General features: G+C 39.6%; 4 protein-coding genes and 2 pseudogenes across 15 annotated transcripts; 4 read left to right on the top strand and 2 right to left on the bottom strand.

Annotated features, from left to right (window-relative positions):
• The first annotated feature begins 131796 nt into the window (after positions 1–131796).
• On the top strand, positions 131797–226163 carry ACVR2A (activin A receptor type 2A). Of its 2 annotated transcripts, XM_055123455.1 has the most exons (12): positions 131797–131974; positions 189597–189804; positions 194311–194420; positions 194613–194767; positions 206771–206794; positions 210940–211083; positions 213143–213286; positions 214077–214222; positions 216082–216196; positions 220406–220544; positions 224678–224808; positions 225501–226163. In XM_055123455.1, the coding sequence occupies exons 1-12, from the start codon at positions 131920–131922 to the stop codon at positions 225693–225695; spliced, it is 1566 nt and encodes a 521-aa protein (XP_054979430.1). In that variant the 5' UTR covers positions 131797–131919; the 3' UTR covers positions 225696–226163. The 2 variants fall into 2 exon arrangements, with proteins under 2 accessions (XP_054979430.1, XP_054979481.1); XM_055123506.1 differs by lacking the exon at positions 206771–206794.
• On the top strand, positions 177962–178080 carry LOC129401000 (small Cajal body-specific RNA 11; annotated as a pseudogene).
• Positions 226164–227356: 1193 nt separating the features above from the next.
• On the bottom strand, positions 227357–285673 carry ORC4 (origin recognition complex subunit 4). 6 transcript variants are annotated; one of them, XM_055123578.1, is made up of 14 exons: positions 285542–285668; positions 261635–261708; positions 260406–260482; positions 259547–259637; positions 257060–257135; positions 256525–256610; positions 255203–255251; positions 252710–252861; positions 249470–249643; positions 242964–243050; positions 236041–236149; positions 234416–234511; positions 234017–234084; positions 227357–232188 (listed from the first exon to the last, which is right to left on the bottom strand). In XM_055123578.1, the coding sequence occupies exons 2-14, from the start codon at positions 261689–261691 to the stop codon at positions 232000–232002; spliced, it is 1311 nt and encodes a 436-aa protein (XP_054979553.1). In that variant the 5' UTR covers positions 261692–261708; positions 285542–285668; the 3' UTR covers positions 227357–231999. The 6 variants fall into 6 exon arrangements, with proteins under 6 accessions (XP_054979553.1, XP_054979546.1, XP_054979572.1 ...); XM_055123571.1 differs by lacking the exon at positions 285542–285668 and adding an exon at positions 284589–284735; XM_055123597.1 differs by lacking the exons at positions 261635–261708; positions 285542–285668 and adding exons at positions 257255–257374; positions 284589–284726.
• On the top strand, positions 285064–744837 carry MBD5 (methyl-CpG binding domain protein 5). 4 transcript variants are annotated; one of them, XM_055123313.1, is made up of 16 exons: positions 285064–285599; positions 428219–428312; positions 468871–468942; positions 577907–578028; positions 660763–660936; positions 671969–672634; positions 678512–678614; positions 679889–680069; positions 686684–688819; positions 702035–702361; positions 705040–705257; positions 705502–705597; positions 711641–712849; positions 726687–726760; positions 735321–735396; positions 740241–744837. In XM_055123313.1, exons 6-16 carry the CDS (start codon positions 672522–672524, stop codon positions 740310–740312), a joined length of 4605 nt encoding a protein of 1534 aa, XP_054979288.1. In that variant the 5' UTR covers positions 285064–285599; positions 428219–428312; positions 468871–468942; positions 577907–578028; positions 660763–660936; positions 671969–672521; the 3' UTR covers positions 740313–744837. The 4 variants fall into 4 exon arrangements, with proteins under 4 accessions (XP_054979288.1, XP_054979169.1, XP_054979354.1 ...); XM_055123194.1 differs by having other exon boundaries at positions 702035–703060; XM_055123379.1 differs by lacking the exon at positions 705502–705597 and having other exon boundaries at positions 285065–285599.
• Positions 744838–898069: 153232 nt separating this feature from the next.
• Positions 898070–999350, top strand: EPC2 (enhancer of polycomb homolog 2). Of its 3 annotated transcripts, none has more exons than XM_055118555.1 (14): positions 898070–898537; positions 937780–937939; positions 955861–956006; positions 965623–965829; positions 971863–972011; positions 973157–973289; positions 975716–975907; positions 980360–980449; positions 982054–982199; positions 982314–982657; positions 992556–992686; positions 994231–994390; positions 996378–996711; positions 998083–999350. In XM_055118555.1, the coding sequence occupies exons 1-14, from the start codon at positions 898385–898387 to the stop codon at positions 998153–998155; spliced, it is 2418 nt and encodes an 805-aa protein (XP_054974530.1). In that variant the 5' UTR covers positions 898070–898384; the 3' UTR covers positions 998156–999350. The 3 variants fall into 3 exon arrangements, with proteins under 3 accessions (XP_054974530.1, XP_054974525.1, XP_054974535.1); XM_055118550.1 differs by having other exon boundaries at positions 898071–898537; positions 992550–992686; XM_055118560.1 differs by lacking the exon at positions 975716–975907 and having other exon boundaries at positions 898071–898537; positions 992550–992686.
• A 75352-nt stretch (positions 999351–1074702) lies between these two features.
• On the bottom strand, positions 1074703–1077977 carry LOC101559246 (proteasome maturation protein-like; annotated as a pseudogene).
• Positions 1077978–1080155: the final 2178 nt, after the last annotated feature.

Below are 1080155 nucleotides of genomic sequence, written 5' to 3'. Positions count from 1 at the left end.
CTTTACTTGTTCTTCATAGGAATGCCACATTGGAGGCTCTTTCAGGGTAAAGGGATTGAGACCCATCATTGTTACTGTATTTGGCATACACCACAGAGAGCTTTCCAGGCTCTGTGTGTGGGCAGAATGCTCACGGTACCTTGCCAGGTTCTCTGAGAGGGAGAATTAGGTTATAAGAGGTCACACGCTTCCGGGAGGGTTGTTTTATAGTCTCTGAATCTTGGCTGTTGATAGGATTACGAGGCGTGGGGGGGTGGGCAGTTTATGGGCGTGGCTGTCTAGCTACTACAAAATGGGGGATCTGGGTGGAGGAGGATCTCAGTCCTGATCTGAGCAGGCTTGGAGATCTCAGCCCCGGGTCCTGCACACCTGGGTTCCTCTGCCGGTTCCTTCATGCATGAGGCTCGTCTGAACATGTGAAGAGGGGCCTTTAACATGACTGTGACTGGGTTCTGGAGGTCTTCAGCTGACGGGGGTCTGCTTGGGTCAGGGAGGGAAATTCAACCTGGCCAGCTTCGAGGGGCCCTGGTGAAGATAGCCAGGCATGGGTGCAAGAGACTCTGTCGCTCTCTTCCGGGAGCATTGTTTTATAGTCTCTAGATCTTGGCTGTCTGGAAGACCCAGCATGGTCTATCAAACAAACAACAAGCAAAAATGCAATAAATGGCGAAGTCGCTGAAAAATGTGAACAAGCACAGTCTCCAAAAAGTGAAAGACACTATTTTAGCCTCAGTTCCACATGCTTTCTTAAAACTTAGAAAGTGATTGTTCCTCTAATTTTTACAACAATATATTATCATATATTGTTGTATGAAGCAACAATATATTATTTCACATTATCTAACTCAAAGTAAAACTATGAGGGAAAAAACATTAAATTGTGGTATAAAAATTATAACCAATGGAATCCTCTCACCCTTACCCCTAAAAAGGGTGCACAGTAGGACAGGTCATAACCAGATAAAATATTGAGCTGCCTCAGATAGAATATGAGTGTCAGGTAAGAGAAGTATCAGAAGAAAATAGACCTTATAAAAACAGAAAAAGAAAATGTGCAAATAATTTTAAAAGGAAATGAACATTTCCCACAATGTCCTTTGAAAGCAAACTTGAAGCATGATGTTGTTTTAGAAGATTAGAGATTAAACTTCTAAAACTATATGCAAGAAAATCAACATAAGGAAGCTACATGTCCCAAGAAATTATCACTACTTGAGAATTTAATTTTAGCCAGATCATCCCATTTGTTGAGATATTATAAATAAATTTTTTAATATTTTTATTTAGGCACTATAATTTGCAATGTGATTAGTAATAGAGTTTCATGTATGCAATGTTCCAACTCTGAGCCTACCACAAATGTCAGCATCTCTCCACCACTGGCCCAAGGTTTCCTCCCCTACCCCCACCTTCTTATTTAGCAAGATCCTCTTTAAAATTTAATTACTATAGTTTGGAACATCTGTTTACAATAATGTTGGGTGCTCTTATGGTTTTGATGTATAGTTTCCTCACCTTTACATTACCAAAGTGTCTCTATGATCAATCTCTATAGTTCCACCAGTCTTCCTACTCCTTTTCCATGCTTGCACCTCTTCTCCACTTGCTTGACATTCTCATTTCTGCAATCCAGGGCCACCAGTTTAACAACATTGATACCTTGCATTTCCTCATTTTGCTATTCTGTATACCACAAACAAGTGAGAATATCCAGTATTCACTTAATACAGCACCCTCCTGTAAAATCCAGATTGCTGCAAATTGCATGATTCCATCCTTTCTTGTGGCTTTGTAGCACTCCATATTGTAGATAAACTACAACTTATTTATCTACCTATTTGTCATTTGAACATTTGGGTTTTTTCCATATCCTGACTATCGTAGTGAACAGTGCAATGAACATAGCAGCATGTATATTTTTATATCTTTTTGAGATTATATATTTATGTTTTAAAAAACAATGTTTTAATGGTAATATCTGGCTGTAGAAAGATTTCATGTTGGAGTCTCTAGAGCGGAGGACTTAAAAATTGATAGATTGTAGCATATTTGCACATTTTAATGAAAAACATCTGTAGAGTCTCTTGCCCCAGAGCCTGGCTGTCTTCACCTGGCCCCTAAGAGGGGGTGGGTTGAGTTTCCCTCTCTGCCCTGAGCAGAGCTCTGGCAGCCAAAGACCTCTGGAGCCCAGCCACAGCCATGCTCAAGGCCTCTCTCCACACATTCAGACAAGCCCCACACATGAAGGAACCAGCAGAGGAACCCAGGTGTGCAGGATCTGGAACTGAGATCTCCAAGCCTGTTCGGATTGGGACTGGACCTCTTCCGGCCAGATCCCCCATTTTCCAGTAGCTAGATGGTCACACCCACAAACTTCCCTGTGCACCGTATATAATCCCATCAATGGCCAACATCCAGAGACTATAAAACCAAGCTCCTGAACTGCGAGGCCACCTTGCTTCTTATAGCCTAGTTCTCCCTCTCGGAGAACCTGACAAGCTACCGTGAGTTTCCTGCCCAAATGAGAGATCCTGGCAAGCTCCCAGTGGTGTATTCATATGCCAAAACCAGTAACAATGATGGGTCTCATTCCCCTGACCCTGAAAGAGCCTCTAATGTGGCACCATTGAGAAGGACGAATAAAGAGAGGCTTCTGAAATCTCAGGGCTAGGACGAATGGAGCCGTTACTGAGACTGCTCAAGAAAATCAACAATCAACGGGATGATGATGATGATGATAATGATGATGATGATGATGATGATGATGATGATGATGATGATGATAATGATGATGATGATACTTATGTTTGGGGTAAATGTCAAGGAGTAAGATATATGGGTAATATGGTAGCTCTAGTCTCACTTTTTTGAGAAGTATTCATACTGTTTTCTATAGAGGATGAACCTATATGAACCCACAGCAGAGAATGCGAGTTCCTTTTTCACTACTTTTTCACTATATCGATTTCAGGACTAGTTGGTTTTAGTTTTTTGAATAAATGCCATTTTCACTGGTGTGAGATGATACCAAAGTGTCATTTTGATTTGAGATATTAGAAATATTATGCAGAATTTCTTGGTTTTCAAAAGGATATGTACAAACAAAATACTTGAAGTTTTTTCCTTTCACAAAACAAAGCACTGAAGCTCAAGAAGCTTACATAAAGTCCACTAGCTAACTGTTTGTGAACAAACTTCAAATACAAGTCTCTATGTTTAAAACTTCATTTTCTTTTGTGACTCACATGGCTGTGCTCAGGGCTTATTCCTGGCTCTGCATTCAGGTATCACTCCTGGCAGGCGTGAGGGACCAATGACGTGCTGGGGAATGAACCCAGGTCTGCTGCACTCAAGGCAAGAACTCTACCTGCTAGACTATCTCACCAGCCCCAGGATCACTCCTAGAAGTGTTCAGGGAACCATAAGTAGTTTCAAGAACTGAACCCAGGTCAGCTACATGCAAAACAAGCACTTCATCCACTGTATTCTCCCTCCAACCACTCTTGTCTAGTTCATACCCTTTTGTGGGCAGTATGAAGACGATGAAGAGGAAAAATTACAGGTGGAAAAAGGGTCATTTCATTTTTCCATACTAGCTACCCAATATACAATTGTATTGCTGAAGAAAAGCTGAGCCTTCCTGCCTTGTGGTACTCTGCCTTGATATCACAGATCCTGTGAGAGATATACAGGGATATTCAGAACATTTCTCAGATTAGAATCTGACTCAAGGAGTGCAAACCATCTTCTTCTAGGATTATGACACTTTCTCAAAATGACAAGTGTGTTGACATAAGGCAATAAACACAACTGACCAGTATTTTCTAAGAAGTTTTACTCGTTAATGCCTTGAAATAAAACACTATTTTAAAACCCTTAAAAATAACACATTCTGCAGTATTTACTTGTTCCTGTTGAGAACTGAGAACAAAAATAGCCACTCATGGAGACTTGCATAAGAATAATGTGCCACTTTTTTTTCCCAATAAAATCACGACCAATTTTCTAAGGTTAGAGGTAAGATCTGTAACATTTTCACAAAATAAGATCTGAAAACTAGGGAAGGTACCTCATTTATGCAGAAAATAAAATGTAATGTTCTAGGTAAGAATGCTTAGGGGATGTAGTGACTCGCATCTTCCTTGTATGTGGAATGCATTATGTATGCATAATAGGTATGCAACAGAATTGAGGACTGGTATTTAGAAAGTTTACCTTAAAGGAACTTCCAGTTACAGGTTCAGTTACAGGTTCTGAGGTGAGAACTTCACAAATATTCTAAGTCCAAATATATATTTTCTTTTTAAGAGCACATATTACTAGGCAAATAAGAAGTGACATATTTAATACCTGGATATTTAACACAGTTTATAATAAAGTCGATAATCAAAGCATGATTTGGCACATCCACTGAGTAACATTTTTACTATTTCATTTAGATCTCTATAACCAACAAATAAATATAGTTGGAAAATATTTTTTACAGAAAGATTGACTTAATTTCTTATAGAATGCTACCTAATTAGTAGATTTGCTTTCTTCCATTGCACAGTCTCAGAAGACACTGAGAGTATGAAATAAATTATACTTATGCAGACCATACAACTAAATGTTCTGTTATATTATCAAAAGGAATCAAATTAGAACAGGAGTACTTTGTAAATAGATGATCATGTGATCATACATTAGCTTGGAGGTCATTCTGTAAGGACATGGGAGCTTTAAAAAGATCTAGGAAGACAAGAAACTGAACCAATAACTAAATACTACCATGATCTCATCCTTCATTTTGGGAAACAGTGTAGTGGCAATAAAGAGAATTTTAGAACTATTTTAGATACAAGTATGCAAGGATGGTGAGCTTGCTGTCTGCAAAGGAGCTAACTGCTCCCTTATAAATGTCAGAACCAAATTCAGAAGAATCTGGGCCAATATAACATCATGTCAAAAAATAACAGCTATTATTACAACTTATACTGCAAATGGTACTTTGAATTATACCATCCATATCAAATTAAGATTCCAAAAGTTAAATAATGTAATTTCATAAATTCAGTATCATATCTCTCGCCAGATTCCTAAGAGCCAGCATTCTCAGAAGCAACAAAAGTTTGCAGCTTACAATTTTATGGTTAAATTTCCCATAGTGAGAAATATTTTGCTCTTTCAGACATGCCATAATTCTTTAATGAACATGAAAATTTCTGTCCTGGTATTACAGCATTTGTCATCCCTCAGGGATCAGGGTTTTTTCTTCTTTCTATTTTCTAATAGTGCTTTGTACATCATAGATACTTAATATATGTCTGTTGATTGATACTCATCAAATTCTTCTTTTATTCATCCCTTTAATCAAATCTCCATTCAAATAATGTAACTTTAAAAACAGATTGGAAATTGTGCTACTTGCTTCATATGCTTTGGTACATTTTTGTAAATGAAGTGTTTTTCAAACCAAATTTTCTGCATTCCATGAAGTACATTCTCTCCTGGTACATTCCTAGATTTGGTATTGCAATCAGGGAGAAATAAAACACTTGTTTATAATACTATTTATAAAGATATATCATCTTTAAATCTATTTCCTACATGTAATAACATCTAAGAGTTCTATCCTCTCATGAAGAATTTACAAACATTGTAATACCAACCCCTTGTGTCATGAAATTTAATCCCTGAGTGTCTGGCCAACTTTAAATTGGAGCATATCCACTGTGCTTTCATAATCCAACAAAATACAAGCAGAAGTTCTCGGACCATCTAGTTCATTATTCTCAGTGAATGGGAGTTTTTTCCCTCTTTGCCCTGAGAAATACTGTTTGGCATGGTCCTTAAGCCACTGCTGCTTTTGGTTTTCAGTTAGCAGAGTGACCTGACAGAGTCAAATTCCAGCTGTGTTAGGACAAAAGCTGCCATCACTCTGAGAATCACACCTCCACTAACTGCCTTTCTTATACATAACCACACCAAGGTTCTAAACAGCCTATGGCAATGGGGATAAATCAGAGTTGGGAGGAGGAAGACCTAACTTTTAGCCCTAACTGCCACTATTTTTAGTCAAATAGAGTGAAATGATGAATTTGAATAAAAGTCTGTCACTGTATCACTGACATTCCTTTGTTCATCAATTTACTCCATCGGGCACCAGTAATGTCTCTATTCCTCCCAGCCCTGAGATTTTAGCAGCCTCTCCTTACTAGTCTTTCCCAATGACTGGAGGCTTTTTCAGGGTCAGGGGAATGAGACCTATTGTTACTGTCTTTGGCATACACCACGGTAGCTTGCCAGTTCTGCCTGTGTGGGCAGGATACTCTCGGTAGCATGCCGGGCTCTCCAAGAGGGGTGTCTATATCTATATCTATCTATATCTATCTATCTATCTATCTATATATCTATATATCTATATATATAGATATATAGACATATATCTATCTATATATAGAGAGAGAGAGAATAAAAGTCATGTCTGTTATTTCCAGAGTTGAAAATTTTGGCTCAACTGCTTAGACTCATAGTTTTCTCATCTATTGAATGGTGACATCTTTAAAGATTAAACTAGATAATGTACTAACTAGAGAAGGAAATTTATATGTTTTGTCACTGCTCTATCCAAGTAACCAGAAAAGTGGTTCCCACTTCCAAGATATCCAATAAAAATGTGTTGAGTGTCTCTGTGGATGTTTTGATCAAGAGCAAGATAATATGATTTCTTCTAATGGTTGGCTACACTGATGCGAGGGGTTGATCTGATAGTCCTTTCTATCTCTTGAGCAGTACCAGACACAATAGCTGTCCCACTCTTTGGATCTTGCCTACTTATCTCAGTGCAATTTAGTATCATGTTTGTTTTGCAAAATACCCATGATATCTTGCCCCAAATCTCTAAGCCTATAGGCAGCAGTGGTGAGATTGGAGGATTGGTCAGAATAACCCCTTTATATATAACTGAGCACCTTTTTCAATAATGCTGTCAAATGCTAAAAACTATATTGGCAACTTAGAACCAAAGACCCTGTTTTGAGACAGATGCTTGGCAAAAGTTTTTCAGGGAACCACCATCTTCCATCATATTCTCATCATGTATAGATATTGATCAAAAGGTCTCGATTATTTGAGGCAGATCTAATTTCAAATTTTCCTATGTCAGGTTATGTACACCAATTTTTGTTTCAAGATATATACATTCTCTTTTTTGCTATTTTATAGTTCTTATATAATAAATTTAGCACACCATATAGCAAAGCATTTCCCCCAAAACCTAATCTCTGGAGGTAGAGTATGAAAAGATAATTTTATGAGAAAATAACGTTTACACAGCAAATATTATCATGTAAAAGCTCTAAGTCCTAGAGAGTAGAAAGCAAATTTGTTTTCCTAGCATTGTTTCCATCTCTTTCACCTGGAAATATTTTCATTTTTCAATAACAGATTTTTTGAAAAACAACCTAGATAGGCAATAGAGATGTGTTAGGGAAAGTGCTCCTGCATTGCAGGCTTGACGGTGAGAATTCAATCCTCGGTACTACTTGATAGATTGGAGTGATCCTTGAAGCACTGCCATTAGGACTGCTCAGTACCACAACAAGTGTGTGATCTCTATTACACCAGATTCAAGTGTGTGCAAGAATGATAGTCGAGTATGTGAGCCTAATACAATGCTGTTATACATTGAAGCAATAACAAAATCACAACACATGGAAGGAAATTGGTAGGGAACTCTTCAATAGGAGAATACTTTTAGATACGCTCACAAGCCCATTTCAATTTGGGGCTAAGAAAGGTCTACAATAAAATGTATGAAAAAATAACAACCTTCAAGTTTGTGCTAACAAAGACATTTTAACATGACAATTTACCTGTGAATCAATTTCCTCACCAGGAGTCAACTCTAGCTTTGATAGACATAAGGAGTGAACTGTTAAAAAGAGGACCACAGTGAGGCATGGCTTCTTTACACAGAACATTCAGTAATGTCTACTATTTTCTCCAAGTTGGGATGTATTTGATATCTTGAAACAGTGAACTGTCATGGATTAAAAAAAGAAGCTTGACTAATAATGGAGAATCTTCCAGAAGACATGAAGATAGGAGGTCATCTTCCCCTATCCTATCTCTGCACAGTTCATTTAAATATGGGAAAAAGTATTATTATAGGCTGTTTTAAAGAGGGTGATTTTTTGGAATGATGGTGCATGGCTTACATTTCTCCCATCTGATACATTTATACAAAGGCAATTGGAAAATTTTAAAGACAAATGGAATTTACAGTTCTTAGTGGGCAAAATTAAAAAGTACCTATAGTAAAAATGATGTAAGAGCAGGATTGGCCTTTTGGGGTTTCATGCAGGCCCTACAAATTACATACAGAGCTCCATAGTTGTAAGGAGATGTCTAAAGTTCTTTTAATGCTTACAATAATAATTAACTGATCCTTGGCCTGACCAGGATATAACGGGGAGTTCCATGAAGAGTTAGAAAAGTTGCCCACTGTCCAGGAACCTGAGCATCTACAAAAGATGCTGCCAGAGCTGAGAACCAGAGCACAAACTATGCTTAATCTTTCTGACAACGCAAGTCATGAAAGAAGAAAAGGGCTGAGGAAATGCTATTTGTAATAGAGCATGTTCCTCAGATGTGTGAGTCCCTGGATCTAACCCTAGCACTATATGATCTCCTGAGCACCATGTTGCTGACCCAAGCATTGCATTATCAGGACTACACTGCTTGGTCAAGGGCCACTGAGAACAAAAAGCAGGAAGACTAGAAATAGACATAACCAGAGCCGGCTAGTGTGCAGATTCTCCGCAAGTTGTGTGGAAACTTCCTCTGCAAATTGGTAATTGGTTGCAGGTGAAGAGTGATTAGAATTTGTGATTAAAGTTGACAATAAGTGACAGCAAGTTACAAGATACTGTTGATTATGATGACAGTGAGCAGAGAGAAAAACAAATCTCACAATGGAGACGGGTGCCCGCTCGAGCAAATCAATGAACAACGGGACAACAGTGCTACAGACAGTGCGACAGTCTAACCCCCAGGAATGCTTTGGTAGTATAGGATTATTTCCATACTACCAGATATCAGTTTGCTAGTCAGAGATCAGTTTCTTAAGTTCTTAATAGAAAATAGCCAGAATCTGGAAAAAAACAGAGTGCCCCAAAACAGATGACTGGTTAAAGAAACTCTGGTACATCTACACAATGGAATACTATGTAGCCGTCAGAAAACATGAAGTCATGAAATTTGCATATAAATGGATCAACATGGAAAGTATCATGTTGAGTGAAATGAGTCAGAAAGAAAGAGACAGACATAGGAAGATTGCACTCATATGTGGAATATAATGTAACTGAGAAGTACAAGTTGGCAATGATGCATCTTCTGGCAGATATCTCTCTGGACTTAGTTACTAAAATACAGAAACCCAAAACCAAGAGGCTGCTAAGTGTGGTCACTCCACCTCATACCTCTTCATCCTCAGCAATGGAAAACAAATTATCTAATGCTTCCTTTTCAGCAGGTCTGACTTTAGGGGAGAGACTCCAAACAATAATAGTGAGTTTTGTTGAAATATTAAATGCAATAAAAGTGAAAGTAAAGTGAAATTTATTAGCTACACAGGCGGGGGGGCTAAGGGTGAGGGGTAGGGGAGTGGGGGGGGCTAGGGGTGTGGGGGTGCGGGGTGGAGCTATACTGGGATTCTTGGTGGTAGAATATGTGCACTGGTGAAGGGATGGGTGTTCGAGCATTGTATAACTGAGACTTAAACCTGAAAACTTTGTAACTTTCCACATGGTGACTCAATTAAAAATATATATATATAAAAAAAATTAAAAAAATTTCAGTGCGAAGAAAAAAAAAGTCTTTATGTCACATGCATCCTCCTATCAGCCACACAAAATGTCAACTTTTATAAAGCTCTTCCTTATGTTTCAGACCATGTGCTTAGCACGGTAGTTTCTTTATGCTTCACTGCACTCCACGTGGTAAATGTTATTATCACTATACAGAAAGAAACAAGAGTATAAGAGAAGCTAAGTAACTTATTCAAAGTTATACTGCTGGGGAAGAAAGGAGTGGAGGAAAGGCCAGAGTCCTTGTCTACCAGAGAACCTTTTTTTTTTTTTTTGAACATGTGAGGCAAGTTGGGTAGATAAAGTTTCATTACTCTCTGCACTAAGTCTGGAATACGTGAGCCTTCTTAGGGTGAAGACCAGGCAGACACTTGCCCCTTCCCTTTGTATAAGAGACTCTCCTCACTCTTCTGCTTTCCTGAGGCACTATAACATTCACAGAAGATGGGCCAAACATCTTCAGAAATTTTATGTCCAAGTGATCCAACTTTTACCATTTTTCTTGTATTGATAGTCAAGCAAGATTTACACAGAGTTGTGCTAAGGGTATGTTTGAGAAACTCCAGCTTATCTCTAGTGGATCCAGGTGCTGTCTGCTTGACCTGACCTGAAGTCCATTTCTGACCTTGTCTATAGTTAAACCGATGGCCAGTGGGATGTTACCTTTCCCAGAGTTCCTTTGTTCTGAAAGGGTACCATTCAGCGTGCCAGGTTTCATATATCCAGCTGAGAGAGCCCATGATCTATAGACACAGTTTACAAATCTCAGTTCCAAAGTACATATAGGATAATAAATTTCTCCTTTATCTTTGGCAAAATAATACCAACAATTTTCAAGAACAGATTGTGAGCTTCATTCCAAACAGGTAGAACACCATTTAATCAATTCTGCTTAGTACAGCAATTTTCAGGTCTCCAAGGATGGGCCATAGTAACAGAGCTTTGCTGATCTTGTTTCCACAAAAAATCTATTAAAAGAAAATCCTTTAGAACAGATGTGTTGACAAATCCCTGTCCACAAAGCAGCAAGCTATTTAACAAAAATGTTGGTTCAGTGTTTGTTCTATCTGTTCTAAGTGTGTGTGCTTGCTGAGTCTCATGGCGGGTGGATGGAGAAGGTGGACCAGGAAGAACAGGAACAGAAGCAATAGCAGAACCAGGTGAGAATCAAACTCTATATATAGTAGTAGAATAGAGTGAGAAGGCATGAGGGAGAGAAGAAAAGAGAAAACAGAGCAGAATAATCAAAATGGAAGTTTCAGATAGTTGACAGAAAAAAAGAATCAAATAATACATAATACACCATGATATTTCCCCATTGCAGACAGTGCTATTTTCAATAGTTCTTCCCTACAGCCCTAGTCGTAAGTCACCTGCCATCTCACACCTTCTTCTCTCCCAATGCACTTTCCCTCAGGAACTAATGGCTCCACTAGAGCATTCCAAGTAATTGTCTCAATTTTAGAATGGCAGACAAACTTCTCTGAATATAAACCATGACTGCTTTCCACCTCCATCTTTTCCTCCTGTCTTTTTCCCCCATGACCATCTGTATTCAAGCCAGGGTCCTCAACTCCAGCATCTTTTCCACCTCTACAGAATCACAGATGCCGAACATAGATTGGTTCATTATCATCACCAACTCTTCCCACAAGGTATAGTTCTTGGCTCCCTCACCTAAGATGCCAGGTTTCTTCAAGCTTATCTTTCCAAGAGCCCTTGTTATTTCACACTCTTTTTCAATCACCAGAGGATTTTAATATCCTTAAAACTCTCTCAGGATAGCCTCAATATAAACCTAATGCTTACCCCACAATAGCTACTAATAATTGCTTCTTAAGTGAAAGAATAAGGCCTCAACCTAAATTTTCAATTTTCAAAAGCTATTATTTGCAAAGAGTGAACAGCAAAACAAGAGAAGGAAAAGTAAACTTTCCATACCCTGCAGCACTAAATTTTTACCTTAGCATCATTTGAATGTAACAAAGCCATCTGAATAACCCATCTGGTTGATTAAAATGGAACATTTTACCTGCAAATATGAAGGGTTTAAAATAACTTTGTATACTATTTGAATTATTCTCTGATGGAATCCTATCTGCAATTTAATCACTGCATTTATTGATGTTTCCATAAATGTATCTGACTGAAACACAGTTTATTTTCCAGACCACAGAGCTCTAATTTCAACCACCCTAGAGAATACCCATCATTTTCATCCAATTCCATGACTTCGTAGGAGGTCTTCTTTCTCCTGAATGGGACAAATGAACCATTTCCCATCACTTAAGCCCACAGTTGCTGCTGTAGTGCAAGTCCTTTGCACAAGAGAAAACAATTCATTAGGCACTCAACAATACTACACTAAGTACCAAGAGGAGAAATTAAGGACCTGGATAAAGACCCTGCCATTGAGCAAACTTCATTTCCGATGAGAAGGAAAAGTCAGCAACTTGGAAGAAACTACCCTGAGTGCTCAGTGTTTCTTCCAGTCTATCCATCTCCTTTCTCTGCTTTTTCCTTCCCCTTTCTGCATTCGTGGGCTATCCTTTTTTTTTTTTTTTACTCCCTTTTAGAGGTTCCTTCACTCCGAACCTTGGCCCTTGACCTGAAATTTATAATATCAGATCAGATTGCCTTGTCTTACTTCTTCCCTCAATTCTATGACCCACAAGCAATCCCAGTATTTCACCCCTTCTAGGGGGGAGTCCTGAAAATGATTCAACTTCTCTATGTTATAATTTCTATTCATGGAAGTCACATCTGCACAATCTTATACAGCGTGCTGCTGTATCAGATGAGATAATGAATATAAAAATATGCTAACACCATGAAGTGCTTCACAACTCTCATCATCATGATGACATTTATGATCATTTTTTAAGTAAAACAACTAGAAAAAAAGCTCATGCCTGTTTCTTGGACCAAAATAATTCATTTTGTCTTGACTTCTAACTCTAAATTTAAAGTTCCCAAGTCAACCCTAATTTTTAAGGATATTTAATGTGTAAATTCTTTTATGCCTGTCAAGGCCACAGGCTTAGAGCATGGATGGGAAACTGGGGACAATGGTGGAGGGAAGGTCACACTTATGATGAGGTTGATATTGGAACATTGAATGCCCATCACAACTGGGCATGAACAACTTTATGAACAAATTTGTGAACCACTTTGTTTAACTAAAGGATTTTTGGGGTTGGTTTGTTGTTGTTGTTGTTGTTGTTGTTTTCAAAAATAGGAGTGAGGCCAGAGCAATCCTAAAATCCCTATGCCACTGGGGTGACCCAGGTAATCACCATCATTACAGGGCTAGAGCTGCATCCCTGAACCATTGCACTGAACCTCTGACCCACTTGGCTAAGAATCACTGGTACTCTCAGGTATCCTAAGCACTGCTTGAGAGACTTCCTCCACACCAACTTCCAGAAAAAGAATATTTAATGGTGGGTAAAATGGAAATGGTGCAGGAGAAAAAAAATCAGCAGTATAGGAGAACTCAGTGACAAAATTCAGTAATTTCCACAAACCTCCTTGAGAAGCATTGCTTACACTGGCTATAAGATCTACAATAATAGTAACACTAATAATAGTAGGTAATGCTACAAAGTAATTTACTACAGCCTAAATACACAGTGATTCACTAATAAATTTTTTAAAAAAAATTCAATTCTAGCTGTATCACCCTATTTAAAATCTTAGAATTCCTGGGGCTGGAGTGATAGCACAGCGGGTAGGGCGTTTGCCTTGCACACGGCCGACCCGGGTTCGATTCCCAGCATCCCATATGGTCCCCTGAGCACCGCCAGGGGTAATTCCTGAGTGCAGAGCCAGGATTAACCCCTGTGCATTGCCAGGTGTGACCCAAAAAGCAAAAAAATAATAATAATAATAAATAAAATAAAATAAAATAAAATCTTAGAATTCCTGAAGTGCGTGGCTTTGATCTCATCATACTCTATACAAGTGCTTAATGGCTCCAGGGTGATACAGTATATTCACACACTTTCCTCTAAGGAAAAATGTGTAGGTCATCCTTAGCAGATTATTCATAACAAGCAATACTGTAGCACTGTAGCACGGTCATCCCATTGTTCATCGATTTGCTGGAGCGGGCACCAGTAACATCTCCATTGTGAGACTTGTTGTTACTGTTTTTTGGCATATCCAATACGCCATGGGTAGCTTGCCAGGCTCTGCTGTACGGGCGAGATACTCTCGGTAGCTTGCCATGCTCTCCGAGAGGGACAGAGGAATCGAAACCGGTTCAGCCGCATGCAAGGCAAGCGCCCTACCTGTTGTGCTATCACTCCAGTCCAACAAGCAATACTAAAATAAATTATTATGTTCTACTTTGGGGGCAGGCTTTGGGGGTTGGGGTGGAATAATTTGAAATATGGTAGTGAGATTGGTGTTGGAATATTGAATGTAATCAATTATTGTGAACAACTTCACTGTCACTGTCACTGTCATCCCATTGCTCATTGATTTGCTCAAGCGGGCACCAGTAACATCTCCATTTTGGGACTTGTTGTTACTGTTTTTGGCATAGTGAACAACTTCATAAAAAAACCCTCAATTTAAAAAAAGAAAAATAGTGTTTTATAGATTAACTCTCTCTATTCCCAACAACCTCATCAGAAAGGGGCTGTTATTACTCTCTGTCTTACAGAGAGGGAAATTAGGCCCACAAGGTTGGCTAGCTCAGTGAGCAGCCAGGAGCCTGCACTCCTGACCAGTGTGTCCAGCGCTTTCCAGCACAGAACTGCACCTCAGTACATGTGTAACCAAGCCAAACCACCTAGGGTTGAAGCCGCTGTGCCACTTCCAATAACCCTCAGATTAATGAAATAATAAATACTCAGTACATAGGAAGCACACAGTGGCTATGAGCTAGCAACACACTCAACCCAGTTTGCTCTCTTTGCTTCTCAAACAATGAATTGGCTGTGTTGATTGTCCCAAAGCAAAACAGTTTTTGAAGGCAACACATTGAAAATAAGATGCCAAGTAGAAACCCACGCAGACACAACAGTGAACCAACTGAGCTGGGATTATTAAAAACTTGAGGCTCATTCCTGCTCGGGTTTGATGGTAGAATGGGGCAGCAAGAAAGCAAAAGCATTTGTTTTTGCCATTTGTTCAGTGCTAAGATGGCCCTTTGTAAATTGAATTAATTGAATTTTTGGTTCCCAAGTCAATCCATACAGGGTAAAGCAGACACAGCCTAAGGTCTGTATTTCTAAACAGATAAGGTGAAATAGAGAGCAAGGCAATTTTAGATCATTTTAATGTAGTTAGTTCAGTTGAATAATTTAAGCTGAAAATCCCTGGTTAGCCATAATGAAGGTTTTTTAAATGAAATAATTTAGGTAATGGTCCCACATTTCCATTTTACTTTGTTTGTATTCACAAAAATGAAACTTAAAATAAAGAAATTCATTTTTTTAAAGGATGAGGAGGGGTCAGAGAAAGAGAGTAGCAGGATATGGCATTTGCTCTGCAAGTGGTTAACTCAGTTTTGATTCCTAGCACTACCTATGAGGCACAAGCATTGCCGAGAGGGACCCTGAGCACAGAGCCAAAAATAAGTACTGAGCACTGAGCATAACCAGTGTGGCCCAAAAGCAAACAAACAAAATTAGAACTGCGAACTTAGTTCCCTTTCAAAAAGAAGAAAATCTGAGCCTGAGAGATAAGTACAGCAGGCTAGGCGTATAGTTTTCTGAGCCTGCCAGGAGTGATCTCTGCTTTCAGATCCAGAGTAAGCCCTGAGAAATGCAGGATGTAGCTCAAAATCCCAAACATAAAAAATACAAATAAAAACAAATAGAAGGGGACATCTTTAGTCTACAGTTCACCTGATTGGGACAATCTTTTGCTAGTTCTTTTCATAGAAGTATCAGTCTTCCTTTTTTAGTCCCCCAACATAGAAAAGTTATGATCAATTATTTCACAATATGTTTGAGGTTTTTAGCTTATTAATTCTTCCTGGAGTATCTGCAATTTAGAAAAGAACCAGTATATGAAGCAAAAGCTTAATAGAAAGTAATGAATCATTAGTAGTGGCATTTCAAATATCCACAGTAGGCCTATATCTTTGCACAGAGAAGCTTCCAACTTCCTGTCAAATCCACAGGCATCTATTTACACTCTATAAATCAAAACACTTCAAAGTTTTTGACATTTTAAAAATCAGAAATAATACACCATGATATTGTAAAAAACCAAAGCAATGTGAAATTTCATTATTGGAAAATAACAATGGGATTATCTATTCACTCAGAAAAAAAACTGAATTAAAAGGAATTTTCTTACTAAGAACGCATATTGTTTCCATCTTTATATAATACATAAGGAGAGGAGATAATCTTGCAAAGGTAATAAAATAATATGCTTTGAAAAAACCTTATAGGGCATAGAAAGATAGTTCAGTGGTCATATCCAAGTTAGAACCTAGCACCACAAGTCCCATCTCTCCTGCAGAGCTAGATTTAGTCCTGGTAGCCCTGAGCACTGCCAGAGTAGCCCAGTGATGTCTGGACTATTGAGCCTGAGCAACATGACCTCTTTAGATTGACACTGAACAATCTAACCTCATTGTCAAAGTATCACATGGAAACTCTGAACACTGCTTAGAAGAATACCCTGCTCGCCTGCCCCCCACCCCTAAATAAAACATTTCAGCTAACATTGACCATGATGTTTGACAATAGACATGTGAATTTTTAGGTGAAAGAAAAGACTATGAACAAAGGTATTTGTCACACAGGGAAGGTATTAAAGAAAATACCTTTTCAGAGTAAGTTAAAGGGACAGTATATGTAAGGTTTAGATATGTGTCTGCATGCACACAATGAATATAGAGTGTCCCCAAGATAAACATCTTCAACTAACATTTTTTTAGAGACATGATACTATATGGTGATACTTCACCAGTGTTTCTTAACAATTATTCAGCACCTTGATGATATTTTTAAAAATTGTTCTTAAACATATTTATATTATAGAAAATTTACTCTGGAATTTAGAATAATTGCATTGTGTATACTCTTGACCTGCTTGCCATAAGGACTAGTATCTTAAATAGCAAAATTACATTGCAAAAGCATTACTAGTCTATATGACATTTCAGCCCACCCAGTATGTTTAAGAATAATTTTCAATTGTAGTAAAATACAAAGAGCCTATTTACTATTTTAACCACTTTTATGTGTATAATTCAGTCCTGCTAAGCATATTTATATTCTTGTGCAACATGCATTGAACTTGGAATCTATAAAACTAAAATTTTATAACTTCTCTAAGCTCCTGGAAGTCACCATTTTACTTTCTGTTAGCTGTTAATTTGGCCCTCTGGTTATGGGATATAAATAAAGCATTTGTATCCTATATCCAGAAGGCCAAATTCTGGATATAGTGACTGTCTTACTTAATTTGGTATATTATCTTTAATGTTCATCCATGTTGTAGGTGTGTTAGAATGTCCGAATGTCCTCCTTCTCCATTCTTTTTCTTTTCTTGATTTATTTTATTTTATTTATGAGGCACTGCAGATTGAAATCAAGACCTCACAAATGCAAGGCAAGTACTCTAGCACTAACTTACATTCCTGGTCCCAGAATTTCGTTCTATACTAAGGATGTAAATTTTAAATTATATGCATATACCACCTTTCTCATGTCAATTCCATAAATTTTTTACATGCCTATTCCATCAATCAATTGGGCTTCCCCATATTTTAGCTATTATAAATAGTGCTGCTATGAACATGAGTGAGAAATCCTCTTTGAGAGACTCTTTTCATTTCTTTGGAACACTTAGAAAAAGAACTTCTGGACTGTATAGTGATACCTTTCTAAATTTTTTTAAAAACCAAGATACTGTTTTTCACAATGGTGTTATCATTTTATAGCATCAACATGCATTCAAGTTCCAATTTGTCCATACATTCTTTCACACTTACTACTTTATGGATTTTTTAAAATATCAACCATTCTGATGAATGTAAGAAAAAAAATATTTCAAAATATATTTAAATGGCAAAGGTAAAGATTACACATTTATTATACTGTTGTTTTAAAATGTGTGGGACTGGGCATAAATGGAATCAGGGTGTTTTTTTTTTTTAACCATTCAATTTCGATTAAGGTACCAAGATTTACAATACTGTTAATTATATTTTGCATGCATTTATCATTCCAATACCATTCTCTTCACCAGAGAACCCACATCCCACTAGCAGGGTCCTAAGAACCACTTTCAAGGCCTCCTTCTATGTAAGTTCAATTCTTCAAACAATATCTTAAGTTCCAGTGACTTTGATCATTTGTTCTTTTTCATCACACATATGGGAGAGATTTATTTTTTATTGTGGATGTAGTGATACCTACACTTATATAGATGAGTAAAACATCCATAGAGATTTTTATTACAATCTTTTACTGGTTAATGCAGATACTTAAGCAGTTCCTATAATATAATATTTTTTAACATAAAGCCAATATTCCCTTTCTTAGGATAAAACACAGTTTTATACTTTTATAGGTCTATTCAGATTTTCCCTTTAAATTTTCTTAATTATCTTCACTCATACTAAATTTTACATTTGTAGGATTTATCTATTCCATGCAAATTGTAAAATGTATTAGCACAGAATTATTCATAATATTAAATTTTAATTTATGGACATAGATGGATTCAAATTGAAACTTTATCATGTTCTAGTTTCTTCTCCAATAATATAGAAATATTCACACTTTCCTTCTAAGATTCTACATACTAAATAAGTTAATATAAATAAGGCACTTGGCATGGGGCCTAGCATATAATCAGTGCTCAAAATAGTAGTTGGTGCAGATATTACAAATAATTTTGGAATTAGGAGACTTAATAAAAGACCATTTTTATTAGAGTGAGAGAGAGAGAAAAAAAAGAGAGAAAGAGAAAGAGAGAGAGGGAGGGAGGGAGATAGTCTCGCATCTCTTAACAGCTTAACTTAATCACTTGATCTTACCATCCTGTTGAGGGGAAAACACAATCACATAGAAATTCTAAGTGAAGAAAACAAACTTTGGGATATTTAGAACAGAAGGTAGAAATTTCAGTAAGTCAAAAACCAACCCACAGAATTCAAAGCACTTACTGTCCATGACACTCATGGACTAAATAACAGCTCTTTTTCTTTATGTGACATCTGTGACATCTGTAATTTTTGTACCCTTCAGGATTGCCTTAGGTTAAAAAGCTGGCCAAGGGGGCTGGAGCAATAGCACAGCGGGTAGGGCGTTTGCCTTGCACGCGACCAACCCGGGTTCGATTCCCAGCATCCCATATCGTCCCCTGAGCACCACCACGGATAATTCCTGAGTGCAGAGCCAGGAGTAACCCCTGTGCAGAGCCAGGTGTGACCCCAAAAAGCAAAAAAAAAAAAAGCTGGCCAAGAGACAAAGTGGCAGTCAAGCTTGGCATGTGGCCTGTCATGTGGCCTCTTCTGGGATTGAGTCTCCTCTGAGCCCCCCAGAAGTAATTCCTAAGTGCTAAGCCAGTAGTAATCCCTAAGTATCTCCAGATGTGGACTAAAAACCAGAACCAAATCAATAAAAAAAAAAAAGTTCACTGTGTTCAAAGAAAGATAAGAATGTCAGTATATGGGACTGGAGAGACAGTATCAGGTAAAGCACTTGCTTTGCACATGGACAACTGTTTGATACCTAGTACTCCTTATAATGCCCCTAGCCCTAGGTGGCCCATAAGCCACCTCCTGCCGGCATCATATAATCTGATCATTGGCCACCGTCCAGATCACATGGCTGCTTCTCCCGAAAGGAAGCATAACATGAGGCCCCTCTAACCGTACCACTGGACTTCGTGCCAGGCTGTTTCACATGGGGCGCCCCAGAGGTGGACAAGTGAGAGCCCTCCCCTTCCCAAGGGACCCAGCCCTGGCAGCCAAAAACTCCCACAACCCAACCGCCACCACGCTTAAGACTGTTCCCCATGCACTTGGGCTGAGCCTCACATATGAGTAAATATTTTCCTAGCCCTTGCAGCTGCTTTTGCAGCCACATGACACATCATAAAACACTCCTACCCATTCTCCATAATTACCACACCACATCTGATGGGGTTCAGATGGTAGGCAACAAATCATAGAGGGAAATACATATATATATGCAAATATACATATTTTCAGGTATATGTACCAAAGCTCACATTACCCAAACTTTAACAGTATGTTACTGATATCCTATAGGATGTCTTAGTAGCTCCTGCCCAAATAGAACAATCTTCACACTGTTTCCTGTACAAACACTTTTTTGCAAGCATGTTCAGCAGTTCTTCATAACAGACAATACGAAATATACTATTTCGTTTGTGTTTTGGGACAGGGCTTGGGGCCTGGAATGGAAACATCCTGAATTCGGTGGTGGGAAGGTGTAATGGTGGTGGGATTGGTGTTTGAATATTGAATGTAATCAAACACTGTGAACTTATAAAATTAAAAAATTTTTAAAGAAAGTAATGTGGAGTTCATGCCCATTTCAATCAGCTTAATCAATGGCTGAATACATAGTAGTGCTCCTACATTAAAAAAAAAAAAGTTTTATCATGGTACAATTTGTGAAAAAAAAAACCCAAGAAATTATGGATGTATTACATATGAATACTTGTCATAATCAAGGTCCAGAACTATGATTAAAGAACTCTGAATTTAATGTTTATTTAAATGTGGCTTCCTCTGTATCAAGTCTTAAATAAAAAATAAGCATTCTAAAAATATATATAGCTTTAGGGGCTGGAGCGATAGCATAGGGGGTAGGGCCTTTGCCTTGCACACAGTCGACCCGGGTTCGATTCCCAGCATCCCATATGGTCCCCTGAGCACCACCAGGAATAATTCCTGAGTGCATGAGTCAGGAGTAACTCCAGTACATCGCAGGGTGTGACCCCCTGCAGAAAAAGTAAAAATATATAGCTTTACAAACCAGACTATAAATTTTATCCATCAAAAAGTAATAATTTTTTTGTAGGAACTTCGTTTAATTCATTTTCCCGAGATACAATTAACATGTAACATTGCGTAAGTGTAAGGGATACAATATGATGATTCAATTTATTTATGTATTCATTTATTATTATGCAAAATGATTACCAAATTAAATTTAACCTTCTTTACCTCATATAGTTACAATTTTATAGCTTTTCTCTAAGTATTTTCAAATTTTACTCAGTAATTTTCAAGTAGTCAGTAGAATCACCATGTTGCACATAACATCTTCAGAACTGGGAGTTCTCGCTTCTAATCTTCTTCACCCAATTCCTTCACTACTTGCTACCCCTGGAAATCACAAGTTTTTACTATGAATTTGGTTTATTTGGATGTTGCACGTGAGTTAGGTCTATTTTTTTTTCTTTTTGGGTCATACCCAGTGATGCACAGGGGTTACTCCTGGCTCTGCACTCAGTAATTACTCCTGGCGGTGCTCAGGGGACCTATGGGATGCTGGGAATTGAACCTGGGTCTGCCACGTGCAAGGCAAATGCCCTCCCTGCTATGCTATCGTTCCAGCCCCATGTTAGGTCAAATTGTCTTTGTCTTTTCTTTTCTGATCTATTGTGCTTTACATAATGCCCTCAAAGTCATTCATATGTTAGTAAATAGCAAAATTTCCTTTCATACATCAATTTTTATTCCATTGATCAACCAGTGATCATTTAAGTTGTTTCTATTTCTAATGACTGTAACTCCATTAGTTAGATTCAATAAATTTTAAAATTCTGAGTTTGGCCTTTGGTGATTTGGCTTCTGATAACTCTGTGATTTCATCTTGTTGTCTTTCATCACTCTCCTGTAGTTTCTATACTGACATTCTTTTGGGGGGTGCGGTGGGGTGGGGTGTTGGGCCACACCCAGTGGTATTCAAGGCTTACTCTTGTCTCTGTGCTCAGGGATCACTCCCAGTGGTGTTTGGTAGAGCATATGTGACAGCTGGGATAGAACAGGATCAGCCACATGGTAGGCAAGCGCCTTAATCCCCGTATCTCTTTGGACATACATCCTGGCATTCCTAATTAGATATTTTTGGGGTTTTTTTTGGAGGGGGTGGAGGCTGTGTTATACCCATTGATGCTCTGGGCTTATTACACACTGTGCTCAGGGATCTCAGGGATCATGCCTGAGTCTATCACCAGAGACTGGGGAAAGCAGGCAGAGGATCTCCACTACTGGTCTCATTGAGCCCAGAGTCCAAGGTCACAAAGTTCCACATTACCTGGGTTCTGTAGGACTTCACTCACGTGTGAGACTTGGCCTGAGGGTGTGGGGAACAGCCTTGGGCTGGGTTGTGGAGGTTTTTAGCTGCCAGGGCTGGGTCCCTTGGGGCAGGGAGGGCTCTCAACCAGCCCCCTCTGGGGTGTCCCTTGTGAAACAGACTGGCAAGGAGTCTAGTGGCATGATTATAGGGCCTCATGTTATGCTCCCTTCTGGGAGAAGAAGCCATGGGATCTGGACAGTGGCCAATGACGAGATTATTGGAACTCAGGTAATGCGGAACTTTGTGACCTTGGACTCTGGGATCAACAGAACCAGGAGCGGAGATCCTCTGCCCGCTTTCCCCAGTTTCCAGTGATCCAGGGGTCATGCCCATAAGCCACCTCCTGTAAAACTATATTTCTGACTGCTGTCTACAAAATGCATGTAATGATCAAACTTGAAAGCTGGGAATTTTTGCTGTTGTCTAGGATGTGTAATAATGTTGGTGGCACTGTATTGATCAATAAATGTATCAGTGGTAGTACAAATGCTAAAGGCACAATAGTCAGAATTAGGAGGTCTCAGGATATATTTGAAATTCTAAAAGTAGAGCTTGTGAGACTCTTGATAAATTGATTATGGAGAGTGAAACAGAGTAATCAAAGATGACATGCATTTTTTGCTTAATCTTTTGTATAATGGCAGGTGCCTTTGCTGAAATGAAGAGGATTTTATGAAGAAGAGGTTATTCCAAAGTTGTTCTTATTACAAACCTAAGTAAGGTGTTGGAAGACAATTAGACAGAAGCCTGGAGAAGAGAGTGGATCTGAAGGTGCAAGTTTGGGAAAGTCTCCTTTCTTAGATGGAATAGAAGGTGGTCATTAGATAATGAGTAGATTCTCTTTCTTTAAAAGAGGACCTGCACATAAGCCCTGGGGCATTCTACCATTAAAGGGGCTATAAAAGAGGAAAATCCAGCAGTGGTGGATGAGGAACAACCAGTCTAGCAAGAAAACTCCAGCTAGCGTGAGAAATTAAAAATTATAGTGTTTGCAGAAGGAAACAAATGCATAAAGGATGGGGGAAATGCAGTTATGGAACAAATATAAATGACTCTTGGAAAAAATATTTATTCTTCCTCGTAATTACAGAAAATAAAATTTAATAAGATCAAAAGGTTCAATAATACAGGCATACAAATGAATTTCAGAAATTACAAACAGAATTATAAATTGTCATCTTTCTTTTGGAGAACAACCATAATATCAAAATTTTAGGTATAAATATACCCTTTGACTAAACAATTCTACATCTATAAATTGATCTTTTACTATATTCTGAGATTCACAAAAAGAAAAATGCACAAAGAGATACATTGCAGAATAATATTAAATCACAAAAGGTTAGAAAAAACAATTAGCATATAAACCATGAAGGAAGTGATTATATAAATTATGACTCTCTGAAAGTGAAATACTATTCAACTAATAAAAGGAATGTAGTTTCCCTATGGATACTTTATGAAAGACTCTCAAAGAATATGATTAAGTGTATAAACAAATAAAAGTTAACGTTAATACCTTTAATAGGTTACCAATCTCTTCTATGAGACACTAGAAAAATATAGATATCTGTAACTTTACATGTGCCTAAAGCATCTCAGAAAAAAATATATGATAACCCAGTCACAATATTGCTTCTATGTATAGGACTTAAAAGTATGTATGTGGCTTAAAAGAGAGAACTACTCTGTTTATATACCTTCATGTTTTCAATTTTACAGAAATTGCGTGAACTATACAGTCAAAAATACTAAATTAAAAAAGAAAATAATACTTTCTCGATGAGATGCCTCCAGACGCTGTGCCAGACTTTCTCACCCAGGACAACGCCACCTGCTCGAACAGAGCCCTGGAAGCCGAAAACCTCCAGAACTCAATCCATGTCCTGCTGATCTCCACAGGCTCAGACAAGCCTCATCCATGAGTGAATCTGATAAAAAAAAAAAAACCCAGATATGCAGGACTTGTGGCCAAAATCTCCAGGCTCGCACAGAGCCGAGAATGGGTGACTTCCCCCCATCTCTCTGTGCTTCCAGTAGCCTGGTAGTCATGCCCATGGATTGCCTGTGGCACCATATAAGCTCATTAACAACCGTGATCTAGAGACTCACAAATAAATCTCTGAAAGAGAGCAACACAAGAGCAACATGCTACAGAGATGCCTCTGGACCCCAAAGTCACCATCCAATTAAAAAAATTAAATTGGGGCCGGAGTGATAGCACAGTGGGTGGGGCTTTTGCCTTGCACATGGCCAGCCGGGGTTTGATTCCCAGCATCCCATGTGGTCCTCTGAGCACCGCCAGGGGTGATTCCTGAGTGCAGAGCCAGGAGTAACCCCTGTGCATCACCAGGTGTAACCCAAAAAGCAAAAACAAAAACAAAAACAAAATTAAATTAACCTCACCTGTACCACCATATTCAAAATATTCAAAATGTTAGGATTCCTGGAGTTCATGGACACATTTGTTACCATGTAATGTCTCATACTCTACACCACTGATGTACCAAGAGTAGCACATTTGATGGGGTATAAAGTAGAAAGCAGCCAATCTCAGAAAAAAATAAACACAAAGTTGAAACTTTATTTTTTAATTGAATCACCATGAGATACAGTTACAAAGTTTTCATGTGTTTGAGTTTCTGTTATACAATGATCAAACACCCATCTCTTCACCAGTGCACATTTTCCATCACCAAAATCTCGGTATCCCCCATTCCACCCCTCCCCCTGCCTTTGTGGCAGAAAATTTTCATAATACTCTCTCTCTATTTTGATTACATTCAATATTTCAACACCAGTCCCACAATCATTATTTGGAATTTTCCCGCCACCACTCAAACATGTCAAAAAGGCAATGCTAGACAATTCATTTTGTATTGCTTGTTATGAATAGCATAGAGGCTGCACGTTCCTGGAATTCTAAAACTTTTAGGTAATTAGGGCCTGGAGTGATCTCTGCAGCGAGCTGCTCAGTTCTGAGATTCTTTCTGTGTCACTGGATCATGGCTGCTGAGGAGCTTAAGTAGTAGCCAGAAGCAGTTGGTGGGCACCATCTCAAGGTCCCGTTGGCGGAGGATGAGGAAGTCTGGCCCATCCCCCATCTCGTGAGGCCTGCTGTTTACCGTTACTGCTTCCCATTGAATTCTGGAAGATTGAGGCCACCCAGATTCCTAGGGGGAAGGCATAGGGACATCACCTGCTCCCATCTGGAGTAGCCAACCAATGAAATCAACCTATTGCAAAGTCCAGAGGCATCTCTGCCACACAAAGCTCAAACTTTAACAGCATGTCAGTAATCTCTTATACAAGAGCTTAATGGCTCCAGGGTAAAATATAGCTATTTTCAAATCTTCACATACATCCCTCTAAGGAAACTGTTTTGGATCATTTTTAATGGATTATTCATAATAAGCAATGCAAAATAAATTATTTAGGTCCTGCTTTAGGGACAGGCTTTGGGGCTTGGGGTGGAAACATTCGAAATATGGTAGTGGAAAGGTGTAATGGTGGTGGGATTGGTGTTGAAATATTAAATGTAACAAATTATTGTGAACAACTTTATAAAAATTAAATTAAAAAAATATTTTCTCAACTTTGTAGATTTCCCTATCAAAACCAATATTCCTTATGCACATTTGCATAGGCTTTAAACAGAAACAATTTGACAACTGAAACTTTTCAATTCAAGGCTGAAATATTAACCAGTGTTCCTTCAAAGTACATTATTCATGCAGAAGTTCATTTGCAAAGGAAAACAAAGATCTTTAAGTTATGAATAAGCCTATATAAAATTTTTTAAAAAAGAAAAAAAGTAAAGAAGAAGAAAAAGAAGAAAAAAATTTAAAAAAAAAAGAAAACGAAGTTTTCATTTTGGTTCCTTCCTAAATCTTTAGGCTTCTATGTTGAATGGAAGTTGTAGAGCTATATTTCACTGCAGAATTGTTACAGATTATTTCATGCTAAAATTTTTGCAAAAAAAAAAGTGGAGTGCAACAATTTTGTGCAACTTTTTAAAAATCGTACCAGTATTACTTAAAAACAGAGTATAGTGATTATTGGGTGAAATATAATAATTTTTTTGCCAGAGAACTTTTATCTCATTGGAAGCTGGAGCATGGATGACTTCCCTTCAGAGTAAGAAGTGCATTGCTCTCTACTTGTGACCAAGATAATTAGAAATCACCTCATTTAACCTTGAACACTTGGGAGTGAATAACATATTTGCACTTTGAAAGAGATATGTTAAAATACAACAAATAATCTTTTAAATCAAATTAGTCTTTGTTTGCATAATAGATTCATCTCTAGGGCTGGTCCAAGAATGGAATTTGCAAATAAATCATGTAACCAAGCACTCACCACAAGGATGAAGACAAATCTGGTTTTCTTCTCACTTTCTAGCTGTACTTCATCAAGATGACATCGAAATTTACAATACTACCAAATCAATAATAATCAATCTCGGTCATGATTTTTGGATCTGGTTTTGGTTTTTATTTTTTGAAAAGGTAGAAAGATTTGGACCACACTTGACTATGCTCAGGAGTTCTGCACTCAGGAATTACTCGTGGCAGTGCTCAGGGGACAATATGGGATGCTAGGTCTTGAACAAGGATGCCAGGTTGGCTGCATGTAAGGCAAGAACCCAACCTGTTGTACTATTGCTCTGACCATATATTTAAAAATGTTTGTCTGAGCCAGAGAAATAACATAGCAGGTTGAGCATTTGCCTTGCATATAGTCCACTGGGTTCAGTTCCCAATATTGTATATAGTTCCCAAAGCACTGCCAAGAGTAATTCCAGAGCACGGAGCCAGAAGTGATCTGAGTAAGTGAGCACCTGAGTGAGCACCACCAGATGTGATCCCAAAAAGTGAAAATAAATAAATAAGCTATTTTTCCCAGACTACCATACCAAAATAACATAAGCTGGGTGAAGCAAAAAAAAAAAAGTATTCTTTCACACTCTCAAAACTCAGACTGCACAGACAAGGGTACCAGCATGACTGTTTTAATTATGACTTTCTACTTGATATACAGATGGTCAACGTATCTCTATATTCTCATATGGGGAGGAGCCAGATGTTTCCTTTTGTCTCTTCTTACAAGGAAACTAAACCTATCAGGAAGTCCCTCTCATTAACTGGTGTTATCCTAATAATTTTAATAAAGGCCCATCTCCAAATACTAGTAGCATTCATTAGTTAGACTCAATATATGAACTTGGAGAAGACTTAAACATCAGTCAATAACCCCAGTCTCTGCTAGGGTAATTTTTCAGAGAAAAGAGTTACAGAAAAAAAAAATCATAGTAGTGAAATTAAGAAATTTAAGTTGTGTCACTTATGTATCTTTTATGTGTAAAAGATACAAGTTATGTATCATTTAATGTCTCTAGTATCATTTAAAGAGTCTCTTGCCCTGGTGCCTGGCTGTCTTCACCAGGGCCCCTCTGAGTTGAATTTCCCTCCCTGCCCCAAGCAGAGCCCCCTCAACCAAAGACCTCCAGAACCCAGCCACAGCCATGCTCAAGGCCCCTCCCCACACATTCAAATGAGCCTCACACAAGAAGAAACCAGCAGAGGAACTCAGGTATGTGGGATCTGGGGCTGAGATCTCCAAGCCTGCTCAGATCAGGACTAGGCCTCTTCCGGCCAGATACCCCATTTTCCTGTAACTAGGTGGTCACACCCACAAACTGCCCCTAGCGCCGTGTAATCCCATCAATGGCCAACATTATAGTCCAGAGACTATAAAACCAAGCTCCCGGAAGTGACATCTTCTAACCTAGCTCTCCCTCTCGGAGAGCCTGGCAAGCTACCAAGAGTATCCCACCTGCACAGGAGAGCCTGGCAAGCTCCTCGTGGTGTACTTGATATGCCAAAACCAGTAACAATGATGGGTTCCAATCCCCTGACCCTGAAAGAGCCTTTAATGCGGCACCGTTGGGAAGGAAGGGCAAGTAAAGAGAGGCTTCTAAAATCTTAGGGCTAGGACGAATAGAGACGTTATTGAGACCGCTCGAGAAAATCAACAATCAACGGGATGATGATGATGATGATGATGATGATGATGATGATGATGATGAGTATCATTTAATATCTCTAGGCCTCTTACATTTGTTGAAACAAGACAAATGGGTAAGAAATTCACCATAAGAACTAATATACTGTCATTGTCACTGTCACTGTCATCCCGTTGCTCATCAATTGGCTCAAGCAGGCACCAATAACGTCTCCATGGTGAGACTTGTTGTTACTGTTTTTGGCATATCAAATACACTATGGGTAGCTCTCTAGGCTCTGCCATGCGGGTGAGATACTCTCGGTAGCTTGCCGGGCTCTCAGAGAGGGGCGGAGGAATCCAACCCGGGTTGGCGGCGTGCAAGGTAGTGCCCTACCCACTGCGCTGTTGCTTGAGCCCAAGAACTAATATACTATTTATTAAAAAGCAAAAGGAGGCAGTCCCAGCCGGGGCCGGTGCTCAGCTCCGGCCGAGTTTTGACCCGAGTGCCCATGCCTCTGCCTAGCCGGTGGATGTGGAACGAGCAGGAACCAGAGACAGCTTTAGGATTTGGGGTTCCAGCAAGTGCTTCCAATCATGTATGGAGACTGTGAACTAAGCTTTTGCTACATGCTGTTCCAGGAAGGGAAATGATTCATTTTCAAACTTAAATCTCCGCGGACTTAATTAATATAATACAGAAATTGTAAACTGTGCGGCCGCTACGGCGGCGCGCGACATATTATCTCTTCATTCTCATCAGTGGAAAACTTATTATCAAATATTTCCTTGTTAATAGAGCTGTATTCTTGGGGGATAAATTCCAACAAAAATAGTGAGTCGGTTTTGAAACTCCAACAATATTGAGTTGTATGTTGAAATCTGGAATGTAATCAAGGTAAAGAGAAAAGGAAGTGAAATTATCACTCACGCACGGCGGGGGGGGGGTCCGGTTGGGGGGTGAGGGGTGGGATGTATACTGGTTTTTTTGTTTTTGTTTTTGTTTTGTTTTTGTTTTTATTGGTGGTGGAATATGGGCACTGGTGAAGGGATGGGTGTTTGAGCATTGTATAACTGAGATATAAGCCTGAGAACTTTGTAACTTTCCACTTGGTGATTCAATAAAATAAAAAATAAATAAAAAGAAAAAGGAATGCTGGTATACTGAATTTTAATTACACTGACAAAAAATAATTTCCATTTAGCTTTAAAAGTTATGATTGACACGAGCACAAAAATGTATAAAACTGTAACTGTACCCTCACATTGATTCACTAATTAAAAATAAATAATTTTAAAAAAAGTTATGATTGAGTTATGACCTTCCTTTTTTCCCAAAAACAATCTCTTTCTAAAACAAAAATATAGCTTGTTCCTGGGATTATATTCCATATGTACAAAAGGCACCATTCAAATATTGAAAACTGTGCATAAGTTTTATTATATGACTGGCAAAAAGAAAAAAAAACAGAAAGACATTGATTGGGCCACCAGAAAAAAATGCAAATTAGAAATTTCCTTTCATAATCTCACCTTCATCTCTGAATTTACTCTTTAACTACAATAATGTTATCATGATCAGACAATGCAATTAGTATTCTTTCCACTCTCATAGTAATCATAATTGCCTACATTTTATTTGAGAGTGATATATAGGTTTTATGAGTTTCACAAGACATTTTTTCAGATACTGTGAAATGTAGATAGTGCACTTTTAAGTAATTGTGTTAGGCTTAGAAATTACACAAGTTATTTACTATGAAAATAACAGCATAAAGTTCCAAAAAACTCATGAAGTGTTGAGAGTTTAATAGTTCCATATAACCTTGCAATGCATAACTTTTTAAATTTGTATTTTATGAAGGTAACGTTGGTTTATGTACTTTATGGGTCTCAAGGAGCCACACTAAACATCACCAAAGTCTCATACGCTGGGGTAGGCACAGAAAATACTTGACTGTGACACCCAGGGATCCATACAAATAATTTATGCAAAATCAAAGGATTACTTTCCAGATCGAATCCAAGCAGTGCTCTTGAATTGTATTAAAAATTCATGAAAATATACATAATTCCTTCTAGTCTCTCAATATAGGGCAGGTCAAAAAGCTCTCAAAGAAACGAGCATTAGCGATGCTTGCATAGAACAATCTTACTCCAGGAAGGAAAATGGGTGCTAGGATTTTTTTAAGATAAAAAGATGTACGAACCCTTGATGTTTGATACAATAATAGATTTGATATGTTACGTTAGTTGCAATTACCTAAAGAAATGGTTTATGAAGACAGAAAATCTTTCCTGTGTAATTGTAAGTGCAGAAATCAAATATCTTCTTTCAATAGTGATTCTGTCTGGGCCGATATATGTCAATTCTGAGGCAGCAGATAAAAGACAGGCAGAGTGGAACCAAGAGAAGGAGCTATGCTATGGAACTGGCACTAGATGAGAGATATTTCTCTAATTCCAGACTCATCTAAGATATTGTCAATTCTCCCATGTGAAAAGAGAAATGTCACTGCCAGAAGAATGTTCACTGTTCATTTCAGGACTGGAGCGATAGCACAGAGGGTAGGGTGTTTGCCTTGCACGCGCTGACCAGGGTTTCATTCCTATGTCCCTCTCAGAGAGCCTGCCAAGCTATCGAGAGTATCCAACTGCACGGAAAAGACTGGCAAGCTACCCATGACGTATTCAATATGCCAAAAACAGTAACAACGAGTCTCACAATGGAGACATTACTGGTGCCCTCTCAAGCAAATTGATGAACAATGGGACGATAGTGCTACAGTGCAGTTCATTTCAGTGGCTCTTCATTATTATTCAAGCATTAATTATGACTGTATCACTGTCGTCCCATTTCTCATCAGTTTGCTCGAGCAGGTGCCAGTAACATCTCCACTCTTCCCTATCACGTTCAGGGTCAGGTGAATGAGGTCTATTATTGCTACTGTTTTTAGTATATCAAATACATCACGGTAGCTTGCCAGGCTCTGAGTGCTAAATTCTGCCAGCATTAAGTATAACAATACTAGTTTCCAATGATAAGCTCAGTTTTTCTTTTTTTCTTTTTTTTTCTTTTTGGGTCACACCCAGAGATGCACAGGAGTTACTCTTGGCTCCTGCACTCAGGAGTTATTCCTGGTGGTGCTCGGGGGACCATTTGGGATGCTGGGAATCGAACTCGGGTCCGCCACGTGAAGGCAAACACCCTACCCGCTGTGCTATAGCTCCAGCCCCGATAAGCTCAGTTTTTCTTAATTGTAAACATTTCCTTCAAACTTTATTAAGAACATTGTCTGGATTAGGTGATTCCCAATATTCCTAATAACTACAGTCAAGAGTTACCTTCCCAAGCTGAAGAGATAATACAGCAGGTAGGGCACTTGCCTTGCATGCAGCTGACCTGGGTTGGATCCCCAGGACCCAACATGGCCCACCAAGCTCCACCAGGAGGGATCCTCAAGCACAGAGCCTGAAATAACTCTTGGCACAGGCAAGTATAGATGCCCCCTCAAAGAAAAGGGGAACCAGAGCAATAGCACAGCATGTAAGGCATTTGCTTTGCACACAGCCAACCCGGGTTCAATCCTGGCATCCTATATAGTCCCCAAGCACTGCCAGGAGTAATTTCTGAGTGCAGAGCCAGGAGTAACCCCTGAGCATAGCTGGGTGTGACCCAAAAAGCAAAAAAAAAAGAAAAACACAGGATGTATCTTATATTTGCCCTATGTGACTAGGTAACAGTTATTCTTAGGAAAATGTTTGTGAACAAGTTTTATATCTACCAGGGTGTAGATAGATAGGTAACAGCAATATCTAACAGAACACTGAACATTCTCCTGCAGTACACAAGATATTATTTCTGCATTCTAGAAAAATATAATAAAGCTAAAGAACAAAACTGATATATAATTGACCCTTGAACAATGAGAGGATTAGTGTGGCAACCAGCTACACAGCTGAAAATCTGCCTACATTTTTTGACTTTTTGAAATCATAGCCTACTGCTGACTTGAAGCCTTATCAATGACATGACTAGCTGATCAATGCATATTTTATATATGTGTCATGTGTAAATTTCTTACTAAAAATAGGGAGAAGGGACAAAAGCAGTAGTACTGCACGCAAGGTGCTGGCCTTGCACACGACTGACCTGGGTTTCATCCCTAGAACCACACATTATCCCCAATACCTGCTGTGAGTGACTCCTGAGTGCAGAGCCAGGAGAAAGCCCTGAGCATCATTGGATATGGTTCTCCCTTAAAAAAAAAAACACCCCCCCCCAAAAAAAAGTAGGGAAGAAAAGTACTGGTAGCAAAAATAGCTAAAATATATTTACAATATTGTGAATGATGTAATTGATTATTACATATATATGTTGTGCACATTTATGACAGATCTAATTTTTCTTAAAGTTTTCTGTATTTTTTGGCAATGTGGTTAATCTGAAAATTACTGCAAATTTCACATTTTTTTCAAATATAATTACTGAAAAATAATTAAATGTAAATATATCTGAGAAATCCATTTATGTCCTTAGGAGTCAACTGTACATACATTCAAAATTAAGCACACACATGCTTATATGCTAAGCAGGATAGCAAGATAAATGACATGCATTGTCCTTGACCTCAAAATAGCTATGCTCACAATATAATGAGGCTAAAGTAATAGCAATATAATAATTTCAAATGTGCATACACTACGCTCACATAATGTGCTAAGGAGTACACCAATAGCTTTATATGCACACATTATCTCATTTAATTCTCATTTTAGCACTACAGGATAGGAATTCTTATTCTTTTGACTTTCAATAAGTTTAAGTAAATTGTTTAATTGGCAAGCTCTCTGTGGTGTATTTGATATGCCAAATACAGTAACAATGATGGGTCTCATTCCACTGACCCTGAAAGAGCCTCCAATGCAGCACTGCTGGGAAGAGCGAGTAAAGAGAGGCTGCTAAAATCTCAGGGTTGGGATGAACGAAGAAGTTACTGACACCCGCTCGAGCAAATCGATGATCAACGAACGGGATGACAGTGATACAGTGATACAGTGGAGTAGGACTTGTCTGTCTGGCTCAAAATAGTATTAACTCCTCACTGTAATATTATAGTACATCTATCACATGTGGGCAAATTACTGATTTGACAAATGTGGCAAGAGTGAAACAAAAAACTGTGAAGTCTTTGGTTTCTGACTTTTTTTTTTTTAATCACAGTCATATTCAACTGTAGGGAACTGGAATATTTGAGGAAGGCCCTTTGAGCTGGCCCACAAGTGACATGATGGTTCTAAAAGGAGAGGAGAAACCATTGGAAGTTGTGTCTTTGCTAGTGTTAGAGGCACTCAGGCAACGACATAGAAGTAAGAGAACAAGAGTTTCTAAACTGCATTACATCTAACAAACTGGTCTTTTTGAAGCTACCCTCAAAATAAGACGGTGGAGTGTTGAGGAAAGTAAGTTGAAATCAAATGGTAACGGGGTCTTGAACACTCCTTTTGTTTGTTTTTTGTTTTTTACTTTATTTTGTGTTGGGGGATCACAACTGGCGAAGTTCAGGGATTATTCCTGCTCTGCACTCAGGAATCATTCCTGGCAGTTCTCCAGATGACCATCTGGGATGCCAGGGATTGGACCCAGGCTGGCCACATGCAAGGCAAGCGCCTTACCCACTGTACCATTCTCCGGCCCCTTGAATAGTTTTTAAAGAAGTTTAGACTACTTAATTGGTACCAGTGACCTATTGTGTTTGAGGAAGAAGGGCAAAATCAAACAGTGCTTCACTATGATTAAATAAGGAAACCTAATTAAATAATTAGTTGATGAGACATAGCAATTATTAGCAAATATTATCTGAATATGAGAAAATATTCTGATTTTGCTGTAAAAAAAAGAATTGGTGAACTGTTCCAGGAGTAACTGAATAATTGTTCACAACTTGACCAGACTCATCACAGTCTAGATGGGGTCAAGAAGTCTCACAAACTCATTTTCATCAGTTTCACCCTCAGCAGTTTGATAGCACTGGAGAAATGATAAATCAGTGAGCAAAATAAAATAATAATTTATGATAATAGCTCATCTTGTGAAGTTCATAATATGTGTCAGGCATAACAATCAGGTGTCTGCTAAGCTCAGGTTCATAGCAAAAGTGAATGCATAGTCCTGTTAACTACTTAAGTCAAACTGAGACATCAGAGAATTCTTCACTTTTTAAGGAATCTGATTACTAGTGACACCAAAGATAGTCTCGTCCTCCTGTTGAGCAGTCATGGATAAACAACAAAAAATACTTTCCCTTCCCTAAACTCCGTAAGGACCATTTGTCACTAACTTGCTTCAGTTTCCAAGATTACAGTTTCTTTTACATTAGCTTCATTTTATAAGCTGTTTCCCGGCACTTCTCTGTCTTCAGCAAACTCTCTCTTTTCCAAATCAGAGTGTAGGATGGGTTATTTCTAGGAAAAGCTCCTCCAAATAAACTGATTCCACCCACTATGTATTCATTCTGGTGTCTTGTTCCTGCATTTTGAGCACTTCTGGAACCTGCAGCTCACTACATATGATTGCCTAAACTTTCTCAATGTAAAGAGGAAGGAGGATTGTGAAACTGAAAGCAAGAAAAAGATTTTGCAACCATTATCAACATTATCTAGCAAAAGAGGCCGAATCACCTATGTGCTCACTCACAAGACACCTACTCAAAATAAGTTATATGCTTAATAACCCACATTAGGATGGAAGATAGGGCAGGTTGGTTTGGCCCAAACTACTATATTTAAGTTCTTTAATGATAGAAATTATTTTTTAAAGAAACAGAAATTCTTGATAATCTCTGTATCTATAAGTAGCCTCACACAACAAAGCACACATTTGGACACTATCTGTTAAATAAAATACAATAAAGTAGCATACAATAAATCTATATATACTATATTTTATTTTTACACATACTAAAAAGAAATAGTACATGATAAATTATTATGACAAATGATTGCTTATCTTATCATTAGTGCAAAGGAAAAGAAATAAAATACAATTAGTTTATCTACTTTAACAGTTTGAGTTAAAACATCTCATGAAGAATGAGAGTATTAATTTGTAAAAATGGTGAATTTTATGGAGATATAATAAACTCTTATATAGGACTAATATAATAGATATCTTTAACAATAGTACATGAATTTTAATTCCAGTATCTTCTCAGCTTAAAAAAATCATTAAAAATTATACATATACATTCTTGTCCCCTCATATGTTTTTTTACACAATCTCCATTTTAATCAACATTATGGTGAGTGAATGATGATGTCCTTGCCTAAAATATATATTCAAGTCCAAAGAGGGCTTACAGATATTATTGTTCAAATATAATCTTGAACTACTCAGTCTAGGCCTTTAAATTCAAAGATAAGTGCCTTTGGAGACAAAAGAGCAGTAGTTAATGTGACCTTTGAGATAGATATTGGAGTGATGTCAGCAAGGAATGCCAACAACTGTCAAAGCTGAAAGATGCAGAGAATGGATTCTCCAGGAGAGCTGCAGAGGGAGAGTGCATTTGCCAACACCTTGATGTTAGTCTTTAGAACTCCAGAACTATAAAAAAAATACCATTTTTTGGTAAATTTTTTTAACTCTCCTTAAAAATCCAGCACAAATACATTTTTCCCCCTTCTGGTTGTTCTCCCAAACCCCTAGAGTTATCCTTGAGTAACACCTTTGTCTCATATCCAAAACAGCACAATACTGTTGCTTTTATAAGATAGCCAGAATCTCATCACTTTTTACCCTTACACAATGTGCTCCTACTAGTAGAACCCACTCTCCTGGATTTCCCCTTTAAAGCAACATGACTCACAGTGATTCAATTTTAAAACATTGCTTTAAATAAATAAATAAAGCATATACTTGATTTCATCTATGCCCCATATAATTAATGCATTCCCAACATTTACCAAACACACTGAACCTTTTAAAATTTGCCTTATTTGGGCTAGAGAGGTAATAAAGTGAAAAGGGAACAAACTTGCATCAAACCCAGGTTCCATCAGTGGCATCCCATATGGTTCCCCAAGCACTGCCAGGATTGATTCCTGAGTGTAGAGCCATGAGTAATCCCTGAGTATCACTGGGTATGTGACTAAAAAATAATAATAATTAAAAAAAATAATTTGCCCTATCATTTGAAAACCATGCAATCTCCACATTTCACCTAGAATGAAATCAGCCTGCTGAGAACCCAGTCACCTCCCGGCCTCATACGTCCCCAAAACTCATACGTCCCCAAAACTCATACGTCCCCAAAACTCAAGTGCCCCAAAACTGAGCATTTGAGTTCCTCTTCATTCCTTCACCACACCCTGCAGGCTCACTCCTCAAGGATTTGCATGGAACTGCCCCTGCTTGGAAATTGATTGTAATATCACTCTGCTTTGTAACAAAAGAAGAACAAATAAAACTAGCAACAGCCTTAATAGAGGCAGCATATCCTGAAAAGCAACAATAGCACTGCGCAGCATCTTGCCCGGGAACAGCAAGTATAAACTTGCAAGTGCAGGAATCCCATCAGTTCTGCTTTTACTGTGTGGTAGGGTTTTTCTTTACTTTCATGGGTTATTTGATATGATTTAGTAGGCTTTTGGGGGTCTGTGAATGCTTGAAAATGTTTCCACTTACATTTTGGTAATTGTCTTTCACTTTATTGCCATTTCATCTTACCAAAGGTTTTCATAGAAATTCTCTACTTGGGGATGCAGAAAAAATTTCAGTCTGCACAGTTTATTCCATCACCTCTTTACATCCAGTTCAAATGTCACTATCTCAGAGGTGAATAAAATTTGTTGAATAAATAATTCAGTGGATAGATTTCAAATGAATCTACTTTTATAAATATCAGATGCTTATTTCTTTATAATTATTCTAATTTCCCTTTTATCACTCTTTTTTAAACACATGACGTACTCTTACTGTCCAGTATATATTTTCTTAACCACCACAGATTTTCATTTCTTTATAAGATTTCATATATTAAATCTATCAAATCCATGATACTTTAGGAAATTCATGGGATATTTGGAAACCATAATAATGACAATATTTTCAATCTTGTACCTTGACCAAGTGATTAACTTTAATGTGATGAAAGTGAAGTGGTCTTTTCTTCACAACATGGAGATAACTGAGTATTTCCTGAGTTTTTCCAAGTTGACTACTGTAAGAAGCATGACTGGTGATTAGATTATGAATAATGTAAGAGACTGGTTAGAATAACACAGAAAGTTAGCTTCAAAATGAACAAACCTATCAAAGAAAAAGCTATTTCCTTACTGTGGTCAGGGTGGTAGCAGGTATATTATCACTACAGGAAGCAAATTTCACTGTCAAGTTGATGATGAATAATTACAATTGTCAGGCACAGAAATTATGAGATTGTGGGAAATGGAGCATTCCAAAATTCTCATGAAAGTGTTGACTTCATGTTATAGTCCCCAAACTCATTTTAATGCTGTAAGATCTAACTCATTTTTCCAGAAGTCATCGTTGCCAGTTTTTATCCTGCCAATTGTGAGATGTTCCAATGTGATTTTTGTGTTTGTTTGTTTTATTTGTTTGAGAATTCATTATCACATTGTCAGATTTCTAGGTCATCACTTAGAGAGGCAATTTTAGTAGTGTTTTAAATCACCCATGTGATAAACCTTTTCTTTGGAAAGATCTTTGTTTCAATCATCCAAAAAATAATTTCAAAATCTCTCTTGGATTGAGAGTTTATAGAGTTGAGGCCACATAATTCTTCCTTTGGCTAAGATAAATTTTCCCAAGCTACAAAAGAGCTTTCTCAAACCATGATGAAAAAAAACTTGTGACATTCTACTAATTGTCAAATACTACAGTTCACATTTCAAAAATTTCAAGCAGATCAAATCCTTCTACAAGTAGGCACTCTTGATCCCCTTCTAATTTTACTAGATACATGCTCTGTGGTGCTCATAATAAGTGCAGTAATTCCTTTGAAGTCAGCCTTCTTGAAGTCTCTTTAGGTATGGACTCAGATAAGTTCCTCTGAGACAGACCTGGTATAATTTGTATAACAGCCCCCAGCATTACCAGTTCACACTGTAATTTTTCCAGATCTTATAAACTAAGCAGGGTTGGCCCTAGTCATTAGAGAGATGGGCAGCCTCCAGGGTAAATCCAATTGCAGCAGAAACTATCATTAAAACTATTATTGAACATCTATCTGGTGCCAAAAATACATCATAGTCATTCAGACATCCACAGCAAGACTTTGCTTCTGCACTTCACAGGAGACACATGAATGCCTTGGCAATTTTGACTGAGAGAAATGCTGGAATGAAAAAGTACTGGTCCCAGAAGACACTCAAGCAACATCACCCTGCCTGTCCCCTGGCCCACCTCTACTCATTCTGAACCATTTCCAGTGTCAGCATCCTTTGACATTCCCTTATCTAGACAAGAGCCGAAAGGGAGGCCCAAAAGGTAATTTGATCATGTTTGGTCAATTTTATTTCCAAAATACTTTTCAAATACACCTCCCCTTTGCTCATGCCAAATATCATTTTCCTTCATTCGGGCTTTCACATTGTTGACCTAGACTAACATTAACATCAGAACGCCTATCTGCCAACCTCCCCTCACCCAAAACCTACCCCTATGTGTATCTTCTGCCCTGCAGCCAAAGTGATTGGCCTAAAAAGATTCATAGCAAATCTGTTCACTCTAAGTGTTTAATGGTTCTGAATTCCTCCATTGATTCATTCATTTCTTTTATTCCACAGCAGCAAATAAAGCTGACACAATTTTGCTTTCTTAAAGTTTACTTTCCTGGGGCTGGAGCGATAGCACAGCAGGTAGGGTGTTTGCCTTGCATGAGGCTGATCCGAGTTCGATTCCCAGCATCCCTTTAGGTCCCCTGAGCACTGCAAGGGGTAATTCCTGAGTGCAGAGCCAAGAGTGACCCAAAAAGCAAAAAAAAAAAAAAAAGCTTACTTTCTTGTGCATGAGACAGGCAATAATTAGACAAATCTACAGTGACATAGAGAAAGCAGAAAAAGGGAGACAGAACAAGTGATATTTTAGGAAAAGTAGTTCTGAAGGTGCATTATCAGCAGAAGAAAAGGAGGAGATAGGATGGATTCTGAAAGATGTGGACAAGAAAGGGAAGATAATAATCATGGGAGGGCTGCAACAATAGTACAACAGATAAGACATTTGCTTTGCATATTTGATTTCCTTTCCCAACATCCCATGTCGTCTCCCCAGCACTGCGAGAAGTGAACTCCAAGTACAGAGCCAGGAGTAAAGCCTGAGGACCACCAGGTACAACCCCAAAACAAAAAATGAACTAACAAAAAGAACTGGGACAAGGATAAGGAATTTGCAAATGCAATCATTGAGTCAGAGAGATGCCAGCATGTCCTCAAAATATCACGTGGTTTGATTGAAAATGAAGTAGGGTTAGCAAAGAGGACAAGTCAAAAAAGTCCTTGCTTTTCAGACACTTGTATGATGGCAGGCTTTACACTAGATGTAAGGAAAACATTGGACGTTTGGACATGCAATTTGGGATATCATTTGATAGGTATTTTAGAGAGATGGTTCCCTCTTTTTTTTTTTTTTTTTAGAAATTTAGACTTTAGCAGCAAAAATTGAAGGAGACTGATTTGCACTTGAAATACGGTGTCACTGCTGTGATCCATGAACTAGATTGGCTATGATAGTTCTTGTGGGAAAGCTGGTCAAGAAGTGAATTTGAGGGAAAGGAACATAGGCCCAGGGCTGGAGCAATAGCACAGCGGGTAGAGTGTTTGCCTTGCATGTGGCCAACCTGGGTTCGATCCCCATCATCCCATATGGTCCACCAAGCACTGCCAGGAGTAATTCCTGAGTGCATGAGCCAGGAGTAAACCCTGAGCATTGCCAAAAGTGACCCAAAAAGCAAAATAATAATAATAATAATAATAATAAAGGCCCAATCATTGCAAACCAGAATACCCAAAAGGAGAGAGAGAGCAAAAGGGAATTGCCACGGGGGTTGGGGGTGGAACAGGGTGGGGATGGTGGTAGGGATGCTTGGACCATTGGTGGTGGAAAATGGGCAATGGTGGAGGGATAGATACTTGACCATTGTATGACTGAAATGTAAGCACAGAAGTTTGTAAGTCTGTAACTGTACCTCATGGTGATTCACTAATAATTTTTTTTTTAAAGACCCAATCTTGAGTTCCCCATCCAGTACTTCCTTCTTCAGCCTCCATGATTGGAATATTTCCTTCCAATTAATTCTGAAGTCTAGGATTATCTCTAACCATGTCTCCATATCATTTCAAATCTCTGGAATATTTTTCAGCTTTGCATGATTTCAAAAAATGATTCAAGACTCAGTGCAGAGTAATCCCTCCAGAAAATGTTTCCAGGACTCTGGGTATGATTCCTATACTCAGAGGTCAAGAATCTTCTCCTAAAGGGCCAGAGTGAACGTACAGTGGGTTGGGTGCTTGCCTTGCACACAGCAGACTAAATTCAATCCTCAGCAACCCATATGGTTCCTTGAGCATCACCAGGAGTGTTCCCTGAATGGTAAGTCAGGAGTAAGCCCTGAGTATCATTAGATATCACCTGTCTTTCCTGCAAAAATAAAATAAAACAGAGGGAGCAAAAGGAAATGCCCTGTCACAGAGGCGGGACGGTGTGGAGAGTACGGGGTGAGGATGGTGGGAGGGATGCTGGGACCATTGGTGGTGGAAAATAGGCACTGATGGAGGGATGGGTACTGGATCATTTTATGACTGAAACACAAATACAAAAGTTTGTAAGCCTGTAACTGTATCTCACGGTGATTCACTAATAAATAAAATAAAATAAAACATAACAAAAGAATCTTATCAACATTATCATATTACATAGGTAGTCTGATTTCTGTGTCTCTACTTAGCCTTCAGATTCTTTAGGTTTGGGATGCTTTACTTGGCCTTTACACACAATAGAAGCCCAATAAATACTTGTGGATAAGAACTCAATCTCCCAGTAGTTCTTCCTATTGTAAGGTCAATCAGATCACAGACAACTGTCAGAGAAAAACAGAGTGACATTTTGAAGCATGCATCACATTGTACAGAAGAGCCAGCAGACCACACAAATTACATGGTCTTCTTATGGAGTATAGAGCCTAGGGTCAAAGTAAGTCAGGCTAGAATCAAAAACATCTCTGGATACGATAAAGACAGAGATTGAGGAGGAGTGCCTGGAAATACGAAAGGAGAAAGAGTACAGTTCCCTACTCTCTTTTGCACATGGGTTATGGACTTATAATAAAATAAAACATTAAGGCACTAACCACCTGTTCTCTCTACCTATGTCCTCAACACCAGCCAGGTCTGCTTTTCAGGGTCATTAAGACTTATAAAATATCAAAAGAATCAGTCTGCAGGCAGCAGGTACAAAGCAGTGTTCAGGGGATCTATAATCACATTACATAAAGTGGGGTTTATATAAAGTTGACAGAATGTGCTGATGTGAGCCGTTTACAGTTCAATTGTAACAGAGCAGTCTGGCAAGTAGCTAGCTTTATCTGGGAGATGATGTACTTTGGATTCTGCCATCAAGTCAGATTTAGAATAACAATCTGAAAGGAACACAATCCCCCCTTTTAAAATCCTGCCTTTTCTTCCTTGACTCCAGAGAAATAAAAGAAGCTAGAAGAGTTTGCATAATCTCAGCAGACTTTTTATTATTTTTAACAGAAATACAACTCTTCTAAAGATTTTTTTGTCAAGGGAAAAATATTCAATATGCAAAACTTGATTTAATACTTTGGACAATAAACTTTTTTTAAAAAAGAAAGATGCTATCCTGAACTTTTTTAAATGCCAGATGAATTAATCAAATCTTTTTGTTGTTATTGTTTTCTGTGCCATACCCAATGGTGCTCAGAGCCTACTCCTGGCTCTGCACTCAGGGGTCACTCCTGGAAGGGCTCAGGAAACTATATGTGGTGCCTTAGATCCAACTTGATTGCCCTCCTGCAAGGCAAGTGCCCTACCCGCTGTACAGGCATGGCATACATTGCTCTTAGTCCCTCTTTTTAAAAAATTAGTATAGCTTTACTTGGTTTTATAAAATATTAAAACAGTAAAAAAAAAGTATAAAGGGACTAAGCTATGGAAGAAATATACATGAATACATAGATTATATGTATGTGAGAAGACTGATGACTATTCCTCATAATATTCACAATATGTTGTCAACATGATTTTAGGTACCAATACAGTCTCAAATATTTGTTTCAAATATTTTCCCCAATTTTTCTTTTTGGTTCATAATCCCTTTTGCTCTATTAGTTTCTGTGTGTTTGTTGTTTAATAAATCAATATTTTCTTGCAAGATATATGAATGAGAGAGTGTGTGTGTTGGCAAAAGACTTCCCACACCAAGACTCTGCTACTAGTAGTGCTCTTTTATTCCTTGCGATTCTATGGTTTCATTTTTTAAACACTAAATCTTTAACTCATTTAGATTTTATGTTGACATAGTGATTGAAGTTAGTATTGAACTTTTTTCCCTGAATGACTAACCAGTTTTCTTAACATTTACTCATTAAATAATCCATCTTCTTGACACAGCCACTTTATTATATATTTTATTTCCCTACTACCTTGAGACTCTCTCTAGACTCATTGTCATCTCTCTATTTCTGTACTAGCAGAACCACATTACTTTATTTACTAATACTTTGATTCTAGCTAAGGAAAGTAACCCCCTGTCACTTTTCTTTTGTCATTTTTATTAACTGTTGCATTCATTAATGATCATTTTTTCCAGAGAATTGTTGACAAAATACACAATCCATTACTCTTTAAAATCACTTAATCAAGTTTCCTTCAGTGTAGGAACCTCAGGGATAGAGTTGATTAGGTTTACTGTGTGAGTGAGCAGTGATTGACTTTGAGATCATTGACATCTTTACATTAGCAAGTGTTTCTAGCCAAGAAAAGGTGTCTTTACATTTCTTGTCTTCTTTTATGCTCCTCAACACATTTTATCACTTTATCACAGGTCATGCATATTTCATGTTAAGTTTATCCCTAGGTATTCTGGATGTTTGCAATTTAGAAATTATAATTTGTCCAAATCTTACCCATCAACATTCAAAAAAGATCTTAGCCTCCAACTTTTAGTCAGCACATCCTGTTAACATGCCACCTAATTTTAATTTCTAGCTCATCCTGAAATAAATGTGTCCTTACTGAGTGAGGTTCTTTAGTCATAGCCTTTGGAGCTTTATCATTGGTAGCTGCCTGATATCTTTTAAACATTCTCAATATTTTGATAGATTCTCTTTTTGATTCCAGTCTTGCCAAAAGAAAAAAAAACACTGTTCCTTCCAGTCTCATTTGCAAGCATCAAACCTTGGTTGAGACAAGGAAGAAAATATAACCCTCTGAGACTCCAGAAGTAAAACATGAGAGGAAACAACATGAAACAATGACCAAATATAGAGAAATAGATTTCACAAACATGATTTTTGAGAAAGTATTTAGCACATGGCATCAGGCAAGAGTGAATGCAGTGGTCTTTGGGTAATATTGCCAAGAGGTAGATCAGAGCACTAGACCATATTATTTCACAATGTTTTGCACTTAGTCTTGATCTAATAGACCTTGCAGAAATTCTATGTTCTGAGATAAGACTGAGATAAGGTGTTTTGTTTTTTTTTTTTAAAGACTGGATGGTTTTTTTAGCATATGACTAAAAGCTTTGATCAACCTATAGATAAAAGACTTTAGAAGCCCAAAGTCTGAGATGCACCCCAGTGTTGGAGCACAGGAAACCTTGAACTTGGTTCTCAGCATTTTAGGGGGAGTGGGGGGGGGATGGGAGAGAGAAATACATATAATGGGTACTACAAACAATGAACTACAAACAAAAGTGGTTGGATAAGTGCTTATGCTTATCTTTCTATTCACTGGGCATTTATCTAATTATGGCCTTTACCTTGCCTCTGGCTAATAAACAGTTTCTGTTTGAATTCCTCAAATACTGGTAAACTTGGCTCCCTGGTGTGAAAAGCAAACATACTTTCACAGGACTTTGATCCCTCAGTTATGTAATTAAACTGGGGCCTATGGAGAAACGTGTAAATATGCAAATTTGGGACTTTTATCCTTACTAATATTAGCCATCAATATATCCAGGGGAGATTTGGGTATAGGTGTGCTTGAACATACCAAGTTTTCATACACAACTGTTAATCCACAATAAAACAATAAGCACATATTTCACTGCTAAACATCATACTAATTTCTGCTATATAATCACAGTAGAACAATAACCACACATCTGCTAAATTTCTAAAGCCATGTTAATAAGTTAAAAGAGTAAGATTTCAGAATCCAGTAGGGGTGGGATTTATTGCTTTGGGGATTTGTGGCTTTTTATTTCAAAATACCAACTAAAGTTTTAAAAAGTTCTTTTCAAGATTTCTGGGTATAAAACAGGAAAGCTAAATATTCTGTTCTTTTTTTTCAAATCCATTTTCTTCTGCCAGCCTCATACATTTGAGTGACCTTCTTCTTTGGGATCTCCTTTCCACCTTACTAGATAATGGAAGCTCTGATCTCTCCTCAGTCAACATTCAAAGATATCTAGGACTTCTTTTCTATTTGCCTTCACCAAGTCTAAGTGAATCCTTACTCATTCCAGAAGTATAGCTCATACCATGTTGAAAACAACTGTTAATCACTAGAACAATTATTAATAGAGGATTAATTCTAAGAATGCTCACATCTGTCTCAGGTGCAATTTCATTTCTATGGTTTTAGAGCCTCTAGCCTATAAACTCTATAAGGACAGAAAGAACATTGTGTCTCTCGGAATGAGCATTGTCCCTAGTATACAACGGTGCATCACTGCATCACTGTCATCCCGTTGCTCATTGATTTGCTCAAGCGGGCATTTCGATCCTTAATGATTACTTATTGGTGTTTTGGATATAAGTAAACATATAGCTCAATTAAATTTCAAAATCTCCAAATTCACACTAATAGTTTTTTGTTTTCACCATCATTTATAAAATTATTTATAGTTGAATACTGGGAATACAATGACCCAGCATCAGTCCTACTGACTATCAATTTTCCTCCATCAGTGTTCCCATCCCGCTTGTTCCCTCCCTCAAACCCCAACTCTGCCTACTTGTCAAGCATATTTTAAGTTTGTTGATGTATTTTGAATCACATGCTTTCTATGGTTTGGATTTATAACTATTTGACTCATCTACACCAACCATATACCTTGATCCCTCCAACCCTCACCCTTACTTTCCATTCAGGTACCAAATTTCAAGTGGTCTATAATCCAGAAAGCAAAGCATTCCAAATAAGTACATATTTTCCTCATGGAATTTATTTTTAGAACATAAAGAATTAGAAGCAAGGCATATTCATTCAAACATTCAGTTATGTTTATTTAAAAATAAAATGATTCTGCTTCTATAACCAATTGTGTGTACTAAAAGCCACTCATTTAAGTGAAGTATCAATCAGGGGCATATTACAAAACTCAAACTGAAGCAGTTAAGCACTGGGAGTCAGGGATTATCTAAACTATGTTATATATTGGAGTTGGTACTTCTAGGTTCCATTACCACATGATTATGCGGCAAAAATCTCTATCAAAATGTAAAGTCAGGGGCTGGAGCAATAGCACAGCAGGTAGGGCATTTGCCTTGCATTCAGCCAACCCAGGTTCGATTCTCAGCATCCCATATGGTTCCCTGAGCACTGCCAGGAGTAATTCCTGAGTGCAGAGCCAGGAGTAACCCTGTGCATCGCCGGGTGTGACCCAAAAAGCAAAAAAAAAAGTAAAGTTAAACTTCTTTTTCTGACTCTAATAAGTCTTGTTGTCTAGACATAGTCTTTTATCCTGTGAGTAGATGGATAAAATGAGTTTTTAGAAACAGTTTCTTTGGCTCTAGACTTATCCAACTGTTCTTCTGAAAGATAAACCTTGGGTAGCTGCTGCAAGTTTTCTGTGCAGTGATTCATTTTTCTCCTACTGACCTCAGTTTTCAGTAAAATTCTTAGTAAGAATTCATGGAAAATTGGAAAAGCAATTGGAAAACCAAGAAAAGTTTTACCCAAGAAACTGGAGAATGTGAGAAAAACCAAAAACTTGAAGGTTAGTGGCCTTTGTAAGTACTCACTTGAAGTCATTTATTTATTGCCTTAGACTAATCATGTTGCTTGGAGTTATTGGTTTGAATATAAATACAATTAAGAAACATTTTCTTTTCACATAAAAAACAGATGGATACTTGTTTTCTAATAAAGTGAAAATGATGACAGAATGAAATTGGAAAAGAAGGGAAGCACTCCAAAACCTATGAAATTGTAATTACTTCTTCCTCTTAAAAGTTCTTATTTAGCCCTTTCAAACACTGGTAAATTGTCTCTTCATCTTCTATCACATGCAACAGGAATCTTATATTTTAATGCCTGTATCTCATATTGAAAAAAAAGAGCCAAACTGTGAATAAGCATTTCAATATGAGTTGGTCTTCTGAAGTCACAGAAAAAAAAATTTTTAATCATTTCTTTTTTTTGTATCACTTTATAATCTTTTATTTTTTTTAAACTTTTTATTAAATCACCATGTGGAAAGTTACAAAGTTCTCAGGTTTATATGTCAGTTATACAATATTCAAACACCCATCCCTTCACCAGTGCCCATATTCCACCACCAGAAACCCCAGTATACCCCCCGCCCCCACCCCCTACCCCCTACTGTATAACTAATGAATTTCACTTCATTTTTTCTTTACCTTGATTACATTCCATAATTCAACACAAAACTCACTATAGTTGTTGGAGTTTCCAACCAAGAGAGACAGACCTACTACATTTGATAATTAGTTTTTCATTGCTGGAAATGAAGAGATATGTAGCCCCACTGCTACAAGTACATAACTCTCTCTCTCTCTTTTTTTTTTCCTTTTTCCTTTTCCCTTTTTTTTTTTTCTTTTTCCCCCTCATCCCCCTTCCTGCGCCTCATAGTATGGTGTACGCCACGCCGCGTCAGCCAGCGTGGGGCTTTTGCTTAGTTCACAGTCCAGAGAGGTGGCTGCTACATTAAAAACCTTCAATATTTCAACAAAAACTTACTGTTATTATTTGGAGTTTCCCCCCCAAGTCAGACCTGTTCAAATGGAACCGTTTCACATTGCTGACAATTATAAATGTTAAGTCGCGAGGACGCTACCGTGTTTTGGATTTCTGTATAAAGTCCAGGGAAAATTCTGCCAGAAATTACATAGCCCAGCTCACAGTCCCAGTGCATTGCTGTAAGAAGTCTCTGAATTCAAAGTCTTTAGGCGCAGAGTGTCCGATTCGCGCTCAGCAGCTCCGGATTTATCTGGGACGAGGGTGTGCCGGTTATGCCCTCTTCCCATGAGTTCCTGGGAGCCCCAAAAGTAAAAACCGAATACCTGTGGGTTTGGAGTCACAGAAGATGGCGCCTGCCACGTGGGTGCCGCCAGGCCGCTGCTTTCCATGCAGGAAGACAGGGTGGGGAGGAAAAAAATCCACCCCCGGCAGCACAGAGTTGTTGCCCAGTTCGGTGTCCCAGTGCATCGCTATTGGATGTTGCGCTGGATGCCCGAATGTGTTACATCTCTGGAATCAAAGTCTTTAGGCGCAGAGGGTCCCTTTTAATCATTTCTTAATAGTTGAAAACAGAGCCAGATAGTACAAGGGCTAAGGTGCTTGATCCGAGCCCCACAGATACTTCCCCAAAACCCACCAGAAGTGATAACTTAGCATGAGGCCAGGTGTGGGCACTGAGCACTGCTGGGTGTGGACCAAACCCCCTCCCCGGCCCCACCAAAAACAGTTGGAAGCAAAAATGAAGTGACAGTTGCAAATAGTGCATGGTTACTTACAAATCAAAAGCTTTTTGCATGCATAAAACCTCTACATTGTTGGCTTCCCTTTTGATGACCCATTTCTCCCCTATCTCAAATGCATGTCAATGCTAAAACTTCTTTCTTTAAGTACCACACTGCAGATTAAGGTCAATGATTTTGCTTAGAACATGTGGCAAAAAGGAAAATATATAAAAGAAAAAAAGAACCCAATTTCAATCAGTTCACTGTCACTGTATCAATGTCATTCCATTTCTCATCGATTTGCTCTAGCGGGCACCAGTAACGTCTCCATTGTGAGATCTGTTGTTACTGTTTTTAGCATATTGAATATGCCACAGGTTTAGCATATTGAATATGCCAGGCTCTGCTGTGCGGGCGAGATACTCTGAGTAGCTTGCCAGGCTCTTCGAGAGGAGCGGAGGAATTCAATCAGTTACTGGAAGAAATAAAATGGTCAATCTATTAACACTTACCTATTAAACAACCCCACTATATGTGGAATAGGAGTACTGGAATAGATTTTATATGGCTAAACAGGTTTCAGAAGAGAGTAACCATGCCTCTTAAGGAATTTAAAATCTCAGAGGAACAAAATACATCTAACAGACTAGACAAAGACAAAAGACAATGAGCTGTAAAAACATAGGGAAAATATGTCTAGTAGTCTAAGCATCCCAGTCTATGCAGTATCAAATCTAAGCTAAGTATAATTTACCATCTTAACTTTTTGTGGTGTGGTTCACTTCAGCTCTCTCTCAGATCTTCACTGCTTCAAGCTACTTACTTAGACCGAGGACAAGAAAGCATGATCAAGTAGATGCATCTAAATGTATCAGCCTCTTACCACACAATTGTCTGAACTATTTAAATTCCACCCCAGGTGTGTAAATTTAAAGTATTTGAAGAAAAATTTTATTCTCAAAACTATATTCTAAAAGGAAAAAAAAACTAACTTAAATCTGCGCCAGAAAATAAATGCCCACCCAAGAAATTTAATGAAAACAATTAAAACTAGGAAATAGTTTTCATTGACTCCCTTAAATTAAGTCATTTATTACAAGCAATTGTCCGTGTGTTAATCTGGGCTAACTGAGTGGAAGACAATATGAAAAATGGAATATTGCTCTGGACGCCCCATGTAACACTGGGACAGAGCATGGTGCTGCTTTTGTTTCTCCTGATAGGGGGTTGCGTAAACAGAAGACAATTTTGGGAATACAATAGAAGTTGAACACAGAACAGTGATCTGGAAAAACTCACGCTAGTATGTCAAACAGCTAGTGCTTTTATCTTTCATTCCTTCTTTTCCTACATCTGTTGGCAGCAAGAGCTCCCAAAACACAGGGTCATGTGCATTAAATGTTTTCAAGATATATTTCCTACCACAAAAACAGTAATTGGCTAGTGGGGGGAGGGAGGTGTGTGTGTGTGGTGGGGGTGGGAGGGCAGGATGAGAGAGATGCTGATTCCTTTGCAGGTACATGGCTTCTACTGAGCATGTCGGTGTTTTTGTTGATTATTTTTTCTGGGTTCTCAAAAAAATGCCTTTAATTTGTCCTTAATTGGAAATGACTTGATGGTTTTCAAAACCTTTGTTTAAAGCTCACAGGATTGCTGTACATTGACTTGGCTGCCTAAATGTGAAACTCTGGCCTTCAATTAGACACCCAAGTGAGAAAATTATGAGTAACAAAATTATGTTTTTAATAACCATTTATTGTCATCCAGTGTATTTAACTTAATATCTTATGTCTTCTTTGACATCTAGTTAAAATGTTAGTCTCATCTAACTGAAATTGATGAAATCTAAAATGTATAATTAATGACCTCCTTTGCAGAAGAGTAGAAAATTAACTTTATTTCTTTTAGAAAAGGTGTTATCCTCATGAATAACCAAATTTCCTAAGTTGTTGGAAGTAGTTTAGCTTAATAGTCTTATAAAAAAGATCACAGAATTTTTTTATTCTTCCTTTGCAAAAGAAATAAAAGTTGCATCTACTGTAACACTAATGCTCAAAATTAGAAATTTTTGCTGGCTACTTCCATTCACAGCCCCCACACTCAGTGCTTGCCATACCCTCCTTTTTTACCCTTTTGTATAATTTTTGTGCTTCTCTGTCTCCCTCACAAAACATTAAATTCTTTGGAAAGCAGGAATTAGGTCTTGTTTTTACAAGCTTCAGCACATCTATTTCCAAACCCAACAATGTGTACATAGAAGATGGTCAATAAATGTTTGCTTATGAATATTTTAAAATTTAAATTAATGAATATGCAATAGACTGCCTTTGTTTCTACACACAAAGATCATTGACATCACATCGTTGATGACATCAAAACTTCCCAGTGGGGAGATAATTGTGAGCCAGCCCTTGTCCACAATAACAAAACCTTTTCCCCCACCCCTGGCATGGATCTGCTATTTGATTGAATAATATCCTAGTCCTCTTGTCCCCAATGCAGGCAGCTCTTGGTATTAAATATGTGTCATGTGCTCCAAGTTTGAAGAGCTTAGCTGTGAGAAAAGCTTTATTCTAAGGAACTATAGAGTGCCAAAGAATCCCATCTGGATAACCCCCCTCCATTCTTCTAATCTATGCAAAACTCTAAAGATGTCCTGGATAGGAAAAGACAGAATTGCTTAGACAGGTGTTTCAGGATGATAATTATGTGCTTTGCAAGATGACCCAGTGACCTGGGTCTTATTGGAGACCCAGGATGACCTGGAGCAATGGTAGTAGTAAATGCGCAAGTTTACAAAGTATTTGTGTAATCTCAGAGTAAGTATCTATAGAACAGAAGTCCACGTGCCTAGCTTATTTCACATTCCTACTTCAACCAGGTTGAAACTAGGAATCCTCACTATGGAAAGAAAAGGCTAGAGTTCAATCCCCCCATCTCTAAGAGAAATAAACAGAGCTAGCTTAAGGTTGTGACCAGAGGATTCAGAGTCTTTGCCCAAGAACAGACAGCCCAAACCATGAAGCCCAAAGACAACCAATAGTTAAACGAGAAATAGTTCCATGATGGCCAGAGAAGTCAGAGAAAGACATACCAGGTTAGGGAGTTATAAAAGTTTTCGTTATAGTTAGAGGGTTAGCTTGTAAAACGAAATACAATATTATTCTATATGCAAATCTACCTGTAAGAAAGAAATTATTAGTGGCCATAGTTATTTTTTACTTAGGAATTCTTATTTTCTCAGTTCCTAAGACTATAGACCCAAGAATTGGAGCTTATGGTATCCAGAGTCAACTCCTTCTAGGAACAGTTTTAGTTGTACTTGTTTCTGTTCGAAAATCAAATTCAGAGACACATTGATTGACCCTGCAAGAGAAGAAAAGAATTAATGCAAGAGCGTCAAAGCTGATGATGAAGTAAACATTGGTAAGGGCAGTTGAAAGCTCCTGGAGACTCAGCAGAAGAGATGTCCAGTACTATGTCTAATACCAGCACTGAGACTAATGAAAGAGAATTCGAGATAACTCAAATGGTTGTACTAACACATTACCGTCAGCACATAAAAAGCAGGCTTAGAACTGCTGATAGCCTCTTGAAAGACTAAGAAAACCAGAGTAAAAGACAAGGCCAAATTTTTTTAAAAGGATACAAGTAGATATCTTATACTCTCTTTGTTCAAAAACTGTATCTATGAAAAATTCGATTGTCACAATAAGACTGGAGAACTCAAGTTCACTTTCAGGGTCAAACTGGCTCACTAAGATGTTGACCTATAGGCAGATGGGACTGGCTATGTACATTTGTCATAATTCTCATGAAATGACCAGTAGGTATACACAATGCTCTTAGCTCTGAGGACATAAACTAATTGGTAAAAAAGATAAACTCTGTTTTCATGGAACTTTCTGTTCAGATAAATGGGTATCACTGTATCACTGTATCACTGTCATCCCGTTGTTCGTTGATTTACTCAAGTGGGCACTAGTAATGTCTCTATTACACTCAGCCCTGAGATTTTAGCAGCCTCTCCTTGCTCAACAAGTGGGTCAGTAAGTGAAATACATAATGTGTAAAAGTGGTGATAAACTCTATAGAGAAAATACATGAGAATGAGTCAGAGCAATAATACAGGTGATAGGGTCTTTGCCGTGTTTGCAGCTGACTGTGTTTCCATCATTGGAACCCAATAGTCCCCCAAAACTTGCAGGACTGATCCCTGAGCACAGAGCAAGAAGTAAACCCTTAGCACCTCCAGGTGTGGCCCAAGAAACAAAATAAAAATAAATGAGGAAAAACATGAAGAATGTGGCTAGAAAAAAGTTATATCTATAAATAAGGTGTCCAGAGACCTCCCTGAGTAGGTGATACTTGACAGGTGATGACTTTGAACTATTTTTATCATAAAAATGTGTTTTCTTTAAGTGAATATTATAGATAATCTAGAAAGAGAAGAGAGGAAAGGATGTCACATAGGAATGTTTTTCCCTGAGAAGAATTTGTGGAAATGAGGGAGATGTTTTGCCCAGTAACCAGCAAGAGGTCCAGTTTTGAATCATTTATAAGGAACCTGGGAGTTCTCTAGATTTGCTACCTCCCTCTTCAGAAAAATGGTGGACTCTGACCTCTGGGGCAAACAGGACCTGTTCTGTCACGTCCTTCGCACAAGCTGCCACCGTCTGCCTGACAGCATCTCTCTGGGTTGGCCCTTAGTAACAGGACTCCATCTGGAACTCAGAGCACTAATGGAACCTGGGAGAGGAAGGGATGGAATTCATTTCCTTTCTTTTAACACATTTATCTTTTAGCTTCCACAGGAAGAACTAATCAGACTGCACAGATTGCATAATTTCTTTCCTAAAGGATCAGTGAAATTTCACAAAACAGAAAAACAAAGGCAGAGCAAATATCTAATCTTCAGAAACGTGGATTTTCTCATTGAGTGTCCGATGTATCTCACAGACACAGACATGAAAGCTTAAACCTTTACAGAGAAAAATCCCCATGGAATATTTCCCCAAACTCTTGTCTTGATTCTCTTATAACTATATTCAATTTTTCACCCTCTCTCCCTCCTGCAACTTTAAAACCATCAACTCCACACTAATGTCTGTTTATGGTAGAGAAAAAGGTAAAACAATACAAACCAACCATCTTTAGCATTTATTGACTCCTAAATATTACTTTGTTGGGAGAGAGGGTGATTAATTCCTCATTAATGAGCCACTTGAATCGTCCTTTATTTTTTATTTTTAGTATAGCTGATAGAGACATCACTTTGCAATGTTTCCAATCATAAATATGCCACGAGTTTTCAAAACTCTGGAGTTCAGAGTAGCCTAAACAATCACCTTATACTTGAGTAAGAGTTATTAGCACAAAAGTAACATGTAAAGCCAAAGAAAATCATTTGAAGAAAACAATAAAATTAACATTTTTTTCAGTACTAGAAAAATGCAATTTTATTTATTTTTTATAAGAATTTTATTTTATTGAATCACCATGTAGAAAATTACAATGCTTTCAGGCATAAGTCTCAGTTATACAATGCTGAAGCAACCATCCCTTCACCAGTGCCCATATCCCACCACCACCAAAAAAAAAAAAAAACCCACAGAGTACACCTCCCATCCCGCAACCCTCTCACCACCCCTCCCCCCGCCTTGTAACTGATAAGTTTCACTTTACTTTCTGTTTACTTTGGTTACATTCAATATTTCAACACAAACCTCACTATTATTGTAAGTACACCCCACTTGAGTCAGACCTTTTGTGAAGAGAAATGAGGTCCCCGCGGCCGCGCGGTTTTGGATTTCTGTACTTTAACAACTAAGTCCAGGGAGATTTCTTCCAGATATTGGATAATTGCAAGCTTGTAAACCCCATCTGTGGTTGTCATAATATGGTGGTCCCCACACCCTCCATCCCCGGAAAGGAAGAGGCGAGAGAGAGAAATACCTTTCCCCCTCCTGGTAGGGCATGGGGACGCGGCTTAGTTCTCAGGCTGGAGACATTCTGCGAGGAGCTGCCCATGCCGAAAGTAGTTTAGCTGGGTCTGGATTCACACTGGTGCAGCTGCGGAGAGGCCGCACACATGTGCGGCCCCCGGGATCACATCTCGGTGGCAGGAGGGGCCGGTGCCCAAAAAATGCAATTTTAAATATCTCTCTGAAATAAAAACCAATGAACAAAAGTTATAACTATTGACTTCTCAGAACAAAGAAGGTTGAATGACTTGGAGTTTTCTTGCTTTGTTCTTTTTCTTCCTCAAGTTGTGCCCAGGAGACCCAGGGGCTTTCTGGCAATTCACAACCAACCAACAAGGATCCAAGGATACTGTAAGGCTCAAGACCCTGAGGTGCCAGGGATTTCTCACACCCCACTAGGGCTTGTGGAGACCATTGAAAGCACACCCAGGGATACAAATGTGGGGACTACCAGGACTGCACCTAGAAATCCCGAGAGACAATGTAGTTCTGGGAATTGAATTAGCATCAGCTGCATAAAAGGCAAGCACCTTTACCTCTGTACTATTTCTCCAATCCCTGATGTGGTATTTTTTACCCAATAAACTATTACAGAGGCGTAAACGGGTCAGTTTAAACAATGGACCATGTCTCGTAATAGAAACAATGATCAGTATGAATGACCACTCTGACTTGTCAAGCATAATTTTAATATTTAGCACAGGAAAATGTGAATATTCTTCTAATATTCAATTAGAGGATTAGCATATTTGAGACTCATGGCATTCATGATTTTAGCTGAGTCTGATTTGATGAGCACTGTCCCTTTTTCTTTCTACAGATTATTTTCCTGTTTTTCTTGATAAGGTTGCATTTTCATGAAACTAATATTCTCTTTATGCAAATGAATGTTATTTACATATATAAAACTGGTTAAGAAATCAAAATGATATCCAATTGATATTTACAAGCAATTTCATCTGCTTATTTTTCAGTTTCATAGAATTTAAATTTAGCATTTTCTGACTTGTATTCCATTAGATTGGTACACTTAAGAGTTAAGCTGATTTTCTTTCATTAAAGTTTAGTTTCTGTGGTTTAATCAGTGAACATGTAATTGCCTAAAGTATTCATTTTATAAGATTTTTCAATAAATTATCAAGGATGTTTAAATCTAAAAACTGTTGCTATTTCTGTACTTGTGGTCATAGATACACAGCACAATTTTTGCAGCTAGTCATCTCGCTCTACTTTAATCTAATAAACCAGCTGGAAAATGGTTCTGTTCTCTCTCTGCTGGGTCCTTCTTTTTATCCTTTTTTAAAGTATGGCCCTTTCATACCTTAAAATCCATCTCAAAGGCCATAGGGGTTTCTATTTAATTATTCTTTGGTTAATCAACTAATAGTTAACATTGAAATTGCTGCTAAGTGTTAGAAACACAGTGATGGGAAAATTTATCTAATCCTTATTATAACCCTAGCAGATATTTACTATCACTATCTTTATAAATATAAGGAAACCAATACACAAGGGTCAACCTTAGAACATAATACTCATCTTCCAGGTCTATTATGTTCTCATCAAGTGCAAGAAGATGTGTGTAAAACATGTAGCTATGCATATAGAATAACAGAGTGGGAGACTAACACCCAAGAATCGTAGAAATAAGTACCAGGAGGTTGACTCCATGGCTTGGAGACTGACCTCACATTCTGGGGAAAGGGCAACTCAGAGAAGGGATCACCAACTATAATGTAGTCGAAGGCCATGCGGGGGGGAAGGGAGTTGCGGACTGAATGAGGGCTAGAGACTGAGCACAATGACCACTCAACACCTTTATTGCAAACCTCAACAACTAATTAGAGAGAGAGAACAGAAGGGGATGCCCTGCCACAGTGGCAGGGTGGGGTGGGGGGAGATGGGATTGGGGAGGGTGGAAGGGATGCTGGGTTTACTGGTGGTGGAAAATGGGCACTGGTGAAGGGATGGGTACCCAAACTTTGTATGAGGGAAGCATAAGCACAAAAGTGTATAAATCTGTAACTGTACCCTCACAGTGATTCACTAATTAAAAATAAATAAATTCAAAAAAAAACATGTAGCTATGCAAAATTACATTACATGCAATGAGATATGTGAGGCATGGAAGAGAATGCCCAATACACTCTTTATGCTATAAACATTCAAGTAGAGCTCACTCCCATTGTAGGTTATGTTCCTCCATTATAGAAATTGGTTCTCCATGTTTTAATTATTTATTTAGTAAAATGACCTTGAGAAAAGTGTTTAACAATTTTTTTGTGGCATGGCAGAGTTTTTATTGAAGCGATTATTGTTTTGAGCCCAGGCTCTTAATCAGTACAATACAGACAACCAATATATCATTGGTAATCTGTCATCAATATGTAGTCTACCTTATTACTATCATTATGATACATACCATGTTGATTTACAAGTATGATCCATAGCCAAATTTGAATGACAATGTCCCAGTTTTGACATGATATAAAAAAATGTACACCCAATAAAAGATGCATACTTTAAAATATTAAGAACCTAGATTAAGATTACACAGGTCATCTAACTCAGGAGAAAAGGGGGAATACAGAGCATATCCCCAGGTGAGAAAGAGATGAAGCAAAGCATCTCAGTCATGACTTTCATCGTAGTGACACTTTTAAGTCAATTTGAAAAAATAGCAGAGACGTTAAGACACTTGTTTTGCAAGACACAAACTCTGGTTTGAGTCCCAACTTCAATGGTTCCATGTACATTGTGACAGTAGCAAACCCAACAACCCAACAACCCTCCAAAAATAGGATAGTGGGACCAAAGAAATAGTATAGGAAGTAAGGCACTTGTCTTGAAGTGACTGTATCAACTGCAATCATGACCCTGGCTCAAATCCCTGGCATTACATATAGATCCCTGAGCACCACCAGTGGTCACTACTGGGAAGTGATACAGCCAGTGATAGTCCCTACTACAGCTGGGTACCCTAGTACCCCCAAATCACCTAAAGGACAAACAAAAGAATAAAGAATGGGATAGTAATTGGAGATAATAATATGTGCTTTGGATTAATAGTATTTGTATTAAAACAAATATTTTATATGCCATATGTAACTATATGAATTTTTATATAATTAAATAGCATAAGTTCATCGTGTCACAGGAGTTGCAGGCATTTGATTAGCTTTACTCTCATTATGTTTTGTTTGCATATTTTTCCATAATAATACTTGGAAATATTTCTATGTTCCTTAATTTATTTAAGCCTCATGTTCCCCACTTCCAAAAAAGGAATAGGACTAAGTTCTATTAAAAAGCAGAACTTCTTTATGAAGTCTTTTGTAAGCCCCAATAGAGTAAAATGAAAAAGCAATACTATTAATCTATTCAGAGAAAATGTTAGCATTCTTAAACCCAAGCATAGCCACCAATTTTTATCCAATAATCTATACAATTAAAAATAACATGAACATATAATAAAAGCAGGAATGACCTGATGCATGGAGGTAGTATAAGTAGGTCCAGGAAAGAGCTTGATGATGCCTCTCTGCCTCTCTAGGGTGTGTGGCTTCTCCAAAGGTCTTGCTTCAGAACAAGCACTGAGGCCAGAGAGATAGCCCAAGGGATTAAGCTCCTGTTTTACATGTGGGAGACCCCTTTAGATTCCAAACACTACAACATCACTCAAGCACCACTAGGAGCAGTACCCAAGCACCCAGGTATGGCCCCCAAGACAAATAAACAATCAGAGGACAGTTCTATATTCTGCCTTTTATGTGAAAACAAATGTTCTTGTTGAATTTCTTTTGGTTAGTAAAAACAGGTACTTAGGTAAATGTATATAATTCTCCTATCTCAGATCAGAGTTTTCAATCAACAGGATATACCTGCAGAGCTTTTGTGAGGCATAAAGAAAATAACAAGGTCCAGAGAGAGAGTTCAACGGACTAGATTACAAACTTTGCAGTTGGAGTTGGAGACCCAGATTCTATCTGAGCAACCCCCAAGCAACAGGCAGGAGTGACCCCGGGGCACTGCTGAGTGTGTCGCCTCAACCAGAAAACAAAACAAAAGAAAGCGAAGCATACAGTAGTCATTCAATAACTGTTGGTTATATTAATATCACTACTGTTGCTGTTAGCTTGTAAACTCCTTAGTTTACAAGACTGATAATCTTTTTCATCTCCAGTGTCTTACAAAGACTATAGACTCTTACTGAGCAAATTAAGTTCAATGTATATTTCTGTATGTGTGCAGCTAAACTGCCACAATTCCTTTGTTCCTACTTATTAACACAGTGTTTTTCATGAAAGTTTGGAAAAATATATATATTTGCTAGTTAGTCACACAATAAAGATTGGTTGTGGTCCAACATTTTAGGGAGAAAAAAATTGAATTTAAAATTTTGAAGATAAAATCCTATACATAGTAGCAATGTCCAAATGAGTTTTCATTGCAATAACTTAAATTATAACCACATTATTTGGTTTTTAATTTTCAAAATACTGATTTTTGAAAAATTATTTTAGCACTTCTACATTTAAAATTAATTTGTAGGGAACCAAAAGCTGTCCCTCACCCCCAAAACAGCAAAATCAATCCTGAGAAAAATAAAATAGTAGCCATCAACCTTCATGCCTTTACTCCAGAATATAAAATATAATATAAAGGGGGATGGCTACAGTAATCACTGCAGTACGATGGTGGAATAAAAGTATACACTCAGACAAACTTTGGAAGCCAGAAGTAAACTCCCAAAGAGATAGACAGTTAATTTACAACACACAAGTCAAGATAATGAAATGAAGGGGGGCAGGAGAACCTTCAGCAAATAGTGTTAGGGAAACTGAGTAGTGAGTAGTCATATATGGAACTGAATCACTATCTCACAGCATATACGAAAGTCCACTTGAATCCATCAGAATTCAAGGCCTGATGTTAAACTCGTATTCATAGGATAATTGGAAGAAAACAAACAAAAATCTCTATGATCTTGGTATGAGAAGTACTGAATTTGAAATTTCAAGCACTTTTCCATTTTGAATAAATTTTCACTAGCTTTGTCAGGTGTACGACCAAGAATAGCATTCTATACACAGGAGTCTGATTTATCCATTCAATGAAGGAAATGTTAGGTAAGAATAAATAATATTTTCTATTTGGCACTATTTATCTATTAATTCATTTACTCCTCTGACAACTCTCATGAGAGAAGACATTTTATTATTACCTGTCATAGATAAAAGAACTGAGGCACAAAATTTGTTATAAATCTGTTCAAGGATTTGGGGCTAACGGATAACTCTCTGGACTGGAGTACATGCATTGCTTACAGGAGGTGGATCAAGCCCAGGCAACTGTTGGGAATATAAACCTGGGAATAGCACCTGAGAACTGCTGGTGGTGGCACAAAAACAAACAAAAAACAATAACAATAAAAACTGAAAACGCTTTGTCTAAGGACAAAGTTGGGGGATGATGGAGCCAGGATATAACTGCAGATAATCTTAACTCAGACTCTCTGCTCTTCCTTTCTTCCTCTATTATTTCTGTAATAGAACATCAATTGAAAAGAATGGGACACATTTTTTGGTTTCCAACAAATGTCTTGGCTTTTATAAATTGAAAAAAACTGTGTTGGATACTACATGGGTCAACTGTTACTATAAGTTATATAGGCACAATTGTCTTTCTGCTTTTTCACTTTGAAAAACCTAAAACTTTAGTATGGCCTAAACTTGACAGCATTTGAGTTATGAATTAGCTTGGAGGCTGCTTTCTTTGATGCCAAAAGGCTTTTTTCCCTTGATGTGGCAAAAAATATATATATAATTTTTTAAAGGTAACATTTGAGCTGAGCTCAAGATTTGCTTTTTAAAAAACAATCTGTAATCTTCAGTCACCAGTGGCTGATTTCCAGGTTCTATTTTGAAAGTGATAATTAGGCCTAGAAATTTTTTTGCTAACTTTGTTATGTAAATCACACCTTTGGGGGAAAATTGGACAAAATAACACAATAGCAATAGAAAACCACTTTATCCTGAATGATTTTTTTCTATTCAATCAGATGAGATATGTGCTAGGCATTTTGCCATACTCAATGATTCCTAGAACATTTAAAACTCCAGTCTCCAATTTAAAAAAGAATAGTCCTTGTTTGTGTTTATCCTAACCTCAAATATAACTTTGAGTTACTCCCAACTTGGGTGGCCACCCATCACTCCTTGACTAGTTGGAGACTCATTATAGAATATTCAACTACTAAAACTATTATCACTTTTCTTTTTTTTAATTACCTCACCTCCCCTCACTTCTAAATTTTTTTCTTTAGAAAGACTAAAATTTAATCTTTTGTTTGTGGATTTATAACATATATTTCTATACTAATTTTTAAGGGCTGGAGCAATAGCACAGCAGGTAGGGCATTTGCCTTGCACATGGCCAACCCAGTTTTGATTCCTCTGCCCCTATTGGAGAGCCCGGCAAGCTACCGAGAGTATCTTGCCTGCACAGCAGAGCCTGGCAAGCTCCCCGTGGTGTATTCGATATGCCAAAAACAGTAACAACAAGTCTCACAATGGATACATTACTGGTGCCCACTTGAGCAAATCGATGAGCAACGGGATGACAGTGACAGTGACTATTTTAATGCTGGTACTAACTGAATTGCACAATGCCTAAAGACCTTCTGTATAAAAGCAATCATCAAATTAAAAAATCTATAACTCTACTGCATGCCAATTGGAGATAGCTACTCCAGGACAGCTGAAAAAGAGAAGAATGAGAGTGTACTGCTTCCCATAGTAGGAGGCAAAAAGAAAATGCTCCACTAAATAGCACTGAGGACCCTATTCTTGCTCCTAGAAATAGTGTCTACTTTTGATGGGAAAGTCCAACTCCAATGATAGACTCAAGACATCTGCAGAACTAAATATATTTCTAAACACAGCACAGTTTGAAAAACAGATCAGATCTGGTTTCAAAACACTATGTTGTTAACCCTTTTCAAAATGTGGAATTCCTTGACATGATTATCCTTAAAGTTAAAGAGAAATGACACTGAGAATTATTTTGTATGCAAATATTTGATTCTATCTCAAAACAAGACATTCCCACAGCTGCATTCTACCTGGAATGTCTCACTGTATGACACCCAATGGTTTGCCTGTTGGTGAAGACTAGAACAAAAGCAAAATGAATATAATGCTATTATTCATATGAAGAGGTCAGAATAAAGAGGCTGACTCATCATAGAGTCGTTTGCAAGTCAGTCTTTTCTGCCATCAGTTTATTTGTTATTATGAACTGTACAATTGCTGTTTTTCTTTCCTTGTTTCGAGCAGAAGCATAAGGTCCAAAACAGAGAGAGCAGAGTCCTTAATGGCGCCTTTCTTTCTCATTTCCCCACATCACAGATAGCCAATTGGCTCCCATAGTCAGTTGAACACAATTGTCTTTGTCATCTCACCTCCTCATGCCTTTTTGCGTTAATCACTTGTCAGTGTGCTTTTTGTCTCTTGAAAGGGTAGGTTTCCAGAACACATGTGGTCTTTTTATTGCTTGATAATATATTTACCACAATGCAGTTTGTTTACAAATTACCTACTTTAAAGAAGTAACTTTCTCTTCATTGATATTCTTCCCAGTAGCAGAGACTAAAGGAATAGGGGGAGTTTTCTTTTCAAACTGAAGCTCTGAGCTCTTGTAAATAAACAGATAATAGACTGAAACAAGTCTTCCCCAATTTCCTAATGATATTTCCCTTTTCTGCACTTTGGCAGTATTATTTGGAGTATATTTAATGTCTTGTTCTATTCCTTCTTATCTTCAGCTTGCTGTGATAGAAGCGGTTTCCCTAATCTTCAGCACTTCAAAAATGCTTAGATAAACTCTACCCTGTCAATTCTGACTCAGTAATACCTGAAATATCCAAGAAATTGAATTATTTGTAATGCTCCTAGAATAATTTTTGTTCATATTCACACCCTCCAAAAGAGATTGTTTGCCTTATATAGGAAATGTGAAATATATTAAGTGGGACACCATATCTATAAGTGTATAATTTCTTCTAATATAATTTCTCCTAATATAATTTCTTTTAATTCCCTAGTGATCCTGAGATTGACAGTAATCGAGACCTTTTATTAACAACCCTAGTAGTAGCAGAGAATATTAAAGTAGAGATATCAATGCAGAGAAAACCTTCATGGCTGAAGCACACAGGTAGGGACTTAAATGTTTGGCTGGAATCAGTGAATAAGGACTTTTTAACGCAAAGTCAAGGAATGTGGATTTATTTTGTTAGTAACTAAAAGATAAAGTGCGACCCTAAATTTTTAGAGTGTCATGATCCAGTCAAAATTTTTAAAACTTCATTCTGAACTCATTAGAAGAATGAAATTGATGGGAGAGACTTCAGTCAGATAAAACCATCAATGCATCAGCAATAAGGAAACACTGATTAATGAACAAATAGTTTATGAGGCATCAAAGAAAACCATCACGTTTTGGAGTAGAGATGAAAGTTCCAATGGCAGGTGAGGTTAAAAGCTACTCTTGAAGACCTAAGATATAGTATAGCAGGTAGCATGCTTACTTTGCAGTCAGTCTAACTGGGTTCTATCCCTGGCACCATGTATGGTGCCCCAGCACTACCAGGAGAATCACTAAGCACAGAGCCAGGAATAAAGCCTTGAGGAACACTGCATTTGACCAAAGAACACAACAAAAAATAAAGAAAAGGAGAGGAGAGGTCAGGGAAGAAAGAGGAGGGAGAGAAGGGGAGGGGAGGGAAGGAAATTGGAGAATAGGGGAGAAGTGAGAAGGGAAGGGGAGGAGAGAAGAAGAGAGGAGAAGTGAAAAGACAAGAAAAAAGAGGTAAAAGAGGAAAAAAAGAAAAAAAAAGACTTGAGAGCCAGAAAGATAGTACAGGTGTTTGCCTTGCCTGTGATCCCTGGCACTGTTTATGAACCCCCTAGCACCTCCAGCTGTGATCCTTCAGCACGGAGCCAGGAGTAAGCCATGAACACAAGTGGGTATGCTTCTTCACTCCCTTGCCTGTCCCCACTCAAAAAAAAAAAAAAGGAGAGCAAAGAAAAAGAAAAGAAAAGAAAAAGAAGAAAGAAATAAAAAGACTCTTGAGTGATCCTTAGATTATAGAAAATGTTTGTGTTTCCCAAATTTTGAGAGAAAGATAGTGACTATAGTCATCTATTTCTTATATGGAAACCAGACTCAACTTAATTTTAGTAAGATGATTAATAGTCCTTGGAGATTTAGGTCCAGGAGAGAAGTCAGAACTGTAAAGATAAATGTTGGATCAACTACAAAGAGATAATACTTAAAATAGCACAGGAGATTACTTCTCTGGGAAATTGAGAGGATATGGGACCATTGGAGTCTTAATTTGGGGACCAGTTAGATCTTCTGTCCTGCCCTGAACTTAAGAGCTCAGTGCAGACATGATTTGGGAGGTGTGAGAAAGAATAAACCAGTATGGAAGGAGTAAAAGTGTTACTAGCAACATCAATAGCTTATCAATCAAACTATGCCAATTGCTGTTGAGGGGAAAGCCTTCAAATTTTTGTGGTTTAGCACCAGTTAGAGAATATTTCTCACCTCTGGCACAGCTAATGAGAGTTGATGGGATTTGGAAGGAGCAAAGGTTTAAGATAGATGAGGAACCTAACACTACTCCATATAACCACTCAAGGGTTCCACTTTTCTGCTCAATTCTACTGTGGTATCAAGACCAAGACTATCCTGAGATAATCTAATTTTTTAAATAGAGAATATGGAATGTTCGAAATTTATAAGACATTTTAGAAGTTGGGCCTAGAAGAGCTATTTACAGTTTTTCCTACATTCTACACAGAGAACACTTCAGTGAATCTTTCAAAAGCCAAAATGAGTAAAATGTAATTACCACTAATTTATATAAAAATTTCTTAGCGCTATCAACTAAAAAAAATACAATCAACCAATCATACCAAATAACACATACACAATAGCCTAAAATAACACGAGCCTATAGTCAAAGCAGAAATGCTTTGACACAAACATAGCCTATATAAAATATTTCCCAGAAAAGGAGCTTGGTAGTGCCATTCACTGCTCAGGGTACTGCTAGTTTGACTCTGAAAAATAAACACTGGGGGCCAGAATGATAGTACAGTGGATAAGGCGATTGCTTTGCATGCAGCTCACTTGCATTTGATCTCAGAATCCCGTGTGGTCTCTAAGCCCCATCAACAGTGATACCTGAACACAGAATCAGAAGTCCTGAATATCACCTGGTGTCACCCACAAACAACAACAAAAAGATGTTTTAAAATTCTTCCAAATGTACTTTATTTCTGTTTTCTTCATGCTACACTTTGCAATCTGTCAGGTAGTGGTGACCTCAATGTCATTATGTTTGGTTTAAAAGTTATATCTTTGGGGCTGGAGCGATAACACAGTGGGTAGGGTATTTGCCTTGCATGCAGCCGACCCGGGTTTGATTCCCAGCATCCCATATGGTCCCCCAAGCACCGCCAGGAGTAATTCCTGAGTTCATGAGCCAGGAGTCACCCCTGTGCAATGCCCGGTGTGACCCAAAAAGAAAAAAAAAGGAAAAAAGTTATATCTTTAATAGAATTTTTGTCAAGTGCTTGGATATTGATGTTGTTTGTTGTTATTTTAATTCAATTTTATTTTCAAGTGTCTGGTGTTTAGAAATGGTAATTTTTGCCAACCCTTTAAGGCCTCAAATTTCTCAACTCTCCTTTTTTTGTCTTTTCTATTTTGGGACCTTACCTATCTTGGGAAACATTTTTCCAATTTAGCCAACAGTAGTCAATGCACATTATCAATTTGATTCCTTCTAATCTTTTCCTGTGGAGTTATTCTTTCAATAATAATATCATCTGCCTCCTAGAATATGGGGTGATAGTTTTACAAAACTATTTACTATCTAACACAAATTGCCATTTTTTCAGTCTTAAATATTAGTTTCTTTGTGATATACCTCTTCCCCGTAAGAGAGGAAAATTGGACATAGACATATACAGACTGAAGACATTGTAAAGACATGGGGCAAAGAAAGGCATCTACAAGCCAAAGAGAAAAGGAGAAACAGATCCTTCTCTCAAGATCCTCAGAAGGAGCCAACACTGCCAACATCGAGATCTCAAAACTTTAGTCTGAAGAACTGTGAGAAAATAAAATGTGTTACTTAAGCAGCCCCATCTGCTGCACTTTAATGCAGCCACCATAGCAAGTTAATAGAGTTTCCTAGTTACCAGGTATCATTAAATCAACAGATAAAGAAAAGGACTGTACAGACCCTTATAGATTGGTATTGGATATATTTCTAGGAGTTTGGGGAACTATGCATCAGGAGAACCTCCAAAACATTAGCTAAAGCTCAATCACATGGAAGCTCTATTATTTACTTTTTTCCTTACTTTTTTGAGAAATCTCCATATTGTTTTCTATAGAGGCTGAACCAGATGCCATCCCCACCAATAGAGAACAAAGGTTTCCTTTCTCAAGAATGGAACAAAAATTCCATGTCTTAGTTTCTACCTCTCAAAACAAAAAGACTTTGACTTGAAAGAATATATACAAAGCTATATTCATTACAGAACATAATACAGTAGCTGGGATATGGAAAAAAGTCAAACGTCCATAAATGGATGAACGGATCGAGAAGGAAGTTGTGGTATGTGAATAGATAGATATCGTGTTAGAATAATGTATGCATGAAACTATCATTGATAGTGTTGTAAATCATGGTACCTTGATAAAAAATAGTTTTGACAAAACAACCAGAAGGCCTCACCTTTTTGCAGAAAATGCCTTTCAGTTGTTACATGAAGAGAAGGGAAGTAGTTTTGATAACCATGAACCTATACAATAAAGACTGTGATAGCTTCTACCTCAAGTTGGATAGCCCAAATCCATGGTGAAAATGACAGAAATAGTATGATTTTAACACATAATTGGGAAGAATGTATGTGCATATGTATAGAGAATGTAATATATATATATCACTCTCTATATATTACTCTGTTTCAAGGATGTAACTGTAGTCCTACAAAAGACTGAGGAATAATCTAATTTACTCTTCTAGTATGTTTCTACTCAAGAATATGTATGTTTTCTCTACATTTTCCTGTTTTTATTTTGGGTCACACCTCTCTGTGCTTGGGTCTTCCTCTTGGCTTTGCGCTTAGAGATAACTCCTGGGGACCCTATGGGGTGCTGGATTTAATTTTCACTGACTGTGTACAAGGCAAGGGCATTGCTTGCTGTGCTATCTCGCAAGCTTCCTCATTTGGATATTTATAATATTTGCAGGTCACACAGTGTAGACAATGAAAAGCCTTATCATGTGCCAGATCCAAACCACAGGAATTACGGGATGCCAGGAATAGAACCTCAGTCAGCCGTGTGCAAGGCAGATGCCCTATCTGCTGTAATAATCCTTCCAGCTGTGTTTTGGATTTTGGGTGGGGCTCAGGGATTACTCCTGATAGTATTAGGGAAGATCATGGAAGAGCCTGTCAAGTTCCCCGTGGCGTATTTGATATGCCAAATACAGTAATAAAAACAGGTCTCATTTCCCTGGCCCTAAAAGAGCATCCAATCATTGGGGAAAACGAGTAAGGAGAAGCTGCTAAAATCTCAGGGCTGGGATGAATGGAGACGCTACTGGCACCCACTTGAGTAAATTGGTGAACAACGGGATGACAGTGATATGGTGATATCACTTTCTATATATAACTCTCTTAATATCCAATTCACTTTGCCTTCAACATAGCCCATTAAGGTATCCATTTAACAAATATTTGCTGTGATCCAGAGAGTTTGTACAGGGGTTAAGCATTTGCCTTGCATGCTACCAACCCCATTTTGATTTTTGATACCACATATGGTCCCCCTGAGCACCACTAGGAATGACCCCTGATCACAGAGGCAGAAATAAACCCTGAGAACCAAGAGGGACACAGCTTAAGAATGTTTCATTGCATAGGTAGGTACATAGACAAAGGCATGTTATTATTCTTATTTTATATGGAAGTAGAGTTTCAGAGACTAATTTACACAAATCATAAAGCTAGTACTATTTAAATAACATAAAAATATATAATATGTGTGTATAGTCCCTGGAAGTCATAGAATAGAAGTTATCCTACTTTCCCCGTAGCTTTTATATCCAGTGTAGTTTCTATCAATTATTATAGAATAAGCAAGTATATTAAAAATATAAGTGTAAGATGCATTACAAGAAGCTGATCTTTTATTTTGTTTTGTTTGTTTCTAGGCCACACCTGGTAATGTTCCAGAGTTATGTCTTGGGTCTGCCATTCCCAGTGGTGCTCAGGGATCATTCCTGGGGATTGGGGGACCATATGGGATGCTGAGGATTGAACCCGGGTTGGTTGCATGCAAGGCAAAGACCCTACCTGCTGTAGCATCTCTATGGCCCCAGAAGAGATGATACATTTTTAAATGCCTCTGACTAATTCTAGGCACCACCAGTGTGAACTCTTCAACCACAACCACGTGTCCAGATATGGTTACCACACACTGCCCCTTCCCACCAGAGTTGCTCTTTCATTCTCCAAAACTTGCTATGAAAAAAACCTTCTCTGGTGCTGCTCATGTTTTTTTTTCTTTTTCTCTCTTACTTCTCTTGTTTTCAGCACCTTTTCCTTCTGCTATACTATCTAAATCTTTCCAAACCCTCAAATCTCTTTATGGAACCCTCTTTTCCTGCCCGCTTTCAAGCCCCCTTTCTCTGAACTCACCATTTATGATATTATTTTGCCATAGTATCCTTAAATTTACCTTAGACCACTTTCTTATGCTCAACAGACCTAAAATAAAGTGTTTTTTTTATATTTCTAAAACTTCTGGGGCTTTCACAATTTATTTTATGGTTAGAATAAATTTGCATGAATCGTCTGCTCATTTTCTTCTTTTACAAAGTCATAAGTTGGCAGATCTTCTTTCAGTGTGTTGTCTAGATATGGCCTTCCCTGGTCAAAAATATGGAATAGATAACCTGGTATAGACTTTATTTTTTCAAAAAAAAGGGGTTTTTTGCATTCCTAATACAATAAAATAAAACAAAATAAAATAAAATATAGAAGGGTAAAGGTAGGTAGATCAAAGTGCTTGGACACTTTGCTATACAGAGGCCCTGAGTTTTGTTTCCCCAAATGGATGATTCTCCCAAGCACCCCAAGCCATGGTGGCTCCCAGCAACACTGGGACAAACACTAACTTTTCAGGTCTCCATGGCTTGGCAGTGGCCCCCAGACACAGCCCCCCAAGAAAAATAAAACAAGCCTAGGGGACAAGCAGCTCTATCAAGTAATAGAACACATGCCTAACGCTTGTTGTGTTGAAGTGTTAGGTTTGATCCTCATCACTGCAAATCTGCCCCCAGTGCCAGGGGACAGTCCTAGTGGCTGTCTGAGAAGTCTGGACAAACACCCATAACCAGTTGCCTCTGCTTAAAGTATCCCTGGGTCCACCAAGCTGCAAGCTGTGGTTCCTATTTCCAACCAACAAACAAACTCACCCTAGAGCATCTTCCTCTCTCTGTGAGTGCTACGGGAGTTTCTTTGCCTTCCTGGGAGAACCCGAAGGCAATCTCAGTTCTCCTTAACTCTTCCTAACAAAATGCAGAAGTCTTGGGGGCTAAAGTGATAGTACAGCAGATAGTGTGCTTGCCTTGCACATAGCCGACCCTGGTTTAATCCCCAGCTCCTCATACGGTTCCCTGAGCCGCATCAGGAGTAATTCCTGAGTGAAGAGCCAAGAGTAAGTAAGCCCTGAACATTGCCAGGTATAGCCCAAAAACATACAGAAAGAAAGAAAGAAAGAAAGAAAGAAAGAAAGAAAGAAAGAAAGAAAGAAAGAAAGAAAGAAAGAAAGAAAGAAAGAAAGAAAGAAAGAAAGAAAAGAAAGAAAGAAAGAAAGAAAGAAAGAAAGAAAGAAAGAAAGAAAGAGAGAAAGAAAGAGAGAGAGAGAGAGAGAAGAGAAAGAAAGAAAGAAAGAAAGAAAGAAAGAAAGAAAGAAAGAAAGAAAGAAAGAAAGAAAGAAAGAAAGAAAGAAAGAAAGAAAGAAAGAAAGAAAGAAAGAAAGAAAGAAAGAAAGAAAGAAAGAAAGAGAGGAAGGGAGGGAGGAAGGGAGGGGAGGGAGGAAGGGGAGGGAGGAAGGGAGAGAGGAAGGAAGGAAGGAAGGAAGGAAGGAAGGAAGGAAGGAAGGAAGGAAGGAAGGAAGGAAGGAAGGAAGGAAGGAAGGAAGGAAGGAAGGAAGGAAGGAAGGAAGGAAGGAAGGAAGGAAGGAAGGAAGGAAGGAAGGAAGGACAAATCTCCCCATCGTAAGTATGCCAAATCCAACAAATCTACAGTGAATCACAGGTACTGAGGCAGCATCAGTTTCATGGTTTCATTGCATGACCACCACAACTGCTTGCGAAAATTATAGTCCCAAGAGTAAAGAAGCAGAATGGAGAGACTTTTTGAGAACCCTGACATGTCAAAAGCCTACCGGCATAACTCTGCTTCAATAGAGTATCTGTGTAATGGGGGAAATTAAATTGAGTACTAAAACAGAATAAAGTGATTCATGAAATAATTTTAGCATTGTGATCTTCTACCCCTACTGCAGCTTTCTACATTATTAGTTTATGGCTATAAATCATGATTACATAGAAACCAGCCAGTCACTTAATATAAAAAGAACCGTTTCCTCCTGTCCAAGCTCTAACCCAGCATGACCCCTGCTGAGCTTCTGAGATCAGGCATGTTCATGGTGGAATGGCTGAAGACAAGAATGCATTTCTGACTGAGCATGTTCTATGAAATAATAACAGGCAGCATTTGGGAGGACAACTGTCTAACAGTAAATTGGCCCAGTAGAAAAACAATAAATAGATTTAAGCATAAAAAGCATCTATCTTCTCTGCAAGTCTGCTGGCTGGCAGGGCCACAAACAGAGCTTTCCAAATTCTCCAGAAGCAGCAAAGGCAGGCTCTGAGCACGACAGAGAAGGTGCAAAAGGCAAGTTATAGTAGCGGATAATAGGTCTCAGGTACTGGAAGACTATTTCACGATGATTTTCTTGATATACATATATGGTGCAATTTTGAAATTCAAATGTCCTACAGTGTTACTGGTATCAGAAACCCATTCATCTTTGTTCATAAGCCTGAAGAGCAGAAGAGAAACCTTCAATTATGTTTAAATGTTCATACCACTTAAGGCCCAGATGCTGAGAAGTCTTCCCCAACTTCAACATAAAATATTTTATTATGCCAATTATGGGAAACCAAATCATTCAAATAATTCATAGAGAGAGGGGGAAAGTGCCTGCAGAGTCAAGGGAAATTATCATAAAACTGGCCATGGATGTAAGTACAATGATACAAATGTCCTCCAATTTAAATCATCTCTTTCTTTCTGAAAAATAAGGAGAATTAATCATTCATTCTTCCCTCTAACTTACAAATAAGTGTAGTTACATTTAAATAAAACAGTCAGATTAAACATGATAAACTATTTTAATTGAAGTCAACTCAAACAACCTCCCCAAACTAGCAACATTCTCTTTCTCTCTTCCTCTCTTTGTCTGTCTCTCTCCTACCTTCCTTCTCTTTCATAATAGCATAACATACTGAAAATATGTAGTAAATAAGACTTCATAAAATTTTATATAATTTTTAAATAAAAATAACTTAAGGGTTTTCATTATGAAACACTGAGAGCAAAAATAGTAGTTAGCCTTTCTTTTAGTTTTTACTTACAGAACATATTCCTTCATTTATAGATATTTAAAATCATATTTGTTCATTACAAATATAACTATTAATTACAGAACTAAGGTAGCAAGCTGATTACCTGCAAAAGTTTGTAGCACTATTTTCCTTTATCATACAAAATTGAAGAAAAGTATTTTTTTGGTTCTTATTGTTCTTTTTTCTTACCATTTTAGCAAATTTGTCTGCCATCAATCGAAGTAACATTAGCATGTTTGTGAATTTTACAAATGAAATCCTGTAGTCTTTTTTAAAAGTCTAATAGTTTTTTGTTGTCAGAAATTATTCTTTTCATCATCTTTGCTGTTTTTCTTTAAAAAGGCAATCTTAAGTCTTATTATAAATAACAAAAATATTTTTTGAAAGAAAAATCTAGTTTCAATGATCCTTTTCAATTCATTGCAGAAGAACTGCTTGTTACATTAACAACAATTCTTTTACAGTTTCTCAACAGCACTTTCATCTGTCCTGTCTTTAACCTTTCTGGCTTCAAATATGTTAAAAGATGCAAATTACAAATAAGCACACCTTGATGCTTTTCCAAAAAGAAGAATAAAGGTCTTTGGCTGCACCTCTAAACGAGTAATTAGCCAACTTTGCCTTCCTTGCAATCCTTCCTCTGTCCCAGGTGGGAGAAAAAGTAAAGCGCTGTCACAGGTCCACTCTACAGGGTTATGCAGTGGGCTCTCTTTGTGGTCCCACACATTTGTGTGACATAAAGAAGAGACCATCAATTTGGATAAACACTTTAAGATGCAGCGTAACCACCTTTGACAACTCACGTACGTGACTGCACGTATCTGTGTAAGTGAAAACACTAAATTCAAAAGTGGTTTTTCTAATACTTCAAACAGACAACCCACATCTTCACAAGGGAAATGAATTCTTACTTATTTAAAAGATAGCTTATGTGCTTGGAACCAAAACACTCCACTAAACAAGATCATGTGGTAGAGAAATAAAAGGAACAAAGGATGTTTTAGTGACTGAGATTTGTTGTGTTAAATAAATGCAGCATAAAGTTTACATATTTATGTGGGTGTAATGATGTAATCCAATCTCATAAAACTCATGCATTTCCAAGATGATGTTGGGAGATGTGCATTTCTAAACACTGAGATTAACAATACATTTATATAAAGCTACATATGCTGTTTATTTAAAAAAATTGCCATATTTAAAAGAAAATAAAGACCAAGACCTGACATTCATATAAAGTATATTGATCAAATTTCTGCACTTGATCTTAGCCAAAAGGTCAAGAATTCCTGTTAGCTCAAGAGTGTCAAGTTGAGGGGCTGGAGTGATAGCACAGCGGGTAGGGCATTTGCTTTGCACCCGACCGATATAGATATTCCCAGCATCCCATATGATCCCCTGAGCACCACCAGGGTTAATTCCTGAGTGCAGAGCCAGGAGTGACTCCTGTGATCGCCGGGTATGACCCCCAAAAAAAAAGAGTGTGAGGTTGAAGGTCCAAAAAGTTTTCTTCAAGAACTCTTAATTCAAGTTATATCTTCTTTACCTACTTTTTCTTTTAATTTTACCAAAAAACTCCCCTATTTTTTGTCTTTTTAACATCACAGCAGAGCCCGGCAAGCTACCCATGGCATATTTGATATGCCAATAACAGTAACAACAAGTCTCACAATGGTGAAGTTACTGGTGCCCACTCGAGCAAAATTGATGAACAACAGGATGACAGTGCTTCAGTGCTACAGTGGTATATTTGCCTGTGTCTCCAAAAGCCCCTTTATAAATGTACAAAGCATACCCACTCACATTCCTCTCCCCACTCACAAGAAGTAGTCAGACTTAAGTTTGCATGAAAGTTCAGCTACCTGGAGAAAATTACTGGAGAAAATTACTCAGTTGTACTCTTGGTTTTGTATTGACAGAGAAGTGTCTTGAGGCATGTGTGTATGTGTATATATATATATATATACACACACATATATATGTGTGTGTATGCATGTATATGTATATCTATATATACATATATATACAAACATTAAAAATCATCATGCATAGAACTGGAGAGAGAGCTAAATGAGCTAAGCTCACAGTTTGCATGTTCAATCTTCAGTACTGCATAATCCCCCAGTATAACCAGGAGCAATCCCTGAGCATAAGCTGAGAGTAACCCTGAACATCAGTGGGTGTGGTTCCCCAAACAGAAGAAAATAAAAATCAACATACATGAAATCTGGCTTGAAGAATGTACAGAAGCAGGAACTACATATTAGAGTTGCTACAATTCATCTAGGTGTGTTGCTTAGGGACAAAACATTTGACTACAGAATTACTGTTCTGTTCTTTCAATAATCTCAACAAATCCAAGTGCCTTCTGTGTATCATTTCCCCCTAAATTGTTTAATCCTTCAATGTCAGGACTTTGACACTATCATTCCTTTACCTCATAGAATGATGCATATATGTATGGTAGCTAACATGAGCACTTTATGTTACACATTTAACACATTGTATTTAGTCATTTCATTAAGACTGCAAAGTAAGTATTAATACTGTTATGTCTCATTTGACAGATGACAGAGATGTTAAGGGGCAGAGATGTTACAACTTGCCAAAGTACAAATCCACATTTATAAGTAGCAAAGTTAAAATTCAAAGCAAGAATATGACCTTTAAGCTAAACTTCAACAAGCCACAAAATATTTATCCTATTAAACTGGTCCACAGGTGTAAAAAGGCTAAAATTCAGTGGCCTAATCTATGGCCAGGTTTTGGAGACAACGACAACTCCAGTATTTCATATTAAAAATAATCAAAGTCTTAGGGTAAACTTTCTCAGCACCTCTCACAATATGAATTGCTTTCATTTGGGGTAAAATAGTTATTTATCCCACATGATTGATAGCTCATGCAAGAGATTTGGCATTATCCCTATCTTTTTTTCCAATTGATGATAGTAATATGAACTGCTTCCTCCCATTTTCAGATGCCCTCATAAAGAACTCCCAGATGAGAATCATTGAGCTGAAAGGAAAAAAAATGGAACATCCCGATGAAATGTCAGAAACCAAAAGGAAGAGACTGAGTATGAAATTGAGTTTGGAAAGAGTATGAAAAGGAGTGCTTGATAGGCCAACAAGACCTTTCCAGACCCTCTGAGAAATTAATGCTACCTGAAAAAGAGAAAAGCCTAAAAACTTATCTTCACTGCTTGACATTAGCTCTTAAGAAAGATCATCTACCGTCCTTGCCTGCCCGATATCCCTTCCATAATCCATCAAAGACCACAAGTGAATGAAAACAAGTTCACTGAAGTAGTTTTACCACTCAAAATGGCATTCACACACACACACACATACACAAACACACGCATACACACACACACACAGAGAGAGAGAGAGAGAGAAAGAGAGAGAGAGCACATTTGTTCCTCATTTTGCTATATAGTCTACATATCACAGTTTACCCCCTTAAAGCATATGATTTAGAGTATCTTTTCAACACAGAACTTGCATCTAGGAAATGAAAATGTTTGTACAGGTAGACTCTGAGGGTATCTGCTAAGGCCTTCAGTGTGCTATTATCAACCATTGCTCTTTCTGTGAGGGAATGGAGGTAATCAGGAAGAGGTTGCCTGACTCTGCAACTACCTTCTTCACCACTAAATTAATGGGTAATGCACTGTCTCCCAGCAAAAATCCAAACAGCTACAAATTGCTCTGTCCAGCAAAAAGAACCTTAGTCAGTGTTCCCTTACAGGACATTTGTATCTGTGTTAAATTAGCTGGGATTAAATATGATGATCACATTAGTAATAATAAAAGGGGGAGGCATAGGTTTGGGGTGCCTCAGTGAAAGAACCACCATTTATCACTGGGTTAACTGAGCTGAGATTTCCAGTTAAAGTGCTTTGCTTTTATCTCTTAGAAGAATAAACTTTAATGGCAGTGTTCTACAAAGTTGAAAAGCAAAAATTACAATAAAATACAATTCCTTTGTAAAATATGCTTGATGTGTTCTTTCAAACTTGATCTTTTGTTACTAACAATGAAGATTTAGCACTTATGTAGCACTTTTAATCCACAAAGCACTTTTCAAATGCTAACTAATTAAACATCACAAGCACCCTGGGAACAAGAAAGTTATTATATTAGACTACTTATAAGCTTCCTGTAACATGTATATTAAATACTTTATTTTGGGTTCATCAGAATATTAGTGACATGGATGACGACAACTTCATTTTAACTAATTAATTGTCTTCTTTACATAATTCAATTGAAAGTATTGATTAGATATCCTGAAGTTTTCATTTAAATAGAATATGATAGGGCTTGAGGCTCTTAATGTGTATTTGGTGTGACATATTGTGATTTGAAAATGTAATAAAGTAATATTAATTAAATAGTTCCAAATCAACCCTTGAGAGAGGGTTTAAGAAAAAAAAATCAAAATTGCTAACATTAATCAAGCCTTGCCTATGCCGGGCACAACTGTAAGTGGTTTACATTTAGATTTACATTCATTTAAATCTGGCAATAGTTTTTTTTTACCAAAGTAGACATTAGCCACATGTCACAGAGAAGGACTCAAAGAAGGGAGGTGAGAGAACGTGAACAGGGAATGTGAATAGCTAGTAAGAAACGTAGCCAAGCAGCCAGCCAGGAGACAGAATCCATGCTCTTAACTCTATAGTATGCTGTTAGATTCACAATGGAGAGTCTTTTTTTTTTTTAAATTAGAAATGAAAAACCAGTAGACATTTTATTAGAGTAAAAGCTGTCCATACCCCTTAGATTATGTTATGTTATGGAGATGGGAGACCCCTCAGCAGTGAGTCATGCCATGCTGTGTTGTGTTGTTTGAGCCAGTGATGTGGGGACCATCAGAACCACAGACCTGGGGAATAGGCATGAAGAGCCTGGAGGGAATCTGGGGCCTCACCCATGCAATGCTGTGAACCACTTCCCCAATTCCGTTAAGCAATCTTAATATTTAAGAGAGAGGGAGAGAGAGAGAGAGAGAGAGAGAGAGAGAGAGGAGAGAGAGGGAGAGAGAGAGAGAGAGAGAGAGGAGAGAGAGGGAGAGAGAGAGAGAGAGAGGAGAGAGAGAGGGAGAGAGAGAGAGGAGAGAGAGAGAGAGAGAGAGAGAGAGAGAGAGAGAGAGCACTTGGGAGGGCCAGAGAGATCATACAGGGGTAAAGGTGCTTGTTTTGTGCATGACTGATACCAATTTAATCCCTAGAACTGCAAGGTCCCCTAAGCACTTCCAAGCATAGAGTTAAAAGTAGTCCCCGAGCACCTTAGGGTTTGATAAAACTCACCCAATCACCCCAAAGAAAGAGCTTGAATGGCAGTGCAGTCTTGAATGTGCAAGTCCCTGGGTTTGTTCCCTAACACCACAAGCACCCTCCAGCACATCTAATGTGGCCCCAGTAGCCTTCCTGAGCACTGCTCTGAGTAGCCCTTAAGTAAAAGGAGCTAAAGTTCTGCCCCATTTCATGTTGGAAACAATAATGATAGGTCTCGAATTTTCAAGATGGATTTTAAGGTTTGATCATTATTTTAAATGCACATATATTAAAAATATTCTGACACTAACCACAGTTAAATTTTTGAATTTTTAATTAGTTGATTTGTTAATAACATCTAGAACAACTGTTAAACTTAACACTGAGTGGAGGAAAAATGCCATATGTAAAATTTTTTTCTTTAAATATGTAAAGTATTAAGGATCTGCTTGTGGTGTGTATATATCATAGTATTTCGCTTGTTCTTAGCTTGTAATATATATCATAAGTTATATAATAAATTAAGAACAAGCTCTCTATATTTAAGTTAAGAACAATCTAAATACTATGATTTAATGCATCAAGATACATGACTAGGTTGAATCAAAGTATAGCATTATTCTGCAATAACTTTTATTTTACTATAAATTAGATTTATACTTTAGTTTAAATAAAATCTTGAATATCTCTCTCATTAATATGCAGAGAAAACCTAAATGAGGAGCATAAATTTTGTCCTTGTCACACTGTTATGGAACAGAGACTCCATTGTATTGTCAGTGTTATTCAAATTCAACTTTAGTAATGATACAGGGTTCTCAATGCCAGGTCTCGCCAACACACTGCTAATCTCCAAGGCAGTTTTCATTTCTATCTTTCTTTTCTCACCACAATACCCTCTTCCCCCACCATTGCCTCAATGCCCTATTCATTCCTTGTTCCCTTAAAGAGGACGAGGTACAGCTCTAAGAATTCAACCACATACAGTCAGGCATTAGAAAACAAATCATCATCATCATCATCATCATCATCATCATCATCATCATCATCATCATCATCATCCCGTTGATTGTCGATTTTCTCGAGCGGTCTCAGTACCATCTCCATTCATCCTAGCCCTTAGATTTTAGAAGCTTCTCTTTACTCGTCCTTCCCAGCGGTGCCACATTGGAGGCTCTTTCAGGATCAGGGGAATGAGACTCATCATTGTTACTGGTTTTGGCATACCACGAGGAGCTTGCCAGGCTCTCCCATGCGGGCAGGAAACTCTCAGTAGCTTTCCAGGTTCTCTGAGAGGGAAAGCCAGGCCATAAACTTCCAGGAGTTTGGTTTTATAGGCTGTTGATGAGATTACACAGTGCCAAGGCAGTTTCTGGCAGTTTCAAAATTAAACATAAAGGAAACAAACTTTCCATATTCTGATTCCCTACCAATAAAGGGTAGTGAATGGGGACTATTGGTCAGTAATTTTTATTTATGAAGTTAAAATATGTAATTATACACATTGTCAATTAACAACAAAAAATGAAGTATTAAAATACTTTGGGAGGGTACTTTGGGGTACTACTCAAAGAAAAAAAATTTTAAAGACCCTTGCGATTATATCACTCAGTGAGATTACATCGTCATTATATAACTTTTGTTTGGGGATCACACCCAGAATTCAGGGGCTACTTCTGATTAAGGTTCACTTCCAGCAATGTGAAGGGCCCATGCAGTGACAGGGACTGAACCTGGAAGTGACATGTCTCCAGTTCTTTGGGCACTCTCCTAGCCCTTACATTACATACTGCTATGTTACCTTTTTCTCCTGCTAAATAATTGCATCACTTCATTTCTACTCCTTAGAAGTATAAACACAGTCTCATAATAGTTAAAAAACTTTGACTTTGACATGTAGTTTACAAGTAACTATGTCAAGATTTCTAAATTATTATTAAAATGATATCAGCCATAAGCCAAAGATATAATACAGCAGATAATAGCTAGTCTAGGTTCTATCCCTAGCACCACATGTGGTCCCTTGAGTACCACCAGGAGTGATCCCTGAGCACAAAGCCAGGAGTAAGTTCTGAACATAAGTTGGTGTACTCCCCAAAACCAAAAAGGTAATAATAATAATAATAATTGTTATTATTATTATTATTTGTATATATTATCTCTCCACTTTGCATAGCTCATTTCCTTTGTTTTATCAGAAAAGTGACTATTTTAAAGGTATATGTCAAGAATAGAAACAAAACAATTTAGTAATGATTAAAAAATTTTGCGCTTACCTACAAGAGTTGTATTTTGGGGGTGCCAGAGAGACAAGAAAGTGGTCAGGGTGCTTGCCTGCATGGGACAAGCCTGGGTTCAATCCTTGGCACCCTATCTGGTCCCTAAGCCTTGCCAGGAGTAATCCCTTAGCTCAGAGCCAGGAGTAAGCTCTAAGTATCACCAGCTGTGTCCCAAACTCCAAAAAAAAAAAAAAAATAGAAGTAAGAGTTGTCTTTGTTTTTTTTTTTAAACTTCTCTTTGAATCTGAACTACGACTTCAGAAACCCTGTACCTGATGTCTGTGTTATGGCTCTAATCAAGGCTCCCTAACTCAAGATATGGAGCCTAACCATCAGACAAGTCTTCCAACTCAAAAGTCAGTCATTTTGATACAAGCACCAAATTTGGTGACGTAAAAAATAAAGTTACAATAAAAAGAGACAACTAAGACCAAAAAAAAAAAAATAGCCCCAAATATGTGCTAGGTGCTACACAGTATGTGAAGGGCTCTGTATGTATACTGTCATTTAAGTTCCATATTGATCTTGGCAAGGTTGATAGTCAATTTTCTAAGGAGGATAATATTAATATTTTTCCCTATGATAGAAAACATTAGATTTCTAAACATGAATTTTTATCTATTGAGGTGCAAAGCAAGTAAATTCTTTCTCTCCCAACACTACAACTCCTTGGAAGGCTCCAAAACTGCCTTGTCTGGGTCATATGCCTACTACTTGCATCAAACACTAACGGAGAGAAGAATGAAAAGCTAGGACTGAGCAGAACTGGTTCTCTGCCCCACTCCTGACACTGAAGTGCGCAAGGAAATGTGACTGTCATTTCCACCATACTCCTAGGATGAGGGAGAAGCTATTCCTCTGGTAACATAGCACTTCTAGCCAAATTAAAACCACTGGTATTTAATGAAAAGGTTTTCATTATTTAAGAAAGATATGTTTATATTATTATTTTTTCCTGTCTTAAAAACAATGACAGTTGCATAAAAAAGCATATTTATGAGTTCTCTGATAAGAGTGTATAATAAATAAATGAATAAATAAATAAAACAGCACATATTGGCAATAGAACCAAATGCAGGTTTCTATAGATAGCACTGGCCTGATGCTGCCTCAATTTAAAATTCACTTTAAAAATTGCCACCAGGTGAACTTTATGATCAGATTTAGCTTCGAGGGAAATAAAAACTACGCAGTGATTTCCCATACTGGTTTGCTTTTGCTTGGAATTTTTTCTAACAAATAATTGTGCATGCAGTTGTTACCCTATCCTTTGTAGCCATAATTTTTTTAACATCTAAAAGGAAGGGGGGAAAAGAAGAAACATATGGACAGGCTTCCTAATAATGAAGAATGACCTCTAATTGAGATGGGTTTTACTGTGAGATAAATTGATAAAAGCTAATTTTTATAGCATGACTTAAAATTATTATTTCTCTTAATGGCTTTATTTCCTGACAATGTAAATCCATAAGTAATAACACTGAAATTGGTTTACAACTGAAAGTGCTAAAGGATTCATTAATTCTTTTACTTCTTCACTACATATCAAAACCTTCTATATAGTCATGTGCTGAATTAAGCATTAAGGATATCAAAGAGAAGCTCAGTGTCCTAGAGGAAAGTTCATGAAACACAGATGGCCACCAACCACTGATGTTCAGAGACTTATGACAGCACAGAGGAACAAACACTTAAATTTCCGCTAGCGTGTCAGAGAAGGTCTTACAAATGAAAGTCTTGATAGACAGGGAAATTGCTATTATGTTTAAATGAGGGCATAAAAATGGTATTTCAGAAAGAAAAAGTGGTGTGCTGTTTTCTAGGACTTGTGGATCATCTATGTCACTGGTGGGCCAAGGTGCAGGGGAAAGAAATGCCCCAGAAACTGAGAAAGGGTAACATATGGAACAGGAATATTGCATCATGCCAAGGAGTTTGGAAGAGAAGACAAGAGAAAGACTTGTCACTCTGATAGAACTTAAACTAAGACCAGAAGTCTACAGAGACTTTGCAGAGTTCAAATGAAAATTATTAGTAAAGAAGAGCTAAGGAAGGGTGGAAATAAAGTTTCTTTCATGTTGAAGAGACTGGTTGAATAATGAAACTAGCAATGACATTAGGGAAAAACAGAAGAAAGAGACAAGGAGAGGGAAGGCAGATGGATTAGAAGAGCTATCAGAGCTATGTTTACCTATGTAACAGATTTAACTTTGTTTTTCAGAATAATTACTATAAAAATAATGCTTTGAGCATTATATTATTCCTTTATATATTTTTGTTAATATCCACTTAAATGTATTACTCATGTTAAATAACATACATGTTTAAATAACAGTATGAACCAAATCATCTTCTTCTATTGTCACAGTATCACTATGTGAGGAATACAATATTTGAGTACCAGTAATCTCATGTGTTTAGTATTCTCCCTTTGCAAGGATATTACAGATGCATTAGAGAGAAAAATCACTATCTCTATGTGATTGCACTATGTTTTGAGAAAAAAATAGTTTTTTTCTTACTTCAACTAACATCTTCTTTATTAAAGTCAAGAATGCATGTATATTTTATTTATAAAATTATGTATATTATATGTATGAACTTATTCATAGTCTTAACCTTCTATTTTCACATGCACATATATTCATATGTAGGAGTGTAACAATATTAGAAATATTCAAATGTCTTTTGGATAAATTCAGAAAATTTGAGAGCTATAGGTTGGAAACAAACTAATTATCAGAAACAAGAATAGCAACAACTTGTTGAATATATGTAGCATTTAATAGAAATATAAGAAACTTGAATCTTACTATACTATAAAATTTTAGTTATCTTAAGACACTAAAGAATGTTAAAAAAATATGGCTGAGCATTTTTTTTTCACATCATATGTCAGAGTGGAGAGGTTTGGGTGTCTAGTCTTATTTCACTGAGTCTTTTTCATTTACTTTTCTTAATGCATTCAAAAGTTGTTAAAGTTTCTTATATAAAAATATGATTGATTGTTATAGTGACAGTAATTGCATTTTAGCAAAAGTAACCATTATAGTAATTTTCTTCAAGGAAGAGAAATCTAACTAACTTAAGTAGCTAGTTACTTCCTCATACATTAACTTTGAAATTTTTACATAAAAATACTTGATAAAGGAAGCACAGATGAAGAACATAAAATGGCATGCAGTATTTATAAAACTGCCTGCATTAGAAGGTTCACAATTTTATGTAGAACTTAATCACAAATTAAGTGAAACAAAATATAGGAAAAACTTAAAATTCTATAGTGGTGGGTCAATTAAACTTAAGTCCCAACTGATGCCTTCTGAAAATGAATTCAAAAAGAAAAAAATGATCCAAATATATCTCTAATCGCTGCTAACTGCAGAATATCCCTAACAACAAAACACAATGACTATTTTGAAACCAATATTTATTTATCATGTCCATAGAAAATGGTATCAAAACAAGTACAAGAAGATAATGTGATTGCAAAAAAAATTTTAAGAAAAAATAATAATGTATATACATACATACAGCACAATTGCATAAAGTAACAACTTGTTCATGTCAAATGACAAATGAAATAGCATTAGCATTTAATTTTATGTATTCCACTGCACACCTGAATATTAATTAGCAACTAAAATAGGAAATGTGTGGTACTGCACGTATTGATAAAATCTCTGTTCCGTATTCTTCAGACACAAGCAATTTAGCATGAATTGCATCCTGGGAAAACCTACTTATCATTTTTACAGTTTCCTTTTAAATTTTTCCCTTATTATTAAAAGCATTATACTAATTTCAAAATCAATCAAAAGCAACTGCAATACTAGCTAAAACTAGAATTGCATTTTCCAATATTTATTGTTAACAAAGTATAGACAGTAACCACCACGAGAAGTATAAACCAGAAGAAGCCTCTAGCTCAGCATGCAAATAAATGAACAGGATTCAAGGCATTTTAAATCCATTGAGCCTACAGAACTGTTTCAGAAGGCACAGAGAACAGAGAACATGGGTACTTTGTTTCTACCCTCTCCTTAACTCTGCTTTTGAAATGACCCACAGAACTGCACAAGAAAGGTTTATTTTACAGGCTGAGACAGAGGAAAAGAAAATTAAACTTAATAATTTTTCCCAGCCTGCCTGTATTCATCTCTATATATCTCCATTGCTTTTCTTTCTCCTATATTTAAGTTGACCTTTGCACTATGATTTGATTTATTTTAGAGTTTATTCATCTAGAAGAGCATTTCTTCCACAAAGCCACATTTATTTAACACTTTCTATTGTTTTTGCACTATCCCCTACAGATTAGTTGCTCTCCCATTATTTGTACCATTTGACCCATCAGCTGCACCTATAATACAAATTAGTTTTTATGATGTATAGCTAGGAATATAGTGAAGGAAATAACCAAATGTGTGTGTATGTGTGTGTGTGTTTGTGACCATCAACATGTCTGTTCACCTTTTTTTAAAATTTTGTTGAATCACTGTGAGATATTTACAAACTTTCATGTTTGGGTTACAATCACACAATGACCAAACACCCATCCCTCCACAAGTGCACATTCCCCACCACCAATATCCCTGATGTCTGTTAACCTTTGAGTAGCATTTCAAAATAGGGACTCAATATGAAATTAATAAGGGCCAGAAGTGACTGAAGTGGCAGTACCAAGCCTGCATGTATGAGGTCCTGAATTCAATCCCAAGTACCATGTGGACCCAAGCACTACCACTGAGTAAGTCCCATGCCCTTTAGCACCACTACCACCACCACAACAAAATTTGATAATAGAAGTCTTTCATCAGTGTCCTATTTCCTTGAAAGCTGACTAGAATCTCAATTAGTAACAGAACACAAGGCACAAGGTAATTACAAAATAATTACATTTGTAGACATCAAAATAAAATGATTTTAAGAGAACCTCATATCTTCTAAGAAAGTCACAGAGACTGTATCAGTGAGGATACTTCTTGTTAGAAACAACCGAAAACTCAACCCAAAATTGCATAAGCATGAAAGAGAATTTATTTGCTTACGTAATAGTTCAGGGGGTAGGAGAGGCGCAGGTGCAACTGATCAGAGTTCCAGATGATTTGGCTGCAGTTGTCACAGTTTTTCCATTCTTTGATTTTGGGCTCTGTCCCTAGGCTAGCTTCTTTCCAGGCTACAAATTTTCAACAAGCAGCAATGAGGCCTGTGTTCTTCCTCCATTACATCTCCTAAGAGAGAACATGTTATTCCTTAGCCAAATCATAAAAGTCCTGAGCATCACTCAAGTTAGCCCAATTTGCATCACTCTTGAATCATACACATCTAGTGACAAAAAGAAAAAAATCAAAGCTTCCAAATTTATTTGGCATGAAGTTCCTTTTTAAAAAAAAAAAAATCACTCAGTGTCCCCTGGAACTCTACCATCTAAAATGAACAAAAAGAAAATGGCCTCCAATTGTTCCCAAAGACACTTACAATCACCATCATCACAAGTACCCCCGGGGGAAATATGATAGTAGTCTTCTAGCAATGTATATTTCTTTGAAATTACCTAATTTGGGAGATACTGGAGACTAAACTAACCAAGGTATATTTCTAGTGCACACTAATAAAATTCCAAGGGTTTTTCAAATATTGAAATGCTTCTAACCAATGATAGCTGCCAACGGCTTCTAGTTCTTTCAAGTGTTTCTCAAGGGGTTCCTCAGCAACCCAGATTGAAATCCCTCCAACCTCTCTTAGTATAGCAATAAAAAGTACTATCTCCAAAGCGAAGATGGGTTAGACCCTGCACCACCAATGCATCAGGCATCTTTTTCTATTTGGATGGATCGTGGTTGTTAGCACATTTTTTTATGTCGTCCAATCTATAGTTGAGGGCAACATAAGTCTTTCTATGTTGGTTTTCTAAGGCTAACACACACACACACACACACACACACACACACACAACACTGAAAGTTGCTGATAGTCCTTGGGGTTTCTTGGCTTATGTCAAAAGAATGCCTGTCTTCCCAAGGCAATATTCTATATGTCTATATCTAAATTTCTCTTTTCTTAAAATACCAGCCATTGATTAAACTCACTCATTCAGCATGACCTCGTCTTAATTACATCTTCAGATATCTTATTTCCAAATAAAGTCACATTTGCAAATGACTTTCATTTGCAAGTTTGCAGTAAGGATAAATGTGAAGAGTATACAACCTTGTGTATACCTGCCTAGATGTATGGCTGCTATAGTGGGAAATGTGCACAGTGATATTTGGAAATTTCATATAAATACTAAACCATTTGAATCTTTGTTCACTTTATTTACCTTATTATAGTCAATAGCTTTATAGTTCAGCAGTATTTCAGATTTTATTGACCTTTTTTTTTTTTTTGCTTTTTGGGTCACACCCAGCGATGCTCAGGGGTTACTCCTGGCTTTGCACTCAGGAATTACTCCTGGCGGTGCTTGGGGGACCATATGGGATGCCGGGGATCAAACCCGGGTCGGCCGCGTGCAAGGCAAACGCCCTACCCGCTGTGCTATCGCTCCGGCCCTTTATTGACTTCTTATGATGTGAATCCAACAATAACACTAGATCTAAGTTCCAGTGGATTTCAAGAATCACTCTAGGGAAGGAATCTGGCAAAGAATCCTTAAAGTTGCATGCCAATCCAAACACTATTAATAAAGGAAACAAGCATCAGATAACTATTATTGCTCTTCAAAAATATGTATATATTTTGTTATATACATATCTTAGTATATATAACACATATAACTTCTATACATCACTGTCACTGTCATCCCGTTGCTCATCAATTTGCTCGAGTGGGCACTAGTAACGTCTGCATTTTGAGACTTATTGTTACTGTTTTTGGCATATCAAATATGCAACGGGTAGCTTGCCAGACTCTTCACTCAAAATCTTTCTGAATATATCACCTTTTGTCACTTCATGGTCATTGTGAGCAGACAATAAAATTTAACTTTGGGTTCCGGGCGCCATCTGCTCGTCCCATTCAGGTTTCCAGTCCATGTCAGGGCTCCTTTCCGGAGCTGTGATTCTAACCAGTCTCCAGGAAAGCCGGTTTTCATCCTTGGTCTGTGGGGGACAGGAATTGAGGCATACCACGCACACCCAAAGCTGCAACGTTCTGCGCACCCTCTGTTCATCCCATTCAGGTATCAGCCCTTGTCAGGGCTTCTTCCTGGAGATGCGACAGCTAATGTGGCCGCAAGTTATTCTCCCAGCTCCATATCTTATAAGAACCATAAGTTACCCTCTTAGTTGGAACTTTCACCAGGTTAGATTAAACACCAGAAACACATTATCAATAACTCATTAAGCCCACCTCAATTAATACTGCATCATAAGCAGAATAGTAACAGTGAGTGTGAAGAGCTAAGCAACATAGGTCACAATGGCAAGGCAACGCAGAATCCCACCAAGCTTACCTATTGAAGAGGCTAGCCCAGAAGACTCCAACAGCATTGAAGTACTAGATAACCTCTCTGACAAGGAATTTAGAAGCACTGAGCTACTGAGGATGCTTTGGGAGCTAAAAGAAACAATGGAAAGCAATGCCAATAAAGTACAAGAAAATGTGAAGGTAGAAATGCGGAAAATGCAAACAAAATTACAAACGGAAATGTCAGACCTGAAAAACCTGGTAGGCAAATTAAAAAACTCAGTGGAAGGCCTCAGCAGCAGAGTAACAGCTGCTGAGGACAGAATTAGTGAGCTTGAAGATGAAGTCCAGAGACTCTCTAGAAAAGAACAGAAAATAGAAAAGAGACTGACAATCCGGGAACATATGGCAAGAGAAGATCATGATGAAGCCAAGAGAAGTAATATAAGAATTATTGGAGTCCCAGAGGGACAGGAAGAAAACCCTGATGAAGAAGAAACTGTCAAAGACATCATTGCTACGATGTTCCTAGAGCTGAAGAAAACATGAGACCACATTCAGGAGGCCCGAAGAATACCAGCTAAAAAAAAATCCAAATAAAAATACCCCAAGACTCATCCTTATCAAAATGACCAAAACTTTAAATGAGACAAAATCCTGAAAGCAACAAGATAAAGAAAGAAATTGCCTATAAAGGAGCATCCTTAATATTCACTGCCGTCTTGTCTGATGAAACCCTGATGGCCGGAAAACAGTGGTGGAATATTGTGAAAAAAACTCAATGAAATGAAGCCTCATCAAAAATACTTTACCCAGATAGACTCTCATTCATAACAGAAAGAACAACAAACAGTTTCACAGATAAACAACTGCTCAGAAACTTCATGGACTCAAAACCATGGTTATAAGAACAACTAAATGGGCTATTTTAAGACAAGACAGGCCCATCAAATACAGCAAATTTCAGCCGGAAAACAGAACAAAACCCCATAACAATAATCTCTCTCAACGTCAATGAGCTAAACACACCAATTAAAAGACACAGAGTGGCAGGATGGATTAGAAAATTGAACCCAACATTCTGCTGATTGCAAGAAACATCTTAACAGTCAGAGCAAACACAGGTTCAAAGTCAAAGGCTGGAAAACAATCCTACAGGTGAACAACTCCCATAAAAAAGCTGGGGTAGCCATCCTAGTATCAGACCACATTGATTTCAGACTGAAGAAGGTCACAAGAGACAGAGATGGTCATTTCTTATTGATAAAGGGATCTGTACAACAGGAAGAACTAACAATACTAATATATATGCACCTAATGAGGGACCAGCAAAGTACTTAAAACAAATACTCATAGACTCAAAGAAAGACATTGATAGCAACACAATACTAGTGGGAGACTTCAACATCACTTTTTCACCTCTTGATAGATCAACCAGACTCAAGCTTCGCAAGGACATACTTCATCTGAGAGAAGAAATGGCGGACAGGGACTTAGTAGATAAATACAGAACACTTCATCCTCAAAAAGTTGAATACACATTTTTCTCAAGTTTGCATGGAACATTCTCCAAGATAGACCACATGCTGAGCAACAAAAAATACTGCCATAAAATTAAGAAGATGGAGATTGTATCAACGATCTACTCACACCATGATCACGCTCACGATCACGATCACGAAATCCCATTAATCACTGATTTCTTGAGCGGGCTCAGTAACCTCTCCATTTGTCCTTTCCCTGAGATCTTAGAAGTCTCTCTCGACTCGGCCCTCCCAATGATGTCACACTGGAGGCTCTTTCAGGGTCAAGGGAATGGGATTCCCTTGAATTCATTTAGCATATGAATACACCATGGGAAGCTTACAAGGCTGTCTCATGTGGGCAGGAAACTCTCAGAAGCTTGCCAGTTTCTCCCAGAGGAAGAAGTAGGCTACAAGATATCGAATCTGGGAGCTCGCTTTCAAGTCTCTGGATTTTGGCCTGTTGATGGGATTACATGCACCTGGGTTCCTCTGCCAGTACTTTCATGCGTGAGGCCTGTCTGAACGTGTGGAGAGGGGCTTCGAGCATGGCTGTAGCTAGGTTCAGGTGGTCTTTGGCCTCCGGGAGCTCTGCTTGGGGTTAGGAGGGAAGCTGGAATCCATCCCCTCTGAGGGGTCCCGGGGAAGACAGCCAGGCGTGAGGGCAAGAGACTCTTACACCATGATGCGCTGAAATTAGAAATAAATCACACACACGAACAGAGAACGAAATCAAACACCTGGAAATTAAACAGCTCACTATTGGACAACGAGTGGTTTAGAAATGAAATCAAAGAGGAAATGAAAAGATTCCTGGAAATGAATGAAAATGAGGACACGAGTTACCAAAACTTATGGGACATAGCAAAAACTATGTTAAGAGGAAGGTTTGTAGCTCTACAAGTATTCCTCAGGAAGGAGAAGCAAGCCCACATAAGTAACCTAACCTCACAGTTTAAGAGCTTGGAGAATGACCAACAAAAGGAGCCCAATCCGAACAGGAGGAAGGAAATAATAAAACTCAGAGCAGAAATTAACGAGATGGGAGCCGCCCTGAGCCGGTATTTAAGTACAGAGCCATGTGGGTACTCTCCTTTCTGCCGCTCCTTTCTGCCGCCCCGTGAGATCGACCCCGGAGGCAACTGAACTACTTTGGACACGAGCAGCGTCCCCAAAATGCCTCCAAACTGTGTGCTCGGAGCTGCTGGCTCAGGCGCCGCCAGCGAGTGATGTAATTACCAAAAGAATTTTCCCTGGACTTCATATAGAAATTCAAAACCGCACGGCCGCTGCCATGGCTGCGCAACCTAATGTCATTTAATCATCAGCAATAAGAAATGGTTCCTTTGTAATGGGTTGACTTTGGGGGGACCATAATAGGGTTAAAGTTTGTAGTGACGTGTAATTTCTGGCTGTACTTTCCCTGGACTTTATACAGAAATTCAAAGCCGCGAGGCCGCTGCCATGGCCGCGCGACCTAATGTCATTTAATCATCACCAATATGAAATGGTTCCCTTTTAACGGTCAGACTTTGGTGGGAAATCTTAACAAGAATAGTAAGTCTTTTGCTGAAATATTGAAGGCAATCAAAGTGGTAGCCATCTCTATAGACTGAACTAAGCCATATCCCCATGCCGGCTGAGAAGAAATATCCTTCTTTCTCGGGAAGAAATGCGGCGTGGTGTTAACCATAGTATGATGTCCATTAAGCTGACACGGACCTGGAGGCGTGGGAATGGGATACAAGGGAATAAATTATTATGTACTTGGAACAGCGGGACGCTGGTGGAATCTCGAGCCAGGGCCGATACCAGTGTATTACTTTTGGTTCCAGAAACTGCTTGCAGACATTCTACCAGACTATCAACTAAGCCAGAGCCCCACACCGGCTGATGATGGGAAATAACCATCTTTTTTTGTTTTTTTTTTTCCTTTCGTCAGGCAGTGTGGTGATTACTAAACAGGCGTGAACTCGGTGGCACGGGACGAGGGGGGGGAAAAAAATAGAAAAGCTATGTAACAAACAGCGGGACTTAATATCTCTACATTCTCAGCAATGGAGAGCTATCAAATGCTTCCTTGACAGTAGGACTGTCTTTTCTTTTTTGGGGGGAAACCCTAGCAACAATAGTGAGTTATGTGTTGAAACATGGAATGTAATCAAGATAAAGCGTAAACAAAGTGAAACTTATCACTTACAAGGGCGGGGACTGGGGGGCGGGAGGGGGCGGGAGGTATAATGGGGTGGTTGGTGATGGAATATGGGCACTGGTGAAGGGAAGAGTGTTTGAGTATTGTATAACTGACATAATCCTGAGAACTATGTAACCCTCCACAAGGTGATTCAATAAAATTTAAATTAAAAAAAAGAAAAGAAATTAACGAGATGGAAACCCCCCAAAAATTCGAAAGATCAATGAAATGAAGAGCTGGTTCTTTGAGAAAATAAACAAGATCGATAAACCTCTAATAAGACTCACGAAAAAAGAGAGAGAAAAAACCCTAATAAACAGAATCAGAAATGAAAAGGGGGACATTACATCAGAAAGTATAGAAATTCAAAGGATCCTCAGAGATTACTTTGAGAATCTTTATGCCACAAAACACAAAAATATTGAGGAAATGGGTAAATTCCTAGATTCCTATAGCCTCCCAAGGCTGAACCAAAAAGACCTGGAATACCTGAACAGATCTATCACTATCAAGGAAATTGAAATGGTAATAAAAAGCACAAAGGTTCTGGCCCAGATGGAGTCACTAGTGAATTCTCCCAAACCTTTAAAGAGGACTTACTCCCAATCCTCTTTAAACTTTTCCAGGAAATTGAAGTATCAAAAACACTTCCAGTTTCTATGAAGCAAATATCACCTTGATACCAAAAGCAAACAAAGATACCACAAAGAAAGAGAACTACAGACCAATATCCCTGATGAACACAGACACAAAGATCCTCAACAAAATATTAACAAATTAATCCAATGACTCATCAAAAAGATCATACACCATGATTAAGTAGGATTCATCCCAGGGATGCAAGAATGGTTTAATATTTGCAAGTCAATCAACACAATTCATCATGTCAATAAAAGAAATAATAAAAATCATATGATCATATCAATAGATGCAGAGAAAGCATTTGACAAGATCCAGCACCCATTTATGATGAAAACTCTCAGAAAAACGGGCATCGAAGGAACTTTCCACAATATTGTCAAAGCTATCTACCACAAGCCCACGGCAAGTATCATTCTCAATGGGGAAAAACTAAAAGCCTTCCCTCTAAGATCGGGCACAAGACAAGGTTGACCACTTTTGCCACTCCTATTCAATATAGTGCTGGAAGTCCTGTCCATAGCACTTAGACAAGAAAAAGAAATCAAGGGCATACAGATAGGAAAGGAAGAGGTCAAGTTATCACTATTTGCAAATGATATGATACTATACTTAGAAAATCCTAAAGACTCTACAGAAAAACTCCTAGAAGCAATAGGTCGATATAGTAAAGTGGCAGGCTAGAAAATCAACACCCAAAGTCCATCGCTTTCTTATATACAAATAATGAAAGAGAAGAAAGAGACATTAAAAAAAACAATCTTGTTCACAATAATACCTCAGAAAATCAAGTACCTTGGGATCAACTTAACAAAAAAGGTGAAGGACCTATACAAAGAAAATTACAAAACACTACTTCAAGAAATAAAACAGGACACTAGGAAATGAAAACACATCCCCTGCTCATGGATAGGGAGAATTGACATCATCAAAATGGCAATACTTTCTCTTTACTTTGATTACATTCAATATTTCAACAAAGAACTTACCATTATTGTTTGGAGTTTCCCCCCTCAAACTCGAACCTGCTGGAAAGGAAGCATTTGATAATTTGTTTTCCATTGCTGAGGATGAAGAGATATGAGGTCGTGTGGCCACGATAGCAGCCACAAGGTTTTGGATTTCTGTACTTTAGTATTTTACTAACTAAGTCCAGAGAAATTTCTGCCAGAAGTTGCATCATTGCTAGCTCGTACCTCTCTACTACTTTATATTCCACATATGAGTGCAATCTTTCTATGTCTGTCTCTTTCTTTCTGACTCATTTAACTCAACATGAATTTGTCAGCTACAGAGGCGGGGTGGGGGGCTGGGGAGGTGGGGGTGGAGGTTTACTGTGGTTCTTGGTGGTGGAATATGTGCACTGGTGAAGGGATGGGTGTTCGAGCATTGTGTAACTGAGACTTAAGCTTGAAAGCTTTGTAACTTTCCACATGGTGATTCAATTTAAAAAAAAATGGCAATATTGCCATTTTGATAATGTTAATTTAATGCAATCTCTATAAAAATATCCATGATATTTTTTAAAGAAATAGACAAAACACTACTGAAATTCATAAGGAACAGTAAATCCCCACGAATAGCTAAAACAATCCTTGGGAAAAAGAAGATGGATGGCGTCACCTTCCCCAGCTTCAAACTCTAATACAAAGCAGTAGTAATTAAAACAGCATGGTATTGGGATAAAAACAGACCTGCAGATCAATGGAACAGAGTTGAATATCCTGTCACAGACCCCCAAATATATGGCCACTTAATCTTTGACAAAGGATCAAGAAATGTAAAGTGGAACAAGAAAAGCCTCTTCAACAAGTGGTGCTGGTAAACCTGGATAGCTACCTGCAAAAAATTGAACTCTGACCTCTGTCTAATGCCAGGCACAAAATTCAGATCAAAGACCTCAATATCAGGCAGGAATCTATAAGGTAAATAAAGGAAAATGTAGGCAGAACTCTCCATGACATTGAAGTTAAAAGCATCTTTAAGGATGAAACAGTACTGACCATGCAAGTAGAATCAAACATAAACAAATGGGACTATATCAAACTAAGAAGCTTCTGCACTTCAAAAGAAACAGTGACCAAAATACAGAAAGAGCCCACAGAATGGGAAAGAATATTTACCCAATAAGGGATTAATATCAAGGATATACAAGACACTAGTAGAATTGTATAAGAAAAAAACAGGTGAAGAAAAATGAACAGAAGTTTTCGCAAAAAAGGAATACAAATGGCCAAAAGGCACATGAAAAAATGCCCCACATCACTAGTTATCAGGGAAGGGAGAATCAAAATTACAATGAGATTTTGTCTCACAACACAGAGACTGGCACACATTCAAAAGAACAAAAGCAACCAGTGCTGGCATGGATGTGGGGGGAAAAGGGACGCTCTTTCACTGTTGGTGGGAATGCCAACTGGTCCAGCCTTTCTGGAAAACAATATGGACAGTCCTTCAAAAACTAGAAATTGAGCCTCCATATGATCCCACAACACCACTTCTGGGAATATATCCCGAGGCTGCAAAAAAGCACAGTAGAAATGACATTTGTACCTATATATTAATTGCAGCACTGTTCACAATAGCCAAAATCTGGAAACAACCCAAATGCCCTAGAACAGATGACTAGTTAAAGAAACTTTGGTACATCTACATAATGGGGTACTATGCAGCTGTTAGGAGAGATGAAGTCATGAAACTTGCTTATAAATGGATAGACATGGAGAGTATCATGCTAAGTGAAATGAGTCAGAAAGACAGGGACAGACATAGAATGACTGCACTCATTTGTAGAGGATAGACTAACATCACATGAGGCAGACACCCAAGGATAGTAGATACAAGGGCCAGGAAGATTGCGCCATAGCTGGAAGACCTTTTCATGAGCGGAGGGGAGAAGGCAGATGGAATAGAGAAGCGATCGCTAAGAAAATGATGGCTGGAGGAATCAGTCGGGATGGGAGATGCATGCTGTGGGTAGATAATGGACAAAACATGATGACCTCTCAGTGTCTGTGTTGCTAGCCATAATACCCAAAAGTAGAGAGAGAGTATGGAGAATATTGTCTTCCATGGAGGCAGGGGGAGTGTGGGAAAGGGGCGGTATACTGGGTAGATTGGTGATGGGAAATTTGTATTGGTGCAGGGATGGGTGTTTGAACATTATGGGATTGTAACCCAAACATGAAAGCTTGTAACTATCTCAGTGATTCAATAAAATTTTAGAAATAAAAAAGATTCAGAGAAAAACAAGGTTATTTTCAGTTAAGCAAGAATTGCTTTGCACATCACAGTGAATACTTATGGCTTTGGGACCACAACTCAAGAACATTAAAATTATTTCCTGACTTCCTTTCATAAAATCAGTAAATTAAAATATAGAGGAGAAAAAAAGGAAAGAGTGAATATGTCCAAAAAATATGAGCACTAAAATGTTAGGTATTGCTGTTATTGTCAATATTAAAATGAGCATCATATTGTATACATTAAAAAAATTCAACTTTGGGGCTGGAGCGATAGCACAGCGGGTAGGGCGTTTGCCTTGCACGCGGCCGACCGGGGTTCAAATCCCAGCATCCCATATGGTCCCCTGAGCACCGCCAGGGGTAATTCCTGAGTGCAGAATCAGGAGTGACCCCTGTGCATCGCCAGTTGTGACCCAAAAACCAAAAAAAAAAAAATTTCAACTTTGATTGTACTTTTTATTTTTATGCACTCACCTTTACTAGAATGATAAGGGCTCAAGGATTGACGACATAAACTCTGCACAGTGCCACATCCAAGTGAGACTCTGCAGATCTTAAAACATGATGTCCTGGGCAGAAGAGACATTAAAGTGTTTAAGGTGCTTACCTTGTATAATACTAATGCTGGATTCATCCCCAGCATTGCATATGGGGCCCTGAGCACTGCCAGGAATGATACTTGAGTACAGAGTCAGGAATAAGACGAGCACTGCTGGATGTGGCCAAAAAAAAAAGGAGGAAAATGGAAAGATTAATGTCTTTATACATGCCAAACAGGAAATTTAGGCAGAACTCTATAAAAAAAAAGGAAACAATAATACTAAAAATTTTAAAGGAAGGAAAATGTGAATAATAAAGTAAACACCTAATGTAAGATTGGGTGCATACTATTCAATTTGATTGTCTAAATTTCTTACTGGTGATAAAATTTTCCAACACTCTCGATTTTTTTCCCTTGGCTCATGTCAAAAGAATGCCTGTCTTAAATTTTAGTATTTTAAAACTAAATTAATTGAAGATAAGTGCACTAGATACCTATGAGCAGTGACCATCACCAGCGTTACCTGCCCATTATACCACTTTTCTACTTTTAATGTACTTATAAGCCATTTCTAAATTTACCAATGCTTGCTTCAGGTTTCCAATTGGGAGATTATTTTTCATCTCTTTTGCACATAAATGTCTTAAATGTTTCTAGAGTTCTTGTAGATAAATTTTCTCAATCTTTTCTCAAAGTACACCCTCATTGTGAGTAATATATTTGCAAATCTTCATATCCAGTACCTCTTGATACTAGAGAGACCCAGGACTTGATCTCTTTTATCTGGGTGGAGGGGGGCTTGGATATTCCACAATACTCAGGGCTTCCTCCCAGCTCTGAGCCCAGAATCACTTCTGATCATGCTCAGGGAACCATATACGATGCTGTGGATCAACCTCAGATTGGCAAACAGGTTAGTTGTGTGCAAAGCAAGTCTCTTTTCATCACAGGGCAGGGGGTGGAGGGAGGAATATATATGTAACTAATATAGTGATAGTTGTTACATAAACTTACTGCAATCATTTCACAAATATATACAAATATTTCCTAGATATCAGTCGAATCATTGTGTTGTCAACCCAAAACTAATAAGTTACATGCCAATTTGACCTCAGTCAATAAAATATAGTAAAAATAAGTAACTGAAGGAAAAAACAAACTAGACATGGCATAAGGATAGTTGGGAAGTGTAAGAATGCAAAAATGTTCTATATCAAGACCATAGACACTGTTGTTACCATGTCATCTGAAGCACAATTAAAACACACACATAAACTCTTCCTTACCACCAATCATTCCATAAAAATAATAAAATAAGGGGCTTAAGAGAACTCAATGGGCTAAGTGTGCTTGCTTTGCATTAAGGATGTTGGGCATTGACTGCATGCATGATACTTTGAGCACCATGACGGGGAGAGGGGGAGCATGGGGGCAACCCCTTGAGAGAAAGTAAGAAGGAAGGAAGGAAGGAAGGAAGGAAGGAAGGAAGGAAGGAAGGAAGGAAGGAAGGAAGGAAGGAAGGAAGGAAGGAAGGAAGGAAGGAGAAATTGAACATCATTTTAAATCCTTAAGATTCCAAGTGTGTGGAAATTATAGAGCCTATATTTTTGAAGGAAAAATACAAAGTAGGTCAAATGAAAGATTGAGCAAAGATTAGAAAGACAAAACCACACGTTCAAGCACACCAATACATATTGTAAAAGAAACTGCTCTGAAAGGCCTATATTCTCTTCCCTTTTGTGGTCATCATTGAAGAGACAGAACTCAAATCAAGTTCAGTTCCTTTGAAACTGCTGCCCAAAGAAAAAAACTATTAAAAAATCATTCTAATATACCTTCCCACATTCATATAAAGGTTGTACAGCTTTCCTTTAGAGCTACACAAGAGCTGAGAGTAAAGAAAGATGTCTGACACATGTTCATCTGAAAGAATGACAAGTTCAGGTTTTGTGACAAGACTATAAAGGTCAGCAAATTAGCAAGTCAGATCCAAGTTTATAGAAGTTTATAGGAAGAAATGTATATCTACACCAATTGAAACAGTGGGGAAAATTGACACAACTGTTCATATGGGCAGTTAGCTAAGCAAAGTGGTTGTCACAGGCGACAATTGGGAAAAGTCCACAAAAAATCCTCAAATGTATTTTTCCAATTTTGAAAAATACAGAATGGAAAGGGTAACTATGAGGAAGAAACTACTGGGAAGATACAGGAATAAAGTGTTCCGAATAAACAACCTTCATTAAAACTGCTAAAATAAGGAATGAGGGCCAAGATGGCCAAGGAAGGAAAAGCTATGCATGTGTCCTGCTGTCATCATGGCAAAATCTACACTGTCACTTGGATTAATCTACAGAAAAACTGACCTGAAACTCCAACAAGTCCCTGTCACAACCAGGGACAGAAGCAGAACACTTAAACAGATTAGAGATATATATCTTTGACAAGACAAAAACCCATCACGGAACAACAAACTGTAATGGGAAGAGATTTCTAAGGTTTGGAACTTTGCCCTGAATACCAGGCATCACAATTCTACAATATGATTCTTACTACACTGTAATGGAAGGCCAGAAACTAGAGTATATAAACAGGAGTCAGAATCATAGGCAGGCACCATTTTGGTGACCTCTTGCCGCTTGCTGGTGGATGCCATATTGAATACCAGTCTCCATAGTAACAGACCTAGAGAGCAAATTCCAGAGCAGCAGTCAGCGATCTGAGAGGCCCTTATCATGATTGCTTGCACCCCTCCACATTTGACTGTTAGCAAGTAAATCACAGCCTACTGAAAACATCTTGTGGACTCCCAAAGCTTAGATACTGTTCCACTATTACTCTCAGACAGTCTCAGAATTACCTTCTGACAGTCTCAAAGGGACACAGTTTGTGACTAAGGACCCAGCCTCCTCTTAAGTCTTTCCTGGTACAGATTAACCAATAGCACCCAGGTCTGCATGACTATGGCATCCTGAAGGCTGCAGGGCACCAGCGACCTTGAACCACTGGTTGCTGCTCTGGCCCTCTAAACTGGTCTCACAGATGCCAACAGGAACTCACAATTTTGAACTCATGTCACATCTAAGGTCTCTTGAATTTGGCACATAGCCACTGCTGGGCACACGTGACTGTGCACCACTGGTCACAGTGTAAATCTGCTCAAACTTGGTGCACAAGAGCCTCCAGGCACCCATGAGCTTTAACTCCTGGCTGAATCCCAGTTTTGTTCTGATCTGATACACAGGTGCCTTTGGGCACTGTGATTTTGAACATTTAGTCGTAGCCTAGAGCTGTTCAAGCTTTCTGGCCCAGGCTTTGTCGACGCCTCACAACCTTGCACCACAGAACACTAGTCAAATCCACTGACCTTGACTCTAGAGTTGCTTCTAGGAACTAAGTGACTGCAGACCCCAAAGTTACCAAACAGGCCAGGATTGTACTACAACCACTGTCAGGCACTATGACAACACGTCTGCTGTAGCTTGATGAGCATTTGACTGCTACAAAGAAACCTGGGTTGTTTAAAAAAAAAAAAAAAAAGAAACCTGGGTTGTTTTTGTGTTGAACTTGGTGTTAAAACCTCTGGAAAGGAGGGTAGGGGGAACTTTTGGCCCAAACTCCTTGTGATTGCTCCAGTCACACCAGTTCAGAACCTTCAACACTGCCTGACATCTGTCACCGTGAACGTCCATCATGGCCTAAACACCCTTGAGCATTCCCTCACCTCGAGGCCTTGTATATAACTAGGTCTAATGAGGACACAGAAGAATTTATTTATGGGTATTAACAAAAACTGAGAAGAACCACATGTTTATGAGAGCTATGTAAACTCCTTGATAAAGACTTCAAAGCAACAATCCTAATGATGCTCACCAAATTAAGGAAATTAATGCAGGAAAAAAAATCAAGAAGGAGAAAGCATGAGAAAATTCAAACAGAAATCAATGAGCCAAAGAATATAATAACTTAACAAAAAATATAATAAAGAGGCTCAAAGCAGCATGAAGAAGCTAAAAACTGAATGAGTAAGCACAAGGATATAGTAGAAAATGCCATGAAAAGTACATAAAGAAAGAATAAATGATTTTAGAAGAAAATATAAATGTTTATATGGACAATACTGAGTACAAACATAAATAATTGGACTTCCAGAAGAAGAGAAAGCGGTAGAGATTTTATTTGAATAAATAAAAGCCAAGAACTTACCCAAAGGAGACTGCTATCCAAGGTTAGGAAGCTTAAAAAAAATTGAAACAAAATAAACAGACACATACCAGGACACGGGCTGGAGCGATAGCACAGTGGTAGGGAATTTGCCTTGCAAGCGGCCGACCTGGGTTCAATTCCTCCACCCCTTTTGGAGAGCCCGGCAAGCTACTGAGAGTATCTTGCTCGCACAGCAGAGCCTGGCAAGCTACCCGTGGCGTATTCAATATGCCAAAAACAATAACAAGTCTCATAATAGAGATGTTACTGGTGCTCTCTCGAGCAAATCGATGAGCAATGGGATGACAGTGATACAGTGTTACCAGGACACATTATAATTATAATTATAAAAATTCAAAGAGAAAGAGAAAGTGCTAAAAGCATTTTGAAAATACAAAAGTAAAGACACTTATATAAGAGAACTCCCTTAGGACTGTAGATTTTTCCATAAGGTTTTTGTTTGTTTTTTGTTGCTTTTGTTTTTTGTTTTCTGTTTTGTTTTGGGGCAATACCCAACATTTCTCAGGGATTACTCCTGGCTCTGCCCTCAAGGACCACTCCTTGCAGGACTTAGGGACCATATGTACCACTGTATCACTGTCATCCCGTTGATCATTGATTTTCTCGATTTTCTCATCCTATCCCTGAGATTTTTGAAGCCTTTCTTTACTCGTTCCATTGGAGGCTCTTTCAGGATAAGAGGAATGAGACCCATCATTGTTACTGTATTTGGCAAATTGAATACGCCATGGAGAGCTTGTCAGGCTCTGGTGTACAGACAGGATGCTCTCGGTACCTTGCCAGGTTCTCTAAGAGGGAGAACTAGACTATGAGATCTGGGAGCATTGTTTTATAGTCTCTGGATCTTGGCCGTTGGTGGGATTACATGGGACAGTTTGTGGGTGTGGCAGCCAAGCTACTGGAAAATGGTGGGTCTGAGTGGAGGAGACCCAGTCCCGATCCCAGTAGGCTTGGAAATCTCAGCCCTGGGTCGCGCACACCTGGGTTCGTTTGCTGGTTCCTTCATGCGTGAGGCTCATCCATGCGTGTGGAGAGGGTCCTTGAGCATGGCTGTGGCTGGGTTCCGGAGGTCTTCGGCCACTGGGGCTATGCTTGGGGTGGGGAGGGAAACTCATCCCATGCCCTCCAAGGGCCCCGGAGAAGACAGCCAAGCACTAGGGCAAAGACTCTGCAGGGACCATATGAGGTGCTGGAAATAGAACCCAGGTAAGCAGTATGGAAGGCAAGTGCCCTACCAGCTGCACTTTCCCTCCGGCTTCAGGACTATAGATTTTTCAGCTGAAATTCTATAGGCCAGAAGAGAATGGCATTATGTATTAAAGGGTTAAATGGGAAATACCTCCAACCAAAAGTATACTATTAAGCTAATGTATCACAGATATTTTAAGAAGCGATAAAGTTTTTATGCAAATAATATTTATTTGAGGGGCCGGAGCTACTGTACAGCTGGTCGGGCATTTGCCTTGCACACAACCTGGTCCAGGTTTGATCCCTGGCATCCCATATGGTCCCCCAAGCACCACCAGGAGTAATTCCTGAGTGCAGAGCCAGGAGTAATCCCTAAGCATCACTGGGTGTGACCCAAAAAGGAAAAAAAAAGAATAAAGTTGGAGTACAAACCCTACCAGATTTTAAAATGTATCAAATTATCATAATCAAGACTACAAATCAGCAATTTTTAAAAACCTTTTAATTTTATTAAATTACCATGAAATAGAGCACTACAAAGCTGTTCATAATTGGGTTTCAGTAATATTTCAACAGCCATCTCTCCACCAGTGTAATTTTCTAGCACCACTGTCCCCAGTTTCCCTCTCACACCCATCATCCCGCCCCCTGCCTGCCTCTGTGGCAGGCACCTCTCTCTCTGTCTCTGTCTCTGTCTCTGTCTCTCTCTCTCTCTCTCTGTCTCTCTCTGTCTCTCTCTGTCTCTCTCTCTCTGTCTCATTTGAGGCATTATGGTAATCAGTAATTCTTTTAAATGATCCAACCATAAATATTTTAGGCTTACACACCATGTGGTCCCTATCTCTACCTCTCGGTTTTGCCTCTATATGGTGCAAGCTGACATAGACAATGTAGAAATGAGAAGGGTCTCTGCATGGTATTGGTGTGTGAGCTACATTATCACATTATCTTTAAGACTTACTCCAGGGACTGGAACAATAGCATAGCGGATAGGGTGTTTGTCTTGCATGCGGCTGACCCGGATTCGATTCCCAGCATCCCATATGGTCCCCTGAGAACCGCCGAGAGTAATTCCTAAGTGCAGAGCCAGAAGTAACCCCTGAGCATCGCTGGGTGTGACCCCCCCCCAAATAAAAGCACAAAAAAAAGACTTACTTCATATTCAATTGTTTTTTCTCATTAATGTCAATTTGAAAAGTTTTTAATAATTTTTGTGGGGGCGGTCTGGGCCACACCAAGCAATGTTCAGGGCTTACTCCTGGCTTGGCACTCAGGAATCACTCCTGGTAGGCTTGGGGGACCATATGGGGTGCTGGGGATCAACTTGGGGTCAGAAATAGATAAGGCAAGCCCCCTAGCCACTGTACTATCACCTCACTTAATTTTTATGCTTGTTTTTTTTTCAAATTGCTTTATTGTGGAAGTTTTGAACTGGAGCAATAGCACAGCAGGTTGGGCATTTGCCTTGCATGTGGCCGATCCAGGTTCAATTCCTCCGTCCCTCTCAGAGAGCCCAGCAAGCTACCGAGAGTACCTCGCCCACATGGCAGAGCCTGGCAAGCTCCCTGTGGCATATTCGATATGCCAAAAATAGTAACAAATCTCACAATGGTGACTGCTAGAGCAAATTGGTGAACAACAAGACGACAGTGCTACGGTGCAATATTTATAGGAATTCATTGCCACTAAATATACTAAACAGAAGGAAAACAAACAATATTTGGAATAACCAAATATCTTAAAGACATAAAATATGAGAAAATAAAATAATATTAACTTATATTAAAAGGAATTTGAGATTAATTAGCTTCAACTTAAAATGAGATACAAGCTCAATGACCTAGATTTAAACCTCATGTAAACCTCAAAGCAAAAATAGAGGAAATGAATACAAAAGGGAAATGGTGGGATGGAGAGAGCACAGGGGTTAAGTGACTTACCTTGCACTAAAAGGATCCTGATTCAATCCCTTGAACTGTATATGGTCCTATAAGCATCGTCAGCAGTGATCCTTAATCACAGTCCTAGGAGTAAGCCCTGAACACTGCTGGGTGTTCCCCCACATTCAAAAATAATGAATAACTCAAGTACTTAATGATTCACACTGTATCACTAGGACTGGCCCACAGATCCTCCGAGTACTGCTTGAAAGCCCCTCACCCCCAGCAAAATAGAAACTACAAAAGCAAAATCAATGAAACCAAAAGTTATTAAAAGAAAGGAGATAGTTTAAAAAAATAGAGAAAAAGAAATAAAACAGAAACCAAAAAGTTAATATGCAAGATCTACGGAACCAAAAACTAGTTCTTCAAAAGACTGAACAAAATTGACAAAAACCTTAGCTAAGTTCACAAGGAATTAAAGAAAACTCTAATAAATCAGATCAGAAATGAAAAGGGGAAAGTTACAACATCTATAGCTGAAATGCAAAGCATCATATAAGACTACTATGAACCTCTTTCTACAACTAAGTTGGAGAACCTAGAAGAATGAATGCATAAAATCATAAAAATTCCCAAAGCTATAAAATAAAGAATTGGAAAATTTGATAAAACCAATAACAAGCAGGAAATTGAAACAATGATCAAAAGTTTCCCTCCAAACAAAAGCTAAGGTTCAGATAGTTTTACTAATATATTCTATCAAACCTTTAACATGACCTATTCCTAGTATTCTAAATCTCTTCCCAAAAATTATGAAAAGGAAAATTTTTTAAACACTTTTTTATGATGCCAATATTACCTTGGTACCAAAGCAGACATAATTAAAAATAAACTGGGGCCAGAGAAATTGCTCAAAGGGCTGGAGCATGTGCTTTGCATGAGGGAGCCCTATGTTCAGTTGTGGCACGTTGTACTCCCAGTACCACAAGGAGAGACCCCCTAATACCACTAGGTGTGTCCCCTTTCATAAGAATAACATCCTTAATTCACATAGATATGAATAAAGATTTTTAATAAACTTAGAAACAGCAACTGATGAGAAATAGTTTTGACAATAAGGATGTGTTCCCAACCTAACATTAAAAAAAAACCTTAGCAAAATCTTAAGACATTGTATTCAACAACAAGTAAAAATGATATTAAATCGAGACAGAGATACAAAATGCTTTAACGAACATTAATTAATGTAGAATAATGCATTAACAAAAGAAAGGAAAGGTACAGATTGTATGCTCATCAATAGATAAACAGAAGCTATCGACCATTATTCAACATACGTCTACCCCACAGGAACTAGATAACCATAACAAAAATAAGTAATAGGGGTCAAAATTGGAAAAGAAGAAAAACTATCACTATTTTCAAGTGACATAATATGCACAGAAATCGCTATAGACAATACAAAAATTATTAAGTCAATATATAAGTACAGTAAAATCGCAGGATACAAAATAAACATACAAAAATTATATGCCTTTCTATTTGCAAACAACAGACTAGAAGAAAAAACATTAAGAAACGAATTTCACTTGCAATTGCATCAGAAGAATTTAGTACCTAGAAATCAATTTAAATCAGAGACAAAGTCTTGTAAATCAAAAACTATAAATCATTGTTTAAAAAATTAAAAGAAAGCACAGTAAATTGACCAATATTCCATGCATGGATTGGTAAAACATCATTAAAATGACTGTTCTATCCAAGGCATACAGATTCAATATAATCCCTATCAAAATCCCAAAGGGATTCTTCAGGGATGTAGAACAAGTATTTAAAAAATTGACCTAGAACCACAAAAAACTCTAAATAATCTAAGGAATCATGAGGAGGTGCAGGAGATATGGAAGGAATCATGTTCCCAAACTTATGCCTACAAGACTATTGAATAAAAGCATTATGGTCCTGGGGTGGGAGCAATAGTACAGAGGACATGGTGCTTGCCTTGTACTGAACGACACAGGTTCAACACCTGGCACCCCATAGGTGCATCCCCAGACCCCCGTCAGGAGAGATCCCTGAATTTAGAGCCAGGAGTCAGCCCTGAGCACTGCAGGGCATGGCCCCCAAACAAAACAAGAACAAAAACACTATGGTACTAAAATATAAGTAGATTTTCAGATCAATGAAATAGAATTAACATTCCAGAAATAAATCCTGATAGATGTGACAACTAATTTATAAGAAAGGAGTCAAGAAAATAAAATGGAGAAAGTAAAGCCTTTTCATCAAATAGTAGTGGGGAAAACTGAATAGCCAGCCACATGCAAAAGAATGAAATTGAAATCCGATTTTTATATTACAACATGCTTTTTAAAGTTTTTTTTTTTTTCGGCATTTTGGGTCACACCCAGCGATGCTCAGGGGTTACTTCTGGCTCTTCACTCAGGAATTACTCCCGATGGTGCTGGGGGTCTATATGGGATGCCGGGGATCAAACCTGGGTTGGCTTTGTGCAAGGCAAACACCCTACCCACTGTGCTATTGCTCCGGCTCCACCATTTAAAGTTTAACTCAAAATGAATTTTAAAAATTTGATGTTAGACCTTAATCCATAAGATAGATAAAAAAAAAACATAAACAGGGGGCCAGAGCGATAGCACAATGGGGAGGGCATTTGCCTTGCACGCGCCGACCCGGGTTCGATCCCCGGCATCCCATATGGCATATGGTCCCCCAAGCACTGCCAGGAGTAATTCCTGAGTGCAAAGCCAGGAGTAATCCCTGAGCATAGCTGGGTGTGACCCAAAAAGCAAAAAACAAACAAACAAACAAACAAACAAACAGAGCACTCCATGATATGGGCATCCAGGGTATTTTCAGGGATTGAGTCTGTCAGCACAGAAAACAAAAGAAAATTAAGACAAGTGTCTGAATAATGAAACAAATTATCATTAAAACAAAAAGACTGGAGTGAGGAAGTTGGGTTGGTCAACTAGCCTCACAGGAACAAGGCCTAGAATGCACTCTGCAAGAATGGGGCAGTGCACGGAGGGAGGGTGGGAGGGTGGAGAACACTTTGGTGTGGCCCTGCTTGGCCCTAGAGTGCCAACTGGTGTAGCTGGTGTTCCTCAGAGACTGGGCAGCATTACATCACTGGACACAAACATCAAACTGTTAGACCTGCACTACTTGGTTTAATAGAGGCAGCAATGGTCTCCAGGGTCTTATGGCTGGAAATACTTCACACAGGGGAAACAAACATCCTACTGAATGAGAGAAAATTTTTACACACTATACATATGACAATGGATTAATTATATAAAATATAATCAGTCACACACGCAAGGTGGAGAAACCCAGGTGTTCAGAATGTGGGGCTGAGAACTCCAAGGCTGCTCGCATCAGGACTGGGTCTCTTCTACCCATATCCCCCATTTTTCCAGTAGCTAGGTAGTCATACCTAGAAACATCTAATAGCCTAGTTCTCCCTCTTGGAGATCCTGACAAGCTATCAAGAGTCTATTGCCCGCTTGGGGGAGCCTGGCAAGCTCCTGTTGGCGTATTCTTATCCCAAATACAGTAGCAGATATATATATATATATATATATATATAACTCTTGGAGAGTCTGCCAAGCTATTGAGAGTATCCCACCCACACAGCAGAGCCTGGCAAGCTACCTGTGGCGTATTCGATATGCCAAAAACAGTAACGATAGTTCTCATTCCCCTGACCCTGAAAGAGCTTTCAATCATTGGGAAAGATGAGTAAGTAGAGGCTGCTGAAATCTCAGGACTGAGTGTAACATAGATGTTACTGGTGCCCGCTCAAGAAAATCAACAAACAATGGAATGACAGTGATACAGTGGTACAGTGATAAATTAAGCATTTTACCAATTTCAACAACAAAATTAATGTAATCAAAAAATAGGGAAAAGAGTTGAATACATAGCCAAGGAAGATATTCAGTGACCAACAGGCATATGAAAACCTGCTTATTATCATTCATAATCACATAAAAGTGAATCAGAAGGACAAGGAGATATTACTGCGTATCAGTGAGAATGGCCTATATCAATAATTCAAAAAGTAGGGAGTGGGGGTGGGGGGAACTACACTGTTAACAAGAATGTAAATTGGTCTAGACTCTATGGTAAACAGGATGGAGATTTCTAAAAAAATTAAAAATAGAACTGCCATATGACTCAAGAATTCTTCTTTTAGATGCTATTTAAAGAAGACAAAAACAGTAAATTCCAAACGATATGCACAGCTCTGTTCATTGAAATGTTAATTACAATAACCAAGAACTGGAAACAAACTGCTCAATGCCAGGGAAGGGAGTGGATTTAAAAAAAAATTGTGGTATATGTACGGAGTGGAATAGTATTCAACCATTAGAAAAGATGAAATCTTGCCTTTTATTATAACTTGCATGAAAGTGGAGGAGGCTATATTAAATGAAATAAGTTAGAAAAAAGAAAGATAAATACCAGATGGTCTTAAGGAGGAAATTTATATGTGGAAAGCAGAGGAACAAGTTCCAGTAAAAATAAACCCGACTCTAACCATAGAACTTTAGTTACTAAGAAGGGATGAGACTAAAAGAATCCAATGGACAGTGGTAGAAGTCAGAGAGATAATATAGTGGGTAGAGTTTGCCTTGCATGCAGCCAATCTGGGTTCAATCCCTGGCACCTCCTCACCCCCTTGTTGTCCTCGGGTCCCATTAGCAGTGATTCCTGAGCAAAGAGTGAGGAAGAAGTCCTGAGTACTTCTGAGTATGGCCCAAAAACCAAAAGGGAAAAAAAATTTTGATACTAGGGGCAGGAGAGAGAGTACAGTGGGTAAAGCACCTACCTTACATGTAACTGACAAAGGTTCTATCCCAGCACCCTAGAACACAGAACCAGGAATAAGCCCTGAGCACCACTGGGTATGGCCCCCAGTCCAAAAATAAATAAATATACCAATTGACTGTGATAGGTGATATAGAGATTTTAGTATTAGGTGTGGCAAGGTAACATTTTATTCTAAAATATAAACATTTAAACTCATAAAAGCAATGTTAGTTCCATTAAAAAAATACTTTTTACTTCTAAGACAAAACAAAAAAATCTACTCAATCTAGGCTACCGGCTGCCCTATAGTACCGTTGTCAGAATTGTTTTAAATTTCTGCTTATTTATTTGATAAAAAATTTTTACCAAAAACCAGAGAAAATCAACTACTTTCAGAAATGAAGTTAGGGTCCTCCGTAGTAAAGATTTCCCTGCCTCATTCAATGACAAAATAGTAGAGAAGACCTTCTTGGCAGTATAAAGAATCAAGAAGGCACCTCTGCCTTTGTTCTTTTTTTTGAGTCTTACTTTGAAAGATGCACTGTATTTAAAAACCACTGTATTTTAAAAATAATGCAAGAATGAAAGAGGGCAAAAGTCATAGCATACCCCAGGCACAAGGATATGTAATTGGAAAGTATTTACAAGTAGGTACCTGAAATTTTTCAAACCACATCAATGAAAGAAGAGGTTACGTGAATGACTCTTGAGTACTGAAACTTCAAGTATGTTCACAAATCTGAAGGCCTATAAAGTAAGTCAAAATCCTTTCTAACATTCCTTAAGGTCTCTAGCACATAAGCAGAGATGCTAAAAAGACATTTACATAAGCAATTCACATTTGAAGCCAATAGAAGACTCCTAACAAGGAGAGTATTCCAATTACCAGAAACTCTAAAAACACAGAATAAAATTTAAGATTTCATATCCTTACATCATCTGAAATTTCATTGGCTTTGTTTCAAAATTAACATCCCAGAGAAAACTAAAATTATAAAGAATTCCTAATAAAGACAGTTGCACAACAGTTACAAATCTTCGTATTCACTGTCATTGTTTTGACTATAGCACAACTTGTTTGGGGCCTATACCTAGGGGTGATCATACTCCCTCGTTAGTGCTTGGGGGTCACTTTCAATGATGCTCAGGAGACCAGATGATGTTGAGATCAAACCTGGACCTCCTGCGTGCAAATGCTCCACTCTGTGATCTATCTCACTTACTGCTCTCACACAACTTCTATAGCAATTTATTCACTGCCCAATGTATATGTTTGTTTTTATCTAAAGAAAGAGGCCAGAATTTATGATGTATCTAGAAAGACAATATTCTTCAACACACCAAATTTCAATATACAATGGCTAGCTAAGTAGGAGGACATGGGTAACAGCTAAAGCTCCACAGAAACAAGAACTTAAAGTCTCTAATGTCCTAGAAAACACTTACAAAAGACAGAGTTATCTCTTTTTACTTCAAGATTATGCATTGTTTATGTATAACGTTTTTAAGTTGGCATAAATGTAACCACTAGAAGTCTATTTCCTTGCAAAATTTAGTTGGAAATAATAAAAACAATGAAAGATAGCAAGATATTACTGAACAGTCAAAATCGTGAAAAAACATTTGTAAGAAAAACATTATATTTTTCTATATTCAATACATGTTACTTTAAATTTTATATGCCAATCACTAAATGGCTAAGTTTACCTACATATTTGAGCTAATATATCAAACAAACTAAACAGGCCTAGTTGCAAAGTCAATACAAGTCAAATAAAAGGACAAACTAAACAGTTGAGGCACCATGCCCTGAAGATCAACAGAGGAAATCATTGTTAGGTGAGTAACTTCAACAAGGAGAATTTGCTGAGCCCAACACCAATATAAAGAAAGTTAAGAAACAAATTCCACTGCCAAATTGATGCATATGCTGGATTTTTCATTTATCATACCATTTTAGCATTAAATTCCATTGACCTGTCCATGGATTTCTTTTGAATATTTTTTAATATTTTTCCTAGTAGTAGTGCTAGTAAGGGATAATCTTTTGTTAATAATTATATTTCATAAAAACAACATAACACCCATATATGATGAAGTAGCAATTAAGATCACCAAGATTCATATAATAATGAATAATTTATTTTAATAAAGTTCTCGATTTTGTATCTTTTCAAAAGTGATCCTCCTGCTTTTAAACACTGACCAATTTTTGATCAGATGTAGGATACTGAGGAGTTCATATATAATCATGTTGGTCCTTTCTGAGATTTGTTAGAAAGAATTTGCATGCACTAAACTTCAAAAGGCATAATAGTTTTCCTCCACTTCATCCATTAGGATTCTTCCTGCTTGTTATAATTATATACCTGGAAAGTTCAGGAGATTCAACTGAAAACCTATTTAGCAAAGTAGTGGGGCACAAAATTAATATACAAAAGACAAAGAACAAATAGTGTGAATATATAATTGAAGGAAATAGAAAAATATAAAATGCACAGGAATAAACTCAAAAGAAAATGTTGAGACACCATTGGAGATTGTACAAGAAATACAAATAAAGGGGAAAGATATTCTTAGCTGGTAGAGTTAACCAAAAATATGTCAGTTATAAAAGACCTGATTTATAATTTCAACATAAGTTAAATTAAAAAATATTTTCAGGTCTGGAAAGATAGTACCAGAGTTATGGCACTTGCCTTGCATGGTGCTTGCTGACTGTTATCCATTTGGCAGGCCTTCATAGGATCCCCTCAGCACTGCCAGGCGTTAGTCTGGGGCACAGAGCCAGGGGAAACCCTTGTACACCACTGGCTATGTCCTAAACTTATCCTCCTCTCCCCAATTAAAACAAAAATCAATTGACAATGGATTTTTTTGAAACCAGAAAACTGAAAACAACCTTTATATGGAATAATGTTAACCCAGAGACAGGAAAAAAAAAAACCTAGAGAAAGGAATAGGAAAGGGAATGAGGGGAAATTAGCACTATCAGATACTAAAACATACGATATGGGAGCACAGGGATGGTACAGCAGGTAGAGTGCTTGTCCTCCAAGCACAGCCAGAAGCAATCTCTGAGTGAAGAATCAAGAGTAAGCCCAAGAATCTCCGAGTATGGCAGAGAAAAACCAAAATAATAAAACATAAAATATAAACTCCTGGAATAGTGTGGCACTTGTTAGTCATTAAACATATTGATTAAGAGACTATTATAGAAAATAAGAATTTCAAGTGAATACTGCAAATTAATATATGAGAAATTCTTTTGTTTTGCTTTGTTTGTTTTGGGGCCATACCTGGCACTGTTCAGTGTTTACTCCTGGCTTTGCACTCAGGAATTACTCCTGGCAGTGCTTGGGGGACCAGATGGGTTATTGAAGATCTCACCTAAGTTGGTCACATGCAAGGCAAGGGCCCTATCTGCTGTACTATTTCTCCAGTTCCTATAAGAATTTTTTTTTTTTTTTGCTTTTTGGGTCACACCCAGCAGTGCACAGGGGTTACTCCTGGCTCTTCACTCAGGAATTACTACTGGCACTTGCTCAGGGGACCATATGGGATGCTGGGATTCGAACCTGGGTCGGCCGCGTGCAAGGCAAATGCCCTACCCGCTGTGCTATCGCTCCAGCCCCAGTTCCTATATGAAAAATTTAAGAAATATTTCAAATCAGTGCGGGGAAAAATTTAGCCCTTCCCAAATGATAATAACTACATGAAGAAAGAGATTGGGTTTCTATCTAACTCCATACTCTAGTAAAACCAGAATAACTTTCAAATTAACTAAAGGTTATATACAAAGTAATGAGGGCATATGACTATTAGGAGAAAGCACAGGAAGTTATTTTTTAACATTACATTGGAAAGTCTTCATACTTATGACTCAAAATTCAGAATCTATGAAAGAAAATTGCATATTTAACAATATAAAAATATGAAAACAGAGCGATAGCACAATGGGTAGGGTGTTTGCCTTGCACATGGCTGACCCAGGCTCAATTCCCAGCATCCCATATGGTTCCCCAGGACTGCCAGGAATGATTCCTGAGTGCAGAGCCAGGAGTCAGTCCTGAGCATCGCAGGTTGTGACCCAAAATATATATATATATATGTATATAGAAACATATTCAAAAGACAAATGACAAAATGAAAACTAGTATCTAAATACTAATCTACCTAATATATTAAGAGCAACTAGAAACCAATCGAAGACCAACCATAAAATAGGAAAGTAGTAGGAAAAATATTTTAGTCATAAAAAGAAATCCAGAGTGGCTAGTAAAGATGAGTAGATGATCAAGAGAAACAGATGCTAAGCCAACACAATGCATTATTTTCCGGAAGGACAATCATCTAAGGATCTGATAACACATTTTATTGTTTGTAGAAAAAGACCTTCTCCTTCATTAGGAAGAGGTGTTTTTGGTACAACTCTAAGAAATGAAGTTTTTCAGGGCACCTACCCATCTAATCTTAGTTGCACTTTCAGGAATTTGTCCTATAAACATTCCCATTAGATCATATGTCCCACTATTATTTAAAATTTAAAATCTGGAAACAACACACATATCCAGGAATAAGAACCTCATTAAAAGGTGACCATCTATTTACAGAGTGAAGTATTTCCTATGGCTTTAAAGAAGAATGACTAAGCTCTCGAGTATTGATCATCAGGGTGCATTCTTAAATGCCTCTTCCCCCCCACACCCACCCCCCCCAAAAAAAGTGCTGTGCCAAATCAGTGTAGGAAATGTGATTTTGATTTATTTAATATTTTGCTTTTTGGGTCACACTCGGCATTGCATAGGGATTACTCCTGGCTCATGCTCTCGGGAATTACTCCTGACGGTGCTTGAGGGACCATATGGGATGCTGGGAATTGAACCCCGGTTGGCTGCATACAAGGCAAATGCCCTGCCCGTTGTGCTATCCCTCCAGCCCCGATTTTTAAACTTTTTTGGTAAAAAGTTAGACTATATTGGCCCAGAGAGACAGTACAGAAGGAAAGGTGCTTGCCTCACTTGTGGCTGATCATGGTTAAGGTTCTTTGATCCCCAGAATCCCATATGGGATTCCTGAGTGCACCGCCAGATAGAGGGCAAGAGGAGCGTTCTGATGTTGGAGCAAGTTAGCTCTCCAGGAGGAGCCGTTATTTGTTGTTGGGGGAAGATAGGAAGCCAACTGATATTATCTACTTTCCTTCCAGGAAACTTTTTCCTATTAAAAAGTACCACTAAAGTCACACTGTGTAAAGTGGTAGGAGATACTTTTTTTAAAAAAACTTATTTTTATTGTTTTGTTTAAGATAAAATGAATTATGCCCAAACACAGAGAGCCTTTCTCTGTTTTCAAATACTTTTTGGTTTGGTATTTGGGTATGTTTGTTTTAGGACCACATGTGGCAGTGTTCAGAGCTTACTCCTGGCTCTGCACTGAGGCGTCACTCCTGGCAGGCAGGGGCACCATATCTGATGCCAAGAATCCTCAGTTGGTGGTATGCAAGACATGTACCTTACCCACTGGACTATCAGTCTGGCCCTGGATTTTGTCTAAGTTATTTGGGTTGGATTGGGGGCATACACCCCTCAACCCCACCCCCCCACTCACTGCTTAAAGGAGCATGTAGTTACAGGGACTGAACCAGGGTTCTAGTATGAAAAATGCACTCAGGCAGGGCTGGAGCGATAGCACAGCGGGTAAGGCGTTTGCGTTGCAAGTGGTGAACCCGAGTTAGATCCCAGGCATCCCATATGGTCCCTTGAGCACCACTAGGAGTAATTTCTGACTGCAGAGCCAGGAGTAACCCCTGACCATCACCAGGTGTGACCCAAAAAGCAAAAAGAAAAAAAGAAGACAAATGCATTCAGGCTCATGAGTTATCTCTTTGTCCACCTCCCTGCTTTGAGGTGGGGGGTGGGGAGAGGGTGGTACTCAGGGGACTATAAACAATACCAGTGACTTCGTGCAACAAAAGTGTCTTATAAGCTGTACTATTTGGTCCATTTAATCCCTTTAAAACACTGAAATACAAAACAAAACATACCCTTCAATTTTTCACATGCAGTCGTTTGTTTTAGGCTGCTATATCACATACTACAGACGAAGCAGCCTATAAATCACATAAATTTTGTCTCTCACCTTTGTGGAGGCTGAAAGTGTAAGAGCCGAGAGCCCAGGCAGCCTGGTAAGAGCCTTTTTCCAGGGGCCTGAGCAATAGCACAATGGATAGGAGGTTTGCCTTGCACGTGGTACATCCACATTCCATTCTTGGCACCTGGAGCCAAGGATGTGCCAGGAGTGATCCCTGAGTGCAGAACCAGGAATAAGCACTGAGCACCACCAGTTCTGGCCTTCTCCCAGGTTGCAGATCTCTTACTATGTCCTCACAATGCAGAAGGGGCTAGGGGTGCCTTGAAACTTTGTAAGGTACTGAAACCATTTATGACAGTCCCACCCTCCAGAAAGCACTTCCAGTAGCCCACCACCTGATATCATTATCTGTGGGGCTTAAGATTTTAATATATGAATTAAGGGTAAGGGGTATGTACACTCAGACCATAGAACTCATCAGAACTCACTTTTATATCTTGTAAATGTTATGTTGTAAACAGGATTATGCTTTCCTTTTATTGATTTTGCCATTAAACCTGGACTCTCCTTCAATTTATCTATAGACTCAAAGTTTTCTGATTCAAGTGAGCATAATATTTCAGAACAAGTCTGTCAAGTGAAAAAGCCAATTGTATTTTTCAAACTGAATTCTTGGAATTTTCTTTTCTTTTTCTGGTTTTAGTTTTTGGGCCACACTAAGCATTGCTTGGGGATTACTCCTGGCTCTGCACTCAGGGGTCATTCCTGGTGGGTTCCAGGGACAATATGGGTCTCTAGGGACCACATAGGGCTCTAGTAGTTTAACCCAGGTGAGCTTCATAGAAGGCTGGCACCCTACAACCCTACAGGCTTGACTATCACTCCCACCTAGTTTTGGGGTTTCTTTGTACTTAATTTTCACCTTATATTACTTGCATATGATTTCACACCCTGTTTTCAAATATCTATGTTACCGTCTTTCAAATATCTCCTCTCTCTCTCTCTCTTTCTCTCTCTCTCTTAGGATATTAGCAAGCCACCTAATTTAGCTTCTTATATGTCTAATATTATGCTCTGAATTCTTTTATCCAAGATGTCCATAAAGATAAGAGGAAAGCTCTTCTAGTAGCAGGTTTCCACTAATTACCATTTGATTCATCTCATTTAGAAACACAGTGATGGCTAACTACTCTTCAGTTGTAACTTTGCCAAATTGTTCAATTCCCAATAAGTGGTATAAACCAGATCATACTACTTTAGTTCTTTGAAAGCTTCTTGCCTCTTCTGCCCATGCAGCAGCTGTTAATACTTCTTCATAAATAGACATCCCGAGACCCTAACCTAACTAAATTGAAACTGATTCCATCTTTTGTCCAGAGGTTTCACTGAAGAATACAATGTGGGGTAACTATGACAACACCAGTGTAATGGAAGAAAAGTAAACTCCAATAATCTAAAATTCCCTTGAGCCACTGATACAAAGGAGATTTTATAAAAACACATTCCATTGCAACTTGCCTTATGTGGTAAAGATAAAATGGAAGAGATATTTTTGAAATTAAAAGTCTCTCTCTTCTCTCTCTCTCTCTCTCTCTCACACACACACACACACACACACACAAACACACACACTTTTCACCTCTGTGTTTTGCTTTGGCTTTAAGACTAGAGTTAGAACAAAGAGAATGCACTAATCATGTGGAACAATAATTCCTCAGAAAAAGATGTTAAAACAATATAGTGACCAAAAATATTTCTTTTAAAAATAGCACAAACAATTGTGTACACCCTGGCCATAAATGTCAACATCATTATAAGCATACTACCTTAGCTTTAATACATTTAAAAAATTTCGTGACAAATATACGCAGAGGCTGGAGAGTTAGTGAAGCTGGTAGGGTTGTTGCCTTTCACACAGCCTCACAAGTTCAACCCCGGCACCCCATGTGATTCCTAAGCACAGAGTCAGGAGTAAGCACTACCAAGTGTGTCCCAAAAACAAAAACAACAAGAAAATAGCATAAGCACACTATGATAATTATAGAGGTTGGATGATGGTTACTTGGAATTTCAATTCACTATCCCTCAACATTACTATAAGCATTTTCCATAGCAATAGTAATAATAATAATAATAATAATAATAATAATGAAGTAAACATTAAAGTACATTCTCAATCTCTTTTGTTGTGAGGTATCTTATCAGATATACTCTAAATTATTGTTCCTTGATTTCATCCCCCAAACTAAATCTATGCCCAGAAGCAGAAATTAAAGTATAATTATGGTTGGAGGCCACGGGGATGGTACAGGTAAAGGTGCTTCTTTAATCCCTAGCATCGCATAGTCCTCAAGAACCACCAGAGATACCCTCAAAAACAGAGCCCGAAGTAGCCCTTGAGAACTGGAAGTCTTGGCCCAACCCCCCTAAAAAGTCGAATTGAGATAGAATGTGATAATCTTATACAATATTAATATGATGAGAAAAGTAGTGGGATAATAGCATCCCTAAATACTGGAAGCTGGGGACTACCTAGGCAGTCTGCTGTTGTTTGCATATATTTAGAGGAGGAAAGGAGGAACATGGTATAAAGTTAACAAAAGGAAGATAAGAGGAATAAGACTTCAAAGAAAATTTGAGTCCATATGATAACAATATATGCAAGGAGAAACTAGGGGCCTGACAGATTACCATGGTAAGGCAATTAATTATCTTGAGTGCAGCTGATCTGGGGTCCATGCCCAGCTTCGTATATGGTCCCCAGAGCACTGTCAGGAGTGATTCTTCTCCCCTCATCACAGAACCAGGAATAGTCCCTGAATCAACTCACCCCAGTTCCCACCACAACACCTTCACACACACACACACACACACACACACACACAATGATAATAAACAACAACAACAACAAAAAATATGGTAAAAAAAACAAACCCAGGAAGGGCTATTAACTAAAGTCTGATTTCAGGCAATCTCCTACTAGTAGGTTATATTCAGAATAAGGGTGGGAAAGATGATTATAGAATTTTTATAGGTTAAATTTTAATGATGCCAAATAACATAAGCCGAAAAGACTTCAGATTAAATCCCAAACTAACCCAGGCAGAAAAGGTCAATACATCTTCAAGGACATAAGCCTCTAAGAGAGTTTAATCAGCTTGATAGCAGAAGTAAACTAGGAAGAAAAATACAGTGATTTCAAGTTTTCAAACTCAGGAAAAAGCAGCAAGTCACACAATTAAAATAGCTTAGGAGAGATGGTTTATTGTTTTCAGGTTGTATTAACCTAATGAAGCAATATGCACCAGTAACCTACCTCATCTATCTATAGTTTTTCCCAGAAATTGCCCCAGAGAATAGTAATATTAGTTGTGGGGCTGAATAGTTTGTGTGTACTGTACTTTGGTAGATATAATGAAAAAGTGTACTCCACAGGAGGAAAAAGGTATCAGACCAGAGAGAAATAGTTGGAAGACAAATTTCTCCCTTTTTATACCTTAAAATGGCTGAGAAGGTAGGCCTTTTGCTCAAGATAAGGGGCAGAGAAACATAAACCAAAGTTGCTTTCTATTTGGGATCTATGAGTGGTGTTTCATCAGCCATTTAGAACTTAATTGCAAAAGCATAAATTTCCCAAGCCCCTTATTCTCTTTATAAATAGCACTTTCTCACTTGTGTGCTATTCTTCATTTGCCAGAAAAGCAATTTAATACTTTCCAGTAGCTATCCACAAATATATAGCAGCTTTGTAAGTTTGTCTTTATTTATTATTCTCATTTATGATTTATTTTAAGAATATACTTTTGAACAAGTCAAAGATACAAAGTTACCATTTGTATCTTTGCCTATTACATAAGAAACAGTTGCCTTCTTCAACTTCTTCACAAATCAAATGATCTCTGATAGAGATAAATGCTAATTAAATTGCCTGACTTTTAAGAAAGATGCCTGATTTACAGAAACATGATATATAGCAGTTATATGTGTCATAAATCAAAAACAGCAAAACCTTTGTTTCGATCATTTATTGACCATGTCTTAGAGTATTGTATTCTAAGACAAATCCTCAGAATTTTTCTGATCTAGGAGTTCAATCATTATGTGAATGTTTAATAAATGACAGAGGTAAAGTTTAAGTGGGTTTATTAAAGAAAAACAAATAAATTGTGGTTAAAACTGTGTTTTGTGGCATTTTAATTCACCTGTTCCCACTTGTCTCTGCCCAAATTTCATGATTGCTGTAAAGCCATCCCAGCAGACACATAAAGGGATTTTGAGTTAGTTGTTGTTGTTGTGTATATGTGTGTTTGAAAACTCAGTTGTCATTATTTGACCTGTGAACCATGTGGAAAATTCCTATTTAAAAACTTGCTTTATTTCACTGCACCAGAGTTTGTTCAGTGAGAGAGGTTCTAACCTTAAAGCATTGTCTAAAATATTCAGAAGCAATTGTTTAGAATACCACCTAACTAAAGCAAAGATACTATTTGATACAAATAAGAGGTCTGCCCTCCCCCTCAATCAAAGCAAAATCTAGAAAATCAAATGTCTCTAGTTGCCTTTGAAAAGTTCCAACACTGCCAGAGTCTAGAAAGTCTTATGTGTATGCGGAATCGAGTGCACACCCAAAAAGGAAGGCTGATTTCTCACATCAAGTGCAACCTTAGGCTCTGATCAAGTAGAATATAAAGCTAAGACAAATTTGTAAATGCCAGCACAATGAAGACATGCCCAAACACATACACATGCAGATCCTATTGGTAGAGTCTGGACACTTACTGTTCCAGGACATTTTAAAAACTCGTCCTATGATCTTTAGCTGACTACTTAACTAACTGAATAGGAACTTCAGAGGTAATCTAGAGCAACAACAAAAAAAGTTGGGAGACCAAGGAGATAGGACAAAGGGTCAGAGAGCCTGCCTTGCATGCTTACGGCCCTAAATTCAATCACCTGGACTGCATAAGAACCCGCTGTCCCCACATCTGCAATAGGGTGTAGCTCTGACAGGCCCCTAGCACCACTGGGCCATGTACCCGTGCCATCACCTAGACTTAGCAATGTACTGTCAAGCCACTTATCTCCAGGGAGTAGTTAGATCTCCAGAGAGGGTAGCCATACGAAAAGAAAAAAAATAATAACCTGCAGTAAGCAAAAGGCTTACAATCAGTTCCAAAGAACAAAGCAGGGTATATGCCAGACTGCCAAATTCTCGTGATAACCAGAAACTCCTTTTCTGCCATTTAGGCCCCTCACTCTGAGCTGAAGTTCAGTCCCCCAAAGTTGAATGAATCTGATTCACAGCTATCCGTGGCCTCACAAGCCTGAATTCTCTGGTCATTGTTGCCCAAATCCTTTGAAACTGATAAAAAAGCACTTATGGTTTCTAGAAACTAGCACCACGGAAGCTGAATAGACTTAATCAAACTCCACGCAGACTACAGTGGGGTGACAAGAACTATGTTGCATTGGTCATCTTTCTGAGCTACTGAAATGTAGCACTTGTACATTTGGGGATACTCATGAATTTGTTCATCTGGCAGGAGCAAAGGCCCATTCTAAATTGGTGCCACAGAATTATCCAAAAAAGCAATAAAATATGTGGAATTAGTTTAGGAAAACCACTAAGCAAAAAATAATAGCACCTGCAATTAACCCAGGAGGAAGATGCTGATTTCTGAAGTTATCACATTATGCAATATAAAATGACTGGCCTTTAATAACAAAACAAAAAAAAAATTAAAGACTTTCTAAGTCATGAGAAAGTACAGCCCACGCAGAGAAAGACAGTAGTTAAACTGTCTGAAGAGATAGTATAGCAGGTAGGATGGTTGCCTTGCATACATCAGACCCAGGTTTGATTAGACATTCCACATGATCCCCTGAGCCAGCCAGGAATGAGCACCAAGCACCACTGGGTGTGGCCCCAAAGCCAGTAACTAACAAAATAAATAATTAAAATCTTGAAAAAGAAAAGAAAAGAAAAGAAAAGAAGAGAGAAAAAGAATTTCCCTGGGGCAGGAGCCATAGTACAGCAGAATGCAACAGATAGGGTGCTGCCTTAGTCATGGCAGACCCAGGTTTGATCCCTGACACCCTATATGGTCAAGAGCAAAGCCAAGAGTAAGAACTCAACACTGCTGAGTATGACCCAAAAACCAATTAAGGAAAAAAAAGGAAGAAACTGTCTTCTGGTTTTACATGGTTCTCCCAGATTAGCAGGATGTGGTACTAGAGATCCAGAGTACCACTGGGGTGGCCTGAAGATATCACTGAGGTGACTGAGCAACACCTCATCCTTGGGCTCTTGCACTGAGCCACTGCTAAGTTTAAAGAAAAAGAAGATAATGAAGGAAGAGGAAGAGGAGGAAAAGCAGGAGGAGGAGGAGGAGGAGAAGCAGGAGGAGAAAGAGGAGGAGAAAGAGGAGGAGAAGGAGAAGGAAGAAGAAGAAGAAGAAGAAGAAGAAGAAGAAGAAGAAGAAGAAGAAGAAGAAGAAGAAGAAGAAGAAGAAGAAGAAGAAGAAGAAGAAGAAGAAGAAGAAGAAAAGAAGAAGAAAGAAGAGGAAGAAAGAAGAAGAAAGAAGAAGAGGAAGAAAGAAGAAGAAAGAAAGAAGAAGAAGAAGAAGAAGAAGAAGAAGAAGAAGAAGAAGAAGAAGAAGAAGAAGAAGAAGAGGAGGAGGAGGAGGAAGAAGAGGAGAAGGAGGAAGAGAAAGAGGAAGAAGAGAAAGAAAAAAAGAACTGAATTTGAGACATCATAAGAGTAAATCTTCTTGGGCAAAGAATTTAGAGACTTTCCAGTCCAAGAAATGTGATTTTTAATAAAAAATTAAAAATTGAATTGCTGTGATATACACAGTTACAAAGCTGTTCATGATTGGGTTTCAATCATAAAATGATCCAACATCCATCCCTTCACTGGTGTACATTTCCCACCACCAGTATGTCCCCAGTTTTCCCTCCTGCCTCCCCTTCTGTCCCCCTTCACTTGCCTCTACAGAAGGCATTTTTCTTCTCTCTTTCTCTCTCTTTCTTTCTCTCTCTCTCTCTCTCTCTCTCTCTCTCTCTCTCTCTCTTTCTCTCTCTGGGTATTATATTATGGCTTATGGCTTGCAATATGGGTACTGAAAGGTTTTACCTACTTTGAGCTCTCAGTTCTTGCCTAAGGTGATCATTTCCAACTATTGTTGTCATAGTGGTCCCTAACTGCCCTAACTGCCCTCCGCCCCACACACACTGTGGCAAGCTTCCAAGCCATAGTCTTCTGGCCCCTGTTTCTTTGGTCCTTGGATATTAATTTCGCACCATGATTTTTTCAAATATCCCACAAATGAGTGCAATCATTCTATGTCTATGCCTTTCCTTCTGACTCATTTCTGACTCAACATGATACTCTCCAAGTCCATCCATTTGGAAGTAAATTTCATTACTTCATTTCCCCTTGTGGCTGTATAGTATTCCAATCTGTACATGTACCATAGTTTCTTTATCCAGTAGTCTGTTCTCAGGCACTTGGGTTGTTTCCAGATTCTGGTTATTGTAAATAGTGCTGCAATAAACATAGGTGTGCAGATGGCGTTTCTGGGGTGTGTTTTTGGTCCCTCAGGGTATATTCCCAGAAGTGGTATTGCTGGGTCATATGGAGGCTCAATTTCTAGTTTTTTGAGGCATGTCTGTATTGTTCTTCAAAAAGGTGGACCAGTCAGCATTCCCAACAATGAATGAGAATTCCCTGTTTTCTGCATTTGCATCAGCACTTTTTCTTCTTTATCTTCTTTTTTTTGATGTGTGTCAGTCTCTGTGGTGTGAGATTATATCTCATTGTTGTTTTGATTTGCATATCCCTGATGATCAGTGATGTAGAACAATTTTTCATGTGCCTCTTGGCTATTTGAATCTCTTCTTTAAGAAAATTTCTGTTTATTTCTTCTCCCCATCTTTTGATGAGGTTGTACATATTTTTCTTGTAATGTTCTACCAGTGCCTTTCATGCCTTTGATATTAACCCCTAAATATTTTTTTCCATTCTTTGCCTGTCTTTTATCTTGGTCACCATTTTTTTTTTTATTTGAAGTGCAGAAGCTTCTTAGCTTAATGTAGTTCCATTTGTTTATCTTTGCTTCAAGTTGCTTGATCAGTGGTGGTGATTTTTTTTTTAAATGAAGAGAAATGAATAGAACCTCATATAGCACAGTGGAAAAACACAAAAATTCCAACATCTCTGTAAAAGGAGACTTAGAAGAAGAGACAGAAAAATTTTTGAAAGAGCAACAGTCAAATATGTACTAAACATGATTGGAAGCATCAGTGGATCCATGAAACACACCAAATCCAAACGATGAATGTAGCATTGTCCCTTGACAAGCCACAAAAACTGTCAAAAGACAAAGAGTAGAAATTAACTTTTGTTTCAACAGTTTTCTCCAATATGAATTAAAAGATAAAGGTATGTATGAATTATAAAAACTAAATGGATGGCCTTTAAAATATAATCATGATCTGATAATTATAGCATAAAAGATGAGATGAAAAGTTACTATAGTGCATTATTATAAACTTTTCTTTCATTTCTAAAACTTAAAAAAATGCTGTTGATTTACAACACTATAAAATTGGGAGTACACCTTTAAACTCTTTAAGATAAATTCATCTTTCAATTTGTTTGATCTTGAAATTTTTGGTATAGAATCTTCCTTTAATCCTGGTTTGTTGTTGTTCCTAATTATTTTGATTTAGGAGCCACACACAGCAGTGCTCAGGGCTTTTTCCTGTCTCTCTGTTTGGTGAACCATATGAGACTGAATCCATGTTGGCTGCATGCAAAGCAAGCACCTTACCTACTGTACTACCTTTTTGCCTACCCTCACCATGCCTTATCCCCCTTTCTATACACACTTTGTACTTTAAATGTACTTGCCAGGTTTTAAATTGGATGCTGCATCTCATGTATAAAAAGGTCAGACTTTCAAAAATTTATTTTTTTTCCACAATAGCCATGTGATGATGTATGGGTTGATTATTTCTGTCAGTGCTGGGTTTCAAATGTTGTTAGCCCCATTCATTACCAGTTTGTTCTCACATTTGTTTTTGTGGTACCAGAGATTAAACCCAGGGCCTTGCACATGCAAGATAAGTGGTCTGCCTCTGAGCACTATCCCTGGTCTGTCATTTAAAGCATAGCCTTTACATTTGAAAAATCCACCTTCTTGGGTTTTGAAAACTTGAGGTATTTTGAAAACTCGAGGTATTTCCTCATGCTCTCCATCTTGGTGGCCTCTTCATTTATGTCTTCTTTAAATTCTTCATTAATGCCAAAATCTCTGCCCAACTCTTTGACCTTCATATTGCTATTTTTCCCATGTAGTTTATCCTATAGTTTATGACTTTAGTATATGACCTGTTGGTTATTGCACAGAAGTTAGGGCAAGAAATTCTGTGTTTTTTCTCATCTTGGATTTTAATCTTAGCACCTTGGTAACTTCAAACTCCAACATCTGTCTCTTTAACCAAGTGATATTGCCATAGGCCTGCGCTGACTCTTCTTGGCCTCTGTTACTAATGTCTTAAATCTGCACAATTGGAAAGCTAAGGGAGGCTCAATTCATTACACTTTTCTTCTCTCTGGGCTATTGATCCCTCTGATACTGGCTTCCTTAGTTCTTCTCCAATAACTTTAAACAGTGGTTATATACATTATTTTCAAATCACTGTTTTAACAATAGTTAATATAATTTTAAAAATTTTATTCATAACATGGTTTAACCATTTACTTTTAATTTGCAATTTTCATGAATCTGTACTTCCAATAGAGTCACATCTACCATTTTGTATAGCTCAGGTCTAATATCAACATTGGAAAACAAAATGAAAACATCCTTTTGGTTATATAGCTGTAAGGTTTAGTGTGTTCTAATAACATAAGTTTTTATCGCCTTTGAAATCCATATAACATATTTCTTCTTTAACAAAAAAAGGCAAGTGTGAGAGTTTGGTGTGTATTTTTTCCTAAGTGAAAGAAGTAGGTCTCTTTTCTGTTTCATAGGTCTTCTGGATGGGCCATGCTCCATTTAAAGATCTGTTTCCTGCTTGGAGGGACAATTAATATGCTTACTACTTGGGAAAAAGCATGGCTCATTGGACTAAGCTTTGAATCAGTAGTTTGGAGTTATAATCCTACTTCTGCTGCTGATTCAATTTGTACCTCACGCCCCCCCTCCCCAAGGCAAGCTATTTAAGGCAAGCCTTTTTATTTGTTCACCTAAAAAAATAAGATAAATTATCAGTTATTTGCGAAGTAGACTAGTATTAACTTATTCTGAATGCAAAGAAACTCATATGATATATATGATATATTTTGAACCACTAAAATGGCTGCAAATAACTTTACAGTTAGTTTCTCTTAAAGCCTCAGTAGTGCTTTGATTAAAATTCTTCTGATCTAAGTTAAAATGAAGCACAATAGAATGCAGTTAAGTGTTTTGTTTAATTTGCATGCTTAAACAGGTGGGAAAATCCAGTGTACCTATGCCTGAGGGGGAAAAATTTATAGAGGAAAATAATCTTTCTGTCCTCAACAGATTTTCTTTTGGTTGTAAAATGTATATATCACACACATGTGTTGTTCTCTATTGGCAGAGTGAAAAAAAATCACTTCTACTCATAGTAATAACAAACATCTGTTCTTCTTTGCCTTTTCTTATTTAAAATTCTTTAAAATTAGAGTTTTGTCATGTTTTTGTCGTTTTAAAGTTTATTTTAGGGCATAGCCAGTGGTGCTCAAGGGCTACTCTTGTCTCTATGCTTAGAAAATCATGAGGACCGAGGATTCAACCCAGACCTGCATGTAAAACATGTACTCTAACCATCGAGCTATTTCTGTATCCCTAGAATTAGAATTTTAAATAGTAAATATTACTAAATTTTGGAGTAATTTGAAAACTATCAGTATGGTTTGTTGTTTTTGGCTGTACCCAATAGTACTTGGAGTTATAATCCTACTTCTGCTGTTGATTCAATTTGTATTCAGTTTGCTCCTGGTTGTGCCAGGGATCAAACCTGAGACTTCTGCATGCAAAGCGTGCACTCAGCCCATTCAGATATTTCTCTGACTTTCAGCAATGATTTTTAAAATTAGTGTCACCATATCATAAAAAAGAGTAAATATATTATTCTTTGCATGGCACTTTATCTTTTATATACAATATATGTTTCTGAAGAAATACGAACACTAAGTATTTTTGCATATACAGAAATTTAATACAATTTTTATTTAGGAGAAATGCCACTGGAAGGTAGTTTTCAAAATAAGCGTATGGAGTACTTTGTTTCATAAACTTGAGTTTAATTTAGAGAACCTGTGCATTTCTTTGCTATTTTTCTTTTCTCACCTCTAGTACATTAGAATTAGTAAATTCTAGTACATTTTTTGAAACTTAGCTTTACATTTTTCTATTAGATGGTAAAAAATATTATAGTCCCTATAAACTATATATCTTATACAGTTGTCATAAAATTAAGTTAAAAAAGATATGAATATGCACTCCTATGTTTATTGCAGTGGCCAAGATGAAATATCACCATTTGTGACAATATAGACAGAGTTAGAGGGTGTCATACTAAAAGAAATACGTCAGAAAGAGAAAGACTCAGATATTGAATATAAAGAAAAAAAATTTTGAATCACTTTTATTTTACAATTTTACAATTATTTTTACAATTATTTTTAAAATTTTACAATTTTAAAATAATTTTACAATTATTTTCTCTTATAAATCTTCAGTACTTCTTTGATTAAAATTCTTCTGATTTTTGTTAAAATGAAATATAATAAAGTGTGGCTAAGTATTTTTTTGTTTAATTTGCATGCTGAAACAGATAGGAAAAATCCAAAGAACAGATAAAATCAATCCAAAGCTGACCCTACTATATTCATATTACAAAATGAGGTTACCAGAGGGTCTTGAATATACAGAGACTTAAGAATATGGGTTTAGTAAATGGTGGTGGAGGAAATTTTGCACTTTGGTGGTTGACTGGTGATGTGTGAAAATTTATTTGAAAAAACTTTTTTTAGGAAGTGAGACTGCAATTAGTATTTTTGTTTTTATTTTTGTTTTTCATGCCTGCTGGTACTCAGGCTGTTTCTAGATCTGTGCTTGGAAGGTCACTTCTGGGAGTGCTTGGGAGACCATGTGATCTTCCACAGGAACAAATCAGAGTTGGTTGCTTAAAAGACAAGTGCCTTTACCCCCTGGACCCAAGGTTGCATTTAAAAATATATATATATATATAATTTCAGATTTTTTTAAAATACAAAAGGATAGATATTTTCCCCCTCTTTTCCAACTATTTTTTTTTCTTGTCTAACTGCTGTGGCTAGGACTTCCACTACCATGGTGAATAATAGTGGTGGGTGACAATTACTTTTAATGAGGTGTATAAAACTACTGTTGAAATATCTACAATAATGTAAAAGCTCAATAAAAAAGAAGGAGCATCATCATTATAATTTCCCACATTGTGTCAACCTGGGATCATTTAAACCAGTGGATTTGGAAAAAAAATAAAACTAATGAGAAAAAATTTATTTGAAAACTTTGACAACAATCTATGTTACTAGAGATAATGTTGAGGAATATTGTCACCTAACAACCTCTAAGTCAGATCCTTATTTTCTTGAAGTCTTTTTTCTTTGTTTGCTTTTTGAGTCACACTCGGCGATGCACAGGGGTTACTCCTAGCTCTGCACTCAGGAATTACCCCTGGCGGTGCTCAGGGGACCATATGGGACGCTGGGAATCGAACCTGGGTTGGCCGAGTGCAAGGCAAATGTACTACCCACTTCTATTGCTCCAGCCCCTCTTGAAGTCTTAATATTTTCACTCACCAGCCTAAAATTTTGTCACCATTCTAGGTGGTTTCACATCCTTGCAAATTACTCATTTAGCTCCCTGGATGCTTTAATATATAACATTTGGCTCTTCTCATTACTTTAACGGGAAAGAAGAAAACAATCTTAGACTGTACATAATCTTTTAGGACCTTAAAAGGGCCTCAGAGTTTTGCTTTTTTTTTTTTCCACAGTGAAGCATTGAGTCACTTTGGAGAGTTTCGTGGTCTGATATATGTTTTAAAGAATTACTCTTGCTTTTACATAGCTAACAGGTTGCAGGAGACCACAAAAGAAAGCAGAGAAGCTAGTGAAAAGTGTGTTATAGTAAGCCAGGCAAGAGATTATGGAACTGTAAAATAAAAAATATCGAAAGAAGTGAACAGATTTAATGTATATTTGGAAACATAATTAATAGGATTTGCAAATGAATCAGTGACCTCTATTTTTTCTCTTTCACAAACAAAGAGAGATAATGCCATTTGCTGACATAAATGGAAAGATTTTGGGGCAGAAGATATGGTAGAGTGGAAAGACACTAAGAGAAAAACTCAATTTAAAAAATGTTGAATCATAAAAATTGTAAGTATTTAACTGGAGATGCAAAATAAACAACTGGGTATAAGTAACTGGAGGTTGGAGGAACATGTAATACTACAGACTAAGAATTGCAAGTATCCAAATGTTACTTAAGACTAAGGAAATAAATGAGGGAACATTCTAGAGAGTAAACAGAAAGAAAAAAATTAACAAGTAGAGGAATTAAAGCCAGGGAAAAAGAGATGAACAAGTCAGAGAGATAAGATTAAAAGCTGAGAGAGCTATTTCATACATAAGAGTGTTACAAAAGGGAGATAGTAACAGTATGAAATCCTATAAGGGTATCAGTAAATTGAAGAACAAAATACTAAGGGAATATTGGATGTTACTTCATGGAGAGAATGGAACTTTGTGGTGGTGGTTTCAGCAAAAACCTAATTTAAATGCTTGAAGGATCAAAGGTAAATAAACTTTGGATGCCAGGGATTGAATCTGGGTTAGCTGCATGCAAGGCAAGAACTCTACCTGCTATACTATGGTTCTGGGCCCTTGCTCTGGTCCTCTTTCAACTCTTCTATAGTGGTACAGTACAATGCTATTGCTAGATTTAAGTGGAAAGGGAGGTACAACAGTAGCAAAATCTAGGAGAGCAGAATCATTTCCCTTACTTCATCATGTAGCTGAAGAAAATATTTTTGGAAGACATGGTGAATATTACCTAGCTTCTTTTGTTTTACAAAGTTATCAAGTTTGTTTGCCATGTATAATGATTCCATCACTTAGCATATAAGAAATCTATTACTTTTACTGCAGTAGTGCCATTGTTATATGAACACAGCTATATATATTTTTAATAGTGACTAGAAAGCAGTAGAAATATTTTTAAGCAGTGTTATCAACCTTTTTTCTAAATATTGCTCCCTTCTGACTTTGTCTCCCCTCTCACCTACCAGTTGGCTTCTAGTTTCATGTGGTCTTCAATATATGTGATTTTTCACCTGTATTGCTCTTGGGACATCCTGGAGCCCCAGTCAGGGACCATAAGGCCGGAGTTGAGAAATGCTGCTTTAAGACAGTGGCTTCAACTTCCTGTCCGCAGATCAGGTTAGAGGAAAGCTTAAAAACACTGGTCTACTGTCTTGGTTATAATTGCCAGTCTGTGGAAAGGTATGTAGGACAGATACTGGTCTGCAGGTGTATTCAAGAATGCATCTTTGAAGTACTTCATTGGGGTGATAGTGACAATACAGTGGGTAGAGAGCTTGCACTGTATGTCGTGGCTGACATAGGTTCAATCCCTGGCATCCCCTATGGTACCCTGAAGTACCACCAGGAACAGTTTCTGAGTGCAAAGTATGGAGTAAACTTTGAGCATTGCTGGGTGTGGCCCAGAAACAAAAAACAAGGAAACATTTTTATTAAAAAAAAAAAAAACTTCAGTGCTGGTGCTGGAGTGATAGCACAGCTGGTAGGGCGTTCGTTTGCCTTCTACTTGGCCGACCCAGGTTTGATTCCTCCACCTCTCTCGGAAAGCCTGGCAAGCTACTGAGAGTAGAGTATCCCACCCGCATGGCAGAGCCTGGCAAGGTACCCGTGGCATATTCGATATGCCAAAAACAGTAACAACAAGTCTCACAATAAAGACGTTACTGGTGCCCGCTCGAGCAAATTGATGAGCAACGGGATGATAGTGATACAGTGACAGTGATACTTCAGTGGTGGAACGATAGTATAGTGGGTAGTGTAGCCTTGCAAGCAGCCAACCTGGGTTCAATCCCCAGCAACCCGTAAAGTCCTCAGAGCACCGCCAGGAGTAACCCCTGAGCATCACTGGGCATGATCCATAAAAACAAACAAAATTAAAAAAGTGCTTCATCCATGGAGAGTTTAATAGTTCTCATAAGGCCAAAAGAACCCAACCCTTTTCCTAAAGATGGAGTAAGTTCTGCAAGTCTATGTGCTTCTATGTGTCTGTCAGTATGTCCAAATACAGACTAAGGTAAATATCTTTACAATATACAAGAAAGATTTATGAGCACATGAATTCTAAAACAAATCAGCTAATCTTGCTAATAAGTGCTTCAGCTAAATTATTTATTTTCTCACCTATGATTATTTGATGTATTTTTTATAGGTGCCATACCTGGCAGTGCTCAGGAGGCCTTTGGCGACTTCTGGCAAAGCTTAACGTGGGAGGGTGGACAGTGCTTTGACCTATTGGGGCTACTTGGGATATGTCTGACAGTGCTGGATCAAGGCCTTACCCAGTCAACTGCTGTATCACACTGAGAAAATTCTCCAGTCCCACCTAAGATTATTTTGAAGAAAATCTCAAGTGATATCTTGATTCTTCTACCAGTCTTCCTATCAGGTACATCAATGTCTTTTGTTCAAGAGTGAATATTCCTTGTGTTTTTTTTCAGTAGGTTATTCAAAAAGTGTTTGAGGAAAACTGAAATTTATACTATTAGGGACAGTTTTACCGTATTTCTGCATTAATAATACTTACCTTTTCACATAATGTCAATTTAATGATAGAATTCTGGAGGTCTTCGGCTGCCGGGGCTCTACTTGGGTAGGGAGGGAAACTTAACCCACCCCCTCTGAGGGGCTCCTCCGAGGTGAAGACAGCCAGGTGCAAGGGCAACATCTTATAGCCTAGTTCTCCCTCTGGAGAACCTGGCAAGCTACCAAGAGTTTTCCTGCCAACACGAGTGAGCCTGGCAAGCTCCCCATGGCCAAATACAGTAACAATGCTTCGTCTCATTCTCCTCACCCTGAAAGAGCCTCTAATGCAGCACCGTTGGGAAGGACGAGTAAAGAGAGGCTGCTAAAATCTCAGGGCTAGGACGAATGGAGACGTTACTGGGCCCGCTCCAGCAAATCGAGGATCAATGGGATGATAGTGATAGTGATCTTTACTATTTCAACCTCACAGACAAGTTTAGCTCTTGTCTAGTTAAATTCCAATTTTGTTTCAGAGTGGAAGTTTTGTTTTTTTGCTCACATCTGGCAGTGCTCAGGGCTTACTCCTGGCTTTGTGCTCAGGGATCACTTCTGGATGGCCTTTGGAAACCGTATGTGCTTGGGATCTAACCGAGGTGAACTGCATGCAAGTCAAGCACCTTACCCACTGTACTATCTCCCCAGCTGCAGAGCTGGAGGCTTAACCTAGTTCATACCTTTTTGAATCATACAAGTTCCCAGCATAAAAAGAAATCATCCTTTATTCTGGAAGCAGTCAGTGACTCATGCTAAGCTGTCTCCTCATTCAGCTAACACATACTTGCATCTCTGTATTGACTGGGTATCTCAAAAATTCTCCTAGCTGAGAATAACACATAATTCAATTGCATTTATCAGGCTACTAAATTTGAAATTCTAGCATCCAGTGGTTGGAGACTGAGGGATATTAGCTACTGTTGTTAGACACATCTCGAACATTCTGGTAGGCCTTTCCTTTTTCCTTCTCCTTTTTCTTTGTCCTTTCTAAGTCCAGATTTGATAGCTTGCACTTGTGTTGAGTTCTGGATTTGTGGATAAGGAAAAGTAATTCTAGACAATAGGAGAGAGGAAAACTAGGGTTAGCTGAAGCCACTTCTAACCTTTTTTAAAGCATAACACCAGTGGGAATTATTTACACAGTCTTTTCTTATTTAGGTGTATTTATGAATTAAAAATGCTGCAGAGGTTGGGACTGAAGACAGATTTAGAAACAAAATAGCTACTACTGCTAGTTGTCAATTTCTTGTGTCCTTATTTTAACTCATTAAAAAGAGAATAGGGAGGACTTTTTTTTAACTTGTTGCTTCTCTCATACTACAGAAAAGTATTATCCATCTTCTTTTACATTCTTATACAAGAACATTTAGGTTACAGTGAGATAAGGTATATTTTCAAGCTTTGGTCTTATTTCTGGTTATTCCAGTTACTCCACTTACTCTAGTTTCACAATTCAGAAAATATTGAGGTGATGCAGAGATAAGACAATAACAGGTCCTGATCCAGGGTGGTTCTAAAGAAAATACTCTTCGATTCAAGAAATGTTAGAGCAATTTAGTTTAACCAGTGAGAGGAAGGTGGTTTATATTTATTGCTTTAATCAGCTTACAAAGTTCAGGGAACTTCATAATATAAGTTCCCTGAAGATCAACCTGGGGCTTTGGGAACTAGGAATCTTGGAGAGAGTTTAAAGAGCCACAGAGATTACTAATAGCCTTGACAAGTTGTAGAAATAGGCAGATAATTACAGGATGAATTTAATAGCCAGAAATAGAGTAATTTAGAGGAATAGAAAAGTAAAACACTATAAATACAAGGGAAAAAGTCTTGGGTTTTTTTTTTTTAGGGGGGGGAAATGTGGGAATCGGTCTACAGCAAGTGAAACATGAATCACCATTCAATAGTTTTGTTTTTAAATAAAAAACCAAACATTTGCAGTTTGTGAGATGGTGCATTTAGGAAAAAGGCACGTGTCCCCTAAGCTTGATATTATGATTTATGAGGCATCTATGAATTCACGGGTAGAATGGGGGAAGACATAAGATTCCGACCTCCACAGAGGTTCGCTGTAGTGTGATACATGACAAAAGCTAGCACCTTCCATTCTGTCTATATTTTGTAGCCTACTTCGAGTGGAGCAAACATTGTGGGCTCCTTTATGTAGGCATTCTATTTATTCTATTTTTTAAAATTTTGGATCCCATTCCGTGCCTAGCACCGTGCCTCGGTAAAGCAATCGCTCGGGATTAAGGAGGGGGTTAACCCAGGTACTGAAAGAACAATCTGGCAAAGGAAACACTGCCTCCCCCCCCCCCCCCCCCAGTCGCCGGCGATGGGAACTCATTAAAAGAGAATAGGGAGGACTTTCACTCGGGCGCGCAGCAGAGTCTTCGCCCCTCTTTGGACCAGCAGAACCTTTCCCAGCGCGACGCTCCGGGTGCCCGAGGCCCGGCGGGAGCAGACTCAGGCTGCACCGGGCGCTCCCGCAGCGGACGAGCCCGGGGCGGGTGGACAGCGCGTTCCCCGCCAGTTGGGTTTCCCCTCGGAGCCCAAAGACAATACGTTTAAGCAGGAGCCGCAGGGGTGGAACGAAGCGCCGGGTCCTGGGGGGAGGGGAGGGAGAGGGAGCGGCAGCCCCCGACAGCGGCTCCCGGGCGCCCGGCTCGCTCCGGCGGCTCCCACCCCCTTCCGGCGCCCGGAGTGGCGGCGCGGACCGGCGTCCCCCAGAGGAAAGCCGGCGCGCAGCAGACGCCCCTCGGGAAGAGTCCCAGGCGCCCCCGCCCCGCCTCGGGGTCCCGTCCCTGGCGGGCTCCCGCCCAGCGCGCCTCTCCCGGGCGGCGCGAAGCGGCCAGCGGGCGCGCCCGGGCCTCTGCCAGGCCCAGCAGGCCGGACGCCCAGGCCTCGCGGTGACGACGCTCCGCCCGCCCCGCCCCCTCAGCCCGAGTGGCCCCGCCCCCGCGCTCCCCCGCCCCCGCGCCCGCCTCGCGTCCCCGGCAATCTCCTCGCGCTCCCGGCCCGGCACGCGCGCTGCGCCCAGCCGCCGCCGCCGCCGCCGCCGCCGCCGCCGCGGAGCTTTCCTCCGCCGAGCCGGGCTTCCAGCTTTGGGCCGGAACCGGAAGTCGGGGGGGCGGGGCCGGCCGAGGCCAGGGGAGCGAAAACGCGGCCGAGCCCGGAGCCCGGAGCCGGAGCCAGAGCCTGGACCAGAACTTGGCCGCCGCCTGCAGCCCCGCGACCGCCGCCGCCACCCGCCACCGCGTCCCCGCGCTGCCGCCGCCTCGGCCAGCACCGCCGCGAGCTCGGTCGCCGGTGGTCCGCGGACTTTGGGTGTCCGGGTTGAAGGTCGGTCCGGACGTCGGACCCAGCTTGGTTCCCGGACTGTCCGGGCGGCAGCGGACGCCGCCGCCGCCGCCGCCTCGTCGCCTCAGCCTGGCGTTTTGTGCCGAGGGCTCGGGAGGCGAGCGGGGCTGACAGTGATTTTGACAGTGATTTAAACCCGCTTTTGTTGTCGTTGGCTTTGCGTTGTGGGGTTTTGTGTGTTGTGCGTGTGTGTGGCGGTTTTTTTTTCCCTCCCGTGGTACATTTTTTTTTTCTTGGTTGTTGTTGTTGTGCTTTTGATCTTTTTAAGACCCCGTGAACGGTGGGTTTTTTTTCCCTTTTTCCTTTTTTTGGCCGGGGCTTCCGAATATGTTATATGACGGTTGATTTCGCACCAGGAGTTTTGTCTCCGAGGAAGACCCGGGGCACTGGATATCTGGCGAGAACTTCCTCCGGGTTCCCCGGCGCCTCGGGAACATGGGAGCCGCTGCAAAGTTGGCGTTCGCCGTCTTTCTCATCTCCTGTTCTTCAGGTAGGTGCCGCGAGCGCCGCCGCCGTGGGGTCGCCGAGCCCCGGCGCGCCCCGAGAGGGTCCCCCCCCCCGCCCTGCCCCGCGCCCCCGCCCTGCCCCTCGCCGCCGCCGCTCTCCGGGGCCGCTCTCGGCGCCCGCGCCTCGCCTCGACCGCCGGGGGCCGCGCCGAGTGCCGCCGCGGTGTGGAAGTGAGAAAGTCATGGTTTGTGGCCGTCGCACGGGATGACAGCGCTCGCTCGCGTGCAGTTCAGCCGCAGAGACCACAAGTGACAATATTCTGCGAAGGCTCTGAGAGCGCAAAAGGCGTCTACGTGTGTGTGTGTGTGTGTGTGTGTGTGTGTGTGTGTGTGTGTCTCCCGTGGGGGGGGGGCACGGCAGGCATAGCCTGCTCGATAAGATTTGATTTGATTTTTTCATTTTTTACTCCCTTTCGGGAGGAGGGGGTCATCTTTCATAATTAAGTGCTTCCCCGGTGACTGTCGCGACCGAGACCCAAGTCAAGTTGCCCCTGAATTTTGACCAGGAGAAACAATGCCTCGCATCAGCAGTTCCATCTGGGTGTCCCCTCACATTTTCTTGAACTTTAGCGTCCAGCAGTGTTAAAAATAGTTGTTGTCGTTGGAGTGTTCACTGTAGCCCAGTCGGGGTTCTGAACGCCACTGTGTGTTGGTCCTGGGCTGGCTTCCCACCACCATCTCTGTGCTCTTGGCTAGCATGGATTTTGCTTACCTACGGAATACTTATTTTAAACGCATTGTATCGGAGGCATTGTTTTCGTTTTAGAATGGCCCATTTGAAATTGTTGCTACTGTCAGATTTACTGTAGTCACAAAATAGGTTTTTGACCCGTGGTGGGAAGGAGTCCGACCTTTTTAAATTTTTTTTGGTGGAATTGAATTTTGTGATAATGCTCCATGGTTGCAACCAGTGGTTGAGAAACTATCTAGTCTTTTGTATCCAAAATTACATAAATGAATACAGCATCCAGCTTCAAAAGGCATGCAGATCTACAGGAGAGGAGAGGTAGATTAAAAATATTTAAGTCACGGTGGATGTATTTATCATAAAATTCAATATTCAGTTACTCAGGCTCTGAGGTAGGATTATGGGAGGAGGGGGTCGAACTGACAGGTTTCATTGCCTTGTCTTTATCTCATTTGTCACAGGGAAATTAGAGGGTGGTAGTCTTTTCTTTGTGTACCTCTGGTTGGGGTGTGTGTGTGTGTGTGTGTGTATCTGTGTCTGTGTGTTCATCCTCCACAACCCCCCCCCCATAGAATCTTTTGTAATGTATAGAATTTTGCTGAACGGTACATTTCCTTGTGGTTAAATAAATGGATAAAGTCTAGTCTTATGTCTGTAGTTGTATTGATCAGTTCCGGGTGGGCTGAATGTGTTGTGAAATGGCGATCATTGCCAGAGATTAACCAAAAGAATCATGTCTGTTTAAATGGAAGAAGGAATATGCTTAAGGCAGGCTGACAGTTCTTTTTGTGCACGGTTTGGGAGGAGGATAAACAATGGTGTCTCTGAAATGAATGAAGACCTTGCTAACATTAAACCTCTTGCATTTTGTGACATGACTTAACCATCTAGTTTTTATTTTTCCTGTAGTACTCTTTCTCCTCTGCCTCTGCATGTTGTGGTGAACTCCTCTTATTTAAATTCCTTTTTTTGAAAAAATGATCTCTTGCCCTTAAGTAGGAGGGGCATCATGGCCACTGACCAAGGAATTGTGGACATTATTCCCTCCCAAACCTGAGTCACAGTAATTGGTGAAGGAGATTATTCTTGAGCAGTCTCAAGGTATTACTTCTGGAAAAGCAGGCTGTCGCTACAGATCTTACAGCTTTCTTTGCTTGATTTGAGTGTAAAGGGAATTAAGCTTTAGTTTCTGGGAGGATTTTCATTGAGCAAGCAGGTTAATAGCTAAATTTTTGAAATAGTTACTTTGTTGCTAAAGAACATATTGATATTTCACTTATACTAATATTAAATAGTGGTATAGTTTTGTAAAATAGACATTCCTGGTTGAACTAAAATTAAATCCTATTGAGGATAATTGAAAGGCTTTACATTATAATTTATGCATAAATATTTTAAAAAGTAAATTTCTGATTTTTTAAAGGTCCTTTGAATCAGATATACTCCAAACAAGTATTTCCTTCTTTATTTTACTATTAATAGGTGGTAATCTGCTAGGGTGGCAGCATAAGGATCATTTTTTATGAGAACTAAAACATTTCTCAAGTTGTCAGTATTTTGTGAGTGCTTGGATATTTAATATCAAATGGAGAAGAGTAGTAAAGCAGCGTTATCTCAGGTGTTTAGGAAAGATGTTTACAGTTGCCTTTAGAATTTTGTGAACTTTGATTTTTTTTTTCCACTTTCATCTAGTGATATTTATCTGGAGACTGAGCGTGCAAACTACTGTAGGATATGGCCAAGTATATAATTTTCCTCTCTTATTCAAGAAAAACATTTTTTTAGTTTTCACCTGAATCTGTCATGCATCCAGATTCTTACTGATTTTGAATTTCATTCTCCATGTCTTCGCTCAGAATCTGTTTCAAAACACAAATCTGCTTCAGTCCTTTTCCTTCTCCTTTTCTCCTCCTCCTCTTCCTTCTCCCCCTCCCCCTCCTCCACCCCCCTTCTCTTTCCTGTTAATTTGTAATCTTTCTGCACAATTTTTTACATTGTGAGGGTAAGTTTAACAATTGCTTTGATTTTACCTACCTAGTGATGGGATCTATTGTGGTTTATGCATTGTGTTGAATAACTTGGATTCCTTTGATTTCTGGTTGCTGCTTTGGAGATGTGGCAATCTGGTCATATTTTAATGAAATGAGAAATGGATATAAATAATTTTGTTCATTTTCTTCAGTTCATCAGTGCTGTGTGTGTTTCTGCATTTCTGTGAGTTCAGTGTGTGTGGTTGAGGGGAAGTTAGCAGTGCAGTGAATCTTCTGGGACTCTTCTGAACTTCAGCTAACAAGTGGTATAAAAAGCTTTGTTTTTCAAAAAGGCAGAATGCCTTACTCTGTGATCAGATTCAAATATCTTGACATGTGTAGTTCAACTCCCACAATTTAAGAATTTTTTTTCTATTTATTATAAACTAGTAGTTCTCAAGTTTGGGTGATTTTGTTCCATGCTCCACCCCTACCTCCTTTATCTTCCCCCAACACACACATTTGCAGACATTTTTGGTTGTCACAGCTTTGGGGGAGGAGGGGAGAGTGTGCTACTGGCATCTAGTGGGTAGAGGATAGGATACTGCTAATCATTCTATAATGCATAGCACAGCTTTCCACAACAAAGAATTATCTGGCTCAAAATGTCAGTAGTGTTGACATAATAAGCTCAGTTCTAAACTCTTAATTTTAAAAAGCAGTATTATATCAGTAAAAGGACTGTGCTTCTCTCAATTTAAATTTTAAAAATAGAAGCTATTGGTGAGTTCTAGTTCACTTAGGTTTTTTTTTTTTTTTTGCTTTTTGGGTCACACCCGGCAATGCACAGGGGTCATTCCTGGCTCATGCACTTAGGAATTACCTGGCGGTGCTCAGGGGAGCATATGGGATGCTGGGATTCGAACCCGGGTCGGCCGCGTGCAAGGCAAACGCCCTACCCGCTGTGCTATCACTCCAGCCCCCAAGTTCACTTAGTTTTGAGAGTTTTCATTATTTATTAAAATTGATAAAATTAGAAAACTAAAAGTTTACATAATATTTCATCCCATTTTGCTTTAACAAAAATTCTTTGTTGACTTATGAAGAACTCTTTGCAGTTCTTATGATGGAATGTTTAATGTAGACAGTATATTCAGGGATATGAGAAATGATTTGGTCAAGGTATCCAAGCTCTAATAATATTTGCTTATGATCCAGTAATTTCTTTGTCATAGTAATCATCTTTAAGGATGTTTTATCATGATTGAAATCACTAGTATAAGTTTGTGTGTGTATGTGTGGGTGGGTGGGTGTGGGGGAGGATTTAACATGATACCTGAAAGTTTTGTAAGCTTCATATGGAAGAATTACTTTTATTATTATGTTTCCTGAATTTTGTGTTCATGTAACTAATTTCAAGAAGCATTTAAAAGTGATTTATTAATGTTTTTGAGTCTTATATCTGGGTGTTGGCATACTATGAAAACTGTTTAGGCTATATTAAGTAATATTCTATTATCTATTGCAGACCCTTGTCCTTTTTCTCTTTTTCCTTTCTTCCCCTGTCTTTAAGGTTAAATTTTGACCATCATTAATAAGCGCTTACATTGTTTTGAACTCTGGTTGTAAGGAAGTTATCCTAGTCAGCCAGGAGAAGAATTACAGGGAATCCCTTAAAATAAGTAGCACTATACCATTGAGAGGAGTAATTTTGAAGTCACTTTTATATGAAATATGCGTATGAGCCAGTCTCTGTGGATCACCTTCCAGTACATATCTCTGGTCTTGAGCTTTGGGATTCACCAGACTTAACTATATCATGGAACAACAACAACAACAAAAAAACCCAAAACAAATCAAGCCATTTAACAAATGATTTTATTATTAATTAAGTGTGTGGAGGAGGAAGGGGTTGAGCTGTACCTAGCAGTGCATGGGATATTTCTAGCTCTGCTCAGGAGTAATCTCTGGCAGTGCCTGAGGCAGGGGGAGTGGGGGTGTGTTGGAGTTGAGTAGCCTTACATCCTGTATTATCTTTCTGACCCAACTGAGATCTGAATAATCTTGAAATTGACCTTTTGTATTGTAAAATAATTTTTTAAATTTTATTGTTTTACTTTTGTAAGTACTCTCATTTCCTACTTTTGGTGTCTCATAAATCTGATTTTAATTTCTTGCATCTATGTTTTGGAGTTCGTAATTCTAATTTAATTTTTATTCCATGTTTCTATAATTCATGATTTCCTCCCCCTCCCTGCACAAGGCAAGTACCCTACCCTCTGTACTATCTCTCTGGCCCCATGATTCTTTGCTACTCCTGTTCCGCATTCTGTCCCTTTCATGTTTGGGTATACTGTAGACAGCTTGCTGGTGGAACCACTTGTTTAGCATGAAGAGTGACTCAAAGAGATTTCATCCATGGTTTAAATTAGTGTTTCCCAAAATTTACATGACCCATGGAGTATTAGTAGTCTTAAGTACAATTGAAGAAATCTGATTGTTTGCTTAAAAATAGTTGATTTTTAGTGGGGGACATACTGGTGTTTTAATTTTTATTTTCTGGTCTGAGAAGTGGGTGTATGGTACACCAAAAAAGGTTGGGAACCTCTGGTTTAAATGAAAGCAGATTGATGGGGTCACAGACAGTACAAGGATTGCATTGCATGCATTTGACCCTGGCTCAATTCCTAGTACCCCAGCACTAAAAATGGTCCCCTGAGCACAGAGCCAGGAGTAAAAAAACTCTGAGCACCACCTCAATTTCAAGAAAGAAAATAAATCATTGAATTTAGAATGTTTGAGAGTTTTGCCAAGATGTTTTTTTTTCTATTGATTTTTCATTTGTTGGTTTTTGGAATGAATACACAAATACACATACACACATGCTCATTCATACACATGAAGAATGAACGTTCTTGGGATCACATGACTTGAACTTTACTTATTCTCTTTTTAACAAGTTTTGGTTTTCTTTAACTCTTATTTTCAAAAAGTCTCGTCTCTTATTATTCATCAATCATTTCTGCTTAAGCCAAAATTTGACCAAACCAGAGAGAATACTTATTACCACATTTGATATAATTCTGTTAGGTTGTAATAGTCATGTCTAGACATAACATTGATTTCAAATTGACTATTGAACATGAAGGGTCTAGGAATAGCCTAGAGGAAGAAGGATAGTTAAGAAGGTAAAGAAAACTATTGCACATAGCAATTGATTTTCCTTCATTTCTCCAAAGATTTGTTAGTCATTTTCATATACGCAGTGCTTCTAATGTTCAGGTTTTATTTCTTAGAGGGACCTAAAATGAGTGTGGTTTAGATTTTTTTTTTTCTTCTTTTTTTGGTTATACCTGGCGATGCACAGGGGTCACTCCTGGCTCATGCACTCAGGAATTACTCCTGGCGGTGCTCGGGGGACCATATGGGATGCTGGGAATTGAACCCGGGTCTGCTGCATGCAAGGCAAATGCCTTACCTGCTGTACTATCGATCCAGCCCCAATTTAGATTTCTTAAACTGTTTGTGGGCTTCAGGGAAGAAATCAGTTTCTTTTTTTTAGTGGACAGGAATAGGTGTTAATTTTATTACATAAAAGTAATTTAGAACTTTGATTCTGATGTCAGCACTGCCATTGTCTAACTTACCTGTCATTTGACTTATCTCAGTTATTGTACCTTCCTAGCTAAGACTTACTCGCTTCCTATCACTACGTCTTCCAGTTCATCTCATAGCTCCCAAATTGCTCTCATTAAAAAATAAATCTGAGTATGTCACTCTCACTTAAAGTGTTTTTCATTGAGTCACCTTAAGTATAAATCTAAAGTGTGCTGTACAGGCCTACAGGGCCTCTATTGTTTGGTTGCTATCTAATTTCAGTAACCTCAGGTATAGACGCTGTGTAGAGTTAGACATCTGTAGTTTAGTTTAGACATCTTCAGTTTGCATTCTGGGTTTACAACTTAACAGTGGGTCCATGATTTCACCTTTTGTGTTTAGTTTTGTCATTTACAAAATATGAATAATAATAGTGCTACCTCAGAGAGTTTGAAGATTAAATGTTCCATAGCTGCTCGGTAAACTATTATAATTCATCATGAATTCTATATTTTAGCTAAGCAGACTCAACTTGCTTAGTTTCACTTGATGAGTATGTCATCCTTCATAGTATAATCAAAAGATATCTTTCTCCATGTTATTTCTTCCTTCTTTTGCTAACTCCTTGTTTATGAGACTGCGAAGTATCACCTCTCTGACATATATTCTCAGCTCAAAGCTCACATTGTTGCTTTCTGTTATAAACATGGGGGGTGGGGGGAGGAGTTTAGTGCACACCCAACAGTGCTTAGGGTCTATCCTGGGTCTGCTCAGGAGTGGCCCTGGCCATCCTTAGGGATCTGTGTGATGTATTGAGAAGAAACTGGGGTCTGTTTCATGCAAGACAAGTATTTTAATCCATGTACTTTGTACTCTAAAGTCTCTAATTTGGATGATATGATGTCTAAACTTTTCTTTATGATTCTGTAATCTTACTTTTGTTTTTGGGCCACACCTGGTGGGGCTCAGGGAACTATATGGGATGTCAGATACTGAACCTGGGTTGTTCACGTGCTAGGCGAGTGCCTTACCATCTGTACTATCTCTCTGATCCCATGATTCTATAATTTTAAGATTAGACTTTAATAGTGACATTTTATTAAGAAAAAAGAATTTTGCTTGTGTTTTCAGTATTCTTAAATCTGTTCGTTTTTTAATGTACATATCTGTGATCCTTAGATTAAATATTTTAATGTAATTTGAGTAGTACAGTTTACAAGATACCTTAGATCTTCAGTTTTTGTGGTTATCAAATTTTTTGACAGTAGGCTACAGTGAAAAAGGTTTATTCTGCTTTATACTCAGTTTCCATTTATATAAAATTTGTATATTTATCAGACATGGCAGTTTTATTATATTTTAATATTTTAATTCATTAATAATGCAGATTATTATTAAATTTGTTTTATCTTGTTTAACTCTGACCAGCTGTGGGTTATAAACTTACAAAGCATATTGACCTAATTAAATAATCCCCTATTCTCTCTGATCTCTTGATGAAACTGTGTAAGTATAAACCTATACTTATAAGTATAAGTATGTATCCTGGCAAAATACGCACATTGAAAAATATGCTCATAATTTAATCCACAGGAGAGAAAGTACAGAATATAGGGTAAAATGGTTCCAAAAGAGAAAATGAATCTGCTCTAGCTGAGCTTTGCTCTTTTGCTGGACCAGCTGAGTGAGTTAGGAGACAGACAGGGGGTGCTAAAACAAGATTAGATTGTAATTTTGAAGAATTTAGATTTTTTTTCATTAGGCAAGACATATTGGAGGAAATAGATCCTAATACTAAGTAAAAGATGTCTTGGCAGGAAGTCGAAAATGATGTTTATCTTGTTAAGACTTAGATTTGGTCACTGATGAAAGGCAAGTTGAGATGAAAGAATTTTGACTCTTGAGGAACTGATATATGTGATGCAGAGGTGTTTATAAGTGCATTAAGAACAATCTCAGTTCAAAATACTAAATCCCCATGACAAAGTATTTATAAACAAAAGGTAGGAGTAGATGATATGGATTTTTATGGATATTCCAAATCGTGGAATATAGGACAGAAAGCAGCTTCAAAATTAGTTTTTGGGCTGCACTCAGTGTTGCTCAAAGCTTACCTGTAGCTCTGAGCTCTGGGATCACTTCTGGCAAGGTAATCGGTGCTCAGGGGCAAATCTGGTTGGCCAAGTGTAAGACGCATATCTCTGTGCTATCTCTCCAGCCCCTGGAAGACTTTTATAACTAAAGAAATTCTACAGACCGGTAATGGATTTAGATTATAAACATGGTTGAAAATACAGACCTGGAGCTGGGAAAATAAGAATATAAGGGCATGTAACATTCATTTAGAGGAATGGACACTGTTTGATTTAATATGTCTTCATTATGATTTCAGACAAGAGAAGTCTAAGCACCCGTGGTTCATTGTGTTTTTAAATAGTGGTCGGATTCTTGTAATAGCTTATACTATTACAAGTAATAGTTTATACTGATTATTCAGGTGATACTTTTTGATATCTATGTGAAGCATTTTCCTCACAATAAATTATACTGTTATATAGGAAGTAGACTTAGAAACTTTTCTGAACTTGGTATATGTTGTTCATTCCTGAATTCTAACTAAACTTTTCAGTTCTTTCAGTAGATAAAATATTTTTTTCTTAAGTTATATTCTTAAAAGGTCTTGACACGTTAGGAATTATTTTTTTCTGTAGAAAATAATATAAACTAATAATATAGACTAATGTATAACACTATCCTATTATTATTCTATAATTAGGACAGAAATAGGTAAAGGTTACTTATTTCTGAAAAATTTTTTTTACATAATATAATAAAACTAGCTCCCTCTAAATATAAAGCTTTGAGGGAAAAACTTTATGTTGCAATTTGTTTTATAGAAATAAAATTATTTAAAATTTTTTGTTTTGTTTTTTGGGCCACACCCAGCGAGCGGTCCCTGGCTCTGCACACAGGAATCACTTTTGGTGGTACTTGAGGGGCCATACGGGATGCTGGAAATTGAACTTGGTTGGCTGTGTGCAAGGCAAGTGCCCTACCCCCAGTATTGTTACTATAGTTCTTAGAAATGAAATCTTTATTAGGAAAAAATTTTTGGTTTCACATCTTTATGACTATATACAGTAAATGGACCTTGTTCTAAGGCATTATTTAATGTGGAATGAGCAAGTTATGAAATTTTACTAAATTTCTAGACTCTGAGGTTAATTTTTAAAAGTTTGTAGACTTAACAGCTAACATAAAATGATATTTGTACTCAGTTATCCAACCAAAGAAAATATCAATGAGTGCCAAATAGAGGCTAGGAAAAATGTAGAACATTTAGGTTAGCATGACTTTCTTTAAATGATTTTTTATTTTGCTTTTGGGGTCACACTCGGCAATGCTCAGGGGTTACTCCTGGCTCTGCACTCAGGAATTACTCCTGGTGTTGCACAGGGGACCATATGGGATGCCTGGGATCTAACCTGGGTTGGCTGCATGCAAGGGTAAATGCCCTACTTGCTGTACAGTCACTCCAGCTTCTTACCATAACTTTTTACAATTTGATAAGGTCTCATTCTAACATGCATTAAATGGAAATTGGTATAAATCTCTTCCCTTTTTTTCTTTCAGTTTTTGAATCACACTGGCTTTGTGCTCAGTATCACTCATTGTGGGCTCTGTGCTTAAGTTCTAGACTCACTCCTAGCAGGTCCGTTCTTAATTCTTGGGATGCACCAGTGAACAAGATAGGACCATATAGGGTTCTAGGAATTGAATCTAGGTCTGCCATATGTAAGGCAAATACTCCATTTGCTATGTTATTGCACTGACCTCCTAAATTGACTTTTTATTGATATTTAAAATATTTTTCTTAGATAATTTCACTTAAATCTGTGTTTATAAAGTTCAAAATGAAAATAAAATATTAAAATATTTTCATCTGTTTTTTGGTATCTATTTGGAAATATTCTAGTTTTGAAATCAATATTTTGAAATAAAACTAGTCTCATTTAAGGTCTTTTATCATTGACTTTTTCTTTGATGTACTGGTGATCACAGCAGGCAGTGCTTGGGGGACATTGCAGGTGCTTTTCTCTGGAATCAAAACATTCACTGTAGCCCTTTGAGCCATCTCCTAGCCCTGCCAGTGACTCCTTTGACCTTCAGCAGCCATGAAAACTTCACTTTATTTATCTCTGAAAGAGGGTGAAATAGATCACTATTTAACAAATAAATATTGAATAACGTGCTAGGCACTGTGCTTAAGTTTTTTGGATGCACCAGTGAACACGACAGACATTATACTTTTATGTAGATTATAGTCCTAAAATAAGTAGTGAAATGAATGAAATAATTACAAGTTGTCTATATGCTCTGACAGAAAAGCGAAAAAACAGGACCATAAGTAAGTGGCCCTGGTTTGCTTTATATCACATATCACAATCTTGAATTACTTTATTGACCAATTTATGATGTTTCCTTTCTACTGCTGGAAGGGAAGCTCTATGAGAGAGGTTTTTCCGCCCCTGCCCCCCTCCCCACTTTCAGGCCACAGTCAGCGTGTGTTCAGGGCATCCTCCTGGCTTTGCTCTCAGGGATAACTATTGGTGGGGATCAGAGGACTATCTGGGGTGCCAGGAATTTAACCCTGGTTGGCCGTATACAAGGCCAACATCCTATCTGCTGTATACTTTCTCCAGCTCCTCTATTAGAGAGATAATCTTACCCTATTACCTGTAGTGTATTGTACGATTTCTGGCTCACTATAAAGTTTAATAAGTAGTTGAACTTTTTTTGGTTTTTGTGCCCCTCCTGGCTGTGCTCAGGGAACCAGATGAGATGTCGTACCAGGGATCACTCCTGGTTGTGCTTAGGGGACCAGATGGGATGCAGTATCAGGGATGAAATCCAGGATGTAGGGCAAGCCCTCTTACCCACTGTACTCTTTCTCTGACCCATGAATCTGAACCTTTGTATCTGAAAAAAATGAAGGTACTGAAGGAATAGGAGTAAGGTTAAGATTTGGAAGATGTTAGAATAAAATTTAAAGAGAATTAGGAAACAGAGTTGTGTGTATGTGTGTGTGTGTTTGTGTGTGTAAGTGTAACTAGAGCTAGGTTTTATGTTAAGATCACTTTGACAGCTATTTGTAAATTATATTGGAGGTGTATAGGAGTAAATAGGTAAGATGAGTTAAGGAAACTATTATAGCATCCTGTGCTAGAGAGACCAAGATTTCATCTACTTGTGAACACTCTCAGATTGTATGTTTAGGAGCCATGATTCAGCAGTATTTTTATAATAAATATTAATTTTGTTTCCTTGGTGTGTAAGGAAATCAGTTCACTAACCTAGAAACAGAAGCCGAATTACTTAGTCTGTTACAGATTATAGAACTTTCTACAATGTGTTTGGTCAGTAAGGCTAGTTAATAAAAGTAAAAGCTAATCTTGTTGATACAAATTGAACTGTTTTTGGCAAGAATGGTTTTCTCAAAGACAAAGTAAAACAAAGCAGTAGTATTGGCTATCTCTGATTCAGTGAAAGTAATTGTGTAGTTCTTGGAATGCAGCCGAAGAAAGGGCAAGGTCTGATCCATGCTTGTCCACAGGTGTAGAAAGGTTGAAAATCTGTGGTCTACTACCTGGTTATAACTGTTGGTCGGTTGTGCAGGGCAGGTGCAGGCCTGCAGATATAAAAGGTTGAAGAATGCTGTTGTAAAGATCAGACTTGGGAGTTGGACCTTCCTTCACCATGTGATGTAAAGCATGTGAACTTTGGCAGGTTTCAAACTTTAGTTTCTTTGTATAAAGTTTATTATATTTATCTCCAGAATTGTATTAAAGATGAAAAACTGCAAGAATGACAAGCACACTTTCATAACATAGAGTCATAACATTTTATTTTCAGTTTTGAAATATCCCAAATATTTGTAATACAGTTATTGTTTTCAACTAGAGACCAATAAGAGTGTAATGCAATTATTGCTTTCAAGTAGAGACAAATAAGAGTGTTCAAGTTATATGTAGTAACACATTTTTTGGGGTGGTGGACGGGGTGCTTCTTTAAATGGTACTCCCTCCCACATTGGGCTGTTTCTGGCAATTATTGTCCCACCCAAAGATGCAGGCTTGGTAGTTCCACTCTTAGGTCCAGGGTTGCTGGCAGCAGCTGGGGCTGCTAGGGACATCTAGGGTTATATCTGGCAGAACTCCAGGGACAATGTGGTATTGGAGATTGAATTCCAGGACTGTTTCATATAAGACATGTACACCGACCCCTAATAACACTTATGATTCAAAATTAAAAAATTTGTCTACAGAGAAGCTAATTCATTAAGAGCTACATAAAATATATCTTTTGTGACCTAAGGTTATTCCTTGACATGACCCTTCTCTGACTTTAGGTTTTGCTCTTTTGGGGTCCTTATGGTTTCTCCAACAAACCAAGAGCTATTTATTCCTCTGGGCATTTTTTTCCCTCACTTGACAAACTAATACTTAGGATAAAGACCATGTCTGACTTATCACTGTGGTTCCCCAGAGTCTTGCATATAGTAGCTGCTTAACACATATGAGAATAGTGAGTGCTTTCAAATGGTTAGGATAGAGGTCTACAAACTTTTTTTTTGTTTTTTGTTTTTGGTTAATGATCAGATTGTAAATATTATATAAAGAGTCTCTGAGTTACACTTGGCTGTATCAGTTGTAACACAGAAGGAATCACAGACAATTCATAAATTAATCATTTTGATTATATCCAGTAAAACTTTATAGATTCAGAACTTGTATTTTATATAATTTTCATGTGTCAGAAAATAATGCTTTTTGAAAAAATTCATATTTTAGGAACTGTTGAAGCTGGCTACATACTGGCTTTGACTTGCACGTATAGTTTATACATGCTGACATAGTGCATTATATAAATAGCACCTCTCCCCCGATTTAGTATATTCTATTCCAACAACTTTGGAAACTAGCAAGTATTTTCTTGTATAGAATCATGGTCATAAGTATTATTTAAGTACTGATAACAATCCATAGATTTGTTTTACTTCTGGTGTTTCGTATTCTAACAATGCTTTACCTATAAAAATAATACTGTCTCTGAGTTAAAAAGGATTTTGCATTCTTTTCTTGGACTAGGAAAAGCACAGCACTGCTCCCAGCACTATTAGAATTTCTTTCTTTCCCTATTTCTTTTTTTGCCTGCTCGACTTTGCATTTGGGAAGTAACCTACTTCCCACTTTAGTATAGTGGTATTGGTAACAAGACTAAAGAGAGATTCTTGTATGTGATTAGAGAGAGATCCTTCCTAAATAAAGGAAATTAAAAAATATATGAATGAATCACACATACTAAGAGTAGTATTGTTTTGTGAATCTCAGTTAATATTTGTGGACAGAATTTGGAAGCCTGCATTTCAGGGGTTTTTAATAGTGATCCTGAGGTCTCCCCTGACTCCATTACTATATATGAGAAACAAATGAAAAGAAAAAAGGGCTCTTGTTCACTTCCTATATGTGTTTCTGGTGCCCAGTTAGATTATAATTTTTCCCATGAGAAGACAACGATGTACCTTATCAATCTCATAGTTGAGACTCGATACTTTATTTTAGAATATATATTCATCTTACCAGGTTGTTTTCCCAATAGAGTAAGGGACTTCTGTATAACAGTGGATAAAAAAAAAAATCCCAGTTAATAGCATTATGCTAAATTCCTTGAGAGGAATATTGGCTTAAGTATTAGGCCAGAGTCACCATAAGAAATGGTCTAGAGGGGGCCGGAGCGATAGCACAGCGGGTAGGGCGTTTGCCTTGCACGCGGCCGACCCGGGTTCAATCCCCGGCATCCCATATGGTCCCCCAAGCACCGCCAGGAGTAATTCCTGAGTGCAAAGCCAGGAGTAACCCCTGAGCATCGCTGGGTGTGACCCAAAAAGCAAAAAAAAAAAAAAAAAAAAAAAAAAAAAAAAAGAAATGGTCTAGAGTACTCTATGAACAATGGCACAGTGTGTAAGGAAGGAGGGGCCCTTTAATTTTGCTATTGTTTTTCTTATTTTTCCTCTCTATTCAATAATATCTGATGTTGCTACTTTTTTTCTTGCCTCTTTCAGATTTTACTTAGGTGCTGTGATTTGCCTTACTGTTAAATATAATGTTCAAAGCATATAACACCACACTCAATGTCAGAGTTTCCGCTTATTTTCACCAGTACCTCAAGATCCCTTTTCAACGCCCACTTCATCCTCTTGACAAACTCATTTCTTTAGATCGAATCTCAGGATGCATTACCATTGCCTTGCTATATTTCTTTATATTCCACATGTGAGAGATTATTCTGTATCTGACCCACTGACTCATTTCATTTAGTGTGATACCCTCTAGTTCCATTCATGTTGCAGAAAATCGCATGATTTTATCTTTTCTTACAGCTGAGTAGCAGTCTACTGTGTATATATACCAGTTTCATTATCCACTCATCTTGGGCACTTGGATTGTTTTCAGATCTTGACTGCTGTGAATAGTGCTACTATGAACCAGTATGCAGAAAGAGAAAAAAGTCCCATTCACCATTGTGCCCCAAATATTAAGTACCTGAGAATCAACAAAGGAGGTGAAAGACTTATACAAATAAAATATAAATCACTATAGAAAGAAATAGAAAAGGGTATAAGGAAATGAATGGAACACCTTCCCCCAAATCCCATTCATGGATTGGAAGAATTAACACCATTAAAATGACCATCCTACCCAAACCACTATACAGATTCATAAAACATTCCCTGGAAGTGTTTAAGGACATGGATGAACTGCTGTTAAAATTTATGTGGAGTGACAGAATTCCAGAATAGCCAAAGAAATTCTAGAAAAAAAACAAGATGGGAGGCTTTTCTTTCCCCAACATTATACTATGAAGCTATGGTCATCCAGATTGTGTGGTAGGTATATCTACTTTTTTGTAATTCACCATTTTGTAATTCTTGACTCACACTAGAAATAATGAGGTTTAGTGGGGAAAAGTAATATAATCTTGTCTTTAGCTGAAAGGAGACTGAGGAAGTACTAGTAACAGAGCCACCTGGCTACCTGGCGCAGGTGGCAGTTTATAGGTGCCTTTAGGTGAAATGGAGCCTGCTATAAATTATGTTGCAAGCAGAAGTCTTTGCTTTGGAGATGTGTGGGTTTTGTATGCTAATTGAACATAGTTTTTAACTAGTGGAAAGCCTCTTTAGCATACCATGGTTAGTTCATCTTTAGTTAACAGGTTTTGTTTGTTTTAATAGGGCCCAGTGGCTTTGGGGGATCATGGACACTTATTGTGATGGCCAGAACAGAAGTTTGGGCCAGTAGTTCAGTGCTTGGGCCCTGTGATACAGTGCTTGGGGTCTGGTGATTCTTAGGATCTACCAGGGCTAGACCTGATGTGGGCATCTGATGCCAGGGATTGAACTTGGGGCATGAGCTCTTCCGTTTGAACAATGTCCTTAGACTTCATTACTCATTTAAAATATCTTAAAAAATATGAAAAGTAACAAAAGCATAGTGTATAGGTACCTGATTAGTGGGTGAGAGAAGTGAAAGATGGGGATCCTGGCAATGTAAACTGCAATACAATTATAGAATATATCATATTGAGTGAGCGATATGGGTCTCATGTCTCTGAGGTCTTTGTGCCTTTGGGCTGGTTTCATGAGCTTACTCTTGACAAGGTTTTTCTGCAGTGTACATGCCAGGATCCCTCTGTCTGTTTGCCTTCATCACCTGGTTAATTGAACACACCCTTACAAAATGTGCTTCTCTTTCTTGGTTGTGTTGGGGTTCTTGTTTTTGCAGTGAGAATAATTCATATAGAACTAATTTCTAAGAGTCCCCACCTTGTAGGTGTTAGACCTCTGCTTTGGGTCTCATATTGCCCTGCATGCCCAGTCCATTTCCCAGGGGCACTGCTGTTGGACTTCCCACTGCCACAACAAAAGGAATGTGTGATTTCAGATGCATGCAACCAAATCTGTGACTCCTAGCAAATACTGCGACCAAAATGTGCATATGCCACATGCAAACACCACAGCCAGGTGATCGATCTTTGCAAGGACATCATTGCCACTATTACTACCACCACTATCAGTGACATCTGGGAAAGGTGAAACCTTGTGAAGAGGATAAAATGATCACTGGTTGCCGGTGTTGGGCTAGGAATGAATAGAGCACAGACGAGTTTAAAGTGCAGTGAGGTGTGGTGTGTGCATACCGTTATACACTTGTCCAAAGCTTTAGAATGTACCATATTGAGTGAGAAGATTGTAAACTATGGACTTTGGGTAATTATGATGTGTCATAATCTCTCCTCGGTAACAAATGTACCTTTCTGGTGAGTGACGTTGATGGTGGGGGTAGATCATGCAATGTTAGAATCAGAGAGTATGTGGAAAATTGTCTACTGCCAGTTTTGTTGTGAACCTAAAATGGCTTTAAAAATATGTAAAAAATTAGTTGCTGGTGCTACTTGTTTTTGTCTAGCAGTGTCTTGATTTTTAGCTATTTATGAAATCTGAAGGAATAAAATGAGTGAAACCTAAATCTGAAGGCAGTTCATTATATTTACTGAGAAATTATTCTTTTGCAGATGACCATGCTGTTTTGTTCGGATTAAAATAGTATTTGTTATGATTATATTTATATTGGGCTGATATGATTCCAGGACGTGGTAGAATACTATTTATACTTGGTGTCATGTAATTTGGTGGTAATTTTTTTTTTTTTTCTGAGGAGGGGAAGTTTTGGAACCTCACCCAGCAGTGCTCAAGGCTTATTCTTGGCTCTGCCCACAGATCACTTCTGGCTGGCGTGGCTTGGGGGACCATATGGAATTCCAGGGATTGAACCCAGGTCAGCTGTGTGCAAGCTTTCTACCCACTATAGTATCTGCACAGCCTCGTGGTAGTAATTTTTCATGTAGTGATTTGTGGGAATCATTTTAGAAATGTACCGAAATAGAATATAGTAGTGTGCAATTCAGTGGTGTATTTCTTAAGTGTGAGCATTTCAGAACCTATTTTATAAAAAGAGAGGAAGGTAAAAGGCAGTGACTATATTAGGAGGATAACTGGAATTTCTAAAAATGTACCTTGTTTTATTTTCTCAGTAATATCAACATTTCTGGGAAGATAACGTTCTTTTATTATTAATGCTTTATAGTTCTTTAAGTGATTTCATCTGTGTTTCTGTTTGATCCAGTTTAAATTTTTAAAAATAGATTTCATGTTTTGTTTAAGGCTGTGAGATAATAGCCTTGAATCACTAATTAATCACTTAAACTAGAACTTAAACTCTAATTTTTAAGCTGTGTTTTAAGTTGTGCTTCTTAAAAGCTAATTTTATGCTTACCAACTTTTTTTCTCGTCTTCCTGTGCCACCCTTAATGGAAGAAATGTTAGCAATCATTTTTAAGTAGTTGCTGCTTATTGGGGAAGCTGGAAGTAGCAATATTGCAAGAAGCTCCCACATCAACTCTTAATTCCAAGGCAGAGGATAGTTTGCTTTTGCTTAGATTGCTAGACAGCAACCATACCTGGCGCAGGTATTCCTGATTCATATGAGTTATTCACATTTCATATAGTCATAAACTATATGAACTATAACTATCATATAGTTACTCACATGTTGCTGAGAAAAACTTAAATCCTGCCTTTGACTGCTGAAGAAGTGCTATTCTCAATCACTTTTGCTTTTAATTAATTTGTTTTTGGTTTTAGGACCACACCCTGTGATGCTCAGGGGTTACTCCTGGCTTTGCTCTCAGGGTTCATTCCTGGTTGGCTTCTGAGAACTGTATGGGATGCCATGGATTGAATCCTGGTCAGCTGTATGTGAGGCAGGCTACTTACCCATTGTATTATCACTCTGGCCCCATCAATTACTGTTACTTTTGATGAAAAGTGTTTAAAGTAGTTTTCTTAATGGGTCATTTTAGGTGAGTTCTGTTACATTTGTGCCAGAATTTTACATTACTATTTTCTTTAATCAAAATTAGGACATAATTTATGTCACAATCTAGTCCTTATGCAAAACAATGTTACTAGTGACCTGTATTAGTTAAATCTGCCATTATTAACATCCACTATTAACTACATGCTCTGGGCTAAGTGCTTTTAAGTTCTAGTGATAATGTGTATGACTCAGTTTATGACATAAATATTATCCCCATTTTATAGGTGAGGAAACTCAGACTCAGTGACTACCTTAGTCACTTTTTCATCAGACTGTCTAACTAATCAAAGCTCAGTATCTATATCCTAGATTTTTTTGGGTTTCAATCTGTTCTATTGAATGAGTATTCTGAAGCTCATTTTAAAATAGTATATAAAAATGTTTATTAAATAAATGCAGGGCTGTATGACTTTCTTTGAATCTGTTCTGCAAGCTTTCCTTACCTTTCCCTCCCTTGACAGTGGCAACTGTTGCTTAAAGCCTATGATGCAGTAAAATATGCTGAGCAATGAAATTGATGTGTTGGTAGTTTAATGTGGCTCATACAGCAGAACTTTCTCCACCTCTTAAATAATTGTTTGTCCACAGCTGTTTAAAGACTGAGAAATAGAAATTGTTCTTTTTGGTATAAACTGAGCTAGAATCAGAACTAGGTCAGAATTCATTTGCTCTGATTTAAGTAATTAGTGAATCAAATGATCGGACTAAATGTATTTTTAAAAAATGATTATACCTTGATTCAGAGAGGTTGAGTTAATTGAAATTTTCTCATGTAGAAGAAAACAAATCCAGTTTCTTCTCATATTTGGGAAATAATTTAATGATAGCATTTGTTAATTGCTCACTTAGTGCCTTATTGCCTGTGTTGGGTGGGTGAGAAAGAACATGTTAGATAAGTATGAATGACATTTGAATCTGTTGTTCACTTTTCCAAATTCCTAGTTAGACAAATTGATAAAAAGATATAATACACATATTTTTGTTTTTTAAATCCAAGGACTTCCTGTTATTGTAATTTTTATAGTTTGGGTTAGGTTAGCTGATGGAAAGATAAAGAGAGTAGGAATAGAAGAAACTCCTGATTCATTTCTTATAGTAGGATAAATGAGCGAAAGATGGCAAATTGATGATAGAAATTTGTTGAAATTAACTGATATTTAAGGAGATTTTAAATTACTACTGTATGCTTCTCAGTGTGTCCGGTACTATAGATATTACAAAAGGAATATGAAGTCTTCCTCCAAGAAACAAGTAACTTTGGGTAGATAAACTCTACACTTTAAATATAATATACATCTTAAAACATGAAAATAGAATATAAAACATTTACTACATTAATTACTAAAATTGGGCTGGAGTGATAACACAGCAGTAGGGCGTTTGCCTTGAACTCGGCTGACACGGGTTCGATTCCTCTGCCCCTCTTGGAGAGCCTGGCAAGCTACCGAGAGTATCCCACCTGCATGGTAGAGCCTGGCAAGCTACCCATGGCGTATTTGATATGCCAAAAACAGTAACAAGTCTCACAATGGAGATGTTGTGAGAAAATCGATGAGCAATGGGATGACAGTGACAATTACTAAAACTATGGCTCCAGACTCTTATGGGGCTTATTTATTATTTTTTTAAATTTTGGTTCTCTTGGTGAAGAATTGAGGGATGATTTTCAATTTTTCAATTTTAATTTTTGGAAAGCCTTTTAAATTCATCTTAATTTGAGTCTTTTTTATGTATAAGAACACCACGAGAATAGGGATTATGGTCCTCATGTGGGCCTCTGAGTACCTAGTATCCAGTGTTCACTTGTGGATTTTAAGTGAACTACTGTGAGAAGAGTTTCCCCTTCTCAAGCAGTACTCTTTCTTAAAAGGTTTCTCTCCAACACTAACTCAACTTCTATACCTTTTGTTCTATGTAAACCACCGTTATTCTTAAGTAAATGAAGTGATTTCCTCAAATATTTAATGGACTTTTCCAGTTGCTTAATCCAGAGACTCCTTGTGCAAGTATTTGGTTGCTGCTTGACTTTCTTATAACTTTGGAACTATTTTATGCCTGTTATTAAATTTTTTCCTTTTTGTATTTTTTTTTGATACCATGACCCTTATCAACTCAGTATTCAGTTGCTCATCTTTTTTATTGCTGCTGTTTTTTAGAGTTCAATTCTTAAGAAGTTTTCATCTATATACTCTATGGATTGAGTCTTATATCTCTTTCTCTTTTTCCTATTTTTATTGAGATACAGTGATTTACTATACTATTAATGATAATTTCATGCATATCTTGTTCTAACACCACACGTATCACCAAAGTGCCCACTTCCCTCCATTAGTATCCCAGGGATCTCTCCCAGCCACCTTTGCTGCTCCTCAGGTAAGCTCAGTTCTGTAGACTGACTCTCCAGTTCTGCTGCTTTTGACCATTTGTCTGTCTTTTGGTTTGTGGGCCACACCTGGTGATGCTCAGAGTTTACTCCAGGCGAGTTTGGGAATCATATTAGGTGCTGGGGATTAAACCTGGGTCAGCTGTGTTCAAGGCAAGCCCCCGATACCTGCTGTACTATTTATTGCTCATGCCCTCTGACCTTTATATTTAAATTAAATGTAGAGTCCAAAGTTTTATCTTTAACTTTGATCTCTTGAGTTCCAAACTTAACTCTAGTTAAGTGTATGTCAGAACTTGGAGTACAGTGATGAACAAAACTCAAGAAGACTTACAATTTAGTTGGTGGAAAATAATTAGTAAACTAGTAATTATGTAGCACATTATAGCTTCTGAGAATGTTTGGGAGCATAGAGCAATATTGCCTTACTCAGTTTTAAGGAAGTCAGGTAATCTTTTTCCTCATTGCTACTTGAGGTGATTGTAAAGGATGATTAGATGTTCTTTACCAGGTGCATAAAAGAGGAGGGATAGTTTATGTGTCACTCTCAGGGCTGGTGGGTATGGTTCTCAGGTGCTGAGATAGTCTCAGGGCAGAGTATAAAAGCTTTTGTCCAGTGGAGCCAATGTCATGGCCCACAAAATGTATCAGTAAATCCAAAGGAAGAGGGTGACTATTAGGAAAGGAGAATTAATAACAGTAATAACAGATTCCATTACTGTTCAGTTAGAAGCAATGTGTGTGAGGAAATTAGATTGGGACTGCTTAAATTTTTTCCACTCACCACCCTTTACCCTGTTTTGCTTGCCCATGTGTATGCATGCATGTGTGTGTAAAATAGATACACAACTCAAGCATTTAATTCTAATAAATCATACATGGTTTTTATAGTAATTTATTTTAAAGCATATTAGACATATTTTTCACAACCTGATCACAGCCCACAGGTTTAAGAAACCAGGATTTAGGTACTTGAGAAATAACTGTGTGTTGAGCATACGTTTTGCATGCGCAAGGCCTGGATTGTAGGATTCTGTCCTTGGTACTACATGGTCCCCAGAGCACCACCAGGAACTATTCCCAAATACTGCTAATAGGGGTAGCTATTAGGGGTAGTTATCCCTAACAGGGGTAACTTTTTGCTTGTTCACCTGAAAAAGGTAGATTTCTTGGGGAGAGGGGATTAACTGACTGAGTTTTTAAGAATTTTTCTGAAAAGTGTATGTCAGGGGTTGGGGGCTGGGTATAAGACCAAATGAGTATGGGAATCTGATTTAGACCAAGGCTCTGAAAGTGATGTTTTTCCTTTTCTATGATATCTGCTTTTCTTCTCTGCTGTTTGTAATAAAGCAGTGAGTGCACTTTTACACCATAAGCTTAAGAATAACATGGAGATTTTGGTTTAATTGGCAGAGTTTAATTTTGTGTGGAGTGGGACCTGAGGTTCTGCATTTCTAACAAACCCCAGTGGTGACATGCTATCAGTGCTTATACTTTTGAGTAGAAAGGAAGAATGACTAGACAGTTGTAGAGAAAAGTGTATATATGGACACAGTAATCATTGCATGTTTGAGAAGCTGCAATTAATTCAAGGAAACCTAAATTATAAGGCATATTATAGGGCATAGAGAAGTGATGGGAGGAAAGAAATAAGCTCATGAGGGACTTGATTTGAGTGTTAACTTTAGGCTGAAGATGAACTCAAGTACCATTTTGAGTCAAAGAATGAATGCTTCATCAGGTTAGAGCTTTTGCATAAAGAAATGCTTAGAGATTTGTCAAGTTGAGTTCAAAGTTCTTGAGGCTCATCCAGCTCGGGATAGTAAATTGGTAGTTGGTGATAGCGATCTCAGCTGAGTGTATTCACCAGTAGATATACAGGTATGAAATCGATTAGACTGAAGATAGAATAGAAAGAGAATGAAAGCACAAACTCTGGAGAACATTAACTTGAGGATAGGAAGAGATTGAGGAAGAGTTTGTTGAAGAGACGAAAATACAGCTGGAAGAGTAGAAGAAAAAAAAATAGAATGACAATGTTAAAATTCTAGATAGAGGAAATACAATAGTGCCAGAAAGATCAAATAAGATGGAGAAATTCACCATAGGATTAGAAAGATTATTTGTCACTTCAACTACAGACATTCAGTGGGATGGTGGAGATAAAGATCATGTTATCAAAGATAAGGAGATGATAAGTAGTTGAGGAAGTGAGTTCAGCTGTGGTCAGTTACTTCATACAAAATGTTGGCTGAAATAGTAAAATGAAACAAAAAGAAAAACAAGTGGGACCTTATTAGACCAAAAAGCTTCTGCTTGGCAAAAGAAACTTGTGTTGAATAAGATGCCCACTGAATGGGTGCAAGCTGTACATTATGTTTGACAAGTGGTTAATAACCAAAATATTTGCTCATAAGGCTCAACACAAAATGAAGCCAGCTGATTACAAAAGAGGGTCGATAGGCTGGAGAGAATGGATCGTGAGTAGGGTGCTTGTCTTGTGCTGTCAACCTGGGTTCGTTTTCTGGCACCTCATTTGATCCCTGTGCTCTGCCGGGAATGATTCCTTGAGCACAGTGCTAGGACTAAGCGCTCAGCACAGCCAGGTTCAGTTCCAAAATCAAAACAAATAGTAAACAAAAAGAGGGCAGAAGATAAAAATAGACATTTATCTGAGGAATGTATAAAGACTGCACAGTAAAAGATGTTCATCATCTCTTATTAGAAAAATGCAAATCAAAGCCACAGTGATACGTAGTTTCACTCCTCAGAATGGCTTTTATCCAAAAGACAAGAAACAAGTCTTGGAAAGGATGTGCAGGAATTTTACACTGTTGGTAAGGAAATAAATTGGAAAAAATATGTAAGGAGTGATGTCTCAAAATCAGAAGTAGGATTTCCCTGTAGTTCAGTTATTCCACTTTTTGTGTGTCTCTAGATAGTACAGAAACACTAATTTGAAGAGATATATGCATTCCTCTGTTAACGGCAATAATATTTATAGTACATAAAAATCTTAGCAATCTAAATGTTCATCAGTAAATAAATGGTTAAAGAAGGTAGTATATAAACAGAATGGAGTACTATTCAGCCATGGAAAAGATTAATCCCTGCCATTTGCAATAACATAAACGGATTGGGAAGTTATTTTGTCTACTGAAACATGTTGGAGAAAAAAAGGCTTCATGTGATTTTATTTATATGTAGTATATGCTGTACAACAATAAGAAAACAACAAGAAAACCATCAATTTTCAAACTCTGAAACTAGTTAGTGTCTATCAGAAAGGAAGAGGGAGAAAGGGTGAATAAAACAGGTAAAAACAAACTGTTACCTTGAATGATAGAAATGGACTTCTAATAGTGTTGAACTCAGTATAGCATATGCATTTGTTAATGTTTATTGATACTCATCTGGAACTTTGTTACAGTGCATTGTTTTTAAAAAATGTTGATTAAGAATGTAAAGAGATGGGAAGAAAGCTAAAGTTAAGATGTTCCTATACTTGAGGAATTGGTTTGGAGGAAAGCATATAGAACAGAGAGTAAACCTTAAAATGTTTTAGAGCCACAAACAGCTTTTCTCCGCTCCTCCTTGCCCCTCTCCTCTCTAGTTTGATACTGAGATTTAAAAGGATGTGAGGAGAAAAAGAAGGGAAATGTGTTCAAGAGAATTCAGGCAGCAAAGAGACAAGCAAGCATGATGCAAGTTCAAGTGAGAGCATGGGCTTGAAGAGAAAGCCTCAGTATTTCTTAATTTCTGATAAATCTCATAAATTACAACCTTCTTTGCATTTTTTATTTTGAACATATTTTATCTTGCCCATTCCATCACGGGCATATCCTTACCATCCTTTCTTTGCTTGTGCTCTTAAATGAACTGTTTCTTCCTCTGAAGAAGCCAAGAAAGCATGGGGGGCTTGAGGGGGTGCCCATCTTCCACACCTTTTGCTAGAATTCTTGGAGAATACAGAAGTAAAAAAAGATGTGTCATGAATGTGCAACTCTGACAGTGTGTTATGCCTTCACCTCCCAACTTCCTTTTTTTGGGGACATTTTTGGGCCATGCCTAGCAGTGCCCAGGGCTTTCTCCTGGTTCTTCACTCTGGAATTACTCCTATTGGTCTCAGGGAATTATGAGGGGGCCCAGGAATTGAACCTGGGCCTGCCAGAAGTGCCTTACTTGCCGTACTATTGCTCCAGCCCCACTTCCCAGTTTATCACCAACACAAGATAAGTTTTGTTTTGGTGGTGGTGATGGTGTTTCCTAGTGGTGCTCAGGAATTTTAGTGCCCCATTTGATGATTCTTGACTGACAAGGCTGATGGTTTAATGCAAGCGCTGGAGCATGCAATGTTGCTTGGACTCTGTGGTTATCTCATTGATAACAAAGGTCTTTAGGGCCTTATCTATGAGGTTGGGGGTTGTGGTATCCAGGAATGTACCCGGCATGGAAACTGGGGCACCATGTAGTGCTAAGAATTAATCCAAGTCAGGCACATATGCCCTGATCACTGTACTCTGTCCCAAGCCCGTAGGTCCAGCCTTTTAATGTGACAAACAGTAAGTAGCCCTTAGGAATGTTCATTTCTAACTTTGTTTTCTCCTACTCACTGCTCCAGTACTGATCTGGCAACACCAACAAACATCTAAGCTCTCACCTCCTCCCATTATACCTGGTTGGTTTTGCTTTTTTTGTTTCAAACCTCTGAGTTTTGTATTTTTCACAGTTCCAGTGAGACCCCTCAGGCAAGATGTTAAGTACTTCTTTTTGTGTCCATGTAGTACCTTTTTTTTTTTTTTGGTGGAGTTCTACCTCTGAACCACATCCTTCACTGTATTATTGTTTTATTTTATTTTTCCTCCTTCATTTTAGATATATAAATATATAAGGGTTTTGTCTAATTCACCTATGATTTCTTGGTGCCCTGTTCTGGTACTGGTGAAGTTGGTGCTCATTTCATCATTCCTTGGTTAGACGTAAGAAAAATTACATATGGAGATGGTGATAGTTGACTGGACCTGGGAAGAATGGTAGGATTTTTTCAGGTGCCTTTGTTGGGGATGAAGATAGCAGGACAGCCAGTGCAAGAACATTGAAGCAGTAAATCTAATATTTATAGATGATTTAAATTTTGCTTTTGCTTGCTTGCTTATCTGAATATCTTTGTAGTTATATTCCATCTTTTTTCTGAGGATATTGATGTGATGACGTATAGGGGTCGTGAGCATGCTTGGTTGTGTTTTTGAATAGTGGGCCTGGTGCTTGCCAGTGTGGGAACTGTTGCTCTCCTTTTAGTTGCATTGGTTACACATGTACTTGCTGAGATTGCACCCTTTTAATTGAGGTGCTCACCTACTCCATGATGCTCTTGATCACATTCTCTCTTGTATATCCCTCTGCCAGGGTTCCTATACAGCAGAGCCACGGCTACTATGCTCAGCTCATGTAGGGTCACCAGGATTCCAGCCTGGGTCTCATGTTTCTGAGGCAGGAACTTCAGTTACTGAGTCATCTCCTGCAGCTTTTATTATTTGTGAATTTTGTGTCTCTTTTTTTCCCCTTCTCCCCTATCCTTGCTGTGATAGTTGGGCAGCAAGGGTGGGAGGTCACACACTTGGTTGCAGTGCTTGCAGACTTGTTTGTTATGCTTGCTGAGGGCCACACAATTGGTTACCATGGTCTCTGTGGGCGTTTTCTGTAGGCTGCACACTTTCGTTGTGGTGCTTACACATACTAAGTGGTGCTATGCCAAAGATTGCACGCTTTGTTGTGGTGTGAGGGATTTATGCTAGTGAAGTCAGTGTTGAAACTGGGCCTCATGTCTGTACAAGGACTCTGTCACTGAGCTATCCCCTGAATAGTCCTTTTAAAGAGGAAAGAAGAGAGAAAATAGAAGAGGGCTGGGTAGAGTAGGTAGTAATGCCCTTGCTTTCCTTGTGTCTGACCCTAGTTCAAATCCCTGGAACCAAATAGCCCCCACCCCCCACCAAGCACCACTCGGAATCACACCTGAGCACAAAACGAGGAGTAATAGCCCTTGAGCACTGCTGGGTGTGGTCAAAAAACAGGAGGGAAAGAAAATAGAACGAGAGATAGTTTTAAAAAAATAACTAGAGTACAGATGTAATGGAGCTTTGGATCTATGCCTTAAGGATCCTTCCCCTTCCCCCTCGTGGCAACCCTTGTGGATTGTTAAAATGAGAAGTAACATCAACTTTCAAATTTCAAGGAAAGTCCTTTTATCTTGTTTATCATGTGAAAAGCCTTGTTTGATGAAGGGTTTTAGTAACTGCTGTATCTTGTTGTTTTACTGTTTGTTCAGTTTTTCCTGAAAATGTTAAGATACAGCTCTTTTGGGATATGTTGGTACTATCATTGTTTATTAATATCTTAAAGACAGTGGGGAAAGCGAGGAGATTGATCTTGGATTGATAAATATCCCTTGAAAGGATATTGGCATTCTAGTGAAAGGATAAGACTCTGATATCAGTATTATTGTAAATAACACCTTTATAAGAAAAACTGATTATAAAATGATAATCTTAGATGTCTAGATTTTTTAATTATAACCATTTAATAAGGGTAGTTATGCTCTCATTCTTTGATACTAGAAGATATTTTAATACTGCAACTTTATGCCTTTAAGAGAACTTACTAGAACTTACCCTTTTTTGTCTAGATAACTTGCTCCGTAGAATTGCTTGTTAAAAATCTCTTAGGTTTGGAGGTTTGCTGTACACGTTTTTTTCTAGATTATTTGTAAGAATGTTAAAGTTGATTCTGCATCAATTCATAAGGGAGACTATTCTTGTCTCCTGTATGTCCCTCCAGGCCATTCCCTAATCTGTGACTTCAAATTCTCAGTTGTATGTTTAAATGTGATATTGTGAAATTTTTATGGAAGGAAACTCAAAGATTGATTGTTTGGGGGAAACTGTTACACAAGATTAGGTCAAATAGGAGATTAGTAGATAGTTTAAAAACAGTTTAACACATTCAGTGCACATTATTGTATGACTGTAGAGAAAACAAAAAATTGTGTTCTATGTGTGTGCTTAGTTGAAGAGAAAAGTCAGTATACAAACCAGCAGTAAACTGTACAGTGTAGTTATATGTAAGCATTAATTTGCTTGAGAAATCAGCTGAATGTCAAATGATTAACCAAGAAGTTCAGAACCAAGAGAAATCGTACGGAGGCGGAGTGTCCTGGAAAACATTATAAAGGAAATGAGACTGCAGTGAACCTTGAAAGATGAATTAAAATCTAAGTACATGGGAAATTGCTTGTGTGTATGTGGGTGAGATGTTGGGGAGGAAAGATAGGGGAGAATTCTGATCTGGAGGTAGACTGGGAGATTGGCCTCATTTGCACTGGGGGGATATCAGTGTGCTTGGGAGCATATGAGAATTATGAGGAATGTGAGAGCATGTGTGAGGGTGAGAATATTGCAGAGCCTGGCAAGCTACCCGTGGCGTATTCGATATGCCAAAAAACAGTAACAGTAAGTCTCACGACGGAGATGTTACTGGTGCCTGCTTGAGCACATTGATGAGCAATGGGATGACAGTGACAGTGAGTGAGAAGGGAAAATGTATGAGGAAGGTGTGTATTGAGGCATAAGGATTATGGAGTGTGTTAGAAGAGGTGTGGGAGTATGTGGGGTGTGCAAGAAAATGAATATGGGTAGGGTGTAAGAATAAGGGGTGTGTATTCAGAAAAAAAGTGGAGTAGAAAATGACTAGTTTAAGGACACGTTCAGTAATCAGACTTACTTGTTAATAATCAGTGAGTACTTCTATGAAGCAGAGCACCAAATAAAGTGTTGACCTGTTTTTTGCTTCCTTTAACCTATTTGGTTACTTTTACTATTTTAATCTCAGTTGCCTTTCAATGTCTTTTTTGTGGGGGAAGGAGCACACATCTGTTGGTGCTTAGGGCTCTGCATTCAGGGATCATTCTTGATGGGCTCAGGGGAGTTGTCATAGATCCGAACCTTCATTTGCCTTGAGCAGACAAATTCCTACCTGCTGTACTATTGCGTTGGCCCTGTCAATGCTTTTTTTTGAGTTAATTTTTGACTCAAGTATACTTAGAATGCTGAAGTTAAACCACTTTTGATTTTTCTTGTTTGAGCATTTGGGACTTGAGAAGAGCTGGTATCAAATCTTTGTGCAGTTCTTTAGCCTGAGTAGTAGTGGGTACACTGCTTTTTTTTTTTTTTTTTGGCTGGGGTGGGGATGTGAGGGTGTACACCTGATGATGTTCAGGGGTTACTCCCAGTTTTGCACGTGGGAATCACTCCTGTCGGTGCTTGGGGACCATATGGGATGCTAAGGATTGAACCATGATTGTCTGCATGCTAGGTAAGGGCTACCCTCTGCTATCTCTTTGCCACACTATGCACTGCTTTTGACAGATGTGTTTATACTTATAGCTTTCCAACCCATACAGGTACTATAAAGTAAGACTGCATACTCAAAAGTACTTGTCATAAGTTTCTTAATTATTAGTCATTTAACCTTATTTTTCATGTTTCTTTCTCCGGTTTAATTCACTCACTATATTGTGAAGATCTTATATGAAAATCCATTTCCCATTTTACTTCCTAGTATTTTCTGCACATGTGCCATTCTTTTTCCAATGTTCTTTTTCTTTTTTTTTTTATATTGTCAGATAAGTTTACATTCCAAAGATAGCTAGAATCTTGGTAAAAATAAGTTTACTTTTCTGTGCAGTCTTTTCAGATTGATCCTTTTATTCCTTGAGTTTTTTTTTATAGTGCTCATTAACTTGATTTAAAGATTTCACAAGAATTGTAAATAAGTTCTTAATTTTCCCAATATTTGATAATTAGAATGGATACAGATTTCCCCAAGGCTAGGCAAAGGCCATTGGGTTTGCATGTTTCCATAACATTTTGCATTATGCTGAGCTCTTGAATATGGTTATTGCTTGATAGTTGATATTCATTTCCTGTGTTCTGATCTCATATGTAGCAAGGTGTTTCCTCTGTTACATTGCATTTCTAGTTCTTATGATTGTGGGTTTTATTATACTAAAATTTTGTAAGAAAGGTGTCTTTTTGCTTTGGTTTGTATTATATTCATACATTATAACTAGTTTAAATTGTTAAAGTAGCTTTCTCCTATTCTTACCTTCTGCTAATCACGTCTTTGGATTTTAGTGCCTAAATTTTAAAAAACTAAGAAGTAATTAATAAATTATTTTATCTCGTGTGAGAACTGATTCAAACAATTGAGTTGTTGGCAGGAAGGTGAAAGGGGCATGGGGTCCTTGAGGGAGGGAGGAGGGTGGAGTGCTGTAGGTGTGGTGTTAGAATTATGCTCATGAGGAGCATCATTAACAGTATTGCTTATCACAGAATCTCAATTAAAAATTAAAATTCTATTGATTTAAAAAGATTTGTATCTTATAGGGAAAAATTACACAGTATCTACCTAGGTTCTTGAGCATTTGTGTATATATGCTATATTTAATTATAAAAATGTAGCTACTGTATCAATATTTTGTTAAAAAAGTAAAAAGCCTTGTCTGTTGCAGTTAAGTCAAATCAAGGAAAAACACAGAGCAGCTGCCTATACTGTCTTTAGTGTCAGTAAAATCAAGCAGATATATATTGAAAAACTCATTTTATATATATCTTGAGGAGTAAGACCTCTTCTTAACCATCTGTTAGGATTCCATCTTCAAGAGAAACTTACCTTCTGCTTTTTAGGATCATCTTAAGTTACTGCTCACATTACCCTCTTCTTGCTCTTCTTCAAGTTGACATGTTAAATTTTCCTGCTCATTCTTTGTTACTTCCTCTCATTTACATTCCTTGCTACTTGATTTTGTCATTGTGAATAGGTGAAAAGGAATTTGAGTGCCTTCTCTAACCTTCACCTTATTGGTGAAGGTTGCTTGCTTTCTGGCACTTTTTTTTTCTTTTTGAATTATACCTTGTGGTTCTGTGATTAGGCAATCTTGTGGAACGGAGGGTTGAATGCAGACTTCTTGCATGCCAGACATGGACTCCAGACTGTTGAGCGCTCTCCAGTACCTGATACAGGTTTTTGGTTTTTTTTTTTAATTAAAAAAACATTTTTTAAGAAAATTGGGGGCCTTTTACGTAGTGCTTAGGGGCTTTTGGCTAGCAGTTCAATGAGAAGACCTGAAGATGGGGTGCTGCTTGGATCCTGTAGTGCTGGAGATTACCTAGGAAAACCCTTTGTAGTTCTCATGGTCTCCAAGGACCATGAGACCTAAGGTCCCAGTGGTGCTTAGGGGACTGCTTGGTGCCAGTAATTGAACTAGTGTCTGCTACATTCAAAGTGTACTATGTCTCCAGCTCTGATACAGTATTTTCTACTCAGAATAGTCACCAGCAGATTTAATCAAATACAATAGTCTTCTTTTAGCCTTGTTTGACTTGAAGAGATTTAGTTGCCTGCAATCCATTGAAATACCAGAAATATTAAGTACAATAATATATTTTAAGAGAGACATTATATTTATGTAATTTTTATTTAGTGTATTTAATTGTTCTATTATTAGTTTTTATCATTCTCATACTGTTCTTCCTTTATACGTTAATCTTTATTGTAGGTGTGGATATAGGAAAATGCTAGAATAAGATTTGGTGTCAGGCATTCACGGGATCTTGGAGCTTCTCCTTAATGGATAAGGCATTCATGGTAGCTTCAGGACCAGGTGGTGTTCTTAGAAATGTACATATATATTTTTGTGTTGAACATTGTTTTGGATTTTTGGTGGGGGTTGGGGGAAGGCAGGGTTGCGGGACTACTGTGGAACCTCTGGTTTGTTGTGTATGTATGTATGTATTTTACCACAATAATATATACTGATTTCTTAAGTGAGACTTCCATATCAGTTTTGAATTTATCAAAAGTCATACATTTCCTCCCTATCTTGAACACTATGTGAAGTCCAGATAAAAGTAAAATTTGCTTTAAGGTTTAAACTTATGTCTTAATGGGAAGTTGTATTCCATGCCTAATCAACATGTTGAGTAGTTGGCTTAAAATGTTTTTAGCCTACATTGTGTTGAGCTTTATATTTTCATAGCATTTCTCAGTAGAGATAGATTATTTTACAGTCTAATATCAACAGATTGCAATTATTTTTCATCTGATGTATTGCCATTGTTGCACATTCAGGAAAGATGTCATTAAAGCATCTCTTGGCTCGATCAGTTAAATAAATATTTACATATTTTTTCCTTTAATGCAAATGCTACAAGACCATGGTAGGAATCTTAGCTCTTAATATTTTCAGGTCCTCTGGATGAGCAAGATTTGTGGTAGAGACTTAAATTTATCCTTTTCCCCCAAGTTTAGTGATTTTCGTAATAGTTTTATAATCATCATCATCATCCCGTTGATCGTCGATTTTCTCAAGCGGTCTCAGTAATGTCTCCATTCGTCCTAGCCCTGAGATTTTAGAAGCCTCTCGCTATTTGTCCTTACCAACGATGCTGCATTGGAGGCTCTTTCAGGGCCAGGGGAATGAGACCCATCATTGTTACTGGTTTTGGCATATGAATACGCCATGGAGAGTCTTCGAGGCTCTTCCATGTGGGCAGGAAGCTCTCGGTAGCTTGCCAGGTTCTCCCAGAGGGAGAAGTAGTCTGTAAGCTTCCGGGAGCTTGGTTTTAAGTCTCTGGATGTTGGCCGTTGGTGGGATTACACAGTGCCGGGGGCAATCCCTGGGTGTCACCGCCTAGCTACTGGAATATGGGAAATCTGGGCGGAAGTGGCCCAGTCCTAATCCGAGCAGGCTTGGAGGTCTCAGCCCCGGGTCCCACACACAGGTTCCTCTGCCGGTACCTTCATGTGTGAGGTTCATCCGAATGTGTGGAAAGGGGCCTTGAGCATGGCTGTGGCTAGGCTCCAGAGGTCTTCGGCCAAGGGAGCGCTGCTCGAGGCAGGGAGGGAAGCTGGAGCCCACCCCTTCCGAGGGGCCCCGGGAAGACAGCCAGGCACGCGGCCCAGAGACTCTCTGCTAATAGATTCCTAACTCTCAGAATTTTATATATAATTAGGGTTTTATTTATGTGTGGTTTCTAATACTTCCTTTTCCCCTTTGTTAGAGATAGCCATTGCCTTATCTTTTTTAGGAGTACTGACTTGGGAGGAGTCTGGGGCTGTTCCTGACTGTGCTCAGGAGTTACCTCTGGCAGTGATTAGGGGATCATATACAGACCCTGGGATCTAACTAGGGTTGAGCTACATTGCCATGTGTAAGGGAAGCACCTTGTCTCCTCTTCTATTTCTCTGGCCCTGGGGGTGCTTTTTAAGGACAGTGGAGAGAAAGCAGTAAGAAAAATTTCCCAGGATAATTTCCAAGAATAGGAGAGGATTATTTTTAGACTAGCAGGGTGGATTATATGCCTTTGAATAACTTATTTGCTTATTGCCACCTAACATCTATTGCGTCCTTTGGAGACATTCATGGTAGCTTCAATACCAGATGGTGTTCTTAGAAATGCACATAAGTATTTTTGTGTTGAACATTGTTTTGGATTTTTGGTGGGGGTTGGGGGAAGAGGTTCCTCGGTAGTATTTAGGAGTCTGGGTGCCATCAGTGATTCTTGATTGGTGTAACTGGTCAGATGTTGCTCAGGCTGCCTACATGGTGCTGTGTGGCCTGGGACTGTTGAGGACTGCTGGTGCTACACCTGGGCGTTAAAGCTAGCATGTGGTACCGGGGATCTACCTTGGAGTCTCACTTAGCAAATCATGTACCTTCAGCCTTTTGAGCTATCTCCCTGATTCTTGTTTTGATTTATATATATATATATATATATATATATATCTCAATGAGATGAACTAATTGATAGCTTTCAGTAGATGGTTGAAAGATAGAGTGCTTATGTACTAAAAGGTCTCCTATGACATGTTATAATGAGGCTATTTGCCTAGTTAAGCTGAGGATGATGGAGTGTTTAGGACAGTACTACAAATGAAATACAGTGCAAGTCACATATGTGAACTTCAGAGTGTGATTTTACATATTCTATGCGCTTTTACATATTCTATGTACATACATTACATATTCTATGTACAACGTAGACATTTTAAGAAAAGTGAAATGAATTTTAATAATACATTTTCATTAATTCAAAAATTACTTTAACATAATATGAAAATGTAGTAATTAATAAGCCTTTGAAATCTGATGTATATCTTATACTTAGGACATATCTCAGTTTAGCCACATTTCTGGTACATAGAACCACACACATGACTGGTAAATACTGCCTTGGACTTTAGAGTATAGAAATTATGATGATGCCAGGAAATTGGGGAAGGCATTAGAGGTATAAAATGAATTTCTGAGATTGACCAGTGCAGGGGAATAAGATGATACATCTTTTAGGGGAGAATCAGATTGAGATACTGGTTTGAAATGGATGTGGTAGACCATGGGGAAACCATCTGGAAGATGGGACAGCAGAAATTAAAAAAAAGATGAAAATAGGAAATAGTGGAACTTGACAATGGCCAGAATTCTTTAAGAGGAGCGGTTTTATTGTCATTTTAAAGAAAACATATTTTACAACCAAGGACTTTCGATTTATTTGGAGGAGAACAATAGTTATTAATTATGACACCAAAGAGAAACCATTGAGATCAGCAGATAAAATTTCTCCTTTGAACATGTACTTTGCTTGCTTTCCTCTATGTCTCTTTGCCTTTTCTGCTCTGGAGAAACGTGTGTTCTCTCTTGAACATAGAGAGGATCTTTCTTTCCTCTCACATCTAAGTTAGTTTAAATAAAACTACCCGCTTCACTGAAAAAAAAAATACAAACAAACGTAATTACAGAGGAATAATGTGGATATAGCAGGCATGAAGTGGAGAAGTATTTACACTAACATACTGGAGAGGAAGAATTTTGAGGTCAGTGATTTTTATGAAATGAGAGTAAGACAAAGTTGTTCATGATATAAGAGCAACAATAGTATATAGACTGCGCTACCAAAATTTCTTAGGCAGTTTAAAAGATGACCTAATGATAGGGCCATTGGCCTCTATACATAAATGAGGCTCTATTCTTTCTTTCTTCAATGAATCACTGTGAGATAGACCATTACAAAGCTATTCATGATTGGGTTTCTGTCATACAATGTTCCAACATCAGTCCCTTCACCAGTGTACATTTCCCACTACCAACGTCTCCAGTTTCCCTCCCACCACCCCCTACCCCTTCCTCTCCACCTGTTTGCCTCTTTGACAGGCACTTTTCTTCTTTCTTTCTCTCTCCTTTTATACATTATGTTTTGCAATACAGGTACTAAGTGGTCAGTCATCGTGTTTCTTGAGTGCTCAGTCTTTTTATTGGGAAGTTATAGCTGGAGTAGCTTTTTGTTAACTGGGTGATGGCTTTGGGGTCTGGACGTGACTGCCATTGCTTCTAGAAATATAGGGAGATGGAGGGAGGTAGCCCAACTCCGAGCAAACCTGGAGATTTCAGTCACTAAACCTGCCTAGCTGAATTTTCAGCAGCTTACCATCTTGGTGAAGTCCCTCCAGTCTGGCTTGAGGCATGGCAGTGATTTTAGATTGTGGGAGTAAGTGGCGGCTAGGGGCTCTGTTGGGGTCAGCACTGGGCTAACCCACCCCCCTCCAATGTGCCTGGGGTCCGAGATTAACTGCGGCTTTTGTTCCCTTTCAGTATTTATGAGACTCTGAAGCAAGGCCGATAAATGAGCTTGTGTGGCTGAGCTGGAGGTGGTTTGTGAGCATGGCCACCCATGTACCTTACTTTCGGCAGTTTAATTTCTCAAGCAAAATAAGTCTTTAACCTTGAATCTAGACCTGACCTGAAAATTAAACTTTCCTTTGGCAAGTTACAGCCATGGGAACCTCAGTTTCTTTGTTCACAAAATGGGCAGAAGTAGTATTTTACTTCTATAGTTATGTGAATTAAATGAGATAGTACACGTTGTGACCTTGACCAATATGCTGCTTATCATGTTTGTTGCTCCAGTCTGGCTTGGGGCAGTGCAGTTGGGGTCCAAGATTAACTGTGGCTTTTGATCCCTTTCAGTATTTATGTTTTGGTACTTAGTACCAAACATAAATAGTACTTAGTTTGGTATCTCCAACTGAAGAAATTATGAGTTAGCATTGGAATACATGCTCACATCACATCTTCTAAATTCTTAATCCTTAAAAAGCACTTTTTTTCGGAGGTCTTTTTGCTTAATAGTTGGTCAGCATGTCTTTACACATATTTCTGCAAAGTTAAGAAAGTCTTTCCGAGTGGTCTGAATGGTGTGGCTGGTGAAAATTTAAGACTGGGGTTAACTTCCAGCTCTGCCATACAGTGGCCTAATTGTCCAGTTAGTGTTAGGGTTTAGATTGTTACTGAATTTCCAGTTTGAGTGTTTCTTGCTCAATTTTTTTTTTTACAGCTAATTCTTATATGGAACATAATTTGCCAGTAGTATATTAGATGATTATGAAAAATGTAGAGTCCAGACAAATAATAGTTTTAGAGAATTTGGGTTAGTGGGTCCAAATTGGAGGCATGGGAGTTGGAGGTGATAGCTGAAAGGAATGGAATGTATCCCCTCAAAGTGCTAAGTCCTCAGTTTGGGCCCTGACAGTGTCTGCACCCTTCAGTCTCATCAGTATGAATGCAGAGCTGTAGCCCTTCTGCACTGCAGGGCATGGATGGCCCTGTTAGCTCCAGTCCTGCTGGCCTGAGCAGTATCATGTTGCTGATTTTGAGCACTGATCTATGAGCTGTGAATTTAATTGTTGTGTTGGGTTGAATATCACTGAGAGTTGTCCCTTGATACTGTCAGCACATCCTCCTTCAGGTGAATGAATAGCAGGGGCCAGAAATAATGTTTATTTTGGTGGAGGTAGTATAGGGACCTACACTTTGAGATACATAGTTCTGAGTTTCTTGTTTCTTTCAGAGGCATAGAGGGTTACACTGGTTACGTAGAAGAATTCAGCAGAACTATGTTTTGAGCTTGAAAATGAACATAAAAATGTTGCACATCAGAATTTCAAGTGTGTTTGGGTGTGTTTTCTATTGAAACTCAGTATTAACACAGATGTCAAATGAAGGGACAAGCCTACCACCTGCAGGATAAAGCTGTTCAGTATCACAGAAACCAGAAAAGAAAATCCTAGAACATGGCTGGCTTTTGAAGGAGTCTATACTTCTGAGCCTTCCTTACTTAAGTGATTCAGGGATCAAAAATATAATCCATTATAGTAATACAAGATTATGTGGCAAAATAAGAAAGGAGAAAATAAAATAGGCATTGTCTGGTACTCCTATTAACTGTTGAGCTTTATCACATGCCCAGTACTGTTTTCCAGCACGTTTCTTTTACAGGCACCTCTAAGGACTAAATGCCTTCATTCCCATGTGTGATCTTCAGTTTTAGTTCTTTTTCCCCCATTTCTTATTTAAATACTTTACTCATTCACTGTTGTTCCTTAATTTTTTTGTAACAGTCTCATTCTTCACATTTCTTGCTGTTTGCTTAGCTTTCCTTTTTACTGTGTGGTATAATTTGAAAATGAGTGAAATAGCTTATAAAAGGCAATATTAAGTTCCTGGGTACTAAAGGAAGAAAAAAATTTACATTTTGAACTGGAGTGATAGTACAGCAGGTAAGGTGCTTGCTTTGCACACAGCTAACCCAGGTTCAATTCCCGGTACCCCATATGGTCCTCCAAGCCCACCAGGAGTTAATTCCTGAACTCAGAGACCTAGGAGTATTCCCTGAGCACTACTGGGTGTGGCCCAAAAGCCAACAAGAAAAATTCCGGTTTGTCTTGAAAAAAAAAAAAAAGCAACCCATTTTTTCTTCTATTTAAACTTATGCAGTTGCCTTTTGTTTTTCCCTTAAACTATCCTGAAGTTTGGTTTAAGACATAAGTGCTTATTTTTACATTAAAAAGTGCTAATACTTCAAAAGGGAACTTGGGTCGTGTGGCATCTAAGAAGATATACTTCTCATCAGTTTACCACATTCTCATCAAATTTACAAGACTTTTTATACCTATAGCTATATAAACTAGTGTTGACCTTATACTTCCTATGCTATTGTTACATATTTTTAATTTGCCTTTTTTTTTTTATGGTGGGGGCACACCTGACAGTTCTTTGTGTTTACTCCTGGCTCTGTATTCAGGGCTTATAATTGGCTCTGTGCTCAGAGATCACGCCTGGCAGTTTCAGGAGGCCGATGTATGATTCCGGGGGATTGAACTGGAGTTGACTGCAGGCAAGGCTAGTGTCTTAACCCTGTGATATTCTCCAGCTCCCTAGTTTTCTTCTTTTGGATATAAAATTTTTTATTGAGAAAGGATACTAATTCAAAGGGAAATGTGTGATGAGAGAGAAGAGAGAGAAATGAATTCCAGTGTAGGGATTAGAATTGTTTATTCCTGAATCACCAGCCAGCCAGATGCTTTACTGAAAACAGCTCTGATAGATGCAGTTGTTCCTTTATCTTTTCAAATGCTTTTGTGTCTATCCTTTATTCCTCTGCTCCTGTTCCTTTGTCCCCTCGGTGAATAAATACATCACTGGGTATGAAAAGTTGCATTATTACTAGTTTCTGTGTCTGCTTCAACTTGTCTTGATCTTAAACTTCCATTCCAAAGGTAAACCATGAGTGCAGTGGGGCTGGAGTTATAGGACAGTGAGTAGGGCAGCTGCCTTGCTTTGATTCCTGGTATCCCATATAGCCCCCTGAGCCCATCAGGAGTGATTCCTGAGCACCATCATGTATGACCCCCAAATCAAAAAGAAAATAAAACAAAAATGTCAAAGGTAAACCCTGGACCTAAACATTGCCTAGTTGTGGTTTTACTAATTTCTGGCACTGGGAAAGCACTAGGATCAAAAGATCTGTGCTTGAAATTCTCTGAATCTTATTTTTATGCCTTTCATTAAGAATATTTTCCTCATTTTTAAATTGTTCACAAATGAAGGACTAGAATAACCCGAAATAGTTATGTTCTGTGGGTCTTTTTTTGTTTGATTTTGGACCACACCTGGCAATGATCAGAAGTTACTCCTGGCTGTGCACTCAGAAATTACTTCTGGAATTGCTTCGGGGAATTGCATGGGATAGAGAGGATTGAACACAGGTTGGTCATATGCACTGCTAGCGCCCCTACCTGCTGTACTATCTTCCCAGCCCTGGTCGTTGTTCTTTAACAGAGTGATGGACGTAAGAATTTCTAATTGGAGGGATATTGAAGTAGTAGTGATATGGTATTAAAGGTGAGCCATCATAATTTTTTTCAAGATAATGTATTACAACACATACAAGGATATAGCTGTGTGTTTATTCTCTTTCATCATTGGATTTTATTTAAAATTTATATTTAAGTTAAATATAATTATTTAAAATTATATTTATTTAAAATTTTTAACTTGGTTACGTGGTTGACAACCATTTCCATTATGTTGTTTTATACTTTTAGTGTTACTTCATCACCCCTGTCACCATAGTGTCAGTCTACCATGGGATTTAAAAGTAAAAGTTTAGCACAGCGGGTAGGGTGTTTGCCTTGCACACAGCTGACCCGGGTTCGATTTCCAGCATCCCATATGGTCCCCTGAGCACCGAGAGTAGTAATTCCTGAGTGCAGAGCCAGGAGCAACTCCTGTGCATCGCCAGGTGTGACCCAAAAAGCAAAAAAAAAAAAAAAAAAAGTAAACGTTTAACTTTATTATTGTTTTTCAGTTCTACTTTTTCTGTGTTGTCATAATTCTGAACATCAAAGTTTCTTTTACTATTAGCCTAAATAATTACATTTTTCTGGCTTTATTATAGGTGTTTGCATATTAGAAAATAGTTCAGTTCACATAGCTGGTACATCTTATCAGGCATTGATAATTTTGAAATGAAGATGGCTTAGTTTCAGTGTAAACAAAACATTTTTAAGTTTTGTGGAGGCAATAAAATTTGTAGGCTAAACAAGAGTAATATATAGGTACTTATATCAAAGCTTTCTGAAGGAGGCTAGTCTAGACTCTGTTATATAACTTTGATCCTTGGTTTAAAAGCAAAATCAGTGTTCTACTAATCAGAGTTCTCCCCCACCCCACCTTTAAAACTGTATCTTAACTACTTACTGTGCATGCAGAGAATTGGGAGTACTTAAAAACTGTTCTTTGTAGTATGTATATTTCTTTCATTAAGATGTGGAAGGGAAAAATCTATTGAGAGATACTAATCGTTCTTTCGTGATTAACATAAAAATGCTTAAATTTTGGGCATATTAAGATGCCAAGACTATTGTTGAAGAATTTTTTTGGGGGGGTTAGAAGGTAAAGATTAAAGCTAGATTTGGGATTGGTGTTTGAATATTAAATGTAATTAATTATTATGAACAACTTTATAAAATATAATTAAAAATAAAGCTAGATTTGGAAGAATTGTTTCAAAATTGTGTATGTCAAAGGTTTAATATGCCTTATAATATAAAAATTTGTTTGATTTGCCTTTACTGTTATTCTCCTTTTTTTATAGGTTCCAGACAAGTTAATATTTGGTGACTGATGAAATGTATTAGATGGAAGTCTTTTTTAAACCGGGCAGACAAGTAAACGTACATATTTTTACTAATAGACAAATACCAGAACTGTAAACTAGGTGTAGATTTTTATTTTAAGGGTGTTTGCTGAAAAGTTTTGCTCAGCTTTCTCTGGATTTTGAACAAACTGTTAAAGTTTGTATTGCTGTGGGAAGATTTTAGAGTAAGGTTTTAAGATTTAAAGGCTTTTCTCTTAATTCTTGTTTATTACTCAAGTAGCAAATTAGGTTTAATTTTTTTGCTTTTGTTAGTTTAATTAGGGCCTTACCAGTTGGTGCTTTGGGTCTTTTCCCGGCTCTGTGCTCAGGTTTACCTCCTGGTGGTGCTGAGGGCATGTTGTGGTGCTTTGGTTTGAACTTCTCCTCCTGTATTCAAATCCTCTGGCCCAGTCTATCTAGCTAGCTCTTTGTCCTCAATGCTCCCACTTCCTCTCTTCCCATCCCACACTCTTCCTTTTCAGAGGGAAGGTTGATAGTTATAGAGATTCTTCTAATTTTTTATTTCTTTTAAATTTAAAAAAATTTTTAATTAATTTTTTAAGAGTTTAGAGGTTAGGGGCCAGAGTGATAGATAGTACAGCATGTTGGGTGTTTGCCTTGCATGCAGCTGACCTGGGTTTGCTTGCTCCCTAGCATCCCATGTCGTCCCCCAGAGCATCTCCAGGAGTGATTCCTTAGTACAGAGTCAGGAGTAACCAGTGAATGGTACAAAACAATAATAAAACAAAAAAGGAGTTTAGAGATTAGTGATTTCTAGGGAGAAGAGACGACGCTGCTACATGGATGCATATTAAATTTAACTGAACCTGGAGGCCAGAGCATTATAAGCTGCTAGGGTGCTGAACTGGGTTCAGTCCCCAGTACCATAAACAGTCCTCCGAAGCCAGGATTAAGCATTGAACACAGATGAGTGTGGCTGAAATAAACAAAACTAACAAAAATACACTTAGTAAATCAGTTAAACTTATATAAATGTATCAAGTTTATTAAATTTACTAGATGTATCAAACTGTTCTTGGTAGTTCGTTATTTACAAATTGGAGTTGATAATTTTGCCTTTTAAAGTTTCATGATCTGATGGCTGATTTTTTTCAGCCTTTTAAAACATATCTCAATGTTTTCTCCACTGCAGTATCTCATCCATTAAAGGGGTAGGGCTGGGCTACAAATATTAAAAGGGAAGGGGTAGGTTAGGGGGCCAGGGGGTGTTGTAGAAAAAAATATTAAAAGGTCTGAAAAATTGATGTTTCAGAGAAAGATGTTTAATTGTTCTGAATTGAAGCTGAAGAGAAGTCATAGTTTTATTCAGTTTCATTTTAAAGCCAAGAGCAATGAGAAGCCATTGGAGTGAGTGAATTGATTGATTTGATACTTTTGCTTTAATAAGAGATCTGATTTCTGGATTAAAAACTGATTTGGTGGGATAAAAATGAATCCAAGAAATCAGGATGTTGTTTCTTTTGTGCAGGGAGAGAGATTGGTAACTTGCAGTAGCAGTCTTTCACAAACTCTTAACTCTCCTTAAAAATAAGTTTAGAGGGGCCAGAAAGATGGTACAGTGAGTGATACTTGCTGTCCAGCTGACTGATTTGGGCTAGATCCCTGGCACCCCATTTAGTTCCCTGAGTATTTCCAGAAGTGAGTGATTCCTGAGTGCAGAACCTGGAGTAAGCCTTGAGCACAGTCAGGTGTGGCCACCAAACAAAGTTTAGGTATTCTCTAATTCTGTTGCTTATGATTAGTATCTGTGACCTAATTTTGTTCTTTTTTATTTTGTTTTGTTTTCAAACATTTGTGAATTTCAGTAACATTGTTTTATTTGATGGTATTCCAGTCTGAATGGGTTTTTAAAAAACCCAGTATGAATACCTTTATAGAGGGTTTCTTTTTAAGCTATCTTTACTAATTACGTGTAAGGAATCGATGTACTTGCTCACTGATAACGGAGCAGTGATGCCTGGTAAACTCTTTTACATGATAAATTAGGGTATCTCACTATATTTTTGTATTTATTTGTCTTTGTGTTCAGTTGTAAGTTAGAAGACTAAAGGCATTAACATGATTGTTCTCTTTAAATAATTTATGTAGTACATTGATAAAAATACTTGAAATTCTCTGTTTATTGTGATCAAATAATTGTCTTTCCTGTTCTCCCACTTACTTAGAGGAGAAACTATAGTCCTTATTTGAGGTTCAGAAGTATTTGAAGATACATATTTGACTCTGTCTTGTTTTTAATATCAAACCTCATTTTCTTCTTACTAGGTTTCCCAAATTTTGAAAATTACATTTTCCAAATTTAAAAAATTGTTTACTCTTAAAAGAAAAACTTCTGTTTAGGGCCTAAGCTCATCACATAGTCCACGCAGAATAAGGGCAGAAGGCAGTGCTGAGCTGGGGACTCAGGACACAACCATGGGCTTGGATGGAGACAAGACACTGTGTGTCCAAAGAGAATGCTCAAGGTCTGAGCATGCAGTTCCGCCTCTGGCCCACATTAGAGTTGAATGCAAAATGAGGAGTGTTCATTTGGGATTCAGGTCTCACCCTGACTCCTACACTGGCTCAAACTCATGCCGCAGAGGAAGGGCCCGGGGTCCTTTACGAAGACAGGGGGCAACATGGGCCACTTCATCTGGAGCACAGGGATCACCTTCTAAATGGCAATGAAATTCATCACTTTCCATAGCTAAACCACCTGGTACCACCTGAGACTGGGGAAAATTGAGTCCACAAATACTATAGGAAAATGCTGGCAGCTGCCCCTTTCCCTCTGGGGGTCTTAAACAGAGAACTAAGTAAACCCAGCATCCTTTGCTGGGACATCGCCGGCTGTTTTGCAAGATTTGAACAGAATGGCGTTGTCGGGGCATAAAGAAACTGCAGCGGCATTGCCTGCCCCTGCTGGCCGAGTGCAGCGCCTTCGGACATAGAGCCATGTGACAGAGCACGCAGTGGCTCATCCACTGTGGGGTGCTGTCAGCCAACCACTGGGTGACCTGGGACTTGGCGCAGGTATTTGACCTGGCACAGACACTCCGTGATAGCGTCCTGCTCTGCCAGCTACTCAACAACCTCCGGGCGCACTTCATCAACCTCAAGGAGATCATCCTGAGGCCACAGATGACCCAGGTGCTGCCCAGAGACGCAGGCAGGTGCGTGTTTGTCATGTGCAGATCGTTACAACATTCCAGTCGACCAAAAGCTTATATTTGGTCGACTGGGAACACCTGTAAAGGCGATTAGTGAACGCCCCAAAAGCCTTCGTCCCTGTCAGAGAGCCTGGCAAGCTACTGAGAGTATCCCGTCCGCATAGTAGAGCCTGGCAAGCTACCCGTGGCGTACTTGATATGCCCAAACCAGTAACGACTGTCCTCATTCCCCTGATCCTGAAAGAGCCATGAGGCTACACTAGCATGCGACAGGGATGAATGGAGACATTACTGGCTCCTGCTCAAGCAAATCGATGAACAATGGGATGACAATGATACAGTGATACAATTAATTTTGATTAGCCTCTTTTCTTGAATAAACTGTAATAAATGTCTTCATTATGCCAAGAATAGTTTAAGAAAGAATGTAGTCTTAAGAGTTTTGCTAATACAGAAATAACACTTTTTTTTGTATTAATGTCATTTACAATTAAGTGAATTTAGGAATAAGCAAATTGGGGACTGGGGAAGTAATTTGGTGGTAGGGAGTACAGTTTAGTTGAGAACCTGAATTTAATCTCCAGCACCGTGTGGTCAGATCCTCTGAGCACTGCAGAGTGTTGGTATCATAGTTTCTGAGCACCAATGGGCTAGCCCCTATTTTTTTTTTTAAACAAAAAGAAAAGAAGCGAATTCTATGGAAAAGGAGTACTCCTTACCCCTTTTATTAAAGGTAAGTACTACTACAAATTGGTGCTTTCTTTGAGACTCAGAAACTTGGGCTTTCCAAGAAATTTTGAGAAATTGAGAAATTAATGGTCTTCAAATCGTCATCTGTATAAATTTCAGTATGTGCTTATTTTGGAGCTCTTCATATATAGACAACTGTTCAGTAACATTGAAAAAATTTAGGTAGTTATCTTGAATTTTTTTTTTTTTTTTTTTTGCGGGAAAGGGGCAGTGGTGGTGGGGACACATCAGCAATGCTCAGGGGGTTGCTCCTGGCTCCCTGGTGGTGCTTGGGGAGCCATGTGGGATGCTGGGAATCCTGGGTCTGCTGTGTGCTGGGGAAGCACACTATCCACTGTACCATCGCTTTGGCCCCTCTTTGTAGTTTTTAACGAATTACATTAGGGGACCTTAGAAAGATAATGAATAAAAGTTAACCCTTAGGGACCTTAGAAAGATGGTGATTAACTGTTAACTTTTAAGTACTTCTTATGTTTGCTTGAACACTGTGCATAATTTCTATACCATACTTGTATCTTTCAATTTTACGCGTTGTTTTTAGTTTATATTACTTTATCTAGACCGACAGAATCTTGAATTATTTTGCTAGACTGATGTTTAGTACTCAGAACAGAATGTTAGAGACAAGGCAAAAAAAAAAAATTTCTGGGAAGAATGCCAGAAAATGTTGGTGTTTTCCTTTAGAAGTGATTGTTTGGTGGTAGGAAGGAAGGTACTTTTTTAAAAAATGAAATTGGTATGTTACTCATACAGAAATTTCATTTGAAAATTTAGGTTTTTTTCTCATCATATATTTTGGGTTCTATCAGAAATCTTTGGGGACATTCGTTACTTTCTTTACCACCCAGAGCAACCAAATAGAAAAAGTGACTTGTCTCCTATGAGGTTTATTGTGTAGAAAGAAAAAGATACTAACTAGATTTATGATGTTTGTATTTGCTTAGAAGCAAATTATTGAAATAGTTTAGAAATGAAGAAATTACATAACAGAAAATTAAATAAAATTATATTTTGTTTTGTTTTTGGGCCACACCTGGCAATGCTAAGGGCTTAGTCCTGGCTCTGCACTCAGGAATCACTCTTGGTGGGTCTTAGAATCAAACTTGGCTTAATTGTGCATGCAAGTCAAATGTCCTATCTGTTGTGTTTTTTCCAGCCCCAGTTCTTATTTATTGAAAAAAAAAGTGCTGTACCCGTAACCCTTTCAATTCTCTACCCCCTTGTTCCAGAAAAGAATTTATTTTTTAGGGAAAGGGAAAATAATGCAGGGACATACCCATATTATGGAAGGGTCTTCTAAGGTTGATTCCCTTTTATTTAAAATTTTTTTTTTGCTTTTTGGGTCACACCCGGCAATGCACAGGGGTTACTCCTGGCTGTGTTCAGGGGACCGTATGGGACGCTGGGACTCGAACCCGGGTCGGCTGTGTGCAAGGCAAACGCCCTACCCACTGTGCTATCACTCCAGCCCCTATTTTAAAAATTTTAATGAACTATTAGTTCACTACATTACATCAAGTGTCAGTGTCAGAACGTTATATAGGTTTCAGGTATATATCATTATAAATTAATATTAAGTATATAATACATTGCATTTGGACTATGAATGCTCCTGGAAATACGTTGGGTTGATCTTGAATTTGTTTGTTTGTTGGATATTTAGAATCTTTTTATAGTTAGCAGAATTTTTGTGATTCCCCCATATTCAGTTATCCAGTCCTTAAGAAGCTACGTTTTAGACCATTAATTTTTATTGGATTACTTAATATGATTTACTGAATTTCTTTTCATTTCAACAGTTTATTTGTTGATTTTTATTTTAGTTTAGTCTTAAAAATATCTCTTTTTGGCGTCCTTTGGGACACACACAGCAATCTCCCTCTTTTTTTTAGGAGGGCCCTTCCGAGCTTTTAGGGCTGACTCCTAAAAGCAGAAGAGGACATTAAAAATAAAAAAACAACCCTAATTTCTTGGTATTACATCTTTCCTCTCTGTTTATTGTAGTTTTGTCTCTCTTTAAGAGCTTTGCTGTAGATCCCAATTTGTCATAAAACCCATTTTCTTTTCTCTATGAATTGTAATGTATTGAGTTCTTGTATTGTGCTAACCATGGTCACAGAGATAACTGACCTTGTTCTAGAATCTCATAGATTAATGGAGTGAGTCCCTTTAAATTTCAATTGCATTTATCTATAGACTTCATCTAAACAAACATAGATGAAAAAACTGATAATTTTTTGATTAACATGCATATTATTAGTTTATGCGTGTTTAGTTTTTTAGTCTTTTCTTTAAAAGATTATTTCTCTAAAAAGTCATTATATTTAATTCCTTAACATATCTTCTCCCTCAGCCCCACCCCAATTTGAATGAAAGTAGTATATGAAGAAGGCAAATTTGAATGAGGCCAGTGCTAGTTTTGAATGTTCATGGAGATGTTCTGAGGGAACAGGTAGAGGGAATAAAGAGTTTGAACAAGTGATGAATTATTCTTAGGGAGGGGGTTACTTTGTAATTTTTTAAAAATGTTCACGAAGGTTATAAAAAACAAACCATTTATTAAGAGACACTCTAAAAGCAATATTGTAGATAGTTATTTCATGAAGGTTACAGTCTATACCTATAGACCAGTATAGGAGAAGGGCAGTCTTGGTATTATGTGGATGACTATTTGATTTGTAAAATTTGTGTTTATGATTTTACAGCATTTATGAAATTTAGTAGGGCATTTGCCTTGCACACAGCCAACCTGGGTTCAATTCCTCCAACCCTCTTGGAGAGCCCAGCAAGCTACTGAGAGTATCCCGCCCTTATGGCAGATCTGGCAAGTTACCCGTGGCTTATTCGATACGCCAGAAACAGTCACAACAAGTCTCACAATGGAGATGTTACTGGTGCCCGCTCGAGCAAATTGATGAGCAATGGGATGACAGTGACAGTGATGAAATTTAGTATATGCTAGACTTGTTCATGTAAATATTTGCATTTATTTCAGTTGATAAAAGGTATTTTAAATCTCTGGGGAGAAATTTTGGAATTCTTTATATTGAGGCTACATGATATTAATTTATGTTAACCTGTAACTTTTTTGGAAGTTGAATGACTATTTTGCATAAATGAGATTTCTAACTTGTTTAATAAAATTCTATTTGCATTTACTTTTTTTAGGGGGTTCTTAGTGTTATGAAGGATTATACTCTACTAGAATTTCTCAGTAGCTTATTTACCTAAAATCATTCTTAAAAAAAAAAGTTGTTTTTTTTTTTGCCACACCCCAAAACTTGGGACCTACTCTCCCACATGCTGTGTAGGGGCCATGTGAATTGTGGGGTGGGTGTTCAAACTTGGACCTCCTACGTGTAGAACATGTGCTCTAGCCCAATGAGCTAACTCTACAGACTCTTATTAGGGTCTTATTAGATCTTTTGAGATAGGTTTATAAGAACCTAATACTAAAAACTACATAAAACTACATCCTGTAGTTCTTATTGAACTGTAAGTTTAAGGGGCCATGTAATTCCAGGGATGTAACTCAAGATTTTTCCCATACTTGGCATGTGCTTTGCCACTTAAATCATATTCCCAGTCCCCAAAACCATTCTTTTGTATCATCATTTTTATAATCTTTTTAACTTGTATTGTAAAATATATTGGATTAATCATGCAGCCTAATGTGTTTCCATAACTGATTCTCTTTGAACATATATTTTATGCTTAAAATGACCTGAAGCAGTGACATGAAAGGGGAAAAAAATTAAATTTCAATTTGAATTTACTGTTTAAGAAACTTCATTAATCTTTCCTAGAGCACTAAGAGGCACAGAGTTTAGGGAAGGTGTTCAGCTTGCATGACTGTTTATATTGTGTTTTCAAGGACTTGATAGTTTCAGATAGCATTATAATAGGTGTCCGAGAGCTAGTTTCTGTTTTGTTGAATTCTCTGTTCTGTTGCATAAATAGGAAAATTGTAACAGTGAGACTGGCTACAGGACTGTGAAAAACACTGAAACATTGTCATTTTAATCAGAAAATAAGTTTCACAATTATAAAGGATACATGTTTCACAGTGTGGTGGGGAAAATGAGGGTGAGTTAAACACAGTGAATCACTATGACATAAAACATTTTATGTTTACTGTGGTAGAGTGCATTTGGGGAAAGGAGTGGTTCTAACTAATTTTTTTTTTTTTGTATTTCACTGTATCTATCTTGAGAACACTGGGAAAATGTCATATAATGATACTTATTAGCTTGGGAGGCTTTTTATAAGATTTAACCTGGGAAGCATTCAAGCAACTATTAGAGTGATAGATAGCAGGGGAAGGGCATTCAAGACATATTTGCTTGAATCATGTCCCATTGTTCCACTATCATTTATTGAAAAGGCTGCCCCTCCTTCATTGAATTACTTTTGCTCATTTGTCAAAAATTAATTGGCTGTATTTGTATGGATCTGGGTTTTCTGTCTATTCACATTGATAAGTGTGTCTGTCCCTCATCCAGAAAATGGTGAAAGACTGTATGCTTCCCTCTCTGTTCAGAAGCATGGTGTTATTCTTTACTATAGCTATCTCAGAAGGCTTAACATCATAAAACATTTCTTGAACATCAGAAAAAAATCTTGACACGGTTCTATTTTAAACATTTTGAGAATAAGCTTGTTTATGTCTACAAAGAGATTTACTAAGGTTTTGATATGAATTGCATTAAATCTATGTATCAGTTTAGGGAGAATTGACATCTGTTGAGTTCTCCAGTTTATGAACACAGTATATCTTTCCAAGTGTTTAACGTTGATTTATTTCATCTACATTTTATATACATATATTTATATTTTACCATACAGACTGTAGTCTGTGTGTGTGTGTGTGGCGTGCTAGGGATCAAACTTGGACCTTACATGTGAGAGTTAATGTATGTACTCTGTACGTTGAGCTGTTTCTCCCGCCACCCTCTTCCCCCAATGTTTTGTTAGGTTATATCTAAGTATTTTTTTTTTTACCTTAGGAACAACTATAACCATTATTTCATTTTTATTCCAGATCTGTTGAATATTCCAGTATTCAGAAATAAAATAGGTTTTTGTGGTTTATTATATTTCCTTTGATTACTTAACTCACTTCGAGCGGGCACCAGTAACATCTCTCATTGAGAGACTTATTGTTACTGTTTTTGGCTTATCCAGTATGCACAGGTAGCTTGCCAGGCTCTGCCGTGCAGGTTCCATACTCTTGGTAGCTTGCCCAACTCTCTGAGAGGGGCGGAGGAATCAAACGGGTAGGCCGAGTGAAAGGCGAATGCCCAACCGCTGTGCAATTGCTCCTCGAACAAATCAATGAGCAACGGGATGACAGTGACTTAACTCACTTATTCTAGAATTTTTGTTTGATGGTTTCTTAGGATTTTCTAGAAAATTTCATCTGCAAATACAAACAATTTTATATCATCTTTTAATTTAGCATACCCTTAATTTTTGGGGGGTGAGAATCACACCCAGTGATTCTCATGGCCTTTTTCCTGGATATGTGCTCAGGGAGAACCATATATGGTGCCAGTGATCAAACCAGGGTTGCTGGCTGCAAGATAAGTAAGTGCCTTCATCCCTGTGCTTTCTCTCTAGTCCCATGCCCCTAATATTTTTCTCTTAATAAGCTAACAAGACTTTAAATGAGAATGGTGAGAGTAGACATCATTACTTTGTTACTGAACATGGAGGGAAGGACACAGTCTCTCACCATTAAATATGATGTTAGTTGTAGACCTTTTCCTTAGTCTCTGTTTCAGGAATTTTCTCTACTGATTACATAATGGCAAAATCATGTAATTGTTCTCATTAGTATTGTAATGATTTGATAGATTTCATTGATGGATTTCTTTTGGTGGGTTTTCTTTTGTTGTGGGACCACACCTGGCAGTGGCTAGGGACTACTTTTTGCTTGGTACAGTAGTGTTATTTTGGTAGTGCTTGGGGATGATGTGCATCCTGGGAATCAAACCCAGGGTTCTCTCAGACTAAGCATATGCCCTATCTAGCCCTTCTATTGCTTCCACTCCACATTGATGATGATGATGATGATGATGATGATGATGATGATGATGATGATTTTAAATAATGAATCAACCTTGCGTACCTGGAATAAATTTTTCTTGGTTGTCATAAATTACAAATGTATTGTTTGATTTATTTTTAAAGAAGTACAGTAGTTTTATTTAGAGAAGTAGTAAGAGAAAGCGAGTGAGAAAATGAGGACTCTCAAGGGGAGAGGGCTAAGAGTTCACAATTCAGGTTGAGAAGTGGGTAGATCTCCAAGATAGAGAATATATTTACTTAAATTTTATTGAAAACTTTTTTGTTGATGGTGATGATGAGAGATACTGGTATGCATTTTTATTTGTGCCATCTTTGTTTTTGGTGTCAGGGTTGTACTGACCTTATAAAGTAATGAAAAAAGCCCTTGTTCTATTTTTTGAAGATCAAAAAAAAATCTATTGAGAGTGTTATCTTAGTATTTTGTTTTCTGGAAAGTACATAACACCAGATATACTGGGATGAATTGCTTTAATTGAAATTTACTTTCTTTATAGTTGAATATGGCTTTTTGTAGGCTGTTGTATGGCCAAATGTATCAAATTTCTGTTCCTATGAATTGCTTTTCTTTTGGTAGAAAAAATGAAAATGTAGTAATCATTAATGTATAAGCAGTACTTTTGTACTTTGAGAATAGAAACATTCTAAATTTTTGCTGGATCCTGTGATGTTGAATTGTTGAATTGCTATAGCTGAGCAGACTGAATTATGAAGATATGGAATTATCCATAATTTGGAATTACTATAGAAATTGAATCAGATGTGGGAATGAGTTAGTGAAAGGTTTGGTAACTTGTTCATCAAGGTCAGAATTTTGAACTTAATTCCAAGTCCAGGTCACAGTCTATTAAGTCAGTGGTATTTAATTAGGGAGGAACATTAGATCACCAGTGGTTATTTGCCCAGAAGCAAAAAGAAAGTACACACACATATATATATATATATATATATATATATATATATACCCTCCTCTGTTCTACCCAACCCCAATTCAAGCTATCTCCTGCGGAAAACAAACAAAAAATCATTATTTTTTGGTTAATCAGTGTTGTTTCAGAGTTCATCATATGCTATAGCTTAAGCTGTTGGAATTAGTTGTTTCAAGAGGTTAGTTGATTATATAAACTTGTGAGTCAGATTTAACCTGTGAACTAAGAATTTCATATTTTAAAATGGTTGTAAAAATAAATAATATTTTGCAGCATGTAAAAATTCTGTGAAATTTAGTTTCCAGTTCACATAAAATTTTATTAGGACATAATGCTGCCCGCTCGTTTACTGTCTTACATATGTTTTTATGTTGCAGTTGCAAAATTGCATAGTTGTTTGCAAAGCTTAAAATATTGACTATCTTTTTCACAGAAGTTGTCATTGTTTTAAAATGATAAAGCGGGTAGTAAATGATTGCTTTTGTATTGTTCAGAAAAGGAGACTACCTTTGTTGATATTTTCATTAAGATTCTGGAAATGTGTTTTAGAGAACAGCTATTGAGTAATAGATAAATGATATTATCAGTCTTTTTGTATAGTGGACTTAGTAGTTACCAGATTTCAGGAGTTTCTCAAAGAACTAAGAGTTTACAATACTGACAGTTCTTTGTCTTCTGTAGTTAAGAGTATGTACACGGGCTGGAGTGATACTATAACAGGTAAGGCAATTGCCTTCCACACGGCCAACCTGGGTTCGATTCCCAGCATCCCATATGGTACCCCGAGCACTGCCAGAAGTAATTCTGAGTGCAAAGCCAGGAGTATCCCCTGTGCATCGCTGGGTGTGACCCAAGAAGTTAAAAAAAAAAAAAAGTATGTACACAGTATCAGTACTGCCACAGATTCTAATTATATTCTAGTGCTGGTACACTGTAGAGCAATAGCTCTTAATTTTTTGGTGTAAGACCTTAAAAGCTTTTATTGTGGTCTACATCATCCGTATTTCTCATATTAGAAATTAAGATAAAATTGAAATATATTTATTAAAAAAATCACAATGATTGGAGTTGGGGATGCGGCTCATTGGCAAAATGCACGTCTTGGAGACTTAAGTTCAATCTCTGTCACTGCAAAAACCAAACAGAAAACTTAAAATGACAATAATAAATCTATTATGTGTTAACAGAACTCAAAGTTTTTATGAACATATTAGTAAATTTAAAAAACCTAATGATTAGTAAAAGACAACTGGATTTTTACATCTCCTCAGACTTCTTATATAGTATTTCAATAATAGGAATTCTGGCCATAAATATAGAGAAATGGAGGTTCTTAAAAATTTTTTTTTAAAAAATTAAAATAGGACCTACAAATCAGACTTGCTGGGGCCTAGAGCACTTTGGGCTTTGGAGCCACTCCTGATATTTATTTGGGGCTACACTGTGATATACTTGGAGGACTTTGGATGTGGTACATTGGGTTCAACTGAGGACCTCACATATGCTAGCCATCCTCTTGACCACTTGAGTCACACTCCTAGGCCAGGAAGGAGTATTTAAATAGTTATTTCATATAATTGTGTATATTGGTCTTCTTTGATATTATACTCAAACAACTGGTCATTTGTTTATGTATTTATTAGTTTACCTTTCTGAGCAATTCAGGAGCAGTGGATGAGGGAGGTAGAGTGGGGTTGTCCGAAGCCACTCCCGGTGTTTGTTACCTGTTTGGCTCTGTGGGCCAGATGTTTCAATGCTTGGGTCCTATACAGACTGGTGGTGCCACATGTTACCATGTGGCTAGACCTGGTGCTATTCTGGAGCCAAGCAGTGCTGGGCATCTAACTTGGAACCTCAAACATGCTACGCTTATACTTCAGGCTTTTGAGCTATCTCCCTGGCTCCTTTATTTATTTCATTTAAAACTGAAACTTTGCTTTTCATCCATCCCCCTCAACCCATTTTCATTGTTGTGATGACCAAGGCTGTGTTGCTTTTACAGTTTGACTGTAGTGGTTATTGCATGTGCATATCATGTTGTGGTGAGTGCACATACGGTTAAGATGCTCACTAGGGTTTGCATTCCTTTAGCTGTGATGTGCACACAAGGGCTTGCCCAGGGATCGCACTAATTGAGTGATACACATTCTGAGTTTAGTGTTCTCACAGGGATGAAGTCCTTTCAGTGCTTGCCAGGGGTCACAGTGTTCACCAGATCACATCCCTTACTGTTGTTGACTCACACCTGACATCAGTGTGGCAGAAAATTATATGCTGCACAAGGCACCACAGAGCAGAATTGCTAGACACAGACAGACATAAAAAGCATGATTGCCAGGATTGCAATTATTAGCACATTGGTTACACTGGCTATTTGAACTCAGGACTATATGCTTGCAAATCATGAATTCTAAAACATTGAGGTATTCTTTGGGGACTTCGCCCCATTAAAAACTGGTTTCTTGTAATATAATTTAACTAGAATAAATTGTATTTTTAAAAGAGACAAGTTTATGAGTTTTTAAAATTAAAGCAAATAGTCCTGAAAGCACCACCAAAGTCAAGATAGAGAAAATTTCCATCACACCCGCCTTCCCCCAGGTTTCCTTTCACCTTTTACTTCCAGGTCTGGCAACATCTGATTTTATTTTTATTCCTGTAGTTTTCACTTTCTAGAATATAATGTAAATTAATGACTGAACTATATAGATTTTTCAGTTTACTTAGGATAAAAGTATTTGTGGTTCACCTGTTACTGCATTTATTAGTAGCTCAGTTTTTATTATAATATGGAAGCTTAAGTACCCATTATCTGGGTATTGGGGTGTTTTCTGGTTTGGGTGATTGTAAATATGCCTCTCTCAACATTCACATACAAATTTTCGTACTTTTGTTTTTCATTTCTTAGATAAATATCCATTCATGTATGATTGGTGTATGTTTAACTGTAAGAAGCTGTTAAGCTGTTTTTGGCATGCATCTCCCATCCCAACTGGTTCCTCCAAGCCATCATTTTCTTAGTGATCCCTTCTCTATTCCAGCTGCCTTCTCCCCTCTGCTTATGAAGCAGTCTTCCAGCTATGGGGCAATCCCCCTGGCCCTTGTATCTACTGTCCTTGGATGTCAGCCTCATGTGATGTTATTTTATACTCCACAAATGAGTGCAGTCTCTGTATGTTTGTCCCTCTCTTTCTGACTCATTTCACTTAGCATGATACTTTCCATGTTTATCCATTTATAAGCAAATTTCATGACTTCATCTCTCCTAATAGCTGCGTAGTATTCCATTGTGTAGATGTACCAAAGTTTCTTTAACGAGTCATCTGTTCTAGGGCACTCGGTTTGTTTCCATATTTTGGCTATTGTGAACAGTGCTGCAATGAATATATAGGTACAGATGTCATTTCTACTGTGCTCTTTTGCATCCTAAGGATATATTCCTGGAAGTGGCTTTGCGAGGTCATGTGGAAGCTCAATTTCTAGTTTTTGAAGGACTGTCCATATTGTTTTCCAGAAAGTCTGGACCAGTTGGCATTCCCACCAACAGTAAAGGAGCGTCCCCTTTTCCTTACATCCACGCCAGCATTGGTTGTTTTTGTTCTTTTGAATGTGTCCAGTCTCTGTGGTGTGAGATGATATTTCATTGTTGTTTAGATTTGCATCTCCCTGATGACTAGTAATGTGGAGCATTTTTTCATGTGCCTTTTGGCCATTTGTATTTCTTTTTTGAGGAAACTTCTGTTCATTTCTTCTCCCCATTTTTTGATGGGGTTGGAGGTTTTTTCTTATACAGTTCTACAAGTATCTTGTATATCCTGAATATTAATTCCTTATCAGATGGGTATTGGGTAAATATTCTTTCCCAATCTGTGGGCTCTTTCTGTATTTTGGTCACTGTTTCTTTTGAAGTGCAGAAGCTTCTTAGTTTGGTGTACTCCCATTTGTTTATGTTTGCTTCCACTTGCATGGTCAGTGCTGTTTCATCCTTAAAGACGCTTTTAGCTTCAATGTCATGGAGAGTTCTGCCTACATTTTCTTCTATGAACCTTATAGATTCATGTCTGATATTGAGGTCTTTAATCCACTTTGATCTGACTTTTGTGCCTGGCATTAGACAGAGGTCAGAGTTCATTTTTTTGCAGGTAGCTATCCAGTTTTCCCAGCACCATTTGTTGAAAAGGCTTTCCTTGTTCCACTTTGCGTTTCTTGCACCTTTGTCAAAGATTAAGTGGCCATATATTTGGGGGTCTGTGACAGGATATTCAACTCTGTTCCATTGATCTGCAGGTCTGTTTTTATTCCAATACCATGCTGTTTTAATTACTACTGCTTTGTAGTAGAGTTTGAAGTTGGGGTTGGGGAAGGTGACGCCACCCATCTTCTTTTGAGATGCATGCCGAAAGTAGATAGTGGACGAAACATGATGACTTCTCAGTGTCTGTGTTGCAAGTTGTAATGCCGAAAAGTAGAGAGTATGGGAAATATTGTCTGCCTTAGAGGCAGGGGGAGGGTGGGAAAGGGGCATTATACGAGGGATATTGGTGGTGGGGAATATGCACTGGTGGAGGGATGGGTGTTTGATCATTGTGAGATTGTAACCCAGTCATGAAAGCTTGTAACTATCTCACGGTGATTCAAGAAAATTTAAAAAATTAAAAAAAAAAAGAGAAGCTGTTAAACTGTTTACCAAAGTGTACCAACCATTTTGAATTCCCGCCATTAATGTGAAAATTCCGTTTGTTTACATATTTATCAGAACTTGGAGCTGTCCAGTTTTATTTTAGCCACTCTTATAAGTTATTAAATTTCAGCTTATACTTACATAATACCAAAATATCTTATTGTATTTTCCACTTGGGCTAGAGCCATAGCACAGCAGTTGGGCTTTCGCTTTTCACGCGGCCGACCTGAGTTCGATTCCTCCGCCCCTCTCGGAGATCCCGGCAAGCTACCGAGAGTATCGAGCCCGGCAAGCTACCCGTGCGTATTGGGTATGCCAAAAACAGTAACAATAAGTCTCTCAATGAGAGACGTTACTGGTGCCTGCTCGAACAAATTGATGAGCAACGGGATGACAGTGACAGTGATTTTCCACTTAAATAATTTTGAAAAAAATTTTTTAATCCTTTGCTTTGTTTCTATGAATTAGGTGGTCTGTCATCTTACTGATTTGTGATATATCTTTATATTTTGAATATGTTCTTTTTTTAGATATTATTTGAAAATATTCTTTCTCAGACTCATTTTCCCCTTTACCTTTTGAAGAAGTCTTAATTTAATAAAGTTCAATCAGTTTTTTTCTATTGTAGCTATGCATTATGCGCCGTAAGAAAATTTTTACAATTTAAGGTTTTATTTTATTTTCATTTTATTTAGGATTACTCTCTTTCCTTTTCTCTCTTTCACCCACATCCTTCCAGAGGGAGACCTTGCTTTTGATGTGTTTCATTTGACATGTATAGGTTTGTTCTGGATTTTCTAATCTGTCCTTTGATACATCCTCCTCCCCCAACAGTCTGGATTATTGAAGTCTTGATATAATAAGCCTTTAAAACAGATAGCATGAGTTCTGTTCTGTATATCCTTTTCAGAATTATTTTAGGCTTTCAGTCCCTTTTCTGTGAGAGTCAGGGGGGATAGTTTCTTAAAAGTTAGTTACAGCATAGTTCTGGAATCATTAATGAATTATTATGTAGCATTATGTTTTCGGTAACATTAAAGTTGAGTGGATTTTTTTCAGCATTGAATGGTTTATTGTTTTTGTGTTTTTTGGTCTTTGGAAATTCATTTGGGAAGGAGTGGTTTTCTGATGTTATAAACCTTTGAAATATTGGCCATTGTTGTTCAGTGTTGTCATATATGTTAGTAATACCACGGATCACATCAGAAAATTCCTTATTGAGAAGGTGTCAGGATAATGATGATAGAAATTGAAATTTAGGAGGAAAAATACTAGTTTTTGCTTGAAATCAGAATTTTATAATTGGCTTTAATTACTGTTGTTTTTCTTGACACAGTAGATTTACTTGGTTCATTTTTATTACTCTGCCAGGTATTTAAGTCTGAATAACCATGGTTGATTTATTCAATACTCAGTCATTCAAAGAGTTTTCCTTGAGATTTTGTTATACCTCAGTATATAATGTGAAATGCTTTGGCTTCTCATGACATAGAATATTGAAAAATATATACATTGAGATTTAATAAAACCAACCATTTTATTGTTTTTCATCAAGGACATTTCTTATGTGAAATGAAACTGGTCTTTTCCGTAGAGATCTCGTGCTTTATGTGACACTTTTCATTATAGTGGATGTTAATGTACAGAGGCTCTAAACCAGTTCTTAGACAGTACATGAATGATATTTTTGGAACACTTGAGATTGCTATACTACGAGGCAGTTTCTTTACAAACTAATATATTGTTATTTTATTATCTTGTAGGTGCTATACTTGGTAGATCAGAAACTCAGGAGTGTATTTACTATAATGCTAATTGGGAGAGAGATAGAACCAACCGAACTGGTGTGGAGCCCTGTTATGGTGACAAAGATAAACGGCGACATTGTTTTGCAACCTGGAAGAATATTTCTGGTTCCATTGAAATAGTAAAACAAGGCTGTTGGCTGGATGATATCAACTGCTATGATAGGTAAGGAAATTTTATCTTTTTTTCTGATAATGTTGGATACTTTTCATTATTTTTTTTTAATGAACAATATTTAAAATGGAATTATGGAGTTTATTATAACATGTTATAATAATGTGTGTCTTTTAAAGTAATGTAAGAAATATAACATACTTGTTTTTTTTTTCTTAGTCTTTGAATAATCTATGAAAGAGTAAAAAGCCTAGATCAGAATCATTCTCCTACCATGTCAGGATTTTAAAATTGCTTTGAAAGAGAATGTATCTTGAAAAATCTGTCTTCAGGGAGAATGTAGCACTGTAGCACTGTTCTCCCGTTGTTCATCAATTTGCTCGAGCGGGAACCAGTAACGTTGTGAGACTTGTTGTTACTGTTTTTGACATATCGAATACGCCATGGGTAGCTTGCCAGGCTCTGCCATGCGGATGGGATACTCTCGGTAGCTTGCCGGGCTCTCCAAGAGGGACGGAGGAATCAACCTGGGTCGGCCATGTGCAAGGCAAAAGCCCTACCCGCTGTGCTAGCAGCTCAAGGAGAGTAGAGTATATATAATTGTGGTATTTGATTTCTTCTTAATATCCTTCTTTATGTTTCAGGAAGAAATTGATCTTGCATTCTGCACTCACTTTTTTTCTTGCAGAATTCTTATCCCAAGAGACATTTTAACTTGACATTCAGAATTATACCACAACTAATATGTCCTTATAGAAAGCTATATTTTATTTAAAATAACTTGCATGAATTGCTTTATTCTGTACTGAAAGTAAATATACTGTATGTGATATTGGCCACCTGTGATCTTTCTATTAAGAGTCTTGTAGGTGTTGTACTTAAACTACCTGATTGCAAAATTTTTCACTCTGATGACTGCTAGAGGCTGTAAAGTCATGTATACCTGGACTATTTGAAGTCCCAGGATACTGATATTTCAAGGGACACTAGATACCTTCTCTACTTAGTTTTAGGAACCTCTGTTGATTATATAAATCTATAGTTGACTGACAATATGTGAGGAATTAAAATAGTCATTTTGGTATATATTTAGCATTCAAAATATACTTCTGAATCTTTGAATAGTGAAAGCATTATTTCTTGAAAATTACACACTATGGAGAACTGTATAGGGCTTATACTCTCTCCTCCCCCACCCCCTCTCCAGCTACACCCTCTGGCAAAGTGTTTTTGGGGTAGTTAGGTAAAATTTGGCAGGGTTCAAGGCTTACTCTTGGTTTTGTGCTCAAGGATTATTTCTGGTAAGCCTTAGGGAATCATGTGTAGTGTTAGGGATCAGATCTGTGTTGCTGTGTTGCCTTTCCTATTATACTATTTCACTGGACCCCTAAAAGTTAAAAATAAAGCTAGTATACAGGGTACTTTTTGTTATTTACACAAAGGAAAAGAAAATAATAGCTTGAAAAGATACGTGTATGTTCATTGTACCATTATTTGTAATAATTCAAAGCAACCTAAGTATTTTATGGAAACAACCTAAGTATTCACTGATAGATGAATGATTAAAGGAAATGTCACAAATACATTATACTACAGCATGTCTGTACTTAACACATGTGTCTGAGATGTATATGTATTTTGTATATATGTATGTACATATGAGTATGCTTATATGTGTATACATACAGGAATATCACTCAGTCATGAAGAAAAAACTTGCCATTTGTGACATACATTTAAAGTTCTAATTTGAAATAATTGAGACAGATGCTATATTATCTCATTTCTGTTTAAATTTTATTTTGAAAAATTCAAACTGAACTTGCAAATACAGAAAATGGATTGATATCCCTTATATCTCTCCAGAAGCTGAAGTGTATGTGTGGGGGGAGAGGGTGGAGAGTGAGTGCAAAAGGAGTGAAAGTTGTCAAAAGTGTTAATTTTCAGTTACAAAATAAGTCTGCTCAAACAAGTCAGTCTCAATGTAATGTATAGCATAATAACTATGGTTAGTATTACTTGATTTTGTATATATTGAATGTTGCTGGGAGAGATGATATATAAAAGTTCTCAGAAGGAATTAAAACTGTAGCTGTGTTGTAATCATAAAAATTTTTAAGAAATTTGTTAGCTAGACTTGTAATGATGTTTATAATATATGCAAGCATGAAATCATGTAATGACTTATATTATAATTGTTTTTAAAAATGCAGGCACAGTGGGGGAGGAATGCCTTACCCAAAACTATTCTTGGTTAAAGATCTGGGATTCTTAGCAGAAAGCCTAGAAGAGCATCTCACTTAAAGCCTTCTCACCATAGATTAGTTTGCTGGGTAATGAGGTTGTTCAGTGCAAATGCTTGCTCTCAACAGTGATAATAACTAAACCGGCTTTGTTTATAAGGTTTAAAATGTTAATTTAAAAAAAGTATTTGGCTTTTTCTATGCTATGTATTTCAGTAAAAACCATTTTAAAGATAGTAAGAGAAAGGGTAGGAAGATTAAGCTATATCAAAGTGTCGAGGAAAAGGTAGTAAAAAATACAATATTGGGTAGTAAAATGTTTTATTTAATTAAATCATGTTAATGTATAATTTGAGGAATGATTTTTAAATTCTAAAATTTCAGTTTTTCCTTTATAAATAGTTTGAACAAACTTAATTTATCATTTACTTTATTGTTACTGGATATCGCTATAGATTTCAAAATTTGATTTTGTTAAAATTGCCTGCTTCTTAAAATATTTAAAGATTTTTAACTACAATTAGATTTAATCATTATTTTAATAACTCAAAAATTCACTTGTTAAAAATTCCAACCTAATTTTTATTAGAAATATTTAAATGTTTTTTTTTTTCTAATAAGTTTTTTTCTTTTCTCTTTTCTCTCTCTTTTTTTTTTTTTGCTTTTTGGGTCTCACCCGGCAATGCACAAAGGTTATTCCTGGCTCTGCACTCAGGAATTACTCCTGGCATTGCTCAGGGGATCATATGGGATGCTGGGAATTGAACCTGGGTTGGACACATGCAGGGCAAACACCCTAACCGCTGTGCTATCGCTCCAGCCCCAAGTGCTGTTATTTCTTATGTTTGGTTAGGAATCATATTAGAGGCTTAACCCTTAACCTTTTAGCATCTTAGTTTATTATAAGGCTACTTTTTTTTCTTTTTCATGTTTGGCGGCATGTTCACTCCGGAGGCTGGGGGGAGAAAGGGCAGTGTCTTCAATTTTGCCAGGTAGGCAGGCATTATAGTGGTAGGATCTGAGGATACTGACCAGGCCCTGTGATGTGAGGGATTCCCTGGATGTATTCCAGAGGACAGGATCAGGGTCTCCAGACATACACATAGAAACACAAGCACACGTACTTGGGGTCCTGCATCCTGTGATGCTCAGAGGGTCATGAGGTGTCAGAGATTGAATCACATGCAAGTCATTTACTTAGTGCCTGTACTGCTTTAACCCCTGTGCTATCTCCCCAGCTTCCATTTTGATTTTCTTAACCAAGCCCAACTCAGTTTTTGAGTATTAATTTTTGTATGGTGTTTTCTTACCTATTATTCTCTGTTTGTTGCTTATCACAAGGATATTCAGGGAATTTAAATGTATTCCTACAAAAATGGCAGGTTTTAATTTCCAGACCTGCCTGCTTTGTGTATCTAATGTTGAGCTACATCATATCATAAGATAATTAGCTTTCAAAATATGCATGTGCTTTATATATATAGATAGATTCATATACGTATTTGTATTTACTGCACATACACATAGTTTAATACATGGTGTTTAAATTTTTTTCTTTTTTTTTTTTTTTTTGCTGAGGTGGGGCACACCCAGTTGTGCTCAGGCTTTATTCCTGCATGTAAGCTCAGGGAGCACTCTTGGTGGGTTTTGGGGACCATCTCGGGTGTCGTGGATAGAATACATACAGGTCAGCCATGTGCAAGGAAAATGCTTTATCCAGTGTATTCTCTTTCTGGCTCTTTATGCTCAGGTTTTATATTTATGAAAAGGGCAAAGTATTTATTGTGTAGAAAGCACATCTGGAGCAATTGGGGGGTCATGCTTTTTATAACTCTTTAAAACTTTTCTAATAATTAAAATAAATGATTGCCTTAAATTGATCACTGACAGTAAAAATTAAAGCACTAGTCCTAAGGAAACCATGTGATTATCGTAAAATCAGCTCTTGACTTATTTACTTTTTAAAGACTTTTGTGCCAGACTCGGCATGTTCGTGGGTTTTTTTCTGGCTCTGTGCTCTGGAATTACCCCTGGTGAGTTCAGGGGATCATACTGGGTGCTGGGAATCAAGCCCAGATTAAGCACATGCAAGGCAAGCATCCTACCTCCTGTATCATCTCTCCTGTCCTCTTGTTTTCTTTTTCTGATTAGTAACAAGATCAGCCAGATTAAGGCTTGATCATTGGGTGTTAATAAAACTTTTGGAGTTCACTATAAATAACATACTTTATTTTGAGAAGAAATTTAGGAAAAACATATACATTTAATATTATACTGTTGATGTTTAAATTCTTTCTTTCTTTTTTTTAAATAGAACTGATTGTATAGAAAAAAAGGACAGCCCGGAAGTATATTTTTGCTGCTGTGAGGGCAATATGTGTAACGAAAGATTTTCTTATTTTCCTGAAATGGAAGTCACACAGCGTAAGTACACAGGGAAGACACAGTTCTTTTCAAGTAATACATCAAAAGCAAAGCATATTTGTCTTGATGAACTAATTTACTTCTTTCCTTTCCACTTATTTTTTTTTCTAAAATTTGACACAAAAATAAGTACTTACGTGGAATTTCTGTAGAAAATAATTCTAAATTATTTTCTTCTTCCCCTTTCTATAGCTACTTCGAATCCAGTTACACCCAAGCCACCCTATTACAACATCTTGCTCTATTCTTTGGTGCCACTTATGTTAATTGCGGGGATTGTTATTTGTGCATTTTGGGTGTACAGGCATCACAAGATGGCCTATCCTCCTGTACTTGTTCCGACTCAAGTAAGTTATTGTCCTGTTCTTTGCGTTGTTTTATATGTTATATTTTAAAGGAACATTCCAGTGATGAAAACCAGCACTGCTACAGATTATTTTTGAGGTTAACTCTAAATGTTTATTATCCAGAAATTTATAAGTAATTTTGAAAAATTATTCATTTGTCATGTCCTAAGTATTTTTCACTTAAGGGTTCAGAAAAAGTAGAATGAATGTTATTCCTGTCCTTGTTTTTTGGAGAGTTCTGGTCTCATCATAATAAGATATAAGGTATATCCTCCCTTTATCTTATGGGTGGTAATCGTTGATGGAGAAATGATGTAATTTTTGATTTGCCTTCCTCTTCATTTCCTAAATTTTTGTGGTTTTTGAGATTATTTGCAAAAACATTCTTTCAATCAGGAGGAGAGATGTAATAAGCTATCCAAAAGAGTGTAGAAAAAAGAATTCTGTTTGTCAAAGATGATTGAAATTTATCCATAAAATATTTTGGGGGATGAATGGTAAAAGTGTGACCTCTCATTGTGTGTTGTTGATAGCTTTGAATAAACTTTTTGTTTGCAACATAGAGTGTGTATCCTGAAGACTAGAAACATTTTAATGCCCTTCATTTGCACTCCTAAAACCTCTAATGTATATGAACATATATGCATGGAGGAATGTAGGAAATTTTCCTCATTTTTGGTCATGTAGATGGTTTATCCAGTGCTTTACTTAGAATTTTAATATAAGTATTTAATATTCTACAGATATAGGAGCGGTTATAAATTTTGGCTGTTTGCTTGAGATATCTCTGACCTATACTTTTTGCTATTTCTTTTAACTTAAGATCACATTACCTCAGCTGTTTGGATCTCTCAGTGTAACTTTGTTTCTTTAATGCCAGTAAGGTAAATGGTTAAGACATGATAGAAGAAAATGATAAAGACATAATTGAATGACCGAAACACCTCCTTTCCTTTAAGTTTTATTTACATAATATATTTCTCAGTATTTGTTAGCAGTAGATAATTGATCCCTCTAATCCTTAAGTGATACATATGTGGAGAATCGACTCAAAGATGAAATGCTTTTTTCACTGTAAGCACACTATTTTGTATAGATGAAATATTTTTACTGTTTTGATACATAAAACATTCTGATATAAAAAGTGCCTAATACATATACCTATAGGATACATTTTATATTCTAGTGATGATAACTATATTTTACTTATCTACATCTAGAAGAGATTATGTAGCAATCAGTATAGTGATATCCAAACTTAACCCTAGTTTTGTCATTAATAGCATCATGTGGAAAGTATTTATTTTTGGTTGTTTTGGGCCACATCTGACTGTTCACTCCTGGTTCTGCATTCAGGGATCATTCCTGGCGATGCATAGGGGAGTACATGGGGCATAAGGATCGAACACGGGTTGATTGTGTGCAAGACAAGTGCCCTGTCCACTGTACTATCTCTCTGGCCCGGATACTATATTTTTTATTAATAGAAAATTAAAAATAATATATTATGGATAACATTGATTTGTTTGCGGTATTACTACAAAGTGGCCGAACTTTTTTTAAAAGCAGATTTAAATATGTGGTCACTTAAAAATTCTTATCATTCAGTAAAAAAGATCAGTTATGTTTATAACTAATGAATCAGTAATGAATATTCATCTCTGGATTTTAGGTATATGTTAGCATGATTAATATTATTGTACACATATATTTACTAATTGCATTATTCTGTGCTGTGTTCACATGAATTGTATTAATTATTTTAGAGTAAGGAAATTTTAAGGTTTCATGATTTAGTGACTTGGAATGGTCAAGCTTAGTTACGAAAAGTATAATAAATGCAAAGCTTTAAGTTTTTCTTCTTTTATAAACAATGTTATGTAAAAGGGGAAATTATCCATTGTGAAAAACTAAAGCAGGCCTACGGGCGTGTGCACTCTCAGGCTCTCCGAGCAGCTCTGTCTCACCGCCTGTGTTTGGTGCTCTGGAACTGCTGTGTGTGGCTATTGGTCAAGGGCAGGCGACGGAAGGAAGAAGGCCAAACTGGTTGCTCGATCAGTTTATTTCATTTTCTCTCTCTGCTTCTCTCCTGGCTCTGGATCTCTCCCCCCAACCCACTCTTACAGCCTCGTTAAATCCCCCCAGCATGAGGTGGTTGGGGCTTACACATAGGTGTGGTCACAGTCAATAAGTTCTTTCCTTTCAGGGGATTCTGCTTCTAGGACAGATTCTCCTTCAGCAGGACCATCCACCCAAGGATGGAGTCCCATCAGTGTGTTTCTTCTCTCTTCGTCCAGCAAACATATAAGCATTCATAATATTAATCATTTTGTATGGACACAATATAGAAATGCATTAGCTTATAGAATTACTCTTCTGGGGCCATCTCAATCTCAGACTACAGTGCTCAGGCCAGATTAGTCTTTCCTATCCCTAGCAGGGTCCTAGTCTCGCCATTGCTTTTGGATCATGACAGTATTTGTCCATGACCAAGTTCTTAACTTATAGTTAAGCATTAGGCACTTTGGCCAGACCCATCTCGATGCCAGGGTAGCACATAACTCACCGCTTGCCCTAGGTCCATCCCGTCCCTCGTCGGGACCCTGCTTTTGGGGGTGCTAGGAAGTAAGGGCAGCTGAGGCTTAAGTCGAAAAAGCAGATGTCCGGGAGTGAATAATATTCGAAGCCAATTAAGTCCCAAGTTACAAAAGCATAATATTGTCTTCTTGTGTCTATACAAAAAGGACATTGCATTAAAGGAAATTATTCAAAAGACATAAGGAGAGGAGAAAGGCAATACTAACTTATAAGTTCAGTGTTCTAGATCAGATTAGGGGAAAAAGCTGATTAACTGTTTGGGGAAGACAGCATAGAGAAGTAGTTACAGATAAACAAAGAGATGGGAGTGACTCGGAAGCATCTTAATGGGTATGACCATGACCGGGATGAACCTAAGCTCCTGTGGCAAGGGGGGAAAGGACAAAGCAATGTTATCTTACATATCATCAATCTGGAATTTCATTTATATAATTTTATTTTCTTAAGCAGTTTAATTTTATGCTTTTGTTTGTTATTTCTTTGTTTTGGGGCCACATGTGGAGGAATAAGGGCTTATTCCTGACTCTGTGCTCAGGAATTACTTTTTGTGGGGCCTAGGGGACTACATGTGGTGTCAGGGGTTGAATCTGGGTCTGCCATGTACAAGTCAAGTGCCCTACCCACTCTGTTACTGCTTTGGCCCTAATTTCATGTTTTAAAGTCTTTTTTGGTAAGAGGTTTTTGGAAACCAGTCTGCAAAACTACCTACTTGTCTATTTTGTTATGATAAAATTTTAGCTCTGATTAAAAAATAATTGTTGGATAATTATATTAACTTTATTGAACATATATAGCATACCAGTAAGTTATATATTGTGTAAGAATATATAAAAATATCCAGCATATACATTTTTAAGGATTTCTATAGTGACCAGTGGAAGGATTCATTTACTTAAAATATCCTAATTCCTGGTCTGTTATACCCTTGAGAGTATGTTGTGGAGCTTGGGTATTAGATTTCTAAGTTTTCCAGGTGACTCTGGTCATTAATTGCATGTGAAAGCACCGATTCGATTTTATCTTTGTGTTATTTATAGTATAATCCCCTTTTTGTAAATAGAATTTGAGACATTGCAAAGCTCACAAATGTCAGCTGAAATCTGTCACTGAAGGTTTGCTTTTACCTTTCCATGTACTATTTGGCATTCTTTCTGAAAGTGAAATGACTGGTCTTTGAGAGAATGGAGTAAACATTCTTGCCATGTCAAACTTAGGCTAACTTAATTTTTTCTGTAGGCTAACCTAATTTTTCTGCTTTTGGACATTGAATAGTTTATTTATTTATTTATTTATTTATTTATTTATTTATTTATTTATTTATTTATTTATTTTTGCTTTTTGGGTCATACCCGACAATGCACAGGGGTTACTCCTGGCGGTGCTCAGGGGACCATATGGGGTGCTGGTAATCAAACCCGGGTCGGCCGCGTGCAAGGCAAATGCCCTCCCCGCTGTGCTATCGCTCCAGCCCCTATTCTTACTCTTGACCAACTCTCTCATTTACCAACTTCTTTTTTGGGCTCTTTCTGTTTTTTTCTGATAGTGTTGTAGTTTGGGAAATTGGTAAACCAAGACTAGATTTTGTGTGCAGGTGGCTTTCTTCCACTTGATTGTCAGCTGCTTGAAGGCTAGGTAGATTGTGATTGCTGCTACGTATCACCAGGTTGGTGTGTAACACCATTCTGTAATTGACTGAATTGACTTTTTGCGTTTATATTGAGATGATAGATGAGTAGGTTCAGAGATGAATAAATATTCAGTTGCTTTAGGTCTTTGTTTTAAGATAAACCTTGAGCCTCTTATTTCTTGGGGATAAAATAAGTTTAAGTATTCTAGGTGAATAACATCATTATTCAGTTTCTTCTGCAATTACAAATTCTGTAGTATCCTTTTAACTTGCATCACCTGGGTCACTTTTCTTTGCCTGTGCTGAGGTTTCCCACACATAGCAGATGCTGCTATAAGCAGCAGTGAGTAACTGAATGTAAACTGGTTTTTCGAATGCTAGTGAGTCATACATATGAGGGAATTGATGCATTGACTCTGTTATTAAGAAGTCTTACTGTGGTTAGGGTTAATGTGGTTTCAATAAAGCTTTGCATTGCTTTCGTAACCATATGTGAGCTTAAATTTCCTTTAGTAAGATCTGTATTTGTAATGAAAAAATATCACTTGATAAAAAATTTTAAGGACTAGAAATGACCCACATTTAATGCAGAATGTGAAGACAGCTTCTTTTGTCTTTTGCCCCAGTTCGGGTGGGGTGGAGAGGTTAGGAGGGGGTGATGTGGGAATGTGACCACACCTGGCTTCAAGCTCAGGACTGCTTCCCAGCATGGCTCAGGGGACCAAGCAGCATCCGGGGACAGAAGCTGGGACTTGTTCAGCCTTTAGACTGTCTCTTTGGCTCCTCTTTGTTCACTTTCTTTGGTTTTTGTGTGGCCCCCTTAGCTGTGTCTAGGGGCTCTTTCTTGCTTTGTGCTTAGAAATGACCCATGGCTTAGAAGTGACCCATGGTAGTGAGTGTTTTGGGGACCATATGTAGTGCCTGGGATTCGAATCAGGGTCAGTGGTATACAAGTCAGGAGCTTTAATTTCCCATTAGTATCATCCCACTTTTTGGTTTATTTTTAAAGAATATCATTGTAACATTAATACTCTGAAAAAGTTGCACTAGAGTTTTCGTATTCTTCCTTCATGACATTTCCGACTTGTTTTGGTTGAAATCTGGTATGAAGTGAAGACTTTTGGATATTTGGGATACCCAAATTGGGCATACAAAAGATATTTTACCTCAGTAATAAAATAAGTTTCTATTTCATTCTATGTCTGATTATTGTCCAGTAAGACAACAAGTAGTCTTTAAAAATGTTCTAGGGTTTTCCAGTTGGATTTGAGAATGTGTATGTATCCATTTAAGTTAATGAGACACTGGAAGGGTAGCCAAATTGGTTTAAGAAAATTTGCTTTTTCTTTAATTTGGGGAAATAAAATGGGGAAGAAAACAAACACTGAATACTTAATATGTCAATATTAAATTAATAGTTGCAGAATAAATACTATGCTCTTAGAAACCTATCTTGAAATAGGCTGATTGCAAATGGTTTATGAATACATCTTATATTTTGCTTTTGCGCTCTTTAAGAAATATTCTATTAAAACTTAATTATAGGCTTGTTTTTCTTCAACCCCGTGCTCTCCCTTGAACATGTATCTTGCTTGTTCGTCTCTGTGTTTCTTTGCTTGCTTATTTCCACTGTGTTTTCTCTCGACACACTTTTTTTCCTCTCACACTTTTCTAAATAAGTTTCAATAAAAACTTTCTTGGGACTGAGAGTACCGTGTGGGTAAGGCTCTTGACTTTCACATGACCAACCTGCAACCTGGGTTCAAATCCCTGTCACTGCCCTCTCCCCCCCCGCTCTCCCCCCAAAAAAACCCCTTAATTATAAATGCTTGTTGTGGCATGAAAATTTTTATATACATATATTTAAAAAAAACCTGTGGAATAGTTTGTTCTTCCTTTTCCTTGATTACTTTTCTGAAACAACTAGTTTTAACAGGTTGGTATATATATATTCTTTGTCATCTTTCACTAATCTCATTTGTTTGGATATATATTTTAAATATATTTAAAAACTGAAATGTTACATGTTCTATCACAGTTAATTTTAATGGCTGAGGAAAACTTTTCAGTTAAATTTTTAATTATTTCATTCTTAAGTGTTTTTAATTTTTCATTTTTGCTATTGTTTGGACACACCTCGCAGCACTCCAGGCTCTGATATGTTCAGGGGTTGCTCATGAGCATGGAACCATAAGGTGTTGGGAATTGAACCTGGGGCTCAGACATGCAAGCATTCACTCCAGCCTTTGAATTATCCCTCTGGCCATAAATTATGGTTGGTGTGGTTTTTGGGTTGTCAAAATATTTCCTATATAGATATGTTTGTTGTAGATTTCTAATCTGTATAGATGTTCTTAAAGATACAGCGGCTAGTATCTTTGGCTTCTCCTAGTTCTGTGCTCAGGGATCACTTTTGGCAGGGAATGGAGAACTATATGTGGTGCTGGGAATTGAAACTGGGTTGGTGGCATGCAAAGAAAATGCAGTATCACTGTATCCCTCTGTCCCCCAAATTATGTATTTTTAAGTGAAATTTTGGAAGCTTCATATTATGCTAACGTAGCACCAGATTTGAGGCTTTATGAGCAGAGAATTTATTAATCTGCTAAGAGCTAGAGCTTAGATTTTAATTATTTTATTTTATTTTATCTTATTTTATTTTATTTTATTTTATTTTATCTTTTTTTGCTTTTTGGGTCACACCCAGCAATGCTCAGGGGTTACTCCTGGCTTTGCACTCAGGAATTACTCCTGGCAGTGCTTGGGGGGCCATATGGGATGCCGGGGATCGAACCCGGGTCGGCCGCGTGCAAGGCAAACGCCCTACCCGCTGTGCTATCGCTCCGGCCCCAGATTTTAATTATTTTAGCATGTTTACAATATATTGTTATGATGCTATCTTATGCTTAAGTATTTCTCCCCCCCTTTATTACATAAGAACTTATGTACTTAAGAACTAGTACAGGATGACTACTACATGTCTCTTTCTTCATGTTCTACCTTTGCTTATGGTTATTTTTGAATTGAGGATCTGAATCACAACTTGGCTTCATGTTTAATTCTAAGGTGTTTTTAGATATATGTAGCTTAACAAAAAAATTATTCTCACTGTATAAGTTTCACTTTTAGATGCAGAGAACCTTTCTTGGAGATTGGCTGCAATTCTGAGTTCAAAGACAGGAGGAAAGGAAGTAGAGAAGGAAAGATAAAAACTGTTAAAAACAAGTTAATGCTGTTCAGACTGTTAAAAACAAATTAGTGCTACACATTAGAATTAATCAGAGAACCTTTTTCCTACAGATGATTTCCATTTACTTTAAAATCTTGAGTTTTGTTTTTCTTTGATCTGAGCAGGACCCTGTCTGCCATTTTACATGAGAGATTGATACATGTAGATCATATAGTTTATCCTGTTTCTAGACTGACCAGGAAATGGCAGAAGTAATGAACTGATTTTCTATTAATTTCTCGAACCTCATCCTTGATAAGTTTTCTAATTTTTAGCGACCACGTTGCTGTCAAAACTTTACCTGTTCTTTGGGTTACTGAAAATGAGAAAGTCCATTTGTTAGTAGAGTGGTGTGGGAGATTTCAAATTTGTCTTATGTTTTACTTAGCTAATGCTTGAGTGTCAGGTATCATGTTGGAGATATGTATAGGTAGAAGTAGTGTAGGGATCATGCTTGCTGTTCCTTTTGATTACACAGTTGCTTTTAAGTGAATTTAAAACAGTTGGTTGGTTGTATAACTGCATCGTAGAAGTATAGGCCAAAGAGAATAAGTGTTTCTTCAATAATTTTCAGCAAATAGTAGAGAAAAAGAGGAGAATGTCTGATTTCAAACATTGGGAATATTTGGGAGAAGAGTCACATCTGGTGTACTTGGCTAATGTAAGATGCTCAGTAAGGGTAAAGCTGTTAATGTGAACAGTAACAACTTCAAAATTGTGCTCAAAGGAAGCATTTTTTATGAATTCATTATAGATATGTAAGTCAGTGCTTTTTAAATTCAGTGTAATGAAATATTTTGAGTACCATTCCAAGCACTGTTATAGAATATATCACACATTAGTTTATGTAATATTTTAACTTTCCATAATACAGATTCTGTTTTAGTCTATTTTATAGATGAGAAAATTGAGGGACAGATAGTGGAGACTTTACCTTATAGTTAGTAGAATTTGGACATTTATGGCTAAGGATTATTACCCATTGAAGTTATTTTAGTGTTTTTGTTTTTTATGGTGGTGGTGGGTGTGTGGGAATGCGGGTAGTCACACCCAGCAGTGCTCAAAACTAACTCCCAGCTCTGTGTCCAGCCAGGTATTATGTCTGGCAGGACTCTTGCAATCACATAGGATGCTGAGGATCAAACCCAGGTCCAGCACCTGAAGTTATTTTAATACAATGGTCGATTTCAGTAAATAATTAGGTGGGTTCCATAAAAACTACAATAGAATAAAGGTTCAGGGCACATAAATAAGATTTAAAATAGCTTTTATGCAGCCTTTTTGATGAACAATTATTTACCACATCACAATTTATTAATGTTTAGGATTCTTTCTCCCCACCCCAATCCCACTGGCCCCTGTTTTACCTGATGCTTCTTAGTAGCAACCCAAAGAAGAGTGGGCATGCCTGCATCTTTTCAGACTTTGTTTAATCCGAGTTAACTACCATGAGGTGTTTAACCACTTATTAGGAAACATCCAGAAACCTCATTTCATCACCTTGATCTCTCTTTATTTTGCTTTGCTTTCAAGAATTATAAAACTGGAGGAACTAGGAGGTGATGCATCACAAACGAATTTTTGAATTAGATAAGAATCATGGCTGTGTATATAAATACTATTAATATAAAATGTTTTGCTTTTCCTAGTTCAGAAATACTTGTCTCTGTATATGTAACGCGTTATTTTTTTATGGAGTCTAAACTTGCTGGGCGGTAGTTTTAAAGTTTCTTAGAATTTAAGATAGATGACTGAAAGGAAGTAAGTTCAGAATTTGTCAGTTTTTAAATAATTTTTTAACAGAAGGTTAATTCTTCTTCCTAAGAAGTTGAATGGATATCTTAAAAAATTATAAAATATAAATACAGGAATATAAATATAAGTATAATTTTTTAAAAATTATAAAATATAAATACAGCACAGTGGGTAGAGCATTGCCTTACATGTGGCTGACCTGGGTTCGATTCCTCGTCCCTCTTGGAGAGCCCTGCAAGCTACCGAGAGCATCCCACCTGCATGGCAGAGCCTGGCAAGCTACCCGTGGCATATTCGATACGCCAAAAATAGTCACAAATGTCGCTTGAGCTAATCGATGAGCAACGGTATGACAGTGCTACAGTATAAAATGTTATACTTGTATATATATATATATGCGCACATATATTTTTACACATTTCTTTATAAATATCTTGGAATGGTTTAATAAGAGAACATTTATAGTGCATATTATACATGGCATGTCCTCAGGTCTTTCATTATAACATTAGCGAGAAAAGAAAATCCCTGTTGACGTTGAACGGAATACTGTTTGAAGACCTGCTTTCTTAAATGGCATTTCATTTGGAGTAGCAGTTTCTAAGAGTCTTATCAGTGATGCTAAGTGAGGACTTACTGTATTTATTACCTATAAGTGAATCAAAATCCATATATCTTAAAAGATTTCTATATTGCATGTCAGTTTTAGAATTCTGCTTGCCTGCTGAATGTCTCTAGAGACACTTAACATTCCAGGGTGATGCTCTTCTTTCTCAAATTGGTTTATGGTAAGTGGAACCGTGTTCAGTTCCTGTGTTCAGGTTGCATAAGCCAGAGACAATATTTCCAGTGCTATTTTTCTTCTAATCAGCTTCCTTCTTATACTTCCTCATTTCTTACAGGTCCTCTCCTCAGGAAAATCTTCTCTTATTTAAGCTGCTGGTGTGAGTCAGGTTTCTCCTTACAGGTGTTTATGGTACTGAATTCCGTCTTACTACTCTTAATTTTATAAGTTATGCATTCATTACTATGCTTCTTTGATTAGTCTTTCTTCCCCATAGTAAGTATCATGTGAACTGGGATAGTTGCTGCCTGTTATAAACTAGGTACTCAAAAATTATTGAACTAATGGAGAAGTACTGTTCATTCTTTAGTGATGTTCAGGAATACACCCTACAGGGATAGGCAGGAAGTCTCTTTCTCATCCAGCAGTTTAATTACCTGACATTAATATGGTGATTTGGTTTTCACTGTTTTCTTCAATTTTGGTGCTTGATACTCAAATTACATTTTACAGTTGTGGTTCCAATCCAAACTGTTTGGCTTGGTTACTTTCTGTTTGTGTATTTTGGGCAAATTTTTCAAGTTCAGTTTCAATCATTTTGTTTAATAAAATTCAGTATGTTGAGGCCTGTCCTTGGTGACTTCTGTTTAACTTGGATCAGTTTTATAGCTTATTCTAGTGTTCATTTATTAAGAAGTATATAAACAGGTATATTTTTGGCAAGATGTAATAGTACCTTCTTGTTCAGGGTTATTTCAGTGATAGCTTTACTTCTGAAAGCACCTATATGAGAACAAAGCCTGAGGACCTGAGAGGATCCATAAGCTTTGGGAAGCAGTAGACTAATTAATCATTTGGAATGGGTTTCTTTTAAGGGATGAGTTTTATTCTGGAGTGCTGATGTTTTGTTAGTAGGATTACCTAAGTCTTAAAATAATCTTTAATCATCATCATAGGAGAAAGTCGAAGGAAGCCAAACTAGTTAAGCAACTAGTACTGATAAATAAATGAGTTGTCAATTTTTTTTCATTAGCACTATTGTTCTCTATAGAAATATTGTAGAAATGTTGGAGACTGGGTAAGATAGTGATAGAATTCTTAGTTTTCTTTTATGTGACAGTATTTTTCTTAATTTTAAATCCAGGCCTTTACTTATTTGGGGGAAGACTAGGAAAATGAAAATCTGTTCTTGTTCTGTCAGTATGAGTGTCCTCAAACTAAAAACTGTATCGATACTTGTTCACGGGAATGCTCTTTGATTTCCTGATTCTTGATATGTCTAGGGAAGTAGGTTTTAACAATAGGCCTTGTCTGTCTGTATGTTTTACTTAATTGTCATGATTATATTCTTGTTTATTTTCCCTAGTGTAGTATGCTGCCACACTCACATAGACTTCTAGAAACCCATTTCTTTCTTACTATTATGACTCGTCTATGAGCTATTATGATTCTTCTGTGAAAGGTGAGGGAATCTTGTTCACAAAGTAGGAAATTCCTAGATACTCTGCTGTCAGAAAGTGGCCTGAAAAATTCTAACTCAAAATTTCTTCAGGTCTAGGATTTGTAAAGGCAATAGGCTTTGTAAGGGCAATAGTGCCCTCTGGTGTTCAGAAGCCAGTTCCAGTGCATATCTTCTCAATTGAATTGCTTATTTTTCTCTTAAAAGTTTAGGCTCTAGACTTCTGAGAAGAATAAGTAACATTTATTTAAGACTTTAATTTATTTGCTGCCTTGGATTTCTTTGAATAAGGTAACTTGGGGACATCATAGAGTTATGTGATAGTCCCCTATTACCTGATAAATAATGTCTCAGATTTTTTTTTATATTAACTTTCCTTTGTTCATAAGGAAAGAGCTCCTATTTTAAAATTTGATATATTGGATCATTAACAACTTTTAGATAGCTTAATCATTATTCTCTTTCCTTCACTTTTGTAACTGATGTGTCATTTTTCATTTCATTCTGGATATAAATCGTAATTTCTTTTGCCTGTGTTTTTTCTTCACAAGCACGCCTTTCATATAATGATAGAGGTAAGCTGCATTGATGTTTGTTTTATGGTTGTGGAACTTTTGTGGATGCATATTAAACATTTAATTTTTTTCTGTGTTGCTTTATTGTGCATCCTTTTATAGTATATACATTTATGTTATAATTTTTAAACTACATTTAGTATTAAAACGATTAATTTGCCATAGCATTTGCTTTTTAAGTATTATTAACAATATACTTATTTAAGATGGAAAATAGAAACATTTTAGGTGGTTAGATGTTAACATCTAATGATATATTTTTTGTTTTAAAAACCTTCTGTTGATTTTTTAATGATATGTCATTAGCCTGAATGTCAACATGTGCTCATTTTTTTAGGGGGCCCGATTTTCTGGTCAAACATATTATGCTTTTCGAGGAGGGGGCTCCCAAACAGTGCTTAGTGTCCTCCATTACTTTTTTTTGCCGATCCAGACCTGTGGTTCAGTGATCAACAGGAATTACCCAGGTCATCCTGATGTTTCTAGGGTACCAGATGGTGCAGAGATTGAACATGGTCAGTTTCATGTAAAGCATGTACCTTACTTATTTCTGTGATAGCTCTCTGCTCCTCAAACCCTTTATCTTTTAATATGAAAATGTATTTTTTAGATACATTTCATCTTTGGCATTTTGAGCAAATGGAGTAGCTGGAAAAATGTTAACTTGATCTTTAACTGTCTGGAGTCTCAAGGATTTATTTTGATTAGAATTCCACCTTCATATGCAGAACTCAGTATGTAAGATAATCACCACTGCTTTACAACTCTTTACTTTTTAAAATATTTTAATTTTTGGGTAATTCCAATTGGTTCTCAGAACTACTACTGGCTCTGTTCTTAGTGATTACTTCTGGTGGGACTCAGGGACCATATGGGGGTGCTAGGGACGTACCTGAGCTGGCTGTGTCAAGGTAAATGCCCTACCTGCTGTATTATTGCTGTGGCCCCAATTCTTCACCTTTTAAACTTTATTCCTGTATTGTGACAATGATATTGGGTGTTGCTGTTGTATATGGGGCACTTGTCCCAGAAGTTGTCCTTTGTTGCTTTTCATTGTGATAATTTTCTAATGCCAGAACTTTTAAATAGATAAAGATGAGATGTAATGAGAACCATGTTCTAATGTGTATCTTAAGGTGGGTAAAAAAGCGTGGATTTATAAAAAAAAAACAAAAAAAAACCCCAAAAACCTGGACACTTAGTTTCCAGGAATTCTGCAGTTCTTATAATTGTTCACCCCTCTTCCTCCACCCCCGTCAGTGGTTTTCTGTGTAGCAGGGTAAATTCAACCCATAATTGGTAGGTAATATTAGAATGTTGCTGTCATTTTGAAGTTTTCATCTTAATTTGTTTCCCCAGCTGCTCATATATTTAAAGATATAAATGTTTCTTAAAATTCCTTATATCAAGTATTGAGATTTTTGTGGGAAAATTAGTATACCGATAACTAATAAACTGGAGATCATGTGATATTCTCAGTTTATAGCATTAGTAAAAACTAAATATTAGAGCACTTTTGCTTCCAAATTTGATATAAAGTGGAAAAGTATGAAATAGGATGCTGTATTAAATTTTTATTAAAGAACAAGGGACTGGGGTTACAGCTTGGTGGTTTAGTATATTTTTTGCAACTATGAGGCCCAGGGTTTGAGTCCTAGTACTAAAAAAAGCAAAAGGGCAAAAAAAAATATCTGGTATTCTTAAAGATTTTATAGGTATATTTGAATCCTATCGTTTGTGTATTTAAATAGAAAATTGGCCAGTGTTCACATTAAGTTGGTTTTTTAGCTTAAAATTTTGACAATAGTTTTCAGGTTTTTTTTTTTATGATATATTGGATTTAATGGTAATGTTAGGTGAGTGATAAAAGATTTCTTACAGAAATCATGGTAGTGTAGAAATTTACTGAATAGAAGCCTGGAAATCTTAAAGGAACTTGGTCTATAGATTTGAAAAAGTCTTTTCTGTTTCTTTTAAACATAAACTGCTATTGTGTATTCTATTTTTTTTTTTTGGTGGTGCTCAGCACTTCTGGCTCTGTGCTCAGGGATCATCCTGTCTGGGCTCCGGGGATTATATGGGGTGCCAGGGATTGAACCCAGGTTGGCTGTTTGTAAACCAAGTGCTCTCCCCACCATACTAAGGCTCCAATCCCCAGTATTTCCTAAAATTAAGGCTAGCTAATATGTTATAATTTGAACTGCCAAGATATTTTTAATTTGAAGTATGGATTAAATTATGTAAATCCTGTTTTGCACCCATGTGATCTGTACTAAGTTGTTCTGAAATATGTGATCAGTAATTTTTATAACAGAATGGATAATGCCTTAGTTACCTAGATAGATATTGTTTATATTAAAGCTATTAAAAGCCTTAGTGGTTTAATTTACAGTTGGTTACTGTTTACTTAGTTATTTTCCCTCTTCAGTTTTCTGCCCTTGTTTGTACATTTCAGTGTTTTCTTGAAGAAATTTTTTTTTTTTTTAACTTCTCTGTAAAGGACAGGAAAATTATTCCCTTGCCTTTATAGTGGTTTAAGTTTTTCAGATTAAACATGTCATGTTCAGTTTGTATGTTTTTTAAACCAGGAACTTTGGGGACTAAGTGAATTCCTTTTCCTGTGGAAAATAGTTTTCACTTCTCCTGTTAACATAATGTAAATATTATCCTGTCTACCTGTAGTATCTCTTACTGTTGGTTGAGATGATGAGATATGAGGCAGGGAGGTTTTAATTTTCTCAAACCTTTCCAGAGATTCTTCTGTACTGTGTCATTGAGAATTGTAATTTTATTGGCCATATCTGACTTCTTTGGCTTATCATTCTGTTAATATACTGCATCAGCTTTCATGTTTTCAGTGTGTTGAAGAAAAAGTAGCTTTTGTAGAAAATTTAAAAGTAAATTTGAGCTTAAATGAGTAGCAGGAGGTCTTCTAGTTTATCTCATTTGGTAGCAAATCGTTCTATGAAGATTTGTCTACTTGAGAAGGAAAAATAGCATATTTGTCCTCTTTAGTACCTTCCGGTGTTTCTGTTGGGGAGGAAAGGCAGAGAGATGCATTAATACAGGGGAACATTCTGTTTCCAGCCGTCTCAGGTTCCTCTCAGTGCCAGTGTCTATGGCCATGATTGCTGTGGCGCGCCCCCTGCCCCTGCCCCCCCAAATTTGGTCCTCCTTAGGTCCTCCTTATAATACTCATGCAGGCCTTCATTTTTATCATTTTTTCTCTGCAAGCATTTCAAAGACTTTAATATCTTGCGTTAGTTGCAGATTTTGAACTGATAGAATGAACTGATCAGTGAAGTATTGCTATTCTGGGGAGGATTCCTTTGTGATTTGTAAATGGCTGTACTCTTGTTTTTATACTGTGTTTGCTCCATTAAAAAAAAAAAGTAACACTAAAAGTACATCTTCTTTTTGGCAACTTTTCCCTCTGTGATGCCACGTATTTTGTGGGTTATTATTTGCCAGTCAGCTCTGGATAATTTTTATCTCAGCAATTTTGGGAGGTAATTGCAAGCAGAGGGGTGCTTATTAGAATGAATGGAACAGTTTGTATTTAGCAATTTTAACTTGTATTTCTGTTATATACTTATGTTTGATATATTGTTCATGTATTTGAGAATGACTAATGGGTATTTGTAAAATTAATGGAGAAAGTAAAGTCATTTGGAAACGCAGATTTTTCAGAGAGATATTTTATTCATTTTATTCAAAATAAAATGAACTTTATTCATTTTATTCATTGCCATCATTTACTGTTTCTAGCACTTTTCATATCCTCAATTAGGAAGGCATAAACTGGTTTAAGCCAAAGTAATATTGTTAAGCAATAATCTAAATTCACAGAAAATCTTAGCCTAGAATCAAATTAGTGAGCCAGAATCAGGAAACTTTTTAGGTCTTTTTACCTACTATTCATGTATAGCAGCAGTTTCAAGTGTTAGTCATGTATGTCAATGCAAATTGTTTGCCTTATGATCACTACAGATGATAAAATTTGGGAACTATTTTGGTAAGATTAAAATTAATGTCATCTATGCTATGTTTTACCATTTTTGTCAATTCTTTAGTATATTGTTTTTTCTGATAATTAGAAGTCTCAGGTGCCTCTCTTAAATTGTATTATTATTTTTTATCTGTAGGATCCAGGACCACCTCCACCTTCTCCGTTACTAGGTTTGAAACCACTGCAGTTATTAGAAGTGAAAGCAAGAGGAAGATTTGGTTGTGTCTGGAAAGCCCAGTTACTCAATGAGTATGTGGCTGTCAAAATATTTCCAATACAGGTGTGTTTATTGAAGTTTTCTAATCTTTATAGATATTTTTAAAGATCCAACTGGCTAGGTAATTCTAACAGTCTGGAAACTTAAGCTGTGTGTTTCAAGGTAATTCTGTGTGGTGTTAGGGAAAATAGCGCTTTTTTTTAGGGGGGGGTCTGCCTTTTCATCTGAGAAATGGAATTAATGGTACAATAATCATGCTTGCTTAGGAGTGGTGAAATCACAGTAAAGGAACAGAAAGACATCTTTTGCTATACTATCCATGCTAAACGAAGAATGAGGATTTCAACTAAAAATAATTTCAAAGTGGTTAAAATGTAACATTTTATTGACATTAGTTGAAAAAGTAAACAGAAGAGTGAAAGTATAGAGTGTTTGTAGAATTTCTGTTTAGAGGTATATCATCAAACTGATTAATTTTTATTCTACTTTGAATATATGTAACCATTTCAGATTTTGGTGAATTTTCAGAGCCAGTGAATCAAATCTCCAGATAATTGTTTTATTATTGAAATGTCTTTCTTTTATTTATTTTTTATTTTTTTTATTTTTTTGCTTTTTGGGTCACACCCGGCGATGCACAGGAGTTACTCCTGGCTCTGCACTCAGGAATTACTCCTGGCAGTGCTCAGGGGACCATATGGGATGCTGGGAATCCAACCCGGGTCGGCCTCGTGCAAGGCAAACGCCCTACCCGCTGTGCTATCGCTCCAGCCCTGAAATGTCTTTCTTTTAAAGGAGGCTGATTTACAACTCCTGATCCAAAGTACCTTTGAGTTGTTCTTATGTTTTAATTTGTTAGATAGGTGGTATAGATCTTTGATTTCTTCTTTCCTTTCACTTGCTTTTCTAACTCTGAAACTGATGTTTTTCATGGTCTTCAGATCCTACGTGTATGGGTTTGATAATATAGCTATATCGGTATACCTAGGCACCTAGGCTGGATCTTTATTCTAAAGATACCGTATACTCAGTTTATTTGTCTTAACTTACCTGGATACTCTTAGCTTTCTTACCTCCTTAAAGCCTGTTACTTTGAGTTTGCAAAGAAGTTTATTACCTTCTTTTGGGTAGTAGTTTAGATACTGCAAATAACAGTTTTTAGAGAAAACTGTGGCCCCCCTTCCAAAAAAAAAAAAAAGGATCAGGGATCTTACTTCATTAGATCAGGAAACTTAAAAATTAGAAAAGACATTTAAGTGATATTAAACCAGGAGAAATGCTTTAGTATTTGCTAATAAGTAGTTTTCACTGATAGTGTTTACTAATAGGGTTCATTTATACCATAGATTGAGTACATTACACGATATACATCTTAATACAACAACCCTGTGAAGCAGACAGCATTGTCTCTGTTTTACTTGTGAGGAAAGTGAATGATTATATAACTTGCCAAAAGTTCTTAGTAATTTAGATCTAGAGGGCTCCTCACTACAATGCCCTCGTGCCTCACACTTTCATTATCCTTTCATTGTGAAAGGTGACTAATCCTTTGTAAGTAAATACATAGTATTCATGGATCACTTCCAGAGAGAAGTGAACATAGGGGATTTTAAAATAATATATCTCTACCACATTGCTCTAGTTGATTTTGTAGGATATTCCCAACATGTGTTTAGAATGTTTGATGTAATGTTAGTCCTTTAAAAAAAGCCCGTTTTTCTCTTTAGATGAAGTCATTTTACTGGACATCCTCTTTAAGGAGGTTATTCTGAACAGTAACACAAGTAACTTCATAGCATGATAAATTATACTTTATTACTACTAACTTGCATACAAAAATATGTCACCCATTGTAGAAAACAGGGGCACATATTTCTGATGAACTCATGTATTTACACACCAAAACACAGAAAAGTATGTCTTGAGGGAATCGGCAGGGCAGGCATTTGTTATTAACTTAATTATTATCAGAGTTTTATTTTGAAAGCTTTATTTTAAAAGCAGGTCAGAACAAAACCACAGAATATTTAGCAGTTTTTTGCCTTTCAAATTTTCTTTAGAACTTGAGAAATCTCTTAGTTTACTTACTTGTGTTCTTTGTATTCTTTCTGTTATGCTCTAGGACAAACAGTCGTGGCAAAATGAATATGAAGTATATAGTTTGCCTGGAATGAAACATGAGAATATATTACAGTTCATTGGTGCAGAAAAACGAGGTACCAGTGTTGATGTGGATCTTTGGCTAATAACAGCATTTCATGAAAAGGTAAAATTACTTTCCATTTTAACTCAGTAATATCAAAAATAATGTAGCCCACCTAATGCTGGTTATAAATCCCACAGTATTGCAGCGAATAACATGTTGCTGTAGTTGGTTATATTTGCAGATAAAAGCATTTTAAGAAATAATTTTTAAAAAAGATAGTAACTATTACTCAGTTCTCTATTTACATAATGTTAATCTTTTGCCCCTGAGTCTTATGTTCCAGTTCTTATGAGGTCATACAAATACTCATTTTCATATAGCCAATTATCCAAGTAGTACATTTTGGTAATCTATTTGTAATCAAGTTTATCATTGCCAAATAGAAATTTTTTTACTTCTTTTAATTTGCAATGAAAAGGAAGGCAGTAATCTCTGGAGGAGTGTTTTCTAACCACTGACTGGTGCTGGTCCGTGGTGTAAAAAACATGGAAACAGTTGCTCTAGAGGAAGATTCTGTGTGTTCTATAGGTCTCAATTTTGTGTTCTAGTTCAGTAAAAATGTTTCTGTAGTCAGTATATATCTCTTTTTATATGTTTTCTAGCTTTAAATTTTCAGCTATTGGTAATTTGCTTTCAAAATATTGCAGCAACTGTTCACAGATGAGTGGTATTTGTTTCTAGTCAAATGTTTATTAATGTGAAATTTGAACAAATCTAGAAAGATTACTGTTTGAATATTACTGGAAGGAAAGATAAAGTGACTTCTATAGGAAAAAAGAAAAGTCTCCATGTACATGTTGATATTGTCAAGAACATAAGGTGTCTTTTTTTTCTTCTCCTTTTTCTTTAGGGTTCGCTTTCAGACTTTCTTAAGGCTAATGTAGTTTCTTGGAATGAATTGTGCCATATTGCAGAGACCATGGCTAGAGGATTGGCGTATTTACATGAGGATATACCTGGCCTAAAAGATGGCCACAAACCTGCCATATCTCACAGGTAGAGCCAAATTTGTTATTTCCCACATAACGTTTATTACTTGAACTTGTAATTATTTGACAAAATTAATTTTTCTCCTGGTAATCTAATTAATTCTGAGTTAGTTGATGATTATGGTCTTCTAAGTAGCCAGGAAGTATTTTAGCTGATGTATATATTAACGTCATAAGGAAAATTAATTATCAGCTTTCATCTGTCTCGTTTTTGAAAGCATGGTGATGAATGAAAATGTGGGGATATCGTACATTGATAGACTGCGTGCCTTGCATGTGTGAGGCTCTGGGTGCTATCCCCAGTCAACACATATGTGCTTGCAAGTATATTTTTTAGCCTCAGAACTTTCAAGGTCAGAACTTATACGTAGTTATAAGGGGAGGTGATTAAGGAGAGACTAAGTATTCTTTGCTTGTGTTTTGAAGGACTTTATGATGTTCACCTGAGCTAAGGTGGAAGGGAGGTATCATCTGAACAATGGGTTTACTAAATTGGCTTTTTCCGTGAGGGTTGGGGGAGGGAAGGATGGGTGAGAAAAAATAATTGATACTTGGAACCAACAATTGGTATACCCTGAAAAGAGAAAATGATTGGTTCCTTAAACATTCGATTCAGTTTTGTTTATACTTCTAACTTACTTAAACATTGGAGTTAGCTTGACATCTTGTATTCAATTTAAAGATGATTGCTTTAAAAGTAGGTATACAAAGCCATTCATTTAACAGTCATTTAATTGACTGCTACCAAGTTTTCTGTGAAGCATTGCTTTCAGTTCAACACTAATCTAGACTGGTTTTTCAAACTGAAATGATTTCCACATCAGAAATAGCTGCCTCTTTTTCTCACCTTCCTACATACAGTGTAACTGCCACTTCTTGTATTTTTCAGTTGCTCTATCTAGTCTTATAGAGATGGAAACCCCAGAGATTATAGGGGTAAAGCTCTAAAAATCTTTTAAGCCTAAAGCTGATTGGTTTTTATGATGTGTACTTCTACCTCCTCTGCCCTGTTCTTGATCTGTGACTGTACACATAGACTACTTTTCGTGGCATAATATAAAGTATTATAATACTTTCTAAAATGAACCAGTTAAGGCTAGAAAGAGAGAGCTTATTGGCTTAAAATGATTTCTCTTCAGAACGCGAAGATGTAGCTGGAGAAACACATATTTATTATAAAATTTTTATTATGTATTTTTAGAGATGTTTTGAACCACAGCCAGGTTGATAAATACAAGAATCAGTAAAACAGACTATTATAAAAAGTAATCAAGAATACCCCAGTTCAGCTATTATTTGGAAATTATTTCATATTTCATTTGAATTTTTGATTTTTTTTTCTTTTTTGGGTCACACCTGGCAATGCACAGGGGTTACTCCTGGCTCTACACTCAGGAATTAGTCCTGGTGGTGCTCAGGGGACCATATGAGATGCTGGGAATCGAACCTGGGTCGGCTGCATGCAAGGCAAACACCCTACCCTCTGTGCTATCACTCCAGCCCCTGATTTTGTTTTTAGTAGGATTTTTAAACTACAAACTCAGAAATATTTGTTATTCTAAAAACAAAGGCAATTTTATGATTGTTAGAAAAAATAGATAACATGTAGACTGATAGTAGTTTTGGAAAGAGCTTTTTTATAAAACTGCCTTGGAGAGAAGAACTTTTTTATCCATGTTATAAATAAGAATTTGTCATTGTGCTTCAAGCTATACAAAGAATTTGCCTAAGCTATGCTCTCCTATCTCTTTCTCTGTATTTCATACTATTTCATGTATTCTTACATAATCTCAATCTTTTAACTTTAAATATTTAAGAAGATAGTTTGTTTAGACTCCATTAGAATGTTTTCTTTCTGTTTGCAAGGGACATCAAAAGTAAAAATGTGCTGTTGAAAAACAATCTGACAGCTTGCATTGCTGACTTTGGATTGGCATTGAAGTTTGAGGCTGGCAAATCTGCAGGTGATACTCATGGACAGGTAAGGATGATAACTATAAAAACTAAGAAAAATAATTTTGTTACATATTTCCTTAGAAAGCCATATTTGAATTGAATTCTTTAAAATTTGTATAGTGGTCAAAAAAAACTACTGTGTAAAGATTAAAAACTACCAAACAGAAAGGTCATTTGTGTTAACTCCATATATGTATGTATTTAGGCGATGCCTGGTGCTTATCCCTTCCTCTGCACTCAAGGATCACTCCTGACAGGCTTTGGGGGACCATATGTGGTGCCCAAGATTGAGCCTGGGTCCGGAGCTTGCAAGCAAGTGTCTTACTCTAGCCATTCTACTGTCTCTCTGGCCCCCAAGTGTTGGTTATTTTATAAACATTTAGTCTAAATGGACTCTTATCTTAAAAGTAATGTTATTTTTTTGCTGAGGATTTTTGTTAGTTGTTTTTGGTTTTGTTTTGGGTCACACTTGGTGATGCTCAAGGGTTACTGCTGGCTCTGCATGCAGAAATTACTCCTGGTGGTGCTCAGGAGACTCTATGGGATGCTTGGATTGAACTTGGGTCTACCTGGTGCAAGGCAAATGCCCTACCTGCTGTACTATCAATTCGGCCTCTAGGATTTTTTTTTTTTTATATGGTAGTGAAACCTCAAGTCATTTAGATTAACAGTTCATAAAGCAGCCTTTCCATGGAGTTAACTCGAGGACTCGTGTTTGTGCTTTGCATGTAGGTGGCCCAGATTTGACCCCTTGCACTGCATGGTTACAGGAACATTGAAGCACCACAGGGGACTGATTTCTGAGCAATGAGGGGAAGTAGTGCCTGAGCACCACTGGGTGTGTCCCAAAACCTAAATGATAGAAAACCCAAACAAACATGAAATTCTAATCAAAGAAGGATTCCAACACATTGGAGTTAACACAAATGACCTTTCTATTTGGTAGTTTTTAATCTTTACGTAGTAGTACTGTTTTTTCCCATTGTTCATCGATTTGCTCTAGTGGGCACCAATAATGTCTCCATTGTGAGACTTGTTACTGTTTTTGGCATACCAGATACGACACGGGTAGCTTGCCAGGCTCTGCTGTGTGGGTGGGATTACTCAGTAGTTTGCCGGGCTCTCCGAGAGGTATATATACATATTTCTCTTGATGTTGATGTGTTGTACAGCCGCTTTGCGGCCACACAGTCCAGGAATGTGTTCGCTCATGCGTGAGGCACGGCCTGCGAGTCTGGAAAGCGTCTTGGATACGGAGTAGTTTTTTTTTTTTTCTCTAATTCTTTCATTTCAGTCGTAAGAAGAGTGAATCAGTGCAACTTGTGCAGCACTATATTAAGATCAACTCTCTGTAACTCCCCCACTATAGTTCTGCTATCTTTATTGCTTTATTAATTGTTTAATCAACTTTATAGCTTTTCTTCAGAGCATAGAGCACTAGTGAGTTATAGTCAAGATATGCACAGAGACATATGACGTATTAGTAGAACAGAGAGAACATTATTCACGCATTTCAATTTTGGAAATGTGAGGTTAGGAAGTTTTTTTACTCCTGCAGGATCATCTTTAATTATGAAAACCTTTTTGACCTGAAAGGTTGTTTTGACATTGCAAAACTAATTGAGGTTTTTTTAGAATGTTCATTTTTCATATTCTAAATACTATAAATTTTCTTTGTAGCCTTTTTTTTTTTTTTGATTTGTTTTAGAATTTTTGGTCCACACTCAGTGGTGTTCAGGGTTTACTCTTGGCTCTGCACTCAAGGGCTCATTCCTGACAGGACTTGGAGACCAAATGAGGTGGTGGGGATTAAGCTGGCCAGTTGCATGCCTTACCCACGTGTACTCTCTCTCCAGCCCCTTATAAATTATGTACATTATATAATCCTTGATTAGATTGGTGTTTTTTTTTTAAACCCTCCAGCAGTATTTCCTGTTGTCCTCTGAGAACACATTTATAAATTTATCTTGTTTTTTTGGGGCTGTGCCAAAAAACAAGTTTCTTGTTGCTTGTTACTTGTTTCTTGTTACTCCTGATAATCATTCTGGGCAAGGATTCCCCAGGCCCTTGAATAATCTCCTTAATCCCAAAACACAATCATTAAAGAATCATGGCATAACACATTCTGATGCCACTAACAGTATAAGAAATCAGTTGGCTAGCAGTCATATCTCTATAGAAAAATGTGACACTAAAATATTTTGATTCCAAGGGAAGTTTTGTGAATAACACTTGTGGGATGGGTTTTTTTGTAGGAAGCCTGGGGACAAATTTCTGAGTATTCCATTCAAGACTAAATTTGGGGACAGCTCAGTCTGTTGAATACCTCATAATCCTGTATTTTTGTTGGTCTTTTTAAAAATTTTTTAATTGAATCACTGTGAAATACACAGTTACAAAGTTGTTCATCATTGGGTTTCAGTCATACAGTGTTCCAACACCTACTCCTTCACCAATGCACCTTCCCCACCACCAGTGTTCCCAGTTTCCCTCTACTACCCCTCCCTCCTTTACCTGCCTCTGGAGTTCTCTCTTTCTCTCTCTCTCTCTCTCTCTCTAAGAAAAAATTTGAAGACTTTCTTAATACCATCACAATTACTTTATGTGTCACTGTCGTTGTCACTGTCATCCCATTGCTTCAGCCTTTTACTTGATGAAGTAAAAATAACTTAGAGTGGTGGTTCCTTTACTTTAAAACATTTCAGAATGCACATCGAATATATTATCACAAAGAACAAACACTGAAGGGATAATATTTTCGTGTATTATCCTTTTTTTGTGTGTGTGTGTTTTGGGTCACACCTGGCAATGCACAGGGTTACAGGGTTACTCCTAGCTCTGCACTTAGGAATTATCCCTGGTGGTGCTCAGGGGATCATATGGGATGCTGGGATTCGAACCTGGGTCGGCCACGTGTAAGGAAAATGCCCTACCCACTGTGCCATCGCTTCAGCCCCTCATGTATTATCATTTATAGGAGATGAAATGGGGCTGGAGCGATAGCACAGCAGTAGGACATTTACCTTGCATGCAGCCGACCTGGGTTCGGTTATGTGCTATTGCTTCAGCCCATTTTTTCTTAAATTAATTAAATTAATTTTATTTAAATTTTTTAATACAATTAATTAAATAGTTAAAAACTTGAATTTTTAGGATTCTGTCTTTTAAATAAATTAAAACATGGGATAGTTGGGCCACACTCTGAAAATTGTTCAACTTCTAGACACCGGAGTCACATAGGATGGATTGTTATGGAAATATTGAGGCTGCAACTTGAACCTCCTCAACTAGATACTGAGCCATCCAGTTATTTATTAAGAATTTATAGGGCAAGAGTGATAGTATAGTGGGTAGTTTGCTTGCTTTGTAAGTAGTTGACCCAGTTCAATCCCTGGCTTTGCATATTATCCCCCAATTCTTGTAGCAGTGATCCTTGAGCACCATTGGGACCAACCATCCCCCTGCCACATAAAAAGAAAGGGAAGAAAAAAACGTATTCATGTATGAGTGTTGTCAAGCAACAACCAGAGTGAGCTTAGTAACCATAGTTATATTACTAAGACGTACCAAATTGTTGGAGACGGATATAAATAAAGGCCATAAAGACAGAACTCACGAATAAGTACTTGGATTTTGCACAGATTGTTGAAAGTTTATCCATTCCTGCTTGGTTCCTTCTTTGTGTATTTTATATTTTAGTTTTTTCTAATTCAGGGAAAGAAAGCTCATAAAAAGTATGTTTTTAAAGTTACATTTTAAATGGTATGCACAGGTACACTTGGGAAGTATAGAGCTTTTTCCTTTATTCTGTCCCTCTCCCCACTGCTGACCATTTTTTGTAAACATTTCCAAAAATGAGTTAGTGGGAATTCTAAACCTGTATTGGCATATGTACCATGCTAAGAAAAGATCTTAGCATACTGACTTGTTAGTTCATGTCTAGAGTATTATTCAGATACTTTGCAGAGTACTTTCCAAAATTGTTCCATATCATCCCTTACAAAATTACCTTGTTCTTTAAAGATCTGCATAGTTTTCTTTAAATAGTTCCTACTGATGGATCCTTGTGCTTTTTTAAATACATTGGTTATTGTGTTACTTGAAATAAAATTCTGCATAATTCTATACCCTCTGGTCATAATTTATTAAATATCAGGTCACATTTGGTTTGTATTCTTAATACAAATAATAAAATTAATTGGTCAGTACTGTTTGCTTTCATCATCTTTTTCAGGTTGGTACCCGGAGATACATGGCTCCAGAGGTATTAGAGGGTGCTATAAACTTCCAAAGGGACGCATTTTTGAGGATAGATATGTACGCCATGGGATTAGTCCTGTGGGAACTGGCTTCTCGCTGTACTGCTGCAGATGGTAAGGGAAAAAGTGTTTTTAAACATGAATGTTTAATGCCCTTTAACACATATGAGAAAAGATGATTACACTCATAGGTAGTACTTTATTCATTTTATTTTATTTTTTGCTTTTTGGGTGACACCCAGTGGTGCACAGAGGTTACTTCTGGCTCTGCACTTGGGAATTACCCCTGGCGGTGCTCAGGGGACCATATGGGATGCTGGGAATCGAACCCAGGTCAGCCACATGCAAGGCAAATGCCCTACCCACTGTGCTGTCGCTCTGGCCCCCATATGTAGTACTTTAGAATACAGCTTAAGAAAAATAGCCTTCAAGAAATTATGATTTAAAGAGAATTTAGAAGCCATGGGATGGGTCAGGCAAGAGGAGGGATTCATCATTATCATCATCATCATCATCATCATCATCATCATTGTCGTCATCATCATCATGCTGATTGTTGATTTTTCTCGAGCGGGCACCAGTAACGTCTCCTTTCATCCTAGTCCAGAAATTGTAGAATTTACTTGTCCTTCCACATTGGAGGCTCTTTCAGGGTCAGGGGAATGAGACCCATCATTGTTACTGTATTTGGCATATTGAATAAGCCACGGAGACCTTGCTAGGCTCTCCCAAAGAGGAGGGATTACTGCAATGTTTTAAAAAAAAAAACCAAAAACCAAAGAACCATTAAACCAAAAACGCTATTGTCAGATCTTATTTAAAATAACTTTGGAGGTAGCTGTTTTTCATTTTACAGATGGGGAATAAAAATCTCAAAATTTAAGTAGAAATTAAGTTGGCCTACTTATTTTAACCTCAAGCTTTAAATGGTAAACTTAAATTTGAAACTGATCCAGATGTAGGGAGAGGCCTGGCACTTTGATGAGATTGCGTGGGTCCTGCCTCCAGGCCCTGAAGTGACTCCTGTGAGGAGAGCAGATGTGTAAGTCAGGGAACTGCCTTCCAGGACCCTTGGAGTTTGTTTAGCGCTCTGGGCATACCAGCATATATACTCTTTAATGCTGGGGCTTTCAGCTACTAGTTCAACGTGTGAAAGAAGGTTTAAAAAAACCACTGCTGAGATGGGTTTTGTATTCTGTTCTTCATCACACAGAACTATGAGTATGCATTTGTGATGTAGTTCAGGGTAAATCCTGCTTGCTTAATGCTTTCAAAGTCTGATCTACATAGATATTATTGTCAGTATTAGTTATATTTTCTAGCAGAGCTGCTTTGTTCTTGATAATTCCTTTTGCAAGCCCTATTAATGTTTTCACAAATTATTAATTTACTACTCTCCTAATATGACAAAATTATGAATGTTTTAGATACTTTGTCTTTAGTCCTCCTTAAAAGGTTTTTCCACTCTGTTCAGTAATAGTGCTTTTTTTGAATATCAGTGTGTAAGTCAAACTTCCTTCGAAACAAATGTAAATTAGCTGTTTTAAAAAAATTTACAGTTGCCTAAAAACTTTTGCATTTTTTGAAAGATCAGACTGAAATTGTATTGAATATTTTCAAAGATCTTAGACCTATATTTAATAAGTTGACTTTCTGAGTCTCAGTGAAGGATAGAACATTTCTGGCATATTGTTTGGTGTGGGACATTGCACTTTTAAAGAGAATTTAGTAGAGGATGCTTTCAGCACGTGATTTCTCTTTAAGATTGAGTGTGTGGTGCGACTGGACTCAGAACCTAAGAAAGATGAAAGCATTTAGGTATAGCATTATTTTAGAAATCTATAGAAGAATACACTGCTCATTGTATTTTGACCCAAAATATATTTGCATACATTCATGGAAACAAATGAGGCCGAGAGAAGAAAGTCTGTTTTCTACCCCGGGGGCGGTTGAGCGCATCTGTGGGTGTCCACTGTGGGGCCGCGGGGGAGCGGGGTGACTTGACGGCTCCGCTTTACTTTGCCCTCTTCCCCCACGCACACGTGTGTGTGTGTGTGTGTGTGTGTGTGTGTGTGTGTGTGTGTGTGTGTGTGTGTGTCCTACCTTAAACTGTTTCGCTAATTTTTCTGTTTCATGAGTTATTTTGTAGCTATAAGGGTAGTATACGATGTCTAGTTCTTCGCGGTCTAGTTCTCCGACTTGGAGAATCTGGCAAGCTACCGAGAGTTTCCTGCCCGCATGGGAGAACCTGGCAAGCTCCCCATGGTGCATCATGCCAAAACCAGTAACAATGATGGGTCTCATTTCCCTGACCCTGAAAGAGCCTCCAATGAGGCACCATTGGGAAGGACCAGTAAGGAGAGGCTGCTAAATACTCAGGGCTGTGAGGAATGGAGACATTACTGAGACTGCTCTAGAAAATCGATGATACGGGATGATGATGATGAGATGAATCTTATTAATCCTCCAGACCATTGGATTATGTGTTATAGTGGCTTCAGAGGGCTGTATCGTTAAGCAATGCGCTGTTCATTTATTAAGTGAACAGTTAAAATATACACTGGACAGTTTGCTCTAGAATAAGGTAATTGTGATTTATCTAACCTCAGTATTTCTAGATAGGCATTTAGTATATGTATTTGGGATAATATAATACTTGGAAAATATAAGGGAGCTTAGTACTTAAGAGTACTAGGAAAGATTTTGTGCAGGGGAGCGGAATTATCAGGAAGTTCTAATAGAGAAAGGATTGGACCTCAAGAGATATACAGTGGGTATATCTCTTGCCTTACACTTGCCTTACATGTGGCTGACCTGGGTCCGATCCCCAGCATCACATATAATCCCTGAAGCCCCAGTAGGAGTGGTCCCTGAGGACAGAGCTAGAAGTAACCCTAGAGCATAGCTCTGTGTTCCCCAAAACAAAAATTTATGAGTGATTATCAGTGGTTTAATTCAGTAACATTATATTTCAATGGTACGTATAGTACTCTTGGGTAGGAATTACATTAAACTTCAGATTCTGGCCCAATAGATTAGGATGGATTTTTATGTTTCCTAACAGGTAACAGACAATGCCAGTGCAACTGACTTGTGAATCTCTTATGTAGTGAAGATTAAACAGACACCATATCATGTTAGTATTCTGTCACTGGAAATGTTCAAATAGTAGCTGTGCAGACCTTAAGAATTCTTGCATTTTGAGAGGGTTGGGTTAGATTAGCTTCAGGATTTACAGTTTATAACATTTTATCTCGGAGTATTTGAAACATTTCAAGATCTTGTGATGGTTATGTGTATATGCAGAGTATCTTGTTGCTGGAATTGTTGATTACTTACCAGCAAAAGTGTGTGTGGGGGGGACAAGTACAGTGATTAAAAGCACAGACTCTCAGGTAGATTCAAATTCCAGTTCTACTATTTAATATTTGTATGACTTTCCATAATGCCCAATTGTGTAAGTTATCTGAGCTTTGCTTACCTGTAAAATAGAGGTAATGCTGCTTTTACTGTGTGAAGGTTAGGTTAGGACAAGTGCTCATCAAATGTTGTTAAAGATTAGCCACATTTTCCTTATTTATTTGGTTAGGGCTAAGGGAAAAAATTGTTTAAGAAATCCTATCTTTGAAGGCACATTTTGACATGTTGGGAACCCTTTTGGGAGATTATGTGGCTTTTTTCAAAAACGGAACTGTATTTTTGGTACTCTTTTGTGGGTAGGAGAGAGGGATAGAAGGGGACAGATACCACAGAATGAAGATGATTATAACAGATTAAACTCAAGGTCTTCAGAGATGGAAGCAACCTCTTTACAGCCTGTTCTAAAAGAAAAGAGTTGTTTCTTTTATTTTAAAATTTATTTTATTTTTTTATGTGTTGTTTCTGAAAGGGTTATTTTATCTTTTATTTACAAGTTTTAGTGGTTTCCATATATGCATATGGAGATAAGACACTCTTCATACAGTAAGTTTATAACCACCCCGCCTCACTGTTCCCCTGTATGTAGTTCTTAAATTTGGTATGTATGGGGTTACATACCAAATTATAGCTTTGGTTACTTCTAAATTGGAGATTGGGGTGTAAAAAAGCACAATTGTGAGTTCATTTTGCTCCTGTCATGGCATGTTACAGCTGGGTAAAGGTGGTAGAGTATATTTCTTAAAGTTTTTTGCGGTTTGGGTGTCATAAAAGACTTTGAATTCCAACCTTTCTTCCCTGCCCTCCCCTCCTCCCCCTTTTAATTTTAGGACCTGTGGATGAGTACATGTTACCGTTTGAGGAGGAAATTGGCCAGCATCCATCTCTGGAGGACATGCAGGAAGTCGTTGTACATAAAAAAAAGAGGCCTGTTTTAAGAGATTATTGGCAGAAACATGCTGTAAGTTACCTTTCCATTTGAAATTCCAGTAAAATACTTTTTGAGAGGATTGATGTATATATCTGCATGTTCCCATTCTTCTAGGCAGTAGGCTCTATGCAGGATGTTCTGTGTTATACTGGAATTAGAGCTGTGTCTGTACGACTGAGGTCCTATAGGACTCTTGGGAAAGGAGTGTTGGGCTCTGTGCATTGGTGGAGGCCACCTTGTAGATCACTATTCTTTCTTAGGTATACCATTGAAAAGAGTGAAGCACCCAGTTTTTTTATTGTTTTAGTCTTCTGCTCTGGGAGTGAAGACTGAGTTTAAGAATGCCTCTTTTATTTAATTGAAAGGTAGAAATGGTAATAACTAAGAAAACAGAAATGGATTGGTCTCTTGGCTTTAAATCTAGTTCATGAGTTTAATATTGGGATGACCTGGGTTATGAATAGTGATTTTTTGGAGTTAAAAATGTTAGTTCCATGCAGTGATATTCTGGGGTTAAAAGAAAAAACTCTAATTCTTAGTGCTTTTCTTCATTTTACTGTACACAGTATAGTTCAAGTGATTGTTGATGATATCATTTGGTTAATTAAAAGTTTTTCAGTAACCCACAAAAGCAGCTGTTTCTTATTGAAATTTTATTGTTTCCTGATAGTAACAAGGGCAACAACTAAAAGCTGTGGTTTGAATATATTTTTCCTTTTCAGGGAATGGCAATGCTCTGTGAAACGATAGAAGAGTGTTGGGATCACGATGCAGAAGCCAGGTTATCAGCTGGGTGTGTAGGGGAAAGGATCACCCAGATGCAGAGACTAACAAATATCATTACTACAGAGGACATTGTAACAGTGGTCACAATGGTGACAAATGTTGACTTTCCTCCCAAAGAATCTAGTCTATGATGGTTGCACCATGTGTACACACTGAGAAACAGAACTCTGAACTGGAGCTGCTAAGCTAACAAAACTGCTTACAGTTTATTTGTGTGAAATGAGTAGGATGTCTCCTGGACATGTCAGAAAGAAGACCCTCATTAAAAAATGTGGCTCTGGGAGACGTTGGCATTGCCTACAGCTGATGTGAAGGACACAAAACTAAGAAGTTGCAGACTATGAACTTTTGGAAAAAGTGTACATGAAGAATGTGGCCCTCTCCAAATCACAAGGATCTTTTGGACCTGGCTAATCAAGTGTTTGGAAACTGACATCAGATTTCTTAATGTCTGTCAGAAGACACTAATTCCTTAAATGAACTACTGCTATTTTTTTTTAAATCAAATACTTTTCATTTCAGATTTTAAAAAAGGGTAACTTGTTTTTATTGCATTTGCTGTTGTGTTTCTATAAATGACTATTGTAATGCCAATATGACACAGCTTGTGAATGTTTAGTGTGCTGCTGTTCTGTGTACATAAACAGTCATCAAAGTGGGGTACAGTAAAGAGGCTTCCAAGCATCACTCTAACCTCCCTCAACAAGGCATACCTCAGTTCACGGTTGCTAGATTATGAAATTGAGAACACTAGCAAAATCTGAATAATAAATTTATCCATGTTTTGTAACAAGGTATTACAAATTCACTGTGTTATTTAAGAAAAATAATTAAGCTAAGCTTAGTGCCAACAGTAAGTGGCCATTCGTAAAGCAGTGTTTTAGCTTTTCTTGTGCTAGCTTGTAATTTAAGGGAAAAAAAAGTGCTGTTTTTTGAAATGAAATAAGAAATGGTGTCATTACCCTCTTCCCATGTTTTAAAGCTTCATCTTATATCAAGTTCCCCAAATATTGCATACTTACCTATGTGTCTTTTTTTAGGTGTGCTGTGTTTAGGGAATATTTGAAAATTTAAAGCATGATTTACATTTTTTTAAAGTGAGCTGTGACACTGGAAAGCTCTTCTTTTTATTCTTTTAAACTACTTTTTTTTTCCTATTTATATATGTAAAATTGTAGTGTATTCCTTTCACCAAACAGTGTGGGACATTCTTTATCACTGTTTTAGGATCACCTCAGGAAGTGTCATTACCCAGAATTCCTCACTCTCTGCTTTGAGACATTATCATCATATTTCTGCTTGGTGCCATCTTGTCAAGAGTAATATTTGATGTCTGTGGTATGTAAGGAATTATTTTAGGATAGAGATTTAAAACTCAAGCACAGATTTCAGATGTTACTGCTTTAAAGCAAATCAGGGATAACAAGTTAAACTTCTAACGTAAAATATGCAATGACATTTAGAGGTAACCGATGTTGATATAGGTAACATAGCCTAGATTCCTCCTGCAAATTGTTTCCACAGTTAACTGACATTTGGACTATATAATGCCTCATCCTTGATAAGAAAATGGAAATGACGGTAGGTAGGTACCAAAGTGTTTTTTAGAACTAAGATTACTTTAGAATAGAATTGGATTCATTCTCAGATTTAGAGGCCAAAGTAAAACACTAAATTTCTAGAGATTACTGACCAACAAGTAGCCAGTATTATGTACTTTTGCCAGGTCATTTTAAAGTTCATAAAATTTTATGAAATAATTTTTTACATCACTACCAGGAGCTCACTGTGAATGTGTTATCTTCAAATAATTATTTAACCACACAGTACACTACATTTTATATATAAGTTTAATCTCTGGGAATAATAAGTTATGTTATTTATAAATAATATGTAGGTCAACAGACTGAGCAGGGAGAATAATAGCATTGTTTTCTGTGTGTCACACTCATACAGAACCATATATTCTTGATCACATATATACTTAGGTTTTTTTCTGTTCCTAAGAATTGCCATTTCAATATTGAGCTCACCTCTTTATTTAAAAAGTATTTGGCTCCTCAATCTCTTGATTTGGTTTTGATTCTATTGTGAAACTAATCAAGAAAGGGAAATAATGGGTATGTTCATATATGGAAATTATTCATTTCCTGAAGACTATTATCTACCTGTTTTTAAACATTTGACCCTGTTATTTTAAGTTAAAATCAAATCAAAACCAAGGAATATTGTGATGAATGTTTGGCTTATGAGCACTAGAGAGAAATTTTATAAATCAGTTATTCACGAGATAAAGTTTTCTCTTCGTGATAGAAGAATTTTTTAGAAATCCTGGGTATTGTACTTAACTCTAGCTAACCAATTTTAAAAGCCTGTATCCTTTTGAGAACTATATTAATATAAAAATACTTTTATAAGCAGTCAAGTAAGAATGTTCCAGTGACTACCTGTCCTGATACCTAGTCTTGTTAAAACTTTCTTTTGCAGGGCATTTTCATGTTTGGTTTACAGTCAGTGCAGGGTGGGCAAGATAAAAGTTTGAGCTAGGGATAGTGAAAAAAAAGAAAGATCAAAGAACGGGAAAAATGATGGCTCTTGTTTGGGGGTAAACCCAAGACCCCAATACTTTTTTCCTCATGTGTATGGTGCTTCTTATGACTTGTCTTGTATTTGCCTTTCTGATACCCATCAGAACTGCTGCTCTAACTCACATTCTTTACCTTGCCCAGATCTCCATGTAAGGAACATTTTATGACCAACTGCCATAGGACTGATGGAGTAACCAGTGTTTGGCTTTATTCGAAGTCTATGCCCTGCACAGCTCTTGTATGTATTTTAGATGCTAGGAAGTTTTTAGCATGTGATGTGTGATTCTTGTTTGAATGTTTATTACAGGTACCTTGTGAATTCCAGAACAGAGACTGTGCCTCACAATTGTTGGTCCATGAACTTGCACTATCTTTCATGGTAATGTTCTGAAAATACAATCAGGAAAAGCAGCCAACAAGTTTGGAATTTAAAAATAGAACCATGTATCATGAAACTAAAAAAAGAATCTCCTCTCCATTTTCCCCATCCCTAAGTAAGTAAGGGAAAACTCTGGCCAGATGATAGTTTAGTGGAATACTGATTACTGTTTTAAAAAAAAGCTTCACCACAGATATTTTCCAATTTCTCTTTTTTACCTTTTTGAAAAATTACTTTTTAGGAATATTTGGTATATAATGTGCATAAAATTATTTACTGATTTATGGGCAAAATGATACAAGTAGCATTTTTATTGAACATCATTTACCTCAGATACTCAACCAGCAGTACATTTTTTATGCAGTCTCAACCCATATCCTATTTGTTACCTCTCAAAATATTGGTAAGCAATTATTTTAGCTTTATTCTGTATTTCTTGTCAGTGTTTTGGGCACAGGTTGTTGTACTACTGTCAAATTGTACTTGCTATTTTTTCTGCAAGTATTTAACAAAAAGCTAAAAAAAAAAAGCCCCATTAAAACCCCACCTTGGGTAAGTGATTGTTAAATATTGTACAAAGAAAATGTATGGTATCCCCATTCCATCCCCATTAAATAAAAAAATGAATATGGAATGATTTGCATATGCAGTTTTATTCTTTAGCTATATGTTCTTCAAGACGGGAGTATTAGCTTTGTTAACTTATGATGAGGCTTATATACTTTGTAAGATTTGCAAAATGGTGAGATGTCTAAGAAGATGCTAGTCTCACTAAAGTATGTATCTTGATTCTACCAGTTTAGGAAGTCGGAGACTAGCTGGAATTAGGTATCTTTTGGTATGGCAATAGAAAAATTTGTCTCTGCTAATAGTCATCATAAGACAAAAACTAAGTTCCCAAATTTATACTAGTCTACTGAGGGGAAGACCCCTGGTATTTCCACACTGAGGGCAATAGCCTTTTTGTATGTTTAATTTTGCAAAGCTTTTATCCTGTAATTAAAACAAAATAGGAAAAACGGTGGGAAAGCTCCCCCATTGTTACACTGTCAGGTTTGACACTAATGAATTTCCAATTTTTTTTTAGAGTGAAAGTGAAGGGGCTAAACTTAAGTCTCAAAAGAACCTGCATTCCTTTCCATATAGAAAGCAAACCAAATGGGGTCTTTTTACAGTTTTCCACAATATATTCTGCAGAGAACTGGTTCCTGAGGAAATTGATAATAAATAGCACATGATCAGTATATATGATAGAGCATGTTAAGGCCAACAAATCCGTTGTGTGAAGGGAACTTTTTGTTTTTGGGCCACATCTGGTGGGGGCACAGTGGGACCTTACAGTGGTGAGGAAGGAACCTTGGGCTCTTGCATGCAAAGCAGTGTGCTCCAGTCCTTTGAAGACTTCGATAGCCCCTTAGCAGGATCCTGATTTTAGTAGGGTATCTGATAGAAGGAGTTCAGGCGTTTGTGCTGTTTAAAAAGCAACTTTCTTCAACAGTAAACAAAACAACATTTAAGCCATATTTGTTGGTATTACTCAGATGTTTTTCACTAGGGCTTTTCTTTTCCACTTTTAATTTTTACTGGTTTAAACAGCTTGGTGTTGGGATGGGGGCACTCCAAAAATGCTCATTGGTTGCTCTATTTGGGTAAGGAAGATGCTTGCTTTGCAGGCTAATGACCCAGGTTCATTCTAGGCACCTCCTATGTATGGTCTGAGACCTACCAGGATGATTCCTGAGTGCAGATCCAGGAGTAAATCCTTAGCACTGCTAGGTGTGGCCCAAAGATAAAGAGGAAAAATGGTGTCCGATTTTGGGCAGATAATCTTTACTAACATTTTTTTCTGATTTGCTTTTTTGTTTCATTGAAAATAAAAACCTAGCTTATTAGGTTTTCAGTGTATATACATGAATTTTGAAGACAAAATTTCTTTTACTATCATTCACCACCTTTAAGATAGATAGTATTTTCCCAGAACAGCTTAGATTTCTGTTTTGCTTTTGGGACATACGGCATGGTGTTCAGAGGCCACTCCTTTCCTGACTTATGTTCTGTGATGGGGTCCATGCACGGCCAAGCAGTCACTACAGCCTGTGGGGCAATCTCTGGTCCTCTAGAATATTTTTTTGTATAGTGCAAGTGGAGATCTTTGCTTCCAGTGATATGATGCTACCATATTAAGTATTTTGCAAAATAATATGTGTAGGCTGCTATGTAGAAACAGTTTGCAAGTCTTAGTTTTAATGAGACACTGCTGAACAAGTAAAATGAGTGTGATGAGAACTTTAGAAGGCAGGAAAAGAATGGCTTTACAAAACCTGAAAGAGCTACTTTCATGTTCTTAAACAGATAAACCATTTTTTACAGCAGTACTTTAAAACAAGGGCAAAGGACATGTTACTGAACTTAGCTCTTCATAGAGGTGTTGAAAGATAAGTATAAGTAAAGGCACGGTGGGAAGGGGTGGTGGTGGAGGGTGGGGTCTTCAAGCAGTGCTCAGAGGACCACAAGCCTTCTGACATGTACTAGGACCTGGAGAGGCTGAAGGCCACCAGGACCGCAAACTCAAGGCCTATTGCTTGCACAGGCTTTTTAATGTCGATTAAATTCAAGTTCAATTCCAGCGCCTGACAATCATTTTTAAATGAATCTATTTTCTCACTTGTAAATAAGAGTACATAGATATCGCAGGGCCCTAGAAAGTTAAGAGGATTGAAACTGCAATAATGCTATTTAGCCTTATATCCATCTCAGAATTACTTAATACTATTTACTTAGTTAACATTGCCAAACACTTCACATTATTTGTAGTAGTTATATTCCAAGAATTTCATAAAGGGCTTGTTTGGGTGAATTCTGATTTAGTTTGGCCAAAATGAGCATAATTAGCTACATTAAAAAAAAATTAAAAAGACCATACAGGAGATTCTTGGGTAGCTTGGCATGCATCACATTTTGAGAAATCTAGAAGGAATCATTTCAATTTTTTTGCTTGTTTCTTCATGTGAGTCATTTCTGGCTAAATGGGTCAGTCTATGTAACCAGAAGATCTAGCTTTGAGGTACATTTGAAATTTATAAGCCAAAGTAATTGAATTGAATTAATTAAGTAATTAATTGAATTAATTAATTGAATTTATATAATTCAATTCTTAACATTACTCCTTTTTTTTGTGCTGGACTGACATGAATTCTTCAAGAGTACCACCATATAAATACTCCACTAACTAAAGGAGCATAAAGTTTAAGACAATTCTTATTTTTTTTAATATAACCTAATTCACTGTATTTATAAATCATGTAACTACGCATAACCCAAAGGTAAAACAACAATTATTCTAAATGTATAACAGAAACCCATAAATACAAAAATACATATTTATAAATATAAGAAAATGGAATTAACATGTTAAAGGACAGTCTTTTGTTCTGACCAAAACTCTGTATTTGAAGGTACTGGTTACATTCATAACCAGCTTAGAGAAGATGTTGCCCACTGCCTAACATCTGTAGGGCAGTTAGGATATTTCTGCAAAGCATTCATGATTTGAGTATTGTCCAAAAGAAGCTTCATCAGCTGGTACTCCTTCTGTGCATTTACTGATGTTCTTTCCATGGGCTTTATTAATTCCAATTGTTGTAAGTGTTCAAATGCCTGAAAGATGAAAGAAATATCTTTAGGTTGGAGAGGGTGAATTTAAAGTAATAAAGTAAACTCAAAGTAGAATTTTAGTCAGCTGTGGAATAGAATGCCAGTAGATAAAAGTTAATATAAATCATTAAGGCATACAAATTTTCAGTGACCTTATAAAAGTTGCATATAACAATTAAGACAGTGCCAATGAACTGATACTACTGATACACTGAAACAGATTCCTAAGCTTTATATTGTCTCAGAGTCTCATTGTGGAAAACAATTTCAGAATATCTTCTTTGTGAACTAGAAAATTTATTGATGAAATAGCTCCAATACTCATTTTGAAAATGAGAAAATACCAGAGGTTATGGGCCTTAGGGTTAAATACAATGGAGCCGACTAAATACTCTTGCCAGTGAAATGTTTAATTAAAATGTAAATCCAGAGAGGCAGCTCAAGGTAGAAGAAATCTAACTTGTGAGGCCCCAAGTTTGATCCCTGGCACCACATGGGCCTCAAGCACCTCAGGATAGAGATCTGTTCCCAAGCTCCAACCTATAAGCCCATAGAGCCAGGTTGATTACAAATGAAATTACTGATAAGAGTTTAAAGGCTCAAGTAACCCTTTCTAATATAAAACTACCATAAACAATGATAACTTCAAGAATGAGATGAAACCAAACTATAAGTTAAGTACTAAATACTTTTCCCCGTTTTAGAAACAGAAATGAATTCTGACTGCTAGAGATTATAAGGGATGCTAAAGGACTTAAGGATCCACTGTTTTAAAAGGAAAAGATGTTCAGAGACAGGCTGAGGGGTAGGAGGGGAACTGAGGACATTGGTGCATGGAATGGTGCTAGAACCTAACCATGAATAAATTTTTAACTGATGGTGAAAAAAAAATTTCTTCTCATAAAGTCCTCTAGGGTTACCCACCGTTCAGTAAGATAGCTACAGCCTTTAATTTGAATTTCAGAAACTTTAAACACTAAGTGTGTGAAAGCCAATGAATAAGAAATTTAAAAATTTTTAAGTAGAGTAATTCAATTGCAAATGTACTTTAGCTAAAAATGTTATGGGCTCTAAAGAGCAGATATTTCCAGTGACTGGTGATTTAAGATGTGCTTTAAAAATATGGGGATGATTACTATTATTTTTATGATTGTTATTATTATTTTTGCATTTGTATTTGTTTTTTGGGCCATACTAGGTGGGGCAGGGTATCTAACCCTCCCTGGCTGCATACAAGGTAAGTGCCCCACTTGCTATACCATCACTCCAGGTAAGGCATAGGATTGCAAAGTCTGAACACAGTATCATTAAAAATTTTCCCTACAGATAGATTTTCAGTATAGTAGGTTATATATTAAGGCTAACTCCATCTTTTTATGTTGCTACCAGGAAATTAGTAAGTACACTATCTGATTCACATTTCTACTGGATGATGTATAGATATTATTTAAGTACTTATGCCTCATCAAGCCCTAAGCTTTCTGTCTTCCCTGCCTGCCCACTAATGGGATTTCTACTCTGTTCTTTTATGGGTTTTTTTTTTTTTCTGCTGAAATTACAAGCTTATCAACCCTTTGGCTGTAAAGCGATACTGGTTTTATTTAACTAGTTAAGCATTTATTGAAGACTTTTCAGAATGTCATTGGTAATAATAGACAGTAGAGGGCAGTACAGCTCCACAGACTGATTTTGGCTGCTTCAGGATTAAACATTTTTAGATTAATTTTCTGAAAGAAAATTCACATGAAAAATGACCAATATTTCAAAATTAATGAAAGTACTATATGAGTTTTATGTAAAAATATAGTTTCAGGAAAAAATGAAAACTTACCTTCATAACAACAGGTTTCTCAAAATTATAAACAGAATGGGCCTTCCTTTGAACAAACTTCTGGAACTCTGGACAGAAAGCAATGACAATATTAATCACTGTTATCCCGTTGCTCATCGATTTGTTTGAGTGGGCACCAGTAACATCTCTCATTCAGAGACTTATTGTTACTGTTTTTGGCATATCCAATACGCACAGGTAGCTTGCCAGGCTCTGCCGTGCAGGCTTCATACTCTCAGTAGCTTTCCAGGCTCTCCGAGAGGGGCGGAGGAATCGAACAGGGGTTGGCCGCGTGAAAGGCTAAAGCCCAATTGCTGTGCTATCGCTCCAGCCCGATACTAATAATATTAATATTAAAGTAACTAGGTAAAATCAGGAACTACCAAAGCCTCCTCTTACCATTATAGACCATTTGAAAATTAAAGGGCTCCTCTTCATAGATGTCATTTAAATGTTTCATTGCTATTATAAGACAGATTTCCAAGACAGAGAGACCTATAGGGAAAGAGAAATAAATCAGTTGTATTTAACGGTATGTAAAACTTAAACAACTGTTCTCCAACAGAATGGTAAAGCCTAAGGTGGGGAAGGCAAGATCATACACAGGTTCAAATATGTTTGTTTCAGTTGGTGATCACCATGACAAAAGTTATAAAGCTTTCAGGTTTAAGTCTTTGTCATACAATGATCAAACAACCATCCCTTCACCAGTACACATGTTCCACCACCAAGAACCCCCGTATACCCCCCACCCTGTCTGTGTGGCAGATGATTTTCACTTTACTCTCTTTACTTTGATTACTTTCAACAGAAAACTATTATTATTTGGAATTTCCCCCAACAATCAGATCTGCCGAAAAGGCCTCATTTGATAATTTGTTTTCCACTGCTGAGAATGAAGAGCATATGAGGTCACGCGGCTGCAATGGCAGCTGTGCGGTTTTGGATTTCTGGTATTTTGGTTAAATCCAGAGAAATTTCTGCCAGAAGTCATGTCTCTGCAAACTCGTACCAGTTTAGTGGGCTCTAAAAGATGGCGGTCGCTGTGCCGCTGGGGAAAGGCTGAGAGAGAAAACCTTTCCCCTCCCAGGATGGCATGGGGCTGTAGCTTAGTTCACAGTCTAGAGGCATTTCTGCAAGAAGCCACTGGGTGCCGAAAGTAGTTAGTGCCGGGCCTCCGGGATCATGGGAGTTCGGGATTGGAGGAGCTGATTGTGTTGGGCTGCTTGGGGTCTTGTCTGGGCGGAAAGTGGTGTCGGTACCACCTCGAGTTACTGTTATCTTTATGCTAGATTCTTAAATTGGGTCTCAACCCCTGAGCAAAAGGGGATCATGAAGAACTCGGCAACAGTTAAAAAATTAATGCAGGTACAGTGACCAAAACTTCAAAACCAAGCAAAGAATGCTCTCACCACTGTTACATTTCTTAGGTCAAAGGGGATTGCGAGTGAAAAAGCTTCAGAAGCCATGGTCTTGATCACCTTGCGTGAGTTACTAAACCTTTCTTGGCAAAGTTTTACTTATCTGCAAAATCAGAACCTGCCCAAACTTACAGAAACATTACAATGGTTCCAAAATTATCGGAAATAACCATGCGCAGAACAGTTAACAGGAAACTAGGTTACAACCACTGTATGACTTTAAATCACCTAGGCACTTGATTACCCAGTGAATTCCTAGATCTCTGGAAATTACATCTATTTACTTTTTTTTTTTTCCTGGAAAGACCAGTCAAAACTTCTCAAAAAGGAATAGAGAAACTCAATTGGTTAAAAATTAGTTCTTTAGTAGCATCTGGTACAATGATAATGCTAGTAATAGTCTTAGCTGGGTTTCCAATGTGGACTGGCAGGTAGCATTTTTTAAGAGGATAAAGTTTCTTTCAATTTAAGTGGGAGCAATTTTTTAAAGGGCTATTTTATTTATAATATAGTACCATGCCTGATGTTGTAATTTTGAAAATCATTTCATTACCAAAAAATTCAAACATAATGAAAATGATACTAATCAAGTAGAAATCTCACCATGTACAATATTTGCTTTAGAGTCCATGCTACACAACTGGTGTGCTTCCATTAGATCTGCTGCAGTCATAAATGGGCACGAGACTGTCACACGATTTAAAGCAAGCATCTGGGAAGTGCATATCAGAAAAATAATCACATATTCGTTGGGCATTTTTGAGAGACCAATGAATAAAATATTAAAAGTTTCTAAGGGGTAGTAAACACTGAAAGTATCTCGTATTTAACTATTAAAATACAATATTTAAATTCCTATGTGACAGTAAAGGATTATAGTTCTTGATGTTTTCCTATCAATTTCCCCTAGAATTAACTCCTGTGAAGAAAAATTTTTCAAGGAGTAAGAGACCAAATACAAATGAGAAGACATATAAAGTCCTAAAAACAAACAAAAAAAAAAGGAAATCTCTATAACCCAACTAACCATTTCAGGTCATTGTTAAGTGACAGGTAAATGAAAGTAACTCATATTCGTTGTATTAAATAGAAAAGAAGAAACCAAAATCACATCTAGAAACACATCTCATTGAAAGCATATCCATTCTTCATGTAGCTATCTTTTTAACAACAGAACTCCTGTATCTGATGATTTGTAATTTCCCTAACATTTAAATTTAGTCATCTGAATAGGATTGGCTAATGAGTACATAAACATGCATGACATTCAGTTAAAATTCGAATTCAGGTAAACAATTTCTCAGTGTACCCATGTTCCATGCAGTTTTTTGGAAAACATACCCCCAGCCAGGGTTCAATCCTCTGACATGCCATATGGTCCCCCAAGCACTGCCAGGAGTAATTCCTGAGTGAAGAGCCGGGAGTAATCCCTGAGCATCGCTGGGTGTGACCCAAAAAGAAAAAAAAGATGTAGGATAACAGTGGTTTGTCCTTTTTCCCTGGCCGCAGGGAGCTTGGCTTTGTTGGATAGCACCCATTCACAGTCTTCCGGAGGCACTCCCACTCCTCTGTGTCTATCTTTAACTTCTTTGTGCTCTGCTTTCTCCACTCATTAATCACTCATTTCCACTAAGCAGTACCTGTGACTTGTAAGTCAAATTCCTCAGATATCTCTGGATTTGTATTTGTAAGTGAAATGTTGCTTTTCTCCTTCCTTATGTCTTTCTGCACAGTTTACTTCAGAGCAATGCCCTTTTCATATACACACAGGAGGACAATTATGGCTATGCTTCTGTAACTATGTCCACTGACTCTGGATAACATTCACTCTAGGGCATATTTTTTTTGACTTAACCCTCAGTTCCCCTTAGTTCTAGCACCTCAAAAGCAGGGTTTCAAGAGGGACTGGATGGACCCAGGACAAGCCGTGAGCTACCCTGGCATTAAAACGGGCCAGGCTAAGCACCATAATACTTAACTATAAGTTAAGGCATGGTCATGGACAAATTCTGTCATGATCCAAAAACAACTGGACATGAACCCTGCTTAGGATAAAGAAGGGCTCATTTGGCCTGAGCACTGTAACCTGAGATGTCCCTAGGAGAGCCACCCTATAAGCTTAATGTGTTTCTTACTGTGTTCACACAAAATGAGTAATATTATTAAGAAGTAGAATTAAGATGAATGTTTGAATGGTTATTTGACTAAGGAAAGGAGAAACACGGTAGCACTGTCATCCCATTGTTCATCGATTTGCTCAAGCGGACACCAGTAACGTCTCCATTGTGAGACTTGTTACTGTTTTTGGCATATTGAATATGCCATGGGTAGCTTGCCAGGCTCTGCTGTGCTGGCACTCTTAGATAAAATTCTGTCCTTGAGCAGATCTCCTAGCTGCAGGAGATCCTTGTCTAATCAGAAAGGCGGCTTTCACATGTTGATTGTGCTCACCTGGATGTAGTTGCTGCCCCCAATGCTTGGCGCTAGACCAAGGCTGGCAGATGGGGCAGGGCAGAGGGGCTAGCATTCAGGACACAAGGCAGGAATGGGGAGCTTAGTGAGACTGAACAGGCAGGTGGGGAGAATGGAATAAATGGCAACAGATCACCAACCAGCTTGGTGGCCCTGTTCCCTCCTTCATGCGTCTATTGGAGACATGGGATGAGAAAGTGGCTCATGGGCATTGAACTCGCATGGCAGGCAAGAGAGACCATGCCACCTCCGCTCGATCACTTATTTATTTTGTGATTACACAAAAGAAACTTTGCTTTTTTTTTTTTGGTGGGGCTAGGTGGGGTATACTGGAGTTACAAAGGGCTTCTTTAAGGCTCCATGCTCATGTTTCACTTGTGGTGGTGCTCAGAGGACATAAGTGTGATTGAACCTTGGTCACTATACCATCTTTCTGGACAGTTTTTTTTTTTCAATTGTGTAAACTAGATCTAATCTCAGTCAAGCCTTTTCCTCTGTTCTATTACTATTTAATTAAGATAATTCAAAGCAAAATTAGGATATTAACTTGATTAGAAATCTATGACTGGAGTAAAATATAGTGGGTAGGGTGCTTGCCTTGTATGCAGCTGACCTGGTTTGGTCCTGGCACTGCAGATGATTGCCCAGCTCCATCAGGAGTGATCCCTTGGTATATTCTCATCCCCCCTGCCAAATGGAAAACTACCATAATGTTCACATTTGAAGGCAGGATATTCTAGAAAAATGAAGTGTGGGTATTTATTTTCTATATTTCACAAGTTAGTGAATAAAGTCTAATTTTAGTAAATAAAATTCCTATTCTACTAATTCTTATTCTCAAAACTTCTTCATGATGAAGAGATACTGCTACAAACTGCAGTGTACTTTCGATGAATGGAAGGGCGATAATGTTAACAAGAGGAAAAAAATAGACAAAATTCTTAACTTTCCTCAGCAAAAATAAGAATGGAAAAAAAAAAATCAATCGCAAAACCAATGTAAAGTCAGAAACAAGCCAGTGCTGGGTCTAGTAACTGGGTGAGCTGAAATAGTTAACCTTAAGGAGCCTCAGTTTCTTCGAAGAAAAGAAAAAGCTTGCTTTTCAAGCCTTTGAACACATTATTGTGCTTGCGTAGCTATGTCTCTTTGCTTTTTCTACCCTGGAGAAGCATTGTTCTCTTGAGCACATACATGTTTATCTCTTTTTCTCCCCTCACATCTTTCTAAGTTTCAATTAAAATTGCTTTGCTACACACACAGACACTCACACAGACACACACAGAGGATAAAAGTTCCCCAGGGTAAAATATAATAAGATTACAAATACTGAAAACATTAGCGAGTGTTACTATGACAGTATGTTACACTGTCATGGGATAATCAGTAAACGACACCTTTTAAAATGGGGTGGAAAGATACAGTGTGTTTGGGTGCTTGCTTTTGATTGCTGGCAGGACATATGGTTTCTCAAGCCCCATCAGCTTAACAGCCAGGAGTAAGTGAGCTTGGAGCCAGAAGTCAGTCCCGAGCACTACCAGGTGTATCTCCAAAACCAAACAGAGCAAATGGAATAAAAGAAATTCCAAAGCACAGAGCCAGGGGTATCATTTCTATACATTAACAAATAGTGGCATGCTGAAACAAAAGTTACAAATAAAATATTTCCAGTCACCATGAAAGAAATTAGTATTTAAAATATACTTTAGGAGGTATGGCGTCACCAGGTCAACTTGTACCTGCAGGGAGAGTGCATCAGTAGCTTCAGGGCCCTCAGACTTCCTGATACCTCAAAACTGCTGCTGTGCCTTTGGTTAGACCCCAACACTTGGGGTCAAGTTTACCAAGAAATTAAATGACCAAAAGTTAGGCATGTGGGAGCCACATCCACAAACCACCTCTGGCTCAGCTATACAAGCTCATTTATTGGCCTTATTTCAGAGACCCATAAATCTCAAAAGAGATCAAAAATCGTAGTTAGTGCCAGTGGTGCGGCGCGCTGTGGATGAGTGGGCACACCTTGCAGGGCTTATGCCAATAGTTTATTTCTCTGGAAAAGATGGAAACAAGGATCATGATCCAAAGACACACAAAAGAATCTCCGAAACCAGCAGTTCACTGCAGAGATGCCCTGGACTTAAGCCAGGCCAACTTCACCCGGGTGCCCCAGATTGGGGCAGGCGTCATCCCTCCACCTGCCTCCTAAAAATGCTGGCTGCTGCCAACTTCCAGAACCCAATAAGAAGTGCAGAAATGTGGGTTCACTGACGGCTAACTCCAGGACTCAGGGAATAGGGGATGGGTCAGTCCTTCTTATCCCCCTGTCCCCCATGGGACCCTGGAGGTCATGCCCACAAATTGCCTCCAGCTTCTATGGCCATGAAAAGAATCTGGAGTCCTGTCCATAGCAATTAGACAAGAAAAAGATATCAAGGGCACACAGATAGAAAAGGAAGAGGTCAAGCTATCACTATTTGCAGGCAATATGATACTATACTTAGAAAACCCTAAAGATTCTACAGAAAAGCTCCTAGAAACAATAGATCGATATAGTAAAGTGGCAGGCTACAAAATCAACACCCAACACTCCTGAAATTCATACAGAACAATAAACCCCCAAGAAGAGCTAAAGCAATCCTTGGGAAAAAGAAGATGGGTGGCGTCACCTTCCCCGACTTCAAACTCTACTACAAAGCAGTAGTAATTAAAACAGCATGGTACTAGGATAAAAACAGACCTGCAGACAAGTGGAACAAAGTTGAATATCCTGTCACAGACCCCCAAATATATGGCCAATTAATCTTTGACAAAGGAGCAAGGAATGCAAAGTGGAACAAGGAAAGCCTCTACAACAAGTGGTGCTGGGAAAACTGGATAGCTACCTGTAAAAAATTGAACTCTGACCTCTGTCTAATGCCAGGCACAAAAGTCAGATCAAAGCCGATTAAAGACCTCAATATCACACATGAATCTATAAGGTACATAAAGGAAAACGTAGGCAGAACTCTCCATGACATTGAAGCTAAAAGCATCTTTAAGGATGAAACAGCACAGACCATGCAAGTGGAAGAAAACATAAACAAATGGGAGTACACCAAACTAAGAAGCTTCTGCACTTCAAAAGAAACAGTGACCAAAATACAGAAAGAGCCCACAGAATCGGAAAGAATATTTACCCAAAACCCATCTGACAAGGGATTAATATCCAGGATATATAAGACACTAGTAGTAGAATTGTACAAGAAAAAACCTCCAACCCCATCAAAAAATGGGGAGAAGAAATGAACAGAAGTTTCCTCAAAAAGAAATACAAATGGCCAAAAGGCACGTGAAAAAATGCTCCACATCGCTACTCATCAGGGAGATGGAAATCAAAACAACAATGAGATATCATCTCACATCACAGAGACTGGCACACATTCAAAAGAACAAAAGCAACCAGTGCTGGCATGGATGTGGGGGAAAAGGGACGCTCTTTCACTGTTGGTGGGAATGCTGACTGGTCTAGCCTTTCTGGAAAACTATATGGACAGTCCTTCAAAAACTAGAAACTGAGCTTCCATATGACCCCGAAATACCACTTCTGGGAATATATCCCGAGGATGCAAAACACAGGTAGAAATGACAGCTGTACGTATAAATTCATTGCAGCACTGTTCACAATAGCCAAAATATGGAAACAACCCGAATGCCCTAGAACAGATGACTGGTTAAAGACTTTGGTACATCTACATAATGGAATACTGTGCAGCTGTTAGGAGAGATGAAGTCATGAAACTTGCTTATAAATGGATAGGCATGGAGAGTATCATGCTAAGTGAAATGAGTCAGAAAGAGAGGGACAGACATAGAAGGACTGCACTCATTTGTGGAGTATAGAATAACATCACATGAGGCTAACACCCAAGGACAGTAGATACAAGGGCCACGGGGATTGCCCCAAAGCTGGAAGACTGCTTCATGAGCAGAGGGGAAAAGGCAGATGGAGGAATCAGTAGGGATGGGAGATGTGTGTCAAAAGTAGATAATGGACCAAACATGATGACCTCTCAGTGTCTGTGTTGCAAGCTATAATGCCCAAGAGTATATAGAGAGTATGGGGAATATTGTCTGCCTGGAGGCAGGGGGAGGGTAGGAAAGGGAGGGGTATACTGGGGATATTGGTGGTGGGGAATGTGCCCTGGTGGAGGGATGGGTGTTTGGTCATTGTGAGATTGTAACCCTAACATTAAAGTTTGTAACTATCTCACGGTGATTCAATAAAATTGGGAAAAAAAATATCTCCGAACTGAGCGGCTCACTGCAGATTTCTCCAGACCCTAATTACCTGGAATTATGGAGTTCCAGGAGCACATGGCCACTCTTGCAACCGCTCAACATCTTATGCTATTCATAACAAGCAATACAAAATAGAGTATGGGGGAGACTGTCTGCCATAGAGGCAGGGAGTGGTGAGATGGGAGAGGATACTGGGGTTCTTGGTGGTGGAAGATGTGCATTGTTGAAAGATTGGGTGATCGATCATCGTATGACTGAAACTCAAACAAGAAAGCTTTATAACTGTCACAGCTATTAAAATAATAATAATAATAATAATAAAATAATAAAATTAACTTTCTGAATAAAAAAGTAGAGTTCATTCCCAATTCAATCAGCTTAATCAATGGCTGAATAAACAGCAGTACTCCTACATTAAAAGAATAATAAAAATATACTTTAAAGACCTATAGGATCATTTGATCAAATTATAAAATGGTGGTGAAAGAAAACAAAGATACGAAAGACTCAATGTAGTAAAGGTGTAATTACCCCAAACACCTACAGGTTTTGCTCAGAGGCTTTCAAAATCATTCTGTCTCCTACTCTGCCATGTGGCAAAATCTACCTCTCTTCAGCAAGCAAAGTCCCCCACTTCCACACAAGGGGACTTACTACTGCCTACCTGGAATTTTCCAGTGTCCCTAGAGGGCTGGTTACAGTCCTCTTTGGGAAATGCTAGTTTATTTCCTATCAGAACTTAATGACTTAGTGAAAGGAAATCATAAATTACTACGAACCAGTAGCATGTGTAATGATCGCAGATTTTTGCTGACGTTAAAATGCTTCTGCAGTACTTCATTCACACTTCCATCTTCTGAGAGACCCTAAAGAAAAACAAGATTAAAATCTAAATATAATCTTACCGCATTAGCTTGTGTACCTTACTAACTTTCTCTACGATTGTTAAATAGGTGCTGGTCTTATTTGCAGAGCATCAAATAAAATTCAAAATTCCAATCTAATTTTCTTATCTGAATACAGTGGTCTGAAGACAGAAAATTAAGACATTTATAAAACATATTTGATGGAAAACATCTGGTAAGGAGTAAAGCGGAGAGTCTGGAGGGGGTGGTGGAGGGGGGGGAGAAGATATTATAGGGAACACTATCACAACAAGAACAAAGAATGAAATGAAATTTCATGGACCTCAGATTTCAACAAGTCTACCACAAAGGCACAGACAACGAAAACAAAAGGGGCTACATCGAATTAAACAAGCTTCTGCACAGCAAAAGAAAAGCTAAAATAAAAAGACAACTTATTAAATGGGAGAAATTTTGTGTGAGTAGTAAAGTACATATAAGGAGCTAATATCCAGGATCTACAAGGTACTCATAAAGCCAAACAACAACAAAAACCCAACAACCCTATCCAAAAATGGTGAAAGGAGAGAAACACGTGTCCCCAAAGAAGACATAAGGCCAACAGGAAAAAGTACTCATTGTCACTTATTATGGAAATGCAAATCAAAATAATGAAATCATCTCACACCAAAGAGAATAGCATGTATCCAAATGTCTGGAAACAGCCAATGTAAGTAGGGTTGCAGTAAGAAAAGAACAGTCTTCCACTTCTGATAGAAATATCTAGTACAACCTCTCTGGAAAGCAACATGGAGATCTCATTAAAAAGTAGAAATGGCACTTGCATTTGAACCAGTAATACCAATTCAAGAATATCTACTTCAAAAACACAAATACATCAATTTTCAATGATATATGTTTACAGGATTCACTGTAGCACTTAGTACAATAGCCAAGACATGATAATAACCCAAATGTTCAACCACAGAAGTTGTGGTATATAAAGTTGTGGTAGCACTGTTGTAGCACTGTCGTCAAGTTGTTCATTCAATTGGTTCAAGTGGGCATCAGTAACGTCTCCATTGTGAGACTTGCTGTTACTGTTTTTGGCATATCGAATACACCATGGGTAGACTGCCAGGCTCTGCTGTGCAGGCGGGATACTCTCAGTAACTTGCCAGGCTTTCCGAGAGGGATGGAAGAATCAAACCCGGGTCAGCTGCATGCAAGGCAAATGGCTATCGCTCCAGTCCAAAGTTGTGGTACACAGTGGAATAGTATGCAGATCTAAGAAATGACAAAGCATGCAATTTGACAGGACATGGATGGAACTAGAGGGGTATGATTGAGTGAAGTTACTCAGGAAGAAAAGGATAGTGATCTCTATCATATGTGTGATTTAAAGATACCCTGTGGGGGAGCAAAAAATGGCGAAGGGCAGCACAACTGGAGTGTTGATCCAGAGACCTGAATTTATAAGGAAGTGGTAGGAGGAGGCCTCGAACCTTGGAAGAGTCTTTAGGTGGGTGGGAGTAGGTACTTTGATGCAAATACAGTGCTGTATGATGTATGCTGCATGCATGAAACCATCAACAGTATTTTAACTCACAGTAGCTTAATGATGATAAAGAGGGTTTTTTTTTTTAAAGAGCCAATGGCTTTGGAAAGTTTGGTTTCAACAGGACCTTTGAAAATGGAATACTATCTAAAACAGCCAAGGAAAGGGTAAAATATACAACACTGAAGAAAATATTACAAAAGCAAGTGAATTTCCAAAATCCTACGCAAGGAATAAGGGCTTGCTTTTCTTCCAAAAAAAAAAAAAGGCAAGAGGATAGGTGAAGACAGAGTACAGGAATACAGGAGTAGATTCCTTGCCTTGCACTCCATTGTCTGTGATTTGATGGCACTGCATATGGTGCCTCCAGCGTGACCAGGAGTGACAACCCTGAACGAAGAGCCAGGAGTAAGCCCTGAACACTACTTAGTATGTCCCAAGCCAACGCTCCCCGCCTTCTGCTCTACACCCCCCCACCCCAAACACAACAGGGCTGTGTGGAGATAGTTCAAAGGTGTGGAGCACATGCCTTACATATGAACAGCCCTGAGTCTAATCCCTGTATTGTGCTACTACCCTTCCCTAGTGTTATGAGGTAACACAGCATCACTAGGCCTTTGAACACTGCTGTAAAGCCCATTAAAAAATATCATGGTATCACTGTCATCCCGTTGCTCATCGATTTGCTTGAGTGGGCTCCAGTAATGTCTCATTGTGAGACTCGTTACTGTTTTTGGCATTATAAAATATACAAGTATAAAACCCCAAAGCATTTATTTTCTAGAGTTAAAACTGTAGATCTCTTCTTCCAATGTAAGATCCTGACTAGGAATAAGATCCAGTCTAATGGAATGAAATTTTATGCTTTTAGTTGAGATCTACGTGCCCCCCCCCCCCCCCCCCCCGCTTTACAGAGAAAAAAGGGAAGGCTACTGTTATCTCAGGACTCATTCTGTTCAGGGCTATCTCAGTTCCAATTCGACCTTTTCACCTTCTGTTTACTAAGCAGGGAAGGTTAAAAGGTAAATGTTCCTTGAATTTACATATTGTATTTGGGAGAAATCTCCATCAAAGAGAATCAGTGTTTTTATTTTTATTTTATTTTATTTATTTATTTTTAATTAGTGAGTCACAGTGAGGGTACAGTTACAGATTCACACATTTCGTGCTTGTTTTTCCCTCATGCAGTGTTCGGGAGCCCATTCCTCCACCAGTCTCCATTCTCCACCACCAATGAACCCAGTATCCCCCCCCACCCCACCCCACCTCTGTGGCAGGGCATTCCAATTTGTTCTCACTCTCTCCTTTTGGGTTTTGTGGTCTGCAAAAGGGGTATTGAGTGGCCATCATGTTTGGTCACTAGTCCACTTTCAGCACGCATCTCCCTTCCCTCGCGGGATCTCCAATCACATTTTACTTGGTGTTCCCTTCTCCATTTGGTATGACTTTCCCCCAGCATGTGAGGCCAGCTTCCAAGCTATGGAGTCAACCTCCTGGTATTATATACTACTATTCTTGGGTATTAGTCTCCTACTCTGTTATTTTATATTCCACAGATGAGTGCAATCTTTCTATGTCTGTCCCTCTCTTTCTGGCTCATTTCACTTAAAATAATACTTTCCATGTTGATCCACTTATATTCAAAGTTCATGACTTAATCTTTTCTAACAGCTGCATATTGAGAATCAGTGTTTTTAAAATGTTTGTTTACGCGGGGATTTCTCCTATACTGCCATGTTGAAATGGGATCTACTCTCCATTTAACTTACTAAGGAGATGGCCAAAGCAAACATTCAAATTAAGAAAGGTGGTTAAGTTCATCCTACAATGAAGACATTTCTTGGATGATACTCAATAGTGGTCATTGGTAGGCCCTCAAGATTTTTCAAGGGGTCATAGGTGAAAATCATATAAATGGGGGGCCATGGCAACAGACTAGGGGGCCAAGTGGTACAAAGCAAGGTCAGAAAGGGCCACAATAAGAAAATGGCTGGGACACACTGATCTACATTACTGCTCTGGAATTAGAAAAAATAGTCAGCACTGAGAAAAAGGATAGTTCCCTTAATGAAACCTCTCCCCACTCCCAGGGCAGGGCTTCTGGCCATGGTGCTGACAGTTTTTCTGAGGGAATAACTATTAGCATATTAAAGGGAAGCTGCAAAATGTTGATTAGGTTACAAGACAGTATTAAAATAAAGAGTCACAAACTCCAGTGATACTAGTCTTAATCTTTTACAAAACACTACAAATTGTCAAAAAAGATTATAGGATAATGCTCTCCCAATCCATTGCGACCAATTGCTTTTAAATTCAAGTATGAAAAGAACAACCTGGGACCAGCATTTCCCAGCACATGGTTATCATTTCCTATGCCATCCAGAATTATGCTTCACCAGTAATGTCCCCATAATTTGCTTCTTTATACCCAGTTTTACATGTTCAGAACAAACACATCTGTAACCAAGGGAAAAAACAAATAATTCCATACAACCTGCACCTGAGCTACACTGTCATCTCAGGAAAACAAACAGGCAGTAACAAAAATAATAAAAGCTGCGGGCAAGCACAGATATTTGAATATTATGAAAGATTCAATCTCCAAAGAGTCAGAAAATATGCTGCTACAGTATCAGTTAAGGAGATGCAAAAAGGTGAAAGCCCAAAGTCAGAAAATATGCTGCTACAATATGAGTTAAGGAGATGCAAAAGATGAAAGTTCTTTTTCAAGAAGCCCTGAAAAGTGAACCCACAGGCCCAAGATCCAGAAGCTCTCATCTGCTCCAGAACTAATAAAAGAAAGGACAGTGTGACTGAAGAGATACAGCATCAAAAAAAAAATTTCTTGAGTTGACAAATAATCCAAGTCACCAATATAATTTGGGGAAGAGGGGCAATGTCAGACTCACACCTAGTTAACTGTGTGCCTGCCACTTCTACTCCTTGTACAGTATCTGAATTTTAAAGATAAAGTTAGCTGGTTTTCATATAATCCTATATACTATGTAAGGAAAAATGAATTATCAAACAAAGTGGCAGAGATAAAATAAAAGATAACATATAAAGGTTAAACCCAAGATGAAACAGGTTTAGTGTGCGTATAAGGTCTGAAATATTTTGTAAGTTATTGGTAATAAGTCAAGTAAAATGAAGGAAATGGGCATAGATAGGAGCGAAATTCCAACCCGCCCTTTTTTGCTTTTTTGGGTCACACTTGGCAATGCACAGGGGTTACTCCTGGCACTGCACTCAGGAATTACTCCTGGCGGTGCTCAAGGGACCATATGGGATGCTGGGATTCGAACCCAGGTCGGTCACATGCAAGGCAAATGCCCTACCTGCTGTGCTATTGCTCCAGCCCCTGAAATTCCCATTTTTAACATGTATTCTTTTACACTGATTAATTACTTTGTTGTTGTTCTTTTGGGGGGAATAAGTTCAGTGAAAATGCCCTACTTTGGCCTTCCCTTTGGCCTCTACTATTAAAAAGGAAATATCCTTCTTTTGCTGATCTGTCTAATGCTGTTTTGATTACTTGCTCAGTCTGAGAAGACCAGAAGCAATTTGGGGATCTCCCCCTGCTTCTGGTAGTTGGAATTAGTTGGAATTAAAAACACATACAGCACAGTCAGCACTTAGATGTTAGGAAGTTTAGATGATACAACAATAATTCGTTTAAGTTAGGCCATCAAATTATGGGCAGGTAAATTTTTAAAATCTATAGTTGAGTAAATCTTTAAAACATGCACATATACTTTGGCATCAAGGATCTCCCAGGTTTCAGAGCCTCAACAATTTTGAGAATTTGAGATTTGCCAATGTAATTAATACAGTGAGAGGTGTCACAATTTTCAAACTGCCTTCTTGTTTTTTGTCATTTTTTAAAAAATTGGAATTTGGTGGTGGTGGTGGTGGTGGGGGTCACTTCCAGTGGTGTAGGGGATCAAACCCTGGACTTCCAAGCTTAAAGCATGCCCTGAGCCCACTGAGGTTAGGTCTCTGGCCCCTTTATTACTTCTTAATAGACTTATCACTGTCACTGTCATCCCGTTGCTCATCGATTTGTTCGAGCGGGCACCAGTAACATCTCTCATTGAGAAACTTATTGGTACTGTTTTTGGCATATCCAATATGCACGGTAGCTTGCCAGGCTCTGCTGTGCGGGCTCCATACTCTCGGTAGCTTGCCGGGCTCTCCGAGAAGGGCGGAGGAATCGAAAACGGGCCTGCCGCGTGAAAGGCGAATGCCCAACCGCTGTGCTATCGCTCCAGCCCCCTTAATAGACTTAATGAGAAAAAAGTTATTTATAAGATTTGAAAAAAGAAAAATCCACATTAGATTGTTTATGAGTGTTAGATTTAGAAAGTAAAATTTGATAAAGCAATTGATAAACTTGTAAAGAAAAAAAACTATGACAATTCTGACAAGATAACATAGAACATCAACCAGATGTGGGAACAACAAAAAAATCTTTTATCAAAATTACTTGGAAAGGAAAAAATCCAGGACTTTGACATTTCAGTTATCACTTGAAAGAAGTCCAGGCTGCTGGGGTAGAAAACATACTCTGCATGAGCAAGGCCCTGGGTTAGAGCCATGACACCCACAAATCTCTACTTGAGGTATAGTCATCAACTTATGGACAGGCAAATTTAGAACTCTTAGGTATAGTCTTTGTGGACCCTCAGCACTGCTGGCTTGGGGCCAGGTACCACATAATACATGTCCCTCCACACCAAAAAATAAATGGGATATTATGAGACATTTGAATTTTATGTAACATTTGAAATTCTGTGCTCATTTACAAATTTGTAAATTTTAAGTGCTTTCAAATACAGCAAGATTTTATTATGCTATCATTAATACCCATTTTCCAAGTTACCTGAACATGCTCATTCCACTTCTCTGCAAAAAGCTTGTCTGGAAATTCTACAGGTAGAGATAATTGTTCTTTAAATATTTTAAGATACTGTGGAAAACCAAATGAATTCATTATGTGTATCTGCCGGTGAGAAAATCGTGACTTCACTCTCTTTTCTAAGAGTTCCAAAATATCCTTAAAAACAACAAAAAAAATTCCCTATTAAGATGTGTGTTTAAAAAAAGACAACACAGCATTAGACTCAAGTATCTGGCCATCATCTATAACTAGCAATACTTATAATCCTATGAGATACAATTAAGCATTAAACATATGCATGTCTTTAAATTTTAAAATTAGTCTTTAAAATTAATTTAATTTTAAAATGAAAATTAAAAGTCTCCCAAAGATTACATAGTAGTAGAGGTGAAGCATGGCTTAGAAATAAACCAAGACTAAAATATTATTTTACACAAGTTACCTTAGTAATCTCCTACTAAGACTTTTTTTGGTGATGTCATGCCTACCATGTTATTCTCAATCTCTAACATTCAAAAACATGGATTAATTAAGTAAAAAGATAATTGTTACTAGTTGTATGTCACAGCAATGAAGAGCTTAATAAGGATTTTTATAATTCTGTGTAGAATTCGGATTAAGCAAAAATTAAGATAATAAAAGCAGTGAAATAAATTACATGATATTTAACCATCTTAATTGTTTTATGTAACAGAGGCTGAAGTAACAGAATGTTCGATGGAGAAATTTTAGTTCACGGAACTACCCACAATTTTCTTGGAGGGAACTACACCAGGTGGTGCTCAGGGCTTATTCAAGGCTCTGGGCTCAGGAATCAGTCCTGGTAGGCTCAGGAGACCATATAGGATGCCAGAGATACATACAATCATGGTTGGCTGCATGCAACGCAAGGACCCTTCATACTGTATTACTGCTCCGGCCTCCATTATCCACAATTTTAAGCTCAAGTTATACATAAATTCTAAGTCCTTTTCCAAATGTAGAAGAGAAAACTAACAGGAACACATCATGACATCAATTTGTTATTTTTTGTTCTGACTTTTTAAAAAGGCATTACTGTTTTAGAACACTTGTATTAGTGCATATTTTTGGATCAAAACAAGAAATTAAAAATCAGATTATTCACAATAGTAAAAAAGTTTTTAAAAAGTGGTTAGCAAAGCTTAGAAATACAGATTTTTAAGATTTTCCTTGAAAGAAAACTAAGAAGCTTTTAGTTAGCTGGGACTGTGGCTATGTGGAAGAGCAGTTGCCTTCCATGTGCCAGGGTCTGGGTTGGATTTTCAGTGTGGCATGGCCCAAGCAACAATGGATCAACCCTGAACTGCGAGTAGACCCTGGCAAAGCTGGTGTGTACACTCTGCACCCCCCTCACTCCAAAATAACCCAAACCAAAAAAACTCATGATATAATGATGGTGAAAATATAGAGGAAATAATTCAAGTGATCAAAGGTGGAAAAAAATTAGGAAGGAAGATGGAAGACTAAACTAGATTGGGGTGAGAGGAAGGGGAGAGGATAATAAAAAAAAGGTCTGAAGAAAGTGTAGTGCCAACAAAGAGAAGATAGTTATGTCTAGAAATATTGTACATCATTGTCTATTAAGTACAATTCTTTGTCATCAATATATATAGTAGAAACAATGCTCTCTATAAGCCCTGGGTATGGAAAGAAAGAGAAGTAAAAGATACATTCGTGGTACACAATAAACAAAAATTAACAATGTGAGGAAGGAGGAGAGAAAACAAAAGAATTATTTCCACGTTTTCTGGCAAGTACTTATTCCAATTTTGCTCTTTTATCCCATAAACATGGGATCACAGATATTTTTATACATCAAAGAACAGCACAGTTGGGTAATTACACATAAACAACAGAAAAGACCTCTAATAACAATGAAAAGGAACAACTGATACTTTTTTTGATCCTTCAATGGGGCCATAATATTTGCTCATTACTTGTATACAAAGGAAGAAATTTTGGCTGTAAGGAAGGTATTTCCTCAATCCTTTTGCAAAAACTGCTTCTGGCAAGGAGTGCTTTTCTTAAAGAGAACTATAGGCAAAAAGAGAAAGTGAATGGCGCTGATAATAACCTAAAATAGAAAAGAGAACAGGAGGCTATAAAGCTTTAGATGCATGCCATTCACATTATAAAAAAAAAATGTGACACCTGAAGATCTGTTTTACCTGAATTCAGAAAGTTCATACTATTGGGAATAAAGGAGGGTAAGTACAAAAAAGGCTGCTCAAGCTATCCAAAACACAAAGGCCCAACATACCTATAGTTAAGTCATTAGACCCAAAGGAGAGAAAGAGCAAAAGGGAATGCCCTGCCACAGAGGCAGGGTGGGGTGTGTGTGGGGGCGGGCGGGGGGGAATGGGGTGATGGTGGTGGGAGGGAGGGAGTGATGCAGGGACCATTGGTGGTGGAAAATCAGCACTGGTGGAGGGATGGGTACTTGATCACTGTATGACTGAAACTCAAGCACAAAAGTTTGTAAGTCTGTAATGGTACCCCCACGGTGATTCACTAATAAAAAAATTTAAATAAAAAATAAAAAAAAACATTAGAAAATTCCCTAAAGATGGGGCTGAAGAGACAGTACAGTGGGAAGGGTGTACCCATGTTCAATATGCAGCATCCTATATGGTCTCCTGAGTACCACCAGGAGTGATTCCTGAGTGGACAGCAAGAAGTTATTTCTGAGTACTGCTGGGTGTGGTCCCAAAACTAAAACAAAAACAAAAAAGGAACAAAGGAGAAACTCTCTAAAGAGAAAGAAGCTACTATCAACTATGGTAACCTCAAGGAACAAATACTGTCTATTTTAGGAGATCTTAACAAGTTGAGATAGGTGATTTGTACATTTTCAAATTATGGAGTTTTAAATGTAAAAGCAAAAAAAATGTTATTAATGATTTTATACAATAGTGAGATTACTTAACTTTTTTATTTGCTAACTGTGTATTTTAGCATAACTTGACTTCACATTTTAAAAATCCTGATACCACTAGAGGGAGGAGGGAGGCATTAATTTATAAGAATGTGTGATAATTGCTTTTGTTTTCTTCGATCTGAGCTCAATAGTAGTATAAAGGAAACCAGCAATGGCATATCACAATTGTAAATATATCTAATATAATGGCCTACATAAATGACTATACAAGTAATTAGGTTTTAACTTTCTAAATATTATAATCATTTTAAAAGTAGACTTACCAATCTACATGTAAGACCAATCACTGCTATTGGAGTCTGTGCAGACTGAGAAACGTCAAAAAGATTATAGAGAAGTGTCTGATTTTTATGATGAGCAAAAAGATCAAATTCATCTAATATAAAGATCACTGGGCAACTAGTAGTCCGTTTACCTAAGATGAAAAGAGTCTTAATAAGAAATTAAATTATAACAACCTTTCTAAATTTCAAGAAAAATTCACTGATTTTCATTTTTTTAAAATCTAATTCAACACACAATGATAACCTAGTTTAGGAAGGGCACTTACTAAAGCTGTACATGTATTTATTCAATAGCAAAAAAATTCTTCAGAGACAAAGAGAACCTTTACTGTTTTTAAGAAATCCACTTCGTAACTACTATATGCGGAACTTTGCTGATGAAAAATTATGAAAATATCATTCTTCTGATATCACCAGAAAATCAACAAAATTCTTTTAATCCCATCATAGGCAAAAATACTTTGGAAGTAAATATATAAGAAACCATTAACAAGTCACATAAATCTAATTAATAAAACTCTTGCTTCAAGAGAACTGTTTTATTAGTAGAAACGCAAATTATACCTCCCTGCGTTAAGTATTTTTATTAAAAATGGTTAGACAAAGAAGGTCAGTCAAATTATTTTTTAATCATTCTAACCACATGTTTTGACCTACAACAACAGGGGAAGTTCAACATGACTCTGTATTCATTTTCTCACCATGATAATTGAAAAATACCTTAATAGACAAACTACTATTATATGATATCAAGCTTTGGGGGTGAGGGCTTGGGGTTAAGATTTCAGGCATCAGATTTGCATGAACAATTTTAAAGAAAATCTGGTGAACTTGCTCTAATAGTTCATGTAAACACTACCCAAAAAGGCGTAAAACCACATGTAAGAGACCCGAGGGGCTGGGTGACAGCTCCGTGGTCAGCAGTGTGTGCCATCCATGCCAAAGGATACAATCCTGACTCCCAGGACTGCATGCCTTAACCACAATATACAGATACAGATACACCAGACACAGCGCTATTACTTCCAAGCACCTAAACCACTGGGTCTCAGCATTAAATGGTCCTGCCTGGCAGGCCAATTATCGCTACAAGTAGCTCCAGACCCCCCTAAACACTGCCTGGGAGATCACTGCCCCCCACCAAAATAAGCATACATAACAGATTATGTAGTATTTGATTAAAAATAAAAAGCATTCTCTATCACTGGGAAAAAATGGTTTGTCAAGATTATTTTCTGTACTTTACACCAAAATAAAATTCTATTCACGGTCTGAATTGTAATATATATTAAATGAAAACATAAATGAATGTCTTCAGACTCTGAAGGAGAAAAAACATTTCATTATGTGAAACATTTACAACTTCCATTCAACAGAAAGAAAAAGTCCAATCCAAATGTGAAAGAAAAGTGTAAGAATTCTCATAAAAACTGGAACTGGAGTGATAGTACAATGGTTAGGAAGCTTGCCTGGCACATGGCTGGAGTTCAATTCCACATGATCCCCCAAGCCCTCTAGGACTGACCCCTGAGTGCACAGCCAGCAGTAAACCCTGAGCACCACCAGTTGTGGTCCCCTCCAAAACAAAAAATTCCCACAAGGAAGTATGATATTAATAGAATATAACCAACAAATAAAGAACATAATAGAAACACACAAATCAGTATCAGTGGCAAAGATATGTAGTGATAAACACTGTAACTATTAAAATTATACAAATTAAACTAAAACAATTTTTTTTCTATTTGACAGGCAAAATAGTAACTTGTAAACATAGCACACTGGTGAAATGCCTACCTGGCATATTTGAGAGCTTGGGTTCAACGCACATCACCATAAAAAAAAAATGTTTACGAAGTTACAGAGAAAAAAAGTTTCCATAAATTAGAAAGGGAATCTGCTAGAGCCATTTGGTAATATATATTTTTTTAAGCGAGGTACCTTTTAATTCAGAATTTTTACTGAAATTTACCTCGAGGTAGTAAGAGAATGATCATCTAAACATTTCTTCTGAATTATGAAAAGTTAGAATAAAATGCCACAAATGGGGATTGGTTTATAATAATTATAATTAAGTTACATATTTATAATATATAAGAATCATAAAAATGATTATAAAGTTTAAAAACTTACTAACAATATGCTAACAAAATGTTTCTAACAAGATGCCAACAAGGTACTGTTAATGAAAACAGACTTCATGACATTATGGAAGATTATTTTATTTGAATGGTACCTCTAATAATATGTTAGATGGCATGGCATCTGTAATGATATGGTATCTCTAATTATAAAGGTGAATAAGTAAAATTCAATGAAAAATGATAGATTACTATTATTGTAGTTGAATTAGTGATCATTTTACGTTTTTAAAAATATTTTTGTATATTTGTATTAAGAGAACGTATAACCATTATAAGAAAGAGAATGAAATTAAGTATATTTTGGTATTGTCAAATATGCTGTATTTACCTTTTCTTAAAGCTTCAAGGAGAAATGAAAGGTTTTCAGCAAAGCTCCCCTATATAACAAAAAGATAACAAGACATTCAGTGAAATAAAGAATGAAGTATCAGGCAGGCCCTTAGATATTATATGCATATCACGTTATCCATTTTTTTCCTAGTAAAAATGAATTGCTGACTAGGTTCTAAGTTAAATTGCATTTTACATCTTCAAAAGGATCCAGCTCTTACAAGATCCAAATTAATTTTATTGCTAAAACAAATTAAAATAGTTGGGGGCAGAAGTTGGGGATTCACACCCAGTGATGCTCGGGGGCTACTTACTGGCTCTGTGCTCAGGGTTACTCCTGGCAGTGCTTAGGGGACCCATATGTGGTGCCAGGATCAAACTAAGTGGGATCAACTCATCTAAGATGAGTGCCTTATAATCCCTGTAGTATTTCTCCAGCCCTTTAAAACATTTCTAATTAGAATCTTTCAAGTAACTAAAGTATACTGTCCTGAGATTTACAAATTGTTACGTGAAAGTATGGGCAAAGTTTTGGAAAACATTGTGATAATAAGAGTTAACTCATACACATGACCCAACAATTAAGTATGCTTAATTCCACTTTTTCTTTAGAATAATTCTGTGAAGCATGATAAAAGAATGCTCATAACAGATAAACTCAGAAATTAAGATGAAATTATACTGATGATCAGATAGTAAAATAGTTCTAAGATAAAACAAATTCACCCTTTTTAACTTCTGTATTTTCTACTACTCACATGCTACACAAAGTTTTAGATTAGAAATGGATGGCGAGTATTCTAACTTTTAAAGTATATCAATTTAGGAGGCCAGAGAGATGATACAGGGGTTTAAATATAATTAAAAAAAATTAAAAATGTTAAGAAGGCACTTATCGTGAGCATGGCCAACCCTGGTTGAATCTGCAGAACCACATACAGTTCTCTTCTGAACCCCCAAGCACTGCCAGGATACCTGGCATACAAAGGGTAGAAAAAGCCCTGAGAACTACTGGATGAAGCCCAAACACCCAAAAGTAAAAGATATTAATCTCTAAAAATAAATAATGAGAGTATTTTTATTGCAGATAATACCTACAGAAACCCAGAAGTCTTAGCTGTTTTATATAACTAGTATAATATTCTTAATACACAAATTTGATGAATAACTACATTCTAATTTCAACAACAAAAAAACTTATTTTTTAAGTTTTAGTTAAAACTAATATTTTAATTAGGAATCTATAAACCCTTAATCATTCAAAATTTAAATACATGTACACAATCTTGATTTTAAAAAAAGAAAAAACATGAAACTCACAAAAACTTTATCTTCAACTACATTTTCCAGATTTAACTGCCTTGTGATTTCCTTTAAGGCAATTTTATCATTGATCTGCAGCAATCCTGAAACAAAGTCCATTTAAAGATGTTTAGTTAAAATTAAATATGTATTTCATACAGTACAGTTTATTTTCCAAAGAAATATTCTAATGCTTTTAAAATTCCCTAAAAATATCAATTATTGTACAGTATTTACATTTAAAAATTTGGCAGTGAAAACATTTGATAGTCTCAAAGGTCTGCCATTTTTACAGTACCACTTAATAGATAAAAACACAAAAACCTTAAACTCTACATATACTTCTATTTTTAGCTTGTAGAAGTACTGCATGTGATATATTAAACAGGACTAATTATTACTCATGGATCTAGCTGTTAAACTAGTTATAGTACACATTAAATAAACAAAGTTGTTAAGCATGGATCTAGTAATGAACTTACAACTGAATTAATTTCATTATATAAAAGCTAACAAGGCAAATTATATAATTTTTACTGGCAAATCGACATACCATTTAGATGAACTTGTAATACATTTTCACTCACTTCTTCTACTTCCATTAGTTCTTTCAAAGCATGGTTTATTAACTAAATAATAAAAATTATAAAATATTTACCACAGGTAAAATTCTATTTCAAAAGTACGATTAATAAAAATAATATGAAGACATCAGCATAAAAATTAAAGAAAGCCACAGATTCCTTACAGATTAAAAAAAGTTGAACTAGAACATCTAATATCTGGACTTTTCTATAGATGCATGGGTCAGAATTGATGCACATTCCTCAATCTTTCACCAGACATCGAGGGAATATGTAGAAACAATCTGCAAGGTTACAAAGAAATGTTTTCTATAAGCCACTCTAAACTGTGGCTGCTTTACGAGCTTCATTTTCTTAAACTTATAAGTTATTTCTGTCACTAAAGTTAACTGAAAATTTATTGAAAAATATTAAATAAAATGCTGGATGATTTTCAGTTTCTAGCCCCAGTTTTTGTTTTGTTTTCTGGGAGTGGGGAAGAGAGATGCCAAGGACCAAGACCTGGGCTTCATAAATATGAGGCAGGCACTGAGCTCTATTTCCAGTTCCAAATTCTTTGAAATACTATGAGAAATATTTTACAAGTTTGCATGAAATAAAATCTGAAAAGGCAAGAAATACAACTTGGGGGCCTGGAGCAATACTACGGCGAGTAGGGCGTTTGTCGCATGCGGCCAACCCAGGTTCGATTCCTAGCATCCCATATGGTCCCCTGAGCACTGCCAGGAGTGATTCCTGAGTGCAGAGCCAATGAGCCAGTAACCCCTGTGCATCAGCAGGTGTGATGCAAAAAGCATAAAAAAAAATAAAATAAAATAAAATAAAAGAAGACATACAACTTGGTCTAAATTACATTGATAAATGTTAATAATTACTCCTATTCTTTATGGTTATACTGGAAAATTGGTAATCATAATTGCTTAATTATAAATCTTCACATTTTTGTAATTATAGGTTTCCATACCAACTTACATTCTTTGTTTTTTTATATTTGATAACTTTTTGCATAATAAATATCATATACATTTCTACTAACAATTAACATATTAAAATTTTTTCCTTATGATTTGGTGGGAAGGGGCCCTCACCAGTAATCACTGGGACTTGAGGGCCATTCCCAGAGATACTTGGTACTGCAAACCTGATATTTTAGTACTTGCACCTGGCAATTTGGTGCTCACCAGTGCTGAAAGCTAGCTGCTACACAGTTCAGGAGGCAATGAGTTGACAGGGATAAAACTTGGGGTCTTAATGTGCAAGGTATGTGCACCAGTTCTGAGATTTCCCTAGTTAAAATTTTTTACTGGCTTTTAAAAATCTTTTATTTTTCTTATTTGAAACTCCATGATTTCTAATACTTTAATAGCAGGGTTTCCGGCACATATTGTTCCAACACCACACCTACTACTAGAGTGCTTGTTTCTCTGTACCAGTGTCCCAAGGATACCCCCCAGAATATCTTCCTTACCCCCCCGCCAGCTCAATTCTATAAACCAGGTCTGCAGAGTATCCTTTGGGGACTGAATTGTTTTGTCAGTCACACCCAGCAGTAGTCAGAGGCATGTCTGTGCAAGTGTGGAGTGGTGGGGAGAGGGCTGAATTCTGCTCTGGGCAATCACCTGCCCTGTAAAGTGGTTTGTTTAGAACCAATGGTAAAAAAGTATGTATTTCAAAAAATTGAAAACATTTAATAAGAACAAAAAAAGTTTTCAAAGGAAGAATGGGAATGACGTACTATTCCTTCTAATATTAAAGTGAAAATGTATGATACAAATTATATTCCCTGCCTAAGAATACAGGCTTTATATACAAACTGTTCTTGGTAAACATTGCTTAAGTGAGGAGAAAAAGAACTATTTAGTAAAGACACTAACTACTGGTAAACTTTTAGTACTTACAGTAATCTATTGCTATTTGTTACCATAACATTTTTGTGCAATACAAGTTGCAAATACAAGATAGCAAACATATTAACCACTCCTGGTGCAGATGTGTAATTTTTAAAACAAAATTCTTCCTAAATAATAGGTTGCATTGGGTGATTGAAATAAAAGCAATCTGGAAATATTGATTGTCATATTATGAATAAAAGTCCATCTGAGAAATGACAGTCTATACGATTGCTCCAGGTCAGAATGCCCTTTCTTAAATTTAGGTATTGCCAGGTGGTTCATTTCACTTCAGCCAAGAGAACTTTCATTCCCTAAGGTACTTATGGAAGAAAACTCTAAAATACCCTGATCAGATTCCTCAAATTTTTACTGTGATAAGACACTGAGACTTGGTATTGTTACTCACCATATAACTTAGCCTACCCCAGATTGACAGCAGATTATAATGGTAAAAAAAGAAGTATGACCTTGGATTTTCCTCAAAAGACAGAAAAAGAATAAAATCCATATTATTTCAAAGGGGAAAGCTGTCCAAAATAAATAATAGAAATTTGTAAACTTTACCATGGTCTTTCCAGATCCTCGGGGTCCAATAATAAGAGCAGAGTTACTTTCTCCATTGATAGCAGTTCTTTTTAATAGCTCAATTAAATGTCTGAAAAGGCATTAAGAGACCAAACTTTTAAAAGGAAAGCTAGAATAATCTGCAAGGTGATACATTAGACCACTGATTTCAGATGCAAAAAAAATAAGCTGCTTTCTTGCTCTGGGTAATTGAGTTATACTCTCAATATTCCTACAAGAAAAATACAGAAGATGGCAGGCCAACACTAATTATCTCTGTAAACCTCAAGGAGAAACCAAGTATATTGGCAGTGCCTTAGATGGCATATGGGACAAGGGAGAACAGTGACATTTTACTCCATAGCTTACTGTTGAGAATTGATTGTAGGTCCAAATTTGCTGTCATAACAGATAACAAAACCTATATAATACTGAAAGTCTGAGAACATATCACTATCTTGCTATACCTGCAGTTGCTTTTTGAGTACCTTAAGTAAAAAAACTTATCTTTTTAACAGATAAGTTAACTTGGCTGACCACTCCATTTCTTTTTAGAAAACAAATAACTCAGAACAGCTATGGAATTCTTATTTTCTTCAAGTAAACAAACAGAAAGCACTTTCAAATCATACCACAGATTACTGTCATCACTCTGGATTGTTTCATTGTCCCCTAATGCTGGGACAGTAGCGGCATAGACTATTATTTACTCTGGGAGGCACTGCTATAAACAAAGCAATTTTCTTTTGACCTTTATAAAAAAAATTATTAGTTCATTTAGGATAAAGATTATTAATGTTTTTTTGCTGAGTGTGAAGGGCATCATAACTATCCATAACAAAGATATAGCTAAACTTACTTATATTGCCCTTGAACTCCAAATAAGTTGTTATGTGGACTCTGATGACAAAATCGTTCACGTAAAATTCTTTGTACCTGATGAAAATAAAATCAATATTAAAATATTTCCATAATAAACTTAAAACAATGAGAATATACAGATACATCATATTTAAGTATTAATGATTAGTTAATTCAGCTTCCCTACATAATTCTGGGCTTCAAGATTTCTGACACCATTTTAATGGACTGCAAATTTAATAGTTATTTTTTCCTATTTTAAGCTCCAGAAAAAAGGATGAGAATTCAGCTGTGAAAAGTTCAACTAGTGAGAAAGTTTTACTTTAGCTTATCAGCAAATTTAGAGCTGGACTGGGGACTATTTTAATGCATATAAACTACAGAATACCTCACTTTGTATAATATGTCTGTCAAGGAATAACATCTGTAACACTGTCCTCCCAACAAGCAGGCACCAGTAACTGTCTCCATTGTGACACTTGTTGTTACTGTTTTTGGTGTAGTGAATAAGCCATGGGTAGCTTGCCAGGCTCTGCTGTGTGGGCGAGATACTCTCAGTAGCTTGCTGGGCTCTCTGAGAGGGACGGAGGAATTGAACCCGGGTCAGCCACAATGCAAGGCAAACATCCTACCTGCTGTGCTATCCATCCTGATAATAATGAAACTCAACGTACTAAGAATATAAGGGAACTTCTTCAATCTGACCAAGGGCATCTATAAAAATCTACTCTGTCCTATAAAAACCAACTCATCTGTAAAGAATCATACTCATGACCAAAAAAACAGACATACTCCCAATATCAAAAACGATTTCAAAATGTCTGTTGTTGCCATGTCCAATTCTTAAGCAGTATTTAAAGATAGACAAGAAAAAAACAATAAAACACAATTGCATTTAGTCATCCATGCAGTGAAGAAGTCAAAAATGAATTAAAAAAATTCCAGTTATGACATCAAAATGAATGAAATACTTAGGAATAAATTTAATTTAAAAGTACTAACTCTCAAGATAGTACTAAACTAAATCAAAATCAGGCCACATTTTTGAAGATATAACTTACGTAAGGATTGCAACTATACAAATAATAATCAAGAATAAAATCAAGAAGTAGCATTAAGTTACTTCTTTTGTTAACAGAAATAGTGATTTTTTTATAAATCTCAGGGAAGAAGTCAGTAAAGATTACTATTTTTCTAATCACCTTTCATGGTGACAGACATACTCACCTGTGAAAGGTTCTCTGCATATATCAAGTTGCTACTCTTAGATTTACGAGTGCTCATTTCAACAAATTGAGGTCCTTAAAAAAAAAAAAGCATGACTACAATAAAAATTATATTAAAGAGACTATTTAAGAATTTCGATTATAGACTAAAAATAAACATATTTTCAAAAATGAAAAATGTTTTTTCAATTTAAAAAAATGCAGTGATTCCCATTGTCTCCAAGTATGAGACCATTTGACACTCCCATGCCCTAATTTATATGGTCCATACAGGACAACTATCACCTTTCCTTTCAATCAACTACTTCCCTTCTTGAACTTAAAAACAAATTTCCCATTCTTGACTTTAAAACAAACAGGGGAAGAGAGATATGCCACCTGCCCGATATGTGATCAAACCTGGCCACCACAATGTCCCTCAATGGCAGGGTGCTTAGGGTAATCCCTAGCAGCCTTGGGCCTGAGCAGTACAGAGCATCCTTGGACTCTTGCACTGAATACCATCCTGGTTGACTGAGAATTGCAGGAAGGCATCCTGGTTGACTGAGAATTGCAGGAAGGAGCCCCAGAGCCTCTTGAGCACTGCTTAGGAGCCCCAGAACAAAAACCAAAAACAATCTATGTGCAAAAATAATGAAACAAAACAAAGAAAAATAATCTATGTGCTTCTTTTCTATAGAATGTTCACTCCCCATTTACAAAAGACCTTTCACTTTCCTGCTTAACTTTATTATATATATAGTCACTATAGACAATCATGTATATATATATATATATATATATATATATATATAGAGCCATTACAGACTATGTACTTAACTGCCTCTATCTCTTTATTCATAACCATATTACACTAAAAAACTTTAACTGTATTTCCAAGTGCATGGTATTAAAAACTGCAAATATTCAAGCATACTGATCCTCCGCCATCAAAGCAAGCAATGATATATATACTAATAAAAAATTATAACCTATGGTGGCCAGGGATTGTGGCTTAGAAGTAGAGTGGATATCTGCATGTGGTGAGACACTCTGAGTTTCATCACCAGCACCACAAACTTCAAAAAACAAAACCTTAAATGTCTTAGTACTGATTCCCTATATGTATGTATTATTAGTCAGATAATAACATCTTAAACAGTATTTACTTATGTAGCAAGAATTCTTATAGGTGCTTTACATTTATTCACTCCTAATAACCTTAAAGGGTAATTACTATTATAACTTCCCATTAAAATTTTAAGATAATGGAAGGTTATATAACTTGAACAGAATCAAACAGATTTTGGTCAAAGCTAATAATATATACCAAATAGTACAGTTACAATTTGAAACTAATCAAGTTAGGGAACATGAAGTACAGTAATAAAAAATGGAGGACAGTTGTCACCTTATTTATGTTTCTTATATTTATAATCCCTCATATATAGTGTACGTATCAAGTTATGTCCAATGAATGTATCCTTCCCAAAACAGGACTATACATTTCTAAAATATCATACTTCTCATTTTTATAAAACAAAGCAGTATCAGCAAACTTAGGGATACATAAGCTATATTAGAAATATACAAAGAACTGACTACATTAGTCAATATCACGTCCCAAATATTATCATCTCCTCTAAAGACAATCCTTGGGGAATCTCCAAACTGTTTCTTAATTGACTGCTGTTTCATGAGGCCTAGAAATCACTCCTTTACACTAACTGGCTTAAATGAGCAGCAATGTAGTTCTGACTTTTCTACTAGATGTCATTCTATGCAGTTTTAACACATTCATGAAATTAGAAGCATATAAATGCAGAGAAGACGCTCATTATTCCATTCCAATACTATAAATCAGAAATTCTATACTGACCATTAAAAACTTATTCCTGCACTGACAAAGGGTGAAAAAAATGATAGTAATTATAGTGTTACCTGAAGCTCCCTACTTGGAACAGTCTACCTACATTTTCTACATTAATAATCTTAAGACTAAGTTTTAGGGGCTGGAGCGATAGCACAGTGGATAGGGCATCTGCCTTGCATGCAGCCAACCTTGGTTTGATTCCCAGCATCCCATATGGTCCCCTGAGCACCGCCAGGGGTAATTTCTGAGTGCAGAGCCAGGAGTGACCCCTGTGCATCGTCGGGTGTGACCCCCCAAATAAAACCCCCTAAGTTTTAATATAATTTTCACCTATATAAAGAGATGTCAAAAAGAAAAATATTGAAAAGCATAAGCTAATTACTATCATAACTATACTTGGAATGTTGTATTTTAAACACATATTAGCCAGGGGCTACATGGAGTTAAAATCTTTTCTTTTTTTCATTGTTCCTTACTTGGTTCCAAATTCCCATTCAGAACATTTAACTATACTTTGTCTTTGCAATACATTTTTTTTTTTTAATTAACTGTTAGGCCAACAACTAAAGAACTGTTTAGGGAAAACCTCTTAACTTCTAAGTAACCAGGAAAAAAAAAATGTTATGTCAACAACTCATTAAATACATATAGCTGAATATCCAGCCAGATGTCAAACATTTTTCTATCTATTCACGGTGCCATAAAAGTCTCCTCTACTCAACTTACAAAGTCAGTTTAATTTCTTCACCTTAGAATAGTTCTAATTATTGTCTTTCAGATTACCAATCAAGGGAAAACAAACCCAGGTAAATGCTTGATAAAAAAATATTTTTTCCAGTGTCAGGCATAAAACTCAGCGCATCACAAATGAATTTTACACTGAATCATATCCCCAATTATTAAAATGCTTAAGGAAAAAAAATTAGTAAAATGGTATCTTTCAGCATATGTCCAAAAATTTTTTACATTCTTGAGTCATATAGTCATTTTTTTACTTCTTTTCCTTTGCAGGGGTGTGGGGAGAGTAGGTGGGGGTAATACACCTGCCTTTGCTCAGCAGATCACTTCTGGCCAGGCACAAGGGAAGATAATGAATGCAGTGTGTGGCATGAATCTGGGTATGTGGAGGACAAGCGTCTTACCCAACATACTATCTCTCTGTCCCTTTCATATTGTTTTTAAATTTTATATAAATAAAATACTACTTATATTTAAAGGAATAAAATATATCAGCTGAATGCATTCTGGGAAAAAGTATCAAAACAATCAAACCAGATATTCAAGGCTGACAGAATAATTTTTCAGTGTGTATCTGTATAATTTGTGTATTTTTGATGGCTGTATTCTTAATGTAAACCTTTATTTTAATTAGAAAACAATACATGCTTTCATAGAATCTATGAAAAAAAGGAGTCATGTGAATATGGCTCACTGTGCCAAACTGAATCACATTTTCTTTGCTTGTAATGTCTAATCAAAAACTGAGACATAGGCAACTAAAAGTGTTCTTGGTGGATTTTGAAGAGATGGCAGAGTACTAAGAATCTTTCTCCACTGCTAGAAAGAATTGGACTAGCAGAATCTGTCTGATAAAACAATTTCAATTTCAAAATTCTGGGGCATATTAAAGTTTGTAATTTCCAAGGGAAGACTTGAAAAGCAAATTGCTACTCATTTTCTTCAATTTCAGCTGAGAACAGTAGCAGTTACCCATCTCACATTACAAAGCCAAAAATAAGACAGCTATGCCTCTGTTCTTGGAGTGGCAAGAGGACCCTGTAACCCAGTTCTGGAGGCTCAGTGCGCTGTCCTGATTGCTGCTTTTTACCTCCCTTCATTGTTGCATTCACCTCTTCTTTCTGCTAAAATAACTTCTAGGGGTTTTAAAAAGACAATACTCTTTTCCCCTCCCTTTCAGAGCCAGATACTTACAATGTGTTTAAATGTGCATATAAGAAAGAAATCTGAAAATTACCATAACTGCTCAGGGAGAGGAACATGCTTAAAAAGACCAGAGAAACCCTAAGTTTAAATCTCAGGCTTGGGGTGGAGAGATAATACAGCAGGAAGGGCACTTGCCTTGTTGACCTGGCCAGTTGACCTGGGTTCAACCCTTTTAATTCCCATCCCATATGGTCCCCCAAGCAATGCCAGGAGTAATTTCATGTGCAAAGCCTCAAGTAAGCCCTGAGCACACCTGGGTGTGATTCAAAAAAAACAAAAGGGGGAAATCTCAGTCTAGTGATCAAACCTTGGGCTGGAAAGATAATACAGGGAGCAGGACACTTGTTTTGCACCAGCTAATCCAGATTTGATCGTTGGCACCCCATATGTCCCAGTGAGCCCCTGTAAGAGTGATCCCAGAGTGCAGAGCCAGGAGCAAGTCCTGAGCACACCTGGATGTGGCCTCTAAATGAAAGGAAAAAAAAAAATCCTAACTAACCTTGTACAATGAGGAAATTGACTTTTGGAGCTACTAAAATGTTAGAATCAACATTCACTTTTTAGATAAAGGCAAACTGTTCATTAATCCTCTCTCCCTTCCCCCTCCCCCTCCCTCTCTCCCTCTCTCCCTCTCTCCCTCTCTCTCTCTCTCTCTCTCTCTCTCTCTCTCTCTCTGTGTACACACACATACACATACCCCTTCCACACATAGAAAGTATAGAAGAGATAGTACAGAAGGTAAGACATCACACAAGGTAAGGTGCTGTCCTCCATTAATTAATGCTGATTCTAATCCTTCCCACAACATGTGATCCTCCAAACAAAGCCAGGAACAGCTCCTGGAGCAATCACAGGTATGGTTCAAACTCCCCCAATCCTCAAATATAAACTGAAATTTTTTTAAAAGGAAGGACATAACGATGGCTGCAGAGAGAAAGTACAGCTAGGTGCTTGCTTCATACACAGCAACCTGGCTCGATCCTTGGCACCACAGATGATCTGAGCATCACCAAATATGACTGCTGACCAACATCAGGACTGAGGCCTGAGCACCACTTGGTGTGGGGCCAAAACAGCCAACCAACCAAACAAAAACCCAAAAGATAAATAAAAGGACCTAGAGGCCTATTAATCAGATCTTAAAATGGCTGTTTTTAAAAAATACTCATTGAAGTAAAGCATATGTGGACAGAGAAAAATCAATGTGATAGAAAACCAAAAGGAAATAAAAAATAAATTCTGGAGCTGAAAAGGATAGAAACTGAGGTAAATCTTTACTGGACAGATTGAAAAGCAGATTAGAGAAGGCAGATGAATCACAGGATAGCAAAAGAAAATAATTCTGAGAAAGCAAAATGATAGTAAGCAAGCCCAGGGAACTGGTGAGATATCATCAAATAGATCAATTAAAGGACCTGGGGAGTTTCAGAAGGGTAAAGACATATGGGCAAGAGAATATCTTAAGCCAGAAATTGCCCACATTTGATGAAATGCATAAATATAAGTATCTAAGAAAAGCAGAAGAACTAGGAGATAAACTCAAAAAGATCTGCTTCAGGATTGGAGAGAGGGAGCTTGCCTTGCAAACATTTGACCTGGGTTTGACCCCCATGCCCCATATGGTCAGTAGGGCCTGCCAAGAGTGATCCCTAAGTACATAGCAAGTTCTGAGCACTGCTGGGTGTGACCCTCAAACCAAAACAAAATAAAAGAGACCTACTTCAGAGAACTAGGATGAATTTTAAAAAGACCTAAACAAAGGTATATCATCATTTTTTAAAAGACCATCATGAAAGCAGCAGGAAAAAGAGCACTTCACATATGCAGGATCCCCAATTAAGTTTTAGACTTCATCATCATGGAGCTGCTCAGCACCACTGCAGGCTGTGGTCCTAGTGAGAGTTCAGATCAAAACATTTGCAAGAAGTGTGCCAATATTTTCAAAACACTGCTGAAAAATGTCAACCAAGAACTGTCACCCAACAAATTTGTCCTTTAAGAATGATAGAGAATTTTAAAATTCCCAGATAAACAAACGCTGAGGGAGTTTGTTAGGAGTTGACTACCCTTTGAAAAATGCCAAAGGAAAAACCTGCAAGGTAAAATGAAAGGACATTGGCGTCAACATCAGATGAAAAAATAAGATCTCAATAATAAGTACGTGAGTCAATTCTGAAAGCTACTTTATAACTCCATTATTTTGTTCTGCATAATTTGAGAAACGAACACTAAGACAGTTCCCATTTTGGGGCAAACAATTTAAAAAGAAACTAAAAACTGAAAGGTGAGAGGAGTTAAAAAAAGATTTTTAAACATTACTGAAGTAACACAGGCAACGATAAATCTGAATGAGTGTTTTAATTTTATGTTAAAAGTAATCCTGTCAACAAAAAAATTACCTATACAAAAGGAAATGAAAAAGGAATTTAAATATTTCCCCATACCCCAAATCTCAACCACAAATACAACAATCCTAATGCAAAAGAGCAATGCAGGAAGTGAGAAATAAAAATTTTTAAGACATGAAAAACAGCAAAATGACAGCTACTTCCTATTAAGTAGTAAATATAAGTACTGAAATTCTACATGGATTAAAAAGAAGTAGATGTCATTTTCTTCAAAATACAAAACACTCACTCCAGACCCACATACAGTTATGGCTTGCTTCACAACATCTTAGTTAATGATGGACTGCAGAGATGATGGTGATACCAAAAGGTAATGCCATGTAGACTTGGGTTATTACACTTTACCAATTGCATAACAATGAAGTTGTCTAATAACAACTTAGTTTATTCTCACTGTAACTGGGTATGACTAGGTGAAAGAAAAAAAGGATAGGATAAGATAATACCATATGCAAAAAAGAGCAGAGAAGACTATAACAGCCGAGCAGTATCATTCTTCTACTGTTATCTAAAGTATATATGATGGCACCAAAAGGCACAGGCAACATAAGGAAAACACAGATAAATTGGAGAGTTGAAGAAACTGTGCAGCAGGCAGGGTACTTGCCTTACACATGAGAACCTGAGTTTGACTCCTGGCATCCTATATGGTTTTCTGAGCACTTCCAGGAGTAATTTCTGAGTACAGAGCCAGGAGTAACCCCTAAACACTGCCGAATGTAGCCCCCAAACAAAAAACAAAAATGTTGAAATACAACAGAATAATATTTATAGATTTCTAAGTTTAAAAACTTGAGTAAAACTTTAATTCACATATAAAGTAGTAGGTATACCCTTATCAAACTAGTACTCAATAAATAGAGTGAATAAAGTCCAGGGATGGGGCACTATAGCATGAAACTGAGAACAATTAAAGCATGTTTCAGCACACACATGTGATGGTGAGCTTTGGATTCCCCCAAAATAATTAAAACTAAACAACAATGAAATTATAGTTGCAGGCCAATTGTAAACACATAAATCTGGATAATGTAAAATTATATAAGGAAAATAATTATGCAAAGCAAGTAAATTTCCCATTATTTTCATGGCAGAAAGGTAATCAATACTGTATAAAATTGAAACATGAAGTATAAAAAAAAGGCCATAATCTAATTGCTACTGTTTGGAGGGACACACTTGGCACCAAGCTGGAGTTATGGGACAAGACAACTCTAGATGGAGGAGTCTTGGTGATCAATGCCAATACCTAGCAATGTGGTGGGGAGGGAATGTAATGACAGGAATCAAAATCAGGGTCTTGTATGCAAGGTATATATTTTAACATTGGAGTTATATCACTATCCAAAAATCTTCTTTATTTACTCTTAGGCTTTTTTTTTTTTAAATAACTATCTCTCAGGTTACTGTCTAAATACAGAAATTCCTACATTTTTGCTAAATTCAGATAATCTTAATGTTCTGAGTACACACATGCACTTAAAAAAAAGAATCCCGATTACATAATTTGCTATATAATATTTAACATTTAAAACAACTTGTCATATTTATACACACAAATTTATATACATAACACATTGTTTACACATATATATTATTATTTTTCCACTTTCAATCTAAGGAAAATAACAATTAGTGGGTTAAACAGAATAAATGATTCAAGTACTTCAGCTATATAATGAAAGTACTCTAGATTAAAATTGGGGCTGGAGTGATAGCACAGCGGTTGGGCATTTGCCTTTCACACGGCCGACCCGTGTTCCATTCCTCCGCCCCTCTGGGAGAGCTCGGCAAGCTACCGAGTGTATCGCGCCTGCATAGCAGAGCCTGGCAAGCTACCCGTGCATATTGGATATGCCCAAAACAGTAACAATAAGTCTCTCAATGAGAGACGTTACTGGTGCCTGCTCGAACAAATCGATGAGCAATGGGATGACAGTGACAGGTTAAAACTATGGTTTCCTTAAACTTTTATTACAATGTTTCAAAGCACCATGAAATAATCTACCTTTTTAACGAATCACTACAGAAAATGGCAATATTTTTCATTTACTAATTTTTGTCTAATGTAAACTGTGTTCAGTGAGCAACACAGACAAGTCCTCAGGAGTACTTTGTAAATGAATTGTATGTAGTAAGTGAAATGACAATTAAGAAAAAAGCCTCTTTAACAGATGGTGCTTGGGAAAACTAGTCTCTTAAACGACCACACCCCTTTCTAACACCATAAATAAGAGTCACAGCAAAATGGATCGAAGACCTTGATATCAGACCTAAATCCATAAATCATACTGAGAAAGACTTGGGTAGAACCCTTCATGACATTGAACCTAGAGGCATGCTTCAATTTTTCAATGCCATTGGCCAAGAAAACAGAAGCAAAGAAAAAAAAAACTGGGACAACAGGAAACTTAATAAGTTTCTGTACCACAAAAGAATTGATGACCAGAATAAAGACACCCTACAGACTGGGAGAGTATATTTGCACATCACTTATGACAAAGAGCTGATATGCAAGATATATAAAGCACTGACAGAAATTTATAAGAAAAAAATCCCATCACCCCATCAAAAAATGGAAGCGAACAGAAACTTCAAAGAAGACATATAGATAGACAAAGATACGTGGAAAAATGCTCTGCATTACTTATTATCAAGGAAACCCCAAACAAAACAACGAGATGTTTCACCAGTGAGACTGGCACAAATCACAGAGAATAAAACAACCAGTGCTCCCCTTTCGCCGCTGCTGTTGCCGCTCGAGCATGAACGAAGAGCCCAAAAGAACTTGGACACCAGCAGCCCACTGAAATACTTCCAGAATGTGAACTGAGAGTTTACGCCAGGCTGTGACAGCAGAGAAGGGTATCTCTCTCTAGGTTTTTCCATCTTATGAGCACCATAAAGGGGTAAAAGTTTGCAGTGATGTAATTTCTGGCAGAATTTTCCCTGGACTTTATAAGAAACCCAAAACTGCGCGGCTGCGCAACCTAATGTCATCTAATCATCAGCAATATGAAATGGTTCCTTTTCAATTGGGTCAGACTTTGGGGGAAAATCCTAACAAGAATAGTAAGTCTTTTGTTGAAATATTGAAGGCAATTAAAGTGGTAGCCATCTCTCTAGACTGAACTAAGCCATAACCCCACACCGGCTGAAGAGAAGAAATATCCTTCTATCTCGGGAAGAAATGCGGCGTGGTGTTAGCCATATTATGATGTCCATTAAGCAGGCACGAACCTGGTGGCGTGGGAACGGGATATAAGGGAAAAAAATTATTATGTACATGGAACATCGGGATGCTGGTGGAGTCTCAAGCCAGGGCCGAGACCAGTGCACTACTTTTGGTTCCAGAAACTGCTTGCAGAGATGCTGCTAGACTATCAACTAAGCCATAGCCCCACGCCAGCTGATGACGGGAAATAACCATATTTCTCGGTTTTTCCCCTTTGTCAGGCAGCGTGGTGTCAATCATACTATGAGGATTACTAAGCAGGCATGAACTTGGTGGCACGGGAAGAGGGGGAAAAAAGAGAAAAGTTATGTAACAAACAGCGGGACTTAATATCTCTACATTCTCAGCAATGGAAAACTATCAAATGCTTCCTTGGCAGTAGTCTTTTTTTTTTTTGGGGGGGGGAAACTCCAGCAACAATAGTGAGTTATGTGTTGAAACATGGAATGTAATTAAGATAAAGCATAAACAAAGTGAAACTTATCACTTACAAGGGCGGGGACTGGGGGAAGGGAGGGGGCGGGAGGTATACTGGGGTGGTTGGTGATGGAATATGGGCACTGGTGAAGGGAAGGGTGTTTGAGTATTGTATAACTGACATAACCCTGAGAACAAGGTAACCTTCCACATGGTAAGAAATAAAATAAAATAAAATAAAATAAAATAAAATAAAACAACCAGTGCTGGTGGGTATGGGTGGGGTCGGGCAGGAACTGCAGAAGTAGAACTACCACTTCTGGTAGGAATACTGACTGGTTCAACCTTCTTGGGAAATAGCATGGACAATATTCAAAAAAACAGGAATTGATCTATTATCGAATCCAGCAATTCCACTTCTTGGCACTTACCTTAATAATCCAAAAACTACGTAGGAAAAACATATGCAGCACTACTCATAATGACTAAAATCTAGAAATAATCCAAATTGTTGAAGAATGGAAGACTGGATAAAGAAACTGGCATATATACAAAATAAAATACTACTCAACTTCACATTCTGCTGCTTTATTAACTATCAAGTGGCAAATTAAGCAACATTCTGCCATTAAAAGAAGTAACTCAAGAATAACAAAAGTAACCTCATTATAAAATGCAGTTGTTGTTATTAAAACTAAACAAAAAGGATTAAGTAAGGTACTACTTTTGGAATACCCATGATTTTAGGATTGGTAAGATTGTAGTTAACAGAAATAGCATACAGCAACGGCACAAATACATATTACTAGAAGCTCAAATTTTGTGCTGTAATTTATATTTCATATTTACTCAAAAGAAATGAACCAGGGATGTGTCTCAGCAGTAAGTCAGGTAGGAAACCTGGTTGAGATCCAGGCATCAACGAAACATAATAAAACAAAAAGAAATAATCGGACGCATAATAAACAAATCTCAGAAGAGAGCCACAAGCTGCAGAGATTCTTCCAGAATCTAAAGCCATCTCTAGTTGTATAACTTGTCATCCCGTTGATCTTTGATTTGCTCGAGTGGGGCCAGTAACATCTCCATTCGTCCCTGTCGCGTGCCAGTGTAGCCAAATGGAATCTGTTTGCTCCAGGAACACGAAGTCTCAAACGGTTTGTTCAGGGTTTTGACGAAGAAGTCTGACCATCTTGTAGGTGGGTGGCCACTCGATCTTTCAATGTCCCGTGGAATCCAGTCGGTAACAGCTCTAGTCCAGCAGTCATCTCTAAATTATGTGTTTGACCCATCTGATTTTTGACGCCTTGGCAAACGAGACAGCGTCCCTGATTCTTGATCACTGGTGGAGGTCAGGTCAGAACTCCGGATTCCTTCTCTCACTTGAGTGAAACGTGATATACTCCAAGCACAGCTCTTTCGAGTTCTCTTTGGGAGACCCGAATAGTGTTCTCATCCTGTTTTCATAAGGCCCAGGTCTCCGAGGCGTATATTAGTGCAGGAAGAACGTTGGAGTTGAAAAGATGTGCCTGGAGCCAGAAGTTCTTCGTTCTCTTAACCACTTCTTTGACACTTTTGAAGGCATTCCACGATGCTCCCTTCCTCCAGCACAGTTCTGGTGCCAAGTCACTCCTCAGGTTGAGTTCTCGACCCAGGTACACATAGCTGCTGATTTGGAGATGTTTGTTCTGTTGAGAGCAAATGGAACGTCAGGGACTAGTTCATTTTTTATGAACATTCTTTTGGTGAGATTCTGCTGCAGTCCGACCTTTCCACACTTCTGGTCTAAGTCGGCAAGCATTTGTGCTGCTTGGCTAATGTTTGGTGTTATTAGAACAATGTCATCAGCGAAGCAGAGGTGGTGTACTTGCCGACCGTCTATTTCAATCCCATTCCTTCCCATTCCAGTCGTCGCATGACGTTCTTAAGGGTGGCACTGCAGAGTTTTGGTGAAATGGTATCGCTCTGCCGAATCCCTCTCTTTACATCAATGATCACTTCCTTGTAGAATGGTGAGGTCCTGGTGGTGAATCTGTAATACAGCTCAAGGAGGATCTGGATGTCTATCTTCATCATCTACGCACCAACATCCAACTACGATGAAGAAGAAATTGAGAAGTTCTACATGGAGCTGGAGAAGTTCTATAAAGACCACACCTTCTACAAGCGCATTGTTAATTTTAATGCCAAGATAGGACTGAGAAGGTCGCCTGAAGAACTCCATATTGGGACCCATGGCCTAGAATGAAACGAACAAGGTGAGAGACTGTCTGAGTTCATATGTTGACCAAGACTGTTCATGGTAACTCCAAGTTCCAGAAGGCCAAATCTAAACGCTGGACATGGGAGTCTCCCAGTGGGCAGTTCCACAACGAAACTGACCACATCATATTCAATCGAAGATTTTGCCTGACTGATGTTGCTGTTGTCCCAAAATTCCAAATGGGATCGGACCACTGTCTCCTTCATGCAAAATTCTACTTCACAGAGCAGGGAGAAGGGACTGAAAAGTTAAAGTTTAAGAAGAGAACTCCCAGAATGACCACCAACTGGGAGCTCTTTGGCACTATTGTGGCAACGTAGGAAGATGCCGTCGTTGACATCAACGAGGAACATGATCGGCTGGTTCCGCACCTCCATGACTGAGCGAGGAATGCCAAGAGAAGGAAAGCCACAGATGCTTGTCTTCGGAAACTCTCAAGCTCACTCACCATCGTGGTTTGGCACGAGCCTCAGGCAATCACAAGCTAATGTCTGAGCTTGCAAAGCTGTGCAGAGAAGCAATAAAGGAAGACCTCAGAGAGAAGAGCAGCAGTGTTGGCACTTCCAGCAGAAACTGGGAAAAGTATTCGTAATGCTCGCCTGTCCTTTGCCAACTACAAGACCCAAGATGACTAACCTCCAACGTCCTGATGGAACTATCACATCTTCCAGAAGGGCAATGGAGAGGATTATTCATGACTTCTACGCGGATCTCTTCGACAGCCATGTCCACCTGCCCACATACCCAATTCCGAAGGATGGATATGTCATTCCCAACACCCACCGTTCTGAAATCCACATGCCATTTCATCAGTAAAGACACATACCATACAGCACCCGGTCCAGACAAGGTCAGACCCGAACACCTGAAGAAGTCTGCCGCCAGTACTCGTCAATACACTGGCTCGGCTATTTACATGCTATCTGTCCATATGCAAGGTTCCGTCCCAATGGAAAACCAGTAGGACCGTTCTGTTGTACAAGAAGGGAGACATCCATGACATCGGCAACTATCGCCCCATCTGCCTGTTCCCTGTCGTCTACAACTTTGTTCACTCGAGTCATCCTGAATAGAATGGCAGAACACTAGACGAAGGACAACCATGTGAGCAAACCGGGTTCCGAAAAGGATTCAGCGCAATCGACCATATCCACATGGTGACCAAGCTCATTGAAGTTTCAAGAGAGTTCAAAATGCCGCCTTGTCTAACGTTCATTGATTTAAAGAAGGCCTTCGATCCTGTTGAGACTGAAGTGGTCACTGAAGCCCTAGCCAAATAAAGCGTTCAAACTCAGTAGTTGTACCACCCTACTTAAAATTTTAGAATCCCTGGAGCGTGCAGTTGCATTTTCAGCTGCATAAAATGTCATACTATACTTCACTGATGCACCGAATAGCACACCACTTTTGATGCGGTTAAGGCTGAAGGCAACTGATTTCATCCAAATATAAATAAACAAATATGAGCCCCAAACAAAAAATACCTGTTCCTTCAAAAACTATTTTTTTTTTTAGAAAAAAGAAAACCCCATAAGACTCCATAATAAATTGACACTGGTTCAGCAGCCAATATATTTTTTTCTTAGAGATGGGCATTTTTAGCATATCAAAGACACCTAGGTACTCTATATCAGAAAACACTCTTGGCTTTCTTAGCTATATAACAGCTTCTAGATCTTTAATTTTTTTTAAGTATAATACTTTGATTTACCAAGTTGTTCAGTTGTTTCAGGCATTAAATTCTGCAACACCAATCTCACCATCAGTGTGACCTTTCCTCCCGCAATGTCCCCAGTTTCCTAGTTACCACTACAATCTGCCCCTTTAGCAGGTACAAATTTATTTTATATTGTTTGTTACAACACAAAGGCAAATAAAATAATCAAAACTTAGATCAATAAAAGAGAAAAACAAAAAACAAAAAACAAAAAGAAATAACCACAAGGGCCAGAGAAAAGCACAGGATTCAGGGCACTTGCCTGTGCATGTGGTTAACTTCAGTTTCGTCACCAGTACCACATGGTCCCCAGGGTAAGCCCTGGTATGAACCAAAATCTGCCTCCCTCTTACCCCCAAAATTTTAAAAAGAAAGAAATTATCACAGGCATTCACAAATACTTAGCTCTGAGGATATTTAATAAAGTAGTACTTATACAAAGGAAAAATAAGGTATTTTCTAAAAAAACCAAACAAATTTACTAGAGTTTTGACTGATCTTAAGTTTTAAATAAAAATTAGCATGCAGGAGTTGAGGAAGTAGCATATGGGTTACAGGCACTTGACCCCAGCTGGACCACATATTCCCCACGCAGAGCTGGGTATTACTAGTTGTGACCCTAGCATTGCAGGCCTTCCTTCAGTGGCACTACATCCTCAGATCTGAACACTGAACTGCACCCAGTGAAGAATGTGCCAGGAGTGGACTAGGACTCCCTGAGCACGAGGAATTCCCCTCTTCCCCAACCTCTTTTTCTCAAGTCACACATACTCTTTTCATGGAAAATTTTTCTCGTCCTACAGGTAAGACATTTAGAGGTTAAAGAGTTGTCCTCATAACAAGAAGATAAACGGAATGAAAAAGAGTAAGTTTCCTCATATCCATAAAAGAATGATGTTATAAGACAAATGGTTTCCTCCTGAATTGGAGTAACTCAGCCATAGACAATCACAGCTTACTGAAACAGAAATGGCACTGGGTCCATCTCCACAAATTAAAAAAATTAAAAATACCTGACAAACTGACAAACGTTCAGTGCAGATGAGGAGTTAAAAATTCCAAGAGGGAACCCTTAAAAGCATAGCACTTTCCCTGCATGTGGCAGATCTAAGTTCAATCCCCAGCACCATATAGGATTCCCCATGCCCACAAGGAGTGATATCTGTGTAGATCCGGGACTAAGCCCAGAGCAAAGCCAAAATCAACAATCCCCTAACCTCCTCAATGCCACCCTTCCCCCCACCCCCCCGTCAGTCTTAAAGGGGAAATCTAAACTTTTCAAAGTTTTTTTCCCTGAAAAATCCCACTAGTTTATCAGGGAAAATTAGAGGAAAATATTTTCTTGCTTCAAGTTGAGTAGAAAGAAGTCCAGGCTGTTTCATTAGGGGTGCCCCAAAGGGGTCGGGTGAGACCTCTCCCTATTCTAAGGGACAGCCCGCGCAGCCAAAAACCTCCAGAATTTAACCGCTGCCATGCTCATGGCCGCTCTCCACACACTAGGGCAGAGCCTCACTCACGAGTGGAACAGAGATCCTCTGCCTGTATCCCCCATCTCTGGCAACTCAGCAGTCACACCCATGAGCCACCTCTGGCTGGCCTAGATAATCTGGTCATGGGCCAGATTATCCAAAATCACATGTCCAGAATCACATGTCCTTTTCTCCCAGAAGGGAACATAACATGACACTTGCCATAACCATGCCACTGGACCCGCCAGGCTGTTTCATTCGGGGCACCCTGGAGTGGGGCGGGTGAGACCCCTCCCCGCGCCAAGAGACTCAGCCCCTGCAGCCCAAAACCTCTAGAACTCAAGCTCCGCCATGCTCATGGCCTCTCCACAAACTTGGGCCGAAACTCACCCAGGAGTGAATCTATTTTTGGACCACACAGCTGCATTTGCGGCCACGCGCCACTTTCATACCACACACCCTACCAATACTCCAAGAGTACCGCACTGCATTTGATGGGGTTCAAAGTAGGAGGCAGCCAATCTTAGAGGGAAATATTTATTTTACATATATATATACACACACAAGGCTCAACTTTTTAATAACATGTTAGTGATCTCTTATAGAAGGGCTAATGGCCCCTTGATTAAATACAACAATCTTCACACTCTTCCCTCTAAGGAAACTTTTATGGAGCATTTTCAGTGGTTTTTCATAATAAACAATACAAAATATATTATTTCGTTTCAGCTTTGGGGCAGGACTTGGGGTTCGGGATGGAAACATCCCAAATACGGTGGTGGAAAGGTGTAATGGTGGTGGGATTGGTGTCTGAATATTAAATGTAATAAAATATTGTGAACTACTTTATAAATTTTTTTAAAAAAATTTTTAAAAAATCACCTTGAATTCAAGTATATTAACAACAATCTCTCTTTCAAAAGCTTTTAAAACAAAACCAGAAAACCAAGAAACACCCAAAACAACAGTATAACATGTAGGGTATTTACCTTGATTGAACCTGACCTGGGTTCAATCCCTGGCCCCTATATGGTCCCTCCAAGCACTGCCAGGAGTAATTCCTTAGTGCAGAAACAGGAGGAATGACCCTTGAATATTGCTAGGTATGACCTCTCCCCACTGTCACCCCCCAGCAAAACAAAACAAAACAAAACAAAACAAAAGACATGCTCTTGGGTAAAGACTCCAAGTCTAATGAACCTGGGGAAAATACCCAAGGAAAATACTCCTATTGCTCTGTCCTTTCTGATCTACTTAAAATGTTTTTTTTTTTCCATTCCTCCCATTGCCCTCTACATCCTCCTCCTCCCTATCTCTTGAAAAATGATACAGTGCAAGTAATGTTAAAGTAGATTTGTATTGCATACATTTATACTGTCATATGTCATTTAACAAGGATGGGCTATGTTCTGAACACACCATGAGGCAACTGTGTAGTTCTAACATTATAGCATGGATTACCAAACCAAAGTGTCAGAGCCTACTACACTCCAGGGCTGTGTAACAGGAACCACAGTGGGACATGCAGTCCATTATTGACTAAAACATTATTTAGCAACATTATTCATACACCAAATTCTACAAAACCAAATGACATATAATGTTCAGAGAAGGGAGAGAGAGTGAATGGAGGACCAAAAAATACAAAAAGGAAAAAAGAAAGATTAAGGGCAAAAGAGAAAATAGCAAATTAATGCAATAGACAGTAATTCAATTGTATCAGTAGTTATTAATGATCTAAAGACAAACGCCTCTTGTACTATCTGTCCAGCCCACACACTTAGAACTTTAACTAAGATTGTACCTGCATCTTAGTTTTTATACTAATTAGTTATTTATAGTAATCAAGGAAAACAAAGAAGACTGCCATTTTTACTGTGGGTAAGGAAGGAAATGAGAAGAATTAGATTAAATTAGTAAAAACTGGCAACCCCAAAAGTTGCTTGCAGAATTGGAAAGGGAAGAAAAATAAAATATTGGGAAGGTGCTGATTCCACATTTTATCTATTCCCTAGCACATAATTTCCATATTCTCTTATTTAAATACATATATTTTTTTAAATGGGCACATCATTCCAGTTTTATCAGCCAATCTTGTACAAATAGAATCAACAAGAATATCAGTCACTTAATAACAACAACCAGTGTTTTGCTAGGCTAGAATTCATTGACAAAGCATCTCCAGAAAACCGGCAGTATCACAACTAACTGGAGGAGTTTATTCCACCCCAACCCCACCTGGACATAATAGGTTGAAAGTAATCTAGAAGGGGACACAAGGCATGGAGCTTGGCAAAGGTATCCCAGATCAAACAACTGAAAGTTGAGATTCTTAAACTCTCTGAGAAGTGAAAGCAGTCAGGTTTCTAACTTGGAGGAGGGTTTCTCAGGACAGGAACTTCTTAAAAACTCATTGTTCTTGATCCTGTCTACTGTAGATGTTCAACAGCACCTATTGTTTTTACCCACTAGTTTTCAATAAGACCTACTTTTAATACAGTATGTCTGTAAATAGTGTTCCCCAAAGTGGGTAATACTGCATATGCACATACCCCCTCTGATGGCAATGGATGATGGGTGGTTGGGAGTGGCAGTGGTCTCTGGCACAATTGTAGGAATGCTTTCTGTTTGTTTGCTTAAAGAAGGTAGATTTCTGGGGTGGCAGTGCTTTTATCACTCCTGAAAAGGGGACAGTAGGCCAAACAAGTTTGGGAACATTTATCTGTAGACATTACCTAATGTACTGGAAAAAGATGGTATTACACTGCCGTAGCTGGGAACCAATTACTTCAGAGACAAAAAGTTTGAAAAGACTTCTCTAAATAAGAAAAATTCTTCCAAATACCAAATGAAATTAATGTTGTAATTGAAACGAAACAAACAAAACAAAAACGCCCCAGTCAAATTTTTCCAATGAAAGACATCAAAAGCAAACCCATCAAGTTCGAAACCTAAAATAACTTTCTAATGTTCCTAACATACATTTTGACACTCAATGAAGAATAATCAGGTGGCTGTGTAAAGCCTCTAAATTTGAAAAGAAAAAAGGTGTAATAGGGGAAAATAGAGTAATCGAGGAGAAATAAACCTCAAAATGAAACTTTAATTATCACAGGAGGAGAAATATCAGGAAATCATAAAAAATGTACAGATCATAAAAAAGCATGAGAGAAATGAAGCCACAAAGGTTTAATTAAGCAACTTTCCCAGAAAGTGTGAGACAAAGGACAAGAAAAAAATTGTTTTAAGGGAGAAAATTAAATTTCAGGAGTATAATATCTAATTAAAGTTACAGACAACTTTCCCCCCAAAGTAAACTTTGTATTATATATGTATATATATATGTGTGTGTGTGTGTGTGTAAAGAAGACATTCAGTGTAAAGTGTACATTCCTATAAGTCACTTGGTATTACCATATTTTAAAATACTTGGTATAAGAGAAGCGTTTGGAAGCACCACAAAAAACTGCATAAACTGACATTGGAGAGATAATAAAGGACTGTAAAAGTTATTATATATTATCTGCAAATACCTAAAATCTGCCACTAAAGTTTTACATGATAAAGGCCCGATCATTTTGGGCACCACAGCACAACACTGATGCGTAATATTCTGGGAAAATCTAGCCTGCCTATGACAAGAATATATGAGTTGCCTTTAAAAAGCCACAGAGAAGTAGTTGCTATTTCAAGCATTTACATTTTAAATTGTTAACACTGAAATACAAAAATGCTTGAAAACATTAACTTGCATATTGTAAGAGCCACTGTGAACTTTTAAATTATAAACTAACATAGCAAAATAAAACAGACAATTTTGGCTAGAAGCAGAAATATAATGAAATCTCAAGAAAGAAAAAAAGGGTGAGGAAGTAATGGAGAACAGATAGTAAAATAGAAAGAACATATCTGGAAGTCTTGATTAAATTTAGAGCATACTAGAAAGCATCCCAAGTCTTGAACTTAAATGACCCGAAACTAGCAGCACATCTAGGAAATCTTTCTTAGGGATATATACATATTTCAGAAAGATACTACCTGAGGATCAACTCACAATTTTCTGTACTTCAAATAGCCAGCATACAGTACTTAAGGAAAAAACACACCACGAGCCAGCAAAAACAGACCCCCTGCCAAAAGTTTAGAAGCTAGAATTTAAAGTCAGAGACAAAAAGTTATCTGTGAATGCCAAGATTTTAAATAGATGGTAAATAAAAATAGTAAAAATGGACATAGACAAACATTTCTTTACACAAATTAATCAATTCAAGAATGACAAGGGGCCAGAATAGTAAAAATAATTTCACGCAGGGTGCTGTGATATGGCTCAGTGGCTAAAATGAGACAACTTCAAGGCCATGGGTTTGATTACTGGTGATAGGGAGCAACAAGGGCAATTCTCATAGTTTTGCAATTTATGCCTGGTTGATCTTCTGTCTGTGATCTGACCTAATGGTGCACTGCAGCCAAGTGTGAGTATGGCCACTTAAGGTTTGTGAAGGCCTGCAGCAAGCATCAAAACAAAATAAATGGCTGGGTACTACAAAGATGTGTGACCTCCTTGGTGCGGAGAGGGGGACATCAGTCACAGCAATATACATCATCATCCAAGAGAGAAGGAAAAGGTAGAAAAAGAGTTCCACATAAAAATATAAAGAATAGCAGAAAATTTCACAAAGAATTTTTTTTAAATATAAATTTCGTTCAAACTGGAAACAATTAGACTGATAACTGATTTTTCAAAATAAACAATGGAAGTCATAAAAAGAAAAAAATCCAGACAAACCAAAAACCCAGACAATGGAACATTTAATCAAGATACTAAAAACCTAAAATTCTTAGTATTAGCTTAGTAACTCCACAAACAGTCGAGGTTGAACATGAAACAAAAACATCATAAAGGCAAGTAAAAATTTAGACACCAGCAGATCTGTACTAAGGAACACTTAATGAGCGAACTTAAGCCAAAGAGAAAAGATTCTCAAAGAATAGTCAGAATGCATGAAGAAATTAGACCGGAGAAATAGTATAGTGGGGTAAGGTGCTTGCCTCATAGGTGGCCCATTCCCAGGATTCCACGTGCCCCCAGAACACTGCCAGAAGTGATCCCTGAATACAGAGCCAGCAGTAACTCCTGAGCATTGCCAGGTGTGTCCCCTACAACTGCCCCCTCCCTCAAAAAGACGGTATGAAAAATGAAGTTCGAAGTGGTAAGCATACAGGAATATGTAACTCAGCAGTGCTGAAGAGAGCTGTCCAATAGATGTGTACACACCCAATTAAAATCTTTATTAAATATTATGAATTTTACTGAAGTAGAACAAGATGAAATTTGTAAAGGAAACATGTTAATCACAATGAAGATGAGATACTATACATTTTTTTTTTTTTTTTTGCTTTTTGGATCATACCCAGTGATGCTCAGGGGTTACTCCTGGCTCATGCACTCAGGTATTACTCCTGGCGGGGCACGGAGGACCATATGGGATGCTGGGAATCGAACCTGAATTGGCCGTGTGAAGGCAAATGCCCAACCTGTTATGCGACTGCTCCAGCCCCACTATACACTATTTTAATACTAAGTGTCGAATCTGGTGCTTGACATTTAATGAATGTGAGAATTGGAATGTTAAATTGTCATCAATCTTCATTTGTATAAAACTGAGTTGGGGCACAGGATATATCTCGGTAAAAAGCAAGCCTTACATGCTTGGGATCTGGGTTTGATCCTTTGCAAGGCAAACATATACACAAAAAAGTTAGCTGTATATATATATACTTGTATGTATACAAGTATATATAGTGATTGTCCTACACATAATTAAAAGTATTCCAAGAAATGAATCAAGTACCAATTTTCACATTCAAATAAGCACTATTTACAAGTTTAAATTTAATTTCTTGAAACTGTTAGTCACATTTCAGTTACAGGTAGTTTGAGGCAACTGTATTGGTTAGTTGTGGTAACCAATCTGTCACCCTGAATTTAAATTACAAATCAATTTAGTAAATGGCAATAAGGGAATGAAATGGAGGTAAAATTTTTATCCAGGCACAGGGAGTCTAGTTTTTATCCCACCTGACATGGTTATTACACTACTGAAAAGAATGGGCTCTAGGCAATGACGCAAAGTAATATCAAGGGGCAAAACATTTGAGAAGTAAAACGAAGAAAAGAAAGTATTGATTTCAGGGGCTGGAGAGATAGAACAGCAGGTAAGGTATCTGCCTCGCATGTGGCGGACCCAGATGGTCCCCGGAGAGAGCCAGAAGTGGTCCCTATGTTGCACATTCAGGAGTAACCCCTCAGCACAGACGAGTGCGGCCCCCAAACAAAAACAAACCAACAAAAAAAGTATTAAATTCACCTGGTAGAGTACCCTAAAGGGCCTATTCAGAATTACATAAGACCAACACAATAAAGAGTAATTTAAATTTTTGACTTTTTTTTTTCTTTTTGGGTCACACCCAGCGATGCACAGGGGTTACTCCTGGCTCTGCACTCATGAATTGCTCTTGGCGGTGCTCAGGGGACCATATAGGAGGCTGGGAATCGAACCCGGGTCGGCCCCATGCAAGGCAAACGCCCAACCCGCTGTGGTATTGCTCCAGCCCCAATTTTTGACTCCTGACCTAAAGAGTAAGCACACCTCGGTGTCTATCTTTACAAGTGCCTCGACAAGAAGGAAATCCAGAGACTGCAATGGTTTTCACTTAACCCGGTACGGAGAGAGGATGAAAAAGAAAAGTGCAATTTGACTAAAATGTTTTTAAAACTCACAAGCCCTGTCTCAAACATTCCGAATTCCGAGTTGCAGAGAAAAACACTAATTTCAGCAAAACCACGCAGCTCGCATTTGTTTTCTTGACTTTTGTCTTTTTTTTTCTTTTCCGGAGGGGGTTGGGGGGAAGTGGTCGCACCTGGTGGCGTGCTCTGGGCCAACTCAGCCCGCGCAGAGCTTGGCTGGGAGGAGAGGAGGCAGGCACAGGGCAGCGCTTGACAAACGAAAGCCTCAAAACCCGACACCAAAGAAACTTGCAAGAGCAATGGGAAGCCCCCTCCAAACACACAAGCAAGACCCCTGCCCTCCGCTTTCTCGGCGGCGACCAGCACGCGCGCCGGCGCTGGCGGCACCGAGGAGACTCTCCCCAGGCTTCCCGCCTGTCCTTTCCGAACCCGCCCAGAATTCCCGCGAAGCTCGCGGGACGCGCGACGGTCCCGGCAGCCCGAACGCGCGCCGCGGCCAGAGCCACACCGGGAGCTCGTGTCTCCGAGGCGGGTCTCCGGCTCCCGGCGAACGAGGAGGCCACCAGGACGCTCTGCGGGAGGCTCGCGGCAGAGCCGTCACGCGGCGTCCCACAGCGTCTCCGGGCAGTCGCCACCCCACCCCCCGGACTCCTGGGGTTCGCCGCGCGGGAGGCTTGCCAAGCAGCCGGAGGTGAGCAGCTGCCCCTCAAGTCCTGGCCTGCTCGGCCGCGACCAGCCTGTGAGCCCACCCGCCCCTCGGTTCCTCCTTCCCGGCCGCCTCAGCCTTCCATCCTCCCCGTCAGGGCTCTCGGTCGCGGAGGCTCCCGGCCTCCGGTCAGACACTGACGTTAGCGATTACAAAAAACAAAACAAAACAACGAACAAACGACGCCTGCACCTACCGGGGCAGAGCGAGAAAGTGGAGCCCGCGGGAATCCCCTCACTGGACGCCGGCGCCGCGCAACCCTCGGGCTTCACCTGCCGCAGCCCAGCGCACTCGCCCGCTCCCGGCAAGCTCCGCGCGCGCACGGCCGCCCCCACCCCCCCCGCCTCGGCCCCGCCCCCCGCCCGCACGTGACCTCCCTTGGCCTCCGTCGACGCCCACTTCCGTTCCTCCACTTTCCCTGAGGAAGAAGGCGGGGTCCGGGGGGGGTGTGGACGAGCAGCGACTTCCTCCTCCTCCACCTCTCGGCCTCCGGCCCCGCCCCTCTGACCCATGCTACAATGTCTTCCGGGTCGCGAGCGCCCCGGCGCCTTCTGGGAAACCATCTCATTTCCTCCCCTCCCCCTCCTCCTGTCTTCCACCAACCAGCCTCCCGTCAGAAAGGGACATGCGCAGTGACGGCCTCCCGGCCCTTCTACCCGAGCCCCCCCTCCCCCCCAGCAGAGAGACCCCAGCAGCAGCAGCAGCTGATGATGAAGAGAGAGGCAGTGGCAGAGGGGGGGCACCTTTTATTTCTATTTTTAAAGAGACAGGACACTAATTTTACCCCACTTCAACCTTGAATCGCGGGGGGGTGGGGGGAAGGCGGCGGAGTTCCTTCCCCCACCCTCCAGCCCCGAGCCCGGAGAGAGGGAGCGAGCCCGAACGAGAAGGAGACGGAGTTTCTTCTTCTTCGAGAAGCCCCCCCGCGACTCCGACCCCCTCACCCTGCCCCTCCGCCCGCCTCCCCGGCGGCCGCGCGGGCAGAGAAGGCGCCCCGGAGCCGCTCCGCCACAGAGCCGCGCCGCTGCCGCCGCTGCTCCCGCCGCCGCCGCCGCCGCTGCCGGCCCCGGCTGGAGGCGTCTCGCGGCCCCCGGGAGCAGCCCTGCCCGCCGCCGCCGCCGCCGCCGCCTCCACTCCCCCCTTTATTACCCTTTGTGTCATCCTGCACGGCTCCCGGGAAGGCACTCCGAAGCGGGGGGCAGCGAAGGTACGTGTGTCCGCGGGGGCTCCGCCGCCGTCCCCGGGCTCCGACTTTTACTCCGGGGCAGCGGCAGCACCCAGCCCACAGACGCAGTGGCGCTCCGGGTGAGGAGGGGGTGGTGCTGGGGGTGGGGAGCGAGGGAGGGGGAGGTGGGGAGGGGTGTGTGCGGCGGGGTGCCCCTCCTGTCACCGGCGGAAGGGCACTTTTCTCTTTATTTGCTGTTGTCAAAAGTGGGTGCTTTCCCTCTGGCTTAGCCGCTGATTGTGCCCTGCTCGGGTGGGGGGGGGGCACAAAAACACCCCCCTCCTTCCTCCGCCGGACGCCCGCGAGGGAAAGAGGGACACTTTCTGGGTGTCACTTGAACAGAATCCTTCGGAGAGCTTTTTTCCTCCCCCCACCCCCTTTGCCCAGGAAAAAAGCTCCACTGCATTTGTTTCTGAGTGGGAAAATGTCGGGGTCTGGGCTGGATGGGAACTGCTCACCCCGTCGCAGACTCGGCTGTTGGCCCCTTTCGGCTTCTCTGTGAGGTTGGGAGGTGGACTGAAGTGTTGGAGCCGACTTGATTGGGTTTTGCTTTCGGGATTTAATTTTTTCCTTTTATAAATTTTTCTTCCGTGTTGTCTGACTTGCATGGGAAATTTCAGATTATTAGTTGATGGAGGCCTTTGCTTAGCTTTGACTTACAGGGTTGCAATTTTTTTTTTTTTGGTTAAATGCTTGTTTCCTCTCTCAGCCTGTAAAGTTAAAAGCTTAAAATGCTTAAAGTTTAAATACCCTGTTATTGTCTCCCTTCACTTATGATCCTGATCGTTTATTTCTCTGAAGATGAGAATATTAGCGATTTCAGAAATAATCTGGGTATTTTCTTAGTCTTTGTATGTTATCTGCACAAGTAATCCCCATTGAAAACTTTGTTGTTCTGCCTTCATGGAAGGCCAAACCTCCATCAATAGTTTGCTGGATTGGTACCACTTTCAGTTTCAAGTGAATTATTTATTTACTGTTGTAAATTAAGATGAGCTTTTCTTTTCTTAGGGCTACTAAACCAGATTTCTCAAAAATACGTTGTGAAAGGAGACAGATTTTTAAAATTCATTTTCATGAGTCAGATCATGAAGTTTAAGTTAGTATATTCATTGTGATTAGATGCAAATTGAAAGATGAAACCAGATTAGGTTTGTAGAATTATATCATGATCAAAATCACTATTCTGCTGTTCTTTTTCTACCTATTAGTGGATAGTTTTCAGATTCAGTGCTGGCTTTTACTTCACAAGTGCTACAAAGTATGTTTCTGATGTAGGCCTTTTACTAGGGTTTGCATTGCAGAGTGGTATTTTGTTTCATACATTTCTTTATCCTTTGCTTGAAGATGGATGCACATTCTCTCTCTCTCTCTCTCTCTCTCTCTCTCTCTCTCTCTCCCCCTCTCCCCACTTTCTCTCTTCAGATTTTTCTTTGAAAATGAATTGGTATCTCTGATCCCATAATTCATATCAACAAAATTATTCTTCTCTAAAGCAGCGATTTGTTATCAAACTAGCAGTATAAAAATAGCAATTTGATCAATTGGAAAGGGCTGAAGAACAATCTAGAAGGATATTTGACATGTTTTAGAACATAATGATACTTTTAATTTTATTTTTCTTGATGATAAAGGCAAAAAGAATACAATTTGTGACAGAAAAACATTGACTGGTAGAAACTTGTTCTTTAAAACTTAATTACCAACTGTGTGCAAAAGTAGACATTTATGCAGAAGGAAGAAATAAGCCGTATAGCTGTTTGAAAAATGGGTCTGTTTTAAATGTAAGGAATTTCTTACCTTGAGTTGAAGGAAAATTGGTGCACTTAAGCACTGTGGTAAGTTCAAGTTTGTCTCCCAACATCAATACTTGGACCCCAGGCCCCCCAGTATTTCTTGTCTACCTTAACAACTTAGCTATCTTAATGTAAGAGATAGAAGAACTTAGTGAAGAAATCAATTCTAAGTGAGAGAGTTGTGTATATAATTGGCTTACTGGCCCAAATGGCAGCTGAGTTAAAATTTTCAGTCTTGTATAGCGCCTTTACTTTGTTTCTGTTTTCCATTGAAAGCATTCCTTGGTCTACCATCCTTCGAGTAATCCTTCATTCCTTGAATTTTATGATTGTCTTAGTTACAGAGAACTTTACATATGAGGATAATTTTAGGATTATAGCTTTTAGCTGACTGGTGTCTTGGAGGTCACTTAACCAATTCTTCATATTCCATAATTGCTGGAGTTCATAGAGTTTGAAGAACTTGTTCAGGGTTCCAAGGCCTGTAAGTGCACAGACATGGATAAGACAGTCAGGTCTCTTGACATTCACAATCCATTTCCCTTTGTCAGAAAAGAAACTATTGGACAGTGTTTGAGGACTTGTATGAAGGCATATTCTTCCAAGAATAAGATAAATAGGTTTAAAGCCATAATTTTGTTCAGTTAAAATGGTTTTTAAAGTGGTGCTTTTTTCCTCTACTTTTGGGTTATTACTATTCTGAGAATCATTTCAGCTTTCTCTATTTTAGTTCATATATTTCATCATTACTTCTTATATTAAGAACCAATAAGTATAAAGAATGCATACATGTATTAATGAATGTTTTTGTGTACATGAGCTACTTAAGGCTAACAATTTTTGAACATTTATATCGTTCCTAGCAGTTGTCTGGTGTATAGTAGACTCTACTACTTGTCGAAATCAATACTAGAGTTAGATGTTTTGAATTTATTTTTATTTATAGGATAACTTTCCTTTCCTTCTTTATCTTTAATCCTACTGTGAATTTATTACTTGATACTGTGTGATTTGTGTTTCTTTATCTTTACTGTGGCTCTCATTTTTTCTAACAGATTAACTCCTACTCACTAATAGTTCTTTTTAAGAGGTAAAAACATTTTCTCTCTAAACTTTGTATAGGATGCTATTTGACAACCTGATTTCATTTAAATAAGGAATGATAAAAAATTCAATTTAGAATATATTAGAAAATCTTCAGTTTTTCTTAAATTTCATTTTAATGAGTGATGGGTAAAATAGGTTGTTAGAATGGTTAGGCGGCTTTTACCAGCTCTATAAAGCAACTTAGGTAACATGTTTCCCTGACTTTGTTTTTTTGGTCCTTACCCAGACAATTACCAACTTTCCAGTTTTCTATGGATATGAAGATTTACTACTAGTCATCACTGGGACCCTATGAAGTCAGCCAGAAAGCCTATGTCCAACTTATGTACCTTTGCAAACTTGTCTGGATTTTCAATGTATGTGAGAAACAGATGTACCTAGTTTTTCATTAAACATCTATTCAGCATCCACTCAGGCACTGCATTAGGCATCTAAAATATAAGGATGGTCCCTACATTTTCATGTGGAAAGATACCTAAATTGTATTTCACAAGTGTACTGGTCATATCTTTATTTTGATGTTCTTACCTAAATAAATCTTACATTAACATGGATACTGTTAGGTGGAAAAAATTGCATATTTAAAAATCTTGATGTATTTTATTAAAAATATAAAGAAAACTTTTCCACTTAATACTGTATTCTGAGGATTTCTATTCTGTATATAATTAATGTTAGACATGAAAATAGTCTGGGCTTATCATTGCTGATGTTTTGGTGCTATACATTTACTTTAAGATGACCAACACTGTTCATTTAAGTATCATTATAAAGCAGCAAGATATTACATCACAGTAAATTTGTGACACTTTCCAATTCAAGATGCAACAACAAAGAATTTTTATGAATCAATAAGGAGTTTGTCAAACTTTAATAAAATCATGACCCAAATTGGAATAATATGTATTTTTCATTTTGTTTTCTTTGGGGCTACACCCAAAGGTTCTTGGGATTTACTCCTGGCTTAGCACTCAGGGATCACTAGTAGGGTGTTAAAGGGGACCACATGTGGTGACATGTGCCCTGAGGACACCATACCCACTGTGCTATGCTTTAACTCTGAATGTTTCTAATGTGCCTTTAAGTTCCTCAGAGTAATATTCTAGTTCTAAAGGAGCACCTTACCCACTGTGTATCTCTTCAGCTCCACGAAGTTAATGTTTTCTCTAATAACAACAATCACTTAGACTTTCTACATGTTGATATTTTATTTGCCTTGAAAAACAGTCAATATTTTGTTAGTTTATGTTTGAGGTTTCAGTAATTTGTGACACAGTGTCTACTATTAAAATAATAATAGGAAAAACTCTAAACAGTGCCTAGTGCTTTGGCATGCCTCTGTGTGTGTGTGTGTGTGTGTGTAGATATCTTTAGAATTTATATACAAAACATAATTTTATAATCTTACAGATTTATGACTGTTGTATATATGATTATGTTTAATGTACTCCAGTACTACTTACAGTCAAATATTTTTAGAATAAGATAATTTGTATTCTCTAGATGCCTTAATTATTTGTATAGCTTTGGGCCAGAACGATAGCACAGTGGGTAGGGCATTTGCCCTGCAAGAGCCTACCCAGATCAATCCTCAGCATCCCCTTTGGTGCCCTGAGCACCGTCAGAAGTAATTCCTGAGTGCAGAGCCAGGAGTAACCCCTGAGCATTGCTGGGTGTGACCCAAAAAGCCGGAAAAAAAAATACTGTATAGCTTTTCTTTAAAGTGTCTACCAAATTCAAATACTTTTAACTTGACTAATTACAGAGTTGATTTTTTTTCACATCCTTTGATTGCATCTACCAAATTAAAATACATTTTGACCCTGCTAACTAGAATTGATTTTCCATCCTTTGATTTTATGAGAAAAGAGTTAATTTTTAAAAAATTCTGTTTTACTGGGAATGCTGCTTAGAAGACCCCTTCCACTGTGAACAGCTTCTTGCCCTTTTTTCTTTATTTTCCCACCTTTTAAATATTTTCTGAATTCTGCAAAAAAGGGAAAGAATTCTATTTCATTCATCGTGTGATTTTTATATCTATCCTCTTACATATTTATCCTGATCACTTACATTGAAGTATTTTATATTGTGTACTTTAGGGGGAAAAGTTTATAACAAATGAGATTTCTTGCTTTTAAGAACCATCTAAACTATTGAGATAGACTAGACATTTGGTCTCAAATAATTCCCTTAGATAACATAGTAGTAATTCAGTTCAGTTTAAAAATTCTGACCCATCAAGATTTTTTTTTTGAGGTTTTGAAAAAACTATATCAAATTAAATAAGATCTCAGAACTTGAAATCACGCAATAAAACCCAGTGTGTGCATATGAAGTAATAAAGACAGAGGGAGAAGTTTGTGTGTGTGGGTGATAATGATAATATCTGTTGAAAAGCATATATTTCATCCAAAGTTTTGTGGACAAATTGTGATTCAGTTTAATTTATTGAGTAATGGTACGTATTTAGAGGACTGGAATTAGTTACATAAAAGCAGTTGCCAATTTTAAAATGATAAAAAAAATTTGCATGTGCTTGTTTTACCAAGTTCTTTGTTAATCAGCAGTCCAGCAATAAGAAAACATTTCTCTACAGTGTCATCGTCAAATTTTATATTACCGTGCTAACTGCCTTTAAGACATTAAAAAAGTTTTAAATGACTGTTCCTCAGAAATTAAAATGCTTCTGAAGTTGAACTGAGTGCTAAATTATATAGAGATGTATATTTGTATTTGAGGCTATTATTTCTTATAAACTTTGGTTCCCAAAGTGTTTACTAATCTGTTGGCCATTTATCAAATCATTTTATACATTTGTAGTATTTGAAAATAATAGTCTAAACTATGAACATAAACTCACTGATGTTGGGGGAGGGAAGTATTCCACATCAGCAAAATAAAGTATTGATTTTTAAATAGCTTCCTTACTGGGGATACAGTACTCTACAAAACAGATGTCTGTAAGAAAGGATTTTTGTACATCTGAAAAGTTAAATATAAAATTTGTCATTAATAAATATTAAATGATGCTAAAATATTTGCAAGATCAGGTATGGTTTCCAGTAATGATAAAAAATTTGAGGCTTTTTAAAAGTATTATTATAAAATAATTTTCCTTCATTTACATTTGTCACACAAGAGTTTGTGCTGAAGGATTTCTTGGCCATTTTAGAGACTGTAATCCAGTTAAAATGTTTGTTTATGCTTCCCATCTCTATTCTGCTGATGGTATTAGAATGCAGGCCAGAGCCAGACATCTAACTTGTTTATAACATTCAAACTTCAATTAAAGCTACAGTGTTTAGTTTACTATATATCAGAAAGCTTATACCACCTATAAATATTCCTGTAATAAAGGCAGTTATTTTGTTTGCCCATACATTTTGCTAAATCTTGCCATTTCTTATACATATTTTTCATTTAGAAATTATTGACATTCATTTATTTTTGTGTGAAGTCTAAAAATGAAGTTTCTTTCCTACCATAAATACCATAGTATTTCCTTTAGTAGTTTATACTAATAGTAATAAAATCTAACAGGTTGTATTGCATAGCTAATTAAATGGTCAACCTTGAGTTTTTAAGATTGATAATTCTTTGGTAGAGGTTAGTTTCCTACTCTGTTGGTTTGATTCCTGTTTCTAATTGAAGAACACTATGTGTTGCTTTTGAGAAAACAGAAGTAACTGGATTATTCTAGTATTCTTAAATGTTGGGAGGAGACTAGACCCACTAACTTATTTCTACCTTGCGCTTTTGTTCCTCAACACCTGCTCTTTTTTGGTATATATGATCTAGTATGTTTGTAAACAATTTAAAAAATTGGGGCGGATTGAGTGCTTGTACAGTAGTTACTAAATGATTAATTAAATGGTATTAAAATATTTGAAAAATCAGGTATGGCTTCCAGTAATGACAAATACTTCCAGACACCCAGCCGACTCAGGTTTGATCCTTGGCATCACATTGGATCCACCAAGTTCTGCCAAGGGTGATCACTAGGTATAGCCCCCCCCCCAATTTTTTTTTTTTTTTTAGCAGATACACGTTTATTAAGATCTTGTCTTTTAGGCCAGAGAGATAGTACAGTGGTGTGAACACTTGGCTTGTATGTGGTTCACCTGGGTTCAGTATTCCATATCTCTTATGTTCCCCTGAACATCACCAAGAATAATTTCTGAGTGTATAACCAAGAATAACCCCTGAACATTGCTGGGTGTAACCCAAAAGCCAATCAACCAACCAAACAACAAAAAAACCCAACCCTTGTCTTTGGCAACTTCTCTATTTTTGTACAATTTACTTCATTCATGGAGTCAGAAAATTACTTGAGGGTAGAAGAGAGAGCTCAATGGACTGCTTTGCATGTAGCTAGCAAATTTGATTCCTAGTACCCAATTACCACCAGAAATCACCGTAAAGCCACCAACAGGTGTGGCCTCAAAACAACAAAGACTTGAATTATCAATGTGTTTAATTTTTCTAATTATTTTGCAAATTGTTATGACAGTTCATATAAAACGAAAGTTTAGATCTTATTAATTTTAATCCTTCACTTATTAAATATCCACTACTTACAGGTGTATTTTATTGAAATGCAAATTTATACAAGTTTTAAACACAGAAAAAGTAACATTTATTTTACAATGGAAGAATATTTGCTAAGATGTTTTTAATTGAGAACTATTACAATAGAAAATCTACATTACTATATCTGTAGGCTCTGAAAGAAATGATTTATGTTGAAATATTTGAATAGAAAGGTAAAACTACCTATAATATCTGAAGATATGCTAACAACTAGCAAAATTTAGATTGTATTCCCAAAACTGAAAAGATAGCTAAAATAATCTGAGTTCATATAATATGGATAATATAATTACATTTATCTAAACTATATGTAGAGCTGGAGAGATTGTACAGGTGTTAAGAAGCTTGCTTTTTAGGTAGCTAGCCCCAGTTTGACCCCTAGCACAGAATATGCTTCCCTATGCACTGCCAAGATTGATAAATACAGAATCAGGAGTAACCCCTTGTCACTGCTGGGGCGACCCTCTCAACCCCCCCTTCCCCAAATTGGTAGAATAACATGCATGTTTATTTAAGAATATATATTTGCATAGCATTGTTGTCCCCTTGCTCATTGATTTGCTTGAGCGGGCACCAGTAATGTCTCCATCATGAGAGTTGTTATTACTGTTTTGGGCATATTGAATACACCACGGGTAGCTTGCCAGGCTCTGCCGTGTGGATGTGATACTCCCGGTAGCTCTCTGAGAGTGATGGAGGAATCAAACTTGAGTCAGCCACGTGCAAAGCAGACGCCCTACCCGCTGTGCTATCCCAATTTTATGCTATGTCTACAAAGGTTTATAAAATAAATAATAAACATATGCATTATATTTGTATAAGTACAGTAAGAAGATTCTGGAAGATATATGTTATTATATATTTGTATGTATATTGAGTGTGCGGTGCTGAAAGGTTTAAGAGTTCTTATTTTCTGTATTTCAGTATTATTTGGATTTATTTTTAGCAGATCATACTCTTTTAATTTATAATAAAAAATTATTCCTAGATGTTAAAGGAATGAGAAAAAAAAATGACTGAAGAAAAGTGCAGTTCTAGACACATGCTCTGTCTTCTGAAGCTTGTCAGAGAATTTAGTAAGGACTCAAAAATCACCATGACCTAACTCAGAATAAAGTCTGTTAGACTGATCTCACCCTTTCTAATGGTTAAAGGCCTAGTTAATTGAAGAAGGAACAATGGATATTATTTACCCTGATCATTATTTTATTGCAAAAATGTGTTTATCACATACTATTCTAGAAAAATAGGTAGCAGTGATGAAAAATCTGAGGAGTTAAGTGGAGAGCTTGTTAGTTTTATTTGAGATGAGTTATCTATAGGGTTAAGATGAATTTTTAGTTCATCAGTGATCCAAAGTATTTACATTTGTATGCTCATTCAAATTATACCTGACATAGTTACTTGAAAGTTTTAAGCTTTCTTTTTCAGATGAATTTAGATTCATCTTTTGAATAGAAGATAAAACTTAAATGTTAAAAATTAAGTCCTCTTTAAGAGTATAAAAATGAACTAAAAAAAAAACCCTGTCTTTTACAGTAACATCAAAATCAGTATGTGTATAAGCAGAATAAAGAAACAAATAGAATTCTGTGGGATTAAGTTTGGTTCCTGAATGATGTGACTGATATAGACTTATTTAGCAAAGAGATTATATATTGGAACAGAAGAGAATCAGGTAAAGACAATACTTTCATTGGAATAATAGCTTGGGAAAGTTTATTTGTACTAATTTTGAAAGCTCCAATTTAGATTCAGAAAAACCTGATAAATTAGGAAAGTGGTTAGAAATAGAATGTCTCGTATTTATGCTTTTAAAGTTTATTTCTTAGACCACAAGTCAGAAAAGAAATATGGAAAAGTAATGGGCAAAAAATACTGTGATGTATGAGGCAGATATGCCCTTCAAAGATAGAACACAGCAAACTTGTGTGAGGCACTGGGTTAGAGGGTGGATCCTTGGTCTTCTCTGGCTGTCTCTCACTCCATACCCACAGTAATGAAATAAGAAAATTGAAAAGGAAGTGAATCACTTTCTGCACTTATAGTATAAGATCTGTATGGAATCTGAAGTGAGTGTATTCTAAATATGAGCAGGAAATAAGGTATTCATGAATACGGAGGTGCATTTTCCTTTTATAATAGAAATTTATGTATAGGTTTAACCCTAGGATCAGTAGTAAATGGCATACAGTTGAAACTATAAATCTTGGGGCAAGAGTGATAATACTGTCGATAAGGTGCCTGCCTTGCAATCGGCCATCCCCACCTGATTTGACCCCCATATGGTCTCCCCAGCCTTATCAGCACAGAACCAGGAGTAAGCCCTCAGTACTACCATGGACCCCCATCACCCAAGAAAAAAAGCCAATTGTAAATCATATAGAAACAAGATAAAGCTTGTATTTTTTTTATTAGTTTATTTTTAATTAGAGAGTCATTGTGAGGGTACAGTTACAGATCCATACATCTTTGTGCTCATGCTTCCCCCATACAAAGTTCGATAACCCATCCCTTCACCAGTGCCCATTCTCCACCACCCGTAAACCGTAAACCCAACATCCCTCCCCCCCTCCCCAGTCCCGTCTCCCCCCACCCCACAACCCTGCCACTATGGCAGGGAATTCCCTTTTGTTCTCTCTCTCTGATTAGGTGTTGTGGTTTGCAATAAAGGTGTTGAGTGGCCATTGTGTTCAGTCTCTAGTCTGTATTCCGCCCGCCTCACCCTTCCCCCACATGACCTCCAACCACATTTTACTTGGTGGTCCCTTCCCTGAGTTACCTAGAATGAGAGACCAGCCTCCAAGCCATGGAAACAATCTCCTGGTACTTATTTCTACTATTCTTGGGCGTTAGTCTTATAGTCTATTATTCTATATTCCACAGATGAGTGCAATCTTTCTATGTCTGTCTCTCTCTTTCTGACTCATTTCACTTAGCATGATACTTTCCATGTTGATCCACTTATATGCAAACGTCATGACCTCATTTTTTCTAACAGCTGCATAGTATTCCATTGTATAGATGTACCAGAGTTTCTTCAACCAGTCATCTGTTCTAGGGCACTCGGGTTTTTTCCAGATTCTGGCTATTGTAAACAGTGCTGCGGTGAACATATAAGTGCATATGTCACTTCGACTATACTTTTTGGCTTTTCTGGGATATATTCCCAGCAGTGGTATTGCTGGGTCAAATGGGAGCTCAACCTCTAGTTTTTTGAGAATCGTCCATACTGTTTTCCAAAAGGGCTGAACTAGCCGGCATTCCCACCAGCAGTGTAGAAGGGTCCCTTTCTCCCCACATCCTCTCCAACAGCGGTTGCTTTTGTTCTTTTGGATGTGTGCTAGTCTCTGTGGTGTGAGGTGGTGTCTCATGGTTGTTTTGATCTGCATCTCTCTGACGACTAGTGATGTAGAGCACTTTTTCATGTGCCTTTTGGCCATTCGTATCTCTTCCTTGGTAAAGTTTCTGTTCATTTCTTCGCCCCATTTTTTGATGGGGTTGGATGTTTTCTTCTTGTAGAGTTCAACCAGTGCTTTATATACCCTTGATATCAACCCCTTATCTGATGGGTATTGTGTAAATATCCTTTCCCATTCTGTAGATAGTCTTTGTATTCTGGTCACTGTATCTTTTGCGGTGCAGAAGCTTTTTAGTTTAATGTAGTCCCATTTGTTGATCTCTGTTTTTACTAGATTGCTTAGTTCCGTGTCATCTTTGAAGATACCTTTATCTTCAATATCCTGGAGGGTTTTGCCTACCTTGTCTTCAATGTACCTTATGGTTTGTGGTCTAATGTTGAGGTCTTTAATCCATTTTGATCTGACTTTTGTGCATGGTGTCAGGTCGAGTTCTAATCCCATTTTTTTGCATGTGATTGTCCAGTTGTGCCAGCACCATTTGTTAAAGAGACTTTCCTTGCTCCACTTCACATCTTTTGCTCCTTTATCAAAGATTAGATGATCGTACATTTGAGGTTGTGTGTAGGGATATTCCACCCTGTTCCATTGGTCTGCAGCTCTGCCTTTGTTCCAGTACCATGCTGTTTTAATTGTTACCGTTTTGTAGTAGAGTTTAAGGTTGGGGAGGGTGATGCCTCCCATCATCTTTTTCCCAAGAATTGTTTTAGATAAAGCTTGTATTTTTAACATGTTTCCTTTGCATCTAACTTTTTTCTAGTAGGCCTATCAAATAAATTAGTATGCTCACTTTCCCTCCCACCACGAGTTAGTTTTTTCGCCCTAAAAAATAGCAAGTTTAAGGGATACTATAAAATGGCAGTTTTATTTTACTTGAAGTCATAGCAATATTTTTTAAACTGTTCATTGTTTATTATTTATGCAAGTCGTTTGCAAATGTCTTTGTAAACATTGTTGTCACCTATTAAATACCAAGAAAGTGAGCAAAAATAAATATGGGTATTGTTTTTCTGAATTTACATTCGAGAGCTAGGGAAGGATATTAATCACATATTCATATAAATGCAAAGTTAAAAATTTCAGCTGTTGCAGAAAGGAGCATAGTAAAGAGGGAGGGAGAAGGATGCAGGGAGAGGGGGATGGAGAGAGAAAAGAGAAAGAAGGAGATAAGGGAGAACAGGTGAGGATGTGGGTTTCTCCAAGTTGTGGAGGATTGGGTGACTCCTCAGCTTGGAAACATACACGTGATGTTCTTGGGAGTTTTCTGTAAGGAAGGTTACTGTGAGCAACTTTATACTACTATGTTGGAGAATCTAGAAGAAATGGGCCAATTTTTAGTCGTACAACCTCCTAATACAGAGTCAGGAGAAAGTAGAAAACCTGTTTTCAAATGTACTAATAAGAAAATTCAAACAGTCATTAAAAATTGTCCTAAATTGACAAAGTTTGATATTTTATATTCCAGCCTAATATGCCAATATATATGGTAGAAAACAAAACAAAGATCATACTTTGTTTAGCAGCCAGATGCAATTTTCTTATTATATATGACATGAAATTATCTTCACATGTTCTTAACAAGTTCTAACTATTTAAATTTTCATAGGATAGTTTTACTGATTACAGGTCATAGACTTGGGATGTCCAGTCATTTTATAGTCCAGTTTGGAAAACTAAAAGTTCCTTTTAAAACCATACTATGTTTAAGCTACTATTCTTGCTAAAAAATGTGGTTAGAGTATTTTATCTCTTGATTATAAAAGATTATTTGCTGTAAAAACAAATTATGGATGTTTTAGACTTTTATTAAGGCTGACAGCAGTGGGTAAGACATTTTCAATCCTTAAAATGATGTGTGTATATTCTTAATGAATGTTAAGAGTCAGTTTGGGGACTCTAGAAGCATTTTCATATTTTTTCATATTAATATAAAGATAATAAACATTCAGTTACTTGTTTTATAAATGCAAGCGAAGCTATAAGCTCAGATTAATCTTTTTTTCAGGTACATAGAAAATGAAGATATGTAGCAAATTATAAAACATTTATGGTTCTAATCATGAAGGTGTGCAATTCTTCAACTTTTCCATTTTATTGATGAAGGAATAGAGACCCACAGGTGGTTTATCCCAGGTTATGTATAAAGTGGTACATCTGGGACCACGGTCTCCTTCTTGCTTAGTCTACTTATGTTTACGACATGGATTAAACCAGAAGAAAGTCAAAAGTACTTGGGAAGGGGCTGGCTCTTACACGCGGCCAACCTGGGTTCGATTCCCAGTATCTCATATGGTCCCCCAAGCCAGGAGTAATTCCTGAGTGTAGAGCCAGGAGTAAGCCTTGAGCATTGCCTGGTGTGACACAAAAAGAAAAAAATAGGGTGCTTGGGTAGTTGAACCATACTTTTTGGACTTTAATGTCATTAATATGAACAGTTATACTTTTAAAATTTATTTATGTTTATTTTGATTTTAGTAAAATTTTTCTTTGAGTTCTTTAATATATACCAAATTTACTTGGTAGTATTTTAGAATTTTGCTAAATTCATTTTTATGCAGAATCTAATAGAAAAGTTTGTGCCCTTCAATCCAAGTACGATTTTGTGCTGTGTTTCCTGAAGCTCTTGTCTGCTGTAACTTCAATATTATATGTTTTCTTTTTCCCTTCAATAATTTTTAGATGCTAGTTATTGAAGCTTATTTAATTATCTTGAATATAACACATTGTGCTTGTTGCTGTAAAAATAAAGAAAAACAGTGGAGGAGTAAGTATAGTTTTTCCTGGGATGGCTTTATTCAGAACACTGGTTTGATATCTAATTACTGTAGATTAATTGTGGGTATGTCCAATAAATGATTCCTCAAAAACTGTGAGGGGTATGCCAGTTATGAGAAAGATTTGACTAGATTGATAGACATAAGAACTTCTGAGAATGTTTTGTTTTTATCTCTATTGCTTTCATAATTTTTATAATTTTATTGCTTTCATAATTTTCATAATTTTTATATTTGACTGGACCGATAGCACGGCAGGTAGGGTGTTTGCCTTGAAGGCTGCTGACATGGGTTTGATTTCTCTGTCCCTCTGGGAGAGCCTGGCAAGCTATTGAGAGTATCCGGCCTGCACAGCAGAGCCTGGCAAGCAACCCGTGGCGTGTTTGGTATGCCAAAAGCAGTAAAAACAAGTCTCACAATGGAGACATGGAGACGTTACTGGTGCCTGCTCGAGCAAATCGATGAACAACAGGATGACAGTGCAGTGCTACAGTGCAGTGCAGATATTTAGTATTAGTTTTAAATTCCTTATGTTCACAAAGACTTTGAATTCATTTAGTTTTCATATTTTTTATTATTTTTAGCCCTCACCAAGTGGTGGTCCAGCAGCTATGGAATGCCAGGGCTCAAACCCAGGACCTCTTACTCGGAAGGCCTGTATACTATCACTTGATCCCTATCTCCAGCCCAAGCTTTTGGTTTTGTTTTGTTTTGATTTGCTATTATAGGAAATGAAATAGGAAAACTAGATACAAGTCTTAGGAATTAACTTTGACATGGTGATAGCAAAGCACAGTTATAGGCTCACACTTTGAGAAGTAAATAAACTGAAAGTTTTGAATCAGCAAATTAGACATAGTGACAATAGGAAATTCCCACCTACAGTGCATCCCACCTACAATGCATATGGCAAAGGAGAAAGCTGGTGTAACAGACTATAGACAAAAATAATAACTGGAAGTTATAATGCATAATTCACTTGACAACCTTAGATCTGCCATTTATAAAGGTACTGTGTCTTTTTTTAGCTTGAATATGAACATAATACTTAAGAATTTTTTCTTTATCCCATTTTATATTTGTTTATAATTAGGGTATATCATCTCATGCATATTCTTAACTTTATTATTTTGGAATGTATTTATGGTTATATCTATCATGGATGGGTTGGAGCAATAGCACAGCGGTCGAGCATTGGCCTTTCACGCGGCCGACCCGTGTTCAATTCCTCCGCCCCTCTCAGAGAGCCTGGCAAGCTACCAAGTGTATTGCGTCCACACAGCAGAGCCTGGCAAGCTACTCATGGCATATTGGATATGCCAAAAACAGTAACAATAAGTCTCACAAGAGAGACGTTACTGGTGCCCGCTCGAACAAATCGATGAGCAACGGGATGACAGTGATAGTGATGACAGTGACCTATCATGGATGCATATTATTTCCACTTCATTCTTGGACTAAATTTCACATAGTTACAGGAAAAACTGAACATGCAAAGATTGTAAAGTAAATGGTAAAAAGGTTTCACTGAAGCATTCCTTTAAATAGAAAGCTCTTCTGATTTACTTAAGTATTTGTAAAATCACTTCCAACCCTGGGCTATAAGAGGCACATGAAAACTAAATGATGAAATGGCATAAGCCTCTGCTGCTTGAATAGTAATCAGAAATGAGGTAAAGCATTTTTGAAATTTCAGTTATAAACTAATGAAAAATTATTCTGCATATAGAAACTCAATTTGCCCTTAACTTCGGAATATTTTCACTTTATTAAGTGAGATGCTACTGTATATTGACTGTATATTGTTTAATTTTATTTGAGATCAGTTTGTGCAGTCTATTATGAAAATAATATATGAATTAATATATTTTATATGTAAAAGTAGACTGGGGATTAGCTCAGCAGCAGAGCTCTTACCTTAAAAAAAAAGTGTGAGGTCTCAAATCAGTCCCCAGTTCCAACAACCATCCCTTCCTTCCCCCCACCATATGAAAGTGATTCCATATGTAAAACAACATTATTTGAATGCCAGTTGAGTACAAGAATACTTTCAGTTATGTTCCTAAATATTTTATAGTCATCTTGAGCATATTATCATTCCCCTCATTTAGTAAAAAAGAGTATCTAATGGATGTATTGGGCTATTGTCCAGTTCAATATTTAGTCAGCATATTCTACAGATAGGTAATATCTTTAATTTTTTGAATTATAAATAACTTCATGTCCATCATGTCTGAGTTACTTGTACTTGGACAGAATTGAGTACTCAGTCCCTATGACTCTAATTTCTGTTATTTGATTAAATTTAAAAATACTATAATTGCATATTTAATGGTACTTATTATTGAATTGATAATTGTATTGGTAAATAATTGCTCTAAATGTGGTGATACAGTCAGTATTTTTTCTATTTTATTTGTCCAAACCCAGTATCAGTTTTAATGACACATACAATTTAATCTTTATTATATATATGCATGCATTAATTTACTAATTGCTTCCCCCCTCTTTCCCAGCTATACATGTTAAACCAAGACCTTTTTTTTCTGCACAACTTCTCTTCTAGGTCTCAAATAATGGACCTTGTGGATACCCATGAAAATTATTATTATTTTTTTTTTTCTTTTTGGGTCACACCCAGCGATGCTCAGGGGTTACTCCTGGCTTTGCACTCAGGAATTACTCCTGGCAGTGCTTGGGGGACCATATGGGATGCCGGGGATCGAACCCAGGTCGGCCGCGTGCAAGGCAAACGCCCTACCCGCTGTGCTATCGCTCCGGCCCCACCCATGAAAATTATTCATGATTACTTCCTGACTTAGAAATCAGAATCTCTGAAGATGTAGAACCTCCTATTTTTGTTTTTAAAATTTATTCAGATGATGCTGAAGTGTAGCCAATATTGAGAATTATATAGGGCTATGATCTACTACGTTAAAATTTTCATGCTTTGTTCTCAAAGGATTCTTCAATACTAGATTCTCAGGGTGCCAGAGGGCTAATTGTGTTGCCAGAGAACTGACTTAGGGAGACCACAGAGATGGAGTAGGCTCATCATCCTTCAACCTCAGGAAAGAAAAAGGGAGACCCAAGGTGAGTTTCTGTTTATCACTGGCTATTACTACCATGAAGTACCCTGGTAGGAACGGTCTATCAGGCCACACCAAAATGCATTTGATCTGCTTGGCAATGAAATTAATCTCTGCCACCCTGAATCTCAAGGGAGTCTTGGTAACTCAGCTGGGATGAGATTTAGCTATTTCTGGCCTGCACCTGAAAAAAGTAGATTTTGCCTTTGTGGAAAAAAATTCAAGAGCTCTTTAAGACTGTAGTTGAAAGCAGATAATTTTATTTAGTGATAGCACAGATTCATGATATGGTGCAGACACTCTTAAGGGAGTTTCATGTTAGATTTTGAGACATGAATTTTGAAGGAGTTAGCTAAGGGGGAAGAATATGCATAGTGGTTAGATATGAGTAGCATGATTAGAGTAGTGTTAAATGCATTATTTAATAACAACTGCATGCTTTCTTATACAGAGCATGTCTTCAGCAACTGAATATACAACTAGAGGTCATGTGACTTTTGTATTTTGAGCAAAATGAAGAGCAGAGTGAAATAGGGCCAGGGTTCTGATCTTTGAACATCCTGAAAGTAATTGTCAAAGTCCAGCTTCTATTAAGAAGTTGGTAAACTCAAGGTTGTCCTGGGGTCTCAAGGTCCTTTTATTTTTAGTTAGACATATGAGATAGTTCTTTTGTTTCTTATAGCAGTTTTCCCACTGTCTCTTAGATCAGTGTCACTGTACAATCTGGAATTTAATTTATTTTGGGAGTGACACTAATATGTGATAAGGAATTCCTATGAGAATAACTTCTGGATCCTAAATTCGAGTTGTGCAGAGCACCCATATTATCTCTTTCAAGGTCAGAATTAGGACAGAGGCCTCTTAGATTAGTCACAGTTAAAGTGAGTTTAAAACATTTCAGCTAAGTAATACTTTGAAGGGGCAGGGCGTTTGCCTTGCATGCGGCTGGCGTTCAATTCTTCCGCCCCTCTCGGAGAGCCTGGCAAGCTACCGAGAGTATCCTGCCCACACGGCAGAGCCTGGCAAGCTACCCGTGGCATATTTGATAGACCAAAAACAGTAACAAGTCTCACAATGGTGACATTACTGGTTCCTGCTCTAGCAAATTGATGAGCAGCGGGATGACAGTGACCAGTGACCAGTACTTTAAAAAGTGCAGATTATGTAGCTATTTGTGTTCTGAATGTTGATGAACTTTTAGAGGGCTACCACTCTGCCCAGTGTGTTATTTTTTTTTCTTATAAGTTGAAAATATCCTAGTATACACATGCACATATATAAATGAGATACATTCCACCCAGTTTATTTTCATACAAGTAAGGTTATATATGTTGTGGTACAGATTGATTACTGGGGTGAGAGAAGATTTGGCCTTGTCTCCACTGCCTTTCTTCTCTCATTTTCTCCTTTTTCCAGAAGTACACACAAAAACACTTCTGATATTTACTGGAAATTCCGCAATCGATTTTCTTGAATAGTTAAAATGAAGGACTTAACATAGTAAATATATGCATTGAATTCTCTCATGGCATATTCTTTTATCAAATTCAATATCTATCCATATCTATATTTAAATCAAAGAGCGTGACCTCCTACAGGGGGTTGCTGTCTTATAATTTGCTGCTTACCTTTAATTGTAAGCAGATACATAAAATATTTATATAAATGTTTGTTAGCCTATTAAACCTTGGATAAGCACTTTAGTTCTAGTTAAGTGACTAGTATATAACATTGCTTTGAAAAAAATATGTAAAATTTGTCTACTATGACAATTTGAGTAGCTGTAAATAGTAAATACTATTATGAGGATAGCTTTTAGGTGAATGGTTTAGGAAAAAGAATACTTTTTTTTTTCTCCTTAATGGACATTAGGATAGTAAGCATCCTGGTGAGAAAGGGGCTGCTACATAGGAGTTCAGTGAGTGTACACTTCTACCTGCTGTTGACAGTTTTCTCCAACTATTTGCTTTTAGTGTCTGTATAATACTTGGAAGTTGCATCTTGATTGGTGCAAAGGTTAAGGTACTTGCCTTTCATGGAACAAACCCCTGTTTAGTCTGTGGCCCTGTGTATGGGCCTCTCTGCACCCAAAAGGAGTGATCCCTGAACCCAGGGCCTGGAGTGAGCCCCCAAGCATGGCTGCATGTGAGACCCTCTAGCCCCCCACCTCCCAAATTGTGTGTTCTTTTATGTGAATGGTGCTACATGAGAAAGATTTTTATTACAGATGAAATGTTTCTCATGGCAGTGAGTAAGTTCTAGGAAACTTCAAGTAAAAGGCCAAAATGTAGTTGCGCTCGCGTGTGTGTGTGTGTGTGCGCGCGCGTGCGTGCGTACACGCATGTGTGCTCATGGGTTTCTCCTGTCTCTCTTCTCAAGAATCACTCCTGCTGGGTCAGGGGGCCATATGGGATATCGAGGACGGAACCTTGGTCGGCTGTGTGCAGGGCAGCCACCCTACCACTGTATTCCAGCCATAGAATGTATTTTAATAATCCCTTGTATATCTAGACCAGTCTTTCAAAAACAAGGACAATTTAAGAAACAGTAACAACAGACATGTTATTCAGGTCCATTACATTAGCTATGTAGGTATTTTAAAATCTGTATTGAAATAAAAAGCCAATTAGGAAAAATAAGAGAGGGAGAGGGAGAGGTAGAGGAGGAGGGAGTTGTTGGGGCTGCAGTGCGGCAGGTAGGGCACCTGCTTTGCATGTGGCGGATCTAGGTTCCATCCCCGGCACCCCAGAGGGTGCACAGATTGCCTTCAGGCATAATTCCTGAGTTCAGAGCAAGGAGTGAACCTTGTCAGTGGGTGTGACCCTAAAACTAACCTCTCCCCCCAAAAAGAAGGAAAGTTGTCGGTAGATATCAAATCTCTTGGTAAGAAAATAGTGGTGTCAGCAGAATTTCTATACTAGTATTTGGCAGTTTTACAAAATTTGAAAGGTGAATGCATCCAAGTTGAAAATGAAAAAGGAGACCAGACTAAATATGTTACAAGCGGGAAAAGTGACTCACCAAAAATGTGGGTTCTCCTGGTGGCTTACGAATCATATTGCAGGTCACCTAACCTCTGTTTACCAGGTGTTGGGTGAAGTGGGGAGCGAGGAAGGTAGCTTTGAGAGCAGAGGGCTTCCCTTTTCTGCTTATTCCATCTTCCAGTTAACCCAGGAACTGCCTGGCTTTGGGTTGGGGCTGTTGAAAATGGCTAGGAGCACTAAAGCCACAAGGACACTGAAGTTCTACCCACCAGTACTACAAAGCAGCTCTTAAGCTGCACCTAGAATCCACTCAGTCTCTAAACCACATGAAAAATGAAAAAAAAATTCCTATCATCCGAATTTTGGGGGACTCGTAGGCTCAGGCTGGAGCAAGTAATTGATGCTTGTAGGAAACGGAAAGTCAGCCCTAGCTTTTACTCAGTGTGGGATCTTTCAGGAGGAGGCAAATAGTAAAGTGACTTTGTTTATGTAAGAAGCATGGGGGTGGGGCACGGGGATGGGGGAGGAGAGAGGGGGCGGAAGAAAAGCAAAGACAGAACCACACACCATAGCGCACAGCAGAGAATGCAGGCTGCCTGCATTTACAGAGGTGGTTTTTATCCGAGGGTTTTTTCCAGACAGCCACACCTGGGACTTTGTTTCTGGGATGTGGTCAAAGGAAAGAAAATGGTTCCCATAAGCTTGATGTTACCTTTCTTGGAGCTTCGTTTCTGGGGGGATTTGCCCTTCTCAAGGGGTGCCTTCATGTCTTCTGGGCTATTCCGGTTGATGACTTGGCAACTTCTTTAACCCATCTTGATGTTATTTCTTACAAAAAGTCTTTTTGCCTGCAACAGTATTAAAGGGAAACTTGGGCAATATAGAATCTAGTTTCTGGTCACTGTGGGATCTTCCAGGGGAAAGCTCTTCAGCGATTCTGGGTTTCCAGAGGCCACGCGGCTTTTACTCTCCTTTGGTCGTGACTGCTTTTGAGAAACGTGTTGGATTCTTTCTTTTTGGTTGTCTTTTAGCCTACATCCAGTTCTGTTTTAAAGCTATTAGGATTGGTTCTGCTGGGCCTTGGGTGGGGGACGGGGGCATGGAATGTTAGCAGTCAAGTCAGGAAATACATGGAAGGCAAGTGCTTTGCCACTGAGCTGTATCTCCAAACAAAAGTGTTGAACTCATAGAGTGTCTATGAAAAATTCCAGATGACATTACTATTACTGTACTACTACTACTACTACTGTGTGTATTGCAGTGTAAGGTGGGACCTTATATGTAATGCATGGATCTCTGAGCCATGTCTTTGGCTCTGTGTAAGGTTCATATGAACATTTCATTCTGCTTTGAGGAGGTGGGGGTTGCCACACACCGGCGGGGCTCAGGGCTTAGTATTGGCTCTTCTCTCAGGTATCACTCTGGGTGGGGCTCAGGGATATGCAGTTCTTGGGGACTGAACCAATCAGTAGTATTTGAACAATTGAAAGTTGAAAAAAAATACCCATTGAGCAATCAGTAGTGTGCAAGGAAGTACACTACCCCCTGTACTGTTTCCTTAGCCCCACTTAGGAACCTTCTGAAAAATGATATGCACTCTAAACTACCTGCACCAGCTTAACCACCTAGACCACTTCCTAACATGATAGCTTTTAAAATTGCAGCTTTAATCTACCCCCAAACCTACTTATATTAGAATTTCTTTGACTTGAGCTGTGGAATTGCATTTTAACATGCATTCCTGTATGCCTCTTCTGCTTACTGTACGTTTGACAATCAGTGATCATCAGAGCTTTCTGTACTATGTGAGTTCTCCTCTTGGCCCTAGAAATGGTTTTCTAATTTCCAGATTCATTGGTACCTGATTTACTTTGTATTAACTACTAATCTTTTATCTACCCATAAGATGTTAACTGCATGGCATTAATACTCATGAGCACCAAGATCATATAGAAATATATTTATGTATTCTGTGTTGATCATTTTTTCTTTCCACATTTCACTTAAAATATGTGAGACATAATTATTTTAGATCCTAAGTCTGTGGATATATATAGATAGTATTAAAATAAATTTCACCTATGTTCATCTTAAAAATATATAATAATGACCTAAGATCAGTAACTCTAGTATCTATTAGGCACCAAACTGGGATTTCCAGTTATAGTTACTATAAACTGTAGTAAACTAGGGTCCAGAGAAATAGTAAAGTAGTAAGGTACTTGCCTTGCATATGGTCAACCCAGGTTCCACCCCTAGGACGTAATATGGTCTTGCAAAAGAGACTCCTGAGTGCACAGACAGGAGTAAGCTCTGAGATGCCGATATGACCCCATAAACAAACAATAAGTGTAGCAAATTAAGAATGGCTGAGGTCAAATCCAGTGGAAAGTGAAAGCATTTTTAAAAAATATATACCTTTAGTTCAAATATATGAACGGATATGAATTGTCTTCAAAACACTTTTACATCAGTTCTGCTAAGATTATTTCAAGACTGCTTAAAAAGAATATGAAAATTTGTCCAAGCATTTCCTTATAATTCCTGTTATGGTCCTTATTTTTCTTCATAGGTAAATAATTGAGTTTTAATTAATAGGGATTTGCTGTTATCACAGTGCAGGTTATTGATTGGATCTGGATTAATGCACTAGCTAGTAACTAGCCCATGTAGCTGGCCTATTTAGAATTAATGCACAAACACTTTGCATTATCACCTTAAGAGACAGTATAGATGAGTCTAATACACTTAAATGGGTGTATTAGATTCATCTACACAAAGTCCAAAGCTGGTTTAAACACAGAAAAAGTTTTGCTAGTTAAGGTTACACCATTATTGATTTTAGCCAACTTTCCCATCAAAGATATTATTTGTTGCAAAAAAGGGGGACCAGGTAAATTAATGCAAATTGTTCAGTGATGAATCTGTTGCAAAGTAAAAATATTATAAAATGGTCAGTGTTATTAAAGTCAAATGCCATAAAATCAAATAGTATAGGTGTCAAAAATACCTGTGCTATTGTTATATTTATTATTCATTGGTAAAGTGAAAGTGCTTCTCCATATTTATTTTTTATTTCTTCAAAGGATGTGAAACTGGTTCAGAAATACCTTATAAAGAATCTCTTATTTTTAAGGCCCACTTTTTCTTGAAAAACATAAAAATACACTAAGTTGTTTTATGTTTTGTGGTCATCTAAGTATCCATAAAAATAAAATTGGTTAATTATTTAAATGGATTAAAATTTAGTTGATTTTTTCCCCCAGTGTGATAACTAAAAAATTCACTATTTCCCCCACGAGGTTATTTAGAGTATATTTTTCCATGCATTGAATTTTTTTTTTCAGTTTCCCTTTTTGACTGTTTCCACCTGTTTTCCTCAAGGACACACAAAGGTATGTCTACAACATGCACAAATATGATATTTCTGCATCAATGACTTTAAGATATGACAGAATGGATTATAATGGTCCTCATAGATAACTTTTTTGATTATTACAGTAAATGGCACTTAATTCAGTAGAACCCTGGTTTTTTTTTTCATTCTGTTTTGCTTTTCTGCTATTTTCCTACAGTAGTTACTTTATAAATAATATAATTGATAAATAATAAGGTATTTTTAGAGAGACCATATTTCCCTAGCTTTTATCACAGTATATTGTTATAACTTTTGAAATTAGTGCTGTTAATCATAGTGTGCCTAATTTGTAAATTAAGGTTTGTCACAGGTATGTATGGATAGGGAAACAAAAGCATAAAAAGGGTTTAGTGTTATTCCATGGCATTGGGCATCCTCTGGGGATGCTGAAAAGTCCCCTTCTTATACAAGGCTCATAAAGACATACTGATGCACAACTGGTGACAGCGGATCTGTGTTGGTCCATGGCTCCCAGGTTCATCAGTATTTTTAAGAAAGAAAATAGTAATAAAGATGCTCAGACTTAGAATTGGAAATAGAAAGATTAATTGAAGGGAATAGAACAGAAGCTCCCTAGCCTGGGAGGACTAAGTGAAATATGGCTCTGTGTGTGTGTGTGTGTGTGTGTGTGTGTGTGTGTGTGAGAGAGAGAGAGAGAGAGAGAGAGAGAGAGAAGAGGGTAGGGCACTCCCCATGGCATATTCAATATGCCAAATACAGTAACAATAACAGGTATCTTTTAACAGGTAACAAGTAGGTAAGGGATATTCTTCATTACCTTTCAGTATCAATATTGCAAACCACAATGCCCAAAGGGAGAGAGAGGGAGAGAGAGAGGGGGTGGGGGGAGAGGGAGGGAGGAGGAGGAGGAGAGAGAGAGAGAGAGAGAGAGAGAGAGAGAGAGAGAGAGAAAGGAGAGAGAGAAAGGAGAGAGAGAGAGAGAGAGAGAGTTTTAATAGAAAAACTGAGTCTGTGTTACCAAATGGCAAGAATGTTTACAGAAAACACAAAGATTATTTGGGTTATCTATTTGGCCATTGGCCTTAAGTATTATCCATTGTGTCTTAGTCTCCTGAGCTTAAAGTCTGGGGCAGAATCTATGATTTTAGGGCATTGTTAACTTCTGTATCAGAAAAGCCTAGGCATTTGCAGGTGTTAAAAATAGAGGATTGCGGGGGAGGAAAAAAAATGTATATAGGATAGGATAGCTTCAATCACAAAAGGGAACATTCACAGCAGGTTGGAAGGGGAAACTGAGGTTTCCTCTTCAATACTTTGTGTCCATTTTGTGAATCACCATTGAAGTTAGTATTTATTCTCATTTTATAGATGAGAAGATATTTAGGTGAAAGAACAACTAACGTCGTCTGACTAGTATATTTTAAACTAGATTAACATTAGTTCTTGACTTCTTAACTATTATGTTTTTCTAACTTTGGAATATAATATTTAAGGTTTTTATTTTAAAATCAGTATTTTTTTAGATGTAGATTTTTTTACCCAGTCATGAAGAACATATGAATCCCTTTCCTGTTTTTAATGATGGCTGTAGTTATGGGTTGTGTACTTAATGGCATTTAAACCATATTTGTGAAGTAGAGATTGTTTACCCTTTCTGTGGATTTAAACTAAAAATCCAGTTTTGTACCTTCTTCAAAGTTCTGTATTATGTGTCAGAGCCAGTATCTTAACATCATATTGGATATGACTATTAAATTTATTCTATTTGGTGGTGAGGGGTGTGGGCCAGACCTGGCTGTGTTCATGGCATAATTCTGGTTTGGGTTTTGGGATTACTCCAGGTGGTGCACAGGGAACCACATTTGGTGCCAAGGGTAGAACCCAGGTTGGCTGAGTGCAAGGCCAGGCAAGCTCTATGGCCATTGTATCATCTCTCTGTGCTGTTCTTCCTTCTGGCACAACATTTAAAGTGTGGTTGAGATTCTGTAGGCATGTAAGATGATGAGGGTTTAGTAAACTAACAAAGCAGCATATGCCCATATGTGAACTACAAAAGTAGAAGACAAGAAAAATCATTGTTTGCAAGATCTCATATTTGTAGTTATTTTAGAAAGTCTTATGTAGTTGCCTGCACTGATGTAGGTTGTGTCCAGCTTAAATATTTATTTTTAAAAAATAAATATTTATTTCATATGCTTCTTTAAATCAATCTTTTATATTCATCTGCTTTGTTACGCCTTCATTTGATGTATAATGTAAGTAGAAGCATGGACTTTGGAAGTAAGAATTTGCATTTGAATCCTGAAATATTCAGATTATCACCATTTTGTCTTTTTTAAAAAAAAGTGGGGAGAGGGATTGAAGTACACTACTTTCCTATCTTTCAGAATTAGGATGATTCAGAGAGAGAGAATCAAGCATGAATTCTTGCCTTGTCTAAGAAAAATTAAAAGCACCCTGCCAAGAGTGATCCCTGAGCTCAGAGCCAGAATTAAACCCTGAGCACAGCAGGTGTGGCCCCCAAACAAACAAACAAACCTCATTAAGATATTGAGCATGAGGCAGGAGAGATGGGAACAGGATTTCAGTTAGTGTCTGAGGGAGTTGTAGCAACAAAAGTAAAATGAAGTTAATTGTGAGAAAATAGAAAGCATTTTCCTGTAGTTGCTGAAAAAAAAAATCTCATAACTGATGTGATAGTTTGAGTGACTATACAGTGACCTGATTTAAACAGCTATGTGTTTACTGGTTCTCAGCAACTTACTGGTTTGTGCCCAGAAAATGGAAACAGTTATCAGCTTTGTGGAAGTTAGAACTTCTGTGGCAAATGGATTGTGGACATTTTAGGAAGTGAGCCATTCTTTGCCTTTGCTTTGAATCTAAGGAGGATTTGGATAGGACTAAACATTCCTGGAATTTGATGGATGGCTCTAGATATAGAATAATCCTTGTGCCATGGTTTTATACTCCAGCTGTATTTTCAAGCTAGCAAGGTAGTAGCTTTTTGAACAACAACAACAAAAAAAAATGGAAGTAACAGAAGTGTTTTGAGTGTTTGCCAATGGTAATGACTGATTTAGGAGTGTAAGAGGATTTTATTTTATTCTTTTAATTGTTTTGGAGGTTTCACCTCTCAAAACCCATGTGGTCCCACAAGCCTTATAAGGAGCAAGCTCTGAGCAGCACTTGGTGTGGACCTCCCCCTAATTCTCCTCCCCCCACCCCCCACCCCGCCTAAAAAACCCGCACACATAATTAATTATACTTATAAATGATTTTGCACCTTGCTAAACTTTGCCTCTGTACTAATGTAAGTGATCATACAGCTTTCACTTACTAATAATTTAGTTGTGTATATTTTATGAAATTTGGCTAACTTCAGCACTTTTGATGTATTTCAGCACTTTAAGTTTGACTTTAAAATACGTTTTATTAAAGCTTGAAAAGAATTTTTGGTAAATAATCTCTGAAGTATGCTAAATGCTTCAGAAGCGAAATACGTTTATTAAACCTATTCTTGATAGCACAGCTGGTAGGGCGTTTGCCTTGCACGACATAGCCAACCCAGGTTCGATTCCTCCATCCCTCTCAGAGAGCCTGGCAAGCTACTGAGAGTATCCCGCCCGCAGGGCAGAGCCTGGCAAGCTACCCGTGGCATATTCAATATGCCAAAAACAGTAACAACAAGTCTCACAATGGAGACGTTACTGGTGCCCGCTTGAGCAAATCAGTGAATAACAGAATGACAGTGTTACACTGCTTTTAATTATTATAAAATTATTTAAGATTATCTTGACTTTTTAAAATACAGAATTCAGTGGAGTATAGTTCCTGTTTTGTGCAGCCATCACTACTACATAATTTCACAATATTTTTATTATCCTGAAAATAAACCTGTCACTACTTCCTCTGTACCCCAGCCTTAACAGATGAGCATCTATGATCTGCTTTTGTCTTATTCAAAAGAAGATAAGCTTATTCAGAAGTTCAAAATAAGATATGCTTATTCAGAAGTTCTTATATAAATGAAATCACACAATATTAATGCAATATCATGCCTACAAAATATTAATCATCACATAAAACATGGCTTTAGTGTATGGATTCTTTAACATGCAAATTACACATGAAATCTTTGGTATCGTGCATATATGCATATGAAATCATATTAGCATCTAGATTCTTTTATATGTGATAGTGTCTCATCCTTTTGGTAGTACATGTGAGCAATCCTTTCATGATTGAATTGAATGATGATTTATAATTATGCCTTCTGTTGGCAGATACCAGTTGGTTGTACTTAATGGGTTATTATAGATAATATTGCTGTAAATATTTGTATGAAAGTTTTTGTGTGAAAAATACATTTTAAGTATTCTTGGGTGTACATTGTAAAGAGAAATTTCTAGGTCAGTAGTAAATCTATATTTAACTTGTAAGAAACTGTCAGGCTATTTTCAAAGTTGCTGCAATGTTTACAGGTCACACCAGCAGTATATGAGGGCTCAAATTTCTTCATATTTTTGGTATTAGGTATTTTTGCTATTGTTTTTGCAGCTATTCTTATTGATGAAAATCATTGGATTTTGATTTTTTTCTTGTTGGTTAATGGTGCTCCACATCTTTCATGTTATTAATATTCATTTACTTATATTTTTGAAAACACTGTTCAAATTTTTGCCCATTTTAAAGATGAGTTATTTGATTTTCTGTTATTTAATGAGAAGAATTTTAGTTTTATATTCTGGACATTATGCCCCTAGCAGATATATCCTTTGAATATGTTTCTCATTCAGTGTGTCCTTCACTTTCTTGACAATTTTTTTTTAATTGAATCACCATGAGAAAAATTGCAAAGCTTTCAGGTTTAAGTCTCAGTTCTTGAAATATCTTTGACAGGGAAAATTTTTTTATTATACGATTTATCTAATTTATCATTTGTAATTACTTTGTCTTTTCATTTTGCAACTTTGCTTAACTCTTTAACTCTAATAATCTTTAGGAGGACCTTCACTCGTGGTGTTCCTGATAGATAATTCTTTTTGTTGGTTTGTTTTGGGGCCAGTAGTGTGCATGGCTTATTCATGGCTCTATGCTTAGGAATGACTCCTGATTGGGCTCTGGTGACCATATGAGATGCCAGGGATCAACCCAGGTCAGCAGCATGCAAGACAAGTGCCCTACCCATTGTACTGTTGCTTTGACACCCTGTTCCTGACAATTCTTGACCAACTGGACTGGTAGTTCTGTGCAAGGACCAGAGACTGCCAGTAACACTCAGTTCCTGCAGTGCCAAGGGTTTCCCAAGCCAACCTAGGCAGTACTTACACCCAGGACTATACTCAGCGATTCTCAGTGGAACTCTCTGGTGCTCAGGATGAACTGGGGTGGACCTCATGCAAGGCATGAGTTTAACCCCTTCTACTGTCTAACACTATTTTTAATGGATTACTCAGGGCTTGTGCAAGTAAGATCCACATAAGTGTGCTTCTTTCATAGCGTGAATATCTTTAATTTCTTTTTCTTATCTAATTGTCCTTAGCTAAAGCTCCCAATATCATGTTTAACAGAAGGACATCAGCAAAAAATCTTTTTCTTGCTTTTGTCCTAAATGTTATCTATAAATTTTCTTTAGATGATGCATCTAGTTGAGAAACTGCTCTTCTAGTTTATCAAGGTTTTCTTTTTGTTTTTGTTGTTATGAAGAGTATTCCATTTTGTTACATGCCTTTTTGCATCTGTTGAGATCATTATATGTTTTTGCTTTTGTTCTATTGGTATGCAGGATTATACAGATTAGTTTTCTCTTTTTGTTGTATTGTTTGGCTTTGGTGCTCAGGACTTATTCCTGGTTCTTTGCTCAGGGATCACTTTTGGTGGTGTTTGGGGAACCGTATGTAGTGCCTGGGATTTAACTGGGGTCAGCTGCATGCAAGGCAAGCTCTCTATCAGTTAAATCATCTTTCCAGTTCCCATATGTTAATTTTCAAAGGCTAAGCCAACTATACATACCTGGGATAAACCATAGTTGACTCATTACAATTTTTGAAAAATGAATCTGGATATTTTTTAGTATCTTGTTATGACATTTTTGTTTAGAAAATGTCTATTTTGTGATTTCTTTGCCTATGGTATTTAAGTATAATTAGTAGAATGAATGTGTTAGGGCATTCCTTTTCTACCCTTCTGTAGAGCTTTGAGAATTGGTGCTATCCTTACTTTGTTTGATAGAATCAGTTGTGAAGTCATTATTTGGTCCTGAAATTATGTACTAAAATTTTTATTTGTTGGTTTCATCTTTTACTTCTTGCAGGTGGGTAAAAATTCTCTGTTTTTCTTGAGTGAATTGGTGATTGTATATATCTAGGAATTGCACATTTTATCTACTTATCTAATTTGTTGTTTGAGACGTGCTGGTCTAGCTAAAGGTTTTTTTGATGTTTTCAGGGAACCAAGTTTTGTTTGTGTTGGATTTTTTTTTTTGGTTTGTTTTTTAGTTTTCTGTTTCTTATCTCTAATCAGTATTTATTAGTTTATTGTGGCTTTGCATTTATTTTGTTCTTTTCCTGATTTCTCAACATGGAAGATTATATTGCTAAGATTATACTTTTTAAATTATATTTATTTTTATATTTATATATATTTTTATTTATTTATTTGTTCAAGCGGGCACCAGTAACATCTCTCATGGAGAGACTTATTGTTACTGTTTTTAGCATATCCAATATGCACAGGTAGCTTGCCAGGCTCTGCCGTGCGGGCTCTATACTCTCGGTAGCTTGCCGGGCTCTCCGAGAGAGGCGGAGGAATCAAACTCGGGTTGACTGTGTGAAAGGCGAATGCCCAACCACTGTGCTATTGCTCCAGCCAGATTTTATTTATTTAATTATTTATTTATTTTTGCTTCCTCTGGCACACCCGGCAATGCACAGGGGTCACTCCTGGTTCATGCACTCAGGAATCACCCCTGCACCCGTGGCGTTGCTCAGGGGACATTATGGGATGCTGGGATTCAAACCCGGGTTGGCCACGTGCAAGCAAACGCCCTACCCACTGTGCTATTATCACTCCAGCCCCCAATTTATTTATATATATATATATGTATATATATATATATACACACACATATATATATTTCTTTCCTAGAACCTTTTTCCACTGGTTAACACAAATTTTCATATGCTGTTTTTGTTTTCATTTTTTTTATATATTTGATTTTTCCCCCCCTTTGCTTTCTCTTTGTTGTCATTGTTTTGGTACCTGAGGCTATACCCTTTGCTGCTCTCTTCCAGAGTTCACTCACTGAATTATAGTGTTCACACACTTGCTTGTATCAATGCATGGTTGTAGTGCTCGAACATTTGCTTGGGATATGTCAGGGATGGCACTTGTTGGTTTCAATGATCACAAACCGATTGGTGCGAGAGATCATAATGGTATTGCTGGGATTGCACTTGAAGGTTGCAGGACCAAACTGACAACCTCATATGTGCAAGGCATGTACTGGACCCCAAATTTATCTTGTACTTTTTAAAATTTTTTATGTTTGGGTCACACCTGGCGATGTGCAGGGGTTACTCCTGGCTTTGCACTCAGGAATTACTCCTGGCGGTGCTCAGGGGACCATAGAGGATGCTGGGAATTGAACCCGGGTTGGGCGCATGCAAGGCCCTACCCACTGTGCTATCGCTCCAGCCCCTCTTGTACTTTTTTTTTGACCTGGTTATCAACAAATGTGTCCTATGATATTTTGATTTGTGAATTTTCCAATCTTTTAAGCTCAGGTATACATTTCTGTTATCCCAGGAAAATCTCCTAGCACTGTTTTTAAAAAGCAGTGCTTTAAAAAAAAAAAAATGTGTACTATGGGCCAGTACTGATCTTTTTTTAAATTTTACTTTTTTTTAGTTTGATTTTATTTTTATAAAATTGTTCACAGTGATTTATTGCATTCAATATTCCAACACCAATTCCACCACCATTAACACCTTCCCACCACTATTATTTCCCATTTTCCTAGTCACCACCTAAGTCTGCTCCAGTAGCAGGCCCAGAATGATTTATTTTTTATTGCTTGTTATAATGAACTCATTAAAAACGATGAAAAATTTTCTTAGAAGGAAGTGTATAAAGATTGTTGTATCTCACCCTGGAACGGATAAGTTCATTTTATGTAAGAGATTACTAATGTGTTGTTGCAGGTTAAGCCTTGTGTGTTAATCTTCTTAATTGAGATTGGTTGCCTTCTGCTTTATATCCCATCCAGTGTTGTGCGCTACTCCTGGCACATCAGTGATGCACTGATTAGGATCTCCTGGAGGAGTAGCAGATGTCTCCCTGAGCTCCAGAAATTCTAAAATTTTGATGGGGTAATACTGAAGGGTTGGACTGGAGTGATAGCACAGCAGGTAGGGCATTTGCCTTGAACGTGGCCGACCCGGGTTCGATTCCTCCACCCCTCTCTGAGAGCCCGGCAAAGTACCAAGAGTAGTCCTCTCGCATAGCAGAGTCTGGCAAGCTCCTCTGGTGTATTCGATATGCCAAAAACAGTAATAAGTGTCACAATGGAGACGTTACTTGTGCCTGTTTGAGCAAATCAATGAACAATGGGATGACAGTGCAGTGAAGTGCAATACTGCCGGGCTTTTTTTTTGGGGGGGGGCAGGATGGTTTAAAATTTTAACTGGATTATGACTTTGGAGTCTGGAAGCATCTCTGCAACTCACTGATTTCTTTCAAGATTTATTTGTGAGTCTCTGGATCATGGCTAATTAATAAGCTTACTTGCACAGGAGGCAGTTCATGGGCATGACTGCCAGGCTCCTGAAAGAACAGGGGGTTGGGGGGAGGTTACCCGTTTCTTGACCCCATGGGATCCTGGAGATTTCAGTCACACAACCCACATACTTGAATTTTTCAACAGAGTCATTCATGGATGAAGCTCACCTGAACCTGAGAAGTCTGGCCATGAGCCTGGCAGCCATTGGGTTCTGGAGGTTTTCAGCTGCTAGGACTCTGCTTGGGTGGGTAGAGGGGGACCAGCACTGATTTTAGGACTGTCACTATGGCTTTTTTAAAAAACAAGCAGTATTTAAGTTCATTTTGTTTTCTTCTTTCTTTTTAATTTTATTGAGGTAGCATTACTTTATAAGAATATGAAGTTTTGGGAACTAAAGACAATGTAACAGAGGGTAAGGCATTTGCCTTGCAAGTCACTCACCCAGATTGGATCCCTGGCACTCCCTATGGCTCCTCCAAGCACTGCCAAAAGGGTTTCCTGAGTAGAGTCAGGAGTAAGCTCTGAGCATCACCAGATGTGCCTCTGATCCCCAAAATGGATATCTATTGCACATTTTAAATGTTACACTTTTAAAAATGTCTTGGTAACTGGTAATAGCACAGTGGGTAGGGCATTTACCTTGCATGTGGTCGGCCTGGGTTCGATTCCTCCATCCCTCTCAGAGAGCCTGGCAAGCGACCAAGATTATCTTGCCCACATGGCAGAGCCTGGCAAGCTGCCCGTGCTGTATTCGATATGCTCAAAACAGTAACAACAAGTCTCACAATGGAAATATTACTGGTGTCCACTAGAGCAAATTGATGAACAATGGGACGACAGTGCTATGCAGTGCTATAACTGATACTGTAAATCTTAGCATATAGAAATGGAAATTTTATAATCAATGTTTCATGGTTTAAAAGAAGCCTTACGGACATTTTGATCAGATTTGACCTCATTATTCTAAGTCTTTATGAAACACTTCATATATTTTGCTGTATTCTTCAGTAATTTTTTTTATATATTCTGGTTTTATCCAAAAAGTCTACCAAATACTTTTTCATTCTAATAATTTATTTGTATATTTTTGAGATGTTTGTAAATGCATACTCATTTTTAGCAAATAATGCTATTGTTTTTCTTTGCTTTTATGAGGTCTAGAATCTCCAGTGCTGCTAATGGATTGTCTGTAATGTTGCTGATCTGAAAAAGAATCTTTTCCACTTGTCATCTTTAAGTATTGCATTTTTTCTTGTAAATGCCTTTTATTAGATTTTTAAAGTACCGGTCCTGCTTTAAAAGTTTATATCACACACAATTATTGAGTCATATTAAATGCTTTTATTGAGATGGTTACATTTCTCCTTTAATCTGTTAATTCAAATGTCAAAATTACATTAAGCTATTTTTAAAATTAGACCAAGTTTGCATTCCTAATATAAAAACAGCTTAGTAAGAATGTGATATTCTTTATATACATCACTGGACTCAATTTTGAAATATTTAGTTTAGGCATTTTATATCTGTGTTCATAAATCCATACTTGTATTTGTAATTATTTTTTTAAACAAAATGAGCTAATGTGTTTACCTTTCCCCTGCGCCCTTTCTTTTCCTTTTTGCTTTTTCCCCCTTTTTGGCTTTACCTTCTGTAAAAGAAAATCTATTAATAGGAATGTTTATTGGAAAGTAGAAGGAAAAGAAAAAGAAACTCTCAGCTTGGGGTGGGAGGCAAGGTACAACTTAGTATAGGTAGTAGCACTGGAGCACTGTCGTCCCATTGCTCACTGATTTGCTTCATTGCACACCAGTAACGTCTCCATTGTGAGACTTGTTACTGTTTTTGGCATATCGAATACGCCACTGGTAGCTTGCCAGGCTCTGCCGTGCAGGTGGGATACTCTTGGTAGCTTGTCAGGCTCTCCAAGAGGGACAGAGGAATCGAACCCGGGTTGGCTGCATGCAAGGCAGATGACCTCTCCACTGTGCTATCGCTGTAAGTATAAATTAAAATTAAAATTTGTTCTTTGGAAATCCTTGTTTAAGATTAGAATTTTGTTTCTTAATACAGTAAAATTCACTTATAACTCACCAGAACTTTTTTTTATTCCTGTTTTTTAAAATCTTGGTATAATTACTTGAGTCATAAAAGAGTACTCGTGGCCTTAATTTATTCTTTAGATAATAGCGTTTTGGGGAGAAGAATTTGTTTTCATGCTTATTGGCCTAAAGCTGTTCCAAATATTGTTAACTTGCTTAATAGGTGTATTATTATATTTCCTCAAGAATATATTAGAGAAATGGGAGATTTAATTTTTTTTTAAATTCTTTTATTAATTCACCATGTGGAAAGTTACAAAGCGTTCAGGTTAAAGTCTCAGTTATACAATGCTCAAACACCCATCCCTTCACCAGTGCACATATTCCACCACCAAGAATCACGATATACCTCCCCCCTTCCCCCCACATCCCCAGCCCCCCACCCCGCATGTGTAACTGGTAAATTTCACTTTACTTTCACTTTACTTTGATTACATTCAATATTTAAACAAAAAAAATTCACTATTATTGATTTGGAGTTTCTCACCCCTAAAGTCGATCTGATGAAAAGAAAGCATTTGGTAATTTGTTTTCCATTGCTGAGAATGAAGAGATATGAAGTCAGGAGGCCGCACTAGCAGCAGCATAGTTTTGGATTTCTGTATTTTAGTATCTAGTAATTAAGTCCAGAGAAATGTCTGCCAGGAATCGCAACACTGTAAGCTTGTACCTCTCAGCTACTTTATATTCCACATATGAGTGCGATCTTTCTATGTCTGTCTCTTTCTTTCTGACTCATTTCACTCAGCATGATACTTTCCATGTTGATCCACTTATATGAAAATTTCATGACTTCATGTTTTCTGACAGCTACATAGTATTCCATTGTGTAAATATACCAGAGTTTCTTTATCCAATCATCTGTTTTCGGGGACTCTGGTTTTTTCCATATTGTGGTTATTGTAGACAGAGCGGCAATGAACATGGAAATGCAGATGTCATCTCTATTATACCTTTTTGCCTCTCCGGGATATATTCCCAGGAGTGGTATTACTGGGTCAAATGGGAGCTCAATTTCTAACTTTTTGAGAATTGTCCATATTGTTTTCCAAAAGGGCTGAACCAGTCGGCATTCCCACCAGCAGTGAAGGAGAGTCCCTTTCTCCCCACATCCACGCCAACACCGGTTGCTTTTGTTTTTTGGGATGTGGGCCAGTCTCTGTGGTGTGAGATGATATCTCATGGTTGTTTTGATCTGCATCTCCCTGATAATTAGTGATGTTGAACATTTTCTCATGTGCCTCTCAGCCATTCGGATTTCTTCTTTGGAAAAGTTTTTGTTCATTTCATCACCCCATTTTTTGATCGGGTTGGCAGTTTTCTTCTTGTGGAGTTCAACCAGTGCATTGTATATCCTTGTTATCAACCCTTTATCGGATGGGTACTGCATAAATATCCTTTCCCATTCTGTAGATTGTCTTTGTATTTTGGTCACTGTTTCTTTTGAGTTGCAGAAGCTTCTTAGTTTGAGATAGTCCCATTTATTTATCTTTGTTTTCACTTGCTTGGACAGTGGCGTGTCAGCTTTGAAGATACCTTTGGCTTCAATGTCGTGGAGGGTTTTGCCGACCTTATCTTCAATGTACCTTAGGGATTCTGGTCTGATGTTGAGGTCCTTAATCCATTTTGATCTGATTTTTGTACATGGTGATAGATGGAGGTCTAAGCCCATTTTTTTGCATGTAGCCGTCCAGTTTTGCCAGCACAATTTGTTAAACATGCTTTCCTTGCTCCACTTCACGTTTCTTGCTCCCTTATCAAAGATTAGATGATCATATATTTGGGGGTGTATGTCAGAGTATTCAACCCTGTTCCATTGGTCTGCCGCTCTGCCTTTGTTCCAATACCATGCTGTTTTAATGACAACCGCTTTGTAGTAGAGTTGGAAGTTGGGGAGGTTGATTCCTCCCATTTTCTTTTCCCCAAGGATTGCTTTAGCTATTCGTGGGGGCTTATTGTTCCATATGAATTTCAGGAGCGCTTGCTCCATTTCTTTGAAGAATGTCAAGGGTATCCCTATAGGGATCACATTGAATTTGTACAATGCTTTGGGGAGAATTGCCATTTTGACAATATTAATTCTTCCAATCCATGAGCAGGGGATGTCTTTCCATTTCCTTGTGTCCTCTTTTATTTCCTGAAGTAGTGTTTTATAGTTTTCATTATAGAAGTCCTTTACCTCCTTTGTTAAGCTGATTCCGAGGTACTTGATTTTTTGAGGCGCAATTGTGAATGGGATTGCTTTTCTCAGGTCACTTTCTTCTCTCTCATTATTTGCATATAGGAAAGCCATGGACTTTTGGGTATTGATTTTATAGCCTGCAACTTTACTATACGACTCTATTGTTTCTAGGAGTTTCTTGGTAGAGGTTTTAGGGTTCTCTAGGTATAGTATCATATCATCTGCGAATAGTGAGAGCTTGATTTCTTCCTTTCCTACCTGAATGCCCTTAATATCTTTTTCTTGCCTAATCGCTATTGCAAGTACTTCCAGTACTATATTGAACAGAAGTGGAGAGAGTGGGCATCCTTGTCTCGTCCCTGTTCTCAGAGGGAAGGCTCTTATTTTTTCCCCATTGAGGACAATGCTTGTCATAGGCTTGTGATAAATGGCTTTGACTATATTGAGGAAGGTCCCTTCTATACCCATTTTGGCGAATGTTTTCATCATAAACGGATGCTGGATCTTGTCAAATGCTTTCTCTGCGTCTATTGATATGATTATATGATTTTTATCTTTTCTTTTGTTGATATGATGGATTATGTTGATTGATTTCCGGATGTTAAACCATCCTTGCATCACCGGGATGAATCCCACTTGGTCATGGTGTATGATCTTTTTGATGAGTTGTTGAATTCTATTTGCTAATATTTTGTTGAGGATCTTCGCATCTGTGTTCATCAGGGATATTGGCCTGTAGTTTTCTTTTTTTGTGGTGTCTTTGTTTGCTTTTGGTATTAGGGAGATATGAGCCTCATAGAAACTGTTGGGAGGGTTTCTGTTTCTTCAATTTCCAGGAAAACCTTGAGAAGGACTGGCAAAAGGTCCTCTTTAATATTTGGAAGAACTCGCTAGTGAATCCGTCTGGACCAGGGCTTTTGTTTTTGGGAAGACTTTTGATTACCATTTCAATTTCCTTGATGTTAATTGGATTATTCAGGTACTCCAGGTCTTCTTGGTTCAGCCTTGGGAGATTATAGGAGTCGAGGAATTTATCCATTTCTTCTAGGTTCTCTTGTTTCATGGCATAGAGATTTTCAAAGTAGTCTCTGATGATCTTTTGAATTTCATTGGTTTCTGTTGTGATGTCCCCCTTTTCATTTCTGATTCGGCTTATAAGGGTTCTCTCTCTCTCTTTCTTTGTGAGTCTTGCTAGTGGTTTATCAATCTTGTTTATTTTCTCGAAGAACCCGCTCTTGGTTTCATTGATCCTTTGGATTGTCTTTTGGGTTTCCATGTCATTAATTTCTGCTCTAAGTTTTATTATCTCTTTCCTTCTGCCTGGTTTGGGCTCCTTTTGTTGGTCCTTTTCTAAGGTCTTGAGCTGTGAAGTCAAGTTATTTATGTGGGCCCTTTCTTCCTTCCTGAGATATGCTTGCAGAGGTATAAATTTTCCCCTTAAAATGGCTTTAGCTGCGTCCCACAGGTTCTGGTAGCTCGTGTCTTCATTCTCATTTGTTTCTAGGTACCTTTTGATTTCTTCCTTGATTTCCTTCCTGACCCACTCATTGTTCAATATCGAGCTATTTAATTTCCAGGTATTTGATTTGGTTTTCTGCATGTGTCCACGATTAAGTTTTATCTTCAGTGCATCATGGTCTGAAAAGATAGCTGGTACAATGTCTATCTTTTTGATTCTGTTGAGGTATGCTGTTGTGCCTAGCGCATGGTTTATTCTGGAAAATGTTCCATGTGCACTGGAAAAGAATGTGTATTCCTTTTTTGGGGGATATAAAGCCCTGTATAGATCTACTAGCCCTCTCTCTTCTATTTCTTCCTTCAAGGCCAGTATTTCCTTTGTGAGTTTTGATCTTCTTGATCTGTCCAGAGGAGACGGTGCGGTGTTGAAATCTCCAACTACTATTGTGTTGCTCGAGATGTCCTTCTCGAGGTCTCTTAGCAGCTGTTGTAATTATTTAGCTGGTCCCTCATTGGGTGCGTAGACATTTAGGAGTGTGATTTCTTCCTGATGTACACATCCCGTGATTAATAAAAAGTGGCCTTCACTATCCCTTCTAATCTTTTTCAACCTGAAGTCTATGTTGTCCGATACTAGTAACGCCACCCCAGCTTTCTTGAGGGAGTTGTTTGCTTGCAGGATTGTTTTCCATCCTTTGACTTTGAGTCTGTGTTTGTTCTGGCTATTCAGATGTGTTTCTTGCAGGCAGCAGAATGTTGGGTTGAGTCTTTGAATCCATTTTGCCAGTCTGTGTCTCTTAATTGGTGAATTCAGACCATTGACATTAAGGGAGATTATTGTTATGGGATTTTGTGCCATCTTAGTGCAAGGGTTTGTTGTGCTTGTAGAGGTTGTTCTTGTCTTACAATAGCCCCTTTAGTGCTTCTTTTAGGTTTGGTTTTGAGTCTATGAGGTTCCTGATCTGTTGTTTATCCTCAAAGTAGTGTATGATTCCTTCTAGTTTGAATGAGAGTTTAGCCGGATAAAGTATTCTTGGTGAAGTGTTGATTTCATTGAGTTTTTTCACTATATCCCACCATTGCCTTCGAGCTTGGAGGGTTTCCTCTGATAGATCTGCTGTGAGTCTAAGGGGAGCTCCTTTGTATGCAATTTCCTTCTTGGACCTTGCTGCTTGCAGTATAGTGTCTCTCTGAACGATGTACATCATTGTAACTATGATATGTCTTTGGGTTTTTCTATTAGGATCTCTTTTAGCTGGCACTCTTCGGGCTCCTTGAATCTGGATGCCCGCATTGTCCAGCTGTGCGAAGTTTTCCGCAATGATTTGTTTGACTGTGTCTTTTTCGTTGGGGTTGGTTCCCTGTGTTTCTGGTAGTCCAATGATTCTAATGTTGTTTCTCTTGAAATCATCCCCTAGGACTCTGATTCTGGCTAGAGCTATTTTGAGGTCTCTTGCCATGGTTTGTTGTTGCCTGTAGGCCTCTTGCAGCTCATCTTCAAGCATACTGATTCTGTCTTCGGCTGCAGTCATCCTGTTGTTGAGGGCAGCCAGAGAGTTTTTGATTTCATGTACGGAATCCTTCATTTCTTTTTGAAGGTTTTTTATTTCTGCTCTCATTTCTTCCCGTATTTTGTCGGCTGTCTGTTGTATTGTTTCTGCCAGGTCTTCCTTGAAGTTGTCTATCTTTGCATTGAGTTCATTGAACATGTTGAGGATTTCAACTCTGAATTCTTTCTCAGTGAGGTCAAGTTTGTAGGAAATGCCCCTTGAGGTTTCCGGACTCCTTGGATCGTCCTCTGCTTGCACTGGGGATTTTCGCTGTTTCTTCATGTTGTTGTTGTGGTATGAAAGAGGGCCCTTGAAGATGAGTATCCCTGTCTCCTTTTGTTGCAAAAAAGGATTTTGGATAGGCTCAGTTAATAGTGGTTGCCTTTTTACTTTGCCAGTTGTAGAACCTGGTCTACTGAGATGTTTTCTTCAATTCTTATGTGAAGTCTTGTGTTTTATTGTCCTACTGCTTGTGAATAGCTAGGATGTTAGTCTTGGATAGGATGTTGAGGGAACCATCTTCTGCCGCGTGAGCTTTGGCCGCCAGTGATGAGGCCACGCCCACTTTTCTTAGGCCACGCCCCTGCCGATTATGTCACGCCCCTTTCCCACAACCCGGCAGTGGTCAAAGCGCGGGGTGCTCAGGGCTGTGGAGCAGGCTGGGTCCGGAAGGGCGGGTCGAGGGAGAGTCACAGACCTTTCCTGGAAGACAGAATGGTGGTGGTGCTTGGGGTGGGCGTGCTGGCCACTGGGCTGGCAGTTGCAGGGGAGGGAAGCGCAGGTGCTCGGGAGATTTAATTTTTACTAAATTTTCTTATTATTCTTGATTAACTCTGTAATGATATTTTTTTCCCATCATTTTGAAGAATAAGTTTTGGTACTATTTATATTTCCTGTTATGTAATTCTTAAGCAATTTATAGATGTACATTATATTTTTTGCTATATTCTATATGATACTTTTCTGATTTAATTCATATGATGCATTATTAATTTTCTACTTTTTATCTTATTTTCTAATTTCCATTGTGATTTCTTCAATAATTTCTGAGTACTCAGAGGTTTTTCTGGTCTCACTTGGTGGTGCTCAGGGCTTACTTCTGGCTCTGAGCTCAGGGATCATTCCTGGTGATTCTTAGAAATCATATGCAAGTGCAAGGGATTGAACCTGTGTCAGTCATATGCAAGGCAAGTGCCCTCCCTTATCGCTATACTATCTCTCTGGCCCCCAATAATGTCTTTTTATTAATGATTTTCCTAAAGATACTGTGGTACATGACACTTCATGAAGATTTTTTACTTTGCAGATGGATTATGATTCTGAGGGTCAAATATTCATTTTCCAGATTTTAAAATCAAGGTGATAAAATATATCCAATATGCTTCATAGTATGTGATTTTATTAAAAGTATTTGCAGCAATAATATTATTTATTTTGTTCTTTTGAACATTAGGTCCTAAATATTAGCAGCACGAAGTACATGACTATAAAATTACTTTCATATGTTTAAAGCATCTTAAAAACATTTACTGAATTATTGTTGTTTATTTTTCTGATCAGTTTGGTTGTTTTCTGGGCCCTGAAATATGAACTAATGTAAGTCTGTTTTAGATTTATTATTTATAAAGAATAGACCTTAAATCTTCAATGGGATTTTTAATTCATTTCAAAAGAGACATCAAGGGTCTCATTCTGACAGTAGCTTCAATATTATTGTATTGAATTAATTTTTTTTAAAGGATCTCATTTTGTTCCCTGTACTTTTAAATACTTTAACCTTTACAATGTCTATTTCCTTGGCACGTTCTTTTCAGGGGAAAGGGTGAAGAGTAACTTTCATCTGCCTACCTTTGTCTTAGAGTTTGGTCAGCATTTTTCCTGTTTTATCTTTCCAACAGTATGATCTGCATTTATGTGGCACTTAAGGTATTCAACCTTAGGGGAACTCATATGTTTCCCTTGCAGTGTGATGAACTGTTTTCCCTGACACAATTTCTTATGTACTCAGATAGCTTAGAAATTAGGTAGTACCTGTATTTTCCGGACAGTGAAACCAGCAGTGAAATTCTCAATTTAACTCCATGTCCCTTAGATAGTAAGTGGAGGAGAGAGCCCTGTTTCCAACTCTTCTGTTTGTATGCTTTGTTCTGTAGTCCTTTTGTTATATGTATGATCTCATCAAGATCAAGTGTAGATACTGAATTGTTAAACATGTCTTCTCAGCATATGAATATTTATTTGATTTTCCAGATGCTTTTATTTCATTTGTTTTGCAAATTATTTTTAAATGGTTTTCTGAAGCTCTAATTTATTTACTGCTATAAGTTCTTCACTAGGATTTATCTTTTATTTTATCACTTCATTTTTAAAAATGAACAAATTATAAACAGAAAGTTTGGTTCAATCTCTCTTGTACTTTTCCATTTATCTCTAACTTGTATACAGGATAGACACAGTGTTAGAAGCTTCTTCCAAGATTTCATTATTTCTCATTAGCTAAGAAATTGTACAAATTGTGTTAAAAGCATGCTTGAATTGCTAATGTAGTAACTTTCTACTAGATTGGCTGGGGAATGTACCCCAACAGCAGACTACTTGTTTTTCACCTTGAGACCCTAGGTTTGATCTTCTGCACTATGGAGGGGCGGGGGAGGGGGGAGAGGAGAGAGAGAGAGAGAGAGAAAAAAAACTAACATTCTGTAAGAGTACTGGCATTGGGGGTTGGAGAGATATACTGCAGGTGAGGTGCTTGCCTTGCATACAGCTGACCCAGGTTTGATCCCTGGCACTCTATTTGGCTCCGTGAACCCACCAGATGCAAGCCCTGAGTCCCACTGGGAGTGGCCCAAAAACAACATAAAAAAGGAGGGGGTGAGCTTGTAGGAATTTAACTACCTTTCTTAGTCTGTATACTAATGCAATCAAAGTGTTCATGAAATGGGATGGGTGGGTAGGGAGAATGAAAGGAAGGTGTAGGGAGGGAAGGCCAGGCCAGGCCAGGCCAGCCAAGACAAAGCAAGAAAGATTGAGTACCTCATAAGTTTTTGCAGAATCTTATTTGTGTGTAAACCTTTGCTACTGTTAAGACTTCTGAATCATGAACTTTGGGAGATTTTTCTTAGAAATCCTTCGTTATAGTGGTATGTTCTTGTGAAAAAAAATTGCAACTATATCTCAAGTCTGCATATATTTATTGTAGTATTATTTGTTATCTCATATTTAAAGAATTGTCCATGGGTTTTTACATATGAGAATATTTGTATACATAAAATCAGGTTTTGACCATTTAAGAAAGTTTAGTTTATTGTTGCTACAAAGGTCCAAAGGCATCATAATTTACAGGTGTGTGGAAAACTAATCCACACAATTGATGAATTGGAGGGGAGGTGCAGAAATGGAGGGAGGTTGGAAGGAGACGGGTACACTGTGATGGTTGCGATGTTGGAATTCTGTGTAAGAGAAACCATTATTGTATTGTAAACCACAGAATCTCAAAAAAATTAAAAAATAAGTAAATTTGAACACTTACAAAGGTTTACTTTACTGTTTGGGTTCAGAGAGCTGGAACTATTACACATTTGGTAATGGTGTTATCCCAATGTTACACTCTATTCATGAGAGCATATAAATTTTCCTCTCAGGGGGCTGGAGCAACAGCACAGCGGACAGGGCTATTTGCCTTGCATGCGACTGACCCGGGTTCAATTCTCAGCATCTCATATGGTCCTCCAAGCACTGCCAGGTTAGCACAGAGGGTAGGACGTTTGCCTGCATGTGGCCGATCCGGGTTCGATTCCTCTGTCCCTCTCGGAGAACCCTGCAAGCTACTGAGAGTATCCCATCCGCATGGCAGAGCCTGGCAAGCTACCCGTTGTGTATTCGATATGCCAAAAACAGTAACAATTAAGTGTCCCAATGGAGACGTTATTGGTGCCCGCTGGAGCAAATAGATGAGCAGCGGGATGACACTGATACAGTGATAAGCTAGGAGTAACCCCTGTGCATCTCCGGGTGTGACACACACACAAAAATTTTTTTTTCCTCTCAGTAAATTTCTATTATATATGAAATATCTTTAAATTTAAAGTTTTCTTTTTTTCTCCTTTTTGGGTCACACCCAGAGATGCATAGGGTTTTTTTCCTGGCTCATGCACTCAGGAATTACTTCTGGCAGTGCTCAGGGACCACATGGGATGCTGGGAATGGAACCTGGGTCGGGCGCGTGCAAGGCAAACGCCTTACCCGCTTTGCTATCACTCCAGCTCCGGTTTTCCTTTTTTTTTTTTTTTTGAAAAGCAGTGTTAATACTGTTTAAATAAATGAGCAGTAGATCAGTAGATACTGTTTTATACTTCCATTACTCTGACACCCCACCACCAACACTACCATACCACCACCAGAGCGACAAGATTCCTTTTCTATTGTCTCAAGGGTTTCGCTCCCTCCGCTCCCTCACCCTGATACCAGTTTCTATCACCTTATCTCAGGGTTGTTCCCATTAGGGATTGTCTAAGCCCTTTATTGCAGTCCATCACCATGTTATATACTTACAGTCACCAGGTTATCTATTAGAACTGTCACCAAAGGTTTACATTTGGATGCAATAAAGCAGGCTTTTGGTTTTGGTTTTGGGGCAATGCTCAGGGGTTACTCCTGGTTCTGCATTCAGGTCCACTCCTGCTGCTCCTCAGGGGGCTGTTTGAGACGCTGGGGATTGAACTCTGTCAGTAGTGCATGCAAGGCAAATGACCTGCCCTCTGTACTATATCTCTGGCCCTGCAGTAAAGTCATTTAATACATTAGACTGGTAGAAATGTAATTCATACTAAGTGAGCTATGCAAATACACATATATAATTGTGTAGGAGTAGCACTGTAGCACTCTTCTCCTGTTGTTCATTGATTTGCTCAAACAGGCACCAGTAATGTCTCCATTGTGAGAGTTGTTACTGTTTTTCAGAGAGTTGTGGTGCATATCAAATACGCCACAGGTAGCTTGCCAGACTCTGCTGTGCAGGTGGGATATTCTCGGTAGCTTGCTGGGCTCTCCGTAAGGGACAGAGGACTCGAACCCATGTTGGCCGCGTGCAAGGCAAACGGCCTACCTGCTCCAGTCCTGCATTTGTTTTGGAGGGTGAGGTATGGATTTTGAACCCAGGGCTCATTACACATGCAAAGCAGGTGATCTACTACTGAACTGTGTCCCCAGTTCTAATTCTTCTGACTTTTTAAAGGATTCCTCCAGCCAGGACTGGAAAGAATATTGTTTTTTAATGATTGCTACAGTGGTGTTAGGTATTTGGAGGCCTCGGATGCATTAAACTATTAAAAATACCTAACCGAAGAAACTCACTTTAAAATTTTATATTTGTGTAGCTTTTGCAAAACCATTTTTTTCTTTCGTTCTTAAGATTCTTGATACACTCCCATCTTGAATGTTTTTCTGTTTGTTTGTTTGCCTTGTTCTCCCCCACCTCCACCCCACATAACAGTGAGGGTTAATTGTATTAGTCTGCTTTTATGTTGTGTTTATTTCCAAATAGATAGTTTAAGGAATGGTTGACGTGAATTTTTTAAAAAACGATTCCAAAATGCACTAAATTCTTTTTTGTGCATACTTCGTTGCTGGAATCTTCCTACAATGACTAGATTTTGAGTAAAATAAAAGGCTTCACAGAAAAACTTTTAAACATTACATTCAGTTGCCCAAGTGCCCAGAGCACTGCCGGAGAGGCCCCAATACCAAGCATACAATAAATATAACCATGCCCTGGTTAGACAGCAGTGACAATCATGGCCACGCCGAGCCGCAGATGGCTTGTCTGTACTCCTAATTCCCTCTTGCTTGTGGGGCTGGTGGTCTCCAGCTGATTCTCAGCCCAGAATTCCCATCTGAAACCCTGACTACTGGCCCCCTACCAGTGGAGTCACACTGGTGTGTTGCGCCAGTATTGGTGTGTTTAGTGCTCAGGGTGACCTGCGGTGCAGTCAAGGTTGAGGATGACACAGGATAAAGAAAGGACAACTGGAGTCATTAGCCAAATAGCGGTGCTGAGACCCAGGCGCAAGGTGAAAGCAGGGGCCCATAATCAGGTTCTCCATAACCTGACACTCTTGCTTACAGAGGCCAATCCTGCTCCTCTCCCTGAGCTACTGTCTTACCATCACAGATGATGATCTGGCATTTTATACACATCAGAAGCAGAAACTAAGAGTTTTTGCAAAATAAAAAAAGATTTAAGCTTTTTTATTATAATGATTGATACTGCATGATTTTTTAATAAATATTTTATCATTTTTTCGCAGTGACCTTACTTCAGTCAAATTATGTGTATCTTTAATAAGCTTTGATGCTTTTTTGTAAATATAGAGATGATTCTGCTATTATTCTATTATTTTGCCATTTTACTTTCCAAATTAACTAGCAAGGCATTTTTTATATTTTCACTAAATTTATGAGAATGTAAAATAGAAATAACTTCTGGTGCAAATGCTGTTTATCATTTCTTCCGCAATGCAAAGGCTTTCTCAGTTTCAAAGTGACTCAGTTTGGGGGTGTGAGGGACATACCACGTACTGCCCAGGAAACACACCTGGTGAGTGAGGTTCGAGTCTTGAACATGGCCAGCTACGTGAAGGGCAAGGGTTTTTTTTTTTTTTTTAAATCTCCTGTGCTGTCTCTCCAGGCTCATCCTATCAATCGATTTTTAAAACAAAGTTTGAGGTATAATTTTGTCAAGGTATTGAAAAAACCAAATATGAATAACTTCTGCTAATTTTCCATTTTTAGAACTTTGCAACACATAAATTTTTTTTAGGATGTTATTCCAGGGCTGGAGAGATAGTATAGGAGATAAGGCATTTGCCCCACATCAAACTGCCTAAAGCAGAATCCTGATTCGATCCCTGGTACTTCATATAATTCCTGAGCACTGCTATTTGTGGCCTAAACCCTGCCCTCCATAAAAGAATTCATTCCTTAACAAAATGCACTTTCCACCATCATAAATAAATAACCCTGCTTGCCTAGTAGAGATGTTTATCTGACCAATTTATATTTATTGTAATAATAAGGATCTGCTAATACTCAGTGATCAATGGCACACTAGGTACCGCAGCCTGTTGAGCTATCTCTTCAATTCCTATCAAGATTTTTAAAACTATTGATTAATTTTGTCAGTTCATCTCTTAAGAAAGATGAATGCAGCAGAATCTAAAAACCGGTGTTCAGAACTGAGTTTCCGATGACAGTGAAATGTAGTAGGGGGGTGTTGAGAGGGGATGGCTAAGGGAGGCCCCTAAGACAGTGGTGGAGGGAAGTGGAAGCTGTGATAGAGGTATGGTATTGGAGTGTTAATATTCACGAAACCCTATCATTCACAGTATTAGAAATTGCAAGTCATGGTGACAAAAATGTAAGCAAAAATTTAAATAATAGCTTTAAAAAAGATAAAATGAATTTGCAGTCTCACCTGATAGGTAGCAATATCACTGTATTACAGAAAACTGGAATTTTACTTCTTCAGAGTTTTTATTTTATTATTTAATTTTTATTTCCTTTGTTTCATGAAATTATACATATCTTTGTGTAAACTCTTAATATGTAAACTTATTTATACATATTCACATTTATGCATATTGAATGTATGGACTATGTTTACAGTCTTCTTCTGCACGAGAAGATAGCTCAAAAGTCTAGTGTGTATTCTGTGCTTACTGTCAGTCCCTGGCACTGAATAGTCTCTTGATACCAGCGACAGTACATCCTGAGCACCACCTGTGTGATTAGAAATTTTGTAAAATTTTTAAATTAAACCTTTCTACGTGACATCATTTTAAGAAAACTTTTTTGCAGATTTATTACTTTTACAGGCAAAAATGTATGTAGTTGGAACTTTGGTTGAGCGTTTTAAACACCAAAGTCATATAAGGTTCTTATAAAGTCACTCCTGATATTTTTGTTGTTGTTGTTTTAGTTTAGGTTTTGTTTTTTTTGGGTCTCCAAGCTTTGCTCCGGAGTCCTCGGGGTCCCTCCCAAGGATTCCTGACCAAGCAGATAGGTGGTTCAGTGCAAGGGCCCTGAGATGGAGTCCTGTTCTGGCCCTGTCATTCTGGAGAGCGCCCAGGGCTATACTCTGAGATGCTCATGTACTGTGTGGTGCCAAAGACTGAACTCGAGTGGGCTGCATAGAAGGTCTGCACCTTAACTCCTGTACTGTCTCTCCTCCCCACCCGCCTTGAGCTTTTACTATGTTCTAATTTTTTTGTTTGTAATTTTTTTCTTGCATCCAGTGACATACTTTGATGAGGATTTCTCAAATCTTGCTATTATACATGTAAGACTCTAAAAGGAGAAAAAAATCAGTAAATTCTTTGTATAAAACCTCTTAAACATATATAATGAACTAAGAGGTGGAAGAGATAATGCAGGAGTTAAGGCACTTAGTTTTCATGTGCTAACCTTGATTCAGTCCTTGATTCCGACACTCTGAGCAGAGCTGGGGCCTCACTCCTGAGCACAGACCCAGGAATAGCTTCTGAACAGCAGAGTGTAGCCTGCTGATCTGCCCTTCCGCTCCCCTCCCCCCAAATAAATAAAAGGGATGAACTCATCTTTAAATATCTTTTACATATCTATAACCACTACCATCCATTAACAAAAGTATGCAGAAGCAAAATAACAAACTCTGACCCAAATTAAAAACCTGTTCACCTAACCTCTTTCTGAGTATTCCAATAAAAATGTTAAGAATCTTGCCCACTAAGGAGAAAACCCACATTTTTAAAAAAATTGAGCTGTATCGGGGGCTGGAGCACAGTGGATAGGGCGTTTGCCTTGCACGCAGCTGGACCCAGGTTCCATTCCCAGCATCCATATGGTCCCCTGAGCACTGCCAGGAGTAATTCCTGAGTTATGAGCCAGGAGTAACCCCTGTGCATCGACGAGTGTGACCCAAAAAAGAAAAAAAAAAAGAGCTATATGCCATATGTAGAATTTGTTTTAGGGATTATATATGAGTAGATGGAGTTCGGGTGTTATTTTGATGTCTTCAGAATTGAAATGTTTTAAATTTTTGTTTTAATATTAGGACTTTTATACATTTCTTGTGTCTGTCTGTTTTACTTAATTTTGTCTTTCAAAAACATCATCATCATCATCATCATCATGTTGATAGTCGAATTTCTCGAGCGGTCTCAGTAATATTTCCATTCGTCCTAGCCCTGAGATTTTAGAAGCCTCTCTTTACTCATCCTTCCCAAGGGTGCGGAATTGGAGGCTCTTTCAGGGTCAGGAGAATGAGACACAGCTTGTTACTGGTTTTGGCATATGAATACACCATGGGGACCTTGCGAGGCTCTCCCATGTGGGCAGGAAACTCTCGTAGTTTGCTAGGTTCTTTCAAAGGAGAAGTAGGCTATAAGGCCTCGAGCTTCTGGTAGCTTGCTTTTAAGTCTCTGGATGCTGGCTGTGGATGGGATTAAATGGCACTGGGGGCAGTCCCTGGGTGTGACCTCCTAGTTACTGGGAAATGGGAAATCTCGGTGGAGCAGGCCCAGTTCTAGATCAGAGCAGCCTTGGAGGTCTCAGCCCCAGGTCCATTTTGTTTCAAAAACATACAAAATTTAAATTACCTGAGAAACAGCAATAAAGTAAATAATAGGATGGTATTTAGGGATACTTAGAATACTTTTTTTTTTCCAGTGAGGAGTGTGTATGCAATGCAGCCTGTTTTGAGTCTCACATGGAAATCAAGTGCTTTACCACTAAGTTACATTCACCCCCTCTTAAGATTCTTTTCAGATTCAATCATATTGCACCAATGAAGACCCTGATAACAACTGATAACAATAAAAAAAGTATTTTGTAATTAATATTAGGCACTTTTGTAACATTTCATCTTTTTAATTTCTAATTTTATATCCGGTTTCAACTGTTTAATCTTTGTCTTTTCAGATTATTGTTAGGCTTATAGCAAGTTAAAATCATGAAGAGTTCAGTGAATATCTTATTTCATTTGCCAAGAAATAATTATTTCTTAATTCCGATACCTCTGACATCTGTAGGAGATGAGTTTGTTTTCTATATATTATTTCAGATATGACTTGTTACTTAAATTAATATAATTGGAATCTCACTCTGTTTGCTTGTCTGTAGAATGACAATGTTGTTTACATTTACTTTTATTTGCTTTTTGTATGTGTTTAGTTTGGTTCCACACCTAGTGGTGCTTGGGGGCCACCACAGTGCTCGGGTGTATTTTCATATGGTTCTCAATGTTCCGTGTACTGTAGGAGTAGATGGGGGAAGTCAGCAAACTTTGGAGTCCAACATGCAAAACAAACATTCTAACCAGTTTGAGCTCTCTTCCTCACCTCTGTCATTTAATTTATTAACTAGAATTAATACAAATAGAAATCTTTTGCTGTTAAGGGTTCCGCCCGCCCCCCCCCCCACACAATCTTTCAATTCCTTTCCTTTGTTTTATGCCTCCTACTTCTAATTCCCCCAGTAGCCTCCAAAACTGCTGATTAAAATTTCAAGTTAACTCAATGATTATTTTTACTTCCATGTTTCACCAGGGCTAAAAGAAAACCTTCATGTAGTATGGGCAAAGATTTAACAACTTTTCCCCTTTAGCATCAGAATTTGACCTTTTGTTAACTCTCCTTGCTAAGTTTCCTTGGTAACATGATAACTATAGCTATATTGGCTTTGTCACTAGGCAATTTTGCTCATCATAAAAGTGACCCCCTCCTCCCAAACTGATAAACTTAATCTAGACTGATGATGCAATCAAACCGTGTAAGAAGTTCATCTCTATGGACTTTCCTAAATTCAGGGACTCTGAAAAGTAAGTTAAAAAGTTATTAAGATATGTTTATACAACTGGAATATGGGTCCGCCTGCGTCTGTTTAGTTCCCTCATATATTGTTGTGTATTTCTCTTTGCGCCAAAGCAAGACGTAGGGAGAGCAGAACAGAAGGCACCCAGAGGACTGTATGTGCCGCAGACAGGCTGCTGGGGGGACCCCTGCAGAGGGGGAAGTGCTGACCCTGACCTGCTGTCAGAGTTTGTTCTGGCCTGTGGCATTCTAGGTAGATTGGTGCCCAGGGTAGCCAGTGATTCTGTGATTCTGTGTGTTCAGGTGAATTGAAGTGTGTTCCCTACTGGGTAAAATGCATCCACCAGCATGCTGTTTCTGGGATCATATTCTTATTTTTGTTTTTTCTATAAAATTATCATGAGATAAACAGTCACAAAGTTGTTTGTGATGGGTTTCAGTCATTCAGTGTCCTAACTCTTCTCCCTTCACTATTGTACATTTCCCACCACCTAAATTTCCCACAAAATTTGTACATGTCCCTAGTTTTCCTCCTGCCACCCCCACCCCCAGCTTGCTTTCGGCAAGCACATTTTTCTCTCTCTCTCTCTGGGCATTATGGTTTGCAGTATTTTACTGAAAGGTTATCATATATATGGCATCATATTTTTAAAATGTATTGAAAACAGAACCAAAACTTTCAGATTTGTATATCATAGTGTTGTTGTCTTTGTGATCATGTTACTGCTCTCTTTTAACTCTGGGGTTCTCGCTACATTAGGTTGTAGAATGCTTTCGTAAGTTGTATATGACAATATTTGTTCATTCATTAGATAGTCCCACTTAGAGGACATTAATAAATCTTATTTTTTAAATATTTCTTAAATTTATTTTTTTGTTTCTTTTTTGTCAGTGCACTTTAGTCTCTACCATAAGAAGTAAAGAGATTAAAGGTGAAAATTATGAGTAAATTAGTATTTTGAGGGTTTCTCATTTTACTCTTAAGTAATTGTTAATAGCTACTTTACCCTTTGTGTGTGTGGGAAGGGGGGGAAATGTGCATCGCATCTAGAACTGATGGATCACTATTTACTGTACCCTACTTATTTAATGCCAGGGATCTATTCAGGGTGCATAATCTCCAGCCCAAATTTTGCCCTTTCAAGTAATTTTTAGGAGCCTGTTTAGCCTTTGGTTCTAATTTAAATGACCTGTTGTTACTGGTCCATTAAAGAAAATATAAACAAACACAATGCAAGCCAGGAATAGCCCTTAAGGCGGGTGTGCTCAGTCCTCCCCTCTCTCCACCTCAATTGGAAAAAGTTTGAAGGCCAGTTTTTCAGCTAGTGCAGGATCCACTTAATATTTCTGGTGTTATACAAACGCAACTCTCTCTCTCTCTCTCTCTCTCTCTCTCTCTCTCTCTCTCTCTCTCTCTCTCTCTCTCTCCTCTCTCTCCCTCCCTCTCACTCTTTTTCTCTTTCTCCTTTCTCTCTCCCTCTCTCCCTTCCTCTTTCTCTCTCTCCTCTTTCTCTCCCTCTCTCTCTCTCTCAATCTCTTCTCCCCCCCTCCCCTCTGGACACACTTAGAGGTGCTCATGCTGACACCTGTTTCTGTGCTCAGGGATCCAATCAAACCTGGGGTTCAGAACTGGTTCCTCCGAGTGAAAAGCAGTACTGTAGTCCTACCACTGCAGTATCACTCTGGGCCCTGCATACTCTCTTTGAATAATTTGTGTGTCTAGATATACAAGAAAAAAGATTTAAAAATATTTTTTTTAAATTAAAACAATTTTAATGCTTAGAGGAACCTGCCTATTGGATATGTGTTTTTCATTTCATACCTTTTGTTTTTCTCTCTACAAGGAGAAAGTTAGAGGAATAGAGAAAGGAGAGGTCTATCTTTTTTTTTTTTTTAACATTCGTACACATTTTTGTATAGTTTTTTACATTTGATATATCATGAATATATTGTCATGTTACAGATATCAGTGTACTTTTAAAATATTGAATAGATTTCTAAATGGGAGAATCATAATTTATTTGATGAAATTCACACACCCATAGGTGCTCAGTCTATTCCTGGTTCTGTGCTCTCTAGTGACCCCTGTTGGGGTCGTTCAGAGAACCATGCACAGTGCAGGGAACTCAGACCAGGGTAAAAGGGATGCAGTGATGTGCACGGTAAAAGATCATTTTGTCAGTTTTTATTTTCTTTTTAAAAATGTATAGAAATAGAAATGCTACCTTATAGTTTGTAGCTATGGTTAGTAGCTGGGTAATAAAGAATTTGTGGATAAGTACATGCAACAGGTAATTACTAAATTATGTAATCTTGTAATGGCACACTGCCATTCTGTTTTTATCATGGTGAGACCAAGGATCTTTGATGGGAACCTTGGTAGAAAATAAAGTATAAAACTTAGAGTCTGTATTTGTTCTTCCACAGTTTACTGTCTAGTGCACAAATCTGAAAATGGATTAAAATTTTAACATACTCCTAAAATTTTATAGTATACATTGTTAAATAATGTTCATGGTGGGTCTTAATGCTAAATTTGAAGAATATATAAAAGCAATTTTAAGTTTGCCAGTTTGTTTTTATAAGAAATCTTATATGATCAAATTGTTGCCATCTTCTAGAGGGAATCATAGTTAAATACACATATTCAACTCTTTATCTCAACCATTATATGAGTGTTCATTTCCCTAGAGCTTGCAGTATGCTATTTCACAGAGGTTCTATCTTCCTTATCATATAATCCAGTATACTAATAACATTTTTAAAAATAGATTTAAATGTCATAAGACCTACTGAAATCAACACAATAAACATCTTTAGGTAACAGAACTATGTAAACATATATATAATTACCTAAAATCTACATGGTGAAAATGATTCATCATTTAGTTAAAAATAAATTTAAATTACAGTATCTCACATAGTGTCACCCCCTCAGGATAACATACTTATAGATGCAAAACATTCACATTTTGCTAAGAATGAAATATTTTTTTAAATATATAGGCCAGGGGCCGGGGAGATTAGTACAGTGGCCTGGGCACTTGCCTTGGACACAGCTGACATGGGTTTAATCCCCAGGTGCCTCATACAGTCCCCCAAACCTGTAAGGAGTGCAGGCTTGCCATAAGCCCTGAGTGCAGAGCCAGGAGTAAGCCCTGAGCACAATGGGATCTGCCTGCCCAAGAAAAATGTAATAGTAGCGTGGCTTGGTTTTTTTCTAAAAATTGCCTCATAGAACTTACTCCTAGACTAGTTTCCTCTCTGGTGGGGAATTCTTTCTTTTCTACTTTCCAATAAACTTTTCTGTTTTCTAAAAAAAAAATTTTAAATGCTTCACAGAGTACATATGATTTTACAGGTTAAGGAAAAATCCTAACTCCTTTTATTACTAAATTAGGGTTAGCGTTATTTTTTCTGTATGCATAATCTAGATACCACCCAACATTTTGAGTGAATAGTAAGTTGAATCTTTTTCAATTTAAGATATCACTTCAGTTCGTAATGGACACATGAATTAGTTGTTGTATAAAAATTGGATTATAATGATATGTGGTTACCCTGACAAGAGCTCATTACTTTTTATGATAGGATTTTCTATTATGATTGTATCATGTTTATTCATTTAAAAGTTTTATCACTCTGAAGGCTGGAGAGATAGTACAAGGGGTAGGTGCTTGCCCTGCAGGTGGCCGACCTGGGTTCACATCCCAGCATCCCGTAAGATCTCCAAGCACTACTAGGGCTAATTCCTCAGCTCAGAGCCAGTAATAAACCCAGCTGTGGCCTCAAGCAACAAAAAAAAGTTTTATCATTCTTTGCTTTCATATCCTGTGATGCTAAATCATTGGTCTAATGGTAGTATTTTCTTTCTCCAGTTGTATCTGTAATCTTTCTAAACTATAGTGACTTAATTGAGAAATAAAAATTTATATTATTTTTCTGGAGTATATGTTATGCAGCTGTTATCTAACTTTTGTTTTTTAAAAAATCCATTTATAATCTGTTTTTCGGTCAACCTAGGGGTACTTAGAACTTACTCCTGACTTTGTACTCAAGGATCACTCCTGGTGGCTCAAGGGGACCATATCTGTTGCCAGGGATCGATCCTGGGTCAGCTGCATAGCAAGGTCAGCTCCTTACCCACTGTACTATCTCTGTAGCCTCCATAAGTAACCTTTGTACAAAAATAGTGCAGGAGATAGAAATGAAGTGATAGACAGCTGAAGTGAATATTCTAGGTAAAACTCTGCTGCTCTCAATACCTGATTTCATCTAAATAGTCTTTATTCCAGGCAAGTGAGACATTCTCATGTGATGATTTTTTTGCTTTTATTGTTACAGTAAGGGAGATCAGATTAAGATTACTAATGTAGTGATGAAGTCAATTTAGAAGAGATACCTTTTACCTTTACATAGAGTGAGGTTTTGTTGTTGTTATTTTGTTTCTTGAGTCAGAGGTGGTGGAGGAGATAAGCCATTATACTTTAAATGTGCAAATTAAGTTCAGATATAGGGTAGAGGATATATTTTTATTTTTATTTCTTTCATTATTATTATTATTATTATTATTGCTTTTTTGGGTCACATCTGGCGATGCACAGGGGTTACTCCTGGCTCTGCACTCAGGAATCACCCCTGGCGGTGCTCAGAGGACCATATGGGATGCTGAGAATCGAACCTGGGTCTGCCGCGTGCAAGGCAAACACTCTACCAGCTGTACTATTGCTCCAGCCCCAGGATATATTTTTTAAAGTGGAGGTTTTAAAGTCATTGTTCACAGTTGACTTCATAGTTTATTTTACATAGTATATTATAATATTTTTTTGTGAAGCAAATTAAAGCTGTACATGATTTTCTCTACTTTCTTTTTCCCCCTCTTCTCTTTGGCCACTGGCCACAGTGCTCAGGGATTACTCTTTGTGGGGCTAGGTTTTGAATCTGGGTTCGCTACATGTGACTGAAGCACCTTGAACATCACCACCGGATCTCCACTATGTCTCAGCTGGACTTAATCATTGGTCTTCTTTGTTCTTACAAAGCATTGCCTCAGAGAAAATAATAAGTGTCCATTAAAGGAAAATTATTTAAATACAAATACGTTTGTTCTTCAAATTATATGCTATATGGCCATTAAAAATGACGGAAATCGACTATAATACAATAGGGAAGACATGGAAACAATCCAAGTCTCCAATTTCATACATACACAGTGAATTACTCAGTCACGAGAGGGAAGAATGTTCTGTGAGAGCATACGTGATGCCGAGGGCACTCTACTAACTGAAATAAGTGAGTCTGGGAGAGACTAGGACTATATGATTCTACTTACAAGGAAACGCTACAAACCAAGCATGTTCTCTTGCCCACGCCATAGCCTATGATATAGACTTGCTCCCTTTTTCTCACTCTCTGAGTCTCCATTTTTCATTACTGTTTTCTTTTTTTGTTTTGAGTCCCAACCAGCTGTGCTCTGGAATCACATTTGACTCAGTCCTCAGGGACCACGCCTAATGGGGCTTATGGGCAGGGATGGAACCTGGCCCAGCTGTGTACAAGCAGTTCACTCACAGACTGTCTCTCTGCTCCAGCTTACATGTTTCTAAATAAAACTATGTTACTTAAAAATATTAAACTCAGGTACTAAGATCATGTTGTTGGTTGTCAAATGCAGGAGAAGGTGAGGGGTTGGTAGGATGGGACAAGGGTACAAGCTCTCAGTTATCAATTCTTAGGATGTAATATGCAGCCTCTTACTGTACTTAATGTTGGTGTGAAATATTTGAATGTTCTAAAAGAGTAGACTTTAAAGTTCTCATTATTTCTCTCTCATTGTGATATTATTAAGAAAATAGTACCACAAGGCAAGATGATAGATGTTAGCTAGATTTATTTTGCCAACAATTTTGCAGTCAATCTATGATTATGAAAAAGACAGATTTAGAAGTAAATTTTTAATGCTTGTTGAGCACCTCTTGTGCTAGGTATTATTTTAAACAATGAGTATAGACTGTATCTCATTATATATTCACAGTATCCCATAGGATAGATAGTATTTTTATCACCACTTAAGGATGATGTACATGGGGCCAGAGAGATAGTACAGGCATTTTTCATGCACACAGCTTACTCTTGTTTGATCCCCAGTATCACATACAGTCCCCTGAACACTATTGCCAATGATCACTGAGCACAGAGCCAGAAGTAAACCCTGAGCATCACTGGGTGTGGTTCCAAATCTGTGTCTCAGATATGGATACATCACTTGCACAACAGGTAAAGTATTCAATTTGTGTAATATAAATATATAAATATATTTGCATGTTTTTAAGGTTTATTTTTAGGGTCTCTTTTTTTTTGCTCTTAAGATAACCAGACATTTTACTTTTTTTTTTCTAACTTTTCTAATCAGAAACAGTAAATAAAGCTGTAATAGCTTTGAAGCAGTAAGTAAACCCCTGTTCAGAATATTGTCTCCTCTTCTTCTCTAAATATGTGTTTTATCCCACTTCATCAATCTGATGCTTCATTGAATGCAACAATAAAAATTTCCCTTCAGCCACTCTCAGTTTTAGAAGGATGGGGTGATTATCTTTTGTTGTATCCTTTCCCCACCTCCTTCTTTGCTTGCTTCCTCTTTCCTTTGTACAAGGAATTAATTAGTATTTAGCTTTGTGCCTATTGGATTTTCAGTAAATATTAATAACGAACAGGCAGCAAGCTAATATAAACTATGTGATTAAACAATTTTATAGTATAGTATTTCATATTTTTAAAGAATAGTATAACTGTAACATGATAAACCTCAAAGGAATAGCTTTTTTAAAAAATATGCAGTTGTGGGAGTGATGTGATGAAAATGATCATAAATGCTGCAGAAATGCCGATATCCTTTCCCCAGACTATGCTAAGTATTATGCAAGCATGTTGGGAGAATACAGGCTTCGTTTACTACAGAGATCTCCAGAGCAGTGTGTCCTCTGGGTTACTATTAAAGCAAATAGTCTCTCGAGGGAGCATTTTGTAAATTTGGTGAGGCATAGGGAATTGTCAGTTATTAATTAGTAGTTACGGCCACAGCACTAGAGTATGATAGAAGAGCATTGATGAAAGAAAATATTGAAAAGAAGATTCTGGAAGATGAATTTACATATTAAGGGGTGACCAAAGATGATAAGACTAGTGGGCATACAGGGATAAACTTTTTATACTCATATTTGTTTCCTCTTTAAAAATTTTAATCACAAAGATAAAAATTGATATACTGTTTTTGAAATTAGAATATACAAATTAGAATATAGTGGGACAAGTAGTTTAGAACCTTGTCCCACTATACTTCTTTTCCTTGTCTGAAATCTGTCCTACTGCTCTTCTTTACGTCTATCTAAAGCTAAGAGAAATGGAAATAGTTGTTCTCAGACATTATCACATTAGCTTTTAGAACTCTTTTCAGTTTCAAGTGTGTTAGCTCAGAAGTCATACATCTGATCACAAAGGGGCTGAGAAATCAGTCTGCTACATGCCTCTAAGAGAATTTTCAGCCATTGCTGAGCACTAGACTTAAACAATACCACAAGTAACAATTCTTTAAAGAACTACTAAGTAATACTATTAAGTCATTTAGTCATCAATCAGATATTTATTAAATAATTGCTATGTGTAGGTCACTGTATTAAACTGGGCATATTAAAGTGAACAAAATGTGCTCTATCTATCCTCTCTGGGTTCTCAGAATCTAGAAGAGAAAAGAGGCAAGACATAATCAGTTCAGTAACAGGAATCAACAAAGTATCCCCCACAGGCTATTGATATCTAGCCTGTAGTCTGTACAGCTCTTATAATTAAGGATGTTCTGCATTTGTAAAGGTTTGGAGAAACATTAAGACCTAGTACCCTGCATAGTCTAAAATAATTACAACAGAAGGTCCCCCACCTCTGGCAGGAGTCATCCTCGAGCTCAGAGCCAGGAGTTTTAAGCCCTGAGCACTCCTAGGTGTGGCCCAAAATAAACAATAGCAAACTAAAATAATTACTATTTTGTTTTTTCAAAAGTTTGCTTTTATCTAACATCTGCTTAAAATTTTTATTATTCAAACTAATTGTTGTCTAACCCATTGTCAGGGGAAAGTCACACAGTTGTCTTAAAAGCACTGGGTGTCTCTTTATAGAGAATTTTTTTTTTATTTAATGCTATATTTCTATGGTAATATGAATCTCTTCTTGTGTTATTGGAATGGTTACTTTATGGGCATCTTGAATAGTATTGTTACTAGATACTGGAGACATTTGACCTCTGTTCTATTTGCTGTATATTTATATGAGTACAAGATGATCAGAATTCTAAAATGTATATAAACAGAGTAACTGCCTTGTTGTAGAAGAGGAAATCAGTGACGGTGATGGTATTTATTTCCTGAGGGAAATGAGAATTGTATACTCTGAACTTTATTTTATTATTTTTTATTTTTATATATATTTTTTGGCTTTTTGGGTCACACCCAGTGATGCTCAGGGGTTACTCCTGGCTCATGACTCAGGAATTACTCCTGGCGGTGCTTGGGGGACCGTTGGGATGCTGGGAATTGAACCCGGGTCGGCCACATGCAAGGCAAACACCCTACCCGCTGTACTACCGCTCCAGCCTCATACTCTGAACTTTAGAGCCCATGTCAGCAAATGGAAATGCATATGAAAATAGATTTTTTCATGTTCTGAACTATGGATTAAGATACTTTATTAAAAATAATAATTTTATACAAACTAGAGAACCCAAAGATCATGGATACATGTATTACATGCAAGCTTATTCCTTGAATAGTCTTGTTACTATAGTAACAAGTCCATGTGCTCATGCCCCATCCCCCCACCACCACCTCTGGATGTAGCCTTGTGGTCTCCGGTACTGCTGAGCTAGTCACTTGCTGCCTTGTAGGGCAGTGCTGCTTCATAAGATGCCTATCTGTGAATTTAAGAATTGTGAGTAGTTTGACTCTTTAAATCTCAAAACCATTGCTTTTGTTTTATTGGTTTTATGTACATAATATGTATTATTATATTGGCATTATGTATATTATATTGGTATATTGGTATTAAGTATATTATGTGTTGTTGGTATTATGACCTATCCTCATTGAATCTGTTTTATAACATTGTCTTAGAGGGTGACAAGTTCAAGAAAATATTGCTATCAAAGAAATATAATTTTGATGATGATACAAACTAGTAACAGTTAAACTTTTGTGGGATCTTCTTAGTCCATGAATACAGGAAAGAATTCATTTCTTACTTATCTAAAATTTCCAAGTCAGAGAAGCAGTCCCTGCGAACCTCCTGTATGCACATCCAAATTATAGTTGACCATGTCTCTTCATATTAAATGCCTTTATCAATTTTCCTTAGAGTTCAGAGTCTTGAATCTAGTTAATTTAGTAAATCATGTTGTCATGGTAATAGAGAGTACTTTACCTCTAGTGAACTTTTTGAAATTATTAAAATATTATTAAAAGAAAAATTGTAATCTTATTGTGTAAAGAAAGTTTAAGAACAAGGTTAAGTTTAAGATATATAGGAAGAGGCAGCTACTCATTTCTTGAATTATAGTAGATTAAGCATCCTTATACTAAATTTATGAATATACTATTATCCAGCTTTGGCATTTATACCTTGTAAGGCAAGAGTTGTATTTGATAAAAGTTAGTGTATATATAGAAATTTAGTGTGGTCTATGTTATTGGTATGTCTTCTTTAGATAGTAAGTTTTAGCTAACTTCAAATAATAATCTAGGAATGTGCAAGAAAAATTTACTGTAGACAGGTGTCCTCTTTAAAAAGTGTGATTGTTCAGAATAATCTGTCTCAATGTGGGATGCCAAGAAACATTATAGGGGTATAACAAATGTGCATAGGCAATGGAAACTGGTCCTGAGTAGGAAATTTAGTAGAGTGGGTGCTGTGGGAGAGGGAAAGGGGTAACACTGGGACTTGGTGGAGGGAAAGGGACACTGGTGGAGGGTGTGACACCGGAATACTTCATGCACAAAACCCTACCATTAACAGTATTGAAAACTTTCATGGTGCTAAATAGGAAGGAAGGAAGGAAGGAAGGAAGGAAGGAAGGAAGGAAGGAAGGAAGGAAGGAAGGAAGGAAGGAAGGAAGGAAGGAAGGAAGGAAGGAAGGAGGAAGAGGAGGAGGAGGAAAAAGTGTTTTAAAGTGTGATTTTTTTTGTTTTGTTTTTTCTTAACTTTTGATTTATGTTTCGAACTGTTATAAAAGTTTTGGATCTGGGGGCCACATGTGGCAGTACTGGGGGCCTCTGGAGCTACCCAGAGGCGTGATGTCATAGCTGTGCCCAGAGCTATGATGCTCAGCATTCAGGCTGGGGGATAGTTCCTGGGGATCAGACTGTTGCTGGCCCATGCAAGATCAGTGCTTTTTTTTAAAAAATATATGTATGTTATTTTCAAGCTCATTTCAACCTCTGCAGATTATTTTATTTATTTATTTATTTATTTATTTATTATTTTTTTGGGGGGTCCCACCCGGCTATGCACAGGGGTCATTCCTGGCTCTGCACTCAGGAATTACCCCTGATGGTGCTCAGGGAACCATATGGGATGCTGGGAATCGAACCCGGGTCGGCCGCATGCAAGGCAAATGCCCTACCCGCTATGCTATCGCTCCAGCCCAAGATCAGTGATTTAACTGCTGTGCTCTCTTCAGCCCTGTTTAAAAAATAACAACAACAACAAGAACAAAAAACTTCTGTCTGCACTTTTAAAGAATATCTAAGCTTATATACTATATTTGTTGTTACTTAAAATTCTTTTCATGAGTTAAAAAAATACATTACTGGGGGCTGGAGTGATAGCACAGCGGGTAGGGTGTTTGCCTTGCACGCGGCCAACCCAGATTCGATTGGGTTCGATTCCCAGCATCCCATATGGTCTTCTGAGCACCGACAGGGGTAAGTCCTGAGTGCAGAGCCAGGAGTAACCCCTGTGCATTGCCGGGTGTGATCCAAAAAGCAAAAAACAAAACAAAACAAAAAAACAAAACAAAAACATTACCATGAATTCTCTGGAAAAAGGCCATTATGTATATACAGGGTATCTTGTTACTGTCTTTGCCATTTAGTCATGACTGATGTTTTTTGAGATTCCTTTTCACCTTCTCTTTCCCTTGCTTTGGACCCACACCTAGCAACATTCATCATGTGACATCATAGAATGTTTTTGTGGTAGTAATGGAACAATTTTTTTTATTTTTACCATTGCACTTTATCTTTAATTTTGGGTTACCCATTTTATGCTTTTTTGTGACTATCAATTTTAGTTTAATTAGGAAGGCTAGTGTTTTTAAATTAAATAATACGTGATTAGTGATTAGAACTATGAAAGTAAATGAGATTAGGAACAAAGAATATTAAAGAACTCAATTGTTAAGAAGTTAGAACAAGTACAAGTATTCCATTTTGTCATTTCTGAGCTTTTGTTTTCTTATAAATTATATTATTTATATGTAATAAAATAAGGAGTACTCCTATTGAACCCTTTTCCTATTAATGATCTCTCTTCTCTCTTTTTCTCTGTTTTGTATACATGCATGCACATAATGTATACATAGGTTGCATTAAGTAATAACCTAGTAACCTGTTTTTAGGTCCTCCAAGCTTATACCTGCTTTGGGGTATTTGTACAAGTTGTTTCCTCTGTTTATATTTTCTTTTTTCTAGTATTTCTATGGCTACTACTATCAATCTGGTCTTAAATGGTAACCGCTCAGTGAAGTCTTTCTAAGCATCTAAACCAAATCCAAATAGTCACATCATCCTATTTTAATTCTGTTCATGACACCTACAGCTATTTAGTATTTTCCTAATTATTACCGTGTTTCTTGTTTCTTGTTAGATCATTAAATAATTCAGCAAATAAATAGGAATAAATGGACCAGAGAGGTAGTACAGCGGGTAGGGCATTTGCCTTGTATTTGGCCAACCCAGGTTTGATCACCTGCATACCATATGGTCCAACAAGCCTGCCGGGAGTGATTGCTGGCTGCAGAATTGGGAATAAGCCCTGAGCCTTCAACATAATGACAAAAATGAGAAAGAAAAAAGGAGGGGGTGGGAGGGAGAGAGGACGAGAGAGAGAGAGAGAGAGAGAGAGAGAGAGAGAGAGAGAGAGAGAGACAGAGACAGAGACAGAGACAGAGACAGACAGAGACAGAGACAGAGACAGAGACAGAGACAGAGAGACAGAGAGAGAGATTCTATCTAGAAAATGTAGTAAAATACTCGATAGCTCAGTAGAATGAAGTGCCTTGGTTTTTGAGGTAAAGACATTTTCCCAATCAGACGTTACCATAGTCTTATTCCTGCCTCTCCCCTCACCCACCCATTCCAGAATACTGTGAAAAGTAGCTCGCTTAATTTTCTAAAAGTCTAATTTAAACGTTTCTGAGTAGAAGACATTTAACTTACGGAAGCCATGTGTCAGGAACATATAAATACTACAGCTAATACATCTGTAATCTGCTGCTCAGGTAAAACCAGTAACTTGACCAAAGCCTAGTGTTATGCCGAAGAGTCAGAATTTAAACTTAGGGCTTCCTAATTCCAAAGCCAGTACTTTTTTCTTCTGCAGAAGTTATGAAAAGTGTTACATTATAATTTTAATGTGAAATAACAGCTGAATCATCTGAAATCAATGTTGAAAGCTAGCAGGGAATAAATAATAAAAAATAAATAAAATTATGGCAGGTAATTATTCTTTGCTCACTAATTGTGGTTAAAAGATTGATATTACTCCCAGCATATGGTTGATTATTTATAAATATTACATCACAATTAAGAAATCCAGATTCAGCAACTTTTTAACAGGTGGAAATAAGATTTTTGTCCTAGAAATGTTTTTAAGAATTTTCAGATTTTTAAAGGAAAACTGAATATAGGCTTGCTTGCTTTTCAAGCCTGTGTTCTCTCTTGAACATACATATATTGTCTCTTTTTCTCCTGAGTTTTCCACTTTGGAGAAACCCAGATTCTTTCTCTCTTTCCTGCTCACACATATTCCTCTTTTTCTTTCCCTTTACATCTTTCTGAGTAAATTTCTTTCAGTAAAAATTATTATGCTTCACAATAAAAAACAAATATTTAAAAGAAGTATTTTGAGTTAAACAAATTTTGTCTTATCTCTATTGCTTTAGAGACCAAAATGATCTCCTTATGTTATTTCTATATTAGATCTTGAAAGGGCTGGAGCGATAGCACAGCAGGTAGGGCATTTGCCTTGCATGCAGCCAACCCGGGTACAAGTCCTCCGTCCCTCTCAGAGAGTCCGTTAAACTACCAAGAGTATCCCGCTTGCACAGCAGATCCTGGCAAGCTCCCTGTGGTGTATTCAATATTCCAAAAACAGTAACAACAAGCCTCAAATGGAGATGTTACTGGTGCCCACTCTAGCAAATCGATGAGCAATAGGCTGACAATGACAGTGACAGATCTTGAAAAGAGTGCAACATTGCATCTCATTACTGGGAAATTATTTATAATTGACCACCAGTCATATTTTTATTATTAATTAAATTAGTTAAATAATAATTATGCCTTGAATATATATATATATACACACAATCTTTATTTTAGTTAAATTTGATTTATTAGTATTTTAGTGCTGTTGCAATGTAAGTTTATTTTATGTAGTTGCTTTTATTGAAAGACTTCATTTCTAGATGATTAAAATTCCTTCCTCATCAAAAGTAATTTAATTATTAAATTTTAAGACATTTTTGAAGGTGTGGTATGGTAAAAATACAAAGTTCATATTGTCTAAATTAACTTTTTTTTTTTATATAATAATCATTGGAGGCGAGTTTGAATTTGAACCACACCCAGCCATGCTCAGGGAACTCCAGATGCAAGGAACTGAACCCAGGCCTCCTGCATGCAGAGCACATGATCAGCTCATTGATCAAGCCCTCTGACCCAGTAATACTACTTTTTAAATTAATTTCATTACCATGGACTTGTCTTCATCGGGGCCCCCTCGGAGCAGGGCTGGTTGAGTTTCCCTTCCTACCCTGAGCGGAGCCCCAGCAGCTGTAAACCTCCAGAACCCAGCCACAGCCATGCTCAAGGCCCTCTCCACATGCTTGGATGAGCCTCACGCATGATGGAACCTGCAAAGGAACCCAGGTGTGCAGGACTCGGGGCTGAGATCTCCAAGCCTGCTTAGATCGGGACTGGGCCTCCTCCGCCCAGATTCCCCATCTTCCAGTAGCTTGGCAGTCACACCCAGAAACTGCCCCGTGTAATCCCATCAACGGCCAACATCCAGAGACTATAAAACAAAGCTCCCGGAAGAGAGCAACACAATTTTTACTGCAACAGGTGTCTCAGGTGCTGCCCAGAAATGCAGGCAGGTGCATGTTTGTCAGCGTGCAGATTGTTAGAACATGCCAGCTGACCAAAAGCTTGCTTTTGGTAGACTGGGAACACACGAAAGGATGATTAGAGGCTGCCCCAAAAGCCTCCGTCCCTCTCGGAGAGCCTGGCAAGCTACTGAGGATATCCTGCCCTCATGGCAGAGCCTGGCAAGCTACCCGTGGCATATTATTATGCCAAAAAACAGTAGCAGTAATAATAAAGTGCTCTTCATGTTCCTGGAGCGAGCAGATCAGATGCCATTGGGCTACACTAGCGTGCGACAGGGACAAATGAAGACATTGGTGCCCACTCGAGCAATCGATGAACAATGGGATGACAGTGACATTAATACAGCGACCATGGAATTGGTTCTTAGGATCATCTTTTTGCTCCTATAAAATGCTTATATAATTAAGGAGATCCATTTATTTCCCTCTGTTTGAAATGTTCAATGATCCTCTACCTGTTCCTCCTCTCAGCAGTGCTCAGTGTGGACTATGTATGTGGAGGCAGGAATCAAGCTTGTGCTGTCCACATTCAAAGCTTATGATTAAGCTCCAGAGCTCTTTCTCGAGCCCCTCCCCTTTCCTAAAGGAGAGTATGAGGAAGAGAGAGAGAGACTGCAGGGGTAAGGTGCTTACCTGGCATGGAGCTGACCAAATTCCAGTCTCCAGAACAACATATGATACCCTGAACACTGTCAGGAGGGAGCCCTGAGCACAGAACCCAGAGTCATCCCTGAACACTGTTAGCTGTGGCCCCAGAACCAAAAAGGAGATTCAGAAATTAAATGCGTAGAAGAATATCTGGCATATATTACTGTAAAATGAAAGGACAGTGCTGTTCTCTTCTACGGAGCATGGTAAATTCTATGGATTCATTCATGTGATGAGTATTTTCCTGCTCCCTCTAAGTTTCAAGCACCGTGCTTGAGCCTGGAGACACGTTAGTGAGCAAGTGAGACACAAAACTTCCCCACATTGGGCTAGAGTAGTAGTACAGTGTGCAGGGCGCTTGGATTGCATGCAGGTGGCCTGGATTGAACCCCACATGGTCCCATGAGCCTGCCAGGAGTGACCTCCCTGAGCACAGAGCCAGGAGTAAGCTCTATGTGTCCCCCACCCCACCCAAAGAAAACCCAAAAGTTTATCATAAATGTTGATATTCTTATCCAAATGTCAATATTAATATTATTAATTAATATTAATATTCTTACATAGACATATAAGCAATAACAGACTTGCGTTGTGAGTACCACGAGAGGGTTGGGGAGACATTGATTGTGTTATGATATAGGAGTCTATGATACCTCTAGCCAAAGTCTTATGTGGTTGTTATTTTTCTTTCTTCCTTAGTTTATTGTGGCATAATAAGACATACTACATATGCCTAAGTTTCGGGTGTATATACACTTTTAGTTGAAAACAATAAATTTCATTAGCATCTGTCACTATACAGTTGCACTTTTTTTCCTTGTGTTGGGATTTTTAAAGATCTTTCTTAATAATTTTCAAATATGCTCTAATATTATGAACTATAGTCTTTATACTCCCTTAGCTTTTTAAAAAAATATTATATATTTATTGTTTGTTTGGCACAAACCTGGCAATCCTCAGGAATTACTCCTCGTTTTGTGCTCAGGGGTCACTTCTGTTTAGGCTTGGAGGAGCCTATGTGGGTGCTAAGGATACAATCGGGCTCACAGCCAAAGCGGCCTCATGCTTTGTCTTGTTCTGTGTATGTGTGTGGTTTGATGTTTCACTATGGAGTTGTATGGATTACTTGAGGTATTCACTTCTTATCAGTTATATGATTTGAAAATCTTATCTGCCATTCAGTAGGTTGTGTGATGTTGTGCTTGTAGGACCTGTTAATATTCGGGTTACCAGTGCTACTCCTGGTGGTGTATAGGGCTCTTTTGTGTTGTTAATCTATGATTTGATGATTGAACTTGGGCCCAAGACATGTAACTCATTTGTTCTGTCCCTTTGAGCTAAGCTTGTTGACTGTAGTACTACTTGTTTGGTTTTGTTGCCTTTGCTTTTAGAGTCAGATCTAACAATTCATTGCCAGCACTGATGTCTTGAAGTACATACTGCCTATGTTCCCTTTTAGGGGTCTTACGGTTTTAGATCTTGCATTCATGTCGTGAATGTATTTCCAGTTGATTTTCACATATTGTTGTGAGAGAGTGGTCCTGTTTTATTCTTTTAAAAGTGTCTGTCTGATTTTGTCAACATCATTTACTGAAGAAACAGTCCCATAGTATATTGGTTCTTTTGTTTAAGTCAATCATATTTGTATGGGTTTATTTCTAGAAGTTATTCTAATCCATTGATACATGTGTCTGTTTCTATACCTATACAATATTGTTTTGATTGCTGTACCTCTAATATAATTTAAAATTGAAAAATATCAATTTTTTAAAAGTTCTGCCACCCCTAGTGGTACTCAGTACTTACTTCTGGCCAGGTATCACTCTGGTTCAGGGATCACTCCTGGCAGGGCTTGGGGTGGCCCGAAGACAATTCAAAAGAGAGAGAGATGGAAATATTACTTCAGGTGGAATTATTAAGGCATTTGCCTACTTATGGAAGGAGATAATGGCTCTTATAAGGACGTGAAATTTAGTACTTAAACCTTGAATGTTGGGCCCAGAGTGGTGATACAGAAGGCACTGCCTTGCACACAGTCAACCTTAGTTAGATCTCTAGCATCCATATGGTCCTCCAAGCCTTCCAGGAGTGATCCCTGAGTGCAGAGCCAGGAGTCAGCTCTGAGCACCACCATGTTGACCCAGCCCACCCACCACCACACACCTCAAAAAAAAAAATTAATTGTGACGGGTGCAGCAGACAGGGCACAGTTACAGAAGACTTGATATAAGGACATTAAGGTGTTAGACATTATTATTAAGGCAGTAGGAGATAGCTTATGTTTCCGCTCTTGGGGAATTCAAATAAGAAAGGGAAGAGAAAAATAAAGGTTAGCTTGAGAGAAGTTGTGGATGGATGTGGGCTCTTACTTCAGTAAAGAAACATGAATGTATTTAAATGCTAAATGCTTTACAACAGAGCAGATGAGCAACAGGAAAGATAAATAGGTAAGGGTGGTGAGGAAACCAGAAACAACTTCTATTTTAGTAAAAGGAAGGAAAAATAAGTATAGAGAATATGAATTTACTTTTTATATCCTTGTTTATGAAAATTTGAGGGAACTGAGTTCTCATCCAAGGGATCCTTTTCCCCCCCTGTAAACCAGCACTTCATACCATCTGCTGGCGTTGGGGAAGCTATGACATGAGTTTTTAGAGAAGCATATTTCATTTGAAATAATCACTGGAGGATGAGAAAAGAAAGAGAAAGAATAGATGTGACTATCTGTAGTCATTGAAGATTTACTTGACGGTGCGGACCATTGTGCCCATTAGCTGTAGAGTTGTTACTAGTTTTTAATTTTTTTTCTCTTAAAACAGGAGCCTAGTTACAATAGAAGGGCAATGGGGGAGGAGAGAATTGAAAATATGACAGGGGAGTGGTTGAGGTCATAGACACTGATAAAAACAGAATAAGCATGCTGTGAGAAGAGAAGGAAAAAATGCAGAGAACCTATGAGAAATTTGGTCTCTGAATGTTTTGAACACCTATTACCTACGTATGTATAAGTTTCACATATTTATTACTATACTAATACTTTTTTTTACAGAAGTAAATTTGTTAGAACAAATTTGTTAGATGATATAAATTTGTTAGAAAGTTTGTACTGGTAGAAAGTATTAAATTACTTAATTATACTTAATTATAAATAGTGTAATTTTTACATTCCCTGAAAACTACTTTTATTCTGTAAAGCAGAATTATAAAATACATGAAATAAAAATTGTAAAGGATAATGAGTTCAAAAATATTTTGTTACTCTACTAGGTTCATTTGCACATCCTACTTAGAAGATAGCTTGCCTTGAGAGCTGTGTAGTGGGTTGTAATTAGTAAGAGAATAGTGGAAAATTAAGAGGTCATAGTAATAGAGTACAATATCTTAAATTGTTATTTTGAGAGCAAAGAAGTAATGATATCTAGAGCATGTTCATAGAAGTGGTTAAATCATCAAGTAAACCAAGAAGTGGAAGATAAATTGAGAATCACTTTTCAATTAGGTCTTTCAATGTTGTCTACTCCAGGTAACCAGTACACGAGAGATTAATATCCAAAATATGTAAGAAAGCCATTCAACATTGTTTTTACTGGTCCTTGGCTAACAGACTTTCCCTCCAATTCAGTTATTACAGTCAACCAGAGTAATTTCAGTTTGAATTTGAGGGAAAGTCGTGAGTCAGGTAAGGGAAAAAGGTTGAAAAGGGGGATTGAAGATGAAATTAATAGTAGGAGAAAACGAAGAAGGGAAAGAGAGGAGCATGCAAAGAAGCTTCGGCTTGGATTCCTTGGAAACCTTTCATAGAAAGTACTTGGACAAGATGGTATTCGAAAGACCTTTTAACTCAAAAGTGATTCTTCACATTCCACTGTACTTGGTCCATTTAAACAAACCAGTTCCTTTTCTGTTGATAACCCTGGGTAGAAAAAGTAATTTGTATCTAGAGTTAATTGTTAGAATGAAATTAAGTTTAAAATCAGTATTACAGAGTGAAAGCATAAACTGAAAAGAATCCGAGAGAGTAATTAGAATCGGCGTCTTATGTATACTTAATGCATTTATATTATAGTATTTATAATGATATCTTATATATAATAAATTTTGAGTTAATGCAAAATAAAAGTATGAAATTCCTACTTTTATTTGGGAGGGAATACCCATCAGTGTTCAGTACTCACTCTTCATTTTGTACTTTGGGGTCACTCCTGGTTGTGATTAAAGAACCATTTGTGCTGCAAGGGGTCAGACCTGGTCTGGCCGTGTCCAACTTTACTTCCCTGACTCTGTCCCCACTGCTCTTACTGTCTTTTTGCTATATACAGAGCACTTACAATGACAAATCTGGGTAAGTTCAGAGTGTTCGATCAATTGGGGTTTTCTTAAGAGTCTACTAACTGATTTGAAAATAAGAGTATCAAGAAGGAATGATAAATCAAACCAGGGAACAACAAAATTTTGATTCACAAAATTTTCTGGAATTAGAATGGAGCTGTTTTATCTCTAAAATTAATGTAAATTTATGCTTTGGTTTGTTTTAGGTGCTTTGAATTAGGAAATATTCACTGGGAAACTACTAACTTCAGATTATTTGTATTTATTCCTACATGACCTACTACAATTTCTAAATATCCATTTCCTTCAATTTTCCAAGGTTTTCCCTTTTAATTGCTGTGCTTTATGGGACAGAGTCAGAAAAGAACATTCATTCACTAATATATTCACAAAACTGATATTTATTCATATACATTTAGCAATACTTAGCAAATACAGCAAAATAGCACTATTTGTTGCTGACATGCAGTAATAAGTTTATGTTCTTGGATCAGAGCAATAATAACTGTGGATAGAGCACTTGGCTTATGCACAGTGCTAGATTTTATCCCTGACACCACATATATTCCTCTAAGCCCTGCCAGAAGTGATCCCTGAGCAAAGAGCCAGAATTACACAATTGGATGTGGCCCCAAAGTCGGGGGTGGGGGAGGGAGGGAAATATGTTCTCAAGGAGGCTACAGGGTCCTTAGTTACACAGATGATTACATATCTGGGACATAGTATGATGAATTCACAAAAATCTGACAGAGAAAGCTCCTATATTCATTCCTTAATTAGATAAGTCTCTTGGAGGGCATGAAATCATATATGAGACTTAAGACCTTTCAGGAGAATAGAAATTTACCAACGGTAGGTCATAGAGAGTTTTGGGGTATTGGGGAGAATAAATGTCCAGGCTGAGCTAATAGTCAAGATAAGATTCTTAAGTCGTAAGAAATTCTTTTTTTATATTTTATAAAATAATTCACAAAATTTGATTACATTTGATATTCAAATACCAACCCCACCACCATTACATCTTCCCACCACCATATTTTGAATATTTCCATCCCCAACCCCAAATCCTGCCTCAAAGCAGAACCAAAATAATGTATTTTGTGTTGTTATGAAAAGCTGCTGAAAATGCTACAAAAAAGTTTCCTTAGAGGAAAGAGTGTGAAGATTGTTGTGTTTCAGCCAGAGGACATTAAGCCCTTCTATAACCTTTAACATGTTGTTAAAGGTTGAACCTGTGTGCATATATATATATGTATATATATACATATGTATGTATGTATGTATATTTTTGTTTTTTGTTTTTTTGCTTTTTGGGTCACACCCAGCAATGCACAGGGGTCACTCCTGGCTCATACACTCAGGAATCACCCCTGGCGGTGCTCAGGGGACCATATGGGATGCTGGGATTCGAACCTGGGTCGACCGTGTGCAAGGCAAATGCCCTACCCGCTGTGCTATCACTCCAGACCCCATGTATGTATGTATATCATATATATCTGTAAAAATAAATATTTCCCTCTAAGATTGGTTGCCTCCTACATTGGACGCCATCAAATGTGGTACAGTACTCTTGGAGTATGGGTGGTGTGTGGTATGAAGTGTCGCGCAGTCGCATTCACGTAGTCATGAGAAATTCTTAAGCTAATAGTCAGGGTGGTTCTTTTTTATTTTTTAAAATTTTATTGAATCACTGTGAGATAGTTACATGCTTTCATATTTGGGTTACAATCTCACAATGATCAAACACCCATCCCTCCACCAGTGCACATTCCCCACCACCAATATCCCCGGTGTACCCCGCCTTTCCCACCCTCCCCCTGTCTCTAAGGCAGACAATATTCCCCATACTCTCTCTACTTTTGGGCATTATAGCTTTTAACACAGACACTGAGAAGACATCACGTTTGGTCCGTTATCTACTTTCAGCACACATCTCCCATCCCAACTGGTTCCTCTAGCCATCATTTTCTTAGTGATCCCTTCTTTGTTCCATCTGCCTACTTCCCTCCGCTCATGAAGCAGTCTTCCAGCTATGGGGCAAACCTCCTGGCCCTTGTATCTACCGTCCTTGGGTGTCAGCCTCATGTGATGCTACCCTACACTCCACAAATGAGTGCAGTCCCTCTATGTCTGTCCCTCTCTTTCTGACTCATTTCACTTAGCATGATACTCTCCATGTTTTTCCATTTATAAGCAAATTTCATGACTTCATCTCTCCTAACAGCTGCATATGGAAAAAAAGTATTCCATTGTGTAGATGTACCAAAGTTTCTTTAACCAGTCATCTGTTTTAGGGCACTCGGGTTGTTTCCAGATTTTGGCTATTGTGAACAGTGCTGCAATGAATATATAGGTACAGATGTCATTTCTACTGTGCTCTTTTGCATCCTCGGGATATATTCCCGGAAGTGGTATTGTGGGGTCATGTGGGAGCTCAATTTGTAGTTTTTGAAGGACTGTCCATATTGTTTTCCAGAAAGGCTGGACTAGTCGGCATTCCCACCAACAGTGAAGGAGCATGCCTTTTTCCCCACATCCACACCAGCATTGGTTGCTTTTGTTCTTCTGAATGTGTGCCAGTCTCTGTGGTGTGAGATGATATCTCATTGTTCTTTTGATTTGCGTTTCCCTGATGACTAGTGATGTAGAGCATTTTTTCATGTACCTTTTGGCCATTTGTATTTCTTTTTTAAGGAAACTTCTGTTCATTTCTTCTCCCCATTTTTTGATGGGGTTGGAGGTTTTTTTCTTATACAATTCTACAAGTATCTTGTATATCCTGGATATTAATCCCTTATCACATGGTTATTGGGTAAATGTTCTTTCCCATTCTGTGGGCTCTTTCAGTCATGGTAGTTCTTAAGCCATGAGAAATCAAGGAACGATTTTAGAAATTTGGAAATCTGAGAAAAAGAGATTAGTTGTTATATATATATATATATATATATATATATATATATATATATTAGTTTCTAGGAGTCAGAGTGACAGTACAGTGGGGAGATTGCTTACCTTGAAAGCTGCCAATCAAGGCTATGTCCCCAATGCCCCATATTGTCCCCAACCACTACCAAGTAGTAATTCCTGCGTGCAGAGTCAGGAGTAACTCCTGAGTACTGCTGGATGTGCTGCCTCCCCTCAAAAAAATTGTACTTTCTAAGATGTTGAAAAATCAATTATTTCCCACATTCTCCTGCCACTCCTCCCACTGAGAGACAGGTTCTATGTATCCCTCCTGAACATAGGCGAGGACTTCTGACTACTTCAACAGAGTGTAATAAAAATGATGCTAATGATTTCTAAGGCTAGCTCATAAAATTGATAAAGCTTCTACCTGAATTTCTTCTGGAGACATTGTGTGCTTGAATCTTGATCACTATGCTGTGAGGAAGTTCACAGTAATCCAAGAGGAAAGACCACACAGAGGTCCTATAAAGAACTAAGAACTGCAGTCAAAAGTTAGAAGCAACTACTAGACAGGCAGGTGAGCCAAACAGCAGATGGCTTTCACATTCTTCCAGAGCTCAAGTGGGAAACCAAATCATTTGTAGCTGAGAAAAGTCATCCCTCCTCTGCCTTGTCTAAAACGAAGACCCAGCATCAGTAGGTGTAATGAAAGGTTTTTTTATTGTATTGATTTTTAATACTTTCTTATGCCATATTAGGTAACAAAAACAAAGTACTCAAACTTGTACAGAGGTTTGAGATCCTGATAATTTAGCATCATATATGTAGAAGTTTTTATTACTGGGAAATCTGAGTTTATCTCTGATGATGGAAATGATGAAGACAAGCATTAGTCTTGTCTTCTCATGTAGGGACCAGCAGAGGAACCCAGGTGTGCTGGACCGGGGCTGAGATCTCTAAGCCTGCTCAAATTGGGACTGAGCTTTCTCCATCCAGAACCCCCATTTTCCAGTAGCTTGGCAGTCACACCCACAAACTGCCCCCGGGACTGTGTAATCCCACCAACGGCCAACATACAGAGACTATAAGACCAAGCTCCTGGAAGCTCGAGGCCACACAACATCTAACAGCCTTGTTCTCCTTGGAGAACCTGACAAGCTACCAAGAGTCTATTGCCCCCACGGGAGAGCCTTGCAAGCTCCCCATGGCATATTAATATCTCAAATACAGTAAAAGATATATACATACCTCTCAGAGAGAGCCAGCAAGCTACCGAGAGTATCCCGCCCGCATGGCAGAGCCTGGCATACTACCTGTGTCGTATTCCATATGCCAAAAACAGTAACGATAGGTCTCATTCCCCTGACCCTGAAAGAACCTCCAATCACTGGGAAAGACGAGTAAGGAGAGGCTGATGAAATCTCAGGGCTGAGTGTAATAGAGACATTACTGATGCCTACTCCAGTCAATCTACAATCAATGGGATGACAGTGATACAGTAACAGTGATATAATATATATACATATATATATATATTACTTACGGCAAAGCTTGGCAAGCTCCCCATGTCATATTCGATATGTCAAAATCAGTAACAAAAAAGCTCACAGTGAAGACGTTACTGGTGCTCCCTCGAGCAAATTGATGAGCAATGGGATGACAGTGCTACATATATATATATATATATATATATATATGTATATATATATTTTTTTTTTCCCCTGTAGCCTGCCAATGCTCAGGGGATACTTCTGACTGCAATCAGGAATCAGTCTTGGTGGGGACCATATTAGGTCCAGTTTGGCCGCATGCAAGGTAAACAGCCTGCCAGTTCACAAATAGGAACAAGTCTGTTTTTACTGCCCAGTAATTATCACTGATTGTCCTCTATAGCTTACCTTTTACTTACCTATAATGTCGTTAACATTACTCTGAGCTGTTGCATAAATGTCAGTAGCACCATCCTGCTTAGTATGTGCATAAGCACATTGGAAGTTGCACTAAGCATGTGAATTTCATGAAAATCAAAAAAATTTAAATGACTAGAAATGGTATTAAGAAAGTCATGTGATCCTGTTAGAAATGAACAAAAAAAGTTAATTAAAATAATGATAAGGGGCCAAAGAGAGAATGCAGCAGGTAAGGCAGTTTTGCCTTACATGTGGCTGACCTGAGTTTGATTCCTGGCACCAGGTAACGGTTCCCTGAGCACTGCGACAAGTAATCCAGAAAAAGCCTTGAATGCAGCAGGTCTGGCCCAATGCCACCCTCACACTTTTTCTGTTTGTTTGTTTAGGGCAGTATCCAGTTATGCTTAGCACTTACTCCTAGCTCTGTCCTCAGGAATCACTACTGGTGGGCTTGAGGACCATATGGGATTCTGAGATAGAACCCGGGTTGGCTGCTTGCAAGGCAAGTGCCCCACGACTACTATCACTCTGTCACATTCCAAAAATATTTTTCAGTTCTTTTAGTCACTTTAGACATAAGAATTAGTAGAATTAAATGAATTATCTTTAAGTAACCAAAGTGATAGCAAAGGAATTTGAGTGCTATTTTATCACCTTTAAAAACCCTAGTTTGGGGCTGGAGTGATAGCACAACAGGTAGGGCGTTTGCCTTGCACTCGGCCGACCCAGGTTCGAATCCCAGCATCCCATATGGTCCCCTGAGCACCGCCAGGGGTAATTCCTGAGTGCATGAGCCAGGAATGACCCCTGTGCATTGCCGGGTGTGACCCAAAAAGCAAAAAAAAAAAAAAACAACACCCTAGTTAAGTGGGGCAATTTTGTTTTGTTTCTACCTCAGTTTATTACACTCTGCTTTCTACCTCAGTTAAACTATTAGAATACTAAAACATTAAATATTAGAATTAAAGAACTGTATTGAAATTAAGTGGAGTATTGAATGCTTTATTAGAGATAGGTAATAAGTTTCAAACTACAACTTATACTTCTATCTTTCTTTAGTTGGCCCTGATTTCTCATGAATAGAATTATTTTATGTCTTTTTGGGAAAATATGTGTACACATGCATGTGCATAAATATATAAATATGTTGAATTATCTGTATTTCCATCCATATATAACTACTCAAAATTAAGCCCATTCTTTTTCAACCGATATTTGAAACACTGACAGCATATATGTTGCCTCTTGTCACAGTATTGATGGAAACAAAGGGGGTCATGCTAAGTGGAAAAAGTCAGAGGGGAAAACACAAGTGAGTAATCTCATTTCACGAATCATGAAATCCCGTTAATCGTCGATTTCTCCAGCGAGCTCAGTAATCTCTCATTTGTCCTTTCCCTGAGATCTTAGAAGTCTCTCTCGACTCCGCCCTCCCAATGATGTCACACTGGAGGCTCTTTCAGGGTCAGGGGAATGAGATCCAGCTTGTTACTGGATTTAGCATATGAATACACCAAGGGAAGCTTGCAAGGCTGTTGCATGTGGGCAGGAAACTCTCAGAAGCTTGCCAATTTCTCCCAGAGGGAGACTCAGGCTACAAGATATCATGCAGTCGCTTTGCGGCCGCGCACTTCTGGGAGCTTGCTTTTAAGTCTCTGGATGTTGGCCATTGATGGGATTACACACACCTGGGTTCTTCTGCCAGTACCTTCATGCGTGAGGCCTGTCTGAACGTGTGGAGAGGGGCCTCGAGCATGGCTGTAGCTAGGTTCCAGGGGTCTTCGGCCACCGGGAGCTCTGCTTGGGGTGGGGAGGGAAGCTGGAGCCCATCCCCTTCGAGGGGCCCCGGGGAAGACAGCCAGGAGTGTGGGCAAGAGACTCATTTATGTGGAATATAAAGAAATAAATCAAAAAGAGAAAAGAAGCCACACAAGCCATTGGATTCACACTGCAGGACTGAGAGGAGAAGCAGGGAGTGGGAGAAATTCAAGAGGCGGTGGGCGAGGGATATTTCAGTTGTGAGTGTATTGAGATACCATACATCTTAAAGGGATATGGAACAGTATCTGTGAAACATATATAGTCTTGTAAACCAACATTATCTAAGAAAAAAGACAATGTGATAAAAATTAAAATCATCATGTAAGCTACATTTCGAGGTCCACCTACTACATGTATAGTATATACTACATACAGTATATACTATACTACATGTATAGTATATATAGTGTATATATATGTATATGTATATACATATATGTGTATGTGGACTTATAAATATCACTATCATCCCATTGCTCATCGATTTGTTCGAGCGGGCACCAGTAATGTCTCTCATTGTGAGACTTATTATTACTGTTTTTGGCATATCCAATACGCCACGGGTAGCTTGCCAGACTTTTAAAAAGCAATATTGATGTTTTAAAAAATTTAATAATTTTTTCAGCAATCTAACTTTGCTTTTGTAGTATTTTATACCTAGTTTTCCTCCAAAACAATGAATCTTTATTTAGTGAATTGGTAACATAAAATAAGATTTACCTTGCAATGAAAATTTAATATTTTGGTAATTTTTTTAGAATGTGTCTATTTTTATAAGGTTATGACTTTTGGATTTAAATCTAAAATTGCATTCATAACATCTAAATTTTATAACACTTTAGAGGTCACATATTGCCTAAATGTACTTTTTTAGTCCACAAATCAAGTGTTTGCAAAATAGAATAATGCTATCAGATGACATTATGCATATAATAATACCCCATTTTACAAACAAATTAAGAATAGGGATTAAATAACACCTTATTGTATATCTGAGTCTAGAATTTAATCTATGGGGGTATTTTACTTAATGATTTACATTTAATCATATTCAAATTTTTCTATTAAATTTGAATCAGTGTGAGTAAGCTAGATTTTTCTAGGGATTTATCCATTTCATTTGTGTTTAAAATGTATTGGAATGCAGTTGTATTAATACCCTATTATGTTAGTCTTTGCAGCAACTATGATTATGCAGTTTTTCGTATTAGTAATTTCTGCTTGCTTCTCTTTCTGCGTTTTCCCCTCCGTACTCTTTTGTCTTTATTACTGCCTTTTACTAAATCTCTCCAGAGGTTTGTAATTTTGTTTTCAGAAAGCCAGAGTATTAAGGAAGTCAGGTTTTAGCTTCACCATCACCTGTTTCATTTTTCTACTTTATTAATTTCTGTTCTTAATTATTTCTTATCCATTGTTTATTTTGTCTAATCAACTCAGTTTTATGGGGCACCTCATTTCATCCTTTTTTTGTATAGTAAGCAATTAAGGTGTTAGAAATCTTTTCAAGAATTCAAGCTTTTCCTTTATACTACAAGATTGCATGTTAGATTTTTCCATTTAATTATGATTACTTAATTTGAATTTTTATTTAAAGTAAAGGAAATATACTTATTTCTTTTAGATGGAAGAATTCTTTTCTGATTTTTGAAATAAACTATGTATATATATGAACTACATGTATATATGTATGTATGTGTATGCATACATATATACATTTGGATGTTGAGCCATGCCTGGTGGAGCTTGCAGTTGTTCCAAGTTTACTCATCACTCCCAAAAATACATGGTCCACCCTGCTATGCCAGGGGTTGATCCTAGACTCCTACTTGCAAAGCACGTACTACACACTACATTCCACTGAGTTGTCTCTGTAACCCCACATTCTCTGCTTATCTCACTGTTACAGAATTTGCTGTATATTATAATAGTTATTTAATAGCCATTGCTTTGGGTTTTTAGCCTAATTTAGATTAGTTTTTCTCTGTGATGAATCTTATAGTTGAAAATAAAAACTTGTGAAAATAGTGTGTTTTACAGCTGTTGGTACAATTATATATAAAAATTTTGTATATGATACAAAATTGGTTTGTATTCATATATTAATTACATAAAAAATAGAACATTGTTATGTCTTCATGGTAAGTGAAACCTATTTTAAATGATCCTATTTATTTCCAGTAATGCTGTTATGCCTGAGTATATTTTGATTCCTTTTAATAATCAGATATTTTCACTATATTATTTCATGAATATTTTCCATTTTATACTTTCATTAATGTGCGTATGGATTTTTTCAAAGAGAAATAGCTTATTATTTTAAGCCAACCAAGTATTGTTTACCTTTTAATTGAAATTGGTAGTTTATTTACGTTTGTTGCAATTACCAATATATGTGGGTTTTTTCTACCATTTTTACTTATCACTAGTTCTTCATTTCTTTTTCCCTTTCTTGCCTTCTTTCTGTGTTCTCCATTTGTTCCTCTCATTTTTATTCTACTAGTTTGAAAGTCATACTCCATTTTCACATGGCTATCCTAGAGGTGTTTCTATAATGTATGCTTTTTGATTTATGTTCATGCCTTTACTCTCAATCCAAATAACACATTTTTAGAAGAGATAATTTTAACTCTGTTCATCTTTTTCTCCATTTTAAATGTGATTGTCTATCATTTTTAGTTCTATAGGAAAAGTATAAATTCACAGTTCTTTTTCCTTTATCATTTAAAATTTCTCATCTTTCATTTATTATTATTTCCTATCAATTGAAAGTTTATTCAATCACTTTATGAGTGATGTACTTAGTTTTCCCTCTCTAGTTCTAGATTACTGGTGATTTTTTTTAGTGTAAAGATGCATTTTCTGACTTTTTAGTTCTTTCATATATTAAATTGTGTATAGAAATGGGCCATAATTGCCATGAATGGCTGCTTTGCGGCCGCGTGATATCTTATAGCCTACTTCTCCCTCTCAGAGAACCTGGCAAACTACTGGGAGTTTCCTGCCCACATGGGAGAGCCTCGCAAAGTTCCCATGGTGTATTCATATGCCCAAACCAGTAACAAGTAACCAGTAACTAGTAACAAGCTGGGTCTCATTCCTCTGCCCCTGAAGGAGCCTCCAGTACAGCATCGTTGGAAGGATGAATAGAGAGAAGCTTCTAAAATCTCAGGGCTTGGATGAATGGAGATGTTTCTGAGACCGCTCGAGAAAAATTTGATGATCAACGGGATGATGATGATGATGATGATGATGATGATGACGACGACGACGACAACGATGGCAGTGGGAACAGCACCTAGTACCTCACACAAGTGTATGTCTGCTACCAGTGTACCACATCCATGGCTCCAAGAAGGATCCTGATTGAACCCAGAACTTCACATGTACAGTTCAGGTTATCTACTGCCAAGCTGCACTCCTGGCCCAGCCTTGGGTGTGGGGAATGGCCTCTGCAGGAGACCATATGGTGCCTGAGATTTCTAAATACAAAATGTCCGGCCCTTTGAGCCATGGGATGGTAGGGTGGGGGGTGGGAGGCTAGAGGTGTGGCATGATGGTGCACACCTGGTGGTGCAAAGGCTGCTCATAGCTCAAGCTGTGTTCTTTGTAGTGCCAGTGGTAGTTCTCCGACCGTTTGGTGCAGGTATTGTCTGAAACCAAACCTCCACATTCAGAGTATGTGCTTGGCGCTTTGGCTGTCTAGTCTTAAAAAACTGAAATACGGGGATGGGGGCAAGAGCTGTACTATTGACTTAAGTCCTTAAAGGAGTTGAGTGTATTTGGACAGTTAAAGGTGAGGTCCAGATTTCAGTAACTAAAACTTCAACTTTCTTCAATGGCAGCTTCACTTAAACTGCTTGACCAGTTCTCATTCATTATATTAACATATGTAAGCTTTTAAGTTGGTTCTGGTACTTTGATGTTTTTGTCTTATTTATGGTGGGCTGGAGCTATAGCTCAGTGGATAGGGAGTTTGCCTTGCACGAGGCTGACCCGGGTTCTATTCCTCCATCCCTCTCAGCCCTGCAAGCCACCCTTGGCATATTCCATATGCCCAAAACAGTAACAACAAGCCTCACAATGGTGATGTTACTGGTGCCTGCTCGAACAAATCAATGAATAATGGGATTACAGTGCTACAGTGCAAATATTATCAATCTCATCATTATTTAAATGTAATATTTTTCTTTTGAAATAGTCTAATTTATTATATATAGTTATTCTGATTGGTATTCTTGAATTTTTGAATGATATTATCAGAATGGAAAAATTATAACCATCATCTCTTCTAATGTAGCTGCTACCTTCTTTTTTTGCAAGAGCTCTAATTCAGATATATGTTAGATCTTTTCACAATAATTTCCATGACTTTTAAGTGTCAGGACTACACTTGACACAATATATTCCATTTACCAAGTTCTCATTTCAGCTTTATTCAAATTGCTGTTTTATTTACTGATTTTAGCTATTTTTGTTTTGCATTTTAGAACTTTTCATTTTCAAAGATTCTGCTCCTTTTATATTATTAAAATTAATTTTTTTGAAATATAGTAAACAGATTATATTGTGTATACCTACCTAATTCGAATACCTGGCAATTTGATTTTACCATGTATTTATCTTTTTTCTTTGCTGTGCCCTAATTTTTATGTATTTACATTATTTTATTAATCTTAAACTTCTCACTTTTTTAAAATCTGCATGTGAAAAAACTTGGCTGTGAGAAATGTGGATTTTTCAATGTTTACTTTATTTCTGTCAGGTGGCTGCGAATACTATTAGTATGATACTATTAATACAGGACCACTTAAAATTCTTGGCCTGAGCTTTGTAAAGCAAAAGAGTAGTGAGGCTTCAGCTCACAGACTTTATTGAGGGTCAGTTTGTAGTTAAAAATTCTCAGTGAAGGTAATTTTTCACAACAATCCAGGGACAAAGTTCTGCATAGGTGATTTTGCTTCTCCTTGGTGGTAGGAATTGGTGTGGGGAGTATCCTAGCACAGTACTTCAGAGCCTAGTTTCTGGATCCACTATCTGAATTTGCATTTTTCTCTACACAGTTAACTTTCAGCAATTAGTTACTTAAGCTTCTCTGATTTGCTTGTCTTCATTTCTAAATTAAGGATTTTAATGGTGCCTTTTTTATGTCTTCTGTAGTGATCAAAAAAATTAACATCTTGATAGTGTAGGACCAAGGAAGTTCTGGGTTATTATCATAATCATTATTGGCTTTCTTTGTTTACTCATTTTATTTTTCCTTTTTTCTTTTGGGCCTCACCCTGTTTAGGATCACTCCTGGCTGGCTGACGGCCTCTCCCGCATGTTGAAAAACTATTAAGGCTGCAGCAATAGTACAGGAAGTTAAAGCTCCTGCCTTTCATGAACCTTTTCTACCCTCTGACAGAAGTTTCATCCCTGACTTATAGTTTCTCAAGAGCAGAGCCAGGAAAAATAGCCCCTGAGCCATCTGTGGCACAAACCCCCACTTCCTGGGAGTGGGGAGTGGAGAGAATAAGAAACAATTTTCTTAAAGATAATGTGTTCTAAAGAGAACATGAACTTTAGAGAGAGGAGAGCGCTCCATAAAGTTAAAAACAGAAATATTGCACAACCAAATTTCTCTTGAGTTCAGAGAGAAGTACCTTTTGTAAAAAACTGTTCAGTGAAAATTACCTGTAATGAGTTTACACGTAACTTTTTGAACTTTGGAATAAAAAGAATTCCTTTTCTTTTCCCCTTCTCTTCCTTGCTTGTTCCTGGCCTTGAACCGGGGCCGTACTCAATTGGTGTTCTGAGTCCAGGCTACCTTTCCTGCCCTTTGATTACGCTTATGATGAGTTCAACCCCTTGTACTATAGAGGATTTACTTGTATGTCCCACATTTTTAGGCCGAAAATGAAAGTTCACTGAATCTAGTATTTTCAAGATGAAAGATAATTTAGGAGCTTACTTTATCACTCTAAATACCAGGGTTCAGTTAATTTTCTTCAGAATTCTTTACTTTTTTTGGGGGGGCGATGGTAAGGAGTGATGCCTGATGGGATCATCTAAGAAATAGTTTTTGAATTTCTTATTTTAGCTGCTTTCAAAGTGGGACTTAAGTTACAGGAAATGGAAGTTAATTTTACAGCTTTTTTCATGATAAAAACCAAAACTAAAATTCCAAATTGACTCTGAGCATGTAGGAGGAAGGAGGGGAGAGAGTGAGTGAAGAAAAATATTTACATTTTTATATTTTGACTTTTCAGTTTACAAAATTTGGCACATAATTTTAGATGGTTAAAATATTCCATGTATGTTTTATAATCTGCTGCTTTTCTTTGACATTTTCTAATTTTTTTTATCATTTTGTGTGACTTTGCGATTCATCAGTATGATAACCAGATTCTATTTAATGAAATTGAATATGTTTTCTCCAGTTATTTAAATATTTATGTTTTCAGCATGTGGTAGCTAGCATATCAATTACATCATAAAGTGATAATTCTAATTGTAATATATCCCTTAACTTACGTTTTAATATTTTAATTCTTAAGGCATCCTTATGAGTCAATATTATTATAATAAAATAAAACAAATTTGAGGATGCAGAGTGGCAAAACTACTAAGAGATTGAGCTATAGTTAATTTCTGATTTTGCCGTTTCTTGGATATGCTTGGACATTTTCTATTGAAAATGTTTACCAATTGATAGGGTCTACCCTAGTCTTTTTCTTTCCCTGCACACTGCAGATGACTGAAAACATCTGGTACTTATCCTTCTGTCTCTGGCTTATTTCATTCAGCATGATATCCACCTGTCTCATCCAAGTTACAGCTACATAGTATCCCATAATGTATATGTACCACTGATTCATTATCCATTTATCTGCCTTTGGACATTTGGATTGTTTCTGTATCTTGATAGTTTACTAAGCACTATAATAAACACATGTGCATTATCTGTGCTGATTAGTATTTTTGTGTTGGTGGGGGGTGGTAGATGCAAAAAAATAGTGTAGTCTCTGGGTTTATGGGGAACCTTCCTTCCCCTCAACCCCCCAGAAATCTCTTTGATGTTTTTCTTAGAGGCTGAACCAGATAATATTCCCAAAAGCCATGGACGTTTCCTTTTTTTGCCTCATTCCTACCCAGCCTTTGACTCTATCCTTTGCAGTGCTGTGAGATGATACCTCATTGTTTGGATTTGCACTACCCTGATAGTAAGTCACAGTAAACACTTATAAAAAAGCGTTCATAATGGATGCTCACTGGCCATCCATGTCCTCCTCATATAAGTGTCTGTTCCGCTCCCCATTTCTTGATTCAATCACTGGCTTCTTTGTTACTGAGCTTTGTTGAGTGTTTTCTATGTTTTGGTTATTAATTCTCTATTACCCTAATATTTGATTTGAGCAGAAAATTAATTTATGATTTTTAAACATAATATAGTAGAAAGTAAATATAAGAAATTATATCACACGATCCTCTTTGTCTATCAAATAGATAATAAAATGGTCTTAAGTATTCTTAAGTGTTAACTGCTTCTTACTGAGTCCTGTCTACTTTTGCCACCCACTATGTTAGATTTTACTTAAAATCTCATTGCAGTCCATATTTTGCTTGTCAGTTTTATTTGATCTATTATAGTTCTGAATTAAAATCTTTCACTTGTATCCAGATCCTAGGTGGCTCACTTTTCTGTTGACCAGATTTAATATCAGGCATCTGTTTGGTCTAGTGAAAATTTGGTTAGGACAAGTGTGTAATTGACAGTCACTCTTGTTAGCTCTCCTCTAACGTATTGTGATTCAGCCATGCCCTCTTTATTGTGTGGTGTCAGCAGCTGTTCCCTCTCAAAATGTAGTTCAAAAAACTTGTTCCTTTTTATCATACTGATTCACTCCAGTTCTAACATCCAGGTAAGATTGGAATTTAGAAATAGGCAGTATGACTTGCATTTTCTTATGGCTTCTCACTGCAGTACTCCCTGCAAAAATCAAACAAACTCTTTTATTTTATATTTTGGAAAATTTTGTCATTAAAATTTATGTATGTAAACATACACACACACACACATATATGAAAATGTAGGAAGAGACAAAAGGGAAAATGAAACATGTTGTTAGGCAATGCAGAGGTCCTTGGTGTACGTGCTCCCAGATCTTCATCTTTAAAGATTTGGGGTAAGTGGGACTTAGAGCCCCAATGGCAGTGCTCAGGACTCCTGGCTCTGTGCCCAAGAATTACTCCTGGCAGTGATTAGGGGACCATATGTGGGGAGTAGAACTGGGGTCAGCCATAGGCAAAGCAATTGCACTATCTTGTGGTCCCTTTAAAAAGTTTTAAAATATTTATTCATTCTAGTTTGGAGGCACACCCAGTGGTGCTCTTGGGCTGTACTGACTCTGTTCAGAGATTGTCCCTAGCAGTTCTTCGGCAACCATGTGATACTGGGGAACAAACTCAGGTGTCTTGCAAAGCATGTGCTCAGCCTATCGATAATAGCACAGGTTTAATTTTTTTTTATTCTCTACAGTACAGGATTAAAATTTTTAATGAATTTGCATTATATATAGATATATATATGCCCAAAACATATAGATATAGATAAATCCCAAAAGCATATCTATGTATGCATATATATCTATAAATATAGATATATATATGCCAAAAACAGTAATGATAGTTCTCATTCTCCTGACCCTGAAAGAACCTCCAGTCCTTGGGAAAGACGAGTAAGGAGAGGCTGCTAAAATCTCCAGGGCTGGGAGGAACAGAGATGTTACTGGTGCCTGCTCGAGTAAGTTGATGAACAACGGGATGACAGTGATAGTGATATATATATATATATATATATATATCATATATATATGCATTCAAGTAGTGAAAAATTCAAGTAGCTAAAATAAATAAATAAATATATATACATATATGTGTGTGTATGTGTGTGTGTGTATATATATATATACATATATATATATACAGGCACACATATATATCATTGTATCACTGTCATCCTGTTGATCATCGATTTGCTTGAGCGGGGCCAGTAACTTCTCCATTCATCCTAGCCCTGAGATTTTAGCAGCCTCTCTTGTCTTTCCCAATGGCTCTTCAGGGTCAGGGGAATGAGACCCATCATTGTTACTGTATTTGGCATATGAATACGCCACAGGGAGCTTGCCAGGCTCTTCTTCCCCCTCTCATGTAGGCAGTAAACTTTTGGTAGCTTGCCAGGTTCTCCAAGAGGGAGAACTAGGCTATCAGATGTCACACGGCCACATAGCAGCCATACGCTTGCGGGAACTTGGTTTTATAGTCTCTGGATGTTAGCTGTTGATGGAATTACACAGCACTGGGGGCAGTTTCTGGGTGTGACCGCCTTGCTACTGGAAAATGGAGGATCTAGGCAGAAGAGGCCTAGTTCCAATTCGATCAGCCTTGGAGATCTCGGCCCTGTGTCCCACACACCTGGATTCCTCTACTAGTTCCTTCATGCGTGAGGCTCTTCCACACGTGTGGAGAGGGGCCTTGAGCATGGCTGTGGCTGGGTTCCAGAGGTCTTCATCCATCCATCCGTCCATCCATCCATCCATCCATCCATCCATCCATCCATCCATCCATCCATCCATTCATCCATCCATCTATCTATCTATCTTTCTGCACGCCATTTCTTTACTTAAATATTTTTACTGACTGTATACAGGGGAAATTTTTGAGGTTAATTAATTTTCCCTGTTATTTTCTGTGGCAGTGAAATACTCCATAATTGTTACATCACTTATATAAGCAGCCTTCTATTTGTTCATTTAAAAGTTTTATTGTTGCTGTCTGAGAGATAGTATAGCAGGTAAGGTAATATTGCCTTTCATGTGGCCATCTCTAGTTCCCATCCTTGGTGCCATCTCTCCAGTCCCTTTGAGTGCATCATATAAAAATATATAAACATATATATAATATGTATGTATATATATATATATATATGCATGTGTATATAAGGAGACATTCACTGTGAAATTTGTGTTACTCATAGTTGGGTTTGAGGCATACACTATCTCAATATTGGTCCCACCCCCAATGCCCCCACCAGCCCCACTCACCTCCTACCCACCATTCTCCTTTTGGTAGTGCTGCGGATATGGTTTCATGCATGACACTTTACCACCTTTCAGCACTGCCTCTTCCTCAGGCTGGATGCTTCCTGCTGCCATAAACACTGTACCCTCCGTGTACTGTCCCTCAGCCCCCTCAAGTGGCATGTTTCCTACTGAATACCAATTCTCATGTTCTTTGTTCCCACTGACTTTGGGCATTTTTTATTCCACCATTGGGTTTCTTTATATCTTTTGAGTACATTTTAAATAAGAAACCTATCTCTGACTAGATCAAGCAAGTTAGAATATTTTAAGAATATTATACATATAGTTCAACTATTTTGAGTAATTTGTTTCAAAATAGATTAACTTAGAGAAAACCAGTATAAAGGGAGCTCATAGAAAGCTTTCTGAGAACTCTTATAAAATTGGTTAATTGTCCAGTATTGAGAGTATATTTAGGGGCTGGAGTGATAGCACAGCGGGTAGGGCGTTTGCCTTGCACTCAGCCAACCTGGGTTTGATTCCCAACATCCCATATGGTCCTCCAGCTCTGCCAGGAGTAATTCCTGAGTGCAGAGCCAGGAGTAACCCCTGTGCATAGTCGGGTGTGACCCGAAAAGCAAAAAAAAAAAAAAAAAAAAACCTGAGAATATATTTAATTATTTAATTGTTGTCATTGGAATAATTTAGATGAAAAATAATTAAGGACTTAACTATATAAATTAAAAGTGATGCCTGTGTGCAGCATAGATTATTTTGCAAGTATATTAAAAGGTTTTATTTATATCATTATTCTTATTTTCCCATGTCGGGATTTTTATGTTTATTTTTGTTTGTTTTTGTTTCATAGGACATACATAGCTGTACTCAGGGCTTACTCCTAGCACAGTTCAGGGGACCATTTAGGTTCCTGGGGATAGAACCCTGGTCAGCCGGGTAGGGAAGCACCTTACCTACTGTCCTATCTCTCTGGCCCCTTTCATTGTCTATTTTCTATAATAAGTATATGTTTGTATGTTAACTTAAAAAATGAATAGTAAAGAAATTTAATACAACAGAAAGTAAAATTTCCTACCTATAATAACTTTTTAGAGGCATCTGCCATTATGCTTATTACATATATAATTACACAAATATGTATATGCAGTATGTTTAGTTTTCAAACTTTATAGAGGTGAATTCATCCTCTATTTCTGATGTGTAAATTTCAGAAATATATATCCACCAACATATAATGACCTCCTCCTATATCACTTTTAATTTATGCAGGATATTCCATAGTACAGTATGTTAGTAAACCAGTTCCCTGATGATACTATTTTAGATATTTTTTCCTTTTCAGTTACAAATAAAAATCTGTCTTATATAGGTTTTTATGTACTCATTATCTATCATTTCTATTGGTAGTAGACCTGCATCAGTGAAAATGTTTGTATTGATAGAGAGCAACTGTATTGATAAGACTCTGAGGTCTGATATTAGAGCTTAAAATTTAGTCTCCACCACTGTCATGCTGTATGGATATGGCAGCTAATGGACCTTAATATAACACTGATGTAATACTAGATGCCATTTTATAGCTTGTTGAAAATTCTGTATCGTCTGACAATGAGAAAAGTAATGTAAGCAGTTATTTGTACCTTTTGTAAATGGCACATACTAAATGTTAAAATATGAATTTTAAACTTCATTAGAATTTTTATCCATTTTTTAAATCATTTGTTCTTTTTCAGTTTCTTTTTATTGAGAACCTTTTATCTTAAGAATATTAAGTTATAAGAAAATAATAACAGATAGTTTCTCAGTTCATCCTATGTTTTGCTTTGTGTTGTTCTTTTTCTGCATTTAATTTCTGTTCAATCAGGCATGTTAGTCCTTTATACTTTTAGGTCTGTGTCAATATCTATTGTGAAATTTTAAAATTATCTTCCTGTATTTCATTGACAAGTATTTTATCATTTTCTATATTTAAATATTGAATTTCATTTTTTAAAATGTGCCTAGTAGCATTCATGGTATATTCTCCCAGTGGTCATGTTGAAATTATGAGAATGCTTTTTAGATTATCACCGTGATTAAGAAAGCGTTGCCATGCTCAATGGTGTGGAGCCATGGTGTCTGCAACAGGACTTCCTTATAAAACAGAATTCAGACCCACCTGAAATTTTATGCTTTTCTGCCAAAGTAAATATTGGGAAATAAAGCACCTGAGAATTATAAAATTAAATAAAAAAAAAAACAGATTTCATGTTATTGACCTTCAGATGAGCTGAGTTTAATATAGCAACACCCAGAGACCCAGACCATAGTTCAGTAAGGCTTAGTGCATGCTTGGATGTGGGGACCAGGTTGGATTCCTGGCACCACAGGGCCCCCCAGGTACCACTGAGAGTAGCCTCTAAATAAAGGGTTTCTAGAGGCACCTTAGCACTGCCAGGTGTGAGCAAAAACAAACCAAAAAATAATGCTGACAACATCTGAGTATTTTGAGAATATCTAAGTTTTATGAACAGGGTGGTAGGAAAAGGAAATTGTACAATTATTTTGGTTCACTTCTTGTTTATTCGTTGTCCACAATTGTGTATTACTGTCTTATTAACACAAAACTTCTTAAATATAAATTATAGTTTTGCTTTGCTATGCTTTGCTTTTTGGGTCACACCTGCAATGCTCAGGGGCTATTCTCTGTGTTTGGTAGATCTCTTGGGAGTACTCTGGGGACCATGTACTGTGCTGGAAATTCAAACTGGGGTCAGTGTCATGCAAGGCAGGCACCTTGACCTCTGTCCAATCTCTCCTGCTCCTTTCAAACAGAATTGAAAGCGAAATTAGGAAATTTCTGTCTTTTTTTGTATTATTTTCCTTTATCAGATGAAATTTCTACTCGTTGTTTAACTGGTCTTTTGAGTTGTTGATTGTATTTTTATAACAAGTGATACCATTTATATATGTGTTAATGGTTTAATACCTTCCTTAGGCTTCTTTAGAACATAGTTAGGTCCTCTGCAGGATTTTCTATTTTTTTTTCCTTTTTTTTTAAAAAAAAAAGAAGGAAAAAAAAACTTCAGGCCACACCTGGCAATACTCTTGGGTTTTTTTCTGGCTCTGCACTCAGGAATTATGCCTGGTGGTGCTCTGGGGACCATATGAGATGCTGGGGATCAAACCTGGATTGATGGCATGCAAGGCAAATGCCCTATCTGCTATTGTCTCTCCAGGAATTTCTTGACCGGATTGGAATGGTAAACAGTTTACTTTCTAAATATGATAAACTTGTAGAAGAGAAGTTTGGTTATTTATCAAGTTTTTAATAAATTTTCTTTGTTTTTTTGTTATTTTATACTTTGTTTACTTCTTTGTTATTTTATACATTGTGTTATTTGGGACCCATTTGAGCTACCTCTCTTGCCTTTTTAGAAAGATTGCTTTTAAAAGCAATCAAGTTTAGAGTGCTTTAATGATCCCCATCCCCCGCTATAAGAAATTACTCATGTATTCTCTCATTATAGATCTGTCTGTCTTGGACATTTGATACAAACTGAATTATTTAATGTGTTATCTTTTGTGACTGACTTGATTGATTTAGTGGTTTTTTTTCAAGAATGATTTCTATTGAAGTGCATATCTAAATTCTTTAATTCTTTTTTGCATGATAATGTTAAATTGTTTTGGATAATTATTTTGTATATACATCCTTGAGTTGTGTTCATGCTTTTTATGTCCCTGATAAGTAAACATGGTTTTCAAATATTTTCTCTAGATCTATGGATTGTCTTTTTATTTTTATTTTCTTGATCGTATTTATTTTAAAGCAAAATTCTAAGTTTTGATAAACTCCAAGTTTTAATCTTTTATCATTATTTGTACTTGAGGATTGTGTTTTTAAAAGGTATTGCCTTTAATAATTTCATAATTTCAGCTTTCATGTTAAATTTATGTTTAATTTTGAGTCAATTCTTGTATGTGGTATATTGGAAGGGGGGTTTACTTTCAGCTTTTGACATGTAGGTTTCCAACTTAGCCCAGTGCATTTATTGAGCTGATGATTATTTTTTCATTGAATAGTATAGTATCCATGTTTAAAACCTACTGACCATAAATATAAGGTCCATCCTTCCTTCCTTCCTTCCTTCCTTCCTTCCTTCCTTCCTTCCTTCCTTCCTTCCTTCCTTCCTTCCTTCCTTCCTTCCTTCCTTCCTTCCTTCCTTCCTTCCTTCCTTCCTTCCTTCCCCTCCCTGCCCTGCCCTGCCCTCCCCTCCCCTCCCCTCCCCTCCCCTGTCTTCCCCTCTTTTCTTTTTTCTTTTCTTGTCTTGTCTTTTCTTTTCCACACTCAGTGGTGCTTAGGACTCCTGGCTCTCTGCTCAGGGTTCATTTATGGCAGGGCTTGGAGGACTATATGCTATGTCTGGATTAAATTTGTGTCAAACACGTGCTAGATAAGTACCTTACTACTGCACTGTTTTTGGCCCAAGGCTTATTTCTTGACACTTGCTTCTGCTTCATTAATTTCCAGATTTTTTCTGTGCCAGTGCCATATTTCTATTTTATTTCTTACATGGAACGTATGGTTAGCATATAGGAAACCCAGAATCATTCCCCAGGATCCCATAGTCCCACAAAGCCCATTGACAGTATGTGCCCAAGCACTGAGCCGGGGCAGTCCCTGAAAGCTGCTGGATGTGTTCAAAAACTTTGTTTTAGTTATGCTGCAATTCTGTGGTAGATCTCCCCAAACATGACAATTTCTTATAAATTGCTGGCTGGAATTTTTTTGTTTGTTTGTTTTTTGTTTTTGGGTCACACCCGGCGATGCACAGGGGTTACTCCTGGCTCTTCACTCAGGAATTACCCCTGGCGGTGCTCAGGGGACCATATGGGATGCTGGGATTAGAACCCGGGTCGGCCGCGTGCAAGGCAAACGCCCTACCCGCTGTGCTATCGCTCCAGCCCCATGGAATTTTTTTTTTTAAATGAATCACCATGGGGCACACTTACAGACTTACAAATATCCATGCTTACATTTCAGTCATACAATGGATCGAGTGCCCATCCCTCCACCATGGAATTTTGATATAAATTGTATTGCCTCTGTAAATCAATTTCAGGATTATAACTTGTCTAAATAATAATGTTCTCTAATTTAGAAATTAGGCATATCTCTAACTTTTAATTTAGAAAGGGGGCATATTTCTTTAGTATCTCTTAAGGCAGAGAGTAATAGATTTTGAAGCTCTTTCTTCACTTTTAAGGCAGTATATTTCTAGGCTCAGAGAGAGACTATAGCAGGTAAGATACTTCCCTTGCATATAGCCAACCCGGGTTGATCCCCAGGACCACATATTGCCCCCTGAGTCCCACCAGAAATAAGTTCCGATACACAGAGACTAGAGTAATCCCTGAGCTCTACCGAGAGTATCCCATCCTGAAAAAAATATATATATGTGTATGTGTGTGTGTGTGTGTGTATGTATATAATTTTTTTATACCCCTCACCCTCTTCCCACCTACCAGCCTGTGCCCATTCCTGGCTCACATATATATATATATATATATATATATATATACATACATATTTTTTGGGTCACACCTGGCAGTGCACAGGGGTTACTCCTGGCAATGCTCAGGGAACCATATGGGATGCTGGGAATCGAACCCGGGATGGCTGCGTGCAAAGCAAATGCCCTACCCGCTGTGCTATCACTCCAGCCCCTTCAAATATATTTTTTTATTATTTTATTTTTCGTGCTATTATAAGTATTTTTGTTCTCATAGTTTTATTTTTGAATTTTGTTTATTATATTGACTTGTGTTTTTTTTTATCCTACTAGCTCACAGAATTATTCTTTCTAGTAGGTTCTTAGTTCTTTATGATTTTTTGTATATAAAGTCATGTCTACTGTGAATAAAGATTGGTTTACTCGTTCCTTTCAGATATGGTTGTCCTTTCTTCTTCTTGCATAGTTTCACTCCTAGAGACTCTAGTTCTGTATTGAATATAACTGTCAAGGCCTTGGTTGCACTCCCGTCGAGAGGGCCGGCCATCAGTCTTCCCCCACTGGGTGTAATGATTGCTGTGTGTTTGGCAGCTCTGCTTAGTATGGCATTAAGAAAGGCCCTTATAGTTTTAGTTTGTTGAGTGTGATATTTAAATGATTGAATTAAAAATAATAATTCCTCTTTTTATATTGCATTCGGCATTTTGCATCTTAGAATCCATGTCAGATATAAGCTGCAGAAACTAAAATATGTTTCCAGCATGTTAGCTTTCCTTGTATCAGTTATATCTATTTTTTCTTAAAAGGAACTTCTGCTTTCTCTTTATGAACTTGGGTAACTTTGATATTTCTCCATCTGAGTCTTCTCATTTACAAAACTGGGCTTGGGGTCCAGAGAGACAGTATGAAAAAGAAGCTTGACTTGCCCTCTGCCAGTCCCCAATTCTATCCTAGGTACCATATGGTCCCCGCAAGCATCACCATAGGTCACTTCTCAGCACAGAATCAGGATTAACCACGAGTGGAACAGGGTATGGCACAGACCCATAAATAACAACACTTTCAGTTAAAAAAAAAATGCACTTTTGTACAAGAATCCAGTTGTGCATAACTCCTAGTACAGAAGTGTTAAAATATTATAGGAACCCAGAGTAATTTACAGAAAATTCTTAGACTGTTACAGTTCCCTATCCTTTTTGACCCTTTGCTGACTTGATCGACTCAACATAGTTTTGTAGTTGTCCAGTTTTTGAAAAAATGCCTAGAAGTGGTACCTATACAAAGAGAGATTTGTGAAAGTGTTTTGATAGAGCTATTTTATGTGTTTGCTGGTTGAGTTTCCCTCCCCGCCCCGAGCAGAGCCCCGGCAGCCGAAGACCTCCAGAACCCAGCCTCAGCCATGCTCAAGGCCCCTCTTCACACGTTCCAACGAGCCTCATGCATGAAGGAACCGGCAGAGGAACCCAGGTGTGTAGGACCCGGGATTGAGATCTCCAAGCCTGCTTGGATCTGGACTGGGCCCTCTCCACCTAGAACCCCCCATTTTTTTTAGCATTGTATTTTTTATTTTATTTTATTTTATTTTTTAATTTTTTAAATTTTATTGAATCACCGTGAGATAGTTACAAGCTTTCATGTTTGGGTTACAATCTCACAATGATCAAACACCCATCCCTCCACCATGCACATTCCCCACCACCAATATCCCGTATATACCCCCCCCTTTCCCCTGCCTCTAAGGCAGACAGTATTCCCCATACTCTCTCTACTTTTGGGCATTATAGCTTTTAACACAGACACTGAGAAGTCATCATGTTTGGTCCATTATCTACTTTCGGCGTGCATCTCCCATCCCAACTGGTTCCTCCAGCCATCATTTTCTAGTGATCCCTTCTCTATTCCATCTGCCTTCTCCCCTCCGCTCATGAAGCAGTCTTCCAGCTATGGGGCAATCCTCCTGGCCATTGTATCTACCGTCCTTGGGTGTCAGCCTCATGTGATGCTACCCTACACTCCACAAATGAATGCAGTCCCTCTATGTCTGTCCTATCCTTCTGACTCATTTCACTTAGCATGATACTCTCCATGTTTTTTCATTTATAAGTAAATTTCATGACTTCATCTCTCCTAACAGCTGCATATGGAAAAAAAGTATTCCATTGTGTAGATGTACCAAAGTTTCTTTAACCAGTCATCTGTTCTAGGGCACTCGGGTTGTTTCCATATTTTGGCTATTGTGAACAGTGCTGCAATGAATATATAGGTACAGATGTTATTTCTACTGTGCTCTTTTGCATCCTCAGGATATATTCCCAGAAGTAGTATTGCGGGGTCATGTGGGAGCTCAATTTCTAGTTTTTGAAGAACTTGTCCATATTTTCTAGAAAGGCTGGACTAGTTGGCATTCCCACCAACAGTGAAGGAGCATGCCTTTTCCCCCACATCCATGCCAGCATTGGTTGCTTTTGTTCTTCTGAATGTGTGCCAGTCTCTGTGGTGTGAGATGATATCTCATTGTTCTTTTGATTTGCATTTCCCTGATGACTAGTGATGTAGAGCATTTTTTCATGTGCCTTTTGGCCATTTGTATTTCTTTTTCGAGGAAACTTCTGTTCGTTTCTTCTCCCCATTTTTTGATGGGGTTGGAGGTTTTTTTTCTTATACAGTTCTACAAGTATCTTGTATATCCTGCATACTAATCCCTTATCAGATGGGTATTGGGTAAATGTTCTTTCCCATTCTGTGGGCCCTTTCTGTATTTTGGTCACTGTTTCTTTTGAAGTGCAGAAGCTTCTTAGTTTGATATAGTCCCATTCGTTTTTGTTTGCTTCCACTTGCATGGTCAGTGCTGTTTCTTCCTTAAAGATGTTTTTAGCTTCAATGTTATGGAGAGTTCTGCCTACATTTTCTTCTATGAACCTTATGAATTCATGTCTGATATTGAGGTCTTTAATCCACTTTGATCTGACTTTTTTGCCTGGCATTAGACAGAGGTCAGAGTTCATTTTTTGCAGGTAGCTATCCAGTTTTCCCAGCACTACTTGTTGAAGAGGCTTTCCTTGTTCTACTTTGCATTTCTTGCTCCTTTGTCAAAGATTAAGTGGCCATATATTTGGGGGTCTGTGACAGGATATTCAACTCTGTTCCATTGGTCTGCAGGTCGTTTTTTTATCCCAATACCATGCTGTTTTAATTATTACTGCTTTGTAGTAGAGTTTGAAGTTGGGGAAGGTGACACCACCCATCTTCTTTTTTACAAGGATTGCTTTAGCTATTCATGGGGGTTTATTGTTCCATATAAATTTCAGGAGTGTTTTGTCTATTTCTTTGAAAATGTCATGGGTATCCTGATAGGGACTGCATCAAATTTGTATAGTCCTTTGGGCAGTATTGCCATTTTGATAATGTTAATTCTCCCTATCCATGAGCAGGGGATGTGTCTCCAATTCCTAATGTCCTCCTTTATTTTTGAAGTAGTGTTTTGTAATTTTCCTTGTATAGGTCCTTCACCTCTTTGGTTAAGCTGATTCCAAGGTACTTGATTTTCTGAGGTACTATTGTGAATGGGATTGTTTTTTTAATGTCTCTTTCTTCTTTTTCATTATTTGTATATAAGAAAGCCATGGACTTTTGGGTGTTGATTTTGTAGCCTGCCACTTTATGATATCGACTTATTGTTTCTAGGAGCTTTTCTGTAGAGTCTTTAGGGTTTTCCAAATATAGTATCATATCTTCTGCAAATAGTGATAACTTGATCTCTTCCTTCCCTATATGTATGCCCTTGATATCTTTTCCTTGTCTAACTGCTATGGCCAGGACTTCCAGTACTATGTTGAATAGGAGTGGAGAAAGCAGGCAACCTTGCCTTGTACCCAATCTTAGAGGGAAGGCTTTCAGTTTTTCCCCATGGAGAATGATACTTGCCATGGGCTTTTGGTAGATGGCTTTGACTATATTGAGGGAAGTTCTTTCGATGCCCATTCTGCTCAGAGTTTTCATCATAAATGGGTGCTGAATCTTGTCAAATGCTTTCTCTGCATCTATTGATATGATCATATGGTTTTTATTTCTTTTATTAATATGATGAATTATGTTGATTGACCTGCGAATGTTAAACCATCCTTGCATCCCTGGGATAAATCCTACTTGATCATGGTGTATGATCTTTTTGGTGAGTCGTTGGATTCCATTTGCTAATATTTTGTTGAGGATCTTTGCGTCTGTGTTCATCAGAGATATCAGTCTATAATTCTCTTTCTTTGTGGTATCTTTGTCTGTTTTTGGTATCAGGGTGATATTTGCTTCATAGGAACTGTTTGGAAATGTTTTTGATACTTCAATTTCTTGGAAAAGGTTAAATAGGATTGGGAGTAAATCCTCTTTAAAGGTTTGGAAGAATCCACTAGTAAATCCATCTGGGCCAGGACTTTTGTGCTTGGGGAGATTTTTTATTACCGTTTCAATTTCTTTGATGGTGATAGGTCTGCTTAGGTATTCCAGGTCTTCTTGGTTCAGCCTTGGGAGGATATAGGAGTCTAGGAATTTTTCCATTTCCTCGAGGTTTTCATGTTTCGTGGCATAAAGATTCTCAAAATAATCTCTCAGGATCCTTTGAATTTCTGTATTTTCTGTTGTAATTACCCCCTTTTCATTTCAATTCAGTTTATTAGTGTTTTCTCTTTCCCTTTTTTTTTTATGAGTCTTGCTAGACATTTATCAATCTTGTTTATTGTTTCAAAGAACCAGCTCTCAGTTTCATTGATCTTTTGGATTGTTTTTTTGGTTTCCATCTCATTAATTTCTGCTCTGAATTTTATTATTTCCTTCCTCCTATTTGGATTTAGCTCCTTTTGTTGGTCATTCTCTAAGCTTTTAAGCTGTGAGGTTAGGTGACTTACCTCCTTCCTGAGGAATGCTTGTAGAGCTATGAACTTTCCTCTTAACACAGCTTTTGCTGTGTCCTATAGAACCCCCCATTTTCCAGTAGTTTGGCAGTCACACCCACGAGCTGCCCCCGACACTGTGTAATTCCACCAACAGCCAACGTCCAGAGACTATAAAATAAAGCTTCCGGAAGCATGCAGCCTCTTATTGTCTAGTTCTTCCTTTTGAAGAAATCAGCAAGTATCCTACCTGCATGGCAGAGCCTGCCAACTTTCCATGGCGTATTTATATGCCAAAAACAGTAACAATGATGGGTCTCATTCCCCTGGCTCTGAAAGAACCTCCAATGCGGCACCATTGGAAGGACGAGTAAAGAGAAGCTGCTAAAATCTCAGGGCTAGTATGAGTGGAGACGTTTCTGGCACTGCTCGAGCAAATCGGTGAATACCGGGATGACAGTTACACAGTGATTGTATGTCTTTGTTTTGTGGGGGCCATTCCTTGTTGTACTCAGGGAAACTTCTAGACTGTGCTGTAGTATGAAGTGGGAATGGGGCATTGCTTCTTCTAGTGTGCAGGGACTAGTGTGGTGCCCAGAACGCCAAGCCACCTTGCATGCGATGCAAGTACTGCAACCCCTGAGCTCTCTCCCTGACACAACACCTTTATTTAATGGGGGAGGTTAAAAAAAGGCAAAAAAGACACCTAAAAGGATATTACGACAATATATCATAATTAAGGGACTGGAATTGAAAGCAAAGTTAAAATTATTATTTACCTCTACATAGCAGGACAGGAAAAATATGTTCATGTGTTTTGGAATGTAAGTTTGGAAATTTTAGAGGTAAACAGAAATTTCTTAGAAAATTCAGTAGGTCAAATTATTTTTCACCATATATAAATGAGTTATTTTTTCCCTTTCCTTTCATTGGGATGACTTGGTGAAAATAACATTTTTCTTTTCCTAATTATTAGGTTGGGGATTTTTGTTGTTGATGTTTGGGTTGTTGTTGTTATTTTTTTGGCCTGTATTCTGTAACCATGCTCTGTTAGAGCCAGTTTCAAGTCAAGTATACAATCAATAATAATGTTAAAGCAGATTGTATATACTGTGAAGTATATTGAAGAGTTTATTCTTAGTCACTTTTAAGGTTATTTTATTATTCCATGTTCATTAAAGAATTGCAGGTTAGTATGAAACGCCATATATGAGCTAAATGATTAACCCAAAGCAGAGAAAACCAAGGATACACAGAAAAAATATATACTAGACTGGGAGATGTCTTTAAAGAATAGGAGTCAAACATGATTCAGTGTTTTCTGCCATTCATTATTCGTTAGCAAAATACAGGGGGGGAAATGACAAAAAAGGGGGATTAGATGTGTTCATTGTGAGCTGACTCAGTGATAGCCACTTAGAAATGTCTACCACACAACCGAAAATAGACTGTTTCTAATTTTATCTATCTATCCAATGCTCACATGTGAGTGGTGATTAGACATACAGAACATACAGAAATGAGCTGAGAGCATTAACATAGAGGAAGTCTTCCCAGGGATGTATATGTGCAAAAGAAAAAAACTGCTTAGAATGTAAACATGAGTGATCTGTTGGAGAATAGGGAGAGCTTAGAATGCACAGGAAAGAAGTAAAAAATGTAAAGACACCAACAAAACAAATAACATAACTTCAGTGAGTCTAGTGCTGATTTTTAAAATTTTTTTAAAGAGAAACTTCAGTTATAAATTTAATGCATTATCATGAGAAAGGACCTAGGGAACAGTGATGCAGGGATATTTGCACTTTGTTAGTAGTTAGGGTGCAGTGAGACATTGTATTTCTGAAGCATAACTACTGACACTGTTGTAGATCATGTTGCCTTAGTTTAAAAACGCAGGGGCCGGAGAGATAGTTCCGTGAATAAGGTGTTTGCCTTGGACGTGGACACCAATCAAACATGGGTTTGATTCCTGGCACCTCATATGGTCCCCTGTGCCCTGCCAGGAGTGATTACCGAGTGAAGAGCTAAGATTCAGCACAGAGCACAGCTGGGTGTGGCCCACAAACAAAAAAACACAGTTGTATTTTAAAGCTGACTAAAACATTTAAAAGATGTAATGCAAAAAAAAAAAAAGTTTTCTTTTACTCTCAGTGTTTTTCTTGGAATATTTAATAGTTGATTTGTTAAGCATATTTCTAATCATTCTTCTCTATATAAACAATACTAGTTTCCTATTATTTGAAGATACAACATTTTATACATTATAATATTTCTGAAATAAGGATATCTTATAATTATGTGGTTTTAATAGGTTGCTGTTTTTATAAAATATTTCATGTGCTCTGCTATTAATATTGGAAAGAAGGAAATAGATATTAACGACAACAGGGAAGGTTTACATCACCTTGAAAAGACGAATTTTCAAATTCTTAAAATATTTAATAATATGGCCACAAGCATTTTCTCAAGTTAGGCATATTTGGCATATCATGTAGTATGCAGTATGATTTCAATTTTGTAAAATCTGTCAGAATGCCACCCTGAAATCTGCTGCGTTTTCTTTGCTACTTAAATATCAGAGGGTGTCCTCTGTTTACTTGAATGGTACAGTTACAATGAAGGGTGCCCTTTATGCAGGAGGAGCCGAAGAAGAAATAGAACATCTGAGTTTGGGGTCTGATCTGTAAACAAATATGTTCTTTCAGGGTTTTGGTGTCATTTCCTCCAGGTTTATCTAAAAATAGGCTAATCATCATATAAATGCTTCGTGTTCTTAAAACGTACTATTCAGTGTATCAACCAGTGCAGTTTCTGTTTCTTTAAGAAAAAAATGATGACATCTGAATCTGTCATCTGATTTTAACTGTCAGCAGCACAACTCTAAGATTTAGTTAGCACAGCATTTAGATCTCAGAAGAATTGAAGCTTTATTTCTATATTAGGCTTGCATTTTCAAATTATTTTTTGTCATTTTTAGACATTCACGTGTCTAAACTATATTTTTCATACCTATTTCTTCTTTGTCAGTATATATGGTTAAAGGTTCTCAGCTCCTAAAGCTCTTGTAATTTTTTCAGTGTTTTGAAATAAATATGTCTTTTGTGGGTGAGGTGAGTTTTGGACCCCACTTATGGATCTGGTAACTGGTTGCCAATGCAGCAAACTCTGTGATTAGAAAATTGGAATTTTCTATTCCAGTAACTGTCTCTTGGAGGAGAACAGGCTGGGGATTGAATCAACCATCAATTTCTAATGACTTAATTTATCTTACCTATGTAATAGAGTCTTCATTCTAAAAATTAAATAAGGGCTAGGGGGACAGTACAATGGGTAGTGTGCTTGCTTTGCATGTGTCAACCCCGATTGAATACCCAGCACCACCTATGATCCTCTGACCTTTCTGCTTCCCTGGAAGTCCTACTGGATCAGAGAACCAGGAGTAAACCCTGAGCACTGCTGGGTGTGACCTGAAAACAACAAAATAATTAGAAAGAAACAATATCCTGTGGAGAGCTACCAGAATGGTGATCACTTAGAATTGCTAAGAGAGTGGTTCTTTTGGAAAGGGCATGAAGTTGTCCATCCTTTATGCATACCTGTCTTGTGCATTTTTTATCTGGCTGTTTCTGAGTTACCTCTTTTTTATGATAAACGTAATATAGTGAGTAAACAGAGTTTTTGAATTTCAGCAGCAAATTAATTGTTGGAACTTCCCGTTTACTGCTAGTGGATCAGAAGGGCACAGGTAATATTTTAGAGTTGGAATTGGTTTCTGAAATAGAGGATCATGTTATAAAATTGAACACAGTATGGTGGGATTTTATGCTAACTCCTGTTAGAAAGTGTCAAAGTTCAGTTAAATTGAAGGACCATTTATGCCTGAAAATTGCTTGTTGATATGAGGAAATCTTAACAATGCCCACATTGAAATTTGGTGCAGGAATCTAAGTAATTATCCAGCCTGAACTCAAAGATTCCATAGTCCTGGAAAGAGAAAAGCAGCAAAGAACTATTAAAAGCCCTAAACAGGAAAAAGGAACTCTTAAGTTTATTTCTAGACTTATAGAATTTCTTAATCTAGTTATTCAGAGTCAGAAAGATAATTATGCTAATTTCCTTGTACCTCTGGCAGAACCAGAGTAGTTCTGGAGCACCACTGGTTGTGACCCCCCTCTCCAAAATACTCACCTCAGAGTTTTCTATCTAAAAAGATAAGACTCAATAGAAATATAGTTGATATATGGTAAAAAGTTGTCAAATGTGCCCAAACATCAATGATTAAAAGTTTCGCTGGAGAGTTAGTGCATGAAGCTGATCAGATTTGATTCCTAGCACCACGTGATACCCTTAGCACTGCTGGGAGGAACCCTGAGCATAAAGCTGGGAGCAGCCCGTAGCACTGCGAATGTCACTAACCCACCCCACAAGCTCCAAAATTGCTCTTATTGCACAATTTTTAAAAGGAAATCATGTTGGTAATAACTTTTAAGAATATAGTGACTGGGGACTGAAGCAATAGCACAGCGGGTAGGGCGTTCGCCTTGCACGTGGCCGACCCGGGTTCAATTCCCAGCATCCCATATGGTCCCCTGAGTACCACCAGGGGTGGTTCCTGAGTGCAGAGCCAGGAGTAACCCCTGTGCATCACCAGGTGTCACCCAAAAAGCAAAAAAAAAAAAAAAAAAAAAAGAATATAGTGACTGGTGGAAATATTGAAGTTTAGGGTAGCAGCCCTAGCTCTCTGTATATACTTAGCTTTTTATGGCTGTACCTTATAAAATTAATAACTCATATATTTACTGAAAATTGCATAGCGAATTGCAGAATGTATATTACTTAATTTATTACAGACAACACAGAACTTGAAATTCTTTCTGTTTTCTGTACTAACTTCAATCTATGGGGTACTTAAACACAATATTAAGAGCTTTAAATTGAAATTTAAACCAAATTCCAAAATTTGGACCCCCTCCAATTTTGGATACCTACCAAATTTTTTAATGGCTTTTCCCCCATTGTTGAAATGTTTACTGTTCGAAATCAATTTTCCTATGTAAGTAATTTTGTGATATAGCAGGCATTTTTGTGGCAAGTAGGTTTTACTGGAGCGATAGCACAGCGGGTAGGGCATTTGCCTTGTACACGGCCAACCCGGGTTTGATTTCTCTGTCCCTCTCAAAGAGTCTGACAAGCTACCAAGAGTATCCCACCCACATGGCAGAGCCTGGCAAGCTGCTCGTGGTATACTCGATATGCCAAATATGGTAACAACAGATCTCACAATGGAGATGTTACTGGTGCCCGCTCTAACAAATCGATGAACAACGGGATAACAGTGCTACAGTAGTGCTAAAGTAGGTTTTAAAATAACTTGATTTTAAATCGTATCTGTAAGCAAATCTCTGAACATTTAAGGAAAGAACCACTTCAAAGTCTTTTCATTTTATTCTAAAGAGGAGACTCTACTGCTTTTCACTGTTATGGATCAAAAATTTGTAACCCTTTTGAGAAATTAATAATATATTTTAAATTGATTTAAATGAACTTGATCTTCTGATTTTTTTCTCACAGCTCTGAATAATTCCAACATAGTACAGTAGAAGACATAGTACTTCTGAAAGCTGACACAGTATAGCAGTGACCCTGTACAGTTCAGATGCCTCTAGAGTATCATTCTTTTATGGAACTGTACAGTAAACTGATGAACTAGGTCAGTGAAACCTGCAAAGTATTGTCTTTATTTTGCTTACTGTGACAAGACTATTTCTATTTGTTACCATACCTAGAAAGAAGATTGTCAGAAAATTTTCAAAAACTTTGAAATACTTGTTTGAAAGTATTTAAATTAAAATAGAATGACCATGGGCTTAAGGGGTGTACTATCCCTCAAGGAATAAGCCCTTTGTCTTCCTCCTGGCCAGACTCAGTTTGACCCCTAGCACTGCACATAAACCCCCAAACACCTCCAGCAGTGACCACTGAGCATGGGGCCAGTAGTACGCCTTGGGCGCTGCCAAGTGTAGTCAAATGCCCCATAAAAAACAGATTCTTGGTGGTGGAATATGTGTGCTGGTGAAGGGATGGGTGTTCGAGCATTGTATAACTGAGACTTAAACCTGAAAGCTTTATAACTTTCCACATGGTGATTCAATAAAAGAATAAATTAATAATAAAAAAAAAAACAGTTCTACCCAAGACAGTGGGTAGAACTCTTGCCTTAAAGGTAGCCAACTTAGGTTGGATCTCTGACACTGAATATGGCCTGCAGAGCCCTACCAGGAGAGATCCCTCAGTGCAGAATCAGCTGTATACCCTGAGCACTACTGGTGTGACCCCAAACAACCAACCAAACTCTAGAACATAGATAGATAGATAAATAGATAGATAGATAGATAGATAGATAGATAGATAGATAGATAGATAGATAGATAGGTAATTGCCTGCTTCATGAAAGTCCAAACAACCCTTGCACTGACAACAATACTATAAAAATGAAACCTTCATCCACTGTTGTTAGAACCATCATCTGAGTTAGCCTCTTTGGAAAACAGTGGGACGTTTTTTAAATAGTTCAATATAGAGCTTCCGTAAGACTCACTGGTTCCTCTCTTTGGCATTTATCCCAAGAACACAAAAACATTAATTCAAAGAAGTTATTTGTACACCTATGTTCATTGCAGTGCTATTTACAGTAGCCAAGATCTGGAATTAATCCAGGTGCCCAACAACAAATGAGTCGCTAAAGAAATTGTCACACAATGATTAACTATTCAGGTCTAAGAAAAGATAAAATTTTTCAGTTTGCTACAATTTCGATGTTACTGGAGGGTTTCATACAAAGCAAGTGAGTCAGAAGTAGGACAAATACCAGATCATCTCACTCACTGAGTTTAAACAGAGTAAGGCAAGAGACCAAGGCCAGTGAAAACAACCCTGAGCTTATACTTACAGAACTGAGTCTGGTAAGTGGGGGCTGCAGAAGAGGAGAAGGGACTTACGGAAAGGTGGTGGGCATGAGGCAGTGACATGGTCTGCCTAAAAGAGAATTGTTAATAGTATTGCAAACTATGATGCCTTCATTAAAAAGTAAAATAACAGAAGTCCAAGTTTCTAAGAAAATCTATAGGGAATGTGGATGAATGCTTGTTCAGGACTATAGATATAAAACCTGGGAGGAATAAAAAGGTGAAAATTTAAAGGTACAGGCTTTCTTTTTAAAATAAGGAAAATGTTCAAAAAGGTGGACTGTGCTCATGGTTGCAGATATTTCTAAGTATTTTATTTTAAAAACATTGACTTGAACACTACCTTTCTAAACTTTGTTGCATAACTGACATAAAATTATAACTGGCAAAATTATAAGAAGTATGTGTGTGCGCGCGTGCGTGTTTGTGTGCATGTGTGCTTTATGTGTGACTGGAGATATGGCCTAAGTGGTACAGCACACACTTTGCATATGCAAAACATAATGTTGTATGAATTCCATCCCGGCATCATATAATCTTCACCAGTGCTAGATGTTTTCCTCATGACCCCTGAGCACTGCAGGGAGTAGCTGCTATATATACTTATGAATACACATGCATATATACTTGCTGTTTAATACAAATGTAATGTATAATATAAACTCAAAGGACACAAAGGATAAGATAAAGGATAAAGATAAGACATGATAAATTACCGTATCAAAAAGGTGCTAATGACTCCTGGTCTAGAGAGACTGGCATATGTATCAAGACACTGTGCAAGGAAAAGACAGTGGTGGGTTGAATATGAGGCCTAACTAAAAGTCCCCCAGATAGAGTTGGCAAATTATAGATTTGATTTCCTCTACAGTGCTTTCTCATGTAGCATGCTTCAGGGTGAATAGCAGCAGGAATTTTATCACTTAATGATGGCTAATGATTCTGCTGCGCAGAATTGGGGAGGCCAGCTAATATGTAATATATTTTAGAGTCAAAATAGTTTGGGCTCTTAACAAGTGAAGTTTTCTTCCCTGAAAAAATTTATTCATATATAACATCTCATTTCCGTACAATAAGAGATGAATTAGAAGTTCTTTGTCATAAAATATTAACTCCTTTCAAAGGGACTTATTTTTCACTATTTTAAAGATTTATGTGTCAACTTATATTATTAACTAACTAAACCGTTAACCGGTTCGTGTTCCAAAATAGAAATTAATTAGCATATCATGTGGAAAGGCTTTATTTTACTGTCTTTAGAAACATTGGTTCGAGCATCTTTGAGTTCAAGAACTATCTCTTGGTGATCTTCTTAGTGACAACATCTAGATAACACTGTGAGTTGTAATGAGTATTACATAGATCTTTAATGAGTAACACAAGCATGGCTCTTGTAGATTGGTAAAATAGGAAATCTTTCAACTTAATTGTAAGAATACTTTATTTCCGCAGTAGTTTCCAGTTAATACTGTTGTGATAAAAATAGACTTTTGGAGCACATTTCTTAAAAGTGGAGATTCTTGATTTTAGGCCCCAGATTTTTTACATCAGTTGATTTAAAGAATTTACATTGTATTAATTTGCATTGTGGCTGATCTTGATTTCACATGTGTAATTGAATCAATGCTGAGAAACATTTTGTTTATTGAATCACTGTGAGATAGTTACAAACTTCCATGATTAAGTTTCAGTCATACAATGATCCAACACCCATCCCTCCACCAGTGCGCATTTTCCACCACCAATGTTCCCAGTATCTCTCCCGCCAGTCCCAACCCCTCTCCTGCCTCTGTGGCAGCCACCTTCCTTCTTACAAATGCTGAGAAACATTGTACTCTGATCCCAACCCAACTCATACCTGAACTGCCTGAGCCATTCTCTCTTCCTTTGGGTTTCTGGGTCACACCCAGTGATGTTCAAGGGCTTATTCCTGGGTCTACACTCAGAAATTACTCCTGGCGGTACTCAGGGGACCATATAGGATGCCAGTTATCAAAGGCAGGTTGACTGTGTTGAAGGCAAATACCCTACCCACTGTACTATGACTCTGCCCCCTCTCTTTTCTTTTTTAATCTTGTGGAGAGACCTTTTCTTATACAGATATAACTTAATGGAATTTTTACTGCAGTCTCCTGTATTGCTGAATTATTTTAAATGCTGATTATGGCCTAATCTACCAATTGGGTGTTAGAATGGGGCACTCCAGACAGTACCTGAAACCCAAAACTAAGGAAAGCAACGAGTATGAGGCTCAGAAACCCAGTAGTCTAATGGGCCAGTGCAAGTGGCTTCTGACTTACTTTTAGATTTTATCAGAATTGTATTATTATAATTATATTTTTTTAATTGAGTCACCTTGAGATACCCAGTTACAAAGCTGTTTATGATCGGGTTTCAGTAATACAGTGCTTCAACACATCCTTCCACCAGTGTACATTTCCCACCGTCAGTGACCCCAGTTTCCCTCCCCCACCTGCCCACTCCCAGCCTGCCTCTACGACAGGCACTTCTTTTCCTCTCTCTCCCTCTCCCTCTCCGTCTCTTGGGCATTATGGTTTGCAATACAGATATTGAGAGCTTCTCATGTTTGTTCCTTTACCACTTGAAGCACGCAGTTCTTATCCAGAGTGATCATTTCCAACTATCATTGCCAGAGTTGTTCCTTTTCTATCCCAAGCGTCTTCTATCCCTAATAGCCTGAGGCAGCTTCCAACTATGGATCCATCCTGTTTCTACACTCCATGGGCATTAGTTTCATACTATGTTTTTATGGGTTTTTTGTTTGTTTGTTTGTTTTATGTCTCACAAATGCATGCGATGTCTGTTCCACTCCCTCTGACTCAGCAGGATACTCTCCACATCCATCCACTTACAAGTGGATTTCATGACTTCATTTTTCTTAATGGCTGTTTAGTATTCCATCTTGAAGATGGGCCACAGTCTTTATTCAGTCTTCTGTTCTCGGGCACTCAGGTTATTTCCAGATTCTGGCTATTGTCAATAGTGCTCAATGAACATAGAAGTGCAGATGGCATATCTGCAGTGTATTTTTGGGCTTTCAGGGTATTCTCAGAAGTAGTATTGCTGGGTCCAATGGAAGCCCAATTTCTAGATTTTTGTGGAATGTCCATACTGTCTTCCAAAAAGAAGACCAGTGAGCCTTCCCACCAACAATGACTGAGAGTCCCTTTCTCCCCGTGTCTGCACCAGCACTGGTTGTTCTTGTTCTTCTTTATGTGTGCTGGTCTCTGTTGTGTAAAATGATATCTCATTGTTTGATTTGCATCTTCTTGATGATTAGTGATGTAGAGCATTTTTTCATGTGCCTTTTGGCCATTTGTATTTCTTCTTTGTGGAAGTTTCTGTTCATTTCATTTCCCCATTTTTTGATGCAGCTGGATGTTTTTCTTGTAAAGTTCTAACAGTGCCTTATATCTTGGATATTAACTCCTTATCTCACGGGTACTGGGTAAATAATTTTTCCCATTCTTTGGGCTGTCTCTGTATCTTGATCACCATTGTTTTTTGTTTTTGTTTTTGTTTTCTTAAGGTGCAAAAGCTTCTTAGTTTAATGTAGTTCTATTTGTTTTATCTTTCCTTCCACTTGCTTGGTCAGTGATGTTTCATCTTTAGAGATGCCTTTAGTTTCAGTGTCATGGAGGTTTTTGGCTATGTTTTCCTCCATATACCTTATGGATTTAGGTCTGATATTGTGATATTGTAGTCTTTAATCCATTTTGACCTGAATTTTGTGCCTGGTGTTAGAGAGGTCTAAGTTCTTTTTTGTTGTTTAATTTTTAATTTTATTTTGTATGCAGGTGTCCAGTTTTTCCAGCACCATTTGTTGAAGAGGCTTTTCTTGCTCAACTTCACATTTCTTTCTCCTTTATCAAAGTTTAATTGGCCATATATTTGAGGGTCCGTGTCAGGATATTTAAATCTGTTCCATTGGTCTGCAGGTCTTACTTATTCCAGTACATACTGTTTTAATTACTATTGCTTTGTAGTACAGTTTAAAGCTTGGGAAAGTGTTGCCTCTCACTTCTTTTTCCCAGAATTGCTTTAGCTATTCGATGGGAGTTATTGTTTTTTATTTCTCTTTCTTTGTGTTTATATAGCTGCCATTATCTGTACTCTTTTCACTCATTTGTGTACATATGTATTCCGCCTTGGGCTGGTAAGCCTCTTTACATGATTACAAAACATTCTTTGTTTTTTGTCTTGGGGCCATTCCAAGGGTACTTGGGGTTACTTCTGGTATTGCTTGGGGAACCTTATGGGATGCAAGGAATCAAATTCAGGTCAGCCACATGCCAGCCCCTGTATCACAGAACATTCTTCCTACCTGGGAAAATATGTGTCTTATTTCCACTCAAGAAAGAGGGAAAAGGCTTAATCGCAGTATCTGTTGACATCATATTAGCTCCCCTTTCACTATACTGGGTACTCATTGTGTTGTTATTTTAGAGAGAAATTTATATCAGTCCGAGTAGTCATAATATAAAATATAATTCTAACGAGAAGGTAATACAGTACCTGGCACCTAAAATAACCACATAGTGTTTGTTGAATGAATAGACATAAAGGAATAAGGAAGTTTGAAGTTGGGTGATTGAAGGACTGGCTAGTTTTTCCTACTCCTCACGTGTAATTATATAGGAGTTTTGCAACTTTCTCAAAAATGACTTTCTGAAGAAAAGTCACAGTGTTTTTAAAGGCTTATACTGTTAAGAAATTTAGAAGATGTATTATTTGTACTAAGAAAAATAACCTAAATATTTTAAATGATGACTAGTGTGCTGTTTAAACCTGAGGCCCTGAGTGAAGTACCTAGCACCGCATGGCCCCCTGCCGGCTGTATGGCTCCACAGCAGCACCAGTTGCTTTCATTTCCTAGTCCTGTGAGGGTTCCAGCTATGGAAGATGTTAATGACATCCCTTTAGCATGAAGACTTCTTCACCTAAAGAGAATGTGTGTGTCCCTTTATGCTTCTTGCTCACTAATGATGGTTTAGCATGATCTACTAAGTAGTAAATGATTTTGATAAATGATTTTTGTATTAATTCAGTGGGAAGTGTTTTAAAGCTAATGAGCTCAGATTCTCTCCTTGTAAGTTCTCTGGCTTTGTCTCCCCATTAATAAGATAGGAATAATTTTGCTTGTTGCATAGATCTGTCACAGAGATTAAAGAGAATTTTCCACTGAACATAATGCTTAGTACACTGAAAGTGCTTAATAGTCAAAACTATTGTTAGAGGTTTACATAAAGAGTAGTATAGGTACTGTGTTTGATTTTTAGAATCTTCTCCTTCATGTTTCATTTTTTTCTAAAGATTAAATATATTTAGTCGGCTGTACTTTGAGGAACAGGAATGAAAATAACATATACTTAGACAATGCATAAATTACCCTGTGTTGTTTTAGCATCCTACTGTAAACAGAAGTTTTTAAGATTTTCAATAAGAATGGATTTTCAGTGAATTACATCCATATGGCAATTCTAAAATGTAATAATGAACTTCTTTTTAATATTAGATAAGCATGAAGATCAAATTATGTTACTTAAAAAGGAATACTTATATATCTTATCCCATCTTGCATGATACAAAAATAGCTAACTGCTTTTGCTCATAAAAATCATACTTGGTGGGTGACTAAGCTCGAGACAGTTCCCAAACAAATCTTTGAGTTTTGCGGGAGTGAAAGTGAGATTTCAGCTGTAATCAGACTCTTCATTGAGGTGAAGTTCTTGAGGGTAGGTGGGTCAATTTTTTTAATCATCATCTAGTCATACATATTTTTGCAAAATACCTTCTGTTTTTATGGAATGTTAAAATTTAATATTTCTTTTAAACCATAGACCATGTCTATTATGTACTCTTTATAGGCACATATACATATTGCATAAGAATATTTATTTATTTTGGGCTTGGGGCTACAGCTGGCTGTGCTCTGGGCTTCCTCTAGCAGCACCTGGATGACCACGTAGCAGTGCTGGGGATCAACCCTGGATGCTATGTACGGCAAATGCCTTACTGTCCTATTAGCTCTCTGGCTCTGTTCCCAGGAATATTTATTCTTTTACATAAAATGTATAAAACAGTGAAATCTTATCTGAAGAATAGCTTAGTAATACAACTCTCCTTTAAATATTCATGCACTTTTACTGCCTATAAAAATTGGGTAGTTGATACCAATCATTGTTTTTTGCTGGAAAATGGCAATATTGATATTCTGTAACATTTTAAATATACATAATAATATAGTATTATTTATAAAGGAAACCAAAGAGTTTATTCTAGTTAGTACTGAAATTGTCATTTCATTTCTGTTTCTTCATATTTTTGAAACCTATTCTATATATTTATATAACATAATACTATTCCTTTAATATATGTGTGTGCATGTTGAAACAATTTTTAAATGTTTTTCTTGGCAATTAAATGTCATTTAGGGTAGAGCACATTTTCTTTTTTATATTTCAAGAAATTTGGTATTGTGGGTTAGCTTTAAGAACTTGGTTTATAATTAAACCATGCCAAGTAACATATTCCCAGTAGATTATTAAGGTATGAATTTATTCTTTTCTCTGAGTTTTTATTTCTATTTGGATAAGCTTTCTGTCGCTGAAATTTTTGCCTCCACTTTGTTTTTCTTGTCATTTTGGTTGTCAAATATAGAAAATAGTATGCTTAAATAAAACCATATGATTTGTAGCTAAAAGGAAATTAAATATTATTTTCAATTTCTTTGAACCAAAAAAATAAGTGTTGCGAAACTCACATTAAATTCAAAAAATTTGTTTATGGAGCATGCAAGGGTAATAATGAGAGTAAGTATCCAAAATGCCATTAATTTAAAAAAATTATATTTATACTCCCTTATAATTTACTGAAAAATGTTTAAAAAATATATTCTCTTAAATTGCATGTGTCATCAAATTTGTGAAGTAAATTTGATTTTACTTGCTACTTTTCATCCCCATCCCTTATTTTATCTTAATTTTAGCTATAGTTAGAGAAACCAATGTAATTATATCACATACATATATGTTTATATTTAGATCATTATTTAAGTGCATTATTATTTCCTGTTGTGCCCCCTTTTAAATCTGAAAAACCTATTCTAAATTTGATTATTACCTTACATATTTCTCTATAATTACAAGAAAGCCAAAAACCAAGTAAACTCTCCACACCAATATACTCTATTCCTCTCGCTTCTTTAGAATATTTTAGTTCTCTATTTAGTTACCTTGCTCAAATGACACCTTTAGGGTGTTCCAACTCAATTTTGCTGACAGGTCAATACTTTGTTTTCAGATTTATTAATTTCCCCCTGCCATTTGTCTATTTTATTTTCAGAATCATTGGTTGACAGTCATCTGTGCAAAATCCCATGTAGGCAATCATTATCTGTTTACTCTTAACATGTATATATTGCAAGGCTTATTTGCACAGTTTTCTGTTCATTATCTTCTGTCCTGAGAGTTCACTTCTAATTTGTATGTTATTTTCTTCAGATGGCATGGAGGAATGGTGTTGTCTCTCTCACCTTGAATATCCACAGTTCTTTCTTCTTTCTAACCTGCAAGATAACTTGATTAGGCATTGACTTATCAGCAGTCTCTTTCACCCTGTCCTCAGTATCATCCAGCACATATGTTGCACATAAAAAGTAAGATATCAATCTAATTCTTTTTCTTTTGTAAGTAAGTTCTTTTTTTTCCTCTTAACAATTAGAATATGGGAATGTGGCCAAAATACGTTTTACTGTCTTCTTTTATGACTCTATCCAGAATCCTGTCATTCACAAACTCAGTTTTTCTTTAGGGAACTTTATTTGGTTATTTCTTTACTTCTTGCTTTCATATTATTCTCCCTGGAGGTTATTACCTTACTACCTGAATTTTCTCATAGTTATTTTCAAGCCTGTTTTCCTTAAAGATTTCCCTCTCACTGTCTTCCCCACCACCTCCTCTATAGATTTTGAAGTAGTTCTTTCCTTTTACAGGTCAGTAACTGAGAGTTCAGTAAGGATATCATTTCTTTCAGTTCCTTGAGTTTTTTTAAGTAAAAAATTTGATTGAGGTGGCAGATAGTGCAGGGGTTAAGGAGCATGCCCAGCTTGTGTCCAGTTGAGATTCGGTTCTGCTTCTGACAGCAATGTGGTACCTGGGCACCATCAAATGCAGCCTTGAAGGTTCCCAGCACCACTACAGTGGCCCCAGTTAGCCTGCAGCGCAGGGCACAAGCAGTACAACAAACTCGGCCCTTGGACTGAATCACCAGCCCAGTTGGCTGAGCATCACTTCCGCCTCAACGCCCCCGACCACTGCTTAGCAATCCCCTCCTAAATTAGTTTTATTGTTCTAGAATGTTTTTAAAGCAGATCATTTATGTTTTAAAGCTGATCATCTCTATTGCTATGGTTAATCTTTCTCCCTTTGCCAACAATTCTGTTCTACTGGAGCCTTCCAAATGTCAGGGTTCTGTTTGTTTTCTCTCTCTCTGATTATTGGAGCTCTGAGGTATACATTTTCCCCCTTTAGATAATGCCTTTGCGTACTTATTGAATGATGAGATGTCCATTATTCTCTGCACCATGAATGTTAATTATACCAACAAGTATGCTTGTTCGCCAATATTTGTGGGGGTGGGGGGGCAGGGAGTGATGCACACCTGGCTGTGCTCAGCGATTATTCCCAGCTCCACACTGAGTCGTCACTCCTGACAGGACTCAGGGAAGCATCTGTGGCACTGTGGATTGATCCTGGGTTGGCTCTGGCATGCAAGGCAAGTACCCTACCCACTGTCTGTCTCCCTGGCCCCTGTTGGCCTTTTTTTTTTTTCTCTTTCTTTCTGTTTTTTGGGCCACACTCAATGCTGCTCAAGTGTTACTCCTGGTTCTGCACTCAGGAATTATTCCTGCTGAGCGTGGGGGACCATATAGAGTGCCAGGGATCAAATCCAGGTCACCCACAATGCAAGTCCAGTGCCTTACCTGCTGTACTAACTTTCCAGTCCTAGCTGATCATTTCTTTTTATTTATTTATTCATGTATTTATTTTTATAAAGCTGTTCACCATAATTAATTACTTTTAATATTCAATCACCAATCCCACTACCATTGCACCTTCCCACCACCGTTTTTCAAATATTTCCACCCCAAATCCTAAACCATGCCCCCCAAAGTAGGACCAAAACAATTAATTTTGTATTGCTTGTTATGGAGAATCTGCTAAAAATGGTCCAATAAAGTTTCCTTAGAGGAAAGTGTGTGAAGATTGTTGTGTTTCATCTTTGAGCCATTAAGTCCTTGTATAAGAGTTTATAAACATGTTTGTTAAGCCCAATCAAATGTTGTGTGCTACTCTTGGTACATCAGTGGTGTAGAGTATGAGAGATCACGTGGCCAGGAATGCTTCAGGAATTCTAAGATTTAGAATACAATTACACAGCATATTCACTCATGGATGAGACCTATGTCGCTCTCTTCCAGCAGCTTTATTTCTGAGTATCTGGATCATGGCCATTGATTAGATTACATGGCGCCAGGAGCAGTTTCTGGGTCTGACTGCCAAGCTACTGGAAAACTTGGGAGATGGGAGAAGGAGGCCCATGCCCGCTCCCAGTGGGCTTGGAGATTTCAGTCACGGATCCCACATACCTGTGTTTTTCGGCAAATTCTCTCATAGGTGAAGTTCATCCAACCTGCTCACCAGTTCTTTTTTTCTTTTTTTTAATTTTCTTGAATCACCGTGAGATAGTTACAAGCTTTCATGTTTGGGTTACAATCTCACAATGATCAAACACCCATCCCTCCACCAGTGCACATTCCCCACCACCAATATCCCCTATATACCCCCCCTTTCCCACCCTCCCCTTGCCTCCATGGCAGACAATATTCCCCATACTCTCTCTCTACTTTTGGGCCTTATGGCTTGCAACACAGACACTGAGAGGTCATCATGTTTGGTCCGTTATCTACTTTCAGCACACATCTCCCATCCCAACTGGTTCCTCTAGCCATCATTTTCTTAGTGATCCCTTCTCTGTTCCATCTGCCTACTTCCCTCCACTCATGAAGCAGTCTTCCAGCTATGAGGCAATCCTCCTGGCCCTTGTATCTACCGTCCTTGGGTGTCAGCCTCATGTGATGCTACCCTACCCTCCACAAATAAGTGCAGTCCCTCTATGTCTGTCCCTCTCTTTCTGACTCATTTTACTTAGCATGATACTCTCAGTGTTTGTCTATTTATAAGCAAATTTCATGATTTCATCTCTCTTAACAACTGGTATTTCATTGTGTAGATGTACCAAAGTTTCTTTAACCAGTCATCTGTTTTAGGGCACTCGGGTTGTTTCCATATTTTGGCTATTGTGAACAGTGCTGCAATGAATATATAGGCACAGATGTCATTTCTACTGTACTCTTTTGCATCCTCGGTATATATTCCCAGAAGTGGTATTGCAGGGTCATGTGGAAGTTCAATTTCTAGTTTTTGAAGGACTGTCCATATTGTTTTCCAGAAAGGCTGGACCAGTCTACATTCCCACCAACAGTAAAGGGGTGTCCCTTTTTCCCCACATCCACGCCAGCATTGGTTGCTTTTGTTCTTCTGAATGTGTGCCAGTCTCTGTGGTGTGTTGCTCAACATTCATTTCTTAAACAACAGAAAGGTTCAAGTTTTTAGGAATGGAGAGCAGCTCTGACAATTTTTTGTGTCTTCTTAAAAAAACATTGCACAGATACCAGCTGGAACTCTGAAGATACAACCTGTGGGTCCACCCCTACTTTCAGTGTTACCTTAGCCCTCTCAGGACCCTGAAGTTGTGGTGCTACATTCTAGCCTATCAGTCACAATTCCTCTGATTTCTGCCAACTGACAGAGGAGCACAATTATATCCTATCCTTCTCAGCCTTGTACATTTTCTGAGCTCTCTTGTTACCAACCTAGAGCTCTGAGGAATTGGTTCTAGAATTGGGAGGGGAAGTCATCAGGGGCACCCTCACAGGTGACCATTGTTTCAGCAAATTAAATGTTGGAAAGATTTCAGTCATTTTTTTCCTCAGGAGAATTATTAGATATGCTCTTACTTTGATTTGATATATTTGCAAATAAGGTACCTGAGACAAAGAACTATATATATGTGTGTGTGTGTGTGTGTGTGTGTGTGTGTGTGTGTGTGTGTGTGTATATACACACACATATATATTTAAATACTTTCCTACGGAATTCATTGTTTTTGGAGGTTTGTTTGACAGAGAAGTGGGTCTAGGTAAATTATAAGTAGAAAAAAATTAATTTTGGTCTACTTTTGGTGCCAGGGACTCTACCTGTGTGGGCCGTATGCAAGGCAAGTTCCCAACCTACTGTGCTCTTTCACTGCTGCAAAAAACTAAATTTCAATTAACACTAACATTATTAATGTCTCCTGGGGCTGGAGCGATAGCACAGCGGTTGGGCTTTCACCTTTCACGTGGCCGACCGGAGTTCGATTCCTCCACTCCTCTCAGAGAGCCCGGCAAGCTACCGAGAATATCGAGCCCGTGCAGCAGAGCCTGGCAAGCTACCTGTGTTTATTGGATATGCCCAAAACAGTAACAAAAAGTCTCTCAATGAGAGACGTTACTGGTGCCCGCTTCTCATGAGGTTCTTTTCTTTCTGCTAAACTCCACACAATAAATTGTCTTAGAAAGAAATGCTAAAACACTGGAGTTTGAAATTTCAAAATTTTTTCCACCTTAAAATAATCATCAAACAACTTGAGTTTCAGATTGAGGTAGCAATCTAAATAAAGCCCTTCCTTTCGTAGACATACAAATGTTAGGGAATGCAGTTTTAAATGTTCTTTTTCATTTTAAAAGCCATATTCAGGCTGTATAACTTCATTAATATATTATGTGAAATATATTCTAGAAACGGGCCCAACTAGTTAGAGCTCATGCTTTGCATGCGAAAACCCCAGAGTCCATCCTGGCACCTCACAGTGCCTGACCACAGCTGAAAGTGACCTCCAAGTACCAATATCTGGGAGTAGCCCCAGAGCTGTGGTGGGGTGCGGCTGAAAAATGGAAAAAAAAATTTTTTTAAGGAAGTATGCATATCAGACTAATTTGAATTAGTCCTTTTTAGCTCTAAAAAATAGTTTAGGTATTATTCAGGATTATTGCATTATACATAGCTTTTAAATATTTGACCATTCTTTAAACATCATATTTACATTTAAACATGCCCTCTAAGGATGAATAGCTCATTTTATTCTCCAGCCTACATTATTTCTGAAGAAAAGCTGTTTCTCAGTCTACAAAATATATAACTGATATTTAATAATAATTTAAAATTTCTGACAGTTCTTTAGTTAGCTAGGCCAGTTACCTTAGAGTTAAATTTTAAAATGCTGTGTCATCCACATACCTTTAGAACATTTTGAGGCAAGAAGATTGTCTAAGGCATGTTAAACACCCTGGGAAATGTCAAAAGTGGTTAGAACATTGCATTGCCTAAAGAATTTCAATTGACAACTTAAAATTATTAGAATTAATTATAAAATAATAATGTAAGATTATGTAAATGTGGTTATGAGATTGCTTATAATCTCGAGATGGCTATAGATTTGGTAAGGCCTACTCAAAGTAGGTTTGCAACTGTATAGTAAGACAGAGTAAGAAAACTACTATATGAGGCCTCATGAATTGGACTGGGCACTTTTTCTTTGTTCATTCAAAGAAGGTGATCTCTAAGGGCCAGTTGTGGTGCTGCAGGGCTGGGTAGTAGAGCATATGTGTCTCATTACTGAAAAAACAAAACCAAAAACACTTTTTTTGCATGTGGAAAGGGTACATAGACAAAATAAGTTTGGCGACGTCTGCTCAAGAGAAAGAAATGTTTAGATTTTGTTATTCTGGCTACTGCTATAGATAGGCCATTTTATCTGATTAAGTTGATTAGTTAATCTCAGTAAAGCCTACCAGTGCAGAGTCTCTTGCCCCCTCGCCTGGCTGTCTTCACGAGGACCCCTTGACGGGGGTCAGTTTCAGTTTCCCTCCCTGCCCCAAGCAGAGCCCCCGCAACCAAAGACCTCTGGAGCCTAGCCACAGCCATGCTCAAGGCCCCTCTACACACATTCCAGTGAGCCTTACGCATGAAGGAACTGGCAGAGGAACCTAGGTGTGTGGAACCTGGGGCTGAGATCTCCAAGCCTGTTTGGATTGGGACTAGGCCTCTTCCGCCCAGATCCCCCATTTTCCGGTAGCTAGGCGGTCACCCCCAGGGACTGTCCCTGGCGCCGTGTAATCCAATCAACAGCCAACATTCAGAGACTATAAAACCAAGCTCCCGGAAGTTAGTTCTCCCTCTGGGAGAACCTGGCAAGCTACCAAGAGTTTGCTGCCCACATGGGAGAGTCTCAAAAGGTCCCCATGGTGTATTCTTATCCCAAAACCAGTAACAATGCTGGGTCTCATTTCCCTGACCCTGAAAGAGCCTCCAATGTGTCACCATTGGAAAGGACGAGTAAAGAGAGGCTGCTAAAATCTCAGGGCTAGGACAAATGGAGACGTTACTGAGACTGCTTGAGAAATTTGACGATCAACAGGATGATGATGATGATGATGATGATGATGATGATGATGATGATGATGATGATGATGATGAAAGCCTACCAGTGAACAATTCCTAGCCATTCTTTCCTTTTTGTTTTTAAAAATATAAATTAATATTCAACAGTTCATTCCAAGACCTTCCAATAATTTAAGGAAACCTTCAACTTAAAGAAAATTATTGCCCTGAACAAACAGAATAATGGGATTCAAAGGCAACTGATATTAAAGTAGCCTTAATTTTAAAATACAAAAATGCATTGAGGATTTCGAGAGAAATGGTAGAATAGACATTGGTAAGTGATGTCCTTGCTAAAGTATAACTAGAATCAACCATATATCATCAAAGGAAAATTTCATCAGTCGTAGACTGGTTTACCTGCCACACATGTGCACACATATCTGAAGGTGGGTGACTTTGGCACTGAATCAAAGGAATGGGTAAAGGTCTTCAAATGGCAGTGTACACTAGCAACCATGACTGGTTGGCATACAGAAGCCTGCTGAGGGAGAACTGAGACCATAGGAAGCAGAGTCTTCTTCCACGCAGAGAAAAAAGACTTTGCTGCTGACTGGGATGTATATATGGGACAAAATCAAAGACTGAGCATGGAACTGTCAGTTGCAGTTTTCAACCTACACATCACTATTACCACACACACAGAGATACATAGCTATACTCTTATCTTAGCAATAGAAACAAAGGAGCATTCCAAAAGAAGCTAACTCAGGTGCATAAGCAGAAAAATTCTGCAGACAACCACTGTAAAAATAAGATTGAATTCCTCAATGAAAATGTCTCCAAAGAGAAAGCTTAAAGAAACAGAGTTGGAGATTGTACCAACCAAAGAATTGAGAAGAGTCAGCAAAATAAAAATACAAGTCTAGAGACTCTTAACTAAACAGAGAAGCAAGTCTTAGGTATCAGAAGGAGCTACAAGAGCAGAAAGCGTTCTTCACCAAAGGGACTTAGTATACTATGAAAATTCTAATTAAACACTGGTATAAGGAACACAATGAAATTCAGTCTTACATAGAAAATATTATAAAGTCTCAGAAGGAATAAAATTAGTAATTGAAGATAAAATCACAGAAATAACTCAAATGGAAGAAGAGAAAGAAATAGTGCTTAGGAAAAATGAAGAAACTCAGTAGAAATATCAATCTCCATAAACATTAGGTAATGATAATTCCAGAAGGTGAATAATGGAGAGGAAGCAGAGAGAAATAATAGCAGATAATTTCCAAACTTAGGAAATGGCTAGAAATAGGTGTCAAAGAAACTGAGTGAACATTTCAATTTCTGAATCCAAAACCACACAGACATTATTTATAAATTATATAAAGTCATTGATAAAAAAAATGACAGCTACTAAGGGAAAGAGAAAAATCATAGTGTGCAGAGTAACCTCTAAGACTTTCATCAGCTGGAGAGAGTAAACATGCTATCTAAAAGTGCGTGCCTTCCATGCAGTGGGCCTGGGTTCAGTAATCCCCTGAGCCCTGTCAGGATCATTCCTGAGCACAGAGCCAGGAGTAAGTCCTGAGCACAGCTTGATGTTTGTCAAAAAACAAAAATTAAAAAGTGACTTTCATCAGACGGTTTAATTGAAATTCGATAGGCTAGAAGAGAATTGAATAACATAATTTACACTAGTAAAACAAAATTTTCAACCAAGAGTAACTTATTCTACACATTTCTCATTAAAAATTATGGGGAAACAAAGGTTTTTTTCTGACAAACAAAATCTAATAAAATGTACTACTACCACACTGTTTATAAGAACTGTTAAAAAGCTCTTCTCTGTGAAATAAATAAGCCAAAGACTACAAAACCTTGAGGAAGGGAATAAATCATAATTCAGTAGCAGAAACAAACAACAGTGACCTGAGATAGCTACAGAATGTTTTAAAAAAAAAAGTCTCCATAGTCAAATAATGCATTAAAGGCTTTTTAGATAAATTTGATACAATTATCATGGTAGTCATAAAACAAAAAAGAAATTATGTACATAATAGTAATTCTTTAGCTTACCTAAGTAATTTAAAGTGGGGCAAACAGTTCCAAACACATTTTAGTGGATGTTGCCCTAATCCCAGTACTGAAGACAGCACATATACACAGACACACATGCATGCACACACAAACATACATACACACATGCACAAACAGCAAGCAAACAACTGAACTATAGACCAATGTATTTGAAGAACATAGATGCAAACTCCTCAGTTAAAACTCAGCAAAGAAAATCCTGCAGTCTGTCAAGAGAATCATTCCTAATGACTAAGATTTATCTCAAGAATGCAAGGATAGTTTGACATTTAACTGTTTGACATAAGAACTGTTAAAAAGCTCTTCTCTGTGAAATAAATAAGCCAAAGATTACAAAACCTTGAAGAAGAGAATAAATAATAATTCAGTAGCAGAAACAAACAACAGTGATATGAGATAGCTACAAAATGTTAAAAATCTCCATAAAGTCATGATGCAAATTAATGAAGTATTAAAATCATGTGATCATTTATCATTAGATGCTAAAAAGCATTAAATAAGATCAATATCCATTATGATGAAAATACTCAATGAGCAGAACAGAAGTAATATACCTAAACATAAAAAAAAAAAGGCCATAACATAACCATTGCTCAGCTAACATTACACTCAATGGTGAAAACTTCCAAACAAGACATACATGTCTATTTTCATAAGGACAGTTTGGCAGAATTTCAAACTGTACATAAATTGTAATAAAACAATGTTATCAGAACAAAACAGACTCACAGACAAATGGAATTGAATAGTCCCCAAATAAGCCCATACATATATTATGATTTCTGGCTAGAGCGATAGCACAGGGGTTGGGCATTTGCCTTTCACACCTCTGACCCGAGTTCGATTCCTCTGCCCCTCTCTGAGAGCCCGGCAAGCTACCGAGAGTATCGAGCCCTCGAGGCAGAGCCTGGCAAGCTACCCGTGCGTATTGGATATGCCAAAAACAGTAACAATAAGTCTCTCAATGAGAGGCGTTACTGGTGCCCACTCGAACAAATCAATGAGCAACGGGATGACCGTGACAGTGGTATATTATGATTTAATCAAATCTGTGATTATATATATATATATATATATGTGTGGAGTTATACAGTTATGAAGGAAAAAGAAAATACTTTTAAAAATGCATTAAATGTAATTTAGTGGATCAAAGACTTGGATATTAGTTCAAAACCATAAAATATACAGAATATATTGCTCATGTACTCCAGAATTTCAACTTCAGAGACATATTTGGAAACTCAGCATTAGTGGCAGTGGGAACAAAACTAAGAATAAACAAATTGAACTACATCAAATACAACACTTGTATACAGCAAAGGAAGCTACTACAAATACAAAAAAAAATGCAGCAGTTGAGAGAAGGTACTTATGAAGCTTATGACAAAGTTTAAATAAACAAAAATATTTAAGAAATTCACACAAGCTCAGCAACAGAAAAGCAAGTAACCCAATAATAGACTAGGAAGAGACCTAAATAGATTCTTCTCCAAGGAATCAATGCAGATGGCTCATAGGCACATGGGAAAATGCTCATCACCTTATTATTAGGAAAATGTAAATCGAAAAACCATGAAATATCACCTCACACTCATGGGCATTCCCATGAGTGTGAGGAAGATTAGAATCAACAAGTATTGACAAGTTTGTAGGGAAAAAAAGAAACTCAGTGCACTGTTGATGTTAATTGAAACTGCCTTTGTGGAAAATGGTAAGATTTATATCTTTTAAAAGACCAAAATTTAACTGTTAATTTAATTGTTCCCACAGTACTATTCTTAGGAATGATACAAAGGATGTAAAAACACTAATTTGAGGGTTGAAGAGATATCACAAGGATTAAGGTGTTTGACACCTTACATGCAACTGACCTAGGTTCAGTCCTTACGCTTTCTGATCTCAGCACTGCTGGGGAATGAGTAACAGAAGCAAACTAGCATAAACAGCAAAATTGACTCTTAGACTCAGTAGAAACCATGGTGGTTATCAGACCTATGGGAGAGTGAGGGCTGTGAAAGGAATGAGTAAATGGGCTTCAGGGAGATGAGGTAGTTGTAATTCCCCTGAAATTCTATAATATTCCAACTATGGTTCAATTTTTTAAATGGATAGAAGGCATAGAAGTAAACTTCCCTTTGATCTTTAAAAAAGTAAGGTAAGATAATGAATGGAAGCCCACACAATATATGGAAAAGCAAACTGTAATAATATCTTCAGAGGTTAGAGAAAGTGTTGAGCTAATAAATAAAAGCACAGTATGATTCTAAATGTATTTTAAAAATGGAATTAAGGCTCCTAATTTCTATAGTTACTGTTTTGTGAAACAAGTTGCCCAGAATACAGTCAGTCTGCTTTGGTCCTGGAGCACATCTAGGTGTGCCCCAAGAATCCTGCAGACCAGGGCTCCTAAGCATTAGCAGTTCATCCTCAGGGTGTTGGCTGCAGTTGCTGTCAGGGTCCTCCAAGTGTCCTGAGCACCACTTGGGATCATGCCCCCTCACCCACTGTATATACAAACCTCCCCTCAAAAAGATGCCAGTCCAAAGATGCCAACAACGATAATGAGAATAATGAGGTGAGTGAGCAAAGTGGCTCTCTCCAGGAAGTTGTAGCGGAATGAGTAAACCAGAGCTGTGCCTGGCATTTGGGGCGGACAGTTCAGTAGGTGTCATGCCTGGTTTGTGTCGAGGCTGTGGGAGCATGGTAAGAGGTCAGAGGGAATTCTCATGGTTGTTGGCTATGTCTATTGAGAAATGTCCTTGGCTACTTAAATCTCTTTTTTTCTTTCCTTCATTCTCTAATAACTAATATCTCCCTAAATTTTATTGATTTCAACCATCATATCGCTCTTCTTTCTTCTGATTCTCACAACTTTTACCTTGGTTCGGGCTTCTCCCATTAGCTGCCCAGTTGGTCTGCAGCCATCCTTAGATCCCACATTCAGAACTTGTTGAAGAGATATTTTTTGAGCAGGCTAGAGACATAGAGCAGGGGCTGAAGTTCTTGCCTTGCATGTGGCTGACTTCAGTTCATTTCCTGAGCTCTACCGAGAATGATCCCTGAGCACAAAACTAGGAGTAATCCGTAGAACCACTGGGGATGGCCCCCTCTGGCTTGGGACACCAAGATCTTTTCGGACACTAAGGTTTTTTTGAACACTTTCTGTGTTCACTGAATATGGTGGATATAGTTATTTAATGATTCATTTTTATTGACTGTGCATAGTTTATAGTAACTGGAGAAAAAATCTTATAGTCTGTTAGTAATGAGTTTAGTGAGTGCTTTTGCAGGGAACTATGCCTAATGTTACTAGCACCTGGGCTCTGATTTATGAGGATTAGCACAAGATTTTCAGGAGAAATGATAATTCCTGTTACTAAAAGGTTAGTGGGTGTTAGATCCTCCAATAAAAAGAAAAAAATTCCAGAGGAGAGCCTTTATATAAAGACCCACCAAACAGAACAGACAGTTTAGGAATCTCCAAGAATCAAAACACAGAAGTGACTCTTGGTTTTCAGAGGTCTAAGCTCCAAATCATGGAATTCAAGGGGCTTTTTTCATCTCTTTTATTCCTTAGCATCTGTTCTCACTGACCCCATTCTTATATTTACACATTAGCATTTTAGGGCCACTTATTTTAGACCCCTTAGAAGAGAGAAATTTAATGTTTTCAGGCTTGCTTGGTAAATGCTTGGAATGCTTTTTTCGTTTTGCCAGCCTCATGACTTTTTTGTTTTTGTCTTTCAAAATTAATCTCAGATATTATCTTTCATAAGAATCTTTCCTGAAAGCTCAAATAAAGCAAACCATTTCCTCTTCTGTGCTGTCACCCATCATGTGATTTTTTTATGGTAATTATCACAATCTAAAACAATTTGCTTCAACATTAAACTTTTCTGGGTATGAGGATTTGTTGAGAGTCAATGCTTTTTTATGTTTGCCACTCTCAGTTTCAATTAATATGTATTTAATGGTTGATATAAAGGAAAGTTTCATAATTTTGACCAAAAACAATTATAAAAAAGAATTAATATTGATCTATAGCTCATATAAATCACAAGACTGTGATAGCATTCAGCAAATCTTAGCAAAGCAATCATAGATGTTTCTCAAATTGTTCTGTCCAAGAGTTCTGATTACAGGAATCTGAACTGTATCACCTTAAGAATCTGACATTGCATTCTTAATTTAGCAGTTTGTTTTAATTCTGACTCTTGAACTTTATGAAATTTCCTGTTGCATTATTGGTGTTTTTAATAAGTATTAATTTATTTAAATCACAGAGTGATCTAGATAATTTTATAAACTATTGTTACTTGAATCAGGTTATTTATTAAAACGCTTTAAATTTTCCATTTCTATTTACTGTTTTTAGCAATCTAGTTTATTATTATAGGCACTAGAAAATACTTGTCACTGTCACTGTCATCCCTTTGCTCATCGATTTGTTTGAGCAGGCACCAGTAATGTCTCTCATTGAGAGGCTTACTGTTACTGTTTTTGGCATATCCAGTACTTCTATTAGAAATAATAAAAGCACTACTCACAGTTTCACCAATATGGTTATTTAAGTCTTCACCTCAGAGCTCAGTACAGTCCTTGCTAGAACTTTTGGGCAATCATGGTCATCTAGCAAAACCATGAGTGGGTGCATCTGACCCAGATCTTTAAGGTATCTGTCATTAAATTACACAGGTACTTTGTAATCTCAGAATTATCTTTATCATGCTTATGAAAGCATGCATAGCAAGTAAATATTCTTAATAATTGCAACCTTAATGTTGATCATTGAAAGTGAAGACTCAAAAGAACAAATACAAAACTCTCACTGCCTTTTTTCCCTGGCTAGAACATCCAAAACTTTATTGAGCAATAGTGAAAATAGGCACCCTTATATTCTTCATAATCTTTGGAGAGAAGTTTTCAGTTTTTCACCATTCAATATCATGTTTATCTTATATATCATCTTTGAGATTTTCTTTATTTTTCTACACTATTATTTTCTATATTCTACTGACTTAGGGTTTTATTTGTACTTTTTTTTTCTTTTTGGTTCTTTCAGATGTGGGAAAATTCAAATGTTTTCATGTGATTATCATGTGCAATTTTGTTTTGTTTTGGGGGTACACCCAGCTGTGTGTAGGGCTTATTCCTTCTCTGTGCTCAGGAATCATACTTGGTGGTACTCAGGGAACCACATGGGGTACCAGGGATCAAACCTGAGATGGTTCCATGCTAGACTAGTGCCTTACTAACTACTCTGTCCAGCCCCCTATGCAATTTTGTACTCCTAGAAAATCTTACAGTGGCAGGCTTGAGCACAGGATCTGGGATATCAAGTTTTTCAATCTGCAAGCACCATGCCTATACAGAAATCAAAGAATGCTGATTCAGGAGCATAACATGCAGGTGAAACCATACCATACCATGCAGAGTTGCAGTAAAGTTAAACTTCTTTTCCTTTTAATTTTTCTGTTATTTTGGTCATTTCAGAAGCACAGAAGTTCAAATGTTCATAGACACACTTGATGCTTTTCCCTTTAGATCAATTAAGAGGTGTGTTATTCAATGAGAAATTTGTTATGTCAGAAGATAAAAAGCTTTTTATACTGAAAACTAATTTTAGAATTAAAAACTAGCTTTAACAAACTTGGAGTATTTTTTTAGTTTGTTAATGGTAAACTCTTTTCTCAAGAGTAAACTCCTCTGAATCCCAATCAGTAAATATTTAATTCAAGAGATATGTTTGAAATTGATTTTGCAGGTATGGTTTCAGAGTGGCACCACTTGGAAATTGACTTTTTAAATAATTGCTTCCTCTCATATAAAAATTCCTTCTTATTTTCATGTTATGTACCATAATGAAAATTAGACATTGCAAGAATATAATTTGTTACATGGATTGATTCTGAATTTAATTTTTAGAAATGAATATGTTAGATACTAAAAACCTCTATATAGAATGTGCTTTATAGTAGTTTTCTCATAGACTGCATCATGCCATTTAATAGGACATAATTGAAGCCCCTAAATGCCAAGTTACAATTTTTATTTTTGTAATTTCTATTTTGGATTTGATACTAGCTATCTACTTCAGTAATCAGGTAATAAATACAGCTACCTTCCCAGAGGCCTGTATCACTGCCGTCACCCTAGAAGAGGGAAGCAGTGTCTGCTTTTGCATCACTGCTGTCACTCAATTACTGGACACAAGAAGAACCCATAGAAAAGAGAATCCCAGATGATTTTATATCTTACCATACTGCTAAACTTCCCATGCAGTTTCTTTTGGGATAATAATAACTGAAAAAGGCTTTTGGTAAAGCAGATCTTTTTCTTAGTGATAATGATAAGTAGTTCACACTTGTCTTGGTCCAAATGTCTTGCACTTATTGTGGTGTCAGAAGATCACATTTGACAATGTGGGTCATCATAGAGATCTCAACCAGGATGTGGCACATACAAGGCTATACTCTACCACTGAGCCAATTTCCCATTCCCCTATTTTTTTTCCTTGTGATACAGATAAAAGATAAATGTTTTACCATTTAAGATAATATACCTGGTCCACTAAAGCAAATCTTGATTATTAGTATGTTACTATACCATCATCACAAAGATACTTACAAGCACTTATTTTCCACAATGTTTATTCTTTTTTTATTTTGTTTTTAATTCAAAAATGTTTATATTTAGAGATAGTAAAGGAAAGGGAAAGAAGACAAGGAAGATTGTAAATTATGAGAGGACCCTCCTGAGGGTTGGTTTGTTTGTTTGTTTGGGGGCCCACACCCGTGGTGTGGTGCTCAGGTTTACTCCTGAGTCCGCACTCAGCAATTACTCTTGGTCTGAAGGACCATGTGGGGTGTTGGGAATCAAGCCCGGGTCTGCCGTTAGCAAATCAAGCGCCCTACCTACTTTACTTTCTCATTGGTCTACAATTTTTATTCTTAAACATTTACTACTCATAATGTTTCCTCCTCCCAGTTTCCTTATTTTCATTTCCAGCATGTAGTATTGGCATAAGTACTGTATATAAGGAATCCAACAGGTATTTTTTCCATATTAGTTATATGTAATGTTGGAGAAAAACAATAAGAACTGTAGGGGGTGGAGGGAAAAAAACTTTAGGTCAGTGTTACGACATTTAAAACAATATGTCTACTTCCTCCTTTTCCAAAAATCACCTAAGTTTAGGATACCTGCCTTTTAGAAAATAACTGTCTTTGGGATAATTGCATCCTATAAATTTAAATAGAATTACAGCAATTCAGATGTATTTCATATTAAAAGAATTGTTAAGTATAATAGAGCCATACTTCTTAATATATAGTCCTATCCAAACATCTTTTCTTGAGTATTCAATTAATTAAAAAATGAATTAAAAATAGAGAACCACAGGTTTGAGATATGTTCATGTTGGGAGGTGATGTGATGCTAATAATAATTCTTGTTAGTATTATTTATGTGAAACTAAAATTTAACAGTTCTGCAAATTGAAAAAGGAAAGCTATTAATATTGAAAATTGTGAGAGGACATTTGGATCGTACCCCTTCTTTTGTCACTGATATGACCTTTGACAAGTCAAGCTTTTAACTTTATAACTTCTTCAAAATGAAGGCAAAATTTGGGGGTTATTGCCATAAGATTCCTTCCGGCTTTAAACTTCTGTGCTTATTATTAAAATTTGTAATGAATAGAAATGAGTCTTACTGTTTATAAAAACTGTTTTACATAGATGTTATCGTACATAATTTTTATTGCAAACTGTTACTTAGTATGCAAATTTGAGTTGTTGGTGGGGAGGTGTCACACCCAGCACTGCTTAGGGATTGCAATTGGCTCTGCATTCAAGGCTGCTCCTGGCATGGCTTGGGAGGTCCTGTGGGGTGCCAGGGATAGAACCCATGCAAAGTAAGTGTTCTGCCCACTATAATATCTCTCAATCCAGAATTATTTATTATTTGTACTATAAATAGTATAAATTATTTATTTTCATAAAATGCATTTGTCATCTCCAACCCTTCTTATTCCCTATCTCTTCCCAAAAATAGCGACCAAATGCGTGCTCCCTTCCCCCCAAGTATACATACTGAAAAGTAACTCTGATAACCATTGAACAGAGCTGACGGCAGATACTGAGGCACTACTGTCTGCAGCAGTGATAAGCCAATGCTTGGCAACTGTATTGTGAAAATACAATTCAGCAGTGCGTTCATAAATGTCTTAAGTTGTATGATTAATAGCATACTGAAGTTTCAATAAGAAGTATCATTTCTTCACTTTTATGTACATTTATTTTCCATGTCTTTTTTCTAAAGTCTCTACCAAAAAATCAACTGCACACCGGTTTCTGTTACAAATATTGTTCTTGGCACAGACACAGATTACATAAACTTACATTTTAAAGTATTACATTTAATTTTCAGAGGATCACTAGTCTTTATTATACCCACAGTTTGAGTTGTATGTGACCAAAGATGACCTTAACTGGCCCACAGGCCTCAAGGCTTAGTCATTCAGCCCATTTTTGCTGTGTTGTTTACTCTAAACGCTAATCCTGAGTAAGACATTGAGTAGATTAAATACAGAGAAATAATAATCCATCATACTTGACATCTCATTAACCAGAGGAGCACTGATCTTATGGTAGGGCTGGGGCTTCAACCTGAGCTCTCCTGTGGCACTTCTTACCATATTTGAAGAAATGTAAATGCTACGGAACTCCTCTAAAGGAGATCCCTGAGATTCAAGTTGGATGAATACTAAGAGGAAACAAGGTAGGCCTTCACCCTGAGGAAGAATTTAAAATTAGATAAGAGAAAGTGAAATATTATTTCCTCAGAGGAAGTACACGTGGACCCTTCGTAGGAGCCTGTACTTTCAAATAGCAGAGAAATAGAGCTATTCACTAGGGGGACACTCAGACTGATTGATTATTTAGGATGATGCTTCACACACCTTGTTTTGATAGTAATTAGTCCTTGCTGCAACATGGGCCATTATAAGACTTTATAACAATTATTTCATGAAAGAGCAAAATCATAGACTGATGGTATTTCTTGAGTTCAAGTGTGTAAAAAATGCCACCTTTTGGCATTTATTTTTCTTTTGTTTTTTTTTGTTTGGGGGTGGGTTTTGTTTTGTTTTGTTTTTATTCTAGTTTGGTGTTTGGACCACACCCAATGGTGCTCAGGGGTTGTTCCTGGTTTCCACTCAGGAATTACTCCTGGCCTATATGAGATTCCCAGAATGGAACTCAAGACAAGCACCCTACCCGCTGTACTATGTCTTCAGCTCTTTTGCTGGCATTTTTAAAAGTATAAGTACTTTTTTTACTGATACTTACTGGTAGTATATTTGAACTTCCAGGTAAAATTGGTGACCAGCATTCAGGACCAAATTTACTTTGTCAGAATAATCACTGTGGGTTTGTAATGCAATAGGTAGCATGCTACTTGTTTGTTCATCACTGTCATTGTCATCCCATACCTCATCTCTTTGCTCGAGCGGGCACCAGTAATGTCTCCATTGTAAGACTTGTTACTGTTTTTGGCATATCCAGTATGCCACAGGTAGCTTGCCAGGCTCTGTTGTGCAGGCAAGATACTCTCGGTAGCTTGCCGGGCTTTCTGAGAGGTCGGAACGTCTCCATTGTGAGACTTGTTGTTACTGTTTTTGGCATGTCCAATATGCCATGGGTAGCTTGCCAGGCTCTGTTGTGCAGGCAAGATACTCTCGGTAGCTTGCCGGGCTCTCCCAGAGGGCGGAGGAATCGAACCCGTGTTGGGCACATGCAAGGCAGATGCCCTACCTGCTGTGCTATTGCTCCAGCCCACTTGTTCATCTGCTCTTTTTTTTTTCTTTTTTGTCTTTCTGTTCTCTTTCCCATGTACATAATTCCAGTACACTACCTATCACCAGTGTACCCAGCTCATTTCCCCAAGGATCCCCAGTGTCTCTTCCTTTTGGCCACCCTCTCTCACCAAATTCAGTTTTGTGAGTCAGGCCTTTCATCGTGTTGTCTCTGGCTCATTCTTGCTACCTTATCTGTCAGTTCCACAGATGACTTGTTCATATGCTCCTGGAAAATTTCCCATTTTTTTCTTGTTAGATTTCTAAAGCCATCCTCTCTTTGCATCTAAATCAAGTATGCCTTGAGTCACTGGAAGACCCTGAGAAGCAAGAAAGTTAAGTCATCACTAACAAGTTTCAGCTTCTATGACCCTCTCTTAGGAGTTCTGAGACATACATTTGTATCCTTTGCAGAGCTCACCATTTCAAAGTTTTACCGTTTTACAGAATTTCTTGTTTGAGAAGTTTAAGCTGGCTTCTATGATAACTAGATAATAATGTACGTTGTGTTAGCTGTCTGCCCTTCTCGCCTCACCTTTCCCATCATGCTTACCATCCACTTCGGACAGCTTTTATAAATGATGTATATCAGTCCTAATCTCACAGTCTGATTCTAGGGAAATTTCCACTAGCACAGCTACCTACAAGACCCAAAGATAAGAATCCTTCACATTGAGTTTGCTACTATTTACTCTATATTGCTATGTTATATTGCTTAGGGAAAATCGACAGTTATGAAGGTGATCCAAGCAATCAAGTCTAAAACTAGACATAAGGAAATGTATCTTAATCAAAAAATTGAAAATTAGCCAAACATTTCTTGATAGCTACAATCTAAAATAGAAAAAATATAATACTCTTATGGTATTAATTTGTATCAAAACCAGGTGCTAGAGAGAGTGCAGGGATAAAGTTCTTGCCTTAATGTGGCTGACCCCATTTCAGTCCCCGATACAGCAGGTGGTCCTCTGAGTACCTCCAGAAGTGAGTCCAGGCACAGAACCAGAAGTAGCTTCTGATCTTTACTGGTGTGGCCTATCTTCACTCCCATCCCACCCACCCCCCCCAACCCACAAATTGTCAAATAAAAATTACTAGGGGCACCTACGCATGATAGCAAATTTTCTTTCAAAATAAAGTAATATGTACCTAAGACACTGGAAACTATTATTTGTCATATTTAAATTACCAACAATATAGAGAGCACTTAGCATTTTGGTTAATTTTTAGTAACATTTGAAGTTAGTGAGCATTAAGCTTTATTCCTTTATAAGACAAAATAGCCTGGAAAATTCTCACTTAAACATTCAAAGATTTTCTGCATAGTCATTTCAGTTCATTGTAAACACAGAGACGGAACGAATCTAGAAATAATTCACATTTCATATGTATAGGTTTTTTATTTGTCACTTTTGAAAGATCTAAAATGATCTTCTATTAATTTTTTTGGTTTATCTTAAAAGAAGAGCTTGACAGAACAGTCAAGAATATGATAAGCAGGAGAGATTGAAAGGTTTTTATATTTATACTTGCTCAGATTCAGAATTGTTTTGTTTTGTTTTTAGGCCATACCTGGCTGTGCTTAGGGCTTACTCCTGGCTCTGTGCTCAGGAATCACTGCATGTGAGGTCAGTAGATCATATGGGGTGATCTACCAGTGATCAGACCAGCCTTAACCAAACTAAAGCAAGCACCTGACACTCTGGCCCCACATTTCATTTTTTGGCTTCTCAGTCAGCTGCTACTGAATCCACAGTGATCCTCATCTTAATTTACACATAGTGATAATTTTTGTAAGTCAAACCTCTTTTTCTCTTTATAATGGTTATTCTTGTGTCAGTGTTTTATTTTCTCTAATAAAAGTCTTGGCTGTTTCCAAGTTGTGCACTCAGTCATTCCTGGTAAGCTCGGGGAACCATACGGGCTGCCAGAGATTGGCATTTCCATCTCTCTCTGTCTCTCCATTGTGCTGATGCTCAGACCAAACACTGCCATCTTTGAAACTCTAGCCTCTTCAGTCGTCTAATACTGATATTGCTATTGTTTTGTACATTATTTTCTTTTCCTTTATTTTATTTTTTTCATATTAAACATGTGGAGACTTTTCCAATACCTTATATAGGTTTCCAACACCTCTTCCTGTTTTCTTATTTTTGTCTATTAGACTTTACAATAGAATTTGTCTTGGTTACATCGAAATTTTTTCCCCTCCATTTTTCTTTTATAATTTGTTGGTATTTTCCCAAGATAAACCTAGTTCCTTTTCTGTTTTTGTTTTTTTGGCAGTTATCCCAGCCAAGGGCTGGAGTAGTAACACAGCAGGTAGGGTGTTTGCCTTACACGTGGCTAACCAGGGTTCGATTCCTCCATCACTGTCAGACGGAGAGCCTGGCAAGCTACCCATGGCTATTCGATATGCCAAAAACAGTAACAAGTCTCACAATGGAGACGTTACTGGTACCCGCTCGAGCAAATCAGTAACAACTGGTGACAGTGCTGCAGTGCTACAGTGCTGTCCCAGCCAAAGTCTCTTTTCTTAGGATAATAATTTTGATGACTTATTTCCAAAACCTTAATTTTGTTGTTACTTTGTATTGATAAGTTGAAAAATCAACTTGGCTAACATATTATGTAAAATGATTATGCTTTACATTATTTTGCCATGAATACTGAAAGAAAAGTTTTACATATAATAGAACATTTACAAATCTTTATACTATAAATTTGATACTTTCTTGAAAACAGTTTATATGCTGATTGTTATCATCTGTGACTGCATTTTCAAGATGTTTCTTTTAAAAATATCTACAAAGGATAATCTTGGGTTCGTATGCAAAAATTCTAGAATTGTTTTATTTAGGCACCAAAGATACTAGACAGGGCACTTGCCTTGAATGTGGCCAACCTGGGTTCAATCCGCAGCAGTTCATATAGACCCCCAAACTCCACCAAGAGTGACCCCTGAGTACAAAGCCAGGAGCACTAACAGGTGTGACTCCCAAAACCATAATAAGTAAATAAAATCATTTTATCTAATATTTTATATAAGTTGATCCATATGCCTTCCCTTTAATTGGATTTATCTTAAGCCTTAATTAACAAGTACTTATTAATGAATCTACAATAACTAAATCTTTTTTTTCTTAAAACAATTTTTTTTTTTTGCTTTTTGGGTCACACCCAGCGATGTTCAGGGGTTACTCCTGGCTCTGCACTCAGAAATTACTCCTGGCGGTGCTTGGGGGACCATATGGGATGCTGGGGATCGAACCCGGGTTGGCCGAGTGCAAGGCGAACGCCCTACCCGCTGTGCTATCGCTCTGGCCCCTAAAACAATTTTTAATTGTTATCATAGTTTAAGTAACATGATTACAACAGCATTTATGTTTTTGATGCATGTACATAGTTACTGCCCTTTCACCACCAAAATGCCCAAAGCCCACTCCCACTGTCCCGATGCTATTTCTAGTCTGCTCTTTAGAAAATCATTTTCAAATGTGATTCTACTCTTTTACATCAGGCTCCTTAAAGTATTTGAAACACCTTTGCTTTATCACAAATGAGAATATATTGAGAAGATGCAATTGAACTAAATAAAATATTTCCAAATTATTTGCTTTTAATATTCACTTTAAAAATTGTTTTAACTTACATAAATTAAAAAAATTTTAATTGTTTTAATTTAGAGAACATCTAAAAAGGACCACCCAGCTTCTTATTCAGTCTGCTTAAACTCCTCTAATATTTTAGTTAAATACACTGAACTGCTTATTGATTTACTGTTATCTTTGTTGCTATCATGTAGACAAAGCATTATGGTTCATATTCTGAGTATGAATTTATTTTTAGACATTGAAGTAGATTAATGATAGCCTTCTGAAGTCTTTCTTTATAATAGTATTTTTGTTTGAGATGATTGTGTCTGATGTGTCAGATGCCCAATAATGTTATTATAGCAACATTAAAATACTCAAAAATATGTGAAATGTTAAGTTTTTTACACAAAATTAATAGTGCCACCTTCTCTGTGTGTTTCTCTCTCTCTCTCTCTCTCTCTTTCTCTGTCTCTGTCTCTGTCTCTCTCTCTCTCTCTCTCTCGCTCATGCACTTTTTCTGTTTTCGGCAGTGTAGACCATATTTTTTGTTGGACTAAATGCCAGTTCTTTTTGTAGTTTTTCATGTACTAGCATAATTTTCAGCATCACTTCCAGGGTATTTGTTTTATTCTTCATGTTGGTCTACAATCAACATACAGTATCATATAATATTTATAGCTTAATCTTGGAGTTACTTATATGTTCATTATAAATTGATGGTATTATAACTAATGCTTATATTTGGTCATAGGGCTGGAATGATAGCACAGCGGTAGGCATTTGCCTTGCACGCAGCCAACCCAGGTTCGATTCCTCCACCCCTCTTGGAGAGGCCAGCAAGCTACCGAGACTATCTCGCCCGCACAGCAGAGCCTGGCAAGCTCCCCATGGTGTATTCGATATGCCAAAACAGTAACAAGTCTAACAATGGAGATGTTGCTGGTGCCCACTCGAGCAAATAGATCAGCGATGGGATGATAGTGACAGTGACAGTGATATTTGGTCATATTACCCTGGAATTTTAAAGAATCAAGTTATATCTCATCAAATGAATTTCGCTGTCTGCCTCCAAAAAGTAGCAGTACAACCTTTGTGATTAATTTATTGATAATTTTTTAAAAAATTATTCAGTTTGTTCATAAATTTCATTGTTATTCCTACCCGCATATTTATAGATTCAGGGTGATAAGGGAATTTTCAAATTTACCATAGTAGAGGACTTTAAGCACATTTTCTATTGTTGAAATTCTTTCCCTTTCCTTTTTGGTGCGAGGGACAGGTTATTTGGGCCACGTCTCATGATGGCCAGTGTTTCCCCTTGACTTTGTGCCTCAGGGGTCACTCCTGGCAGTGCTTGGTGGGACTGTATGTGGCACTGGGGAGCTAACTGGAATCGGCTACATGCAAGGCAACAACCTTCCCCTGCTATTACTCTGTGTGTTTGTTTGGGCTTGGGGCCATACTGTGGAGGGATCAGGAGTTACTCCTGGCTTTGTGATCTGTGGTTGCCTGGAGACCAGGTGGTGTGGTGATCAAATAGGGCTTCTCACATGCACAGCATGCTCTAGCCTGTTGAACTATCTCGGATGCAGGATTCTTTCTTTGATATTCCTGATTCTTGCCCAGTGATTACAGCTATACTTTTAGCTTTGTCCCAGACAGGGATGTCAAAGGTAGCTTTATTGTTGCTTTTCTTCTCTTTTCTTTTTTTCTCCTCTTCTTTTTGACATAAGAGGATCATTTAGCATTCAAAAGATTTCATTTTTATGACTAAAAATATAGGCAACTATTGTCACTAATAATAATGAGAAGGAGGTGTATGATATATAAAACAGGAAGTGTAGTTGCTATCAGTGATGTTTTCCCAAAGAAGCCATGGGAAACGATATTGCTAGAAATGTATAAGAGATTGTTGAAGGACTTAGGTAAGAGGCAGATCCTGAGAATATATGAAAAAGATAATGCTAACATCATCCTAGTCATAAACTTCCAACAGTGTCAATGTTTGGAGGAGAGCAGAAAGCAATGTCACTAGTATATTTATTAATTTTTAAACAAAATAGGGAACTGGATTGATATTGCAGTAGGTACTTAACTTATACCTAATAACAGATATAATTACACTGGTCTATCAGAACTCTTGATTATTTATCCCAGTTGAAGAGATACCCTGTCTAAGATGGACATTTTAAGAGAATGCTCATGGGGGAGAAGAAAGGGCGAAGGATTGCATTCTTTTCTTAATCTAATAATATATGGCTTTTAATATTACCTTGAGTAACATGATTATTATTAGCATTCACAGGGAGAACATTAGTTGCTTTGGACTTTATAGTGTCTTACCATATCATCTGGACAAGTTATAAGAGGCTAAAACCAAGACTAAATTTGAATAGGATATAGAATTACCTGTGACTCTGTTTTTGAAAGTGACTTGGGCATACCCAAGTCTCCTAAGAAGGGAGAATCACAGAAGGATTTCTTATGCAATTTATCAGAAAAATAGAATAACTGAATTGAAATCATTAAAAAAAATAATGCAAGGTCTACTGAAAGGGTGATCTAATATAAATGTAATTATGGTCTTAACATGAACGATGGTTTGAATATGCTCATTCTAAGATTATACTCTGATTAAAAATAATTTTTAAGAAAAAGTCTTCTAAAGTTTATATGATCAAAATCTTGTTATACTGAAGAAATTTGGAAGCTTTGGAAAAAATAAACAGCCAAAAATATGTTTTTATTCTCTGATATTTTTCTCTTCATATAAAGATCTTGGGAGATATTATTTTGTTCTCTAATTTATGCTGTGATTTGTTATCATTTAATCAGACATGAAATTTCTAGATTATAATTTTTAAGTCATTTACCAAATCAGAATAAATAGGATCTTGAGGGCTCTGGTAATTGCATACTGCTCTTACTGTGAAAGCAATCACCTATAGAAGTTGGTATTTGGATGCAGTCCCAGAATTCAGGAATTATAGAAACTGCAATATCTTACATTTTGTACTACAGTAATATTTTATTTTAATGTTTTGTTTTTGTTTGGAGGTGATACCTGGTGTTGCTCAGGATTAACTCCTGGCTCTTCACTATTGGGGGAGCTTGGGTCATAGGGGCTTTCGGGGATCGAACCTGGGTTGGCTGTTTGCAAGCAAGTATGCCACCCACTGTACTCATGCTCTACCCCAGTACAATCATATTTTAAGAATTTGGGGTAGAAAGAATTGAAAAATGTTAAAGCTGTCAATTTCACAGCATTTTATGAACCTTAGAAGTCTCTTTTTTTTTTTTTTTTTGAGGAAGAGAGTGAATTGGAAGTGGACCAATATCTTTTGTATTCTTCTTTTAGTCAGGAAGCTCATTAAAAAACCATTTGTTGTTGTTGTTGTTGTTAGTGTTGGGGGGGATATTTGCACCACACCCAGCTATGCCCAGGGCTTATTCCAGGCTCTGTGCTCAGGAGTCACTCCTGGTGGGCTTGGGGGACTAAATGAGGAGCAGACAATTTAGCCACATGCAATACAAGTACTTAACCCTTGTACTATCTCTCTGACCCAGGAAAGCTTATTCACTGTAGCATTGTCATCCCGTTGCTCATCGATTTGTTCAAGTGGGCACCAGTAACATCTCCATTGTGAGACTTCTTGTTACTGTTTTTGGCATATCAAATACGCTACGGGTACCTTGCCAGGCTCTGCCGTGCGGGTGGGATAATCTCGGTAACTCGCCGGGCTCTCAGAGGGACAGAGAAATTGAATCTGGGTTGGCCGCATGCAAGGCAAACGCCTACCGCTGTGCTATCACTCCAGCCCAGGAAGTTTATTAAATCTTAAAAATAGTTGTAGAGCCAGGCAGGAGCAGTAATATGGCAGGTAGGGCCTTTGCCTTGCATGCCTGTGACCCAGGTCTGATCCCCAGCATTTCATATGGTTCCCCAAGCACCATCAGGAGTTATTCCTGAATACAGAGCCAGGAGTAACCCCTACACATTGATAGTGTGCCCCCCAAAACAAACAAAAAATAGTTGTAAGCCAGAAGATAGAAATTGATAAGACAAAAAAAAAAGAAATTGATAAGACAGTTCAGGTAAAATTTTTAGGGGGTGATAGATACTAATTTAATGAGAGGAACTTTTAGAAGTAGTATACGGCTGTGGAGAGAGCTGTGTGGGCTGAGAGCATGCTATTTTGCGAGAGACCCAGGTTTGATCTGCATCACCACATACATGGTCACCTGAGCACTGGGGGTGGCCACTCAGAATCACACTCTAGGAGGGAAAGACCTGTCACATGCAAGCCATATGCTCCACCCTTCTTAAGCTGTCTCTCCCTCTCTAAAATCGTGTGTTTTTAATAATTAAATATCATGTATACATTGAATTTTGTCGGAGGGCTTTCTAAATGTATTCATGGACCTGCTTTCATTCCAGATATTACTCTCCCAACCTGCTGGGTACCCTGCTGGGTGCTTAACCCTTGTAGGACTCTGCTGTGTGGGCCAGGTAGTGTCCCGGGCTGCACCAGGCAATGGCAGTGTGAGGGAGAGGTAATGCATGTTGTGTTGGGGCTTCACCCCTGGGCCTCTCTATGCAAGGCATTGCTAGCCATACAAGTTGAGTTTTTTGTGATGTGTTGTATGATACAGGCTTTTGTGTTTCTGTTAAAATATAGATTCCTAAGGAAGTACTGAAGTATAATCTCTGTAAATTTTGTGTTAATTTTATTTTAAAGAGAGTACTTTTATAAATATTTGTTCTCACTAGTCCAGTTGCTATTAATAACAGTACAAACTATGACATTATTCTCAGCTAACCACAGTTACGTGGTTCATGAGACATTAAGAGAATTAGGTGTGGTCGTCCCAGAATGGGAAAGTTTACGCAGCATTAGGAATGTTGCAATTTAAAACTGTAACTAGTAGTAAATTGTATGAAAGGTTAAATATGGGTACCTCATGGAATCACTTTAAAATACCTGTCAAGGGAGCGAAGCAATAGTACAGCAGGCAGGGTGCTTGCCTTGTACACAGATGACTTGGGTTTGATTCCCAGCACCACATATACCCTGAGCCCTTCTAGGAGTGATCCCTGAGCTCAGAGCCAGGAGTAAGCCCTGAGCTTACTCCTGGTGTAACTTGCCCAAACAAAAAAACAAAGAAAATACCTTCAAAGGAGCAAGAGATAGTATGGACATGATAGTACATGATAGTTGCGTACATGCCTGGCCCAGGAACAAGAGATAGTATGTACATGATAGATTGCGTGTTGGGTGCATACATGCCTAGCGTGCACCCAGCACCTGTGGGAGTTCCAGCATTACATGGTTCTCCAAGCATGCCAGGTGCATCTTGGTGTCCCAGCACTGCAGCGCCCAAGAAGCTCGCCATCCTTAAGTGCTTTGCGCTAAACCAGTGAGCCAGTTGGCTAAGACCCTGTGTGAGGCCCAGGGCCTCCACTGGTTGGGATTCCTTCCCCCACAAATCTCATATCAGTAACTTGATATACCAACAAATGCAGCCACCACATATGTCTATGAAGTCCTTTCAGGATACTCCTTATTGAGAAATGATAATCTAATTTAGGAGATATAACACACAGATCTTAATAACAGATACAAATAAGGGAAGTGAGGCGAGGATTGATTGACTAGTGAAATAATTTGCAGTTGTTGGTGTAGGATGTCGGAAGAGAGCATTTGGTGTTAGGGTGATGGAACTTTATCTCAGGGAGAAAGCAGTACTTGAGCCAAGTTTTGACTGACCAAGAGATGAGAGGTAAAACAGACAAAGGCAGGTGGAGTCAAATAATAGAAAATCAAGAATCTTCCTGAAAGACTTTGGAGTTCCGTTTTGTACCGGTAACCCATGAGGCAGACATTTTGTCTGCATTTTGAGACATGGGATAAGTTCTTACTGACAGAGACATTTAGAAAGTGCACCATTGGGGGGGGGGGGGGGTGGTTTGCCAAGGGGGCGAAGGGCACTTAGGATAGGAAAGGGACCAGTATGACAATAATAGTTGGAAATGATCGCTTTGGACACAAACCAAATGTTGAAAGTAGATAAAGGAATGTACCTGATAATTTTTTAGTCTCTATACTGCAAACCATAATGCCTAAAAGAAGAGCGGGAAGGAAGAAGGGAGGAAGGGAGGGAGGGAGAAAGAGAGAGAATTGTACTGGTGATGGGACACATGTTGGAACAATATATATGATTATATGACTGAAACCCAATCATAAACAACTTTGTAACTGTATCTCACTGTGGTTCAATTAAGAAAAAAATAAGTGCACCATTATTTACCAGCTATTAACTGGCACTGGGTCTGGTAATAAAAAAAAAAAAAAAACACGAAAACTGGAGTCATAAAGACAGATTGATCTCAACTTAAAGGAAAACCTCTCAAGTCTGCAGGAGGAGCACATTCACGCAGAGAGCTTTGGAGAACAGGGGTAGGACGCCTGGTGGTGCTTAGAGCTTCCTCCTGGCTCTGCACTCAGGGATCATTCCTGGCAAGTCTGGGGACCATCTGAAGTGCCAGGAACCAAACCTGGGTGCAAGACCCATGCCTGTGTCTCCAGTTCTTAAGAACATTTTATAAGAAGCACTCTAGAAGAAAACTGGAACTGTATTTATCTTTTTACATAGACGCCATGATTTACAATACCATTAATAGAAGGGGGCTGGAGTGATAGTACAGCGGTAGGGTGTTCGCCTTTCACTTGGCCGGCCCGTGTTGGATTCCTCCGCCCCTCTCGGAGAGCCCGGCAGGGTACCGAGAGTATCTCGCCCACGTGGCAGAGCCTGGCAAGCTACCCGTGGCATATTGGATTTGCAAAAAACAGTAACAACTAAGTCTCACAATGAGAGATGTTACTGGTGCCCGCTCGAACAAATCGATGAGCAGCGGGATGACAGTGACAGTGATTAATAGAAGTGTTTCAGGCTTTCAGCATCCCAAGACTGTAGCCGCCTCGCTGCTAGCCAGCATGCCAGTGTCCTCATGTCCTCTCCCGTTACCCACACCCCATCCCCAAAGCGAATTCAGTTCTGCAGGTCTCATATCAGGGCCTAAAGATATTGCCCATTTAAAATGTCCTTCCTAATGCTCCGGACCCGAATTGGGGCCAACAACACCGGGGAGCCGGAAGGAGGAGGTGCAGCCAGCACACCTTCTCCAGATGGAGCCCTGGCGACACTGAGCAGCAACTAACACGGCTCTGGGATTCGGGACTGGGACACATCCGAGCCGCGCGGCCGCGTTAGACCTTTTCTAAAACCTGAAAACATACAATCTTTTAATGGAAAACTAATTATCAAATGCTTCCTTCGTAGGGCTATCTTGTTTGGGGGTATAACTCCCACAACAATAGTGAGTTTTGTGTTGAAATATGGAACGTAATCAAGGTGAAGAGAAAATGAAGTGAAATTCATCAGTTATACAGTTGGGGTGGGGGGCGGGGGGTATACTGGGGATTTTGGTGGTGGAATATGGGCACTGGTGAAGGGATGGTGTTTGAATACGGTATAACTGAGACATAAACCTGAGAACTCTGTAACTTTCCACATGGTGATAAAATAAAAATAAATAAATAATAAAAAAAATTAAAAAAATAAAAATAAAAAAATAAAATGTCCTTCCTGTGTTTTTTTTTTGTATTTACTTTTGAGAGAAATCCTTCTGTACTTGCTGCTGTCCCTTTGACTGACTTAGGTGTATTTTCTTTAAAAGTTGACTGATTTGTGGGTGCCCAGAGAGAAAGTTGCACACAGCCAGTCTGAGTTCCTTTCCCAGCACCCACTATTGTCCCACAAACCTGGCAGGCCTGATCCCTTAATGCAGAGCCCGAGTATGTCCTGAAAACAACTGAGTGTAGCCACATAACAAAACAAACAAAAGGGTTAGTGATTATTAAGATCACCATTCATCCTTTATTGTATATAGCAGAGACTCAGTTTATTAGGCTTTTTCAAAAAGGATAGAGATAGTATGTGTGTATATATGTGCATTAATTTTATTACAACATTTTTCTGTCCTTGTTTATAAGGATTTTCATATCTAAAATGTTAACAGCCTATTCCATGTTATATTTGCGAAGTAATGTTTCTTTGTATGCTTTTTCTTAGGGAAATGAATGGAGACAGTTTTTTTAAAAATTTACTTTTATTTAAACAGAGCATATAATGTTTAGAAGTTATTCTTTGTTCCCACAACTAAGTTAAGGATAAAATCTTTAATTCTAAGACATAAGTGCATATTTCTAATTATGTATAAAGTCTTGGATTAACTTTTTATTGTAGAATATAACCTTGTTTTCTCTTTTTATCACTACCATTATTTTAATGGTTACCCACAGAGAGATAGCAAAGCTTACAAAATATACAATCCATAAAACATTAGTTTATCTACATTGATTTATTGCTAAAGCCCTACTTATTGTTCGAAGTTCTTTCTTACTCAGTGGACCTTGGGACTATCTTTGAAGGCTAGCAATAAAATCTTAGAAAACCTCAAGAATTATTTTTGTAAATGTTAATAATGAAGACTTAGTAGTAATCGGTGTTCGTGAATGCTTGCAGTACTGTTTCATAGAAACTGTACATTTTTCATCATAATCACTGTAGGTGGCTACAAAAATAAATTCATATTGTAGCCTGTTTTGAATGAGAATCTTTGGGTATCATATTTGGGAATTTACATTTTAAAGTAGTGTCTTTGGACCTTATGTATATTCTCATTTTGAAGTGGGTGCAGCTATCATTTGTATTATGCTTGGATCTATATAATATAATACTTGCACAGTTGTTGATGTAGGTTTGTGTTGTAGAAGCTTTAAAATCCTTTCATATTTACTAGATTAGCAGCTATCTTTTTGGTTTCTATCTATTAATAAAAAAAGCTTTTGGTTTTTACAATCCCCTTTTTAACATGCATCTGAACTGAGAGACAGATCTATACTAATGACCAAAAAGAACAGTATGGTTGCATATCAAAAATTATTGATGTTTGCTGTGAGAATCCATAATGTTCAAAAACCACCATATTCAAGCTTGGGCATTGCAGCATCTAAATCCTATTTTTGTAACCACACATCTTTGCTAATTTACATCAGAGGAAATCAGAATCAAATTCTTTGAGCAAAGAGCATTTTTTCTGGATAATCCAAATTTTCTTTAGGGACATTGTGTCTTAAGAAGCTTCCTAGCTAAGTGTTACTTGATTGGGGCAAGGTATAGTTTAACTGATGGGGGACATCTTGTGCTATTCCCAAGAACAGAATACTTGACTAGTTTGATTCATACTATTCTGTTTTTTATTAAGAACTCAAATTAATCATGAATATTTATAAGATATCTCTATATTTATACATATATTTAAATACATTAATATTTCTATGAATTGGGTTGCACACCCAGCAGTGTTAGGCCTTCCTCTGGCTCCACACTCAGGGATCAAACCCTGCTCCAGTGTGTACAGGGCAAGCACCCACTTTACTATCTCTCTAGCCCCCCATAAATTTATTTTTATGATTATCTATTTTAATATTTTTATTTTTAAATGGAGGAGGACCTTGAACAGTGCTCAGAGATTATTCCTGGGCTCCTGACACATCAGATCCCCTGATCACCTCTAAGAATGACTCTTGAGTTCAGAGCCAGGACTCAAAAAAACACCAAAAAACACAGTTCATAGATACTAGAAAGACTGAAAAGGACTGTGGCGAACCCTAATGTTATGATATAAATCCAAACATTTTCGAAAAATTTTGAATCTTGTAAAGGAAAAAAGAAATCTGGATTTTATTGCTTTTTGTTTACAATAAATGTGTTCTATATTATATACCATCTTGGCCCAAGCTAACTTTTAAAAAGCTCTAAAGAGTGATTTCAAGGTAGGTTTTTTATATTTAAGTAAAATTTTTATATCTCAAATTCATGATATTTTTATCTCTCTTCTAGATGCTTGTTGAAGATGTCAGCTTCTACATGTGGGAAGTAGATACTGAAGGCTATTTGGTATACAGACAAGATCTTTAAAAGATACACATTCAAGGTAAATAATAGTTATAATCTCATAAACAGTCTTATTTAAATGATTAGAGTTTCCAGATTGTGACTTGCCATGTTACATTTGCTTACATTTTATCCTGTCTAAATGGCCTCACAATCACAAATCATTCACATTCACATTCAGGCACACACTTTTATGCCTCAGAAGGAAGTGTCGAATTTAATTTATGGCAGACAATTGAAAAAAATTATATTCTACTATAGGAAGCATGCAAACTGATTAAGAATGAAGAAGAAACCAAGTACCTCCCATTAAAACTGAGCACAGGGCCCAAGAGGTAGTACAGCACAGCATCCCTCCCTGCCTTGCATGCCGCTGACCTGGATTTGTTCCCAGGCACTGCATTTGATTGTCTGAGCACTGCCAGAACTGATTCCTGAGTACAGAGCCAGGGATAAGTCCTGAGCACTGCTGGGCATGGCCCAAAAGACAAACAAGCAAACCAATTAAAAATAACAAGAACGACAAAAACTGACTATGATTACGTTAGGAAGAGTTTTACTTGAAAAAATAAGCTAGCAGTTTTTTTCTTAAATCTACTTATTAATTGATTCCTGAAGCATGTTAAGAACTTGTTCTGTAGCCAAAGAACTCTGTCATTGATTCTCATTCTCAGACTCTGAATACGAAGTCTCTTTTCACTATTTTTTAATTCCTTTTAGGAAATTTTTCTTCAAAAGACAGAAATACATTTTTTTCAAAAACCAAAATACATCGTCAATAAAAAAGTTTGCCTTTGGAAAAATATCTACGTTTGCCTCTGTGTGAAGCAAATAAAGAAGTTTACAGCCTCTGGTGCAGGAAATTTTTTTCCTTTGTTCTATTTTTCTTTATTCTCTTAGAACACAAGTATTTAGAGTTTATTTTTTCTCCCTAATTTGTGGTTAGCTGCTAAGTGATTTGCTCGTTTTCTGTGATGAATATTATTGTCAGAAATGATTTCTCCTGAAAATATAAGTGATATTATTTCTGATTCGTTTCTATTCTTACATATGGTGAGTTAGTTACTTAATAGAGCTATTTAATTATTTTCTGAATTATTATAATTAGATAATTATTTCCATAGTTCTTTCTAGAATCTAAAATAGATCCTTTTTATTTAAAAAGAATATTCTATTTTTTAAATGTACATTCTACATGTAGAGAGAATAGTAATCACATTCTACGGTTCATACGAGGCTCTCATTTTATTTGTTGTTTTATGATTGTGCTCTCAAAATCTTGGCCTCAGCCCATAAGAATTCGTTTGAATAAGGTGGTCTAAAATAATGTCTACTGCTCTCTTTTCTTTAGTAAATAAGTATTATTTGTGTATGTTTTTTTAAAATTTTCCTTTAAAAACATTCAAGAGAAAGATAAAAATAAATTCAAGGGAAAAGAGAGTAGTGTTAGGAACCTGCACGTGCCCTTCTCTTAGCTTTAATAGTCACCTCTGGTTGAGCTCCTTTTACCTGTGCCTCTACTTTGTACCCTGTCCCTTTATTTACAGGACATTTAACATGCAGAGTGGAACTAGGCATTGTATCATATCTTACCCTTATTCTTTTACTTATGTAATCTTTTTAATAATTTATTTTTCTGTTTTTCATTGCTCTAATGCCCATTTGTATTCATGGCGTGTAGTAACCATGTCTTAACTGCCCTGTTTCCCAGTGGTTTCTGGCCAAATTATTTCAGTTTTCTTTCACAACAACTACTGCTATAATGAACATTTTCATATTTGCTGCGGAATGGAGCTCAGGAGTTCTTTACTCTTTGGGACATATATGCATATATATATATGTATATATATAAATAATATATATATATATAAATAAATCACTGTATCACTGTCATCTATCTCGTTGTTCATCGATTTGCTCGAGCAGGCACCAGTAACATCTCCATTCGTCCCAGCCCTGAGATTTTAGCAGCCTCTCCTTACTCGTCTTTCCTGACGTTTGGAGGCTCTTTCAGGTCAGGGGAATGAGACCTGTTATTGTTACTGTATTTGGCATATTGAATACACCCCAGGGAGCTTGCCAGGCTCTTTCGTGACTTCAAATAAACAAATAATGAAATCGCAAAATACTATATAATTGACTTACAAAGTTCACATGGGGTATCAAATGAGTAAATATTTAACTTGGCAAGAGATAAATAAAAATTGGCTCTCTAACAGTATTTTTTTTAAAAAAAAGGATATTCTCTTAAAAAGATAAACATATATGCATCTCTATGATTATTCCTAGCCATTGCTAGAATTGGTAAAATGTAGGTGAATGGAAATTCTTTCATTACTCTGTTGACATTTCCTCATTAATCAGCTATCCCCTTTAAATATTTTAGGAAGTCTTCCCATTGGGGCTGGAGCAATAATAGCACAGTGGGGAGGGCGTTTGTCTTGCATGCAGCTGACCCAGGTTTGAATCCCAGCATCCCATATGGTCCCCTGAGCACCTCCAAGAGTAATTCCTGAGTGCAGAGCCAGGAGTAACCCCTATGCATTGCCGGGTGTGACCCAATAAGCCAAAAAAAAAAAGTTCCCATTCATAGGGTGTTAGTGGGGAAAAGATAATCCCAGCTTGGGATCCAATTCCTTTACAGGATGGCTAATTATCCATCACAATCAAACCCTCACTACCTTTTATACTTTGCACTTCATTAATCTGTTTCCTGATTCTTTTCTAAGCATTTCTGGCCTTCTGACTCCGTTTACCCCTATGCTATTCATTTTTCCTGAAATATATTAATGTCCTTTTTTAGCTAATCCAATCAGCCCATCTTTAAACTCTAGCTCACAGCCAGTCTCCAAGGAGCTATCGCAGACCAATCTCTCCTCCTCCTTCATGACCTTGCTGCCTTGCCACTCTCATACCCACTGTGCACTGCTAACTCCTGCTGTAATTATTTGTACTTTTTGCTATGTTTTTCATAAATTCAGTATTCACTTTCCCCAAAATGAATGATAAACAACTTGTAAGCAGGAACCACATTCTAAAACTGAGTATATTCTTTTACACACAGTTGATATTTGATACTTGTTGGCTGACTAAATTTTAAAGCCCTCAGCGTGAATACCATTTTGCACAATGACTTCGTTCACTATTAAAGGAAAAAGTATTGCTGAAAACTCAAGATAAAATGAACTACTGCCATTCTTTACAAAAAGTTTTGAATAACAAAAAAATTATACAAATAGACTAGCTCAAGATAAGTTTGCACTTAAATCAACTAGTTACTTAACCAATTATACTTTTAATCCTTACCTGTACAAGAATTATACTAACATCAGTGGGGTGAGGAAATAAATAAAAGCTGGACTCCAACCACGTCTTTTTTTTAATTTCTTTTTTTTTTAATTAATGAATCACCGTGAGGTACAGTTACAAACTTAAGAACTTTCATGTTTGCATTTGGTTTATATCCCTCAACCAGTGCCCATTCTTCCCCACCAATGTTTCCAGTATCCCTCCCACTACCCCAACCCCAACTTCCCCACCACAACCTGCCTCTGTGGCAGAGCATTCCCTTTTGTTCTCTCTCCTGTTGGGTGTTGTAGTTTGCAACAGAGGTATTGAGTGGCCATCATGTTCGGTCTATAGTCTACTTTTGGTATGCAGCTTTCAACCTGAGTGGATCCTCCCAAAATTCTCTACGAGGTGTTCCCTTCTCTATCTCTGCTGCCTTTTCCCCCAGCGTGTGAGGCCAATTTTCAAGCTGTGGGGCAGACTTCCTGGTTCTTATCTCTACTACTCCTGGATGTTAGTGTCCCATTCTGCTACTTTATATTCCACATATTAGTGCATGCGATCTTTCTATGTCTGTCTTTTTCTTTCTGACTCATTTCACTCAACATGATACTTTCCATGTTGATCCACTTATATGCAAATTTCATGACTTCGTCTTTTGTAACAGCTGCATAGTATTCCATTGTGTAGATGTACCAAAGTTTCTTTAACCAGTCATCTGTTTTTGGGCACTCCGTTTTTTTTCCAGATTTTGGCTATTGTAAACAGTGCTGCAATGAATATACAAATGCAGATGTCATTTCTACTGTACCTTTTTGCCTCTCCTGGATATATTCCCAGGAGCCAGCCATGTCTTTAACACTATACTTTAAAGGAGGAAACAGACTTAAAAAACATTTCAGGAAACAAAATTAATACACTGTAGCTAACCTACTGGGTACATTGTAGGGCTGATTTCGCTGGGTCAGGCTCTGGAAACTTCTGTTCAAAAACAAAAAGAGAAAACATAACATTGGAATAAATTCTTAAGAAATCAATTGGAACAAGGGGCCTGAGCGAAATGTAACAAGTAGGGCATTTATTTTGCATGGAGCCCAACCCGGGTTTGAGTCTCAGCATCCCATATGATCCCCTGAGCACCACCCGGAGTAATTCCTGAATGCAGAGCCAGGAGTAACCCCTGAATACTTCCAGGTGTGCCCCCAAAAGAATCACCCCCCCAAAAAAATGTAATTAGGACAAAATGGCAGAAGGGAGATATCAGAAAGAGTAAAAAAGTATAGGTACAAAATAAAACCCTTCTATTGTGTTAAAAGAAATATTAGAGGGTGAAAGACGATAGCAGATGAGCTCATTACCTGTGGTATACAGAGCAAATCAAATAAGGAAACAGACAGCATCAGATAGTGACAGACATGTGTTCCCGGATTTCAAAACTGAAATTATCAGTAAACTAGAAATAGAGGCCCCGGGCACTTTGGTGGAGGTGAAATGAATATTTTTTAATATATATATATATATATATATATATATATATATATATACACACACAGAGAGAGAGAGAGCATGATTGCTAAATATTAGGATAAAGCTTTATACTGAAGACCTTTCCCGAATGCTCTACCAAGTAAATTCTTTAGTCCATGCTCACTAACCCCATAATCCCTGCTAACCTTTTAAATTCCCTAACTTCCAAACATTTTTAGTCTAATGTGTATAATTTATACCTCGTTTTTTGCTTTATTTTTTTTTTTGGGGGGGGGTGGTTGCCACACCTAGCAGTGCTTAGGATTTAATCTCTGTGCTCAGGAATCACTCCTGGCTGATTTGGCAGACCCGATACGGTGCTGGGGTTAGAATCCAGGTTGGCTGCATGCAAGGCAAACACCTTCCTTGGTGCACTATCTCTCCAGTTCAAATACCCCATTGTTTTCATTTGATATTTACCAGTCAGGAGTTTGACTCTCTCTTCCTATCTATGTTGACCTTTTGACTTTTCTTTAAATTGCTTGTCATATTAATTTTTATATTTTGCTTCTTTTCTCTTGATTAAAATGTTCAGAGATTGTTATATATTCTGTTTATTCCCTGTCAGTTTTAGGGATTCCCTACCCTATTCTGTCTGATTGGTCCCTTGTATCTTACTCAATAGGTCCTCAAGCAGTACTTTGTCATTAATCCCAGCTTGGGAATAATTTAAAAATATTCCCTTCTAGGGGCTGGAGCAATAGCGCAGCGGGTCGGGCATTTGCCTTGCACGTGGCCGACCGGGGTTCAATTCTCAGCTTATATGGTTCCCTGAGCACTGCCAGGATAATTCCTGAGTGCAAAGCCAGGAGTAACCTCCGTGCATCATTGGGTGTGACCCAAAAAGCAAAAGTAATAATATTAATAATAATAAATAAAAATAAATAAAAATATTCCCTTCTATTTCTACCCTTAGACAATGTGCACCAATATTGTAAAGCCTGAATGACAACTAGGATTTTAGGGTAGCCAGTGCTTGGTACACTCCAGGCTGCCCTGTTTTGATCACAAATGTTTTCGTGTGGCATGTGTAACCTGTGGCTGTGGTGGGCAGCAATGAGGTGGAGGGAAAGGGTAGAGCATGTAAGAGATGGCTGGGCCTCAGTCCCAGTGCATGCCATCATGGATTAACAAGGGCAGCCCTCTGTGCCTGGGGAGGCCCCCAAAGTGCTTTCTGACTATAAGTACTTGGCTGCGTGTTGGCAGTCAGCTGTGCATTGTGAGGAATCTGGTCTCCTGTTTGGTTGGATTTCAGCAAATACTATTCAGCCCCCAGCTCTGCTGCTCTGCAGTTGGCTTGGGTGGGTGAAGCTCACTTCAGAAGTTGGCCCATAAGATCTGTTTCTAAGAAGACACTGGAAATAGATTCTACCAGCAGGACTGGAGGAGGCACTTAGACGACACTGCCTCTGACTCAAACCCTGTGTGTCTCACAGTTTTTGTCTCCATTCCTGATGGGGTGCAGTGGGGTGGGCTTGGGCTTGAACAGGGCAGTGTTCCCTGTATCAGCAGTCTCCGATGCTTTCCTGGAGCAGGTTTCCAGGCTTCAGAGTGCCATTCCAGACAACAGCAGATAGGTCCATGCTGGGTTTTCTCCCTGGCCAAGGGATTCCCTACCCTATTCTGTCTGATTGTTCCCTTGTATCTTACTCAATAGGTCCTCAAGCAGTATTTTGTCATTAATCCCAGCTTGGGTGTAGAATTTTGCAAGGATCACAGGAAAAGGCTGACACAGGGCGGCTGAAATGATAGCACAGTGGGTAAGGCTTTGCCTTGCACATGGCCAACCTGGATGCGATTCCCAACATCCCATGTGGTCCCCCGAGCACGGCCAGGAGTAATTCCTGAGTGCAGAGCCAGGACTAACCCCTGTGCATCATCGCCAAGTGTGACCCAAAAAAGAAAAAAGGCTGAAACTGGATTTGCTGTATTCCATCATCTTGGTTTTGCCATCAGAAATGCATTTTGATCCCACATATGTGTAGAGAGCCTTTCTACTCGCTAATGAGAAGGGAGAGTTTGAGTCCCCTCTCTTGAAATATGGCTGCCTTGATAATTACAAAGTAATGAAAGTGACTCTGATGTTCTTAGCAGCTTAGGCATAAAAAGATGAACAGAGAAGCACTCCCTTTGTCCCGCCTCTCAGCAAGCTGAACTCTGCCCTAACCTAGAAACAACATCAGTACTATTTGTTACTCAGCAACAAATAGCTAATACTAACCGAGTGTGTTTTCAAAATGGTTTGGAAAAGACATTTTTAGCATTGAAGGGAGTTCACTCCTCCAGGAAAGTTTCCATTGTACTGTGTCATGCTCCCAAAGCTATAATAAACTACCTGCTTTGCACAGAGCAACCCATGGCATCATTTGAGAATGTTTCTCTGTAGTCATTTTAGCATGTAGGTATTCTATAAATAAGTCATCATGTCCTTCATTCTTCTGTGCTTAAACATCTAGGTTATTCATATTTTACTGTTTTGGTAAAAGCCTTTTTTTCTGTTGAGTTGTATCTGGAGATTTTTGTTTGGAGTAGAATCACTGTCCCATAGCATATGAAAATTTTAGTTACTTATTTATGCTAACTTCTAAAAAATTAAATATTTAACATTTTCCTTTTTTGCTCCCTCTCTATTTTTCCCTTTCCTTCCTCTTGTTATTGTGATGAATAGAACTCACATCATTTGGTTGCAGTACTTTAACACGTGTGCACCAGAGGTCCCACTCATTCATTGTGTTGTTGGGGCTCATTTTGGTCGAAGTGCTTGCCAATCTTCTCCCACTCAATGTTGTATTTGCACGTATTTACTTGAGATGCAATGAAGATCACGTTGTGGTTTGGGCACTCCAAATAGCACAGCTATTGAGGTTATACTCAGGCTGGAGCGATACCACAGCAGGTAGAGCATTTACCTTGCACGTGGCCGACTGGGTTTGATTCCTCTGTCCCTCTCAGAGAGCCCGGCAAGCTACCAAGAGTATCCCTCCCTCATGGCAGAGCCCAGCAAGCTCTCCGTGGCGTATTCAGTATGCCAAAAACAGTAACAACAAGTCTCACAGTGGAAACATCACTGGTGCCCGCTTGAGCAAATTGAACAACAGGACGATAGTGCTACTCAGGCTTGTAGGAGAATGCCAGGGATAGAATTTGTAGTCACACTGACTGCAGGCATGTGAATCAGGCTCTTTGGCCACTGAGCTGTCCCTGGACCCAGAGACAGACATAGAAAGATTGCACTCATATGCGGAATATAATGTAGCAGAGAGGTACGAGCTAGCAATGATGCAACTTCTGGCAGAAATTTCTCTGGACTCAGTTACTATAATACTAAAATACAGAAATCCAAAACCTCACGGCCACTATTGTGGACACACGACCTCATATCCCTTCATTCTCAGCAATGGAAAACAGATTATCAAATGCTTCCTTTCCAGCAGGTCTGACCTTGGGGGCGGGGGGGATCTCCAAACAATAATAGTAAGCTTTTTGTTGAAATATTGAATGTAATCAAAGTAGAGAGAAAGTAAAGTGAAATTTATCAGCTACGCTGGGGTGGGGGGGGGGAGGTTTACTGTGGTTCTTGGTGTTGGTGGTGGAATATGTGCACTGGTGAAGGGATGGGTGTTTGAGCATTGTGTAACTGAGACGAGCCTGAAAGCTTTGTAACTTTCCACATGGTGATTCAATTAAAATATATATACATGTGTGTGTGTGTATATATATATATAGATACATATATATATATATTTTCCTTTTAGATTTTATTGGGGGAGAGAAGGTAATGGTAGGGCCAGACTCAACAGTGCTCAGGGCTTCTTCCTGGTTCCCTGCTCAGTAATAAGTCCTGATGATACTCAGGCAACACAGGCTATGCCAGGGATGTTGAACCAGGGTTGTCAGTGTGCAAGGCACGTTCTTTAACCTTTGTACTGTCCCTCCACCCCCTCCTTTTCAAATTGTTATTGCTAAAATGTAAGGTTGAACTGCAGAGCTGTTTTCACTTTCTGCCAAGAATGAACACTTATTTGCCTTCTTTGTTAGGTGGATTGTGTCCTCCATATCTAACACTAAAATACGGTTTCTTGTGATCTCATGGTGGTGCTACCACTGTAAACTAGTTTTGTTTTTCAGTGTTCCTGTGCCTTAGCTTCTCCGTATACAGAATGAGAACTTGAGTTTTACTTATTTCACATCATTGTCAGGAAAAAATAAAATGATGCCCAGAAAACATGTGGTTTGGTATTAAACAGTAAAAGAATCTAAGTAAGTTTATATTTTACTCAGAAATTATAGTGATTTTACATTTTTGTTATCTCTTCATATGTATGAAACATTCTAACTTTCTTGGCCTCAAAACCAACACATGACCTTTCTTGTATTATTGCATTTTGAAACTTACTATCACATAGAAGCTGTGTTTATTTTTTCTGCTACCTAGAAGTAATCCATATAGCTACCTTTAATTAAAATGTTTTAATGTTACTTTGTTTACTTGTTTTTTATGAAAACATTGTGCCAGGAACCCTGTTATATCCAGGACTCGGTAAGACATGGTGCCTTTCTTAAGCTTTGTTCCAAGTCTCAGACAGTAGAAGCTACAGTAGAAGCTAAACAATACTAAAACAGTCTCCGGGGATCCAGAGTTCCCCGGAGAAAAAGAACCAGTAAGGGATTTATAGATACAGATAAATGTATATGTATGTATTGATTCATTTCAGAATATTGGTTTACATGGTTATTGACTAGCAAATGTGAACTTTGTAATGGTGCCAACTGGCTGAAAACAATTGGGCAGAAGCTGATGCTTCAGTGAGGCAGAATTTCTTCTTCAGGGAAATCTCAGCTTTCTTGTTACAATCTTAGAATTGATTGGCTGAGCTTAGAGTTTAAAGAGGGCCCCTTTGACTGTCAAAGTGTAATCTTTTTAACTTAAAGTAAATACATTGTGATGTAAGCATTTATTTTTTAAAAATTACAAGATACCTTCCTGTGAGTTCTACCTATAATTATAAGCTGCTCTTACAAAATATGGTTAAATTACCTATCACTGAAGTATGACTACATCAAACATTTTTACTTTTAAAGAAAAATATATGCTTTCCAAATGAATGTTGACTTCAAAAGGATTGTTTTAAAGATTATATTTATATTTTATGATGTTATTTTGAACCTCATCTCCTAGATTTGCCTTCTGAACTAGAAATTCCTTCTTTTGGCTACCTATATAGTCCCATCACCTTTAAAACTTTGCTTAAATGTCACTACAGTATGTCCTGTCTGTCCATTCTATTTTAAACTGCAACTCTCTTCTACCTTGCCTTGTTTTTTTTTTTTCATAGCATTTAAATTTTCTATAGGGCTGTGTAATGTACATATTTAAGTATGCCTACAGTAGAAGCTAAACAATACTAAAACAGTGGCTTTTGTAGTCCAATATAAAAAATATAATTAAATAAAACTTTTTTAAAAATCCTTTAGATATCAATCTCTGGCTAGATGTTACTTATGTACATATTTTTATAAAATATGCTGATAGATAAGTAGGTCTTTCGTTTACTTTGCTTACAATACCTGTATCCATCTTTTCATTTTTGGAACCTAAGAGCAAAGTCAGTTTCAATTCAAAGACCCTGCTTGCGTAGTAAGTCTGATTATCTATATAAAAAAAAAAGTATCAAAATAAGTATAAATCAAACTGTTTTGTTTTAAGAAATGTTTGGTTTCATTACACCTGTACTATGAAGCAATCCTAAAGGAAAACAGTACAAGAACTTCTAAATTCTCACTTCTGATCTAAATTGTTTCCCTTCATGTTTCTATAATTGTGTGTGTGTGTGTGTGTGTGTTGGTGTTGGTGTTGTTTTGGTACCACACCCGAAGGTACTCTGAGGGCTATTTCATCTTAGTGCTTGGGAGTCATTCCCCTTTGTTTAGAGAAGCTTGCTTAGAGAAGTATGAGCAATGAAGAAACTAAGAGAAGGTGGGAGCGATAGGGGGCACGTCTCATTTGAGATGTGGGTGACTCTCCAGAATGGTGAATGCACCCTGGAGGTATTTTTTAAGTTCAGCTTTTGTTCTTTTTTTTTTTTTTTTTTGGTGGGGTGGGGATAGTGGTGAAGGGTCACACCTAGCAGTACTCAGGGACTACTCCAGGCTGTGACTGTGTGTGGTGCTGGGGAGGGAACCCAATATGCGCCATGCAGAGCTCCCAGGCAGCCCATGGACGGTACTTTTTAAATCCAATTTTAAAAATGCTTTTTTTAATTAAGTATTAGACAAAATAATTTAAAAGCATATTTACATCCAAACTGTGGGATTATTGTAGGAACTCTATAAACAGTAAAAGAGATTACCCCCTCCCCCCACACATGGGGGTTTATTACCTATTTGGGGAAACAAATAATAAGCAATAAAATAATTAAATAGTGTTTCCAAAAGTGGCATGGTTTTAAAAGGAAAATAAAATATGGTAAGTAGAAAGTAAGTAGAGAAGGACTGTTTTGAGAAGAAGGTCAGGAAACACTTCTCCAAGGAAATGATGTTTCCTCAGAAACCTCCTGAGTGATGGAGAAGGCACCATGTCTAGTGGAAGAGTTTGGAGTGAAATGGAATTGCAGGTGGAGAGCTTTGGGGTCAGCATGAATATTGTGTGAGGCGCAGCAACAAATCTCATGGGCCGATATGAAGAAAATAAAGAATAAAATAAATCTGAAGAGATAGAAAGGGTGGACAAATGAGGGTTAAAGGCCCAATAAGAAATTTTAAGATTAAGTTTAAGATTGGTACGAATTATTGGTGGCTTTTAAACATGGGATTGTTGTGCTTGTGAAATGCAAAGCATCTTTGAAAAAAACATATCGAATCATAGATTAGTGCTATTAATAGTCTGAAATAATTAAAAGCAGAAACTAAATTAGATGGCATTTTAAATTTAAAAATTAACATTTGGTTGCTCATACAAGGAAGATGATTTTTTAATATTCAAAAAGTGCTAACAATTTAATTTCAGAAAAAATCTCATTGCATAAAAGATATGTATAGTATATATGTATGTGATGGGGGCGGGGCTTTGGGGAGGGCTGGGTGCCGGTGGTGGGTGGGGGTTTGTGAACCCCCGACGTGGGGGTAGGATGTGGAGTGGGGTGTGGGGAAGCGCGAGCCAGCCACTGAGGGCTCCTCTGGTTAACTGGTGCCCAAGGTGGGGCGACCTGGGGCCTGGCCAGGGTCAGAGCACCCCAGGTGCAGAGTCTCCTGAGCTTCTGTGGGGGGTGGGGGTAGGGTGAAGAGTCCAGCTTTGGAGGGGAAGAGGGGCTCCAGGCCACCAGTCCAGCTTGACCTCCAGCTCTCAGGTTGCAAGTAGGGGTTAAAGGTAGCTGCGGGTGGGGCTGGGGGCTAGAATTAGGATCATTTTTTTTTCCCTGTACTCTACCCCCCTCACCACTCTCTTGCTGGGGGGAGGGGAGGAAGGCGGGGAGCACTCACCCCGTCATCAGAAAAGAACATCTCAACCCAAGTTTCTGCACTGTGTTGGCATGGCTGAAGGGTGGGGGTGGTGTGGGCTGGGGGAAGGTCATGAATTCTTGGCAGCTTGGCTTGTGCGGGTGGTAAGAGGGCCCGGGGCCTCCGCACCTTTTTTCTTTAGTTCCCTCTGGGGCGGGAACACTGCATAACAGAACCTTTCCCCTCCAATCGCACAGATGAGAACACCGAGGCCCCCAGTGACTAGCTCCTGGGGGCAGATGCTTCTTGGGAGTGTGTGTGTGTGTGTGCTGGGACTTGACTCACTTGTGTTTGGAGAAGATAGACTTTGTGCAACTCAAGGACCCCCTCTGTGACCTGAGCTGGTGAAAATAACCTTGGGTTATTTTTTGTATGTGTAGCACAGCGGGTAGGGCATTTGCCTTGCACACAGCTGAACTCGGTTCCATTCTGCCATCCCTCTTGGAGTGCCTGGCAAGCTATCCGTGGAGTATTCGATATGCCAAAAACAGTAACAAGTCTCAATATGGAGACATTACTGGTGCCCGCTTGAGCAAATCGATGAGCAACGGGATCACACTGTTATAGTGATAGTTTATCAAAGTAGAAGTACAAATGACTAACAAACATTAAAATACTCAATTTTCCAACCTTTTCCTTAAATTGTGATAACATTTTTTGTAGTGATTTACTGTTTCCTGTTACTGTGTTTTGCTATTTTTGTTGTTATTGTTTTTGAGCATCTTTTTTTAATTATTCATGATTCAATGTAATGATGTGACATGATTATTTACAGTGTATATTATTAATGTGTATCTGTGTCTGTTCATGTGTGTCTGTCTCAGTGTTATGTCAGTGTCTGTTTTTTTGTCTTATAGATTTATTTGTTTAGTTAGTTTTTATCTATTTTTTACATGAATCACTGTAAGGTACAGTTACAGACTTACAAACTTTGGTGCTTACATTTCAGTCACACAATGATCGAGCATCCATCCCTCTACCAGTGCCCATTCTCCACCATCAATGATGAAAATATCCCTCCCACCAACCCCACCTCGCCTCTGTGGCAGGGCATTCCCTTTTGCACTCTCTCTCTCCTTTTGGGTGTTGTGGTTTGCAGTTGTGTGGAGTGCCATCATGTTCAGTCTATAGTCTTACTGCTCACATCTCCATCCAGAGTGGGCCCTCTAAAACTTTTTGGTATATCTACACAATGGATTACTATGCAGCTGTTAGAAAGGATGAAGTCATGAAATTTGCATATAAGTGGATCAACATGGAGAGTATCATGTTACATGAAATGAGTCAGAAAGAGAGGGGCAGACATAGAAAGATTGCACTCATTTGTGAATATAAAGTAACAGAATACGAGACTTACACCAAGAATAGTAGAGATGTTTACCAGGAAGATTGCTCCACAGCTTGCAAGCCAGCCTCACATGCTGGGGGATGGGGGGAGGGAAAGGCAGCTCAGATAGAGAAGGGATCACTAAGTAAAGGGTGCTTGCAGTCTCTGTTTTGTTAGGAATGCTGAAAGTAGGAATCCAAAAGGCAAGTGTGTGTGTGTGTGTGTGCGCGTGCAATGGGTCCCTGAAGGGGTGTGTGTGTGTGTGTGTGTGTGTGTAATGGGTCCCTGGCACATTGGAGTGAAGCTAAGCATATATCTATCACTGACATATTGTAAACCATGGTTCAACAAAACTGTACATTTTGTACATCAAATGAACAGCCAACCAGAATATAATGCTGTAGTGGGTTAATGGGAAAGCCCTGGTACTATATCTTTCTTCCTCTTTGGGCACCTCTGGGTGTGACCCAAGTCTCTCCTGCCCCCCCAAAAACACAAAATTAACTTTATACATGCATTGTATAAAATATTCAAAAAAAATGTATTGACTGGCTACAAAAAAGATCAGAGGATGAAAATGTGGCACCAATAAGGACATTCCCAAAAAATGAGTCATGGGCCACAGAGATAGCTCAAAAGCTTGGAGCCCAGAACCCCAGGTTCTTTCCCCAGCACCTCATGGTCCCCTGAGCTCCACCAAGAGGGATCCCCGAGCAACTTCAAGTAGCCCGAGTACTACCAAGTGCGGACTCCCCAAACCAAATCTGCCGGCAAAACACAACCGAGTCACACGCCCAGAATACAGTTCTGCAAGTGGAGAGACCAGGCTGTGTTAGGATGCTGGAGGCAAAAGAGAGTCCAAGTATGTTTCAAGTTTGCTAAATCCTCACAACAGTGTTGACTTATCTTTATTTTTCACGTAGCCCTTCTCTGCTCTCTGCACCTAATTCTAACAACTCAGCTCACCCTGTTCCCCTAAGTATAATTACAGAAAAAGCCTGTAGCAACTTAGGGTATGTTACATTACAGTCTTTAGATAATATCTTTTCCATCATTCTGAGATCTGTACCGAGGGGTCCCTTGCCACTACATTTCTCCAACACTAATTATCTTCATTTACTCTCTGGTAAATTTGTTAGATCTCAGTTGCTTTTTGCTAGAGTTTAGGGACATATGTGAATCCTAATGTTGCTGAATATGCATTATGTGTTTCTCAATGAAAGATGGAAAGGAAAGAGATACGGGGGAAAAAAAGGAAAAACACGGTAGCTGAGAGAGGAGAAACAGCGAAGTATGCAATAAACTATAGAAGCAAAATGTGTGATTCAGTGAAGTACAAACCTAGGAAAAACACAAAACAACAAAGAAGATGAATTATGAGCTGACAGACATAAGGAGTGTTTGTTTCAGAGTCGGGAGAGAGTACAGGTCAAGGTGCTTGCCTTGTATCCCTCCAACTGTATTTTAAATCGTATTTAACTGGACCACATCGGTGTCCACACCCACCCACCAACCTCAGCCTGCACCACATATTTGTTCTTCTGGGCACAGAGCCAGGAATAGCCCCAGAACACTGTTGGGTGTGGCCCTGACCCACACCCCACCCTCCCCCAAAAGGGCCTATGTTTCAGAGCACTAATTGAAAGAATGTAAGAGTGACTAGGCATTACCTTAAGTAAAATAAAGATTTAAGTGAAAAGAGCAAATCTACCAAAGAAAGAAGAATATGATGAGCAAGAATTTTGTGTATGTGCATAGGTAGATGTATATAAATTGAGAGAAGCATTGAAGAAAAGTTAAAATAAAAAACAAATATTTAAACATTGCATTTAAAAACAAAAACCAGCAATTTGAATACGTTTTGAAACAAAATTCCATAGGCCAGGAAAATTAACCCAGAACTGTCAATCTGGCGAGATATCTTATGAAGTTGTTGACTTTAAGCAGGAAGGGAAAATGCTGAAGTCTCTGATGAGAGGGAAAAATCTTCAGGCTTATCTCTTTGTTATGCATGTCTACATTTTGTTCCATTTCACAGTTAAGTAACTTAGAAATTCCAGGATCTTATAGAAAACAAAGTGTTTTAAATTTGTATGTCTACAGGCGTAAATTTTAAAGTTAATAGAAGTAGTGTCACCAAATACCTCTGTTCTATAAGTTATAGTAAAAGAGTTTCTTTAAGCAAATTGAATTTTAATTAAGTGTCTCCAGTTATATTTCTTCATGGATTTATTAAACATCTTTATATTGAATACATAATTATTCCAAATTGAAGTGACTTTTAACCCTAATTAATAACTGTATCTTTTCATTGGAATAATCTGTCATAAATTGTTTAATTTTTACCAATATACATATTTTTATCATTGTCTAAAACTGAATTTATCATCAGAGTAGGCCTGATAGCTATATTTTATACATGACTGCCTATATATATTCTTGTATTTGAAACATAATGCCCTATATTACTTAGTAATAAAACTATAAGTTAAGAGCCCCTTCTTGTTGAAGATGTTCGTTTTTCTTTCCCATCTAAATTCCCAACTAAATTTTTAATGTGTACTTTATTTAAAAATCAATAAATAAATGCAGGCCAGGGGATGACTGTAAGGACTGGAGCCCGTGCTTTGCATGCAGGAGCCCTGTGTTTCATCCCTGGCACCACATGGACTCGGGAGCACTGTTGCAGTCCTTGAGTGCTTCCAAGTTGTGGCACAAAAAAAAAAGCATAAGTACTATTTGTTCACAGTGTCGTTGAATAGTAGGTAATGTTAATCTAATTGCATCTCAGAAAGGAAAACAAAGTTATAACTTTTTCACTACAAGCATTATTCAAATTTCTTCATTACAAATTGAGTCCTTCAAGCTTAGTTTTCACACAAATCTGTTGCTACTTTTATCATCATCATCATCCCGTTGATCGTCAAATTTCTCAAGTGGCCTCAGTAATGTCCCATTCGTCCTAGCCCTGAGATTTTAGAACCCTCTCTTTACTTGTCCTTCCCAACAATGCCACATTGGAGACTCTTTCAGGGTCAGGGGAATGAGACCCATCATTGTTACTGGTTTGGGCATATGAATACGCCATGGGGAGTTTGCAAGGCTCTCCCATGTGGACAGGAAACTTTTGGTAGCTTGCCTGGTTCTCCCAGAGGGAGAATGAGGCTATAAGATGTTGTGCGCTTCCGGGACCTTGGTTTTATGGTCTCTGGATGCTACTTTTATATTGTCTTATATGTCTATAGGGATGGAGCGATAGCACAGTGGGTAGGGCATTTGCCTTGCACGTGGCCGACCCGGGTTCAGTTCCTCTGTCCCTCTCTGAGAGTCCGGCAAGCTACCTAGAGTATCCCGCCTGCACGGCAGAGCCTGGCAAGCTACCCGTGGCATATTCAGTATTCCAAACACAGTAAAACATTTCACAATGGTGACGTTACTGGTGCCCACTCAATTGCAAATCAATGAGCAACAGGATGACAGTGCTACAGTGCTAAAATGGAGAGTAAGTTGAGGGGCCAGAGAGATAGTCCAGTGGGGAACGCAATTGAGGCAGACCTGGATTTGATCCTTGGTCCCTCAGATGGTCCTGCAAGCCCTGCCAGGAGTGACCACTGAGGGAAAAGCCAGGAGTAAGACCTGAGCACAGCAGGTGTGGCCAAAACAAACAAAACCAAAAAGCAAAGTGTTGGTTTCTTGGAGCCTAGATGCAGTTTTTTATTCTTGCAAATTTTAGTTATAATCCTTCTATTCATCGATGCTGAGCTTTAATCCCACATACAAGGCCTGTGCTTTATCACTGAGCTGAAGGTCCCTACCACTATTCCTCATTATTAATGCTCTAGAAATACTCTTATCTTTAGGTAGCTACACGCATTCACACACACACAAGGGATGGTCATGCAAGTCTAAATTCACCCATCACTGCCTGGCTAAAATGACCAGCCAGTAGACTCCTGGGGTCGTTCTGCACAGTTGCTTGCCAGGGGTCAGACTTGGGACACAATACTGCATGGCTATAGGGTTTCCTCTGGCACACCACGTGCCTGCCTGGCTCACACTTCCCAGTCATGTTGCTGGCACATTTTTAAATTTTAGTTGCATTAATTGCCAGACCTAGCACCCCTTTCTGTGGTGCCTTCACTCATCTGGCTGTGGTGTGGTCAGAATCCCTAACAGAATCCCAGTTAGCGCCAGGGGTTGCTAACTGCAGTTTCCAGTTTCCAGCTCACACTTGGACACATGTGGGACACTCGGGATTTGAATTTATGATCACGCACATACAAGGCAGGCACTCTAGCCATTGCTCTTTCTCTGGGCCACCTTTTAAATTCTTTTTTTTTATTATTTGTTGCTATTTTCACAGTTTCCCTTATGATATCCTTAGAGTCAGTGTCAGTTTCTGCCCTGCTGGTGAACCCCTCTATCATACTTTTTAGTTTAATTGTTCTATTCTTAAGCTCTTTGATTTCTGCTCCTGCTTTTCTCCTGCTTTTTGTTGTATTTTCTTTGTCCTTGTTGAAGTTCTTGTCTATTGATCTCATTTCTGTTGAAACCATTGTATGATCAGAACATTCAACATCATTGAAGTTTCAGGAAGTTTGCATTGTTCTGTTGTACCTTTGGATTGTTCCTACATTTTTGTCTCCTTCCATCGCTGCAAATGAATTCCTTTGTCTTCTCGCTATGTTTGGTGCCAGTCAGGGGCCTGGGCTAGGAATCTGTTTTCAAATGACACTGTTCAGGAAAAGGGGCAGTGTTAAACATCTTGGTCACAAGAGACAGGCAGTAGCTATGACTCAGAGTTTGCATTGTCAGCTCCTGGGGTTTCAAATTCATAAATTGTCAAGGTTGACCAAGACTTGATAGTACTGCAGGGATCATGACTGTTCGTGCCCAGCGGTAGCCATAGCACTGAGGTCAGGCAAGTGTGGGGTTTTATGGGCATAAGTGCCTGGCAGTATGTATAGCAGCATGGAGATCCGGGCTGGGTGTGAACTTGGGGTTCACAGTTCTGAAAGCCTGGTGGCAAGTTTTTGGTTAGTGCATCTAGGACTGTGGTTGACAGTCTGGGTCGGCCCATGCTACCAGGTTCAAACAGGCCTGGGCAACCACCATACATTGTATTCACAGCTGATTAGCAGCGTGTTTGCACCAAGTTTAAGCAGATCTGAGTGGTGACTAGAGGCCTGAGGTTTGTCTATGCCCAACTCAGTTCTGGGCCTGTGTTTGAGCAAAATTGTTGGCAACCAGGTCACTGTTGCCCTTTCTGTAGCAGCAGTTTGTTCAAGTTGAGACCTCAGCAACTACCCAACTTTCAAGGTTACAAATACTCAACAGCTAATTGGCTGCAGTGGTCAAGTAAACCTGGCCAGTGGCTGGGAAACCTGTGGCCGTGGGAGTTGGATGTCAGTTGTGAAAAGTTCTGAAAGGAAGCTTGGTCCTCAGTCACGGCTGGTGACCCAGCAAACACACCAGGCCCACTGGAGAGGAGAACCTAGCTGCTTCGGACAGCCCAGGGAGCACTGCAGACAGCGGGTCTTCCTGGCTGGGAGGCATGTGGGGAGCTTTCTGGCTGTAGTCAGGTGTGGATGGGTGCGGCAGGTCTGTTTGTCTGGCAGGAATAAGCTGACTTCCTAGTTGTCTGACTGCCAGCACTGCAGCTGTTTGCCCAGAGTGGGTGGGGCTCTCTTCGGCTCTTCGCCTTCAGGATCTTGTTGTAAAGTACAGCGCTGCAGCAATGCCCCTGACACTGCTCTTAGGAAGGTTGGATCTGTTAGGAACTCCGGCACACTAAAGCTTCTCCCCTTCCTGCTCCAGGGAGCAAGTATAGGCGAGGAGCTGGAAAGTGCTAGATGTTTCGGTGCGATCCTAATCCTAAAGATACAGCAAAGCCCCATGCCTTCGAAATCTCTTCCCAGTTGTATATCCTTGGCCCTGGTGGAGTTTCTTTCTTGGGTGGGACATCTGTCTCCAGTCCATCTGGATATTGTTCTCGTGACCCTTGTTCCAGAAACTTTGTCTGGGCTCCAGGTCAATTTCTGTGTAGACTAATTCCAGTGTGATTGTGAACTTTCTTTGGCCAAAGGGAAATATAAATTCTGTTCTCCCTTTTGAAAATCCTTGGTCTCATTTCTTATCAGTGGCTTATTTTGAGCACTTGAGGATTCAAATTGAGGATTCTCTGATAAAATGAATCTAGTAATGGGAGGCAGGGGCGGGGGGGGGGGCGGTGCGGCACACATGGATATGCTTAGGAATTACTCCTTGTTTTGTGCTCAGGGTTAAGTGGTGGTAGTAATTAAAACTGAGTTGGGGATGAACCGAGAGCCGCGCCACGAGAAGCAGAGCCTCCACGCCTATTGACTGTGATCCTGAGGTCTCCTAACCCATTTTGGCACCAGAGCGGATGCTTGAGCCATGCATTTTGACTGTGAACTGAGCTACAACCTTGTGCAGACCGGGGAGGGATTTTTTTCCCTCTCCACCCCATTTTTCTGAGCGAAAATGGCGGCAGCGGCAGCAGCCACGCGGTGAGAGCCACCCTCTAAGACCCCTCCACCAGGAGGTAGGACTTTCTTTAGTGACGTAGCCTGTAGGTGGTCCTGGGAGGGGAGGTGTTCCCGGCGCGCCTTCCGCCCAGAGATGAACCGAGAGCCGCGGCACGAGAAGCAGAGCCTCCGAGCCTATTGACTGTGATCCTGAGGTCTCCTAACCCATTTTGGCTCCAGAGCGGATTCTTGCAGCCATCCATTTTGACTGTGAACTGAGCTAAAATATTAGAAACCCAAAACCCAAGACTCAAAGTCTTCACTCTTACCAATGAAGAGAAATTATTAGATGATGCCTATTCGGCAGGCCTGATTGTTGGGGAAAATTTTCAATCAATAATAGTGAGTTCTGTATGGAAATATGAAATGTACTCAATATATATAGAGAATAATGGGAATATCATTAGCTACTTAGATGGGGGGTGGGGTGGGAGGGGGGGTGTATTGGGGTTCTTGGTGGTGGAACGGGTGCACTGGTGAAGGGATGGTGGTTTAATCAGTATTTGACTGTGACTTAAACCTGAAAGCTTTGTATTTTTTTCTTGTTTTCACGGTGGTTCAATAAAATATTTCTTTAAAAAAAAAATAAATAAAAAATAAAACTGAGTTGGCCTCGTGAAAGGCAAGTGCATTGTATTATCCCTCTGGCCTTCCACTGTTTTTTAAATTAAAAAAACAAAACCTAGTTATAATTTGACATATACTATAAAGTTCTTAATGTTCTAATTGTCCTATTCTATGTTGTTTTAATATGTTGCCACTGTTGTGAATCATCACTAATTCCAGAACATTTTACCTCCCCTCCTTCCAAACCCCCCCACCGCAGAACCGTTTACTCCTTAGTAGTCACTCCATTCCCTTCTAACCCAAGCTCCTGGCAATCAGTCGCTGTATCACTATCACTGTCCTCCCATTGTTCATCGATTTGCTCAAGCGGGCACCAGTAACATCTCTATTGTGAGACTTGTTACTGTTTTTGGCATATGAAATACTCCACGGGTAGCTTGCCAGGCTCTGCCGTGCAGGCGGATACTCGGTAGCTTGCCGGGCTCTCCGAGAGGGACGGAGGAACGGAACCTGGGTTCACTGCATGCAAGGCAAACGCCCATCAGTTGCTCCACAAAAATCATTTTGTCACTGTATCAGAAGGGGCCTAGGAAATAGTCCATTCAGAAGGGCTTCTAGCATGTTCAAGGCTCTGAGTTTAGTTCCTGGCATGACATGTTTCTGCCCCATCTACCACCAGGTGTAGGACTAGTACTGTGAGAATGACCCAAGCACTGTGAGAGTGACCCTGATGGCCCCCATCAGCATTGTATCACCAGCTTTAAAGAGTTTAGAAAATTGCTTGACACATAGTATGTGCTCAATAAGTGTTAGTTATAAGACATAATCTTACACAGAAGTCCATCCCAAGTTCAGAATTATGCATCTGTGATATAAAGTATATATTTGATAAATGTGTCACTTCAGTGAAATTAGACTTGCTTTAATTTAAAAGCTATTCTATTTTTTTCATTGTAAATTAGATATACAGTTATGTTTTTCTGATTGGTTGATTGGTTGATTCTGATTGATTCAGCTTCTAAGGTATAGTGGTTACAGCCTCATAATCTGTTAATTAAATCATAGAACCACTAAATATCATTGAGTTCCAGCCTCATCATCATCATCATCATCATCATCATTATCCCATTGATCGTCGAATTTCTCGAGCAGTCTCAGTAACGTCTCCATTCGTCCAAGCCCTGAGATTTTAGAATCTCTCTCTACTCATCCTTCCAACGATGCCTAACTGGAGGCTCTTCCAGGGTCAGGGGAATGAGACCCAGCATTGTAACTGTTTTGGGCATATGAATACACCATAGGGACCTTTCGAGGCTCTCCCATGTGGGCAGGAAACTCACAACAATTTGCCGGGTTCTCCCAGATGGAGAAGTAGGCTATAAGATATTGCGATTCCGGGAGCTTGCCTTCAAGTCATTTTTACAGAAAATGAATTAGGCTAATAATTGGAATTACAATTAAAGGGTGAGTGTTATTTGGGTAGGTGAATAGCATAAACAATCAGCTAAGGAGAAAATAGGAATACATGGTAACAAGCCTAGTCTGTAGAATTTTAGGTACATTGTCATACAGATCCTGATATCGCTTCCTGTACTTTCATCTGTTCAATATGTTTTTATATTTTCAGTAAGCCTTAAAAAACAAATTTGAAGAACATTAAAAACAATTATTTCAGCTGTTCCTTCAATTTTAAAGAATTTAGAGATTATAATGATCCTCCCCAAATAAAAACAACTAACCTTTGTAGAAGCCGTCATTTATCTTCTTAACATTAGTTTAGTACTTACATTTTGAGTACTTACATATTGAGTACTTACAAAATAACTAAGTGAAAGTGGCGGCGCTGGTCTCTCTCTCCCGCCTCTCCTGCTCATGCCCTGAGCACTTCCCCCACCCTGGCCAGCAGCCTCCACCAACAGATGCATGAAGGAGGGAGCAGGGCCAGGCTGGTTGGTGATCAGTTGCTGTTTATTCTTCCTCTGCCTCCTTCCAGTCTCGCTCACTGCCTGTATCCTCTACCTCAGCCCACTCCCCCAATTTAGTTATTCTCCCTCTCCAAGGGCTGGGGGTAGCAATTACACAGAGGTGAGGTGTGTAATTACACACAATCAACATATATAAAGGCCCATTCCTCTGGGGAAGCTCTTCTTAAGACAAAGATCTCCTGCAGTCAGGAGATTCTCCTGAGGGCCAAATACTGTGTATGGGTGTGTTTCTCCTTTCCTTAGTCCAACAACCATTCAAACATTCATCATCGTAATTCTACTCCTTAATACTGGTCATTTTGTATGGACACAATAAGAGATACATTCAGCTTGTAAGGTGCCTCTCCTGGGGAACATCTCAATATAGATCCCAGACTACAGTGTTCAGGCCAGATTAGTCTTTCCTAACCCTAGCAGGGTCCTAATCCAGTTGTTGCTCTTTGGATCATGACAGAAATTGTCCATGACCATGCCCTTAACTTATAGTTAAGTATAATGACGCTTGGCCTGGCCCATTTCGATGCCAGTGTTAGCTCACAGCTTGCTTTGGATCCATCCAGTCCCTCGTCAGGACCCTGCTTTTGGGGTGCTAAGAACTAAGGGCAACTGAAACTTAAGTTGAGAAGACAGATTCCCAGGAGTGAATAGTCTTCAGAGTCAGTGAACTCCCAAGTTACAAAAGCATAGCCTTAACTGTCCTCCTGTGTTTATACAAAAAGACATTGCTCTAAAGTAACTATGCAAAGAACATAAGGAGAAGAAAAAAGCAATATTTCACTTACAAATAAAAGATCAGAGATTTCTGAGGAATTTGACTTTACAAGTTATAAGTACTGCTTAGGGAAAATGGTGATTAACTGGTTGGGGAAGAAAGCAAGAAGAAGAGGTCAAAGGTAAACACAGAGGAATGGGGGTGCCTCAGAAGTACTGTGATGGGTGTAACCCAGTAAACCTAAGCTCCCTGCTGCCAGGGAGAAATGACAAACCAATGTTATCTTACACTTATTATCTGTCATTTACTCAACATACAGTGGCAAAAAGAAAAATTTCTGGCTTTTGAACAGACCTTACGTGAGGCATATAAGGAATAAATTAATTGGTTCTTTATAATTTCAAAATCAAAGAAGTTGAAATTGATTTTTTTCACCTCTTAAAGAGTATTGAAATTGGACTGAACCTTAACTCATTTGGGGGTTTTTAGGCCACATTCGTTTTTAGGCCACATCCATTGGTGGTTGGGGCTTACTCCTGGCTCTGTGCTCAGGGGGAAGACATTTTCTGTCAGTGTTGGGAGACCACGTGCAATGCTAGGGATCAAAATGAGTTTGACCATATGTAAGGCAAGTGCCTTAACCTCTATGGTATCTCTCCAGCCCCGAGATACTATAGAGGTTAAGGCACTTGCCTTACATATGGTCAAACTCATTTTGATCCCTAGCATTGCAAATAGTAAAACTGATAAAGTTACTCACTGTCTTTTTTATAATGTCACTGAGAATAAATGTATGCTTTGCTCTACAGCTGTCAGCATAGTTTTAAATGATATAGCAGATCTCCCAGTTGAAGGTAAAGGGACAGGTTACATAATAAGGGCATGTGTAAACCTTTAAAAATTCAAACAGTACTTAATTCCAAGGGTTCTTTAGGGATGTGTGGGACACAACACCAGGAACAGTAACACTATCCTAACCATATTACCTAAACTGTGACAAAATTTTAAAATTCAAATATATACATTTAAATTTAAAGAAACAAAATTTAAAATTTAAATATATATCTATTTAAATTTTAATAGATATGTGTATATATAATTCAATTGCTTTATGGATAGTGTTGCAGAGTAAGAATTGGAAAGAATAAATCACCTTGGCAGCTATGCATGGAATTTAGATATTTAACTGTGACTGGTTCATTTTAATAAAAGAATATTATCCCCCTTCCCTTCTTGTTACTGCTGCAATGTCCAGAAACTCACACTTGTAGTAGTGGTAGGGGTCACCACTTGATTGCTATATGACACTAGTGAAACTGGAGATCATACTAATGCCAAGGATTACACTTGGGATTAAACTTGTGTCCTGGGGCAGACACTGCAAGCAGGCATTCTACCCCCGAGGCCATAAAATATTTTAATCCATCACTGTATCACTGTCATCCCATTGCTCATCAGTTTGCTCGAGCGGACACCAGTAACGTCTCCATTGTGAGATTTGTTATTTTAATGAAATAGTATGTCTTAGATATTCTTTGATCAAAAGCTGTGTTATTCCTTTATATTATAAATATTATGAAGCTATCCATTTTTGTTGTTTCTAGTTCTAGACTTCTCTCTAAAATAGCACTAAGAAATCAACTCGGTTAGGATAATGCTTTTACTAATATTCTTCTCTCTACTAAAGCATCTCTTCTGCTTGCTGAGAAAACACCTAAATGAAAGAACTTTGGACCTGCAGTGTAAAAAACTGGTTTCTTCTTTTGCTGACTGTCACTAATTTACTGTAGTATTAATTGAACTGCTTAACCTCTCTAGATTTCAGTTTCCTCTAGAATGAAATTGAGAAATTGAATCATCTGATTGATACAGCTTTTGCTTATTTGCACTTCTAAATTTAGCAAGTGCTATTTGTAAGACACAAATTCTGAGTCATAATGAGGTCTCAAGAAACTCTGAACACATCCTTTAAATATGAATCTAGAGAAATACATAATAACTGGTTTTAGAATGGTAAATTCAAAATTGGTAAATTTGCCATTGTTTCCTTTTTAACAGGACCAAGGAATAAAGTACCATAAGCCAAGAGCACAGAATATTTTCTTTCATCCATTTAAAGAACCCTGATACTTCTCTAATTCCATCAAAAACAAAAGAATGACCACATTGGCAGATGGCCACAGAGGATGTCAACTATTTTTTGGAGGCAAGCAATGAAATATTTGTGTTATGAGTTTCTGCTATATACGTATGTAGAAACAGTAGGATTATCTTGCATTTTAATGAAAAATAAATTATTTTAATATAATAATTAATATATAACTAAGCTATTTCTTTAATTTTTCTGAATACTGTTGCATGTCAAAATTTCCGTTTCTGCATATTGTCACATATATAGTGCTATGTTTGCTCTCTATTACAAAGATAGGACTTTTTGTATCTATATTGGAGACACATATAGCTCTACAAATACTAAATAGTTTAGGAAGTTAGAGATTTAGTTTTATTTTTTAGAATTATTTATGCTAGATTTTTTGTTTAGTTTCTATATATTTCTTACTTCTTTTTAAAATACTCTTCTAATGTACTCCAAAGTCATCGAACCTCGTCTGTTTACATTTGCCTCGTCTGTTTACATTTGCCATATATTTTGGGAAAATCTTTTGTCAAAGATTTCATTGAAGCTTAAGTTACTTCCACAGTAATTCTGGAAGAATATTCGGACAAGTATTTTAGTCCAAATATGCCATTTTCAAAATTGAATTAGTTTATGGGGGCCAGAGTGGTAGTGCAGCAGGTAGAGCACTTGCCTTATACACAGCTGACCCAGGTTTGATCCCTGACATCCCATATGGTCCCCATGCACACCAGGAGTCATTCCTGAGTGCAGAGACAGGAGTACCCCCAGAGCATTACTGGGTATGATGCAAAAACAAACAAATGACACAGAAGTTGAATTGGTTTACCTTTTACAGGTGAAGTTGTTGAGAAAAAAAAATGACTATTTTAAAAGAAAACAGTGTATATATAAGAATCTCCTCCTTTGTGAAAAAATACTTAGTAAATGCATATAAAATAATACTAAAAATTAAGTAAAATGCGGCAAAATATTTTTTTCAAAGATTTTTATAAGAACAAAGAAGGTTTATGTATGTTTGGAATTTCTGATGGAGTGATAATTCAACTTACAGGCTTAAGTGAAGCCATCCAACAAAGCAGATAAATATATCTGCTTTAAATATTTAAAAAGCCCAGTATAGAGCTTCTAATTTTTTCCTCAGTAACTAGAGTCAAAATTCTTGCTTTTCTGTTCAGAAGGGGAAAATTTCATCTAATTACATTCATAATATTCTGCGACTCTTTGGGCAGTAACTCCTGATCAGAAAATTCTTTTAAAGAAAAGAAAAGGCAGTCGAGTTGCCCTTGCAGTACAGTTATCAGAAAGGCATTATTATGCAGTCACTGGCTCTCCTGAGCCATAAGTGGTTATTCACTAGCTGTCTTCTAGCAGAGACACACCTAAACCTTTCTCAATTGCTTTTAGTGTATGCCTTCTGTTTATCAAGATCGTCGAAGAAATAGATTCCACTACTTCATTCCACAGACCAATCTTTCCCCGCACCTCTCTGGAGTAGGATATTCTTTCTTCTTATAATCATTTGCATCTTTTGCATAGTTTTTGTTAATTGCAGTTTTTTAAAACGTCTTTTATTCAGAATCCTACTACTACAAGCATGATTCAAGTCTTTCCCGAGAGTCAGAATATAGTCCATGTGATATAGCACATACCTACCTGCTGTGTGTGGTAAGGTAAATGTGACTCCGAGTACCGCATGACCCTCTCCTCTCAGCTGGTGATAGCCACGGTGGCCTCCAAGCACTGCAGGGTGTTATTACTGTTGTGAGACCCAGTCACCCTTGGGCTCAAAAGTAGGATCCCTCCAAGTCCTCAAAGCAGGTCAGGAGTAGCCTCTAGCCCCCTGAGCACTGCTGGCATCCCGTTGCTCATCGATTTCTTCGAGCGGGCACCAGTAACGTCTCTCATTGTGAGACTTAGTTGTTACCGTTTTTAACATATCCAATACGCATGGGTAGCTTGCCAGGCTCTGCCGCGCGGGCTCAATACTCTCGGTAGCTTGCCGGGCTCGCCCAGAGGGGCAGTCAAACTCAGGTCGGTCGCGTGAAAGGCAAATGCCCAACTGCTGTGCTATCGCTCCAGCCCTACTGCTGGCATAGTCCCTATAAATAAGAAACATACTTCATCCATTAGCTAAGTATAATCTACTCAGCTATTTAAAAAAGCACTTGAAGGTGGCTGGAGCAGTTGTACAATGGGCAGGGCACTTGTCTTACATGTTCAATCCCCAGACTCCCCAAATGATCCTCCAAACCCACCAGGAGAGATCTCCAAGTTCAGAGGCAGGTACAAGCCCTGACCAGTGCTGAGTGTGGCTCCCAAAAGCTAATTTTTTTTAAATAAAATAAACAAAAAACACTTAAAATTAGCCTTTGCTAAATTAGTGGCTGGAGCGATAGCACAGCGGGTAGGGCGTTTGCCTTGCACACTGCTGATCCGGGTTTGATTCCTCCATCCCTCTTGGAGAGCCCAGCAAGCTACTGAGAGTATCTCGCCCACACGGCAAAGCCTGGCAAGCTACCCATGGCATATTCGATATACCAAAAACAGTAACAAGTCTCAGAATGGAGGCGCTACTGGTGGCCGCTCGGGCAAATACATGAGCAAAGGGATGACAGTACTGCAGTTCTCATAAACATTACTTCTCCATATGTTACCTATTGCTAAATTTCTTTTTCTAATATCTTTTTTTCCCTTACATCTCACTTTGCCATGGCAATACTATTTAGTCACATAACTCTGAATTACGTTATTTCCATAATATTTTTAGAACCAACTCATTGTTCTTTTGAATTTTGTTCTACATATAATTATTTCATGAATAAATATCAAATAATTAAAATTCTAATCAGAGGAATTATCCTTCTTTTTAAATTCTACCTGTTTTATTTTTTAATTTTTTTTTTCTTTTATGGAATCATCATGTGGAAAGTTACAAAGGTTTCAGATTTAAGTCTCAGTTATACAATGCTCGAACACCCATCCCTTCACCAGTGCACATATCCCACCACCAAGAATCACAGTATACCTCCCCCCCACCCCTCCACATACCCAGCCCCCCACCCCGCCTGTGTAACTGATAAATTTCACTTTACTTTCTCTTTACTTTGATTACATTCAATATTTCAACACGAAACTCACTATTATTGTTTGGAATTTCTCCTCCCTATAGTCGGACCTGCTTAAAAGGAAGCATTTAATAATTTGTTTTCCATTGCTGAGAATGAGGCGATATGAGGTCGAGTGGCCACACTAGTGGCCACATGGTTTTGGATTTCTGTATTTTAGTATTTTAGTAACTAAGTCCAGAGAAATATCTGCCAGAAATTGCATCATTGCAAACTTGTACTTCTCAGCTATATTGTATTCCACATATGAGTGCAGTCTTTCTATGTCTGTCTCTTTCTTTCTGACTCATTTCACTCAGCATGATACTTTCCATGTTGATCCACTTAAATGCAAATTTCATAACTTCATGTTTTCTGACAGCTACATAGTATTCCATTGTGTAGATATACCAGAGTTTGTTTAGCCAGACATCTGTTTTTGGGCAGTCTGGTTTTTCCAGATTGTGGCTATTGTAAACAGTGCTGCAATGAACATAGAAATGTAGATGTCATCTCTACTATACCTTTTTGCCTCTCCGGAATATATTCCCAGGAGTGGTATTGCTGGGTCAAATGGAAGCTCAATTTCTAATTTTTTGAGAATCGTCCATATTGTTTTCCAAAAGGGCTGAACCAGTCGGCATTCCCACCAGCAGTGAAGGAGAGTCCCCTTCTCCCCACATCCACGCAAACACCGGTCGCTTTTGTTTTTTGGGATGTGGGCCAGTCTCTGTGGTGTGAGATGATATCTCATGGTTGTTTTGATCTGCAACTCCCTGATGATTAGTGATGTTGAACATTTTATGTGCCTCTCAGCCATTCGGATTTCTTCTTTGGGAAAGTTTCTGTTCATTTCATCACCCCATTTTTTGATCGGGTTGGCAGTTTTCTTCTTGTGGAGTTCAACCAGTGCATTGTATATCCTTGATATCAACCCTTTATTGAATGGGTACTGCGTAAATATCCTTTCCCATTCTGTAGATTGTCTTTGTACTTTGGTCACTGTTTCTCCTGAGATGCAGAATCTTCTTAGTTTGAGATAATCCCATTTATTTATCTCTGTTCTCACTTGCTTGGCCAGTGGCATGTCATCTATGAAGACACCGTTGGCTTCAATGTCGTGGAGGGTTTTGCCGACCTTGTCTTCAATGTACCTAAGGTACATTGAAGGGATTCTGGTCTGATATTGAAAACTAAATCAAACACCTGGAAATTAAATAGCTCGATGTTGAACAATGAGTGGGTCAGGAAGGAAATCAAGGAAGAAATCAAAAGGTACCTGTAAACAAATGAGAATGAAGACACAAGCTACCAGAACCTATGGGACACAACTAAAGCCGTATTAAGGGGAAAATTTATAGCTCTGCAAGCATATCTCAGGAAGGAAGAAAGGGCCCACATAAATAACTTGACTTTATAACTCAAGACCTTAGAAAAGGACCAACAAAAGGAGCCCAAACTAGGCAGAAGGAAAGAGATAATAAAACTTAGAGCAGAAATTACGACATGGAAACCCAAAAGACAATCCGAAAGATCAATGAAACCAAGAGCTGGTTCTTCGAGAAAATAAACAAGACTAGCAAGATTCACAAAGAAAGAGAGAGAGAGACCCCTTATAAGCCGAATCAGAAATGAAAAGGGGGACATCACAACAGAAAACCAAAGAAATTCAAAAGATTATCAGAGACTACTTTGAAAATCTGCATGCCATGAAACAAGAGAACCTAGAAGAAATGGATAAATTCCTGTATTCCTACAATCTCCCAAGGCTGAACCAAGAAGACCTGGAGTATCTGAATTGTCCTATTAATATCAAGGAAATTGAAATGGTAATCAAAAGTCTTCCCAAAAACAAAAGCCCTGGTCCAGACGGATTCACTAGCGAGTTCACATTTAACGTTCACATTTAACACTAAGCACATTTAACGAGTTGTTTTTTGATGTTACTTCTCTTAGGATGAAGACTGGCAAGCATTGCTAAAAAAAAAAAAAAAAATCTCTTACCTTCTCCGCATTTGTGAGGTTTTCTTCATGCATGTATGAATCCTTTTGTGGACAATCAAATATGAACTCTAATTCTGGGTTTAGTTAAACTAAAGACAGTTGCATTTTTGTCATTGGAGTAACCTGTAAAAGTGGTGTCCTTGGGCAACTCTCTGGACAAACCTTTTTCACTTCCTAAAGTTACAGGCTCTTCCCCAATGAAATGTGGACTGAGAAAAGTATGAGATTTGCCTAAAGTTCTGTATTTTAATGAGTTCTGTGCTGTGCATATTTTCTATTGTTTCAGTTTTTGTGAAATTTCTGGTTCCTGGGAGAGCTAAGCTTGAAACCTGTCTTATCTTTATTGCACATATATGGTGTTTTACTCATGTGATCTTGAAGATGAACTGAGTACTGGTGAATGTTTTGTTATTGTTACTTTGGGTCACACCTAGCTGTGCTCAGGGCTTACCCTTGGCTCTGTTCTCAGGAATTACTCATGGTGATACTCCAAGGACCATATGCTTGCCAGGGATTGAAACAGAATCAGCTGCATTCAAGACAAATGTCTTAACGCCTGTATTGTCATTTCAATCCTGGTAACTTTTGTCACATACATTGTATTTGTAATTTGGCACCTCTTGAGTTCACATTTTTTCTTGGGCCACAAAAGACATGATATATAGGAGCAACCATTCTCACACAAAGATCACTCATGTGGTTTCTCATCTGTGTGAATTCTCTGATGCACAGTAAGAACTTGACATAGTTGAAACTTTTCTCATGTTCGAGACATCTGAAATTGGGGCTGGAGTGATAGCACAGCAGGTAGAACATTTGCCTTGCACGCAGCCGACCTGCATTCGATTCCCAACATCCCATATGGTCCCCTGAGCACCACCAGGAATAATTCCTGAGTTCATGAAACAGAAGTAACCCCTGTGCATTGCTGGGTTGACCCAAAAAGAAAAAAAAAAACAGGCCTCTGAAATTAGGAGTCTAAATTTCCTGGTACTTAATTAGATTATCAGGCACCGTGCAACTCACTCATACTCTAAATGCTTTTAAGTAAAAATTCTTATACATTGCTTGGGTTTCTATTGCTTCTTTTATGCAGCTGTTAATGGACAATAACATCTGATAAAATAACAAAAAAAAAATTCTTCTAGGCATCACATTTAATGTTTCCTCCTCGAAATGGATTTTTTTTTTTTAATGTACAATAGAACCTGAATAGTGTTGGTAACTTTCCTCACTTACATAATTTTTAGGATCTTTCACCAGTATGAGTTCTCTGGTGGTTAAGAAGATTTGATTTTCCACCAAAAAAAACCTTTTTTACTCTCCAAGCAATGAAATATTTTCTGACCTGTGTGAATTCTTTAGCTTCTTGTAAGATGCATACTTTGATTTATCATACTACTTAGCTTTGGTTTTTGCTGCCAGACAAGTAGAACAGAGCTCTGACTAAATTCTTTCCAATATTATCACATGCATAATATTTTTTGCCCTCATGTAATCTGTGTCATCCTAAGCGGTACCAGTAGCAACAAAAGCTCCACTCATTTATTGTGTTAAAAAGGTAATTTCGGATTATTTGGATTTTATACTATGAAATGAAACATCAGCTATGATTGAAGATTTATTCACACTAATAATATCTGTAAGGCCTCTCCTCAATATAGGTTTGCTCACAAATAATAACAGCTAAGTGTTCACAGAAGTTTTGTTCAGGTATATCTAATCATTTGTTAAAGTAAGTTCATGCACTTGTATACAGATCTTTTTACTTTCTGAGGAATAAGTTGCATATTCATATCTTGAGTACCTCTCCTCTCAAGTTGATATTTCCTGTGGCACTCTTCTGGGGCATTTTTCACTGGTCTTCTTGACCTAGCATTTTCTTCTTCATCAAGATTTGAGAGTACTGTTTCTAGAGCATTGGTAGTTTCTTTCTTTCCCACTTTCTCTTTGCTCTGTTGTCCTTACTGTACTTGTTACAATATCCTGGGCTCACACTCAATTTCAGTGCTCATCTACACATGATGGCAATCTTTTCAGAATCTCAACACCACTTAATGGTGCTGGTGCCAAGGTCACATCCACAGTGCCGGGATCTGATTTGGAGAACTGAGGCAATACCAGGGAGTGGACGGCTGCAACGCACAGGCGGGTAGTCTCTCACTGAGTCCCAGCCCCGGTCCCCTATGGAGTTCCTGTTTTATTGAACTTTATTACGGTGGAGGCAACATGTATACAATAGGATTAATGCTTATGCTTTTGGTGTAAAATGTTAACTGCACTGAAATCACCAGCAAAGTGCCCAGAACCATCCAACACTGTCCCCAGGTCTCTTTTGGGTAGTTTCCTGATCCTGTTCCTAGCCTGCTCTATAGCTCTATTTTTTTATAAAACAATAGCCTTAATTTTACTTGAGGATACAGTACACTGTTACGATTATTATTTTATGATAAAAGGTTTGTGTCATAGTATATGTATTAACAAAGATGACTTTAGTGATGATATAGGATTAATTTTATAAATGTACTAATACTAGGTCATATGGAAACTCAATTTCTTTTTTTTTTTTTTTTTTTTTGAGGAATGTCTGTATTGTTTTCCAAAAAGGCTGGACCAGTCAGCATTCCCACTAACAATGAATGAGTGTCCCTTTCTCGGTGAATCTGTCCCAAAACTGGTTCTTATTCTTTATCATGTGTACCAGTCTCTGTGGGGTGAGATGATATCTCCTTATTGTTTTGATTTGCAGCTCCCTGATGATTAGCAATGTAGAACATTTTTTACTGAGTTTTTTTTAATTTATTTATTTTTAATTAGTGAATCACCGTTTTTTTTTAATTTATTTATTTTTAATTAGTGCTGAGGTTTTTTTTTTTTACCTATAATAAAGCTTCCATAGAATGTATACAGCGTTTCAGCACTTTACTAAAAGGATTATATCCATAGTTATTTTTTAGCTTCTGAAAATAAAGTCTGGGGTCAAGCATTATAAAGTCCAGATATCAAGCCTTACAATTTGTACATACTTGCATGGAACAAAATTTTCCAAACACACTTTTTCTTGCAGGTAACCCCTTATTCAAATTACTCTTTGTATATAGCAGTCACTCTTGAGATGTTCTGAGTCTTTATAGACAGGACTTAAGAGGAGAGGCGTTGGGCAGTAAAACTATTCTGCAACTTAACTAGATTATACAATTTTTCATGTTAAGTATTTTCCTTAAAATTAGTATAAAAAATAAACAGAGATGGAAAACTGGAGAAATTTCCATTCTAGAAAATTGAAATGTGTTTTTTATTTCCCAAATTTGTTTTGTAAACTAAAGAAGTTACGGCTTTGGTTCATATTTTCAGCTCATTTTCCATATGCAGGTTGAGACCTGGGGAAAGGGTGACTGATTAAATGAACATTTAACTCTATTTTTAAGAAGGCTTTGACTTTCTAAAGTTTCCAATATAGTGGTTCTCCATCCTCTTTATGTGCCAGTATAAACCTGGAAAACTTTGTAAGGAACATTGATGTTTTGGACTTTTTTTTCTACCAATTAAACTCAGTTTTTCCAATTATCAGCCATTCAATTTAGAGCATTATTTACTCCACTGGTTAATTTATTAGAATGCACTGCACTCAAATGAGAAACAAAATAGTTGCTTTCCAAATTAGCTAATTTAATATAGAAAACTTTGAACTGGAAGATAAATAAGAAAATAAAATGATAATACTTTATAGTAGGAGCATCAGTAATAGAGCAGTAAATTCCCTGTATTAGTGATTAAAATTCTGCATGATAATGTTAGAAATGTTGTGCTTTTGTCCTGTTACCTACATACCAAGCCCTATGTATATCTGAAACTGGAGTGAACTGACTTATTAATTAATTTATTTATTTATTAAATGGAAGATTTATCTCAGTGATGCTGAATAACATTGCTAGGAGTGTAATAGTGCTAATTATGATATTAGACATAGGGGTAGCTTATAAAATTCTGAATTTGGAAAACCTCCAACTCAAATATACCAAGTTTATAAATATTTGCATTTCTTTATTCAGCTACGTATTTGGAAAGTGTTTATATGTCAGATATCACCCAGGAAGATAAATTTTTTGAATCACAATCACGATCACAAAATCCCCGTTAATCATCGATATCTCGAGCGGGCTGAGTAACCTCTCATTTCGTCCTTTCCCTGATATCTTAGAAATCTATCTCGACTCGCCCCTCCCAATGATGTCACACTGGAGGCTCTTTCAGGGTCAGGGGAATGAGATCCAGCTTGTTACTGGATTTAGCATATGAATACACCATGGGAAGCTTGCAAGGCTGTCCCATGTGGGCAGGAAACTCTCAGAAACTTGCCAATTTCTCCCAGAGGCAGAAGTAGGCTACAGGATATCTTCTGGGAGCTTGCTTTTAAGTCTCTGGATGTTGGCTGTTGATAGGAATACACACACCTGGATTCCTCTGCCAGTACCTTCATGTGTGAGGCCTGTCCGAACGTGTGGAAAGGGGCCTCGAGCATGGCTGTAGCTAGGTTCCGGTGGTCTTTGGCCGCCGGGAGCTCTGCTCAGGGTGGGGAGGGAAGCTGGAGCCCATCCCCTCCGAGGGGCCCCAGGGAAGACAGCCAGGCATGCAGTCAAGAGACTCTCAAATTTTTTGAATATAAATAAAAATAGAATGCACTAGTTTTGACCCGAATTTGTAATACCTGACACTATAATACCAGGAGTGATCCTTGAGCACAGAGCCAGAAGTTAAAGCCTTGTGCACTACTGAATATGATCCCAAAACAATAACCCAAATATGATAGGTTTGATCATTTCTGACATAGAAGTATGGAAGAATTATATTTTATTGATGCATATGTTGGTTAATTATTTTACCATGTAGCATTTAACAGAAGTATATGGAATGAAATTTTGAAGTCTTAAATATTCAGAAAGATATCACATTAAGGTTATTCTCAGAAAATATAATCTTGATTCACGATCTTTGAGAGGAAACTTCCTAAACTGTGAACTCTATGCAATTTTTGTATCTCAAATTACTTCCTAAAGTCGTAATTCTCAGGTCTTAACATGGGGCCCAAGACAGAATGCTTGTCTCTCATGTGACACTCTGGGTTTGATTCCTAATACCCCACTCTCCTCTCCAGTATGGCATTAGTTACTGTTTCTGTTCCTCGTTCCATGCTTCTTTACTGAGCATGCAAATGACCGAGCTGCTTTGGCTGTAACTTTTGCCAGTTATTAGTGAAAATCTTGGAGAGAAAGATTTCCTTTTGGGATGCAAAAACTGCTGAGGAGAGAGAAACAGTGTTCAGATGGGGGAAAAAGGCAGAGTGTGATGAGCCTTGGAGTAAGCACTCAGTTGCTTCCAGAGACCCAGGGAGAATAAAGAGAAAAATGTTCTTAGAGAAAGCTCTCTAGATTCTCATTTTAAGGAAGCAAAACCTAACATCAATGATTATTTACTCTTTGCTGCTGTATATTTCTAAAGGATTTCAAAGAACTAAGGACTAGTACAAAGGGGTTGAGGGCCTGCCTTGCTTACACTTACTCCAAGTTCAGTCCCGGGCATTGCATGGCTCACTGAGCACAGCGTTCCTACACTAAGCATCTAACCTTCAGGCCCACAGCTGTGGGGAGAGTATTGCACTGGGAGTGACCCCTAGGCTCCCAAGTACTCCAAAAAGAAAGAAAAATGTTCATAAGTGAAATGGATACCCTTCATGGTTGACATTTCTTATTCTAGAATTTTATAGATTGCTTTTTGCTGAATTTTAGTAAATTTTGCTCCTTTTTGAAAAATTTTTACCCCAGAATTCAGCATGTAATACTGATTATGTGTAAACACAGTAACCACAAGTGAATATATATGTATATACACACATATATATGTGTGTGTATATATACACACACCTGTGTGTATACCTATATATGTGTGTATATACCCACATATATATTCATTTGTGGTTCCTATGTTCATACATGATCATACTTATATATGTGTGTGTGTATATATATATATATATACATATATATTGATTTAAAAATCAGTGTATTGCTGGTGGTATTCTCCAGAAGTTGTTATCTGTGATAGGTTTTCCTTTCAGACGACATAAAAGCAATACATAGGATTTTTAAAACAAGTAATATGGAAAAGTGTAAAATTTGAAACAATGCTGTATCTATTTTCACAGCTAGCTTCTATTAATATTTTATTTTATTGGTTTTTAAATTAAGGTAACAGCAATTTACAGGAGGGAAAAGTCTTATATATCTGGTGTGCACGTGACCTGTAACATGCTCGCCACCTAAGTGTCCTAGAGTGCCAGTGTACATACATCCTTCCCGTGCGTGCTGTTATATTCCAAACTCTCTTTAGTCAAAGGGATTTTTAATCACTAGATATTGAATTTTCTTACTTTTTTATTTGAGTACCACATAAGAGTGAGAGGGAAATAATTTAGCATTTGTTGTTCTCTTTTCTTTTCTTTCTTTTTTTTTGTTGTTGTTGTTAATGGGAAGCAGGGATGACGTGGCACACCAGGCAGTGCTCATAACTTATTCTGGACTCTCCACTTGGGGATCACACCTGGCAGGGCTACAGGCACCATATGAGCTGCTGGAGTTCAACCCTGGGTTGACCATATGCAAAACAAGTATTCTACCACTGTGCTGTCATGTCAGCCCCTTTCTTTCTTCTGAATCATTTTGCTAGCATGGTACTCTGCAGTTCCATTCACACTGATGCAGAAGTCAAGAATTCATCTTTCCTTATAATTCTGTAATATCTTTTTGTGTGTAGCTTCTTTATTCTGTTGTGTGTAGCTGGATATTTGGATAGTTTCTAAATATCTTAGCTATTGCAAATAATGCTGCAATGAATTTGTGTGTGTGTGTTTGTGTGTGTGTGTATTTATGTTCTGGGAACAGGTATCTAGGAATGAAATTGCTAGATCATAGAATAGTTCTATTTTTAATTTCTTGAGAAATCTCCATACTGTTTTCTATAAAGTCTGAACCATTTTATATTCCTACCGAAAAATAAGGAGTTCTGCATTCTTGCCAGTGCTTTTCCATCAATAGGCCATTCTTACCTTTATGAAGAGGTGAGAGCTCATTGTTGTATTGATTTACATTTCCCTGATAAACAGAGATAATAAGCACTTTTCATATATTTATTGGTCATCTGCAAGTCTTGAGTTTTATGAATTCCTTATGTATCTTGGTTATTATTCTTTTGTTAATTATATGGTGTGTGAACATTTTCCATCATTCAGTTATTTTTTTTATTTTAATGATGGTTTTCTCCTGCAGTAAAGAAGCATTTTAATTTGATGTAATCTCTTTTGTATTTATTTTGCTTGTGTTTTCTCTGCCAATGAAATCAAATCTCTGAATATAACACTGAAGTCAATATCATAGAATATTTTGCCTATGCTTTTCTTCAGTGTATTTTATGGATTTGGGTCTAATATCTTAAGTTTTTAGTCCATTTTGAGTTAACTTTTATGCATGGTGTTAGATAGTCTGATTTCATTCTCTTACTTGTAGCAAGGAATAATTAATTGCATGTGTGCATTTCTGTGTGACATATATATATATGTGTGTGTGACATACATATACTTTTATATTGTTCTTAAAATTTTAAGCACTAAATTCATTCTTTTTTGAAAGTGGCCTGTTAACTATTTTATTATGATTTTCAGAGAATTCTTCCTATGCTGATGGTATGTACTTAAATATTCATGTGTTTAAATATTTTTCTGTAAGTTATATTCTCTTCTTAGCAGAATTTTGCATTTAGCTTAGTCAAATTTTCATTCTTTTCTTTTATGGCTTGAGGGGTTTATGTCCAAGAATATAACTTATACAGTATCATTTATTTTCCCCAACAGGTATTGCCTAATTTTTGTTAATAGCTTTTATTAATTATAAAACTAAGAAGATATTTTTTAAAATACCCGTAGGCCCTCTTCCTCCAGATACAAAGAGCTTCTTCCATCATCAATATCCCTATACCAAGGTGGTATATTTGTTATAGGTGATGAACCTACATTGACCTTGTCACATCGAGCATCTAGTTTTCATTAAAGTTCACTGTGTCATTGCACATTTTAATGGGTTTAAACAAATATATAATGGCCTGTATCCACAATTATATTATCCACATAATACTATCCACAGGCATTCAATGCTTTAAAAATCCTGATGCTCTTTTAATCCCCCCTCAACAGACACACACACAGGTACTTTTTTAATTCACTCCCCACCCTTCTCTTAGTTGTTGATGTCAAAGTTACAGTGACGGGATTGCCTGTGACCTTGTTGTGGTGCTTTCCAAGGGCTAACTACCAGTTAGACATAAGCAACTGTTTATATACTAGTAACAAAGCTAGAAACCTAATTATATAACTGGCAATCTTTCTAACATTTTTTGTAGTTCTTTCATGGATTTTCTTGGTTTCTCGAGCAAACATGCACCGCATCATGAAAATAAAGATAATATTGGATCTTTACTTCATTCCTCCAGGTTTTAATATATAGGTGACATCTAATACTGAGTCAAATTAAGAAATTCACTGTAATGATTTGAAAGATGTTATATTACTGAAGATTGTTGCAACCTTGTGGTTGTGGATATGGAGTGAGAAATTTTAAGTTTTGCTCCGTTGGTAACTTGTACTGTACAGTATTAACTATTATTCTGTTGTATAAAGTCATGTACTTTAAACTCCTACAACTTACTCATATTGTTACTGGAAACTTGTGCTCTTGACCTGCTTTTACCCATTTACTCTCCAACTTTTCTATCCTGGTAACCAAAACCCCACTTTCTATGAATTCAAACTTTACATATTGTATATGTAATATACATGCAGGGTCATCATGAATTTATTTCATTTAGTAATATTTTCAAGATTGATTTTTGTCACTAATGGCAGGATTTCCTTTTTATGGATGAGTAATATTATATTATTTAATTCATCATAAACATACAGATATTTCATAATATATATACATTTTAGAATTTTATATTACATTTACTTTCACTATTCTTATGCACATTTGCTAAGTTTTTTTCATATCTTAATGTTTCTGTATCCCAGTGATTGTGGGAGTGCAAATATCTCTACCGTGTCTGAGATGCTATCTTATTTTGATTTGTTTTTCTGTTGTGGTTAGAGATGTTGAACAGCTCACCTTTTATTGGGAAAGATGTCTTTCAATTCATTTGTTCATTTTTAGTGAAATTATTTGACTTGCTTTAGTTTGAAATTGGTTTTAGGCTCTTGAGTTATAATCTTATAATATTTTGAATATTAGTCCTTTGTCAGATGATTTTTAAATACTTTCTCCCATTTCGTATGGTGTCTGTTATTCACTCATTTTGTTCTCTACAGTCTTACGTAATGTAGCCATACTCAGTTTTTATTTTTCTTTTATGTTAAATTTGTTAGTGTTGGGCTGGAGTGATAGCACAGTGATAGGGCGTTTGCCTTTCACGCAGCCGACCGGTGTTTGATTCCTCCACCCCTCTTGGAGAGCCTGGCAAGCTACCGAGAATATCGCGCCTACAGGGCAGAGCCTGGCAAGCTATCCATGGCATATTGGATATGCCAAAAACAGTAACAAAAGTCTCACAATGAGAAACGTTACTGGTGCCTGCTCGAACAAATCAATGAGTAGCGGGATGACAGTGACAGTGACAGTTGTTAGTGTTAAGGTAATAAGCTTCCAATGGTATTGACATTTAGGGTTTTGGTCTACACATTTCACCACCACCAAAGCCACTCATTTATTTTCACTCTTGTTGCTTGTGTTTTTCATGTCATATTAAAAAACTAGTTACTGAGAGCAATGTCAAAAAGTTTTTCTTGTGTTCTCTTGCAGGAACTATCCAGTGTCAAGTTTTAAACTCATATCTTTAATCCATTTTGAGTTCATTTGTCTGCGTGATACAAGGTAAGAATCCAGATTCATTATTTTGCATGTGAATACTATGTTGGCATTATTTTATTGACAAAGTTATTTGTTTTCTAATACATTTTTCAACTTCTTTGTCAGTTTTCTCTTTAATTATGAGTGGATTTATTTCTGGACTCTTCATTTTATTCCATTATTTTTTGTGACTTGTATATCCATACCATATTTTTTTTATTACAATGCTCTTAGCATTGTAATAAAATTTTGTGAATTTTTTAAGTGGAAAGTATAGTCTCTCCTGGTTTATATTTTTGCTCAGTTACTTTGATGTCAAATTTGGGAGTATTTTTATTCATGTTGCTTAAAAGGGCATTTAAATTTTCATGCACATATACTTACAGCTGTATAGATGTTTTTGTGTACAACAAATTTACCAATTTTAATTCTCACAGTTAGCCTGAGGTCTAGTATAAGGATTATGACACTTGATTTGCACACAGCCAACTTTGGTTCAATTCCCATCACTGTTTATGGTCCTCCAAGAACCAGCACGGGTCACTCCTGAGCACAGAGGCAGGGATAGCTCTTGAGTATTTGGGGATGTGGGATATGTCCCAAAACTTCCCCCCGCCCTAAAAATATTTCTGCAACCATTATTATAGTTTTTCAAATCCATGAATATAAACTATCTTGCAATTTATTTGTGTTGCTCTTAATTAATTGCATCATTTTCATTACGTTCAGTATATAAAATACTCAGTTTTTGTATTTCACTCTTTCCTAAGATGTTACCAGTGGGAATTGTTTTCCTTTATAGATTGGACTTTGGGGTATAAGGTCATTTTAATATATTATTTAATGTGGTTGGCTATTGTTTTATGGAAAATGCGTGCTTTTTACTTGTTAAGGATATGGACTATAATTTTCCCTTTTTTTGTGGTGTCCTTTCTGACTTTCATATTGAGGTAATGTAGAATTGTGAAATGAGGTTGAGCATTTAATTTTGTTCAGTATTGTTGAAGAAATTGAGAAAAAAATGGTATTCTTCTTTAATTGAGTGGTAGATTTCACTAGTAAAAGTTTCTAGTCCTAAACTTTTGGAGGTGAAGGTGGATCGGTGGATCGTAGGGTTGGATTTTTTGGTTGTTTTTTTGTTGTTGTTGTTCTTGTTTTTACTGCTTCAGTATCTTTACCGATTATTGATCCATTGGGTTTTTTGCCTACAGTAGGGTTAAGTTTTGTGTTTTGGGGATGTATTCATTTCATCCATGTAGGTTTGCTGGTGTATTGTTGTTCACTGTAACTTCTTATAAATCTTCAAATTTTTGTAGTATGTTATGAAGTTTCCTCTTTATAATTTATTTGACTTCTCTATCTTAGAGAGTCTTGCTAAAAGTTTGTCAATATTGTTTATCTTTTCAAAGAACCAACTCTTTGATTATTTTTTCATTTTTTATTCTTCATTTATTTCTGCTTTAATCACTATTATTTCTAGGTTTTTTTTAATAACTTTAGGATGTGCTTGCTTTTTTTCTACTTCCTTGATATATATTGTTAGGTTATTTATTTGAGATCTCTTTCCTTTACGTTTTATAATTATAGCTGTAAAACTTGTTCTTAAAACTTTTTCTGTATCCTGCGAATTAGGTTGTGTTGTGTACCTATTTTAATATATGTCAACTTTTTTTGTTATCTTTTTTTCTCTTTAATCCGTTTGTTTTTCAGGATTGTGTTTCTTAACTTCCACATGTATATATTTCCCACTTTCCTCTAATTAGAATTTTTAGGTTTATCCATTGTGGTAAAATAAGGCTTAATATTACTTCTTTACATGGATTTCTTTTTTTTTTTTTCCTTTTTGGGTCACACCAAACAATGCACAGGGGTTACTCCTGGCTCTGCACTCAGGAATTACTCCTGGTGGTGCTCAGGGGACCATATGGGATGCTGGGAATCGAACCTGGGTTGGCAGTGTGCAAGGCAAATGCGCTGCCCACTGTGCTATCACTCCAGCCCCTAAATGGATTTCTTGAGAGTTATTTTATAATATAATATATTATCTATCCTACAAATATGTTTCAGACTCACTTGAGAAGAATGTATATTAAAGACTTCCATTCCTTGGAGGCAAGCTGGCTTTAGCTAAAAAAGTAAATTCAAAATCAAATGCATAGTTTAATGCTTAGAGTTTTATGAATTATATAAGCCAATTCTCTGGTGACAGAATTGAACAGTCTCTTTTACTGTGGCTGCTTTTTAATTTTTTATCTTCAGTCTTGAGTTACTTGTCAAAATAGGCCTGCATCATTGTTTTTTGAAACTATTGTGTGTGTATGTGTGTGTGTCTGTATGTGTGTGTCTTTCTTGACTTTTAATGAGCTGCTCTAGTCTGTCTATTGATGTTTGTACCAGAGATAAAGAAATTTTAGTAATGATATTACTTGAAATAATTTTGCTGTGGACTCCAAATTTATGCATATGTATATTCTTTACTTTGCTATGTGGGTATGTGGGTCACTGAGGCTGATTTTTTTCTACTAACGATTTTTTTTTTTCAGAATTTCAATTTGTCTATCTTCTGGATGACATTCCCTTTTTCTCTGATATGATATTAGGCCTAACCAGCGATTCTTTTTCTTTTGATCCTATATTTTTAATTCATGATTTTTTAATTGCCTTCTTTTAAAAATATTGAGGTGTAAATGGTATATAACTTTGTATTTGTTTCAGGTATATTACATAATGGTTTCTCATATGTGAACATTGAAATGATTCATAAGTCTGGTTGACATCATTACCATATATAGTAACAGTTTTATTCTTGAGTATTTTAAGATTTACTATCTCTGCAACCTTCAAATATGTAAGTGTCATATACTAGTTACTACACTTGTGTTATGTATCAGATTTAGTTATTTTAAAAGGAAAGTTTGTACCCTTTCACCTTCTTTATTCATTTTGACAACGTTAAGAACTCACTCTGAAACCACCAGTCTCTTCTTTAGATCTATGAGCTTAGTGCTGTTTTTTTTAATCTTCTTTTAGACTTCCACATATAAATGAGATCATATAATATTTATCTTTTGGTATCTCATTTATTTCACTCAGCCCGGTGCCCTGAGAGTTTACTCATGGTGTTACAAATCAAAGGTTCACCTTTTTTATGGCTGAATTATATTTTGTTACATTTATATACCTATCACATTTTCTTTGTACATTTTCCCATGGATGACAGGTTGTCTTCACCATAGTAAATTATGCTACAGTGACTATTGTGAAGATGAGGCAGCTAATATCTTTTTGAGTTTGTTTGTTTTTTAGATACTCTAAAGTGGAAATGCTGGATCTTATCAAAGTCCCTTTTTTAAGGGGGAAAAAAAAAAAGGCTATGAGTAATCTCCCATGTGATATCCCATCATTGCTACACCAATTTTCATTCTAATTGAGAATGTGCTAGAAAGTTCATTCTTCTCCACATCCTTATCAACCTCATTACCTTGTGTCTTTTTGGCAGTAGATATTCAAGTTGTTGTAGGTAATATCTGATCTTTTATATAGTTGTATTTCCCTAAGAGTTAGACATGTTTTGTATTGTTACTGACACCCATATGTCTTCCTAGAAAGTCTGTCTGATCAGAACATCTGCCCTATTTTTATATGGGGGCCCAAACTGTTAGTGCTCCAGGGCTGCTCCCTGGTCAGTACTTGGGACACCTCCTGGCTCTGCTCAGGCGGCCATGGAGTGCCAGAAATGAAACCCAGGGATCCCACATGCAAAATACGCACTTCCAGCCTTTTCAGATGGCCTTTAGTTATTTACCTATTCAGTTATTTGTTTATATTATATTTGTGGTTTTATTTTTGGTTTTTATGGATTATTTTCTTTTTCTTATTGGTTTTGGAGCCACATCCAACAGTGCTTAGTACCTACTCCAGGCTCTGTGCTCAGGGGCCATTGCCAGTGCTGGAGGTTGAACAGGTATCGGCTGCAGGCATTGCAAGAGGTTTACCACCTGTGCTTTCTCTCTGCCTTGCTCACAAATATCTGATGGACAGATATTTCCTCCCATCCTATACGGCCCCTTTCTATTTTGTTGATGGATATGTGTTTTGTCAGAAGCTTTGCTGTAGTCCCCCTTGCTTGTGTTAACTTTCGTTTAATTTGCTTTTGGAGTCTTAGCCTGGAAGCCTTCAAGTTCAATTTACCACTTGTGTGTTTTCTTGTAGGAGTCAGTCTTCCATCCATTTTGAATTCAGTTTGGTGTTTGGTGTATGCTAGTAATCAGATTTCATTCTTTTGCATGTTCATGCATGTCCATTTTCCTATCACCATTCATTGAAGAAAGTCTTTCCTCCATTTTATAGTCTTGATAATTGGCCGTGTAGGCGTATGACATAGGCATGGGCTTTTTATGGGCTCTTGAATTTGTTTGTTTGAGGACCAAACCCAGCTGTGCTCAGGGCTACTTCTGGCTCTGAGCTCAGGGAACCCTCCTGGTGGAGCTCAGAGAAACAAACAGGGTACTGTGGGGTCAAACTTGATGGGTGCAAGGCAAGCATCCTACCCACTGGTTCCCTAGGCTCTCAGTTTTGCTCAAGTGAGCTCATTCATCATCATCATCATCATCATCATCATCATCATCCCATTGATCGTTGAATTTCTCAAGCGGTCTCAGTAACGTCTCCATTCGTCCTAGCCCTGAGATTTTAGAAGCTTCTCTTTACTCTTCCTTCACAAGGATGCTGCATAGGAGGCTCTTTCAGGGTCAGGGGAATGAGACCCACCATTGTTACTGGTTTTGGCATATGAATACACCATGTGGAGTATGCCAGGCTCTCCGATGTGGGCAGGAAACTCTTGGTAGCTTGCCAGGTTCTCCCAGTGGGAGAAGTAGGCTATAAGATGTCAAGCTTCTGGGAGCTTGGTTTTAAGTCTCTGGATGTTGGCCTTGGTGGGATTACATGGCGCCGAGGGCAGACCCTGGGTGTGACAGCCTAGCTACAGGAAAATGGGAAATCTGGGCGGAGGAGGCCCAGTCCCGATCCGAGCAGGCTTGGAGGTCTCAGCTCCGGGTCCCACACACCTGGGTTCCTCTGTCGTTACATTTATGCGTGAGGCTCGTCCGAATGTGTGGAGAGGGGCCTTGAGCATGGCTGTGGCTAGGCTCCGGAGGTTTTTGACCGCTGGAGCTCTGCTCGAGGCAGGAGGGAAGCTGGAGCCCACCCTCTCCAAGGGGCCCTGGGGAAGACAGCCAGGCGCGCGGGCAAGAGACTGCAGAGTGTGGCAGAGAGTCTCACTTGATCTATTGGGGGTTATTTTTGTTTGTTTTTGTTTTTGTTTTTGTTTTTACCCATGCCATATTCTTAATTACTGTAGCTTAGTAATATAGTTTGAAATCAGTAAGCATGATGCCAGGGACAGGAAGCTACTGTATAAATCAGTGATACATACCTCGTGTGCAATCAGCACTTTATGGACCTCCAAGCACTGCAATGAGTAAACAAGATGTGGCCCTCCTGGACACATCGCTGGGCTGGAGCTTTAAACCATCCAGATACTGTGAAGAGTAGAACCCCATGCTCCCGAGGGCTGCTTTGGCTACCATTATTGTTTGTAGTTCCTTACACATTTTAGGGTTATTGGTTCTATTTCTGTGGAAAACTATCATTAGAATTTTTCAATAATTATTTTGACTCTGTAGATTGTTTGGGGTTATCCAGAAATGTTAATATGCTTCCGATCCATCAGTGACAAATGCACTCCCATATTAACTAATTTTTTACACAGTAATTTTTAACACATTTAATTTACCACCTATTGTTATTATATGGTGTATAGATCTTTTACCTGGGTTAAATTAATTTTTAGTCCTTTACATCCAATTACAAATAGGATTGTTTTCTTAATTTTTCTTTCATATAACTTATTATGACTGCATAGAAATCAAAATTATTTTCTTTTGTCACTTTAGTTTCTGCAACTGTACTAAATTTATTAGTTCTAACTCTTTAAGGGCTGGAGCTATAGCACAGCGGAAAGGCGTTTGTCTTGCACGCGGCCAACCCAGGTTCAGTTCCTCCTATCCTCTCGGAGGATCTGCCAGAGTTTGTCAGTTTTATCTTTTCAACAATCCAATTAAGTTTCATTGATATTTTCTGTGTCTCTTTAGTCTATTTCACTTATTTCCACTTTGACCTTTATTATTTTCTTACTTCCATTAATCTGGACTTTGTTGTTTTTTCCATAGCTCCTTGAAGTGCCAAGTTAAAATTGTGTAATCTTTTTTAATTGTATTTAAATCACTGTATCACTGTCATCTCGTTGCTCATAGATTTGCTCGAGTGGGCACCAGTAATGTCTCCATTATGAGACTTGTTGTTACTGTTTTTGGCATATCCAATACACCACGGGTAGCTTGCCAGGCTCTGCCATGCGGGCGAGATACTCTCGGTAGTTTCCCGGGCTCTCTGGGTGGGGGAGAGGAATTGAACCTGGGTTGACCATGTGCAATGCAAATGCCCTACCTGCTGTGCTATCACTCCAGCCCTTGTATTTAAATAGTGCCAATTAATTGAATAACTCTTATTCAAATAATTTAAATCATTTTGTTTTTAATTGGAATTGTTTCTTGAAATTTACAGCTCTAAATTTCCTTTCCATTTAGAAATTATTTTGATGCAGTCCTTACGTTTTGTTTTTGTTTTAAGAAACTTTTTAATTTATTTTTTTGTATTTTGACTCATATTCTTTTGTATTTTTTAGGCATTGTGGTTGACAGTACTGTTAGTGACAGGGTTCCACACACACAGCATTCCAAGACCACACCCTCACCAGAGCGTTCAGTTCCCTCCACCATTGTCTTCATGATCACTCCCGACCCCCTGTTCTGATAGACTCAGTTATTAATCTTTTTCGATAAAATTTTTCGGTAGTAAAATGCATAATAAAATTTGCCATTAATTTTCTTCTGAGAGCTCTTTATTATTTCCATTTCTCTGCTTAGATTCTGTATCTGTGGATTCATTGTGAGGATTTTTAATGCCTTTGTCAATATTTATAATAGCTGTCTTAAAGTATCTCTGGGTTATCTCATAATCCTTTCTATTGTCTTTTTTTTTATGGACTTTAGGTCTCATTTGACTCTTTTATATAACTCTGGATGTAAAAGACATATTGTAAGACTATGGAATTTGTCCTCATACTCTAAAGGGTACTGAACTTTTTCCTCACAGCTAACTCACTGACTGCCTGTCTTGATCTAGTGATGACATGGTTTTTGACATATTTTCAGAGTCAGTCTTAGTTTTATTCTCAAACTTGAGAAATTGTTTTAGTTATAGAGTTATAAATAACATTGTATTGGTTATAGTATATTTTCTTGGTATACATAATCTGTATTCCTAAATTATGCCATTTCAGTGATTTCTGTAGATATTCTCCAATCTTCTTTTAATTATTTTTGAAATTTGAATCCTGACTTGTATGGTAAACTATAGTAGAAATCCATATTTCAGTCCTTTTCACTGAAAAAGTATTGAAAAAGTAGTTTTCAACTACTACTTTTCACTGGGTTCTTTATAATTTTTCCCATGTTTGTGCAGTTCATGAATCACCACAGGTAGAAGTTATATACTGTTTTGTTCACTTCCCCTTTTATTTTCCTACTTTATGAAATCCATTTCCAAGCTTCATTTTTCAGCCTTTTTTCTCAACTCTGTGCTTTGACCTTTGATAGCTCAAGACAATTCAGAGTGTCTTTCTACTGTAGTTTTACCTGCTCCTATTATTTTTACTTAAGGGAAGAAGTAATATAAGCATAGATCTTGCACAGTGACATTCTCTGTTTCCTATGACCATTTCCTGTGTTTCTGCCACTTTTTCTCACAGCCTGTTCTTGCTTCAAATAATTTTTTTTTTTACTCTTTTACTATTTTTCCTTGGTTATATAATTGTTGTCAGTGGTATAACAAATCTGATTCAAGTTACTGCACCACTACCAGAATTGAAATTCCTCAGTGTTTTTACTTTCATATTCATTATTCATTCACTTCATTATTTTACATCATAATTCTTCAATTCATAATCATTAATCACATTGACCTGGCTCTGCCATTTATTACTGTCACTTCAGATGTCTGATGTTAAGAGTCCTTGTGTTTCAAGTGGAACTAATTATGTATACCTTAAAAGGTTGCTTGCTTTTAATGTTAAATGTGAAAATATATGTAAAACATGTGGCACAAGACCTGGCACTCATAAATGTCGCTACCCTTTATTATCATAATTTTTCTATAAGGTCATAATTACTTTATGTAATGTCTTAACAAAAATTGAACAGCTACATAACAGGGGTATAGGTTAAATAAATCAATTATCAAGACAAGTTTATGCCTACAGGCATACCTTTCAGTATTATTCCATATCAAAAAGAGAAACTACATGATTACAATTTAGAGGAAGAACCTCAAAAAAAATATTAATGACAGCAAGTGTGCATTTTCAATATTCCTTCTGTGCATTTCAGAACGATCCAACTGACAAGTGACCAAAAAATAACACTGTAGTACCCTATTTTTTTCCTATTAAAGAAAAATGAGTCTAAATAAGTTTCCAATTTTGGAATCTGACAATATTTGGATAGTACTCAGGCCCAGTAAAAAATTGAATTTACACATTTGATCATAAAATATGTAATAAAATATACCTTTGTATATTGGACACTCTAGTACAGAGTTTGCTTTTGAATAATAAATGAAAAAAATACCTTAAGCAAGAGTAATTTTAGAAATTAATTATTAAATGGGCTTTACTCTGAACATTCAGCATCAGTGTTAGTTCTGGTACCGAACTCATTTTTTTATGTTTCCATTTATTTTCTTCATATTCAAACAATGCTTGGGGGCTTATGTGTGGTTTTCAGAAATATTTTGATGTAACAGAAGCAATTTAATGCTGAAGATAAAAGGGAAAAATGTTCGAAGTTATATCAGCTCTCTCTGCGTTTTTTTGCCTGTCAAATACAAACTTACCAATCATGTACACTAAGGCCATATCTGATTTCTGTTGGGGAACATGAATTGCCACCTAACTTTTTTTTTTTGATATGTAACTGCTTTATTTTTTTTTAATTTATTTTATTGAATCACCATGTGAAAAGTTACAAAGTTCTCAGGCTTATGTCTCAGTTATACAATGTTCAAACACCCGTCCCTTCACCAGTGCCCATATTCTACCACCAAAAACCCCAGTATGCCTCCCAACGCCTGGGTAACTGATAAATTTCACTCTTCTCTTTACCTTGATTACATTCCATATTTCAATGCAAAACTCACTATTGTTGTTGGAGTTTCAACACAGACTCACTATTTTTGTTGGAATTTATCCCCCAAGAATACAGCCCTATTGACAAGGAAATATTTGATACTGAGTTCCACTGATGAGAATGAAGAGATAAAAAAGTCGTGCAGGGTAGTGGCTGCGCGGTTTACAATTTCTGTATTTTAGTAATTAAATCCAGGGAGATTAAAGTTGGAAATTGAATCATTTCCCTTCCTGGAGCAGCATGGAGCAAAATCTTAGTTCACAGTCCACATACATGGTTGCAAGCACTCGCTGGAACCCCAAGTCTTATAGCTGCCTCTGGTTCCTGCTCGTTCGGCATTCACGCGGCTGTGCAGAGGCATGGCCACCCGGGTCGAATCTCGGCCGGAGCCCAAGCTCCGGCCCCGGCCCGAGCCTGCCCAGGTGTCCCGGTTTCAAGTTCAAAGCACACATTTTTTTTTTCCGAGCCACAAAGTTCATACCTGCTCAAAGGACCCATAAAATGTCAGACTGCCACCTAACTTTTATGCACAAAAATAAATAATTAAATGCTCAGTAACATATGAAAGGAAAATCTGTCCTTTTAAATTAATCTTATTTTATTTGTTATCATTATTTAATTATTTTATTTCCTCTTCTGACAAAAATGCTTTGTCGGAAGAGAAATAAAATAAATTCTTGTCAGGATGTGGTTTCCTTTTTAATATATTATTCTTATGGAATTTATTGTCCATATATTTCTATTGTCATAATAATGGCTCAGAGCAAATGTAAAAGTTACTATTTGTCCTTTTAAAATGGAATTTTTTTATCCTTGTACTGTCGTTTGTACTAACTTATAGAGTAAAGCCATATTATAAAGAGGATATTGCCTAAGGTCATAAGATATTAAAATTAAACAAAACCTACGTAAACCTTGAGATTCGTCAACATAGATTTTATATTATTTTCCATAAAACTTTTTGAAAATTATCAATGAAATAAAATATTTCATATTATAAAATTGTCTTAGTTTTGACGTTTGGGGTGAGGAGTATGTGACAATTACAGAAAATTTAAAGATAACTCTTGGGGGCTCCAGGGGACACAGCAGGAATGCTCAGGGTTTAAACCTGGCTCTGTGCAGGGATCCTTTCTGGAGGTTTGGGGAACTGTGGGTGATGCCAGGAATCGAACCCATATTGGATGCGTGCAAAGCAAGTTTCCTACCCACTGTACTATCTCTCCAGCCCCTGAAGATTAAATCTTAATTAAAATAATTTTCTGCCCAGCATCACATATGGTCCCCCAAGCACCACCAGGGATAAGTGCTGAGCTGCCATGTGTGGCCCAAAACCAAACAGATTTAAAAAAAAAAAGTTGTATTCATGAATAAGAAGTGATCTTTAATAGAATGTAGTATAGTATCTGGAGTATAATAAATATTCAATATATATTGAAAGAATAGATGAATATTCTCTTATGCCTTGGTATTGGCACAGTCTTACTATATTGTGAGCATGTGTGTGTCAACTGCCTTTGCAGTTAAATAGGCTTTTTTTTTTTGGATAGATTTTATCTGGATTTTGTCATCTTTCTGATCTTTTGCAAATTATTTAAACTCTGTTTTCTCCCTCTGTAAAATGTGACACTGTCTGTTTTGAGTGTTATGAAGAGTGAATAAGTCATTTATTTTAGGTCACTGTGCTATCATTCTTTCCATGAGTTTTAATAAAAAGGGTGGGTGAAAATTACCTTGTTATGAAACAAAAATTGTTAAACCATAACATAATGACTATTTCAGTTTACATAGCAAGATTGTTGCTACAATTGAATTAGTATTTTATTTAATCTATATAATTTGATTTTTTGCAAAACAAAAATGTTAAGTTATAAATTTATTAGTTTTGTACTTGGTCATTGTATCTTTGCCCACAAAAATTGACATTTTGGAGGTATTATTTACTCTTTTTTCTTTACACAAAATTTTTTTTCTGCTTATTTTTTTAAAAATTATATTGAATCACCGTGAGATAGTTACAAGCTTTCATGTTTGGGTTACAGTCACACAATGATCAAACACCCATCCCTCCACCAGTGCACATTCCCCACCACCAATACCCCCCGTTGGTTGGGCATCTGTTATCATTTGCCAGTCCTTATAGCTGACAGTGGTGGTATTGTTAGTGAACAAGACTAACCAACTTCATACCTCTATATGTAGCTTATATTTAGTTAGAATTCTAGTTCATTATTCACAGACCTGGATTTGCAAGTCTGGAACTTCAGAAATAGTTTGCAGGTAGTTAATTATTCTAGAAAATGTGCTGAAGATTCAGGGGTAAAAGACCTTAGTTATGTTAGGTCTTTTATTTAGTCTACAATAAAAAGCTAATTAAACTTATCCTTTTCTGGGGTGAGAGAAATACAGTACAAGTTATTAAGCATTTGGTTCACTTTCAGCCAACCTCAGTTAATCTCTGATATACCATTTGGTCTCTTGAGCACCACCATAAGTTAACCCTGAGCACAAAGCCAGGTATAGCACCCGAGCACTACAGAGTAAGGCCTAATCCCTCCCGCCACCCAAAAAGAAAGAAATAAAAACCTTCTCTCTCTCTCCTTCTGACTCATTTCACTCAGCATAATACTCACCATGTCCATGCATTTATAAACAAATTTTATAACTTCATTTTTCCTAACAGCTACAGAGTATTCCATTGTGTAGATGTACCATAGTTTCTTTAATCAGTCATATGTTTTCAGGCACTTGGGTTGTTTCCAGATTCTGGTTATTGTGAATAGTGCAGCAATGAACATAGAAGTGCAGATAACATTTCTGCTGTGTGTTTTTGGTCCCCTGGGCTATATTTCCAGGAGTGGTACTGCTGGGTTGTATGGAAGCTTAATTTATAGTTTTTTGAGGAATGCCCACATAATTGGACTCATTGTGGGATAAAATTAATAATAATAATAATATGAGACCAATAGCCAAGGACAGTAGAAACATGGGCCAGAAGAATTGGTCCGTGATTAGAGGTCTACCTTTGCTGGGGCAGAAGGCAGTGGGGATAGAGAACGGACCATAATGAGAGAGAGAGAGAGAGAGAGAGAGAGAGAGAGAGAGAGAGAAACAGAGAGAGAGAGAGAGAGAGTGTAGTATACTCTGGTGGAGGGATGGGTATTGGAACACTGTATGACTGAAACCTGACCATGATCAGTTTTGTAACTCTATCTCACAGTGACTCAAAAAATAAATAAAAACTATAAAAAGAAAAAAATAAATAACCTCTCTTTTGGCATTAGAAAATCTTGGACTGGTACCTAGGTTGGCTTCCTTCCTTCCTTCCTTCCTTCCTTCCTTCCTTCCTTCCTTCCTTCCTTCCTTCCTTCCTTCCTTCCTTCCTTCCTTCCTGCCTGCCTTCCTGCCTTCTTTCCTGCCTTCCTGCCTTTCTTTTCCTTCTTTCTTTTTTGATTTTTGCTTTTGTTTTTGTTTGAGAGACCTCAAACCGTAGTGGCTAGGGCTCACTCCTGGCTCTGTGCTCAAGGATCATTCCTGCTGGGCTCTGGGAACCATGTGGAGTGCCAAGGATCAAATGTGGTCAGCCACATGTAAGGCAAATACCTTATCCACTGTGCTATCTCTCCCATGCTCCTATTTTCTACTTGGAATTTTTCTTCTGTCTTTTCCCCAATAGTCATTCTTTCACAATTGTATGGAAAGCCTTATTAATAGAAACATTCTAGTGAACTTCAGAAATGGTTGTATGTTCTTGCCTTCTTTATTTTCCCGTGTATTGTTTGTAGGAGACAGCTGTTTTTGGAGAAGATAGCAAACTAAGTGTTTTCAGCTTTGTTTCTCTCTCATTCTTAACCAGTGGGGGATTTGGACAAGGATGTTTGTCCTTTTTGCTCCACTATCTAGTACAGTGGGCTGGAGCAATAGCACAGGGGGTAGGGCGTTTGCTTTGCATGCAGCCGACCTGGGTTCGATTCCTCCATCCCTCTCAGAGAGCCCAGCAAGCTACCGAGAATATCCTGCCCACACAGCAGAGCCTGGCAAGCTACCCGTCACATATTCAATATGCCAAAAACAGTAACAAGTCTCACAAGGGAGACATTACTGGTGCCCGCTCGAGCAAATCAGTGAACAATGGGACAACAGTGCTACAGTGCTACATAGTACAGTTGTTTTTATAAGATTTAGATTTCAGAATGAAAAGAAAGTTTTGGGAAGTATGAACTTTGATAATGTTAGTATTTATCCAGCAAACAAATATAATTATTTTCCAAGTGCCTTATGTTTTTCCATAGACTATTGGTAATCCTCCCAGTAATTCCTCATGACAGAAATCATTATCTCTTAATTATATATAAAGGAATATGGTCTCAAAAAACATTATAGTTAATGTTTTTTAACTTAACACAGATGTTTGGATTAGTCTGTCACAGAGCCAGAATTTAAGCGATGTTTATGTAGATCTGAATCCAAAAAGCATTGTACCACATTGTTCTTCATTCAATATTAAGCCATAGTAATGGAGTGAGGATGCTAATTCAGCCTTAGATTCCTTGTTATCACCGACCCTTTGTCTTTTAATCTACATAGTTTATGTACACATTAATTCAAATACAGATGATCTTTAGAAATGCAGGCTTAATCTATGAAAGTATGGTTTTCTTCCACGGGAATTATTTCTCTCCTTGGATTCCTATTCACAGATTCAGCCAACTGCCGATGCAGATGGAATCCCTGCATACTGAACTTCTCACGCGGGACCACTAACTAGAATTCTCCATCCTTCTTCTCCCGAGGGGTGTGGTGTGTATTAAATCCCAGCCCCAGGTATTTTCATTAGTTGGAGATTTGAGTGTTCCTTCCCTGAGTATGATGTCGGTGGACCCCGTGGTGGCTTATGTGAAGCGGGGAGGAGAAAGATGGTTACTTTCTTCTGATCCTCCTCTGCCACCCAGGACCCAGGGTTCCTGAGTTCTTGTCTCACCTCGAAGAAAAGAATTTCAGGAGTAGCCAAGAGTCAAGTAAAAAAGATTTTATATGGAGTGTTTTTGAAGAGGAGGAGGAACAGAAAGTGCGAGAGAGTGAATTATGTGCTCAAGAGAACTCAGGCTTTTCCAAGGGCGCGGAGAGCCCCTACACACATCCCAGCTTTAGATAGGAAAGTACACATTTCAAGAGGGAAGATGTGGGTGACACATGTGCCCGGCCATGTGGGCGCAAGCTTATGTATACCCTTTCTTTGTTCAAGGTGGCTGTTTTATAGGGTATTTCCCAACCTGCCCCCACATGGGGCTTCTATCTAGGTAAAGGTCTGGTTGCTAAGAAGGTCACCAAGGAAGGTAGGGTTGGGTGTAGTGATGGTCTTCTTTGAAATTCCTTTATTTCTGCTGGACTCTGTTGCTGGTGCCAGGTGAGGGTCTTATCAGGCCTTCACTCCTGTCTTCTGCGATGCTGGTTGAAACTTCAGGGCTGTTAATTCCCAGGAAATGCACTGCAGTTGCCTTGGGAGGGGGCCTTCCCGCCTGCCTGCCCGCCTATATCAAGTATCCCCTAGACATTACTGCTTTTATTCATTATTACCATTATTATTTGCTTTCTGGGCCACACCTGGAGATGCTGTGGGCCTATATGGAGCACCAGAGATCAAACCCAGGTTGGCTGTGTGCAATGCAAATGCCTTACCTGCTCTCCAGACTAACCCTTCAGCCCCTGCTTTTAATTTTTTTTATAATTGCTTTTAATTTCCCCGTGTATTTAGCTACTTATTTGTACATGTTTTTACTGCAAAATTAGGTTTACCAAATTAAACATTATTTGTAGATAAAAATTGTACTTTATCTATTACCATGAATAATGACTATTCACCTATAGCACCTAGTTAGCTGTAAGCAACCATTCTGCTAATCTAGTAAAATATAATTTCTGACCTTATGAACATTATGTAAATACTGTTCACTCAAAAACCTAGTAGTACACTATAATTATGTTTCTTTCTTTGACGATGCATTTTATTGCCTAGAGTTTTTCTCTCATTCTCTGTAAACTTTTATAAATTAGAAGGTGTGTGTTCAAAAATATGCGTGGGCTCTCTCACCACTTGATGTTGGTGGCCCCGGGTTGATTTCCCACCCTAGCCCCCCACCTTCACCAACAGATGCATGAAGGGGAACAGGGTTGATCAGTTGCTGGTTGGTGATCAATTGCCGTTTATTCCCATCTCCAACCCGCCATTCATTCCAGTCTCACTGTGTGCCCCATTCCAGTTTCCCCCTGCTCCCAGTCCCTCTGCCTTAGTCAAGAGCCCACCCTCCCAGATTGGGGGTAACTACACCTAGGGGAGCTAGTAGAGTCAACATACGAAAGCCCTTTCTTCCCAGAAGCTCTTCTAAGACAAACATCTCATGCTGCTTGGAGACTGCTCAAAGGCAGAATTGTATCTAAGAGTGTGTTTCTCCTTTCCTTAGTTCATTAAACAGTCACTATAAACTTACATTTTAATAATCTCTCTAGTTATTTTATATGGACACAGTAAGGGATATATTAAGCTTAAAGGGTGGCTCTCTTGGGGACATCTCAGTGTTGATCCCAGATTACAGCCCTCAGGGCAAATTAGTCCTTCCTAACCCTGGCAGGGTCCTTGTGCAGTTACTTCTCTTTGAGTCATGACAGAATTTGTCCACGACCATGCTCTTAACTTATTGTAAGTTTTATGGCACTTGGCCTGTCCCATTTCGATGCCAGGGTAGCTTATAGCCTGCCCTGGCTCTACCAGTCCCTTCGTTAGGAACCTGCTTTGAGAGTGGTAGGAACTAAGGGCAAGTGAGGCTTAAGTCAAGTAAATATGACTTGCCCAGGAAGAAATATTATTTGGAGTCAGTTAACTCCTAAGTTACAAAAGCATAGCAAGAACTGTCTTCCTTTGTCTATACAAAAGGACATTGCCCTGAAGTAAACTATGCAAAGGACATAAGGGAAAGAGAAAAGGAATATTTCATTTACAAATACAAAATCCAGAGTCTTAAGAAGGATCAGACCTTACAAGTCACAAGGTCTGATATGGGGATATAAATGATTTACAGATAGGGGAAGCAGAGCACAGAGAAGTTAAAGATAAACACAGGAATGGGAGTGCCTTGAGCACTGTGATGGGCGTAACCCAATAAACCTAAGCTCCTGAGTCGAAGGAGAGAGGACAAACCAATGTTATACTACAAGAAGGAATTTTCATTTGAAACTATGGTTGCTATAAATGTTAATTTTTGTTCAGTTAGTTTCTTGTAGCTGATTTTCTATAGTCTACAATCCATTGCTGCCAGAAATTTATTTTAATTCTCAAAGAGATTATTCCCTGTTTCTGAAAGTTTTCCAGAAGCCATATTCAAAACATCTTTTAATAAGATGAACAAAGATGTTCAATATTTTTTTCACAGTAACATTCTTTTTAGCAGGTCCACTTTATCATACTTAATATTTCAAATAAATTATAGGTTTTCAGGACATTTTAAAAAATACATGCAACTACTACCTTGTTGGTTGGTGAACATCCAAAACTTTATTTTTGTTTTTGTTTTGGGCCACACCAAGTGATGCTCAGGAGTTACTTCTTGCTCTCCACTCAGCAATCACTCCTGGCAGTACTCAGGACACCCTAGAGATACTGGTCATCAAACCCTGATCAGCCACGGGGATGGGAAGCACCCCATCTGGCCCCAGACATCTAAGATATTGAAAATTAAAGATGTCATTAATTATTTATTTGATCCCTTGAAAGAACTATTCTTTTACTCAGATGAGAGTAGCCAGAGTTGATGATAGTTCAAAATTAATTAAAATAAAGCATCCCTTAAAGAAAGACAACAGCTACTTTAAATCCTTCAGTGTCATTTGAAACATAACTTGTTCTGAGGATATTTTATAAGCTCACAATACCTCATGGCATAAAACTGTAAATTCATTGAGGTTAATAATTTTGGATCATAAAGGTTTACAAAGATTATTTCTCTTTGATGGAAAAAATGAGTTTTTATTTTTTATAAAAGTTTGGGACCATAAAAAGAAATAAAATTAAAAGCGGGGGTGAGAGGGTAGTTTAACTGTATTTGTTTGTTTGTTTTGGAGCCAGAACCAGCTAACCAGCTGTGCACAGGGCCCTGCCAGGGTCACACTTGACTATACGCAGTGAATCAGCTCTGATGCCGAGGATCATTTTAACCTTTATTTCTTGGTAGTATATTGGATTATATGCCCAAGCATCTCATGGTAAATAGCTAAACATGATATGATAGATATAAAAGTGTTTGCATATAAATATGAACTGGAGAGATGGTGTGAATGGTGTCAGGGTAAAACAAACAAAAGAAAAAATATTGATGTATGAATATAATCCAGAGAGGTAAGCATTATTATGTTTATTGACTGAGAAAATTGGGCTAGGTTTTTCATAGACTACTTTTTCATTAGAGGATCAGAACAGTCAAGTTCAAGGTTCAGTCTGTGTGGAAAAAGTTAGGTCTCCTCAACATAAACGTCCAAGTCTGTACTCTCCTAAGAATGCATTATACGATCAGCTTATCAATTCCTATGACACTGCAAGAAAGCCTTGTTTGTTCAAAACTTAAGAGTGTCTCTGTGGTCATTTGTAACCACATGCTGTTATAAATGATGGTCTGTGTGTTTTCTATTGGAATTCATAAAAAAAAAGGAAAAAAGAAATTTGAAGCAAAAAATAAATGAGATAAACTTCAGAGTCTCCCAAGAAGCTCATAAAAACAAATACCAAACCTCTTTTACCTTGAATATAGTACCAAATACTTCATGGATAGCTTTTTCAAAAATGATCTTACAATAAATGATAAAAATACAGTATCACAAATCAGTATCAGAAACAGCATTTTGAAAATTCAGGTTCACAAATATTTCATAATACATGTCAAATACAAAATAAACTTGTTTAACAATGACCTAAAGGAAAGAATTAGGGTGATAGCATTATTCTTTTGAGGGAGTCTGGCAGAGTTGGGGCAGTGTTCAAGGCTTACTCACGTTTCTGTGCTCAGGAATCATTTCTGGTGATACTCAGAGGAGTATATGTGGTCTCAGATGTTGATCCAGGGTCAGCCACATGCAAAACACCTTAGGGGTCAGAGCCATAGTACTGCAGGTAGGTGTTTGCCTTGTATGTGGTCAACCCAGGTTCCATCCCTGGTATCCCAAATGATTCCCCCGAACACCACCAGGAGTAATTTTGAGCTCAGAGCCAGGAGTAATCCCTGAGCATTTCTGGGCATGACCTAAAAAGCAAATACAAACAAAATAAACAAACAACAAAACCAAGCACCTTAACCTCTGTGCCTCCCTCTAGCCCAATTGTAGTGGGGACTTTTGGTTTTTGTTTTGTTTTGTTTTGTTTTTTTGGGCGGGGGAAGGGGTTGCTGCACCTGGAAATACTCAGAACTTACTTCTGGCTCTGAACGCAGAAATTACTCCTGGTGGTATTTTGGGTACCATCTGGGCTGCCGGGTCGGCTGTGTACAAGGCCAGTACTCTATCCACTGTACTGGTGCTCCAGCCCTGTTTGTCTGTTTTGTTTTGTTTTTTAATTTGGTTTTATTTGTAGATAATAAACTTCTTAATTTTCTATTTTAAATATATCTTCTAGCTTTTTCAACTTTTTTTTAGAAAAAGTCTATTCTTAGCGCACTTTTACATTCACAACCAATTGAGAGGAAGGAACAGAGATTTCCCGTTTCCCCTGGACCTCATACATGCACAGCCTTCATTATCATCAGCATCAGATATACAGACTGATACATAGGTTGTCAGTAAAATATTTGTTACCTGACCGAGTGGTAACAAAGTCATCCAAAGTCCAGAGTCTATCACAGTGTTTATTCTTGGTGTAATAACATTTGTGTTTTTGGACAGGTGGATAATGATGTATAATTCATCACTATAACATCATAGAGAATTTTCATTACCCCCAAAGCCCCATATGATAGCACTGTAGCACTGTTACCCTGTTGTTCATCAATTTGCTCAAGCAGGCACCAGTAAAGTCTCCATTGGGAGACTTGTTGCTGTTTTTGGCATATCGAATACGCCATGGGTAGCTTGCCAGGCTCTTTCTTGTGGATGGGATACTCTCGGTAGCTTGCCGGGTCCTCCGAGAGGGATGGAGGAGTCAAACCCAGGTCAGCCACATGCAAGGCAAACACCCTACCTGCTCATTTATCCCTTCCGTCACAACATTCCTAGTAAACATTGATCTTTTTACTGTCTTCATGGTTTTGCCTTTTCCAATCTTAAGACAGTAGAAGCTATTATGTAATATATCACCTTTTCAGATAGTTATTTCATTTAGTAATAAGCATTAGAGATTCTTCAATGTCTTTTTACAACTTAATAAATTCATTTACTTTTAGCACGAAAGTAATATTCTACCACATAGAGAAACTGGAGTGAATTAAGACTGCAGTAAGCATCCATGGTTGTTTCACCCCTTTGGGTAAAATAACAAGGAGAGTGATTGCTGGATTATATGGTAAAAGTATGTCTCATTTTTAAAGAAGCCACCAAACTGTCTTTTAAGGCACTATTGAATTTTTGCATTCCCACCAGCAGTGTCTCAGGCGTTCTGTATCTTTGTTCTGTATCCTCACAGCAGTAGTTGACAATATTCCATACTTAGGCCAGTCCTATAGGTGTGTAGTGGTATCTCACTGTTATCTTGATTTACATTTTTCCTTACCTTTATTTTTACAGCCTCATAAAATTCTGTTTCTAGTGTAATGTTTGCTGAGTCTACATGATGCTAAAAGAAAAGGGGTGGAGGGATGCACATGGTGGCGAGAGGAAAAGCCCAATTGACTTCAAAAAGTGTCCGAAACCAGCCAGAGTAGTTATTTCAAGAGAGAAAAGGTTAGGTTTGCATTATACATTAGGACTTTACCTTTTTGATTAAGAAATACTGTTTTTGAGAAGCTCTTACTGTTTGATTTATTTGAATCATCTATTTTAATGTCAATAAGGTTAAGCATTGTGATAAATGAAAGTTGAGAACATCTATGCATTTTAAACTTCTTGTACCTTAGCACTTATTTTTTTAAAAAAAATGAGAGCAGAGAGATTGTCCAGTGGGTTAAGCATGTGCTTTGCTTACAGGAATGGGCAGGGCTCTTGCTTTGGGTGCTGGAGGCCTGGGTTCAGTTTCCTGCATCTGTACCACCTGGTCCCTAAGCACTTCCAGATGTGATGACCACCTCTCCTCCCCCTAAAAAATAAACAGATTTGTTTCAAGTTTTATAATATTTCAGTTTGTATGAGCCATATGACCATCCTGGTGAAACTGGTCGAAGTGTTGGAAATGATTAAAAACTAAAGTTCTAAGGTGTTTGCTCTACATAAGTAAACTAGATGTAAAATAGCCTATATAATTTTATTTAAAGCATAAATTTTATGTGATTTCTATTCAATTAAAAGTATTTGTTGGGGGGTCTTCTAGAGATAGCACCGTAGATGGGGTGTGAGTCTGGCTAATACCCAACCCAGGTTCTATTTCCAGCACCATGTGGCTTCCCTGAGCATCTCAGTATGCAGTCCTGGAAAACCCCAGCATCACTGGTTGACCTGCGTATCTCTGGCTCTGCAGTACCCAAGCATTATAGCATCCACAGGCCCCTATGCAAGTCAGCTGCCTGCTTTGCTGAGAATTGCCTATGGGGCTCCCTGATCTCCTGAGGACCATTTGGGAGCCAAAAGAAAATATTTTGGTTATTGCTCTCAAAAAATTATGATTTTAAAGAGGAATCCCTGGGGTTGAAGAGAGAGTACATCCAATAGGATGTGAACAGTCCTGGGTTTATCCATAGCAAGACATATGGTCTCCTGAACTTCTAAGAACAGAACCAGAAGTAAGCCCAGAGCAAAGCCAGGTGTGACTCAGAACACACACACACACACACACACACACACACACACAAAAAAAAAAAAAAAAAATTCATCTTTCAAAAGAGATTTTCAGCTCTCCATGTTTAACTTAATACAGTGTACACATAAAAATGGTTTAAAGGTACCTTTTTACACCATATTCTCTTGATTTGAGTGTTGAATTTTCCCAAAACCTTTACTTCTATGTATCAGAATTACAGATCACTTGGGGTGGGTGATGAATAAGTAACCATTAACTTCATAACTCCACTGCCTTGCTTTCATTTTATCTTGTATAATTACAAGAGCAAAATAATGAATATATTAAAGAAATGAGTACATTTTAGAGATGATGTAAGGGATCTAATTGAAATAGCACCGTAGCACTGTCATCCCGTTGTTCATCAGTTTACTTGAGCGGGCACCAGTAACATCTCCATTGTGAGACTTATTGTTACTGTTTTTTTGCACATCAAATAGGGAGCTTGCCAGGCTCTGCTGTGTGGGCAGGATACTCTCAGTAACTTGCTGGGCTCTCCGAGAGGGACAGAGGAATCAAACCCGGGTCAGCCATGTACAAGGCAAACGCCCTACCCACTGTGCTATCACTTAAGTCCCTAACTGAAATAACTTGTAATAAAATTTGGTAAATTATGTTCCCCCTCACCCCTGCTGAAGAAGTTTGGAGATTGGCTGTTCAGTGATGGGAGAGCTGCTGGGAGGGGTCCAGGGGTGTAACTTTTAGACAGAGCATAGGAAAGTCCCATTTAACAAAGATTTTTTTCTATCCAGATATCAGAAGTATCTCTATTATGAAACAAGAAGATCGTGATTTATATTCTCGTTATGGATACTTATGAAATACCACATCTTTATGAAAAATCTTTGAGAGTTGAGTGATTTCCATGGCAAAATTATTAATGCTAACAAACCTTCAGTCCTGAAGGTGTTTATTTTTTAGATCAAGTTTATCTTTGTCACCGTGACATTGTGGTATATGAATAATGTATCCTGAAAGGTTAGAGAGATTCTTCTCCAGTGCTGCGTCTTTTGGGAACAACCCAGAAATGGAAATCAGGACTGATACTAAGAGAAGATTGTTGGGACTTGGTACAGTGAAATCCAGCGGCTTGGTCCCAGAACTGAGCTCACTGATACTTGGCACTTTGTGAAGTTCAAAATTAGGAGTGAGGATCCTAGTTGAAAATTGACATACATAATGCCATTCCCACTGCAGACTGAGAAAGCTGATTAAAGGAACAGATTTATATTTATAATGACCAGTTTGCTAAACAAAGGGAAAGGCATTTCATATTTGTTCGTTCATTTATTTGCTTGATAGATTTTTGCTGTGATGTACTACAGGAAAAACACTGAGAGATCTGTATCTTCTGCGATTCAGGAGCACTCAGATTAGAGAGAGAAGAAACATGCCCGCTACAGAGGCAGGTGTGGGTGAAGGGCAGGTGGGAAACTGGACATTGAGGGTGGGAAATGTACACTGGTGAAGGAATGGGTGTTGGAACATTGTGTAACTGGAACCCAATCGTGAACAACCTTGCTACTGTGAATCTCACTGTGATTCAATAAAAAAATTAATTTTGCAGAAGCAATTAATTGTAACTTACATATGATAAATACTGTGGTAAGGAGTACAGCTAGTATATGAGGCATGTACATTTACTCCTCTGTTGGGGAATTTGGCAGTCATGGAATGCTTTCACAAAGGATATGACACCTAGCAGGAATCTCTATATCACTTAGTATAAAAAATTATATTGTAGAAATAATATCCATTTATTAATGAAGCACAGAAAAATCTCTTTAATCTAAGGCCATAATAGCAAATATTCACTGTGACTCACACGATGATGCTGACCCTGAAATTTGTGTTTATTAGGTCACAACTGAGTAAGGTATGTGAATGTCACTGTGTTAATCTATAGGTGTTTTATATTACTGTAATCCTCAGAGCCACTCTATGACAAGTAGGTCTTCTTTGTTTCAATTTTATATTAAGAAAAGCAGACCCTTCAGGATTAAGTAATTGTTCCGTCAAAAGTTTACAAAAGCCCCCATACTCTCTCTCTACTTAGCGGCATTACAGATACTGAGAGGTCATCACGTTTGGTCCTTTATCTACTTTCAGCACACATTGCCCTTCCTGACCAATCCTCCAACCATCATTTTCTTAGTGATCCCTTCTCTATTCCATCTGCCTTCTCCCCCCACTAATGAGGCAGGCTTCCAGCTATGGAGTAACTACCAGGCCCTTATGACTGCTGTCCTTGGGTGTCAGCCTCATGTGATGATATTCTATACTCCACAAATGAGTGCAGTCCTTCTATTTCTGTCCCTCTTTTTCTGACTCATTTCACTTAGCATGATACTCTCCATGTCTGTCCACTTATAAGCAGATTTTATAACTTCATCTCTCCTAACAGCTGTATAGTATTCCACTGTGTAGATGTACAAGGAGGAGGGGGGAAGAGGGCATACTGGGGAGATTGGTGGTGGGAAATGTGCACTGGTAGAGGGATGGGTGTTTGAAAATTATATGATTATAACTCAAACATGAAAGCTTGTAAATGTATCTCACAGTGATTCACTTAAAAAAATTATAAAAGCAACATTGGGTTTTGAACCAAGTGCAGTAGATCATAATGTTTGTATCCCTAACCATTATTACACTCTTCTTCCTAGTTGGCCAGTAAACCTCACACAAAACTCAACACACTCGTTAATGTCATTAATGACAAACTGAGGTTGGCATTTTGGATTGTTTTGATTGTACAGTGAGTTGCACTAAGACTGACCTGGTGACAAGAGGGAAACGTAGATGCCGGCCTGGTCTAGGGTAGCAACAGTTTCTGGGTGCAGTAGTGTCCAAATGCAATAGATCCTACTAATTACAAAGATCTGTAAATAGTGACCTGGAGTATGAATGTTATGGATAATACCCTGGCACCACACGGCAGGTACCACTGGGTGTGCTTTTGGTAACCCCTAAATTATCTCACCAGGTCAAGTTGATCACTGGAAGTGGTCCTACATCTCTGCACTGCATGGGTGTCCCCCCTTCCTACTCCCCTCTCCAAAAGAAAAGACAATAGTACAAATCAAAGAGCAAGGCCCAGTCAGTGCTAGGCACAAACAAAACAAAATTCACTTAGAAGCTGATCATTCTTGACACTGGACTCCTCTTGGATACTCAGTGGAGTCAAGTGTCTCGTTTCGCCACATTTTAGTAATCAGTGATGGTTCCCATTACCATTCAGTTAGTGATGAGTGATGCTTTCCTTAGTCTCTGCATTGCTCAAGAAGAATTCAGTGTCCTGTGGCTTTCCTATATGCAAATAATGAGAGAGAAGAAAGTGACCTGAGAAAAGCAATCCCGTTCACAATTGCACCTCAAAAAATCAAGTACCTCGGAATCAGCTTAACAAAGGAGGTAAAGGACTTGTGTAATGAAAACTATAAAACGCTACTTCAGGAAATAAAAGAGGACGTGAGGAAATGGAAAGACATCCCCTGCTCATGGATTGGAAGAATTAATATTGTCAAAATGGCAATTCTCTCCAAAGCATTGTACAAATTCAATGTGATCCCTATAGGGATCCCCTTGACATTCTTCAAAGAAATGGAACAAGCGCTCCTGAAATTCATATGGAGCAATAAGCCCCCACGTATAGCTAAAGCAATTCTTGGGAAAAAGAAAATGGGAGGAATCAACCTCCCCAACTTCCAACTCTACTACAAAGTGGTAGTCATAAAAACAGCATGGTACTGGAACAAAGGCAGAGCTGCAGATCAATGGAACAGGGTTGAATACTCTGACATACACCCCAAAATATATGATCATCTAATCTTTGATAAGGGAGCAAGAAATGTGAAGTGGAGCAAGGAAAGCATGTTTAACAAATTGTGCTGGCAAAACTGGACGGCTACATGCAAAAAAATGGGCTTAGACCTCCACCTATCACCATGTACAAAAGTCAGATCAAAATGGATTAAAGACCTCAACATCAGACCAGAATCCCTAAGGAACATTGAAGACAAGGTCGGCAAAACCCTCCACGACATTGAAGCCAATGGTATCTTCAAAGCTGACACGCCACTGGCCAAGCAAGTGAAAACAAAGATAAATAAATGGGACTATCTCAAACTAAGAAGCTTCTGCACCTCAAAAGAAACAGTGACCAAAATACAAAGACAATCTACAGAATGGGAAAGGATATTTATGCAGTACCCATCCGATAAAGGGTTGATATCAAGGATATACAATGCACTGGTTGAACTCCACAAGAAGAAAACTGCCAACCCAATCAAAAAAATGGGGTGATGAAATGAACAGAAACTTTTCCAAAGAAGAAATCCGAATGGCTGAGAGGCTCATGAGAAAATGTTCAACATCACTAATCATCAGGGAGATGCAGATCAAAACAACAATGAGATATCATCTCACACCACAGAGACTGGCCCACATCCCAAAAAACAAAAACAACCGGTTTTGGCGTGGATGCGGGGAGAAAGGGACTCTTCTTCACTGCTGGTGGGAATGCCGACTGGTTCAGCTCTTTTGGAAAACAATATGGACGATTCTCAAAAAATTAAAATTGAGCTTCCATTTGACCCGGCAATACCACTCCTGGGAATATATCCCGGAGAGGCAAAAAGGTATAGTAGAGATGACATCTGCATTTCCGTGTTCATTGTCGCTCTGTTTACAATAGCCACAATATGGAAAAAACCAGAGTGCCCAAAAACAGATGTCTGGCTAAACAAACTCTGGTATATTTACACAATGGAATACTATGTAGCTGTCAGAAAACATGAAGTCATGAAATTTGCATTTAAGTGGATCAACATGGAAAGTATCATGCTGAGTGAAATGAGTCAGAAAGAAAGACAGATATAGAAAGATAGCACTCATGTGGAATATAAAGTAGCTGAGAGGTACAAGCTTACAATGTTGCGATTCCTGGCAGACATTTCTCTGGACTTAGTTACTAAAATACTAAAATACAGAAATTCAAAACTGTGCTGCTGCTAGTGCGTCCTCCTGACCTCATATCTCTTCACTCTCAGCAATGGAAAACAAATTATCAAATGCTTTCTTTTCAGCAGATCGACTTTAGGGGGGAGAAACTCCAAATCAATAATAGTGAATTTTTTGTTGAAATATTGAATGTAATCAAAGTAAAGTTGTGGAAGTCGATGTGGAGGTCTCGTTCTGTTCAGCAGGGCGAACCCTTCGTAGGGCGCAGCCGAAGGAACAGACGCAGAGCCCGGAGGAGAGAGAAAAGGCATTTATTCTATGGCAGTTACAGTATTTATACCTCCCTGTTGGGAGGAGATGGTGCCAGGACCCCCAACAGAAATGCAGGGTGTGGCACGGGATTTAGCTAGTAATAAACAAATGTTGATAGGATAAGATCAGTAAGATTAGGAGTGGCAACCTTTGCTAGGTGTGGCATGGGGTTAGCTAGTGATTAAACAAATAGTGACAGGATAAGATCAGTAAGGTAAAATGGCTCCCTACATCTCCCCCTGTTTTGTTTTAAATTAAATGTGGTCAGGGGAGGCATTGTCCGGTATCCCTTGTGACATAAAGACTCCATTTTTGCAGGGAGAGGAAGGAAAGGATGATCGGGTCTATGCAGGGGGCTCCTCATAGGCCCCATCAATCCTTGGTTTTGGAGTAACCTCTAAGCTATACCGGAATACCTCGCAGGGAGCCGGGCCGGGGTATCAGCCCTCCCTTGCAGTGCTTTGCCTGGCAACCTGATCCACAAGAATAAATCCTTGGGAGCCCGGCATCCTCAAGGTAAAGAACTGGGGGAAGATGAGGTCCTACAAATCAAGCCAAAGATCCTTAAACACTCGAAAATCTCATTTGTTACTCTAAGATATTAACCCAGCCCTGGACCCAAAGTAGCACTTGCTGTAGAGTGTCCAATTGTTATTCAACATCATGGTTGACAGTAGCCTGCATTGTCCCAGGGTGGTAAGAGTCATTTTGTCATGTTTAGACGAAGTTGTGTGTCTGGACCGAGGCTTGAAGAACTATTCCTGCAACAGCATCAGTGGTGGTTACAGCAATGAGTCCAGGATAGCTGTGATCAGAGGTCCAAGGAATCGTCAGGAGCGCCGGAGCAGTTGTGTCAGGTCTTCAGTCAGGAGCCCTTTATCGGGGGAGCGTTGCCATTCTCTGGTCAGGTTCACTGGTAACCATATGCGATCTGGCCCTTAATAAAATTATACTGTGGGGAGAATCTTGGATTGAGAGGGAAGAATTGAGACAGGTAAATACTGCACAATCACCAGAAAAGAAAAATCTTTTTGTGAGTGATCAGAGGTAGTATGAATTTGGGACTTGGTATGAATCCAAGTCTGAAAGTGAAGAGGGAGACAGGGAGGCACTCCAATGCAGACAGGATCAAGTGAGTATCCTAGAGAAAAAAAATTAAAAGGTGTTTCTTCTTTATTCGGCAGCTGAGGCATCTGTGAATCCCATGGAGGGGGTAAAAGAAAGGAATTGTTAGCCCAGATACTGGGTCCTGGCATGGTCCAATCTACAACCTGTAAAAGTGGAGGGTGAGGAATGTAAGTCCAATAGATATGTTTAGCTTACTAGAATTCAAGAGGATTTCAACTGTTAATAACTATTAATGTTCTCCCAATATGAAATCTGGATTGAAAATTTCAATTTCTTTGTAGGCGCCACATTCTGATTAGAAATCTTTGTTTAGACCTGAATCTAGCAAGCTCCAAAGATACTTAGATCTTTTAAATTGCTGGGCTCCATATCACTCTGACCTCCCTTGATTTTGTTTGCCCAGATCTAAGAATTACTGACTTTAAACTAGCTCTAATACTCGAGTGTTCCACAGACAGAGACAGACAGTCAGACAATAAACATCACACATGTGCACAAATATATACTTGATCGATCAATCTGACCCTTCAAGAATGGCAGGAAAAAACTGATAGACTGAGAAAGGAAAGAGCAGTCCCCAGGGCAAAGTGAGCCCTGTCGGCCGATTGGGAACATTGCTCCCCGTTTCTCTGCCTGAGCAGCCAGTTTCCTGCTTGTTGAAAAAACGGGTCAAGAAAGCACTTTTGTTGATATAAGCTGGCAAAACCTTCTCAAAAGTTGTTGAAAACTAAGCAGAATTAAGAAAGATAATGAGACAATTGCACACACACTAGGAGCACATGCACAAATCTTACTCCTGCACACGCTCGGACCGGTCCTTCTTTCACGCGGGTGCGCACCCCACTCACCACATTCACACTGAGACTCCCGATCCTGCCCTATGGGCATCATCTTCGGTCTTGAAGTAACGCTGGTTCCTGCTCCAGCCAGGCCAAGTCTGAATAACTGTTCTGTGAGCGAGACCACTAGTTGGTCACTCCCGACTCGGTTGATTGAGCAGAAGCAAGTTCCTGGGCAGTGGCAGAGGGAACACTGTCCTCAGAGGATTCATTTATTCTCTGGGTGGAAGTCGGTTCAGCCAGAGCAGGTGTGTCGACCTGCCTTATCAGTCGTTCGGGGAGCCAGCGGGCTACACCGTCAACAGCATCAAATATGCAGGCTGATCCTCGGCCCCATATAAGGACTGGATCAGGGCCCTTCCATAGACCGCTCAGAGGGTCTTTCCACCTTACTTTTGCATAAGTGTGGCTGGTGGAAGTATGCCAGAAACGGTCCGCTGCGCTGCGACCTTCTTTGTCCAGTATAAGAAAGTTCATGACAAACAAAGCATGAGATAGTAACGTCTTAGGAGAAAGTGAGGCTGGGTACAGTTCCTTTTCTGTCCGGAGCTTTTGAATATATGTTTTAAGAGTGAGATGGGCTCGCTCCACTATCCCCTGCCCTTGAGGGTTATAGGGGATCCCTGTATGATGGGAAATCTGCAGCTTCTTACAAAAATGCTCAAACTTTTTTCCAGTGTATCCTGGACCATTGTCTGTTTTTATTAGCTGTGGTTTGCCCAGTACAGAAAAGCAGTGCAAGACATGAGCAATGACATTTTTTGAGGCCTCTCCAGTCTGGGCTGAGGTGCAAATAAACCCACTAAAGGTATCAATAGTCACATGCACATATTTAAGCTGCCCAAAGGAAGGAATATGAGTGACATCCATTTGCCAGATGGCATTAGGGACTAGTCCTCGGGGATTGACCCCTAAGTGAGGCACGGGTAGAAGGGATACACAGGAAGGGCACTGGCGCACAATCTGCCGTGCCTGCTCACGCGTGATTTTAAACATAAGGCGGAGAGTTTGAGCATTCAGATGGTGAAGGGCATGTGCAGTTGTGGCCTCCTGCAGCGGATCTGCTTGTAGAGTTAGCGCTGTGAAAGATCGGGTGGCCAAATCTGCCAAGTGATTACCTGCCGCCAGTGGCCCAGGGAGGTTAGTGTGGGCACGAAGATGACCTATGAAAAATGGAGCTCGTCGGGAGCGAATATACTGTTGGATTTGCAAAAACAATGACGTTGCGGGGGAGGAGGGTTTTATGTAACTAATAGTCTCCAGTAATGGTATAGAGAAGGCCACATAGGCACTATCCGTGTATAAATTAAAAGGAAGAAGGGAAAAATTTTTAAAAACCATTAGAACAGCTGTGAGTTCAACCAGCTGAGCAGAGGACTCCTTAGTGGAAAAAGAAACAGTCTCACCCTCACAGGCATAGGCGGCCTGGCCATTAGAGGATCCATCAGTGAAAATCACTTTAGCCCCAGGGATAGGGCTGGTCTTAGTGACAACAGGAAAAACCCATTGATGTAAAGCCATAAATTGTATCAACTTATTGGGGGGATAATGATTATCTAAAATTCCTGAAAAGGAAGCGCAGGCGATGGGCCAATCATCAGTATTTTGAAGAAGCCAATCTATCTGTTCCTTATTGTAGGGTTGAATAACAGAAGCCGGTTCAAGACCAAAGTGTCTACGAGAGAAACTCCTTCCTTCAATAATTAAGGATGCCACTAAGAGATAGTAGGGTACAAGAACTTTCTTTGGTGTGGCAGGAAGGTGAATCCAAGAAACAGGGTTTTCCTGCCAAATTAAGCCTGTAGGAGAATGAGGAGTAGCGAAGATAAGGAGGTGAAAAGGGCGCTGATAATCTAGAGAGCAAACAAAGTGACCTTCAATCGCTTTTTCTATGAGAACTAGGGATTCTCGGGCTGCTGGTGTCAGACTCCGAGGGGAAGAAGGGTCAGCGTCACCGCGCAAAAGGTCATACAGGGGCATAAGGTCTCCTTTGGTAAGTTTCAGATAGGGACTGAGCCATGTAATATGCCCAAGCAGTTGTTGAAAATCATGTAGTGTCTTTAATGAAGTAAGCTTCAGCTGCATTATTTGCAAAAGTACACGGGACCCCTGAAGACGAAATCCAAGAAAGGTATAAGGGTCAGCGATCTGAATTTTTTCGGGGGCAATTTGAAAGCCAGACTGAGTAAATGCACGGATCACCTGATTGCAACAGAGCATAGTGGCCTGTGGGTCAGATCCAGCAAGCAGTATATCATCCATATAATGGATCATATAGATGTCGGGCCATTGTGCCCTAATGGGAGCAAGAATTTGAGCCACAAATTTTTGACACAGTGTGGGGCTATTTGCCATTCCCTGGGGTAAAACCTTCCATTGAAAACGTTGCATGGGCTCTTTATAATTAATAGCTGGCAAACTAAAGGCAAAACGGGGGCGATCATCAGGATGCAAGGGAATTGAGAAGAAGCAGTCTTTTAAATCGAGTACTATCTTATACATTTCTGAAGGGATGGCTGCTGGGGACGGCAGTCCAGGTTGAAGCGCCCCGAAAATGACCATGGTTTTATTTACTGCTCGTAGATCCTGTAGCAGTCGCCAACTGCCGTTTTTCTTTTTTATAACAAAAATGGGTGTGTTCCAGGGGGAAGAGGTGGGTTCTATGTGTCCCGCCGCGAGTTGTTCCTGCACTAACAACCTGGCGGCCTGTAATTTTTCAGTGGGAAGCGGCCACTGGTCCACCCATACGGGCTCATTGGACTTCCATATGATCTTATCCGTATGGGGTGCAGGAGGAGCCGTGGCAGTTACTGAGAATAAACCTAAGCCTGCGCGGTCATTTTTCACTGGGTCGAGGGCTAGCGGCGCAGGCGTGCCCTGGAGGTATTTTCCTAGAACCTTTCCGGGAGAATAACCTGCTGAAAGGAGCATGTCTAGGCCCTTGGCATCAATTAGTATAAGGTCCATCTGTGAAAGAATATCCCTGCCCCAGAGATTGAGTGGGAGCCCAGGCAGAACATAGGGGCGTACCATCCCGGATTTTCCCTCCTTGGTGCGCCAATCAAGCGTAAATGAGCTTAACATAGGGTTTTGGGATTGACCTATACCCTGAAGGTGAGTCAATGAGGGGGTGAGGGGCCACCTTTTTGGCCAGTCTTTTTCAGCAATGACTGTTACATCCGCACCAGTGTCAATCAGACCTAAAAACTCCTTCCCGTTGATCTCTAAAGTCATCAGGCCCTTGTGATTAAGAATGCGTTGGGCAAAAAATGCAAAAGTCTCTGACATTGGGGGTGGTTTTTGTACTGTTGTTATTGGAATGAGTATTAGCTGTGCTAGCCGCGCGCCAGCGTCCAAGACTGAAAATGGGGAGAGTGATTCAACTACTACTCCAATCTGCCCTTGAAAATCAGCATCTATAATCCCGGGGAGTACTTGCACGCCCTGAGGGAGCATATTGCCTCGCCCAATAATTAGGCCAAAAGTTCCAGATGGCAAAGGGCCACAGGCGTTGACATACACTATCTGGGGTCCCTGTTCTTTAACTAATATTGTGCGGGAGGTGGCACAGAGATCCAATCCGGCTGAGTATGGGATGGCTCTGCAGAGGGGTTGGGTGCCGATGGGTTGAACAGCCCATGATTTTGAGGTGCCCCGGTCATGGGAGAGGGAGCGAATTGGGGGCTGGACGCCGATGGGTTGAACGGCCCATGATTCTGAGGTGCCCCAGACACGGGAGAGGGAGTGGACTGGGGGCCCTGGGGCTGGCCCTGTGCCCAGTTTCCCGGCCTGGCCTTCTGGCGGCACTCTGACGCCCAGTGGAAACCCTGTTTGCACTTAGGGCAAGGACTTCTAGGTCTGGGCCGCGATTTTTTATTGGGACAGTTTCTTAAGAAATGTCCAGGCTGCCGACAGCCAAAGCACAGCTTGTTCTGACTGCTCGATGGTTGAATAGAGAACTGTTTGAAGGCAGCCCCTATAGCATGCCCTATTTTTTGGGTGGTGGGATCAACCTCGGAGCATAGCCGAATGTATTCTGAGAGGGTCTTCCCACGCTTATAGGGGCGGAGTGTGGCCTGGCAGATGGGATTAGCATTCTCATAGGCCAAATGGCGGATCAGCTCATTATCCGTCTCTTCGTTTCCCATGAGTTTTTCAGCCGCCTCCGTGAGGCGCCCTATGAAATCACTATAGGGCTCGTTAGCTCCCTGACGAACCTTGGCTAAGGATGTTACCACCGACCCTTTAGAGGGAAGTGCCTTCCAGGCCCGGAGGGCAGCCACATGTATTTGGGCAAGTAGCCCTGGGGGAAATTGAGCCTGCACCTCATTAGAATCAAAGGGTGCCTGACCCTGAAATTTAGCAAAGATCCAGGATGAGGAAGAGCCTCCTGCCTCGACGTTGCGGCGCGCCATTTCTTGGCATCGTTCTAAATAATCTGCTTTCCACAAGAGATAGTCTCCCCTACTCAGGACAGCCTTAGCGACTGAGAACCAGTCGTTCGGCGTGAGCCATCCCTCACAAAAGGAGTCCAAAAGGCCAAGCGTAAAAGGAGCAGTGGGGCCGCAAGAAGAGACAGCAGCCTTTAAATCTTTCAGGTCTTCGAATTTCAATCTACGGGAGCTTTGGCGGATTGGTGCCTGCGGAGCTAAGTCCTGAGGGGAATTTTCCTCTTGGGAATGTGCCCCTTCCTCAGGCTGATCGGCCTCCTCAACTTCTCTGTCTGAGGGATCATCATCAGGTGGAGCCGTGGCAGAGGTGGGGTATTTGGGGGCCCGAGAATGGGACCTGGTAACTGGGAAGGCAGCCATAGGTTTTGAAGCTAGAGTGTGGCAGGGCGGAGGAGAGACCGAATTTGCACTAGATTCTTGGGAGAGGGTAGAAGGCTACAGGGCACTCACTAGTTCCTGAACCACCTGCCTTATTAAGGCAGCGGTGTCCTGGGCAAGCTGGCGGGGTGCCTCACTGGCGTATGGGGGATTAAAAAAGGCAGTGTCATGGGACAGATAATGGAGTGGTGGAGCTGACGGCTGACACCTCTCCTCCTCATCTACCTGGGTAGCCTTGTCCTCCAGCTTACACCTCTCCTTCTCATCTACCTGGGTAGCCTTGTCCTCCAGGGGCAAGGATTTAAGTTCCGGAGGAGAGGGATCGGGGATATCAGAAGTCACAGGATAAAGTCTCAGAGGTGCCTCTGCGCGGGAGGAGTCAGTCCCCTGCATGGGGGGTGCCTCATCCCCAAAGACTGAGGAAGCCTCTGAACACTCATACTTTTTCCTCAAAAAAATCTCAATTTCGGAAACACGGTGCTGAATCTCTGAAAATGGCTGACTTTTTCTCGCCTTAAAAATCTCATTTAAGATCCAAATAAAATTAGCGAGACAAAGGATGCAAATAACACAAAGGATGCAAATAACTGGGGATTCCCAGGAGTAGGTAGGGATGGAGGAATCAGAGGGTAAGTAGGCCATTCCCGCACCACGGTGTGTGCCAAGAGAAAGGCGACCCTCAGAAATACTCACTTTTTCCGTGAATTCGACAGCCACGTTGGGCGCCAGGTGTGGAAGTCGATGTGGAGGTCTCGTTCTGTTCAGCAGGGCGAACCCTTCGTAGGGCGCAGCCGAAAGAACAGACGCAGAGCCCGGAGGAGGGAGAAAAGGCCTTTATTCTATGGCAGTTACAGTATTTATACCTCCCTGTTGGGAGGAGATGGTGCCAGGACCCCCAACAGAAATGCAGGGTGTGGCACGGGATTTAGCTAGTAATAAACAAATGTTGATAGGATAAGATCAGTAAGATTAGGAGTGGCAACCTTTGCTAGGTGTGGCATGGGGTTAGCTAGTGATTAAACAAATAGTGACAGGATAAGATCAGTAAGGTAAAATGGCTCCCTACATAAAGTGAAAGTAAAGTGAAATTTACCAGTTACACATGCAGGGTGGGGGGCTGGGGAGGTGGGGGGAAGGGGGAAGGTATATCATGATTCTTGGTGGTGGAATATGTGCACTGGTGAAGGGATGGGTGTTTGAGCATTGTATAACTGAGACTTAAACCTGAAAGCTTTGTAACTTTCCACATGGTGATTCAATAAAAGAATTAAAAAAAAAAAAGAAAAAAAAATTTTTTAAAAAGAAAGAAAAAAAATAAAAAAAAAAAAAGAATTCAGTGTCCTGGATGGGAACTTCATTTCAGCTGAGACTGATCAAAAATTTGCTCCCCAGTAACCAAAGGGCTAAGATTCTGATTTGCTTTGAGATTATCCTAATAAGATGTGTACAGATATTGAGCAAACATCAATATATAATTTATACATACACACATTTGCAATTTTGTATACCTCAGTATGAAAGATTTTTATGAAATTTGTAATAGTGCTATTAGCATGTTTTTCTTTTAAAGCTTGTTCTACTTCTCAGAATATTTATGATAACTGTAGCACTATCGCTGTAGCACTGTCTTCCCTATGTTTATTGATTTGTTCCAGACACCAGTAACATCTGCATTGTGAAACTTGCTACTATTTTAGACATATCAAATACACCACTGGTAGCTTGCCAGGCTCTGCCTTGCATGCTGGATACTCTTGGTAACTTGCCGGGCTCTGGGATGGAGAAATCGAACCTGGGTCGGCTCATGCAAGCCAAGTGCCCTATCCACTGTGCTTATGGTAAAAGATAGAAAATATTTTTCTTAGCCTTGTACCTACTACAAGCCAAGTGCCCTACCCACTGTGTTTATGGTAAAAGAGAAAATATCTTTCTTAGCCATGTACCTACTGATAAATAATTTTTTATTATATTCCTTCATTTTTGTTTATTGTTTGAAGATTTTTGTGTGTTGGTTTTGTTTGGGTCGGGGAGGTGGGGGGCACATCCAGCTATGTCCAGAGACTATTCCTTCCAGTATTCAGGGGACCATATATGGTGTCAGGGATAAAACTGATTTTGAGTCATATAAAGCAAGAGCATTTGTGTGTGTACTATCTGGCCCCTAAAAATGAACATTTCAACCAAAGAAGTATGATACATTCTTACACCATCCCTTTTTCCTTTCCAGAGGGGTGGGGACAGGCAGGGGACCTTAAATAGAGAGAGAATTATGCCATCTTTCTATCATAAAATGTATCTTAAACATCTGAAAATTTTAGAAATATGCATAATTTATTTTTAAATTGCATATTATTAAATATTTGGTCAATTAGTTTTTTTTTATAAACTTGCCTTGAAAAGTATTTTACATCACATTATTTTATAAAAGTTCATTGATTTCAGAAAAATTTAAAGGTTAAAGGTATACTTGCTCAGTCAGAAAGTATCACATTTTAAAGACTCTGGTGGTTACCTTCAAATTGCTTTTAGAAATATATATCTGTATAAATGTGTTTATTCTCCCCCCTCTAAAGTCCCAATATTCTCATTTTAAGCTTTTTATCTTTGTAATCTGGTAGAGGAAAAGTAAAATTTTATTTCTTTCACTTCAATCATATATATCATATATGCATATATTGTATATATCACACATATGAATATATTATACATGTCACGGGCTGTAGCAATAGCACAGTGGGTAGGGCGTTTGCCTTGCACACAGCTCACCCGGGTTTGATTCCTCCGCCCCTTGGAGACCCTGGCCAGCTACCGAGAGTATTCCACCCGCACAGTAGAGCCTGCAAGCTCCCCGTGGCGTATTCGATATGCCAAAAACAGTAACAACAAGTCTCACAATGGAGACGTTACTGGTACCTGCTCGAGCAAATCGATGAACAACAGAACAACAGTGCTACAGTGATCTATGTCACATATGTGCATATATTATATATCACATATATGCACCTTATATGTATATTGGCTTTGGGTCACACCTGGCAATGTGCAGGGGTTACTCCTGGTTATGCACTCCTGGCTCTGCTTGGAATATCATATGGGATGCTAGGGATCAAGCCCAGGTCAGCCATGTGAAAGGCAAACGCCTTACCCATTGTGCTATCACTCCAACCCCTTAAATAACATATTTCTGAGTCCCTACTTTAGGTTTAACACAAGCTTTATTTGCTGGGTAAAGATAAAATACTCTTGTGGAGCTAAATTACTCTTGTGGATCATCTAAACTGTGGTCAAATAGAAGGAAAGAAGAATTTCAGGAAAGTGAGGAAGATTCCTCTCTTAATTTCATTGTGTAAATCAGCACCAACAAAAAAATTTCAAGAAAAAGGATATAAAATAATCTCATATGAAAACTTTACAAAATTCTAAATAAAATGTTTATTGAACTAAGTGGTGTTCATATGTCTGAGTATTGATATTTCATGACCATTATAGGCTTTATCCAGAGAATAGAAGAGTAGTTTAATGTTTTTTAAATTTTGATCTAATCTTCTAAATTGAAAGAGGAATATCATATAATCATTGATTCATAAGAATATTCTATAAATTCAATAATTAGTATAAGAAAAATAATAAAATACAAATAAAATTTCTAATCTAATAAAAGATATTTATTAAAAAATTAAACATAAAACAAAAATAGCAAGCTTACCATCTAAAAAAATAAGAAAAGGTAATCTGACCTGTTTCCAATTTCTCAGCATACTTGTTTTACTCAATTCTGTGAAACAGGAAAAGGAAAAAATATATGCAAATTGACTAGCAAGGCATATAATGTCTTCCTGGGCAGATTTTACCTTTATCTAGATAGAATGAAAAGATAGCAAATTTACTGGATAGAAAATGAACTTCTATCCAGCAATAATCTATTTTTAAATAAAACCAGTATTGATAATAATAAAATCTATGCCAACAGTAAGGAATTTTATGGACCATTTACCTGAAGCTTAGCTGAGAGACATTGTATAATATTTAATATGTCAATCTGACTAAGCAACAAATATTTAAATTCTGCATACTAATGTAATAATATTATGTAAGCCTAGTGTTTCAGTTCTCTTAATGTTTTGGAGTTGATGGCTTTTTGAGTGGGGGAGGCTTGCTTGTTTTTGTTTTTTGTTTTTGGATTTTTGTTTTGCAGCAAAAATGAGTGAATTTACTGACCAAGTAAATAAATTCAATATATAAATTCAATATGGTCTCAGGAACTATGGTACTTCAAACTCTATGGATACTGTTGGAATTCAGAAAATTTCAAAATGGGAAAATTTCTGTTATCTTGAAGTTAAATGTTTCCAGGCTTTATCAGGAATTATTCCAAAATATATTTTCCAAAATATACTTTCAGTGCTCACAGGAACACTAAAACCAAAGGAAACAAGCTAGTGCTGATTTAGAATGGAGAAAATAAATAGAAGGGGAAAAGTTGTGAAGTTAGTCATTTATCATTTTAATATTTACTAAAGAAGTATATTTTTATTCTGTAGTAATAAAAAATATTGCACTGACAGGTGCCACTGGGGTCATATTGGTAGTGCTTGGGGAGGAGGCAGGCAGTGCTGTCAACCCAGAGTGTCCACAGCCCAGGTACAACTGTACTTGGCCAATTGAACAATATTTCTGACGGCCAAAAGCTTTAAGAACTTAAATGCAATGTGTAGTTCAGAATCTGGGCTGGAGCGATAGCAACAGGTCTCACAATGGAGACGTTAGTGGTGCCCGCTCAAGCAAATTGATGAGCAACGGGATGACAGTGACAGTGATAGTTCAGAATCTAGAATAAAGAACAAAATTTAAAAGACATTAAAGAGTCAAATATAGAAAAATATATGATATGATATAAAATTCGATATAACTAGATGGTATTTCAAATTAAAAATGGAATAGAACTATTCCATAAATAGTGCTGTGACAATTGGAATAAAATTAATATGCTGGTCTCACAATGTACACTAAACTATGGATCAAGTCAATTTAGAGATGTTGTAATTTTTCTTTTTCATTGTGAAATATTTTCGACATACTGAAAAGTAGAAAGTAATTCACTGACTTTTAATAAATCAAACTGCACTTAATTATATCTCCCACATTTAAAAAATTTTTAGTACTGACAAAGATCAGCCCATTTCCATCTCCCGCCTCCTTCCCTACTTCTCTAGTCATGACTGCTATTCTGAAATTAATATTAGTATGCATTGGTTTCATTTTTTACTAAATATGTGATTTATAATAACACAGGGTGCTTTAATATTTTAATGGTCTTATATTTGTCTTCTAATTCCAGGTCTTTTAACTCACCTGGAATTTTTATAACAAATAATTTGAGATAGGGTTCTAATCATCTAAGTAAACTTTTCTATAAAAGTAATTGCTTGGGGAAGGGAGGAAATTGTCAAAAAAATCTCACTCTAATACTACTGTTTAAGTTCATATCATGATATGTCTGAAAATTTAATTGTGTTGCTATTGTGAGTTCTGTTCTTTCACATTTTACATTCTGATTTTATGTATGTGAAACTCCTCTTGTTATTTTTATTGTACATTTATATTTTACCAGGCCATCTTCGTGAACTGCCATGTTGGATTGTGCATTTGGGAGTTTTATTTAGATAATTTTATCAAAATAATGATAATTTCAAATAATTCTCAATATTTTGTCATCATTTTCTTATTTGGTTGCACTGATTCTGACAGTAATATTAAATAAATATATTCTGTATAGAATATTTTAAATAAAAGTAGATGCCCAATTTGATCAAATAACTAGTAATTTTATGGTTCTAGCCATGTAGTTTTTCTTCTTGACCTATTTAATAATTTTTAATTATGTTTCCCAACTTAAATATATTATATTTCCCATATAAACTCAGTTTGGTAATATATTTGATTAGTGCATTTAAAAAATCTAATCTCCATGGGCATGGAAAAGAAACATGGAATCGGAGTTGGCATTTTATTTACTGCTTTTTCTTCAGAGAATCAGATAGTGCCTGGCATGGAGCAGAACTCAATATTTCTTAGATTAAATCAGCTCTATATTTTTTGTTTTGTTATTTTCATGGTTTGTACCAAGTACATTGGTTTCATAAATCGAAAGGTTTCACTTCTATCTCTAAAATCATTGAAAGTATTGAAATTCACCAGGCTGTCTTTCAAGTTTACTTTTTTGGCTTTTGTTTTTTGCTTAATTCTGTTTTTAATCACTCTCTTTTTTCAAGTTTTAGATAATCATTCTGTTAACCTTGAATTAAATGCTTGGTTATATATTTCAAAACTAAAATTTGAAATATAAATATTTTTGTTAATAGATGGATTTAGAACTCCAAGTTTCCTAAAGACCTATATTTTACTTTTTGTCCTTTTTTAGTAAAAGCATTTACATAAGCATTACTTGGCTCTTTTTAGTTTTATGAGGAAGTACATTATTTTGATACATATTTATAGTTTATTTCTTAGTTTAGATAATGTGAGCTGCATGATTTGGGGAGTATATGGATTTTTTTACTTCATATGACTTTATGGACATTAAAAATAATATATATTCTCTCTTAAAGCTTGTTTGTATTCTATCATTTGTTTCTTGACTTATCTATTGAAGGTACTAACTTTGGTTTTCCACTATGGTTATAGATTTTTCCTAGTATAAACATGTATACCATATATGTATTTCTATATGCACATATATCTAGGCAGTGCCTTTCTAAATACATATAGACAATCCCTTTCTAAATATGACTAAAGCATAAATTATTACATACTGTTGTTGAATTTGGCTTTTTCAATTTTAGTATTATCTTTAGTGAATTATATATTTTTAACCTTCGTTTAATTCTCCCCTCCCCACCCTTCCCTTCATTGGTCCTTATTTAGGTGTTGTGATTGGCAATGTTTGTAATAATAGGATCTCAGATAGACACTATTTCAGTTTTAAGTCCACCATCGTCCAGTACCCCCACTCCACATTACCTCCTAAACAGACTCACTGTTTTGATTTAATTACTATAGCTTGGGTCACATGTTCACATCAGTTATGCCTTTTGTACTTTTGATGTATGCAGTTATCGTCCCTGTCCCCCACCAAAGTGCCCAGGGCCAATTCCCTTATGTTACCACCAGTCCATCTCTACGCCCCCCACCCTTACCCCACTTCCCACTTCCTTGATGTTCTCATTTCTATAATCCATGGCCAAAGGTTTCCCACCATTAGATAGCTTCCATTCCCTTGTCTTGTTACTGTATGTGCCACAAATCAGTGAGAACATCTGATATTTTTCCTTCACATCCTGGCTTCCTTCACTTAACATGACACCCTCCAGCTGCATCCTAGTTTTGGTGAATTGCATCATTTCATTCTTCCTGTGACTGCATAGTATTCCACTGTGTAACCCCTTAATTTATTTGTTTACCTGTCATTGGACATTAAATTTGTTTCCATATCTTGGCTATTCCAGTATGTACTGAAATAAACATAGGTATGCATATATCTGTGTGAATTACTGTTCTTATATTTGAGCAGTATATGCCAAGTAGTAGACTCATTGAGCCAAAAGTCAAGTCTGCCCTTACTTTTTGAGATATCTCCATATTGTTTTCCATAGATGCTAAACTATACAATATTCCCAACTGTGAAGGAGAGTTCCTTTTTCCCCACATTACCACCAGCACTGGTTGTTTCTAGTCTTTTTAATATATGCCATCCTCAGTGGGAGATGCTGCTTGATTGATAATAAGCATTGTGTTCACCAGGGGTTGTATCTATTTCAGTTGTGCTTATACACATATTCATTGGATTCACTCTTTGGGTGAGCTCATTTTCGTTGTTGTACTCACCAGCAGTCACTCTTTCTCATCGTGATCCTTATATGTCTTTTTGTTGAGTGATTGATTTGGGGGCGGGCGGGGGGTACAGAGAAGCACCCCCCTCCCACCTTTTAAGTTTCACTGCTCACACACTTTTGACTACAGTGCTACCAGAAACCCCTTGCAAAGCCAGGGTCACAGAGGGTAAAATTGCTAGAATCAGGCTCAGTGCATATAGTGACACGAGGAATTGAACTTGCAGCCTTAGGTACAATGATTGCAAATGTAAGCCAGTCTGATACTCCTTTAGGCCCTGAATTGTATACTTAATTTTTTTTAATGTTTCCTCCTTTATTTCAACATTTTCATGGCTTATCTTTTTTTTTTCCTCTTGTGACTTTTCAATATTTTTTCAACTTTTAATATTTCTTTATATATTTGATTTGAATGCACCTGTTTTAACTACTGTGTCTTAGTCCTTTTTGTTTTGGCCAAAGACATTTTCTTTTAACAGCAGACTATTAATCGTGTGCGTGTGTGTGTTATGACATATTTGCACTCAGTTCAGAACTGTAAGAGTTTTGTTCAGAACTATATTGCATATTTCTTAATCTTTCGAGCGATAGCACAGCCGGTAGGGCATTTGCCTTGCACATAGACAACCCGGGTTTGGTTCCTCCGCCCCGCATGGCAGAGCCTGGCAAGCTACCCATGGCATATTTGATATGCCAAAGACAGTAACAAGCCTCCCAATGGAGACATTACTGCTGCCCCCTCAAGCAAATTGATGAGCAACAGTATGACAGTGATACAGTGATTTATTAATCTTATTTATTTGCTTATATATTGATGACATTTTGGATGTGTGGGAGTGAGGGTGGTTTGTCCACACCCAGCACAGCTCAGGGCTTTTTCTTAGTTCTGTGCTCAGAGATCACTCCTGCTGGTGCTCAGGACTGTATGCAGTTCGAGGGATCAAACTGACGTCAGTTTTGTGCAAGGCGTGGGCATTAGCCCTGGGACTGTCTCTTCAGCCCCCGTTTCCCATTTATCTCTTTAGACTGATTTTTTTTAGGTGGTCTGGAAATGTTTAGTTTGATTTTAATTTTTTCATGTGATGTGTATGTTAATTTTCTAATAAATTTTTAAGTAATTCAAACATCCTAAGAAATGAAAATCTTTAAAGGTTCTTGAATCTTCTCTCAGGTTTATAACAATAGTCATTATGGCATGTTACTAATTTTCTTTTTTCTGTTGTCATTAACTGTTAGAATTAAATGAAAATTTGCCTGTGGTTTGATGCAGATTCTTTCCTAAATCACTCAGCCTTCCCAAAGTGCATTTTTTTCTCAGTTTATAGACTATTTTAGTCTCACCCATAAACAACTCTCCTGAATGAGATAAGTATATTTCTTAAATACCATGGTCTTTTTTCTTAATTTTCTCTTTCAATGCTAGGATAAAGATTCAGCAACTGACCAGAAAGGATAGATATGTAGTAAGTTAATCTTTAAAGGCCTTGTATACGTGTAGAAGTTTTTGTTCTATTTTTATATTAGAAAACTACTTTTATTAGATACTCAAATTCAAATCACATCTCTCATAACTTTAAAAACATTGTTCCATTTCTTCTAGGATTACCAATTATATAATCTATATAGACCTGTTCAACTTTTTTCTGAAAGATTTAAGTTCTTATTTAGTGATTCAAAATCTAATAAAAACATATTTGGCTATAGGTTTTTTAAATCTATATTTCTTGGCATCCAGGTATTCTTTAATCCTGAAATCTTATATCCACTTTATCTTTGACTAAATTCTATTATTTCTGTATTACTTTCCTTTTGTATGTCTTTTTTCTCATTCTGTGATTTCTATTAGTTGAGTGTTATCCTTGTGTTTTTTAGTCTTAGGAAGATTTTTCTTAACTTTATTTTCTAAACTTCCTATTGAATTTGATAATCATTTAAATTCTAATAGCTCATTCTGTTTTCAGACATCTTCCTTCTTAAAATTTCTAATCTTGTTTGATGGATGCAATATATTGGAAGAGTTGTAGGTACTTTCATATCCTGGAAATATTCTCCTTTTTTCTTTGTTGTTGATTCCAAAGCCCTCTCCCCATTTATTAACTCTTCTTTTCTTCACTATGGCAGCTATACCTCAAGTTGTGGTGACCTTTGGTGTCTGTTTACATTTTAAATGAAGTAATAGAAAAGCCTCTTCAAGGATTGGATAGATAGTACAGAGTATAGGGTGTTTGCCTTACACGTATCTGACTGGGTTTGGTCCTGGTACCCGGTACGTTCCCTGGAACCTGCCAGGAGTAATCACAGAAAATCAACAAGTGTCAATCAACAAGTGTGGGTCAAAGGAAGGGAGACAGGAAGGAAGAAAAAAAAGGAAGGAGGGGTGGAAGGAAGGAGCTCTAAGTTCTGTGTATGGGGACAGATTGCTTACACTAGCTCCCCTTAGGTGTAAGGGATGTAAGAAATTTACCTGTCTGTTCTACAACCATAAATGTCAAATTCGGTATCTCTAACAGGGTCATGTCCTCTCTTAACAGATACTGTTTGGTCCTTGAAGGAACCAGACACAAACACCCCCTCTGCCCCCCTCCGTGCTACTCCCCCAGCTTGTAATAAGGGTGGAGGTTGCTTGTTTGCCGAGCATTCTAGAGTGACAGGGAAATGCACAGCTTTGTCTTCTGATGTTCAGTTATTTCTTATTTTCAGTCTTACTCTCTTTAACAGTCAAATTGTTTCTTCCCTGCCTCTTGGCTTGCAGGTGATGCGCCTTCTCTCGCTGTGCTCTCCCCATCCGGCCACGGAACAGTCTCTGCTTCTCCTGTTCCATTTATAAATACATTGCCCATGGGGGCTGTGTAACCTGTCCTACTGGGGCTAGAGGACACCTCACCTCCTTTCCCTATTGTGTACTTTTATCTTTAAAAAAAATTTTTTTTAACTGATGCTTTCATTAATCACAAAGAGAGGAAATAATGAATATGAGTTCAACTTACCATTTTATAATGGAACACATCTGAAAAGATTTGACCACTATGTCATTTTTTAAAGATGGACCCTAAAAATTATGTTTTTGTGTTTGCTTTTGGGGAAGGGGGTACTGAATTAGAACCAGTCTCACTGTGCCTCCTTGAGACCAGGAGTTGGCCACATATAAGGAAAGTGTCTTAACCCCTTTGCTATCTCTCTGGGCCTAAGTAGACTGTTTTTATTTCATCATAGAAGAATGCTACTCTCCAAATATTAGTCTCATTATCTGTGATTGGTTTTTACAAGTAGTTTTGTCCTGTTACTAGTAGCTTTCCTGCAGATTTATCTTGAAATATTCTTTGTAGTATGAAATATAATCAATTAGATAAATATTATACTGATAGGGTGGAGTGATAGCACAGCAGGTAGGGTATTTGCCTTCCACACGGCTGAACCAGGTTTGATTCTTTCGTCTGTTTCGAAGAGCCCAGCAAGCTACCAAGAGTATCCCACCCACATGGCAGAGCCTGGCAAGCGCCCTGTGGCGTATTCAATATACCAAGAACAGTAACAACAAGTCTCACAATGGAGACGTTACTGGTGCCCGCTCAAGCAAATCGATGAACAATGGGAGGACAGTGCTACATTATACTGACATTTAAAGAAAATTATGCTCTCTGTCAGATAAGTCATGTTTTATGTATTATATGGGTTATTTGATTCTAGGTGTTTGGTTTATAAATTGCTGTTTGAGAGAAATTATTTTCCCCATTATTTTGATCATTTTCTATTCCATTTCATTTGGCTTTGTTTTGTATTTCAGGTTCTCTTCTCTGTGTTATAAAAGTTCACAAATACATATCCTTATTGTAGATATATACTAGTGAATCAGTTTACAATCATTCACTCCAGGCCAAGCACCAAGCAATCTCATTCATTATTACAGGACAGTATACCCCGTAGTGGTTCCAGAGTCCAGTCATGTTGGGCAATGCAGTACCCTTCAAAAATAATAATTTGCTTTGCTTCTGTAATACGTGCTGCCCTTATTTCTAGCAGTAGGCTATTAATGTTGTCACTTTTCGTTTTATAATTTGTATTTGCTAATGTATCTTTAACTTTTCCTTTAATTTTAATCTTTGCTTAGAAATTTTTAAGATGTGAGTCGTATGGCATATAATTGCTTTTGTAATTACTTTTGTAGCATGAAATTGCATTCTTATACCATAGAAAACATAATTTTATTTTTCAGACTAAGGGTCTTACTTTTCTAGGCAATGAAATGATACCACAATTCTTATGAAAAGATATCTTTGTCCTTATTTCAGGTTCTCTATTTTGAATACCTCTTCATAGAGAACATTTCTCTTATTTTCTTTCTTTATATCATCTTTTCCATGCCCAAGAATGTGAGAATGCTTGAATTTACCTGTGACCCTTATAGATCTTGGGAGTTTACATCCATCATTTGTAATACTCAGTCCTATTTATTTTTACTTTCCTTATTCCTCCCTCTTACTTCTTTCTCATATTTTTCTGCCTAGGTTTTCTGCATAGGTTTTCTTGATATTTCTTATTTTCTATTTCCCACTAGAAGTTTTTTTTGTTTTTTTTTTTAAATTTTATTAAATCACCATGTGGAAAGTTACAAAGTTCTCAGGTTTATATGTCAGTTATACAATATTCAAACACCCATCCCTTCACCAGGCCCATATTCCACCACCAGAAACCCCAGTATACCCCCCGCCCCCACCCCCTACCCCCTACTGTATAACTAATGAATTTCACTTCATTTTTTCTTTACCTTGATTACATTCCATAATTCAACACAAAACTCCACTATAGTTGACATAACTCTCTCTCTCTTTTTTTTTCTTTTTCCTTTTCCCATTTTTTTTTTTTCCTTTTTCCCCCTCATCCCCCTTCCTGCGCCTCATAGTATGATGTACGCCACGCCGCGTCGGCCAGCATGGGGCTTTTGCTTAGTTCACAGTCCAGAGGTGGCTGCTACATTAAAAACTTCAATATTTCAACAAAAACTTACTGTTATTATTTGGAGTTTCCCCCCAAGTCAGACCTGTTCAAATGGAACCGTTTCACATTGCTGACAATTATAAATGTTAAGTCGCGCATCCGCGCGGTTTTGGATTTCTGTATAAAGTCCAGGGAAAATTCTGCCAGAAATTACATAGCCCAGCTCACAGTCCCAGTGCATTGCTGTAAGAAGTCTCTGAATTCAAAGTCTTTAGGCGAGAGGGTCCGATTCGCGCTCAGCGGCTCCGGATTTATCTGGGCCGAGGGCGTGCCGGTTACGCCCCCTTCCCATGAGTTCCTGGGAGCCCCCAAAGTAAAATCCGAATACCTGTGGGTTTGGAGTCACAGAAGATGGCGCCTGCCACATGGGTGCCGCCAGCCCGCCGCTTTCCGTGCAGGAAGACAGGGTGGGGAGGAAAAAAAAAATCCACCCCCGGCAGCACAGAGTTGTAGCCCAGTTTGGTGTCCCAGTGCATCGCTATCGGATGTTGCGCTGGATGCCCGAATGTGTTATATCTCTGGAATCAAAGTCTTTAGGCAAGAGGGTCCCCCACTAGAAGTTTTACATGTTAGTTTTACTGGTATTTCACTCTTCTTTCATGCCCTGAATAAAATTGTGGACTGAGAGTAGCATAGGAAGTAAGGCACTTATCTTGCATGCTTTCAACACAGACACCACCTGGTCCCCTGAGCACTTCAGGGAGCAAGGCACCACCAGATGTGGCCTCAAAATATATATATATACATATATATACTATATATCCAGTAATATATACATGTTACTGGTGCCCACTCGAGAAAATCAATGAGCAACAGGATGACAGTGACAGTGATATGTATATATGTGTATATATGTGTATACATGTGTATATATGTACATATATGTATGTATTTTATATATGTATAAAATACATATTTTATATATGTATTTTATATATATACATATATGTATATGTACATATATGTATGTATTTTATATATGTATATATGAAAATATTATATAATAGTTCCCTATAAAAACAAAGACAGATATAATAGGGTATTACTCCCTCTTCATATTCATGTGCATCATTAGGTTTAAATTATTTTATATATTAATTAAAATTTGATTTGAATTATTGTTTTAGCATGTTCATTTCCATAGAGCCATATTCATATTAGCCTATAACCTGGTTTCCACAGCTTCATTGCTTATGCTTCCTCATAATTGAAATATTTGATACTGCTTAAAGTCTTTTTTAGAGTGGATGGTAAACTTTCTGGGTCCTTGCTTGCCTTTGAATACTTTTATATCTAAAAATGAATTTTTTTAACTAGATTTATTTGAGCTCTTGAATGGAATTCTTTGATTTCAAAAAATAAATAATATTCCAGTGTTTTTTTGTTATACATGGTTTTATAAGCTCAATCTAGTATGATTGTTTTTATATTTTACAGGACTTGATTTTCTTACTGAAATTCATACGGGGGTATTTTTTCCCTTTTATTCTTTGAATTCTTAAATATTATCAGAATATTCTAGATGTAAGCTTTTGTTTTCTACTAAATTTGAGTAAACCAATTCTGAAAGAAAATACTTTCTTTCATCTCAGTAAAAGTCCTGGTATAAATCCCTTTTTTTTTTTTTGCCTATCTTTTACCAACTCTTTTTCCTATCAAAATTCTTATTTTCCTTACTCCCTGAATTTGGTCTATTAATGAAGATTTTTCCACAGAACTTATGTGTGTATATGAATATGTGTGTATGTGTGTGTGTAGGGTGTGGGGGTATGTCTGTATACTAATATATGTACAATGTAAAATATTTCTGTATATATGTAATATTAGTGAGGGTTTTCCTCAGAACCAGTGTGGGTAGGAAATTGACTAGTGGAATTATGAGCCAGATACTGGCAAGTCTGAAATCTGTAAGGTAAGCCAACAGGCTAAAAATTCCAACAGTCTTACATCCCAAGGCAGTTAGGGGACAGATTCCTCTCTGGGAATCTCACTCTTTAGATACTTAGATTACAAGAGGTCTATTAAATTACCAGAGTTATCTGCTTTACTCAAAATCTGTTGATTTAAATGTTAATCACATCCAAAAATTCTCTTCATGGGAATATCTAGGCTCATGTTTACTATATAACTATGCACCTGGCCAAGTTAATACATAAAATTATTAGTTAGATGGTTCTCTAAATCACTTTCTTTCTACCTTTTATTTCTTCTTCCTTTTAGGTTCACTTATAGAATTTCTCCAGATATTCTTCTAAAACCTCTATTTAGAATTTGTAACAGTTTTTTTTCTTTTTATAGATTTAGTGATCATGTTTTGTATTTATTTTGAGTGGGTGTGATCAAATATGTTTTGCTACAGAAAATGTGCATTCAGGATTTGTTTAGCAATTTAATACAAAATGTGTACTCTCAGAAAGGTGGGACAAAAAATATAGCAACACAAGTATTATTTTACTTGTATTATTTTTGTTTAGACACACAATTTGAAAGTTGTTTATGATAGTTTCAGGCATATAATGTTCCAACACTGATTCCGAAATCAGAGTCTGTTCACTCCACCAATGTCCCAGGGTTACCTCCCACCCTCCAGCCTACCCTTGTAACAAGAATATTTTTTAGTTGTGCCAGCACCATTTGTTAAAGAGACTTTCCTTGCTCCACTTCACATTTCTTACCCCCTTATCAAAGATTAGAGGATCATACATTTAGGGCTGTGTGTAGGGATATTCCACTCTGTTCCACTGGTCTGCGGCTCTGCCTTTGTTCCAGTACCATGCTGTTTTAATTGTTACTGCTTTGTAGTCAAGTTTAAGGTTGGGGAGGGTGATGCCTCCCATCATCTTTTCCCCAAGAATTGTTTTAGCTATCCTTGGGCATGTGTTGTTCCATATGAATTTCGGGATTGCTTGATCCATTTCTTTGAAGAATTTCATGGGTATCTTTATTGGGATCACGTTGAATCCGTATAATGCTTTGGGGAGTATTGCCATTTTGACAATGTTGATTCTCCCTATCCATGAGCATGGGATATGTTTCCATTTTCTCATGTCCTCTTTTATTTCATGGAGTAGCGTTTTATAGTTTTCTTTGTAGAGGTCCTTTGACCTAGCAATACCACTTCTGGGAATAAATCCCAGGGAAGCAAAAAAGTATAGTCGAAATGACATCTGCACTTATATGTTCATCGCAGCACTGTTTACAATAGCTAAAATCTGGAAAAAACCTGAGTGCCCAACAGATGACTGGTTAAAGAAACTTTGGTACATCTATACAATGGAATACTATGCAGCTGTTAGAAAAGGTAAAGTCATGAACTTTGCATATAAGTGGTCAACATGGAAAGTATCATGCTAAGTGAAATGAGTCAGAAAGAGATAGACATAGAAATATTGTACTCATCTGTGGAATATAAAGTAACAGAGTAGGAGACTAACAAACAAGAATAGTAGAAACAAGTACCAGGAGGTTGGCTCTTTGGGTTGGAAGCTGGCCTCACATGCTGGGGGAAAAGCAGTTCAGATACAGAAGGGAACACCAAGTAAAATGTGGTTAGAGGACCTGCTCAGGAAGGGAGATATGTGCTGAAAGTAGACTATAGATTGAACATGATGGCCACTCAGTACCCCTATTGCAAACCACAACACCCAAAAGGAGAGAGAAGAACAAAAGGGAATGCCCTGCCACAGACGCTGGTTGGGGTGGGGAGGGGGGAATAGAATTGGGGGTGGGAAGGATACTGGGTTCATTTGTGGTAGAGAATGGACACTGGTGGAGGTAGGGTGCTTGAACATTGTATGAGGGAACGAAAATGTGTAAATTTGTAACTGTACCCTCACGGTGATTCACTAATTAAAAAATAAATAAATTTAATGAAAAAAGAATATTTTTAGTTTGTTTATTATAGTTTGGGCCCCATGCTTATGGTATTATTTGCTCTGTGGTTAGATATACACTACATCTCCACACCACCCTTGTGTGCACTGCACTTAACCATTGCCCCTGTTACTTCTTGTCAGTCTCAGCCTACTTCTGCCTAATTCTTTCCTAAATCTTTCCTAAATCTTTTCTATCTAATCATATGTAGATGGACATTTAGAATGTTTTCATGTAAATGTGTGCGTATCCATTTGCATTACTGTTTTTAATCTTCAGATAGATAATCAAAAAATTTGAATGGTTAGAGTATGTAGTAGCTCCGTATTTTTTTCAGAAAACTCCTTAATATTTTCCATAGAATCTGTATGCATTTACAGTCCCACTAACGACATATGTCATTTCCTTTTTCACTTCAGCCTCATCAATACTTGTTCTTCTGGTCTTTTTGATATATTCTCACTGTTGAGAGATGATAGCTCATGGTTATTTTGATTTGCATGTCCCTAATCAGTGATAGTTTTTCATGTACCTTTAGACAATCCATATGCCTTCTTTAGAGAAGTATCTTTTTAGATCTTCTCAGTTTGGGGATGGATTTTTTTTTTTCCTTATTGTTGATCTGTAGAATAAGTTCTTTATATGTTTGGGATACTAATATCTTTTGACTTGTGTCTGTATCTTCTAAATGATTTATTTTTTCCTTAGTGCATTGCATATCTTCTTTCGCTAAACAGATGCATTTTAGTCCAGTGTAGTCACATTTGTTTATATTTGCTTTTGTTTCCCTTGTCATCAAAGGTCACTGTTGAGAAGCATATGCAAACTAATATAAAAAGTATATCACCTATGTTTTCTTGGAAATATTTTGTATTTTTAGGTCATCAAGCAAATCCTTAACTCATTTCATTGTTTTGTGTGTGACGTAATGCTGCAGTAATGTTCCTTCTGCGTGTCTGATTTTCTGAGCACCAATTGCTAAAGAGACTCCTTTCTTCACTGCATGGTTTTGGCTCCTTTGTCGTAAACAAGCTATTTATATATGTGCAAATTTAATTCTTGACTGCAAGTTCTAACTGATCTGGTTTTATGTCTGTTTTTATTTATTCACCATACTGCTTTAATTACTTTTGTGTTGTAGTATAGGTTGACGTCAGGGAGCATGATCATTTATTTTATTTTTTTAAAGAGCCATGATTTGCAATGTCATTGATAGTTGACTTTTAGGCATATAGTGTCCTAGCAGCAATCCCACTACCAGTGTCAATTTTCCCCATCAGTGTTCCCATGTTTCCTCTCCTGCCCCATCCCACCTCAGCCTGCCATCTTGACAGGCACATTGTAAAGTTTGGTGATTGTAGTTTAGATCTTGTGTTTTCAGTGTTGTTGAGTCTGTGGTTGGGATATTTAGCTCTACCACTCCCCACGTTACCAGTATGTCTGATGCCACTGACCCCTGATCCCCTGTATACTTTCTTTTTTTACATATTTATTTATTTTTTATTGTTCCCCTTTACCAATTTTATTTCTAGTAGTTTTTAAAATGCATTTTATGTCATCGACAGTGATAGGTTTGCTTCCTTTCATTACTCATTTATTGTTATTTTTTTCCTAATTGTTCTAGCTAGAATTCCCAGAACTACTGAGCAGTAGAGGTAGAGATGAGTGTAGAAATAAAACAGATTTTATTTGAAGGTTTTCTAGGAAGGGGAAGGAGGGAGAGAAAGTGAGAGAGAGTACCACATTCAAGAGAGAACATATTCTTCTTCAAGGGCGGAGAGAGCTCCTATACACACCACAGTGTTAGAGATGGAAGTAGGAAAGGACACATCTCAAGAGGGGAGATGCGGGTGCCACATGTGCTCGGGTACCACATGTGCTCAGGCAGCAAATGTACTTCTTTTTTTTAATTTAAATCTTACTTACCCCTTACACTTTACTTACAGTATGGATTACAGAGTTGTTCATGATGATTTGTTACAGACATTCAACATTCAAACACCAGTCCCACCACCATTGCACCTTCCCACCACCATTATTTCCAATTTCACAACCATCCCTTTTCCTGCCCCCATAGCAAGGCCTCAATAATTTATTTTATATTCCTTGTTATAAATAATTTGCTAAAAGAATGATTAAAAAATATTTCCTTAGAAGAAAATTAGTGAAGATTACCCTTATAAGAGATTACTAAATGTTGTTCCAGGTTAAACCTTCTGTGAGATGAGAATAGACATTCTTGTCCTATTCCTTACTTTGTCCTCTTACAGAAAATATTTTTTATCATAAAGTACATTTTATATTGTTTTTAGGGATACACACCTGGCAGTGCTTACTCCTGGCTTTGCAGTCAGGGATGACTCATGACAGTCCTTAGAGACCATACCATATGTGGTGCTGGGGATGGAACCTGGGTCAGCCAATGCAAGGCAAGCGCCTTACCTGTTCTTTCATCTCTCTGGCTCCTCAGCATGAAGTATGATGTTACCTAATATATTTGTCATATATTATTATGTTGAGGTATATTCCTTGTATTCACAGTTTATTTTATCATAATAGGTGTTAATTTATTTTGTGGACCTAGCTGTGATCAGGTCTTACTCCTGGCTCTGTGTTCAAGGACCACTCGATGGGGCTCAAGGGACCATTGGGGGCACCGAGGATAAAACCTGGATCAGCTAATGCAAGGCCTTACCCTCTGTACCCCTCTCTCTTTCCTACCCACAACCCCCTAAGTTGGTATTGAATCGTTTCAAGTGGTTTTTCAGTCTCTATTGGTGATGTGAATATTCTTTTTCTTGTTATATGTTTTGCATTAAATGTTCTGTATAAATTGACATATCCCTGCATTCCTAGAATAAGTCTCACTTGTTTGTGATGTATGATTCATCTTATTGCTAAATGCAGTTACCAAGATTTTCTTGAGGAGTTTTGTGTGTATATTCATTAGGGATACAATTCTGCAGTTTTCTTTTTTGGTCCTACCCTTATCTGACTTTGGGATCAGCTCAACTCTGGCCTTAGAAAATGTCCCTAGGAATATTTCCATCCTTTAAGAAAGAGGGACAGACTAATGAAGTCTTGTAGTCCCGAGTTCTTGTTCTTACAGAAACTTTCTTTTTATTGAATCACCATGAGATACAATTACAAAGCTTTCATGTTTGAGTCTCAGTCATACAATGATCAAACACCCATCCCCCCACCAGTGCACATTTTCCACCACCCATGTCCCCAGTGTGCCCCACCGCCACCCCACATTTCCCTCGGCCTCTATGGCAAACTATTTCCCTCGTACTCTCTCATTACTTTCGGGCATTATGGTTTGCAGTACAGATACTAAGAGGCTGTCACATTTGGTCCTTTATCTACTTTGAGCACACATCTCCCATCATGGACTATCTTTTGATAGCTATTTTGATATCTGTACGTGTGTTTGATCTGTTCCGGCTATCTATTTCTTGCTTGGTTTAGTCATAGAAGGTTTGTATAATTCTAAAAGTATGTTCACCATCTCTACATTGTCCTATTGGATCACACATAGATCTTCTTTTTTTTTTTTTTTTGGTCTCACTTGCAGTTTATTCCAATCTTCCCTCTATACACTCTCTCCCCTCACCTTCTCTCCGAACCCCTTTTATTGATCACGCCCTTCCAAAGGGCGCAATACATTGACGTCACCAAAGGCACCAAAAGATCTTACAGGAAGAACATTGAGGCAACATAATTCTCTTGTATCTGCAGGCCGTTAATCTAGGCCCCCGGAAAGAAGATACAAAACCAAAACCGAAGCCTTCCTTGGGCTGAAAGCACTCAGATTCCAACAGTACTCTTCATCACTTAATGTCAGAGACATACAATTCTAAACAAGAGTAACTCTCCCTTCACATGAATAACATTGGCCCACATCAAAGTATAAAAGATCTTCTTGATAGACAAACTTGACCCATTGTACTTCAGGATGTAGGTTATAACTCTGAGTCTTTCATTTCTATCTATTAATAGGCTTTCTCTGTTTTGTTTTTCTTAGTGAATGAAGTTTAGGGTTTATGAAGTTTGACTACCCTTTTAAAGAGCCACCACTAAATTTGGTTTTGTTATTTATGTTTCTAGTTTATTTATTTTTGCTTCATTTTTGTTTTAATTCCTGTTTCTATTTTGTTTAGTTTGTTCTTTTTCTAGTTTTTGCAGGTGAGCAAGATTGAAGGTGTTTTGTTCTTTTTAATTTCTATCTGGGGACTTATTTTGCTGTGAATTTTCTTCTAAATGCCACTTTTGCTGCATCTCATAGGATCAGATAGTGTGTCACATCATTTTAGTTGGTTACCAAAAATTTATTTCTTTTTATCCTTTGAATTTTTTGTTGATGCAAGAGTTATTAAGCAGCAGATTATTTATATTTGAACTTAGTTCATTTTTCTTTTTGAGGTTGATGTCTAAATTCATACTTTGAGAAAGGAGAGAGTAAAGTGAAAATCATCTGCACGCAGGCAGAGGGGGAGTGGGAGGGGGGTGTGCTGGGGTTCTTGGTGGTAGACCATGTGCACTGGTGAAGGGACAGGTGTGTGATGATTGTATGACTGAGGCTTGATCCTGGAAGCCCTGTAACTGTTCTCATGGTAACTCAATTTAAAAGAATAAATAAATAAATAAATAAATAAATAAATAAATAAATAAATAAATAAGTTCATACTTTGAAAATCAGAAAATATACTGAATATAATTTTAATCTTCATATATTTGTTGAGGCTTTTCTGTGTCCCTGTATGCAGTCTATTTTGAAAATATATTGTGTATAATTGAGGAGTACATATATTTATTTCTTTGGGATCAAATTTATGAAAATTTCTGTTAATTATTAATAATTATTAATAATTAATAGTGATTATAATAATTAATAATTTTTAATGATTTAAAATTTCTGTTAATTGCTTTTGATCAGTTGCTTCACTTAAAGCTATTATTTCCTTGCTAACTTTCTGTGTGGATGATCTGTTGATATGAGAGATATATATGAGACCCATAATTATTATTGGCTTTCTATCAGTAACATGCTTTATTAATAATAAAATTGTTTTATTAATAATATGCTTTATTAATGGCAACATGGTTTATTAATGATTGTTAATAGATCCATTAATAGTTATATTTTGTATATTTTTGTATCTCCTTTGGTATATATAAATATAATTTATTATTGGTATATATTATAAATTATAAATGCTAGAGTGCGTACAGCGGTAGGGCGTTTGCCTTGCACACGGCCAACCTGGGTTCAATTCCTCCGTCCCTCTCAGAAAGCCCAGCAAGTTACTGAGAGTATCCCACCCACACGGCAGAGCCTAGTAAGCTCCCTGTGGCATATTTGATATGCCAAAAACAATAACAACAAGTCTCACAATGGAGACATTACTGGTGCCCGCTCGAGCAAATCTATGAACAATGGGATGACAGTGCTGCAGATATATTATAAATATATAGTACATATTTCATAATATATTTTATTTTTATGTCACATATTTTATATATTATAACATAATTGCATTCTATGTATAACTATATAAGATATATTATTAATAGATCTATTAATAGTTTAATGTATTTTGGTATATCTGTTTATGATACAGAAATACAAATGACAGTTACATTTTCTTTCTCTCTCTTTATTTTTTTTATTTTTGGGCCTCACTCAGGTTTCTTCTGACTCTGTACTTAGGGATCATTCCTGGCAGTGCTTATTGGACTACATGGGATTCTGGGGCTCAAACCCTGGTCAGCCACGTGCAAGGCAAACACCCTACCCACTGTACTATTGCTTCAGCCCCAGTTACATTTTCTTTATAAATTGCCCCCTTGATTATTATATGGTACCTGATCTTGTCTTTTATTACCTTTAATTGATCAAAAGTTTATTTGATCAGAAATGAGAACAGCAGTTCGTGCCTTTTTCTACTTAGTTGACTCAGATTACTCTATTACCAGCATCTTGTTAGCAGTTTTTGTTTCTCTTTGGTCTAATATATGTTATTGTAATTATTAGAGCTGCCTCCTACCTTTTTACTTATCTAGACACTCTGAATTTTTAATTGGTAAATTTAATCCATTTGTATTTATAGGAATATTTATATGTGGGGCCTTATTAGTGCCATTCTGATTTCTTTTTTCAGAGAATTTTTATCTGCATTGTATGGAATTTTTCCTAGTGATTCTCCCAATTTCTTTATTTTTTCTCCTCAGTGTCTAGCTTCCAGTTTTGTTTTGTAGTTACCCTGAGGATTGTACCAAATCTCCACTATTTGTAATAATCTTTTTAATGATGTTTTATACTGATAATCATTTTGCTATACAGGTTTTTGTCCCTTAAGTACCTTTAACTTTTTTTCTATTCTTATTCTTGTGTTTATTTCTCATTCTGTATTAGTTTGGAGCAGGCCTTGCAGTAATAAACTCCCATTAGTGTTTGCTTATCAAGGAAAACATTTATTTTGCCATCATATTTAAATGATGATTTTTGCAGGGCTAGAATATTCCTAACTGGCAGTCATCTTTTAACAGATATAGATTTGTGTTCTGTCAGCTTCTGGGACGTGTGTTTTTTCTGTCTCTCTTCTTCTTCAGCATTTATGCACCCCAACCACCCACCTTTGGGACACCAATCAGTTTTCCTTGATTTCACCTTATGAGTCTGATATTTCTCATGATGTTACTTCACTTTTTTTGTTACTTCTCTTCTTTTGAATCATTACTGTAATTTTAGTTCTTCAGTTTACTAATTCTTGCCTATGCAAAATCGAGCCTGCTCATTATGCTTTCTACTGTGGATTTTATTTCATTCATTGTGCTTTTTAGTACCAATATCTCTTTAATTATTTTATTGCTCCTTTTTTCTTTTTCTGGTGAATTCCCACTGTTCCAGTATTGATTTCTCATACCATGGACCTGTATTTCTGTTTCATCGAGCTTCTCTAATTTTGTTGCTTCATTTTCACGGCTCTTCTAATTTCTTTAGCTGTTATGTCTTACAGTTCTGTGCCTTTAAGTTTGATCTCTGGAAAGCTGTTGTTTTCTTTAAGGATTTCTACTTTATTATTTGTTGCTTGAGGTCACAGCCAGCAGTACTGGGTGGCTACTCCTGGCTCAGTGCTCAATATTTTTTTTATTTGCTATTTACACTAATTTGTGGGGTGGATCATTGGATCATACCCAGCTGTACTCAAGGTTTACTGCTTACTGCTTCCATGCTTAGGAACCACTCCTGGCAGTGACAGGATTGTATGAAATACTGGGGATATGAGGTGCTGGGGATCAAACCAGGGTTGGCATGTGCAAGGCAAAGCCCTTTTCCCAAGCCCTTTGAACTCTGTCTCCTCATTTGCTTTTTGGCTGTGGGGATGGGGGGAGGGGGGCAGGGGGCGGTGTGCTTTTAGTTTTTAATTATTTTCTTCTAAAATTTTCACACTGGATGGCCTTCTTTTGTTTGACTCTGTGTCAATGTGGCTTTAGCACTGGAAGTCTCTTCTGATTATATGACCGTAGTGGAGGCGGGGGGAGGGGGGGAGAGAGAGAGAGAGAGAGAGAGAGAGAGAGAGAGAGAGAGAGAGAGAGAGAGAGAATGAGAATGAATAAGGAATCTGGTCTTTATCAAACTGGGGAGGGGTGGAGTGTCAAGGGGCCAGTCCAGGGTCCAATTTTTGTGCTGATGCAGGGCCTCTCTGCCCTTACCAAAAACCTGCATTCGGGTCTTCACCTTTGGGCCGCAATCTTTTCTGTGAATTCCCCAAATCCAGGGTGACGCACTTGGCCAAGAATTGTCAGTGGCGTCCCCGGCTCTCCTGAACACCAAAACAGTGTGAGTGGAAGAAGACTCAGGTACCTGTGCTGCCACCAGCCTAACTCACCAAGAATCAGTGTTAGGTTCCAATCCTCCTGTCTCCGACCCCAGAGCACTCCACCCGCTTCTGAGCTCACAGATGTTAGACACTGTGTATTGTCACTGGTCTCTGCCCTCCCCCAGTGCGGGTTGGTCCATAGCACCAGCTAGTACTGCAGCCGTGAGCGCCTTTCCCTCGCCTAATTCCTCCAGCCTTTTGCAGAGAGCCACCAACATTTCAGATCTGCACCTGGGTCTCTCAGGCAGAGCAGGCTGAACTGATAAGGCATCCCTGTAGGTTATAGGTGGGTTTTGTTTGTGCTTTGGGGGAGGAGAGTTCTGACTGTTCCCTGCTGAGCCTCACCTGTGATGCCCTGCAATGTATGTTCTGATATACCATGGAGCCTCTATCCTCCATGATCAATAACTGTATATACTCTACGTAGTTCTTTGTGAATTCCTCAGTTCTTTTTGTCTTTTCTACTGTGTCTGGTCTAGAATTTTTGGTCTGCTATGATTTTCTATTTTAGTTAACACAGTTTCATTTCCAAGAATTTTTGTTGTGCTTTTCCTGTATTATTGGGTTTTTTCTTTTAATTTCATTTTATGGTATCCTTTTCTTCTTTACAAACATTGTTTCTTATTTTCTATGACCCTTAAATCATTTCATTGTTTTTATTGTGGTTAATTGGCGTTATCTCATTATTTTAGTTTCAGGTCACAGCATAATGATTCAGTATTTATTTATATTAAAAGATGACCATCATAAGTCTTAGCATGCATATGTGGTTACAAAAATTCTTTTTGCTAAGGATTTTTAATTGCCTCTTAGCAGTTTTAAATATTCAGTTATTATTAACTGTAATCATCGTGCTGTATATTGAATTTTTATGACTTTAGTATGTTGTAGCTAGTAGTTTGTACCTGTTGGTCCATATCACCCCTTTGCCTACCCACCTATCCCTACCCTCTGAAAACCACCAATATGTTTTCTGTATTTATGAAGAGTTTTTTGACTTTTGTTTACTTTGTTTAAGATTCTACATGAGAATGCGATTATTTGGTAGTTGTATTTGTTTTTTTCTTTATTACTAATTTCACTTAATATAATAAAACAGACTCTACCCTTGTTGCCACAAATGAAAAGATTTTCTTTTTCCTAATGGTCCATTGTATCTATCCCCTTGTCTGGATATACATGCACTTATATTCAAGTTATCACATGTACTTACACATACACATATCAAATCACATTTTCTTTTTCCACTTATTCAGAAGTAGATGCTTAGGTTACTTCCTTACCAACTGGGGGAGGACATGGCCAGTAGTCCCCAGGGGCCATGCCTGTCATTAGGCCAAAACTCCCTCTGGTAGTGCATGAGGCCTTGTGTCGTCCTGTGACTCAAACCATTGCCATGCCAGCAACTGCATGCAAGGCAAGTGCCTTGATTTCAGTTCTATATCTCCAGGCCCTGTTTCCTTATCTAGACTATTGTAAATAATGCTGCAGTGAAAAAAAATTTAATAAGTAGGGCACAAAAAAAGGATAATGGTCCTACAATGAGATGTAAATATCTTTTTGAATTGGTGCTTTCATTTTCTTTGAATAAATACTAAGAAATGAAATTGCTGAATCATATACATTATTTTTTTTCAGGTATAGAGAATAATTACTCAATATCTATATTTTTTTAATTTTTAGAGAATTACAAAGCTGTTCATGATTGGATTTCAGTCATACAGTATTCCAATGCTCCACCATTATACTTTTCCCAGCACCATTGTTCCCAGGTTCCCACCACCACCCAACCCCCACCCACTACCTGCCTCTGTGGCGGTTGCCTCTCTCTCTCTCTCTCACTCTGATGATCCAAGGTTGTCTTCATGCAAGGGAAGCACCTTAACCCCTGTGTTATCTCTGCCCCAGTTAGTTCTGGTCTAAATTTTTAGAGACATCTATCCTAATTTCTATAGTTGCTATACCGATTTGCATACCCACAGAGTAAAATTTTACTTCTGTTTCTCTGGATTCTAAGATTTTAGTAAGAGTGAAGAATTCTGAGTTTAAGTGCATATGATTTTTTTTGCTTCTACATGAAATTGTTAGAATATCTGGTCAAAAAATGCTTGTGGCTTGAGAAAAGTGTGGTAAATCAAAACTGGTACTTGATGTAATAATTAGGTTTAAGGGTTTGGGGGTTTTTTTGGTGCTATTTTAATGGAAAAGTTCTATTAATTTCTTTTTCTGATAGTTTATTCTTGTTTAGAAGTCCAGCCAATTTTCCTATCATATCAGCTCTTATAAGTTTAATTCATTTTGTAGTTCATCCCATTTGTGGTGTTATTTATATATGAGAGCATGACACGCACAGGAACAATTTTAGTCCTGTTTGGCTGCCTTGGTTTCTTTTTCTTTCACAACAACTCTGACTGTGTCTTTGAACACTATGTTGAGTAAAAGTACAAAAATGACTACCTTTGTTTATTCTTGATTTTAAAAGAAAATCTTTCATCTATTCATTTTTAACTATGATATTATCTGTTGATTTTTATATTGGGATACATTCCCTCTCTACATTTTGGTGAGTTTGGTTTTTTTTTATCCTTAACAGGTGCTGTATTTCACCATTTTTTTCTGCTTTTCTATTCAATATGATCAAGTTATTTTTATCCTTTTGTTAACATTAAATTTAACATTGACTGATTGATGGTTCAAACATCCTTAAATTTCTGGAATAAATCTCAATTTGTGGTTCATGATGCTTTTAATGTATTATTGAATTTAGTTGGCTAATAACTCATTGAGAATTTTTGCTTTTATGTTCATCAGGACTATTGAACTGCAGTTTTCTTTTATTCCTGAGTTTTTGGTGTGGGAGGGGAAATACCAGCAGTGCTCAGGGCCATTCCCAGCAGAGCCAGAGGAACGTGTGGTTTGGGAGATTTTTGCACACTGGAGGCACAGTCTTCATTGTCGTGCCCACGAACTGCTTATAGTGCTCGCACATGTATGTTCGCTGGAGATTGTGCTCCTTACTGTGGCACATAGACACATTTAGTTGCAGTGCTTGCTAAGGTTACACATGTTAGTTGCACACCATTACTACATGAGAGATTTGAGAAAACACAAGTGATGGGACCATGTTTGGCACATGTGCATGGCACCAGGGGATCAAACTCATGACCTGACACTTGCAGAGATTTTGCTTTCTTTTTCTCTTCTCCTCTTTTTTCTTTGGGGGGTGGAAGGGGTAGGGGAGCACAAAACCAGTAAATCTCTTGGAGGGCCCGACAAGCTACCGAGAGTATCCCACCTGCATAGCAAGCCTGGCAAGCTACCCTTGGTGTACTCGATATGCCAAAGACAGTAACAATGATGGGTCTCATTCCCCTCACCCTGAACCTCCAATGTGCCACAGTTGGGAAGGACGAGTATAAAAGAGGCTGCTAAAATCTCAGGGGGGGGACGAATGGAGACGTTACTGACACCCACTCGAATAAATCGGATGAACAACGGGATGACAGTGATACAGTGATATGTTTTAGAAATTAGATGCAAACCTAACCAAAAGTGAAACTTCTTTTTAAAAGTCTCTTTCTGCTTATCCTAGTCATTAAGTCACTAGGTGACTTTTAGGCTAAGTATTTTTTTGACTGCTTTCTCTAGCTCTTGGGGTTATAACCTTTTACTGTAGGAGCTTCCTTAAGGCTCTTTTCACAGTTTGGGGAACACACCTGAGTGAAGAATTCATGCATGGACTGACTGATGTCTTTCCAGGGCTCCATCCATGTTCCTTACCTGCATTAGTATCGCGTGGAGCTTCTGACTCTTACCAGACCTCGAGCCAAACAAGTTGCCCCGTCAGCCTTGCTTACTATTTTGTATTCTGTACATGAAGATTTTGTTTTTAGCATGTTATATTTTTTTCTGTATACTTGGTCTATAATTACAAAGTATTTGTAACAGAGAAGTCTATGATATGTTTATTCCCATTTTCTTTACTAGAAATTCTAGCAATTTTATTTTCAGATAATAGTTTGGAAATTTGGGATACAAATGTTTATCACATCTGTCATCTTTGCTTTATATATATTACACATACATATATATACCCTACCATCTTGTTCAGTTCAAAGATCTGGTATATCAAAACAAGAATAAAATATCAATTTATATTCCAGAAACATGAATTCTAGATTCAGATGGAATGAGTTCTAACAATGGTATTTGTATTTATTTCCTGTGTGACTCCTTGTGAAGTACTTTGTTTCTTCATTTTGTATTTATGAATCTGTATCTGATTTATAGGCTTCTCTAAAGAATTAACTGTGGTGGGGGGGTCAGAAAATTGGCCTAAAGAATGAAGCACATGCCTTGACCGTTGACCTTTGGGAGCCCCGATTTAGTCTTTGACTCTGTATGGTCCCCCGGGAGCAACACCTAGAACTGCTCTAGGACTATCCCCCAAACAACAGGGTGTGTGACCTAAAAGAAGGGTGGCTGGGTCAGAGAAATATTGTAGACTTAAGATGCTCACCTTGTATTCTGCTGCCCCAGTTCGCTCCCCACATAGATAGGATCTGATTCTCTGAGCACTTCTCACAGTGAGCCTTGCACATAGACTGGGAAAAATCCTGAGCCATCAAATGTGGCCGTGTGCCACAGAAAGACTTTTAAGTGTGGCTGTTCAGTGGTTGAGAACTTGATTTACATGTGTGAAGGTCCTGGGTTCTCTCTTCTGCACTGCAAACAGATGAAAATGAATTTTGATGATTTCTAAAACATTAGCATAATATGTTATGCTAACTCATAATTAGCCTTCAGTGAATGTTAGCTACTATTTATACAATAGAGCTTCATGATAGGCACATTAGAAAAGTCACCTGCAAGTGTTTTCTTTTGAGAAATATATGTAGCATAAAATTGTATTTTAGGTAGTTACTCCACCATATGTGATTAAGTATATATTCTAGCATACATGATTTTGAAATAAAATGTTAGTGGGATTGTTAAATGCCTCACGCTATATTTTTAATGACGTATAGATGGGTAAATTATTGTCGAAGGTAATTTTGACTACTGTATGTTTTTCTTAATTGTGCAATAATAGGAAGCCATTTGGCTTCAAATTCAGAAATATTGGCCTTTCAGTTGGGCCAATTTCTGGAAGGGTCTTAACCAGTCACCTCATTTCTCTGGACCTTTCTTTTTCCATAAAGCAGTAATGCCTATGCTGCAGAGTGTTTGTAAAGATTAAATTTTTACAAAAGCTATGTGAATGCAATGTGTAATCCATAAATCACTCTAGGAATATAAACTGAGATTGCTTTTCTTCGTTATAGCAGTTCTATTGCTCTCATATAAGCCTGAACTTGGGAAGTTTGATCTCCTTGCAGAAAATTCTTCTGAACTTTTTGCATAAGGGAAAGCTCACAATGAGGAATTTATGAAGAATGATTTTCAGGGGATGACAGGGAAGATACATTATCTAGCATTTGTATTTGACAGTTTAGCTGCTGAGACCAAAGTTTTAGAATCCTTTGCTCTTTCAAATAATGTTTACAATATTTAGCTCTGAGCAATTTGAAGCAGAAATAAAGGAATCCTAATTTTAGTTCTGAAGGCAGTTTAGCAGACATTTTCTTCCCTATTCATATAAACTTATTGTGTACCTTTGCTGGAATATGTTGAACAAATCTAAGAACTAAGCTGTTTATCCTTAGTTGATGGCTCTATTTTAAGTTATAAGAAATGTGTTTCCTTTCTGTGCTCTCAGTACAGTTTTCTTTTCTTGATCCAGACTTCAAATGTAGCAAAAACTATTCTATGTGGAACATATTTTGCTCTTGCTAGAGCAGGACAAAACTTAATTGAATTGCTATTCTTGGGGAACAAATCAAAGCTTAGTACATCGACTTATAGGCCCACTCTGCTGCCTTTAACCCTTTCATACTAAAAATTATTTATTCATTGTCTTACTTTGCCCTTTCTCATGATCTGCCTCCTGCATCACCCCATTCTGATTCAAGTTATTTCCAATTTCTTAATTATCGTTCCCATATTTATTATATACACAAGTAACTATAAGTAATGATACTGATATTTTCTCTTTTTTTCACACAAAGGCCAACATACCATGTGTGTTTACAGATACACACATGCGTGCAAACGCGCACACACGCACATGAGCGCATACACACATGTGCACATGCACATTGTTTTGTCAGAGATTTTGTGTTTATTCTATTTTGGTTTGGGGCCCATACCAAGCAGTGCTTAAGTCTTATTCCTGGCTGTGCGTGGGGACCATACACAGTGCAAGGGATTGAACCAGGTTGGCCACATGCAAGGCAAGAGCCCAAATCCCTGCACTGTTTCTATAGCCCAAGATGGATATTTGTACTTTGCTTTTTATTTCTGAGCATTTGTCATCATCATCATCATCATCATCATCATCATGCCATTGATCGTCGATTTTCTTGAGCTGTCTCAGTAACATCTCCATTCGTCCTAGCCCTAAGATTTTAGAAGCCTCTCTTACTCGTCCTTCCCAACGACGCCACATTGGAAGCTCTTTCAGGGTCAGGGGAATGAGACCCAGCCTTGTTACTGGTTTTGGCATATGAATACACAGTGAGGAGTTTGCGAGGCTCTCCCATGTGGGCAGGAAACTCTCAGTAGCTTGCCAGGTTCTCCCAGAGGGAGAAGTTGACTATAAGATGCTTCTGGGAGCTTGGTTTTATAGTCTCTGGATGTTGGCCTTGTTGGGATTACATGGCATCGAGGGCAGTCCCTGGATGTGACCGCCTAACTACTGGAAAATGGAAAATCTGGGTGGAAGAGGCCCAGTCCCGATCCGACCAGGCTTGGAGGTCTCAGCCCCGGGTCCCACACACCTGGGGTCCTCTGCCGGTACATTAGTGGGTGTGGCTCATCCAAATGTGTGGAGAGAGGCCTTGAGCATGGCTGTGGCTAGGCTCTGGAGGTCTTTGGCTGGGGGAGCTCTAGAGGTCTTTGGCTGGAGGAGCTCTGTCTTCCCGGGGGCCCCACCCCCTCCGAGGGGCCCCCAGAATGACAGCCAGGCACTCAGGCAAGAGACATTCTACGTCACTCTCTTCTGGGAACTTGGCTTTAAGTCTCTGGATGTTGGCCATTGGTGGGATTACACGGTGCCAAGCATTTGTCTTGAAGTCATTATCAGTTTATAGAGAACTTACCTACTCTTGTTTAAAGCTTTGTTGTATGCCATTGGAAGTATGTTGCTGTAATTTTTTATGGGGAAGGAAATGGCTTTGGGCCACACCTGGTGGTGCTCAGGTAATATCCAGGCTCTGTGCTTGGACATTGCTCCCATTAATCATTGAGGGGACAAGTGGTGTTTGGTATTAAATTGGGGTTAGCCTCCTGCACCCCAGTACTACCTGTTTCTGCAGCTCTGCTGCCATTTTATTTATTCTCTCATGAGGGAACATGAGTTTATTTTGTATCTTTTTCCCATTTAAGCACAGGTACAGAGAAAAACTTTGAAGATTATCATCGTGTACATTTGTAGATAGCTATGGGATAAAAAATAGAATTGCTAGTCAAAAAGTAAATATTTTTGGATTCTTTATTGTTTCAACAACACTGACACAACAGATAATGGGACCTTGAAAATGGAGTATGTTACTGGAATTGTGCAAATAGGTCCAGATTTTATCTGGGCTCCATTTTTCCTCACCATGTTGCTTTGGACAAATCACTCTCCTTTAATGGGCCTTCATCATGCTCTTCTATAAAAATTAGATACTAGTTTCTATATCAATTGGGCGATTAGAGAGATAAATTATGGTAATTGTTAGCTCTGCCCATCTTAATGAGTTATGATTTTAACTTGTACGTGGCCACAAGCTAATTATCTGGTACTCTCACTTACTTTAAAAAAAAAAATTATCATGCGGTAACACTTTTTCTTACAATGGACTGTTCTCTACACTTTGATATGTGCAAAAATTTGCATGACTACTTCCATGATCAGGAAACAAAATAGTAAATGCATTTTTAATTTTGATAGTGGTTACACTGTTTTTCTCTATAAAGGTTGTATAACCTCATTAGACTCTCCCCAGCAATATGAGTTTTTCACTGCCTTGGCCAATGGCACGGTTGATTGTTTGTTTTCTGTGATTGTTTGTTAGATCATTCCTCATGCAGAACGTACGCAGTCAGCTAGGGCCGCAGCAGCTGTCTCGTCGTTCCTTCCTTGATTAAAGTTGCTTAAGCCTGAAATCTGAAGCTTAAAAATGAAAGTAAATACTAAACAGAGACCTCATATTTTAATCACATTATATGGCAGCTACTTTTCCCATCTGCTCTGGAAACAAATAGCACAGTTTACAGCACTGTCACTCTGAATAACTGAGGGATAACTAAGGGAAAGCAGAAAAAGGAGTTTAGCTCACAGATACATCTTGGGGATGGGACTGTTCTTCACAAAATGCTCACAATTTCAAGTGCAGATGAAACTTCTCTCTTCTTTCTTGCCTCCAACCCCATGACTAAGCATTTAGGAATGAAAGCATGATTAAGAAGATCTTACTACTTTGTATTTCCATTTGTAAATTTACTAAAAGAAAACATTAGTAGTTGTGATATAAGAAAATTGGACTGAAATGTTTGAGCCATTCTCTTTCTTATCAATGTACATCAGTCACACATAACCAAAATAACATTCCTTTCTACTAGGTTGCAGTCAACTTGCCTATAGACTGAAGTCGGCCAGCCAACTTATATAATTAGTGTTACATAAACTTTGAAATTTTGCATTAACATCTGAATGTCTCTTGAATATCAGTATCCTGCTCACAATTGTCCATACTACGCATATCAACTGTTGACCCACTGGAATTTTCTACATTTTTATGCCTGGACCTTTGTTTATTTTCTTTCCTACTTATCTTCAGAATCCTGTGTAATTCAAGATTAAATTCAAGGTTTGAATAAGTTTCAAAATCAGCAGAGAATTCTTTTTCTATTACCAATATTTTCAAATTTTCATACAGTATTTAGTAATATTTCAGTTAAAGAGCGTATACTTATTATGATGAAATAATTTATTCTTATAAAAATGAAATGTGAAATTTGATTTAATGATTGGGCTACTTGACAGATTTCTTTTCCTCCTTGAAATAAATGAACATAATTTTATATCATCTTGGAAAACTACCATTGATTTTTATCTTCTTCCAAATGATTCTTGCTTTTTTTTCATGTGATAGATTGATTATTCCATGTCTGTGTCATATGATTTTTAGTAAATGTATTTAAAATTTTTTAGTGGCAGAGAAATGCTAAAGCAAGGTTAATTAGAAATATGATCATATTTCTTAAATATTTTGATCCGTGGGATGATGAGCTGACTTACCATATAGCTTCTCATTGATTTTAATCTTCCACACGTTGCAGACCTGTTTGTTTAGGTGAGCTTTAATCACGCAATCACCCAACATCTTACACTGTCTGCACTGTATCTCTTAGGTGTCAACAATGGATAACAGACACTGCTGGGTTTTTTTTTGGGGGGGCGGGGGTTGGGGTTTGGTTATACACAGCAATGCTCAGTGATTATACTCCTGACTCTGCACTTAGGAGTCAATCCTAGTGATGTTCGGGTATCATATGGGATGCTGGGGATTGAATTCAGGTCAGCCGCTTGCAAGTCAAGTCCCCTACCCACTATACTATTTCTCTAGCCCCAGACATTGCTTTCTTTTTTAACATATACCAGAGCTATGAAATAGTTTGTTTATAAGCTTATTTAATTAAGATTCGCATATTTGTTTAAAATAAATTTATATAATAGAGGGGCCCAAGTGGTACTACAGTAGGTAGGACCCTTGCCTTGAATACAGTCGACCTGGGTTCAATCCTTGGCATCCTATATGGTCCCACAAGCACCAACAGAAGTAAGTCCTGAATGTAGAGCTAGGAGTAACCCCTGAGCACTGCCGGGTGTGGCCCAAAAAGGAAATAAATATATAGAACTTGTCTGGTTTGGTTGCGTTCTTTGGAGAGTTGCAGGGCATACCCGGCAGTATTCAGGCGTCACTCTGGCTCTGTTCAGAGTTCCTTCCCAACAGTGCTTGGGGGACTGTGTGGTACTGGGGACCAAACCCAGCCTCGTGCATGCAAAGCATGTGCTCGATTTTTGGAGCTGTCTCTCCAGCCCAGAATTCATCTTTATCATTTATTTATTCATCTTATTCATTTATTTGTTTTGGGTCTCCTAAGTGATGCATCAAATGCCCAGAAGCCCCTCGTGGTGATTCTCAGCAAACCAGGCCAGTGTGTCAGTGCAAGAACCCAGGGATATGGAGTTGTTCAGGCTCTGGTGCCTCCTTCCCTGGGTCACCCAGGGCCACTCACAGCAGTGCTTGGGGCTTCAGGACTGGACCTGGTGATGCTCTGGGAATCATAGGGCGCCTGGGATTTTACCAGGGTTGGCCATATGCAAAGTAAACAGTTTAATCCCTGTACACTTCTCTTACTCCTGTATTCATTTTTAAGAATCCAAATTCCTTTCATGGCTTATTCTGTATCATTGTTGCTGTTATCCAGAAAACTTGGCAGCTGGACAAGAATTATCATGAAACAGAAACTATTTATGGTGAACACTGAGCACTTGGAGTTGGAAAAGGAGAATTTAGTAAGACTTTATTGGAAAAGGAATTGAACTAAAGCTAATACTAGTTATAATTGTTTAACACTGCAAATATTAAAGAATAAGTGGAATTTTATTTTCTTTTGTACTTTCTGATACAAATGATGACACATTATGATTCCCTGTCTTTAATGTGTAACTTTCTAAAACTTAAAAAAAAAATTGTATTGGAACCAGAGAAGTGCAAGGATTAGATACTTGTCCTATGTAGAACCAACTCTGGTTTGATCCACAGATGGCCCCTTGAGCACCACCCACTGTGCTCCCTAAGAACAGCCTAGTGTGGCTAAAGCCCCCACCTCCATTTTTTTAAAAAATTTTATTGAATTACTGTGAGATAGTTACAAGCTTTCATGTTTGGGTTAAAATCTCACAATGATCAAACACGCATCCCATCCCACCAGTGTACATTTCCCACCACCAATATCCCCAATATACCCCCCTTGCCCACCCTCCCCCTGCCTCCATGGCAGATAATATTCCCCATACTCTCTCTCTACTTTTGGGCCTTATGGCTTGCAACACAGACACTGAGAGGTCATCATGTTTGGTCCGTTATCTACTTTCAGCACACATCTCCCATCCCAACTGATTCCTCCAGCCATCATTTTCTTAGTGATCCCTTCTCTATTCCATCTGCCTTCTCCCCTCTGCTCATGAAGCAGTCTTCCAGCTATGGGTCAATCCCCCTGGCCCTTGTATCCACTGTCCTTGGGTGTCAGCCTCATGTGATGTTATTCTATACTCCACAAATGAGTGCAGTCCTTCTATGTCTGTCCTCTTTCTGACTCATTTCACTTATACCTCCAATTTTTTTTAAAAAGTCGGTCATATATATTAATTTACGATGTACAGCCTTATAAATCAGTATCTGGTTATACTAAATTATATTTTTTCACTCTTTTTTTTTATTGAATCACCATGAGATCCAGTTACAAAGCTTTCATATTTGAGTTTCAGTCATACAATGATCGAACACCCATCCCTTCATCAGAACACTTTTTGCACCACCAGTGTCCCAGTATCTTCCTCCTCACCCCTCCCCCTGCCTCTGTGGCAGAAATTTCTCCTATACTCTCTCTCTACTCCACCTTCTCTCCTGATTGCTATTTTATTCTTAAGAATCTAAAGTGTACTTTTGTTTTATTTGTTCTTTTTATCTTTCATATATCAGTTCAATTGTATGGTATCTAATTTTTTATCTGATTTCTTTTTCAATACTTATTATCCTCTGTAACCATCCATTTGTTCTAAATAGCAGGATTTTCTTTCTCCATTTTTTTTAGAATTATGATTATATGCCACATCTTTTTTGTCCCATTATCTGCTGCTGAGAACTTAAGATGTTTTCATTTCTTGGTTATCCTGAACAGTGATGCCATAGAGTGCATGTATGGCATGCTTGTATCTCTTGAAATTAGTGTTCTTGCTTTCTTAAGATAATATCCACAAATGGGGTACGTAGATCATATGGAATTTGGGGGATATTTTGGTTTGGGTTTTGAGGTTTCTCACTACAGTGCTCAAGGGCTATTCCTGGCACTGTGCTCAGAAGTGATTCTTAACAGTGCTCAGGGGACCCTATGTAGCACTGGAAATTTGAACTGGTATCAGCCGTGTATAAGACAAGAGCTTACCTCATGTATTATCTCTCCAGCCCTAGAATTTTAAATTTTAATTTTCTGAGGAATGTGATCATTCATAATTTTTTCATAAGGTTTCATAAGTTTATCATAATGATGACTCCAGTTCTTCTCATCAACCCAATTTGCAAGGTTCCCTTCTCTCCAACCTGTTTCTCTCTTTGTTTAGCTCTTCTCACAGGCATGAAGGTAAAGCTCATTTTCATTTTGATTTATATTAATCATAAGCAGTCATGAACATTTAATATGCCTGTCAACTATCTGAATATTTTCCTTGAAGATTTTTCTATACAAATCTTTTGCCCATTTTTTAATTGGGGTGTTAGTGGGTTTTTTGTCTTTTTACAAGTCCATTGTATGTTGTACTTATTAACCCTTATTGGATGTATAATGTGCAGATATCTTTTCCCATTTAGTAGGGTGTCATTTTGTTTTGATGGTCATTTGTTTCACTGTGCAGAAACTTTTTAGATTGATATTGTCCCACCTGTTTATTTTTTGCTTCTATCTCTTTTGCCATCGGAACAATGTCAAAGAGGTATTGCCTATACTTTTCATTTGTATTTCCTGGTTTCAGGTCTTACATTTAAGGGTTTTTTTTTTCATTTTTAGTTATTTTTTGTGTGAGATATAAGGCAATGGTCTACTTTTATTCTTTTGCATGTAGCCATTCAGTTTTTCCATGACCATTTATTGAAGAGACTTTTTCTGGTTTCATTATATGATCTTTGCTCCTTTGCCATAAATTAATCATTTATATATACATATATACATTTAGGTTGACATTAGGCTCTCAAGTCTATGCTATTAATCTGTGTGATCCTTTTCTTGTAATAATACACGATTTTGATTACTGTCACACTATAGTGTATACTGAGGTCAAGAGTCATGATACTGGGGCTGTAGTGATAGCACAGCAGGTAGGGTGTTTGCCTTGCACTCGGCCGACCTGGGTTTGATTCCCAGCATCCCATATGGTCCCCTGACACCGCCAGGGGTAATTCCTGAGTACAGAGCCAGGAGTGGCCCCTGTGCATCGCTGGGTGTAACCTAAAAAGCAAAAAAAAAAAAAATCATGATACCTTTTTATTTTCTTTTCTCAGGATTGTTTTATTATTCATAGTCTTTTCTAGTTCTAAATGAATATTATTATTTTTGTCCTATTCATATGTATCGCCTAGCATGCTTTTAAATAGACTTTTTTTTTACAAAATTATTCAGATAGTTTATTTTTCAGTTTGCCTAAGGGTTTCTCTAGTCCTTGGATACTTGGGGACATGCTCCCTTAATTCTAATATCTGCTGATTTTTCTCCATTTCACATTTTAACTTGTCTAGCTGGCTTTATATGTGACTTAGAAAGTGTTCAAATATTCTTCATTATTCCATTATAAAAGGAATAAAGTATTCCTTTTTTCCTGTGTTGACTTTTTATAGCCATAAGGTGTATTCTGAAATAACACATACATTTGCAATATCCAATGGTTTTTAAAAAGCCAACCAACAAAACTTTTGTCATAATGATTAAAAACAGACTTTTTAATGTTGAGCAGGGAAGATCATTTGAGCAGAGCAATTAGTGGGTGACCTGTGCATTACTCATTGTTTCATGCTATGAGAACTTTTGCATGGGTGGTGAGTTTCAGATACTAATGGAAACTTCCTATTTTGTCTTAGTCTTATAGATGTGGATATGGCTTTCTGGGTGGCAGAGTTTGAACTTTCAAAGTTTAATATAGTAGCTTTCCAACCTTACATAAACTCATGAGCTATGTTATGTTTTTAAAATTCAGTCATTTAAAAATGTGTATGTGAACTTCAGACCCTCTTTTTTAAGTTGATTTATTTCTTCCAATTATTAACATGGAATTAATGCATTGCAATCACTAAACTGGACTTTCAGTGTTGATAGCAATATTAACTTAACATAAATAATATTCTGCTAGTCAAGAAGGATATTTCTCTACGTGATACATACTAGACAAAAGAACTTTGTACTAATTAACTCACCATTACATGAGTGTACATCTCTATATGAAGGAAAGAAAAATCATGATGACAAGACTAAGTGAATGCACAGGAGTACTTAACCAACCACTCACTACTGAGAGGAACTTGGTATACTTTGTCACAGACTTCTTTGTTTAAAGTGTATCTTTAAATATAAATAATACAAAAAGAAAAAGCAGAGACCTAATAAATGCTAGATGTTAATAGCTGAATAATGGCCAAATACTAGAAACACTCAGCAATAGAATTATTCTGCTCCCCGGGTCTGCAATGTGGCTGAATGGTTAAGTGCATACCTTGCATGCATGAGATCTAGGTTTGGCCCCTGGCACTGGGGGAGAAAAAAATTAAGTTCTGGTATCCATTGTTCAAAAATTATTTTGAGTAATGCCAAAACAAAAATTTCTAGTGTTGCTGTATATGCAGTAAATTCTACAATTAGAAAATAAATCTCATACTAACCTGAAGTGATTTCTCCTCCGAAATTCTAGAAACAGTATAACTTGTTCTTCTTATAAGTTGTTGACAAAAAAAAATTGGATCTAAGCATGAACAATTCTTATGTTTTCTGAAATTTATTTACATTCCACAGTTATTAACTGCTTTTTAAAAAAATGTTATTTTAATGAATCACTGTGAGATATAGTTACAGACTTAGAAACTTTTGTGATTTTGTTTCAGTCATAGACTGTTTCAGTACCCATCCCTCCACCAGTACCCATCCTCCACCACCAATGTGCCCAGTATCCCACCTGCCACCCGACCCCTTCCCACCCCCTGCCTCTGTGGCAGACACATCCCTTCTTATTTTGTCTCTCTCTTATTGAGCTTCTTTTGTGCTTAGATCCTTGTGATCAAATTATAAGCTTCTTCTCATTAAATTCTACAACTTCTACCACAATGCCTAACTACTAGCAAATCAAAATATTTATGGGTGGATACGACTCATTCAAGTCCAAGCTCTTCTGGAATTAAAAAAAAAATTGAATTTGACTCCTATTAAAGTGTGATTTAGTACTTTCACAAAACTATATAAATCTTTTATAACAAATAATAACCATTACTTTTGTTACTAATATGAGTTATTCTTATAGCTTGTGAATGGAATTTTAGGTTCTTGTTCTTAAAATGTTATAAGATGTTAATACTGCAAAAAGTGAGATGGCATATTCATGAAGGTATAGAAAATAAGTATTTTCTTACTCTATTGGTAGATTTAGATTGATCTAATACTATGTGTGTGTGAGAAAGAGAGAGAGAGAGAGAGAAAGAGAGAGAGACCTATTTTTTAGCATAATTTCTAAAGCGGTATAGAAAAAGCATATCCCTCAAAAAAAGTAACATTGCCACATTGTTTAAAATAATTAAACTTGAAAATAAATTCCTGAATGATAATAAGAAAATTACGGGGCATTAACAGCTATTGTAATGTCAATAAAGAGGTTATAATATGGATTTTTTGTTAAAACAGATAAAATTTGGGTACAATATTATTGGGGTTTTTTTTAAGCATCGGGGAGAGTCTGTAAGAAGACATAAGAATAAGAGTTAGCAGTGATTTGATTCTGAGTGGTAGATTTGTTGCCAGTGGGAGTTCCCTGGTGACTTTTATGCAGGCAGGGAGCAAGGTGTTGGCCTAGAGAAGGAAATCTGTGGCTTTCTCTATTTCCACCTCTGTCACCCTGGGAATTCCAGGGGACCTAGGACTGGAGGAAGTCTGTGGTGAGCCCCTGCACAGTATAGTCCTCAGTGCCTCACCAGCCCCATGAGGCAGCCATCAAGCTACATCTGGTTCTGCCTGGCATGTGAGTGGATCCCTGCCACCCAATTTCTCTGGCAGCTGTGGACTCAGGCTGGAGCAAGAAATCACTCCTTACTGAAAAGGTCAGTCAGTCTTAGACCTTACCCAGACCTTTTGGGTCCATCGCCTTGCTCAATAGAAAAAAAAATTCAGCCCCAACAAAAAATGAGGAGATGAACAGAAACTTCCTCAAAGAAGAAATAGAAACGACCAAAAGACACATGAAAAGAATGATCTACATCACTAGTCATCAGAGAGATACAAATCAAAATAACAATGAGATATCTCACTACAAAGACTGGCACACATCTAAAAGAGCAAGAACTGCCAGTGCTGAGGTGGATGCATTGTTGGTGGGAATACTTACTGGTCCAGCATTTTTGGAAAAAAATATGGACATTCCTCAAAAAACTAGAAACTGAGCTTCCATAAAACTCATATTACTACTGTAATACCCTGAAAGCCCAAAAAAAAACACTGCAAAAAAGCCATCTGCATGTCTATGTTCACGTCTACTGGAGCGTTATTCATAGTAGCCAGAATCTGGAACAACCTGAGTGCCTGAGAACAGACAACTGAGTAAAGTATTCCATCTACACAATGGAATACTACACAGCCACCAGGAAAAATGAAGTCATGAAATTTGCTTGTAACTATCATGCTAAGTGAAATGAGTTGGAGGAAAGGGGCAGATATAGAATGACTGCAATTTATGGGATATAGTATAACAGTATATAACAGTATAAGACTAATAGCAAGAACAGTAGAAACAAGGACCAGGAGAACTGGTCCATAGTTGGAAGCTTGTCACAAGTAGTAGAATGGTAGAGGCTGGGGGAGGGGGAGATTAGTTAGATAGAGAAAGGACCACTATAGCAATGATAGTTGGAAATGGAAATGATGCTGCATGCTGAAAGTAGATAAAGGGATAAACATGATGACCTTTCAGTACCTGTATTGAAAATCATAATGGCGGGGGGGAGGAAGTGGAGGGGACGGAGAGAGAGAGCCAGCCAGCCAGCCAGCCTTCTCTGTGTCTGTCCTGGTGCCTGTTAAATCTCTGGCCGTAGTTCCTGCATCCACAAAGCAGATGTAGGCAATAATGCTTTTAGCAGCTTTAGACCTAGTGAGAGTCACTTCTTTAAATTCCCGAAGTCCTTGCTTTTATTCTGTCCCAAGAGTGCATTACCTGGGGAGACGAAAAGATCTAGGGGGCCCCCTAATTTCCTGCCTGCCTGTTTCAAAACTATTTCTTAAACTGATTTGTAATTTCTAGTAATCTGTACAGGGCATGTTTTATTTTAAGAATGATAATAACAGGCTGCCTTTGTGGGGAGGAGGGGTAGAACTCCCAAGCAGAACTCAGAAGCACCCAGGACTATCCGAGGCAGTGCCTGGCCAGCTGGGCCAGGTGGCTTTCTGGTTCAGCCAGGTGAGGTGGTACAAGGGGCCGTGTGGGTTTGGGGGGTGCACTCTCGACCCAAACCATATAAGGCTTGGATCCTCAATTATAGAGCTATCACCCTGGCCCAAGGCAGTGCTTTAAATAAGGTTTTATAGAGTATCTTGGGCTGGAGCGATAGCACAGTGGTTGGGCATTCGCCTTTCACGCGGCCGACCCATGTTCGATTCCTCCGCCCCTCTTGGAGAGCCCGGCAAGCTACCGAGAGTATGGAGCTGCATGGCAGAGCCTGGCAAGCTACCCATGCATATTGGATATGCCAAAAACAGTAACAATAATTCTCTCAATGAGAGACGTTACCAGTTCCCCACTCGAACAAATCGATGAGCAACGGGATGACAGTGACAAGTAATAATCTTGCCTTATTACTTTTTTTAATAAAAATAAAATATTCTTTTATTTAAAAATAATAATAAAATAAAACAAGGTTTTAATTTAAAAAAAAATACTTAAATCATCTCTTTGGGGAAAGACATACATTGAAAAAAAGAGAAAAAGAAAGAGAACTCTCCTTTTTAACCGTATTTCAGAACTTAAATGTGAAACAGCAGTTCTGGTATTACTGTGAAATTCTGAGCACCCGATCCAATGCATTCACGTTGCTATGACTCCTCCTGTGAAGGAGGCCTCACTGCAAACCCTTGTCCCCTTCACAGGAGAACAGGGCCAGGGATCCGTCCCCTGGGCTCGGCAGACACTGATCTGAAAACCTTTGTATTTCAGTGTGGCAGCTTCAAATTCCTGCCTTGCATCCATATTTGCACTTCACTTCCATGTTTTGAACTTGGATGGCCTCACTTAGTTTGGGTCTAGTCATGCATACCGAGTCCTACCCTCATGTGAAGTACCAAAGTCAACCTTTTACTCCTGCTTGAGACACATTACTCGTGGGTCTCTTGGCACGGATAGAACCCTAGTGGGCTGTATATAAGGCAAGTGCCTTACCCACTCTACCCACTGGCCTGGGGCCTTTAACATGTAACAGCAATCTTGACCTATAAATCATAATACCACACAGTTTACCCAATAATTCATAATACCACACAACATACCCATTTAAAGTACATAATTCGAGTTCAGTCCTATACTATTCCTCACCTGCCGGGGAGTTTCTCTCTCTTCTACTTACCAATAAACTTTTCTATTTGGAGCAATAGCAGAGCGGGTAGGACATTGCTTTGCCACCGGCTGACCCGGGTTCGATTCCTCCGTCCTCTCAGAGAGTCAGGCAAGCTACCGAGAGTATCTCACCCGCACAGCAGAGCCTGGCAAGTTCCCCGTGGCATATCCAACATACTGAAAACAGTAACAAGTCTCTCAGTGGAGACGTTACTGGTGCCCACTCAGCAAATGGATGAACAACAGGATGACAATGCTACAGTGTTATTTTCAAAGAATAAAATAAGGGGCTGGAGCGATAGCACAGTGGGTAGGGCATTTGCCTTGCACGCAGCCGACCCGGGTTCGAATCCCAGCATCCCATATGGTCCCCTGAGCACCGCCAGGAGTAATTCCTGAGTGTAGAACCAGGAGTAACCCCTGCACATCGCCAGGTGTGACCCAAAAAAGAAAAAAAAAGAATAAAATAAAAAATAAAGTATATTAATGCCTATTTTTAGAGTAGTTACACTGTCGTAAGCTTCACTCTAGCCAATCAGAGCATTGGCTTGAAGACCCTGTCTCCATCTGCAGCAGCACCTCACTTCTTCCAAAGTTGTGTCCCCCACCTTGTCCCGTTTTAGACAATGACCGATCTGATATTTGTTTCGATAGATTTTTCTTCTTCGAGATATTTCTTAGAGGTGGATTCCTGCAGCATAAGCTCTTCTAGAGCGGGCTTTTTTCACAGCATAGTGTTCTAAGTGCCCATCCACTGTGTAGCTTATATCAACTCTTACTTCATTGCTTTTGGGTTTGAAATTCAAGTAATTGAATTGCTAAGTCATATTTCATTTATGAATATACTAATGTTATTTATCCATTCATCAGTGGGTGAACATTTAGATAATTTCTTTCAGCTATTATGAATAATGCTACTATGAACATTTGTGTACACATTTTGGGATGAACATATGTTTTTGTTGCTTTTCAGTGTATAAGTAGGCATGAAATTATTGGATCATATGGTATCTCTATATTTAACATTTTAGTAAATGCTGGGCTGTTTTCCAAAGCGAATGCCCCATTTCACATTGTACCATCAGTATATAAGGGTTTCAGTTTCTTCAGGTCTTTGACAGTACTTCCTTAGTTGTCATATTTTAATGGATATAGAATGGTACCTGGTTTTGGTGTTGATATATAGTGGTTCTGGTTTTTTTTTGGGGGGGAGGGGGAGGCACATCCAGCAATATCCAAGGTTTACTCCTGGCTCAATGTAAGGGGTCCCTCCCCACAGTGTTTGGTGGGCCACAAGATTAAGGGATTGAACTCCAAAACTCACTACCACCTGTGATGGCATATCCAGGCCCCATGGAGTATTTTCCAGGCCAAATTTGAAGTTTATTGTGAATCTAGAAGAAATGTTCAGCTGTCCCTGGCAAATGTCCTCATTTCTTGATTATTTTTCTTGTTTAATAATTCTTACCTAGTTGCTTCCTAGTGTTCACTGATGCAGCCAATCATTTAGCTTTTTCTCTCCTGTGTTGGCTGCCCTGTCTTGCTCACCAAGAAAACCGCTTTGGTTTCAAATCAGGCTTCAGCTTAACTTCTCAGTATTCAATTCTAAATAAACTCAGCTCTGAGGGAGAGAACTTTGAAGCTCTGTTTTCCTGGTTTGCCACCCTTTGGGCAAGGTCTGTAAGCCACTGCCCTGAATCTATCTATCGGCAGAGCTGTGTTGGTGCCTTACTTTTCTTGGAATGACACCCTGTTTTATAAACAGGACAATGATTTTGATGTCTTTTTTGTTTGCTTGGGGTCACACCCATTGGTGCTCAGGATTACTCCAGGCTCTGCTATCAGGGATCACTCCTGGCTGTGCCTAGGATCAAATACAGGTAAGTCCTGTGCAAGGCTCCTACCCATGTACTGGTCCCAACCTTTGATTGTCTTAAATCTCTCTCCTCTCCTAGGACTGAACTGTGGCAAGGATGTTTTGAACCTCAGTTTTCTCAGCCTGCCTTACCTATAATAAAACTTTCGTTGCTTCAAATGAGGATGGCATATTGGAAGGGAATCTCTGTCTTTTCAGATGTTCTTGCTAAAATTCACTTAGCCTATTGGTGGGACCGTGAAAAATACTGGTAGCTTGCTCCTCTTGGAAGATACTGTAGCCTTTGACTGGTTGCTAAAGAACCAGAGAACCCTGTCTTCTTGGCCAAGCCTTTCCTGAGTGGAGCCTCAGTCTTACTGAGCTAGTGGACAATGAGAAGGAGTGAATGGGTCACATTTCAAGTGCCACTGACCATCACTGTTCTTACAAAGATTTAATAATTTTTCTTTCATGAATTTTTTATCATTTTCTTTGTGCCATTAGGAAAATCTCAAAAAAATGAAAATGATTGGTTTTTATACCATTTGCAATTATATTCATTGACAACTTTCTCAATCCTTATCTATTCCAGAATGGACCTGGGCCTTACCTTTTTTTTTCTTTTCACTTACAATCACTGTTTAACGTTATATCGTATATAATAATTATGTTTTCTCCTCTTCTGTTTACTGTTTTGTTTATTTTGGGTAGGAGAGTAACACAGAGCAGTGAGGACCAGTATCTCTGTTCATCCATGGTTCCAGGTTCTTTAGTATTTTCAAGATGAAAATATTGAGGAATAAAGATGCTTAGAGTTAGAAAAGTTAGAAAATAGGAAAGTTTATTGGCAAGTGAGTAAAAAAAGAAAAAACTCCCAGCAGGAGAGGAACTTAGTATAAGACTAAGTTATGGATGGCTCGTTATGTGGGTATTTTTTATGGGAATACTAGGTCTTGGTGTTATTTATCAAACAAAGTATAAAGGGATTCCCGTTGGTTTTCCAGAGGTGTATTGTTAATTTAGGGCCCATTTGTGTTAGTAAGAAAAGAGTAAAGGCTTGCAGCCTCAGTTAGGCTGGTGGGAACTGTGATTATTTTAGACTTTCTGGGTTTTATATTTCACCTCATACCCAGGGATTGTCCATTATCTCTGATGCTCCTATGAGCCGAAGAGGTGGGGAAGATTTTAGGGTCTTGGGAAATCTCAAGACCACCCAGTCTTGAGAAAAAGTCCAAAAATTTGCAAGAATGTCGCAAATGTAAGCTTAAGTTAGCTAAAATGGTGCCACAAGTAGCAGTGGAAAGGTAAAACTAAGGCATCGTCTTTCACAAGTTGGCATGATTGCAATAGTGTTAATACTCTGGCATACACCGTGACTACATACCAAATTACAGAGAGAGAGAAAGAGAGAGAGAGAGAGAGAGAGAGAGAGACCACCCACTACTGCTTTATGTCACTCAGTGCCTCTCTTCCTTCACTCCTACCCGACTTGTCACCAGTCAGCAACTTCAATTGTGCCTTCAGAATCTAAGAATTTGTCATCATCATCCATTCTTTGGTTTGTTTCTTCATGTACCACATCTGAGTGAGATCTTCTATTACTAGTCACTCTTTCTTTGTCTTACTTTGCTTAACAAAGTTTTCTCCAACTCCATACACATTTGCAATATCAGGAAAGTAAGATTTTATTCTTTTAGCTGAGTAATATTCCAATATGTATATACTGAAATTTTTTATCTACCTGTTATAGGACATTTGGGTTGCTTTCAGATCTTGGCTATTGTAAAATAGTAAATTATAGCATCCTAATATTTGTAATATGTGTATGGATTTAGGGCTAGTTTTGGAATAATTGCAACTTAATTATGATCACCTACTCATATAGACAGGCTGGAGCGATAGCACAGTGGTAGGGCGTTCGCCTTTCACGCGGCCGACCTGTGTTAAATTCCTCCGCCCCTCTAGGAGAGCCCGTAAAGCTACCGAGAGTATCGTGCCCACACGGCAGAGCCTGGCAAGCTATCTGTGGCGTATTGAATGTGCCAAAAACAGTAACAAATAAGTCTTACAATCGAGAGACGTTACTGGTGCCCACTCGAACAAATCAATGAGCAACGGGATGACAGTGACAGTGATTCATATAGACAATTTATAGGTCATCCATAAGCCACGTGGTTCTCATCAGACTCAGTTTCAGTCAGGCTCTGCCTCCATCCATACCCATTGTGATACCACAAAGATGAGTCAACTTCCCTTACTCTAAGAGACGGTGGACTCGCTGTACCCAAGCCATACTCAGCTGACCAGGTTGGATTGCGGCACCTAATAAGGTTCCTGAGCACTGCCAGATGTGACCTTTGAGCACAGAACCAGGAGTAAGCTCTGAGCACCATCACCACCAGATGTGGCTCAAAGACAAAAACAAAATTCCTGGGTTAAGGCTAATTCTAAAGCTATTAAGCTATAAAAATTCTAAAGCTATTAAGAGCCACTGCTTTTCTGTTTCTTGTCCATTTCCTGCTTTCATTTAGCCTCATAAAACCTTGCTGCTCAATGAAAGAAAGAAGTTGAATATTGCCTTCTCTGAAAAGTTTTCATCAATCCATACTTAATCTCTAAATCTTATGGAGATTTGTTATTACTCTTGGCTAATTAGTATCAGGACCCTCTTTCTGTGCTTAGAGTTCCCTACCTTCTTAATTAGACAGTTGCTACCCTCCAGGCTCAGGATGCCATCTGTTTCCTCTCCCCGCCTCCCTCACATGCTGAGCATCAGTCTGTAAGCTGGATTCTGTGGGTGGCGGCAGGAGGTTCCCAAGCATTGCTCAAAGGCCTCGGAGCCGAAGGACATGGTGTTGCCTGGGCCCTTCAGTGTTGTTGGAGATTGCTCAGGCACCCTGGGGGTGTCCTAGGGCCTCCAGGACTGCACCTGGAGATAGGAGACCATGTGTTGGTGGCAGGAACCCAGCTGGGATTGGCCATTTGCCAGCCACACACCTTAACCTCTATATGATGTCTCCAACCTGAATGCCACACTCTTTTCCTTTGTAACTTTTTTTATCTTTATTGATTGAAGTACTGCGATTTACAATACTGTTCATGATAGTTTCATGTGTACATAATTTCACTGACACCCATCTCCATCCCCTTCTTGGATATAGGGACATCTAATAGAACAGTCACCCTGCACCTTTCATAGCAGTCCTTTCCCATGCCAATAGAGCAGCAAATCACTCTGTCTTACGGCTCATTGCCAGTGTAATATAAGTTAACTGAGTCACGAGGCAGCAAGGAACATTCTATGCAAAAGGCATAACAGGAAACCATGTGGCTAGAAGCAGCATAAAGACTATCAAGGACTAAAGGCACAGTGTGTCCAGAAGATAAAGTGATGTAATTGGTATAAACATCAAGTGATGGAAAGTTTTTAGAGGAATTGAGTAATTAAATCATTCTAGCTCTGCAAGATCATGCAACAACATTTTTGATTTTAAGACAACATAAGAGTATTGGGTTGTTTATTTGGGGGAGGCGGGGGTGAAGGCACACCCAGATCCTGGTTCTGTGCTCAGAGTTCAGTCTTGGGTAGTGCTCTCAGACCTGACACCATAAGTGATGCTGGAGATTGAATCCAAGTCAGGTGCATGCAAGGCAAGCACCTTACCTCTGCACTATCTCTCCAGCCCCAAGAGTTAGGAGGTTTTGGCTGGTAAATATTATGCCCAGTTCACTATTTCTAAAAAGTTACTTTATAGTGTGAAGAATGAATTGAAATTGGGGAAGCACTGGTGATTTTACTTGGACTTTTGCTTATAGTTTTATGGATTCCTGGTTGATCACCACCACCTCTTGACTATGCCCTACCAATTCTTGATTTTTCCTTTAGTAGCTATGCAAAGTGAAGACCGTCTTTCTCTCAGCAGACATTAACCTTTGAGGAAACTAAAATGCTGAATAGCCCTGGACAATATTTCTGCCATGTTTCTTACTGTTACTAATAGCTTTGGCTAATTACACTTCATTTAGTCATATAGACACATAATTTAGATTGGAATATTTTACTGTCTAGGTATTAGGGCAGTTCTGTTTTTGTTTTGTCCTTGCAATGTGTATTGGGATAGCTTTCTGCTTATGCTTTTAAAACTAAAAATGAGAACTAAAATGGATTGACAACACTAAGACATATAGACATAGCATAGTTGCCTATTCTATGTATTATATGTTTTTATTTAAAGACCTACTCAAAACTAAAACTTTAATAATTCATTTGTATTTTAGTTGGTTTCAGAGAGTGAAACAGTGATCATGTTGATGATGGTCAACCTAACAGAATTGTTACTGGTTTTAGAGTATACAATCTTACAGATGTTAATTAATCACCCCCCAAAAAAGATCATTACAAACTGCACTCATTGCATTTGCATTTTCAGTATACTCAAAGTTTCTGAAGAATAAGATTCCCTGGCCAGAAAAATCTTTCCAAATGTTGCAAGGCATTTGGTGGCTAATGTGTACAAAGTGGATAGGTGGATGCCCTTGAGACCGTCCTGCTCAACACTCCAGCACAGCATGAGCAAATGGAAGCATCAGTGGTTTATGTAAGAGACAAATAGCAGTTTTCCAGATCTAGGGACTGGAGCAATAGCACAGCAGTAGGGTGTTTGCCTTGCATGCGGCCGACCCGAGTTCTATTCCTCCGTCCCTCTCGGAGAGCTTGGCAAGCTACGGAGAGTATCACACCCACACGGCAAAACCTGGCAAGCTACCCATGGTGTATTCAATATGCCAACAGCAGTAACAAGTCTCACAATGTAGACGTTACTGGTGCCCGCCCGAGCAAATCGATGAACAATGGGATGACAGTGACACAGTGATACAGACCAATACTGTTTGTTAAAGTCCACCTTATTTGTCCACATCATTTCTTAGTCATTTGACTATTAAAGAAATCTATACAATTTGATTAAGAAAAATCAAAATATATATTCTCTGACTCGAGTACATCTTAAAACACTAGATAGAATCATCACTGTCACTATCACTGTCATCCCATTGCTGATCAATTTGCTCAAGCGGGCACCAGTAACGTCTCCATTGTGAGACTTGTTATTGTTGTTGGCATATCAAATACACCATGGGTAGCTTGCTAGGCTCTGCCGTGTGGGCAAAATACTCTCAGTAGACCGAGATGTGACCCAAGTGGCCGCACATGTGCTCTCCATTGCTGGATGACCATGATCCCAGAGGCCAGCTAAACGACTTTTGATAACAGTAGCTTCTTGCAGAAATGTCTCTAGACTGAACTAAGCCACAGCCCCATGGCGCCCCAGGAGGGGAAAGGTTTTTCTCTCTCTTTCTCTCTCGGCTTTTCCTTTCGGCGGGGGGGTTGGGGGGGTGACGACTGGCATCTTATAAGGACCACTAAAGAGAGGTACAAGCTTGCAATGAAGCAGTTTCTGGCAGAAATTTCACTGGACTGAGTTACTAAAATACAGAAATCCAAAACTTCATATCTCTTCATTCTCAGCAATGGAAAAAAAATGATCAAATGCTTCCTTTTCAGCAGGTCTGATTGTGGGGGGCAAACTCCAAACAATAATAGTGAGTGTAACAATGGAATGACAGTGACAGTGACAGTGACAGTAATTAATGGAGTATGGAGTCATCCCTGAGCAGAAGCAGAGAGGTGGAGGGGGGAGGGGTGGCAGGAGGGAAACTGAAGACATTAGTGGTGGGAAATGTACACTGGTGAAGGAACTCGTGTTGGAACATTGTGTGACTGAAACTCAATCATGAACAACTTAAACAATAAATAAATACATAAGAGTGGGGAAAAGAATGTAGTGAGTCTTCTAGTATCCTATGAAGTTTGCATATAATTCGGGGAAAGCCCGTGGACCTGAATAGTTAAGTATTAGCTGCTGTTTAAGAATCTCAATCATCTTGCCCTGTTCCAGTGTCTTACAACTTATTATTTCACTGCATTAATCCTCTGATAGACCTGTCTCTATCCACAATTGTTTACCTCTTGTCACTGCATATTAGTCACTGCCTACTAAAGCCATTTGCACTGTGCATATTTTTACTGTACATCTTTACTTTTCTCTTCTTTCCCTCCTTGAATACTATCTTACTCGTGTATTTGTATAAGTACTAAGCCATCAAGATACGCCCTCCACCCCACCCCCAACAGTATTTGGGGAATTCTGGGCTCACTCCCAGCAATGAGTAACTTCTCTGGCCTAGAGTCACTAGGGGCCCTCTTGGGTCACCCCAGCAGTGTCAGAATCAAAGTCTGGGCCTTATGCTGGAATGTGCCCTTGGAGCTATTTCCTTCACTGCTTTCAGGTTATATTTTTTTATATTTGTGTAATTATGTCCTGCACATACATTTTTTTTAATAATTTATTTTTAATTAGAGAATCACCGTGAGGGTACAGTTACAGATTTATACACTTTTGTGCTTATACTTCCCTCATACAAAGTTCGGGAACCCATCCCTTCACCAGTGCCCATTCTCCACCACCCGTAAACCCAGCGTCCCTCCCACCCTCCCCAATCCCATCTCCCCCCCAACCCACCCTGCCACTGTGGCAGGGCATTCCCTTCTGTTCTCTCCCTCTAATTAGCTGTTGTGGTTTGCAATAAAGGTGTTGAGTGGCCGCTGTGCTCAGTCTCTAGCCCTCATTCAGCCCGCAACTCCCTTCCCCCACATGGCCTTCGACTACAATGTAGTTGGTGATCGCTTCTCTGAGTTGCCCTTTCCCCGGAACGTGAGGCCAGCCTCGAAGCCATGGGGTCAACCTCCTGGTACTTATTTCTACAGTTCTTGGGTATTAGTCTCCCACTCTGATATTCTATATACCATAGATGAGTGCAGTCTTTCTATGTCTGTCTCTCTCTTTCTGACTCATTTCACTCAGCATGAAACTTTTCATGCCCATCCACTTAACTACAAAATTCTTGACTTCCTTTTTTCTAACAGCTGCATAGTATTCCATTGTATAGATGTACCAAAGTTTCCTCAACCAGTCATCCGTTTTGGGGCATTCGGGTTTTTTCCAGATTCTGGCTATTGTAAACAGTGCTGCGATGAAAATACATGTGCAGATGTTGTTTCGATTGTATTTTTTTGCCTCTCTGGGATATATTCCCAGCAGTGGTATTGCTGGGTCAAATGGGAATTCAATATCTAATTTTTTGAGAATCGTCCAAATTGTTTTCCAGAAGGGCTAAACCAGTCGGCATTCCCACCAGCAGTGAAGAAGGGTCCCTTTCTCCCCACATCCTCTCCAACAGCGGTTGCTTTTGTTCTTTTGGATGTGTGCTAATCTCTGTGGTGTGAGGTGGTATCTCATGGTTGTTTTGATCTGCATCTCTCTGATGATTAGTGATGCAGAGCACTTTTTCATGTGCCTTTTGGCCATTCATATTTCTTCCTTGGTAAAGTTTCTGTTCATTTCTTCGCCCCATTTTTTGATGGGGTTGGATGTTTTCTTCTTGTAGAGTTCAACCAGTGCTTTATATACCATTGATATCAACCCCTTATCTGATGGGTATTGTGTAAATATCCTTTCCCATTCTGCTGCACATACATTTTTAAAGTAAGATTTCAATATACAAGACATGGAAAAAGGGACAGGTGAAGCAATGAACAAAGGTATACAAAGCATAGAAAACTAAAGTAGCATTGAGTGTTTTAGTGAATGCTAGCTCAAATGTGCTGCATATACTGGGAGTGTGAGAATAGGAGCCAGATATTAAAGGAACATTCATCTCAAGGACCAGGGAAATTGTATAGGGCATAGGGTGTTTGCTTTGCATTCGACTGACCCTGGCTAGAATCCCTGCCTGGTACCACATATGGTCGGTCAGTTACTGCCAGGGGTCTCACCTGAGCACAGAGTCCCTGAGCACTGTGAGATGTGCCCCCAAACAAAACAAACAAAGAGTAGAAATATGTAACTCAAGCTGATATATGTATGTTCCAGACACCACTGTAATAAATGGGAAACCATCAGAGAATTTAGATAAATAATGATTTCATATATTAGTCGCAATCCGTTTTAATGTTGTCTCTAGTTTTTAATATTCTTCCTTTTCTGAGATCTTACTGTGTATTACATAAATATAAAAGTATGATTTTTATGCATCATTTTCTTAACTACTTGCGTATTCTTATATTCTCTCTATGCATATATATACATATATATAAAACATTATAGACAGATTCACATTGAGGAAGAGATGGCCTTTGGTCGTTGCCTTAAAGAACAGGATAATCCCTACATATGCTCTGTACCTTGCATTTCTCATTCTATAATACTTGGTAGAAGGAGCTCTGTTATTTTTAGTAGTGTGATGTTTTAGGAATATGTATATACTGGGCCAACATAGTAGCACAGCAGGTATCACTTGCCTTAGACGTGGCTGACCCAGGTTTGATCCCTGGCACCACATACGGTTCTTTGAGTCCCACCAGGAGTGACCCCTGAGCACAGAACCAGGAGTAACCCCTGATCACCACCAGGTGTGATTTCCCCCTCCCCCAAAAAATATTTTTGTATATATCAAAATTTATTAGTCAACCCTATATGGGCATTCACCTTACCTATTTCTTGATATTTTTAAGGTCTTTTACCTAAATCAAGTCTTATGTTTATTTCACTAAAATTTCTATGGAATAAAGAAATATACCATGAACTTTTTAATAATTCATGTAGTTTGGGTATATTAGATAAAAGTAACCTTGCATTTAAATTTTCTTTTTTATTATGATTCCATCTCTTACCCTCTTTTTTACCACCAAATTCATGCTATTGAATTGTTTTGAGCAAATATAAATTGCAGTGCATGAAATAGATTCATTTAATAGTTCAGAATTTAAGTTAATGTATCAAACATGAAGAACACTGGGAATTTATGTTTTCCAGATTGAAAGCAATTAACAGGAATTCCATGACAAAAGGGCTCTATGATCAAATTATTTGTCAGATTACTAAATTTAATTGGGTTCTGCATGCATATGTTACATTTCTCTTAAGAAAACATCCCCTGCAACACCTTTTGCTTAATAGTTCTCTCAATTTTGTCAAAAAATCAGCCATTTATATGTTTTTTTAATCTGTTTATTCATTTACTTGGGTTCTGAGTTTTCATAAAACTTGGCTTTATGACAGATAATATTAAAACATCTCTATATATTCTTAGCAAGCTACTATACATATATATATATGCTCTTGAATATATACTTAACCATGGAATAATTCTATCTTATAAGAGCTATGTGGGCAAATATTCTCTTTTTTTTTTTTTTTTTTTTTTGCTTTTTTTGGGTCACACCCGGCGATGCACAGGGGTTACTCCTGGCTCATGTACTCAAGACTTACTCCTAGTGGTGCTCGGGGGACCATATGGGAGCTGGGAGTCGAACCTGGGTCTGCCGCAGGCAAGGCAAATGCCCTACCCACTGTACTATTGCTCCAGCCCCATGGGCAAATATTCTTAAGAAATAAATTATTTTTTAATATCCAAGATTTATAAAGCTCTCACAAATCTCAACAACATAAAAATCTCATTCCAAACTATATAAAAATGAATAGACACTTACCCAAAAAAGATATACAGATTAGTAGTAGGCACATTAGAAAAAAAATTCTTATTGTAAGTTTTTTTTCCAAACTTATGAGCTTTCGTGTTTGCATTTCAGTCATACAGTGATCGTGTACTCATCCCTCCATCAGTGCCCATTCTCCTCCACCAATGTTCCCAGTATCCCTCCACTAACCCCACCCCATCCCCTATCACACCACCCTGCCTCTGTGACAGGGCATTCCCTTTTGTTCTCTTTCCTTTTGGGTGTTGAAGTTTTCAATAGAGCTATTGAGTGGCCTTCATGTTCGGTCTATAGTTTACTTTCGGCACTGAAAATATTAGATAAACATAAAATAGTATGCAAATATCATTTCAAAAATCAAAGTACCTTAGTAAAAGTCTGGGCATGTCAAATATGATTTATGAATGTACATTTTGGATAAAAGTATAAAGTGTCCAGGCCAGGGAGATAGTACAGTGCCTAAGGTGCTTGCCTTGGATGTAACCGACCCAGATTCTTATTCCGGCATCCCATTTGGTCCCCCAAGTCCCCCAGGAATGATTGCTGAGTGTGGAGCCCAAAGTCAGCTTTGAGCATCATTGGGTGTGACACAGAAACAAATAAACAAACAAACAAAAACCCATAAAATGACAAATTGTTCAAATCACTCTAAATCATGCATCTGACAGCAATTTTATCTATTGAATTAATTCAGACTAGTATTCTCCAAATCTCAATTTTGTCCTTCGATATTTATGGTTTAAAACTGTATGAATCTTTTTGAAAATACATTTTCTATATTTATTGTTTCCTATTGCATTTTAGAAGATTTAATTTGTAAAACCTGGATGACGATAAATGTAATAAGAATAATCATTTTATTACTTATAAATAAAATACTAATTAAAGGAAAATGGACAAATGATACCTATAAAACACAACTGGAACGATAGCACAGCATGTAGGGTGTTTGCCTTGCACGAGTCCGACCTGGGTTCTATTCCTCTGTCCCTCTCAAAGAGACTGGCAAGCTACCAAAAGTATCTTGCCTGCACGACAGAGTCTGGCAAGCTCCCCGTGGCGTATTCAATATGCCAAAAACAGTAACAAGTCTCACAATGGAGATGTTACTGGTGCCCGCTTGAGCAAATCGATGAACAACTGGGACGACAGTGCTATAGTGCTTATAAACTTCTGAAATAAAGTACTTTAAGGTCAAAGTAAAAAAATGGAAAAGAAATAGATATTCTGAGTAAGTTTATTTACCTATCTGTAAAGTCTTTATTTTTTTTTCATAAATTAATTTCTGTTGGATTACTCTGATCTATGGGATTAAGTTATCTGGGAATTTTTTTATTTTCTGACTAAAACAGGTAAATTTTAGCTCAATTTCTATTATATTTCTTAGAGGTTAACTATGTATTTAAAATAAATGGGCTGAGAGGTAGGAACTTTGCAATGTTGTGGCTCATAGGCGATCATGGGAAGGGGGCGGTACCAGCACACCCTCGGCCCAGATAAGATCCGGAGCTGCTGCTCTCGAAACAGACCCTCTGCTCCTAAAGACTATGATCCAAGAGGTCTCCTAACCCATTTTGGCACCCAGACCGGCTTCTTAACAGAAATGCATCTAGACTGTGAACTGAACTAAAATATCAGAAATCCAAAACCGCGCGGCCACTGTTGCGGCCATGCAAGCTCATAGAATCTTCATTCTCAGCAATGAAAAGAGATTATTAATTGATCTTTTCACCAGGCCTGATTGTTGGAGGAAAATTCCAAACAATAATAGTGAGTTCTCTATTGAAATATTGAATGTATTCAAAGTATAGAGCATTAAATGAAGATCACTAGCTACTTAGGTGGGGGCTGGGTGGGAGGGGGGTATATTGGGGTTCTTGGTGGTGGAACATGTGCACAGGTGAAGGGATGGGGTTTCAATCATTATATGACTGAAACTTATACCTGAAAGCTTTGTATTTTTTTCACGGTGATTCAGTATAATAAAATAAAATTTAAATAAATAAATAGAAATAAATAAATAAAATGGGCTGGAGCAATAGCGCAATGGGTAAGGTGTTAGTTAGCCTTGCACACAGCCAACCCAAGTTCGATTCCTCCACCCCACTTGGTGAGCCCGGCAAGCTACCAAGAGTATCTCGCCCACAGGGCAGAGCCTGGCAAGCTCCCCATGGCATATTTGACATGCCAAAAACAGTAACAACAAGTCTCACGATGGAGACGTTACTGGTGCCAGCTCAAGCAAATCAATAAGCAATGGGATAACAGTGATACAATGATTAAAATAAATGCTTCTCTGTAGTACTTGTTCCATCTGAACATGTACTTGATTTTATCACCAGATTAAGCTCCTTTAAAGGGAACAGATAATCAGGTGATGATTTTTGGTTTCATAATGCAATATTATTATCTGTGACAATAAATGTAATGATAATAAAATCATGAGCATGAATGTGTGTACTTTCTCATGATGAAAATATCCAATAAAAATGGAAATAGGACCCAAGGAGGTAGCTCGGGGGACGAGGCACTTGCCAGGCTCACACCAACCCTGATTTGGTCCCTAATGGTGCATATGGTCTCCTGGCCCATCTTCCAAGACAGAGCCAGGAGAAGGGGAAGGAGGGAAGGAAGAGAGAGAAAGGGAGAGTGGGTATTTTGGCCCAAAAAAAAGAACATTTTTTTCTAAATAAAATTAAGCTATAATGCCAGAGTCGCTGGTAAAAGTTTAGTGCCAATTGAGAATAGCATTCAATTCATTTTTAGTCAGGAAACATAATAAAATATTTCTATACATCTTTTTTTTTTTCTTTTTCTTAGTGGAGTAGAGGGAGCCAGACCTTCCACAGCCATGCTTAGGGGCTAGCTCTGCAGTCATCCCTCAGTGCTAAAGGACCTTCTGTAGTGATGAGGATTAAACCGGGGTCAGCGTCATGCAGATCAATACGTTTACTTCCTGTCCTATCTCTCTGGCCCAATAACTCTTTATAACTAGAGTTACAAACTAGGACCTTGAAGAAAGGTATTAAAAGTTAACTTTTAATCAGTTTTATACTTTGAAATGGTTATTCTGGGAGATCATAACCAAGTGCAGAAATGCTAGAATTGTTCAAAATATTTTTAAATTTCACTTTGGTAACTGCCTTTTCAGTTAGCTTTCATCCCTTGTTGTTTCTCACCCTGAGAGGCAAACATAAAATTTTATCTGGTTTTAGAATTCAAATGAAGTTTGCATTTGTATTCAAAAAAGTGTGTCAGGAACTGAAAGCAATTCCATAAATATTTTGTGTAAAGACAGTACCCATGGAATCAGCCTCTAGTTTCTAGAGTGCTACTGAGAGTCAAACGATAATAATTCAAATTATTGAATTTTATCGGCAGTTGGCTCTTAAACAAGGAAGAAAGAGAACTCTGAATATGCTGACATGTTGAAGACTTTAAGATTAAATTTTGTATGAAGTGAGCAAGTCCTATAAATTAATCCTGCTTAGCACTGTTTATTGAATGTAGTCTATTTGCCCGTGCAGAATGTCCTCAAGGTACTGCAGGCTAGTGGAAGTGATGTTTTGTTACCACTATAATTCTACTTCAATTCTGGACTTGAACAATCTCATGTAGCAAAAGCCTTAGTTACTTAAGGTATGTCCAAACATTTAAGTCTGAATTAAACATTAATTTCTCTGATTGAACTTATTGCAACTAGCCATCTGTACCCTCATAAACACATACATATCAAATTATATAAATTATATAAATTTGTGTTTATATTCATTCCTAAGTGCCCTGTGAGCTTCTTCATAGTGAGAACTAGAAGTCATAACACAACTCTCATGAAGTGTGAATGAAAAAACTGAACGACTATAAGGCAAGAAGTTAAATGTTCTATTATTTAAAGAAATGCAGAATGGCATGAGGAAATCAAACAATAAATACTTTTATCCTTACTGAAGATTTAAGGTAAATAAATGCCTCAAGAATTAATATCCCGGGGCAGGAGTGATAGCACATCGGGTAGGGCGTTTGCCTTGCACAAGGCTGACCCAGTTTCGATTCCCAGCATCCCATATGGTCCCCCGAGCACCGCCAGGAGTAATTCACCGGGTATGACTCAAAAAGCAAAAAAAACAAACAAAAAAGAATTAATATCCTTTAAAGAAAATTAAGATCACTTTGAAAATTAAGATACTACTTAGAAACATGAAGAAAGAGGAATACAGAAAGATGAAATAGAAAATGTCTGCACAAGCAATAAGGTCAAATACCACTTGTACAGGAAGAAAAAAATATTCATAACCCATACTTTCAAGCGTTTTTTATTAATTGATGTGTACTAGAGCTATGAGAGAGAGCATGGAGTAAACACCTATACAAGCTGATACGATTCTGTGTGGGTCTGTTTCCCCAGGCCTCCACGGCAATACCATGCCGTGAACATGGCCCTTGAGCACCAGCCCACCTGACTGAGAACAATTCAGATGTCTCAATTATATTGAATAATTTGGTAGGAATTAAAATTCATTTGGTTGCAAGGAAGAACATGATCGTCTCCATTCCTCTTTGACTTCCCTTTCTACCCATCGTCTCTCCCATCCCCAGACACAGAGAAATAGGTTTAAAAAGAAAAAGTGTATTTGATCCATTGAAGGGGATGGTTGGTCTTCAGATAGTGTAATCTGGAGCTCGCAGCTCTTTTCCTCTGGATTGGTTACACCATCAGCCTCAGTTGGGGGCCCTGACAGTTTTGAGTGTTACTGGTCCTAAATTACGTCCACGCCCATCCTTAAACCCATTACTGTGGACAGAGGATGTGGCAACTGGCTTTAGCAGCTAGAGCTGGGAAATGAGTGAATGCTCTGATCACGGTTCAGTTACCAGAAACAGCCTTGTGGGGAGGCAGGTATTAGCTTCACTTAACAATGAGAAAACAGTCAGAGAGGTCTGATGACCTATTTAAACTTAGTTACTCTGCTTATAAATAAATGAAAGACAAAGCAACATGGATAGGAATGGGTTGGAAAGTTGGGGGGAAAGAGGCAGAGAGAACAGCTCAGAGAACCAGAGGCATAATTTGCTTATTATGGTTTGGGAGCTAAGCTACAGAGCTTAGCCCTCAAGCCCTGCTGATGTGCCGCCACCACCACACACACACACCAGTATAAAAGAAGAGAAGATGAAAGAGGAGGAAAGGGAAGAGGAGGGGGTTGCAGGCGTGTCATTCATTTCTAGTGTATGTTTTAAGATGAGCCAGGCATGATTACTCTCTCTGGATGGCTGACATTTGTAACAAATAAAATATCTCAAGGCCCGTGTATGTGATTTGGGAGCAATGTAATGGACAATATTCACGATAAATTTAGAGTTCAGACTTGGAATGAAAGTAAAATAACTAACATTTGCTAATGACTAAACTACATTGCAGACATTGTTGACACGCTCGGATTTCTGGTGAAAAATGGTTCTACCCATGTGGAATACTATAAGCAAAAGGAGGTTTAATAGACTGTTCAAAGTCTCATTACGTAACTAGACAAAAACAAAGCAAGTTTTGTTTTTGTTTCTTTTTGTATTTTCAGTATGCATATCTCCTTCTTCTTCTTCTTCTTGTTTGCATTTTATTTTAGACACCGTGGTTTATGATGCTGTCTGTGATAGGGTTTCATGCATGCAGTGTTCTAAAACTGCACCTTCTACCAGAGTGTTTACTTCCCTGTACCGCTGCCTCAGTGTCCCTCCTACATGATTGCCTACCACCACCACCCCACTCCCCCACCTTGGTAAGCTCTGTTCTGTAGGCCAATTCTCAGATTTGTAAGCATTTGGCCATTTGGTATTCCCTTAGTATGTTTTTTATAGGTGAGGCCACAGAGTCAAGAGCCAACGATGGCGCCTATTTTCGTCTATCCTTGTTATAATTCGGGCCTGGAAAGATAGTCCAGCAGGTGAGGCACTAGCCTTCCACAGGACTGACCTGGGTTTCATCCCCAGCACCACATCTCACCTCTTGATCACTTCTGTGGCCAATTGGCCAACTGGGCCAATTGGCCAATTGGGCCAATATGACCCAATTCTGTGGTTTCCCTAAAATTATTGTCCAAGTAAAATGTGATTGGAGGTCATGTGGGGGAAAGATGATGCGGGCCCAATATAGACTAGAGACTGAACACAATGGCCACTCAACACCTATATTGCAAACCACAACACCTAATCAGAGAGAGAGAACAAAAGGGAATACCCTGCCATAGTGGCAGTGTGGGTGGTGGGGAGACAGGACTGGGGAGGGGGGGGAGGGATGTTGGGTTTACTTTTGGTAGAGAATGGGCACTGGTGAAGGGATGGGTTATCAAACTTTGTAAGGGAGAAACATGAGCACAAAAATGTATAAATCTGTACCTGTACCCTCACGTTGACTCACTAATTAAAAATAAACTATTAAATTAAAAAAAATAAAATAAAACTATATGAAATCCAAAAAAAATAAATAAATAAAATAAATCCCTCTGGTTCTCTAGGTATTTGTTTCTGATTCATCAGCTGTGTCTGGTACACGTGGTGACAGATCTCTTTTCCTGTCACCACCTGTAGCTTCTTTTTGTCCCTATTTTGGGTTGGATCTTATGCTTTTTAATTAATATTTTTCCTTTATTTACTAATTTTGGTGAAAGTGTGATACTGTTATCTTTGGTCATGCTCTCTGGAAATGTCTGTATGCTTTGACAATCAAATGATTGTTGTTAGGTTGAGTCTAGAATTCTATCAATGTTTTTAGTCTTTCTTCATTGTCTTGTAGTTCCCAGTGTTGAAAGTTGAAACAGGTTCTAATTTCTCTTCTATGAACATTTTCCTTTTTGGAAGTTTTTTTGATTTTCTATTTCCCCAAATTCTGAGATTTTATTTTGATATTCCTTTTTGGGATGTTTTTATTCATCTGACTAGAATAACATTTTTTTTTAATCTAGAAATTTCTAATCTTTAATTTAGAAAATTTTCCCCCCTCTTTATTTTCACTTTCTTTTCTCTTTCAAGTCATTTGAATGTTAAATCTCCTAGATTTGTCTGCTAATAATTTTTTGGTTTTAGTCTTTGAGTCATGTGCAGCAAAAATCAGAGTTTTTGTCTGGTTCTCTGCGTGGGGGTCACTCCTGGCAGTGCTCTTTGGACCATAGATGGTTTCGGGTCAGTCTGATGGAAGATAGGTATCTTACCTCCTGTCATATCTTTCCAGGCTCTCACACTTCTAATAATCTTCTCCCTTTATTCTGATGTTTTTTTCTATATATACTTTAAAGACAATATTTTAATTTTTTTTTACTTCCTTGAATAGTTCTATTCCTGTGTGTTTTGCTACTTACTTGTTTTAGCTTCCATCTGTCATATTAAGAACTTTCCTCAAATGTCTAGTGGCTATCGCTTATATTTAAAGTAATAAGAAAGTAGAATCTTAGAAAATCCAGAATTGAGAATTAATGACTGTGAATTTCCTAGACCTGAGTATGCTGCTTTGTTCAGAAACTCCCAATATCATTTCATTTGAACACTGTTTTTTTGGATTCCGTTTGGTTCATTATAGAAGAGTCTTTCACTCTTCCGCCTACAGGTTATAAAACATGGACTTCTGGCATTCTTTAAAGAAAAATTAAAAATCAAAAGAGGGTTTGGGAGTCTGGAAACTTAGCATATCAAATTTCATTCAGTTTTAGTTTTTTCTTCCTTCCCTTCCCTATTTATAGTTGTAATGCACCAGCTTTTACGGGCTTGGTCTCAGTGCTTATGTACTTAGCTGATGCGTGCAGGGGTTGCATGCAGTCTTTGTTGCTCAGGAATTGTAGGCAGTTGTGGGTTGGGGGCAGGAAAAGAACTGGGGCCTCACACATGCAAGGCAGATGCTTTGCCACTGAGTCACATCCCTAGGCCTTTAATTCTGTTCTTAGTAGAATACTCTCTCCTCCAGAACAATCCAAAATCCCTCCATTTGAGAACCTTCGGTTTTATACACTCCAAAGAATAAACTTTAAGCAGTTTGCCAGGGTAAGAGATGTAGAGGCTTAATATAATCCCATTTGTTTATCTTTGCTTCCACTTACTTGGGAATACTATACAGCTGTTAGGAAAAATGAAGTCATGAAATTCAGATGAACATGAGAGTATCATGCTGAATGAAATAAGTCAGGAGGAGAGGAATAGACATAGAATGACTGCACTCATCTGTTGGATATATATGTTTTATATATATATAACATAGTATGAGACTAACATCCGAGGACAGTAGAAACAAGAGCCAGGAGGATTGGGGATTGGTCCACCGTTGGAAACCTCCCTCAAAGAAGGGACCATTATGACAACGTTGGTTTGAAGGGATCGCTCTGGATGGGAGGTGTGTGAGGGGGTGGCAGTAGGGATATGGGGGATATTGGTGGTGGGAAATGAACGCTGGTTGGAAGGGTGGGTGTTGGAACATTCTCCAATTGAAACCCAATCATGAAAGCTTTGTAACTTATGTCAGGTGATTCAATTAGAGAGAGAGAGAGAGATGGAGAGAAATGGAGAGAGAGAAATAGAGAGAGATGGAGAGGCACTAGCCCATCCCTTTAGTCTTCTGCTAGGATAAGAAATGTTGAGGCACTAGCAGCTCTTGTGATGGTAGAGAGGAAATGCAGGAGATTGTTCTATGGACTTCCAGCTGGCTCTGCTTTCATGCCTACCTTTGAGCCACTCCCATGTGTCCTACATTACTTTCTGACTTTACCTGTTGATGTTTTAATTCAGCTTAATTGGGTCTGCTAAGTCAGTTATCAATAGTCCACCTACCAGTACTTCTAAATTGCATTGCTATCACTCATTTTACATTCTCCTTTTCTTTCTTGGTTTATGCTTTTTAATAAAATACTTAATATGTCTTAGTGTGGTTTGGAAAGGGATGAATTAAATGTGACTGTTCCATCTACCACTTTTAACCATAAATCAGTACTGTTGATTTTATTATCTGCTCATTAATTTCTTTCTAATATTTGTCAGATTTGAGATAAATACCAGTTTACAAAAAAGGGGGGACTTTCTATTTGGAGATAAGCGAGAAATTACCATATCCAATCCCTTCCTCGCTCTCAGAATAAGATTAAAGAGATCGCTGTTTGTACATTATGTATTTATGTTTAAATGCTTTGCTGCAGACACAGACCTGCTCCCTTTCCAGCGGGGAAGAATATTTATTACTTCAGCAGCCTGGGAACAATAACTAGCAGCCATATATTTCAGGGCTCAATACCTTATAGTCAGAACATATGACAAGATAATTAACTTTTCCAAATGAAAAACCGTAACATAGTTTAAATTTTGGAGAAAGTAGACCAAATACCATGTGCCAGACAGTGTGCTACGTGCATGTCATTATCTTCGTTAATGTATGTAAGAACATTTTTTAAATTATCACACTATGTTTTATGACTAATGATCCTGAGGCACGGAAAGTTACTTCTCCAAAGGTTATTGGAAGTATGTAAATAATATCTGGAATTATAGAAGTTAGAAGAGAAGTCAAAGAAAGTAAGTATACTATCAGAAATTGTATTCAGAAAATAATACTTATACTTTTATTATTCTTGACTTTTCTTACAGTTATTTCACTGAATCTTTGTAACAGTGCTGTGAGCTCATTTTATAGATACAATTTTTATTTATTTATTTACTTATTTATGGGGCCACACTCAGCAGTGTTCGGGGGCTATTATTTTAGGTACCCAGGGAACCATGTGGTGTAAGGGATTGAACCCAGACCTCGTGCATGCAAAGCATGAACTCAAGCTATTTCTCTGAACCAGTAGGCTTAAAATTTATAGTCACTGAACTAGTGTGTAAAACATCGGTAGTGGGGCTCAAGTGATAGTACAGTGGGTAGGGCGTTTGCCTTGAACATGGCCGCCCCGGGTTCGATTCCCAGCATGCCATATGGTTCCCCCAAGCACTGCCAGGAGTAATTCCAATGCAGAGCCAGGAGTAACACACTTGCTGGATGTGGTCCAAAAAGCAAAAATAAATTAATTAAATAAATAATGAAATACATTTAAAAATTAAAAAAAAACACTTGTAACATATCAAAATTGAGTTAACTCACAAATTCACCTTCCTGGCACTACTCCCTCACCTACATTCACAACCATTTGCATAACTAACAGAAAACTTAAACATCACTTCGTGGATTCCTGACCACTTCACTTTTGGGGGGGATGGGAAGAAATTGGGGAAGGGGGTGTTACACCCAGTCTTACTTAGGACTTAACTCCTGACTTTGCACCAAGAATTCCTCTTGGTGGGCTTGAGGATTATATGGGGGGATATCAGGGACCAAACCCAGATTGGCCATGTGCAAGGCCATGGGCCCTACCCACTCTATTATCATTCCTGCCCCTCTTGATCACTTTTGAATTAAAAGCAATCAACTGTGACTTTAAATTAAGCTGCCTTCTTAACCCTTTTTTTTTTCTTCTTTCCTTCCATTCTTTCCCAAGCTCCTGTATTGGGTGGATGCATATGCTTTTCCACACACTTCTCTGCTTGCTGACTTCAACTAGTGTTACTACTTGGTCTTTGGTGTTTGACACCATGGTTAGCATCCAGAAAGACATATTCCCTCTTGCTCACCCTGTGAACTTAAAACACTGGGCCTGCTGCTGGTGCTTTCCATCATCTCTAGTTGTAGTGAACTTGCCTTCTTCCCCCTTTTCTTCAAAACCACTGTCTCTTTCATGTTTCTCAGCTAAGTCTTGTCCAGATTTGCCCTCTTTTCATGCCCGAAGCATCGATAGCCTTTGAGATGTTCTCCCAATATCCTGGCATACTTCGGATCTAAAGATGTCTTCACACAAATCTTCCCAGATACTTTCCTTAGGCATTGTCTCTCAGTGCTCTTTCCTCTTATTTCCTTTGATGAAAAATTATCTGCCATATCCTTTTGCCTTCTTATCTAGTCATTAGGGTATAAAGTTTATAATAATGATATAATAAGACAGCTGTATGTGCACTTAAGTATCCTCTTGACTACTTTTATTGAGAAAAAAAGGAAGGTATTTAGCACTGTATAGCCTGGCCTGGTAAAAAGCATGTGTAAATATAGTGATGCATTAAACTTATCTGGAAGAATACATAAATCTGATAAATGGTTGTGTCTGAAAAGGAAAAACAGATGGCTGAGGGGCAGGATGAAGAAAGAAATTTTCACTGCCTTTTTATATCATTTGAAATCTATATCATGCTAATAACCTATTCAAATATTAGATAAAAGATAATTATAAAACATTTATAGTTTGCCTTCTTCAGTCTTGCCAGAATTTAAATCATCTGATTCTCGGTCACAGGCAGAATGTAGCTCTTTTGGCAAGGCTATCTTCTCCTTCTGATGTACTGCTCTTTCTTGCAGAACTTTCCTGAGGGCTGTAGAAGCAGCAACCTGCATGAACACTCTGCTGTTTTTTTATTATTATTATTATAATTATTTTTAGTTTGATGGCCACACCGAGTAAGGATCAGGGATGATGCCTGGCTCTGCACTCAGAAATCACTCCCAGTTGTGCGCAGGAGACCATCCAGGATGCCAGGGATCGAAACTTAGCCAGTCTTATGCTAGGCAAATGCCCTACCTGCTGTACTATTGTTCCTGTCTTATTCTGAGTTTTTTCTCCATCAGAAGTGAAACTATTTCAATAGATAGAAGATGTGAGTGACAAAGTGTTAACAGATGATTTTGCTAGCATACACAGTGATAAATGTGCATGTAATAATGAATTTATATATAGGGTAAACCCAATTGGGCCAAGTAAGAGATCTTCCACGCAGGGAAATTATTTGTTTACCTCCTTCAGTGATCACTTTTTTCAAAACTTACATTAATCTGTGAGACTAACACCCAAGGACAGTAGAGACAAGGGCTAGGAGGATTGCTCCATGATTGGAAACCTGTCTCATGAGCTGGGGGAGAAGGCAGCTGGAATAAAGAAAGGATCACTAAGTCAATGACGATTGGAAGGATCTTTTAGATTAGGAGATATGTGCTGAAAATAGATAAAGGACCAAACATGGTAGCCTTTCAGTATCTGTATTGCAAACCATAATGTCCCAAAGCAGAGAGAGAGTAAGAGGGAAACTGTCTGCCATAGTGGTAAGGGGAGAGGTGAGGAGGGGGGGTGGGGGATACTGGGGACACTGGTAGTGGAAAATGTACACTTGTGGAGGGATGGGTGTTAAGATCATTGTATGGCTGAAACTCAAACATGAAAGCTCTGTAACTGTATCTCACCGTGAATCAATTGAAAATAAAAATCACTTGCATTAATCAACATTGAAAGTGACCTGAGCCCCTGACTAACAAAACTTCACAGCAAGGAATAAAAGGACAGTAACCAGATAAAGCCCCCATTGGAAAACAAGTTGTAATTGTGAGGTGCTGTAAAATATAGCACCTTACCCAAGAAAGTCGGGGGCAGGAGTGCTCCTACCATTCAGCATCCCAATCCTGTGATCTGGTACTTTCAGCACTGGAATGGAAGGCAAGAAAATATGGAGTGTATTCCGGAGTCAGGATGCCTGACAGGTGTCATCTTGGAAGACTCCAGTGATCTTGCTATATTGCTGCCATGGAAGCTAAATTAAATCTCACGAGGCAGGGGGAGGGTGGGAAAGGGGCATTATACGAGGGATATTGGTGGTGGGGAATATGCACTGGTGGAGGGATGGGTGTTTGATCATTGTGTGATTGTAACCCAGACATGAAAGATTGTAACTATCTTACACTGATTCAGTAGAATTAAAACTGTCACTGTCATCCCGTTGCTCATTGATTTGCTCGAGCAGACACCAGTAACATGTCTATTGTGAGACTTGCTGTTACTGTTTTTAGCATATCGAATACGCCACGGGTAGCCTTCCAGGCTCTTCCGTGTGGGTGAGATACTCTCAGTAGCTTGCCGGGCTGTCCAGGAGGGGTGGAGGAATTGAACCTGGGTCATCTGCATGAAAGCCAAACACCCTACCACTGTGCTATAGAATTAAAAAAAAAAAAAAAAACCTCTCACTGGGCTCATAGTAACAGAGCCACAGGGCAGATCTTTGAAGAGAGTTACCCCCAACCCCAGAGAAATAGCTGAACTAGCTGGGGCTAACAAACTATTTTATTCTGTTACTGAATCACCATGAACTGCAAAGTTGTTTAGGATTGAGTTACAGGCGTACAATATTCTCACAGCAACCCCTTTCTCAGTGTCCATTTCCCTCCACCAGTGTCTCAGTTTCCCTTCTGCGCCCCAGCCCGCCTCTGGGGTAGGCATTTCCCCCTAGCATCGCCCTAGTTTCTCTTCCCTAACTTATCCCCACACCAGTGGCAAACTGCCTACGAAAGACCAGTTCTCCTGCTCTTCACCTCTGTGGCCTTTTGGCTTTTAATAGTCCTCTCTGGAATTTCTTTATATCCCACTTACAAGAGGGAAAATTCTGTGTTTAACAGACGATTTTAAAAGTGCTTTCTCCTGCCATACAGAGCCAAATTCTCCCAGTCCACATGTGACTACCTAGAAAGTAAGTTTGCACCCTGACAGATAGGAGGTGTCCTGTGGATCTCCCAAAGCATAGCCACTAAGCGCAGGGTCACCTGCCTGCTGTGCTCCTGTAGTCTCAGTGAGAGACTACTTCCTGCCATGTCCCAAACGCATGCTACATCACTAGTCACAACCGAAGCACCAGCCTCCTCACACGTGCAGCTCTGCAGGACCACAGCAGACTGCTGGCAACTGGGTATTTGTGGACTTGAATCACTGCCAGTGTCACTGCGAAGGTTCTCTCAAACTGGGCACACAGGTACTGCCAAGTAGTCACTATTTTCAACCCATTTACCATTCAGCCCATTTCAGCACAGCTTCATGGCACTCATCAACACCAGTAACACCAGTCATAATGGGGAACTTACCTCAACTTATACATGGGTCATCAGCCCGGAAATAACTCTTATTACAATATAGCTACGCAAGCTGTCTGAGAGAGACTTAAGAGTAAGTCCTGTGACGCTTACTGAAGTGAAGAGATGAATGGACGAGAACTTCAACAAAGACAGAGAAATTTGAAATAAGCCCAAGGAGCAGTCACAGAGCTAAAGAATACAGTAGCTGAACTAAAAAAGTACATACAAAAATTAAAATGCAGTAGCAAAAATAAAATACAGTACAGAATAACTTCTCACATGGGATATAAAGAAGCATAATATGGAAATAACAAATATAATATGGGAATACAAAACAAAACACAGTTTCTTTTGTGTTTTGTTTATATCTCAAAGCAGAATGACAGTAGCCGAAGATCTAATTGGTGAACTCCAAGGTAACTTAGTGGAATTCATCCAAAAAGATCAGCAAGAAGAAAGAATTAAAATTAATGAGGATCACGCCTCATCCAAAAATGGGGAGAAGAGATAACTAGAAATTTCCTCTAAAGAAGGCATATAGACTGCCATAAGTGTATGGGGAAAATGCTTATCATAAAATAAGCATAAATCATCACTTATCATAAAAGAGCTACAAATCGGAACCACAGTGAGATTTGTCCTACGCCAGTGAGAGTGATGTACATCACACAGAACAAAAACAACCAGTGTTGGACGGATGTAAAGAGAAAGGTCCCCTCCTCCACTGCTGGCGGGAGTGCCGACTGTCCAGCCTTTTTGGAAAACAGTATGGACACGCCTCAGAAAATAAAAAATTGAACTTAAATGCGACCCAGCAATTCCATTTCTGAGTTTCCACTGATGGACCCAAAAATTCCATTCTGGAAATGCATTTGTACTACTCTGCTAATTGCAACACTGTTCACAATTGCCAAATCTGGAAAACAAACACATACACCCGCATGATTACAGCTGAACTTGAAGAAAAGACAAAACTACGCAATTTACTGTTATATAGATAAAACCAGAGGGTATCGTGGTGAGTAAAGTCAGCCAAAAGAAAAGAGACAGATACAAAATGACTTCCTGTGTGTGGAATATAAGCATAATATTGGATAGCAAATGGTCAAAGATGCCAGAACCTAAGAACTGGGGCAGGGGTGGAAGGGATCCTGAGACAGTGGACCCATGAAGAGGACACTCTGGTGGAGGGTATGGGGTTGCAACACTGTGCGTGAAACTCTGTCACTAACAGTATTGTGAATCAATCACTGTAACTTAAAATAATTATTTTTTTAAATTATTGAATCACTGTGAGATACACAGTTACAAGTCATTCATGATTGAGTTTCAGCAGTTATCTGGTGTTCCAACATCCATCCCACCACCAGTGTGCCCAGTTCCCTCCCATCCATCCCCAGCCTGCCTCAATAGCAGACACTTTTCTCCTCCCTCTCCTCCCTCCCCCTCTCCCTTTGCCTCTCCCTCTCTTCTTTCTCTCCCCCTCTCCTCTCTCTCCTTCTCTCTCCCTTCCTCTCTTGCTCTTGCTCTCGCTCTCTCTCCCCCCTCTCTCTCCCCCCTCCCCTCCCTCCCTCTCTCTCTGTCTCTCCATTGTGATTTTTCAATACAGGTAACCAAAAGGTTGTCACGTATCTCCCTTTACCTCCTTTCAGCACTCAGTTCTTGTCCAGAGTGATCCTTTCTGGCTATCATTGTCACAGTGGGCCTCTCTCTGTCCTAAGTGCTCTCCCCACCATGTACTTGTGGCAAGCTTCCAACCTTGGGGGGAGGGGGGAATTAAGCAAAAAAAAAAAAAAAAAGAAAGATAAAATAATTGCTATGTAGGGGGGGGAACTCCAAATAATAACAGTAAGGTTTTGTTGAAATATTGAAGGTTATTAATGTAGCAGCCACCTCTCTGGACTGTGAACTAAACAAAAGCCCCACGCTGGCCGACGCGGCGTGGCGTACACCATACTATGAGGTGTGGGAAGGGGGATGAGGGGGGGAAAAAAAAGAAAAAGGGAAAAAAAAAGAGTTATGTACTTGTAGCGGTGGAGCTACATATTTCTTCATTTCCAGCAATGTAAAACTAATTATCAAATGCTTCCTTGGTAGTAGGTCTGTCTCTCTTGGGTGGAAACTCCAACAACTATAGTGAGTTTTATAGTGAAATATGGAATATAATCAAGGTAAAGAGAAAATGAAGTGAAATTCATTAGTAATACAGTAGGGGGTAGGGGTAGGGGGCGGGGGGTATAGTGGGGTTTTTGGTGGTGGAATATGGGCACTGGTGAAGGGATGGGTGTTTGAATATTGTATAACTGAGACATAAACCTGAGAACTTTGTAACTTTCCACATGGTGATTTAATAAAAAGTTAAATAAAAAAATTTAAAAAAAGTAATTGCTATGTAGAATGGCATCAAAAATAACATTTATATCAGAGGGCTCTGAGGAGGAGAGAGAATGTGGTGTGATTGTTATTTGAAGATATAGTAACCCAAGAGCTTCCCCAGCAGACCCAGGAAGCTTAACGAATTTCAAACAAACCAAAAAAAAAAAACCAAGCAGGTGCACATCTATAATTAAAATGGCGAAAACCAAAGAGTGGGAGTCCTAAAATCAGCAGAATAAAAGCAGAAAACCATACATAAAGGAATTTCTTACAGACTGTCAGCATTTTTACCACAGAAACTCTACAGGCCCTAAGGGAATGACATGATATAAACAGTGTTGAATGGAAGGTCCTAAAAGCAAAAGTGCCCTCCCCAGCTAGATTAGCACTCACATCTGAAGCAGGAGTAAAGCACAGTTTTATTAACAGTTTCACAGGTAAAGGAATTCATCAACAGTATTTTGATTCTCCAAGAAATACTTAGTGGATGAAGTAACAGCTGTATGGGACAGTGTCCATAAAAGGCAAAAAAAAAAAAGAAAGAAAAGAAAAAACTTTTTTTTAAATGTTTTTAATTTTTTAATGAATCACCATGATGTACAGTTATAGACTTACAAACTTTCGTGATTACGTTTCAGTCATAAAATGATCAAGTAGCCATCACTCCACCATTGCACATTTTCTACCACCAATATTCCCAATCCCTCCCACCGCCCCCACTCCATCCCCTCCCCCCACACCTGCCTCTGGCAGGCACATTCCCTTTTACTCTCTCTCTCTCCTTTTGGGTGTTGTGGTTTGCAATTCAGGTAATAAGTGGCCAACATGTTTGGTCTATAGTCTACTTTCTGCACGCATCTTCCATCCCAAGCAAGCCCTCCATGCATCATTCACTTACTGGTCCCTTCTCTATGTCAGCTGCCTTTTCCCCCAGCATGTGAGGCAGGCTTCCAAGCCGTAGAGCAATCCTCCTGGCCCTTATCTCTGTTATCCTTGGACGTTAGTCTCCCACTCTGTTACTTTATATTCCACAAGTGAGTGCAGTCGTTCTGTGTCTGTCCCTCTCTCTCTCTGACTCATTTCAATTAGAATGATACTCTCCATGTTGATTCACTTACATGCAAATTTCATGACTTCATCTTTTCTAACAGTTGCGTAGTATTCTGTTGTGTAGATGTACCAAAGTTTCTTTAACCAGTCATCTGTTCTTGGGCACTCTGTTATTTTTCCAGATTCTGGCTATTGTAAATAGTGCTGCAATAAACATACAAGTACAGATGTCATTTCTACTGTACTTTTTTACATCTCCAGGATATATTCCCAGAAGTGGTATTTCTGGGTCAAATTGGAGCTCAATTTCCAGTTTTTTGAGAAACATCCATATTATTTTCCAGAAAGGCTGAACCAATCGGCATTCCCAACAGCAATGAAGGAGAGTCCCCTTTTCCCCACATTCACACCAACATCAGTTGCTTTTGTTCTTTTGGATGTGTGCCAGTCTCTGTGGTATGGGATGAAATCTCATTGTTGTTTTGATCTACATCACCCTGATGATTAGTGATGAAGAGCATTTTTTCATATGTCTTTTGGCCACTCAAATTTCTTCTTTGAGAAAGTTTCTGTTCATTTCATCACCGCATTTTCTGGTAGGGTTGAACATTTTCTTCTTGTAGAGTTCAACTAGTGCCTTGTTAATTAACCCCTTATCAGAATGGTATTGGATGAATATCCTTTCCCATTCTGTAGACTGTCTTCATATTCTGGTCATTATTTATTTTGAGGTGCAGAAGCTTCTTAGTTTAAGATAGTCCCATTTATCTCTGTTTCCACTTGCTTGGTCAGTGGTGAAGAAAAAACATTTTGAAGAAGTGTAAGACCTAAAATATAAAAAGTGGGAAAGGAGCATTGTATTACTATTTTCAAGTTTACTAATTGTCTTAATTCTATTAAACTTAGAGAATTTAATTTCTTTTATTGTATATTTCAGTTCTAAAATTTGTAGTTTACTTTAAATAAATATCTCTCTTTAGAGATAAGATTTTATATATCTTTATTATTACCATATCTTCCACTTTATTATTGACTGAAGTTATAATAGATGTTTGTTATTTGCTCAGTTCAACATTTGGCTCAAATCAGAGATGGTCTAAAATGATTTGATTTTCTTTTCATGTTGTCCTAAATCTTTTTTTTGATGAATAGTTTTGGATTGGATCCCAGATATTTTATATATTCTACCTTGAGTCTCTGAATTCTGTTTTATTCCTCTGAAAAATGTTGCTTTTTGTTTATTTTCATATTTAAATGTAGAGTCATTGCAAAGTCTGTTTCTTGGTTGAATTTGAGTATCTGCTCAGTTCTTTTATCCCTCAATAGGCTGCTCAGATTCTGACCTCTGTATGTATAATTTGGGGGTCAGTAAGATATTTAGGCATAGTTTATATACAAAATGTGTTATGACTTTCCCAAAATTCTTGCTGCTTAGGACTCCAGTTACTAAGGTATTACCTTAAAGTTCCCATTCCTCAGTTCTCTTAAACTCTCTTCTGATTTTCAAAAAGCAGGGGAGATGGCAGCTTTTCCATTGACATTTATCTGTTCTAGGTGCTGAAAATGTCTTGCCTACATGACAGATACTGTAAAATGGAAGGTGACCCTGCACCACTTTCTCTTCTAAGTCCTATTTCCAAAATCTGCCAGCATTCTTAACACACTGGAAAGACTTCAGATAGTTATAGCCATTGTTTGCATTTTCTTGTTTGCATTTTATAAAGTTTATAGTTCTGAGAGAGTGCTCATTTATTTTTTTAAATTTTGCCAATGTCCAGTAATTATAACTGTGCTGGTTTCTTATCTTTTCTTTCTTATAAGAAAATCTAAATCTAAAAATCTAAAGACCCTATTTTATATTTAGTTGTAAATTCATTTACTCTTCTGTGATTAAAAAATACCTAGCCTTTTCATTTCATCTCTTAACAATTTTCAAAACTCCAGCAATTGCTAAAAAGATCTCCCTTTAATTAAGTTTTTCTGAATTTTTTTAAATTACTAGCTCTATGTTAGATATGTGTAGCAGCAATACTACGTTGGTGCAGTGCCTTCTCAAGGTATAATATAAAGGGTTACGGGAAATTCTTTATATTATAGATAAGCAAACTCCTATGACTTCAAAGAAGGTCTAATTTGGATTTTTTAATTCTTGCTTTAATTTAATCTTATTGTTTTTGTTGTTCATTGCTGGTTTTTTTGGACCACACCCAACCCAGAAGTACTCAGGACATAAAAGCAAAAAGCACATATTCCTCTGTGCTCAGGAATTACTTACGGCAGGGCTTAGTTGCTAGGATTGAATCCAGAACTGAGGTATATAGTGATACACAAAACTTAAGCCAGGATCTCCTTAATTGTAAGGCTTAAAATTTCAGAAGGAAAGGTTGAGGGGGGTGAAAAATGTATGTGGGGAAAGCACTTTAATAAGATCTTTCATAGGAGTCTGACAGGTGTGTGTGTGTATGTGTATGTGTATGTGTGTGTGTGCGCCATACGCATAGACACACATATACATTATAGTCACACTCCTGTGTTTTTCTGAGAGTTGTAACTAATCACCTACCTCTATATGGTAAAGTAGCACACTGGTACAAATGAACTTAGAAAGAAGCAGCAGAATAAAAATGAACCTTGCGTCTACAGAGGAGTCCTGCAGATTGGTTATGTGCCAGGCATCACTTGTAGCGTTGCTAAGGGACCTTTGGTGCCAGAGATCAGACTGGGATCAGGCACATGGAAGGCAAGTGGCAGACCCTTGCATCTCTGGCCAGATTTCCTGTGTTTAAGCCAGGTCTCAAAGATAAACAATTCAAAGTATTACCATTTATTTGATTTAAAATTGTCATTCTTTGGCCATCCCCTGTTCTGGGAGTTGCCTGTATGTAAATCTGAGATGTGAAATCCCTTTATTTTCTTTTATGAGTGCCTTCCACTCTTTCCCCTCTGGGGAAGCTCATGTTCATTTTCTCTCTCTCTTCCTCTTATCTCTTTCTCAGTCTCCTTCCCTTTCTTCCTCTTCCTCTAATTCTCCCTCTCCGACTTATATTCTCTTATATCAAAGTACTGTACTTCAGAATTGAAAAGTGATTCCTTGGGGCTGGAGCAATAGCACAGCAGGTAGGGCGTTTGCCTTGCACTCGGCCGACCTGGGTTGGATTCCCAGCATCCCATATGGTCGCCCGAGCACCGCCAGGAGTAATTCCTGAGTGCAGAGCCAGGAGTAACCCCTGAGCATTTCCGGGTGTGACCACCCCCCCCAAAAAAAAAGTGATTCCTTTTGCTTGTTATCATGCCTGCTTATGAAGCTACTATCCTCTGACCCCATCTGATTCTTTGTCAGACTTAGTTGTTATTTAAAATAAAAAATAGAAAAGGCATTATAAAAATAATTTTAAGTGTATTTAAATTTTAAATGTATAACGTTCCTGTATATATGTATTTGTTATATTTATTACAGAGAGAAGAGGTATTTCCTTACAGGGATTCATAAAGGTTTGGAACACCAAGAGATTCACCACCTCCATTATATTACTGGGTCCCACAACACTTGTTATGTTTTCGTCAGTTTCTCTCCAGAAGGTAGGAATTGTGTTTTATCTCCATTAATTCTTAATATAATTATAGGTTATTTTCTGTGAACTTAGTCTTCATTAAATTTGCAAAGCATTTTGTATTTATACATTAGAGAAATCTATAGTTAACTGCCAGGTACCTTTGAATAATAAGCCATACAAACATATTCAAAAATACTTGTAATAAAAATAATTATTATAAAATTAATACAATGTTCATTGCATAGAAAAATAATCAATACAGAAAAAGATAGTGATCCTAACACCTTAAAGTAGCTCAATTCAATTTTGTATATCTTTCTGAATTTATTGATATATATGTCAACATATAGATTATACAATCATACATTTTTAATTATTGTTGATAACGTGTATGAATATTATGATGGAATTTTTGATGGGCTACTCTACTTGGTTGCTAACTTTTTATAACATTTCCACATTATTAAATTCCATTTCTATTTTTAATTCCATTATTAGTATTATAAAAAATTCTTGTTGTATATGACAGATTATATTGCTACTTTCCAAGTATCGAATATCTGGTACATTTTCTGTTTTTCTCTGTGGTTAGTATAACTTTAGTGAACATTCTTTTACATGCATCTTTGTACTCATATCTAATTATTTTTAAGACAATTTTAAACAGCTTCAAAAAAAATAGTTCTGCAGAAACTTTATTTCCTCTGATGACAGTGATACATTATGTAAGGCAGCATTATCAATTATCAGTCTTACAGAATATCAAGTAGAATATCACTATCTGATAAATCAAACTTATCTAACCATAAAATCATTAACTAAAGTGATATCAAAAGAAGGGCTATTGGTAGTTGGGAAGTTGGACTTGTGTAGGAATAGATGTATGGATAATCTCAGTTTCAGCTCAGTTTTTCTATATTTCTAAAATTGCTTCAAAAAATCATGTATAAGAAAAAAAAGAGAGAAACAATTTGAAGGGAAAGACTTTTTAATGCTGTTGTAAACATTTCCTTTTGCCAGGAATGCTTGGGTATTTGGGTTGGGTCATACCTAGTGATGCTCAGGGGCTGTTCCTGTCTCTGTTTTCAGGGAGCTGGAGTCAGCTGCATGCCAAGCAAGCAAGCACCTTAACTCTGCATCATATTTTTAGCCCCCAGATTTACATTTAAAATTAAATTTAAACTTAACATTAAAACATGGTCAAAAAAAAGGCCGTCATTGTCCCACTAAACACTTGAAAATGATGACTGATGACATTTTCTTTAAGAAGGAGTTTGTGGATCAAAGGTTAAATATTTGAAAAGCTCTACCAAGTTCTACCATCAGTACGTAAGAGTGCCACTTTTTTCTGTAATTTCCCCTTTGGCATTCACTGTTTTTGCTTTTAACTAAATCTGAAACAGAAAGTGTATGACATTTAATGTTCTTTATTTGATTACTACTGAGATGAATAGCTTTTCATAATATTATTTGACCTTTATATTTCTTTTATGACTATCTCATTTATTTACCTACCATTCTGAATTTTTCTTGGAGCCTTTGATGATTTTTCTTGACTAATCAGAATCAAGAATCATACTAAGAATACTAGCTATGAATCACATGAGTTACAATTATATTTTTACCTTTTTGGTTATGTTTTGTTAAAACATGTTTTTTTGGTTTACATGCTCCATTGTGCCATTAAAGTTAGCATTTTTATGTGACTAAATCTATTGTCTTCATAAGCTTTCCTTTTAATAACTATATACATCTGACCAAGCTGTATGTTTTTTATTCAAAAGCTGTTATGGCATTTTAAAAGACTATTTATTATAGGCAATTTGAAACATTAAACACTTGACAGAGGAATAGAATAAACTCCCACTCCCATATACCAAAACTTGGTTCCTACAATTTAAAACTCAAGACTAATAATATTTAATTCATGCCTCTTGTATTATCTTGATAGGGTTTTTTGTTTGTCTTGTTTTTGGCCAGTAATGTTCACGAATTACACTGGGGCCATACGGGACGTCTGGTACCGGACCCAAGTTAACCATGTGCAAGGCAAATGCCCTACTTGCTGTCCTATTACTCCAGCCAACCTCCTATATTATCTTAAAGTAAATCTATACATTAAATTATTTTATATTTTTGATACTCGGTCGTAAGATTATTTTACCTAATCAGTATTCTTCCTCTACCATTGTTTCTCCTGAAAAATCATAGACTTCTACAACATGTTATATAAATGTCAGCAATAGCAGAGCGTGTAGGGTGTTTGCCTCGCAGGCAGCCAACCCAGGTTCAATTCCCAGCATCCCATATGGTCCCCTGAGCACTGCCAGGAGTAATTCCTGAGTTCAGAGTCAGGAGTAACCCCTGTGCATTGCCAGGTGTGACGCAAAAAGCATTAAAAAAAAAAAAAGTATGCTAGGGCTTGAGGATACAACAGGTAAGGTACTTGCTTTGCACATAGCCAACCAGAGTTCGATCCCTGGCATTCCATATGATCCCCTGAGCATTGCCAGATGTGGCAAAAAACATATATATGCAATTATATATATTCAATTATATATTATCTTATATATTTTATTAAAGTATTAAAATACATTCTGTTTTTTTAAAGGACCTATAACTTTTTAATTTTTTTTTATTTTATAAGGTAGCACTGTAGCACTGTCATCCCATTGTTCATCGATTTGCTCGAGCAGGCACCAGTAATGTCTCCATTGTGAGACTTGTTGTTACTGTTTTTGGCATATCGGGTAGCTTGCCAGGCTTTGCCGTGCAGACGGGATACTCTTATTAGCTTGTTGAGCACTCCGAGAGGGACAGAGAAATCGAACCCGGGTCGGCCGCATGCAAGGCAAACGCCCTACCTGCTGTGTTATCCTTCCGGTCCATTTTATAAAGTAGTTCACAATATTTGGTTACATTTAATATTCAGACACCAATCCCACCACCATTACACCTTCCCACCACCATATTTGGGATGTTTCCATCCCAAGCCCCAATCTCTGTCCCAAAGTAGAAACAAAATAATATAATTATATTGTTTGGTATGAAAAAATACAGAAAATGCTACAAAAAACAACCATAGAAAAAAGAGTGTGAAACCATGCACAAAAATCAGATCAAAATGGATTCATGCAAAAAAAAAAATGGATTCATGCACAAAAATCAGATCAAAATGGATTAAGGGCCTCAACATCAGACCACAAACCATAAGGTACATTGAAGACAAGGTAGGCAAAACCCTCCACGATATTGAAGATAAAGGTATCTTGAAAGGTGACACAGAACTAAGCAATCTAGTAAAAACAGAGATCAACAAATGGGACTACATTAAACTAAAAAGCTTCTGCACCGCAAAAGATACAGTGACCAGAATACAAAGACAGTCTACAGAATGGGAAAGGATATTCACCCAATACCCATTCGATAAGGGGTTGATATCAAGGGTATATAAGGCACTGGTTGAACTCTACAGGAAGCAAACATCCAACCCCATCAGAAAATGGGGCGAAGAAATGAACAGAAACTTTACCAAGGAAGAAATACAAATGGCCAAAAGGCACATGAAAAAGTGCTTATATCGCTAATCATCAGGGAGATGCAGATCAAAACAACCATGAGATGCCATCTCACACCACAGAGACTGGCACACATCCAAAAGAACAAAAGCAACCGCTGTTGGAGAAGATGTGGGGAGAAAGGGACCCTTCTACACTGCTGGTGGGTATGCTGACTGGTTCAGCCCTTCTGAAAAACAATATGGACGCTTCTCAGAAAATTAGAAATTGAGCTCCCATTTGACCCAGCATTACCACTTCTGGAAATATACCCCAAAGAAGCAAAAAAGTATAATGGAAATGACATCTGCAGTTCTATGTTCATCGCAGCACTGTTTACAATAGCCAGAATCTGGAAAAAGCCCGAGTGCCCGAGAACAGATGACTGGTTAAAGAAACACTGGTACATCTATACAGTGGAATACTATGCAGCCGTTAGAAAAACTGAAGTCATGAACTTTGCATATAAGTGGATCAACATGGAAAGTATCACGCTAAGTGAAATGAGTCAGAAAGAGAGAGACAGACATAGAAATATTGCACTCATCTGTGGAATATAAAATAACAGAATAGGAGACTAATGTCCAAGAATAGTAGAAATAAGTACCAGTAGGTTGGCTCCATGGCTTGGAAGCTGGTCTCGCATGCTGGGGAAAAAAGACTGCTCAGATAGAGAAGGGAACACTAAGTAAAATGTGGTGGGAGATCCCACCCGGGAAGTGAGATGTGCGCTGAAAGTAGACTAGAGACTGAACACAATGGCCACTCAATACCCCTACTGCAAACCACAACACCAAATTGGACAGAGAGAGAGAGATCAAAAGGGAGTACCCTGCCACAGAGGCAGGATGGGATTGGGGGGGGGAGGGATACTGGGTTTATTGGTGATGGAGAATGGGCACTGGTGGAGGGATGTGTTTGTGAACATTGTATGAGGGAAAAAGAAGTTCTAACGTGTGAATCTGTATCTGTACCCTCATGGTGATTCACTAATTAAACAATAAAATAAAAGAAAATAAAAAGAGTGTGAAGATTGTTCTATTTTGGCAGGGGCCATTAGTACCCTATAAGATATCACTAACATGTTGTTAAAGGTTGAGCCTTGTGAACTTTTGTGTATGTATATATATACATATATATAATATATGGAAGTATATAGAATATATATTTATTTCCCTCTATGATTGGTTGCCCACTATTTGAACCCCATCAGTTGTGTTATGGTAGTCTTGGAGAATGGGTAGGGTGTGTCTTTTGATGTGTCTGCAACTGAGAATGCAGCCACATGATCCAGGAATAAGGAACTGTAACTTTTTTAAGACTATAATGTAAACCTCATTTTTTCTGTCTTCAGAAAGTACTACTATTCTTGGGGCTGGAGTGATAGCACAGTGAGTGAAGTGTTTGCCTTGCATGCGGCCAACCGGGTTCGATTCCCAGCATCCCATATGGTCCCCTGAGCTCCACCAGGAGTAATTCCTGAGTGCATGAGCCAGGAGTAATCCCTGTATATCGCTGGGTGTGGCCCAAAAAGCAAAGAAAAGAAAAAAAGGAAAAAAAAAAGAAAAGAAAGTACCACTATTCTAAATTGTGAATTGTATGACTGTATTTACATGGAATTTCAAAGATGTAACAGGCTTATTGTTTTTAATCCTTAGACTATAAAATTATATATATGTGTGTTAGAGATGTTACTGGTGCCCTCTCAAGCAAATCGATGAGCAACAGGATGACAGTATACATGTGTATATACATATTTCCTTCTATGATTGATTACCTACTATTTGAACCCCATCAAAGTGGTGTGGTATTCTTGGAGAATGGGTAGGGTGTGTCTTATGATGTGTCCGTGGCCGAGAATTCGGCCGCATGGCCCAGGAATAGGGAACTATATCTATAACTTTTTTAACACCATAATGTAAACCTCATTTTTTTCTGTCTTCAGAAAATACTACTATCCTAAATTGTGAATAGTATGACTATATTTACATGGAATTTCCAAAGTGTTGTGAGTAAAACTTAGGTCTTTCCAGATGTAACAGGTTTTGTTCTTTTTAATCTTTAGAATAGACTATAAAATTGTACATGCTATATATATAATTAATTTCTAACATGTCAGTTCAGAAGACGATACCTTCTTAGGGTCTTTGTTGGTTTAGACAGTAAAAGTAAAAGCTGATCCTGTAGTGTACCAGGCAGAGCACTTTCCTTGCACGTGGTTACCCTGTGTCCAACGTCCAGAGCGACAGTACAGCAGGTAGGGCGTTTACCTTGCATAGTCCCTGGCATCCCATATGGTCCCCCAAACACCACCAGGTGTAAATTCCTGAGCGTAGAGCTAGGAGTAACCCCTGAGTATCTCTGGATGTGACCCAAAAAGAAAAAAAAAAAAGCCTGTGTTCAATCCCTTGAACCCTAGATGATCCTCTGAGCACTGCCAGAAGTGATCTCTGAGTGCAGAGCCAGGAATAAGACCTGAGGACCACTTGGATGTGCATCAAACAGTAAAAGCAGACACAAAGAAACAAAAATGATGTAGAAATTAGGAAAATAGCTCATGATCTACTAGTGGCAAGATGACTACAATGTATCATTGGCTGTGTTTCTTAGAGATGAAGAATGTAAAAACTAGGATAGTTAGAACTAGAAATAGAATCGTCAGTACATATAAAAAACACAGAAAGATATAAGATTGAATCGTACTTACAGCAAAGTAAAATCATGATTTTATAGTTGAGAACTTCAGGTTAATATTGTTAGATCATTTATCTTATGAAAGAGTAAACAAAGGAGCAAAGAATTTTATTGAAGTTTGTTCATAGTTACAAGTCATTTTTCTAGTATTTTAAGGATATTTAAGAAGTAAATAAAAATAAGAGTGAATAGGGGGAAAGAGAAGTAAAGGAAAAATTCTTAAAAGTTACCGTGTTTTGTTTTATTTATTTATTTATTTATTGCCTTGTGGGGGGGGCTTCAGGAGGGGTTTGCAGGAGAGACCTTAATAATCCCAGGCCCTTTGTAGAAACAGTGCCAGGTCGGAGAACTGTTACTAGCTCACTCTGCGGGAAACTTATCTTTACTAATGAAACTCTTCTGTGTATTTACCTTGTACCAGACAATTGTCTACATACTTTAAATTATTTGTCCCATTTATGTAATTTGTTTTTCCACCTAAAGTAGCATTACATTATAATATTTGACTCATTTAATCTTAGCAGTGTAATTTGAGTAAGGACTATTGGTATCCCCTCAATTGAGAACTGGGACCCATAGTTCTTACTTTCAATTGCTCTTTGACTGGGGTGGGAGGGGATGCAGGCAGCAGTTGGCCTACACCAGCAGTTACTCAGTAATCCCTGACAGTGCTCAGGGGTTGTATGTGGTGCAAGTGATTCCAGTACTGTCTTTTCAACCCTCAATTATTATTCTTGAGAGAGAAGCCTCAAGAGCATTACGTAATCAGTAAAAAGTGTTTCACTATCAACTAAGCAGTTAACAAAACACATTAAAAATAAATAAAATGAGAATGGAAAGTTTTATAGGGTATATGGCAAGAAATATTATGTTTACATCTTCACTTTATAAAAAAGAATCAACATGGTCTGGAGAGACAGCGCAGTGTTATGGCACGTGCATTGCTGCAACAACCCTGCGTCAGTTCCCGGCACTTTATGGTGCCCTGAGCATGCTGGACGATCATAGCCTTCAGCCTCACGAGCTCCCACCTAGATGGCCTGGGTAATCCCCAGAACCAGTCAGGGCAGCACGGCGCCCTCAGGCCCCTGCAGAGAACCTCACACCAGTTGCCCATGACTGCTGGATGGGACCCCCAGACCTCCAGAGGAATACTTGGGAGGTCCCCCAGAAAATAAATAAAAACTGGGCCAGAGAGAATGTGTAACAGGCAGGTCACTTACCATGGACGCAGATAACCGGGTTCAACCCCGACCCTCCAGGAGTGACCCTGGGCACAGAGCCAAGAGTAAACTCTGAACACTGCCGAGTGTGATCCAGCCCCCTGCCCAAAAAGGAGGATAAGTAAAAGTAAGTTAATTTACTATTTAAATGTCTAATTAAATCTAAAGTATGACTTGATTCTGGCTTATTTTCTGATTTTTCTGGAACTGTTGCATCCTCTCAATTCATTTTTGCATTTATAAAATTTGTTTTGGGTTATTAAATAAAAGATGACTTCTAAAAACTATATTACATTATGCTAAATTTACAGAACACGTCTTCATTATCACTGCTTTTTATATTTCCTTTAAAACACTTTGTGTATTTGGTTGCATGTATTATGTATTTTTTATTGAAAATGATTGTCTATAAATTACACAAGAAAGCAACAGTCCAACTAGACTGATTTGTCCTGAGATTTAGTGCTGACTGTAGTTGCTCTCTAAAGGTACAAACAGACAAAAAATGAAATTGCAAAAGAAGAAAAGATCTTGAAAAATGAATTTCAAGTTTAGTTCTAAACAGCAATCACAGTTTTAAGACTTTGAGACTTTCCAGGGGATTGTGAGTAATGTTGAGATTGTAAACCCAAGGCAAAAACCTCTGGACATGAATTCTCCTAGGTACTTACTTTTTTCTTTTGGTCCTTTGCTATGGTGTTGGAAGAAATACTAGAGGGAATCAAGCCTGAGTCCTCATTTTATCCCAAATGTTAATCTCAGAAGTCTAAAGATTAAAATAGTAAGATAAGTATTCTATAAAAGACATTTGCAGCCTAATTTACTGTTGCTTTGTTTTCTTTCTTAATACTTTGGGGATGTTCTGTTTTGTTTTGGCTTTAGTTTGGAGGGTCACACCTATGAGTGCTCAGGGATTCCTCCTGATTCTGTACTTAGGGATCACTCCTGGATGCTCAAGGGATCATATATGGTGCCATAGGAATTGGTTGTATACAAGGAAAATGCCTGAAACACTCCCTCTAGCCCTGAGGAATGCATATACATTTGCCTATTTAAGGAATTATGCTAAAAATTTGTAACTGGCAAAAATGTTAATATCGCCACTGAAAAATTATATTCAAGTACCTACTCAGGAAAAAATAAAAATATTTTATAAGGATAATTAAATTCTACCTCTCATTTTTAATATATTTTCATGGAAAATTATGTTTGAGAGAATTCCCATTTATATTCTTTGCTTTAAATGTTCTTCTTATCTGATGATCTCATGTAAAAATACAAACTGGTTCATTTGATATTATGAAAGTCCCAAAGTTTTTAATTTATAGTTAATTATATATTTTCAGTTGCCAAAATCTGTTCCTTCTATATCTATATCTGGAGGGTTCTTGTTTTGTTTCTGTTTTGGGGACACACCCGGTGCTCAGTTGCTACTCAGGGCTAATCTCCTTAACCCCTAAACTCTCTCTGACCCCTCAAATAATTGGGTTTTGGTTGTATGGCCTTATGTATAGTTCTTCGGTTTTCTGAAAACTTTGAGTGCCTTTTGTTTCCCTTGCATTGCAGTTTGTGTCTACACAATATCACAGGGTCCTGTCCCAACTCTGGTCACCCAGTTTTTCCTCTTTCACTTTGCTTAAATGAAACACATCTCTTAGCAACTTGACAGATGATAACATTTTTTAATTTTCACATATTTGAGAGTTCTTTATTTTCTCTAAAGGAGTTTCCGAGTTCTGACCTCACAAGTTCCAAGTAGGCCAGAGGGCTGAGGGTAGGATGCTCGCCTTGCACACAGGCAACCTGGGTTCAATCCATCCCGTCTCCAGCATTCCATGTACTGGTCCCCTCAGCACCACCAGGAGTGATCCTTAAGCACAGAGCCAAGAGGATGCTCTGAACACTGCTGGATGTGGCCTAGAAAGCCAAAGAAAAAAGAATTTTTATTTTTAATTTTTAAGAAAGAAACGATGTTCCCAGCCTGGGAGCAAGGGCTGGCAGGATAAAAGGTGAGGCTGGGGCTTCGAAGGAGCTGAGGCTCAGGATAAGAGAGGGAAAAAATGTGAAAGGATACCACATTTTACACTTTTGACTGCCCGTTCTGTATGACACAGTAAGAATGGCAGGCATGCTGCTTCCACTGGTTCTCTCTGTAACAGTCTGACCAGTCATTGTTGTAAGTTATGGAAGAGCACCATGTGCTAGCAGCATCAATCTGAATTCTCCTTTGTGTGGGATTCTAAATTGCTGTGACCTTCTATTTGCTGGGGTTTGGGTTTGGTTTGGGGGACCACATGTGAAGAGCTCAGGGCTTTTTTTTAGCTCTGTGCTCAGGGATTATTCATGGTGGTACTCTGGGGACCATATCAGGGATCAAACCCTGGTCCACTGTGTGCAAGGGAAATGCGCCCCCACCCCAAAGTTGGGCTCTGATCTCAAAGTTGGGCTACACCATCCCCCAGAATTCAGAAACACCAGACTGAGTTCATCCTCTGCCGACTTTTAGGATCTTGTCTTAGTTTTTTATTTGCTTGTGGGCTTCTTTGTTGCATGGGGTTTGTGGGGCTTGGTGGGAGGAGTTGCATTTTTGTTTTTATTGGGTGTTTTTGTTTGGAGGTGGGTTTTGTTTTTTTGTTTTTGTATTTTTTAATTCCTAGTGATCTATCTGAGTATAAACTGTTCTCTACTCATGTTCAGTTCACCGAGAAATCCCTTCTGAGGAGCTAGAAATGTATCTAATATTTCTTTAGGTACTCTCTCACTTTCTTTTCATTTTCTTTTCTTTTTTTCTTTGTATTCTTTTCTCCTGCACCCTCTCTCTACTGTGTTGGAAAGCAGGAGCTGTACAGTGTCTTACCTTTTCTGTGATAACTTTGTTCCTTTTTAAATCTGTTCCTAACAGTGATCTCAGTTTTTTAAACCAAGATTTAAAAAATTAAACATCATAGGATATGTAAAAATGTAAGATTATGTTTTTATTCTCTAGGAGTCTTTCATAGGCTCTTAGATTTGGGTTTTATCCTGATTTGTTTTTAGCAGAAGAGAGGATAGTCTTTATAAAGAGAAAACAAATTTTGGAGCCAGGATGATGGAATTTTAATCCCTATCTCCCATACTTAGTAACGCTGTGACCTTGAGCAATTTTTTAACTCTCTCCCTCTCGGTCCCAGTTTGAAATGGAGATATACTAATAGTATATGTTTTCAGCAATTTGAGAACCAAAAGCGGCAGCCAACATAAAACAAGACAATGTATGGAATATAGATGTCTTTTATGTATTTTCTATTATCAGGTTAATGATAATCACCATCATTATTATTATATGACTTTATCTGCTGACTACCTCTAAGGATGTTCAATGGAGCTTACTCCCTCCACCCCTAAATTACCTCCAGTTCAACTTTTTTTTTTATATTCACTTGTTTTTGTTTCTCTTCTTTATGTAGGAAATTTGTTCAAAGTATCTGGTTGCCTTTGGTTATATGTTCATATTTAACTGCAAAGCAATAAACAGTGGATTGTGAGTTTTCCATACCAAAGCAGCCTTCTCCAATCTCAGGTGGTCGGGCTTGGGAACTGGCCATCATAGTAAACTCCTTGTTATATACCAGAACTATTCTTTGCTCTAGAATTGACTCCTCCAAAAGGGAACCCTTCCGTTCCCTTAGGAATGGCTTCCTTCAGTGAATGTGGTTGCCAGCTATCCTCAATCTCATTTTCAGCCCATCTCTTACTCCAGCTCTCACTGTTGCTTCTTCCATGACCTCATGAAGCTTTTAACTTTTCTGTGGTTCCACCGATCATCAGCTTTTGCTACTCCATGAAGACTTGCTAGTTCCATCTCTGCATTTTCAGCTCACATCAAGTTTTTGAAATCTCTCCTTTGTTGTTGGCCTATGCCTCATCCATTATCTTTTAAAAAAAAACTTTTGTTACCATATAGAACCTCTTAAGCAAAGTGGAAACATTTATTCTCAACCTGCCATGTTTAACTACAAGTCATTAAATGTTTATAAAAAGAAAAATGAAAAGATTAAGTGGCACTTTACAACTATCACTCTATGGAGGGTTTGAATTGTAGCAAATTAGGTTTCCCTGAATGTAATTATTCTCATAATACTTATATCCAAAATGTAGGTAGTAAAACTATTTAAGTAATGACAAAAATAATATTTTTCTAGTATACATAAAGTGATGGCTATTTAACAGAAAACAGTCATCTAGAAGCAAGTTATATAACATTGAAAACAGTATATTGCTATAACACGGAACTATATTGTTAAATATGGTTGCATAAATATATTTATGTGTATTGTAAAATATATTTATGTAAAATATCATCTCCTGTGTTAAAATAAAAGTGACTTTCTTCCAGAATAATCTACATCCTAACAGTGTTTTTCCATCTATTACTTGATAGCACTGAATGTGCAGTTTTTGCACAGCAGTAACAAAAACAGTCTCCAAACAATCTTTGACTAATAGTTTGTAGTCTCTTATTTGCAGTTGGTTGGCAGCAGTGAGAATCAAAATATGATTTCATAGGGTAACAATGACTAAAATGAAATTTAATATGTAGCCTTTATTTTGTTTCTCTTCTTACTTTGAATCTATTTTAAATCATCTTTTGAAAAAGTCTCATAGCTAGAGTATATTCCCTAAATTAAATCCCATAACTGTACTTGTATGAAAATTTCAGTTCTGTTGAAAAAAAAAAATTTTGTTTTATGGTAACGGCTGCCAACTAATGGACTGCTACATGGAAAACAAGAATAGTTCCTTATAGTCTTTAACTGCTGCTTTATGTATTTGATATTTGCAAGCTTTAGTTCTATTAAAGAAATACAGTAACAACAAGTCTCACAATGGAGATGTTACTGGTGCCCGCTCAAGCAAATCAATGAGCAACGGGATGACAGTGATATTGAGGCTGGAGAGCTGGTGCAATGGGTGCTTGCCTTGCCCAAGACAACCCTAGTTTGATCTCTGGCATCACATTTGGTGCCCTGAGCCCTCCCTCCCCTCCACCAACACAGAACTGATCCTTGAGCACAGAGTAGGAGGAAGTCCTGAGTACAGCCAGGGATAACCCTCCTCCCCCCACAGAAAGAACTGTGTATTGGCTATAGCCCATTCTATGCAGTCAGATATTTATAATACTAACAACCTCCTTACCAAAATGCAATCTCTATAGGTGTACTCACTTAAATGTGGTTTTTCAGTGTTTCCCATCTTTATTACTGGGCAGACATATATGTGACTTCCCCTTAGTTCTGATTGGTTAAGAAAAATTGGTTAAGAAGAATATTTTTATTTTTATTTCTATTTTTAGAAACTATACATATACAAAGATTTTAGTAGCAGATTATTAAAAAAAGTGATACAGAATTTTATTACAGTTTATTGTTGTCTCATTTTGCTGAGAACATTTATTTCCTGTTCTTCACATAATCACTTTGGGTGGGACTATGAGGAGAGACCTATAACCTAATAAATACAGCAGATTTCAGGAAAAATAATAGAAATGCAGGCAGAACAATTCCAGGTTCCAGATGGATACTTGAAACTATCTGTTTATGGCTAAATGAAATTTTAAGACCTCATTGTATTTTTTATAATTAAAAAATGTCAGTCCTCTATATCTCTTTCAAATAAATTGAAAGATTATAAATTCAGTTAGGTTATTATCATACCTAAACTATAAGTAGAATTGATAGTTTCTGATTTTTTTTAACTGCTATAGGATTATTTTTCTAGATTGCAATTTTTTACTAACAGTATATTTATTTTTAGTATATTCTTTGATGTATTTTAACTGTTTACACTCTCTCACTCTCTCACACACACACAGACACACACATACACACACATGTTTGAGAGTATTAAAAATAAAAGGCATTTTGTTAAGCCAATGGCATCCCTAAGAGATTTGATTCAATTTCTATAATAGGTGAGAAGCTCAATCTGGGGCCATATTTTTCAGTTTTATAACAATATAGGCACTGTTATTTTTTAAAACCATGTTATACTGGGTTTATTTTTAAATAATTTGAATGCTGCTGCAATTTCTTGGTATCTCCACAGAAATCTTTCTGCCTTTTTTTCCACTGTCCATAGTTTTCAAAGTGTCCATGTAACCTAGATATTAAAAATCGAGTTAGAATGTGCTGTACTGCTAATATTTATTGTGAAACCTCAGAAAATTCTGGCCCTTTGTACTAGAATTACAGGGTGCACAATTTAATATTTTGGATATCTCAAAGGAGCTATTATCTAAAATACCCAAAACTATTAAAATTAAAGCAATACTTTATGTTTATTTTTTAATGCACAATACTTAAATTTTAGATCATGTTAGATAAAATTCACTATGAATTTTCCCTACTATTTACCTTACATTTAGAATTAGAGTTATTACTAATTTTGAAATCTAACCCCTTGCAAAAGTTGTAACTAGACCACTACTGTTTCCTAATTTGGATTTAAGATAATTTAGTTTTATCATCTGATGTAGTGGTATAACACATTTCTTTCAAAGAGTCAAGTTTTGCACTCAGGAAGACATGTTTTCTTTTTCCTTTATACTTCTATGTATATGTTAAAGACAAAAACAAAAAAGAAACTGGAAAATAAATTACCAAATGAGGTAGAGCCATCTGCACAAATGACTATTAAGTAGAGAATCAGATACGCACTGAAAGAATCTGATTATTTTCTCTTTATTCCTTGCAAAAATAAATAATAATACTCCAACAAAAGAAATAATAGATTACATCACAGTTCTTAGCTAAAAAAAAATTAAAGCACAGATGTGCTAAGGATAAGCTCTGTTTGTCCTCTTAATGATAGAAAGATTATCCTGCCAAACTAATACAGTGGTTTCTTTACATAGCCAGAGAGAATGACAAAGTACCAGAACCGATGACTGCAATCTTTTTTTTTAATTTTACTGATTCACCGTGAGATATCGTTACAAGATTTCATGTATGAGTTGCAATCACACAATGATCAAACACCCATCCTTCCACCAGTGCACATTCCCCACCACAATCTTTACTGAGAACTCTAAGGCCATAGCTGGAAACTGAGTGCCTAAAATCAAATCTGAAGTGCAAAGAGAGACAGAAATAAGTGAGAACTACAGCTAGCTCTGTGAAGCAGAAACTAAGCAGGATAAGAGGCAGTAGACAGGACCAGTGAGATAGCACGGGGGCTAAGGCAATTGCCTTCCATCCCGCTGGTCCCAGTTCAAGTCTTCAGCACAGCCTGTGGTGCTCCAAGCACTGCCCAGGGTTCACTTCTGAGCACAGAGCCAGGAATAGCCCTAAGCAGTGCAGGGTGGTACATCAAACCCCCTGTCTTCCACCTGGAAGGATGGAGGGCCATCCCAGATGCAATCACGAATCACAAATCACAAAATCCCGTTAATCGTCGATTTCTCAAGCGGTCTCAGTAACCTCTCCATTCGTCCTTTCCCTGAGATCTTAGAAGTCTCTCTCGACTCGGCCCTCCCAAAGATGTCACACTGGAGGCTCATTCAAGGTCAGGGGAATGAGATCCAGCTTGTTACTGGATTTAGCATATGAATACAGCATGGGAAGCTTGCAAGGCTGTCCCATGTGGGCAGGAAACTCTCAGAAGCTTGCCAGTTTCTCCCAGAGGGAGAAGTAGGCTACAAGATATCTGGGAGCTTGCTTTTAAGTCTCTGGATGTTGGCCATTGATAGGATTACACACACCTGGGTTCCTCTGCTGGTACCTTCATGCATGAGGCCTGTCCAATCATGTGGAGAGGGGCCTCGAGCATGGCTGTAGCTAGGTTCTGGTGGTCTTCGGCCGCCGGGAGCTCTGCTCAGGGTAGGGAGGGAAGCTGGAGCCCATCCCCTCTGAGGGCCCTAGGGAAGACAGCCAAGCATGCGGACAAGAGACTCTCTGCCCCCAATCAGGGTTCGATTCCGAAGAGGGAGCCTGAGAAACAGCTACCACATCCAAGGAAGGCAGCAGGCTCGCAAATTACCCACTTCTAACCACAGGGAATCAGGGTTCGATTCCCTGATTCAATATGCAATATAACAAATAAAAATAAATGAATACAAAGGACTACCCAGAGCCAGAACCATAAAGAGAAAGGACAGGACAGTGAGTATTAGTACCTTTCAGCAGGGTAGGCAGGGCAGATTTTTATGACCGAAATGTTACTACAATTGAGCTGAACTGTAAAGCTAGCTCCGAGTTAGTTATTCTCCAGCTCCTTGATGAATTTGCACTTTGCTTTTTCACAAATCAGTATTTTCACAAATTTTCCAAGCTGGTATTTTTTTAGATATTCTTGTCTTCTAAATGCTATATTTTAAGGTAGAGGGGGAAAAGTTATTTTGTCAAGTAAATTTGGGCAACTAGGATATATACATACACCCCCCACATATTTACACACACGTGAATGTGTGTGTGTGTGTGTGTGTGTGTGTGTGTGTGTGTGTGTGTGTGTGTGTGTGTATTCTCCAAAGTTTCCTCTCGTGAAAATATACAATTCTATCATGTAAGAGTTCCCGGGTTGTCTGGGCAGTAGCTCCCGGGCCTGGAGGGTATACCTCCTATACTGACGCCCAGAGTGCAGTCCCTGGCAACAAGTCCCACCCAGAATCTTCAAGTCTAGCACTGCTAGACTGAACAGCACCGTGTCACTGGGCTTTAGCACTGCCGTTGGACTGCTCTGCAAGGCCAAGTCCCACTGGGAATAGTCCCTGGAACAGTCAGAAGTGTTCAGAGAGCCCTATATTAAAAGCTTCCTAGTAGTCTCAGAGAAAAGGAAACTGTAAACCCTAAATTGCTCAAACTTATTTGGCATCAAACACTATAGTATATCATAACAAATCTTAGCCTTAGGAACTCCACAGCTTTAGAAATGAAGTCGCCTGTTTCATTAGTGTTTCAGTATGGAAAGCAGGTGGAAAGCAATTTTTGTGCTGGGAAGGAGGGCATGGAGTCAGGATGGGCCACACCTGGGGGTGCTCAGGGGCTTCTCCTGGCACATTACTTAAGGATCACTCCTGGCAATACCCCAGGAATCATAGGCAATACTGGGTATTAAACCAGCATCCACTGCATGCAAGGTATGGGCCTTCACCCCTGCACTCTCTCAGGGCCTGCAGAGTCATTTTTAAAAGGGAGGGTATTTGATGAATGAATGAATGAATGAATGAATGAATGAATGAATGAATGAATGAATGAATGAATGCCCAGTGTTTGCTAAGAGGAACTCTTGCATCTTGCACAAGACCCATAATTTTATTTTGGAGTGGGGAAGATGGGGAGTAGTTGGAGGCAGTGCTTAGGGGTGCTCAGGGACTGTTGTTTCTAACAGAATGCAGTGCACTGCAGGAGATAGAAGCCAGGGCTTCTGCATGCAGCGCATGGGCTGCAATCTGTTGAACTATCTCCCTGTCCCAGTGTTTATTCAAGAAGGACATTATTTACACTATCATTAGACAAATTACTAATTACCATAGCTACTTTGTTTTTCTTAAGGTTCCATAGTGTGTTAGATTATAGCGTCTTGAGTCTGCAACACAGGATTGCTAATCCTATATTTTGGATGGTAGTCACTTAAAAAGAGCATCAAAGTAATGTTTCACAGTCACTCTGTCCTACTTTTAGTAATTTTTGATAAAGACCCCAATTGGAAAGGTGCAAAGGTGACCTTGTGTTAATAGAGGAAGTTGTAACACAGAAATGCCAGTAGCCAGGAGACTTAAGGTTTTTTATTGTGGATCTACTATAAACTATCTGTGACCACTATAAAAAATACTCTGAAAAAATGAGATTATAATTTCTGAGCTAGATATTACAAAAGAACTTTTTTAAAAAATTCTAACCTCTGTGCTCTGATTTGGAAATTATGAACTAGGTAAAATTAATGAAGTTTTTTTTAATATCCCAAATTAATATGCACTGAAATTTTTTCAAACAAAGGCCATAGTACTGAAAATTCTGCGTGATTCTCTAACTATAACATGTATAATAAGTGATCTGACAATAGGATTGGGTAAATAAATTACTAGGCATATTATAAATGTCCTTGGAATTCTGAAGTGTTATATTGAATAATTCTAAATAGTAGGTATTGTCTGCCTAAAAGGAAAAAATCAGAATACACATTTATAATCAAAGACGTCCACTGCCTCTTTGTGCGGGATAGTGTTATCTTTAAAAGTGGATTAAGTCACCTCCAAATTCTGAAATGCTAACAGCCCAGTAGGATCACAGCAAATTAGATGGGAAAGTAGTGTAGAAACCCAATAAGCTCATTAAACAAAAACATTAACACAGAAGGCTGAAATAGCAACACACACCTCAGTAAATCCTCAGACAATGACTTTAATAACACCATTGTGAAATTAACAGTTCTCACAAATTTTCTTTTACTGAACTATTTTTCTTTTTTTTTTTCTTTTTGGGTCACACCCGGCGATGCACAGAGGTTGCTCCTGGCTCTGTACTCAGGAATTACCCCTGGCGGTGCTCAGGGGACCATATGGGATGCTGGGAATCGAACCCGGGTTGGCCGCATGCAAGGCAAACGCCCTACCCGCTGTGCTATTGCTCCAGCCCCTACTGAACTATTTTTCAGTAATTCTGTTTATCATTTTGTTGCAACAAAGCAGTATTAAATGAACTATTGGGTTGGGGGAGGAAGGCGCAGTTCCAACAGCAGGTCAAATCTACCCACAGAGCATGTGTATCAGCAGCCTGATGATGCCTTTAGGCTTCCTGGTACCCCCAAAATTGCCACTGTGCCTCTGGCCGGATCCCAGCAACTTGGGACCAAGTTTCCTGAGAAATTAAATGGTGAAAAATTAGGTTTGTGGGAGCCATTCCCACAAACCATCTCCAACTCAACTACATAAGCTCATTCATCAACCCTGCTTCAGAGACCCATAAATAAATTCTCAAAGAGATCAAAAGCCACATTTAATCTTGGACCCGCACAAGGCTGAACAGAGCAGAGTAAATCAGAGGGGTGGGTCACCTGGTGCCCACCCAAGCAGAGTCCCTGGCAGCCACCTGCTTCCACAATCAAAAATTGCTGCCATCCCACCAGCCAGACTCCAGCATCTCAGGACAGACCTCACCAAGGTATAATCTGCTGAAAATTCAGGCATACAGGTTTTGTGCCTGAAATCTTCAGACTTTCTCGGGTTTAGGATGGGCTACCTTCCCCCACCTCCCTGTACTTCCACAAGTCTTGGCAGTCACATCCACACCCAAAGCTGCCACCCAGTTAAAAAGCTACTCTAGCCTTACCTTCCCGATAAAGATACTGAATGCCCTAAATAAACACAGTGACCTCTTAGTACCTGTATTGAAAACCATAATGCATAAAAGGAGAGAGAGAGAGAAGAAGAAAAGTGCCTGCCATAGAGGCATGCCAGGGATGGGAGATGGGGACCTGGGGGATGGTGGGAGGGAAACAGGGGACATTGGTGGTAGGAAATGTAAACTGGTAGAGAAATGGCTGTTGGATGTATGACTGAAACCCAATCATGAACAGCTTTGTAATAATGAATATTCAATTAAAAATTTTTTAAAAAAACTAAGCTGTGCTTGCTAAGGGGGCCCTCTTGAGAAGGGGGAAGGGAAGGGAACTGGTGACAGTGGTGGAGGAAAGTCAACTGGTGGTAAGATTGAATGACCAAAACAACTGTATTATGAACAACTTTGTAAACCATGGTGTTTAAATAAAGTTAGAAAAAGGTGTTTTAGGTCAGAAGTGAGCAATATTACAGTGCGTAGGGCACTTGTCTTGCATATGACTGACTCAGGTTCAATCCCTGGTATCACATATGGTTCCCCAAGCACTGCTAGGAGTGCTTCCTGCATGCAGAGCCAGGAGTAACCCCTGAGCATTGCTGGATATGGCCCAAAAACCCCAAAATTTTTTAAATTAAAAGAGAAAAAAATAAAGAACTAAAAAAAAGAAAAAGGAAGATACTTTTTTTCCCAACTAGGAACAGTGATATTTTTTAACCCTATTTTAGTAATCATCAGTGTTGTGCCATAACTCTAACCGTATTTATAAATTCATCATAATCATCATCATCATCATCATCATCATCATCATCATCCCGTTGATCATCGAATTTCTCAAGCGGTCTCAGTAACCTCTCTATTCGTCCTATCCCTGAGATTTTAGAAGCCTCTCTCTACTCAGCCTTCACAACGATGCCGCATTGGAGGCTTTTTCAGGGTCAGGGGAATAGATCCAGCTTGTTACTGGCTTTGGCATATGAATACACCATAGGAAGTTTGTGAGGCTCTCCCATGTGGGCAGGAAACTCTCAGTAGCTTGCCAGTTTCTCCCAGAGGGAGAAGTAGGTTATAAGATATTGCTTCTGGGAGCTTGCTTTTAAGTCTCTTGGTGTTGGCTGTTGATGGGATTACACACACCTGGGTTCCTCTGCCAGTACCTTCATGCATGGGCTTATCCTAACATGTGGAGACGGGTCTTGAGCATGGCTGTGGCTAGGTCCCGGAGTTCTTCGGCCGCCAGGAGCTCTGCTGAAGGGGGGGAGCTGGAGCCCATCCCCTCCGAGGGGCCCCGAGGAAGACAGCCAGGCCCGTGGGCAAGAGACTTTCTTAATTAATGATAATTATAATAAATTACTAATAATATTAATGTATAAATTAATAATAATTTATACATTAATATTATTTAATTTTTATGGTGATATTATTTAATTTAACATTATATTTGCTTGCTATGAACTATAACAAAAATAATGAAATCCTATTTTATTTCTTTGGCGATTGAAATGTGCAATTATTTTTTTTTTAATTTTATTTGTAAAGTAAAATTTAAAAGGTGGAGTTGTGGCCACGCAGTTCTCAGGAGTTGGTTTATATGGAGTTGAATATGGAGTTTAGCCATATTCCAAGCAAGAGCCTTAACCCATGCACTATCCCTGTGGCCCAGTCAATAAATGCTTTTTAGAAGATATTAGGCTTGGGTGATTTTGTGAGCCTGCTGGTTTATTTTGTCCTTTTATGTGATGCCAAGGATAGAACCCAGGGCCTTGTTCCTGAAAGCATGTTCTGTCCGGGCCTCAGACAGCTCAGTGGCTTTGTGGCTCACCTGCCTGCCTGCCTGCCTTCCAGGCAAGAGGCCTCGGGCTATACATCCTGAAGACAATACCAGCAGCACTGCTGTTTGAGCACCTGGTCCTGCACCCAAGGATGTGTGACTCCTGCTTCATGGGAAAGGCAAGGAGAAGTATTTTTTTTAAGTACGTACTTTATTGTGAGTTATATACCGGGCTGTAGCTCTGTTTTTCATTATTCATTTCCTTGCAGAAAGCATCAAGGAAGGAGTTGGTTTAAAGAGACTCTCTAGCCAGACAATGAATGTTAAAATAAATAAGGATGATAATAAGTCATATCGCATTGAATGAAATAATAATGCATATCAGTCAATACCAATAGGACTGAACAGATAAATGAAGGAGATAAGATTTTCTGTAAATTAGAATGCCAACTGATTAAAGGGATGATGCAGTTAGTAAATCATCAATGAATGCTAAAATGAGTGAACATTAAGCATCGTTTGAAATGGTTTCAAAATATTTCCCCACAAACTAGTTATTGATTATAAAAGTGTCAGGGTCCTGGCCCTTCGACCCCGACAAACTGGAGTATGATCCCCCAAGCCACCAGACCTACTCCCTATGGGAGAGGGAATGGGAGGGGGAGAAGCCTCTGCCCAGCCCCTCTGCGCACCTTGGCCACCCCACCACCCCCAAGAAAGATCCACACAGAGGGGGGAGAATTGGAGGTCAGGGAACTCTCATTTTATTAGCTCCCACAGGAGATACTTATACACGATTTCAGAGCAGCTTGGATATTGTGGACACCTGGTTATCATACCCTTTACAGATGTTAGCTAATGATTTATGTTTCCCGCTTCTCAAGGCCGGGTACGTTGGCTCAGACAAGTGGACTTTCAGGTTTCATCCCATTATCTCCTCAACCAGGGAGCCTTTCTGGTGGAGTGCTGCCACAGGGCCTTAGGCCCCTGTGAAGAGAGCCTGCTCCTGCTTCTAAGGGCAGGAGATTTGGCCAGGGTCTCAGGCTGGCTGCTGAGACCCCAACATAAAAAAAGCCTGGTAATCTAACAGTTGAAAGGTGGACATGACATTAACAAACCAATCAACGTTACTGCCACCAATATTGGATTAAAATGCTGATGTATTTGAAACACAGTATTTCTTCTGCATAACCAAAATGCATAACCCAAACCTAATTATGAGAAAACAAATTCAAAATGAAGGGCAGTTAACAAAATAACTACCTACATTCTTAAAATTGTCAAGACCAAGAGACTAAAAAGAAAGGTCAAGATGTCGTTTTAAAGATGCTAGAGTAACAACTAAATATAATGTGTAATAATAAATTGATCCTACACAGGTATTCTTTTTAAGTACAAAATGATATAAAGGATATGGGTATTCTTGGTATAATCTGAATATGAATATGGACTATAGATCAGGTATAATAAATTTCTTTAGAAAATTCTACTGTAGTTATTTAAAGAATGTTCATGTTCTAAGGTCATGCTTACTGTTATTTTTTAGAGGTATATTGGTACATTGTTACAAATTACTTTTTAAAAAGTAGATTAACAGGACAAATGGAGTACCAGGCACCACTAAGAGAAGGATGGACTCCTCAGGAAAGAAGCCACAGGAAAATCTAATGGTCACAATAAGAACATGAAAGTATCACAAAGAGTCAAAGGCTTTTTCCCTGTGATAATACCCAGATTAATTTTTATGTCAACAGAGCCCCAGTAATTTAAGAAAAATTGTATATGATCTTCTCCTAAAAGTCCTCTGCTGTTTCCACTCTGGAAAAGCCTATGCTCTCTCTTGAACATGTATCACTTTCTCCTTCTCCCTCTTTTTTCTTTTCCCATACATTTTTCTAAGTAAATTCTTTAAATAAAACCATTCTACTTCACTTGAAAAAAAAGACAAATGGGGAACAATGTAAATAATGAGTATTCTGGAAGTTTCTGGAAAGTTTCTTTGGCAACATTGCTGAAAAATCTCAGCTTATCCCAAAATAAAGTGCTGTGGACCAAAGAGAGAGTTCAGTGGGCTGAATGTGGCTCTCCATGCAGAAAGCCCAAGTTTGATGCCCAGTGCACCTCAGAGAACCTGGCTCAGGTTTCCTGAACCTCTGCCAGCTCAGCCCCCAAGCATGGAGACCGGACAGAAGCAGCCCCAAACAACTCTTAGATGTGGTCCAACACACCCTCCCCCCTAATCTAATTAAATTGTAAAGCAAAAACTTTAAAACTTTTTAAACTCAAATGTGCCTGCAGAGAATTAGTACCCCTTTCATTCTAAAATGTCACAATATTTCTGGTATGTAAGAACATTTATATTAGTTAGACCTTGAAATATATCCTATGGGGGATAGAGCAATAGCACAGCAGGTAAGGTGCTTGTTTTGCACTTGGCTAACCCAGATTCGATCCTTCAAACCCCCCCTTGAGCCTGCCAGGAGTGATCCCTGAGTGCAGAATCATAAGTAAACCCTGAGCATCACTGGATGTGGCCCAAAAAGAAAAAGGAATGTATGCCTTATTCTTTGCCTAAATCTATTTGTAGGCCATGTTAAATATTTTTTTGTAGTCAAAGCCCTGTTGACTACATGCAAGGCAAGAGCCCTACCCACTTTACTCTCTCTTTGCCCCTGTGTATTGAAATTTGAAGTGAATGCATTTATAGATATACAATATACAGATTTTTCAAGAGACACATAAAACTTCATTCATAATTTCCCCACTCCTACATGGTTTTTCATATATTCTCTCCATCATATCTGATGTATTCAGGTGTATCAAAGCTTTATCCGGTAACTTTTTCATCTTCTGTACATTACAATAAATTGTCACCATGCCATAGTGATGATAGACTGTGTTGAGAAATGTGTTTTTGAAAGACTTCAAAAAAATTTTTTTTAAACTTTTGGGGCTGGAGTGGTAATACAGCGGGTAGGGCACCTGCCTTGCATATGGTTGATGTCCTGGAATCCCACATGGCCCTCTGAGCACTGCCAGGGGTAATGTCTGAGTGCAGAGCTAGGAGAAACCCCTGAGCATCATTGGATGTGACCCCAAAAGCAAACGAAATAAAAATTAATATGTGAACCTCTTTTCGTACTTGTTCTGTATTGTAAATTACTGTAGAATTTGTTTTGTTTGCTTTGGGACCATACCGAGTGGTTCTTGGGGTTTATCCCTCGTTCTGTGCTCACTGGTCACTCTTCGGAGTGCCCAGGGGACATGTGGAGTGGAGTGGGTCTACCCAGACCCACATGGGACTTTGGAGTGGGTCTGGGTAGGCTGCACACAAGGCAAAGGCTTAGCCTCTGTGCTGCCTCTTTTAATTTTAAAAATGGGATCACTGTAAAGTATTCTAAATTTGAATACAACACAATTTTAATATCAATTTTAATAGTTTATTTTCATTCACTAAATAATCAGTGGATGCTGCCACAGATTCAAAAACGTGTTTTCTATATATATATGTATGTGTGTGTGTGTGTGTATATATACATATATATGTACCCATATGGGCTGGAGAGATAGCACAGCAGCTAGGGCATTTGCCTTGCACTCGGCTGACCCGGGTTCGATTCCTACGCCTCTCTTGGAGAGCCTGGCAAGCTACCAAGAGTATCCGACCCACACGGCAGAACCTGGCAAGCTACCCGTGGCATATTCAGTCTGCCAAAAGCAGTAACAAGTCTCACAATGGAGATGTGACTGGTGCCCGCTCGAGCAAATCGATGAGCAACGGGATGAGAGTGATGACACATATATGTACATGTATTTATATATATATGTATATATATATATACACACACACATATATATATATATATATGTACTTGGGTTTGAGGCCATACCCAGTGGTGCTCAGGGGTTACTCCTGTCTCTGCACTCAGGAATTACTCTTAGTAGTGCTCAGGGGACTGTGTGGGATGCTGGGATTGAACCCGGGTGCAAGTCAAGCACCATACTCACTACACTATTCCTCCAGCCCCACATATTATACTTTTTAATACAGTAGTTTAAGCCAAAAGCAGAAGTATGAGGTAACAGGGACTACATGTGAATTTATGAATGTGTCTGAAGCAGGTCTTTGAAATTTATTTTGATACTTCTGTGTAAGAAGAAATGTTATCCTTCTACACATGTTATTTAAAGAGATAAAAGATTATTTCTTCATGAAAAATAATAGTTTTCCATAGGAAGTTAAAACTGTGGCATTTTAGAAAATGAATTGATTTAAATGTTTGATTTTTTTAATTTTTTCAAGAATTTATGGTCTGTTTTGAAATATATTACATGAAATATGCCAATAATGATTTTTCCTTTTAATGACCATATAATTTCCATGAGCAAGAGAATGTAGTGTGGTGTTGTGTTATATTATTTTACAGAATTAAATCATGGAGATTTTATTTGCGTTAGAAAGGATTTGGTGCTAATATTGACCTACTTTTTCTTCTTAATCAGTTTTTTGTTTTAGCAAGAGAGTACTGTCTTACATCTAGATTTGAAGCCAGAATTTTATTATAATTTGTTAAAAAGAGAAACTCATTCTTGCTGCAATTCTGTGGTCTGAATATTAAGGCCACACCATATCAACAATGAGCAGCTGGAGTGGGAAAAAGTACTCAGGGAAGTCAGGCTATAAATACTAGTTTAATTCTAAAAGTTTACAAAATTTTAACTTCTACTGGTATCTCTTAGTAAGACCTTTATCATTTAGAATAGGAAAGGAACAGGATCTCATGAGGGCTATCTTAGTTCAGATGGTTTCATTATCTGAGATTTCCTGAGAAACTCCGTTTTTAAATTTTTTTTTAGTTTTTAAATTTTTTAATGAATCACAGTGAGGTACAGTTGCAGACTTACAAACTTTCGTGTCTACGTTTCAGTCATACAATGATGGAGTACCCAACCCTCCACCAGTGCCCATTCTTTCCACCAGTGTTCCCAGCATCCCTCCCTCTACTCTCTCTCCCCCCCGCCTCTGTGGCAGGACATTCCCTTTTACTCTCTCTCTCTCCTTTTGGGTGTTGTGGTTTGCAATACAAGGTATTAAGTGGCCATCATGTTCGGTCTATAGTCTACTTTCAGCACACATCTCCTATCCCCCAGAGAGAGAGAGAGAGAGAGCCCCCCAGGCACCCTTTACTTGGTCATCCCTTCTCTATCTCAGCTGCCATTTCTCTCCAGCATGTGAGGCCAGCTTCCAAGCAGTGGAGCAATCCTCCTGGTACTTATCTCTACTATCCTTAGGTGTTAGCCACCCATTATGTTACTTTATATTCCACAGATGAATGCAATCATTCTGTCTGTCCTTTTTCTGACTCATCTCACTTAGCATGATACTCTCCATGTTGATCCTCTTATATGCAAATTTTATGACTTCATTCTTTCTAACAGCTGTATAGTATTCCATTGTGTAAGATTAAAGTCCCTTTTTGGTGTTCCTAACTAAATACAGTTGACTTAATCAGGAGTGGTAATTCAGTCTGCAATAGAAATGTGATTTCCTGGGGCTGGAGCAATAGCACAACGGGTAGGGCATTTGCCTTGCACACGGCTAACCCAGGTTCGATTCCCAGCATCCCATATGGTCCCCTGAGCACCGCCAGGAGTAATTCCTGAGTGAATGAGCCAGGATTAACCCCTGTGCATCTCCGGGTGTGGCCCCCCCAAAAAATAAAAAGAAATGTGATTTCCTCTCCACACCCCACACCTAGCCCCAGTAATTTCCCCCATGGTTCTAGAATTAATAACTTTCCTCATCTAGAGATATTCCTATAAAAGAATCCATACATTAAATTTAACCTTAAATTCTTTGAAAGCCCTGGTTGAATAAACTGCTTTGGCCACAATCATTCATTCAATATAAATTGTGTACATATATGCCAAGCACTATAGATGGATTAGAGTTGCAGGCATCAAAGATATATTCTTCATTCTCAAGTTGCTTAACTACAAACAAACTGAACTTTGACAACCAGTGTAAAGGATGGATAAAAGTCCATGTGTGGTCCATGAAAGGTGTGAGGTAAAGTAGTTGGAAGTCAGTGATTTTGATTATCACAATGGGACTAGAAAAATATAAGATGAAATTTGTGATACAAATCAGTTTATTTTAGGCACATATTAGTCTTACATCATATTGCGTCAGATATCTGTGATTATACTAATATTACAATTAATGAGTTTTATCATCTATATTTTTATATCTAAAATAATAAGGATTCTTTTCTAAGAAAATATTTGTTTTATTTCTGCTGATTATTGGGTTCTTTATGGTTAACTGCTACATTTGGTTTTACAGTGTCCAGAGAAAACAGTATGGCTCATTAAAAATCCACCCTTTACTACTAGAAACACAGCTTAAGCTCATGACCTAATAATTTAATTGCTAAGTCATTACTTTCATCTTTGTGTGTAAAGCGGTGTAAATCATGATTACTCTGTAAGTCATTGGAGAAAGAGCATGAAATTCACTGTTTCTGAAATGTAGTAGTGGTGAATTTAAACAAACGGCCTTTGGAAAGAGGGATATTTCTAAACACAAGAAAAAACAGGAATATAGAAATTACAACAGAAGATAAGAAGGTTGAAATAATCAGCAAAGACATGAGTTTGAATGATGTGAACTAATAATATGACCTAAATGGAAGAAAATATAGTGGATCCAGAGAAATTTTATAGTTTAAAACAAAATTAAGAATTAATGAAAAGTCACTGTATTTGAAACTGAAATATATTTAGTTGGAATATTAGAGAGTTATTCTTTTTTACAATTTTTTGCCTCTCATTTTCACCAACTCTCTTATCAGGGTAACTAAGGCAAAAAAGACTTTGCCTTAAGCAGTTGTCCTAATTAACTTTCTATACTGTATCGAAGAACTTCGTTTTTTTGTAGTATACTGGAGATAGTACAGTGGGTAGGGCCTTGCACGCAGCCGACCCAGGTTCGATTCCTCCGTCCCTCTTGGAGAGCCCAGCAAGCCACCAAGAGTGTCCCACCCTCACGGCAGAGCCAGGCAAGCTACCCGTGGCGTATTCGATATGCCAAAAACAGTAACAACTAGTCTCACAATGTTGCCTGCTTGAGCAAATCGATGAACAACGGGATGGCAGTGCTACTGGAATAATAAGCACATTGTTTAGGTAGTTGAATTGTATGTAGCTCTGTATTTTAAGAGAATTATATATGTTATAACTAAATTAAAATTTTAACTGACTAGATTTAGTGAGATTGAAAAAATCAATTCTGGGCTGGATACAAGAGTAAAGGTGTGCGTACCTTGCATCCTGCTGACCAAAGCCACCTAAGTGGAGGTCCCAGCAGAACCGCTGGAGCCAGAGGGACCAGACAGCACCACATCCTTGGACCTTCGTGTTAAGTAAGGACATAGTCCAGGGAGAATTACCAGGAGGTCTCCCAGGGCTGACAACCACTTGGAATGCCCCCTCCCCCAGCTGCATTCCCAATAGGAAAGAAATAGTTCTATAATACTAAAACAAAAAAGAACTAATTTCTGAATACACTTAATAATTTACAACTTTTAGGGACGATAAGGATGATATAATTTATTAGAATTTGTTGGCTTGGAGAGACAGTATAGGGGATACGGCACTTGTCTGTTTTCTCAAATATAAGAAACACAGACTTCTGGGAGGGTAGCAGTATTTTGCTGCTTTCAGATCACTCCTGAGGTGTTTCGAGGCTACTCCCAGTAAAGTGTTCTGGGGTCTACCTCAGTGGGGCTTAGGGGTCGATGTGGTATGGAAGATTGAATCCTAGCCCCAAGCATTCAGACGTTCTACAGCAGTGCACCTTGAGCTGTCTCTGGGCTGGAAGGGTTGCATTTCCTAGGAGGCCGTTCAGTATTCCTCTCAGAGCTGGTTTCAAGGCAGCAAATGTCTTCATTTCTTATATGTCTGAGAATGTCTTTATTCCTCCCTCAAATGTCATTTGAATGACAACTTCGCAAGGTAATGGACTGTAGGTTGAGGGTTTCTTTCATTCAGTTGCTTTAAATGTATCATCCCATTCTGCTCTGGCCTGGAGGGTTTCTTGTGAGATATCTGCAGTGAATTTTATGCTGTGTCCTTTGTTTTTGAAGTATTGCTCCCTGTTGCCACGTTCTGTCTTTTTGGCCTTTGCCATCTTGATTAGAATGTTTTGGTGTTCTGTTTGAGCTCATTTTCTTTGGCACTCTGAATACTCTCTGTCTGGGACTATGCCTCCCTCCGGTGACTTGGGGTAGTTCGTAGCTATCATCTTTCCTACCAGCACATCTTCTCTTATCTCTTTTTTTTCTCTTCTTTGAGTATTTATATGATTTGAGATTGTTTATCTTGTTTTATTGTATGTTAAAAATTTTGTAAGTTTTCTGGTTTTTAAAAATTAACCTTTCTGGGGGCTGGAGCGCTAGCACAGCGGGTAGGGCGTTTCCCTTGAACTCGGCTGGCCTGGGTTCTACATGGACCAGCATTCCATATGGTCCCCCAAGCACCACCAGGAGTAATTCCTGAGTGCATGAGTCAGGAGTAAACCCTGTGCATCACCAGGTGTGACCCAAAAGGGGAAAAAAATTAACCTTTCTTACCTGTTCTTTATTAATGATGCTGGATGCCTTACCTTTGAGATCACTGGATACTCGACTTCTTCCATTCTGTGGGATCCTAATGCTGTATTCTTTAGCTCTTTCATTTTTGTTTGCATAAGTTAATTTTATCCATCAATATTTCTTTGAGTTTATTGACTCTCTTTTCCGGTGATTTCCTCAGTTCAGTGAACATCAAGTAGATTATTGCTCTGAATATCCTCAGGCAGCATCTAAAGTTCTGATGTACTTGAGAATTTTTTGAACTTCTGTCTTTGTTCGTTGATGGGACTGAACTCCTCAGGTTTTTGTTTTGTTTTTTGTCTTTTTTTATTATTATTATTCCAGGTGTTTTGTCAGAGTTTAAGGGTGGAGTTCTAAGTTCCAGTTGGTCCGGATAGTGACTCCTGTTCACAATATTCAGGCCAGTGCTTATGGCCCTCCTGATTTCTGCCAGCCCTGGGTGCCTTTTGAAGGTTTCTCAAATGCTTGCAAGCTGGAACTGGCACCTGTTTTGTGTGCACCTGGTTGATAACATGATGTCAGGGATTTGTGGTACCAATATGCTATAGCATCAGGGTCCAGCAGACCAGGGAACTGGTGCCGGGTTCACAGTTGCTAGCATCTTAGAGCAGATTTGGCATCACAGTCCAGCTGAATGGGGCAGTGACTGTGGACTATGGTCACAGCTTTACAGCTCGTTGATCTTCAATAGCTACCAGAGCATTTCTGCATTTTCCAGGATTACTTTGGGGATGACTGCTTGGAACCACAACCTGATGGGTAGGACTCACATCCAGAGCATCTGCTACCTCCTGTGACTTTGGTTGGCATCTCCCAGTTGTTTTCTCAGGAACAACTGCTCCCATCTGTGACCTGCCTGTTCCCCTGGCAGTTCCAGTTCTCTTTCTGACACTGACTACAGGCACAAAACTGAATCCTTTGGACTCTTGCACATAGTGTCCTACAACTTTGGCTAGTAAGCCTGACACCAGATTAACCCATCTTGTGGGTGCTTCCTTGGTTCTAAGTTGCTATGGCTATAAGCGTGTCCATTTTCCTGAGGGTGTAATGGGGTCTGTGAGCTTGTCCAGGCAGGAGTCCAAGCCTGAGGGCAGTGCGGTGGCAGCGGCCCCTGTTGGACAGAGCCAAGTCTTCGACTGCTGGGTAGGCAGAGCCAATGCAGCCACCCTACTGGGCGTGGCACTGCTTAGTGATGGCAGCCCACCGTACAGAACTGACAAGCCTCAGGTCTGTTTGCTAGTAGTGAGTGCTGATCTGTTTGCTAAGTACTGAGTGCTGATCGAAGCTTGGCGCTCTGTAACCCCTTTGTGTTCGGCACTCTCCTGCCCAAATTGAACATTTTCTGCCCAGTAGCCCTAGCTGGACTTGGCTGTCCCTGTTCTGTTTCAGTTTTCGCATCTGCCCTCCCCACACCTGGGGAAGTTCTCCTTAACTCTGGATTTGTCTGCTCTTCTGCCTTCCACAGAGCTGAGTCTCCCTGGATTAATGACTTTGCTGCGGTGAATTTTCTCAGTGATACCCCTACATGGGGTATGCTGTGTTCTGTTCCCGTTTTTTTAATGCATTGTTTATGTTGGTGTCACAGTATTTTTTTTAAGCCATCTTGTCTGTGCCCTCCCATGCATTTTTAAAATTATGCATTCAGATAGAGGGTGGATTAATACTGAATATATGTATATAGAGGTAAAATCTTTTACCATGAAATGACCCCTGAGCAATACTATACAATATAAGATTAGGTTTTGTATTTCTTATAAGTCTTATGAATGTGCTCTTCTTTATGGGGATATACCCAGCAATGCCCAGGGTATATCTTGACTTTTGACTTTGCATTTAAGAATTAGTTCTGGCAGTGCTTGGCTACTGTATGGGATGCCGGGGATCAAACCTGGGTTATCTGTAAATAAGGCAAGTTATTCCATCTCTCCAGCTCTGTTTTCCTTATTTTTTAAAACTCAATAAATTGCAATCAGTTAACATGTGCTTATGGAACAAAATTTAAATTTTATTAAAATTTAAATGCTCATTTTTAAAAAAGAAAATGGAACCTTTGTTCTTCTGCTTTATATTCTGACTCTTATGTGCAGTATAAATATTCTACATCCTTACCCTTCTTCACAAAATCTTGACAGAAGATATCCATAGGAAGGAAAATGAGTTGATACTTTGAATTTAAACTTTGTACTTTATATACTCGGTGACTTGAGTGACTCTTAAAGTTGTAAGAGGAACAAATAAAAGTATTCTTTTTTATTTCATTACATTAAATTTATTTGAAAACACTACCTAGAAATTGGTTTATGAAGTGAAGATACAGAATTTAGCCTAGAAATCCTCTTTTAAAGAAATCTTGCTATATTTCCTGTTTTATTTCAGAGCATAAGCAAGAAAGTATAGTAAGCCATATAAGTCATCTTTTTTAAAAAAATGCATTCTGCGGTATTCATTAACATCTATACATATATATCTCATTCCTTACAAATTGATGATTTACATGAGCAAAATAGTTTTATATATTAATCCTGAATTATTCTTAGCAAAGATAAAATGGTAAAAAATCAGTTTAATGACATTTGGATTCCTGATAAATTTCAAAGTTGACCTGAGTCATATTGCTACTTTTTCAAATTAACCTCCCAAATTGCTAACCTGTTTCAAGAGCATGTCTTTCCAAAATTGAAGAGTAGCATCTCATTTCCTTACTTTAAGCATTTCTCTTACTGCTTAATAAGTTATAGCTTTGCAAGTGTGGGGGGCATGATTAAATTTCCTTTCACATTGCTTTTAAGTAGAATAAATAATTCAGCTTTTTATCAGGTAGCTTCTGTTTTTATGCTATACCATAAATAGCTTATCATCTGTGTGATTTTTTTTCCCTTATCAGAAATTGTAAAGGTTTTTCTTTAACTTCAAGAGAGACGTCTGTTTATTCTGTCTTGAAATAACTAATTCTATGCAATGTTTTTAATTAATTTTGGCTAATCTTCATTTATCTCCATAATGTTCATTGTTCAGTATCGTAATTTAGATTTTCAACATTTGGTTCAGCTTAGATTTCTTATAGTTATATAGCGTCAGAGAGATTTATAGGGGTTGATGCCTTATATCACAGTGACCTCAGCGTGAATCCCCAGGACTACCTCTGGTCCTTTGAGCACCACCAGGGGTCACTCCTATACAGAAACCATAGTACTAACTCCTGAGCACTGTTGAGTGTGGCTCTCAAAACAAACTGCATTTTACACACACACACACACACACAGACAAATTTGTGATTAGATTATAATACAAAATAACTACAAAGAGCTGGAGAGTTAACAAAGTGTAAAGAAGAACTGGCTTTGCATACTCAAGCCTCCATTGCAATCCCTGTCACCACATATGGTTCCCTAAGTATCACCATTTGTGATCCCTTAGCACGTAGCCAAGAGTAAATTTTGAGCATTGTGTAGAGTGACCCATAAATTAAATGAAAAAAATAAGTAACAACAAGCTACAAACTTAGCTGTAGAATATATATTGACTTATTTATAAAGAAACAACATTTTGTAGCTTGCATCTTCCTTTTTTAATGTTAATAAAACATTTATTGGTTTATGGTGTGGGGTGGCCATATGTGTGATGCTCAGAGGCTATTCTTAGCTCTGTGCTTAGGAGTGACCCCTGTTTTGCTGGGGGGAGCAGGGGAGGGGATTTAATGCTAAAGATCAAACTGGGGTTGGCCATATTGCAAGCAGGTACCTTAATTCCTGTACTCTGGTCCTTTAACAAGATGTAAATTGTATATATTATTGTACAAATGAAGAGAATTTATAGAGATCAAGGTATATATGATGTAAAAATATTAAATACTGACCTTATTTCACACCTGCATGACATATAGAGGAAACAAATAGATGAACCGAACGAAACAATAGTAACTTTTAAACTATGAGACAAATTAATGATTACCAGAAGGAAAGGGCAAAGTGGTAGTGAGGGCATAAATAAAGACAAAATAAATGCATGTTGATTTTCAGTGATGCACACCTGAGGCCTATGTACAGTATAATGTGATATTTTAGTAAGAAAAGAGGACTTTAAAGAATATTATGAAGTGCAATAATTAAATAGCTTTGTAAAGATTTTAAACTACTGTTAAATAAACAGTATAAAATATAATTTAATAAAATATTGTCAAACACAAGAATGCTGTGTTCTTGCTTCTTTATAATTAAAATAAAAGGAAGTATGTAATTGAAAGAAAAAATGCTTTAATACCTTATGGTTAGTCTGCTTTACTGTATTAAATTGTGGGGAATAGAATTTTTATTATAAAAATGGTATTATTTCTTAATGTTCTAGTAGCATATAAGAGAAGTAAGTAGAAAATCGGTATCAACATCTATTTCTGGCAGTAACACGTCATCTGTGGGGCAGTATTGATACAAAAGACAGGGGCTGGGGATGTGGTTGGCAGTAAATAGAGCACATTCCAGCATCCCTAAAATCCCTGAATCCAGTGTCCAACGTTAGTTTGTTTTTTTTTTTTGTTAAACTAAAAAATGTGGTGTGTATTGGGAGAGTCGGGGATGGCGGGGGGGATTGAAACCACACCAGCAGTGTTCGGGATTCCTCTCGGCTCTGCACTCAGAGCCAGGATCACCCCTAGTGGGGTTTGGGGGACTGTATGGGGTGCCAAAGATTGAACCTGGGTCGGCCACATGCTAGAGAAGTACCTTACACTCTGCACTATTTCTCCAGCCCTGGTAAATTTTTTTTAATTAATTTAATACAAAAATTTAATTCGGCGCAGCCTGGTAAGCTACCCATGGCACATCCGATATGCCAAAAACAGTGACAACAAGCCTCACAATGGAGACGTTACTGGTGCCCTCTTGAGCAAATCAATAAACAACCAACGGGACATTTCTACAGTTAATACAGAAGAACAAATGTCACATAAAACATTATTTCAGGGACTGTGGAGATAGCTCCATGACTAGGGGTGTGTGGCTTCCACCTGAGTTTAATCCTCACTGCCTCCCAACCCCCAGCCCTGCAAAGTGCAGCCCTGGAGTGCCCCAGCCAGCAGGGACAGCATTACAGCATCACAAAATTTGAGTATTGAACTGTCCTGCTTCATTGGCTGAGTTTTGCAGTGAGTGGCCCCTGGACCCCCAGAGCTTAATAGGGCAAAAAATCAACATTGACCACAGCAACAACAAAACATTATTTCATTGCCCATCTCCACAGGAGGAAGTAAGGCTACACCAGCAGGGGATGGAGGGAAAAAAATGGAATGAAACTGAAGTATGATCAGTAGACTTTATGTAAACTAAAGTATACATCATTTGAATACAAAATGGGAATGTCCTGATGGCAAGTGAGAATAACAGCCTTAACCGAGAAGGAAAGCTGTAGGTCAGACAAGATGGAGAAGCTAAGAGAAATAATTCTATTTTCATGTTCGGCCTCGTCAGGTGATCATGGGTTTTGGTTTGGTTTGGTTCTTTCCTCTTTTTTTGTTTACAGCTTATATCAACCAAATATGAGGTAATCATACAGCAAACAGGAATAATGTGAGCAGAAACAATAGGTTACAGATGTGGAGTCCTCATGGCTGCAGATATTTAAATGAGAAAATATAAATTATGCTCCAACAAATCTAAGGTGTTTTCAAAAATAGTCCAACAATTTAAATTTACAAAAGTGGCAAATATAGTTGGTAAAATAAAAAAAATTGAAATAACATTCTTTTATAGTACTGTGTATGATTTACAAAAGGGGCCACCCTATTTATAAAAAATAGGGTCACACTTCCTTAAAATATGTTGCCGTACGATGCCCACCACAGTCAATTGGCTTTGTCCCCTGCTAGCTCCACTCTTGCATTCCTTCTGTTGACCTGCAGTGAGAATCTAAGGCTTTGCTTTGGTTTGGCTCTCTCTATTCCTGTGCTTTGCTTCTTTATATTCCACATTTGGATGAAATCGTCTAGTATTAATCTTTCTCCTTCTGACTTATTGCACTTAGCATAACCCTCTTATGTTGCACTATCATGACCAACACTGGCAAGATCTCACCTTTCCTTATAGCTGAATATTTTCCATTGTGTGTATGTGTATGCATATATATACACACACTACCTATTTTTTCTTTTATAATAGTGTAGATTACAGGACTGCAAAAGTGTGTATGTTCATAGCATGAATGTACACATTCACTGCACACCCCTGTTATGATGTATGCCTGGCTGTCAGCCCCTGTCCCTGCTGACTTTTGGTCTGACCTCCTTACGCCCACTCCTCCATCTCTCTTTTTTGTTGATTGACAGACTTTTGTGCATGTTCTTAGCTCCCTTGGCCACCACCTATGTTCCCATATTACTTCTGGTCAACCTTATCTCTCCCCACCACCAGCTTCACCCCAGCATACCATAGACTGTCACATCTGTATTCCAGTACCCAAGTTTTATTAGTAATTGATATGATTCATACCCTTGATTTGATCCTTTACGTACCACAAATCCTGTATTTGTCCTCCTGCCTCTGGCTTCCTTTGCTCAGCATGGACCCTCCAGTTCCATTCAAGTTATCACAAACTGCAGGATTATATTCTTAATTGTGGCTGCCCATAGTATTCCACTGTGTATATATGCTGGAGCAATAGCATAGCAGGTAGGGTGTTTGCCTTGCACGCGGCTGGTCTGGGTTCGATTCCTCCATCCCTCTCGGAGAGCCTGGCAAGCTACCGAGAGTATCCCGCCCGCATGGCAGAGCCTGGCAAGCTACCCATGGCGTATTCATTATGCCAAAAACAGTAACAACAAGTCTCACAATGGAGATATTACTGGTGCCCGCTTGAGCAAATCAATGAACAACAGGACACACTGTCTCAGTGCTATTCATGCCGCAGCCTTTATCCATTCATCTGCTGTTAGACATTTACGTTGTGTACATATACTGGCTATTGTATTAAGAGTTGCAGTGAGCACAGGTGTGCATTAATATTTTTGTGTTTTGAAAGTGGGTGCCTAAAGCGCCTAAAGTAGGTGCCCAAATGAGAGCCCCATTTTTTTCTTTTTGGGTCACTCCCAACAATGCACAGGGGTTACTCCTGGCTCATGCACTCAGGAGTTACTACTGGCAGTGCTCGGGACCATATGGGGTGCTGGGAATCGAACCTGGGTTGGCCACATGCAAGACAATCGCCATACCCACTGTGCTATCGCTCCAGCCCCGAGAGCTCCATTCTTACATTTCTGAACACTCTCATTTTTTCCATAGAGACTAGACCCAATAACCCACCGAAAGAGTTCTTCACACACCCCCACCAACACTTTTTTTTCAGTTTAACATTTCATTCTCATTGGAGTGAGAGTTCTGTCATTTTGAATTATTTTCCTAGTACTAAGTGATGATGAACACTTTATTATTTGCTTATTGGTCATCTGTATGTCCTCTTCATGGAAGTATCTATTCATCTCTTCTCTCCGGGTTTTTGGTTTTTGTTTTGTTTGTTTTTTGGTATTTTGTTTGTTTGGATTTTTTTTTGGTTTTTTGCTCTTTGGGTCACACCCAGCAATGCAGGGGTTTAATCCTGGCTTTGCACTCTGGAATTACTCCTGGTGGTGCTCAGGGGACCATATGGGATGCTGGGAATCGAACCGGGTTGGCCGCGTGCAAGGCAAATGCCGTACCCACTATGCTATCACTCCAGCCCCACTCTCCAGTTTCTATTAAGCCTGTTGTTTTGTTGTTGCTGCTGCTAAGCTTTGTAAGTACTTTTGGATGTTAGTCCATTTTCTGATTGATTGTGTGCAAATATCTTCTCCCAATCGGTAGAATATGTCTGTCTTTTTTTAATTTTAGCCTGAGTTTCTTTTGCCACACAAAAACTTTTTAACCTCATTTAGTCCAATTTGCTGCTTCTTATTATTATTTTACAGATCTTCTTAACTTACTCATTTGTTATTGGTTACTAGGACTGTTTCCAGATCTTGGCTGTTGTAAATAGAACTTTAATGAGCTTAGATGTGTACATATCTTTTCTAATTAGATTTTTGAGTGTGTGCTTTGGGAATAAGATACCAAGGAGTGGAATTGCTGGATCATATAGTAGTCCTAATTCTAATTTTTTCATAAGTCACCATCCATTTTCCAGAAAAAAGGAATCAGTATACGTTCCCACAGTGAATGAGGGTTCCATAGTCTCCTCATTTCCTCCAGTATTTGTTGTTTCTACCTTCTTAATATAGAACATTTTCATCAGTGTGGAATGATATCTCTTTGTGATTTTGATTTGCATTTCCCTAAATAGTCAGTGATGATGAGCAGTTTTGTCTGTGTTTCTTGGCCTCCTGGCTATCTTCCTTTGTGAAATATCTGCTCAGCTCTTCTTCCTGCTTTTAGGTGTGGTTATTTGTTTTTGTTGTTAAGATTTGTGATTTCTGGAGCCAGAGATATGTTACAGGGAGTAAGGAAGGCACTTGCCTTGCATGCGCCTGACTGGGTTTGCTCCTGAGCGCATTGCATGATCCCCTGAGCCCTGCAGGAGTAATCCCTGAGTGCAGAGATAGGAGTAAGCCGTGAGTGCCACCAGGTGTGGCCCAAAAACAAAACCAAAAAGATTTGTGAGTTATTTATTTATCTCGTATATTTGCCCTTTGTGGGATGCATGAATGCATGGTGTTTATATTTTCTCCAGTTTGGTATATGTCTTGTGTTTCACAGTTCCCTTTATTGGGGGAGTGAGATGGGAGGGATTAATCCACATCTAGTGGTTCTGTGGTACTCAAGGGCTGTTCTTGGCTCTGCGCTCAGGAATGACCCTTAGTCATGTTTGAGGCAAGTGTTTTTCCCTCTGTACTGTCTCTCAGGGTCCTGTTTCATAGTTTCTTTAATGTGCAGTAGATTTTTTTTTCCAAATTAGGAGGAAATTTTACTAAATAAAAAAGAACTTCTGTGTGGAACTAATAAAACATTAGGCACCCAAAAGGTTTTATGACATGTACAGTAAAAGCAACAAGAAAACAAACACAAAGACCTGTCTTGTATAATTTTAGCAGCTGTCTGTACTGAAGAGTGAGTGCAGTTCTAAATGCCAGAAGTCAGAATAATAACCTGATGACTTTCCTAGATAGATTTTGGCTTTTAAAAAAAATTCCTAAGTAGCATCACTTTGCAGGAGTTTAGTTTGTTACAGTCCTAATCATTCATTTTGGTTTCCCTTACTATTGGTGTCAAGTTCCAAAGCCATTTTTGCCTATTTTTGTCTATACATTTTCTGGTTTCAGGACTTATAATTGACTGTTCAGGCAGTTATTTGTTTGTTTGATTTGTTTTTGGGTCACACTCTGTGGTGTCTGAGATGACTCCTGGCAGGCTTGGGAGACCATATGTGGTGCCAGGGATTGAACCCAGTTGACCAAATGCAAAGCCAGCACCCTACCTGCTATACTATCTCTCCAGTCTCCAGTCCATTTAAAACTTAATTTTTATTATGGTGTGATATAGTAATTTAGATGTTATTTGTTTGCCTAGGACTGGAGCAATAACACAGCAAGTAGGGCGTTTGCCTTGCATGTGGCCAACCTGGGTTCAATTCCTCCATCCCTCTCGGAGAGCCCGGCAAGCTACCGAGAGTATCCTCCCCGCATGGCAGAGCCTAGCAAGCTACCCAGGGCATATTCGTTATGCCAAAAACAGTAACAACAAGTCTCACAATGGAGATGTTACTAGTGCCACTCAAGCAAAATGTCTATCCAGTTTTTCCTAGACCATGAATTGAAGAGACATTCCCAGCTCCTTTGGGTGGTTTGACTCCATTGTCATAAATGAACTGGTTAGGGCATGTTTCTGGCCCTATCGAAATTCCAGTGATATTCAAAGAAATGGAACAGATATTTTTTAAGTGTGCATAGAACCACAATCTCAGTATTTCTGGGAAACCTAAGGAATAGAGATACCATTGGTAATCTTTAATGGTAATAAAAGAAGTATGGTGTTGGAATAAATATTTTAGTTGTTTTAAACAAAAACAAACTCTAACAGGGAATTAGTCCTATGGCTGGTAGAACAGATTGCAGGAGCAAGAAACTGGCCAACCAAGTAGAACAGAATTAGAATTGATATCTGAGCTTAGAGACTGCTAACAGGCCTTTGTTGGAGCCTAAAACTTGAGACACTGAGATGCGATGCATCAGTTCTCTTTTGTTTTGTTCTTTTCCATATCCTGCTTTCCTTGGGAACTACTCCTAGAAATGGAAATGCCTAGGCGTTCCATGCACTGCTGGGGATGGAACCCAGGGCTCATTTAGGCTCTCTCTCTCTCTCTCTCTCTCTCTCTCTCTCTCTCTCTCTCTCTCTCTCTCTCTCTCTCTCTCTCTCTCTCCCCCTCTCTCTCTCTCCCTCTCCCTCTCTCCCTCTCTCTCTGTCTCCCTTCCTCCCTCCCTCCCCCCTTCTCCCTCTCTCCCTCCCTCCCTCCCTCTCTCCCCCCCTCTCCCTCTCTCTCTTTTCCTCTCTTTTTCTCCCTCCCTCTCGCCTTCTCTCCCTCCCTGTCCCTGTCTCTCTCTCTTGCTCACTCGCTCTCTCTCCCTTCCTCACTCCCTCCCCCTCTCCTCTCTCTCCCTCTCTCCCTTCCTCCCTCCCTCTCTCCTTTCTCCCTCTCTCCCTACCTCCCTCTCTCTCTCCCTCCCACCATCTCTCTGTCTCTCTTTGTATCTGTCTCTGTCTCTGTCTCTCTCTCTGTTTCTGTCTCGTTCCCTCTCTCTCTCTCCTGCCTTGTAGTCACTTTTGAATTCACTCAAGTACGGTCAACTCCATCAAAACCAAAATTGCCAAAAAGTCCTCCCTCTTTCCAAATTGCTGGTTTCCATAACTACCTTGCCACATGAAAAGCAGATATTTCCTTATAATTTCCTAGGATGAGAGCAAATAGGTAGTTGGAACAATGGAGTTATAAATGATGATTTTAAATAAAATATAACAAAGAAGGACAACTAAGTGAAAAAAGTAGACATTTATACAATAAAACATGAAATTTTGAGGCTCATCAGCCATGTTCCACAGAGAAAATAGGGAATCCCTAAAGAATTTATAACAGGTAATTTAATCAGTTATTAGTTATAGCGGTCACTAGCACAAATACAGTGTTTTATAAGCAAGAGAAATAAAAGTAAGTTGACTTGAGATGGTGCATTTAAGATGCCGGACACCAGGGTCTGGAGTGACATTACAGCCTTGCACACAACCAACCTGGGTTTGATCTCTGAAATCCCATATAGAACCCCAAGTACCACCAGGAACAATTCCTGTGTGCTGAGCCAGTAATCCTTGAGCATCACCAGGTGTGGCCCCAAAAAATCAAAATAAATCAATAAAATTAAATATATATAAATAAACAGTCTTCATTTTATAACCAGAGGTAATAAAAGATGCTTAAAGCAGGGGCTGGAGCGATAGCACAGCGGGTAGGGCGTTTGCCTTGCACGCAGCCAACAGGGTTCGATTCTCAGCATCCCATATGGTCCCCTGAGCACTGCCAGGGGTGATTCCTGAGTGCAGAGCCAGGAGTAACCCCTGTGTATTGCCAGGTGTGACCCAAAAAAGCAAACAAAAAGAAAAGCAGCCTGGAAATTGAATGGTGGAGTTGAGAAGAAATATATCAAAAAAAAAAAAAAAAACCAGAAACACCTGGTTAACGGACTCTCAGGTAGCAGCAGTGAAAGCCAAAAACCATAGAATAGGGTTGAGGGTGGGGGCTTGTTCTCTTTGGGGGTTTTTTTGGGAGGGGAGGGCATTTCCAGCAGTATTGGGGCTCAGGGGCTTTCCTAGATGCTCAGGCCCACTGGTGCTCCGGGGCTACCAGGGCTGCACGCAGGTGTGTGTGGAGAGCTCCGTGGTACTGGGAATTGAATTCAGGAATCCAACCTAGGCCTAGAAAAATGCAAGGCCCAGTTGTGCCAGCACCATTTGTTAAAGAGACTTTCCTTGCTCCACTTCACATCTCTTTCACCTTTATCAAAGATTAGATGATCATACATTTGAGGTTGTGTGTGGGGATATTCCACCCTGTTCCATTAGTCTGCAGTTCTGCCTTTGTTCCAGTACCATGCTGTTTTAATTGTTACCGCTTTGTAGTAGAGTTTAAGGTTGGGGAGGGTGATGCCTCCCATCATCTTTTTCCCAAGAATTGTTTTAGCTATCGGTGGGCGTTTATTGTTCAATATAAATTTCAGGATTGCTTGCTCCGTTTCTTTGAAGAATGCCATGGGTATCCCTATAGGGATCGCGTTAAATCTGTATAATGCTTTTGGGAGTATTGCCATTTTGACGATGTTTATTCTCCCTATCCATGAGCAGGGGATATGTTTCCATTTCCTCATGTCCTCTTTTATTTCATGGAGTAGCGTTTTATAGTTTTCTTTGTAGAGATCCTTTACTTCTTTAGTTAAGCTGATTCCAAGGTATTTGATTTTCTGGGGCACAATTGTGAACCGGATTGCTTTTGTCATGTCCCTTCCCTCTGTCTCATTGTTTGCATATAGGAAGGCCATGGATTTTTGGGTATTGATTTTATAGCCTGCGACTTTACTGTATAGGTCAATTGTTTCTAAGAGTTTCTTACTAGAGCCTTTAGGTTTCTCTAGGTATAGTATCATATCGTCTGCGAATAGTGAGAGCTTGATTTCTTCCTTTCTGATCTGAATCCCCTTAATATATTTTTCTTGCCTGATGGCTATTGCTAATACTTCCAGTACTATATTAAAGAGAAGTGGTGAGAGTGGACATCCTTGTCTTGTCCCCGATCTTAGAGGAAAAGCCCTTAGTTTTTCTCCATTGATGATAATGCTTGCCATAGGTTCATGGTAGATGGCTTTGACTATCTTCAAAAAAGTTCCTCCAAAACCCATTTTGGTGAGAGTTTTTATCATGAATGGGTGTTGGATCTTGTCAAATGCTTTCTCTGCATCTATTGATATGATCATATGGTTTTTGTCTTTACTTTTGTTGATGTGATGGATTATGTTGATTGATTTCCGAATGTTAAACCACATGCAAAAAAAATGGGCTTAGAACTCGACCTGACACCATGCACAAAAGTCAGATCAAAATGGATTAAAGACCTCAACATCAGACCACAAACCATAAGGTACATTGAAGACAAGGTAGGCAAAACCCTCCAGGATATTGAAGATAATGGTATCTTCAAAGATGACACGGAACTAAGCAATCTAGTAAAAACAGAGATCAACAAATGGGACTACATTAAACTAAAAAGCTTCTGCACCGCAAAAGATACAGTGACCAGAATACAAAGACTATCCACAGAATGGGAAAGGATATTTACACAATACCCATCAGATAAGGGGTTGATATCAATGGTATATAAAGCACTGGTTGAACTCTACAAGAAGAAAACATCCAACCCCATCAAAAAATGGGGTGAAGAAATGAACAGAAACTTTACCAAGGAAGAGATACGAATGGCCAAAAGGCACATAAAAAAGTGCTCTACATCACTAATCATCAGAGAGATGCAGATCAAAACAACCATGAGATACCACCTCACACCACAGAGGCTAGCACACATCCAAAAGAACAAAAGCAACCGCTGTTGGAGAGGATGTGGGGAGAAAGGGACCCTTCTACACTGCTGGTGGGAATGCCGGCTAGTTCAGCCCTTTTGGAAAACAATATGGACGATTCTCAAAAAACTAGAGGTTGAGCTCCCATTTGACCCAGTAATACCACTGCTGGGAATATATCCCAGAAAAGCCAAAAAGTATAGTCGAAATGATATCTGCACTTATATGTTCATCGCAGCACTGTTTACAATAGCCAGAATCTGGAAAAAACCCGAGTGCCCTAGAACAGATGACTGGTTGAAGAAACTCTGGTACATCTATACAATGGAATACTATGCAGCTGTTAGAAAGAATGAGGTCATGACGTTTGCATATACGTGGATCAGCATGGAAAGTATCATGCTAAGTGAAATGAGTCAGAAAGAGAGAGACAGACATAGAAAGATTGCACTCATATAGACTATAAGACTAACACCCAAGAATAGTAGAAATAAGTACCAAGAGGTTGTCTCCATGGCTTGGAGGCTGGTCTCTCATTCTGGGGCACAATTTAGGGGGAACACCAAGTAAAATGTGGTTGGAGGTCATGCGGGGGAAAGATGATGCGGGCCGAATATAGACTAGAGACTGAACACAATGGCCACTCAACACCTTTATTGCAAACGACAACACCTAATCAGAGAGAGAGAACAAAAGGGAATTCCCTGCCATAGTGGCAGTGTGGGGTGGGGGGAGACGGGACTGGGGAGTGGGGGGAGGGATGTTGGGTTCACTGGTGGTGGAGAATGGGAACTGGTGAAGGGATGGGTTATCGAACTAGAAACATGAGCACAAAAATGTATAAATCTGTAACTGTAAAAAATAAATAAATAAATAAATAAATAAATAAATAAATAAATAAATAAATAAAAAGAAAAATGCAAGGCCTATGCCCTGCCAATTGAATCACATCCTTAGCCCCTAGAATATTAGAAGAGGCCGGGGGAGTTTGGGACACATCCAGCTGTGCTCAGAACAGTACTCCTGCGTTCGTGCTCAGGGATCTTTCTCAGGGATCATTTCTAGCAGTGTCTGGACTCTGTGCAGCTTCCCGGATCAGGTGGGCATTGGCCGATACAAGGGAAGTCCCTACAGCCCTGTAGTATCTCTGCCGTCCTGGTTCTTTTCATTTTGTTTTGACTGATTCAGGTATCAAGTTGTGTCTTTTATAGGACACTTTTTTTTCTTTGTAAGATCAGGTTCAGGGCTGGAGAGGCAGACCAGGCGCCAGAGTGCATGACTAGTATATGCACAGGCTCCCAGTTCAGCCTTCTCCATCACTCCCGAAGGAAAGGACCCGAGCAAAACGAAGCAGCTTCCATCTTTGTTGATTCTACCTGCTATATGTATATTTTCTAGTTCATTAGTTTCTGCTCTTGTTATGACACTCCTGCTTTTTCTTAATTTTTAAAAGCTGCTGCTGATTTTCTGACTCATTAAATTAGAAGCTTAGACCATTAATTTTTCAAATTCCCTCCTTTAGATTCTGAGCACCTTATGTAGTTTCCACCCCCCTCCCCAAACACTGCCAGGAGTGAGATCTGAGCACCTGATATGGCCCAGAAAGACAACAACAAAATTAAACTAAAACTTCAAATGGAACACAGAAATAAATAGTATTATGAGTACCTCTACAAGCCAAATAGAGGCTTAAAATAAGAATATGATGAATGACTGTTACAGTAATTTGTGGAAAGTTGGGTTAAAACAATGCTAAATTATACTTTACCAAAAATGACTCATGAAAAAATTGAAACCAAGATAATTCTTAGCTATTAAAGAATTATTTAGTTAAAACCTTTTTAAAAAATGTAAAAAACCGCATGATTTACAAATTATTTTTTAAATACTTCTGTATCAAAGTCACATTATCCACACCAGACAAAGGTAGCAAGAGAAAATAAAAGTGAAGTTCAACCTTACTTAAGAATTTTAATATCAAATTCGAAATAAAACATAAGCAAACTTAATACAGCACAAAAAGGGAGGAAGGGAAGGAGGGAAGCAGAAGCAAAGTGGTTTAACTTTGAGGGTGGCAAAAATCTATAAAATTATTTTTATATTAACTAGTTCAAAGAAGGACTAGAGCAATAGCACAGCAGGTAGAATGTTTGCCTTGCACACGCTGACCTTGGGTTCTATTCCTCTGTCCCTCTCAGAGAGCCTGGCAAGCTACCTAGAATATCCCGCCCGCATGGCAGAGCCTGGCAAGGTACCCATGGCGTATTGAATATGCCTAAAACAGTAACAGCAAGTCTCACAATGGAAACGTTACTGGTGCCCGTTTGAGCAAATCGATGAGAAATGGGATGACAGTGACAATGACAGTTACAGTTCAAAGAAAAGTTAATGTTTTTATTTTGTTGATTCATTTGTGGGGGAAAGGAGATTCCTTTAGCAAAATTGAAAGATTCTCTTACCGAAGATGGGTATATACAACAAATACAGTTCTTACAAATTAACAGCAGGATTATGTTTTTTAAAAACAGCAAACAATACTGTATTGAAGAGTGGCATCCCCATAGCAAGAAGATAAAACAAATACAAACCGGAAGCATCTGAAAGGGAAGAGTCAGACTGCTTTCATTTGTAGGTGAAATGATGGGCAGCATGGAAAACTCAAAATAATCAACAGGCAAATTATAGAAATAGTATGAAAGTTTAGCAGGGTGACTGACTGTAAAATCAGATAAGAAAGTAAATTGTATTTTGACAGTAAGAACGGTATAGATAAAATAGTATGGACTGCAGCAACAAATCACATACAAATTAACAATTTGCAGCTCCAGAGAAAATACAGTAGGTAGGCACTTGCCTTCATGCAACTGGCTCAGATTTGAGCCACATCCCATGTGATCCCCTGAGCACTGCCAAGAGTAAGCCCTGAGCATAACCAAGTGTGGCCCAAAAAAAGCAAAATGGAAAATAATAAACTAACAAATGTGTACAAGATCTCTATGAGAAAACACAACTTTATTGAGCAACATTAAATATATAAATAGATGCTTACAAATTAAAATTAATGCAATCAAGATGTCACTTTTTTCCAATTTGATATAGGTCAGTATCTTTCAGTTAACAAAATAAAAAACATTACAGGGTGGTTCTCTGATTGACTGGTTTGGGGCTACACCTGGCAGTGCTCATGGATGACTCCTGACTATGCTCAGAAATGACCCTAGTAGTGCTCGGAGCACCATATGCAGTGCCAGGGATCAAATCAAGGTGACCTGCCTGCCAGGCCATCACCGTACTCCTACACTATCTCTCCTGCCCTCAGACAGGGTTATTTAATAACTTAGACTTGCATAGAATTGGGGGGAGGGGGTGTGGTCACATCCAGCAATGCTCAGGGCTTCCCCTGGCTCTGCACTCAAGAATTACTACTGGCAGTGCTCGAGGGGCCAGATGAAATGCCAGGGATTGAACCCAGGTCAGCCATGTGCATGGCAAACGCCCTCCCTACCCTCTGTACTATTTCCCCAGCTGCATTGCATTAGAGTTTTATACAGAAAAGTGAAGAGCCTGGACTACATACTCCTAAAGGAAAATAAGGTGGATGGATTTTCTGGCAGATAGCCATCTTTTTTGCAAAGCTGTAGAATTTAAGGAAGTGCAGTGTTGGGAGAGAAATAGAAAACATGACCAAAATCTATTCAGAGATACCTAAATATGTGATAAGACTCTTCCCCCACCCCCAAAGCAGAAGAATTTTGGATGGAAAGTGGAAGATAATGATTTCCTATGGGGCAGGGGGTTGAAATGAAAGTTAGTGTCTGGGCATTTATTTTCCCATTTGTTATAGCTTAGCTTGTCCACGCCATGTACATAATTGTCCTGGTTTTCCGGATGTAACCACAAACTTGATGGCTTCAACAGCAGATATTTATTTTCTCACAGTTCTGGAGGCTACAAGTCTAAGGTCAAGATCTTAGCAGTTTCGTTTTATCCTGAAGCCTCTCTCCTTGGCCTTCTCACCAGGTCCTCTCGTAACTGTTTCCATGTTGTGTTGGCTTTCATCTCCTTATAAGGACAGTTTGTCGGATTAGGGTTATACCCATCTGATCGCTTTTAACCTCCGTAAAGGGCCCTTTCTCCAAAATCATCATATCGGAGCATTCACATGAATTGGGAGTGGAACTCAGTTTACTTCATAACAATTATTTTCAATTTAAAATTTTAAATAGAACCAACACCCCCACCATCATATCCTTTTTCACAGTTAGAAGTTCTTGATAAGAACCTCATTTGAAATTCCCTTTCATATTTCTCTAAGAAAAGCAATTAAGGGTGCAGGTGTAGGCTAGGAGTGGTTATAACCCTGAAACAGGCATATTCACAGATCACTGAAGAAGCATTTCAAGCCAGTAAATTGAGACTCCCTGGACTTATCATAAACCTAGTAATAGTAGAGAGCAGAGAAGAAAATGTTGAGGTTTCTGAATATTTTATTTAATCTTTGTCACTGTTTTACCTCAAGGTATTTTTTTCCCTTTCATAAAGGGCTTAGAGAAATGTCAGTTGTTTTTTGTTTTGTTTTGTTTTTAGCTATCTCAGGAAATAATGTTGAAAAACAGGATTTACAAGGAGGAAAAAAAAAATTGAATCTAAAAATAGTTTTATCACCTGAGTTTATATTTCAGCACACCCACAAGAAATTTTACAGATCTTATTTTCAATGCAGCTATATTTTTGACATTTTCTTGCTTTACTCAAAATGAGCCACTCAATGACTTAATATGTCTCTGCATTGAATACAAAGGACTTTAGCAAATGCCAAGATAATGTGATCTAATTTATACTATATAAACCTCTTTTCTTCCTGAAAGTAATTTTTGACTCTAGAATGCTTTTCTTTTCATAGTACTGTGTTTTGTGGGTCACCCCAAACAAGGATTGGGTTTATTATCAGCAGATAGCATGCTCTTATAATATGTTTCTCTGCATCATTTTAGAAAGCATGTAAGTATTAATAGAAGCTTCAGACATTTTTACAGCCATGATCATTCTTCATTATTCTGTGTCTTATCAAGGCCTAATAACCTAAAAGCTAATAGATATATTGATAATGTTGTCAGATAAAAGCAAATATTTACAAATGATGGCTCTAAAATTAGGTAAGTTAGTCTTATATTTTGAATCAATTCCTCCAGATACAGATATAAAGCATGTATTCTATAAAAGAATATTTCTGCTGACCATTAAATATATCCAGTTGTTCTCTCTGACTTGTATGAAACTGCTAAAAAAACAAATGGAACATTTAGTATTTTTGTTATTAACCTTCCTTAGTCTAGTATATTATATTATGTAAATTTCTGGTTTTTTTATTTTCACAAAGTAGAAATTACTTCTTTTTATCCCCTGATTTTAAGAGTGGTGCTGATTGCAAATGAATGTTAATGAAGACAAAATTTATATTAGAATTGGTTTCCTGGAAGAAAGATATGATTTCACATTTTGTTATTGTTTTGGTTATTTCTGTAGTAAGAAATATATAATACTGGTGCTGAAGTGATAGCACAGTGGGTAGTGCATTTGCCTTGCACTCGGCCAACCCGAGTTCGAATCCCAGCATCCCATATGGTCCCCTGAGTGCCGCCAGGAGTAACTCATGAATGCAAAGCCAGGAGTAACCCCTGAGCATCGCTGGGTGTGACCCAAAAAGCAAAAAAAATTAAAAATAAGGAAATGTATAATACTATGCAGTAATATAGTATAAATCCATATTCTAGTCTTCGTTGTAAATTTTGATTGGTTTTCATTTGCGAAATAAAATAGAGAACTACTAGATGCCATTTCTTTGTGGGGGCATGGAGAGCAGCGAGGCAGTACTGCTGGACCGGGGCCATTCCCCAGCTTGTACAGTCTGGACATGGCCCAGTGGCGCTTGGGGCTACTAGGCCTGTCACCGGAGGAGCTCAGGAGACTGTGTGCTTCCAGGGATTGAACTTGGGGTCTCTGCTACAAGATTGGCAGTTCAGCCCTGTGAGCCATCTCCCTGGCCCCTCTATTTTTTTTTTTTTATTCTAAAGCGGTTTCCAATATGGTGACTCTAAACTTACACATCCGTCAACATGACTGGGGATCATGTTAAAAAACAGCAATCTCTAGGGTCTGAGGGTTGTGCATCAAATGGTGGAACACAGGCCTTGCCTATTTGAGGCCCTGGATTCCATTTCTAGGTCCTCTCCTCCCATCCCTCCACCCGACTCCTGGTACTGCCATATGTGGTCCTGGTGGCCCCCATACCATCATGTGTGTCACCCAAATGACAGCAATAAAATGTGTCAATACTACCTATGTCTTTTCTATTAGAATCTCCTTAATCTGGCCTGAACATCTCAGAAACCACAAGTTGCATTCCTTGCCCTTGTAAGGTGTGTTTCAGCCTCCAAATTCTCTCCATCTCTCTGTCTCTCTCTGTCTCTCTGTCTCTGTCTCTCTTTCTCTCTCTTCCCCCCACCCCACCCCCAATTATTTCAGATTTTTGTGGTTTGCAGATTATGTGCTTTGGCAGTTTGGAAGGAGCTTCTATCTATGGGTGTGATTGTCCCCACTCTCCCCTTTAAAGGTCCACTGCCATCCCGTCATCTAAAAAACCCTTCTCATTCCTCACTCCCTCACTTTTCTTCCCCTCTGGGAATTATAGTTTGCATAAGTCCTACAGTGAGTTTGTTGGTTTTTGTCAGTTTTAGTAATTCACATTCCACATCTGATAACTGTCCTATGCTTCCTTTGTGTTACAATTCTTTGGACTAGAGCTATAGCACAGCGGGTAGGGTGTTTGCCTTGCACGCGGCTGACCCTGGTTTGATTTCTCCATCCTCTCAGAGAGCTCGGCAAGCTACCAAGAGTGTCCCGCCCACACAGCAGAGCCTGGCAAGCTCCCTGTGGCATATTCAATATGCCAAAAACAGTAACAAGAAGTCTCATAATGGAGACATTACTGGTGCCCACTCAAGCAAATTGAGCAACAGGACAACAGTACTACAGTGCAGTGCTATTATAATTTTTTGGTCCCTTGATATAAATCAAATGGTTTCCAAGTCAAACATAATCAGCCTGAGCTCTGTCTACATGCTGAATGTTCATTCCTACAATAGTCTACTTGGAGAACTCACTTCTCTTTGTATTTTATAGCTACAATGGCCTTATATTTGTCTGTCAGTCCTCAGTTTCAGTAGCATTTGTAAAATTTGTCCCTTTCTTGCGTTGAGTGTAGGAAGAATTATCTCTTGACTTATTTTTAAAAAAATATTTTGCCCAATATTAGGGGATAGTGATGATGAAAAAAATTCACTGCCACTCATTCATTCAGTACAGTTGCACAGTGAAGCAATTTAAAACCAAATTTGAGGATGGGGGGAGCTCAACTTTTTAAGTAACTGCACAACCTGAGATATGTGTTTCTCTTCAAGAAGTTAGGCATATTTCTTTTGGCTCTGTAGTTTTGTTATTTAGTTCTACGTAAAATATAGGTCATCAGCCTCTTTATATCCTTTTTATTACATAGAAACCGTAGAAGGCCTCTTAACAAATTATTCCATTCTCAGATCTGTCAGAGTCTAGATGAAGAGAAGAAACTCTCAGCATGGTTTAGGGAATTGAGAAGTTTGATCCTATGGGGGAAATATTTCTATCTAATCTTTTAAAAGCATGTGTACCGTAATCTGTTTTCCACGGGTTTTAGAATCTTTAATCACTACAACACTGATATTAAAAAATTACCTCCAGAGTCAAAAGTTCAAGATTAGGAAAGTAAACCACATACTAACCAGATTCTTCTATCCCTCTACTCGTTAAAATAGCTAGACAGTAGAGTGACATGGTGTGTCACTGACATTTGTTTTCCAAAAACTTTCTTGCTTTTTGTCATCTTCATGGACCAATGGGAAATTGATGTTGAGGCCATATGTGCACCCCTAAGCAACAAACTAATCATTTCTTCGGTTGCTGTGTATTAGAAAATGGTGCTTCTCAGTAATGTCGACCATACTTTGCAGATTTGGGGGGCCAGTAACAGACATCTCCTTGTCTTAGACTCTTGATTTCTTCTAACTTTCATCAGGTTTGAAGTCTTATCTGAGCGTGAAATTACCCAACTTCAAAGAGAAAGTCTAGGATCTTTCAAGATGGACTGGGTCTAGAGTAGAGGTTCTTGTTTTCAGGTTCAAATCTACCTCATCTGAGGGATTAAAGTAACAGTAACATATACTAAAATGAGGGGAAGGTGGCAGATCAGGAGTAAGAAGAGGATAGACTGAAAATCATTGAAAATTTGTTGTGATTTTGAATTGAGTAAAATATATATGCTTATAACCTTAAGATATCTGGGCAAAGTTAGCTTATTTTTATTATCTGGTTTTTGTTCAGACTTCTCACTGCTGTATGTTACAAGTCATCTGACTTAACAATTTTATGAGTAGCAAGCACATTTTTGCATTAGCAAACATATTCTATTGTGTTCTGTGTACTAACTCCACCATGTAGCTATATTATTATTTGGCAATGGGGGTGAGGACATGGGTCACTTCCAGTGGTGCTTGGGTGATCACATCGAGTTGGCCACATACAAAGCATGCACTTTAACCCCTGTACTCTCTCTGGCCCTTACTTTCACCCTGTATTAGAATCAAGGTTATATTACCTTCACAAAAAACCTGAGTAGCTTTTATTCTTTTCAGATTTTCTGGGACAGAAATTAACTTGGTCTTAAAAGGTTGGATGGGCCTATCAAGAAAACCATATGTTCCTGGGCTCCTTAAGAGGATGGTCTTTGACTACAGCCTTAGTTTCTTTATTTCCTTTTAAAGCTTGTTTTTTCATCTTTATGTAACAGTTGACATATTCTATAATTTCCTAGTAAATCATCTGTTTAATCTCCATTTTCAAATGTTTTAATATATAGTTATTCATAATGGCCACTCTTATTAATCTGTACAGTTATCTAATTGTTTCTCTTTTTTCACTATATTTTATTTACCCATTCTGTTTTGTCATTTTTCAGCCTTGCCAGTCTGCTATCCTAATAATGTTTTCAAACAATCAGCTTTTGCTTTGCTAGTCTGTTTTTCTTGCTTGCTATTATTGTAGTTGTTACTCATGTTTTTCTCTTTTTCATATACATTTTTAGGTATTATTTCCTTCCTTCTTGTCCTTTAGGTTTGCTCTATCTTTTTTCCCCCAATTTCTTAAGTAAGATGCATAGCTCACTTAATTTTAACCTTTTTGGGTTTTGTTTCTTGATAAACATATTTGAACTGTAAATTTCTTTGAACTCCCGCATCAACAATCATCCGTCCATTCCTAAGATCACTGAGTACTGGATTTGCCTTTCATGCTCAGGTCCAACCTTTCCCACTTACACGTTTTCTTTCCTGTCTGCTGCATATTCTTCTTTCAGTATCTGTCCTTGGGTTGGACTTTGGGATGCAAAGAACAGAAACCGATTTGTGTTAAGATAAAAAAAAAGATTTAGTGTAAATATACCAATGAACCATATCTGGAAAGCTATTGGATACCAAGGAGTCTGTCTGGCCTCCATATCTCTCTCTCTTTCTCTCCCTCTCTCTCCCTCCCTCCCTTCACCCTTCCCATCTCCCTTAAAGAACAAGGTTCCTCCTCTCCTCCTCTCCTGGCCTCCGACTCTTTCCATACATCGTATTCTATCTTCTGTTCATCTAAAGGCTAGTTTCTTTGTGTTCTGCCTTATGGATGCTTTCTTTAGTCACTTGGGTCATGGTCTGGTTCGGTTCTGGGGCCACACCCAGTGATGTTCATGGGTTACTCCTAGCAGTGCTCAAGGACCTTAAAGGGTGCCAGGAGTGAAACTCATGTCAGCCGTGTCCAAGGTAGGTTACTGTATCTCCAACTCCAGCCATTTATACTTTTGTTTTTGCCTAACTTTAGCTTTATTATGGCTTATTGTTGCCAAAATATTTTCTAAGTTATTATTGTGGTAACATGCTTTTAATAGTGTAATGTTTATGGTTTGGGTATTTTTGGAGTGAGGGGGAGGAGGACTCAAAAGCATTCTTGGCTTTGTGCTCAAGGGCACCACAGGCAGTGCAGGGGATTGAACCTGGGGTTGACTGCACGCAGGCAAGTATTAACCCCCTTTCCAGCACTTTATTTGTTTCTTTTTCTTTTTGGGTCACACCTAGCGGTGCTCAGGGGTTATTGCTGGCTCTGCACTCAGGAATTACTCCTGACAGCACTTGGGGGACCATATGGGATGCTGGGAATCGAACCCAGGTCGGCCATGTGCAAGGCAAACACCCTACCTGCTATACTATCACTCTGGCCCCGCATTTATGATATTGATGTACAAAGTTACTTCATCTTCACCACCACCAAAGTGCCAGAGATCCTCTGCCACTGCCCTTATGTTACTTCTCATCTACTTTCCTCCCCACCCCTCTAGACCCCCGCCTGCATTTGGTAACCTCAGTCTACTGTCAAAGCCCAAGGCTATATTTCCATTGGATATTATTCATTTCCTTGCTTGGTTTATTTATATATCCAATATTAATGAGATTATTAGGCATTTATCCTCCTCCTGACTTATTTCATCTAACTTAACACTCTCTAGTTCCAAAAAGTTTTAGAAAAAGATAGTATTTATGTCACTTCTTGTGTATCTGACTTTCCACCGCTGGTCAGCCAGTTAGTTCCTTATTTATTAGTTTATATTCCTAAGAGAATCCAATTGGTGTATTTTGGCTTTTTTTTTTCATTTATTTTCCTGGAAAACTGATTTATGATCTACTTGATTACATTTGGTTTTATTATTCTCTGTTTAATTCCTGAGTATCCTGTGGCACCTGGTTTATCTTTAGATAGAGATTATATATAGGTATAGATTAGATATGGATATAGACATAAATTTTGTTTTGGGACCACACCTGGTGATGCTCAGAGGCTACTCCTGGCTCTACATTCAAGACTTACTCCTAGAGGGGTTCGAGGGACCATATAGGGTGCCGAGGATCAAACCAGGTTGACTGTGTGCAAGGCAAGTGCCCTACCCACTGTACTATTTCTCCAGAACCTAGATTTTTTTTTCCTATGCCATGAAATGAGCCCATGGCCTCCGTATGTAAAGCATGTACTGTATCACTGAGCCACATTTGTGGCCCTAAACCTAAAAACTAATTTTTTTCTAGATATAATAATTAAAAAGAAATACAGAATTTTTAATCTAATAGAATCTCAGGTATAGTCCTAAGATTTAAAAAAAATAGAATAGAACTTATTCTGGTTAATAAAAGTTAGCACCTATCATAAAGTAGAAAGTTTATTTCTCAGCATCTGTTACCAGTGTTTAAGAAAATATGCCTCCTGTTTGTTTTCTCTAGTTTGTTTTCTCTAGTTCTGCCTTACTGTTGTTCTTCTTGCCCTGTGCCATATTGGCATGTATCCAATATCCAGGGAAACAGTTCAAAGGGCTAGAGCGTTTTTCTTATAGGATCCCCAGGTTCAATCCCCAGGTTTACATCCAGCCACCATGCTAGAAGTACAATGAGTTATGGCCAAAAAAAGAAGAATTAGTCTTTGTTCATAGAGATAGTTTGAGCACCATTGCTATCCATGCAGTTGGTCGCAGTTCAGTCCCAGGTACCTCATGGTCCCTGAGCACCATCGGGAAATACCTGCTCCACTACTACAGGCTACAGCCAGAAAAAAAAAAATTTTTTTTTTAAGTCCTCTCACTCAACTTATTCATAATGCACTAAAAAATGGGTTCTTCATTTTACTCTCAGAAAATTTGTTCTACCCATATTAGCAACGCAATCAGAAACTATAATGAGATCCTTGCTCTCATTCCATCTAGGGAGAATGAATTTTCAAGAAAAATTCTGTATAAAAGACATTTAAAATTGCCGACTATCATGAAGATTAGCTCATTCTCATTTTTCATCTATCAAAAAGCTAGAGACATTTGATGAATGAAATATCAAAAAGTTTTTAGTTTCTCAGAAGAATTCCCCAATCCAAAATAGGCTGAATATTGCTTTCTGGTATGAATCTATTAGCACTTTTACCAACTATACTATATAGCTACATTTGCAGTTAGCTAGTAAATATCTTTCTTATATTCTATGAATTATAACTCCTATCTCCATTTCATCTTATTTTTTTAAGATGAATTCTTTAAAATCCATTTAATGATATTTGGTCTCTAGTCCTGCAGCCATCAACCATTCTTCCAATTCTGTGTATCATTATTCTATTTAATAGAAAATGTTTATTTGTGTCATTGTGCAGAGAAGGCCTTTTGATCTGCCAATACAGAACCTCTAATAAAAGTTTGAACAGCAAGAGTGAATCATAAATCTGAAAATAGTCAATAATGAATATATACAACATTGAAATATCCTCTAGGGCAGCATTTCTCAACTTGGGGGGCATAGGTGAAAAAAACATAATTGGAGGACCACAGCATGAGATTAAGGGGCAAACTGGTAGGACAGGACGGAAAGGCCACAAAAAAAGGAAGCAAGGTAAGCAGGAAATTATGGTAGAAAGAGGTTAAGAAGTCCTGATCTATATCTTATCTACCATCTGGTCTACAAGATTTCTAATAACTTTGCCAAATTCTTCTAAAAGTCAAATTTAGAAGGTTAGAGCATTTTTCAGATCTTCAAAGCAAGCAATACTTTGAAAAACTGATCTTAAAGTTAGTCTAACATGTCACTCTCCATGAAGCCAAACTAGCTTCTCTTTGTGTGTACCTTCCTTTCTGTACACACATAGAAAAGCCTCATGTTCACTAAATGTTAAAGGGACAGGGGATATATTATAACAGTAGATCACAGGTGTTGTGTGGTAGGGAGTGGGGCAAGCAGTATGTTTCATGAAATGATATTTTTAACATTTTAATTTATTGAAGTAACACTGGTGTACAAGAGAATAAATGTTCATGTGTTTTAGCAGTAAGATGTTACTATCACACAACACTCACCACCAAAATGCCAGTATCTCCCCCAATGTCCATAGGACTCTTCTCTCCCACTTGCCCTCTGCACCTTGGTAACCTCAGTTCTCTCATCTCTGTCTAAGATTTTATATTCATTGAACATTGTCTATTCCCATGTTTTGTTTCTCTGTCTTACTAGGAGTTAGATCATCTGGTGTTTGTCTTTCTCCTGACTTCCTTCACTTACCACGGCACCCCTCAATAAGGCCGGGGCTAAGTTATTTGAGATCCTTGCTTTATTTCCCTTTATAAATATTTTAAGTATTTATTTCAGTTAGACTTCCACCATCTTTTCTAGTCTTTGGAATTCTTACAGATGGCCATTATCAATATAGTCATTTTATCTCCAGGTTCTCTCATTCATTTTCTTTCAGGAAATCATGTGGATCAAGATACAAGTAAGTGCTCTGATACACTGGTAAGAGATCTGTTGTTATTTCTTCACCAGACTGAGCTGGTGATTTATTCTTTAAACATTTTTTTGATTTGGGGAAAGAAAGATAACACAGTGACTGACCCTGGTTGGATTCTGGTGCCACTTGATCCTTCTGATATTGCCAGAAATGATTCCCAAGCACTGAGCCAGGAGTAACACTTGAGCTCCACAAGTTATAGACAAAACTCCAAAGAAAACTATTATTTTTTGTTTTGAGACTTGGAGGAGATGGCTCAAAGGCTGGAGAGCATGCTTTCCGTGTAAAAATTCCAGGCTCAGTCCCAAGCACCATGTGGTCTCCTGAGCACCACTCAGGAGCACCCTGCTGCAAGTAGCCCCAAGCACCACTGAGTGTGGACTCCAAAATTTATAAGTGAATAAATGTATCACTGTCATCCCGTTGCTCATTGATTTGCTCAAGCGAGCGGGCACCAGTAACATCTCCATTGTGAGACTTGTTGTTACTGTTTTTGGCATATCAAATATGCCACGGGGAGCTTGCCAGGCTCTGCCATGTGGGCGGGATACTCTCAGTAGCTTGCCGGGCTCTCTGAGAGGGACAGACGCATCGAACTCAGGTCGGCCGTGTGCAAGACAAACGCCCTACCCACTGTGCTACCACTCCTAGTCAGTAAAAAATTCCACATTTTTCATGAAATTCTCCATTTTTATCTCAAACTTTTACCAAGGCACAATGCTATGGCTTCATAGTATCAGACTGACATCTGAGATTAATCCACTATGACTCTTTGCTAAGTAGCACTAGAAATTTTTGTTATCAAAAAGTCTCAGATCAAATAAAACACTGGTAGTATAAGTTTTGCAACCAATTTTATGACTCTAGAAACTCATGTTTTAAACTAAACCATTGCTCTTTGAACCTGTTTTTATCACGATTATTTCAACTCACGTTCTAATAATCCAATGCAGATACAGATGTACATTGACATAATAGCATAAGACCTTTGAATCATCAGTTCTTATAAAACATGATAAAGCCTTCTTTGGCTTAATTTCAATAGTTCTTGTACCTTAGTTATTTAAAATCATGAGCTTTCTACACCAGACACTTTTAACGATTCCACAAGAATACAAACATGCTTTCAGACACAGAAAAAGCCCTTTGTTTTTTTTTTTTTTTTACCAAACTTTGATATTAGCATAGAAAAAAACGCTTGAACTGCCAATGTTTATGAAAACATGAGGAAACTTTATTTTAATGGCTTCTGTACCTCTGTTGTTTGTAAACTGGCCTAATTTTTTTTTTATTAAAATTGGCTGAGGGGGCCGGAGCGATAGCACAGCGGGTAGGGCGTTTGCCTTGCACGCGGCTGACCCAGGTTCGATCCCCGGATTCCATATGGTCCCCCAAGCACCGCCAGGAGTAATTCCTGAGTGCAAAGCCAGGAGTAACCCCTGAGCATCGCTGGGTGTGACCCGAAAAGCAAAAAAATTAAAAAAAATAAAAATAAAATTGGCTGAGGTTGTAAGGTAAAGCCTTGCATTCTCTGAACTTTATTTCACTTTAGTTTCAGGCTCTAGTTCCGAAGCTATCCCTAGATAGCACAGATTCTTAAGTTCAAAAGGATTTCAACTTTAATAGCAATTAATGTTCTTCCAATAAGAAAGTTAGATTGAGAATTTTGCTTTCTCTTTATGCTCAACATTCTGATAAGAAATCTTTGTTTATGGAGCTGGAGCAATAGCACAGTGGGTAGGGCATTTCCCTTGCACGCAGCCAAACCGGGTTCAATTCCCAGCATCCCGTATGGTCCCTTGAGCACCGCCAGGAGTAATTCCTGAGTGAAAAACCAGAAGTAACCCCTGTGCATCGCCAGGTGTGACCCAAAAAAAAAGCAAAAAAAAAAAAAAAGAAATCTTTGTTTAAACCTGGTCTAACAAGTTCCAAAAACAACTAGACCCTTTAAATTACTAGACTACATATCACTTTGATCTCTTGTGATAATCCTGCTTCCCTGGGTCTAATTTCTACTTCTGATTCCACGTGAATAAATGAAATAATTTTACACTTACAAAAAAATTATAATAATATTTCAAAACATTTTTATGTAGCCTTTATTCTCTCTTAATGTGAAATCCTGCATAGCTATAGTACAATGATCAAAACTACAAAAATTACTATTGCTGTAATGTTATTAACTAAACCATATAGTTTAATTTGATTTCATGAGTTTTTACCATTAATGTGCCTTTTCATTTCAAGATCCATTCTAAGATCCTACAATTCAATCTAGATTTTATGTCTCCTCTGATTAGTGTTTCTTAGTCTCTCCCTATCTTTCATGTTCCTGACATTCAGGTACTAACCTGCCATTTTCTTAAATATCTTTCAGTTTGAGTTTATCTAATATTTTGTACAGGTTCTGATTAAAATTATCTTCTGGACATCTCATGCCTTTTTCATTGCATTATAGTTGTTCTAACTATAATGTGAATAATCACATACCAGTATGTCTTTTTCTCTCATTCCATTGCACTTGCTAATTTTTCAGTTAGAAAGTTGTTTATCTCTAATGATTTTATTGATATATTATTTACATATGATTCATAATCTCAGAGGTAGGAGTCAGCCTGAACACTGCCGGGTGTGGCTCCCAAACCAGAACCAAACCAAACAGACTGGAGTTATTCTGCTTCACCGTCCTAAAGAAATTTTTTTAACCATTTATTGTATTGTGAGTCTGCTAGTAATTAATTCTTTCTGCTTATATGATATGTATCTAAAAATGTCTTGGGGGCTGGAGCGATAGCACAGCGGGTAGGGTGTTTGCCTTGCACGCGGCCGACGCGGGTTCTAATCCCAGCATCCCATATGGTCCCCTGAGCACCGCCAGGGGTAATTCCTGAGTGAAGAGCCAGGAGTAACCCCTGTGCATCACCGGGTGTGACCCAAAAACAAAAAAAAAAAAATAAAAATAAAAATGTCTTTATATCACCTTTATTTTTTAGAAGTATGTTCAGTTTTGGGGAGCTGTATTTTCCCCCCAGAACTTGGAAGACGAGCCTGCCAGTCCTCTCACACGTATTTTTTTTATTGAGAAATCTGCAGTCATCCTTAACTTCATTCTCTATGTAACAGACCTTCTCCTTCCCAAGCTGCTTTGAAGATGATTTTTTTTTCTTTTTGGGTCACACCCGGCTACACACAGGGGTTACTCCTGGCTCTCCACTCAGGAATTACTCCTGGCGGTGCTTGGGGACCATGTGGGATGCTGGGAATCGAACCCGGGTCAGCTGCATGCAAGGCAAATGCCCTACCCTCTGTGCTATCACTCCAGCCCTGAGAAGATGATTATTTTTATCTCTAGTTTTGAGGAATGTTTATGTGCCTTAAGTTAATTTGCTTCATGCTTATTGTGCTCTAGATTTATTTTGTGTATTTTTTTAATCTCTAGGTTTGCAATTTTTATCGAAACTGAAACTTTCGTCAGCTTGTTTTTTAGAAGTTTTTTTGTTTGTTTGTTTGTTTTGTTTGTTTTTATTGAATCACCATGTGGAAAGTTACAAAGCTTTCCGGCTTAAGTCTCAGTTACATAATGCTCAAGCACCCATCCCTTCACCAGTGCAAATATTCCACCACCAAGAAACATGGTAAAACCTCCCCCCTCCCCCACTCCCCCACCCCACCTGTGTAGCTGATAAATTTCACTTTACTTTCTCTTTACTTTGATTACATATAAACAAAAAAAAATTCACTATTATTGTCTGGAGTTTACCCCGCCCCCAGAGTCGGACCTGCTGGAAAGGAAGCATTTGATAATTTGTTTTCCATTGCTGAGAATGAAGAGATATGAGGTCGTGCGGCCACAGTAGCGGCCTCGAGGTTCTAGATTTCTGTATTTTAGTATAGTCCAGAGGGCTTTCTGCCCGAGATTGCATCATTGCTAGCTTGTACCTCTCTGCTACTTTATATTCCACATATGAGTGCAATCTTTCTGTGTCTGTCTCTTTCTTTCTGACTCATTTCACTCAACATTATACTTTCCATGTTGATCCATTTATATGCAAATTTCATGACTTCATGCTTTCTGACAGCTACATAGTATTCCATTGTATAGATGTACCAAAGTTTTTTTAGCCAGTCATCTGTTCTCGGGCATTCGGTTTGTTTGTTTTTTTTTATTTTTAAATTTATTTATTTTTAATTAGAGAATCACCGTGAGGGTACAGTTACAGATTTATACACTTTTGTGCTTATACTTCCCTCATACAAAGTTCGGGAACCCATCCCTTCACCAGTGCCCATTCTCCACCACCCGTAAACCCAGTGTCCCTCCCACCCTCCCCAATCCCATCTCCCCCCCACCCCACCCTGCCACTGTGGCAAGGCATTCCCTTCTGTTCTCTCTCTCTAATTAGCTGTTGTGGTTTGCAATAAAGGTGTTGAGTGGCCTCTGTGCTCAGTCTCTAGCCCTCATTCAGCCCGCAACTCCCTTCCCCCACATGGCCTTCGACTACAATGTAGTTGGTGATCGCTTCTCTGAGTTGACCTTTCCCCGGAACGTGAGGCCAGCCTCGAAGCCATGGAGTCAACCTCCTGGTACTTATTTCTACAGTTCTTGGGTGTTAGTCTCCCACTCTGTTATTCTATATACCATAGATGAGTGCAATCTTTCTATGTCTGTCTCTCTCTTTCTGACTCATTTCACTCAGCATGAAACTTTTCATGCCCATCCACTTAACTACAAAATTCTTGACCTCCTTTTTTCTAACAGCTGCATAGTATTCCATTGTATAGATGTACCAAAGTTTCCTCAACCAGTCATCCGTTCTGGGGCATTCGGGTTTTTTCCAGATTCTGGCTATTGTAAACAGTGCTGCGATGAACATACATGTGCAGATGTTGTTTCGATTGTACTTTTTTGCCTCTCTGGGATATATTCCCAGCAGTGGTATTGCTGGGTCAAATGGGAATTCAATATCTAATTTTTTGAGAGTCGTCCAAATTGTTTTCCAGAAGGGCTGAACCAGTCGGCATTCCCACCAGCAGTGAAGAAGGGTCCCTTTCTCCCCACATCCTCTCCAACAGCGGTTGCTTTTGTTCTTTTGGATGTGTGCTAGTCTCTGTGGTGTGAGGTGGTATCTCATGGTTGTTTTGATCTGCATCTCTCTGATGATTAGTGATGCAGAGCACTTTTTCATGTGCCTTTTGGCCATTCATATTTCTTCCTTGGTAAAGTTTCTGTTCATTTCTTCGCCCCATTTTTTGATGGGGTTGGATGTTTTCTTCTTGTAGAGTTCAACCAATACTTTATATACCCTTGATATCAACCCCTTATCTGATGGGTATTGTGTAAATATCCTTTCCCATTCTGTGGATAGTCTTTGTATTCTGGTCACTGTATCTCTTGCGGTGCAGAAGCTTTTTAGTTTAATGTAGTCCCATTTGTTGATCTCTGTTTTTACTAGATTGCTTAGTTCCGTGTCGCCTTTGAAGATACCTTTATCTTCAATATCGTGGAGGGTTTTGCCGACCTTGTCTTCAATGTACCTTATGGATTGTGGTCTAATGTTGAGGTCTTTAATCCATTTTGATCTGACTTTTGTGCATGGTGTCAGGTCAAGGTCTAAACCCATTTTTTTGCAGGGCATTCGGTTTTTTTCCAGATTCTGGCTATTGTAAACTGTGCTGCGATCAACATACAGGTGCAGATGTCATTTTGACTATACTTTTTTGCTTCTCCGGGATATATTCCCAGGAGTGGTATTGCTGGGTCAAATGGGAGCTTGATTTCTAATTTTTTTAAAAGCAACCATATTGTTTTCCAAAAGGGCTGAACCAATCAGCATTCCCACCAGCAGTGTAGGAGGGTTCCTTTCTCCCCACATCCACGCCAACAGCAGTCATTTTTGTTCTTTTGGATGTGTGCTAGTCTCTGTGGTGTAAGGTGGTATCTCATGGTTGTTTTGATCTACATCTCCCTGATGATTAGTGATGAAGAGCATTTTTTCATGTGCCTTTTAGCCATTCGTATTTCTTCCTTGAGAAAGTTTCTGTTCATTTCTTTGCCCCATTTTTTTTATTTATTTATTTTTTTTTTAGTTTATTTTTAATTAGAGAGTCATCGTGAGGGTACAGTTACAGATCCATACATCTTTGTGCTCATGCTTCCCCCATACAAAGTTCAATAACCCATCCCTTCACCAGTGCCCATTCTCCACCACCCGTAAACCCAACATCCCTCCCCCCCTCCCCAGTCCCGTCTCCCCCCACCCCACCCTGCCACTATGGCAGGGAATTCCCTTTTGTTCTCTCTCTCTGATTAGGTGTTGTGGTTTGCAATAAAGGTGTTGAGTGTTTGCCCCATTTTTTGATGGGGTTGGATGTTTTCTTTTTGTAGAGGTCAACCAGTGCCTTGTATACCCTTGATATCAACCCCATATTGGATGGGTTTTGGGTGAATATCCTTTCCCATTCTGTAGATTGCCTTTGTATTCTGGTCACTGTATCTTTTGCAGTGCAGAAGCTTCTTAGTTTAATATAGTCTCATTTGTTTATCTCTGTTTCCACTTGGTTAGTCAGTGGCATGTCATTTTTGAAGATACCTTTATCTTCAATATCGTGAAGGGTTTTGCCAACCTTGTCTTCAATGTACCTTATGGTTTGTGGTCTGATGTTGAGGTCTTTAATCCATTTTGATCTGACTTTTGTGCATGGTGTTAGGCCGAGGTTTAAGCCCATTTTTTTGCATGTGGCTCAGAAGTTTTTTGGTTTTAATTTTGGTCCTCCTGTCACTCTCCCCCCTTTAGGGATTCCAGTTAGAACTACAACTGGAATTGTTCCACAGATCACTGGCATTCTGTTCGTTTCTTTTTCAATCTCTATCTCTGTTTCATTTTGCATGGTTTCTTTTTAAATTTTATTTGCTTATTTTGCTTATTATACCCAACTGTACATTTACTTAGCTTTAAATTATATATATATGTGTAGGATGACATTACTTTGTCCTTTCCCTCCTTGCCACAAGTAGCTTGTCCCGGTTTTACCCAGAGTTTAGGCTTACCCCAGTCTCACCCATCAAGGTGTTCCCGAATCTCTCCCATCCCTTTGTTTAGCTATAATCACTTCTCCATGTTCTCTTCCCCAAAACAGTTAATCCGTGGCTTTCCCTTAATCTGACTGCTAATTTGCAAGGTCAGACCTTCCTAGGATACTGAATTTATATTATATAAGTTAATATTGCCTTTCTCTTCTTCTTGTGCCTTTTGAATAAGTTACTTTAAAGCTATGACTGTTTTGTATAGACACAAGAAGACAATATTATGTTTTTATAACTTGGGAATTAATTGGCCTCGAATATTCCCTCCCGGGCCTCTGCTTTCTCCACTTAAGCCTCAGTTGCCCTCAGTTCCTAGCACCCCAAAGTAGGGTCCCCGACGTGGGACAGGAAGGATCCAGGGCAAGCGGTGAGTTATGTGCTACCCTGGCATCGAGATGGGCCTGGCCAAAGTGCCTAATTCTTAACTATAAGTTAAGAGCTTGATCATAGACAAATGCTGTCATGATCCAGTAGTAATTATGAGACTGGGACCCTGCCAGGGATAGGAAAGACTGATCTGGCCTGAGCACTGTAGTCTGAGATTGAGATGGCCCCAGGAAAACAATTCTATAAGCTTTAATGCATCTCTTATTGTGTCCATACAAAATAATTAATATTATGAATTCTTATATGTTTGCTGGCTGAGGAGAAGAGAAACACATTCATGGGACTCCGCCCTTGGGTGGATCCCCCTGCTGAAAGAGAATTAAGTCCTAGGAGAAGCATCCCCTAAGGGAAAGGAACCTTACCCTATTGATGGTGACCACACCTACGTGTATGCCCCAACCCCCTGATGCTGTGGAGATTTAACTAGGCTGTGAGAGTGGGTTGGGGGGCCAGATCCACGAGCCAGATCCACGGGGCAGATCCACGGGGATAGACCCAGGAGAGCGGGAGAGAAGCGGAGGGAGAGAATGAAATAAACGGATCGAGCAACCAGTTTGGCCTTCTTCCTTCTTCCTTCCGTCGCCTGCCCTCGACTGACGGCACACACAACGGTTCTGGGGCACCGGACGCGGGCGGTGAGACAGAGCCGCCTGGAGAGCCCGAGAGTGCACTTGCCCCCTCGGCGTTCTTTAGTTTTTTACATATATGTATATATATATTTACATTTTATTTATTTTGTTTGAGGGGCTATATCCAACTGTAATTTATTTTGTTTTAAATTTTATTTATTTATTTTGGGTCAGGGGGGCTGTACCAACTGTGCTCAGGGCTTATGCCTGGCTCTTTGCCCAGGGATCACTCTTTGTAGTGCCAGAGATCAAACCTACTTGACCACATGCTAAGCAAGTGCCTTACCCACTGTACTGTCTCTGGTCTCATCATTTTGCATAGTTTCAATTATTAAGTCTTCAGCTTCATTAACCATTGCTTTGCAGTATCTAACCTGCTGCTAATACCATTCACGTATTTTTTTATCTCCTATATCATAATTTATATCTTTACTGCTTTGTATCATTTTCACCGTATTGCATTTCTTTTTGAACTATGAAATAGTTATAATATCTTTTTTCTGCTAATTCTAAAGTATATTGCTGTGGATTTGTTTAAATTGATTCATTTTCCTTTACATTGTTGTGAGGATCACATCTAGTCATGCTCTACCAATAATGAAATGCTTTTAGATCACATCCAGCTGTGTTTGGGGGCCATTCAGTGGTAGGGCTCAATCCCAGAGTACTATACATCAATGTGCTTTATCATCTGAATCACATTCAGGTCCATGATACTTTTGTTTTCATTTTTCCTTGGTGCTACATCCAGTGGTGCTTGGGTTACTCCCTGCATGGTGCTCAGGGGTCTTTGCAGTGACATTTAGGTGTGCAGTTGGGGGTATGCAGTACTAGGGATCAATTCTCTTCCTCTCAGATTCAATAAATCCTTTGAGTTCTCTCTCCAGTCTTCTGATTGATTTAGAATTGACCGTTTGATTGAGTTGATTGTAGATTTAGATATAATTTTAAGAAATAATAAAGAGAAATCCTGTGTATCCTTGTAAAAAACCAGTAAAATATGGTAGTAGACTGATCTTGCTCAGATTTTTCCAGTTTTTTACACTAACTTGTATGTATTTTAATTTGACATAATTCAGTCCCTTCTGTATCCTCCTTGGATACCACCACAAGACTCTTCATATTGCACTTCTATAACCATATCCACTTCTATCTTGACCCACCCCATCTCTGACACTGAAATATCATTCATCCCTAAATTTTGTCATTTCAGACATTTGGAACCACAAAATTTGTAACTATCACAATCGGCTATTTGTAATCAAAATCACAATTTTTTTGGTGGTTTATCTAGGAAGGATTGGGGGTGTTTTTTGGTGTGTGTGTGTGTGTGTGTGTGTATGTAGTTTTCCTGCTTCTTTGTATATCTGATTATTTTTATTTTATTCAAGCATTGTAAAATTTTTGAGGTATCCTGGATATTTTTTATGACTTTAAATATTATTCATAATTGCTCTGGAATGTAGCAAAAGTACTTGGAAATTCAGGTTTGATCCTTTCAGATTTTGCATTTAAAACTCAGCCAGTAACAGGGCAGTCAGTGTGTATATTTTGCCCCCACTGAGGAAAATCATCTCTAGAGTAGTCTACCCTATACCTCAGGAGTAAATGTTCTAGTTTTCAGTTTGTGTGCTGTCATTCACTCTATTTTTTATGTCATTCTTCAGTCTAGTTAGTTTCTTCACATGATCAGTACTTTAAAGATTTTTATATTCATTGCTGTATCCTGCAGAACTCTCTTTTGCAAATGTACACTGTGCTAGTGACTCAGCTCTATAGCTCTTCATTTTACAGAAGCTGTTGAGCTGGATTTACCTTTTATGTAACCCAGACTGGAAATTCGCACAAGATAATAAGCTAAAGGGGCTCTAGAGCTCATCTCGTTTGATTCCTATTTATGAAGGTTCCCTTTTTTTGGTTACCTTCTCTCTAAGGTCTTCAAAAACCTTTATTTAATATATTTTCTTTTTCATGAGAAATTTTTTGAATCAAGAAAACGAATCTGACTCCTCTTATTTCGTCATGGCTGGAATCTGAAGTCTTCCATGATTTAATCAGATTCATTCATTTTGACTAAGGTTTATTCTCTTTGATCAACTTAATAGCAAGGAAATCATTTTATTATTAGTGTTCATCTGATTAAGCCTGTCCCTTAATCTTTTTGTTGTTCCAATCATAACTGTAAAGGATGCTTTACATATTTTGAGACTCTATAAACACCAAGTGCTACAGCTAAAACACTGAAGATAATGCCCTGAAAAGGATCGACAAAGTCCTTGCTCTGGTGCTTAAATTATTGAAATGGTGGTGGGAAAAGACACTAAATAAATGAATGGTTTAACTTAGGAACATGTGCTATTTTAAAAAATTCATTTGAAAACAAGTAAGATGGCTTTTTAGATAACATTTGAGCTCAAATATTAGTAAGAACAGGGCTGGAGAAATAGCTCAGGGATTACGGTGCTTATCCCAGTTGGATCCCTTGCACCACTTATGATCCCACGAGGGGTAAGCCCTGGAAGTGCTGGGTGTGGCCCCAGCCCCCCTGCCCCCTAACCAAGTAGAAGGAACAGCTATTAGAAGAGCTAGAAAAGTATTCTAATAAGAGATAAGAGCAACTGCCAAATAAAGGAATAATAAGTCGCCGAACATAGCAGAGCCTGAGAACTAACTGGTCTGCAGAACTAATCTTATCTTATGGTGGGTCAGAGTGAGGGGTGAGAATGAGGGAGGTATGAGGGTAACCTCTGGTGAGAGTGTGCTGTTGGAATGTTGTATGCACGAAGTCCTGCCATTCGTAGTATTCTAAATCACTGTAGCACTGTCATCCCCTTGCTCATCAATTTGCTTAAGCGGGCATCAGTAACATCGCCATTGTGAGACCTCTTGTTACTGTGTTTGGCATATCGAATATGCCACAGGAGCTTGCCAGGCTCTGCCGTGCGGGCCGGATACTCTCGGTAGCTTGCCGGGCTCTCCGAGAGGGACAGAGAAATCGAACCCGGGTCAGCCGTGTGCAAGGCTGTGCTATCGCTTACCTTACCCGCTATGCTATCGCTCCAGTCCATTCTAAATCACAGTGCCTGAAATTAAAAAATAAAGAATTTTTTTTACAAAAAGAGCAGCTGCTAAAGCAGAAAGACAACAATAACCTGTTTAAGAAACAAAAAGTCAAAACTAGTCATTATGAAATTTAGGAAAGTTTAGCAATTTAGGAAGCTTTTCAGAAATCAAATCACATAAGATCTTATAGGCAGAATCTTAGACTATATGCCTTTCCTTTCAGAAAAATAGAACTGACATATAGTACTGAGCTCTTTGGTAATGTCTGATATGAAGCCATGATTGGAATTAGTATGGGGTTTTATCTCTTTATTACTCATCAGTCACACAATATTGGTAGACTACAATACAGTATCATAATTACTGTCTTCTTTTCCCCCATAATATAAACATTTTTGGGGGGGTCTTGTTTTGGGGCCACACCTGGCTATGTTCAGGGGTCACTCCTGGCCGCCTGCAAGGCAAGCGCCCTACCCACTGTACTATCACTCTGGCTCCAGCTTGGCTGTTTTTATACTTGTCTGAATCATTGGTTTCAGAAGAAAAGTCCCAGAAGTGGACTTGAGGGAGCCCCTGGGCTCTTGGCTGGCGTCTGATGAGTGTTGGGCCAACGTGGGCCTGGTGCCTGCGGCTCTCCGCTCTCACTGGGCAGGAGCTGAGGACCATCATTGTCATGTGTTGTCCAATGTGTGGAGGCTTCACCCAAAGGACAGAGACGCCCCTCCCCTAGTACCCCTCCTTGACCTCAAGGAGCCTCTCATCTGTTGGGCGAGTGCGTGTAGTTTCATTTGAAGGAAGGAATTAGTGGGCACCAGTGTCACCGGCCTCACTAGCCCCACCCCTAAACTGGCAGCTGAAACTGCCATTGCATTGAATCATGGACAAAAAGAAAATGTGTTGCAAGAAAGGAATTGAAAGAGAGAGAGAGAGAGGAAGGGAGGGAGGGAGAGAGAGAGAGAGAATAGAGATCAATTTCAGTGAGTGTGTGTGTATATATATTTATATATGTTTTCATAAAACATTTTAATTTTTCTGTGTACGATATATCAGGCTGGAGTGATAGCACAGCGGGTAGGGTGTTTGCCTTGCAGGCAGCTGACCCAGGTTTGATTCCTCCTCCCCTCTCAGAGAGCCCAGCAAGCTACCAAGAGTATCCCGCCCACACGAAAGAGCTTGAGAAGCTACCATGGCGTATTCAATATGCCAAAAACAGTAACAAGTCTCACAATGGAGACATTACTGGTGCCTGCTTGAGCAGCGGGATGACAGTGATACAGTGATACCTTGTTTATGCTTAACACATATTAATTATCACTGCTATTGTCTATTGAAGTATTCATGCTTAAGACATTAGGATTGTCATTGCAGTCGTATCTTTATATTTATCTATTATTTATAGATAACAAGAAATGACCTGGTAGTATAAATTCAAAGCTTAATTGAAGGTTCCAGGGTTTTTTCTTGTCCTTTTCTTTCTTTTTTTTTTTCTGTCTATGTGTGTGTGTGTGTGTGTGTGTGTGTGTGTGTGTGTCTCTGTGTCTCTGTGTGTGTCTGTGTGCGCGCCACAGCCAGTAGTGCTTGAATCCATTCCAGGTTTGTGCTTGGATGTCTCTGCCAGCTGTGCTCAGGGAACCACAGGTGCCAGGGCCTGAGTCTGGCCCTTCTGCACACAACTCAGGTGCTCAGTCCATGGAGCCGTTTCTCCAACCAGAAACGTAGTTTGCTTTTATTTAGTTTTTGCTTCATTTTGGAGTTACACCGAGTGAACGTAGGTTACTCCTGACCCAGCGCTTAGGAATCATTCCCAGGGTTCTCAGTGGACCAGGCAGTGCCAGAGATCTAGCCTCGCCCTCCTGCCAGCAGAGCATCAACTCCAGTCCCTGTTCTTACAAAACTGGATAAGTCCTTTTGTTTGTTCCTCTTGTTGTTAGTGTAAATATTTAGTTGTGATTTGTAGTTGCCTGCTGTGTATAATAGATGATTTATATGTCAACATCTGTTTTCTGATTCTAATTCGGATGTCTTTGTGAAGAATAATGAATCAGTAGCCGGCAGTTCTGCTTAGCCATGAGCTAGAATTAATAAATACGTGCTTCAAACTTACATGGTCCATCTCAGAAATTTTGAGACTTTGAATCAGTAGGGACTGGTTACTCTGACTCATCAGTATCCATCTTGAAACTATCAAAATGAAATTTTAAGTATATCTTATATATAAAAATCTACAAAATAATTTTTAAAATGCTACTTATAGTTAAAACTTTTTAAAGGTTAAAAAATTGTTATCTTCTTGGTCTGCATCTTTTCTGCTCTGTCATGTTGCCATGGAAATTTTTTCATTAGCATTAGATTGATTTTGCCAGAGATGAAATTGCTTGCATCATTTTATCTCCTAATGCTTCTACAGCATCCTAAGCCAACTTCAGTGTTTTAACCTCCAAGTCATTCCAGAGTCCTGAGACTTGGCCAAGCTGCATGTTCTTAAAACTAAAATGAACACATTAATACGTTTGATGGTGCTGCTAGGTCACTGTCATGTTTTCATTCTTGATCCAAAATGTTTTGTACTTCTAGCCTTCAAATAAAAGCCTTTGAAATATAAACTAGAAAATTCCAAGGACTTTTACCTAATAAAAAAAATTTTAAAACAAAGTTAATGCTGTTATATAGTGTTAGAATTTAGTGTTCTGGATCTTTTGCTATAAAATATTAAATTCTATGTTGATGAATACAGAAAGTGAACATTTAATTACAGTAATTGGACATCACATGTCTGTGTCTCATGATAAAGGTCATATCTGAAGATAAATATTTAACTTGTATAGGTTGCCAAAGATAAGCATGATTTTATCTTTTCTAGATATTCGATTGCAACATGAACACAAAAGCAAAATACCCAAAGGGTTTTCAAGTGTTATTTTATGGGATTTGAGGAGACACACATGTTATTTGTGTGTCTAAGCACATATATTTAGTAAGTATTCAGCAAACTTAGCATGTAAATTTAGTCTCTGAAGATTATAATACAGAGGTAATTTTTCCAAAACCAAGGAAGAAAAGGCTGGAAATTCGTGGTATTTAATTTAAAGGGGAACCCAATTTCACTATCTACAGATACTAAAAGTCTTACAACCTGAGACATGATATTTAAATGTCATTTAAATGTTTTTATGTTTAGAACATATTCTTCAACTCACTTTCCCTCGATTAACAGTATGTTTTAGAGACCTTTCCCTCTCATTCCAGAACTACCAGTTTCAAGTATTGTATTATCTCCAATGGTGTGTTATAACATCATTGTTTCCCCTTTCTCTAATAGGATTCTTTCTTGGGGGGCTGGCTCCCATTAATATTCATGGGACTGGGGTCCATTGCTTGGATCTAAAGCATTGGTGCTGCACCCTGAGAGTCCGTGGGGGCCTCCTGGGCTAAGCTCAGAGCTCCCCAGGAGGTTCTGTGATAGCAGACCTCAAACCCAGGAGAGTTGCTTGCAAGAAACGTTTCGAACCCTATACACCCTCCCCAGCACTCTAATAGGCCTTTCAGTGATCTTGTATTTTTCATTCGAATGGTCAAAGATACTGTGAATATCATCTTAAGTAGTTTTTGTACACATATTTGGTTATTTCTTTAGGTGTGATAAAGAAGAATTATTATCAGAAGATATCCATATCTTAACTCTAATAGTGATATAGTACCCTCTTCAAAGGTTACAATTTGTCCTTCTGCCAGTATGATAATAACTATTTTCCTACTCTCTTGACAGAACTATATATTAGTGGTTTAAAAAAAAAAAAACTAATATAGGCTTATTCTTCTGGAAAAGCCCGAGTTATCTCCTACACACCTCTGTCTCTGTCTTTCTGTCTCTCCCTTCCCCCCTCACATTTACCTAAGAACATTTCTTTCAATCAAACTGTCTTGCTTCACCAGAAAAATTTAAATTGAGTGTATGTTGGTTTACAACACTGTATTTGTTTAGGAATTTAGTTTCATTCCTCTTCCACATGGATGTTGTCACATCACACTCAACACCAGTGGTCCAGCAGCTTCTACCATAATCCACTGGATCCTTGACCCCCCCTCACCTTCCTCTCTAATCTCATTTTTTCAGACTGTGTTCAGAGGTTTTTGTTCCTTATGTTTCTTTATACAATCTGGAGCGATAACACAGAGAGTAGGGCATTTGCCTTGCGCTCGACCAGCCAGGGTTTGATTCCTCTGTCCCTCTCGGAGAGCCGGGCAAGCTACCAAGAGTATCCCGCTGGCATGCAGAGCCTGGCAAGCTCCCCGTGGTGTATTTGATATGCCAAAAACAGTCACAACAAATCTCACAATGGAGACGTTACTGGTGCCTGCTGGAGCAAATCGATAAACAATGGGAAGACAGTGCTCCAGTGCTATGTTTCTTTATATTCCACATGAGTGAGCAAATATTTGACTTTTTCCTTCTGGTTTTATTTTATCAAATGGCACCCCATCAGTGTTGCCACAAATGGCAAACCTTCATCTTGTTTTTACAATTGAGAGTGCTCTGTTGTGCGCACGTAACACAGCTACGTCATTCCCGTCACTGTCACTGAGCATGTGGGCTTTTCCAGACTTGCCGGTCTAAGCACTGCCTCAGTGAACATGGCAGAGTAAATGCCTCTTCCAGTTTTGTGTCCTTCAGATAGATACCTGCCAGTAGCATTATTAGAGCATGTGGTCTGTCTGTTTACATTTTTTAGGGAACCTCCATACTGTTTTATATATTTATCAATTTTCAAAGTTTGAATACATTCAGATACTGAGACTTTGACAGTTATGTAGACTATAGACATTTTCCTAGACAATCCCTTGTTTATCTCTCACTTTCCTTGCCTTGGTTGCTGTTGCTATTGCATGACTAGGGTCATCACATCCAGCCAATGTGTGCGCTGGGATTATACCCATGAATTGTGAGACTGACAAGCATTCTGATTGTCAGGCGCACTGAGGTTGCTACCGTGTTCTTACACACGTGCCTCACCCCCAGGAGTCGCACTCCTGGCTGCGGTATTTGTAGGTGCTCTCACATCTTTAGTTCTGACCCTCACATACACCTGAACTGGGCGCCAGAGATCAAACCCGGGTCCCGGATAGGACATCTCTTGGGACCATGCTCACGTAATACAGGTGACATCAGGGGTTTAACTCTCAGCTTCAGGCTCACATTCAGTCATTTTTGTCACTGAGCCATCCCCCAAGCTTCTGTCAATTGAATTTTTAGTGTTCTTTTGGTGGTTTTTTTGGTGAAAAAAAATGTTTAATTTTGATATCAAATTTAAGTCTCATTACAGCCTTTGCTTTTTTTGGGGGGGGGAGGTCACACAGGGTTTACTCCTGTCCTTGTGCTCAGGGGTCTCTCCTGGCAGGGGACCATACGTAGTGCCAGGGGTCACACCCAGGTCCTCCACATGCAAGGCAAGTTTCCCCACTCACTGTGTCATCTCTCTGGCCCCTGGCCTTGTTTAGCTTTTTACATCTCTTTTAGAAAGTCTTCATAACAATAGCACAAACAAACATATTCCTTGTATGTTCTTACGAGGGGCTTCCCAAGCAGTGCTCAGGGCCCCAGGTGTCACTCACGGTGATTTTCTGCCAGGTGATGTGGTGATGCTTAGGCCTGGTGTGCCCAGGGTGGCCAAGGTCATGCCCAGCAGTGCTCTGGAGAACACAAAGTGCTGGGATCAAACTTAGGGCTTCCAAAGCCAGGGATTTAGTATGGGGGTAGGGCACTTGCCTTGCATGTGACCAGTCCTGGTTCAAATCCTCAGCACAGCCTATGGTCCCCTAAGTTCTGGACAGAAGTGACCCCTGAATGCCAAAGGATTAAAATCTGAACGCTTCTAGGTTTGATCCTAAAAGCACAACACGGGGCCGCCACATGCAAGGCAGCTACTTCAGCCCCATGAGTTATTTCCCCAGCCCTTTCTATGCTTTCTAAATGTGTGTGTGTGTGTGTGTGTGTATTTGTTGTTCATTTTGTCATTTGGTCATACTAGCTGATGCTCAGGGCTACTCCTAGCTCTGTACTCAGGAATTACTCCTGGCTGTGCTCAGGGGACCATAGGGGATGCCAGCGACTGAACCTGTGTCAACCACATGCAACCTCTCCAGCGTATCTCTCCAACCTCAATGCATGTATATTTCAGTTTGATTTAGTGTGGGGTCTTAATTTAAGTCATTAAATTATATAATATGCATTTTGTGAATTATATAAGTTATGGAATCGTTTCTTTTATTACAGGTGGATTTATTATTATCATCTCCATTTTGCAAATGAGGAAAATGAGGGATAGAAGGATAATCTACCCTAAGTCCTACAGAAATTAACAGTTATGTCAACCCTAGCAGTCTGGGTCTAACATTCATGCTCTTTTTGTTGTTTGGGGGGCCACACCTGATAGTGTTCAGGGGTTACTCCTCAGGAGTTGCACTCAGGAGTCACCCCTGGCAGGTTCATTGGATCATATGGGATGCCAGGGATCCAACCTGGATTGGCCACGTGCAAGGCCTTAACCTCTGTACTATCATTCCAACCCCAACATTCATGCTCTTAAATACTTTGCTATGCTAATTTTTAGTCTCAGATGTACTTTTGTTTGTTTAATTTGGGGTTGGGACCATGCCTGGCATTACTCAGGCTTACTCCTAGGATCATTTGTGGTCTCGGGATTGAACCCAGGCCAACTGCCTACAAGGCAAGGCCCTTACGTGGTGTGTGACCTCTCGCCCCTAATTTCATCTTATGTAATTTAGTGGTTTCTGAGCTATGTTTCTTTTTCACTTTCCCTTTGTTTAACACCAGGGTTCACAGAATTTTATATAATTCAGTTGCTACGGCCATTCAGTGTTCCAATGCCAATCCTGTTGCCCTTGTAACCTTGCTTCTACCATTGTCCCCATTTCCCCACTCCCACTCCCTCAAGCCTGCATCCTTAGCAGGTACAAAATAATTTATCTTATAAACCAAATGGTGAATGCAATTATCAAAAAAAAACCTCAGTAAAAGATTTGTGAGAATTGTTAGATGTGTTGTAGTTCTTAATTTGATCATTTTCTCATAATTCTGTCATTTTCATGTGTCAGTTATTTTTAGGATTTGCTAGATATATCTATTTTCAGAGATTTTTCTCACTAAAGAATTTTCTTTTGATAATTATCAGTATGAACAACTTCCCTGTCAATATGTTTGGGAAGTGTCTCGAGCAGTGCTCAGGGGTCCTGGGGCCCCAGGGGCCTCTGCCAGTGTTATTGGCCTGGGTGTGGGGGCCTGACGGTGCAGTATCAGGAGCTCTGCCACACGATGCTGCTCAGCTGAATGTGCCAAGGGCCACAGGGCTACACCTCAAGTTCTGGGGGGCCATGAGTACCAGGGATCAGTCTCAGAGTCTAGTACATGTAAGACGTGTGTTCTACCCCTTTGATCTATCTCCCTTGCCCTTCTAAATATATGTATATAATAGAGAACCATATAAAAGTAGCCTTACTGAATGGCTCTAGTCACCCCCAGTCACCCAAGCTCCGTCTCCCGGCCCAAACAGTGCCATTTGCTCAGATGCTTCACATTAACCTGCCAGGTACAGGTGTCAGATATTACCAGGTGTGGACCACAGATGATCTGGGCACTGGTTTGATATGTAAATAAATAGAATGAGGCCTTAAAACCCAGTGACTTCCTTTCAATCTGATACTTAGACTCTAAGCCACAAATAATTATTGCTTTGTGGTAGCAGTAGAGAATACCACTTGCCCAACACTGTATGAACCTGTAATTGACTCAATAATTGAAAAGATTTTTTAGAGGCAGGAATAATTTTTAAATACCTGTAATTAAATATTCTTTTGATGTATATATGCACATATATATATCACTGTCATATATACACATACATTAATATATGCATACTCAATAGTCTCTTTAGTAAAGTCTTTCTCTATTTATCAGAGAATAGCATTGTTGTTAAACCAAAATATAACTGCAAATATTTCTTTTTATCTAATTAGGTACAGAAATAAAAACTCAGAATAGAAAAACAAATTTTAAAAATCCATGAGGACCTAGAGATATATAGGGGTGCTGTATGGTTCCCTGGGGAAAGTCGGGTGGTGCTCCTCAGACACTGTCTGGGTGGTCTGGTTAATCCCAGGGGATTACCACAGGGCCCAAACAACACCCATCTTCTGGCCTTTCCAGCAGACTTGCTTACATACTTGGCCAAGAATTGTCAGTAGGGGTCCCTAGACCTCCTGGGAACCTCTTGGGATACCCCCTCCCACCAAACAATAAAAATAAAACACCTCAAAAATCTTTGCAAGATGATTTGGACATAGAATGATTTTACTACAGGGGTTAAAACACTTTCCTTGTCCCCAGTGACCCTGGTTTGATCCTGGAACTTGCTGTATTCGCTCGTACATTCCCTGGAGGAATCTCTGAGTACAAAATTATTTGAGATTTTCTCTTTCCCAGATCACTAGACCTCATCTTTTAAAAGGTTGATATTAAAAGATGTCTAAAGAGAAAACTCAAGTGGGAGAGCACATTCTTAGAGTGCTCGGGGGCCCGACCCCAATTCCTGCACTGCACGACACCCAACTCCCACGTCTCTGTGTGTGGTCAGTATTCAGGAAAAGCAAACTGTACTTTCGGCTTGGCTTTAATGGAAGCAGTCGTTCTGCTTTTGATGTTTCTGATCAGTTCACAGATAGCCTCTTCCTAAATTGGGCTGGAGAGACGGGAGTAGAGTTAAGACGCCTTCCTCACATGTGGTTGACCATGGTTCGATTCCCAGTACCGTATATAGACCCGCTGCACTGCCAGGAACAGCCCGTGAACGTGGCTGGGTGTGACATGACACCCACACCCCTACGGTCAATGATAATAAATTCCTAAATTGTATCAGTAAATATTATTGGTTTGGACAGCTTTGGGGAAAAAATTAAACTGGCACTGGAAAGCATACAGCTCTACTGGCAAAAGCAGAGATAAACATTTGTCTGTTCTCAGATGGAAATGTTTCTTATTTTTGTTTTAATTCAGTGATTTTTTTAAGTGAGGTCAGAGAAGAAGGTTTTCTCTGTAGTTTAAATCAGAATGTGTTGATTAAGCAAATAAAGAGCAAAGTACTAAAATATTATTTGACATCTGACAGAAGTCATTATCAGAAAGTATTGAGCCATTAAGCTACATGAAAATAAACTTACCTGTGGGCCAGTAATACATATGCTAAAAATGTAATGAATCTGTGATGCCAACATTGCTTTCAGTTATGTGCACACAGATTCATCCTATAATAGGAAGATTGGCATGTTTTTAAAGCTAGAGTTGTCATATTCCCTAGCCCAAGTTCTCCACTTCAGTCTGATCAGGCTCTCCCCTGCCTCAAGGGTATCTAATCTCTGTAAACACTATTGAGCCCAAGAGATAGCCTTAGGAGCTGCTGCATGCAGGAGAACTAGGTCCAGTCCCAAGCACCACCAGAGTGACCCTCTAGTACCGAGCCAGCAGTAGCTCTTCAGTACCACAGAGTGTGACCCAAAGAGACAGTATACATTGAACATTACGCAGTTAAAGTCATCTTTAGAAAGTCTTGCTTTTCTAGCTTATGTACAACTAATAGAATTAGTAGGTTCAGGATTTTTGTTTTCCAAATATAGGGCATAAATTTAAATTTTAAAAACTATGACATATTTAAAACTGTAATAAAAATAACATGAGCACTCATGTGTTATACCATATTGTAACACAGGAGCACCTCAGGGAACAAAACAAATTAGCTGTTTTGCTAGTTTATGGTTTGTTTGGGGATTTGGGGTCACCTCTGGTGGTGCTCAGGGCTTACTCCTGCTCTGTGCTCAAGATCACTCCTGGCAGTGCTCAAGGGACTGTATGGGTGCAAGGAATCAAACCAGGATCACACACGGTAACCAAGTGCCTTAACCCTTGTGTTATCTTTCTGAGCCTAGTTAGTGATTGTATGAACTGTAACTGCTACCAATTTCAACATAAATACTTGAACACATATAGATATTTTGATAAATATATATTTTAATTCTAGCTGGCCTTTTAGAAACCTCAGATCCATTATTATATTTCACATCCGATTCTGCAAGCAAGTACACTGCAGCAGCATGGAGTAAGCCAGCTTTTCTTCCCCCTCCTTCAGGCAGAGCTCGTAATATGGCCAAAGTCAAATTAGGTATTGAAAAATTGTTTCCTGGACCAGAGGGCTGGAGCATATGCTTTGCATGCAGAAGCTCTGGGTTTGATCTCTGGTTCGGTGTGCATGGTCCTCCAAGCATTGCCAGGAGCTTCCCCTGAAGCAGTGAGCTCTGAGAACTCCATTCCCTAGGCACCACTGGGTGTGGCTCAAAAAAATTAAGATAAGTAAACAGATTGCACTTGCAATAGTTTTTCTGCGGTAATCAAGTGTCTCAATATTATAAAAAAACAAAACAACTCAGATTTCTTTTTTGGGGGGAAGGGGCAGTGAGCCACAAGCAATGGTGTTTGGGGATCCAGATAGTATCAAAGATGAACATGGAACTCTAGCATGTATAGAATGTTGATGGTGTTTGTTTGATGAGGATCCTTTTTGTTTGCTTTATTCTCATTTGGATTTGGGCCACACCCTGTGGTGTCCAGAACAAACAGCTGCCTCTGCACGCAGGGATCACTCATGGTGGGGCTCAGAGCATGATGAGTGGTGCTGGGACACAGTCAGCTGTGTGCAAGGCAGGCACTTTACACTGGGTTCCTATCTCTCCAGCCCCTGACGAAGCCTTTTTAAAATACAACCGCTTTGTATCTTAAGCCACACATTTTAGAGGTCATTCTGTTTTTGTCCCTTTGTGACTGACTTCACTCAGCTTGATAACCTCTAGTTCCATCCCTGTAGCTACAAATCATATGATTTGGTTCTTTGTTAGAGCTGCATAATATTCCATTATGCATACATACCACAACTTGATTCAGTCGTGTTTTTGGCATTTGTAGCAATAAAGATCCAAAGACAACATAATGGGATAAATGATTTTTTATATTTATTTTTATTATTTGTGGTTTACTAGTAGTATAAACTATAGAATTGCAATAAAAAATTTCTTTAAAAAAAAATATACAATCACTAGTAGCAGAGTTGTGCAGTGGAAACTTGCTAGACCCATAAAAATACAACTGCTTTTTGGACCTCTCGATTTCACACTTTTTTACAATTATTTGATTATTTTATTAATCAAATAATTGTTTTTGTTGGATTTTATAAGTAATGTTATTATTTAATCTTATAAAGTGATTTGTTACTAACTAATCTCTTTTTCTGTTGATGGTACTGGCATGCTGCCTGCTATGCTAAGGAGGCAACATTTTTCGCTGTTATATAACACAGGTTCCATTTAGCTGTTGTCTACAAGAGAGATCTACAACAAAAATTAGTTGGAAACTACTGATTTTTTTCCAGCCCATTAATTTTACAAATTGGAAAATTAAAGTTCAGGTTAAAGGTCTTGCTTAAAGCTATACAACTGTAAAAAATCTATAGATATCAAACTCTCTGACCTTTATTTGTTTTTGTTACTTTTTATATCTGTGTTTCTATAGCATATTCATTTCTTTATTCAGCAAGTAATTTTCTGCATTCATGGAACTAAAAAGTTCCATGAATCTACAAATTGTGCTAAAAAAAAAATGGCTTATACCCCGCACCTATTCTATTTTGATCACATACACACCTGTAATTAGCAGTATCTCACTGGTCAGTTTTAGCATATTAGCAAAAATTTTTCTATCTTACGGATATAAAAATTTTCTTCAATACTTTGAAATGTTAGGAAAACAAATAATTCAACTTAAAGTGTGCTATTTTCACCCACATGCCTCTTATTTGGCAACAACCATCAAGATTTATATGAAACAAGGAGTGTGCTTGTATGAAATTAAGTATGTGGGTGCTGTTTCATACATGTCAGCAGCACATTAAGGCAGAAGGAATACTCCAGGAGTCTGAAGAGGTCTTGATGGTAGAATTGATACTAGAGTTTAAGACAAGGTTTCTTTAAGAAGGCAGGAGGGCATATTTCTACGCCTTGGAAACAAACCGTGCACCAGTGTGAAGTGTAATGCAGGATATATTAGGGTGTCTCGGAGAAGAGTGAAGAGGAATTTTCAGTTACCATTGATGGAGAAATTAAAGTGATTCTGAATGGGAGGACTTGTCATTTTTCACCCTGGGTATTTTATTTGTATTTTATTGCTATTCCTAAATCTTCAGTTCTTTCAGAACGCTGATGACATTTTTTCTGACATATTGATTGAGGTTCTGTGATTTACAATACTGTTAATTTTTTAAAAATACAGAACTACTAATTGTGGTTTTCCATGCACCTAACTCCCACACCACACCCAATCCTGATGGTATTTTCACTTTCCTTTTTATAATGTTGAACACGGTGCTGAGCAAGCAACTTTTAAACTCACAGCAAAAAAACAGCAAGTATGTATTTTTAATAAGAACGCATATATTGGGGGCTGGAGAGATAGCACAGTGGGTAGGACGTTTGCCTTGCACGCGGCCGACCCGGGTTCGAATCCCAGCATCCCATATGGTCCCCTGAGCACCGCCAGGAGTAATTCCTGAGTGCATGAGCCAGGAATGACCCCTGTGCATTGCCGGGTGTGACCCAAAAAGAAAAAAAAAAAAAAAACCGCATATATTTTATAAAACATCTGTGTGCTTAGAGTTTACATTCTTGTCAGAGAAGACAGACTAACAGTGTTAATAGAAAAACATGCAGTATATTTGATAATAATAAATACTATAAAGAAAATAATTAAAGTAGGAAAGGGGTGTATAGTGTAAGTTATTTAATTTCTCTTCCCTCAATTTCCTCAATTTTTAAAAAGAAAAAACTAATAGAATTACAGAGTTGTGTTATGGATTAAATGAGTTAATATGTGAATGTATAAATGTTCAGCACATTTCCCATGAAATAGCACAAGTATCAACTACTATTATTTCTAAATTTAGTGAAAATAAAGGCTATACTTCACTTTTGAATTCCTTTATCTGAGTACTTAGACTTCCTCATCCATATCTTACTCTTATTAGATTTTGCTTGCAGTGTACTGACATCAAATATTACTTTCTTATTGCAGTGAATCATCACTCTTTAATAGTTTTTCTTCTAGAAAACAATACTTGCAATCTACATACCGGGTCACCATTTCTATTTTCAGTACCTGGAAGGCATCTCCCTGTGGAAAATATGCATTAACACTTCATCACATACAGTACCTGCCCCTTCAAAGACCCGATAGAGTGAGACCTTTAATACTTGCTTCCCAGCTGAAACTGAGTACAGTGTTGAATGGTTATTATGAAATGGAAAATAACGTCTTTGGTATTAGCGTTGGGGCACTGAGATTATTTGCATGCTGTGTTGAGTGTCCCATCTAGCCTCTGCGCATCCTGCTGTGCCCAGCTTCCCCCTCCCCGTAAACTAGACTCCTTGCGCTCATTGAGTACCTCCTCCTTGGCACTGCCATAGCCTGTATCTCAGTGTTGTAGTTGCATGTTCAATTGCCTGCCCTGTCCCCCTCTCAGCTGCCCAAGCAAGCTCCTTGAGTTGATGACAATGTTCTGCTTGGTCCCTAGTATTCATCCCAGTGCCTCCAGTGTCACTGACACTCAGTAATGAAAACACTGAACGTTATGTCTTGCAGTGTCCTTGGTATATCAGGACAATGGACATTTGACTTTTTAAACATTGTCCCACATCTTTCAGTTGCTTCTCTATCTCTTGCTGCTTTCTGGAGAAGAATAGTATGCTACCACATTGCTAGGCTCTGCCCTGTACATTCCCTTAGCCACTTTTGCCCCCCAAATCTGTGGCCTATTTGTCATTCTCATTAATTGACACACTAATACCTTGAATCTAAGTCACTAATATTCAGTGATATCAAAGCACTTAGAAGATCTATTATATAATCAGATGACTGCCTCACAATCATGAAAATACAACAAAATTCAGTGACTGCTCCCAAGGACTATTTCATTCAGGCTAAGGAAGAACCTTGTGACTAGAGGGGGAAAAAAAAGGGGGATAAGGTCTCATGTATACTTTTGAAAGCCCTTATACATGCTTTGGGTTTTTTTGTTTTGTTTTGTTTCATTATGGGGTTTTTTGTTGGTTAGTTTTTTGCTATTAAAAAAAAAGCAGTTTCAAGAGTCAAGGAGGGAAGATGATTTATTTTATAATTCTTAATCTTGGTAATGGGCTGGAGCGATAGCACAGCAGGTAGAGCATTTGCACGTGGCTGATTGGGTTTCAATTCCTCCATCCCTCTCGGAGAGCCCGGCAAGCTACCAAGAGTATCTCACCCGCACGGCAGAGCCTGGCAAGCTCCCCATGGCGTATTCGATATGCCAAAAACAGTAACAAGTCTCAGAATGGAGACGTTACTGGTACCCCTCAAGCAAATCAATGAACAACAGGAAGATAGTGCTACAGTCTAATCTTGGTAATAAATAATTTGGTCCCATAATTTTTTTTGTTCCAAGGTGAATTAACTAGAGAATATTATTATAGTATTGCTGGTAATGATGCTTAAAAGAAGTTAGTTGAAAGCCTTAGAGATAGTACAGCAGGCAGGCCTGACGAGTAACCAGCTCAGTTAGATCCCTGGCATCCCATATGGACCCTCAAGACACTCCAGGAGTGACCCCTGAGCTCCAGAGCCAGGAGTAAAACCTGAGCGCCACCAGGTGTGGCCCAACCCTCCACTCCCCCAGCCCCCTCCCCTACCAAAGGAAAAGATTAAAAAAAAAAAAAAAAAAAGACGATTGAAGTTGGATGAGAATTCTCTGTACATTCTAGCCCTGGTGCAGATTGTGGTTCTCTGAGCACCATCAAGGGTGACCCCTGAGTGCAGAAGCAGCAGTAGTCCCTGAACACAGCTGGGCGTGGCCCAACACTCTCCTCCAATAAAGAAAGATAACTGCCTGCTTGTGGTTTTATCTGGCTCTCAGATTCTCCAGCACATACCACTAAATGTGCATGGTGATCCTGTGAGAGTTCACTCTCCACCCCTGTGAAGAAGCTATCAAGTGTAGGTTAAACAGTCATTCAAAAACAGTCACTTGGTTCTGGATTGATAATTACAGGGGTTAGAGCGCTTGCTTTGCATGCAGCCAAGCTGGGTTTCCTCCCAGACACCACATATGCACATGTGGTTCCCTGAAAAACACCCTGGGTGTGGCCCAAACAACCCCACCTCCACCCCCCCTCAAAAATGTCATTTATCTTCTTAGCCTGGCCACGGGCTCCTCAGGGTTTATCTCAGTGTCCCTTGTATTCCAGAGGTTGGGAACTCGAGTACCTACAGAGTCTGCGCCGGCGGGAATGAAGCAGGAAGCGGCCACAGTGAGCCCGAGAGCCAAGTTCTTGGTGAAGTAGCAGCTGCATCTCCCTTCCAGACCACTGTTGCAAGGCAGGAATGTTGACCTAGTGTGGCCACATTCTCCAGGCTCCCAGGTAAAGCAGGAAATGCAAATTCTATCCTGTGAAACTTTTTCACTCACACATTGTCAACTAACTCGCTTTTATTGTGATTCCCAAACTGCACACAAGCCAGATACCTCTGCAGGTAGGATTTTATCCTGAGTCCTCCTGATTCTAAATTGGTTTTATATTTTACTACTTATTAGTTAAAGTAGAGCGTTTATTTTTTACAGCTTTTGCTTTGCTTAAAGAATGTTCTCTAAAATACTAGATGCTTCGTTTTATAATACTGATGCTCCCTTCCTCTCCAGCCTAAGCATGTATTTTGTGCAGAAGTTTTTGGGATTTTTCTTTTTCATTTTTATGTTATTTAGGTTTGGGGCTTGGGGGCGTACCCAGAGGTGCTTAGGGCTTTCTCCTGGCTCTGTGCTTAGGGATCCGTCCTGATAATGCTCAGGGCACAATATGGGATGCTGGGGGTGGAACCCAGGTTGTCTGGGTGCCTTACCCACTGCTCCTCTCCAGCCTCCCCACCTTTTTCTGGACCTCATGGAGTGATGCTCAGAGGGCTCCTAGGGGACCTTGAGGTACTAGCAGGGGTCAGATCCTGTCCTTCACTCCCATCTTTTGAGCTGTTTCTCGAGCATTGGGTAGCTAACTGCATTTCTCTCCCGTCCTCAGCATTACAGTTAGTTGTCACCTGTTAGGTTGAGTCTCCTTGAGATATTTTTCATGACCCCACTCAGCATCTATGAATATTACCACTTACTTATTTTGTTTGTAATGTGTGAAACTGCAACAACAGTAAAAGATCATTTGTGGGGCTGCATGATAATGCAGCGGGTAGGGCGTTTGCCTTGCACGAAGCCAACTCGGGTTCGATTCCCAGCATCCCGTATAGTCCCTGAGCACCGCCAGGCGTAATTCCTGAGTGCAGAGCCAGGAGTAACTGCTGAGCATCGCCGGGTGTTACCCCCCCCAAAAAAAAAATCATTTGTTTCGTTGAATTTGGATACTACCTGCTTTATTTTTCCCTTTCTAGAATCTACAGGCTTCCTTTTCTGCTTGCGATCTTATCACACCTTCTATTAAACTATACTTATCTCTGGGGCTGTTAGAGGGCTCAGTGAACCAAGTGTATACTTTGCATCTAGGAGTCCCCAGTTCAATCTCTGGCCTCACTTGCTCCCAAGCATGACCAGGACTGACACAGGGCACAGAACTAACAGCAGCCCCCCTGCCGATATCATTGGATGTGGCCCCAATACCAAAATAAATAGTACTTACTTACATTTAATTGTATTTGCTGAAGATGTTGGCCAAACTTGAGTGTTTAGATATTTATATACTTAAAAACAACAACTTTAAATAGGTTTCTACAGTAGCTGAAAAGTCTCTTAATTTTGAATAACTTAAATTTCAGTTTTCCTGGGGCACCATTATCTCTATGTAGAATTGATTATTTCAGATAGGAACTTACTGGCTATTATCTAGAGAATTGAAGAGTATTAAACATTTTTATACTTATATAAAATGTAAACAAGTATTGCTTAAATTCAGAACACAATCCTAAATAGACTTCATTCACAATTGTTTTATTCTTAGTACAGCTTTGGAAAAAGTAATTGATATGCATTGTTTTTCAACTATGTGATCAAACCTTCACATACTAAACTACATCTTGAATAATTAAAGTATGAGTAATATACAGATTCAATGTGAAAATTACTTTTAAATTGGTTTGGCCATATCAAATAGATTATAGAAATGATTTTTTATATAAATATTATCTCAGAAAAGCCTCAATATAAAATACAGGGAAAAAATAATAAACTATGCTGGTCTTCAACTTGCAAAATAGATTACAAATAATTTTTCCTTCAAAATTGCGTTTATCAATGAGTTCGTTGGTGTGTCCTTTTTTGGCCTGTTGCTATACTTTACAGCAGTGGTCTAATTTTTCTTTTCAAAGAATTTGTAGTTTGGGAGCTGTTGCTTTTCTTCTTTTGCTTTTCCCTGATATGTTTGCTAAGTGTTTCCTACATATGCTTACAGACCCTCAGTTTCCACTATTTATTTTTAAAGACACCGTGGGGGAGCTTTTGCTTGAAATGTCTCTGTTGCTTTTCTTTGCAGTCATGTAGCAAGCAAGGGGGGCAAAAAGTTCAATTATATGTGGTAACATATGTGAACTATTTGTGAATTACAGTGTACTGTAAGGGGGGATTACAAGTCAAACAGATGGGGAAAGCCAAGTAACAATGGGCAAAGCCAGGGAAGACACCTCTGGAAGGTGACCTTTAAACTGAGATAATAGGAATTAGTTTACTGGAAACCAGAGGGTGGGGATGGGAGATGTTATTCCAAGCACAAAAGAGTGTTACCTTGAGGCTTTTTAAAATAAGTCTCTAAGGGCTTTTCTTTTTTTTTTGTGGGGGGGGGTCACACCCGGTGATGCACAGGGGTTACTCCTGGCTTTGCACTCAGGAATTACTCCTGGCGGTGCTCAGGGGACCATATGGGATGCTGGGAATCGAACCCGTGTCGGCTGCGTGCAAGACAAACATCTAAGGGCTTTTCTTAACTTCGCTTTCTTGTATGTAATTTAGACTACCCAGCTTAATGCCATATTCTTTCTGACTCTGTAGCTTTTTCTCTACCTGACATAAATAGGAAAATATTAGCATATTAGTAGTTACAAAGCTTATGATTGAGTCTAATAAAAAACTTTCCTAAAGCTTTTGAAGTTCAAGGAAATAATTAGCTGTTCTATAGATGTAACATTAATTTTTAATAATTTTCTTCTGATTCAAGAACCAATAAAAATTATTATAAAGTTCTGAGGGGGCAGAGAGCTAATGCAGGTAAGATGTTGCCTTGCAAGCATCTGGCTGTATTTTGTTCCCATCCCTGAGAACCACCAGGAATAACCCCTGAGTATCAGAGCCAGGAGTAAGCCCTGAGCACTAGGTGGGGGGGAGGGGCGGGCGCGCAGAGGGAAGGGGAGAAAAGGGCCTGTGAAAACTAAAAGGGAAAAAAAAAAGAGGAAAACTGCAAGTACAGAAGAGCAATGAAGAAAATTAAACACAGATTCCCCTGGACAATCACTGGGAGGATAATGCTACTTTACTCTTAGGTTTGCATATGTAATAGCTGTACTATAACTGAAGATTTAGAACTACACATGCATCTTTGTATTTTTTTAACCTGAAAAATATCACCAGATTTCCCTACTACTTAAATTTCCCTACTACTGTTATTTTAATAGCTTTGTATAAATTACAATAACCTGAATGTTTATTATATTCTAGACCCTGATTTAAAACTTTTAACTGTATCCCTAGAATAATCCTATGAGGCTCTCATCATTTCATAAGGAAATGCGTTTGAAACTTGTCCAAAGATAGAGCTATAGAGCTTCTAAATTTGGTAATTAATTTCAATAAAACCCTATTTTAGATGTACAGTTTGTTTCAGTAGTTTTCAGTTATTGGAAATAATACTTCTGGTTCTCTGAGTTGGCCATCTAGGCTGGATTGAGTTGGGTCAGTCTATCCCTGTTCCATTGAGACTTCATATTAAAAGGCCAGTGCAGTGCCAGCCAGGCTCACTCGTACATCCGAACCTGAGTTGGACTGACTAAACCAGTTAGACATCTCTCTCTGCAGGATTTTTCTGTCTCAAGGGCACTAGATCAGATTGTTCATGTGACCATGACATTGCCAGAAGCAAGTCAAAGAGGCAAGGTCTCCTAAGCTTTAGGCTCAAAACCTGAGTCACAGCAAATCTTATCGCATTCTGCTGGTCAAAGGCAATCACAAGGCCACCCCAGAGTCAAAGGACAGACTAATAAATCCCACTTGCTGTTGCAAACAGGGAGCAGTGAAATAAATATCTATAAACACTTGCTGTTTGAATTTAACGTTTAGTGAAGACTTGGATCAATGTATAATTCAGTGGTAAATTTGGTAACAAGAAATGGCTCATCTTAGCAGTGTTCTTCACCATAGATTTGGCATAATATGCTTGTTACCTTACCCCCAAGGACAAGCTTCATTTTCAGGAACTTTCAGAGTACTTCAGAGTTTTTTTGGGGGGAGGGGATATAGTCTTTCTGCCTAAATGTAATTTTACTCATAATATTGCAGTACTTGCTTTTTTTTTTTAATATACTTTTTGCTCATGCACTCATGTACTCAGCGTTGTCCCCCTGGCAGTGCTAGGGGGACCATATGGGATGCTGGGAATCAAACCCGGGTTGGCCATGTGCAAGGCAAACGCCCTATCGCTCCAGCCCCAGTAGCCCAGTACTTGTACACTAGAATTTGCTCAGAATATCACAATACTTGTGCACAAATTGGGAACCTTTTTTTTAACCCCTCACCATTGGAATATGTAGGAAAGACATGCTTAGGGCATCATGATGCAACAATATTTTAAATGAAAGTAGATATAAGTAAGTATGCTTATAAATAAAGATGAATTACTTCAATGAATAGGTGAGTGATGAAACATGTAGGAAATTTGGATGGGGCATAGCTAAGTACTATGATGGAGCTAAATGAATATTTGATATGCAGAGAAAGATTATTGAAAGGGGGGAAAGTCATTTAAGGTGACTCTAATAAGCATAATTTAACTAATAATGATGGGAAGATTATGAGTACATCCATTTATTACCCAATTAGATGATAATTATGTTGTAGCCACTTAGACATTACTCTCCACATCGCTAATGCTGATGATTTTTTAATCCAGTTATATCTTTTGTTGTATGCATATTGAAAGTTAAGTGTAGATGTAGGGTTTCTGTGAACATGGAGTTTATTGAAGAACATTAAGCATTTCTTGCAGCATGTAGATTGGAGTATATTTACAAAGTTTAAATATTTTAAGAACTAAATTTACGATCATAGCAAAATAAAACTAAAATGGTGAGCTAGATTTATTGGCACCAGTATACTAAATACTGCAGCTTTACTCAGTTTGCATAGTTTGTCCATTTGGAAGGGTGCCGGTGGTCAAGAATTGAGCTGGGGCATACATTCATCCAGGATTTGGGGGAATAGGGAGTTACTTTAGGCCATACAAAGCAGTGCTCAGGGCTTACTCTTTGCTCCGTGTTCAAGGATCACTCCTAGTGATGTTCAGAAGTCCACATGCAGTGCCCAGGATCAAACTGGTATTGGGCACATGTAAAGCAAAAGCTTTATTCCCTGTACTATCTCTGCACCCTACACTCATACATCTGAAGCATGTGGCGTGCCACTGAGCTATGGCCCCTGCCAGTATAGTTTCTTTTAGAATCAATAGTTCAATGCATATTCATTCTGTTCTACTAGTATCCAAATAACACCACTGAGCACAAGATCAATAAGTGATGTTATTATGAACATTTTAATAGAATTTACTCATAATATCACACTGCTCAAAAAATCGATTTATTAGTTTTACTGTTAATAAAATTTATGTGGCATTCAGAATGATGTCTGACATTCAATATTATTTTAAAATATTCATGAAAAATGCTTTCATGATGTCATATTCTCTGATATTTAGTTTTATAGTATTCGTGGTATTGTTTTTACTGTATGCATTTAACACTGAATTTAACACTGAATAAGGTGAATTTGTATTTAGGTTGAAAAAAATGTCAGGACCAGAGAGAGAGTACAGAAATTAAGATGCTTACCTTGCATATGATCAACCTCTCTTTTGATCCCTGACATCGTATATGTTCCCCTGAGCACAGAGCCAGGTATCGCTGGGAGTGACCTAACCAGTTCCCCCAAATGTCAGTAAAGCAGATTGATTTAAAAAATCTTATTGTACTTATTAGCATGCTGTTAATTTTTTTATTGTTGCTTTCATTTATTTTAGTAGTTCCTTTATTAATCCAATTAAAGTATGTATATAAGCCACTTAATAAATAAGATTCTATGCACTGTACAAATAAGAATATAAATTAGCATATCAATTTTCTTAGAAGCCCTGCCATACTTTTTCTACCACAGAAATTCTCACTCAAAAATTGCAATATCATTAGGGACAAGTCTAAAGCAATAAACTCTGTTGCACAGTTGTCAACATGCAGTGTTCTCTGTCAGCTTCCTTTGTAGTTCATCCATTTTAGATACATGTTGCTAAAATTGTTGTGTCCTGACAATAAAAACTAATTATACTATGCAAAATCTCTAGAATTTGTGTCAGCTTTTACTGTAGACCAGGTGCAGTACCAGGAACCAGGAGTTCAGGAGGGACAGAGAGAAAATAGTTCCCTGCCCTGGGGAGTTCACGTTCCTGTGGGGTGAAATAAATTAAGAAAAAAATCCTATAGGCCAAGGTGACCTCTGGGGGGGGAAATCCATTACCATGGCAAGGTCACACCAAAAACTAGGCTGAATTCAGAATCCTATCTGATCCCCACCCAAACAATACTCCTAGCCAAGACATCCTTCTCAGGAGAGGAACCCTAATGAGCAGCTTCAGAATCCAAGGCTAGGCTGCACCTCCAGGCCACAGGAAATGGGTGTGATTGGCCCCTAGCTGAAGAGAGCTCTCTAAGCAGCTGTGGTGTATGAAACCTTGGCCTACGAGAGTGGGGTGTAGCTGCAGTCAAGCACCCTCACCCTACTGTTCATATTCTGTTCTGGTCAGTGTCCTTAGCGACCTTTTGCAATCTTGCTGGGAGAGATCATCTTTGATCCCTATTACAAATGGCAGCATCCGGATGTCAGAATCCTGAAGTGAATTCCATCAATCCCAAACGAAGGGATTAAGATTGAGCTATACCTAGCTAAACACACTGAATCCCATCCATCCATGATCCCATCCACGTCTGACTGCTATCAAGAACCCAAATGAACACGGTCCAATCAGAAAGCAGACACAGTTAGCCCACTGTCTGCTGTGCCCTGCTCAGCCCCTGAGGACGTACTTATGACAAAAAAAAAAAAAAAAAACCTCTTCTAAAGCCTGGCTCCCCTTCGGTCCCCAGGCTTCCAGATCACCTACCCCTCCTCAAGTTAGTATAAGCACGACAGAAGGCTTGGGGGCTTCCAGACATAGGATACCAGGTGCACCCATGACTTGGAGCAGGGCTGTCCTGTAGACCAGGTCTGTCCAGGCCTGGTGATCCAGGGCACTGTCACACTACAGGTCTCTTCCTAGGCTGTCTGACCCTGGCACTAAAATTGCCACCAAATGCTGACCAATGAAAATACCCTTGAATCTACATTAATTAATGGTTTCTGCACTGCAAAATAAACTCTTGCTCTTTATAAAGACATCTTATTGTAAAATAGAAGATAAACACATCTTGCTGAATGGAAAAAATAGTCTCCTACCATACTTGTGATAAATGGCTATGAAGGTCATAAAAAAAACAGCCCCAAAATCCAACAACATAAATACAAATGACCCCATCAAAAAACAAACAAAAAAAAAAAGCAGAATGAACCAGAGAGACAACTCACAGAACTCGAGCACAAGTTCAGGCCCCGTCCAACATGGTCTACCAGGAGTAACCTAAGGACTAAGCCAAATGTAGCCCCTGAGTACCGATGGATATGACCCAGTTATAAACAGTCACACCCACTAAATGAATGTTGAGGAACAAGAAGCTAAATGAATGAGGCTCATGTATGATACCGGATCTCTGCAAGGGGTTCCCTTACAATGGTGCTGCCTCCAGAAAATTGAAGTTGTAGTAAAAACAAAACAAATGGGAAAGGATGACCCTCCCAGGGACAAAAAAGAAGTAGAAACTTGCCTGTCCCCTTATGTGGCACTGTAAAACCAGCCATATCCTGGGAAGAGGCAGGGCATTCAGCCAGGAGGCATTCACCCTTCTTTCACTGTGGGTGGCTGTCCAAGATGGGGTCACATAAGTCAATGTGCAATCACGAAAATTGTTTTAAAATAAATATTATTTATGATCAGCGAATGCTTGATTTGTTTTATATGCCTAGGATTCTGTAAAAATTTCTCAGGTGAAAAGTAGTTGCAAGTGGGAAAAGTCTGTAAGAAGCCTCCAGTTTAGAAGGCTTGTTAATAAACAAACCATCTTATGTCTCTACTTCAATAAGTCTGGGTTGGGCCTGTGACTACATTGTTTGACAAATTTCAGATAGCATTGGTAATAATGATGCTTTGAAAGTGTTGATGGAAGCAAAAGCCAGCCATTGGGTATTTGCATTTTTGATTACTGAATTATGAGGGAGACATTTGTCAGGAGTCACTCCAATGTTATTTTCGGAAGATTCACAAATAAATGAAGAGAAACAACCAGTCTTTTTAAATTGGACTTAATGTTCAAGAGCAGGCAGAAAAAAAAATTGTTTCATTAAAAATAGACATCTGTTGGTCAGAAGGTTCAAAAGTAGGAAAAAGGGCTTGTCTAAGAATTTGTCCAATTTATCATAGGCCACTTAAAAAAACTGCCCTAGGAGGTACAGTGCCACCAGCAGGTCAACCTGTACATGCGGGGCGAGTGCATCAGCAGCCTAATGGTGCCTTCAGGCTTCCTGATACCCCAAAATTGCAACTGTGCCTCAGGCTGGACCCCAACAACTTGGGACCAAGTTTCCTGAGAAATTAAATGACCAGAAATTAGGTATGTTGGAGCCACACCCACAAACCACCTCCAGCTCAGCTGTGCGAGCTCATTTATCTCCTTGCTTCAGATAAATGTCGAAAGAGATCAAAACCAGGCCACATATGCGCATAAACAGCCACGATTCAGAGATTCACAAATGAATCTCAGACGAGAGAGCATGTTGCAGAGATGTCTCCCACCCCACGCCAGGCTGATTTCACCAGGGCACCTTGAAGGGGGCCAGGTATGTCCCTGTGCCTGACCCACATGAACCCCAGCAGCCACAAACCTCCGGAACCCAGTTGCCACCACAGTCATGGCCAACCTTCGCAGGCTGGTCCCTAGCTCCCGTGCATGAGAATGAACCTTCTGCAAAACCCTTCGAGAGGCGTGGGCCCAGAACAGGCCCAGCAATGAACCCAGTGGTGTCCCAACTTGAAACTGTCTTATAGCAGTGTTGCGACTTAGTATTTTTCTTTGTATCCCAATTTTTCCAGTAAATTTTTACTTTTGCTGTTGTTTGCTAGCATTCCCCTCCCCATTCCTATGTTCCTGACTCGTGGCCCAAGAGAATGTGCTTCATTAGAACATCTTCAGTTTGGCTTGGAACTGAGACTAGAAATAAGGCATATGCCTGAGTACTTTCAGATATTTTCATTTAGGGAGGTGAGGTAGGCCAGCAGGCTGAAGTGTGTGCTTTGCATACAGGGGTTCTGTGTTCATTCCGCTCCATAGCATGTTCTTCCAAGCACCTCCAGAAGTAATTCCCCCACCTTATGCAAAAGCCAAGAGTAGCCTGCAAACGCCGTGGATTTTGCCCAAAAGGCGGTGGGGGGGGGGGGCGGGGAAATTCCTTTACTATAAGACAGTTTCCAGCTTTCCCAGTGAAGATTTCAGAAACAAGTTTGAGCCTAAAACTTAAATATGTAGATTTTGTGGACTAAGTAATTATGGTTCGGTTTATACCATGGAACTTAATTATACATTCTCTGTTGTACTTTTTATTTAAAATTTTTTAACTTTACCATGTGAATCTTAAGTCATTTAACACAGCTTTCCAGAATATATCATGTCATTTCTACTTAAGCTGTTTGAGATATAGCGTATATTGAATCTGTGGATGGTGCTGTCACTGGAAATTTTTATCACAAACTATAAGTCCTATTCATGTAACCCTCAAACAAGTTTTTTTTTACTTATTCTTTACTCATTTCATTGAGTCCCACAATGTAATTACAATACCACATTTTAAATTTATTATTTAAATGTTTGTCTACCCCAACAAATAATGTAGCAACTGTGATAACACAATCTTCTTCAGAATTAAGGACTTAATCTTTTCCAATTTGTTAGTTGTGGGGTTGGAGCCATAGCACAGCAGGTAGGGCATTTCCCTTGCATATGACCCACCCGGTTCGATTCCCAGTATTCCCATATGGTCACCCGAGCACCATCAGGAGTAATTCCTGAGTGCATGAGCCAGGAGTAACCCCTGTGCATCGCTGGTGTGACCCAAAAAGCCCCCCCCCAAAAAAATATGGTAGATGCCATCCACTTTTTTTAAGTTTAATGTTTCATTAAAATGACCTCATGTAAGCACTGAATGCTGATTTCCAAGTGTATATATTTTCTTGTTAGGTTTTTATAATCCTTTGTCTGCTCTACATGAAATTAGACCTGATAGAATGATGATTGTGCTGGAGAGTCAATTCTTTTTAGGTTTACATGCTGTTGATCATAAGGGTTTATGTGTCCCACATCCTCATTATCCGCACCAACAGTGTCCACTTACGACACTCCACGCTGTGCCCGTGTCCCCCACCCAAGCAGCGTGTCTTTTACAAACAGCATCTTGTAACTCAATAAAGGAATAAGAGAATACACCATAATAGAAAGGATTTTTTTTAAATCTTGGCTATAAAGCAACTTCTGCTCGTATTCACTAATGCATTAAACCTGGGTGGGGGAACAGTGGGGGAACTTCTTGTATTGTGGAGTGTACCGAAAATTTACCCCTTTCTAGTTTTTCTTTTCTAAAAAAACTAAATCTTTTGTCCTTTGGACCAGTATGATGATTAGAAAAGAAAAGTAAATCACGGGGGTATGTAAAAATCAAGGAGCAATCAAAATGTGATTAGATTAACACAGCTTTCCAATTGTCAGGCCATAGGGGCAATAGATATTTTTTTATTGTGAGCTAGGAGGAGGTGGTGCATGTTTTTATATGTAATGCCAAAATTATAGATCTATCTCTAGTAATTAGAGAGTTGCATATGATGAAGAGCAAGCAAATTTGCTTAACTGGAATAAGTGCATCAAGAAAGAAACAAGTTGAATTTGACAAATGATTTTGACGGCAGAGAACATTTCAAGTGACTTGGATACTTAGTAATTTATTCTCTTTGAAATCAAACAGATTTTTGGTTTTTCAGCATTAACTATACAGTTTGTATGTTATATATATTTCAGACTATATTTTTGGAATTTTGAAGACATGAAAACACCAGAAGAATCAACCTGCAACTTCTTGGATTCAGTTTGGAAGAAGATGAGAAAGTCTAAAGAATGTGGCCTTTAAAGGCGGGTAGTACCTGGAAATATTAACCGACTCACTGTTAAAATGAGATCAGCTTCTAAAGAATAGAGGTTATTTTAGTCCAACATCAAAGCTTAAAACAAAATGTTGAACTAAAAACTTTACACTCCTCCCTTCCCACATCAGACAGGTGCCAGCATTGGAGAATATGATTTTCCTTAGTAAGAAACATTCATTTTCACCCATGTGACCATCCTTAGGAATTTAATATTGGTATTTAATGTAGAAATAATGGGAAACTTACTCTTAACCACAATGGCAGATTTCAAGGACTCGGTTTCAAACTGAGGTGAAGCTTCCCAATGCATTTTGTACAGTCAGAAAAACTGTGCTGCATTGGCCACTCTTGAAGGCCATCATGCCCTGTAATATAAGGATATCATCTTTTTGCTGATATCTTTGGAGAGTCCCAAGCAGACACAGAAAATGAATGGAGGCAAGGAGTGTGACGGAGGGGACAAGGATGGAAGTCTTCCAGCTATACAAGTTCCTGTGGGTTGGCAGCGTCGTGTGGATCAAAATGGAGTGCTTTATGTCAGGTGAGCCTTTGTTATTACCTATTATTTCCAAAGGTTCAGCCTTAATGTTAAGAAGGTACACTTTTATTCCTCTTTGAACATACAAGATAGTATTACTGGTAGCAACTAAAATAAATTTGAATAAATGACCCTCATGCTAGAACTATTCCAGTGTTTTTATTCTGCACTGCTTTGCGGTATAACTTGCCTTAGGTTACCAGAAAGAAGTTTTATGCATGACTTAAATATATATAAAAAGTGTTATTCTGTTAGCTCTGTAAAGTATAGAGAAAAAAAGATCACTTAAAAAAAAATAGCACACATATAAGCGCCATTACTGCATTTATAGGAGAATGTGAAACACCCAATGTGTTGTGATGAATTTCTCTGTTCTTCGTTATGCCTCAGCTGGCTTTTCTGATGTAAGACTAAGTGTTTTTATCTCTAAGTATTTTCAGTTATTAGACTTCCTAATGCCTGAGTCTAAAGATAAAAGTAATTTCTCCATTTATCTTGTATAGTTGTTAATCTGTTGCATTGGATGTTTTTTCAAAAGAAAGTCATGATAGAGATGGCTCTTGATCTCTCTGTAAAATGCAAACAAAAGTCTACTCATTTATGTTTTGATGGCATATATTTCTTATAGAACAAGTTGGATGGAATAATTGAAGTGTTAGCAAGATGTTTTAGTCTTATTATTAAATAATTGCAACCTACTTTTCTTTGTAGTTTTCAGTAAATTACAAAATCTTTGTATGTAATTTGAAGCTATTAGAAATAGATTTTTTTTAAAAAATTATGTTACATAATTACATTAATGCTTTTATTTTTGATGTGATTATGTGTGTTCCTACTTTAGTGGGCACATCTGTGCAAAAATAGAATATCTTCCAGAGATTGGAACAATAGTAGAGTAGATAGGGTTATCGCCTTGCACATTCCAAACCAAGTTAATTCCGGGCATCCCATACAGTTCCCCAATCTCCACCAGGAGTAATTCCTGAGTGCAGAGCCAGGTTAAAGCCCTGAACACAACTGGGCATGACCCAAAACTGAAAAAATTAAAAAGGGATTTCTCTGAATGAGGTATTTTCTACTATATGAACACAAGTTATTTCATATCATAATAACTTAGAAAGTCCGTCATTCTTACCTGAATTGTCTGTTTTACATTGTGTTTGTTGAAGTAAATTTCATTGCTAACTGAAATCCTAAGTTTTAAAGAAATAGAAAACAGAGAATATGGCACTTGTCCCTAGTAACATAAGATGGATGAGCTGCATAGATAACTTTCTCAGCAGTCATATCACCTTGGGATTAGTATACTGCCATAAGGGCCTCATTACAAAAATCATATAACAAAGTATCAGAATTAATGTCCATATTTGAGAGTTAGTTTGCATAGTGCAAGTATATTAACCATTTTATTAAAAAAATAATCTTGTTACTAAAATTATTGCGTCAGAGAGGTCATCCAGAGGAGCCAGAGAGGAATAGTATAGAGGCTATGGTACTTTTCTTGCATGTAACCAGCCTCAGTTTAATCCCTAGCACCTCATATGGTCCCCCTAAGCATCACAGAAGTGGTCCCTGAGCATAGAGCAAGGAGTCAGCCCTGAGTATCACTGGGTATGATCCAAAAGCCAAATAAATTAATAATTTGTTCTTTTTTAAAATTTAAAGTACTATCTTTTTTTTCACTTTTTTAGACACCAAGATTAACAGTTGTTGATGCTAGTGTTTCAGACATGCAATATTCCCAGTTCCAGTCCTGCCACCAGTGAGCGCATCCCTCCTAACTTTCTTCTACCCTGCAAACTGTCTCCCCGAGAGACACACTTTCAAGTTTAATTATTGTACTTTGGGCCCCATCCTTATACTATTGTTAGGTCTAATGGTTTAGATACATACAGGTACTTTGCATCTATATCACAGATGAGTTTAAGACTCCTTCCTTCTCACTTCCCTTCTTTATAATACATGTACATATAATATGTTTCCTTTTTTTTTTTTTTTTTTTTTTTTTTTTGTTCTTTGGGTCACATGCACAGGGGTTAATCCTGGCTTTGCACTCAGGAGTTGCTCCTGGAGGTGCTCAGGGGACCATATGGGATGCTGGGAATTGAACCCGGGTCGGCCGAGTGCAAGGCAAACGCCCTACCCGCTGTGCTATTGCTCCAGCCCCTATTTTTCCATTTTCTAAAGTTCATTTCTGTTTCTTTCATAAGTGACTTAAAGTTCTATAAGTAAAGGTCTTTTATATCTTTTTATAAAGTTTATTTATAGGAACTTGGTGTTTTGGGACACTTACTTTTTAATGGGATACTCTTTTTAATCTATTTCTCTTCTTGCTTATTATTTGCATATGGGAATGGAACAAATTTTTGTATGTTGATTTGTAACCAGTTATTTTGCTATTACTGATTTATTGTCTCTGAAAGGCTTTGGTGGAGTCCATAGGATTCTCTGTGTAATTAACATGTTTTCTGCATGTACTGACAGTGTGACTTCTTTTCCAAACTGATTCCCTTTTATTTTTATTTTTCTTGTTTTTAAGATTTTATTATTGCATCACTGTGATCTTTACAAAGATCTTTACAAAGCTGTTCATAATTTGGTTTCAGTCGGGATCTGTGCCTTGTGCCTGATCTCAGAGGAAAGACTTTTACTCTTTCACCATTGAGTATAATACTAGTTGTGAGTTCCTTATAATGGCCATTACTATCTTGAGGAAGTTTTATTCTATCTCTATTTTGTTGAGGGTTCTTTTTTTTTTTAATCATGAATGATGAGTTTAGTAAAAACCTTTCTCTGCATCAATTGATAAAATCGTGATTTTTATCTTTACTTTTGTTAATATGGCCCATGTTGAACCATCCTTAATCCTCAATAGAAATCCCACTTGATCTTGAATAATCCTTTAAATATGTGTTTGGATTAAATTTACTAAAATATTTTTTGTTATGGATTTTTACATTTAAGTTTATCAGTGAAATTAGTCTAAAGCTTTCTTTTTTAGTAATATCTGTATGTGCTTGGGGAATTAGTATAATGTTGGCTTCATAGAAGCTGTTAGGAAAGATTTCTGTTTCTTCAATGTTTTAAAGGTTCTTGAGGAGTAAAGATAGTATATCAGTGTGTTTTGTGGGGTTAGTTTGGCATTGAAGCAAGACCCTGTGACTTCTTAGCAGTCCTTAGAGTAGGTAAGCTAGGTAATGCACAGCTGTTGTGGAAAAAAGGCAAATAATTAACAAAATTTTTATTTTTGTGAAAAATACATCAGCTTTTCAATTTGCTGAGTGTTACCAAGTCTGATCAGCTAATCTTTTGTTGTTGTTCATGATTTTCTAAGTAGGCTCCTCTATTTGTTACTATGATCTAGTATATATTCTCCAAATCCAAATATGTTCAATAAGAATTATTTAGGTACTAACTTTTCCAGATACAGGATTCAGCATCTTCAAATAAGTTAAACTGGCATGGGTTTTTATTTGTTTGTAGTAGTTAAATTACTACTTGACCCCATAAAGGGGGCTACCTCTTCCTAGAGTTCCCTTCCTTCTCATTGTGCATTTGGCTTGTAATTTTTCTGTAGACTCCAGTTGCTCCTGCCTCATTGAGGCTGCATGTGACATTTTCCACCTGCTTCCCATTTCCTAAGCTTGATCAATGCCACACAATTGTAACTACTGTCTATATTATTAGTCACAAAAGTTCATTCCAGAGCTTACAACTGAGGGGAGGAAACCAATGAACTGGGATGGAGAGTTTCACAAACATCTAGAGAAGAGTACTCAAGAGAACTCAGAAATTTTTTTAATATGATTTTGGAAGGCTTGTGGAGGGGAGGGGCAGGAGTTTCATACCTGCTGGTGTTTATTTACTACTCCTGACACTGTGCTCAGGAGCCAGTCCTCTGGTGGTTAGGGGACACATGCAGTGCAGGGGATTGAGCCAGGGTTCACTGTGGTGCAGGGCACGTGCCTTAATCCCTGGGTATGATCTCTCTGGGCCTCAAGAACTCAGGAATTCTTATATTCAGATTTAATATTGTGATTCGACTCCTGGGATTCAGTCATTGCACTTTATTTGATGTTAGGTAGTTTTTTTGTAAAAACTATTGAATCTGTCACATAACATTTTGGTGATTTTTTTTAAATAAATTTATTTATTGAATCACCATTAGAACAGTTGCAAAGCTTTCGGGTCTCAGTCATACAAAGATGAAACACCCATCCCTTCACCAGTGCACATTTTCCACCATCAAAACCCCCAGTATACCCCCCATCCCATATTCTCTCCCCACCGGTGTGGCAGATGATTTCCACATTATTCTCTCTCTACTTTGATTACATTAAGTATTTTGACACCAGACCCACCATTATTATTTGGGATTTTCTCCCAACGCTCAGACCTGCTGAAAAGGCAACCTTAGACAGTTTGTTTTCTATTGCTGATTATGAATAGCATATGATGTTTTGGAATCCTGAAATTTTAATAATTAAATCTAGAGGGATTTCTGCCAAAAGCCGCTGGGTTCCGAGTTTCGCTTGTGTGTCTCTGGGATCATGGCCTTTAAACAGCTTGATCAGTAGCCAGAGGGACCAGTCCGTTCTTTGGTGATTCTTTTTTTACCAAAAGGATTTTAAAAAACCTCTAAGAATATTTACTGCTCCGGCTGCTAGGATGGAACTTAGATCTGTTATGTGGGAATTGTTAGTCTTTGCATATCATTTGAAAAAATTGTTAGTCTAAATAAATTATTAAATTGACAAAACAATTTTAACTGAAATTTTCTACAAACATGTCTCTTATGTCTGTAAATAATAAATTTCATTTTAAAGATGCTTCATATGTAAATGCAAAACTACTACCTGTAATTTTGTAAAAACAGAATTAACCCTTCCCCAGTCGCCTAGCAGGACTGTAATTGTTTGTTTACAAAATGTAGAGTATTGTTTCTAGGTAGATTTGAAGGAAGACTTCAGTACAGGTGTTGGCAAACAGTCATAGAATATATCATTGAATGGGTTTACATAACAATTTTCAATGCATGATATGCATTTAAGTTATAAAATCAATACATTAATCCTAAGGCCCTAATATGTGCATTCCCCATTTTAAAATAGCAAAGATCCATCTTGTAACCTGAATTAGTACTAACCTATTGACTTAAACCTGATTGTTATTCACATAACATAGTCACTTTTTCACCCCAAGATTAGCAGCACTAGTCAAAGAGCACGGCCCAAATGCCAGCCAGCCCTGCAGGCACCCATGTGCACCTAAAGTCCTATTTCAGCACTCCTCCTCCTTCCTCACACCTGCTTGGCTTCTCTCTCCTTCTCAGTAGAGTTTGGCTCTCAAATGGAATTTGGGCACATTTATACATCTTCGGAGAAACATATGGACACAGAAGGAAGAGAAACTTCTTGTTTTGTAGAAATGCCTTGGTTCTAGGTTGCAAGATTCCAGGGAAGAATTTGCTAGCTCCAGCTTTTATAGGCTTAATTGCTTTCTGGTTTGCCCTCCAACATGTTTCTAAATTTTATGTCTTCAAACAACTTTTAAAGTAGAACTGGCTTAGAATAATGATTGATTTTCTTCCTTCTGGCCTTACGAATTCTATTTTTTAATGAAGAGAACTTTCCCCATCTTTAATTCCATCTTGGTGTACTAAGTCTTGGTTGAACTACTAATTCTTGGTTAAAATCTGTGATTTAATAAGTAACATAACATTGGCAAATAAAACACCTTTTCTTAGTGGAAAAATATCCTGTGAAGGACAGTAAAACTATAAATTATCTGTTTTTTAAATATATTTATATATATGTATATATATATATAATATGTACTGATGGTTTTTTTCCTGATTTTTTTTTTTAACTATTTTTACAGTCCCAGTGGGTCTTTGTTATCTTGCTTGGAGCAGGTTAAAACATACCTGCTTACTGATGGAACTTGCAAGTGTGGCTTGGAATGTCCTCTTATTCTTCCCAAGGTAACCATTCACAAAAACTCTATCAGCAGTTTATTATTTTTCAGGTGTTTCGAATGTTTGCTTTTCTCATTTGGCATTTCATTTTTATATTACTTCTCCAATCAAATGCATTTTAAAAGTCTTTAATTAAATATATTTTGCATGAATTTTGGAATACTTAAAGATTGTGGAAAATAATTCAAATCTCTGAGTAATTTTCAAAGGTCACAAACCTATATTTATATTAAATATTTCATTAAAACTCATTTGTACCTTTTTATTAGAGCTGTTTCCATGCTCGTTACTTGAGAGTGCAATGCTATCTTTCTATTATAATCTCAATCTGCAGTGGTATTTTTAGTACTGGTATTGATAAATCTGCTGTAAATATTTCTGAAGTCACAAAACCGAACTCTTATAGCTAAAATGTGTTACTGTTTTACTCCTTTACAAGATAAAACATAGATTTGTTTTAAATCATAGAGTATTATTTATTAGTGAATTAGGTTCTTGTTCTATTATAGCATTGCTCATTGAGTGGGCACCAGTAACGTCTCTCATTGAGAGACTTATTGTTACTGTTTTTGGCGTATCTAATACACACGGGTAGCTTGCCAGGCTCTGCCATGCAGGCTCTATACTCTTGGTAGCTTGCCGGGCTCTCCGAGAGGGGCAAAGGAATCGAACACCGGTTGGCCACATGAAAGGCGAAAGCCCAACCGCTATGCTATCACTCCAGCCCATTATAGCATTAATTTTAGAATTAAAATTTATTAAAAACCTCTTCCCTTTTAGTTAATGTCTCCTCATTAAAAAGTATATTTTACAAAGCTCACAAGTTTATATAGTAAAAAATATTTTTGAAAAAGAGTAAAAAGATTTTTGCAAGTCATTAAAAAAGTATTATTGACATAATAATAAAATAAACTAAAGAAAAAGTTAACATGTAGAAATGTCAGTGTTTAAGAGGCCTAATTAAATTTTTTTAAATGTCATATTATATGTAAAATTGGAAGCATTATCATATTATGCATATGTATGTGTATGTGCACATATTCATATATGCCTTGGCTAGCTTAGAATTAGGAAAATTTTCATGACTTACATTGCCACTAGAAGCCATAAGTTCAGCAGAGTGTTTATTAAGGTATATAATTGTTTTTCTTAAATTCAAAAGCTTGACAAGGTTTGTTGAGATTTATGACCTAGTCTATACAGGTTCTTTTGAAGCAAGGGGATCTTTTTATTCAGTGTTTATACGGACCTGATCTAAACAAAGACTATGCTTTTTCCAGGTGTTTAACTTTGATCCTGGGGCTGCTGTGAAACAGAGAACAGCAGAAGATGTTAAAGCAGATGAAGATGTCACAAAGCTATGCATACATAAAAGGAAAATCATTGCAGTGGCCACACTTCACAAGAGCATGGAAGCCCCACATCCTTCTCTGGTGCTCACCAGTCCCGGAGGAGGAACAAGTATGTAGTAGGAGGAAGGGTACAGGAATCTTATTCCCCTCCACCACTCCTGGAGAAGGAATCACTAGAAATGCGTTGCCGAGTGTGTTTTGAGTTCACTTTCTATAAATGCACAGTGCTTTTCAAGTCATAGGTGTTTTAGCATCTTACTACTAATAGCAGATTAGCCTTAAAGAGTTCCCTGAAGTTGTCTCTCAAACTGTTCAAATCACCCAGTTTAACAAAAAGAATAAGTACTAATTAGCACAGGCACTACAACTGCTATGCAAGCGTGTAGAACTGTACTAATAAAAGACAAAGCGCTGTCCGTTTTTAGGAAATGTAGCCTTTTTCCTAAGTCTAAATTGGAATGTGTGATATCAAGTCCACAAATATAACTAGCAAGATTGTCAAGAACTAGCTTTGTTATTCTTCCTGTCATTTAAATAGCTATTTATTGACGCCTACTAACAGAAATCCCTTTGCCAGGATTTTTCTATCACACACACACTTCCATTTTTTTAAACTTTTAAACATGCAAAAAAAAAATTGAATAACAGTCCATTTAATACCCACATAACCTTACCTAGATTTTCCAATTAACATTTTGTTACAAAAGCTACAGATACTGTGACAGTTCACCGTTACATATTTTGCCACACGGATAGTCTTCTGCACATATCATAGTCCGATTATCACATTCAAGAAGTTTAACATTAATATAATAGTATTATCTAACTTGCAGTGCATATGCAAATTCTCTAATTTCCTACTGCTTTTTTAAAAACCTAGTCCCTTTTATAAATCCAGGAATGAAAAGACTATGCACTGCAGTTAGTTATTACATATCTTGAATCTGCATTCATTCTCTAGTCTTTTTAAAATTTTTCATGATAAGGACTTTTTCAAAAAATAAAAATAATTTTTAGCAAATATTCCTCAATTTGGATTTGCTCAATGTTAATATTCAGGATAAACACATTTTGAGAGCCATGCTACATACGTGCTGTTATGTCCACATAGGAAGACACATAATGTCAGTTTGTCTCATGTTGATGACATTAAGTTGGATTGCTTAAAGTTATATCTGTCCTTTCTCTCTTTTATTACAGTATCTTTTCCCTTATTGATAAATAATTTATGAAATTGTACTTGGGACTGAGCAACTTCCCTTTTTGTGAGGGCTCGAGCATGCGCTTCCTCCAAAAGCTTTATAATCGACTTAACACTTCAGTAAGAAATTCAGTATAAAACATTGCTAAGTGCCAAAGCTTGACATTAAAAAGGATAGGTATTATAGTTCTGAAGATCTTAGAAATATGAGTTAATGTAGCCTGTAATGGTCAGAAGGGGCTTTTAGGCAGAACTCAGATTTTTTCTTTAATTGTTTTGAGGTAGTAGCCATACCCACTGATGCTGATAGGGACCAGCAGAGCTGGGGATGGGTCCTGGGCTTTGCACTTGTGTACGTGTGTGTGTGTGTGTGTGTGTGTGTGTGTGTGCGCACACGCACTCTAGCCCTTTGTCTCTCCCAAACCCCAGAACTCAGATTTGAACCAACCTTCAGAAAGCTGTGGGATTTGGATATACAGGAGAGAAATAAGAAAATTCTTGTCCCAAAGGAGTAGAACAAAACTAAAGTTCATGTGGAAAATAATCTAACTTGAGTTGAAAATTCAGCATGTGTGAAGTGAACTGGGGCCCAGTGATTGACACAAAGAACAGTTCTGGCATCATACTGGTGGTTAAAGAACACTTAGAACTTATGTGAAGAGGCAGGAGTGAGGCAGTATGGCAGTTAGTAGCAGAGAGCTCCTTTATGATAACTCTCTAACCTTTCAGTGTTAACGGGAGTGATCAGAAAAATTCACTTCATTAAGCTTTGTAATAAAAAAGTCTTTTATGGGGGCTGGAGCAATAGCACAGCAGATAGGGCATTTGCCTTGCACATGGCCAACCCGGGTTCTATTCCCAGCATCCCACATGGTCCCCCGAGCACCGCCAGGAGTAATTCCTGAGTGTAGAGCCAGGAGTGTGACCCCTGTGCATCACAAAAAAAAACAAACAAAAAAAAATCTTTCATGGGTTTATTTATTGGGAGGAGATCTTCCAAGCAGTTCTCAGGAGGCCTGAAGCCAGCAGTTCTCAGCTAATGGGCCAAGGATGCTTTCATGCCTGGGCCCTCCAGTAACTCTTGGTAACTCTTGGAGAAAATTCCCACTGGTGGTGGGGGATGGCCCCAGTGGTGTTTAGGGGACCATGTGGTAGGGAATGGAACCAAGGTCAGCTGCCTACACGGTACGCACCTTAACCCTACACTGTCTTTATCTCCAAGCTACTCTTTTTTTCTTTCTGGTTTTTTTGGGGGTTGTTTTTGTTTTTTTGCTTTTTTTGAGTCACATTCGATAATGCTCAGGAATCACTCATGGTGTGGCTGGGAACCTTATGTAAGGCCAGGGATTGAAGCAGAGTCAGCACATTCCGGGAAAGCACCCAAGCCCTGTATTCCCTGTCCCCTCCCCCACCCCGACACATTTTTTAAAATAATTTATTTTTTAATTGGTGAGTCACAGTGAGGGTACAGTTACAGATTCACACATTTTCGTGCTTGTTTTTCCCTCATGCAATGTTCAAGAGCCCATCCCTCCACCAGTGTTCATTCTCCACCACTTATGAACCCAGTATCCCTCCCACTCCCCTATCCCATCCCCCCCACCCCACCCCACCTCTGTGGCAGAGCATTCCAATTTGTTCTCTCTCTCTCCTTTTGGGTGTTGTGGTTTGCAATAGGGGTATTGAGTGGCCATCATGTTCAGTCTCTAGTCTATGTTCAGTGCCCGACACATTTTTAAAATGAAAATATATAATAACAATTTGGACACAATAGTAGTAAATCATATAAAACATCCCATTTCCTACCACCTTGATGTAGCTGGGTCTTTATTTTTACAAAATACCTTGTAAGTTTGTTTGCAAGTACCCCTATCTGCTGCTATTGGCCTGTCACATATCAAAAACATTTTCATCTCTTTCAGAGTCAAATTTGTTCCCTTTTAAATGGTTTAAAAAGAATCATGTTCTAGATTCTTTGTCCTAGCCTACAAAACACAAGAGTTTTCATTATAGACAGTAAAGGTAAATACTGGGGGAAAAATACAGGTATAGGAAGTATAACTCTACCCCCTTTCAAAATGATATCTTTTGTTGCATTGATTATACTCTTAAGAACTTTATTTTGGGTTTTCAGGCCACTCCACAGGGTGCTTGGGAGCTGCTCCTGGTTCTGTGCTTAGGGGTTGCTCCTTCCAGATCACCAATCGTGCAGGAACTGAAGTCAGGTCACTCAGATACAAAGCATGTGCTCGGCCCATTGGACCATCTCTCTGGCCCTGTTTTACGAATTCTATACATATTTTAATTTTCTAATTTTAAATTGTGTCATAAAGTTGAAATTGAAGTGATTAAAATTAAGACTCAGCAGCTTTTACCCTTTTTAAATTTTACATACATAAACATAATTCATTTCTGTTTATTCCTTTCAAAAGCCTACATGAATATACATGAAACACTTCATGAGTGACTGGTTTTTACACTAGCAAGTTTTGTGATACTTTGGTTCCTAACTGTAACGTAACAATGGCATGATTTTAGTTTGGATATTTTAGTAGCCGTGTTACTTTTTAAGCGGTAGTATTTCCTCCAAGGAAGAGAGTAATCCTTTCTAAGCCACAACTATTTCTGTATAAATATTTTTTAAAAGACACAAGGCAAACATTTAGTTACTGATGAGAACATATTCAATTCCATAATAATGCTAGTGGTGTGAATAGAGACAACTTTGTTCTCACTGGTGAGAACAAAGTCAAGCATAGTGTCCCAAATAGTTCTCATAAATTATTTCTTTAATTAAAAATCTAATAAAAGAATAGCATCTACTAGAATTGGAGCAAGAGTAGAGAGGGTAAGGCACTTGTCTTACACATGGCTGACCCAGGTTCAATTCCCAGCATCCCATACGGTACCCTGAGCACCTCCAGGAATAATTACTGAGTGCAGAGCCAGAATAACCCCTGGGCTTTGCCAGGTGAGTGACCCAAAAACGGGATAAGAAATAACATCTATTGAGTTTATCTTTTATACTCATATCATCAATTCTCAACTTTTTATATTCTATATCCAGAAAGCTATTAAAGAACCTCTACTATACTAGAATATTTTCCAAGAAAAATATATGCTCACTACAGTCTCACACTTCTTCAATCTACTTTACCTTGAATTCCATGTATACCAGTTTGAGAACCACTGTCTTAGATATGGTTATGATATGCTTTGAACTGTAGACTACCTAGCAGGTAGGAGAAGTGTTTTTACCTTGAATATACAATTGTTTGTTTTAGTAAATATACTTCCTACAGTAAATGAATCTAATTATACATGATATGTTATAAATCTCAGAACAGGAATGGTAAATAAGAGTATGAATGGTACGACTCTTCTCTTCTGGCTCTTCAATAAATTCATTAGTGCTTTCTCACCCACATACTTTTCACACAGCTTTCTAAATAGCCAGCACCAGTTGGTGGGGATTGGCATATGCCACTAATTTTATTTGCCGTCCCTACTTTAGAAGGCACAATTTTATAAAATAGTTAAATATCCTTAGGGGCTAAAAAATTTAATTTAGAATTCTGATGTGACAGCGTAAAAATTCTTTATGATGAGCCACCTTGCCTTTGGAACTTGTATTCTGTCTGATCTCCAGAAGAACTGAAGGTATTCCAAAAGCCTGAATGGAATTTAATGCATTCTGTAAAAAGAGAATATTCTATTGGAACCACCACTGAAGAGTTTAGTGCTCAGGTTAAATTTCACATAAGAATTCTAACCTAGTAGAACTGTAATGTTTTGCCTAAGTTAGTTGACTAAGGCTGGCTTAATAATAATGTCTTGATCAAGGGAAAAATAATTCTAGTGTAGTAATGTCACAGACTTAATGTGAAGTTAATCATGATTGCATGATTAGACTGCATTTACTTCTGTTATTACTTTCATTATAAAATATTCAGAATTCCATTCATTAGGTTCACAAAAATTAGGACTCTTACTCTGACAGCAAAAATATTGGGATAAGAAAGAATTTCTGTAGCTATCCCAAGGGGGTTTCAGTAAGGTACCAGAAGCATTTATAAGGTATTACTTTTCCTTATACTTTTTTATATTTATATTCCTTACACTTTCTATATTTTACTCGGCATACAGGAGCTTTAACGATTTTTAAAGCATTAAATACCTTTGAGTGGGTAGGGTAATTATCTTGCATGCAGCTGGCCCCTGTTCAATCCCCAGCACCTCATATTGACCTCCAAGACAGCGGGAGTGATCTCTGGGTACAGAGCCAGGAGAAAGCCCTGAGCACTTCTGGGTGTGGCTCAAACACAAACTCCCCAGAATTTTACAACTTCCAGCTGCTTCACATCCAAACTCCCTGTGACTGGACTAACTGCGCACCAGCCCTTAACCCTCTTTCTGCTTAGCACTGAATTTCTTTCCCCTGATCGTTATACTTAACAGTTCATTAACAAAACATTGTTAATTGCCCCTGTACAGGCTCAGCACAGGCCCTTACATTTTATGAACTTAATCACCTTGTTGATTCCATTGTAACACACTTATTCCACCTCCCACCCATTTAAATCTGCACAAATCATTTTATTTTCACCATGATTAATACTTACTATTGTCTTACTTCGCCCCTCTCGGAAAGCCCGGCAAGCTATCGAGATTATCCCACCCACATCACAGAGCCTGACAAGCTCCCCGTGGCATATTTGATATGCCAAAAAATAGTAACAAATCACACAATGGAGACATTACTGGTGCCCGCTCGAGCAAATCAATGAGCAATGGGATGACAGTGATACAGTGATCCCAAGGAGGTTTCAGTAAGGTACCAAAAGCGTTTATAAGATACTACTTTTCCAGTGAAAGTCGAACTGTCGATAAATTATTCATGAAAAATATGCCACTCAGGTTATAATTTTCTATTGTTACCGCTTTTTTTTTCCAAAAATCAAATATAAGATAGTAACATTATTATCATCTCTATCTGGGCTGACAATCTTGATTTTCCTGAATGTTAAATATTATTAGAATGACTAATGCCACCACATACTGTGCTGGTTCAGCTGTCCATGTTTTCTTAACAGATAAGAGGCAAATAAGCATGACGCGCACTTGCTAAGAACCTTTAGTCAGATAAGGGAAAGCACTGTACATCTTTTAATCAAATTTTAAAGTAGAACTTTTTTTTTTTTTAACTTTTGGCTACACCTCATGTGCTGGGACTCCCACTCGTGGTGGTGCTCTGGGGAACACGTGATTCTGGGGCGTGAACCTGGGCCTCCTGCTTGCACAGCCTGTGGTCCCACCCTTTGAAGTGCTTCACCGACCCAGCACTGTTTTTCTTTTACTTCTATTAAATCAAGCACAGTTTCTGCAGGAGAGTTTCTATTTCCAAGAACATTCATGTTCTTTTTTTCCTTCCTTCCTTCCCCCAACCCTAACCCACAACACAAAAGAATTGAGACTAATGGGAATTTTATTTGTTTGTTTGTCTCGTTCCTCTTTCGCACCAGATGCAACTCCAGTGGTACCTTCACGGGCAGCAACTCCGAGATCCATACGAAATAAGTCGCATGAAGGAATTACAAATTCTGTAATGCCTGAATGTAAGAATCCTTTCAAGTTAATGATGGGGTCCTCCAATGCCATGGGAAGGCTGTATGTGCAAGAACTGCCTGGAAGCCAGCAACAAGAACTCCACCCTGTCTACCCCCGGCAGAGATTGGGCAGCAGTGAACATGGACAGAAATCTCCATTCCGTGGCAATCACGGAGGCCTGCCCAGCCCAGCATCGTCAGGTTCTCAGATCTATGGAGACGGCTCGATCTCTCCAAGGACTGACCCACTTGGAAGTCCTGATGTTTTCACGAGAAACAATCCTGGCTTTCACGGAGCGCCCAACTCCAGCCCCATTCACCTGAATAGGACTCCTCTCTCTCCCCCGTCAGTAATGCTACATGGTTCTCCTCTACAGTCGTCCTGTGCCATGGCTGGAAGGACTAATATACCTCTGTCCCCAACCTTGACTACAAAGAGTCCAGTAATGAAAAAACCAATGTGTAATTTTTCAGCCAGTATGGAAGTACCACGAGCAATGTTCCACCACAAACCACCCCAAGGCCCACCTCCCCCCCCTCCGCCTTCCTGTGCTCTTCAGAAAAAGCCATTAACATCTGAGAAAGATCCACTTGGCATTCTCGACCCTATTCCCAGTAAACCGGTGAATCAGAACCCTGTTATCATTAATCCCACCAGTTTCCATGCAAATGTCCACTCTCAGGTACCTGTGATGAATGTAAGCATGCCTCCTGCTGTTGTTCCTCTGCCAAGTAATCTCCCTTTGCCAACGGTAAAACCCGGTCACATGAATCACGGGAGTCATGTACAAAGAGTTCCGCATTCAGCTTCAACCTCCCTGTCCCCTTCCCCGGTGACTTCCCCCGTGCACATGATGGGGACTGGAATTGGAAGGATTGAGGCATCGCCCCAAAGATCACGCTCATCCTCCACCTCATCAGATCACGGAAATTTCATGATGCCACCTCTCGGACCCCAGGCCACTTGTAGTGGTATTAAGGTTCCGCCCAGGTCACCAAGGTCCACAATAGGGTCCCCAAGGCCATCAATGCCATCAAGCCCATCAACCAAGTCTGATGGACATCATCAGTACAAGGATCTCCCTAACCCATTAATTGCTGGAATGAGTAATGTACTGAATACCCCAAGCAGTGCAGCCTTTTCCACTGCGACTGCAGGAAGTGGTTCTGTCAAGAGTCAGCCTGGTTTGCTGGGGATGCCTTTAAATCAGATCTTGAACCAGCACAATGCTGCCTCCTTTCCAGCAAGTAGTTTACTCTCAGCAGCAGCCAAAGCACAGCTAGCAAATCAAAACAAACTTGCTGGTAGTAACAGCAGCAACAGTAGCAACTCTGGAGCTGTTGCTGGCAGTGGCAACACTGAAGGACATAGCACTTTAAATACCATGTTCCCTCCTACTGCCAACATGCTTCTCCCAACAGGTGAAGGGCAAAGTGGTCGCGCGGCCCTCAGAGATAAGCTGATGTCTCAGCAAAAAGACTCATTGCGGAAAAGAAAACAGCCACCTACCACAGTGTTGAGTTTGCTCAGACAGTCGCAAGTGGAGAGTTCTGCAGTTCCCAAACCTGGGCCTGACCTGCTAAGGAAGCAGGGTCAGGGCTCATTTCCCATCAGTTCAATGTCTCAGTTACTACAGTCTATGAGTTGTCAAAGCTCTCACTTGAGTAGCAATAGTACCCCGGGTTGTGGGGGCGCAAATACTGCTTTGCCTTGCTCTGCTAACCAGCTGCATTTTACAGATCCCAGTATGAACTCCGGTGTTCTTCAGAATCCACTGACACAGAACATACCTTTAAGAGGGGAAGCCGTGCACTGCCACAATGCAAACACTAACTTTGTTCACAGTAACAGTCCAGTCCCAAACCACCATCTTGCAGGTCTAATAAATCAGATTCAGGCTAGCGGGAACTGTGGGATGCTCAGTGAGTCGGGCATGGCTTTAGGAAATTCATTACATCCCAATCCACCTCAGTCAAGAATCTCAACGTCCTCTACTCCAGTGATACCAAACAGCATTGTTAGCAGCTATAATCAAACAAGTTCTGAAGCAGGTATGGTTTTATTAGAAAAAAGTACCCAAAGGTACTAAACTTTTCTACTTTTTTAAAATTTGTACCAAAATATTTATTATGATAAGAAATGATCCTTCCTCCCATGTGAAATTCTCATCATTTCTTACGTATTTATACTTTTATTTACAGAGTGCTAGGGAAGAAAAAAAAAAACCAGCCATGGGGATTCCATGTGTTTCCGTTATTTGTTGTCCATCTGTGTCATTTTGAATATTGTTCGACTTCCATTTGGTGATCTAACCACTGGACTCTAAACTCCATAAGAAGCCATAGAAGGCAAGGGTCCTGGCTTGTGAGGCATGTACTCAGTATATGTCAATACAAAAGCCGTTTCCCCTGCCTTTTGTTTATATTCAGGTAAATGAAGCTCACCTTGGAAAAATCCCCAAAAGCAAAATACATGGATTTTGTTGTTGTTGTTCTTGCTGCTGACCAGAAATAGGTGAATGGATAGGAAACAGTTACTAGAAGTTGTATGAAGTAGAAGGCTGTCTTCTAATGTGTTTTCTTATCCTAGTTTGCTATCTTATTATTTGTTTGAGAAAAATTTTAATGGATATTGGCTACTCACTTTTTTTAAAAGGTAATAATATAAGTTTTCTAATAAAAAGGCTTGAAAACCCGATTTCTAGAATTTTTGATCTCAAAACTTTATAATTCTCTTTTAGAACTAAGCCAATATTTTTGCCATTGACATAAATGTTTGAACCCAGTTTATTGTATCTCTTCATCCACTATTAATGAGAGACAAATTTATTTAAAAGTAGACACATTAGAACTATGTGTTGTGCAATAGAGTCCTCAAGACATTGTTATTTTTTAAAACTGTAAAGAAGCACTAAAGAAGTAATTCATTGAGACATCAGAAAAGTTGGCCATAAAAATATTAGTAAGAATACCTAAAACCCAACCCTAATGATTTGAGAGATTTGCAGGAAACGACAGGGAAGAAATAAAAGATAATTGTAAAGACATTATTTAGATAGGAAACCAGTGGCTACAAAAACCAGTTTGCTACTGGAAATGGCAAAACTGCTGAGGCTTTCAACAATAAGCTATTGTGTCTGCATGTGGAGTGTATACATCATCATGTTGGAAAAGTAGTATAACCGTCATGCATTTGTTACTGAGAGCAAGCTCAAGTATTTTCTCCTGGTGCCACTATTTAAGTCTTCCATCCTCCACCATTTGTATTCTGTGTTACGTTTTGATGTCAGTACTTTCATAGAGAACTATTCTTCATTACCTCTTGTTTTAAAAGAATATAGGGTAAAGAATGTAATTGAAACGATCAGTGCCTTCTTGATATTCTCAGTCCAAGTAGTCTTATGAAACTGTTCCTTGTCCTGTTTAACAGGATCCTTATTCCAAAGGGGCTTCCAACTTTCAGTGACTCATTCCTTTTAAGATAATTTTAGATAAAGCCACACAAATGAAAATTGATCTTATGCATTTAGCAGATTAAAGTTACATAAAATCAGTAACTTTATTTAAATACACCATATTTAGTAAGCATACACTTCAAACATTTACATAAGACACTTTTTACTCTCCTTTTACATCTTTCAATTTTGGTACCCTTTACCTCAACCTACTTTGTTTTAGGTCTAAGTTCATATTACAAGTTGTATGTATTTTATTAATGATGTATTTCAATCCATAATGGAAAAGACCAACATTTATTTATATTCTTGTTTCTTTCTGATTGTCAACATTAGACCTATTTTATATAATCCTGGACATGTATTTTCTTATTCCATACATCTCTGTAAAACCTCAAATCTGGATTTCCAGTACTGAAAGTGTCAAAACACATAGGTTGAAAATTTATTAATTCTCACACATAAATAGTTAAAAAGGGGATAAGAATAAATGTCTAGTAATGATATGGATGTGACTGATTGTGTATAAGCTAACATATGCTTGATTAAAATCTAGGTCAGTAAGAATTTAAATATTAAATCTAATAAAATTAAATTCTAGTTAATGTATATAAATCTGATGTGTAGCTGGTTATGAAAATGGGTAAATTTCCTAATTAGTGTTACTCTTGATGAGCTGCAAATTGAAGAGGTCTCTAAGATCCCATGTGATTTTGTTTTGTTCTTTGTTTTATCTTTATGTCTTTGTTTTGTTTGCGGTTTTAAAATATTTTTTATAGATGTTTCTTTTTGTTTGGTTTGAGTGTCAGAACCCAGGGGCTCCCACTAGGATGTACGTGCTCTACCACTGAGCCACGTCCCTGGTCCCAAGTTTCTTTTGACACACAATGAACTATGTATCACATAACTATATTTGATGCACAGTTGAGTGAACTATCACTATAACTGCTTAGCCTAAACATTTATTTATACTGACATTTATTCATCTATTAAATTAACTGCCAAAATGTCATTCAGTGAAAAGGCATGAGACAGTCACAGCTAGCCCTGTAAATTTAGCTCCATATTCCTAGTATGTCCATAATACGTTTCTCAAACATTTTATTCCTAAAATGCTGCTTACAGCTACCTTTGAGTAACCTGTTAGGTGCCACTAGTGATTTGCCTGTAATATTTCTTCTTTGTGCAATTTCCCAAGTGTAAGTATTACAGTCCCCAAGCCACAGCCTAGTAAGTAAACTGAGACTTAGAGGATTTAATTTTCTGCCTACAGTCATACATAAATGCTTTAGGATTCGAACTCAGGTTTATCTGATTCTAAAATAACATTTTCTTCCCAACCACGTCAAAAACACCAGGAAATGGTTAAAATAACTTAAAGTGAATTAAAGCATATTGATACATCTTAGAAACCATCTTATTAACATTTGATGAACTTTCAGATAAAAAGCTGTTACCATTGCCACCTTCTCTCTTTGAACTGTGATACTGAAATAATATACAATTAGAATATTTATATCCATGCAGATGAAAAGGGTCAGTCACATTCAGCAAACTTTGTTTCAATGAATTGGTGTCACTTAACACAGATTTTTTAAAAAAAGAACGAAAAAAAAAGAATGAGTTTCCTAGTGTGGAAAAGATCAGGTGGCCTTTATAGGAGGCAGCTGTGCAGATGCTAGACACTCCTTTCAAGGAATAGGAGCACGGCGTGGGTACCCACAGGGAACATGGACCCACTCCACTCGGTGGGAGAGAACTCAAGTGACCTGCTCAAACCAGTGCCTTTTTCCCCACTCTTCTTATCAGCAAGTAAAAATTGCCACATTAGCACATCAATCACAAAGTCCCTGGCTCTGAAAATGCTTACTGCAGTTGGTAGTAGAGCTTCAAAAACTTCTTTTAAAGACAGCTTTCTCTGTCATAAGCAAGCCAAATATTGATTTTTAGGCCTGTATGTGAATACTATAAGAAATTTAAATTTTATTACACCTCAAGTTGGGAATTGGAAGCAAAGACTGTAAAAAATAAAATCAGATTCAAAGGATGAAATGTTTAGAATACATTTTTTAAACTTAAGACTCTACAAGACTCTAATTCTATTTGGTATTTTGAAATTGCCTTTCCACTAAAGCTGTCTAAACACTTGGCATCGTAGGGCTCACAGGTTTCTGTTAGCTTTTTGGATATAAAATTACAAGTGAAGTTTAATATTCCCAGTAACAAATTTAGACACTGACCAGTAGGATATTTGGTGACATTCCTCAAGTTGTAAAAAGCCAAGCTCTGATGGATCTGTCAATCGAACCCCAAAGTTCCTGATTCTCAGTTCATGCACTCAAACTACTAAATGCAGGTATGGTCTGAACTCATCAGCAGTTCACATAAAGCCATTTTCAACTTACAAGGAGAGACAAGTTTCAACACTTAAGTGCTTGCTACACACATCCTGTGGTATTTTAGGGAGGGAACCACACTCAGGTGTTGTGGCCTGGTAAGCTTCCTCAGACCTTAGCCTTCTTGAGCCTGTTGGCCATAGAACATAACACACAGGCCAGAAACCTGGGCCTCTCCAGGGCTCGCCACCTGTCACTGGCCACATTGCAACCCATCCCTTCTGCTGCCCGGTAGTTTTCCCACAATCTTCAGAAACAAGAAGATTGATTCTACTCTGCTAGTGGAATCATTGAACCTTATCTTCCTCCAGTAAGACAGTTGTGGAACTTTTTTACTTCAAGATGTTTTTCTAGTCTCTTTTTCTTAATAAAAACATGATAAGTCAGTTCTCCTAGACATATGAACCTAGAGTCCTCTGAGGGCGGTGAAAGCTGAGTTTGTGCCAGGAGGAAAAGTACTCTAAACATCTCTTTACCTTAATTCTTAATGATACATGTTGACTAACAAGAATATAAATATACTTACCAATAAAAATATGCTCATGAATATGTATTTTTTTAACTCTAGAAAGAGTTTTCTTTCAGCACAAAAATGCATTTGGTTGAAGCTCAGTATAGCCATTGATATGGTAGGTATAAGAAAGTGAAATAGACCACAAAAAACATTTTGGGTAAAAAAAACACAAAGTTTTGAGTTGCTTTAAAAATGTATGTATTTTCAGATGTGCCAATAAAAAAAATAAGATGAGTGGAATTTGCAGCTCTCTAAATTAAAGTTACAGATGTAGAAAGATTACAGATTAAAAGTGTTTCAGGGTGAAATACACATCTTTATGAACTAGCTGTTTCAACATATGGCAAATTTATAAATAATTTTCTAGTCTTCTATGTATTTAGGTAGAGTGAAGAAAGGTGATGACTGAGTTAATACTAGTGTTTTAAAAAATCATTTCCTCCCATATTGTTAAGATTTAGTTAGAATTTATCCCCCATCCAATGCAAAAAACTTCTAGGAAAAAAAGATGCCTTCTGATCTTGTTTTCTAACCAGATTCAAAGCTATCATCAATATTGGTGGCGGTTTGATTAAAAACTTTGTTCTTTTACTGTGATTTTTCAAAATGAGCCATTTTTTACTGTAAGATATTAAGATAGTTCCTAAGTCTCCATGTTGCACCACTTCTGTTTACATTTCCCATTTTCAGTATTCACTATCCAAAAACAAAAGAGTCAAAATGTTTGACAGTGAATCTCTGTGAGTAAAGATTGTATCAGAACTCAGAATAGTTTGATATGTTGTTGGAATGATCTTTTTTGAACTTTTCTCGAAATAAATTGTCCCAGTGCAAAAATTGGGAGAATTTTATTTCATTGCAGTACATCAAGCTCATCTATAAAGGCCACTAGGAACCCTTCAGTTCTCTGGAGATACCCAAGAAAATTACTGAGAAAAAATCAAGTTCTCTGAAACCATCAAAGCACTTTTAAAAGTACCTACTTCTAGGTTGTTAACACTTCAAAATTTGGACTCATTAAGAATAAGGTTTAAAAATATTCCTAGGGTTTCATTTATTTTCACATGCATAATTACCTTGCCTTCTAGGAGCTTATATCAAACATTTACACTGACCAGAAAGAATAGAGTAAAATTAATTTAAAAACCATGGTTCTTGCAAATTTGAATTTATAACCTATGGTTTTATGGATTAAAAATAGAACTAGACCACAGCAATCTGAAGGAGCAATCTGAATGCCCCTGGGATTGGAGCTAGTCCATAGATGTGGGAAATTTCTTGCCAAGATCCATAGGTGTCAGTATGAGCGGAAAGTATTTAATCACAGATACCCTAGAGTGGGGTCTGTGCTACCCAGTTCCACAGGGGTGCCTTCCTTTCACCTGAGCCAGTCACTATGCTTCCTGCAGGACTGGAGGTGCAGCTCAAAGGTATGGTGGCTGCCCTGCATGCCTGAGGCCCTTTGCCTATCTGATTGCCAGTATCACAAATCAGAAATGTACAGCTCCTTAAACCATCCCTCACATTGGTGAGCAGCTCGGGTCTGATCCAAAAGCTCGTTTCTCAACATTTTGTTTAACTCTTTGCCACACTGAGAAACTAACTTGACTGCAGTACACTTAAGAAATATATTTTTGATAGCAGATAAGTTTCCTTAAAAGTATAGAATACACTGGTAATTGTCATGCTATTTTTTTAGTGATAGTCATCTCCCACTGAAATGATTTGTCACCCACTCGCAGAACATGACCCAGCATTCATATGTAGTTAACAAAAACAGTTTCCACAAAATAATGCCCTACCTGTGTAATGTAATCTTTTTAAAAATCTTTAATCTTTAATGTAATCTTCAAAAAAACTTTTTTTCTATTTCCTGTATCAGTATATTCTAGTTGGGCATGCTAAATTGATAGTGCTGTCCCCAGTAGATCCAAATATTGTTTTAGAATATTTATGGCTTATTAACTCAGCAAATGTTATTTATTGAATAAAATGTTTATTTTAAGCACTGTTTAACAATGCAGATAAAATAATACATAATGGAAGGATACTAAATTAACTAGTATCCTGACAGTCCACTTACTCTGCTTATTAAACAAAATAAGGAGGCAAAATTTACTGTTAGAATATTGAGTCTTTTTAACTGTCACTCAAGTGCCTTTTCAGAGAACAAAAATTCTACCACACAAGAGACTGCACTCTTTTTTCCACATTGGTTTCCTTAGTATAAAAAACTATTTATGGAAGCAAAGAAAAAAAAAACTTTTAGTTACCTGAGTAAACAATAAAAATGCTCAAGCATTTTTTCAGTTATTTAAGGTTTCTGTGTATCAACAGGTAAATCCATCATTAGCTAAAAAGAAGGAAAAAATTATTTTAAAAATTTCATTACAACCACAAGACTGACCTTGATAAGTCATCACTGCTACTCAAACATCATAGTCCAAGATTCATGCCATGCTTTCCTCCACCCAATATCTGCCTCTTTGGAAAATGGAGAACATTTTCCGGATAGTGCCACTGAGCCTGCCCATCATGGTCTTGCTCCACCTAAGTGCCATCCCTCCCTTCTTTGTGGAGAACAGAAGAGCTACTCCCTAGAGCTAGTCCACAGAGCCTCCTAGCTATTTCCTGTACAAGAATGCTGGACATCAGAAATGAGAAAGAGATGGTATCCTTTACAAATAGATATCACCATGCTGTTTCTTGAGCTCAAGGAAATATCTTATTGGAAGATTTAGGTGTCATAAAAATTATTTCAATTGTTATTTTTTTATTAATCCTCTCAATCTAGAGAAAATTTTGCTCATTTTAGGGAATTGAAGCATTCACATTGACCTGTTTGCAACTAAAGCATACGGGTCAAAGAAATTATAAGGGTCAGAATAATGAATTGTTTTTGTTGTTATGCTAGGAATCAAACTGCATGTCACACATGAAAGGTACGTGCTCTGCCATTGAGGTACATCCCCAGTCCAATAATCACCCTATGCTTTCATTTATTTCCTGTTTTTTAGTGTATCACTTCTCACATAATGAATAGTATTTGTACTTTTGAATTTGAGTATGGTGAATAGTATTTGAATATATGTCAAGTGCTTTAAAACAACCAATAAATACAAAGGCACTTGTCTTCTGTTCTTAGTTTGTAAAGATTTTTTAATCTTTTTTGTCTTTTGGCCATACTTGCAGTGCTCAGAGCTTACTTCTGGGATTATTCCTGGCAAAACCCTGGAGGATCATAATGTGGTATCAGGATTTGAACCCAGGATGGTGCAAGTGCCCTGTGGATTTTACTATCTCACGAGCCCCAATCAGTTATTTTTTAAGCTAGGTTTTCTTAAAAGATTTCTATTCCTAGATTTTTCAGCGTTTTTTTTGTCCTCCCCACCCCTTCCATTTTTCAGCTTTTTATTTACATAGACCCGTGTGTTTAATCTTGACAAGGGTCTTTATCTGTTGGAATGTGTATTTTGTTTTGAATCCATTACAAATCAAAAAGAAAATGAAAATGACAAAAGTAAAATGATAAAATAATTCCTTCTATTTAGGTAATTTTTTGGATAGCTCATTTTTATGAAGTCGTGTGTAATCACAATATGAGATATAGACCTAACGGGTTTGATGACATTTTTAAAACAATTTTTTGGTACACTTGTACCAATAAAGTATCCTACCTTCTCACACACTTACAAAGACTGTGCAGTAATCTCATTAACACTAAAGCCAGCCATAGCGTTACCATAATGTAAACAATGACTTTTCTTGAAAAATATTGGTGACCAAGAAAAGATAAATAAATCTAAGAAGGTAGATATCACGTTGGTTTTGAAAATCAATTTTTTCAGTGAGGCAACAAAACCTCTTAATGAAATTAATAAGAAAATGGCCTTCTATAAACCTTTCAAAATTTTTATTGATTGCATATTAGCATGCACATGTTTATATACACTTACACATAAATTTTACGTGCATGCAGGAACTCCTGTATGTATCTGGAAATTACCCAACTGTGCACGTTTCCTTGTGTTAGACTATTTCATTGTCTAATTGGGTGTTTTAGCCATGTGATTTCCCACCAGAAATTGTGAGAAAAAGAAATTATGCTATTTCACAATGCTGCTAGTGGCACTTAAATTTTTTTTCCAATGAAAGATTGCTTAGGGTTATTCACATGTCCCAGGCTCCCAACTGCCTCTTGGTTATTTCACTGCTAAGTGAATAATAAATTATTTGCTTTGAAAAGAAGGGAGGGAGGGAGGGAGGGAGGGAGGGAGGAAGGAAGGAAGGAAGGAAGGAAGGAAGGAAGGAAGGAAGGAAGGAAGGAAGGAAGGAAGGAAGGAAGGAAGGAAGGAAGGAAGGAAGGAAGGAAGGGAGGAGGGAGGGAAGGATGGAAGGAAGGAAAGAAGTAAGGAGGGAGGGAGGAAAGGAAGGAAGGAAGGAAGGAAGGAAGGAAGGAAGGAAGGAAGGAAGGAAGGAAGGAAGGAAGGAAGGAAGGAAGGAAGGAAGGAAGGAAGGAAGGAAGGGGGAGGGAGGGAGGGAGGGAGGGAAGGAAGGAAGGAAGGAAGGAAGGAAGGAAGGAAGGAAGGAAGGAAGGAAGGAAGGAAGGAAGGAAGGAAGGAAGGAAGGGGAGAAAGAAAAGCTTAGCCACTACCCCTTTCATTACATTAAATGAAAAATATAGCTGGTGGAGGAAATCAGATTTAAAGAAATACTTTGCTACGGACTTAAACAGTTCGTTTAGATGGAACTGCGAAGTGGGCTCACCACAGAGTGCCTTATTCGGGATTTAGTGATTCAGAAACAAGTAATCTCAAATTTGCCCCATCTTTGAAAATCCATATCAAATCTAGCTGAGTTTTCTATGCCCCCGAGCGTTCTTGAGTAACTTGAAGAACTCTACACTTTGGTGTAGACCTTTTATCCAAAGTACAATTTTAACTCCTTGGAACACCTGGAATCTTACAAAAGTACCTTGTCATATTCCAGCTATCTCCATTCCCTTATCTCTGCAAAACCCTGAAATCAGTGTTCATTTTCTTCATAAATTAGTGTTATTTTCTCCCTTTCTATACATGTACACACAGCATGGTATCAGTTGACTTCTAGAAATAGACAAGTTTTATTTTAACACCTGAAAAAAAACCTTCTGAATGGCAAACATGTTAGAGACTATATGTCTGGAAATACAGAGAAGCGCAAATGATCTTTATAATGGTTTAGGAATATAATCTCAAATTTCTTCACCCCTGATTAAGACAGTAGTTTAAGGATGGATGGGAGAACCTGGAATGTGGAGAAGCAGCACACAGTATCTCCATAGCATTTGTTTCAAGGGTACACAGGACTCCATTACCCTCCATGTAAGACTATCTCCTTGTCTGTTTTTACATTACTTTTCTATTTAGAACACATTTGTGTATTTTCATCCCTCAAATCCCAAATCAAATGTTAGCATTTGTGTAGTTTTCCCAGACACCTTCAGTTTTATCATTGCTCTAGTTATATGCCTACTATAACTTACCAAATAGCGTTATAATTGCACTAGCTATATGAGGACTATAGCTCGAAATATTCTAGTTAGTAATACACTCTTACTAAATGTATATTTGAGAGAAGAAGGGACCAGATGATCTGTGTATGTCATTTGCCTAAATTCTAGAAAGGACAAGATTTTGTTTGTTTTGTTTTTGTTTTGTATCACCAGTTCTATCCTTTTTCCAGCAAAGTATTGAAATAATTTTCTGAAAATTAGAGAAAATGAAAAATAGATCAGGGTCCAGTTATTACCCTTAAGAAGTTTATAATATTCATCACCCTCTTTATTGTAACTAAAAAATACACCCAAAGTAACTATGTTTTCTTTATTGTCACTCCACAAGTATATTTTGTTGGAGAACTTGTAGAATAATATCCCCAAATGGCTACTTTCTTGAATTCTAAACACTAATGCTTTACTCTTACAAAATAAAGATAAAAAATCATAACCCCTCGGGAAGTCCTTCCTCTCAAAACCTTGCTGTGTACCCCTAGTGTATTTTGAAAGTGTGCTCTGATTGTGGTTCAGGGAATGAAAATCTGTACATTTAAATATGTTTATTTTAAATATCTTTACATTTAAATATTAGCCAATTGGGGAAAAAGTTTGCAGATAGTAATTACTGGCAAATAAGACTTTTTATTAGTTTGTTTATATTTATTTATTTATTTTCATTAGCTTGTTTTTAAACAGTGGTTTACAAATGGGAAAAAAAACATTTTGTCTAGAAATAGCCAAACTATTTAAGAAATAATGAAATGTTAAGATGTCCATTGTTTTATTGCAAACCAAAATTTAATATTTAAAGAATTACGTACCATATGCCTATTTCAGCATTTGGTATGTATTTTCACCCTACTCATTGGAAACAATCTAATTATTTTTTACATATGTATACATTTTCAAAGGAACACTGAGATCTTAAAAAGTTGGAAACAATGGCCAAAGGAAAAAATTGTAGTCTTACTACAATGTGTAGAATTACTTGAACATGTTTTGTATGTACTGATTGATGCTTACCACCATTGCCATTATTACCACATCACCACTACCAACCAGAGCAATTAAAACCAGGAATCTTGGTGACAGTGATAATCTTTTATTATAGAGCTTTACACACTGCAAGCCTTTCACTTACCTATATTTGGCTCCGTCAACAATTGAAATACAGATAAGATCGTATCTTATGTGGAAAGAGCTGCACACTATGCTTTATATAAAATAGTGAAAAATCACAATATAAATGCCAGGCTTTATCAAATATTTTTATAAATATGAACAATGCTACAAGTATGTATCAGAAAGAAAAAATTCTAGGATCTGGAACTGCAGTTTAATGGTAAAGTACATGCAAATACCCTGCATGCAAAAGACCTGCTTTAATTTCTGGCATCACAAATCCATCAAAAAAGGGAGAGAGAAGAATTCTTATTTCATTCTTTTAGGAGAAAACAACATGAATCTATATTTGTACTATTATGGCAACATTAGAAACATTTCTGTGTATTTGGATAACATCCCACGTCCCAGTGGTAGCACAATCAAACATAAAGTACGTTACTTTGGCACAGCAATAAAAGGCTTAAATTATACTTTATTTTCACTAGCACTATTACTGTTCATTATACCATGTGCATGTTTAATAATTTTCTATAAAAGTAAATGCATGTGCTTATAATATTTGTCAGGCGAATACACCACATAAAGCATATCTTTGGGCAAAAACTTGACCATAAAATAATGTTCAGGTTTTTTTCAACAGAATGGTATTCTCATCCTCTTCACTCCCCAAGGCTGATTTCAGAGAAGTACTGACCAAGCTGGACACCACGAGGGAAGGGTTTCAGCCGGTCTGGAATAGGGCCTGGTGTTTCTTAAGTTCTTCAGTAATTTCTGTTGAGCAATTGAGATGGACACTGAATTTTTTATTTTTTTAACATTAAATCATATGAATTATCATCTCTAGCATAAAATTTTCAAGAATTATGATAATGCTACTTGAGTAAAGACTGGCTTGATTTAAAGAATCATGAGTTCAAAGTATCTTATAGTGGTCAGGGCGATAGTACAAGCCCGTACGGTGCCTGCCTTGCACACATTTGACCCAAGTTTGATCCCTGGCAGTCATATGGTCCTTAAGCGTGTCCAGGAGTGATTCCTAAGTGCAGAGTCAGGAGTAAGCCTGGGGCGCAACAGGTGTTGCCCCAAAACAAACAAAAATATCTTTATACTATCAGTGAAAAAACTCAAAAGCAATGAAATATACAGCATTAGTAAGATGACACTTGTACACTTTTTCTAGATAGAAATATAAGTTGATACATATTGATCACCTTTGTGAAGAGAATGTTGACAATATGTATTCAGTACTTTTTAAATTTGTAAACGTTTTTGTCTCTGAAATTCTACTTTTAAGAATTTTTCCTTAGGGAAAAAAATGAAGAAATTGGCAAAAATTGATTAATGATAATGCTTATATATTTTTAAATGGAAAGGTCATTTAACTTTTTACAAAAAATCAAAATATACTTGACTGATTATATTATGGTATATCATACATGTAGCAGTTCTGTAGTCTATATGAATTAAGATGGAAAGGTTCACAATACATTGATAGATGAACTTAGAAGACAACATAATATTTGTTTAGATCTGTAACATGTAATGTTGGTGTGTGTATGTTTATGTGTATACATATATATGGAGAAAATTCAGAAAACCCTACTCTAATATATTAATGATGTTATCTCTAAAGGTGTTATTTTGTTTTACATTTTTGATCACATCCTGAATTTTTTTCCACAAGGAACATGTATATACTGGTATTATAAATATAAATCCCAAAATTCCTTTAAAAAAAAATACAAGGGCCAGAGATGTGGCTCAGTGAAGGAATACATGCCTCCCGTGCATGGCCCTGGATTGATTCCTAGCACTGAGAAATATATATAAAATAGAACAATTATTTTCAGATATGAAACTATTCTACCCACCGCATTCACTTAGTGATAGCACAGATTCGCTCATCTTCAGCTTTCCATCGATGAGAAGCAAGCTGAGGGGCTATTTCACATGTTGTCGCAGTGGTACTAATGGACATGAGCTGTCTCCCTGGTTCCAGAAACTCCTGATGCTTCATGTGCTAAACTTTCATAGGGTATCTAATTTTCAAGGTAGATTGAGTCATCAGAAATGACTCAACTTTGTCAATGACTCAATGACAAAGTTGAGTCATTTCTGATTACAATCCATTGATGAAACTCAACAAAGGTAACATGGGACAAGTTAAAATATATCTGTTTCCTTTTATGGGGTTATATTCCTTAACACAGTATTAATACCTGCTTTTTCCTTTTTTTCCAGGCGGTTCAGGACCATCATCCTCCATAGCCATTGCTGGCACCAACCACCCCGCCATCACAAAGACAACATCTGTTCTTCAGGACGGTGTCATAGTTACCACGGCAGCTGGGAACCCACTGCAGACTCAGCTGCCCATTGGGAGTGATTTTCCTTTTGTTGGCCAAGAGCACGCACTTAATTTTCCATCCAACAGCACTTCAAACAACCATCTTCCACACCCCTTGAACCCCAGCCTTCTCAGTTCTCTACCTATCTCTTTGCCAGTGAATCAACAGCATCTCCTAAACCAGAATCTATTAAATATCCTCCAGCCTTCATCAGGAGAAGGCAAGTCTGAGATCAACCTCCACCCTCTAGGTTTTCTCAACCCAAATGTAAACGCTGCTTTAGCTTTTCTCTCCGGTGACGTGGATGGGCAGGTATTGCAGCCTGTTCACATTCAGCTCCTAGCAGCCCTGCTTCAGAACCAGGCCCACGCAGCTGCCATGCTTCCCCTGCCCTCTTTCAATCTGACCATCTCAGATCTTTTGCAACAACAAAATGCCCCCTTGCCCTCATTAACCCAGATGACAGCCCCACCAAACCATTTGCTAAGCAATCAGTCAGAGAACAGCAGAGCCGAGACCCTTTTAACCAGCCCCCTGGGGAACCCTATACCAAGCTTTGCAGGCAGTGACACTACTTTTAATCCCCTGCTCCTCCCCACTGTTACTGGGGCCTCAGGATTAATGACCTTGAACCCCCAGCTGTTGGGAGGTGTCCTGAACTCGGCATCGGCCAACACCGCTAATCATCCAGAGGTTTCCATAGCAACTTCCTCCCAGGCAACCACTACCACAACCACTACATCATCAGCAGTGGCAGCACTGACTGTCTCAACACTTGGTGGGACAGCAGTGGTGTCAATGGCAGAAACATTGCTGAATATATCTAATAATGCTGGGAATACACCTGGTCCAGCTAAACTCAACAGTAACTCTGTGGTGCCACAGCTACTTAACCCTCTACTGGGGACAGGTCTGCCTGGTAAGTTCTATTTTTTCACAAATTTTTACAACAAAAAAAAAGTTTTTCTAATTCTATTCTTTTTTTAAAAAAAAATACATTTTATCACACTATTTTTTAAAAATGTTTTTGTTATGTCACAGCTTGCTTTAGGGACTAAATTTAATAATACCCATACACAACCATAGTTACTCAAACATAAAATGGCTTTTTCCTTGACCCCTATTCTAACAATACTAAATATCTGCTTTCTTTTCTCTGCTAATTCTGATGCCACTTAAACCTAATAACCCCATCATTCTCTGAAGCTGAGTAGTCTTATCTTTCGAGTACTAAAGATTAGCGACATCTTTTAAATAATTATTTGAATCGACTTTGGTGTGGCATCACAGGGTTGGTATGAGCAGCTGCACTGTGGATAGAAACAAGTTGAGAAAATGTCTTTCCAAGTGACCCCTTCAGACATAAAACTAAATGCCCATCCAGCATAATAAGAATCAGGGCATTTGAAAAAGTTAATAAAGTAGAAGTTTTCTCAAGTTTATATAAAACAGATAAAAATGAATAACCACTGCTAGATTTCCTCAGACAGTACTGTTCTGTAGAAATTTGTGGCTTAAAAAAAAAATCCTTCGTGTAAATTTTCCAATCACAAAAAAAGTTAGAAAAGAATGTTAATTAGATACTGCTGACTGCTGGAGGCAGCTATATAACATGGAGTAGAGAGGGAATGTAAAGTCTAGTAACATACAACATATTTTCAAGGGTATCACCCTGAGCATTCGAATAAAATACATGGTTCTAGAGTTTAGGAACAGGTACATCGTATGACTAGTTCTTTTGGTGTTAAAGTCATTGTGGTAAAATAATTGAAAAAGCATTACACACTTAAAAATGTCAAGTAACAATAATTTCCTAGCAATTCTCCTTTTAAAAGAAGCTGATTTTATTGGGTAATTAGGTGATTTTCATTTGCTTTTGGAGAAAATCTAACTTTGAATAAAAATTCAGTTACCCTATTTTATACATAATATATATAAATGGTTACTACAACACATTTTACTGTATTTAGTTTTTACCATTTAAATTTTTGTTGACCAATCCTTTATTTTAAAAAGTGCATCGCATAGAATTATTCATACTATGAATTTTAAAACTTTATCTACTTATAAAAAAGAAGGGGGTAGTTTGTTTTTGATATCCTTTTGTTTGTTTTAGGGCCCCACTGGGCAGTGCCATAGGCTTACTCCTGGCTCTGTGCTCAGGGATCATTCCTGCCAGGACGTAAGGTTCTATGTGATGTGTCAGATCAGCCACATGCAAGGCAAATGCTTTACCCACTGTCTGCTCTCTCCTGCCTGAGAAAGATGCAGTTTTTGAAAGGGAAACAAAATTGTTTTTTCAACTTATCATTGATTTACACTTTTGTGGAATTTTAGGAGTTTACCTTTAATCATCTATATGTGTGTATACAGGTGTCACCATCTCCAAAATTTATACAAATTAAAAAAACAGACATCCTTTCAAAAAGTAAATACATAAAATACATATATAAAATTTTTCTTGATGACTTTTATTGATGATTTTGTCTTGATAATTTAATCTTGTAAACAAGGCCTGAGTGGGCCCATTCAGTTCAGTCATCTGGATTGCTGAAATATTTTAGAGAAAATTTCTATTTTAATTGCAGGTAATCTAATAAAAATCTAATAAAAAATAATTTGAAGGAATATGCAACATTGATACTCAATGTCTCAGACTTGACTAATACAGCAAAGATTTTTTAAAAAATAATTATGAAAGAAAATTAAATAATAAATCAACTCTTTCCTTACCACTTAGTGAGACTTTGAAGGAAAAGGGCAGAAGTGGTGGGGTGGTGAGATTACCAGGTCAATCTAGTGTTTAGATTTTGTTTTAGGAATCCTGAGGGGCGATGATAGGCGTAGAAATCTCCAAGGAATCACATTAACTTATATGTTATGTTTTTCCAACTATAGGTGACATGTCCTCAATAAACAATACTTTGAATAACCATCAACTGACTCATCTACAGTCGCTGTTAAACAACAATCAGATGTTCCCTCCAAATCAGCAGCAGCAGCAGCAGCAGCAGCTTCTCCAGGGGTACCAGAATCTCCAGGGCTTCCCAGGACAGTCCACAATTCCTTGCCCAGCTAACAATAACCCCATGGCTTGTCTGTTTCAAAACTTTCAGGTACTCGCCTTCCCTGGCTTCCTTTAGATGGAAGCAATGCCTCGGTCTCTTTCAACTCTTAAGTTTGGAGGGAAACCAAAAATATTTATGTATCCTTTCACTTCTACATACTTACTGCTATTTCTCAGTAATGAATGTTGTTAGAACATTGCATTCTTTTGTCTGAAGATTGTTTTATTTTTGTCTGAAAAAAACTCAGAAGTCTCATTTTGTTTGTTTCTGTTTATTTTGGGACTACACCCAGCTGTATTCAAATCCTCCTTGCTCTTGTTCAAGGATTACTCCTCGAAGTGCTTGGGGGACCATACAAAATCCTGGGGATGGAACCCAGTTGTGCAAAGTAAGCATTTTACCTGCTGTACTATCTCTTCAGTCCCTGAACTAATTACATTCCAATAAATTAAGAAGCTGGGTGGAAACAGTGATATTAAATTAAAGAAGACTATATCACTGTCACTGTCATCCCATTGTTCGTCAATTTACTCGAGCGGACACCAGTAATGTCTCTATTACACGCAGCCTGAGATTTTAGCAGCCTCTCCTTACTTGTCTTTCCCAACAATTGGAGGATCTTTCAGGGTCAGGGAATGAACCTATTGTTACTGTTTTTGGGATATTGAATACCTCGCGGGTAGCTTGACAGGCTCTGCCATGCGGGCGGGACACTCTTGGTAGCTTGCCAGACTCTCCAAGAGGTATGTATATATCTGTTACTGTATTTTGGATATAAGTACACCACGGGAAGCTTGCCGGGGTCTCCCAAGTGGGCAATAGACTCTCGGTAGCTTGTCAGGTTCTCCAAGAGGGAGAATAGGCTATTAGATGTTGCGCTGCTGCATTGTGCGGGGGCAAGAGGCTGCGTCTCTCTCTTCCAGGAGCTTGGTTTTATAGTCTCTGAATGTTGGCTGCTGATGGGATTACACGGTGCCAGGGGCAGTCTCTGGGTGTGACCGCCTAGCTACTGGAAAATGGGGGATCTGGGTGGAAGAAGTCCAGTCCCGATCCGAGCAGCCTTGGAGATCTCGGCCCCAGGTCCCGCACACCTGGGTGCCTCCGCCGGCTCTCCCATGCATGAGGCTCATCTGAACGAGTGGAGAGTGGCCCTGAAGCTTATATCAAGCAACATTTGCACTGACCAAGCAAAAATAGAGTAAAATTAATTTCTAAAAACCATGGTTCTTGCAAATTTGAATTTATAACCCATGGTTTTATGGATTAAAAATAGAACTAGACCACAGCAATCTGAAGGAGCAATCTGAATGCCCCTGGGATTAGAGCTAGTCCAAAAAAAAATTTTGGAGGGATCACACCCGGCAAAGCACAGGGGTTACTCCTATCTTTGCACTCAGGAATTACCCCTTGCAGTGCTCAGGGGACCATATGGGATGCTGGGAATCGAACCCAGGTTGTCCGCATGAAAGGCAAACACCCTACCCGCTGTGCTATTGCTCCAACCCCAGAAAAAAAAAATAAGTCTTGGTTGGGCTCTGGAGCTAATGAGGCAGGTAAGACACTGGCCTTGCATGCAGCCAGTCTGAGTTGGATCCCCAGAATGACATAGATTCCTCTGAGCACTGACTGAAGTGACTCGTGACCACAGAGCTAGAATAGTGCCTGCGCACAGCCGGGTGAGACCAAAAAAAAAAAAATTGCAGACAGTTGTCTTGAAATGGAAAGTCATAAAAGCAAGAAGTCAAAATGAAAAATAACCAAGTTAAATATTTATAGCTTTAAATCTCTGTAAGAATCAAACTAAAATTGTAGGCAAAGTTACAGATAAGTGTAACTGGCAGAAAATGCTTGCATAGTACATAGCAAATAATTCACATCCATAATATTAAAAAGCTTTTATAAAAGCCCAAAAAAAATATAATTGATTATGAAAAATGAACAATATATATGAACAAATAATTTGTATAAATTATAAATTATTAATAAACATGGAAATAATTATCAGCTATACGTATCACAATTCTATATTCATCAAACTGATGACATTTCTTGCTGACTGAGGGATATCATCAGGAAAATGAATTCAAACAGAAAGTATATATATTTTTGGAACTCTCTAGATATGAACAAAAAAGGAAAATACAAGAATAGTCATTACAAAGTGACTTGTGCTGTTAAAAATTATAATTTAATGTGACTGGAGGTATATTTCAACTGATTGAGCACATACTTTGCATGCAGGTGACCCTGGTTCAGTCCCCAGCACCACATGGTCCCCTGAGTACTGCTAGGAGTGTTCCTTGATTTTACAGAGCCATGAGTTGCACCACCAGGACCCATAAAACAAAAATCACTCACCCAAAACTAAAACTAAACATTAGAAACTACATAAATATTCATCAATAGGGAACCGAGTATAGTATTTCCATCAATCCAGTCATTGAACAAATTAAGTAGACTTAAATGATCTAGTAGGGAAAGATATGCATGACTGCAAGACTTCAATACTATAGTTCTATTGTAGAACAGTACTATTATACAGTGCCACTTATGTGTAAGGAGGGAGGGAGGAAAGGAAGAAAGGGAGGGAGGAAGGGAGGGAGGTGGGAGGGAAGAAGGGAGAACTAGGGAGGAAGGAGGGAGGGAGGGAGGCAGAGAGCGAGAGGGACAGAAGAAGGAAGGAAAGAAGGTAAACTAAACATTTACCTGTGCACTTTAATGTAATAAGCTATAGAATAATGCAGTGCACTTCAATGAAAAAATATAAATAAGTAACCTGGGGGACAAGAAATAATCTACATCTCAGGAGATTAGACATGTTTATTCTTTTATTTGCAGCTATTGGTTAAGAATCCTCATAATTCTTGTTCTTAGTACTGATAATCCTGCCTGGCTCAATATATTCTGAATAAGTACTTGTTGAATCTATAGATAAAAGTAAAATTAAAGATTAAGGTATCTTTAAGGATGCATTCCAGAATTTATTAGTTCTGAGAAAGGAAGTAGACTGGAGTGCAGAGTGGAGGTATTGGCTTGGTTAGGTAGTAGTTCTGCAGAAAAATTGTAGGATTTTCTTTTACAATTTTGTTTTTGTTTTACAATGAGAAAAAATATTTATCTACATCTTCTGTAATAATTTATGAGAAAAGAGGAAGTGCTCAGTTGTGCTGCTAAGAAAACAATTAGATAAAGCCTGAAGACCAGCCATTAGACTCCAGATTGGACATCACCAGTAACTTTGGCAGTTTACAGTTCTGGTGGCATGGTGGGAGCCAAAGTCAGATGAAAGTTAATGGCAGAATGGAAAAGGTTTTTAAATATTTTGTTTTTGTTTTTGTTTTTTTGGGTCACACCTGGCGATGCACAGGGGTTACTCCTGGCTCTGCACTCAGGAATTACCCCTGGCGGTGCTCAGGGGACCATATGGGATGCTGGGATTTGAACCCGGGTCAGCCGCGTGCAAGGCAAACGCCCTACCCACTGTGCTATCTCTCCAGCCCCAGGTTTTTAAATATTCTTAACTATGAAGAATACAAGATAAATAGGAATATACCCAATGTAGGCATCAGGTGAAATGTCAACTTTAAATATAGAAGCTATATACATTTTTAGAAGCTAAAGTAAAGAAGTCTCACTCCACCAAAAATAATAACAGTAGTAATAATAATAATAATAATAAAGTGGGAGAAACACAAAGAAGAAAAAGAATAACAGATCAGGCAAGATCCAAGAGGAGGGGCTTGGGACCCCGAGGAGAAATGAAGGACTTCACCTTAGAGACCTAGAAGGGGTCCTTATTGTTTGTGGGTTTTGTTTTTTTTGCTTTTTGGGTCACACCCAGCGATGCTCAGGAGTCACTCCTGGCTCTGTACTCAAGAATTACCCCTGGCCTTGCTCAGGGGACCATATGGGATGCTGGGAATCGAATCCAGGTCGGCCGCGTGCAAGGCAAACGCCCTACCCGCTATGCTATCACTCCATCCCCAGAAGGGATCCTTCTTACACTGTGATGCAGGACAAGTTTTGGGAATTAAGGACCAGCCACTTGCAGACAAGTATGTGCTCCCAGGAGGCAAGGAGTAGCAGAGAATAAGAATAATGAAAACTCTAACCTATGAACTCAATCTTCCTTAAGTAGGATCTGCTAAAAATAGCAAGGGAGATATTATAGCAGCTGACCTAAAGGAGTGAATAAAGATTTGAATAGATGTGAATGAGATCACAGAATATATGAGATCACAGGAGTGATGGGAACTCTTAAGTCCCCAGCTATGCATGGGAGCCATAAATTTCCAGAGATACACAGTATCGTCACTGAAGAGTTGATCTACAATTTAATTGATCTGAGAGTTGAATTTTATCTGATAGATGCAGATAAGGAAATCATGACAAGAGTGTGTTTTTGTTGTCACATCTTGTCACTATCATGTGAGCTGCTTGATACATTCCTAGCTCTGATTTAGGGGGCTGGACAGATAGTACAGTGTGTAGGTCACTTGCCTTGCAGGTGGCTGACCTGGGTTCAATTCCTGGCACCACATAAGGTACCCCAAGCCATGTCAAGTGTAATCTCTGAGCACAGAGACAGGAGTAAACCCTGAGCACTGGCAAGTGTGATCCAAAACTCAAAAAGCAAAAGCAAGAATATAGCAGGGAAAAGTGTTAACTCAGGAAGACAGTGATTATTCAGAAGAAAAGTCAAATTATCAAAGATCTGAGAAATCAGCAATGGAAAACAAATTATCAAATGCTTTCTGTTCAGCAGATCAACTTTAGGGGGGAGAAACTCCAAATCAATAATAGTGAATTTTTTTTGTTTAAATATTGAATGTAATCAAAGTAAAGTGAAAGTAAAGTGAAATTTACTAGTTACACATGCGGGGTGGGGGGCTGGGGAGGTGGGGGGAAGGGGGGAGGTATATCGTGATTCTTGGTGGTGGAATATGTGCACTGGTGAAGGGATGGGTGTTTGAGCATTGTATAACTGAGACTTTAACCTGAACACTTTGTAACTTTCCACATGGTGACAATAAAAGAATTAAAAAAAAAATCTGAGAAATTATAGATTAGGTTGCTAAATTAAATAGATTGGTTAAATTAAAACTACTTATCTGGGGCTGAAGCAATAGTACAAAGGGTAGAGCATTTGGCTTGCACACTGCCAACCTGCATTTGTTCCTTGAATCCTGTATGTTCCCTAGGATTCAGGAATTACCAGGAGTAATTCCTGAATGCAGAGCTATAAATAGTCCCTGAGCATCACCGGGTGTGTACCCAAAATGTAAAGCAAAACAAAATAACCTACTTGTCAGACTTTTTCATCCTTCCTGTCTTAATCATTGACATTCTTCTCTGGTGGACATTCCCTCCCACCGAGAATCACCTTTTGAAGCTGAGCATCACATCTATAGATGTGAACCACTGTTACTGTTGACAACTTTCTCAGCCAGTGGCCGATAAGATGGGTAGATAGAACCTTCTGTCTGAAGACTTCCAAAGTTTAGCATCATGACAGAAATATTTTATCATTTAGAAAAGAATGGAGGGGCTGGAGCAATAGCACAGCGGGTAGGGCGTTTGCCTTGCACGTGGTGGACCGGGTTCAATTCCCAGCTCCCATATAGTCCCCTGAGCACCGCCAGGGGTAATTCCTGAGTGCAGAACCAGGAGTAACCCCTGTGCATCACCAGGTGTGATCCAAAAAGAAAAAACAAACGGAAAAAAAAAGAAAAGAATGGATGTATTTTGTTTTGTTTCAGATTGGATTTCACTTAATTAAGAAAAAAAGGGGGCTGGAGTGATAGCACAGCGGGTCGAGCATCTGCCTTGCATGCGGCTGACCCAGGTTCGATTCCTAGCATCCCATAAGGTCCCCTGAGCACCTCCAGGAGTGATTCCTGAGTGCAAAGCCAGGAGTAACCCCTGAGCATCACCAGGTGTGACCCAAAAAGCAATAAATAAATAAATAAATAAATAAATAAATAAATAAAAACAGTGAATTGGAAATCATTTTCAAAATCTGCTTCCTTCTGTAATTTGAGCAGTGCTGATGACTGACTTTCTTCTCTTTGAGCCCCAAGTGGTAAAACTTGTACTAACAATAAATAGTGAAGTCACTTTTGAAAACGTTCTAATGTTTTAGCCAACTCAGCTTTCATGTTTCTGGAGAGCATTTCATAATGATGACTTTTAAAAATATCCATTGTATGATTTCAACTGAAGAAACAGTACTCAAATATAATCAAGGCAAGTTTTCTAAAGCTTTTCTTCGAGTCTCACTCTTGTGATATAACCTGGGGGTTATCTTGATATAAATATCAAATATTTGTTATATTTGCTTGTCTTGGTGATAAATCTGAAAACTATGATCTTTCTCTGTAAAGCCTTTAAAATTGTGTACACTCACACGACTTCCTGTTTGTCTTTTCAAGGTGAGAATGCAGGAAGATGCTGCTCTCCTGAACAAAAGAATAATAAGCACTCAGCCAGGGCTCACAGCACTTCCCGAAAACCCAAACACTCCACTTCCACCTTTCCAAGATACATCTTGTGATTTGCAACCGAGGATGGACCCATCCCTTGGTCAGCCGGTGAAGGATGGCCTCGTTGCGGGTGGCCACGGGGATGCTTCCGTCGATGCCATCTACAAAGCAGTTGTAGATGCCGCCAACAAAGGAATGCAGGTTGTCATTACCACGGCAGTCAACAGTACAACTCAGATCAGCCCTATTCCAGCTCTGAGTGCCATGAGTGCCTTCACTGCCTCAATTGGCGACCCGTTAAGTCTCCCCAGTGCTGTCAGTGCAGTCATTCATGGGCGAAACATGGGCAGTGTCGATCACGACGGGAGGCTGAGGAACACAAGAGCGGCTCGATTGCCCAGGAACCTGGACCATGGGAAAAACTCAAGTGAAGGCGATGCGTTCGAATACTTCAAGTCAGCAAGTTGCCACACATCCAGAAAACAATGGGATGGGGAGCAGAGTCCCGGAGGGGAGAGAAACAGGTGGAAGTGTGAGGAGTTTTTAGATCACCCAGGCCATGTCCACAGCAGTCCTTGTCATGAAAGGTCCAACAATGTTGCTACACTGCCATTTCTACCCGGGGAGCAGCACCCAGTCCTGTTACCACCAAGAAACTGTCAAGGTGATAAGATTCTGGAGGAAAATTTCAGGTATAATAACTACAAAAGAACTATGATGAGCTTCAAGGAGAGACTCGAGACCACTGTGGAAAGATGCGCACACATCAATGGGAACAGACCTCTGCAGAATCGGGGCTTCGGAGAGTTGCTAAGCGCCACCAAGCAAGACCTGGTTCTAGAGGAACAGTCTCCAAGTTCCTCCAATAGTTTGGAAAGTTCTCTGGTCAAAGACTACCTCCATTACAATGGAGATTTTAATGCCAAAAGCATGAATGGGTGTGTGCCTAGCCCTTCTGACGCTAAGAGCATTAGTAGCGAAGAGGACCTAAGGAATCCGGACTCCCCCTCTTCCAATGAATTGATCCATTATAGGCCAAGGACGTTCAATGTTGGTGACTTGGTCTGGGGCCAAATCAAAGGACTGACTTCCTGGCCTGGGAAATTAGTAAGAGAAGATGTTCACAACTCGTGTCAGCAAAGCCCGGAGGAAAGGAAGGTATATCTTTATCCATTGTCTAATACTAACCTTTGTTCAGTTCTGTTGTTGTCTTTGTCGTTATCACTTTGAAATCTTTGGACTTTAAATTAGATTCTTCATGACTCACTGAGGTCGCACAGACTTACGCAGCCTATCATGTAGAGGGGATGGTTCTAACCACCGAAATGTCATCTCCCCCCCACTCTGGGGTGAGTTGTTAAGCCTGTATAGAGCCCGGTAGGGCTCAGGCTGGCTCTCATCCGGGAACCAGATTGTCTGAATTTAGTTGCTTCTGCCTTCATTCCCTGCATTTACCTGATTCTCCATTTCCTACACAGGGGTAAAAAAGGGGGGTGGCAGTGACTGTTAGAATGCAGGCCTGTGGCAGAGGTAGCTGCTCTTCCAGAATGCCAGAGGATGGCAGCTCCTCCACGTGCTAGCGTTTGAGCTGGGAATGGGTAAAATCTGGGGTGGAGCTGCAGCTTTTCTGGAAGCAGCAGATACTGTCTGAGTTCAGAAAGGGTGTCTCCTTTCAGGAAAGCCCTGCCCTGGATAGCATATGGAAATGTTTAACCCCAGGGTCTGGTTCTGCTTATCACAGTCTGATCATATAAATTAAATGAAAACTTCTCCATGAAACTACTATTCAATTTAGCAGAAATTAGTAGGAGTCTTATGGGCTTTTTTTTTTTTTATACCCCCTCACAATTGATACACTTGGACTCACTAGGCAAGAAATCTAGAGAATGTTTAAAGTAGATAAAATTTATATCTGACCAGGAAGAGATAATTATGCACATTCCACACATGTGATGAAGAAACATATAATTTTTCATCTCCTAAAGAAACAAAAATTGCTCTTACAGATACATATTATTCTCTTAAAGAGTATATTGTATAAAACTATTTCAACTTTGCTCAGACCTCCACTGGCACTTTGGTTTAATGGCAGGAAACCCAAAGCATTTTTGCTAGCACAATAAAAGGATTGTCTTTCTCCAGATGACCAGGAGGCCCTGAAACTCATTGCTTGTAATGCCTAATATATACTTGTCAGGGTACACTCTGGGCACCATGTTCCTACATTTGATAAGGAAATGAATTCCATGCTCCTTCTCACAAAACATTGTACTCTCTATACTCTGAGGCCAGAAAACATTCTTTTGGTTGATAGATATAAATGGACTTTATAGTATATTTTTTAATTAGAAACAGCAATATTGGGCTCTTATGGTATAAATATAATTGCTAAACATATAAGAGGTAGACAGTGAACTGCTTTACAATCTCTGCGCAAATGAAACCAAGCCTTTTTGTGTACTATTTTTTTAAAAGTTTAACTAAAGAGAAGATTTGGCCTCCCTTTGCTGGAAACATTCTCCCTATCCTAAATGGCTTGTCTAAATATTTTTTATGTCCTCAGAGGAAGAAAGACATATAATTTTTTTAATTTGTTTATTTTATTAAATCACCATGTGGAAAGTTACAAAGTTTTCAGGCTTATGTCTCAGTTATACAATGCTCGAACACCCGTCCCTTCACCAGTGCCCATATTCCACCACCAAAAACCACAGTATACCTCCCACCCCCCTGCCCCCCACCCCCGCCTGCGTAGCTGATAAATTTCACTTCATTTTCTCTTTACCTTGATTACATTCCATATTTCAACACAAAATTCGCTATTGTTGTTGGAGTTTCCCCCAGAAAAACAGCCCTGCTGACAAGGAAGCATTTGATAATTAGTTTCCATTGCTGAGAATGAAGAGATATGAAGTTTAGTATTTCTGTATTTTAGTATTTTAGTAATTAAGTCCAGGGAGATTTATGTTAGAAATGGCATCATTTCCCTTCCTGGGGCAGCATGGGGCTATGGCCTAGTTCACAGTCTAGAGACATTGCTGGAAGCAGTTGCTGGTACCAAAAGTAGTCTAGCTGACCTCCGGATCGTGGTCGATCAGCAGCAGAACGGCCTCACAAACGTGTGGCCACCCAGGTCGCACCTCGGCAGAGCACGCACCGGTATCGCCCTGGCCTGAGATTGCCCACACATCCCGCTGTTTCAAGTTTCGAAAGACGTATAATTTTAACATATTTCACATTAAACAATGGCTGTAATCTTCGACTAGTCTGTGTTTGCAAGCTCCAGAAACTGATTTACTCATTGATATTTAAGGAGATGTACTTTTAAAAATATCATTTTCAGGGCTGGAGCGATAGCATAGTGGGCAGGGTGTTTGCCTTGCATGCAGCTGACCCGGGTTTGATTCCCAGCATCCCATATGGTCCCCTGAGCACCGCCAGGAGTAATTCCTGAGTGCAAAGCCAGGAGTAACCCTTACGCATTGCCACATGTGACCCAAAAAGCAAAAAAAAAAAAAATCATTATCTAAGATCATAAGAAATATTTACTTTGCTTAGTTTAAATAAGCTACTGGCTTTTATTCATTAAATTTTTGAAATCTTTTTTTTTAAATATAAAGGTTCTTCTTAATTATAAGTAGTGCATTAATTCCTTATAAAAACATAACATTGTGAATTTGCACAGCAACGATTTCATGACAAATACACTGAAATAATTTTAGTAATTAAAAAATAAAATAAAATATTTTAGTTATTTAATAATTTTAACATAAAAATTTAATAATCTGTCACTGTCATACCGTTGCTCATCAATTTGCTTGAGCAGGCACCAGTAACATCTCCATTGTGAGATTTGATTGTTATTGTTTTTGGCATGTTGAATATGCCATGGGCAGCTTGCCAGACTCTGCCGTGCGGGCAAGGTACTCTGGGTAGCTTGACAGGCTCTCCCAGAGGGGCAGAAGAATCGAACCCGGGTCAGTGTGTGCAAGGCAAATGCCCTACTTCTGTGCTATGGCTCCAGCCCTCAATTTAATAATATTTGAAAATAATTTAAAATTTTAAAATAATTTAAAACTGGACATTTTAGAGGTGTCCCGTCCAACCTGGACTGGAGTGATAGGACAGTGGGTAGGGCATTTGCCTTGCACGCAGCTGACCCAGGTCAATTCCTCTACCCCTCTTGGAGAGCCTGGCAAGCTACCAAGAGTATCTCGCCCACATGACAGAGCCTGGCAAGCTACCCATGGCATATTCGATATGCCAAAAACAGTAGCAACATGTCTCAGAATGGAGATGTTACTGGTGCCTGCTCGAGCAAATTGATGAACAACGGGGCGACAGTGCTACAGTGCTATTTTAGAGGTGAAAAAGCTGAAAATATAATAAGATATTAATGATAGCACATGAAATATTTATCATCATTGAGAAATAAGGTATAACAACCCTAAAAGCTCCAGGCCCCTTGATATTTTTTTAAAACCTGTTTTTTTTTTCAGGTCTTAACTTTTTCAAATGAAAAAAAAAAAGTACTCCTTCACAAATGCTATTTTTTTTCTCATCTCATTCAAAAATCAGAGAGATGACTCCCCATATCTTTTTTTTTATTTGCTTTTTGGGTCACACCCAGCGATGCACAGGGGTTACTCCTGGCTCACTCAGGAATTACTCCCTGGAAGTGCTCAGGGGACCATACGGGATGCTGGGAATCAAACCCGGGTCGACTGCATGCAAGGCAAATGCACTACCCGCTATGCTATCGCTCCAGCCCCTCCCCATATCTTTTTGATGGTGCACCTAGTGAACCATACAGTGTTCTTCATTTATAACAGCAGAAAAGGCAAAACTTCAAGCACACATTTGCCAGACTTCAAATCTAATGACCTTTGTCTGAGTTTTGGGGAGATCCTGGTTCATGAAGAAAAAATAAATCTGTGTTGAACATCTGTTTAAGATGAGACATCATCTTTCTGAGATTTTTTGTAAAGTAATTTTAAATTATTTACTTTTATCAAGGGAGGCAATTACATTATGGATTTTATTTACATAGAACCCTTATTTCTCAGAAGTTTTGAATAAAGCCATATTGCTTTAGTTATAAGATTTCTGCCTTTTAAAAAGTGAACAGCAGGGCTGGAAAGATAAGTTAGTGGGGAAGGTGTTTGCCTTGCACCCAAGTTTGATCCTCAGCATTCCATAGTGTTCCGAGAGCCCAGCCAGGAGAGATCCCTCTACTCAGAGCCAGGAGTAATCTCTGAGCACAGCCAAAAGTGGTCAAAAAAAAAAAAGTGGTAAAAAGTGAGCAATACATTGAATTCCCTTCTATAAACTGAATACAATACCTGCTGCTTCAGTAGAAAGAGAAAAATAGAGACGGGCTTTCTAAGAAATGTGTTTATTGTAGTAAAATCTTATTAATTCCACCTTGCTGATCAGATAGGTTCATAGTGTTTATCTCTGCAGCATCTAAAAATATTTTCTGAATAGTTTTCTCATATGTTATCATTCAAACATTCTTTAACTTCTTAGGTTTTTCATACAATTGTCTGGCTACCAAAGGAAACTAATCCTAGATTCTCTCAGGTCACACCAGATAAAAATCTGCTAACTCAATTAGACAGAGTTCAACAGCAGGCTTTGCGCACAGGTAGCCCGAGTTGCATCCCCAACATCACATGGTCCACCCAGCAAATGCTGGACCCCTGAGCTGAAAGCACTAACAGGTATGGTTCAAAAACAAACATAAAAAAAATAGTCCAACTGCGTTAAGCAAAGTTTTAGAAGGCACTTATTTACTTATCTCTCCGCTTTCCCAAATCTGTGGATCCTTTTCTGTCACTGTCTTTGTTCACAGCAAGCATTTTTCACATTCCTTTTTGGAAACATGCAAAGCAGGAAAATAAACATTATTTAACAGGAAGTCAGGTTTCTAATCTAGAGCAAACCAGAATCTTCCCTTGTTTTGAAGCAGCTCCAGTAGGACAGTCTTAGGGATGAGGGGGCTGATCACATGGATTGGTGCAGTACCTCCAGTGCTGAGGTCTCGGTTCTACCCACAGGTTGATACTATAGCCAGGTCTGTTTGTCAGGAGAGTAAGTGACTTACTTACTTTAATGATCTTAGACATTTTTAGTCTTTGGTGGAGCATTAAATATAGCCAAATTATTAATAAGGCATTAGAAATGTTGTGTAGTTTCTGAAGTTACTTCCTAAGAGATTTAATTTCTCAACAGCAAGTACTGTCTGAACACTGACTTCAGAGAACTAGGGATAGGCAGGGTGTGGAAGGGAAAAAAACTTGGGCTTTGGTTGTTAACTCAGCTCCTTATTACCTGAGCTAAATCCCATTTCTGCCGGTTACTGGAAGGTCTCCGGTAAGTTTATTAATTTCTCAAAGTGGCAGCCTTTTTACCTTTCAAGTGGGAATGCTAATTCATAATCCAAACGCTGTATTCACAATTAAATGACATAAACAAATTGCACAGCATAAGAAAGGAGCTCAATAAAATCAACTTTCACACCCACCTTCTCTACTAGTTAACCTTAAAAATTTCCGTTACACCACAAGGAAATTACTATCATTTGACTTTAGTTATTGTTTATGCCCTGATTAGAGAATTTACTCGTGAGATTGAAGAGTATAAAGAATTATTTAGCAAGTGAATTTTAAAACAAATTGGATCACATCACATATAATTGGCATATCTCACTATAAATTGTTAAAAGCTGTTTATTGAGTAAACTTTAAGGTCTAACTCCCTCTATATTACTAAGAAATACAAAGCCATACTTTCTAACTTTACCTTCCTGTGCCCCCTTATACACATGGGAGAGCATTCATTAGCCAAGAAATTTTTGTTTGCTTGGTTTGGTTTTGGGGCCACAACTCGCAGAGCTCAGGGCTTACTCCTGGCTCTGTGCTCAGAGATCATTCCTGGTGGTGCTTGGGGAACCATATGGGATGTCAGGAATTGAACCTGGATTGGCTTCATGCAAGGTAAGCACCTGAACCCCTGTGCTTTCTCTCCAGCTTCCCAAATTCTGGTCTGTCTTTCTTTCCTTTCTTTCTTTTTCTTTCTTTCTTTCTTTCTTTTTCTCTTTCTTTCTTTCTTTCTTTTTTTCTCTCTCTTTCTTCCTCCTTCCTTCCTTCCTTCTTTCTTTCCTTCCATCCTTTCTCCTTTCTTTCTTTCTTTCTTTCTTTCTTTCTTTCTTTCTTTCTTTCTTTCTTTCTTTCTTTCTTTCTTTCTTTCTTTCTTTCTTTCTTTCTTTCTTTCTCTTTCTCTTTCTTCCTTCCTTCCTTCTTTCCTTCTGTCCTTTCTTCCTTCTTTCTTTCTTTCTTCCTTTCTTTCTTTCTTTCTTTTGTTCGTCCTTCCTTTCTTCCTTCCCTTTCCTTCCCTTCCTTCCCTTCCCTTCCCTCCCTCCCTCCCTTCCTTCCTTCCTTCTTTCTTTCCTTCCGTCCTTTTTTCCTTCTTTCTTTCTTTCTCTCTCTCTTTCTTTCTTTATTTCTTTTTCTCTTTCTCTTTCTTCCTCCTTCCTTCCTTCTTTCTTTCCTTTTGCCCTTTCTTCCTTCTTTCTTTCTTTCTTTCTTTCTTTCTTTTGTTCGTCCTTCCTTTCTTCCTTCCCTTTCCTTCCCTTCCTTCCCTTCCCTTCCCTCCCCCTCCCTCCCTCCCTCCCTCCCTCCCTTCCTTCCTTCCTCCCTCCCCCCTTCCTTCCTTCCTTCCTTCCTTCCTTCCTTCTTTCCTTCCATCCTTTCTTCTTTCTTTCTTTCTTTTGTTCGTCCTTCCTTTCTTCCTTCCCTTTCCTTCCTTTCCCTTCCCTCCCTCCCTCCCTCCCTTCCTTCATTCCTTCCTTCCTTCCTTCCTTCCTTCCTTCTTTCCTTCCGTCCTTTCTTCTTTCTTTCTTTCTTTCTTTCTTTTGTTCGTCCTTCCTTTCTTCCTTCCCTTTCCTTCCCTTCCTTCTCTTCCCTTCCCTCCCTCCCTCCCTCCCTCCCTCCCTTCCTTCCTTCCTTCCTTCCTTCCTTCCTTCCTTCCTTCCTTCCTTCCTTTCTTCCTTCCTTCCTTCTTTCCGTCCTTTCTTCCTTCCTTCTTTCTTTCTTTCTTTCTTTCTTTCTTTCTTTCTTTCTTTCTTTCTTTCTTTCTTTCTTTCTTTCTTTCTTTCTTTCTTTCTTTCTTTCTTTTGTTCGTCCTTCCTTTCTTCCTTCCCTTTCCTTCCCTTCCTTCCCTTCCCTTTCCTTCCCTTCCTTCCCTTCCCTTCCCTCCCTCCCTCCCTCCCTTTCTTCCTTCCTTCCTTCCTTCCTTCCTTCCTTCCTTCCTTCCTTCCTTCCTTCCTTCTTTCCTTCCGTCCTTTCTTCTTTCTTTCTTTCTTTCTCTTGTTCATCCTTCCTTTCTTCCTTCCCTTTCCTTCCCTTCCTTCCCTTCCCTTCCCTCCCTTCCTCCCTCCCTCCCTCCCTCCCTCCCTTCCTTCCTTCCTTCCTTCCTTCCTTCCTTCCTTCCTTCCTTCCTTTTTTGTTTTTGGGCCATATCTGGCAGTACTCAGGACTTACTTTTGTCTCTGTGCTCAGGGATTATTCCTGGCAGGCTCAGGAGACCACCAGGGATGAAACCCAGGTCGGCTATATGCAAGGCAAGTACCTGTGGTACTATTGCTCCAGCTCCTTGAAAATTATTTCTTTACAATGAACTATGTGTTTTTGCTGGAGAGTAAAGACATCCCTGATTTCCCAGAAAAGCATGGTTTCAGTTCACCACCAACTGATTAAATAAAGACTTTTGTTTGTTTGGGGACCACAGCCAGATGTGCTCTGGGCTTACTACTGGCTCTGTGCTCAGGGATCACCCCTGACAGTGGTGGTGCTCGGAAGACCATATATAGTGCCAGGACTCTGAGCCCTGGTTGCAAGACATTGTGCCTTCCCTGCAATACTACCTCTCCAACCCTGAAGACATCTTTTTAAAAGCAGTGGAGAGGGTACTTCCTCTCTCTAGACACACTCTTTGACCTTTCCGCAGGGTTATATTTGGCAAGCATAGACAAAAATATTTCTCTGCAGAGTTGTCCAGAGCACACAAAACTCATCAGTATTCAAAATCTTACTGAAATTTATCTGGGGACAATCCACTTTTGTGTTTCAACTTAACACCACAGGCACACGAGTCCTCACAGTGTGAGCATAACACACTTGCTGTCTCCCCCTGGAGATGTGCAGCTTAAGAAACTAATCCTAGGGACTAGATTTGGGAGATGTGCCCTCGTTGATGTTAAAAACACACTCAACTCTACAGAGCATTCTTCGAGTGATGATCTGTGTTGGCTGTGTCTGTTTTTATTCTTTGGGACCATAATTCTCTACTGGAAGTGTTCTTTGTGTTTTAACTTTGCTTGCATGTTTTCTTAACCTCTGTTAGAAATGAATCTTTTTCTCTGTACCAAACCAATATTCACAATATTTGGGCTGCATTTTGACTAGCGGGGTGCCAGGAGCAATCCAGGATCTGTTAGAACTAAAACTCCTTAAAAAGAGAGCAGCGTATTTTTGACTATTTCCCTGTTACTCTGTACAATTATAGAATCATCACATCCTGTTTTTATTTTTTTAGTTCTGGCACAGGTTTTCAAAAGCTTAACACAATGGTCACACCCCACTGTTTTGAAAAAAAAGAAAAAAGCTGTGATAAAATCCATGAAAGTTTTATGAAGAAATATGGTCTAAGTAAGATTATAATAAAGTCAGTGCCTAATCAGAATTTGAAAAGACAATAAAAATAAAGGACTAGGTAAGACAAAAGATGTGATTATTGGTGAAAATGTTAAACTGAGTAAAAACCTGGAAATGGAAAACTTTAGTGGACGATGGAATTCTGTGAGCTTTATTTCTTTCTTCAGCCAAATTAAAGTGGAAAAGGAGGCATATTGCCAGACTCCCAGAGAACCGAGAGCCCAACCGAGAGTTTGCGCTTGTCAATGCAGTTTTCTTAGAGATAGTCCAAATGGGATCTCAGGTTGGAGGCAAATACATTTATGGAATTTTAGTACTGGCATTAGGGCACGTGTCTTGTCTGCTCCTGATCCATATTCAATCCTGGACACCACATGGGCTCTGAAATCTCACGAGGTATAGTCCTAAGAGACCCTGGGTAAATCTTGTCTTCTTTTTACACCAAAAGCCACAAACAAAAACCTTTCTTTTGTTATGTGAATATTTTAACAGTCTGACTTCAGAAATACAAGCTTATCTGAAATATGTCTTTCTATTTATGAGCTGTTGATCAATATGAAATTTGTTGTCACAATGAGAATAGATTTACTCTAGTACTGCAATGTATAGTCTTCTAGTACTTAAAAATGCTGCTCCCCAAAGTGAAGAGAAAGGAAAGAGATATTTTAAAAATCCCTCAGACAGTGATGCTGACTGAAAATTGTAATAATGTGGGTTTGGTTAGTTTACTTGAAAAAACAGATTCCATTGTAGGATTTTTCCATAAGTGTGGTTGAACGGGTGTTGAAAATAAGGCTTGTCTTTTGTGTCACAGGTAAGTCAACTTTTTACCCCAATTTTAATTTATCGTTGCCATTTTTTCAAAAATACCAAAATACTGCACATAAATGGACATCCATGGCTTGAAGTTCTTTTTTTTGTATTTAATAAATGTTTAATAATGATAAAAAGCCTTGCACTACTTATTAGTGGTATATCTCAGACTTCAGTTAAAGTTGTCTATTGCCTATGTTAATACTTTGTTAAATTTTATAAGTATAACAAAGATACTTACTAGGTACATTAAGGACAAGGTATTAGGTACAAGACCCTATTCAAGTCAATGTGGGAAAAGGAACTAGGGTCACATCCAGCTGTGCTCAGAATCACTCCTGATGATGCTCAGGGGACCATATCCAGCCTTAACACACTTTTTAAACAACTTCTTCACACATTGTCTCAGGATAAATGTATGTATCACTGTATCACTGTCATCCCATTGCTCATCGATTTGCTTAAGAGGGCACCAGTAACATCTCCATTGTGAGACTTGTTACTGTTTTTGGCATATCGAATACACCACAGGTAGCTTGCCAGGCTAAATCTGTTAAATTTTTGGCATAAATGTCTTCTTTATTTTTATAACATAAAATTTTATGAACATGTAATCTAAAAAAATGTTCCACCCAAGTTAATTTAACATGCCAACAGTGGTACTTTAGAAAAGATTGCTTAACTGTAAATTCCAATTTAGAAGTAGTAATATGTAGACACGTTTATACCGGGCCAGAGAGTTAGTACAGGAAGTAAGTCACTTACCTTACACATGGCTGACGCTAGTTCAAATCCCACCACCACATACAGTCTTCTGAGCACAGAGCTAGGAATAGCCTCTGAGCACTAGTAGATGTAGACCCAAAACAACAACAACAGCACATTTATATTCATTATCTTTTTTAATGCTCTGAGTGATCCCTCCCCACCTCAAAAAAAAAAGAAGAAGAAAAGAAAAATGTGCGCAATCATCTGCACTATCTCAATGAGAGAACTGGAACTTGGAAGGACCATTTCCAAGGATACTAGCAGTAAGCAGTTAGGTCGTGCCCAAATCAACCTGCCCTAAGCTTCATTCTTGCTTCATACCCTTCCTCCAATTGCAGGAGCTAATGACTATGAAAGGGGATGGGGAAGAAAAGAATGAAAAGGGAGTTTGAGATCAGGTTCTTCTCTCTGTTAGAAAAGCTGGGCCGTGTTCTTGTGCTCTGCCTCTGATGTTCTGTGACAGCTTTGCTTTTACACTAAGTAGCAGCAGAGAAATAACCACCCCGAGATTTGATCCTATTATCAGGCCTGAAGTCTGCAGGGAATTTTGGCATCCTCTCCGGTTAACTGGCTCTATTCCAGAGTGATCTGAGATCTTAAATCCAGTCCCTCTACTGTGTACTGGACTTCACTGTCTGGGGGTCAGTCTGGCTCTCTGTGTGTGTTCAGCCTCCTCTTGGCCATAGGTATTACAGCTGAGATGCATGAGATTTTACAATGCTGGCTTCAAATGAAACTTAAGTAAGCAATCACCTAGACTTGAATGGTTGGAACAATTCACACTTGTTCAAGAACTCTTACACCTTCACCAGGTAATAGTGTCTGGCTTTATAGGTCGATCTCCAATCCCACTGCAACAAGCTATAGAACCACGTGCTTAAAAGAATTGTCCTATCTAAAGAATTTTAATGAGGACTGGAGCAGTAGTACAGCGGGTAGAGTGTTTGCCTTGCACACAGTCAACCTGGTTTCGATTCCCGTCATTCCATATGGTCCCTGAGCACTACCAGGAGTAATTCCTGAGTGCAGAGCCAGAAGTAATCCCTGAACATCACCAAGTGTGAACCGAGAAGAAAAAAAATATGAATGAAAAGGGGTTTAGAAGTACAAACTATTCAGTGTATGTGGCAGTCTACACAAGAGGTAATATGTGGGCAACATATATGAATTCTGAGTATCTCTGTATAATTTTGTAGCAGTTTTGCGGGGCTAACATTGGGCAAGTTTTATCTACATTTTTATTTTAAACTATTATTTGAATTGAAATTGAGGTAATTTTTTGAGTATTCTTTGTGTATATGTGTATACATATGATATATACTTATGTGTATATATATACATGTATACCTGTGTATGTAATAGTGACTGTATACTTGAATGTATATTGGAATTCTTATAATGGAGAAGTTGAGTGCTTTGGAGTCAGACCTGAATTTCAATACTGCCCATGTTATTTGACCTAGTGAGTCCCAGAAATAAAGACCAAAATTATTCTATTACCCTATTAAATAAAACAGTGTCTTTTGCACAATAAATGCACAAGAAATGTTTTACTGTGATTTGTTTTTTATTTAATTGAAAATTGCAATGAGGAGGCTGGAGTGATAAGAGTATAGGGGTTAAGGCGCTTGCCTTGCATGCCGCCAGCCCTGGTTTCATCTCAGGCACTGCATGTGATCCCCCAGGCATGGCCAGGAGTGATCTGTGAGCACAGAGCCAGAATAAGCCCTGAGCACCTCAGGTATGGCCAGAAAACAAAAACCAAAGAAAATAGCATTTTTAAATGAAGATATCAAGAAGTTTGACCTAACTTTGTATTTAAAAAAATTAAAACCAGTAGTTTCCTATTCATGTCTTGCTTTGTCTCAACTGCTTTCTGTTGCTTGCATTAATCTCTTTCTGAGGATTTTCTACACTAGTTTATATCTAATAAAAGTTTCTATTATGGGAAACCTTACTTCCTGCTGCAGAAAAAGTCATTTTAATAGAAATATATGAGATATATTTCATATCCTTTTTGTGTGAGTGAATGAAAAATGGAAACTCACTTGTAACCTGGAATGCAATCATGTGCCAAGGCACCTTTCCAGGGAAAAAAGGCTCTCCTTTGTCACGGCATGGGTACCTCCAAGACCACACACAGCAGTGCATGGCTGGTGTTCAGTCCCCTTAAAAAACAAACGACAGCAGAAAGCTCTAACTAGGTGTTTATCTTCTTTCATTTTTTTCACATGACCCATAATACACCTTTCTTCATGACTGTGAAGTGTATTGGATCCAAGTGGCTTCCCGTTCTGAGTCACATAGACTGAGCATCTCCATTGAACGTGCATATTCAATATACTTGGCTCCTTTAGAACAAGATCCAATAATCATGAAAAGGAAAATGTTTCCACATTGGACTGATCCTCTCATTGAATAATTAGAAATGCCTGTTTTCCAACTTGATAATAGAAACCTTAGTTAATCACTACCATGTGCTAGATTTGAAAAGGTTAGAGAAAAATTTTTTGTAAATGATATACTTGAATCAGGAAGATTTAAAGATAAATGTTGATGATGGCCTTAATTATTAGCATTTATTTTCTTAACTTGATGCATTTTATCAATTTGTGAATTTTTATTTAGAAGTTGCGTGGCCTGAGAGAAGACACAAGGGAAAACTACTAGCTTTTCCTCAAAGTTTCATTTCTACAGCAAGCAACATTTTTGACTTAGATTTTTGAAAAAAGTATTTTTATGAACATGATTTTATTAACCAGCTAAATATAAGTGTCTCACTGTCATGTAAACATTTTTTTTTATTTTTCTGTTACTATTTTTCTTAGGGAAGGTGGTTTTCAGAACCACAGTAGCGATTCCTGGGGGATGGGGGGGCGGAGCTAGCAAATACCGCTTCTTCTAATTTCTAGAAGTCCCCCAGTCATCTGTTGACTATCAGCCTCGCACAGGTTGGCCCTGACATAGCAGGACAAAAAAGAGAATACCCCCAGGAAGCCGAGCAGCATCCTCTTACCACATCTGGAGGGTCCTTTGCATGTCCCACTGCCCTCCTTGTTTTGTGTCCCGGGGAAAGCCAAACACATATCGGCTACTAGTAGCTGTTCTGTGCCTCACCAGTATTCAACGGGATGTCGGGCATTAATTCTCACAGCCAGTCCACCAGAAGGCTCAATTTTTTTATTATTCTTATTTCAAAAAGGAGGAGGAAACTGAGGCTCAGAAAATGTGTTTTCCTGATGCTAGGTTGTGAGGCCAATGTGAGAACTCCATCTGTTGGCTTCCAGTGCCACTGGCTTCCTCACTTCAGCCTGCCCAGTGAACAAAAGCTTTATAGTTGGTGAGCACCAGGCAGTGAAGAGAGCCAACCAGCATCTCTGATTTGTATGATTTTGTGCATTGAAGGGAACATCACTTCCAGGTTTTGTTCCCAAAGCATTACTTTCAAAACTGGCAAAGGGCAAATTTTAGGTGTCTCCCTCATGCGTCCCCCCCTCCCCCGCTGATATTGCAGCCTGGAGCCTGGGATGACTTCTCTTGGAGGGGGCATTTGACAGGGCACTGAGAACTAAGCCTCCCTTTCTTTCATCCCTTCCCTTCACTCCCTTGCAGCACCTGCTGGTACAGCAGGAAAGTAAAAGCAGAATTAACTCTCGCAGGTCTGGGTAATGTGGTTTGGTCTTAATGCCTTCACTCAGGTGGAGCCCGAGAAATTGAAGACACTAACAGAAGGTTTAGAAGCCTACAGCCGAGCCCGGAAAAGGAACAGAAAGTAAGCACTATTTTTACTTTTCCTTTTTGTTTCTCAAGAATTTAATGTCCCTTCAAATGGGCAGTGAAATCTCCCTGATTCTGTGTATTTCATGCCTTATCTAAATATAATTTTATCGTTTTTTACCAAAATGAAGACCAGTATAGACAAATCAAATTAGTTATTACAGAAAATATTTTCTTTTCTTACCTGGAGGGGTGATGTAGCTCTTCATCAACATTTTTCTTGCTTCCTCCAACTCCATCACTCTCATTTATTGAGAAAGGCAATATGAATAACAATCTTAATATGTATCGCATGAATAGTATTTGAAATGGTATCAAAAGTGTGTCCCTATGCAATGCAAATACTTTAGATGAACACACCTGTGACACATATGTAAATCATGGCAGATTCACTCTTAGTTAAGAAATGGTAAATGAATTGTTTTTTTAACTGGATAAGGGCAGTGGTTTTGTTTGGAATTATAACAAGAAATTGAGCTTTGGGATATTATTATCCAAGATTTTTTCCAAATTTATTTGAGGAAATTGTAGGACAAGTAAATAATGTTCAAAACACAATTTTCATTGCAGTACTTCCAAGGTACATAGTTTCATATGTAGCTACTATTTCATCTTATGGTAGAAAATTACAAGTATGTCTCTGTATATGTACATGAAAATTATTCTTAAATATATGTGGTCAACATACTTGCTCATTTTTATCAAATGTTCTAGAATGATTAGTAGTATATTTTGTATAAAAGGCTTGTATCACTGTATTACTGTCATCCCATTGTTCGTTGATTTACTTGAGCGGGCACCAATAACATCTCTGTTACACTCTGCCCTGAGATTTTATTTTATTATTATTATTATTTTTTATTAGTGAATCACCATGAGGTACAGTTACAGACTTAAATCTTTTGTGCTTGTGTTTCATCATACAATTCTTGAGTACCCATCCCTCCACCAGTGCCCATTCTCCATCACCGATGATCCCAGTATCCCTCCCGCCCCCCCATCCCATCTCTCCTACCCCACCCTGCCTCTGTGGCAGGGCATTCCCTTTTGTTCTCTCTCTCCTTTTGGCAGCCCTGAGATTTTAGCAGCCTCTCCTTACTCGTCTTACCCAATGGTTGGGGGATCTTTCAGGGTCAGGGGAATGAGACCTATTGTTACTGTTTTTGGCATATCGAATACACCACGGGTAGCTTGCCAGGCTCTGCCGTGGGGACAGGATACTCTCAGTAGCTTGCTAGGCTCTCCGTGTATCTCTATGTGTATCTGTTACTGTATTTTGGATATAAGTACACCACAGGGAGCTTGCCAGGCTCTCCCAAGTGGGCAATAGACTCTCGGTAGCTTGTCAGGTTCTCCAAGAGGGAGAACTAGGCTATTAGATGTCGCTTCTAGGAGCTTGGTTTTATAGTCTCTGGATGTTGGACATTGATGGGATTACACGGCACCAGGGTCAGTCTCTGGGTGTGACCACCTAGTTATTGGAAAATGAAGGATCTGGGTGGAAGAGGCCCAGTCCCGATCCGAGCAGCCTTGGAGATCTGGGCCCCAGATCCCGCACACCTGGGTTCCTCCGCCGGCTCCCCCATGCGTGAGGCTCATCCGAACGTGTGGAGAGTGGCCCTGAGCATGGCTGTGGCTGGGTTCCAGAGGTCTTCAACTGTCAAGGCTCTGCTGAGGAGGGGAGGGAAATGCAACGTTTCCCTCCAGGGGGGCCCGGTGAAGATAGCCAGGTGCTTGTATATACTATGAATAATTTTTCTTTCATTTGGGGGGCCATCTCTAGCTCTGCTCAGGGATTACTCCTGTTTCTGCACTCAGGGCTCTCTTCTGGAGCTGCTCAGGGAACCATATGGGGTGCTGGGATCAAAACCAGGCAGGCACAACCAAAGCAAGAACCCTATACACCATACTGTCACTCCTCCCCTGTGAATAATATATAGTAAAGTGTACTTCCTTTTTCTTGGTGGTATCTTCAATTATTTTTTGCAGAGTTAAATTTTAGAGTGCAACAAATCTTTCCTCATCCTAGCTGAAGCAACAAATTTCTCTGCCTTCACATACAGGACTCCTTTAGAAGGTAGCAGGTTGGAATTGGTTAATAGTTGCAGACTGAATGAGTGACCAGATTCACTATAGAACTGATAAAGGAACACTGTGAGACAAGTTTTCTGCTCTGACTGGTGATATTTCCCAAACAGAATTTAATGGTAGGATGCAGCCTACAAAATTTTTTCTGGATCGAGAGGAAAACTGGAAATACTTGCATTAAAAATCTGCAATGGGCCATCTTCATTGGGGGGGAGGTATTTGTTTTAGTTTGGGAGCCACCCCCAGCAGTGCTCAGGACTTACTCCTGGCTCTGGACTCAGGGATCACTCCTGGTGGTCCTCAGGGGACCATAGAGGGTACAGGTTGAATCCAGGTTGGCTGTGTGCAAGGCAAGTACCTTACCCACTGTACTGTCACTCCTATCCCATGCAAAGAACCATCTTTTCAGAATATTTAATCCTACTTCTTGATTCCATGTAAAATATGCCCCAAAACCTTTCCTCCAGTGAAATATATCAGCCGATTTGTGTGCAAATTAATCTAGAGTTGATAACACAGTAACGAAATAACTCCTTCAAAACTATTCTCCACATTCTACTTACTAATTTAGGAAAATATCTGTGCCAGGCACGGTGCTGTATCCTCTGAAGCTCAATAATTCATGAAGGAAAAAAAAAGAACCAAAGTGAAAACCAGGGATCATAGAGAAGTGGCATTAAATTCTGGCATAAGAAGACTTCTAGAAAACAGGGAGGATAAGGGCTCCAAAGAGGTGGGAAGAGTGAGCATGGAAGAAAAGTAATATGGTCAAGAAACGAAAGCAGGGGGTGCCAGAGAGTTAGCTCACTGGCTGCATGCTTTGCATGCAGGAGGACCAAGTTTAAGACCCAGCACTGTATGGTCCTCTGAGCACTGAGCCAAGAGTAATCTCTGAGCCTGCCAAGTTTGTCCCTCAAAATAAAATACAAGTTATAAAGTATTTAGCAGTAAAACTTGCAAAATAACCAGCAAAGAAACCAAACTAGAGTGTGAAGAAGACCAAGCAAAGAAAGACGACCCTCAGAATTTTCGTTTGGGTGGGTGGTGGGAAGCAACAGGAAGAGGAACGAAGAACAGGGATGGGCGTCTGAGTGCTGTATGGGGGACAGCTGGGCACTCAACTCTGGGAGAAGTTGTATTTGACAATGTAGACAGGATTGTAATCACCGAAAGATTCTTTCACCAATTTGAACATTTACTGGTGATAATGAAGATAAGAAAGAAGTCATGAGGGAAGAGAATCAGGAGGTAGGAAGTAGGGTACCGGAAGAAAACTGGCCGAAATGCACAACAGAGCTCCAGGAAGACTCACTGCAGTCTCCTCTGAGACGGGCACTTTGGAGGCTTTTGGAAATCTCGGTGAAATACTTTGCAGGACCCTGATGGGCATAAAAGCGGAGCCGTTGTGTGAAGCAAGGCTTGAGAGGGCTGATGTAAATGATACACTCTTTCCCTCTGCAAGTTCCTGGAAAACAACAGTGGAGGAATGTTTATAGACAAAGTTGTGGCTGCTTTTGTAGACAGAGGAGGAGAGGAGAGAGGAAGAGATTGTAAAAGGAGGTGGTATTTGAAAGAAGATAGTTCCGAGGTTGGTTTTTGAAGTGAATTCAAATCCTGCTTCCACCACTCTGTAGTCATAGGCACATAGACAAGGCTTAGCCTCCTTGAGCCTAAATTTTTCATTTCTAAAACAGGCAATTAACTTTGACCTCTTGGGATTATTATGATACAAATAATGTTAATAGTGTCTTGATATAGTATAGTACTTGGCACATGATATTTAGCAAAGAATATTTTTGTTAAAGAAAGGTATCTGATATTTTTGCCAGTTGAAATGTCACTGCGTTAGATGTGTTGATTTTTATATAAGCATTTTAATTTTCAAAATCCTACAATAAAATCATGTAATGAAAAAGTATCTGCACCTTGGTATACTTATTATAGTTCAATCACAAGAAAAATAACGCTAAAGCTATTTCTCAGGTTCCTATTTTTAGTGTAAAGAGGAAATAGCTTCATTAAATTCCATAGATTTTAGATGTTATGATTTTCATTTAAGTGAGGATCAAGTTATATATAGTTATATATAAACTTGGTAATATGATTTTATGATGCTTGAAAATTATAAAGTTATAAAATATGTTTTAATTTAAAACTTTTCTGAGCTAGCCTTGGTTAACAGGAGTGTAATATTTTTAAGTTTTAGGGGTGCAGTGTTATTATATAATGCCCACCCACCACCAAGGCCTTCCACTCCATTCCACTGCACCCTTCCCCCACCCCCCTTTTTGACAGTTTCCATTCTTGTAGTCAGAGTGTAAAGGATTGTTCTCATCAGCTATTGTCCCTTGCTGTGTTTCTATATATACTGCATGTAAGTGAGACCAACTAGTCTTTCTCCTGCTGGCTTATTTAATTTAGCATAGCCCTCCCCCCATTCTATCCAACTTGTAACAAAAGGCAAGATTTTACCTTTATATATATATGTATATATATAACCAAGTACATATATATATATATATATTGTATATACAGACCACCTTCTTTATCCCAAATGTGGCATTGAACACTTGGACTGTTTCCAGATCCTGGCTATTGTTAGGTGTGCATATATCACTTTGAATTAGTGTTTCCGTATTCTTGAGACAGATACCTAGTAGTGGAATTACCGGATTATGTGGGAGTTCTATAGTTAGTATTTTGAGAAATCTCCGTACTGTTTTCTGTAGCAGTTGGGCTAATCTACTCTCCCTCTTAACAGTGAATTAGTGTTCCCTGGTGACATGTGGGGTGTGAATATTTCCTCCCATTCAGTAGGATGTTGTTTGCTTTATTAATTTCTGTTCCTGTGCTTTTTAGTTTGATGTAGTCCCATTTGTTTGATATCTCTTTTGTTTTCCTTGTGAGTTGAGTCAAATCATTAAAAACATCATCACAAGGGCTGGAGCAATAGCACAGCAGGTACGGCGTTTGCCTTGCACTCGGCCAACCGGGGTTCGATTCCCAGCATCCCATATGGTCCCCTGAGCGCCGCCAAGAGTAACTCCTGGGTGCAGAGCCAGGAGCTAACCCCTGTGCATTGCCAGGTGTGACCCAAAAAGCAAAAAACAAACAAACAAACAAACAAACCCATCATCACAGCATGTTTACCTTATGTTTTCTTCCATTTATTTTATGGTTTAACATCAAGCCTTCAATCCACTTCAAGTTAAGTTTTGTGCATGATGTCAGATAGTGATTTAGTTTCATTCTCTTGCATGTGGCATCCAGTTAATCCAGCACCATTTGTTGTTGAAGAGCTTTCTTTTCTCCTTATCTTACTCTTGACTCTTTTATTATAAGTTAACTGTTCATATATCTCAAGGTTTATTGTTGAACTTGTAGTTCTGTTACATTTACCTATGTGTCCTCTTTTATCCTAATATCACATTTTGTTTACTCTAACTTTAATGTTTATTTTAAAGTCAAGAAATGAGATGCCTCCCATCTTCTTCCCTCCCCTCTTTGAAATTTTCTTATTTATTCTCCCATCTTTTTTTCTCCAGGATTACCTTGACTGTCCAGGCTCTTTTATGGTTCCATTTAAATTTTGTGGTTCTGCTTTCTTAAAGAATGCTGTTAGAATTTTGTAACTTTTATAAGGATTGCATTTATGTATGATGGTTTAGAAAGCAGTTATTTTAACTATTAATTCTACCATTCCATGAGCATAGAATATTTTTTCATTTATTGTTGTTTTGTGTCTTTTAACAGTGAGGTCATTTTCAGTATACAAATCTTTCCCTTTATTTGTTTAGCTGATTCCTAGGTATTTAATTCTTTAAATTACATATGATATAGTTTTCTTGATTTCTTTCTCTTCAGATGTGCATCTAAAAATGCAACAAATTTTGTATATTGACTTTGTAATTCCTTGATTTTCTTATTACATTTCTAATAATTTTTTAAATTTTATTTCTAATAAGTTTTCTATGTATATTATCATGCCATCTGTGATAGTGGTATGTACATTTTTCTTTAAAGTCAATAAACATGTTCCAGAGATGTGACTTGTCAATAGAGTGTGTGCCTCAGTGTGTAGGATTCTGGGTTCCAGTGCCAAAAAGAGAGAGGAAAACAAGAAATGATACTTTATATGTTAAATATTTTAAAATATGCATTACTTTCTGCAGATTAGGTTTCAGAGTCTAAGGTTGTTGATGTTTAGGTCTCACCTGGATTTGTTCTGTTCCACACGAAGTGATGTTACTTAAACTGAAGTGACAGGATAGAGTAACGTGCAATTTCTCGTTTCCTTCTTGCTTGTGCAGTTCAGATTTGTACCTCACTTTCATTTTTCAGCTAGTGAAGGTGAGCTTTATGTGCAACAATATGGACAATGAAGATGAGAAGTGGCAATTACCTCTATTAATAACTAAGAATGTGATTATTTGAATATCTGGCTTAATCAAGTAGGTTTTCAAGTGTCCATTAGTAAAAATGTTTATTATTAAATATCAGCAGGGAACTGAACATAGTAGCAGAGAATCCACAGGGAGGCCCTCTGGACTGTAAGACCAAATTTTGACTAATTTTTTATTTCATGAACTCATGGAGATTTTTTTCCTCTTTGTAGTTTCTTCCCTGACCTGACCAGTTAGTGCAAAAGTTGGTCTGCGGATTTGAAACTAAGAGTCTCTCTTTATTTCTGATTCTCATTATGTATTCAAGTAATGACATGCCTGTATCACCTCACTAATTCTGTCTTCTGAAATTTTCCGTTCCCCCAGTGCCACGTATGGGCTCCTGAACACTGCCAGGAGTGATCTCTGAGCACAGTCAGGAGTCAGTGCTGCTATGTATAACCCCCAAACAAACAGACAAACAAACAAAACCCACGTTAATCTCTCCTGTCAGTTCAACTGACTTAGGAGCATTTTTTCCCCCCAAAATGTAAGTGTCCTTGTGCTAGCTTTGGACAAATGCTTTTATTTACTAATTCTATAGAAAGTGTATTATATATGCCTGGCAGTACCATTCTCAGAGATGGACATGTTGGAAATATCGCTAAAAACTAAATGTTCAAATTGCCCAGTCCTGGTATCTGAAGATAAAACCTGGTAAGTTGTGTTAAATAGAAAAGCCTCAGCTGAGACATTCCATTATAGCACAAATAATTTTTATACATAATGTGAGCTAGACTAAATGGAAACTGAGATACAAATTCTCCCACAGTTGCAAATTTCCAATCTCTGTATCGATGTTAAGATAACTTTTAGCTACCTTAATAGCCTACGACCAAGAAAAGTTTATCTCTGCAGCTTTCCTAGTCATTGTCGATGCCAAGGTAAATGAAATGAATCACCACTTTAGTACTCAGAATAATTGAGTAATTATTTATAACATAAAGAAGGAAAAGTAAGTTAACAATCAGAGTGGAGAAAGGGGCATGTGCCACAGAGACTCAGACTATGAATTTGCTTCGTTTTAAGTCATTTGTTCAACAGTTGTGTAGATGCAATTTTCAACAATAGCAGACGTACTGTGTGAGCGTTTCAGGCCAAACAGGTGTAATGAAATGCTGAGTGGAGGGAAGGTCTGATGAGTGATAGATATTCTGTGACCAGCATTCTTTCATTCTTTTATTTTTTTTTTATTTAAAATTTTTTTATTATTGAATCACCGTGAGATAGTTACAAGCTTTCATGTTTGGGTTACAGTCTCACAATGATCAAACACCCATCCCTCCACCAGTGCACATTCCCCACCACCAATGTCCCCGGTATACCCACCCCCACCCGTCTTTCCCACCCTCCCTGCCTCCATGGCAGACAATTTCCCCATACTCTCTCTCTCTCTACTTTGGGGCATTATGGTCTGCATAATAGATACTGAGAGGTTATCATGTTTGTGACCCGCATTCTTGACCTAATAGTTGTATTATTTGGGGCTAGGAGAAATGTAGTGAGACCAGGTACAGCCAATTAAGCCGTTTCCCTCCTGGAACGGAGGTGCACCAGGATTGTAGTTTTCAGTTGCTCAGAAGCGGGAACTCTCCAGAGAGGGCAGAGGATGCTCCCTAGTGGCCAGAGCTTGCAGTTCAGCTCCTCTGCTCTTCCCCCGGTCACTTAGGCTGTCTGAGAAGGACAAGCCCGAGCAGGAGGCAAGGCAGGGCCGCTGGAATGGGGAGGAGGAGCTGCATCTGCGCGAGAAGGTGGCCCGACTTCCTTGCAGAACCAGCAGACAGTGGCAGGAGCATATGGAAGGGGAGACTTCATTTTCCCCCGTCGTACGTTCAATTTTCTTCATACTTCTGTGACTTTGTCATTAGCATGCAGTGGTGAGAATCCCAGCGTGTTTTGTCATCTGAATTTTTCCAAATGCATTTTCTCTGGTGGAATTGGGTCATCTGTTTTCTGATTAGGGAGTTAGGTTGAGATTTTCTATGTTTAATTTATTAATCTTTGTGTTGTTTTTATTAATTCCAGAAGTGGGAAGCTAAATAACCATTTAGAAGCTGCTATTCATGAGGCCATGAGTGAACTGGACAAAATGTCTGGGACTGTAAGTTAATTTATTTTTCCATTATGCTGTGTTTCTTTGAAAATAAATTGTATTACACTTCTTGGTAAAGTCTTTGAAATGTTGTCAAGCAGCCCAGAAAGCAATACTAAATTAAGCTTAGGAAAAAAAAACTGGTACCAGAAAAGATTCAAAGAAATTTAATGGAAGAAAAAAATCCTGCCAGAATAATTGTCTGTTTTCTAAAATTGGAGATTTTTTTCCTTTTTGAGCTATACCCAGTGATGCTCAGGGGTTACCCCTGGCTCTGCACTCAGGAATTACTCCTGGCGGTGCTCAGGGGACCTTAGGAGATGCCGGGGGTTGAGCCTGAGTCCGCCGCATGCAACACAAACGCCCTCCCCACTGGACTATTGCTTTAAAATAAGTAACTTTGGGAGGCAGAGAGGTGCTCAAAGAGCTGGAGCTAATGCATAAGACTCTAAATTCAGTCTCCAGCACTGCACGGTCCCCCAGCTTAATGTGCCAAATAGTCCCCAGGCATCACCTGATAATCCCTGGAATTTTGAGCTTCAAGCAGCTCCACGTCTTGGATGCCAAGCACTGAACTATCAGGCTCATATCTCTAGCCCCCCAAGTATCACTGGGGAGTTAACACATAAAAACAAATGTAGCCTTCTATTTTCCCACATAATAAATATTCTTTTAAAATTTGAACAGCAAATATTCACATCCAGACCACAGTTCTGCTTCTGACTCTGTAAATAACGGTAGCCACCAGTGTTGCCTAAATATTTGGTAATGCAAATTTCAGTCTATCCATAAAACCAAAAAATGTGAAATTGAACAATAGGGTAAAGATCTAGAATGTATATATCTCTGATTTCCTTTTAACTTTCTTCTGTCACTTAAAAATAAATTAATTGCCACAAATGTCTGTTAAGTCATTTATCACTATAAACTAATTTTTCCAAAGCAATGTATCTTTTACTTGTATTTTTATTTATTGTGCATTTAATAGTGTTGGATATGTGAAGACTGGTCATTATCCTCTAACTTACATGCTGGCTAATATAAACACTCAAAATTTACTTGTGGTAATCCCTAAAAATGTGAACGATCTAAAGCTCTTCATGATTAAAAGGTAATTTCTTTTACTTGACACGTTGTCTTTGCAAGGTTAGCCAAAATTTATCCAGAATGATCAATAGAAGTCTTAGGTTCATAGACTGGTGGGACTGGGAGTGGCTTTAGAGATTTTGTGATCCATCCCATCATTTCACAGATCGATGAATTGTGACCCCTGAGAGGTTAAAGTTTTAGGTGCAATCACATGAATAATTCTCTCTGAATTGCTAAATAAAGCGGTCACCGATGAGAAAGGCAACAGTTGGAGTGGATTGAGCAGTGGCCACCGAGATGCACTTGGCAGGGCAGGCTGCCAACCCACTCTCACTCTCTCCACACAGTAAAAGCTATCGCTCCCGAGGGTCTGGCACTGGCAGGGGGCAGGGGGGAGGAATTGCATCCCCCCCCACTTGATCAGCATCCCAGGTCCCTTCTAGATCCAGAGCTCAGCATTTTTGAGGGCCACAGAGTGCTCCAGAATAGGCTGTCTTCAGCCCGTCTGCTGAGAGGGAAGGTAGGTGCACAGGAGACTGTGACAATGGACGTTCTGGGCCTGCAGGCTCATCCATTCTTCAGACTGCCCTCCCGTCTGTGGACTGTCCACCGCTTCAGTCAGTCCAATGATCTTCTTAACTTGTATGTACTAATAAAAAGTACCATAGAGTGTGCCTGCTAGGAGGAAGAGAAAGTGGGTTTGACAAGCAGCTGGCTCGTCTCTGCCTGAGGAAGTATGGCATTTGTGGACTGGGGTAGGGACTGGGGAAACCAGGAATAAAACTCAGTGAAAGGAGGGTCTGATCCTTGTTGCGCTAGCAGCCTGGAGCCCCATGGGAAACCATGCCAGTATGTTAAGATCTTCCCATTTTTCATGAGAAGCTATAAGTCCTAAAGTAAAATTTGCCATTTCCCCTCTGTTTCAAAAATACTTTTTTTTTCTTTTTGGGTCACACTCAGCGACATTCAGGGGTTACTCCTGGCTCATGCACTCAGGAATTACTCCTGGCGGTGCTCGGGGAACTGAGCTGGGATTCTGGGAATCGAACCCAGGTCAGCCATGTGCAAGGCAAACACCCTACCAGCTGTGCTATCGCTCCAGCCCCTCAAAAATACTTTTACTGTTGGCTAAAAATAATCTCTTCTCTGATCATGTTTGGACCACGGACTATTATTAGTTTGTGGTCTTGGATGCAGGTTTCTCTTCTTCTTTTCTCAATTAAAAAATGTCTCCAGGGATGAGAGAGATAGTACAGTGGCTAAGGTGCTTGTCTTGCATACAGCTAACTCCTGTTCAATTTCCAACTCCACATACGGGTTCCCCAAAAATACCCAAGCACCATCATGAGTGATCCATGAGCACAGAGTAAGGAGAAACCCCTGAGCATCACAGGATATGATCCAACGCCCCTTCCTAAAAGAAATTGTTTATATGAGCAATAGTAGGGCACTTGCCTTGCATGTGGCTGGTCCTGGTTTGATCCCCGGAACCCTAAACCCCACCAGGAGTGATCCCTGAACACAGAGCCAGGAGTAAGCCCTGAGCACCACAAGTGTGGCCCAAAAAACAAAAATCAATACATATATGTATATAAAGGTTAGGAGGAAGAAGTAGTATTAAATGTATGAATTTTCAAAATTTTTACTTTTTTTTGGAAAGCTTTCTGCATTTCCCTCTGAGTCAGTTGATCTTTGCTGATATTCGAACACTTATTTTTTAATTAATTTTCATTACAATATTTTGGAATTCATAGCTTATAACATTTTAGAATTCCAGGGATCTAGCTAGTGTGTGTGTGTGTGTGTGTGTGTGTGTGTGTGTGTAGGGGATTCATTGCAACCACCACCACATTTCCAGTATGCTCCTATCACCAAAACTTTGCTCTGTCCATCTCACCTACCCTCTCACTGTTACCAAGCCTAGGGGTTAGTTATGTTGGTTTTTGCCAGTTTCTTTGCTTCAGTTATTCTTTTTTTTTTTTTTTGCTTTTTGGGTCACACCCAGCGATGCTCAGGGGTTACTCCTGGCTTTGCACTCAGGAATTACTCCTGGCAGTGCTTGGGGAACCATATGGGATGCCGGGAATCGAACCTGAGTCGGCCGCGTGCAAGGCAAACGCCCTACCCGCTGTGCTTTCGCTCCGGCCCCTGCTTCAGTTATTCTTCCACTGATGAATGAAACCATCCTGTGAATGAAAATCACCTATGAATGAAAAAAGACAATGCTTGTCTGTCATCTCCTTAATCATTGTACTTAGTATAACTGGCTCCAGTTTCACCTGTGTTCTCACAAATACCAGGATTTCACCACCTCTAACGGGAGAGTAGTTTTCTGCAGTGGGTATGCAATATGCAGATGGAGCACAGGGCTGGGAGTACCCAGACTCTCTATCTAACAATCTGCTCGTGATTCCATTCAGTATTCTTCTAAAACTCTACAGTTGAGCCAATTTGCAGAAAATCTTTTGTTGTTGTTGTTTGTTTGTTTATTTGGGCGCCAACCCCAGTGGTACTCAGGCTTACTCCTGGCTCTGCACTCAGGAATGGTGCAGATGCAGATGGTGACTCCTGATGGTGCCTGGGGAGCCATATGGGATATTGGGCCAAACCCAGGTCAGCCGCATGCAAAGCAAATGCCCTACCCACTGTGCTATCACTCCAGCCCCCGACTTGCAGTGTCTTGAGAGATGACTGACCTCTTTTTCCTTACTTTAAGTTCTGTAACAACACACAGCTTGAAACTGGTACATGCCACCATGGACATGTGCACCCTGTCCCTCAATCTGCAGAGCTAGTTCTTAAGCATTTAATACTTCACTGCCTTGGACCAGTGGGTATCTTCTGGGTCTTGAGTGGAGGGCACCTGGACCGCCTCCCTAGCACCTCTGCTTCTCTTCCCTTTTCTCCTTTCCTCTCTCCTCTTCTCCAAAACAGAACTTTAATACCCAGCAACTATTTCCTGGGTATTAGAGTATTTTAATCATAAAGTATTTTGAAAACAAAACCATCCCATGAATGAAAATCACCTATGAATGAAAAAAGGCAGTGGTTGTCTATCATCTTACTCACTGTACTTTATATAACCGGCTCCAGTTTCACCCCTGTTCTCACAAACACCAGGATTTCAAGAGAGAGGGCTAAGAGGGGAGGGGAGAGAAGCAGAAGTGCTAGAGAGGTGGTCCAGGTGCTCGGTATTCCTGCTCGAGCCCCAGGTGTTGCTAGCTCCTGCCTTGGTGTATGAAGATGAGTTGTATTCACTGTTCTTTGCAGGCCACACAAGTCCAGGTCTGCCATCAGATAAAAGCGGTGTTTTACTTTCCCTCCTGATGCTTGTAATCTAACCCACTTGTGCTGAACTGTGTGTTCTTCACCGTCTTTGACTGTAAAATACGTAGAGTGATAAAGTAGTAGAGAAGATATGTTTGACATGTATTTTCTACTTTCCCAGACTCTGGTGAACTGAAGGATTCCAGGATCTCTGACCGGAAATACTTTTTTTTTGTCTTTAAAGAGACAGTGGGAGAGTGGCGGCGCATCCCACTTCATGCAGCTGAATTTTCCCAACTCAACATCCCTCTGCTTATCAGTTTCACATCTGCAGTGGCTGTGAGCAAACGATGTCGGGGCTTGGTAAAGAGCATCAGTGCCATAGAGGTTTCATGATTGGAACTGAAACACCAGAGTCTGTTCCTTCGCCTGCGTCTTTGTCAGAAATCAGTGTTTCGTGATTTCAACACTTCTTTTTTCCACCTCTCTAATTCCAGGTTCACCAGATCCCACACGGAGACAGACAGATGCGACCCCCTAAGCCCAAGAGGAGGAAGATCTCCAGATAACAGGGACTGTTCCACCACACACAGAGTTTATGAAAAGAACATGCACAGATGTGTCTGTCCATAGGTATTGATATAGCCACTGTTATATCAATAGTTATACTATGACAGATAACTAACCACCACAGGGTGCTAAAAGAAACAGTGCAACTTTTTTTTTTGATCAGGAAGGAAAATGCTGGAGAAACCAATCAAAATCCCTGATGAGAGTAATCAATGGTCCAGGATGACTGAAAAACTCTTTTTCTATAATACTAAAATTGTGATTATAAGAAATAGTCCAAATGTTTCTGAGGAATTTTCCATGTTGTATATAGAAAATACAGAATTTCCTGGTGATATCAGCAATGTAAATATTGTACAATATTGTCATGTATAAGCGTACCTAATGCACACTTTATCTTTTATTGTACAAAGAAATAGTGTACAAAATTCTTTGGTTTCTATGGAGTACACCTACCAGAGACTACCAGTGTAAAGTGACAAATAAAAATACAACCTAAATGCTTTTCTATGATAATATATAAGATGCTGTTTTTGTATTTAACAGCAGTGAAAAGGCATGATGGTGTATTACCTGAATCGTGACACACTGCACACCGCCAACTGTCTGTAGATCCCACTGGGCCCAATTTTGGTGTCCAGGACATTGAAACCTTTGCCAATTTCTAAAGAAGAGCGGGTTCACAGGTCTCAATGAAGAATCCAGAAACTGCAACCATTTGTTGCATATTTTTTTTACCTAAGTTTTAAAGTAGAATAGGTTTTATATATAAAAAGAAAAGTCTTCGATGGAATATTTTACTCAGTTGTTTCTTGTAGTTAATGTTTGGGAGCCACCAAATGAACTAGAGCTACTGGTGCTCCAAAATGAGGTGTCTTCCCTTTTTTTGCAAACAATCCCTGGCAAGGAAAAACTTTCTCTTCTTGTTCAGGAAAGCAAAAGCCTCACTTTGACTCTGTTATCGGAGGTAAGGTTGACTCTAATTTAGGGTTTTTGGGTGTTTTTTTTTGTGTGTGTGTATGTGTGTGTTGGTGACAAAAACAAATATGAACCATCAAACAAGTTTTATATCCATTTATTAGTATGACCTAAAACAGAAGTTAAGGTGGCTTGCAAAATTATTAGCAATGGTAATTTTTTAATCAGTATTATGTAACATATCAGATTTATTTTATTTAAAGAATTATTTATACCATTAACAGATTCTTATATATATATATTAATGTGGCTGAAATGTGCAGGTTAAATCTATTAACCAAATTATTTATATTATATTAAGTAAGAAAAAATGTGAAACACATGTAGAGAGAAAATACTACAAGTATACAAACCTAAAACTGTGAGCCATTGTCAAGTACAAGGTTATTAATAAGAAATGTAGCACAACAGAATTTTCTTTCTTTTTTTTTTTTTTTCACAATATTGGTGGTGGCAAGAGAACCCCCTCTCCTGGGCAATCAAGCCAAATTTCAGACCTCAGGTCTGGCTTTAGTAAACAGCTTTCCAATCAACGAGACCATTTAATCCCCGTGCTCTTTGAACAACCAGCTTCCATCCCTAAACTCTTTACCCTACAGAGCATGGCCTTGTCCCCTAGCGGGGGACTCACTTTGCAACTCGGACAGCTGGGGGCCCTCCAGAAATAGGCTTTGGGTCATCAAACGCCCACCGCCTCCCTTCCTTCTCCTCTCCTAGCCAGCCCCCAATCTCCTCACTCCTGTGATGTAGCAGAGTTCCAGTAACTCAGGAAAAAGGAGATCAAGGTCATTCCTCCAGTTGACTTCTTGGGGCCACCACACTCCGCCTGGGCTCACTTTTGACAGCGACAGTTCTTAGTTCTCCACCCAGGTTTCCTGCCTCTCAGTTCTCTCCAGCTCTGCTCTCACTCCTGTCCCCAAGCCCAAGAGACGAAACTGGCCAGACTGGGCTTCATGGCCACACAGACCAGCCATTTCTTCCGGGGGTAGATTCTTATGTCTTGCTTGTCATGGTGGGGTCCTTCATGAAGTCTGCTTGGGAAAATCTATGTAGTTAGTTGGCATATTTGTGTTACGAGTGATGTGTTTGTTATGAGGAATAATGTTGACTTTTTTCCACTCCCCACTTTTTTAAACTTACACCAACCTGCTTTTCTATTGTTTTGTCTACATGGTTATTTTTATCACAGACAGATGCTTATCTGTTTTGTGTGTTGCTTCCATCTGCGTGTTCGTGAAGGTACGTGTGTGTGTGTGTGTGTGTGTGTGTGTGTGTGTGTGCCGATGTGTAGAAATTTTTTCAGCCTTTGCTCCTTTGTCTTTGGGCTGAGTGTATGGATCGAGTCCCAAGTCTTTTCAATATTTTAAGCTGCACAGGTCTGTCTTCACCCCCAGCCCACTGGGTACTTTACATCTGTAGGCCACGTAAAGTATGTGTGTGCCCATGAGTTCACTGGTTGCTTATGACTTTGATGTGGGTGCGAGGTATTATTATTTTTGTCCACATGCGTGTTTTTCCCCGTCCTACAGTTCTATGGTTTCATGTAAGCAGTTCATGTAAATATTGTTACCATTACAGGTCACACAGTGCTGTAACATTTTTTCAAATGTTGCACATACTTTGCAATTAAATAACTGGTCACTCAAATTTGAATTTTGCCCATAGAGCCATTTCTTTCTCTTTGTATTGAAGCCAATTTATTTTTAAAAAATAAAAGCTAGCTCTTCTACGTTAGCACATTTTTAACTCACTACAATGGAATTCCCCCTCCCCCCCAACAAACTTGGAGAATGAAAAATTTTTGCACCTTTAAATAACACAATAGTCCTTCCTGGAGAAGGAAATCTAATTTTATGTTGTGCACCTTAACTGTCTTAGGAAGCACAGGAGGATGAACTTACTTTTAAGTAAGGTTTCTTTTCCTTTTTTGTTTTTTGTGCACAGGTGTGCACAGGGCTTACTCCTGGCTCTGTGCTCAAGGATCACTCCTGGTAGGTTTGGGGAACCATATAAGATGCTGTGGATTGGATCTAGCTTGGCTGCATGCAAATGCCCTACCCACTGTACTATCACTCTGGCCCAAACTTTCACGTACTTTTCTAAGATTAGAAGAGGCTAGAGATAGTACAGCAGGTAGGGTGCTTGCCTTGTACACGGCTCGCCCGATTCAAATCCTCAGTACCCCATATGATCACCTGAGCATCACCAGGAGTAATTCCTGAGTTCAGAGCCAGGAATTACCCCTGAACATTGCTGCGTGTGGCCCCAAAGATAAAAAATAAAAAACAAACAAACAAAATGAACGGAATTCTCTGAGATGCTCTTGTTTGATTGATCTTATTTGTTGTTATTTAATCAATCGGGTATTTTATTTATTTAAAAGAACATTTTGAGTTTGCACTTTTCATTTTGCACAATCTCATTGTCAGTGAAAATGCTTTAAGAATACTCATCCCTTCTGACATCTTGTGGGCCCTTATTTAGATCTTCACTTTTAGTTACTTGCTGTGTATATTTTCTAAGGAAGCATAATCCTCTTATTTGACCTGATAATGAAGAATTGTACCTTGAGCATACAGCTTTCTTTTTGATTTTTTAAAAATATTGTTTTATTGGGTCATACCCAGGGATGCTCAGGGGTTACTCTTAGATCTTTGCTCAGGTGTGACCCCTGGCGGTGCTGGTGATGAACTGGGGTTGGCCACATGCAAAGCAAGGTCTTAACCTCTGGTACTATCTCTCAAGCTCCCTGTTTTCTTTTAGTTTTATGGAGTTTCTCAACTAAATACTATAAGGTAATTACTTATAAATTTCAGGACATAGTAACACATTATGTATAGTTTACTTTGGTTATCTTGTTTGCAGTTTGCCATGTTCTTATAAGTCACAGATTTTGTATTGACATTAAAAACTCTAAGATGCTTAAGATGCTTGTGACATTAACTCTTCCTGAATAGAAAGCCAAGATTCTAGACCTTATGGAAATTTTGACACCATGTTTACTTACCCATTTTTGTCCAAATGATAAAACACAAGACTCAAGGTTTTTCTTTCTATTATGTAAAATGAGTCATGTACTACTTGATTCATTTAAGGAGTACCAACAAATAATATGGGCCAGCCAGGGCAGTAATATTGAATGAGTTTATCTTTTCTCTTTCATTCACTCTGTCACATTTGCATTAGCCAAAGAGATTAGAAACATTAGTAATTTATGTGTAAACAACCCAGAAGTGAATTTTCAATCAGCGAGCCAAAAAGCAATAAACAATTCAAGCATGGGAAATCCTGCTAACGGTGGGGAATCTGATATAGAAGACCTATATATAAAAAGCATTATCTTCAATATGAAAGACTCATTTGTATCTACTGTAAATATGTATTATCAGCCTTATCTGCTCTTATACACACTGTGTGTGTACCTCAGTGACCTTTTATAAACCGCAAAAAATGATTTAATAATTTGTTGTGTAAATACAAAGTTGTCTATAAATTGGAAAACTTGATGCCAGATGGCTTCACAAAATATACAACTGTGTTTTGGAACATCATGCCTTTATGGATTAAGTATAAATGCACTGGATTGTCTGTCTGGAAGGAAAGCAATTTATACTCTACCTGCATTTCAAATGGATTTTTTTTTTTGGTCCAAATGATTATACTCTTAGGAAAAGAAAATGACCTGCACTTTTTTAATATGAAAAAAACAGATACGGTTTTGAATTCATCAAAATTCCTTTTCACATCTACAGTCTGTTCATTTCCATACTAAGTGCCTTGTGTTATGAGATTTCCTTAGCAGACTCATTGATCCCAGGATGGGGATCCACCTTGGAAAACTCACAAACTGAAACACTCTGGTTGAGAGAACAGCTGTGCATTTCGGTTCCTCATAGTCAGGGGCATCACAGGAATAATGGCTTTCTCTGGCTTGGTTTCCATATCTCCTGGAAAGCAGAATACAGAGATCTCGGGCACGCAGGTGTGTCCTGAACACCAACTCCACACGGAGCTTCTCAACCTTGCTGAGCTGTTGACATCTGGGGAAAGATCATGCTTTGAAGTAGAACTGTTATGTATCTTGTAGAATATTTGACAGCTTCCCAGTAGGACCCCTTCAGAACTGTATAATCCAAATTAACTGCAGACATTCTCAAAAATCCCCTGGCGGGTCGAGGCAACCTGAGATTTGAAAACTATTGCCTCAAGGGACTCAAGGGAGTGTGTGTAAAATATGGCTGTGTTTTGCGATCCTGTTTGTAATCAACAGGAAACTGATGTCTAGGTCAAAATCTAAAACAAAATCCATGCAAAGGGGTGTCTCTCTCTCTCTGAGATTAAGAAACTTGGATTGATTACCTTCAGTTTAATTTTGAAGCCATGTGACACTTCCAATAATTAGCCCCAAGACTTGTTTTGAAAATTCTGGGAGTGGCCTAGGAAAATGACCTGATTACTGTCTCTCTGAGCTTGCAGGAAGTCTGGTAACCCTAAGGGAATGGAAGGAAATTCAGGGATGGGGTAGTTTCCTATTGGTAGTGCTTTCCCCCCCGCCCCCGACTCGAGGAAGAATTTGGTGAAGGGAACCATGATGTGTATATATAACAGCATTCTCCAGCAAACCCGCTTAGTTGGTATATGTGATCACTTATAAGTTCTAATAGCAGTTCAATAGATCTTGAAGTTAACATAAGTACAGTCATTCAGTAAATATGGAATCCTCTGCTATGTCATAATTCTAGGGATATATTAGTAACTAAGAAAGGTTCATTCTTTTCCCACCCAGGGCTTCATAGGAATACAACAATTAAACATGTAAATATAGGGCTGGAGAGATAGTACAGCAGTCAGGGTGTTTGCCTTGCATGCAGTCATCCCTGGCACTCCATATGGTCCCCAAGCCCTGCCAGGAGTAATCCCTGAGCACAGAACTAAGAGCAAACTCTGAGCATAAGAAAAATCATAAACATATAAGTATGACAAAGGATGATAAAGATTGCGATGGAGAGCACAGGACTGACCCTGATCAAGGTTGATGGGGAGGGAGGCTTAAGTGAAGATGAATCAGTTAGTTAGGCAAAGGAGATGTGTGTAACTGAGGAAAGGGGGAAGAGTGTGTAAGGCGTGGAGAGTGGGATGAAGGCTGGGAGGGAGCAAGTGTGGAGTGGAGTGGAGTGCAAGGAGGAACTCAAGAAAAATGAGGCTCTTGACAAGTCTTGTTTAGACTGCTCTTGAACGTGATGGAAAGTGATGGTAAGGTTTAGGGAGGGGTGCAAGTGATAGCCTATTTGTTTTAAGAAGATAATTCTGACTTCAGTGGGAAGAAAAGGCAGTTAGGAGGAGGGATAAAATCTAGTTTTCAAATCAGCATTTTAAAAAGAGCACATAATTCTTGCATTTAAAAGGAAATTTAGGCCTGACTAATTCTTCGTAGTAAGGGGGTTCAGCTATTACCAACCTTGTCCTAAAGTATGTTTGTAAATATGTGAGAATTCACTTTAATATTCACGAAGAAATGATAGCCTTTTCACTTACAGTTCCTTTCAATGTAATCTCCTTTGACATGAATGATAAAGTAATAATAGTGGATCTATATCAATGATCAGTTGGGAAAGTTTCATATCCCAACGCCTCTTTTTGTTTTTGTTTTTTGTTTGAAGTGTTAGGAAGCAAGGTAAGCATGCATCACAATGCCCAGGTAAGTTTAGGGCAGGTGGAGGCCTTTGGTGTCATCACTTCCTCTCCACACCTCTCCTGGGAATGACTAAACCATGGAGCTGGGCACGGGATGCTGGGAGTAACTAGGTGAGCACCCAGAAATATGAAAGCGTAGGAAACACGAAACCACAAGGAGTGAGACCACCAAGGTCTTTCCTTGATCCATTCTAGCCCATGATTCATGGAATATGCTCTTCAGAGTATCTTTAGCCACAATTAGTCACCTCCCACACTCAGTGAACACTGGATTTGAGGGCTCTCTAAAACTAATTATCAGCTGTAAAAAAAAAGCAGAGACAGTGCACGTCACTGGCATCCAATCCTAGGATTGCAAGGCCCAAAACACGACCCTGCTGTCTGGACCAGGCCCTGGACATAGGAAATGGGCCCTTGCCTGACCAGGGAGGTGGCCCACGAAGCACTTCCAAACTGAGCCCTGGAGGGGCACCCACCTTCCAGCCTAGACTTGCCACTCTCTAGCTGCATGACCTTGGGCATTTTTCTTCAGCTGTCTGTGCTTAGTTCCAGAAATAAAAGGGAGAGTGACAGTACTGTATCCTTCCCTGGGCTGAGACTGGATGAGATCGTACAGATCAAGCACTTAGTGCCAGGCCCATGACAAACTCAGGGAAAGTTTGTCATGAAGCTGCAGTGTGAAAGAGGCAGCTGAGAAAAGGGAATGTCCAGTCAGTGAAAGTAGTTTCGGCCAGCACCTTGCATCTCTCTGTGAAGCCCTTTAAAGTAAGAGCCATTTTCCTGGCCAGGACAAAGCAGAGATCTTTTGATTCTCCCCTGAGGCCCAGCACTTCTGGATAGACTTCCAAGAGTGTCTCTTAGATCAATTTTACTATCCATGGTGTGCTGCAGGCAGAAATGGACCAGCAATATGATCCTCTGTTAAACTAGTATGCAAACTTGATTTCTCCAAGAAGTTAAGTGCAGTGAGTGTGGTAACCACAGAGATAGTTTAACAAATTCTAACCTTCAGCCTCGGAGCAAAGTTGGAACAAACTCAAATAAGTAGCTCCAGATGTGACAAGCTTAAACAACTTAATGTCAAATCTGGAATGCAGTTTAGAGAAAGTGCATTTGTTTTAAGAGCCTGAATTTCAGGCCCTTAAATCTTGCCACAGACTGACTGCATTACTTAGGACAAGCCACTATAGAGATCCTTTTATCCCTTCCTCTGTATTCTCAGTGCATGGGGGAACTTTGGAACTCTCACTTGATTCAAATTTTACTCCTTTTCAAGAGCATTTGTCTTTAAATCAGGACCAAGAAATAAATGGCTCAATGAGAACATTTACTCTGAAGCAGAAGACTTTGTTCATGAGCCATGAGGGCTGTGTCCTTCCCTTCAAGGAGGAAGGAATGGAGTGACTTTGGGTTCTAGTTTGTAACTATCCTAGGATTAGCTATGCTCAGAATACCAGCAAGAAAATGAAATGACATAATACCTAGAGATATACTTGTTTCTTTCTTTGTTTGTTTGTTTTGTTTTGGGGACATACCTGCAATGTTCAGGAGTTACTCCTGGCTCTGCACTTGGGAATCACTCCTGGTAGTGCTCAGGGGGCTGTGTGGGATAACGAGGATTGAAACCGGTGGCCGCATGCAAGGCAAGTGCCTTACTTGCTGAACCCTTGCTGTGGTCCAGAGACATACTTCTAAGAAGGGAAAGAACTATTCTAAAATGATTGTGTTTTTTAGTGGATTAAGGATTATTATATCTCAATTGGATGCTTATGTCTATATGATTTATCTGAATACTCCAGTGACACTGTAGCACAACTTGCTGACAGAGGCCAGATTTGTTAAATCCTGATGACTTGGCAGTAGCTTCGGTGCAACAGTTCACTTCTAGGGCAGGGATTTATGATTTCACATCTTCCCACTGCTGAGCACTGCTTGTGCGAATGAGGCCAGATGATTGGTCACTAGAAGCGTTGGTCCCTGGCCTGTAGTTTAGTCCCTCAGAGCAGAACTTGCCCTGCCAAGTTCATCTTAACTAATTTCTGCCATCATGGGAGTTTTCTGTGACTTTTTACAATTTCTGTGCCATTTTACTGGTCAAATAGATATTATCTAGGATCAGTAGCTTCCTTCAGAATTTCAAAACAAGCCTGGAGGTCCAGGGCCAGTGACTTCAGGCCGAATCTCAGTCTTGGGGTTCTTTTGGCAAAGAATGGGAAGCAACAGTTCTCAGGAGCTAGAACAGAGAGAATGCAAGGATTGGGGTGAAGAAATGAATAGGCTCCCTGCGTGAACCTAGGGGCGTAAGTCAGCAAGCACGAGAGACTGTTTCCTTCTTCTTCCTCTGGGCACTCTGGCTCTTCCATGATGTCTGAGGTATTGGTCAAGCAGGTGAGGCGCCCTTCAAGAATGGAAAGAAAGTACACAGTATCTCCAAAGAGAACTAGGGCAAGTCCCAGAGAACACTGTTTTGAAGAGCCCACTGCTTTCTGGTGAAAGTTCTAAGACTCTCTGAAAGAGGTGAGTAAGAAGCATGTTCCAGCTAATTATTGTGCTAACTTTCACATCTACCTACTCACTAATAATGAAGAGAAAACCTCTTAAAGTTTTTTTTTCTGTAACTTGTGTTCCTGCTGTCACTGAACAGCCCCCCTGCTTTTTCCTACTCCCTCCTACACTTCACAGTGCTCTTTTGGAGTGAGAATGGGGCTCCCAAGAAGCACTCAGGGGTGGGATTGGAGTGATAGGACGGGGAGGAGGGAGCTTGCCTTGCATGCGTCTGACCCAGTGTTAGTCCCAACATCCAGTACGGTCCCCTGAGCCCCACCAGGAGTGATCCCTGAATGCAGAGCCAGGAGTAAGCCCTAAGAACCACTGGGGTGGCCCAAAAACAAAACCAAAAACCAAAACCAAAACAAAACAAGTACTCAGGAGACCTGAGTACTTCCACTCCTAGAGATACTCAGCCAAGCAGACCGGATGACTCAATGACCAGACCCAGTGGTGCTGGAGGCCACCTGGGTCTCACCGAATGATAGTTGGTGGACCGTACAGGGCTCAGACTCCGGGCCTCATGCACCTGAAGCATGCACAGCACTGCAGCCTTTGAGCCAACTGCCCGCCCCACACTGCTGTTATGTTGCTCTGAAATCAAACAGTCACAAGGATCCCTTTGATATGTGCCCATTTCCCCATGCCTCCCAGAATGGCATTTATCTTTCTCTTCGTTACTACAGAAGATTGAGGAAAAACTTGAGAAGCAAGAGAATGTTGTCCTCAGGACCAACCCAAACAGGATGGGCACAGGGTGGGCAACTAAAACCCTGCAGTCAATCCATCCTGACATGTGAACTAGTCACAGCCAAGATTTACAAAGCCCTGTGAGGTCAAAGTAGTGACCTGAGGCTGGTCCACTGTGGTGAGGGTGCCAGGAGAGATGGGTGGTGCTTCCCACCACTCCCCTCTTTCCCTCCAGGGGACAAAAATGTGGGGTATCTGCCAATTTGCCAAAAGGGGAGGTACTAACAATAAGACGATTGAGATATAACATAAATCTCATGTTTTTCTACAACTCTGATGTTGTCATTTTCAAACCAGGAATTGGGCACACCAGTGGCACACTTGTGGAGTTTCTCTCAGCTGTGTCCACATTCCTTCAGGTCTCCCTCAGATTCAGCAAGGTGGATGTCACCAGGCCCTGGTCGCAGTCAGCTGGCACCTGAAGAGCCGTGATGAGGCTTTCTTTCCACATGCCAAATGTGGATGCATGTTGGCTGTCCACGAGGCTTAAGCCAGCTTTGCTGGCTAGGACATGTCGACATGAGATCTCTCTAGGGCTGGGCTTCCTTAGCATTGCACCTGGACGCCAGGAGTCAGCGTTCCAGGAAACAAGAAAAAGAGGCACTTTCAAGGCTATGTTGTCTTTTTATTTATTTATTTGACTCTTATTGAATTACTATGATATAGACCATGACAAAGATGTTCATAATTGGATTTTAGTCATACAGTATTCCGTCCCTCCACCAATGGATATTTCCCAGCATCAGTTTCCCCAGGTTCCCTCCCATCATCCCCCTCCTCTCTCTCTCTCTTTCTCTCTCTCTCTCTCTCTCTCTCTCTCTCTCTCTCTCTCTCTCTCTCTCTCTCTCTCTCTCCTCCCATTTCCCCCACCCCCCTCTCTCTCCCTCTCTCTCCCTTTGGGCATTGTGGTTTGCAATATTGATACTGAAAGGTAATGAAGAATATCCCTTACCTACTTGTTACCTGTTAAAAGATACCTGTTATTGTTACTGCATTTGGCATATTGAATATGCCATGGGGAGCTTGCCAGGCTCTTCTGTGCAGGCGGGATACTCTTGGTAGCTTGCTGGGCTCTCTGAGAGGCATATATATAAATATATATATATATATTTCCCTTTATGATGATGTGTCACATGGCCTTTTGCCAGCATAATTATTCCCAGCTATTGTCATACTGGTCTCTTCTCTATCTTACCTACCCTCTGCCCCACACACACTGTGGTTAGTTCCTACCCTTGACCAATCCTCCAAACCCCTGTTTTCCCTGGTCATGGATATTAGTCTTCTACTTTATATGTTTCTTTTTTTTTTTACTTTTAAAATTTTTAATTTTATTTTTAATTGAATAATCGTGAGATACACAGATACAAAGCTGGTCACGGTCGCGTTTCAGTCATACAATGTTCCAACACCCATTCCTCCACCAGTGTACATTTCCTACCAATATTCCGGGTTTCCAACCCACCATGACCCTCCCCGCCCCAGGCTTTCTCTCCTCTTTCTTCCCCTTCCTCAAAAAACCTCCAAATAAAATCTGTTTCTACTTCACTGCTCATCTACACCCGAAATTCTTTTCTGTGGGAAGGACAAAGCCCTGAAAGGCTGGGTAAGGCTTAGGACTGATTTTCTTTTCCCGCAAAGAGCACTTCTCCGCTCCAGTGCGAGTCCAGGGCTCCCCAAGAAATCAGGTGCTGGAGATTAGCCCTTGTGCCAAGAAGGCCAAATGGACATCAGGTGTGGCTGAACGGCCACCTCGCGGGGCTGGCGGGGCTCAAGGTCAGTCCGTGCGGCCAGGGGCTCAGGGTAGACTTCCTCAGCCGAGGCTCCGCTGCAAATGAGTAGATTGCATTTCGAAAGCGGCAGGGGTGTCTCTGCTCTCCGCCTCTCCCCTCCCTCCGGGAGTCCACCTACTTCAAAGGTACATCACTGACTGCGCCACCCTCCCTCCTTCCCTCGACAAAGCAGAGCGCCTAAATTTTGAGGTGCTGGTGCTCAGTAGTTTTCATACACTTCCGTCCTGAGACCTTGGGCAAACAACGCCTCTGACCTCCAATCGCCTACACTTTGGGCCTGGCATGTGTCCCCGACTCTGTGTACAGTGATCTGAGCACTCCTGGTGGTCGGGGCCGGGGGGGGGGCGCTAAGGCTCCAAAACCAAAACATAGCCCCCCCCTCAAGAAGGAAAGAGCAATTTCCGTTAGAGCCTGGTGACCCCTATGACAAATACCCCGAAGCCAATGCTCAAGCTTCCCAACGAGCCCCGCGCCGAAGGCAAAGCCGCTTCCCGACCGCGCGGTCCGGGCTGTCATCGGAACCAGCCCGGCGGGGAGCCGGGGAGCCCGCGGGCCACGGCGCCCACCTACCCGGCTCCCCGGCGTCTCCCCAGCGCGCCCGCCTGCCAAGGCTGCGTCCTCGGCTTCCAGGGCGCCGAGCCCCTCCCCGCTGGCCTCCGTGGAGCGGAGCTGGAGCGGGCAGCCGGGCGTGTCCTCGCTCCTTCTGACTAGCGACCCCCGGCCGGGCGAAGTGCTGGCCTTGGGCTTGGCTTCGGCCTCCAGCGATTCAAGCCTCCCTCGCTGCGGCGCCCACCACGCCCCCTTCTACTTTATATATTTCTTATATACCACAAATGAATGCAGTCATTCTATATCTTCCCCTTCTGACTCATTTCATTCAGCATGCTACTCTCCATGTCCATCCACTTATAGGCAAATTTCATGACTGCGTTTTCCTGACAGCTGTATAGTATTCCATTGTGTAGATATGCCATAGTTTCTTTATCCATTTGTCTGTTCATGTTCTGATTTTGTTCTTTTACAAAAAAGAATTACAAGCTTTAGAGATAGCACCAGGGTTAAGGCACATGCCTTGCAGGCAGTCAGCTCAGTTTGATCCCTAGCAAGGTTAGAGCACTGCCAGATAACACCCCCTGAAGAAAAAAAGAAATAAACCTTATACCTAGATACGGTTTCAGCTTATAGAAAAAATAAATTTTAACTTACACACGCCTTTATTGCTTGCTTTGTTGTACAAAAAGACCATGATTAAAAGATTTTTTAATTTTATCACTTTATTAAATCAGTTTAGTTACAGACATTCAGTATTCCTGTACCAATCTCAGCACCATTGCACATTCCCACCACCATTATTTCCAATTTTCCCAACCACCCCTTAATCCTGCTCCCATAGCAGGCCCTTAAAAATTTATTTTATATTGCTAGTTATAAATAATTTTCTTTTTTGGGGGGGTCACACCCAGCGATGCTCAGGGGTTACTCCTGGCTTTGCACTCAGGAATTACTCCTGGCGGTGCGTGGGGGACCATATGGGATGCCGGGGATCGAACCCGGGTCGGCTGCGTGCAAGGCAAACGCCCTACCCGCTGTGCTATCGCTCCGGCCCGCTAGTTATAAATAATTTTCTAAAAGGATGATCAAAAAATGTTTCCTTAAATGAAAGTTAGTGTAGATGTATCTCACCCTGGAGCCACTAAGCCCTTGTAAAAGAGATTACTAACATCTTGTTACAGGTTAAGCCTTCTGTGTTTATATTTTGTTAATCAAGATTGGTTGCCTTCTACATTACATCTCATCCAATCTGGTATGCTACTCCTGGTTTATCAATGTTGTAGATTTGAGATGTTGTGTCACCACAAATGTGGCCATATGCTCCAGGAAGCCCAAAATTTATAAAAGGGTGATACAGCTGCAGTTAAATATTTAACTAAGGTTGATTTGCAGTGTGTGTGTGACTGCTGGGGCTTTTGGAAGTACAGGGAGATAGGGGGCGGGGAAAATAGCCCATCCTAGACTTCATGAAAGCCTGGAGATTTCAGTCACAAAACCTGCATACCTGAGCTTTTTTAACAGATTAATTTTCAGATGAGGCTTGTCCAAGCCATGGAGTCTGGCTGAGAGCATGGCGGTGATTGTGGAGTGTGGAAGTTTGATTAAAAGGTTTTTTAGGTATAAGTTTATACCTGATTAGATGAAAATGAGATCACAAAACAAGACATGCCTTTTCAAACTTAGCCCTCGAAGTCAGGTCATCGCTTCTGTGCAATTAGATTGGTTAAAAGCAAGATCCTAAAACCAGCTCATATTCTAGAAAAGGGAAATTAGACTTTCTCCTTTGATGGATGATAAAAATTTGTAGGCCCATTAAAAGCTATTCTCATATTTCTAACAAAATATGAGAATGGAACATAATCTCTTTGCTAGTATAAGGGTTGCTGAAATAGGAATAATGACTGACATTTTTAGATCATTACCACATGCTAGGAACAATACTCAGCATTGCGAATGGTAAGCAATATATGACCCTAGTAGATGTGCCACGTCTTATAGTCAACCCTTTTTGTAGATCTGGAATCTAAAAGAAGTATTTTAGCTAATCTGTCTGTCACCCAGGTAGAAAGTGGCAGCCCAAGGCAGAACTCCAGGCTAGTGGCACCAAATGCCTTATCCACTCAGCTAGACCTTCACGCACCTCTCAACTCTGACAGGTGGGGTGAGGTTCAGGTACTTGAAACATTTCTCAGCATTACTGAATGTATCACTATATCTAATTTCAGACAGGCCCAAAGTTATTTGTTTGGTTCCTAATGATGTGGAGAAAATATCCTCTAGTGAAGGTTTTGGAGGTCAGAGGTAGAAGCTGAAAGAACTAAGCTAAGAGCACCCCCCTTTATTTTGTGGGGGGCAAAAAAGAAGCCTGCCCCACAGATTGTGAGAAGCAATTCCTGGAAACTTCTCGAAGGAAGCAGGAAAGACCTGTGTGGAAGGAAGTCTGAAGAAAGAAATAGCACCCTGACTCTTCAACCCATCTCAATTCTCACAGAAGGATCCTGAGGAGATGTGAAGAAATTTCTTTCAAAGAAATTTCATTCTTGCAAAGAGATTTTTAAGAAAAGTGCTGTAGAGTCTGCATTATGAGTTTTCCCTATGGTGGGGCAAATCTCAAGCAAAATGAAAAAATAAAAGATGGTGGGTCTGTTGTAATGGGATCTGTTATTACCGTTAGTTTTGAGGCTGTGTTTTTCACAACAACTGACAGGGGCCCATACTGGTTAGGGGTGCACCAACCTCTGGGTTCTGAAATCATGGCATGTGATGAGTACTTCATGTGCCTAATGCAGTGATCCAATTCACTAACTCCTTTCAGCTGTGCTAGTGGCTGCTTCGCCTTCCCAGAAATTGGCATCAGGCAAAATCTGTTCCAAAAAGAATGACTCTTCTCTGATGAACATATGCTGAATGTGCCTACAACACTCAGCAAATTGAGGGATTCTTCACCTCATTTGGCCTCTCTGGACATCAAGAATCTACAGGAAGGGAGGGCCCACTCAGGCCCACTCAGTCCAGATTAATAAAAGTCCCTCAATAAGTCTATGACAACAACCCTGAGGACTGAATCAAAACTATTATGTTGCCAACAAAACACATTTTATTCTTCATTTTTAACAACCAAGAACCTCCACACAGTCTCTGTACTTGCCCTGTGTTGCTCCATCCAGAAGTCTTTGCTGCCCCTTGTCACAGGTCCTCCACGTTTGCTCTTGCCTGGCACAAACATACCCAGGAAACACAGCTATTTGCCACAGAAAGCTTTGATTTCTTCCATCAAGCTCTGAAAAATCAAGCCCAAGGGTGTGGCATCTGTAGCTTCCTGTCTCAGCAACCTGCAGATTCTGCCAAACTTCCCCTGAAGAGATGCGGAAACCCTCTCAGCATCATGTCCCAGCTCATAGGAAGTGTTAGCTATATTCGGATCGCAGACAAGACTTAAAATGGAGCCTTGTGTACAGAAATATGGACACCACGCCTTTGCAACAGAACTGTCAGGTCAATAGTCCCAATACAGAACTGTTCAGTCACTTTGGGAAACACCATACCATTTCACCCCATACCAACTGTTAATGGTCTTAGAGTCCTAATAACAGGACCTCATTATCGTAAGAGTTGTGTTATCATCCTAGTTCTCCATGCCCAGGACATCAGGCTTGGCAGTGGATTCATTTTAGCTAAGGGATTGCGAGAGGAAGTGACAGCATATACGAGCAATAGTAAGAAGCATTTAGAATGACTGCCTGCTTCTGCCAAGTTTCTGTCTGTTTCACTAGTCCACAAACATCTAGTTTAGACGTGAGCTAGTCCAGCCATCCGAGCCTACAATGAAAAACACACGAGGAGTGAAGCTGGACAGAGCTGACTAAACAGTCCTGAGCTGTGGCTGGCACTCACCCGGGCAAGAAAGCAAGTGTGGCTGCTTGAAGCCACTAGGACTGGGAGCTGGCGCGCTCAGCATGACCCAGCAAATGCCGAGTGCTTGAGTGGGACCAGCACACTGAGATGCACAGACCCATGTGGAGTGCAGAGTGGTACACGACACTGGCTAGGCTGTCTTGGGACTCACAGGAAGGCAGAAGATTAGATCCCAGTTGTTTGTTAAAGTAGCCCAGGCAGTGATGCTGATGGTGACACGAAAGGACTGTCAGACTGGCTGACAATATGCCAGTTTCCCAGAAGAGGTGAACGGGATGTGGGCTCCATATGCTGAGATTCCCCAGAGATAAGAGACCATGCGGATGCTTGTGGATTTCTTGTTTTGCTTTATTTGGGGGCCATATCTGGTGATGCGCAGGGCTTACTTCTGGCTGTGCACTCAGGGATCACTCCTGGTGGTGCTCTGTGAGACATAATTGGTTCGGGGGATTGACCCCAGTTCAGCTGCATGCAAGGCAAGTGCCCTACTCACTGTACTAGCTCCCTGACCCCAGAACACACAATATTTCTGTGGCAGTCCCACTACTAGTGCCAACTCCCCTTTACCAGTGTTTCTAGGTTTCCTTCAACCCAGCCCCCAGCCTGCCACCTTGGCAGGCACAGGTTTTCTTTTTCTTTTTTATTGAATCACCATGAGATAGTTACAAAGCTTTCATGTTTGAGTTTCAGTCACACAATGATCAAACACCCATCCCTCCACCAGTGCCCATTGTCCACCACCAATGTCCCCAGTATTCCTCCCCCCATCCCATTCCTTCCCCTGTCTATGGCAGACAATTTCCCCCATACTCTCCCTCTGCTTTGGGGAATTACAGTTTGCAATATAGATACTGAGAGGTCATCATGCTTGGTCCTTTATCTACTTTCAGCACACATCCCCCGTCCCAAATGATCCCTCCAACTATCATTGACTTTGTGATCCCTTCTCTATTTCAGCTGCCTTCTCCCCGAGCTCATGAGGCAGGCTTCCAACTATGGAGCAATATTCCTGGCCCTTGTGTCTACTGTTCTTGGGTGTCAGTCTCATATTATGTTATTTTGTCTTCAACAAATGAGTGCAGTCCTTCTATGTCTGTCCCTCTCTTTCTGACTCATTTCACTTAGCATGATACTCTCCATGTCTATTCATTTATAAGCAAATTTCATGACTTCACCTTTCCTAACAACTGCATAGTATTCCATTGTGTAGATGTACCAAAGTTTCTTTAACCAGCCATCTTTTCTTAGGCACTTGGGTTGTTTCCAGATTCTGGCTATTGTGAACAGTGCTGCAATAAACATATAGGAGATGCAGATGTCTTTTCTACTGGGCAGGCACATTTTTAAGTTTGTGTGTTTGCTTTCAAATGGTGATGGTTTGACTTCGTAGGACTCTGGGGTCCTGAATGAGGTTTTCTAGTTAGTCTCTGAGGTGGAGGGTTGTGAGAAAGTGGCTATTCAGGGAATGTTTGGGAATACTAATGGAACCAATACTGTGAGGAGAAAAGACATCCGGGTGGACAGAAGAGGCAACAAAGCCACCTGCCAGTTCTGTGGGGGACTCCCGCTGGGATGTCCCCATACATTGTCCCAGAATGAGGCCTGGGACTGTGCCTTTGTCCCCCACCTTCATGAAGGAATCTGCAAAACCCCAGAAGAAGGGGGCAGGCTTTTAGTCAGGGCAGTTCTTGAGGAGAAACTTAGGTTTCTCCTAAGTTGTTTTTTTTTTTTTTTTTTTTGCTTTTTGGGTCACACCTGGCGATGCACAGGGGTTACTCCTGGCTCTGCACTCAGGAACTACCCCTGGCCGTGCTCAGGGGACCATATGGGATGCTGGGATTTGAACCCGGGTAGGCTGCATGCAAGGCAAACGCCCTACCCGCTGTGCTATCTCTCCAGCCCCTCTCCTAAGTTTTAAAAGGTAACACCCAGAGTATGTGAGGGACAAGAGATGGTATCTGGGCGGCCAATGACAGCAGTCACTGCATATGAGGGCTGAACCCTTCTTCTCAGAGGTCGGCTAAAGCAAGAGAGCCCAGGCTCTGAGGGGGCTGCTCCGGGGGCTGGGAGGAGACATAGGTGGTCATCAGTACTGATATGACCTCATTCTGGAAAGTGAAATGTGAGCAGACGTTGCTGGATATACTTGGAAGCTCGTGGGATGGGCTCCTTTAGTCACCTGGTGCCACCAAGTCCAAGAAGCAGAAAGAAGCAGAGTGATGAGGGAAGAGACCTGGGGTTGAGGGTCGGGGGGAGGGGACTGGATGATGAGAGAGTTTGAGCCGTTTAACTTAAACCTCCAAAGGGCAGGAAGACCCACATGGACCAGGTCGGCTAAAGGGGATTCTCCGCCCTGGGCTGGGGTTTGAATGTTCCAGACTGAAAGAGCAGATCGGAGGGAAACGCCTCTTGCAGCCTGAGTATGCCCAGGCCTGGCCGCGGGCAGCATCACTTAGAACCGCACCAGGTCTGATGGACCACAGGAGGGAAGTCTGCCCAGAGCGCCTGCACGTTAGGGGGAAGGGCCCATCATATTGAAGCAGGCCCCTGTCCTTGCCGCCTGCCCTCCTGAATTTGTTAAAGCCCAGCCCCAGTGAGACTGTTCGCAGTGAGGTCACAGGTCAGGCCTGACCCAGTGGGCCGGAGTCCGCGGAAGCGGAGGGGGAGAGTCCACGCATGCGCAGGGTGAGACAGACGCCATGGGCATCAAGAAGCTAGGTCAGGAGGGAGCCCAGGCATGGGACGCCCTGATCCTGGTCTGCACCAGCGTCCAGACCATGAGGAGATCCGTCTGTTGGCCCCATCACCCAGGCTGAGGGGTGGGGTGTGGCGGCCCTGTGATCACTAAGACCAGAGAGGCCAAGAGTTTTGGTGCTGGGGCTAGGGCGATAGCACAGCGGGTAGGGCGTTTGCCTTGCACAGGGCCAACCCGGGTTCGAACCTCTTTGAGAGCCTGGCAAGCTATCGAGAGTATCCCGCCCGCAGGGCAGAGCCTGGCAAGCTCCCCTTGGCGTATTCGATATGCCAAAAACAGTAAGGAAAAGTCTCACAATGGAGACGTTACTGGTGCCCGCTTGAGCAAATCGATGAGCAATCGGACGACAGTGCTAACTATCCTCTCTTACTAAAATATGAATTTGTATAATCTAGCTAATTCTTGTAAATTTTCAGTGGATTAACATAGAGTTATTCATACTATTAATTTTTAATTTATAGACCTTTAAGAAAGAAATATACACTTTTATTTAAGAAAATGTATCAACTATTACAATTGTGTGGACTTTCAAGTGATTCGCTTTATTCATCTACAAATGTGTAGGTGTTCTTGTCTCCACAATTAAAACAAAAAGAATTCTCTTATTGTGGACTATAAAGAAACATAGTAAGGGCACAACAAATGGGCAAAAGCAACAGAATTTTGCCTGTAGAACTACGCTTACCTAGGAGTTGGGGCTAAGGTGCTGGAGAAGTCCGTGGGACACTGGTGGTGACAGGTGGTGTTGGGACCACGTTATGTGCTAAAAGTATAATTAACAGTAAATCCCAGTACTTCCAGGGCAGCAAGGCCAGATATTCTCTGGGGGTCTCTCAGGGACCTATGGGTGGGGTGGGGTGACCCCCCCTGTGGATGATGCAATGGTGAGAAAGGACCAGAACATCTTCGGGGGGGAGGTAGAAGGGGCCTGAACATCTGGGAGGCGCCACACTGTGGCTGGCCAGGTGGGACTTTCTCAGGCACTAGATCACCGTCAGCTGTTGCCTGCTCTCCCCCGGGGCCCCCACAGGCTGGGAGAGATGGTGAGAGGAGGAAAGGGTGGCGCCCAAGGAGGTATAGGAAAGCCAGGCTGCTTCCCTTCCGTCCTCGTATCTGGAATCCCCCTCTTCCCTACACCTGATGCCTTGGCCCCCCAATCACATGCCTCCTTTCCAGTATTCTAGAGCAATCGGGAAGACACTGACTCCAAAATCATTCTGTTGCTATGCTCTGCAGTCAAAATATTCCTCACCACAACCCTGAGTATTAAAAATTTGGGTCCTAAAGTGTGTTCCCCAGATGAGCCACGAGGAGCTCATTTGTCCCATATCTCAAACTTGGGCACACAGGTTGGGTGGCAGGAGTAGACTTCAAACCCTGTCTTTCAGGGCTGGAGTGTCAGTATAGCATGTACCGCATTTGCCTTGCATGCAACTGACCTGGGTTCAATCCCTGGCATCCCATTTGGTCCCCCAAGTACCACAAGGAATAATTCCTAAGTACAGAGCCTGGAGTAACCCTGAACTCACTAGGTATTACCCAAAATCCTAACACAACTAATTTGTGTTTTTATTAAACTGCCCCCAGTAGGTGGTGCTGATACATATAGTCTGAGCTGTGAAATCTCTCTCTCTGCATCTCTCTCTGCATCCTGCATCTCTCCCTGATCTCTTTCTGCATTCTACATTTCTCTCTCTCTCTCTCTCTCTCTCTCTCTCTCTCTCTGTCTCTCTCTCTCTCTCCAGCCTAGCTGGATACTCCTAAAACATACCTCCAGGGAATGTTTTGCCTCCAGGTTTTTAAAAAAATTTTTAAATTTTATTGAATCGCTGTGAGATATAGTTACAAGCTTTCATGTTTTAGTTATTGATACGATTCAAGAAAGCAACCACCATAGGGTCAGAGAGTTGGTACAAGGGTAGGACACTTGCCTTAGATCCCTGGCACTGCATAAAGTCTCCACCATTCCTTCACAAAGGGGACTTGAGCATAGCACCTGAGTACAGAGCCAGCGGTCAGAGCCTAGCACAGCCAGGTGTAGCCTAAACACCAGATAACCAAGTCAAACACAAAGCAGAGGTACCAAATTTGAGATGAAACAATTCTCACCCTCCCAGGTTCCTTTGCTAACTTTTTCTGTGACCTTGGATGGCACACCTAGGTTTCTGTGGCTGCGGGAGCTCTCAAAGAGGGGGCTGCCCTGCACTGTCTGGCTGGAATGAAGGGGTGTGACAAACTCTGCTCTGAAGGGCACCTACTCGCAGGCCCTCCTCTGCTGGGACCTTTGTGAGTGGCTGTCTGCCCCCAGCCTGGGAAGGAAAGCTGCTTTTTCTTTGGGGCTAATAGCCTTCAAACATTGCAGCAAGTGCCAACTCCTTAGTAAAAACATTTTCTGCAGGCACCTACAGCATGTTTTTTTTTTAATTAACATGGAAATGCATGTATTACACTGTATACTATATTATACAAAACAGGTAAACTTAGACACACACTCATAAATTTATGATCACTCACAATCAATAGTCTCAAATTTTCTATGTACTTAAGCCCTAGCTAACCAATTAGGGCTCACAGATTTCCTGGACACAAGGATGTGGAGAGGCACCAGAAACCACAACAGACTCACATATTTTCATCATGTATCCATCTCTGCACATCAGGACGTGGACAAGGGAGAGTGGGGACCCAGCAAAACCCTATCCACGGAGGGGAGGTAAATACAGAGCTGAAGGTCAACGAATGCTATCTCAGCATTACAATGCTATCTCAGTTACAAGTAATTCAGAATATAGATCCAGACACAAGAACGTTATAAAATGACATGCGCAATCCACGTACATTTACAAAATCAAACAGACTGGGCAAAGTCACCAAACTTAGGGCTTCTTCTGATGCTGAGGCACTTGGTGAATTTTCAAAGCAATTATCTAAGTAGATGCAATAAGGCCCAAGCACAGAACAAATTTTAAAATCTTTGCGGTATGAGTTGGCTGAATATTAACTAAGAACATCTGTTTCTGACGTTGGATTTGTTCAGTCATTTACTCACTGGTTCATTCCTTTATTCAACTGGTTTATTCATTCATTCATTCAACAGGTATTACTGAATGCTTCCTTCAGTCTAAACACCATGGAAAATGCTGGGACACTTACTTTTTCTTCTTAAGAGCCAGCGCTGTGGGTCAGTGGTAGAATGCATGCCTTGCATGTGTGAGGCCCTGGATGAGATTCCCAGCCCTGCAAAAAGTAAAGAGAAAAGGGGGGATGGGAGAGGGAAAAGAGTACTAGACCCAGGGAATGGAGCGAGAGCACAGTGGGTAGGGTGTTTGCCTTGCATGCGGCCAACTTGGGTTCAATTCCCAGCATCCCAGATGGTCCCCTGAGCACCACCAGGAGTAATTCCTGAGTGCAGAGCCAGGAGTCACCCCTGAGCATTGCCAGGTGTGACCCAAAAAGAAAAAAATATGAGAGTGTTAGACCCAGAGAGAATGAAGGGACAAATGTATTTAGAAGAGCCAAGTACTGATCTAAGTCCTTCTACCTTCATGTATCTGTTTCACTGTGATGCCAGCTACAATAAGGATAAAATTGTATCACTGTATCACTGTCACTGTCATGCCTTTGCTCATCGATTTGCATGAGCGGGCTCTAGTAACCTCTCCATTATGAGACTTGTTACTGTTTTTGGCATATCAAATACGCCATGGGTAGCTTGCCAGGCTCTGCCGTCCGGGCAGGATACTCTTAGTAGCTTGCCGGGCTCTCCAAGAGGGGCGGAGGAATCGAACCCGGGTCGGCTGCATGCAAGGCAAAAGCCCTACCCGTTGTGCTATCACTCCAGCCCAAGGGAACTGGGAACTCGCAGCCAACCTGGGTTCGATTCCCAGCATCCCATGAGCACCGCTAGGAGTGATTCCTGAGTGCAGAGCCAGGAGTAACCCCTGTGCATCGCCAGGTATGACCCAAAAAGCAAAAAAAAAAAAAAGGGACAAAAATAGGATAACTATTTTGAAACTAAAATTGCTAAGCACAAATAAACCTGAATTATGAACATTATTTTATCCCTTAAGAAAATATTAATTTGGATTTCTATGCATGTCAAGATTTGTGCAAGGTAGAGGGGGGCAGAAGCCTGTGCTCAATGGGGGGGGGGGGTAAATATGGAGCTGCAGGTCCATGAATAGTGTCTCAGCATTAGAGAAAAGTTGGGATGACTCACTCAGTTTTATGAGATTGATAGGGAGAAGATCTGCTTTGTACAACTATTAATGATGTGGTTAGCCTTTATTCTCCTGAGTAAGATTACATAATGTTTATGAAGTATTTGAACGAGAATACAAATCACTCCTGAAGGTCTGATAGCAAGAATGGTGTTACCACAACCCTCATCATCAATTATGTCTGATCAGCTCATATCTGGAACCATACTAAGCCCGCAATGTCTACATGACACAAGGCACTGACGTCATTTAAAGAACCCAAGTAAATCCAGTGTTTTGCACTCAGGCAGCTGGAACTAAACTTGGGAAGGCAACATCCACTGCTTAGACAACAAGCACTGAGAATATCCCAAAGAATAAATGTTTGGTGAGTCAGTTGGATAAATGGTAAATGTGCTGACTGACCAAGGAGGTGTGTAGTATAGAAGTGGGTTCTCTCTTCCTCAGTTTTCCTACACAGACTGTTCCTAATAAAAATACCTGGCAAGGTTGAAAGCTTGCTCTGTGTGTTGTGTATGTGTGTGTGTGGTGTTTAGTGTGTGGTGGGGGTGGGGGAGGGCAGTTAGGATAGAAAAGGGACAAGTATGACAATAATAATTGGAAACAATCACTCTAGACAAAAAATAAGTGTTGAAAATAGATAGCACAGCGGGTAGGGCATTTGCATTGCATGCGGCTGACCCAGGTTCGATTCCTCCGCCTCACTTGGAGAGCCCAGCAAGCTACTGAGAGTATTGCCACACGGTAGAGCCTGGCAAGCTACCCATGGCATATTTGATATGCCAAAAACAGTAACAACAAGTCTCACAGTGGAGACGTTACTGGTGCCCGCTTGTGCAGATCAATGAGCAACAGGATGACAGTGACAGTGATATAAATGTTAACCTTTCTGTATCTGTATTGCAAACCATAATGCCCAAAAGGGGAGGGGTGGAGAGAGAGAGACAGGGGAAGAAGAAGAAAGAGGAGAAAAAACTTGCCTGCCTCTATGGTAGGGTGGTGGGGTGGGAGGGAAACTGGGGACATTAGTGGTAGGAAATATACACTGATGAAGGGAAAGCTATTGAAACATTATATGTCTAAAACCCAATCATGAACAGCTTTATAACTGTGTATCTCTCTTTTTTTAAAATTTTATTGAATCACTGTGAGATAGTTACAAGCTTTCATGTTTGGGTTACAATCACACAGTAATCAAACATTCATCCCTCCACCAGTACACATTCCCCACCACCAATATCCCCAGTATACCCCCCCTTTCCCATCCTCCCCCTGCCTCCAAGGCAGACGAAATTCCCCATACTCTCTCTCTACTTTTGGGCATTATGGCTTGCAGCACAGACACTGAGAGGTCATCGTGTTTGGTCCATTATCTACTTTCAGCATGCATCTCCCATCCCAAATGGTTCCTCCAGCCATCATTTTCTTAGTTATCCCTTCTCCATTCCATCTGCCTTCTCCCCTCTGCTCTTGAAGCAGGCTTCCAGCTATGGGGCAATCCTCCTGGCCCTTGTATCTACTGTCCTTGGGTGTCAGCCTCATGTGATGTTCTTCTATACTCCACAAATGACTGTAGGCCTTCAATATAACTGTGTATCTCAAGGTGATTGAATTAAAAAAATAAAAAAGCTATGATATGAGAACAAGCTAAGCTACATATACATATATGTAGCTACATATACATATATGTAGCTACATATACATATACATATACATATACATATACATATATAGTTGTAGCTGGCAAAACCTTGCATTTCCTTAGCTTTATATTGAAACCAAGTCTGAGAATGTGTGGATGAATCTATTGTTATCCTTTGGACAGTATTCTAAACACACCTCTACTGGTAATGGTCTTGTAATGGCAAATTGTCAGCAGTTCTATTTAGAAAAACTCTAGGGCCTAGGGAGATGGCTCAGAGACTGAATCACATGGTTTTCTCAAGAAAGGAATCCCATTTGAATTTCTTCTTTGAGAAAGTTTCTGTTCATTCATTGCCCCATTTTCTGATGGGATTGGATGTTTTTTTCTTGTAGACTTCAACCAGTGCCTTGTATATCTTTTATATTAAGCCTTTATCAGAAGACTATTGTGTGAATATCCTTTCCCATTCTGTAGGCTCTCTTTGTATTCTGGTCACTGTTTCTTTTGAGGTTCAGAAGTTTCTTAGTTTAAGGTAGTCCCATTTGTTTATCTCTGGTTCCACTTGCTTGGTCAGTGGCATTTTATCTTTGAAGATACCTTTAGCTTCAATATCATGGAGGGTTTTACTGATCTTTCTTCAATGTACCTCATTTTAATCCATTTTGAAAGGCACATAAAAAATGCTCTTCATCACTGACTAATCATCAGGGAGATGCAGATCAAAGCAATAATGAAATATCTCACACCACAGAGACTGGGACACATCCAAAAGAACAAAAGCAACCAGTGTGGGCACAGATGTGGGGAGAAAGGGACTCTACTTCACTGTTGGGAATGCCTAGTGGTCTAGTCTTTTTGGAAAACAATATGGATGTTTCTCAAAAAATTAGAAATTGAGCTCCCATTTGGCCCAGCAATACCACTTCTGGGAATCTACCCTGGGGGGCCCAAAAACACACAGCAGAAACATCATCTGCACTCCTATGTTCATTGCAGCACTATCCATCATAGTGAGAGACTGGAAACAACCTGAGTGTCCAAGAACAGATGAATGGATAAAGAAACTATGGCACATCTACACAATGGAATACTGTGCAGCTGTCAGGAAAAATGGAGTCATGAAATTTGCCTATAAATGGATGGACATGGAGAGTATCATTCTGAGTGCAATGAGTCAGAAGAAAAGAGACAGATATAGAATGACTGCATTCATTTGTGATATATCTATGTACATATGTACATATCTATGTACATATGTACATATATATCTACGTACATATGTACATAGATATATCACTGTATCACTATCATCCCATTGCTCATTGATTTGCTTGAGAGGGCACCAATAATGTCTCCATTGTGAGATTTGTTGCTACTGTTTTTGGCATATTGAATATGCCACGGGTAGCTTGCCAGGCTCTGCCATGCAGGCAGGACACTCTTGCTAGCTTGCCGGGCTCTCTGAGAGGGTCAGAGAAATTGAACCTGGGTTGGCTGCGTGCAAGGCAAACATATATAGTAGAAGATTAATACCCAATGCCAGGGAAAACAGGCATTAGGAGGACTGGTTAATGATTGGAACTAACCGCAAGTGTGTGTGGTACTAAGGGTAAGTAAGATAGAGAAGAGACCAGTATGACAATAATAGCTGGTAATTATGACACTGGATAAGATCTGAGGGTTAGGGTATATATCCTGGAGAAGCAAAAGAGTATAGTCAAAATTACATCTGCACTTATATGTTCATTGCAGCACTGTTTACAATAGCCAGAATCTGGAAAACACTTGGGTGCCCAAGAACAGATGGCTGGTTAAAGAAATTTTGGTATATCTATACAATGGAATACTACGCAGCTGTTAGAAAAGATGAAGTCATGAACTTTGCATATAAGTGGATCAACATGAAAAGTATCATGCTAAGTGAAATGAGTCAGAAAGAGAGGGACAGACATAGAAAGATTGCACTCATCTGTGGAATATAAAATAACAGAGTAGGAGACTAACACCCAAGAATAGTAGAAATAAATATCAGGAGGTTGGCTCCAATGCTTGGAAGCTGGCCTCACATTCTGGGAAAAAGGCAGCTCAGACCGAGAAGGGAACACCAAATAAAATGTGGTTGGAGAACCTGCTCAGGAAGGGAGATGCATGCTGAAATTAGACTATAGACTTAACGTGATGGCCACTCAATACCCCTATTGCAAACCACAACATCCAAAAGGAGAGAGAGAGAACAAAAGGGAATGCCCTGCCACAGAGGCGGGATGGGGTGGGGGGGATGGGATTGGGGGGTGGGAGGGATACTGGGTTCATTGGTGGTGGAGAATGGGCACTGGTGGAGGGATGGGTTCTCGAACATTGTATGATGAAAACACAAGCACAAACATGTGTAAATCTGTAACTGTACCCTCACGGTGATTCACTAATAAAAAATAAAAATTTTTTAAAAAAGAAATTTAAATATCCAAAAAAAGTAGGTAATGGATATTCTCGATACCTTTCAGTATCAATATTGCAAATCACAATGCCCAAGAGCAGAGAGGGGGGGGGGGGGAAGTGCCTGTCATAGAGGCCAGCAGGGGATAGGGTAGGGTGGGGGTGATGGGAGGGAACCTGTGACCCTGATGCTGGGAAATATACACTGGTGGAGGGATGGGTGTTGGAATACTGTATGACTAAAATCCAATCACGAACAGCTTTGTAATGGTCTATCTCACAGTGATTCAGTTAAAAAATGAAGGAAGGAAGGAAGGAAGGAAGGAAGGAAGGAAGGAAGGAAGGAAGGAAGGAAGGAAGGAAGGAAGGAAGGAAGGAAGGAAGGAAGGAAGGAAGGAAGGAAGGAAGGAAGGAAGGAAGGAAGGAAGGAAGGAATCCTAGGTTTGATCTCTAGCACCCTAGCACTGCATGGTCCCTTGAGTGCTGCCAGGCCTGACCCCAAAACCAAAAAAAAGAAAAAAAATTCTGGAGAATACAGACACAATCTCATGCAATCCAGAAGGGAGGTACATTAGTCTGCTAAGGCTGCCATAACAAACTATTATAGGTTGGGTGATTTAAATAACAAAATTGCATTATCTAACATTCCTGGTCCTACAGATACATTCCATGGTATCTGTAGGGTTAATTTTTTGAGGCCTCTCTCTTTGATGACCATGACCTCTACCTGACTCCCCACATGGTTTTCCCTCTGTATGTGTCTGCGTCCTAATCTCTTCTTATAAGGGCACTGGTCATAGGTCATATTGGATTAAGAGCCCTCCTAATGACTTCTCTTTTTTTATGTGTGTGTCATTTTCTTTTCATGAATATGTATTGAGACACTGTGGTTTACAAAGTTGTTCATAAAAGAGTTGTTTCAGGCAGACAATTTTCCAACACCAATCCCACCACCAACGCCCCTTTCCTTCTACCAATATACCCAGATTCCCTCCAACCCACCAGCCTGTCCCCTTAGTAGGCATATAACAAATTTATTTCATATTACATAGTCCAAAACAACGGAAAGTAATGGCAAATAGAATTATTGGTAAATAAATCAATAAAAGTCAATTTGCGATGATTCATTACTGTATGTTTTTAACCTTTCTTAATCTACTAGAGGACAACCATATGTACCATTAGTGAGTGCCATACATGACATAGAGTTTCTGCTATCTTTTAAAAAAAATAACTTCATTTTCATTTAAATTCATGCTCAATTTCTAACATAAATTTCCCTGGACTTAGTTACTAAAATACAGAACTCCCAAACCGCCATATCTCTTCATTCTCAATAATGGAAAACTAATTATCAAATACTTCCTTGTTAGCAGGGCTGTGTTTTGGGGGAAAACTCCAACAATAGTGAGTTTTGTGTTGAAATATGGAATTTAATCAAAGTAAAGAGAAAGTGAACTGAAATTTATCAGCTACGCAGGCAGGGGTGGGGGGGTAGGAAGTATACTGGGGTTTTTGGTGGTGGAATATGTACACTGGTGAGGGGATGGGTATTTAGCATTGTGTAAGTGAGACATAAGCCTGAAAGCTTTGGAACTTTCCACATGGTGATTCAAAAAAATAAATTAATTAAAAAAAATTAAAAAATAAATAAATTCATGCTCAAAGACCCCATTTACAAATAAATCACAGTCTGCTTCAATATATAAATTTCAGGGTGGACACAATTCAACCCTTCAGAGAAGCCGTGACCAGTAAAATGAAGCAGTATGAGGGGAGAGAAACAACTGCCCACGCCGTGGAGCGATCCCACGGCCTGTGGTGAATAATGAGACTAAGCCAACTCGACCACTTCTGGTCAGGACTCCAGGTGGGGCCAGCTGCTAGAAACGGGAAGTTTGTGTTTCCCAAATCTACACGTTGAGGGTCCTGTAATTTCTCTTTTACTTCTTTTATTTCACAAGAGTCTCTCCTTTCTCTGGAGAAATTAGTTCTTTTTAGTAAGTTTAGTTTGGGCCATACCCAGTGGTGTTCAGAGGACCATATAGGATGCTGGGGATGGAACTCAGGATGGTCAGGTGTAAGACAAGCACGCTACTCACAACTACAATCTTCTTCTTCCTCCCTCCCTTCCTCCCTTCCTTCCTTTTTTCTTTTTATTTGTTTGGGGGCCACACCTGGCAATGCTCACAGTGCCTGGCTCTGCACCCAGGAGTTACTGCTGACTAGCTTACTCTTAAGCCATATGGGGTGCCAGGGAATGAATCCAGGTTAGCCACGTGCAAGGCAACCCACTATACTATCACTCTTGTCCCTCACCCCCATGTTTTATTTCTTGACTGCATTACTTTTCCTGTTTTCCCCTTCCAAACAGATTTTATTTATTAAAAGGGGAAAAAACAAAAATAAGACCCTCGTGTATTGAAACCCTAATCCCCACTGTGGCAGTATTAGGAAATCGGGCTTTCGAAAGGTATAAATCTCTTGAGTGGGATTCGTGTCTGAATAGGAGACCTGAGAGCTCTTTCTTTCTCTCTTTCTCCTTCCTGTCCTCTCCTCCTCTCTTTCCCTACCGCGGTCTCTTTCCTTCACTCTCCTTCTCCCTCTCTCCTTCCCTCTCTCTCTCTCTCTCTCTCCCTCCCCCCCTCCTCTCTTTCTCCCCCCTTTCCACCACATCTGAATAGAAGTCACCTACCAGGAAGAGAAGCTGCCAGCAACTTCATCTTGGCCCTCCCAGCTTCCAGAGCAGTAAGAAATAAATAGTCCTTATCTCAGCCACCCAGCCTGTGGTCATTTGTTATATCAGCCTAGCTTAGACAGATGGGGAAGATTCTAGGAATGTGATGACCCTGATAAGAAAACCCTCCATGATCCCAAACAGTTTTGGCCACACTGCCAGCAGGGCAGAGTCATCTGGGAGTGGGGGTGGGGTCCTGTGGGGTCCGATGGAGGAGACACAGCTTCCAGGGAGCTGCTTCTCCCAAACCCTGGCCTTGGGCAATCCCCTCTGAGATGAGTCATGGAGGCAGCAGGGTGCAGTGCAGTCCAGCTTTGTAATCTCTATGCTGTGAGCTGATGGACAGCAAATCCCTGCTGGTGTGAGAGTAAAGGTTTTCTTGGATACGGAAGCCAGGAAGCATTTGCAATGCCGGACTCAGCTCTGTTTGACTCTGATTTGGTTTATACAAAGCCCACTATTTTGTAGCTATCCCATAGGAAGGCTGGAAGAAGAGGAGAAGCTTTGATGTATTATAAAGGATTTTGCATTTACACGGGAATGGCTGATGTTAAAAATATTGCTGCTTAGGAGAAATGTGGAGTAATCTATGCCCTAAATTCAGATATTTAAATGATATTGTGACACCTTGTAATATTCAGCACTGAACAAACAAATATTCCCTGTTGCAGTCTTCAAATAAAGACCCAAAGCAGAGAAAACAAAGTGTTCCAAGCCCTTGTGGACATCTTGCTCCTCTCTTCTAGAGGCCCTCACTCTGGAGAGAGCTGCAGGGATGCATTCCCGTTCAAAGCCCGTGGCACATGGCTTTGCATGTGAGGGCTGGGACTTGGAGCCTTTACTTCAGAAAGAAGCTTCTGTCACATTTACTTCAGCCAAGAGAAGGAGATCTGAGGCAGGAGTCGGGGTCCATAGCTGAGCTCTGCCCAGGTGGTGTCAATTCCATGGTGTCACGACCACTGTTGTGTCTTATCCATCTTGCAGGCATCAAAGCGTTTGCCTTCTCTTCTCAAACCTTTTGGGTGTTAACATTTATTCCAGAAATGCAAGGGTTGCTCTGCATCTGCAAAGCTCCGCTTTCAGAAGGAACAGTCACACACTCTTAAGGAACTAACATGAGTGAACTCTTACCCTATAAATCTGTATGCTTTAAAAGAGCAAGTGATAAGGCCTGGGTCTCCATTTTCCAGGTCATGAGGGGGCCACATGGACAACGAGACAATCTTCACAGGTGAAGTGATTCCCACATACACCCCAGAGAGTGTGGTTTCATGCAGCACAGAGCAGGAAACGAAACAATAGCCATTCCTTGCAAACACTCGGGTCCAAGTTTGAGTGCTAAGTTTTTGTTCCTAATTTTCTTCTCCTTTTAGGGTTAAAAGAAAAAAAAAAAACCTTTGCATTAAATTACTCAGTATTGTACCCACCAGATGAGAATACTATTGAAAAATTTTCAGCCCAGCTTGTAAAAGCTGAAACAGCTGGGCCACTTAAAAAAAAAACATAATAAATAAGTGAATACATAATCAATCCCTTGAGTGCCAGTTCTCTGTACTCTGTGCTCCCAGAGTGGTGATTTTTCATCTTTATTCTATGCCCCCAAAAAGAAAAGCAATGCAGGGAAAATTGTTGACAGAATGTTCTCTGTGACGTAAACCCAAAGAAAAAAATTAAATGGTCGATGCTCATTCCAAAAGGCATTTCTACTGTGCATTTGAAAGCGGAGGTTTACAGATTCAGAATAACCCTTGCAGTTCTGGAATAAATGTTTATGATCACCCAAGAGCTTGGGAAGAGAAAGAATATGCTTTGATGTTTGCAATATGCACACAACAGTCATCGTGACACCATGGAGTGGAATGAACAGTAACAGAAATAAATGCTGACCTAAATTTCTTAAGTGCTTGACTCGGTTGCCCAAAGATGAACGAGAAGGCTCCGTTGGTTCAAAAAAATTTAGTCTTCTGAGAAACAGACTTTGTGAAATAATTTAATAATTTGGGAGAGGATTTTTATCTTTGGGAAAAGATTAAACAAAACCCTAATTTATTCAAAGGCAAATCTTAAGAATCAATTGTGTGCTCAAACCAACTGACTCTAAAGTATGACTTTTTATGAGAAGTATAAAGGCTGACTCTTTAGTCAGCTCCCAAAGATGGCTTCTGCCAATGTTGTGAACATCTTAACTAACGTGTGTGACCTTCTAAAGTATCACTTTGAAGGGGCTGATTCATCTGGTGTATATGTAAAAGCTTTTTATTCCTATTTCATTTTTGACACATATGGACCCCCCCTAAATAGCATAACTAAATGCTTTGTTGATAAAATTCTCTAAACTGAATTTTTATCAAGCTTTCCGTGGACCTGAATAGTTTTATCCACATAAATACTGACATTCAATTGTAGTGGCCCATTGCTTCTGGCTTGGCTTCCCCTAGAATCTTTCCTGGGTGTTGCCAGGATACCTCACTGGCTGTGAGATCACTCACGACCCTTGGGAGAGGCTCTCCAGAACACTACCTTCCTCCCTAAGTCTCTTGATGCCCTTACAACATGAGGAGGTGAATTTTCACACCAACCCAGTGTCATATTTCAGCGTCTGTATTTCTAAATTCTTGATTACAAGCAGCTCATTGACTTGCCTTTAGTCTTTTTCTAGTGCCAGAGGAAATTAGACACCATGAAGCCTAGCACCATCCTCCCACCAGATTCTGAACTGCATTCCACATCACCTCTTATCATAATACAAACAAATCCCTGAAGAGCAACCTGCAGCTCATAGGTCCACCGGATAACAAATTGGGCTCACTTCTAAAAGAAAGATAAGCCTTCCCCCTCCCTTCTTAGATGGGGATATGCTTGGACTCCCCAGAGCCCAGTGACCCAGATGGAACCACCATCCAGGGAGAAAGTCCTCAGCCAGCCTCTAGCCTGATGGATTGGGAGCCGTGCCTAAGCTATCCACTCAGGACCTCAGCACAGCCCACCTACCCACTCTGAGAGGCAGCTGAAGTACCTGAAGTAATGAAGAAGTAGAGGAATCTACTGACACTAACAAGGATAAAAGCCTAAGCAAGATCTCAAACACAGGCAACATCTCTAATCTCTCAGATGAGGGTTTCAAAGTGACAATCATTAGGCTGTTCACTGAACTCAAGAACATCATCAAGGAGAGTTCCAACAAGGTAAGAGAAAGTGGGGGAATGTTTCAACCAGAAAGAATCAATCTGAAGAGTAAATGATAACACCACCAAAAAAACTGCAAAAGAATGAGCAAGAAAATGAAAGAAGTAAAGGAATAAATCAGTAGACTAAAAGATAACTGAAATTATTCAAAAAAGAACAAAAGAAGGAAAAAAGAATAAAAAATGATGAAAATGTCAGATATCAGTTGAACAGCCTCACGAGAAATAATGTTCAAGTTATAAGGGCCCCAGAAAGAGAGGAGAGTTCACATCACTGATTATCAGAGAAATACAAATCAAAAAGACAGTATCATTTAACACCAGCAATAATTGCCTATATCAAAAAGTTCAGAATCAGTAGGTACTGAAGGGGACGTGGCAGAAAGAAAGAAGGAAAGAAAGAAAGAAAGAAAGAAAGAAAGAAAGAAAGAAAGAAAGAAAGAAAGAAAGAAAAGAAAGAAAGAAAAGAAAGAAAGAAAGAAAGAAAGAAAGAAAGAAGGAAGGAAAGAAAGAAAGAAAGAAAGAAAGTAAGAAAGAAAGAAAGAAAGAAAGAAAGAAAGAAAGAAAGAAAGAAAGAAAGAAAAGAAAGAAAGAAAGAAAGAAAGAAAGAAAGAAAGAAAGAAAGAAAGAAAGAAAGCACTTATCCATCACTGGTGGAATAGATGAGTTGCTCAACCTCTTTGGAAAAGTTTGGAGGGGGGCCCCAGGCCATACCACAGCAGGTACTGTGCTTTACACACAGTAATCTGGGTTCAATTCCCAGCATCCCATATAGTCCCTGAGCACTGCCAGGAGTAATTCCTGAGTGCAGAGCCAAGAGTAACCCCTGAGAATTGCCAGGAGAGTCCCTCCTCCCCCCAGCCCCCCCCAGGAGGGGAGGGGAGGGGAGGGGAGAGGGGAGGGGGAGAGGAGAGGAGAGGAGAGGAGAGGAGAGGAGAGGAGAGTGAGAGAGGAGAGGAGAGGAGAGGAGAGGAGAGGAGAGGAGGAGAGGGAGAGGAGAGGAGAGGAGAGAGGAGAGGAGAGGAGAGGAGAGGAGAGGGGAGGAGAGGAGAGGGGAGGGGAGGAGAGGGGAGGGGAGGGAGGGGAGGGGAGGGGAGGAGAGGAGAGGAGGAGAGAGAGGAGAGGAGAGGAGAGGAAAGGAGAGGAAAAGGGGCAGGGCATGGACCTCTCAAAAAATTAAGAACAGAATTTCCATGGGACCCTGCAATTCATTCCTGGACATCTATGCCAATAACTCAAAAGCATTAATCTGTTTACTACAGCATTATTTACAATAGCCAAGATCTGGAAACAACCCAAATGGCCAACAACAGACAAGCAGATAAAGAAACCATGTTATAGTTACAAAATGAAACATTTCTCAGCTATAAATAAAAAGATTAAATTTTTCTGCAACCCAGATGGAATTGGAGACTGCCATGCTAAGTGAAGTGAGTCATAAAGAAAAAGACAAACACTAATTGATAAGTATAAAGAAAGAAGCCAGGGATTAGACAATCCATCAATGCAAACAGCCTTGATATATAGTCAATAGAACAGTGAGGATGAGGAGAAAAGGACCTTTGTATAATCGTTAAGGATCCTCGCTACCCTGGAGGTGGACATGGTGCATCAGCTCTGTAAATAGAAAGCAATAAAATTGGTTCTGTCATTAGTTTTTTGTTTCCTAAATAATGAGGAAAGGAACTGAACCTACATTTCCTTATATCCTTTCTCTTGGTTTGTGGTAGAACTGATTTGAGGTCAGGGGCTGGAGAGATGGCTCATTGGATAGAGTGTTTACCTTGCATGTAGCCAACCCAGGTTCAATCTCCAGCATCCCATATAGTCCCCCATAGTTGGACTAATTTCTGAGTGCAGAGCCAGGAGTAAGTACTGGGCACTGCGGGGTGTGACCCCCAAACCAACAAAACAGAACTGACTGGAGGTCAGAGCTTACATTTCACCAATGAAATGGAATGTGGACTCTCCATTAAAAGTCTAGGATAGTGTCTGCAAGTGAATGGATATTTGAGACACACCTTTGAGGCTCCAGGGGCCTTTAGATGGGCGACAGTTCAGTGAGGTCAGTAGAGATAAAGGCACTACAAATATTGGTTGTGAGAATTTATTTTAGGGATTTATACCATGGGTAATGCTCACATTTTGTTCTAAAAAGACTTTAACATTTTCCTTCTTTTACCCAAAACAAGGCTTTATTTCACAGGGTTTTAAGGAGAGTTAAATCGGGTTTCAGATGTTTGAGACCAGACCCCCCCTTGTCCTTACCACCTGGCTCCCTTCTCCCATCAACTTCTTAGAACTGTACGTTTTATTTGAACTTTGGGGGGAAATGATATATTTATATGAAAACATGCATGCATATATTATAGTGTAAGATACAAAAACTTACATAATTTTTTAATATTAAACAGGAACTTAAAAGAAATTTCTTCTCTGTGGCTCTGGGGCATGCATTTGCTCTTATTAGCTATATGTTAGCAGGAAGGTTTGACTAAAGTCAAAGTGGGTTTCCCCACTAAGGACTGCAGGAAAAACTTCCATATTGGAGCAATTTCTGGGAAGGTAGTATGGGAACAAAGGGGTGGATAAGAGAAACTGATCAGAGGGACAGACATAGCTTCCTAGACCCGGCCAGAGTGATCACTGTACATGTTGCTTCTGGAACCAGAGACTCCTTCCTGAGGGAATTCATGAATATTTCTCCTCAGATTTCCAAGACCCATGTTCCCAAAGAACATCAGGTCTCAGAGAGCTCCCAAGTGACTCCTCCCAAAAAGCTCGAACAAGTTGACTTTTTCCACTGACAAACTGTTCCAGTGCATGTTTTCCCAGGGAGAGCAACCAACAGTTCCTCTGTTCATGCCCTGGACAGCAGAGTTGTGACTTCCTTCTGACCACTTCCCACTGCCCAGGGCACAGCAATGACCTAGGGGCACTGAAGACTTTGACCTACCTCTGAGGAAGCAGGAGGATAAGGGCACTCTGTGTTGGGTCCTATAGGAATGGCTCCAGCCTTTCCACCCCTCAGCCTTGGCTTTCTGTTTCAAGTCTGAAGTCTGTGTCTTTTTTTTTCTTTTTGGGTCACACCTGGCAATGCTCAGGGGTTACTCCTGACTTTGCACTCAGAAATCACTCCTGGCGGTGCTCAGGGACCATCTGGGATGCTGGGGATTGAAGGGCTGAGTGCAAGGTAAATGCCCTACCCGCCGTGCTATTGCTCCAGCCCCTGAAATCTGTATCTTTGAATCACACCAAAACATTCTAAAATAAACAATAAGAAACAAGTCTGTGCGAAAGGAACCTCCTGAACTCCAAGAAGCCATTTTCTGTCTGTCAAGTGACAGCATTGTTCCAAACTGGATTCTGGCTGATCAATGCCAGCTTCTTTCCATCTCCTTTCTCTCATGTGAGTTGGGAACTTGGTGCATGTGACTCTTATAGATATCATGACGTAAGGAGGGAGGAGGGAGTTTTGAGTCATCTCAGCCACACTTTGGGGAGGCGTTCCAATAGGAAACCAACTAGATTTTATGTGTTTGTATAGTCCCAGGGTATAGGGACTATATTGTGATTGGTACTTCGGGTAGAGTAATTAAGCTGGACAAAATAATTTGCCTTTTTATGCATAAAATCCTAGGAGGAAAAAAGAGTACTTAACAAAACTTTTCAATGAAATATAATTTTATAAAGAAGAAGGGCAGGAAATTAAGTGACATGTATTAAGTTACCTGAGAAAGAGTAAGAAAGAAAGAAGAATAAGAAACCTCCTCAACACTGATTTTTTAAACAAATTAACATATACACACGTATATATATATATGTATATATGTATATATATATCATCATATCATCATCATCATCATCATCCTGTTGATCATCGAATTTCTCGAGCGGTCTCAATAACATCTCCATTTGTCCAAGCCCTGAGATTTTAGAAGCCTCTCTATACTCGTCCTTCCAACAATGCCATACTAGAGGCTCTTTCAGGGTCAGAGGAATGAGACCCAGCTTGTTACTGGTTTTGGCATATGAATACACCATGGGGACCTTGCCAGGCTCTCCCATGTGGGCAGGAAACTCCCAGTAGTTTGCCAGGTTCTCCCAGAGGGAGAAGAGGGCTATAAGATATCGCACGGCCGCTTTGCGGCCTCGTGCTTCCAGGAGCTGGCTTTTAAGTCTCTGGATGTTGGCCGTTGACAGGATTACATGGCGCCGGGCGGGGGAGGGGGGCAGTCCCTGGGTGTGACTGCCTAGCTCCTGGGAAATGGAAAATCTGGGCGAAAGAGGCTCAGTCCTGATCCGAGCAGCTTTGGAGGTCTCAGCCCTGGGTCCCACACACCTGGATTTTTCTGCCAGTACTTTCATGTGTGAGTCTTGTCTGAATGTGTGGAGAGGGGCCTTGAGCATGGCTGTGGCTAGGCTCTGGAGGTCTTCGGCCGCCGGGAGCTCTGTTCGGGGTGGGGAGGGAAGCTGGAGCCCATCCGCTCCTAGGAGGCTCCAGGGAAGACAGCCAGGTGTGTGGGCAAGAGACTCTGTATTTTTACATATATATATTTACATATATATCATATATCATACATATTTGTCGTTTAGGTGATAGGGTTACACTAGTGTTCAAGTTTCTACAAAGATACTACTTATCCCAGACGCTGATGTCCCCCTGACCTCCCCCCAACCATTTTAAGATCTAAGGGTGGGCCTGGAGTGATAGCACAGCAGGTAGGGCATTTGCCTTGCATGCAGCTGACCTGGGTTCGATTCCCAGCATCCCATATGGTCCCCTGAGCACCACCAGGAGTGATTCCTGAGGGCAGAGCCAGGAGTAACCCCTGTGCATCACTGGGTGTGACCCAAAAAGCAAAAAAAAAAAAAAGTCTAAGGGTCCTTCCCCCCAACCCCTGCCTTCAATGACTTTTATCTCAAGACCTAAAGAGAGCGACAACATGACAATGCAGAAGAATGGAGTGTAGACAGCTGGGTGTGCCTGTGTGGAAGGCCCTGAAGAGAGAGAATGGGGTGAATTTAAAGAACCAAGATGTCTAGGAGGGGAGCAAGAAGGGAAGAGAGGAGGGGAGGAAGGTCAGAACGAGCAGGATTCAGGAGGGGAAACCAAGGATCAGACCGCTTAGATTTGATTTGCTTGGGGTTCTGTGTGGAGCCACCTCTGGCCGTGCCAGGTTCTGACTGGGCCTCCTGCATGCAGAGTGCATGCTCCTCTGTGACCCCCCCCACCCGTCTGAGTGAGGCCTTGATCTGCTTTGTTGATGAATAGCTCTGGCTGATGTGGGAATAATGGAGTTAGAAAGAAGGCAAGAATGGATGAAGAAAAATCCCTGAATCTATTTGCAAGTTTTCCAGGGAGAGAGGGGCATGCCTTGCCCTGCCGTGGTGGCAGGAGGGTGGAAAGGGAGATTCAACAAAAGATTGAGAAGTGAAAGAGTAAAACATGTGTTTCCTTGAGTGTAGTGGGTGTGAGGGAGAGGGGAACCCCTCAGTTTTAATTTTATTTAATAACAATTCTATCCTTCCCCTTTCTGTGATCTTTAACCTTTTTTTTTATTGAATCGCTGTGAGATACACAGCTACAAAGTGTTCATAGTTGAGTTTCAATCATATAATATTCCAACACCCATCCCTCCACCAGTGTACATTTCCCACCACCAATGACCCCAGTTTCCCTTCTACCCTCACCCCTGCACCCTGTCCCCCAGCCTGGCTCTATAACAGGCAGGCTGTTTATGTGATGCTTTCGAAGCTGGTGATTAGATAGTGGACCGAACAATTCATTCATTGCTTTATCACATATTAACTGAACATCAGTCAATGGTCAATGGTAAATGCAGCCATTTAATGAGGTCAACCCAGTTCCCAATACCTCGATGTGCATCCAAGGAATTAGATTTCAATTTCTCAAGTTTCTGCCTAAGGTAATGGGCAAATCCCTCCACCTGTCACACTGTCTGAAACCCTAAGCAGAGAAACTCTGGGATTAGGGAGGTGTCTTGGGAGGTTCCCACCAGTACATTCTTCTAGTGGACGGCTGTTCTTTGGGGCTGCCCAGAGTGAACACTTTCTGTTTGGGGATATCCTCGATCCAGAAATGAAACTCCATTTCCCCCTACAGGCATGGCAGTTTGGCTGCTCTTTCCCCACCTCCAGGCATCTGGGCAGAGTCACTGCACCTGGTCCTGCAGCCGGCACTGCCAGGTCCAGGAAAGGGCACAGCGATGCTGGCAGCTGGCGGGTATGCACTGGGCTGTGTCCTGTTGTGGGGGGCACGTGGGGTAATGCCAGCTGTCCAGAGTGGCATAGGCTGGCAGCCAGGATCCCTGCTCAGTGTGCCTCCTCCAGAGACCTGGTTCATTCCTCTGCCCATGGTGGGCCAACTGCCCCCTCCTTCTAGAAAGTGCCTGTTCTGTATAAATGCGAGGAGTTCTACCCAAGCTACCCACCAACATCTCTAACTCAAAGTCAGTGGCAAGAAAGAATCTATGGTCAGCTTAGAGCTCTCACAACATTGTTCTGTCAGCAGAAAGACTGGCCGCCTATTCAGGAACACAGTGAGACATGAGAGGGGGACATTCTGATGGTCTCTGTCACGGGGAACTCAGGAAGAGCTCAGTACCCCCAGGAATATGAGTTTCTTTCTTTTTCCCTTTGTCTTTTGGTTTTGGTTGGGGGAGGGCGCCCACCCAGTGGCTTCTTACTCCTGGCTTCATACTCAGGGATCACTCCTGGTGGTGCTCAGGAGACATATGTGGTGCTGAAGATAGAACCTGGTCAACTGCGTCCCAGGCCAACGCACCACCCACACTTCTATCTCTCGGGCCATACAACTTGGTTTTCAACCTCTAGCCACAGTCTGGGGCAGCCCACAGGTGTAAAAGATGGAAATCACTGCCCTAGGAGGACCTGGAAAGCTATCTGGGGGGTGAGTTGGGATGCTAGGAGTGCTAAAGGACCACCGTCTGCTTCCCAAATCTGTGGAGGGTTGACCCTGGAGAACAGAGTAGTGTTTCACAAACTCTGTGCTTGTGTCCAGGAGACAGAACGACACAGGGTGCCCGGAACCCCTGCTGGAAGACTCTGCCTCCCACGGTGACGCGCTCCTGCTAGGCTGGAAGTGCTGCCAAGAGCTGATGGCCTTGGTCCAGGGGTGGGAAGGACCACAGGGGTTCTAGGCTATAGCAGGGGAACGCTGTTCCTTTGTGTTGGGGAGAACCAGAAGGAGCTTGCTGTGCCCCCTCTCTGGTGTGGGCTCGCCCTGCAGAGCTGGGGCCTATTTCTGCAGCCTATTGCTAGGAAATCTGTCCACCCGGTCTGTAGACCTGGCTTCCTGCTTTGAGCGCTTCACCTTGCAAATCAAAATGAATCTGAGGGCGAGACAGGGCTGGGTGGAATATCCCTGCCTTTCTAACTTCACACAGCAAGTGGTTTAGTGACCTCCAAAACCTTTTCTCACAAAAGATGAGATCTCCTACCCAGAGTCTGTAGTGTCCAGCCCTTCAGGGCATGCTTCCTGCCCCCTCCCTACCTCCCTGCCTGGTGTCTTCCTGGGTGACCGCGCTCTCTTCATTCCGGCCCAACTCTCTCCTTCACTCTGATCTGCAAGTCTCTGCTTTCTGCCTAAACTCACGCCTTGTATTCACTGCTGCTTTCGGGAAACGCCCACTTCAGGGCTGTGCCTGGCTTTCTCTGTGGCTGGGTTGCACGTTTCCCTTTGGTCCTCACCCCATTCCAGCCCAGCACTGTTGTGGCTGAACGATGGCCCCTGGAAAAAAATGAGTATCCCCAGAAGCTCAAAAGGCAACAGCATTGAAAAGCAGGGCCGGTGCAGAGGCAGCTAGTGGAGATGAGGTTGTGCTGAACTGAGAATTCCAGCAAGGGGGCTGTGTGCGTCTGAGGAGAGGCCCACAGGAAGAAAGAGGGGTGGGAGAAGGCCAAGAGATGCAGCTGCAGGCCTGGGCACACCGAAGATGACCAGCACCTCGTGGCAGCTCAGATGAGGCAAGAGCAGCAGGTCCCACTGGCTTCAGAAGGAACCGAATCCCGCTGGCACCTTCATGTTGGACTTTTGGCCTCCAGAGCTGCGGGACAAGAATGCTCCTGCTGTTCCGAGCATTTGCCGGTGGCTCTGTGCAGGGGCCGCTTTTGGAAACTAGCGGTACAGCTGTCAGAAAGCTCCCAGGAGCCTCCTTCCCAGAGCTGCTCCAACTCAAACAGTTCCACCAGGGCTCCCGGTGGGCACTGCATGTAGAGTGCAGCTGTACCATGGGGCACCTCTACTTTGGCAAAACACAGTGGCAGGGTGAGACGGGGCAGGGCCAGTGAGATTGAGTAAGCTGGAGTCTGTGCTCCAGAGGAGGTTAAAGCCCATCTGGAGGGGAACCCAAAGGTTGTCCACAGAAACACAGAAATGACCCTGAGGGGAAGAGTGACCCCATGCAATGTGAAGCCTGGTGGGACTATGGCAGCTCTGAGAGAAAGAAAAGAAGGGAGACGGTACTTGGTGGGGGCCAGTTATACAGAATGAGGTCTGGAAGGAAGAAGAAGGGAAGGGACTCTCACGGAAGCACAGCTTGAGCCAAATTGTGAGCTCAGATGTGGGAAATTCCTCAAAGAGTCAAGTGACCTGGAGACGGTACAGTGGTTCGAGCACTGCCTCACATGCTTCGTATCTGGGTTCTATTCCCAGAATAACACGGTCTCCTGTGAATGGCTGGGTGCAGCCCTAGGCATCCCCAGCATGCCAGGTGTGTTCCTGGGGGTCCCCCACAGCACTCTTGACCTGGATAATTCTCAGCACTGCAGAACCCAAGTGGCATCGCATCTCGAACCCTTGCACCAAACTCTTAGCCTGCTTAGCTGAGAATCACCAGTGGTACTCCTGAACCCCTGAGTACCACGTGAAAGCCCCACACTCTCCAAATAGATTTTTTTTAAACTCTGGTTGCTTGTGTCAACTATCAATTGTAGGGCAGACAGTGCCACAGTGGCTGACACTGGGGCTCCTTACATCTGGAGGGGTTTGTCCCGATGCAGAGAAGCAGGATTGTGTTCTGAGATAAAGACATGCCAGCCTTTTTATTCTACTCTAATAACATCCTGATAGAGTGGTGGTCAATACTTTAAAAATATAGCATGGCAAGTGGCAAGTAATAGCATCTGTCAAGTCATCCTTTAAAAGCCCAGAAGGCTTTTGGCATTATTGAGCCACAACTACACCCCCTCATCCCACCCCGTCTCCCGGGACGCTGATGTCACACTCTGCTGGCAGCAGGACCTTTGCCTCCCTGGCGAGTCTGTCCGTGTTTCCTCCCTGGGATCTGCAGGATGAGATGAGTTCTTTAGCCAGTTGAACAATGGGTTTACCTTAGTACACCTTCTTGGGTGAGCCTAATGGACAGTGTATGTTTAATGATGGGATGTGATAGGGGGCGAGAATCAGCAGTGTGTGAATTATCCTGTGGCGGTGGTAATAGGGAACCAGTTTCCAAGAAGAAGAGATGAGGGTATACCTCCCAGGTTAACATGACAGAATAAGTAGATACAAATCTTAAAAGCCATTAAGCCAACCATGTTCATAATAGGTGATGACTTTTATTTATAATACCAATTATAGGAAATTGATAGCATGTTATAGAAGTTATTAATTGTTTTAGATGTTAGTAAATGAGAAGGAAGAAAATGAGGGGAGATGCACTGTCGATGTATGCTTTTTTCCACAAAGATCACCGAGATGGCATCATGCTTAGCAAATTAAGTGCCTTCATTTTCACAGATTGAACTCATCCATCTTCATTTTCAACTTAACTTGTTCAGCTGCTTCTGTGTCTCTGCGTCCTTTCTCCTCGTCTGCCCAGGACAGGCTTCATTTAGACACTCATTTGACCATTATATGTTTAATTTGCCGCTGCTTTTGCCACTTCTGGACAGTCTAGGTAGGGGCCCTCACTCGTGGAAGTGGCTAGATGCATGATCTTCTCTGTCATTAAATGGGGAGTGAGATGAGGTGAGCAGCTTGTGTGTTAAGCCCATCTGAAGGACCTAAATAGAGTATTCCGTATACAATGCCTCCCCACAAATTGGGGCGACGATCAATACCTGCTGTCATCCTGAGAAAATGTCAAATTCCAAAAATAGAGAAGGAGTGTGTGCAGCCGAGACACATTGCACGTAGAGGCAAATGTATATAAGTCACAACAAATTGCTAGACCAATAAAGAGATTTTTACACAGTCATCTATATGTTCTCTGTGCTTATGCCAATCAATGAGCACTTGTCTGAGTGTGAGGGGGTGGAGGGGCTGAGCTGCACCTCGGGTCTGGGAGTCTCCACTCCCTCCCACCTCTCAGGGCGGGGCATTTCCCCATACTCAGTCTGATTCCCAGGTTTTTTTTTTTTTTAATTTTATTTTATTGAATCACCTTGTGGAAAATTACAATGCTTTCAGGCTTAAGTCTTAGTCATAAAATGATGAAACAACCATCCCTTCACCAGTGCCCATATCGCACCACCGAAGGGAAAAAAAAAGAAAAAATAAACCACAGTACACCTCCCATCCCACCCACCCCCGCACCCCCCCCCCCGCCTTGTAACTGATAAATTTCACTTTACTTTCTATTTACTTTGGTTACATTCAATATTTCAACACAAACCTCACCATTATTATTAGGAGCACCCCACTAGAGTCAGACCTGTTGTGAAGAGAAATGAGGTTGCAGCCTTCCGGTTTTAGATTTCTATACTTTAACAACTAAGCCCAGGGAGATTTCTTCTGGATGTTGGATCATTGCAAGCTTGTAAACCCCATCTGTGGTCATCATAATATGGCGGTCCCCACGCCCTTCATCCCCGGGAAGGGAGAGGCGAGAGAGAAATACCTTTCCCCTCCTGGGCGGGTATGGGGTCTCGGCTTAGTTCTCTGGCTGGAGACATTCTGCAAGGAGCAGTTCATGTTGAAGTTGGTTCAGCTGGGTCTGGATTCAAGCTCGTGTAGCTGTGGAGGAGCCGCACACGCGTGCGGCCCCTGGGGTCACATCTCGGCAGCGGTAGTGATTCCCAGGTTTAAGAAATAAAGCTAGATGGTTAGCTTTATTTCATGCCTAGGAATCCACCAATTACACACCTAGCATTTGAATGAAAACACACACACATACACACAGACACAAAATGATTTTTTTTCTTGTCTTTGCAAAAGGAAAACGGTGAATTTCCTTACCAAACTTTTTGAGACTGTGTATTGGTCTCTAATGTGGCAGTGTGCTCAGAAGGCTGTATTCAGAAGCCAATTTCAGAGATGTTTAAGAGTAATTTTCACTATCACATGCAATCTGAGGAGCTGCACTCTGGTCAGACACAAAGGCATTCAGAGGTTGACCTCCGGTCAGCCCTACTTAGAGTTAAAGTACTGCTCACTTTGACGGGCTCAGCCAGCCACTTTCAGTTCAGCGTTCTCTTATTGGGAGAATGATGATTCTCCAAGGCCATCTCTGTTCTGCTGCGATGAAAAGAGGAGAAAAGGAGGATGGAATAAATCGAGGGAACAGAATGAACTGGTAAAAACGAAGTGAGTCTTGCCTGGCTGATTCTTTTCCGTCCTAGAAGAAGGCAGCTGTGTATTCGACCTTTTCCACTTGAAACGCGCTTTAAAATTCCAGGTAAGAGAGATGAGCCTCTGTAGAGGTAACCCAGACTGTAGTTGGCCTGTCGTGACAAACAAGTCTGAGAAGACTTGCCAGGGACACTGACAAGGCCACCCTGCCTTGGATTCAGGGACTCCAGGTGCCAGCCACATCTTTGTCCCTAGCCAGGTTTCTCTGGAAATGGCAGCCGCAGGGGTGCTGCATGCACTTCCCGCTTTCCCAGAGCGGCTGCCTTCTTACCAGCAGTCAGTTGTATTCGACGGTCAGCAGGTCCCAAAGGGATGAATGTCCAGGAATGATCCGGGAAAACCTGCATCCAGAGTCTTAACTTCCAAGTGCAGATTTCAATGTCGTGGGTTTTTTTATTTGGGGGTGGGGCGCGCACACCCTGAATTGCTTAGGGCTGTTCCTGGCTCTGTGCTCAGGATTGATCCCTGGCAAGGCTTAGGGGATCCTAAGTGGTGCCAGAGATTCAAACCAGGGAGGTGGGCACCACAGTCACATGCAAAACAAGTGTTTTTCCCCTCCTGTGCCGTGCCTCTCTCGGGTTCCCATTAGAGATTTTTTAAAATCTCCTGCTCTGGTCAGGCTTTCCTCAACCATGGCATTGTACTGTGAACACCAGGTCTGGGATGCAAAAAGATCCTTGGGCAAACAAGCAAATGAAAAGGACCTGGGTGGGTGGCAATTGTTTTCTGAGAGCTTCTTTAATGATTCATCAAGGCCTCCTCACCCCTTATTCTTTGTTTGTTCGTTTGCTTGCTTGCTTCTTAGGTCACACCCTGCGATGCACTGATCTCTCCTGGCTCTGCACTCAGGAATTACTCCTGGTGGTGCTCAGGGGACCATATGGGATGCTGGGAATCGAACCTGGTCAGCTGCATGCAAGGCAAATGCCTTCCCCGATGAGCTATGGCTCCAGCCCCTCCCCTTATTCTTATCTTTCCTTGTCTTACATGTATTTGTTAAGGGCAAAGCAAGACCCACCTCGAGGTCTCTAAATTTAGAACAATTTAAATAGACTAGCGGTGCTCACCTTTTTACACAATTTCTTTCTGATTCAGTCTACGTTATTCAGTAATTAAATCTATCTTGTCAAAGCACCCTGTGAAGTACTTATTTTATTTGTAGTTAGTCTCATCTTATTTCATCTTATGAGATGTTTCATCTTTTATAATCCTAACAAAAATAAACTTCTTTTTATTGACTCACGATGAGATAGTTACAAAGCTTTCATGTTTGAGTTTCAGTCATACAATGATTGAACATCCAGTGTATATTTTCCACCAATGTCACCAGTATCACTCCCTCCACCCAGTCCCCGCTTCCCTCTGCCTCTTTGGCAGACAACTTCCTTCTTTCTCTCCATTTATGGGCACTATGGTTTGCAATACAGATACTGAGAGGACATCAGTACTTTATCTACTTTATCTACTAGGTATTTTATATACTTTCAGCACACATCTCCAATTCCAGCGATCCCTTCAATCATCATTGACTTAGTGATCCCTTCTCTAAGAATCCCAGCTACATTCTCCCCCAGTTCATGAGTCAGGCTTCCAACCATGGAGCAATATTCCTGGCCCCTATTTATAATTTTATTTTTATAAAGTAGTTCGCAGTATTTGATTATATTTAATATTTGAACATCAATCCCACCACCTTAACACCTTCCCACCACCATATTTTGATGTTTCTATCCTGAACCCAACCCTTGCCCCCAAAGCAGAACAGAAACAATTTATTTTATTTTGTATTATATGTTATGAATAATCCTCTAAAAAATGATCCCAAAAAAGGTTTCTTAGAGGAAGGTGTGTGAAGATTGTTGTATTTCACCCAGGAGCCATTAGGCCCTTCTATAAGAGAAAACTAAGATGTTAAAAGGTTGAGCCTTGTGTGCTTACATGTGTGTGTGTGTGTGTGTGTGTGTGTGTATCAGTAAAAATATATTTCCCCCTCAGGCTGGTTGCCTTCTACTTTAAGCCCCATCAAATGTGGTATGCTACTCTTGGGACATTAGTGGTGTAAAGTGTGAGAGGTCCAGGAATAGGTTCACTCATGGGCGAGGCTCGACCTGAGTGTGTGGAGAGTGGCCATGAGCATAGCAGCAGTTGAGTTCTGGAGGTTTTCAGCTGCTGGGGCTGTCTCCGTTGGGGCAGGGTGGTGCCTCACCCACCCCCCTCTGGGTTGCCCCGAATGAAACAGTCTGATGCGGGGTCTGGAGGCATCTCTCTAGCATACCGTTCTGTGCTCTCTTCTGAGAGATTTATTGAATCTCTCTTTCTGGCCCTTGTCTCTACTATCTTTGGATGTTAGTCATTACTATGTTAAAAAATAAACTTTTTTGGGGGGCAGCTGGAGCAATAGCACAGCGGGTAGGGCGTTTGCCTTGAACGTGGATGACCAGGTACGATTCCAGCATCCCATATGGTCCCCTGAGCACCGCTAGGGGTGATTCCTGATGCAGAGTCAGGAGTAACCCCCGTGCATCACTGGGTGTGACCCAAAAAGAAAAAAAAACTTTTAAGCTAAAGATGGGTGCTTAGGTGTCAACTTTAATTTTTGCAAGGAGGGATATAGATTTCTTCAAAGTGTTTTTAAGAAGTATATTGTGCAAATATATTTGGAAATTCTGATATCAGGAATCTCATGCCCCTCATTCTCTTCCCAGTCCCACCTTCCAGAGCAGTGCTGTCCATTCTGTGCAATTCCATTACTTGGAATTTGAAATGTATTCAGTTCACCAGGGCACTGCATTTTAATTCTGTAATGATCATTTTACATATTTCATTTATTTATTTGGGGGCGAAGGGTATTGGTTCTCATTCAGCTGTGCTCATGAGTTTCTCCTAGCTCTGTGTTCAGGAAACACTCTTTTTTTTTCCTTTTTGAGTCACACCCAGCGGTGCACAGGGGTTACTCCTGACTCTGCACTCAGGAATCACCCCTGGTGGTGCTTGGGGGACCATATGGGATGCTGGGAATTGAACCCAGGTTGGCCACGTGCAAGGCAAATGCCTTACCCGCTGTGCTATGGCTCAAGTCCCTCAGGAAACACTCTTGATGGTGCTCCGGGCACTGTGTGCAGTGCTGAGCATCAAACTGAGATGGGCCATGTACAAGGCAAACACCTTAACCCATGAACTCTTTCTTTGGCCTTGTAATGATAATTTTAGTACTAGGCACTTGTGATTTGTGTCTACTATATATTAGCACAGATATAAAATGGTTTTATTATCACAGAAACTTCTCGTGAACAACACTGGGCTAGAGATTTTTTTTTAATTTTTATTTATTTATTTATTTGCTTTTTTTGGGTCACACCCAGCGATGCTCAGGGGTTTCTCCCGGCTCTGCAATCAGGAATTACCCCTGTCAGTGCTCAGGGGACCATATGGGATGCTGGGAATCAAACCCGAGTTGGCCACGTGCAAGGAAGACGCCCTACCCGCTGTGCTATCACTCCAGCCCCCAAGAGTATTCTGGGAACTGACAGGGACTCCAGAGGATGGGGGAGCTCCACATGAAGAAATAGTATAATCAGAAATATTTAATCATTTTATTAGTGAATCACCATGAGGTATAGTTACAGACTTACAAACTTTTGTGCTTGTGTTTCAGTCATACATTGAAGAAATATTTAATCATTTAACATTTTAAAAAACAGTTTACAGAATTCAACATTCGAAAGAGGTTAAATAGCTTATAGGTAAAGTTTCTTACTCCACAGACAAGTCACCTGTTTTCTTCTCTTCTCAATGACTTATGATTCCCTCCCAAAGCAACCCGTTAAAATGCAGCATTATATAATGGAACATAATAAAACATAGTGTAGTGTAGCATAGTGTGTGTGTGTGTGTGTGTGTATGTGTGTGTGTCCGTCTGTCTCTGGAAGTTTTCAATTACAGCCCAAAATATTCTTTGCCATCTGTCCCAATGAGAGGTAAAATTTGTATCTCCTCCCCTTATCCTGGATGACTTCTGATTCTTCAACTATTACAATATGGCAACACTATGTAAATTTCCTTCCACAGTCAGAAGAGATCAAAGAGCTTCAAGTTTGTTTACTGGCGTTCTCATCCTTGGTGTCCCGAGTTAAGAAGTTCAGACCCCGAGCTCCACCGAGATTCGACCCGGGTGGCCATGCCTTTGCACAGCCGCTTTGCTGCTGAACGACCAGGATCCAGAGCCAGCTATATTACTTCTGGTCCCAGCAAGTGCTTGCAGCCATGTCTCCAGACTGTAAACTAAGCTTTTGCTCCATGCTGCTCCAGGAAGGGAAATGATTCAATTTCCAACTTAAATCTCCCTGGACTTAATTACTAAAATACAGAAATCCTAAACTGCGCGGCCGCAGTAGCTTCATTCTCATCAGTGAAGAACTAATTATCAAATATTTCCCTGTCAATAAAGCCGTATTCTTGGGGGATAAATTCCAACAAGAATAGTGAGTTCTGTGTTGAAACTCCAACAACAATAGTGAGTTCTGTGTTGAAACTCCAACAACAATAGTGAGTTTTGTGTTGAAATATGGAATGTAATCAAGGTAAAGAGAAAAGGAAGTGAAATGTATCAGTTATGCTGGGGGGGAAGGTATACTGGGTTTTTTTTGTGTTGTTTATTTTTTTTGGTGGTGGAATGTGGGCACTGGTGAAAGGATGGGTGTTTGAGCATTGCATAACTGAGACATAAGCCTGAGAACTTTGTGACTTTGCACATGGTGATTCAATAAAATAAATTAAAAAAAAAAGAAGAAGAAGTTCAGACCCTAGCAGGTGAGGTGCACTTAAATCACAGCAGCTATGAGAGCAGATTTGAGAGTGGCAAATGCCATCTTGTTGTATACTTGTGATTTCTGGGAAAGATTTTACAAAGTGAATGGAAAATTTATTTAAAACTTAGTAATAGGCCCTTAAACGTGATGGGTTAAAAAATAAGATCATTAGTAACTCCAAAAAATAAATTGTCAACCCATAAAACAATAAAATATTGCATATTTCAGCTATGAGTACTTACGTCCCAAGAATGCAGACACTGGATGTCAATTTAGCTCAAAAATTATGCCATAACTACATCGGAAGGATAGAAGGAAGGATCATGTACATGAGGAGCATGCAGGAAAGCAATTGAAAAATGTCTAAAATGGAAGGAACTAAAAATAGCTGATTATTTAGAAGTTACAGATATAAATTACAGGGGAAACAGATGGGAGGCACTAAGGCTTGTATGTATGCCAATGAGAGCAATTCAGTTGAGAGAAAGATGCTGATGGGAAAGAGTTGGATGACTGAGGGACCCACTCAGAGCACTAATAGTCCAGCTACCAGAAAGGGACCACCAACATCTGATCAGAGGGAAGAAGTTGGCATGTAGATGTGCATGTAGATTGAAATTAGGAACATGGAGAAATGAGTCGTAATGCAAAAGTTTGCAGCTCAGAAGTTCTTCTTTCTTAATGAAATATGAGGAGTCATCCAAGTGCAAAATGCAGGAAGAATTGTATGAGTCTGAAAGGGATGAGAAAGTCACCTCAAAAATATGAACTGAGTAACCAGAAAAAGAGCAATATTAACCTGAAGTTTTGTGGAGCCTTTTGAAATCTGTAATTCTGAACTGAAAGTAAAATCAATCCTTTTTTTGGGGGGGGTCACACCCAGCGATGCTCAGGGCTTACTCCTGGCTCTGGACTCAGAAATTACTCCTGGCGGTGCTTGGGGGACCATATGGGATGCCGGGGATAGGACCAGGGTCGGCCACATGCACAGCAAATGCCCTACCCACTGTACTATTGATCCAGCCCCTAAAATCAATCTTATTGCAGGACTTTTCCATCACTGTATCACTGTATCACTGTCATCCTGTTGATCCTTGATTTGCTTGAGCGGGCCCAGTAATGTCTCCATTCGTCCTAACCCTGAGATTTTAGCAGCCTCTCTCTACTCATCCTTCCCAATGGTGCTGCAATAGAGTCTCTTCAGGGTCAGGGGAATGAGACCCATCTTTGTTACTGCATTTGGCATATGAATACTCCCATGGTATTATTAAATTACTTGGGGGCAAAATGGAGAAATAAACAGTGGGAGCTACTAGGTTTTCTGAAGAGGCAATGATGGAAGAAAGGGGATTTAAGAGTTTTTGTCGTTTGGGGTGGAGGGCACACCTAGCAGTGCTCAGTGCTTACTCCTGGCTCTGTGCTCAGGGATCACTTCTGGCAGGATTTTGGGAGAATCGGGGGTGCCAAGGATTGAGCCCAGGTCAGCCATATGCAGGGAAAGCACCCTGCCTGCCATACTCTTTCTCCGGCTCCATATTTTGAGTTTGGTTTTGGTGTTTGGCCACGTGCATCAGTGCTCAGGTCCACTCCTAGTGGTGCTCTGGGGATCATGTGATGCCTGGATTCAAACTCAGGGACTCATACTTACTAGGCAGCTCTACCACTGAGCCACATCCCCACCCTGGATAAGAGCATTTAGACCCTGATCGTGATAGGCCTTGAACCCTCAGCTGGAAAGAGAAGAATGAATACAGGAAGCGACTGATGGACAGGAAGCAATGCTGGAGCAGATGGGAAGAAGACTGTACAGAGTGAAAGGCTTGCCTGCTGCTGATCCCAGTTCAAATCCACAGCAACACATATGGTCCCCGGGGCACTGCCAAGAGTGATCCCTGAGCACAGAGTCAGGAGTAAGCTCTGAGCACTGCTGGGTGTGGCCCCAGGACAAAAGAAAACAACACCTGCCCCAAATACACACACACACACACACACACACACACACACACACACACACACACACCTAGTAAAGCCAGAAGCTGAGTCAGGATTAGCTAGGTAGGGAAGGGTCCAATTGGTACATAATGGTTTTCATTCTGGGCCCTGGGAGTTTTTAATTCAACAGCTCTGGAATAGGTTAAGGGAGAATATGCTGTAGAGAAGAATAGGCATTTGGGTTTGCAGAGACCTGACAATTTTGGGTGATGACAAGGCTCAGGCTTAACCTTGAGGTAGAATGGAGAAAAAAAATAAATGGTCCTCAGAGAGGAGTACGGGGTGAAAAGTGAGAAACCAGGATGCTAATGGGCATCTGTGTGGATACCTTGACGGGCACTGATTGAATGTTCATAGAGATGAGGCTGTGGCCCTTAATGAAGGAAGACAGAGAATCACTTGTGGTCAGGCAGGAAGAACCTCTACCAGGTCCTGACCTTTGTAAGAGGCAGTAAGAGTTAAGGTCTGGAAGCAAAGTGTGAGCAAACAGCCCTGACACTAGGCCCTGGCCTTGAAGTCCATGGATTCTAAAAGACTAAAAAGAGTAGCTGTGTGGGGGGTGGGGAACTGCAGGAAGACAATGTCCTTTAGAATAGTGAAAAAATTAACACAGGCAGTGGCGGTACAGGCATAGAGTTGGAGTGGGCGGGGAGGCTATTCTAGGCCACGGGACGCAGGACGAGTAAATGAGGGAATTACATGTGGGGATGTAGGGTGTGGAGGCAGGTTCTCAAAGACACAATGGAAATAATTTGTAAAGAAACCGGACAGGAGTGGGAATCAGGATCAAATTGGGATGATAAGGACATCAAAAGGACACAAGCTCAAGTGACAATGGATGACTAAAGAGGTCGCTCTTCTGTAGGTGAGAGTGAGATGAAATCCAGATCTCATCACTCCCCTCCTCAGAAGTCTCTGCTGACCTTTCTCTGTCATACTTTGAGCAATTGAATCTATTAGTGCCCTCAGCACCTCCACCAGGATCCTCAAGGGTGGTCCTGCACCAGTAGCATCAACTTTCCCAGGACCTGGTCAGAATGCAAGTTCTTGGGACACATCCCAAACCTGCAACATCAGAAGCTGTTGGGACCCAGCGATCTGATTTGACAGGCCCTCCTGGAGGTAATCTTGAAGCACCAAGTGCAAAAACATGGAACCTGGGTCAGACCCTCCCTCTCTAGCTCAGTTCAGACTTTCTGGGTTTACTGTTTGGTTTTTGTTGTGTTTTGTTTGGGGGCCACTCCTGGCAGTGCTGCTGGCTTAATTTCAGCTCTGTGCTCAGGGATCACTCCAGGCAGTGCTCAGGGGACCATATGTAATGGCAGGGATCGAACCTAGGTCATTCATGTGCAAGGAAAGTGCCCTTCCCACTGGCCCATGTGATAGCCACACTAATTCTTGTTCTGTTTTGTTGTTATTGGGCCACATCTAGTCATGCTCAGGGTTTACTCCACACTCAATCACTCCCAGCATGCTCTGGGGACCATATGTCATGCTGGGGCTCCAACTCAAGTTGACTTTGTACCAGGCAAGTGCCCTATCCACTGTATGATTGCTCCAGCCCCACACTGTTTCTTTCTGAACATCACACTGCTCTCGAGACTTTTGCTCTAGCCATGCTGTCTGCCTGCAGTGTTCCTTCCTCAATCAGCAAGTGACCCTTCTCTCCACGCACAACTCTATTCAAACAGACCCCCCCTGACCAGTGACTCTCACCTCAAACTCACTCACACTCATTTTCTAATCCACAACCCTTATTTCTTCAAATATCCACAACTTCCTGAAGTCTTGTTTTTAACTTGCAGATGTCTGTGCATGATAGAATGCAAATGGCAATACAAATTAGGAATTTCTTGGCTTTTTTTGCTGCTATGATCTCAAAGCCTGTAACAAGACCTGTTCTATGGTAGGGGACTAATCAATTGTTGAATAAATTAATGAAAAATGTATTCATGGTGGAATGCTCCTGGCATTTCTTACACTTACATGGACAAATGATATATGGACCAAGGCCTCAGGACACAACCTGTTCTAAGGCCATCTGATAGAACCAGGATTCCATGAAGCAACCACTTGAGTATGTGTTTCAGTCAATCTGGGTGTAGGACCCTTGAGTCTAGAACTCGAGCAAGTGATCCTGGTTCATAGGGCACACGCATGTGGAAGGCTCAAAGCAGGCCTTGAGATCATGCTCTTGCGGTCTCAGATTTTTGGTAGTTTGTTGATTTCCAGCTAATATCCTCAACATCTGCTTCCATCTGAGATTATTCTATTTGAACTATTTTCTGGCTAGGAACAATAGTAGTTTTTCTGAACCAGTGTTCCTTGGAGAGATGTTTGGGCTCTTTCCAAATATGACAGAATAATAATAAGAAGCTGACTGCAGAGGCTGCTGCTTTTAAAGGGGCCAAGTTTTACCGAGACCTCCTCAGTGCAAGTCAACACTGACTTCTTCCAGCTTAAATGAGTCTAGATCATTGCCATCTGTGGCTCACCTGCTAGCTAAAACATAGAGTGTTTGGAGCTTGGGACATAGCTCAAAGAGCTGGTGCACAGGTTTTGCAAGCCAAAGGCCTGGTTTCAGCCTGCAGCATTGCATGGAAGGTGATCCCTAAGCAGTGCTGGGCGCCTCAATCCAGATGAATAAAATGAAAAGCAAATACTTTTAGCGACTGGTGAGAGAGTACAGGGGTTAAGGTGTTTGCTTTGCATGAGGTTGGTGTCAGTTCAATCCCTGGCACGACTTCATTGAGCTTCACCAGGAGTAATTCCTAAGCGTAGAATCAAGAGTTAACTGTGAGAACATCTGCTCTTCTTCTTCTTAAAACCAAAAAATAAAAGAATTATAATAAGTGAAGACTATATAGATGAAAAGCTTAGATAAGGATGAAGCAGAAAGACCTGGGGCTGGATCAAGAGTAGAGCAGGTGGGGCACTTGCTTTGCATGGGGCCAACCTGGGTTCAATCTCTGGCATCTCATATGGAACATTGAGCCCACTAGGAGTGATCCCTGAGTGCAGAGCACAGCTGGGTATGAACCCACAGTCAAACAAAACAAACAAACCATAAAACCATGAAGCAGAAAGAAATATGCTGAGTGTCCCTAGGTAGACAGGAAAGTCACTTCCTCTAGGTTTGTACTAAGAACACCCTTTTTGGGAAGTTAGAACTCATTTTATCTTAATACAAATAGGAACCTATTTTACTCCTAGAATGTATATTTGAAAACAAAATATGCTTACTCTTTTTTATTAGTATACAACGATGTTGATTTGAAATGATGAATACGTGAAGCTCATAATGTCATAATACAATGTTCTTTCAGTAAAAATACTTTTTAAATTTTAAAAAGACTTAAAAAATGTATCTATTCCCAGCCAAAGAGTTTGTGCAAAAACCAATGAGAAACAGCTGAGAATACAATGTGATTTGGCCTCTTCCTAGCCTACTGTGTAAGCTGTGGGGTGGCAGTCAGCTAGGGAAACGGCAATGGAAGTCAGTGTTGGTCTACACCATCAGAAAATTTGCATAAGCAACACTGCAGTGAAAAACCGTGAGCATCACAGAGCATTTTGCTGAATATTTTGAAGGGAAATTCACAAGCGTGGAACAGTTCTTGGTCCAAAAAGTTTGAGAAGTTTCTGAAAATAAGTAGGGAAAATCATGGCTCCCGATTGTGGGCCTGTGAGCAGGCCTCAGTACCTTAATCTATTTGTCACTCTCCCAGGCCTCAGGCCTGTGCTAAGACCATCTGATTGAACAGGAGCCCAGGGAGTAAACCACAGCCACAGTTCATTGGATGAGACTGACTTTTGTTTAACTATGTTGTAAAGGAGGAAGACTGAGCAGAAATGAGGAGAAACAAGGGCAGAGCGATAGTACAGTGGGTAGGGCATTTGCCTTCCAAATGGCTGACCCAGGTTCAATTCCCTGGCAGCCTATGCGATCCTATGAGCCCTTGCAAGGAGTAATTCCTGAGTGCAGAGCCAGGGAGTTACTCCTGAGCACTGCCAGATGTGGCCCCAAAACAAAACCAAAAGGAAGTAGAACCAGGGCCTGAGGCAAAAGAAGTTTGTCTCCAGTCCTCACTCAGCCTTCTGCCTGCCAGGGCAAGCCGAGTCTACCCTCTCAAACAGTAGTCCGTAACATCTCCTGCAGCCCATGTACCATTCTCCTAGAGATCTATTCAAGAGGAAAAAAAAATCTATATTATTAGATTGTGAGTTTATTGGATTAGCTCTCCCTCACTAAGTATGTTTTATTTGGTGGAGGAAGGCACACCTGGCTGTGCTCAGGAGTTACTCCTGGCTCTGCTCTCAGGGGTGATCCCTGGCATATTCAGGACACCATATGGGGTGCCAGGGATTGAGCCCAGGTTAGGTGCATGCTTCCTACCTACTGTACTATCTCTCCAGCCCCATGTAATTATTTATGTAATCTCTTTTTCTCTTCTTCCCTTTGTGTATGTGATGGGGGAGTTGGGTGGCGGGCGGGGGGGAGGGACAGGGTGAGAAAGAAAAGTGTTGAACCACACCTGGCTGTACTCATGGATCACACCTGACAGTGCTCAGGGGATATATGATGCCAGGAATTTGACTCAGAATACACCACATGCAAGGGCAAGCATCACAATCTCTGTACTATCCCTTCCATCCCTCCCTTTCCTTTATTAAAAATCAAGAGACCGTCATTTTGGTTTTGCTGTATTTGCACATGTTAGTTGTGGGGTTCACACACACCTTGCTTGCAGTGCGCCAGAGATGGCACACTTTTCTGTGTCTGGTTTCAAGAAGCAGAGATGCTGAAATCACACTCAGGTCCTCCGGGCTGTGCCAGAGATGGAACTCGCAGGCTCTCTCGCCTCACACATGCAAGGCAGGCACCCAACCAGCGAGCTTTCCCTGACCCCTCGATATGTGATCTTTAGGAATCAAACTCCTTCTTATTTTTCTAAATCGCACTCATTTTGACCTGACCAATGCCTTTCTCACCAGCTTTACAATCAATAGCGGTACATAAAGTGCAAATGCTGCTGGTTGAACATTATTTTCCCATAACTTGAGTAGCATATAATCTGCAAAAAAGATTTTCTTTTAACAGTTTGTGACTTTGTAAAGGAAATGAACAGAGTCTTACTCCCATATGAGATCCTGTGTTCTGTGTCTAGCAGATGACAATGGAACCATAGTATGCTGGATTGAATATCCCGGCTGTGTCCCCCAGAATTAGCTTGGTCTTCATTTATTGCTATTATTTAACACCCTCTCACTACTTAGCATGATTGTTGACTATACATTTCTACACATTCTGCTTCTCACATTTTCCAACCAAATATGTGAATATTGTGCAATCCTGATAAATTTTGGACAAGATTTTTCCATTTTTAAAATATGTTGTGTGAGGCAAACCTGTAGAACTCAAACCCCAGACTCCCTCATGCAAAGCCTGTACTGCAGCCCTTGAAGATAGCTCCTGGACCACACTTTTTAAAAAAGAATTAAGATGTTGGGCTTGGAGTCTTCGTTTTGGTTTTGGGTTTGGGAACACATTTAGTGGCTCTCGGGGTCCATTCTTGGCTCTGTGCTCATGAGTGACCCCCTATGTTGTGTGAGGACAGTGGCCCTGTGCAAGGCACATTGGCCCTGTTTTATCTCTCCAAGCCATTGGAATGTTTTAGCAGTCACAGCACAGCAGGAAGGGTGCTTGCCTGTCACCCAGCTGACCCGGGTTTGATTCCCCGACTGGCACCCATGTGGTCACCTGAGCACTGCCGGTGATCCCTGAGCTAAGAACCAGCAGCAAAACCCTGAGCACCATTGGGTATGGCCAAATTTTTTTTTAAAAAATAAATCTAAAACCTAAAAAATGTATGACCTAATATGACCTATCTAATTTGCTATCACTTAGTAGACTTCCAGTCATAAACAAATCAAGTTAAAATAATTCATAAAGAAACATAGAATTTCCTATGACAGGAAGGCCAGACAGAGTAGGGCTGACTGCTGGATTTATTGACACACCAGCTGACTCAACTCAGCAACCCCTGCGCGTCATGCAGGGGCCAGAAGGAGGGTCAAGCAAGGATAGAGGGACCATCCCCCTCTCACGAAGCCCTGGTTTGCCTCTGCCTTGGCCAGAATTGTGGCACATCTCTTCGTAAACCAGCTGCTTGCAAGAAGATGCGGATGGGCGGTCTGGGCAAATCTGGCTGCTAGGCCGGTGTGGGGGCGGGTCGCCTGGCCTGGGACACGGGGCCCCATGGGTGAGGAGAACACCCACATCAGACAGGTTCCAGACAAGAAGCGGCTGAAAATATCACTCATGAGAATTGGGTAACAAGGTTTTTATTTTTTTTTTAATTTTTATTTTTTTATTGAATCACCATGTGGAAAATTACAATGCTTTCAGGCTTAAGTCTCAGTTATACAATGCTGAAACAACCATCCCTTCACCAGTGCCCATATCCCACCACCAAAAACACAAAAAACATAGTACACCTCCCATCCCACCCCCTCTCACCCCCCCAGCCTTGTAACTGATAAATTTTACTTCACTTTACTTTGGTTACATTCAATATTTCAACACAAACCTCACTATTATTGTTAGGAGTACCCCACTAGAGTCAGACCTGTTGTGAAGAGATATGAGGTTTTGGATTTCTGTACTTTAGCAACTAAGTCCAGGGAGATTTCTTCCAGGTATTGGATCATTGCAAGCTTGTAAACCCCATCTGTGGTCATCATAATATGGCAGTCACCACGCCCTTCACCCCCAGCAAGGAAGAGGCGCGAGAGAGAAATACCTTTCCCCTCCTGGGTGGGCATGGGACCGCGGCTTAGTTCTCAGTCTGGAGACATTCTGCGAGGGACTGCCCATGCCGAAAAATTTAGCTGGCGTCTGAAGTCATGCTCGTGCAGCTGCGGAGAGGCTGAACACACTTGCGGCCCCCGGGATGACTAACAAGGTTTTTAATGATGGTTGTTTACAAAGGTATGATAAAGGCATAGGAAAACCACAAAAAATACCACAGCCCCCCCAACACCCAATTCCCCCAGAGCTGGTAACAGTGAATATACTATACTATACTACACTATACTATACTATACTATACTATACTATACTATACTATACTATACTATACTGTCTGTATTCATTTCTTTCTCCTCGTTACGGAAACAAATTACTGTGAGCAGTATGGCTTACGCTGTCACATTTATTCTTGCACAGTTCTGGAGGCTAAATTCCTGCATCAGGCTCCCAGAAAGAATTGTTCTTTTTTTGCTTTTCTTTCTTTTTGGGTCACACCTGGTGATACTCAGGGGTTCTTTCTGCTCTGTACTCAGGAATCGCTCCTGGCAGTGCTCAGGGGACCAGATGGGATGCTGGGAGTCTATCTTGCATCAACCGTGTGCAAGGCAAACACCCTACCTGCTGAACTATCGCTCCAGCCCCCAGTTCTTTCTTAGCCTCTTCCAGTCCCTGGTGCTGTTGGCATCACCTTACCAGTGGTTTTCACTCCAGCTCTGCCTCCCCAGTCACTCGTCTCCTTCCCTCCTGTCTGTAACCTTCCCTCTCCGCTGCTCTCTTACAGCACTGGGCTTGGCCTAGATGATCCAGGATTACCACCTTGTCTCTTTGGGTTCATTTTTGGGGGGTGTCTTTCACTTGATTTGTTTGTTTTTGGCTCTGCACTCAGCAATGACTCCTGCTAGTGCTCAGGGGGCCCTATGGAACACCGAGGGTCGAACCCAGGTTGGATGTATGCAAGGCAGGAGCCATGCCTGCTGTATTATCTCTCTAGCCCCTTGCCTTATCTTGAGACCTTGCACTAAGTGACATCAGTAGACACCCATTGCTCAAATGTGAGCATCAGATTTACAGATTTGGGCACTATGTGTGGCCCTACCTTCGAGGGGCACCACGTAACCCACTCTACCACCCCTAAACTGCAGGGTCAGAGGAGGAACCCAAGGACTTGGTGAGCCTTAAAGGATCAGCAGCCTGCAAAGGAGGCACACATCAGCCTCCTGGGCAGAGCCAGAGGACTCAGCCCAGGCCTCATGCTCTTGCCTCCATCTGCCTCCCACGAGGGTCTATCAGTCAAACTGCAGCAGAATGTTGTCAAAAACTTCAACTTCTAGGATACAATGTGAGGAAGAGGTCGGGAGAGGGTCTAGTAAGATGAAGGGGCCACGGGGAACACGGGATGAGAAAAACTGAAGCTCCTGTAATAAGGAAACAGGAAGAGCAAATGCTCTTGTTTTAGTTTTTACTTTGTGCCATACCCATTTCTGTTCAAGGCCAGGGATTCCCTCCTGGCATGCTCGGGACCATATGAGGTGCCAAGGATCAAGCCTGAATAGGCCGTACAAGGTCAGCGCCTTATCCATTGTACTATAGCATCCCAGGACCAATATTTTTAGGCCACCAACAGGCACCTCTGAGCTGTATATCAGGGCCTACAGGTCCCTGATACACCTCTGACAGAACTACACGTCTCAGTGCAACCTTCTGCTGCCATTTCAGTAAACAGTCATCTCTTTCTCTTTCTCACAAAAGTGGGGTAAGTTCATTACTGAAAACTAGTACTACAGAAGAAAACATGAAGAAGAAACTATTCCCCATCATGTGACACCCATGGCCAATGTGCCATGTTGGCATATTTGTAGCATAACCCACTGGTGAGTCTCTATGTGCCTTCAACCAAGAAAGTGGGTTCTGTGATACTATTTGTAATACAAATGACTTTCATTCACAAAGGTAGCATCAGACTCCCCCCAGGTGTCACAATAGTCTTTTTTAAACAACAGTGTGGCTTTTAATAGCTATGTAACATCCTATTATGTGCTGTACTAGACTTGTCTAGGGCCTCAGGTTTTGAAATCACCCAGACCCCTTGCCACCCTGTCCCGAGAGATCTCAAGCTGTCAGCAGTGAACTAAGCCTCGCCTGTTCCCACAGCCCCTCCTGACCGCCCACTTCTCTGTCAATTGTACTTTGCAGAAAGTTTCAAACAGACCCCCGATAGTGATGTGGTTTTGGACTAATATTATGCTATCTTTCTTTGTTTTAAATTATAATTTAGGCAATATGCTTACAATAGTATTTATGTTTTTAGTTCTTTTTTCTTCATTGCATTTTTTCTTCATTGCATTATTTTTCATTGCCCTTTTTCTTCATTGTATTTTTTTAAAGTGTATTTCTTCTCCTCCTTAGCTTGCTTTTACTGTTATTGTTGCTGCTGTAGCTGAAATGACCAGTAATTGTCGACACTCCAGGCGGTGGCACTCACACATTTAGTTGTGATGCCTGGCGGGGTCTATGCACCCGGTGGCAATGCTTGTACACCAGGCTGTGGTGATGCTGAGGTTTGCACTCCTGCACATGCTCAGTAGGCAGCTCTCTCTCAGGCTGTGGGGTTCACGCTCGTTCTAGCTGTCTCACTTGCTCCCTGGGGGCCACTGTGGTGCTTACATGGGAGCTCGCCAGATCTGCATTTCCTGGCCATGATGCCTGCACACCTTGTGGCCAGAGATCTGAGGGTGTGGAAGGTGCCTCTCAAACAGCATAGTTCCCTGGACTGTGGTCAGCACCTATAGTTGGTGCCAGGAATCGAACTCACGATTTTATGCTTGCAAGTAGCCATTCTAAGTCACCACACTGTCCTGCAGGGCTCCTGGCCCTGGACATTTGCAGTTGTTAGAAGCAGTTTCTTAATATCCCAGGAGAGACTGTTTCAGAAATTGGGGGAGAGGCCAATGGCCATATCCCTCTGTTCCAGCGATGATTTGTTAGCTGTTGAAGCTTAGACTGCCCAGGGGATGATCCCATGAAGTTAGGGACAGATCTCTCACCCAGAGGTGTGAGTGACACCCCTGATCTCCCCCCATGGCACCCCAGCCTCAGATGAGTACCCTCAGGCAAAGCCCCGGGCCTGGCCCTGCTCCCGCCAGGACCTCCAACACTCAACAACACTCGTTCTTTCTCTCAAAGGCGTCCACAGTCACCCCACAGCAAGCTCAGCTTTCAGAACCGTTTCTGCACAGCCAATTTGCATGGGCTCAGGACCTGGAACAGCTGGGCGTCATTAGCCAGGACTCAAAGGGCAGCGCCGAGGCTGTGGGGCCCCGCACGCACAGCGCCCAGAGCCCATGAATCAGCCCCAGGCAGAGCCAAGAGGCTCTGGCTGAAGGTCAATATTTGCCTTGAGCAGCCCTGCAGGGGCACCCCGGCCTCCCCACCTTTAGAGTGGGTGGCCAGGGTTGTCCCCGAGGAATGGAAAAGCTGGCCCTGGCACTTCTTCCGGTCACCCGGCCATTGAGAGTCAAGTCAATCCTGGCAGAGAAACCCCCAGAGGTTTGGGGAAAGCTGACCGGGTGCGACCAATTCTAGCAAACTCGGGGCTGGGTGGGAGGTGCCAGTTCGAATTGGAGCATCAGGCCACCAGCCCAGCTGCCTGTTCTCCTTCCCAGGACCAATTTGTGGGCTGAGGGTTCATTTAGACCTCCTTATATTAAAAGGCGAGGTGATTCTTGACCCAGCTGACCTCGCCTGGAGGCCTCAGAGGTCCACGACCTTAGGAGCAGCCCGAGGCAGGCCTGCCCTCTTGAACCTCTTGAAGACTGCCCTGTCGCCCCAGCATCTTTGCAGAAACCACTGTAGCAACTAGAAGCTTCTCCCTTCAGCCCTCATCTCTCTCTCTCTCTCTCTCTCTCTCTCTCTCTCTCTCTCTCTCTCTCTCTCACACACACACACACACACACACCCAGGGTAGTCTCTTTCCCCAGAGCATGGTCTGCGTGCTGCTTCAGCTGCAGTTCTCCTTGCCGCGATTCCTTTCAGCACCCTGGTCCCTGAAAGGGTGCCCAGCCCTTGCAAGCAGCTCCTTCTCTGTGCCCCTCAGGAGGGAGAAGCAGAGAGGGCCAAGAATGTACCGCCACAGACACGACTTCCTGCCTGCGGTGCCCTCTGACCTTCGGTAATTACAACTTTGGAAGTGGTTGGCTCCCCATCTAGAAAATGAAGATAATGAGCTCCCTGCTTCTTGGGGCTATTAAAGGCCTAATTGGTTCATGGTGGCCAAGAGCTTGGCAATAGGGGCCTGGAATTCAGTAGACGCTGCTCTGGGAAAGGGGAAGTGATGGGGATGGGGGCTGAGGCAGCCCCCACTGCTGTTTCTCTCGGTCCCAAGTTTCCTTCCGCCACAGGTCCTCCAAATCGTTCGTTCCTCAGTGTTAAGGCCAGGGGGCCCGATTATGGTTTCGCTCTACCCTTCCTGCACCTGGAAAGCTCCTGCCCTCCCCCGCAGCCCCTCCCCACTCCCTCTAGTTCTTTCAAAACTGGGCTGCAGTTCCTCCTTACCCGCAGCCTCACAGCTCAGAGCTGAGCCCTCCTGGTTCTCTTTCTGTGATGTCCTACAGACCAGACCTCAGGCACGAGAGAGCCAAGGCTCCTGTGGAAATAAGGAGCCTGACAGAGAAGGCCTGTGCCGGGGCCTGAGACTGTCTGTCCAGGTGTTCCCACGCCGTTGATGCGCTAAGGCGGGGCATCTCGAATAGGCTCCTGCAAGCTCTTTCCCCTGAGAAAAGAAACACAGGCCGCTATAGCCAGAAACCCTGAATTCACAACGTATTTGAGTTTGAATTAACTTTTGGTCATTGCACACTCAAAAGAATTTCAAGAAACTCTAACTGTTGCTAAGGCTTTTGGTGATGCCATTACACCATGTGGGCAAGTGACCCACCAATGAAAACACTCAGCTCCAAACAGTACACCAGGAGGGCCAGGGCAAGGAATCTTAAGCCCTGTATCAGTGATGCTCAAACTTCCTTTGGGGGCCAGAGAGACAATGCAGCAGGTAGCACTTCCTTGTAACTTGCAACCTGGGTCCGATCCCTGCACCACATGGTCCCCTGATCCCCCCAGGAGTGATCTTTGAATTCAGAGCCAGGAGTAAGCCCTGAGCACTGATGGATTTGGTCTCCCATCTTCCCCCAAATCAAACTTCTTTTAATAGCATGAATTATTTTTTCCCAAATGAGAATTTTATTTTCATTTGGGAAATGAAATACTCATTCAAATGAACATTTTATTAAAACATATAAATTTGAACATAACATTTATTTACCTTTTTTTTAATTGCTATTGGGCTGCTAATGGCCACAATTAGAATGGCTGATAATTCTGGGGTTTAAACCCAGGACCTCATATAGGCAAAGCCTGTGTTCCATCACCATATCTCAAACCCTAACATCTAATTTTAAAGTTAATAAGTCTGGGGACCAGGGAAATGGCTTAGTGGCTAACGTGCTGCCCTTTAATCATGAGGCACTGAGTTTGATCCTGGAGTCCCGCCCCCACCAGGGAGCTCCGGGGCCTGCAATCCCCTAGACACTCGAACACTGTGGCTGGGAGTGCCCCCTCTCACCCAACAAGTTTGTACGACTCCTGGTGAGTACTGCAACCAGAGCACAACAGCGGGTATGCATGTGACCAAACTAAAGAAGTGTGATGTCCTGCACACTCAGGCTGAGTTTAAACCCCCCCCCCCAACGTAAGTACCCAAGGAAGTGAGGGGGCACCATGACCAAGCATATGTGACCTACAGTCATCTCAACAACAATGTTCACAGGTCCGAGAAGGAATAAGTCAGTCACTTGGGCTACCTGTATATGCAAAATATAAAACTGAGGGAGGGGGAGAAAATACAGGGGGTAGGATCCTTGCTTTCAATACAGCCATCCTCAGCACCCATAAGGTCCCCAGATCATCAGGAGTGACCCCTGAGAACAGGGCCAAGCGTAAGCCCAGAACACAGTCGGGTGGTCCCTCAAAACAAAACAAATGTATGAGACTGAGTGTTGTAGTATGATGTACAAATATCACTGTCACTATCACTATCATCTTGTTGATCCTCGATTTGCTCAAGTGGGCCCAGTAATGTCTCCATTCATCCTAGCCCTGAGATTTTAGCAGCCTCTCTTTACTCATCCTTCCCAACAGTGCTGCATTAGAGGCTCTTTCAGGGTCAGGGGAATGAGACCCATCATTGTTACTGTATTTGGCATATGAATATGCCACGGGGAGCTTGCCAGGCTCTCCCGTGCAGGCAGAAAAACTCTGGGTAGCTTGCCAGGTTCTCCAAGAGGGAGAACTAGGCTATAAAATGGCAGTTTCTGGATGTGACTGCATAGCTACTAGGAAATGGGGGATCTGGGTGGAAGAGGCCCAGTCCCGATCCAAGCAGGCTTGGAGATCTCAGCCCCAGGTCCCACACACCTGGGTTTCTCTGCCAGTTCCTTCATGCACAAATATATTTCTGTATTTGTCCTCTTCCATTTCTGTCTCTCTGTAACTGTCTGTCTGTCTCTTTGTAACCCCGCAATTCTTTCTTCCCACTTTATCCATCTCCTCTATCTCCATCTCTCCTTCCTCTCTACCCCTGCAGCAACCTTCTTTTTCTTCTCTCCCCATGGGAAGCGCAATCAAAATGTCTTTCCAGTCTTCCCCACCACCTGCAGCCCACGAGGGCAAAACAGTCCTTAAGGTGTGTTTTTCCTCTCCTTAGACCTGCAACTTAACTAGCATCTTTAATTCTACTTCCTAACATTTACCATTCTGTATGAACATAGTAATAGACACTTTTAGGCTTGTTGGGCGACTCTTCTGGGGATATCTTACCACAGACTCAGGCTACAGTGCTCAGGCAGGATCACTCATTACTAACCTCAGTAGGGTCCAAATCTAGTTGTTACTTTTTGGATCATGACAGAATTTGTCCATGACCAAGCTCTTAACTTATAATTAAGCATTATGGCTCTTTGGCAAGGCCCATTTTGATGGCAGAGTAGTGAGCTCACCACTTTCCCTGTGTCCATCCAGTCCCTCATCAGGACTCTGCTTTTGGGGATCTAGAAAGTAAGGGCAACTGAGGCTTAAGTCGAGAGAGCAGATGTCCAGGAGGTATATTATCTGGAGTCAATCAACTCCCAAGCCACAGGCTTGTCTTTTTAACTGTCTTCCTGTATCCATACAAAAAGCAACTGCTCTGAAATAGCCAACCATGCAAAGGACAGTAAGGAGAAGAGAAAGACAATATTTACAAGTGAGAGTCTGATCAGGAGACAAAGGTAATTGACAGGTTGGGGCAATCAACAAACACAAGCTCCCAGCGGCCGGGCAGGAAGGGCAAACCAATGTTATTCTACACTGTTCTCCACATGTTAGGTTGTGTTTTTCCTCTATTTGTATATCTATCCAGCAGGATGAAAAGAATCCCGTCACAGAAAGCATGAAATCAGAGGCTCTGAAATTGTCAGCAGCTGATGTTTACTGAGCCAGGGCGCGCTGAAAGCTCTGCCTGTGTGGATTCCTCCCATTCACACAAGAAGTCATGAAACAGGAACTTCTATTTCCATCACTTTTTTTGGTTTTGTTTATGGGCCACACCTGGAGGTACTTAGGGTTTAGTCCTGGCTCTGTGTCCGGAATCACTCTCAGAGGTTCTTGGGGGGGACCATATGGAAATGCCAGGGATCAAACCCAGTTTTATGGGCTGCAAGGCAAGTGCCTTCACCTCTGTATTATCTCTCTGGCCCTTTTCCCTCCACTTTTATCTATGAGAAAACCCTGACACAAAGAGGTTTAGGTTTTTTGTTTTGTTTTGTTTTCTTTTCTTTTCTTTTTGGGTCACACCCGGCAATACACAGGGGTTACTCCTAGCTCTGCACTCAGGAATTACTCCTGGCGGTGCTCAGGGGACCATATGGGATGCTGGGATTCGAACCTGGGTTGGCCGCGCACAAGGCAAACGCCCTACCCGCTATGCTATCGCTCCAGCCCCCAAAGAGGTTTAGCCGGGGCCAGAGCAACAGTACAGCGGGTAGGGCATTTGCCTTGTATACAGCTGACCCAAGTTCGGTCCCCGGCATCCCATATGGTTCCCCAAGCACTGCCTGGGGAATTCCTGAGTGCAGAGCCAGGAGTCACCCCTGAGCATCACAGGGGTGTGACCCAAAATAAAAAGAGAGGTTCAGCCACTCATCCAGAGACTCCAGCTAGCAAGGAGCAGAGTTTGACACCAGTGTTTGATGACAAGGCCCCTGTAGCTCTGTTACTTTCAGTGAGTTCTGCAGCGTCTTGTCGACTCGGTTTCAACTTCCCACTCAGTCGTCTGCTTGCTGAGGTTTCCTGACCATTCCTTCAAAGGGAAAAGAAGAGAAAGGGAGGCTTCGCTTCTTCCTCTCTGCTGTTTCTCAGAGCTTTGACCTCTGTGGGGGCCATCCCTCTGTGGTAGGGCTTTTGAATGCTGCTTTCTCGGCCCCCTTTCTCCTCCAGGGAAGCCCACTGAAGTCTGACAAGCTTAGAGAGATCTTCCCAGACGGCGCCCACGGAGAGAGGTCATGGCCATCCCTTTGTCCCACAGCATAGCCTGGAGCCTTCTGTGAGCTGCTGACTGAGGGAAGCCACAGAACTGAGACAACAGAGAAAGAGACTACGCTGCTAAGGTAAAGATGCTGAAAAGTGTCGGGAGCAAGTCTGTGAGGGATGGTCCTCCGCGTCCTTCTGGAACCTGCATGCTTCCTGAGTCTGAGGGTGGGCCTCTTACCAGAACTGCAGCCGACTTCGTGACAGTTTTGAAAGGAAAAGGAAGCCAGACTTCTGGACTGAGGCAGAAAAAAATAATGTCCCTGTATCTTCCGCACACCCTGGCAGTGAGTGGGAACACGGTGTGAGGGGGTGTGAGCGTTGCCCCTCCCGCCCAGGTAGGGCCCACCTGCTCTGTTCCTGCTCACAGGCCCCGCTGCCAGGAGCTCCTCTGAGAGGTATCCACCACACCCCCCCATCCCCACCCCAGCCGTGGGAAAGGAGGAGTGTTACCAGGGGGAGAGAAAGGGTCAGCAGGTGAGTAGGGAGCCCCAACTGGGAGGGCAAGGACCAGGGGAGCAGTGCGGGCCTCCCTATGCCTGGACTCGAATTTTCTCTGCATTGCAGCCTTGTCAGCGCTCATGGGCCCCATGTGATGCTGCGTGGATGAGGGCTGTGGTAAACTGGCTCTCCAGTGACTAAGAGAGCCTTACATGGTAGGGGCCACATGTAACCCCCCCACCACCAAAGTTGGGAGGTGCTGATTGGTGGGCAGCCCAGGTAGCTGAGGCCAACACCCCATCATCTTCTTCAGGCACCGCTGGCGAGACCCTACCTCCTGTGTTCTGAAGGGAGAGGCTGTAACCCAAGGCAGGGGGCACTCTCTTATCACTGTTTTCTGGACCTGGAGAAAGAGTCCCAGAGGAGGCACAGGGGCTGGAGGGTTAGGAACCCACTCTTCAAAGCTATTCCAGGCGCCACTGCTCCCAGCACTTTCAGTCTGGTCCCAGGAGCTCGGAGAAGCAGCCACAAACCCCTCGCTTGCATCTTTCCTGGCCATGCACCAGGACTCCAGTGCTGACCTTAAACCATAAGGATAGCCACATTGGGGACCATGGAATCCTAGGACACTAGTCACACAGGTCACTGTGTGCTAGGCTTAGAGGAGGCCACCCCCAGAGAGCGGCATCAGATTCCGACATTGTCTCACCACCAATTTTCCTTTCCCCTGATCTGCAGTAAATGTCTATTTGGATGACTAAGAGACTCTAAGGACGTGTTTTAAAACTCAGAAATGGTTTTAAGGTGGGTTAAGGCTTCCTTTTGGCTAGAGCTGCCTTTTATGGTTGCTAAAAATATTTCTTAAAGGATAAACCCAGTCTAGTATTTTTCTGGGTATGTTTTCTCCCCCCATTTGGTTTTTTTTTAATTATTATTTCTATTGCCAATGGTTGTCAGCATCTTTCTTCCTTTTTTCTTTTTTTGAATTACTCAAAAATGTCTTCAAAGACAGACCTCAAACCCAAGCAGAAGAGAATAAGAAGAGTTCCCTGCATCGTCTTACTCCCTGAGAACCAGTAAGGGAAAGGAAGATGCTGGCAGATGCGGAAGTTGTGCTTCTCTTGCTGCTGTAGGAGCCTCCAAGAGCCCTCCAGGAGCCGGTGGTCTCTGAACTCCACATCCTCTGCATCCTCTCTGTCTCCCAAGGAAGCAATGGTTGGTGTCTCCAAAAGCAGGGGGACTCAACTCCTGGAATGTCCAATCACCAGAGTGGTAAGTTGGGTTTCCTAGGAAACAGGTTGTGAGGTGCGGGTGTGTATGTGCAGGTATGCGCTCAGGAGTGTCCTGTCAGGGAGTGAGGAGACAGGATGACAGAGGGAGAAGGGGGGCTGTGATGTGGGGACAGCTCTGGAAGGACAGCCCTGCAAAGTAGTTGCCAAATGAGGCAGTGGGTCAGTTCTTTGGACCCTCATATCAGCCAGATCCAGCATGCAGCAGAACCTGGGGTGAGATAACAGTCCTGGCAGTTCTTAGGGCGGGACTCACCAGGGAGCCGGGACACCTTCAAACAGCCCCTGCAGGAGCCTGTGCTTGAGGCTACAGATGGAACCCAGGCCCTGCACCCCAGCCTGGCCCGTGTGTGTTCATATCTGCTTCTGAGCATAACAGATTCATCTCGCTGGAAGTATATCTTGCAGAATCCTTCTACTTCCTAGTTAAGCTTTCACAAAAATTTGATGAAATTAATTTGGTGAAAACTTTTGTGTGGGGGCCACACCCAGTGGTGCTGAAGACTTACTGCCCGCAGGGATTGCTCCTGGCAGACACTGAGGACCATATGCGGTGTTGGGGATCAAATTTGGGTCTGCTATGTGCAAGGCAAGCACCCTACCCACAGTACTGTGACCCCAGCCATAGGCTTTATCCATATTTCTTTTTTATTTTGTAAGAGGTCACATGGCCAAGAATTTCTGCTGCTCTCTTCTGGCAGCTTTAGTTTATAGTCTCTGGGTCTTCCCGGTTGATGGAATTACATGGTGCCAGGGGCAGCTTGGAGGTGTGACTGCCAAGCTACTGGAAAACTGGGGAGCTGCGGGGAGGAGGCCCAGTCCGGATCCTCGCCATATTTCTGACATTAATTCTAGGCCACACAACCACAGCCTACTTTGATGGAGCAGATAGTTCACATTGCTCACTGTGCACTCAGAGCTCTTCTATCCTAATCTAGGTGACTAGACTTCAGGCAACCAGAATCTCTAGCTCTGGGGTGTTTGAATTCCTACTTTTCCTCCTGCCAGTTCCTATGCTGGCTGATTTGCATGGTTGAGGATCACTGTCAGGCAGAGGAGTATTAAGAATATTCTGAAGATGAAGATAATAAAAATTGATTACTTGGGGACCTGGGAGATAGATCAAAGGGCTCAAGTGTATGATTTGCATGCAGGAAGCCTGTGTTTAATCCTCAACACTGGCACTGTCTGGTCCCCCAGCACTGCTAAGCCCCAGGCATCAAGAGGAAATAGCCCCTGAACATTGCTGGATGTGGCCCCCAAATTAACACCTCCCTCACCCCAAACTGGTTTTCTTGGGTATCAGGCATAATATGTTCTGCCCTATTTAGTAAAAGTAGTCCGCCTACTCTGTTCAATGAAGTCAGTGTGAATGGGTCATTGTCATAGGTGAGTGGTCCTATTTCTCTAACTCCTGATGGAACAGTTTCTCCTGCAAAACAGGAGCTCGATACAGGAGAGTTTTAGAAGTTTTAGGAGTTCTACACATATGCCTGCCAAGGAGTGATGTTTAGCACTGCCCACTTCTCTCACCCAACCCCTGACTCCATCCTCTTCCTTTGAAGAATTGATACTGACATTGGATTGGAAGGAGAGGAAGAGAGAACATCATTTGAACCTTAATGTGCAAGGAATGCTTCCGGCAAACTCTACCCATGGGCAGATGCAGCCTCGTCACTGCGCTCTGAGTTCCTACAGACAGACACGTAGGTTCCCTTTAGCCCATTTGAGGTCATTTCCTATTTTATAAAATGTCTTTTCCAGATCTTTGAGTAGATTAAATGAAATTCTCAGAAGTGTTTGGCACTTAGGACTTGCTCAGTAAATAAATATTCATTATTGTTGATAGTAATGGGCTCTGTGTATGCCTCTCAAGCATTCCCTAGGGCAAGAAATCACCTTCTGTTACTCGTTTCTTTGTCCTGATAAACACTGAAAATACTCAAGAAGTGCACTTGGATGCTGACTAAACAATTTCTAGTGGGAGAATCGGGGGTTTGTGAACTGTGCCGGGACCTGAATTTTCAAATGCAGCCAGTGGCGGCAAAAGTTAGCAGGAACCATGTTTAAATACAGCCCAAATACAGAAGCACTCAATGCTGCTGTATTAATAGGGGCCCAACCGTTCTCAGTGGAGTGACTGACTACAGTACATCAGCCAGATGCATAATTGTCAAAAATTTGGAAAAGAACAAGATGTTCTTCTATAGGCAGATGGACATATAAACTGGGGTACACAGAAGAAATGGGATGTTATTTAGCACTAAGGAGAAATGAGCTGCAAGACAGAGAAAGACATAAACTAAATGTTTATTACTCAGAGAGGCCAAATGGAAAAGGCTGCGTATTGTATGATCCCCACTCCATGGTATTTCTCCAAAAGGTAAAAACCATGAAAGCAGGAAAAAGATGAGTGTTACTATGGATTGGGTAAGGGAGGAATGGAGAGGCGGGACACAAAGCATGTTTAGGGCAGTGAAATGATTCTGTATGATTCTATAGTGGTAGATACATGGCACTCCATGTATCCAGTTCATAGATGAAGAGCAAAAGTTAATGTGAACTATGGGCTGTGTGTGGTAATCATGTGTCAATGTAGGCTTATTAATTATAACAACTGTGGTGGGGGTTTTGAGACAATGGAGATTGCAGAATATGGCTCTAAGGAACTCTGTTGAACTTTTTAGTGTTCCTAAAATTACACTTAAAAAGTCTTGGGTTGGAGGAATAGTATAAGAATCTTGCATGCAGCTGATCCCACTTTGTTCCTTGGTATCACATGCTCCTAGCGTAAGACTGGGAGTAGTTCCAGAGCACTGCCCATGTGTTCCCAAAATGAAAACAATTAAAATAATAGAAGCAAATAAAGCTCATTTTTTAAACAAAGGAGGGCAACTAAATGACTAAGTGATGGATTTATAGAATGACGATCCAGGGTGGTCCTGTGAGAAGCAGTGCAGCCTGGGAATTAGTGAAAATGAAAGCTTTGATGATTGAACCTGTCATACCCCGTCCTTTCTTGCAAAGCATCAATTCAGGAAAAATAAAAATGGTTGCAGCAACATCTGTTTTTAATCATTCAAAATGAAAATAGATCCTTTGACTCTAACAAATAAGAAGCATATTTTTAACAGATTACCTTTATTTTACAGAAAAGAAAAACATCAATAAGAAAATTGACTTTGACCTTGGCTAGGCTTTATTATCTGCTCATGTTTCGAAAATTGAAACATCTAATTTCTCATCCTGAAGTCAGAGTCAGCTCTGAAAGCCATTGTGGGTGGTGGTTAGCCTGGTTGGCTGGTCCATGCGTTGTCATGTAACCCAGGCAGGCCAAGTCACAAATGCTATAGGGAGTTATTTTTTTGTTTGGGTTTTTTTTTTTTTTTGGTCTTGTGGCCCACCTGGTAGTACTCGGGACTACTCCTGGTTCTGTGTGCCTGGTGGACCACACAGGTGCTGGAGATCAAACCGAGATTAGCTGTGTGCAAGTACCGTACCTGTTGTACTATTGCTCCAGGCCAACAACAGGGAGTTATTGAAGAACTGTGAAGAGATACTGAAAACAGTGCAGTTAAAATGTTATTTTGTGGCAAGCAATATGTCAGCTATGAAAATTATGGTTCAGCTAGGGGGAAATGGTGGCAAAACAATCTATTGCTTGGTAGTATGGTAACAGATACCAGGTTATTGGTACCCAAACTCTGGGGAGAGCCACAGGAATACAAGGAGGCACTGTGACCTTTGAAGAGGTGTTAGATAGTACTCCTAAAAATATACAATTTGTTTTTGTTTGGTTATTGGTTTTTAGTCCATATCTAGAGATCCTCATGGAATGCTCTTGGCTCTCAGTTATCCCTCAGGAGGGATAACTCCTGCCAAGGCTCAAAGGACCATATGTAGTGAGGGGAATCGAACTTGGGTCAGTCACATGCAAAGCAAGCACCCTGCCTTCTGTACACAGGCGTCAGTTACACAGTCCTATAAACCAACAATACTTTAATATAAGAGGAAGAAGTAGGGCCAGAGGAAGGGCTGCTGCGGGGATTAAGGTACATGCCTTGCATGCGTGAAACCCCTGTTCAATCCTCTGCACTACATGGTCCTCAAGCACTGCTGGGTGCAGCCCAGGGTGGCCCAGGTGCCCCTGGCACTGCAAGATCAAGCAGCATCACCTCCTCAGGCCCTTGCATTGAACTAGGGCCCCACAAGTAAGAGAAAGGGTGGGAGGAATTGCATGAGTGTAGATATGTAGATATGGGGCCTTCTCTCTCAAGAGCTGTGCTGTAAGGCCTAAAAGGAAAACTGGTTATTTAGGTGCTACTCTAACAACTGGTAAAACCAGGAGCACTTCAGTTGGCTTCACAGCACGTTGCACTTCCCGTTCTTCTCACAAGAAGCTTTCATCATGCAACCTATCATGGGGCACAATTCCTCTTATCCCTAAAACACAGGCCCAGTTTCCTGAGAGCCCACTGAGCATTTTTAAATGGCCGACCCACATTCATGCCATGTTGGAATATTGAATCTGACTCAATGAACATTGAATACTGAATCATGACTCAGTCATGAACAACTTTGCTACTGTGTAACTGTGTATCTCATAATGATTCAATAATAAAAATAAATTAATTACACTAATTAAGTCTTTCTCTGGAAACAAGGAGTCCCATTCTCATCCTGATGGGACACGGTCTCTCGCACAGTCCCTGGGTGTCCCCTCTGTTTCCAGGTGAACCCTTGTGTGGCCCTAACTGGCCCGCAGCTGCTTCTGTTCTGCACCTGCAGGTCTCTGCTGTCTCTACACTCTGCCCCACTTCCCTGAGCATCTCCACAGTGAAGTCCATACTGGGTGGTTAAAACGGGACACCCCAAAATGAGGGGAGGCAACCTCCGGTCCCCACACTCAGACAGAACTGCAAATCTGCTCCACCCTTTCCCATCATGAAATTAGGGTTTCAGACTTTTTATGGCTCTTGCATATCCTACCAGGAGGTCTTAAAAGGTAAGAGGAGGGGAGATACGTGCAGGTAAAAAATTGAATAGGCATATGAAAAACTGGAGGCATTTACACTGGCTTCTAGGAGAGATGAAACCTGGGCTGGGCACTGTGGTCCAGAGATGCACTGATCTGACTGGAAGTTGGGCACTGATGTTTCTGAGCTCCTGAGCTCTTTGGTGCAGCCCTTCGTGCATCACTGCAGAATTTCTCCAGGTTCCCTCACCTCGGTGAATCTGGCCTTTGATTCTTACTTCTTTACCCCATTTGACTCTCTTACCAGCTTCTTTGTCTAGTAGCAGCAACCTGTCCCTGCTCAGAGCGTTCTAGAACATTCTCCTAGCTTTACTGAGATATAATTAACCATCATTTTATGACTGTGTCCACTGCCTCCAGCCCCATCCCTGTTACAAATTAGCAAATACCAAGAGGGAAAGCATTTTTGTTTGTTTAGGGGGCTACACCCACCTCTGCTCTGGCATCACTCCTGGTGGTGGTCCAGGACCATATGCAGTGCCAGGGATAAGGAGTGAACCTGGCTTGACTGAATGCAAGGTATGTGCCTTACTTACTATACTATTTTTCTGGTCACATAGGCGGGGAGAATTTACCCCAACCTTGGTTCCACTTTGATTTTTTTCCCTCTGGGACTTGATCCCTAATTTCTGCCTGCTTTGGTTACTCTCTGATAACTGCCAAGGAATGGATCCTTTTAAAAAGCTATCCTACATTTTCAGTGGAGAATTGATCTAAGAAGTTTTCTATTCTAGCCAGAGAGGAAATCCAGTTAATAAAATATTTATTGAATGTCTACTGCCTGCTTAACATTGTGGGGCTCTGGTGTGCAAAAGAAAGAAAGAAAAGAAAGAAAGAAAGAAATACAGAAAGAAAGAAAGAAAGAAAGAAAGAAAGAAAGAAAGAAAGAAAGAAAGAAAGAAAGAAAGAAAGAAAGAAAGAAAGAAAGGAAGAAAGGAAGAAAGGAAGGAGAAAGGAAGAAGGAAGGAAGGAAGGAAGGAAGGAAGGAAGGAAGGAAGGAAGGAAGGAAGGAAGAAGGAAGGAAGGAAGGAAGGAAGAAGGAAGGAAGGAAGGAAGGAAGGAAGGAAGGAAGAAGGAAGAAGGAAGGAAGGAAGGAAGGAAGGAAGGAAGGAAGGAAGGAAGGAAGGAAGGAAGGAAGGAAAGAAAGAAAGGAAGGAAGGAAGGAAGGAAGGGAAGAAAGAAAGAAGAAGAAAGAAAGAAAAGAAAGAAAGAAAGAAAGAAGGAAGGAAGGAAGGAAGGAAGGAAGGAAGGAAAGAAAGAAAGAAAGAAAGAAAGAAAGAAAGAAAGAAAGAAAGAAAGAAAGAAAGAAAGAAAGAAAGAAAGAAAGAGAAAAGAGAGAAAGAAAGAAAAGAAAGAAAGAAAGAAAGAAAGAAAGAAAGAAAGAAAGAAAGAAAGAAAGAAAGAAAGAAAGAAAGAAAGAAAGAAAGAAAGAAAGAAAGAAAGAAAGAAAGAAAGAAAGAAAGAAAGAAAGAAGGAAGGAGGGAGTGTAAAAAACTAAGGCTCGCTGAGGGGCGCGAGCACTCTTGGGCTCTCCGGGCAGCTCTGTCTCACCGCCCTCGTTCGGTGCTCCGGAACCGCAGTGTGTGCTGTCGGTCGAGGGAAGGCGATGGAAGGAAGCAGGCCAGACTGGTTGCTCGAACAGTTTATTTCATTCTCTCTCTCTGCTTCTCTCCCGGCTCTCGGTCTCTCTCAGGATCTGTGGATCTAGCTCTCCTGGATCTCCCCCCCCAACCCACTCTTCCAGCCTAGTTAAATCTCCACAGCATGAGGGGGTTGGGACATACACATAGGTGTGGTCACCATCAATAGGGTAAGGTCCTTTCCCTTAGGGGATGCTTCTCCTAGGACTTAATTCTCTTTCAGCAGGAGGATCCACCCAAGGGCGGAGTCCCATGAATATGCTTCTCTTCTCCTCAGCCAGCAAACATATAAGAATTCATAATATGAATTATTTTGTATGGACACAATAAGAGATGCATTAAAGCTTATAGAATTGCTCTCCTGGGGCCATCTCAATCTCAGACTACGGTGCTCAGGCCAGATCAGTCTTTCCTATCCCTGGCAGGGTCCTAGTCTCATCATTACTTTTGGATCATGACAGCATTTGTCTATGATCAAGCTCTTAACTTATAGTTAAGAATTAGGCACTTTGGCCAGGCCCATCTCTATGCCAGGGTAGCACATAACTCACCCTTGCCCTGGATCCTTCCTGTCCCACGTCGGGACCCTGCTTTTGGGGTGCTAGGAACTGAGGGCAACTGAGGCTTAAGTGGAGAAAGCAGATGCCCAGGAGGGAATAATATTCGAGGCCAATTAAGTCCCAACTTACAAAAGCATAATATTGTCTTCTTGTGTCTATACAAAAAGGACATTGCTTTAAAGTAAATTATTCAAAAGGCACAAGAAGAGGAGAAAGGCAATATTAACTTATATAATATAAATTCAGTATCCTAGGAAGTTCTGACCTTACAAATTAGCAGAGTCAGATTAAGGGAAAGCCGCAGATTAACTCTTTTGGGGAAGAGAGCATGGAGAAGTGATTATAGCTAAACAAAGGGATGGGAGAGATTCGGGAACACCTTGATGGGTGTGATTGCGGTAAGCCTAAACTCCGGGGAAAACCGGGACAAGCTACTTGTGGCAAGGAAGGAAAGGACAAAGTAATGTCATCCTACAAGGGAGGATGGAAGGAGGGAAGGAAGGAAGGAAGGAAGGAAGGAAGGAAGGAAGGAAGGAAGGAAGGAAGGAAGGAAGGAAGGAAGGAAGGAAGGAAGGAAGGAAGGAAGGAAGGAAGGAAGGAAGGAAGGAAGGAAGGAAGGAAGGAAGGAAGGAAGGAAGGAAGGAAGGAAGGAAGGAAGGAAGGAAGGAAGGAAGGAAGGAAAAGAGTTGTCCCCTTTACTTATTCATTGGGGAAGATAAGACAAAACATGGGACAGACACAGAACAGTAAGAAAAGAGTGCTTATAATGAGGCAAGAAGGGAGGCAATGAGCTTTAATTATCAAAGACCGTCTCCTATTTGTTTAACTCCTAACCTAGAACTTACAATAGTCTCCCTCTCAGCCCATGAGCCTATTGTATGTCTGCACAAGTGTGACAAAGCACCGATACACACTTTTAGAAGAACATGAAACTGAAGTCAGATATGTGGGACCCATGAGTGAAATCTCCAGCTCACTCAGAGCAAGAAGGAGCCTTCTCCCCCCATCTCAAGTTTTCCAGTAGCTCGGCAAATACACCCTCAAATTGCCCCTACTGCTGTACAATCTCATCAATGGCCATAATCCAGAGACTCAGAAATAAAGCTCCTGGAAGAGAACAACAGAGGCCTTACCCATGAGTGAATCTGCTGTATAATTATATTCTAAATTTTAGAATTCCTGGAGCATACAGCTAGCTGCATTAATGGCCATGCGACTTCTCATACTCTACACCGCTTGATGTACCAAGCTTTGGAAGCCACAATTTGGGATTTGGGGTGGAAATATTTGAAATATGGTGGTGGGAAGGTGCAATGGTGGTGAGGCTGGTGTTTGAATATTAAATATAATAAATTATTGTGAACACTCTGTTGCACTTGTCCCATTGTTCATCGATTTGTTCAAGCAGGCACCAGTAACGTCTCCATTGTGAGACTTGTTGTTACTGTTTTTGGCATATCAAATACGCCATGGGTAGCTTGCCAGGCTCTGTCGTGGGGGCGGGATACTCTCGGTAGCTTGCCAGGCTCTGTCGTGGGGGCGGGATACTCTCGGTAGCTTGCCAGGCTCTCTGAGATGGATGGAGGAATCAAACCCAGGTCGACTGTGTGCAAGGCAAACGCCCTACCCACTGTGCTGTTTCTCCAGTCCCTGGGGAGAGCATGCTCAACATTAAGTTTCCTTATAGACTAGACAGCTTACTCATTAAATTACCCAATTATTCAATCACCTTTGTAAAACTAGGATCTGATTCTTATAAGAAACAAGTTATAGAAGCACAGTTTTCTCTCCACCTTCATTTTAAACTTGCCATTTAAAACTTAACAAACCTGGCTCATTCTTGTGCATAAACACAGCAAAATTGGAGAACTCTCATTTGGGGTACCCCATTACTGAGAAGTCCTAGGGGTTGGCTAAAGACAGGAGACACACCAATAATGGTATTGATCATATCTGGCATGTCAGAGTTACCCAGGCCTGCCATAAGGTGTCCCACTATGAACTGGAGGTGCCTCAAGCCTTCAGGTTAAACTGGATGTGACCTTGGGCCTCATTTTCCACAGAGATGACCTGGCAGAAAGGAGTCCATTCCATCCTTTCTTCAGGGCTGGGAGTGGTCCTGGTTTCCAGGCTTTTACAAGACCCAGGCCTAGTCAGTCATTGCAGATTCCCAGATTCCTCATTGTCCATAGCAGAGATAATTTCCAGTCTTTTCTTGAGCAGGCATGTCACTAGGGTCATCCTGAGGTTTTTAGCTTTTTAAAACAGTACCTGTTAAATACCTGCTCCTGTCATTTAGACCAATCCGTTGACTGTTTTCCTGAAAGAGAGCTTTGGGGTCCCATAACTGGTTTTTCCTGTCTGTATGAGAGGTAGACCCTTTTACATAGAGGAAAGAATTATCTGGATTTATGCAAACCAACATAATGCCATGAAGCATCAAAAACATACTGAAGGTACAAAAGAAGAGAAAAGCAAGCATTTCATTTTACTCACAATGAGATGTAACAACACACCTGGTTGCTGTGGTTTCTAGTCAAAAGAAGTTAAAATCTGTAGAGATAAAGTACGCAATTTAACATCATATTTAATTTATTCAGTTCCATGTTGAAAACCTTGATCTCCCATTAATAAGAGCACTGTACTAGGAGTCCAGGTAATCCATCCAATACCTTTTCCATAATTTTATAAAAAATAAAATTTAGAAAAAAAGAGATCTGCTTCTAATGAAGACCCACACAGGTTGTCGCAGCCATGTCCTGGCCAAGTCAGTGTGTGTGTGGGTGGAAGCCGTGTTCCGCAGAAGCTTCTGCACACTTGAAGATGCTTCTGCTTTTCCGCAACTTGCCTTCTCTCTTCAGTTGTTTCTTATTTTTCTGTCTATTCCATTCTTGCCTGTTCCTTTCAATCATTTGAATCAGTATTACATTAAAATATTTTTGAAATTGGCAGGAAAATTTGCCTCCAAAGGACAGACAAAACATTGTTAATCTGTATTATCTCATGAAATATTCACCCTTGAGACAGGAATTGTTTTTCCCATGAGGCAAGTCTGAAAAGCAAATCTCAAGGTTCAGTGAGGTTAAATCACAGCTTTGGTAAAGAGGCACTTTTCCTCCCAAATGAATGCCCATTGCCAAGTTGTTCTCAAGTAAAATGTGCTTTCCCTCCTTCCTATCGTCTCCATCACTCCTAGTCCCCAGAGTAATCACGCTTCTGGAAGGTCCAATATCCAGATGCATTGGAAGATAGTTCTCAACAAAAGTTTCCCAGTCTCTGTATGAACTCAGCTTACAAATTTCCCTGAGGCAAAATATCTTTTTCTTTGGTTGGTGTGGAGCAGAACACAAACATTGAAAAGTTTTCCTTGTGAGTCTAGTGCTATCTTTTACCTTCAGGGAACAAAAATAAAAACAGAATCCCCTCATCTGCTGCTGAATCTGGCTTTGTTCTCTCAGGCCTGAAGGACAGTGGGGAGTGTGACTCCCATAGCAAGGAAGCCAACAAGCATCAAGGACAGGCTAGAAAAGTGAAGCAGAACCTCCAGTATAATTTTCTGGACGGTTAGTAGACTCTGAACTTTTCCATTATTTTTGTGTGTGTGTGTTTTTTTAATTCATTCTAAGCCCCCTTTATATACTCCCATACACACCCCAAGTGTGTGGTATTTCCACCCCACCACCAGGCCTCTTTATTCCCAGATAAACCCCTTGCTGCTCTGGGCTGCAGATTGTCTTTCTGTGGTAAAGGCTGAAAAGGACAAAGCGTTCACAGCAGGAAGGCTCTGGACTTTTGCTGTGTGAGAAAGAGACCAGAACACACCGCTGCTTTGACTTTCTGCAAAGCAGCAGGTAGTGACTTAAGCTGGAGTGACTTCTGAGGAAGGTCAGAGGGAAATGTCAGCTAGGGTCACAGCTGGGGAGATGAAGTAGAGAGTGGGGTGGGATGAGGAGGGGCAGGACAAGTGTGTGCAGATCCTGAATGAGTCTTTGTTCTCTCATAGGAATGATGGGCAGCTTCTTCGAGACGGAATCACCGTTTTTCACTCTTTCCAGTCAGCATTCTTCCCTGTGAAGGATGAGCCAAGAGAAGCCATTGTCAAGTAGCCGAAAGGCAGAAACAAGTTGGGAGGAAACGCCCAGTGTCCATTCAAGCTTTCGACCAAGGAAGTAAGACAGGGCCCGTTCCAACCATAATGCGCAGAGAAGAGCACTCTCCCCCAACCCACCCCGTTGGCTTACGAGGGTTCCCACCACATCTTGAGTGTGAACTCCTAGTATCTCAGAAGGCAACAACCTTATTTGTTGATAATCTTTGCAGAGCAACTCCAGTTCAAGCAAGGCCATGAGGATGGGTTTTAATCCAGAATGACTAATGGCCCTAGGAAAAGGGAGTTTGGGAGAGAGAAACATGTTTAGGGAAAATGCTCTGGTGAGGATGTAATTGGAGATCTGAATAGTATTGTATAAGGAAGGAACACCAATGGTTTTCCATGAAAATACCAGAAACAAGGAGAGGCCAAGGACAGATTCCTCCTCATAGTCGTTAAATTGAGGGGTCTGCTGAACTGAGGTGTCCACTAACATGGCTTCTAAGAACCAGGCCAAAGTCCTAACCAGATGCCAATCAGTAACAAATGGTCACTCAAAGTTTTAAGCTACAGACAACCGAATAATTCTCTTTCTTTGTTTAAGTCCCATGGCTCCCTAACCATTTATGATTCAATACTATTGTTTGGGACTATTTCGACTAGTTAGTTTTTCATGAACTAGTCCCTGACATTCCATTTGCTCTCAACGGAATGAACATCTCCGAATGCAGCAGCTATGTGTACTTGGGTCAAGAACTCAATATGAGGAATGAGTTGTCACCAGAACTGCACAGGAGGAAGAGAGCATCATGGAACGCCTTCAAGAGTGTCAAAGAAGTGGTTAAGAGGACAAAGAACCTCCAGCTCTGGGCACATCTTTTCGACTCCACCATTCTTCTTGCACTACCATATACCTCAAAGACCTGGGCCCTATGCAAACAGGATGAGGACACTATTCGGGTATCCCAAAGAGGAATCAAAAGAGCTATGCTTGGAGTATCACATTTCATTCAAGTGAGAGAAGGAATCTGGAGTTACGACCTCCGTCGATGGTCAAGAATCACGGATGCTGTCTCATTTGCCAAGGCGTCGAAATGGACCAGATACGTAATGCAATTCAGAGATGACTGCTGGACTAGAGCTGTTACCGACTGGATTCCATGGGACGTCAAAAGACCGCGTGGCCGCCCACCTACGAGATGGTCAGACTTCTTCATCAAAACTCTGAATGAATGATTTGAGGCTCTTTGTGTTCCTGGGACGAGCAGATATCATTGGGCTACACTAGCACACTCGACAGGGACAAATGGAGACATTACTGGCGCCTGCTCGAGCAAATCGAAGATCAACCCCTCCCCAACCTCCGGCAGCTGGAACCTCCAGAACTCAATCACCACCATGCTTACGCCAGACTCCACAGGCTTGGGAGGGGCCTCATTCATGAGAATGAATCTGCTGAAAAAGTCAGGTGTGTAAGTTTTGTGATTGAAATCTCCAGGCTCTCACAGAGTCAGGATAGGTGGCTTCCCTCACAACCCTATTCTTCCAGGACCCTGGCAGTCATGTTCATGAACTGCCTCTGGCACCATATAAGCTCATTAACAGGCCATGATCCAGAGACTCACAAATAAATCTCGAAAGAGAGCAGCTAGTTGCAGAGATGCCTCCAGACCCCAAAACCACCATCTAGTTAAAAATTTAACGCTAGCTGTATCATCCTATTTAAAATTTTAGAATTCCAGGAACACACGGCTATATGACATCTCATACTCTAAGCCAATGGTGTACCAAGAGTAGCACACCACATTTGATGGGACGCAAAGTAGAAGGCAACCAATCTCGATTAAAAAAATTAGCACTTGACCGCCGAGATGTGATCCCGGGGGCCGCACGCGTGTGCGGCCTCTCCACAGCTGTACAAGCGTGAATCCAGACCCAGCAAAACCTCTTTCGGTGTGAGCAACTCCTCGCAGAATGTCTCCAGCCTGAGAACTAAGCCTCGGCCCCGTGCCCACCCGGGAGGGGAAAGGTATTTCTCTCTCTTGCCTCTTTCTCTCCGGGAATGAAGGGCGCGGTGGTCGCCATATTAAGACGACCACAGATGGGATTTACGACAAAAACTGCAGCAAAAGGACACGAGGGTGCTCTTGGGAAGGTGGGAGGCACCGGCCCCTCCCACCGCCGAGATGTGATCCAGGGGTGTGCAGCCTCTCCGCAGCTGTACAAGCGTGAATCCAGACCCAGCAAAACCTCTTTCGGTGTGAGCAACTCCTCGCAGAATGTCTCCAGCCTGAGAACTAAGCCTCGGCCCCGTGCCCGCCCGGGAGGGGAAAGGTATTTCTCTCTCTCGCCTCTTTCTCTCCGGGGATGAAGGGTGCGGTGGCCGCCATATTAAGACGATCAGAGATTGGGTTTTCAAGCCTGCAATTATCTAATATCTGGAAGAAATCTCCCTGGACTTCTTGTTAAAGTTCAGAAATTCAAAACCGCGCGGCCGTTTTTGACAAAAAACAAAAAGACAAAAAAATACCTTATTTGTCTTCGCAGTAGGTCTGAATCTAGTGGGGTACTCCTAACAACAATAGTGAGGATTGTGTTGAAATATTGAATGTAACCAAAGTAAACGGAATGTAAAATGAAACTTATCAGTTACAAAGTAGGGGGTGGGGGGGCGGGATGGGAGGTGTACTGTGTGGGTTTTTTTTTTTTATTGGTGGTAGTATATGGTCACTGGTGAAGGGATGGTTGTTTCAGCATTGTATAACTGAGACCTAAGCCCGAAAGCATTGTAATCTTCCACACGGTGATTTAATAAAATAAAATAAAATAAAATAAAAAAAAATTAGCACTTAATGCTCAACCTGTAACAACATGTTAGTAATCTCTTATACAAAGGCTTAAAGGCTCCAGGGGGTGAGATACAGCAATCTTCACACACTTTCCTCTAAGGAAACTTTTTGGGATAATTTTCAGCAGATTATTCATAATAAGCAAAAAAAAATTATTTAGGATCTACTTTGGGGACAGACTTGAGTGTTTGTGGGAAAATTTGGGATAATGGTGGTTGGAAGGTGTAATGGTGGTGGGATTGGTGGAATATTAAATGTAATAAATTATTGTGGACAACTTTATAAAATAAAATAAAAAAGATATTGGTGATCTCATTCCCCTATTATAATTATCCCCCAGCAGTTAAATATCAGTGGGAGAAAAGAGTTGATTTAGAAAATTAATGGTTGAGAATATTGAAGATTCTGGAACAATATGAGAAAGGTCATTACAAAACTGTAAGAGGCAGGAGCAAGGATTACAAAAATAAGTTGATAAAGTGGCAATTTAGTTGAAAATGGAATGATTGATAATAACCAAAATGTAACTATCAAAGAAAGAATGAGATGATAGGATCTATGGTTTTACATGTTGTATGCTACAGGTAATTTTTTTATATCCAACCACTGTTGTTTAGAAATCAGATATATTTTAAAACATAATCGAGAATACAAAGTGAATGTGTGGGTATGCATGAGAGATATACTAAGACAGGAGGTAAAATCTAGAAAAGAAGTTGTTTAATTTATTTGTGGAATCTCTCTCCTATGAGTATACCATGCAGAATTAAACCTTTCCTGCCAATGTACTCTTTCACAGATGGTTACAGGGAAAAGATCTGTTTATGGTCAGGGTTTCCAGAAATCTGAGGAACTTCTGCTGCCCTGGTGTGCATCCCCAGTAGTCACTCGATGCCCATCTGTCTCTGAAACAGTAATGCTTCTATTTGAGCTGGGAGCCTCACAGCTGAGATACCAGGAGACTCTCACCATGTTTGCAGTGGTTGGTGCTGGAGGTTGTGGCTTTCTCCTCAATACACCAGCTCCAATGCACACATGTTAGAGTGGCAAATCTCTCACACCATGCATGAAAATTAATATCAAATAATGGAGGTTTTTTTTGTCATAGTGATATTTGTGGAAGAGAATAATATTTGCCAGGGTTGATAGTAGCAGAACGCCCTGTTATTAAATTAGTTGTTTACATGGGGAGGTACATGTAGTGTTCAGGCCTTACTTCTGTCTCTGTGCTCAGTGATCACTACTGGCAAGGCGCAAGGAACTGTACACAGTGGTAGACATTAAACCGTGGTTGGCTGTTTGCAAAGCAAGAACCTTAGCCCCTGCACTATTTCTCCAGCCCCAGAAGTTTCCTTTTATAGTCATATAGACTTTTGGCAAATTATTCCAAATAAATCAAAATTTCTGCCATTAAAGATTGTATTACAGGGCTGAAGCTATAGCATATCGGGCAGGGCATTTGCCTTGCACGTGGCCAATCCAGGTTTGAATCCCAGCATCCCATATGGTCCCCCAAGCACCACCAGGAGTAATTCCTGAGTGCATGAGCCAGGAGTAACCTCTGTGCATCACCAAGTGTGACCCAAAAAGCCAAAAAAAGAGATTATATTACAGTAGAATATTCATATGCTAAGAACATAGTGTGATCTATCCTGAATATTACGTACCAAGATTATCACTACAGAGACTCTGGCAACACAAATTGTTCAAAGAAATCTCTCACAGATAGCCACATTTATACACAACCCAACAAAGAGATGCATATGCATGATATTCCTGGGATGTAAGAATCATATTCAGAGGACTAGGTGATAGCTCAGTGGCAATGTGCCTTATTTATTTTATTTTAGCCTCCCTCCCACCTTGCACTTTATTTCAACACCATGGTTTACAAAGTTGTTAATGATGATTTGTTACAGACATTCAATATTCTAACACCAATCCCATCACCTTCCTTCTACCATTGTCTCCAGTTTGCCCAACCACTCTCAAGTCAGCCCCCATATAAAGCCCACCGTAGTTTATTTTATATTGATTGTTACCAATAAACTGCTAAAGAAATGATAAAAAATATTTCCTTAGAAGAAAATTTGTGGGAATTGTTGTGTTTCATCATGGGGACATTAAATTCTTATCTGAGGGATTACTAAAATGTTCTTAAAAGTTAAGCCTTCTGTGTTAATGTTTGTTAGTCAAGACTGGTTGGCTTCTAAGTTACATCCCACCCAATCTGGTGTGCTACTACTGGATTGTCAGTGTTGTATAGTTTGGAGATACTCCAGAAAATCAAGAATTTTTAAGTGGGTGGTCCAGCTGGAGTTAAATTTTTAACCGGGAGACAGCTTTGGGGTATGGGCATGACTTCAGGAGCTTCCAGAAGAACAGGGAAATGGTAGAGGGAGGAGGTAGTCCATCCAACTTTGAAAAGGCATGGAGATTTCAGTCACAGGTTCTGCAATGTGCCTTCTTTCATCCTTAGCATTACCCGACATGTGCTAAGCATGCAGTCATGGAGGCACTGCTGTTCGGGATCTCCAGGACTGTAAAAAACCATGATTGCCAACAAGTGTGTGCAAGCACCTCATTAATATTATGCGACTCCAGGGAGTGCCATAATCAAGTTCTTGAGCACCACAACCAAGGATGGGTAACTTCTGGTCATCACAGCAACAAAGGAAGGGGTAGTAATTATTTTATGAAAAAAAGAATTGCATTCAGAATTTGAGTGTTTGGCTGCTCCAACATGTTATAATCATACCAAAGAAGAGATTACTTCTGTCATAAATAGTTTACTGTTATCAAGGTAACATGTTTACAATGGCGTCAAAGTTAAATGCTTTGGATGTACAGTTTTACTACACCTCCACCACCACCAAAGTGTCTAAGACCCTCAACCACTGTCCTTATGTTACTCCTAGTCCACCTCTTCCTTCCTCTACCCACAGTATGTAACAGCAGTTCTGTCATCAGAGTCGAAGAGTTTGTTTTCCTTGGATACCTTCCATATCCTTGCTTTGTTTCTCTATATACCACATATGAGGGATAGCATCCCATCTTTGTCTTTCTCAAGAGGAAGGAATTTTGAAAGGACAAACGCCTGGCCCTAAGAAAATAAAGGAGATATTCTCAAAGCATAATTCAGTCACTGACTACCAAGTCTGGGGAGTTAACTCTTCTCCCCTCCTGACAATGTCATGTCTGGTCCTCCCGAACATAAGGGACTTCCTACCTCATCTTCCTGCCAGATCGTAACCTGACTCTGCCAGTGAGAAGCCTTGAAGGGAGCAGTAGAGAGTCCAAGGACCCCATAGCCTGGCCCCACCTCAGCTGCCTCAGATCCACATCTGGACTCTTTAGATAATCTGTGACAACTCTGGCCAGCCATTTGTTGCCCAGGAGAGGGACAGTGGTGAGGTACAGAGGAGATAGCTGAATTCCTATGCCTTTTCTGTTTCAACAAAGTGATATGGTGTCACTTCATCATTCCTTCATTAGTTTGAATCATTTTTTTTTTTTACCATTTGACAAGCTTTTGTTAAGTATGTGAGCTGGACCAGGCAGCAGAACTATAACTTCAAGAACTTCTCAAGGGCAAGAGAGATAATACAGTAGATAAGGTGCTTGCCTTTCATGCACCAAAGATGTGATTCCTGGCATCCCAGGAATGATTCCTGAGTGCAGAGCAAGAAGTAATCCCATAGGGCTCCTGGGTGTGACAAAAAAAACAAAAAGCAAAAACAAAAAGAGAAGAAGGAGGAGGAGGAGGAGAAGGAGGAGGAGGAGGAGAAGGAGAGGAAGAGGAAGAAGAAGAAGAGGAAGAGGAAGAGGAAAATGAAGAAGAGGAAGAAGTTTGCTGGGTTTGCTAAATGTCTATATTGAAAAAGTTTTAGGCTCCAATAAGTGACTGTAGTCATATTCACATAAGCATATCAAAATATGTGATAATATATAATTGCAAGATATAATAATGTAATAATAGCATTTTATCACTCCCAACATCAAACATTAGAAGATTAGTAGGGATATCTTTTAAAATATACTGTTAATGGGATGGGAGTGGAGCCAGCCCTTCTCCCGCTCCCCCGATCCTGCCCCTACGAGACCCTGAGATGCTGCCCACGAACAAGCCCTCTGGCTGCTGATCGAGTTGCTTATCTACCATGATCGCAGAGAATCAGAAACAAAGCTTGAACCCAGAGGCTCTTGGCAGAAATGTGTCTGGACTATGCATTAGGTTTCCAGCGCCGGACCACCCCAGGTGGGAATGGGTTTTGTGTCTTGGCCTGTTTCCCCTGGTGGCTCGGTTGCTGCTACCATCTTCCAGAGGCCTAGGGACAGTCAGGGAGGGGCCTGCAGTGATGAGGAACATGGGCTTCATGGGATGGCTGCAGAGCCAGCCCTTCCCCCCTCCATGAGACCCCAAGTTGCCGCCCATGAACAAACCCTCTGGCTGCTGATCGAGCTGCCTATCAACCATGATCCCAGAGACTCAAAAACAAAGCTCAGAATACAGCGACTTTTGGCAGAAATCTCCAGATTTAATTATTAAAACTTCAAAATTCCAAAATCGCACAGCCACAATAGTGGCCACGCAACATCATATGCTATTCATAATCAGCAATAGAAAACAAATTGTCTAATGTTGCCTTTTTGGCAGATCTGAGTGTTGGGGTAAAATCCCAAATAATAATGGCAGGTTTGGTGTCGAAATATTGAATGTAATTAAAGTAGAGAGAAAGTAACGTGGAAATCGTCTGCCACACAGGTAGGGGGAGGGTGTGGGATGGGGGGTACTGGGGTTTTTGGTGGTGGAAAATGCACTGGTGAAGGGTCAGGTGATTCATCATTGTATGACCGAGACTTAAACCGAAAACTTTGTAACTGCTCTCACGGTGTTTCAATTAAAAAAATAAATAAACAAATAAATAAATAAATAAATAAACAAATACTGCTGAACTATGACACAGATATAAAAGGTCTTAATACTGGAGTTCTCCTATGTTTTGAATTCAGAATGGAAATCCAGGGAAGAGAAATTTTTTTTTTTTCCTTTGTATTCGGGTCTGTTATTTATTGCCATACAATTCTACCCCAGTTTTGAGGTGAAATCTAACCAATATGAAGAACCAACTTAAATGAGTTCCAATTCTGTTTCTTTTTTTTTTTTAAATTTTTAAATTTATTTATTTTTAATTAGAGAATCACCGTGAGGGTACAGTTACAGATTTATACACTTTTGTGCTTATACTTCCCTCATACAAAGTTCGGGAACCCATCCCTTCACCAGTGCCCATTCTCCACCACCCGTAAACCCAGCGTCCCTCCCACCCTCCCCAATCCCATCTCCCCCCCACCCCACCCTGCCACTGTGGCAGGGCATTCCCTTCTGTTCTCTCTCTCTAATTAGCTGTTGTGGTTTGCAATAAAGGTGTTGAGTGGCCGCTGTGCTCAGTCTCTAGCCCTCATTCAGCCCGCAACTCCCTTCCCCCACATGGCCTTCGACTACAATGTAGTTGGTGATCGCTTCTCTGAGTTGACCTTACCAGGGAAGAGAAATTTGAATAGGCTATAAATCAAACAACTTCTTTAGACCTACATATGAAAGTGTGGCTTACTTCAAAAGTCCGACTTTCGGGGCTGGAGAGATAGCACAGCAGGTAGGGCGTTTGCCTTGCACGCGGCCGACCCGGGTTCAAATCCCAGCATCCCATATGGTCCCCTGAGCATGGCCAGGGGTAATTCCTGAGTGCAGAGGCAGGAGTAACCCCTGTGCATCGCCAGGTGTGACCCAAAAAGCAAAAAAAAAAAAAAAAAAAAAAGTCCGACTTTCCAGGGCTAATTGTAGTTTCTGGCTATTTTCGGCTCATTCCATTTAGCCTTCTTAATAACCAAGTTCTGCTTAGTCATTGAACAATTTTTAGTGTTTATTCTATTCTGTAGTTTTTATAGTTTGCTTCAGGTTGACTTTAGGTTGACCTTGTAACCACTCACTACTTTCGGACTAGCCACAGTGGGTAGGGCGTTTGCCTTGCATGCAGCCTACCCAGGTTTGATTTCTCTGCCCCTCTTGGAGATCCCAGCAAGCTACCAAGAGTATCTCACCAATACGCAGAGCATGGCAAGCTACCCATGGCATATCCGAAATTCCAAGAACAGTAACAAGTATCACAATGGAGATGTTACTAGTGCCCGCTTGAGCAAATCGATGAGGAACAGGATGACAGTGATACAGTGATTCTATCCTACTTGTAGGATGGCAAAAATATATACTATCAAATAGCTTTTGGAAGAAACAAAGGGTTTCTAGGAGAGTTGAGAGGGGAGGTTTTCTTAGGTATTACCTTGACAAGAAATGGTTTCATTCATTCAATAACTTGTTGAGTAAGTGAAGGAAGGAAGAAACAGGAGTTCTCAGGTCAATAAAGGAATACTCTGGGCTAATGCTTTCTGGGACAAAATAGTTTCTCATAGAAACACCCTTGATTTCTCCATATAAAAGTCATATGTTGGGGGCTGGAGGGAAAGCTCAATAGACTGGAGCACATGCTTTGCATGCAGTAGGCACAGGTTCAGTCCCTCATACCACATGGTCCCCTGGTCACCAACTGGGAGTGATGTTCAGCACAGTTAGGAGTAATCCTTAAGCACTCCTGGATGTGGCCCAAAACCAAAAACTAATAAAAAGTGACTTGATAAAAAAATGACACTTTACTTAATTTACCTGTGATTTATAAAGTTATTGATAATTAAGATTTAGGAATATAATATTCTAACAGCAATCCCATCATCAGTGTCAACTTCCCTCCACCAGTGTTTCCATACTTCATGGCCACCATGAACACCCCTCCCACCCAAATTACACCTGCCACTTGACAGACACATTAAAAACTTCTGTGCTTGTATTTAGATCTTATATTTTCAGTGTTGTTGGGTCTGTGATTTAAATATACACCTGTACCACTTTCCCACATACCTGATATAACTGAGGCCCCTGACTCCTGTTTCCCCTTTTCTCATCTTCTTCATTTCCGCCTTTATTTCTTTTGTTCTCTGTCCTTCTCCACCCTAAACTCTGGAGTCAAGGGTGATCTGGCACCCCGCTTTTAATGCATGACAGTTCCTCATCCAGTTATTCTATATGCCATAGGAATGTGAGATCATCCTGTGTTTGTCTTTCTTCTTCTGGCTTACTTCACTCAGCATTTCTTCCAGTTCCAACCAGGTTGCAGCAAATTGCATGAATTTCTGCATTCCTTGCAGATGCATAATATCCCGTTGTGTATGTATATATATACATGTATATGTATATATATATATATAATTTGTATCACTTGTCATCCTATTGCTCAGCACAATGGCATCTGCTCGCTCCAGGAACAGGAAGAGCCTCAAACCATTTGTTCAGGGTCTTGACGAAGAAGTCTGACCATCTTGTAGGTGGGTGGCCAGATGATCTTTTGACGTCCTGTGGAATCGAGTCAGCAATGGCTCTAGTCCAGTGGTCATCTCCAAATCACATTGCGTGTCCAGCCCATCTGGTTTTCAACACTTTGGCAAATGAGACAGCGTCCCTGATTCTTGATCATCGACGGAGGTTGGAACCCCGGATTTCTTCTCTCATTTGAGTGAAATGTGACATTCCAAGTATAGCTCTTTTGATTCCTCTTTGGGATACCTGAATAGCGTTCTCATCCTGTTTTCGTAGGGCCCAGGTTTCTGAGGTGTATGTTAGTGCAGGAAGAACAGTAGAGTCAAAAAGATGTGCCCAGAGCCAGAGGTTCTTTGTCCTCTTAACAACTTATCAATGCTCTTGAAGGTGTTCCATGCCACTCTCTTCCTCCTGCGAAGTTCTGGCACCAAATCATTCGTCATGTTGAGTTCTCGACCCAGGTACACATAGCTGCTGCATTTGGAGACATTCGTTCCATTGAGAGCAAATGGAATGTCAGGAACAAGTTTGTTTCTCATGAACATTGTCTTCGTGAGATTCAGCTGCAGTTTGACCTTTCCACACTCACAGTCAAAGTTGGCCAGCATTCATGCCACTTGGATAATATTTGGTATTATTAGCACAATGTCATCAGTGAAGTGGAGGTGGTGTAGTTGCCAATCATCTATCTTCACTCTCATTCCTTCCCATTCCAGTCGTCGCATGATCTTCTCATGATGTTCTCGAGGGTGGCACTGAAGAGATTTGGTGAAATGGTATCACCCTGCCAAACTCCTATCTTTACGTCGATGATCACTTCCTTGTAGATGGTGAGATCCTGGTGGTGAGTCCGTAATACAGCTCACGGAGGATCCTGATATACTGAGTTTGAACGCACTGTTTGGCTAGGGCTTCGTTTAAGAAAAGTTTAAGAAAATTGCTCACAGAACGACCACCAACTGGAATCTCTCTGGCACTATTGCGGCAATATGGGAAGATGCTGTCATTGACAACATCGATGAGGAATACGATGGACTTGTTCAGCACCTCCATGACTGTGCGAGAAATGCCGAGAGTGAGAAAGCCACAAAAAAGATGCCTGTCTTTGGAAACTCTTGAGCTCATTTGCCAACATGGTTTGGCGTGAGCCTCATGCAATCACAAGCTAATGTCCGAGCTCACAAAGCTGTGCAGAGAAGCCATAAAGGAAGACCTCAAAGAGAGAAGAGCAGCAGTGTTGGCCAATGCACCAGAAGCTGGGAAAGTATTCACAACACCTGCCTGTCCTTTGCCAACTATAAGACCAAGATGACTGCCCTATGACATCCTGATGGATCTATCACATCTTCAAGAAGGGCAATGGAGAAGGTTATCCATGACTCCTACTCGGATCTCTTCAATAGCCATGTCCACCTGCCCACATACCAAATTCCGCAAGATGGATATGTCTTTCCCAGCGGTGTCCCTTCTGAAATCCAACACATCATTTCATCGGTAAAGAAGTGTACAGCACCCAGTCCAGGCAAGGTCAGACCCAAACACCTGAAGAATCTGCCGCCAGTACTGGTCAACACACTGGCTTGCTCTTCACATGCTACCTGTGTGAATGCAAGGTTCTGACCCAATGAAAAACCAGCAGGACCGTCCTGTTGTTCAAGAAGGGAGACATCCATGACATTGGCAACTATTGCCCAATCTGCCTGTTGTCAGTTGTCTACAAGTTGTTCACTCGAGTCATCCTGAATAGGATTGGAAGAACACTAGATGAAGGACAACCATGAGAGCAAGCCAGAATCCGAAAAGGATTCAGCACGATTGACCATATCCACACGGTGACCAAGCTCATTGAGGTTTTGTGAGAGTTCAAGATGCTGCTCTGTCTGACATTCATAGATTTAAAGAAGGCCTTTGATTCTGTTGAGAATGAAGCTGTCATATATATAGATACATATATATGTATATATATACATACATACATATATATATCTTCATAAACCATTCATGTCATTGGTCACTTAGATTGATCCATACTTTAGTTATTGTTTTGAGTGCAGCAATAAATAATGGTGTAATGTGTCACTTTGAATGAATTTTTTTGTTTGGTGGGGTGGGGGAGATGGAGTTGCTGGGTCATATGGCAGCTCAGTTATAAATTTACTGAGGACTCTCCACACTGGTCTTCATAGAAATTGAACTAGACAACATTCCCACCAGTAGTGTTTGAGTTAGTTATTCACTGTATCCCCACCAACACAGATTATCCCATTATTTTTGATATGTGCCGTTCTCACTGCTGTGAGTTGGTATCTCACTGTCATCTTGATTTGGATTTTTGTAATGATATGTTATGTTGCGCAGTTTCTCATGTGTCTATTGTGGGGGGTGTCTCTGTTCATTTCGTCTTCCCATTTTTTGGAAAGGGTTTTGGATTTTTCTTTTTTGTTGATCTTTGTCATCCCGTTGCTCATCGATTTGTTTGAGCGGGCACCAGTAAAGTCTCTCATTGAGAGACTTATTGTAACTGTTTTTGGCATATCCAATACGCACGGGTAGTTTGCCAGGCTCTGCCGTTCGGGCTCCATACTCTCGGTAGCTTGCCGGGCTTTGTGAGTAAACAGTGACTATATTTATGCTATGAACAAATTTACCCATACATATATTTCTTTCTATGAATCTTCATCACTGCAAGTGTTCATACGAGGCTCTCAGCTTTACAGTGAAGGGCAGATGTATTTCTGCACCAGCTAGGGCCAAGGAGTGAGACAGCAGAGAGATGGGGCCAGAGAGATAGTTAAGAACTTGCCTTTCATGTGGCCGACTGCGGATTGATCCCCAGAACCACATAAGCCCTCTGAACACCACAGGGGAGATGGGATTAGCTTCTGAGCAACATGGGTATGGCCTGACCCCCTCTTCTAATTAAAAAAATTGATGACATGAAATGGTAGAGATCGAAGAAGGAGGAACTGAGTTTTCTTTATATCTGATTCTTAGCATCAGTCTGTTGAAAGACCACAAGTTGTGGCTTGGGGTTTTCATTTTAGTTTAAATTGATTTGGCTTTCCCCTTAAATAAAATAAATGTTCCCTTCCTAAGTCTTCTGTGTAATGTGGTGTCCCTCAAAAGATAGAGGAGAAATACATGACTTTAGCATATTTATCAGTAACCTCTGCCTCCACCCATTTGGTCTTTGAAGCAGCATTTTAAAATAAGTGGTGACTTGAGGCTTTTCAAACTTCAATATGCATAATGATCTCCTGAGATCAGGAAAACCACAGTTAGGAACAGGCAACTTGCATTTCTAACTAGGCCATCTAGACCATGTTCCCAGGACATCAATACCCATGTCATTCCTGGTGGGAGGCAAATGGGGGTAAGGAGACATTGGTGGAGGGAAGTGGAGACTGGTGAAGGAATCAGTATTAAGCATTGTATGCCTGAAACCCAATCATAAATAACTTTATGAAAATGAAAAAAGTCAACCAATCAAAGTTGTCTTACTGTGAGTTATAGCGATTGTTTGTGTAATATCTGAAATCTTTTTCCACCAAGAGACTTTCTTAAACTATTACCCCAAATCTGTTTTCCTGATTTTTCCAAACAAAATCCCTCAAAAGTGTTTGAAGCAAAGATCCTATCTGAAGGGCTGGAGCAGTAGCACAGAGAGTGGGGCATTTGCCTTGCACACGGCCGACCTGGGTTTGATTCCCAGCATCCCATATGGTCCCCGAGCACTGCCAGGAGTAATTCCTGAGTGCAGAGCCAGGAGTAACCCTGAGCATCACCAGGTTTGACCCAAAAAGCAAAAAAAAAAAAATTCTATCTGAACTCGCTCATGAGTGTTTCCAAGATATATGCTGATTTTTGATGTTGTTGTTACCAATATTAAGCTAATTAATCTTCAAGTTCTCGTTGCTCCTGCACAATTTCCCTTACTTAAAACACATATAGTTAATAGACCATAGTTTTATATTTTAAAATATGGTTTTATGGTTGTCTGTTTCTCTCCTATTGTCGTAGTACTCTTAATCTATAAACATTGGTAGGCAGCTTGTACTCTTCTCTGAACCATAACACCCACACCATAGGAACCAGGAAGGTGCTTAAGAATGGACATTGTCCAAGCCTAGTATAGCTGCCACTGAAGGGTAAAGAAGATGACTTTATGTGGCCCAAAATGAATATTTTACTTTCATAATCGCTGCATGGGCTGGAGCGATAGCACAGCGGGTAGGACGTTTGCCTTGCACGTGGCCGACCTTGGTTTGATTCCTCCAACCCTCTTGGAGAGCCTGGCAAGCTACTGACAGTATCCCACCCGCACAGCAGAGCCTGGCAAGTCACCCATGGCGTATTTGATATGCCAAAAACAATAACAAGTTTCACAATGGAGACATTACTGGTGCCCACTCGAGCAAATCAATGAACAATGGGATGACAGTGCTACAATTGTTGCATAATATCTCAGTTTGTTTTACAGAAATCTATAGGGTGCATGTCTTGCCTTAAATTTCATGGATCTTATAATAAAATAAAAGATGTATTTTCTTAAAGTTTATAAATGATTTTCTATAAAGCAACTAAGACATGACTATCAATGCTAGAGCACATTTACACAGCAAAAAAAGATGAGTTTTATGTAAAACAAACAAACAAACAAACAAAAACTCTAAGGTTTGGGAAGTAGTTTTTAAATCAGTACTAGAACCCACAATTGTGGAAATGTAAACACTGAATTATCACCATGTTTCAAAGAATTTAAGACTCATGGATCACGGGATAGATCCTGATTTCAGAGGGGCAAACATGGGAGAAAATTTTAAAATTAAATGAAATATAGAAAGGGGTGCTCACCATCAAACATCTATGATTGAGAGTGCTTTGAAAAGGCTCTTATCTTGGGCTGGAGAGATAGCACAGCGGGTAGGGCGTTTGCCTTGCACGCGGCCGACCCGGGTTCAAATCCCAGCATCCCATATGGTCCCCTGAGCAAGGCCAGGGGTAATTCCTGAGTGCAGAGGCAGGAGTAATCACTGTGCATCGCCAGGTGTGACCCAAAAAGCAAAAAAAAAAAAAAAAAAAAAAAAAAGAAAAGGCTCTTATCTAAGAGCATTTCTCCTTTCAAAGGTGACTCAGGAAGTACTGACCTTTAGGAATAACAAAGACCCTTTCATTGGAATTTCATGCAGGTAGCTAAGTGGAATAGTTTCAGAACCTTGATGGTTTTTTGAAATCACCCTTGGTTTTCCATTTAGATGAACTGTTCCCCAATTGATGTCCTCCAGCCAAAGACAATCACCAGGAGCATAACTTAGATTAACAAAATTTAGAGTGCTACTATTTTATTAATGTATCATAGTTTAAAATAGTACTGTAGTTGATGATTACAGTAATCCCTCCCCACAATGTGTCCACATACCTCCTTCATTGTCCCGTATTCTTTGACACACCAGCTCAAATTGCCCTTAATCTCCTTTTCTTCCCTATTTTTAAATTTTTTAATTTAATTTTTATAAAGTCACTGTCACTGTATCACTGTCATCTCATTGCTTATCGACTTGCTCAAGCGGGCACCAGTAACGTCTCCATTGTGAGACTTGTTACTGTTTTTGGCATATCGAATATGCCATGGGGAGCTTGCCAGGCTCTGCCATGCAGGCAGGATACTCTTGGTAGCTTGCCGGGCTCTCTGAGAGGGACAGAGGAATCAAACCCGGGTCAGCCGTGTGCAAGGCAAGCTCACTATCTGCTGTGCTATCGATCCATTGATTACATTTAATATTTGAACACCAATCCCACCACCATTACACCTTCCCACCACCATATTTTGGATGTTTTCATCCCGAATGTCCCCACCCCAAAGCAGAACCTAAATAATTTATTTCTATAAATTATTTTGTTCGTTATAAATAAATCACTGAAAATGATCCAAAAAAGTTTCCTTAGAGGAAAGTGTGTGAAGATTGTTATATTTCACTGAGGGACTATTAAGCCCTTCTATAAAATATTACTATCATGTTGTTAAAAGTTGAGCCTTGTGTGCATATATATATATATATATATGTGTGTGTGTGTGTGTACAAATATACTTCCCCCTAAGATTGGTTGCCTTCTACTTTAAACACCATCAAATGTGGCACACTACTTTTGGAATATTAGTAGTGTGAAGTATGAGATGTCCAGGAATAAATCACTCATGGGTCAGCCCTGTGGGAGCGTGTGGAGAACAGCCATGAGCATGGCAGCAGTTGAGTTCTGGAGGGTGTCGGCTGCTGGGGCTGGCTCCTAGAGACGGGGAGGGGCCTCACCCATCCCCCTCCAAGTCGCCCCGAATAAAAGAGTCTGGCAGAGGGTCCAGCGGCGTGGCGATTAGGTACCTTCTTAATTTCCTCTTTCCCAGTTCTATTGATCATGCCTCAGGATTTTTATTTTAATTTTTTTTTTGAGAGGCCTCAAAGCTCTTTGACAATTATGGCTCTCCCAGAATGCAAGGGTCAAGGATGTTGCACTGCTTGAGCCCTGCATCATAGGGCTGCACCTGGAGATATTTGGGGGCCCTGTGCTATTCAGACTGAGCCTGGCTCAGACACTTACTAGTCAAGAGACTTTATCTATGGTCGATGGACCATATCCTAAACCCTGTGTTGCTTATTTTAATGATAAAGAACTAAGAGACATATTTGTAAAAAAAAAAAAAAAGGTGGGGAAAGGACTTATGACAAAATTTGGGCTTATGGCACATATTTTGAGGTGGGATGGAGGAAGTGAGAACTTGCTCTGATTTGGATGCTTTTAGGAAAGAAAATAAATTCAGGATAGTATAGAGGGTAAGGCACTTGCTTTATATGTGGCTGATACATACTCCTGGCACCACATATGGTCCCTGAGCACTGCCAGGAGTGATTCTGAGCATTAGGCAGTAAGCTCTAAGCACAGCTAGGAGTGGACCCCTCAGAAATGTTTTTAAGCAAATTCAATGATTTTACATCTGAATAAATTTTACCTAGGAAGTGAGAGAAATAAAGGTAATCCAAGTTTGGATTTGTAGCTGAATAGTACTCACTACTATTAGTCAGAGGAAAGGATGTGTGATTATTTTTGCAGTTTGAGCAACACTCATGTTTAGTCCATCTCAGCTATAATAACAGTGATAGTCTTTGTCCTGATTTGTCATGGTCTTAGAATGATGTCAGTATTCTCTGAAATTGCTTATGTTTAGCAAGAGAGTGAGAATGAGAACCAGCTCAGCCCCTGGGTATTTGGGCTGTTTTTCTTTCACGTTTTCCTATAAAGTTCTTTCTTGAACCATCTTGCTCTACTCCCTCCTCCTGCCTCAAAAAAAAAAAAAAAGTCAGATATAAACTGTCAGCATGTTAAGGGTTTTGTTTTAGGTTAGTTAATATAAGACCCAATCTTGGACTCTGTAATAGCCAATCTCTTTGTTTAATACTGGAAGAAATTGCACTGCTATTTTATCTCTCCAAGAATATGTGATCCTCAGTCATCCATAACAATCAATACTCTATTTTAGCAAAGGCAATAATCCATGTGCTTATCAGTTAATTCTTTCCCAGTTGCATGCATCACTCTCTCTCTATATATATATATGCGTGTGTGTGTGTGTGTATGAAAGATATGTATCTGTCAGGCATATATGACAAAAAGTAATTGATGATTGAGAATAACCTGAAAAATTCCGTGCTTGGCCAATTGAATTTATGATGGATACTAAAAGAGGAAATACAACTCTCTAAAGGCCTGTGATTTTAACAGTCACTGACTCCTTAAAGCTAGAAACACTATTAACTAGGGTAAGAAAAAGAAAGTGAGGGTAGATTAGTGATTGCCAAGGGCTAAGGGTAAAAGATATATTTTTTTGCAGTAATGAAAATCGTATGAAATTTGGTGGTGGTGGTGGTGATTGTATTAAACAAGTAAATCTATTAATGCCTAATAAATCTCTTTAAGATGTTATTTGAAAAAATATTTTTAAAAAGATGTTATTTGACCTCACTCTTAACTTCTTTGAAACATTTGTATTTAAATTAAGTTCAATTCATTTACCATAAAATAAAAATGTTTTCCTTCTAAATTTATATTTCTTATTGTGCTCAGCATGATACCCTCTAGATCCATTCATCTAGCAGCAAATTGCATGGGTTATATTCTTACAGCTGCGTAGTATTCCATTGTTTATACAAACCACATTTCCATTACTCCATCATCTGTTCTTGGACACGGGGATGTTTTCATATTTTGGCAGTACTATTTAGTGCTTCAATGAATACAGGAGTTCAAATGTCTTTTTTTGAATAGTGAAATTCTACGTCATATGCAGCCAACCCGGGTTCAATTCCTCCAGCCCTTTTGGAGAGTCTGGCAAGCTACCGGGAGTATCCCGCCCGCACGGCAGAGCCTGGCAAGCTACCCGTGGTATATTCAATGTGACGAATACAGTAACTACAAGTTTCACAATGGTGACATTACTGGTGCCCACTCGAACAAATTGATGAGTAACAAGATGACAGTGATACAGTGATACAAGAACATTTGATGTATGTCTTTAAAGAATGTCAAGGTATTTTTAAAATTTTATTTTATTATTATTTTTAAATTTAATTTAATTTAATTTTATTTTTTTATTGAGTCATCATGTGGAAAGTTACAAAGTTTTCAGGTTTAAGTCTCAGTTATACAATGCTCGAACACCCATCCCTTCATGTCAAGGTTTTTTTTTATAGGGACTGTGTTAAGGTGGTATAATTTTTTGGGTAGTGTCATTTTGACAATATTAATGCTTCTATTACAATTTTAAGTGTACATTTTCTTTATAGAAAATCATTTATGAACTTTAAGGAAATACATATTTTACTTTATTATAAGATCCATGAAATTTGGGGCAAGACATGTACCTTATAGAGTTCTATAAAACAAACTGAGATATTATGCAACAATTGCAGCACTGTCATCTCGTGGCTCATCCCATTGAGCCACGGGATGACAGTGATACAGTGATGAAAACTAAGCTTTTAGCCTTTTGAGAAGTGTTCCATATTTTCCAAAAAGGTCAAACAAGTTGATATTCCCACCAATGGATGAGGGTTCTTTTTCCCCCCTCATCCAGGTCAGCTGTGGTTTTTTAAAAAAAATCTTTTTGATGTCTGCCAATCTCATTGGAGTGAGATGATATCTCATTGCTTTGTTTTTTTTGTTTTTTTTTAAAACTTTTTATTAAATCACCATGTGGAAAGTTACAAAGTTCTCAGGTTTATATGTCAGTTATACAATATTCAAACACCCATCCCTTCACCAGTGCCCATATTCCACCACCAGAAACCCCAGTATACCCTCCGCCCCCACCCCCTACCCCCTACTGTATAACTAATGAATTTCACTTCATTTTTTCTTTACCTTGATTACATTCCATAATTCAACACAAAACTCACTATAGTTGTTGGAGTTTCCAACCAAGAGAGACAGACCTACTACATTTGATAATTAGTTTTTAATTGCTGGAAATGAAGAGATATGTAGCCCCACTGCTACAAGTACATAACTCTCTCTCTCTTTTTTTTTCTCTTTTTCCTTTTCCCTTTTTTTTTTCTTTTTCCCCCTCATCCCCCTTCCCGTGCCTCATAGTATGGTGTACGCCACGCCTCGTCGGCCAGTGTGGGGCTTTTGCTTAGTTCACAGTCCAGAGAGGTGGCTGCTACATTAAAAACCTTCAAAATTTCAACAAAAACTTACTGTTATTATTTGGAGTTTCCCCCCCAAGTCAGACCTGTTCAAAAGGAACCGTTTCACATTGCTGACAATTATAAATGTTAAGTCGCGCGGATGCTACTGCGTCTGCGCGGTTTTGGATTTCTGTATAAAGTCCAGGGAAAATTCTGCCAGAAATGACATAGCCCAGCTCACAGTCCCAGTGCATTGCTGTAAGAAGTCTCTGAATTCAGTCTTTAGGCGCAGAGTGTCCGATTCGCGCTCAGCGGCTCCGGATTTATCTGGGCCGAGGGCGTGCTGGTTACGCCCCCTTCCCATGAGTTCCTGGGAGTCCCAAAAGTAAAAACCGAATACCTGTGGGTTTGGAGTCACAGAAGATGGCGCCTGCCACGTGGGTGCCGCCAGGCCGCTGTTTTCCGTGCAGGAAGACAGGGTGGGGAGGAAAAAAATCCACCCCAGGCAGCACAGAGTTGTAGCCCAGTTCGCAGTCCCAGTGCATTGCTATCGGATGCTGCGCTGGATGCCCGAATGTGTTACATCTCTGGAATCAAAGTCTTTAGGCGCAGAGGGTCCCGATATCTCATTGCTTTGAATTGCATTTCTCCAAAAATAGGGAATATAAAGCATTTTTTTTCATGTATGAACTGGCCGTCTATTGGTCTTCTTTGAGGAAGTCTCTCTTCATCTCTTCTCCCCATTTTTAGATGTAGTTGATACTTGTTTTGGTAAGTTTTACAAGTCTTTTATGTATCTTGGATATTAACCCTTTGTCATACGAGTGGTGAGAAATAATTTCGCCCAGTCAATGGGTTTCTTTTTATCTTGGTCATTGTTTCTTTTTTATTCATTTGGTTTTTTGGGAGCCACACCTGGAGGTGCTCAGGGGTTATTCCTGGCACTGAACTCAAAAGTTGTTCCTGGCAGTGCTCAAGAGGATCACATGGGATGCTGAGAATCAAACCCAGGTTGGCCATATGCAAGCACTCATTCCTGCTGCATTATTGCTCCAGCCCCAAGTCCTGTCATTATTTCTTTTGCAATGCAGAAACTCCTTAATTTGATGTAGTCTCATTTTTTTTTCATCTTTGCTTTCATTTGCTGGAGCGACAGTGCAGCGGGTAGGGTGTTTGCCTTGTACACAGCCAACCCAGGTTTGATTCTTTTGACCCTCTTAGAGAGCCCAGCAAGCTACCAAGAGTATCTTGCCCATTTCAAACATTGCATGAGGGAAAAACAAGCACAAAAATGTGTGAATCTGTAACTGTACCCTCACTGTGACTTACTAATTAAAACATAAATAAATTTAAAAAAATAAAGAAACTTTGGTACACCTATACAATGGAATACTATGCAGCTGTTAGAAAAGATGAAACCATGAAATTTGCATGAAAACTATCATGTTAAGTGAAATGAGTCAGAAAGAAAGGGACAGACATAGAAAGACTGCACTCATTTGTGGAATATATAGTAACAGAATGGGAGACTAACCCCCAAGGATAGTAGAGATAAGTACCAGGAGGTTTTACCCACAGCTTGGAAGCTGTCCTCACATGCTAGGGGAAAAGACAGCTCAGATAGAGAAGGGACTACCGAGTAAAGGGTGTTTAGAGGGCCCACTCGGGATGAGAGATGTGTGCCGAAAGTAGACTATAGACCGAACATGATGGCCATTCAATACTTGCATTGCAGACCACAACACCCTAAAGGAGTTGAGAGAGTAAAGAGAGAGAGAGAGAGAGAGTAAAGAGAATGTACCTGTCACAGAAGTGGAGGGGGGAGTGGTGGGGGGATATAGGGAAGGAATTGGAGGGATACTGGAAACATTGATGGTGGAGAATGGGCACTGGTGGAGAGATGGGCACTCAATTATCATATGACTGAGATGTAAGCACGAAAATTTGTAAGTCTGTAACTGTACTCCATGGTGATTCATTAAAAAATAAAAGATAATAAAAAACTAAAAAAAAAAGAGTATCTTGCCCACATGGCAAAGCCTGGCAAGCTACCCATGGCGTATTCGACATGCCAAAGACAGGTCTCACAATGGAGATGTTACCGGTGTCCACTCGAGCAAATCGATGAGCAATGTGATGACAGTGATACAGTGATACAAAAACATTTGATGTATGTCTTTAAAGAATGTCAAGGTGTTTTTATAGCGACTGTGTTAAAGTGGTATAATTCTTTGGGTAGTGTCATTTTGACAATATTAATGCTTCTATTATAAATTTAAATGTACATTTTCTTTGACTCATCAATTCAACTTCAATGAAATTGTATAATTTATAAAATGAATAATGATGATCATTATAGTATTCATTTTAAGAGTGAAAAATCTAGTGACTGGAACAATTGTATAGCAGATAGGATGCTTGCCTTGTATGTACTGACACAATTTCAATCCCCTGAGCACCACTAGGAGTGATTTCTGAGTGCAGAACCAAGAGTAAGCCCTGAGCACCGCTAGGTGTGGTCCCAAAACATGCAAACAAACAAAAAAGAATACAAAGTGACAACCAGTGCTGGCACAGATGAAGGGAGAAAGGGACTCTCATTCATTGTAGTGGGAATACCAATTTGTCCAGTCTTTTTAAAAAACAATATGGGCATTCCTCAAAAAAACTAGAAATTGAGCTCCCATTTGACCCAGCAATACTACTTTTGAAAATATATCCTGGGTTCCCAAAACACACAGCAGAAATATCTCTGCAGTTTGATGTTCATTGCAGCACTATTCATAATAGCCAGAATCTGTAAACAATCCAAATACTCAAGAACAGATGGTTGGATAAAGATACTATGGTACATCTACACAATGGAATACTACACAGCTGTTAGGAAGGATGAAGTCATAAAATTTGTCTACAAATGGAGTGACATGGAGAGTATCATATTGAGTGAAATGAGTCAGAAGGAGAGGAACAGGTATAGAATGACTGCATTCATTTATGGAATATAAATATATGTATATATATTTAGAGAGAGAAAGAGAGAGAGAAACCATTACCCAAAATAGATGAGGGTTAACAGGGACCAAGAGGACAGGTCAATTGTTGAAAGCGTGCCACAAGAGTGTGTGGGAGTCGGGGGGAGAAGGGCACAGGTAAAGGAATATACCTGATCCCTTTCATTGTCTGTATTGGAAACCATAAGGCCCAAAAGGAGAGAGAGAGAAAGAGAGAGAGAAGGAATGAGAGAGAGAGAAGAAAAGTTCCTGTCATAGTGGCAGGCAGTGGGACGAGGGGCAGGAGGGAAACTGGGACTTTTGATGGTGGGAAAAGTACACTGGTGAACAAAAGGGTCTTGAAACACTATATGAATGAAATCCAATCAGGAACAACTTTGTAAATGTGTATATCACTGCGATTCAACTGAAAAATATAAATAAAAAAATAAAATAATGTTTAAATTTTTAAAATCCTAATAAAAAAGATTAATAAATTAATTTCAGCTAGTGGGGGGAGGAGGTTGGAAAGGGTGCAAAATCTGGAAACAACACTAATATCCTAAAGAAAGACGGGTTAAACAGTTATGTAATGGATTACTTTAGTGTCGTTAAAAAGTATGAGGTCTGCACTATACTAAGTAAAAATTGAAGTTCCATTACAGGACATATAAGATTATTCCACTGTCACATATATATTATATATGTGTGTGTATATATGTAAATATGTATATATATATATATGTAGAAAGAGAGAGAGATACCAAGACCCATCCCTAAAGTGCTCAGGGGCTACTCCTGGCTTTGTATTCAGAAGTAACCCCTGGCTGTGAACAGGAGGCCAATATGTGATGCCAGAGAACCAGGCACCAGAGTTGGCTATATGCAAGGTGAATTACTTACTTCCCATCTTTCAGCCCCAGGAGAAAGATTTCTTAAATTTTCCTGAAAGGAAAATTTGAATGCTCACTATCGGTTTAAAATTACTAGTCTTAAATGTTAAACAGGCACAGGTATTAGAACTTTCTGTACATTTTGTGTTTTTAAAATAAATTAGAGGATCTCAGATAGCAAGTGCATTCATTGAAATAGAAATTAAAATCTAAGATAATTTATAAATTAAATGCCAAGAAAAAGCTACATTCTAGAGGCTAAGAGTGCCAGATGATGTTGTGCTAAAATAAGATCTCTTTGATACTTCGATTGTAGAAAGACATAATGCCTCCTCTATGTCAAACATCTTTGCATTTGACTTTGGACAACAAGAATTTAGTAGGGAGAGGGGTACCCAGCAGTGTTCAGCAAGTCCACGGACCACTCCCAGCAATTCTCAGCCAGCCAGAGTGAACGGTTGCATGCTAGGGCAAAAGATGAGATGCTGTTAAGGCCCTGTGGTGATACTGGGACCACCAGGGCTACAAAAGGCAGTGCTTGGGGCTGGGAGAGATGATGCGGTATTGCCTATTCAACAGAGGGCCCAAGATTGCAAAACATTCACCCCAACACCTGTGCTATCTCTCTGGACCCTTGACAATATTCTTTAAATTGTTATAGTATAAAAAAATTCAACTTTTTAATTTGAATTTCAGGATAGTAAGAATATAGTATATCAAAACTATGTTCCTACATTAATGATAAGACATCTGAAAACTCTACATTGGTTTTATCTCCATAAATGTAAAATTGTTATTACAGCCTTTTTTAAGCATTAAAAGTTTTACAGAGTAGAAAATTAGAATTTCTGAAACCATTCCATTTTTGCAGATTAAAAATTGCAACCTAAACACAAAGTTCACAAAGTTTGGAAAAAAATAGTAAAAACTAGAAATGAGTCAGTCAAATTTTCTTTATCATTATTTCTGCAATCAAAATTTTCAAACTCCCACATGGTGTTTTGTGGTTTTCAGATGCACCATGTTCATAGTTAGTCAGCTTTAGGTTGTTTCTCATTATTTCTCATTAATGAAAGGGCACATTACTCATTTAATTATGTTCATTTTCAAAGTGTCTCCATTAAATAATTTTTAAACGTGCAAATTTGTATATGAAAATGCCACTTAAATGCAAATGATCACAGCTAAAGGAAAGTTTTGCCTAAATTACTAGACAAAGAATTCAACAAAATGGTGATTCACTAATAAAAAAAAATTCAACAAAAGGATAGTAATAATCAGTTTCATGTTAGGACCTATAAACCTATGGCAGTTTGGTCTTATTCCCCCTCTTGTAAAAATTAAAAATATGCAAAGGATGGTCAAAATGTCTGTGGCATAAGTGCTACAATCTTGGATGACGTTTTCACATTTTCCTACCCTGTCATATGTTATTGGAGTGTTTTTTAATGATCTAAGTAAATTGCATAAACTCAAAGGTAAACAATAATACTAATTTCTTTGTGGAAGAATAAAGAAATCACTTTTTAACAGATTGAGATTACAAACACAATTTTTTTAGATTTTTATTTGTGTTTTTATTTACATTTATGTTTTCTCTTTCATTTGTGTTTTTATTTCGTCAGTCGATGAATCTGAGGTCTAGTTTTAAGTGGAACATAGCCTTCTTTATGTATCTTGGTTGTTACCTTGGATTATTGAGATGAATAGATACTGTTACCAGTCATTTTGTGTGAAGAATTTCTTCACACAAAAAGGCCTCACACAATTGTCCAGAATTCCTAGGGAGGATCCTAATACCTAATTGAAGAAATACTTCATGTGCTTAAGGAAGACAAAAATCAATGGTTGTCATCTTAGAATTTCTACTGTCCTCATCATCCACCCTAAGATCTCCATTTCCTTTCCAGGCCTTTCATCCCCCCATCTGCTAGAGACGCTTTTTGTCTCGCAGGAAGGCATTTGGGTACACTAACAAGGCTGGTGCAAAATGATCAATGATGGAGCATGACTAAGACATAAAAGAGCAACAGACCAAAGGTGAGGACCAGGTAGCAAGTCTATTGGAATGTCAGGTGCTGAGAGTAGATTTCATAATTATGAAGGCTGGAACCATAAGAAGTAGGAGAGCAAAGTCACTGAGAGAAGTGAATCCGCAGCTGATGATTGAATTTGCAGTGGGGAGAGCTTCTACCCACTCCCAGAAGCTTGCTGTGTCCACCTGGGATAACAGGTTCAGTGTCAGGGGTGTGGTGCTCATGTGGTGCTCATGTTGGGATTTGGAGCTGAGCCAAGATGTGGGTTAGATAGCCCATCAGGATTAATAATCACCTCCCAGAAGAGAGTTTCTACCCACCCACTTCACAAGCAGCCATAGACAATGCATATCAGCAAATTTGGAAAGTTAGCAAAACCCTAACATTTGGCCAGTCTAATGCTTTTCAGATGGGGGTATGAGTCTTAAAGAAATTACTACTTGCCCAAAGGATACATTGAAATTAGAAGCCAATTCTCTTGAGTCATGAAATTACAGTGCATGGCACATTGATCTTGAGTGAGAACATCAAATCCCCTCCTCCGCCCTCCCGGCCTTCCTGGAAAATCACTGTATCACTGTATCTCTGTCATCCCGTTGTTCATCTATTTACTCGAGTGGGCACCAGTAATGTCTATATTACACTCAGCCCTGAGATTTTAGCAGCCTCTCCTTACTCGTCTTTCCCAACGATTGGAGGCTCTTTCAGGGTCAGGGGAATGAGACCTATTGTTACTGTTTTTGGCATATCAAATACGCCATGGGTAGCTTGCCAGGCTCTGCCATGAAAGCGGGATACTCCTGGTAGCTTGCCGGGCTCTCCAAGAGGTATGTATATATCTGTAATGTATTTGGGATTTGAATACACCATGTGGGGCTTGCAAGGCTCTCCCGTGCAGGCAATAGACTCTTGGTAGCTTGTCAGGTTCTCCAAGAGGGAGAACAAGGCTATTAGATGTCTTTAGATTCTGGGAGCTTGGTCTTATAGTCTCTGAATGTTGGCCGTTGGTGGGATTACACAGCTCCGGGGCAGTTTGTGGGTGTGGCTCCCAAGCTACTGGAAAATGGGGGCTCTGGGTGGAGAAGGCCCAGTCTCAATCCAAGCAGGTTTGGAGATCTCAGCCCCGGGTCCCGCACACCTAGATTTTTCTGCCTGTCTCTTCATGCGTGAGACTCATCCAAATGTGTGGAGAGTGGTCTTGAGCATGGCTGTGCTCAACAAACAATGGGATGACAGTGATACAGTGACACAGTGGTTTTGAGAGTCTGCTTTTGTTTTAGAATCTAGTCATACAATGATTCTCTGAAATACATATTAATATTCAGCATACATTATATTCCTGGAAAATACCAAACAAAGCTATGGTACCGGCATCCATTAAAACCAGCAATTTGTACCCAAAGAGTTGCCTTCTTTGAACCTCTCCCACTGTTTCCATTATCTCCACTGCTTTTCCAGACACTAGTTCTGAGACTAGGAATTACAGGTTCTATGAATTAGGAAACCCTCTAGGAACTTTGACGGGGTGTGGCGAACTGAACACAGAAGGGAGTGAAACAAGAAAGTGATTCTGGCAAATTCCAGAGAACTCCTAGGACCCCATAGAGAGTCTTTGGAATAATAGTTCCTCTCAAAGTTGTTGTTCCTTCTGAGTCAGGTAATGAAATTTGTGTTTCATGCCCCTGCCTCTTGCCCAAAGGCCTCTGCAGTGGCTTAAATTCCTGGACATACCTAGCTCCTCCACAGGGGAGCAAGGCTACTTCAGAGCCCCACGAGGTCTTGCAGCAAGCTAATGGGAGTTTTCTGAAGGCACAGATGCCAGAGGAGGGAATCATAAAATAGGATCAGGGACCCAAGTGCTATGGGAGGACCCGCAAGATTCACAGTACTCCCCAAACAGCAGCCTAATCCTCAGAGACCATTTCCCTATATCTTTTTAAAAATTTATATATATTTTATTTTCATAAAAGTAGTTCACAATAGTTCATTACAGATAATATTCAAACCCCAATCCCACCACCGAGCACCTTCCCACCACAATAAGAGGGGAGTGTGTGAAGGCTGTTGTATTTCATTTAATACAACATTTAAGCTCTAATATAAGAGAATACAAGCAAGTATGTTAAAACCAAACAAATGTGTGCTACTTTTGATAAGTAAGTGAGATAGAATGTAAGCATTTGAGGCCACGTGCTCCAGGAAATTCTGTGTCGCTCTTTTCTGGAAGCTTAGTTTATAGTCTCTGGGTCTTGGCCATTGATGAGAATACATGGCGCTGGGGGCAGTTTGTGGGTGTGACTGCCGAGCTACTGGAAAACTGGGAATCTAGGGGAAGGAGTCCCAGTCCTGATCAGAGCAGGCTTGAAGATCTCAGTCACGGGTTCCCGCATACCTGGGTTATTCTGCTGGTCCGCTCTTGAGTGAAGTTCATCCTGTCCATTTCCCGATATCTTTATGAATCAAATAAAGTAGGTATATAGACTTGAGCGAGATATTCTGAAAATGAGTTCTCAGAGTGGATGTGGGTCAAGTGGTAAAGCCAATGCCCTACTGTAGGACCCAGCCCACCCCCACATACTACAACAATGACAGCAAAGGGAAAGGGCGGGGGAGAGATAAAGGATTTAGAAAGCTTAGTTACTTCCCATGCTGCTGGGATTTGAGATCCTAAGAGATTTTGAATGTTTTAAGAGTGAAAGCTATGGGGGGGAGGGGATTCCACACACTTATTTAATTTAATATAAGTAAAGTATTTACATCAGGACTTGTGTTAGTCTCTAAAAAGCAGACATTAAGTGGAATTAGAAGTGCAAAAGATTATTGGGTGCAATTCATACAAAAACTAAAAGAAGAAAGAAGAAATATCCATCAGAGAAAGCCTTTAGACCATGATGTAAGTCTCAAGAGCACGTTTGTCAACCCCTGGGTTCAGAACAGACTGAAGCAGTTCAGTCATAGAAGCAGAGTGTGGATGGGTAAGAATGGCAGCTATACAGACCATGAAAGATGCTCAGATTCTAGATCAATTATAAGAAGAATCAATCAAATTATCTGATGCATTAGGTATAAAAGTGTGAGGGGGGAATAAGGCATTAGGGAAAATCTCTGTGTACTAGTTCTCTGTTGCTCTGTAACCAACAACCCTAAAACATATAGAACTGTGAGGTGAGAAATGGGTATTGTCTTAAGTGGCTTAATTTGTGCCTTGCTATGGAAGTTATAGGAAATTAATCCACCTCCCCAAGAAGCTTATTCTCTCTCTAAATAACTAAATTATAATGTAATGTTTATTATTTTCCTCACTAGAACCCTTATTTGGAACTTTTGCCACTTGAGCTCATTTTATTTCTTGGAACCATGTAGATAACCTGTCCCATATTTGAAGGCAGCCCAAGTACATTGTCCCATCCTTGGGTCACAGGGAGTGATACCTGTGCATTCTTTCTCTTCATGCGTTTGTCTAAATGTAATATGTTTTGTTTAAGTCCCTGGATTTACATTTTAGATAAATGAGAATTAACTTCAACAACAAAGCGTTTGGAAACCCATTACTGATCTGAAATATTACTTACTCATTATAAAATCTTACTCTCTCGCTCAAAAAAAAAAGAAATTTTCCATCTTTATCACTAAAGATAAACATTATTTTCCAGACCATCAACCATTCCATTGTCTGTAATGAAAAAGCACCATTTAGAATGATCTAGCATTGAGGAAAATGAAGTAGAAAATTGTCAGTAAGCTTTCAAATGTATGACTCTGTATGAACATTATAGATTATGATAGTTCATTAAGAATATAAAAATTCAGTGCCTAGGTAGTTAGTAGAAATTTCCCCGAGTGAAGCAAGCTGAATGGCAAGCAGCATGAGCATCTGGGAATTAAGATGTTGTGTTTCATCTGTCCAGCTGAGCATGTGATTAGAATAAGTTTTCATTCTTGGTTCTTGGAAACTGGAGCAGTACTGAGAGCTTTGCCAAGAGATCAGTGAAGGCAGGTGGGGCTAATTATTGCCACAATCCTCAACCAAGAGCTCCTAAAATCTCCCAGCAGAAGGATTCATGGCTTACCAGAACAAAAAAAAAAGAGGAAGAAAAAAACTTGAGATGGGAAAAACAAACCGGAGGAAGCCTTGCAGAACAGTACAACAGCTGAATGATCATGAAAGTGATTTTTCTATAAAAGGTAACTTTAAAATTGCACTAATATGAGAGAAGCCAGACTAGTGGGAATACTTGGAAAGTGACCAAGAAAAACTAGATTTAATAACTAGAGAGGCATAGTAATTATCCTGTTTGCTTTATATTCCCCTGAACAGTTTCCAGTTTTGTACCAATGTAGGCACTTTTTTCTTAAATGAAATCTTTTGCTCTTTTGGAAGAACAACCAATGTCTTATGATTTCTCTGAATAAAATAACTTGCAAGTACTTATAAAATACTCTCTTAATTGAACTTAAAGAAAATTGCCCTATGACTGGATGGAAAATGAATGAAAACTCTGTTGTTCCTCTTAGCAAACAGGTCCCTTGTAAGAAAGAGACTGTAGACATCATATGTTCCTAATTCCTGTTCTTCCTCCTTAAATGACCCTCTGGTCCACAGTGTTTTTCAAAGAGTAGTCCAAGTTCTTCTGTATTTGAATTGTTAAAAATGGGATGCTTGCTAAAAATGACAAACCCGGCATCCCATTGTCCTTACACACCTAATTGCATTCTGAGGAGCAAGTTTCATTTTCTGGAGTTTAAGTGTAATTTACATGCATGTAAATGCGTACACATTACGTATACTGTTCGGTAGAGTTGGACAAACATATACAATCCCTGTGACCATGACCTCAACCAAGATTTCCATCACTTTAGAATGTTTCTTGAGGCCCCTTCTGGCACCCTCATCACCACTCCCTTGCACCCACAAAGTGGTCGTCATTCTCATTTCTGTCACACAACATATACTCTTTTGCGTCAGGCTCTTTCTCCCAATGTGTTTCTGAGATTTACCCACATTGTTACATTCATTGCTAAGATATATTGTTCTTCTATAGGGATGGACTACAAGTAGCTTATACATTTTGAAGGCTGTTAGAGTTGAATGTCTGCTTTTGTTTATATGCAGTGTGACAAATTGCCACAAATAGTAGTTTTGAACAACACATTTCATTATCTCTTTTTTAAATTTTTTTGCTTTTAGGGTCACATCTGGCAATGCCTAGGGGTTAGTCCTGGCTCTACACTCAGAAATTAGCCTGGCAGTGCTTAGGGGACCATATGGGATGCCGGGGATCAAACCGGGTTGGCTGCGTGAAAGGCAAACACCTTACCCATTATACTATCGCTCCAGCCCCACATTAGCTATCTCTCACAGATTCCCTAGGCATGACTCAGCTGGATTGCGTGCTTTGAGTCTCAAAAACCTGCCACTGTGGTGTATTTAGTTGCAATAGCACAGTGTGTAGGGCATTTGCCTTGCATGCAGCCAACCGAGGTTGATTCCTTCGCCCCTCTCGGAGAGCCTGGCAAGCTACCAAGAGTATCTTGCCTGCATGGGAGAATCTTGCAAGCTACCCATGTCGTATTTGATATGCCAAAAACAGTAACAAGTCTCACAATAGAGACGTCACTGGTGCCCACTCGAGCAAATCGATGAACCACAGGATGACAGTAATACAGTGATATAGTGAAAAGAAAATTGTGAATACTGCATCAAAAAGGCTGGAAGCAACCATTGCCAGGATAATACAGCGATTTGGTGAAGAAGGAACCCTGGTTCTCTATTGGTGAGAATATCATCTGATTCAGCCTCATAGGAAGCAGTAAAATACTTTTCAGGAAATTCAAAATAGAGTCCTCAGATGTTCCAGCAATTTCACTCCTTGGTTTTATCCCAAAACAAAACACTAATTCAAAAAGACTCATGCGCACCTATGTTCAGTGTAGTGCTACTTTACAACAGCCATGATCTGGAAACAACCCAAGTGTCCATTAGTAGATCAGTTGATAAACAAATTGTGATACATACATAAAATGGTATACTCTTTAGCTATACGGAAATAAGCTTGCATTTTGCAGCAGTGTGGTTGAAACTAAAAGGTGTGACGTTAAGCATCAGAAATTCAGAAAGAGAAAGACAGCTACTTAATAATATGACTCATGTGTGCAATATAAGGAAATAAAGCAAGGAATAAATAATGCCTGATTAAAACAAACCTTGATACTCTGACAACAGAATTGAGGTTACCAAGATGGGGGTATGGGAAGGATCTTATGGATAGTGGTATGAGAAAATAGGTATCTCGGTGGTGGGTATGTTGTAACAGTATTTCCCTAAAGTAAAAACGTTTATGGCTGAAGAAATAGTACAGTGGGTAGGGAACTTACCTTGCACACAATTGACAAGGGTTTGATCCGTGGCATCCCATATGATCTCAAATCCCATCCAGAAGTGATCTCTGAGCACAGAGCTAGGAGTAAGCCTTGAGCACCTCCAGGGGTGGCCCCAAAAATCAAAAAATAAAATAGAACATAATCATTTACACAGTTGAAAACCATCTTACTTCAATAAAAAAGAAAGGGCCAGTCTTGCAAAAGATCACACACTTCTGTACTCCACTGGGACTGAATGAAACGGGAACTCCAACAGCTTCTCATCTTTACCAATATTTGCTACTGTCTGTCTTTGTCTTTTCAGTCACATCCTACTGAGCGTGAACTTTCCATTTCTAATGGGCTCTGTGGGTGTCTTGCTTATCCTCAACTGCAGCTTTATGAAGGTGAGTCATAGAGGAACAGTCCAAGTCTACCGAACTCTTGTTACTGTCCCTCAGATGTCAATCCCCAAAGCTAACTTGCCAATTGAATTGTGGGGAGAATTTGTTAGGAACCCAGATTCTGGACCCACCTCCAGACTCTTGAATCAGCATCTCTATCCGAAGTATAATTTGAGGATCTACATTTTCCAAAAATCTTTTGTGTGGTCCTTTGACCTGAGGGACAACTCCCCACCACATGCAAGGTTTTTGCTGTGCTACTCGCACAAAGCAGGTGTCTATGAAGTAGGTCTAGGTGTTACTAAAATACAAACATAAATATCCCTGCTTCTTTAATAAAATAACAATGTATTAGTGTGCTTTTTTGCATATTGTGTATTTTGTGAATTGAACTGTTGCACAAGAGAAAAGTTGAGAAATTGTAGCTCACTATTAAGATTTGTTCAGCTTCACTACTAAGATTTCTTCCTTGTTCAACTTCTGCCTCCTGTAGTAACTCAATAATCTGTAGTAACTCAATAATCTCAAGTAACTATTACCTGTTTTTTTCTTTTTTTTTCAGGAAGCTACTTTTTCTAAGAAGTAATTCTTCAAAAAATACTTGTTGAGGGTCTGGAGAGATTGAAAACAGGATACAGTATTTGCCTTGCTTCCCCTCAACACTGGATCAAATCCCTGACACTACATATGGTCCCCAAAGAACCACTCAGGGTCATCCTTAACACAGAGCCAGCAACAGCCTCTGAGCACTGTAGCCCAACTCCCCACTACTTACATGTAGCAGATGGTTAAATTATGTACCCCTCTGCCCAATGTGCTGGTAAGTGCTAATGTGAGAGCGGAAGAGACATACCACTACACAAGTAATCCAGGATACCAAGAGGGGATGTGCAGGAATTTCCAACTGATGAGAGATTAACCAAGATTCCATCAGTCTTCTCAGTCTTTATCATTTTTCCAAAATATGTTTATCTGGCCTGGAGCGATAGCACAGTGGTTGGGCTTTCGCCTTTCACGAGGCCGACCTGAGTTCGATTCCTCCGCCCCTTTTGGAGAGCCCGGCAAGCTACCGAGAGTATCAAGCCCGTGCAGCAGAGCCTGGCAAGCTAACCATGCATATTGGATATGCCAAAAACAGTAACAATAAGTCTCTCAATGAGAGACGTTACTGGTGCCCGCTCGAACAAATCGATGAACAATGGGATGCCAGTGACAGTGACTCCAACTGTATGTTTATCTGAGCAGATGACGCTCAGCATTCTGGGCAGTAGTCCTTCCCTCTCAGGGCGAGCCCCTGTGAGCAGCGACAGCCTGAGCAGGACTCTGGACACTCAATGCCACTGAGCAAATCAGAAGAATGGACAGATTGGAGGACAGGAGCTTATGGCCAGCTGCACCGTGGAGTCCTGGGGTCAATAACTGATGGTCTGTAGGCCAGGAATTGGGAGACCCTTGTCTGTGGGTCATTAGCTAAAGATGTTGAGGTTAATATATCTCTACAGAGAAAAAGAATGTTTGCATATCTCTCCTACAGAACAAAGATCAAGTTAAATGGTACCTCAACAACCTGTATGTAGGGGGTATCTGAAAAGTCTGGAAACACAAATCCATGTTTAGATAGCGCACTATTGCATTTTCCTTTGAGGTGGTGCTGGGTCACCCCTGAGGATGCTCAGGGCTTACTCTTGGCTCTGTGCTCAGGGGTCACCCTTAATGAGGCTCAGGACACTATTATGTAGTTCCAGGGATCTAATCCAGATTGGCAGCATGAGAGGCAAGTGCCTTACTCTCTGTGTTTTAGTATTCTCCAGAGCATTCCCAGAAGCCTGGTGACAGAAGAGTAAATAAGAAAACTCTTTTACATAAATAACTGCTTTATTATTATTATTGTTGTTGTTGTTGTTGTTATTTGTAGTAGGGCTAGTGCTAGGGCCACAGTTGTTATGGTGCTGAAAGGGTGAAGGCTATTGTGCTCAACCATGAGGGGTGCTGCTGGGAACTAAATCCAGGACCTCGCACATGTAAGACCTGCACTTACCACTGAACTATATTCCGAGGCCAACAATTGCTTTAAATCTAGGAACTCCAAGTTCTTTACCTGAAAAAAAGTTTCTGGAGATTGAAGAAAAAAACAAATGAAGCACAGTATTGGTAATGGAAACCACCACATTGTTTAAGAATAATTTCTGATACATTGCCCAATGTGTCAGGTACTTTGGCCATTGCATCATTTGAGTACAGCAGCAAGTGTCAGAGAAGTTACAAGATTTGCGCCCCCGCCCCAGTTCCCTGCAAAACAATGTTTAAATTCACCTGTCAGAGCCCACCTGGTTTGTTCCTTCAGGGCATGCCTCTGGGTTTCGTTTCCCCAGGCTTATTACACAGAGCTTTCCTAACACCTTGATTTCAGTCTTTACCTATCATTTTATTAAGGCACCATTCTATCACTTAACTTTATGGGCTTCCACAATCTTTCTGAAACATCAATGAAAGTGATGGGCCTTCTCACAAAGGACCGACATTTTGCATTTGATGTCACAGCAAGCACAAGACACTTGCAGGTGATCCATGGAGACCCCTGGAGATCTTGGATCCAGGTAAAGAATTACTTCTTTTGTCTTTAAAGCCGTTAAAAGGCAAGGATCAAGGTTTTTGTTTTCCTAGCAACGCATGGTTGAGTTCTAGAAATATTTGCTCTTGGGCTGGAGGAGTTAGGTATTTGCCTTGCATGCTGTTGACCTTAGTTCCGTCCCTAAGAGCTGCATATGGTCCCCTGAGTACCTCCAGGAGCGACCCCCCAAGCACCAGTTGTAACCCAAAAAGTGAACAAAATAAAGCAAAACAGAAGAAATATTATATAAAAATGCTTTCAAAACTATTGGAGAAATTGAAAGGAGTCAGTAAGACAAGAAGAGAGAGAAAACTGTACCAATGATACTAAAGAGTATAATTCTCAGCAAGTGTTCATTCCCTGCCCTTTCAATAGACTCCATGTAGTTATAAAAGTATACAAGGCAGTAACAGTGGGTCACTTCCTGTCTGTGCTGCTGTTTTAGCCAGTCTACCTCTGAATGTGTACCCTTGCATGAACTCCAATTTAACTGTCCCTCAGGATGCAGCATTCAGGAAAAGATTGGGTCGTGAGTACACAGGTTTCTTCCTTTGGACTCTTGAAATGAAAAGCCTTATTTTGTACCTTATTCGAATGAATACCAACTCTTCTTTGAGGCGCTGGTCTATTTTTTATCGCAGAGACTCAGAGACTCTATAGTTTTCTCTCATTTTTTAAAAAAGGTGATATTAAATCAACCTTCAAAACCTTTTGCATATGTATAGAATATTCATTTTCTATTATAAGCACAGAAAGTACATTGAGAACAAATCACTACCCTCTTCCCAATATCCCTGCCCATGTCCTTGTCCTCATTTTTCTCCCACCATCGACCCTGAAAGCCTTGATATGCCATCCTCCCAATTGCTTTATTGTCCCTGTGGTGAGCATTTCTTGCAGATGAAACCAAGCAAATGAAAATAAGCCAGGCACTCAGCAGCTCCAGACACCTTCCATTGTTTACTAATGAATGCCTCCCTCGGGCTTCATAGTCTGTGAAGGCAAATGCAAGACTGCGGATCAAGAAGTGAATTACTGATCTCTTGGGTTCAAATGTCTTAATGAAGTGAGACTGAGCCAGCAGCTAACCCAATCCTTGAAAAGTTATTTCCAACCCACATTGTTTACATGTTTGATAAATACATTCTACCTGGCTTCTTACTACACCAAGTTGAGAACTGCTTACATGAAGAGATTCCATGAGACATGAGGAGTTCATTCATTCATTCATTCATTCATTCATTCATGCTGTAAATAGTTAGGAGTACTTTCTGCATGCTAGAGACTCTGCAAATTAGGGTGAATGCCATGAACTAGTGGCCTAATTGGAGACATGGATGAGAGTTCTATTAGAAGGAAACACAGGGGCTTGGAAAGGGCTGAGAATTTGTTTGAGTATGTTGGGGGGGGGTGGGAGGTGGAGAAAATAGTATCTTGGGGAAGGTGCTTCTAGGCACAGAGCATATGAAGAGCCAGAGGCCACGGTGTGCTGGAACCTGTTCTTAGTGATCCTTGTTTCCATCAAAACACTCCCAGAGGTATTTGAGTGTCCATTTATTTTTTATCTATCTATTTTTTTTAGGTTTGGAAGCCACATGCAGCCATGCTCAGGTGTTATTCCTGGCTCTGCATTTAGGAATTACTTCTGACAGTGCTCGGGGAACTATATATGATGCCAGGGATCAAAACCGGGTTGGCCACATGCAAAGCAGATGTTCTCCTGCTTATACCATGCCCCCAGCACCAAGAGCGTGTCAGTTTAGGTGAAATGCCAGCAGGTCAGCACATCTGTTAGTGATCTGATTGATATGCTATGACAGATGTAAGAAGCTCAGGGGGCTGTGCAGTGCCAGGGACCACTCTTTGAGGTATCTGCTCTGTCTCTGAGAGTAAGGCTATCTCACTGTTATATTTGTAGTGGTTAATGGTTGTTTTTGCTTTCCCAGTAACTATTTCCCTTTCTTCCAGTAAGTCTGCAGTCTTTAACGGGGAGCGACAGACTAGCTGATGGTCCTGACAGTCCTTGATGACAAAGGGAACATTCTCCACTCTTCCAGTTCCTGTACCCTGTGATTTCACATTTGTTTTGGTATTGGTTGGGTGGAAACTTCAAATCAGAGGTCATGTAGCTTCAAGTTTAGCAGTGTTTACAAACACCAGTGTTTATCAGACAGTGGCTCTTGCACTGCTCATGTCAGCATCACTCAGAGTGGTTATTTTCAAAGATGAATCCTGAGCTTTTCCCCAGAAATGCTCAATCAGGATACCGAGACACACCTCTGTGTTCAGCAAGGAACAGGTGATTCCTATGCATGTTAAATCTGGAGAATACACTTTCCTCTTGAGCATTCATCTTTTGAGTCCACTTGTGTATTAACTCATTTATTAGATAAATACTGTGTCAGTCACTGCCCCAGGTGCTGAGAATAAACAGGTAAGCAACATTAACCAAGTCTTTGCCTCAAATAGATTATTTGGAGGGGACAGGGAAAGGGCAAAAGAGAAGCTCTTAAAAGGGATGTAATTTCTGATAATAAGAACGATGGAGGAAATAAAGCGAGTAACTATGAGTCAGGGGGCGGCTGACTCAGAACTTTCTTTAGATGGCCTAGTAATGAAAGCCTTCAGGAAGAGGTAACATTTCAATTGTGTTGCATACTCAATGTTTTCCCCTGAAAATTCTATTTTAGGGAGGAGGGGGAACTTGGGGAGAAATTTTGGGGAAGCACACTATCAGTATTCAGGGCTTATCCCTATCTCTGCACACAGGGACTAGTCCCTTTAGTGCTTGGGGTATCTATCGGTGCACTGTGGTGCTGGGAACTGAGGTAGGCCATGTACAAAGCAAGAGTTTTATCCCCTGTACTGTCACTCTAGTCCATCCCTTGAAAATTCTTCTTCAGGATAAAAGACACATATGAGAGCCCAGAGCAATAGTACAGCAGGGACAGTGCTTATCTTGCACAGGGGTGACCTGGGTTCAACCTCTGACACCCCAAATTGTCCCCTGGGCCCACCAGGAGTGATCCCTGAGCGCAAAGCCAGGAGAAAGCCCAGAGCACAGCCCAGTGTAGCCCAAACCGTTCCTTAAAAAGAAAGTATTTAAAAAGGACACATGTGAACACTAGTTCCATAGACAAATATCATTTAAAAAATTTCTTATTAAAGGTTTCAATTAAGAGGACCTGGGGGACGGGATATAGCTCAGTAGTAGAGCTATACACTTTGCAAGTAGAAAGCTCTGGGTTTGATACCAAGTATTCCCCAATAAGAGGGTTTTTGGGGTGTGGGTTGACACTCTGAGGTGCTCAGGGCTTACTTTTTGGCTCTGGGCATAGGATCACTCCTGGTTGGTACTTACGGGCCCTTGCAAGGGCTCCACATAAAAGGCAAGTGCCTTACCCACAGCATTATCTCTCCAGTCCCCAAAGAGGGCTTTTGAAAATTGCACCCTCACATTTACATTCAGCATGTTGGTCAGGTACCCAGCATGATTTGGGGGAGGTGCCCCACCCATGCTCCCGAGTCAGAAGCTGTGAAATGGTTCCAACCACATAATCCAATGTCTTTGTTGCAAGGACAGTGACTCCGCAGGGTACAGGAAAGATAAAGTCTAGAATACCAAATGCTCCTCTGGAACCTGGAATGAAGAAACACAAGGGCAGGGAGAACCAAGCTCTGGGTCAGAAGCAGGTACTGGAGTAACTGGGAGGCACAGTTGGAGCTACACTAGGTCAAAAAAGTTTAAGAGAAAACTGAAACTCTAGCGAGAAGAGGAAGCAAAACCTCTGAGAAAGCAGAAACAATGAGATGGAGACACAGACCCACAGATGAGCTGAATAAGCACGCGAGGGGCAGGCAGTCTGCGAAGCCCACACGGCTTCTCTGGCTCTCGCCTGACTAATCCTTGGTCTTCTGTGTTCAGAGTACTGGGCCTTTCCTGGCTTCCTGTTTTTTTTTTTTAAATCCCCACTAGCAATAATGCGTAGATTGAAAAAAAAAAAAAGAACCCTAAAAACAGCAAGTATTAGTGGGGAAGCGGGGGCAAAAAAAAAGGAAAACCCTCATATGTTGGTAGCAATATCATCTGTCTATGGAAAACATTATGGAGATTTCTCCAAATAGTAAGGATAGAACTCCCGTTTGATCCAGCTATCCCACTTCTAGGCATCTACCCCCCGAATGCAGAAATATTGATTCAAACGATACATGCACACCTATGTTCATTGCAGCACTTAGTCTAGTAGGCAACATAAGGAAGCAACTTAAATGTCCAACAACAGATTAATGTTCTGGTACAAACACACAATGGAATACTTGCATCCACAAGCTCAAACAGTCACACAGTTTGCAACAACTTGGGTGGAACGAGAGGGCATTGCGCTGAGCCAAATAAGCCAGAGGCAGAAAGACAAATATAGGATGATCTCACTCATCTGTAGTGTACAGAGAAACCAATCAAGGGAATGGATAATATCAATCAAGCCCAAACCTTAGATGCTGGCTTAAGACCTGAGTGTGCCAGTCTGGGTTCAGGGAAAGGGGAATGAACAGGTTGACAGGAAGTAGCATGGGGACATAAATGAAGGGTCTCAAGCACATGAATGCTACTAGAGGGGTAACAGTATCACTAAAAGCATAACTCATTAGAAAATAATGGGAAGACAGTAGGGACAGAAGGGACATTGGACTTGAGATGACATAGGGTTTGGCAAAGGGGTTTGGAGGAAGGTCATGGCAATTTGGTGGCAGTGGTGTGCAGTAACTTCAAATATCAATGTCACAACCCGAACACTATTGTAACCTATTACCTAAACTGTAATGCTGTAATAAAAAATATCTGTTGTTTTTTCTGGGGTTTAGGGAGTTACTTGTTTTTTTATGTTTGGGGGCCACACATATTTGTGCTCAGGGCTTACTCCTGACTCTCACCTCTAGGATTACTCAAGGCAGGGCTCATAGGACCATATATAGTGCCAGTGATCAAACCTGGGTTGGTGTGCAAGGCAAGTGTCTTTCCACTGTACTATCGCTTTAGGACCCAACACATTTTTTTAAAGTGTTGTTGTTGTTGTTGAGATCACACCTGGCAGAACTTGTGACTTGTATGGTGATGATCCAACCAGGCCCTTTCACAGCTAAGGCACTTGGGTCTTCATTTCCAGCCATTTTCTTTGAGATCACTTAAGCATGTCTCTACACTAAAACTATTTCTAGACTTTCGGTGAATTTGTAGCATGATTGTAAGTAAACATGTACACACGTGCAGAGCTTTATTTTTTTTTTCTTTTGCGGTGTGCATCTGCTTCCTGCACACGAAGGAAGTGAGTCACATGCTTACTCATTTCCACCTCATCTCAACCCCCCTAAAAAAAAGTCAAAACTTTTGTGTCCCTGGCACACACTTGCTGGCTTTTCTACTAGAGGATAGCCTTCTCTTGCAGTTCTGCAGCAGACTTAAGAGCATTGAAATTCACCGATTCCCAAATAAGAAGCACTTTGCAGTGACTTCCCTTCTTTCACAAATTAGTCTGATGAACACTTATCAGTGACCAGTTGTTCCCTAAAAATAGTTTGTGAAAAGGCTGCAGCATTGGCTGGTCTCCCTAAAGAGAGAGAAACAGAATGTCAAAATGGAAACTTCGGCTGATGTCAGACCCCAACACCAGTCCCTTTGAATGAGGTGAAAGAGAGATGTTTGGGGGAAGCTCAGATATTAGACTCAGAAAAGTAGCCAGTAAGGATCTACTTGGATACTGATGAAAAAAAATTTTTTTTGTATAAATCTCCCTTTGAAATAAACCAGACAGAGCTTCCTTTCACTTCCATGGGAGTTTTCAGCCAAAGGAGAAAGGAGGACTTTATACGCTTAAACGGCCCCAGCAGCCATTCATAGACTTCCTAGCATTCTCTGCCACTTCCCAGTACTCAAGTCCCTGAATGTGGCTTCTCACTATGGTCATTGTCCCTCTTATGCACTAGCCTGGCAGCTGAGCTCTCTGAAGCTTATAACCTCTGGGGGCTGAGCAGAGATGGCCATCAGACATGATCACAGACTGTGCGGAGAAAGAGATGAGCCGGAACTGCAACAGTGGGCGATGAAGAACATAACGCTTTTCATCCTCCTGAATGAACTTGCTTGTCTCCTGGGCCTGGATTATTCACAGCAAGTCTGGAGGGTGCCCTGACTTGGAGGTGCCAGAGAAAGTCTCAGCTAGACTGAGATTTCCCTCCCTGTCTCCAGACACCAGGCCCCTGTCACTCACTGACTTCTTGAAAGTGCCATCCTCCTGCAGTGCACTAACCCAGCTGCAGGAATCACCAGCCAGTTGGGTGGATCCTAAGTGGATTCTGACCTTGGCAATGCACTACACGTAAATTCACTATTTTCCCTGCTAGGGGAGTCTCTTTTGCTTCAGGTTCTTATTTTCTCACATATGATGGCACATTCTTTTCAAATCCTATTTAAAGGGTCAAAAGTACAGCTATTAGAAATTCCCACTACCACCTCCAACACTCTCTTACCACTGCTCTCATATATTTGCCAGCTATGACTGAGTTCCCCAGAGATCCTTTTTTTGGTAGACATTCAAAATAATCAAGGATAAAATAAACCTTAAGATTCTAAGAATATTGTTCCTGGAGGAATATTCAATGAGTGGACTCTCAAGATGCAGAAGATCATTTTGGGACATCAGAGCAAAGTCCATCATGGGTTTTTAAAGTTTTTCACAATGGTTTAATGCATTCAATATTCCTACACCATGATGAGAATGCCGACGGGTCCAGTTTTTTGGGAAACAATATGGACATTGCTCCAAAAACTAGAAATTGAGCTCCTATATAAACCAGCAATACCACTTCTGGGGATATATCCAGGAGATGCAATATATATTGCATCTGAGAACAGACGATTGGTTAAAGAAACTTTGGTACACCTACACAATAGAATAATAAGCAACTGTTAGAAAAAATGAAATCATGAAATTCGCATATAAGTGGATAGACATGGAGAGTATCATGCTAAATGAAATTAGTCAGAAAGAGAGGGACAGACATAGAATGACTGTACTCATTTGTGAAATATAAAGTAATATAATAGGAGACTAACACCTGAGGACAGTAGAGATAAGGGCCAGGAGGATCTCACCATGGCTTGGAAACTGGCCCCACATGCTGAGGGAAAAGGCATAGATGGGATGGGATAGAGAAGGGACCACTAAGTAAATGATGGTTGGAAGGATCGCTCAGGATGGGAGATGAGTGAAGAAAGTAGACTATGGACCAAACATGATGGTCTCTTAGTGCTTGTATTACAAACCATAACACCCAAAGTGTGTGGGGAGAGAGAGAGAGAGAGAGAGAGAGAGAGAGAGAGAGAGAGAGAGAGAGAGAGAGTATGAGAGGGAATGTGCCATGTGCCTGCCACAGAGGCAGGGGGTGGGAAAGGATGGGGGTGGCAGGAAGGATACTGGGAACATTGGTGGCGGAGAATGGGCACTCATGGAGGGATGGGTACTCGATCATTGTATGACTGAAACATAATCATGCAGGTTTGTAAGTCTGTAACTGAATCTCACGGTAGCCTCACCTTGCCCCCTCCGAGGTGCCTTGGATGATACTCAGCCTGGCACAGGGTCTGGAGGCATCTCTGCAGATTATTGATCTCTTTCAAGATTTATTTATGAGTCTCTGGATCATGGCTGGTTCAAGGTCCATGATGTTTGATCTGACTATATAACTGAGTAAAATCACAAAGGACCAGGGTGGGGGGTCCACTCATATCTCTGGTCTTCTTTTCTCTCCCGAATATGTTCCCCTCCAACTCTGAGCTTCAAGTCAGAATGGGCTTCACGAGTAAATATTCCCTATAAACTATAATTGATGCAACTTTGAGAAACAGCTGCATTTGTAGTATGTTGCCCTCCCCATTTTAGATAGAAATGTTTCTGGCTGCATGGAATCAAAAAATAGAATTGTGGTCTAAGCCACATTTTTATTGGCAAAAAGCATGTCCATATATCCACTAATGACTCAACAATATTGTTCTAGAAATATACGCTTTCCACTCTTCCTTCCAGATCCCAATGGGGAGCTGACTGCTGACTACCTAATGCCCACCTTTGCACCAATCACTGGCAGCAGAGAGCCGCATTACCGTGACTGACAGCAGTGGTGGTAACTGCATCTGGAATTGCACATTTGGACTGGAGACTACTCTCCCTGCCATAAGTACTCTACTTCTATGATGAAAGAGGGAAGGGTGGTGTGAGGGTTGATTACTGGGTAGGAGAAGCTTCCTCCATCATAACCACCAAGTCACGGTGCCTGAAATTTTACCCTTTATTCACTGGCATTTCAACACAATAGACTCTCTTCTCAGAAAGTCAGAACACTTCACTGCATTTGCAACCATTTCTGCCCAAACAAATATTTACTTTGTTCTATTTGGAGAGGGATGCTATCAAATAGAAAATTAAAAACTAAGAGAAAAACATATTTGTAAAACGTTTACTCTGAGTGATAGAGATATGTTATAGACAACATAAGCCACTGACCAGGAAGGAACCTTAATTTATAGTGTGCTGATTTCCATGATGCAAGGACTCTCAACTCGGTCAGATTTGAGCTCCTTCTGTGTTAGCAACTGACTAGCAATGGTCGTGAAAATGTGCTAATCAGTTCTTATGACACATATAAATCAACTCCAGGCACCATAGTCTCCAGACTCCACTCTAAATTCTCTACTAGATGGTGTTGCACACATTTATCTGTGAAATGTCTCCTTTAATCGGCATGGTAAGACCTTCTGAAAACCTGCACTCTAAGAAGTTGAATTTTCTCTGTTCTCAGGGAGATTTGAGAGAGCTTAGAACAGAGACATTCTGGCTGCTGACACTTTTTCCAGGTAACATATAAATGCTTACTACTAGAATTGTGTGCACTGTCAAAGTCATAATGCCTTGGACTAGCAAAAACTCAGGTAAAGTGAAAGTCCTCACAAGGCTTTATTCTTGTTCAGACAAAAAGGTAAAAAAGGAAAGAAAAAGAAAAAGTAGTGACTGTATCAAAAACAAGCCAAACAAAATACCCTCTGTTCTCTGTATGAATGTGTTACATAGGAAAAAAGGGTAAATCCTTTTGGGTTTACTTTTGTGACATCAAAAATTAGTTTTTCTGGGGCTGGAGCAATAGTATAGCGGTTAGGGCCCTTACTTTGTATGTAGCCAGCCCAGGTTCAATCTCCGGCATCTATATGTTCTGATGAATTTTGCCAGAATGATTCCTGAGTGCAAAACTAGGGATTAACCCCTTGAGCACCACTAATGTGAAAATCCCAAAACTTACCTTTCTAAAAACACTGATATTGTCATTTATTTCTCACATTAGCTTTGCACCAATGAACAACCCTATGACTTAAACATATGAACATATGGGAGAATTTTTTAGCAGGTTTATTTCCTTAGAGAAATTTTCCCCACCATAGAGATAGTACAGTGGGTAGGGCACTTGTCATGCGCTTGCTTGACCACTGTTCAATCTCCAGTTCTGCATATGTCCTGAGCACTTTCAGGAATGATCCCTGAGCACCAAGCCAGAAGTAGGTCCTGAGTACAGCCAGATAGTCCCCAGAACAAAACAAAAATAAAATGAACCCCAATCTCACAAATGTGCAATGGCCTTACTCATAAAGCTATCTTTTTCCAGATTTCACCAGGCATTTATTCACTGGCCACAAAACCTTTCCAAAGCAGCCTGGAGAGAGAAAATATGCTGTGAAATGGGCCAGAAGTGGGAACACAAATCAGAATGGTAGGAAGCAACCGTATTTGTCCTCAAAAACAAGTTCTACTAAATTATTTCTCTTTTCAGAATTTCCATTGGTTTTGTTTGCCTCAAAAGTATTTCTCTGTGCTCTGAACACAAGGATCTGGAAGTAAGACAGACACAGTGATCCTGAAGATTCTCGATGCACTTTGTAGAAAAAAAAAAAGCACTATTTAGAATCAGCACCACAGCATCATGCTTGCATCTGAATGTTGGAAGAAATGGCTTAGCTCAGCTCCAACCTCTCACCTCTTCCACACTTTTTCCTCTGGCTTTGAAACCATTTTCCTGTTTGGTTTTAAGCTGCTGTACTAGTTGCCAAAGTGTTGCAAAGTCTCTTGGAAAGTTTTGTAGTAGATGGCCAGAGCATAGTAGTTCTCAGAGTGGTCTATAGACTCCTAAGAGCCAGCAAGAGACACCTGGGGGTGTCCAGAAAGGTCAACACTATTTTCATTATAATGCAAAGATGTTATTTGCCTTTGCTGCAGTGTTGGCATTTGGACTGATGGTGTGGAAGCCATGATGGTCAGGTGGAAACTGCCAAGGACTTTGTACAAATTGAGATAGCAGCACCTGGCAGTGGTCTTTGTGTTCTTTCCCGCCACAACGCACAGTAAAGGCATGGGCGAGACGTGCAGGGGGAAGGAAAGGAGGAAGGGAGAAAGGAAGAGAGACAGAGAGGAAAATTAAAAAAAACAACTTCAATACACTTGGTCTTTTAAATTTTATTTAATTAATTAATTTATCTATGCCTTGCATGCGGTCGACCTGGGTTTGATTCCTTGGTCCCTCTCGGAGAGCCCGGCAAGCTACCGAGAGTATCTTGCCTGCACGGCAGAGCCTGGCAAGCTACCAGTGGCGTATTTGATATGCCAAAAATAGTAACACAAGTCTCACAATGGAGACGTTACTGTTGTCGCTCGAGCAAATCTATGAACAACGGGACAACAGTGCTACAGTGACAGAATTAATTTATTTATACTTGGAGGCCACACCTGGCTGTACTCAAGGCCTACTCCTGGCAATGTTCAGGGGACCAAATGAGGTGCCAGGGTCAAACCCGAGTCTGCCATATGCAAGTCAAGTGCCCTACCTGCTGGGCTATCTTTCTAGCCCCTCATTCAGTCTTTTTAAAAACTTTCACTCAATATTGATTCTTGAATCAAATTTAGTATTTTAAGTAGTCTGTCTGATACCACTGGAATAATACATAAAGCATTTCTGTATGCATGCCTGAGTACAATTTAGCTCAAAATAAGGCATTTGGCATTTGTCTGATTGTTTGAATTGTGAGTTAAACTATCATTTTTTGTGTGTGACCTTATTTTGTAGATCCTTTCTTGAAAATAAACAAAGTAGATCACCGCATGCATGGAAGATGACTGACAATATTTGTTGTCCACGATAAATTTCAAGGTGGGGCTATTGCTCGGGTAATAGAGCACAGACCTGGCATGAGCAAACCCAAGACAACACGCTTCACCCCCCACCTCGTATCCCCTCCCCAACAACCCAGTACCACTGGGAATAGCCTCCATCACAATATAAAAATTCAAGCTTTCAAACAAAAATTTTTATTCTTGGAAAACTGACCTCTGCCACCACAAACTCAACAGTTTCCTGGTACTTTAGGCTTTTCCAAAAATATCAATAATTATGTCAACTGAATATTTATTTTTGATATTATATAATAAAATGCTTGGCCCTTTGGAATATGTGTGTATCCACTAACCCACTATTCTCACTATGGTAAGTGACCAAAGACATGATATTACAAATTCATATATTTTCCAACTGGCCAAGTACAGGATATCCCAAATTATGAATTTGCAAGATAAGGGTAAGATAGAGGAATTGATTTTACTATAGCTCGTACAGAAGTTCAGTCCACTCACCTGCATCCTCTTCCAAACATCACTGGGTTAGCCTAGGAGCCTGTGATCACTGACAGGTGACCCTAGAGGCTCCTGTCACCTGCAGGACCTGGGAGGCTCAGCATCCTCTGGTTCATAGCATTGAATCATCTGGTCCATTGGCCGAGTGTCACTGAGTTCTCTCAGGGTGCATGCCCTCATCCGTCCATCCAAATGCTTCTCCCTTTTCCAGCTGCATATCTGGGTGACCCTGGGTTTTTACCACCACCCTCCCATATACTTCAAAATGATACATCAAAAGAAATGTTATTTTTAATGAATAATTTTTATACTTCTTAGTTTTAATATTCAGTGTGGTAAGGATGGATAGAATCCAAATCATAAAAGCTCTTTGTGAATCCTCAATACTTTTAAAAATATAAAAGGATCTTAAAGTTCACAAAGTTTGAGGATGCTAAACTAGGCACATTGGAAATCTAATTAGGAGGCAATAAAGCTAATCTGGAACAGATGTGTTAGAGTTTATGCAACCAGTTGGGTCATTCCCTGCAGATTAGACTGGTGAGAGTTGCCAGCACCAAAAGTGCTCAGACCCTCTTTTTCTGCAGCTTCAACATACATACAGATAACACACACACACACACACACACACACACACACACACAGAGGTATGCTTGACATAATAGCCACAGGGTGTTTCAAATGAAGGTTAGGTCACCTACTGTGACAAATTATTGCAAATTTGAACTCAGAAAACTTTTGATTTCTTTATATATATATGTACATATATATATATTCACTCAATGGGTGAATCTATGCTTTTTTTTAGCAGAAAGCAGACATTCTGTTTGCCATAGACAAAACACTATGGATGTGATGGATGGGGCTTTACAAGGCTCTAGGGTAAGAAAGAACTGGAGTGATAGCACAGCATGTAGGGCATTGCCTTGTACGAGGCCGACCCGGGTTAGATTCCTCTTGATAGAGAGCCCGGCAAGCTATCAAGAGTGTTCCGCCCACACAGCAGAGCCTGGCAAGCTACCTGTGGCGCATTCAATATACCAAAAACAGTAACAACAAGTCTCACAATGGAGACGTTACTGGTGCCCACTTGAGCAAATCAATGAACAACGGGACCACAGTGCTACAGTGCGACAAGGTAAGAAAAACTCCAGAAGGATATTTAGAGTTCCCTAATTCCTTTTGGGGGGTGGTGAAGGGTTGAGCCACACCCAACAGTACTCAGGGATTATTCTTGGCTCTGTGCTCAGGAGCGATGCCAGAGGTGATGGGGACCATACAGAGTGTCAAGGATAGAATCAGGATTGGCTGCTTGCAAATTCAGGGTCTTAACTGCTGTACTATCTCTCTGGCCCCTCCCTACTCCTCTTTGAGAAGTGCTTAACTATTCCAGACTATGGGCCAAGCACTGGTGGAAATCTGTCACTGGACAGGTGAACAGCAAGACCTCTTGGCAGAGGAAATTTAAACTGAGACTTAAAGGAGAGCTCATTGAATACACAGTTAGAGGGTGTTGGAGACCTGAAGGCACAAAAATGTAAAGGTCTTGGGATAACCCGCTTCTGGTTGACCATCCCTTGCTCTGGCACAATCATGAGGCACATGTCTGACCTCCTGGCTTTTATTGCCAGATCTACCCCAACTTGGCAGTCAAATATTAGAAAACTTTTCTGTTCCCCATTTTCGCAGAGAAAATGTATCATTTTCTTTCTTCCTTCCTTTCTTTCTTCCTTCTTCCTTTCTTTCTTCCTTCCTTCCTTCTTTTCTTTCTTTCTTTCTTTCTTTCTTTCTTTCTCTCTCTCCCTTCCTTCCTTCTTTCCTTTCTTTCTTTCTTTCTTTCTTTCTTTCTTTCTTTCTTTCTTTCTTTCTTTCTTTCTTTCTTTCTTTCTTTCTTTCTTTCTCTCTCTCTCCATTCCTTCCTTCCTTCCTTCTTTCCTTCCCTCCTTCCTTCCCTTCCTTCCTTCCTTCCTTCCTTCCTTCCTTCCTTCCTTCCTTCCTTCCTTCCTTCATTCATTCCTTTCTTTCTTTCATTTTTTCCTTGTTTTTGCTTTTGTTTTGGGGCCACACTTGGCAGTGCTCAGGGCTTACGGCTCTGTGCTCAGAGATCATTTCTGAAAATGCTTATAGGGTGCTGGGGATTAAACACAGATCAGCTTCAGGCAAAATAAGCACCTACTTACTATACTATCTCTCCAGTCTGTCTTTTTTCATGTGTGTGTGTGTGTGTGTGTGTGTGTGTGTGTTTCCTATGGATTACATCTGACAATTCATGCTCAGTCTAGACTTTTAGTCAAAAATGACAACTATTCAGAATATAATATTCTCTTGTAGAAGCTCGAGGTAGTTGGTCCTGGCCAGTATGGAGTATCCTAGGAAGAGAGTGGTGAAGTTGGTGGAGATTCAGACTTCAACTAGTCCTGATGATAGAGAAAAGTGCTTGAGCACAGAACCATTCCCAGAATCCAAACCTGATTGGAAGAATCGCTCTTGGGAGAGGCAGCTCTCAAAAGTCATGGTTGACATACATACTAGGAGAGAGTTTGCAGAAGGGACTCATCAAAGTCACAGACAGGTGGAGGCTGAGGTTATGAGCAGGAAGGGGGCCAAGCAGTGAGCGGGACAGATGGGCATCTGGGCAGCTAGCCCAAACCAGGACTCAAGAGACAGGACAGGCGGGACAAGCCAAGGCACATCACAGACAGCAACTAGAATCATCTCTGGAAGGCTTCCTTAGCCAGAGAGGGGCTGGAACAATCGGTCTTTATTTCATGGCTGTTGGGGCTAGAATGCAAGCAAAGCTGTCCTTCCTACCTGTACAAATTCTCCATACTGCCCATGAGAACAGTCTCTGGAAACTGTGAGAGGGCAGGAAAGAGTTCACCTAGGCGTCCTGCTGAGGCTGGCATCTCTGAGTTCTCCTGAGCTTCTTCATATTTTCCGTCTGGCTCTGGGGCCCCTGTGCAGAGAGCCATCTGTTCTTAGCTTTGTGGCCTTCACAAAGCTGAGGTGATTTGAGAAGGTCCTATCTGAGTAGTCCGGTGTTCAAATTAAAGACAGGAACCAATTTAGGTCTTTAATTAGGTCTCCCAGAAAACTCCAAAAGGTAAGATGGGTTACTTTGCATGGCACACATGCAAGCATCCTAATGTTCCTTTTTTACTCACTGATTGCTCTAGAGCTCTCTTATCCCAGCATCCAGTGCTCTCTCTCTCCCTCCCTCCCTCCCTCCCTCTCTCTCTCTCTCTCTCTCTCTCCCCCCCCCTTTTTTGCTGCCTTGAGACTACTTGCATATATCGAAGCCATGATATTTCTCAGTTCTTCCTCTCTATTTCCTTCTAGGGAGAGCTAAAAAAGATTCTTTGATTCAGTTTTCTCAGCCTTGTACTCCTAATGGAAAGAGGTAAGAGAGGGGAAGGTTTATTCAGTCTCTTTCATGTAGCCATGCCCAAGAGTGTAAATGGAGGCTTAGAAGCCAGTGCTGCCTTTGTTTTTGGTATAGACCATTTCAATAACTTGAAATTAATCAAAACTTTGAGATAGTTGTAGGGAAATTCTCTACGTGACATCTACTTTCAAAGTATGTATGTACACATGTGGAGGGAGTATACACTACATCCCAGAAAGAAAAAAACAAAACCACAAAAGAGTGTCACAAAAACAAGTGTTATTTTATAAATCATTGGTATGAGGTCTGCAACTATGTCAGTGTCCACCTGCTGATCTGCTCAGCGAGGCCATGTCCTATTTACACTCTTTCCTTCTCTGTCTTGAGCCCCAGGAGGCTCATCTTTGTGCATGGTGAGTTTGGCTGCTTCAGGACTTGATTGCTGCCTTTGTAGAAATGGCAGATGACAGAGAAGGGCGGGTTGGTTGGGGGACAAGATCCAAGTTTGGTTCCGGTTCATTCACTGGACTCCCTTCCTAGCTAATCAGACAGTTCATTGCAAGCTGCCCTCTTTATCAGCATAGTTTGCCTGCTTGCTTGCTTGCTTTTTTCCAATATCCATCTCCTTTACCCCTCCAGGACTAGAGGTGACAATTGTGCTTCATTGCCACTGAACCCCAGGATGAATCACCCTCTGGTTTCTCAACACACCCAGTAGCCAATCCTTTTAGTCTTCTTCCTGCCAAGACCCTAACTCTAACAACTTTCCCATAAACAGCATACAGATCAAAACAAATGGTTTAGAGTCAGAAAAGATGAGAACAGTTTAAGAGCCCTGCTTTGAAAAAGGTGTTGCTAGAAGATAGATAAGAGAAAATAGATTGATTCTACTTGTCTTGATCTTCATAAAAGAATGATCTATTCTGCTTTCATTGAGGGGTGGGGGATGAGGGCGGTGGGAATCTTTTTTTTTAATTTTATTGAATCACCATGAGACAGTTACAAGCTTTCATGTTTAGATTACAATCACACAATGATCAAACACCCATCCCTCCACCAGTGCACATTCCCCACCACCAATATCCCCTGTATAGCCTCCCCCTGCCTCCATGGCAGACAATATTCCCCATACTCTCTCTCTACTTTTGCGCATTATGACTTGCAATACAGACACTGAAAGGTCAGCATGTTTGGTCCATTATCTATTTTCGGCACACATCTCCCATCCTGACTGATTCCTCCAGCCATCATTTTCTTAATGATCCCTTCTCTATTTCGTCTGCCTTCTTCACTCCGCTTATGAAGCAGTCTTCCAGCTATGGGGCAACCCTCCTTGCCCTTATATCTACTGTCCTTGGGTGTCAGCCTCTTGTGATGTTATTCTGTACTCCACAAATGAGTGCAGTCCTTCTATGTCTGTCCCTCTTTTTCTGATGCATTTCACTTAGGATGATATTCTCCATGTCTATCCATTTATAAGCAAATTTCATTACTTCATCTCTCCTAACAGCTGCATAGTATTCCACTGTGTAGACGTACCAAAGTTTCTTTAACAGTCATCTGTTCTAGGGCACTCGGGTTGTTTCCAGATTTTGGCTATTGTGAACAGTGCTGCAATGAACATATAAGTACAGATGTTATTTCTACTGTGCTTTTTTGCATCCTCAGGATATATTCTCAGAAGTGGTATTGTGGGGTCATATGGAAGCTAAATTTATAGTTTTGAAGGACTTGTCCATATTGTTTTCCAGGAAGGCTGGACCAGTCAGCATTCCCAGCGGTGGGAATGTTGACCTTGTTTAGAAGTTAGCCATGAATACAAACATATTAGAAACTGGGTGTGCATTAACATACGGTCCCTTAGCTTCTCCCTGTGTCAGGTGCTAACAGTCATTGGTTTTTGCTACTGCTGTTATTTTTCATTCATGTGAATTCCTGCCAGCTTAGCATGACTGATACCATAAAATTCTTTCCACAGTCCATGACATGAGCTCTGCTCCTTAGTCTTAGCCTCCATGACATTCTTACAGAGGCAAAGAGCACATCTGCAATGCCCTTCCCTTCACTCGGCAGAGACGTTCTTGCCACATTGGTTTCATAGCTGTTCTCCACTGTCCTTTAACTGCACAGAAGCAATGTTTTGGGTTGTTTGTTTGTTTGTTTTTTAATTGGATCACACCCAGTGATGCTTAGGAGTTATCCTGGCTCTGCACTCAGGAATTAACTCCTAGCAGTGCTCAGGAGACCATATGGGATGCCAGAGATCAAACTTGGGTTGGCCACATGCTAGGCAAATGCCTTACCCACTGTACTAACATTCTGGCCCAGCAATGTAATTTTATTTATTTATTTATTTATTTATTTATTTATTTATTTATTTATTTATTTTTGCTTTTTGGGTCACACCTGGCAATGCACAAGGGTTACTCCTGGCTCTGCAATCAGGAATCACCCCTAGTGGTGCTCAGTGGACCATATGGGATGCTGGGAATCGAACCCGGGTAGGCCTCATGCAAGGCAAACGCCCTACCCACTATGCTATCGCTCCAGCCCCTCAGCAATGTAATTTTAATACTGCCATTCCCCACAGACTCTGGTGCTTCTCAGATCCTCCATGCCAATGGTTCATACTTACTTTACCTTTGCCTTTCTTTTTTTGAGTTTTGGTCTTGAGAGTAGAGATTACATCTTTGATCTGTGCATCCCCATCCTTTCTCTTACACAAAATTGTTTAAATCTAATATTATGAGGAACCAGGTACTGTGCTAAGGGTGGAGCATAGAACGGTGAACAATTTCTAACCTAAGACCCATGTTTCATGAATCTAATAGCCTAATAATAAAGTAATAAGCAAAAAAATTGCTAATAAATATTTAATTGCAAATTTCCATATAAACTGGGAAGGAACTGTCACTGTCACTGTCATCCTGTTGCTCATCGATTTGCTCGAGTGGGCACCAGTAACGTCTCCATTGTGAGACTTGTTTGTTACTTTTTTGGCATGTTGAGCAGCTTACCAGGCTCTGCTGTGCAGGGGAGATACTCTCGGTAGCTTGCCGGGCTCTCCAAGAGGGGTGGAGGAATTGAACCGGGGTCCGCCACGTGCAAGGTAAAATGTCCTACCGATGTGCTATCAATCCAGCCAGAACCTATGCCCTATCATTAGAATATGTGATTTATAAGAAACTTTTGATCACTCTTCACCATCATCATCATCATCATCATCCGTTGATCATCGATTTTCTCGAGCGGTCTCAGTAACGTCTCCATTCGTCCTAGCCCTGAGATTTTAGAAGCCTCTCTTTACTTGTTCTTCCCAATAGTGCCGCATTAGAGACACTTTCAGGGTCAGGGGAATGAGATCCATCATTGTTACTGGTTTTGGCATATGAATACGCCACAGGGAGTTTGTGAGGCTCTCCCAAGTTTCATTTGTGAGGAAACTCTCGGTAGCTTGTCAGGTTCTCCGAGAAAAAGAACTAGGCTATAAGATCTCACTTCTGGGAGCTTGGTTTTATAGTCTCTAGATGTTGGCCGTTGATAGGATTACACGGTGCCGGCACAGTCTGTGGGTGTGACAGCCTAGCTACTGGAAGATGGGGGATCTGGGCGGAAGAGGCCCAGTCCTGATCCGAACAGGCCTGGATATCTCAGCCCCAGGTCCCACACACCTGGGTTCATCTGCCGGTTCCTTCATGCATGAGGCTCGTCCAAACGTGTGGAGAGGGGCCTTGAGCATGGCTGTGGCTGGGTTCTGGAGGTCTTCGGCCACCAGGGCTCTGCTCGGGGTGGGGAGGGAAACGCAACCCACCCTCTCTGAGGGGCCCCGGTGAAGACAGCCAGGCGCGGGGGGCAAGAAGCTCTGCTTGATCACTCTTAAGGATCAATAAAGGCTTCCAAAAGGTCGTGACACATTAAAATATTAAGGATAGGGGCTGGAGCGATAGCACAGCGGGTAGGGCGTTTGCCTTGCACACGGCCGATCCGGGTTCGATCCTCGGCATCCCATGTGGTCCCCCAAGCACCGCCAGGAGTAATTCCTGAGTGCAAAGCCAGGAGTAACCCCTGAGCATCGCTGGGTGTGACCCAAAAAGCAAAAAAAAAACAAAAAAAAATTAAGGATAATTTGTTATTCTATTTTGTTTTGAAGGGGTGGGTGGAGCATACCCAGTGATGCTCAGGGGTCATATCTGGCTCTATACTTAGGGACCATGTCTGGTGGTACTTGGGGGACTATATGTGGTGCTGTGATTTGAACAATTATTATAGTTGCTGCCACATGAAAGACAACTGATTTACCTATTCAGATTCTTTCATTAAATTTTTCTCAACTTTCTTCACACTTGCTAAATTTTACATTTGTAAGATTTATCTATTTCATGTAAATCTTAAAATGTGCTAACACAGAGTTATTCATGGTATTAATTTTAAGATGTATATACCTGTAAAAAAGATAGCTTTTCTAGAAAAATTTTTACCTTATGCATTTATTATGAACTTACAATTCTGTGGAATTCCAGGACTTTAGCTCTATTCACCTTTGTGTAGATGCCAACACCTCCACCCACAGTAAAGAGAAAAAAGGAAATAAAGTGAGATCTAACCCAAATGTGAGATTTAAAAAAATAATAATAAGAGAAACATAGTAAGGAACAACAAGTGATGTCAAAGTCATCAGAATTGGAGATTTTGTCTACAGAACTGAGCTTACATGGGGGAGGGGGGCTAAGAGGTATCCTTGAGACTCTGTTGGGGGGAGCAGGCTCTCTGGTGAGGGTATGGTGTTGGGATGATGTATGCTTGAATAGTATGAATAATAGTATTGTGAATCCCAATATCCAAGTAAAAAATGGTTTAAAAAAGAGAAAAAAGATAAGTGCCTTAACCTCTGTACTATCTCTCTGGCCCCAAGATAGCCTGTTGGTTTGTTCATTTGTTTGCTCATCTCTGGACCATACTTGCAGTGCTTGGAAGTTCATGCAATGCTGTTATCAAACCCAGAGCTCCCATATGCAAAGCCTGACTGTCTCCATCCCTTGAAGGACGAATAAGAATCAGTCATACCTGTGATTCTCTAGCAGAGGTGGTTTTAACACGTTTGGCAGACGTTTTTGGTGATCACAATTGGGGTAAGGGTGCTACTGGCTTCTATGTAGTGGATAGGGGTAAAGGGTGCTACTGAAAATCGTCAAATGTGCCCCAATGTCCACAATAAAGAATGTCAATTGTAAACTGATGTTGATAAAAATGAACCATGTAAATGCCTGACAGAGAGAAGAATATGTACAAGACTGACCTCACATCTGGTCTGCCACAGAAAGGCATCCAATATTGAGATTTCTAGTTGAAGTCAATCGGGAGAGCACCCCTATTTTTCTTTTCTGCTATTAAGTTCATTGTATAAAATTGTTTTAACAGAAAATTGTATAAATAAATATGACAAAACCATTTTTCTCCAAGGTGCATGCACACTCAAAAGCCTGATTCAGGTAAGAGAGTGAAATATAATTGATGGATTTTGGATTTTTCCCATTACAGATGACCTGAACATTGAAAAGGGCCTCTGCATCATGGCAGGTAAGATGACTTCCTAGAAGAGGTATTTGTGGCTGAGTCCCATCAGGTGATTTGGGTTGAGCTGAGATGGAAATGATGGTATGTAGCAACTAAATAAATTGGGAATTGGAGGTTGAAAAGAAACTAAATCTATGGTGTCTTTTCTGGAGTCAAAATCTGCAAGACACATTATTCATTCATTTAACAGTTATATATTGAGCGCTACTGTCCTAAATGCCAGGGGTAGAAAAATAAATGACTAAGGATTTGGTGAGGAGACACATGAGAAAACAGTTATAACTCAATATGAATAATGGCCCAATAGAGTTAATTTTGCGTGAAGAGCTGAGAGAAGACCAGAATAACTGATGCCCGTGGTGGAGAAGGATAGATACATCCCCAATGTTGTATCTTCACAAAAACAGATTGACAAACAGGAGACTTGAAAATGGATATGAGGATACTGAGACGGTCCAGTGAATACCATGTGGAAAAGTAAACTGTAAAAGAGCATAGTTCAGCTCCCAGAGTATGAATAGCCCAGTGGTTCAGAAAACTCATTCTGAAAGAAAAGGGAGGATGTAAAGAAGGCAAGAATAAAGGTTAAAAAGAAGGAAGGGAGGTAATATGGAGGTAAGAAGGAGGGAGGAAGGGAGGAAAGGAGAGAGGGAGGAAATAAGGAAGGAAGGAAGGAAGGAAGGAAGGAAGGAAGGAAGGAAGGAAGGAAGGAAGGGAGGGAGGGAGGGAGGGAGGGAGGAAGGGAGGGAGGGAGGGAGGGAGGGAGGGAGGGAGGGAGGGAGGAGGGAATGAGAAAGTGAGCCTAAGACAGTTAAACTTATGCTCATAACCTTTGAGAGATTATTGTGTATAAATACATAGACTTAGTCAATTTAGATTACTCTTTTCTATGTAAAAAGTGAGTTTAGGGGGCCGGAGTGATAGTACAGTAGGTAGGCATTTGCCTGCATGTGGCCAACCTGGGTTCGATCCCCAACATCCCATATAGTCGCCCAAGCACCACCAGGAGTAACCCCTGAGCATTGCTGGGTGTTTCCCAAAAAGCAAAAAAAAAAAAAGTAAGTTTATTTTGGGCCAGGGAGATATTGCAGGGATTAAGGCACTTGCCTTACATGAGGCAGACACCAGTTTAATCAGCAGTACTGCATACAGTCCCCCAAGCACCACCAGGAGTGACCACTGAAGACAGCCAGGAGTAGAACCTGAGCAACAAGCAAGCAAAAATTGAGTTCATTTCAATGTGCGTTGACTACTGTATTTCAAACCCAGAGCAGGTAGCAACATATTTGTTGAGAAAGTAATGGAATTGTGAGAAATGACCTAGTAAAGTCTGAGACTTGGAATTGTCTGCACATGAAATTTGCAATGGTGGTCCCAATGCCAAGGGAAGAAGATAAACCTGACAGTCTAGAGGAGTGGAAATAAAGAAATCTAGAAGAGCGTGCTTAAAGGGATGAAATTGTAGTGGGTGAAATACAATGAATTACAGTGAGAAACTGACCAGGTTTGGATAAAGCCGATGCACCAGATTATATTACATTGTGGAAGAGGTGACGGCTTTCTCTGGGGAACAAAAAGACTGACTGCCATGAAAGTTTGATGCAAGTGGCCCAATGCAAACTCCTTAGCTTGACCTTCAAGGTCTCCCATGATTGAACCTCCACCTTCCAGTAAAATCCCCGTACAGTTGCATAGCTTTTGTGGCTGACACTTTTCTAGATCTTTCCATCCACCACACTTCAGCCTTCAGCATCCTGATCCTATACCTATCATTTTCAGGATTTGCTCACACATTTATTTATGCCAAGAAGACAGGGACTCCCTAACCAATTTTACCAGTTTACATATTTTTCAAGGCTCACAGAAAATGAATCTCTCCCCCAAAATTCTCATGCCTATCCGTCTCCAGAGCACAGAATGTGTGTGTGTGTGTATGTGTGTGTGTGTGTGTTGGGGTAACAGTGGGGTGGAGGAATTAGGGACTGGGATTGTCTGAGATCCTTATAACTTTATATAGCACCATGTTTACCATAGTGCCCAATTATTGTGGTTACATATAGCTACAGAATCATTGCACACTGTATATTTTCCCCTATAATACTGGTACTTATTAATTAATCAGTTAAAAATCTTCACCTAATGTCCATACCCCACTTTCACTGGTCCTCATGCTTCCAGGCACTTTCCCAGGAGGCAAACTTGGTGAAGCAGAAGGTGGAAAAGCTCTTCCCTCCGGACACTAATTTTCCCGCTCCCCACTTTGCCCAGGTCACCAACCACATGGCCAGGAATCGGGTGACCCTCGGCATAACCCACAGGGAGAGCCAAAGAAAGAACTTCTATGTAATTTATAGGCCACCCAGAAAAGCTTTTTTTTTTTGGTGGCACCCACTTTTCTCACCAACAGTTTTAATTCACCACAGCCACAAAAGAGAAGTCACCAATGTGTTTATTAATAGATGAGTAAATGAATGAAGTTAGCTTTGAAAGAGAAGGAAGTTCGGACACATGCTACAGTGTGTATAAGCCTTCAGGACCGTATGTTAAATGAAATAAGCCCGGGGCTGGAGCGATCGCATATTGGGTAGGGCGTTTGCCTTGCATATGGCTGATCCGGTTTGATTCTCAGCATCCCATATGGTCCCCGGAGCACTGCCAGGAGTAATTCCAGAGTGCATGAGCCAGAGTGCAGTAATTCCAAGAGTAACCCAAAAAGAAAAAAAAATGAAATAAGCCTGTCTGTCACAGGAAGACTAATAGTTTATGATTCCACTTCGGTGAGGTGTATAGAGCATTCAACATCCAAGTGAAAGACAGAAAATAGAATGGTTGTCAGAGACTGGAAGTTGAAGGAGGAAATGGGAGTCGTTGTTTAATTGGTTGAGTTTCCATTTTATAAGATAAAAATATGTATGGAGAGTTTTATACAATGAAGTGGATATGTTTAATAATAAAGCACTGGACCAGTAAAAGTGAATTAAATATAAAATGTATTTTATGTGTATTTCATCACAATTAAAATCTTAAGATTAAACAAAAAATATAGAAATACTTGATTCCCAGGAACTTTCAGGCTTTTAACTTTTCCAAGTGTCTCTCTTTCTCTTGGTGGGGGGCAGGGGAGATAGATGGTAAAAGTGAGAAGCTTATATATGTATTAATTGAACTAACTGACTACAATGAGGTAATACTTGTTTCATAGGCCCTGAATGGGGAAGGGCTCTAGGGATTAGTAAAGTGTTAGTAAAGACCCAGTGCGGTGCTTGCCTTGTATGCAGCTGACTGGGTTTCATCCCTGGCACCTCGTACGGCCCCTGGGCTCCATCAGGCATGATACCTGGGAGTAAGCCCCACATACCACCAGGGTGGCCCCAAAACAAAATAAAATAAGCAAGCAAATAGATTCTGAATAGTAATCAATTCAATGATTCTTAAACATCTATATACTCGTGAGATAGGAAAGGAGAAGAATGTTTATGTCCTTTGAGGGGTGGGAGGAAACATTTTAATGGCATGAATTGCAATGCAAGGCAAGATGAGCAATGAAAAAAAGGTGGGGCTCAAGTTTTTGAATATTTAAGTTATATGATTGGGACCTGAAAGATAATACAGCATATAAGGCTAGTAGCATGCAACCAATCTGGGTTTGATCCTTGGGACAAATAACCCTTTGATCCTATGGCTTATGATCTATGATTATGATTATGATCCTACCTGAGCACTAGTAGGAACGAACCCTGAGCAAAGAGCTAGACGTGGGCCCAGAGGACTGCTGGGTATGGCCAAAGACAAATAGGCAAACACAAGAGAATAATAAAGATTATTATTTGAGGATTCAGTGTGGGCTACGGTCTTGATTCTCTGGCTCACAGTTTTCCTGGTCAGCAATTAGGTGAGATGGAAAAGGTAGATTGGATCTGTATTAAACAGATAGTGCCCTGCTGGGATCAGGTCAAGGTTTTAACTCCCTGTGTCTTGGTTCTTCCCTTCCTGCTCTTTCCCTTCCTTCTATGAAAGAGACTATGAAGGCTGATACTGTATGCCAGGAAAAAAGGGCTTCGCTAGAAACTCAAAACGTGTCAATTTTATACAATGTTTTTACATTTTATGTGATCACATGGGCTCTTCTCCAAACAAACAAAATTGATTAGAACTCATTTACTCTTACATATATATTTTGGTATGGAGGGTATTTGGGTTACACCCATCAAAGACCAGGGTTTGTTTCTGGGGCTCTGCACTCAGGGATCTTGCTAGTGTTTCGGGACTATATGCCACTCTGGGGGATGAAAGCAAGTCCAGCAGCATGCAAGAGAAGTATCCTATACTTTCTCTCCAGCCTTTCAAATGGTTTCATTTTTTTAAAAATGACAAAAGTTTCTAGTGATGTCTTTAAAAAGATAATGTCTTTTTAGAGATACCTTTAAAAAGATAATGTCTTTAAAAAGATAATCACTGTCAGAATGAGATTATATTTAGTAATAAAGAAGTTTAGGAAACCAAGAGTTTAATTTAAAATCTTAATGGCGTTTGCCCTGCACACAGCCGACCCTGGTTTGATTCCTCCATCCCTCTCGGAAAACCCGGCAAGCTATCATGAGTATCCCGCCCACAAGGCAGAGCCTGACAAGCTGCCTGTGGCATATTCGATATGCTAAAAACAGTAACAACAAGTTTCACAATGGAGATGTTACTGGTGCCCGCTCAAGCAAATTGATGAACAATGGGATTTTACCACTTTTAAGTCCATCAAAACAATAGGACATTTGACAGCTATTTCACTCTGATGCTAGTAAGATACCAGTAGCTTCTTTGTGTTTTTTTATTTTTTAAGGACCAACAATTATTCTGGATGCAGTTATTTTGGATGCTAAAAATTGTGTTATAATTCATACAAGTCATAGTTCTTGAAGCATTCTAGAAGAGCAATACGACTCCTTTTTTTCATCTTTTTTTTTTTATTAGTGAATCACCATGGGGCACTGTTACATACTTACAAAAGCTCGTGTTTGCATTTCAGTCATACAATGATCGGGTACCCATCTCTCCACCAGTGCCCATTCTCCACCACCAATGATCTCAGTATCCCTCCCACACCCCCAACCCCTCTCCTCTCCCTGCCTCTGTGGTGGGATAATCCCTTTTGTTCTCTCTCTCCTTTTGGGTATTGTGGTTTGCGATAGAGGTATTGCTTGACCATCCTGTTCCGGTCTATAGTCAATTTTTGGCAGCTCCCAACCCGAGCAGATCCTCCTAGCACCCTTTATTTGGTGTTCCCTTCTCTGTCTAAGCTGCTTTACCCCCAGCATGTGAGGTCAGCTTCCAAGCCAAAGGGCAAACCCCCTGGTCCTTATCCCTACTATTGTTGGTGTTAGTCTCCCATTCTGTTACTTGACATTCCACAGATGAGTGTAATCTTTCTATGTCTGTCCCTCTCTTTCTGTCTCATTTCACTTAACATGATACTTTCCATGTTGATCAACTTATATGCAAATTTTATGACTTCATTTTTCTAACAGCTACATAGTATTCGCAACACTCACCTGTCCTTCGCCAACTACAAGACCAAGATGACTGTCCTCTGACTTCCTAATGGATCTATCACATCTTCCAGAAAGGCAATGGAGAGGATTATTCATGACTTCTACTTGGATCTCTTTGATAACCATGTCCACCTGACCACATACCAAATTCTGCAGGATGGATATGTCGTTCCCAATGTCCTCCCTTCCAAAATCCAACATGCCATTTCGTTGGTAAAGACTCATACAGCACCTTGTCCGGACAAGGTCAGACCGAACACCTGAAGAATCTGCCACCAGTACTCATCAATACACTGGCTCGGCTCTTTACATGCTACTTGTCTGAATGCAAGGTTCCATCTCAGTGGAAAACCAGTAGGACCGTTCTGTTGTAAAAGAAGGGAGACATCCACAACATCGGCAACTATCGCCCCATCTGCCTGCTGTCTGTCGTCTACAAGCTGTTCACTGTGTCATCCTGAATAGAATAGGCAGAACACTAGATGAAGGTCAACCATGCGAGCAAGCCGGGTTCTGAAGGGGATTCAGCATGATCGACCATATCCACACAGTGACCAAACTCATTGAAGTTTCGAGAGAGTTCAAGATGCTGCTCTGTCTAACGTTCATCAATTTAAAGAAGACCTTCGATTCTGTTGAGACTGAAGCGGTCATCGGAGCCCTAGCCAAACAGGGCGTTCAAACTCAATATATCAAAAATCCTCCATGAGCTGTATTGTGGATTCACCACCAGGATCTCCCCATTCTACAAGGAAGTAATCATTGATGTAAAGAGAGGGGTGTGGCAGGGTGATACCATTTCACCGAAACTCATCAGTGCCACCATCGAGAACATCATGCGACGACTGGAATGGGAAGGAATGGGAGTGAAGATAGACGGTTGGCAATTACACCAACTCCACTTCGATGATGACATCATTCTCATAACGCCAAACATTAGCCAAGTGGCACAAATGCTGGCCGACTTTGACCACGAGTGTGGAAATGTTGGATTGCAGCTGAATCTCAACAAGACGATGCTTATGAAAAATGAATTAGTCTCTGAAGCTCCATTTGCTCTCAATGGAACAAACATCTCCGAATGCAGCAGCTATGTGTACCTAGGTTGAGAAATCAACATGAGGAACAACTTGGTACCAGAACTGCGCAAAAGGAAGAGAGCAGCGTGGAATGCCTCAAGAGCGTCGAAGAAATGGTTAAGAGGATGAAGAACCTCTGACTCTGGGCACATCTTTTTGATTCCACCGTTCTTCCTGCACTAGCATACGCCTCAGAGACCTGGACCCTATGCAAACAGGATGAGAACGCTATTTGGGTATTCCAAAGAGGAATTGAAAGAGCTATGCTAGGAGTATCACATCTCACTCAAGTGAGAGGAGGAATCTGGAGTTCTGGCCTCCATTGAGAGTCAAGAATCAGGGAAGCTGTCTTGTTTGCCAAGACATCAAAAATCAGATGGGCCAGTCATGTAATGCAATTCAGAGACGACCGCTGGACTAGAGCTGTTACTGACTGGATTCCACGAGACGTCAGAAGACCTCTTGGCCGCCCACCAACTAGATGGTCAGATTTCTTCATCAAAACACTGAATGAATGATTTGAGGCTCTTCCTGTTCCTAGAGCAAGCAGATATCATTGGGCTGCACTAGAACACGACAGGGATAAATGGCGACATTACTGGCGGCCGCTCAAACAAATTGAAGATCAATGGGATGACAAGTGATACAAGTGATACATAGAATTCCATTGTGTAGATGTACCAAAGTTTCTTTAACCAGTCATCTGTTCTTAGGCACTTGGGAGTTTTTCAGATTTTGGCTATTATAAACAGTGCAGCAATGAACGTACAAGTGCAGATGTCATTTTTACTATACTTTTTTGCCTCTCCAGGATATATTCCCAGAAGAGGTATTGCTGAGTCAGATCGAGATCAATTTCTAATTTTTTTTTAATTTTTATTTTTTTAAAAATTTTATCACCATGTGGAAAGTTACAAAGTTCTCAGGTTTATGTCTCAGTTATACCGTATTCAAACACCATCCCTTCACCAGTGCCCATATTCCACCACCAAAATCCCGGGTATACTCCCCGCCCCCCACCCCAACTGTATAACTGATGAATTTCAATTTATTTTCTCTTCACCTTGATTACGTTCCATATTTCAACACAAAACTCACTATTGTTGTGGGAGTTATATCCCCAAACAAGATAACCCTAATAAGGAGGCAATTGATAATTAGTTTTCATTAAAAGATTGTATGTTTTCAGGTTTTAGAAAAGGCTCGGATGTGTCCCAGTCCCGAATCCTGGAGCCGTGTTAGTTGCTGCTCAGTGTCGCCAGGGTTCCATCTGGAGAAGGTGTGCTGGCGGCACCTTCTCCTTCCGGCCCCCCGGTGTTGCTGGCCCCGATTCGGGTCCGAAGCATTGTCCGGGCCGTGTTGCTCACCAATTTCTAATTTTTTGAGAAGCGTCCATACTGTTTTCCAAAAGGGCTGAGCCAGTTGGCATTCTCACCAGCAGTGAAGGAGAGTAGGACTCCTTTTTTATTCTCTATAATTCTAGCACCACAATGAATGTGTTGCGGCTGAGGACAATGAAACCAGAGAGGCTCACACCTTGCTCAAACTCACACGTTAGTTGCTGACACTCCACAGGTGGGTACAGCCTTTTAAATTGAAGCTCTTATTTAAACTATTCTGCTTCATTTGTGTTCAATAAAATCGTCTGTAACAGAAGAAAACAAATAAAACCAAACAAGCCTGTAAATACATGAAGAATCGAGGTGGAAGGCAAAAGAAAGGGATATAAGAAATATAGGCATCTCATTATTTACAAAGACCATTTGTGAAAATTTTAAAATGATTGTTTCTTCAATGCCAAATTTGCTACAAGTTTTTTTTTAAAATAAAAACAGGTCTTATTTGGAAGTTCTAAAAGAAAGGGAGGGAGAACAAGAAAAAGATAGAGAAACACGCTCAAGAGAGAACATGGGCTTTTCCTAGGGCAGAGCAGAAAAAGTCCCAGTATACATCCCAGCATTAAAGCATGAAAATATGAAAGTACAAAGGGCCGATGCAGATAGCACGTGGGTGTGGGCACCATGTGCATAGGCTGGCAACACATGTGCTCTCAGCAGCTATACATGGGAACAGCAGCTATACATGGGCCCAGGCAGCATATGCACACCTACAAGTATTTTAAATGTAGCATCTTTTATTTATTTATTTATTGGTTTTGGGGTCATATCTGGCAATGCTCAGGGGTTATTATTCCTGGCTTTGCGCTCAGAAGTCACTCCTGGAAGTGCTGAGGGATTATATGGGATGCAGAGGATCAAACCCCAGTCATCCTTACCTGCTATGGCTCCAACTACAAATATGGCATATATTTAGTAAGTGAAACGACATTTGGATGATGGCAGACTTAATCTGAGAACTCTACTCATTTTCTTATGCTTCCTGGTGACCACAGCCTATTAACCAGACTAGAAAATTAGGTAGTGTGAGTTGCTAATATTTAAGGGCAATATAGACAGACTTCAAACTAATTTTGGAATGTGGCTTAGGATGTACTAAACAGGAAGAATTCTCTTTCCTTCATGAACCTCCAATTAACCTCCACATGCTTTTTTTTTTTTTTGCTTTTTGGGTCACACCCAGGATGCTCAGGGCTGACTCCTGGCTCTGCACTCAGGAATCACTCCTGGTGGTGCTCGGGGGACCATGTGGGATGCTGGGAATCGAACCCGGGTCAGCCGTGTGCAAGGCAAATGCCCTACCAGCTGTACTATCACTTCAGCCCCTAACCTCCACATGCTTACATGGACCTGGGCATAAGGGGCAGTTTCCAGGTGGTAGAAAGTCCAAGGTGTATAAGGAAAGAAAGGGGGGAGGAAAAAGAATGAGAAAAAAATGCAGAAAAGCAAGAGAAAGATGAAAAATTGAAAAGAAAAAGTGAGGAGAAAGAGACTATAGTATGAAGCTGTTTTAATACTCTGATGCAGGATCACCTGACTTATTTGTTAAATGTAGCACTGCATTGTAGCACTGTCATCCCGTTGATCGTCGATTTACTCGAGCGGGCACCAGTTAGTGTCTCCATTTGTCCCAGACCTGAGATTTTAGCATCATAAACTTTATAAACTTCTGTTAAATGTACATTTCTGAAATACATTCCAGGTCAGCTAAATTGGAATCTATGGAACAGCAACATTTAAAAGTAAATGAAAACATTTCTGATTAAAACAATTACTCTCTTTCTTGTTAATTTGATTTAAAATTTTGTTATTTTAATTTCAGATTTGCAAATCTATCTGCTTCCTTAAGGCTGGAAAAATAAATTCACTCCATGTATTTGCCTAAACTGCTTTTCTTTTTCATTCTACATGCCTGTTGAAGATGTTAGTTTCTCTGAGGAGGCTGGCAATTTTTTACTCACATCAAAGCAGCCAAGAGGCTAGCATCTTTCATGAAAAAAGATGTGTTCCAATGATTTTAGGGTCATGTCAAAGTGTCCTATTCTTCCAGAGGCACTGGTGGTGTGGAGGCAGGAAAATCTATACTTTCCATAGGTGGGTGCTCATCTTTTCCTTTGAGTCCTTTGATTTTTGTGCTTTCCAAACTACAGTTCTCTTGTTCATCATTAAGCTTTTGCTTATTATCACTGTGCTAGTCAAAGTATTGTCTGTCCCATTAGCTGTCCCTTTTTATTGTCTGCAGAGCAGATAATTGACTCTAACCCTTTCCACTGTGTTGTGATCCAATTTCTATAGGGCAGACCCTTACTATGCTAAATGACCTTGTCAGGGTGTCTATACCTGGTGCACACGTGGGGTTCAGTAATTATATGACATTCCCTCATTAAGATGTGTCTGCAGAAACGGTGACTGCAGTTCAGATGCACACAAGTTGCCTGGTATTATTAGTCATGACCGTGTTGGGAATCTGTACTGAACACGGCCTGCTGTGTAGTGATCATGTTGTCTGACCATATTGAACAGTGCTTACTGGGTAAGTGATCATGTTGGGTATCAATACCTAGCTGGCCCACAGTGATAGTGATCATGTTGTGTGTAATCGTGCGGCCACCCTGGGAATCTATTGCTATAGACCAGCAACAGGGCAGAGAAGTCAATAATTGGACCTGCTCTGGGCTGTTAGCTGTAAAGTTGGGAGTTAGCATCAACTTTTGCGATGAAAAGTAATAAAAATGAAGCTGATGGTCTCAGTTCTAAATATTTTGTGTTTTCTCCTTCTAATTCATAAAATGGCAATTTTTAAAATTAGGATAAAGTGTCAGGATAAATTAGGATAAAGGGCTGGAGTGACAGGTAGGGCATTTGCCTTGCACGCGGCCGACCTGGGTTCTTCCGCCCCTCTGGGAGAGCCCAGTAAGCTGCTGAGAGTATCTCGCCAGCACCACAAAGCCTGGCAAGCTACCTGTGACATATTCGATATGCCAAAAACAGTAACAACAAGTCTCACAATGGAGACGTTATTGGTGTCTGCTCAAGCAAATCAATTAGCAACAGGATGACAGTGACAGTGACAGGTTAAAGTGGTTTAAAAATGATAAAAATGTGCAGCCTATAGGCTCTGTTAAACACAACAAATAAAATCAAACTTGGATATTTTGTTCAAATACAGTGCCTTTAGGATTGTTATTAAATTATAAAAATAATAAAGAATAGGGGCTTGAGTGATAGCACAGCGAGTAGGGTATTTGCCTTGCACATAGCAGACCGGGTTCGATTCCCAGCATCCCATATGGTCCCCTGAGCATTGCCAGGAGTAATTCCTAAGTGCATGAGCCAGGAGTAACCCTGTGCATTGCTGGCTGTGACCCAAAAAGAAAAAGAAAAAAAGAATAAATAATCTCACAAAGACTGCAGTGATAAGAAAAATGTTGGTTTTTTTTCTGAATTTTTGACATTTGCGGGGAACTTGGTCACAACTCATGGTACTCAGGGATTACTCCTTGCTGTGTTTGGAGGTTGCTGCTGGCAGTGCTCAAATGAATGTCTGGTGAATGGGGATCTAACTGGATCCTTGCAGCAAGGCACATGCCTAACCCCTTGCACTATCTTTCCAGTCTCTTTACTAAACTTTGGGGAATTTTCTCATTTTTCAAAAATCAGTAAGTGTTGGTTGTCACGCGCCGCTTCGTCCAGCGAAGAAACACGCAACTCGGAGATCCTTTTGGCTGCGATTTATTCAGGAACTTTCTCATGCATTAGAGAAGAAAACGGGAACGGGGACGAGGAGGAAGGAGGAAAGGGGGACGCATGAGGGAGAACCCACTAGCTAGGTGACTTCCCCCCTTATATACCTCTCGCTGCCTGCTTACGCCCACGTGTCTGCATCTGATAGGTTAGTTACAGCTTATGGGCGTGGCAAGACATCCTGTTTCCTTATTAGGAATTGTTTTCGAAGCACACAGGTGTTGATTACGAAGAACGCTACAAAGCATGGTCCCGTGGAGGCTCTCCACAGTTGGTGACATCAAACCTTAGGTTTCAATGTTTTCCTCTTAATATATCAATATATTCCTCTTAATCAATCAATCCTCTTATATATCCCCTTAATTATATCAATTGAAAATAAAGAAGAAAGAGGATAAGTAAGTGATGGGCCTGACTTAATTAGTATATCAATGTACAGTTAACCCTTGAACTACTGGTCTGAACTGCATGGGTATAGGTTTACATGCTTGTTTTTCCATGTAAACCTGGGGTTTTTTATAAATAAAGAGCTGTAAGTATATTCTATCTTGATTTTCTTCATATTTTCTTTGCTCTAGATCATTTCATTGGAAGCATACAATATAAAGTATATATAACACACAAAATGAGTTATCTACCAATCACATCAGTAGGAAGTCTTCCAGATATCAGTACTTAAGTTTTGGGAGTATACCTGGATTTTTGACAGTGTATGAGTAAACTGTCATGGGGCAGACCTACTTCTTGAAGTGTTCAGTGATCAATTATACACATGTGCAGATCAGTGTGGTTCTGTGAGGTGGAAACATGCAAGCTCCTTGTGTTTTAAAATATTTCATGTGGGGGTTATACCTGGTGGTGTAAAGACAAACTCTTCTCATTTTGGAGAGTCTACTGCTTGCTCTGTGGTCAGGAACTCTGACTTTGATGTCTTGACCAGTAGTTTGATTCTCTGCCTGGGACCCAACAGGGTCAGGGAGTGAGATGTTGGTGTTGGGGTGAGATGTGGGAGAAATGCTCCACTAGTTTAGTTTGCAACTAAATAGATGAAATAAATAAATAATACACAAGAGCAGAAACCCTAGGATTTCATGTTTATGTTCTACAATTCTGATTTGATCTAATTTTAGTCACTTCAAGACCTGTAAATAAAAGGGCAAAGGGAAAGGTGTAAAAACAGTTTTCATGTCCATTTTTTTTTTACTACTTTACCGCTTTTATTTTCCCCACTACTTTACTACTTGGGCTGGAGCGATAGCACAGCAGTAGGGCGTTTGCCTTTCATGCGGCCGACCCATGTTCGATTCCTCCACCCCTCTTGGAGAGCCCGGCAAGCTAATGAGAGTATTGAGCCCGTACGGCAGGGCCTGGCAAGCTACCCGTGGCATATTGGGTATGCCAAAAACAGTAACAATAAGTCTCACAATGAGAGATGTTACTGGTCCCCACTCGAGCAGATTGATGAGCAATGAGATGACAGTGACAATGACAGTGACAGTGACAGTGACTTTACTACTTACCTCATACTGTGTTAACTCATTTGCATCATGTAATCTCAGAAGGGGTCTATGATAGAGAAACATTATATGTGTCACAAATAAAGTCTGGGCAGTTAAACAAGCACTAAAACAAGGTTACAGACCACAGAAGCCTGCTTTTGACTCTCTCTAAAGCCCACATATGCTCCTGGTTTGACACTTTAATTCCTTAGGATGGGTTTCAAAAATATGTCTAACATACCATTATTATATTTAATTAATACAGAGGGGGTTATGAAACTAGAAGTCAAGGATTCTTTACACATACTCTTCCCTACAAATTCATTTTTCTTGCTACTTGGAAAAATTTGTTAGGACATTCCAGACTTATCTCTATGCCTAAAATAGGCTTCAAATGTTTTGATTAGTTACTCAGGTACATTTTATTTTATTTTATTTTGTATGTGTGTGTGTGTGTGCGCGCGTGTGTGTGTGTGTGTGTGTGTGTGTAAACTAAAAGCACTATAGCACTGTAGCACTGTCATCCTGTTGTTCATTGATTTGCTCGAGCAGGCACCAGTAACATCTCCATTGTGAGTCTTGTTGTTACTGTTTTTGGCATATTGAATACGCCACGGGTAGCTTGCCAGGCTCTGCCGTGTGGGCGGGATACTCTCGGTAGCTTGCCGGGCTCTCCAAGAGGGGCAGAGAAATTGAACCTGGATTGGCCTCGTGCAAGGCAAATGCCCTACCCACTGTGCTATCGCTCCAGTGGAAACTGAAAGAATAGGAAAATTTTATTTGTCAAAAGTTTGACTTTTTCCTTCATATAAAACAGCTTCTTTAAATTCTTAATCTTCCGTAGGTCAACACAAGTTTAGATGATCCTTAATGCAGCTTATGCATAAACAGAGTGTCTTATTCAGTGGTGGTGGCGGCGGGGTGAAGACAGGTTGTGGATTGAGCCACACCAGGCAGTGCTCTGGGCTTACTATTACTCTGCACACAGGGATCACTCCTAGTGGTCAGGAGACTGTATGTGGTGCAGGGAATCGAACTGGGGTTGGCCATGTGCTCAGGTACATTTTAAATGGCAGCAACTATTGCATATGTGGGTTGAAATGAACTACTTAGATAATTTCATCCCCATAAAATGAAATTACAGTTAAAGACCAAGTAAGTGGGGGGTGCACTGAAGGAGCAAGCTCCAGAGCAGGAGCTGTCCCCAAACTCAGGGAGGCATGAAAGTGTGCTGGAGAATGCGAATCATCACACCAGTGGCCTCTTCTGGAGTCCCCTAGTCCATGACATTACTCCAAAGTGGGGGATCTGCCTGATCTGTAGACACGAGCCTGGGAACCGCTGCAGGAGATGGGGTGAAAGGCTGCAGGGAAAGCATGCCCTGCAGAGCTCTGAGCAGAGGAGCTGATGTCATTGAAAGCCTAAATTTCCTTCTCAACCCGCCTGAGCAGAGCCTGGTGGGCTACAGAATCAACTTGTGGCAAATAGCAGTTAGTAAGTAGCTGGGGCCGCTGTCTTCCTAAGTGAAAAATGCAGTATCTAGCACTGAAGCAGAATTAGAACCAGAAAGGGAAATTGGCCAGCAATAGTAACTGCCACCAACTAGAGCACATCATGGATGCTGTATGCAAGCATATCCTTCTCTGCCATCCCCTCTGTGTCACTGACCCAAGAATATAGCACCTTGTTTATGCGAGGCTCAGGGCTTGCCCTCTGCTTTCCCTCAGCCTAGCAGGAAGGAGGGAAAAATCTAAAAATCAGGAGGGAATGTTCAACGTAGGCCCTGTCCTTGACACTTGTCTCCTTCCCTCCCTTCTTCTCTCCCTTCCTCCCTCCCTCCCTCCCTTCCTCCCTTCCCTTCCTTCCTTCCTTCCTTCCTTCCTTCCTTCCTTCCTTCCTTCCTTCCTTCCTTCCTTCCTTCCTTCCTTCCTTCCTTCCTTCCTCTCTTTCTCTCTCTTTCTTTCTTTCTTTCTTTTTCTTTCTTTCTTTCTTTCTTTCTTTCTTTCTTTCTTTCTTTCTTTCTTTCTTTCTTTCTTTCTTTCTTTCTTTCTTCCTTCCTTCCTTCCTTCCTTCCTTCCTTTCTTCCTTTCTTTCTTTCTTTCTTTCTTTCTTTCTTTCTTTCTTTCTTTCTTTCTTTCTTTCTTTCTTTCTTTCTTCTTGCCCTATTTCTTAGGACCTATATTTTTTTGTTGTTGAGGGATGTGTGTATGTGAGTATATGTATTTTCTTTTTTTTCTGCTGAGGTGTTGTTGTGTCTGGGACTATAAGGTCATCCCTTTGGTATTCTGGGACCTCCAGGGCTACAACTGTTGCTTGGAGGACCATGTGGCACTGAGGACTCAACCAACCAGGTACAGGCAATGTGTCCCTAACCCTGCCTATTTCAGGTCCCTGGTGAATGCTTTTCTTTCTCTCTCTTTTCCAGAAAAGGATGTCAACTCTGTTTTAGACAATGCAATAATTTAAGGCATGTGGGTGTGCCCTTAAGGGAGCTTTTAGGAGAGTTGTATAGCAGGCAGTCATAACCCAGCGCAATTTTGAGCTCTCAGCCACATAGCTTAAGAGGAGACATTTTAGAAGAAAATAAGACCTGAGGAGGAGTCCATTCATAGGAACTTGCACAATCTCAGATCTGCACGGGCGGTACTCACAAAGACAGACTCACAGTTTTCTCTATCCCTGCCAAGGTTATGTGTGCTGGATTGGATATGATGCCACCTGCTTATAAGAAGGTCACTGCCAGAATCAGCCCCAAGAAGCCTCTGTGTATCTCTTGTAAGGATATTGTTAAGATCTGCCACACCACCTACTTGCACTATTTGTATACTAATTAGGTCCAGAAACAATGATAAATTCCCTGACAAACCACTTCATCTAATGCATATTGTGAACTGTGAAGCTGACAAATTTTCCTACTTTCATGCGGCTCAGGATTTTCAAGCTCATAGGAGATTTATAGCCTGGCTGCTATTCTAATATAGTTCGGTAACTCTCAAGAACTACTCGAAACCCTTTCTGAAACAAGTTGATGGGGACAGGTTGGCCTGTAAAAGCCTAGGTAATTAGTGTATTTTATTTTAGTAGTGTGTTTCTTCCCCTGCCAAAGTCACCTTTAATAGTCAATAAAAGATAGGCAGACATGTCATCTAATTTGGAGACAAAATGTGCTTTCCTTTCTGCCTCCTAAGAAATCACCTGCAATTTAAAGGGAATCTCTCAATATGCTAGAACTCAGAGCCCTTTCTTAGGAAGAAGGCTATTTTGTTTTGGGATACAACTAAGATCAGATCAATCAGGTGTAGCAGATACTAAACCAATTCAGCCAATCTTATTAGATCCCAACTGCTTAATCCTTTCACAAATATGCGCTTATAAACATCTGTCCCTTGGTGCAGGGAATGTTACAAAAATAGTTAATAAAAAGCCATGTTTTCAATAGCCTTCACCCCATTTCCTAACAGCAGATTCATCACCTTGAACCCCAGAGGGGCTGCGGGCTCCAGAAGTGGAGTCTGCTTCAGTTGTCTGAAAGGGCCTCCACAAGGAAAGAGAAAGTTTCTCTCGAAGTTACCTTTCACAGATGCTGCAAGAGAAAAGGCAGTCCTGCTAGAGGTGGAGAGGTAGGCAGCTGAGGGGAATAGAAATAGCAGGACCCCTAACCCGACAGGAGATGCACAGCTCCAGCCCCTAAGTCGCAGGCACTGCTGGAAATAATATAAAACATTCAGTCAATTCCATAAACATGAGCAACTTATTTAGCAATTGGACTGAACTTAGAAGAGTGGCATTTCTTAACAGCAAGGAAGCTGGATGGGAAAATACTTTTCTTTCTCCTGTGGCTTTTCATTGTATTTTCTGCTTCAAAGTTAGTCTTTGGGCCAGAAGGATAGTACAGCATGTCGGTCCCCCAAACTCTGCTAGGAATGATCCCTAAGCATAGAGCTCATAGAGCTAGGAGTAAGCCCTGAGTGCCACTGGATGTAGCCTCTCCCCAAACAAAATAAGACACAAACTTAGTCATTTTAAAACATCTCTAGGAGCGACTTTAGTAAAATTAGTACAATCATATTAAAAACCTCAGTGCCTCTCAGAAACCCGAGGTCCCCAAATTAAATCTAGTTAGCTCACTTGTTTCGTGAGTGCAGAAAATTGTCCTAGAAAATTGACTCATTAGCTCTGTCACACAGCCTTACTTCTTGCAGGTATCCTGTCCAAAAGCTCGAGTTGAGTTGTGTCAATCTGTTCCATGTGTGGGACACTGGGCCTGTGTTCCAGTCAGGGAGGGGCAGCAAATGAGAGGCTGTCAGTGATTCACAATCAAGTGTCTTGGACGGGCTGGAGTGGTGTGTTTTCAAACCTGTTTCCTTCAATTACATGTCTCATTTTCCTTTGGTTCGTAAAACACAGCGCTCTCAGGCTGATTATTTTTCGGTCTAATGTGGAGCCTTCATGGAGCTGAGAAGTAAATCATCATCTTATACACAAGGTGGCACCCTGTGATTCCAACCAGGTCTGTGAGAAGCGACGCTGCCTAGAAGCCACATCTTTTTCACTGACTTGACGTTCCCTCCGTGCTGAAAAGTGGACATCGATGCTTGGCAGGTCATTCCCAGGCGCAGTCTCTGTCCCCGAGGCTCAAAGGTTGAGAGCAGCCTCGGGAAAAGGGCACTGGAAGCAGCAAGCTGAGTGCAGTTGGTTGGAGTGAGCGGGAGTGAATGCAGACCCCCCATTCAGATTACAGATGGAGGAAACAAGGAAGCTTTATTGGTACTGGGCCTATTCCTGGGAACGCAAAGGGGGAGGGACGGGTCTGCAGCTCACATACCAACCCAATTAACTTTCAATTGGGTCTGCTGCAATAGGAAGCCAATTAGAAAGAATGTGACATTTACAGAACTCTGAAATCATTGAATAGCAACTGTGTTTACTAATTTTAAGGCTTCTTTCAAAAAGTAATGTTTCCGTTATTTAGAAGCTGCCTCCCCCGGCTGTTATGCAGGGGGAATGGCAATAAATACAAAACTTATTCTTAGTTATTTGACCTTGCTCACAACTTAGGCTACATTTAGACAGTGTTTTCATTTTTTTTATATGACTTTAAAATGGGCTCGGATTCAGTTGTTTGGCTAAAATGTATGTAATTTGGAAATGATCTTGTGGATTTTTGAAGTGGACAGATTTTAAAGGTATGGCTGTAAGTAGATTCAATATAGATTAGGACAATCATTTGAAACCTGTTTTATTTATTTATTTGCTTTTTTGGGTCACACCCAGCGATGCACAGGGGTTACTTCTGGCTCTGCACTCAGGAATCACTCCTGGTGGTGCTCAGGGGACCATATGGGATGCTGGGAATCGAACCCAGGTCGGCCGAGTGCAAGGCAAATGCCCTACCCGCTGTGCTATTGCTCCAGCCCCTTAAACCTGTTTTAATAAAGAAAATTTCTAGCAAAATCTACTTCATGGTTTACTTTCAGGTTTAAAAACGTAAAAGGTATTCAACCAATAGAAATAAAGTTTCTTATTAAAAATAATGTTGTATGAAATGAAAGCTTCCCTCCAAATGTGATGCTGAGGTCTTTTGGTTTGGGTGTTGAACTGGAAGTCAAGAAATACAGCCTGTATCTCACTTGAAAGCATATTGTATTATTTACCTCAAACTATTTTATTACCAGATCTATAATTATATAGGCTAAGTAAAAGAACAATGAAACAAACACTATAGCAAAGACTAGTTGCTGTGATAGAACTTCAGCTTTCAAAAAAATTTTCTTTGAATTGCTTTAATTGGCTCTAAAACTCCAATGCCCAAAGGTAGGAGGTCAGAGAGCAGGTCAGGCAACAATGAGCTCATATTGGCAGCTTCAGTTCAGTCAGGTGCCAGACCAAAAAGATGTTTGAACTCCAGGTTGGAGTGGAATGGGGTCGATGTCACTGAATTTCTTCAGGAAATCTAATCAAATAATGTCTATTAGGTGCCTGCTATGAGTGAGGTAGCACACTGAGAATATAGTGATGACTCTATTGCTCCCTTTCTTTCTTTCTTTTTTTTTTTTTTTGCTTTTTGGGTCACACCCAGCAATGCTCAGGGGTTACTCCTGGTTCTGCACTCAGGAATTACTCCTGGCAGTGCTTGGGGGACCATATGGGATGCCGGGGATCGAACCCGGGTCGGCCGCGTGCAAGGCAAATGCCCTACCCGCTGTGCTATGGCTCCGGCCCCTGCTCCCTTTCTTGAGGCAATCGCATCTTTTGATTCTGGGTTATGCACTCTATCAGCTGATGGTTGGAAGCTCTCATCAACATGGATTAGGAGCTTTATGGTGTTCACTGAACAGAGGAGTCTGAACAGCAGGGAGGCACTACTGAGTGAAGGAATTTGGAGTCAGGTTCAACATAGATTTGAACCCAGTTCCAAGAGCTAATAGCATTGGAACTAGGGAACTGAGTAGATCTGAATCTTGGTCTCTTTATTAGTAACATATTATTTCTTTCGTCCTAGGCTTATCATGAAAATGAAGGGAAATTCAATTAATTGAGATAGCAGCATTGCTAGAATGACAGATATATTACTTGAAGTGTTTTCCTTTTTATGTCTATTTGGGGTTTGAGGTGGACCACACCCAGCAAACCTTAGGGTTTTCTCCAGGGTCTGCACTCAGAAATCAAGCTTGGTAGTGTTCAGGGATGCCAGGGATAGAATCAGGACTGGTTGGTGCACGGTGAGCACCTTATCCACTCTACTATCTCCGTGGAACGTTTTCTTTCTTGATAGTAACACCTCTAGGAAAGAGAAGTCTCCGTGGTGAGCCTTAGAGAGGCATTCACTTAGAAAGCCACACGATTCATCTCAACAACCATCTCCACCTCACCCCCTAAAAGAAACCTCTTCGCAGGCTTCAACCTAGAGCCCCAACCTCCTCCCAATAGCCTCTCCTTCCAGAGGGACATGAGGAAGACCTGAAGAAGGTGTTGCTTACAAGAAGTGAGTCACAGCATCACCGTTATTTCCAATTGCAAAGTAGTGGGAAAATACTCAAGCCCCTCAGTGCGAGTCTGGAGGGGCCAAACTCAGACTATTTAGACACACTCCTGAGACCACATCCACCCTTCTTTCTTCAAAGAAAGAGGTGCAAAGACAAGGAGGAAAGGGGGAACGAAAGGAGAAGAGGTCGTTTTGTTGGTCCTAGAGCTCTAACTGTAGGCTCCTCTTCACCCATCCCAAGCCGGCTCACGGGTAGGCAGGAATATGTGCTGAGTGCTCGGGATGGTTGGTAGGATGGTAGTGATGCAGAAACTCGGCTGACAAGGCTGGAGTCCTCAGCAGCTTCTTGCAGGGTCCCTTTGATGCCCCCTCTCTTTAGAACTCTCTCTAACCAGCTCCGGCTTGCACTAACGTCTCCATCCTTCGAACTCTCCGAGCAATCACTTCCTGTACACCCAGGTGATTAATTAATCACGTCCGGTTGTGTCAGCGCCTCAACATTTTCTTCCACTATTGATTTTTATTGTAAGTTTTTTTTTAATTAAAAAAAAGGAGGTTGGGGGCAAGCTACCGCTTCTCTTCCCCAGTTATCCTTTCTTCCACCAGTGGCGGCACTTACTGTTGCTCTTCTCCCAACCGTCCTGTCACCGTCCTATAGTGGGAGCAGCACGAGGACAGGAGGCGCTGGGCCGCCAACTTCGGGGCATCTTCCACGGCTCCAGGTTACCCCCCACCCGCAGCCGCGCACCCCGCACCATCGGAAAGGTGTGTCGCCGCGGTCGCGTTTCGTCAGCTCCGCTCTCGAGGCGGCTCCGCGTTGGAAAGAAAGAGCAGGCGGGCGAGCGCTCGGCGAGCCGCCCGGCGAGGTGACAGGTTCAAGTGCACTTGTTGCATCCGGAGCCGCCGGCCGGGCACCCGGCGCGGCCAGCAGCATCCTCCCCGCCGGCCGGGGGCGGCGCACGGGGCCCGGGGCCCGGGGGGAGAGGGGGACGTGGGGCTCGGGCTGGGGAGCGGGTCCCGGCGGGCCGGGGGCGCCGTCGGCGCGGCCCTGGACGCTCGTCCGGCCCCGGGTTCGGCTCGGAGCGCCCCGGCCCGGAGACGGGAACCGGGCGCTCGCCCAGTGGACCGGCTCGGGGGGCGGCGCCGCTGGGCATCGCCCGGCCCGGCTCGCGGACCCGGGCGCACGCACAGCCCCGCGCATCTCCGCGCCCAGAGGCTTATTCTTCTCTGGGCCCGGCGCCCTCCCGCAGCCGGCGGAGAGCGGAGCGCACGCTCGCGGGGCGCGGGGTCAGCGGCTCGCCGGCGGCCCCGGGGCGCGAACCGGGAGCGCCGAGGCGGCCCGGAGCGGCCCCGAGCGCCGCACGCTCCCGCGGGCCGGCGGCGCCGCCGAGAGAGTGGGTGGGCAGGCGAGGGAGGGGAAGGGCGAGGAGGGAGGGCGGGAGGGAGAGGGCGAGGCGCGTGCCCGCGGCGGGGGCGCGCTCTCGCGCGGGCTGCCGGGATCGCTCGCCGCCGCTGTGGTAATGTCCGCCATGTTGGCCATGGCGCAGGGAGCGGATCGGGCGGGCGAGCGGCGGGTCTAGTATCCGGGAGCGGCCGCGGGCGGCGGGGGGCTGTTTTCGGGCGGGGTGGGCGCCCATGCGGGGCCCGGGGGCAGAGAGGAGGCGGAGGAGGAGCGGGCCGGCCGCGCTGCACTGAGGAAGGCGGTGGAGGAGGCGGCGGGCGCGCTCCCCCCCTCCCCGCCCGCCCCGCCGCCGCCGCCCGGGCTGTTCCTGTGAGGCGGGGAGACAATGAGTAAACTCTCCTTCCGCGCGCGGGCGCTGGACGCCGCCAAGCCGCTGCCCATCTACCGCGGCAAGGACATGCCTGATCTCAACGACTGCGTCTCCATCAACCGGGCCGTGCCCCAGATGCCCACCGGGATGGAGAAGGAGGAGGAATCGGTAGGGACTCGAGTGTTTACCCCCCCCTTCCCTCCTCCCCCCTCCCCTTTGTCAGTCGGGCCTCGCCATTCACAGAGCGCTTTACGCTCGCTGGAGGGCGCCGCTGCCGCGGCCACGCGCGGGACCCTACGCCGGCGGAGTAGCGTAGAGCCTCTCGGCCGGCGCAGCGCCCGCCCGCGGCCGCCATGTTGTTGCGTCCCAGTGTTGTGATTAGCTCGCGGCGCCGCTTACGCAGCCGTAAGGGGGCCTTGCCGTAAGCGGCGGCCGGGAATGGCGCAGCGGATGTTTTGCGCGCACTTGGCGTACGGCCTCTGTTTACCTCTTTCTCTCTCTCTCTCGCTCGCTCTCTGGCTCCTTCTCTCTGTCCCCCGCGCGCGGTGGGCAGTGGGCAGGGGCTCCCGCGGCCGAGAAGAGATTGTTGTTGTTGTTTTGATTTTGCACGTGTAGACGCAGTTTTTGCCTCGGGATGGTGGGTGGGTTTTTTTTTTTTTTTTTTGGAAAGTAAAGCGCCTTCAAAACAAACCTCCCACCTGGCCAGGGCATCCTCCCCGCTCCACGGGATAATAAGGTGGTGCGAGCACTGGGCGGCAGGGGGCTCGGGCCGCGGCTGTCCGGCGGGATGTAGCACTGGGAGAGCCGCGGCCGCCGGTGCCCGCCACCCCGAGCGGAGCGGCTCTGCCCGCCTGCCATGACGGCGCCCGCCGGGTGCGCCGCGCTCAGGAAGGAGCCGGGGCTGTGGCCCCGCGTCCCGGTCTCCGGGAAGTGTCATTCAGTGCTCGGGGCGGGGGACGGGGACGTCTTCGAAGTTGAGAACGGTGTGTGTGCGTGTGCGTGCGTGCATGCATGTGCATGTGCGTGTGTGCGTGTGTGCACGCTGGCGGTCGCACTTCTGCCCCGACAGCGCGTTTTGGCGTGTACGTCCCCGGCGCTCTGCCTTCCCGGTGGGCCACACGCTGCAGCTGCTCGGCTTTCCATCTGGCTCGGCCCGTGTTTACGACCGCGGAGTGGTGGTGCTACTGGCGTGCGAAGTTCATAGTAACTGCACCCTCTAGAATTTCTTCAATGAACCTTCGGTCCCGCCTTATTGTCAAGCCCAGGCGCGTGTAGATTGGTTCATTTGCTTCTGGTACTGTCAAAAAGAAGGCGCGAGGTTTCTGTGATTGGCTTTTCTCTTTCGACTATTAACACTGCAGGAAATGCTTTTCTGCCTTTGATTGGCTGCTCGGTTCCTGGCCTCTCCTACTACTTTTCGGCTGTGGTTTCATCAATTTCTCTTTTGCCCGACACTTTCGGTAGAAAATGATCATGGCAATCGCATCAGGGTGGACATTCAGCTCTTGAAAAAGGATGGAAACCCCATGTCTGTGCTTATTAAGGTTTCAAGCTAACACATGTAAAAATTCACGTGAGATTTTTTTTTTCTAACTTAGGTAACTTTACTATAGGAGGGATAGTTAATGTTATAGTAGATACAAACATTTTTAAATTTACTTTTAAAATGCACGGCTTTGGATTCTCCAAACTTGGAATTCTGTTAATATCATTTTATGGGTTTTGGCCCAAGTAGAAAGATGACATTAGTGTTAAAGTATCAGTGTTGTGTATGTAATCATTTGGTTTGTGAAGAATTTATTTCAAAACCCTGTTCTACATTGAGCACTTAGCTCTGGGAGAGAGACGCACTTTTTTGCAAACTGTGGTCCACAATGTAGATTGTCATAGATAGTTTGATTCTATCGGACTTTAGGAAAAACAGTTGTACTTTAGCACTGAAACGGTGTATTAAAAATAAATGCATGGTGCTTTAAAAATAAATGCTTGGTGTCCTTAGCCATGCTTAGCCCCGCTGCAATTTTGTATTGCTAGTCTGGTGTAGTATCAGTAGCTGACTTCAGCTGCCAGATTTTAGGGGAGAAGATTTAGGGGACAAGATCCAGATTATGATGGAACTTGAGTTGAAAGCCAGAATTTTGTAGATTTTTTTCTGTTCTTCAAAGTTCAAATGGAAACACACACGCACACACACGTGACAATAATTATAGTCCATAGTCTTTTGCTTCCATGAAGGTCCGATGAGATGTTATTTTTTCCTCTTAAAATAGTTAACATTGAGAATACTTGTGTTTTCGTGAGTGTCAGTTCAGTTCTGGTCTTATTTATGGATTTCTATACTTGAGAAGTGAAAAATGATTTTCACAATTGCATTGTGTTTTGTTTGGATTGTAGATCCAATTTACATTATAAACATGTCTTAGTTATGTTTAAATAAGTATTTTTTTTAAAGTTGCAGTGTACTAAAGAAACAAACAGTTGACTTGTGGGTTTGTAATGTTATTTCTGAACAGTCCACAGTATGACCTCCTTGCTGCTGTTTGTTTGGCAGAATCTTGACTTCAGTTTAATATTTTCATGAATCTTTTCCCACTGCTTCTAACTGCCCCCACTAAATTAAGGACAGTGTCTATGTTTCTCATTAGATTTTGATTACATTGTACTGTCTTGTCACTGGACTGTTTACATACGCATTGACTCAGTATTGAGAATTATTCTGACAACACTTTGAGGAAGTAATCTGGGTGTTCTTTAGTATTAGTAGCACTTATTGCTATGTTATTCCTTTAGCTCATTAAAAAAATAGCTTTACTTGAGAAATATCAGAGAAGGGCGAGAGAGGAGAGCAAGAAATGAAACAGTTACTTGGGGCTGGAGCGATAGCACAGCGGGTAGGGCGTTTGCCTTGCACGCGGCCGACCCGGGTTCTAATCCCAGCATCCCATATGGTTCCCTGAGCACCGCCAGGGGTAATTCCTGAGTGAAGAGCCAGGAGTAACCCCTGTGCATCGCCGGGTGTGACCCAAAAACAAACAAAACAAAACAAAACAAAAAAGAAATGAAACAGTTCCATATAATAAAGGGGGGAAATCAAGCTCCCTGAGCTGCGATGCCGGTGCACAAGAGTGGGGTGCCTCTTCGCTCACTCTTTGGGACCTGCTGGAATCTTTCACTTCTTTTTTACTTTATCTTTTGTTTAAGATCTTCCAGTTCACATTTTCCCACAGTTTAGTTTCTACACTGTTTTCCATGGCACTTAATCTATAATTTGTGTACTGGAAACAGGTTTATCTAGGGTCTGAACAGTCGGAGGTTCTATCGAGAGCTGACTTCCACCTCCTCACCAGTGCTGAATGGTGGTAGTTGACATTGTAAAAATTACTTATTGCGCCCAGCCAGGTACTGTGTTAAGAACTTTACACCAATTATTTTAATTTAAAAAACCTTTTGAGATATAATTCACATACAATAAAGTATATAAATTTAAAAAGTGTTTGATGAGTTTTGACAAATATTCACCAAATAAGTTCTGCACGATGCAGAACATTTCGGCACCTCCAGGTTCCCTTGTGCTGTTACAGATCAGTCCTTACCAGAATTTGTAAACCGTTGCTTTGCCCTCTCACTAATTTTGCCTTTTCTAAGATTTCATATGCATGAAAGCACAATATTTTATGTTACCTAACAGTGGCTTGTATTTACCTATGTTTGTGTCAGTCCATTTTGTTACTTTTTCTGATGAGTTGATGTGCTAATATTTTTATACACTGGTTGCTGGACATTTAAGTTTCTGGCTTTTTTGTTCCTTTTTGTGGTTTGGTTTTTTTTTGGGGGGGGTGGGGGGGCCCCCATATGTGGAAATGCTCAGAGCTTACTCCTGGATCAGGGGTAAGAATCAGGTAACCACATGGTATCAGGTGTCAGTGGTGCCAGTGTTGGCCACATGTACTGTCTTTCTGGCCCCTTATTTAATTCTTGAAAGAGCTCTGTAAGTTCTTATTTTACCAATGAAGAAGCTGAAGGATCTCACTATTAGCAAATGGCAGGGGCTGAGATTCCTAACTGTTGCCTTTTGTATTACAACGACCAGTTGTAATTCCATAACTACCAGTTCTAGAACCTTGGGTTATCATCTGAACTTCATTATGGTTTTTGTAAATGTTTTATGGTTTATAATTTTAGCAACTTTTTAAATGTTGATACTGATTTGATCAAAGTATTAAGAAATGTAGTTTTCTATCACCTAACCGTATTTGACTTTTGCTCGTTTTCTTTTTATTTACTTTGTTCCCCTCAGCAGTCTGTTAACTCTATTTTTTCTGTGTTGGCATTGTTAGGTTTATCTGAGTGTTTTTTCAAGCATATAAGAAATCTATGGGAAACTCACTATTTTATTAGATTTTCTTCTAACAGAATTTAATCATTGTGGAGACAGGGGTCATTGCGTGGTTTATTTGTTAATAATGTGTGCTTGAGGGCCTGAGAGATGACTCAAAGACTGGACTGCATACTTTGCATGCAGGAGGCCCAGGTTCAGTTCCTTGGTACCACATGGTTTCCTGAGTGCTGAGTTGGGAATAACTGAGCTCTGCCAGGTTTGACCCAGAATCAAAAACAAAATAGTAGCTTCTTGATTAGGACTCAAAGCGATAGGACAGTGAGTAGGGCACTTGGGCCTTATATTCTGACGACCCAGGTTTGATCCCCAGCTGCTCTTATGGACCCCTGAGCCCTCAAAGACCAGAAATGGTCTTTGAGCACATCCAGGTGTGACCCAGAAAGCAAAACAAAAAAAAAAAAACAAAGAACACCCCAAAAACCGGGGCTGGAGTGATAGCACAGCTGGCAGGGCGTTTGCCTTGCACTCAGCCCACCCAGGTTTGATTCCCAGCATCCCATATGGTCCCCTGAGCACCGCTAGGGGTAATTCCTGAGTGCATGGGCCAGGAGTAACCCCTGTGCATAGCCGGGTGTGACCCCCCCCAAAAAAAAATACACCAAAAAAAAACCTTTATAAATGTTGACTGGTACATGGGTGTTTGTTTATTTATTTATTTTTTTGGTCACACCTGGTGGTGCTCAAGTTTTATCACTCCTGGCAGGGCTCAGTGGATAATACAGGGTGCTGGGGATGGAACCTGGGTTGGCTGTATGAAAGGCAGTGTCCTACCTGCGGTACTGTCACTTCAGCCCCATTAGCATCTATTTTTCTTACCCAAAGCTGTGTTTCTTTTGTTTGTATTTGTTTTTAAATTTTGGGCCACTCATGGCTGTGTTCTGTAGCCACTCATAACTTACTTCTGGTTCTGTGCCCAGGGATCATTCCTGGCAGTATTTGGGGGACTGTGTGGCATGCCAGGGATCGAACTGAGTTTAGTTGCCTGGAAGGCAAGTACTTTGCTCATTCCAGTTCTACTATCTACCCAGCCAACAGCTGTGTTTTTGTGAAACACTAACTTTGTGTGTGATAGACAGAGAGGGAAGAAGCGAGAGATTAATCATCAGAACTTGGTAATTATTCTTCCAGTGACTCTTTAATTTCTTAATTTGGTACTTTGCCTACATACCAAATTATTTTTCTCTCTTGAGTCAAAGGTCCCCTTTCAGTAACAGAATTTTCACACATAGGTTTGACTGATATAAAAGTCTTTATTTTGAGGTAATTATCTCTCATTGGTGTATGTTGATTAGTGTTAGCCGTCTCTGCATACAGGAAGGAATCAAAATCTACCTGAAGCATGTAATTCAGCTTATAATTTTTGTTATTATTTTGGGAGGAATTACTAGCAGTGTTTGGAGACCCAGGGAAACACCTGGCTATGCTTAGCCTGGCAGTGCAGTTCGAGGGTTTCTGCACTTGGACCTAATGATGCTTCATTTCCTTGGTGCAGAGGCCCCTGGGAACACAGCTGGCGGTGCAGGGGCAGTGGGAGGCATACTGTTCTATATATTGAACTTGGCCTCAGAAGTGCCAGGTACATATCTAGCCCTTTGTGTTTAGGGAATTACTCTTTTTTTTTTTTAATTTAATTTATTGAATCACCAAGTGGAAAGTTACAAAGTTCTCAGGCTTATATCTCAGTTACACAATGCTCAAACACCCATCCCTTCACCAGTGCCCATATTCCACCACCAATAAAAACAAAAACAAAAGCAAAAACAAAACAAACAAACAAAAAAAGTATACATCCCACCCCTCACCCCCCAACCCACCCCGTACGTGAGTGATAATTTCACTTCCTTTTCTCTTTACCTTGATTACAGGGAATTACTCTTTTTTTTAAAAAAAATTTATTCTTTTATTGAATCACCATGTGGAAAGTTACAAAGCTTTCAGGTTTAAGTCTCTGTTATACAATGCTCGAACACCCGTCCCTTCACCAGTGCACATATTCCACCACCAAGAATCACAGTATACCTCCCCCACCCCCCCACTTCCCCAGCCCCCCACCCCACATGTGTAACTGATAAATTTCACTTTACTTTCACTTTACTTTTATTACACTCAATATTTCAACAAAAAACTCACTGTTATTGTTTGGAGTTTCTCCCCCCTAAAGTCGGACCTGCTGAAAAGGAAGCATTTGATAATTTGTTTTCCATTGTTGAGAATGAAGAGATATGAGGTCGAGCAGCAGCCGCACTAGTGGCTGCACAGTTTGGATTTCTAGTAACTAAGTCCAGAGAAATATCTGCCAGAAATTGCATCATTGCAAGCTTGTACCTCTCAGCTACTTCCACATGTGAGTGCAGTCTTTCTATGTCTGTCTCTTTCTTTCTGACTCATTTCACTCAACATGATACTTTCCATGTTGATTCACTTATATGCAAATTTCATGACTTCATGTTTTCTGACAGCTACATAGTATTCCACTGTCTAGATGTACCAGAGTTTCTTTAATCAGTCATCTGTTTTTGGGCACTCTGTTTTTTTTTCCAGATTGTGGCTATTGTAAACAGTGCTGCAATGAACATAGAAATGCAGATGTCGTTTCTACTATGCCTTTTTGCCTCTCTGGGATATATTCCCAGGAGTGGTATTGCTGGGTCAAATGGAAGCTCAGTTTCTAATTTTTTGAGAATCGCCCATATTGTTTTCCAAAAGGGCTGAACCAGTCAGCATTCCCACCAGCAGTGAAGGAGAGTCCCTTTCTCCCCACATCCATGCCAACATCGGTTGCTTTGGTTTTTTGGGATGTGGGCCAGTCTCTGTGGTGTGAGATGTTATCTCATTGTTGTTTTGATCTGCATCTTAGGGAATTACTCTTGATGGGGCTTTGGGGACATGGTGGGTGCTGGGGATCAGATGCAGGTGAGCTGCATATGCAAGGCAGGTGCCTTATCCACTGTAGTATCTCTGATCCACTCCAAGCTTATTTTTAAAGAAAGGGAACGTATTTGAACTACCATTTCTTTTCTCAGATGTTAGCTGACTATTTTTGTCATATTAATATTTGTGATAATTTGAGTTATAGGGTAGGCATATATTTTATATCTTACAAACTTTTGGGCAATGCCAGGAACTGAACCCAGGGCCTCAGACGTGGAAGGCAAGTGATCTACCACTGAACCACATACTTGGCCAAGTCTTTCTACCTTTTCAGAGTTATTTTTGGCACTGATATTTTTCATGATTCACGAAGAGGCATTTTATTATTTCTACAAAAGCAAATGCCATCCAGGAGTCATCTTCGTATCAGTTGTTATCTAAGTTAGGTATTGGGAAACTAAAGAAGTCTTTGTTTCAGAATTATGTATGCTTCTTGTGCTGAATATTGTGAAGATTGAAAGAGTACAATGCAGACTTTAACTTCAGGGAATTTAAATGAGTCATTGAGCTCAAAAACATCTGGAAAGTTAGAACTATCAGATTCACACAAGTGAGAGACATTGAAAGAGAAATAGAAAAAGTTAAATGTCAGTGCATCTAAGAAGAAAGAAACTGTTGCAATGTTTCGAGGAGGCTACTTCTAGATGTGACAATTGCTACTTTGAAGTTTGTATGAATCTTCTACCTTGGGGCAAAATAAAGGAACTCTACTCTTACTTGCAAGAGTGGTTGATTCATAGCACAGCAGGTAGAGCGTTTGTCTTCCACATAGTCCACCCAGCTTTAATCCCTGTCATCCATCTCATATGGTCTCCTTGGCACCTCCGGGAGTAACCTCTGAGCATCACTGGGTGTGACCCAGAAAGCAAACAAGCAAAAAAGAATGGTTGATTTCAGGATGGTTAACTATTATCTTCACTGTTGCACTACTTCATTTATAAATAACTGGGCTAAGAGGTATTGAGAAGTAGATATCTAAGACATTGTATGTTTGCTTTTCCGTCATTCATTATTCCATAAGCATGGAGAAGCCACTAAAAGTGTGTTTTCCTCAGAGAATGATGAGAGAATGTTGGTGGTACGTATCTTTTGTAAACTGTTCTTTTGGGAAAAGAAAGAGGGATAGAGGGTTTACTTGTGAAATAGTTAGGTTTTATTTGTTCTCTTAAAGTGAGGGCCACATCGAATATAGAATAATAGACTATAAGACTAACGCCCAAGAATAGTAGAAATAAGTACCAGGAGGTTGTCTCCATGGCTTGGAGGCTGGTCTCTCATTCTGGGTAACTCAGAGAAGGGACCACCAAGTAAAAATGTGGTCGGAGGTCATGTGGGGGAAGGGTGATGCGGGCCGAATACAGACTAGAGACTGAACACAATGGCCACTCAACACCTTTATTGCAAACCACAACACCTAATCAGAGTGAGAGACCATGCCATAGTGGCAGGGTGGGGTGGGGGGAGACGGGACTGGGGAGGGGGGGAGGGATGCTGGGTTTACTGGTGGTGGAGAATGGGCACTGGTGAAGGGATGGGTTATCGAACTTTGTATGGGGGAAACATGAGCACAAAGATGTATGGATCTGTAACTGTACCCTCACGATGACTCTCTAATTAAAAATAAACTAATAAAAAAAAAGTGAGGGCCACATCTTGTAGCAGGTAGGATTATTCAGTTGGTTAAAAGTAACCCCAAACAGAACTCATTGTGGGCCCATAGAGGTTTTCTCACAGACAGGAAGGATTGGCAAGTCGAGCGAGGCTTTAGAAGCAAGCCAGGAATCAGGGCAGCTCTGAATTCATCAGCCAGTACAGTACTATCTTTCATTCTTAACAATTCTGCTTTTTTTAAATTAATACAGAGTAATAGTTAAATGCATTTGTTTTGGAACCAGATATGGTTTGTTTCCTCAAGTGGGTTAATTTCATTTAAAGAACTTACGGAGTTGTTGGGAGGATGGTTTGTGTTGGTCTGGGACAGTTCATAGCATGCAGTGAGCATCCATTTGACTATAAAATCATTTTGGCTTTCAGTTAAGAAGAGTGCACTATGGTTTGGTTTGCATCAGTTATTTGTCTCTTACGTTGGCCCCTCGGGGAACTCGGGAAGTGTACCTGTATTGGTAAAGACTACCCTTGAGTTCAGGTATAGCCATGGAGCAGTCCTGGGAAGTGTACTGTTGATGGGTATTTAATGTCAAGATCAGCATTTATGAAGTTAAGGTGGTGTTTAACTTAGGTGAATTTTAAAATTCAGTGTACTTTTACAGACCCTTAATTTTCAAGATATTTGAATGAAATTAGAGTATTTTATAGTTACTGTTTGAAGAGGAGCATTTTGGGGGTATAGCTGGGGTTCCAAAGCAAATTTCGAGGGTCGGAGCAATAGCACAGTGGGTAGGGCATTTGTCTTGCACACGGAAGACTGGGGTTCGATCCCCGGCATCCCATATGGTTCCCCCAACATCGCCAGGAGTAACCCCTGAGGATTGCTGGGTGTGACCTCTCCCCCAAAAGCCTAAGCAAATTGCAGATCCTGTGCCACACCCAGTGATCCTTGGCCTGTGTTGCTGGTGGTTCAGTGCTAGGGCCCAAGAATGTAGTGTTACACTGGCTGGTGTCTGTGCCTGAGCCTTCCAGTGCCACTTCCAGTGATGCTGGGGTAAGGGTGGCTCTAGGCTATACTAGATGTTAGCAAGGTCATGTGGTGGCAGAGGGCCAACCTGGGTTGACTCACATAAGGCAAATGCTCTAGCTCCCTGTTGTTTGTATCACAATTTTAAAATGAAATTTGAGTTAAGGAGAATACAAGACATTTCAACTCCTCTCAAACCAAACCCTTCACACTTAAACATTTTCAAGTAATTACGATGAATTTTGTGTGCCCTTGAAGGAAATATTCAACTTTCCTGACCCTTAGTTTCCTTGTTTGTGTAATAAAATCGGACTAGTATTTTTGATTCCAAAAATGAGTGAAAATTACTTAGATATGTCAATCCACGTGTCTGTTTACTAGGCATATATAATGCCTAGTATATAATGTTAATTAGTAGAATAATGTTTTCTGTACTACTTAAAGTCAATTTCCTTGTTTCATGACATTCTTTTTATGGTCTTTTAAGAAAATAACTGACCTTCCTTCCCAACCCCCAGACCTTCTTAGAGGCAGCAGTTGTCAGCTAGTTATGTGTGTGTTTCCAGAAAAATTCCTCAGGTGCTTGAAGGCTGTATCCAGCTCCGTGCTTTCGGGATGGAGGTTGAGAGGATCACTCCCAACAGTATTGCAGGGAACGAGGCAGGCAGTGCAGGGGAATAATTGGGCCCCAGCTAGCATTCAGCTGTCTTTCCAGCCCAAAGCCAAGTTTAAATTTTTTTTTTTTACCAAGTTTAAATTTTGATTAAATTTTTTTCTCTTTGAAATCTGAGGATTTGAGAATGGCAAATTGTAGCTTTCTGTTGCATGGTTTGGAGTTTGAATTATAAATCTTGACCTACTAGACCCATGTGGGAATCTAGTTTTTAGTAAACCCTTGAATCGTTCCCAGCACTTTGTTTTTTATTCTTATTGTAATATTAGATTAACTGTTGATTAAATAAATGACTTGTCAGTACATTTAAATTTAATATCTTTTTGTTTGTTTTGGGGCCAACCTGATGATGCTCAGGGATTATTTCTGGCTCTGCATTCAGGGATCACTTCTGGAGTGGTTGGGGGACCATATAGGGTGCTGGGGATTGAACCTGGGTTCGCTGTGTACAAGGCAAGCACCTTACCCACTTTACCATCTTTCTGTGCCTAACAATTATTTAATATCTTAAATAACTTAGAACAGTAATAAGATGGATATCCTCTTGAAGAAAACTGTCTTGTATTCGGCTAAGGGAGATTTTTCTGTATAGATTCAGACTTTCAGATGTAGTTTGTAAAAATTATTCACTCAGTAATTGACATAAGAATTCAGGAACTCTGCATTGATTACTTTGGTGTTTTCTGTCATTGGTATGCTAAGTTACTTGGTAGCTCTCACTAAGCTTTTATTGGTTGAATGACCAGTACATGTATTTTAGATACAGATAAGCATAAGATGTAGTGCCTGTCTTCAAACAGTTTATAATATCATAGGCAAAAAGTTGCGCATAGTTTAATTCAAATGAGGTTTAATATGTGGAAGAAAAAATTGTAAACGCTTGTGTTATGTGCATAATTTGAGTATATATAAATGCAATAGTGAATTAAATGTAAGACTTAATTTTTCAAATTAATTTTGAAATCATTTTTATATGTCAGGATGCATATTTTTAAATTTCAGATGCATGGCATTACTTTCATTTTGGGAGTGTGCAATCCCCTAGAGAGCCGGTAGAATTTTTGTGGTTTATTGTGATAGACCTTTTAAGGCAGGCTGATTCCTTTTTAAGAACAGAACTTGCTTAAAGAGTTGTGCGGAAAAGAAACTTGTGTTAATGGAAGATGGCCTAAAAATACAGTGCCACTTCTCTCTCTCTCTCTCTCTCTCTCTCTCTCACACACACACACACACACACACACACACACACACACACACACACACACACGGCCTAAAAATACAATTCGAATTTTATTGGACTTCGGTTTAAAAGATGTGCCACTTCACACTAACACACACATCTCAGAAGATTGTACATTATGCTTTAGTCAGTAGCAGTTTTCCTTCAGATTTATTTGACACAGCTCAGTCACCTTAACAGAATTTGTGAATTTGTGAAGACTTTGGAAAGTACCCCTAAAAGAAATTTCCAAGATTTAGATTAGTGATTCTAATTTTGGCGTGCATCAGATACACTTAGGGGACTTGTTAAAGCATCAGTCAATAGGCTTTGATCCTTGAATGTTTGATCCTTGAGGTCCAGGGGGTTTGTTTTTCTAAATGTATCCTGATAGTGCTTGTTCACAGACCCTCTTTTGAGAGGAGAGCCACACAGTGATTCTCATTATGGTCACATCAGAATATCTGGGATACAGGTCCTGAGCAATAATACAGCAGGTAGGAGCACTTGCCTTGTTCGAGAGCCTGACCTTCGTTCTATCCCTGGCACGCCATATGGTCCCCTGAGCATTGCCAGAAGTGATCCCTGAGTACAGATCCAGGGAAGCCCTGAGCACCATTGGGTGTGCCGCCCCCTCCAAAAATTTTTTTTGAAAATGAGTATCTGGGATACTTGGTATATGTGTAGACTTTATCCTAGATTTGCCAATCAAACCTCAACTTACAGGTAACTGACTTTAGGTAGAAAAAAGATGTAGGATGTATACCCATTATCACATCACATTTTATAACTTCTTTCTGAGTTTCTTGTGTTCTAATTCTTTGAATTTCAAACTATTTTGATTGTGTGTGTGAAATAAAATCCACTTTCAGGCATGCTAACAGATAGTGCATTTTCTTATTTTTCTAGTATGTCTAATGATGTTAGTTACCATGAACGATAAAGTGGTTATATATTCAACCATTGCTATACCTAGAGGAAGTATAGAATTAGGTTCCTGTGAGCATATGAGGCCACAGCATTTTCTTTAACCAGTTAATGTATAACTTTATGTATGTTTCTGTTTAAAGATGGTGCATTGCAGGGGCTGGAGAGATAGTACAGAAAGTTGTGCCCTTGATTTGCACGTAGCTGACCTGGGTTTGCCTCTGACACCTCATGTGTTCTCCTGATCCCATCCAGGAGTGCAGAGGTGCAGAGCCAGAAATAAGCCCTGAGCTTATTGGTGGATCTCATCCCCACCCCCAGTGATTAATTATCGTAGTTATCTATTTTTTCAACATCTCTGGGACCAGTCAGTGGACTTGAGTTGAAAACACTGCATAATTTAATATGTAATTTAACATTCACTAACATTGAACTCATAGCCAACAGCGCTATAATTTGGGTCCAAACAAAATGTGTCATATTATGTATTAGGTATTACACATCTAATTTTTCTGTTACACACATCACAGCATTTCAAAAGTGCCATTAATAATGAGTGCTGTAAATACAGTAACAAAAAAATTCAGGATGAGCAAAATGAAAAACATGGTATTAGAGTGTTAAACAGAAGCTGTTCACAATATGAAAGTAGAAGCCAGCCACCTTGCTTGATGTGGACAGGAACAAAGAGGCTACGTTCATAAATGTAGATGGTTGGAAAGTACTGAGTAATGATTTTTTGGGGTCATAAATAAATTTCAGTGAATGAATTTATAATGAACATTTGTGGTTTTTATTTCTGTTTTGTTAAATGAGTTATTATATTGACTTCCATGATTGACTAGTGGTTCATCCCAGTTTGAAAACACGACTTTAACTCAGCAACAGGGATTGTAAACCTATTTACTAAGTAAGCAGTGATATGTTAAGTGATAGAAACACGTTGGTGCCCATGAATACCACAGGGGTGGCTCACAGTTGAATGTACTACCCAGGGTAGACTGTACCAACTGAAAGGGTTTTTGTTGCCAGAATCTCATTACACTTCAATTTAGCATGTTCCTGCAAAGTGGAGCACTATTAATGAATTGGCTAGATGGTGAGAAATACAAATTGCAGCACCAGTGTCAACATGTAATCTGTGTGTGTGTGTGTGTGTGTGTGTGTGTGTGTGTGAGTGAATGTGCGTGTGTATGTGTATCCCTGCATCTAAAGCAAAGGCCCACTAGAAATCTGCCTTGTGTAAGGGAACAAAGAGAAAATGCCCACACCGGTCTCTTGCCCATGCTCTGAGACTCCTACTCTTCTTCCTGGGCTCTGTTGCCTCTTCATCTTGGTGTATGTTTGTAAAAGATTATCGTCCTTCGTTGGTTATCAGAGGCTGAGGGTGATGTTATGGTAGAGACAACCTCGGCAATTAAGAGTTAGGTAATTACAAGGCCTGTGTGCTGGACATTTTTTTCCCTAGCTATGTCATTGTCACTGTCATCCTGTTGCTCATCGAATTGTTCGAGCGGGCTCATTGAGAGACTTATTACTTATTGTTACTGTGTTTGGCATATCCAATACGCATGGGTAGCTTGCCAGGCTCTGCTGCGCAGCTCGATACTCTCAGTAGCTTGCCGGGCTCTCTGAGAGGGGCGGAGGAATCGAACTCAGGTCGGCCACGTGAAAGGCGAAAGCCCAACCGCTGTGCTATCGCTCCAGCCTATGTATTTCCATCAAATTTGTGTCAGAACAGAAATCATTTGGATGCGCTGTGCATTAAGGGATTTCAGTCAAGTCTTAATTTTATATCAGAGTTTCTTAACTGAAGTCCCTTGGTACCGTGATAGACTTAATGGGGTCTGTGAACTTACTACATTTAAAAAAAAAAATAATACAAAACCATGTTTTCTCACACTCTCTACCATCACAAAGGGAAACTGGGTCAAGGATGTGAATAAAAAAGTCACTACTTAACATGAAGTCAACAATATGAAGTACTGCTATGATGTAGGATAATAACCAGTATAGTGATGTTTCACATGGAAAGTGATCACATTAAAGATCTGAGTATGAACATTCTTAGTGATATGAACCGCAGTATCAAACAGAATGCTCATTTCTTCTATGACCCCAGTGGGTCAGATATTTGGGATGTGTTTCCTTTGGGAAATACCAGCACAGAATTGGAAAGGTCCTTAACTAAAATTTTTTAACCAGTTTCTTTCTGGGTTTTTTTTTTTTTCTTTTAACGTCACACCTGGCGATGCACAGGACTTATTCCTCGCTTTGCACTCAGGAATTACTCCTGCAATGCTCCAGGAACCATATGGGATGCTGGGAATTGAACCCTGGCCAACTTCGTGCAAGGCAAATGCCCTACCTGCTGTACTATTGCTCCAGCCCCTAGCCAGTTTTTTTAATGTATATTCCTCCCCCTTCCCTCTATCATCAGATTAAGTTATGAATGGAATGTGATTTAGAGGTGCTTTAAGTAATACAGTTAACTTTTTCAGTTATTTTGTATTGTATGTGAATAATAAAATTACCTATTTCCTGAGGTCTAAGGTATTTTTAAAGCTTCAGACTGCTATTTCCTTGTGAAATGCTAGATTATATTCACAGATTCTTAGATTTTACTTTGAAACACATCATTGAAGAATGTGAATGTAGGGGCTGGAGAGGTAGTACAGTGTGTAGGGCACTTGCCCTGCAATTAGTTAACCCAAGTTAAATCTCCTAACATCCCGTATGGTCCCCTGAGCACTGCTAGCAGTAATTCCTGAGTGCAGAGCCAGGAGTAAACCCTGAACATTGTCAGGTGTGGCCCAATCTCCCCCCCCCCCCCCCCGAAAAAAACCAACTTAAATGTATTGAATTCTTTTTTTGTTTTTTTGCTTTTTTGGGTCACACCTGCGATACACAGGGGTTACTCTTGGCTTTGCACTCAGGAATTACTCCTGGCGGTGACCAGGGGACCATACGGGATGCTGGAAATTGAACCCGGCTTGACTGCATGCAAGGCAGATGCCCTACCTGCTGTGCTATTGCTCCAGCCCCCTGTATTGAATTCTTACAAAGAATTTTACACAGATTATTTCTCATTTTATTTACTTATTTATTTTTTCGGTCACACCCAGCGATGCACAGGGGTTATTCCTGGCTCAAGCACTCAGGAATTACTCCTGGTAGTTCTCTGCTCATGGGACCATATGAGATGCTTGGAATCGTACCCGGATTGGCTGCATGCAAGGCAAACACCCTACCCGCTGTGCTATTGCTTCAGCCCCTTATTTCTCATTTGAAATCCTAAAAAATGTGTGTATTGTCTACAATAATAACTGGACTGATGTTTTTAGAAATTGTAGCATAATTTAATATTTGCCAGTTATTCTCTCTAGTACTATTAGGACATTAACAGCATTGGAGCGTGTTCTAATTTTTCCTCTGAGTTTTAATGTGAATAACATTGGTTTATAACATGGTTTGAGATACACAGTGTGTTATACACAGTATCTGTATATAATGTATATCCTTTATTATGTTTGTCACCCCAGAATTTAGTTTACGTCCTCCATACTTTTGGCCCCTTTTAACTGACCTATGAATCCCCTCCTCTAACAATTATTTTGTTATAGTCTTGAGAGTTTCTTTAATCTTCGGCATGAAGGAAATCTGACATTGTCTTTATTTTTCTGACCTAGGTAATACCCTCTAGGTCATCCATGTTGCAAGTGTGTGCGTGTTGTGTATGAGTGTGAATGTGTGTGTGTGTGAATAGTAAACCATTGTGTATATATACCACATTAAAAAAAAATCTCCCCTGCTAGTGGGCTATTAATTTGTTTCCAGTTCTTGGCTGTTGTCAGTAATACTGTGAACATGGAGGTGGTCCTCTCTCTTTGAATTAATGGTTTTGTATTCTCAGGAAAATACTAGAAGGGGGGTAAGTGCACCATAGATTTCTATAGGAATCTCCATACTGTTTTCCTTAAGGCTTTACCAATTTACATTCTCACCAACTGTTTAAAAGGGTGCCTTTTTTTCCAGGTCCTTTGCCAACACTTATTTCTTGCCTTTTTGAATATTTTTCTGTAGCATCTTGATTTTTCCTGGGCTTGTTGGCCATCTATGTGATTTTGGAGAATTCTCTGTTCATATCCTATGCCCAACTTTTAATCATGTTTGTAATATGTATTTGGATATTGACATTGGATATATGATTTGCAAATATCCTCTCCCATTCAGTAGACTGCCTTTTTTAGTTTGGCGTAGTCCAGTTTTTTTTGCTCTTTTCCGTTGCCATTGGAGTGGAGTCCCCAAAGGTATCTGAAAGACTCCTGTCAAGGAGCTTATTGCTGGTATTTTAAGTTTTGGCATGATTTTAAATCTTACAATTTAGTCTTTAATCCACTGTAAAGTTTTGTCTGGTGCAAGACAGCTCTAGTTTTATTTTGTGTGTGTGTGTGGTTGTTATGTCCTTACCCACAGAACTGTATTTTCTGAACATTGTCTTTATCTTTAGAATGTTAATGCCTCTGTAAACTGGAAAATATACCCCCCCAAACATAACATTTGTTTATTCTGATTTTGAAAGCTCCCAACCCTTCATTATAGATACGTGATCATTTACAAAAAAATTAAAATATGCCAGAGAAGTACAAAGAAGAGAAAATACAGATTCCTTTGAAACCCAGTCATTCTAAATTACCTATGTTTGTCCTTTAGGTGATTTTTTTTTTCCTTGCATGCTTGTTACTCTAAGTTTATACTTAGATGTATGTGAGTATATGATGTGTTTTTTAACGTTTCTTTCAGATTAAAAAATTCACATAGAAGAAACATTCTATGTGTGGCTCAGTTTGAGCCTTCATACTAATTGGATCAGCCCTAGTCTTTGTTGCAGTGTTTCCTGAAGTGGGGGTTCTGCCCTCCATTGGGTGTTCTGGAGCCAGGTTGGAGGGGTGAGAAGAAGCGGGGTTTTTCTGTTTGTTCTCTTATGGACGATTTCCTATTGGTGTATCACTATATCATTGTTATCCCGTTGTTCATTGATTTCCTCGAGTGGGCGCCAGTAATGTCTCCATTCCTCCCAGCCCTGAGATTTTAGCAGCTTCCCTTACTCTTCTTTCCCAACGATTAGAAGCTCTTCAGGGTCAGGGGAATGAGACTGTTATTGTTACTGTATTTGGCATATTGAATACGCCACAGGGAGCTTGCCAGGCTCTTCCATCCGGGTGGGATATTCTCCGTAGCTTGCCAGACTCTCAGAGAGGCATGTGTGTGTGTGTGTCTGTGTGTGTGTCTGAATATATATATATAGACATATATACACACATATATGTATACCTGTATATATATTGGTGTGCTGATTGCAATTTTTCCCCCAAAAGCGGATAGGCCAGATTAATTTAGGAACCTCTGCTCTGTAGCTTGACAGATGGATGGTGTGTCACTTTCCCTTTTGATCATTAATATGGAGGGACTTTGAGAGGATAGAATTTCTCAAAACAAGAGAATTTAAGTAATGGATATAAATCATTAAAAATGCTTGTAAAATTTTGCGTCTGTTAATATTTTCTATTAAGTTTTCCACTACACTTAATAGTGTAATACACTTTAGCTGTGAATGTAACTAGTTCCTCATTGATGGGTAGTGATTGTCATATAACCAAAGTTTTTGGTTCTTTGAGAAAATGCTTCTGATTTTTTAAATTTAAAAGCATTCCTCCTCTCTTCTTCAATTATTAATTATGGTGGTTGCCCTGCAACCTGCAGTTCTTTTCATAACTGAAGGTTCAGGGGATTGTTTATCCCAACCCGCTGATCACGTGATTAGTTCTCCTGACAAGTTCTGCTTATGCTTAGGAACATCTAATAGTCACTTTACTGACAGACTGATGCGGTTGAATGGGGTTTGTTAGGATCAGACATTTTTGTCACTCACACTTAGGACACTTCGTGGCTTTTAGGGGTTCTGTCAGGAAAGGGAGGGAAAACTAAAGTATTATAATTAACAGCATCACAGTATCACACAGCATTTTCAAAAATGAGAATTTGTATAATATACAAATGATCCTTGAACAACATAGGTTTGCACTGCATAGGGTCACCTTGTGCTGCTTATATCCCCCCTATCCCTCCCTCTACCTTATCTGTGGGCCCCATATTCACAGATTCGACCCACTGTGTATAGTGATTGGATACACAGATTTGGAACCTATGGATATATGAAGAGCTGACTGTAAGTCATAGGAAGTTTGTGACTTTGTGTATCTGTGTGTGTCTGTGTCTGTGGACATATGTGTGTCCTTTCGTGCCTTTATCCATTGGTGCTGACGGTACTACCTCTTCAGCTCTGTAGGAGGATTTTTAACTGTACAAAGATTTTATGTATGAAAGGTACCTTTCTAAAATAGAATTACTAAGGTATAATTTGATACATAAGTTGCACACATTTTAAAGTATCAACATCTTTATACATGGGAAACCATTACATATACTGTTCATTTTATATATATATATATAGTGTTCATTATATATATGTTCATTATATATAATGGGTAATCATTATCTTGACTATGAGATCATGATTTTTGTCAAGATAATCAATACATCCATCGCTACCAGTAGTTGTTTCCTTAAGCCCTATATAAGCCTCCTTCAGGAAAATACTAATGTTTTCTGTTACTTTGTAGATAAGTGACTTGCTTTTTCTCGAACTTAAATCGCTGTCACTGTCATTGTTGTCCCATCGGTTTGCGATCAGGCACCAGTAATGTCTCTATTGTGAGACTTGTTACTGTTTTTGGCATATTGAATAGCACAGCCTTGCACACAGCTGACCCTGGTTGGATTCTTCCCCCCCTCTCAGAGAGCCCGGCAAGCTACCGAGGAGAGTATCCAGCCCGCATGGCAGAGCCTGGCAGGCTACCCTAAAGAGAGGAAAACTATTCTTTTTTGGTACCAGGAATTGAACCGAGGACCTCACACATGCAAAATAAGTGCTTTAACTCTGATCTCTACCTGCAGCTCCTATATTCTTCTTTTGTTTTTTCCAGGTCTGACTTCTTTCATACCTATTATAGCAAGTATTAGTAGTTAATTTGGTTTTGTTGCTAAAATTTCACTGTATCACTTTGTTCTTTGATTGACCCGAGCGGGCACCAGTAACGTGTCTCTATTACACTCAGCCCTGAGATTTTAGCAGCCTCTCTTTACTCCTCTTTCCCAACCTTTGGAGGCTCTTTCAGGGTCAGGGGAATGAGACCTATTGTTACTGTTTTTGGCTAAAATTTAACTTCTTAATTTAATTAATTTGTTAATTTCTTTTTGTATTCCAAAATGATAAATAGTATTTTAATTTATCATACCATTTTATCCTTTCACTTATTTGGTTTTTTCTTTTGGTAGTTACAAATAGTACTACAATGAAAATTTGTGTGCATACATATGCTGGAGAAAACAAAGCAGCATATGCCATGGTGAAATGAGTTGACTGTGTGAGAGGTCTTTTACAAGTTTTTAAAGTTTTTTTGAAAAGTTACCAAACTTTTCCAGGGTGGTTTATATGTACCATTAAGACACTTTTTGTTTGGATTCTGTTGGTGCCAGGTAAGCAACCCAGGGACTTGACATCCAAGTGTATACTCTGTTCTCCTGAGCTACATCCCTGGCTCTCTTAATAGTGTCTCGTACGATCTGTTTACATAGTTTAGATTGTTGCTAACTCATTTGGTCTGTGGATTAGACAATATTGAGGAACGTGTTAAGATCACAAAATTTCAAGTTCTGTTTTAGACTTTGGAAATAAAAACATGCATTTAAAAAATAGACGTATAGGTCATTCAAATGCATGTTGGAATTTGAAAAGTTCTGATTTAAAACTGGAATTCTCATCCTGCCACCCTCCTCCTGGTTTTTGTTGGTTGCTGTTATAATGTGACAGAAAACTTAGAGAATTACTGTGAGATTCTCAGATGGGGTTTGGAGGTACAGTATAGTTTTAAAAGTTTGACTCATGATGTAGGTAAAAACAAAGTGCTCTGCCCTCTCCAGATGACTGTTTCATGTTTGTTTGTGTAGTTACTTTCATATACTGATATCTTGAAATTTTTAATATTTTCTCTATTCAGTTTAATGAAATACAGAATTGTTTTAGGAATGACATTATCAGTAGAGTAACTATATCACAGTACTTTTTCAAGCCAAATTTCATATTTTTGCCTACTTTTATGTTTTCAGTATTATATACTATCTTTTCTATCATTGCATGAATATGTAAAATTGAGCTACAGTGTTTTCTGTTACCGATCTAAATGATTGTTAATAATAATAAATCATAGCTTCGTACAGTACTAGGAAATTCTCAGTTTAAAGTTTTCAAAAATCTAACAATAGAGAAAAAGAGTAATAAAGTGAAACAAGTTAAAGATACCTGCAATTGAGATGTTTTCCAAAAGTTGATCTGTGATTTAGATATTCTAGAATTAACATGTTTGTCATAGTATTTCTTTACCGTGAGATTGCTTTTACTTTCTTTTTGATATCACACATGTATGCTTTTAAAGTCCCTTCACCACTTTTTCTGCACATCCCCACATGAAGTTAAGATAAAGAACTGTGGGTGATTTCTTATTAGTTTAAAATTTAACATAGTTGTTTTTCAGGAGAGAAAAATCTTTATTGTGTTATTAAATTTTAAGAGGAATTTATTGCATGTGGGCACTTTTTTGTTTAGCTGATAAATGTCTTTAGGTCCTTTTATTTAAAGAAAATCCAGTAACTTATTGCTTATTTTATTGATTTTAATCTAAGGCTGATCTATTTGTTTTGAAGACAAAGTTAATGAGATATGTAACTATATACAAATACTTGAGCAGTGGAAGGCTGCCTAACATGTTCTTTAAGGCACCATTTCTCAAAGTTTTCCGTGGTAAAAGACCAGTGGTCTTTGTTTTAATTCACTGCTTACAAAAAACCTTATACAATGAAAAATTGAATTGCGAGGAAAATTAAAGGATAGAAAAATACAAGGTTACCACCACTTCCCCAATATTTATTAGTAACCATGATTTAGAAACTGTTGATAATAGAGTTTTAGGCAGACTATAGTCCAACTCCAAACCCACCACCATTGTCAGCATCCGTCCACCAATGGATGGTTCGCTTCCACCACACCTGCCTGATGATACTCAGGGATTACTCATGACTCCACTCGGGAGTCACTCAGAGCGGTACTCAGGGAACCGTATGGCATGCTGGGGATCGAGCCTGGGTTGCCCGCTTGCAAGGCAAACGGCTTTTTTCAGTAGATATATCCATTCCCTTATTTTGTTACTCTGTATGCTGCAGATTACTGAGAATATTGGGGGTTCATCTTTTTCATTCTTATTTTGTTTAACATAATGCCCCCATTTCTACCCAAGTTGCAAAAAGTTTCACAATTTCATTTCTTGTGGCTGCATAGTATTCTCTCTCTTTCTCTCTCTCTCTCTCTCTCTCTCATACACACACACACACACACACACACACACACACACCTTGGTCTGTTGTCAGACACTTGGGTTGTTTCTTATATCCTGATTATTGTACTAAGTGCTACAGTGAATTTAGATGTGCGTAATATGTCTTTCTTCAAAAGAGTATTTTTGGGCTTTTTTTTGGAGGGGGGCTTACAGATACCAAGAACTGGAATGCTAGGTGATATGGGAGTTCTGTTGTTAGTGTTCTGAGCACTCTCCAGGCTATTTCCCATAAGGGCTGAATTAGAAGATATTCCAGTTGGCAGTGAATAAGAGTTCCTTATTTATTATTTGAAGTGCTGTAATTTGCAATAATGCTAATGATACTGCTTCATGCAAAGAATGTTTCAAGACCACACCTTCCATCAGAATGTTCACTTTTTCTTTACCATATTACAGGGTCCCCTTTCAACCACTCTCCTACCCCTTTGAGCCCTTCATAGTACAGTTTGTGAAAGTTTTCAGAGTCTATTGTCCTTGACCATATGTTATTCCCATATTACGCTTTTTCTATCCCTCATAAGAGAGAGATAATTCTCTTATCTGTCCCTCTCTATCTTGCTGACTTCATACAATATGATACCCTAGAGTTCTGTGTAGTTGCAGATTGCATGGTGTTTTTTTTTTTTTCTTACAGTCAAGTAGTATTCCATTGTGTGTATATAACACAAACTCTTTATCCAGTCATCTGTTCTTGGATACTTGGGTTGTTTCCAGAGCTTGGCAATTGCGAATAGTTCTGCAGTGAACATAGGAGTGCAGATGTCTTCGAAATAGTGTTTTGGGGCTTTTGGAGTAGATTCTGAGATGTAGATTTCATGGATCATATGGAAGCTCATTCTTAGTTTTTGAGAAGTGTTCATATGTTTTCCATAGAGGTTGAACCAGTCAACATCCCATCAACAGTGGGTGAGGATTTCTCCCCCTCCTCGCACTCCATACTGTTTCCTGTTTGTGTTTGGGGGACAGAAGGATTTGGGGCACACCCAACTGCTCAGGTCTTGCTCCTGTCTCTGTATCCAAAGGTCAGTTTGGCGATGCACGGATGTGGCGGTGCTAGGATTGAACTAGAATCTGCTGTGCACAGGCTAGGTCTGTAATCTCTGTACTCTTTCTGGCCCAGAACTGTTTTTATCCTTTTTCATTCGTACCTGTCTCACTGACATAAGGCGTTATCTCATTGTTATGATTTGCACCTGATAAGTGATTCAGAGCATTTTTTCCATATACCTGTTCATCTTCTATATATCTTTCTTTTTTCTTTTTTTTTTTTTTTGCTTTTGGGTTACTCCTGGCTCTGCACTCAGGAATTACTCCTGGTGGTGCTTAGGGAACCATATGGGATGCTGGGAATCGAACCCGGGTCGGCCACATGCAAGGCAAACGCCCTACTTGCTGTGCTATCACTCCAGCCCCTGTATATCTTCTTTAAGGCAGTGTCTGCCTTAATCTTTTCTCTCCATTTGTTGAGTTTTTTGGAGAGAAGGGTGTATAGCTGATAATTCCAAGGGATTACTCCTGGCTCTGTGCTCACCATCAGGGACCACGAGGGACTATGTAGAGTTCTGGGGATCAAACCCATGTTGACTGCTTGCAAGACAAGCACTTTACTCACTGTAACATTTTTCCAGCCCGTTTTTGTTGTTTTATGAATGCTTTATATATCTTGGGTATATAGAGGAGTGGTGGGCAGATGTTTTCTCCCAGTCTGTGTGGTGTCTTTATTCTAGTTTAGCAGTGCCGATGCTTCTCAGTTTGATGCAGTCCCATTTGCTTATTTGCTTCTGTCTGCTTGCTCAGTGCGCCATTGAATCATTGAAGATGTCTCTAGATTCAGTGTCATGAAGGGTTCTGCCTGTGTTTTCTTCAGTATGATTTATGGATTCAGGTCTGATACAAAACTCAAAACCCATTTTGAATTGATTTGTGCATGGTATCAGATTGAGGTCTGGTTTTTTTTTTTTTTTTCTTTTAAGCATGTGACTGAACAGTTTACCATTACTATTTTCATGGGTATGGGGTGACGCTTAGGGCTTACACCTGGCTCTGTGTCCAGGGATCACTCCTGATGAGGTCCAGGGATCTGTAAGTGGTGCCAGTGGGCTCAGCCACTTTCAAGGCATGCATCCTACCCATGCATCTTACTATCTCTCCAGCCCTCAACACCATTTGTTGATTGAGGCTTTTCTTGCTCGACTCTACACTCTGCTTATTTGTTGAGAATTAGCTTTCACCTGTGAATCTGTCTGTAGGCTCTCAGTTCTGTTCCAGTGGTCAAAGAGTCTGTCTTTATTCTAATTCCACAGTCTTAATTATTATAGCTTTATTGTGTAATTTACAGTGGTGGAAGGAGAAACCTCCCATTATACTTTTTTTTTTTCTCTTAGACTTGCTTTTACTATTTGGGAGAGATTTGTTATTACTCCAAGAAACTATTGAAACAGTACAGTGCTTTTGGGTAAGATTGCCATTTTTACAATATTAATCTTTCTGTTCCTTAAGCAGGGAATATTTCCATTTCCTTGTCTCTTTCTCTTTTTTTTCATTTTTTTGTAGTGCTTTATAGGTTTTTTTTTGTTTGTTTTTGGTGGAACTCTTTCATGACTTTTTTAAAAAATGATGATTTCCAGGTACTTGATTTTTCTTTGAAGTGAATGGGATCTCTCTCTCTCTCTCTTTCTCTCTCTCTCTCTCACACACACACACACACACATACACACACACACACACACACACACACACACACACTTTGCGTATAGAAGTGCCCTGGGTTTCTGCATGTTGATTTTGATTTTGTAGACTGCCATTTTACTTATTACTGTTTCTAGGAGTGTTTTTGTAATCTTTAGGGTTTTCTTAACTCTGCTGACAATGGTGGTTTGCCATGGTTTTGATAGATGTCATTATCATTGGTTTGTGAGTTGACACCTTATTGTTGTTTTGATTAAAATTTCCCTGATAATAAAACGTCACAATTTTTTTTTCTGTTCTGGGGTCATACCCAGTGAATGCTCACTCAGGTCTTACTGCTGACACTGTGCTTCGAGTCACTCCTTGTGGGGCTCAGGGGCACATATGGGGTGCCAGTAATCTAATCTGGGTCAGCTGCATGCAAGGCAAGTGCTCTGCCCACTGTACTATCTCTCCAGCCCCCAACTACATCTTCTTGATTCATTTATCTGTCATTGGGCTTTTTGGTTAGTTCCATATTTTAGCTATGTATAAATGCTGTTTTGAACATGGGGGCTGCACATATCCTTCCAAATTAGTAATTTTTTACATGCATTCTTTAAATAAATTCCTAGGAATGGTATTACCATATTATGAAGTATTTACATTTCTGGTCTTTTAGGAAACGGTGATACTTCTTCACTCCTAAGTCTTTTAGTATTATTAATATGATCATACTTATTCTCTTTAAAAAGTCTTAGCATGACATACTATTTTTTCTTTTTTCTTCTTTTGCATCACACTGGCAGTGCATAGCTCTGTCCTAAGGGATGGCTCTTGGCAGGGCTCAGGAGACCATCTGGGTTGGCTGTGTACAAGGCAAGCGCCTTACCCACTGTACTGTTGCTGTGGCTCCACTTTTTATTTTTTTCCTCTAACTTGTAACTTACAGACATCTTTATGAAGTGCATTGTTCTCTTTCCATTTCTTTCATTTTTTTCCTTTTGAGATCTAGTGGGTAGAGATCAGAGATGCAGCTAAACATTCCACAAGGCTAACCCCCGCAAAGAATTACCTTGCCTAGAATGTCAGTAGTGTCAGTGTTGAGAAATTGCTTTACGGGGTTGTAACATATATCTTTAATTTATCACAGTCTGACTTCAGATGATAATACCACTTGTGTTGGTATGAGAACTGTGCAAGTCTCCTTCCATTTCTGTCTGCCCCAATCTTAGGCTAAGGTTTTCAACATTTTCCATATGTAATAAACCATACTAAGCAGTCAGTTTTTCATACACTTTTAAATACAGAAGAAAAAGATAGAAATATTTACTCTAGTAATTAGCATCACCCCTACCAGTTATCTTAGGACTAGATTTTCAGTTGACATCATATGATTAGATTTCCTTTTTCTTGAAGGACTTCTGTTAACCGTTAACATTTCTTGTAGTGTAGTCCTGCAGGCAATGGATACTTTCAGGTTTTGTATGTCTAAAACAATGTTTCTTGCCTTTTTAAAATATGTTATAAAACACAAAATATAAACATTTTCCATAATTTTAAATGTTTAATTACTGAATTGTTAGCAGCATACAGGTTATTGTGCTACAGATCCTCATTTTTTCTTGGCTTTTGGAAAATACTTTTGCTGGATATAGAACACATTGGCAGGTTTTTTTTCCTTCTAGTGTTTTAAAAATGCTGCTCCAATAGACATGCATCTCACTTGCATTCTTTCTGAGGAGAAATCCAGTATCATCCTGTTCCTTTGCGTTCAGGAGAGGGAGAGGGAGGGGGAGAGGGAGAGGGAGAGGGAGAGGGAGGAGAGAGTTGGTGGGAACTAGTGTTTCTCTTGGCTGAGTACAGACACTGTTCTAATTCTTGTGATTAGTCCGTTTTTCTCAGGTATTTTTTCATGTAGTTTGCTGAATACTCCAGGATACCTTCTATAGCATATCTCACTGTGCAGTTTTTTTCCCTCACTGGCACAATCTCCAGATGCTGTAGTCTTTCTGGACTCATATTTTTATGAGTTTTTTTCCAAGTCAGTAAGTTTTCCAGGCTTTGCCTCAGTTCATTCTCTTGAGAGCTCTCTAGAATGGAAATTGTTTCAAGGCAATCAACTGACGCCACCTAATTTTGTTTCCTTCCCTCAAGGATATTGTCTTCATGGTGTGATGTTTAGTCTCCAAGAAATCAGTTTTTAAAATTTATAACCTTTATATGTATGGGTCTATTTATGTGTGTGGGTCTATTTTTAGATGCTTTTTCATTACTTTATATGTTTTTATGCTAGTAATGTTGATTAGTTTTGAGTTGTCTTACAATCAAATTATGTGCATTCTTAAAAGTTGTTTCTTTCAAGTTTATGTTGGCTATTTAAAATTTATATTGGCCTTTCCATATGACCTTTAGAAATAGCTTTTCCATTTCTGCAAAAAGTAAAAAGAAAAAAAAAGGACTTGCTGGCTTTTGATTGGGATTGTGTTGAGTAGCAGTCAATTTGGGGGAAAATTAAACATGGAAAGTTTTGAGCCCATGAAAGTGTTGTATCTCTCCATGTGTGTGGCTGTGCAAGTTGTCAGATTTTATTAAATGATTTTGTCTTTGTTTTTGTTTTGGGACCACAGTCAGCAGTGCTTGGCTTTACATCTTGCTCTGTGCTTAGGAGTCCACTCCTGAAGGTGCTCTAGAAACCTTAGGGATACTGTTATTTGAACCCAAACTGGTTGCATGCAAGGCTAGCTGACCCTGTGAGCTGTGTTATATCTCTGGCCCTCGATGCCATTTTTAAGTGTAACAAAGCTAGTATGCACAACTATAGTTGTTAAAAACACTTAACTTTGAGAGGAGATTAAGAAGCCATTTGAGGGGCTGGAGAGATAGCACAGCGGGTAGGGCGTTTGCCTTGCACGCGGCCGACCCGGGTTCAAATCCCAGCATCCCATATGGTCCCCTGAGCACGGCCAGGGGTAATTCCTGAGTGCAGAGCCAGGAGTAACCCCTGTGCATCGCCAGGTGTGACCCAAAAAGCAAAAAAAAAAAAAAAAAAAGAAGCCATTTGAAGGAAAATCTGAATAGGTCTATAAAAGTCTCAGTATATTTTTATATAGTTACATGTTAAATGTTATACATATTTGCTTAAATGAAATATATTCGTAAAGTTTTATCTATTTCAGGTTTGGTTACTAGAAAATATGTGCTCACAATTGTGGTATATTTCTGTTGCACAGTGATACTTTAGTAACTTATTTTAAAGTTTCTGTAGCTTGCTCTCCCCACCCCCCACCCACCACCCCTACACCTGTGTCAGTAGCCTTGATACCTTTTGAAGGACAGCTAACCTGAATACGAAATCCTTGGTTCATCATTTTTATTTTGAGGTATCTAAAAATGCTGCAGTTTTGCTTTGCATTTACATTGTTTTTGAAGTGTGATGTTAGTTTGGCTTTTCTTTCCTTTAAAATTATGATGGTATATCATTATAAAATAGTTTATAATAAGGAGTATATATTATTGTTACTCTTACTACTTGGATGCCTTGAGAACTCTTCAATATTCTTGAAGTAATTTTATTCAGATAACACATTCTGGGTTTGGAGCCAGAAGTACAGCAGGTAGGGTCCCGGTTGTCTTGCACCCGACTGACCCAAATTCAGTTCTCCCGGCATCCCATACTGTCCCCTGAACCTGTTTACATGGGTATCTGTAGCTATTGCAACTTTTTGGTGAACTGACTCTTTTATGATTGTGTAGTCCTTGGTCTCTGTGTCAATATCTGACCTAAAATGTTTATCTGATACAAATGAGTGTGGATGTTTGTTTCCTTCCTCAGATTTGGGAACTTTGGGGTTTTTATTTATTTCTTCAGACAGGCTATGATTCTTTCTTCTCCTTTCACAGATCTTGTGGTGGTGTTTTGGACAGTTGATAAGTTTCAAAGAGTTTCTTAGACTTTGTTCATAATAACTTTATCAATTTCAAGTGATCTCTGGGTTCACTAATTCTTTTGCTTGATGAAATTTGCTTGTACCTTTTTGATGTTATTAAGTTATTAAGCTTTATGTTTTAAGTTATTAAGCTCCAGAATGTATTTGGTTTAATTTTGTTTTCTCTTTATTGATCTTACCATTTTGTTTATACATCATTTTCTTGATTTAATTTAGATATCTTTGTGTACTTTTTCAGCACATACTGAACTTAAGATAGTTCGTTAGATAATTTATATATCTAGCATCAGTTTTTGGAGATAAATTGATTGAATCCTGTTGTGTGCCTTATTTTTTTGGGATTATGCATTTGGAAAAGTAACTACCTCAGATCCCCACTCCCAATCTTTCCAAATTGACTCTATACATGTGATAACCTTCACTTAGCTGGGCTGTGGAATTTTTTCTGAAGATACATATTCTCTGGACATAGCAAATGATCTCTTAAAAGTTTGCTGATTTCGGGGCTGGAGCGATAGCACAGCAGGTAGGGCGTTTGCCTTGCACGCGGCCGACCCGGGTTGGAATCCCAGCATCCCATATGGTCCCCAGTGCATCACCAGGTGTGACCCAAAAAAAGCAAAAAAAAAAAAAATAGTTTGCTGATTTCTTTTTCAGGAGCTTGGAATCTCTTGTTCTCTTGTGTTCTTTGGTACTGTGCTGCAAGTTCTCACTGCTGCTAAGTGCCACGGAATTGCCTTTCTCCTTCTCTATATATAACTGCTAAGTTACGCTGGTTCAGTCTGCCCTTTGAGTTAGGCAGGACAAAGCCAGTCTCTTGGACAGCTCCCACTCACACACAAAAACAGAAATGTTGGATGTGTGTTCTGTTCTTGTCCTTCCCAAGGGAGAAGGCGTAAGTGAGTATTTTCTCCTGATTGTGCCAGGCAGTGTCAGATTATGTCCTTCTGGTTTTTTTTTTTTTTTTTTTCATTTTGGGTCACACTCGGCGATGCACAGGGGTTACTCCTGGCTCTGCGCTCAGGAATTACGCCTGGCGGTGCTCAGGGGACCATATGGGATGCTGGGAATCAAACCCCAGTCGGCCGCATGCAAGGCAAATGCCCTACCTGCTGTGCTATTGCTCCAGCCCCAGATTATGTCCTTCTGGCGCAGGTTCTTATGTGCTGTGCTGCTGCATTGTGTATTTTTTGGTAGGTTTATAGTTTATTTGCAAGGTGTTGGGAAAGTGGGGTTGGAAATGTTTTAAGTATTCATTTTGTTGTGTTATTTTTGCTTCTCTTTTTTGGGGGGATAGCACCGTAGCACTGTCATCCTGTTGTTCATCAATTTGCTCGAGCGGGCACCAGTAACGTCTCCATTGAGACTTGTTGTTACTGTTTTTGGCATATTAAATACGCCATGGGAAGCTTGCCAGGCTCTGCTGTGCGGGCGAAATACTCTCGGTAGCTTGCCGGGCTCTCCGAGAGGGATGGAGGAATCCAACCCAGTCTGCTGAGTCGGCCCAAACCGTTTGCCCTTGGGGGGTACTCTAATGATATGAATGGCATTCCTTCTTTATCTGTTTTTCATTCTGATGTCTTTTTTACTCATCTTCTCTCTTATTGTTTTTAACTTCATTTAAATTCTCTATCTCCCTCTGTGCAACACATGTTTTTTCCAGTGCTCCCCCACCCCTTTTTCCCTGAACTAGTGATTTTAGTTTTTATCTCTGAGGTAACTATTTTTTTCTCTCCCGAGTTTCATCAACGATAATTTTTTCCCCAATTTCTTTCTTAGTTCTTAAATTTTGAGTTTCTGATTAAGGTTTTTTGTTGTTGTTGTTTTCCATAGCCTTGAAATTTAATTTGGTTTAGAGCTTTTTTCTAAAGGGTTCTTTTTTTACTGTGTTTTTCTCCTTCCCAGAGTGGAAAGAGTTCATTTTCAGAGTCACAGTTGAATCTTACAATCCCAAATTCAGTATACTTAGTAAGTTTTTCTTTTTCTTTTTTTCTCTTTTTTTTTTTTCTTGGAGGGATACGCAACATTTCTATAGTTCATTGGCGCCCTCTTCTGTCTGTGTAGAATGATCAGCTTTTGAAGTAAAGGCAAAGAAAGCTTGTCTCATCATTGATGTTTCTAGCTAGTGTTTCAAAATCCCCATCATTTCATTTTCTGTAGGATGGATGGGCTCAGTTTTTATCTTTTCCTTCTCTGGAAGGATCCAGACTTCCTCTTCTAATTGTTCTAAAAATGTTGCTACACTTGGTACCATTGGCATATTCTTACTCTAGTTATTATTGCTTTGTAAACTTACTAGTCCTTTGTTAACTTTTTTACGATAGGAGCTAGGTAGGTACATACAGACATTTAGTCTCTATCTTCAGTTGGTAGGTTTGCATGTGAATCTTTAGAATTCCAATGAGTAATCCTTGACTTCGTACACAGCTAACTTGTTTGAGATTCTGAAATCCAACAAGATCGGGCATGAACATGACAAACATAAATAAGTATTGAAAAGTCAGTTCTGTTTTCTATAGTGTAACTGTTGGATCTTAACTTATTAACTCCAGGTGATAAAGAAAATTCTGCCCTACACCTTGCAGGATTGTAGTTTTACTTTATATAAAATCTAAAACTTGGGGCCGGAGCGATAGCACAGCGGGTAGGGCGTTTGCCTTGCACGAGGCTGACCCAGGTTCAATCCCCAGCATCCCATATGGTCCCCCAAGCACTGCCAGGAGTCATTCCTGAGTACAAAGCCAGGAGTAACCCCTGAGCATCGCTGGGTGTGACCCAAAAAGAAAAAAAAAAAATCTAAAACTCATGAATTATTTGGCTTTCAGTTTGCTCTTAATGGCTTATGTAGTTCAGCTATTATTAAATATATTACATATTACATATTACTAATATATAGTACTATATATTAAAAGGAAAGACTATATATTTTTGCTTTTTAAGTCACACCCAGCGATGCACAGGGGTCACTCCTGGCTCAGCAGTCAGGAATTGCCTCTGGCAGTGCTCAGGGGACCTTATGGGATGCTGGGAATCAAACCCGGGTTGGCTGCGTGCAAGGCAAACACCCTACCTGCTGTGCTATCACTCCAGCCCCAGGAAAGACTATATATTAAAAGGAAAATGCATAGTGTTTAGGGATAACTTAGTAGGCTTCAGAAGGGTATTTCAGAATGTCAAAATAATTGTAAGAAGTAACTTTGCGTGTAGAGTTGAAATAAAGTGGAAAGCTTTAACAAAAACATTTTAAAATTTATGAAGTAACAGAGTTTACCAAAATTCAAAAAAGCATAAAAAGTCACAAAAGAAATTAATGAATATTTAGCATTTTGGTATTCATCTTATATTTTAATGCTGTTTTTTTCTCCTCAAACATACTAATTTACATTTATACATGTTATTTATAACCTGTCTTTAATTTGCTATCCTAACATCTGTTAGGGTTAGTAGGGATTTGCATGCTTTTCACGACTACCCAAGATTTCTACTTGTCATAAAATATTTATTGGCCCAGACTTTTGTTTTTGTATTGTAAATAATTTCATGATTGTTATTTGATCATTAATGTTCATATGTGTTCAAAAAATAATGTCTTCTGATGAATTTTCAGTGGAGTTGATGGATCAAAATTGGGGTGGCCTATTTAAGGAATAGATGTTGGGGATGACTTTTTTTTAAGGAACAGTAAAGTAATTAGGCTCTGTTTTATTTTTAGCTAATTTTTAAAAAGTGAGACTGTCCTCACTTTTTTAGTAAATAGTAAAAAGCCCCGTAGGCAGAGCCTGGTAAGCCACCTGTGGTGTATTTGATATGCAAAAACAGTAACAAGTCTCATAGTGTAGACGTTACTGGTGCCTGCTTGAGCAAATCAATGAACAACAGTGTTACAGTGCTTAAAAAAATTATTTCACTGAGGGGCTGGAGTGATAGCAAAGCGGGTAGGGTGTTTGCCTTGCACGCGGCTGACCCGGGTTCAAATCCCAGCATCCCATATGGTCCCCTGCGCACCGCCAAGGGTGATTCCTGAGTGCATGAGCCAGGAGTGCCCCCTGTGCATTGCTGGGTGAGACCCAAAAAGCAAAAAAAAAAAAAAAAAAAAAAATTATTTCACTGAGTATAATGCAGCAAGCATATACACACACACACACACACACACACACTCACTCAAGTCTGCATTACTTTTTGGTGTGGGGGTGCTCAATACTCGGGGATCACTCCTGGTGGTCTCGGGGAACCATTATGGGGTGCTGGACATTGAACTCTGATCTGTTACTTGCAATGCAAGTGCCCTACCACTGTACTACCACTGTACCCCTTTTAAGGATATATTTTGATCACTGGTGAATACCTAAAAATGTCTTTTTCATAAGAAAAAGTCTGAAATAAATTAAAATGATCTCATCAAATTTTTTTTAAAGTGCTGATGGTTCAGTTTTTCTTGTTACTAATGTCTATAAATGATCAGCATTACCAAAACATGGTTTTTCTTTTTTTTAACAGCCTTCTCTAGTAAGAACACGAAAGCTGATGCTAGAAACAAAGCCCTGAAATTTTACTTTCTTTATATTATGACATAATTAAAGAGCAAATACTTTGAGTCTCATTTACAAAGATTGTGAGGTATACTGATCAGTATGTGATTATATGAACTTTAAGAACCATAGAACATTCTGTAAATACAAGGTGGTGTTGCATATTGTGTCACTTTTGTCCTTTTTTTAAGTTCATTACCACAAAATTACAAAATTATTCATGATTGGGTTTCTGGCTTATAATATTTCAACAATTCCTTCCCCACTATCCACATCGAGAAGCACCCCTCCCCTGCTGCTGTGTTCCCTCCCCCCTCCACACACACCATCTTCCCTTACTCTCTCTCTCTCCTCTCTCTCTCTCTCTCTCTCTCTCTCTCTCTCTCTCTCTCTCTCTCTCTGCCTCCTGCCTACCAGTGTGCTTCTGTGAGAGCAGTCTTTTACGAAGGTGATTTATAGAACTGTTGCTGTTACAGGATTTTATGAAGAGCACCTTTCAGCACCCCGCCCACACCCCCATTTGAACACTGGTGATACCAGCTAGGTATAAGGAAAATGCCTAGCTTAAATAATGTTAGAAATCGATCATTTGGGTGCCAGTGTGTGTGTTCCTGGTTTCGTTTTTTTGTTTTTTTTTTTTTAATGTATGAGTACTGCTATTTATTCAGCCATTGATTAAGCTGTTTGAATTGGGCATGAACTCCACATTACTCATTACTTTTTTTTTTATTCTATTCTGAATGTTAATTTTATTTTATTATTTTATTATTCTTTCCCCCCTTTTTTGACTCACCGTGAGATGGTTACAAAGCCTTCATATTTGAGTTTTGGTCCTACAATCATCAGACACCCACTCCTTCACAAGTGCACATTTTCCACCACCAAAATCCCTAGTATTTCCCCCACCCACCCCCGTTCCAACCTTTCCCCTGCCATTGTGGCAGACAACTTCCCCCATACTCTCTCTCTACTTTGGTTACATTCGATATTTCAACATCAGTCTCACCACCACTCAAACCTGCTGAAAAGGCAGTGCTAGACGATTTGTTTTGCATTGCTTGTTATGGATAGAATATAATGTTCAGGAAATCCTGTCTTTCTCTTCCAAGAGCTTTAGTTTATAGTCTCTGGGTCTTGGCCATTGATCGAATTACATGGCACTAGGGGCAATATGTGGGTGTGACTGTCAAGCTGCTTGAAAACTGGGGACCTGGGGGGAGGAGGCCCAGTCCCAAACCAAGCAGGCTTGGAGATCTCAGTCATGGGTTCCCGCATATCTGTGTTTTCCTGCCAGTCTGCTCTCTGGTGAGGGCCATCCCATCTTGGGTAGGCTTATTATGCCCTCTTGGGTGAGGCTCCTCTGAGAGTGTTGAGAATGGCCTTAAGCATGGCGGTGGTTGGGTTCTGGAGGTTTACAGCTACCAGGGTTCTGGTTGGGGCAGGGAGGGAAACTCAACCCCCCCCCTCCCAAGGTGCCCCAGTGAAGACAGCCTGGCACGGGGTCAGGACATTCTACGATGTTCTCTTCCAAGAGCTTTAGTTTATAGTCTCTGGATCTTGGTCGTTGATGAGATTACATGGTAGGGGCAGGGGGGATCTAGGGAGGGCGGCTGTTTATGTGTGTGACTGCCAGGCTACTGGGGACCTGGGGACCTGGGGGGAGGAGGCCCAGTCCTGATCCAAGCGAGCTAGGAGCTCAGTCACGGGTTCCCACCTACCTCTGCACTATAGGCCCTAACTGCATCTTTTGATCTCTTTTGAGATTTGTGGGTCTCTGAAATAAGGCCAATAAATGAGCCTATGTAGCTGAGCTGGAGGTGGTTTGTGGGTGTGTCTCCCACATACCTAACTTTTGGCTGTTTAATTCTTGGCAAACTTGGCCCCAAGTTGTGGGGTCTGACCAAAGGCATAGCAGCAATTTTGGGGTACCTGGAAGTCTGAAGGCAGCATTAGGCTGCTGATGCACTTGCCCCATAGGTACAGGTTTACCTGCTGGTGGCACCATACCCTGTTGTTCCTAGTTTCCTGGTACTGTATGTCTCTATGAGAAAAGGAGGGATCTCACAACTTAGCTAACTCAAAAGGTGTGTGTGGTGTGTGTGTGTGTGTGTGTATTTATTAGAAAAAATATATTTTCCTGCCTGGTGGGAAAAACCTTCATCTAAGCTGTCAGTTACTACTCCTGTCTGTTTCCTCAATTACTTAGTTTTTATTGAATACTTTAGTTCCTTGATTTTTGTTTTTACTTGGTTGTTTGCCGGGGGGGCGGGGGGGGGGGGGATTGCACCTAGTGATGCCCAGGAACTGTTTTAGGCTTGGTGTTCAGAAAAATTTGTGCTGGAAACTCCTGTAATGCCAGGCTGATGCTTCAGCAGTCTCTTCCTAGTCAGCTTTGTCTACTTTTGTCTGTCATCTCTGCTGGACTTTTTGGGGTAACTTTTGTTTCTCTTTGCCTTTCAACTCCCAATTGATGCTGAAAATCTTAGTTTATGTTTTATTTCCTTGGCAATGTTTCTGTATCTTTCCATAACAGTGATTAGGCTAATTGTGAAGCTACTTACCAAGCTCACACTTGATTGCATACTTAGCTATGTTTTCCACACTGAATTTCTTAAAGACCCAGGTTTGTTTCTCATTCACTTAAAATTTTCAGTAACAGGAGTAGTGTCTGGTGTCTACTAACTGCTCTGAAGTGTGTTGAAAGTATGACTACCGAGTAATAATTTGTAATTTATGCCTTGCAGTATAGCCACTGTTCTTTTCCGTAAGGGAAGTCCCAGAAGATCTCTGATGAGACTTGAGTTTAGAAGCTGGTTGTTTGAATGAATATTTAGAACTGTAAGGAGAGGCATTGTGACCTGTGTGAAGGATGGGAGGTAAAAGAGTAGAGAGAAGGTTTCTGTCAGGCTTTGTAGTCACTTTTAACCTGAATATAATTGGATTCATTGGGGAGTGAACATAATTTATCTCCCAAAAGATAAAACTGCTTTCCTGAGAATGGTCTGTAGAGTGTCAAGGCAGAAAGTGTGTAGTGAGTGGTAGAGGTGATGTGAAGCTTAGAATCTTGGTGTTTATAGATATTTCTGTTAAAAATATTCCTAGCTCTCATAATGGTACATGCATTGCATGATTTTATCTTTTTGTGAATTATTCATAATCACAAAGTTTCAGTTATATAAATGCAAAGGATACTTAAGAGGTACAAACTCTTTTCCTGCTATTTACATATTTTTGTAATGTATATTGAAGCAACAATCACTTTTTTTGTAATTGTGCTGTAAAATTTATAATTTAAACAGTTAACTTTATAATATCTTAAGTTTTCTACTTATTCAAATTTTCATCTTTTATGGTGATGTCATGATAAGCTTAAGTGTATTAAAGGAAAACAGTGGTAATGCTTTTAGTAGGTAGGTAGCAGAAAAACTATTTTTGAATTTTAAAGCACTTTTTTTTTTTTTTTAATTTTTTATTGTGGAAAGTTACAAAGTTACAAAGTTTTCAGGTTTAAATCTCAGTTATACAATGCTCGAATACCCATCCCTTCACCGGTGCTCATATTCCACCACCAAGAATCCCAGTATAGCTCCACCCCGCCCCCTCACACCCCAAACACCCCCACGCCCCTAGCCCCCCCACCCTAAGCCCCCCCCCGCCTGTGTAACTAATAAATTTCACTTTACTTTCACTTTGATTGCATACAATATTTCAACAAAACTCATTATTATTGTTTGGAGAGTCTCTCCCCTAAAGTCAGACCTGCTGAAAAGGAAGCATTAGGTAATTTGTTTTCCATTGCTGAGGATGAAGAAGTGTGAGGTCGAGTGACCACACTTAGCGGCCTCTCAGTTTTGGGTTTCTGTAATTTAGTATTTTAGTAACTAAGTCCAGAGAGATATCTGCCAGAAGTTGCATCGTTGCCAACTTGTACTTCTCAGTTACATTATATTCCACATATGAGTGCAATCTTTCTATGTCTGTCTCTTTCTTTCTGACTCATTTCACTCAACATGATACTTTCCATGTTGATCCACTTGTATGCAAATTTCATGACTTCATGTTTCCTGACAGCTACATAGTATTCCATTGTGTAAATATACCAGAGTTTCTTTAGCCAATCATCTGTTTTCGGGCACTCTGGTTTTTTCCATATTGTGGCTATTGTGAACAGAGCGGCAATGAACATGGAAATGCAGATGTCATCTCTACTATACCTTTTTGCCTCTCCGGGATATATTCCCAGGAGTGGTATTGCTGGGTCAAATGGGAGCTCAATTTCTAACTTTTTGAGAATCGTCCATATTGTTTTCCAAAAGGGCTGAACCAGTCGGCATTCCCACCAGCAGTGAAGGAGAGTCCCTTTCTCCCCACATCCACGCCAACACCGGTTGCTTTTGTTTTTGGGGATGTGGGCCAGTCTCTGTGGTGTGAGATGATATCTCATTGTTGTTTTGATCTGCATCTCCCTGATGATTAGTGATGTTGAACATTTTCTCATGTGCCTCTTAGCCATTCGGATTTCTTCTTTGGAAAAGTTTCTGTTCATTTCATCAGCCCATTTTTTGATCGGGTTGGCAGTTTTCTTCTTGTGGAGTTCAACCAGTGCATTGTATATCCTTGTTATCAACCCTTTATCGGATGGGTACTGCATAAATATCCTTTCCCATTCTGTAGACTGTCTTTGTATTTTGGTCACTGTTTCTTTTGAGTTGCAGAAGCTCCTTAGTTTGAGATAGTCCCATTTATTTATCTTTGTTTTCACTAGCTTAGCCAGTGGCGTGTCAGCTTTGAAGATACCTTTGGCTTCAATGTCGTGGAGGGTTTTGCCGACCTTATCTTCAATGTACCTTAGGGATTCTGGTCTGATGTTGAGGTCTTTAATCCAGTTTGATCTGATTTTTGTACATGGTGATAGATGGAGGTCTAAGCCCATTTTTTTGCATGTAGCCGTCCAGTTTTGCCAGCACAATTTGTTAAACATGCTTTCCTTGCTCCACTTCACATTTCTTGCTCCCTTATCAAAGATTAGATGATCATATATTTGGGGGTGTATGTCAGAGTATTCAACCCTGTTCCATTGGTCTGCCGCTCTGCCTTTGTTCCAGTACCATGCTGTTTTAATGACTACCGCTTTGTAGTAGAGTTGGAAGTTGGGGAGGTTGATTCCTCCCATTTTCTTTTTCCCAAGGATTGCTTTAGCTATTCGTGGGGGCTTATTGTTCCATATGAATTTCAGGAGCGCTTGCTCCATTTCTTTGAAGAATGTCAAGGGTATCCCTATAGGGATCGCATTGAATTTGTACAATGCTTTGGGGAGAATTGCCATTTTGACAATATTAATTCTTCCAATCCATGAGCAGGGGATGTCTTTCCATTTCCTCGTGTCCTCTTTTATTTCCTGAAGTAGTGTTTTATAGTTTTCATTATACAAGTCCTTTACCTCCTTTGTTAAGCTGATTCCGAGGTATTTGATTTTTTGAGGCGCAATTGTGAATGGGATTGCTTTTCTCAGGTCACTTTCTTCTCTCTCATTATTTGCATATAGGAAAGCCATGGACTTTTGGGTATTGATTCTATAGCCTGCAACTTTACTGTACGAGTCTATTGTTTCTAGGAGTTTCTTGGTAGAGGTTTTAGGGTTCTCTAAGTATAGTATCATATCATCTGCGAATAGTGAGAGCTTGATTTCTTCCTTTCCTACCTGAATGCCCTTAATGTCTTTTTCTTGCCTAATCGCTATTGCAAGTACTTCCAGTACTATATTGAACAGAAGTGGAGAGAGTGGGCATCCTTGTCTCGTCCCTGTTCTCAGAGGGAAGGCTCTTAGTTTTTCCCCATTGAGGACAATGCTTGCCATAGGCTTGTAAAGCACTTTTTTAAACCAAGCAAAATTTAAATAGAATTATGTATTGAATAATTACCAAACTATTATTAAAACAACTTATATTGCCTACTTTACATTTTCCAGGAACATCATTTACAGCGAGCTATTTCTGCACAGCAAGTATTCAGAGAAAAAAAAGAGAGTATGGTCATTCCAGTTCCTGAAGCCGAGAGCAACGTCAACTATTACAATCGCTTGTACAAAGGAGAGTTTAAACAGCCAAAACAGTTCATTCATATTCAGCGTAAGTTTGCTAATTTATTGTTTTCTGTTTGTAATTTAAATGTAGCTGTCAATTAAAATCTTTTCTCTTTTTTACTGAGGAGATTTTAGTTTCTTAGTTGGTACACAGTTTATAGATACGGTGAAAATTTAAAAAATACCTCAGTGCTTATCAATTTCAAGATCACTTTGAGTGTTGATGACATTTGTAACATTCAGTTTTTATGTTTTGTAGACTTTTATGTGGTATAAAGCTTTACTTTATTGTACAACTGAAAGGTGTTAAATTACCATGCCCACATAAAATTATTTATTTTTTGCTTTTTGGGTCACACCTGGTGATGCACAGGGGTTACTCCTGGCTCATGCACTCAGGAATTCTTCCTGACAGTGCTCAGGGAACCAAATGGAATGCTGGAAATCGAACCTGGGTCTGCTGCATGCAAGGCAAACACCCTACCTACTGTACTATCATTCCAGCCCCATAAAATTTATTTTTAAAGGTCTAATGCCTGTAGTCCTGCTTAGAGTTTTTTTTTTTTTTTGAATTAGATCCTATACTTCTACCTTTATGTAACGTTCTAATTCTGCCTCCATATATATTCTCACTTTTTCTTCCTGTTGTTACTGTTTAAATGTTCAACATTTCTTTTTTTAGAACTATTTCAGTGATCTCCTAGTTTTTTCCAATCTCTAATCTTTATGGTCTTGAAATATGTTTTTTGTACAAAGTCTATGCTTTGGCTTAAAATTATTGTAGTTCTTTATTATCTATAGTAGGAGCTGATTCTGCAGACAGGTGCTAGTGTCTTACTATCCATCTAGTTGTATGGGGGAGCTTATTGAAATAGAGATTCCAGGGCTCTGCTTCATGCCTTCCTGTCTGGCTTCGTAATAGGTGAGTTTTTGTAGGTTTTGTTTTACGTTCCCCGTTGCAGCCTAAGAGATAGCTCAGTGGGCTCTGTGCCCTAGGCCCAGGTTTGGTCCCTGGAACCAGTCCCTCGCACCACCAGGTACTGTTCAAAAACAAGCATAGAGTTTGCAGTAAATATTGACATACCTTCAGGTTTTAGGACTGACTATAATGTAAAATCTACTATTTTTCATTGATTCTAAGATGTACACTTTCATTTGTTATCATTGAAGTGAAATTTCATTAGGATTGCCATTATCCTGACTCAAAATCTAGTTTATCTAAAGAAAGTTCCCATTTATTTCTCCCAGGAAGTTGGGAATACTACCTATATGAAACTGTTTTAAAGACTTTGTTTTGTTTTATTTCTGGGCCTCAACTGATAGCTTTACCTAAGCTTATGAATCTGGTTGGAGTTCATTTCTCCAGGGAAATTTCCCCCACAGCCTCTCCGTCTAAGAACAACTTGAGAAATTTTAGTAGTCTTATTGTTACTTTCTTCTGCATAGCTAATTTATTGCATTATTCTACTCTGAGGCTGTTGCTGTTTCATAATTTAGATCTGTGCAGGAATTCTAGTTTAATATATCCTAGAATAAAACCCTTTTTTTTTGGCAGTACATAAAGTAGTGATGTCTATTGTAATTAATTGTAGATAATTTAGATTTGATGTTATAACTAGATTCTCTAATTTGATTCTAAGGCCTTTTGTGACTTGTTCTTCCTTTTAGCTTTATTTCCTGTTGTTCTTCCTCTGGCTCTTGAACTTCTAGGTATCCACATCTGTCTTGTTTTCACATTTCACATTTGTCTTTTTCCCTTTCCTAAAGAAGACTAACTTCCTTTTGAAGCTTACACTTTTTCCTTTCATTTTGGCTTATCTCAGTATCTTATACATACCTCTATGCGGGAATTCATCAATACTTTTTTGCAATTACCTATAATATTTTTTTTTCTCCTTTTAGACTGTGAGCCGTTTTTTTTTTTTCTTTTTGGGTCACACTCAGCAATGCTCAGGAATTACTCCTGGCAGTGCTGGGGGACCAAAAGGGATGCTGGAAATCGAACCCAGGTCAGCCACGTGCAAGGCAAATGCCCTACCCGCTGTGCTATCACTCCAGCCCCTAGACTGAGCTTCTTGAGGGCAGTGATATTTTGTTTTATCTTTGTATTTTTAGAATAAAATGCATGTCTTATTAGATAATAAATGGCATGTTTATTGGCTTTTTTAAATTGTTTTTTTTTTAAGCATAAGGCATAAGGATTATTTTCCAAAAGCTCTGAAGTTGCCCAGAAAACACCTGCAAAAATTGTTACTTGATTTCTGTGTTTTTTGTTTTTTTTAATTTTTGATTCCTTTTGTCTTTGTATTTGGAGAGAAATAGCTGTTCATTACAAGAATTTTAAGGATTTATCACAATCTGAAATAATTGTTTTTGAGGGGGTGGTATTTTAATTACAGGGCTGGGCAGTAGGATCATTTGTTGTAAACATTCTAGAAACAAAGAACTGGTAACCTACATAATTCAGGCCCATTTGATACAATAAACATTAATCTTGTGGGTTTTTCCCCCTTTATTCTATTATTTGTAATAAAATGAATAAAAATAATAGAAAGTTACTTAAATTACATCTTTTTTCTCTTAGCACATACATTCTGAATACTATACTATTGATGCCATACTAAGTATACTTTTTTATTTTGCCTTTTCTACTTGTACTGTGTCTCAGGTTTTTGTACTCTGTTATTTTTAATTTGTATGTAATTTTCCACTGGACTTTTCACAATTTGTTTACCTCTATGGTTCTCATTGGCTTTTTTGTTCATACAAAGATTTAAACTCACTGAGTTACTTTCCCCAAGGAAAGCTTAAAAATTACTTTCTCTAAAATTTTTCTATACTTTTTATTGAAGCAGCTTTGCATTAGAAAATTATTTCAGGTGTGTATCATTAAAAGTCAGTATGTACTTGTGGGAGAAGGGAGTTGCGGGCTGAATGAGGGCTAGAGACTGAGCACAGTGGCCACTCAACACCTTTATTGCAAACCACAATAGCTAATTAGAGGGAGAGAACAGAAGGGAATGCCCTGCCACAGTGACAGGGTGGGGTGGGGGGGGAGATGGGATTGGGGAGGATGGGAGGGATGCTGAGTTTACTGGTGGTGGAATATGGGCACTGGTGAAGGGATGGGTTCCCGAACTTTGTATGGGGGAAGCATAAGCACAGATGTGTATAAATCCGTAACTGTACCCTCATGGTGATTCATTAATTAAAAATAAATAAATTTATTAAAAAAAAAGAATTAATGTAGAATATAATTCTATACCTATTATGCAGAACCAGAGCATATGTATTGCTTGAGAATTATATCATGCGTATTTTTTATAGTAGTTTAAATTTGTCAAAATTTTTTTATTTCTAATTTTACATGTATTCTTTTTTTCTGGATTTGTATAGGATGTGTTTGAAAACAGCTGAATGCTAGGTAACCAAATCATGATATTGTAGAGGTCAACTTTTAAATTTAATGCATGTATTAAAATAGCAATAAAGCTTCCAGTATACCTGCTCAATAAAATTTCAAGCAACCAAAAATAAAATAAAATAAAATAAAAAAGTCAGTATGTACAGTCCCTTTATCCCTGTAATAGACTTCCCTCCCATCTCTTCCCCACACCCTTCCCCCAGATCTTTTGATATAACTTTTTTCAAAGTCCTTAAATACAAGAAATTTCAGGATGTACTGTTCTGGGTTTTTCCTTTTTTGTTAATGACAGATCTGACATAGTTCCTGTTGGTCCCCCATTGTACAGGAATCACAGTGGGGTCACTTATATTAGGCCCATCACTATGTTTTCCTGGACTTCGGCAGAAATGTTAGTGTTCTCTGTTCTCGTGTTCTTGCCTTTTAGTCTATGATCTACATGGCCATTATTGCCATTACTATGATTTTCTTTCATTTGGAGATTTTCAGAAACTGTTGCCTATAGTATAAAATTTTAGCATACTTGTATAGTAATTAAAGGTCTCCTTATACTTGCCTGTAGTATAAAGTTTTAGCAGACATGTATAGTAATTAAAGGGCTCCTTATACTTGTCTGGCTATGATTCCGTGTTGTGGTCTTTCACTGTGACACCAACCTTGAAAAGAATGTTTGAAGGGATACTCCAGTAAACTGTTCAGGCATGGGATTGGTTTTACTCACTATATGGTCCCAGACTGCAGTCTCACAGTCTGAATACACAGAGCGCCCCCACATCCCTTGAGTTTCTCTGCTTTGTACTGATAGTGAGCTTCTTGCCTTCCTGCCAAGAAACAGTTTCTTATGCCTCCATCCCTTCGGTAGCCTTTCTCTCTTCTGTGAGTAGAATACAACTTGCTCTCCAAATCAGCGGGAACTTTTTCCTGACCTCCCTAGATGGTGCTACTTAACTCAAGCCTTTTTGGTCATGGTGGCACATTCATGGCGGTGTTGACCACCTTCAGCACTCTCATTAAGAGTGGGGTCTTACCAAAAAATTGTTTTTTCCCTTCCTACTACAGTCCCTTGCATATGGTTAGCTATGCAGTTAACTGTTTGCTTAATACAGGGGTGAATGAATGGCTAAAAGACATTTTAAAAAAACATCCACATTAGGGCATTTTTGAGAAACAGCCTGAGACAAGACCCAAGATATACACAAAATCAAATGTGAGGAAACAGTCTTGGTAAATCTGGGAGACCCTCTGTATATAGAGCCAAGTTAGAAATTAAAAATGAGCTGTCTTACCAATAGTTATTTTTAATACAAAACATTGTCAGCAAAAGAGGATTTGAGAGTTTATTCTGGTTATAGTATAGATGTGAGAGAAATCTTTGAGTGCCTTTGCACTGTAGTCACTCAAAATATGTTGGGGTAATGGGATATTCTTAGCAGTTTGGCAGCATCTTGGATGCACATACATATTCTTAGTTGACCAGACATACTCAAATAATTCTTTAAGCTAGTTCTATGTACTGGTCATTTGTGTTGTCATATGTTGTCATATGCATAATAAAATCGCCTTGGTTTTATTACTATACTACATTTAAGCACCTCAATCCAGATGGTTGAATTCTCATTTCTTTTTCTTAAATTTAGTACTCCAACTATTCAAGCCTTTAGGAAATGACTTTAATCTGGAATAAGTTTTTGCTTTGACATTTTTTACCCTTTTAACAATCTTTTATAGTCTATATTATCGTGTTATTAGCACTTCAAATTTTGTTTCACAAATTAAATACAGAAGTTAATTTGTGTCCATTTTAAAATTCAATTAAATGGTTCTTGGAAATAGAACTCCTTTTCTTGTTTTGAAACATTTTCATTTTTCCTTCCCCAGTGCATTACCTACAAACACAGATCAGTAGATCATTTTACCTGCTTGTTTATAAGAGAGTTGAAGACCAAGGATAGGTAGAATAGCACCTTCTAGTTAACTATTAGGGAAGGAGTGTAAGTTAATCGAAGGGAATTGAATTCAACTATCTGTTTGTGAAGCCCTAAATCTTTCTCTGCATTCATTGCTGTGTACTTTCTCATTACACTTAAAACTAGCCCCTTATTGTCAAGTCTATACTGAGAAATGACAAATGATTTCACTATGTGTATGGCTGGAGCCATAGCACAGTGGGTAGGGTGTTTGCCTTGCACACAGCGAACCCGGGTGAGAGTCCGGCAAGCTACCGAGAGTATCCTGCCCACAGGGCAGAGCCTGGCAAGCTGCCCATGGTGTATTCAGTATGCCAAAAACAGTAACAACAAGTCTCACAATGGAGCAAATTGATGAACAACAGGACGACAATGCAGTGCAGTGCATGTGTAAGTTGGATCAGTACGTTCCAGTAGGGTTTTGACTAGAAAATGATGCTGGCCTAATTAATACTTCGATTGCCTTTATCCTCGAATTGTCCTTTGGTGTTTTTCCCACTTACAAAAACGATGATAATTGACCCATGTTTACTCAGGTAAACATGTTTTGATTGGAAAGAGCTGGAAAAGATTCTGAAGAACATTGTTTTATATAGCAAAACTTGTTATTGAAGTGGAAGCATTCTAGGAGCATCATTTTCTTATAAAAATATCACTGTATATGTCTTAAGAATCGCCAGTGCTATTGGCCAAGTAAATGGGAACAAAGATAAACAAATGGGACTGCATCAAATCAAGAAACTTTTGCACTGCAGAAAAACCAATGACCAGAGTAAAAAGATATCCCACAGACTTAGAGAAAAGACTTGCCCCAGTCTCATTTGACAAGAGGGTATTATATCCAAGATATCACTTGTAAAACATAGGGAAAAAACAAACCATCAAAAAAGGGGGACGAGATAAATAGAAACTTCCTCAAAGTATGTATACAGCTGGCCAAAAGAATATATATGGAAAAATGTTCTGCATTGTTTTTCAGGAAAATGCAAATAAAAACCATGAGCTATCACCACGTACCACACCTGTGAGATTGTCACACATCAAAAAGAACAAAAATAGTGTTGGTGTGGGTTAGGGGAAAAAGGAATTTTCATCTACTATTGCTGGGAATGTTTACTGATCCATCCTTTTAAGAAAACAGTGTTGGCACTTGTCAAAAAACTATGTGTTGAGGTGCCATTGAGCTAGTAGAGTAAGGCTCCAACTTTTCATGAGTCTTACATAGGTTTGATTCCAGACACCACATATGGGTCCTACATAGCCTTGCCAGGAATGATTCTTAAACATAGAGATAGGAGTACACTCTGAGTACTGCTGGGTGTGACTCAAAAACCAAAAGAAGAAGAAGAAGGGGGGGGACCCTAAGAATTGAGTTTCTTATAATCCAATGATTCCACTTATTGACATCTAATTCAAGGGCCCAAAAACTCTCAGAAAAGACATTTGCATGCCTTTATTTGCTGCAGTATTATTGCCAAAATCTGCAAAGAACAACAGTATCAAGAACAGATAGAGAAACTGTTATATATACACAATGGAATCCTACTTGGCTATAAGAAAAGACAGAATCATGGAATTTACCTTTCCATGGATAGATAGATCTAGAGAGAATCCTCCTGACTGAAGTCAGTCTAAGTGAGAGAGACAGATACAGAATAAACGTGTCTCATGTGTAAGATATAAAGGAACAGAAATGACTAAAGACCACAGAACCTGAGAACTGGCTTACAGAACTGAGCTTACCATTGGGGTGGAGTTGAGTATTGTAAATCGTGGTACCTAAAATGGAAAAATGTTTTTGAAAGGGGAAACTGGGGGGGATAGTACAGTGATTAGGGCTAAACTTGCTGTGGCCAACCTGGAGTCAATCCCTGGCACTATGTGTGGTCCCCCATGCCCACTCCCCCAAACCAGGGCAAACCAGCTCCCCCCGCCCCCGCAAAAATTTTTATTTTAAAGAATTAGTATAAATCTGTTGAAAAAAGAAACACCTATTTAAGTAAATGCTAGAAAAACAATGCCAGGAGCACAAAAATGTGTCATATTTATGGTGATACATTTATGGGGAACACGTTCCAAGTGAACGTACCCTTGGTGTGTGGTGGTTAGTTGGAGCAGTGATAACAGGACTCCGTGACAAAGGCTAGACTCTAAGGCAGCCCCACCGATACAGCTGGTTTCACGGCCTTCCTCTCCTAAAATTGTGCAGTCCTGTCCTTGGGTACAGCTTCCTGTATAGAGTAAGGATGAAGTGGTAGATTAGTGAGTATGTAGCTACTAATCTGGAAAAAGAACTCAGAAAATATTAAAATAATGCCATGTGTTTGGGGAAATGGACAATCTGGAGTAGAAAGGAAGAAGTTTGAGTTCAAGGCATGTCGTTCTTGGACTTTTGTATATGTTCATTACTAAAAAGATTTAACATTATTTGAGTAAAATGCAGCAAAATTGCTTAAAGGCCATGGTTAAATGAGAATGAAAATAGAGACATGATAGAGATAATTTTGACGCCTAGTGATATGTATTTTAGACATCATGTGATTAACAGCAAATAAGAGGTATTTTTAAGGTGCATGCTTTAGAGGCACAGAGTTATTTAGAACTTTCAGGTCAAATCATACAATGGAGATGCTGTGATGTAACCTAACATACCTGAATTTGTTAAACAGGTCTTCATTGTATCTGCCCTTTAAACTGTATTTTAGGTAATTTGAGATTCTTAGAAGTATTATAAGAGTATTCTTGTATACCTTTCATCCATTTTAGAGTAATACTTGGCATTACTGTGATGCCTATGAAAACTAAGACACCAGCATTGATAGGTAATTGTTAAAACCAATATCAGGAACCAGGGTTATAACTCAAAGGTAGAATGTATGGTTTGCAAGTATAAGGCTTGGGTTCAGTCCCTGGCATTGTGCATACAAATTCCTAATAATATAGAAGGAGGAGAAAGATAAATACCAGATTACCTTACTCCTTTGTGAGGTATAAAGAGAAAAAACAAAAGAGCAGGCAAACCTGCATGTGAGAAAAACCTGAGCTTTACCTCAGAACTGAGGTTACCAATGAGGGTGTAGATTGAAAGAGTAGACAAGTATTGGTGAAAGAAATTGATACTGGATGGAAGCCAAAAGATAAAGACCTCACAGTTGGACCCTGGTGATAGCGTAGTGACTAAAGCATTTTGTCTTGCAAATAAAAGCCTTTATATTTTATCCATAATAGCCCTCACGTCATGAGGCAGAGTCCTTCCTGGACTCTCTCAGACTCATATGCTGTCTTGGACTCCAAATGCCACAATAGTGATTTCCAGCTAGAGCAAAGTGGGCTTGAGCAGGAGTAGGACCTCTGGTGAGCACTTGAAATCAGTATGGTGTGTGGTCCCCACTGGGGACCACAACCAAGTGTGAGAGCACCACAACCAGGCATATGTGACCTTGTTTCATTGAAACAGCAGCTTTGAAGGAAGTGGGGAAGAAAAATATGATAAAACAAACAGACAAAAAAAAAAAAACCCTTATAACTCAGACTGAAGAAAAAATGCTACCAGTCTTTACTCTGATTTCTCTCAATATAGTTTAAATATAGGATTTATTATGAATATTTTTTGTTTTTAGGAGCTATTAGCATTTCAACATACTGAACTGTTACTGTTCTTTGCTTAGTTTTCTATTTGAGGTGTTAAAAAAGCAAATGAAGGAAAAACCAGTGCAAAAGAGCAAATTAAGAAAAAGCATAATTATAGAGAATGTTATACATTTTACTTTCTAAAAAGAAAAATCATTAGACTGTTCCTTCCCAGATGATGGTTATCTCTGCCTGAAAAATTCAAAGTCCACATAACTCATTTTCTTGATTTGTTCCTCATAGCTGTCATCATCACCCTGAGTTTTGGCCAGTATGAGAGAGGAATGTCTAGTCAACAAAAAGACCAAATAAACCTTTTAAACAATCTAGACTTGGGTCACTTTGTGACACTTTGTGACACTCACAGAAACATGACTTTGTTTTCTTCTGCAGTTTTTGTTTTGAGGCACACTCAGAGGTAACCAGGGTTTATTTCTTCCTTTGCACGTAGGAATTACTCCTGTGGTTGCACTTCTTGAGGGAGGATGTGAATACAGTGTACATGATCTTTTGATACCGAATTGAAAATGACCAAGCTTGGAGATCAAGTCAGGACCTTGGAGAGTTCCAGAGGGAGCTGCTGCTCTGTTGCTTTTGAGTTCTGAGATTGTCTTTAGCTATATTTGAAAGTTACGTGAACTTTTTTTAATTGAGCATCACAAAATTTGTATTTTAAGAGCAGCAGTGGGGTTTAACTCAGAGGTCCTCAAATATCATTCAGCCTCTCTGAACTACATTCCAAATCTCTATGTCAGAACTGTGATCCAGCTCAGTGATTTAGAAGCCTAAAGATTTAAGTCCATACTTGAACCAGTATTTTGATTTTATATGTACTTTTGCTTCCTTCAATATTCAATGAATTTTTTCATTTCTGCCATTAATGATAATTTTATTTATTCTGTGTGGCATGTTTGGAAAATACTATACTCTGACTCAAAATTTTGAAACCTGGGGCTGGAACAATAGTACAGTAGGTAGGGCGTTTGCCTTGCACGCAGCCAACCCAGGTTCAATTCCTAGCATCCCATATGGTCCTCTGAGCACTGCCAAGGGTGATTCCTGAGTGCAGAGCTAGGAGTAACCCCTGTGCATTGTCAGGTGTGACCCAAAAAGAAAAAAAACAAAAAAATTCTGAAACCTGTGTTCTAACTTATCACAGTTAATGACCTTATGTAATGGTGTTTTTTTGTTTTGTTTTTTTACTTTTTTGGGTCACACCCAGTGATACACAGGAGTTACTTTTGGTTTTGCACCACCTTGGTGGTGCTCATGGGATATGGGATGCTGGGAATCGAACCCAGGTCAGCTTCGTGCAAGGCAAACGCCCTACCCGCTGTGCTATCGCTCCAGCCCCCATATCGTTTTTTTGATATGTAAGATAAGATATTCCCAGCTCTAAATTCAGTAAATTATATATTAACATATTCTCTTTTAAAATATGACTTTAGTAGTAACATGATAAAAAAAATTGACAGAAGAGAAATTGAAGACTTAAAAATGCTTATAGGAACAAAAACCAGAAATGAGAAGTATCCAAATTTTAATTTTACTTTATTAAATATTATTTGAGTAACTGTACTAGTTACGTGATTTTCCACAAGTGGTCTTTTTCTACCAGCATAAAGGATATTATCTGATTTTAATTGGACATCTGGGCTCTGTTCTGTTACTCTCCTTAGGAACTATTAATTTTGAAGATTTTAGAGTATAGCTGCTATACAAATTGAGTAAAGCTAATTGGATTCTGGATCTCCCAGTGTGACTCTATCTATCCTATTTTTCTTTTGGTTTAAACATTTTTAAGATTAGATTAAAACATTTTAAGACTCGGGAAGCATTTATTCCCATTCTTTCCTTTCATTGCTTATCTCCTTTTGTTATTAGATTTTTCTTTTATTATTATTGTCTTATTGTTAGCATACTTTAGACCTCTGAGTCCCCTGAGCACCACCAGCCATATTCCTCTAGTGCAGAGCCAGGAGTGACCCCAGAGCATCCAGTCCCAGGAATCTAAAAAAACCATTTCATTCAGTACTGACAAGAATCTTAGGAGATAGGTGCATTTATTGATCTTTCACGGATAATCAGCCACTGATCTGTTACCCATCTCTAATTTTTTTGTTGCTGCATACAGTTTGTAGCATCTAACATTTTAGAGTGGGCTTTTATTCATTCAGCTTACTTTCTGTGAAATATATATAAGTTGTATGAGGTTTATCCCAGTTGTTTTATGTATCATAGATCCTATCTGTAGCTGAATATGATTTTATGATGTGATACACCATTTTGTTTCTTCATATAGGGTATGTAGGTTATTTGGTTGTTTCCATTTGGGGGCTATGTGTGTAAAGTTGACGTGACCTTTGATGTCTACTTTTGTGTCCACTTGTTTCCATTTTATAACTATGATTTTCTGTAATTATGGCTCAAGTTTATCTGTGCTATTTGACAGGCATTTGGGGGTTTTGTGAGGGTTTCTGGATGGTGTTATTTGTTTTGTTTTTGGTTTTGAAACTACACCTGGCACTTTGTTCCAGGTGTCCTTTTGGTTGGGGGGCCCATTTTTCTGGGTGGGTGGCATTCCCAGCAGTGTTCAAGGAAACATGGGTGCAGGAATCAAACCTGGGTCAGCAGTGTGAAAGGCAAGAGTCTTAACCCTTGGGTCTCTCCGACCCTCCATTGCATTATTATCCTTACTGATATTTATAGTCACCTGTTTGTGGCCAGGAGGGGGGAAAAGTTACTTAGGTTGGCTTCCAAGTCTTTTTGACATGACTCTATCATTACCAGAAAGCAAGGAAACTAAGATATTTTAGGTTTGCCTAGATTTTCCAGTTCAGATGTGGAGGTATTCATTTCTCCAAGGAGCTCTTGCTCCCTTTAGTGAGAAACGGGGAGATGACAGTTGGACTCTAGGAATCCGTTTGCTCTGGTGTCTCTGAGACTCTCTGCTCTATTGCACCGGGAAACAGGCACGTCTAGATTTTGAAAGATAAAATGCATTAAGTTAATACTGATATGTCTTACTCTGATTTAAAACTCTGGGCTTTTACCCAGTGTGCTTAAGCATTTGTTCCAAATCTATCAGTACTCAAAAAATACCCAGTTAATTACTGTTTTTAATCCCTATATGGCAACCACCACACTTTCAAAATAATAATGTGAACACTTCCACCAAAAATATTGAAGTTTTTTTGTTCACTGGTTGGTATTTGCTTTTAGTTTACAGATTATTTCCCACTTGAAATGTCACCACAATACAAATTTCCGACCATACGAATGAAACCGAAAAAGTAAATTAAAAACCTCTGTACAGCGAAATGCATCTTGAAAAGCGACTGACTCAGACAGAGGTTTATTCACAAACTTATTTGGCTTGCTGGAGACGGGAAAGGTGGGGTGGAGCTACTCAGCGCCCTCTGCCTTCTTTAGGCACCCTGCACTTACCCCTATTAAGGTGCCCCTTCGAACTGTGGTAATAGCAAACAGTGGAGTGGAAGATGTGTAGTAAATGCATTCCTCTCAGGCAAGTTCACGCAGAGGAAGGTCTTGGGGTACTGAATCCAGCACACTTGGATTCAAGTTGTCTGTCATCTAGTGCAAAACTAATACAGATAACTGTAAAAATCTCATTTTCAATGTAGGCAAATGAAAATACAAATAACAAATCATTTAGGGTTTTGTGAGCATCAGAGAAAATATAAAGAAAGAATATATTCAAAGATAACAGAAACTATTAACACTAGCCATTATTTGAATGATCATAGTTTTTAGTACTTGTAAGCAACAATTAAGAGTTTTTTAATGCTCCTCGAGGGATCGGAGATGCTTCAGCAGGTTGAGCCGTGCTTTGCGGTGTAGAACTGGGTTCGATCTTTGGCACCACATGGTTCCCCGAGCACTGCTGATTGTAACCCAAAACTTTGAAAACAACCAGCAAATTAAAAACTAACTAGAAATGTGAACAATCAATGTGGTTAAAATAAAGTTCTGCTTTAGAGTTTAAATCTTTGAAATATTGTGTTAGTCCTTGTGTAAGCATATTTTAAAAGGGTAACATGTTTTAAATAGCTGCTATCCATGATTAGGTTTATGATCATTCAAATAAGTAAGGCAAAAACAAGTGAAATTAGTAATTTGTTTTTGGGCCACACCTGGCAGTGCTCAGGGCTTACCCCTGCCTCTGCTCAGGCATCTCTGGGGGGTGGGGACCGGGCATGGAACATGGGTTGACCGCTCCATCCACCCACCACCGGCCTGCAGTATGATCACTCTGGCCCATGTTGTAAGAATTTATGCCTGTTAACTATTTTTTTTATCCAGTAAGTATATAATGTTGGGATGCAGACAGTTTCAGAGTAGAGTATGTTACATTACATTTGCATTTTAAAGTCAGTGTTCAGTGCATACAGTATTATCCTGATATAAGTGTTAACAACCAAGACAGTACTTTAACAATGATTACATTGTTGTCTTTTAGATTTGATTTTATTTATGTAGGTGTTGGGGGCTCCCACCAGTGCTCACAGGGCAATCTTGGCGGGGCTCGAGGAACTTGTTGTGATGCTGGGGCCCAAAGCTATGTAGAGCCAGACACCACCTTCTGTTCTGTCTCTCGCCCCACTCGAACATTTTTTAGTGGTGGTGTTTGTAGAGATTGTATATCAGTTTTGGTGCTTGCCAGGAGTCTCCTGCTGTGTTCACACAAGTGCCCACTAGCAGTCACTCTTCCTTGACTATGGCGCTTCTGCTTCTTTGAATATGCTCACCAGGATTCACACAGTATTCTGTGGCTCTTATACACTCTTGGCTGCAGTGCAGCCAGAAATCACTTGTGCCTGGGATCACAGACTCCACTGTTGCTAATCTTAGTTAACAGAGCTTCCTGGTCCATACTTGGCACACATGGGGTACAGGGGATTTGAACTCAGAACCATGTGCTTGTGAGGCAGGTGGTTTAAGTCACTGGACTCTTTAGATCAGACTTACTTTGAAATGGGACAGTTTCCTTGTCTTTGTACCTATTTCCTTTTTGTATATGTGTTTCATTAATTTTCAAATTATCCAGTAGGTATATAATTCTCTCAGTATAGTCAAATAGATAATGTTTCTTTTGTGATTATTTTTCCCTGAAGCTATTTTTCTGCTGTATTCCAGACTGATCCCTTTAGACTTGCTAAATTACAATTGATCACCTTTGGAATTTCATTGCTACTCTTGTGGGTTCTTTACCCCAGTACAAAGATTCCATCATTTCTTTCATTTCTAATAAAACTCTTCCTGGTGACTTTGTAAGAAATGTCTATTGAAATATATATATATGTGTGTGTGTGTGTGTGTGTGTGTGTGTGTGTGTGTGTAGAGAGAGAGAGAGAGAGATTTGCATGTGTGAAATTCCATTTATTCTGGCCTCAGACTTGATTGTTAGTTTGTCTGAGTAAAGAGCTAAATTCTTTTGAATTTTAGGATTGTGCCAATGTCTTCAAATTTCTAGTATTGCTACTTAGAAATCTGATGTTCTTTAATTTTTTTCTATTAAACAGTTTTATATGTAAATAGATGTAAATTTTATACAGTTTTATGTAGTATTTCATGCAGTGCTATTTGAGTTGTTTTTGTCCTCTGAGTTCCTTTTTCTGTGCATTTTTTTGCTCTTTTTCTAATCTCTGGATTATTTGACTATTTGTAGATTCAAATAAGGTCATTTTTATTTGATGGTATGTATGAGGGGGCATTGATTTTTTTTTTATATAATGAAAATCTAGTCTTAACTCCCCCTCCTCCCCTCCCCCACACACTCATAATTGTATAGTTGAGGGTGGGATGGCATTAAACACGGAATCATTTGTAGGCCACTTACTGCCCATGGTTTGACTGTTGAAGCGTCATAATTCATCAGTTATACAGTTCCTTGTGAAATAGGTGGACGGTTTCTAGAGAGGTAGGTATGTTGTACCCACAGAGTTGCTGCTTCCCCTCTCAGAAAGCAGTAAGCAGACACATTTCCTGAAAAGCAAAGCAACTCACCTCCGCACTCTTCCTGTCACTGGGGGAAACTTGGGGATCAGCTTCCCTTCACAGGTCCTTTTAATGTCTCCTAGTGTTCATATGTGCTCTCTGGTTCCTTCATTCTTTTCATTGTTTACTGCTCAGTTAAATTTATCCCAGGAAGTCTTTTGCCCATATTAGCTTTGTTCATCTGCTAATGAGTTTGCTGCACAAATACATTTTCAACCTTTTTCCCACTTCTTTTCCCTCTTTGCAAGGAGGAGTATTTGTGAGATGTTTATTAACAGAAAGAAAGCAGTCTGGCTTTCAGAACATGGGATATCAATAAAAGATTCTGTTTCGTAGCTTAAAGACTCCTATCATTAAGACATGCTGTTTTTATTCAGCACCATATCTGCCCCCCCACCCCCTGGTGACTGACTGTATGAGTACAAGTAACCTAATCACTGCATTTGAAAGGTGTACCTGTTTCTGGTAGAGAAGATTATGTAATATAGTGATAAGGAGAAATACAGATCAAAATAATACAGGTGATTGGAGGCAACAGAATATTGGAATCTGCTGTTCTTATATAAATTTTAATGCAAAGAGAAGTGATAGTATAAGAAAAGTTGTAGTACTAATATAAATCTTTGCCCTCATTCTAATTTAACAATTTTCAGGCCTTGGTGCGATCAGTTCTTACTGTTAATTTCAAAAACTGTTTCCCAGCTTTTCTTGCTTCTTCCCTTGTCTTACAAACGAGGGCTCTACTTTTATTAATAATAGGATAGAGCAGCAAGGAGGTGGGTGGAAGAGAGGTGAGTGTGATTAGGTAGGTGTATAAAGGTGGTCATGCAGACTTTGCTCTTGAACTTTTGAAAACTTGAGTTGAATTTAGAAATCCAGTATATTTGCTTAGCTCTGCTCAGCACTTGTAAAAACCCGTATTCCTCTAAAATGTCTCTAGCTATATCATCAAACTGACTTTAATATTTGTTATTAGTCTGTGGACTAGAGGTAGATCGCTTACTTGTCATTGTGTGTGTTTAAAAATACAGCATTGGCTTACAGAAGAATAATTTTTAGCTGTGATCATTGAGTTTGATGCATATTGAGTTGAGTTTTTGTTTTTATTTGGGTGCACATCAGGAAGTGCTAACAACTCCGAGCAAGCTTATCAAATCTGGGTTTACCCAGTGTGTATGCCAGCCCTTTGAGCTAACTCTGGCCCTGAATTGACTTTTTAAAAGCATGGTCTCGAATTATTGGTAATTATAGAATAAAAGCAGTACATCAAAGAAGAAAAATTATATTTCACAAATATAGTGAAAAATGCTTATAAAATTTAAAAATGCTTATGAAATTGAGCCAGTTTTCATCAATAGCTGTCACTTTTCTGACTTCAGTGTGTATTATATAAGTTAGATACAGTAAAATTTTTACAAATGACTCACTGGGAAATAAATACTTAATGATCACTTATGGGAGTTGTGACAAGTTAGTGTTATGAATAAAACATTTGAATACTGTCTGTCCTTAGTAAGTGCAATTAAGGTTATGTGTTTGCTGATAACTTATTTTCAGTTTTGTTGGTACATGGTTGTATTTGGGGGTGGGGCTGGGGGAGAGGGTGAGCCACACCCAGCTGTGCTCTGGCCCCACTCTCGGGTCACTCCTGGCAGGGCTCAGGGAGCTGTGTGGATGCTGGGGGTTGAAGCGGGGCTGGCCCTGTATAGAGCAAGCACACTACCTGCTGTGCTGTCTCTCCAGCCCCCATAGTGGTCTGTCTGTTGGTTATCTGGGGGCCGCACCTAGTGGTGCTCAGGACTTACTCTGGCTCTGTGTTCAGGGATCACTCCTGGCAGTGTTCAGTGGCCCAGATAAACTGAAGTTCAGTTTTTTGAAGTGTCTTTGTAATTAGGGGTTTGTTTGTTTGTTTCATTATAGTTAATTACCTGTGTAATTAACTATCCACTATTACTAGTGGATAGCTAGCTTTACTAAAATTATCTAAATATATGCATTTGTATCTATCACTGTTTTTTTTTTCTTTTTTTTCTTTTTGGGTCACACCCAGCGATGCTCAGGGGTTACTCCTGGCTTTGCACTCAGGAATTACTCCTGGCGGTGCTTGGGGGACTATATGGGATGCCGAGGATCGAACCCGGGTCGGCGCGTGCAAGGCGAACGCCCTATCCGCTGTGCTATCGCTCTGGCCCCCATCTATCACTGTTTTAAACAACTTTTAAGAACGTCAAACTGGTCTAAGAATGCTTGCTGTACACTTCATAGATACACTTACTTCTTGTCTTTAAATAATCTCCCTTTCTATTGGTTATTGGAATCACTTTTCAATCACCTGGACTTAAAGTTTGACATTTGATTTAAACACTTTGTGTTAAGTACTCGACACATTAACTTTATTGATAGGAAGGAAAGAAGACAGAAGGAAATATTACATCCACCAGACCTCAGGGTTTACTCCTGGCGGTTCTGGGGGTACCGTATGTGGTGCTTGAGTCGCTCTGAAATGGTGCTCATCAAGTACTTTGAACTTCAGCGTATTTCTAGATTAACAATTTATTCCATAGCTTCTCACTATGCCTCAACTACCACATTATAAATACTTATCGTTTTTATAATCATTACTTTATATTTTAGCATATACTTGTGATCTTTGCTTTTAAAATAAATTTTGCTTTTATTCTAGTAACTTTTATATAAGTTAAATTTCAAAAAATTGCTTTTATTGTTTTACTAAATTTTAAGTTAATTTTATTAATTCTAAATTAATTTTGTAAATGTATTCTTAACTCAAAACCAACTTTTAGATGTTGTTCATGGAGCACCACTTTGGTCAATGCATTAAGAGTATGATGAAACACAAATACTATATAACTCCATACTTTCTCCTTAGGAATTTTCTCCTTAGGAATTTTTCCTTTTCTTTTCCAGCCTTTAATCTAGACAACGAGCAACCAGATTATGATATGGATTCGGAAGATGAGACCTTATTAAATAGACTTAACAGGAAGATGGAAATTAAGCCTTTGCAATTTGAAATTATGATTGACAGACTTGAAAAGGCCAGTTCTAATCAGGTACAGTACCTTGTAAAACTGTCTGTTACCTTAAGTCTCATTAGTAGCTTTATTTTGAATCTTTATTAGACTTGAATGTATTACATTTTAATATCTTGAATTTTCCTGACATCCTAGAATTTCTTCTTACTTGAACTAAGTACTTAACAGAATTACTTTGAGTGGGAGTATGAACAGTACTGTTTTGATTTATATAAAATTTGTGCTGGTTAAACTATTACAATATCTTAAATAGTTTTTTCATAGGGCTTTGTGCTTCAGTAACTACATTTGCTTGGTTGGGTGCCTAAGTTATACCTTAACAAATCTTTGTTGCTTAGAGTTATACTCAGATACTCTTACTGTCATTTTTAATGTATTTTAGTTTCACTTACTTACATTTATGGTATTTAAATTTTTATGATGAAAAGATGATCAAAAAGGGTTTTTTTAAGTGGAACATCTTTATATGAAAATAGAGGATTTTAAATGGTATTACTTGGTTCTAGAAAGCAACTATTAAAAGTCTTCAATGGCACACAAAGGTTTTATTAGAGTTTAAGGCCAATATACAGAAATGTTTAAGTGGAAAACTGAGATTTGTTTAAAATATTTGCATTTGTACATGCACTAGGGAACAGGAATAATAAAGTACAACAGAATGCCAACTATAATTAAATTTTGGCTGTGGAATTATTGCAGGATTTTTTTTATTATTGTTTTTGGCTCCAAGTTTACTGTAATGAGTATATGCTGATATTATAATGTGATTATATGCTGATACTATAATGAGATTTTTTTCAAAATATTGATTACCTGAGTGGTATATTAACAGATTAATTGTTATAGATAGATATAGCAAGATTTATACAAATTTCCTTCAGATTTGAGCTTCTCTTTCCATTCTTGCGGTACTACCAGCTCTTCAGGACATTCTCTAAACTTTCATGAAGTGACTTTTTTCATATTTCAGCATTCTACCTCTATAGCATACACACATTAGCACTGTAGGACTGTCATCCCATTGTTCATCGATTTGCTCGAGTGGGCACCAGTAACGTCTCCATTGTGAGACTTGTTACTTTTTTTGGCATATTGAATACGCCACGGGTAGCTTGCTGGGCTCTGCCGTGCAGGTGGGATACTCTCGGTATCTTGCCGGGCTCTCCGAGAGGGGCAGAGGAATCGAACCCGGGTCAGGCGTGTGCAAGGTAAACGCCCTACCTGCTGTGCTATAGTCCCAGTCCACACACATGATAGAATACGATATTTAGTGTACTGTTCAAAGAGATACACCTAAAACTAAATTTCCCATTTTGTTTTGGGGCCTAACCCGGTTGTGCTCTGGTCTTCCTCCAAGCTCTCTGTTCAAGAGACCATAGGAAGCCCCTGGGGCCAAACATGGTTTGGCTGCTTGCTCATCAGGTGCCCCACCCCTTTTACTCTCTCTGCCTCCTAAGAACTGAACTTTGTAAAAATTAAGTTTTAATTGGATTTTCCACTGTTTTTAAAAATTGCACATTTAATTATCAAATTGGTATTATAGTTATTGCCACAGTTTACCCAAGATTTTGATCACTGCCATCAGATAAAGTTTTAGGTTTTCTTCTCCATATGTTAGTTTTTTCTAAACAATTCTAGTTTATTTAGGTCTCTTGGTATTTCTGTTGTAATATATCTGGTATCGCTACAGTCTCTTTCATAATTGCTCTGAAATTATTCATGGTTGAACATACATATATCACCAGAAGCATTTAGCTCTCTATTCTGTGATTTGCTTTCATTCATGCATTAATATTTATTTAGCTTTAGGTTGCCAGAAGTGCTACTTTATTGAGCTTGTTATCTTTGGGGACAGAATCAAAAAAGCATGTAAACACTGCAATTAATTCTCCATATAAAGCCAGCATTGTCCTATTTTTGTTCTCTTAGATGGTGACAAACTTAAAAACTTGAACACAACTGATGAGATTCAGTGGATGATAGCATCTGCATTCAGCAGTGGAGATGAAAGCGGGGATTTGGGGGTTTTTTGGTTGGTTGGTTGGTTGGTTGGTTTTGGGGCCACATCTGGCCATCCTCAGGGTTTACTCCTGGCTCTACACTCAGGAATCACTCCTGGTGGGGCTCAGAGGACCAAATAGAACACTGGGGGTCAAACCCAGGTCTAATCCTGCATGCAAACTAGTACCCTATCCCCTGTGCTATCACAACTTGTCATTGGTACAAGATTATGACCCAAATTTTAGAAGCAAATGTTAAAGATACCTAAAGGTTTCTGATTTCTTATCTGTGGATTCTTGGCGTTTCCTTTTGGAAGCTTGCACAGTACCCAATCCAAGGGCTAGGAATCAAGTTCATGATTAAACTGTGAAACTGTTATTTGATTGGTAGAGACAGAGTCCTGCCCCTGCTTCCCAGTATCATTCTGAGGAAACTGCAGTGAAAGAGGGAAACATGCCAAATGCTAGGACTTTTCACTCCCTATCTGGTTTATGTTATTTAAAAATAATTTTATTAAGATACCACGATTTACAAAGTTATTCATAGTTGTTTCGGACTTCCTAGGGTTCAGCAGTAGTCCCCCCACCAGGGTCCCCAGACTCCTACACAGCCCACCGCCCGCCAGGGTCCCCAGACTCCCACACCTCCCCAAGCCTACCTCTTTGACAGGCACATTTTTAAGTTTGGTTGTTGTGGTTTGGAGCTCCTGTTTTCATTGTTTCTGACTTAGTGGTTTGGATGTATGGCTATACCACTTTTCTGTACCATTGATAGACCCAGGGCCCCTGACCCCTGCCCTGTTACTTCCCATCCACCTCTTTTTACTTGCCCCCTTAAATTTTTTCCTTTATGTTCTTTTCCTTGTAGTCTGGGGCTAGGGAGTGATCTAGGCATGCGATCACCACTACACTGCGGTCGTTCATCCAGTACCAGTGCTTCGATGAACAGTGGCGATTTATCACATTTGAGCTCCCCTTGTTTCTTGAAATTTCCATCACTTTTGGTCTTTTGAATACAGCTTATTTCCTTTTGATGTCATTATTTTCTGTGACCCTTCTAATTTTCTTTTGCTGACACATTTTTACTCAGTGATAAACATCAGGGCATCTTAAAATTCTGTTGTCACTGTCATCCCATTGCTCATCTATTTGTTCAAGCGGGCACCAGTAATGTCTCTCATTGTGAGACTTATTTTTACTGTTTTTGGCATATTCAATATGCCACGGGTAGCTTGCCAGGCTCTGCCGTGCGGGCAAAATACTCTTGGTAGATTGCCAGGCTCTCCAAGAGGGGCAGAGGAATCGAACATGGGTCGGCCGCGTGAAAGGTGAACGCCCTACCGCTGTGCTATCGCTCCAGCCCAAAATTCTGTTATCACAAGTATTTTGTAGTAATAACAGTGATAATATTTGTGGTATGGTAGAATGATATGTATACCTTTACCCTTAATTCCTCTCAAGCTCCAGGATTGTTCTTTTTTCCTTTTTATTATGCCCATGGGCAGAATATCCACGCTGAATATCTATAGACCTCTCAAGTTTAGCATTTTCAGAAGTTAATTTTGTTCTCTTACCTCCAGATAATTCTCTATAATCTTCCTTATCTCCCTAGCAACTCCTAAAACTCAGGATCATGTTTTTTTTCCCCTTTACATTCTTACATTTTTTACTTGAACTCTCCTTGTATATATGTATATTTCTTAAATATTTCATCTCCAGTTGTCACTCCTTTGATTTCTTCTCACACCAAGGTTGGGAGAAACTCATTGGCTAAAAATACCTGCCTTGCAAGTGTGATTACAGCCCCAAAAGTGGTCCCTAGTTTTGCTGAGCTCAGCTCCTGTCACTGTTGTTTGGAAACCCTTGTGATACAAAAGACTGTATGTTCTCTGTTAAGTAAGCATCTCAACCAAAGACATGCAAGAACATTGCCAAGAGTGTGCCTTCTCTCTCTGCCTCTCTCTCTTTCTCACTCCCCCCCTTACTCTCACTCTCTCTCTCTCTCTTTCCCTCCTCCCCCTCTTGCTTTCCTGTTTTTAGTCCAGAGTTTGAGAAACATGGTTAAGTAATTTGTATTTCCTTATCCCCAAGCCACAAAAATAAGTCAAACAGATAACTCAGAGCTACTTAGAAATAATTTATTTTTAAAAATTTTCCACAGACTCATTTGCCATTTTGGTTTTGTGCTACTTTTTAGGAGATGAAATGCTTTTTTCTTTTTTAGGATATAAAAGTACTAGGGTTCTGATTTTCTGAACTTTAAATCATGTCATAATCATTTGTGACTGTTTTGCTAATAGTTTTTGTCCAGTCAAATTCATATTGTCACCAGGATGATAATAGAGATAGTGATAAAAGATGCTTAGAATATCTAAGATTAGGGCCGGAGCGATAGCACAGCGGGTAGGGCGTTTGCCTTGCACGCGGCCGACCTGGGTTCGATCCCCGGCATCCCATATGGTCCCCCAAGCACTGCCAGGAGTAATTCCTGAGTGCAAAGCCAGGAGTAACCCCTGTGCATCGCTGGGTGTGACCCAAAAAGCAAAAAAAAAAAAAGAATATCTAAGATTAGATAAATGTTAGACTGATGAAAACCAAAATTATTCAAGAAAATGATGTATTACTTAACAGCATTTTAAAAAAGTACCCAGGTTACTAAAAAATGACAGTTGACATTGGACGGATTATAGGATGTTGAACTGTAAACTCAATTGAATTTTTCTATCACTTGAAATATATAGAGTACTCACCCCAGCAGAATGACATTTCTAACAGGAGCAAAGAAACACTAGAAAAGAGAATAGGAAGTATTTTAATTCCCTGATAGCTGAAGGCCTCCGGAAGCCAGCCACAGCCATGCTCAAGGCCCCTTTCCGCATATTTGGACAAGCCTCAAGCATGAAGGAACCAGTAGAGGAAACCAGGTGTGCTCGACCCGGGGCTGAGATCTCTAAGCCTGAGATCTCCAAGCCTGCTTGGATTGGGACTGGGCCTCTTCCGCCCAGATCCCCTATTTTCCAGTAGCTAGGTAGTCACACCCACAAACTGCGTGGGTGGGGGGTGGGGGGGCTCCCCCCATGTAATCCCATCAACAGCCAACATATGGAGACTATAAATAAAATCAAGCTCCCAGAAGTGACATCTTATAGCCTAGTTCTCCCTCTCGGAGAACCTGGCAAGCTACCAAGAATTTTCTGCCCGCATGGGTGAGCCTAGCAAGCTTCCTGTGGCATATTCATATGCCAAAACCAATAACAATGATGGGTCTCATTCCTCTGACCCTGAAAGAGCCTCCAATGCGGAATTGTTGGGAAGGATGAATAAGGAGAGGTTTCTAAAATCTCAGGGCTAGGACAAATAAAGATGTTACTGAGACCACTCAAGAAATTTGACGATCAGTGGGATGATGATGATGATGATGATGATGATGATGATGATGATGATGATTTTTTAATTGAATCACCATGCGATACAATTACAAAGTTTTTGTGTTTGAGTTTCAGTCATACAATGATCGAGCACCCTTCCCTGCACCAGTGCACATCTTCTACCACCAATGTCTCTAATATCCCCTCACCACCCCATCCCATCCTTCCCCCTGCCTCTAAAGCAAACAATTTCCCTCTTACTCCCTCTCTACTTTTGGGCATTTTGATTTGCAATACAGGTACTGAGAGGCCATCATGTTTGGTCCTTTATCTACTTTCAGCACACATCTCCCATCCCACACGCTCCCTCCAGCCATCATTGACTTAATCCCTTCTTTATCCTAACTGCATTCTCCCCCAGCTCACTAGGCAGGCTTCCAACCATGGAGCAGTCTTCCTGGCTCTTGTCTCTACTGTCCTTGGGTGTTAAGCTCATATAATTTTATATTCCACAAATGAGTGCAGTTATTCTATGTCTGTCCCTCTCTTTCTGACTCATTTCACTTAGCATGATGCTCTCCATATCCATCCACTGTATAAGCAAATTTCATGACTTCATCTCTTCTGACAGTTGCATAGTACTCCATTGTATAGGTATATCAAAATTTCTTTAACCAGTCGCCAGTTCTTGGGCACTCGAGTTGTTTTCAGATTTTGGTTATTGCGAACAATGTTGCAATGAACATACAGGTGCAGATGTTATTTCTGCTGTGCTTTTTTGCACCCCTGGGATATATTCCCAGAAGTGGTATTGCTGAGTCATATGGAAGCTCAATTTCTAGTTTTTTAAGGAAGACCCATATTGTTTTCCAGAAAGGCTGAACCAGTCAGCATTCCCACCAGCAGTAAAAGAGAATCTCTTTCTTCCTACATCTACGCCAGCACTGGTTGTTCTTGTTCTTTTTGATGTGTGCCAGTCTCTGTGGTGTGAGATGATATCTCATTGTTGTTTTGATTTGCAGCCCTGATGGTTAATGATATAGAGCATTTTTTTTTATTTTAAATGTTTAGATACAATGGCCTTTTTTTTTTTTAAATTTATTTATTTTTAATTAGAGAATCACCGTGAGGGTACAGTTACAGATTTATACACTTTTGTGCTTATACTTCCCTCATACAAAGTTTGGAACCCATCCCTTCACCAGTGCCCATTCTCCACCACCCGTAAACCCAATGTCCCTCCCACCCTCCCCAATCCCATCTCCCCCCCACCCCACCCTGCCACTGTGGCAAGGCATTCCCTTCTGTTTTCTCTCTCTAATTAGCTGTTGTGGTTTGCAATAAAGGTGTTGAGTGGCCGCTGTGCTCAGTCTCTAGCCCTCATTCAGCCCGCAACTCCCTTCCCCCACATGGCCTTCGACTACAATGTAGTTGGTGATCGCTTCTCTGAGTTGCCCTTTCCCCGGAACATGAGGCCAGCCTCGAAGCCATGGAGTCAACCTCCTGGTACTTATTTCTACAGTTCTTGGGTGTTAGTCTCCCACTCTGTTATTCTATATACCATAGATGAGTGCAATCTTTCTATGTCTGTCTCTCTCTTTCTGACTCATTTCACTCAGCATGAAACTTTTCATGCCCATCCACTTGACTACAAAATTCTTGACCTCCTTTTTTCTAACAGCTGCATAGTATTCCATTGTATAGATGTACCAAAGTTTCCTCAACCAGTCATCCGTTCTGGGGCATTCGGGTTTTTTCCAGATTCTGGCTATTGTAAACAGTGCTGCGATGAACATACATGTGCAGATGTTGTTTCGATTGTACTTTTTTGCCTCTCTGGGATATATTCCCAGCAGTGGTATTGCTGGGTCAAATGGGAATTCAATATCTAATTTTTTGAGAGTCGTCCAAATTGTTTTCCAGAAGGGCTGAACCAGTCGGCATTCCCACCAGCAGTGAAGAAGGGTCCCTTTCTCCCCACATCCTCTCCAACAGCGGTTGCTTTTGTTCTTTTGGATGTGTGCTAGTCGATATAGAGCATTTTTTCATGTGGCTTTTGGCCATTTTTCTTTTTTGAGGAAGTTTCTGTTCATTCTCCCCATTTTTTGATGGGGCTGGAGTTTTTTTTCTTGTGCAATTCTACTGATGTCTTGTATTTCCTGGATATTAATCCTTATGGGTATTGAGTAAATAATTTTTCCCATTCCATGGGCTCTCTCTGTATTTCGGTCACTGTTTCTTTTGAGATGCAGAAGTTTCTTAGTTTAATGTAGTCCCATGTATTTATGTTTGTTTGTTTCCTCTTGCTGTTTGTGTTATTTCATGAGTGTTTTTATTTTGATAGTATTTCAATCATCAAAGAAGCTCACTGCTCCTCTTCTTGTTGATGGAAGCATACCTCTCTAATCCTTATATGGTTAAGTTCTTGATTTGATTAGTGAAAGTTACATATTTATCAAAAGATGGACACAAAGTCCATCACGTACTTGTTTTCTTCATGTACCTCAGAGTACATGAAAATTGCCTGTAATGCTGTGATTGTGTCAGCATGAGAATTTTAATAGATTGGGAAATCTAATTCTCATTTTACCACCATCCTTGTAGACTTTGGGGTGGCATTTGTGTGCATCACCATCTCAGAGAAATTCATCTAATAGTAGGAAGGTATCAGTTTAGAGTTGATGATTAGAAGTGCTGGTCATTTAATTTTCATGTCATATTCCAGGCTCTTGCCCTCCACCAAATTACTCAGCTTTTCTTGATGTAGTTACGAGCTGACTCCACTGATAAATTGACAATAGAATGACCACTTATAATTCTGTTACTCTAGATGTAATTCTCATATAAACTAGAATACTTAACATTGTTTAGACTATTCTAGGAGCCTAAATTAATTACATATATGTATGTGTGTGGATATATATATATATATATATATATATATATATATATCTCCAAATTGCCAGTTAGTTCTAGTAATTACTGTCATGGAACTGGAAATACAAAGGATTCTTGCTCTTATTCCATAAAATTAGACCAGCATGTGCATATCAAACCATATCAGATTATCAGTGAATTATTATCATTTCTTTAGATGACTTTGTCATTAATCCAACAGAGCAATTTGTGTGTATCACTCTTAACATTTTGGTGAAAAAAACTTTTCCCTCATTTCCAAGTTCTAGGGAAACATTTCTTAGGTAGCTTAACTGGTTTTGAAAATGAATCATTACTAAAATGATGGAAACATTTGCTGTTGCTTTAGAAAGCATTCCAGTTGTAAAACACTAATGTTTTTCTGGAGTTCACTGCAGACAGATATATGTAGTCATCTTTATGTAGTCATAAAACTGATTTCATAAGAAGTCAAGGAAACAACTGACCAAACAATTTTATACCAGCCTTTATGGTCTGTTAGTATTATACTGCTGTATTCATGAAGGAGAGTTGAGCCCTGTGATATCACTGTCAGAGATCCCTGGGGAACCATCCTTAGGTCACTGTCCCAGGACAGTGCAGTTTACTAATGAACACTGACAGCAAGAAACATCATAGAGGAATTGCTTATTCCCTTCAATTAGTCCAAGAACTTTGACGTTGTTAGGAAACTTCCAGAAACAGGCTAAGTTGGTTTTTCACAATTTCAGAAGAGGCATACACTAGAGATTCTTCATCTTTTGGTTTCAAGGGAGATAAAATCAAACCTGTTTCTCGATCCCCCCCACAAAAAAAAAAAAAAAAACACAGAAGCTAGTAGACTATTGAAAATTTTAGGTCTTCAAATGTTTAAAACCATGATAATCAGCATTTTGAAGGATCCACCATGTTTTCTAATTCAAAACATGCCTGAGACATACTATATCTTCCCAACTATCACTTATCCAGGTCTCTTACATATTTTGCATAATTGCTGTCCTGTGAAATCTCTGTGGTCATTACCTAGCTTACAGGCATTAGACCTCAGGACATGAGCTCTTCATCTGTCAGTCTCACTTCCTGAGTGTAATCTCAGGTTATCACAATAAGCACAACCCAGGAAAGGAAGGGGGAAATTTTGGTAATAGAGCCCACTACAAGTCTTTGGGCAAAATACTAATTTTTGGATAAATCTTCATGCTGATAAATCTTGTATATTTTTTGTTAGAACTTAATTCTGATTTCTGCCATCATATCTGATAGTTGTTAAAACTGATTACACTTTCTTCAGTAGGGTTTTTTCTTATTTTCAAGCATTTTAATTGATGATATTTTGTGTTTTTCATTTAGCTCGTAACACTTCAAGAAGCAAAACTGCTGCTAAATGAAGATGATTACCTTATTAAAGCTGTATATGACTACTGGGTGAGAAAACGCAAAAATTGCAGGGGGCCATCCCTCATTCCTCAGATAAAACAAGAGAAAAGAGATGGCTCTACCAACAACGATCCATATGTTGCCTTTCGAAGGAGAACAGAGAAAATGCAAACTCGAAAGGTAATGTGCAAATTAAATTTAATTGTGCGCACCTTCATAGTATCTAAAAACCAACGTTGTTTCTGCTAGTAACTTTAAATAATGTGACCATAAAAGCTGGCTTATGGCATTGTTGAACCTCATCTCAGAAATTATGTGCTTTGGGGCAGAAAGCTAAATCAGGGATCGAGGGATTTTGCCTTCCACACTCAAACCCAGAGTTCTATCAGAGGCACCACGTGGCCCTTGAGCAGCACCGGGTGTGATCCTAGAGACCCTCTGGGTTGGGCTTCCATTACTGCTAAGCCCAGGGAGCACCATTTGATCATGCCTAGCCCCCTTAAGGAGTACTACACTTCAGCTTGCAGTTAGTATACAATTTTATATCAGTTGGACATTAATTTAATTTTTAAATGGGGTTAAAAAAGAAATTCTGCTTTTTCAGTAACTTCTTTTGGCCAGTTGTTTAAATGTTTTCCTTACACCCATGTCTTTTATAAGTGTACTGATCATACCCTTTTGGGTTTGCATTGAAATGTAAAGAATTTTTATTTTCGTTGATGGAATGATACTTCTAAAATGTACTCAGAGGGTCCAGAGATCTCTCTCCTAGCAGTACTTGGCCAAACAGGCCAGCAATAAATGCCAAGGCCCAAGGATGTGCTACTGCTTGGACTTACACTTTCTTTGAAAGTGCATTCTAATTCTGGCAAATAAATATGGACCTATTGCCTCTTAGCTACACCCTCTTGAGGTGGTGTAAAGCAGGGAAAGGTTCACTTTCAAGCCTGTTTTACTGACAGAAGAATGTAATGCAATTTTTATCTTCTCTTGTGTGCTGTCAAGTTGGGTCAAGTTGATGAAGTTGTTCCCATCTGGTTTTCAGAAGCAGCATGAACTAAAATTTTAAGCAGGAGAAATATGACTTCCTACTGTGAAATGGTACAGAAAAAAAAGCATTGTTTCAGAATGGTTATCATTGCCTTCCATTTCTTAAAATTAACAGTAAACCATACATGGCAATGCATTCTTCTAAGATTGCAAAGTACTGGTAACATATAATGAAAAAATGTAAAAAATGCATGAGAATTGTAGTTAGAAGCAAAGCATTTTCTGTGGAGTTTTGTTTCTCCTAACATTGAAAGCTTGTCCTTGTCAGCTGTTAATAGAACAGCTGTGAAGTATAACAGCTGCCAGGAGAGTATATTTTAGGAAAAACCGTTCTGCTGGTTAACAACCAGAGTTTCTATAACCCTTTCTTGGATTTCCCAAGTGCAGATGATATTTCCTGAGTTTTCAGTTTGTTATGTTCTTCACCAGGAAATCTAATATATTTTGTGAAAATTTATGTCTTGCTTAGAAAAGAGCAGAGTGAGATAAGTTTATTAGTAATTAACTATAAATATGGACTCAAACCAGACAAAGTAGAAGTTTATCTGAACCATTGAGAAGTCTTATGATAGATTGCCAAGTAGACTAGCAATGTCATTTGAAACGGAACTGTTAATGGGTCTTTTCATGAATAGTATTGACATATAAAGAATATTATGAATGTTTAAATGTCATTTGGAAATAGTTACATCATTATTTTCCAACCAATATATGTTGAGAATTGCTCACTATTTAGGTAGTATAGCTAGTCCTTACTTTTCCTATACTGACCCCCACCTTTCTGTACTTTCAACTTTCCCACAAAAGTGGCATACATCTTTTCCTGTGTGATTTTATTGGTGTTTTCAGTTGTGGGGTATAGATTATTCCCATTCAGATTCATTATTGTTGCTTAAAAATGTTCACGTTTCTAAAAGAAAGTTGTAATAGCAGTAAACAATGAAATGCCTCCTAAGTGTTTAAGAGGTGGGCAAGCATTAGGGGTGCACAAACATGAATCCATCTGAACAAAGCTGTTCTGCTTCCTTATCTGTCCTCACAGACTTAGAGGCATGTGCACAGCTGATCCAAAGGTTAAAGTAAAATAGTCTCAAACATTTTCATGAGAGTCTAGAGTTTTAACTTTAATTCACTAAACTAATGTCTAATTTAGGAGGGCTTAACTCTTCGGGACTTTGTTAAATGAGATTATCTTTTTTTTTTAAATAATAATTTTATTTTATGGAATCACCATGTGGAAAATTACAATGCTTTCAGGCTTAAGTCTCAGTTACACAATGCTGAAACAACCATCCCTTCACCAGTGCACATATCCCACCACCAAAAAAAAACCAAAAAAACCCACACAGTACACCTCCCATCCCGCACCCTCCCCCCGTCTTGTAACTGATAAGTTTCACTTTACTTTCTGTTTACTTTGGTTACATTCAATATTTCAACACAAACCTCACTATTATTGTTAGGAGTACCCCACTAGAGTCAGACCTGTTGTGAAGAGATATGAGGTTTTGGATTTCTGTACTTTAACAACTAAGTCCAGGGAGATTTCTTCCAGATATTGGATCATTGCAAGCTTTGAAAACCCCATCTGTGGTCGTCATAATATGGCGGTCACCACGCCCTTCATCCCCGGAAAGGAAGAGGCGAGAGAGAGAAATACCTTTCCCTTCCTGGGCGGGCATGGAGCCTCGGCTTAGTTCTCAGGCTGGAGACATTCTGTGAGGAGCTGCCCATGCCGAAAGTAGTTTAGCTGGGTCTGAAGTCACGCTCGTACAGCTGCAGAGAGGCCGCACCCGAGTGCGGCCCCCTGGGATCACATCTCGGTGTCAGAATGAACTGACAGGGATGTAACAATCACCTTTTTTTTTTTTTAAATGCCACAGTTTTATTTTTAAGTACTGCAGTTTGAGAGCATTTTTACTAGAGATTTGACAGTTAGATAACTGGATTATCAAGAAAAGAATCGGCCCCAGACAGAGAAAGGGTAAAGGTAGGGATTGAATTTAGTTATAGGGAGAGGGAATAGGACCATTTTAAAAACATGAGGGGCCAGAGTGATAATATAACAGGTAGGGCATTTGCCTTGCATGCAGCTGACCTGGGTTCAATCCCCCAGCATCCCATATGGTTCCCCAAGTACCACCAGGAATAATTCCTGAGTGCAGAGCTGGGAGTAACCCCTGAGCATCGCTGGGTATGGAACCCCCCAAAAAAAAGAAAGCAAAAAAATAGAAACGGAAACGATATCATTATGAACTGATAATTTATTAATATCACTAGATAACCATTGAAAAAACTCAAGAAACCCAAATTAAGAATATCCTGTAAAAGAAAAACTATATTCTACAGAAATAAGTGGTCTTCTACTCTTCAGAAATGTAAAAGTGAAAATCATCATAGAAAAATAGCTAAACTATTTCTAATTATAGAGGCATGACAACTAAATATAGTTTTAATTTTTTGGCCTTTTTTTATTAAAACCAAAATATAGTTTTAATCTTGAACTGGTGATGCACAGGGGTTACTCCTGGCTTTGCACTCAGGAATTACTTTTCGCGGTGCTCAGGGGACCATATGGGATACTGGGAATTGAACCTGGGTCAGCTGCATGCAAAACAAACGCCCTACCCGCTGTACTATTACTCCAGCCCTAAATATAGTTTTCATCTTGAATCAGCTTCTACACCAGGAAAACACTAATAAATTTTAATAATAAAGCTATATCCCACTAATATTCCTCAGAGCAACAGTCATGCATATGTCAATATATAGTAGCATAGCATTTATTGTTATAAAGGACAAATGGAGTAACACGTGAAATAATAAAATCTGCAAAGTAATAGGGTCACATAAATTTTAATTTCCTGATATTGGTCATTTGTACTATGGTTATGTAAGAAAATGTCGTTGCTTTTGGAAAATATACTTTAAAGTGTTTGGGAATAAAGGGGCATTAGCTTCAGTGTTTCTCAAAATGTGAAAGATTTTGGACTAGTGGAACTGGCAAGATAGCTCAGAGCGGAGCACGCGCCTATCATGTTCAAGGCCCTTAATTTTTATTCCCCAGGACTACCAAGGGGAACTACTGGGCCCCCCCTGGACCTTAGGTTTACAGGAGTGCTTAGCACTGCCCCACCCAGCACTGCTTTGATCCGACCCCCATCCCTGGTTCGATCTCCTTCTATTATATGGTCCTGCAGAACTTCAGGGAGTGACCTCCAGGGACCATGCTTGTGAGAGCTGAGAGTAGACAGCCCCTCTTACGGCCTCCCACCACCCCCTGCATTGTCCTGTGTGTCCCGCCCAAAACCATACATGACTGCCTTAAGCAATAAATATGTGTTACTTAGAATTCTGGAAGCTTCAAGGTCTAAGTACCCGAAAATTCAGTGTCTCTTGAGGTCCGAGCTCCTGGGTTTTTTTTTTTTTTTTGGATTCGCAAGTTGTTTATTATAGTTATTTACTGTTTTTAGATGGTCATCTAGCTCTGTTGTCACATAGTAGAAGTGGCACTAATTCCTGAGGATTCCTCCTTTATGACCCGTCTGCCTTCCCAAGGGCCCCACTTCCAAATACCAGTATGTTAGGAAGGAGGATAGATTCCGGTGTGTATTAATTTGGGAGGGACATAGGCATTCAGTCTGTCACAGTAAGTGCCTGTACATACAGAGAACGCATGTGCACGCTCTTGTAAGTTGTTTCTGGAAGTCTGGATGTAGATTCATGGGGAATTCTTTATACTTATTTTGCAACTCTTGTATAGATCTGAAATTATTTCAAAATAAAATTAAAAGAGAAAGAACAGGACTAGGAAAGAAGAAAACTAGGAAACAGTACAGGTGTTTGGACACAGGGAAAGGAGGGATTAAGCACAGTCCTAAAGGAGCATTTGTGAAGGAGGTCGGGAAGGTCTGGTGAAAGTTTCTGGTGCATTAGTATTGTTTGACTTATAGATTTGCATTACTCATTACATCTTTAACCTACTAGACTTGATTCTTTTGAGTATCAGGGCCATGTCAGCACTCTGCAGAGAGCAGCTTCTTTAATATTCATGGTTATGTTCATTTTAATATGCTGTGTGCTAATGGGACTTAGTTATGTTTTACGGGTGAAAACTACTTTTCAATGGCAGAAACTACTTGAGAGTAAAAAGAGCAAGTCTAGATAAATCTTTTCTTGACTTATTTTTCCTTGATGACTATTTGATAGTATATAATAACTTTTGTGTTGCAAATAAATAGAGGCTGCTGATTAAAAGCCAGTCTCCACTAGTTACTAAATAGGACTTTATTCTGTTAGTACAAGTTATTTCTTACCCTTCAAACTAAGAACTGTCCCTGCGACATTCAGCCTAAGGGTTCGGGCTCCGTGGCTCACATGGTTCAGGGGTACTGGGGAGTACTGGGAGTGGGAAATGGTAGGGGGATGTACAAGGCGTGTCAGGGATTGAATTTGGTGCCCTGAGCATGTGGTGCTTGCTTCCCACCCAGTTAAGATATCTCCCCTGATCCCAAAATTTAAAAAAAAAAAAACTTGCAGGTACTCTGAAATTCCTAATTTTACCAAATTCCACTTCTAACTCTGCAGTGGGATGTATTACACTGGATGAAATGTAATCCTAGTCCTCAGGATGCTTTGTAACCACTTTCAGTCTTATTTCTGCATTTCTAAAGTGACTGTTGTGATATATTAAGCTTTCTATTCTCCAATTTCAGGTGGAATGAATGGATAGATGTTTAATTAGACTCCTTTTAGGGAACCTTGATTTGAGAGAACTATTTGTATTGAAAACTGTTTTGCTACAATGTGAATTAACCCATTTTCTGCTGCACTTGCTTTTGTTTCAGGCAGAACTTAATTTTTTCTTTACAGTGGAATTATCCCTTTTATTTTATTCCAGGTATTCATCAGCTAGCGGCAATCCTTTTTTGGATAATTATTGGGAAATGTTTACTTGTATGATAAACATTTCCCAGTAAATAATTTTTGAAATATACTTGTTTATTTTTAAAATTAGTTTCCCTGTATATTCTTTAAATGATTTGAACATTTTACTTTTAATAAAATTAATTTGGATTTAGTAAGTTTTTTTTTTTGAAAAGTGAACTGAATAATTTGTTCTTCTAAAATTATTTTTTCTATTGAATTTTTCTGTACCTATAGAATCGTAAGAATGATGAAGCCTCTTATGAAAAAATGTTGAAATTGAGAAGAGAATTCAGTCGAGCCATAACAATTTTGGAAATGATTAAGAGAAGAGAGAAAACAAAACGAGAATTATTGCACTTAACCTTAGAAGTTGTAGAAAAAAGGTAAATGGTATATCATAATAGTGATAAGAAATGTAAGTTGATAATGAATGTAATAATGTAACAAAATAAAATCGGTGCTTTGTGTTTTTTTGCTGAGCTTTAAAACCACTGAAAATCTAACAATCATACTTTGAGATTGTGGATCCCAGTTTCATTAAATATCAGATTGTTATTAATTTATAGCTCTTCTAAATACTGTGTAGAATCACTGAATTTTATTTATAAAAGGTTAGAGGTGTCAGAGAGATGACCGTGGGTAAGGCGCTTAAATTTTGCACACGACCACCCTGGGCTTGCTTCCCAGCACGTGTCTCCCAAGCAGCTCCAGGAGCCGGTCCCTAAGCACAGAGCCAGGAGGGAATGAGCACGTGAGCACAGCTAGATGTGGCCCAAAACCAGCCAACCAATGAAAGGAAAAACAAAAGAAGTTAGATTGTTTCATCCACTTCTTTGTATTAAAAGTTACTTAACAAAATTTATGACGGTGAGCATTAATTTTATCTTCTGGTTAACTAGAAAGCATCCAGTTCTTTGTGAACATTCTTTTTATCTTCTGATTAGATAGAAAACATTTTGTTTCAATCCTTTTTTGAAAATGTATTCACTATTATTTCTCCTCCATAATAAAGTAAACTGGACTAATAAACCTAACAAAATTTGGTGTACACCTGAGGCAAGCATTTTACACCTCTTTTCCCAGTACTTGAAAATAGAATATATATAAGAAATTTGTCTTCTGTGTACCAGAGATTTGGGGTGGGTTTTTGTTAGTTTTTTCCTAAATCTCAAGTAAGTTTTTGTTGCTGCACGTTTTCTCTTTTGAGAATCACCTAATTATTGGGCGGAGAGCTATTTCAGAAGTCTAAGCTCATGCTTTGCATGCTGGAGGCCTGGTTTGGTCCCTTCTGCCACACACTCCCCAGAGCACCACCCGAGTTTACCCCATAAGTGCCACGCTAGGGAATAGCCCCAAGACTGCTAACTAGGGGTGGCCTACCCTGCTCTGCCCCAGGCTCTCCAAAAGTAGCCTGTTTATTGGCTTTGTCTGGTTTGTTTCAGTTAATTAAGGTATCATTAGGTTGTTGTTTTTTTTCCCTTACATTTAAACTCTGCAACATTTTCTTATATTTTGTTGCCTTCTCAAGATACCATTTGGGAGACTATGGTGGTGAAATCCTTAATGAAGTGAAAATCAATAGATCAGAAAAAGAGTTATATGCCACTCCAGCAACTCTTCATAATGGAAATCATCACAAAGTCCAAGAATGTAAAACTAAGGTGAATATCCTCCGGGGTGAAGCATGTATGGTAATACTGAACAGGCAGTTACTGGCTTCTGCAGTTGTGTATTTTGATTATGATAGAAAGTAACTAATACTATTTAGCTCTTGTTGTTTCTCAAGTTCTTTGCTAGGAGTGTTTACATACATACATATGACTTTTAAATCTTTATTAATAATCTTTTGAATTCAGTTTTATCCCGTTTGACTTCGAGATTATAGCAAATAAGCGCCACGATCCTTGACTCCAGATCTAGCACTAAAGACCACGTGCTTTCACTCCGCCTTCGCTCCATAATGAATCAGTATGGTTGAAATTTGCTTACTACAGCAAATCCTCCATCGTCCTGGTCGTGGGCATCAGATTCAGCTTTTTAAGTCTTTTGGAAGTTCTTGTTGCATTATGATTGGCAATATTGCAATTATCATTTAGTTTTTACCACTAGTGACTTAGAAAATGTCCTCTCACTTAAGGGATCACAGTTTTGTTTTTTAGCTAACACTTTCAGACTCGGTCATGGCTTTCAGCTCTTAGACTGAAGAACAACATTTGCTCACTATTCACGTGGTGCAGTAATAGAAGCAGTCCTTTTCACTGTCATCCCACAGTGCTGTTTGTAGGTCTAAAATGTTGAAAACCACTGAATTAAAATATTCAAATAAGATATTAAAAAATCATGTTTTAAAAAAATTTTTAGAGCGCTTTGATTTAAATGAAATTATAGTAGCTGAAACATTTAGAAAATAGAGCTTTGTTACGTAACAAATTTAAAAGTTACTTAGGGTGTTTGTGGAAAATTCATCTTTTAAAAATGCATATAATACTCATTTTTCATAGGCTTATTCTTAAAGGTCAAGAAAGAATGTGGATCAGGAAGACTCCTGTTCTCATGTTCAAATTCAGATATTAGAGTTCTTTCTTATTAATCACAGGCATTTAGCCCACCTACCTGATTGATTGTCCATATATTGCCTCTATAACAAAAAATATTATCAGTGAGGGCAGTATCACTTTGTAAGGTTGGTTTTTTTTTTGGGGGGGGGGTGGTCTTTTGTTTTTTGAAGTAAAACAGATTTTATTTGGTGGTTTTTAGGAAGGAGAAGTAGGGAGAGAAAGAGAGTGACACACTCGAGAGAACCTGGGCTTCTCCAAAGGCGGAAAAAGCCCCTGCACACACCCCAGGTCTAATCTACAGAATTAGAAGTGAAAGTATGAAAGCACCCATCTCGAGAGGGGAGATGCGGGCAACTCGTGTGCTCAGGCGCCACATATGCTTGGCCATGTGGGTGCAAGCAGTACACGAGCTCGGGCAGCATCGGCTCGGTAGCATCTGTGCCTGGAAAGGGTTTTTTTAATCCACTTATGTAAAGTAGTGCTTTTTATAGCTTCATGATTGATTGGCAAGCATAGAATGTGAAAATATCACCTCACAGTTATCCATAGTTAGTCTTCTATATTGATCTGGATCATCTTTTAAGGGTAAACACATCCTATTTAAATACTAAATTTGAAGAAATTGCTTTCATTGTTGTTCTATCCCATTACAGCTAACTATACTTATTTTGTCCACATTAAAATAAACATTGTCTCTTTATTTTTAAAGAATTAATATCTTCTTTTTGATGTTGTAGCTATAACCATTGTATATAAAGTAGGGAATATTTACTTAAAAAATGGTACTTTGTGTTACTTTTTTTTAAAAGTTATACAGTAGTTTTAACAAAAATCTAAACTACAAGGGGAAATGTTTGCCTTCCTAAATGTTCTTTCTCTTAGATGACTTGTACTTTGGTGCTTAAAGTAGTCACATACAAACTTTTGCGACGTGTTCATTCCTGTTTGTGAGCGGGAGTGCCAGAGTGCTGCAAAGAAGCAGCGCTGATCCTCCCTCCCTGCTAGTGCCTCCCAGGTGGCCTCTCCGGTGCCCCTGCAGAGCTCGGGGCACTTGAACATCATTGAATTACTGCAGTCGAGGCAGTAATTCTAAAAAGGGAGGGTTTTTTTCTTCTAGTTAATACGCTTATTTATATCCAAAAAATTGTCACCCCTGGACATTTTCTAAACTTAGAAATAATGAATAATCTAATTCAACTTATGAAATACCTATTTACTAATTAGTTCAGTGAATTTAAATAAAATTTAAATTACTTTTAAAATGCTAGATTGCTAAAAATAAATCACTGGAATCATTTAAATATTAATGGCAATATAAAAAGTATCATAATTATTTTTAACATAACTTGCAAAAAGTAAAATATTTTTCAGTTTATAATCACCTAATTTTTTTTTACACATTAAATACAGTAAATAAAGTCACCTCCTCGGTCAAAATGTATGTTTTTTCAAGGAGCAGTCTAGCTTTTCATGATTTCTAAAATAATTTTCATTTCTTCCTTTTGGGGGAATAATCGTCATGTAAACAGCACCCTCATCATTTGTCTGTGAAAGAAGAGGCTTCTGATGTGGTTCGTCAAAAGAAGAAGTACCCAAAGAAGCCTAAAGCAGAGGCTTTGGTAACATCTCAGCAATCCACTCCTGAGACATTGCCTGTGATCAATAAGAGTGACATTAAGCAATATGACTTTCACAGCTCAGATGAAGATGAATTTCCACAGGTGCTTGTTTTAAAACTATTTTAAAGACATTTCCTTCTAGTCTTTTGTATTATTATATTTTCAACCATAATTGACATTTTAGGATTTTGATTCTGGATTTCTTTGCCCAGTGTTACTGCATAAACAGTATCCACATCATATACCTAGCTACTGAAATGATATTTAGATTTTATTACTTTTTATCAGTTGGATAGAACTTTTTCTTTTGTGGGACATTTAGGTGGCTTTCAGTTTTCCTTGTCAAAATCAACATCCATCTTTCCTCTTTGTTTTTAAAAAAGATTATGAAGAATAGGATTATTAAGTCATATTATCAATATATTTTACCAACATTTATGATATTTAATGCATAATTTTATGTATTTACCAAAAAGTCCCTGTTTTTTTTTTTTTCTTTTTGGGTCACACCCAGCGATGCTCAGGGGTTACTCCTGGCTTTGCACTCAGGAATTACTCCTGGCGGTGCTTGGGGGACCATATGGGATGCCGGGAATCGAACCCGGGTCGGCCGCATGCAAGGCAAACGCCCTACCCGCTGTGCTATCGCTCCGGCCCCAAAAAGTCCCTTTTTTTAACCATAAAATTTTTAGAGATATTTGACAATAGCTATTTGATGCCAAAGGTGATTTATAAGAAATGTTTCAAACTTTAACTGACAGAAATTCATTAGTTTATATAACATTTTTTTCTGTTTAAAATTTATACCTCAGCTGGAGAGATAGTGTAGGGGCTAAGTTTCTTTCTTTATGTTTGGCCAACCTGCCTTCAATCCCAAAGATCTCTGGGTCTCCCATGCACCACTGGATATGGCCCCCAAATCCAAATAGGTAAATAAAACGTATTCTTTTACTACTGGGGTGGCCCTGGTGCCTCCCAGGTGGCCTCTCTGCACTCTCTGGCCCTCACATTGGGTCAGTGGCTGACCTGATAGACCAAGGATCACTAGGAGGAAAATTGCCTGAGCATCCTCATCAGTAAATAAAAATTATTCCTTCTGCATTTTCGGATTTTGGACTGCACCTGACGTACTCAGGATCTGCCCCCAGATCAGCGCTTAGGAGTTAGTTAGTTAGTCCTGGCAGTGCTGAAGGGGCTGCCATATGCTGAGATCAGAGCTGGGGCTCCAGCCATTGAGCTATCTCTTTAGCCCCAAAATTTATTCTTAATCATACATAAATGTTTGCAATTTTTTAATTGTAATTTTACTCATTGTTTCTGTTCTAAAATTCTTTGTTACATTAAATGATCACTTTAAAAAAGCAAGACTTGTTTAGCACCTACTTCAGCTAGTATAACCAACCTAAAGAGACTACTATATCAAACTATAAAACATGCTTTTACTGAATTTAACAACAGCTCTAAAAAAAATTTTTTTTTTTCTTTTAAGAAAAACAATATGGGGCCTGAGTGATGGTACACAGGTTAAGGCACCTGTGTTTCACATGGCGGGTCCTTGTTAAGTCCCCAACACCACCTATGGGTCCCCCAAGCACCAGTAATAAGCCTTGAGTACTGCCGAGTGTAGTCCCCAAAAACAAAATAAAATTTTAAAAATCACAGGTAGGTTTGGAAGCAAGATTGTTCATAAAACACTATTGTAACTATTTAAAATCTAGGGTTTATATAAGATGTGTTCCCTTTCACTGGATTACATATTTTTTACCTTTGCCCAGATAATATTTTGCAGTTCATATGCATTTTAAATTTTCATGCTTGAATTTTATCATTCAGTGTGCTCTTCATTACATTGTATGAGGATTATCCAGTTTGACTCAGGCAGGGCATTGAATAGCATGGAATATTAATTAGATGACATTTTTCAGAGAATAAGGGAAATGGTATCCTAATGGTTTTCCAGATAGTAATGTAGGGAAGGTCTCTAGACATAGAAAACTACATGTTAGGAAGAACTACTGGAGCAGTGTCAGGAGGGAGAGAAGTCCAGAGTGATGCCTGGAGTGGCAGCCTCGTGACAAATGACTTCTACTTTTATATACTGGGGAATTATTAAAGAATATTACTATTATTAGATAACTGAATGTACAATTGCCTTATATCGATAGTACTAATTAGGACCTATAAAGTTTTGTTCTACGTTCTTAGCCCTTTTAAGAATGGTACCTTTGGATACTATGACAACAAGAAACTGTTCTTTTTTGTTAGAATCAGATATTCAGCCTGATACTTAAGGAAAACTCAACCTACTAATTATATATTAATCATGCACATGCAATAAGGAACTTTATTTCTATTCCAAATTTTTAAGTTTATTCATGTATTCCTCAACTCCCACCCCATGTGAAATTGCATTTTGAAACTCGGATGCCTCTGAGTACTTGTAGTAGGTTAAATCAATTTTGATGGCTTCTAATTATTAAGAGTAATAAGTAGTTACTTGTTGGACATATATCTATAGAACAGTGTAACACAAAAAATCAGCATTTATTGTTTATTAGTTAATTATATGCTTAAGAACACATTTTAAATATACATGCCCAGCTGATTTGCAGCAGAGCAAATCTTGCTATTGTTTCTAATTCTCCTAATATAAGCTCTTTCTTCCTGTGTCTCCTGCTAAATCCCAGAATCCACTTTAGGGAACATTGGTGGGGAAGATGGCTTGCTACATTTTATGCAAAGAACTTCTGAGACTGTGGCACCTCTCATGTGTGTTTTGGAAGAAATGGATAATTTGCAAAGGAACTGATAAATAAAATTCGCAATGGGTGTTTTTTTTTTTTTCTCCAGATTTCAAGTTTGGGACTTGTTTCCTCAGGAAGTGTCTTCAGCCCTAGCTTACTTTGTGTCTGTGTCTCTCCCATAGGATGGATTTGGGTGTATTGCCCCTCAGACATACCTTTCTGAAAGACCCTGCTCAATAGTGATTATCTAGTTCGCTAATAATATGGAGCAAATGGTTTTCCTCCCACTAATAAGGATTTGAGGGTCAAAAATTTGCAACTAGGGCTTCAAGTTCTGCAGCAGGAGTACCCTTGGGCATCACCAGACGTGACTTAAAAAATAAAACAAAAAACTTGCAAGTAAATACGCTTGAACTAGCATTGTCAGAAAAAGATATGTGAAGCTGAAATTTGAGACAACTGAGACTTATGTGCCGCAGATTTAGAACTGAGCACCTGGTTCAAGGGACGGAAGTACGTGTGTTGCATGTAATAAAACTGGGTCCAGACACTGGCAACACTTGGATCCATGAGCATTGCTCTGGGAGTAGTCCCAAAGCACCACAGAGTGAGACCCCAAAACAAAATTTTAAAATTTCAAAACTTAAAAAGTTAAGCTGTTTCAGGTAGAAATTATGTAAAACATATATCTTTGCTATCGTGTCATAGTATAGTTGGATATTGTTCAGTTGCTTTCTGATGTGGCCCTCTCAGACTATACAGAGATATTTTGTGGCCTGTGCCACACGGTCTGCAGCAGAATGCTAAGTAGTGTGCGGTGATGGATTTTGACTTACTCTTCAGCTCAGGCTTTTACTTCTCAGCAGCTCGTCTGCCTTAGAGTGTCGTCTTTCCTCTTGTAATTTTCTGCCTATGTAAATTTTAAAAGTAAATTTTAAAAAGTCAGGTGAGAAGGAAACAAGGGACTCACTTTGAGTAAAATGTATGCCCTTCATGGCTTTTCTGGGGTAGTGGAGGGGCTGCTTGCAAGCATTTTGAAATTTTTAACTTTCTGATTTGAGACTTTGTCACTGAGAGATAAAGTTGATGTATTAAATATATGCCCACCGGAGATGTGACTCACTAGTAGAGTAGAGTACTTGCCTTGCATGTGTGAGGCCCTGGGTTTGATCCCTGTCACTGTAAAAAGATCCCTATCCTCCTATAAGATAATTCTTTAAAGTATATGTGACCATCATATGTTATTTCTGTAGTAAATGTATTCTGTCAGGTTGTATAGAAACAGTGCTTCTTTGTGAGTCTGTTACACATATACATTCAGAGGCAAGTAAGCATGTTGTGAACCTGGTTTGGTTTGCATATGATCTCCTGAGCACCACCAGGCATGACCTCAGAGCACTAAGCCAGGAATAAAATTAATATACTTTCAATTTGAGCCACATTTCCCTGGCTCAAAAAAAAAATTCTTTTAATGTTCTTAGGGGTTGGGGTGATAACTCAAAGGGCTGGAGCCCGTTATTTGCATGCTGGAAGCAAAGTTAGATCCCCAGCATCTCATGGTTCCACACACATCCTGCTAAGAGCCATAAGCACTACTGAGTATTGCCCAAAGCCAACAATAATAGCAAACATTTTGCTAGTTTTTTAAATATTTGAGGGCCTATTGTAGGTAAGATTGGAGTGATTTAGGATTTGTCAGCAAATTCTAATTTTGGAGTATTGCAAAGACTGTTGACTTAGTAACTCCTAAATGGATGCCTTGTGCCTCTGTTTTTTTAATTTTTTAATTTTTTTTTTTTTTTTTTTTTAGGTACCGTCTCCAGTATCAGAACCCGAAGAAGAAAATGATCCTGATGGTCCCTGTGCTTTCAGGAGGCGGGCAGGATGCCAGTATTATGCTGTAAGAACTTTATTTTTTGTGGTGTTTTTGTGAACAGGATTTAACAGGTAACTCATGTCAAGGTGATTTAGTCTTGATCTAAAAATGGAAAGTAGTCCAGCATTTTTTATTTAATATCTCCTATGTGATAACAAGATTTTCAAAGGTACTGAAACCTTTCAGAGGATATGAGAGTCCTTTACTTTGAATTAATAATTCTTCATATTCTAGAAACATCGTTTCACTTTGGCCTCTTAACTATATAACTCAACAATTAACTAAAAAATCCTTATACTATTGCTAGAGTAGGTAAGCCCAGGATTTTTACTTGAACTTCTAATGACTGATGTTTTTAAATTTACTGTTAGGCAAGTTAGCTTCTACATACATACCTAGTACATATAAAATATAAAAGGAATCATATTTAAAATCAAGGCAATATTTTGTCTAGTAATTATATTCTAATTTTTGACACTTAAAAATGGTCTGGTGCCATTGAGCTGGGTTTTGATACAGCATTATGTCAAGGAATGGTCCTTACTCCACAAGACTCTAATACTCAGACAGTCTGACTACCAAGTAATGAAGATGACTTTTCATATTTATCTGTGGAGACCTTCTGTTTGCTGCATTATGGTAAATATTTACACACTTAAAACCTTAGAAATGTGTTTATAGTTACTGTAGGAGATGTTGGAAGTTGTTTGCAAGTTATACTGTGAGGGTAGTGAAATTATGCTGGTCAGAAGTGGGAAGACAAAATGAAGTGATAATGGGAAGGCAAAGAAATGAATTGTGTGTTCTTAAAAGAGACTGGCAGTTTGACTCATGCATGCCTTCTTGAAGTAGAATTTTGGTTTGATAAAAATTCCTTTTATATCTCTTTTTCTAGTTTTCTCTCATATGTTAAAAGTCACACTATTCTTTAAATTCTCTTTCTTTTGAAATATACCTAAATGGTACCAGGGATAGACCAGGCCCTCAATTTGATTCCCAACACCCAAAAGACTGTTTAAAATATCCTAATGTATTTGTATTTATACATCTAAAAATTTTTTTTGGCATTTTGGATCACAGCTGGTGATGCTTAGGTCAGGATTTACTCCTGGCTCTGCACTCAGGAGTTACTCCTGGTGGTGCATGGGGGACCATATGGGATGCTGGGGATCAAACCCAAGTTGGCCGAATGCAAGGCAAGTGCCCTACCCACTGCACTATCGCTCTGGCCCCTATATTTCTATAAACTAAATTTGAATTATTTTGACACAGAGACTTTTAATTCTGTTTTATCAGAATTTATTTGTATGAAGTCATTAAACCTCAGTTTTACACCTGAATTTTATTTGGGGGAATGAATAGGGACGGGTGGTAGGGGGAGGCAGGGAATATCTCAGTGGTTCTCGGGCTACTTCCAGGCTCTGTGCTCAGGGGCGCGGGTGGTGTTGGGACTCCCACCCAGTCTCCTGCGCGCAGGGCAGGAACTCTCAGCCTACTGACCTCCTCTCCATCCCTGTTCCTGAATTTCAATTGTTCTTCTTAATGCTCTAGTTATTTTTCATCATGATTTAACTTTTCCTCATTTCATATTGACACCATGAGTTTTAATTTTTTTTCTTTCTTTGCAGCCTCGTTTGGACCAAGCTAACCATTCTTTTGAAAATCCAGAATTGGCAGCTTTGGACAAGTTGAGATACAGGCATTGCCTTACAGCGCTCACAGTACCAAGAAGATGTATAGGATTTGCAAGAAGGCGAATTGGCAGAGGTGGCAGGTAAAACTTACTTTCTTTGACCTGTGTTTTTTTCTTATAAGTTGCCAGGAAGAATGTAGACAATAATGTAGTTAAGTTCTTCTAGGTAATACTGAATTTTATATTGTATTTCAGGGTCATAATGGACCGAATATCCACAGAACATGATCCAGTCCTAAAACAGATAGATCCTGAGATGCTGAATGGTTTTTCAAGCTCTTCCCAAACTATAGACTTTTCTTCTAATTTCTCTCGGACCAATGCTTCCAATAAACATTGTGAAAATAGACTGTCCCTTTCAGAAATATTAAGCAATATAAGATCATGTCGACTACAGTGTTTCCAGCCAAGGCTACTAAATTTACAGGACAGTGATAGTGAAGAATGTACCTCAAGAAAATCAGGGCAGACTGTGAACAATAAAAGAGTTTCTGCAGCATCTGTAGCTTTATTGAACACCAGCAAGAATGGCATATCAGGTAAGCCGCCGCTTTGTTAAAAGCTTGTCCTGATGATTCTTTTCTCCTTCATTTGTTTTATTCAGTAAGTAAACTCAGGGTAAATTTTGAAGGTTAGTATTATCTATACTCCCATAATGGAAAGGAATTTAACATAAATCTTTTTCCCACTGTAAGCAACTAAACTTCTTTTTTTGGGGGGGAGGGGCTCTTGTTTTACACTGTTGTCCTAACTGCTATCTATGAAAACACTAACTTACGGTTTGAATGTGTGTGCTTGGTGTGCAAATATATAGAGAGAGTACATGTCACATTCCACATAGGCAAGTGATTATAAGTTTGTAGAAGAGGATAGAACAATACCATCTGCTTTTGTTAAAGAAACTTTTCATCTTTGCTGAAATAGTTTATCCCTTGGGAGTACTATTTAAAGCTTTCTTTCCAAAAAGTGTACATTGTAAATAATACATACTTTTGAGAGAATGTTTGTGGGTTTTTTGTAGTCTTTATCACATATTTATATGTTGACTTATTTTATAATTACTTGTATAATATGTTCATTGAAAATAATGCATCGATTCCAGTGAAAACACTAAATGTGACTTGACATATTTCTAATCTTTTTTTTTTTTTTGGTAAAATATATTTGTAAGTTATTTTCTGGATGTACATTTTGTATGTGAAATTATGTTAAATTCCTTCATCCTGGTTTTAGTCACAGAACTGGTCACAGGGATGCATATTTTTAAATTTGGCTTAGACATCTGTCTGTTTAAAGCTTGTAATGGAAAATTGGACTTGTTTGAATGATTGGAAGTTGGCGTATCATTTCTCCAAATTAGTTGGTTAATTTTCTCCTAAAAAGACTTAGGTAAGGAAAATGACTTCCCATTATATAAAATCTTCATGAGTCTTTCTTTGAAATTTAATGAGCTTTTGAGGCCAAATGCATAAATAGCTAGTAAGATTTTAATGTTCTTAGAAATCTAAAGATAGCTGGAAGTTGATGAATATTAGGTCAAATCTTTCTTTAAGCCAACTCCTGACATTGTTCAAATGATCAGACTATACTAGAATTTTGGTAGCACTATAGCACTGTCATCCCATTGCTCATCGATTTGCTCGAGCGGGCACCAGTAACGTCTCCATTGTGAGACTTGCTGTTACTGTTTTTGGCATGTCGAATATGCCACGGGGAGCTTGCCATGCTCTGCCTTGGAGGCAGGATACTCTCGGTAGCTTGCCGGCTTTCCGAGAGGGACGGAAGAATTGAACCCAGGTTACCCGCTGTGTTATTGCTCCAGTCCAGAATTATGGCACCAGAAAAAAAAAAATGAAGACTTTGAAAAGAAAGCTTAAAAACCTATCGTGTATGGGAACTTATAATTATATTTGACTGTAGACTGAGTTTCTTTTTTGCCAGTAATTTTTATTGCCTCCCCCGCAAGTTATGTTTCTTCTTAAACATGGCCAGGTATTTGTAGCTTTCTACTATACATTGCGGATCTCTTTACCTGACATATGTTGTATATGTTGCTATGTCATATCTGTACTCTCTTGACACAAAATATAACTTCAAGTAACAATAATTTCATAATCGTAATTACATATTAGTACCATGCTTCCACTTTGTATAAAATGAGCATTTCAATATTAGACACGCAAGATCTTCCCAAGGAATTTACTATTTATTTTTTTATATTTGGTTTTTGGACCACACTCAGTGATACTCATGTTACTCCTGGCTCCGGTCTCCAAGGTCCTGCGGTGCTCCAAAGACCGTATGGAATGCTGGGGATCAAACCCTGGTTGGATCAAACCCAGGTTGGCTGCGTGCCAGGCAAGCACCTTACCTGATGTATTATCTTTTCTGCCCCTTCCAGGAAACTTAAATCTTAAATATGTATGTAAGTTCATAGACAAAAATAAAAATTTTTGCCTTTCCCTCTATCATCAAGAAAGCTAAAACTTTTTTTGGTTTGTATCATTTTTCCTGTCTTGTGCTTTATAGTGTTCTACTTTTGTACCATTTCTTATTTAAAATATTTCAAAACTTAGGTTAGGGGTCAGAGAAATATAACAGGAGTTAAAATCATGCCTGCATGATATTATCTCTGGCATCATATGTGGTCCTCCAAGGCCACTCAAGTGTGGCCCTCAAAAATTACAATAATAATAATAATTGTGGCTTCTAAAACTAGAGAGTCAGAGAGAGAGAAAACTTCAAACAGAATCCTTTAGTAACATCAGCTACATATTCGGAAGACTCAGTTTTAAAAGTGATCCTGTGGTGGTGGGAAATGTACAGTGGTAGGGGGATCAGTGTTGGAACACTGTATGACTGATACAGTGTATGCACAGCTTTGTACCTCTGTATCACGGAGATTCAGTTTTAAGAAAGAAGAAGAATTATTCTAGGTGCTAGAGCACTATTACAGTGAGAAGATGTTTGTCTTGCACACAGCCAGCTCACCTTTGATCACAACATTCCATATGGTCCCCTGAGCACCCCTAGGAATACTTCCTAAGTGCTGAGCCAGGAGTACCCAAGCATCTCCAGGTCAACTCCAAACCAAGAATGTTAAAAGAATGATTCTAATGTAGCTTAGTTGTTGCTTAAGCTTTGAAATGTTATGTTTGCTGCTTTGTGTATGTCAGAGCGTGCTCAGGAACTACTCCTGGCTCTCCACTCAGGACACTCCTGGCAGGACTCCGGGAATGAACCTGAAGTGGTGCAGGAGATCAAACCCAGGCCTGCGCCCACAAGGCTGACTTCTCTAACCATTGCAGTATGGCTCTGGCCAAGGTGTTTTTGTTGTTTGTTCATTTAAAACTACTAGGCATGAATGTATTCTAGATTCATAATCTTGAATAGCTTTTTCTTACGTGTTTGTGTTACTGGGTGTCAAATCCAGGACTTCATACTTACAAGACAGTTGTACCACTGAGCTATGTTCATTGGCCCTTTCATCATTTTTGTAAACAGTCTGAAAACTGGTAATCTTAAGTACCCATTTGCACCAGTTATGTCCATTACATAGTTCTATCACATGTGTTTTAAATGGAGTGATAATTTTAAGTGGAGTCAGTAATTCAGTAAATATTGAAGTACCTAAAAGAAGAGTGAAGGCCTTTTTAGAAAACTGTGCTTAAAAATATGGTTAACATATACCAGACAGTCACCGTCTCTGCATTTGTTTTATTTCAATGTTTGTGTCTCTCACACTTGCTTTCTGCTTATTCCTAGTGGATTTAATTTATATTATGTTTCCTAAAATAACACAAATTATAAATCAAAGAGATGTCAAAAATTTTTTTCAAAAACTTTTTGTAGGTATATATTTTAAATGAATATGAATTAATGCTAATACATTTTAAAATTATTATGAAATAGACAAACCTACAAATATGAAATTTAGTAAGAGAAGAGGAAAATTTAATTTTTTAAGGAAAAATCTGAATAGGCCTATAAAAATTGTATTTTCATTCCCATTTTTAAATTTTAAAATGGGAATATCGGCTTTATGTTAAAAATGATATTTTATGGATAATGCTTAAGTATTTTCATTAATAGGTGATTACAATAAAAATACAGCTGCAAACAAAATCACCTGATTTAGATAGGACATTCATGATAAATAAAACTAATTATTGGAAGTGTATAAAATCCTTAGCAAGCTAGAAACATCTTTAATTAATTTATTGAATCACTGTGAATTAAAAGTTATTCATGAATGAGTTTCAGGGATATAATGTTCAAGCACCAGTCCTTTCTCCAGTGTCCACTTAGCTCCACCAATGTCCCCAGTTTCCCTCCCGCCCCACAATCTGCCTCTTTGGCAGGTGCCTTTTTTCTTTTTTCCTTTTAGGCAGTATGGTTTGAAATAGTCTTACCAAGAGGGTCTCGTGTGTGTCACCACCTCCTTTCAGTGCCCAGTCTTTGTCCGGAGTAACCACCGCCCTCTGTCACTGACACAGCACTTCCCTCTCCCACTGCGCATGTTTCCTGCTGAGGATTCCTTCTGCCCTTCGTTATTCCCCTACTATGTTTCTCTGTGTCCCACTACTGTTCTGAAAGATCTTTCTCATTCTTGTAGAGGGCAACCACAAGCGCTGAGAGTGAGTTCCATACTAAGTGGCAAAATACAAAGACGTTCGTCTTGTCTTTAATGCTTCTTGTGACACTGTTTTCAAAAATACGAATTTCTTAAGCTGTCACCTTTCTATGAAGCTCTATCATTCCTTCAAATCTGAATGAAATCTAGCTAGATGGGGTATTTTTGGTGAGGTGGTAATTTCATTGAGGTGTTTGTGTACTGTATCCCACCATTCTCCTCTGGCTTGTAGAATGAGTCTCGTTTGATGGACCTGCTCAGAATCTTCTGGGAGAGCCTTTATACCTTAAGTTCCTTTTTTGATGTTGCTGCTTTCAGTGTTCTGTTTTCCACTTTTGTCAGGAAAACTCTTAGCTGTGATTTCTTTAGCTAGTGCTTTTTCATAGAACTGACCTTTCTGCCCTTCAGGAACTCAGCCTCATTCTGTCACTCTCTCTGATGTGCTGTGCATTTCCTTTAAAGCTTTTTTGTTGTTGTTTTCTGTTTGAGATTTCCTGGAGTTCCTTGACCTTCTTTTCCTCATCTGCTTTTATTCTGCTGCTCTGATCTTCCTTGTTTTTGTTTTTACTTTGTTTTGGGGCCACACCCAGTGGTGCTCGGGTTTATTCCTGGCTCTGTGCTCAGGGATCACTCCTCATGGGCGTAGGGAATCACATGGGGTGTTGAGCATCAAACCCACTGGCCATGTGCAAGGCAAGGTGAATTGTTCTAGCCCCTTGTGTTGCAATTTGTGTCACCTACCATTTATTCTTCATATCTGACACTTCGGGTTATAGTCTCATTTCAGTTCTCATACTTTTCTTTGCTTACTCCCTTTGCCATTATTTCTTTGAGCTTATTAAACATCTTCAGTATGACGTCACTAAAGTCATTCCCTGAACATTTGCAAGACTGGTTAGTACTGGTGGTACTTTTGTGTTACTCTTTTCACTCATTGAATGTGTCTTCCCCATGTGTTTATTGTGCTGAGGGCTAATCTTTGTAGTTAATCTCCCTGGGAGTCTCTAAGGAGTTAGGTTCTTTACCTTTCCTGCCAATCTTCACCCATTGGCAGGGAGTTTTATTTCAAGCTTCGTGGTATGTAATGAGTAGAGCTGTCAGTTTGGGAGATGTGGAGGAGGGCCTGCTGAGAAGGTGGGGGAGGGGGTTGGGCACGGGTGCCATCCGGGAACCAGCAGGAAAGGAAGGGAATCTGCTTCTAGATCCAGAAAGGCTTGGGACATCTACCTGGAGGGTAGCAAGCAGAGACTCAACAGAGTCACCTTATGTGTTTAAACATTGCCATGTTGTCCAAGGCAATGATCTTGACCTTCAAGGAGTTTGCAGTACTGGGCAAATACTACATCTTTATATAACTAGATGGTATAAGCTCTTAGTAATTTGAGACTTGTCATTTTTAACTATTCTGTTGAGATCTTCGTCTTAAATACAAATCTCTCATATCTAAAAGTAGATTTTATTTTTCATATTTTAAGGCCCAGATTAATTTAGATTTAATCTTCACTTTTACCAATGAAGAACACACCCTACCCGCTGTGCTATTAAATATATAAATTAAATATACCATGATTCTAAATTATTTTTATTGTTTATGTTGAAAAAGTAACAACAGTTTTTAAAAATCATATCCAAGGGACTGGAGTGATAGCATAGCGGGTAGGGCGTTTGCCTTGCACGCGGCCGACCCGGGTTCAAATCTCAGCATCCCATATGATCCCCTGAGCACCGCCAGGAGTAATTCCTGAGTGCAGAGCCAGGAGTAACCCCTGTGCATCGCCGGGTGTGACCCAAAAAGAAAAAATAAATAAATAAAAAATAAAATCATATCCAGTATTTCAGGTTTTAAAATCATATCCAAATCATATCCAAATTAGAATTCCTGATATTTTGGATGGCTTTCCCAAAAGATATTCCTAATACAAAATTTTTCTGGTTTCTCTTTTTATTCTTTCTTAAGTAGCCATAAATGTTTGTATACATAAAAGTTTTGAACATAGCTCAGATTAGTTTAGCAACTAGAAAGTTGGAAAACACAATATTAATTTGGATCTGGTTTTGTTTGGGATATTTAGGTTTGTTAGGGGAAATAAATGGAGGTCATAAGCAAATGAATGGTGTTAACAAGACTAAACGGCAAATAGATCTAACCCTAAACAGATTATTTTATCAGCATTCCTTTTATATATTTTATGTGCATATAATATATATAAATATACTTATATATAAATATATATAAAATATTTGAGAATCAGAAATGTAAGAAGGTATCACTGTATCACTGTCATCCCGTTGCTCATTGATTTGCTCGAGCGGGCACCAGTAACGTCTCCATTGTGAGACTTGTTGTTACTGTTTTGGCATATCCAATACACCACGGGTAGCTTGTCAGGCTTTGCCGTGAGGGCAGGATAATCTTGATAGCTTGCCGGACTCTCCAAGAGGGACAGAGGAATCAAACCCAGGTGCAAGGCAAATGCCCTACCCGCTGTGCTATTAAATATATTTTTAGATATAAATAATTTATGCTTCATAAACATAGTTATTTCTAGGGTCGAGGGATAGCGGGTAGGGTGCATACCTTGCACGCAACCCACCCCAGGTTCCCTCCTCAGCACCCCATGCAGTCCTCCAAACCCTGCCAGGAGTAAGCCCTGAGCACCACCAGGCTTCCCCCACTCCGCCCTCCAATGGTGTGTTATTTCTGTTGTCAGAAGCACCTCTAGCTGGCAGCATCTTGTTAGTCATGGGCTGCAGACTTTGTGGGGGACCTCCCCATCAGTGCTCAAGGGACTCGAGTCATTCCTGACCATATTTGTCCCAATCCTGTGGGCCTGAGGTGCTGGACCCAAGTGTGGTGGTTCTGGGAGTAACCAGGCACGAGGACTGGCTGTTCATGGTCCTTGGGGTGAGGCTTGAGACAGGGCACTTGCCTTGCATGTGCAGAAGATTGTTGAGCTGTTTCTTGGGCCCCAGAGTAGTTTTTTTGAATGACATCCAAAAACTTACTGGACTCCAGCAAATTCCAAGTCCATTTCCTTTGAATTGTTACTCTCTTTATACACATAGGACATAAATATATTTGGGTTTAATTCAAAATCTCTCCTCCTGCTGCTCTTGGTTCTAATAAATTGTTTTTTGTCTTTTCCCAAGGTTTTCGAATAGTTGGAAATTTGTAGATACTTTACCTTTTCATTTGATTTTGAAGATTAGAAAGTTAGAGTTAATTTGATGTGTTGGTAATTCTCTACAATAACTAATATATGCTCCAAAAATGCAAGTGACAATAAAATTTGGGGGTGAGCACAACCAAGCCCCAAAGTTTTCTGGTCTTTTAAGGGTAATTGTTGAGGCTGGAGTGATGTACAGCAGGTAGGTGTTTGCCTTGTGTATGGCCAACCTGGGTTCTTTCTCTGGGAGTCTATAAGGTCCCCTGAGCACCGCTGGGTGTGGCCCCCAAAACAAAAACCATTAAAAAACAGATGAAATAATTGTTTCAGCTGTTAAAAAGCTTTTTTCTCTTATACTTCAGTACATATTTTAAGGATAACCTTATAATAATAAAGCAAAAATGAAGGCATATCTAAAGCTGTCCTTCTTTAGGGCTTAAAATTTTTCTAATAGAAAATATATTTTGTGTAACTTGTTATGTAGGTCTATTTTATCATCAAATTAAAAAAAAAATTTTATTTGTTATCCTAATACTAGAACACTTGAGGAGTTAAGTAATGAATATGAGTATAATTTTTTTAAATAAACGTTCTTAAAGAGTTAAATTTATAATACTGATTTTTAACCAGTAATGGATTAGGGATGTTATTTTGAAGGTGGATTGTCTCCAGCCTCAATTCTTTTTAGGTCGTATTGATTAGGATGCTCACTTACATGAATCTTGGCTCATTTATACACGCACGCACACACTGGGGGGGGGTGTAAATGCACACATGTACATATATCTTTTCTTTCTAACCATGCTGTAAAATTTTATAGGAAGGACTCTGTTCTTAAGGGTTTCCCCTCTGTATTCACTCCTAACCACTAATACAGCACCTTGCATTATAATAGTGAATACTTGTTGATTGGGTAAAACAGTTGGAAGGATTCAAAAGAAAATAAATATGAAGTACAATTATTCTAGTAGTACTGTCGCACTGTCGTCCCGTTGTTCATCGTTTTGCTAGAGCAGGCACCAATAACATCTCCATTGTGAGTCTTGTTACTGTATTTGGCATATCAAATATGCCATGGGGAGCTTGCCAGGCTCTGCCGTGCGGGCGGGATACTCTCGGTAGCTTACCCGGCTCTCTGAGAAGGACGGAGGAATCGAACCCGGGTCGGCCACGTGCAAGGCAAATGTCCTACCCGCTGTGCTGTCACTCCAGCCAATAACTCTAATAGAATGTGTACTCTGAATTACTTAATGTTTTTTGACTATAAACATACTAGCTTCTATAGAAATAATTCTGTCATCTAATCTTGTTTGTGTATATTTTTTGAGAAAATGTAGGAGAAAGCGTAGGAGTTGTACCCATCAATTCTCGGGGCCATGTAGTCCTGGTGATGGGACCCAGGGCCTCATACATGCAGGAATACACAATGTGGGTCACCTTCCCAGGCTTCTAACACTTACCTAACTCTCTTAAACAGAAGTTTTACGATCTTTTAAAGATGTCTTGTTTTGAGTTCCACTAATTTTTAACGCTATTGGTCACAAGCATAATTGATTACACCTAAGGATACGTTGTATCTAACTTTCTAGGTGCCTCTAAATTTTAATCCATATTTTATATATATGTATATATAGTGGCTTAAACTGTTGTTTGTGACAAAGTTAAATGCATTTTTTTCTCTTCATGTAATTAGAGAGAAAAGTATTTTTACTTGAGTGCATATGTGAAAACCATGAGTTATTTATAGTCTAACTAATGGTCCTGCTTTCTTGTAGTTACTGTTTATGTTACAGCAGATAGTTTTCCTCCTGTAGTAACCATAATGTACAACATTAGCAGTGCACTCTAAGATACTAAATCTGAATTATTAGTATAATGATTATATTGGAACTGTTATACAGTAAAAAATACATACAGAAAAATTTTTAGCATGTGGTATTAGTAAGTCTGAGATAGCATGACACTCTTGCTAAAGATTTGTCCTTTCTACTGTGGTGGTTCTTTTTGTTGTTGTTTTTGTTTTGTTTTGTTTTTTGCTGATGTGCATTGTAATTCCTACTTGCTTTTGTCAAAATTGTGTAATAGTCTTATGTTCTACTTATGTTATTTAATAATTTAAAACAGGGGCCAGGGTGTGATAGTACAGCGGTTAGGGCCCTTGCCTTGCATGCATCTGACCTGGGTTTGATACCTGTTGCCCCATGTGGCCCCCTGAGCCCTGCCTGGAAGGATCCCTGAGCTCAGAGCCAGGGGTAAGCTCTGAGCACCACTGGATGTGGCCCCCAAATCAAAAAATCATTTTTAAAAATTACTTTGGGCTGGAGTGATAGCACAGCAGGTAGGGTGTTTGCCTTGCATGGGGCCGAACCGGGTTCAGTTTCTTTGCTTCTCTCGGAGAGCCCAGCAAGCTACCAAGAGTATCCTGCCTGCACCCCGCCTGGCAGAGCTGGCAAGCCACCTGTGGCATATTCGATACTGATATGCCAAAAACAGTGATAACAAGTTTCACAATGGAGATGTTACTGGTGCCCGCTCGAGCAAATCGAGCAACAGGATGACAATGCTAGAGTGCAGTGCTACTCCTAAATAATTTAAAACATACTTATTTCTAAAATTAATACCTTTTACCAGTAACAGGGGGTATCACGGAAGAGCAGTTTCAGACACATCAACAGCAGTTAGTTCAAATGCAAAGGCAACAACTTGCCCAGCTTCAACAGAAACAGCAATCTCAGCATTCCTCGCAGCAGACACAGCCAAAAGCACAGGTAAATGGCCCTTTACGTGGATTATGTCTCTTCCCTTCTTGTGAAATTTTGCAGTTCAATTTAGTGGCTTCGCAGAAGATAACTTTGATATTGCTGCTCTAAGTTTTAAGGATCAAATCCTTAAATTGCCAACTTTATCATTGTACAACAGTAGTTTGTCTGATATTTTTTAATTTAGGTAATCACTGCATTAATTTTGAAAGACTATCAAGAAATTTTCGAAGTTATTAGATACTAGAACTAGCATCCCTTGCCCCAGTCTCCCCTACTTTTTTTTTATTTTTTTGCTCCTCCAGAATTATTTCCCCATAGGATATCTTTCTAATTCCTTCCTAAACTACCTTTAAGTACAGTGTGAATGTACCAAATGAGGATAGAGGTAATCCTCTTGAATTTTACTGTAAGCATAAACAAAATAGCCCTTGCCTTTTTGAATCTTATATCCCCAGAGAAACAGAATCATCATGAATCAAGATGCCCAAGATTACCATAGGTGAGGTCACTGGGGATAAGAGTAGAAATACTTCATGAAATGATAATTTCCAGGAGACACAGCCATGCCAACACCTTGATAGAGGTCCTGTCACATTCTTTTTATTCTTGTGGCCTCCAGAACTATTAAAAAATAAGTCTCTGATGTTTTGACCACTAAAAGATAAAATAGAGGAAACTTGTGTTTTAAGTTTTGAGCTTTGTTGCTCCTTAATTCTGGAAGTAATTCTGAACATAATAATGAGGTCACCGTCTTGGTTATGTTCTGTGAGCTCTCAGAACATACTGCTCAGTGCGTCTTCAAAAGGCAGGCACAGTTTACTCACCTGAGTCCCATCGCATGAACGTCTCAGTGATCCTATAGCTGTCAACACTTACCTAACATCCAGGTGGGTCTGGGACCAGCCCACCTTCTAGTGCTGTCAGCTCTTAGTAACAGCTCACTCATTTTAAACCAAAGAAGAGCCAGGAGTTAGCTAGAGGGCAGGTGCACGGCCTGGCATGTACAGTGCCTGGGTATAACGCCCAGCACTATGTGGCTTCTCTGGCACTGCCGGGGAGGCCCCAGAACAAACCAAGAAAGCATTAAGTAAAATCAAGGAAATAGACATTAAAGTTGTCCTCATTTGCTTTTTCTGAGTCATTTGGCCAACCAAGTAGTTTCAGTTTGCTTAAAGGTTAGGACCTCTAGCTTTTATATTGTTACAGCATGACTAATAATCTTCTCTGGTTTCATTTTCCCCCATATGCTCCTGATTTCTAGATTATCAGGTATTTTTAAAGATACCCATTAAAACTGGTAGAAAAACTGATAGAGCACTGAAGGCTTGAGTTTTTTTGTCTGTTGGTTCTTTCTCAGCAATGATTGTTTTCCTGATTTTAGTTATGTCCCTGTTTCATATACCAAAAATTATGTATAGAATCCTCGATCTCTTAATCTAAGGACTTAAAACTGTTCAGGACGTAAAAGGCCATAAGTTCTTGTGTCTGTCCCATTCTGTAATTTGTATAATCCCACCTGCAGCATTGAGAGTGGAACTCGTATTTTACAGGGCTCGAGCGCCTCTGACTGTATGTCTAAAACCCTTGACTCAGCCAGTGCCCACTTTGCTGCATCTGCAGTGGTCAGTGCACCTGTTCCGAGTCGCAGTGAGGTAGCCAAGGATCAGAACACTGGCCACAATAACATAAACGGTGTTGTCCAGCCTTCAGGTAAGCTTGTGGTTCCTTGTGGTACTTGGTAGCTTTGGGTTGTAATACACTGATGTGAGATATGGTAGTGGCTTTTGTTGTTGTTTTTCCAATTCGAGGGGTGAAACCAATCAGGATTCATTGAAATTTCCCTGAATATCAGGTGGGTGTTTTCTAGAATTCCCCTAGTGCCTGGTGCCTGTTTCTTTCCACAGCTAATGGACACCAGCCTGTGTGATTCTCCGTCCTGCCTAGTTGATCCACATACTGTCAGTTTCTTGACATTTTAAGAAACCCACCAAGCTACTTAGTAACCATCACCGCTGTACTATCCTTAGGAGGCAAAGTAGAACCTAGGTGATCTGTTACTGAGTCTGAAGTGGGCTTACCTTCCTTCTCCCGTATACTTTCTTCTCTGACCCCCTGGAAGTACAGCACTGCCGGGAAACCCCTTTGTCCTCGGAGACTTGCTGTACGTGGTGTTGCCGGTCTGGAACAGAGGGAGCCCCGAAGAGAGTGCTCCTGTCGCTCTGTCTGGCAGAGGAGAGCGTTGAGGACTCAGCAGAGCTCACAGGAGTCCCTGCCAGTGTGGACATTCAAGTCCTGACCCCCACCCAAGTTTCCCTGGCTCACCGTCTGATTCTGTCAGAAAAGAAGTTCCAGAGAAGACAGATTGGTGGGGTTTCACTGAGGAAATACTCGAGAAGGGATGGGGAAGGCACTGACCTCTTTGTGAGAAGAGGGAGCCTTTATCAGGCACAGGAATGACACACCCGTAAAGCAGAGGGGGAAAGGATGCACCCCAGGGGCTGTGAGTGGGTGACTTCCAAGATAAAACACCCTCTGTAAAGGAACGGCAAGCCGTTGGCGCCCAGACCAGTGGGTGGTAGGTGCTTCCAAGGTGGAGTGTCTGCCCCTCGCTGGTTCCATAGGGTTGTTCTAAGCAGCCCTGCCATGGTGTCTAAGACTAGTTGTTGCTAAGGAAGGACTGCTCCGTGTCCAGAGGGTCCTTGAGGGTTCCGTCCAGCCCGGCAGGAGCTGGCGCTGGTGCAAGAACTCCTTTTTCAGGTCACATTCAGGTTATGGCTTCTCGAAATTCATTGCCAAGGACCACCCTCCCCTACACACCTCCCTCCACCCCGCACTCCCCACCTGCCCACCTGCTGCACTGTTAACTTTCAAAGCTCCTGTTCAAATACTGGGATTTTACATCTACTAAGCGTTTGGTGTCCTGAGACTGATTTCTAAAGTGAGGAAAGATTCCCCCACTCGGGAAGCAGCAGTTCAACTCGGTTCTGACACACATTGGATCCACAGCCTCCCAAGGCCATCCACTTGTGATGTTTCGCACAAGCCTCAGGCTGTTCCTTGTCCAAGCAGCTACACACTTGAGCTTCCTGCAACACCTTCCCCCATGCAAGCAAAACTGCTACCTAGGTATCTGATTGACTGACTAGAAATCAGAGGTTCCCGGCTCACTCTCGCACAAGGCTGAGACACCCATCCCTTCCCCTCACGAGTTTTCCACAGTTGGCTGTCGCTCACATAGCCAAGGGCACATGCAGCATTCCACACTAAGAAAACTCCAAGGCTTTCAGAGGAGCTTCGAGACATGGGCATATAAATGACCAACATATTTGTTGTAAATCACAGTATATGTCCATCCGTGACTCTTTGCTCCTCCCTGTTACCATTCTTGCATCTGTAAATTCCTATGGAAGTCCAGTTGCATCTGCCCTCAGCTCCCAGAGGCGCTCTCTGCTGGGAATGCAAGTTCCTAGTATGGAGGCCGCAGAATACTCCGCAGAGCCTTTATGTCAGTCAGTGGGAATTCCAGCAGGTGAATGTACCGAGCATACTACTCAGAAGCTCTGGAGGGGCTGTGTGCAGAAAGTCAGTTTGGTATTTAAGTAGAATATATTTGCATTGTTATTAATTTTCTATTTTTTATTAATTTAATGTCTCTTGACAAGAATTTTGAATGATTTTCTTTTTTTCTCTCCTTCAGGAACCTCTAAAACGTTATATTCTACCAATATGGCTTTATCATCCAGCCCAGGGATTTCAGCTGTACAGCTTGTAAGGACAGTTGGCCACACCACTACAAACCACTTAATCCCAGCATTGTGCACAAGCAGCCCTCAAACACTTCCCATGAACAATTCCTGCCTGACCAGCGCAGTGCACCTCAATAACGTCAGTGTTGTTTCTCCAGTCAATGTGCATATCAACACACGGACTTCAGCACCATCGCCAACAGCCTTAAAACTTGCCACAGTTGCTGCCAGTATGGACAGAGTGCCAAAGGTTACTCCCAGCAGTGCCATCAGCAGCATAGCAAGGTGTGTGCGTGTTCCGAGTATCATCCTGTACTTTCTGCTGGCTCTTCTGTGAGAGAAAGAGACTTGACTGCACAGGCAATAGTGTCTGTTGGTGACTTGGTTTTCAGCAGATACTGTCTGTCTGCTTAATATAAAACTGTATTACCTAGATTTTTGTTTGCTTTTTTGGGGGGGGCCACATCTAGCTATACTCTGGGTGACTCTTCACTCAGGGTGATCACTCTTGAGAGGCTTGGGGGACCAAAAGGGGTCCTGGGGATTGATCCGGGGCCAGATGCATGCAAGGCCAGTGCTCTCTCTCTAGCCACTAGATGATCTGGGGTCAATGTTGGGATAGTTAAATGCCAGTAAGGATGGGGTGGAGCTATTCCAATTGGGAACCATCAGACAAAAGCATCAGAGTCTGTTTTTGAAATTTCAGTTACTGTTTCACACTTTTGTAATTTAGATGTAAAGTTGGTCAGGTAGGAATTGTTCATGGGAAGTATTTGAGGGCTGCTTGTGGAAAAAAGTTGCTTTTTGACAAGGGGTTGGGAGGGGGAGGGCTGGGGCCCACATGGTAGTGGCTGGAGCAGTTGTGTAGTGCTGGGCATCAGACTCAAGCTGCAGCCTTGGAACATCTCCCCAGCCCCTGAGTTGCTGTGTGTAAAGTCCACGTTAGATCTCAGGTTTGAAACCAAACTTTGGGATTTCATCAGCATTATAGAGTAGATTACTCAAGTATTTATCAAGATTGAGAGTATTTAGAATTAACTGAAATAATAGCTTTAAGTATTTCAGAATATGTTTTTACATTCCCTTCTCCCCCTCCTCTTTTAAAAACTTTTGTTTTATATATTGAGCCATACCCATTGGTCCTGGGGAGACCACGTAGTGAGGCAGCTCAGACGGGGTCCTGCACGCGATGCACACACTCGGGTGCCGTGTGCTCTCTCTCCAGTTCCTTTCTACAGCCCTAATATATAAGTTAAGAAGAAAAAAATTGCTATGCATGAATTAATAATGACATAACCATAAACTTGTAAATTGAACTATTATGTAAAATAAGTAATATCAGACACCTGAGGGGGTGTTCTTTTTGAGCATTATATGTTTCATTAATCAAAAAATTGTGTTATGTTTCATAAAATAATGCATCGTTGGCCAATACTGAAATACTGTGCTACCATCTCTGCCAAGTAAATATTTATAATTAACTGATTAGGCATTGATAAGATTTCTAAGAAAATCTCATTCATGCATAGAAATTGTGAAATGGGAAATGATTTTTGTGAAATACATGTTGCAGTTACACAAAAACACTTGTAATTACTAAGTGATAACATAGTCTATAGAGTATTAATATTTATTTTACTCTTTGCCTTATTATAGAGAGAACCATGAACCAGAAAGATTGGGTTTAAATGGAATAGCAGAGACAACAGTAGCTATGGAAGTGACCTAACCTAAAGCGTGTGGCTTTGACCTGTGCTGATGGTGTGCAGCCATTCATATATTCCAGCTGAAAGCAAAAGGCGATGCTCTGTGGATCACAGAGCTAACAATGGACCTAAATGGACTACAGTATATCGGACGTTAAAACGATATATGATGTATATTTTGTAAAATTGGGGAAATCACTACCTTGTAAAATAGTTTATTTGTATCATCAATATTATTTCTGTTACTTGAATAGTAGATATTCATCATCATGCTTTTGCACTTGAATTTGCAACTGAATGGATTTTAAAAAATAATTCTTTAATGGGATCATGAGCATGAAATGGGATCCTGCATCACTTGTTTTAACTATTTATTTTGCCATGTTTACATTTTGTATCTTGTAAAAATAAATCCAACTTTGTGTCTAAAAAGTTAAAGATTCATAGCTAGGAAATGAAATTCTTGTAATTTTTTTCTAAAGGAACTGTAAAGTTTTCACTTGGTTCATTTTGTTTCACAATTTGACTAGATGGACTTTTTGGTAAATACTTTAGTGGCATTTCACTGTCAAATATGAAGTTCAAGGCAAAAATAGTATTTTCTATTACTGTGCAGGGGAAAGGGATGGATCGATACATGCAAATTTAATGTAGTAACTCACTTTTCCATATATTTTGAATGTATATTTCTATTTATAATACCAGTTTATAAAAAATAATTACACAGAAAAAATGGACTAGGAAAAATTATGCATCTAGCACATTTAAATTGTGCAGATATGAAAATTTTTCAAGGATTACATTTTACCTGAAGACTGCATATTTTAACTGGCTTTAAAACTGTAACACACCACATAAAGGATATCTTACCAGGTATGTATTGCATTATATCATTGCAATAATTATTGGAAGTCTAGATATCGAGCCATCCCAGGTATTGGGAGGGGGGAGGGTTGTGGCAAGATTGTCTTTTCAATTTTGGAAAGTTTTCCTGTGGCTACAAGGCAAGTAACGGGTTGGAAAAAGTCTGACTGTAAGCGTTGGACACCTTCATAGTGTAGTGTTTTAGTGACTTTTTTTATACGGTTCTTGTAAATTAGATACGTGTAGTGGTGTTTCAGAATGTTTGTTTATGCACTAGTTCAGACAACTTTCCCTGTTACTTGTTCTTGATAAGTGAAAACTGCAGGGAAATAAAAATACATATCAAAACATGGACACGCTGCATATGTGTTTATTTCACAATGTGCACACAGTATAAGTGAAAGATTTAAGGGAGACGATAGCACTTAACAGCACTTTCATTTTCACAGTGCTTTCCAAGCATTAATGAAAAGAATTATAGAAGCTCCTCTGTGGGCACTCTTGGATTTCAGATAATCCAATATAAACTACCTTTGATATGAAAAAGTTAAAATATTTTACAGAATGTAAGTAATTTGCAGTATAACATTCATTGAAGTCTCATAAATGAGCCTCATTTTATAAATAAAAGTTTAGAGTAGAATTATATTGCAAGAGGGTTTTGTCGAGTAAGTACCTGGAAATGTAAATATTTTTAATGAATATGATTAAACCATTTCAAACTTACATAATTTTATACTATACATTTTTTATATCTGCAGTCCTGAAAGTTGTAAATTGATATGTCAGTTGAATTAATGGGCCAAAATTTCTGCTGAGAGTGGTTTTTATTCAGGTCGTAAATGTATAAAGCAATTTATGGTCAAAACCATAGAAAAAAATGAATTTATTTTCTTCATTGGTTGTGACCTGATAGGATCCATGCTCATTTCTGCCATACTACCTCTGGAGTTACTCATTGCTGATGATATAAAGGAAATAATTTTGATTTTATATGTATTATGACTGTGTTCATTCTTATAGTTGGATGTATCTCTCCTTGCTATTAAGAACTTAAAACAACTTTAGTGCCAATTTTGGAGAAAGCTTTTTTTTTTCCATTTTACTGAAGTAAAGCATGAGTGAATTTGCCTTATGTGATATACATGTTATAAATAATTTAAAGAAAAAAGAATTATCCACTTGTACAGTTTCTGGAGATGTGGCAAATCCAGAACTTATCAAAGATTGATGACCAATTTATTTGTTTCTTTTGAAGTAAAATAGAAAAATAAGTCTTCCCTAGTTTGGTGGTTCTAACTGTTTCCTGGATGGCATTTCAGTTACTTGCACATACATTTTTCCCGTGCTTTTCAACCTCAGTGACAGATACTTGTTTTCACCTTCTTAAAGACTTATTTTGCCCAAGCCCTCTCCTGGGCAGTACCACCATCTCTGGATTTTCTGAGGAAGCTAGTGTTCATACTCGTAGTTCAGTAAGCATCAAGAACCCATTTTTTAAGGGAACTAATAGTAGGTTGGGCTTTTTTAATTAAAGGTGTGTGGGAATATTTTTTAGTTCACTCCAGATAAATTTCTTCTTTCCTACTATCAAAAATCATCAGACTATCTACTTATTAGGATACAGCTCAGTATATCTGAGATTATATTGCCTTTTTTGCAAAAGACCAAGAGAAAAGAAACATTCAGAGATCACATTATAATAAACATACCATATAACACTCAGAGACCTACACTTGTTGTCTTTTTTTTTTTTTTAAATGAATATAGGATTGCAACTAGACTAGTTTTGTTTTTTTTCTACCAAGGTAGCATTTGGGTGTGGAGGGAATAGGAAAGGGGACTCAGGTTTCAGGAACTACCCCTGTTTGCGTCCTCTGTTTAGAGTACCTTTGAACAAGTACTGTGACATTGAGCAAAGCCTCTTTTTTAGTAGTACACCCTTTTTTTGGGGGGTGTGGTGGGGGGCTACTAGGGTATATCCTACAGTGTTCATGGGTCATCAGAGTCAGAAATCCACACAGAGGGGTCCACGTGGAGGATATGCTCTCACTCCTGAGTCACATATCCCCAGCCAAGTAACATCATTTTAACCTACTTTTTCTGGGGTGGTCCTTAACTAAGCAAGATAATAAGTTGCAGTAGGTTAAAGGTATCTCAAGTAATCCTGTAAGATCAGATATTTTCATATTTATAGCCCCATACAGAAGGGAACAGTAGTAAGGCAGTAAAATTCTTCGCTTTTTCATATAATCCTAACAATTATGTAAGGTTTTTTTTTTTTAAATCCCGTTTTACAGATCAGGAAAATCCATTTTAGAGACATTAGATAACGTGCCGTATGTCACACAGCTGGTAAGTTATGGAGCCAGAAATCAACCTCGGTAGGTCCCACCCTTCTAACCATGGCCTCCCGTGCTCAGTGTGGAAGAGGAAGGGGCTGTACTCACATTCTCTACAGCAGCACTAGAGTGAAGGGTTAGACTCCACTTTGAAAACCACCTTCTCTGTCTTGGTGAGTTTGTATTTAGGTGGTGGCAGTTGCCAATCTAGGCCTTCCCACATGTCCTCGACCATCCAGCCCCAGCCCAGGCCCCAGCCCAGCTTCCCTTAGTTTTACACCACCAGTTTCTGTCTTTCTTTGCCTTTTTGCTTAGTCTACTGAGAGTATTAGATCCCCTGGCGGCTTTTTCCTGTCAACAGACCTAGCCTACAGTGCGTGCTAAAGCTCTCGGTCAGCACAAGGCAGTCGTGTGTTTAGCTGAGTTTAGCCTGTTCTGGATCTTGACTTCCCCATCTGCAAGTTTAGAAAGTCCTGACTCCTTAAGGGAGGCCACACTGAGAAGCCTGGAGGTTGACAGGGGACCGATGTGCCACTGGTTTCTCACCTAGGAAGAAATCTGAGCTTGTGGTTCATTGGGAGTTTTCTGAAGTCATTGCTGCCATCAGTATTGACAAAAGAAGAGGTTTACTACAACATGCAGGGCAGCTGGGCTTACATAGAACTAATTATTCTAACCAACTTCAATGACAAGTCTCTTAAGAACACAAATGACATGTGCTTTGCAAGAGCCAACATTGGGAACAAAACAAAATACAGTGAAATATCAGAGTATTTGTTGAGCTATGTTTTAATTCCCTCTGCAGCTGTTTACTTGATCTCTATATTTCTGAGTTTAACAGGTTAAGACATGGATGCAAATTGGATCACTTGGTATCTCCCAGCTTTGATGTTGGAATCAGATCATCCTTTCCCCACTGTTCCTCCACGACACGCAAGCACACACACATACACACTCCCTTGATTTCCAGGAAAAATCACTTTCTCTACTTTTAGTATCCAGTGATTTACCAGCACCGTTCAAAAGGATCAGTAATTAAATAGCAGTACTTCTATATTGTGCCTGCTCGAGCAAATCAATGAGCAATGGGATGACAGTGATACAGTGATACTTCTATATTAAAAAAAATGAATAATGAAATCAGGCCATGTTCCTGGACTTTTTCCTATTATGTGAAGTGAAATATTATTTTTAAATGGGCCTAGGGACGAGTAAGATAGCTCAGTGAACAGGACCTTATACTTGGCAAGCAGGAGTCTGGAATTCCATCCCTCGAGATGCTTGGTCCCCAAGCAGCACCAAGCTAAGGAATAGCACCAGATGTGGCTCAAAAATTAACAAAACGGACCTAAGTGTAGGAGCTATTCAAAAAAGGAAGGTAACAACAAGTCACATCTTTCTGTAGCAGTCATTTTTTAGCTACAGAATTTTAGGTTTTAGGTATCTCAAAATGAGTGTTCATTGTCCATCAAGGAGCCTGTGTCCAATTAAAGCCTGCATGTCATTGTCATGAAGTCTCCTCTAATAATGCATATTTGAATAGTCCCTATTCACTGACTGGTTAGACTGACACTGGAGTTTAAGAAGACAGTATTTCAGTACAGACCTTCCCTCAGAGAACACTTTATGCTCAGGAAAGTCTAGGATTCTGCAGTTGACTTTTACCTCTAAGTCAAAAGAGACCAACTCCAAAAAGGATCTTTTCCCTTTTAGTATGTACAAACTGTTCATTTTAAGAGCACATTTTAGAGTTATGATGTTTTCTATTTGTCAGCACTGAAAAATTGGAGCCTTTAGTGTGTAAGACACTGCATTCAGCTCAGTGCTGGGGCCATTGCAGGTCACAGGCACACAGTTCCCATTGTTAATGTCTGTGCTCTTCTGTTTTTTCTCTACCATAAGAGTTTGGTCAATGGCCAAGTTGATTTCAGCCCTCAGTCTAAACTATGGCTAAGTAATAGACAATTACAAGAAAGTAGTGCACGGGTTTGGGGTCTGGGATGCTCTGTATTCTCATCTGGAGGCTCAAGCAGCAAAGGAGCCATATCAAAACCCACCCAGGATTGCAGGCAAAATTCCTTGTTCGTGATCATAGCAGTTTGTTCTTCAAGAGGAGCAGTGGAACGGAATGGATGGTTTTCGTATTGCATCAGAGAAGATCTCAGCCGACTGGAAGGTGTCACCCACTTAGCTCATCCCAGGCTGTTGCACCGCCTTGATTAACTCAGGTAACTTATAAAGGACTCAGATTGCATCTGTAAACCCACTTCTGCCATGTCCTTGCAGTTAGATGCAAGCCACAAGCCTTGAGGGAAGTACGCAGACGGAGATTAGACTCTCCAAAGGCAGGCATGCCACATCTGCAGTGCGGTGAACATCCCACTGCTGCCCAGCAGTCTTCCAGAGGGAGGCCCTTAAGGGTAACCTCAGCAGACATACTTTTATTTTTATAGGTATTATTTTATAAGTAATTTTTTTTATCTACTGTAAATATTTTACTATTTTTCTCATCAGTTCCACAGTGCTGGGACATGTCCCACGCTGAAGGAAAGTGGCATGTGTGAGATCAGAACAGCACGTGTGGCCGGGGGTAGCTTGGAAAGCAGAGGAATGGACAGGAAGGAGAGGACGCACAGGTCCTAACTTCCTTTAAAAGAAAATGATGGCTGGAGGAACCAGTTGGGATGGGAGATGCATGCCGAAAGTAGATAATGGAGCAAACACGATGACCTCTCAGTGTCTGTGTTGCAAGCCATAATGCCCAAAAGTAGAGAAAGAGTATGGGGAATATTGTCTGCCATGGAGGCAGGGGAAGGATGGAAGGGGGGGGGCGTATACCGGGGATATTGGTGGTGGGGAATGTGCACTGGTGGAGGGACCCAAACATGAAAGCTTGTAACTATCTCACGGTGATTCAATAAAATTTTTTAAAAATTTTTAAAAAGTGCAGGCAAGTGCAAATAGATGGGTAGAGGGTGCCGTCTGGGTCAGTGAAAAAGAGTGGAGGTTATGAGTTTAGTAGGAGGTAAGAGCGAGTAACAAGGACACTCGTGGGTCAGTAAGCCTGAGTACATTGCTATACAATACAACAAAGAGGGTTGTTTAAAAGCACAGATGTGGGGTCAGAGTTCAGGACTTAAGGAATTGCCTTGCACCTCACCGATGTGGGTTTGAATCCCCAGTTCTGTGTATGGTCCACCAAACACCATCAGGAGTCAGTTCTGGGGAGAGCCAGAAATAGCCCCTAAGCACTGCTGGGTGTGGCCCAAATCTTCCTACCTCCCATTTCCACCCCCCAAAAGGTAGAGATGGTGAGGAGAAGGATAGAACACAGGTGGTGAAGCATATCCTAGCTCGCGAGAGTCCAATTTCGGAGCACCACAGGTTATGGCCCCTATGTCTTTAAAAAAAAAGAAGAAAAAGAAGTAGAAGTGTGTGGGTGTAATTCTGCCTGGATGAATCAGGATGTTGAGGAGTGGGTAAGGGCATCGGTATTTTTAAGTCCTTTTGTTGGCTTGTGTGATTGGTTGGGTGGTTTTGTTGCGCACTCCCCACATGCTGTTTGTCGGCTACAGCTGAAATTGGGAATGACAAGTGTAATTCTTTGACTTACTAATTGTGGACAGATTACATCACCAGAAAGTTCAGAATTGACTTCCTCAGCTCTTGGAGGTTTAATTGATTTTCCTGGGGAAGCAGGATGGGGCAGGGAAGAGAGAGAGACACAAGAATAGCTCAGTGGTAGAGCCCCCTGCCTTGCCAAGTATGAGCCAAAAATTAGCAGCATCCTCACGTGCTAAGTGCAGCAGCTTTGAGGGATCACAGTAGTACAATAAACTACAGACTGAAGCACGACGGCCAATGTGTGCAAGCCGGACACACTTGTCATCTCTTACAGTATGATCCCCATTTATCACAACAATAACAAAGAAATGGAAGGGAAAGGAAGGAGTAAAGCAAAAGATTTTGATTGATTTTTTTCATGGTTTTGGTTTTGGGTTTTTTGTTTGTTTGTTTGTTTTAGTATTTCCTTGCAATACTAGCTCCAAGGAACAAGTTTCACGCCCATTGGAAATAGTGGTAGTTGGGGTTAAGTTAAGACACTTGGCTTGGGGCTGGAGCAATAGTACAATGGGTAGGACTTTTGCCTTGCACGTGGGCGACCCTGGCCAACCTAGAGTCAATTCCCAGCGTACCATATGGTCCCCTGAGCACTGCCAGGAGTAATTCCTGAGTGCAGAGCCAGGAGTACTCCCTGTGCATCGCCAGGTGTAACCCAAAAAGCAAAAATAAAAATAAGACACTTGTCTTGCAGCTGGTTGACTGGTTCAATCCCTGGCACCACATAGGGCTCCTGAGCATTGCCAGGAATGATCATTGAGCACAGCTGAGTGTGGCCCAAAAATAAAAATATTGGAGGGGGGGAGTGTTAATAGTAAATAATTCACTCTAATGTGATTTTTCTTGCTCTTTTAAGGATCGCATGTATTTTTAAATCTATTGCAGCTTATTACAGATGAAAATTGTAGTTAGCTAAATTCTCATAAATATATGTAACACCTTCCCATTTCTCACCAAGTCCCCACATCACCCCCAGAACTGTGACATGCTCAGAGAGAGAATTGCTCCCCTATGAAGGTCTGATCACTCACTTCAAAGGCTGTTTCCTCACCAGTGCCAGAGCCTTGTTCATTCATGGGCAATATATTTAGGTCAGATTCTCAGTTGTCCTCTAAAACCTTCCTCCCATCACACAATCCAAATTCCTCAAATGACTGTAATCATTCCTGTCTGCTGCTTCTTCCCCTGCCAACCCTGGCCAGAGTGCTTCCCGCCTCACTACCCTAGCCCTACCAGTCAGTCTAGTCCCTACTAACAGCTTCATGCCTCCAACTCTTTCTCATTAGCTCCTTATCTTTCAGGTTGGAGGGCCCCTCTGGCCTCTCCTGCTATGCTCTGTGAATGCTAGGAAGGAAGGGACTATCAATTACCACTCTTCTGTTCTCTATCTCCTGGGCCTCATGATGATCAGAAGTGGTCCACTTTACTGACTGTGCTGAGCACAGAATCTGGCACATGATAGATGTTGAGATATCTGTTGAATAAATACATGAATGAATAACGAGTGTGATCAAGCAGAGCCAGGAGATTTCCAATTAAAAAAAAACTTTGTATTGTTATTTAAACCAAAACAATGTGATTGCTAAACATGGTTTCCTTTTTCTTGGACTTCCTAGACAAACAGACCTTGAAATCCAAAATAGTTCCCTTCTGCTTGAAAATCATTGACCTATAGCTTCAGAAACTCATTTTCCTTGGGAAGCTTTCTTAGGAGACTGCCATCATCTTTAATCCATAGTCAAGCAGATGGTTGTGGGTGGATAGCAGCAGAAAATAGGCTTTGTTTTAAGATTCCCAAAAGCTTATATTTATACAGACGTAGCAGTTGTGCTCAGGAGAAGGGTTGGAGCAGAGCAGACTGGATCATTCTCTTTGTCGTGTTTGTGAGCTGGGAATGTTTCCTCATCAATGATTGCTGTACCACTCATATCTAGTGTTTGTGACTAATCAATGTTTTCTCGTGGATTATGTGTTGGGGGGGGGTGATATTTGGTAAAAGAAATCAGGTTTCAACACAGTGGAATGTAGTGAATTAATTAAAGCTTTTCCCTTAGATGTTTTGGAAGACGGTGCTCACTCACACCAAATCTATATCAGATGTTTGCCAAAAAATACGAAATGACATCTGTGGCCAGCTGTTGATGTCTGACACGGTTCTTTTACAGATGTGCCTTGGCTTGTGGTTAATTTTTCATCTGTAAATCATTCTGTTCTGGCTTTAGAAAGTGTTTTTCCCAACCTCCCAGACTGGAGGTGAGATGTATTTCGTGTTAATAAAGAGCAGCCCCCTCTTCAAAAATACTTTTATCTTTTCTATTTTATTTTATGTATTTGTTTAGTTAGGATGTGGGGTCATGCCTGGCAGTGCTCAAAGGACCAAATGCCATGCCCAACTTTGAATCAGGGCCACTGCATGCAAGGCAAGTGTCTTACCCCCTGTACTATCTCTTCAGTCTACTGCTTATGATTTTGATGTACATGGTTGTAAAGTTACACAAACTTTTAAAAAAATACAAGCCAACTTTTCAGAAATGTACATATTCACAAATTTGGCCTAATATCATTGGAATAAAGACACATATTTACACTGCTTAAATATATCAGTTTTCATATTTGGTGAAAGTTCATGTCAGGCCCATAAGCTTTTATGATAAACTTCCATTAGTGTCTACTTTTGCTAATCAAAAGGAATCTGGGGACCAAAGAGACATACAGCCACTCTCCACGTGTTCGGGCCGAGCCTTACCCACAAGCAAACCCCCAGAAAACCCAGGTGTGCGGGACTTTGTGACTGAGAATTCTGGGTTCAACAGGACCCGAAATGGAGATCCTCTGCCCGTATCCCCGCCCCCTCCCCACCCCCAGCTCTGGCTGTCACACTCATAAGCCACCTGTGGCTGGCACTAGTTAATCTCGCCATCAGCCACCATCCAGATCACACATCCTCTCCTGGAAGGGAGCATAACATGATGCTCGCCGTAACTTTGCTGCCAGACCCCATGCCAGGCTGTTTCATTTGGGGCGCCCCAGAGAGGGGTGGGTGAGACCCCTCCCTGCCCCAAGGGACCCAGCCCCAGCACCCAAAAACCTCTAATCAGAAACTGCCGCCATGCTCACTGCCACTCCCACATACTCGGGCGGAGCCTCACCCATGAGTGAAACTTTCCCTGGACACTTCATAGGGCACAGAGTACCCATAGTCCAAGGGTACTGCACTACATTTGATGGGACTCAAAGCAGGAGGCAGAGGGAAGTATTATATTATTTTGGTTCTGCTTTGGGGCAGGGATTGGGGTTCGGGATGGAAATACCTGAGATATGGTGGTGGAAAGGTGTAATGGTGGTAGGATTGGTGTTTGGACATTAAATGTAATCAAATATTGTGAACTACTTTATTGAGAGAGAGAGAGAGAGAGAGAGAGAGAGAGAGAGAGAGAGAGAGAGAGATACAGCAGGTAAGGTACTTATTCAAAACTAAAAAAGGGAAGCCCTTCCTGGGAGCTGCTTTATAAAGATTGTGCACGTGTTGTGTTAGTGTTATTTTAGGACTTAATGTGGGACTTGGTTTGGTTTTGCTTCTGTTTTCTGTTTGTTTCATTTGGTTTGAGAGCCTTACTTAGTGGTGCTCAAAGGACCAGGGTTTACTCAGGGTTTACTCCTGGTTCTGTGTTCAGGAACCACCCCAGGTGGGATACAAGGGATCCTATTTGGTGCTGAAGACGAATTCAGGTTAGCCATGTACAAGGCAAGCACCGTGCCCACTGCACTATCACTCTGGCCCTTGGGGCTTTATTTCTTTTTGTTTTGTCTTCTGAGACACACCTGGTTGTGTGCCTTACACACGACCAGGAGTTTTTCCTGGTAGGGCCCAGAGAACCATCTTCAGTGCCAGGAATCAAACTGGATCAGCTACATGCAAGGCAAGTGCTTCACCTGCTGCACTCTATCTCTGGGCCTGGATATGGCTTCTTTTGCTTTCGTTTTAGCAGTGCTGGCTTGGACTCAGGCCTCGTCCATGCAGAGCTTGCCTTCTACGCCTGAGCCACACCCACAAGCTCATTACCTGGTATGATACGGTAGGCTTGCTGAGAGTCTGGGAGAATTCCAAAAGTATTTCTATACAAATTAAAGGCAATTTCATCTTCACTCTGCCATTTTAGCTTACAAAATAAAACACTCTACTTTCATATACCAGAGGAAATCTGCATCTTTCAAACTAGCATCTTCGCTAGTGAATAGTAAATGGTTGGGCCCTGAGCAACTACTAATGACAGAAATCTTTAGAAATCAGTGGCTGGAGCTCCATATGCAGGAGGCCCGGGTTCCATCCCGAGCACCATAGGGTCCCCTGAGCGCCACCAGGGAAACTCCATCCCCACCCCCAGACCAACCTGGGTGTGGCCTAAAACTTTTTTAAATAAAAGAAAGAGGATGAAAGTAAAAAGGAATTAAAGAATGAGAGAAAAGGGGAAAGAAAGAGAAAGAAAAGTTGTATGGAAATCTGGAAAGATGCCTTTAGATTTTTCTTTTTGTTGGCTAACTTCAGAATTTTTAAATGTGTTAGTTGTTTCGTTCACCCTCTCTTAAAACACTCTGGGGTACTGATGGACATATAAAATGTTGAGGGTAGAGCCTGCTCCGCGGCCCTGAGCACCCCGGGCTTCCCTCCCCTCCAGACTGCCTGCAGAGTGGCCGGCTCGCCACCCCCAGTCCGTTGACCACTGTTGTGGGAAATGGGCGTGGCCTAATCATCAGTGGGTGTGGCCTAAGAAAAGTGGGCGTGGCCTCATTACTGGCAGCCGCAGATAGTTTCCTCAACATCCTATCCAAGACTAACATCCTAGCTATTTGCAAGCAATAGGACAATAAAACACAAGACTTCACATAAGAATTGAAGGAAACATCTCAGTAGGAGACCAGGTTCTACAAACGGCAAGTAAAAAGGCAACCACTATTAACTGAGCCTATCCACAATCCTTTTTCGCAACAAAAGGAAACAGGGATACTCATCTTCAAGGGCCCTCTTTCATACCACCACAACAACATGAAGAAACACCACAAATCCCCATTGCAAGCAGAGGACGATCAAAGGAGTCCGGAAACCTCAATGGGCGCTTCCTACAAACTTGACCTCTCTGATAAAGAATTCAGAGTTGAAATCCTCAACATGTTCAATGAACTCAATGCAAAGATGGACAACTTCAAGGAGGACCTGGCAGAAAAAATACACCAGACAGCCGACAAAATACGGGAAGAAATGAGAGCAGAAATAAAAAACCTTCAAAAAGAAATGAAGGATTCGGTACATGAGATCAAAAACTCTCTGGCTGTCCTCAACAATAGGATGACTGCAGCCGAAGACAGAATCAGTATGCTTGAAGATGAGCTGCAAGAAGCGTACAGGCAACAACAAACCATGGCAAGAGACCTCAAAATAGCTCTAGTCAGAATCAGAGTCCTAGGAGATGATTTCAAGAGGAACAACATTAGAATCATTGGACTACCAGAACCACAGGGAACCAACCCCAACGAAAAAGACACAGTCAAACAAATCATTGCGGAAAACTTCCCACAGCTGGACAATGCGGCCATCCAGATTCAAGGCGCCCGAAAGGTGCCAGCTAAAAGAGATCCTAACAGAAAAACCCCAAGACATATCATAGTTACAATGATGGACATCATCCAGAGAGACACAATACTGCTAGCAGCAAGGCCGAAGAAGGAAATTACATACAAAGGAGCACCCCTTAGACTCACAGCAGATCTATCAGAGGAAACCCTCCAAGCTCAAAGGCAATGGTGGGATATAGTGAAAAAACTCAATGAAATCAACGCTTCACCAAGAATACTTTATCCGGCTAAACTCTCATTCAAACTAGAAGGAATCGTACACTACTTTGGGGATAAACAACAGCTCAGGAACTTCATAGACTCAAAACCAAACCGAAAAGAAGCACTAACGGGGCTATTGTAAGCAAAGAACAACCCCTACAAGCACAACAAACCCTTGCACAAAGATGGCACAAAATCCCATAACAATAATCTCCCTTAATGTCAATGGTCTGAATTCACCAATTAAGAGACACAGACTGGCAAAATGGATTCAAAGATTGAACCCAACATTCTGCTGCCTGCAAGAAACACATCTGAATAGCCAGAACAAACACAGACTCAAAGTCAAAGGATGAAAAACAATCCTGCAAGCAAACAACTCCCTCAAAAAAGCTGGGGTGGCTTTACTAGTATCGGACAACATAGACTTCAGGTTGAAAAAGATTAGAAGGAATAGTGAAGGCCACTATTTATTAATCAAGAGATATGTACAGCAGGAAGAAATCGCAGTCCTAAATGTGTACGCACCCAACGAGGGACCAGCTAAATACCTACAACAGCTGCTAACAGACCTTAAGAAGGACATTGTGAGCAACACAATAGTAGTTGGAGACTTCAATACCACCCTATCACCTCTGGACAGATCAAGAAGATTAAAACTCACCAAGGAAATACTGGCTTTGAAGGAAGAAATAGAAGAGAGAGGGCTAATAGATCTATACAGGGCTTTATATCCCCCCAAAAAGGAATACACATTCTTTTCCAGTGCACATGGAACATTTTCCAGAATAGACCATGCGCTGGGCCACACAGCATACCTCAACAGAATCAACAAGATAGACATTGTACCAGCTATGTTTTCAGACCATGATGCACTGAAGACAAAATTTAATCATGGACAGATGCAGAAAACCAAATCAAACACCTGGAAATTAAGTTGCTCAATATTGAACAATAAGTGGGTCAGGAAGGAAATCAAGGAAGAAATCAAAACGTACCTAGAAACAAATGAGAATGAAGACAGGAGCTACCAGAACCTGTGGGATGCAACTAAAGCCGTTTTAAGGGGAAAATTTATAGCTCTGCAAGCATATCTCAGGAAGCAAGAAAGGGCCCACATAAATAACTTGACTTCACAGCTCAAGACCTTAGAAAAGGACCAACAAAAGGAGCCCAAACCAGGCAGGAGGAAAGAGATAATAAAACTTAGAGCAGAAATTAACGACATGGAAACCCAAAAGACAATCCGAAAGATCAATGAAACCAAGAGCTGGTTCTTCGAGAAAATAAACAAGATTGATAAACCACTAGCAAGACTCACAAAGAAAGAGAGAGAGAGAAAACCCTCCTTATAAGCCGAATCAGAAATGAAAAGGGGGACATCACAACAGAAACCAATGAAATTCAAAAGATCATTAGAGACTACTTTGAAAACCTCTATGCCACGAAACAAGAGAACCTAAAAGAAATGGATAAATTCCTCGACTACTATAATCTCCCAAGGCTGAACCAAGAAGACCTGGAGTACCTGAATAGTCCAATTAACATCAAGGAAATTGAAATGGTAATCAAAAGTCTTCCCAAAAACAAAAGCCCAAGTCCAGACGGATTCACTAGCGAGTTCTTCCAAACATCTAAAGAGGACCTTTTGCCAATCCTTCTCTAGCTTTTCCAGGAAATTGAAGAAACAGAAACCCTCCCAAGCAGTTTCTATGAGGCTCATATCTCCCTAATACCAAAAGCAAACAAAGACACCACAAAAAAAGAAAACTACAGGCCAATATCCCTGATGAACACCGATGCGAAGATCCTCAACAAAATATTAGCAAATGGAATTCAACAACTCATCAAAAAGATCATACACCACGACCAAGTGGGATTTATCCCGTGGATGCAAGGATGGTTTAACATCCAGAAATCAATCAACATAATCCATTATATCAACAAAAGAAAAGATAAAAATCATATAATCATATCAATAGATGCAGAGAAAGCATTTGACAAGATCCAGCATCCGTTTATGATGAAAACACTCGCCAAAATGGGTATAGAAGGGACCTTCCTCAATATAGTCAAAGCCATTTATCACAAGCCTATGGCAAGCATTGTCCTCAATGGGGAAAAACTAAGAGCCTTCCCTCTGAGAACAGGGACGAGACAAGGATGCCCACTCTCTCCACTTCTGTTCAATATAGTACTGGAAGTACTTGCAATAGTGATTAGGCAAGAAAAAGATATTAAGGGCATTCAGGTAGGAAAGGAAGAAATCAAGCTCTCACTATTCGCAGATGATATGATACTATACCTAGAGAACCCTAAAACCTCTACCAAGAAACTCCTAGAAACAATAGACTCATAAAGTTGCAGGCTATAGAATCAATACCCAAAAGTCCATGGCTTTCCTATATGCAAATAATGAGAGAGAAGAAAGTGACGTGAGAAAAGCAATCCCGTTCACAATTGCGCCTCAAAAAATCAAGTACCTCGAAATCAGCTTAACAAAGGAGGTAAAGGACTTGTATAATGAAAACTATAAAACACTACTTCAGGAAATAAAAGAGGACACGAGGAAATGGAAAGACATCCCCTGCTCATGGATTGGAAGAATTAATATTGTCAAAATGGCAATTCTCCCCAAAGCATTGTACAAATTCAATGCGATCCCTATAGGAATACCCTTGACATTCTTCAAAGAAATGGAGCAAGCGCTACTGAAATTAATATGGAACAATAAGCCCCCACGAATAGCTAAAGCAATCCTTGGCAAAAAGAAAATGGGAGGAATCAACCTCCCCAACTTCCAACTCTACTACAAAGCAGTAGTCATTAAAACAGCATGGTACTGGAACAAAGGCAGAGCTGCAGACCAATGGAATAGGGTTGAATACTCGAACATACACCCCCAAATATATGATCATCTAATCTTTGATAAGGGAGCAAGAAATGTGAAGTGGAGCAAGGAAAGCATGTTTAACAAATTGTGCTGGCAAAACTGGACGGCTACATGCAAAAAAATGGGCTTAGAACTCCATCTATCACCATGTACAAAAATCAGATCAAAATGGATTAAAGACCTCAACATCAGACCAGAATCCCTAAGGTACATTGAAGATAAGGTCGGCAAAACCTTCCACGACATTGAAGCCAAAGGTATCTTCAAAGCTGACACGCCACTGGCCACGCAAGTGAAAACAAAGATAAATAAATGGGACTATCTCAAACTAAGAAGCTTCTGCAACTCAGTGACCAAAATACAAAGACAATCTACAGAATGGCAAAGGATATTTATGCAGTACCCATCCGATAAAGGGTTGATAACAAGGATATACAATGCACTGGTTGAACTCCACAAGAAGAAAACTGCCAACCCAATCAAAAAATGGGGTGATGAAAAGAACAAAAACTTCTCCAAAGAAGAAATCCGAATGGCTGAGAGGCACATGAGAAAATGTTCAACATCACTAATCATCAGGGAGATGCAGATCAAAACAACCATGAGATATCATCTCACACCACAGAGACTGGCCCACATCCCAAAAAACAAAAGCAACCAGTGTTGGCGTGGATGTGGGGAGAAAGGGATTCTCCTTCACTGCTGGTGGGAATGCCGACTGGTTCAGCCCTTTTGGAAAACAATATGGACGATTCTCAAAAAGTTAGAAATTGAGCTCCCATTTGACCCAGCAATACCACTCCTGGGAATATATCCCAGAGAGGCAAAAAGGTATAGTAGAGATGACATCTGCATTTCCATGTTCATTGCCGCTCTGTTTACAATAGCCAGAATCTGGAAAAAACCCGAATGCCCTAGAATGGATGACTGGTTGAGGAAACTTTGGTACATCTATACAATGGAATACTATGTAGCTGTCAGAAAACATGAAGTCATGAAATTTGCATATAAGTGGATCAACATGGAAAGTATCATGCTGAGTGAAATGAGTCAGAAAGAAAGAGACAGACATAGAAAGATCGCACTTATATGTGGAATATAAAGTAGCTGAGAGGTACAAGCTTACAATGTTGCGATTCCTGGCAGACATTTCTCTGGACTTAGTTACTAAAATACTAAAATACAGAAATTCAAAATATGCTGCTGCTAGTGCGGCCTCCTGACCTCATATGTCTTCATTAACAGCAATGGAAAACAAATTACCAAATGCTTTCTTTTCAGCAGATCAACTTTAGGGGGGAGAAACTCCAAATCAATAATAGTGATTTTTTTTGTTTAAATATTGAATGTAATCAAAGTAAAGTGAAAGTAAAGTGAAGTGAAATTTACCAGTTACACATGCGGGGTGGGGGGCTGGGGAGGTGGGGGGAAGGGAGGAGGTATATCGTGATTCTTGGTGGTGGAATATGTGCACTGGTGAAGGGATGGGTGTTCGAGCATTGTATAACTGAGACTTAAACCTGAAAGCTTTGTAACTTTCCACATGGTGAATCAATAAAAGAATTTAAAAAAATGTTGAGGGTCTTGGCACTCTGGTAGAGAAAGGCCTAGATGTGTGCACCAATGGAGGGGGGTGGGTTTCGGGGTTGGAAACAGACACTGCAGACTGGGTCTTCATTCTGACTCCATTTCTCCAGATGGGGAGTTTGAGTCCCTCTAACCTGGCCTCCAAAATGCAGGGCCTCACAGAATTCCTAAAATAAAGTTATGACTCCACACCAGCGCTGATGCAGCCCAGGGGCCCCTGCATCTGTCCCCAGGGACCTCCGTCTGTGATCTTCCCAGGGCCACCAAGCCTCTGCCAAGGAGCCTTTGCATCTGCCTGCTCTGGAATTCTCTTTTCAACCCTTCAAAGGTCGTCGCTCCATCAGAGAATTCTTTTCTCACTTTTGCAGCTAAACAATCCCTCCCTTCTGTTTCTCCTTCTGGACTGTCCATCTTTCTAGAACAAGATCTGTCCTATTCTTGGCTCTCCCCTCCCTCCCCCCCACAGCTGAAATGTAAGTAAATAGTTCCTAAATAAACAAGTGAATGAATGGTGCAACTGGGCATTGCACAAACAAACAAAACACCTTACTTCAGCTATAACTCCCTCCAGAGATCTGATCTATTCTACACTAAGTCCTAGGAATCTGGCTTTAATCCTCTGCCCTCCTGACACCAAAATTGGCATGTACACATGGTAGAGTCTCTTGCCCCCCGCACCTGGCTGTCTTCATCAGGGCCCCTAGGAGGGGAGGGCTGAGTTTCTGTCCCCGCCCAAAGCAGAGCCCCAGCAGCTAAAGACCTCTGGAACCCAGCCACAGCCATGCTCAAGGCCCCTCTCCACACATTTGGACGAGCCTCACGCATGAAAGAACCGGCAGAGGAACCCAGGTGTGCAGGACCCGGGGCTGATATCTCCAAGCCTGCTTGCATTGGGACTGGGCCTCTTCCACCCAGACCCCTATTTTCCAGTAGCTAGGCAGTCACACCCAGGGACTGCTCCTGTCGCCGTGTAATCCCACCAACGGCCAACATCCAGACTATAAAACCAAGCTCCTGACATCGTACAGCCTAGTTCTCCCTCTGGGAGAACCTGGCAAGCTACTGAGAGTTTTCTGCCCACATGAGAGAGCCTCACAAACTCCCCATGGTGTATTCATATGCCAAAACCAGTAACAATGCTGGATCTCATTCCCCTGACCCTGAAAGAGCCTCCAATGTGGCACCGTTGGGAAGGACAAGTAAAGAGAGGCTTCTAAAATCTCAGGGCTAGGACAAATGGAGACGTTACTGAGACCGCTCAAGAAAATCGATGATCAATGGGATGATGATGATGATGATGATGATGATGATGATGATGATGATGATGATGGTATATGGGTTTAGAATCCAAGTATTAACATCAAGTGATCCCTTGGGAATTTCCACCTCCCAGTGCAACTTATTTTTCCTTGACTGTACTTATGAAAAACTTCCTGCTGTGGAGTTTGGATTTTCATCTCTCCCATTAGCCCAAGCTCTACTCCTTCCTGCCATACAGAATATGTCTCTATCATTTCATTCATTCATTCATTCATTCATCTGTTCAATAAATACTCACTGAAGACTACTATATACCAACCAGTATTGTTTAGGGACAGAGATTCAGCAATGAAACATTGCACTAAGAAGTCTTTTCCTGGGGCAGATGGTAGAGCACCTGCCTTTCATGTAGCCAACAAGGGTTCAATTCCTGGCAACTCATAAATTTCCCTGAGCATAACCAGGAATCATTCTTGAGCACAGAGCCAGGAGTAAGCCCTGAGTGCTGCCAGGTAAGGCCCCTAAATCGAAAATACTACACACTCATGCTCTCACTTCTGTACTTTCTTATGCAAAGTGTATCAAACTATAAACATGCTTTTACCCTTTTTCTTTCATTATATCTAGTAATCATTGGTGCAATGAACATTTCTTCCATGAAAAAAAACAGGTGTTTAAAATTCCATTGTAAAAATATCCCACTGGTCATGTCATAAGATTATTTCCAAACTTTTGCTCCTCTGAACAGTGATAGCTAACTTTTTATGTAATGGGCCAGAAAGGAAACATTTTAGGCTTTCTGAACTAACAAGGGAGAAATTAAGGATGTATTAATGCTAGTATTTACATCATTCAAGAGAACACAAATTCTCACAATCTTGTATGTGTGTTTCCAGGGATCAAACCAAGGGACCCCCCACCTGCGAATAGAACCTTTGCCACTGAGCTACATCTATGGCTCTTAAAAAAATTTTTTTTTCTTGAGGACACTGAAAACCATACAGATACAGAAATTTGCATCTTATCTAATTTGCATATGCCATAATATTCTTATTTAGTTTTTTTCAGCTACTTAAAGCAGCAACAGAGGGTCAGATTTTGTCAGCAAGCCTTGTTTGTCTGTATTAGCTTAGTAAACACATTTTTTTTCCTGTGCAGGTGTATCCATGAAATAGATTTCCAAGATGGTATTTTTGGTTTATAGGATAAATGCATTTGCTATTTTAGTATGTCTCCAAAATTTTGTTCTCTGCAGGATGCTGTACTCTCTCCAGTCAAATGTAAGTGTCTTTTCCGTCTCAGCCACACCAATAGTGCATTTGTAAACTTAAGGAATTTTATTACTCTGAGAGGTGAAAAATGATATCTCAGTTTGGATTGTTCTTAGACTTAAGGAGATCAAGTACTGTTAGTATGTTTCAAGCCTTCATGATTTTTCTGTTGGATTCTGTTCTTTTCTTCTCAGCTATGAAAAACACCATACAAAATAGAAAATTTAGCACTTTATGATAGGAATTACAAATATATGTCATCTAATTGTGCTTTTTATCATGCAGATTTTGTTGTTTAGTTTATGTAGCCAAATATATCCATTCTAATCCCTCTGGCTATTGATTTATGGTTAGAAAGGCTTTCTCACTCAAGCTATTTGCAAAAATATTGTTCCATTTTTTATGTCTAAATATTGATCCATTTGCAGTTTTGGCTGGTAAGTGATATAACTACATAATCAAGTTTCCCTTTATCCAAAACTACATCGAATGTTTGTCAATAAATCTTTCCTTCACTAATGAGAGAATACCACTATCATTTTCTAAATTCTCATATAGCTTTCAGCCTATTTCTGTTTTCTTTCCTGTTCCATTGGTCTTATCTATTCATGTGCTGATATTCCATTTTTTATAATTTAGGCTTTATAATAGTGTAAATATCTGGTAGTCTCCATCATTACTCCTTTTTTCTGCATTTTCCCCTATTTTATTTCCAATATTACCTATAAGTCTTCTTAATTAGAGAGAACCCCTCTTTGTCATATTGAGTGCTTTTTGTTCTAAAGTTTACTGGGCTGGATTTAGGGCAGGGACCTCTTTATATTCACATTTTTTAGATACGCTTTTTAAAATGACATTTACATAATATCAGTGTATCTGTTTTCAAGTGAACATTTCAGTGGTATTTAGTACAACATTGCAAACTTGTGAAACCACCACTTTAATTTAGCTCCAGAAATTCCATCCCCTCAGAATGAACCCCACAACCCTTAAGCTAATACTATAATCTTCTTCCAGCCCCTGGGCAGTTGCCATTCTGTTACCTTCTTCTGAGGGTTTACCTCTTCTGAAGAAAGTTTCATAAATAGGATTGCATGTTCGATTGTGTCTGGCTTCTTTTTCTTAGTAGAATTAATTAACATTTATCTTTTTTTGTTTGTTTGTTTTTTTGTTTGATTGTTAGTTTTGGTCACACCGATAGTGCTTCTGGCTTTCAACTCAGTGATCACTCCTGGCAGGCTCAGAGGACCCAAAAGAGTGCCCAGAATGGAACCCAGGTCAGACACATGCAAGGCAAGCACCTCACCTACTGTTCCACTACATTCCTTTTTATAGGTTCATAATATAGATTTTACAGATTCATAATATTGTATGTATATACCACAATTGGTTTATTCATCTATTTGCTAGTGTTTGAGATGTTCTGACTTTAGGTTACAGTAAATAATGAGTATGTGTGGAGCGATAGACAGCGGGTAGGGCATTTGCCTTGCACGTGGCCGACCCAGATTCGATTCCTCCGTCCCTCTCGGAGAGCCCAGCAAGCTACCAAGAGTATCCCACCCACACAGCAGAGCCTGGAAAGCTCCCCGTGGCATATTCAATATGCCAAAATCAGTCACAACAAGTCTCACAAGGGAGACATTACTGGTGACCGCTCAGGCAAATCAATGAACAATGGAGCCGACAGTGCTACCGTGCTATGAGTATGTGTGTACATGTATTTTGCCTCCGTGCCTAATTTCAATGCCTTTAGGTTGAATTTCAATAACCAGGAGTGAGATTGCTTGGTGATATGGGAATTCTATATTTAACTTTTTGAGAAGTATCACAGTTCTTTTAGTTTTCCACAGTCTTCAGTAATGCTTTCAAGTGCTTAACAGTTTTCAAAATGTCCAACTATCTAGTTTTTGTTGTTGATTGTGTTTTCTGTGTCATAACTAAGAATTCATCACCAAACCCAAGGCCGTAAAAACTTACTCTTGTGCTTTTTGAGAATATTTTTATGGTTCTTCTATCTCATATATCAACCTTGATTCATTTGGAGTTAATTTTTATAAAAGGTCTGAGTGAAAGAACCAAATCTATTCTTTTGCTTCTGATTTCCCCATGGTTCATCCACATTTGCTTGGAGACTTTTCTTCTCTTGAACCGTCTTAGCATTCTTGAAGAAAGGAAATTGGTCATAGGTACATAAATTTTAGACACTCAATTTGAATCCTGTCATCTTTGTCTGGGGCGGGGCTGGGGGTCATATCTAGAAATGTTCAGGACCATTTCCTGGCTCTGTGCTGTGGGATTGTTCCCAGCAGTGCTTGGGACACCGTGTGATGCCACAAACAGAACCAGGATCGGCCTCATGCAAGGCACACTAACTCCTGTTCTTTTTCTCTGTTCCCAATTCCTATCTTCTTTAAACAGTTAGTACACCATTCTCAATAAGCAATGCTTTATGTTAAATTTTAAAAATCAGAAACTATGAGTTCTCTGATTTTGTCTTTGTCAAGATTTCCTATGTAAAGCTTTAGAATGATTCATTTTTCAAGTTCATGATCATATGCTTAGGGGAGGACTTTTCCAAAATCTGCAGGAAGCCTGATGAATACTTTTTTGTTGTTTGTTGAGCTACACTTGATATTGGCTGCCTTTGCATGTATGGCTTTATATCACAGCCTTCCACACTTCTTTCTTTAAACAATCCATTGATTCCCTCCTGTGAGTAACCATTTAATTAGTATTTTCCTTGCCTCATTGACTTTCTCTTCTCCATTGCCTAACTTTTGTCAATAATATCTTTCTGTTTTTTCATACTGAAGTTACTTTAGTTTATGGTTCTATAAATGATGTTTTTTCTATTTCTATTTCAGGAGATTATTGCTGCACTTTTTCTTACTTCCCATTGTAGGATAACATTGGTTTGTCCTTTCTGCCTTGCCACAGAGAGCTTAGGTTTATTGGGTTACTCCCATCACAGTGCTCGAATTACTCTGTGTTTACTTGTAAACACAGAGTTTACAAGTAAACACAGAGTAATTTTCTTTGTGCTCTGCTTCCCCAACCGGTCAATCACCTTTTTCTCCTAATCAGACTCTGTTAACTTGTAAATATTGCTTTTCTCTTTTCTTAAGCCTTTTGCATAACTAATTTAGAGCAATGTCCTTTTTGTATAGACACAGGAAGACAGTTAATGCTATGCTTTTGTAATTTGGGAGTTAATTGATTCCAAATGATATTCACTCCTGGGCATCTGTTTTCTCAACTTAAGCCTCCGTTGCCCTTAGTTCCTAGATCCCAAGAGCAGGGTCCCGACAAGGGACTGGATGGACCCAGGGCATGCTGTGAGCTACCCTGACACCAAAATGGGCCTGGCCAAAGTGCCATAATACTTAACTGTAAGTTACGAGCATGGTCACAGACAAACTCTGTCATGATCCAAAAAGTAACAGCTGGGTTAGGACCCTGCTAGAGTTAGGAAAGATTAATCTGGCCTGAGCACTGTAGTCTGAGATCTATAGCGAGATGTCCCCAGGAGACCTAACCTACAAACTTAATGTATCTCTTACTGTGTCCATACAAAATAACTAACATTAGGATGTAGAATTAAGATGTTCATTAAGTTATTAGACTAAGGAGAGGAGAAACACCCCTAAGTGGTATTTTGCCCTTGAGCGGAAGAAGGGCTTTCTTATGTTGATTGTGCTACCAGATGGGGGATGATGGCTACTCCCAATGTGGGGAGTTAGGGAAAGATGTGTGAGAGAGAGAAAGAGAGAGAAAGAGGAAGGGAGAGAGAGAGAGAGCAAGGCGGCGAGTGGGAGCACAGAGAGATGAGCGGGAGAGACAGGAGAGACAGGAAGGAGGGACAGTATGAGACTAGAATTGGGAGCTTAGTGCGACTGGAACAGGTGCGTGGGGGAAATGGAATAAACGACAACTGCTCACCAACCAGCATAGCCCCGTTTCTTCCTTCATCCGTCCATGACATCGGCCATCTTGGGTGGGGAAGCAGCCCGAGACCACTGAACGCAGGCGGTGAAAGGGAGAGATATGGGATTTCCCTAGTCACACAGTGAATACCTTTCTAATTTTGCTAATTTTGTTATAGCAACATTGAACATACAGCATGAATATTTTGCTCCAACCTTTGTTTTAATTATTATGGTTTTCAAAAACTCTTAGTAGTCTGTAGCACTGTCATCCCATTGTTCATTGATTTGCTCAAATGGACACCAGTAACGTCTCCATTGTGAGACTTGTTGGCATTTCGAATACGCCATGGGTAGCTTACCAGGCTCTGCTGTGCGGGCGGGATACTCTCGGTAGCTTGCCAGTCTCTCTGAGAGGGACAGAGGAATCGAACTCGGGTCGGCCACGTACAAGGCAAACATCCTACCCGCTGTGCTATTGCTCCAGCCCTCTCTTGAGGTATCACCAGTTAACATAAAACTCACGGTTGTACAGTTGCGGAGTACCACATCAGTCCCTTGGCCAGTGTCTCCTTATCACCCAGGCCCTCTGCTCCCAGTTCTGTTGATCCCATCTCAGGATGTGTTTCCACTGTAGGTTGTCTAACTGCTTTTTTTTTTTTTCAGGTAAATTTGACAATTTCTTAGGTACGAAGGAAAAAAGCTTTTTTGTGGAGCTAGGGAGTGCTCTCAGAGGACTGGAGTGGATATTTTCATGAAGGAACCCAAGATTCAATCTCTGGTAACACATAGAGTCCCCTGAAAACTTCCAGTAGTGACCCCGGAGAATAAGCTGGGAGCAGCCCCACACCACTGGGTGTTGCCCCAAAACAAAAACAAAACCAAAAATGTCCTGAGGAAAGCTTTTCCTTTTTGGCTTAGACTTGTATCAAATCTTGGATAAAATGGATGAAACTTATCCTTAAATAATTTTGCATGGTTTTTGCTAGCCTTACTGCTTGGCACAGCTTTGTTCCTCTTGTCAACTACTTGGACGACTTTGTATTCATTCATTGATTGTGCCTTTGTCCACTGTCATAGTGCTTGCCCTGACCTTCCTCTCCCCTCTTTGCTCCTTTCTGCGTTCCCTCCAGCTTCTCAGCTACCCCTGTCCCCACTCAGCATATCATTTACTCATGAGACCAAATGCTTTTCCCATCTATCCAACTCTCCGTCCTCCTGATCAGGGACCACAGCAGCAACCTACCATCAGGACCAAGGTTACACGTTCCAGTCTTTTCTGCTCTGTTTTTTTTTTTTTTCTGTTTGGATCACACCCAGCGATGCACAGGGGTTACTCCTGGCTCTGTACTCAGGAATTACTCCTAATAGCTGAGCGGTGCTCAGGGGACCATATGGGATGCTGGGAATCGAACCTGGGTCGGCGGCACGCAAGGCAAACGCCCTATCCACTGTGCTATGGCTCCAGCCCCCTGATCCAGTTTTTAACAAGTACCACTGTTTTCTGTTCTATTCTGTTCTGTTCTGTTCTTTTAGGGGGTCCATATCCAGCCGTGCTCACGACCCACTTCTGTTAGTGCTCAGAAGACTATACATGGTTTCGGGGATCAAACCAGAATCAGTCATATGCAAGGCCAGTGCCTCACTGCCTGTGCTATCCCTCGGCCCCAGCGTCACTCTCTTAGATAGGGAGGTTCTGACTTAGTCTAGGCACATAATCATGGGAGCGGAGAGAAGCGCCAGGCATGAGGGATCTGGGCCAGAACTTCCTGTTCACATGGTGAAAGATGAGCCTGAAGGCGAGGCCCAAGGCTCTTGCTCCTCCTTGGGGCCCTCACGGCTCTGTGCCAAGGGTCTTTTGATCTTCGCACCATGTTCTGCAGGGCAGCAAGCCACAATCTCCCATGTCAACCACATCTTCCTCAATGCTGTGGCCTTCCCGAGTCTGTATCTGCAGTCCTGACTTCTCGGGCTGCCCCAGCCATCCCTGGCCTGCTCACAATGAGTCTGTGAGCCTGAAACCCCGTCAATGCCCCCGAGCACTGCGTGAATACGGGAAGGAGAGCTCACACCTATGCTGTCTCTGTGACGGCGGGGATCAGGCCTGTGTGACAGACTCACACCCCAAGCATATCTGATACCTGAGTTTCGAATACCCCCAGAGCTGGGTGCATTGAGTCCCCAGTGAGGCAGACCCTCTCTTGCTTACAGGATTTTGCTTTGTGGTGGAGGCTTGGCCGTGCTCTGCCCACTCCATGCTTTAGGGTCCCCCTCCAGCATTCAGAGGGCCTATGCAAGGTTCGGACTATCTTTCTAGGCCCCCTGTTGGCTTCTGTGTAGCGGATCCCTCAGCTGGACTCTCCAAGCTCTGCTTGTAACTCCCTCCTGGGTTCTAAGATTGATAGTCCCCCAGGAGTCTCCTCTGACCTTTGCACGAGGCCACCTTCTTTTTTCTTCCCTTCCACAAAACTGATGCTTGCATTCATCCCACATCTGCCTCTAAACTACCTGAGGGCATTGAAGCTTGGCATTTAGACTGCACAAATACTTGCTCTTATTCAATTAATTGTTCCTGCCAATGGGAAAGAACAAGGTGCTCTGCTTTTAAAGACAGTCCCTGTTCTGAACTCTGCAGAAAGTTCTCTTCCCCATCTGGAGTGTCCTGTACTGGGCCAGAGACACGGCACAGAAGATTAAGCATGTAACACTAGTTCCAATTTTCCAATGTCTGGCATCACATGTAGCTCCCTGAGCACTGCCAGGGGTCGTTTCTGAGCACAGAGCCAGGAGTAGTCCCTGAGCACCGTTGGATGTAACCCAACTCTCTCTCTCTCTCTCTCTCTCTCTCAGCAGACCCATCTCCCAGTTCACAGAGGCTGCAACCCAGGCTTGCAGCTGACCCTTGCCCTGCGCCCTTCACCTTGATGCAGTGTGCATGGACAGAGGACAGTCAGCTTCCCACATGAGTCCCATGTCTGCCCAGACCATCAAGGTTCCCATCAGAGAGCACTCCCCTTCCCCTACGCCCCACTCCCTGTTAGCTGACACCGGGCCAGGCTCCAGGATCCCACGCCAAGAAACCTCTTGTACTCATTTATTTCTCCAAGGTCCCAATTCTGTAACCCTGGGGCTGGTTGTGAGTCACGCTCCGTTCTCGGTGCTGGCGGGCGTGCGATCCCCAGGGAAAGGACAGCTCAGGGACAGGCCCTCCATGGGTGGGCACAGGCTGTTGGGGACCCTGCACCGGCCCCTATCTCTGTTCCTTGACTCTTTCATCCCCGGCCATGCAGGGAGCCTGGTGGTGGGCAGCGAACATGAGCAGGGGTGCCGCAGACCTTGGCGGCTGAGAACCCGCAGCTCTCGGCCAGGCCTCTCGGCTGATGCTCGGCTGCAGGGAGCCGGGCAGATAGTTCCTCCCTTAAGAAATTGCTGAGCCTGGCTTGTTCAGCCCTGCCAACATCTCCTGCTTACCCCCACCGCTTTCTCCTAGATCATGCCCAGAACCTATGAGGCATGTCCTGACCCCCACAAAGAAGTGGGGTTCTCTAACAGAAAGTAGGTTCCCCTTGTGTTTGCTTGGCTAGGCCTGCATCTCAGGCAGCCTCTCCACCCGTGCAATGCTCTGTGGTCCCTATGATGTGGGGAATGGCCCTGTCCAATCAAGATAGAAGATGGGGCCCAGGAGGGCTCTGTGGGACAAACACGGATCTTGCCCACGTGAGACCATATGGCAGACCCCTGGCCCCGCCCACACATGCTGAGTACAGTCTCAGCAGCTCCCTGAGATGCCCAGGACGACTCCAGAGGGTGTCGCCCACTGAGCACTGAGCCAGGCTCTGCAAGCACCACAATGACAATGTGCTTGCACCATCACTGGGGTGTGACATCGCTGGGGTGGGAAACATGTATGTGAGCACCACTAAAGAATGTCACCCCTCGGGCCAGAGACACAGGACAATGGGTAGGAGGGTGAGTGGCCTTGCAGGAGGCTGACCCACATGGGGAGCTGGTACCTCGTAGGGTCCCCAAGCCCTGCCAAGAATGATCCCTGAACAAAGAGTCAGGCAGAGCACTGCAGAGTGTGGCCCCAAAACAAAACAAACAGGCAAAAGATGTGTCACCCCTAGCCCCACAGCCACAAGTCCCAGATGGTCCCATAGCCAGGCAGGTGTGTTTGTATCAGCCACACAACATTATACACACACATATACATATACATGATGCAAGTCAGGACTGCCATTTTAAATTTCTTAGTAAGCACATTAAAGTATAAAATAATTTCTAAAATATTAAAATGTAGGTTTAATTTGAATAGTACCAAACCATTAAGAAATAGAATCTATAAAGAAATATAATTTCACAGGTAATCAAGATGAAAGTAATGGAGTATTTTGTGCTCCGAGTCTGCTGAACGAAAGACTGGTGTATAGCGGTGTGTCTGGGTTGGGAGTCACCCCTGGAGTGCTCAAGTGTTACCCCCAGCTTGGTGCTGGAGGGCTGAGGGCATGTCTGGGCCATCAAACCCCGTGTGCCAGCATGAATCCGGCCCTTTGAACCATCTTTCTGGCCACTTTTCCTGCAGTTTTAAAATATTCATGTGCTTTGGGATTACAGGGAAACGTCATGTGTGTTTTTCATGGTGGGGCGCATGGTGCTGGCTTCGAGTGTGGACAGAGGGGTGAAGCGGGGTAGGGTGGGGGGGGCTGGCTGACCACTGGCCCTCCCGAGCCTCCCACAAGCCCTGTGCTCTGAGGCTTGGACCCCAGGGGACCCATCCTCTTGTCCCTCGGCACTGCGTGACCCCGCCCCCGTGCTCAGCCCTCACTCCAGCAGTCCCCCACAGGATCCTGGTGCCAGAGCGATCCAGGGAATTCTGACCCCCTCGGCTCCTGTCATGCCTCCTGCAACTGTGTCTCTCACAAACCAAATGACAAGGGTCGGGCTCCTCTTTCATCTGCAACCTCCCCCCCACCCCACCCAGCCCACCTCCTCCCTGGCTGGAGCACCTTCTCCTTGGCTCAGTGCCTGACTCCTGAGCAGGCTCACCAGGTACAGCTGTTCAGGTTGGACACAGCCATCAGCCAAGGCTTTATCTGCTGGCTGGGCCCCTTACCTTTTCCTTTCTGGCCCCTTTCCCGTTTTTTGCTATTGTTGACAGTACCAGGACAGACATCCGCCTGGCTTGACTGTGGAGGTCTTGGGTCGACACTCCTGGCTGCAGTGCTCCCCAGAGCTCCCCGCGGTGGTTGTGTGTGCCACAGTTGTGTGCTCCCACACAGTCTCGTGCCAGTGCTCACAGGAGTCGCTGTGATTCGGTACTCTCTCCAGGGGTCGCACTCATGACTGAGGGCTGTGTGTGTGTGTGTGTGTGTGTGTGTGTGTGTGTGTTTATCTTGCAATTTTGCACTCTGGGCAGAGGATGGGGAACCACAGCACAGGGGCTGTTTGTGCTCTGTACTCAGGGGGCAAGTGCAGTGCCTGGAGTCAGACTGGAGCAGACCACACGTGAGGCAAATACTTTAACCTCTGAGAGAATCCTGGCCCCATGCTCGGACACTTTCTGTGGTCTGGTGTTGTTTGTGAACACCTGCTGTTCTCCACTATGCACTGGGGCTCCCAGACAGCAGAGCTGCCAAGATTGTGCTGTGTTCAGTAGAGATGACATCTGCACACGTGTGTTCATTGCAGCACTGTTCACAGTAGCCAGAATCTGGAAACAACCCGAGTTCCCAAGAACTGACGACTGGTCAAAGAAACTTTGGTACATCTACACAATGGAATACTATGCAGCTGATAGGAAAGATGAAGTCATGAAATTTGCTTATATGTGGATGGTCATAGAGAGTATCATGCTAAGTGAAATGAGTCAGAGAGGAGCAGACATAGAATGACTGCACTCATTTGTGGAATATAAAATATCATAATATGAGACTGACACCCAAGGACAGAAGACAAAAGGGCCAGGAATATTGCTCCATGGTTAGCAGCCTGCCTCATGAGCTGGGGGAGAAGGCAGCTGGGATAGAGAAGAGATCACTAAGTCAATGATGGTTGGAGGAATCGTTCGTGATGGGAGATGTGTGCTGAAGGTAGATAAAGGACCAAATGTGATGGCCTCTCAGTATCTGTATTGCAAACCATAATGCCCCAAAGTAGAAAGAGAGTCTGGGGTAAATTGTCTGCCATGGGGGCAGCGGGGAGAGTTGGGGAGAGAGGGGTACTGGGGACATTGGCGATAGAAAATGTGCACTGGTGGAGGGATGGGTGTTCGATCACTGTATGACTGAAACTCAAACATGAAAGCTTTGTAACTGTATCTCATGGTGATTCAATAAAAATTTTTTTAAAAAAAGATTATGTTCCAGAGATGTGGGTGGCTCCAGGAATTGAACTCTATGGCCTGCCGCTTGCAAGGCACTTGGGTGCTGGGTCATCCCAGGAGCCCCCGAGGAGGCCCATTGCCTGGGGATGGATCAAGACTATTGCTGAAGCCCCTTCCTGCAGCCCCACCTCCCTGACTCCAACCCCTCATGCAGACCTTCTAGCTGTGTTGGCAGGTCCTGTGCCCTGACACAGAAGGCAGGATGCTGGCGGCTTTGTGCACGCTCCAGCCAGCATGTGCTTCCCGCAGGAAGAATCTGCAGGAAGGTGACACAAGCTGCCCAGAGCCACAGAAAAGATGCCGTTCTACTGCCGTGGATGCTTCTGCGTCTGCTTCTGGGTGTAGTTTTTACCCTCATGTGTGTTCCTTGTCAATCATTTCTGCCTGGGAACAATGGGGACCTTACCAAGGTGCTACTTATAATTGACCTGGACTCAAGGTTTCTTAGAATGATCCCTTCTCCTTCCCTTCCCTCCTCTCCCCTTATCTCCTCCCCTCTCCTTCACTTCTTTCCTTCACTCCTGATCAGGGATTACTCTTAGAGGGACTCAAGCAACCACATGCAGTGCCAGGGATTGAACCCTGGTTGGCCACATGCAAGGCAAATGCCGTATCCACTGTACTATCTTCCAGCCCCCAAAGAATGATTCTTGAAAGTCTAGTTTAGTTCAGTGGCTCTCAAACCTTAAGGGGCTTCAGAATCACCAGAGGTCTTGCTAAAACACAGGTCACTAAACCCCACTCCCAGAATCTCTGGCTCAGTAGGGACCCATGAAAGTGTGTTTTTACCATATCCCAGATGACACCAAAACTATTAGCCCTGGAACCATATTTTGAAGACGACTTCTTTAGACCAGTGATCATAAACCACCAGCACCTGAACCCGCGCTGGCCACAGGTGCAGAGAGGCTGGAGACACTGCTTCACTGCCTTGGTCGAAGGTGGAGAAGGGTTGAAGAAGGCTGTTCTAGATGCTTCTATCTGAGCCACCTCCTGAAGTACTTTCTATCTTAGTCTCTATGCATACTGAACCCCTAGGGTCCCCAAGCTGCCAAGAGCAACCCTGAGTGCAGAGCCAGTGTATGGCTTAGATCATTCTGTTTCCCCTCAGAAAGTATGCTAGATTTTGTCTTTGAAAGCTTCCTGACTTGAAACAACCTTCTAGTATTGCTTTGCCTGCTGTGTGAATTTTTTGCTTGTCTGAAGGCTATATTCTGCAATATTCTGGGGCTTCCCCCCTTCAACACACTTTATTTTATTTAAAAAACATGGTTTACAAAGTTGTTCGTGATGATTTGTTACAGGCACTTAACATTCCAAGACCAATCCCACCACCACTGTCCTCTTCTCTTCACCACTGTCTCCATTTTCCAAACCACCCCGCAAGCCTGCCCCCCAGCAGGTCACAATAATTTATCTTATATTGCTTGTTAATGGCTAATGGAATGATCAAAAAACTTCTGTAAAAGAAAATTTGTGAAAATGTTTGCTTCTTACCTTGGGGGACATTGTGTTCTTTATTTATTTATTTATTTATTTATTTTGCTTTTTGGGTCACACTTGGCGTTACTCCTGGCAGTGCTCAGGGGACCATATAGGGATTCAAACCCAGGTTGACCGCGTGCAAGGCAAACGCCCTACCCGCTGTGCTATCACTCCAGCCCCGGACACTGTGTTCATATCTGAGAGTCTTTACTAAGCTGTTGTTGTAGTTGAAGGCTTCTGTGTTAATATTTTTGTTAGCTGAAATTAGTTGGTTTCTGCATTACATCCTGTCCAGTCTGGTGTGCCACTGGGATGTTTGCAATGCAGAGTTTGGAATGTCATTCCAGAACATCCAGGATATGTAACTGGGCAGCCCACCCAGAGGCATGGCAGTGGCTGTTGGGGTGCGACTGTGGCTGCCAGTGCTTAGGTCATGCAATGTCTTGACCTGCTCCTCCCCAAGATCACCCCAAAGGACTCAGTCAGGAGCAGGTGTCCGAAAAATTTTTGAGGCTAATGGATTTCTTTGGAGATTTATTTATGAGTCTCTGGAACAAGGTCGGTAGATGAGTTTACATGGTAGCAGCTTTGGGGTGTGGGTGGTTCTATCTCTGGCTCAATATTCAGGGGGACCATACGATGCTGGGGTGCAAACCACCTCCCTGGCCCTCCCCTTGTGTTGACACCCAAGGGATGACGGTAAATATGCAAAACTCCACAGCAGTCATCTATGACATCCCTCCCCTTCCTTCCACTCAGAGGAGTGATGCCACAAGGTTCTGGTTCCCCAACAAACAAGGATTTTCTGGTCTCTGTGCTAGGAGCTGCAAATATCGCAGGGAGCAAAATCAAAAGCGTCTTTCATGAGACCCATCTTTCTCTGGCTCTCTCCGTTCCCATCTGACAGAGATGGCGCATTTTCAGGAACCCAGGGCTGCATCAGAAAGCCACAGAGATGTCAGGATGTCAGAGGCCCACTAGAAAGAGGGACAGGCTCCTTCCCCCAGAGCCAGCGATAGAGGCGGTCACAGGCACCAGAGAAACCCCTCCATAGTCATCATTTCTGAGTTTCTCTCTGCAAGGACAGCTTGGAAGTGCCGCAGATTGCTGCCACCTCCTTGACTGGACCTGGTTTCGTGTGACATCTGGCTATGCTGCTCCCTGAGAAGAACAAGGAGGGAGCTTCAGATTTGAAAGACTCCATAGCATTTCCTTTCCACTTGATCCTCTAGTCGGCAAGGCACCAACTGTCCTCATCCAGGCCGCTTTCTCAGTGTACTGCCCACAGGGGACATGGGAAGATGAGCTCCAGGGTGACCTGCCACTTACCTCTGCAAGGATGGGCAGAACAGCCTTTAGTGTCAAACTGGGCCATGTCACAGGAATGCAGAGTTCTTTCAATTCAAGTGTCAAAATCACTTGGAGGAGTTTTCTTTTATTTTTACACTTTTTTGTTTGGTTGCTCAGGGGTTCCCCTGTCTCTGCACTCAGGAATTACTCCTGGCAGTGCTTGGGGAATCATATGGGATGCCTGGATCTTACTCATGCAAGACAATGCCCTACCCCCTGTATTCCAGACCCAAGGGGGAGTTTTTTTAAAAAAACGAAACAAGTGCCCAAGCTCCTCCTCCCCGACCAATTAAATTAGAAACCCTGAGATGAGGCTTGAGTATCAGTTCATCTTATCCACCTCCACCCAGTTCACTCAAATGGACAACCAGTGTTGTACACCATTGCTTTTATTTATTTATTTATTTATTTTTGCTTTTTGGCTCATACCCGGCAATGCACAGGGCTTACTCCTGGCTCTGCACTCAGGAATCACCCCTGGTGGTGCTCAGGGGACCATATGGGATGCTGGGAATCAAACCTGAGTCGGACACATGCAAGGCAAATGCCCTACCCGCTGTGCTATTGCTCCAGCCCCCTTATTTGTCTATTTTTATGTTTAATTTTACTTTCAAATTTTATTTATTGAGATTCTGTGGTTAATAAGATGATTAATAATGATTCTCCTGTACATTATTTCAACACACCCAATATCAATTGACACACCACTACTTTAAAACTTCTAATTTAATTGGTCAGGGAAAGGAGGAGTTTTAGGCGCTTCTACTTTTTTAAAAACTCCCCTTTGGGGTTGGAGTACAGGGGTGGGCCATTTGTCTTGCATGAGTTAGATCCAGGCATCCCATATGGTCCCCCCCCAACATCTACTCATCACAGTGATGCATGGATATTGTTTTTCTCCCAGAATTGTAGTGAGTGTTGGCCAATGGGCTTAGAGAACTCAGCCCAGTAGAGTGACTGCAATAAATATGTATTAGGGGCTGGCAATAGCACAGCGGGTAGGGCGTTTGCCTTGCACGCGGCCGACCCAGGTTCGATTCCCAGCATCCCATATGGTCCCCTGAGCACCGCCGGGGGTGGTTCCTGAGTGCAGAGCCAGGAGTAATCCCTGTGCATCGCCAGGTGTGACCCAAAAAGCAAAAAAAAAAAGTATGTATTAATAATAGAATATTCTATTGTGGGTTTTGATTAGCAATTGAGGGAAGACTATAAAAATTAAGTGAGATCTAAAACTAAACACAAAATTAAAGGAAACAAAATAACAAGCTCGTAATTAGGAGAAAACATTCAGAATATATATATATATATCAGATTAAAGATCTGAAACCACGGTATAAAAAAATTCCTACAGAAAGCAGACAATACAAAGTTCTAGTACAAGAGAAAAAGTGCTTACCTAGCACGCAAATGATCCTGGTTCAATCCCTGGCACTGCATCATTCCCTAAGTCCTGCCAAGAGTGATTCATGAGTGCAAAATCAGACGTAAGCCCTGAGCATAGTCAGGTATAGCCAACACACCTCCACCCCATGAAAGAATTCCTGAAAGCCAGTAATTACCAAATAAACACCCCAATACCAAAGGGTCAAAAATTAGCGACAAAAGATACAAGATAATCAGAGCGTGAAAATATGCCCAATGTCATTTAGGAATGAAGGAAATGCAGAGTGAAATCACAATGAGTGATCACGTCACTCCCATGATGACAGCTGGGATTATTTAGATGAATAATATCAAAGGTAAGTGAGGCATTTGTGGAATATAAAGTAACAGAATGGGAGACTAACACCCAAGAATCATGGAGATAAGTACTGGGAGGATTACTTGGAAGTACTTCCTCAGCTTGGAAGCCTGAGGCCAGCTAGGTGAAGAAGCAGCTCTGATAGAGAAAGGATCACCAAGCAAAGGGTGCTAGGCAGGCCCACTAGGGATGGGAGATATGTGCTGAAAATAGACTATAGACTGAACATGATGCCTACTTAATACCTCTGTAGCAAACCACAACACCCAAAGAGAGAGAGAGAGAGAGCAAAAGGGAATGCCCTGCCATAGAGGCAGGGTCAGGTGAAGGGGACAAGGTGGGGGTGGTGGGAAGGATGCTGGGACCATTGGTGGTGGAAAATGAGCACTGGTGGAGGGATGGGTACTCGATGATTGTATAACTGAAATGTAAGCATGAAAACTTATAAGTCTGTACTTTATCTCACGGTGATTCACTAATAAAAAAAAACAAAGGTGAATGAGGTTCTGGAGTCCAATGGAGGTTCAGATATTGGAGTAGGAGTATAATCATTTTGCATCTGTTTCTCATAAAGTTAAGCATAAAATTATAATACAATTCTAATTTCAGCCCTAGAGAAGTGAAAACATGTCTATGAAAACTCTTACATGGGAGAATTTGATGTTGCTTCATTCATAGGTAAGTATTGAAAACAACTTAAACTGTTGTTTCATCAGTCAGTGAAAGGATTAAGAAAAGTCAGCATTAACAATGAATGGACTGCTCTACAATTGAATAAATAGAAAATCATTGTGTTATAAGAAAGAAGCTAGAAACTGAAAATGTTTTCTGCATGATTATGTTCATGTGAAGTTCCAAGTGAATAAATCAAACCTGAGCAAGAGAGATAGTGCAGTGGGTAGAACACTTGTGTTGCATGTGGCAGACTCGGATTTAACCCTCACCATCGTACACGACCCAGAGCCCAGCATGAGTGATACCTGCGCACTGCCAGAAGGAGCCCCCCACAAAACACACAGCCACGAAAGATCTCACCTATGGGGGTAGAAAACACACCAATGGTTATATCTTGTATAATCTCCGGGGGCACTAGGGAAGGCCCCAGTGACCCTCCCCCTCACTGCCCAGGTTCGGTGGACTCAGGTCACTCCCCCAGCCAGGGCGGCCCGTGCCATGGGGCAGACGATGGAGGGAAAGAGGGCCAAGCCGGTTGGCGATCAGTTGCCGTTTATTCCATTCCCCCCATGCACCTGTTCCAGTCTCACTAAGCTCCCCGTTCTAGTCTCACACTGCCCCTCCTTCCCGTCTCCTCTTGTCTCTCCTGCTCATCTCTCCACACTCCAACTCGCAGTCTGGACTCTCTCTCTCCAGGCACCTGCTCCTGAATTCTTCTACATTCTTCTGCCTCTGTTCTCCTTGCTAGTCTCTCCGTGCTCTATCTTGCTGCTCTGCTCTGCTCTCTCTCTCTCTCTCTCATCTCTCTCCAACTCTCTCCACTGCCTCCCTAACTCCCTAGCACTGGGGGTAGACCTATGCCAGATCAGGTAGTGAAATCAACATAAGAAAGCCCTTCCTGATCCCCTTCAGGCTCAAGGGCTGAAACACCACCTACGGGTGTTTCTCTTCTCCTTAGTCCAATAACTAAATTAACATCTTAATTCTACTTCTTAATATTAGTTATTTTGTAAGGACACTGAAAGAGATATATTGAGCTTGTAGGGTGGCTCTCCTGGGAACATCTCACCACAGACTCAGACTACAGTGCTCAGGCCAGATTAATCTTTCCTAGTCCTAGCAGGGTCCAAATCTAGTTATTACTTTTTGAATCATGACAGCATTTGTCCATGATCATGCTCTTATGGCACTTTGGCCAGGCCCATTTTGATGCCAGGGTAGCTCATAGCTCACTGCTTGCCCTGGGTCCATCCAGTCCCTCATCAGGACCCTGCTTTGGGGGTGCTAGGAAGTAAGAGCAACTAAGGCTTAGGTCAAAAGAACAGATGTCTAGTAGGTAAATATCATCAGAGTCAATTAATTCCCAAGTTACAAAAGCATAGCATTAACTGTCTTCTTGTGTCCATACAAAAAGGATTTTGCTCTGAATTAACTAGGCAAAGGACTTAAGGAGAAGAGGAAAAACAATATTATAAGTCAACAGAGCACAAAGAAAGAATTTACAAGTAAACATAGAGGAATGGGAGCACTGTGATGGGAGTAACCCAATAAACTTAAGCTCCCTGTGGCAAGGCAGAAAGGACAAACCCATGTTATCCTACAATATCTGAATGGAGTAGGAGCAAGTTTTGCTAGAAAGAGGCAGGAGAAACTTTCCTGAGGACAGGAATGTTCTATTTCTTCATGGGGACAATGGAGACACTAGGTGTGCATTTATCAAAATCCATCAACGTGTACAAGGAGAACTGAGTACTTGATTTGTGTTAATAATATTCCCAATTAAAAAAAAGTATCACGATCACGATCATGATCACGATATCCCGTTAATCACCCATTTCTCGGGTGGGCTCAGTAACATTTCATTTAGTCCTTTCCCTGAGATCTTAGAAATCTATCTCGACTTGGCCATCCTAACGATGTTGCACTGGGGGCTCTTCCAGGTCAGGGGAATGAGATCCAGCTTGTTACTGAATTTTGCATATGAATACACCATGGGAAGCTTGCAAGGCTGTCCCTTGTGGGCAGAAAACTCTCAGAGGATTGCCAGTTTCTCCCAGAGGGAGAAGTGTAGGCAAAAGATATCATTTCTGAGAGCTTGCTTTTAAGTCTCTCTGGATGTTGGCCGTTGATGGGATTACACACACCTGGGTTCCTCTGCCGGTACCTTCATGCATAAGGCCTGTCCGAACGTTTGGAGAGGGGCCTCCAGCATGGCTGCAGCTAGGTTCCGGTGGTCTTCGGCCGCCGGGAGCTCTGCTTGGGGTGGGGAGGGAAGCTGGAGCCCATCCCCTCCGAGGGGCCCCGGGGGAGACAGCCAGGCGTGCGGGCAAGAGACTCTCTGCTTCACTCTCTTCTGAGAGCTTGCTTTTAAGTCTCTCTGGATGTTACTTAAAAAAATGTATAGGAAAAATAAAATCAAAATCCCATGCTAAACTAGACTCTCGAAATGGATGGTGGGGGAAGGATCAGTGATCAATTCCAAGATCTCTACCACCATCTTTGTCTGGATCAGATGAACCTGGCCTCTAAGGATAAAGCACATTTATGTGTAACATTAATCCAGGATGTGCCCCACCAGCATCAGGGATCTGTTCTCCAGCCAGTGGTCCTCCTGCCAGGCTGAGAAGGTTTTCATTCTCTGAGATTTGTGCAGATAGGTTCTTTTGGTATTCACCCAATGAACATTTTCAACTTGTATATTAAGCAGAGACTAATCTCCAAATATGATGTGTGATATTTTGTCTTAACCCAGTCACCCCTCAGCAGCAAACCTGAAGAGATTCTAACTGGTCAAAGGTTGGACAGTTTGAACATTACTGAGAATAAGGATTAAAGTGGATCAAAGCACATCAAAATGTGTAAATGCATGAATATAACAATGACATAAGGCAAAAATAAAATCTCTTTGGAGGATAACTGGAAACCAAGAATTAAATATTTATCTCACCTTCCCTTCACTAGTTATACCACAAGGTAAAACAATTATGGACAAGTACCTGTTGCTTTTATAGAAGTCGCCCAACAATAAATGAAGACAGAATAGTGGATTTCGAATATTATCGTTCTGAATTGAAAAACGTTGTTATGTATTCACATCATACACAAACACAAATACACAAACACACAAACATACAGAAAAAAAAACAGACATTATGTACTTCATGATGTCAGCACATACTGATATATTTAGCAAGTTGCTAAGAATGTTTAGCTTCAGTCTAATCAAGCACACAGATTTCACTACCAACATAGTGAATTTATTTTATTTGTTTGGTTTTTGGGCCACACCTGACAGTGCCCAGGGCTTACACTGCCTCTGCACTCAGCAGTCTCTCCTGGCAGCTTGAGTGGACCACTTGGGGTGCAGGAGATTGAACTCAGTTTGGCTCTATGCAAGGCAAGAGCCCTACCTTCTGTATTATCATTCTGGCTCGTGAACAAGAAACTTGTTAAACCACTCCTCTGGGGTTCAGTCAGCATATGGTAGGACAGACAATCTGTATCTCAGATTTTAAATACAGTCAAATGGGAAAAATTATGCAAGGGAAGTCTATAGATAAGATATATGTCACTGTCACTGTCATCCTGTTGCTCATCGATTGCTTGAGCGGGCACCAGTAACATGTCCATTGTGAGACTTGTTGTTACTGTTTGTGGTATATTGAATATGCCACTGGTAGCTTGCCGGCTCTGCCGTGTGGGCAAGATATTCTCGGTAGCTTGCCAGGATCTCTTAGAGCGACGGAGGAATCGAACCCGGCTCGGCTGTGTGCAAGGCAAACTCCCTACCCGCTGTGCTATCGCTCTAGCCCAGATAAGATATATAAGCACATCAATTGATTGCCATGTGTGGACTTTAGCTTCCAATTCAAACAGCTGTTTGAAATGAACAATGACATGATGAGACAATTGGAACTCCGGATATTTTAGTGTTTGCAGATTCCTTGATTTCCTATCTCCGTGCCATTGTGTTGTGATAACCAGAGGTCACATATAGGCTGGCAGTGCTATTATGCGTATTAGTGGTCCTTGCATGCAGTTCAGTTACGGTGGCTGGCAGGTCTCCCACAGGGGTTGCAGTGTTTGTGTACTGCATACCGGGGCTAACACACATTAGTTGAAAGGCCACACACATTAGTTGCAAGGCTTGCACACCTTTAGTGCAGTATGTGGTTGTGCTATCAAGGATCCCGAAGAGCAGAGCTTCTGGGACGACACTGAGGCATGTGTGGTCGTGCTGGAGATCAAACTCACTGCCTCACGGGTCTCAGGCGAGCAAGGTAGCTGCTTATGGCTACTCATATTTTTTAATTGATTTTGAAAATTGTCTGTTTTTGTTTATTTAGGCCACGCTTGGAGCTACTCCTGACTCTGTGCTCAAGGAACTGCGCAGCGCTGGGAATCCAAGTTGGCTTCTCGTGCACAAATTATTCCCACGAGCCCACTGAGCTATCTCCAGCCTTCTCAACTGATTCATCAGTGTGAGAGTGAGAGGGCAGTTATGTGTAAAAACGAAGCTCTGACATCTCTGTGAGAGATTCAAAAATTTACTGATGACGTGCACATGGAACATTTTCAAAAATAGACCATGTACTGGGCCCCAGAACATACCTCAATCGAATCGGAAAAATAGAAATTGTATCAACCATCTTTTCAGACCACGATGCGCTGAAGATAGAAGCTAACCACCCACAAATACGGAAAATCAAATCAAACACCTGGAAATTAAACAATTCCATGTTGAACAATGAGTGGGTCAAGAAGGAAATCAAGGAAGAAATCAAAAGATACTTAGAAACAAATGAGAATGAAGACACGAGCTACCAAAACCTATGGGACGCAGCTAAAGCCGTGTTAAGGGGAAAATTTATAGCTCTCCAAGCATTCCTCAGGAAGGAAGAAAGGATCCACATAGATAGCTTGACTTCACGACTCAAGACCCTAGAAAAGGACCAGAGAAAGGACCCCAAACCAGACCGAAGGAAAGAAATAATAAAAATTAGAGCAGAAATTAATGACATCGAAACCAAAAAAACAATCCGAAAGATCAATGAAACAAAGAGTTGGTTCTTTGAGAAAATAAATAAGATTGATAAACCGCTAGCAAGACTCACAAAGAAAGAAAGAGAGAAAACTCTAATAAATCGAATCAGAAATGAAAAGGGGGACATCATAACAGAAACCAGTGAGATTCAAAAGATCATTAGAGACTACTTTGAAAGTCTTTACGCCACAAAAAAGGAGAACCTAAAAGAAATGGATGGATTCCTTGATTCCTATAATCTCCCAACACTGAAGAAAGAAGACCTGGAATACCTGAATAGACCCATCAATGTTAAGGAAATTGAAACGGTAATCAAAAACCTCCCCAAAAACAAAAGCCCAGGCCCAGATGGTTTCACTGGCGAATTCTTCCAAACATTTAAAGAAGACCTATTGCCTGTTTTCCTCAAACTTTTCCAGGAAATTGAAAAAACAGGAACTCTCCCAAACAGTTTCTATGAAGCACATATCTCCCTAATACCAAAAGCAAACAAAGACACCACTAAGAAAGAAAATTACAGACCAATTTCCCTGATGAACACCGATGCGAAGATCCTCAACAAAATACTAGCAAATAGGATCCAACAACTCATCAAAAAGATCATACATCACGACCAAGTGGGATTCATCCCAGGGATGCAAGGATGGTTTAACATTCGGAAATCAATCAACATAATCCAGCATATCAACAAAAGTAAAGATAAAAACCATATGATCATATCAATAGATGCAGAGAAAGCATTTGACAAGATCCAACATCCTTTCATGATGAAAACCCTTGCCAAAATGGGGTTTGGAGGAACTTTCCTCAAGATAGTCGAAGCCATCTATCACAAGCCTACGGCAAGCATTATCCTCAACGGGGAAAAACTAAGGGCCTTTCCTCTGAGATCAGGCACAAGACAAGGATGCCCACTCTCACCACTCCTCTTCAATATAGTACTGGAAGTACTTGCGATAGCTATTAGACAAGAAAAAGAGATTAAGGGCATTCAGATAGGAAGGGAAGAAATCAAACTCTCACTATTTGCAGACGACATGATACTATATCTAGAGAAGCCTAAAACCTCTACTAAGAAACTCTTAGAAACAATAGACTTATACAGTAAAGTTGCAGGCTACAAAATCAATACCCAAAAATCCATGGCCTTCATATATGCAAACAATGAGGCAGAGGAAAGGGACATGAAAAAAGCAATCCCATTCACAATCGTGCCCCAGAAAATCAGGTACCTCGGAATCAGCTTAACCAAGGAAGTAAAAGACCTTTACAAAGAAAACTACATAACGCTACTCCATGAAATCAAAGAGGACATGAGGAAATGGAAACATATACCCTGCTCGTGGATAGGGAGAATCAATGTTGTCAAAATGGCAATACTCCCTAAAGCATTATACAGATTCAATGCGATCCCTATAAGTATACCCATGACATTCTTCAAAGAAATGGATCAAGCAATCCTAAAATTCATATGGAATAACAAACGTCCAAGGATAGCTAAAACAATTCTTGGGAAAAAGATGATGGGAGGCATCACCATCCCCAACCTCAAACTTTACTACAAAGCAGTAACAATTAAAACAGCATGGTACTGGAACAAAGGCAGAGCCGTAGACCAATGGAACAGGGTGGAATATCCCTACACACAACCCCAAATGTATGACCATCTAATCTTTGATAAGGGAGCAAGAGATGTGAAGTGGAGCAAGGAAAGCCTCTTTAACAAATGGTGCTGGCACAACTGGACAACCACATGCAAAAAAATGGGTTTAGACCTTGACCTGACACCATGCACAAAAGTCAGATCAAAATGGATTAAAGACCTCAACATTAGACCACAAACCATAAGGTACATTGAAGACAAGGTCGGCGAAACCCTCCACGATATTGAAGATAAAGGTATCTTCAAAGGTGACACGGAACTAAGCAATCTAGTAAAAACAGAGATCAACAAATGGGACTACATTAAACTAAAAAGCTTCTGCACCGCAAGAGATACAGTGACCAGAATCCAAAGACTATCCACAGAATGGGAAAGGATATTTACACAATACCCATCAGATAAGGGGTTGATATCAATGGTATATAAAGCACTGGTTGAACTCTACAAGAAGAAAACATCCAACCCCATCAAAAAATGGGGCGAAGAAATGAACAGAAACTTTACCAAGGAAGAAATACGAATGGCCAAAAGGCACATGAAAAAGTGCTCTGCATCACTAATCATCAGAGAGATGCAGATCAAAACAACTTTGAGATACCACCTCACACCACAGAGACTAGCACACATCCAAAAGAACAAAAGCAACCGCTGTTGGAGAGGATGTGGGGAGAAAGGGACCCTTCTTCACTGCTGGTGGGAATGCCGACTGGTTCAGCCCTTCTGGAAAACAATTTGGACGACTCTCAAAAAATTAGATATTGAATTCCCATTTGACCCAGCAATACCACTGCTGGGAATATATCCCAGAGAGGCAAAAAAGTACAATCGAAACAACATCTGCACATGTATGTTCATCGCAGCACTGTTTACAATAGCCAGAATCTGGAAAAAACCCGAATGCCCCAGAACGGATGACTGGTTGAGGAAACTTTGGTACATCTATACAATGGAATACTATGCAGCTGTTAGAAAAAAGGAGGTCAAGAATTTTGTAGTCAAGTGGATGGGCATGAAAAGTTTCATGCTGAGTGAAATGAGTCAGAAAGAGAGAGACAGGCATAGAAAGATTGCACTCATCTATGGTATATAGAACAACAGAGTGGGAGACTAACACCCAAGAACTGTAGAAATAAGTACCAGGAGGTTGACTCCATGGCTTCGAGGCTGGCCTCACGTTCCGGGGAAAGGTCAACTCAGAGAAGCGATCACCAACTACATTGTAGTCGAAGGCCATGTGGGGGAAGGGAGTTGCGGGCTGAATGAGGGCTAGAGACTGAGCACAGTGGCCACTCAACACCTTTATTGCAAACCACAACAGCTAATTAGAGAGAGAAAACAGAAGGGAATGCCTTGCCACAGTGGCAGGGTGGGGTGGGGGGGAGATGGGATTGGGGAGGGTGGGAGGGACACTGGGTTTACGGGCGGTGGAGAATGGGCACTGGTGAAGGGATGGGTTCCAAACTTTGTGTGATGGAAGTATAAGCACAAAAGTGTATAAATCTGTAACTGTACCCTCACGGTGATTCTCTAATTAAAAATAAATAAATTTAAAAAAAAAATTTACTGATGACAACATCAAAACTATATGAGGGTTAAAGCAAGTGAAAACAGAGATAAATAAATGGGATTATCTTAAACTAAGAAGCTTCTGCACCTCAAAAGAAACAGTGACGAAAATACAAAGACAATCACAGAATGGGAAAGGATATTTACAACAGTACCCATCCGATAAAGGGTTGATATCAAGGATATACAATGCAGTGGTTGAATTCCACAAGAAGAAAACTGCCAACCCAATCAAAAAATGGAGTGATGAAATGAACAGAAACTTTCCCAAAGAAGAAATCCGAATGGCTCAGAGGCACATGAGAAAATGCTCAACATCACTAATCATCAGGGAGATGCAGATCAAAACAATGAGATATCATCTCACACCACAGAGACTGGCCCACGTCCCAAAAAACCAAAGCAACTGGTGTTGGAATGGATGTGTGGAGAAAGGGACTCTCCTTCACTGCTGGTGGGAATGCCGACTGGTTTAGCCCCTTTGGAAAACAATATAGACAATTCTCAAAAAATTAGAAATTGAGCTTCCATTTGACTCAGGAATACCACTCCTGGGAATATATCCTGGAGAGGCAAAAAGGTATAGTAGAAGTGACATCTGCATTTCTATGTTCATTGCAGCACTGTTTACAATAGCCACAATCTGGAAAAAACTGGAATGCCCAAAAACAGATGACGGGTTAAAGGAACTTTGATATATCTACACAATGGAATACTATGCAGCTGTTAGAAAAGATGAAGTCATGAAATTTGCATATAAGTGGATCAACATGGAAAGTATCATGTTGAGTGAAATGACTCAGAAAGAAAGAGACAAACATAGAAAGATTGCACTCATGTAGAATATAAAGTAGCCTCTCAGCTACGAGCTTGCAATGATGCAACTTCTGGCAGAAATTTCTCTGGACTTAGTTACTAAAATACTAAAATACAGAAATCCAAAACCACGGCCACTATTGCAGCCGCACGACCTCATATCTCTTCATTCTCAGCAATGGAAAACAAATTATCAATGCTTCCTTTTCAGCAGGTCCGTCCGACTTTGAGGGGAGAAACTCCAAAGAATTATAGTGAGCTTTTTTGTTGAAATATTGAATGTAATCAAAGTAAAGAGAAAGTAAAGTGAAATTTATCAGCTACACAGGTGGAGTGGAGGGTTGGTGGGAGGTATACTGTGATTTTAGGTGGTGGAATATGTGCACTGGTGAAGGGATGGGTGTTCGAACATTGTATAACTGAGACTTAAACCTGAAAGCTTTGTAACTTTCCAAACGGTGATTCAATTAAAAAAATTTTTTTAAAAAAACTTAAAAAAAATTTATGAGGGTTAGCCATGAGATACCACCTCACACCACAGAGACTGGCACACATCCAAAAGAACAAAAGCAACCGCTGTTGGAGAGGATGTGGGGAGAAAGGGACCCTTCTACACTGCTGGTGGGAATGCCGACTGGTTCAGCCCTTTTGGAAAACAATATAGACGATTCTCAAAAAATTAGATATTGAGTTCCCATTTGACCCAGAAATACCACTGCTGGGAATATATCCCAGAGAAGCAAAAAAGTATAGTCGAAACGACATCTGCACTTATATGTTCATCGCAGCACTGTTTACAATAGCCAGAATCTGGAAAAAACCCGAATGCCCTAGAACGGATGACTGGTTGAAGAAACTTTGGTACATCTATACAATGGAATACTATGCAGCTGTTAGAAAAAAGGAGATCATGAATTTTACATATAAGTGGATCGGCATGGAAAGTTTTATGCTGAGTGAAATGAGTCAGAAAGAGAGAGACAGACATAGAAAGATTGCACTCATCTGTGGAATATAGAATAACAGAGTGGGAGACTAACACCCAAGAATTGTAGAAATAAGTACCAGGAGGTTGATTCCATGGCTTGGAGGCTGGCCTCACATTCTGGGGAGAGGGCAACTCAGAGAAGGGATCACCAACTATAATGTAGTCGAAGGCCATGTGGGGGAAGGGAGTTGCGGGCTGAATGAGGGCTAGAGACTGAACACAGTGGCCACTCAACACCTTTATTGCAAACCACAGCAGCTAATTAGAGAGAGAACAGAAGGAAATTCCCTGCCACAGTGGCAAGGTGGGGTGGGGGGAGATGGGATTGGGGAGGGTGAGAGGGACGCTGGGTTTACTGGTGGTGGAGAATGGGCACTGGTGAAGGGATGGGTTCTCGAAATTTGTATGAGGGAAACATGAGCACAAAAATGTATAAATCTGTAACTGTACCCTCACGGTGATTCACTAATTAAAAATAAATAAATTTAAAAAAATAAAAATAATAATAATAAAATTTTAAAAATTTATGAGGGTTAGTGTTAGAGAGAAGGCCAGACTGGCCGTGAGCTGGCCTATTCCTCTGGTTTGTTTTTTAAATTTACTTTTATATTTTTTGTGGTTCCAGGATCTCATGCAGAGAAGCCAAAGTGTCTGCTGCTGAGCTGCACCCCCGCCCCCCACGCCTCAGGTTTAGCTCGAGCAGGCATGCAGGGGAACTCATCGCACTCTTTCTTTGCTCTACTTTTGTCTGTATTATAAATTCTCTATCATAAATATTTTGTTAGTCGTTTGGGCCACTCTGTGTGCTCAGAAGTTATTCCCAGAGGCTATGCCTGGTGAAGCTGGTTGCCCATTGCTCAAAGATGAAGAGACAGAGCCCGTGGGCAGGGAGGGTCTGGACACTGGAGGACAGGGCCAGGAGAACCACCCTCCTCTGGGCACCAGGAACTTTGGACTCAGTCAGAAGCTGATCGGGGTGTCACAATGCAGCTGGTGATTTCCTGCATCCTGTCCTTAGTCACCAACTCCTGACTCTCAGGGACACAAAGAGTCAGACTTCTGATTCTGGTACATTCTTCCAATGACCGAATTTATTATTTATTCAGACCAAGAAGTCGGGGATGGAGCAATAGCACAGCGGGTAGGGCTTTTGCCTTGCACTCGGCTGACCCGGATTCGATTTCCAGCATCCCATAAGGTCCCCTGAGCACCGTCAGGGGCAATTGCTGAGTGCAGAGCCAGGAGTTACCCCTGTGCATCATCAGGTGTGACCCAAAAAGCCAAAAAAAAAAGACCATGAAGTCTTTTTTTTACCTATCATTTAGAGTTTGTGTCTCATATGCCTGGAAATGATTAGTTCCATTTTCTTTTCTTCACATCTTTTTTGGTACAAGGAATCAAATTCAGGGTCTCACACATGCTAAGCAAGTACTCTACTGTTGAGTCACATCCTTGATCTTACAAACTTTCTTTGATGCATATTTATGAGACACTGGTTTTTTAGAAAATTTAATATTCAGAGTGCACAGGTAGTTGCATTGGAGCCTTCCTGTATTTATTTGTGTTGGCAGTCAAAATCAGGCTGAACTGTACTGGAGATGTGGCCCAGAAGTAGAGCTGAGCCTTGCCTGGGATCCTTTAGGTTAAATCCCCAGCACTGGAAAAAAAATCACACTGGACTAATTTTATTTTTAGCTTAACTGAAATGCAATAGGCAAACAATACACTGAATATGTTTAAAGAGCAGAATTTGCTACATTTTGACATGTGTGTGCAACAGTGAAGTCATTACCATGAGTGGGTTGATTTATTTAAAAAGCAAAACGTAGTAATTGCTCTTTAAAGGCACAGAGTCAATCTTTCCCTCACACATAACTCACTCACACACCTCTGTGTGAAGAAGAGAGATCTGGGGCGGAATTCACCTTTGGAAACACTGTACCTAGGACGGTGCTCGGGAGCACTTCTTTATTTCATGATAAATAGCTTTAAATATTACAATAGTTTTAGATTTACAGAAAAGATGTTATTGGTTACATTAATAAGGTATGCTCATTGTGGTCTTGATACATTATTACTAAGTAAAGTCCCTGACTGGGGAAATTAATTATGGCTTCGGAATGTTGTTGGGCCCTGAGTTGTGTGAACTTTCTTAGTGGGGATCCTGCTGCTTTTGAGAAGACCTCATGGCTCAAAGTCAGGGCTGCGTGATCTGAGAACCTGCCACACCAGCTGTGTGTTGCTGGCCACAGACTCTGTCATCCCTAAGTGCCAATGAGAGAATGAGGCATACAAAAGTGAATAAATGTGGTCAACATCACATGGATAGCTGGTTGCACAGATAAGATTTCTCCATGAACTGAGTGTTGTTTTTAATTTGGGAGATTTTGTTTTGATTAGGGTTACACCTGGCTGGGCTCAGGGCTCATTCCTAGCTTTGTGTTCAAGGGTCACTTAGAGCAGCTCTTAAGGGACCATATGCTGTGCCAGGGATTGAAATGAGTAACTGCAATACAAGCTTCTTACCTGCTGCATTATCTCCCTTTCCAAAGAACTGAGTCTTCAGACACACTGACGTTGCAATTTGTATTAATTAAAACATTCAAGTGTGAGCAACCAGTGATATGCTCAGGGGTCCACATCCAGCCTGTACTTCTCCGTTTGCTGTGTCAGCTGCACTTAGCAGGGCTGTGTCTTGCCGATGCCTTTTGGATTCCATCCAGCACCTTCATCTGATGCACTTTCTCCTGGCCCTGAGCCCTAAGCCGACCTTTCTGACCACTGAACCTCCCCTCCAGATCATGGGTCTCTCTTGCTGCTTCCCTCCAACCTCTTCCCATCTCTGCCCTCACAGCCTCAGTCATTTCTGTCTTGGATCAAGAACACAGCTCGGACCCGCCTATGCTGTGAAGGTTGCCTGGTTTGCCTGTGACAGGGAAGAGCCTGGAACTCCCCCTACTCTATTCAAGGCAGGTAGCAGAGGAGCTGGACTGGCCTCAGGGGTGCAAACTCTGGACACTGATCACTCCGTCCCCAGACATTTCCGCTGACCCATTCATGGTGTCAACCCACACTGGCCACTTGGCCAGAGTCTACGGTTTGTTTACAGCCTTCTACTCATCTTTCCATTCTAGGTTCCAAACTCTTAGAGGTCACGGACATCTCTACACCTGGGACACGAGTCAGCAGCCTCTGCAGCTGGGACAAGAGTGAGTCAGAGCTGAGTGGGCCGAGGTGCAGGCCAGGACGCTGGTCTGCGCACACAGCTGTGCCCAGCCTGTTTCATCAGCTGCTTCTGGTGAATGAGTTCATGTTTGCTTGTTCCTTTCTGTCCTCCAGAGCGTGACTGGGAGTGGGATGTGGTGCAGGTGGGTGGACCCAGTCCGTGGACAACTGCTGGCACAGGGCTGAATCATGCCACTCACTGGATGTGGACTTGGGAGTTAGCTGCTAAGGGGACAACTGATAAGCAATGAGGGGTGGCTGCAGACAGCACTGTTACTCATGACGTAGACTTCTGAGATCAATGTATTGAGTCCAGAATCTTAGATCAGGAAAGAGGCAACAGAATAATACCAAGAAAAGAGGCTGGCAAGATAGTACAGCTGGTAAGCTACATGCCTTGCACGCAGCCAACCCGAGTTCAATCTCTGGCACACTAATAATCTCCCAAGCACTGCCAAGATTGATCCCTGAGCACAAAGCCAGGAGTAAGTTCTGAGCACTGATGGATGTCCCTCCCACCTACTCTAAAAGTGAAAAATACCAAAGGTTTCCAGGCAGCCACTGGATTCAGAATCTAGTTCCCTGGAGTGGCCGTGAGAGCAACATAAAAGAATAGGGCTGTGAGCATAGGCCCTGGCCAGGCCTCCGCCCCTGCTCCCTCCTGCAGATGGGCTGGCAATGCCGGTGCCTGCAAGCCAGAGGTCAAGGTGGGGGGAACTGGCCCCAGGATCTGCAGGCCTTTGGGTCTTCTCGGCTTCCTCATGTTCCTGGTCACCTTAGTTTGGCTGTTACTTCTCAGAGACCCTTCCATGTTGTCCACCTCCCTGGCCCTCAGGGAGGCTGTTTGACTGGAACAGGACACAGCTTCCAAGGAGCCAGGGGTAAGGCAGAGCTCAGGCAGCAGAGGTCCCAGGCATCGGGGCCCAGCGCTGTGGCGTGGCTGTGACCAGCTGTGTTCCAGGAAGATTGTGCTGATGCTGAGGCTCAGCTGCCCAGTGCCCATTAGGGCTCTGAGCCAATGGCCCCTGGCAGGATCCGGCGTCATAATGGAATTGCAGAGGAAAGGGAGTCAATGCAAGGGAGGAAAGTGCTGGCACACGGCCCTCCTGGGAAAGAAGCTGGCAAAGCCAGACTTGCTGAAGCAGTTCAGTATTCTGTCACTTGTACAAAAGGAGAGTGAGTTGGGGGAGGGTGCAGACAAGAGTGGTCACCCCATGAATGCACGAATATGCGCGTTTCCTCTTGAGTTTAGCCCTTCTGGTGGAGCCTCATCCCTTGTGCAAATCCCTCCCCCTTAGTACACCTGGGCACGCGCCTGCCAGTCAGGAGGGTCTGGATGCACAGGGACAGGGAGACCAGCTCACAGTTGGTATTGGGTAATCTGTCCAGTGGCCGAGAGAGACTGGCATCCTGCCGCTGTCCTTGGTCCCCTGTTGGAACAGTGTCACCTTGTGTCCTTGTGTGAGTGGTGCTAGGGACCTGACGGGGGAAGACTGCCCGTGCATGCTACACAGAGCCACGTCCAGCCCCTCACGGTTGTTCTTAATTGACAGCTGCCATCGTTGGCAGCAGGCTGGCCAGGGTCCTCGGGATGGTCTCGAGTGGGGGGAACCATCCAATCAGGAATGCCTGGAGACCTTCAGTCTGTTCCCCAGCTCTAAGTCGCTGTGGGATCTTTGCCGGGACCTACCCGAGTCCTCCCCAGGCTGTGCCCGAAGCGCCTCTCCTACTCCAGTGCACTCTGACCGCTGTGTGGGCCTCAGGCCACAGGGTCTGCACCACTCAGACCAGGTGGGACCTGAGAGTTGGAGCTGACTCACAGGGCACCGTGATGCTGGCTATGATGGGTCAGGGACTACATGACTACATGGACACTGAGAAGCAAGGGAGATCTAGGACGGCAGGCTCCAAGCCTTTAGTCCTGGCTTTGAAGACCAGCGCTGTGCGATGTGAGATAGACACACACCTATCACTGTCACTGTCACCACATACACACACCCCAACACTGTCACTGCCATCGCATATCCCTACACTGTCACCAGCACACAGACTGCTACACGGTCACTACTCCCACACACTCCACTGTCACTTCCATCTCACACCCCTACACTGTCACTGACGCTCATGCACACCTCTAAACGTCATTACCAATACTTACACTCCTACACTGTCACCATCACCCCCTCCACACTGTCACTATCACCGCACACACCTCTACACTGTCACTATTATCTCTCTCACACATACCCCTACACTGTCACTACCACCACATATGCCCCTACACTGTCACTACCACCACACACACACACACCTCTACACTGTCATTGTCATCTCTCTTATGTATACCTACCCCTACACTGTCACTACCACCACCACATACCTCTACACTGCCACTACCATCTCTCTCACACACACCCCTACACTGTCACTACCACCACACACACCCTACACTGTCACCATCATGTCTCTCACACATACCCTACCCCTACACTCTCACTACCACCCCACCACACACACCTCTACAGTCTCACTACCACCACACACACCTATACACTGTCACTACCATCTTTCTTACACATATTCCTACACTCTCACTACCACCACACACTGTCACCATCATCTCTCTCACAGACACACACACTCCTACACTCTCACTGCCATCTCTCTCTCTCTCTCTCTCTCTCTCTCTCTCTCTCTCTCACAAACACACACACACACACCAATTTCTCAGGGCAAGTAGTCCCTCATCTGGAGCAGGGTACTGACTGTGCCCCTCTGGGGCTGCTGCAGAGAAGCAGGATGTGCTTTGGGTGAAACATCCCATGGTGCTCAGGGCTGCCTCTCCCTGGCTCTGTGTGTACACAGCCCTCACAGACTCTCACCTTCTGTCACCACAGCCCCCCTGGAGGCCTCGCTCACCCCTCACCCTGTCACCAACTGTTTTCCAGCGTAACTCCTGTGAGCCCTTCCAACTGGTAGGCTGCCTAATTAACAGATGGGTCGATTCACTTTAACTGTGTCCCAACACAACCAATTTCTTTTTGACAACCATCCCCTCACCAGTACACACCCTCCACCACCAAGAACCCCAGTATACTCCCCTCCCGCCTCTCCCCCCACCTTACTCTCTCTCCACCTTGATCACATTCAATATTTCGACAAAAGACCCACCATTATTATTTGGAATTTTCCACAACATTCAGACCTGCCGAAAAGGCATCATTAGATCATTTGTTTTCTATTGCTGATATGAAGAGCATTTGGATAGCTGATATATTTTAGTAATAAATCTGGAGGGATTTCTGCCAAAAGCCACTGGGTTCCGGGATTGGTTTGTGTGCCTCTGGGATCATGGTCATTCAGGAGCCAGGAGCCATTTGTGAGCAGCAACTCAGGGCCTTGTAGGGGTGGGGAGAGGGGCCGGTTTCACCCCCCATCCCTCGAGGCCCCTTGTGTCACGTCACTGTGGTCTCATACCTGACTGTCAAATAGGCTCTGAAAGGTGGCAGCCACTGCACTGCCGAGGAGAAAAGGCGGATGGGACAAACACCTTTCCCTACCCAGGGTGGCACAGCACTGTAGTTTAATGCTCAGTCCAGATGCATTTCTGGCAGAAGCCCCTGGGTCCCGAGGTTGGTCTGAACACAGCCAATTTCTTAATGTAACCTCACAGATACAGGCACAGCACTTGTGAGCCTGCCTGTTTACTCTGGGCCTGTCCCCCAGGCTCAAGAACCATCAAGGGAGTGCACTTATTGATCTCTTGCCTCCGAGACCCACAATTTAAAGACTTTTTATTGGTCTCAGAGCTCTTGGCGAAGCATTCACGGGTGTTCCTGGCCAACTAATTCCTGTTCTGCCCTCAAGGGGCCAGAGAATAAGCCAACAGTAGCCCACTCGCCTGGCACATGTGAGGTGTGACTTCCACCCCCCAGCACTATGACAAAAATAGCAACTTCACATCTGCCCACAAGACACTGGGCATCAGCAAGTCCCCATTATCTCCCCTTTAAAAATTACAACAGGAACCAGGCTCTGTCTTAGGGGAGTACTTGTGGTGCCGGGTCTACTGTGTGCAAGGGTCTGCTGCCTTATCCACTGTACTATCTTCCCAACCCCCAACTCATATTCTGTTTCTAGAATCATCTAACATATGCTAATTTTCCTCTGTCTTTGATAATGTGCATCAGAGCTGCCATTCCCATACTGGACACCTTGTGGTTCCCCAAGACACTGAAAATGAACTCAAATGCAGCTGAATCCAACCCTAAAGGGTCTCTAGCCCCTACTGACCTTGTCTCCATTGCTGCGTCCTTCTGATCTGCCACCCACACCCACTTTGCCGTTCCTCAGAGTTGGGTTCCCCTGGGCCGCTGCAGCCACTTCTTACCCGAGGCTCTCCCTGGCCAGTCACCACGGACTCTCACCTCTGCACCGTTCATGCCCTGTCTCCTCAAGCATCCCTCCTCAGAGCAATGGATTTCCTTTCTAGACTCTGTGGAGCTTGGTCAAAAGAAACAGGTGCTTCAACGACAGGGCTCACTGTGAGACAAAAGAGCAAAGGGCAGGGCAGAGACTGTGCTCATGGTGATAGTGGCACACATGTTCCTCACTCGGACTCTCCCCCCTCTGCAACCCCTCACAAGGACCCCTCCTTGGTCTCACAGCGGGCAGTAGGGTGGGGGGAACTGGGAAACTCAACACTCGTACAGGGACCTCTGTGGCTGATTTTTTAATTAAAAATTTTATTTATTTATTTTTTACAAAGCTGTTCATGATTACCTCGGAGGGGATGGGTTCCAGCTTCCCTCCCCACCCCGAGCAGAACTCCCGGTGGCCGAAGACCACTGGAACCTAGCTACAGCCATGCTCGAGGCCCCTCTTCACATGTTCGGACAGGCCTCATGCATGAAGGTACCAGCAGAGGAACCCAGGTGTGCGTAATACCATCAACGGCCAACATTCAGAGACTTAAAAGCAAGCTCCCAGATATCTTGTAGCCTGTTTCTCCCTCTGGGAGAAACTGGCAAGCTTCTGAGAGTTTCCTGCCCACATGGGACAGCCTTGCAAGGTTCCCATGGTGTATTCATATGCTAAAGCCAGTAACAAGCTGGATCTCATTCCCCTGACCCTGAAAGCCTCCAGTGCGACATCGTTGAGAGGGCCGAGTCGAGAGAGACTTCTAAGATCTCAGGGAAAGGACGAATGAGAGGTTACTGATCCCGCTCGAGAAATCGACGATTAATGGGATTTCGTGATTCGTGATTCGTTCATGATTGGATTTCAGTTGTATAGTGTTCCAACACCCGCCTCTCCACCAGTGTGCATTTCCCAGCACCAGTGTCCCCAGGTTCCTCCATCATCCCCACATCCCCAACACCCTCCCCCTGCTCCATGGCAGGCATTTTTCTTCTCTCTCTCTCTTTGTCTCTGTCTCTGTCTAGAACTGCAGAGAAGGTACCACCTTCCAGCCAGGGCTGGGTTTATAACCTCTGCTGCAACCACAGGTTAGGCTCTGGGCAGATGCTCACCTGATGTTTGGTATTTGAAGATTGCACTCCTGAATATGGTGCCTATGGAACGTTTCCATTCTCTTCATCTGAGCTCTATTTCCCTTGTCTTCTTAATGCGCTTCTTCTCCCACCCTCTCTCCCCTGGCCTTTCCTGGGTTGCCATCAGCCAAGAAGTGAGTTATTTCAGATGCACTGTTTTCCTTTTCTGTATTTTGGACATTCATTTCCTTGTTCTTGCAATTAGACTTTTTCTCTTTTAAAGTAGTCTCCAGTGGGTGGAGGGATAGTTCAGTTGGTAGGGTGCTTGCCTTGCACATGGCCAACTCAGGGTCAATCCCAGCACCCCATATGATCCCTCAAGCTTGACAGGAGTGATCTCTAAGCACAAAGTTAGGACTTAGCGCTGAGCACCACTAGGTATGATCCCCAATCGAAACCAATCCAAAACAAAACAACAACAAATAGTCTCCAAGCAAGCTTCTTATGATTTTTTTTTTTTTTTTTTTGCTTTTTGGGTCACACCCGGCGATGCATAGGGGTTACTCCTGGCTTTGCATTCAGGAATTACTCCTGGCGGTGCTTGGGGGACCAGATGGGATGCCGGGGATCGAACCCGGGTTGGCCGCATGCAAGGCAAACGCCCTACCCGCTGTGCTATCGCTCCGGCCCCAAAGCTTCTTATGATTTCTTAACCTTTCAGATTCTGCCAGAGTTGGATTTTGCATTCTGTGGTCACTGTATTTAGTGACTGGCTCCTTTAACTCAACATAAACTATTCAAGTTTTACTCATGTTGAAGCATTTTTTATATTCTATTTATTTCTATTGCCGAATAATATTCTAGTCTACAAATCTAAAAGAATTTCTTACTGGGTTAGTTTAGGTGTTTGTGCTGTTAAGGGAATTTGTCCACTTTGTCTAAGTTATCTGCTTGTCTATATGCAGTTGTCACACACTTTCTCATTCATGTGGGGGGTGGGGGTGTTGGGTCACACCCAGCGGTACTCAGGGCTCACTCATGACAGTGTTCAGGCATTATATGAAGTCCTGGGGATGGAATGTGGGTCGAATGCCTCAGGGCGAATGCCCTACCCACTGTACTATCAATCCAGGCCTCTCATTTTTTAAAAAACTTTTATAAACATGAGACTAAAGCTTCCTCTTTCAGTTCTGATTTTAGAAGCCAAAAATTTAAGATTTGTTTTTCTTGGCCAGTTCAACTAGAGGTTTTTCCATTTTGTTGGTACCCCCTTTTTTAAATAATTTATTTATTTTTAATTAGTGAATCAACGTGAGGGTACAGTTACAGATTTATACAATTTTGTGCTCATGTTTCCCCCATACAAAGTTCGAGAACCCATCCCTTCACCAGTGCCCATTCTCCACCACCAGTAAACCCAGCATCTCTCCCACCCTCCCCAGTCCCATCTCCCCCCACCCCACACTGCCACCTCTGATTAGGTGTTGTGGTTTGCAATAAAAGTGTTGAGTGGCCATTGTGTTCAGTCTCTACTCTATATTCGGCACGCGTCACCCTTCCCCCGCATGACCTCCAACCACATTTTACTTGGTGTTCCCTTCTCTGAGTTGCCCAGAATGAGAGACCAGCCTCCAAGCCATGGAGACAACCTCCTGGTACTTATTTCTACTAACCTTGGGTGTTAGTCTTATAGTCTCTTATTCTATATTCCACAGATGAGTGCAATCTTTCTATGTCTGTCTCTCTCTTTCTGACTCATTTCACTTAGCATGATACTTTCCATGCTGATCCACTTATATGCAAACGTCATGACCTCATTTTTTCTAACAGCCACGTAGTATTCCATTGTACAGATGTACCAGAGTTTCTTCAACCAGTCATCTGTTCTAGGGCACTCTGGTTTTTTCCAGATTCTGGCTATTGTAAACAGTGCTGCGATGAACATATAAGTGCAGATGTCATTTCAACTATACTTTTTGGCTTTTCTGTACCCCCTCTTTTTTTTAAGAACCATGTTTGGTTTCATGAACTCTGTTTTTGTATGTTCTTCCTTCCTTCCTTCCTTCCTTCCTTCCTTCCTTCCTTCCTTCCTTCCTTCCTTCCTTCCTTCCTTCCTTCCTTCCTTCCTTCCTTCCTTCCTTCCTTCCTTCCTCCCTTCCCCTCCTCCCTCCCTCCCTCCCTCCTTCCCCTCCCTCTTCTCCTTCTTCTTTCTTCTTCTTTCTTTCTTTTCTTTCTTTCCTTTTTTCTTTCTTTCTTCTTTCTTTCTTTCTTTCTTTCTTTCTTCTTTCTTTCTTTCTTTCTTTCTTTTCTTTCTTTCTTTCTTTCTTCCTCCCTCCCTCCCTCCCTCCCTCCTCCCTCCCTCCCTCCCGCCCTCCCTCCCTCCCTCCCTCCCTCCTCCCTCCCTCCCTCCCTCCTCCCTTTCTTTCTTTCTTTCTTTCTTCTTTCTTTCTTTCTTCTTTCTTTCTTTCTTTCTTCTTTCTTTCTTTCTTTCTTTCTTTCTTTCTTTCTTTCTTCCTTTCTTCCTTTTTTCTCTCTGTTCTAATTTTATCTTTCTTCTTTCTGCTAACTTTGACTAACTCTTTCTTTCCCTCCAGTATCTTAGGTGGAAGGTTAGGTGTCTTTGGTGAATGGTGAGCTTATTATTCTTTTTTTGCTCAAGGGTTCCTTGGGAACCATATGGTACCAGGGATCAAACCTGAGTAGGTTGCATGCAGAGCAAGTGCCTTACCCCCTCTTCTACCTCTCCAGTCCCAGATTAATTTAAGTTAACATGCTGAAACTCTGCTCCTAGTGTCAGAGAGACAGTCCAGTGAAGAAGGTGCTTTCCTTGAGTGCAGTCAAACTGGGTTCAGTCCCTGACACCGTATCTGGTTCCTTGAGCCCCACTAGAAGTAAGATGCAAGTGGAAGCATTTCCTGTATCTCATGAAAGTTGCTTAGCGGGAGCTGTTCAGTTAGGACTGGACCCTTGCCTCTCTCGTCCCCCAGAACACAGTGTGGATGGCTGGTGCACAGGCTCTCAGCTGGGACATGAGCTAATTTTGAAGGTGAAATTCACACAGTGAGGATGGTAAAATAAAAAGAGAAAAACACTAGCTTTACTTACTGCTTCCTTTGTCATTTCTTTGGAGCTGCCATATCATTCCTGGAATGCCCTCTTGTGAAGAGTATGACTCTGCATATTTTACCTACTTTTTTTTCCCTCTTATGTCCCTCCCACTGTGAAGGGACTGACTCCCTGGCAGCTAGAAAGCATTTCTATTTCCTTTGAATTCTCCAACCCTTCCCTGTCTCTCTGGTATATGAGATGCCTTTCCCTCTTGCATGGATGCTATTTGGTTTTAAGCTGAAGGGGCTCAGACGGGTAGCCTAATAAGATCTAGCCCAGATTCTCCATGCTGGCTAGGAGGGAGGGATCGCCCTGCAGCAGTGTCAACTAGACCTCAAAGCCCTATTGGTAGTCTAAGATACACTTGTCTCCTGGGGCTCACTCACTAATTGTTCCTACCATCAATAGACTGACCTTACTGACCTCTGCTTTACTTTTGAGGATGCAGCCCAAGTATGAGGGCCTTAATTATATTCAGTGGGGTCAAGAGCAAGCTAGAAGAATTCTCAAAGGCTGTTGCAAGCTCAGGGTAACAAAGGGGAAATAAACCCAGCCAGTCAATAACAATAGGGTTTCTATCTTCCTCCTCCAATTCCTGCTGCATGCTTTGTCAGTGGCAGGTAACTTCAGTCCCCTTTAGGTTCAGTGGCAAAACTCTTCAAATACAGCCATTACAGTTGTTTTTTTAAATTAAAAACCCACAACCTTGGAGAGGCAGAAGCAATAGTACAACAGGTAGGGTGCCTGTCTTGCACGTGGCTGAGCCAGTTTCAATCCCTGGCATCCCGTATGGACCCCCAAGCAGTTCAGGAGTGATTCCTGAGTGCAGAGCCAGGAGTAACCCCCAAGCCCTGCACCGGCCAAGAAAACAAACAAGCCAAAAACGCTTGAAATATGAAGATAGACAAAAGCTGTTACCCAGTTCTTTTTTTTAATTTTTAATTTTTTAAATTTTATTGAATCACCATGAGATAGTTACAAGCTTTCATGTTTGGGTTACAATCACACAATGATCAAACACCCATCCCTCCACCAGTGCACATTTCCCACCACCAATATCCCAGGTATACCCCCCTTTCCCACCCTCCCCCTGCCTCCAAGGCAGACGAAATTCCCCATACTCTCTCTCTACTTTGGAGCATTATGGCTTGCAGCACAGACACTGAGAGGTCATCGTGTTTGGTCCATTATCTACTTTTGGCATGCATCTCCCATCCCAACTGGTTCCTCCAGCCATCATTTTCTTAGTGATCCCTTCTCTATTCCATCTGCCTTCTCTCCTCCGCTCATGAAGCAGTCTTCCAGCTATAGGGCAATCCCCCTGGACCTTGTATCTACTGTCCTTTGGTGTCAGCCTCATGTGATGTTATTCTATACTCCACAAATGAGTGCAGTCCTTCTATGTCTGTCCCTCTCTTTCTGACTCATTTCACTTAGCATGAGACTCTCCATGTTTATCAATTTATAAGCAAATTTCATGACTTCATCTCTCCTAACAGCTGCATAGTAATTCCGTTGTGTAGATGTACCAAAATTTCTTTAACCAGTCATCTGTTTTAGGGCACTCGGGTTGTTTCCATATTTTGGCTATTGTGAACAGTGCTGTAATGAATATATAGGTACAGATATCATTTCTACTGTGCTCTTTTGAATCCTCGGGATATATTCCCAGAAGTGGTATTGCGGGGTCATATAGAAGCTCAATTTCTAGTTTTTGAAGGACTGTCCATATTGTTTTCCAGAAAGGCTGGACCAGTCGACATTCCCACTAACAGTGAAGGAGCGTCCGTTTTTCCCCACATCCACGCCAGCATTGGTTGCTTTTGTTCTTTTGAATGTGTGCCAGTCTCTGTGGTGTGAGATGATATCTCATTGTTGTTTTGATTTGCATCTCCCTGATGACTAGTGATGTGGAGCATTTTTTTCATGTGCCTTTTGGCCATTTGTATTTCTTTTTTGAGGAAACTTCTCTTCATTTCTTCTCCCCATTTTTTGATGGGGTTGACATCCTCTGCTCATGGATAGGGAGAATTAACATTTTCAAAATGGCAATACTGCCCAAAGCACTGTACAAATTTAATGCAGTCCCTATCAGGATACCCATGACATTTTTCAAAGAAATAGACAAGACACTCCTGAAATTTATTTGGAACAATAAACCCCCACGAATAGCTACAGAAATCCTTGGAAAAAAGAAGATGGGTGGCATCACTTTCCCCAACTTCAAACTCTACTACAAAGCAGTAGTAATTAAAACAACATGGTATTGGGATAAAAACAGACCTGCAGACCAATGGAACAGAGTTGAATATCCTGTCACAGACCCCCAAATATATGGCCACTCAATCTTTGACAAAGGAGCAAGAAATGCAAAGTGGAACAAGGAAAGCCTCTTCAACAAGTGGTGCTGGGAAAACTGGATAGCTACCTGCAAAAAAAATGAACTCTGACCTCTGCCTAATGCCAGGCACAAAAGTCAGATCAAAGTGGATCAAAGACCTCAATATCAGACATGAATCTATAAGGTTCATAGAAGAAAATGTAGGCAGAACTCTCCGTGACATTGAAGCTAAAAGCATCTTTAAGGACGAAACAGCACTGACCATGCAAGTGGAAGCAAACATAAACAAATGGGACTACCTCAAACTAAGAAGTTTCTGCACTTCAAAAGAAACAGTGACCTAAATACAGAAAGAGCCCACAGAATGGAAAAGAATATTTACCCAATACTCATCTGATAAGGGATTAATACTCAGGATATATAAGATACTCATAGAACTGTATAAATTACTCAGTTCTTTGACAGGAACTAACCCCAGGTAAATGGGTCTGAAGCAGGGGCACAGAGAAGCTTACAAAAACAAGGCAGACATAAGAAAGAAAAGCATGGTGAGGGATTAATAGCCTTGTGGACTGGGTGCCCCATTCTCCATCATGCTCCATATTTATTCTCTGAGATTAACAATAATAGAAAGAGCATCAGCACACATTTACAGACATTTGCATATCTGTGCTAATCGAGCCAGGTTAAGCTTTTAAGTATCAAAGGGGACTAGTGACTCTTGGTGTAGAAATCTCTAAAGTGGATTTATTTTAAAGGACTCTTCACTGGGAGAGGAAGCAGAGATAAGAGTGCTTACAAGACCACCAGTAAAGGAGCTTTATTCATGATCCTGGCTTTCCAGGAGATAAAGGGCCCATAAACTATTAATCCAAGCCTCTCTCCTCAATCATCAAACTAATCTCTCAAACTCAGCATACCTATTTCCACAGTGTATGCATATCTGACAGTTCCTAATATTTTTTAAACCTCAATAATAAAGAGAATAAAGAAACAGCTCCTGTCACTTAAAAACTGCCCTAAAGAGCTCATTCTTCTAGTTTGAGATAGAGGGAAATCTTAATTATGCAACAATCCTTTCATAAATGAAGGTGTTTGAGATTGGTTTCAAGGAGCTAAACTTTTTGTAGATTCACAACTAGTAAAATGTTGCCTCTGCTTTGAAGCTGAGTTGTCTTTTTGCAGGTTTTGTTAATTTTGGAATTTAAAAATTGCCCATAATTAAGGAGAGGGTAATCATGATGGAAAAGCTAGCATGGTCTTAGGTCTTAGACTTGGGTTGACCTCATAGTTCAGGAATAATGAAATTGTTTTTGTGGAGGAATTTGTAAGACTCAGGGTTAGGGCAACTGATTAGGGCATATGGTCAAATGAGACTGAGAGTTAAGAAGAAAAATAAAAATAAATAAATATATGATAGCCTTGTTCTTTTCTAATAGCCTTGTTCTCCCTCTTGGAGAACCTGACAAGCTACCAAGAGTGTATTTTCCACACGGGAGAGCCTTGCAAGCTCTGCATGGCGTATTCATATCTCAAGTACAGTAAAAGATATATACATACCTCCCAGAGAGCCTGGCAGGCTACCGAGAGTATCCCACCTGCACTATCCCGCCCACATGGCAAAGCCTGACAAGCTCCCCGTGGCTTATTCGATATGCCAAAAACAGTAACGATAGGTCTCATCCCCCTGACCCTGAAAGAGCCTCCAATTGTTGGGAAAGGCGAGTAAGGAGAGGCTGCTGAAATCTCAGGGCTGAGTGTAATAGAGACGTTACTGGTGCCCGCTCAAGTCAATCGACGAACAACAATATGACAGTGATACAGTGACAGTGATATGACAGTCAACACTTTCTTTAGTGATATCCTATGCTAGGAACTATTCACTTCTGTCAGACACTTATACATATCACCTCATTAATCCTCATGGTAACCATTGAGATTGGTTGTTATCAGCCCCATTTTACAGATGAGAAAACTGAAGCACAGAGAGGTAGGCTAGCTTATCCAAAGTCACCCAACTTTGAGGAACGGGGTGTTGACATTGAAACCCATGAATCCAACCCCAGAACCTTAGTCTTGCACTGTTCACAGATGAAGTGTGTCCTTGCCTCTCCTCCTCTGAACTCTTATCATGACATTTTGTTTCCCAAGAGAGGCTAAATATTCTTTTTTTTTTTTTTTTTTTTTGCTTTTTGGGTCACACCCAGTGGTGCACAAGGGTTACTCCTGGCTCATGCACTAAGGAATTACTCCTGGCGGTGCTTGGGGGACCAGATGGGATGCTGGGAATTGAACCCCGGTTGGCCACGTGCAAGGCAAACGTCCTACCCGCTGTACAATCACTCTAGGCCCCGGAGGCTAAATACTCTTGATTCAACACAAAAAAATTGTGATTTCACTAGTTTGTTTTTTTTAAACCTGATCACTTTATTGAACTCACATATTGGCTATCTTAACTTTTCAGCTGAGACTTATGAGTTGAGGAGGTGGCAATTATCGTGTCTGCAATTATTATAACTTTGCTTCACTTTTTTTCTTTGACTTCTATTTCTATGCCACTTTGGTTGCAGTTTATGGAAGAATAGAAATGAATTGCATTTTAGCATGGTGTTGGAAGGACTGATATGAGATCCAATAGTATCAAGGCACATTTACAAAGCTACTGCTTTAATTAGGTGAGGTGTCACAATGGTTTAGCCTAGGAATATTGCTAAGAACAGAAAAGGAAGGGACAGATGGGAAACATATTTTAGATATTTAACTGGACTTAGTGATGTGTTGAGAAATGAAATCAATGCACTTTACTTGAAGCCAATTCAATGGGGTGAATTCCTAACAAATGTTATTATCAAAACCATTTGTCTGGTCACCTGAAAGAAAGTAGAAGGAAGGAAAGAATCACAAGCCTCAGAATTATAACAGCATCAGCAGGTACTCAGAAATGAGATACCCATCTCTTACTCCTATCAATCTATTGGCCAACCTAATTTGGTTAAAATTCTTTCTCTATTTTTGTTGATGTAATGAGTTGTACTTGCAAACTCGGCTATGGTGCTCGAGGCACACTTACCTACCTCTGGTGTTGGCCCATGTTTGGGCACAGTATCCTGGAGATTGTGTGCTTTATTGTGATGTCAGGAATCTCAAATCATGTGCCACTGGGATAGTGTTCAAAGCATGGAAGGCAATACCAGGGGTCAAAATAGTGTCTTCGCGTCTGCAGACAGGTGGTGCTTTGCCTCTAAATTACCCCTGAAACCCCCTCTCTAATTTTTTCTTTTATTTTTGGGTTTACACCCAGTGATGCTCAGGTATTACTCCTGTTTCTGCACTAAGGAATCACTCCTGGCAGTGTTCAGGGGACCATGTGGATACTGGGAATCGAACCCGGGTTGGCTGCGTGTAAGGCAAATGCCCTACCCGCTGTGCTATTACTCCAGTTCCCCCCCCCTGCCCAGTTTTTAAAAATCATGTGTCCATGCCTGAGTTTTAGACCCTTGAACTATCTAGACCCCTGACTGTCTGACTGCTTCAGATCCACAAGCTTCGCCTTCCCCCCGTTAAACCTACCAATGCCCCCCCCCCACTGTGCATTCTGTTTCCTTACCTCCCTCATCTCTTAGTTTAGAAGGCACGTGCTCAGGGGCCAGAGTGAGAGCAGAGTGGGTCAGGCTCTCGTCTTTCAGGCTACCAAACTGATTTCAATCCTTGGCATCCCATGTGGTTCCCTGAGCCTGGTTCAGAAACGATTCCTGAGCACTGAGCCAGGAGTTGCCCCTGAGCGTCGCCAGGCGTGGCCCCAAACCGAAAGGAAAAAGACAAAGGCACATGCTGAGTCAGCTCTTCCCAATAACCCAGTCCTGCAACCTCTACTGCCACACACTCGCACGTTCCTTTCTGAGTGTGCACCAGAGTTGTCATTACTAAAGTGCCTGCATGATTATGATGTTTATTTCCTCTCTGTACCCTGAGCCCATGGGGTACAAACCAAGCCTGCCCCTGTCCTTGTGGCACTGTCCCATATGTAGTGGATGATCTGGAAATCTGATTCCTATACGTGTGTATCTTCAGTCTTCCCTTTCCTTTCTCTGTTTACACTAAGTGCTGAGGATCAAACCCAGGCCTCGCACATCCAAGATAAGTGCTCGACCATGGAGTTAAATCCTTGGCCCTTGGACCTTTCCATTGACATGGTGAAAGTTCTTCGGAGAGCCCCTTGAGGCAGAATGGTATTTGGATATATTTGTAATCGTAAAAACTTATGCTAGCTCCATGCCCGCCCTTTGCCTCTCCTTAAGCCCAAGCTACACCCCAGACCTCTGCTTCCTTGTCATTGTCCATGTATGACCTACTGACTGAAACCCTGGAACCCTTTTAGAACCAGAGTTGGATTCCAGTCTCTTCCACCTGGGTCCTGGCAGCCTCCACTGCAGACCCACAACTACACCCTGTGCTCACAACTCTGTGGGCTGCTGTTTGTACCCTGACTGCTCTGCACATCATACCTCACACTGCACACACACTTCCTGCAGTGAGCCACAAACTCAGGGACCACTCTGGTTGTCCCCAAGGGACATCACGCTATTAATGCCTTATTCCTAGTTTTGTTCACTTATCCCACAGAAAAGCCCTCAGGAAACAGTGTTAGAGGGAAGACATCACAGAGTCTTTTATTTTTTTTTAATTTTATTGAATCACTGTGAGATAGTTACAAGCTTTCACGTTTGGGTTACAATCACACAATGATCAAACACCCATCCCTCCACTGGTGCACATTCCCCACCACCAATGTCCAGAATATACCCTCCTTTCTCACCCTCCCCCTGCCTTCATGGCAGACAATATTCCCCATACTCTTTCTCTACTTTTGGGCTTACAACACAGACACTGAGAGGTCATCATGTTTGGTCCATTATCTACTTTCGGCATGCATCTCCCATCCCAACTGGTTCCTCCAGCCATCATTTTCTTAGTGATCCCTTCTCTATTCCATCTGCCTTCTCCCCTCTGCTCATGAAGCAGTCTTACAGGTATGGGCAATCCTCCTGGCCCTTGTATCTACTGTCCTTGGGTGTCAGCCTCATGGACATCACAGAGTCTTAAATCACAGCCAGAAGAAAGGCAGAGCCAATATTGCAGTGAAAGTAGCTCCTTAATCCACATTGAGCCTCAACATCACAGACCATAAATGGCAAAAAGTTACTAGGAGAGGATCAGAAGGGAAGAAAAAGAGCAACACTCAGCCTACTCTCTCAGAGAGCTCCCACAAAGGCAAATTACGAAGATTCACCTGCAGAGCACAGCAAACACAACGGGAGACCCATGGAGAAGCAACCATGCCCAGTGAGTGAAGATAACAGCCCAGAAGGCTCTTTCCAACAAGCACCAAAACCTCTCAGATAGAGGCTCTAGAGACAAGGTGTTGAAGATGCTAAATGACTTCAAAGAAATGCTGGTACAGGTCGTCAATAGGGCACAAAAAATTAAAGTGGAAATAAGAAAACTACAATTAGAAGTGAAAGAACTGAAGAGTGTGGTAAGTGAAATTTAAAAAAAATCAATGAAAAATCTCAGTGCCTGAGTAATAGCGCCTGAGGAGAAATGGTGAGTTCCAAAATGATATGTACGAATCTCCCCTAGAAAACAATAGAAGATGGGAAAATGTTTGAAAAGAAATGGACAGCACACTAGAGAACTATGAGAGAAGCACAAGAGAAATAATATAAGAATGTTGGAGGCCGGGCTGGAGAGATAGCACAGGGGGTAGGGCATTTGCCTTGCACGCAGCCGACCTGGGTTCGATTCCCAGCATCCCATATGGTCCCCTGAGCACCAATAGGAATAATTCCTGAGTGCATGAGCCAGGAGTAACCCCTGTGCATCACCCAGTGTGACCCCCGGCTCCAAAAAAAAAAGAGAATATTGGAGGCCCTGAGGAACAAAACAATGTATTCAGCAAAGAACCACTATTCAAAGAAATCACAGATGAGCATTTCCCAGAAGTGAGGAGTACAGGCATCCAGATTCAAGAGGTCCAAAGGGGGGCTGGAGTGACAGTACAGTGGGTTGGGTAGAATCTTTGCCTTGCACACAGCTGATCTGGCTTCGATTCCCAGCATCCCATATGGTCCCTTAAGCACTGCCAGGAGTAATTACTGAGTGCAAAGCCAGGAATAACCCCTGTGCATTGCCAGGTGTGACCCCAAAAGCAAAAAAAAAAAATACAAGAGGTCCAAAGGGTCCCAGTGAAAATAGACTCAAATAAAAAACAAAAGTTAAAGACAGAAACCAAACATTGAAAGCAGGAACATCATGAATGCTCTATCCAGCTGTTCCATCATTCAGATTTGAAGGAACAATACAAAGCTTCATGGACAAGCTTAGAAACTTCATAGCCTTGAAACCAGTTTTGCATGAAGAACTAATGGAGATTTAAAACTTCACAAATACACCTGTAGCACTGCACTGTAGCACTGTCGTCCTGTTGCTGATCTATTTGCTTGAGCAGGCACCAGTAATGTCTCCATTGTGAGATTTGTTGTTACTGTTTTTGGCATATTGAATACGTCACAGGGAGCTTGCCAGGCTCTGCTGTGCAGGCAGGATATTCTCAGTAGCTTGCCGGGCTCTCCGAGAGGGACAGAGGAATCGAACCTGGATTGGCCTTGTGCAAGGCAAACTCTCTACCCACTGTACTATCGCTCCAGTCCACCTAAATGCTAAAAAATGATGGGAATAAGTTCCTTCTTCTCAATAATCTCACTCGGTGTCAATAGCTTGTACTCTTAACAATCAAGAGACACAGGGTGGCAGGATGAATCAGAAAACTGAACCCAACTTTCTACTGCTTACAAAAGACAAATTTGAGCAGGCAAACAGGCCCAAAGTCAAAGGCTGGAAAAATATTTTGTGAGGAAGCAATTCCCTTAAAGGAAATTCCCTTCCCCTCCCCCCATAATGGGGATGGGTGTATTTAATACACAACCTAGACCTTAAATTAGAAAGAGTATAAGACCCAAAGAGGGCCATTTTTTTAATGATCAAGAGATCAGTACATCAAAAAGAACTCACACTCCTAAACATATATGCACTTAATGGTGGACCTTCAAACTATTTAAAACAATTGATAGACATGAAGGAAGATATTGAGAGCAACATAATAAAAGTAGGATATTTTGGTACTCCTCTTTCATGGCTGACAAGATCAATCAGGCAAAAACTCAACAAGGAAACATTAGTATTGAGGGGAAAATGGAAGAATGGACTTTACAGGGCCCTCCATCCCCCCAAAGTTGAGGGAGTTGAGTGAACATCCATCTCCAGTGTACATGGAACATTCTCCAAGATACCCACATGCAAGATTATAGAACATATCTCTATAACATCAAGAAGATAGAAATTGTACCAATTCTCTTCTCAGTCCATGATACCTTGCATTTGGAAATAGATCTCAAACAGAAACAGGGAAGAATCCAAACACTAGGAAAAAATGGAGCTGGAGTGATAGTATTGCAGGTAGGGTGTTTGCCTTGCATGCAGCCAACTCGGATTCAATCCTCAGCATCCCATATGGTCCCCTGAGCACCACCAGGAGTAATTCCTGAGTGCAGAACCAGAAGTAACCTCTGAGCATCACCATATATGACCCAATAAAAAAGAAAAGCAAAAGCCAAACACTTGGAAATTAAACAAAAAATAAATCAAATTTTAGAAAGGATTTTCTGAGTAAGAATTATAAATAAATAGGCAGCCCCCAGCCAGGACTGACAGTAGAAATGATTCTATGTTTTGAAAGAATAAGAGTTCTTACTCTAGTTTGTCAGTAAGAATCTGGAATCCCAACAAACTAGATGACATTATCCCAGAGTCTTACTAATAATAGATGCCTAATAAATACTTTTGGAAAACTGCAAGACAAACTCTGCCTTCGCTGGATGAAGGAAAACCAGACAAGAAGCAAGAGAGGACTTGGTGGTACCCATGGTGGGGGTCCACAGGCACAGTGATGGTGGTGGTGAGGTGCGGGAATTTCATCCATTTGTGCCCAAAGCATTAACAGATATAATTTCCAAAAACATAGCCAATTTTAAAGAAATACTTAAACATTGAACAATGGTATGGAGCTTTTTTGAACTTACACAGTCACACTTTGTCTGCTGTGCTGGCACCACTTCGATGAGGAACAGAAACTGGAACATTTTCTCTGTCCCTCATAGCCACACTCCCTTCTCACTAGCATCAATTCCCCTGGGCTCACTCTTACCACATTCCCATCATCCCCACTCAGGCACCACTTCTTCTTCATATATGCAGGGCCTTCTCTCCACCAAGTGTGCACCCTTCTGTGGATCCATTATTCCTCCGAGATCTCTCTGAGCAGCCAATTACTGACTCAGGGGTACAGAGGGATCCCCTGCCTTAAAGCAGCGACGTGGACATCTACCATGCTATATCTCCTGCCCAGAAAGTATATTTTATTTCATTTTGGGCATTTTGTTTTTGCTTTTTGCGTCACACTTGGTGATGCTCATGGGTTACTCCTGGCTCTGCACTTAGGAATTACTCGTGGCGGTACTTGGGGGAACATATGGGATGCTGGGGATTGAAGCTGGGTTGGACCTGTGCAACGCAAATGCCCTACCTGCCGTACTATCGCTCTGGCCCCAGGAAGTATATTTTAAAAGGGAACCAGATTTCTGTTCCTTGACAATAAAGTGTGTGTGTGTGTGTGTGTGTGTGTGTGTGAGTGACTTTTAAAGGGATTCTTTCCCATCTTTAAGAACATTAGTTGTTTATTTGGATTTTAATCTTTATGGCCAGATTTTGTTGTTCTTCTTGTAGGCATGGAGCTGGGCCTGGGCCATCAGGATTAATGATTAAACCCACACGCCAACCATCGGACACTGGGTCCGAGTTCAGTGATAAAAACCTAGTGGCACTGAACTCTAGGCAGCTGATGTGAAAATTGAAGCAATTACCTAGATCACTCAGGCAGAAGGATTTCTAAGGCTTTTTTTCCTTGAACAATCCAGATAATTGCTTCATTTTACACTTCTCAGTGGCAGCAGAAACCGCTGGGACAGAAACCGCTCTTAAGGAGGGAACTCAAAAGGGAGAGCAGAGTCCTCTGGAAACAATCCCGATGGCACAGGAGAGGGAGGGGGCTGGCAACGAACTCACAGACTTTGTGACTTCTTCCAGAGGCAGGCAAGTGAACTCGGGCCCGGCTCCGACTGCTTGGCCGACTGAGCCAGACAGGACTCCTTTCAATCTTGCATCTACGTGCTGATGCTTTGAGCTTCACTGGTGTTATCACTGCAAGAGGCAGGAGAGATGCCGGTGGAGAATTCAGAGGCAAGAGCCCCGTGAAAGCTGCTGAGTTCCTCATTCGTCAGTGCCCTGGAGGTCAGGACACAGCTGGGGGAGAGGAGATGCTGTCCCTAGAAATCACCCTACACCTGTCAGCAAAACACAGGCATAATCATTCCCTGAAGTAAAGGGTCCACTGAACTAAACCCTTGGAGAATCATTTCTGCAACTGAAAATCCACATACAATTTCTATTTATTTATTGGGGGTGGGAGGGTTATTGAGGGGAGTGCACATGAGGTGGTGATCATGGCTTCCCTCATGCTCTATGTTCAGAGAACACCCCTGGCAGTGCCAGGGGATATGAAGTGAAGGGATCAATTGCATGCAAGGCAAGCAACTGAACTATCTCTCTGGTCCCCCAAATCTACATTCTTTGGATGAATAAGAGACATTTCATGAATTTCCACTTTGTACTTGACATTATGGTAGGTCTTACAATACTTCACTTTATAATTTGATAAGACTCTTTTTTCTAGGCAGCTCAGATAGAGAAGGGAACACCAAGTAAAGTGTATTTGAAGGGCCAGCTTGGGTTGGGAGATGTGAACCAAATGTAGACTATAGATGGAACACAATGGCCACTCAATGCCTCTAGTGCAAACTACAACATCCAAAAGGAGAGAGAGAACAAAAGGGAATGCCCTGCCACAGAGGTGGGGTGGGGTGGGGGGAATGGGATGGGGGTGGTGGGAGGGATACTGGGATCACTGGTGGTAGAGAATGGGCACTGGTAGAGGGATGGATACTTGATCATTGCATGACTGAAATGCAAGCACAAAAGTTTGTAAATCTGTAACTTATCCCATGATGATTCACTAATAAAATATTTTTTAAAAAGACTCTTTTCTTTCTTTGTTTTTCGTGTTTTATTGGGGAGATGTTTTCCTCTATTTATAACCTCTCCCACATTTTATTTCCAAAGCCCTTTCTCACATATTTCCTTTTAATTTCTCACTTACCCAAAATAGGCCATATCTTTGCACCAATTTCAGCTGGGGATGGAAAAGTAATTCAGAGAAGTGGGATTCATTTTCCAAAGTCACAGGACTTGTTTAGTGGCAGAAATGGAATGAAAGTGTCAGATTCCAAACCCAAGGCTCCACCGAAAGAGCAGTGCCATCTCTTTGAGGTTCAGGCTTAGTCATCTGCCACTATCCTAGTCATGGTGGCCATGCATGGATCATTCCAAAAATAGTTATTAAGCACAAATATAACACAGATAAAGGAGCAAGACTACAAGACACACAGCACAAAGAAATACTGTGAGATAGAGCTGAGGACAGAGCAAACCAAAAAGAGGAACTTTATTGCAAGACAGCAGGTGCTCAGGGACCAAATCAGAGGGACCGATGGCCTGAGAAGGAAGAAGGCTCTGTGGGCTAGAGCTGTGTGAGAGGATTTTCCCCCTTTAAAAAAAATTGTGGTCAGACTCACAAGACATCAATTGCTCTTTTAACAATCTTAAGTTAGTTAGAGGTGCAACCATCACCACTTCCGACTTCCAGAACCTTTCCATCAGCCCAGATGGAAACCTATATCCCTAAGGCATAGGATATCTTACAGACTCCAGGATGGGAGAGATATTACAGGGGCTAAGGCACTGGCCTTGCATTCCACAAACTGGCTTTGAATCTCTAGTACCTCCAGGGTTTACTCCTTAACCACAGAGCCTGTAATATCATCTGAGCACCATAGGGTGCAACCCAAATCCTCCCAACTTCTACAAAAAGATGGGGCAGAGATAGGGCAGCGAGCAGGGCACTTGCTTTGCATGCAGCAGACCCAGTTCTACTGAAGAATTCTGCATGTCCCACTAAGCACTGCCAGGAGTGATCCCTGAGCTCAAAGCCAGCAGTTTTGGGTGTGACCCAAAACTGAAACCAAAACCAACAAAAAAAGAGAGACTTACACACTCTTGAGGAGTAGCTCAGATCAGAGAGGCAGAGGCATGCCAGGGTGTGTGAGAAGAGTCAGTTCTAGCCAGATGGGATCAGAGAACAGGGAGAAGAAAGCCGGAGCTAGACTGCAGGAGCTGGCGAGGTAGCTCAGTGGTGGGGACACACCCGGTCTGTGCAGGACCCTGAACCACAGGGCAGGGCTGTTGCTCTGACATCAGGAAGATGGTCTTCCTCTGCGGGTGTTTGGCGACAGTCCTCAGCAGTGTCACGAGTCCCCACCCTGCTGGCCAGCCCCATGTCACCGGTCTCCATGCAAGGGTCTCTGCTGCCGCGCCCAACGTGAGGGTTTCAGTACTGGTGAGTTGGGCAAACCCACGTAGGTTGTGATTCTGCCAGGACCCACAAATGTAGGACTGCAGGAATGTCATCAGTGGAAATTACTGGAGGAAGTTTCAACAGTCAAAGCCCTCAAAACCAGATTTAAAATCGGACTTTTCCTACCTGACTAGGAGACCAGGACTATCTGGACAGAAATAATCATCATTCCCAGCACACTTTCCAAATCCTGTATATAAAACGTTGGGCTAGCAATGCCAATTAGACCGTTAGTACTCAATAAAAATATAATGTAAGCCCTATATGTTACTGCATATCGTTTTACAATTAAAGATTTTTTTTTTTTTTGGATCACACCCTGCAATGCTCAGGTGTTACTCTTGGCTCTGTACTCATTAATCACATCTGGCAGAGCTTGGGGCCTCATAGTGGATGCTGGGGATTAAACCTGGGTTGGACATGTGCAGGGCAAGTATCCTCCCTACTGTGCTATCTTTCTACTCCCAATATTACACATTTAAAAACCTATTTTCTGAAAAGATATATGAGGGAGAAACAAATAAAATTTGTTAAAATTATCAACTATACATACAAATATGGACTAGAGCAATAGCACAGCAGGTAGGGCGTTTGCCTTGCACACAGCTGACCTGGGTTCGATTCCTCCACCCCTCTCAGAGAGCCCGGCAAGCTACAGAGAGTATCCCGCCCGCACAGCAGAGCCTGGCAAGCTACCTGTGGCATATTCAATATGCCAAAAATGGTAACAACAAGTCTCATAATGGAGATGTTACTCGTGCCTGCTCTAGCAAACTGACGAACAATGAGACGACAGTGCTACAGTGCTACACACAAATGTACTATATACATCTATCTATATCTATCTAAATATAGCTCTCTCTATATATCTCTATATGTTTATATAGATAGGTAGATAGATAGATAGTTTTGTTTTTGAGACATCACTGGCTGTTCTCATGGTGTAACCATCCGGTACTGAGGATTGATCCCAGGGATACAGCATATGAAGCATGTGCGCAGTCTGTTGTGCTATCTCCTCAGGCTTCAGCCATATTCTATTTAACCTAAAATGTTTTGAGTATTTCCATTCCAATATGTAACCAATAAAGAAAGAATTAATGAATGAAGTATGTTGTATTCTTTTTCATACTAAGACTTCAAAAATCTATTTGTACTCTAAGAGCGATAGCCCTGTGGGTAGGGTGTTTGCCTTGCACGAGGAAGACCTGGGTTCGATTCCTCTGCCGTTCTCGGAGAGCCCAGCATGCTGCCGAGAGTATCTTGCCCGCACGGCAGAGCCTGGCAAGCTACCCATGGTGTATTCGATATGCCAATACAGTAACAAGTCTCACAATGGAGACAGTACTGGTGCCCGCTCGAGCAAATCGATGAGCTATGAGATGATGACAGTGACTCTAAGGTTTGGGACATTAAAGTTTCATTTAGAGGCAGAGGAAAGGGACATGAAAAAAGCAATCACATTCACAATCTTGCCCCAGAAAATTAAGTCCCTCGGAATCAGTTTAACCAAGGAAGTAAAAGACCTCTACAAAGAAAACTATAAAACGCTACTCCATGAAATCAAAGAGGACATGAGGAAATGGAAACATATACCCTGCTCGTGGATAGGGAGAATCAATGGTGTCAAAATGACAATACTCCCCAAAGCATTATACAGATTCAACGCGATCCCTATAAGGATACCCATGACATTCTTCAAATAAATGGGTCAAGCAATCCTAAAATTCATATGGAACAACAAACGTCCACGGATAGCTAAAACAATTCTTGGGAAAAAGATGATGGGAGGCATCACCCTCCCCAACCTCAAACTTTACTACAAAGCAGTAACAATTAAAACAGCATGGTACTGGAACAAAGGCAGAGCCGTAGACCAATGGAACAGAGCGGAATATCCCTACACACAACCCCAAATGTATGATCATCTAATCTTTGATAAGGGAGCAAGAGATGTGAAGTGGAACAAGGAAAGCCTCTTTAACAAATGGTGCTGGCACAACTGGACAACCATATGCAAAAAAATGGGCTTAGACCTTGACCTGACACCATGCACAAAAGTCAGATCAAAATGGATTAAAGACCTCAACATCAGAACACAAACCATAAGGTACATTGAAGACAAGGTCGGCAAAACCCTCCACGATATTGAAGATAAAGGTATCTTCAAAGGTGACACGGAACTAAGCAATCTAGTAAAAACAGAGATCAACAAATGGGACTACATTAAACTAAAAAGCTTCTGCACCACAAAAGATACAGTGACCAGAATCCAAAGACTATCCACAGAATGGGAAAGGATATTTACACAATACCCATCAGATAAGGGGTTGATATCAATGGTATATAAAGCACTGGTTGAACTCTACAAGAAGAAAACATCCAACCCCATCAAAAAATGGGGCGAAGAAATGAACAGAAACTTTACCAAGGAAGAAATACGAATGGCCAAAAGGCACATGAAAAAGTGCTCTACATCACTAATCATCAGAGAGATGCAGATCAAAACAACCATGAGATACCACCTCACACCACAGAGGCTAGCACACATCCAAAAGAACAAAAGCAACCGCTGTTGGAGAGGATGTGGGGAGAAAGGGACCCTTCTACACTGCTGGTGGGAATGCCGACTGGTTCAGCCCTTCTGGAAAACAATATGGACGATTCTCAAAAAATTAGATATTGAGCTCCCATTTGACCCAGCAATACCACTGCTGGGAATATATCCCAGAGAGGCAAAAAAGTATAGTCGAAACGACATCATCGCAGCACTGTTTACAATAGCCAGAATCTGGAAAAAACCCGAATGCCCTAGAACGGATGACTGGTTGAGGAAACTTTGGTACATCTATACAATGGAATACTATGCAGCTGTTAGAAAAAAGGAAATCATGAATTTTGCATATAAGTGGATCGGCATGGAAAGTTTCATGCTGAATGAAATGAGTCAGAAAGAGAGACAGACATAGAAAGATTGCACTCATCTGTGGTATATAGAATAACAGAGTGGGAGACTAACACCCAAGAATTGTAGCAATAAGTACCAGGAGGTTGACTCCATGGTTTGGAGGCTGGCCTCACATTCTGGGGAGAGGGCAACTCAGAGAAGGGATCACCAACTACATTGTAGTCGAAGGCCATGTGGGGGAAGGGAGTTGCGGGCTGAATGAGGGCTAGAGACTGAGCACAGTGGCCACTCAACACCTTTATTGCAAACCACAACAGCTAATTAGAGGGAGAGAACAGAAGGGAATGCCCTGCCACAGTGGCAGGGTGGGGTGGGGGGAGATGGGACTGGGGAGGGTGGGAGGGATGCTGGGTTTACTGGTGGTGGAGAATGGGCACTGGTGAAGGGATGGGTTCCCGAACTTTGTATGAGGGAAGCATGAGCACAAAAGTGTATAAATCTGTAACTGTACCCTCACGTGATTCACTAATTAAAAAGAAATAAATTTAAAAAAATAAAGTTTCATTGAAAATATTTGAGCTGTATTTAGATTTCATAAAGTTTGTGGGTGAGAAATGGCTTCATTGACTACTTGTTCCAAACCGATTAAAATAGTTCTTACTAACTGGAGCACGCATTGGTTTCTAAATTAATAAATCAACATTAAGTAACATTCAGATTCAGGTTCTCAACCACGTGACACACTTCAGCCACTCAATGGTGACCCCTGTCTTGCCGCTCCTGTGCTGGCCAGCAGATAAGGAGCCCTGAAGGCGGCAGATCCACTGGCAGGTTTTGCCCCAATGAGCTGATTTGCTTTGCGTCCAGTTACAAAATCCTTAGTTTGACTACCACACATTTTTTTTTCATGATTGGCTTACAAGTTGCTTTTTGATACAGTCTTTGTTAATTCCAGTCTGGTCGCTTCAGTCTCTTCCTTCACTGGCTCTAGGCATGAAAGTGTGATCAGACCTGTGGCATTCGCTGTCCTACTCCTCCGGTCTTGGATCTCCTTAGGTCAGTTACAAGCCTGAGAGCTGCAACTCACAGGAAGTTGACTTGAATGAGTGCCTCCAGCACATGTGAGCTGGGATGAATAGGTGCATGCAATCAAAGACCCAGTATTGTTGTTTTTAATTTTTTTTATTTTATTAAAAATTTGTTATTAAGGGACTGTTATTTACAAAACTGTGAATAATAGTTTCAGGCATACAGTGTTTAAACTTCACACCCACCACCAGTGTCACATTCCATCAATGTCCCAGGGTTTCTTCCCTCCCCATCTGCCTTTTTAGCCATGTCATTTTTGAAGACTTAATTATTATAGTTTGGATCACTTGCTTATACTAGTCTTGACTTATGGGTTTGATGTACACAGTTACCTGCTGCTCACCACCAAAGTGTCGACCAAGACCCTTTACAGTGTCCTGACATTACCTTCAGCCAGCCTCCTCATTCCCTATCCCTCCATTTCTGTGATCCAGGGCCAAGGGTTCTCACCCTTGATAACTTCCATTCCCTTGTCTTCATACTCCTTATACCACAGATACTTGAGAATATCTGGTATTTGTTCTCCCTCTGACTTACTTTGCTTAATCTGATGCTCTCCACTTCCATTTAAGCTATAGAAAACTGCATGATTTTATCTTTTCACATGTTCGAATAGTATCCCATTGAGTATACACAAATTCTCTATCCGTTCATCTGTCATGGGACATTTGGGTTGTTTCCATATTCTGGTTATAGTACTAAGTGCTACGAAGAACATAGATGAGCGTGTATCTTCTTGGATTAATGTTTTTGTGTTTGTGAGAGCAGATGCCAAGAAGTAGAATCACTGCAATCACCGGGTCATGAAGGAACTCTTTTTATTTTACTTTTTGGAGCAATTTTCACACTGTTTTCCAAAGGACCTGAACCAGGCAACATTCTCCCTTGCAGTGAATGAGAGGATGAGAGTGTTTTTTTTTTGTTTGTTTGTTTGTTTTGCTTTCCTTTTTTTCTTTTCTTTTTTTTTTAATAAATCACATCCTGACATCACTGCATTTTCTGGTATTTAGCTATATACCAGTTTCACTGGTGTCATTTAAATTTTGATTTTCCTGATAATAAGTGACAAACATATTTCCATATACCTACTGACCACCAAAATGCCCTCTTTGTAGAAGTGTCTATTCATCTACTCTCCCCATTTTTTTTAGCATTTCAGTACTGCATAAATCAAATTGTATGATAGATCCTATCAGTAACAGTATTATAAACCATAGTGCCTAAAAGGAAAAAAGAGGCTGCCATAGAAGCAGACTTGGGGGCCAGAGAGAAACTGGGTATGTTGGTGGAGGAAAGTAGAAAATGGTGAAGGGATTGGTGTTGAAACATTGTATATCTGAAACTCAGTCATGAATCATTTTGTAATTTCATAATTCATTGGGTGGAAAAAAGGGATTCAGTGGGGGGGGGGGGAAGATGACAGGGAGCCCCTCTGTGTTTATGGCCTGAACACTGAATTACAGTAAACCAAGTTTATGTTCCATCGTCAAGTGTGGTTCTGCCATTAGTTCACTTTGTGATGGGTCATTGAGAGTATCTTCAAACCCAATAGTCTCATCACTACTCCCTCAATCCACGGAAAGGTTTGAACTTGAAGGATGCTGAAACCTGCATCACTGCCTGGAATTTCATTTGTAATTTTAGTAGAGTAAATAGACCCTGAACGTCTCTCACAGTGTAGAGAAATCCATTTTATCTTGGTCAAGCTGAAACTTTTCCCTTGGTAATTTAATTGTAGAGAATGATGGAGCAAAAGTTCATTTTCACACAAGAAAAACCATTTCGAAGGAGAGCATGATTTCTGAAAGGTCCACTTGCTGAAAAGTCCAGTAATTGAAATACTGTCCTTTAGCTGGGATCCAAGTCTTCAGGCATTTATCTTCAAAATGCCCCTTCAAAATGCCCTTCTCTCAACCCTGTCAGCCCGGTTAATATCAGTCAGCCTTGCCACTCACTTCCATTTCCTTCTCCCCATTTTTTGATGGGGTTATTGTATTCTTTTCCTTGTTGCTAGAGCTTTGTGAATGCTATATCACCAAGATTCATTCTTTTTGCAGCACATATCATGTCCTTTCCTTTCAGACTAAAATATGTTCCATTGTATGTATTTACCATATTGTTTATCCAGTCATCCATAGATGGATACTTGTATTGCTTTTATACTTTTGCTATTGATAATAATGCTAGTGTGGATGTGGCTATACATATATCTGATTGCATCCTTGATTTCCATTCTTTGCAGTATATGTCCAAAAACAGAATTACTAGACCATATGGTAATTTATTTTCAGAAGCTGCTATACTGTTTTCTGCTTCAAGAGTACCATTTTGCATTCCCACCAAGAGTGCACGAGAATTTCTTTTTCTCTCCATGGCATCAACAGTCTTCTAAAAAATAATAGCCATCTTGGTGAATGTGAAATGATATTGAATTATGGCTTTGATTTGCATTTCCCTAATGATCAGGGATACTGAGCTTCATTTTATATAATTATTGGCTACTTGTATATCATCTTAGGGGAAATGTAGCACTGTAGCACTGTCATCCCATCGTTCATTGATTTGCTCAAGCGGGCACCAGTAACGTCTCCATTGTGAGACTTGTTGTTAGTGTTTTTGGCATATCGAATATGCCACGGGGAGCTTGCCTGGCTCTTCCATGCTGACGAGATACTCTTGGTAGCTTGCCGGGCTCTCCGAGAGGGACGGAGGAATCGAACTCAGGTCAGCTGTGTGCAAGGCAAATGCCCTACCCACTGTGCTATTGCTCCAGTCCAGGGCGAAATGTATGTCACTAAATTTAATTAATAATTATTTTTTTGCTTTTCGGGTCACACCCAGCGATGCACAGGGGTTTCTCCTGGCTCTGCCCTCAGGAATTACTCCTGGCAGTACTTGGGGACCATATGGGATGTTGGGAATCGAACCCGGGTCGGCTGTGTGCAAGGCAAACGCCCTACCTGCTGTGCTCCAGCCCCAAATTAATAAGTTTTTAAATTTTCCCATTCAAATTTAAATTTTTTTCATTGTTTTATCATTGGCCTACAATATTATGGGCGTTCAATGATAAAACAATGAAAAAAATTTAAATTTAAATTTAAATTTTCAGGGTCTTGCTTGATACCTCTGGATGTGTGTAGTTGTCACCATCCCCATTGCTGGAGGCTCCAGGGCCAACCGCCCACGAAAAAGAGTTCAGTGAGCCTGTCTTGTCAGCTAGAGTTCGTGTTCACCATCCAGATCTTGTTCAGTGCTTATAACCCTGCCCTACTTCGTGAGTCGACTCAGGCTTTCAAGATTGCTGCCTGCTGGTCAAACTTATCAGCGTAGGTCACAGTCCATGCCGCGGCAAAATGTTGTCCTAACTGATAACACTGAGAATGAAGAGGTGGACTCAGATGGTATCTGTGTTCTGTTCTGTGCTCAGAGTGTGAAAGTTGTACTTGAAGTTTTGTTTCAATTTTGGGATCAACTTAATCATAGAATTTCAGAAAAAAAAAAAGAGAAAGAATCACTTTGTAAAATTTCCTCAGAAATTGTTTATGGCTTTAAAAAAAAAATCATTCCAGTGGTAAGATGAAGAAACTGAGTCTTTCTTTTTAAATTGAGATTATGTTAGCTACATGATTGTGTATGACTCAAGGGTATAATTTCATGTTCTTTCAATTATTTTACCACATCACAGCCAGCACCAAATCATTCTTTCCCCACATTTCATTGAGCCCCTCCTTACTTCAACCCTCCTCTTCACCTTTCTTCTGATAACTACATGTCTGAGTTCTCAATTGATAGGGTTTTTTTTTGGGGGGAGCAGAGGGTGCTCCCAAATAGTGCTCAAGAGACCTATGGGTCCTTCCCAGTGTTCTTGGTTATTGAGTAGGGTCAGCAGTTAAATGCAAGGGTCTGAGGGTATGGTGCTGCCAAAGATTACCCCTGCTGGGTAATTGAGCCCCTCCTTACTTCAACCCTCCTCTTCACCTTTCTTCTGATAACTACATGTCTGAGTTCTCAATTGATAGGGTTTTTTTTTGGGGGGAGCAGAGGGTGCTCCCAAATAGTGCTCAAGAGACCTATGGGTCCTTCCCAGTGTTCTTGGTTATTGAGTAGGGTCAGCAGTTAAATGCAAGGGTCTGAGGGTATGGTGCTGCCAAAGATTACCCCTGCTGGGGACCTCCAGAGCTGCACGTGGGGGGTTATATGGGATGCCAGAAATCGAACCCAGGTCTGTTATATGCAAAGCATGTATTATGTCTTGTACATCTGTACTATCTCTGTAGCCCCAAGATCATCCAATAACTGTCTTTTATCTTCAGGCTCATTTCACTTAGCATGACCTCTTCCAGTTCTATTCATGCTGTTGGAAAAGGAACGATTTCTAATTTTTCTTACATATAACTAGCATTCAATTATTATACATACCACCTCTTCTTTATGCACTCATCTGTCCTTGGACATTTGGTTGCTTCCATATTTTGGCTGTTGTAAATAAAGCTGCGGTGAACATAAGTATGGTTATATCTTTTTGGAGTTGTTTTTATGTTCTTTGGATAACTAACAGTAGAATTTCTGGATCATATGATAGAACTATTTTTAATACTTTGAGGAATCTCTACACTGTTTACCATAGATACTAAACTAATTTGCATTTCCACTGACACTATATGAAGGCTCTTATCTCTCCTCTCCCCTCCCACCAATATTGACTGTTTCTGACCTTTCGGAGAGAGGCCATTCTCACTGTGTAAGGTGATATTTTGTTGTCATTTTGATTTTTTATTTCTCTGATAATCATGGATAATGCACATGTTTTCATGTGCTTATTAACTATCTATCTGCCTTTATGAATTGTCTATTTAGCTCTTCTCCCCATTTTGGGGGGTTTATTTTTACTTGAGGGCATACTCAGTACTGTTCAGGAGTTGCACCTGGCTCTGTGCTTAGGAATCACTCCTAGTGGGGCTCATGGGATCATATGGGGTGCTGGGGATTGAACCGGGATCAGCTGTGTGCAAGACAAGCACCTTACCCCGTGTTATCGCTCTTGTCCTTTTTGTCCCCATTTCTTTACGGGTTATTTATTTTCTTGTTGTTGTGTTATGTGACCTCTTAACTAGGTTTGGATATTAACTCTTGTCAGATATATCTCGTATGAGAATTTTCTTCTGCTCAGTAGGATATCTTTTTCTTTTTGTGACAGTTTCTTTGGCTATGCAGAAGCTTCTGGTTTGATGTACTCTCATTCGTCAATTTGTGGTTTTGTTTTCCTCACTATTGGAGTCAAGTTGCTAAATATAGTGCAGAACCCAATACTCAGAAATGTTTTGCCTTGTTCTCATCAATGCATTTTATAATTTTCTGACATAAAGTTCTTAAACAATTTTTTTTTGCTTTTATGGGTCACACCCGGCTATTCACAGGGGTTACTCCTGGCTCTGCACTTAGGAATTACTCCTGGCAGTGCTCAGGGGACCATATGGGATGCTGGGAATAAAACTGGATTTGTCGCATGCAAGGCAAATGCCCTACCCGCTGTGCTATTGCTCCAGCTCCAATTTTATTTTTGTTTTTAATTTTTACAATTTTAAATTTAGGAAGACTGACAGTATTGTTAATAATAATGTTTATAGTGATGTTTCAGGCAACTATGTTGCTACCTCAACTGCCACCAGCCACTTGGCTGTAGCATCTTTAGGGTCCCTCTCACTGCCCTCCCCCTTAGCAAACTCAGCTCCACAGGCTAACTCTCAGTCTCTTATCAGTGGACATTGTTCCTTCTCTTACTATGTTTCTTGATATCCTACATATGACAGAGATCCTTCTGTATTGGGGGTGGGCTGGACCACAACCTGTGGTGCTCGGGGGTTATTCCTGGTAGAGCTCAGGGGGTCATATGCAGTGGGGTGTAGAATGGAACTTTGGTTGGCCACATGCAATACAAATGCCTTAAGCCCTATACTATTTCTCCAGCTTGCACTTTCCATTTTATCATTGTGGGGTGTGTGTGTGTGTGTGTGTGTGTGTGTGTGTGTACATGCGCTCTTGCACAGTGTCTGCGGTATAACTCAAGACCTCACATACACAGGCAAGCTAACTTTGTGTTTTCCACTTCTACTACTATCACGTTCGGTTTTAAAAGCCCTAACACTATGTTCATGTAGTAATAGCAAGGATGAGAAAATCCAGGAGAGCAAAAGTACAGAACCAACAGCAAGCAGAACAGGAGGTGAAGGAATACAAGAACTATGGCAGATTGTTATGTGCTGGAGTGTATTATTTGTTGCAAGAGATGAGGGTAGTAAGTCAGCAGGAATGGGATCACTGTTGTATTCTGTTCATATTACTAGATTGTGTGTGTGTGTGTGTGTGTGTGTGTGTGTGTGTGTAGGGAGTTACACCGGGAGATGCTCAGGGGTTATTCCTGGCTTTGCACTCAGAAATCACTCCTGGAGGTATTAGGTGGGGGTGGGGGGACACTTATAGGATTGAACCCGAGTTGGTGGGATGTAAGGCAATGCCCTATCCACAGCACTATCGCTCCGGATCCTCATATTACAAGATTCTATGTAGGCATTAGGACAAGGTTCTGTTAACCGTGTTATAATTAACAGAAATCAAGTGATACTTAACCTGGGCGGTCCGGGACGTCAGTTACTCCCGGACTCTAAAACAGTACTCAAAGATCTATGGCGGGTCAGTGTTTGTGTGTGTTGTCTCCCACTCCCATCCCCCCGCCCCCCCAAGTTCTCAACTTTTATCCAATATAAAAGGAATCCCTCCCCCTAATTAAGTTATGAACTACTATGTGCATACCATTTTGAATAGAATTTGCTTCAAATATTCATGCAGGTTTAACCCCCCACCTTCTTCCCAATATTTTTTCGCAAGCCTTAAAAATAAACTTGTCAATACG

This window comes from Sorex araneus, chromosome 1 (assembly GCF_027595985.1).
Source record: "Sorex araneus isolate mSorAra2 chromosome 1, mSorAra2.pri, whole genome shotgun sequence".
Lineage (NCBI taxonomy): Eukaryota > Metazoa > Chordata > Mammalia > Eulipotyphla > Soricidae > Sorex > Sorex araneus.
The sequence above is the reverse complement of the archived record's forward strand: the minus strand, read 5'-3'. Positions and strand labels throughout refer to the sequence as shown.

Coding starts and splice junctions, on each gene's coding strand:
- ACVR2A (XM_055123455.1), top strand. CDS start 131,920: ATGGGAGCCGCTGCAAAGTTGGCGTTCGCCGTCTTTCTCATCTCCTGT. Junction 206,795..210,939: donor CCTTTCATATAATGATAGAG/GTAAGCTGCATT, acceptor TTTTATCTGTAG/GATCCAGGACCACCTCCACC. Junction 220,545..224,677: donor TCGCTGTACTGCTGCAGATG/GTAAGGGAAAAA, acceptor TTTTAATTTTAG/GACCTGTGGATGAGTACATG.
- ORC4 (XM_055123578.1), bottom strand. CDS start 261,691: ATGAGCACTCGTAAATCTAAGAGTAGCAACTTGATATATGCAGAGAAC. Junction 257,136..259,546: donor GAGGATCTGGAAAGACCATG/GTAAAGTTTACA, acceptor TTTATTATTTAG/TTAATAAACCATGCTTTGAA. Junction 255,252..256,524: donor TAGTTGAAGATAAAGTTTTT/GTGAGTTTCATG, acceptor TTTGTTATATAG/GGGAGCTTTGCTGAAAACCT.
- MBD5 (XM_055123194.1), top strand. CDS start 672,522: ATGAATGGAGGCAAGGAGTGTGACGGAGGGGACAAGGATGGAAGTCTT. Junction 703,061..705,039: donor ACTGGGGACAGGTCTGCCTG/GTAAGTTCTATT, acceptor TTCCAACTATAG/GTGACATGTCCTCAATAAAC. Junction 712,850..726,686: donor AAAGCCCGGAGGAAAGGAAG/GTATATCTTTAT, acceptor GCCTTCACTCAG/GTGGAGCCCGAGAAATTGAA.
- EPC2 (XM_055118550.1), top strand. CDS start 898,385: ATGAGTAAACTCTCCTTCCGCGCGCGGGCGCTGGACGCCGCCAAGCCG. Junction 973,290..975,715: donor TCCAAGAATGTAAAACTAAG/GTGAATATCCTC, acceptor TCATGTAAACAG/CACCCTCATCATTTGTCTGT. Junction 975,908..980,359: donor ATGAAGATGAATTTCCACAG/GTGCTTGTTTTA, acceptor TTTTTTTTTTAG/GTACCGTCTCCAGTATCAGA.